The sequence below is a fragment of the Paroedura picta genome, chromosome 2 (genome assembly GCF_049243985.1).
Source record: "Paroedura picta isolate Pp20150507F chromosome 2, Ppicta_v3.0, whole genome shotgun sequence".
NCBI classification, from domain to species: domain Eukaryota; kingdom Metazoa; phylum Chordata; class Lepidosauria; order Squamata; family Gekkonidae; genus Paroedura; species Paroedura picta.
Genome location: NC_135370.1, coordinates 120,415,729 through 121,508,391, shown reverse-complemented (window position 1 = coordinate 121,508,391; position 1,092,663 = coordinate 120,415,729). Strand labels below are relative to the sequence as shown.

Below are 1,092,663 nucleotides of genomic sequence, written 5' to 3'. Positions count from 1 at the left end.
ATCCCTTACCGCCCTTGAGGGGCGCCAAAATAATAGCAAATTGGAACTCGGCCGTGAGGCATTTGCGAGCTATTTTGCAGACAAAATCTCGTCTCTCCGCCATGATCTTCCCGCCACAGTTAATACAGTAAACGAACTGGAGTCCTGTTGGCCGCCTTTGGAGGTGACGTTTGATGGCTTCAGACGGCTCTCTTTATCCGAAGTGGACAAGTTGCTGGCTCGGTTAGGGCGACCACTTGCCCCCTTGACTCCTGTCCATCATGGCTCCTCAAATGAGGCGGCCAGAAGATAGGAGGCCAGCTCAGGGACATTATCAACCTCTCCCTGGAGTCCGGGGAGTTCCCTGAGCAGCTGAAGGGGGCAGTGGTTCACCCTCTCCTGAAGAAATCTACGCTGGATCCGCAGGACTCCGCCAGCTATCGCCCAGTGTCGCACTTGGCGTTCCTGGGCAAGATGGTTGAAAGGGCCGCGGCAGACCAGCTCCTGGCATTCTTGGAAGAAACTTCGGCATTTGATCCATATCAGTCTGGCTTTCGACCTGGCCACGGGGTGGAGACGGTGCTGGTCGCCCTGTTGGATGACCTCCGTCGCCAGCTGGATAAGGGCGGGTCGGCAGTGCTGGTTCTTCTGGACCTGTCGGCCGCTTTTGACATCGTGGACCACGAGCTGTTGGTCCACCGCCTTGCCGGCACGGGGATATGGGGCACAGCGTTACGCTGGATATGCTCCTTTCTCCAGGACCGGACCCAGAGGGTTGCAGTGGGAGATGAGTTCTCGCATTCCTATAGACTCCCTTGTGGGGTCCCTCAGGGCGCGGTCCTCTCCCCCACATTATTCAACATCTTTATGCGCCCTCTGGCCCAGCTGGTACGGAGTTTTGGACTGGGTTGCCACCAGTACGCTGATGACACCCAGCTCTATCTCCTCATGGACGGCCGCCCGGACTCTCCCCCGGAACCATTCGCCAGATGTTTGGAAGCAGTGACAGAATGGTTCAAGCAGAGTCGCCTGAAACTCAACCCCTCCAAGACGGAGGTCCTGTGGCTGGGACGTAGGGGGCAGGACCAGGAAGCGTGCTTACCCACCCTGGCAGGGATGCAACTCACCATCACGTCCCAGGCCAGGAACTTGGGTGTGGCCATTGATGCCTCCCTGACTTTGGAGGCGCAGGTCAAAAAAGTAGCGGGCCAGGCGTTTTTCCACCTTCGCCAGGCCCGACTATTAGCGCCCTACCTGTCCCCCAAACACTTAGCCACAGTGATCCATGCAATGGTCACCTCCAGAATAGATTTCTGTAACTCGCTCTATGCGGGCCTTCCCTTGTCCTTGATCCGGAAACCCCGACCTGGTGGAATGAGCTGTGCCTCCCTTGCCGTGACTCGCCGTGGCTCCCTTCCCAGCCGCCTGACGCCAGCGCGCGGCTCGCTGTGGCTCATTTGCCAGCGGCCTGCCAGCTCAGGGGTCATGCACTGCTAGCGCCTGCTGTATTTCAGGTACAGCGGGCTTGATTACTAGTACATAATATAATCTGATATTATCTCAAGAAATATGTAGTCAGTTCCCATTGCATATTAATCCTAACCTAACAGTTACTGCTGTCTTTCTTAGGTTTACAGAAAAATAGAGGAAAAAAAAAAAAAGGAAACAGCCAGCTGGCAGAGTAATCATTAATCTATATAAAAACACAATCCATTCTTATATTGAAAAGTACGTACTCAATTCCCATCGCTTAACTTATAGAGAAAAAGAGACAATCAACTAACCAAATAATTATTGATACATATGAAAGTATAGTTTGCCATCCTCTTTTAACATACATATTCAGTTCCCATCACATATTAGTCCTAATCTAGACGTTATTATCATCTTTCTTAGCAAAGTAATTGTTGATACATATGAGAGTATAATCTGTTATGAGAGTATATTCTATTATAGTCTTAGGTAATATAGAGTCAGGTAATATAGAGTCATATATTGGCCCTGACCTAAGAATTACTGCTGCTGTCTTTCCCACAGGAAGCCAAGTAAATGCTCCACTGTTCATCACATTCTTCAGGTGGTCGCAGAAAATGAAATTGTGTTCTTTTCCATGATGTATCTGCTTGCGGGTCTTGAAGTGTTTGTGTTTCTTGATCCACCCAACTCAGAGGTGTCACCTGATGGTTCCTGTATAGAGTATTTCTAGCCGCCTTACTGTCAGGGCCAAAAATGTCTCTTGGTTGATTCTTGCATGCAGTCGCCTTTGGTAGGCTCTGTATACTTTATCAATCCGGATCTCTTCCTCCTGTATGTAGTGTTCCGGACTTTTTGTGATTTCCTTCCTTAGATCTGTTTTCCCAAGTTCTTCTGGGACGTCTTTAATTTTAATGCTCCTAGCTTGTGGTTCTGCTTCCAATGTTCTCTCCCATTCCTGTTGTCTGACTTCCGGACTTCGGTATGTTGCCAGCTGATTTGTGTTTTCATCAGCTGTTTTCTTCAAACCATCGATTCTATCTGAGAGCTCTTTCCTGGTATCTTGAATTTCATTTTCAATCTTTTTAACTGCTTTCAGTATCTCTAAGTTGCTTTTGTTTAACAAATACAACATCTGTGCATTTGTTAGATTTTCCATTTCTGTGCGCAGTATGCAATAACAGCATCTCGTCTCACGAGAGTTCGGGTGCTCAGACGTTATCAGTTAGCAAAATCTCCGTATTCTACCAAAAACTTCCCCTGAGCTCTCATTAACAAATTCTCAAGCTCTTTCATTGTCCGTTTTAGCGAGTGTATTTAGCTGGCTTGCCTCCCGTCCGAAGAAAGAATTCTCTTGTAAATTAGTTCGGGTGGAAGGAGGGGGGTTGGAATGCCTAGCTTTAAAGGAGCGGAGATCAAACAAAGAACTCACAGTTTTTGCTTTCCTCAGACTTCTGCTCTCTTCAAGCTGGAGAAAAAAAAGAGATGGGAAAAATGCAGGCTTTTATCAGCTGGTCGTTCCAGGCTTAAAAGATTATTTACGACAGGGTCGCCATTATGACTCCCAGCACAGGAAGCGGTGATCTGTAGGACCCTCAGGATGCCGTTCCTGATTCCTGGGGCGATCTGCAAGCAAGATTCGCTTATCTTGCTTTTGATCAGCCAGGTGCTTCTGCTCCTGGCCCTCTGCCTGGCTGGGAAGCCCGATACAGATCGGGCTAGAGTGCAAGCACTCTTCATCAGAATATGAACTACCATAATGACAGACCTGATCATCATCTGTCATGATGGTCAGGTCATAGTCTGAGGAAGGGTGCTTGCACTTGAAAGCTCACGCCCTGAATAATCTTTGTTGGTCTTAAAGGTGCCACTGGACTCTGATTTTACAAAAACAACACCGCCTTCTCTACTCCACCAGCAGTACTTTTGACAAGAGGGGATGAAAAGAGAAAAAGATCCCTCTCTTACAGTCCACTGTTACACAACAACAGAACATGGAGGTGTACCTTGAGAGCTCTCCCTAGCCCACAAAAAAAGAAAGTAGAAAAAGAACCACCTTCCAGGACATTTTCACACTATTGTTTAAAAGTTGTTCTTTGAGGCCCACAGCCCCCTAGCTGTTACTTCAGGTCTGTGAGCTCATAAGTGATGTTATAAAGTATATTAAAATTAATTAACTCCCACCCTTTCAGGGAACCTTCCAGGGCTGTCAACCCTGATTGAGAAAGCCTGTTCTAAATAAACAACTCTGGGAATAATATGTCACAACTCTCTAGATAATTTAAAAGGTTAGGAGATATCCTCTCAGTTTTACAGTGTTATCTGTTTCCTTTACTGCCACTTATCACAGGAGTTCCAAAAGAACATCTACTTCTGCTTCATTGACTATGCTAAAGCCTTTGATTGTGTGGAGCACAACAAATTGTGGCAAGTTCTTAAAGACATGGGAATACCAGAGCATCTTATTTGTCTCTTGAGAAACTTATATGCAGGTCAAGAAGCAACAGTGAGAACTGAACATGGAATCACTGATTGATTCAAAATTGAGAAAGGAGTTCGGCAAGGCTGTATACTGTCGCCTTGCCTATTTAACTTGTATGCGAAGCACATCATGAGAAAGGCGGGATTAGAGGAGTCACAAATTGGGATCAAGATTGCAGGGAGAAATATCAACAACCTCAGATATGTAAATTATACCACTCTAATGGCAGAAGGTGAAGAGGAACTAAAGAGCCTGTTGATGCGGATGAAGGAGGAGAGTGCAAAAGTTGGCTTGAAACTCAACATTAAGAAAACAAAGATCATGGCATCCGGCCCTCTTAATTCCTGGCAAATAGATGGGGAAGAAATGGAGATAGTGGCAGATTTTATTTTCCTGGGCTCCAAGATCACTGCAGATGGGGACTGCAGCTAAGAAATTAAAAGACGCTTGCTCCTGGGGAGGAAATCTAGACAGCATCCTACAAAGTAGAGACATCACCCTGCCAACAAAAGTGCATTTAGTCAAGGCTATGGTATTTCCAGTTGCAATATATGGCTGTGAAAGTTGGACCATAAGGAAGGCCGAGCATCAAAGAATTGAGGCTTTTGAACTCTGGTGCTGGAGAAGACTCTTGCGAGTCCCTTGGACTGGAAGGTGAACAAACCAGTCAGTCCTAGAGGAGATCACCCTTGACTGCTCCTTAGAAGGCCAGATCCTGAAGATGAAACTCAAATACTTTGGCCACCTCACGAGAAGGAAGGACTCCCTGGAGAAGAGCCTAATGCTGGGAGCAATCGAAGAAGAAGGGGACGACAGAGAATGAGGTGGCTGGATGGAGTAACTGAAGCAGTCGGTGCAAACTTAAATGGACTCCGGAGAATGGTAGAGGACAGGAAGGCCTGGAGGATCATTGTCCATGGGGTCGCGATGGATCGGACATGACTTCGCACCTAACAACAATAAATCACAGTATGTAGTTAATTGCTCCCACGCTCAGTTTCATTCTGCTTTTGGGATGTTATTTTGGCCTCACTCTAGGCCTCTGCTTTTTAAATGTCACATCATAATAATGTAAGAACTGTCTTTCAAGAACTTCCAGGTTGTACATGATACTAATTAAAATTATGATGGTGCAAGAACAAGGAGGACAGCTGAGAAACATGTTGCTTTTTGCTCTGTCCTAAAATGTTCTTTCCATTCCATTCTCATTCTTCTCCACTGTCCAGCAAAACAACTGTTATGCTTGCTGTACACTGGAAGCTCTTCAAGGAAAACTTCTGTCAATGTCCACCCATCTGCAAGTAATTGACAACATTCATAATCCTTTTGTTACTTCACCAAAATATCAGATAATTCACAGCATCTCTCTCCTTAAAAAGAGGAGACCACACAGTGAAAAGAGAGTTGTTTTCCAGGCTTCTTTAAAGTTCCATTTTACTGGGCTGTTGTGTATGTGTGTGGTGTGTTTGTGTGTATGTGTGTGTTCAGGCAACTTCATAAACAGCTGAATGCTGTCCCAGTTTTCCCCTGTTCCTTTTAAAATTGGTTTCTCCCATACTTTTAATTTTCATTGTGAAACAAATTTTCAAGACAGCGTCTCCTTGGGAATCTGAAAATTTCCTCCATCCCCCACCCCCGAGGACAGCCACTCAAACCTGCTCAGTAAGGGCAGGTTTCAGCATTTTTATAAAATTGCATGCCTGGGGTGAAACAATTCAGTGCTGGAAGGTGCCTATGCCGAAATGAGCAGTCATTCTCATTAGGAGTACCAACATCAGCAGCCAATAATTGCCCTCCATTTCATTCAGTCTCCAGAGCAAAAACCCACAGAGATGTTTTCATCAGGGAAAGGGGCGTAAAATCTTACAATGCAAAGGGAAAAAGCAAATACACTCTCTGGGGAAGGGGGAAGCCAGAACTACTTTAAGTGTGATTTTTAGTAATTCTAAGCAAGATCAGGTTTGGAAGTGTAGGGTCTGATTAAAAGGTATGTCTGAAACTCATGAAATGCACAAATCCTCAAAGTACAACAGCCAAAAATAGCCACCTGGGCGGAGGGATAAAATCTTCCAATGCAGATGGGGAAAGGGAGTCCATTCTGAGGGAAAGGAGGAATCCACAGCTACTTTAAGTGTGATCTTTAATCTTTCTAGGCAAAACTGGGTTTGGTCAGATTAAAAGAAATGCCTGAAACCCTTGAAATGCACACAGCCTCAGAGTACATGTCTCCTTGATACTGCTTCAATGCATGTGCAAAACAAAACAAAAGCAGGAAAAGAGCCTTCAAATGTGAAGCTGAGGGATTTCTGCTGTGAAATGGTTTTTTGCCATCTGTTTTATCTGACCATAGTGCTGTATTAAATAAATTTGATTTGATTTGAGGGAAGGGGAGGGAAGACTGGTGAGGAAAGTCCGAAGATAAAATGTCAGTGTGAAATGATTATTGAGAGTGCCATGACGCTAATGAAAACACAAAAGATGGTTCAGTCTGGAAACACCAGATAAGATGGTTGAAGGAGAGATCAAAAGACATTCCAGGATGAGGAGGCATAAAGGAAGAAGGGAATAGGGGTAACTTCACAGAGTTCAATGTAAAGAAAGGGTGCACAACTATTGGCAAAGGAAGTCAGGTATACCAGAAAGTGAGTTCTACAAATGTTTCTGGTTCTATATAAGTATTATAAAGACAATGCTGAAAAGGCTGAGTCCTGTAAAATGAGCTTAAGATGATGGGATTCTTCAGTCAAGTCCAACTCTTGGCAATCCTATGGCTCAACTATTACCACGACAGTCCAACTCTCAAAATATACATATAGTACAGTAATGTTGTCTACATCTGGAAAGATGTCATTGATCAAACTCTAAATCTCCATTGCTGGCAATAGAGCTTATATGCAAAGCCAGCACAAGCCCCACCATAACAAACTAAGGTGCATAGGAAATGCTGGAAACAACAAATGGGCAGCACCCTGTGACATTTAAGTCACTGTGGCAGGAACAATCAAGAATTGTTCAGGCCAAAAGAGCCAACGGTCCAACACAATTCCATAAATAAGAAAAAAATTATCTTTGGGAGTTTAATTCCCCCAATGAACACTTGGACTTTAATGCTGTGCTTAGTTTTGGAAAGCGAAATAGGTTTTTCTTCTTCTGCTAATGAAGAAAGAAAAAAAAAACTCCCAGCCTTCAGGATATTACTTACAGGACCTAAAGACCTAGCATAAATATACCAGATGCCCAGGTCTGAAACTCAGATGCATGCCTAATGAGGAACTGTATACAAATCAGCAATCCAAGGAATAAATGTTGTGTTTGCTGAAGATTTAAAATACCTCAAGTAATTTCAAAAGATCATTTCAGGGCCTTGGAGAAGCAAAGAGATGGGAGGGAGTGTCAGCATCCCATTAACAATACATTCATTACCCGTGTCAAATGGAAAACACTCTTGAGCTCAGAGTCTAATTAATATACAAGTCACTCACTTGTTTACAAATAGAATTTCACTCTTTTCCCCCCTTTTTTAAAAACCCACTCTGAATGTTAATCACCAGGAATGTCACACTGCATTGGCCACTGTCTCATAGGCCATTACAGCTTTAATGCTCAAGCTAAGCAGAGGCGAAGCAACAATTCAGAGAGAGGTTGGAAATCTGTTTGAATAGCGATGTAAAACCTTTTCATCAGGAACAATTTCTAGAAGAATTATTGAACTTATTACATTTAACGTCATGCTTGAAATTAAATATCTAAATGTATTAAAAGAATCTTCCTTAATGCCTGGAAACGCACCACATAGCTATTCGACTCAATCTGTAACCGCTCCCGCGGTATTAAATAAAAGGGTAAGGTCAATGTGGGAGGAGAAAGGGCGAGCTTTGTCCAGGATAAAAACTCGGAGGGCCCAATCAGGAGCCGCTTTGCGGCTCCTGATTTTGCCCTCTGAGTGTCCATCCAGGGCCAAGCAGCCAATGGGGAGCCGTGCAAAGCGCGGCTCCCCATTGGCTGCTTGGTCCAGCCTTGCCTGGCCCGGCAGGGGAGTCACCGCACAGACACTGAAGGATGGCTGCACGGTGAGTCCTCTGCCTGGGTTCTCCTCCCACTGGGCAAAGGAGCAGGGACACTGCATCGAGGACTCGGCCTCCCTGCTCCTTTCCCGCCCCAGGCCCCTTGCTTGGCACCCTTCTGCCAGCCCCACACCACCTTTGCAGTGTCTAGGATGCTGCGAGAGTGCCCCTGGGACCGCCAGAAGGCTGCCCCACCCCCCACTGCCACAAAGAGCCTTCTGCCGGGTGCAGGCACTCCCTGCCAGCGTCCTCGATGCTGCTAGGGAGCTACTGGGCCCGGCAGAAAACCATGCCGCCCCCCCTGCCCAAGAGCCTTCTCCCGCCCCACCTGTCCCCCCCCATTCCCCCTCCCAAATCGCCCCCCCTCGCGGCTCCCCCCATGTAGGGTGTGATATGTGATAGTCAATACATTGAACTGAGCCTGGCAATTGTTGGGTAGCAGCCAATAAATGCATGTTCTCCCTACAAGAGCTGGGTTTTTTGATATCCTGCTTGTTACTACCCAAAGGAGTCACAAAGCAGCTTACAATCACCTGGCCATCCTCTTTCCACAACAGACACCCTGTGAAGTAGGTGGGGCTGAGAGAGCTCTGAGAACTGGCCTGAAGTCACCCAGCTGGCTGCATTTGGAGGAGCGAGGTAACAAATCCGGTTCTCTAAACTGACCCCAGTAATAAAATGAACTGCAGCATTAGCTGGAGTCTCTGAACTGATTTTGAGGGGAGTCTTATGTTGAGTCTCAATGTTATCATGTTATGGATATGTCATGTCTTTCAACCTTCTTAACATTGAGAAACCCCTGAAATATTCCTCAGGCCTTGAGAAACCCCAGAAAAGGCACAATCATGCAGAATATGGTTGGGAAGCATAGCTGTGTACATGCCTATCTGGGGACCCTCCCCTTTCCACCCCCTCCAGGCCCATCATTGGCCATGTTGGGAGGGAGGAGAAATGGGTCAACATGACTATATATGGTCATATCACCCAGTAAATGTTTAACAGATTTAAAAAAATATATTAAAAATTAAATAACTCCTGCCCATTCAGGAAATCCTTCCAAGGCCCTCAAGAAACCGCAGGGATTCACAAAACCCCGGTTTACAAAGCCTGAGCTAGGGTTATATGTTCCTGAGTGTGGACTGGAATAAACTGCAGTGAGGATAGGTTTCCTGACAGGCAATATGAAATGGATCCCCAGAAAGCATAGCATTTGAGCACCACTGGCCTATAGTATTCTGCCACCATACTATGCACCCACCTTGCATTCATCTGAACTACAAACAAGTGCAATTAAGTAGGAAGCTTTGTAATGTCAGAGAAGCAGGCAGCTGTCCTGTGAAAGAACTTCAGATTTGCCCCATGATCTCTCTTCCTGCTTCAAGTAAGTCATAGTAAGGTCAAAATTGTCCAAAAGTTATTTATACATACTGTGGCTTTTCATTGTGTCTGCAGAAAGGCATATATAGAGTCAGTTGGTTCTTCTAAATATTAAGGACAAGGGCTGATTGAATACATTTGAAGAGAGTGGCAGAATGTTTTTTAAATGTCAGGGGTTTAGTTAACATTGCATATGAGAGCTGATCCCATACACTCCTACACAAGTGTAGTTATGATATAGACTAGCATCTGCCTATCCCAGGCTGAAATGTGCCCTTTATTTTTATTTATTTTATTTTGGGATTTTTATTTCCCACCACTTCCAAAACCAGCTCGTGGTGGGTTACAAATAGTCTATCAATAAAAAAAAAACAATAAGACCCCCTTCAAATATCAGAACAGGACATTAAAATTGCACCATTAAATAAGAAAACATGGCGGTATAATCCTCCCCTGACAACATCCAATCTAATAGGAAAAAGGGCAAGAGAGGAGCCATAACCCTCGTCATAAATGACCCTGGTGTACCGCTGCTTAATACCAGGGGAGGCCCCACTGCCAGGCTCAAGGCTGTTTTCATAAAGGCATCAGTGAATAGCCAGGTCCACAAAATACACCCCAAATAGCACAGAATTTCTGGTTGGTGAAGGGTTCAAATGGAAATTCTACAATAACCTCATTGATGTAGCTGGTGGTCATTTTTGGTGTATTTTAAATTATTTTATTGTGCATTTGTGACGTGCCCTGACACCTTCAGGTGAAGGTACAGGATATAAATTACAGTATAAAATATGAAATAAGGAATAAAACAGAAAACCCAGCAATCCCGTCTCCATAGGAGATCGATGCTCGTTTAAAGCAGGTTTACTTTTCACATGTTAGGCAACTTCTACTGATGGTGCCCAGCAGAAAGTACAAGAGAGAAAAGCTGGTGTTCGGACACTGATCCAAGGCTTTGAGGACAACAGAAGACTGCCTCTTTGTCACCCAGTTATGCCCCACTAGTTCCTCAAGACGGTATAACTGAATGTATAACTACAAGTGTGACAAGTGTCTTAGCACTAAAATGGTATACATTTTTTAAGCGGCACTGCAGCAATCCTAAGCACACTCACTCAGAAGTTCCATTTCATCCAATGAGTCTTAGACCCATTTAAGACACTCCCATTTGGTGGATCTTACTGTGCCTTGAGTATTCCTGGACTGAAACACCTGTTACCCCTCTAGTGTTGCCACACTTATTCAATGACTAGGTCAGTGAACAGGTCAGTGAGGCGGGCCACGCCATCCGTGGGGCCACAGAAGCCTTTATCCTCCCACCCTCTCTGGACTGGGTAAGGGTTCCGTGGGGCTGGGGTTGAATAGTGTAGAGTTGTCCTACCGTTTCTCTTTCGGCGTGGCTCCTGAGCGGGCGGGAGCTGCGGGGATGGCGGTTCACGGCGTGTTACAGTAGGGGCAGCGAAGTGCTGCGTATCGGCGGCGGCGGGGCAGGCGCGATGCTGGCGGTGGGGGGCAAGGCGCGGCAGTGGGGGCAGCGTCCCAGCTGCGGCGCTGTTGGCAGAGCGGCTTGGCGGGGCTGTGATGGTCAGGGAGAGGTGAGGGAAGCAAAGGGTGAGGACAGGCAGGGAAGCGGGTAAGGAGCGATCGGCAAGCCGTGCTATGTGGGTCGGGGTGGGAAGGGGCCAAGCGGCATTAAAGATGTTATGTTTCCCATGTGAATGAATACTACAAGACCTCAAGCAGAGCAAATACCAGCTATCAGCAAAGGAAATCTTGCCTCCAAGGACAGCATTTAAAATATTAATATCTCTCATTCTTGTAAAGTTTAAAACAAAAAACAAAAACCTCAGAATGCAGCTTACAACAATAAAGGCATAAGAACCATGCTATTAGGATCTAACAAGGGAATAAGGAGCAGCACACGACAGTTGTTCTGGCTGCTGCTAAGTGATGCCTCGTTCTCTCTACTTCCTCTTCCATTGCATGACTGGCCCTGAGAGAGCATCTGAGAGGGCAGAGGACATATGTGACAATTGTTGCACAGTCCTATTCCTTTGACCTTTGCCTTCAAAGGACTTGTGAGGATGCTGACTGTGGGAAGACAGAGGATAGGGGCAGGAAATTGATCTTGGAGCTGGTTGGAAACCATTCAAGACAACCAAATTTCATGGTCAAGACTTTTCTGTAAACAAATGTAGGAACTTCATGGGACTATAAAGGAGGACATAATTTTTTACACACATAGTAGAATATCCAGTACTAGTGATCCTACCTAAAGTTGGAATTACCATATTTGGTTGATGGGTTTGGGTGACATTATGACTTCCCGATTAGCTTGTGGCCCGGCAAGCTTCTTGCTGCGGGAGGGGGGGAGAGGGCAGCGCGGCCGCTGGTGCAAATGTACATGCGCGGGCCCCAGGTCGCCCTCTCGCCCCACCCCTTAGCAGCGGGCTGCAACCTTAAAAAGGTTGCGGACCGCTGCACTAGAGAAAGGTTCCAACATTAGTCAAAGAGATAATAATTAGCAGAACCTTTAAGAGAACCTGTATGGTATTGGATTGGACTAGGGACTCCCCTATTCTAATTACAACTTAGCAGTCCAAATATAAAGGTAAAGGTATCCCCTGTGCAAGCACCGGGTCATGTCTGACCCTTGGGGTGATGCCCTCTAGCGTTTTCATGGCAGACTCAATAATGGGTGGTTTGCCAGTGCCTTCCCAAGTCATTACCGTTTACCCCTCAGCAAGCTGGGTACTCATTTTACCAACCTCGGAAGGATGGAAGGCTGAGTCAATCCTGAGCCGGCTGCTGGGATCGAACTCCCAGCCTCATGGGCAGAGCTTTCAGACTGCATGACTGCTGCCTTACCACTCTGCGCCACAAGAGGCTCAGTACAAATATATTATTTATGATAATAAAGCATTGTTAACCTCCAAATTCATCTTTTTAAAATAAATTAATTACTGTTAGAATTATAATTAACTCAAAAGCATTCTCTGAGAACAGAAAATAAGAAGAGATTATACATATGCAGAATCTAGTGTGTTAGTTATAGCATTTGTACCTAGAACCTCAGAATCATAGAGTTAGAAGAGGCCAAACAGGCCATTTAGTCCAACCCCCTGCTCAATGCAGGATCAACCTAATGTATACATGAAAATTATCTGTCCAGCCACTGCTTAAAGACTACCAGTGGTATCCTGATACCTCTGTTCATTTTGCTAATCTGCTTTATGCCAATAAAGGTATTGTGTGTGTGTGTGTGTGACTACCAGTGATGGGGAGCTCACCATACCTCCTTTTGTTTCCTGATATCTAGTCAGTACAGTTCTATACGTAGTTTATACCCATTACTAGGAGTCCTAGGCCTAGTCTGCACATAAAGGATAATGTACTTTCAATGCACTTTGGCAGCTGGATTTTCCAATGTAGAGCAGGAAAATCTACTTCTAAAGTGCATTGAAAGTGCATTATCTATTGTGTGCAGACTAGGCCCTATTCTCTGTTGCCAACAGGAACTGCTCTCTGCCTTCATGTAGTTTACATGTTGAACTGTTCTACTCAGATGCCTTTGCAGGTACTCCATCTAAACACAGAGACATCCAATGGGGTACTTTACTTTCCTAAATGAGGGAAATTCACTTCACATAAATAAGACAAGGAGAGGGGGCTCTGTCTCAAATAGGGACGGCAAACATTTCCCCTTGATTCATAACCCTGCCTCCCACAACAGTTGCTAGCAGTAGGCATGTGGAGTGTTGAAAGAGGGAGTGCTAGAAGGTAGCTGGCACTTGTTGTTGTTGTTAGGTGCGAAGATATGTCCGACCCATCACGACCCCATGGACAATGATCCTCCAGGCCTTCCTGTCCTCTACCATTCCCCGGAGTCCATTTAAGTTTGCACCTACTGCTTCAGTGACTCCATCCAGCCACCGCATTCTCTGTCGTCCCCTTCTTCTTTTGCCCTGAATCACTCCCAGCATTAGGCTCTTCTCCAGGGAGTCCTTCCTTCTCATGAGGTGGCCAAAGTATTTGAGCTTCATCTTCAGGATCTGGCCTTCTAAGGAGCAGTCTGGGCTGATCTCCTCTAGGACTGACCGGTTTGTTCGCCTTCAAGTCCAAGGGTCTTCTCCAGTACCAGAGTGTCAATTCTTTGACACTCAGACTTCCTTATGGTCCAACTTTCACAGCCATCCATTGCAACTGAGAAGACCATAGCACTATATCAGCATAACACCGGAACCACAGATTCAATCTGGGATGACTACAAACCACTCTAGTCCAATATTCTTGCTATTTAAGTCTCATCATGCCTATTGCCATGCAGGCACCGAAGCCCACAGATCAACTCTTGTAGACAGTGCAGGCACAGTTCTCCTGCAATTCCCTGCAGGAGAGAGATAAGTTTTGGTTAGAGAACTTTTCCCAAGTACCCGAAGTGTCATTTCTAGTCCATTCTCTTTCTATTTTGCATAGCCTATTCTTTGTCCAAATAGGAGATCTAAGTTCTTGACGGCATCCCCCTCCCTTACCAGAATTCAAACCCATGAGCACTGTTTGAAACAGGGTGTTCCTGGAAAGTTGGCAGGAATGTGAAGGTGTTTTAGTGTATGCATTTTCATTGCATGGCAAAGGTTTAGGAGCCCAAGTTCCACTCGCCTGAATACCTGAGCACTTGCACAGGGGAAATCTCCAGAGTTCCATCAGGGTTGTCTCAGGCGAGTGAGCTACAGGAGTCCGTGAATGCTGTGTTGGGAGTCTCACTGCTTCTTTCCCCATGTGTGCACCTGGCAAAAGACAACTTGCTGGCAGAGGAAAATGGAATTGCTATGCTCTCTGCACCTTGTTGAGGTGGGCTTCTTGTGGTGGTTCCATATCAGTGTCAGCAAATAAGTTCACTGACTTATTGGGAGACATCCATTGCAGTCTGAGCGATGGGCAATGGAGAAGAAGCCTGGCTTGCAGCCCATGCTGCCCTCAGTCTTATAGGGGCAGGGCTGTGATGCTGACTGCACAGCTGAAGAGTAGGCAAAACCCAGGTGTCCTTTTAAAATCTGTACCCTCTTCATGTCTTCAGCTTTCCCAACCATCCCTCCCTTTTTTGTATTTTTCTGGTGTGACAAATTCCTTATTATCTTTATTTATCTCATCATGTTAGATCTGTATCATTCTGCTATGTCATGTGGTTTATTTTGTCACAGCTTGGGCATTTGGGGGCATTGGGATGGATCCTTTGTGGGGGGAGGACATGCCTGTTTGCTCCCCTGCCCTGTTTTGGGGACTCCCTTATGGGCTCATGGGCATGGAGCCACTTAATTCATGTGGCTGCTGGCTGGCTTCCACCAGATGGTAGCAAAGGAACCGTGCAGAGGTTGGCACCCACATGCATCTTGGTTTTTTGTCATTCCATGATTATGTCCCCCCCCCAGCAGGTAGGCCAGGGCGTGCTTATCAGATGGCAAGCAGGTTGCCCCACATTGCACCAATGCTTCTTTGCCTGTAATCAATAAAGCAGTGGTTACATATTTGATCCAAATCCTGGTTTCTTTGGGTTTTGTCCATCACATTGCCCTCCCATCCTCCCTAGACAGGTCTCAGGCGCATAGGATAGAGTTATTTCTCTGTGCACTCTGTGCACCAGCAAGAGCAGCCCCTTGTAGCGGAGATTCACACAAATTCATTGACCTTCCTCTGCTGCTATACTACCTCCTCCCCCATACTTGCACATACATCATACTCCTGTTCCAGCAAGACTATAAAGGAAACATTTTCCCCAACTAACTGCATGGTTGATAGCACTGAGTTCCTGTCACTGTGGCAAATGGAATCTACCACAGCATACTCATCTACACACATGAGAAATTATTCTTGCCCATCAGTCACAGATTGGAAGAGATATGAAACCCATTCCCCTGATGAATAAAAATCAGAGTTAAATAAGGTCATGATGTCTTCGGCGTCTGCTGGAAACAGTACTTCGTTTACGGTTATTACATTCTTGCAGAAAATCTGAATAGGGGCAGTTTACCCTTCTATTCAGCCGCCAAGTAGCTTTAAATATGTTTATTGCTTTCATGTTTTGAAAGGCAATTTTCTTCTTTAATGCATGCACTGAAGTAGAATTTCAGGGTTAGAATACACACACACACAAAGCTTTCCTACTTCTATATGTCGGGATTTGTATGCATCAGCTCACACACCTACTTTGCACACAATTCAGAAACAATGGCAATCCCTATTGTAAGTATAGTACCCACAGTGTACATATGGAAGTGTTAATGCTTCATAAACTGTTAATCCTTTTAAAAGCCTTATAATCTAGGGGCCATTTCTACAATGAATTCCACTATCTGTTCCACATAATATATTTCTGGTAAGGCCTTGGAGGAGGAGCGTGTCTCATGGCTTAAGCACTTAACACCCACTCAGGGTGGCTGTCCCACCCCTGAGGGCCTCCTCCTCCAACCAGTTTGCCTGTCTGTCCAGCAGCCAGCCAATCACCTTCTGTCCCCCATCCCTGACCACCACCTCCTCCTTCCATTTCCCTCCGGGATTCAGAGGCTGCAGATACCTTCTACACGAGAGCTGTTCCCTGCCCGGGGGCCTCCAGCCTCTAGCCATTCCAGGTCCTGGTGAGAGGGAGAGGCCATCCACAGAGTTCTTCCACCCCAACCCACCCCAGTCTAGCACCCGTTGTATTCCTGAATGCAATGGGCTTGGCCCCTAGTAGTTACATACGATGTGAAGCAACATTCTGCTTTGTTCTCAGCCCAATTCCAAAGTGGTTAAGAGAACTGTTTGCTATTTAATACCATATTATCTATTAGAAACAGATTCTATTGCTGTAAAAAATGTTTCAGAATTGCACAGCTTAATGTGCAGGAACAGCAAACATGGTGTAAATGTGAATGAATCACAATTTAAAAATTTTAAAAACTAAATATGATCAATTATATGTCACATTAAAACAACAACAACAACAACAAAACAAGCCACCTACAGCTGTAACTTCTCAAGAGTCTAAGCAAGAGTAAAGAGGAAAATAAATGGTTCTGCAAGCTGGGAACAGAAATTGTCTTCACACAGTGGTGATTGGCTGGCTTTGCCTAGAGAACCACGCAGTGTTTGTGTTTTTTAAAAGTTTCCCTTTGAGAATATTAACAAGACAGCGGATCCAATCATATGAACATTCATGCTACATTTACAAATTTAAAAGAGAAGGGCCAGAGTCTGCAGAAAGCAGGGGAGGAGAGGCATAACAGCCAGCTGAGCCAGTGTTCAGTTCACAGAAATGTACACCTGTCATTCAGTTCCAAAGCCAGGAAAGAAGCTGGTCTTCACGCTGCAGCTGAGAGTCATGCAGTGAACTCTCTTTTTATATTAATAAGCTGCTGTCACCCTTGCTGTTCATTATGGCTGCACAAGCTGATCCTTTACATCCTGTGTCAGGCTGGCTGCTCTTTCCTATCAACTCTTTGGCATGATCCAAACAAGAAAAATAAGGCAACACAGCAGAGGTCTATACTCAGAGCTTGCTCAGGAGATTTATTTTAAAAAGAAACAAAATATGCCTTTCAGAATTGTGTGCTCTGTGAAGATCTTCAAGATTCTGACTGCTTTCCCTTGATGGACAAAAAAATAACCTCAGCCAGACCTCCCTCTAGCATTCAGGCAAACACATTTGCTAGCCTTACATTGTCTGAAATAATACTTTATTGTGTGTGTATACCAACTGCATCTGAGGAGAAGAATCTCATTAGTTTTTAGCATTAATATTATTGTTTTGACATATTTGCACCTCTCAAAGAGCCAAGAAGGCATCAAAGTAAATACTATTTAATATCCATATAAGCAAAAATCTTATAGCGCTTCCATCTAGCCCAGCTGTTCCCCCTCCCCTTTCTCAGAATCCTTTGTTGCAACATAACTTGTTGCTCTGGAAATGAAGCATGCTAAACAGAGGGGATTAGATCTCCTTCAGGGCAGAAGTGAGCAGATGCCCTCAGAAACCCTGCTTGCCTGCATATATCTCCAGTATGGAAGCAGGAATATAGTACTGCAAGTGTCACTGCAGAAGTCTATTAAACAGGGCCCTGCAAGAAATCTTTCACACTCTGTCAAAACATATTTAACAGGTGATTCTCCAACTAAACCCAATGAAGCCCTTTTTACAACACTGCCACACAAACACTATTTCACTGTGAACTCAAGTTACCCACTCATTGGAACAATTCTGGCTTCCACCTATGGCAAGCATCCCAGTGTCTTTGGGAAATAGGTCCAAATACATTTTATGATCTAAAGTACTCTGTGAAGAGCCAAGAGAACCAACTCAAAAGTTATGTGATAAGCAAATAAGATTAAATGGATGGCACAGAAATTTGGTGGGAGGGGATCAGATGTTTGTTTCTATGCCAAAACTGAATTATCTATGTTCGGAGGCTACAAGCACCACCCTAATTTTTCCCCAAAGGGGGAAAAAGATCATGTGATGCCACACCACACAACATGAATACAAAAGAAAGTGGTGAAAGAGGAAAAAATGTGCTGTGCTTTTTAAAACAAAGGTGGGAATATATGGAAAGAGAGAAATCCATTTGCTACCTTCATTTTTTCTCTTTGAGATGAAAGGGTGGGAAAGACACATTTTAATATCTTGAATGTTAAACTCAGACAAGTGGGAAATATAAGCTCAACAATCTTTAAAAAAAAATCTCAATCTATTATTCTAATCATAGCTGTCATCATAGGTTTAAGCAAAACTTCAATAGCCTGACCAGCAATTGTCTACTTTGTCTTCTTCCGCCCTCTACAGGACACTCTATGGAATTGGAACAAGATCGGACGGAAGGATCAGAAAGAGGAAATTGTTGATTCTAAAAGCTTTTCCATTGCTCCTAAAAAGTAAAACTTACAAAAGATAATGGAGAATATTACAAGGCCAGTGGATCATGCTGCATTACATCTAATCAACTAGGTCTTTGAACTCATGTTCTGGGGAAGCTAAAAGAGCCACTACACATGACAGCATCACTAGTTAGCATGATGGGTCAGGAAGAGGCAAGAAGCAGCATGAACTCCGTCGCTCACATTGGTTTGAAAGAAGCTGCAGAGGGGCTGGAATCTGGAGAGCCAGGAAATCTGTCACATGACCCACTACTAGGGATGTAGGTTTTCTGGAAAATATATGAATCAGGCAACTTTCAATGCCCTCAAGTAGACCATGATAGGATTTGGAATATTAAGTGAAAGATTTATATGATCTGAAGAAAAACCAGGGTATACGTTTATGCCATTAAAGGTAATCTATATCTATCTATCTTGATTTGGAATTTTAACCAACTGGATATTCTGTGAGCAACAAGTACTTGAACTGAAATGTATCATTAGGAAGAAAACTATTCAAATACAGTTTAGGGACTATACTCAAACAAACTGGAAGTTTCACATAGGCCCATTATGCACGGCCGCCGAAACGGCGATTTCGGGTCACATTGAAAACACGGAGGGGGAAGACGCGAAGCAAACTGGTTATGCACGGGACGGGGCACAATGGCGGCAAAACCCGGAGTGGCTGGTGTCGAGGCATTGATGCGGAGCCAAGGGGAAGCGAGGCGAGCGCACCGCTGCATTGGCGAGTGTCGGAGGTGGAGGCCAGGAAGGGCGGAAGCAGCCTGCGCAGGCGCAGCCCTGCCGGGTTTGTCGGGCACGGAGGGGGAGGGAGCATGTTTCCCCTTCCCCTTAGTTTACTCCCAGTTCACCTCTCCCCTTCTTTGCTGCCCCAGTTCCTCTGCCCCATAGGTTTCCCCTTTATATTGTTTCCCCTACTTTAAGCTTTGTATTGTATTGTATATTTGTGCTTTGTTCATTCACACTGTTTTTGTATTTTCTTAGAGACCTCGGCTCCGTTCTCGTTTGTGGTTGGGGTGTGTGTTTGGGAATGGGTGGGAGGTGGGTGGCCGGCCTCTCTGCCATCCTTAGCCGCGGCGATCCGCTCGCCCCCCTCCACTGTGAGCTCTCTGGCCGCCTTTCCATCCGTGTTCCCTTGGGTTCCCCCTGGCCTGTGCCGCCGTTCATTCCGGCAGCCGCTTGAGCGGTTGCGCCGCCTCTGACCCTCCGGCCTCCCTGATTATGCACGCGGTCAGTTCGGCGCTGCCTCCGGTTGCGCCCTGGTCGCCCGGGAAGCTGCGCTTTCTTCTGCGTTCCGCTAACGCGGCTTTTTCAGCAGCATGCACCGAATCTGCAGCCGGTTGCAGCTGACTCCATGCATTATCAGTGATTTTAGTCGCCGCCATTCCACCCCGAACGCGCGCTAAAATCCTCGTGCATAATGGGTCATAGAAATAATTTTTATTCAAAGAATACCTGTCAGAATTTCAAGACTTCCCTCATGATGTTGAAATTAAAGGGGGGGGGGGACTAAAACAGTGAAAATTGTTGACAAATGAATCTTAGCACATCCCCAAGACTGAATGTTATTCCATGGATGTGGTTGCACACTCATCTGTTTCTACAGAATTTAACTCTTGTCCACAGAGTTACTTCACTTTCTCTCTTACTCCATAGTATTACTTCGATTGCTCAAAAGAGCTACATAAACAAGAATTTTAGCTTTGGTTTCAAGTTAATCTTGCATAGCTAAATTTGAACAGGCAAATTAAGAATTGTTTTTAAAAAATTAGATTATCCACATATCCACACACTGTTATCCACATGTGGATATGTGGTTTTATTTCCTCCCCCTTCCAGTTTATTTACAGATCAATAAAACATATATAGATTATCTCGTACAACTCCTAGTCATAATCACCTCAAAATATTAACTGCAATTTTGAAAGTGCCAAGTTTGCCTTACACCGTGTCCATTAACTGTTACTCATTTTATGAAACAATCTTTAAATGGAAAAATTCCCATGAAAAAATAAAGCACTGGAAATTTTTCCACAAATTGGATCCAGCAGCTTTTTCATCTGATATCTCCTCCTTACTACAGTCCCCATTCTACTTGGATTTCGTACTTGCATGACCCATGAGCCAAACAACAGTATTTTTCTGTTGATCAATGGGGATCCCTCCTTCCTTTTTCATGAGTAGAAAAGTTAGTTTATCCAACCCCACAGCTCTTCACTAATAGCACCCGGGATTATCACTGGGCTATGGATCAGTAACTAGGTTGAACCCCAACTCAAAACCTTTCAGCCCACAGCAGGCCCTGCCACTGGGCCAATAAACAGTAATGCATCTTCTCCAGCCTTAGCTTAGCCTTATCCCAACGTACAAGGCTTCCCTTCTTTACCTGTACTCAGTGCTCTGTATGAATGCTGCAATACCTCCTTTGCTTCTTAGAGACAGACCAGTGATACAAAGGGATGAAAAGCAGGAATTGGCTGCTGATATCTGGCAATGCTTCAGAATGGAACCTTTTCACTGAAAATGGTTTGGGGGCACAGTTCTGGATCAAACAAGACACTGAAATAACTAGTTCTGTATATGGGTAGTGAAGTTGGAATCACCCTTTTATAGCCCAATTTAAGCAAAAGCTGTGCACAGTGAATTCAAAGTGGAAAGCCATCGCTTTTGAAAAATAGATGAAACAGGAAATTACAGATGTTAGATACAGAGACAGCTTAATAGGTGCCCTCTGACATTCTGAGGTAAAGTTTTTTTCCCCTTCTTTCTAGCGGAATGTGTAATCTATCCTGCTAGGTGATTGGCTGAATGAAATGAAATAAAGTAAGGAGTATAGCTACCATTTAATAAAAATAGTAATATAAACACTTTAAACTGAAATGATGGTAGCTAAATGCTGAACAAAGGCAGAATATGTTCCAGCTGCAGGCTTTGCACACTAAGAGTCATTCTTGACACACGAGAAAGCTCATTTTAACTTATGTTTTCACAGCAAGTACATTCTGGCAGATCTCAACTGCTGATGTGTTGCCAAGTTGCTACAATATCTAAAGGAACCAGCATGGACATTTTACTCATGTCTGCCTTTAGAAAGAGATCCATTTACAGTATCTTAAGAATTATCCATAAAGCCCCAGTCTTGTCCTCCAGATAAAGAATCAGAGAACTCCAGGGACTCCAAGTATAAACAAAGTTAGCTTTTCACCAGCTCCTCAGTTGCCTTCCCAAGTGAGGTGGTTTCTAATGTCCATGCTGTGTACTTCATAGATCTCTTGGATAAGGTTCTGTTTGCTGCTATTCACTCTAAGACCTGCCAGCTTCATTTCATTCGATGCTAACTTCTAATGGTGCTCTGTGTAATTCTTCTACAAGAAGACAGAAGGCTTGCATTTAATATTACTAGAGATGTGAAAAAGCCCTATGGTACATTTTGGGTTTCGATATACTGAGCTGAAAAACATAGGTATTTCTTGAGATTCCCAAATCCTAATACCAGTATGGCACTGATGGAGCCAAAAAAATTCAGCATCCCCAAATATGCATAGTGAGGAAGTAAAATACCAAAATATTTGGGAATGCTGAAATCTTTTGGCTCCATTATAGCCTGTGGGAATCATTAGTCAATGGCCCCCACAGGCTATAAGGGAGAATTGATCATCTTCGGGACCTCTTTAAGGACTGGAGATGTCCCAGAGGACTGGAAGAGAGCAAACGTTATTCCGATCTTCAAAAAAGGGAGGAAGGATGACCCAGGAAACTACAGACCAGTGAGTTTGACCTCTGTTGTGGGGAAGATAATGGAGCGGATATTAAAGGGAGTGATCTGCAAACATCTGGAGGACAATTTGGTGATCCGAGGAGGTCAGCATGGATTTGTCTCCAACAGGTCCTGTCAGGCCAACCTGGTTTCCTTTTTTGACCAAGTAACAGGTTTGCTGGATTATGGAAATTCAGTTGATGTCGTTTATTTGGATTTTAGTAAAGCTTTTGACAAGGTTCCCCATGATGTTCTGATGGATAAATTGAAGGACTGCAATATGGTTTTTCAGATAGTTAGGTGGATTTTCAGATAGTTAGTTGGATAGGGAATTGGTTAGAGAACCGTGCTCAAAGAATTGTTGTAAATGGTGTTTCATCAGACTGAAGGGGGGTGAGTAGTGGGGTACCTCAGGGCTCGGTGCTCAGCCTGGTACTTTTTAACATATTTATTAATGATCTAGATGAGGGGGTGGAGGGACAACTCATCAAGTTTGCAGATGACACCAAATTGGGAGGACTGGCAAATACTCCAGAAGATAGAGACAGAGTTCAACGTGATCTGAACACAATGGAAAAATGGGCAAATGAGAACAAGATGCAATTTAATAAAGATAAGTGCAAAGTTCTGCATCTGGGTCAGAAAAATGAAAAGCATGCTGGATAGGGGATACGCTTCTAGGCAACACTGTGTGTGAATGAGACCTTGGGGTACTTGTGGATTGTAAACTAAACATGAGCAGGCAGTGTGATGCAGCAGTAAAAAAGGCAAATGCCATTTTGGGCTGTATCAACAGGGGCATCACATCAAAATCACAAGATGTCATAGTCCCATTGTATACGACACTGGTCAGACCACACCTGGAGTACTGTGTGCAGTTCTGGAGGCCTCACTTCAAGAAGGACGTAGATAAAATTGAAGGGGTTACAGAGGAGAACGATGAGGATGATCTGGGGCCAAGGGACCAAGCCCTATGAAGATAGGTTGAGGGACTTGGGAATGTTCAGCCTGGAGAAAAGGAGGTTGAGAGGGGAAATGATAGCCCTCTTTAAGTATTTGAAAGGTTGTCAGGATGCTGTTCCCGTTGGTTGCAGAGGAAAGGATGCACAGTAATGGGTTTAAACTACAAGTACAATGATATAGGCTAGATATCAGGAAAAACTTTTTCAGAGTAGTTCAGCAGTGGAATAGGCTGCCTAAGGAGGTGGTGAGCTCCCCCTCACTGGCAGTCTTCAAGCAAAGGTTGGATACACACTTTTCTTGGATGCTTTAGGATGCTTAGGGCTAATCCTGCGTTGAGCAGGGGGTTGGACTAGATGGCCTGTATGACCCCTTCCAACTCTATGATTCTATGATCTCGAGGTACCTGGGGCTCCTGGAGGGTTACTTTTTGAGGTAGAGGCACCAAATTTGCAGCCTGGTGCCTCTTCTCAATAAACCCTCCTAGTTTGATGGGGGGGGGGGATGGTTTGAATCATTTAGCAGCATACCCGGCTTGGGGCCAGTTGTTTGGCTCCACTTACAGGTTGCAAGGGTTTCATATATGGGCTTGTGCCTTTGTGGGACCACTATTTTTTTACTCCGAGTTTTCCCCAGCACGCAGGCTGGGATTCAGGTTGCTCGATGTTTTTGTCCTGCTCTAAAGGTAAAGGTATCCTCTGTGCAAGCACCCGGTCATGTCTGGCCCTTGGGGTGACGCCCTCTAGCATTTTCATGGCAGACTCAATACGGGGTGGTTTGCCAGTGCCTTCCCCACTCATTACCGTTTACCCCCCAGCAAGCTGGGTACTCATTTTACCGACCTCGGAAGGATGGAAGGCTGAGTCAACCTTGAGCCAGCTGCTGGGATTGAACTCCCAGCCTCATGGGCAGAGCTTCAGACTGCATGTCTGCTGCCTTACCACTCTGCGCCACAAGAGGCCAAAATGCTCTGAATGCTGTAATTAATAAAGCTGTGGTCTGTTTAGTTTCCATTCATAGCTTGTGGTGTTTTTGTTTTTAGCAACAAATAAAATATATTAGCTCCTTGACATTTATTAGAACATATTAAAAGTGAAGAAGTCCAGCAGTTTTTTTTAAACAACAAAAAATTCCAATATTTTGTGAGACAGACTGTTGATTTAACCACAGCAGCAGAGATGATCTGAATATGGAATACAATTGAATCTGACCTGTAATATTTCAGAGGGAATGTCATTAGGGTGCGGCAAAGCTATTTGCCTAATTTTTTTTCGGGTGGGGGGGCTGTTAGATGTCTCATGTATAACGGCAGAGTCTGAGGAAGCAAAAAAAATGACTCAGACTATGAGAACGAATCACCATCTCTATATGATGATGCTGGACAAGCAAAAGGGTCTTTGTCTTACCCAGCAAGAAGATATCTTCAGTGATAAACCCAAGCTGCCTTGATCTAGCTCCTACTATTTTCACTCACTGAGAGTGCTAATCACCTTGTTTAAGAAAGAATAGCAGAACTTCAGCTTCCAAAGCAAAAATGATCCTTAGCCTTAGCTTAAAAGTGCTGAGCCGTGGTCTGGCTTCCAGTGACTTTCGGCTGGGTTCAGCTCTGAAGGATCCTTCTGAGATGTAATGAGGGATTCCCATCATCCTACGTTTATACCAGCCTTTCTCAAGCATGAAACTCTGGGGTTCCCTGACAGTCCTAGAAGAGTTTCCTTAGTGAGTGGGAGTTAATCATTAAAAAATATGGTCATGTCAACCTACCCACCCCCTCCCCAAATGGCCAATGTTGGGCCTGGAGGGGTGGGAAGGGGAAGGGAAAGCATACATATCTATGCTTTCCAACCATATTCTAAACAATCATGCCACTTCTGGGGTTTGCAACTAATAAAGAGTTCTTGGTGGATCACATTTGTCCAATCGTTGCCTAAGGATATTCTTAGGCTGTGCATTTCCCCAGGACATTATTAGCCTGTCTGCATGGCTGGGAGTGAAACACAAGGCTTGCTGGAGTAGATAGGTACAGGAGGCAGTAATGAGCCCCTTGACTGGAGCAGCACTAGAGCTCCTTGGGAGCTTGCCTACCACAATGCTGGAGTAACCAATCAGCATGAGCAACTGATCTTATGTGAGTGTGTTTAATGATGCAAAAGCCTAGCTATACATGGGATTCCTTCCAGGGCTGTGTCCTTATAAAATAGGGGCAACTCTTACATGAGTTGAAAAATTTGTCCTGACAGTCTGACTCTCAGAGGGTATGAGGGACACTGCTCTGGAGTGATTTTGTCAGGGCCCCTCCTTCCCTCTCTCCCTAACACACACAGAAACAAAGACCCACTCCCCCACCTCCAGTTTTCCCCTGGTTTTCCCCCTTACCTGTTGGTTTCACAGCTTTCTCCCTGCTTCCTATCCCCTCCATCACATGAAAACACACACAGAGGCAGACATTTCCCATGTTCCCCTTCCTAATGGCTTCCTAACCTCCCTCCCTCCAAGCAATCAAACACATGCATGCACACACACACTCACTCCCTTTCCCCCTCCTGCTTACCTGGCTCCTCTGCTGCTGCCTCAATCCCCATGGTTCCCATGGATATGCAAGTTAGCGCACATGCATGTGAGTCTACATGAATGCACACACACACTCACTTCCTTCCCTTCCCCCCTAACCTATTCTGCTTATCTGCTCCTTCACCACTGCCTCGGCCCCTGTGGGTTGCACAATGGCGGTTTAGCTCCCAGGGGCTGGCATGACTGCTGTGAAGGCCTTGGGGACAGGGCACCTGCTGCCTCAGCCACCGCAGCTCACGCAGCAGCTGCCAAGGGGCCAGAGCAAATGCCTTGGGAATGGGGTAGCTGCTGCCTTGGACCCCACAGGTTGCGCAGCAGCTGCCCAGGCCCCAGGGGCTGGCATGGCCGCTGGCTGGGCCCTCCATCTTCTGGCACACTTAATGGGAGGGATAATGGACGACATGTTCATCTGCATTTCTGTTTGAAGAGATACACCAGAAGATGTGTTCACATCAATAAAATATTTATTGTGTAAAGTGCCTTCTGAAATGTTTTTGAAAGTTTCTTGTAATCTTAATATGTCTACATGTATGTCTACATGTATTTGTAGTATAGGAATTTATTAACTTAACTAGAAATTAAGCCCACTGTGCCTTAAATACAGGGGGCCCTAGCAGCCCTCCTATCAGGGCTGGGGCAGCTCTCTGCCCTCCCCACCCCCGCAGGGTAGGCTTGAAGCCCCCCCCCCGCCCCAGGAAAAAGTGTTCCCAGGGGACAGGGAGTGGGAGCACCGGCTATGCAAGCCGGCTCTCACACTCCCCGGGCACTGGGAAGGCTTGAATGCTGCTCCCGGGGCTGGGAGAAGGCCGGCGGCCACCACCACCCCCTGGCAGCGAGCTGGGGCCTTCTCCCGGCCCCTGCATCGCAGACGCGGCAAGGCTGCTCCCGGGGCCAGGAGAAGGCCGTAGGAGGACAACAAAGAGGAGGACAACAAAGATGGTGAGGGGTTTGGAGACCAAGACATATGAAGAAAGGTTGGGGGAGCTTGGACTGTTTAGCCTAGAGTATTTAAAAGGGTGACATATGGAGGATGGAGCAGAATTGTTCTCTCTTGTCCAAGAGGGACAGATCAGAACAAATAGGATGAAATTAATTCAAAAGAAATTCCATCTAAACATCCGGAAGAAGTTCCTGACAGTTAGAGCGTTTTCTCAGTGGAACAGGCTTCTTCAGGAGGTGGTAGGTTCTCCATTTTTGGAAATTTTTAAACAGAGGCTAGATAGCCATCTAACAGGGAGGCTGATTCTGTGAAGGCAAAGGGGTTGCAGGGTACAATAGATGAGTGATTGGGATGTGAGTGTCCTGCTTAGTGCAGGGGGTTGGACTAGATGACCCATGAGGTCCCTTCCAACTGTATTATTCTATGATTCTATGATTCTAAGTGTCACAGCTTGAAAGAAAAGAAAGGGGAGGAGCTCAAACTGGAGGCACTTAGTGCTGTGGTGCCTGGTTGCTGGGGAAATGGGAAAAGTTCACTCAATTGCAGATGAGGAAAAATCCAGGTTATATTGTTTTCCTCTGTGACAGAATTCTGTTCTGTGCATGTCACAAAGAGAACTCTGGATATTCTTGCCAAAGTACATGAAGTTTGAAAAGTGAGAAGATAAACCAAGTGACATTGTTAAAAGGATAGGGATCCTTTAGGACAGTCCAATGAAAGCTCCATTGTGTGATTGCAGAAAAAAGTCCTGCGGAGAAAAGGATGTTTCTTCCTCTAATTCCCTCAAGTAGTTTCTAAAAGAATTTCCCCTAATTTTGGCTTGAAACCAACTGGGGTGGGCAAGGATGACTGCTGGAGAATCAGTATGAGCGGGATGTATTTTGGATGTTATAGGATGCTTAGGGCTGATCCTGCGTTGAGCAGGGGGTTGGCCTAGATGCCCTGTATGGCCCCTTCCAACTCTATGATTCTGTGATTCTGTATCCCATGCTCCAATTCTTCCCAGTGCTCTTTTGCCCTTGCATTTTAATGATTAAGCAAATATGTTTGGCAATGAAATGACTTCTAGTTCTATCCTCATGCTACTTTCTTCAGTCATGACTACTTCTGTGAAGGACTTCCTTTCAAACTGCCTGTCAGAATCAGCCCATGAAGTGCAAGCAGATTCTTGAGAGTGGAATATCTGTCCAGAGGGAATACCTTACCGCTAGATTCATCTGGCTTGGAGAGCTAGTTGTTACCTAATAAATTAACATGAAAATGGACTCCTTGGTGCAACCTTTGCCACAGTATTACAAACTAAACCTTCTGACAAAATTCCTGGGAGATAATCCAGAATATTTTACATTTGCCTTTAACCCAGTGCCCCGGTTTACTATAAAGGAGCATGGATATGGCAAAGTGACTTCTATTTCAGCTACTGCAGAGGAAGGAAAGGACAGTGAAATCAAGATAAAGCTCATTTGTGATCATTAATGTTCCTACAGCAAGCAGGACTATTGCTTCTAGTGTCCAGGCAACATTCTAAGTGAAGTGATCACATTATGTAAAATGGAAATGTGAAGAATAAAACGCAGTGGGGTGTTACTGCTATTCAGCCATCAAACTGCTGCACTAATTCCCATGCAAAATTATTGCCGTTCAGATGGTTGCTGGAAAAACTCCTGTGTGTAAAGCATTTCCTGATCTTATAATTGGATACTTTAACACTAGGCATCTATGGCCATTGGGACACCAAATGAACTCAGTTTCACAGAAGCACCAGTAAGGGCCACCTGGGAAGCAGACAGGAGAATCTGGCACTTCAGCAGGATCTGCTGTCTTTGCCACCTTCCATTTACTGGAAGAACTTTTGGACACATGCCACTTCCCACATGCCAAAATGCTATCAAGAAAGTGGCCAAGCATGCTGGATTTTGGCATACAATTTGAACATTGTTCTGACAATACCAACCAATTTATATTTAGGCAGCTGAAACAATTTTACAGACTAAAGCTATCACCATAACTTCTCTTGTGACTTGTTTTCAGAGCCATTTGCAGACCTATTCCCTGATGGCTGTAGCAGTTCAATAAGCAGAACGGAATCCACCAAGGACAGCCCTGTACTAAATGCCGCATTTATAAGGCAATCTATATTGCTTTTCCTGTTTACTACCATTATCATTAAAGTGACCAGACACTTTGTTTTACAGCAAAAATATCTATTTATCAGACAATCTATGACATATGCAAATATTCTATTAAAAACTGCATGACTTAACTTACAAGAGGAAAAGGCTACGCAAGGATCAGTCACAGAACATGCCTCTTCAGCAAGACGCATGGGAACTCTTTACAGAAGTCATTGATTGTGGCCACAAAAGCGTATTTGTGTTCCTAAGGGCAGACTGAGTCCTAAATGAGGAAGGATGCACAATGTAGCCAGAAAACACCATAAACCATAATTGGAACAAAACAGACCACAGTCTTTATTGATTGCAGCATTCGGAGCATTTGGCACAGCACAGGGCAAAATCCAAACATAGAGCAACAGTCTGTCAGCCCAGGAACCCAGGCCAGGCCACATACTAGGGAAAACCAGGAGGGACAAGAAAATGGTTCCACATAGACACAGCCCCCTGCATGGAAGCCGTGCATGAAAACCTTGCTACCCTGGAGTGGAGCCTGGCAACTGCCCCCAAGTTGGGCATGCTACTAAATGACTTAACCCCGCCCCCCCCCAAGAACTCATAAGAGGATCTCCACCTGGGGAGGTAGGCACACAGGTTCAGCCTCCCCACAAAAAGGATCTGGCCCAATGCCTAAAATCACCACAAGAGCTACCCATACACAGTGCTCCCACCAAAGCTCCTAGTGTTGCAACCAAGAAAGGAGGGAGTCCTGAATATCATGAAGCCATAGGGCCTGACCCCAGCAGGACACATACACCCAATCAGGCCAGTACAGAGCAGACAACCTAAAAGAAATGCCAGGATGGTGAAGTACTGAGCCATCTACTGACTCCACAAATTGAGCTGCAGCCTTGCAGCCTATCATTTTTGCTGAGTTCGCCTTGTTGGTTTGAGCTTCACCCTGCCAATTCGTCCTTTCCAACAGCACCAACCAAAATAACTCCACCCAAGGAAGTCTACAATGCAGTGCTTTCAAGTCCACTAAAATAGCCAAAGACTGATTGGTAACCTTCCAACAATTCATTCTCCCCTAACTGGATTGCCAACATGTCTGGAAGTCAAATGGAAGCAACAGGATGCCGAACTGTAGACAGGAAGGCATTCCAACACATATCCCTCTGTCCCAACCAGCCAATCTGCAGATAGTCATCCGGTCCCAATGAACCCCCCACCCCCATCATGAAGCAGAAGCGTAGCAGACAGCCCAGTGCAAGATAATGTGCCCAGTGATCCAAACTATCCTGCTGAGGCCTGGAGGAACTAAAATTTAGAGAAATTAGTAGAAAGACCAACTTATTCCTAGATAGAGAAAATATTAGATTCAGGCATTTCTATTTGAATCATGCTTTATCAATACATATCATACTGCTGCAGATTATAGCTACTTGTGTTTTAATTGTCTGGGTGGCACAGGGATGTTAACACATGTTGTTTATGTTCTGAATACATATATCTATTTGACTTTCGGTGGAAAAGCCAGAATATGACATGTAAACAAAAATTCAACAAGGCAATGCAGTACTATCTCTGCTAGAAGCTTTGTCATATATTTGCAAAGATTTAGCAAAAGTCATTACTGGTCACTGTCTTTCCAATGGATTTTATTTTAAAAATTCTCATGTTGAACCTGAATTTTTTATTTTTTTCCCCAGTGTAACATCTGCACAAGACAAGCTACACTCAGTAAAACCAAAGGTTCAACTGTTTCCTGCAGTAACAAACTGATCTACTGGCAAGCATACAAGTAATGGAGGCCAAAGCCTCCGTCTTTTGTGTTCCCACTGAGTGGTCTTTTCATAGGTACATTGCCTGTCAACACTGAAAGACCTCTATTCCATGACTTTCCTTAATTTCTCTCTCCTTTAAAGCCATCTTAACCAGCGTCCATCAGAACATCTTGTGATGATAAAAATCTATAACATAATTATGCATTATGTAAGAAGTGGTTCTTTCTTGATCTGCCCATCAACTACATTGAGTGCCCTTGAGTTCTAGTACTATAGAAGAGGGAGAACAATCTCTCTCTATTCATTTTCTCCACACTATGCATATAATTTTATAAACCTTTGAAATGGAATTTTATCCCACTCTTGGGAGGAAGCATGTACATCAAAATAGACAAACAGAAACTAAGGGGCTTTTCGCACGCCTTCAAAATCGCACAATGGTTGCCAATTGAAAACGCTACTGATTTGCCGTTATGCACAACGTCGTTGACAATCTGCCACACACCTGAAAACGATCTGCAAAAAACGCTTCCTTGTAGCGCTTTCAGGGAAATCCCCAAAAGTGGATTCATCCTCCGGAAAGCGATACAGTCCTGCAACACTAGCGAAAAAGACCTGTGCGTTAACATTGTTGCGGTTTCTACAAAGTCCCTCCCCCTGGCTCTCTCCTCTGATCTTCCGGCGAAGCAATCGCCATTTTTTTTTCTCCGAGCGAGCGGGGATAAACGCACCAGCGAGCCTCTGTTTAGAGGCTTCCCCGGCTTCAGTCCCTCCCCTTCAGTCACTAAGCACAAACAAGAGAAGCCCGTTTGCTGATGTATTTTCACTTTATTTTTTACACATTCATTCAGCCGAAAATCGGGCCCTTGAGAGGGGGGGGGGATTTTTTTTTTCACTCGGAGGGAGCGTGGCAACGAATAAATGACAGCTCAAACACACAAGGCAGCTGGATGGGTCTCTCCGTTGCAACGAATCAACACAGATTCGTTGCAATGGGTCTGGTTTTTAAAAAAAAAACTTTCTAAAAGGGAAAGGGGCTGTTTGGGAGCATGCTAACGGATGCCCATTGGCTGCTTGACGGCCAGGGGCGGGACGAGCTTGGCAAGAGCGCTTCCTTTCTAGCGATTTTTGCCGAGACCGGAAGCCTGTGGGAAACGCTACAAAACGCAACTGGATTCCACTACAAAGGCAGGTATGCATAACGACGAATTCCACTATTTTAAATGGCGATTTTTAATTCAGCAACCAATTTGCTACAAAGATCCCGGTGCGAAAAGCCCCTAAGTCTTGTTGCCTGTTCCAAAGCACTGCATTAACCCCTAAACTACAAGACTGTCTTGAGATTATCATTATCTCTAACAATCCATGTCTGAAAGGTAATCAGCCCTCTGACTGAAGAGACATCAGAAGTTTATTTATCGCAGAGGTCAAGTGAAAATCTTGTATCCCAGCTAATGATTACTCAATGTTATCTTTTATGTGTGACATCTTCACTTTGCCCAGCCCCCTCATGCCCCCATTCTGGCCACCACTCACCAGGAGGTAGCTGTGGGCATTGAGCAATGAGCTACTCAACATGGAAATAGGTTGTTCCCAGATGTCTGTGGCTCTGGCTCTGACACCATTACCTGTGTCAATATCACCCCCTTTTTCCACAGGTTCAGGCCAACCACAGGTGGAATAGTGCCCCCCTCCTGACCTTACCTCCCATACTCAGGGTGCACCACATTGATTTGCTGCCAGTGTTTATATCACAGCAAGAGCAAATGAAGCACAGTGCCCACTGGTACCAGGTTCATATCAGAATTCTACATCTTTTGGACAGCATCTACCTTGACCAGATTTGCTTGGGCAGAGCCACCATTTAGGCCCTGTGTGGGGAATACAAGCCGGCACTCCAGGGCCAGGCTTCCACTTCCTGGGCTATCCCCCTCTTGCAGAAAAGCATGGGTGAGGATTTGTTCACATTCCTCTTTAGTTAATTAAGCTGTTGGAATGGGGCAGGTGCAGTTCAAGCAATGATTTTTTCCTTCACATTCTTCTCTTTCCTTTCTTACTGTTCAATTATAAACTGTTTTGTTCCATGCATGTTTCTCATTGTTCTCATGGTTAAAGATGTTATTACATATTTAAGTTAAAATGTTTATTGTATATCTTTGTATTACGAAAAACAACAACAAACTCCTTCCATGGGGTCACTATAGAGGTGCTCAAGGTATCAGTCCTTGGCAAGCCACTGCTTATACAGCTTTCTGGACTCCAGGCTGGTGTGCCTCCAGGAACATGTAAGCTTCCCCACCAAGGAGGGGGTCCTTGTGCCCATCAGGGCAGAGTCTGCATTATCAAAGTCTTCCCCCATGTGGTGGTGGCTGACTCACATAGGCCTCAGTGCCTCTGGGAAGAGCCATAAGTGTAAAATGAGCGCCACCATTTCTACAGTCTGAATGTTCAAGCCTCTGGTGACAATCAGGCCACTTTTATGGACCTTGTGGCCAAGTTCTCAGGCTATAGACATGGCACCCAGAACATTTGCTGCACCCAGCCTTAATTTTCTGTCAGCTGTCTGGGATGGCTCCTGGGTTAGTATGATGGGCATGGCTGGGCATACAACAGAGGATACCACCCCTGATGCCTCACATGCCTTCCAGGTGTCCAAGGGTATCTCCTGCTGTCATATTTGCTGATGCCATATCCTGAAGACAACCTGCCAGACAGCGCAGTCTATAACTAAGCCCACTGAAAAACACAAATGGTAATCGAGCAGGCATTTTGCCAGCTGAAGGTGTTATTCCAATGCCACCACACAGGGATTGCTGAATTATACAGTCTCTGGCACTGGTGAAGCTGTTCGCAGTTTGTGCCATGGTCTGCAACATCGCCTTGTGGTAGTTTCCCCCACCTCCCTTTGGTGAGCCTGTGGGCCAAGAAACTGTCACCACACCTTCTGCTGTTACCAGGATCTTCTGCAAGGCAAGACATATCAAGTGGGAGCATATGCAGGTGAATATCTGGCAGTAGAGGCATCCCGATGGCTGCATCAGCAGTTGCAGGGCCTCCCCTCCCCTCAGTGCAATCAGGAAATGACAGCTCCACTGATGGCCCCACCATGATACCTGAACCCCACCATGATGTGTGGGGGCACTATCAGCCCCATATGGGCTTCCTCCCAAATGAGGGCTGCACCCTCCCATCACATGTCCCTATTCAGGTATCACTGGAACTGGCTGGTTAGTCTGCTTTCCAGAATAAATTAAACACAGTGTTCCCCCTAGATGCACCCAGCCAGGTACAGGATTGATGGGTTTGGAATGGGAGATGCCATGTCCAGTGAGGCTTGATATTGCCATAGTAATCCCAAGGAATAGGGGGTAGGGAACTACTAGCATTTGGCTGAACTTAAGGATCATGGTGGAAGCCCTGGTTTCTCTATGTGGACCCAAATCTGGGAGAGGTCATAGAATCATAGAATCACAGAATTGGAAGGGGCTGTACGGGTCATCTAGTCCAACCCACTGCTCAATGTAGGATCAGCCTAAAGCCACAAAGTGTGGGCTTTGCTCTTTCTGTGGTGTAGACCCCCAGGTGTTTGCCCAGCATTACTAGGTGCAGTCTGTGTTGTGCCCACCACCAGGATGCATATGTGCAGGAAGTCTGCTGATTGAGTGCCCACTTATTCTGTATCCTGAACTGCTTGGATTCTGTGGATGAGGCCACAGCTGTGTGTGTGTGGGGGGGTGAATTTGAAGGTACAATGGCTGTCAATGGTCTATTATGTCATTTTTTCGGGCACACCTTTACACCCCCTCAGGATGGCATTCCCACACTGAAAGCACCTGCAATGCCCACATGTATATCACTGGTGGGGTTTGTATTGTTGGTCTGCTGGCTTGTGTCTGCACCAGTGGGACTCAGCAGAGCAGAGATGCTAGTGCCTTGTGTCATTGTAAACTGCCCTTACACTGCCAGGACTCCAAGTTACGTCAGCGTAGGTGTCAATTGGGTCACTATTCCCATTTGCCCCCTCCTGTAACATTCTTCTGTTTGTCTGGTTATAAAACCTTTCATTGACAAATTATCTTTCTCAAGGTTGCAACAGGAAGAACACTGCAAAACCAGTAAGAAAATATATATTTGCATATCTGAAACCTAAAAGTAAACTCTATAGCCTGCTTTGTGCAAGAATCTATACCATTAAGATCAGAGTCCATGACACCCTCCTTAGTCATCTTGCTTCTTTTTTTAAAGGCCTTTTTAAAGGCCTTTCCCCTATCAATTTAAATCAATTTCACTGTATTTCAGAAAGTTATACCCTGCCTTTTCTGCATTCAAGGCGGCTAACAGTCAATAAACATCAACTTTAGTAAAAGGAGAGAGCTTACAATTCAAATCATAATACTGTAGACACAAATATAAACAGAAATAAATTTGAAATTTAAAGTCAATTAAAATATCTCAATCAACTTATTTCAGAAACCTCCCATAAAAAATACCATACCACTCAGATAATGAAATGTTGATTGGATGAGGAAGGCCTTACAACTACTCCAAAAATTCAGACAGAAATTTGCTTTTAACTGATCTCTGCTGGGAAGTTACCTCACAGAGTAGGCACAGCGAATGAAAATGCTTTACATCTCCCTCCAGCATCATCTTGACAGTGAGGAAGCACCATCAGCTAATTCTATTGTCCCCATTTCAGTCACTGTGCAGTCTTAGTGCTGTGGGTCCAAAGCCATAAATGTATTGAACGTTAAAATCTTGAACTGACTGTAATCTAACCATTCTTGCTCATAAGATCTTCCAAAGAGGCATAATACTTTATTATTAAAGCAACCAGGTACTATTGCCTGCATTGTCCCAGGGGGTCAGACCAGAACTAATGTTGTTGTTGTTAGGTGCGAAGACGTGTCCAACCCATCGCAACCCCATGGACAATGATCCTCCAGGCCTTCCTGTCCTCTACCACTCCCCGGAGTCCATTTAAGTTTGCACGTACTGCTTCAGTGACTCCATCCAGCCACCTCGTTCTCTGTCGTCCCCTTCTTCTTTTGCCCTCGATCGCTCCCAGCATTAGGCTCTTCTCCAGGGAGTCCTTCCTTCTCATGAGGTGACCAAAGTATTTCAGTTTCATCTTCAGGATCTGGCCTTCTAAGGAGCAGTCAGGGCTGATCTCCTCTAGGACTGGCCGGTTTGTTCGCCTTGCAGTCCAAGGGACTCGCAAGAGTCTTCTCCAGCACCAGAGTTCAAAAGCCTCAATTTTTTGACGCTCGGCCTTCCTTATGGTCCAACTTTCACAGCCACTTTTCACAGCCATACATTGCAATAGGTTGAAATAAATTAAAAAGAGCAGGTACCTTGCCACAATTATACTACGTAATCTGTAAGGCTGTCCACTGTAGTGTATTACCCTGTGTTCCTACACTATGGAACCTAAGGGCAGTGGGGGGGGGGGAGATCCTTCAAGGTTATGGATTAAACATCCACACAAAGACAATCACAATCTCTCTTGATCTTGAGGAAGAAATCCAAATATTGCTTGTGACTTTTACAGTATAATGGTGGTCAGTTTACTTGTATGGCAGAGACTGAACACAGTATTTTTGTTATTATGGCCAAGACTTACCGGGGACTGCCAGTTGATGCAGTGGAGGGCTAGCTGGAGGCAGACGTGACCAGCTCAGCAGCCCTCAAGCTGAAGTGCAACAATGGCACTTTCAGAGAAGATTAGATGACAGATTACATTTTAGGCAAATTCTGATTTGGGTATTCCTTATTCTAGATTAAATTTGCTCCCCCAAACTACCATGTAGTAATGTTTCAGAAGGACTCTTCAGTGTCTGACCTGATTTCTGTAACGCATTTCATGTGACTACATAATTTGCCTCCAGTGCCAGAGATCTGTAAATATCACCTTGTTTCATATGATGGGGAAACATGAATTATGCTAGAGAAAGTCATTTGTTTAAAAAGCCAGACACTGAGGCTCTTTGTAGACACTTGCCTTCTCCTGGAGCAGACAGTGCAGACATAACACATCTGTATAGACAATGTTGCCTAAATAAGCACTCCTCTTTCTGGTAAATCATTTTTCTCAACAATCAAAGAGATAGCTGTACTTTCTGGGAAATGGAAAATCTAACTCCCAGAAAGCTGTGATAAGTGTGTGTTTTTTTTCACCTGCGGGGGAAGGTGGCTATACTAATGTTGCAGGTGTATGTATACACAATCCGAAGCTTGATTTAGAGGCCTAAATCCAGTAGGCCCACATATTCAATCCAAGACTAAGCAAACAAGACATAAACCTAAAGACCCTGACAGGGAATGTCAAACTTGGACTTTAAAGTTAGCAACTCCAAACACTTTAGACAATTAGACCTCCAAGACACTTAAGAGTGCAGATTAATTTAAAGCAAAGCAATTAAACTCAGCTTTCCTATTTTGAAATTCATGTATGATGTCCATGCTAAAGGAGGCAATATCCAGTTGTCAACATTATGCAAAATGCAGAAACTTTCAGTGGGACTTCTAAATTAGTATATGCAATTAGTATAGGCCTCAGGGAGATCTGCCAATGCCAGGATCTCTTTTTTTCTGAATTAAAGCAACTATAGAGCTTGGAGTTTCCATCTGGAATTTTTTCTTCCTCATTCTCCTTTTTAGCAATTTTCAGTCCAAAATAGCTTTCACCTCACCATTCTTCTTTGGGACTATGAAAAGAACTGAATATACTCCTAGAGATGTCTGTTCCTCAGGTACAACTTCTGTAGCTCCTATGTCCCGCAGGTGTTGAATGGCTTTGACAAGAAGATGACATTTTCATGCACAAAGGTGTTTTGGCACTTGTAGAAATATGTTGATTGGAATAAAAGTCTACAGAGTAAACCTTTGAAACACACACCCACTTTCCTGTCCCCCACATTGATCTTCCAGTGATTTACAAATTTTTGTAGACAACCCCCAATTTGTGCATAGCTTTTAATCCCACTGTAGCTATTCTGAGGATGCATTTTTGTGACTCTTGGAGCCTTGCCCTGTGTTTTTGTGAAAGAATGCACTATTTCCCCACAGTTGTCTGGGTTTCCATTTTCTTTTAGAAGATTTGAGAACTAAAAATCTTAGGGATCTTTTGGACTCACCAAAGGAACAAAACTGCTTCTTGGGCTTGAAGCCCTTCTTGTGTGTGGGTAAGGCTTTCTTCTTATCCTTATCCTCCACCAAACACTTGTCTGTGCCTTTTCCAAACAACTGTAGCTGAAAGCTTATCTAAAGAGGCAACTATGGAGAAGGCTAGCACAGTCTTCTTTAACTCATCCTTTAGTTCCTTAGGGATTGCACTTTCAGCTGCAGACAAATCTGAGGCCCTAGAATAAACAGCCTGAGTAAACTAGAAACATGGGATGGAAGCTCTCATGGCAGTTCTTGCCCAGAGCTAGTTCAGTTCTCCTGTCACAAGGTCTGTGGACAAGCCATCAGTCTCAGTCTCGAATGTCTTTCTCTTGGATTTGGGGGGACAGAAGGAGTCCCTTTCCACCACCCCCCCGCTGTGTTGTGGGGAGAGGAAGGGAAAGGTATTTGTAAGAATTGAAAAAAAACAGCTGTGGGGAAGGCTGCTGAAGGTCAGTGCAGTCAGTCAGAAATGGCCTAGAGGCTCAAAATGAGCATCGGCCAGTTGCAGGGAGGGCCTGAGCACTCTAAGGCAGGGGTAGTCAACCTGTGGTCCTCCAGATGTTCATGGACTACAATTCCCATGAGCCCCTGCCAGCATTTGCTCGCAGAGGCTCATGGGAATTGTAGTCCATGAACATCTGGAGGACCACAGGTTGACTACTCCTGCTCTAAGGTAACAGCCACTGATGCTCGGGCACTTTATATCCTGCCCAAGGGCTGGATAACCCCACAGCAGGAAAGGACCAACTTCACCCCTACAAAGGAGTAAACTGGGCTTCAGGGTAAGGACCTCTTCACTGTTTCCCTTGGTTGCCACCCCCACCCATCAAAAAAAAAGTGGCAAAAGAAAGGGAGGGGGGAAACCTCCTTTCAATAAAGCCACCCAACAATCAATCCTAAGGGAGTAAAAATAAAGATTATCTAAAAGGAAACACAGTGCTCTGAAGGAGTGTGGCAGATGATGTCATAGCTGCCTAAAGAAGGTCTGAAGACTGGAGTCATGGAAAAATCCCTTCCCCCTACAGGAATTGCAAAAACTGGTGACCCTGGCTGTTTGAGGAGCTTCATCTCATAAGTGCAGACTGCCCCACTCCAGACCATTGGAGAAAGACTTCTGAACTGGATGCTGAGGAGGATGCGTGTCTGATTTCAGCCTTAGCAGAGAGCAGCTTAACTTGAATAACTGGGGGAAAGTTGGCAGGAATGTTTGGGAAGTAGGTAAAGATTCCAATTCAGGACAAATAAAGGGAGAGAGAGAAGAAAAAATTGCTTGGAGAGGGAGAAGAAAATTCCCTGCCCAATCAAACAGGAAGTTAGCTCTGAAGAGCACAGAGATCCCAGGTCTGATGTGGTTAGAATCTGCCTTTGGAGACCTTAAGAGTCAGTTAAAAACTCAAGATGGGCAATCTCCAGTCTGGCCAACCCACCAAGCAATAGTTTACATTATACGGCTAACAGTTCAAATGTTTATAATGTTAATACAAGCTACTGAGTTTAATTTTTGTGTACTGTACCTTGTGAATCTATGCTGTGAACCACCCTGAGCCACAAGGGAGAGAGGGATAAAAATGAAATAAATAAATTGAACAATGAATACAATACCACCAAATTGGTGCTCCTGGGAGATGGGGAAATTCCAGAAGGGGGATAAGCAGTCTCCCACAAGAAGAAGGAATCAGGGAAAGTGGACCATCTCAAGCATCCATAGAAAACCCAGGTGGGATTTAAGCTATTACAATTTTTAACCCGCTCTAGTCATCAAAGCCTGTACCCAGGATATAAAGTAGGCTTTCTCAACAAGGTTTTCTTGAAACCCTGGGGTTTCTCAATGGACCTGGAAGAGTTTTGCTAATTGGGTGGGAGTTAATTCATGTTTTATATATTTTAAAAATGTTATTAAAATTTGGGTGATATGACCATATATGGTTATGTTGACCCCCCTCCCAAAATAGCAAATGGTGGGTCTGAGAGGAATTGAAAGGAGAGAGCCCCCAGTCATAAAAATCCTTGCTGGCTGAGGCTTGTTGCAGGTGGTAGCGACTGGAATCCAGAGGTAAGTACTCTCATTTTAACTTAACTGCCTTTGGGGGGTAGCAGGGGGCAATGGAGTGGTGTATGTTTGCCCCAACCCTGCTCCCAGCCCATTGGGTCGTTTCTAAGATTGGGGAAACATGATGTCATATCTGGTGAGTGTCTGGGAGATGTCACTTATGGTGACACTAGTAATGAAGCCTGCTGTAATATTAATACAGCAGGTGCTAGCTGTTCTCAACCACCCTGGCAGCGGTAGCCAGGTAGCTGGGAAGGGCTCCTGAAGTCGTTCCGAGGTAGGCGGGAGCGTGATCCCCAGCCCTTGGGAAGGGCTTTAGGCGGTGGTGGGGCGGAGAAAGGCCTTCCCAGGGGTTTGGAAGAGCGCTCTCTGGCCACTGAGAAGGACTGTAGGCTGGGGGGGGGTGGAGAAAGCCCTTCCCAGGGGCTGGGGAGAGCAACAGGTCCCTCGGTCCCTGAGAAGGGCTCAAGGCTGGGGGGGGTGGAGAAAGCCCTTGCCAGGAGCTGGGAGAGCGACCGCAGTCTCTGCTAGCCAACGATTGTTCTCCCTGGTCCCTGGAAAGAGCTTAAGGCTGGGGGGGGGAGGAGAAAGCCCTTCCCAGGGGCAGGGGAGGTGGGGAGGTGGCAGAAGCCTTTCCCCTGCAGCCCCCCAGCGGCAAAGGCTTTTGCGGGGCCGGCGTTGGTCGACTCTGCGAACTACCCAGCGCCATCCCCGGCACTGCAAAAGGCTTTTTCTCCCCCCCCCCACTGGCAAAGGCTTCTGCGGGGTGGGGAGGGCACTGGGCAGCTCGCAGAGCCACCCAGCTCCGTCCCTGGTCCCGCAGAAGGCTTTTTCTCCCCCCCCCCCCCCGCACCGGGAAAGGCTCTGCGAGCCGGCCAGCGCCGTCCCCGGGCCCACAGAAGCCTTTTTGCTCCCGCAGTCGGGAGGAGGGACGGGGACCCGTGGACCTACCTCCCCTCTTGGCGGCCAGCAGAGAAATGGCCTCTGTGAGGGGAAGGTTTGCCCTTGTTGGAGTTGGGGCGGGGCGGGAGGCGCTTTGCGCCTCCTGATTGGTGCTTGCCAGGGAAACCTCCAATCAGGCAGTTTGGAGCTGGACTGATAAGTGGAGGGCCCAATTGGGAGGCACGAAGCCCTCCGCTTGTCAGTCAAGGGGAAGGGGCCAATGGGCACCCTTCCTCATCCCGGACAGGGCCCGCCCTCGGGACCCTTACTGTATTATTTCTTCCGCTCCGCGAGGAGTGGTTAAAGATGTGACATCCGAGGGTGTGGCAGGAGATGTGGCCTTCTGACATCACTTCTGGGGTTTCTCAAAGTCTGAAGAGTGTTCTCAATAGTAAAAAGGTTGAGAAAGGCTGAAAAGCATTTATTCAGCTTCTAATCTTCTCAGACCAAGTTGCCCATGATCTTAGAGCTGTCCCTGGTCCTGCAGATCCTACTGCTAACTTTGCTTTGTGTTAATCTATACAATAGTAATGGGTTATGGGATATTGAAACCAACCTCCAGCTACTGGCTGCTGCTACCTATCATGACTCTGAGCTGGATTCCTCACTTCCCCCCTTCCTTTCAGTCACTGGAAAAGGCAATAATGCTAGGAAATAAATTAAAGCAGCAGGAAAATAAGAAATCATGAAATGTATTGACCCTATAAAGGAAGTCACAGCCTTCCGTTTGCAAGACCTAAGCAAGGCTGTTAATGATAGGACATTTTGGATGTCACTAATGTATAATACAGAAGCACCTTGATGGCACTTAACACTTTATACACAACTATCTAAACTCAACAACTTGGTACCATACATTCTTAGCATCCTCCCCGCTTCTGGCGGTCAGGGGGAGAACTGCCCTAGAATGACATGAAACATGATGGATGATGTTCTGTTCTTTTCTGGGTTTCCCTACATCTTTTCCAACATTGCCTTCCCTTTCCTCTCCCCATAGCAGACACCCTGTGAGGCAGGTGAGGCTGAGATCACTGATATCACTGCTCAGTCAGAACAGCTTTTCCAGTGCTGTGCTGTGTTGAGCCCAAGGTCACCCAGCTGGTTGCATGTGGGGGAGTGCAGAATCAAACCCATGTCACCAGATTAGAAGTCTACGTTCCTAACCACTACACCAAGCTGGCTCTCATGGCACAGACCACTGTGGGGCCAATCCCAATGTTGGGGCTGTTTCTCTAAAAGCCTGCCTAAGTGCTTTTGCTCAATCCTGACAAATGGAGATAATAAAATCTATCAGTCTTTTCCTCTTGCCAATAGAGTCCCATTTTCTCTGTTCTCCTATACATTCATCTTGAGTGCTACATATAAACTTTACAGTGGTTTTCAAAGCTGTATGCATTATTTCCTTTGAAGCCAGTTGCCTGTCAGTTACAACACTACCCATCATTCAATGTTTCCATTCAGACAATGTTGCTGCCAGGATCCTCAGGTTTATACTCATGTCCTGCAAACCTTACACTGCAACAGAATAGGATTATCTGCCCTCTGGTCACTATTGATGGGTAACTACCATGCCCTCCAGTTTGGAATTGGTCCATTAATTATGGCTGTCTACAGAGAACACATAAAAAACTAATCCTCTACTACTCTAAAAATTTTAATAAACACTCTTTTCCAGGAGGAACACCTGTATGCTTTTGTATGTCTATTTGCAGAGTGCATTAAGCAGTCATACTATGTTTTATGTGCCATATTTGTATGCCCTGTTATAAAATTGTAGAATCACAGAGTTGGAAGGGACCTCCAAGGTTATCTAGTCCAAACCCCTGCAGAATGCAGGAAATTCACAACTACTTTTTCACCCACAGTGATACTAATTCCATGCCCAAATTGTCCCCCCCGCCAGAAAAAGAAACCCAAAATCTATGGCCAGTCTGGTCTGAAGGAAATTTGCCTCCCAAATTTCTTGATGCATTGGTGAGATTCAAAACCATTGTTAGGAATTCAGGAGAAGTCAAGAGCCAAAGTAGTGTTCTATAAATTACCTTTCAAATTATTAGTAAGCCATTTTTGAGCAACTGACTTTCTGAGCACCTAGTCTGAAGAATGTATACTATAAAGGCACACAACCCAAAGCATATGCTTGTATTATTTAAAATTAGTAGCACAGAAAATCTCAGGAATGTATGTACTATGAAATAAGCAAATCCATATGCCAGTGCAGCATCTCTTGTTGTTGTTGTTGTTGTTGTTGTTGTTGTTAAGTGTGAAGTCGTGTCCGGCCCATCGTGACCCCATGGACAATGATCCTCCAGGCCTTCCATTCCCCGAAGTCCATTTAAATTTGCACCAACTGCTTCAGTGACTCCATCCAACCACCTCATTCTCTGTCGTCCCCTTCTTCTTTTGCCCTCAATCGCTCCCAGCATCAGGCTCTTCTCCAGGGAGTCCTTCCTTCTCATGAGGTGGCCAAAGTATTTGAGTTTCATCTTCAGGATCTGGCCTTCTAAGGAGCAGTCAAAGCTGATTAGGACTGGCCAGTTTGTTTGCCTTGCAGTCCAAGGGACTTGCAAGAGTATTCTCCAGCACCAGAGTTCAAAAGCCTCAATTCTTTGATGCTTGGCCTTCCTTATGGTCCAACTTTCACAAGCATACTTTGCAACTGGGAAGACCATAGCCTTGACTAGACACACTTTTGTTGGTAGGGTGATGTCTCTGCTTTTTAGGATGCTGTCTACATTTGCCATAGCTTTCCTCCCCAGGCACAAGCGTCTTTCAATTTCTTTGCTGCAGTCCCCATCTGCAGTGATCTTGGGGCCCAGGAAAATAAAATCTGTCACTACCTCCATTTCTTCCCCATCTATTTGCCAGGAATTGAGAGGGCCGGATGCCATGATCTTCGTTTTCTTGATGCTGAGTTTCCTGCCGACTTTTGCGCTCTCCTCCTTCACCCACATCAACAGGTTCTTTAGTTCCTCTTCACTTTCTGCCATTAGAGTGGTATCATCTGCATATCTGAGGTTGTTGATATTTCTCCCTGCAATCTTAATCTCTATCCATCATTAATTCCACCATCTTCCCATACCATTTTAAGCTGTCAACTATTCACTTATTTTCCCTCTAGCTTTCTTCTTGTATGAGTCCAGTGGCATCTTTGAAACCAACAAGTTTTTATTCAAGGCAATGTGTGCATGCACATGAAAGCTTAAACCGTTAATAAAACTTTGCTGGTCTTAATGGTGCCACTGGACCAAAACTTTGTTCTAATGCTTCAGTCCAACATGGCTACTCACCTGAATCTTTCTTTTTGTATGTTATGGTTTTGAAATAAAACAAATATATTTAATTTATACAGAGACATTTACTTTAAACCAATCTTTAAAAGGTCAACCTTGTTTCCTTCCAGCAAATGAAGGTGTGATGGGTGGGGGGGGGTTCCTAACATATGGCTATTATAGTACCACATATCCTTCTACCCGTAAAGTCTAGAAAGGTCTACTGACATAAAATCCTGGAGATTTTCAGTCCCTGATTCTCTTTCACTGTGCCCCATATTTTGCTGTAATATACAAAGCTAACCTTTTGATTTACTGGAACTTCAAAAGCACAACTGTAGATAAACTGTTACTTGAGCCACAATTATGCACAGAAAGGCTCATGCTGTTATCACCCAAGCAAACAGTTTATTATATGCTGTGGCATTAAAAAAGGCTAATGAACACATTGCAAATTTAAATGTGATGAGAGGCAGGTTCCTGACTTTTCAGTACAGATCGGCAATATGGTCTTGCACACCATTTGCTGTGTACTAGAAAAAGAAGGGCAGATTTCCTGGAAGCTAGATGTTTTTGGGAGACTCAGCAATATAATTATAGCCTAATTAACTTTCTATTTGTAGGGAAGTTTCATTGTATCCAGAATTCCATTCAAACATTTTTGGGAGCCATGCATACCCTTTTAGTGGAAGCAGAACTGGTAGAGTGCCAACTCAATCAGAAGAGCTTAAACTAATTGTCTAAAACAATACATTAATTTCCCCTTCTACCCCTTGTGCTATGCAGGATGTGACTGTTCAGATCTTGTGAAAAGTTTGGATTCACATTACACACTTTTGAGGCCCCACTTTCAGACTTCAAGGAATATGTTCAGACCAGGGACAGCCAACCTCCAGGTGGGGCCTGGAATTGCTGCTCATCTCCAGACTATACAGACTAGCTCTGCAGGCAAAAATGGCTACTTTGGAGGGGTGACTGTGTAGCATTTTATCCCCCTAAGGTTTAGGAAAGCCAGCCTCCAGGTGGGGTCCGAGAATCCCCTGGAAGTACAGTTCACCTCTAGGCAGTTAGGCTGAAGGGAAAGCTCTCCCCCTCTCATGCACCCCTTCAAAAGGAATGCACATGGCCCCAGAATCCATCTGGTTGCTTGGCTGGTGATGTCTGCCCTTCTGAAGCCTGAGACCTACTGCTGGCAACTGCAGTCCCTGTTGTTGTCTGCAAGGCCAAGTAGTTGCCTAATAAAGGTGGATCACATAGGGCCATTTCGCACGGCTTCAAAATAGCGCAATGGTTGCTAATTGAAAACGCTACTAATTTGGCATAACGCACGACGACGTAGACAATCTGCAACACTCCTGAAACCGACCCGCAAAAAGCGCTTCGTTGTAGCGCTTTTAGGGGAATCCAGAAAAGTGGATTCACCCTCCGGAAAGCGATACACTCCTGCAACCAATCTGCAACAATAGCGATAAAGACCTGTGTGTTAACATTGTTGCGGGTTCTTCAAAGTCCCTCCTCCTGAGCCTTTCCTCCAAACTTCCGGCGAACTGTTCGCCATTTTTTTTTTCTCGGACCGAGCACAGATCAACGAGGCAACGAGACAGCGACAGCTTTCTAGCACGATCACTTTCGGAAATTGTGCCCGGACACCACAAGAGTATTTCAAAAGCACAGTAGCACACACCGTCACGTTCCCAAAATTTGCCCAAAGCTTAAAACCCCGTCTACCTTCGGCCAGTACTAGCGGAGTCAATGTACAGGGAGCATTTTAAAAAACTTTCCTCTGAGCATGCCAACGAACGTTCGCCGCTCGCAGTCTCCTGTTTAGATTAGAGGGGTTCAATAGATATGATTCGAGGTGATACCATGAGGGGCGGTTTATGTGTAGTGGGTCTTTGTGTGGTTCCGGGTACGTGGTTGTGCCTGGGTGTGGACAACCCCTTCCATCGGCGGCTAGACCTCCGGCAAGCGGAGTTGCCGTCCACCGTTCATTTTTAAAAACTTTCCTCTGAGCGTGCCAACGAACGTTCGCCGCTCGCAGTCTCCTGTTTAGCTTAGAGGGGTTCAATAGAAATGATTCGAGGTGATATCATGAGGGGCGGTTTATGTGTAGTGGGTCTTTGTGTGGTTCCGGGTGCGTGGTTGTGCTTGGGTGCAGACAACCCCTTCCATCGGCGGCTAGACCTCCGGCAAGCGGAGTCGCCGTCCACCGTTCATTTTAAAAAACTTTCCTCTGAGCGTGCCAACGAACGTTCGCCAGTAACATGTCATGTTTGGTTGATTTATGCTTTGGCTGGTGAATATTATTGGGGAACTGTCGAGTACCGCTGCACTTGCTCTCGGTTGAACACCGGCATGCGTTTTTGTAATGGCGGACATCTCAGTAAAATGGCTCCCGCCGCATGTACAAACTGCTCTTCTCGCGTGTAAACGAATAAGCGCATGCGAGAAGTCAAACAACAAGAGCGCCAATCTGGCCATTAGGGGCAGATCCTGTTCCCGCGCGAGGAGTTTTGAACGTGACATGTGACCTTATGTGGCCAATGTGCGTGTCCCCCACTGCCCACCACCAATCAGGAGCCGGCTAGTCCCTTTGTCTTTGTGTGCGGGAAGGTATATGATCCGTTGCACCCTGCACCTCGCACCTCCATTTTGCTTAGCTACTCGCGAAGGCAGCATGGAATCCGGTTCACAGTCGTCGTCCGTCCAGGCAACCGGCAGGGGGCCAACATGGAGGGATGCCGAGATCAGGGACCTGATCGCTATTTTTTCAGAAGAGAAAATCCAGGACACCTTCCAATCCTCACACAGGAATCGGGAGGTGTTTGAGCAAGTGGCCATTAGGATGCGTGCCCTGGGCCACAACAGGACCGGCCTTGAATGCCGGTCAAAAACAAAAACCATGTGGGCGGAGTACATGCGGGCCGTGAACCACAATAAGGGTTCCGGCAACGCTAAAGTGACCTGCCCGTATTTCGAGGAGCAGCGGCCACTGTACGGCGACGGGGACGGAGCCGGCAGGCCGAAGCGCGTCGGGAGGAGCCTGAAGGTGATTCGTAAGCCGGCTGCCCCGGTAGAGGAACCACCCGCTGAGGAGGATCCCGGAGAGGGCACCTCGTCCACCGTCCGGCCTCCACCCCAGGTCCAGCAACGCGGTGCGGACATCGTGACGCTGGACCTACTCGCCATCGTTCCTGGGGAGCCAGAAGAAATTCCGCAGCAGACGCCCCTTGCCTCCGGTAAGCACTTTTATTTTAATTTTATATTTAATTTTGAGCAAATGTGTGTTCTGACGTTTGGGAATCGTTTTCTCGTGTGTTCGTTGCAACGCGTAAGATGGTAGGCTGTTTGTGGACTGCTTGCTGTGGTGGCTTTTTAAAACGGTTATGTTTAACCAACAACCCCAAAAGTTTTGCAGCATGCCTCAGCCATAGGCCTTCTGCAGTGCTTTAGCCACTACTTTGGGAGCATGCTGTGTGGTTCAGGTTGTATCCTTGCTCCTTTGTCACTATTGTATGCCTTGTGTTCGTTGCAACGCATAATATGCTAGCCTGTTTGTGGACTGCTTGCTATGGTGGCTTTTTAAAACGGTAATGTTTAACCAACAACCAAAAAAGTTTTGCAGCATGCCTCAGCCATAGGCCTTCTGCAGTGCTTTAGCCACTACTTTGGGAGCTTGCTGTGTGGTTCAGGTTGTATGCTTGCTCCTTTTTCACTATTTTCTGCTCTTGTCCACAGAGACACAGATGCCAGGGACGGGGCCCCTCGAGTCTCCAGCAGCGGTGGACGAGGATAGTGATTCGGGGGCATCAACAAACATTGGTAAGTATCAGTTACAATAAGGGGGGGGCGTTTTAACTGCTTTGTGCTTTTCTGTTTGTGCAGGGCAGCAGCACTGCTAAGAGACAGGAGAGAGTCCCTCTACGTTGCTGGTTTAGGCTTTGAAGCTTGCTTTGCCACCCTTGGGTCCTAGATCTGTTTTTTTTCTTCGCAGATTTCATACCCAGGACACAAGAGGAGGAGGAGCGTGGGGTGGCTGGACCTCCTGCCCAGCGCAGGCGGATACAGATTCAAGATGGTGAGCGTGCATGAACTGTTCCTTTCGAGCCATAGCTGAAGGACAATGTCGCAAGCCACTAACCATGTGCTCCCTTTTCATTGTTGTGAGTCTTGCTGTGAAAATAGGCAAAGGAAAAAGCCCACCATGGGCAAACAAACACTAACCATGTGCTCCCCGGGCATTGTTTAGAGTCTTGGTTTAACAATATGGAAACAAAAAAGCCCACCATGTGCACCAGGGTGGGTTTTGACTGTCTTGATGGTACTAACAGTTCTGTTTCTCATTTTTTGCCAACAGAGGTTCTTTCAGATGAGGATGAACCAGCCCTGGGTCCAGCCAGCTCACCACCTAGAGGTGCTCTCCCAGCAGAGGAGAGGCTTGCGAGGGAACGCGGCAGGCTGAGGCGCGTCTCCATCTTGACAAACGTTGGAGAGAGGATCCTTGAGCACTGCCAGGAGGAGTCAAGGCGTGCTGCGGCCGCCGACCAAGCAATGCTCGCCCTCATGGCCCAGGAGGGGAAAAAATTGAGGGCAATCCTTAGGGAGTCAAACCAATCCCTACGCGAAAGCGTGGAGGAGGTGCGACTGATAAGGAGACTGATGGAGAGGGCGGTCGTGGTAATGGAAACGGCCAACCCTCCACAGATCACCGTCAACGTCCCCCCCCCACCCACACCAACACCACCACCTCCAGCACCCACCCCACCGACCCCATCTCAGAATGCCTCCACCCAAACTAGAAGGAGGACTGTTCTCGGGAAGAGAATAATAAAACCGGCGGACAAGTTCTCACCCTCCTAGTTTGGGCCAGTTTGTCTATTTAACTTTATCTGTGTTTGCTGTTGTTTGTTAAATAAAGTTTATATTTTTGACTCTGTCTCTGTGTACCCTACTGTAGAATCAGGAAGGCCGAAAGCGGCCTCTCTAGTGATTGTGTATATTCTGGTACTGTTGTGTGGGTTGGAGGTTGGAGGGGTGTCAGTTAAAGGCATTTTAGGAGTGTGGGGTGAAAGGTGTGCGAGTGTAAGGAGTCACACTGGAGTCTTTTTCAGAAAATTTGCAATAACATTTTATTTTCAAAAACAGTTCAACAGGGGAAAAAAATTAGGGAATGTAACTTGGACCCCCCCACCACCACCCCCACCCTCCAGGAAAGCCAACTTTTTTTTAACAAATGTATATATTTAACAGGGATGAAAAATTAGGGAATGTAACTTGGACCCCCCCACCACCCCCCACCCCAAAACACACACAGAAAACAATACTCAAGTCCCACTGCTCCCCTCACCAGCCCCTTCCCCTCTGGCCTCCGCCATCTCCCTCACTCTTCTGCCCAACCGTGCCATTGTTCCCCTGACTTTACGGCGGAACAAGTCTTCGTCCTCCTTCTTCTTAACTGTGTGGGGAGGGAGAACAAGTACACATTAGTGCCACACATATTTTCCAATCTGGAGTTTACATGGATACACTTTTTAGTGGCCTTAGCCACAGTGTGAGGAGAGTTGGGCAGTGGGGAACATAACCTACGTTCTTCCGCCTCCCTCTGCTGCCTCTGCCTCTCCATCTCCCCTTTTAGGTCAGCCACTTCTGCCTGCCCTGCAAATGGGTTCAAAACAAATGGTAAGCCATATATGTAGGCTAAAGTCACACAACCCACACCCAAGCACAGGTGGAGTACTCACAGTCCCTTCTCTGCTGCTCGACTAGCCCCTCCATGGATGTCAGCCTGGCCTCCATGGCACGCATCCGGGCCTCCATTGTTTCTGCTATAGAAATCAAATAAAGAATTCAATCACACTTCAAATGGAAGCATCACAGCAGGCTCCCTTATGGCTCCATGGGGGTACACACACATGGGTCTCCCTCAAAGAAATAAAACTCTCACCTGCAGCCTGTCCTGAGGTGGAAGGTCCCTCTTCCTCCCCTTCCTCACGCTCAGGTAATTTGGCCACGGCATGTTTTGATGGTGATTGTGTAGCTGGGCGAAGAAAAAGAGAATTCATAACTAAAACCACACAAACCAAAGACAAAACACAGCTGATGGCCACACCACTATCAGAGCCAAAGCGCATTACCAAAGTGGTTCGACAGTACTGGCGGGCTAAGTCAGAGGGAGTTGACAGCATCTTAATACTTTCTTGAATATCATGGAGACAGTAGGGGAAAGAGGCATCTAGACATTCCATGCATGCTTTAGGGTAAAACATAACGAGGGCAGCACTCACCCTTATGCCTCCTCATCTCCAGGGGGGGCTTCCCAGCCTTCTCCCATATCTGGACCATCAGATCGTGGAAGACCGTTCTCCCACTGGGCTGCGGAACCCCCCCCCCACTGTTCTAGACTATTTAGGAAGTCCAGCTTCACCCTCTTAAATTTCGTCCGGACCTGCTCCCAACTGACAACCAATGCAGCTGCCTCAGCACTGGCTGGATATAGACTCCACCAAGGTTTCCAGATCAAGGACAAGGGTAGGCCTGTGAGTTACAGAAGTCAATCTTGGGGATAACTGCCGCATGGATCACCATGGCTAGGTGCTCCGGGACACTAGTAGACTTGTCTGGTACAGATGGAAAAATGCTACATAGACTACTCTGGTGACCTGCATCTCAATTGACAGGGAGGCATCAAGGATCACCCCCAAATTCCTGGCAGAGATGCTGATGGTATTCAATTGCTTTCCATGTGAATATATTAAACTGCCTTTTCCTGGATTATTGCAGTTCTGGACAGTATCCTCTGCCAGTCACAGGATGTGCTTTATCACTGAGGCCCAGAGTAGTTATAACAAATGTTGGCATCTTGGATCTAAGTTTCTTGAACCCAATTTTCTTTCCCTGCAACCACATAGCAGGTGCATGGACAGGGGCTTGATTTTGCTTGGAAATATAGCACAGGGGGAAAAGTGGGGGCAGGAGCCAAAGCAGGTTGTTGTCCCAGAATCATAGAATCATAGAGTTGGAAGGGGCCATACAGGCCATCTAGTCCAACCCCCTGCTCAATGCAGGATCAACCCAAAGCATCCAAGAAATGTATGTATCCAACCTTTGCTTGAAGACTGCCAGTGAGGGGGAACTCACCACCTCCTTAGGCAGCCTATTCCACTGCTGAACTACTCTGACTGTAAAAATTTTTTTCCTGATATCTAGCCTATATAGTTGTACTTGAAGTTTAAACCCATTACTGCGTGTCCTCTCCTCTGCAGCCAACAGAAAGAACATCCTGCCCTCCTCCAAATGACAACCTTTCAAATACTTAAAGAGGGCTATCATGTCCCCTCTCAACCTCCTTTTCTCCAGGCTGAACATTCCCAAGTAACTCAACCTATCTTCATAGGGCTTGGTCCCTTTGTTCTGAACCATATCAGACTTTAAACATTCTTTTCTCTATAGCTTTTGTGTAACTGGGGGGAAAGTGAGTCTAGGGAATCCAGACGGAGTCATCAAAATCCATAAAATGTAGTTTGACCCTTATCTGTAGCCCCTTTCCAATTTTTTGTCTTTACAAATAAAAAAAATCACTGTCATTGCTAATATTTTACAAAAACATAAAGCAACTTTAGTTTATTTATGATTTATTGTGCCAATTGTTCTCTGTTCTGTCAAAAGTTGTTTGCAAAATAAATGTTCTTCCTTTGTGCTTTTAATTGTTTTTCCTAACAGAAAAGAGTGTTTCTTCAATATGGGCTGCAGGGTAACAAATAAATCCATATTTGATAGCAGTCATTATGATTTGGCACATTAAGGTTTATTTTTAATTAACAGAAGGATCCAGAATTTTGCAGATGTAAATAATGCAGAAGTGCACTATAATTCAGGGCTACATTGGTTGATTTTTTGTTCATATACAAAAATATGCCATATTATGAATGGAATAAAAGCAATAGATTCTACAGTATATGTAATTATATTTGTCATTGGAAATTAATTGATAAAACTGAGCGTGTTCCTGAGTTAAGATAAATGGTGCATTGAAAATCATGATGATAAACTGGTCTCATTGCCATTAATTAAGCAAAAGTAAATTCTAAAATGAAGAGTTCACAAGGGTCTATATTAGGAGGGAGAATCGCAGTTTTATCCTAATTGTGTGAATTCCGTTAAGTTCATTGGGACATTCTCAAGTAGTAACTGTGCATAGAAATGTAGTCTCAGGGGCTTGGCCAACCATCAGTATCAATTAGTTCAACTATAGCCCACAATATATAACACACAACAGTGGAAGTTGAAACATTTTCTTCTTCCCTTTACTTCCCTTTCTGGTACTTGCCAACATTATTGAACCATAGTGGTAGAAAACTGCAGGAGAGTCAGTGTTCATTTTCTCCAGCACTTTTCATTGTTGTTCATATAAGAACATTGAGTATGTGTGAGAAAGATCAGGAAAAGTCCAGCTCTATAATTAGCATCATCTGCAACAATAGATATTTGACTAGACTAACTACTGTTGACCCATACTTACCAATGTGAATGAATATGCATCTCATAGTCCTGTATCTCAGACCTCTGCTACTCGATCTACTGTGTTTTCCTCCTGCACAGCTGAATTTATGATGGGCATTCTGGGCTATGACACAAAACTAATTAAAACAAAGTAGCCTTCAGTAAGAATAGATGTCTGGAGTTATTTCAATAGAAAATGCTATTAAGCACTATCTCTTTGTGCTCTTTCTTTTATTGCAGCCTGGTCTTCCTAATAGCTCTTTTCCTGTTAAATCAAAAGGTCTACAAAATCCCACCCAAAAAACAAGCCTACACCCCCCACAGTAAATCGTGTAATTCAGTGGTCCCCAACCTGCGGGCCGCGGCCCGGTGCTGGGCCGCAAAGGCCATGGCGCCGGGCCGCGGCTCCCTCTCCCCGCCCCCCCCCCCCCCGCAGTAAAAAACTTCCGAGGCCGCAAGCTTGCGGCCCGGGAAGCTACTTACTGTGGGAGGGCGGGGAGAGGGAATCAGGGCCGGGCCGCGCCCGTGCGGGCCGCGCCCGTGCAGGCCGCGCCGGCTCGGCCCGATCTGCGGGCGCGGCCGGGCGCGGCTCGCGGGTGCGGCCGGCGGGCGTGGCCAGGCGCGGCTCGCGGGTGCGGCCGGCGGGCGCGGCCGGACGCGGCCCGATCCTCGGGCGCGGCGCGGCCCCTCCGTCTTGGAGGGGTTGAGTTTCAGGCGACTCTGCTCAAACCATTCTGTCACTGCTTCCAAACATCTGGCGAATGGTTCCGGGGGGGAGTCTGGGTGGCCGTCCATGAGGAGATAGAGTTGGGTGTCATCAGCGTACTGATGGCAGCCCAACCCAAAACTCCGTACCAGCTGGGCCAGAGGGCGCATGAAGATGTTAAATAGTGTGGGGGAGAGAACCGCGCCCTGTGGGACCCCACAAGGGAGTCCATAAGGGCGCGAGAGCTCATCCCCCACTGCAACCCTCTGGGTCCGGTTCTGGAGGAAGGAGCGTATCCAGCGCAAGGCTGTACCCCGTATCCCCGTACCGGCGAGGCGGTGGCCCAATATCTCATGGTCCACGGTGTCGAAAGCAGCCGACAGATCCAGAAGGACCAGCACGGCTGACCCGCCTCTATCCAGCTGGCGACGGAGAACATCCAGCAAAGCGACCAACACCGTCTCCACCCCGTGGCCAGGACGGAAGCCAGACTGATATGGATCGAGTGCCGAAGTTTCATCCAAGAAAGCTAGGAGCTGGTCCGCCGCAGCCCTTTCCACCACCTTGCCCAGGAACGCTAGGTGCGACACTGGGCGGTAGTTGGCAGGGTCCTGCGGGTCCAGCGTTGATTTTTTCAGGAGAGGGTGAACCACTGCCTCCTTCAGCCGCTCGGGGAATTCCCCGGAACTCAGGGAAAGGTTGATAATATCCCTGAGTTGGCCTCCTATCCCCTCTCCACTCCCCTTGAGAAGCCAAGAGGGACAGGGATCAAGGGGGCAGGTGGTCGCCCTGACCGACCCCAGCAACTTGTCCACTTCGGAAGAAGAGAGCCGTCTGAAGCCATCAAACCTCGCTGCCAAAGACGGCCAACAGGTCTCCAGTTCATTTACTGTATTAATTGTGACAGGAAGGTCATGGCGAAGCGACAAGACTTTATCCGCAAAAAAGCTCGCTAATGCCTCGCAGCCAAGTGCCAATTGACTAATATTTTGGCGCCCCTGAAGGGCGGTAAGGGATCTAACTACCCTAAATAATTGGGCCGGGCGAGAGCTTGCGGACGCGATTTCCATGGCGAAGAACTCTCGCTTCGCCACTTTCACCGCCATCTCATACGCCCTCATAAGCGTGCGATAAGATGTTCTTGCAGCTTCGTCGCGAGTCTTCCGCCACACTCGCTCTAGTCGTCTCACCTCCCTCTTCTTTTCCCGGAGCACCCCCGTGTACCAGGGGGCCCGTTTGAGTCGAGGGCAGAGAGGACGCTTAGGGGCAATCTCATCTATAGCGGCTGTCAGACGGGACTGCCAGTCCTCTACTAACGCCGCCAGTGAGTTGCCAGGAGGCATCGGGTCCCGCAGAGCATTCCGGAAACCAATTGGATCCATGAGTCTCCGCGGGCGGGCAAAAGTGCGCCCGCCGCCCAACTGGGGAGGGGGTGGCATCACAAGCCGGGCCCGCAGGGCATAGTGGTCTGACCATGGCACGGCCAAAGCTGGCTCCAGAACCACCTCTATCCCGGCACCGAAAATCAAGTCAAGCGTGTGGCCGGCGTGATGAGTGGGACCGGCAACAAATTGCGAGAGCCCTAGTGTCGCCATGGATGACACCAGGTCCCCACCAAGTCCTGAAGTAGGTGAGTCCGCGTGGACATTGAAGTCACCCAGGATTAAGAGCCTAGGGAACTGCAACGCCCAGGCGGCCGCCGCCTCCAGCAGGCGGGGCAGGGCATCTGGTGGCGCGTTGGGCGGACGGTATACCAGCCAGATGGCCGCGCTCTCGACCGAGCCCCACCCAATACCGACACACTCCACTCCACTGATTTCCGGCACCGGGAGAGCCCTGCAGGCGAGAGTCTCCCGGGCCAGAATTGCCACCCCCCCTCCCCTCTTATGGGTCCGAGATTGGTGTAGGACCGAGAATCCTGGGGAGGCCAGTTCTTTCAAGGCCACCGACTCCCCCTCCCTCACCCAGGTCTCGGTCACGCAAGCAAGGTCCGCCCCCGACTCTGCAAAGAAGTGCTGCAGAGTGGAGGTCTTGTTCTTAATCGACCTTGCATTGCACAGGACCAAGATCGGACCCTCCCTCAACTACCTGCCCACCCACAGTGACCCCAATTTCATGCCCAGATGATACCCCATCCAAGAAAACCAGAATCCCTAGCCAATCTGGCCTGGAGGAAATTTGCCTCCCAAACACAAAATGATGATCAGCTCCTTCTCCCAAACACCAACCAAGCTTCTCCCTTAGAAGGTAGCTAATTATATACAGAGACGTCTTGTAACATATTTATTAATTTCAAAACCTAGATCTAATGGGTCTTTTATCATTGGAATGTATTATGTTGAAATTTTAACTTTGCTGTTACCTGCCCTGAGCCTACTAGGGAAAGGTGGGCAATAAAATTATATCATCATCATTTTCTTCAGGCCTGTTGGCAACTCTTACTGGAGAATTTGAATGCCTGCCTATGTAAAAACCACAAGCAATCCTTGCTTTTCTTCACAGGGAAAGTTTGAGTGCTCAACCTTCAAAAGCTTGTTCCTGCAAATGAAGCAATATGTTAGTCACAAACCATACTGTGAAAAGCAGCATCTTTAACTGCGCCTGGAAATAAACTGGGAGCCAATGGAGATGAGCCAAGGCTGGAGTGATATGGCCCCCATGGACCAATCAAGTGAACATCCTGGCTGCAGCAAGTTTCCAAACACTTCTCAAGTGCAGCCCCACACAGACTATATTGCAGTAATCTAATCTAAATGTGACCAGGAAAGGCCAGGATGGCTAATCAGTGAAAGTGGTATAAGACACTTCTAGCCACAGCTTCTACCTGCTTATACAGCAGTAGGCCTGAGTCCCAGATATGGACCTGTTCCTTCAAAGGGAGTGCAAAGCCATCTAGAACAAGTGACACATTAAACCCTGAGTCAGACTGGCCACCTACCAGTAGTGCTTCAGTCTTGTTGGGATTAAGTTTCAGTTTATTAGCCTTCATCCACTCCAAAACTGCATCCATGAACTGATACAGGGTTTCTATAACCTCCCTGTGATCAATTGGAAGCATCTGAGACAGTAGAGTGTCATCCACACATTGGTGACAACTCAGCCCAAATCTTTAGATAGCCCCAACCAGTGGTTTCATGCAGATGTTATTTATATTTTTTTATTTATTTGAACATTTAATAGCCACCTTTCTTCTTTATGGAACTCAATACATCTTATAATATAAATAAAAAATTATTAAACATTTTAAAAAGATGAAGCCCACAAAAAAACCAGTCAATTTCCAGTAATTAAAGCTAAATCAATCCAAATACAGTTCTAAATAAAACTTCCTTCAACTGCCTCCTGAAGAATAACAATGAGGAGACCTGGTGTGCCTCACTGGGGAGGTTGTTACATAACTATCACTGAAAAGGCCACATGTACCCACCAAACAAGCATCTTTAATTAGTGGGATAGTTACAGGGCATTTCCCTGCAATCTTAATTCCTGGATAGGAATGTACACCAGTCCCAGGTCTTGTGGTGCTTTAAAGGGAAAACAAACACCTTATATTTGGCTTGAAAGCAGATCTGTAGCCATTCTGCACTTTCTGCAGCTTGTGAACACTCCCTGGGGTAGCCAGAACTAGAGCATGTTGCAGCAGTCCATTCTAGATGTGAGGCATGAATTACTTGGGCTAGGTCAGAGCGACCCAGGAATTGTCACAGTTTATAAACTAGCCAGAGCTGGGGAAAAGCACTGTGAGCTACTGCCACTCCCTGCTTTTCTAAGGTTACTGCTGTTTCAAGCAACAATCCCAAGCTGTTAACTTGGCTTTCAAGGGAATATAACCCCATCCAAGACAGGGAGATCTGAAGATCCTGGTCTGGCTTTATACTAACCCAGAAAATCTCTATCTCATCAAGATTAAACTTCAGCTTGCTCACTCTCATACAAATTATTATTACCAGTTCAGAACATCAACAGCATCCTGGTGGAACAGAAAGGTAGAGCTGGTTATTGATGACACTGCAGCCTATACCTCCTGCTGACCCCTCCCAATGACTTCATATAGATATTAAATAGCCTGGGGGATAAGATGGAGAGGACGATGGAGGAGTGCAATGTACACTTCCTAACTCCCGGGGGGGGGGGTGACGTCCCGAGTTCGCTGACCCCAGCCTCAACCATAGACCTGGTGGAAGAGCTCCGTCTTGCAGGCCCTGCGGAAAGCTGACAAATCCCTCAGGGATTTCAGCACCATTTTTTTAAAATAACATTCTTGGACCAGGAAATGGGGAGGGCAGGGCAGAACAATGCTAAAGAGACTATTGTGCATTTCCTCCTCCATATGGGCTTATCCCTGGTTGCTTGTAGATGGGACAGGCAACAGAAGGTGGTAAATCCACTTTCATGGATTTACCACATCACGATTTAAAAATGGCCAAATCTTGACCTTGCTACTAGACAGCCTCAGGATGTTGGCGACATTATGAGGAGGGAGTTCAAAAAGCCACCAGCATTTGAAGGCTGTCCAGGAACATATTCATTGTGCAGAAATGGTAATAGTATTTATAAGCTTTCCTCCATCACGATGGAGGCATTTTTTCTACAATTAGAGCTTGAAGTAAATGCTGTACATTTCTGACTTCGCCGTCACTGCATGATCATCAGCCTTGTCTTTATATGTTTAGCTATTTCATGCAAAAGTGCTCACCTGATAGGCTCATTAGTCAAGTCAACAGTTTTAAAAGGAACCACTTACATTCCCATACTGATGTGTCAAAAGCTATGAGTGATGAGGCTCACCTATGTTGCATACATATTTGATGGATACTCCTTGAACTTGGGCTCCCTTGCGTATTTTTTCAGCATAGCCTAGAAGTCTATCATTTTTACAAACATCCCAACTATCTTATCTTAAAAGTGAAATACCACAACAATAATCTGTGCAGATAAGGATTGCATAACTATTCAATTGGTTTCTGGGAGGATTTTTGTTCTGTATTTCACATTTTTTAACAAGCTCATTTTATTTTTAACACTAAAATTTGTTGAAGTTTGTTCACGGTGCTGAATTCCAGATTAGATGCCAAAATCCCATGTCATAATATTTTAGCTTTATCTGTTCCACTTAATATTTCTGGTAAGTCCTTGGAGAAGTGTGTCTCATGGCTTAAGTGTCACTCAGCACTTAACACCCACTCAGAGCAGCTGTCCTGCCCTTGAGTGCCTCCTCCTCCAAACAGTTTGCCTGTCTGTCCAGCAGCCAGCCAATCGCCTTCCATCCCTCACCTCTAACCACCCCTCCTCTTTCCACTTCCCTCCAAGGCTTGGAGGCTTCAGATCCCTGCTGCATGAGAACTGCCGCTGCTGGTGAGTTCCCTGCAGACTGCAGCCTTTCCAGGTCCTAGGGAGAGAGGGAGGCCATCTGCAGAGTTCTTCCACACACACCCCAATCTCGCGCCCATATTCCTGAATGCAACAGGCTTTTCTCCTAGGGTGTGTGTGTGTGTGTATTCACACACACACATATATTTGAATTTAATGAAAACTGAGTTCTACCCAAAGAACCACCAGCAGACCTCCTTTGAGTAGAACATCATTCTTATCTTTCTCCTGCTGCAACCTATTGTGCCCCTGCAGTGCTGTCCCCAGGTTTTCAGAGATCTCCAGAAATGTTATGAGTGTGTAGTGTGGGCCTCTTGGAAATCAAATCATTCGATTTGTACAAATGAGTATAGCACCCAACCCTGTTTCTTTTATTGAATAGAGAAAGACAACTTAAAAACAATCACACATTTAAAAGAATATTAAAGTACTGAAATTAGATCTGACATGCTCATATATCTGTGGCGCCATGGATTGAATAATCCTCTACCTTTAGTTCTAATACATATTCAAATAAGCAAATTTGATGCTATCAAATTCTTTGCTTACACAAAGTTTGGATGACAAGGAAGTCAAACATTATGATCATACTAAGAATGGCACTGTGTAGATCATGAGTCAACAATCTTTCATAACTAGAGAGACCTAGTCTGTCTAAATTCAGAGCAAGAAATCAATGAGCCAACATATGAAAGCCCTTCTTCCTAATAGAAAAGACATAATATAAGATTACCAAGAACTAGCATGTTGATTAATAACCCATAAAGTTTTTGCAGCCATAATACAGAGTACTGTAAATCCTAACTGAGGTAGTGGCTCACTTAAGATGTTACAATAAGTAGCAAATATACATCGGAGCATGTTTTAAAATTGTTTTAGTACACTGACATAAATCTGGAAGAGCTGGAAGCTGTTCACTTTCATTTTGCTTACTACAAAGCATCTCTAAAAAGCCCTGTAAAAAGAGGAGCTTCGGAAAGATGGCGCTGTAGCAGACCATATCTTATGGTCTCTCAGACCTAACTGAGGGGCAGGGGCAGCAACTCCTGTCAGACTTGAGCGAGGTGCGCAAACCTTGCTCGTGGTCGCCCCGGGAGCCGGGAACGGCACCCAGAGGGTCCTACAGATCCGTGGAGAATAATTTCTCCGGATCTCCGCAGTTTGTGTCAGAGGCCCGGACAGCAGCCAGCCGATAGCCAAAACTGAAAGTGAATCTTTAAGCTTGAGACGACCAGCTGTATGAAACTCTGCATCTCTCCTGCCGACTCTCTCCACCTCTCGACTGACAAAAGGAACGGAACGGAATCATTAGCATAAAGACTGTGAGTTTCTCTGTCTGCTCTATTGCTTCAAAGCTAGGCATCAGCCCAATCCCCCCCCATCCCCCGATCTAATCAATTTGCATGGAAATGCTCTTCACAGACGGGAGGGAAATTAGCGAAATTCACTGGGCAGAACAGAGAGAAGGAAAAGCTTAAATCCTTACCGACAGAGAAAGCGGCAGGGATTGTTTACAATTCACGGAGATCGCTTGGTTGATAACTACCAGGCTTCTCAACTCTCGCGAGACGCCTGTTTGGGATTTGCGGTGGATCTACGCAGTGGAGTTAACGAAGATTGCAATGGAGGAAGGACCCATTTTAGACGTCTAACCTGCGCCTGTCTGAGTGGATTATAATTTGCCGATTCTGCTTTTTTCTTTTTTTTCCCTCTCTCCTGGTGGCTTTTTATTTTTTCTTTTTTTTTGGGGGGGGGGACATTTTCTATATACACTCCTATTGATATTTTTATAGCCCTGGCCCCCCCTCACCTTTTGTAACACTTTTTGGCTTTTGTTCTGAGACAAAGCTCCTGTTTATTTGTGGTTATTATTTCTACAACGGCTCTTCTTTTTTTTTAAAAAAAAAAAATTTCAACACCCCTCTACAAGTTATTTTTGGAGCTATAGCTGATTCTGGAAGGACATATCTTTCTATCCCCCCTTATCCCCCCCTCTTTCCTCCTATGCTTTTTTGTTGTTTTGTTCTGTTATCTGCAGGATCTAAAGAGAGAGTCAGCCCCACCAACCAGGTTGGAAGAAATCAACAATCTAGACCTATTATATTGACATAAAAAATTAGTATTGCACAGATAATAGATTAACAGAGAGTGTGAATGTTCAGGTTGTTATTCTGTTAGAGTATTGGTTCAATGATTACTGTAAGGTGATAAAGCAAGCACCTAAAGTTGAAGAAGTAATAGCAACATATATTAATCTATAACTCTGTATTTAAAACTCTAATTACTGTACTGGCATTGTGAAAGCGGTCATAAAGTCAAACTATAGTGTTGGTTTTGAGCAAAACAAAACAAAAAAAATTTTTTTTGATGACAGACAGATTAAGACCTCGCCCAAAGCAAATCAGATCCCCTAAATCAGAAGTCACTATAACCAATTTTTGGAAGAGGAAAAAGGAGATGGCTGAAGCAAGAAAGGAGGCAGAAGCAGAAAAAAAAAAGAAACAGATTGGGGGAACAGAAGCAGAAGAGAAGGAAAGTGATATTGAAAACCTAACCAATGCACAGATGTACCGCCTATTATGTAAGGCTAATTCAGAAATACTAGAAGCAGTTAAAAAGGTTGATAAGGAGGTGCAAGACATTAAGAAAGAACTTTCAGACAGAATTGATGGTCTGGAGAAAGTAGTAGGCAAAAACATAAACCAGCTGGCAACACACCAAACGAGAATCCAACGCGTGGAAGATAATCAGCAGGAGCGGGAAAAAGTAGCAGATGACAAGTTTGAAGTCCTGGAAGTAGAATCTAAAGCCAGGAACGTGAAATTTAAAGGCGTATCGGAAGAATTTGGGAAAACAGACCTGAGGAAGGAAATTACCGAAAGCCTTGAAGAGTACCTGGAGGAGGAAGAAATCCGGATTGACAAAGTATATAGAGTATACTCAAAGGCTGCCGTACGCAAGAAACAACCAAGAGACATTCTTGTAAGTTTTGATAGCAAAGTAGTAAGAAATAACTTGTTCCAAAAGCATCGGGAGACGCCATTGAAATTGGCAGGCCAAGAAATACAAATCTTTCAAGATCTGCCAGCAGACACACTACGGAAAAGAGCACAATTTCATTTTTTGAGACAGATCCTAATTGCCAAAGAGATAAGATACTTTTGGAGAATCCCATTCGCCCTGGAAGTGATATTACCATCGGGAAGAAAAACTATCCGAACGCTCCAACAGGCTCAAGAGCTTGCTGACAGCTTATCTCAAGGCACTTCAGGGGCAGGATCACCTAGGACCTCCCCAACAAGAGCGGAAACTACGCGTCGATTAGTTCAACTCTGTGACGATAGATCATCCTACCTAACACAAGCAACGGGAACACAAGCCACCCCTTCTCAAGCAGAACAAGGAGCAACCGCCCCAACACGGAAAAATGGAGAAGCTAAAGGTACTATCCGTAAACGCTAATGGCTTGAATTCACCGGCCAAACGCACCAAATTCTTCAATCAACTGAAAAAATTGAGAGCAGATATCTACTGTATACAGGAAACACATGTGAGAAAAAAAAAATCTAAATATATTGTCAACAAGAAAACTAGGAAGAGAATTTGCAGCCTCTGCCACAGTGAAAAAAAGAGGGGTGATTACTTACATTGCGAACCCCAACATTAAGGTTGAGCAGAAAATCCAAGATAATGACGGCCGATTTTTGACACTTGAAATACAACTACCAGATGGTCAGAAATATACATTGACAAACATATATGCTCCCAACAATGCGAAGGATAAGTTTTTTGAAGAATTCTTTCAGAAGCACACAGAAACTATTACTGAACAGTGGATCATAATCGGAGACTTTAATGCAGTAATGAACCCATCGCTGGACAAATCACATAACCGACAGGGAGCACATTTTCCGAAATCGGCCAAACGCAATATCCATCTCAATTCATTAATAGATCTCTGGAGAGAACTCCACCCCAAAAGCAAACAGTATACCTTCTATTCCTCTCGACACTCCTCATATTCCAGAATAGACCAATGCTGGTGCTCAAAATCGTTATTACCAAAAGTGACAAATATGGAAATTCTCCCCAACACCTTTGCAGATCACAACCCAATATGGGCAGAATTTTCCTTCTGCAGAGCTGGTATGCGAAGATGGAGAATGAATGAATACATCCTAGAAGACAAAGAGAATTTGAATCTGTGCGAAGCTGACTTAAAAGAATTTTTCAAACTTAACTGCACAAAAGAGATTCCATTATCCACGGTCTGGGATACGAGTAAAGCGTATATAAGAGGAAGATTGATAAGCCTGAACACCGCCAAAAGGAAAAAGAAAGAAAAAGAGCTGAACGAAATTGTCTGGTCAATCAGACAATTAGAAATCCAGCACCAAGCCCATCTGTCTAAGAAGACAGCCAAACAAATAACGCTCTTAAGACTAAAAAGAGATGCATTGGAAACCGAAGATATGAGGAAAAAACTGGATTGGATAAAACAAAAGAATTTTGAACATGCTGACAAACCTGGAAGATGGCTGGCATATAAACTAAAAAGAAATCATAACAAAAGTGTTATATCCAGCCTTAAATATGGAGACAACCACTTTCGTACAGATCAGGAAATACAACAATGTTTCTCAAACTTTTTCCAAAAGCTATACCAAACAGACGAAGAAACCATACCTGACAGCATGGAATATCTTGGAGGTACCCCATCCTTAACCTTCACAGATGAGCAACGAAAGATACTAAATCAGAGATTCTCAGCTCAGGAACTGGCCGAAGCGGTAACAGCTATGAAATTAAATAAGGCCCCAGGCCCAGATGGACTCTCCGCAACTTATTATAAGAAATTAAATCATATATTACTACCAGTCCTGACACAGATGGTGAATGAGGTAGTGGACAATTCTGGAAAATCACTCCCCAAATCGTGGCAGCAAGCGTCGATAACACTCTTACATAAAGAAGGTATGGACTCACTATCACCAAATGCTTATAGACCAATATCACTACTTAATGTGGACTACAAAATTTTTGCAAAGGCTTTAGCAGAAAGACTGAAGAAATGCCTTAATGAAATCATCCATCCAGACCAAACAGGATTCATGCCCAAAAGGTACATGAAAAACAACGTCAGATTTGTCCTTAATGCAATGGAGGTGGTCCGCACTAAAGGAATTCAAGCGGCTTTTGTGTTTTTGGACGCTGAAAAAGCTTTTGACAAGGTGCAATGGAAGTTCCTACTGGCCACGCTTACCCAACTAAAATGTGGGGACAATTTTTGGAACCTAATCAAGCATGTATACTCAAAACAAGAGGCAAGAATCTTGGTTAATGGAATGTTAACTAAAGACCCTATTCAAATTGGGAAGGGAACTAGACAAGGATGCCCGCTATCCCCCCTACTATTTAACCTGGTATTGGAGTCACTAGCTCGTAAAATTCGAGCAAACGCAAAGCTCTCGGGACTTATGATTGCGGGAGAAGAATTTAAACTTAAAAGCTATGCTGATGATGTTGTTTGTGTATTAACCAATCCAAGCACCACTTTAGAATTGTTGTTTGAAGAGATAAACACCTTTGGGAAACACTCTGGATACAAGATAAATCTCTCTAAAACCAAGATTATGCTATTTGGCATATCAGACTTGAACATAGAGATAGTCAAAAGGGCATTAAGGTGTGAGATCAACCCTAAAAAGGTCAAATATCTAGGAGTACAAATTGGAAATCGCTCTGATACCTTGTTTGCTAACAACTACGGGGAGCTCTGGTCACAAATCCAACAGGACATTAAGAAGTGGAACAGCCTGAACCTTTCATGGTCAGCAAGAATGGCCACAGTAAAAATGTCAATATTACCAAAATTTAACTTCCTCTTTCAAACTCTGCCAATAGATATTAATGACTCTGTGGTAAATAAATGGCAGTCTGAAATAAATAAGTTCATTTGGAACTATAAGAGGCCAAGAATTGCCTTTAGAATTCTACAAGATGACAAGAAGAGAGGGGGACAGGGCGTTCCAAATCTAAAATTATACCTACATGCGGCAACACTGACAGCAGTGGCAGACTGGATAATTGATCCAATGACAAGAGATTTGGTGTTGGAAAAGGCAGATAGTAAGCAAAGCTTCCATGAAATGCTCTGGCCCTCTTTGAAAACAAAAGGAAAAGAAAAACCCAAGGTCAGCTTTTGGACAAGATCCCTACTAAAGATCTGGAATAAATACAAAACAAGACTTTGCTCCTCATCATATTTACTGAAATCGCCAATAGAGGCGTATTTTTCCAGACAACAGCAAAGAAGAATAACATGCCCAATGTACAAGGACTTGTTAACGAGAACAGGTGAGCTCAAGAGTCTGCAAGAATTAAACAAAGAAGGATATGAGCTACGATGGATGGAGTATAACCAACTGAAAGCCAGACTAAAAACAGACCTTGAGATTCGAGTGGACAAAAACTCACCTCTTAGTGATTTTGAAAACATGTTATTGCTCAAAAAACCACACCTACAGGGCCAGATCTATAAACTTCTTTTGAAATACGAGACTGAGTCAGAACAAGTAAAGAATTGTATGATTAAATGGATGCAAAACCTGGGCTCCATAATTGGTATGGAGGAATGGGAGCGAGTTTGGACCAAAATTCCTAAACAAACTAACAGCCAAATTTTAAGGGAAAATTGGTATAAGATGTTTTATAGATGGTATATTACTCCAAAGGTCATTGCAAAAATCTCAGATAGGTTTGATAATAAATGTTGGAAATGTCATAAAGCAGTAGGTTCTTTTTATCACATGTGGTGGAATTGTGAAAAAGCAAAAAAGTATTGGGTTAAAATACATATGGTGTTACAGGAAATATTTAAAATGCGATACCCAATGAAGCCTGAATCTATGCTGCTAAGCTTCCACCCAAGTGCTTTACCTACTTCTTCTAGAATCTTCTTCTTCCATGCAACTACGGCGGCACGGTTGGTGTGGGCGAAGCACTGGAAGGCGACTGAGACTCCAACTATTTCTACATGGCTTGATAAATTAGCGGACTTAGCAAAAAAGGTAAGACTCACCAACATGGTTAAGAAGAGATCTCCGAAAGAATATGATGAACAGTGGAGTGATTATTTGGACTTTCTTAAGAAAGACAGCAGTAACTGTTAGAGTAGGACCAATATATAATGGGAACTGACTATATATCTCTTGAGATAATATCAGACTACATCAAGTATGATATACGTGTATTGATGACACTTATCAGCTGGTCGCTTTTTCTGTTTTTTGCTTTTCTGTTTTTGTTTTTTGCTTTTCTGTAAATGCTTTTTATAAGAACAAATAACAATAAAAACTGAATAAAAAAAAAAATAAAAAGCCCTGTAAAAACATTATTCTGCTAATTCTTTCAGTATTGGTTATTCTAGCATCTCACCTGCCTCAGTGTTGATTGCCCTGATGGATGAGCTCCAGAGACAGCTAGACTGGGGTGGGTCAGTTCTGTTTGTGATGTTAGATCTCATGGCAGTGCTTGACATTGTCGCTAATGAGCTTTTCACTCACCACCTTGCTGACACTGGGATGTAGGGGACAGTCTTCCAATGGGTAGCTATTGAGGAGACACAATCGTGCTGATGGCATCTCCATTGTGAGGTGCTAAAAGGTGTGATTCTCTCCCCAAATTTGTTTAACATCTTCATGCACCCTCTTGCCCACCTGGTTTGGGTTTGGATGTCATCAGTAGGTGGACCTCATGGGAGACCAGAGACACCATTAAAAACAGAATAAAAACTTCATAGAAACTATACAGAACTAACAGCACATAAGACCAAACATGCTTCGACCCTATTGGGTCTTCCTCAGTGGTCAGAACTGTGATATACACTCTGGTTGAAAAAGCCTGATCTACACATTGACCCTGTGAGATAGGTTATGCTGAAAGCATGTGATCCAAAATCCCCCAGTGAACTTTCAGAACAAGATGGGAATTTGTAGATTATTGCAGGACCTACTCCAAATTTATTGTAAATATTTTCAACATTTATTTATATATTAATATATACATATAAGACATGTAATATATAAATCAAATTATATTAGTCTGTGTATAATTATATTATATATCTATATCTCTATATATATCTATATAGATATATAGATATAGATATAGATATATTGTAAATATTTTCAAAATTATAAACAATACTTTATTTTTATAGCCTGTCCTTCCAATGCTCCTCCAGGCAGGTAAACAACATCATAAAACCCGAAGGTTAAAATCTATAGTAATCTAATCCACCAACCTATATGTCAGCCAAGAGGATTTTCACATCAAGGAGATGATCTTTCCATCTCCCAGAGGCAAGGCCAGCATTTCTTGGTGTTTATTTTGGGCCCTGGCTCCATCTTGCAGGCCCTGGGGAACTTGTTAAGGTCCCACAGGGCCCTGGTCTCCTTCAGAAGCACGTTCCACTAGATTGTGGCCAGGACCAATATATATATATAAATTTTGAAAATGTTTACTATAAATTGACAATTACAAGGCTAATTTTATTTTCACAGGGACAGTTAACTACTTTGTTTTTGTAGTAGCATAAGGACCTTAAAAGTATCCATTTGGTTGTTGTAGTAAAATTAATACTAAAAACACTTTCCTTCCTTGGAGTAAGCCCCATTCAGTAAACTTCAGCAGAATTTTGAGTTGATCAGTATAGGACAGCATTTTTCTCAGGCCAAATAGACAGAAGCCTGTGATTTTTGTTTATGAAAGCAAAAGTTGTATGTGACACACACATGGGGTTACCAGTTCACTTTGCAATTGAGAAGAATGCAAAATTCCATGTACTGTTTACATTCCATATAAATCACCCAGAGCCTCAGGGGAGGCCAGTATACAAATATGATTAATAAACATAAATAATAAAATGAAATTAACCACGATCTCTGCTTTTAAAATGGAGAACTATGAGCCTTTATTAATCAGTTATTTCTGACTTGACCCTTGTTAACCCTAATTCTAAATCCTACTAGACATTTCATAGAGATGACTAAAATGTTTATCAACATAATGGTGGAGTTCTCTTTACATACTTCACAAGTCTCTCAATGGTTGTTTTGTTTTTAGTTTTGCAAAACTTGGCCTTTTAATGAGAGCCGAGTTGCTAGGTTTTGGACCACTGGGTGTCTGAACAGCAAAATTAGAACTTTTCACACACCAGACACACAAATTTAGAACACAGTAGAGAACAGTGAAAGTGACATTTAATTAAAAGACATTTGGGTGGCACATGAACAAGCATTATTTAAAAATCTAATTAGTGTCTCTCATTCCTCAAAAGAAAAGAGATTTTATTCTAGCCAAGTTTGCAAGAGATAATATTCCACCACCATCACCAAGGCTGAAGAAAATATCTGCTAGGAGACTACAATGAAAAATAAAGTCCTTTCCGAAGAGTGGTGAACTGCCACACTCCTTTACAACCAACTCAAACATGTTTGTCTGTGACCCAGGACCCTCAACAGAACAAAACTGACCAAATGTAAATAGACTTTAGAACACAGTTCACATTTTACCTGACAATGTATTATTATTATTATTATTATTATTATTATTATTATTATTATTATTATTATTTCCTACCTCTCCCTGTAGCAAATCTGCATAAGGGTATTATCACACAAAGCCATGATTGGCTGCATAAAACTGAGCAATTAAATTTATCAGGCATTCGTTAATATATTCACAGTACTTGCTGCCTTCAAAACTGTGAGTTCTTTGCAGCAGGAAATCAACTAGAATTGAAATAGAAATCATTAGCTGGTGGTGCAGCTGACTTATGGTGACCCTAGGATTTCAAGACAAGAGACATTCGCTATTGCCTGGCTCGGTGTTATATGGTCTCCCATCCAAGTACTAGCCAATACCAGCATTGCTTAGCTCCTGACATCTGATGAGATTGGGGTAGCCTCAACAATAATACAGCTAGCTTCAAATGAGGTCTTTCTGACAACCTCTGAGGCAAGAAGAGGCTTCCATCCCAGCATTACTAAAATCTTTTTTTGACTTAATCAGGAGGACTCCTTCAACCAAATAAGCAGTATGGAAATGTTCTAGGTCTACAGATTCTTGAAGCCAGTTAAGATGTTTAGCTCTTATTTCTATCAGTCTTCTCTCCCCTCATCCGTCTTCCACCCAAGACCATACAGGAGCTACAGCAGACCTTCACCAATCCTCAACATTATAATGGCTCCCTCAGACCTTTTATGCATGGTGGAGGCTGTGCCAGGCCACTGCCAGTTTCTTGTGCTGGGACAGCATGCCCTGCTGTTTCTTGTGTGCTGATGAGAAGATTTTCCCCATTGCACACGGTCTGCCCCAGAGTTCTGCACAACTCCTGGTTGGAAATATTCTGCCGCACTTCGCTGTGGCAGTGGGGGGAGGGTCACTTCCATGTCAACACAATCCCACCTTCATAGAAGGTGGTTTTTGAAAAAAACATTGCTGGATCCATGGGACCATGCCAGCCACTCGCATCTGGCATTTCTGGGAAAGGTGGTTGAGAGGGCTGCTGCAGACTAGTTCCTAATGGGGCAAAGAAGGCTGGTCTGATTGCTAGTCCAGAAAATAAGAAAAAAAAACTCCAATTGGCTGAACTTAATTCTTCTTATTTTTATTTGTATTTTGTTGTATACGGGTTCTGGATAAATTGTATGATTCTATTTCCCATTTTCAATTTCTTTCTTCTTCAGGCTCAAACACTCTGGGAGGTTTTCTAACACCTCATAGGTTTTAGAAGCCTGTAAACTGTTAGAAAATCTCTCTGAAAGTTTGAGCCTGCCAGGTACATGAAACAGTTGAAAGAATTAGAGGAACTTTATATTTGAAATACCACTGAAGAAGAAAGAAATTGAAAACAGGAAATAGAATCATATACGTTGTTTATCTGGAACCTGTTCACAACAAGATACAAATAAAAATAAGGAGAATTAAGTTCAGCCAATTGGCTGGAGTTTTTTCTTATTTTGCAGACCAGTTCCTGGCATTCTTGGAAGAAACTTCAGTCCTTGATCCATACCAGTCAGGCTTTAGTCTGGCCACGGGATGGAGACAGCACTGGTCATCCTGACAGATGATCTCCAGCACCAGCTGGATTGAAGTGGTTTGGCTATCCTTGTGCTTTTAGAATGGCAGCATTTGACATTGTAGATCACAAGTTGTTAGCCCACCACCATGCCAGAACAGTGATTAGGGGGACACAGCATTGCAATAGCTGGTCTCCTTTCTTCAGAACCGGACACAGAAGGTTGCAGTGGGGGAAGAGTTATCTGGCCCCTTTGCGCTCCCCTGTGAGGTGTTGCAGGGGGCAATACTCTCCCCCATGCTTTTCAACATATATATATGCCCTCTGGCATGGCTGGTCTGGGGGTTTGGACAGGGTTTTCACCAGTATGCAGATGACAACCACTCTATCTCCTGATGGATGGCCAGCCAGACTCCACCCCATTGGAAACATTCGCCAGATGTTTAGAAGTTGTGACTGGATGGCTCAGGAAGAGTTGCCTGAAACTCAACATCTTGAAGACAGAGGTCCTATGGCTGGGTAGAAGGAGGCAGGATCAGGAAGTATGCCTCTTCTGCCTAGAGAGGTCACAGCTTAGAGCTGTGCCTGCAGCTAGGAACAAGGGGTTAATCTTCAATGCTTCCTTTTCTATGGAGGCTCAGGTCATGAAAGAAGCCCAAGGGCCATTTTTCCATCTGTGCCAGGCTAAGCTACTAGAATCCTACCTGTCCTCAGACCACCTGGCCACAGTGATCCATGCAACGGTCACTTCTCGACTAGACTTCTGTAATTCCCTCCATGCGAGCCTTCCCTTGTCTCTGACCCGAAAATTGCAGTCAATGCAAAATGCAGGTGGTAGCATCATCACGAGGTCATCTTGGAGGTCCCAAGTCTTACCTATGTTGAGGCAGCTGCATTGGTTGCCAATCGGCCTCCGGATCAGGTTCAAGGTCTTGGTTCTTATCTTTAAGGCCATCCTGGCCTGGGCCCTACTTATCTGAGAGACTGCTTGTCTCTTTATATCCCTTGCAGGGCTCTTTACTCTGTGGGTAGGAATCTGCTGGCTGACCTCAGGCCCTACGCCCTGCCTTGACCAGGGCCAGGACCTTTTTGGTCTTGACCCGACCTGGTGGAATAAGCTCCAGGAAGAGCTAAAGGCCCTGAAGGAGCTGTCAGCATTTTGCAGGGCCTATAAAATGTTGCTCTTCTACCAAGAATTTGGTTGAGGCCAGGCTAGGAAAAGAGGATTCCTCCCTGTACAGGCCTGCTGGGCCAGATATTGCCTGCAGTGCCCCCCCCCCCCACCAGTGGGGTTGATGGCTGTTGTGAATGGGGGTCAGGGGTGGGAGTGAGGTGGGATATTCTGCTGGTTGAGATTTAGCCGCCTTCTTTGGTTGTCTGGTTTGCATTGTTTTATGTGAGGTTTTTTTAGATTTTTATGTAAATCGCCACAAGCCAGCTGGATCCGGGAGTGGCGGTTAATAAATATGGAGACAACTAAAACAACAACAACAATGAGGAGGTCAAAATGTGCCCCATTCAGCTCTGTAAAGCCAAATGGGGCGTTTTCTGTCCCTCCTGGGAAACCTTGGTCGGCCTGTATGCACAGGCCTGGTCTAGCATGACTGCCAATGGCGGCCATGGCAAAAAAGGGAATGCTAAAAAAATCAGTGTTCCTTTGCCATGGGCCATCGGAGGCCCTAAAGTGGGCCAGGGATGGGTGGGGGCCGAGCTCACAGTGACATCATTCATAAGTGGGGATTAGACCTGCTGCCATGCAAGTGCTAGCCCAGCCTTTCCTCCCTGCGCATAATTGGTCTCAGTATCTGCCCGCCCATCTCCTCCGAAAACACTCTCACTCCATTAATTACATTCCTTTCTGCCATCACATCTGGATTTTTGCTTCAGCTTCTTAGCTGCACTAATTTTCTCCTTCCCTTATTTATTTTATTCCTTTATTTCTTAGATTTATGCACTGTCCTTCACTATAAAAGCTTTCTTGGTTTTTCTTTAAGTCTGTCTTGTGTTTTCACAGGAGAAAAAGAAAATAGAAAAAGAAAAAAAAATCCAGGATGGCAAGAACTAGCAAATGGTACTTTGTGTAAGGAAGAAGAAAACCAATCCAGCTAAGAAGCCTAGCTGGAACAAAAACCCTTTACAGGAAAACAAAAAACCCTCAATCAACAGACCTGCATTTACTCCATGTAACCCAGTTACTTTGGATGGGGCAAAACACCAGAGTAGCAAATAAATCCAAAAACTGGCCAGCTAGTATTTCTGTGTCAATGGAGCATCTCCAATTATGTCGTATAATTTCACACTCACCCCCAAGAATAAACATGGGGTATCTCATTAGTCCCCGATGGCCTTCATTTTTACCACTGAGATAAGATCATTCATATGTACTGTGGCTTGTACTATTTCAACGTATACTTTAGTCCATGCAGTCTAAGGTGACAGCTATGTGTTAGTCTCTCACAATTCATTTGTGGGCAAAGTGCCTGAGCCCTGAACTGTGCTTTTTCTTGGATGAAACAGATTATCTGGGCCCTCATAAACCTAAGCAAGTTTGGTGTAGTGGTTAGGAGTGCAGACTTCTAATCTGGCATGCCGGGTTCGATTCTGCACTCCCCCACATGCAACCAGCTGGGTGACCTTGGGCTCGCCACGGCACTGATAAAACTGTTCTGACCGAGCAGTGATATCAGGGCTCTCTCAGCCTCACCCACCTCACAGGGTGTCTGTTGTGGGGAGAGGAATGGGAAGGCAACTGTAAGCCGCTTTGAGCCTCCTTCGGGTAGGGAAAAGCGGCATATAAGAACCAACTCTTCTTCTTCTTCTTCTTCTTCTTCTTCTAATCCCAATTTTGGTACTGAAACTGCATCATGAAGTGGACAAGAGGAGTTCATCCCTTTTAAGTGTGCAGTTGAGCATATGGAAAATAGTAAAATTACTACTAAATAGTAAAATTATTACTACACTTAAATGGGATTAACTGTGCATGTAATTTTCTGTTTTCATAATGCAGTCTTTCTCAACCTGGGTTTCATGAAACACTGGGGTTTCTTGATAGTCCTGGAGGCCTGCCTCCCCCATGGGATCCTGGAGAGGGTGGGAAGGGGAGGGGTCCCAGGTGGGCTATGCTTCCCAACCATATTCTGCACAATCATGTAATTTCTGAGGTTTTTTGAAGCCTGAAGAAAGTTTCAGGGGGTTCTCAATGATAAAAAAGTCGAGAAAGGCTGCCTTAATGTAACTAATAAACACCACTTCAGAGAACTGCACACAATGAACATCAGAAAGAACATGAAGGTGAACTGTATTTAATGCTATTAACTCCTAGCCAGGGAAGCTCTTCTAGCCATGGCCAAAACATTTTAGGTTGTTGTTTAAGGCAGCTGTTTTGTTTAAAAAGCACACTCAAAACACACATACCTACCATATACATAGAATAGAGTTGGAAGGGACAATTGACATATACAGTAGAGTTGGAAGGGACCTCCTGGGTCATATAGTCCAACCTCCTGCACTTTGCAGGACACAAACAACCCTATCACTCATCCACTATAACTTGCCACCCCCTTGAACCTTCATAGAATCAGCCTCTCCATCAGATGGCTATCTAGCCTCTGTTTAAAAATTTCCAAAGATGGAAAACCCACCACCTCCCAAGGAAGCCTGTTCCACTGAGAAACTGCTCTAACTGTCAGGAACTTCTTCTGGATGTTTAGATGGAATTTCTTTTGAATTAATTTCATCCCATTCATTCTGGTCTGTCCCTCTGGAACAAGAGAGAACAATTCTGCTCCATCCTCCATATGGCACCCTTTTAAATATTTGAAAATGGTTATCAGATCCCCTCTCAGTCGTCTTCTCTCCAGGCTAAACAGACCAAGTTCCCCCAACCTTTCCTCATATGTCTTGGCATCCAAACACCTCACCATCTTTGTTGCCCTCCACTGGACATGTTCCAGTTTGTCTAAATCCCTCTTCAACTGGGATGCCCAAAACTGAACACAGTACTCCAAGTGAGGCTGAACCAGAGCAGAGTAAAATGGTACCATCACCTCTCATGATCTGGACACAATACTCTGTTTGATACATCCCAAAATTCCATTTGCCTTTTTAGCCACTGAGTCACGCTGCTGACTCATACTCAATGTATGGTCTACTAAGATTCCTAGATGCTTTTCACACATACTACTGCCAAGACAAGTCTCACCCCATCCTATATTGGTGTATATGGTTTTTGAACAAGTTTCATGTTATTGAACAAGTTTCACTTACAGTGCAATCCTAAAGGAGAGTTACAAAACTGTTTAAGATTATAAGCATATTTTTTCACAAAGTGAAATGACAAAATCGGTACATATGGTTACAACATGCCCTCAAGAAACGGGAAAAATATGCTATAAGAAAGAATATTTCTCCAACACACAAGTAATTTCATTGACAAATATATTCTCAATTGAGAGAAATATACTTAAGTTCCACACTAGCAATATCGTTCAGAATTGTATTTTTAAAAAGCCAACTTTTTTGTTCATTTCCACATTAATATCAGCCTTTTCAGGTGCAATCCCAAACTGCCATCTGAGTTACTGCACATTTTGGAAATCCCAGTTACAGTGATTACATCAGTCAAGGCAGAATCTAATTTAGGGCTGTCCAATGCAGAAATATGTGCATTAGATCAGTAGTCCCCAGCCCCTGGTCTGGGGACCAGTGCCAGTCCGTGGATCCTCCTTGTCCTCCTCCCCGGCTGCTGCCTCGGGGGCTGCCCTGCCACTCTGCTGCAGGCTCACCTTTGGTGCTCTCCAGTGGCCGCTATGGCTGGGGCTCCCCCTCGGCGTGGCACTACGCAGCTGCTGGTGGTAGAGCCCCCCCAGTGGGCAGCGGGAAGACAGGGGCACCAGTGGGAAAGCAAGTGAAGCAGGGGCTCAGGTGGTGGCGGCAACGTCCCTCGGCAAAAGACTACCCCCCCTCCCCAGGCTTCACTAAAATTGTCAAGAATTGACTGGTCCCCAGTGATAAAAAGGTTGGGGACCACTGCATTAGATTATTTTCCTGTACCCGCCACTTTGAGTCAGTTGGGCATGCCCCTTTCCTCACTGCCACCCTTCTCAGCTGCATGCAGAGTGGCAAAGCCTCAGGTCCAGTAACAATGGGAGAGCAAGCTCTGTGCTCCTTGGTGGGAGGGGAGGTTATGGACCCCCAACTCACCTCCCTGCCAGGGCTCTGTGGTTTCCTCGCTGCTTAAAAGAAAAAGCGGCCATGCAGGAAAGGGGACACCCCTAGGGCAAAGTCACCTGATTGCCAGAAGAGGCAGCTCTTCACAACACTGAAGCACCAGTACCGCCTCCCTCCCCTGGATGAGGTTGAAGGGTTGAAAGGGGGGGGGCTAGGTGCCATGGCAACCCAAGCCAGAACAGGAGTTGATGAGTGGGTCATGGTGCTCCTAGGGACTATCATGTTGGATAGGAAAAAACAGGACCTCAGACATAATACAGGGTTGCCTGCTCTGGCCTGGGAAATACCTGGAGACTTCAGGGGTAGAACAGGGAGTGGGCAAAGTTTGGGGTGAGGAGGGACCTTAGTGGAATATAATGCTATGGAGTCAATCCTCCAAAGCAACCATTTTCTCCTGGGGAAATTATCTGTGTAATCTGGAGATGAGTTGCAATTCCAGGGGATGCCAGGTACCACCTGGGAACTGGTATTAATATCAAGAATATTTCCCCCCAGAGCGAGAGTATTAGAGCACATCTTATTCACATGCAATGCAGTGACTTCTCAGTTGGCAGATCTTTGTAAGAAAATAAACAGCAAGGTCAAGGATCATGAAATGCAGGATGAAATATAATTATACCAAATTACTGTCTAATCAAGAAAAGTACAATAACCACACCCTGATTTTGCTTTCAGTTCACATGTAGTGAGTAAGAAATTCTAGCTCCCCTTTTAAGATTGGTTTACCGACAGCTCCCCTTTAATGAGTGGTACCACTTTAATGAGTGGTAGCATGAGTGGTAGCATAGAAAACATTCACTGACAATTTTTCTTGTTATCTTATGTCCATACCAGAGTACCCAGCTTGCTGGGGGGTAAACGGTCATGACTGGGGAAGGCACTGGCAAACCACCCCGTATTGAGTCTGCCATGAAAACGCTAGAGGGCGTCACCCCAAGGGTCAGACATGACTCGGTGCTTGCACAGGGGATACCTTTACCTTTTATGTCCATATCAGAAAGGATTCTACAAGTTGTGTTTTAATACATGTTATCCTATCAAGTAAAGTTCTTAAACAGAACACTTCAGCACATACAACCTCCCCCCCCACACACACACACACACAACAACAACAACAACAAGCTCTATTCTTAGTAAACCTCCTATCCCTCTCCTACCCTCTGGATTTCTGTTCACCTCTTCCCTCACCATGCTCCAGCAACAACACATAATGAGTTATGTACCTACTGCTAGGAGCACTATTTGAACAGAAAAAAATATAGAAATACTATCTGAAAAAAATTTAAGAAGAACTCAATACAATATACTGCTAAAAGTGTCTATTGTGGACAATTTTACGCTCCATTCCTTGGCAGCCAAACATCTAAACAGCTGTCAATACAGATAGTTATATTTTCATTTTAATAGCAACTTAATGTGTGGAAATAGCAGTTGCTGCTTTTAATAATATGGAGGTAAATAACACCCATGAAATAACACCCTCTTTTAAAGGAATGAGTAATTTTTTCCCCTCAGGCAGTTGACTATTCTAACAATAAATCCCACTTTCAAATGCCTAAGAATAAGAAATCTTCCCTGGGCTATGAGACTTGCGATTCAAATAGTGATATAAAATCTAAAGTAGATACATGTGGTAGCATGAACTAGAATCCACTTACTAGATGGACATCATTGAAGAAGCTAGTCCACCACCAGAGGGCAACTCTAGAACAGTACAGGTGTTAAATTTCCTCCTTTCATAAACATCCAACATGCATCTGATTCTATGATATTTGGCTCCATATACTTTTAAATGTCTTCTTGTCAAAGGGAGCAATCTTAGCAGGTTTACAAAGTAATCAGTTCCATTTTATTCTATGGGGCTTATTCCCAGGAAAGTATTTTAGAACTGCAGGCACAGAGCTGTTAAAGGCATAGAAGCCCTGATCTGGGGGGGATAACTCTGCTATTGTTGCATTAAAAAAAAGCTCTTGGCATTTTGTGGTAAATTTCCTGGACAAACACTTAAGAGCATATATTCTGGTTTCATAGGAAATTTGGCATTATACATCTCTTCTAAAATAACATAATTTTTTTATCCAAAATGTTCTCACTTTTACACATCTCCACCACATATGAAGAGGAACCGGTTTATCATTACATTTCCAACAAGAATCATCATACTCTTTAGGTATTCTGTTAATTACCTTGGGTGTGATATACCATTGATAAAACATTTTATACCAATTTCCTCTTAACCCTTGAGAACCTGTTAGGTTAGGTATTTTGGTACTTAGATTTTCCCATTGCTCCATTGAAACATTAATTTCTAAGTTCTGCATCCATTTAATCATACATTTTTAACCTGCTCAGTTTCAGAATCATATTTCAACAACAGCTTATTTATTTGCCCTTGAAGACGTGGTTTACCTTGAAATAGAATATGTTAAAATTCTGAGAGGTTTGGACCTCAGCTCGGTTTGGAAATTCTGCTTTGAACCTAGACAGAAGTTGGCTATATTCTAGCCATTGGATCTCTACTCCTTCCTTATGCAATTCTTGTAAGCTTTTTAACACACCTTGGTGAGTTACTAAGTCCTTGTATCTTAAGCATGACATCCTTCTTTGCTGAAGCAAGCCTCTATTGGGGATTTAAGCAAAGATGTATTAGGAGGGAGTATTTGAGTATATTTATTCCATATAAATAAAATGGTAGTAGCCCATCGATTGAGTTTTGTTTTTTTCTTTAATTTCTTCAAAGAAGTGCTATGAAAGCCTTTGTCCCAGTCTGCTTTTTCCAGTATCAAGTTTCTAGATGCTGGATCTGTAATCTAATCCAAAAGTGCAGTCAGTATTACTGCAGTGTTGCAGCATGTAGATACAGTTTCAGATTCAGCACACCTTTTGCCAAATTATGAGGTGGTTACACCCTTAAGAACTCAAGGCAGACACAAATAGTTATAGTAAAAATAGTAATCTTTATTAGAAGCAAAATAACAAAACAGGCAAAAATATATCTAGCACATAAGCAATCAGTTGGATGGGGAATAACATAGTGATATCTTGCTTGACAATGGAATCAAATAAAAATAATTGCACTTTCTCTCTCTCCATAAAAAGAGTTAGACACGTTTCATTTTAAAACACTGTTTTGCGTCATATGGGTATTTTAGCTTTCATCATTGTGAGGCACAGCCAGAACCAAATTGGTTTCAAATTTGGACACAGGAGTATTTTCAGTGACCTGAGAGTCTAGTATTATCTTATTCAAAGTCTTTCATTATCCAACATCAGCCATTCTTGCAACACATAATACCTCACTAGTATATTAATTGGATAGTTTAGATCAAAAGATATGCAGATTTCTATAAAAGGTGTGCCTGAAATTAAATGCCTTTCGGTGAGGCACTGAATTATATGTGACAGCGGAGAGGCTGAAAGCTTGGAATGCTCAGCTGTAGCCAAGGAGTGTATTTATATGAAAATGTTATGCACCATACTTCATTATCCACATATCTGAAAATGACAGTAGGTTTCAGCTTGCTAATTAAGCTAGTCAGATACTGGTTTTTTGTGACTCAGGATCATCCCCAAACTGCCCCTTTTTTAATAGGATCATGGAGCTAGTAGGCACTGAATGTTGTGCAGAATATGGTTGGAGAGCATAGCCGTGTATATGCCCACCCAGGGCTGCTCCCCTTCTCACCCCCTCCAGGCCCAGCATTGGCTGTGGGGGTGTATGTGATATGACCATGGTCAAATCACCCAATAAATGTTTAACACATTTTTAAAAATATATGAAAAATTAACCCACCCACTCAGAAAACCATTCCAGGGCTATTCAAGAAACCCCAGGGTTTCATTAAACCCTGGTTGAGAAAACCTGCCCTACATAAAGGTAGAATCAGCTCATTTTCCAAATGTCCCCTTAGCACAAGCAGAACACCCATGAAGTACATCAGAGGTACAGGGAGGAAATAACAAGGCGGGAGGGGGGGCTGAAGATAGATTATTTTCCCCCTTAAAATATCCTATGAAATTTCATGAATCACCTTTAGTCAATTGGAGACCAATATTTATTGCAGTAGACTCTCAGCTGTTCCTTGCAAAGGGGGAAACTTCCTGAGACCTAATAGTATCTGTGAAAGTGAAAGCAGAGGAAGTGTTTTCCCTCCTGTGGAGAGTGTCTTTCTAAAATGGCTTAATTAGATCATATAGAGACCTTCGATGGAAATCATCTTGCAACTCCTTATATAAAATAACTATCCTGTTATCTAAATGCCAGCTAGAAAGGTAGGTGGGCTGATCTGGGTTGATCTAAAGTAACAGAAGAAAGTTTGAGTCTAGTGGTAACTTTAAAACCAACGAAGTTTCATTCAAGGTATATATATTATGAAACAAAATTTCTTCAGCCATACATATAGGTAGAGGGGGCCATTAATTGCCAGGAAGTTTTAGCTAGAATTTATATGCATAATTAACTGGACAATTTCAAATTGGGTAGCCGTGTTGGTCTGAAGTAGCACAATAAAATCAGAGTCCAGTAGCACCTTTAAGACCAACAAAGACTTATTCTATACGTGAGCTTTCGTGCAAGCTGAGGAAGAGTGCTTGCACTCGAAAGCTTACGTCTTGAATAAATCTCTGTTGGTCTTAAAGGTGCTACTGGACTCTGATTTAACTGGACAATTGTAGCTGAAATAGGATTAAGCTATCAGAATTTTGCTAACATCCATCAATCAGCATACAAATAGAAAGTGTAATCCTTCTAACTATGGAACTGGATGAAACATCTGTGTTGATTTCTGTATTGCTCCTCAGACCCGGAAGAGCTTGCTAAATTGCTGATATCATCAGCTATTCTATTGATATTTCAGTTTTTTAAGCAAGATGAGAAAGCCAGAAAAGGCATCATGGAGTTTGTGGTGACACAATCCACAACGACCTCTTTTCTAAGCCAATTTAACCTTCGCTACTGCACTAGAAAGGGCCTTGTGCAACTGAAGCACTTACCATAAATGCTATAGAAGCAGGGAATTAAAGTTGAAGGCTTGGAAATTCCTAGAAATTTGGGAGGGGAAAGGAACTCAGCATGAATGTCATGCTGTAGAGTCCATCCACTGAAGCTGCCATTTTCTCCAATGTAACTGATCTGTATTCTGGATATTAATTTCAATTCTGGGAGCATTCTAGTCTTCACATGGAGACTGGCAATCTGGCAAGGAAGGTAACTGTAGTATGTTCTAAGCACCTATTAAACTGTGCTTGTAATCCTCTACTACATAAAAGGCAAGCTGTGTTGCCGACAACTCACCTCTTAAAGCAGTGGCTGCTGAGAGAAGGCACAAGGTGAGGCATCCTACTACCAGCTGACACCAGCATACAGCCTCAGACGGCTATAATGGGTGGAGAGAGCATTCAAAGACCCCGCCAAGCAGCTCAGACTCAGCTGTTTCGTGAGGTCCTTCTCTCCCCTCTCCTGAGACTGCAGAGAGAGGGCTCCCCCAGCTTCAGAAGGGCCTGCCAAAGCTCCCTACCACAACCATTACTACAGCCTGTTGCTCCTGATCCCTAACTTTTCAAAAGCCTGTTGTATTTCCCCCACAATGGGTTTTATTTCTAGTACTGCCATAAAATCCTTCTATTGGGTATTTTTTCATTATTTACCTATGGCATTTCAGAGGCTAGCATTATCTAGCATTTTGTACATGCTTTTCTGAAAACATGTTTTAAAAACAGAATTTACGCCCATTTCCATATTTTTCACTGAACAGATTTGCCCCTATTATTATTATTAATTAGATTTATTTCCCGCCACTCCCCGTAGGCTCGTGGCGGGTCACAATATTATCCCCATTAAAATACCCATTAAAAGACTTTAAAAACAATCCCAACATGGCGGAAGCTCTCATTATTCCCACCCCTGCTATCAGAGCGGCAGGGAGGGTGGGGAGGAGATCTAATTTACTAGGTCCGGGGGGGGGGGATGCTGACTCCTTGTTATTCAGAATATTCAGAATTCTTGGGAAAGTATATGAAATGTAAGATGCACATGTATGCCTGCCCTTGATTCCTCATTATGGGATTCCGTGTGGGGCTTTGTGGCTATTGATCTAACACTGCTCATATAACATGGGCCTATAGTTCGCTGAGCCTAGCAGTATTAACTAAAAACCCTGCACTCTCTCATATAAAGCTCACACGGTGCGCCACTAGAGTGCAACATCAGACTGTGTGTTTAGCTGCTGCATAGAACCAACTGCAGGAAGCAGATCTGCAAGGCTATGAAAGCCACTTTCCAGGCTGCTATATCTTGCTGCAACTTCAGCAGATACAAAATTGAGTCAGCAGAGACAGAATGCAGGGAGTTTGCAAAATGCTACAAAGGAATTCTAGAGCAGACTGAACCTCAAATTAAGCTGGAGATCACATTCCGGCAAAGACTGGCACTGTTACTCCATCCTGGGCTTCCAAGATAACACAAGTACAATGACATCAACAAGACAAGAGAAAAGAGCATGGTCTACAAGCCAGACCAAAGTCAAGGAGCCAAAGGTTTAGACCCACGGTCAGAGGGGAAAGGTCCAGGAACCAGCACAAGGTCTGGGTTTCTAGCTGTGAACACAAGCAAAAATTAGCAAGGACAGACAAGAAAGGCAGCAAGTCATGGTGGACCGGGCCAGCTCACAGCCATATATAGCAGGCAAAGTTCCTTCCACACTGAGGCTGGTTCAGGATATTTCTTTTATTTGCCTCATTCACTGACTCATCACCAAAGCCCAGCTCTTGCTTCTTACTGCTGAGTTCATCATCTTCCACATGCAAATCTAGGCATGTGCAAGGGCCCCCTGATTCGGACCGTTTCGGATCTGAATCGGGCTGATTCGAACCATTTCGGATTCGGATCAGGCTGCTTCGGATAGATTCGAATCGATTCGGAGCCAATGCAAGCCAATGGGGCCATTGACTTGCATTGGAAATCCTTCTCCCGCTTTTCCCGGGGGCTGGGGGAGAGGGGGTGTAAGTTACACCCCTGAAATTTCTTGGGGAGCTCAGGGAGGGTTTTCACCTCAGGGAAGGTCTTCAGAAAATTGGCAATTAACCTGCTGAAATTAATTTTTCCCACCTTTAAAGTCTATGGGGAATGGTGTCAGCCCCTTTGGGAGCCCCTAGGATGGGACCCCTTGGTCCCATCTTCCTGAAATATGCAGGGGAGCTCAGGAAGGGTCTTCCCCGAGTCCACTGCAAGTTTCAGGAAGATTTCACCAGGGGGTCCCATCCTAGAGGCTCCCAAAGACCTTTTCCCATAGAAGTCTATGGGAAATCAAGTTAAAACCAGAGATTTCCGAACTTCCATTCTATCCAATGGGGCGGATAGGGGTATCCTCTTTGGGAGCCCCTAGGATTGGACCCCTTGATCCAATCTTCTTGAAAGACACTCCCTGAGCTCCCCAATAAGTTTCAGTGGTGCAACTTGCACCCCCTCCTCCCCGGTGGCCACTTTAGGCACCGAAAAAAAAAGAAAAAAAGCCAGCCAGGACGCTGCAGCAGCCACAAGGCTGCAAACGGCTGGCTAATTGATCCGAATCAGAATTGATTCAGTCGAATCTCATGGATCTGCCCTTTTAAAGATTGAGGACGGTCCCTTTTGGAATGTTGTAGGCTCTGAAACACCCAAAACGGTCCTGATTCGGCCAATTCGGGCGTTTCCAAGCCGAATATGCACATGCCTATGCAAATCCTTTGTTTCTCTATCTTAAATGTAAGATAAAATAAGAGCAGGGGTCATGTAAGAAAACCATAGTCTGAGGAAGGGTGCTTGCACTCATTGCTCATGACTTGAATATATCTTTGTTGGTGTTAAAGGTGCTACTGGACTCTGATTTTATTGTGCTACTTCAGACCAACACGGCTACTCATTTGAATCTTTCTCTATCTTGTCATTCCTGCTCCTACAAAGATTCTGCTCCAGGAATTAATGTTGCTGGGTGATCAGATGGGCACTTCTTTGTCTCTCTAGAGCTGTCCAGCATGCTCTCTTTCTGGGCTCTGCTGGTTTAGGAGAAACTGGTAGTGACTGGTAGGTACCCGAGAATGAAAGTTCAGTTGAGTGTATTTGGGTAAATATAAAAGGAGTAGGAAATGAGAGTGGTATTATTGTGGGGGTCTGCTATGGACCACCAAGCCATTGAGAGGACTTGAATGAGATACTGCTAGACCAAACTATACAATTTTCAAAAAAGGGGGAAACCGTGGTCATGGGTGACTTCAATTACCCAGATATCTGTTGGAAGACCATCTGTGCTAAAATGCAAACTCTGTTAAATTCTTAACTTGTCTTGCAGACAACTTCATTTCCCAGAAAGTAGAGAGGGGAACCAGGGGCTCTGCTATTTTAGACTTGATTCTCATCAGTGGGGAAGAACTGATAGATGAGGTGGAAGTAGTGGGCACACTTGGTAGCAGTGACCATGTGCTTTTGGAATTTTCAATCGTGAAAAAGAGAAAAACATTACGTAGTCGTACGTACAGACTGGACTTTAGGAAAGCTGATTTTCACAGACTTAAAGGTAGTTGGTAAAATGTTGGCAAAATGCAGTATGGATCCTAATTTTGTCAGGTGGATCAATAACTGGTTGACAAATGGTACCCAGAGGGTACTTGGAAAAGAGTGACAAGTGGAGTACCCCAAGGATCTGTCCTGTGTTTTATAAACTAGGGGCAAAGCCCGTTGTCTCCAAGAATACAACAGGTGCTAGAGCTTGGCAGTGGGAAGAGGAAGGGGAGGAATTGTCCAGTCTGTAAGGGCATGGGGTTGTCATGTGTGTTGTGTGGGAGGTTGTGGTGGCATGGTGGCAAATGAGGGCATGGGTGTGGAGATATGGGTGTCAAGAACCTGTGGTGTGGAATGTTCTTTGAGTGTGGGATAGGACTGACCTTTGGGAATTGTGACACAGTGGTTACGGATGAGCTTTCCAGAGCCATGTCCTCAGATATGTGAAGGGAAAATCAGACTGGAGACTCTTCTTAGGGGAAGATTACATGGCAACCAATTCCCCCCAGTTCTGCGTCACTTCCCTTCTTGTGTGCATTAGGCCACAGACACCGAAATGCCCCTCTGCCCTAATACACATGGGGTAGTCAGAGTACCCAGGTGTCCACCCTGTTCCTTCTTTTCCATTTTTTTCACTGTTGATAAAATGTTATGTGCTCACATGCTTCTTTCAATGGATTTTTGTACCCCATTGTTTACTACCCAAAGGAGTCTCAAAGTGGTTTACAAACACCTTTTCCATTCGTCTCCCCACAATAGTCAACCTGTGAGTTATGTGGGGCTGTGAGAGGTCTGAGAGAATTGGGAATGGGCCGCAGTGACCCAGGAGGCCTCAGATGTCTCAACGCATTTTCCAATTATCTTCCCTTCCTCTCCTCATAGCAGATTCCCGATGAGGGAGGTGGGATAGAGAGCCTCACAGGGAAGCTGGCAACCCTAAGGGGAAGACTCTCTGTGCACAGCAGTCTTGACCTTAGTAAGATTTTTTAATAGTGTTTTTTAATTTGCCAGGCCAAGGTTGGAAAAATCAGGTCAGTTCCCAAATTCTCCAAATTTGGTGACTTAGCTGTCAGAGTTACAGCCTTCCAAAGAAGACGCTCCCAGGAAAGTGCTTTCTGGGGAAATTATAGGTGCAGGGTCAGGAATGTACAGAATGGACCCTGAGCAAGCATCAGACTCAGAGGGGAACTCCCAAGATCCTCCTTTACATGACCTTTAAGTTATGTGCAGATTGGATTTAGGGGGTCTATGTAACAGCCCTCCCAAAGAAGGTGCCCCAGAAATATGTCAGATACTAGCTGAAAAGTATATAGACTAGATCGACTGCAAACTAGACACACCAAATTCACAGGAACCCTCACTGTGCCATCCACTTCTCTACATCCTCTACAAGTAGGGGGCAGATTGCAGTTATGGACCCCTGCAAAAGGTTTTCCCAATGCTCTCTTTGGAAAAGACAGCTGCAGTAAAAGGAGTCTGTGGAACAGCTCAGGAACAAGCTCGTGACACCAAACTCACAGGGAAGCTTTACCTGGGAACACCCCCCCCCCCCCGCCAACAACACTGGAAACAAGGCAAGCATCCCTCCTATGCTCGCATCCTCCCCACAAGTCTCCAAAGGCAAAGATAGAAATGCAGATATCCTCAGAGTTCCAGTAAAGGCTCCCCAAAGTAGCCTCACAACAGCTTTGCAGGGATCCTAGCCATACCACACAAGCAATGGAAGTGTGCCAACAACTCTCACAGTACCCCTCCAGGCTGAAATACACAGTTCCAGAGCATACTCATGAACTGCAGCAAATTCTTCTAGTATGCAAAGAAATGAAAACATGTTGACTGCTGGCAGAGTCACCCCCAAGTCTCTGAAGGCAGGTTCTCAGTGGCAGAAAGAAAGACGGGCATTCCCGGAGTTCCAATTGGGGCTCTCCAAAATGACACCACAATAGCTTGTTGGGCACGCTGGCCACACTACACTAGCAAGGGAAGCATGCTCACCCCTGATATGAAACCCTGTTAATGTTACAGTTAATGTGAGGACAGTCCATTGCTATATTCTGCCCATGTCTAAGCCATGCAGACAGGAGTACTTCAGGCTGTTTTCTTCCTTAAGAAATTTTTTTATTATGCCTATTACACCCTTCTGTGGCTACTGCAATCAACAGCTTGTAGAAGCATTTAACTCTGCCTAGGACTGCACTGTAAGTCTATATATAGGATGCCTCAGTAGTTACCACATTCCACTAGGATTCCTCAAGAAGTAATTAGTAGTTTCTCAGTAGTTTCTCCCCAAAAGATACACATCACGACAAACCTTCCAGTCCAGTATGCAGCTTGCAGAGGAGTGTTCCAAAACTGCACACTCATTTATTTAGATTTCTATAACGTCCATTTCTTTGCAGCTCTGGGCGGTTTAGATGTATAGATGATCAGTGTCCTGTGTGAACTGAGGTAACATGTGCTGCCCTATCTACTCGTACAAAGATTCTGTAAGAGATGAACAGGGAATCCTCAAAGGAGGAATGATGTTTAGTTATGATACTTCTAAATGCATTGAGGTATGTAATTATTCCCAGTCTTTCCACCCACAAAATTATTAAAGATCTATAAAATTTGGCATGTATTGATGCAGGTTTTGAGCTTTAAATTCCTGTACAACTTGGAGCTAACCTATCTGCTGGACCATCTACTCCTGTATCAACCTACCCAACACTCTGGTCATTGTCAGAGAGACTGTTTTGGGTGCCTCCACCGTCCAAGGCCAGGTGGGTGACAATGCAAAAAAAGGGTCTTCTTGGTCAACTCTCAATACTTCTTCCCCCTGTTCTAATGTTTTATATGTTTACTAGAAATAAAGCCTGCTGTGAAGGGAAATACAGCGGGCACTAGTGCGTAGGGAGGAAGAATGTTGCAAAGGAAGGTAGAAGAGGGGAGGAGGAGTGGGAGGGAGAAAGGAGGGGAAGAGGATTTTGCAGGGATGGATAGAAGGGAGAAGAACAGGAAAGGATCAAGGAAGTAAGAGAGGAAGTAAGCGAGAGGGAGAGACAGAGAGAGTGGAAGGAGATGGAGAAAGAGGAAGGGAAGAAGGAAGGGAAGAAGTCAGGCAGGGAGGTAGATAGAATGGGATGGGAGAGGGGTATATGTGAAGGGGCGGGTGGGCGTGGGGGCAAGTGGGAGGGAGATGGCAGAGTGTGTGTGCGCACATTTGTGTGGGTAGAAGGTGCGTGCATTTGTGTGGGTCCGGAGGGGAGGGTAAAGGGAGAGGCGAGGTGGGGTGGGCAGGGGGAAGAGCAGGGTGTGTGTGTGAATGTGTTGGGTGGACTTCTGCCAGCTCCAGGGGCATCTGGGGCCAGGCAGAAGCCTAAGAAGGATGGCGGCGGGCGGCGGAAGCTTGTTCTGGGGCCAGGCACTCCCTCGCAGTCGCGAGGGAATGCCTGAGTCTGGAAGAAGCCTGAAGACGATGGCGGCGATGGCGCAAGGGAGCGCCTCAGCCTGGCAGAAGCCGGCAAGCAACGGGGGCGGGCAGGCAAAGCTTCTGCTGGGCCCAGGTGCTCCTTCGCGGCTGTGAGGGAGCGTCTGGGCCTGGCAGAAGACTTGTGAGGAAGGGACCCGGGGTGGGAAAGGAGCAGGGACGCCGCGTCTTCAACGCGGCGTCCCTGCTCCTTTCCCTAGTGGGAGGAGAAGGCAGCTGGAGGACTTACCGGGCAGGCAGCACCCTCTGTCTGTGCGGCGACTCCCCAGCCAGGCCAAGCGAGGCTTGGGCAAGCGGCCAATGGGGAGCCGCTCTTCGCACAGCTCCCCATTGGGTGCTTGGCCTTTGATGGACACTTTTTATCCCAGACAGAGCCCACCATATCTCCTTCCACACTGCCCTTACTCTTTTATTTCTTCCACTCCCCAGGAGCGGTCAAAAATACGTTTTATTTAATTGTTTTAATATGTCATATATACATTTGTACTTTAAACGCTTTTTAATGTTTTAATGTTTGCTGCCTTGGGGATCCGAAATTGGGTGTTATATAAATGATTAACTTTTCCCCCCCACCTTCAGGTTGCAACCTATTTCTGGTAACCCCATAGGGTTTTCAAGGTAAGAGAACATTTAGAGGTGGTTTGCCATTGCCTGCCTCTGTGTAGAGACTCTGGTATTTCTTGGTGTTCTCCCATCCAAATACTAACAGGCTCTGTTTAGCTTCTGAAATCTGATGAGATCAGACTAGTCTGAGCTGTCCATCAAGGCAAATTTATCTCATGAATCTTTAACTCCTTAAACTCAGTCACCTATGTTACTGTTACACCTTTTATATCCCCTTAACATATATCTTTGGTCATCTTTGGAAGTCTTGATTCGGGTGTCCAATGCTTTCTTCAATTTTGTGGATGGAATGCCACCAAAGCTCTTAAACTCTGTTCCCAGGAACAGTAAACTCTACCCTTCTGATATAGTCTTCCACCAGCAGATGTCTTCTTTGTTTAATTTGGAATTCCCTCCATGATCTCTCCTTCATAGCCATTTTTTAAAAATATTTTCTATGTATGGTTAACTATTTTAAGTTGTTTTAATGAAGTGTGGTGAGGTTTGATTTTAATGATTTTAAAATATGACTTTGTTTTAAATTGTTAGCTGCTTCAGAAAGATGGATATCAATTTTGTAAATAAATATAATTCCTATTGGCAAAAGTGGACGCCATCTTCTATATCAAGTATCAGTAAAGAACTGAGACAGAGAAAAGGGATTGCAGAGCAGAAATTGCAATTCACAATTAAACATGATGGTCCAACCTGTTACATCATTTTTGCTCTACATCAGGGCAGTGAAACAGACTCTCTTTGCAGTAAACGTTTCATTAGTACCAAACTGCTAGTACTGGTATAATGCAATAATGGAATAAAATAGTAGTTTAAGTGTGAAGGAAGGAGCGAATGCACCCCTTGATTAGGAGATTGGCTGTGCGTCATCAGTGATGACACTGAAGTTCAGAAAAGGGTGGTTTGAAGTATAAACATCCCCAGTTTGGAACCTCTGAGTTAATCATGGCCTGAGCCCACTCCTCTAAGCCTGAGATAGGTAAAGGTATCCCCTGTGCAAGCACCGAGTCATGTCTGACCCTTGGGGTGATGCCCTCCAGCGTTTTCATGGCAGACTCAATACGGGCTGGTTTGCCAGTGCCTTCCCCAGTCATTACCGTTTACCCCCCAGCAAGCTGGGTACTCATTTTACCGACCGCGGAAGGATGGAAGGTTGAGTCAACCTTGAGCCATGCTCATAATTAGGTTAGTTCCCTATTTTAGTCCTCCCCACTGCTGGTGGATGGAACAGTAAGGTCTTGTCTGCAATAGTGATGACTGGAGACCTCAGAACCTAGACAATTTCACCTTGTGCACTGAACATCAGGCCTGAAGTAGAACTACTGATTTAGCTTCAAGAACATTTTCAGCATTGTCACAAAGCACCCCCTTCTCCTTGCATCTACACACATCAATGATTTCTCAGTGCTTGTGAAAGGTTCTATTTCTCCTTATTTCCCACTATGTAACAAAATCTGATTTGCCACATGGTATGACACCATATTCATCACAGGATTTCTCACTGGCTGGGCACATCCATATGACTCAGCCAGAAGAAAGCAGCAGTAAAACTGTTTAGGAATTGAAATAAATAGTATGCCTAACAGAGTATAAGGATAAAAACTTGATTAACAAGATCCAAGAATCAACAAATCCTATATTTCAGAGTATATGTTGACTCAGATTGAACATTAATTCTCTACAGTTTTTCCTTCACTACAGACACCTTATGTTATTTTTAGCACTATTTTAAAGATTGTTTCCAACCCATAATTTCCGCAGTCAGTGAGCTGCTTAGATTGACATGTCAAATGAAAATGTAAATGCCTGCATGCTGAGATGAATACCCAAACTATTGCTCTGTATCACTGAACTTTAATTAAACGCTTGCTTAGTGCAAGCAGCTTTGAATGAAAGTATACACTTTTTGAAGGTGAGACTTGGCTAATCAATTTAAGCTCCTTTTGGTTTGAAAAACTGAGCAATGTATCATTTGGATATTGTGTTGAATCTACAAATACTCATGATAGTGTCTAGATAACATTCATATTCAGTTTATATACACAGTGAAATTCAAAGCTATTGTTTCCTACATTTATTAGCTTCCAAAAGATCTGTAAAGGTAGTTATCACTTGCTATAAATTCTGGGATGTTTTAATCTGTAAATGAACAAATAGTGCTACACACAATTGATTTGCTTGAATGAAGAGTACAAAACAACATATTTATGTATCCAAATCTGTAACTCTTGGGGCTTCTATTCATAGGTAATTTAGTATGATTAATTAAAATATTGAGAATACACTCAAAGTATTTCAAATATGTAAAACAAATGGGAAATAATGTTTATGTTTTTTATAAGAAATTGTTAAGTGGTTTTTCATAAGATAAAAAGAACTGTGGCTCAGAAAATTGTCCAGAATATAGCACAGGGAACTGGAGTTATAGATTTAATCCTAAAAAAATAACCCACAAGAGTTCCTGAGTAAGATCCAAGTTGGAGAATTCCTTCCTTGCAGAATAATAGATTCTCCATCTATATTTCAAATAATTTAGGGCTATAGCATTAAGCCAGCCAATTGTATGCTGCATAGGAGGTACAGTTATGCTGCTGTAACTTAAATCCCAACGCACCTCTACACAGTGAAAAAAAAATAGTGTTACACCAGTGTAATGGCGTAGTGCTCAATACTATTGTGCCTTTGGCCATTCCTCACCTTATTGCCATCTCGCTGTAGTCAGCCACCTTTTCACGTTTCTTACACTCCGCAAGCGCTATTGGAAATGGTGGAAGAGAGCAACATAGTTTATACGTGACTCACTTCTGCCTGTCAGTCAAGCCAGGTAGCCAGTCCCCTTTCTCCTTGTTTTAAAGGTCTCGCAATGCCCACCAGTTTTTTTTAAAAACCCAATAGTTCTCCATTGAAACGCCTATGCATATAATCCTAGATGTATAGTGCTTTTTATAATGCCACCCCTTGAATCATTTAAAAATTATTCTTGTTCCTGATTTGGGGGGGGAATGACTGTAGTGAGGCATGCTTTGTATGACAACTTTGGGGGGAATTTTGGCTTTACCTGCAAACTTGTATGCCTACTCATTGCTCCAGGCTGTTTGCTTTTAAAAAATCCCAACCCCGGGAGAAGGGAGCGGGAGGTGGGTGAGAGGACGGGACATTGGAGGCAGAGATAGTGATTCCCCAACTAGCGCTTTAAAATGGAGGACGTAGCCAGTCATTTGCTGCCTGGACGCTGCATGTTGGCAACATCATGCAAAGCGGACAGAATATAATGACTACCTTAGGTAAGCATTTCACTATTATTTAAGAGGTGCAGAAAGGCCCACAGTTCCCATTACTTGGAAATAAATTATGTTGAAATCAGCAGGACTTGCTTCCAAGCATGACCCAAGCACATGTTTATACATTCAATGTGAGGGTAATTAAAGTCTCCCAGTATAATTAATAACATTGTGTGCTTCAGCTGCCTTCCTTATTTCCTTCTCCATCTCAAGGGTTTGATCAGGTGGGTGATAGTACACCCTATCCTTTTAAGAAACCCTTGGGGCCCAGTATTTTACCCAGTATCTTATGGTTTTAAGAAATGAACTATCCACCACACAATCAACATGAACTATATACTAAATGTATACTGTTGGTGCCTGGTGATTACTTTGTTCTTCAGCTTACACTTTCAGTAGTTAATACAAGCAGGCATACATAAAAGTCCTGAAAGAAGCAGTCAAGTGTCTGAGTTTATAGAACTGAAATTTTAATTTACCACTCCAACAACTCAGCCTCATGCCAAAACCCAAGATTTGGAATTTCTAGTGACATTCCAAAAGCTTCTTAATATCTGTGGAGTATTTCTATGAATTGTTTGTGCCTTCAAAGCATTGAATTAAGATTTTCTTCATATTGCACCATTTTTATTATTCTGCTTTTACACAGTGGATTTTGTTCTTTTGTAAAATCTAAGATGTAGCCATTCACTCCAAAACCTGAAGAAAGGCAAAGTAACAATCCTCAGTGAAAGACAAACTATTTCACCATTCTTTTTTCTGTTTTTCTTTTTAAAATTTCATTCTGCCAGAACAACATCTGGATAAAACAGTTGTTTCTACTTGCACTTTCATCAGTGGCAAATAGCATTTCCTCTCAAGACTTTGTGTTCAAGCTCTTCACTTTTCATTTGTATACACTGTTCCCTATATAACTAAACCAACATTTGTGCTGCCCTGCACCTGTACAGCACAGTAGTTGAGCCAGAGCAGAGAGCTTGCCCCAAAATCCAGAGTTCAGTTCAGGAGACAGAGAGAGAGAGTGCACAGGAACATGGGGTAGGGAGCAAAGTCAAGCCAAGCTGTAGTCAAAAATCCAGAGAGAGAGAGGGGGACAAAGGCAAAACGCAAAACACAAACCAGAATCAGGAACAGAGTTGAAAGTCAAAGAGCCAGAGCAGGAACATCAGACAAGCCAGAGGTTGAAGAGTCACAGGAACAGAGCTTCACCGTGGTGAACAGGCATCTCAGGAGACAGGTAGGGTAATGCATGCATTGACCCCATGAAGAGGCTTGTCTCAAAGCTCTGCTGAAATAGCCAGAAGCTGGGTGGGGCAACTCTCAGCCAAAGAATCTACAGCTGGAGCTAACCCTTGTCAGAGGAAGAAGCTGCAGCTAGACCCATTCTACCCAGAGAATGAGTTGTCCAACGAGCTGATCTTCTAACAGCTGTCAGGGTAGATTGCCTCCTCTGACATTACCATTCAGGGCTTGCTGGGGCCTTTACCAGCAGTCTCTGAAGCTGCTCCTGTGGAGAGTCCTCCAGGTTGGTAGCTGCCTTGTCTAATGGCTTGCTGTAGTAGGGCTGGGTATCCACCTGGTTGGGCCCACGCTGCTTGTCATTGGTCTGGTCTGCAGCCACCTCCCCTGATGGCACCTCCTCCAGACCGGCGCCCTCTGACACCAACTTTGAAGGTGCAGCCGGAGCAGGCATGACAATGTCATTTTGGCAGAGAATGAAATAATACTAAAAAATGCAAAACAGAAAAAGGAATGGTTGAATAGTTTGTCTTTCACTGAGGATTGTTACTTTTCTTTTGTTCACACATTTTGGTATGAATTGCTTGGTCTTTACTGAACAGCTGTCTTTGGTTTGTTGTAAATTCAAGATCTGCCAATCTACTTGTTTGTGAAGTAGTTTTCACAAGTAGTAGGGGATGCAGAAAAATATGTCTATTTTTTATTTAAATTATCTTTATGTTACCTTTCCACTCAATTCGGGTCCTCAAGGCAGTTCACATAAAAAAAACATTTCAACAATTAAAAACAACAAATACCAGAAGCAAGGAGGAGGAACAATAGAAGTTATTGGGGGCATGTCAGATGAAACAAACAAAAAAAAAGGATTCACCCTCTAGTGGAAGACATTGATAGAGGGAAACAGCTCTTCCAGGGGAATGTGTCCCCAAGTTTTGGTGCTATAACCACAAAAGTCCTTTCTCTGTTTACCACTCATCTAGTCTCATATAGTGGGAACAACCAAAGCAGGGCCTCTGAGGATGACTGGAGTGAATGGGTAGGTATGTATGGGAGGCAGCAGTTTTTGAAGTATGAGGTATAATGCCTAATATATCAGTCCATAATTTCTTTATCATTATGATTACATGCATCAGTGTCTTTCAGAATTTCAGTCAGAAGTACTTAAGCAGTACTTTCATATACTTGTGGCTCACAAATATTTAATCTGATTCTCAAGTATAATATTTGACCATGGTGTAATCTTTGACCATCTGTTTGCTCTTTCACACACACCCCACCCATTAATTCATTCCTGCAGACACAAAAGCTTATTCATTGAATAAAATTTTGTTGGTCTCACAGGTGCCACTTTTTCCCCCTGTTGCTTCAGACCAACATGGCTGCCCGCCTGAGCCTATTTATTCTGGAGTGAAGAACTAAAATGGGAACACAAAGCTGTGAATGCCTTTTAAGGGTCAAAATCCAATCAATAGTTGGCTACATAGCACCATCCCTGGCAGGAATTACGTATTCCCATTATGGTGTATGAAAAGGTCAACCCCATAAAGCTTTACAATTCCAGAACAGCAACAGAAATTCAGATCTCTAAAAGCAAATTAGTTGATGAACAACTCTAGTAGGAAACAAGGGGCTTCATACTCTGGTTTGTGTCTGCTTTAGAATGCATTCTTAACCATAGAAGCTGCTGCTAGTTTTTATTTTATTTTATTTTGATACTGCCCTCCCTTGCAGTTCAGGGTGGTTAATGTGTATGTTTCAGTAGGTCCTGGTTGTGTGAGTACACACGGATTAGCATCTGGATTTTATACACGTTAGGAAACAGTAAATATTCCTAGAACTTTCAGAAAATATTCCTAGATCCCTGATTACTAATTATACTAAATAACCCTTGTTGTTTATGAATCTGTAATGTCAGCCAGTCATATTACAGTGTAGAGTTCAACTCTTGGAAGCATGGCTGCCATATTGACTTACTTTATAGCTCACTTCAGCTTAGTGAAGCTTTCCGACAGGAATCTTTGATTCAGATCCTCCCCCTACCCCCAGCTCCTCTTGTTCACTGCAGAGCTGGTCCTTCACTGTGAGCATGTTCCTCTTGCGTTAGGCACTTTTCAGCTCCTTGAAAAAGATTGATCTTCAGTCCATGGCAATAACCAGTGCTAGAAGAACACAGCAAAGGACTCATCATAGCTAGAATAGCCACCTATGGTCATGGTGTTAAGTAGTCTGAGAGGATGCGGTAGGTTCAAGCCAATTTGTCAGCCAATGTCTGCAAGCATTCTGTCTTCCATGACTGTTTCAACCAATGTGAAACTGCTTCACCACAGATGGACCAACTCAAGCCTCATCATTTTGTCTCATCATGGAACTTGGGGTAGCAAGAGATATCATCCAGGAAATGGTTATAAAAGTTGGCTTTGAAATAAAACAACCAGTCTTTTTAGTAGCATATAAACAAAAGTCTATAAATGCATTTTGTATATAAGCAGAGCCTAATTTTTTTCTGGACATTGTTGTGAATATTTATTTAAAAGTAAGGATAAGATTATATTTGTTCCCAATTAGTCTTTAGGTTCAAAGATCTTCAAGACTGTGCATAATTTATGAATTTAATTAGCTGCCCTTTACTGCTTTGTCAGGATCATTGATGGCCAGACATTGTCCTCCTCATCAAAGTTTGCGTTGGAAAATGAAATTAAACTCAATGCTCAGTTTTTTATCATTGTATTTACAATCCTATCCAGTTTTCCACCCACATGACAGTGGTACTAAACTACAGCATAATGCTGAATCCTGTCAAAGAGTCATGAGGGAGTAATGAATTCCTAATTGTTTTGATCTTATCTTTTTAATGTTCTGTCTGGCTCAATAATCTGTGTTTACTGCAGCCCTGGAAGGAGATAAAGAGACAGAGCAAAGGATCAAGGGTTTTAGCAATGATTCTTGCCAGCATTCAACCTTAGCTTTAAGTAATTGCAAAGAAATCTGTGATTAAAATGACAGGTTAAAAAGAGGTCTGCAGAGAGAGGCCTAGGGCTACTCTAACACTATTCCCCTGTAGGGGGAGAGGAAATTATATAAAACAATTTGGGTTCCTTGGAAGGGCTGTGTAGGGCAAAGTTTGTAGTTTAGTGCTAGAAGGTTCCATCCCTGGTACCTTCAGTTGCTTTTCTTTCTTTCTTTCTTTCTTTCTTTCTTTCTTTCTTTCTTTCTTTCTTTCTTTCTTTCTTTCTTTCTTTCTTTTGAGGAGCAGGTATTAGGTAATGTAAAAGATCTCTTCTTGAGATTAGAGAAGACTGACCTTAATATATTAGGGATCTGAAACAATATAAGGAATGGGCAATTTGGTTTGTATAAGCTGAAAAGTACCTGAAACAGTGCTGATTTTGGCACTTTTTGGATGCATCCAAGCTGAATTGCCCAGTTCTGTACTTTAAACTGTCTGAATTAGCGGTACCTGAATCAGGTTTTGAACACAGTTCAGCCAGTTTAAACTTCTCTTCCCCCACTCCACATTCTTCCCAGGCACTCTGTCAGTATCAGCTTTTTGGCATGTCCTTTAAATGCCTCCTTACCCCAGAGGCTGCCCAAGCAGCTGGCTCTCTGCTGTCTGGGAAGGTTGGGGGCAAAAGAGAGAGAGAGCACGCCAAACAGCTGCTTGGAGCACTCTTTGGGCATTTCCACACCCAATAAAAATAGTGAAATGCTTACCTTTTGTTGTCATTGTATTCTGGCCCTTCTATATGATATCGCCAACATGCAGCATCTGGGCAGTAAACGGCCAGCTACAGCCTCCTTTTTAAAGCGTTAATTTATGAATCCCAAAAAGTGGATTCACCAACCTATGTAGCACTGTCTAATGGAGAGCAACCAGCAGCCTGCCAGCCAAAAAAAGGCATGGAGGTGAAGAAGTGCTATCTCCAACTCCAATGTCCCGCCCTTGCACCCACCTCCCTCTCCCTTCTCCCACAGACAGGAGGGGGTTTTTTTAAGCAAACTTCCTGTAGCAATGAATAGGCATACAAGTGTTCAGGCAAAGCCAAAAATAATTTTCTCCCAAAGTTATAACACAAAACATGCCTCTCTAAGGCCCCCACCCCAAACAAGACTCGTGATTCCATAATGGGTGGCATTAAAAAAAAACACTATGCATCTATGAAACACCTATGCATCTATGATTAGATGCATAGTTGTTTCAATAAAGAAGAATTGAATTTTTTCAACAACAAAAAATAGCTGGCATTGCGGGCCTTTTAAAATGTTGAGAAAGGGGATTGGTTGCCTAGCTTGATTGACAGGTGGAAGAGAGTCACGTGTAAAGCTATTTCAAGCAGCACTTGTTGAGGGTGAGAAGCACAAAAAGGCGCCATAGAAGAGAGAGATGGGAAAAAGGTGAGGAGGGGCTGGGAGGCACAATTATATTTAGCGTTACACCATCTGGCTGGCGTAACGCTATTTTTACAGATGTGCAGAAATTACCTTTAAATCACTCCCTCCCAGCCTTCTCAGGCAGATGGAGAACTTGCCTTCCACTGCTTTGGAAGACTAGGGGGAGACGTGCACAGGAAAAATGGTCAGTCACAAACTCTTGGCCTAACCCTCTTCATAGAGTGGGTGTGAGGATATAATGAAGAGAAGAATGGGATATGCCACTCTGATTTATAAATGAAGTAAACAAAAATATAATTGAAGTTAATGAGGCAAATCAAAAGTGAATTTGCTGTGTAGAAAAGAAAAAAGGAAGCAGAGAAAGAGGATATTGGGAACTGCTAGGAAGAAAAAATGCAATACTAATGTGCAGAGGGGAATACAGGAAAAAGTGAAGTGCCCCCAACAAGTCCTTACCCAATAGTGGCTAATACCACAGATTTTCCCAAGAAGAAGCTGCCAGGTGAGGAAAGGCTGAAGATGGCAGGGGGATGGCGAGAATGATCACAAACAGAAACATTTACATAGTACTATGCAACTCATTCTTATGCTTATTTCCCTTTTAATTATGCACTATTTAGCAATTGGAGATGGTGGTGGCAGATGGGAGCAGGGTGACTGCAGCATAGAGAAAGCAGTCTAATCATCCAAATGAACACAACTGCATTATTTTGGATGCATCTGAATAGCTTGCTGAGTGAGTGACTCCTTGCCTGTGAGCAGTGAAGAGGGCGGAATCTGAAGTAGCGGGTGCTTAAGCATAATCAGTCCTGTGAGAAAAACAATGAAATCTCATAATGCAATCATCCAAGGCTAGCAATAGTGGTTATGAAGACTGTGAAACTGAAACAAAGGGTTCTTGTCGATGTTTGTAGAGGACCCTGTGAGTCAGATATTCCCCTGATTGTTCTCTTGCTGCAGACATGCCTTCCTGGGAGCATTAAGATATACCACGTTCTGTTTGAGGAACAAAAAGTCCTGTTTATCACCTTTCGGTGGCAGTATTTTAACAGATGATATACTGTTCTGAAAAAGTGTTTATATGTTCAGACACACATTCGCTCTTGGGCTGACATATACATCAGGGAAGAAATCAAAAGACACTCCTTACATGGCTTGCTTTATTGTTTGACTTCAAAATGAAGGAGAAATCCTGTTTTTAAAAAGACAGAGTGGTGAATATTCATTTAAAAGAGTAGGGAACCAAACATGCAAACTGTAGTCACTTATTCAAAGTTCAGTTATTTATTGTTATTATTTATAATATTTATAAGCTGCCTTTCTACTCTGTAGCACTCAAAAAATAAAACAGTTATAAAACACGTAAAAGACAGCAGTTTAAAATCTTAACTAGCACTGCCAGTGGGGAGTAGGGTGTCCAAAGTCTACACAGGGCTGCAGCACATACTTGTCAGCCACCCTCCCCCCCCCCCCCCGCTCACTTGGTGGATGGGAAGGAGCGGAATGACCGAGGCGTGTGCAAAGACTGTGGGGTGAGGTGCTGCAGAGCACGTGTGGTCATTGTCGCCCCCTCGGTGGATACGAGGGATGGGAAAGAGTGGGACAGGCAAGGCCTATGCAGGGCGGTGGAGTGCAGTGCTGCAGAATGCATCTGCATGTTCAACAAGGACAAAAAAGAGTGGGGCGGCCGAGGCTTGCACAGGGCCGCAGGGCACAGTGCTGCAGAACATACCAGCTGCCCCCCTCTCTCAGTGGGAGTGAGGGAGGGGAGAGAGAGAGCAGGGTGGCTGAGGCCTATGCAGGGGTGGAGTGCAGCACTGCAGAGTGCACCCAGACACTCCCCTTCTCTCGGTGATTGGGAGAGATGGAAAATAGCGGGGTGGCCAAGGCCTGCACAGAATGATGGGTTGTAGTGCTACACAGCACACTAACTTCCGCACCTTTTGGTAGAAAGGAGGGACAAGAAAGAGTGGGGCGGCCGAGCCCTGTGAAGGGCTGTGGGGCAAGGTGTGCAGAGCACACTGGCAGCTCCCCCTCAGTGGAGGAGGAGGGAGAGAATGGGGTGGTTGAGGCCTGTGCAGAGCCACAGGGCACACCTGGCTAACCCCATTGCTTGTTTGGAGGACAGGAGGGCAGGGAGAGAGTGGATTGTCCAAGGCCCTGATGCATACCTGGTAGCCCCCCTTGTTCATTTGGTGGATGGAAGGGAAGGGAGAGAGTAGAGTGGCCAAAGCCTGTGCAGAATATGCTGGCTGCCCCTACTCTCAGTGGACAGGAGGGAAGGGAGAAGGCAAGGCAGCCAAGGCCTCTGCAGGGTGGTGGGCATAGAGCTACAGAGCACACCCAACCCCCCCTCACTTGTTTGATGGATGGGAGGGCCAAGAGACAGAAGAGCTGTCAAGGCCAGGTAAGCCAAGCTGCTCTGGCCAGTACAGAAGCACAGCTGGGCTCTTCCTCCCCTCCCTGGCTTACTTTGTGTCAGCCTTTCCTCCTCCCAAGTGTCTGGAAAAGGCAATTGGAAGGCGGAAGGGGGTGGGGAAGACCCAGGATTGGCCATCAATGGGCTTGTGATCACTCCCTATTGTGGGCATATAACCACTGACAGCCACTTGCACCCGCCCTCCCTTCTCCTTTTCGTACTCCAAGTAATTTTTTTAATGGCGCGGTCCGCAAAGCTACATTGTCAAAGGTAAAATAAAATCTTCTTTAAAGTGTCCATGGTCTTTTTGGGATTAGGCAGGCAAAACACACCCCCTTTTCTGTTTCCTGGAGGTAGGGAATTAGCTGGGAAAGAGAGGGGACAGGTGATCCAGCAGCCTTCTCCCGATAATGCAGGGGTCTGAGCACCTTGTTTTTAAGCCAACCATTAGCACAATATGTCTTTTTTGGGCTCCATGGACCATGTTCAGTGTCTCAGAAATCCATCCAGACAGAAATAAACTGCAAAACAACATGAATTCCAAAAAAAGGGGGAATGCTATATCATTCTGACATTTCTCCATAGCAATGGGGCAGTGTTGATTTTTATTACAAATGCATCTGTATTGTGGCATTACAGCATAACAATGTAGAAGTGCCTTCAAAAAATAATTTTGTGGCTGGGAGGTTTCTGTCCACTAGAGCAGTGGTCCCCAACCTTTTTATCACCGGGGACCACTCAACGCCTTTTACTGAGGCGCGGTGGAGGGGGGGTAGTTTACTCCTCTACTCTCAACCACTGCCCTAGCGCTCTCTGATCGCTATGGTAATGTTTAAACATCCCTTAAAATAAGATACAGACACGCCACAACAATGAAGTGTGTTGTAAAGGGCTGGGGGGGATGAAGTAAAGGGCCAGGGGGGGGGGAAAGGCGTCCTTCGGGGCCCACCTCCAATTAGTTGAAGGACTACATGTGGTCCGCGGCCCACAGGTTGGGGATCGCTACACTAGAGAACTGCTGTGCTATGATTTATGACTTGTTGTGATTGACAAGCCAAGGATCAAAGGGAGAAGTTCATTTTGCTTTCCCTTGCAGCCTTGTCGGGAGGCAAAAAGCCACGACAGGGTAGAGGGAAAACACGGGAGGAGTCTCCCCCTGAGGAGGGCAGAAAATGTGAGATTTACCATCCTGCATGTGGAAGCAGGAAGCTACTTGTATTTTACCCCTCTGTGAGGAAATGGTCAACATATCTAAGCATACTACCATGGTGTTAGCATACCTTTCTGTGGCCTAGACACTTATTATAAATTTTTGGCCTTTGGCATGAGGTGCTCTCTAAAGTCCAATGAAGTTCATGGAAACTTTCCATTGGCTGTTCCTAATTCTACCCTTTCATCTGATTATACAACTGAACACAGGTTCTCACAATTTGCCCTGCTGCAACATTCTTACATAAGGATAGATTCAAATGAGTAGCTGTGTTGGTCTGAAGTAGCACAATAAAAAAGGTACTACTGGACTCTGATTTTATTCTTACATAAGGCCTTGAAAAAGATAAGATGGTGGATGCAGGAATACTGAAATCGCAAGCACTTGTGAGTCTTCTACTATTCACCTTAATCCTTGAGACAAAATTAGGTTGCTTAGCATCCTAGTAAAAAAAGACAACAACTGCTGCTGCCATACAGTGAATCAGACACATGGTCTATCAAGGTCATTATTGTCTACTCTGACCAGCATGTATAGCTGTTTCATGTATAACTGTTTCACAACACCTATTATCTGATAATTAAAACCAAACCAAACCTGGCAATGTCAAGTATTGAACCTTTTTTTCAGAATGACAATACTGTGAACACACATGAAGTTTACCAACACAAACCACTGATCAAGAAAGCTGCCTTACTCACAAGGTGCCCATGTCTTGAATTACAAGAATGCCCATTAGAAACCATGGGAGATGGCTGGAAGACCCTCTGGAAATAATGGATGGCAAGAATGCCAATTGACTTGCATGGGCTCTGTTTATTATGTATTGTAGAAGGAAAACAGTTGTAAAAAAAAAACACATGGAGGACTGGATTATCAATTACACTCAGATAAATTACTCTGGGCCTGGAATGGAAGAGCACTGAGTGGAATGACAGCCTTTGGGAGAACCATGGGGAACGGTTGCCAGAAGCAAGGGAGGTTTGGGATCCGAAGATGGCAACTTGGGGGATGTATTAAAATGAATGACAAACCATGGAGATGCTGGAAGACCCATTGGGAGGTGCTAGGTGGATACAACGACTCGGATTTTCTGTGATGTAGAACTGGGACACTATTCTAAAATTTCCTGCAGAATGCATAACCATTGGTGTAAATGGGGTTGCAATTTAAAACAGCTTTTATTGGGACATACAGAATACCCCCTGAGTTCAGATCATTGGGGATCATTGTTAAAAACTAGACAGGGGATAGATTTGGCCATGCCCTTTGATAGAGTTGACTATTCTATTCATATTCATTAGCTGGATTATAGAATTGGTCACCTTGTGTTACAAGGAAGAAGTGCATTAAGACTGTAAAACTATCAAACAGGCAAACAGTACTTTATCTTTGCAGCTTGAAGGAGAATTCCTGCAATTCATCTATCTTGCTTAGTTGTGGGTCCTCAGCAACCACACTGGCCTGGATTGGCATTTTTTTTGTCTCTGCAGCTTCTCTGACACCCTCTCCTACTCCCTTATCCAACATAGTCAGCTCTCTGTTTCCCTCCTCCCAGCTGTTGATGTAAAATTCATGGGTTAAAGGCTCAGGAAGGCTGGGTTCTCTACTGAGTTCTCCCTGTTCACATTGCCTGCTGTCAATCAGCTCCTTCAGGAAGTTAAAATGGAAAAGAGATTCAATGCATGTGCAAGTTGAAGTGTATCTGTAGCAACCGAGTGTCAGAAATATGAACACTGGCTGAGGAAACTGGACTGTGAGGTATATGGATATATCATTGTCCCCTGGCAGCATATCTCAGACCACATAATTTTTAAGGCAGAAAATTCCTTTACTTTTTTTGCATCATAAGCTTGAGTTTTATGACTCACAGCCCTACAGACATCTAGAATAGACTGTTCTTAAAGTTAGGGAAATAATGTTTCTCAAGGAGCAGTGCAATGTTTGGTGGTGACTCACAGACACAAATGCATACTTTATCATTCTACCTTCTTAATTTTGTCCCTGCTAGTTAGTTGTTCACCCATTCATCGCTCCCTTGAGAAAGAGAAAATGCTGTTCTGCAAATCCACATACAGCAATACCTCCTAGAATGCTGTGGGTGCATTCTGGGAAGCAGAGTACTGTGTGACACTGCGTTACAGAATGTAATTATGGCACTGTTCTTATAGAAATGCATCCACAGCATTTTTGTTTCTTAAGTGTTAGTGTCACATGAGGATTAACCAGAGGGTATTGGTAACATTACTTTCATGACTTTCTAGAATCATTTATTTTATTCACTTATAATTCACCTCTTGCTGCGACTCAAGTTGGGTCACACAGCTGAAAACAATAATAATATGCAGCATGTCCAGAGTTGGCACAGCTCTCCAGGATCATATCTGTACTTACATTTTTTTCCACTGTAAATCCTGCCAAATTCTGATCAATTTGAACCTGGATCTAGAGCCTTCATTTTTCCTGACTTGAAACAGGTTGCCTGTCTGTACTTGCATTGTTCCAATTTTTGTTCCAATTGTCCCAAGAGCAGGGATGGGGGGGGGGGTACTCAGGCTGGGAAAGCTGCTTGATTAGGGGGGTAGGGAGGGTGAAGCTCCAGCCAGCATTGAAGGAGCACAAGGCTGGAGAGTGCTTTATTTGCAGCCTTTCATCAGCAATTTGGTGATCCAAGGAAGTCAGCATGGATTTGTCTCCAACAGGTTTCCCTTTTTGACCAAGTAACAGGTTTGCTGGATCGTGGAAATTCGGTTGGATTTTAGTAAAGCTTTTGATAAGATTCCCCATGATGTTCTGACGGATAAATTGAAAGACTGCAATCTGGATTTTCAGAAAGTTAGGTGGATAGGGAATTGGTTAGACAACCGCACTCAAAGAGTTGTTGTCAATGGTGTTTCATCAGACTGGAAGGAGGTGAGTAGTGACCTCAGGGCTCGGTGAGCTCCCCCTCACTGGCAGTCTTCAAGCAAAGGTTGGATACACACTTTTCTTGGATGCTTTAGGATGCTTTGGGCTAATCCTGCGTTGAGCAGGGGGTTGGACTAGATGGCCTGTATGGCCCCTTCCAACTCTATGATTCTGTGATTCTATATGGGGCGCCTCAAAGAAGTGTGGACTTGTAAGAATTATGCAATCAGCAGAGATGCATGGTCTCACCTTTGTCCCCAAGTGTCTGCTTCCACCCAGCTGGTTAAGGAAGAGAAGAGGGAGACATAATCACCTCTGATGAGGCCAACTGGGATGGGGGACATTTCCCATTAGCAAGGGCAGGGCTGTCCCTGATGTAATTTGCTGTGATGCCAGGTCTGGGCCTCTGCGATTATAGGGTGGAATTCTTAATAGGGAGTTCAGACAGCCAAGGAGGAGGTGGGTGGTTGGTTATTCTTTGGAAATTAAGAGGCACTGGCCAGGAAGAGAGCAAGATAAAAGAGGGCAAATGGTAGTCAATGAAACTCTTCCTTCAATAGGGTTGCCAAATCTGGGCTGGGAAATATCTGGAGACATTGGGGGTGGAGCTGAAAGTATAGTGCTATGGAATCCACCCTCCACACCACTACAAATTGTAGTGGTTTGGGCTGCTGCAGACATCCAGCAACATTGGCAGATGTGCAGAATTGGCCTTAATGGAACATGTTGACCCCAATAAATTAATTCCACTGGAATTATGTGAAGGATGCTTGTCTAGGCTATATAAGGAAAAAGTCTGCCATGAAGATTCAGGTGGGTAGCTGCATTGGTCTAATTATGTGACCCAGAGAGCACAATGATTTGGCAATTCCAACCAGTTAAAGATCCCTGGCCCCAAAGAAATATGTCTGTCCTCAGTGAGAGCCTCCTCAGCCCTGGCTCCTGCCTGGTGGAACAAGCTCCCCAGACAGATCAGGGTCCTGATTGAATTTGCCAAGTTCTACAAGGCCTGCAAAATGGAGCTATGCCATCTAAAGACCAGGCTTCTTGCCCATCCCCCCATCCCCTACCTAGTCAACATCATAGTTAACATCATCACCAATCTCAGTAACAATCACTGGTACTGGCAAGAGTTTTAATAGTGTTTTTAATATTCATTGATTGATTTAAATGTTAGTGGATTTATTTATTTATTTATTTATTTATTTATTTATTTATTTATTTATTTATTTATTTATTTATTTATTTATTTATTTATTTATTTATTTATTTATTTGGTGTTGTTCACCACCTCAAGATTGCAAGTCTGAGAGGGGTGGTAGGTAGGTAGGTAGATAGGTAGGCAGACAGATAGATAAGTGGAACAAAATTCCAAATCCAAAGAGCACCTTTAAACAAACAATGTTTAATTCTGACTATAAGATTTCATGTGCATGCACACTTCTTCAGAAATAAATTCTGTTGGTCTTAAAGGTGCCACTAGACTCAAACTTTGTTCCACAAGGAAAACACATTTCACTTTTCATAAGGATGTTTATATGCACATGCAGGTTGTAATTTGATTTGGAAGATTAGGTAGATATCTGTAGATATAATGCTTCTTTGTTCCAGTAACTGTGGTACAGTGGGCACTGTGACTGCAGGCAGTTATATCCTTTGGAATATAAACAGAACCCACCTGCATGTTTACGTGCCCTGTTCCCACAGCAGAGTTATGTCAACTTTACCCAGTTTTGCCTGAACTAGTTTTGGAAGGAAGGTATGAGAAATCACCTGTCATATCCTCATCTTTGGGTAAAATCTGAACTCTGCAGTCAGCTAGATAAATTACTGTGATTTTTAGCATGTATTTTTGGAATTGAAAAAGCCATCCCAGCTAGGGAGTACTAAAGATACTTTGCAGCCAGCCCCTCCAAAAGGGTCACTTACAGGTTTGGATGCACTTTCTGTGAGTTGGCTAGCATGGCCCACCCCCTTCTTGCTGACGTCTGACTCCTCTATCGCACATCAGACTTTTCCCCGATGGAGTCAGGGAATGAGCTACAATGAAAGCTGCCTGCTTGCAGTCTTAAAGGGACTGCAGGCGTTAGAACAGCTACTTCCTCTGCTCCTGCTTGATTTTCCCGGAGAATTCAGCTAGGGACACCACCAGGAAGAATGGGGAGGTTTTCTGATTACCTTACAAAGCCAGAACACGCCGTTGATCTCTCGTGAATCACTTTTCTCTAGGAACTGCCAGAGAAGAATCTACTGCACTCTTCCAAAGAGGCTGATACCAGGCAGAATTGTGCAAAGAGATGAATGAGAATTGTGCTGCTTGACTAAAGTTGTGACTCCTGGCCAGAGACAATGGTTTTGTCTGTCCCAGTGATTGCACTGGGAGCTACCCTGGGGACCGCAACCAGCATCCTCGCCTTATGTGGGCTGACCTGCTTGTGCAAATACAAGCGACTTGGAAAAGGACCCTCAGACAAGGAACTGGACCTCGACACTGAGAATGCCAAACCCAGAATTCTGCAGACAGTCCAGCAGGTAAAAATACATTGTGGAATTCACTCTGCTATTCTCCCCTAGATTCAGAGGCACAGTGTGTGATAATGTGATTTTTAGCTATGCTTGAAAGATTTCAGAGTCCAGGGAGACTTCAGGACAGAAAAGAGACAGAAGGAGGGGGGGGGCTCAGGTGGCTTGTGGGAATCTCAAAGCAACAGTCAGCTTTTGTTGCTGTTAGAGATAATGTCAGGGATGACAAAGACAGGAGGAAATCACCATCTGTCTGGGTGGTCTGACCAGCTTCATTTGCATATAACCAAAGCTTGGGCTTCAGACGGGGCGGGGGGATCCAGTTGTGGTAATTGCATCTGAATATTTTATAATACTCATTGATCATTCCTCCTGCATGCATATATGCTTTTGCTTTCATATGGAAAAGACTTTGGGTTATTTCAAACTGTCATATTACATATGAGATGGAAATATGTGAGATGTATCAAGATCTGTTTTGGGAGATTTCGAGGCAAGATAGTAACACTGACAGAAACCTAATGATGACAAACATACTGACAATGGTGGTGTGTCTACTATTGTCCCATCTTGTGAGCTGGACTCTAGTACCAGAGTACAATTTCAGCTATTGCCAGATCTTTTTGAAGAATCTCAGTGTTTGGATGAATAATAATGAGGAACATAATAATTGTATAAACCCTGACAGACAATGAGGATAGACCATTAAGCTGGACCTTAAAGATTCCAATTCTCTCCCAGTCACTGACATGTCAGACAGCTATGGGTGAATAATTAGTCTTGGTTGCTGATCAGGAAAATCCATGTTCACAAGCAATATCACAGGTCATTGAGGAATGCTTTAGAAATAAGACCTTTCATCCTTAGGGATTCTGGATATAGAGCTCTAACAGTGCAATCTTATGCAGAGTTTCATCCTTCTGAACCCATTGACTTCAAAAGACTTAGAATGGTGTTGCTCTGATTAAAATTGCACTTAGTTACTTCTAAGATTCTATAGGGATTTTTGTCTGAATAATAGAATTTCCAAACCTTCCCTCAGGTTGGCTGTAAACGCCTGTTATGAGACACAACATTTTGTGGTTGCAATGATATATTGTTTTTGTTAGCATGACTGTTAATTATGTTCTTGCTCATAAGCTGGAAGTACCATTTTTACTACTTTCTATTGACTTATTTTTGGAAGATGTCCCTGAATATAGAACAAGGCTATGATGTTGACTAGACACAAAGCTCTAGCAACAACAACAACACAAGCATACAAGATTGGCCTTGATGACATGTGTTCATTCTGCATGTTCATAGATACGATCATGAACATAGGATCATTCTTTATTTTCCAAGTTTCCTTGTAACTTACCTACAAAAGAATTCAGAGAGACATGTCATATCTACAGCACTTTTGTGTAGGGTTGCCAGCTCAGGGTGGGAAAATACCTGAAGACTTTGGGGGTGGAGCCAGAAGTGGGCAAGATTTGGGGCAGAGAGGGACCTCAGTGGAGTATAATGCTGCAGAGTCCACCCTCCCAAGCAGCCATTTTCTCCAGGGGAGATCTCTGTTGCCTGGAGATGAGCTGTAAAACCAGGAGATCCCCAGGTCTCACCTTTGTTAGTAAGATTGAGGAAAAATGACTTGCAAAGGTCTCTCTCCTCTTAATCTTCAAAGCTGAGTGGAGAATTTGAACCTGGATTACCCATATCTGAATGTCCATTCTATAGCCATTAGGTCGTTATGAAGTCCACAGTCAACAGCTACAATCTTGCATGCCTCACCTTGCCTTTCTTGTTTGCATAAGTCATCAATGACCTGGTGGGAAGGATGAACAAATCCCATACTTTACAGGATTTTTTAAAAGACATGGTTATAGTTCAGTCATAAAGCAAGTGCTTTGCATGCTGAAGATCCCAGGTTTGGTCCTTGGCATCTTCCATTAAAAAGGGATTCCTAGCAGGCTTTGGAAAAAGCTCTGCTCCATTCTTGAGAAATGCTGCTAGCAGGAATAGACCATACTTCCTTAATCGTCTATAACATCTTTTTATGTCCATCATCCCATTATCTTCAACAAAACTTAAGCAGCCTGGCAACCCTCAAATTCAGAACTTTTCATGTTCAAAATGCTTTGCAATCCTAGTTGCAAATCCACAAAAGACTACTGTGAGATAGATTAGTCACAAAAGCCCATGTGCTATTGTCCTTTAAAAAAAAAAAGATACCCAGAACGTAGCAGGATTGCCACCATTTCCAAGCCTCTTTGAACCATTATGTGGTGCTTGAGGTTAGGAACAACGTCTGGGCATTCCAATCTGCTGTATGCTTTACAGGCAAATTCCCACTGAGTTCTGGGCAGCCTTTTCCCCATAAGCGTCCATGAACTTGCAACCTTTTTCCTAGACCAGGCCCCAACACTCATGCTACCTGGCACATATGAATTACATCCAATCTTTAATCTTGATTTTACACTTTTGTCTTGTATTCGGTGTTGTGCAAGAGATCTGTCTGTGATGTTACATCTGCAGAAGCTTTCAGTCTGTCACTGAAGGCGGAAGACAACTTCCCTGTGTGGTTCTGATATTTTCTCTTAGAATAAATAACACGTCTGTTTTGGCCAGAACAAACCTTCCTTCCAAATGTTTGTTTTGGAATCTGTGTCTCCAATTGTGTGGGAGGTAACTTTCATTTCTGTTTTTACCAGCGCCTCCGCCCATCCCTTACATCCTAGCTGTCTTCCGTCAGTGGGAAAATAACATTATTTGGAGCACATATTCTTGGGCTTGTCAATATTCAGGACGCAGATAGTCTGAAAGAGGACATGCTATACTTTAAAAAAAATTGTTTTTAATTTTTATTTTGAAAACTGCCTGGCTTACAATGAGAAGGTTTTATTCAGTCAGCTGATGTTTATTCAGCCTAGCATACAATTTCCTTCATTTTTTCTACTTCCAGAGAAGAAAGCGGGTTACTTAAAGCCCTATATATTGATAGGATCCCTTATATTTTATACCTTAGAGACAGATCTTTTACATAAGTGACATTTCCATTCACAAAATAAGGAGGCTTTCTTTTAAAATCATCAGCTGTCACTGTTTGAGAAGGAAAGCTTGCAGCAGGCACAATAAAGTTAAGTAGATGCAGCTAAAGAAGGGGCGGATTGGTCCCTATGGTGCTTCCATATGGCTCTCATGGGGGTTGTCAGTTGTTATACATCAATGCATTGCGTAGTGGAGTGCCTGGTATTTGGTAAGAAATTATAGCAATAATAATAGTTTGTATTTGTGTAGCGATTTTCAATTAAAAATTATCCCAGTCTCCTTGCAATGCAAACATGGAGAAATAACATTGACTTCCAATAAGGCCAATAAGGCATTTGGATCGTTTTTGTAACACTTGTGTACAGAATGCAGAGACTGTAGCCATTTATACCAGCCCATTCATACAAACATTTTGAAAATAATTTGTGTTTTAATAATAGCCAATAATTATTGCTTCAATTGAAATCAGACCATAAATTATGTGGGAGAGCCAGCTTGGAATAGTAGTTAGGAGCTCTCAGACTTCTAATCTGGCCAGGTGGGTTTGATTCCCCACTCCTCTTCCACATGCAGCCAGCTGGGTGGCCTTGGGCTCGCCACAGCACTAATAGAACTGTTCTCACCGAGCTCTCTCAGCCTCACCTACCTCACAGGGTGTCTGTTGTGGGGAGAGGAAAGGGAAGGTGACTGTAAGCTGCTCTGAGACTCCTTCAGGTAGAGAAAAGCAGCATATAAGAACCAACTCTTCGTCTTCAAATGGGCCATAACCAACTTTGTGATCAGATCTAAAAAGGGATTTTTAAAAAAGGATGTTTTCATGTGTAATATTATGTGGAACATTTTATCCTCTGCTGGCATTTACGACTTCTTTTACAATTTGTAAAAGATGTTATTACTAACAATAAATTTGACGACACCTTTTGCCACATCATATTTGGTGACAACAAATCAGAGATCCAAAGAGATATCAAAATATTAAACCAGACTTAAAGGGCTGTAAGCATGCAGCAAGAATGACCTGGAGAGAGAGTCTGGCTGCTTAGGTAACATCTATAGCTGTACATTAGGCAAAGGGAAGTGCAAGGTTGATGGAACCGGTTAGAAATCTTACTTGATTTCTCTCTTATAAAAAAATGAAAAGGAACTGTGTCTGATCATGGATAGACAGGACAGAAACAAATGATATTGTTGTTGTTCTTGTTGTTATTTAGATTTATTACCCGCCACTCCCAAACGGCTCATGGCGGGTTACAATTTATATAGCAACATATAAAAAAATGGGTTTGGTTTAGGAGAAGACTCTAATAAACAACAGTGACAAGGGATTCAGTGGTCTTTCTTCAAGCCATATGAATAGGGTGCCACTTGAAAAATTGAAGCGTACTGCCATTTTCTGTTCCCTATCTCAACAACAGTACACAGTGAGAATACAAAAAAACAAAAACAAAAACTCACTACGAGGCCCCCCAAAATTAAAAAATGCTGACAGTATTATAATAAAAAAGCAAACAATTTATATTTAACATACATATTCAATACAGCAATTAAAGTGGTAAGTGCAAAACAGCTTTCTCTTTTCTAGCACAGTGTCTCACAACATGGCAGCATGCCCAGCTTGCAGTGATAACTTCACTGGCTTTTATAAACTTGGGGCCATTCACACGACTTAAATGTAGGTAAACGCTACTAATTCAATGGTAAACGCTACTAATTCAATGTTCCGTATGACATCGTACACAATCTGCAACATTCCTGCAACACTCCTACAAAATCGCTTCATTGTAGCGCTTTTTGGGAAATCGGGAAAAGTGGATTCCCCCTGAAAAAAACGCTACACTTCTGAGCTCAAGCTGCAACACATCAGCGAAAGACATGTCCGTTCTCAATGTAGTGGTAGAAAGAATGTCCCTCCCTCGCTCTTGCCCCCGAACTTCCGGAGAAGCGGTCGCCATTTTTTTCCCTTAGACTGGCGAAAGCAATGAACGAGCGAGGCTTCTCCAGCTAAAATCCATCCACAGAAGTACTGAAGAGTAAAACAAAGCTCCTTAATAGTGTCTTTAATGTTACCAAGCACAATACAGCCCCCTGTTCGACACTGGCCATAATTTTGGCCACAAATCTCGCCCTGGGGGGGGGGGATTTTTTTTTTTTTACTTGAAGAGTGTGTAAACGATTAAGCACCAGCTTAATCCAACAAAAAAGGTCATTCTGAGACAATGAATGAACACATATGCCTTGCTATGAATGAACACATATTCGTTGCTACTGGTGTTTTCAGCTTTAAAAAAAACAGTTTTTAAAGGGAAAGGGGCTTTTCGGGAGCATGAACACAACAGTTCATTGGCTGTTCTGTTTGATTGACGGCCAGGGGCGGGAAGAAGCGTGGGAAAATATTGCTTTCTTTGTTGTGATTCCAGCGAGACCGGAAACCTGTGGGGAATGAATAGACCGCTACTGGGACTTCAACATTCTAATTAAAGGTATGCAGAATGACGAAATTTCAGTATTAAATATAGCATTTCTGCATACTGCAAACATTCAGCAAAATTGGTCCTTGTGCGGAAAGCCCCTTGTAATTGTTGCAAATACTTGACAATATTCTTAAACGTACAGTTGCAGGACATCAGGACATGACAGAAATTCCAGATATTTCCTGTTTCACAACTGCTTCCTCATATGTCCAAAAGATTGCCTAGTCTAAGAACTCTACATAACAAAGCACCAATAAATCTAATAGTAACAAAGATACATACCATCACAATAGCCTGATGAACATTAATAATTCTGTGAGCAGCAAGCCTTCCTTCTCTGCTGTATGCTTCAACTGGACCAAGGAATTACATTCTATCTATTGAAATCCTCTCCATGTTTCAGCTCATTTACATTCACTTTACAGATCCTTAATAGGGCAGAGTGCTTGTATATATAACAATTAAAACAGAGTTATTTAGACCAAAAGGTGCATGTTTTTAGTTGAAAGATTAGTTTCAACTCATATTAAAAGGTGTAGGCTCCCATTTCTTTACAACTACAAATCTTAAATCATTATAATTCAATATAATTCACTGTCAGTAGAGCTTCCTAACACAATTTTTCAATCTAGATGGTCTAGAACAATAAATAAACTATACTACTCACTGTTGCAGTTGCTATGTCTCAATTTAATATTAACCCCATTCACGCTCACTACATTTGCCTGGATGGCAAATTGGCTGACCGTACAGTTTTTTCCACATTTGAAATGGCATTGTGGCATGTTGGATTCCAAAATCTGAGATTTTGTATCTGCCTCTACTTCCAGATATTTTTCAAATAGTCTTCTCCTATGTCCTGATTGGCTGTCTGAGGAAGCTTTACAAATAGCTGAGAAGAGAAGGGAAGTGAAAGGCAAGGGAGAAAGAGAAAAATACATCCAACCGAATGCAGAATTCCAGAGAATAGCTAGAAGAGATAAGAATGCCTTCTTAAATGAACAGTGCAAACAAATAGAAGAAAACAATAGAATAGGGAGGACCAGAGATCTCTTCAAGAAAATTGGAACTATGAAGAGAATGCTTCATCCAAAGATGGGTATGATAAAGGACCAAAATGGTAGGGACCTAACAGAAGCAGAAGAGATTATAAAAAGGTGGCAAATTTGTGCAAACATTCACTACCCTTCTCAACATTCTAAAAGTGACCACAGCTTTAATGAGTTGGGAACCTCTGCTCTGGATCTGTTTCTCTTCTATTACAACCCAGGGATTGTTTTAATTGCTATGATTCCGGGTCAATTTTTGTTTGTCAAATATAGCAGGATTTATCTAACCTCTCTGTTAATCTAACCCACCCTGCCACAGGGCACTGTGTATCCCTGTTACTGAATCATTACCTAATGAATAATTCTTGCCAATGCTCAGGAGAATCAAGCTCATATACACTATGGAAACATAACTGTGCAAATACATTGCTGGTCAAAGTAGTTCTTGGCTGCTCTAGCATGGCAGAACATACTCAGCACAAGGATTAGGTTAGGATTTATGAGCCTGTAATGTGTTGCCTCCAGACAATTGCCTAGAGGGGCTGAGTCACTCAAGGAAATGGGGAAAAGAGCAAACTATACCAGAAGATTGACTGTAGATTGTACAACTCTATATTATGCCACTTGGTAAGGTGCAGACAATAGCCTAGTGCATATTTTACTGGAAATATTTGCACCCTTTCTTCTAACAGGACACCCAAGGTTTCTTAGTTTGTTTCTGTTCTCAATACTAGGGTGTTCTCAGTGGCCCATTATGCATGGAGTGGAAGGTCCGCATTCAGGGTGGAATGGCGGCTGCTAGAATAATCAATTATGCATGCTGCAGGCGGCAACCAGGTGCAGAGTCAATGTGTGCCGCCGAAAAAGCCACATTAGTGAGATACGGAAGAAAGTGGAGCTTCCCGGGACCAGGGCGCAACCAGAAGTGGCTCCGGAGTAACCGCGTGCATAATCGGATACTCTGGGTTTTGCCGCTGTTGCGTTCTGTCCCGTGCGTAAGCGGTTTGCTTCGCTTCTTCCTCCTTCGCATTCTCCATGCTGCCATTTCAGCGGCCGTGCATAATAGGCCAGTCTGAGGCTTGAAAGAGTTATTCTTTTGGCATACCTTAATGCTACATCCTGGGGATCAAAAGTCTCCTGAGAGGATATGCAGATTAGCATTCAAATGACCTGGTTCCAAAGCATGCTTCTTGCATGGTTATATATGTATTATTAACAAGACAGCAAAGCTTATTATTAAAAATTCTTTCATTGCAGGTAGGAAAATGTTCTTATTCTCCATTTGAACTTGAAATAGAATTTTCTAGCACTTACTGTGACTGTAATAAGAAAGCAGTGTCTGTATTTCTAGGGCTTGTCATGTTACGTGATTTGAAAGCATGGGAGACTATTGATTAGTGTCCGCTAGAGCCCCTGCTTTGATCGGTGTCATCAGTTTTAAGGGCTCTCATATTTAGAGATGGACTATCCAATGGAAACATGAACCTTCTATATCCAGAAGCAGCAAATCTCTGAATATTACTATTGGGAAGTAACATTGGGCCTCTATGCCCTGTTAGGGTGTAACAGGATGGTGGACTACTCTGATACAGGAGGGCCCTTCTTATTTTCTTAACCCTTCTTTTCCAACCCTTCTCTATATGGACAAAGGGCTAAATGAATCCTTTTCCCACAAATATTTATAAATAGAACATTATCTGTACAAATGAGAAACCATTTTCCCCATTTGCTAAATACAACATCAAGGATGCTCCATTAAGCTTCTACGTGTGATTTATACTGGCTGGTAATTCTGTAATTTGCTTGGGCTATTTCATCACTGGTATTTGTTTGCTTAATTAAAATTTTATTTTATTAAAAAAAGGCGTGTTTTTTATTTTTTAGAAAAGGACTCTGCATGATTCAGGCACCCATGGACTGTACTTGTGGCAATGGTCAGAGCTTGTGACTAAGGGTACATCAATTAACTTTCTTAATTTTTGCACGGTTTTTTATTTCTGTAGGAACAGCCCAGGGACATTAAATGGTAATGTGGGCTGTGCCTATCTCTTTTAGAATGCAACCAAAGGTGCATGGCTTGAGTAAACAGGTAGTTAATCTGCTTTCACTGTATTCTAATACTGTGAATAATTGATCTTGAGATGCCCATTCACTACTACATTCCAGTCCTTAGAATCATTCCACCAAGTCTCTGTAATACCTAAAAAAATGATAACTCTCAGTCTGCATGAGAAGCTCAAGATCTTCCTTTTTATTGCTCATGTTTTGGGCATTGACATATTGGCACCTGATGCCTCTTACCTTTGTTTCCATTTGACCTGGCCTATGGCTATTTGCTCTCCTACATTAGAATCCCTATGCTGAATGTCTCCTTCCTCTTAGTGGCTTCAGTTTAAAGCTCGTCTGATCAATCTCCCCAGGTTCCAGCCAAACAGTCTTCTCCAATTTGGATAAGGGAAGTCCATCCTGTGTTAGTAGTCCTAAAAAACTTATCCTGTGATCTCAAACTCCAAATCTCACCTGATGGTACCACCAATGCAGCCAGTGGTTCAACCCCATTCTCTTCAGCTCCTGATTTGTTCCTCTTCCCCTTATAGACAGGATTGAAGACCAAATCACTTGTGCCCCCATTCATTTTAGCTGCCTCCCAACACCTTCATAGCTAGCCTTAATATGTGCAATTGTGTTCACGGCCATGTTGTTCATTCCCATGCAGACCATCACAAGTGGATAATGATCCATAGGTTTGATCAGTTTTACCATCCAGACCATAATATCTTTAATCTTTTCCCCATCAAAGCAACAATCGTAATGCCCTCTCCACTCTGTCTTTGATTTTGTTTTGGTTCAGCCTCTGCCCTTGTAGCAAGTAACATTCTGAGTAATCTTCAAAGCAGTGTCACCAGTTAGACATATGAGGAACCTTAGAATAAGATTTGCTATCATCCTTTTGTTGCTGTTTTTAGATCTCCTTATATTGATGTTCACATGTAAAATATAGCCAAGTGAATAGATCATTATTTATTTCTGGGGTGGCTTGAACATTCATAGCTACACTTGAGGACATCTGATTAGTGGTCACGGAGAAAAGTATGATAACCAAGGTGATATAGTGGTTATAGTGTTGTGGGGACACCTTTATTCACATAACCTTTGCAATTATGAAACACTGGATTAATTTGGGCTAGTCATTCTTTCAGCCTAACCTATCTCACAGTTTTCATGAAGATAAATGGAAAAGAAGTAAATCATATCCACTGTACCAAGTTCTTTTGAAGAAGCCAAGGACTGAAATGTAATATACATACCACCTTGTGACTTTTCCTCATCATTTTACTGTAGTGTTGTTTTCCTGTGTTTATAGCTTTCCCCATTAGTAGATCCAGTTAAGAATGGAGAGGACACTGAGATACCTGCTCAAATGATTTACAATACAGGTAACAGAAAGAAAAAACTGGTACAGCATAGAGGCGAAGAGATTAAGCAGTGGTCCAGGAGGCCACTGGGTTAAATGTCAAAGCTACAAAATGTTCTAGGTGACCTTGGCAAGCTGTTTCCTCTTTCTACCTCAGTCTCCAACAGCAGCATGAACTATGAATCAGAGGATATCTTCTTGCAGAAGGTCCCAGGTTCAATCACTGGCAAACAGAGGTTCTCAGGTAACAGATGAGCTGTTGGAAAAGACCTTTCTATGTCAGAGATCCTAGAGAGCCATTGTTAGACAGGATACACTTTAGTTTAACTTCTTTGATTATGTAATTATTTTGCCATTGATGTGTTAGTCTGAGTGTATTCTATATTGAAGAAACCCATCTTTATCCGTGTGAGAAATTCTGGTTTAACACAAAGTAAGAATAACGTGATGGGTTCTTTGTTTCAGTTCAATGTCGAGAAGACAGCAGAGCCTGTACAGCCAAGAACAATCCTAAAGTTTCCCCACATCTATGGCCCAAAGCCAGTCGTGACTTCTTCAGAAATTGTTAACTACACTGACTACACCTTGCAGACAACAGAAGAGATAAACAAGGGGAAACCAGCAGCTCTAGATGAGAAAAGGATAAACATACGAGTCAATGAAGAGTTAATTCTCTCTCAAAATGGTATGCAGCTTGCCAAGCCATATACTGTTGCTTTTCAATAAAATTAGTGACCACACTGAGTTTCCTTTTTGGCTAATCCCAGCATAAATGTGCTCAACTGGTGAAGTAATGAACCTTACTATTGGTTAAATTTAGGTATGAGCTCAACACGGTATCAATTTAGAGCTTCACTGCAAATGTGACCTATTGAGCCTTTTAAAAGTGTCTGCTACTGATACTTAGAGCCTCCAGCAAATTCTCTGTGTAATTGGTCACATCAGAACACATTTCTTCCTGATGGTTCATCACCTTTATTGATTTCTACCCCCACTCTTAATGATCCTTTTAACAGCACAATCTAGTCTAGTGACAATACCAATTGTTGTCTTGGGGATTTCCCAGTTTATATGCAAATTTATTTTTAACCTGAAATATAACTTTTCAGCTTCTTCAAGGCACAGTACCAATGTTCCAGTAACTTGACGCTGAACCAAGGAACAAAGTAGTACAATATTTCAGGAAGTGCTGTGAGATGTTGTTGCCATAAACTGCTAGGCATAGCGTTTTGGATAGTCTTTTCCACTACTCAACATTTGTTTTGCATATCTGCATTTATTTGCATTTGTCAAATAATGTATTCTGCTACCAGGAAATAATGTTATTATGAAATATGTTTTTATGAATATTATTATTATGGTAGAGTACAGAAAGTAGCTAACAGCATCAGTATTAGAAATAGGTGGTCAACAGAAGAGCTTCAGGAATAATCTGGGAGAGGAATTATGCTAGATGCTGAAGGATCTCCTCCTTAACCCCTGGAGGTCTTCTCTGGCTTCACATGAGGATCTTCCATATAATGAATTGGATCCAACGCTTGTCTTGAAGGGTGTCTTCACCAGCAGAGGAGAGTGGGAAGGGATTTTCATTGATCTCACCATCTGATACTGACTCTCACTGTGGCATTACGGCTCCAAATGTGATTAGGTGATACTACCCAGCTGACCCCACAAGGTTGACTCAGCCTTCCATCCTTCCGAGGTCGGTAAAATGAGTACCCAGCTTGCTGGGGGGTAAACGGTAATGACTGGGGAAGGCACTGGCAAACCACCCCGTATTGAGTCTGCCATGAAAACGCTAGAGGGCGTCACCCCAAGGGTCAGACATGACTCGGTGCTTGCACAGGGGATACCTTTACCTTTACCTTTACCCAGCTTACCTATAGAGAAATATTCAGAGAGAAACAATGGCATAGGAATTTAAATAGTCCAGGTTCTCAAACTACAAATTCAAAAATATAAAATCAGTAGAGCCAGAACATGAGAATGCTAGTTTTGTCACAAGGCTGGGTGAGAGAGTGTTTGATGGATTGTCAAAATTTGATGGACTTTCAAACTTTAGTAAATATGCTAAATATATTCTATCAGAAATTTCCCTTTGTTTGGAAATAGTATGTTTGGACCTGAATTACAAATTTAATAATGTTTTTCATCCCAGAATCTTGAACCAGTCTGAGGCAGAGTTCTTAGTACCATTAGTAGCAAGGATGCTTAAAATCATTGAAGACTGAACTGGATTTAACCATGGCAGGATCATGGATAAAGAGCAAAAATAAAACAGTGAAGCTAAACCGTGCATTTGGCTGAAGTATGAAATCCTTTCTTATTAACCCAATGGTATGAATTGCAGGTGGAATGAGGGATGTATGTGTCACTGAACGCCTGAGTCCTGTGTCAGCTGCTGGCTGCAACCAGGTCCCACAGATTCACTATTCTCTTGGCTATAATGGACAGAAAGATGTCTTGTGTGTTGCTTCCCTTGAAGGTAAGGAGTCCCTGTGTCCTTGCACAGAGCACAAACTATTTGCGGTTCAGGTTTGCTATTACAAGAGGCTGACTGAGGCTGGAAAAGAGCAACAGTGCCATCCTAAACCAAGTTAAACCCTTTTAAACCCACCGATTTCAATGGACTACTTAGAATGGCATTTGTTACCATAAATTACATACACATGTGTCCTGTAACATGTGTATATTCAGCAGTGGGGAAATAGCTTTGTGAGAGGTCGGTAACGTAGTGAAATGGGTCATGTGCCAAGGTCTTACAAGGTGAATACACCCTTAAGTTCTCAAGGCAGACAACAGGTATATAGTAAAAATAGTAACAATCTTTATTAGAAGGAAAATAATAAAATATATCTACCACACTAGCAAGCTGTCATATAGGGGAAAATAGAGTGAGAAAAGAGGTTTCAGTATAATTACCAGTCTTGAGGAGTAGGTAGGCAAAGAGCTGCAACATGAACCAGCATGAAGGGAGCTTCCAATGGGTCCTGAATCAAAAAGCACGAGGTGACTTTGTGAGGCCAATGTTTATATATGTTTTGAGGGAGAGGGGCTATGTAATGTGGCCCAGGTGAGTACATGATGGAATTTCCCATGGAGCAGGATGTTGGACAATGCCTTAGTCAGGCTCAGAGATGGCCATTGATGGGCTTAGACAAAGGCGTTAATGGGTCTAAGAAAGGGAACCATCATGTCTCAATGGGTCTAGCTGCTGAGGTTGGGGGAAGAGATTTCCCCTGGCAGAGGGGCCAAGTATGAGTCATATTTGGAAGACAAAGAAGTTAGCCCTAGGAGCCCCTGTGCAAACAGACTTGAGCCAGGCCACTGAATCAGCAATACAATGGGATGGGGGAGAAAGAGGAAAGCAATACCTGTGTCAGGCAGAGGCTACCATTCTGAACCTGTGGCTAAAAAGCTCTTAAGATGGAGTCTTCCATCTTAAGAGCTTTTTAGCCACAGGTTCAGACCTGGCTTAGCAGACATTTACAGTGTCTGGCTTTGGCCCAAGCCTAGACTATTGAGGGGTGCCACTGGTTGTTGAAGACAGTATGCCAGTCTGGGAGGTAGGGGTCCTGCCATTCTTAAAACATTGTAATCTAAGCCATCAAGATGCAAGTTTACCCAGGTTCCATTGGTTCCTGAGAGGTAATGAAGCCTCTAAATCACTTAAGAACCCCAGGAATCTGAATGTCACCAAGCGGTAGCAGTTACAGCAAGCAGTTTCCAAAATGATCACTATACAGTCTACATCTACCTCTTTTGTAAAAGTGTACATCTTTTTTTGAATTAACTCCGAATATTGAGTTCAGAATGGAATGCAATGCAAACATTTTTGTAACCTTTTTCTTGTCTTGTGGTTTTCATTCTTTTCCTGGTCTTACAGTTATGTATGAAATGACAGCAGGAGACCAGAACAATGGCTGTGACTACTACATCTTGGGCACTTTGATGAGTGAATCTGGCATGAGGGAGGCCCAGACAGTGCTGAAAAAGAAGCAGCCTCACATCATATGGGAGGAAGCTCTGCTGTTCCCAATAAAGAAGGAGGAACTCTCTGAGGGTGTGCTGACACTCACCCTGAGAAACTGTGACAAGTTCTCCAGGCACAGCATTATTGGGGAAATTAAACCAAGTCTGGCTAACAAGGGGGAGCCATATGAAACAGTGCAGTGGGAGAAGCTGAAAACACCTGACAAGGTATTTGATCAGTTAAATTAAGTAAGACTTGTTTGAGACATACTACATTCCTAGAAAAGGATAGGACAATATGTTGGGTGTAGAAGGCACTAAAACATACGGGGTCAGTATCAAGTGGGTAGCTGTGTTGGTCTGAAGTAGCACAACAAAAATTGAGTCCAGTGGTGCCTTTAAGACCAACAAAGGTTTATTCGAGGCATGTGTGCAGGCACATTTCCTTAGACAAAATGGAACCAGAACCATGACAGATATACAGAAAAGGTAAGTCAGTGGCAAATTAGTAAACTGTGTCATAGTATCCAAATTATGCCATATTATGTCATATGATAATTCTTTGCTAAATCAGCTAATCAGTCCTTTTGAGTTCAGTTGTAGTTCACAAAAACATTGGATAAATAAAAATGCCCATGTTAGTAATTAAAGGCAGACACTTTCCCAGCTGTGAAAAGAAATCATTAGAAGAGATTAGTTGCTGGCCCCATCCATCTCCATCCAAGCGTGGAAGCATCCCCATAAGTGACAAGCCATGGTGAGATGTTATCTTGTCCTGAGACCAGAGAGTTAGAGTTGACATTTGCTAACATCACATTCCAGTCACATTGTCCCAAATAAAAAGAAGAGGGGATTGTAAGGAATGTAGATATAAGAGTTGAATGAGGTTAGCATGCATAGTGAGATAAAAACATCTATGCCCTTGTTGAGTCCAGTATACCATTGTTTTGAGAGTTGTAATAACTTTAATTTCGGCAATCTCCATTTCTAGTCTGTTCTTGAAGTTCCTTTGCAAAATAGCTCAAAGTAGCTGTTTTATTGCACAAAAATGTTGGGGCAATAACATTACTGATTAATAGCAGACACTTTCCCAGTTGTGAAAAGAAGTAATTAAAGGTGACATGTTGTTAGCCCCAATCTCTATCTCCACTCAAGCATGGAGGCAAACCCACAAGTGACAAGCTGTGCTGAGTATGTTACCCTGTCCTGAGAACAGATAGTTATGTTCTAAATAGCATTACATACTTACTTACATCAAATAAGAACCTCGTCCCAAATGAAATAAAAAGAAGAGGGGATTGTAAGGAATGTCGATATAAGAGTTAGATGAGGAAAAGTGCCATTAATCAGTAACTTTACATTTTATTGCCCCAATATTTTTGTGAATGATAATTGAACCCAAAGGACTGCTTTTTTATCAAAGAATTATCATACTGCATATTTGGACTTATGATGATATTGACTAATTTACTTTCTTCTTATATCTGTACTCTTATGATCACTTTTCCATTGTCTGAGGAAGTGTGCATGCACACAAAAGCTCATGCCTTGAATAAATCTTTGTTGGTCATAAAGATGAAATTGGACTAAAATTTTGTTGTGCTACTTCAAACCAAAATGGCTATCTACCTGAATCTAGCAAAAATATATTCCAGCATAAGTTTTCACAAATCAGGAGCTCTCTTCTTCGGATGCTATGGAGCACTATGAAGGGGAGGGGCTGCGGTTCAGCAACAGAGCATCAGCTTCTCATGCAGAAAGTTCCAGATTCAATTGCCAGGATCTCCAGTTTAAAAAGGCTCAGGTAGCAGGTGAAGTGAAAGACCTGAGACACTGGAGAATACTGAATGGACAATACTGACCCCGATGGCCCAGTAGTGAGATTCAGCAGAAGCAGCTTAATGTGTTTAGACCACTAATTCATACTGATCTACCCAGTATTGGCATGTATATTCTCAGTGTTCACCCTTCCCCATTAACTTATTCTTATAATTCAAAAGCCTCTATAAGCTGGGTGCATGAATTTTTGTTTTTCTTTACTCACATGGCATGAATAAATCCAGTTTTATAGTTCACAGAATATAAATGTATCACCTTATACAACAGAGATGAATTATACATGGGAGTAGTATATCAAAGTCATGAAATGGGTTATAAATAATGTTTTTAAAACCAGACATTCGGAGATGCATCACATGGAGCATAGAGGTACATAAGTTGCTTCTCTGTTCAGTGACATATTTTTTCTAGGGCCCTGAGAGACAACACATCATATAGTCGTGGGCTGCATGTTCTACCTCTCCCGGCAATAAGGGGCCTGTAGCAGCAGCAGAACCTAGAATCAGATAACTTCCAGGGTACTCTTCCCACCTCTTAAAAAGATGCTTCTGATGGCCACAACAAGGTGGCCTCTCCGCCCTGGGGCAAATTACTATTCATCTCAGGACTAGGAGTTAGCAGGTGGCCAGTTTCACCACTGGAAACAGATGGCATATGCCAGTTCAGCAGATGGTCTCTGGGAACATAAAATACCAAGAATGCCAAGAAACTGCCTGTGCGTAGTAACTACTGCAGATAATATCCAGTTATATTCAGAGGCTGACAGCAACGCTGTTCTGCGGTATACTCGGCCTTCCTCGCAGCCACCCACATAGAAACGACAAGGATGAGATTCTTTTTCCACTCTGAAAGGAGCAGGCTAGCAGGCTCAGAGTGGTGGCCCAGTTATTGCTGTGGAAGATATGCAGAGAAAGCTGGGTCTGCGTCACTGGGAGCCGCCTGGGAGAACCAGCCATTAGTCAGAGAACTTCAACACAAGTCCTAAATCATTCATCAAGAGCTAGAGGAGGAGAGAATGAGCAGGGATGATCAGAAAGAGAGGGGGCGGGGGAAGAAGAAAGTTGCTTTTGTCAGTCTGTTTCCAAAAATGAGGTTCTTTGGTTTGGTTTAAAGCTGGCCTTGCCTTTGAAACATTGGGGAGTGAAGGGTGGGAGGGGAACCAGATTTTTTGTCTTTGTAGTTTGTCTGTACGTCCCTAGAGGTGAGCTCACAGCTAGCTAAGGCCATTTATTTCTGGTGTAGACATAGAAGGATGCCTGCTATATCATATAAAACTCATTTGTCCTGCTGGCTTATTCATAATAAAAATTTAGTTCCATCCAAAAGCCTCTGCCTCCATGATGCAATGCAGCCAGCATATTTTGGGTGCCATTGAAGAGTACAGAATTGTACAGAAGAGTACAGAATTGGGGCAGTGGAGAAGCAGAGAGATCTGACTTATCTGACCCAATTCATTGTCAAGTTCTTCTGTACAGGCTCCCTTGGAAGGAATGGGAGTGTCCTGAGCATTATTTCAATCCAGCAGCAGCCTGGATGGTGCTGCAGAAGTAATAGAGAAGATGCTATTTGAACTTTCCACATAAGGAGCTTAGTAGATTGGTTTGGCCTTAACACCCTTTTCAGAGTGTGATGCAACTGGCTTCCATAGCACTGATGGAAAAGTGAAGCACAGAACAGACTGAGTGGCTAATCCATCTCCCGTCATTTGACTCAGACAAGGTCTCCCTTAGGCATTTTGGCACCCCACCACCCCACCCTTGCCAGATCCCAAAGCCCCTACTCTTGGACTCAACCAATCCTCTGTAGTTTGTTTGATGGGATGTTTAGGGCATTTATTTTTGGATATCTGGCTGCTTTTTGATAGGGTCAGATACTGTAAACTGTAAGTGATCATGCATGTGTATTTTGTGTTATTTCACCCTTCCCTGTCCTTTTTGACACTTTCTTGAAGCTTAGCTCTCTTTTCCCCAATTAATATGAAATCATTGTATGCCAATAAAGGTTTTCTGAGTCTGAAATATGAAATCATTATTTTAGTGATATAAAACAAAGCTCTCAAGAGCATTCAGTCAGTTCTGAACAATTCCTTCTATCTCCTGCTTCAACAAAAGCATTACTCCCTACAGAGATATTGCAGACGGCTGCTTAGAGGTGAGATTTAGTAGGCAGTCATGACAGGTTTGAGAAATATGGTATGTGAACATCATTCTAACCTTGAGCCGAAGCCATGGGGGAAAAACTCATCAACAATTCTTTTTCCCAGAGCTTTTTATTTCTTCATTTAGGGCCATTCTGCACAAGAACCAATATTGCCAATTGCTTTCACAAAGCGGAAACGCTATTTTAAATAGTGGAATCTCGGCATTCCGCATACCTTCATTTGTTGTAGAATCCAGTAGCATTTCATTCGTTCCCCACAGGTTTCTGGTCTTGCAGGAATCGCTAAAAAGGAAGCAATTTTTTTCTGTGCTTGTTCCCGCCCCTGTCCGTCAATCAAATAGAACAGCCATTGAGGCCCTTTTCCTTTAAGCACAGGTTTAAAAAAAACACACACACACGTTGCAACGAATATGAGTTGACTCGTTGCAACGGAGAGACCCGGAGAGACCTATCTAGCTGGCGTGTGAGCTGGCTATTCATTGTTACCACGCTCCCCCGAGTGGACCCCCCCCCCCCCGCACGGGTGCGATTTTTGGCCGAAATTAAAGGGAACTGGCGAACAGGGGGCTGTGTTGTGCTTGGGGACTTAGGGGAGCTTTAAAGCACTTCTGTGGAGGGACTGTAGCCGGAGAAGCCTTCTGGGTGAATGAAGCCTTGCTGGTTCATTGCTTTCCCCGCTCCGAGGAGGAGAGAGCCAGGAGGAGGGACTTTGTTGTAACCGCTACATTGAGAACCAACATGTCTTTTTTGCAAGTATTGCAGGTTGTTGGCAAGAGTGCAGTGATTTTCTGAGGGTGAATCCACTTTTCCCGATTCCCCGGAAATCGCTACAACGGAGTGATTTTGGCGCTAGTGTTGCAGGAGTGATGCAGATTGCTCACAGTGTCATGCGGAACATAGTTTTAGTGGCAAAAACAAAATGTAAGACTAGTGCTATATTAAAGTCGTGCGGAATGGTCCTTAGAGTTTCCCTGAAAACATTTATGCGGCTAGGATTCTTTTAAAGTGATTTAAATTATTCCAGGCGGATACTGTTATTATTGACAGCTAACAATATTTTAAAAATTCACTTTTGTCTCTTATTTGGAAAAATAACCCACACTTGAATTTGTCTGAACCATTCAGCAGAGTAACCCTCAAGGTAAAATGTCTGGGATACATCTTATCCCTTTATGAGAAGGAAAGTGCTTGCCTATTGAGATTTTTTCTCAAATGAATGAGAAGCACCATGCCAGAGAGGTCAGGTGTGTAAGGTCAATTATTGGCCAAGGGACCAAGCCCTATGAAGATAGGTTGAGGGACTTGGGAATGTTCAGCCTGGAGAAAAGGAGGTTGAGAGGGGACATGATAGCCCTCTTTAAGTATTTGAAAGGTTGTCACTTGGAGGAGGGCAGGATACTGTTTCTACTGGCTGCAGAGGAAAGGACATGCAGTAATGGGTTTAAACTACAAGTACAACGATATAGGCTAGATATCAGGAAAAAGTTTTTCACAGTCAGAGTAGTTCAGCAGTGGAATAGGCTGCCTAAGGAGGTGGTGAGCTCCTCCTCACTGGCAGTCTTCAAGCAAAGGTTGGATACACACTTTTCTTGGATGCTTTAGGATGCTTAGGGCTAATCCTGCGTTGAGCAGGGGGTTGGACTAGATGGCCTGTATGGCCCCTTCCAACTCTATGATTCTATGATTCTATGATTAAGGGGTGTCAGGAATATTAGGAAAATCAGTAGTACCATGGAGGTGGAGTGTTTGTTTCAAAAGTCCTGTCTTAAAGAAGTGACAGCTCAGAGGCAAAAGAAATTGCTCTCAGACATGAAGTGGGACTTAAAGAAAATCACAGAAATAAAATGGGAGGGGGGAATAACAGGCTTTACAGTGTAGTCAGATTCCTGTAGAACTGCCCCCACAACAGTCTGCCACAATTGTTTCACTTGCATAGATAAAACTTGAACATTAATTTTCCAATCCTTTCTTATTTGCCTCAGGAGCCTGATACAGGCTATGGAGAAGTTCTCCTTTCTATCAGCTACTTGCCTGCAGCAAATCGGCTGCTTGTGGTACTCATAAAAGCTAAGAATCTTCATTCCAAACAGCTGAGAGAACTTCTTGGGAAAGGTGAGTCAAAAATAAAACATGGGCATAGGTTGAATGAGGCAAACCAGTGTAGGCTGTGAGTTAGAATGGTTCCTCTCTCTCTTCAGCCATCTAAGGGGCAAGCCTAGAGCTATCACCAAGCTTCAAACACACAAGGAAATCAGCAGAAATACCTTGGCACCACATCCCCACATAGCAATGTGCATTGTAATGGTTCCCATTTGTCAGCAAACCCAGTTACAACAACACCTTTCTTTGGCTTCCTTAAATTAACTCTTTGAAGCACCCTCCTGTGTTCACAGGCTGTAAGAATTACTGACTTAATAAATATGAAATGGTTGGAACATTGAATGCTGCTTTTCATTACAGTATCTGGTAGATAACACACAGCATAGTGATGGAAAGGGCCTACCGAGTCACAGCCAGTTCATGGTAACCCCATAGGGTTTTCTAGGCAAGGGTTGTTTGGAGTTGGTTTGCCATAGCTTGCCTCTGCATAGAAGCCCTGGATTTCCTGGGTGGACTCCCATCCAAGTACTAATCAGGACCAACCCTGCTTAGCTCCCAGGATCTAACAAGATTGGGCTAGCCTGAGCCATCCAGGTCAGGGCAGATGTATGTGCTTATGTACTCCTCCTAACACAACATAACCTCAGGGCAATGATGACCCAAGGTAGGTGAACTGGTTGCAGTGTTTATAGCACTAAATGTTGGCTGGGAAATTTCAAGCCAGGAGGGTTGTAGTTTAGTGAAAGATCATCTGTTTAACTTGCAGAAGGTCCTATGTTCAACCACATGCATTTTTTAAAAATCAAGTACAATGTGTTTGTGTGGAGAACTATATGGTACAGATACAAGTACTTGCCGTAACAATATACGCTATACGTATGCTGGAGCAATAGTTCTTAATTTCATATCTTACATCCCGCCAGTCTGTCAAAAAAACTGGGTCCTGCCATGACAAAAACAACAACAAAGCTCTTTTCCCAAGAAGAACATGTCTACGTTTACAGACATTTTGATATTGTGTTTAGCTTCTTTTTAGCATTTACAGTAAGTCTTAAGGACCTACCAAAATTTCAGCAGCTTTATTGGAAATAAATTTTATTGCTATGGCTTTAATGGAGGTAGGTATGGCTGCAGCAGCAAGTAGGTAGGGCTGTAGATGGCCCATTACACTTGCAGGTGGATATGGAGGATGTGGAAGAGTGATTGCTTGATGATTGCTATGAAAGCTCTGAATCCTACCCATACTACTTCTGCATCACACTGGTGGTATTTGACCCAGTGGCTGAGAGCTACTGCACTAAAGTATGTTAGTCTTTACTAATAGATATGGAGATTTTAGGCAGAAATGGCAGACAATAAATGACCGCATGTTATCCCTGTTCCTGCAGATATATCTGTGAAAGTGATTCTAAAGCACCAGTCCCTGAAGTTGAAAAAGAAGCAAACCAAGCGGGCCAAGCACAAGATCAACCCAGTCTGGAATGAGATGATAATGTTTGAGGTGCCCCATGATCTGCTGTGTGCTTCCAGTGTGGAGCTGGAGATGCTAAGCCAAGATGGCGATGGCCAGAACCACTTACTAGGCAAGTGCAGTCTCGGCTTGCACGCCACTGGCACAGAGAAGAACCACTGGGAAGAGATGCTGAGGAACCCCAGGAGGCAGATAGCTATGTGGCACCAGCTTCATATGTAGCAGCGGTCAGAGACATGGAGCTGAACCCATGTCCAGTGGACTGGCCTCATGGCATCCTGGGGAAAATGGGTCCACCCCACATGATCAAGCACAATGTTTGTCTTATTGATGTTTTCCTTTACTGTTTCCTGCTTTACAAACATTCTAGGGAAGTGCTGCGCAAAGAGGCCAGTCCTTCATGGATTGATACATAGTAAGGAGCCATTTGCAGACAGTCTGCTTATCATCTGCCTTAGGTCTTTTCACACAAGGGATGTATGATTAATTAACAAATTGTTGTTTAAAGGAAAGGCAGAAGCTTGTGGTCTGATCCAAGACACTGCAATGCAAGAATTGCCTTGCTGGATTACACCAAAAGTCTATCCAGTTCTACTGTCTTCTGTCGCTGACTGAGGTTATAAATAAACCGATGGAAGATGTGGATGAGGGCCTTAGTCATTGTTTAAGACTTCTTGGTGTTTACAAACACATTTAAGATTGGAACACCTGGAAAAACAGTTGGGAAGCAAGTATTTTTGCTGGAGTGTAAATGTCACTAAACATGTCAGGTCACAGAAAGTTCCCTACATGGATTTGTTTTCGTATAGCAGGCCTCAGCCAAACAAAAATTTAGGCTAGACACTGAGGCACTGTTTAATGACAAAGGTTTTAATAAAATGCTCCCTCTGTGTCATTCACTAAGGACTAAGAGAAATGGCTGAAGACAAGGGTAGGATATAAACTGTAGAGGTTTGGCAGGGAGACATGGAGACCGTATGGTCAGCTCCATTTGCATTGATTGCTTTACCATGGGGCTATGCTATGTCATATGTACAGATAGCTGAAATATCCTGCCTAGCTCGAGAAGTCATATCAGGGGAAGCTGGAAGAGAGACCCAGATAAGTGTTCCTGCAGCATCCATAGCACTTCTTTCTTTTAAAGAGGACCACATTGGTTTTAAATTCGGTGTCCCTGATCTTCCATAACTTGTGGATGCTTTGGGGTTTTTGAAGGTGGAGAGTGTGCATGACCACACAATAGCTGCCATGGGGTGCAATCACAAAATGTTGCCGTGGGAGCTATGGCCAGCAGCAAACTGTTGGGAGGCTGCAGGCTAAACCTCCTTCAATATCGAGGCAGGTGCTTCTGAATGGGGGCCCTCTGCAGACCCAAAAGTGACACCTCCTGGGTTCTCTGCTACAGTGAGGTGGAGAAAAGTCAGGACTGGCTCTGGGAATGAAGCAACTGGATGCCAGGGAAACACAGTGGCATTCATGGGGGGCGTTGATTTAAAAAATTTTCAAAGCACTCAACATAACACAGATTGAAATGTTCAAGAACTGCAGCCCTCACAAATGTTGGATAAAGAAGGCTTCCTCACATTAGCAGGCAGAAGATCCTGTGCCTGGAGGTTACTGGAATAAAAGTTCTCTCCCCACTTTTTTGTCCATTTCATCTGATGCAATGCAAGCATAATGTCTTGTCTGCAATGGACAGAAGGACTGACCACTTCCCCTCTTCCTTCAGAGATCTTAAAGCAGCAAACAGTAGGCCTTTAGAGGCCTCCCACCTACGTTTAGCACAGACCACATCCACATTTGTTTAGCTTTGACAATCAGAATTAGGTATTCCCTAATAACACAATAAACTCACTTTTCTTACCTGACCTGCATACCCCTGCCACATATGGAGGGAGAGTGATGGCAGCAGCACAGGGGCTGTGGAGCATCTATTCAGATGTTTCCTTCCCGTCATGTTGCTTATTTATATAGTCATGGCTTATGCTAAAGTCAGACAACAATGAAAAAGGATTTGCAGACAGACCTTGCCTATTGTTGCACTGTTTGTGTTTTTTTCTTGTTTCTATGATGAGATTATTTCAAAACATCAGTGACAGATTTGGCAGGGAAAGTGTAGCCACAGTGCATTCCCAGATAATTTATTAGCGATGAGTGCCATCACTTCTGCTCAGATTGGTGCTTTGAATGAGCTGGTTGTGTACACAGTAGAGAGCTGCTTCACTGCCAGCTAGGTGTGCTTTTGCAATGTGCCTGTTTTATTTCTACGCTTTCCCCATTTCCATTTGCTCCAACAGCACAGAAACAAGAAAGTGAAAAGCTTCTAGTGGAATGTCTCCTTAGGTTGCAACCCTAAACATATTTTATTAAAAGCAAAGCATAACTGAAATGAATGAGAAATCGTTTTGACCCAATATGCTTAGGTTTCATCTGTAAGTGCAATTACTTTAGAGCAATTACTTCAGCTAGTAGTTAGCATCCCAGAAGAACTAGAGATTTACTTGCCCTCAATGGGCATTATGCCTGGGGAAGTTCTCCTGTGCAAGCTTAGCAAACAGAAGGGGAGAGGTACAAAACTGCAACACTTCCATTTATTTGAGTACAGGAATACACTCAATGTGTTTACTGTTTGCATAATGCAGCTCTTGAGCAAACTGTCTGCATACACAACAGAGCCCACCCTCCAAAGCAGCCATTTTCTCCAGGAGGGACTGATCTCTTTAGTCTGGAGGTGACCTGTTATTCCAGTCCCACCTGGGGACCGGCATCCTTAGCCATGAGAGAAGAAATTATCTGGACAAGTTGCCCTTAGACAACTGAGATTTTGCAAGTCTTGAGCAGGCAGAAGCTGCATTTTGGCATCCCAGCTGGCTCATGAGCTGCTCCTCTGAGACTTGCCTTCATCCTTCTCCATATATATATTTGCATGGCAGTATCAACCATCTTAAGAGCCTCTTGTGGTGCAGAGTTGGTAAGGCAGCCGTCTGAAAGCTTTGCCCATAAGGCTGGGAGTTCAATCCCAGCAGCCGGCTCAAGGTTGACTCAGCCTTCCATCCTTCCGAGGTCGGTAAAATGAGTACCCAGCTTGCTTGCTGGGGGGTAAACGGTCATGACTGGGGAAGGCACTGGCAAACCACCCCGTATTGAGTCTGCCATGAAAACGCTAGAGGGCGTCACCCCAAGGGTCAGACATGACTCGGTGCTTGCACAGGGGATACCTTTACCTTTACCTTTATCAACCATCTCTTCTTATGCTGGTTTAGCTGAGAGCTCTAAGAAGCAAGACTAATTGCAGTCATTCCTCTAATTTTTTTTGTTTGTTTTGCTTAACTACACAATTATGGAAAAAAAAATTCAGCATCATTCTCTGAAAAAGACAGGTAGAAAATTGAGTCACAGCTGTTCTCTGGGTGTGCTTTTGAAAATGGCATTGAAGAACAGTTTAACAACAGCGGTTAAATGAGGCTGCACAGCATCAAAGATAGAGTGCTAGACTTGGGCTTAGAAAACTGAGTTCTCTGCTAAACAAGGAGGGTTATAGAAAATGTCAATGCATTTTCACTCACACCAATCTACCTTACAAGGGTTTTGAGAGAATAACTGGGACAGCCTTATGTTATTGAACTCTGAGAAGGAAGGGCTGGCTATTAGTCCATTAGAATATTTGTTTCTGGCAGTATATCGCAGGATTAAGTTGTTGTACAGGCCTCATTTCCAAAGGTACTAAATAAACATCTCCCACTACCCCAGTTTTAACATAAATTAAACAAACAGTATATTTAAGAATCTAAATGCATGGGGCACCTTAATACTACTCCCTGTTATTGTACTGTATAGATTACTGAGGTAGTTATTGGAGGCAGGGGGTAGGAGGTGGGGTGTTAGCCGTAATCTACAATTCTTCTTTCATGAGGGAATATGCACAGACTGGTGCATGAGAATATGTAAATATCTGCTGAGCACACAGTCATATGGTCACTTATTGAGAGTCCAGAGGAAGGCATCTCCCTCAAACTGGTAATTATTATCACTACATTAGCCAAAATGCCAAGAAACAATAATTATTATCAAAAGTTCCCATAAAAACTATGGGTTGGATCCAGAGTTACTGAACTGTCAAATTTTCCTACATGAAAGACTTCCTTTCTCCATCAAAATAAGTAATTCGGCACTGGAAGAAGTCTTTCTCTCTTGAAGGAAAACTTAGAGAATACTAGAATCCGGTTTAGGGAAACTGAACCGTAGGATAGTTGGCAAGATGTGCACACATGGACCAAATCCAGCAAAGATCATTGCACATATGTATTTTCTAAAGAATTTATAGTCCACCCTGTGTGCAGAAATTCACAGTAGATTATACACTTCCACAGTGCACAAAATCCTGATATTTTTTAGTCTTCATCACTAGGGCAACCAAAATAGATAGTTGAGAGGTATCCCCTTTTGGTACTTGCATTTCAAGGACAAACAAAATACTCTTTTGCCTTTGTAACTTTTGTGTTCAGAATTCAGCAGCATTAAGTCCAGGGCCCAAGGAACCAACCTCCAAGTGGGGTCTGACATTCTCCTGGCATTAGAACTGATCTCTGGACTACAGAGCTCAATCCCTTTCTTTTACTCCAATCAAAGATCTATGATACATCCATCTGGAGCAGTGAATAGTTGTTATTAGTCCCATAAAGCTCCATTCTGATGGAGGAAATTGCAGCTTCAGTGTGTAGATATTATGGCATAAAATCCCCAGTGAGCTTCTATCCCTCCACAACCCCTTCCTTTCCCAGACACTACCCCCAAATTGCCAAGCATTTTCCAAGAGTTGGCAGTCCTGCTAAACCATGCTTTCTACCTAGGAAAGGACAACTGGCCCCAACCTGGTGGAATAAGCTCCTGGAAGAGCAGAGGGCCCTGACAGAGCTATTACAGTTCCACAGGGCCTGAAAGACAGAGTTCTTTCATCAGGCATTTAGTTGAGGCCAGGCAATGGAAGATCTGGGTCCCTCCTATAGAGGCCCTCCAGATGCCCCCTCCTGAGTGGTGTGTACTGGGAGAGGTCTGGTAAATTGGGAGGGAATAAATTGGATTAGGCTGTTTACAGATTATAATTTTATTGTTGTTTTTATTGGGTTTTCTGTAAACCGCATGAGCCGGTACAGTCCGGGAGTGGCAGTCAATAAATATAAAAATAAATAAATAAATAAATAAATAAATAATAAATTGGAAGCTCATAAGATGCATCCTGCACCCTCTCTAACTGCATAAAACCCCTCCACAGAACAACTGTGACAAGTAGATAAATAAGGGAAGAGATACAGAAGTGTTAAGACTGGTTTCAAATCCAAGCACAAAGATGTCTTCATCTTTGGCTATTATTGCAGACCCTACAAGTGTACTGGCTCAAGCTCTTCAACCAAATATTTGTTTTCAGTCTGCTGCAGCCATTCTTGGAATAAGTGCAAAGTCTTCATTGTTCCTATTGGATAAACCCATCACTTAGTAGGCAGAACACTTCTTTCTGCATTAGCTGAATTAGCTATTAGAATTAGCTGTTAGAATTGCAACCAACATAATGGCTTGGATCCCATTAGATCTAGCTTCAAAGGTCACACCAACATGTACAAGTAAGCCCACTTGCATTGTACTATATCAACAACCTGTTGATTCAGTGTCCTGTGCAACATGTGCTCTTATCATCTGTAAAGAGAAGCACACTTGGCTTATTATGATGCCATAAAAAGGGAGAGATGGGGAACAGCTGACAGCAGTGGAAATGGGGAAAAGGTCATCTTGGTGATATTTACCATCCCAGCTCACCTTAACAAGAGCAACAAAGTGATATTGTTTTGTCTTATTATATATGTGTTTCTGAAGAACAGCTGGAATGGTCTGGGTGGGAGATGTCTGAATACATTCAAATTCAAAATTCGGGGGATATACGTCATTGACGTCAAATGTGTGTTCTTCCCACTTTGAAAACATATAAATAATGCATAATCTGTACTTTGATGTCTTAAACAAGGAAAAAAAACTAAAATGCAATGGGTAGGCCATGGAGGTAATTTCAGGTGGATTATTCCATCAAAATGATATATTTATGGTAGAAAATCATATATTGGTTGTCATCATTGTAAAAGCATGAGATTTGATATCTAACTTCAGAGCACAAATGAAAGGGGGGGGGGATCAGCCATGAATAAATCATACCCTGTTGGATCAAAGAATTGCCCTAGTTATTTGTATACTCTTCCAGCTCACCACAATACATCTTAACTCTAGATCCTAAAGACCATGTTTCAAGGAGCAGTTGAACATTATTCATTCTTAGTTTGTTCTACATTCAGGCAATAATCATAAAACATCCCAGTAAACAGTTTGCAAAAGATTTCATATGATGATATTAAAATGAACAAACATCTTCACAGTTAGTTCCATGTGGCAGGTGATGAGAAACTGCTTTGGGAAAAGGCAGTTGACCAGATGCCAACAGGTTATGTTGCAGCAAAAGAGAATGCTACCAAACCCTTACCAGGCAGAAAAACATTCCTGACTAGCTTACTTGTTCCTAATACAAATGAAAACACTTGAGTAGTTTTCATATGTATACTGAAGTATCTGTCAGGATGAGGGTTGCCTGCTCTGGATTGGGAAATGCCTGGAGTCTTGGTGGGTGTAGCCTGGGGAAGGTGGGCCTTTGGGAGGGGAAGGACCTTAGCAAGCTGCAATGACATTGAATCCACCTTCCAAAGCAGCCATTTTCTCCAAGGGAGCTGATCTCCATTTCTGGAGATCTGTTGTAATACCGAAGATCTCCAGGACCCATCTGGAGACTGGATTCCTAGTCTGGACACAGTTGGTCAAGAGGACATGGCATATAACCAAAGCACACATTACTGATCCTCTATTGTGATGCACAGTGGTAAGGCAGCAGACATGCAGTCTGAACCTCTGCCCATGAGGCTGGGAGTTTAATCCCAGTAGCCAGCTCAAGGTTGACTCAGCCTTCCATCCTTCTGAGGTCGGTAAAATGAAACTGCCCTGAGCCCCTGGGGAGGGCGGTATATAAATATAATAAACTAAATTAATAAATAGATGGTAATGACTGGGGAAGGCACTGGCAAACCACCCCGTATTGAGTCTGCCATGAAAATGCTAGAGGGTGTCACCCCAAGGGTCAGACATGACCCGGTGCTTGCACCGGTGATACCTTTACCATTTATGGTGCCTCCCAAGAGAAGCATAACATGTTTGTGACATACAGACACAAGAACTTGCCCCAAATCACACTCCCCAAATGCATTTACCCTGGTATTATATAATCTGGCAGGCAGCACTCTCCACTGTCTCAGCAAAAAGCCTTTTACAATTGAACTAGAAACATCACCAGATATTATGGGGCTTTTTGTGAAATAAGAGTAATTAATTTTCAGTATTTTTCTTGTTACCATAGCAGTTAACTTGATTTGCTAATTTCCTAGCTCGGTTCTTTCCCAACCATAAATCTCTTTAGATCTTTGCTGTTTGTAGAGGCTCTTATAAATGGAATGACAATACGCTTCATGCAAGAGCCCCTCTGCTTCCATTTGCTAGACATGTTTGTTCATACTTGTCACTTGCTTAGAAGGAGGGGGAGGAAGGGAGGGGGAACACAGCGCTGTCGGTGAAGGTCGGTTGATATTCCCAAATCGATCACATCCCGAGGGAAGAATCAGTGTGTTTAGTAAACACCTAGATCTGTGTGCTGAGGGTGGGTGGAGAGAGATGTGTACTTATCTGTTTCATTTTAAGCTATTGCCTGACTAATCCATCTGAGATGTAAGAAAAGGGGAGGAGGAAATCGAGAGGGATAGGATAGCCAATATTGCCATAGAAACCAGTCAGCTTCATTAAGAGAAAAGTCACACCATGGATTCACTTCTCCAACACTCTCCCTAGAAACATGAATTGAAAACTCAACATTATATCCCTGCTAAACGACTGCTGTGAGATTCCTTTGAAATGTTTTATCAAAAGACACCAAAGTTAGGGAACCAAGGACCTCCAAAAGCTGATGAGAAATATCCATTTGATAAAGGAAGTGCAGCATAAGCCTCATTTGTGCCTGCATCTGCTCCTCTTCACAGCTGGAGCCTGTTAGCAATGAAACAGACAGAGGGGGTGAGGGGAAGTGGCAGGTCTGAACAGATACACTCAAGTACAAGCTCCCCCCCCCCACACACACACCTTTCTGCTGTGCCTAGCCATTCCAGCCGGATACAATGGAGGCCTTGAATCAGAAGATATATTTTTTCCACCAATAGATCATGGCCATTCAAGGCAATTTCAAAACCAAGTGGTTTTCTCATAATTAGATGGTGCCAAAAGACAATGCACCTGGCAATCAATAAGCACTTTCTAACACTAGGCTTTGCCACACTTTCAAGGCAATGAAATAAACGCATCTGTAGAGCAAACAATTGAGACAGGAAAAGAGAGATGGTAAGTGATGTTCTACTTGCTTTGCATCCAGCAGGATTAACAGCATCCAATCAGGAAGGTCAGGGCAAACCCAATCAACAACGGGATGACAAGCTGGGATGACATCAACGGGATGACATTTGCTGGTGTGCAAATCCTCAGAGAATGGAGAGTGATTGTCAGATACTTGATCTTCTTAAGACAAGGAATATGCAGGCGGCACATGCTTACATGGGATAGTATGTATCGTTCTAATAAATAAATCAAATATGAGCGTAAGAACCGAAAGAGAGCCCTGCTGGATCAGACCAGTGGCCCATATAGTCCAGTATCCTGTTTCACACTGTAGTCTACGAAGTGCCCTACAGAGTTAGCAGGGCATAGAGGCCAAGTGACTAGCAGTCAGACCCCTCTGCTCTCTGAGGGGCGGTTTATAGCTTAGAGAAGCAGAAACACTCTTCTTACAATATGATCTTGAAAATCATAAGTACTGCCTGGCCCAAAATGAAACAACATGGATACCAGTCAGGATTTGGAACAAACTGAGGCAAGTATTTTGGAAGATGAATAAGAGCAGCTGCCCTGGAATCATAGAGTTGGAAGGGGCCATACAGGCCATCTAGTCCAACACTCTGCTCAATGCAGGATCAGCCTAAAACATCCAGGATAAGTCCAGCTGCTGATTGAAGATTGTTAGCAAGGGGGAGCTTACCACCTCCTTAGGCAGCCAATTCCACTGGTAAACTACTTTAACTGTGAATCCCCCCCCCCCGATATCTAGCCAATATCATTCTCCACATAATTTAAACCCATTACTGCAGGTCCTATTCTCTGCAGGAGAACTTTCCCTGCCCTTTTCTACATGACAACCTTTAAAATACTTAAAGACAGCAATTATGTCCCCTTCTCAACTTCCTCTCCCCCAGGCTGAACATTCCGAAGTCCTTCAGCCTTTCCTCAGGGCTTGGTCCCTAGGCCCTGGGCCATTTTCATTGCTCTTCTCTGATCCCTCTCAGGTTTGTCCATGTCCTTTTTGAAGTGAGGCCTCCAGGACTGCACACAGTACTCCAGGTGGGGTCTAACCCAGTGGTCCCCAACCACCGAGCCACAGCCCGGTGCCGGGCTACGAAGGCCTCAGCACTGGGCCGCGGCTCCCTCTCCCCCCCCCCTCAGCAGTGAGAAACTTCCCAGGTCGCAAGCATATCGGCCACCAAAGCAGCTGATTAGCTTGCGGCCCGGTAAGCTTCTTTTTGTGGGAGGGGGGGAGAGGGAAGCGCAGCCACCGGCACATGTGCGGTGCCTGGATCACCCTCACCCCCATCGGTCCACAGCCTGAAAAAGGTTGCGGACCACTGGTCTAACCAATGCGACATACAATGGGATTATGACATCTTGTGATTTTGATGGGATGCCTCTGTTGATTCATCGCAAGACTGCATTTGCCTTCTTTACCACTGCATCACACAGTCTGCTCCTATTTAGTTTACAGTCCACAAGATTATGTTCACACACACTGTAACCCAGATCTCCCATCCAGAATGCAAGCTTCTCGTTTTTGTCACCCATATGTAGAACTCTACATTTCTACTTATTGAATTGTATCTTGTTCTCATTTGCCCACTTTTCCAGTGTGTTCTACTGGAAACATCTCTACTGCTCTCTTCATGCTCCAGAAAGACAATTAGTTATGGGACAATGGATCCATCAGCATCTATTATTTTGCCTCACTTGCATTTAGTCTCCTCAAGTCCAACCTTCAACTGTACTTTCTCTGCACCTACTTACCCTAATTAAGTGTCCTTTAATCAACTCTTAATTCTATTTCCCAAACACATTAGTTTTCCCAACCAGTATTTCCAGGGTCTTCAAACTTTCCCCCCATCCTTTGTTTACTTTAGGAAAACCCATGAAATTATCACTTCTTGGGCAAATATGACAGCTTGCCCTGGGATGTGTTTTGCTCGATATTAAGGCAAAGAAATGGTTAGTATAGTAAGGTGACCAGATTTCAATATTGTTAAAGCGGGACACCATTGACTGGGGGGGGGGGGAGGGATTCTTGATTAAAAATTTGGTCTATATGGAGCAGCAAAAAGTTTCATAGAACACATAGAATGCAAAAATAGTATTGTAATATATATTTTCAACATAAGTACAATTTGTCAGGTACCCCCAGATGTCTCTCCAAAAGTGGGACAATCTGGTCACCTTACGGTATAGACATATAAATAAATGAATGAATGAATGAATGAATGAATGAATGAATAAATAAATAAATAAATAAATAAATAAATAAATAAATAAATAAATAAATAAATAAATAAATAAATAAATAAATAAATAAGGATTCATTTTCGAGAGCATTTCTGGGTTAGGGTTAGCTTAGTTATAGTTTGTGTTTGGGATTGGTAAGGTTTAGAGTGAATGTTAGCTAGATCTAATGGGATCCAAGCCATTATGTTGGCTGCAATTCTAACAGCTAATTCTAATAGCTAATTCAGCTAATGCAGAAAGAAGTGTTCTGCCTACTAAGTGATGGGTTTATCCAATAGGAACAATTCCAAGAATTATTATTAATTCCAAGAATGGCTGCAGCAGACTGAAAACAAATATTCTGGAATCAAAAGAGATCTCCTATCCACAGAGATTAATTTCCCTTAGGGTGGACAACTCCAGGTTAGACAATACCTGGATATTTGGGGGATGAAGGTTTGGGAAAACAAGGTTTGGGGAGGGAAGTAACCTCAGTAGGATATTATCCAACATTGTCCACCCTCCAAAGCAGCCATTTTCTCCAGGGAAACTGAGCTCTGTCAACCGAAGAACAGCTGTAATTCTGGGTGATCTCCAACCCCCACCCAGAAGTTGGCAAGCCTAGTTCATATGAAGGAAATGGCTACTTGGGATGGTGGAGTCTATAACATTGTACTCCACTGATGTGATTAGAACATCCTTTAGCAGACCAGAGAACATTTACTATTCTTCAATGACAAATAGTCTCCACATCCCCTGTATGAAATCTCTGTTGGACAAGTTGGACAACATCACCCTGTGATGAATTGCACTGGGAGAAGCATCATATTTGATACCACCATTGGGAGGAGGCACCTTCTACTGAGCAGGTTTTCCTGGAAAAACAGCATTGAATTCTATTGCATATAAATATATAATGTCAAGATTAGTTGTGAAGGCTTTTGCCCAGCTTCAGCTGCTGCATCAACTGCATCCTTTCCTGAGTCAGTCATGTCTAGCCATAGTGTAACACTCCAATCAAGACTAGATACATCTTGACTGGACTGTTACAATGCACTATACTTGGAGCTACCCTCGAAGAGTGTTTGGAGGCTGCAGCGAGTGCACAGACCAATACATCTTGACAGCTGGCCACAGTTAGCTATGAGGAGCACGATATTATACTGACTACCAATTCTCACCCAAATCCAATTCATGATGTTGGTTTTGTTATTTAAAGCCCTACATGGTTTGGGACCAGGGTATCTGAAGAACTGTCTTTTCCCACACGTTTTTGCCCAGGAATTAAGGTCACAGAGAGAGGCCCTCCTGAGTGTCTCATCAATAAAAGAAGCTTGTTTGGTGGGTACATGAGAGAGGACCTTTTCAGTGGCAGCCCCACGATTCTGGAATAAACTCCTGAGGAAGATACACCTCCCCCCTCTTTCGATCTTAAGCAGGCAGTTGAATATGGTTTTATTTTCAACTACATTTGGTGACGTTTATTAGCAGCCTTGAACTGTGGTTTAAGATCTTGATTTATTTTCAAAATATATCTTATATTTATGTTGTAAGTTGCCTTGAAATAAAAAAGAGAGCTAGCTAATAAATGTTTTAAATACATAAATGCGTTTATCCACTCCATGGCTGCTATCAACAATTAGTGGCTGGTTTGGGAAATAATACCTAGTTTCTTATCCTGTGTAAGGCAATAAGGTCCTGGTCTTACTTCCCTATCTAAATGTTCCATTATTAACTTGGAGTAGGCTGTGTAAAAACAAACCGACCCATTGAGAACAGCACATAGGGCTTTTCTGCTGTCTCACTTGACTTGTCAGTAAGTTGTTTTTCTGTTTCACGCAGTTTGATCCCTCTGGTGGTCGATCCAATAGACTACACTGAAGGAAAATTGATTGAACTCTTGCACATTACTACATCAATAATGTGTATGTGCATTTTGCAGCACCCATCTGAAGGACAATGAACATGTAATTAACGTTATAGAGATACCAATCTTGATAAATCAAAGTGTTTTTTATTAATAATCATTTTACATTACAAGTATAATGTATGACAAAAGGAAAGTTCTTGTGTACATACTATGATATATCAACATAGCTCTATTCGTATCCAGTGTCCTAGGCCCTTTCACACAGGTACTATAAAGCATAGTCTGTAATAACATTTTAACATTGTCAGATTGTGGTATTAACATATTAATACATATGTAATAATAAACTTCTAGATTGTTTCCCCCCTTCCCTCTGGTGTGTGTGCACAGCTGAACTAACAGTTAGGGGACCTGGACTCGTGAGGTTAAAGGGAAAAGGCAAACATGAGGAGATATTTCCCCTCTTTGATTCTTGTTAAGGGAGTTTGTGGGGTTGCCTGAATAGGAGAAATCCAACAGCCCTCCTTTTGTATTCAGATAATTACAACATACATGATGTTCCTTCCCTGCATTGGATTTCTATACATGAGGTGCAGTGTTTGAGGGATTTCTATACAGAGCAAGGGTGCTTTGTTGGCAGCATGCGGGCTGGAAAAGAGTCCAGTAGTCATGAGAGGATAGGTCCATGAAGGTCAGTCCTGAGGAGTTTGTTTTCTAGGTAGCTGTTCTTGTTTGGCCAAAGTCCAGCAGCTTGTGGGTTACAGGTAGGCCCGGTATGTAACTGAGGTGGGTTTCCAGAGTTGTGTGGTGGCAAAGCCCTGATATATCACATAGGGTGACAAACTACATCATCAGAAGTGTGTGGCACAAGCTTGCTCAACGTAAGTTGTACAATACCACTACAAGTAGTCACTTGACCGAGGAAAAACAATTACATTTTCCTTACCAACTCCTCATTAAAAAAAAAAAAAAAAACGTAACTTGCATAAGGCATTGCACATGGTGCCCAAATGTCTGGCACTGGAAGTTCAAATCATGCTTTCGTTTCCCTCCTGGAATGAAGCAGTTGTGAAAATCGCTAGTACTGAATGAAAATTATACACTAGTGCTCAACATGTTTCAACTAATAGAGAAGAATTTCCAGCTGCATAATACAAATGGCTTTGGATTTCTGCCTGACAGGACAGAAACAAAATGGGTTGTCCAGCTCAAAGACTTCTCAGAACATATTTTTGTAGAAGGTGGTCAGCGAAAACTGTGGCTTAAATCAATCTAGAATTGAAGCATAGAAGCTGCCATTCATATAAAAAGGATATTATCACATTTAAATCATTTAGTAGGAGTGGTTCAGTTTGAATGCCTCAAGCCAATCAGTTCAAGCTTTCAGGCTACAGTGTTCTCAGTCTAAGCATGTTAACTCCATTGTCTATCCCAAAACTTAGCCAGTCAGTTTATTCAGTCAACAACTCTATAGTAGCTGCTCTTTGAAATGTGACCAGAAATGGCAGAAATAACCAGGAAAAAGCAGTGCAACTACACTGATAAGAACAGCTATGGCATGGCTACCCTATTGAATAAATGTCCCTACTGTACCCAAAGCTATTCTCGCTCTCCATGCGCCATTATCTGCTCTGTCCTGTGCTCCTGTATACAAAGAGACATTGTAGTCTTACATCTTGCTGCTTAAGCAGAAATCAGAAAAAAAGACCAACAGGAAAGTTTTATTTAAACTTATTATACCCTATGTGTTTCACATGCTGCTTCCTCAGGAGATCTGAATCTCTCTGGAAGATCCTACCATGATCCAGGAAACTTAGAGAGACAGCTACATAACCTACTGGACCTTTCTTCTTCCTAGACTATATCGCTGTGGCCCTTTTCTGTTTTCTTGAGCAGAAGTGTCACGGCAGTCAATGGGACTTGTCCACTCAAACTGATGCTAGGATTAAACAACTGATGATAATTTCTCCTTCTATTTCACTTTACCAGACACCAAGAAATAGCAATGTGAGGGACTGGTCTGAAAGAGAAACTATTTTGCAATAGTGTGGAATCTACTCAGCACGTCGATAAAAGCAGCAGGAAAAAGATATGAATTAACCGAAGTGAAAACATAGACATAGATATGTGATGCCAACATGTTCACCCTTATAGGACCCCCTATTTTGTCTTCCATGCCAGCAGAATTCCCTTTTCCAGGAACAGCAAAATCTTCTCACACTGAATAACTTTCTATATATAGGTATATATCAAAATTGGCCTGAAATTTTATACTGGTAAGTCTTCTCTTTTTTTCAGTGTCTTAGTGCCTCTCATAAATAAAGAAGAGTTTGCTGTTGCAACCAGGGCAGTCAGTTCTACCTCTAAATCCCATATTTGTATCTATTGAGAACATAAAAATACATAAATATATAGCACTTTATCTATACAGCAATATATAGGCAAGTGAATTCAGCTCTTACACATGGTGCATTTCGAGTACATATTGGTACATGTGGTCTTGCCATATAAAAAGTATGATCTAGCTAAACTTCACAAAAATCAACAAACACTTTTGTCCCATGGATTTCAGTGGGAAAAATAAGCATGTTTAACTCTTTCTCAGTGTAATCAAATGGGACTTCAAAGTGCTTAAATTTAATTAGATCATGCCCAAAGACTGCAATCTAGAGGGAGTCATGAAACCCAACAGAAAGCAATGGAATTTTCAAGGTTGATTTCTATGGATTGCACCTTGCACGAGTACATGCTATCTAAGTAGACCAGGTTAGATGCATACAAATTTTACTTGCCTCCAAGGGAGACAAGAATTGCATAGATATTACTGGAGTGAGAGTTCAGTGGTGAAGAAATCCTTTGCAGTTTGACACGAAGGAGTCTTGACTAATAGTGGGGATGAGAGGCAGCACTGAGCCTCTGAGAGTTTTAACTCTTGGTGGAACATGTTTGCCCCATCTTCTAGAACAAAACCTGAAATCTGGGTTTGTGCTGTGGGATAAAAATGCCTGCATTAGTATATTTGAGAGCCCATTCCAGCAAAAGGGCAAACAGATGCACTCAAAGCAAAGATCAGCCTTCAGGGTAATGCAGAGAGCATGCCTGAACCACCCAGTTGTAAGCGTACATTCTTGCATTGTCCATGTGTGTGTTCTCACTGTGCTTTTGCCAATTGCAGAAAGAGCTCTGGCTTCCTGATTTACTACCATTATCCCTGTTGTGATTAGTCTGATAGCTGAGATTATGCCCTGCTGGCAGGTTGTCGGCAATAATAGCACTGTTTGCTAAACATACACCTGTAGAACAGTTTGAATTAGGAGGTGGATGGGAAAACTGCCATCATGCCCTCTTTGTGTATGTCAAAATGCACAAATTAATCAGTCTGATGCTGAAGCAGAAACAAAATGTCTGATTACAAATGGGATTTGTTTGAATAGTATTCTAATAACACATCCATGACAATAACAACCTCATTTAACAAAAACAGGTTTCCTGATCTTGAGAAACCAGATCAGAGGGGCTACCTTTGAGTCAGACAAGTACTGTGTCCTCCCACTTCAGGAGAAATCTGTTCCAGGTTATCGATGTCACCCAGTAAGCATTTCTCTGTTTGGATAATCACAAATATTTAACAGCGGATGCCCTCTAGTGTCTTTTATTTTCCACTACAAGCACAGCCATTTTCTGCCTTTCTTTAGTCTTGCCTGACCAGTGAGTGCAGCAGCACAAATTTCCCATTCAGTACAGCTGCTGATCATAAAGGAAAGTGACACACAATGGCAATTAAAAACTGCCTCACCTAACAACACCACTTGATTAATGAAGTCCTCCTCCTGCAATCCTTCTGTGCCTGGCAAATCCCTGGAGCTCTTTACATAAGCAAAGGCTGTAGACATGAGATTCTAAACTGGGAGAGATTTGACCACACATTCATCCTGTCCTTAGGCTAACGCATATTTCAGACATCCAATGACAACTAGTTAATAACATTTCTCATAGGGCTAAAGGATTACCTCCCTGACAGGTTGCCTGACTACTAACCACTACTGAATTCTATCTAGATGTGAAATTTACAGTTTCACTGCCCTGCAATTGTTTCAATAGTTAGCATCTTTTTGCCTCCTTATTTATAGTAAACCAAAACATTCCCCATCAATTCTCACTCATTATGTATATGTTTCTTTAACTCAGTGAAGTAGATATATTAGTGGGCAAAATTGGGAAGAAGCAAAATGATTGCTCTTAAGCCATGGAAACATAACAAGCTGTTTTATACTTCTGGAACCCATCTGTTAAAAATGGTGATATTGCTAACAGAAAAGCAATTTCTGTAAAAGCAGAGACAACACTGTAAACAGACTCATAAAATAGTCCAGTCTGGACTAAGCAGATTTAACTATTTATAAATAAGGTGAAGATATTCCGAAAAGTTCTCTGTACTGGAAAACATGAAACCCAACCAAAATCCCGCTGATTATAAAAGGAGTTACACAATGGCATGCTTTTTTACTTTTCCCACTGAAAATAAAGGCACTTGCATTTTCTTCATTTTGTTTGGATTCTGCCCTAAATTTGTTAGAATGGGTCATGGTATTTTTTAGATGTATAGTTGGATTGATGTGGAAAGACGGGAAAACAAGTTTTCATGAAAGGTTAGGCCAAGTACCTTTTCTACTATTAACAGAAGAGTTGGTTTTTATACCCCACTTTTCACTGCCTGAAAGAGTCTCAAAGCGGTTACGATTGCCTTCCTTTCCTCCCTAAAAGTGACACTCTGGCCCATTATGCACGGGGGGAATAATGCACATTCGGGGTGGAATGGCGGCGACTAAAATCACTGATAACGCACGGAGCCGGCTGCAACCAGCTGCAGCTTCGGTGCATGCCGCCGAAAAAGCCGCGTTTGCGAAACGCGGAAGAAAGCACAGCTTCCGGGTGACCGGGGCGCAACCAGAAGTGGCGCCGGGATCGCCGCGTGCATAACCAGTTACTCTGGGTTTTGCTGCTGTCGCGCCGCACCCCGTGCATAACCGGTATGCGTCGCGTCTTCCCCCTCCGTGTTTTCCATGTGACCCGAAATCGCCGTTTCGGCAGCCGTGCATAATGGGCCTCTGTGAGGCTCAGACAACTCTGAGAGAAACAGCTTCTAACAGGATTGTGACTAGCCCAAGGTCACTCAGCTGGCTGCATGAGGAAGAGCAGGGAATCAACCCTGCTTGTCAATTAGAAGCTGCTGCTCTTAACTACTACATGATGCTTGCTCTTTCTTTCATTGTCTATTTACATATAGATCTTACCAGATATTTAATTTTGCCTCTTCCATAATCTGTTAATGTTTAGCCATAAATCCCATTATCTCTATCCATACACACAACTATTTGGACCTAGAGGTTCTGTAGCTAATTGGAAATCTTTCAAAAACCAACCAGTAAAATTACTCAAGCAGATTACACTAACTCTTGGGTCATAGATTGGGTAGTAGGTTTTGCATGGGTTGTGGATTATTCAAGAGTACACAGATGTGATCAAAAACCATTGCCAGAAAGAGATTTTGAGTAGTGAGCAATATTGGTGTTGGTTGTATAAGCAGTAAGCTGCTTGTTTTGCTTTAATGTGTGATAACAGCTATTTTGAAATTAGTTTCACAAGGATAGTTGCATAAACTGTTATTTGCAGTACTATTGTCTATGGCATACAGTTGACATTAAATACATAAAACCTTTTGAATCTCAATGCTTTTGCTATGCTTAGGAAAAAGTGCTACGGTACATTGTCTTGTAAACTATTCTACATTAGTAACTGTAGAGGTGTTAATACTAATGGTGCTCTAAATCCTGTGAAAAATATGATTAAAAAGTATTTGGCTTTAATGTTGCCTAAAATATCTCTCTTTACCTTATAATTCCTTTTCTCTCCCTTTTACTCACACAAGCTGTCGCACAATCACTCTTTAGTCGCACAGGGGATAATATACACATCAAGAAAATAAATGTAGCTTATGAGGATAAGTCAGATAAACTATTGGAAAGACGACAAACCACATACTACTGTCATTTCTGTGCTTCTTTTTCATTGTGGGGGGGAGTGAGAAGGCAGTGCATGAACATTGGCAGTGGAAGTGACTAAAAGGTATATCCACACCAGTTCTTTTTCAGATAGGGAACTGGTACAATATGCACTCCATCCTCTTTTTTGTCCCATACCAGTCTCTCTTCCTGTTTTTGTTTGCCACATGGAAGTTAGTGCCACGTTAAAGAGGTACCACGCTTCCTCCAGTGAAGTTGGACAAAAGTTTTGTGACATCTGTCCTCCCAGTTTTTCCATGCATTCCTCTTTCTTTACCTCATCCTATTTTTCATTTAGAAATGCTTTCTGTTAACTTTGTGCATTTGCTATGGACAACTTACTACTTTCTCTAGCTAATTTTTTTCTTCATTCATCTACAAATCGAGAGGGAATATGTGCTTGTTGTTTATTATCTTTAATCATTCCAGCCCTCTCACAATCCCATAGATAGCGCATCCTTTATTGCCACCTTCACTTCCAAAATGTACCATAAGTTATTGTCAGCAATAAACAGAAGACTCTGCTTTTCAGTATCTGGACAAGTACTGGAAATCACTTTCCCTTTCTCTCCCCACAACAGACACCCTGTGAGGTAGGTGGGCCTAAGAAAGCTCTGAGAGAACTGTAACTGGCTCCAGGTCACCCAGTTGGCTGCAAATGGGAATCAAAAGCAGTTCTCCTGATTAGAGGCTGCTCCTTTTAACCACTACACCCAGGATTCTAAAAATAAGGCTGTATGAAAAATATGGAAAGATAATATGGGACAGTGCAGGACAAACTGAAATGGAACATAAATGCAACAAGTGCAGATATACCTGAAGAGAAATTGCTTTAACAATATGCTACATTATCACTGAAAACATACTGATTACAATTATTTATACAAATGAAAAGCTATCATCTAGCAGCAACGGTTCCAGAGATACCTTAGCACCATGACCAACGGAGGAGGAGTGGGAGAAAACTGGGAGGAATGAATGAGGAGAGGTTCAGTGTAACTGACGTAACTATTTCCAAAATGATGAAGACTGGCATGAGATCTGTCCCTGTGGAAAACACGCCTCCCTAGGTTTTTGCCTGGGGATGGGGGACACGTTTCCTTTTATTCCTGTGATCTTACAGTGTTATCACAGTGCTGTCTTAAGCCATTTTAGGAAAACATGGCACATGCACAAGTGTAGATTCTGGGCTCATTTTGGCTTATTTATTTAACCTAAACCACTAGGGTTAAAAAAGAAAGAAAATCTCCTTGGATCTTACTGTTTCAGTTGCAAGTGCCATTTCCAAACTTCTACAGACTGCACACTCTTCAACAAATACTGTTCACAGGAATTTGTACAATGTTCCATTTTTCTTGTTCCATGATAGAACACTTAACTTGAGGAGGAGGATATGTCAGCCTCTAAAGGACAACAGCTTAATGATAACAACTAAAGATGGATCTTGCATTGATATCTCCTGCCACAGAATTAGAGCAGGCATTTCTTACACTTATTAAAACCCCATAAAAACAGAAGACACAGCTGTTTATGATTATAAAGACTGAGTATAAATAACACAAAATTAGCATACATATAGTTTTAGCCCTGGAGTCTCCACCCTACCATAGGACTTGACTCATTGGCCATCTAGCTTCCACAGCAGCCTGGGTTTACAGTGAAGAGTTGTAATTTTTGCTTATTCCCTACAGATATAGAAAAAATATAAATGCAAAAACAACCACAAAAGCCCACTTTCTGCTAGTTTTGTTTGCACATGCTATACCATATAGTAATATATATGAATTGTTAGTAGAATTTTCACAGGAGTGGCAGAATGATTTTCTATGCACTCAAAATGCCCACGGATGTGCAAGATCAAGAAAGGGTCAGAAACAAATAGTTAACTAGATTCCTAAGAGAGATGTAGGCATCTGTTGTAACCTAGATGAAATTAGGCATGAACTCCCCAGATATACCCAAAGGGCCCAGATGATCATTAGTAAAGGGCTGAATGGCTCATTAGCGTACTAACAAAGGGAAAATGGCAGAAATAAAATATACACACACACACAAACACACACATACAAAAGTATAGTGAGAAGTACAATGACATCGGCCCATCACGTCTAGCTTATGTCTTGTTTTGAAAAAAAAAATGTAGACTATGGCCCCAGCGCGTTTCTAAAGAATGAAATGTTGCCACCTGTACTGCAGCTGCCACAGTTGAAGATGTCAGTAAATGTTAAGTGTTTGTCTCATTCTTAAAAATTCCTTGTAGCTTCCATCAGATAAGTTTAAAATTTCAGTGTGGGGTTTACATACATACATATATTTATATATAATATATATTTTTTCATATAATATATCAAAGCTTAGAGTATCAATTAAAAAAAAGATTCAACAGCTTTCTAAACAAGAGGCATTCCTTGCTAAATATCAGGGTAATATTCCGATCCATGGTCCATGCTCTGCAGCACTGGTTTCTGATCCAGGGAGGACATCCTGCTCAACATTTCTGCAGACAGTGCATAACTATTGCTAGATTTCTCCTCAAACCAACTATCTAGTGCCCTCTTGGCCTCAAAGTTGGCAATTGGTGGTCCATTAACAGCAATTGTCAGAAGATCGCTGAGCTGCTCCAGAGTGAGCCGAGAACGATTATTTTTGCGTACTCTCTGAAGGGCACTGCGGCCCTTTTCACAACAGGATGTGGAGGTGGGAAGGACTTTGAGGATCTGGATTATTTTATTTAAAAGTGGAAATCTCTGCCTATATTTACAAATGTGACTGATTAAATCCTTAAAACCATTTTTGGTATAATAATCCACTTTGAGTTCTCTCCATTCCATGAGCAAACTCCCTCTGGTGTCCATACCCTCTCTGCTGACTTCTATGGAAAAGGTTGGCACTGATTCCAGATGTTCAAATATTTGCACCATGTCCTCCCTGCCATAGCTCATGAGTTCCTCTGCACTCCTTGGCCAAGCTGCAAGGTCAAATACCTGGCATGCTTTCACAAAAGCCCGGCTGCGGGGCTCAAACCTCTGCGCTAGAATCACCTGTGTCTTCTGGCATATTTTTTCGCGAATTGACTGGAACTTGGCTTCAGCCACCCGTAGGTTTTTCACAGCAACGCCATTAAAGCTTTCACGGAAGTTTTCCTCAAATTCCTGTAGATATTCACCAGGAGAATCTGCCAGCCTGCTGATCTCTTGGATGGCCTCCTCTATTTTGTCGTCCACTTGAGAGACAAGAAGGTATTCACCTTGGAAGACAAAGGCAAGGCGGGAAAGCACAGCAATTACGTCCAGCAAAAAATAGATCAGTTTAATTGACTGGTAGTCCATAAGAAACTGCAGGAGAGCCAAGGCAATGGCAGAGGCATCTGCCTTTTGTGTCTGGCCACTGACATCTTTGAGATGGGCCACCACTTCCAGGTAATCCTTAATCAGAGCATTGAGCACATTTTGCTCCCCAATGATCCACTTGACTGCTCTAATGTCTCCCAGGAACTCAGTCTCTTCACAGAGGGTAGCAGCAGTGACCCTCAGCTCACACATCAGCCTGGGAGAATAGCGATAAAAGCTAAGTAACTGTTTCAAATTGTTCTCAAGTTCCTCCAGGCAAGGAAGCTCTTTGCCACTGATTGCATCCAGTATTTCCAAGTGTGGCTTGTGTACCATAAGGGGTAGGCAGAGCAACCAAGGCAGAGTCTTTCTGATTGTCATGTACATGTTGGCTCTAAGGCTGGCAGTAATGTTAGCACCATCCACCCCCAGACCCACTGATGGCTTTTCATCCTGCAGCCTGATTCCCAGGGAGGAAAAAGCCCTGTCCAATGCCTGGACGTAACTATCTGCTGTAGAAAAGCCCAGCTCTTGGAGGGAGAGAAATTCAGTGGCTGGAGGCCCATCACTGCTGATGTATTGTACATAAACTGCAACTGTGTCAGCCAGCAAATCATCACTCTGCCCGTCCAAAATGATGCTGAGAAAGGGAGACTGCCTAATCCGCTCAACTAAGTCTTCCCGAAGGGCTCGGGCAATGTGGTGAATTAAGATTTGACAGTCTCCCTCGTTCATGTACTGATCCACTACTTTGAGTTCACATTTCCTCAGCAGTTCTGCAAGAGGCCGAAAATCACAATAGGGGCGGCCTTCCATAGCTAAATGGTAAGCTGTGTTGAAAAGCAAAGTCATATTTCGGCACATCTCTTCTGTCTTCTCCGGGTGCATCCTGAGCCTGTACAGCTGCAGGCACTTTTTGTGGAGGTTGCTCTGGCTGTGAAGTTTTATTGTATGTATCTTAAATTGCTTAGAGCCAATGATGAAGGCTGAAGTCCGAGAAGATTGCACTGTATACTGCCGGCAGACATGGCACCACATTTCATTCAGTGTAGGGGAGTACCGCAGAAACCAAAACTTCTTTAGCCATTCTTGCTTGAAGCGGCGAATCCTCCTCGTGACAGCAGACATCTTGGAAGGCTCATCTGTAGCAGTCATCATGTCATTTGAGACCGATTCATCAGCAGAATCTACCTCCTGGTCATCATCTTCCATGATTGTGGGAACAGACATGATGCTTTCTGAAGCTGCAAAGATAGTGGAGAGAAGTTAAGAAAGAGGTATATAAAACGACATGAAAACACGAGCAGTACTGCGTCTCCACATTTTAAAAAACACAGCTGATCAATCACTGCTACAGTGAAATTTGGTATTGTTGTTAAATTACTCTAATAATCTAAACTTAATTTTACATTCTGCTTGCTTTTGAATTCACAGAAGGTCTTTATTATTGAGAGAGCATGACCTTGAAAGAAAATTAAAAGAACTCTTAAGAAAGAAACTCACAATGGAGTTAACTATGTTCCTTTTGAGTTGAGGGAGAAGGAAAGGATTAATTTCACACTTCACACAGCTTCCAAACACCAGTATGTTTCACTCTCAACATCATCACAACATGCTATTTTTTCCTGCAAAAATACAGCATCAAGAATACAGCAAACAGATTCCCTGTAATAGATTTTTTTTTATTGAAAGTGAATAGATTACAAGAAAAAAAGTAAGATGTTCTGTCATTACAGACACAATCCCGAAGCCTTTTCCACACAGGACTAGGTACCCGCTTCACAAACCCCAAGCATGACACTTTGGTGAGATCAGATGTTTTTCAAGAACACTCAAGGCTGGGTATGAATGGCAAAACGAATTCTTCTTACACAGTGTCTGAGGAAGACTTATGGTGTGTGACTTACCCGTGGGGTATGAAAATGCTTGGTACTCAGGTACCTGAGGAGGTAGAAGAGGTGGCTCAGCTAACTTGCCAGATCTTAGCATATTTAGTTCAGCCTGCAATTCACGAATTTTCTTCTTCAATCGTATGCAATTGGGACACAAAGACGTTGTTGGGATATCAAGGGCATCTTCTTGAGCTGATGTAAGAGACAGATCAGTAAGGCTGTTCACTTTAAATGACAAGGGTTCTTCACCTTCATCTTCCAGCAGTCCAATTTCTTTGGACATGGTGAAGGAGGAGCCCTGAGGAACCTTCCACTCATTCTCATTTTTGCTTCTGAGATTTGGAGAGCTATGTTGGATACCAGGTCCACTACTTTCTGAGACATCTTGAGTTTGGAATCTGGAGGACTTCCTAGTGGAAGGAGTAAAATTTTTTGTAAACTTTTGCTCTTCCAGCTTTGTTGATTCCAGGGAAGCCTCTAGGACATCTTTGAAGATGAGATCTATTTTCTTTTTCTTTGTTTGGGGAGGAGGTGCTCCTTCTTCAAAGCTGCGTTTGTAAGAGCTCTTCCCTTGCTTTGACATGGTGAGCTCAAGGGGATAGCTCACGTCCTCTTGATTTTCAATATTCCTGTCTGATCTTTCCCTTAGTAATTTTTTATCTCCTAAAAAGAAAAAAAGTCAGGAGTTGGAACTATCAGTGGAAACTTCACAACATTTCCTCACCCCAAAGTTAAAACAAACACAAAAAAGGACAAATGCCTACATTTTAAATATCACAATACCCAATGGTGACAATTACTGGAACAAAGATTCAGAAGAAGTTGTGTTTGTTTTTTAAAACAAAGCAATACCCAGATTGCCTTACAGAAGTAGGCCCCAGACACTTCTAAGGGAAGACAAATAAAAAAAAAATAGCTGGCTTAGCATAAGAAATAGCCAAACAGTATCAAAGTGAGACTACAACATTGACTTCTTGACAATGTATTTATAGCTTTGACTTGGTAAAAGGTATTCAGTAAATCATGAAGACTGAAATCCACAGATTTCCATATGAACCAGAAAAATGTATACAAATACAGATTTAAATTTATGGACCTTTTCAATTTTATTCAAGTATGACATGAAACACGAGAGTACAAGGAAATTACAGTCTCTGTTTCCATTTTGCCTAGTACCAAACTGAGCAAGGACCTAGCAAACGACATCCAAGACTGGCACCTGTGCTAGTCTCAAAATGTTGCTAAGTGTATAGCCACTGTTTAAAGTTTATCAAAATAGTCAAGATGTTATGCATATTAGCAATTAGAACAAAGGGAATAGCCAGATATCCTTACCTTGAAATTCAAAAGATGTTGAATTTGGTTCAATTTCCATCTTCTATCTTGTAAATAACTCCAAGCATCAAGAGGCATGGCTGCTTCCCAAACAAGATGCTGCTTTATGCTGATCTGTTTTCTTTTTCTTTTTTTTTAATTTTGAAAGCATAATTATGGTAACAGCTATAGGTTTGTGTGGAATTTCAAATGCTGATACCCCAGGCCTAAACATTTTCTGCTAAAGACTTTTGTGACACTACAATTGGTGCAACTATGCAACTGCAACACTATATGCAAATGCTATCTTTTAGCAGTACAAGTCTTGGGATGGCAGGAACGTAGAATACAACAGGACTCAACCTAATTGCGGTATTGCACTGAACATGGGGTGGCAGACTGGATATGGGAGACTCTTTAAGCTATGCAGTTACAGTTTAATATTCATGCAGGACATTAATTTGCAGAGGGGGTCATGAACTGTTTCTAAAAATGGATAGTGCTGTGATTGTTTTGTAATTTCGTGTCAGCATGTTATTAGGTATTGGGCACATAATTCATCCAACCAAGGTTATCTACTTTCCCTTAAAACAAACAAATTAGTTTCTAGTCCTCATGCATGTGAAAATGGAAAGTGTACAATGGGTACTCCTTGACTATATCTCAGAAACTTGAGACAGTCAGATTGCTATCATAACAGAGCTGCAAGGCCTGACAGAGTTCCTTAATCCTCTGTGGAGAAATTCAGTCTTTCTTTGGACTGAGCCAAAACCTTTAATTTTAAAACACATTTCTCTCTCTTGGCAGAGAATAGGTGGTGGTGAGAAAATAAAATTCAATTGTTTTCCAGCCTTACGTGATCAGGCTTCAGAAATGCTAATAGCTCGATCTGTTGCTGTACGGAGAGCATGTGTATGAGAATTTTCTTCTTAATAAATGTTCTATAACTCTTAATATTGGTAGCTGTTTTCTGTTCCACACAGACTTTCACTGTTTTGGACATGCTATTTTAAAACAAGCACAAGGAGAAGTGGAGGGGCAGTCAACTGGCAAATTAGAACTCCCCCAGCACTGTGCAAGTGCAGTAAGCTGTCCTCAGGGTAACCCTAAACCAGATAGTCAGAGACATCAGCATGTAGTGAGGTCTTAGAACGGCAATGCAGAAAAGCAAAGGTGGGAGCTCTGGTCCTCTCAGCAGGTTGTATCTACAAATGCCTGAACTGGCAATGGCTGAACTGAAAGAGGGAGCGAAAAGCTCTTTCAACGGTTGGGAAAGCCAGACAGAGACCCTGAATGGCTGCTGGTGCCCAAATACCACAGAAGGGCAAAACAGAATAGGGCCTACAGGTCAGTGGAACTGTTCCACCACACCCTCCCATGATTAGCAGGTGCTGAATTAGTAAAAATAAATAAAGTAAGGAGGATGTATAAGAAACATAAACAGAGATGAGTCTTAAGTACAGTCCAAGATAAAACAGAATCTTCTGATGAGAGGAAAGGGAGTTGAGTTTCTGAGATCCAGTGTATCAGAATCTCACAGAGACCAATCACAAGCCTCTCCAAAATAAAACATGTGGGTCTCAGTTTCCAACCCAAGATGAGAGACCTGGAAAGGAGCTCAAGTCATACTGTCTGTTTAGGAACTCACTATAGTAGCCCATCAACATCTAATGAGCACTTGGGAAATCCATGACTGAAGTCTGAATTTTACTCTGCTCTGGTTCAGCCTCACTTTTAGTACTGTGCTCAATTTTGGGCACCACAGCTGAAGAGGGATGTAGATAAATGGGAGCGTGTCCAGAGAAGGGCAACAAAGATGGTGAGGGGTTTGCAGACCAAGATGTATGAGGAAAGGTTGGGGGAGCTTTGTCTTTTTAGCTTGGAGAGGAGATGACTGAGAGGGGATCTGATAACCATCTTCAAGTATTTAAAAGGCTGCCATATAGACCGCTGCCAAGGGGTGGGGGGAGCGGGTGACACGGGGCCCTGCGCATGCGCGGCAGCCCCGTGCAAACGCGCATGTGCGGACCTGCCGCGCAAGCACATTTGAGCCCACCAGGGCCACAAACGCGCACATGCGGCAGTTTCGTGCATGCACGCATGCGTGGGCCTGCCACGCATGCGCATTTGCACTCCCGGCGGGGCCCAAACATGCGGGGGGCTGCTTCCCTCTTCCCCCCTCCCACAGCAAGAAGCTTGCTGGGCCGCAAGCTGATCGGCCGCTTCGGGGGCCGATTTGCTCACAGCCTGGCGAGCTTCTCGCTGCGGGGGTGGGGGGCGGGGAGAGGAAGCCATGGCCCAGAGGTTGGGGACCACTGATATAGAGGATGGAGCAGAGTTGTTCTCTCTTGCCCCGGAGGACAGACCAGAACCAATGGAATGTAATTAATTCAAAAGAAATTCTGTCTAAACATCTGGAAGAAGTTCCTGACAGTTAGAGCAGTTTCTCAGTGGAACAGGCTTCCTTGGGAGGTGGTGGGTTCTCCATCTTTGGAAATTTTTAAACAGAGGCTGGATAGCCATCTGCCAGAGAGGCTGATTCTGTGAAGATTCAAGGGTTATCAGGTTACAGTGGACAAGTAATAGGGTTGTGAGTGTTCTGCATAGTGCAGGGGGTTAGACTAGATAACCCAGGACTGCCCTTCCAACTCTATTATTCTATTATTCAAAGTAAGTCTCTCCAAAGAACTGCTAGGAAAGGGCCAGAAGTGAAATACTCATGGTTCATCTTGTGAATTGAATGGCCTTAGTGCTAGAGGGCCTGGTCTATACAGACAGAATTTGGTGGTAGAAATCTGAGGCAGTAAAACAGACAGACTGTTGGAGAGGTGTTTGTTGCATATTCTTAATGGTATTCTATGCAAAAACTCTGTTTAAATTAAAAAAGCACTTCTGGAGAAAAAGATTCTGACCTCCCTCCCTTCCCTGCCAACCACTTACTACACACACACATTCATTTTTGCTCTGTTAAATCATTTGTTAAGGTAGGAAACTTTGTAAAATGTACTACTACTACTACAACTACTACTACTACTACTACTACTGTATTTATTGCCTGCCAATCCCAGGCTAGCTGGCTTGTGGCAGGTTACAAAGTAAAACCCCACAATAAAATTACATTAATTCCAACCATTACAATTCCTCAGTGGCAGAAATATATTCTAAGCCCCCTGGCCCCCCTTTCCCCCCTTTCCCTCACCTTTACGAACCTACCCCAAGCTGTGCCTCAGTGGGAGATGTAATGGGGAGTTAGCCTGATGTAATCTCTTATCTACGGTCTGAAGTGGTCTGATTAGTTCTACCTCCTAAGCGCTCTGCTACTGCTTTCTGCTACATGTGTAGACCAACCTCTAGGCCAGGGGTGGCCAAAACTGTAGCTCACCAGATGTCCAAAAACTACAATTACCATGAGGTGGCAGGGGTTCATAGTAACTGTAGTTCCTGGACGTCTGGAGAACCACAGACCCTTTATGCACGGCGGCAGCTTCCCCGCACTGGCGCCCCACCGTTTCCCATATACAAACGGGAGCAGGGCATGCTGGGTTGCTCCAGCGTAGCGCACGCACACTTTACACCGGGAGGGCCAGATTGCTGCTGGCCGAGGTAAGTGAAGCAGCGGGGGTGGGGGAGGTGGGGAGGGGCCAGGCCCCCTCCACACACACTGGTGGGGCCAGGGGGTCGCCCCTGCCAGTTCCGTGACTCCACAGAGCCCGCAGGGGCGTGCGGTGTCCCATAAGGGACACCGTAGGGTCGGGGATGGCCGGGCAGGCAGGCCTGGTGCTGGTGATTATGCACAGCGCTGGCCCGCCGCAGCACTGGCTTACCCAGGAAGCTACGGAAAATCCCGCGTTTGCTTAACGCGGGCCTTCTGTAGCCCTGGGCCGGAAGGCGCCTGCACTGATGGCGGCAGTGAGCGTTATTGGGGATTTTCCCCGAAGCCCGGCTGCCGCCAACGGGGGCAGTACGGCCTGTGCATAATGGGCCACAGTTTGCACACTCCTGCTCTACACCCTCCAGTTCTGCTTCTGGCTCAGCATACCCTGGCTCCTGCGCCATGAAAAATGTCTTCATGCACAGTCTACTGCCCAATAGTCCCCAACTCCAAAGTCTGTGGGAAAAATAGGGCTTCATTTCCTTATAGAGATGGTTCACAAGGTGGCATTCCCTTAATTGGCAGCTGATACACTGTAACCTTCAGGACACTATTCTCATTAAAAAAATGGCTTCAAATTCAAAATGTTTCAGGTTTGATATCTTTGTGCTTGTGCGTAGGGGGGAATGAAATCTTAGTTATAGAATTAACATAGTACCTTGGTAATATGTTCCATAGTCTCACATATAATGGCAGGCCCAAGAAGAACTCCTCAGCCTTCAGGGGGCAGGGCACATTTTACAAAGGAATGTCTTTTACCAAGTCAAAACATCAAAGCAGCAGCTGAAAATGATGATGCTGGTACGAATTTCAGAGACAAAATTAGATAATCTGCCTCTTGTAGGTCATATCTGCTTGTTTAAGTTACAGTACAACAGCCCTTCATAGCATTACATGACTAATCAGAGCCAATTTAGTATTAGCCAGAATAGATTTTCAATTTAATATGTAGCCAATACTGGACATTGGATCTGGTCCATTGCGTTTATTCCTCATCTCACAACAGAACAGCAGTTTTTAAATCATTGTGCATGAAATAAGAGAGATCATATTGTGTGCATCTGAGTTTAAGCTTAGGTACCAATGTTATGTAATTCATGTGCAATTTCGCTTCTACACCTGCAAATTGAAAATATCCAAAGAACATATCTACAAACAATACAGTAAAAACACATCTGAAATGTCTGATGTAGTTCAGTGAAAGTACCATTTCAAAGAACAGAGAAAAGAGAAGCGTATGAACTTATATTTTGTGTGAACACAATACACAAGCACAATGGAAATCTAACTTAATCTGGTCTCGAATATGGCATTACAATGGAAACCAGGAACTCAATTCTAATAAAACCACTGCCATTTATAGTAATAATATGGCACTTATATGGGCCTGCTGGATGAGGCCTGGAAAATGGCACAAGTTGGGATCCTATGAATGGAGTATAAGAACATAAGAAGGTAACTTCTGGACACAGATTTAACTTACGTCTAGTCTTGTTTCCAATAGTGGGTAGCCAGAGCCTGTTGAAAAATCACGAAGCAAGTTCTCCTCCATTGTTATCCTCAGTGACCAATATGTGTAGGTATACTACCTCTAATCATGGAGGTTTTATTTTGGTGTAACACCAAGTAGCAATAGGTAACCTTATTCTCTGTGTGATTATCTGATACCACTATTTCAGCTACAGTTTGCAGATGATCCTGAAAAAACACTGTAGTAAGGGAACTAAGCCAGAATAAAACATCTGGTAGAAACAAGCTCATCTTATCCTTCAACTATCCTTTGCTGAACTTACAAAAAGGGGTACACAGATCCAGGGCAAAAACAACCAAGCACTGCTTTTAAGAAGAAAGGAGCAACAGAAGCATTGCATAAACCCCAAATGTACTTTTAAAAACATGGGAGGATAAGAAAATCCTATTACTGTACATTTTGCAATAGAACAGTGATGTCCCTCCTCACCTTAGCTATTCTTTGGTTCAAAAAACAATTTATGGTACTACTGGGGGAGAAATTCCCTGGAATCAGCAGGGGATTGAGTTTTTTGTTTAGTCCTTGGGTACTTCAAAGTTCCATGGAATTCATTAGACCAGAATGAAACTTCATGTGTAGAGTCAGGTCACAACTTCAGTTAGGACACAAACATGTAGTGAGAATCAAGTACAGGACCCCATTGTTGACTTGATAACATGTACTTAGAAATCAGGACTATCTAGAAAAAATGCCCATCTAGGGATAATTTATTTTAACTGGGTTTTGTTTGTTTCAGTCTCAAGACATTTTTTTGGTCAGCTTTATTGCATTGATAAATGTTACTAGTTTTGTTCTTCCTTGGAAAGCTTTCATTGAGAGCTAAAGTGTGCTAAACATTCAGAATGAAATAGTGAACAAACACCTCAGAACATGAAGAAGGGAAATCACTCACCTCTTGTGAGGTTTCTGTTTATGGTTTCCTGAGACATGCTGTGCAATCTCTTCATGTAATCCTCACTGTACCAGACTCTCAGCCTCTCTCCTGGTCGGATGTCCCGGCAGGTTCGGAAGTAAATCCTTTCACTGTGTTGAAATGCCATCAGGTTCTGTTCTCTCTCCTCTCGGGATATGGCCACATACCTGAGGACAAGAAGACAGATTTTGACTCACAAGAAGGCTTCATGGAAATTAAAACAAACCTTTGCCACAACGATGTCAGAAATTGCAGTATCGGATGGCATGAATTACAATAGTCAAACTGGCAGAGCAGTAATAAAACAACATGCACATCAAAGGAATGTTTAAGGACTTTTTGAGACTGGTGCACCATTCCTGACTAGGAAGAGATAAAGAAGAAGAATTGGTACTTATATGCAGCTTTTCTCTACCTGAAGGAGGCTCAAAGCGGCTTACAATCGCCTCCCCTTTTCTCTCCCCACAACAGACACCCTGTGAGGTAGGTGAGGCTGAGAGAGCCCTAATATTACTGCTCAGTCAGAATAACGAGCCCAAGGTCACCCAGCTGGCTGCATGTGGAGAAGTGAGGAATCAAACCCGGCTTGCCAGATTAGAAGTCTGCGCTCCTAACCACTATACAAAGCTGGCTTAAATTGTTCTCAAGAGTACTTCTTCTCCACCCAAGAGCTTGAGCATGTTTGCAAAGTACTTAGTGAACTACAATGCATGGCCCTTGGATGACACTATATCATACACTTGCTGAGAATACTAGTAATTCTGAAAAGTGTAAGTGGACCCCAAATATGAAACTTTACACATTTAGGAAAAGGGATCCAGAGACTGTATGGTAAAACAAGTCCCTAAATACATCATCTGGGGCTATAGCAGGGGAAGATGCTGTCATTCTAGTTAAATGATTAAGAGTCAACCGTTCTTCCAGGTACAGAGGTGGCACATGTTTGCTGCCACTAACCTGGACCAACCTTCTTAATTATTTAGAGGTCATGTTGCCTTTGACCAAATTTCTCTTGGCTGCATTTCTTAATTTTTCATCAGTTTGAAACCATCATCATCATCATCATCATCTACTGTGCCTCTTTTCTGTCAGACTCATTTCACAAGACAAATACAGTGATGCAAACAGATGAAATCATATGTAGAACAGTTAAAATGTCCATATTTGTGGTGTTATTGTATAAAATATGTTTTTCAGAAACATTGTATACACTTTCATACTAACAGAATATCAGAATATATGTTGTGTGAAGAGAAGAAGTGCACTTGTAGCCCTTCAATTTTTACATATAATAGTAAACTGGCAGACCTTGCATGGATGATGAAAGCCACAAAACAAGGCTATCACCCTAAAGGAACTGGTCTCTTCTTACTTGAGGCAATCTCCAAGTACAGATAAAAGTGGCTTTATAATTTAACTGAAGGAATAAAGTGGGGGAGGGAGTTGTAAATAAATGGTCTGAGGAAGACTGGTCATGTTCCAGAATGCTGAGATCATCTGAGTGTCAGTTAAAAGTGTGTGTGTGTGCGGGGGGAGTCGGAGAAGTCAACCTACTGAAGTCATGAGAGCTTAGAAATTCCTGCAAGATGTGTAATTTGTATATAGGGAGGGTTTCAGTTGTATCTCCCTGATTTCTTGCAAGCTTCCAGCTTGTCCAGAATTGACTCCTTGGTCCCTAGGAATGACACAGAGGTCTATATTGAAACTGGTTCAGAGGTAATATCTGTTCCAAGTTCTGCTAATACCCCGAGAGGGATCAACTCAGACACATGTGGTGAAAACAAATGTAAAAAAATGCCAGTAATTCTGACCATGTGGATTATCTAAACCAGGGGTAGTCAAACTGCGGCCCTCCAGATGTCCATGGACTACAATTCCCATGAGCCCCTCTAAACCACTGAATCATAATGAAGGTTCAAAACCTATTCTCAGCTACAACATTCTCAACTGCAGATGTATTTAAAAACATTTAAAAGCCCTAAATTTTCCATTATAAACAAGAACTCTGAATATAAAAAGTTATCACATCAAGGAGATTTCTTCTTTCTAGCTTCTAGCTTTCCATGTGACCTGAATCTTTATACAGAGCACTCAGTCCTGTTAACCCCCCCAAGTGCAGTCTGAATCAAAAATACTTAGGTTTACCACAGTCTTCTGTTTTTGCTCCTTGCTGCTCTGCATTTTATGAGTGATAATCTGGTTCCCAAACCAGTCCTCAGAAATGCACTTCCACTATCTATCACTGGTTCTATCCTTTGCTCCCAGTCTGTTACCAGTGACCTGTCATCTAGAACAGTGGTCCCCAACCCCCGGTCTGGAGACCGGTACCGGGCCGTGGCTCCTCCTCATCTTCCTCCCTGGCTGCTGCCTCGGGGGCTGTCCTGCCACTCTACCACCGGCTCACCTTTGGTGCTCTCCAGCGGTCGCCATGGCTGGGGCTCTCCCTCGGCATTGCACTGCGCAGCTGCTGCTGGCAGCGCCCCCCAGTGGCCAACGGGAAGTTAGGGGCGCCGGCGGGAAAGCAAGTGGAGCAGGGGCTCAGGCGGCGACATTCCTTGGCAAAAGACTACCCCTCCCCCTGGGCCTCAGTAAAATTGTCAAGCGTTGACCGGTCCCCGGTGATAAAAAGATTGGGGACCACTGATGTAGAAGAATAAGGCACCAATCAATACTCATTAATCATCATCATAGGTTATAATTTTAAAATGATATTGTTTGGTTATGACTTTTCTTGGCTTAAAGGTTTTAATCTCATTTTCCAACTATCTGCTCAAAATAACTTACAATAGAATACCATAACTAATATATCAGTAATACCTGCTTACTAGGAAATTACAGGCCCAAACAGAAGAAGAAGAGTTGGTTCTTATATGCTGCTTTTCTCTACCCGAAGGATTCTCAAAGCAGCTTACATTTGCCTTCCCTTTCCTCTCCCCACAACAGACATCCTGTGGCGTAGGTGAGGCTGAGAGAGCTCTGATATTATTGCTTGGTCAGAACAGCTTTATCAGAGCTGTGTCGAGCCCAAGGTCACCCAAGCTGGCTGCATGTGGGGGAGCGCAGAATCAAACCCGGCTTGCCAGATTAGAAGTCCATGTTCCTAACCACTACACCAAGCAGGCTCACAACAAAAACCGTGTAATTAAAAAAAAATTATGAAGAAACCCACTCACATATCCTAAAAATACTGCTAACCATGTGATGTACATTTTACTTATTTTAGACAGCAATCAGATATTTGCAATTATTTCCTCCCACAATATGTTTTTACTAGAAATAGTTAAATCCTTTCCCACAACCATACATGCCCTAGACATGATCTGAAAGTGATTCTCTGATCCCAAATCAAAAGCAAATAAGCTACAATGGGTAACTGAAAGCTTTTAGGGTGGGGGTATTTCACAAACATACTAGCCAGCAATCAGTACAAACAACTGAACTGAGAAGTTTTTTACATGGGTAGGAAGTAAAATTTCTTGCAAAATCAGGAGAAAGAAAAGTTTCAAGAAACTATAGCAATAGCATCGGAACACTGTACCAGAATGTCACTTTTAGGCATCACAGAAAACAAACAGGAGATACATATATGTAAAAACTATGCTTTATTTGGAATTAGATGTATCAGAACTTCAGCCACTGGTGGAAGAATGACCCAACCAAAAATCTGAGTTTAAATATATTTATTGTTAACAAAAATAGTAATAATTTCCATCATATCATATATAAGACATAAAATATTGGATAAGCACAGCATTAAAATCCAAAGGGGCACTTAAAACATGCCAGGTTCAAATAATCACATTTTAGCATTTTAAAAGAACAAAATTCATCCCTCCTTGCTAATTCTTCACATCAAAGAAATGTGGGATATATCTTCATATGCACAAATTATGATTTTTTAAAATATATATCCTACTTTTCTTGTTGGGCTTTAGTCTACATATGTTCCCATACAGGAAACCAGCCCACATCATCCACGTAAATGTTACTAAACATAAGAGCCAAGATGTTCAGGTTCCTGAAACCTAGAAGAACTAGTTCTCTGTGAAAAGCTCAGCAGTAACCAAGAATGGCATTGACTTGTAAAGCTTACACAACAGGAGCAATTCTTCCAGGATTGAAATCCTGGAGACTGCTTCTGCAATTACACTTCCTCCACCACCCCTGACAAAGATAAAACACAGCAACCTCAGTATTCCCAATGACCTGGGGCCCTACACAAGAAACCTGAACATCACGATTCAGTAATATTTGCTGTTCCATTATATAGCACCATCAATACACAAGATACTCAACAAGCTATCATGAAAGGATGTGCATTCCTGCCTCAAACAGCTTACAATCTGCATGTATTTGCAGGGAACAAGACTCACTTATTTCAGTGGTGGAATGCTTTCATATTCTCTGCAGCATTTCCCTCAAGTAAATTAACTGGTGCTATAGCAAGTGCAAAATATACAAATATTTAATCTAATTAAGTCATCTGAAGAATATACAAATATTTAATCTGGTTAATTCAGACTCACAAGTTTTCTTTACAGGATGTCATATGGCTTTTTCTCTCCAGTAACTGGGTAACAATATTATAAGAAAAGAAGGCTCCTCTGAAACAGGCTTCCTTTAAATCAGTCTGATCAGAGCTTTGCTAAATTCATTGTATTAAACTCACTACAGAATAAGCCTTGTCAAATACGGTTTCATGCAGCTGTGGCTTCTCTCTCAATAGATGGCTGCCGTGTACAGTGCTACATTACAGGCAAGGGGGCTAGTGCAAGTGTGAAAAAGTTGCAGTGTCCATGCAATTTAACCATATGTGCTATAAAAGAGTTTAAACACTTAATTCCTAGCTGAGCTTAGCCAGGCTATATAAAGTAAGGGCATTCAAGCAATATGGGATAGGTATATGACTTCCATCTGCCCTTTACAATGTTAAACATGAAACTGGCATAAGAAAACCTATGCAAGGAAGTCTTTGACGGACAAGGAATATGCCAAAAGACAATATGTTTATAGCAAATCTCTAACATAATACAGCAATTCTATTGCAGGTAGGAACGCACAGGTTTATCTACCAGAATCTGAGCATGCTCCATTTTCGCTTGATTCTGCAAAACCACCTGATTGTCCCCTTCCCTGCAAATTATGAAAAACAGCAGTTTGCCAACTAATCATGCTGCACTAATCATATTATAATGTGCTGCAGATCCAGATGGGGAGAGATAATGAATAAGACCAATAGGTTAATTGGTATTCTCATCCAAAATACGTTTGCTTTGAAAACAAGTACTACTGGCTTCAGAATAATTTATCTTCAAGCAAGTGTAGTTCTAAAGTGCAACTTCATGTGCTATAGCACTATTGGATTCTGTACAGATGTGTCACTCAATCCCTTTTTAAAGACCTTGTGTTATCCTTGCCAGAATTTTTTACTTCTAACTTCAGAGTAGGACAAAATAACTGAAACAAATAATCTATGATGGTTGGCAAGTTTTGGAATTCTCTCTCTCACATACACAAACACAGTTTTTTTGGAAAGTTCTTCCTATTTTTTTTTTTTGCATTTTCAAGTTGGCCAACATTTAACCAGTTTAAACATATAAAGTTTCAATAGCCATATCTAAGGGAAGGAAGGTCAGCTGCTTGCATGAATCTTGGTAGCTGTGAACGTTCTCTAACAGAGGTCAACTCAGAATCCTACTCTGGCCTATTCAGTGAAGCATATAACTCTCAACAAAGTGTTCTAACAGTGCAATTAGTTTCCCATCTACATCGTGCCATTTGCAGAAGCCAAGCTGAAGAAGGAAAAAAAGAAGAGAGATATTTTTGTGGATTGTTTTAATATTAAATGCAACTGTGTGAATAAGAAGCTTAAATAATGCTTCCTAAGCACAAGCAATGAATAAAATAGATCTATGTATACTTTGACTCTGCAAAACAGGCAAATCCCTTAAATATCACTTATTTATTGTGTCACAAGTACACTGCATGTTTTGGTGCCAAGATTCAAAGTGCAAAGAGAACTATTGCCAAGCTGCCATGGTTTATATTACTCTTAAGAGAGGAAAACTCTTGACTTCCCATAATCACGCTTAAGAAGCACGTTAACTTAGCATCACCCCCTCCTCCTCTTCCCCCAATACAAAGAAGGCTAAAAATTGTGCTTTCTCTTCCGTGTCCTAGTGCCACGAGTAGGAGGGGTCTGCTTGGGATGACTCTGGTCAATATCTGCCTTGGTTTCAGAAGGGCTCTTTGATACAGCTGTCTGCAAATTAATTACCTGACTCACACTAGAGACCTGGCCTTTATTCAAAGTTTGGAGCTCATCCCTGATTTTGGTCAGGGTCTGGCACATCTGACTAACCTGCCCAGTCAGATCAGCCATCTTCTGGCTAATCACAAGCATGTTATTTGCCATGTCTCTGTGGATTGTCACCAGCTCTTGACAAAACTGCCTGAATAACTCCGTCTGTTGAATATGGGAGTTGAAGACCTGATGGTCAAAACCAGATATAGGAGAGTTTCGAGCATGTGGCCTAGAGGGCTTGCAGGAAGACTGGGAACATGAGTCTGAGTACTTCAAGTTCTGCCTTTGGTCTGACAAAGATGAAGAATGAAGGAAAGGTGGCAGAGACAGCTGGCCAGCTTCTACTGAATCCCTCTGTAGAGATGAAAAGGGATGTTTCTGCGAGGGGCCCGGAACCTCTTCACCCTCATCAGCTTGAAAATGAAAAAGAAATATGGATTATTTTCAACAGGACTTTCCTTCAACAATCTGTTTCAAATAAAATCAACATATTCTTGGAATGTTGGTAAAATCCAATGGCTTTTCTATAAAGATAGATTCCCCTAACAATCACATCATGACTCAAGGCATCTTTATTGGCATAGCAATCACTTCATGTGAAATGGAATGTTCATTTAAGAAAACAGGGGAAAGCTAACAATGCAGAATAAGTATTTTATAACAGGAAAGATAAATCTGCTAGGAGGGTCAAGCTACATCAAATAAAATTACAAATTGAATATTATTTGGTATAAGCATAATAATGTGTACACATTATTTAATGTTAGTTTATTTGATGTAGCTTGACCCTCTTAGCAGATTTAGCAGATTTTGGGTTGAGTTTGCTTTCCCCTGTCATCATCATAACGGGAAGGACACCAGCCATATTGTGAAAAGCTAAGGCAAGGTGGACAAAACTCAATTTTTCAGGAACCATGTGCACACAGTAAGCTTTACTCTCAGATCATTATTGGAGTTACTTGTAAAGTTTCCACTATATATGTATTTTACATAATGTCCACTGCATTATATGATTCTGTGACTGTTTTGAAGTCAGAGACCTCACGTAAATGGAACGCATCTACTTGTATATAAGACACAAACAAGCCAATGCTGAACAAAATATAATAAAATACAAAGCTGCAACAGCAGATATTTTGCTTGTTCTAAACACATACTAGATACATGAGAAACCCAATACACATTGAGTCACCTATAGTAGTGGTCCCCAACCTTTTTATCTCCGGGTACCGGTCAATGCTTGACAATTTTACTGAGGCCCCGGGGGGGGGGTAGTCTTTTGATGAGGGACGTCGCCATCACCGCCTGAGCCCCTGCTCCGCTTGCTTTCCCGCCGGCACCCCTGACTTCCCGCCGCCCACTGAGGGGCGCTGCCAGCAGCAGCTACGCAGTGCCACGCTGAGGGGGAACCCCAGCCATGGCGGCCGCTGGAGAGCACCAAAGATGAGCCAGTGGCAAAGTGGCAGGGCAGCCCCCAAGGCAGAAGCCAGGGAGGAGGACAAGGAGGAGCCGCGGCCCGGTACTGACCAATCTACGGACTGCTACCAGTCCCCGGACTTGGGGTTGGGGACCACTGACCTACAGGACATCACTTTATACCTCGTCTTGTGAGAATTCCTTACTCCATTTATGTAATTACTTTTATGGGATAAGAAATCTGTGTCAAAGGCAAGCATAGCTTAGTAGAGGAAAGTAGTAATTCAGTGGTGGGAAACAAATTCAACGTGCAGAAGATCCTAAATTGAACCTCGGCTTCTCCAAATGATGGACATCATTAGCAATGCTGTCCACTCACAACTCATTTCTATCTGATTTCAGCCAAGGATTTAAGATGGAAATGGCCTTTGTTACCCAAACTGATGACCTTTGCCAGAGGAGTGACTTGTTGAGTACATCTCTATTGGGTCTTCGGGACTTTCTGGCAGCTTTTTGATACTATGAACCAGTGCATACTTTATAAAAAGAAAAGGCACCACTATTAATATATAAGGCTGCACTGATTTCCACCAATGCCCCCCTCGTCGGAGCACCCCCCCCACACACACACACCAATGCTGCACACATAGCCAATTAGTAGTGATTTAAAAGAATGCCATCAGTTATGGTATTCTTCTAGCAAGGATGACAAAGTTGGACATTCGGAGGTTCTGCTCTTACTTGAGTGGCCAGCTGCAGAAGTGAGTGCTGGAGGATTGTTTGCATGAGCCCAAAGCATTTATGCTATGAGATCCAGCGTCAATCTTTTACCAGCACTGTTTAAACATTTATATGAAGCCACTGGGAGTGATCATTCAGGGGCCTGGAGTGACATGGCACCAATACACAGATGACACCAAATACTATCCCTGTTAAGTCAGTTGGGCTTGTGGAGGTCCTGAACAGGTGCCTGGAGAAGGGAATGACATAGATAAGGACCAACAAAAAAATGAAGCTCAGACCAGTCAACAACACTGGGGTTTTGCTAGACAGTGACAAACCTGCATGAGAACCAAGACGTCAGCTTGTCCTGGAAGGGGTTATACTGAGGAACAGTTCAGAGCTAGGGGCTGCTACTAGATCCCTCCCTAGGGTTGAAGGCTCACATCCCTTTTGAGGAGCACTGAACATTTTATCTGCTTTTACTCATTCTTATGCTGCAGCTGTTCCTCAAAAAATGAGATTCGGTCATGGTGATCCATGGTCAATTCCAGGTTAGACTCCTATAATGTGTTCTCTGTGTGTCTGCCTTTGAGAACTGTCAGAATGTGGCAATCAGATTCAGGAATGATTCAGGAATTATATGATCCCTGTGATAAAAGAGTTGCACTGGCTACCAATGTGTTTTTGGTCACCTTCAAAGATGAAAACGGTTCAGGGCTAGTGCATTTGATGGATTGCATCCCTCTGCTTTGTCCAGCTCACCTCTGATCTGCTTCCCAAACCCTCTCTCTGTATCCCTGCTTCCAAGGTGAGGTGGGTAGCAAATAGGGACAGGGATTTTTCAGTGGTAGTACCTCAACTTTGGAATACTATCTGTTTGAGACTTGTCTGGTACCCACTAGACAGTTTTTTAGGCATCTTGTCAAAGCATTTCTTTTTTGGTCCAGGCTTTCCCCCCCTGTCCCCCCCTCCAGTTTTTGAACATATGAATCTACCATTTATTCAGGTCAATGTCAACATTACCTATTCTGACTGGCAAAAGCTTTCAAAGGTCTTGGATCAAGGTTATTCATATTACCTACTCCATGACCTTCTTATTTGGAGATGCCAACAATTGACATTGAGACATTTTATGGTCTGCTTATAGCCAGGGACTGTTTACTTTATGCTGTTTTTAGATCTCTAGGTTGTTTCAAATACTGATGATTTATGTTTTATGATTTTTAAGTACAGTTTACTTGTGAGCTGTCTCTAGGAGGCCCTGTGGAGAGGCAGTATACAAATGCCCTAAATCAGGGATTCCCAACCTCCCCTCCCAAGTTCTTTTGTGGTTTCTGCACCTCTGAGGGAGTGGAGCCTGCATGCCTACTCCCATTTTAAACTGCCTCCTGTCCTCCTCAAACCTGCCTGTTAAAGCAGGGGGTAATGTCACTGATGTGTGACATGTTACTTTCAGGGTGTGTGGCAGGGAGGCATGGCCAGCTGACACCACTTCTGGGGCTCCTCAATGCCTGAAAAATTATTTCAGGGGTTCCTCCATGGGCAAAGGATTGAAAGAAGCTGCCCTAAATAAATAACTTGGAAACATCTTCCATTTGGCACAAACTGTACTAAGCCATGGTATACTGCTATGACTCAACATAAGGAAGCTTCATATGTCAGCAAAGGTTGCTGTAGATGAGAAAAAGAGCTCAAAAACATAGCCACACTCACAAATCTGCAGCCTCTCCATCCAAGGCAAATGTTTTCACCACTGCAAGGTAGCAGCACAGTTTACTTCTGAAGTAACCTATTCATTTCTACCATGCATCATCTAAAAGGAACAAATTCAACACCGATACAAAGCCCCCCCCCCCCAAAAAAAGGAGCTCGGATATACTTCATTGAACGGTTGTAGTGATGAACATCTAGAATGGCTTAGTGAACAACAGGCTACAGCCCCTCCCTTGCATAGTCATTTTTGATGCCATTCCATCCACAGGCAAGTGAAGCTAGACCAAAACATTACTTGAAGGACAATGATGTGCTTCTGGAGTCTTCCTTTGGTTTAACCCACCATACTGACAGCTGCAAACTATTGCTTATGCCATGTGCTTTTGTTCATAAAAGCAATTAAAAGAAAATTGTTACATTTGTGATGCTTACCCTGAATTTTGTGAATAACAAATAGAATGCTTTAAGTGGTCAATCCTCAAACACCAGTTTTAATTTTTTTTAAATGTGTATCTCATGTTATCAGCAGAAAGCTCCCTTACTGTATCACCATAAACACCACAAAAACAAAAACAGAAAACCTACTGAATACAACAATACCGTTAAATGTTCATATAGAAGAGGTTACAGCAAAGGATAGTTCATACTACAGATAAATGGATTCCTGCAGCTCCATCCTAGTTAGTCATAGAAACACTTTTATTATGTTCTTCAATCCTTGGTACATGCCTATGCCTCCTGCCCACACCTGCAGTCTATGTGGAAACTGGGGCAAAAAATAGGTAATGCCCTCCAACACACATATCCCTCTCAAATGACTTAGTGGAAATCCTATGTATTGGGATTCAACCTGATGAGAAGTCTGAGGGAGGAGGAGAAGATCCCAATAGAGTTTCTGACATGGGCATAAGGAACACCACATGTATTAAATGAATGCACAGACATGTTATTACCCTATCTCTGCAACCTTTTGGTTTCAATAGAGGGGATGAAGTATCATAAAAACTGAGGTTGCCATCCATTCACATTGTGCTGTCTATGGCCAGTTCATGCAATTTATCTTACATGCAATGCAAGCCCATTCCCTCCTCAACGTGAACCAGTTCCTAATCTATATCCTGGATCAATTAATGATCAAGAGGTGTCCCACCTCCAGACACCTTGGATATATGTGTATGTAAAAAATGCTAAGCATCTCCACAGGCTGGGGAGTGGTTGCACAACACCCACCTTTGACTAAATTAGTAAAAAAGGATCCTAGCTTATACCATCTTTTAATGTACAGTTGAACACAATCTATTAATTAGTTAAAACTGAGGAAGGAAATAGTAGAAAGATCAAAGTATAGGAAACATTAAAGCCAAGAGCACAGTTTCACTAGCAGGGCAGTCTGACCTTTTACATGATACACTTCTTTTGTAGAACTAATACATGTAGTAGGGGGCAGGGGAGGAAAGGTAATACTTACAGCTGGTTGATGGGCTGTCAACCACGTCCAGATCCGCTCTCCGGAAGCCGTGCATCTGGTGTGACGAATGCAGCGTCGACTCGATGGCTCTCTCGTGGGCGGTCAGGACAATGGCCGAGGGCCTCCCCATGCTGCCAGGACTGGAGAGGGACCTCTGCATGAAAGCCAGTTTGTCTTTGGTCCTTCTCTTCATGTCATCCCATCTGTGCTTAATATCTTTAACAGATCTGGGGACCTGGCTCACCGATGTGATTTTTCTGGCTATACTTTCCCAGATCTTGTCTCTGTCGGCATGGGATAGACGTATTGTCTCCCTTCCAAACAGTCTGGTTTCGTTCCGAGTCACTTCAGTGACCAGAATGTCCAGCTCCTCCTTGGAGAACTTGGGCTTCCTCTTTCGTTCTGTCATGTTCCTTGAGTCCAACATTCCACAAGGCACAAACGGGTAAAATGAAATAAATGTGAAGCACCCCAACACTACAGGAAAGAAGCTTGGCCAGTTGTACATTTATGCTCACCATTTCCTCAACTCCTATCAAACTTCCAGCTTTTCTAGAAAGTGGCAAATACTTTACTTCTAAAATAACAGTAATTGGAGAAAAACTAAAACATATCCTGCACCATGTACCGTTTTTAGCAAACATTATATTTTCACCTAAAACAACTATTTGGCAGCATTGTTTCATACTGAGAGATGCGCAAAGACACTCCCCAAAATACACACACAAAAAAGACTCCCATTCAGTACAAGTGCTTACTTCCTAGTAAATGTTTAGAATTGCATCTGCGGTGATTCTCTTATAAAAAAATTGCAAAAAATTATCTTTAAATTCAAAATAAATTCTGTGAATCTACAACAACATGGACTTTAAAAAAAAACCTGGGGCACTAAAGACAATTACTACCAGGATGCAACATAAATGATTTAATTGGTTAAAACCAACTATAGGAAATAGTCCACACAGGAAGCAGTCTTAATCAGGTCTACTCAGCAGTAAGTTCCACATTAGTTTAAGGGGTTTTCTTCTGGGAAATATTTCAGATTGCTGTCTGGAAACTTTACAGTGAGTTATGTTTCCCTATTATTATTATTATTATTATTATTATTATTATTATTATTATTATTAATTATTAATTATTAATTATTAATTATTAAGGATAACCCTAAGTAAAATCCTTTTATGAGTTTTAGTCAAACTGATTTGCTACCAGAGTTAAAAGGAACTTGACAAAAACATGAGATGTCACAAGTTTTATTTCAAAACCAACTTAGCACATGAGGGCATCCTCAGAAACCATCAAGCACATCCATGCTGTTTCACAAGACTTCATAAAATTTTCATATTAGAGATTTCATTTCTGAAAGTTCAATTCCATTTTAGCTATTTCAGAACCACTTCATGTTGTGCAGATATCTCTAGGACTTGTGCTGTGCCCTGTGTGGAACAGTCAAGGCCCTTTTTCTTCCAGAAGCCAACTTAGACTTCCCACACTTAGTAATTTTTCTATCCTAAAACAAATCTCACATTATGAGGGATACTGTATTGTTTCGACTAAATTGAAAACACATGAACTGGATCTCAAATGCAATGCTTCCATCCATGAATAACAATCTCCTAAAAATGGACAAGGAAGTTTGCACAGGATACGTGTATCACAAGGTAAATATCACACAGTCATATGATCAGTAATCTACATCAGCTTGGGTAAATTTCCATAAACCTATGTAAATCTAAACGCTAAACATCTGGTATTCCAGCCACACATTTCACAGTTTGCCTGTCCCCTTCTGTTACCATCTTTCTCTAGGGGATGATGGGGGAGGGGTTCATTTGGCATTCCTTCAGTGATCCCTTCCTGCCTAATGTTTTGAGTATTTTTACTTTTGTGTGCATTTTTGCTATATTTTAAATATGCAATTTTATTATGTATGCTTTAATTTGTTAGCTGTCTTGATAATCCTGATGAGGGCAAAAAGGCAAGGTATAAATTTTGTAAAATCTATACTTGCTATAGCATTAGTGTTAAAGAATACCCTTCACTCCCAAGCAATCCTTGTAAAGAGAAGATAAACGTTTACCATGGTACAATCTTTCTAAAGATAACCATGCTTGACAATTGTGTCTCAACACAGACTAAAGATCTTATTCATCTTAGTTGTTGTCTACATCTTTTCCTTTACAGAACAAAGAAGGAAAAAGCAATCAGTGTGCTGAGATTATGGAGTACCTTCCCTTCTCCTCTTTGTGGGACTGATTAATTTTCACACCTCCCACCTCCCATTCCACAGTTGAAGGAGTAGATACTTCTCTATGAGAAAGAAAGCAATACAGGAACACCCCTCCCCTCAAAAAATGACATGAACTCTGAAGGGGGAACATTTGAGGAACAGGAAAAAAATGAGGCAGCAGACTCTGGTCATATTGCACATTACAAGTAATTCTTAATATTAAAAGCAGCCATAGGAGCTGAACTGAAGTGCAAAGGGGAGAATAGGTTAAATCTTGCTCTGGAGATTTCTCCCAAAAATCTCCCTCCCTATTAGCCAGAGTAGGGGGAAAAAAGATAAGACACCTGTATAGTACCTGCCCAAGCCACACAGTTAATAACAGCTGAGGGGGGCAAGACCTATAAGGAAACCAATATGTGTGGGTGTGCGCACACATGTGCAGGCATGGGGTTTATCTTCTCCCTCCCCACAGCATCTGTTTTTTAAAATGTTTGGTGATCCAATTGCAGATTCCCCTTATTACATACAGCATGGCCCTGAGAAGGTTGATAAAATGCCTTTAGGTTATACTGAAACATAACCATCATTCTTTAAATACTACAGCATTTCAAGATGTTTCTGGATGGTCTAAATATACGTTAGAATTTCCAGGCTATTTTTGGAAGAGACAGGCAGAATAAAGCCAGATTCAAGAGAACAGGAATAAATATCATACAGTATTGCAATCAATGCTCTCCACTGAGATTATTAAACACTTTTCTCAAGTTTCCAAAAACTTATGAATCCTTTCCTGTCCATGAGTGCTCTTCTTTTGGGGCTATCTAAAAACTGAATAAGCAGAATTCCATCAAAATGACCTTCGTAAGAAAGTTCACAAAAGACATTCTATTTCTTGTTTCATCCCTCTTTAATTCAAGAGCAAGGAATCTGACTGTGAGAGATAGACCAGAGTCAGGGGAATAGTTTGAACACAAAAAAAGAAAATACTTTGGCTCACAACAGAGAACGTAGTGCCATAAATCACTGGCTTAGATTTTTATGTGCACCCCTGAGGATTAAACAAATGTATAAATAATAGCAATAAAGGTAATGAATGAAGGAATATAAATAATAGGATTTTCAACAATAGCACACAGATTGTCCATATCTGGAAGCACTAATCTGAATACTTCATGCTAGAGGAAACAAACAAAGAAATGGAGTATGACCACTATTCCAAACTCTGCTCATAAGCATTCAGAGTCACCAGGACAGCCACAGAGAAAAACAGGACTAGGAGGACCATGGTCTGATGCAGACTGATAAAAACACAATTTATCACCCACATGCATCAATATGGCTTGCCCTAAACTAATTATTATTATTTACTTGATTACTGGATTTTTATACTGCCATTCTCCCATGGTAGGCTCGAGGCCGTTTACAACATGGTTAAAATACATAAAACTATTATATATATTTAAAAAATGAAAGTTAAAATTTAAAAATTAAACATCAGTTTAACTATCTATCAACTACCTAACTATCCAACTACCCCAACCCCCTACCCAGCCATCATTTTTCCTTGTATGTCCATTGATTCTGCAGGTTACATCTGTTAGTGGCAGGAGGAAGAGCCTAGCAGAATTGTTTCATAAACATTTTAACACCCTCCCTCCATTAACAATTATGGAATTCCTTTTGCTACTGTGCTATAAAACAATGAAGTCACAAACTACAAAACATAAAAATATTCCTTATGGATTCAAATAAGTTATTGAACAGTATCGATATCAAACGATTATGAACAGCCCTTACGTGCTTATATGGAAGGATGTCACTCCAAGTTCAGTGAGTTTCATTCATGTTGTAAGTGTACACATGATTGAGCCCTAGTCATAAGTAGTCATTAACGTTTACATTCTTGAATGAAGAGAAAATAGCCATCTTGGTTTTAGGAAGTTTGCTCCCATCACACTGTTTGAACTTTCATAATTTCACAATGTCTTATAAGGCAACTTAGTATTTAAAATAATATTTGCTTGGACTGTGTGGGCTGCAAGGGATGCATCAATGACTCAGCAGAATATACCATATGGGGATCAGACTGTCTCTGCACAGCAGCAGCACTGCTGGGTTTATAAAGATACTTCAGAGTTCTATTGTTAAATAGCCAGTAGGGCAGATATATCTCAGGATAGCCTGCCATTTAAAACTCCACTTTGGGCAATGAGACAGCATCCACATGACAATTTTAGCCATTTTGTTTGGTTCTCCACAAGAGACTTAAGCCAAGATGAATTTGGGAATTTGTGGAGTAAGCAACCTACACATTTGAGTCCAGTAGTACTTTGGAACCAACAACATTTGGAGCTTTTGAGAGTCAAAGCTCCCTTGAAAGTTCATGCCTTGAAAATCATCTTGGTCTTTTAGGTGCTACTGCACTTGTATCTAGCTCTTCTATTGAAGACTAACATGGCTACTCTCTGAAACAACCTACAATAAGAGAACTTTTAAAAATATGGATGATAGCGAAGCTAATTAAATTTCTTCAGCTGTATAACTGAAACTAGCAATCAAGACAGGAATTCAAATCAGAAAACCAAAATTCCCACAGAAGAATGCTACAAAGGAAGTTTCTCTTTCAGATATACTCAGAAACCTCCAGTTTTTCCATCATTTGACAAAAACAGAATATTTAAAAAATAAATCTGGACACTTTATAAAGTAAAGAGAGAGATAACCACTTTAGAAAGGGCCACCTGACTAAATTTTCTGAACCCTTCTCCCACACCTACTGTGAAACTCAAGAAATTCCGAAATAAAGGAGAAAATGGAAAAAATGTTTAATGACATAGTTTAAATTCCATCTACAATATTTTAAAGTAGTCACTTCATGAAGTATTATTACAAGAGGGAAACTATAGGTTATGTTCCTTGTCTAAGCATAAATATTTTGAAGAAAAAAGAATAAAGAACTAGACTCACCTCATCCAATTTGATGTAGTTTCATCTGTCCCATCTATGGATTTATAGCGGTTGTTCTTATCAACAATCTAAAATAAAAATGGGAGGAAAACATTCTAGCAGGAGGACACACTGAGCCAGAATGAAGAAATTGAATAATTTACTTTTATTTACTAAGAAGAAATTTGTATCCTCTGTATCCACCTGTAGAGGTTGGCAATAGAACCTCTACAGGTGGCTTCCAACTTATAATTAAAACTACCAGTTTCATTTTCAAAGTAATAACCACCATAAAAGCAAAACTTGTAAACTTTGAGCCATGGAGAATGAGATGGTTGGGATAAGAGCTTTCAAGAGTGATCAGCTTTGATTCTCGAAAGCTTATACCCTGAAAATCTTGTTCTCTAAGGTTCTACTGGATTCAAATCTGGATCAGGTAGGTGAAAGTAAGTTTTGACAAGCAAATGTAGTTAAAGGAGCCTAAAAATCAGTACCACCTAAATCCAAGAGGTGAACTATAAGGTCACTTTGTGGAAGGGAAAAGTGGTTAAACAAAAAAATCTGGGAAAGTAGGTATGTATCTGGCACCAAAAGCTAAGAAGACGCAGCACCTAGTGGCTAACTGTAGGGAAGGCATGCCAAGATTAAGCCACACAAGACAGGATCCTGTCCCTACTGACCAGTGGCTACAAAGAAGGGGACATGCACAGCAGAATTGCCAAAGGAGGGCTTAACTAACAGACAGATTCAGATAGCATTAAGCAATCTTTTAATTCCTCTGGGTCTCAGGCAATTTGTGGCTTTACAGGTAATAACTAGAATATCAAGCAGTGGTTGGAAGCAATGTGACAGCCAATGTAGGTTCTATAAGGATGGCAAGATATATTCCTTAAGACTTTTCACTCAGCAATAGTTTAATGGACAGCAGTTTGGAATACCAGAGGAGGGTCTACAAAAGTATTTCTTCTAAGCAAATTATTTGACTTGCTCCAGCTTTATTTTTAACAAGTAGCAGTTTAAACAATCCCTTACTGTAAACTGAAGGAGCTCCACTAGCTACAGGTACTCATTTTTCAAGTGAAAGATTCAGAGCATTAGCCCTTAACTGAGGTTCACAGTTAGCATTCTTACCAGCCAAGAGAAGAATCCTGCTGACTTGTCCTGACTGGAGAGTTTTCCTTCATACGGGCCAAAGATACGACCTTTGGGAATAACCTCATTCACACAGCGTACATCTTGCTCCCCACTGGGTTCTTTCACCACCTCCATGCCAGGAGGGACAGTCATTGCAGCACGGTCAGGGATGCCAATGGGTACTGGTGCATCTGACACGAACACAGGGGGGCCATGGTTTGGACATTCATCTACAAAGTATTCCTGGCAGGATTCACAGACTGAATAAAAGACGAAGCAACAAAACAAAACTAAGAATTGCTCTGAAAATTCTAGTAATAAAATGGAAAATCAAGTTTATTTGACATTTATAGACCGCCCCATTAGTTTACATCAATATCGTAACCACTGGCCCTTAAATAATTTTAAAAGGGCCATGTAGGTGGCCCTGTCCAGGCCCAGACAGTCACCCTATCCGGGTGGTGTCCAGGTCAGTGGGCCCAGATTGGGCTGGCCTTTGGAGTTCCCACCTCCAGGTGGGATTGGGACAGCCGCACCACCCAGACACCATGTGGACCACGGGCCCTCCGGTGAGGAGGGCATGTGCCTGAGGAAGCCGCACACTCCCTGGGGGGGAGGGGGCTGGGGATGGCTTCCCTGTGGCCCGCCAAGCACACCCGGCATCTCTTTGAGACACCTGTGTGCTTTGCGGCCCACGGGGAATCGCTTGGGACATGCTTGGCATGCCACGAGGAAGCAGCCGCGGCAGGGGAGGGGAAGGCCCTTTCAAAGCCCATTCTTATGAACGGGCTTTGAAGCTAGTAGTACAATAAAATGTAGTTCAAATCTTCACAGTAATTATCAAACAGTATAATTAAAACCTTTTAGGCCAGATGTAATTAGTTAAGCCAGCTGGTTGGCAGAATTAAAATATAGAATTAGTGTTCCTTCTAGCCAGAAAAGAAGGAAGAAAAGTGCAGCAAGCAAAGAACAGAAACAGGGGAAGTCCATAGATGTTCCATTCATATGATTGTCCATACCAGCCTCAACCATAAGCCTGGCAGAAGAGCTCCATCTTGCATACTCTGCAGAACTGTAACAGCTCCATTTATTTATTCTTTTGATTTGTAGCCCACCATTCCCCCAAGAGGCTCATGGTGGGTAATAACGTATATAACACCCACAATAAAATCCCCCTAAAATAAAGCAATTAAACCCACTCATAGCAGCGATAAAGAAAACCTCCCCCTGCTCCACAGGATATACCTCAGGGGACATAACAGGGTAGCCGCTGACCTGGCTAATTCAGGGACAGGCCCAGATTTACTTTCTCTAGCCTCAACCAAAGACATGGCAGAAAAGCTCCTTTTTACAGGCCCAGTGTAATTGGAAAGTTCCATCAGGGCCCTCAGCTTTCCCAGGAGCTCATTCCACTAGGTTGGGCCCAGAACCGAAAAGGCAACCTCCCTTGGGCCAAGGACCTCCAACAGATTTGCACCTGCAGAGTGAAGTGCCCTGTGGGGGGGCATATGGAGACAGGTGGTCCCTTAGATATGCAGGGTCCAATCTCCATATGGCCTTAAAGGCTAGTAACAAAACCTTGAAGTGAACCTACAACTTGAGTGAGAGCCAATGTAGCTGCCAAAATATTGGTCCTATGTGGGCCCCTCATGGTGTCCTGGTGAGGACCTGGAACAGCAGCATTTTGAACCAGCTCTAATTTCCAGATTAGGGTCAAGGGAAGGCCCGCATACAGTGAGTTACAGTAATCCAATCTAGAGGTGACTTTTGCATGGATCACTGTGGCTAGGTCTTCTGGGGCCAGATAGGGTGATAGTAGCTTAGCTTGGTGAAGGCGGGAAAAAAGTAAGTTTTGCTGTGATTTCATAGAATTATAGTTGGAAGGGATCTTCAGGGTAATCTAGCCCAGTGGTCCCCAACCTGCGGCCCGCGGCCCGGAAGGCCATGGCGCCGGGCCGCGGCTCCCTCTCCCCGCCCCCCCGCAGTAAAAAACTTCTCAGGCCGCAAGCTTGTGGCCCGGGAAGCTTCTTACTGCGGGAGGTCGGGGAGAGGGAATCAGGGCTGGGCCGCGCATTGCGCATGCGCGGCCCGTGCGGGGCACGGCCCGCAAGCGCAGCCCGATGCCCTGCCGGTCCCCAGTCTCAGAAAGGTTGAGGATCACTGATCTAGCCCAACCCCTTGCAGAATTCAGGAAACTCACAACTACCTGCCCAACCACATTATCATTACTGAAATTCATTTTATTCATTTTAGCCCAGTTTTCCAGACTGTCAAGATCATCCTGTATTCTGATTCTGTCTTTTGGTGTATTTGCTACCCCTCCAGGTTTAGTATCATCTGCAAATTTAATAAGCACCTTAGGGTTGTGTGCTTCTGCGTCCAAAGCGGCCGTTCCAGTAATAGGATCCAAATCACATTTTACCAACTTGTCAACAAGAATATCATATGGAACCTTATCACAAGCTTTACAGGGAAGCATAAACAATTACACCCAAATTCCTGGCCGTATGCACAGTCAACTGCACTCTGCCCAGACAGGGCAGGTGTTCTTCATAGCCTCAGGACTGTCTTCGAGGGGTTCAGCTTCAAGCAACTACCCTTACTGCCCCAAAACAGCCACTCCACTACTGCCCCAAAACATCTAGCCAATGAGTCTGAAGTGGCATCTGATCAACCATCCATCAGGAGATAGAGCTGTGTGTCATCTGCATACTGGTGACACCCAAGCTCATAGCTCCAGATCAGTCTGGCAAAGGACACATAAGTAAAGATGTTGAATACTGTCAGGGAGACAATGGCCCTCTGCAAAATCCTGCACTTGGGTTGGCAGAGGTGTGATTGATTCTCCCTTATTGCATCCCTTTGTCCTGAACCCCACATAAAGGAGTTAACTCAGTGATAGGCTATCCCTTGTATCGCCCGATAAATCAGCAAGCCTCTGGAGCATGTTCAGAAGAACATTACATAGATGGGGAGGGGTCTGAAGACCAAGTTGTATGAGGAAAGGCTGAGGGAGCCTGGTCTGCTTAACCTGGAGAGAAAGCGACTAAGAGGTGATACGATAACCATCTTCAAATACTGAGAGGTTGTCACATAGAAGATGGAGAATAGTTATATTCTGTTGCCCCAGAGGGTCGTACCAGAACCAATGGGTTAAAATTAATTCAAAATAATTTTCAGCTAAGCATCCAGAAGTTCCTTACAGTTAGAGCGGTTCCTCAGTGGAACAGGCTTCCTTGGGAGGGGGAGCGTTCTCTTTATTTGGAAGTTTTTAAGCAGAGGCTAGTATTTGCCGGCATGTAAGATGACTGGGCGTATAACATTTCCACTCAAAATATAGAGTTTGTTACATTACATTACAGTACTATGGGCCACTATGGGTAGCTATGTCTATCCCAACTGAAGTGCACCTGGCGTATAGGATGACCCCCCCCCCACTTGGAGGCATGTTTTTCAGGGGGGGGGAGTAGTCTTATACGCCAGCAAATATTGTAGTTATCTCACAGAAATGTTGATTTTATGAATTTAGGCATATTTTGAGTTGGTGGGCAGGAAGGGATGTGCCAGTATTTGTCTCTTGTGGCCTTTTCAGGAATTTGTCTCTTGCATATCCAGGAAATGGCTAATTGCTGCTGTGGGTAGGTGAATTTCCCACAGGCCAGGCTGGTTTCTGGAGATTTTTGGTAGAGGAATCACTTGGGTATAAAAGTAGGGTCACCATGGGTGGGCAGTTAGTTGTGAGTTCCTGCACTGTGCAAGGGGTTGGACTAGATGACCCTGGGGTACATTCCAACTCTATGATTCAGTTAGAGTGAGGATATTTCCTGGAAAAATATGAACATATTTCTGTTGATGTCAACTAGTCTGTGTAAAAAGGAATACAAAAAGGATACCTCCATTATCTGCTTTAAATTAAAAGACAAATTCACCAACCAAACCAGGGAGCAAAACAGATAGAACACTTTTCTCTAATATCTAAATCCGTGCCAAGACAAAAGTAGTGTCTTTTATTAATGGTTCTACTAAGTGTATCCTGGAGTCTGACCTCTGAATTCACAATTGCAGCCCATGCTGTGTATCAATTCTTTGCTCAAGATGTAGTTGCATATGTCAAGAATTGTCTGCCACTCCCTGCTAAAACTTCAAAAGAGGGAAACCCATTTGCATCACTTACTGCTGACCAGGTGGCAGTGATGTTCCAATTAGGAGCTTTCTCCCTTCTAAGGACTGAAAGAGAACAGTTTCAAAGAGATAAATATTACATTCAATAATAAGGCACTTACACCAGAAATCCACTTGCTGAAAACTCTTGGACATCATCAAATCCTGCTTTCCTTTCATTTTCTTAGGCTCCATGTCCACAGATTGGGAATCAACCTTTCCTGAGCTGGAGAGAATGTAGAGAAAGACAGAAAATTACTTCAAAGAACAAGCTTATTTTTCAAAAAATATTGGACAAATTATTTGACTATCCTTATATTTAGTAGTATATCTTGGCTTACTACTGAAAGAAATCAGTCCTCAGCACGACTTTTATTGTACAGGTAACTCAATCTATGATCACTACACCAACCACAACTTTGGTAAGAGGATTTTAACAACTGTAACTCATGCTTCTGGATTAAGTCTGTATGTGCCTTTTTTGCAGATGCTTGCAACCCACTATGAATAGCCAGAAGGAATTTTGCTACACTACTAACCGTGGGCATACAGTTAACTGACCACTTGAATTATCATTTTCTCAACCTGGATCACTCATTACAGATATAATCAAACACATCTGGTCTCATCAGCCTTAACTGGTACTATGCAAAAATCAAAAGCATAGCCTAGAATATGTCCAAGAATACTCTGCGACATGATGGAAGCTCCTTGACAGACAACTCAGCGTGAAACAGCGTAGGAGGTTTAAATCTACTAGCTTAGTGTGTCCTCTTACCAAAGCTGTCCATATTCTTCTTCCTGACATGGTGAGCAGGGCTCTGTCTTGATAGTAACCATCTCCCCCATGGAAGTTTGGTTCTGGATCAAGCAGTCATTCAGTTTTTCACTCATGGTCTATAAGGGAAACCAAAGCAGCTGAGGAAAAAAAAAGATTTTGGGAACATTGGCCTGGATCCTATGGAGGATTTCTGCAAATGGTGGTGGGGAATTGTTGTTGATTTCCTCCTTCTGTGGTAGTCTTCCAATAACCCCCTCATTTTATTTCTTGGGGTCCCCATTCTTAAGTTGAATTTTAGGGGCAGGTGAGAAAGTTGTGCTCCACAAATGGAAATCCTCTGTAGGATCCAACCCATTCACGATCACTTCAAAATAGTTCCCCAAATAGCTCCTTAGAAAAACTCTTGATTTTTCACCTTTTGAGGGAAGAAAGCAAACCCTATGTTTTCCAGCAATAAGAATCAGTTACTTTTTGGTGTCTAGAGCAGCATCCCCCCTCCAAGCCTCAAATTGCTAGCCAGTCGAGGTTTAATTTATAATTCCTCTGTCTGTTGAATTCAGCAATCATAGAATCATAGAGTTGGAAGGGGCCATACAGGCCATCTAGTCCAACCCCCTGCTCAATGCAGGATCAGCCCAAAGCATCCTAAAGCAATGGATTAAGATGTCTAGTTGTATGATGCTAAATCATGATAATGAGGCCAGGCTGGTAGTGGGCATCCCTAGGAGCTTTAGGGGTGTGTCTCAGATGAAAATTGTATCACATTTGGCTAAAACCTCAGATTTGACTCAAATACATTGGACAGTGCTGTGGCTGTCTCCTCAAAGTTTTCAGGGATGCCAGAGTATTGCTCAATGTACTTAGCCAGGTTTTCGGCCAGACATGACATTACTCACTGTACTGCATCATTTACATCCCTGCTAGTCTGATATGCAGGAACAAGACAGTGGGTTCACCAGCCCTCCTACCATAAATGAAAACTTGGGCAAACACAATATCCCTTTCCCCTTTGCACTCACTGGAAAGTAACGCAGTGGGCTTGTCTGCCCCCCAGTAGGAGCAGGGGATATTCCACTCTGGGCCCCTCCTCTCTGATGCCAAATAACAAACTGGCGGGATTTACTGACAGCAAAAGGATGCCTAGGCCTCTATTGCCAAACATCTTAGTGATATCACTTCAGCCACACACAAGAAGTGACATCACAACACTGGCAATGCAAGGAAATCCTGGTATTTGGGAAAATCTGTATTGTAAGCTGACTTTTACCATCACATTTTTCCTCATATACCAGAGCATCCCAATGTCACCAATGACATAGGACTGCCAAGCTCCAGGTGGGGGTAGCGGGGGTGGATATCTTCTGAAAATTGATCACAAGGTGATGGAAATTCATTTCCCTGGGGAAAATGGCTGCTTTGGAGGATACATTCTATGGCACCATAACCTGCTGAGGTTTCTCTCCTTCCCAAACCCCAGATGCCTTAGGTTCCAGCCCCCCCCCCCCCCCAAAAAAAAAATTTCCAAGTATTTCCCAAACAAGTGCTGGCAACTCTACTGGTAACATGATGCTATCAACTATTAGTGTGTGCTAGAATTGCTGTCACTACATCACTAGCCTATCACTAACCCCTCCCTCTCCCAAAATCTACTAGACAGCTTCACCAAACCAGAGATCTTGGTTTTGCTAAGGCTAAAGTTTATATTTTACCAGTAATACAACTCAGGCAAAGAAAAGAATCCATGTGGTACACAGTTTGTGAATCGATGAACTGATAGAACCCAATGTGTAATATATTATTAAATAATATATTTCTGGTAAGGGCTTGGAGGAGGAGCGTGTCTTATGCCTTTGGTGCCACTCGGTGCTTAACACCCATGCAGGACAGATATCTCATCCCTGAGTGTCTCCTCCTCCAACTAGCTTGCTTATCTGTCCTGTGGTCAGCCAACTGCCTTCTGTCCCCCACCGCTGACCACTCCCTCCTCCTCCCATTTCCCTCCTGCCAGTGAGTTCTCTAACAGCTGCCTGCAGCCTTTCCAGGTCCTGCAGGGAGGGTAAGGCTGTCTGCAGAGTTCTCCCTCCACCGACCCCAAGTTGCGCCTGTTGTATTCCTGAATACAATGGGCTTGGACCCTAGTTTTAAAATAATACGGTGAAACGTTTAGCAAACTGGCAATGGTCCCTAAGACAGAACTCAACTGGAAGATAAGCTTTGGAATGCTGGTATGTCAGGATCTGCAAAAGCAGCCTAGAAATAGTAACCAAGGCTATTGTAATGAAGAGTTGCCTTACATCAAAGAAGGAAAAATAAAGCAGATAAAACTTTTCCCATCATACTTTGTTGGCCTGCATGAATGAGCTAAACCAAAACTATTTGTCATAACTTCTGTCCCTCCTCTTGCTGAACCCATTCTCATGTTATAATGAATTATTTCTAATGTATCTTATAATACATGCAGCAATAAAGGATTTAGATAACATGGATTAAAGCAGAACTCTTGAAAACATTTTTCCTGTCATCTTATACTTAACTAGAATTTAAGCCCGCTGCAAGAAAAATACAGCGGGCTCTAGCAGGCAGGGCCGTAAGGCGGGCCAAGAAGCAGCCTGGCCGCGTCTGCGATGCGGCTGTTCCTGGGGCCTGTAGTTTGGAATGTTTGTTGAGTGTGGGAGAGGACTGACCTTTGGGAATTATGGCATAGTGGTTACAGATGAGCTTTCCAGAACCATGTCTTCAGATATATGAAGGGAAAATCAGACTGGAGACTCTTCTTAGGGGGAGATTACATGGCAACCAATTCCTCCCAGTTCTGCATTCAACGTAATTTCCCTTCTTGCGTGAATTAGGCCACAGACACCAAACTGTACCCCTGCCCTAATACACATGGGGTAATCACAGTACATGGGTGTCTGCCCTGCTCCTTCTGTCTCCATTTTTTAAATTGTTGATATGTTATGGGCCCACATGCTTATTTCATGGTTACTCCTTAGAAGAAGAAGGATTTTGGTACCCTGCTGTTTACTACCCAAAGGAGTCTCAAAGTAGTTTACACATTTTCCCTTTTTTATTTACCAGGCCAAGTTTGAAAAAAGTCACTTCAGTTCCCATGTCTCTCCAGCCATTTACTTGTTCACTATTTACAGTTTCAGACTATAAATATTCTTTATATAGATCTTCCTGCACTTTACAGGCTTGGAGAACTGATGCTGGTTTGTCTGTCTGTACCCCAAAATACAAACAGTTGCTGGTAACGGCTTGCCATAGCCCAGGGGGGACCTGCACCACTCCCCCCCCCCCACCGCAGTCTACAAGCCTCTACCATCGTCTCTTGATGCTCATCTCTAGATTATAATGATCAGCTCTGCAGGCAAAAATGGCTACTTTGGAGGCCGGACTCTGAGGCATTGTACGATTTTGAAGTCCCAACCTCCAAACCTACAGATGTATTTCCAACCCAGGGGTAGCCAACCTCCAAGAGGGGCCTGGAGTACTCCTGGAATTATAGCTCATCTGCAGAATATAAAGATCAGCTTCCCAGGGAGAAAAGGGCTGCTTTCAAGTCTGAACAGGGTTGTTGTGGAGAAGAAACATTTAAGGCCTCCCACACAGATTGTTGTTGAGTTGAAACACTTAAGGCCTACTGCACAGGGTTTATGTGTAGATGAAACAGGAAGCAAAAGACCCTCCACAACAGATTCCAGTTTCATCTACACAACAACCCTGTGCAGTAGGCCTCAAATCTGCAGAGAGTTGCTTGGCTGCATCTTCCCTTCAGCAGCAAGGCCGACTACAGCAGCATTTTAAATGAGAATGAGCTTTTTTATGGCCTCCCTGTCAGCCAACTGTTTGGCAGAAGGGAAAAGTTTCCTCCCCACCTCAAAAGGAAAGCTCAAGTACCCCCACAGACTCCCCTGTGTGCCTCTCGGAAACACCTCCCTCCTCTCTGTCAGAGGCTCCTTCACAGCAGGCCTGAAGGGAGGGGGGAGCACTCACCAGCCAGCTGCCAGCTCTGTCGGTGGTCTGAGGCAAAGTGAGGGAAGTTGTTGGACGGGACAGTTAGGACAGCCCTTGGGTGAAAAGGGTTGACACAGCCTGTCCAAGCCTCCATTCTCACCCCCCTTGACAGCCCTACAGACCTCCTCTCCCTGTGGGAGTCAAGGGCAGATTGGCGGTTATGTTGCCAGATTGCCTTTGGCCGGGGTGAGGGGCTAGGCTGTGCCACCTCCCTATTGGTCCAAAGATCAGACTGTCTCCGGCTTCTCTCCGCTCACTTAGGCCTTAGCTTTTTATATTATACAACAAAGCAGTTCCAAATATTCATGGTAGTCCCACCAAGCAGACCAAATATGCTGCTCAGTGGGATCAACCAAACATGGGGGTAAAGGAGATATTTTTGTAATCTTGGGTGAACCAAGCCTCATTAACTCCAGACTACAATGAAAGGGAACATGAATTCTGTACTGGCACTGAGGAAGGTGTTCAACAAGATTGTTTAAGGAGCTCCCAAAAGCATTTCTGAGCTGCCCTTTAAGCTGCTTCAGAAGCTTCAACTAGTCCAGAGTGTGGCTGTGTGGGTCCTTATGGGACCCAATGGAGAGCACACATTTACCGTGCTCTTCCAGTTGCACTGGCTTCAGATTGAGGACTGAATCAGGTTCAAAGTACTGCTTCTCCCCCTTTAAAGCCCTAAATGGTCAAGGACCCGCATATCTGCAATGGTCAGGGACCCTCGTATCATCCCCCCCCAAGAAGATTAAGATCTTTGCTCAAGATCCCTGGCCCCAAGAGGTTAAACTGGCCTCAACAAGGGCCAACACCTTTTCAGTCCTAGCCCCAGCCTTGTAGAATAGTCTACCTAGGAGATCAGGTCTTGCAGAGACCTCAGACAATTTTGCCAGTCCAGTAAGATGGGAGTTGTTTTGGTAGGTTGAAGAAGAGTTGGTTCGCATATGTCACTTTTGTCTACCAGAAGGAGTCTCAATTGCCTACCCTTTCCTCTCCCCACAACACTCATCCTGTGAGGTAGGTGAGGCTGAGAGAGCCCTGATATTACTCTTGGTCAGAACAGCTTTATCAGTGCTGTGGCCAGCCCAAGGTCACCCAATTGGCTGAATGTATGGGAGTGGGGAATCAAACCCAGCTCGCCATATTAGAAGTCAGTGCTCATAGAATCATAGAGTTGGAAGGGGCCATACAGGCCATCTAGTCCAACCCCCTGCTCAACGCAGGATTAGCCCTAGCATCCTAAAGCATCCAAGAAAAGAGTGTATCCAACCTTTGCTTGAAGACTGCCAGTGAGGGGGAGCTCACCACCTCCTTAGGCAGCCTATTCCACTGCGAACTACTCTGACTGTGAATTTTTTTTTCCTGATATCTAGCCTATATCGTTGTACTTGAAGTTTAAACCCATTACTGTGTGTCCTCTCCTCTGCAGCCAACAGAAACAGCATCCTGCCCTCCTCCACGTGACAACCTTTCAAATACTTAAAGAGGGCTATCATGTCCCCACTCAACCTCCTTTTCTCCAGGCTGAACATTCCCAAGTCCCTCAACCTATCTTCATAGGGCTTGGTCCCTTGGCCCCAGATCATCTTTGTCGCTCTCCTCTGTACCCTTTAAATTTTATCTACGTCCTTCTTGAAGTGAGGCCTCCAGAACTGCACACAGTACTCCAGGTGTGGTCTGACCAGTGCCGTATACAATGGGACTATGACATCTTGTGATTTTGATGTGATGCCTCTGTTGATATAGCCCAAAATGGCATTTGCCTTTTTTACCACTGCATCACATTGCCTGCTCATGTTTATTTTACAATCCACAAGAACTCCAAGGTCTCGTTCACAGTGTTACCTAGAAGCGTATCCCCAATCCAGTAGGCATGCTTTTCATTTTTTTGACCCAGATGCAGAACTTTACACTTATCTTTATTAAATTGTATCTTGTTCTCATTAGCCCATTTTCCCATTGTGTTCAGATCTCGTTGAACTCTGTCTCTATCTTCCGGAGTATTTGCCAGTCCTCCCAATTTGGTGTCATAGAATCATAGAATCATAGAGTTGGAAGGGGCCATACAGGCCATCTAGTCCAACCCCCTGCTCAACGCAGGATTAGCCCTAAGCATCCTAAAGCATCCAAGAAAAGTGTGTATCCAACCTTTGCTTGAAGACTTCCAGTGAGGGGGAGCTCACCACCTCCTTAGGCAGCCTATTCCACTGCTGAACTACTCTGACTGTGAAAAACTTTTTCCTGATATCTAGCCTATATCGTTGTACTTGAAGTTTAAACCCATTACTGCGTGTCCTCTCCTCTGCAGCCAGCAGAAACAGCATCCTGCCCTCCTCCAAGTGACAACCTTTCAAATACTTAAAGAGGGCTATCATGTCCCCTCTCAACCTCCTTTTCTCCAGGCTGAACATTCCCAAGTCCCTCAACCTATCTTCATAGGGCTTGGTCCCTTGGCCTCAGATCATCTTCGTCGCTCTCCTCTGTACCCTTTCAATTTTATCTACGTCCTTCTTGAAGTGAGGCCTCCAGAACTGCACACAGTACTCCAGGTGTGGTCTGACCAGTGCCGTATACAATGGGACTATGACATCTTGTGATTTTGATGTGATGCCTCTGTTGATACAGCCCAAAATGGCATTTGCCTTTTTACCACTGCATCACACAGCCTGCTCATGTTTAGTTTACAAGTACCCCAAGGTCTCGTTCACACACAGTGCTACCTAGAAGCGTATCCCCCATCCAGTAGGCATGCTTTTCATTTTTTTGACCCAGATGCAGAACTTTACACTTATCTTTATTTAATTGCATCTTGTTCTCATTTGCCCATTTTTCCATTGTGTTCAGATCTCGGTGAACTCTGTCTCTATCTTCTGGAGTATTTGCCAGTCCTCCCAATTTGGTGTCATCTGCAAACTTGATGAGTAGTCCCTCCACCCCCTCATCTAGATCATTAATAAATATGTTAAAAAGTACCGGGCTGAGCACCAAGCCCTGTGGTACCCCGCTACTCACCTCTCTCCAGTCTGATGAAAAACCATTGACAACAACTCTTTGAGTGCGGTTCTCTAACCAATTCCCTATCCACCGAACTATCTGAAAATCCAGATTGCAGTCCTTCAACTTATCCATCAGAACATCATGGGGAACCTTGTCAAAAGCTTTACTAAAATCCAAGTAAACGACATCAACCGAATTTCCCCGATCCAGCAAACCTGTTACTTGGTCAAAAAAGGAAACTAGGTTGGTCTGGCAGGACCTGTTGGAGACAAATCCATGCTGACTTCCTTGGATCACCAAATTGTCCACCAGATGTTTGCAGATCGCTCCCTTTAATATCTGCTCCATTATCTTCCCCACAACAGAGGTCAGACTCACTGGTCTGTAGTTTCCTGGGTCATCCTTCCTCCCTTTTTTGAAGATCGGAATAACATTTGCTCTCTTCCAATCCTCCGGGACATCTCCAGTCCTTAAAGAGGTTCCGAAGATGATGGACAAGGGCTGTGCAAGTTCTCTGGAAAGTTCTTTGAGTAGTCTCGGGTGCATTTCATCCGGACCAGGGGATTTGAACTCATCCAGTGCAGCTAAATGCCTCTCGACAACCTCTCTATCCATGTTAACCTGCCACCCAGACACTATCCTTTGGCTATGGCCATCTCTAGATGTGCCTAAACACTTTGACCTGTGGGAAAAAACAGATGTAAAATAGGCACTAAGCCTTTCTGCTTTCTCTGCATCTTCCGTTAGAGTTTGTCCATCCGCACCCAACAGTGGGCCTATTGCCTCCTTTACTTTACGTTAGCTCCTCACGTAACTGAAAAATCTTTTCTTGTTACAATGGGCTTCCCTGGCCAATCTTAGCTCACTCTCAGCTTTGGCCTTTCTGATGATTGATCTACAGTGCCTAGTAACCTGTAGGTACTCTTCTTTAGAGCTCTGTCCTTCCCTCCATTTTCTGAACATTTTCCTTTTCTTTCTTAGTTCCTCTTGAAGTTCTCTGTTCATCCAAATAGGCTTCTTAGAGCTCCTGCAGTGTTTTCGTCTTTCTGGGATAGTCATTGCTTGAGCATGCAATAGGTCTTGTTTGAGTAGCGCCCACCCTTCACATGCTCCCTTCCCTTCCAGCATTCTCATCCATGGTATGACACTCATCATGTCTCTGAGTTTATTAAAGTTTGCCCTACGAAAATCCAACATCCGCGTCTGGTTACAAGCTTCCTTGGCTCCCCATCTCAAAAGGATGTGCTCCTAACCACTACACCAAGCTGCCTAGAAATATAAAAAATTCTGGTCACCTTACCTAAAAATCTTTAAAAACTAGCTGAAATCTATATACTGATCACCAAAAGTGCACATTATGTGTGCCTCTTTCGTTATAGAGGAGGCAGCCCTTCTGGAATTGCTTTATTTTTACCCTAAAATGAATGGTATTTTAGAATTTTATGTTAAGTATATTGTTTATGTTTGTTGTGAAGCACCCTGAGCCCTTAGACAAGGGCAGCATACAAATGCAGAAATAAATAAATTCCAGTACTGACATTTCAGATCAGAGCAGGCTAATTTTTAAGAAATTTAAAATCAAATGATTTAAAATAATCCCCAAAATTAAGTTTCTCATGCTGTAAATAATTTTTTTCTTAATAAAGAGTTGAACTAAATGGTTGCTGTTACTAAAAACCTTTATACTCATACAGCTTTCAAGACTTTTACAGTATACAATTATATCTATTTGGTGACAGAGTGGCAAGTAGAACCGTCGATTCCTCCAGAGGTCAAAGTCAGTAAAATCAAAGTCAGAATCCACAAGCTCCACAATAAAGTTCTGTTTTGAAGTCCAATAGTTCTTTTCTAGTAATTTATTCAATGCCAAAAAGAAAGAGTAACCATGAAGTAACCAAAACAGGTTCCCAAGTACAATGCTAGTTTTCAAAGGGAAACCTTCCTCAGTGGTTACCTCCTCAACAATGGTGACAGTATACAATTCTATTTGTTCATATATAATAATTATCTCAATTCTATAAGCATTACATTGGCATATAGCTCTTAAAATTCAGGGGTCATTTCAAATTGCTATTTCAAGTATTTCTCTAAATGGTTAAAGTACATCAAAACCAGCTTTAATGCTGAAATTTGATATACAGAGTTTAGTATTTCCAGACTGTTGGAGAAGTTTGGGGAAAATGGCACTTTAAACAAGCAAAAACCCGAAACATACCTTTGCCCTCATAGCAGATCATCATTGGAATATAACTCTTACACAGTGCTAGTCTAGCCACACCCAGTCAGAAATTTGGGCATGTGGGATTTACCTGACACCTTCACAAATCTAAATTAGTCTTAAGGAGACCTATGAAAAACAGCTAGGAGCATACATCTACGCATGCACTATGCAAGCATATTGTTATCTTGTTAAACAGTCTTCCTATCACAATGCAGTAACTTTGCCTATGTGGCCTGAAAGTTGATCAATCTGCCCTTCCTGCAACTGTAGCATCAGATATAAATGGGAAGTTTAAAGTAGGACGAGAGCTCGGAGCAAATTTTTATCCTCCAAAAGTACCAATCCCTGTGAATAAATAAATGTGTATAGGAAGGCTCCAAGGTAATCAAGTACCAAAGCATACAAACATGTCTTCACTTGTTATCTTAGAATAAAATTTACCATAATGTGAAAGCAAAAAATCTAAGGGATTCATGCATAAATCTGCTCCTGTTATGCAAAGAAACCGCAACATAAAATACAATGACTTCATCTGGCATTTTCTTCTTCAAGAGGCACAATACAAGTACTGGCACAAATTATACACAGCTTATCCAAGGAAGAAGAAGCTACAGCTCTTCAAAAAATTAATTCTAAAACACTCAGAATACAAGATCTTCACACATAAGATTTCCGTTCAAATATCTAAGACCAGTCAAAATCATTTTAACAGCACCCCTCACTAAGACTTGTGTTGTAAATTCCATTCCTTTCAACAATTTCAACTCTGCTGATGCTTTTTAAAGCAGAGGGCATTCAAAAGATATTCATAACAAATCTTCACTAAGCTTAAGCAAAAGTAAATAATGTTCCAAAACTATCAGCAATGATTATAGCTCTCCATAAGTTCCCTGGAAACACCTACAGAATCTTCATATCCTCAACAGTCTTAGCCCACCATGAATTCATCTACCCATATTCAGTACTCTTGCTTTTTGTTTATTTTAATCATCTTACTCTGATTTTTTAAAATTAAAGAATAATTACACCCACAAACCTAGTTTCATTAAAAACAGTGCTGCCCTCAGATAGCCACAAAACATTTTTTCAAGTGCCCACAGCCATCAGGTTTGTTGGCAGATGAGTCTCTGTGGTAGTGCCAATGGTCATAGGTGGGGCTTCTGTGGGTGGTAAGGGAAATGATTTGTAGTTGACACATTTTTACGGCAGAATTCCTGAACCCCTGGCTAAATTCACAGTCATAATTGACCTAAATGGCTCCAAAATTAACACATCTTTTCCCTTAAAGCCCTTATCAGAGTTAGGAACACAAGAGTGAGTCACACCAAACCACAGCCACCCATGTGCTCTGCCCTGGTAACACTGTCAGAACTGCCTAAAGACAAAGTGGCTACTCTAAGCCAGAAGAGAGGTCTTGAGTCAAAACAGTTAAACATACTGTGTAAGCAAATAAACTTTTTTTGTCTTGTGCTACAATGTGTCTTTGTGCACATAGGCAAGAAAGAGCTATACTACATATCATCTGTATGTTTGTTTTTATAGATCATTGAAATAAGCCAAGTGGCAGCTTTGATGAATGCTTCTTTTATTTATTAAAATAATATGTATCACTAATTTCCTCTAGTGAAGCTTGAAAATCACAATTTAGAAATATAAAATAAAGCCCTAAATAACACCTACCCAAAGATATCTGCATTCTATATCCCAGTGGAAGCTTGGGCACATAAAACAGCCTTGCAGAGCCTCTAGAGATGCCCCCACCTGGTTCCACAAAGTGGAAGCTATAACAGGAAAAAAAAAACACAGGCTCTAGTTGATGTCAGGTGGGGAACAACCAGAAGGAGGCAGCCATTTGTTTATTTTAACACTTATACCCCATCTCTTCCCTGAGTCAGACAGCTTGGGGTAGCTGACAATCTTCTGTAAATAAAGACAAAACTGACTTGCAAAACATTAAATCCCAGTCTATAAAACCATACCCTAGCACAGGCATCAGAATAAAAGAAACATTTGGCACCCAACAACTATGCCCTCAGATTGCTATCCAAAAAACATGCAACATTGGTAACAGGTAATAGAAAACTGTCTTCAACAATAGAAAACTGTCTTCAACAATCCTGGTGAAACAACATCTTACAGGCCCTACGGAAGCCAGAAAGACCCCCACAGGGCCCAGATGCCATCTAGAAGACAGTTCCTCCAGCCAAGAACCACTATATAAAAAGCTGTTGTCCTCGGCGAGAACAGTCAAGCCACCCGTGGGTAATCCCATAGGTATGAAGGTCCAAGACTGTTTAGGGCTTTAAAGTAAAGAACCAGCACCTTGAACTTGAATGGAAAACAAATAGGCAACCAGTGCACTTGCTTAACTAGAGGATGACCATGATAGAATGGTCAACAAAACAGTAGCCACATTCTGGACAACCTGAAGTTTCTGAAGCAATCTCAAAGGCAGCCCTGCATAGATTGAACTGCAACACTACAACCTGGAGGTGAATGTGACATGTATCACTATAGCCAAGTCTGGCTGAGCCAGATAGAGGACAGCTGACAAACCTGGTGGAGATAGCCTGAGGACCACAATTGACTTATTGGGAAGACATGTTTTTTTAGGTGAGTCCTAACCAATGGGACCGAAGCCATGGAGGGACTTTAAAGATCGTAACTAGCAACTTTATTGGACTAAAAAAAAAAGCAGCTGAGGTAGCTGTTTTAAGACAGGCAAAATATGTTCCCATCAGCTAGTGCCTAACATTCATCAGGCGAACACATATTAAGCCAAATGCAGTTTCTAGGTTACCTTCAGGGGCAGCACAATGCATTGCAGTAATTCAGCAGTGAGTTTGCAGACACAAGACTGGCTGAGTCTAAGAAAGGAGAGTCAGTGAACCAAGTACAGGTAATGGAAGGCGCTCTGGGCCATTGCTTTGTATTATGTCAACAGCTAGCATGAGCAACTACTGATTAACAACATGGTCTGTACCCTTAAAACGTTTGCCAGTGCTTATACCCTGGCTAGCAGCAGCCCACACCTGAATAATAGTATATTTGACCCAGTAGACAGATTCTGCAGCTACAGGTGCTAATCCACTTTGCAGCTACAGGTGCTAATTACCATCTGAGTTTCTCAGTGGCCTAACTAAGCATCTTGCCTGGAGACCCGCCATGCACTCAACAGGGAGTGTGTAAATTTCTAGATTAATTCCAACTGCTGAATTCATAAGCATACAAAGTCTTAGTTGAGTTTGGGGAGTATGAGAAACATACCTACTTAGAACAATTTTAAATGTTGAGGGACCGTAGAGTTGTCAGGATAGGTATCTCTTGAAAGTAAGACACAATTATATTTTAATTCTCTCGCATCTTGATTTGTGTGAGTATCTTCATGCGGACCTTCTGGCCTTGTTACACAGCTCTTAAGCAATTCACTCAGCCTCCTTGCAATACCCAATTCTGGAAGGAAAATATGGCAATTTAGAATATGCTATTTATGAATGCACACAATGCTTTTAGCTTCACCATTTATTCACAAAGAAATCCTACTGCTGATACGTTATGCAGAAGTGTCCAGACTTGTTCATTACAACAGAGGTTGCCAAATTTCTAGTAGTTATTCCCAAGATTGTTTAATGCTGTTTAATATTGTCAGTTGACTAGCTAACTTGTTTTATCTTTTGATCTCATAGTATTCAATTAATTCATTCATACTGGTTTTCCCTCAGGATTTAACATTGTTTTAATGTTATAATCTATTTATGCCATTAAAGGTGTTTGATGGATTAATGGTATATAGAAACATTGTAAAGTGCTATCAAGTCACAACTAATTTATGGCAATCCCTCAAGTGGCTTTCAAGGCAAGTCAGAAGCAGAGGTGGTTTGCCCTAGCCTTCCTTGATCGTCTCCCATCCAAGTACTGATCCTGCTTCGCTTTTGAGATCTGACAAGATAAGGCTGTACCACACCATCTTCTTTCTCATAAAGAAATATTACCAAATATTACACCTTAAACCAGCCTTTCTCAGCTTTTTTACCACTGAAAAACCCATGAAATATTTTTCAAGCTTCGAGAAACCTTGGAAGTGGAGCAATCATGCAGATTATGCTTGGAAAGCATAGCTGTGTAAATACCCACCCAAGGCCCCACCTCTTCCCACTCACTCCAGGCCCATTATTGGCCCTTTGAAGAGGTGGGTCTCACATGACCATATATGTTCATACTACCCAATAAATGTTTAACACATTTTAAAATATACAGAAAACCCTCCAGGGCCAAGAAGAAACCCAGAGTTTCATGAAAACGTGGTTGAGAAAGCCTGCCTTAAACCATCAAAACTTCCAAGGTGTCCATTTTCAAGAGTCAAACCATCCTTGGTCAGATACCAGGTCTTCTGAGATATCTGATAAAGAAAGCTTTGACTCTTTAACACTTATACCCAGGAAATCTTGTTTATCTTTAAGGTGTTACTGGATTTGAATCTTACTCTTTTCACATACTATCTCTAGTGAATTTTAACATATTTATGTGAGGAAGTGCTTTCCCTGAAAATCATCTCATTTTTATTTTCTTCTCATTCTCCCTCTAGATTTAAGCAAGTAGCTTCTACAAGCTCTAAGGCATTATGTATGTAGAGAGAAAATTACCAGAGGTGTAGCAGATTATATTGTTATACTGGCTGATGATTCTAAGCAGTGGTCCTCAACCCCCGGTTCAGATACTGGTACCAGTCGGTGGATCAGTCGGTACCGGGCCACAGCTCCTCCTCGTCCTCCTCCCCAGCTGCTGCCTCGGGGGCTGCCCTGCCACTCTTCTGCCGGCTCATCTTTGGTGCTCTCCAGCGACTGCCACGGCTGGGGCTCCCCCTCAGCGTGGCACTGTGCAGCTGCTGCTGGCAGCGCCTCCCAGCGGGCCGCGAGAAGTCAGGAGCACCATCAGGAAAGTAAGCGGAGCAGGGGCTCAGGTGGCGGTGACGTCCCTTGGCAAAAGACTACCACCACCACCACCCCAGGCCTCAGTAAAATTGTCAAGCGTTGACCAGTCCCTAGTGATAAAAAAGTTGGGGACCACTGTTCTAGAGGACTGGAAGGAATTCTAAGCATTCTACTGATGTACAGTAGCAAGATTATCTTACAGTAACTAGAAATACTCATGCTGAAGAATTTTATATTAGAAAATGAATGCCAGCACTGGTATACTTGGTTGTGTGTATAGTTTGGACCGTCAGCTGATCTCCACCCTACAGAAATCAGTTCCCCTCTAGAAAAAAGGTTGCTTTGGAGGAAAGACTCCACAGCATTATATCTGGTATAAGGTCCCTCCTTCACCAACCCCAACCCTCCTCAGGCTCTACCCCCAAAACTCCAGATAAGCCTACATATGGTACTATTTATTCCTTCACTACTAAGCAATTCCTTTATCATATTAGGTGATACCAGTAGGAAGAACAGTGAGGCTGTTGCAAAAATGTAGACTTTTTTAAAATAAATATTTTTAAAATAAATAAATAGAAGAGATTTATTTACTTGTATTTCTCACTAAGCGGCTTACAAACACCGAAAACTTCCTCTCTCCACAACAGACACCCCATGAGGTAGGTCAAGCTGAGAGGGATTTGAGGACCTCTCTGTATCTTCTGTTTTATGTTTCCTAGAATCATAGAGTTGGAAGGGGCCATACAGGCCATCTAGTCCAACCCCCTGCTCTACGCAAGATCAGCCCTAAGCATCCTAATGCATCCAAGAAAAGTGTGTATCCAACCTTTGCTTGAAGACTGCCAGTGAGGGGGAGCTCACCACCTCCTTAGGCAGCCTATTCCACTGCTGAACGACTCTAACTGTGAAAAAAATTTTCCTGATATCTAGCCTATATCGTTGTACTTGAAGTTTAAACCCATTACTGCGTGTCCTCTCCTCTGCAGCCAACGGGAACAGCATCCTGCCCTCCTCCAAGTGACAACCTTTCAAATACTTAAAGAGGGCTATCATGTCCCCTCTCAACCTCCTTTTCTCCAGGCTGAACATTCCCAAGTCCCTCAACCTATCTTCATAGGGCTTGGTCCCTTGGTCCCTTCCTAGATAGACTAGATATAAGTTTTCATCTCTCTGACTTTTTAGCTCTAGTGTGTGGTGGCATATGGGGGGGGGGGATAGTCAGCCAGCCTTGAGTATGGAGGAAAGGAAAGTTAGACATCCACTCCCCAATTTCTTTGTTTAAAATTCGGCCACACAGAAGCCACAAGGATTCTAAGAACCCTAAATTTTACTCACAAATCAATGCCACATCTCTGGGAGATGCTCTTTCTGTGTATACAAGAGAGTCAGTTTGGTGCGGTGGTTAGGAGTGCAGATTTCTAATCTGGCATGCCAGGTTCGATTCTGCGCTCCCCCACATGCAACCAGCTGGGTGACCTTGGGCTCGCCACGGCACTGATAAAACCTCAGCCTCACCCACCCCATAGGGTGTCTGTTGTGGGGAGAGGAATGGGAAGGTGACTGTAAGCCACTTTGAGCCTCCTTCAGGTAGGGAAAAGCGGCATATAAGAACCAACTTTTCTTCTTCTTCTATACCTCGAAAGCGAGAATTTTAACTGTGCAATGGGGGTTCTCTGTACCTTTGTCATTTGACCTCAACTGTATGAAAGGGAGGAAATGTGTTTTCACTGAAGGTAGTAGGGGGAAAATGAATATAAAGAATTTAAGCAGATGTTATTAAGTACAATAAATGAAGTAACAAAATTATAAACTGAGTTAACATTTTTATACATGTAGTAAGCTATATATCAGACTTTCCACCACTGTCATGTTCTTGAGAGTTTAAGCAGGAGTTATGATTTTATGTTTTGTTAAAAAAAAAACCCTCAGCTTTGTCTGGACTTCTGCATTCTCTTAAATACTCATGAGTGCTAAAATGGCAAACAAAGCGGCCAGACTGGTTTTAAGTTGGCCAGGTGGCAGCCCTAATGCATAGTATAGACAAATACTGCATGCTTTTTTCCACTCCATCCTGAGAGTTGTACATTAAAACAATCAACATGCTTCTGATTTCCAGCTGAGACCTGCTCTGTGTCACTTTAAAAGCTGCTCTACTCCATTTTTTCATCTCATGTTCTGCTTTCCAGCTCAGACTTGCAGGTTATCATATAGCTCCCCTATATTTCCTCTTCAATTTTATTTTGAAATATGATCAAATTGATTGATACATGGGGATGGGGGGACTTATTAAAACAGAACACATCTGAAGTGGTTACTTGAAAATTGCTGAATAAAGTCACACTTCATAAGACAAAATGACAACAAAGTTCAGAATGTAACTCAAATTGTGCACACTTCTAAAAAGCACAGGAGCCCAGCTCTACATACAAACTAATGAAGGTTTACTGGAGTCACTATACTCTGCATAATCCCATTCAGTTCCTTGGAAGCTGGACACATCAATCTGTTAAGAACTACAGGCAAGCTTTCGTATTTCAGACTGCTAAGCAACAAAACGTAAACTTTATTAGTTGATCATACATATTCACTTCCACAACATATATCAAGGCTCTTACCATGCCATGACCACCCACAGTATCTCACAGCCACACCACGAGAACTTCATGATCAATAGTACCAAGAATTAGAGAAGTTTAATAAATCAGTTGGGTAGCATCTCTAAGACCCATTATGCACGGCTGCCGTGACAGTGGGTGGGGGTTGGATGGAAGATGCGGTGGCGGAAGGTGCACGGCAAGCCGTGTACGAACAGCACAGCGGCAACACCCAGAGCAGTCAGTGGCGACAGCCAAAGAGACGGCAATGCGGAGCAAACTGGATGGGAGTGCAGCACGGGGCTTCCCGGACCGGGCCCATCAATCAGGACATTCCCCCCCGGATCCCCCTCCCCCTGTGGGACGTCCCCCGCCCAGCCCGAGGGTCCTGCTTCTGCGTCCTGTACTCCACAGCCGCCATTCAGTCCATGTTCCCTTCATTCCCATGCGCTGACTGCATGGTACGCTGCTGGTGGTGCCTGCCGAACATGGTGTTCCGGCGCCCGCTTCCAGGGTAGCATTGCCTGGGGGCCCGCGGCCCTCCCCGATTATGCACGCTCTCTCTCCGGCGCTGCGTTTGGTTGCACCCTGGTCGGGCATCAGGCTTCGCTTTGTTCCGCGTTTCCCTAACATGGCTTTTTCGGCTGCCTGCATTGAACCTGCACTCGGCTGCTGCTGGCAGCGTGCATTATCAGGGATTTCCGCCAGTGTCGTTCCAGCTCTGAGACGGACCTTCCCCTCCATGCATAATGGGTCTAGTAAAAAAACATTAACCAAGAGCAGCCTCAGTGTAATGTCCTATTTAACCCCCCAAACGTTGGCAGAGAAAACTAATGGTATAAAAAGTATGCCCAAAACCATTCACGAAACAACTTAAAAAAATTAAAAGCAAAGTTGTAGACGGGCACTACCTGCTGAGGTAATGCACAACTAGACTGAATGTAGGTGATAAACAGCTGTACATTTGAGGCTACCCAACCCTATCCCTGTGTCCTCTTGGACACACTTTGATGTGGTGAGGGGTTTTGTGTTTCAATAAAGCAGAGGGCAATTCCAGAAGCTCTCTAAACACCTCAAAGCATCACACAAGGAGGAATGGTCACAGCTGAAACACCAGACTAAGATGCATCCATCCCCTTTAGGGATCAACAGTCACATCAACAGAAGAGAACCATCCCTATGGTGATGGGGGTGGAGGAATCCTTGAAGTTTATCTACTGGCAGAGAGTGACACTGGCAGAGGATCTTTTGTAGACAATGGTAGTGCCACTTCAGCTTACCTTGGTATGAAAGAATGGCATCACTTCTAACTAATTCTTACCTGGAAAGCCATATGATGGGATAGTATAAACTGAAAACAGATATAGTGCTGGAAGATGGAACCTCTAGGTCAGATAGCACTCAATCAGAGCTTAGGGCAAGTATGAGTAGTGTTATTCTTAATGAGGATATAACTGGAAAGAAGTTGGAAGGACGTGCAGTTGTTGCTGTTAATGGATGCAAAAGGAAAGTCCAAAGATGTTCAAGACATATAAAAGGAAAATGGAACATGAAAAGTATGGAATCAAGGTAAACTTGAAGCCATATGAAAAATGTAACGTTTGAACATTGCAATCCTCAAAGTGAGCAAATTAAAGTGAACTGGATTAGGACATTTTTAGTCCAAAACTCACTGTGTTTTTCTCGGGAAAGGACTAATACAGAAGAAATAGAGCTGTTCTAATAGTGAGGTGAGATGTAGCACAGGCAGTCAGAGCCTATAATGCAAAGTCTGACCAAATAATATCAGTCAGGCTTCATGAAAAGCTTATTAATATAACCATCATTCATGTTTATGCCCCAAATACAGATACTGATATAGAAGAAACTTATCACACACATAAACAAGATGTGTTGATAATCATAGGTGACTGTCATGTAAAAGTAGGAAACAAAGAAAAATCAAACAGTTGGAAGAGCAGGGCTAGAAGCAAGAAATGAAGCAGAATGAACCATAGAATTCTGTGAAGGTAACAATTTGTTAATTGCAAACACATGCTTCAGGCAACCCAATAGATAATCATAGAAGTGGACATCACCAGACTACCAATATAGATATCAAATAGATTATGTAATCAGAAACAGAAGATTGAGAACCTCTATTCTCTCATCTTAAACAAGACCAGGAGCTGACTGTGGTATAGAAAATGAATTCTTATTATCAAAAACTAGGAAAAAAACACTAATGCATTCATAGTGACAAAATATAATCTAAGCAACATTCCTAAGGAATTTAAAGACCATGTAACAAACACATTTGCATGGCTAAATTAAAGTGAACATGAGCCAGAAGAACTATGAGCTGAAACCAGAGATATCAAGAAAGAATGCACAAAGCCTATTCCTGTAGCCAAAAGAAATGAAAGGCTTCCCTGTATGACTGATGCAACTCTTTAAAATTGCTGAAGATAGACAAGAAGCAAAAGTAAAAGGTGATAGAAAAATAATCACAAGTCTAAATGCAGTGTTCCGACTCACACGTAGATACAGAAATATCCTTACCACTTTATGGCTCTAATATTTTGCTGGGGGGAGCCAGGCACCCACCCGCTGTCCCCGCACCCTGAGAACTCCCGCCGCAGCATGCCTGCCCTTTGCCAGCCCTTTTCAGGCCTGGCCTGAGGGGAAAATAGAGATCCTCCACCACCGACCTGAACACCCAGCCCACGGCTTGTGCCACCTGTACTGGCCCACTTCGGGATGGCGCTGACTGGGCAAGTGGGCAGCCTGCCTGGGGTGCAGGAGAAACGATTTACCCATTTTCACAGCAATATTTGTAATGGGGGACCATGGAGAAATGAAGAATAGTTTGTTTTACAAGAATTGTAATACTTTTTTTGCATACTTGGAGTCAACTGAGAGGGGATCTGATAGCCATCTTCAAGTATTTAAAAGGGTGCCACATAGAGGATGGAGCAGAATTGTTCTCTCTTTCCCCGGAGGGTCTGACCAGATCCAATGAGATGAAATTTATTCAAAAGAAATTCTATCTAAACATCCGGAAGAAGTTCCTGACAGTTACAACAGTTTCTCAGTGGAACAGGCTTCCTCACGAGGTGATAGCCATCTGACGTAGAGGCTGATTCTGTGAAGATTCAAGGGGGTGGCAGGTTACAGTGGATGAGCGATAGGTTATAAGTGTCCTGCATAGTGCAGGGGGTTGGACTAGATGATCCAGGAGGCCCCTTCTAACTCTATGATTCTATGATTTCTACAAAGGAATCACTGATGAAGTTCTGAACGTGTTCGTTTATGATCTGCATTTTGATAATTTATTGAACGACACAGAGGAGACAGTAGTTCATCAGCTTCTTTCTTTTTCTCTGCGGAGCCCTTTAAATCAGGTCAGCCGCAGACCTGTGCCACTCAGCTGTTAAATTTAAATGGTACCAAATTGGACAAAAGTCTGGTAAATGTTAAGGTAAGTGCCTACCCCAAAAATCGTTTTGGGGGCTCCAAACAGGCCCAAGTTATATCTGTTGAACATATCATAAAGAGATCTGAATTAGATTTAGATAAAAGTGGAGTGAAAACTGGTAGACCACTCAATGCCTTTTACTGAGGCCCAGTGTGTGTGTGTGTGGGGGGGGTAGTTTACTCCTCTACTCTCAACCACTGCCCTAACACTCTCTGATTGCTATGGTAATGTTTAAACATCCCTTCAAAATAAGATACAGACACGCCACAACAATGAACATAAGGAACATTTTATTTTCACTCATGAAAATATTCACTATTTTAATTCATGACAATGACAAATCAATGGGAACCCTGAGCTTGTTTCTCTGCAACGAGATAGTCCCATCTGGAAGTGATGGGAGACAATGACACCCAAAGTGTGTTGTAAAGGGCCAGGAGGGATAAAGTAGGGCCCGGGGGGGGGGGGGAGGCGTCCTTCGGGGCCCACCTCCAATTAGTCGAAGGACCACATGTGGTCCGGAGCCCACAGGTTGGGGATCACTAAATTAAGGTACACGTGTTCAGATACTATAGGGTACATCGGCTTGCACCCTACACTGGGGTTATATGTGAAATTTTGCTTGTACAAAACTGAAGTATTTATAACTTCTACATTCCATAACTATGACAAATATTGAAATTTTATATGCATTGTATGTTGTTAAAGCAGTAAAAATAGTTTAGTTTTGATAGGACAGTATGTATCGCATACATTTCAATTTCCTCCAAAATTCCCTTAAGAATTTCTGTAACTCACTCTACACAGGCCTGCCCTTGGGTTTGACCCAGAAATTGGAGCTGGTCCAAAACGTAGCAGCTTTTAGCATTTTGCAGGGCCTGCAAGTCGTAGCTCTTCCACCAGGTCTACAGTTGAGGCCAGCGCGCTAAGGAAGATCTGTATGTCTCCCCTCAGGACTAAAAGATACCGTCATTATGTACACGGAGGCCTTGGGCTTCATCTGCCCTCTTCCGCTGTATCGTCTTCTTTTTTCTATTTTTTTCTCTATTTCGTTCTTTTTATGTCTGTGGTTTTAAGGGAATTTTATTGGGGACTTGTATGCAGATGTTTTGTAACCCACCACGAGCCATTGAGAGTGGCGGATAAGAAATCTAAATAAAGAAATAATATAAAAGCAATATGTAAGCCTTTCAATGCATAGGATTGAAATTGAGAAATTTCAATCACAGGATGTCTGTTGTGGCGAGAGGAAGGGAAGGCAAATGTAAGCCACTTTGAGCTTCCTTAGGGTAGAGAAAAGCAGCATATCAGAACCAACTCTTCTTCTTAGTACCTGCTCTAGAATCTGTGTGTCTGTGAAAGGGGGAGGGAACTACTGTACAATTGCCCTGGTTGTTGTTACTGCAGTAGCAACTCAAGAGTTGAGAGTGAGAGATAAAAAGTTGTTGGAACAGCAGTTAAGGAGGGTGGCCATATAGCTGCACAGCCACACACTCTCACAGCTGGCCAGGGTGAAGCATAAGAGCAAGAGTGACCAAAGGGTGCTGAAGCTGTCCACTCACTTGCTGGCCAGTCTCAGCCTCCAACCCAGGGGAGCAAGAGAGCCCTACTGCACAGCTGCAGGTAAGGGGAGCAAGAGAGCCACACTGCACAGCTGTCCTGACCCTCTCATTGCTGACTGGCACCAAGCATAACTGAAGGAGCCCTACTGCTACTCCTACTCTAGTCTCTTCTCACGCTGCTCTTCAGGTGATAAATGGTAGACCTAAGGAAAGGGTGATGGGAGCAGGTAAGATGTGCTCCCATCTCCTGTATGAGTTGCCATGGCTCTGGTCAAGTTTATTTCCTTTATTTTTGTTCAGGGGATTTTGTTCAGAGAATAAAGGGAACTGGAGCCCCTTCTTGTGACATGGCACTGTTTTAAAATGCTATGAGAGCCAGTCCTCATCAGGCCTGCAGAATGGCATTCTCCCCCCCCCCCCCCACACACACACACACTTTTCAAATACTAAAACAGCCGTGCAGGGGGCTTTTGTAAGGGTGCATAAGAGGCCTATTAGCATACGGTGTCCCTGGGAACTTTCCTGTGGCTAATTCGGCCAGGTCTCCTCTATCGCTCTCGCTACACCGCAGTGATTCTAAGTTTGGGATGAAACCTAATTCTGTTAGGCAGCAATCCAAAGCAGGCACAGGAGTCTGACCCACTGATTCCAAAGAGGCTTGCCCCAATTCAGCCCGTTAGATAGTCTATTTAATCGTTTAAACCACAGGTCCTAACAATTCCAAAGGACTGCCGATGAGAAAAGCAGCCGCTCAAAGAGGTCAGCCCCAGTCGGGTAGCTTTCAGAAAGAGGGCCTTGAGGAGCCTTATACCGTTTATACGTTACCTTTTTTAAAAAAGTTCACGTGCAAACCATAACGACACGTGAAACAACCGTTATCCGACACCCATCCGTACAGACGAAGCCCTCAAACACCACCCAGTCGCTCCGAGTATAATAACCTTGGCCAAAATATTCTTTTGTCCCGGCCGGCCGGCCCAATACCGCCGCGGTGGCTTCCCCCTGGCCATATTTATTCCTGAGTGCCCGCCGCCAGGGCCTCCCCGGCCGGGATGAGTGACCCTTCTGCCTACTCGACAGTCTTGCCCTGAGCCGAGCCCTCTCTCTCCCCCCCCCTCGATTCTTTTGCAACCCCGCCCCTGTGCGTTCCACCCCCGAACCCTCGCCCGCCCTCCTTGCCCGCCCATTGGACCGCGGCCGCGTCACTCTCCGGATATAGTATAACAACTCGAGGAGGAGAGGAAAGAAAGAAAAAAAAGCGCAACCGCGGAGCGGGAGGAGAGGCAGAGCAGGGCGGGGAGGAGGCGGAGGGAAGGAGGAAGGAAGGGGCCGAGCCCAGCCCAGCGCTCGCCCCAGCGGGGGAGGAGAAGGAGGGGAGCGCGAGGCGGACACTTACCTGGCTGGCCGCGCCCTCTGCCGCCGCCGCCGCCGCTGGGAGAGGGCTGCGGGGAGCGCCCCCTCCTCCTCCACCCCCCCCATCACCGCGGACTCCTTCCCCCCGCAGCCGCCTCCCCAGGCCCGCGCCCGCCGGCTCCCTCCTTTCGCCTGCCGGCCGCCCGTCCTCCCGCGCTGCGCAGCCATTTTCGTGGCCACCTTGGCTACCGAAGGGCTGACTCACCTCGGCGCTGCGGGGCCCTGGCTCCTCGTCCGGGGGCAGCCCAGCTTTCCCCGCGGTGACACGCGCCGCCGCCGCCGCCCGCTTCGTTCTTGGGCGCCGGGCCGGCCAGCCCAGCCTGGCTCGCTAGTCCCAGGCGAGGACAAGTCCCCGGGCCCGGCCGGGCTGGGTGGAAGAGGAGGAGGAGGCGGCAGCTGCGGCGGCTCCCTCCCTCCCGGCCGTGACCACCATCTTATTAGCACAGGAAATGACATGGCGAACGGAAGAGAGGGGCGTTCGGGGGCCGAGCCCGGGGACCCCCCGAACCGGGAGGAGGAGGAGGGAAGCCGCGCCGGCTTCCAGGCCCTGCCTCGCCACTCGACAGGGATTCTGGCCCCCAGAGCCTCCACTCGGCCCCACGGCTCGCTCGCCCCTGGCTCGCCCGCCGGCCGGCCAGCCACCCTTTGCAGCCAGCGCCCCCGCTTCCCTCTGCGCCATACTCCGTCGGCTCTTGCCGCACCAGACTCTCCGAAGCACGCAGAGACCCCGCCGGTGGGTCACGAGCCCTGCTTGGACCTTGCCTTATCCTGCCCTCCCCAGTCCTGAGCCGCTCTCGCCCCCCAACACATGGGAGAGTCGCTGTGGGGCAGAACTGACGCCCCGTGGTGTGCTGCTTCGATGTCTTGACTGGGAGGAAATGCTGCTTGATTCAGTGGGACTGGCTCCCACCAAAGTGTGGTTAGGATAACGGACGCTGTACAACTCGATCCTAGGTCTGTTTATGGGGAGAAAATACTACTTGGTTCAGTGGGACGGACTCCCACTGAAGCGTGTGTAGGATTGCGGTCGCGCAGTCAGGTCAAAAAGCATGGATACTCGGACGTTAGTCCTGTAGAATTAAATGGGTTCTTTGCAAAGGATGCTAGACATATTTGGTCATAAGTAAATACCATTCAATATAAAGGCGATCCATGTCAGTCATAGCTTGGCACCCCCTCCCCTATTTTTTAACCTGCAAAATCCCCAAATGTCCTATATTCCTATTTTTATTTTCATGCCATGGTGAACTTTCTTCAAAGTAGAAGACCAACTACAGCTGTCAGAAGCATGTTGTAATGTAAATATATGGATAACTTTATTTTAAATATGCTTCCTCATAACTAAGTCTCATTGATCTCCGCAGGTATAATCCTAAACAGAGTTACACCCTTCTGAGCTCAATGACTTCGGTGTAGGTTTGCTCTGTTAAACTGCAAATAAGGTTGTTATCCTATGACCAGTTTCATGGCTTCTATGTAAATGTTTGTGTCTAATTTGATCCTACTGTGTTGACTTCTGTTTGCTTGTTTTACACAAGAATCATATTCCTACAACATGGGTGTTAATGGACTTGGTTTAAAAAATACTTGGTTTCATTGCTGGGTTATTCTGTTTAAGCACAGTCCCCAAAAAAACTCTTGTAGAAGCCATGTAATCACTTTAACAATATCAAGGCGGTAACTCATAAAAAGAAGCAAAACTATTCCTCTCCCTAGCCCCCTTTACACAAATGGAATATAACTTGGAAAAAGCAGAAAAATCTGACCATTAACCAGTAAACTTTACTGAGTAAAGGACAGAGTATGTTCCAGGAGATACAAAATGTAGAAAAAAAATACCAGGAAGAGTGCCTGTTGAAAACATGGTGCAGATTCCAGATACTGTGTGCATACTGAGCCTTCGGGGAGGGTGGTATATAAATAATAAAAATAAATAAATGTACACATCTCATGTGGAATAGGAAAGTTAAAGTGAAAATACTATTTCTTTTGTGCCGTGCCACTCAGGCATATGGTTAGATGTGCAGTTTTCTGTTTCCTTAGCCCCCAACTGTAGCAGTTAGTGCTATAGAACTAGACAACTACAGTTCAAGACTGGGAATAGGAAGCTGGTCATCTGATCCAGGGCAATAGCAGACTTAGGCTGTTGGAGGAGAATTCCCAACTGCTTATTCCTCTTCTGTGATTCTTCACTCATCCTCAACATGATGCCCAGGCTTTGTGGCAGAGTACTTGCTTTGCCCTCAGGAAAGTCCCAGATTTAATCTTTGGCATTTGTAGTTCAAAACTACAGGTCGTAGATTATGCAAAAGACTTCTGCCTATTGCCCGGAAGAGCAACTGCAAGTCAGTAGACAGTGTTCACCGTGATAAACCATAGGTCTAATTTAGCATAAGGTCACCCTAGGAACAACTGTTAAATAACAGCTATGCTGTTGCACTAATCATATGTTAAGACAAGAACAATGGAAGGACATTTTCTTGCTAATTATTATTCTAATAGTTAGAAAATAAATACTAGGTAGTAAAAGGACTGTATTAAACTGTCGTATCTTTAAGGGATTAGTGATGGTAGAAAGGCACAACCTTATGGAATTTATTTCTTGAATTGAAAATAAAGCAGATGCTTGAATTTGAAAAAGGAAAGACTTACTGAAAATACAAATATCTCCCCAGTATCTAGGACGCCAAGATATTGCTTTTGCCTATGCTAATATGAACAGGTCTTTTACAAGCCATCTGAATCAGTGACTATCACATATTTTATGGAAATGAATTCCATTGTAGAACATATTTCCTCTGACGAGCCTACTGCCAGTCTCAGCCTCATCCAAAATATCGGGTTTTTTTAGAACATAGAGCTTTTCTATACATTATGCCAGCTGAAGTAGTAGAATGCTGGACTTTTCCACTTCAAGTTGTTTGTTGGAGTCATGGTTTTGAACATTCTCTCTGCTTTAAAAGTCCCTTGCATATAGGAACAGGTTCAGTACATTCTTGATAAACAGGTCAGTGTGGGAGGGGAGACCTAAACGATTTCTATCTGCATCCTTTGGACTTTTCCCTGTTTTCATTGTGCTCAGATCTTGCTATCTATATGAAGCTGCTTGATAAGGTCATGTAGAGATTTGGACACCATATACTGTTTCTATTCACCATCTATTCACCTGTGGGTTTTGGAACTGGACCAAGTCTACACATGCAGCAGAATTAAGCAGTCATGTCCTGAGGCCATTGAAGAAGAGTTGGTTTTTAGACCCTGCTTTGCATTACCCAAAGGAGTCACAAAGTGTCTTAATAATTGCCTTCCCTTCCTCTCCCTACAATAGACACCCTGTGAGGTAGGTGACACTGAGAGAGACTGTTCTGTAAGAACAGCTCAAATAGGTCTATGACTAGCCCAAGGTTACCTGGCTGGAGTGGAGAACCAAACCCAGCTTGCAAGGTTAGAAGTCACCACTCTTAACCACTATACCAAGCTACACCAAACCTTACAATCCACCTACCCTCTTGGGACTTTACTAATCCCATCTTGTTTTTCTGCTTACATAGTCCAGCCTCATCTCTAGGTAGAGAGTGTACAAACCAACTGAACATTTATTTTTGCAAGATTTAAATAATGGTATCTGTAGGAATCGTGACTGGGAGCATGGAGAGAGGGAAAGCAACTCGGTATTTTTTCTTTGAAAAAAAGTTGGTATTATATTTCATAAACTATGCAATCACCTTTGAATACATTAAACTTTTTAACTTCTGTAAGTATAGCTGTTCTCTTGTGCCCTTTGGTTTTACTGCCCCACAACATAATATTTAACTGAAACAAATACTGCACTTACTTGAAAGGAAGATTTCCCCCCTCCCCACATGTGCCATCAAGAAAAAAAGGGGTGGACTTCTTAACTTTGCATACAAGTTACAGTTGTATACTTTTGTATATAAAATGACATTTGTTAGGGCAGTCATCTCACCTTCAGGGATATTTTTCTTTTGAGTAAATATGGGTAAGTTCTTATTTGTCAGATTTCATGCATTGACATTTTCTCGTCTTCATTACACATTTGCATCGTATCAATGTATCTGTTTTTTCAATATGGCCAGATTTTTTAAATTCACAAACGAGCTGTGAACAGACAAGACAGATCTTCCTATAGACCTGAGAAAAACTCTGGTTTGTAGAAAATCTCAATTCTTAAAAATAACAATTAAAAAACTAAAAACCTCAGGGAGGTTAAAAAATAATATTGCCAGTTAAAGCCTTTTGTTTCTGTCAGTAAAGGCCAGGTCCCTTTGTGTCTTTAAGGGAGGAATCATTGGGGCCAGATCCACCAGCAGCCATTTTGAAGGAATCCCTACTCTGCCATGGAAACTTGCTGTGCAACAGGCCAGTCACACACACTCGGCCTAATCTACTTTAATGGTGATTTTGAGGGCAGAGTATGTTGTAAGTTGTTTGAGGTCCAGATATAAATGTAGCTTAACATCAAAAGATAGGTTGGTTGGTAGATGAGAAGGAAGCCAGGAAAGGTGCAGATATGGGGTCTGCCAGGATGAACAAACAAAATAGCATGGAGATAGGGTTACGGAGGAAAACTTGATGTGTACAGGTTTTGTACTATGTTCCACTATGGAACTGGCCCCAGCAGTTAGCAGTGCACAAATTGCTCATACTATTCCTAGGGAAAGACTGCTGGAGTAGAGAAGCTGGGAAAATTAAGGATAATTTTGCTGGTATGTGGGAATGGGAAAGGGGAAAGGTTATGGAGGCTACCAGAAAAGGGAAAGAATAGGAGAGGGGAAATTAGATGCCCTTTGCAAGTCCTGCTTGTTCTTCTCTAAAAGGCGTGAGACCAATAATCCAAAATAAGTCAGGCAAGAAAACATCTGGATGAAGCAAAGAAAGGTTTATTTTGTGCAAAATGAGATGGCTGAAACTGTGATCAGCAAAGATGGCTGAAACTGTGATCTCTGCCCTCTCAGGACTGCAGAAAAAGTTTAAATACTTTGTATTCCCATACTTTTACAGTATCCATCATTGATTGGTTCACATATACATGCTAAATATTTAGGATATTATTGGGTTGGTCATATACCAGATCCATTGTTTGGTTCTGCTCTGATATGTCAATAGAACTTTCACTTGGGTGTTAGGGGTGGGCATGACAACATACTTTCAAAAATGTTATTTGCATGGGAATTGCCCTTGGATAGCAACCTTCAGTTGGTAACAATTGCAATATGAAGGAACTGTGATTAGTCTCACTGGAACCTAATGGGCTTCTTTGTATTACTGCTACCGGATTCCATGGGGTGAGCAGTGTACCTGCTGTCTCCACCTGATCACAATGGCACCTCCTGATCTGGGTGAACTTTGGTAACTTTTGTCAGCCTGGACCAGAATACATGCTGGATATGAGTCAGTTAACAGCTATACAAAACAGTGACAATTAGTATTCTTACTAACTATGAATCTAATAGGAAATAATCCCACAATTTCTACAAGCTTTTCTGAACTATCTTCTCTCAGGGCTATCAATGGTACAGCACCATCAAAACACATTCTTAGAAGTGATTTTTCATTTCTATATGCTTTCTGCAACACAGATCTAAAAAGTCCACTTAAAAAAACGAAAAAATTGCTAAAGAGAAATTATTTTTTAAATTCATAGCAATACAGAAGCTACTTAATTAGATTCTTATACCACATTCGTTTTATACCACATTGGTACAGTATTAACACATATTTTCTAGCTAATACAAAAGTAGACAATAGATATTTGATGAATTATGCTGCCTACTTACACACTGTTTACATATGAGACATGGAATGCCTATCCATTTGGGAATACTTGAATAAGTCTTGAATAAATATAGATTTGAAAGACAGATAAAAGCCATGAAATAGTGCATATCACATTACATCCACAGCATGCTGTAGCACATGTAAAGTACATGTACAGTAATTAAAACCCATTTGGTTACACAAGACCAAATATGTTAGAGGGACTTCTGTGGACTAAATAGTGACAACCTCAGAAACGTAAGTATAAAATATCTGTTCCAAACCAGGAATGTTTTGTGGGAATCAGTGTAGCTCCAAATAATTGATGTCAATCAGGCCTATGCACATAGAGGAGCCCACACCCATCAAAGATGATGGCTCTATACAACCATACTGCCCTTGGCCATTGCTGTATTCATAGTGTGTCTCTGTGTGTAAACCAAAAATGAATGACACACAACGTGCCTGGTTTTCTGTTAACAATGTTTTGGTTTTTGTTACTGTACTTGCAATTTACATGCATTGCTGTATGCTATATGATCTCATGGTTTTTATAAAGGTAAAGGTATCCCCTGTGCAAGCACTGATTCATGTCTGACCCTTGGGGTGATGCCCTCTAGCATTTTCATGGCAGACTCAATACAGGGTGGTTTGCCAGTCCCTTCCCCAGTCATTACCATTTACCCCCCAGCAAGCTGGGTACTCATTTTACCGACCTTGGAAGGATGGAAGGCTGAGTCATCCTTGAGACGGCTGCTGGGAATGAACTCCCAGCCTCATGGGCAGAGCTTTCAGACTGCATGTCTGCTGCCTTACCACTCGGCGCCACAAGGAGCTCTATGGTTTTTATATATGTTTTTAATCTAAATTTATTGTGTTCTTTGTAATACATGTATATTATTCTTTTGTTTAGCTGTTCAACTTTCTGGGTTCCTAAATCCTTAGCATCTCAAGTTAAAGAGATCAAATTGTAGGTGATGGGAAAGACTTCTACCTGAGACCCTGGACAGCTGCTGCCCATCTTAGTAAACAATACTGACTCTGATGGATATACAGCAGCTTTCTTGTGTACTTACTTAAATTATTTCTAATATTTATATTAGAAGTCCAGCAGAGAAGAAAGGCTGGACTTTATATAAACGGTGTATATTATTAGTTAGTTTATATTATTAGGCAGGATTTCGAAGAGGCAGAGGAACTAGAGATCAAATTGCCAACATACGCTGGATCATGGAGAAAGCTAGGGAGTTCCAGAAGAACATCTACTTCTGCTTCATTGACTATGCTAAAGCCTTTGATTGTGTGGAGCACAACAAATTGTGGCAAGTTCTTAAAGAGATGGGAATACCAGAACATCTTACTTGTATCTTGAGAAACCTATATGCAACAGTGAGAACCGGGTATGGAATCACTGATGGGTTCAAACTTGAGAAAGGCTGTATATTGTCGCCTTGCCTATTTAACTTGTATGCAGAGTACATCATGAGAAAGGCGGGATTAGAGGAGTCACAAATTGGGATCAAGATTGCAGGGAGAAATATCAACAACCTCAGATATGCAGATGATACCACTCTAATGGCAGAAAGTGAAGAGGAACTAAAGAGCCTGTTAATGCGGGTGAAGAAGGAGAGTGCAAAGTTGGCTTGAAATTCAGCATCAAGAAAACGAAGATCATGGCATCCGGACCTCTCAAATCCTGACAAATGGATGGGGAAGAAATGGAGGTAGTGACAGATTTTATTTTCCTGGGCTCCAAGATCACTACGGATGAGGACTGCAGCAAAGAAATTAAAAGACGCTTGCTCCTGGGGAGGAAAGCTATAGCAAATCTAGACAGCATCCTAAAAAGCAGAGACATCACCCTGCCAACAAAAGTGCGTCTAGTCAAGGCTATGGTCTTCCCAGTTGCGATGTATGGCTGTGAAAGTTGGACCATAAGGAAGGCCGAGTGTCAAAAAATTGAGGCTTTTGAACTTTGGTGCTGGAGAAGACTCTTGCGAGTCCCTTGGACTGCAAGGTGAACAAACTGGTCAGTCCTGGAGGAGATCAGCCCTGACTGCTCCTTAGAAGTCCAGATCCTGAAGATGAAACTCAAATACTTTTGCCACCTCATGAGAAGGAAGGACTCCCTGGAGAAGAGCCTAATGCTGGGAGCAATCGAGGGCAAAAGAAGAAGGGGACGACAGAGAATGAGGTGGCTGGCTGGAGTCACTGAAGCAGTAGGTGCAAACCTAAATGGACTATGGGGAATAGTAGAGAACAGGAAGGCCTGGAGGATCATTGTCCATGGGGTCGTGATGAGTCGGACACGACTTCGCACCTAACAACAACAAAGTTAGCTTAAGTTTACAGGAAAGATCAGGCTTTCTCAGTCAGGGTTTTGTGAAACCCTGGGATCTCTTGATGGCTCAGGAAGGATTGCCTGAATGGGTGGGAGTTAATTAATATAAATATTAATATAAATATTAATATAAATATAAATATAAATATAAATATAAATAATTTGTTAAATATTTATCAGATGATATGATCATACATGGTCATGTTGACCCATCCTCCCCTTTCAAAATGGTCATTGATGGGCCTGGAGGGTGTGGGGAGGGGAGGGGCCTCAGGTGAGTGTTTACACAGCTATGCTTCCCAACCATATTCTGCATGATCACACCTCTTCTGAGGTTTCTTAAAGCCTGTAGAATGTTTCGGGGGTTTCTCAATGGTAAAAAAGTTGAGAAAAACTGAGAAAGATGGAGTAAAGAGAGTAAGAAAATAAATACAATTCACAATATTGTACTATATAATGCTGTACAAATAGCCATGACCATTCTGCTGTATATAGAAAGCACCAGTTGATACAATTGCTTTAAAACAACTGGCTGACCACTCAAACATGTCTAGTAACTATTTGCATAACCACAAATGAATAGCAAGAAGAGCACCATTCACATGGTGCAGCAGTCCTCTGAAGAAAATATTTTTCATTAACTCCAGCAACCAAACACAAAGCAAATATTCAACTTTCAGATGACAATTGTATCTAATGCCCATCAGGTATCGGGCATATAAGGTATGCTATGGAATTATATATACTTCTAAAGCATTCGCAGTCTGGGTCCAGGGTACTTGAGACTGCCTATCTCCTTATGTCCCAAGCAGAGCATTACACACTGTGAATTGAAGCAGGCTAGAGGCATCTGGACCAAGAGAGGTCTGCCTGGCTTTAACCAGGACCAGTGCCTTTTCAGTCACTGCCCAGACCTGATGGAATAAGCTCCTGGAAGAGCTGAGGGCCCGCAGTTCCATAAGGCCTGCAAGATGGAGCTCTTTGCTCTGGTTTGGCCTCACTTGGAGTACTGTGTTCAGCTTTGGGCACCCCAGATGAAGAGGGATGTTGACAAACTGGAGCATGTCCAGAGGAGGGCAACAAAGATGGTAAGGGGTTTGGAGACCAAGACATATGAAGAAAGGTCGGGGGAGCTTGGTCTGTTTAGCCTGGAGAGGAGACAACTGAGAGGGGATACTGATAACCATCTTCAAGTATTTAAAAGGGTGCCATACAGAGGATGGAGCAGAATTGTTCTCTCTTTCCCCAGAGGGCCAGACCAGAATGAAATTAATTCAAAAGAAATTCCATCCAAACATCCAGAAGAAGTTCCTGACAGTTAGAGTGGTTTCTCAGTGGAACAGGCTTCCTCAGGAGGTGGTGAGTTCTCCATCTTTGGAAAATTTTAAACAGAGTCTAGATAGCCATCTGACGGAGAGGCTGAATCTGTGAAGGCAAAGGGGTGGCAGGTTACAGCAGATGAGCGATTGGGATGGAAGTGTCCTGCATAGTGCAGGGGGTTGGAGTAGATGACCCATGAGATCCCTTCCAACTCTATTATTCAATTACTAGTAAAAAAGCCCATTTGTAAAAATGGGCATGTGTACTGGGAGTTCAATCCCAGCAGCTGTCTCAAGGTTGACTCAGCCTTCCATCCTTCCGAGGTCGGTAAAATGAGTACCCAGCTTGCTGGGGGGTAAACGGTAATGACTGGGGAAGGCACTGGCAAACCACCCCATATTGAGTCTGCCATGAAAATGCTAGAGGGCATCACCCCAAGGGTCAGACGTGACTCGGTGCTTGCACAGGGGATACCTTTACCTTTATACGGGGGGAGAAGGCTGTGTGAGTGGGCACTGCTACTGCTACTCTTGCTGGTACAGTTCTGGGCTGGCAACAAGATTTCCAGGTTTCTTTTGCTCAGACACTGTCATCATCTGCTGCTGCTGCTGCTATCGCTGTTGTTGTTGGGGCAACCGGAGGTGCCGGCAAAGGCTTGGAAGGAAGGTGGAAACAGGCTTGGAAAGGGCGCACATACCAGCACCAGTGCGGAGTGAGGAAGACGCAGTCCCCTCAAGGGGCGTCTGAGGGAGGGATCCTGCTTAATGAGATGGGGGAGGGGGGACACAGCAGGCTGAGAAGAGTGCGACCTTCAGGGGGAAATTAGAAGGGGGGAGCTCAGTCACCCAAAATTGAAGTGCAGCTTCCCCTCTAATCCCTAATGGGAGACAGGCAACGCGAGCTGGTGGGAGTGGCTGGGGCAAAGGGACCATGGTACAGAGGGGGATGCTTAGGCCGGAGGGAGGACAGCCTCGAAGCAGGCAATGCCTTTGTCCAGGCCTCCTGACCGCAGGTCCTTTGCCTCTCCGCCGACAGGCTAGCTGCCCCCACCTGCTGGGGTCTGGAGGGCGCGGAATGTGCGACGACCTCCGTCTCCCAGGGCCAGCAACAGCTCCCAGCCCACAGCAACCGACAGCAGCTTCTGGGTCAAGCTCTGCTCTTCCTCCCTTGCTATTGGAGAGAGTGGGCCAGGGCTTGTGGCGCCATCTTTGTGAAGGGCACAGGCTGCCAGAGGGGAAGAAGCCGTGTGGGGCTGAGTTCAGGAGCGAGGGCAGGGTTTCGAGTGGCAGCAGCGCACAAAATGCTCTTCCAGCTCTTCTCACCTCCTTCCTCTCTGGTTCTTCTAGGGAAAGGGTTTAGGATAGTTTCGCTCGCCGAGAACAGAGCAACTGTTGTGGTTTACGTAGGGGTGCTTTTTTCTCATGGCCCATCGGTGGCAGCAGAGCAGGGCCGCGGCGTGGGCATGGCGGGGTTTGCGGGTCATGGGGATGCCTGTGCACGGATAAAGTCCTGGGGCGCAGGGCTTTGTCGGGCCGGGGAGAAGGGTGGGTGGTTGTAGCGATGGGTGGCTATGTGGGCAGAAGGGCTGGGTTGGCAGCGGGCTCAAAGGCGCCCGCAGCCTTGTGGGGTCAGGCTTCATCCTCAGGGGTGGCTAAAGAGCAGGGCCGCCGCGTGGACGAGGTGGTCCTACTGCGTCGCGGCCAGCCCCTCCATGGGCAAGGCTCGTTGGTTGGTGGAGGGAAAGAAGCAGGGGCCATTCCTGCTTCTTTCCCAGCATCGAGGCGTTACGGCGGTGCGAGCGCAGAGGCAAGGATGGCTGACTTCGCAGATGGCCGACTCGCTGGAGCGCTCATAGGAGGACGGGCCAGGTAGCCAATGGGGAGCCGTGCTGTGCACGGCTCCCTGTTGGCCACTTTGTCCTTGAGTGCCACTTGGAGGGGCAAATCAGGAGCTGCTTTGCGGCTCCTGATTTGCCCCTCCAAGTTTTTATCACGGACAGGGCCTTCCCTATCTCCTCCCCGTTACCCCTTAGCCTTTTATTCATACCGCTCCATATTAGCGGTTTAACGATTCTATGATTCTATGATTCTTCCACCAGGTATTTGGTTAAGGCAGGACCATTGATTAGGTCTCCCCCCCCCCCCCGAACTACCCACTTTATGGTGGGAGGTTGCGTTTTCAGCCATTGTATGGTAGGTAAGGAGCTCGGGTAAGTTTGTTGTGATTTTGAATAGTATTTTTACTTGTGAACCACTCCAAGCTGGCTGGCTGGCTGGGAGGGGCAGTATATAAACCTAAAAATACATTTAAATATATATATTTTTAAAAAGCAAGTAATCTTAACTTGTGGAACTAGGCAGTTGTGTTGTCCATCCCACTGTTTCTTGGAGGCACAGATGAAGGTCATTCTGTGTAATGGAACAGCTTAGTGGTTCAGGCATATTTTGACAAAGATATATTTGTAATGATGATGATGCAAGAGTGGAAGCTTTTGAGGAATAGGGTATTTTTTATGTCTCAAAGAAGGCTCAACTGAGGACACAGTGGGATACTAATATGTTTCTGCCTGAAGGATATGATGGGTAGATCTCAGCTATGTGCTTTCCTGGTAAGTAGTTAGGAGCTGTAAAAGAAATTTCCACACAATGACATAAGATTGCAGCTGGGAAGCATAAATGTGTCTATTTCTCTTTCTCCTTGTAACATGAGTTGCTCACTGAGTGCATGAAATATATAATTTTTTCCCAGATGCTTGATGCTTAGATTATATAGCCCACTGTTTGATACTTGGGTAATACTGTGTGAAACTAGTATTAAAGTATTGCTGTTCTATGTCTACAAGGTCAAATGATTTTTTAGAATGATACTGCTATTTTTTCTTTTGTAATGAATTAGTTAAGAAAGTGTACCTTCTTGCATAGCCATTTATGCATGAAGAGCCCTTTTAAAGATTCTTTTGTGGCAGATGGTTGAGGATCAGTTCACTGTCCCATCATGAATATAATTAACATCAACTAAAAGTGACTATATGAGATTTTGCAAAAGGCAAACTGAAGGACAGCTTGGGCTTCCATGAAGCAAGGGAGACAGAAATCCAACCCACTTTATCATTCCTTCACTTGGTTCCTAAAACCCTTTGTTGTTGTTCATAGTATCCTGGCTCTATGTCTATAATAGCAGATGTTAAGGGGGATGTTTATAGCCACATCCCACTTGTAAGTCTCCTAGAGCATATTGGTGACTTATCCATGACCAGAAATTGCATACAAAGAAAAAATACGTTTCAAACATGGAATCTCTTCATTGAGCCCCACATTTCTTGTTGCAGCTTCCATGGTAAAGTCAGAAAACTAAGAAGATTGAGAGATACATGGCTGGTTCCAGACCTCAAAATGTCAGAGTGCAGTAAATCCCTAGATGAGTTCCCTTCTAGTTCATTCCCAAATCCCCCACATTAAATCAAACCAATTCATTTTACCCTCCAAAATTCACTTTCTACTCTAATCCCAAAACACCTGTGAAGGGAACACCCCAAAACTAATCTCTCATCTAGATCCACCAGGTAGCTTTCTCTTCAATGGATTCACCTCAAATGAATTTTTCTCCCCCACCCCTCAACCTACAGAAAGACAAAAATCCTATTTTCTCTCTTCTCACTTCTCTCTCTCCCTGCATCTAGTTAATGAGCACTTTAAACACTCTCCCAAGTGTTTTGGAGCTCCTTTCCCATGAGTGGAGAGCCACTCCAGCCCCTCACAAAGCAAAGAGGCAAAGAGGCCATCTAAGCTTTGTCAGCCAGCTGGGAGGGAAAACAGCTCTCACACAATGCCAGTTCCCCAAAGCACCACAAAGGCCTGTGATTTCAAACGGGAAGCAGCTGTTCTGTCAGCACCCCCTCCCCACAGACCCACACACGAGTATCAGGCTCTGCGCTTACCTCCACTGCTCGGCTCCTCCAGGATCCTTCACCTAACAATTGCATAGGCAAAAATGGCACTTTTTTTTTTTTTACCTCAGTGGCAAGAGACGACAGGGAGCAAACCTGGCATCCGCCACAGACTCTTGGAGCAATGAAAAAGCCCAAACCATCCTTGCACGGGGAGAGCAAGATGCCAATCAGTGGAATTTTTTCCCCTTAAGATGGAGTGTGCTGTGAGCTCCGGCTAATGAGCTGCAAGTGCCCAAATTCACGTTCCAGTTTTATTAGTGGTATGGCATTCCTGTTAATTGCTATCTGAAGTGAACTGATCTTACTGATTTATCATAATGTAATTATAACTTGGTTATATTAAGAGGTGCTAATGGGGCAGACCTTGTACCACCCACATGGAGACAAAACCAACATAACCTGCTTGAATAATTATACAACATTATATAGACTCTAACAGAACACAGATTCATTTGTTTGACTTCCAGGATTTCTGTCCAGTGAATGTTGTAGTACTGTTGCAATCTGGGGTTACTGTGATGGCACTCCTTGCATTATTTTGATGAAGCCGCTTTGAGACTTCTTTGGGTAGTGAAAAGTGAGGTATAAAAACAATTCTTCTTATAGTATGTAACAGGACCACTGAACTCCTTTGGTAGAGTGGAGACTCAGACCTAGGTCTCCCAAATCCTAGTCCAACCATCTAGCCCAGGATTTCTCAACCAGGGTTTTGTGAAACTCTGGGGTTTCCCGAATGGGTAGGTGTTAATTCATTTTTGTATATTTTTAAAAAATTGCTACACATTTATCAGGTCATATGACCATAGGTGGTCATGTTGGTCCCCTCTAAAATGGCCAATGATGGGCCTGGAGGAGGTGGGAAGGGGAGGGACTTGTGGGGGGTGGGCATGGACACAGCTATGCTTTCCAACTGTATTCTACACAATCATACAGGTTCTGAGGTTTCTCACAGCCTGAAGAATGTTTCAGGGATTTCTCAATGGTAAAAAAATTGAGGAAGGCTGCTCTAGCTCCTACACCCCTTGGATCTGCCATTATAGGTGGTAATCTTAAGAGGGAGGCAGACTATTAAGAAAGCAGCAGCCAAGTCTGTGGGGGGGCATTTGGGGGTGGGATGGAGCATCAGAGTCCAGATTAGGAGGAAGAAAATGTATAAACAGAAAGTAAAAGGGAAGGGGGGGAGGCACTTTGTATTCTTAGTGGCTCTAGAGCAGGGTCTGCCATGAAAACGCTGGAGGGCGTCACCCCAAGGTGGCGTCACCCCGACATGACTCGGTGCTTGCACAGGGGATACCTTTACCTTTAGAGCAGTGTTGGATTATATGAAAATAGTAAACAGGAAAGGGAAGCAAGTAGCAAAGAGGCTATTACAGTTAAATACTTAAGGGAAAATTGGCTACCAATTAGCTTCTGAATCAGGTTCAAGGTTTTGGTTCTTACTTTTAAGGCCATTTGTGGCCTGGGTCCTGCATATCTCAGGGACTGCTTATCTCCTTATGCTCCTTTCAGGGCTCTTTGCTCTGCAGGTTTGAATCTGTTGGTTGTCCCCAGTCCCCAGGAAGTATGCCTGGCCTCAATCAGGGCCAGGGCCTTTTCGGCCTGGCCCTGATCTGGTAAAATGAGCTCCTGGAAGAGCTGAGGGCCTTGACATAACTCACACAGCTGACACAGTTCTGCAGGATCTGTAAGATGGAGCTCTTCCACTAGGCATTTGTTTGAGGCTAGGCTAAGGAAGATCAGGTCCCTCTCTGTAGAAGCTGGGCATCTGGGTATGGCCTACCTCCCCAAGGGTGGTGGTGTGTTGCTGCTTACCAGACAGAGAGGGGTTGGGAGAGGGTTATAGAATTGGATTGGGTCACCATCATCACTGTTGTATTGTATTATTGTAGTTCTTGTTCTTTTATGGATTTTAATTGTAAGCCGCCACAAACTGACAGCGTCTGGGAGTGGTGGTTAATAAATGCTAATATAAACAAACAAAGATGATGAATGGATGAATAGGTTTTGGAAAGGGGAAGGGGAGAAATAATTCATCACATCCAACATATTTTTCTGGATAAATTATGTGAGAACGAGGGTGGTGGCCCATAAAACCCTTTGGTGTCATGAAGCTTAAAATTACACTCATTCAACCAGGGACCAGGACCAAAAGGACTGCTTTCTATCTGTGTTTGCCTCCATCCCCAGGGGCAGATTTGTGGTGTCCAGTGCCATATTGACACTGAACAGGGGACAGATCAACTGTAGTGTAGTGCTTAAAATAGTGGACTAGCATCTGGGTTTTAATTCTCAATGCACTGTGGAAGCTTTCTGTTTTCCTTGGGCCTGTCACTTCCTGTGAATCTAATCTACTTCAGAGGGTTGTTGTGAAGGTAAAATAGAAGAGAACAATATAAGCAGCTTTGAGTCTCCTTTGGGAAGAAGCATGGTGTACAAATGAAGTAAATAAACAAATAAAATAAGACTTCCATGTGTAAAACAGAACAGATTGCCACTCTCCTAGGGATACTGGTGGCAGGAATTTTGCCCTAACGTAGGTCTGACTTGTGGTCTTCCAAGATTCTAGGAGGATTTGGGAGCAATTTTCAGCCAATTTTGAGTCAACTTTATTTGCTATGCATAATGCTATCTTCAGAGGTATTTTCCTCCTGCTTGTTGCTGCCCCTCATTGCCCACTATCACATCCCATGTTCTTGAATGGTTTTCTTCTCTCCTTCATTGTAATGCCATGAGTGCCAACTGGTGAATCACACAATTAAGAGTCACCTTGTGGCCATCATTTGGCCAATCCCCGGGTTCAATGGTTCCATTATGAAACCGAAACAATAGCAGTTGTGGGAGGTAAGTTTGAAGACAGGGATGGGATGCTCTACTAGCTTTAAAAACCACTGAGAAGCATCATTTTACTGCTGTGATTATCTAATTTTCTTCATTGTTTGTGTGCTTGCTTTTAGTAACACATTAAGTGGTCTCAAAACAGCTATTGGAAAAAGTACAAAACCAAGAATCCCACTGGTGGCCACTTAAAAAAAAATCAGAACAGATAAACATGAATATATATTTGCAATCCACATCGCAGGAAACAATTAATCCAGTAATGTAATAGGGGAGGGCCTTCCTCAATGCACTAGCACAGTATTGCTAGAACACAGGCATGTCTACCCACCTCCTCCCAAACTGAAATTATTGATATTTATTTATTTATTTATTGCCTACCACTCCCAAAGATGGCTCATGGTTGGTTACAAGCGTCCGATAAAAACCCATTAAAATAGACAACAATCACAGAGAAAAGCCCAGCATCATGGCAAAAGTGACTCTATAAAAACTCTTCCCCACCCTCCACCCAGCCTCTATCTCTGGAAGGGTCAAGATCTCACACTGATTGCTGGCTTATTGGGGGGGGGGCTCAATCTTCTTTGTTACTCCGGCTTCAACCATAGACCTGGGGGAAGAGCTCTGTTTTGCAGGCCCTGTGGCACGCTGAAAGTTCCTGCAGGGCCCACAGCTAACCTGGGAGCTCGTTCAGCCAGGTCAGGGCCAGGACCAAAAAGGCCCTGGCCCTGGTCAAGGCCAGGCGTGCTTCCCTGGGGCCAGGAACATATTACTGATGTCGCCAGCCACATCTCGCAGGAAGGGATGGAAAACTGTCTTTAAGCATTTTCACACAGTGACACTAGATTGCATACACAAAAACAAAAAAAGCAGTTAGTGGGTAGGATGTTGCTGTGATGCCACCAGGGATACCCAGCAACCTTCCAGGAAATTCCTGCTTACTTGGCTGTATGCAGAACAAATAATCTGACCTCACAACAGAAGTCTACAGAGAAAAAGCAGGCATACAGAATGGTCTGACAAAGATGGATTCTTGTGGACTTGTGTGTCTTCTTGTGTGAATTCTTGTGTGCTTGTGGACTGACAGCTGAGAAAATCAGGAGTAACCTGAGGGTGCAAAACAGGCCTTAGAACAGAGAATAGCCTTTAAAACAGCACCTTGTATGTCAAGAACCTGAGTAACACTTGTTGGATATTTTAATCTTTTCCACCAGAGGGCACAGAAGTAGTGTAGCTGGAAACTTATTTCCTCTCTCTGAAATCATCACTCCCTTTTTTGCTCTTAATGACACTGGAATTTTGGGTAGTTTGAAGTGATTCTGTTCACAGAAAAGCCACTATAGACAGAAAAAGCATGAGTGTGACAAACATGTTTGGAACCATGTGGGTCATGTAGATGCGCTTGTCAGGGAGCTGGGCTTGTGGTTTCCTCTTAAGTATACACTGTGACAACATCAAGTTTCAAACATGATGCTTGAAATGGATCTCACAGGGAACAGTTCTCTGTCTCACAACAATTCCTTAATGAAAACAGGGTGAACAGGCCTCCATATTAGAATAACCTAATTTGTTATTTGTATAAGACTTTATTGTACAAGACTTTAATTGTATAAGACTTTATTGTTTCCAGTCATAGGCCATTACAATGTTAGCAATATCACAGCGGTTGATATCAAAAAGCAATAAAACAATTAAAACAATATATGCAGTGGTCCATAGATAATGAAAGACAATAAGAATCTGGGTCTCTAGCTCTCTGGTGGCCTAAATTTGGCTCGAATTTTCCTTGTTGCTAGTGCAAATAATGAGACATAACTGACTAGGGAGTTGGTATCCGGTAATAAAAATACCATTTTGTCTAAATTCGCAGGAATAACCTAATTTAATTTCTTACTTCAAATTTGATTCTGGACAAGAACCACTTATAGCAGTCAGCTATCATAGGATTTCCTGCATATAGAAAATTAGCATGTTAGGTGGGATGGACTACATTCCTTTCCAAGAGATGCCAATTTTGCATACACTGGTAGATTTCGATGTAGGAAACACCAGGTATCAAGAAAATGGCCTTAGGAATAACTATTGTGCAGGGGAAAGGGGAAGGAAGAGATGAAGTACAGCTGTATCCAGACTAGAACTGAGGACGATTTATTGGCATGAGATTTTGTCTCCTGCAAAACCAGTTTGTATGGTGAAACCTCACAATCTGGACACATGGTAGCAAGCCATGTGACTTGTGCTGGAGCTCCAAAGAGATAATCTGGTGATGATGAAGTTCTCTCTAATTCTCCAAGCAGAACAGGTCACATGTCATTGCAACCAGTGTGGTATAGTGGTTAGAATGTTGGACTATGATCTGGGAGATCGAGGTTTGATTCCCTACTGCCATGGGAGCTCACTTGGTAACAATGGACTAGTCACAAGTGGCCAGCCTACCCTACCTTAAAGGTTTGTTGTGAGGATACAGCAGAAGAGAGGAGAATAATGTAAGCTTCTTTGGGAGACCCAGCGTGGTGTAGTGGTTAAGAGCAGCCAGGTTTGATGAACTGGATTTGATTCCCCACTCCTCCACATGCAGCCAGGTGTGTGACCTTAGGCTAGTCACAGTCCTGATTTTGATCAAGCAGTCCTGTCTGAGCTCTCTCAGCCTTACCGACATCACAAGGTGTCTGTTGTGGTGATTGGAAGGGAAGGTGACCATAAGCCACTTTGAGACTCCTTCAGGCAGTGAAAAGGGGGTGTAAAAACCAAATCTTCTTCTATTGAAGGGGAAGTGGATTGTAAATTAGGTAAATAAATAAATCCACCCTCAGTGTTGCATCTAAGCACATCCAAAGGAGATGGGTTTTGTTTGTGGTATCATGAGTAATTTTGTGATGTAATATTTTTTTCAAAAAAAAAGTGAAAACTCCCAAATTAATGTGGAAAATTTTATCTGATTTCATATTTTTATCAGGTATTTAATGAAAAATTATTATATTTTACTGGCATTGGGAGACTAGGTACTGAGGGCAGTGTATGCCTGTCCCTTACCAAAGATTAATAGGTCAAATGTCACCAGCCATAGCCTGTCTAGACAAAAATAATATGCTCACCAAACCTTTAATTAGATCTTACAGAACAAGAATGAAAACATCATACATCATATCAATGCAAATAAAATTTCCATTTAAAGCAAGTCACAAATATCTCAGAAGAAGAAATGTCCGAAAATACATCGTCACAGATGTCTTAGAAGGTGAATTCTCCAAAAACACCAGTGAGAAGCTATGTATAGGCCCACACTCAAGGCAGCTGTTTCAAGTGTTCCTTTGGTGTTTGTAAACAAATCCTTCTTGAAGTCTAATGGGAACCTATCCTGATGTCAAAAGTTGCCAATTTTCAGTAGTACCATAGAAATAAGTAGCATTCTAGTCTCTCAAGTTTCAGGGGAACAAATTCTGACATACAGTAAGGTGATGAGTATTCTTTAGTGGCCTGTCAGATGTTTATGGGCGAGATCTACAATAGTCTGTATTTTATAATATCATTCTGCTGCACAATACTCCTTCTTCATATGTCCCTGATGCTCCATCATGACCCTTTTAAAATCATGTTAGCAGTCCAGAAACTGAGCTTTCTCTGGCCACGTATCAGGAACATCAAATTAGTTAAGCCAGTTTGTACACTGTCTTTTAACAAAATGTCTTTCTAAATTATTCTTTTTCAAGGACAAATTGACCATATGATCATCCATCTTCTTTTGGTTCTTGTTCTTGCCTTTGCTGATACTGAGGGTGAGATTAAGGCTTAGAGCTGAGCCAAATGTTTATGAGCTTTGATTTTTGTATCAAAAATATTTGTATTTTGTGCCTTTGAGAGCACAAGATTAAAAAGAAGTTATCTGCTGTCTCTTCATCTTAGATCACACTTTGCAAAAAATCTCCCAAAAGCTATTTTTTCAGACTCCATTGAACTATGCAGACACAGAGATAGTCCATAGACTATCACTTAGGGAAGCCATTGATCATTTTCTGACAGACCTTGGGGAAATATCCCTACATATATAAACTAAAGTCTAGATGTAAGACCAAACTAGACATGAAACTGGGGGTGGGTGGGGAGCTGATTCATAGAAGGGAGGGGAGGGAGAAGTTTTATGTCCCCTCTTCTGTACATTGTTATTTGAATAAAACAAAAAAATTCCAAGAGGACTAATTCCTATTTCACTTGTGAATTTGCATATATAGATTCTCCTTCATGACTCCTTTTCTCCCTGTCACTTTACAGTCTGTAATTCTTCATCCACATTGCTGAGGATGTTAGCCGCTGCATGGGCTGATGGAGAATTTACAGTGCCTCCTCGGCCATATCAGTTTGATCTTCTTTAGCGTTTCATCCGGCCTGTAGTCACAAGTGGTCTACAGCTCTGCACCACCGAGGCACATCATATGACAGATCCCATCTCTAGCTGACCCCGTCTAATGATCTCTTTGCTTATATTAACACAGGCTTTCTCAACCAGGGTTTTGTGAAACCCTGGGGTTTCTTGATGGCCCTGAAAGGGTTTCCTGAATGGGTAAGAATAATTGTTTATATATTTTTAACATTTGTTAAATGTTTATTGGGTGATACAACTATATAAGATCATGTCGATCCACCCCTGCCCTCCCAAAAAGGCTAAGTAGGGGCCTGGAGGGGGTAGGAAGGGGAAGGGTCCTAAGTAGGCATGTATACAGCTATGCTTCCCCACCATATTCTGCATGATCATGCCACTTCTGAGGTTTCTCAAAGCATGAAGAATGTTTCAGCAGTTTCTCAATGGTAAAAAGATTGAGAAAGGCTATATTAGCAAATGGGAACAATGAAGACAAAGAACGGTATATTAGCTACAGAGCTACTTTCTTGCTTATGCTGGAATAATATTTATTAGTCCTTAAGGTAACAAGCTTACTGTTTACATTTCGGAGACGGTTATTTTTGTATTTAAATATTTACATGGTATTTGTCATATCAGTGTACAATTGTAGCAGTTTGACAATATCGGTCATGGGCTACTTGCCCGATGCCTAGCTGAAATGGGGATATGGGGTGAAATGGCTGCAGTCCTTTCTCCAGGGTCAGGGACAGAGGGTGGAATCAGGGAAGAGTACGTCCCAGCCCTAGTATGCAGGGTTCTCATGGAGTCATTCTCTCCCTAACGTTGTTTAACATCTACATGCATATCTTCACCCAGCTAGTCCAGAGTTTCAGTGTCATCAATATTTAGATAACACCCAGCTGTATCTGGATGGCAATCCATCTAAACCCCCAAATTCATTGGTCAGTTGTTTAAAAGCTGTAGCAGACTGGCTCAAGTGGAGGCAGTTGAAGTTAAATACAGCTAAGACTGGGGTCCCCTGGCTGAGTCAGCATGCCCCAAGTGAGACAATGCCGCTTGCAGCTCTTGATGGAGTCCAATAAATTCCTTTTCCCACCATCAGAAGCCTGGGTGTGACTCTGGAGTCCTTATCAATGGATGCCCAGTGACAAACATTGCCTGTCAGACTTTTTGCCATCTTCAGTAAACAGTTTACTGAAAGAACCACCTAATTGGAGAGTACTAAAGCTCAAAACAATTTTCACAACACAATATTCAACAAACAGGTCCATTTAAAATCCTACACAAGCATTTTACTTTAAGAAACTGAGCTCTTCCTGCATCCTTCTAAATTGGTATTGTAGTTTGAACGGCAGGAATAATTGCCATTGCACATTCCTAGAGGCAGAGAGAACTAGACCATTTACCATTCCTCTCTCTTTTTCTCCATTTGTCACGTTTGTAATCTCATTTGGGGAGGAATTTAGAGTCATTAGTGGTATCTGCATCTTCTCTGTTACTTTAGAATTTTGCAAATGGTATAATATTCATTACTTTTTTTCATTTTGAAGCAGATTGTATTATACACTGATGTATATCGAAACAAGGGCAACTCACCAAGACCTGTTTGTTGAATATTGTGTTGTGAAAATCATGTTTATTATTTATTTATTTTTCAATTTATATACTGCCGCTTTTCCTAAGAACCCGCAGCGGTATATATGTTGAATTTTGGTACTCTCCAATTAAAAGGTTCTTTCAGCAAACTGTTTATTGAGCCTGCACAGATTCATTTGTTCACTTGTTACATTCTGTGTGCTCCTTCTTTGGCATTTTCCCCCATATTCACCAGGTGTAGCAGCTGGCATCTTAACTGTCATAATCTGATTTAATTACTGGGATTCATTCAACAGTCACCTTCAGACTCACTCTATGTGCAACTCACTCAGTGCAAGGCTACCCTTGAAACTGATCCAGAAGCTCCAACTGGTCTATTATGCAACTGTTCAGGGTCCTTACAGGGACAAACTAGAGAGCACATATTTGACTGGTGCCTCCCAGCTACACTGGCTCCAGAATGAGGACTGAATCAGGTTCTAGTTCTTATCTTTAAAGCTCTAAATGGTCTGGGACCTTTGTACCTGTGAGACCATATCTTCCACTGCACCCTTCCAAGAAATTTAAGATTGAACACACAGAATTTACTCAAGGTAATTTCCCTGGCCCAGAGTAATCAAATTGGCCTTCACCACTGGTGGAATGATTTTCCAAGCAAGATCAGGACCCTACCAGATATTAAACAATTCTGCAGGGCCAATAAAACATGAGTTGTTCTACCCGGCCTATGGCTGAGGCCTAACATCATTTCTAACAATATCTGTCTTACCTACCAAATGCACTTAACAACTTTAGATTATTATTAAAACTTCTGCCATTTTATAGCAGGAATTTAACATGACGAATGCACTTTATATCCCCCCTCCTTCCAGAGAGAAGGTGACGACTTTGTTACAGTTTATAGCTTAAATTAGCTGGACTAATTTTAATTATTTTAAAGTATTCATATGTGTGTGTGTGTGTGTATCCTACAGAATGCTGTGAGCTGTCCTGAGCCCTTGGGGAAGGGCAGCATATAAATCTTGAAATTAAATAGATAAGCTTGATTTTGCAGTAATTACTACAAGTGCCCATAGGAGGGCAGTGAAGATATGCAGGTTTAGATGGCAAGTAGACGTCTCTGCTATACCTATTAAATACAGCAGTTCAAAGCAGGTCTTCTCAGGTCCATTCCATGGGTCTTATTCCCAGAAAAGTGTTATTAAGTTGTGCTGTGAATGTCTTACCATGAAATCTTATGCAGAGTTATTTTAGTCTAACTCCGCCTTTCTCAACATTTTTTACTGTTGAGAAACCCCTGAAACATTCTTCAGATTTCAAGAAACCCAGAAGTGGTGTGGTGGTGCAGAACATGGTGGGGAAGCATAGCTGTGTACACACCCCTCTCCTTCTCACCCCCTCCAGGGCCATCATTGGTCATTGGGGGGTAGGTCAACAAGACCATATGTAGTCATAGCACCTAATAATGTTTAACATTTTTAATATATATATATAAATGTAATTATTTCTCACCCATTTGAGAAACTCTTCCAGTGCTGTCAAGAATCCCCATGGTTTCACAAAACCCTAGTTAAGAAAGCCTGGTCTAATCCCACTAATTTATCTGGACTTTGCCTGCAATAACTTTTTGTAGGATTGCATTGTTATAACTATTAAAGGTAAAGGTATCCCCTGTGCAAGCACCGGGTCATGTCTGACCCTTGGGATGACGCCCTCTAGCGTTTTCATGGCAGACTGAATATGGGGTGGTTTGCCAGTGCCTTCCCCAGTCATTACCGTTTACCCCCCAGCAAGCTGAGTACTCATTTTACTGACCTCGGAAGGATGGAAGGCTGAGTCAACCTTGAGCCGGCTGCTGGGATTGAACTCCCAGCCTCATGGGCAGAGCTTTCAGACTGCATGTCTGCTGCCTTACCACTCGGCGCCACAAGAGGCTTTGTTAGAACTATTAAAACCATATAATTGTCTTATTTATTTATTTTTATTCCTTTGATTTTTAGCCCACAATTTCTGGCCCATGGCAGCTTACGACAATTTAAAATTACAGCACTGACTACAACATTAAAACCTTAAAATCCATAACCCATACTATAAAATACATCCCGACAGCATCTCACACAGTATTAAAACAATACAGTCCGTAAACGGCTCTTTGATCTCTCTAGCAACAGAGGGGTATCTTGTTTTGGAAGAAGAGCCCATACTGGGTACCTATCCTAGCCTCAACCAAATTCCTGGCAGAAGAGCTCCATCTTGCAGGCCCCGTGGAACTGTGCCTGCTCCATCAGTGCCCTGATATCCTTTGAGAGCTCATTCCACCAGGCCCAAGCATAATTATCCCAATTATTCAGGCAGGAAACTGAGGCATACAATAGCAGGGTGTTGGATTCACAAACATAAAGCAAGGTGAATGATTAGTTTAATTAGACAAGTTCATAAAGGCTTTTCCAAATTAGTAGATAAATGATTCATGATTCAAATGATGTTTTCTTATTTTTTAGAATGAAGAAACAGGAGGTTAGATCAGACACAAAGTTGATCACTGAAAAGTTCTGTGGCCTCTTAAAAACTGATTGAGAGAAGCATTTTAAGCAAGTCTACTCAGAAGTAAGCTCTTGTTCAATAAGGCTTCCTCTTATTAAAGTATTTGTGAGCTCAGTGCTAAATGGCAAGGAAACCACAAGGTGGCTGTTCTGCCCAGAATATCACTAGGGATGAAAATGCCCCAAAACGTTTTTTGGTTACAGCAAGTATAAGAGGCTTGGTACAGCATTGTACAAATGAATCCAAACATCAGCCAACCTGCCCACTGGCTGATGAACTCTGCCCCCCCTCTCACCCCACCTGCTGTGGAGGGACACCTCAGGAATGGCAGGTTACAGGATTTCACTTAAAAGGTAGACTCTGGGTGATTTCCCCTGCCATTTGAGAATGAGGGTGCCCTGACAGTCCCTGAGCTGGGCATGTTTCCTGCAAAATCCCTTATCCCAAATGTGGGGGGAAACAGTGACACGGGCCAAGTTTCCCCTGAAGATGGATCAGGCTCCATGCTGACATTGCCCAACAAAGTTGTAACAAGGTTAAAAAAAAGGGAAAAAAAAGAATGTCAACTTATAGCACCAGCCATAATGATCTGACATAAAACACCCAACAATGCTGGGGGCGGGGGGATGGGGACAAAACATGGAGAGACATGGACAAAGAAAAGCCAGAAAACGGAGTGGGTCCTCTTCGAAGGGAAGGCCACTTGTCCTGCCCCAGCCCACTGGCCATGTCAGGCAGTGCCCGATAGGCTGGGCACAGAAGGCAGGGTCTGAATGCTGTGCCAAATGATTGCAGCAGCCTGCCCAGCTTCCAGTCCCTGCCAAGCCTCCAGGCCTTGCTGGCAAGCCCAGATACATTGTGCTCTCCTTCTGCCATGCAAGCTGATAAACAGAGTGCCAGATAAATCCAAGATCCTCAGCTTTTAGGACTGCAGATGTAGTCCTAAGTAGCCGTACACAGAAACCTACTCAGATCTATTCAATGGAGTTTACTCCCAGGGAAATGTTAGTGGGACATAAGCTTTCCTAAAGTGTGTCTACAACTGGCAGGTGCAAATATACACACACAAACAGATATAGAGAAGAAATGCAGCCAAACATCCTGTGGGATTCTAAAGCAATACTCTATGCAGGGGAAAATACGTACAGTGACCACTTGAAACAGCAGCAATTGATGATAACAAATTCTTCCTAATTTTAGTACACCAATCTAAAACCCACAGTGACTGATGTCGATGAATGCAAACACATTTCCTGATGAAGTGAGCTCTAGTCCTTGCAGGCTCATGCCACAATAAAACAATCTTTAAAGTCCTACCAGATTTTAAAACAAAAACCTATATTTCTTTAACAATCCAACTGACAACAAACCACTTTGGATTTTGTAATAAATGTTAATGCATGTAAAAGCACACCTTATGAAGTAGACTCTTCAGAAGCTGGGAAAACCATGTTACCAGATGGGAATACACCAACCCAAAATCAGAGATCTCCAGTGCCTTTGGGAGGCAGATAAACTAAAGAAAAACAGTTTATATATTAAGAGAGACCAACATTTAAGAAGGTAAGCACACCAGATGGCCCTGCTGAAGTCAGATTAAATAGTAGCACCTGGCTGTCTGAACACTGTGTTCTTTCATGTCTCAGCTCTCAAATGTATGGAGGTTATGATGAAGGGAAAGAGTGACAGTCAGTACTTCTGAGTTTTGACAAAGTGCTGTTACTAAGTTTTCCAACATGCTGTGAATCTGTAAATAACTGCCCTTTAGTGAACAGAATTTTGTAGCACATATTCCATCATGGATAGCAATTAATACAAATTAATTCACAGAGTTGTTTCTAGGGTTAAGTCAGGGAAAATGTCACATGTTTTATTCTGTCCTTTCTTACAGAAGCTCAGGGTGATATTCCTGGTTGTCCCCTTCTTCATTTTATCCTCTCATTGACCTCTATGGTACCCTAGAGAGTAGCGGTGGCTGGCCAAGAGTCTTTCAGTTAGGAAAGTCATGATAAAAAGACTTAGAATTAGCTAAAATCCAAACTGAATCCCCTCTGTACTTTGTATGACTGTTGTCAGCCAAGTAGGCAGTCTCCTAATTAGTTCAGGGCATTAGGATAGAGTAAGGTGGGTAACTGAAAATTCTCCACCTTTGTATACCAGAATATCTTCCTTTAAATCTCAAAATAAACCAAGCACAGGTGTTCCAAAAACCAAAAAGGTTTTTATTAAACCAAAATAATAAAATGCACAAAATGAATACATACAAGAGCTAAATAAGAAAGATAGGGAGGAAAGCTTTTAAAGGAAGGGTGATAATTATCAGCATTTATATGTTATTTCTATGTGTACATCAATGGGAAGATCTATTCATGGATCACCAAAGGTCATGAGTGGTTTGGTCCTTAATGAAGGAAGTGAAGAGTACAAAACAACTTTATAAAGAAATGAGGTGCAAAGGAAACAGACTTGTGAGGATGAAGAAGAAGAGTTGGTTGTTATATGCCGCTTTTCTCTATCCAAAGGAGTCTCAAATCGGCTTACAATCGCCTTCCCTTTCCTCTCCCCACAATAGACACCCTGTGAGGTGGGGGAGGCTGAGAGAACCCTGATATTACTGCTCAGTCAGAACAGCGTTATCAGTGCTGTGGCGAGCCCAAGGTCACCCATCTGGCTGCATGTGGGGGAGCATGGAATCAAACTTGGCTCACCAGATTAGAAGTCCGCACACCTAACCACTACACCAAGCTGGCTCTAAATTCTCCTACAGAATCTTTAATGTGTATCAAGAATGTATATTTTATTTATTTATTTAAAACATTTTAATGCTGCCTTTATACTCAAGTGTCCAAAAACCATTATTGAATCTCCCCGGAAAGGGAATTCTGAAGTTTTGGTGCCACAATGGAGAAGGCCATTTTTGGGATCCATATAGCCTCAGATGGCAGGGCCAGCCAAAGCAGGCAGTTGTAGTAAGGTTGCTATTGAATTACACCACAACAAAGCAGGTGGGAGAAGGCAGTTTTTAAGGTGTGTTGGTCCCAGGCCACACAAGGTTTTAAAGGCCAATATCAGCAACCTGAATTGCTGAGAAGCAAATTGGAAACCAGTACAGGTGGAACAATGCTAAAGAGATATGGTCCCTAAGACCCCCCCCCCCCCTACATTATGGCCACAGCATTCTGTACCAGTTGATGCTTCCAGACAGTCTTCAAGAGCAGATCCTGCATTAATTTAATTTGGATGTTACTAAGGCATGTACCACAGTGACAAGATATTTTCTGTCCAAGAAAGGCTGCAGCTGGCTCATCAGCTGAAGCACATGAAAAGCACTCGTGGCCACCACCTATTTAACCAACAGGAAGCCCAGATGCAGCAGTACTCCCAAGCTTGTGGAACCAGAGGAACCTTTGTCTTGGGATATACTGGAGGCCTGCCTTTAAGAGTGGGGCATGTTATGTGAATAGGGGGTGGGAATCAGGGATTATAATAGTCAATGTATGGCCTATCAAATCAATTTCAGCAAGAGTAATCATGAGCCTTATATCACTTCTTCAATAAATCACTTTTGCTATTATGTTCAATGTGTTCATTGAAAAGGGATTTGATGGGGAATCTAACAGTGTAAAGATTTTAGACCTGAACACTCTGTTTGTCTATCTACCTACCTACTACTCATAATTAAACTTATTTTAAAGTGTCCCTTCTCATTGATAAATAGAGGTTGAGGTATGTCTGCTAGTCAGTGTTATACCCCAACATTTACTATCGCAGCCTATAATAAAAGTATACAAAATAGTAAGATGACCATACTATAATGAGAAAATAACTAAATCATACATGCTGCCTAACTTAATTTACATAATTTATTCTAGTCACACATTGTGGTTTTTCTAATTTGAGCCTTTGGGAAAGAATCCTATACACTTGATTCACATGTAGTTGGAAATTGGCTAGAAGATAAAGCTGAGACTACGATAGAACTAGAGATAAAAAATGAGGCTACATTAGGTATAAACATCAAAGGCATAGCTCAGGCACCTGTCTAAAATAATGTTTAAGTAATTGAATAATTTTCATAACACCTCCCTTCACCAGCTGTGAGTGCAAAGTATACTAATTATGATTTAAATAACTGAAGATTCTTAGAAATTGTAATAAGGGCATTATATCCAAATGAGATGTTCAGTTCTTATTTGGCCTGTGGAACACATTTTAAAATGTAGAGAAACAGATTTATTTACAAAGACAGATAAGCTATCATTTTGCAGAACTACATGATGGGCACAAATTATCAACATGTATCTAACATAGTTATTACTGGAGTCGGAAATTGCATTCATTGAGTTGGACTTGATACACTGAGAAATACTGGGAGTCCTGCATGGTTAAATGTTGACCATAGCCTGATCATTTGCAGAGCTATATATATGAAAGCTAAGAACATTTGTTCTGTCCATGGTGCTAAAAGTAGGAATGACAGTTGCATGATTGCACAGTGCTGATAAGGAAAGACTAATCACAGGAACAAGAACATGGATGTGTTTGTTTTGATCCAGAGACACCCCTCCTTCTATATAAAGGATCTTTAGGGAGGAGCCTGCTCTGAGTTTCCTGAGAATTGGGAAGGAATCTAACAGATTGCTATGTTTATGAATATTTCAATCGTGGCCAGCAGCACTCAAACTAAGCTTCTAGGCATGTGAAATCTATACATCATTCCATTCCACAGAAACATTCATGAGGAAGGGTTATTGAGGATAATAATGAAGAATACTTTGCACACAAAAACCTATCTATGTACACAGATCACCACTCAATGTTTCAGTGTGGCGGTGTCCTTCAAGTCCTTCCCTTCTTTGGAAGGGGTCTCAGTATACCCAATTCAGTTTAATAAGTTAGCATTGTGACCATTAGTGTATCATACTTCATATTCTTGTCTTCTGATCTTCTGCAGAGAGTTTCAAATCCATGATTATCATGGATTTTTTTCATGTGGCAATTGGGTTTAAACTACTCTAGAATAATACAGAATCTGATTTGCAGCAAGATGAATTCTAAGACTTATGGCTGCTTACAACATTATAGTTTTCCTTCCTTAGAATCATAGAATCATAGCGTGGCAAGAGACCTTCTGGGTCATCTAGTCCAACCCCCTGCACCATGCAGGATACCCACACTGACAGTGTAACCTACCACCCCCTTGAATCTACACAGAATCAGCCTCTCCCTGAGATGGCTATCCGGCTTCTGTTTAGAAATTTTCAAAGATGGAGAACCTACCACTTCCCAAGGAAGCCTATTCCACTGAGAAACCCATCTAATTGTCAGGAACTTCTTCCAGATGTTTAGACAGAATTTCTTTTGAATTAATTTCATCCCATTGGTTCTGGTCCATCCCTTCAGGGAAAGAGAGAACAATTCTGCTCCATCCTTTATATGGCACCCTTTTAAATATTTGAAGATGGTTATCAGATCCCCTCTCAGTCATCTCCTCTACAGGCTAAACAGACCAAGCTCCCCCAACCTTTCCTCATATGTCTTGGTCTCCAAACCCTTCTCCATCTTTGTTGCCCTCCTCTGGACATGCTCCAGTTTGTCTACATCCCTCTTCAACTGTGGTGCCCAAAACTGAAGACAGTGCTCCAAGTGAGGCCAAACCAGAGCAGAGTAAGCAGTAACATCATCTCCCATGATCTGGACATGATACTCCGTTTGATAGAGCCCAAAATCCCATTTGCCTTTTTAGCCACCGAGCCACACTACTGACTCATGTTCAATGTATGGTCTACTAAGACTCCTAGATCCTTTTCGCACATACCGTGTTTCCCTGAAAATAAAACAGTGTCTTATATTAATTTTAGGTTAAAAAAAATGCACTAGGGCTTATTTTTAGGTAGGTCTTATATTTAGTGATGTCCAAAAAAATGTTAAATTTATTCCAGTTCCTCCCGGAACCCCGTTAAATAGTACCTTAAGTGCAAGCCACAGCTTCTGTGAAGCCGGGGGATTCTGGGATTATAGGCGGAGCTGACAGAGGCTGAGCAAGCAGGAGCAGGGCTCTGCAGTGTGTATCACTGCCAGCAGGGAGACGAGCGGTACAGCAGCACAGCGTACATGTGTGCTGCAGATTTGAATGTCAGCTGGCTCGGCGCCCTGTATAACCGTAAACACCCCTACAAGAACACCCCTAGGTTCCTGGCTCTAAGGATCAATTAGAGGTAGTCTTATTTTCGAGGGAGGATTTATACTAGGGGTGCATGAAAAAGTACCACTAGGTCTTACTTTCGGAATAGGTCTTATTTTCGGAGAAACAGGGTACTACTGCCAAGACAAGTCTCCCCCATCCTATATTGGTGTATTTGGTTTTTTCTACCTAAATGCAGAACTTTACATTTGTCCCTATTGAATTCATTTTATTCAGTTTAGACGAGTTCTCGAACCTATCAAGATCATCCTGTATTCTGATTCTGTCTTCGGTTGTGTTTGCTACCCCTCCCAGTTTAGTATCATCTGCAAATTTAATAAGCATCCCCTCTAATTCCTCATCCAAATCATTTATAAATATGTTGAACAACACAGCCCCCAGGACAGATCCCTGGGGCACTCTACTTGTTACTCTTCTCCAAGAAGATGCTGAACCATTAACAAGTACCCACTAGGTACGATTTGTCAACCAATTTTCGATCCACCTGACAGAATTAGGATCTATACCGCATTTTGCCAACTTGTGAACAAGAATATCATGTGGAACCTTATCAAAAGCTTTATTGAAATCCAGATAAACTATGTCCACAGCATTCCCTGATCCAGCAAGGTAGTCACTTTCTCAAAAAAAGAGATAAAGTTGGTCTGACATGACTTGTTCTTGCAAAACCCATGCTGAGTCTTCGAAATCACAGCTCTCTGTTCCAGCTGCTCAAAGACCAACTGTTTGATATGTTCAAAAATTTTGCCAGCTACAGATGTCAAGCTGACAGGTCAAGAGATCCTTTCCTTTGGCTTGCACCATTTTACCCTGACCACTGAAAGGAATTATTTTTGCAGCCAGTGTTATCTCAGACCTTTATAATTCCTGCATCTATAAAAATGAGATGCCTCCCTCGTCAAATGTTCTTCATTCTACTTTATTCTTGTCTACATATGACCTAAACACTTTGCTAAAGTACATACCGTCTTGTGTAATGTCACCCTTCTTACATAAATCAAACCTTATAATCACATGGCAGAGATATTAAAGCAGCATTCCTATGCATAATTATGAAGTGTAAACGCTATTTAATTGAAGCAAAGATGCAAAGAACTGGGTTTGTATTTAATCAAATCAAACTTCCTGATGCTGATCTGGGCATTTCCAGCAGTTCTAGGCATGCAACAAGCAAAAAATCCCTTTTTGTCCCTGTCTCTAGCCTAGTGGAATGTTCTACCTGATGAGAGCAGAGCCCTGCAGAATCTTAATCAGTTCCACAGAGCCTGTAAAACAGAGTTATTCCACCAGGCCTATGTTTGAGGGCTAGTGGAGACACTGGCCTCCCTGCTTGGAAGTCCACACCAAACAAGTTCTCTAAGAACTTCTATGCCCCTGCCTGTTCTGTGAGCATCTAACTCCCATAAAGAAGAGGAGAACTGAAGGTGGACAAGATGGGTTAAATTTAAAATTTAATTATTAATTTTAGTGTTTTAAAACCTATGTATTAATGTTGAGCATTTTAAACTTTGTAAGCCCCTCTGAGCCTCCAGTGAAGAATAGGGTATAAATGTAAAAATAAAATAAATAAATAAAAATAAGTGAAGATTCTTATGTGTAGATTTGGGGGGGGGGGAGAAACAAAAAGAAACAAAAAGATGTAGTTCCTCTTTGATGAATAGCTGTTTTTTATACCTCGCATTTCACTACCTGAAGTCTCAAAGTAGTTTACAAACACCTTTCCCTTCCTCTCCCCACAACAGACACCCTGTGAGGCAGCTGGGGCTGAGAGCTCTGTGAGAACTGTTTTAAGAGAACTGTAACTAGCCCAAGGTCATTCAGCTGGCTGCGTGTGGAAGGGTGGGGAATCAAGCCCGGTTCTGCAGATTAGAGGTAACTGCTTTTCAACCACTACACCATGCTGGTTTATCACATATGAGTCATTATAATCCATGGCTTTAATTATTTTTTACAGTTCATCTGTACAGAGTACCCTGCAGAGTATTAATTCAACTGAAAGGAAAGGCTACATACAGAATCGCAACTCCCTTTTCTGCTTTATCAAATTGTTGGGGAGCGTCACCTGTTCAACGACATGATCAAGCTGACTCTGATCAGTTTCCAAGGCCATTTGGACCTTTCTATATCTAGAAGGCATTAGTAACCATCACTACTAACCAGTGGCAAACACTGTTTGTGAGCTGACAGCTGGCATAAGAAATCATCTGCCAGTGGAAATGGCAGTGTCATTGTCTTTTGTTCAACTGGCAGGTGTCGACGTGTCCTTGTGAGCCTGGCCCTCATCTCAGGGTAGTATGGCAGGTCGTTGGAGCTTGCTCCAGTTGAGATGGAAATGAACCCAGATGGCAAAACTGGGTATCTATAATTTTCCACGTTAATCTGAATAGTCATGTATATCACTCTGAGATGTGAATGGTAAGAGAGGCTGCCTATGATGTAGAGCCTTGCTATGAACGCCCCTCTCCTCCCCAGTCTTATCCCATAGCAATATTGAGGATTTGGAATAAATACAAAGCTAGATTTTGTTCAAAAACAGAGCTGTGGATTTCAACACAAGAACCTTTTTATTGATGTGAAATGTTAATAAAAGATATTGATTTACTGAGATATACTGAATTTCTCCCAAGAGAAGTGTAAAATGAAATCAAGGGAAAATTTAATAAGAGAAGAATTCAACGGCCAATGCTTTTTCTGTGCACAACTATTAGAAAGATTCAAAATAGATAAGAACAAAAATTTAAAACTGTATTAAAGACAGAATTAGGTACAAATGTTGAACTTGTTATTGCAAAAATATAAAAACTGTTATTGAAATACAACACAGATGCTGAACAGGTAAAAGAATGTATGATGAAATGGAGCAGGAATTTTGGTTATAATATTGTTATAACTCCCCAGTGGCTCCCCCGATGGCAACACAGCCAGACACTAGACCCCTAAACAGCACAAAGGCAGAGACCAGGTGGTGGAGTTTCCATAAGGGAAGAGGACCCTGGGGTCCTCCAGGAGGACTGAGGAGGACCGTGAGAAACCTAGAGTGCAGTCGAGCCACCTGGGGCATTTTTTTAATTTTTAAGAACATGATATTGCCTGGAAACACGTTACCAAATTCTTAAAAATAAAAACAAAGCCAGGCCCACACCACATCACAGCACCGTGGAAGCTTTCTGCCCTGGCTCCTGTGCAGGAGCACAAATCCAAGGTGGACAAGGTGCACTGGGCCAAATGCTCCTCTGTGTAGGAGCGGGAAGAGGTGGGACAACCTGCCCCAAGGCAAATGCTAGGCAGTGGCCCGGCACAATGGTGGCCATGCAGTAAATGTCTCTGTGGTTTTCCCTTTAAGGTTAACTATCCAGATAAATTAACTGCATGATCTAATGCAGTTACTGCAGTCTTTAGAATGGATGGGCTAAACTGAATTAATTCTGCACAGTCATTTGTGTTACTATTTCATTCTACCCCTCCAGATAGAAATACATCCTGCCCCAGCAAAATTAACTATGCAGAGTTTGCTAGCAAAAAGTTTGTCATTGCATTCTGGAATGCAAAACAGTTTCTTGAATATACACAGCTGTGGACTTAACTGACAATTCATAAAAGTAGCTAATTAGCAGCATTCAATGAGAATTACTCTAGTGTGCACCTTATTAATTCAGCAAGGAGGCCATTTATCTCTGAGGCATTTATCTCTTTTGTCCAAAGATGAAAGAGTTGCATGCTGTCAGGCCCCCAAGCAGTCAAGGTCCACAGGGAGCTAATTGTCATTCTGGTAGGTCCTGAAGCAAGTGGCATAGATAAAGTTCCAAAAGTCTCAACCAAGGATCAGAACAACCTGGGATGGATGACACAGGAGACAGGAGGTCAAATTCTACAGGCATTGACCAAAGCTCTGGGAAGCCAGGGCATGTGATAGAATCTAAGGTAGCCAAGATCTCAAGATCCAAAAGGCATGGTAAGTAGAAAGCATATCCAGACAGAGTCTTCTCCAGTAAGCTCTGAAGCTGAGCTTTATAGGGCTCAGTGGACAGTAATTGGTTCCTGGAGGCTGCTAACTTTGCTCAGGCAGGGACAGGAGTAGTACTGCAACCTTAGGAGAATCAGGTTACTTACAGCCAGCATTGGTCTGAGACCAATATCCCTGGAATCTTACACTGTATAACATGTGTGTGAATTTCCAGATGTGTCTTCCCATGTGATATAGGTTCAAATGGGTAGCCATGTTGGTCTGAAGCAATAGAACAAAGTTTGAGTCCAGTGGCCCCTTTAAGACTAATGAAGCTTAATGTTGAACATGAGCTTTTGCATGTCTGAAGAAGTGTACAGGAACACAAAAGCTTCTCCCCAGAATTAAATTTGGTTGGTCTTAAAGGGATCACTGGACTCAAACTTTCTTCTAGTGAAATATCAGGTTGCTACCAAATTTGTGCTTAGAAAAAATTGGGTTGACTTCTGTAGCTTTGCTCATTTGGAACATGGTTTTGAAAAATTAGGAAGCCATCATAACAAATCAGCATATATTTCGCTGAATGCATTGTATATTCTTCTGGGATATTTTCAGTAAGTTCTGTCCAACACCTGATTTCCACCAGGGAAAGGGCAAGAAAGTGGAAAAAATTAACTTATTCTCCCCTACCACTGCTGACCCCTATGTCATGCCCACAGCTGTTCCTATGGTTCACCTGAATGAGGGCTATGGTGGGGAACAGATGGAGGGAGTGGTAGAAAGGTTCTGTTCTACAAATGAACAGTATGTTCCCACCCAGGGCCAAGAGACTTCGAGGTGGCCAGAGAGCAGTTCCTGTTGGCAGAAGAGGACAGGACCCACAGTAATGGCTTTAAACTACATGTAAAATGGTACCCGTTAGATGGGGGGGGGATTCACCATCAGAGTAATTAAGTAGAGCAATCGGCTGCCTAAGGAGATGGTGAGCTCTACCTCACTGGCAGTCTTGAAGCAGTGGCTGGACAGATACTTATCATGGATGCTTAAGGCTGATCCTGCATTGAGCTGGGGGTTGAACTAGGTGGTCTATATGGCCCCTTCCAGCTCTATGATTCCATACAGCCCAGTGTACTAGTGATTTCAGTATGTGTTCATATTTCAGCATTATTGTGTATGCAGCTTTATCCCTTATAGTTGATGACACAATAAAATTATATATTAAAATACAATTTCCAGAGCGTAAATTAAACCATGCCATTGAAAAAGTAATGAATGATGCTACTGCACATGGGATGGAATTAACTTTTAATTCTCTGTGATACATATTTGTAAATCCAGTATTTGTGAACTTCAAAATCACTTTCTATAGATTATTACCTCTACCTAGTTTCTGTTAGTGAATATTGTTTATTATTAAATCCAGCAAAGCAGCTGATGGCAGGTTGGTAACACTTTCTCCACTAATGTAAGAATGGTTGTTCAACTGCAAAACATTTAATAGAGCTCTTAAGCCGAACAATTTGCAAAACTAGTTTAACTGATAGGAACAAAGACAGTAATGTCAGTAGAATAAATGCATTAATGTCAGTGGAGCTAAAGTGATGGTATTTGAAAAAAACAGGCTATGTTGTTTATTTTAGGGATTCTTGTTACTAAAAAAATTGACAAATGTGGCATAAGTCATAACTTCTCCTATGAAGGATGTGAGCAAGAATGAATATGTCTAAATGATGACTAAGCATGATCATGATTATAGGAGAAATTGGATAATTAGAGAAATTTGTACTCAAGCTATAAATACTATCAGCTTTTTAAAAGTTAAAGAGAAAATTAATTTCCTGTGAGTTTAGAATTTATGAGATTCATTGACACACAGTTGAAGTATCATTTGCAATCCAAAGAAACTATATGTATTAACCTCTGGGAATGAGTCAAAGTATGACCCACTGTTCAGCACTTCTGGAAAAAAAACCCACAAAGAAATGTGATAAAGCATGAATTAGGTTTTGTGAATAAAAAGACACCTGCATTTAATTATTTAAAGATGATGTTGTAATCCTTTAGTTTTCTTTACTGGATCAAAGAAGAAACACCCTTAAGTAACTGGAAGAATATGAATATGAGGATACAAACCAAGTCATATTTGCATTCATAATCATTAAGAACTTGAGAAATATGAGCAAAACTTTTTTTTAAGTTCAGCTTTAATAATTCTTTTGGGGAAATACTTGTGACAAATTTAAAATAGACTCTCCCCAGGTTTTGTGGTGGCTGCTAAACTGGTCTTAGTTGCATGGTTGACAACCTGCAAGGACTTCATTACTTTAGTCACCCATATATCCTCTATCCACGCTCCTTATGGCAGTCACCATACCCACACCTTCCCCTGCTTCCTTCTTTCTTTCCTACCCACCCACCAAACCTAATTTTAGAGATTCAGCCTAGAATCGGAGAGACCCAGGTTTGAATTCCCATTGTGCCATGGAAGCTTACTGGATGACCTTGGACCAGACACACTCATTAACTCTTACCTCACAGAGTTGTTATTATTCATTATTATTATTCATTTATTATTCATATTCATTCAGACATGATGAGTGTCATACCATGGACGACAATGCTGGAAGGGAAGGGAGCATGTGAAGGGTGGGCGCTACTCAAACAGGAGCTATTGCATGCTCAATTTTAAATCATTTGATTTTAAATTTCTTAAAAATTAGTCTGCTCTGATCTGAAATGTCAGTACTGGAATTTATTTATTTCTGCATTTGTATGCTACCCTTGTCTAAGGGCTCAGGGTGCTTCACAACAAACATAAACAATAAACTTAACATAAAATTCTAAAATACCATTCATTTTAGGGTAAAAATAAAGCAATTCCAGAAGGGCTGCCTCCTCTATAATGAAAGAGGCACACATAATGTATATAGATTTCAGCTAGTTTTTAAAGATTTTTAGGTAAGGTGACCAGAATTTTTTATATTTCTAGGCAGCTTGGTGTAGTGGTTAGGAGCACATCCTTTTGAGATGGGGAGCCAAGGAAGCTTGTAACCAGACGCGGATGTTGGATTTTCGTAGGGCAAACTTTAATAAACTCAGAGACATGATGAATGTCATACCATGGATGAGAATGCTGGAAGGGAAGGGAGCATGTGAAGGGTGGGCGCTACTCAAACAAGACCTATTACATGCTCAAGCAATGACTATCCCAGAAAGACGAAAACACTGCAGGAGCTCTAAGAAGCCTATTTGGATGAACAGAGAACTTCAAGAGGAACTAAGAAAGAAAAGGAAAATGTTCAGGAAATGGAGGGAAGGACAGAGCTCTAAAGAAGAGTACCTACAGGTTACTAGGCACTGTAGATCAATCATAAGAAAGGCCAAAGCTGAAGGTGAGCTAAGATTGGCCAGGGAAGCCCATTGTAACAAGAAAAGATTTTTCAGCTATGTGAGGAGCAAACGTAAAGTGAAGGAGGCAATAGGCCCACTGTTGGGTGCGGATGGACAAACTCTAACGGAAGATGCAGAGAAAGCAGAAAGGCTTAGTGCCTATTTTACATCTGTTTTTTCCCACAGGTCAAAGTGTTTAGGCACATCTAGAGATGGCCATAGCCAAAGGACAGTGTCTGGGTGGCAGGTTAACATGGATAGAGAGGTTGTCGAGAGGCATTTAGCTGCACTGGATGAGTTCAAATCCCCTGGTCCGGATGAAATGCACCCGAGAGTACTCAAAGAACTTTCCAGAGAACTTGCACAGCCCTTGTCCATCATCTTCGGAACCTCTTTAAGGACTGGAGATGTCCCAGAGGACTGGAAGAGAGCAAATGTTATTCCGATCTTCAAAAAAGGGAGGAAGGATGACCCGGGAAACTACAGACCAGTGAGTCTGACCTCTGTTGTGGGGAAGATAATGGAGCAGATATTAAAGGGAGCGATCTGCAAACATCTGGAGGACAATTTGGTGATCCAAGGAAGTCAGCATGGATTTGTCTCCAACAGGTCCTGCCAGACCAACCTGGTTTCCTTTTTTGACCAAGTAACAGGTTTGCTGGATCGGGGAAATTCGGTTGATGTCATTTACTTGGATTTTAGTAAAGCTTTTGACAAGGTTCCCCATGATGTTCTGATGGATAAGTTGAAGGACTGCAATCTGGATTTTCAGATAGTTAGGTGGATAGGGAATTGGTTAGAGAACCGCACTCAAAGTGTTGTTGTCAATGGTGTTTCATCAGACTGGAGAGAGGTGAGTAGCGGGGTACCTCAGGGCTCGGTGCTCGGCCCGGTACTTTTTAAAATATTTATTAATGATCTAGATGAGGGGGTGGAGGGACTACTCATCAAGTTTGCAGATGACACCAAATTGGGAGGACTGGCAAATACTCCGGAAGATAGAGACAGAGTTCAACGAGATCTGAACACAATGGAAAAATGGGCAAATGAGAACAAGATGCAATTTAATAAAGATAAGTGTAAAGTTCTGCATCTGGGTCAGAAAAATGAAAAGCATGCCTACTGGATGGGGGATACACTTCTAGGTAGCACTGTGTGTGAACGAGACCTTGGGGTACTTGTGGATTGTAAACTAAACATGAGCAGGCAGTGTGATACAGCGGTAAAAAAGGCAAATGCCATTTTGGGCTGTATCAACAGAGGCATCACATCAAAATCACAAGATGTCATAGTCCTATTGTATACAGCACTGGTCAGACCACACCTGGAGTACTGTGTGCAGTTCTGGAGGCCTCACTTCAAGAAGGACGTCGATAAAATTGAAAGGGTACAGAGGAAAGCGACGAAGATGATCTGGGGCCAAGGGACCAAGCCCTATGAAGATAGGTTGAGGGACTTGGGAATGTTCAGCCTGGAGACAAGGAGGTTGAGAGGGGACATGATGGCCCTCTTTAAGTATTTGAAAGGTTGTCACTTGGAAGAGGGCAGGATGCTGTTCCCATTGGCAGCAGAGGAGAGGACACGCAGTAATGGGTTTAAACTTCAAGTACAACGATATAGGCTAGATATCAGGAAAAAGTTCTTCACAGTCAGAGTAGTTCAGCAGTGGAATAGGCTGCCTAAGGAGGTGGTGAGCTCCCCCTCACTGGAAGTCTTCAAGCAAAGGTTGGATACACACTTTTCTTGGATGCTTTAGGATGCTTAGGGCTAGTCCTGCGTTGAGCAGGGGGTTGGACTAGATGGCCTGTATGGCCCCTTCCAACTCTATGATTCTATGATTCACTTCATTTATATCTTGCCTTTCTCCACAATGGAGCTCTAAGCAGCTTACATTATTGTCTTCTCTGTTTTATCTTCACAACAACCCTGTTAAATAGATGAGGCTGAGAGCATAGCTAGTTGCTTCCAGTGGTTGCTGCCAAGCTGGCCCCAATGAGTCCTCAGAAGCCCAAGCTACCCTGGACAGGGCCCTGCCCCATATCTCTGCATTGTACTGAATGAAACCAAGGCTGCTGGGCCTGCCATTGAATATCCATTTGATCAGGATTTGATAGCTACCTTAGTAGCTATCTAAATATTCCTTGCTAATTGTTTCCTTTCCATTCTATATTCATCAATAAACATTTTCCTACCTCATCTGCATCCATGAGACTTACAGAAGTCAGGCAAATGTGCTCCCATGACAAAATGACAATGTTGGGAAAGGGGAAGCTCCTTTCTGGTGCAGATTGGAGGACAGATAGAATCCATCGAAAATAAGCCCTGTAGAGTTAGGGTTACCAGTTCTGGCTTTGGATATCTCTGGAAATTTGGGAGTGGTGCTTGCAGAGGACAAGATTTTGAAAATGCAGGGAGCTCAGCAGGGATGTCATCTCTAAAGGTAAAGGTAAAGGTATCCCCTGTGCAAGCACCGAGTCATGTCTGACCCTTGGGGTGACGCCCTCTAGCGTTTTCATGGCAGACTCAATACGGGGTGGTTTGCCAGTGCCTTCCCCAGTCATGACCGTTTACCCCCCAGCAAGCTGGGTACTCATTTTACCGACCTCGGAAGGATGGAAGGCTGAGTCAACCTTGAGCCGGCTGCTGGGATTGAACTCCCAGCCTTATGGGCAAAGCTTTCAGACGGCTGCCTTACCACTCTGCGCCACAAGAGGCCCTTATGTCATCTCTAATGATTAACTAATAACTTTCCCCCACCTGTTGCTGTCAAAGTATTAGTTGGCTTTTGTAACAGGCACAAGTATTAACTATGGCCCAATCTTTCAGCAGCAAAGATATTAATATATGTCCAAGCCATAGCTGAATGGGAGTGGGGGAAATAAAACATATAGGCACTAAATACAGCCATATATATATATGGCTGTATTTAGTGCCTATATGTTTTATTTCCCCCACTCCCATTCAGCTATGGCTTGGACATTTTAGAGGCTGCCAATCAAAGCTTATCTCCTTAGCAGCTCCCGCTGTTGACCAGGCATCAGAAATATGAAGTGATATTTCTCAATGTACCCAAAGGGGGAGGCTGCTCTTTCAAGTAATTTAGGAAATCAAAAAGCCTGCATTCTGAGATAGCTCTCATGGCTTTATGCTAGGTTGGTGAGGCATCACGCTGCATTTAGCAAACCACATATTGATTGAGACCTCAGTGGAGCTTTCAATCAATGCAGTGTCTCTGAATGCAGCAAGATCAGCTGAACAGGGAATCAAGAGACTGCAGCTTTTACCAACAGCTCTCCTTGCATCAACCCCCCCCCCCGCACACACATACCAGCTTTTTACAGTACAACACCTCAAAGCATAAAATAATGAATATGCTAAATCACTTTGTTAATTTTACAAGTATTGTTTTCCAGGGAAGAAAGGCAATAATGTACTGGAACTTATAGCACACCCTTCCCGTGAACTATTTGGCAAATATACTTTCTTTTTGGGGATCAAAAACCAACTTGTATTCTGATAGAATGTTTCCTTGTGGTGAGGTCTATAAGGGAGAAGAACCTTTGATTTCATTGGGAATGTATAAACTATCAGAGGGCAAGCAGGAATCTAATTTTCTTCTATAACACATATAGGAGGGAAATAGTACAGTAGGGGTGGGAAACTCTTGTATTTCTTTGATCTGGATTTGGAGAAGTGCTTAACTGTTGGTATTTCCAATTACTCAGGACTCCAATACTACCTTAGCATTCAGATTGTTTTCCAAATATCCTAAAATTCTTTATATCTATTATTCCCAGTAATAGATATAAACATATAACAGCAAGCAACCACTGATCACAAGTCTCCTAATGCAAACAGAACTAATAAACTCAATAGAACCAATGTCAAACCACAGAGTCCCAGTAGAACTACAGGGCACTGCTGCAAGCTCAACCTATCCATTGTTAAACTAGAGAATCCAAGCCCAACTAAATGCAGAAGAGGAAGGGGAACTATTTCCAGCCTAACAGAACTAATATCTAACCACAGAAGCCAGGCAGAACCTTGACACAGTGTGACAATGCAAGCAATTACAGAACCAGTGTCAACCCTGAGTATCCCAACCTAGCAAAATCCCATTTGTCTATGACAACTGCCTCCCTGTTGCCTGGGAAACCTACAAACATGCCCGCCTGCTCAAGTATAGATTTTTAGAACACCAGCCCTGGAAATGTCCAAACATTTCTGGGAACAGGATACGGGTATTGGAAAGATTTTGAATCTGGATTTTGAATAGGTTTGAAAAATACCAGTAAGGTTAAAAAAAAAACACCAATAAGGTATTTTGGGATCTATATCTGAGTACACATCTCTACTAGGAACTCCCATGGCTATATCTTTTCAGCTCAATACATCATTTAAAAGTATAATCTCTAGGTACGGTGCCTTTGGCCCTAAGCAGTCTCAGCAGCACTTCTTTGATCTCTCCCCCCCCACCCCAGTGCCATGTACATTTGTCTCTGTTCATCTTGTTCCAGCCTTATGCTGTATTGTTTTGATGGTTGTTGATGTTTTTTTTATTATGACTTTATATTTTATTGTATTTGATGCTTTATTGTTTGTTGTTATCTTGTGAACAGCCTTGTCTGAATATACATATATAGAGAGGGGGAGGATTAAATTTTTCATTCTGAATGGTAAAGTACCTTCTGTTTTATTCCTGGCAACTAGTTTTACTTGTTTTGTACACATGTTTCTTTTTTAAAGTATTTGAAGGGCAAGGGCATGAGAAGCCAGTAGGTACCACTCAGATCAGACACAGCCTCTACCCTCACCATTGCCAACCAGTGGTAACAACAAAGGAAAAGACAACTGGTGGCCCACTGTAGGGTCAAAGCCAACTGGGGATTGTCTTTGCCTGCTCCTGGCCAATCCATTGCTTGAGAGACTGAGCATGCAACCTTAAGAATATTTTCCTGGCAGGGATTATTGCATCCAGCTCTTATTAATGGGTTAAACTTCATCTAATCTAAATTAAAATAAATAACAAAATCCTAACGGATGCTTTTTATTTATATGTATTGTACATCATACATCCAAAAAACCTTCTTTGTGGAAGAACAATGCCTGATCAAGATAACTTTCATTAGTGCTCAGAGAGGGCTTTGAAGCTCAGGCTAAGGTAAGGCTATTAATTGATAATGGGACCAAATACACTTCCATTTGTCAGAAAAGATAATATTTGGGGAGTACCAGACTCATATCCAAGTGACAGAGTAAATAATGTAGTCATGAGAAATTTGGGAGAAGCAGAAGAAGGAAGTAGATATCAGATTGGAGTTAGCATTTAGGGCTACAAGCTGCATGTCCTGGTGCTTAGAAGCTGATCAGATTGTTTTAAATTATTTTATGGGTTTTATTGGGGTGGTTTATGCTTATTGTTAGCCACCACAAGCCTTCGTGGGAGTGGCAGGATAAAATATTTAAAATATATAAAAATATAATAAATAAGAAGAAGAAGAAAAGGAAAGCTTTATCACCACCTACCTCCAGTCAGAGACCAGAGTGAGATTTTGAACCCAAACCCTTCATGTTCTCTTCCAGTTCCATTCATTATCTGTTACAATTGACAAAGTAAAGTTATGTTTCCACAGTTGCTAAACAGGCTTATGAACAAGACATTGAGATATCAGTGGAATCTCGTGATTTTTTTTGGGGGGGGGGTTGGAAATACTCAACACAGAAAGACACAGCATCAAAGTGGGGGAAAAACCTCAGTTAATGAAATGATAGCTCAGGGATGGTGGCAGCTTCAGAGCTGTACAAGTGGATAATACAGAAGCCAGCAAGTGTTTCAGGATGCTAGACAATTAAATATAAGTTCCCAAGGGGACTTATTTATAAACCAATTGGCCTATGAATCAGTCACTCTGGGGAACACATTGTGTTGGCTGTGTGGAATAAATGTACCTGATATTTTCCTTCTGTGGCTTTCTCATCCATAGAAACCTAGCTCCTGAAATGTCTGTTAAACTGTTTCCTTTGCTGTGTGCTGAAAGAACATGCCATCCTCCCATTGAGGGATTAGATGGTATCCCTTAAGCAGATGCTTGCAGACTTCACCCAGCTGTAGAGATAAGGCTTGGGCAGAAGCTGTCTTTGCCTGCCAAAGGTCCATATGGTGCCCTTTCAAAACACTTTCACATTAGCCCGCAAGTCGGATATCCCATAAAGGAACCACATAAGTCCCCTTATGCCTGGAATCCCATTAAGCAGGGCCAGACTCCATCCATGACCTAGAACGGTGGTCCCCAAGCACTGGGCGAAGGCCTTGGCACCGGGCCGTGGCTCCCTCTCCCCATCCCCATCCCTCCGCAGTAAGAAACTTCCCAGGCCACAAGCTTGCGGCCCGGCAAGCTTCTTATTGAGGAAGGGGGGGAGAGGGAAGCAGGGCCGCGCATGCGCAATGCGCATGCGCAGCCAAAAACGTGCATGCGTGGCACTTTCGCGCAACTGCCGGACAATCGTCCTCCCTTCTGCCACTGGTCCCCGGCCTGAAAAAGGTTGGGGACCACTGCCCTAGAATACAATACTGCAGTAAGATTCAAGTGGGTAGCTGTGTTGGTCTGAAACAGTAGAACAAATTAAGAGTCCAGTGCATCTTTAAGATCAACAAAGCTTTATTCAAGGCATGAGCTTTCATGTACACGCATGTACACTTCATATTGTATCTGAGGAACTGGGCACGCACATGAAAGCTCATACCTCAAATGAAGCTTTGTTAGTCTTAAAGTTAAATGGAATTGGCAGTTAAATAATGCTATAAATGAGTGGATTATTTCAGAGCACGGCATAGAGGTGCACTCCAGATTTTTAGGAAAATTAGACAACAGTTTTGACATCCTTAAGGTATATAATGAACTCATCCAGACTCTGAAACCACTACTATCTAGGCCTGGCTCAACCTCCACTGCGGTAAAGGTACCCTCAAGAAAGTGGTTTGATCAGGATTGTATAAATGCTAAGAAAGATCTTCTTTTATCCTTTGCTGCTTTCAAAGCTAAGCCATCTCACCTTGCTAAATTAGAAGTTATAGAAAAAAAGAGACTACAAAACTCTTTTAAGGAACAAAAAGAAAACAGCAGTCCATGAGAATTGGGCATCTATCATTAGATCTGTCAAGAACAAGGACTCTGTGGGTTTTTGGAGATTAACATCTACTTGTTCTGACTTTGCAATAAGTCATATGGCAAATACAATCACAGCTGAGACTTGGGAACTTTATTTCTCTAGCCAGTATAAAGGTAAAGGTATCCCCTGTGCAAGCACCGAGTCATGTCTGACCCTTGGGGTGATGCCCTCTAGCGTTTTCATGGCAGACTCAATACGGGGTGGTTTGCCAGTGCCTTCCCCAGTCATTACCGTTTACCCCCCAGCAAGCAAGCTGGGTACTCATTTTACCGACCTCGGAAGGATGGAAGGCTGAGTCAACCTTGAGCCGGCTGCTGGGATTGAACTCCCAACCTCATGGGCAAAGCTTTCAGACGGCTGCCTTACCACTCTGCGCCACAGGAGGCTCTTGCCAGTATAGTGAACATCTAGCCAGTATAGTGAACATCAATTACATACTCAACTAGATTTTCCAACTAATTGTTTACCACAATTGGCTTTCTCATCCACAATGGCCACCAGTAGCATCTCAAGAAATTAAACAATTAATTCAACAATTAAAGAGTGGGAAAGCCCCAGGCAGTGACTTCATTCCTCCAGACTTATTGAAATCAAATGCAGATTGGTGGGCCCCAATTTTAGCCCTCTTATTCACATACATTGACCAGACAGCTCACATTCCCCAAGACTGGGGTCTTGCAGTCATAGTTCCCATCTTTAAGAAAGGCAGTAGAGAAGAACCGGCCAATTATAGACCCATAAGTCTCCTTAGCACAATCAGTAAATTATACTCTAAACACCTTAGTTTAAGATTGTGTGATTGGCTTGATCAGGAAGGTTTCTTAGAAGAAGAACAGGCTGGCTTTAGACATGGCAGATCAGTTATGGATCATTGTTTAGTCTTACAGCACTTAATTGACAAGTATGTGCACTCTGGTAAGAGATCACTTTTTGTGGCATTTGTTGACTTTAAATCTGCATTCGATTCAATATCTAGAGATCTTCTATGGTCAAAATTATCCAACTCAACAATTGATAAATGGCTTTTGCTATTACTTTATAAACTTCACAAAAATATAAGTCTTCGTGTCAGATTCAGTCCAAAGGGTCATTTAACCAACTCGATCCCTACACAAAAAGGTGTAAGACAGGGCTGTATTCTGGCTCCTTTTTTACTTAATATCTATATTGATGCATTAATCAAACGTCTAAAGAACTCAGACATTCATGCCCCTAAACTTGCAGACAAAAGGTTACCCATACTTATGTATGCTGATGATGCAGTAATTCTCCCACAGATCAGAATAGGCCTGAAAAGGGCTTCGCAAGTTTTGGCGTTGCATTGCCAGGAGGAACACCTAGTTATCAATTATACCAAAACAAAAATTATGTGCTTTAACAATGTCAGGAATCAGACTGAGCCCAGCCTGTGGAGTCCCAAGTAAAAGCACATCCGAAATCCAACAGCCGGTTGCAAATTTCCAAGAAGAGCTTTATTAGGCAAAGTCCACAGAACGCTAAAGCAGGCCAAGATCTTCCTAAGCAAAGATCTTGATAATAACAAAGTACAGGGGATCAGGTGGGGCAGTTATAGGGCTCACCAGATAGGGGAGAGGGACCCAGGAGGTTTCGGCGGGAGAGCAGAAAGAGGTGACAAAGAAGAGCCTGTTCCCAGGCTGCCAGATGGCCAGGAGCCTTATCGGGAGGTTGGCACATTGTTGAGACTTTGCTGTCTCCGCAAGGACACTTACAGTAAGATTGATACATTTGGTGAAGCTCCTCACCCGCTGGGAAAGGAAGGGAGTGAAGTTCTCAGAAGACAGGTTTATTGCTTTATGGCCTTGGCCAGAACCGGCCGGGGAAGACATAGAGGTGTGAGAATATGCAGGGTCGGTACGGATCAGGATGGCATGAATCAAGGGGGGGGGGGGTTCATGACAAACAACAGGGCAAATTTTTTTACTTGGCATATTGACCAACATCATATTGAGCAAGTTAAATGCTTCAAATATCTTGGTGTGATCTTCTAGTATAACGGAAAGCAAACTGCTCACATTCACTCAGTAGCTAACGCTGCTCAGAAGAGTGCAGCGGCTATCTTAAGATTCTATCGAACTAAGGTGGTGGCTTCATTCCTGCTGCAATCAAACTGTTTTCAGCCAAATCACTGGCTCAGCTTACATATGGTGCCCAATTAGGCCCTTACTCCAATTTTGCTCCCTTAGAGAAAATTCAAGCAGGTTTCCTAAGAGCCCACTTTAATGTTCCAAGGTGTACAGCCAATGTAGTTCTCCGGCAGGAGGCAGGGTTGACAAAAGCAGAGACCAGGGCATGGATAACAATAATTAACTATTGGCTAAAAATTCATCTTCAACCCGTAGACCTTATTCCTTCTTTCTTGTCAGTTAACCCACAACCCACTTGGTGTACAGAAATAATTAACAAACTTCTTAAAATTGGCTTAGCCCCTGATCATCTATTAGAAATGGGGCACAGACAAGCAAAACATCTGGTCTATCAACGACTTATGGATATTGAGCTACAAAATGAGATGGCCCTACTCCCAAGCCCATATAGGTTACTAAAGTCCTGGAGGGGGGGATTTTCTACTGCACCATATCTAACATATATCACCTTTACTAAATTTCGATGGGCTTTTTTAAGAGCCCGGTTCAATGCATTTCCATCAGCACTGCTAAGTGGAAGACTGCAGCGTGTGCCCATAGAGGACCGATTATGCCCTTGCAATTCAGGTGTAATTGAATCAATTGCCCACATTATATTATACTGTGACTTTTATAAGGTTGCCAGAAGCCGTTTAATCTTTCCCTTGCTATCAAGGTTTCCTGGACTTACAGATGATCATCTAATTAACATCTTGCTTGCAGATAAAGATAATTCTGTTTCTTACATGGTGGCAAAGTTTTGCTATACTGCCAGCAGAGTGCGGAAATCTTTGGCTATTGTTGATGCTGAATGACCTGACTGTCAAAATGCTGTATTCATGTTTTGTGCCTTTGTCAACTCCCTGATGTCAAATGTCCTGTTAAAACGCTGTAATAATGTATGTCTGTAGATACTTTGATGCTGGTCAATGACTGTAATAAATAAATAATAATAATAAAAAAGTCTTAAAGGTGCCACTCAGTAAGGAAGCCTTACTATTCCCAAACAGAAGACCAAAATAGGTAAGCTGCTTATTTTTTTTTGGACTGCCTCCTTTTGGATGAAGAGTTGCTAACAGCATTTAGAAAAAGCATCATCAAACCCTGAATCACAAGATATTCTTGGGACAGGCCACTCAGTCACTATGGACAGCAGCTTACTTAAAAGGGAGAACATTTCTTTGTGGAACCTTTGAAATTATATTCCATAGTTTATCATCCTTTATTTCTCAGATTTAAGATTTGTTAAATAATTAACTTGTGCAGTCAGCATTTTTCCATTGGATCCGAAACTAGCCCCAGATGCTGCAATAATTGTAAAGCATCAGAAATGTGGACTTCAGTTTGATTTATCGTTGAATTTTAACTGTGAAAAATTAAATACACTTTCTAAAATTTCAAGGATGTCAATCCATAAACCAACTGTTTTGAGGAACTGGAGTCATTTCAGTCACTTCAGAAATTTGCCTAACCTCTCCCACCTCCATCAAAAGTGTTCTAAGGTGCAAAGGTCCTAGTGCTTTATATTCATCTAGAAGCCTCTTGTGGCGCAGAATGTAAGCTGCCATGGGCCAGAAATTGTGGGCTAAAAATCAAAGGAATAAAAATAAATAAATAAGACAATTATATGGTTTTAATAGTTCTAACAAAGCCTCTTGTGGCGCCGAGTGGTAAGGCAGCAGACATGCAGTCTGAAAGCTCTGCCCATGAGGCTGGGAGTTCAATCCCAGCAGCTGGCTCAAGGTTGACTCAGCCTTCCATCCTTCCGAGGTCGGTAAAATGAGTACCCAGCTTACTGGGGGGTAAACGGTAATGACTGGGGAAGGCACAGGCAAACCACCCCGTATTGAGTCTGCCATGAAAACGCTAGAGGGTGTCACCCCAAGGGTCAGACATGACCCGGTGCTTGCACAGGGGATACCTTTACTTTTACCTTAAGATGCAACACAGTCAGGCTAATACAAATAATTCAAATACTTCATAATATGTCTCCGAAAGTCTTAATCTATTAACTATTGGTACGTAACCACAGCATTTTCTGTACCACCCATCACATCTATCTCACTCCCAACTCCAACTAACCATGTTCTAACCCACCTATTAAGAATTATCTGTTCATTTTTTAACTTAAAGCATTTAAACAACATTAAGTGCCACCAAAACCCATTAATTTTCAGCTGAAGCCCTTTCACATGTTCAAAAATCCACATGGCCATTTGACAAAGGAGGTATGAGAGTTCCTTATTTGGAATGTTTGGTGTGGATCAGGACTATAGCATATGGGAACAAGGGGGGTTAAACCTGTCCTCTTGTGCCCTGGGGAGCTGCTTTATATCCCACTTTTTGTGGCTCTCATTATTCTGCATCAGCCAAGCATGCTCAAATAGAATGCTCTGCAATGGGAGAACTTGATATAAGGAAGATGCCAAGCATGATCTACATAGGCTACATGTGGAGTAGCAAGTACTGATTTTAAAAATCTTATAAATGCTTCCCATCAGAAAGAAACATGGCAACTTTTCAACTTGAAAATCCATGCTGTTTTCCTTGTTGGACCCTCTCATCGCCAGTTTCCTTTTAGATGAGAGCAATATTCTCCCTTGATGAAACATCTCAGCTCTGGATCCCATCTGTCCAACATTTCGTTTTGTCAGTGCCAAGGAATTATTAATCCTCTCACTGATGCTGTGATTGCTCTCTGCCAGATAATCTGCTGTCCTCGGGGTCTCTCATAGTCATGGGCAAATCTGCAACATGACCTGTCAGGTTTTTAAATACTAAAATTCATGTTTTGCTAATACTGGGGAGCTTGGTTCTGGTGTGGTTGCTTCAGATCTTTATTCCTATCTACTGCAAGTTTGTTTTTATCTCACATAGGCATGTACTAATACAGCAGATATGATTTGCAGGGTGACCGAGGAGCAGCAGAATGGTGCTAGCAGCAGCAGAATGGTGATAAGAGCTTACCTGTGATAGCAAGAAGCACTACTACTAAATATTTTTTATCACACAGTCCTTGTTTTTTTTAAATCCCATAGAGATGAAAAAAGGTTCCCTTTCTGATTCAAAGAAGGTTTATTATTGTGCTCTTATGCTGGAGCTGTTCATTCAGCACCATAGGCTTTTAATTAAGTGGAATTCTCTGTAAGAATAACCTTTTAAAACTGATAATTTTGTTCATGATCCCCCCCCCCACGGTACTAGAGCTGCTGAAATTTGCTCATAATCAAAGCTCTATATGCTAATTTTTATGTAAGTTACCTTATTTGATGCCAACAGAATGTAGGAGTAGGAACAGAAAGAAAATTGGTATCCAAATATAAAACAAAGCTCAGAAATGACGTCTGCTTAAAAACACCTAGGAAAAAAAATATAAACAAACATTTTGATTACTGTGGCATTTCAGGAGATGGAAAAGGTAGTCTCCCACAATATTACAGTAAATAACTACTCTAAATTAAAGTTTTTATATGAGTCCCTTCTGCAAAATGCTATACTTTTCCAGGATAGGCAGGTAATAACTAGAGGTAAGGTGTGTTTTTGTGGTGATATTAAGATTTCCAAATGTTCTTGCAAGACAAATTTACCTAGCACTATCATGTAAGTTAATGTCCTGTATACTGCAGGCTGGCCCATTCAGGTCTCCTTGGGAACAGTGCCTCAGGTCTAGGTAGCATGGCTTGAGATCCTCAATCAAAGCTGGTACATAGATTTGCATCCAGCACACGAGTTGATCTAGCCTAAGTTGGCTCAGCTGACCTGTTGAGTTCCTGCAGCTGCACTGTGCTTTGGCCAGGGTCCTGAGAGGAATTATAGTTCACACTGCCTGGCCCTGGGAATTGATTTCTTTGCCTCCTTTGGGCCCCCTAGGCCCTGGCTTTCTGCTGTTGTCATTCTTTCAGGGTGAAAGCACCCCTGGAGACTACAGGCCTTGGTTCACATCCTGCTCAGTGGTTATTTCATGGGGCAGTGGTGATCTCTCTTGCATGGTTCAGCAGGGGGCACATTAGCTAAGTTTCAGCAGGCGCCGAAGCAGTGTTGGGCCTTCCCTGTTTGCTCTGGTCCTCTTTGGTCTCTTCTCCTGAGGATTCAGAGTCACTAGCTGGGCAAAGGAGGTCATGATAGTTGAAACCAGCTCTTAACATTTAGGTACCAGGTGAAGTACATCCTATTAACAGTATTTATTTTCTTCTTGCATGGTTTCACTGCTATTCTTGATTGAGATTTAATACTGATGCTGGTTTTATTGCAGCTTGGAAGTTATAATTGTTTTATAGTTTTTAATTTGCTTTCACCTCACACAACCTTATTATGGTGTGTTATTAGCTGATTGATTACTTTAATTGTCTTTCTCCACATCTCCCCATGTCTTTCTCCCAACTCAGGATAGATTGCATTAAGAGACCATAGACATTCAGGGTTTTGCTAACTTAAACCTTGCAATCACAAGCAATCTCAAAAGTACCATTACCAGCTACAGAGATTACGCCATGCATGGCATTAATATCAGTCATTAAATGCCACATCTGCTAGGAGAAGGTGTGCCTTAGCAATTTGGTTTCACATACTTTATAGAAGGCTAAGAAACAGTGGGCCTTTTTAAACATTTGTGGCATGCCATTCCATAAACAGGAACTGTTGCTCTATTTGTGTAGTTGCTGATTTCACCTGCCTTTACAAGGCATGTTATAAATTCTCTAAAAAAAGAGATACATTTCTCTAAATTCTCTAAAAAAAGAGATACATAGCTACAGCAAATTATAATTACTTGGGAGTTAGCCAACATTTGGGATGGCTATTTTGAGAATTGGGAATTGGCCCTAGATAAAGCAATGGCTGCATACAGTTGAGGTGATTCAAAGGATGTCATGCCCATGTGATTGGCCATCATATATACTTCACATCCTAATTTCATGACCAGGATGCTTCCACACAGTCCCTAGTGCTGTTTTGAGTCAGATGGTAAAAGTGGTTTCTTAGAACATATATTGTTCTCTTGAAACAAGCAGAATCTTGGTTGTTTATAATGTCATTCTTGAGGGGAAAGCGCAAGCAAAGCAACGTTTAAAGTGGAACTGTTTCTGTGCTGGTAAATAACACAAGTCCAAATCTTGACAACATCTACCAGATAGTATGCTGTACACAAAATAATCATTGTGTTTTAGGATTCCTGACCTAAATTTGGCTTTAAAAATCATAAAAAAGAAGTAATATTTTTATCCTGAATGTATGAAAAGCATAATGCTAAATAATAATCCCTTTCAACTCTTTCTTTGAAAAACAAAGGAGAACAAAGCTGCTAATCAAGTAAACTTGTAATATAGATAATACATTTTGCTATCCTTAATTCTGTACAGGGAGTATTCCAACATTTTTTAAAAAAGTAATCTAAATGGTTGAAGCACAAGCAACTTTTAGAATTTAAATATTTATTAGACATATGCCCAAAGGCAGCTGGAATGCATTAGCTTTTTTCTTTTTTAAGCCTTCAAACAGAAAAGTAAACCTGTTAGTTATGGAGTTTTCCATTTCTGGATGAGAAACAGAGTAAGAAGGCAAGGATAATTCCATGGTACACAAATCCATAGAATGAGCTAGATGCTAATTACCTACAAAAGAAAGGGCAGGTCATAGAGGTACCCCCTTTCCTCCCTTTTGCTTTTACTAAATTGTTTAGCTAAAAATGCAGCCATGATCAGTACATGTTGAGCTTTCATATTCCTTTGGATAGCTTCTAATGACGAACGTTAATTTTTTTAAAAAGACAACTTTTCATAATGGGGTGCTCCTTCCCACCATAGCTCACTCAGCCTCCATTGCTATTACCTCAAATCCTGCTTCTACATGGCAAGAGCCTCTTGCCATACACCATGGGGCAGCCTTTGAGAAACTTCTGTAACTTTCTTCAGGCTTTGAGAAGCCCCAGAAGTAGTGTGATCATGCAGAATATGGTTGGGAAGCATAGCTGTGTACACACCAACATCGGGCCCCTCCCCTTTCCACCGCTCTAGGGCCATCATTGGCCATTTTGAGGGGTGATGGTGAGTCAACATGACCATATATGGTCATATCACCCAATAAATCTTTATTAAATTAAAATATATGAAAATTAATTATCTCCCACCCATTTGGAAACCCTTCTAGGGTCACCAACAGCCCCAGGGCTAAAGCTTGGCATGGGTCAAAGTAGGAATCTTTAATTGGAAACTAGCAAAAATCATCCCACGCACCCCTCTGTGAGTGGCCTTGCCATTTTGCTAATCTAAGTGCCAAAGCACCTTACAAGTAACCAAAGTGGTGTTAATGTCAGTCATCACATAAAGTTGACAAATCTGGATGTATTCTGTGAATTTTTGAATATATAGTAAATATATATCTATTTTTGCCATTTACAAACTAATTGTTGGAATACATAACTGAATGTTGGCATTCATGGCAACAAAGGAAATCTCCAAACAGCCAAACAGATAGGAATGTTCTCCAGGATTTTAGCATGAATAAAGCTAAACAGCATTTTTTCCCATATGGACACAGAAGTTCTATGTGCAAATTGATGGTCCACAGCAGTGTTACTTCTTCTTCTTTACGCTTTGTTCCCAACTGAAAGTTGGTGTGGTTGCCGACAATGCTAATGGCAAATGACTTGCAAATTGCCTGAGAAAGTAGGGGGGTGCTGAGTGTCCTGGAGGAAGGATAGCCTTTCCGCTAATCAGTTCTGAGCTCTCACTGTGTAAGATTACTTACCTTCTGCTTTGTGGCCAGAGGAGGTTATAATTCATTTGATAAAATTGGATGGGTTCAGGAGGAAAAATGGGTTCAGTGCTTGCTGTTTGATCCTTGAGCATAGACAGGGATGACAAAAGAATAGGAAAGCAGGGAAAGAAAAAAAGCAGAGAAATAGTACACTCTGGTATAATTCTAATAAGTTATGTTTTGATTGCTTCCATTTTTGACCAATAAACAAAATTTTAAGAGGGCACAAATTTCAAATCCCATCCCATTGTATGGTGCCATTCATGCAGAGCATTCAAGAATGAAGAAAGGGGGCACAATATACAGAAAGTTAAAGACCTATAGCTTTAGTTCATCAAACATATTCTGGATTGTTCATTAAAAATATCATGAGCCTTGCTCCAGTCACCGAAGAAGAGTTATTTTTTATACCCCACTTCTCTTGGCCCGAAGGAGTCTCAAAGTGGCCTACTGTTGTCTTCCCTTCCTCTCGCCACAGCAGGCACCTTGAGAGGTAGGTGGTTCTGAGAGATTTCTGAAACAACTGTGAGTAGCCCAAGGTCACCCAACAGGGCTTTGTGTGGAGCAGTGGGGAATAAAACCCAGTCCACAGCTGTTAACCACTATACCACGCTAGCTCCCAGATTGCAGATAACATACTAAAGGTTCTCCTTTCCCTTATTTTGGAATTATCCAGAAACAGATTTATCAACACATGGCCATTGTTTAGGGAATATTTGATCATTTTTCATGTGAACATATTGCAGGGTGCTGAATGCTCCTTAACTGCTTGCTGTAATTTGCGACTGGAATTTCCTGTCTGTATGTTGCCTTTACTCACTAAACCACATGGTCTTGGTCATCATCCAAAAGCAAATGAGCTGTATTTGAAAGAAATCTTTCATAATGTGGGAACTAATGACATGTCCCTGAATACCATCGCTCCTATTAAAAAGATCTGGGGAGGAAGCTCAAGCAAATGGGGGCACAAGTGGTATTCTCTTCAATCTTGCCTGTCAAGGGAAGAGGAATGCGTCGGGAGAGGAAGATCACTGGCTGCGTAGTTGGTGCCGGCAGGAGAGATTTGGTTTCTGGGACCATGGGATAGGCTTTCTTGAGGAAGGCCTACTAGCACCTGATGGACTGCACTTATCAAAACTGGGGAAGAATGTGTTTGGCAGGAACCTGGGGAGATTCATCAGGAGAGCTTTAAACTAAAGCCACTAGGGGAAGGAGACGATCAACATAGGGAGTGTATGGAAGGAAAATGATCAGAGGCAGCCCAACCGGCAAGGCCAGTTCATAGGGAACCAAAAGTAAAAGGATTCAGATGTCTTTATACCAACGCCCGAAGCATGGGCAATAAAAAGGAAGAGCTGGAACTTCTCATGCTGATGGAAAGGTATGATCTAGTAGGCATCACAGAAACTTGGTGGAATGATTCTCATGACTGGAATGTAATGGTGGATGGATATGAACTGTTCAGAAAAAACAGAATAGATCGAAGAGGTGGAGGAGTGGCACTGTATGTGAGGAAACGGTTACCTTTCAGGAAATTCTAGTGAAGGAGAGCATATCCACAGTGGAAAGCATCAGGGTGAAAATAAGCGAGGGGAAAACAAACAGTGTGGTGGTTGGTGTCTGCTACCGACTGCCTGACCAACGAGAGGATGTGGATGCTGCACTTTGTGAGCAGCTTGAGAAAATATCCAAGCGGCAGGACCTTGTCATCATGGGTGACTTCAATTTCCCAGATGTGTGCTGGGAAACTAACTCTGCGAAGCGTCCTCAGTCATGCAAGTTTCTGACCTGCCTGGCTGACAATTTAATTTATCAAATGGTAGATGAACCCACAAGAGGTTCAGCCATACTTGACTTAATACTGACCAACAGGCAAGAGTTGATGGATGAGGTGAAGGAGGTGGGGACCCTAGGGGGAAGTGACCATGTCCTCATAGAATTCCTTTTGAGATGGGGAGCCAAGGAAGCTTGTAGCCAGACGCGGATGTTGGATTTTCGTAGGGCAAACTTTAATAAACTCAGAGACATGGTGAGTGTCATACCATGGACGAGAATGCTGGAAGGGAAGGGAGCATGTGAAGGGTGGGCGCTACTCAAACAAGAGCTATTGTATGCTCAATCAATGACTATCCCAGAAAGACGAAAACACTGCAGGAGCTCTAAGAAGCCTATTTGGATGAACAGAGAACTTCAAGAGGAACTAAGAAAGAAAAGGAAAATGTTCAGGAAATGGAGGGAAGAACAGAGCTCTAAAGAAGAGTACCTACAGGTTACTAGGCACTGTAGATCAATCATCAGAAAGGCCAAAGCTGAGAGTGAGCTAAGATTGGCCAGGGAAGCCCATTGTAACAAGAAAAGATTTTTCAGTTATGTGAGGAGCAAACGTAAAGTAAAGGAGGCAATAGGCCCACTGTTGGGTGCGGATGGACAAACTCTAACGGAAGATGCAGAGAAAGCAGAAAGGCTTAGTGCCTATTTTACATCTGTTTTTTCCCACAGGTCAAAGTGTTTAGGCACATCTAGAGATGGCCATAGCCAAAGGACAGTGTCTGGGTGGCAGGTTAACATGGATAGAGAGGTTGTCGAGAGGCATTTAGCTGCACTGGATGAGTTCAAATCCCCTGGTCCGGATGAAATGCACCCGAGAGTACTCAAAGAACTCTCCAGAGAACTTGCACAGCCCTTGTCCATCATCTTCGGAACCTCTTTAAGGACTGGAGATGTCCCAGAGGACTGGAAGAGAGCAAATGTTATTCCAATCTTCAAAAAAGGGAGGAAGGATGACCCGGGAAACTACAGACCAGTGAGTCTGACCTCTGTTGTGGGGAAGATAATGGGGCAGATATTAAAGGGAGCGATCTGCAAACATCTGGAGGACAATTTGGTGATCCAAGGAAGTCAGCATGGATTTGTCTCCAACAGGTCCTGCCAGACCAACCTGGTTTCCTTTTTTGACCAAGTAACAGGTTTGCTGGATCGGGGAAATTCGGTTGATGTCCTTTACTTGGATTTTAGTAAAGCTTTTGACAAGGTTCCCCATGATGTTCTGATGGATAAATTGAAGGACTGCAATCTGGATTTTCAGATAGTCAGGTGGATAGGGAATTGGTTAGAGAACCGCACTCAAAGAGTTGTTGTCAATGGTGTTTCATCAGACTGGAGAGAGGTGAGTAGCGGGGTACCTCAGGGCTCGGTGCTTGGCCCGGTACTTTTTAACATATTTATTAATGATCTAGATGAGGGGGTGGAGGGACTACTCATCAAGTTTGCAGATGACACCAAATTGGGAGGACTGGCAAATACTCCGGAAGATAGAGAGAGAGTTCAACGAGATCTGAACACAATGGAAAAATGGGCAAATGAGAACAAGATGCAATTTAATAAAGATAAGTGTAAAGTTTTGCATCTGGGTCAGAAAAATGAAAAGCATGCCTACTGGATGGGAGATACGTTTCTAGGTAACACTGTGTCTAGGTAACGAGACCTTGGGGTACTTGTGGATTGTAAACTAAACATGGATTGTAAACTAAACAGGCAGTGTGATGCAGCGGTAAAAAAGGCAAATGCCATTTTGGGCTGTATCAACAGAGGCATCACATCAAAATCACAAGATGTCATAGTCCCATTGTATACAGCACTGGTCAGGCCACACCTGGAGTACTGTGTGCAGTTCTGGAGGCCTCACTTCAAGAAGGACGTAGATAAAATTGAAAGGGTACAGAGGAGAGCGACGAAGATGATCTGGGGCCAAGGGACCAAGCCCTATGAAGATAGGTTGAGGGTCTTGGGAATGTTCAGCCTGGAGAAAAGGAGGTTGAGAAGGGACATGATGGCCCTCTTTAAGTATTTGAAAGGTTGTCACTTGGAGGAGGGAAGGATGCTGTTTCTGTTGGCTGCAGAGGAGAGGACACGCAGTAATGGGTTTATACTTCAAGTACAACGATATAGGCTAGATATCAGGAAAAAATTTTTCACAGTCAGAGTAGTTCAGCAGTGGAATAGGCTGCCTAAGGAGGTGGTGAGCTCCCCCTCACTGGCAGTCTTCAAGCAAAGGTTGGATACACCCTTTTCTTGGATGCTTTAGGATGCTTAGGGCTAATCCTGCGTTGAGCAGGGGGTTGGACTAGATGGCGTGTATGGCCCCTTCCAACTCTATGATTCTATGATTCTATGATTCTATGATTCTATGATTCTATTATGGGATACAAGGATATGAGCAACTACTTGGCTGACAAAGTTCAACATTCTGAAACAATGCATTTGGGTACACTATAATAAAGAGCACATGACTGCTGCTGGTTCATGCAGATTGATAAAACTAGAGGCTGGGCAGAAGGAAAATCCTTGGCTCCTACCAGCCCTTTCTGTGCTAGAACCTTTATTGGAAATGGAGTCTCATGAAGCTGCCTTACACTCAATCAGATCATCAGTCTATCAAAGTCAGTGTTGTCTGCTCAGACTGGCAGTGCCCCCCCCCAGGGCCTTCGGTGAGGTCTTTTATCACACTGGTATGTTCCAGGGAAGTCTGACCAGGGAGCTCCTTCAGAAACGAATAGTTGCATGAAATTTCTGTAATTGTCCAGTGATCAGCTACACCACACTTTCAGGATAACAGATCCAATGATATGCAGTTAGTGAACAACCAAAAAGGACAGTTGGCTAGTGGTGTGTCCATCTGGCAGACCAACCACTGCCTGGATGAGGGAGGAGTATAGCAAAGCAGGAGGAGATGGGTGAAAAGCAGAGTTGCTGTCAGGCATTTAAATAAGTATGCATGTCCCCAACCAAGCACCTTTCAGGTGGTTGCTGCTGTTGACATGTGCACAGTGGCCCCAAACTGGATGCCACGATAGCACCAATGGATTCAGAAGTAGCCTCCTGAACAGTGCCCCTTTTATGTGAGCATCATATTTCCAGGGAGTTTCTGATAATTACCATAATACCAGGATACTGAAGTGAACTCATTTTAAAGGAGCACCTGGATCAGCAGAATGACAAACAAACACACCTGGATAAAGACAAAGATCAATAAACATAAAGGGTTAGCAGTGAGCAATGTCAAGGAAAATATGAGGAAATATGAGGGATATACATCTTAACACAGTTCCACACATCGATTATAGCTGCTTAGATATTATGATTCCAGATTCTATACCCCTGAAATCCATTGAAGTGGTCCAGTAAATACATTTTTGACTTACTGATCAAATCAAAGTTTCTTATATAACAATGGAAGATAGCCACTAGGACAGGTTAGTGAGAAACCATTTGGTATTATCCACCAAATCCTAGAACATTCTTCTTTCTACTTAAAAAAGGCAATCTTTGCAGATTTGCTTTGGTCTGGGTTGCAATAATTCTGCATAACATTACACTGTATCTCCTTGATAACATTGTCTTATTGTGTGCATATAATGGAAAGACAAATTGGTATCCACATATTGTTTTTGTTGCCTGGGTAAACAAATTGCTTCTAGGTCATTTTTATGTATACCCATATATAGCCAATAATGTGGCTGGATTACTTTTGTTTGGTAAAAAAACCAGGCTTTCTAGTGTTTGATCCACTTGCACAATAATATACCAACAAGACAAAATGTGAAAAGGCAAGTTCATGCATGGCGACATAGCATTATGATCTGTTCAGTTGCATAGCAGCTGAAAAACAAACCAGAAGAGATTCTTCTTAATTAAGGAAGATAGCAGAATTCTGGAAAATTGACTGAAAATAACAGGTGCAGTAGAAATTGAGTACAATATAATGAAATTCGGCAAGGACAAATGGGAACAAATTACAGCAAGTAAAAGAAAACCAAAAACATTCAAGGCGGGGGAACTTGGTAGGCACATGTAATGATTCATAAGTGGACTATTAATGACCTTTCCATATAATCAGATTATTACACAATAAGTGTGCCATTTCTTAATTTGATGCTCTCTAGACTCTCCGGCTTGCACTTGAGCTTCTACAGGGGATTTTCTTCCCATTAGATAAACTGTGTTTTCAGCCTAAAGAAAGTATGATTCTTCTACACATTCAGTCCTACCCATATTGAAAATTGTGACAGATGGCACAACTTCTCTGCTATGCTTATTTTATTCTAAAATACATTTTAAAAAGCTTTACAAATCTAATACTTACTGTACCATGACCTTTATAGTATAGGGAATGGTAACTTTGCTCTTTTAAAAGGAAAAAAAAACTTCGAAAACATCATGACTACCCCAACTTTGAACAGAAATTCCACAGACATTTGACTCAAAAATAATTCAGTCGAAAGCTGAACATTCTCACGCCCAGTGCTGGAGCCTACATCTCCTGTTTTGTTTTGGTTTTTGTTTTTTTAAGAGGATAAATTGTGGACAGTCTGGCCACTAACATTTCTCTTGTAGAATGTTCTTCTCTCCCAGTGTTAAACATATGGACTGGCAGACCTATAATCTATGATTGAGAACTTGTGGGTTTATAGCAAATAAGCTAAAATGCAATTTGGCTACTAATTCAAAGTAAAACAAACCAGTCAGCCAGGAATCTATTTCAAGAAAAGGAAAAGCTAAGATGAATTAAATCCTACCAGACATTCCTTCGAACACAAGGCTTTTCAATGGAAGCAGTTCATTCAACTGAAAATCACTGAATGATGTGACACTGAAGTTTTATATATTCCTGTGTAAAAACATATCTGAGGCTAATGAGATTTGGATTTTTATGGAAAACATAGTAGCTTCTCTTTACTACCTAACTTTCTAACCCCTGCTCCTGCCCAGACAAGAGCCCTTGCTGTTAAATGTAAACTGTCCCGCCCTGCTCACTCCATCCCTTCTCTCTTTCTGCCTCCCAACAGCACAGCAGTGGTTTCAAGGGTGGAATGGTGAAGTTGTTTGTGTGGGTTTTTAATGACTTTTCTCCTCTATACATTTGAATGCCTTAGAGATGAAATCTTGCTTCATTAGGAATGTTTACTAAGATTACTTTGGACTCCTTATCTAAACACCGCCCGCGGCACCGCGGGCGCCGCGGACTAAATAATTCGCTAAGGGGTAATGAGGCGGGATCTGTCTGTGATGAGGAAGGGTCCGGATTGGACCCTTCCTCTGGACAGACAATCAGAGGGAACAATCGGCAGGCGCGAAGCGCCTGCCTATTGGTCCCTCTGATTCCCAGCCCCAGTAACTGCGAGCCGCGCGCAGCGCGGCTCGCAGTTGCTCCGAGCCTGATGCGGTGAGAGGCGCTTTGCGCCTCTCGCTGTGACAGGCCGTCACCAGACAGATCCCCCGGCAGTCGCGCGGAGCGCGGCTGCCGGTGCCTCCCTGCCTCCGCCATGGGCCTCCCTGCCGCCGCCGCGGACAGCCGCCCCCGGCGCACGGAGCCGCTGCAGACAGCTGTCGCTGCGGGACACCATGCTGGGTAAGTTCCTAGCGCCCGCTGTATCCCTCTTACAGCGGGCTATCTTTCTAGTGAAGAAATAATGCCAATTTTAGCTTCCATTTGATTGGTTGAAAGGAGGATAATGATGACCATATTTATGCCATGGAGTTGCATGCCATCCTGCTTTCCCTCCACATATGTCCTGTGCCAATAACTCTTCTGTGCATCAACTCTCTGCTTTGGGCAGGGTGGGCGGGGGGGGGAGAGCAGACAAGAGCACCCTGGCCCTGCATCCCACCTGCAGATAGAGTCATCTGTAGGGGGCAGGTGCTTGCAGGAAGTGGTCTTACACAAACCGCTTTCCTGTGACCGACAATATGTTTGGAAAGCAGCACTGGCGGTCATGGGAGAAGGCTCTGTGGGTCACTGCAGGCATGTGATTGCGGGATTGCAGCCATGTTGGTGATTGCAGCCATGTTCAAATTAAAACTTCTTTGACTGATTTAACTACTAAATCCCAGGGCTGTTTGATGACTGAATGTTCCCTTACAATATTAATCTTTACAAGCATTGCATACTACCTCAAAAAAAAAGAGATTTCAGCTTTTGAAATTACTTATTTCCTGGCCAGTGACAAGCCACTACACTCATTAGAACTTTTATTTAAAAGTAATCTGACCACTCTAGGTCTAATTAGATAAAAATGTTACACAGAACACTAGCACACTCCATAGAAATCAATCCACTATAATCGTACATCAAATTTTGCCTAAGAGACAAAAAATGTAAAGAATTTGAACCAGAACTTTGCCCCAAAAATGAAGAAACAGATTTCACTGAATTCCAGATCTAAGAGATTCTGAGATTATTGGATATGCCTAGTTTATATAGAAACTACTGCACAGGTTAACATGTGACTTTATTAAACTCTTGACATCATGCTGGCTTACAAGATACCACTGAACATTTCAAAGAATAATTCTGTTCTATTTGCTTATGTATTTATTATCAGCATAAAGCCTATTTATTTGTAAAGTTATCTCACAAGGCTGAAAAATGTAGGTTAGCTAGAAGAATGAAAAAGTTCATATTTGGGGATATACACAAAAACCTAAAAGCAGATTCTCAGGCCTGCTATGCCAAAATGTCCTAAACAGTGATTTAAAGATAAAATCTGCAGTAGGTTATCTGCACAGGGCTACAGATAACTTCAACCATTGTGAGAACTTTGATGATATTTTAGAAACTCAGCACTCTCTGATGTACCACTATAGACAGACAGAGTTGGAAAAGTAAAAATCTGTCAAACATGGTTTAGTTTGTGAAACCAGCTTGTACTGGTCATGATGATAAATCAGCATGTGATGAAACTATTTAATTATGGAGGAGGAGGAAGGGAAGAAGAAGAAGAAGAAGAAGAAGAAGAAGAAGAAGAAGAAGAAGAAGAAGAAGGAGTTGGTTCTTGTATACTGCTTTTTTCTACCTGAGTGGCTTACATTTGCCTTCCCTTTCCCCTCCCCACAACAGACACCCTGTGAGGTAGGTGAGGCTATAATAAGCCTGTCTATACTGGGCATGATGGCTTCAATTAACCTGCTTATTTTCCTCCAGGCCAGACTGGCCATGGATTCTGGGGTTTTGGGGAGGTGGCATTATTTGGGCATGGAACTGGGATCACTGTGGTGGGTAGATAGTTGTGAATTTCCTGCATTATGCAGGGGGTTGGATTAGATCACCTTGGAGGTACCTTCCAGTTCTATGATTCTATGATTTTAAAAAATATTGAACCCTATTTTGGAGTCAACCTAGGTGGGTTCACTGTCAGCATTCATTATAACAAGAACCTCTTCATCTTTACCATTCACCTTCCTTAGCCATGTCCATTCTCACCTCCCAAGAGCTTTCCACAATTGAAGGTGACCAGGTCCTCCTTAAATCAAAGGAGGAGGCATTCCTGGCTGTGAGAACATCCAGACAAGCCACTAAAGATAAAGATGGCCTAGTGGCCTCTGGGATAAAGGATAGAGAGAGACTGGAGGCAGCAACTAGAGAACTTTGTGGCAAGGACCTCTATATGGAAATACATCAGGAGTTTTTGTTAAAGTAAGTAGAGGCAGTAATGGGCATGTAAACCACATAGTCTTTTTTATTTATTAAGAAAATAAATAAACCTGGCTGAGGTGGATTACAAAATAAAACAAATCAGTAAAAGACACTGATTAAAATCCAGCATTAAAATACAGCACAAATAAAAACAGGCCACTGATACCTTAAAATAACAGTTTCCAGTCTAAAGTAGTACTAGGGGATCAACCCCTAATTAAAGCCTGTGTAAGCAGAAATATTTTGGCCTACTGCCCAAAAGAAAGCAACATAAGTACCGGTTGACCCTCAAGGAGAAGGCATTCCATAAGCAAGGTGCCACTGCTGAAAAAGCCCAGTCTCCAGTTGCCTTCCACCTCACCTCTGAGGGGCAGGGGAGGGCACAGAAAGCATGGCTTGTGAAGCAAATCTTAAGTAGTGAGCTGATGAAATGGGCTGGCAAGACATGGAGTTCTATGTTAAAACCAATTCATTGGATTAAAACAAGGGCCAGAACCATTCCCCTAGTGTCAAACTATTATTGTTAGATTGGAACATGGTTGAGTACCCTGGAGTTGAAACAGTCCCTGGTCTGGAGTAGGGACTACAGTTCATATTGGAAGCTTGGCCTTTTTGTTATATTTGCTTTGCTCAGAAAATATTTAGATTGATACCTAGTGGGGGCAAAAAAGGTGCTTTTTCAGAGCAGCAGGTTCATTGGAGAACAGTCTGGGAAAGAGGGGCAGGAATTCTATGCCTGAAGGAGCTTCAGCCAATTCATAGCAGTGTCTGCTTTTCCCGCTCTCAACCAAAATCTCAACACACACATATATATACAAAAACATCTACCCCTCCCTTTGGTAGGGAAGGGTCACCTGTGCAAAGTCCTAATGGGTGATCATAAAGAGTTTTTGAAAGAATGAAGACCCATTGAAGGAATAAATATTGCATTACCACTCTTTTTGACACAAGTTCAGGTTCACCCAGGCAAGCCACTTTGCCCAAGACCAAAGGATAGGCCAATGCACTATAACTAGACTCTATTACAGCAACCTTTATCATCCATACATTGCATGAATGTACAAAGCTCATTGCTGATGCTAGAGCCAGGTTTGCATTACTTTATTGCAAAAAATAAAAGCTTATTTGGAAAATCCTGAGTCTCCACCACTAATATCATGGATGCCCATTGTCTCAGGGGATAAGTTCCATAGAAGACATAAGTACAAGGGTACTTATGTAAACCACTCAAATAGCCTCCTATCTACTCTGTAATTGCCTTATAAACAGAAGCACACATAGAATAACAAGAGGATTGGGATGCATGATTATATACAATTAGTTATACATTCAATGTTCCCTTTTCTCTTTTTTTTCAGATGAACACCATCTTGCAAATTGCAGGTTTGGAAACTGGGCAGGACAAATAAAGTGAGGAAAGCAGCACCATTCTTTGTAGGACTAGGAGGAGCATCTGAGGCCAATGAAGTCTCTGTAGTTCTTAATTGTGTCAGGGCTAGCTGTTTGGCCAAGCAACATGAGCAGCTGCTTGAGTATCATAACTGGGCATCAGCAGAAAATCCTTCTTTTTAGAAAGATCTTGTTGTCCCTGTTTAGCTGTTTCTAAAGGGACTCAGATTGCTTCAGGAATGGCCAAGGTGGGACAATATGAAAGACTGTCTGTTTAGAAAATCTTCTGAACTCCTCCTTGCTGGATAATTCTCATTCTCTCCCCTTCTCCCTTGAACTGAAACAAAGGAGGAGAGGGATGGATGAGAATAGCTGAGCAGGGAAGACAAAGGATGGAGGGCCTTTGACAGATTGTCCCATCCTGTCATCAAGGCAAATAACAGCAAACAACTGGCTGGAAAATGAGAACACATCATGCAAATAAACTCTGGGTGCTACACAGTGAGAGAGACAGAGAGTTGATGAAAAGAGGAGCCAAAGCAGGAACTGTGCAGTCTGAAGAAAATGCTGACGTTGAGCTTAGCAAGCTGTGGACAATGAACAGGAAGGACATTGATGAACATGACTGGAGAGCTAAGGAATTGCCAGCTATGAATGAAGGTGCATGTTTTCAGCCTAGTAGGCCTGCTGATTAAGAGCTGTATATATTATGGCAGGATCCATAGTGTTTGGAAAGAAAGCAGGGATGTCCTGTTTTGAGTTTCCAGTACAAAACTATGTTACATAGGGATGAACATAGAACATATGCACTTGTGGCACACTGAGAGGCAGCCTGTAGTGGATGTGGACATGGGAAGCATTTTTTTGCCACTGGGATATATAATTTTAATCAGGATATATAGCTGTGTTTTATGTGGTGTTTTGCTGTGTAACCCGTCACAAGACGGCTTGCTGGGAGTGGCAGAAAATAAATCCAATAATAATAATAATAATAATAGTAGTAGTAGTAGTAGTAGTAGTAGTAGTAGTAGTAGTAGTAGTAGTAGTAGTAGTAGTTATTTAGATTAGAGGAGAGGGAATCAGCAGAGTGTCACATCCAGTGTCAGTCATAACCTGGTTTTCCCCAAAAGTGGTTTGTTAGTAAAATAAAACCTTTATTATTTTTACTTTGACTTTCAGAAATTTTCTGGGTTATTTCTCCCCATGAGCCAAATGCTTTTAAGCTCACCATACTATACAGGTTCAAGAAAGGGAAGGCATGGATTCTATCCTGTCTTTTACATTATAGGGAATTGGTTAGAGAACCGCACTCAGTGTTGTTGTCAATGGTGTTTCATCAGACTGGAGGGAGGTGAGTAGTGGGGTACCTCAGGACTCGGTGCTCGGCCCGGTACTTTTTAACATATTTATTAATGATCTAGGTGAGGGGGTGGAGCGACTACTCATCAAGTTTGCAGATGACACCAAATTGGGAGGACTGACAAATACTCTGGAAGATAGACACAGTGTTCGAGATCTGAACACAATGGAAAAATGGGCAAATGAGAACGAGGTGCAATTTAATAAAGATAAGTGTAAAGTTCTGCATCTGGGTCAGAAAAATGAAAAGCATGCCTACTGGATGGGGGATACGCTTCTAGGTAACACTGTGTGTGAACGAGACCTTGGGGTATTTGTGGATTGTAAACTAAACATGATCAGTCAGTGTGATGCAGCGGTAAAAAAGGCGAATGCCATTTTGGGCTGTATCAACTGGGGCATCACATAAAAATCAGAAGATGTCATAGTCCCCTTGTATACGACACTGGTCAGACCACACCTGGAGTACTGTGTGCAGTTCTGGAGGCCACACTTCAAGAAGGACGTAGATAAAATTGAAAGGGTACAGAGGAGAGTGACGAGGATGATCTGGGGCCAAGGGACCAAGCCCTATGAAGATAGGTTGAGGGACTTGGGAATGTTCAGCCTGGAGAAAAGGAGGTTGAGAGGGGACATGATAGCCCTCTTTAAGTATTTGAAAGGTTGTCACTTGGAGGAGGGCAGGATGCTGTTTCCGTTTGCTGCAGAAGAGAGGACACACAGTAATGGGTTTAAACTAGAAGTACAACGATATAGGCTAGATATCAGGAAACCATTTTTCACAGTCAGAGTAGTTCAGCAGTGGAATAGGCTGCCTAAGGAGGTGGTGAGCTCCCCCTCACTGCCAGTCTTCAAGCAAAGGTTGGATACACACTTTTTTTGGATGCTTTAGGATGCTTAGGGGTGATCCTGCATTGAGCAGGGGATTGGACTAGATGGCCTGTATGGCCCCTTCCAACTTTATGATTCTATGATTCTATGCACAAAGACCTACATTCAAGAGGTGTAACAAGCTGCACTCTGTTCAGGCTAGGAAGCACCCTTCCTGCTCTGGCCCATTTCTCTCCAATAACAGGACCCCTATCTTCAAAGGGTTTAACTTCATATAACTACCCTTGAGCCACCCTACCACAGCCTAAAAACATCTGGCCAATGAGTCCTAAGGGGCATCTGGTCAATTGTCCATCAGGAGATAGAGCTGCGTGTTATCCACATATCAGTGGCATTCAAGCTCATAGCTCCTGATTAGCCAGGGAAGAGGAAGCATAAAGATGTTAAATAATGTCAGGGAGATAACTGCTCCCTGCAGAACTCTGCATTGAATTTGGCAGAGATGTGACTGATTCTCCCCAATTGTGACACTTTGTCCTCAACCATGGAGAAAGAAGGAAAGTCACTGATGGGCTGTCTCCCATATCCCTGTGTCGACAGCTCATGGTCTACCACATCAAAAGCAGCTTATTAGATCTTACATCTATTAATACAAACAGCACTGATCCGCTTCAGTCCAGCTGTCTCTGGAGGTCATCCATCAGGGCAACCAGTGATATCTTCACTCCATGGCCAGGACAGAAGCTGAATTGGAATGGGTCAAGGACTGATGCTTCTTCCATGTATGCTGGCAACTAGTCCATGGCTTCTCGCTCAGCCACCTTCTCCAGGAATGCAAGATGTGACACGGGTTGTTAGTTGGCCAGGTTATGCGGGTCCAGTGATGACTTCTTCAAGAGAGAGCATATTACCACCTTCTCTATAGACCCTTGTAGTAAGGTACCGATATATCATTTCCCAAAGTGGTCCTCCCACTCTCGTGTCACTCATTTTAAGTAGCCATGAGGGCCAGAGGTCTAGAGGGCAGGTGGTGGATCCCCTTGAGAGCCAGTTTGGTATAGTGGTTAGGAGTGCAGACTTCTAATCTGGTTAGCTGGGTTCAATTCTGCACTCCCCCACATGCAGCCAGCTGGGTGACCTTGGGCTCACCACAGCACTGATAAAACTGTTCTGACCGAGCAGTGATATCAGGGCTCTCTCAGCCTCGCCCACCCCACAGGGTCTATTGTGGGGAAAGGAAAGGGAAGGCGATTATAAGCTGCTTTGAGACTCTGTTGGGTAGAGAAAAGTGGCATATAAGAACCAACTCTTCTTCTTCTAGTTGCCTGTGCACTTCGGTATGGGTAAGTGGCCTGGGTATGTCAGACTCTATTTTGCTGGTGTTAATGACATCTGAAATAAAATAAACTACTCACTACCCCAATCTCTGGGTAGCAAAGCTAATTTCTATTGCCTTTTCATAGGGAGGACATGGATCACTCTCACATTTACTATTGGCATAGCATTCTGCTTATGGATTTCTCCAGATACTATTTTAATATCAGCTTGGTACTCACTAATGCAGTAATGTTTGGCTTGCTGATTTCTCCCTAAGTTTTAAACTATTGATGCAGCTTTCCAAAGTGTTTGCATTAGATTGCTGGAGCATTAGAGACTCCATTTGGCTCAGTCTTCCACCCAATATTGTTCAGCCCACTATTATAGCAATTACTCTTCATAACCCCCTTCTGTTTCCCAGACCACATTTTTGTCTTTTCATGATTAGTTTCTACAATGGCAGTCCTTTGCAAACAGTGAATGTTATATAAAAAAATTTAATCAGATTTGCTACTTCTGTGAGCCGCAGGGAGAAAAAAAGTCGAAGGATCTCCCTATTGCCATGTGAGACAGGAGGCCAAAGCAGGACCTTGTGATTTTTCTTGCAAATAAGAATCTGAAAAAAAGCAGAAATAATTGCATTTAGGTTTTCATAACTCATATGTTAATAAGATGAAATGTAATAATGACAAACGTAATGTTGTGTGGAAAAATAAGCCATTAGTGTAGAAGTGTGGTCTGCTGTACAGCTGAAGCTTGCTTTTGGAAACAATCTGAAAAACACAGTGAATTATATGTAAAATACTAGGCATTCTTGCATTCAAGAATACAGTTGATGCTAGACTGGGGGGGGGAGAGAACTCTGCAGATGACCTCTCCCCCCCCCAGGACCTGGCCACTGGACAGACAGGCAAGCTGGTTGGAGGAGGAGGCACTCAGGAGTGGGACAGCTGCCCTGAGTGGGTGTTAAGCGCTGAGTGGCACTTAAGCCATGAGACACACTCCTCCTCCAAGCCCTTACCAGAAATATATAGTGGTACAGATTTGATTCCATATTATTTAAAAGACAAATAATACAAGAGTGTCTTACCTGTAGCTCAAAACAATACATGTTCAAATCAACAAGACAAATGTACAAAACAACATGTATTTGAATTTGATAAAATGATGCCAACTATAAATATACTTCAAGAGTTGCCAACTATGGGTTGGTAAATTCTAGGAAATTTGGGGTTGGAGTTTGGGGAGGGGAAGGACCTCAGCAGGATATATTGCCATAGAATCCACCCTACAAAGTAGCCATTTTCTCCAAGGGAACTGCTGTCTGCAGATCTCTTGTAATTTCATGAGATCTCCAGGCCCTGTTGCATTGCCAGCTCTAGATTAGGAAATCCTGAAAGTTTTAGAGTTGGAGACTTGGGAGGGAGAGGGTTGGAGAGGGGAGGGATCTCAACAGGGGACAATGTCAAGGAGTCCACCTCCAAAGCAGCCATTTTCTCTTCTCTTGCCAACCAAAAGATAAGTGCAAATGTGCATAAGAAGATTTAGATGATTTTGCAGTAATCAACTATGAAGTCATCTGAATCTGATATACAACTATATTCACAATTATCTCTTTGGTGGCAATAGGAGAGAAAATGGCATTATACTCCACTGAGGATCTTCCCCACTCACCAACTTTGTCTGAGTTGGAAAAACACACGCCCTGTTATCTACTTTCCTGGTCCCCTTACCTTACCTTTTATAATCCACTGACCTGTAACTGTTGATCATTGATGTCTGGTGTGTAGGACACACTTTGGGACTGCTCACGTGCAGGCTGGCTGCAAATAGCTTTTCAAGCTAAAAGCTTCAAAGGGAGCATCATGCCCCTGTGGAACTGTGTGTTCGCTGGCCTTTCTGCCTGCTGTAGTACATATTCTGAGGGTGGGATGCCCCCTTCAGTTCCAATCTAGAAGCTGTGAGCTCTTTCTGAATAGTCCTTGACTAGGGGATCAAGAATCATATGCTTTAGTTACCCGTTCCCAAATATGTCTCAATTTCTCTCTATCTTTTTTATTTGAGAGAAAGCTCACAGCAGGGCTGGAAGGAAGGAATGGATGTCTACACATAAAACGTTGATGAAAAACTGTTACAGGTAAGCGCAACCCTGTTTTTATCTTTGTCTTCGTTTGCAGCTCCACATTGAGAGCTTAGTGAATAACGAAGGCTGTATGTAAATACTTTCCCACTGTGAGGTAAATTTTCTCTCCAAAAAGAGCTTTTATTCCCTCAGAGTCTGAGCTAGCCTAGAAGTATAGTTTGTTAGGAAGATGAAGCTCATTGGGCCATCCAATCAATGTTAGTTCTTTTTGGCTTCCCTCAGTCTTACCTTTTCTAGAGCCTCAATAACAATGAAATGATGATTTGGATTTTCTGAACTGCTTGGTTCTGTCTAAATGATCATAGAATCATAGAATCATAGAATCATAGAGTTGGAAGGGGCCATACAGGCCATCTAGTCCAACCCCCTGCTCAACGCAGGATCAGCCCTAAGCATCCTAAAGCATCCAAGAAAAGTGTGTATCCAACCTTTGCTTGAAGACTTCCAGTGAGGGGGCGCTCACCACCTCCTTAGGCAGCCTATTCCACTGCTGAACTACTCTGACTGTGAAAAATGGTTTCCTGATATCTAGCCTATATCGTGGTACTTGTAGTTTAAGCCTATTACTGTGCGTCCTTTCCTCTGCAGCCAACGGAAACAGCATCCTGCTCTCCTCTAAGTGACAACCTTTCAAATACTTAAAGATAGCTATCATGTCTCTTCTCAACCTCCTTTTCTCCAGGCTGAATATTCCCAAGTCCCTCAACCTATCTTCATAGGGCATGGTCCCCTGGTCCCAGATCATCCTCGTTGCTCTCCTCGGTACCCTTTCAATTTTATCCACGTCCTTCTTGAAGTGAGGCCTCCAGAACTGCACACAGTACTCCAGGTGTGGTCTGACCAGTGCCGTATACAATAGGACTATGACATCTTGTGATTTTGATGTGATGCCCCTGTTGATAGAGCCCAAAATGGCATTCACCTTTTTTACCGCTGCATCACACTGCCTGTTTATGTTTAGCTTACAATCCACAAGTACCCCAAGGTCTTGTTCACACACAGTGTTTACTAGAAGCGTATCCCCCATCCAGTATGCATGCTTTTCATTTTTCTGACCCAGATGCATAACTTTACACTTATCTTTATTAAATTGCATCTTGTTCTCATTTGCCCATTCTTCCATTGTGTTCCGATCATGTTGAACTCTGTCTCTATCTTCTGGAGTATTTGCCAGTCCTCCCAATTTGGTGTCATCTGCAAACTTGATGAGTAGTCCCTCCACCCCCTCATCTAGATCATAAATATATATGTTAAAAAGTACTGGACCGTGCACCGAGCCCTGAGGTACCCCGCTACTCACCTCCCTCCAGTCTGATGAAACACCATTGACAAAAACTCTTTGAGTGCGGTTCTCTAACCAATTCCCTATCCACCTAACTATCTGATAATCCAGATTGCAGTCCTTCAATTTATCCATCAGATCATCATGATAAAGACATACCCTTCTTACAACTAGTAATGGTAATTCTTTTTCAGCTTTAGAAATGGCACCTGGGGAAAAAAGATTGATAAAATTACCTCCTGGGATAAATGAGACCCAAAAGTGTCTTAACACCTGCACTCATGGTCAATCAGCAATGGGTGTTAACCCAGTCTGTGGCTGGATTACATATCCAATGATGGGTGGTGAATGGACTGACAGGTACTCAGCTGCTTAAGACTTCCCCCTATACAAACTTTCCAGTTTTCTGGGTGAAGATTCCAAATCAAGAATGTAAGGTCTGAAAGGCCTTCAATGATGTCTAAAGTGATAGTCATTGGCAGCTCCAGATACAAGTGATTTGCCTTTAGGATGCACATATGGTGGTGAAAGGTCCAGATCGAGACCCTTAGCCATCCTCAAAAGTTGTTCACCACAAAGTCTACAATCCTTGCTCAGGAACACTGAGCCCTGCCCTGACTGCTGAGTGTATGTGATTTATTTCTGAGCTTTGCCTTTTGATGATTTCTTGTCAGAGGCTGCAATGCAGTTCTGGACTTTTCATACCCTTCTGATGGAGCTCGGTGATCAGAAGCAGATATCTCAGTCACTGCAGAAGTGGCCCTCTTCAGATGTTTGATTAGGTCAGTCTTCAGACCTATAGCCACAAAACTAAACTAAGGAAGGCCCTCACCTTGTAACCTTCACAGGTGAAACTGCTAAAGCTGGGATTGATTCCGATGGTGTCTTGGAAAGGCCTGCTGCTGAGAGGGCTTTTCCCCATAATCCTGCTTTCAGACACAAGGCACAAAACTCACCTTTGGCACGAACTTCTGACAATTGGTACAAGCAGAGACATTATGGGTCTTACCAAAAAAGTAAACATTTGTCATCTCTTTGGAGTGGGGCATTTATACCCCAAACTGGGTACAGTTTTTAAAAATTGCCTTGGAGGACATAGCAAATCCCCAAAGGCAAGACAAAAGTTTAGCTTGAAAAGTTCTCTGTCGCCAGCGTACATGTGGGTCTGCACATCAAGACAGAAGATTAAAGTTTCTTTCCCTAGGTTTTATTGCAGTCTTGAGAAAAACTGTGAATGCAAAGAGGTATCTTATCACATGGTACAATTTTCTGCCAGATGGTTGTTTAGTCATCTGTGTAACTAAAAATGTTGGGGGTAATTCTTTTTGTTACACATTTTTATGTTTGAATCTATGCCATGTCTTCCCCACATTTCCAGGATGATTGAATGGATGTCTATATTAGTAAGCATGGACTGGTCTGTCATTGAGTGGTAGAGAGCATTTCCCTGAGCTATAGAGTTTTATAACTGGAGCCTTCATGTAAGGAACAAGTTGTTTTTTTCTGTTTTTTCCCCCATTTCTTTTTACAAAACCATGTACATATGTACTTAGAAACGTGTCAAATCTGAGCATAGTTTTCCAGTTCTAAAAGGTATGCACTGGCTGCCAATGTATTTCTGGGAATGATTCAATGTATTTTTCAGCCAGCACTTGCCAAACTATAAAATGCGAAGTTGCTTTGTCTGGGTCAATGAAAAGATTTAAAAAATAGTGAGATACTTACCTTTCATTGTTGTTATATTCTGGATCCTCCACATGACGTCACCAACATGCAGCATCTGAGCAGTAAATAACTGGCTACATCCTCCATTTTAAAGCACTAGTTGGTGAATCCCAAAAAGTAGATTCACCAACATACGTAGCACTACCTACCGGAAAGCAACCAGCAGGCCACCAGCAAAAAAAAATGTATGCAGGTGAAGAAGCACTATCTCCGCCTCCAGTGTCCAGCCCTCACACCTGCCTCCCTCTCCCTTCTCCCAGGGAATGGGAGCTTTATTTAAAAACTGAACTGCCTGGAGCAACGAATAGCCATTCAATTCTGTAGGCATGGCTGGGAGGCGCAATTATATGTAGTGTTACGCCACTCAGCTGGCATAATGCTATTTTTAACAATGTATGGAAATGCCCACAGTTTGAGGAAGGGCTCAGTAGAATAGAATGAATATCGCATTTATCAGTAAAAGATCTTGGACTCCAAAGCTGTGAAAAATCCCTGCTGAGATCCAGAGGGGGACTGGTAATGCCAGGCCAGATGGACCAGTGTTCTGACTCCGTATGTGGTAGCTTTAGCTAGTCAGTGTTGCCAAGTAAGTTTTAATAGTCCTCTTGGCCATTAAGTGCCATACTTACAGAATCAGAAATCTAGAAGGCAAGTACTAATTGAAACATTCCCTACAGGTGTTGGCCCTGCTAACATAATATCCAATGTAGCTATTGTTGTGTGTGAAGCTTTGAAATCAGCTCCATTCTCTCCCTAAAAATGAATCATTCTGAGGTTTTTTTTATACATGGCCAGGTCAAACTGCCCGTTTACACCTGCTACTCCACAGACCTCTTTATATGCTTTCAAAAGCAGTGAGTTCTTGTCTATATGCTTTGAACGACAGAACAATACATGGTCACTGCAAAGTCTTGACCGGAAAACACCATCACCACAGCTGGGCAGTACCAGCTAAGGACCTGAATGCTGATGTGATACTGGTGCCTGTGCCACTTATCAGTATCCTATGCCTGTTCTGAAGAGGAAATAAAAGTAAATAAAGGATCTTTTGCCAAGCTGCAAAGAGCATAGAAATTGCACTGGAGAAAACCCATTGAAATCACTACTCTTGGCATAGTGTACCCATGATACCCCCACATCAGGCAGATATACAAGTAGTAGTAGAAGAGTTGGTTCTTATACACTGGTTTTCTCTACCAGGAGTCTCAAAGTGGCTTACATTCACCTTCCCTTTCCTCTCACCACAACATTCACCCTGTGAAGTAAGTAAGGTTGAGAGAGCCCTGATATTACTGCTTGGTCAGAACAGCTTTATCAGGGCTGGGGCGAGCCCAAGGTCACCCAGCTGGCTGCATGTGTGGGACTGCAGAATCAAACCCAGATTAGAAGTCTGCACTCGTAAACACCATACCAAGTAGTCATGCAGCTGTAGTCACATACCCTAACTTCAGCCCACCACAGTGCCCACTCAGAGAATCCAACTAGGAAGGGAACATAAGCATCTTCTACTATAATGGGGACAGTGGAATGGACACACATCATTAAGCTCCTCAGGTATAGATTCAATTCCCCTCCTGCAATCACAATCCTTTTTGCCAGGTGTACACCTCGAGCAGGGGGACACATCAATTTCTCACCTGTGCAAGTGCCCAAATCTTAGTGTCACCCAGGGAAGTTCAGGATACTAAGGAACATCAGCCTTTTGCCAGACAAGGGGGATGCAGGTATTATTGAAGTAACATTTTCCACATTCAGGAGTTCTAGACACAAAAATGGAACTAACAACACAACAACAAGAGTTGGTTATTTATTTAATTAAAATATTTAATCACCTGCTTTCATCAACATACTCAGGGTCAAGGTGGGTTTGCCTACCCCAGTGGTCAGTGGTATCATAAGAAGAAAGGCTATGTTACATGGTGCACTCCTTGTGAAGCAAGGCTATGGAGAAAGCAGGAAGAAGCAACACCGGCAGTTCAAATCTCCAGGCAATGCAAGCAGAATTACACAGAACACATTGAGAAGGATGGCCATTTTTCTGTGAAAAACAAGGGAATGCAGAGATCAATGTTATGGTTGCATTCATCAGAAAAAATTTCACCTCTCTTAAACATTCAGCAAATAAAGGAAAGACACAAAAATGGAACTAACAACACAACAAAAAGAGTTGGTTCTTATATGCCACTTTTCTCTACCTAAAGGGGTCTCAAAGCAGCTTGCAATCACCTTCCCTTTCTTCTCTCCACAACAAACACCCTGTGAAGTAGGTGAGGCTGAGGGAGCCCTGATATTACTGCCTGGTCAGAACAGTTCTATCAGTGCTGTGGCGAACCCAAGGTCACCCAGCTGGCTCCATGTGGAAGAGGAGCAGGGAAATCAAACCTGGCTTGCCAGATTAGAAGTCTGTGCTCCTAACCACTACACGAAGCTGCATATGGGATTAAGGATCCCTGTGTAGCCATGGCTTTGACACTAACCATACAGACCAGGGCAGAGTCTGCACTTACTTTGTTTATTCCATTGTCAATCCTGTAGAATTCAGATCGATTTGAACTCGGGTCTTCCTCTCCCCCCCCCCCATTGAAACAGGAAAGTGTTCTGCACGTGGTTAGGGTAGTTCAGGAGGGGAGCGGGGAGCCAAGCCTCTTTCTTTCTTTTCTTGAATGGGGGGGAGGGGAAGAGGAGCTAAGCAGGGAGCTTCTTTCTTTTCTTGGAGGGGGGGAGAGGATCAAAGAAGGCAGAGGAGGGAGAAAAAAATCCAAGACCGATCGAAGTTGAGAGAAATTAGAGGCTTCTCCTTTAAGGCAAGCTTGTCACATGATCAGCTTTGGCCAATCAAAGCTTCTCTATACTAAAAAAAAAAAAGGCCTCTCTCTTCTGTATATCTAAATAGGCCTTTTTTAAAAAATGTAGTGGAAATGTGGATGGCTCCTAGACTCAGTTTTGGGCAAAAGTTTATATCATTGTGTAGTTAATGTGGGGTCATACATTTTCAAATGATGATTATATTTTATATTTTACTGTTCTTTGTATTAATAACTTGTATTGCATCCTATATTTCTATCTTTATGAAAATAAAAAAAAACTTGTATATAAAGAAAAAAAAGCTTCTCTACCATGGAGGAGAGCCCAAAGAGCCTACTTTCTCAATACAAATCTTAAAATATTGAGGTTTAAAAGCACTCTAAGATATCGCACTATATAGGTAGGGTCACTCCGGATCAATCCTTCTTGCTGCAGAAGGAAAATTTAAATCTCCCAAAATCAAAACGGAAATCGCATTCTGTGTAGACGGCAGGGACTGAATTGACCTGGGATTGGAATAAAAGCTCCGTGCAGTTTACACCCAAGTCAGGCAGGGCTGCTGAGAAAAGCAATCAAAGTGGGAAAGGCAGAGATATTGCATATCCTAGTTTCTTGGTTCAGGTCTCACATGGAGATGACTACAAAAGAGTCCTGGAAGATACGCTCAACTCAAGTGTGGAAGCATCCCTGAAAGTGTCAAGCTGTGCAGGCAAGTATCTTGTCTTGAGACCAGAAAGTTAAATTCAAAATTACATTGTTACAATTACTAACGTGGACAGTTATTTCTCCAATATTCTTGTGAATTACAACTGAACTCAAAAGGACTGATCAGCTATTTTAGCAAATAATTATCATATGGCATCATATGGCTTAATTTGGATATTATGACACAGTTTACTAATTTGCCACAATTTGCTTTTGCCTTATATCTACAGTTATGATGGTTGTGAAAAAAAGAACCTACTTTGTCTACACATTTCTAACATTTGTTATCATAACTTTTTGTAATTGTTGCAATCACTTTGGGAGTCACATACCATGTTAGTTTGTCAGCCAATTTGTGCCCATCCCTTTTTGGGTTTCTGTGTTCTTACTTTCAATAAGAGCATTTCTCACTATAATCTGTCAGCCATTCAATTTGGATAGTATTTCCACAGATTTTTAGAATCATAGAATCATAGAGTTGGAAGGGACTCATGGGTCATCTAGTCCAACCCCCTGCACTATTCAGGACACTCACATCCCAATTGCTCATCTACTGTAACTTGCCACCCCTTTACCTTCACAGAATCAGCCTCTTAGTGAGATGGCTATCTAGCCTCTGTTTAAAAATTTCCAAAGATGGAGAACCCACTACCTCCTGAGGAAGCCTGTTCCACTGAGAAACCGCTCTAACTGTCAGGAACGTCTTCCGGATGTTTAGATGGAATTTTTTTTGAATTAATTTCATCCCATTCATTCTGGTCTGTCCCTCTGGGGCAAGAGAGAACAATTCTGCTCCATCCTCCATATGGCACCCTTTTAAATACTTGACGATGGTTATCATATCCCCTCTCAGTCGTCTCCTCTCTAGGCTAAACAAGCCAAGCTCCCCCTACCTTTCTTCATATGTCTTGGTCTCCAAACCCCTCACCATCTTTGTTGCCCTCCTCTGGACACGTTCCAGTTTGTCAACATCTGTCTTCATTTGGGGTGCCCAAAACTGAACACAGTAAGTGAGGCTGAACCAGAGTAGAGTAAAACGGTACCATCACTTCTCGTGATCTGGACACGATACTCCGTTTGATACAGTCCAAACTCCCATTTGCCTTTTAGCCACTGAGTCAGACTGCTGACTCATGTTCAATGTATGGTCTACTAAGACTCCTAGATCCTTTTTGCACATGCTACTGCCAAGACAAGTCTCCCCCATCCTATATTGGTGTGTTTGGTTTTTCCTACCTAAATGTAGAACTTTACATCTGTCCCTATTGAACTTCATTTTATTCAATATAACCCACTTCTTGAGCCTATCAAGATCATCCTGTATTCTGTTGCTGTCTTCAGTTGTGTTTGCTACCCTCCCAGTTTAGTATCATCTGCAAATTTAATAAGCATCCCCTCTAATCCCTCATCCAAATCATTTATAAATATGTTGAACAACACAGGCCCCAGGACAGATCCTTGGGGTACTCCACTTGTCACTCTTTTCCAAGAAGATGCCGAACCATTAACAAGTACCCTCTGGGTACGATTTGTCAACCAGTTATTGATCCACCGGACAGAATTAGGATCCATACCACATTTTACCAACTTGTCAACAAGAATATCATGTGTAACCTTATCAAAAGCTTTACTGAAATCCAGATAAACTATGTCCACGGCATTCCCTGATCCAACAAGGTAGTCACTTTCTCAAAAAAAGAGATAAGGTTGGTCTGACATAACTTTTAACAATAACCCAAAAAATCCTCTCTGCCAGGAGAAAAAGTTTCTACTTTTAGAAGCATTTAAGGACAGAACATATTTCTAGTTATAATGTCTTTGTTTTTCATTTAGTTTAGAAGCATTTCCCAATGCCTCACCCAAGGGATCCTTCTTGACATATTTCAGAAGGAAGGAAGGAAAACTCCCAGTTCTAGGGGCAATTAAATGCTTGCAACTCTTGTTAAAAATGAATGCTGTAGCATATTAAAAGCTTCTTGTCCAATTGCTATGAAATATGATTTCTACCCTGAGTGGTCTTCTCATTTATTTAATTAATTAAAATATTTAATCACCTGCTTTCATCAACATACTCAGGGTCAAGGTGGGTTTGCCTACCCCAATGGTCAGTGGTATCATAAGAAGAAAGGCTATGTTACATGGTGCACTCCTTGTGAAGCAAGGCTATGGAGAAAGCAGGAAGAAGCAGCACTGCTTCTCCAGGCAATGAAAGCAGAATTACACAGAACGCATTGAGAAGGATGGCCATTTTTCTGTGAAAAACAAGGGAATGCAGAGATCAATGTTATGGTTGCATTCATCACCTCTCTTAAACATTCAGCAAATAAAGGAAATAGCACCAAAAGCCAGACAAGCCACTAAGAATGGGTGTTAACTCAAATAAGAGCTTAGTAACACACCTACTCAGTGTTTATGTGCACTGCAATCAGTAACAAACATGGTAAACTCATTGATTTGTTTAGACAGCAGCACTAGCACACAGACTTACTTTAATTAACTGTTAGGGAATGTAGGGAAAACTCATACCATAGTTAGAGAGTAACAGTGTAATAAAAAATGTCCTGAAAATGCTTACAAAACTTAGGAGAAATTATTGACTATATACAATAAAGTCTTTTCAGGCATTGACTCAACAATGCTTGTTAGAAATACTATGGCAAGAAAGGCTTAGCTGGGCAATTTTCCTCTATGCAATTTATATTTGACTTTGATGTCTAAGGTCACTTTCATATTTCCAAACCAATTGTCCAGCGTATTTCTTTCTCCTTCCGTAGTTAATACTCTTACTGAACTCTCTAAACCAGAGGGTAGACAACAGTGTGTGTGTATGTGGGGGGGGGGGACACAAAATGCATGAAACATCTAGCAATCATTCACTATTATTCTTCTGACAGCCAAAATAATTGAGCTTTCCCAGGTTTTGTCCAATTATTTTAGAAATGTATATACATTCTCAGTGTTTTTCTTCAGGAGTACACGTTGTTGTTGCTGCTGTTATTTCTATGCTGCGCCTCCTGACAAGCTGGCTTGGGGCAGTTAACAAGATGAACCCGGGCGTGATTCTGGATGCTGCCCTTGTAATGGAAGCCCAGGTCACAAAGACAGCACAGCTGGCATTTTACCATCTCCGACAAGCCAAGCCACTAGCGCCCTACCTGGCCCCGCAACTCCTAGCCACAGTGATCCATGCAACTGTCACCTCTAGGCTACTGTAATACGTGTTATGCAGGTCTGCTCTTAGCCTTGACCCAGAAACTACAGCTGGTCCAAAACGCAGCGGCCAGGGTCCTCACAGCAACAACATGGAAATCCCACATTCGGACCATTCTCCATCAACTACAGTGGTTGCCAGTTGAATTCCGGATCAGGCTAAAGGTCCTGGTAATTATGTTTAAGGCCATATGTAGTCAGGGCCCAGTGTACCAGAGGGATTGCCTCCCTGCTTATGCCCCTCAAAGAGCTTTACACTCAGCCCCCCCCCCCAACCAGCTAATGATCCCTGGCCCTAAAGAAGCCCACCTGGCCTCATCCATTCTCTGTCCTGGTCCCCACCTGATGGAATGAGCTCCCAGAGAAGATCAGGGCCTTGACAGAGCTAAAACATAAGGTGGCCTTTGGCGAGACAGTTCCGCATTTGGGGCATTTGCCCTATGTTCCGTGGCATTTTCCAGATGTCCCGTGGTGTTCTCCAATTTTTTAAAATTTTTCTTTTTTTTGGCTGCGAGCTGCGCGGCAGACCAGCAGGCAGGCCAGGCTCAGGAAACCCCCACACAGGTGCCCGGACTCTGGGGTGGGGCTTCCGCAGCGCTGCCATTCCCACCGGGGCCCGCCACTGTAGGGAGCTATTTACTGCTCAAAGAAGTCATGGCTTACTTCCCAGCTGGCTCTGCTACTGCCTGCTCATGCCTTCCTGTCTTCTCCTCCCTTTAAAGATTGACCCGTCCACTGGGCTCTTCCCCAGCCGCTGCCGCCCTTCTTGAGGCCAGTGGGGGAGGGAGGGGGGCCGCCATCGCCTCCGCGCTGCATCCATTCTTGAGCCCAGTCAGGGGGAGGGGGCCGGGCGGCAGCGGCGCCTCCTGCCTTAGGTTCCCTTAATTCTGGTTACTTTACTAAAACAGTTCTCATAGAATCCAAGAATCATAGAATCATAGAATAACAGAGTTGGAAGGGACCTCAAGGGTCATCTAGTCCAACACCCTGCACTATGCAGGACACTCACATCCCAATTGCTCGTCTACTATAAAATGACACCCCTTTGCCTTCACAGAATCAGCCTCTCTGTCAGATGGCTATCTAGCCTCTGTTTAAAAATTTCCAAAGATGGAGAACCCACCACCTCCCGAGGAAGCCTGTTCCACTGAGAAACCGCTCTAACTGTCCGGAACTTCTTCCGGATGTTTAGATGGAATTTCTTTTGAATTAATTTCATCCCATTCGTTCTGCTCTGTCCCTCTGGGGCAAGAGAGAACAATTCTGCTCCATCCTCCATATGGCACCCTTTTAAATACTTGAAGATGATTATTAGATCCCCTCTCAGTCGTCTCCTCTCTAGGCTAAACAAACCAAGCTCCCCCAACCCTTCCTCCTACGACTTGGTCTCCAAACCCCTCACCATCTTTGTTGCTCTCCTCTGGACATGTTCCAGTTTGTCAACATGCCAACAACAGGGCTTGCAAAAGGAAGCTCTTCCGCCAGGCATTTGGTTGAGACCAGGCATAACTAACAACATCTGCAGGGCCCCTGCTCCCTCCTTCCCAGAACTCCATCAATGCATTCTGCTCCTGGACCTGTTTGTACTGTTATAGTTATCTTTATTACAGTTATTAATGTGAAAAGTATTAATGCTGTGGTTATCTATATGTTATGGAAAAACTAAGTTCCTTGTACTGGTTTCTACATTTTATGTAAACCTCCCTGAGCCTCCAGGGAGGATGGTATATAAATACAATCAATCAATCAATCAATCAATCAATAAAATGATTGTTAAAACAACAATAGAAGAAAATAACACATTTAGTTAAAAGCTGATGAAGCATGAGTAAAATTCCTCTCCCAAATTCTATTACTACTCCTATGTCTGAAGCAATTGCCTATGAATATATCCATTTCCCCCTTCAAGGATCGCTGCCTTGTTGTGGCAAGGGGGCTTGCGTAGCTCAGTGAAGCTATGAGCTATGCCGTGCAGGGCCACCCAAGACGGACAGGTCATAGCTGAGAGCTCTGACAAAAGGTGATCCACTGGAGAAGGCAATGGCAAACCACTCCAGTATCTTTGCCATGAAAACTCTATGGACAGTTCCAATAGGCATAACGATATGACGCCGGAAGATGAGCCCCTCAGGTCGGAAGGTGTCCAATATGCTACTGGGGATGAGCAGACGGCTAGTACGAGTAGCGCCAGAATGAATGAAGCGGCTGGGCCAAAGCCGAAAGGACGCTCAGTTGTGGAAGTAACTGGTGGCGAAAAGACAGTCCGATGCTGTAAAGATTTTTATTCCATAGGAACCTGGAACGTCAGATCCATGAATCAAGGCAAGCTGGACGTGGTTAAACAAGAAATGAGAAGACTGAACATCGACATTTTAGGAATCAGTGAACTAAAATGGACAGGAATGGGTGAATTTAATTCAGATGACCATCAGGTATACTACTGTGGACAAGAATCTCGCAGAAGAAATGGAGTAGCCTTCATAATCAATAAGAGAGTAGGAAAAGCAGTCTTGGGATACAATCCCCAAAATGACAGAATGATCTCAGTTCGAATCCAAGGCAAACCATTCAACATCACAGTGATCCAGGTCTATGCCCCAACCACTGCTGCTGAAGAGGATGAAGTTGATCAGTTCTATGAAGCCCTACAACACCTTATAGAAGCAACGCCAAAAAATGATGTGCTTATCATCATGGGGGATTGGAATGCTAAAGTAGGAAGCCAAAAGATAACTGGGATAACAGGCAAGTTTGGCCTTGGAGTACAAAATGAAGCAGGGCACAGGCTGGTAGAATTTTGTCAAGAGAATACAATGATCATAGCAAACACTCTTTTCCAACAACCCAAGAGACGACTCTACACATGGACATCACCAGACGGTCAACACAGAAATCAGATTGACTATGTACTCTGCAGCCAAAGATGGAAAGTTCTATACAGGCAATAAAAACAAGACCAGGAGCTGATTGTGGTTCAGATCATGAGCTTCTTGTTGCAAAATTTAGGCTTAAATTGAAGAAAGTAGGGAAAAGCACTAGGCCACTCAGGTACGAACTAAATCATATCCCCGACGAATATACAGTAGAGGTGACAAATAGATTTAAGGAATTAGATCTGATAGACAGAGTGCCTGAAGAACTATGGACGGAGGTTCGCGACATTGTACAAGAGGTAGCAACTAAAACCATCCCAAAGAAAAAGAAATGCAAGAAATCAAAATGGCTGTCTGAGGAAGCTTTACAAATAGCTAAGGAGAGAAGGGAAGTGAAAGGCAAGGGAGAAAGAGAAAGATACACCCAATTGAATGCAGAATTCCAGAGAAAAGCTAGAAGAGATAAGAATGCCTTCTTAAATGAACAGTGCAAACAAATAGAAGAAAACAATAGAATGGGGAGGACCAGAGATCTTTTCAAGAAAATTGGAGATATGAAGAGAACGTTTCATGCAAAGATGGGTATGATAAGGGACCAAAATGGTAGGGACCTCACAGAAGCAGAAGAGATTAAGCAAAGGTGGCAAAATTATACAGAAGAACTATACAAGAGCGAGCTTAACATCCCTGATGACCACAGTGGGGTAGTTACTGACCTGGAGCCAGACATCCTGGAATGTGAAGTCAAATGGGCCTTAGGAAGTCTGAGCAACAATAAAGCTAGTGGTGGTGACAGCATTCCAGTTGAACTATTCAAAATCTTAAAGGACGATGCAGTAAAAGTGCTACACTCAATATGCCAGCAAATTTGGAAAACTCAGCAATGGCCACAGGATTGGAAAAGGTCAGTTTACATTCCAATCCCAAAGAAGGGCAATGCCAAAGAATGTTCAAACTACCGCACCATTGCACTCATTTCTCATGCTAGCAAAGTTATGCTCAAAATCCTACAAGCTAGGCTCCAGCAATATGTGGACCGAGAACTTCCAGAAGTACAGGCAGGATTTCGAAGAGGTAGAGGAACTAGAGATCAAATTGCCAACATACGCTGGATCATGGAAAAAGCTAGGGAGTTCCAGAAGAACATCTACTTCTGCTTCATTGACTATGCTAAAGCCTTTGATTGTGTGGAGCACAACAAATTGTGGCAAGTTCTTAAAGAGATGGGAATACCAGAGCATCTTATTTGTCTCTTGAGAAATTTATATGCAGGTCAAGAAGCAACAGTGAGAACTGAACATGGAATCACGGATTGGTTCAAAATTGAGAAAGGAGTTCGGCAAGGCTGTATACTGTCGCCTTGCCTATTTAACTTGTATGCGGAGCACATCATGAGAAAGGCGGGATTAGAGGAGTCACAAATTGGGATTAAGATTGCAGGGAGAAATATCAACAACCTCAGATATGCAGATGATACCACTCTAATGGCAGAAAGTGAAGAGGAACTAAAGAGCCTGTTGATGCGGGTGAAGGAGGAGAGTGCAAAAGTTGGTTTGAAACTCAACATCAAGAAAACAAAGATCATGGCAGCCGGCCCTCTCAATTCCTGGCAAATAGATGGGGAAGAAATGGAGATAGTGACAGATTTTATTTTCCTCGGCTCCAAGATCACTGCAGATGGGGACTGCAGCAAAGAAATTAAAAGACGCTTGCTCCTAGGGAGGAAAGCTATGGCAAATCTAGACAGCATCCTAAAAAGCAGAGACATCACCCTACCAACAAAAGTGCATTTAGTCAAGGCTATGGTATTCCCAGTTGCAATGTATGGCTGCGAAAGTTGGACCATAAGGAAGGCCGAGCGTCAAAGAATTGAGGCTTTTGAACTCTGGTGCTGGAGAAGACTCTTGCGAGTCCCTTGGACTGCAAGGCGAACAAACCGGTCAGTCCTAGAGGAGATCAGCCCTGACTGCTCTTTAGAAGGCCAGATCCTGAAGATGAAACTCAAATACTTTGGCCACCTCATGAGAAGGAAGGACTCCCTGGAGAAGAGCCTAATGCTGGGAGTGATCGAGGGCAAAAGAAGAAGGGGACGACAGAGAATGAGGTGGATGGATGGAGTCACTGAAGCAGTAGGTGCAAACTTAAAAGGACTCCAGGGAATGGTAGAGGACAGGAAGGCCTGGAGGATCATTGTCCATGGGGTCGCGATGGGTCGGACACGACTTCGCACATAACAACAATAACAATATCCATTTGTTCCAGGAGTGCTCATTGCAGGAGGGGGCCAGCTTCAATGGTGTTATTCATTATTGGCCTCAACCAAATGCCTGGCAGAAGAGCTCTGTCTTGCAGGCCCTTTGAAACTGTGCCAGCTCTTGAAGGGCCCGCAGCTCTTCTGAGAGTTCATTCCAAGGGTCAGACATTACCCAGTGCTTGCACAGGGGATACCTTTACCTTTACCTTACAATATTTAAATCCACAGGTTTAATTTTAATAAAAGAAATGATGTTGCTTTGTGGTTTGGTTTGTGCACATCCCTAGTTGCTGACTGCTTAATTTCCCCACACTTGTAAGGCTATAAGTCTACAGCCAAATGTACCCAATTTCTTAACTTTGCCATTAGAATATAAAAGTAGCTACAGAAATAACCAAGATGGAGGAATTCTTCCCTATCCACACCTAACTGGGACCAAAAGTTCAGGATGCATGACAATAATACCTCAGATTTAAAAGCAATAGCCTACTAGTAGGCTGACATGGCAATTGTAGAGTTTTAGTTGAATTTTAAGATTTTAAAGTTTTTATTGTAAAATTATTTATTATGCTGAAACTGCTTCCAATATATTTTCAGAGAGGAGCAGCCTAGAAATCTAAATACATACATACATACATACATACATACATACATACATACATACATACATACATACATACATACATACATACATACATACAAGAGTAAATAACCCTAGAAATCCAGGGAATCAAGTAAATTTTACCACCATTGTTACTGTCTCCCTAAATAAAGCTAAAAAGAAAATTCTATCCAGTCCTAATAATTCCAGAAAGACAGCACTTTTTGTCTCTTCTGTGGCCTTTATAGATGAAAGGGAAGTTCTCTGAGTATTTAGTGAAGTCAAAGGGGAAATTTTGTCAGTGGAGGCAGTGTTTCTTTCAAGGCGTTGAAACAGCGTCAGACAATTAAAAATGATTAAAGCAAGGGCTGCAGATGGCCTTTAAAACTATAACATGAATTTCTTCCTTGCAGCTGCTCTGGTTCAACATGGTTGAAATCTCTTATTAAGGATGTGAGACAAAAATGCATTTGAAGGCCATGAAAAGCCTCCTTGTGTCACAGAGAAAAAGTCTTCTGTTAGTTAGAAGTGGCATGGATTGTCTGACCCAAGCAAGGACCAAATAGGGAATTCTTCCCCTGAACCCTTCTCTACCCCTCTCTGAAAGGTAACCGAACTATGCCAAACCTCTCCTTTAGCTACCAGGTTAGACAGCTTTAATTGGTTTTAGCTCAAATGCAGAAATAATGGAGGCGACATATTTATCCAGAAACTCCTTGTTGTCGTCCTGTCTCATGGGTTGCAGATAACTGGTTTTGTGAGACTCACACTGCCTCACACTGGGGTAAGAAGGTCTTGTGTTTCCAAGCAAATGTCAATTGGAAATGGAATCTAGTGCCTCTGCCAAGGAAATTGCTTATTTACTTCTATTTAATGCTTTGCTGAATCCTCCATTATTTTTGGACTTTGTTTTGTTTGTCCAGTCATTAACCGATAAAGGTTCTGTTACCAAAAAGAAAGCCACACACTTTATTTCTACTAACAAATGTTTCCTCCTAATTCTAGTACATGTTGTGCTTTAATCCTGACTCTAAATTGTTAACAGATGTTAACATTCACTATTAGTGAATGGTAGTGAAGAGTTAACTCAAAGGGATCAGCCCTTGAATTATTCTCACGAATTCTGAGTCACAGAGCTAAGATGTAGATAGTAATAATATGTCTGTTTGTTTATTATTGTACATGATGTTGCCTGCATCCCAAAGCTGCCCAGGGGCTAGTTCACATTTTGCCCAGATTTGTCTCAGGATGAAGGGAACAGCAAAAAGTGGATTTGCCACTTCTTACCATGCTAGAGAAAGTGACTACCTTGCTGGGTCAGGGGAATGCTGTGGACATAGTTTATCTGGATTTCAGTAAAACTTTTGTTTTTGACAAGTTGGTAAAATGTGGTATGGATCCTAATTCTGTCAGGTGAATCAATAACTGGTTAACAGACCAAAAGGTATTTATTCATTGTTCAGCATCATCTTCGAGAAGAGTGACAACTATAGTGCACCAGGGATCTGACCTGAGGCTTGTATTGTTCATCATATTTATAAATGATTTGGATGAGGGATTAGAGGAGGTACTTATTAAATTTGCAGATGATACTAAACTGGGAGGGGTAGCAAACACAACAGAATACAGGATTATCTCGATAGGCTCAAGAAGTGAGCTAAACTGAATAAAATGAAGTTCAATAGGCACAAATGTAAAGTTCTACATTTAGGTAGGAAAAACCAGATACACCAATATAAGATGGGGGAGACTTGTCTTGGCAGTAGCATGTGCGAAAAGGATCTAGGAGTCTTAGTAGACCACACATTGAACATGAGTCAGCAATGTGACTCAGTGGCTAAAAAGGCAAATGGGATTTTGGGCTGTAACAAATAGAGTATTGTGTCCCGATCATGGGATGGGAAGGTACCGCTTTACTCTACTCTGGTTCAACCTCATTTGGAGTACTGTGTTCAGTTTTGGGCACCACAGTTGAAGAGGGATGTAGACAAACTGGAGCATGTCCAGAGGAGGGCAACAATGATGGTGAGTAGGGTTGGGCCCATTGGTGCCCGAAGTGGCCATTCACTCCCACAGTAGCCAGCGCCATGCTGTGGGGGAGGAGGGGAGGTGCGGGTGTCAGTGCGCCAGCGGGCGCACACACGCAGGTGTGGAGCAGCCCCCCGGCCATACAAATCTTTGATGGTATAGACTCATCACACGTGGTAGTGACAGGTGTCCAGAAAGTTAAGTACTCTAATTTTAACTTAACTGCAGGGGTGGTGTGGGACAGAGCAGCATAGGCCTGCCCCAGTCCTCTATCTGGCATGGGGTGGGGGTGGGGGTGTGATGGAGTGGCATAGGCCTGCCCTGGACCTGTTTCTGGCATTGGGGGTGAAGGCAACAGAATGTCTCTGGACTTCTTTCTGCAGGCTCCTTTGGTAAAGAACAAACTGGTAGCCAGCCAAGAATGCAGGCATAGTTCTATTCACAAATCATCTGAAAATACTTCTGTGCTGTCACTTCCTCTGCTGTGGGGGTGGTCTGGTGATGTCACGTTTGGTGGGAATGTCTGGGTGATGTGACATCTGGTGATATGTGACTTCTGTGGGTGTGGCACGAAGGTGTGACATGCTGACATCACTTCCAGGGTTTCTTGAAGCCTGAAAAATGCTTCAGAAGTTTCCCAATGGTTGAAAGGTTGAGAAAGACTGCCTTAGGCAGTGTGCAGTCCATTATTCTTCACATACTTAGAAGTAAGTATGCTTAAACTTGATGGGACTTCAAAACAAGTATGCATAGCATATAACTTCCAACCACACAGATGATATCTTGAACATATGTTATTGTCAAATATCATAGAGCTACAACCCTCCACATAGGATTATACATTGCTAGATGCTTGACTCCTTCTACTGTATAGCATATATAGTTGTGCACCTTGATGTGTGCTGGCTTCTGAAGCCAAGTCTGTCAAGCCTGTTAAATAGCCATGAATGGAACTTCAGTGGTCCAAAGCAATTGATGTTCAGAGGTGGTTTCCCATTGCCTGCCTCAATGTATCAACCCTGCTTTTCCTCAGATGTCTCCCATCCAAATACTAGTCAGGGCCAACCCTGCTTAGATTCCAAGGTATTTTGAGATTATTTTAGGCTGGGTATCTCTGTCAGCCCCCTTCAAGGATCGCTGCCTTGCCATGGCAAGGGGGCTTGCGTAGCTCAGTGAAGCTATGGGCTATGCCGTGCAGGGCCACCCAAGACGGACAGGTCATAACTGAGAGCTATGACATAGCTATGACAAAAGGTGATCCACTGGAGAAGGAAATGGCAAACCACTCCAGTATCTTTGCCATGAAAATCCTATGGACCAGTTTAAAAGGGAAAACAATATGACGCCGGAAGATGAGCCCCTCAGTTCGGAAGGTGTCCAATATGCTACTGGGGATGAGCAGACGGCTAGTACGAGTAGCGCCAGAATGAATGAAGCGGCTGGGCCAAAGCCGAAAGGACGCTCAGTTGTGGAAGTAACTGGTGGCGAAAAGACAGTCCGATGCTGTAAAGATTTTTATTCCATAGGAACCTGGAACGTCAGATCCATGAATCAAGGCAAGCTGGACATGGTTAAACAAGAAATGACAAGACTGAACATAGACATTTTAGGAATCAGTGAACTAAAATGGACAGGAATGGGTGAATTTAATTCAGATGACCATCAGGTATACTACTGTGGACAAGAATCTCGCAGAAGAAATGGAGTAGCCTTCATAATCAATAAGAGAATAGGAAAAGCAGTCTTGGGATACAATCCCCAAAATGACAGAATGATCTCAGTTCGAATCCAAGGCAAACCATTCAACATCACAGTGATCCAGGTCTACGCCCCAACCACTGCTGCTGAAGAGGATGAAGTTGATCAGTTCTATGAAGCCCTACAACACCTTCTAGAAGCAATGCCAAAAATGATGTGCTTATCATCATGGGGGATTGGAATGCTAAAGTAGGAAACCAAAAGATAACCGGGAAAACAGGCAAGTTTGGCCTTGGAGTACAAAATGAAGCAGGCCACAGGCTGGTAGAATTTTGTCAAGAGAATACAGTGGTCATAGCAAACACTCTTTTCCAACAACCCAAGAGACGACCCTACACATGGACATCACCAGACGGTCAATACAGAAATCAGATTGACTATGTGCTCTGCAGCCAAAGATGGAGAAGTTCTATACAGTCAATAAAAACAAGACCAGGAGGTGATTGTGGTTCAGATCATCAGCTTCTTGTTGCAAAATTTAGGCTTAAATTGAAGAAAGTAGGGAAAAGCACTAGGCCACTCAGGTATCCCCGATGAATATAACAGTAGAGGTGATAAATAGATTTAAGGAATTAGATCTGATAGACAGAGTGCCTGAAGAACTATGGACGGAGGTTCGCGACATTGTACAAGAGGTAGCAACTAAAACCATCCCAAAGAAAAAGAAATGCAAGATATCAAAATGGCTGTCTGAGGAAGCTTTACAAATAGCTAAGGAGAGAAGGGAAGTGAAAGGCAAGGGAGAAAGAGAAAGATACACCCAATTGAATGCAGAATTCCAGAGAAAAGCTAGAAGAGATAAGAATGCCTTCTTATATGAACAGTGCAAACAAATAGAAGAAAACAATACAATGGGGAGGACCAGAGATCTTTTCAAGAAAACTGGAGATATGAAGAGAACATTTCATGCAAAGATGGGTATGATAAGGGACCAAAATGGTAGGGACCTCACAGGAGCAGAAGAGATTTAAAAAAGGTGGCAAAATTATACAGAAGAACTATACAAGAGCGAGCTTAACACCCCTGATGATCACAATGCGGTAGTTACTGACCTGGAGCCAGACATCCTGAATTGTGAAGTCAAATGAGCCTTAGGAAGTCTGAGCAACATTAAAGCTAGTGGTGGTGACAGCATTCCAGTAGAACTATTCAAAATCTTAAAAGACGATGCAGTAAAAGTGCTACACTCAATATGCCAGCAAATTTGGAAAACTCAACAATGGCCACAGGATTGGAAAAGGTCAGTTTACATTCCAATCCCAAAGAAGGGCAATGCCAAAGAATGTTCAAACTACCGTACTATTGCACTCATTTCTCATGCTAGCAAAGTTATGATCAAGATCCTACAAGCTAGGTTCCAGCAATATGTGGACCGAGAAAATCCAGAAGTACAGGCAGGATTTCGAAGAGGCAGAGGAACTAGAGATCAAATTGCCAACATACGCTGGATCATGGAGAAAGCTAGGAAGTTCCAGAAGAACATCTACTTCTGCTACCATCACTATGCCAAAGCTTTTGATTGTGTGGAGCACAATCTGCAGCAAAGAAATTAAAAGAGTCTTGCTCCTGGGGAGGAAAGCTATGGCAAATCTAGACAGCATCCTACAAAGCAGAGACATCACCCTGCCAACAAAAGTGCGTCTAATCAAGACTATGGTATTCCCAGTTGCAATGTATGGCTGCGAAAGTTGGGCCATAAGGAAGGCCGAGCGTCAAAGAATTGAGGCTTTTGAACTCTGGTCCTGGAGAAGACTCTTGTGAGTCCCTTGGACTGCAAGGCGAACAAACCGGTCAGTCCTAGAGGAGATCAACCCTGACTGCTCCTTAGAAGGCCAGATCCTGAAGATGAAACTCAAATACTTTGGCCACCTCATGAGAAGGAAGGACTCCCTGGAGAAGAGCCTAATGCTGGGAGCGATCGAGGGCAAAAGAAGAAGGGGGCGACAGAGAATGAGGTGGCTGGATGGAGTCACTGAAGCAGTAGGTGCTAACTTAAATGGACTCCGGGGAGTGGTAGAGGATAGGAAGGCCTGGAGGATCATTGTCCATGGGGTCGCGATGGGTCGGACACGACTTCGCACCTAACAACAACAAATCTCTGTCAGGGATCTCTTATCAAACCATTTATCCCAAAGAACCAATTGTCTTCTCCACACACTTGACTAGGATGTTGCAGAGCTTCTGTGACTCTTGGGTCCTGGTACCATTAAAAAGTAACCACTTTATTAGCATTTTATTTATTCTAAAATATTCAAGCTGCACTCCATATCACCAAGCAGATAAAAAGCTGTAGGCTTTTTTTAGCAGTAAGCTGTATTGGACACAGTGGGACTAATTTCTGAGTAAATATACTCAACCTGCATAGGACTGGAATTGATGGGCTGGATCCTGTGGAAAAGATTTGCATATGGATGAGTGGGGACATCATTTTTGCTGATTCATCCCAGCCCTCCAATTCCTTCCTGGTGCTGCTCCTGGGAGCTTCGTGTCACACAAGCAGCAGTGTAAACAGATGCTGGAAGACCTTTTAATCATAAGAATGCATAGGCTTGGGCTGTATGCTTGCTTTCCACTTGAGTTACACCTGCTTGTATCACATTCTGTAGCCTAAAAATGGACAAGTAACATAAGGGCACAGCCCAGCTTGCCTTTGGTACCTAGGACCTGAGGCTGATAGCAATCTGACTAGTAAATGTTAATACATTCTGTTATAAAGCTGGCCAATTCCCTTTGTGCAAGGGGGACTGATACTGGCTGTGAGTCATTCTCAAATCAAGTCCATCTCCAAAGGTAGGGATTATTGAATGGCATTTACTGTCTCAAAATATAGATAAGGCAACCATTTGAAAACATTACGATTTTGGAGCAGGCCAGGTAGACAAATCATAGAAAGGTACTTCCTGGGTCATCTAGTCCAACCCCCTGCACTATGCAGGAGACCCACCGCAACTGAATGCAGCCCTTTTGACAAAATGAGTTCGACATCTCTGATGTAGCAGGTTTAGGTGTGGAAAGCTAGAGCCCTGATGGGACTATAAAAACATTGGTGACACTTCCCTTAGAAGATCACACAGCTGAGACAAATAAAGCTTCCCCGCATCACACATCCAAAGAGTAAACAGGTGGACAGGTTAAAAATTGCTCTCTGAATTGACACTGCTTGTTTGTTTAATCCTCTGTGATGAAGGTTGGCAGACTTGCTAGTTTCAGAAACAAGCACAGTATCCATCCTCCATTTTAACCAGGGTTCTCTTTAACATTTCTACATATAAATTCCTTTAATATTGTACTTTCTTGTCAGTTGCTTCTCCCTTTTCCTGTGACAAGGAGCCTACTCTGGCAGCTACTGTGAGATCCCCAGAGATCATGCTGTCTTGATTTACCCACACAATTCCTACTTTGTTTCTGGACACAAGTCAAAGTGCTTGGTATCGACCTATAGAGGGGGATTGGAACCAGGCTCCTGAATATCTCTTTTTAGAATCATAGAGTTGGAAGGGACTTCCTGGGTCATCTAGTCCAACCCCCTGCACTATGCAGGACACTCACAACCCTATCACTCATCCACTGTAACCTGCCACCCCCTTGGACCTTCAAAGAATCAGCTTCTCTGTCAGATGGCTATCCAGCCTATGTTTAAAAATTTCCAAAGATGGAGAACCCACCACCTCCCGAGGAAGCCTGTTCCACTGAGAAACCGCTCTGTCAGAAACTTCTTCTGGAAGTTTAGACAGAATTTCTTCTGCATTAATTTTATCCCATTAGTTCTGGTCCATTCCTCTGGGGCAAGAGAGAACAACTTTGCTCCATCTTCTACGTGGCAGTATTTTAAATACTTGAAGATGGTTATCAGATCCTCTCTCAGTCATCTCCTCTCCAGGCTAAACAGACCAAGTTTGGTCTCCAAATCCCTCATCATCTTAGTTGCCCTCCTCTGGACACGCTGCAGTTTGTCTACATCCCTCTTCAATTCGGGTGCCCAAAACTGAACACAGTACTCCAAGAGAAGCCGAACCAGAGCAGAGCAAAGTGGTACCATCACCTCCCGTGATCTGGACATGATACTTTGTTTGATACAGCCCAAAATCCCATTCGCCTTTTCAGCCATCGAGTCACACATGAATACATTTCTGAAACTTAATCCATCAGCCAGACACAGTACAATTCATAACTGTGTCTCCTGTTGGAACACAGCAACTTCACTCATGATTTCTTGCATCAATAGTGCTGTCGTACACGGGAAAATCCATGCACCATAGCAAAATCAGAAGGCATGGTTGCATGAGACATGTGTGTGGTGAGGCACATAGCCTTTCCTACACAGAAATAAGACCCGTGTAGGAAAATAGAAAGTCTGAGAAGATTATAGATTATTTATTACCAGAAAAATGGATCCAAACAGGTCATCATTACTCCTTGAATAGGCCTGCATTTTTCAGTAGGACATTGACTGGGGGCCACCCACAAGCCAGCTAAGTGTTTCTGCATAGTTGGGGATTTCCCAGATGCCCCAGGATGTGTGCTGCAGCCCAGGAACCACTGAGTCTTGAAGGCACTTACGAAGAGAAGGGAATATTGACCTGATTAAGTTCCTGACAGATTTTGCAAGCCTAGGGGTAAAGAAATGATGGACTTTAATTCCTACCCAGGATAAATTCTAAAGGGGGTATTAACTACTTCAAAACTAATCTCACCAAAACTGGTGAGGCAAATCAATTGAGATCAGAGGAAAAATGCTTCTTGTGATCGTCATCCCACACACCAAAGATTTTTTAATCTGTGAAAGGGGACAGAGTCCCTAACCGTTTTTAGTAAAGAAGAATCAATCACATGTTCTCTATCACTGCTCAGGCCAATATCTTCTTGACAATTTTCTTGTAAGAGGTAAATGGCACTTTTCTGTCACTACCATTAGTAGGAATACACAGTCAGAAGTTCTCCATGAAGAACCTCAGAATCCAGTGTCAAACTGAAACTCTAAAAAAACTGAGATGGGTGGGCAGCTTGAGTCCACGGTACAAAACAGGAGAAAGAAGAGAAAGATTGGGGAAAGTTGCTGGGAGAGAGGAGTGTTAGAAGTACTAAGGATTTTCCTGGGGACAGGAACACAAGCCTGTCCAACATGGTCTATATCAGTGGTTCTCATCCTTGGGGTTGGGACCCGTTTGGGGGTCGAATGACCCTTTCACAGGGGTTGTGGCAGGGCAAACAGCTTGGCCATGGGGGCACCATCTACACAACAGCCTTGCAGAGTAGATCGAGATAGTGTTCATCTGTCTGGAGCAGCAGAAAAGAGCGAGATCAGTATGGTGGGACAAGAGACAGAACTGAACTGAGAAACACCGGGGGGAAAAAACAATTTATATACAATCGTGAGAAATGGATCTTCACATTATTGGTCAGTTTCGGTTTAATTTCTGTGAAAGAACAGTTGCATAATTTTATGGTTGGGGGTCACCACAACATGAAGAACTATATTAAAGGGTCGCGGCATTAGGAATCTTGAGAACCCCTGATCTAGATTGTTGTTTTGTTTTGGGCCTTTGATTCAGTTCATGATTTCTCTGAAAAGACAATGATTTACCCACGAAATATATAAGAGATATATATTATTTGCATAACACACCCATGCATACTAGCTATTGCTCCCTTTTAGAGAGGAGTATTATCTTCAAGATAATAGTTTCATGCTGATAATGCTACCTTTGTCAGTGCTTGGGTATTGTGCAAGCTAACCTCCCAGAACCTACTTCTGATGGTTTAAAATTTTATGATGTTTCCCATGTATAGATGTCTTCCTTGAATCCTGTGATTTGTGGTGCCTAAATGGCACTAATATAGGTTAAACAGTAGGTAGGCAACAGGAGTATAGATTAATCAGTGGGTAGGGAATATGCTGCTGAGGCACAGCAGAAACCAAGGGTGATTGCAACTGTACTTGGGATTCTGGAGAATTAATTTTCCATTGTTATGTTCTGGTTCAGTCCATTCCTCTTATCAGTGGACCAAACCAATTTAACCAGGGGGTTTCAGAATGCTGATGTGTGGATGGTATACTGTTCTTCTAAGCATCTAGAAGGGTTGGGGATATCAGCATATTTGGTATACTAACGGTGCTGTCTTTGTGTACTCAGAATATGCTGAACTGATCAAAAAGATTCCACAACACACTGAAGTAAATCTCTTAGTGATTTGTTCCTGTGGTAATAGCTACTTTCTTTTCCCTAATATCGCTATAACTGTAAGTACAGCAAAAAATGTTCCAGAATACTCCTTGTATACATATTAATAAAATTCTGATATTCCGTAATTGATAGTATTCTTTGCTAAGGCAGCACAGAAGTGCTCACTAATTAAGTTTTATTTTTCATTAATCCTCTGTCACACATACAGATTGTGCTCCATTTCCATATTTTTTTTAAAAAAGGGTTAACAAGGATAAGGCCAACATACTTTTGACTGTAAGCATTTGGAACCTAGTACTCTTTTAGAAAAAGAAGAAGAGTTGGTTCTTATATGCCGCTTTTCTCTATCTGAAGGAGGCTCAAAGCGCCTTCCCTTTCCTCTCCCCACAACAGACACCCTGTGATGTGGGTGAGGCCGAGAGAGCCCTGATATCACTGCTTGGTCAGAACAGTTTTATTAGTGCTGTGGAGAGCCCAAGGTCACCCAGCTGGCTGCATGTGGGGGAGCGCAGAATCGAACCCGGCATGCCAGATTAGAAGCCCGCACTCCTAACCATTACACCAAACTGTGTATTAAAAGTGTGCATTCAGCAATAATAGTAGGGGTTCAAGGTGTAGTGCACATCATCTACCTGGATTCTCTGGCTTTGCTCTTTGTTTCTGAGTCTCTGGTTCAGCCTCTTTCCTCCCTATTGGTACTGCTGGTTTTCTCAGTTCTGATCTTTGGGCTATCACTGCTATTTAGGCATGAAGTCTGGATCCCATTTCTTGCTTCTAAGGATTTCCAAGGTATGATTCAAACCTTTCCATCTGTGGTCCATCCTCTAATACTCTTAAACTCATAATCTCTTCCATTTAGTCACTGCAATAACCTGATTATATCTCTGTATCTCATAATGTTTGCATGTCAATTTATCTAATCTATTCACCATTTTTATCTGTTTACATTTTTCTCTACCAGCAATGCTGCAGTCATATTTGAAATTTAATAATGTAAATAGTATTTACATTGAATTTTGTAGTTGAACAATTTCCCATGGAAAGTAACCCATAGTGCTGTTTCTCTTGCTCTGCAAGCTTCTGGAGGCTTTTCCTTGTACTAAAGTTTTAGTCTTGTACATATTACTCACTTTCATAGAATCAGAGAGATGGAAAGGATGTCCAGGGTCATCTAATCCAATTCCCTGCACAATGCAGAAACTCACAACTACCTGCCCACCCACAGTGACCCCAATTTCATGCCCAAGTGATCCCTCCACAAAAAAATCTCCGGAATCCAGGTTGGCCTGTAGGAAATTCACCTACCATCCAATAGGCATGCAAGGAAGGGCCACAACAGACAAATGCTGGCACATCCCTTCCTGCCCATCCACTCACAAAGAAATGCCTGGAAATTTGGGGGTGGGGCCTGGGAAGTGTAGGAGGAGTTGAGGAACCGCAGAAGGGTGCAATGCCTAGACTCCACCCACCAAAGTAGCTGTTTTTTCTCCACAGGGACTAGGGTTTCCAACCTCCATCAGTTCCTTCCCTTTATGTTTTTTTTCATTCAAAAAAAATTCTCCATGTTTTGTATCAAAGAGCATTCATTGTCCGAGACACAGAAAACCCTTCTCTGGAGGCCAGCCGTTTCCCAAAAATATCCAAAAGATTCATATGTAAAACTGTTTACAATTGTAACTTGTTCTTTTTGCTTTGCCTAGATTGTCATGCACTAGTAAAGGAAGGCCCTGCTAAGTGTTGCTGTACTGTGAAGCAAGAACATTCTGAACCTCCTGGTTCTGAAAAACTGACGCCATAAAATCCACTTGCAGAAATGTTCGTTCTCTCTCATTCCTGGGCTGGCAGTCTGGAAAATGGCTACTGGAACCTCTTGCTGGCTGAAATCAGGTGTCAGACACACAATCTAAAAATCAGATCTGCTTTGCTGTAGGCTTGGGCTTCGACTTACTCAGGGCCTCTTCCCACCCCTCTCCTTTCTTTAAAATATCACTAGACCAAAAAGCTACAATCTGAATGCATCTTCCAGAGTGATAAATCTGGAGGACTTGGAAAATATCATCGGAGCTTATTATGCGTATCAATGACATCCTTTGGAAGTAATTATCTCTTTTTTGTCCATAGATTGATAGCTGGCCCCACTGTGCATAGTGACAACCCTTCCTGTGCTCTTCAGGAGGGCAGCTCACCTGTATCCTGCTTCCGTGCAGGACCCAGCTTGCTTTGGAACATCCTGTTGAAAAGCATCCCTCCCTGTGCTCCCCCCCCCCCCCCCCCCGTGCCTGCAACAAGACTTCAGTGATGGATGGTTTTCTAGGGTAGCTCATTGTCCCTCTAATATGTGTGGACTTCAAACTGGATGGCCTTTAAAAGCAAGTCACAGTGACCTTCAGTGAGATCATTATAGCACAAATCCTGCTGGCTTGGCCAGGGGGAGGCTGCCTTTAGTCTTTCTGCTTGTGCCTGTAGACCAGCAGCATTCTGGCTAGAATCTCACATGTGCTAAAGTGTAGGAAAGATGCACTGGCATATATATGCATAACCACACACTGGAAAGTTATGAGTGAATGTTTCCAACAGCTTATAGTCAGCCTGTTTTAATATGCAGTTAGACTGAGCCATGGTTTTCAAAGTGCAAGGAAGGAACGCAAAGATGAGGGACGTCCTCATAGCAAATGCTAAAAAACACAGAATGCAAGGCCATCTGGCAGAGTAGCCAGCTGTCCAGAAAAAGCAAACAAACCCAGCCTGGCCTGCTCATGTGCCTTGAATAGCAGTTTGGTGCACAGGAAATAGCAGGTGAAGGTTTCACATCACAGGGTTATATCTGCAGATGTCTGCACATCAGATGCATACCTTTATTTTAAAATACTTTTTACCTTCAAGTTTTGCCCACAAAGTGGAACCCAAGGCAGCTTACAACAAAAGTTCCACTAACCAGCCATGACAGTACAACAGAATAGTACTCAAGGGGGCACAGAGGAAAGCAAGGCTGAGCCTCTTGTCTCCCTCAGCTGCAAGAGCAGCAGACTCTGATGGATCATCAACTCCTAAGAGGTACTTAGGCAACTAGCCTTTAGCAGCCCTGATCCAAAACTACTCCCCTTAGCAGCCTAAGTATAAGCAGTTCTGAGCACAGCACTGGTGGCTGCTTGAAAAGCCCACAACTGAAACAAATCAAAGCAGAAGATCATCCCACCCTTTCTATCAAGACACTCAGGAGGTGAAACATGTTCTGCTATTTATGCTGGATTTTAAAGATGTCCCTCTCCCATGGAAGACACATGTGACTCTTCAGCCTTTTAGTAGCTCAGTGGTAAATGGTAGTAAATGTTGTTAAGTACTCTATGAATAAATGACAGTGACACCAAAAGGGGACATGTTGCTAGGCCATTTTCACTCAAACTGATAAAATTTCAATTAATATTGTGAAAGTAAAAGAAAGCTTTTAATTTGCAGGTAAGAGTGCAATGATATTATTGTTTCAGTGTTTTTGCAGAGTTGCAGGCCAGGTCACATGAACTTGGCATGTTGTACACCTTGGATCAGGCAGGTTTGGTGAGTGAGCTTCCCTTGCAAGGGACAAAACCTCTGATCTCCCTGCCTTACCCCAGTTGCCACAGAAAACAGAACCTATCCCAGGCTATATTAAACAATTTCACAATGAATACAAATAAACATTTCTTATCTCTTCTTTTTTTACCCCAGTTGCCTACAGGGAGCTGCTGATCAATGAGTTGGTGAGGCTCTGTGGGGGAGGTGGTGAGGAGTATGTTGAATGGTGGTGGATCTGTGGGGAGGGAAGTGGCAGCCTGATGGTTCTCTTTGTAGTACTAAATAAAACACAGCTGGCGTGGAGAGATGTTTTTCCAATGAGTTAGCCCGACTTGGATACTCAGGCAAGCCTAATCCCATCAGATCTCAAAATCTAAGCAGGGTCGACCCTGGCTAGTATTCGATGGGAGACCTCCAAAAGATACCAGGGTCATGACATGGGGGTCGGCAAAGGCAAACCACCTCCAAATGTCTCTTGCCTGGCAGCCAGATAATCGTAGGTTCTCATGGCTACATTATGCACATTCCATATGATAAATAATAAATAATCCAATGACTTTGTTCTATGACAGTAAAATATTAAAAGGGTGTAGACTCATTCCTCTCTAGATGACGGTTTATATGGGCAAATGACCATATTCAGAAAGCGAAGCACCTTGATCACTGCAGCAATGACAATTGTATAAGTGGCTGCCATATCCCTGCTTGTAGAGCACAGTTTGCATGAGTCTGTGTTTCTACTTCTACTTGATTTATTTATTTTATTTAATATGTTTATATTCCAGCTCTCTGTGCTGGGGACTTCCATGATGGCTAATAAATCAATAAAAACCTGACACAATCCATAAAGTTGATAACTATCAATAAAAGCATTCTGATAAATAAAACAATAGGGAAAACATGAAATAATCAGTATGCTAGAAGCTCAAGAGCATAATGCCAGCTTGACTTGGGAACCCTTAAAATGAGAGCCTCTGGAGTTCAGCATCCCTCTGTAAGGGGAATACTTCCACAGGGAATCCGTAGTTATGAATGACTCCTCCAATCACCAAGGGCAGGAACACTTGGAAAAGGATGGTCAGTAGGGATGCCAAATTCTAGGTGGGAGCGGGATCCTCCAGAAGTACAGCTCATCTCCAAGTGAGGGAGGTCAGTTCGTGTGTAGAAAACGGAGGCTTTGGAAGTAGTACTCTCTGGCATTCTACGCCACTGAGCTCCCTGTTCTCTCCAGGCTTGACCTGCAAACCTCCAGGAGTTTCTCAAACTGGATCTGGCAAATTTACCCCAAATCCCGCACCAGTGGCCAGTGACCTGGCAACACTAATGTTCAAATTCATGTGGAATCAGAATACAGGATGATCTTTATAGGCTTCAGAAGTGGGCTAAACTTAATAAAATGAAATCCAATAGGGACAAGTGTAAATTTCTGCATATAGGTAGGAAAAACCATTTATACCATTAGATAATGTGGAAGACTTGTCTTGACAGTAGTATGGGTGAAAAGGATCTTAGCAGACCATACATTGAAAATGAGCCAGAAGTGTGACTTGGGATTTTGGCAAATGGGATTTTGGGCTGTATCAAACGGAGTATCATGTACAAATCACGGGAGGTGATGGTACCGCTTTACTCTGTTTGGTTCGGCCTCACTTGGAGTACTGTGTTCAGTTTTGGGCGCCACAGTTGAAGAGGGATGTAGACAAACTGGAACGTGTCCAGAGGAGGGCAACAAAGATGGTGAGGGGTTTGGAGACTAAGATGTATGAGGAAAGGTTGGGAGAGCATGGGCTGTTTAGCCTGGAGAGAAGATAACTGAGAGGGGATCTGATAACCATCTTCAAGTATTTAAAATACTGCCATGTAGAAGATGGAGCAAAGTTGTTCTCTCTTGCCCCAGAGGAATGGACCAGAACTAATGGGATAAAATTAATGCAAAAGAAATTCTGTCTAAACTTCCAGAAGAAGTTTCTGACAGAGCGGTTTCTCAGTGGAACAGGCTTCCTCGGGAGGTGGTGGGTTCTCCATCTTTGGAAAGTTTTAAACATAGGCTGGATAGCCATCTGACAGAGAAGCTGATTCTTTGAAGGTCCAAGGGGGTGGCAGGTTACAGTGGATGAGTGATAGGGTTGTGAGTGTCCTGCATAGTGCAGGGGGTTGGACTAGATGACCCAGGAAATCCCTTCCAACTCTATGATTCTAAAAAGAGATATTCAGGAGCCTGGTTCCAATCCCCCTCTATAGGTCGATACCAAGCACTTTGACTTGTGTCCAGAAACAAAGTAGGAATTGTGTGGGTAAAATAAGACAGCATGATCTCTGGGGATCTCACAGTAGCTGCCAGAGTAGGCTCCTTGTCACAGGAAAAGGGAGAAGCAACTGACAAGAAAGTACAATATTAAAGGAATTTATATGTAGAAATGTTAAAGAGAACCCTGGTTAAAATGGAGGATGGATACTGTGCTTGTTTCTGAAACTAGCAAGTTTGCTCTGCCAACCTCCATCACAGAGAATTAAACAAACAAGCAGTGCCAATTCAGAGAGCAATTTTTAACCTGTCCACCTGTTTACTCTTTGGATATGTGATGCGGGGAAGCTTTATTTGTCTCAGCTGTGTGATCTTCTAAGGGAAGTGTCACCACTGTTTTTATAGTCCCATCAGGGCTCTAGCTTTCCACACCTAAACCTGCTGATTCAGAGATGTCGAACTCATTTTGTCAAAAGGGCCGCATTCAGTTGCTGTGGGTCTGGCAGCCAAAGGCAGTTGACCAAGTAGCACTAGAGGAACCCATCAAGCCCTGCCTTAAAGAAACTGCTATGATCAACAGGAAGGGGAGGGATTGAGAGAGCCACATGATCCCACACTTCCCTCAGTCAAAATCCTATATTCAGCTAGAAGCTTAAACCACAAGGGAAGCTGTGCTGCACCCCAGCACTGCCACTCAGCTTTAATTGCCTTTTGCAGACTGAGAGAGGGAAGGCAGCAGAGGAGCTAGGCATATTTAATAAGGATAAGTGTAAAGTTCTGCATCTGGGTCAGAAAAATGAAAAGCATGCCTACTGGATGGGGGATACGCTTCAAGGTAACACTGTGTGTGAACGAAACCTTGGGGTACTTGTGGATTGTAAACTAAACATGAGCAGGCAGTGTGATGCAGCGGTAAAAAAGGCAAATGCCATTTTGGGCTCTATCAACAGGGGCATCACATCAAAATCAAAAGATGTCATAGTCCCATTGTATACGGCACTGGTCAGGCCACACCTGGAGTACTGTGTGCAGTTCTGGAGGCCTCACTTCAAGAAGGACGTAGATAAAATTGAAAGGGTACAGAGGAGAGCGATGAGGATGATCTGGGGCCAAGGAACCAAGCCCTATGAAGATAGGTTGAGGGACTTGGGAATGTTCAGCCTGGAGAAAAGGAGGTTGAGAGGGGACATGATAGCCCTCTTTAAGTATTTGAAAGGTTGTCACTTGGAGGAGGGCAGGATGCTGTTTCTGTTGGCTGCAGAGGAGAGGACACGCAGTAATGGGTTTAAACTTCAAGTACAACGATATAGGCTAGGTATCAGGAAAAAAAAATTCACAGTCAGAGAAGTTCAGCAGTGGAATAGGCTGCCTAAGGAGGTGGTGAACTCCCCCTCACTGGCAGTCTTCAAGCAAAGGTTGGATACACACTTTTCTTGGATGCTTTAGGATGCTTAGGGCTGATCCTGTGTTGAGCAGGGGGTTGGACTACATGGCCTGTATGGCCCCTTCCAACTCTATGATTCTATGATTCTATGATATTATAGTCAGTGCTTTATCAGGCACCTGCTGCTCACTCAACTTGGAGGTCCTCCTTTCACCCTGTCTCTTAGCATTCCGCATACATTGTACCTTATACATAAGTGCCAGAGATTCTGTCAGCTGCACATAAACAGCCAGCCATCTTTCCAGAAGCCCAGGTAGGAGCCTGACATGCAGTGGCTGGAGGAGTCTTTTGGCCTGGTGCCTCAGCCAAGGGCAGCAGACAGGCCCAAGGAGATTGGCTGCACATAGTCTGGGGCCAAACCAGCCCTCCTCACGTGTTAGGATTACCAACTCTGGGCTGATCAATCCCTGGAGATCTGTGGGAAGACCCTAGGGAGGTACCAGATTTAGGAAAGGGATGGACATCAGAAGGGGACAGAATTCCCTAAAATAGATCCTTCTTGTCCACATCTGGTCTGGTCTTCTCCCCATTGCTTACGAGCCATTGCTTAAGAACCCTGGATGGGTGAGTTCTGGTTCCCAGGCTGTATGTTTGATATGTCTGCAATAAGCATTTATACCGTTTATGGCAAGTAGCCAGAAGTGAACTGAAGTAAAAAAAAAAATCTTTTGCTTTGATTTTTGAGTGCTGGCCCCAAGAGCTGGAATATATTCATTCCAGCCATCCTTCTAGAAGCCTAAATGTGTTTTAATTTGCAAACACAATGTGGACAATTTTCTGAATAGTGTTCACTTGGCTGTTCCCATTGCAGAAACATTTGCAGTGACTCATCAGAATTGCCTTGCACCAATCCCACAGTCTTTTAAATCTCATTGACAGACTCAAGGAGTTTCACAGACTCCAAATACTAATCAGTATTGTTCATGGATATTGGCACTGCTGTTTCATGCTTTTTTTGGTGCCCAGCTGTCCACTGTGACAGATAACTAACCCCAGTTTAATAATTTTAATTCTCATCTCTTCTTAGGTATTCAGCTGTGTTTCACAGCAAGTCTTTTCGTCTCTCTTTTGCAAGCTGATTGTGGAACCTTTGAGAGCAGCAGTCCATTTCATAGCATGACTGTTGCATTATCTGTTCCCTTTTAGCCAGTGGCATGTCTAAGGCCTGGCAGGTATGGCAAATGTCCTGCTGCCAGTTGACTGGGGCTGCCACTGAGCAGGTTTTATTCAAGTCAGACAAATCATCCTTGGATAGTGAAAAAAAATTGGGGGGGATGGGGGTGGTATAGGGGTCAGTGGTGGTGGCAGTCACAGGCTCCCCATGGATGGTCACATGCTGAGGGGGCTGGGAGGGGGGGCAAGGCTCATGAGATCTGGTGGTGGTAGAGAGACTGGGCCAGCCGGCTGGCTGGAAAGTTGCCAATCCTGCTACACAAGTCAGAGTACATAGCCAGGCTGGCAGCAGTGGCACCTCTGTGGCAGAGATAAGGGGATCTCCTTAGTCTTCCTGCATAGCTAAGGCCACTGAATTACTCCCAGAGAGGGAGGGGCATATGGGGTCCCTGGGAACAACCCCCCTCCTGTCCCTGTATTCCTCCTTAGGAGGAAGCTGGCCTGTGCTGGGAAAGGCAGCCTGGAACAGCATGCCCTCCCCCCCCCTGCTGGAGTGGGTGGGGACAGAACTCTGGAGCATGGTGATGACTGCCAGCACCTGCAGCTATGGAAGTGGAGCACAGAAAAGGGTTCTGGGCCCCCTCCTCCAAGCCAGATGATGTTTTGTACCCTGGCAGGCTAAATTCATTTCAGCCATCTGAGGGGGGCATCTTGACAGAGGATGGACATGCACTCCCACCCCTAGTCCTAGGGCTTCTCTGCCCCTCCTGCCCCAATCTCCCTCCTCTGTGAACCCCCTTTGGCCCTCCATCCCCCCATCAAGTTTCCATCTGGGTTTTCCTGCCCTCCTCTTGGCAGAGCTGGGCAACAGATGACTCCAATGTAGGACATTTCACAAAGGGTCATAATTTGTTAATTTATATGTTAATGAGTTTGACCTGTATTTTTGAGCTGATATTATGGTAAAATTCTCTAAAAGATGGGTGCTGGATGTTTGGACAGAGGTGCAATTTCAGTGCTGACCATAGTGCTGACCACTATTTTCCATAGATAAGCCCCTTGTTTTAGCATAGGATAAGCTGCAAGGCACAATAAATAATATTTGCAACTGGAAGTGGGGGGACTACAGAGCCCAGCCAGTGACCCTAAATCAGGGTGGCAAAATCACAGAATCATAGAACCATAGAGTTAGAAGGGGCCATGCAGGCCATCTAGTCCAACCCCCTGCTCAACGCAGGATCAGCCCTAAGCACCCTAAAGCATCCAAGAAAAGTGTGTATCCAACCTTTGCTTGAAGACTGCCAGTGAGGGGGAGCTCACCACCTCCTTAGGCAGCCTTTTCCACTGCTGAACTATTCTGACTGTGAAAATTTTCCCCCCTGATATCTAGCCTATATCGTTGTACTTGTAGTTTAAACCCATTACTGCATGTCCTTTCCTCTGCAGCCAATGGAAACAGCATCCTGCCGTCCTCCAAATGACAACCTTTCAAAAATGCTTATATTATCTTCAGCCATTCCTGGAAAAGCTTGTTTCTAGAATTCTGGCTGAGCCCCTGCCTGTGGAGGTGGGTCAGATGATCAGAGACAGGGTTTTGCAGTAGTGATGCCTCACCTGTGAAATGCTTCCCTTGTCTTCCCTGGCACCTACACTATTGCCTTTTATTTTCCATGCCCAGCCATTCCTTTTGACCTTAGTTTTTAACCAAGATGTTGATTTTTGAAAAATTGTTTGTATGGTCTGCTCTAACCTAACAACTGTCATCTATGTATAATGGTGTGTTTTTGTTCTCTGGCTTTTAAATTATTGCTCAGTGGTTAATAATACATTTTTTCATCATTGTCCTGCAGGTCTCATAAACTTTCTTCTTTTCCTCCTGCAAAAGTTTAACCTGTTCTAAGACGGAATTGCTGTTCTGCCCTACTACATCTTTTTCTCACTCCTGTTGTTCCACCTGTCTAAGCAGCATCGAAAACTGAAGTCCACTCTGACTTCTTCACATTCTTCCTTCTCTTTTCCCCAAGCGATTGTGAAAACTTAACCATTCCAAATTTCATACTGTGTCTGTACAGTCTATCTCTTCTGCGAGGCATTGATATATTCAGTTATTCTTTCTCAGTGTGATTATTGTCATTCTCTTCTTTTTGGCTTTACCTGTTTTGCAACTTTGTTCTCTATTCTTTCTGATTATTTATTTAAGAAATTATTATGCCGCCTTCCCAGAGTCCTGTTCAAGATGGTAGATATTCATGACACAGTTTTGCCCATTCCAGCAGTGACTCCCATTTCCTTTACTGGGTTCACCTCACATTATTGTTCAATTTTTCAAAACTCTGCTCTTTGTTCTTTGTTGGCAGAGTTTAGATATGCAAAGAAGAATGCAGTTCCAGGCTGCTTAAAAGAATAAAATAGTTTTATTGTGAAGAGAAACAACTTTGTATAGAAAGAGAGAGGAGGGAGACCTAACTAACTGTTCTGTTGTTAATTCTATCTGTTGTTAAGGCAAGCAGGAAGGAAAGATGCTCAAAGGAGCAGAAAGTCTCCCATTGAGCCAGTTAGGATACAGGTGGGCCCCTATGACTAATCTACTGATTCTGATTCCTCATGAGAAGACGCTGAGAAGGACCAGGGAATTCACAGCACTGCCCCAGTTCCTGCTAACGATGTTCCAGCAGCACCAGAGCCCCCCCCCCCCACACACACACAAGGGAGACCTTACTTGTCAGCCCTTGATAGATCTCCATTGGGCCAGATGCAAACCTCATCCCATAAACCCCAGGGGGCACTGGTCCAAGGTGACCCCAAAGAGACTGGCTGCATGCAACCCCATCCTAGAGCCAGGCACTGAGAGTGATATTTCTTTGCAGGATCATGGCCAAAACAAGAGCTCAATACCAGTCAGCAGGGCGGCTGAGCCTGATTACCTCCCAGCCTCTTTAGGCTGGGGCCTGGGAAGGCAGCCTTGCTGGATCAATTAGGCCACTAGGTGCAAGCCCTGTGCCCCAGCTGCTTGGCTCTGGCTTCATCCTAGATTCCCAAGTTTCATCATCTGTGCCTGGGAGAGCTACTCTGGAGAAGGCCTTGCCAAGCCTGCCTGCAGAGCACAGGATAGCTATTTTGGAAATTTGTAGGCCAATTTTCTTTTTCTATGATAACAATAATGCCCAATGATAAAACCATCTTTAACACTAAAATCCGTGTAACAGTTAGAAGAAGAAGAAGAAGAGTTGGTTCTTATATGCCGCTTTTCCCTACCTGAAGGAGGCTCAAAGCGGCTTACAGTCGCCTTCCCATTCCTCTCCCCAAAACAGACACCCTGTGGGGTGGGTGAGGCTGAGAGAGCCCTGAGATTCCTGCTCGGTCAGAACAGTTTTATCAGTGCCGTGGCGAGCCCAAGGTCACCCAGCTGGTTGCATGTGGGGGAGCGCAGAATCGAACCCGGCATGCCAGATTAGAAGTCCGCACTCCTAACCACTACACCAAACTGGCTCTCTGAAATAGTAATTTTAGTAGGTAGTTACAGGCATAATACAACTACAACTGAGGCTCTCTAAGACATAACTCATAGGTCTTCTGGGACAAGTAAGTATGTTAAAAAATACCTCGGCTTTTCTATAGAAGTGCTTTAAATACAAGAATTCTCACTAGAATAATCTCTGATACCTAAGATGTTTCATGAGTACATTTGGAAAATGTTAATGTGTGAACAAGTGGGACAAACACATGTCAGTGGACTTGCAAACACATGTCAGTCTACATGTGCATGCCTTATGTAGTCAGGATTAGCTGTGGCTCATTGCTGACCTAGTACAGCTAGTTTGAAGTACTGATAAGAAAGTGGTACTTTCCAGCTCCTGCTCTTATTCTTCCAACTGAGACAGCATCAGGAAGAAATTTCAGCTGTTTCCATTCCTGGTATGCTTACCTCTTTGAGTTTTGTTGCTGCAGGTCAGGGGTGGCCAAAATATGGCTCTCCAGATGTCCATGGACTACAGTTCCCATGAACTGTCAACAATTGTAGTCCATGGATAACTGGAGAGTCACAGTTTTGCCACTCTTGTTCTAGGCCCAGCAGACAAATGCAATAATTATTTGAAGATCTGGGGAAGCTCCTAGTTTTGTTGTCATTCAGGAATGTCTCATTCCTTCATTCAAATCCTTAATGAAATGCATGAAATAGTAATTTTAGTAGGTAATTGAAACACTGTGAAAGCCTCTTTAGAGACACAGTAGGATGAACTGCCAAAGCATAGAAACACACTAGATAAAACACTGCTATTATAATTTCTCAAATACTGTAACTGTGACAGAATTGCACAGGAATGCCATACACTTTGATCTAATTTGCTTGCACATCCTATTCCATTCCCCCCCCCCCAAGAAAACTCAGGACACCACAAAAAGCTAACTGCTTTTGATAGGGTGCCTGCGTCATTTGGAAGATGTAATATGAGCTTTTCTCCAAATCTCTGTTCATCAAAAATAATCTATTTGCAATTGAAGTTGCAAAAATCCATTTAAATCCTAATGTTGTTGCCAACTAACTTGAACAAAGCACATCTTTAGTGAAGGATGACGATACGTTTGTTCAATGAAACATCAGTGTAAAGAAAAAATGTAGATTGTGGAAAGAAACAGAGAAACAACAATGAGGTACCCCGATTCATAGCATGTTGGTTTGGGAACAAACCCTGCTGGACTGGAACAAAGGTTCATGTTAGCTACCTTTTTGTTTCCAACTATGTCCAGAAAAATATCTCTGGAAACCTTTTAAACCGACTGCTAGCTCGTAATGCTTTCCCCCAGCACCTAATGGTCATATTATTTAAGAGTGAATCCCTTACACCAGTCCTTCGGCATCCTAATGGAAACAGCTAGAATAATAGAATCATAGAATTGCAAGGGACCTCATAAGTCACCTAGTCCAACCCCCTGCACTATGCAGGACACTCACAACCATATTGCTCATCCACTGTAACCTGCCACCCCCTTGATCCTTCACAGATTCAGCCTCTCCGTCAGATGGCTATCCAGCCTCTGTTTAAAAATTTCCAAAGATGGAGAACCCACCACCTCCCGAGGAAGCCTGTTCCACTGAGAAACCGCTCTGTCAGGAACTACTTCCGGATGTTTAGATGGATTTTTAAAAATTAATTTAATCCCATTGGATCTGGTCCATCCCTCTGGGGCAAGAGAAAACAACTCTGCTCCATCCTCTACATGGCAGTCTTTTAAATACTTGAAGATGGTTATTAGATCCCCTCTCAGTTGTCTTCCCTCCAGGCTAAACAGACCAAGCTCCCCCAACCTTTCCTCATACGTTTTGGTCTGCAAACTCTCACCATATTTATTACCATCCTCTGCACATGCTCCAGTTTGTCTGCATCTTTCTTCAACTGTGGTGCCCAAAACTGAACACAGTACTATAAGTGAGGCCGAACCAGAGTAGAGTAGAATTAATTTTTGAAAGAAATGCCTACATCTGGTTGTGCCTTACTTTAGAACTTTAGACCAGCTGATTGTTAGTGGCACAAGAGTGTCTCAAAGAATTTCTGCATTGGTACTGGAAGTTAAATATTAATGCATACAAATGGCATCTTAGTTCATGACCAAATCTAGTGCATGCTCAGGTTTCACTTCCCCTTCAAGGTTTGATTGTCCTAGCTCCAAATGTCTCTGGGCATTAACAAATAGAAGATTGTTATGTTATAAAGTAGTAAATGCTCAGTACCAAATATTAACAAGAAATATATATATTTGAACATGCTCAGAATATAGTAATGCATCTTACCAAACATCATATGCCTTCCTAACCTACGGGGTGAGCCTCACCTGTGTATCCCAACTATAACCCCACAGTTGATAAAACTGGCTAACAAAATCCTTGGTCCACATAGTCCCACTGCATCAAGAAGACAGAAGAAGAGTTAGTTTTTTATTCCCTGCTTTTCACTGCCCGGAGGAGTCTCAAATGGCTTACAATAGCCTTCCCTTTCTCTCCCTACAATAGACACCCTGTGAAGTAGGTGGAACTGAGAGTCCCAACAGGACAGCTCAATCAGAAGAGCACTATCAGGGCTATGATGAGCCCAAGGTCACCAAGCTGTCTGCCTATGAAGGCGTGGGGAACCAAACCTGGCTCGTCTGGTTAAAAGTCACCGTTCTTAACAACAACACCACACTGGCTTCCTTATCAACACTTCACCAACTTTTTAGTTCAAAAGAACAGGAGATTCCTCTTATAAAGCAATCTGTCTTTGAATCCCATAACAGAACCTGATGGAGCACATGGCATTGAAATGCCTGGAACTTGGGTTGTTATAAAAAACATGAAGGCTGCGAATATGTCATCTCTGGTCCAACAACTGTTGTTGCTATTAATTATTGTTGATGTTAAATATAGCAACTAGACTAGTTGCTTAGTTTTAGAGGGGAAAGGAGTTTAATGGGCTCATGGAAAAGGTTTTGAGAGGGAATTTCAAAGAGGCCGTATTCTGCACTGAGAGGCGGAAAGGTGTCAACCCTCAAGATGGATCACCAGTGTGGCAAGATGAATAAATCCACAATCAACTAAGGCTCAGGTAGAAGGCTTTTAATCTTTAGACCAAAAAAAAAAAAAAGATCAACTAATGAATGCAATCACACTAGGTATTCCACAAATGAATACAGAATTCAATTGGTGAAAGATGTTTTGTTTTCATAATTCTACTTCATAGCTATTCCCCGTTGGTTTCTATGGAAGACACTCCACATACTTCTTGCACTTGTACCTTTGTGATGTTTCATCCAAACTGGGTAAATGAATTGTGATTACTGTATTCCTTGAAGACATCCGCACTGCCAGATTTTAGACCAGTATAATAAGGCAGTGAAAAGCACCCATGTTTAAACATTCCAAAGCTAAAACAAAGCTAAAACAATAGACAGCTGTGTGCAGTGATGTGATCTGACAGCACAGTAGCATAAAGAAGATGCAGACTGACAAGGCAAGGACATTTGGTGGCACAAGGAGGACAAGACATCTTAATGGGCAGGCAGGCAGAAAAAGGCTAACCTTGAGGTAGCTTGGACAAGAGATAATGTTTGGAAAGCAGCAGCCAGAAGGTAAGTGGGGGGGGGGAGAGAGACATAGACTGCAACAAGAAATTTTGCATATCCAGTCAGTCATTGGAAAAAGAATGGAAGAAAAATTCTACTCCATATTTACAAGGAATACCTTGTGTACCAAGTGGCTATAGTTTTCAGTCAATCCAGACTCAAGTCTCCCCCCCCCCTTTCTCCTTAAAGAACATAGCTTATGCCCTTATAAGTAAAATGCTGACTGCCTTGTAAAACAGTCAGAAAGACACAAGACTATAATAATAAAAGAAACAGAATAAGATGAAAGTAAAACATGATTTGCCCCCCATCATAGGATGTTTAGAAGGGGATTTTATTTTCATAATAATGATAATTACAAAACACCTAATTTTTAAATTATTGTAAAAACATCAGCAATAAGGTCTGCTGCTACAGAATGTCTTGGTAGATGGAAATGTCGTACTACTAATTCTGTTTTAAATGCTTGAATTGCATCACTTAGTGTTTTGATCACAGACAATCCAGTTTTGCCTGTGCAAAAAAAACAAAAGACATTATTAGCATATGACACCATATATTGTATTAGAATATATCTAGATGAAGTTCTTTAAGGCATGATTGATGTTGTTTGACCCAGTTTTGCTTCAACAGCTATGAGACAATGTTGTATGTATATTAGGTCAGAGATCCCTAACCCCCAGTCCGGGGACAGGTGGGGATCCGTGGATCAGTCGGTACTGGGCAGCGGCTCTGTCTAAGAAGTTAGGTGTTCATCCCACCAACTCTGACCCAACTTTGCAGAAGTCCAGGTCACAAATCTACCTTTCTCCATTCCTGCTCTGACTAGGTCTCCCTCATTTCTCGTCTAGGAGCACTTTTTTCCCAGGGCAGCCCACACAACTCCATGGCAATGAGGTTCCTGCCCGCTGCCTTCAGCAACCATGGCGAAAAGAAACAGAGGTCAGCTTGCTCCCTCGTCTACAATTCCCATGAGCCCCTGCCAGCAATCGCTGGCAGGGGCTCATGGGAATTGTAGTCCATGAACATCTGGAGGACCACAGGTTGACTACCCCTGCTCTAGTAGACTACCCCCCTCGGGCCTCAGTAAAATTGTCAAGCGTTGACCGGTCCCCAGTGATAAAAAGGTTGGGGACCACTGTATTAGGTGGTTGATGGCTGTTGTTGAATAGATTGGGTTGGCCATCTGGGGATAACAGCCGAATGAAACTTTACAGGCAAAATAAGTCAGAAAGTGAAAAGAGAAGTGAAAAAGAGAAACTGAAAAAAGATTTCTGGAACTGTTTTATACTATTTATTATCTAAACCCTGGCAAAAATACGCTAGAGCTAGGTTTGGGTCCAGAAGTACTTAAAAGGGGCCAAGGGAGCAAGCCCTATGAAGATAGGTTGAGGGACTTGGGAATGTTCAGCTTGGAGAAAAGGAGGTTGAGAGGGGACATGACAGCCCTCTTTAAGTATTTGAAAGGTTGGAGGAGGGCAGGATGGAGGAGGGCAGGATGCTGTTTCCATTGGCTGCAGAGGAGAGGACAGGCAGTAATGGGTTTAAACTACAAGTACAACGATATAGGCTAGATATCAGGAAAATATTTTCACAGTCAGAGTAGTTCAGCAGTGGAATAGGCTGCCTAAGGAGGTGGTGAGCTCCCCCTCACTGGAAGTCTTCAAGCAAAGGTTGGATACACACTTTTCTTGGATGCTTTAGGATTCTTAGGGCTGTTCCTGCATTAAGCAGGGGGTTGGACTAGATGGCCTGCATGGCCCCTTCCAACTCTATGGTTCTATGATTCTATGACAAGAAGATTTTTAGAATATAAACTTTTGCGAGTCAAAGTTCCCTTTGTCTGAGCAGTCTAGAATTCTAGAGTAGTCCTCTTCAAACTGTATTTCTTTTGGGGGAACACCTATGACTGAAATGCCTTTCCATCTGGAGAAGGTTGAAACTGAAAGTAAAATTTCAAGATTAAAAAAAAAAACCTAGGTGTTCCAGGCACAAGGCTTCCTCTTTTCTTTTAGACCCAACCTCAAGAATCTTATCAGACTATCCCCAGGGGCTTAGACAATATGTCAAACTGGAACAATCTCCATCAAGGGGAGAAATTATTAATAATGCAGTTTCTCTAAATTATTCTTTTGTTTTTGCCATGTCCTGTTTCAGAATGAACTTGGTGTTGGGAATTATTTTTAAGTACATATAGAGGGCTGTGAATAGCTACAGGAAATTATTGACATACGACAGAGAACCCACATGGTGCAGTGGCTAGGAGCTGCGGTTTCTTCTTATCTGGTGAGCCGGGCTTGATTTCCTGCTCCCCCACATGCAGCCAGCAGGGTGACCTTGGGCTCAATCACGGCACTGATAAAGCCGTTCTGACCGAGCAGTGAAATGAGGGCTCTCTCAGCCTCACCCACCTCACAGGGTGTCTGTTGTAGGATGAGGATTGCAAGCCACTTTGAGACTTCTGATAGAGAAAAGCAGCATATACAAAACAACTCTTCTTTTTCTTCTTCTACAGAATGATTCCTACAAACCAACAATCTATTAGCTCCCCATACTCCAAATGTTTCCTTCCTAATATGCTGACAATGTCATTCTAAGCAGAAATCTCCCTTCTAATTCTATTCAAATAAGAGGGTGCAGCACCATCAACATTCACAAAGGTCATTATGACTTAGGTATATTGGGTGAGGAAGATAGTTTGCTTGAAAGGTACATGTTGATTAGTCTGTAGACTATATAAGGTAAAATATGAAAAGGAGCAAAAAAGGCAGTCTGTCATACTTCACAGGATGGATCATGGTTCAGTGGTAAATGCATCTGCTTGGCACGTAAAAAGTCCCAGGTTCAAGGATCAGGTGTAGGTAATGTGAAAGATCTCTTCCATAGAGTCTGGGGAACCACTGCCAAGGAAGAAAAAGAATCAGCCATCAAGAATCCATACAAACAGTATAGTTAATGTTAGTGCTTATAAGTCTGACAAATGATACAAGGTCAAAGATGCTTCATTTAGAATGTAGCTAAATAACATTACCAGAACCCCCCCCCCCATATTGTGCACCATGTTTAGAATTCCTACCAGAGTCAAAATGTGATGCGAACTTAAGTCAAACCTAACACTCCTGGGGGAAGTATGAATTGGGGTTGTGAAATTGGTCTTTCTGTTTCCATTATTGTGGAAATGAAATTAATTTTTCTCTTCTTCTCTATTCAAAATGGAGTCTTTCTCTTCAATATGCTTATTCTTGGCTGGCGACATGTATTTGATTGTTGCCCTGTAGCTGCTTCCTGGACACCAAAGTTCCAATATATTGGTAGGATCTTATTCTCAGCAGGGAAGCTAAGTGCTTCTTAAGAAAAGCAACCAATCTTGCTGTGATTAAACTATTGAATGACACATGTGTCAAACCCTCATCAGATCACCTTACTATTTGGTTCAAAATGTGAATTGTGTGTATTCCAATTGTCTAGCACCTGCAAAGTCTGTGGTGTTCAGTTTGGCAGCTGTGCATTCAGCCCCCTCTACGGAGAAAACAGATTGCTGGTTCAAGGTTGATACACAGACAGGTGATAGCCATGGATAGAAAGAACTGTTATACCTTCATTCTTTGGATGTGTGTGCCTACAAGTTTAAGAAAACTCTCACACCCCAATTATTTTGCCACACAGGAAATCTGGAATGTTTTATAATGAACCTCCCTTGGCATTAACACATGTTTATAAGTTACTAGAGGCAAAGCCTGTTGTACCCAGGAATGCAACGGTGCTAGGATGCAAACCTGCACTGTGGCCTTCCTGGGGACTGGCTACATGGCAAAATATCCTGCCCACCCTTGGACTCTTGGGGATCCACCACCAAACCTCAAGGAACATTCCTAATCCAGAGGTCACCAGCCTCCACCTGTGGCCTGAAAATCTCCTGGAACTGGATTGTAGAGATCAGCTCCCCAGGGGAAAATGGCTATGACAACTCATCTCCAGTCTAATGATGAAAGGGGAGGGTGGGAACTCTCTGCCAGACAGGTTGCAGGATGGGAGAGGTTAGGACCTGGTGATTTGCTGGAATTGCAGGTCATTTCCAGGCAACAGTTCCCCTGGAGAAAAGCCCTTGCATTGGATCCCATGGAGCTGCAGGGATGCCAGGCTCCAGGTGGGAAACATAGAAATGCTAGATTGCAATAATTATTAATGATAATAGACAACAAATAATTCATAAACTTGTCACAGTTTCTTCCTTTACAAATGTTTAATGGATAGCAAAATGTGCTTAAAGAACTGAACACATTGCAGTTAGTATGTTCTTCAGTTCAGTTCAAATTAGAGTAAATAATAAACAGTAGTATGTCCTGGGTCACAGAGGGCCTGCAGGGGGGCATTTCTGGGCCTCCCACAGCCCCCCCCCCCAATGGCACACAGAGGCTGCATCAGGAGGCAGCTTGCTCCTCTCCTCCTATATCCTCAAAGTTGAAAGAGGCCAAGGCAACTTACTGGCAACAAGGCAGTTTCTCTTCCACCCAGCAAATTTTGACACTGACAGGAAGTTGGAGGTGGATAGCAGACCCCTTATTAGGTTTTCCTGGCTGAGGCCCATGGCTTACTCATGAGTAAGCATCCCCAGGGTAGAGGCTTTTCCAGGCTATCTGCATGCAATTTGACCTGATTGGTTCTCATTGGCAGAGTGCTCTCTCCCTATTGGCAGCATACCCCAAGAGAAGGCCAATCTGGTAGGGAGTGAGTTGGTTGCATGCAAGTTCAATTTTATAATGTTTAGTGAAGTGATATCAGCTTTTCTCAACTTTTTTACCATTGAGAAACCCCTGAAACATTCTTCAGGTGACTTCCCCTGGAGGAAAGAGCAATTTAGGATTGGGACAAGGGCCTGTGTAACATTCCCCTCTACACAGAGGGAGTGAGAGAGAGAGAGAGAGTGAGAGAGAACACAGAAGACAAAAGTATTCCTTTCTTCTGAAAACACAAACCTTATTGACCACTCAATCACTTCTCCCTCCTCGGATTACTCTGAGGAGCCATTGACAGAAAAACAGAACCTCCCAATAGCGCTGCAGGAAAGGAATATTCTCCAAGAAGCATAAATACTTACAAGAAGGCTTGATGAGGACTGCGGGCAGGGGAAAGACAGTAGGCAGTTTAAGTTGGAAATAAGTATGCAGGCTCCACTTCCTCCCAGCTGGGAAACCATCAGTGGACTAAATCACTCATGCTTGAGGGGAAGGGGGAATGAGAGAAATTGCCAGTTCCCAATCCTAAATAAGGCAGCACAGGAAATGCCAGGGACTCCTTCTAGCCCTCCTGTGGATCCCCAGGAGTCTAGAGACCCTTTGTTAGGAAACACTGGGCTAGATAGTTATCTGACAGAAATGCTGATGTTATGAACTTAGGCAAATCGTGTTTGTCTCTTGTGGCTCTTCCTTGCATACCCAGGGAATTGCTGATCACTACAGTGAGATGGTAGGTGGGTTTCCTCCAGGTCAGGCTGGATTCTGGAGATTTTTGGTGGGGGGAGGATCATTTGAGCATGAAATTTGGGTCACGATAGATGCGCAGGTAGTTGTGAGTTTCTACATTGTGCAGGTGGTTGGACTATCAGGTTATATAGATTCAGGAGTTAAGACATCTTAGTTCAAATATTTACCACTTCAAGGGCAATTTGTGCCAATGTTTTTAAAGTATTTTTGAAACAAGAACATATGTTTAATATATTTCTCAAAATATTTTTCTCTCACCGAGCCCTTGGGTACCCACCCCACTTTGTATTTTATATGGTCATGATCAGGTTGTGGCTTGGTTAATAAGCTTACATTTGTAGCATGTATTTCAGTCAGTCAAAGGTGCTCTTCATCATATAGCTCAAGAATATTGCAGGTGCCTAGGAACACTAGATTTCCCCCTGAAAAATTGCTACAATTCCCATGATGTAGAGCATGAGCACATGTATTTGAATTGTTCCAGATCTGGACTAATTGCCTGCCTTTGTCACTAATGAGCACTGAGTGAGGCATCTTTATGGGATAAAAGGATATGTATAAATTATAAGTCACTCACTGGGTATTTAAAGAAATAGGAGATGGGCAATCACATCAGAGGAAATGATGGTGGCAAACAGGGATACTGGCAGGAAAGTAGCATAAGAAAATTGCCAGGCCCAACTTTTCTTGTGTTGCACAATTAAATTCAAACATTTTGAACATAAGCAAACAATTGATTAAAAATTTGATGCTGACGGCAACTTCAGGATGAGTTATGGACTGAACCAATGGTTGATTGAGCATCCATAATTCACATTCTCCTTGGATTCTTAAGTAATTTTAGACCACATTAGTTCTTGTAGTTCTCACCTATTCCTCAAGTTCTGAGAATTATAGTCTGGTGAAGTGCTTAAGCTCTGTGATTAGAATCCCTAATACCGCACCCTACATTTCCCAAAGTTTCCTAAGAATAACCTGATAAAAGAGAGCATCATAATTCATTCTGTGTCTTGGCATTCTAATGTGATGGAGTTAGTCATAAGTGAAATGGTTTTGTGCTGAGTGTAGAAGTGTCTGCACCTGTCACTAATTGTCAATTCTTCTGTAATTTAGCACTAATTATTATAGCTAGCAGTTTGATGTGATCAAATTGTTTGCAGTTCATATAATTATTGCACTGATTATACTTCCTTTGTTCACACTTTTCTGTGATAGAGCACATACTGATGAGCAATACAATTTATTCTTCTCTGACAAAACTTGATCAAAAAAAAGGGCTAAAAATAGACTGGTAGATGGGTCTTAAAGAATACCTTTGTCATTTACTGTACCAGAAAGAGATGTAGAAAAAGAAGAAGAGTTGGCTCTTATATGCCACTTTTCTCTACCCGAAGGAGTCTCAAAGTGGCTTACATTCACCTTTCCTTTCCTCTCCCCACAACAGACACCCTGTGAGGTAGGTGAGGCTGAGAAAGCCCTAATATTACTGCTCAGTCAGAACAACTTTATCCAGCCACTGTTTAAAAAATTCCAGAGCTGGAGAACCCACCACCTCCCGAGGAAGCCTTTTCCACTGAGAAACTGCTCTGTCAGGAACTTCTTCCGGATGTTTAGATGGAATTTCTTTTGAATTAATTTCATCCCATTTGTTCTGGTCTGTCCCTCCGGGGCAAGAGAGAACAACTCTGCTCCATCCTCTATATCAGGGGTAGTCAGCCTGTGGTTTTCCAGATGTCCATGGACTACAATTCCCATGAACCCCTGCCAGCATTTGCTGGCAGGGGCTCATGGGACTTGTAGTCCATGAACATCTGGAGGACCACAGGTTGACTACCCCTGCTCTATATGGCAGCCTTATAAATACTTGAAGATGGTTATTGAATCCCCTCTCAACCGTCTCCTCTCCAGGCTAAACAGACCAAACTCCCCCCAGCTGGTTGCATGTGGGGGAGCATGGAATCAAACCTGGCTCGCCAGATTAGAAGTCTGCACTCCTAACCACTACACCAAGCTGGCCGTATGGAAAAAAGAGTTTCCACTGGCTTCAGAATATGTACACAGCAAATTAACTTCAAGGGCAGAAATGACTGAAGGCAAACCTGAAAAAATCCACTTAGAAACTGAGTTGCCCATAGAATCCACAGAAACCTACAGAAACTGTGGGAACATTAAATGTCATGTCAGCTTCTCTGCTTAAGAAGCATTAACAGGATGGAGAGAGCTGGCATCAGTAGCCCCACTCATGGATCATAACAGAAGGCCCATTCCCATGTTTCCAGGAGCATATTTTATCTTGTCCCAGTCATGTTGAAAAAGAAAAGTCAGCCAGAGATCTTAACTCCTTAATTTCCTGTGTTTTATTTTGGTGACTTAAATTTATTGTAGTATGATTATGAGACAGAACAAGTTAAAGAATTTATGATTAAATGGGCTCAGAATTTTAGAGAGAATATAAACATGGACCAATGGGAAGCACTGTGAGTCAGTTTTATTAAATGAATGTGAAATGTTAATAGAAAATTAGTATTAAATGTTTTTAGATTGTATTTTGCTCGTAACCATGTAGCAAGAGCAACTAAGAGTTAAATGGGAAATGTTGGAATTGCCAGGACATAAATGCATCATTTTATAATATGTGATGGACTTCTCAATAAGTGAGAAAATACTGGATTATGATTCATGCATGAGATGCAAAAGATATTGAAAATGTAAATTGAATCACATCCAAAATGTATGTTAATAAATACTAGTAATTAAGTCCGCTGTAAAAAAAATACAGTGGGTGCTAACCATTCCCAACCACCCTGGCAGTGCTGCCAGGTGGGAAGGGCTGGGCCCCCTGAACTCCCCCCCTCCATGGAGAAAGCCTCCCCAGGGTCCGGGGAGACCGATCGCTGGCTGTGCAAGGCAGTGATTGGCCTGCCTGGGCCCTGGGGAGGCTTTTTCCTCCCCCCCCCCTCAATGGAAAAAGACTCCCCAGGGCCCGTAGAGGGTGATTGGCCTGCCAGGGCCTTGGGGAGGCTTTCTCCTCCCCCCCCCTTGACGGAAAAAGCCTCCTCAGGGCCCAGCTGTGCAAGCAGGTCTGTGATGCGGCGAGGTTGTTACTGGGGCTGGGAGAAGGCCCCAACCTACTACAGGGCCCCCCAGTGGCAAGGGTCACAGGGCAGGAAAAGAACAGGGACGCTGCATCTTCGACACGGTGTCCCTGCTCCTTTCCCTAGGTGGAGGAGAGCACAGGCCAGAGGACTTACCGTGCAGACTGCCTGCTTAGTCTGCGCGGTGAGTCCCCGACCGGGCCTGGCAAGGCCAGGCCAAGCAGCCAACGGTGTGCAAAAATTTTACAATAAGTTGTATAAAGTGGTATTGGAAGTTTAAACCTTTAAAATTGGAAGACTATGAGATTTATCTTAACTTGGAAATGTATTATTAACAAAGATACTAATAAACCTTTAAAAATGATGAAAAAAAGTAACTCCGCCATATCTTATGGACTGGACAAATAAAATGGCTGAATATGTGGTGATGGCAAAACTTAAATATTTGTCACACAACAGACTAAGACTTGGATATCCAATTTTAGACAATAATGATCAGTAAAAATGAGATGGAAAGAAGTAATTGATTTATAAACTGTAAACTGTAAATTTATATTTTGGATAACTCATAGGATGTGATGTGCTCATAAGATGATATAATATTACAAGTGACCTCTTTCCTCCTGAAAGTTTTCTTCCAGAAAAAAAAAAATCTGTTTTTTACTTTCTGTATTGTAAAATAACACCATAACACCTTTATGAAATCATAGTTCTGTAATATGTAGTATGTCATTTTTAATAAATAAACTTATTTTTTCAAAAAGAATATTAAATGACTTTGAACTCAACAAAGTGTAAATGTATATTTACGTTAAAACATTTTAAACCATTTTAAAGCATTAACAGCTCCTTTTTGTGAGAACATCCCATCTCAGTTTGATATGAGTGTTTAATTGAGACACTAATATAAGCAAAAAGAGCCTCTGGTGGCGCAGAGTGGTAAGGCAGCGATATGCTGTCTGGAGCTGTCTGCCCATGACGTTGGGAGTTCGATCCCAGCAGCCGGCTCAAGGTTGACTCAGCCTTCCATCCTTCCGAGGTCGGTAAAATGAGTACCCAGCTTGCTGGGGGGTAAACGGTAATGACTGGGGAAGGCACTGGCAAACCACCCCGTATTGAGTCTGCCATGAAAACGCTAGAGGGCGTCACCCCAAGGGTCAGACATGACTCGGTGCTTGCACAGGGGATACCTTTACCTTTACCTTTAATATAAGCAAATTTTGCCTGTTGAGCTTCTGGCTTGGCATGGCAGACACAAGAGTACAGGCTGGTTCATATGTAACCACTTCATCTAGCTAAGGAACAGTTGATGGCAATATCCTTCAAAGAGAGAAACAAAATGAGACTCCCTGTTCTCTATCCTGACAGATGTGGTTAAGTGTGATTGCAAAGACTAGAACAGAAATCCTCTTGAACTGGGATATGGAGAGGACACAACAGAAAAAAGAGAGGCCGTACTCAGAGCTGATAAGGCAGCACTGCAAAGCAGCTGAATTTTCCAGATGAGTAAGGGAACATGAAGGATACCTGTACTTGACAAGGTTGTCTAAGAAATTACCTCTGGTTTGGGAGTGGGGGAGGGAGATAATTACTTGAAAACTCTCCAGCAGTCCGAGTTATACGTTTTTGTTGGTCCTCTGGAATGATCAGAACCGTTGTTGAATGGTCCTTAACACCGAGGTTGCACTTACCCATGCAGCAGAATGAGATGATAGAATGTACCACTTCACACTACATGTATAAGATATCACATATATTAGCGATCCCCAACCTGTGGACCGTGGACCACATGTAGTCCTTTGACTAATTGGAGGTGGGCCCCGAAGGACGCCTTTCCCCCCCCTCCCGGCCCTTTACTTCATCCCCCCCGGCCCTTTACAACACACTTCGGGTGTCATTGTCTCCCATCACTCCCAGATCTCATTGCAGAGAAACAAGCTCAGGGTTCCCATTGATTTGCCATTGTCATAAAATTTCCATGAAAATAAAATGTTCCTTATGTTCATTGTTGTGGCGTGTCTGTATCTTATTTTGAAGGGATGTTTAAACATTACCATAGTGATCCGAGAGCGTTAGGGCAGTGGTTGAGAGTAGAGGAGTAAACTACCCCCCCCTCTGGGCCTCAGTAAAAGGCGTTGAGTAGTCCCCAGTGAGTGGTCCCTGGTTTTGAGTGGTCCCCAGTGATAAAAAGGTTGGGGACCACTGACATATATGAATGTTTCCCCCCATCAGTGCCATATCCATTGAAAATGGAAATCTAGCACATTATTTACTTACTAGTAAAAAAGCCCATTGTATGAAGAATACAAAGGGCTCTAGCAGGCAGGGGCCAGAGCGAGGGACGGAAGTCTACCAGAAAGAGGAGGCGGGCGGCGGCTCCTCGGCGGCTCCTTGGCGGGTTGGCCTGTGGGTTGGGCGGGTTGGGCTCCTCGGCGCGCTGGGCTGCAGCATCTCCTCAGCGGCACCTCCGCGGCTTCTGCTGGCTGCTCGTCATTGGCTCCTGACGTGGCTCCTCGGAGGCTTTTCAGCGTGCTGCGTCTCCTCGGCGGCCCGTGGCGCTGGCAGGCGAGTTGCTGCCGCGGCTGGGCGCAGCAAAGCATAGCCCCTCCGCCGATCGCGGCCCGGGCACGGCCGTTCACTGGGCGGACGCCGGCTGCGATCGCGGCGCCACTTCCTCCAGTGATGGCGGCTCTTCCGGCGCCAGCAATCACGGCGCCGCCGTTGATCTCGTCGCCGCCGCCCACATCTGAGCTAAGTTTGCGTTGGTGGGCTGCTGGGTCGGGGGACTTGCTTCCACTTGATCATGAAAAGCTTTCCGTCACCGTGATTCTCTGTGTGCTTCTGTCTGTCACCACAGCAGTGTTGGATGGAGGGATACCCGCTCCGCAGAAGGGGCCGGCCAGAGTCATCACTGGTGTTTCGGCAGCATCAGGCCGCCGGGGAGGGAAGTGGAGTGTGTCGTGCGGGGTCCGGGAGACGGGCCAAGTGTCCAACAGGGAGGCGCGCTTTGCGCGCCTCCCAATTGGACACTTGGCCCTGGATTGCCACTCAGAGGAGCGAATCAGGAGCCGCGAAGCGGCTCCTGATTCGCTCCTCCGAGTTTTTATCCTGGACAGAGCCCGCCCTAACTCCTCCCCACCAGCCCTTAGCGTTTTATATAGTTCGTGGCGCCACCCGCGGCGCCACGGGCGGTTTAAAGATTGGTTTAAAATATTTGTATTCTACTCTTTCTTAGACTCAAGTTGACTAACAAGGCTACAGCAATACACAAGTTAAAAACATACTAGTTAAAAAAAAAACATCTAATGCAAAACCAAAACCAAAAAAGGAACACAACACAACCTTTACAGGTAGGAACTCAGAAGTTGAGCTGTACAATAAAAAATGTAAAAATGTTAATTATTTATTATAATGTACAATTAAAAACAGAATAAAAACTACATAAAACTATACAGAACTAACAGCACATAAGACCAAACGTGTTTCGACCCTACCGGGTCTTCCTCAGTGGTCAGAATTGTGACAATACACTCTACATAAAATCTCTAAACTCATTATAAAGTGTAACTGAGTGGTTGAATGGGATCTGTAAGATATGGTTCCAACCAATATATGTAAATTTTAGACTTTTTGGAGACCACCTCCTATGGCATATGCCTAGGCTCACCACTCTTCACTATTATATAATTCTGTGCTTAGAGTGTATCTCATGTGCGTCAGAAAAAAAGCTTACTATATGTAGTAAATTTCTGTCTCATTCTAAGCAAAATTCTCTGAATAGGTTATTGCCTAACTAAGAGAAAAGAGAAAAATGACATAAAACAAGTATGTCAAGAGTTAATGCCTAAAAGAGTATGAGAAGAGTTGAGTGATAGGCTATTCAAATGACATTTCATTGAGTCAGCAGAGAATTGACAGTTGAAGAAGAGTCAAGCACTGATTGTGGACTGTGACAGAAGCAAAAGGAATGAGAGGATCAGAGAGGATCCCCATTCAAGGCAAAAGAAAAAAATACTTCTAGTTAGGAGAAGTAGTTCCTGTAATAGTTCCTGAAAAGGGAGACAGCTTTTTTTTAAAAAGCTATCAGTATATATAGAAGGATTTGGGGGACTTAGTTGCATGTTCCTGCCTTCTAGATTTTAAGAGACAGTGAAACTCAGAAACCTATGTTTGAAAATGCAAATGAAAAGAAAGTCTCTTTCCTCAAAGTTTTAAAAGACCTTTTAGAATAGCAGAAACACTTATCAGCAACAAATTATCTGAAGTTACTATGATTATGTAGTTACCTCAGTTTTTGCTCAGTTCATCTCATACATTCTACTCCTGATTCCACCTGATCTTTTCTCCTCTAGGTTAAATAAAACATACTGTTTATTTTGACTTTTCAAAAGCCTCTCATGTGGCATTTCAGAGGCTGAACAGAAGAAGATAATTTTGTCTCCTCAGTTTCCTGAACTAAACCAGCATCAACACACACACACACACACACACACACAAAAGCAACTGGGTGGGACATGTTGGAATATGCAAGATCTGAAGTGTGCATGATTTAGAAACATATGAAGAATGTCCTGCAGGGGGCATCGAAGGAGATGTGTATTTAGCATAGTTAGCTTAGGAACTTCCTGATGTTTTTTTCAAATAATCTCCTGTGTCCTGACTAGTTCTTTGGAGACCTCCTGCTCCTTTGAGCATATTTCCTCCCTGTTTTTATCCCCAACAAACTGAATGATTAGATTGCTAGGACTCTCTCCTCTCCTCTTTCTATACAAGGTTTGTTTCTCTTCAGAATATATTTTATTCTTTTAAGCAGCTTGGTGCTCCCACCCTATTTGCAAATGTAAACTCTGACCACAGGATGGCCATAAACAAACAAATTAGAAGAAAACAGATATAGAGGCTGCTCAGTGAGAAAGAAGAAAAAGAGAGGAAATCCTGAATGTGAGGGAGGGAAGAGGGTGAGATTGTCACAACAAGCAATAAAATCAATGAAACATTCTATGAAACTTAACAATAAATGTCAGCTGGGGGAATGATTGCATTTATCTGGCAACAAAATAGTGCCCTTTGAGTATTGGGGGGAAGTGATTTTCTTCAGCAGGTGGAAGCTGGTTCTGAGAAACCTATTTGGGTTTCCTCAATATCTTACAATTGCACTTTTATTGCTTCAATCTCCACAACAGCCTCAGGATGGCCTCATTTCTTGTATATAACTTGTACTTCTCAATAACAAGAAATAACAACCAAGGTGATCTCTGTTAAAGTGAGGGTATAATAAACTTACCAAACCTCTCATTCATATTATATAAAGAAAAATTAGAGTTTATTAAAGATTATCATGAAATTGTCATAAGTATTTTGGAAAATAATTAGAAATGCTCCTCAGTATTTTCTATATTTTCACATATGCTGCTTCCAAGAAAAACCTTGGAACAACAACGACAAAACATTGTTTGCAGAGATCTCTGCGTTGACTGCCAGTTTTGCTCTGAATAATCCTGACTAAACTTGCAAATTTATGCATACTTATCTGGGAGAAGATCCATTGAAATCAGTGGAACGTCCAAGCAACCATTCAGAAGACTAAATGGGCTGAATGGAAACAAATGAAATCTTTGCTTCTCCATTCTAAACCCTAGTGTCATACATAGCTGACTCAGAACCAGAAGAAATACAGTGTGAAAAAAGGGACAAAACAGCTTATGGGTTGGAAAAAAATTGTGACTTGCAGATTATATATCTTTCCAAACAGAAAAGAGTACTCTGGCACATCATGTAGCTATGTAATATCTCTCTGTGTTATCCAACCCTATAAGGTGTAAATATATAAATTAAACAACATCTATACAGTACCAGATGAGCCTCTTGTGGCGCAGAGTGGTAAGGCAGCAGACATGCTGTCTGAAAGCCCTGCTCATGAGGCTGGGAGTTCAATCCCAGCAGCGGGCTCAAGGTTGACTCAGCCTTCCATCCTTCCGAGGTCGGTAAAATGAGTACCCAGCTTGCTGGGGGGTAAAATGGTAATGACTGGAGAAGGCACTGGCAAACCACCCTGTATTGAGTCTGTCATGAAAACGCTAGAGGGCATCACCCCAAGGGTCAGACATGACCCAGTGCTTGCACAGGGGATACCTTAACCTTTACCTATACAGTACCAACATTATAAACAGCCTTGCTAAAAATCAACCGGTATGTCTTATGCGTAATAAATCAACTGAACAGAATGTACCCTATGTAATTAAATCTATCGACTCTGAAAGGCTAAGATGAGGGAGTTTGTTTTATGTTTTCCTCTAGAAACTGCCTCATACCCAAGTTAATCCTCAGATAATATTGCCGTTCTCTTGTAAATTGAATTTTGTGTATCCATGGGAACAAGAACAGAGAGAAAAATTAAACCTTCTGAAATGATACTTTGGGATGGCCTTTATTTTGACAGGGCTAACAGTGATAAGAAGCAAAGAGAAAGTGCTATAAAACAAGAGAAACAGCAGCATCTTAGGGAGTTCATATTTTACTTTAGCATACAAGAATCACAAAGGAGTTAGGTGTTTGACTTCCACTCTTTTTAGCAACTTGTAACAAATATTTTGGACTGATGGTCTCAGAGAGAGTGATTGTTAATAGTGAGAAGAATTCTGAAAGAACTGACAACATGATATAGCTTTTTGACCAGTGGCCGAGAAGAATAACTATAAACTCCCTGTTGACACAACACTGACCCGCCAAATGCTAGATTTATACATTTTGGCATTAATATCTACATTTTGCATGTGCATGCATACATACATTTATTTCCTCATTTAGTACATTGTCTATTTTGCTATTTCTTAAATGTGGTAAATAGATAAATGCCAAAATTCTGCTTTTTAGGATATGTTTTTTTTTAATGAGGAAGTATGAGTTATGCCTTCGTGAAGCAATATTTATTTATTTGTTACTTTGTTTGTTTGGATGTTTATACCGCCCAATCTTTGCTATGGAGGAGAAGCTACCTATAACTATCAACACTTCAAAGCACCAGCTCCTAGCCAAGATCTGATTACAAAAAAGAGTAATGCTATGGGAGATGAAGGATTCTGTTCTCCTAAAGTAGTCTGTAAGATCCATTCACAGGAGAACAGTCTCAGAATACTGAAGAACAGAATGAGCAGTAAGCAGAGATATGACAAAGTTACATGCTCAGGAAGAGGCCCAGACCAATCCATTGATATGGCAGTCTGCCTGATACCATGAAATGAAAAGAGACCTCATCTGGAAGGTATATTAACAAGCCCTCAAACATTTAACAAGAGGCAACATGTTCCCCTGGTCAACCAGTTATAAGGGTGTGCTTTTCTGCTTGACCTATATGAAAGCTGTTTAGGCTCCTTGACATGTCTAGAGGGAAGGAAATTTTGAGGACATAGAGTCTATTTACAAATTCTTCTGGAAGTGTCTGCAAAACCATGTGAAGTTGCTATGTAAAGACTGTCCATGACTTCTTCCACAGTTTGTGGAAGTTTGTGGAAGAAGGGCCTGCAAGATGGAGGTCTTCCACCAGGTGTTTATTGAGGCAAGGGCAAGGAAGATCTTGTTGGGCCCCTCCTCCAAGCACTTGCCTTGAGGCATTGAGCTGAGATGTGTCTGTTAAGTTAAGAATTTGGGGGTGGACTGGCTTTCTCCTGTTTGCAGTTTTATTTTATCATATTATTGCATTTTACTTTGTTGTAAACTGCCGTGAGCCGGCTGGCCGGAAAGCAGTGATGAGTGAGTGAGTGAGACCGTTTATGCACTGCCCCAGCTCTCATGCAGGAGCAAAAAGCGGGGACAGATGAGGCACACCAGGCCAAATGCTCCCCCATGTGGGTGCAGGAAGAGGTGGGGCAACCTGCCACAACTATAACTCCAGCCTGTAGTCCAGCATGAAACCTCCAGTGCATAAATGGTCGGAATGAGTAAATAAATAAAGCTCCAGAATGAGCATAATGCTTCAGATATCAGAGATTATACTGTGGTAAAACGTGCCGTCATGTCACAGCTGATTTCAAGACAAGAGATATTCAGAGGCGGTTTGCCATTACCTGCCTAGGCATCATGACCCCAATTTTCCTTGAGGTCTTCCATCCAAATAATAGCCATGGCCAACCCTCACAGCATTGTTCTACTTAGATTCTGAGATCTGACAAGATTGGGATAGTCTCCCCAGATCAGGACTGTGTACAGAAGACAAGGAAATTGAGTTCAACGCCAGTATTCTAGGTGCAGCTGCAAATACCTTTCTATGTACAAATGAGAGGAGTTGCTTCATGTTTGGAAATATACTGCCCTATTACTGTTCTACTCTGGCCATCCTTAAAAAAAAAAACCCCAACATCCTATGGTAATTACTGGAGCAAAAGAAAGCCGGTCTTACCCGAGGCTGCCCATTGACGGGTGGAGCTGCTGGTGCCGTGGAAGAGGCGCGAAGAAATGACGTGCCGGCCGGCACGTCCAGGAGCGGCAGGACGCTGCGCGCACGGGGCAGGGGCAATGAGGCGGGCTATAAAAGGCGCCACGTGCGCCAGCCCGGCCTCATTTGCCGCTCCGGAGCCGGGAGCAAGGAGGCTTTCCCTCCCACCCTCCCTGCCCTTTGGTTTGTTGTTAATCAGTACTCGAATATGTTGTTTTTTGCTATTTTGTCACAGCTGGGCGGGGGGAATAGGGGGAGCCTGAGATTTGGGGGAGGACGGCTTGCGGCCCGACTCCCAAATTTGGGACCTCCTAAGAGGTGGCTGGGCGTGAAGGATGACCTCTGCGGAAGAGGCCAGGGATTTACGCAGCCGAGTGGCCTAAGGTTGGACCAATGGAGGTGTGCGCCCCCTGCGGTACCTCGGGTGATACACTTCCCAATGTAAGGATTCTGGTGGCCCAGGAACCTTGACTCCCGGCTGGGAGAAGAGGAGGGATTCCTGACGGGGCCGCCAGAATATTTAGGCGTGGATGTGGTCGGCTGACCACAGGGCAGGCTCTCCCCTATTCCCCATCCAACACTCCTTGTATGCAATAAAAGCTGTGGCCGGTTTTGCCAGTTAAACAAGGTTGAAGCGTCTTCACTCGGGGCCAACAATGCACTCCTGCCTGTCAAAAGAAATAATAAGCTGCTGGTATTTGCTACAGAAATTTCCAAAGAATGCCCCAATGCAAAGAAAATTAATTGTTATCAAATCCTATTGAAAATAATAAGAAAAATTAGTCATCACTATCTTGACTTGTGGTTGCAGCCTATAGAATTCTGAAGATATGACTGGTGCTGGAAACACTGGAATTATGTATGAGTCCTCAAAGAGCTTTAAAATCTCTGTTGTTCTATATGAACACATTAAACTATCTTATACAGAGTTGTATTATCTACTCAAATGGTCACCAGTTCTCCAGAGCCTCAGGCTTTCTCATCTCCTGCTGCCAGATCTTTTAAGTGGTAGATGCCAAGCAGATAGCCTACCATGGAGCCACCATCCCTCCCCTTTCCTCCATCTTCAAAAGCATTTTGTCCCAGTAAATCCACAAACAACTCATGAGTTACTACTGGGTCACATTTTACATGAGAAGAATCTTGACTTGACTGAAATGACATCATATTATGAAAAGGAATTCCTGTCAGATGTCCCGGGGGGGGGGGGGGAAGGGGAATGTTATCACATGCCAGTAGGAAATTCTCAAAAACCCCAAGGCATGTAAGGAAGAAAATGTGTTTACAATGTCATTAGAGTTCACACTCACACTGTTTTCCTGTCAGCAAAAATATGTTTCCAGTATCTGTGGGGCCAAGGAGGAATAGAGGGTAATGCAGTAAGGAGACTTACCTAAAATGCCTTTTTGTGGCAATCATACCTCTACTATATATGGTGTGTTAACTCTTTTACTACTTTCTGAATCATCCCTATCTTTTCTCATTTCCATCTTCCCACATCCTTTGAAACTCAGTAGTAAAAGCAGCATATTTTATTTGTAGCGTTAATTATGTCTGCAGATCTTTCTGTAATTATGCAAAGCATTATCTGAAGCTGGCATGTATATTATATCTGCTATTGCCAGGCCACAGGTTAGTCAATAAGATTGACAAGGTCTGCACAACTGAACATACAATGCTGCCTTATATCAAATCAGACTGTTGTTTTATCAAAGTCAATATTGCTTATTTTGATTGATAATTCTAGGTCAAGGACTTTCACATCACCTGATTGGGATCTTTTTCACTGCAGTTGCTAGGGATTGAATCTCAGACCTTCTGTATGCAAAGCAACATTCTATCACTGAGCTTTAGTCCACTCAGATACAAAAGCATTTACCAAAAGTTAATGGTATCACCATCATCTGAGAAGGGGCACTAAAGGAGTGCTCTGGCCACTGCTCAGATATATCAACCTGCCCCCCACCCCCTCATGTCTGCCTTGAAGTGACAGACAATGCATACATAACCCACGGTCCAGTGTACACCAGCTAAATCAAAAGGCACATTCTGTGTTTTGTATTACTAGAAAAGGGTCTGGAAAGATGGCCAATATGATGCTTCTTGAACAGATTTCTTGTGTAATGGCATTTGGAAAATTTTGTAAGGTCTTGGTTGCTGTATCTCAAACGACATATTGTAGGGTCAGAACAGAAGCAGCAAAAGGACAACCAAAGTGACAAAGACCAGATGTGTTTTCCCTTTGAGAGCAGACTAAGGAGTTTAGGGGGTTTTAAGGAAAGACAATTAAAAGCAGAATGATAAAGCTTCTACAGGGAGTCAAGACAGTATGAATAGATAGAACTTTGCCCAATGAAGTGGATGGACCATAGATCCGGAATACATAAAAATAAGTCATTCTTCACTCAGAGAGTGATTGGCTTGTGGAACTTGCTGCTGCAGGACATGGCAATGACAACTATTTCAAAAGGGAAGGTACAAGTTCTAGGACAGAACTATCATTCGCTATGAGTCATGATAGGTAACTGGGGCCTCCCTGTTCAGAAGCAGTAACCCACTATATAAGAGTACTGGGGGCAACAACCAGGGAAAGCTTTGGGTTCTGAGTCTTGTTTGTGAGGCTTCAAGCGGTATCTGGTCAGTCATTATGTGAAACTAGATATTAAGCCCGCTGTAACCAAAATACAGCAGGCGCTAGCGGGCTGGGTGGATGGAGGGTCAGAAGGAAGAACAAAAGAAAGGAAGGAAGAGAGAAAGAGATGAAGGAAGAGGGAGAGTAATTAAGGAAGTGAGGAAGGAAGGCAGGAAGGGAAGACCAAGGGAATACAGCGAGGAAGGAAGGCAGGAAGGGAGGACCAAGGGAATACAGCGAGGAAGGAAGGCAGGAAGGGAGGTTGATAGGTGCACTGAAAGGTGGGGGTGAGAGGAAGGGGGGGAAGGTTCCGTTGGGGGAGGTGTCAGTAGCGATGGGTAGGTTGGTGTTGGCGGGAAAGAGGCAGCAAAGTTGAGGGGGGTTGGGGGGGTCTGGGAAGTGCACGTGGGGGTGGAGAAGGCAGGGCATGCAAGCGGCAGCAGAGGTGATCAGAATGGGGGAGGCTTGGAAGAGCAGGCGGGGGTGGAGAAGGCGGGGCGGGCCAGCGCTGACGGAGGCGAGCAGGGAGGTGGGGGCTTGGATGAGTGGGCGGGGGGTGGATAGGGTGGCTGGGCCAGTGCCGGCGGAGGTGAGCAGGGATGGGGGAGGCTTGGAAGAGCAGGCGAGGGGTGGAGAAGGTGGTGCGGACCAGGGCCGGCAGAATTGAGCGAGGGGAGAAGGCGGGGCAGGGAAGTGATGGCGGAGGGCGGGAGTGAATCGGTGGGGACAGAGTGCAGTGGGGAGGGGGATAAGGAGGTGGGGGAGAGAGGAATGGTCCATTGGGGGGTGGCGGTGGGCCCGGCACTCCCAGGGCCACATGGCAGGGTAGGGCGGGCATCTGCTTACTGGGCTTGTCAGCGGCGAGGCACAAAATGGTGTCTGGCAGCCGAAGGTGGGCTATGTTCAGGAGTGGGCGGTTCAGGAGGCGGGCTGCCAAGTGGAGGACTCAATTGGCTGGCGCTTTGCGCCAGCTGATTGAGCCCTCCACTTGTCAGTTTGGGGACAAGGGCCCAATCATTGCCCCCCCCCATCCCGGACTGAGTCCTCCCACATAGCCCTTACTCTTCTATTTATACCATGGAGCAGTGTAAAGATAATATAGTGGACCACTGGTCTGTTCCAGCACAGATGCTCTTATCTTCTTATGTAAGTAGCAAAGTTCAATCTGATATACAGTGGGCTACAATGCGGGGGGGGGGGGGGAGGAATTGCATGGCCAGAGTAGTTCAGCAGTGGAATCAGCTGCCTAGGGAGGTGGTGAGCTCCCCCTCACCGGCACTCTTCAAGCAGTGGCTGGAAAATTACTTATCATGGATGCTTTCGGCAGATCCTGTACTGAGCAGGGGATGGGACTAGATCGCCTGCATGGCCCCTTCCTACTCTATGATTCCATGATTTTAAGTTCTCTCTCTGTCTCTCTGTCTCTCTGTCTCTCTGTCTGTCTGTCTGTCTGTCTCTCTCTCTCTCTCTCAAACAAACACACACACTTTTATCCTGCCCTTTCTTCTAAGAATTCAAGGTGGTGTTCTTACTTTCACATTGATGCTTTTAAGATGAAAAGAGTGATGCTTTTAAGATGAAAAGTCTTCATGTAGTGACTTCACTTGTCATCCTCTTATGGTTGGTGAGTCCCCACATATCTGTTCATCACTCAGTTATTGTAACAGCAAGTGATTATTTGCATGAATGAAACAGCACCCAGCACAAATCAAATGCTGCTGAACAGAGCTTTCATGTCATCTCACGTTTTCAATGGTGATGCATTATAGTGGAGAAATAAGCCCCCTGGCCATCCACCAGCAATACGTGACATGCATTTGTCTGAATCAGTTTGCTTGCATAGGCAGCCCTCATTGCTATAGCTGCAGTTTAAAACTATTTTTAAAATAACTAATCTAGATAGTCATTCAAAGCATGTCATCATGAAATTTTTAAAATAACTAATCTAGATAGTCATTCAAAGCATGTCATCATGAAAATTTGGCCATAAGCCTACAAGAAACCTTAACCATCAGTCCTTATAACAGCAGACTGGATCAATGAGTGCCTATCACTTATCAGTGAAACAATGTTTCACTGTGGATAAAGTAGTTGCAAGACTTCTGAAGAATACCAAAATATATTGCTTTGTAAATTAAATTGCCTGACTAGAACTGAGCATACATTTTGTCCTTTAGAAAGTACACAATGTTGAGAGCAGCTACATGTACATCAAAACAAAACAGACGGAGGGGATATAGGCATGCTCAAGCCCCTAGCAACTTAGAAGTACCACTCCAATCTCCTTTACAACAGAAGAAGGAAGAAATTAAAATGTGTTCTTCTCACAATGCAAGTGCACCTCTACTTTTACCCTTTTCTGTTCTTTACACACATAGCCTTTCATCTTCCATAATTCCCTCCCTCACTTGCTCTTCCTCTCCTATAACCCATTTACTGTTGTTTCTTATCTCCTGTATGGAGGGGTTCTTGTTATTGTTCTATGTTTGAAAGCAGAAAATGGGGGGGGGGGGGAAGAATTGTTAGATGGAAAGAAGAAATAAAAAAAATAGAAAGGGGTTTTAAACAGAGCAGGCAGCATCAAAATGCCTTTCTGTCTGCTGCAGCCACCTTTGGAATACTTTGTACAGTTAAAAACACTCCATACTGACAAGGATATTGTAGACAGAACCATAGAGTTGGAAGGCATCTACAAGGTAATCTAGTCCAGCCCCCTGCAGAATGCAGGAAATTCACAACTACCTGCCCACCCACAGTTACCCCAACTCCATCTCCAGATAATGCCTCTCCCAAAAGAACCCCAGAATCCCTGGTCAGTCTGGTCTGGAGGAAATTTGCCTTCTGACCCCAAAGTGGTGATCAGCATTTCCCTGGGCATACAAGAAAGGGCTACAAGAGCCAAGCTCAGACTCAATCCCTTTTGTCTACCCACTTACAATCTGCCTAAATTCACAGAATTAGCATTTCTGTCAGACAGCTATCTAGTCTCTGCTTAAAAACTTCCAAAGAAGGAGAACCCACCACCTCCTGAGGAAGCCTGTGCCACTGAGGAAGCACTCTAACTGTCAAGAACTTCTTCCGGATGTTAAGCCAAAACTTTTTGAATTAATTTCATCCCATTATTTCTGGCCTGACCTTCTGGGGCAACAGAAAACAACTGTACTCCATCCCCTATGTGACAGCCCTTCTGTAAAATGAGCAGAAAGGGGCAATGAAAATGATTAAGGGCTTGAAGCAAATTGCTTATGAAGAAAGGTGTCACTGTTTCTGTCCATTTTAACTAAGAAAAAGATGAAGGAATTAATAAATAGAAGTTTATAAAATTATGAATCGCATGGAAAAGTTGCATTTTTCCCCTTTCTCCCCCTATTACTAGAACGTGTATTTGCCCAACAATTAGATGTGGGACAGTACTTCTTCATATATTGCACCATGGAACTCATTGCCACAGGATGCAGTTATGGTAATTGGATAGCTTTAAAGCTGGAGTAGACAAATTCATGAGTAATAACCCTAGCACTGACAACAGTACAGCACCTCTATTTTGGTTTCTCCCTCCCAATATTACCAGTTCAATTATTTACTCATAAATAGATTATGTGAAGGCCATCACAGATCGCTACTGCTCTTTCCCATTAGGGAAAATGCACTTGTAAAAGGTTGCCCAGAACTTCCCTTTTCCCCAAGAAAGGAACCATGATTCAATGTCCCTGGCTCTGTATTCTTGTTTCGGCTAGTTTTTCCATTTAGAAAGTCCTTCAGTGCTTAAGTCTTGCAACAGAACAGTGTATGTGTAGTGAATATATTAGTAGGAAATACAGTGCTGAACATATTAGGAGCTGGACAAATCTACGTTAGTGTAAACTTCTTTTGCTTTTGTCAAGAAACAATCTTTTAAGTGCTGATGGCATGGACTGAAATGAAGTCACTGTCATAAAGATGAAGGTTTCTATGGTTAACACTGTAAACCTATTTTGGCAATCTTTGTATATATATAAAATAAAACCCAGACTCACAGAAAGGAATAACTGATCTCTATTTTTATAGAACTATGGCTGTAGAACAACTGAACAAGTTTGGAAGAATTATAATGCAAACTCTATAGCTACCACAACAGGAGGGGCTGTGGAATCTACCTTGCAACTGTGTTATTACTAGTGATGATAGTAAATGTTGTAAATAGAGGGTGGACCCGAAGTCCCCAGACCTCAGTTCAAATCCCATTCCTAATAAGAATTGAATTTGACTTGTCATAGCTCCTAGGTTCTCTAAACAATTGTACCAGCAGTCTTCCCATGCCCACTCAGGATTGGTTGCCTAGGTGGCAAAAGCAACCTTTGAGACCTGACACCAGAACTTTCATTATACCTCAGAAACAAAAGTAGATTGTGCAACTATTCACTGGACAACTAATGATAGCTGTCAAAAATCAGGTAAAGGTGAGAGTGGAACAGGGCTTGACTAGTAGGTGTCAGGAAGGAGTAAAAGAGGCACCAGGGTTATTATCATATCACCCCACACACTTGAAAGATTAGGCCACAGTATGGTTAAAAGTCTTTAAGGTGACCCAGGACTCTGCAGATTACCATAGAATTGGATGGGTCCAGACAGGCCATCTAGTCCAACCTCCTGCACAATGCATGGTCAGCCTAAAGCAACTGTGGAAGCATCATGGCCAATGTTCTGGTATCTATCATAGCACCCAGCAGGTGCATAGTTGCTGAATGGCCAGCAGTGCCTTATGCAGGTGCCAGTGACAATGTCAATGGCACCTGCATTAGGCACTGTTAGCCATTCAGTAGCCATGTACCTGAAAAATAGTAGCCCGAATGCTTATTTTTGTTCTTCCTGCTCCTCCTCCTGCACATCCTTAATGAGCCATCTTGAGAAAGGATCAGTTTGTTGGATTTCACAGCATCATGGCTCTTTGTCAGTATCTTATGAGGGGAGCTTTCACTTTTAAAAGCTCATACCCCAAACATCTTTTTGGTCTCTAAGGTGTTACTGGATCTTTAATCTATTTGTTCTACTGAAGACCTCAACATGGCCACTCTCTGAAACTATCAGCAAAACACTAACCCTACAAAATGATCTGAAAATATGTTGTCTGGTGTTGCCACCCCAATGGTATCCACCAGTGTGAGGTAGTGGGAAGCTGGGACATGTAAACGGCTGTCCCTCTGGCAGTGCAACACCACATCTGGTATGATCTCAGAAGTGATGACATAGATCAGTATGATGCTCCAATATTCCATTATGGTTCTGACACAATGACATCACCCTAACATGATGACATAACTTCTGGGTTTGCACTGAAAGTGACATAGCTCTATCAGAGTAATGCTGCTCCCCCCCCCCCCCAATCTTCTTCTGTCTTCCTACTGGGTGGTGGCAGTAGATGAATGAATGCTAAGTGGGAGGCCTCCAATCACAACAAGAGGCCTGACAGTCTGTTTATCTCACTTGTTTTGTTTTCAGAAAATGAGAGGGCTGGGAGTGGAGGTAGGGAATATTTCTGTAATCCATAATCAATATTTACACTTACTTGTCATACTGTGTAAATTCAACCACGGAGATGTGAAAGAGAACAGAACCTTTGTCCTTGTTAAGCTGCAGCATTTTACTGTAAAGAAAGTTCCTTATCACAATGAGGAAATGCTTCTCCAAATTGATGCAATTCCTCCAAAACAATTAAAGGAAAGGGAAAAGGGGGCATCCTGTCCTGACTAAAACAAAAACAAAAAATACACCACACAAATGGAGGAGACAAGGAAATAGGTATTTTTATAATCATGATTTGAAGAAAAAAATAGGTAAACTGGGATAGAGCAATGGTAGATTACAGAACTAACATTTTTAAAGAAGTTCTGTGGGGATCAACAACATTTTCTAAGGAATGAACTTCAGTAAGTCAAAGTTCACTTTGTCTGATATAAAATCACACAGCTAGATCATAAGTAACATTTAAAAATAATTAAATAACAATAAGATCCCCATTGAACTGACCAGAACTCCACAAGGCGCAGACAAGATGATAAAGCAACCTCTAAAACTGGGGGTGGTGGGGGGGCTAAATTACATTTATGAAAGGGAACACCATTAAAGTTATTAATCCTGTGGTTGATGTTATAATGATAGATAGTTCTAATTACCAGTGCTGAAATGTCTTATTGTCAGTTTTATAAACAAAGCAGTGGTTCTTCCCCTTCTCTACTTCTGCTGAAGCTTTTTGCCTTTTTCTCAATATTACAATAAATCCAAAGTAACAACAAAGACAGACATTCTCACATAGGATGAAAATCTTCTAGTACGTACACTCCATCTCTTAATCTCTCAAGTCAAATCTCTCAAACTGTACATGTTTCCCCAAGATTAAGGCCTGCTGCATTGCCATACTGTTTTTCCTTTTGCAGTTGCTAAGCAACCTGGAAATAAGGAAGCCATTTTTGACCCAGTGGGGTTTCTTGTGTCTTTAAAAAAACATTCTGATTACAGACTGTTATTCAGCAAGATAACACATAGATCTGTACCAGAAGGGTTTCTGATATCTGTTAGGTGGCCAAACATTAATTTCTCTAGGCTTAATACATACTTATATCCTTTATACTCTCATGAGTTCTGACCCACCCAAATTATACACAGAGACCTTTTCATGACTCTCCACTGTGACCTTCCCAAACTATTAATACAGAAAGGAAACTAGAGGACCTTGTCCACCTCTGGAGGGAATATTTGATGGCTTCAGATGGCTCATGCTGACTGAAGTGGATAGGGTGCTGGCTTCAGTGAGGCTGACCATGTGCTCACTAGATCCCTGTCCCTCATGGCTACTTCAAACAAGCAATGAGAGGATAGGTGCAACCTTCTGCGAGATAAACAATCTCTCCCTCACAATAGGAGAATTCCCAGAGGAGTTGAAGGAGGCAGTGGTCTGTCCACTACTGAAGAAACAATTGCTGGACCTAAGGGAGTCTGCCAACTACTGCCCCATTTCGTATCTTGGTTTCTGGGGAAGGTGGTGGAAAGGGCTGCCATGGACCAACTATCAGCATTCCTAGATCAACTTTCAGTCCTAGACCCATTCCAGTCACACTTATGGCCTGGACATGGGGTAGAAATGGCACTGGTCACCCTGACAGATGACCTCCTGGACTGAGGTGGGTCAGTGCTGCTGGTACTGCTTGACCTTATGACATAGTCAATCACAAGTTTTATAATAATAATATAGTTTTATTATAATAAGTTTTATAATAATTTTATAATAATAATAATGATAATAATAACAACTCTTCCTCCTGCTGGATGGCTGGATTCACCCCCTGAATACATTGCTAGATGTCTGGATGCAGTGATGGAATGGCTGTTGTCTGAACCTCAACCCTTCAAAGACAGAGGTCCTGTGAATGGGAAGGAAGGGATCAAGCAAGGAAGCATGACTGCCTTGCCTGGATGGGTGCAGCTGACCATTGCATAATCAGCCAAGAATCTGGGCATGATCTTTGATGCTTCCCTCGCTATGGAGGCGCAGGTCTTAAGAGTAGTGCAGCTGGCATTCTTCCATCTTTGGCAAGCTATGCTACTAGTACCCCACTTGACCCCAGAGCACCAAGCCACAGTTATACATGCGACAGTCACCTGCAGATTGGACTTCTGAAACTCAATCTATGTGGGCCCCCAGAGGGAGCCGCTGCTGCCCTACCTTCTGTTCCGGCTTGGGGCTGGGCCAATAGCCCCGCAGCCAGGCTGCCTGATGCACGGCGGTCGATCTTGTCCTCATGGTGTCAGCTGGTGCAACAGCACCACAGCCAGTTGGCCTGGGGTGCGGTGGCGAAGCTGGTAGTTCTGCCAGTGGCTGAGCCAACGGTGCTGCAGCCGGTCAGCCCACCACGGCCGCTGGCAGTCAGGCCAATCTGCAGCCGAGGCAGGGCACCACGGGAGCACCCTCCTTGGCAGCCAGGCAGCGTCTGGCTGTGCAGCCGGCTGAGCACTTCACAGCCAGCGTCTGGAAGCAGGCACTCCAGGGGTCAGCCCAATCTGGGTGTGCCCAGATTGGCCCATGCAGGTGGAAGTGCAGGCCGAACAGCCGGATGTGTCCCAGTTAGCGCTCCACTTTAAGGGTCTTTTCACAAATATTAGAGCCACCAATGGTTAGGATGGTAAATTGCATATTTTAATGAGAATAATTTATTATTGGTATATTTTTGTATTGTATGGTCTGATTATTATGTTCACCACCCTGAGCTGTCAAAACCTGGGAGGGCATTATGTATATTCTAATAATAATAGCAATAGTAATGGGGTTCTAGCCTGACTGGCTTTTCTAAACCCCTCATAATGCTGGGGCCCTGATCAGAAGAGGCAGTGGATGATACTTATTTAATTAACACACAATAAAAGGGACTGCTTTTTGTATATGTTGAGATTACTTTGATGTGTCCCACATTTAGCAGTATAGTATCACCTGTGTTTTCTGCACAAGGGAATAGTCTGTTTTATAGCATAAGCAGTGCTTTAAATATGTTTGAGATAATAAACACCTCTGATGGAACAAATGCATAATTAGAAGTTATAAATAACCTCCACAGGCAGTTCCAATTTTTATTTTCTCACCTACATCAACAGTGGTGAAGAGAAGATTTCATGTTGGGCTTATTGGGGGAAAGAGGCATACAGAATATAAAATAAAATTCCATAGGTCACAGTGCTTAGAATGTCTTGCTTTTGAATAGTGCCACAGTGGTAGATGCTACAAATTAGGGGGATCTTTGTAGGCTTAGGTGATGCTTTGTCAAAGACAACATATTTTGAAAAAAGATTAAAAGGATGGGAGGGAATCTGTCTGATGAACCTGTACAAAAAGAATATGAAGGAATGTACAGAAGCATGCATGGCAGTAGGGAGGAAAGGAAGTCTTTAAGCAGGAGGAGTAAAGAGGAAGAAGAAATATCTAGGTAAAGCTATAGTCTTGAAGAAGATACAACTGCTTCAGCACACATTTTCAAGGAAGAATGCCATTACTGTTGCAAAAGGATGGCAACAGTGAGCATACAGCCAATTATTAATTGAAACTATATAAAATGTCAAGCTGCATTTTATACTGATATATATAGCAAACATACTAGGGAGAGGAGAGGAGGGCTCAGACTTCCTACATCCAAAGAGCGTTTGCCCTCTAGCCACAGCTATCACTCAGCATCAAAGCCTTTGTCGTGTTGGACTATCTTCAGCCACCTGCTTTGCTTAATCAGAAGGTGATCCAGACATTCTTCTTCCATGGTCTTAGGCTGTAGGAAAGTTCAAGAGAAAGGTGGTTGTTCCTGCTTGACCCATGGCATAAGGGCACCATGGATTGCTGTCACTGTTGCAGGAGCAGGGTTAATGCTATTCACATCAATCAGAGAGCCAAGGAATTTAGTCTGGGAGACAATTGAGTGTGGATGTAAATGACACATGTCACATGACCTGTGTTGGGGTTCCCACTCATCTTCCAGACACACATTTTCCAGGACCCACCTTTAAAAACTCTAGGTTCAGTGCAGTTCTGAGTGTTGCCGCGGGAAGGGAGAGAGAGCTTTCACCTTCCCACCAACACTAATTTCCCTAGTGGAAATGACAGTGGGAACGTGTTTGCCTCTTGGGCTCCACGCATCACTTTTGTCTAAATGAGCTTAATATTACAAAGAAAAGTTATGCCCTTCTAAATACTATATTGATGTTAGTCAGGGGCTCTAAGTAATGGTTGGAACCCAAAAGTGGTTGCACATTTTTCATGGGTGGATCATGAAACCAGGAGGGAAGAGGAAGAGTGAGGTGTTCTGAAGTAGGAGGTTTGAATGAAAACCGGGGTTTGTGTCTTTGTAATATGTAAAATGGATAGGAGATAGAACATGTTATTTTGTAACATTATATATTTACAAATTAGGAAGATAATATGATACCTTGGGGGAGGTATCCTATTATCCCCTCCATCACAATTTCCTCTTTTCCTTCCCTAAAAGCCTCTATAGCCATTTCCCTTTTCCTGCTTCCTTCTTTCCTTTCCCTGAAGCAGTTAACCTACCTATATTTACCCCGCTCTCCTCCACTTTCCCTCTCTCTTCAGCAGCAACTGTTGGGGAAACCTGTTACCCATTTGCTCAGGTCAGACCCACTTGCATGGTAGGAAGATTGCAAGGATACATCAGGGTGAAACACCACACTATCCCCTTTATCCCTCTTCCTGCACTATTTCTTCTTTCTTCCTGCCAACCCCTCCCTTTATCCCCTCCTTTAATTTTAAGCCTACACAAACCTACCTTTAATCTGTCCCCAGCTTGTTATATTTATTACTTACTTGATTTATATTCTGCCTTTCTCCACTATGGGAACTCAAATCAGCTCACATCATTGTTTTTGCCTTCATTTTATCCTCACAACAACCCTCTGAAGTAAATTAATCTGAGAATATGTGGCTGGCCCAAGATCACCTTTGTCTGCTTCCACAGCACATTAGTTATTGAAGTCTGGGTGTCCAAAATCCTAATCTAAAGCTCTGACCACCATACCACACTGGCAAGCAGCCAGGCCTGGGTAAGACCCATTATGCACGGGGGAAATAACGCACATTTGGGGTGGAATGGCAGTGACTAAAATCACCGATAACGCACAGAGCCGACTGCAACCGGCCGCAGCTTCAGTGCATGCTGCCGAAAAAGCCGCGTCAGTGAAACGCGGAAGAAAGTGCAGCTTCCGGGTGACCGGGGTGCAACCAGAAGCGGCGCCCGGATCGCCGCGTGCATAATCGGTTACTCTGGGTTTTGCCGCCGTCGCGCCCCGCCCCGTGCATAACCGGTGTGCATCGCGTCTTCCCCCTCCGCGTTTTCCATGTGACCCGAAATCGCCGTTTCGGCGGCCATGCATAATGGGCCTAAGTCATGCAAGTTGGTTGGTAGCAAGTTGCCTAGTGGTTGCTGTCATTCCTCTCTCAAAGGCAAAACCATCCATGGTAACAGCATTCCCTCTCCTTTTATTGACAGCAACCAAGCATGGAAGGCTGGCAGTACTGTTGAGGTTTTATCTTTTCTGCTTGCCTCAGGCCTGAAGAAAGATATATCTTTTCTATTTATAGCTCCCACCTCTGGTTGTAAGCATCTAGAGATCTGGTCATATTGTGGTTTAGATACATTGATAAACTAGTAAATAAGCCCGCTGTAATCTAAATACAGCGGGCGCTAGCGGTGATCCCCCCCGCGCAGAATGTCATAACTTTACCATAGTCCTGAGGGTGAGGTGAGAGCCATTTTTTTTCTCCTCAGCGGCCGCGGCAGCTTGTCCTTTAGAGGCTGCCCTGGGTGCTCATCGAGGGCTCCTCAGCGTCTTCTTCCTGGCCTCCGGAGTGGGTGCAGAGGCCGCACGGCAGGTCCAGTGCCCTTGGGGATCGTGTGGAGGTTGGCTTGGTGACGGGTGGGCGGAGGAGGAGGAGGAGGAGAGCTCAGCGCAGCTCCGCGCGACTGCCGAGGGCTCCGTGGGGCGGTGGCCTGATGCAGCGAGAGGCGCTTCGCGCCTCTCGGCACGTCAGGTCGCTGGGCAAGGAGCCCCCAGCAGCCATGCTCCGCGCGGCTGCCGGGGGCTCCCTTGCGGGGGGCCTGACGCATCGGAGGCGCTTCGTGCCTCTGACGCGTCAGGCCGGCGGCAAAGGAGCAACTGCAAGCCGCGCTGCGTGTGGCTCACAGTTGCTGGGGCTGGGATTTGGAGGGACCAATCGGCAGGCGCTATGCGCCTGCCAATTGGTCCCTCCAATTGTCTGTCTGGAGGAAGGGTCCAATCCGGACCCTTCCTCATCCCGGACACATCCCGCCCCAGAACGCCTTACCCTTTTATTTAGTCCGTGGCGCCCGCGGTGCCACGGGCGGTGTAAAGGTGGCGCCCGCGGCGCCACGGGCAGTGTAAAGATACCAAATATGAAAAAATAAAATATAAAGTTATTCACTGTTAATGGACATTAAATTGTTGAGGAGGAGAGAAGTTATGTTGACTTACTTTACAAGTCAGTCAGCAAAAAAGTCCAGTAAGTTGTGAAATTAATTCCCTTTAGAAATTTGGTTGAAGCTGATCTGTAGAAAATCACTGCCAATCTTTAAAATCATGCTACCTCATGGCTATGCCAGATTGTTTACTTGCTTAACTGCTACAGCTGTACAGAAGAGAAAAATAATGTGTAAGAAAATAATTGTCTTGAGTAACAACTAGTAGAAGCAATATCAAAGAATCCCATCAAAATCCCTGAGTCTTCTCCTAAAGCAGAGCTCCACTTCATTCCCAAGTGCGGCCTATAATTTCTCTGATACATTGCCATCCAATTTGATTTAAAGAAGACCTAGCTGTACTTTATATTTTTCCCCTGCAGAAAAGTTTTAAAAACATGAGATAGATCTTATCTGCTGGTGTAGGTTTAGGAAAATTCCCATAAGTCTTAGTCTGTAAAGTTTTCTAGCAACATCAATAACAGTCCTCTTTATAAACAGCTATTTTCTCTCCATTGGTAGTCAACTACCAATGGCTAAAATGGATAACGGTGGCTAAAAAGGCAAATGGGATTTTGGGCTGTATCTAATGAAGTATCGTATCCAGACCACGGGAGGTGATTGTACCGCTTTACTCTGCTCTGGTTCGGCCTCACTTGGATTACTGTGTTCAGTTTTGGGCACCCCAATTGAAGATGTAGATGAAGATGTAGATGTAGACAAACTGGAACCTGTCCAGAGGAGGGCAACAAAAATGGTGAGGGGTTTGGAGACCAGGACCTATGAAGAAAGGTTGAGGGAGCTTGGTCTGTTTAGCCTGGAGAGGAGACGACTGAGAGGGGATTTGATAACCATCTTCAAGTATTTAAAAGCCTGTCATATAGAGGATGGAGCAGAGTTGTTCTTTCTTGTCCCAGAAGGACAGACCAGAACCAATGGGATGAAATTAATTCAAAAGAAATTCTGTCTAAATATCAGGAAGAAGTTCCTGACAGAGCATTTTCTCCTTTGGGGGCCAGGGTGTGAGCAAGCTGGGAGACTCTTTTCTGATGCTGTTTCCCCCAGCCCAGTTACTCCATCACACAGTACATATAGACACCACTAAAAGAGCAGGTTCAAAATCCAGAGATGCTCTTGGACTCTGGCCTCCTATTGGACGATAGTTGGCAGTTGTGGCCATGGGTGCCTTCCACCACCTTTGGCTGGTGAGCCATTGTTATCTTTCCTGAGTAGAAAAAGATCTTGCCACTGTGGTACATGCTCTGGTAATGTCTATAATAGATGACAGCCATGCACTGTATGTGGAGCTGTCCTTGAAGTATCTCTAAAAACTCCCATTTGTACAAAATGCTGCACAGAGAATTTTGTCTGGAGTGGGTTGCATGGTTACATCTACAGTGGCTTCCAGGTCCAATTCAAGGTGCTGGTATTGACATTTAAAGTCTTATGAACCTGGGACACACATATCTTAAGGACTACCTATTCTCATACAACCCTATCCAACCACTGTGATCATCTTCAGAGGTTCTGCCATTTGAGGCTGGATGGATGGCAACCCAAGAAAGTGCCTTCTCTGTTGTGGCACAAAAATTATGACACCCAGTCTCCTCAAATGGTGTAGAGCAATCAAAAGCATGGAGGAATCCTGGATCAGAATTCACCCCCCTTTCCCCACACACACCAATTATGACAGATCAGCAGAATGAAACATCCAACAATCCTTTAATTAGGAAAGAGACTGAATCCCAAAAGCTGTTTGGTTCCAGCCAAATTTGATTTTGCTTCTTTTTGACCGTTTATGCACTGGGAACTTCACTGCCCCAGCTTCCATGCAGGAACACAAATTGGGGGTGGATGAGGTGCACTGGGCCAAATGCTCCCCCGTGTGGTTTCAGGAAGAGGTGGGGCAACCTGCCACGACTAAAACTTGAGCCTGCAGCCTGGCATGAAACCTCCAGTGCATAAACGGTCTTTGTGAGGAATGAACTCATGAGTACTTATTGTGTCAGCTTCTTTCTTCATGCCAACTTTTCCTCATTAAAATTGTTGCTTTTTTCAGTGTAACTATACCAGTTGTAAGTGACACTGAAATGCTGTAAAAAATATAAATGACAGCCACCAAACCAAAACGACACATGGAGCTGTCTTAGACTGAGTCAGACCATTGGTCTATTCAATTGCATATTGTCTGCTCTGCCTAGCAGTGACTCTGGGGGGTGTTCCATTGATTCCACATTATATAAGTGTCTGGGTGCCATTTATGGGCAAAGAAAAGCAACCAGGAAACACTTTTATCATTGGCGGTAAATGGGGTTAATCTCCAGATCTGTTTCAGGTGTTGTTTGATGGGACTGTTTTCACTGGCACTGAATGGCAAATCTGTGTCTAGGTAATACCTCTTCAGAATCGGGAGGCCAAAATGTTTGCAATGAACAGGCCTGGCAGGTGGACAAGGGCTAGTATTTTACCAGGCACAGATAAATCTTCAGCTCTTCGGTCTCTTTACATTTCATAGTTTTCTGCAAAGAAATGGGCGGTATAGAAATCTAAATAAATAAATAAATAGTTTGTTTACGCTACAGTGGTACCAGTGTAATTCCAGCGCTTTCCACATTAAAGAAATAAAGATGTACGTTCATTAACATGCAGTGGCCATGCACCTAAGTAACACAGTCAGTCAAGGTTCTCTGGCATTTTCCCGTGACTTCATAAACGGACACAACTTCATTTGTTGTGGAAACATCAAAAATACATCCACAGCAAACATGATTGCCTTGTGAAAGTGTGAAGTGACCATTCACACAAGGGCCTTTTTATTATATAGATCTGGAAATCTTAAAAAGGAGTAAGGAATAGTCTGTTCTTTCTGTCTAGTCTAAATACAATACTATCATCATGGAGTATTCTAAGCAATTCTATTTTGTTCAAAAGGTTCATATCATTTCTTGCCTCTTTAACATGCTCACATTTCCGCAGGGTAATGTTGTGGTCAGGTCTGTAGTCTGTTCATTGACTACTTTTTTCATTGCTTTGTGACATGTCTTTAGCTCTAAGCCAAACAAAACACACACAATTTGAAATGTGAATGGGGTTGTCTAGTAGAAATCAATATGTGGTTTAATAGTACTTCTGCAAATGATCCATTATCTCTCACTTCAGAGCAGGAACACTTGCAGAACAAGATGACATTTTATTTAGTTCTCACAGAGATGGTAGTCCTTTGTTATACTGCTATAAATAGGAGGTAGGGATTCTCTCAATTGAATGCTCTCCATGCAAAACAATTTCCAGCATACCTAAAAACTAGCATAGCAGGGAGAAGCCGGTAATGAAAATATTTAATACACATATAAGGTGTAAAACAACAGAATTCAAATAGCTGGAAAACAAGAACAGATCACATATCCAAGGTCGGCCAGCCACCTTCCAGGGCAGACCAGGGATTCTGACCTTGGTCTCCCAGATACTAGTCCAGAACACTAACCAGTGTAGTGTAGTGGTTAAGAGTGTCAGATTGCTATATGGGAGACCCAGGTTCGAATTTCCGTTTGTACCATGAAGGACTTGGGGCCAATCATACTCTTTCAGCTGAACCCACTTCATAGAGCTGTTGTGAGGATAAAATGGAGGAGAAGAGAATGATGGAAGTCTCTTGGGGGTCCCCATTGTGGAGAAAGATGGATTTCAAATTAAATAAATAAATAACCACTATGCCACTCTGTCTGTTTAAGGAAAAAGAAACTAAAAGAGCATAAAAACAGCAACAGAAATAGGCCCTCAGGCTAGAAGCAGAACATACCACCAGCTTTCAAAGATGGAACTCTTCTGCAAAAAGTTTGCTCTAGGACAATTGCTTTGGCCTGGTGTTTAAAGGATGGCAAAGGTGATGTCAGCTGCACCATTCCAAAAGTGAAGAGTCATCATTGAAAAAGCCCTGGCTGTAGTTGCCACGTGCCTTACCTCTGCAGAGAGAAGAGGGACTGGTGTAATGGACACTCTGAGAGACTACACATTAAAAGCAGGGATTCTATAACTACTAGGTTTATAAGCTCAACTCCTGAAGATATTGAGCAGTGAATGCTCATGCCATCTCAAGATTTTTTCCTCAAGAGCCACTGACTTCTGCATCCCATGGAATAAACACCCTAAGAGCTGCTGGACACTTTTAAAAAATGCTATCTTTGAAGGATTATATACCTTTCTATACCTTTCTATACCCACACAGTAAGCCAATGCATGGGCCTTGTGTGTCTGTACTAGGCCTATGTGACTTTTCATCACAGAATGTGCTTTGTGAATTTCTGAGAAGTGTTCATTTTAGCAGGACTGGTCAAGACTTTCATTGTATTGAGAGCCCAAGTGAGTAAGTCATGGATATACTTTACCAGAATCGAAAGATTCAAGGAAGTCTAATCAGGTGGTCTCAATGTCATTACCCCGAGACTGTAATTTCAGAAATGAAATATTTTTTTTCTCTCATATTGTATGAATGAGATAGGATTGAGAGCTTTGAGGAAGGCACATTACAGGGTTGTTCCAGGTCAAGAGGAATTATGCTTCACCCCTAATTGTCCCTGATTCAAGCATGTAGCTGTCCATGAAGCAGGAACTGTTTGATGAAATGTTGCTGAAAACTGGCCCTGGATGAAGACCCGAAACAGTGTTAGTGAATATAAATCATCAGCCTTAACATTTGTCAATGTAACAAACAGAACTTTTGTAGCCTCTTTCTCACCAGTCTCCCTAATTAGCACCATGTTTACAGTTTGATGGAGAATTTGTATATTTGTGAAGTGTGCCAATCCTTGGCACTTTGGATCTCCCAAATATTACTGCTCCGTGGCTATCCTTATGTGCCCTTTATATGCTTATGATCAGTTTATGATAGTCATGCAGTCTCTAGTGACTCACTTTTTCCCATTTCTTAAAATGGTGGGAGCAACTGTTTTGTGAATATTGCGACAAGCACTATCATATAAGCATTTACTAGAAATCTCTTTCCACAGGTCCTGATACACATATATTCCCTCAGACATACAATGGCCAATTTTTAAAAATATATTCAGAGCAAATAGTTCTTTATGTCTGTCAGTTAAGGTTTTCATAAACACTTCCTTGATTCTGACACAGAACAATGAAGTAATGACAGAGTTCCCAGCCATAGACTATATCCATCAAAGCACTAAATGCTCCTCAGCCTGAATGTGCCACAGAGCAATAAATGGCCTGCACAGTCTCTGGTGCAGAATAGCTATGTGGGAACCCACATGCACACACAATTACAAAACATAGGTTTTTATCTGTCATGCTCTGCCATTTCCTTTCTACAAACAGCAAGTGAAGGCTTAGTGATAAGGGTTTGCCCTTATTTACTCTCAAGCTTTTGTGCTACAGTGGAGGATCATTGTCCATGGAGTCGCGATGGGTCGGACACGACTTCGCACATAACAACAACAAAGAGATATTGTCACGGGATTTTGTGCATTTTCGTGCAGTCTGACTCTTGCAGGAGAGCCATCAAAATCAGATCTCTTAATGCAGATGGTGTGTTAGAAAGAAGGATATAAACAAACAGTCCTCTTGGTACACTGCCAGTTTCTGTGAGGAAACATTTCATGCTGTGAAAATGTCTATTAATAATGTGGCTGCCTGAGAGCCTGATGCCAGGTGCCCAAAGTACCAAAAAGTGCCAAAGCTATATTTAGAAGAGGGATATTGATTGGTAAAGGAAAGCAAGTTCCCTTAATGCCCCAGCCCCATCAGCAGGGACTTGACATACCTAATGCCCTTACATAGCCCCAGCCATTGCTGAAGTCCCATCCTGCTTCTTCTTTTCTACAACATGATTGGTGGCACTGAGGTTGCTATAAGCATCATTTTATCAACCCAGGCACCAGTCATGAAGATATGCATTGTCATGTTGACACAGCCCTGGAAGTTAAACCTACTGTCTGAGCACAGGGTCTGAATTTATCTCCTTCACAAAACTGGGTTGGGTTGTTTTTATGTATCATTCGTCTAAATGCTTTTACCATTTAACATGGCTGGGAATTTTCACATCAATGTTACGTCAAAGTGGAACGTGGGCTCCTGACCACTGTCTGTGCTTCTTGCCTCTACACAGTCAGCTGAAGAGTATGAGAAGAAAGAGGAGGTTGGTTCTTATATGCCGCTCTTCCCTACCTGAAGGAGTCTTAAAGCAGCTTACATTTGCCTTGCCTTTCCTCTCCCCACAACAGACTCCCTGTAAGATATCAGAGCCCTGATATCACTGCTCGGTCAGAACAGCTTTATCAGTGCTGTGGAGAGCCCAAGGTCACCCAGCTGGCTGCATGTAGAGGAGAAGCAGGAAATCAAACCTGGCTCTCCAGATTAGAAATCCGTGCCCCTAACCACTACACCAAGCTGGCTCTCAAACAGATCAGAAGTCACCAGATCAGAAGTCTGTGCTCCTAACCACTACACCAAGCTGGTTCTTCAACAGAAGTGGTTAAAGAGTAGCAGACTCTAATATCAAGAGCTGGGTTTTATTCCTGACTCCATCTCCATATTCAGCCAGCTGGGTTGCCAAGTTCCAGGTGGGGGCCTGGAAACCTTCAGGAAGATGAACGAGAGAAAGACAGGATGAAAGAGAGAGAGACAGACAGACAGACAGATAGACAGAGAAAGAAAGAAAGAAAGAAAGAAAGAAAGAAAGAAAGAAAGAAAGAAAGAAAGAAAGAAAGAAAGAAAGAAAGAAAGAAAGAGGGGGGGAGGGAAGAAAGGCATCAGTTATCCTGGAGAAAACAGCTGCTTTGGAGGGGCACAGGTCACCACTATCCCCATCTTCCCATACAACCCCACAACCTTCCAAAGGCCAGAGATGGCAGGCCATGGAGGGGTGGCTACCACTTTCCCACTCTCCACACACATCTTCCAAAAGCCAGGCTAGGAAGGTTGCAGTAGGAACTGAGCTGCCACTTTCCTGCCCTCCCCCATCTCCCAAAGGCCAGGCTGATTGGGGAAGATCAGCCACCCACTCACTCTTCTCACCCACCCACATCTCCCAAAGGGCAGGCCAGGTAGGGAATGCTGTGGGGGCCTACCTCCTTCCCACCTTACTCCCACATCTCCAAAAAAGCCAGGCTGAGTAGGGAAGACAGTGGGGATGGGCTACCTCCTTCTTACCCAACCCCATCTTCCAAGAGGCAGGCTGGGCAAGGAAGGCTCGGGGGAGGGGGATTTGGAGTGGAGATGGAAAGAAAGTGTACATCAGACAGACACAAAGGAGCCACAAAGTGCAAGAGATCTTTCTTGGATACCAGAGCAGACTCAACAAAGGTTGCCATGAACCTGGCAGAGTGCAGGTTAAATATGTCACCATGCTGTGCTTGACTGCTTCAACTACCAGCTGGCAGAACCTCAGATCTTTGCACTTGGCTGTGGTCAGACTTGGGGAGATGCCAAGTGGGGAGCAATGGCACCAAGTCTCTGTGGGGAGATGTCTGGGGGCTACTGAGCAGTGGTTAAGGATCTGAACAAGAGGGCAGAGACCCAGTGGCCTTCTGGGTGGTAGTGGGAGGTCTGTGCAGAGTATGGGGGGGGGGACTGGCAACAGGAAGTGAGATCATAATTGGTATAATTAAAAAAACAGAAGGAACACACGGGGAAGGGAGTGGGGAAAAACAGACATACCAGGAAGGCTCAAAATGAAGGTGAAATAAGGAAGGATTAGACCGTTGTAGAGAGGAGGTGGTGGTGATGGAGAGGGAAGGAAAAGCAGCAACTGCAACTGGATCGTTGAGGAGAAGTTGGAGCACTGAGAAAGCAGACATGAGCATGAGCAAGAAGACAGCAAGATAGCTAGTGGGAGTAGAATACCCCACCCCCGGAGTGAGTCATTGTAGTCCTACTGTGTCATATATGTCATACAAATTATCTGAGATGCTGGAATAATAAATAAACACATCTTTAAAATTCTTCTTTCCCCTCTTTCCATCTTTAAGAAATTGGAAAGGGGCTATGGAACTGGAACACAATACTGAAATCCTTTATCCTCTCCTCCTTCCTCAATATGCTGTATAAGATACTGTTCGATACAGCATTTTGCTATTTTTCAGTTTTTATTTTTAAGTATGATAATCTTCAGGTGTGTGTGGGGGGGTGCATACAACCCAAGTGTGAGAATCCCCACATGAGAAGACGGATATCTTGTAATATCATTATCAATACTGCAAGGGTGACTTTCGCACTGCATAGCTGGCTCTAGTCTTGCTGCTACAATTGTGTGGGTCTGTGAGCTTAAAGCTACCTAATCGCAGCCTATGAGAAGAAAAATTGCACACCGGGCATTGGCCCCCTTCTTCATGTAAAAGGAATGTTAAAAGACCACTTGATCCAAATGGCTGCCTGTGAGAGCCTTCTACACTGTTTAGTTTCTGTGCAAGAACAAAGCAGAGACTTGGAATGGCAGATCAGAGGAAAGGAAGCCCTGCTGCTGCCTTCTAGATTCTCTCATAGACGACATCCATTTGTTGAATGGTAGAATGCCTTGCTGCTAGCATTAGTTTGATGTTTTCCTGGTGCCCTATCTCCATGAGTGACTTTTGCCCTTTTCTAATCAGGTACAAAGCAGCCAGGTAGAATGACAGCAAACGTGCACTGATCCCTGAGAAAATGTCTCCCTTAACAAGCTGATGCTGGTTGCTCTGGCTTGACATTTGTGACTGTAGAAGAAAATAAACTTTTGTAATCAGTCTAACATAAATTGGACTTTGGTTAAAGGCAGCTGTTCAACCCAAACCCACATTTCATTTGGTTGTTTTAGACCCCGATGTAGAGAGAGGGGAGGATGGCGGCTGGTGCTTTCAGGAGCAGACAGAAATAGCATAAATTAGTTTGTCTGGATCAGTTCACTGGATACAGAGTTGTTCTTCATTAATACTGGCAGTAGCAAGGTAGCCAGAACAGTTTTACCCACCTCCCCATTTTTCCTTAGGAAAGTTAAGAGGAAAGAGGGACATCGCTAACTGTAATGTGTGTGTGTTTTAAACTTTTTAAATTCTTTTCTAGAGAACAAAGATAGAACAGTTTTCTATAGCTGTGTTCTAAAATCAAAGGATGAGTCTTGGGTTAGTTTTATGCACCAGAGTGACCTCTCCTTTCCAACCAGAATGGACATCTCCTGAATATAACATAGATATAAATTACAGCAGTACTGAAGGGTGTCCATTTGCACAAACTACTGGATGGACTAGAGTTCAGGATCCTCCTTGCATCCATTTTCAAGATAAAAGCTCTTTGGAGTAAAAATTTGTATCTCTCTTCCATCAATGGAGCTGTGCTTTCCTGAGGTTGTGCCCAAGGATGGGCACAAACCAGCGGATGAAGCAAAATCCTTTCCCCATTAGTCTAGGATACAGGAAGTGATGTTCAGCAAAGCATATACTCCACAGACATTCTCTGAACTGCGGGGGTGGTCCAGGTGGCCCAGGAAACTGAATCATCTCCCGAAAAATCCAGTACCAATGCCAGCAAACTCTCAGACATTGGTGGGGCAGAATATTCTCCAGCTTTGGGAACACCAATTGGGGCCCTCTAAAGCTTGACAGTTATTACTGCCTGCCAGTTAGAGAGTTCCCATTCAATTCTGTGGGAACTGAAACCTATATAAGGGGTGGGTGCAGCCCCACATTCTTTTGATGGGGGTTTGCAGTGTGTAGGAGAGGATCAATATTGTATTTGCAGGTAATAGCATGTGGAAGTAGCCCAGATTTGCTCGGCAGGGGAAGGGACTGCTTTGCTCATGCCCCAGTGGATGCCGTGGCACCCAGCCTTTCTGAGCAGTGAGGTTTTGCTTGTGGGCTCCTCTGAAGAGGCTCTGGATTTCTATATCTCCCTCCTTTTGTTGATCAACTTTCTGGCCTGTGTGCTATGTTAGCTTGGCCAGGAATCCATGGGCCACACCCAGCCAACAGTTTTGCTTTTCTTCTGCTGTGGCCAGTTTCAGTTACTTCTGGCTCTGGCTCTCTGCTGGAGGCTTTGCATGTTTGTGGGTCAGGGCTCTGATTCCACAGCCTCTCCACCAATGCTGAGCAGTTGAGAATAGCTGATGGGCAAATTAACTGAGGGCTCACTCAGTTACAGCCCCCCCCCCCCACCACTGCTCATCCTTCTTTTTGGATAATCTGGCTTACTCTCTCTCATGTGGGGGGGGGGGGAATCCTGCGGAGTCCAATGTGAACTTAGTGCCTCTAGCTTGCACAGGGTACATTCTGTACACTCCAGAACCCATACCTGATGTCTCCTCCAAAAGCACTTTCCTGGAGGAACCTTCTTTGGGGGGCTGTAACTTTTTTTCTGCCAACAAAAGTACGTTTCGTCAAGGCTATGGTATTCCCAGTTGCAATGTATAGCTGTGAAAGATCAGCCCTGACTGCTCCTTAGAAGACCAGATCCTGAAGATGAAACTCAAATACTTTGGCCACCTCATGAGAAGGAAGGACGCCCTGGAGAAGAGCCTAATGCTGGGAACAATCGAGGACAAAAGAAGAAGGGGACGACAGAGAATGAGGTGGCTGGATGGAGTCACTGAAGCAGTCGGTGCAAACTTAAATGGACTCCGGGGAATGGTAGAGGACAGGAAGGCCTGGAGGATCATTGCCCATGGGGTCGCGATGGGTCGGACAGGAGTTCGCACCTAACAACAACAACAACAACAACAACAAACTTTTTTTCAGTTCATGTCCATTCCTAGTTGTGAGGGAACAAAACAGATGTAGCTCCTTGCACCAGGGGATATCTGGATCCCACATATTATTTCATGACACTACTAATTTTTAATTTTACACATTGTTCATAAGAATCCTAGCAACCATTAGCCCATAGTCCTCATGTTACTCATTTTTCTCAGTTCACCTCTGATAATGAGATCAGAGATTTATACCAAAATACTCATCAAGAAGATGACAGAATTTATAATGATTGAATCTGTACCAGACCTGGGTTCAGACAAGATAAATCTATCATCTAACTATACATACATATATAGATATGTATAGAAAGCCAGCTTGGTGTAGTGGTTAGGAGCACCGACTTCTAATCTGGTGAGCCAGGTTTTATTCCACGTTCCCCCACATGCAACCAGCTGGTTGACCTTGGGCTCTCCATAGCACTGATTAAGCTGTTGGCAAGCATGAGGCCAGTTTGGCGGAAGGAAGACACAACTCAATTGTTTTGGCTTAAAAATTGGCCACAGGTTTTATTATACAAACACACCTCCCTTAGGAGTGCTGGCGCAGCATGAGAAGAGCCAATACTAAGCAGCTCACTGGCTGCGAACCTTAATCCACATACCTAAAGGTACCATGTCATGATCCCCCCCCCCCCGGGAATACGTGTTACCTTTTGTTTTGGATAAGCTAAGAAGGGAGACAACCCATATAGGAATGCCAAAGGGTGCAAACCACCTTGACAATCCCTAGAGTTGACTGGTCATAACGAACAGTGTTGGCCTACCCCACTGAGTAGTCTTTACCCCCACCCCTCGGCTATCTCACAGGGTGTCTGTTCAGGGGAGAGGAAAGGGAAGGTGACTGTAAGCCACTTTGAGACTCCTTCGGGTAGAGAAAAGTGACATATAAGAACCAGCTCTTCTTCTTCCATATATATATTCAAGCCTCCTGTATTAATTAATTCCAGTTCAAAATTTCTCTGAAAACTACAAGTGGCACACACACAAGAAGAAGAATCCAATGGGACATAAATGTAAAACAGACTGAGGATACACCTCTTCACAGATTATGACGTCTGTTCACCAGCTACTTTGATCCCCTGAACAAAACAATCAGAGGGGATTCTATAATAATTTACCACCATTGAAATCTGGACCACAGTGGTGTACCAGGCACACATTTTTTTCCCTATCCTCCCTTTCTAAGAGCACAGGGAAGGCCCAAATTATTAGAAGCAGAGTGCTGATTTATACCTGTTTCAAGACCAGGCATTTGAGTTAAAAAAAAAAAAAAAAACTTGAATCAAACCAGAAACTTAAGAAAAGTAGCTGTACATATCCCTAAAACATATGGTGTTATCCTGTGTGGTTGGAATGACATTTGTACCTAAGGTGTGTATATGTGAATGGGGCCTACGTTCCGGTTTGGTCCCAGCATCACAGTAGGATAGTATTAGGGCCTAACTAGATGCTACACTGTTTGCTGGGTCTGCTCCCGGTCTGCTCTGGAGTCCTGTCAAAGGTGAAATGGACAGCGAACCATGACTGGACCTATTTTGGAAACTAATGCATATTTATTGTCCTGATCTCTGCAGTCAGGCTGCTGTTAACAGGAATATTATACCCTTTGCCCTGGAGCTGGCCAAGCTCTGGGAAGCTGGAAGTGATAATGCAAAGCTTGCACCCATTTAGGGATGCTAGCCTCCAGGTAAGGCCTGGGGATCCCCCATAACAGATCATTATCAGGCAATAGAGATAAATTCCCTTGAATAAAATGGCCTCTTATAAGGTGGGCTGTATGACATTATACCCCATTGAAGTCCCTCCCCTCTCCAGACCCCACCATCTTCAGGCTTCACCCCGAAGTCTCCAGGTTTTTCCTAACCCAGAGCTGGCACCCCGTGGACTGCTTGATCCAGCAAGACAGGCCTCAGCTTAAATAAGATGGAAGATAATTGGGCCCAGCTGCACTGGAGCACTGGAGGCTATATTCAAGAAGCACTATTCAAGATGCACAGTGATGTTGCACAAAACCAGTCTGGCACTTTTATTCCTTGTGCTAACTCAGCCCAGTCCTTGTGCTGCTGTCCTTCCTGCAAAGCTGGAATAAGGCCTTGGGTGGGGTGGGAACTCATTCTAATATTAGAATGCACTTTTTTGGTTTTCCCCCTAAGTGCTATAAAATTCCGATTGTTGCTGGAGTTTGGCATGAGTTTTGCAGTTTGTTTACGACATCATGCGGAACGTTAAATTAATAGCATTTACAAAAGGTAACACTTTGGCTATATTTAAGTTGTGTAGAATGGCCCTAAATGTCGTGAAATCAGTGGAAGTTTCTTTTATGTAGAAACACATCTACTGGCACAGTCAGGAAATTGGAAATGAATATAGATGTGAATGCCATCACATGACAGGAGGCCAGAAAGTAAACTCCACAGAAGATGGATGGTGGCTGGCCAGGCCTGCCATTGAGTCCTGCTCATTCTGCTGCTGCCTTCTCCACCATCTTCCATAGTCAACTTCTTCACCAGGAGTGCAGGTAGAGGAGGTATGGGCGCAGAAGATAGTCAGTGGAGGGGAGGTGCCAGTGGAGCAAGCAGGGCTCTGTACCAGGCCTGGCCATCCACCACTGTGCCCATTTCTCCTCTGCCTCCACTCTTGGCGGTGGGGCCAGGTATTGAAGATGAGTGGCAGAGATGGTGGCAGAATGAGTGGGGCTCAGTGCTGCTCCTGCCCAGCTGTCACTACATCCTCCACAGCCTCCACTGCCCATCTTCCATGCCCAACCCCACCCTGTTCTCCTCTTGGCTTCATGCTGAGATGAAGGAGGCAGCCATAAGGGTGGGGGTGGCCCCTGACAGGGTGGCTGCCAGCGAGGGCTGCCAGCCAGCATCGATTTGTTACATACATTTGTGACAATCTGATTCTCAGAAATTTTTTTGAGAATTGTTATTAGCACATTGAATCAGTACAGGATAATATGAGGCATACTCAACATTAACTATACTCAACACTAAAATGCTTATATTGAAATATAAATATAAATATTTCAACTGTCCCACACAATATGTGCAACATTTATTTATTTATTTATTTATTTATTTATTTATTTATATACCACCACTCTCAAATGTCTCGCGGTGGTTTACAGAATTCATAAAAACAATAAAATCCCATTATACCCATTAAAATATAATTAAAACACAATATCACGATGGCGGATAATAAATATATAACCAACTCCCCTCCCCTCCCCCCATCTCACAAAGGTCTATCACTCTCTATCTGGGAGTGAGGGACTTAGTTGGTTTCAGCTAGAGATCCAAAGATGACAGTGCCAGGAGCCACTCTGGCCTCAACCATATGCCTGGTGGAAGAGCTTTGTCACGCAGGCCCTGTGGAAAGCTGATCACTCTTGAGGAGGAAAGAAAAAAACCCAAAAATAGGGGGGAAAGGAAGTGTCAGGGATAAGATATATCCCCTTATGCATGACCATGTCCCTCGGCAGAAGTCCAAATGTCTAGGCAGGCAATAATCCAAAATGATAATCCGAGGGAATCTGCAGCAGAAATACACAACAAGCAGATCTGGATGACTTGCTGCTCAAAAGGAAGTCCACACAGTGCATCAATGCATGCTAGGCTGGAAAGGTAGGCATGAGCACAGCAGGGCACCCCACAGTAATACTGAACAAGCAGAGAAAAATATGAGGACAGATACTTGCTTCAGTTCTTGAAAAAGGTGCTTGAACTGAAACAATAGATTCCTTTTTCTGGACCTGGAAAAAGGAAAGGCATATCAAAATGATTTAATAGGTATTCCTCCTAATGGGCTAGGCCTGTGAAGGAGAGAGGTGGACCTGGGTCCCTCGAATACTTCTAAATAATGTTCGAATTTCTAGGCAGGGAAGAAGTGTGTTGGAGACAGTTACTTCCATGAGTTGTGATGGGAATTCAAAGTTATCTGATGTTGACAACCTTTCAGAAGGTATTTTGTAAGTATGTAGGAATGGATCATTGTTGACAGATATATTAATGTAGTGGAATCCTTTGTTTCTAGATGTACCTCACAAGATCCTGTTGAATTATGTAGCTCTAGTCATAGTATGGGGGAGACTTGCTTCTCTTTGAGGGATGTTTGTGCAAGATTATACCCTCATTTTCTGGATCTGATGTGACTGGTAGGGAAGGGCTTGTCTTTGTTTTCAAGAAAACAGGAAGATGGAGAGATAGGCCATCAAAATGGAGGCTTACTAAGTGGATTGTGCCTAGGTGACTCCCTGGCTAATTCTGTACTTCCAAGACATCTTCACTGCACATTGTGCTCATCTTTATAACTAGAGTAAAGTAATTGTCCTCATTACCATCTTCAACATTTGCTCTAATCACTCCACTATAAGACCACAGTAATAATTTGGCATTTATGCGCGGATATCACTGCTTCTCTAAAATTAACACAATTGATTATTCTTCCATCCCCCTCAGTTCTTCTACAGAGATTTAGAAGTAGAAGATATTATGTGACTCTCTTTAATATAAGTTGCACAATTTGCCTTGCATGGTATTTTTCACAGCTCCGTTTCCATTATTCCGATTGCTGGGTGGGTAATTAAAAGCCTCTGAAAAGAGCAGAACACAGACTCTGCACCTCCTCCACGCTCTTGAGGGTGTTCTGCTGTCAGAGGGAGGGGTAGCTGGCAGATGTTTATGTACCAGCACACTGGTGGCTTGTCTTGGCAGCCCTGGTGATGTGTGATGGCCCCCCATTGTTATTTCACGGGCCTAGTCTGTGTCCTTTTTGAAATGATGGGAAGAAAACAACTGAGCAGAAAACTGACTGCTTTGCCTTAAGAACAATCAAAACAAAAATTACATGCTAATTTCCCCCTTAAGTACGTAAAGAATGTGGACACAGTGCCAAGGACAAGCTGAGCAGTCACATGTCTCTGTGAGCTATTCTGTGAACTTTGAAGATAACACCTTGTATACCCAGAACCAAGTTCACCATATTTTGTTGTTCCAAACAAGGCATGCCCATTGCTTACTTGACAGCTTCCAAATAGGAGGTGATGCCTGTTGCCTCCTGGGTCATCAGTACCTGGGAGGAAACCGGGGCTCTGCACTTTACTATGCTGCAGTGCCAGTTACGCTCCAGCATGGTCATAAAGGTACATTCACAACATATTTGGAATCTATCGTCCATGATTTTCTCATCCCCAAAGTTCAGGTTGAGGTTTCATATTAGAGATGACATGGCCTGGAACAAACTGGAAACACAAAGCACACATTTGAATGGAATACTTCATTTTAGAATGTGTATCCTTTAAGAAAAAAATAGAATTTTAGCAGTAATAAATTATGTAGGACAGAAAGTCAACTCTGGGGGGGGGGGGGACTCTTTTATTTAAATGTTAAGGAATTGGTTGATGTTAAAGTTTGTACTAAAACCTGTGTTTGTTCCAATAAAAATCCTTGATTTCAAATACAGATGTTTAATGTGCATTACAGGCACATCCACTTTAGAAGGAGAGCTGGTATTTTTATACCCCACTTTTCACTACCTTCACTGCCTTACAAATATCTTTACCTTCCCCCACAAGAGACATCCTCTGAGGTAGGTGAAGTGGAGAGAGCTCTAAGAGAACTGCTTTGTGAGAATAGCTCTGCGAGATCTATGACTGGCCCAAGAACACCCAGATGACTGCATGTGGAGGCATGGGAAATCAAACCTGGTTCTCCAGATTAGAGTCTGCCACCTTTAACCACATTGGCTTTCAGGGATGCTTGTTTCCACTCTGTGGTTATTGGCAATGCAACAGGCATAGGCCACTTCAACAGGAATTTACACATAAGTAAGCCCAATTTGATTAAATAGGACTCTCTCAGGAGAGTGTTCTTTGGCTAGGAGCCTTCAATATCACAGAACAGTTTCCCCATGAACCTCATTCACATACTCAAAGAAATAACTCTGTCTCAAGAACAACTCATCCCTTCATATCCCTCTTGCCACTTTCCTATTGGATGATGTTTAGGGGGGGATGTAATGGATTTATACAATCATGTTTGGTGATCTATGTATGGTCATTTTGTGTCCCTTTTTAATTTTAATGGGGTTTTATTGGGGTTTTAATTGTGGACAATTATAACCGTCCACAAGCCGGTCTTGGGAGTGGTAGAAAATAACTATAACTAACTATAATATAAGAGCCTCTTGTGGCGCAGAGTGGTAAGGCAGCCGTCTGAAAGCTTTGCCCATGAGGCTGGGAGTTCAATCCCAGCAGCCAGCTCAAGGTTGACTCAGCCTTCCATCCTTCCGAGGTCGGTAAAATGAGTACCCAGCTTGCTGGGGGGTAAACGGTCATGACTGGGGAAGGCACTGGCAAACCACCCCATATTGAGTCTGCCATGAAAACGCTGGAGGGCGTCACCCCAAGGGTCAGACATGACTCGGTGCTTGCACAGGGGATACCTTTACCTTTACCTTTAACTATAATATAACTATAAGTATAACATGGTATCAAGGATCCCAGCTTAGTTCAAACACTGATTCTGGAGCAGTTATCAATACCACTATCATAGATGAACAAAGTTTGATTCCAGTGGCATCTTTAAGACCAACAAAGTTTTATTCTAGGTAAAAGTTTTGTGTGCATAGACACTTATTCAGATATCTCCTAAAACAGTCCAAGCTGTGTTACAAATGGAACATTCCATCCCAGAAAAAAGAGAACAAAGAGCTGTTTTTTATACCTTGCTTTTCACTACCCAAGGAAGTCCCAAAGTGGCTTACAAACACCTTTCTCATTCTCTCCCCTGTGAAGTAGATAGGACTGAAAGAGCTCTAAGAGAACTGTGACTGGCCCAAGGACACGCAGCAGGCTTCATGTGGAGGACAGGGGAATCAATTCAGGTCTCCAGATTAGAGTCCACTGCTCTTTATACCATGTCATAGTTTTCTGTAGACAGGAAGGATTATAGTTCTTGAGGGCTAAACACAAACCACAGCCTAGTTTTCTTAGTCAGTGGGGTCAATAAAATGGAGTCAGACTGATGTTTCTCAGTCTAGCAACTTCCTGCTTGGTGACATTAAACTTCAGTGGCAATCTAGTTAGTCACAGCCCACTAGCATAACAGATCAGAAATATCCACATTCTGGAGGCTATCCTATTTGTTTCCTTTAGCTTATGTTCATGGGAAGGCAGAATGGTTGCGTTATTTATATCTTCCATGTTATTTATAGATGGGCACTCATCTACAATGTGTCAGATGGCCTTTTTACTCCCAGGATTCATGCAACAGAAAATGCCAGGGGAATTATGTCTTATTTTCTCTCTCACTAAACCCAAAATCTCTATAATTCACTTGCTATATTCACTTAAGGTGCAAGGAAAAGTAAGAATCTCACCATCTGTTTTTATATGCAGATGTTCTTGGTCTTTTTTCTGAATTCTGCAGTCTTAAACCCTTGCCATGGGCTGCCATTTCTCAATTTTATCAGTAATTATTTCTTGCTTTCAGTCTTTTTGAACTATGTTAAACATCTGTACAGCCCTTGGTAATTAATTAGTTATTAATCTGTGAACCTTTTAAAAAAAACATGGTCGCACGCTGTTTATACCGCATTGAAAACCAATTTTTAAAAAAATATATCCTGGAGGTTGGAATGTTGCAATTAATATTAATGTGCATGTGTCTGCTTAATTATGAGACAGGCATAAATTTAGTGGAAGCCTGCTCACAGCTTACTTCACTTTTCCTTTGAACATGTATCACGCTGAATCTGGATAGGGAGTCAGATAATCAGTATTCTCATTGTGTTATAATTTTGGCTACCATTGTACAGCAGCATCACCATAAAACCAGGGTATTTGAATATAATGAATCCATTACTTCTGGCAACACAATGCCATGAAAGCTGCAAGAATCTAGTTTGCTGACAATGTGCTGGCAATGGAATCTGTCATACATAAGACCCCTTCAGGCAATTTGATTCCATTTCTGCTGAGCAGAAACTTCAACACTTATTGCATCAAGGCAGGGTGTTGGAAAGAAATGTAGTGTGTGTTTGGGTTCAGAGAAGAGAATATATCCTGTCAAGAACATTCCTGGCCTCTTATCATTGCCCTATATTTTGTAAAGATGCTGCAGATTTTGTGGTCAACACAATCAACGGTCAAACTTACCATGTGCAACGAAGAAGAAGAAGAAGAAGAAGAAGAAGAAGAAGAAGAAGAAGAAGAAGAAGAAGAAGAAGAAGAAGAAGAAGAAGAAGACAGTTTTATCCATGCTGTGGCAAGCCCAAGGTCACCCAGCTGGCTTGATATAGAGGAGGAGTGGGGAATCAAACCTGGCTTACCAAATTAGAAGCTGTTGCTCCTAACCACTACATCAAGCTGGCTCTCATGAGATGTGTAAATGTGAGCAGATCACTCAGTTCACTCCATTTGGCACCAAACAACTTGAATACCTACAAACAGATTTACATTTTTTGCTGCCACTACAACAACCCCCCCCCCCGCACATGTGTATAAACTCTGGGAGTCAAACAGATCTGCAGCCATTTAATGTCACTAAGGACTACTTAGATGGTAGGATTTAAAACTGTATTTATGTAGACACATAACATTCATTTTTATCTGCTTTATCTCTGACCTTTTCTGCTCCACAGTGTTACCACTGTCTCCTGGTGAACTGAATCCCCAGCTGATCCTCCAAATTCTGCAAAGGGGATTTATTTAGAGATCCAAACCACCCCATGTGTTCTGCACATCCTTTGAAAGTGACTGTGTCATCGTGTACTTCTTCAGCAACAAAACCTTTTTCTTCACATATGCAATAATGTTATTTATTTATTTATTTATTTATTTATTTATTTATTTATTTATTTATTATATTTATATACTGCCCTCCCCAAAGGCTCAGGGCGGTTTACATCGGAACAAAGAACAATACATAAAACAGTCTATAAACAAGTGAATACCTTACAATAATAATACTAATAGTTGTAACCATATAACAATATAACAGTATGAATAATATAAACAATGCAACAGTGCAACAATACAAACAGGTCCAGAACATTTAGGGCCAGGGATCCTTAGCTGGTTGGTGGCGGTAGAGCACAGAGCTCTTTTGGGGGCATAGGCAGAGAGGCGGTCCCTCAGGTACACTGGGCCCTGACCGCGTATGGCCTTGAAGGTAATTACCAGAACCTTTAGTCTGATCCAGAATTCAACTGGCAACCATTGCAGTTGGTGGAGAATGGGCCGGATGTGAGACCTCCACTGTGTTGCTGTGAGGATCCTGGCCGCTGCATTTTGAACCAGCTGTAGTTTCCGGGTCAAGGCTAAGGGCAGGCCTGCGTAGAGCGAGTTATGACAGCATAACATTTTAAATTTTGCTGAATATATCATGGGGAGCAGCATAGTTGCCACCATTTCAAAGGTCTCCTTTCCTCCTTAGTCACCAAGCAATAAAATGGCTTGTGGTCATTGAACTGGACACACCAATACATAACAGTGTTATTCAATAATTATGAAGCATGCTTTGTGTGTTATGTTATTGTGAAGTCAAATAGAAACTCTGCACATGTTGAGTTTCTATGATTATTAAATCAATTACTTAATTCCATTATTTTAAATATTTAAAAGATTGTTATTGAAAATACAGTAGGAGCTATAGGGGATCTGAAGAAGGGGATAGAGAATGATGACACAATACAAGCACGAGTTGACAAAACCTAACTGCCTAAAAAAGGAAAGGAAAAGAACTTTATGGATACATAATTGCATGGAGAAAGCTAAATGAAATCTTGATACTTGTTTCCCCTCAATATTATAACATTGCTATATTATAAAGAATGCAGTGGTTTGCCCTTGAATGCAAATGGTCTCTGTCTGTTTAAACAAGGATCTGCCAAGTACGGAAGTGGTGCAGCAAAAATGAGCAAAAGGGAGTAGAACTTGGCCAGGCTTTGTGAGAATTGTACATGCTCAAAAAGGTGATTGGGCTGTACTGCACTGTTAGAAAGAACAGAGTGAAGCAACTCTCCCTACAGCCTCTAACAGATAAATGATTAGATAGACAGTTGGCTAAAAAATCAGTTTCCTGGTGAATAGGATTTGAACCAAACCAATTGGCACTGGAGCATCCTTAATATTCAGAGATTCTTCCAAGAAGTTGTTTTCATTGATGTTTCTGCTCTGGTTAACTATTTATAGATCTACTGATGATATAATTAGATTCCCTGCTTCTCTGAGCTGTGAGAACTCCCTGGGACAGAGCTATTAAGTCTAGTTTCATCTGAAAGATAAAATACCAGGGACTTATGGATTCTTGGTAATATTTGCCTTATATAAAAATTACAAGCAGAGCAACTGAAAGAAAATAGGCATATCTACAAGAAGTAGAAGACCCTAAGACAGGACTATGCATAGCCTTGCTCTGATATGAAATCCCAACTCCAGCTGACTCAAAGTGTATTTCCCTGCCTCTCTCAGTCTTTGCCTATTCCAGAACAAAGTTTGAGTCCAGTGGCAGCTTGAAGACCAGAAGCTGAGGAAGACAGAAGCTGAGGAAGTGAGCTTACACATGAAAGCTTATACCTTGAATAAAACTTTGTTGGTCTTCAAGCTGCCACTGTCCTCTAACTTTGTTCTGCTGCTTCAGACCAACCTGACTACCCACCTGAATCTATTTTTGTCCATTCTAAAAGACCAGTTGTTGCATCTCACATGTATCTATTGATATTCTGCCCCTAAAGATGAATTGTCCAGTCAGGAAATAATACTAACTTTTGGGGTAGGGTCAAGGGTCAGCTGAACTCATAAATATATCCACACAGCCCAGAGAAAGGTCAGCTACTCTGTGATAATAGTTAGAATGGCTCATTATTATTATTTTTTATTATTATTATTTAATTTTTAGACCGCCCTTCTCCAAATAGGTATCAGGGTAGTTTACAACATAAACAGTTAAAACACAATAAAATCCCCATTTAAAAAACCCAATTAACATCAACGACAAGTTACATATAACATATAAGCGGTGGTGGTCACAATTCTGATCTTAGTTACCTGACTTCCACCCAAGTTCAGCCTGGTGGGGAGAATAATATTCAGAAGAGGGTGGCACCAATACAATAGATCTAACAATGATCTCAATGTTAGAGATCTCAATATTGGAGGGGATCCTCTGATGGATTTGTGGGAGAGCTGCCCTGGCCTCAACCATGTGCCTGGCAGAAGAGGTCCGTCTTACAGGCCCTGCAGAAAGCTGGTAAATCCCGCAGGGCCCTTAGCTTTTCTGGGAGCTCATTCCACCAGGTTGGGGCCAGGACTGAAAAGGCCCTGGCCCGGGTCAAGGCCAGGCGAACATCCCGTGGGCCCAGGACAACCAGTAAATTCATACCCGCAGAGCGGAGTGCCCTGCAGGGGGCATAAGCAACCAAGTGGTCCAGCAGGTAGACGGGACCCAGGCCGCGTATGATTTGCAGGGGGAGGGGGAAAACAACTGGAGAAGAAACTTGAAAATATGGTGATTTGTGATTACCTGTTTATATGCTACAAAGACCCCTCTGGACAACCAAATCTATCAGGTTATTATTTTTACCAGGACTGAAAGGCAAATTATTTTACATTTACAAAGCTGTTGATTCAGTTTGAGGCATATGTTGATTCACCCAGCAAAGCTGTTATGAGGGGGGTGGGGGGTTGACAGCCATTAGGAAACGTTTTGTTGAGGTAGCAGACCAGCCTTGAAAGAACTGGACCCCCCAGGATTCTCGGTCCTACACCAATCTCGGACCCATAAGAGGGGAGGGGGGGTGGCAATTCTGGCCCGGGAGACTCTCGCCTGCAGGGCTCTCCCGGTGCCGGAAATCAGTGGAGTGGAGTGTGTCGGTATTGGGTGGGGCTCGGTCGAGAGCGCGGCCATCTGGCTGGCATACCGTCTGCCCAACGCGCCACCAGATGCCCTGCCCCGCCTGCTGGAGGCGGCGGCCGCCTGGGCGTTGCAGTTCCCTAGGCTCTTAATCCTGGGTGACTTCAATGTCCACGCGGACTCGCCCACTTCAGGACTTGGTGGGGACCTGGTGTCATCCATGGCGACACTAGGGCTCTCGCAATTTGTTGCCGGTCCCACTCATCACGCCGGCCACACGCTTGACTTGATTTTCGGTGCCGGGATAGAGGTGGTTCTGGAGCCAGCTTTGGCCGTGCCATGGTCAGACCACTATGCCCTGCGGGCCCGGCTTGGGATGCCACCCCCTCCCCAGTTGGGCGGCGGGCGCACTTTTGCCCGCCCGCGGAGACTCATGGATCCAATTGGTTTCCGGAATGCTCTGCGGGACCCGATGCCTCCTGGCAACTCACTGGCGGCGTTAGTAGAGGACTGGCAGTCCCATCTGACAGCCGCTATAGATGAGATTGCCCCTAAGCGTCCTCTCTGCCCTCGACTCAAACGGGCCCCCTGGTACACAGGGGTGCTCCGGGAAAAGAAGAGGGAGGTGAGACGACTAGAGCGAGTGTGGCGGAAGACTCACGATGAAGCTGCAAGAACATCTTATCGCACACTTATGAGGGCGTATGAGATGGCGGTGAAAGTGGCGAAGCGAGAGTTCTTCGCCACGGAAATCGCGTCCGCAAGCTCTCGCCCGGCCCAATTATTTAGGGTAGTTAGATCCCTTACCGCCCTTCAGGGGCGCCAAAATATTAGTCAATTGGCACTTGACTGCGAGGCATTAGCGAGCTTTTTTGCGGATAAAGTCTTGTCGCTTCGCCATGACCTTCCTGTCACAATTAATACTGTAAATGAACTGGAGACCTGTTGGCCGTCTTTGGCAGCGAGGTTTGATGGCTTCAGACGGCTCTCTTCTTCCGAAGTGGACAAGTTGCTGGGGTCGGTCAGGGCGACCACCTGCCCCCTTGATCCCTGTCCCTCTTGGCTTCTCAAGGGGAGCGGAGAGGGGATAGGAGGCCAACTCAGGGATATTATCAACCTTTCCCTGAGTTCCGGGGAATTCCCCGAGCGGCTGAAGGAGGCAGTGGTTCGCCCTCTCCTGAAAAAATCAACGCTGGACCCGCAGGACCCTGCCAACTACCGCCCGGTGTCGCACCTAGCGTTCCTGGGCAAGGTGGTGGAAAGGGCTGCGGCGGACCAGCTCCTAGCTTTCTTGGATGAAACTTCGGCACTCGATCCATAGTCTGGCTTCCGCCCTGGCCACGGGGTGGAGACGGTGTTGGTCGCTTTGCTGGATGATCTCCGTCGCCAGCTGGATAGAGGCGGGTCAGCCGTGCTGGTCCTTCTGGATCTGTCGGCTGCTTTCGACACCGTGGACCATGAGATATTGGGCCACCGCCTCGCCGGTACGGGGATACGGGGTACAGCCTTGCGCTGGATACGCTCCTTCCTCCAGAACCGGACCCAGAGGGTTGCAGTGGGGGATGAGCTCTCGCGCCCTTATGGACTCCCTTGTGGGGTCCCACAGGGCGCAGTTCTCCCCCCACACTATTTAACATCTTCATGCGCCCTCTGGCCCAGCTGGTATGGAGTTTTGGGTTGGGCTGCCATCAGTACGCTGATGACACCCAGCTCTATCTCCTCATGGACGGCCACCCAGACTCCCCCCCGGAACCATTCGCCAGATGTTTGGAAGCAGTGACAGAATGGTTTGAGCAGAGTCGCCTGAAACTCAACCCCTCCAAGACGGAGGTCCTGTGGCTGGGAAGTAGGGGGCGGGAACAGGAAGCGCATTTACCCACCCTGGCAGGGGCGCATCTTACTATCGCGTCCCAGGCCAGAAACTTGGGTGTGACCATTGATGCCTCCCTGACTATGGAGGCGCAGGTCAGGAAAGTAGCCGGCCAGGCATTTTTCCATCTTCGCCAAGCCCGGCTACTAGCGCCCTACCTGTCCCCCGAACACCTGGCCACTGTGATCCATGCAACGGTCACCTCCAGATTAGATTTCTGTAACTCGCTCTACGCGGGCCTATCCCTGTCTCTGATCCGGAAACTCCAGCTGGTACAAAATGCAGCCGCTAGGGTCCTCACCGGCACACCTTGGAGGGCCCACATCCAGCCTGTGCTGAGGCAGCTGCACTGGTTACCAATTGCTGTCCGGATCCGGTTCAAGGTTCTGGTTCTAACCTTTAAGGCTTTACGCGGGCTGGGACCCACATACCTGAGGGACCGCCTAGTGCCCTATGCCCCCCGCAGGGCTCTGCGCTCTGCGAGTGAGAATCTTCTGGTCGTTCCCGGCCCTAGGGAAGCACGCCTAGCCTCGACCAGGGCCAGGGCCTTTTCGGTCCTGGCCCCCACCTGGTGGAATGAGCTCCCGGGTGAGCTGCGGGCCCTGCGGGACCCTTTAACGTTCCGCAGGGCCTGCAAGACGGAGCTCTTCCGCCAGGTCTATGGTTGAGGCTGGGGCTGCCGGGGTACATCGACTGCTCTCCCCCGGGCTTCTTGAATATCGTTGACCTCCTTCTCCTCCACCCTCCCTTTTTTAGGAATGGGGGTAGGAAGGGGATCTTATTATTGTGCTGCCATGTTGTGACATTTTAAAGTCTTTTAATGGGAGTTTTAATGGGTTTTTTAAGACATTGTAACCCGCCGCGAGCCATTTGGGAGTGGTGGGAAATAAATCGAAATAATAATAATAATAATAATATTGCTCTTTTACCACATACTTTAACCACATTTATTGGAAGGATATGGTTTGCCTCAAGTTTTGATCTGCACACATGGCCAAAAGCAAGACTGAAGGATCCTGGACATTCTGTGCCAGCATCCTCAGTACTCTTTGGCACTTCACAGAGTACTTGAAGGCAATGTGAAGCAAAGAGTCTGGTTCCACTAGCTTGGAAACAGCTTCATTGGTTGGGACTGAAAACAGAACAGTGACACTGCAAAGTTTAGGATTGATGGCTTCATATTGTATTTTTAGTTTCTGTCTCTACTGCTGATTTAAATGCTTCACTTACAGGGTCTTTAAGGGAAAGGTAGGAGGAGTAAAAATAAATTTGGATAGGCATCTGGACTTATGGGCATCATTAGTGGTATATAAGCTACCAATGCCCCAGAGGCTTGGAGGGCAGCCATCCCACCCCCAGGAGCTGTGTGGCCTCTGCCCCAGTCCCAGGAGGCCTCCCTGCACCCAGAGTCCTGGTCCCTCCCCACCCTCTCCTCACGTTTGTGGTGGCGCTGGTCTGCCCATCTTGCATTGTCCCCTGGCAGGGCGGAATTGCATTGGCCCTCCTGGCCACCATGCTGGCCTGTTTGGCTGCCCATCTGCCTTGTGCCTGCTCAGGCCTCCCCAGGCAGTGTGGCGGTGACCTGGCCTTCTCACTCAACAACCATGCTGCCCCAGCCGGCTGCCTGTCCACGCTCCCTGGGGCAGGGCTATGGATGTCACGTCCATACTCATTTCCATCCCAGGGACTGCGCCAGAAGATGTGCCCCACACCCAAAACTCAGCCCCAGAAGGTTATCAGCTAATCCTGTATTTGTCCAAATGAGAGGTTGGATAGGTTAGCAACACAATGAAGGCAAAGCCTCCTTTAAGCCTCCTTTTAAGCCGGGTTCCATAGAGTAGTAGCAATGGCATCTTATGCTATTTGGTGAAAAGGTATCCCTGGCTCTAAGAGACATGAATAAACTTCTGCCAGGGAAAGCTATTGACTATATAATAAGACATTTTGTGCATTTATTGCAAAATGATGAATAGAAACATTGAAGCATAGAGCTAGAAGGGACATGCCCAGAAGAAAGCAAGCAAGAAAGAAAGGCAGATAGGCGGATAGATAGATCCTGGGACCAGACTGATTGGAGGAAAATTCCTTCTTAACCTCCAAGTGGCAACCAGCATTACCCTGAGCTGAGAGCCGACACAGGTTCATCCCTTCCCACTTGTAATTTCTCTACATTCACAGAATCTGCATTGCTGCCAGATGGCCAACCAGTCTCCTCTTTCTGCTCACTGCAGCTTTTGACAGTGAATATAAGCAGGGGGTGAAATGGCTCTGAATCATTTAAACCAGTGGTCCCCAACCTTTTTATCACCAGGAACCGGTCAACGCTTGACAATTTTACTGAGGCCCCGGGGGGTAGTCTTTTGCTGAGGGACGTTGCTGCTGCCTGAGCCCCAGCTCCACTTGCTTTCCAACCAGCGCCACTGACTTCCTGCTGCCTGCTGGGGGGCGCTGCCAGCAGCAGCTGCGCAGTGCCACGCTAAGGGGGAGCCCCAGCCATGGCAGCCACCGGAAAGTACCAAAGGTGAGCCAGTGGCAGAGTGGCAGGGCATTTCCCAAGGCAGCAGCCGGGGAGGAGGACGAGAAGGAGCTGCGGCCCGGTACCGACTGATCCAAGGACTGGTACCGGTCACTGGACCACGGGTTGGGGACAGCTGATTTAAATCTCTGCTTTCTGCTCCCTACCACTCAGCTGTTTGGTTTCATGAGAAGCAGAAAGTAGTCGAAGTATAGATTGTTTAGCACTCACTGAAGACTGAGCAGGAGGCAAAGAGGAGTGGGAGGATCACAGAAGATCCTAATTCAAGATGAAAAGGGACCGAGTATCTAGTGAAGAGATGTAATCCCTGCTCAGTAAAAAGAGAGATCTAAAGAGAGAAATGACCCCTTGGTATGTATATAAAGAAGGATTTGGGGCACTTGGTTGACTGTTCCTACCTTCTAAATGTGAAGTGTCAGTTAAAGTAGAAACAGAAATATTCTCTGATCAAAGTTTCAAACCTTGTTGAAAAGCAAAAAATATTTACTTGTTGGAAACATATTAGCTGGATTTAGTATGATTATATAGTTATCTCAGTTTTTATTATTATGGTTCACTTCATAGATCCTAACTCTGATTTCATTTGGCCTTTCCCTCTCCAAGTTAAATAAATGTTTTATGTAATTTTCAACTTTCAAAAGCTTTATGTGTTCCATTACAGCAGCAGAATATTAGCAGGTGATTTGTCTCTTCCCTCAGGTCCCTAGGCTAGGCCAACTTTGATATATATAATAACATGGCAGGGTGGGACAGCCATAGCCCAACAAATAAGAAAAAAGATGTTATTTTTTGTGCTGCAAGAAAGAAAGAAAAAACAAAGGGAAAATTCTGTGCTTGAAGGAGGGAAGAGACCAAGACTGTGCCCATTCCTAGGCAGTTTCAGTAAACTTAATGCAGTATGTTAAATATCATGTGTGTGTATTCAGAAGCCTCGCTGGGTAAACGAAGGCTCGCCGGTTTGTTGATCTCCGCTTGCTCCGAGAAAAAAAAATGGTGATCGCTTCGCCAGAAGATCAGAGGAGAGAGCCGGGGGGAGGGACTTTGCAGAAACCGCAACAATGGTAACGCACAGAACTTTTCCGCTAGTTTTGCAGATTGGTTGCAAGAGTGTAGCACTTTCCTGAGGGTGAATCCACTTTTTGGGATTTCCCTGAAAGCGCTACAATGAAGCGCTTTTTGCGGATCAGTTTCAGGAGTGTGGCATAACCGCATTTTTGTAGCGATTTCAGTTTGCCACACTCCTGCTACAAAGAATCTGTGCGGAATGGACCTGGTAATAATCAATTATCACTATTGTGAATGGCCACTGGGCTTTTTATATTTGACTTTTACATGGAATGGCCAAAAATTCTCTCCTCTAATTCTAGAATGATGCATCTTCCTGTTGAATTATGTGAAATGACAGTAGTCAAGATAAATATGTCTTTTATTTGTAGCTTTAAAAAAAAGATGGAGAACAGTCTTTATAACCTTTGGGAGGAAAATTTTCGTGAGGGGGGGGTGGATTTTTTTTTCACTCGGGAGGAGCGTGGCAACGATGAAACAGCAGCTCACATGCCACCCGCTAGCTAGGTGGGTCTCTCCGTTGCAACGAATCAACGCAGATTCGTTGCAACGTGTTTTTTTTTTAATCCTGCCTTAAAGGGAAAGGGGCTTTTCGGGAGCATGATAATGGCCGCCCATTGGCTGCTCGTTTGATTGACGGCCAGGGGCGGGACAAAGCTCAGCAAATATCGCTTCCTTGATAGCGATTTTTGCCGAGACCGGAAACCTGTGGGAAACGATAGAAACGCAACTGGATTCCACTACAAAGGCAGGTATGCATAATGATGAATTCCACTATTTAAAATGGCATTTTTTTGTTCTGAAACCAATTTGCAACATAGATCCTGGTGCGGAATGGCCCTCAGTCTATCCAGTTATATTAAACAGTTTAACACTGCAGACTCTAAGAAAATGGTAGTTTTGTTTAACTCCTGCCTAATACAATAAAATCTATTCATAAATTCTTCTTTCTTCAAATTTGCCTTGCAGGATCTGAACCTTTCAAATATAGTCACCACTGTTCACATTTATCAATGCCAGGGTTAGAGACTTTATTGTATTTTAAAAGGTTATTGAGGTTCAAAAGGGGGAGATCTTAATTAGCCTTTTACAGCATATTCTGGACAGGCAATGCCTGTTTCTTAACACTCACAGCTTCAAAGCCATTGCAATTGATTCCATTATTCTGCCATTCTTCCCAGTTATTATATCAACGTTTGGCTCCTTACTTAGTATGTATCTCTCTTTTCTACCTCCTGCTACTGAATACTAAATTCATGGATCATTCACAGTTTTTGGCCATTCCATGTAAAAGTCAAATATAAAAAGCCCAGTGGCCATTCACAATAGTGATAATTGATTATTACCAGGTCCATTCCGCACAGATTCTTTGTAGCAGGAGTGTGGCAAACTGAAATCGCTACAAAAATGCGGTTATGCCACACTCCTGAAACTGATCCGCAAAAAGCGCTTCATTGTAGCGCTTTCAGGGAAATCCCAAAAAGTGGATTCACCCTCCGGAAAGTGCTACACTCTTGCAACCAATCTGCAAAACTAGCGGAAAAGTTCTGTGCGTTACCATTGTTGCGGTTTCTGCAAAGTCCCTCCCCCCGGCTCTCTCCTCTGATCTTCTGGCGAAGCGATCACCATTTTTTTTTCTCGGAGCAAGCGGAGATCAACAAACCGGCGAGCCTTCTTTTACCCAGCGAGGCTTCCCCGGCTGCAGTCCCTCCCCAGAGCTGTTTTAAGTCACCAAGCACCACACAGCCCCGTTTGCTGGTTTATTTTCCCTTTATTTTCCTCTTTATTTTCGGCCGAAAATTTTCGTGAGGGGGGGGGGTGGATTTTTTTTTCACTCGGGAGGAGCGTGGCAACGATGAAACAGCAGCTCACATGCCACCCGCTAGCTAGGTGGGTCTCTCCGTTGCAACGAATCAACGCAGATTCGTTGCAACGTGTTTTTTTTTTAATCCTGCCTTAAAGGGAAAGGGGCTTTTCGGGAGCATGATAATGGCCGCCCATTGGCTGCTCGTTTGATTGACGGCCAGGGGCGGGACAAAGCTCAGCAAATATCGCTTCCTTGATAGCGATTTTTGCCGAGACCGGAAACCTGTGGGAAACGATAGAAACGCAACTGGATTCCACTACAAAGGCAGGTATGCATAATGATGAATTCCACTATTTAAAATGGCATTTTTTTGTTCTGAAACCAATTTGCAACATAGATCCTGGTGCGGAATGGCCCTCAGTCTATCCAGTTATATTAAACAGTTTAACACTGCAGACTCTAAGAAAATGGTAGTTTTGTTTAACTCCTGCCTAATACAATAAAATCTATTCATAAATTCTTCTTTCTTCAAATTTGCCTTGCAGGATCTGAACCTTTCAAATATAGTCACCACTGTTCACATTTATCAATGCCAGGGTTAGAGACTTTATTGTATTTTAAAAGGTTATTGAGGTTCAAAAGGGGGAGATCTTAGGGCCATTTCCCACGGCTTAAAAATAGCACAATGGTTGCTAATTGAAAACGCTACTAATTTGGCATTACCCACGACGTCGTAGACAATCTGCAACACTCCTGAAACCGATCAGCAATAAGCGCTTCGTTTTAGCGCTTTCAGGGAAATCCAGAAAAGTGGATTCACCCTCCGGATAGCGATACACTCCTGCAACCAATCTGCAACACTAGCGCTAAAGACCTGTGCGTTACCATTGTTGCTGGTTCTTCAAAGCCCCTCCCCCTGGCTCTCTTCTCCAAACTTCCGGCGAAGCGATCGCCATTTTTTTTTCTCGGAGCGAGCGGGGATAAACGCACCGGCGAGCCTCTTTCTGTTTAGAGGCTTCCCTGGCTTCATTCCTTCACCTTTAGTCACTAAGCACAAACCACTTAAAAGCCCGTTTGCTGGAATAAAGTCCCTTTATTTTTTACACATAAATTCAGCCGAAAATCGAGCCCGTGAGAAGGGGGGGGGGGAATTTTTTTTTATCACTCGAGCCAGCGTGCAAACGATCATACAATCAAACGACAGCTCACATTAGGCAGCTGGATGGGTCTCTCCGTAGCAAAGAATCTACACAGATTCGTTGCTATGGGTCTGTTTTTTTTTTTAAAAAACCTTTCTTAAAGGGAAAGGGGCTGTTTGGGAGCATGCTAACGGCTGCCCATTGGCTGCTTGACGGCCAGGGGCGGGACGAGCTTGGCAATAGCGCTTCCTTTCTAGCGATTTCTGCCGAGACCGGAAGCCTGTGGGAAACGCTAAAAAACGCAACTGATTCCACTACAAAGCCAGGTGTGCAAAACGACGAATTCCACTATTTTAAATGGCGATTTTTCATTCCACAAACAATTTGCAACAAAGATCCCCGTGCGAAAAGGCCCTGAATTAGCCTTTTACAGCATATTCTGGACAGGCAATGCCTGTTTCTTAACACTCACAGCTTCAAAGCCATTGCAATTGATTCCATTATTCTGCCATTCTTCCCAGTTATTATATCAACGTTTGGCTCCTTACTTAGTATGTATCTCTCTTTTCTACCTCCTGCTACTGAATACTAAATTCATGGATCATTCTGAATCATTTCTACATTTGGCACCAAATCAGTAGCAAAGATGACCTAAAGGAACAAGATGATAAAGTATGTCTATAATTGGATTTCTCAGCTTGCAAAAGCTGATCGAATTGAGGAGAGTATTAAAGATGGATCGGGAAAAAGCCAATTCATTTACTTTCCTCCCAAAGGTTATAAAGACTGTTCTCCATCTTTTTTTTAAAGCTACAAATAAAAGACATATTTATCTTGACTACTGTCATTTCACATAATTCAACAGGAAGATGCATCATTCTAGAATTAGAGGAGAGTTTTACAGCCAAGGTTTCTTGAGCAGTCATTTTCTGAGTCTGGTTTGGTATAATAGATTGCTTTGTACTCATATCTGAACAGTAATGGCATTTTAAAAATATTTGCTTAATTAACAAATATGCACATAAATCACATGTGTAGGCAAAAAGGCAGTGAACCTGCTAACTAGACCTAGTGTAGTGTAATAGTTATAGAGCTGGGCTAGAGTCTGTGAGACTCAAGTTCAAATCCCCATTCTGCCAAAAGATTTGCTGGGTTAGTCATTCCATCTCTGCCTAATTTACTTCACAGGATTGCTGAGAAGATATAATGGAGAAATCATAGAATTCTAGAGTTGGAAGGGACCTCCAGAGTCACCTAGCCCAACACCCTACAAAATGAAGGAAACTCACAACTTTCTGCCCACCCACAGTGACCCCAAGTCCATGCCCAGACAATGCCCCCACCCCACCCAAAATAGCCAGAATCCATGGCCAGTCTGGCCTGGAAGAAATTCACCTCCCAGCCTCAAATTGGTGATTGGCACTTGCTTGGGCATGCAAAAAAGGGTCACAAGAACTAAGCATTGACACAATCCCTTCCTCTCCACCCACTCACAAGCTGCCTAAGTTCACAGAATCAGCATTTCTGTCAGATGGCTATCTAGCCTTTGCTTTAAAACTTCCAAAGGAGAACCTACCACCTCCTGAGGAAACCTGCTCCACTGAGGAACTGCTCTAACTGTCAGGAACTTCTTCTGGATGTTTAACTGAAAGTTCTTTTGAATTAGTTTCAACCCATTGGTTGTGGTCTGACCCTCTGGAGCAACAGAAAACAACTCTGTTCCATCCTCTATATGACAACCTTCCAAGTACTTCAAGATGGCTATCACGTCACTTCTTCTCTGCAGGCTAAACAGACAAAGCTCTCTCAACCTTTCATCATATGTCTTGGTCTCCAAACCCCTAACCACTTTCATTGCCTTCTGGACAGTTTGTCTAGATCAGTGGTCCCCAACCCCTGGGCCGGGGACTGGTACCGGTCCGTGGGTCAGTTGGTACTGGGCTGTGGCTCCTCTTCATCCTCCTGACCGGCTGCTGCCTTGGGGGCTGCTCTGCCACTCTGATGCCGGCTCACCTTTGGTGCTTTCTGGCATCTGCCATGGTTGGGGCTCCCCCTCAGCATGGCACTGCGCAGCTGCTGCTGGCAGCGCCCCCAGTGGGTGGCGGGAAGTCAAGGACACCAGCAGGAAAGCAAGCAGAGCAGGGGCTCAGGCGGCAGTGACGACGTCCCTTGGCAAAAGACTACCCCCCCCCGGGCCTCAGTAAAATTGTCAAGCATTGACCGGTCCCCGGTGATAAAAAGATTGGGGACCACTGGTCTAGATCCTTCTTCAATTTTGATGCCCAAAACTGAACACAGTACTCTAAGTGAGGTCTAGCCAGAGGAGAGTAAAGTGGTACCATCATCTCAGCCCAAAATCCCATTTGCCTTTTTAGCCACTGAGTCACACTGCTGACTCATGTTCAGTGCATGGTCTACTAAGACCCCTAGATCCTTTTTGCACATACTGCTTACTGCCAAGACAAGACTCACCCATCCTATAATGATGCATGTGATTTTTCCAACCTAAATGCAGAACTTTACATTTATTCATTTTAGTCCAGTTTTCCAGCCTATGAAGATCATTCTGTATCCTGATTCTATCTTCTGCTGTGCTACCCCTCCCAGTTTAGTATCATCTGCAGATTTAATAAGCACCCCCTCTATTCCTTCATCCAAATAATTTATAAATATGCTGAACAACAGAGGGCCTAGGACAGATCCCTGAGGCACTCCCCTTGTCACTCTTCTCCAAGAGCAAGATATGACACAGATCACGAGAAGGAGAAGTTTGGCACCCCCAACGTGCTGTCTGTCAACTTCTTTCTCATTCTCTGCCTGAATCTGTTGCTTTTTACTCACATGAATATACACACTTGCCCCTTCCCTTCAGTTGAGCAATACTCACTTGCTTGAAGGTGGGTGAGGAACCAAGCCACTTCCCAACATACAAAACCCATTGAGAAGATAAAGTTACTACCATTGCCATCATATATAGACTCTGGTTTTCTTAGGTCATATCACTTTAGGCCAAGCCTGTGGTATAAATCATCATCAAACACTAACCCCAGACTCCAAGCTTATCACAGTACTTTACTGGACACACTTTTGTTGGTATAGGAATATGTGGATGCTTGTATTTTAATGCTAGCATTTACATAGTACTTTTTGAGCACTGAAAGAGCTTGGTAATCCTTGCTATAATCTTCTTAAGGCAGATCAGTCTATCCCCATATTATTAAAAGTGCAGGAGCTGGGAGAAAGTGCCTTGCCACAGGCCATGTAGTGAACAGGCTGAGTCTAGATTTTAGCCAGTGACTTAAAACTTATACTCCATCTTCTATCCCCAGTTACAATGCCAACTCTATAATTCCTTATCAATATCCAGGAAAGAAAGCCTCTTCTCCCCATGTAGCACTTGCTAGAAGCAATGCTTCCCCCCACAGATAATTAGCCCAAATTCCACATCTTTATCTGGCTTCCTGAAATCCACTCCTATATTGCTGTACTCAACTGTGCCAGTAGCACTGAAGTTCACAGGACTGGGCATGAGAGACATTGCTAGCAAGTTTCTTAAAATATTTTGCATTTAAAATAAAAGTTTCTTAAAATATTTATACTCAGCCTTTCCCATAGTGCATAGTCAAACTATAAATAGTCAAAAATCTTAACTATAAATATATGTAGACAGGGTCTTCCAAACTGGAGCTAACTGACCAAAAGAGAGATTTTGGAGTCATGATAGATGACTTACTGAAGATCTCATTATGTGTCCAGAATAAAAAAGGCAAATACTATGTTGAGGATTATTAAGATTGAAAACAAATTTACCAGCATCATAATGCCCCTGTATAAATCAATGGGGTACCCTCATTTGGAATACTGTTATGATGCCCTGCTCAACTTCCCACCTTCAGAGGCAAGATTTTCCCTCCTTTATTCTGTCCTGTCTGACTGAGTCAACCTAAAAAGTGTTTTCTTTTTTCCTAAAGAATTCTGGCTATCCTACCCTGTCAAAGTATAATGTTTTGTATATTTGCTCAGCCCAGGAACCTAAGAAAAGGATTGGGAGCCTCCATTTAACTTAAATATCACTTGAGATGTTTTTACATTCCAAATTAATAAAATATTTTAACAAACTAACAAAATGTTTTCTTCAATATAGAGGGGAAAGGTGAGGTGAACTCAGGGCTAAAATCTTTGTAGTAACTCAATATAAACTCTGAGGTGAAATCAGTTCATGCACAGACTTTAGTTCTTATGTTTCAGGCTAATGAGAGTTTTTTAAACTTTTCACATAGACTTAAATCTTTATGTTGAGATACTTTTGTTCCAATGTTTTCTCCAAACACTCCAGTACATTTTCTTTAAGTATTCACTAACTCTTTTGGTAGAGCCTCTTGTGGCGCAGAGTGGTAAGGCAGCCGTCTGAAAGCTTTGCCCATAAGGCTGGGAGTTCAATCCCAGCAGCCGGCTCAAGGTCGACTCAGCCTTCCATCCTTCCGAGGTCGGTAAAATGAGTACCCAGCTTGCTGCTGGGGGGTAAACGGTCATGACTGGGGAAGGCACTGGCAAACCACCCCGTATTGAGTCTGCCATGAAAACGCTAGAGGGCGTCACCCCAAGGGTCAGACATGACCCGGTGCTTGCACAGGGGATACCTTTACCTTTACTTTAACTCTTTTGGTGGCTGGTGCACTCTTTCCAGTACCCAAACCCCTTTTCTTGAAACATCAGTACTTACTCTGAGTTTTTAACTGACTCTTAAGCTCTCTAAAGGCACTTTCTAACCATACGACCAGGAATATTTGCATGTTTCAGAGCTATCACCCTTCTCTCTCTCTAGAAGATCTGTCCCCTTTCCTTAGCCCTAATGGAGTCTTCATCTAACTACCCACTCATCCTTGCCAGTTTTCTTCAGTTCTCCTGTCTGTGTTAAACTGCTTTCAGTTAGGGCTGAATTCTGAAAAAAACTCAATCAAGGCAGAAATCTGTCTGACTCTTTTCTCAGCATGAAGCTATGAGGTCTATCTCTGTGCAGCTGATGCTAACCAATCAGATTGCTTAGACCAGCCTGTTACTCAAGTCTTTCTGTTTCTGTGAAGAATTAACTCTTCACGGTTTTTGCCTGTTTGTATAGCACTTCTAAGCTTTTAAAACTGTAATCCATCACAATGGTCTATGGTTCTGGTCATTACACACCCAAAAAGATAGCATAGCATTGGAAAAAGTACAGAAAAAGGCAACTAAAATGATTAAGTGGTAGAACACCTTCCGTATGAAGAAAAATTAAAGAGGTTACAGCTTTTTAGTTTTGAGAACTGTCAACTGAAGTGTGATATGATAGAGGTTTACAAAATTATGCATGGAATAGAGAAGGTAGAAAATGAAGTACTTTTCTTCCTTTCCCGCAGTACAAGAACTCATGAGCACTCAATGAAATTAATGAATAGTAGGCTGAGAACAGCCAAAAGGAGGTACTTATTCACCCTAAGAGTAATTAATATGTGGAATTCACTGCAGCAAGCAGTGGAGATGGTTACAAGCATAAACAGCTTCCAGAGAGGGTAAGATAGTACGGAGCAAAAGTCCATCAATGCCTACTAGCCACAAGGTATAGATGGAACACCATATCTGGGGCAGTGATGTTCCTGGTGCTTGGAGGGCAACAGTGGAAGGGCTTCTGGAGTTCTGATCCTGCAGGTGGACCTCCTGATGTTTTGGGCCACTGTGTGACACAGAGGTTGGACTGGATTGGCAACTGGCCTGATTAAACATGGTTGTTCTTATGTTCTAAAGTTGATTATAAATTGATTTTCAAAAATACACTAAGACACACATAGCCCAGTATGTTGGGGCTGCATTCTCACCTTCCCCCCCCACACACACACTATTCCATGAAATGGTACTACAGATTCAATCATCAATGCTGTAACATAAATGTGCAAGTACTACACATTGGTCCTGACAAATCTTCCATGCCTCTTTGTCTGACTTTTTAGGGAACTTTTCTCTCACGGGATCTGTGGAGGTAGACTTATCAGCCTCCAAGTTCTCTGTTAATTACAACTGATCTCCAGATGAGAGATATGAGCTCCCCTGGATATAATGGGTCATTTGGAGGGTGGACTCTATGGGATTATACCTTGCTAAAGTTCTCCCCTCCCCAGGCTTGATCCCCCCCCCATGCAGAGTCCACTGCTAATGGCACAGTATGAGTATCTCTTAAGTCTGAGGTGGGGTCTGCTCTGCACCTTACCAGTGAAGTCTTGTCAAGGCAAGTCACCTGAGTCTCCTCTTGTGCTCAGTCACTTGAGACAACTGCCTCTCACCTTTTACTGCCCTTGTCCTCTGGTTCGTTCCCTAGGAGGCTTTAAGCATGCTCAGGAGGGCTTCTCAAACTATTAATATACCTCAGGGATTGAAGGGAGCAGAAGAGTTCATTGTTCTTCTGATCTTGGGATTGGGCACACAGAGGCAGGTATGAAGGTAGAAGCAGAGAAGCTGGCAGCAAGGGTAAGATGTGTGAAGCAGTGATTGTGGCTGGGGGCTACCATCCCCACAAACCTAGCATCTGAAACCATCATCTTACCTTGCCTCATTGTAAAGCTGGCCTTGACCCTCCTCCAGTTAAAACCACCCTGTAGCATCAAATAATATTTCCCTTGGGTTGCCCCAGCACACATTAGGATCAAAAGAAAATCCCATGTGCTTTGTAGCAGCAAGTGTTCAGACATGGATGACTTCTCTTTCTGAAACCAAAGCCACTAGTCTCTGCCCCATCTGTGAGAAATACAATGTTGTTTAGCTGGAAGGCCACAAGCTGCTTTTTGTGTTAAATGTTATGGGCTCCAACAGAGAATTAAAGGATCATGGTGACTCTTTAGGGAGCAAATAGTTTCCAGAACTTTAAAATCTAGCATGGTCTATAGAATCACCAGCGTATTTAACAGAACTGACATCAAATATGAGAGGTGGACCCACCCATCACTTAGGAAAAAGCTTTAATCCATGCAGAGATAGAAGCTGAGAATCCCCAATATACTTGAGTAAAAAGATTATTAGCTGTCTATGATCATAATAAAGATCTGTCTGTCAACAGGGATAATAAAAGTTCTATCTTGGAAAAGTAAAAATCTTTTGCAGAATGTAAGGTACAGAGAGGCAATTATATTCAAACTGGAACAAAGGTAGCCTACATGAGGGATTCCCAAGCAGGGGTCTGTGGAGAATCAGGAATACATGGGAGCTCTGAAAGGGTTCCACAGGAACTCCAGAGGGAATCCAAGGCCTTTCCCCACCTGCCTTAATGAACTTGGCCACAAGCTAGGAAACTAGTTGCTTCTATTACTCTCCCCCCAACCCCAGCATGAGTTAATTTTCTTGTGGTGTCTGTGCCACAAGAGGGGTGGAGTCTGCACACCTGCTCCCACCTTAAACCACTTCCTGTCTCTCCCTCCTCAGTCCACCTTGAGCCTGCCTGTTAACATGAGTTAACTTCTTGTGACATGTGACTTCCAGCCAGAAAAATTATTTCATGGGCTCCTCCATGGTCAAAATGTTGAAAAAGGTTGGCCTAATCTTTCTCATATTTTATTTTATTTACTATATTTATCCTTCTCTTCCTGGATGTGGAACTCATTACATAGTCTGTTTATGGATTTTGGCCCAAATAAATGTAAATTCCATTTTTTGGAGGCAGTTCATATCAGCACGACACAATCCAAGCACATTATGTCTGTGGCTTACTATCAAACACAGCATTGTGCATTCACAGATTAATTCTTCCTTGCTCATACTAAGCCGGTTTCAAACCTATTGGTCTCACCCTGAGGCTGCCAAAATTTAATTCTCATAATTACTATTCTAACTATGAAATGGAAATAACTTAGGCATCAGGCCATCTTTGGTCAGCTGTCTCAGAACTCCCACCCCTGGATTCCAACCCAGCTCGACTGTCTGCCAAACTCAGCTGGGGTCTCAGTGGGGATGATATTCTTAGCAAGATTCCAAACTCATTTTTTTTAAATATACCTTCAGGATTAAAATGCAAAAGGATCAATGCATTTATGAACATTTTGAACCTACTTTTTATACTTCATAATATAGTCCTGTTGGTACAGCTTTTCATTTTTTAGCCAAGGGATTTGGCATGCCTGCACAGCTAGTACATAGTCTCATTTAATTGCTCGTAATCATCATCATCATCATCATTTGGTGTGTGGAATTAGAGAATCTGAAAATATAGTTGCGCTAGAGACTGCAGGGTAATCTCCTGGCCTCACTAATTATATTTCTGTACGATTCATTTATATTGCCCCAAATGGTCCTTTGGACACCCTCCAGTCTTGCATATCATCATCTTCCAACTAGCTGCATGAAAAAGATGAATAGTACAATCCTAACGAAGCAAAGTTATACCTTCCTAGGCTCATTGATTTCAATTGAATTAGAAGGGTATAACTTTACTTGGGATGGCCTTTAATCTGCTTTTCTCACTGGGATTTAAGGTGGATTACAAATATGAGAGAATTATTCAGTCACTCAGTAAGCTGATTACAAAACATGGTAACATTTGAATGGTGGCATTTATTCAAGTATAATAGCAAAGGCTCCTACTAAAACAAAGCTATTCCATCAGCAAGCAGATTTACAAAATATGATAACATGTAAGTCTAATAGCAATGAAACAAATACAATACAATCTAGTAGTACTGGGACTGAAGGGGGGGACACATTAACCCTAATAGGGGTCACTTCCCAAGCTGATCCATTAAAACCCAGCTTTACTCCCTCTACTAGAATGCCTTCTGCAACAGTTCTGTTTTGTACATTTTGTGAAGCAATAGAGGTTTGTGAGCCTTTCTAATAGCTTCTGGCAGACAATTCTATAATGTGGGAACCACCACAGCACCCCTAGTTTCAGCTGCTGGCCTCCCCCCCCCTCTCTTAAGTTCAACCTCTATATTCACATGGACTGTTTATGCACTCGAGGTTTCATGCTGGTTTGGAGGCTGGAGCTTTAGTCCTTACCCTACCTCTTCCTGCACTCACACGGGGGAGCATTTGGCCCGGTGCACCTCATCCCCCCCTGATTTGTGCTTCTGCACGGGAGCTGGGGCAGTGAAGTTCCCAGTGCATAAACGGTCATACAGATGAATATTTGTACAGCTAAAGCAGTCCTGTAGGTTGCAACTGAAAGCAACTGCTTAATAAATCATCCCTTACTGCTATGTGTGTACTTAAAGATCCATTCCATCCCAAAGCTTCTTTCCCACAGGTGGGAACGAAGGGGCAAGTGCAGAAAAATTGAATGGGTTGAGCAGCCTCCCCAACCACTCTCTTCACTGTTACATGCTGCTTCTGAAGTGATAATTCCACTCATGGCTGGGCTTTGCTTGTGTAGATTTGGGCTTTGCATAGAAATGTCACGAATGCACCCTTTTGCATTTCGTGGCCTTCTGAACACATTGTTTCCATTTTTCCCTCTGGGCCCACATTTATAATACTGCTGCCAAATGAAAACATACTTCACACTCTGATCCATGAAACCTTATCCTATATAAAACCTGTTAAGTCTTCAAAGTGCCAAATCACCATTTGCTTTGTTTTAACAATATTACACTTACTTTCCCCCTCACCGGGGTATTAACTTCCATCTGACCTTTTCCAGTTCTCTCATCTTGGTTTTATAATTTGCATAAAGGTGTATTCAGCTATATACAATGTCACACAATAAAACATACCAAGAACTATTGTGGGGGAGGATTTATTAATTTATTTGTTTGTTTATTTATTTATTGCCCGCCACTCGCATACAGTGGCTCATGTTACAATGTCCTCATTAAAAATCCCATTAAACCCCCCCTTAAAAAACCCCCGATGCAATATAAAATACACAGCCACAGGCGATAAATAAAACAACCTCCACACCCAAGACTGATACCCATTATCAGGGAGGAGAGGGGGCCTAATTTATCTTTTCTGACAAATATCTAACAGAATCAAACCAGAAGTGTATTTTTCCTTGTCAAGAGCCACTGAGAGCCAGCGTGGTGTAGTGGTTAAAAATGGTGGCCTCTAATCTGGGGAACTGGTTTTGATTCCCTGCTCCTCCACATGCAACCAGCTGGGTGTCCTTGGGCCAATCACAGTTCTCTCAGCCTCACCTACCTCACAGGGTGTCTGTTGTGGGGAGAGGAAGGATAGGCGATTGCAAACCACCGTGAGACTCCTTTGGGAAATAAAAAGTACACAAAAACAGTTATCTTCTTATGTTAAACTGAACCTATTTCAAAATGTTCACGTTTCTTAGTTGCTATGTTCCATGATTTCATTTCACAATGCTGAAATAGTTTGAAATGAAATCATTTGTAATAATTTGAAATCAGGAATAATATACAATGAAATCATTTGTAACATAGTAACTAAAAGAAGATACATAAGTGGGGATGAGCAACCAGGCTTGATCAGATTCAGACCAAGCTCTTCTGTCCAGGTTTTGGTTGGGGCCAGAGATTCAGTAACATCAATAGGGCCCTCCCCTGGATAAACTCCCACAGAGAATTACTACTGACAGATGGCATCCAAAAGAAATTGCATGGCTGCCCTATGAAGCTTTTAATATTGATATGCTTAATGTTTTTTTAACATTCATGTTTTATTGTTATATAATAATGGTCTACTGTTGTACACTGCCCTGAGCCACTAGGGAGGGTGGTAGATAAATAAAAAACTAGATAAATAAATCTAGTCCTGCATCCTATTTCATACAGCTGATCCAAAAAGTATTCAAGCAGACCCGGAAGGCTCAAGGCTCCCAGTTTGTTCCACTAACTCCAAGGGTTACTTCGGAGATTTTGTTTAGTTGTTGTGGCTTACAGCCATGTACTAAAGGCAAATAAAGTGTAATAAAATTGGAACACCCCTTTTTAAAGCCACAAGACTAGTAGGCAGCACTACATTCAGTGGCAGTGAATTTCACAAATTAATTACTCTGTAATGCATTCTATGACTTTATGGGCGGTCAGAGTCACAGTAGGTACTGTATCTCACCGTTAAATTAATAGGTGTCACTGTACCAACAATATAAAACCAACCCACAGCATGCAAAATATTTCTGCTCTTTCTCTAACTAGACTCACTTGGGAGAATAGATGTGATAATTCTTCCAATGGGAATAGATGTGATAATTCTTCCAATGTGTACTGATGAGGCTTCAGATATCTTTATTATCTGTGTAGGCTTTCTAACATTCTCCTAGGATGGTTTATAATCTCTGTTGGAAATAAACTGCCAGTGGTTTTCACCAAAATGTTATATGTAATTTCCCCATCTGCCACTTCCATGCTCCTAGAGAGAGAGAGTCAATCCAAAGGAAATGCATGATATACAATTGATTAGACTTTGAAAATATTTTGGATGCAACTTTATTACATTTTATTTTATTGAATAGCCGTATTCAGTTCTATTTCCGACTTCTGTGCTCCTGGCAGCTTTTCCATTGTGGTATTAAAAATGTATATCTGTCTTTCTAAATACATGTTCGTACAACTTTCTCATAGAAGGTAGACAGTACAAAAAGAGTTTGGAATTATAATTACTGTCCAATTGGCCCACAGGAAGAGCTTCTATTTATGGCCACAGACAAATTGTACACACATTCTAGGGGGTCTCTCTTCTGCTCCCCTGTTGACTATCGCCTTCTTTACTATGATAGGCTGACAGGAGTAGTTCCCAAATGAGTGGACGGGAGCATCAGTTTTGTTGCATTACCCATGACAATCCCTTCGCTCACTGCCAGTACAAAGAGCTCATTTAGGACAGCTGCCAGCACTACTGAGCTCTAAAACCAGCTTTGGGGATCATGCTCTATGTTAATTACAGTACAATCCTAAATAGTGTTACAGTCTTCTAAATCCATTGACTTTGATGAATTTAGAAGAGTGTAACTCTCTTTAGGGTTGCACAGCTAGTCCTTTGTAATTCCTACCAATTCGCAAATGGCAGCAGAAGTCCTAGTTCAAGGAATATTGACAACAAATGCACAGTAGCAATGTCTCTATCCTGTATTGCATGGAAGGAACTTCCATATAACCTCCAAACTGCAATTTATCAGCAGGAAAATGAATCATGAATTGGTTGTATTTAACATGCTAGATATTCGGCATTCCTGAAAAACAGATTGAGGTGAGCCCATTCAGACTTAAATTAGTGCATTATTATGGCATGTAAACTTTCCTGTTCACTAATGCATGCTGAGTATTGCAGAGGTGGTCTTTCCAAGATAATACCCATGGGAAATTAATTGTAAATGAATATCTCATCTGATAGCTGGATTATCATCTGGCAAATCTGACAAACATAGGACAACTGTGAGATTATTCCTAATACCTTTGGAATGGAAATGTTGATGTTTTCAGCATTTTTTCAGAGGAATATTATCATTATTATCATTATTATCATTATTATCATTATTATCATTTTGATTTATTTCCCGCCACTCCCAAATGGCTCGTGGCAGGTTACAGTGTCTTAAAAACCCCATTAAAAACTCCCATTAAAAGACTTTAAAATGTCACAACATGGTGGCACAATAATAAGATCCCCTTCCTACCCCCCTTTTTTAGGTGGAGAAGAAGGAGGTCAACGATGTTCAAGAAGAAGCCCGGTGGGGGAGCAGTCGATGTACCCCAGCAGCCCCAGCCTCAACCATAGACCTGGCAGAAGAGCTCCGTCTTGCAGGCCCTGCGGAACGTTGAAAGGTCCCGCAGGGCCCGCAGCTCTCCCGGGAGCTCATTCTACCAGGTGGGGGCCAGGACCGAAAAGGCCCTGGCCCTTGTTGAGGCTAGGCGTGCTTCCCTAGGGCCGGGAACGACCAGAAGATTCTCACTCGCAGAGCGCAGAGCCCTGCGGGGGGCATAGGGCACTAGGCAGTCCCTCAGGTATGTGGGTCCCAGCCCGCGTAAAGCCTTAAAGGTTAGAACCAGAACCTTGAACCGGATCCGGACAGCAATTGGTAACCAGTGCAGCTGCCTCAGCACAGGCTGGATGTGGGCCCTCCAAGGTGTGCCGGTGAGGACCCTAGCAGCTGCATTTTGTACTAGCTGAAGTTTCCGGATCAGAGACAGGGGTAGGCCCGCGTAGAGCAAGTTACAGAAATCTAATCTGGAGGTGACCGTTGCATGGATCACAGTGGCCAGGTGTTCGGGGGACAGGTAGGGCGCTAGTAGCCGAGCTTGGCGAAGATGGAAAAATGCCTGGCCGGCTACTTTCCTGACCTGCGCCTCCATAGTCAGGGAGGCATCAATGGTCACACCCAAGTTTCTGGCCTGGGACGCGATGGTAAGATGCGCCCCTGCCAGGTTGGGTAAATGCACTTCCTGTTCCCTCCCCCTACTTCCCAGCCACAGGACCTCCGTCTTGGAGGGGTTGAGTTTCAGGCGACTCTGCTCAAACCATTCTGTCACCGCTTCCAAACATCTGGCGAATGGTTCCGGGGGAGAGTCTGGGTGGCCGTCCATGAGGAGATAGAGCTGGGTGTCATCAGCGTACTGATGGCAGCCCAACCCAAAACTCCATACCAGCTGGGCCAGAGGGCACATGAAGATGTTAAATAGTGTGGGGGAGAGAACCACACCCTGTGGGACCCCACAAGGGAGTCCATAATGGCGCGAGAGCTCATCCCCCACTGCAACCCTCTGGGTCCGGTTCTGGAGGAAGGAGCGTATCCAGCACAAGGCTGTACCCCGTATCCCCGTACCGGCGAGGCGGTGGCCCAATATCTCATGGACCACGATGTCGAAAGCAGCCGACAGATCCAGAAAGACCAGCACGGCTGACCCGCCTCTATCCAGCTGGCGACGGAGATCATCCAGCAGGGTGACCAACACCGTCTCCACCCTGTGGCCAGGGCAGAATCCAGACTGATATGGATCGAGTGCCGAAGTTTCATCCAAGAAAGCTAGGAGCTGGTCCTTGGTAACTTGGCAAGGGAGCCTCAGAAAAACAAAGTAATTTTGGACAAGTCTCTTTGAAAAAATATCTGCCCCAACTCTACAAACTTCCCTCACTTTATGCAGTTATAGAACGGTGTGTTTTAAGAGGGCTACTGCAAGGCCCAACAGGCCCAACTAATGTCTGCCATGAACTGAAGAAGCACTATGAAATATATTCAATATTCTTTGCAAGGTGGAGGAGTTTCTCAGCAGACAAGATATTAGGAAAAGTAGTAATAGACTGAAAGGCTTGGATCCATTAGTAATTTCCACAGGTCGAAGGGATTACTGCCTAGGGAGCATGACTTCCTTACTGCTCTCCTCCATCTGCATCTCAAAATGACCCCCAGTACAATTTTAGGGGTAGAAAAAGAAGAGTTCATTTTTATATGCCACTTTGATCTACCTGAAGGAGTCTCAAAGTGGCTTATATTCGCTTTCCCTTTCCTCTCCCCACAACAGACACCCTGTGAGGTAAGTGAGGCTGAGAGAGCTCTGATATTCCTGCTTGGTCAGAACAGCTTTATCAGTGCTGTGGTGAGCCCAAGGTCACCCAACTGGCTGCACGTGGGGGAGCGTGGAATTTAACCAGGCTCACCAGATTAGAAGGCTGCACTCCTAACCACTATACCAAGCTGGAAACACCAAGGGATAGTTTAGAGAGATATTGTATAATGAGTAGGGGTATTGGTATAAATTCTGCCCTTGCTTAAAGTAATCCAAACCAAAATTTGGACTGAGGCAATTCAGAATACAAATTCTTTCATAAGGCAAGCCAGACTCTTCCACGTTCAGGCCTGAATTCAGTTTGTGTCATGTTGGGGTTGTGTTCCTCTTGATAGGATCATATGGTTCCACTGATAGGGAATGGAGCTGGCATTTTGCAGTGCAAATTATGAGCTTGGAAATATTAATTAACCAAGCCTTGCAATTAAAAAAAACAAAACAAAACAGTGTGCTCTCTACCAGTTGTATCTGGTTCATTAACTCTCTTCTTTTATAGCTAGACATAGACCACCTGATTACTTTGGTCAATGCATCAGTAGCCTCATAGTTTGATTACATGTAATGCCCTATAGGTTGTGCTGCCTTTGAAAACAACCTGGAAGTTACAGCTGATTGAGAATGTGGTAGTCCAATTGTTGTTGTTAGGAGCTGCCTTTCTGGAATTTATCTTGTCTTCTTTAAAACTAGCAACTTATTTTTGAGTCTAGTGAAATTGCTTACCTGCTGAAGATGCTACATTTTTGGCATTTCACATGACGTTGCCAACATTCAATGTTCAAGCAGCAAACCACTACCAACATCCTCCACTTTAAAGCACTAGCTGGGTAATCGAATAAAGTGGATTCCCCAAGTTAAAAGCACCAGCTACAGGAATGTACAGCAGGCCACATGCTAAAATTATATACGGAGGCAAAGAAGTGCTATCTCCACCTCCAATGTCCCACCCTCGCACACGCCTCCCTCTCCCTTCTCCTGGGGACGTTTTTTTTTTTTAAGCAAACTGCCTGGAGCAATGAATAGGCATACAAGAGTGCAGGCAAAGCAAAAAATAATTATTTCCCAAGTTGTTACACAAAGCATGGCTGTTTAAAGTCCTCCCCCCATCCAATAAGGAACAAGATTTTTTTTTTCAGTATGAAGACTCATGAGTTCATAATGGGTTGCATTCAAAAAACACTATGCATCTATGATTAGGCATAGGCATTTCAAGGGAGAAGGTTTGAATTTTTTAAAAAAATTAGCGGTCATCATGGGCCCTTTAAAAGACTGAGAAAGGGGATTGGTTGCCTGTCTTGATTGACAGGTGGAAGAGAGTCGCGTTTAAAGCGTGTTGCTCTCTTTCACCATTTCAAGCAGGAATGCAGAGTGCAAAGAGTATGAAAAGGCAGCAGATGGAAGCAAGAAAGGCAGAAGGTGAGGAATGTCTGGAGGCATGATTATTTTTAGCACTACACCAATACACTTGTGTAACACTATTTTTTGTGCAGAAAAGTTCTATGTTTTCCCTCACTTTCTGGAATTGGCCCACAGACATGAAGATGTGAGGGAAGCACCATCCATGAACATTCAAGGAGGTTCTACAAGTCTATTTTATTCACCAGAGCATTCCACAGACAGTGTAGGTTACAGCCATGTTATCAAATGTTATTAGGGTTATGTTGTGAAGGAATTTGGGGTTTTATTCCCTATGTTTTAATTGTATATTTTATGCAACCTTGACCCATGGGAGAAAGTGGGATATAAATGCATGAATACATACATGCACACATACAAGAATATATGTATTGTTTATTCTTGCATAGTTGCATGATGAAAACTATACAAAAATACTACCCCCCAAAAGATTGTGGTGTAACCATAGTACACTATGTAAAAATAATGAAATATACTGTGTTATAAGGTTGTGTGACTGAAGCCACAGTTATCAGAAGCACAAAAAAGGTATTTAAGTTGATAAGTATACATACTCTTTGCTAGGGATGTCAGTCCCTAGATAGGACCTGGGGATCCCCTGGAATTACAGCCCATCTCCAGATAAAAGGGATCAGTTCCCCTGGAGAAAATGACTGCTTTGGAGGGTGGACTCCAAAGCATTATACTCCACTGAGGCCCCTCCCTGCCCTAAATCCAATTTGCTCTCAACTCCACCCCCAAATTCTCCAATTATTTCCCAACCCAGAGCTGGCAATCATTCACATAGTTACAGCCAAACACCTGAGACCTCAGCGATGGGTAGAGGGGGTGCAATCATTGGCTATCCAGCCTCCTCTCAGTTCCTCGAACCTTGGGATCGTTCTTTCTCAATAGTGTCAAAAAACTGGCTGCATCCCCATGTCATTGTATCACCACCAGAGAGAAGCTTTGTCATTTCAGCTATCAAAGGTCTTTTTAGATTATTTACTTTTCCTGAAAGTCAAAGTTCTTAAATATTAATTGAATCTCCTGTCCATTGTACCATGTTTTCTGCAGGGCTTTCTTATAGAACCCTCTTTTAATTTCCTGCCAGTTGTCTCCTTGACTACCTGGATTTACTGTCCTCTCAGGGCCCCTGAGTAATATCCTTTAATACTGCTCAGAGAACAGCTGATAACATGTCCTAAAGGGTGTTTGACAATCCATCTGTTTTTGAGCAGGTTTATATTAAGTTAATGAGAATGGCCTTGATTCACCCAAGGACCCACAGGATGCGACGTCTGGACATATAGTCATGAACAGAGGCTAAGGCATTGCCTGAGACATTAGTGAAGGCCAGAGGAAATATAGAAAGAGACCTCAGAGGACATGCCCTCCTTTTAGATGTACTTGAGGCGGTGATGTCCATCATAAAGGGGCAGGTGAGCTGTCAAGAACCTGCCATTTCAGGCTGCTGGTTACAGGATACTTTGTTTCCCAAATGAGGATAGAAGGAGGAGGTGGTGGCAGTAATGGGATATATCAACTAGGGATGATTTGTTGAAAGGCTACCACCAAGGCTACCACACTCTATATAACTTAACACATTATTTTTATGTTTTGTCTAGATACAGCCTAGTAAAGGTAAAGGTATCCTCTGTGCAAGCACCGAGTCATGTCTGACCCTTGGGGTGACGCCCTCCAGCGTTTTCATGGCAGACTCAATACGGGGTGGTTTGCCAGTGCCTTCCCCAGTCATTACCGTTTACCCCCCAGCAATCTGGGTACTCATTTTACTGACCTCAGAAGGATGGAAGGCTGAGTCAACCTTGAGCCGGCTGCTGGGATCGAACTCCCAGCCTCATGGGCAAAGCTTTCAGACGGCTGCCTTACCACTCTGCGCCACAAGAGGCTCTTAGATACAGCCTAAATGTCTACAAAAAAACCAGGGATATTTCTGGCCTGGACATTTATCATATTTTTCAGACTTGACACTGTAGGAGGACTTAAACTGCTGACCTAAAGGTTATCATCCAGTTACTCACAAAAGTAAATCCGTAAAGACAATTATTCCTTATTCATATCATAATAGGTCTGCTGTCATGATCATATCACAACACACCTATTAATAGAAACTCTGCATAAGACTTAAATATCTTAAATGCTGACTGAAAGACAGAAAATATTAAAATGGGGAGGAGGGAGAAACATATAGTTCTGTCTAGTGCCATAAGCAATAAAAAGGGAATTTAATTTTTCTTGACATTATCAGTAGAATAATATGGAATTTCTTTCAAACCAACCTGGATTGAGGCAAAATTAGCAATGTGACATTCGCCATAGTTCATCTGTAGTGTAAGTCTCTCAAGACCCTGTTGTGCATGCACATGAGACACACTCTGCTGGTTATCTTACTTTAGAATTACAACAAACAAAAAACAACTATTCTCTTGGGAAGAAGTTATTTCAGAGATGTCAAACACAGAGTGATCACTGAACTGCCTAACATTTCTTACAAATATTACTGTAATTAAAAATATTAATCACTGGAAAAAAATAAAGAAAATGACAAGCTTCAAGCTTGGAATACTTGTTTAAAATAAGCTGCAAGCAATTCCCAACCACACAGTTTATTGACTTGAAATTTTAATCTGTCCTGTTGTGAAAAACTGTATGCCAAATCAACAATTAAATCCATTTAATAAAACAGCATACAAATTTTTAAAAATAGCTTAATAATTTGTGATACTTCCCACTGAGTGCAAGATTTTCAAAGAATTCTGATAAACTCTTTTTCTGCTATTATTTGCAAGTGCTATACTTAACAATAATAGATATTTCCATCCTGAATATTGCTCTCAGTTTGCAAAGTGGATTTGTGATCTTTAAAGCTACATCAGATACTCCTAGAATATCTTGAAGTTTCAATGCATCATGGTATCACCAGAAATTAAATAGTAACAAATACTCAATGAGGAACAGAATAAAACAGTTAAAAACAAAATAACAACCATATCCAGAAATATCAACAACAGTGCTATAAAAAATACTGTCCTGTGGAAACTTGTTGGTTTTTAATCTCAGTCAGCAGTCAGGCTTGTCTTCTTCAAGTGTTGTTTATTGTAGTTTTTTCCATACAAGTGTTCCCCTTAAACTGTCCTTGCCATGCTTCCACTCTCACCAACCACTCCTCTGTGCTCCCTTCCTGACTTTTATATCCTTTTGCTAGTCCCACCCCCCTGTTTAAACTGCTATACCCCCTTCCCGTTCCTGTTGTCCCTTCCTTTGGACATTGATTTCTCCCTCCTTCCACCCCACAGTTAAGTATGCAGCTTCTCTTTGCAGGCTTGAGAGGCTTCCGATTGGCTTGCCTCCCCCTCCTTGGGAGACTCTGTGCCTCCCCCCCCATGCCTCCCCCCCTACTCCCCTTGCTAAGGGATTGCTGACACATCTCTTCTCTATTGTACCGGCTGTTCTCCGCCTCCGGTACTTTCAGCTAATCATAGAATCATAGAGTTGGAAGGGGCCATACAGACCATCTAGTCCAACCCCCTGCTCAACACAGGATCAGCCCAAAGCAACCTAAAGCATCCAAGAAAAGTGTGTATCCAACCTTTGTTTGAAGACTGCCAGTGAGGGGGAGCTCACCACCTCCTTAGGCAGCCTATTCCACTGCTGAACTACTCTGACTGTGAATTTTTTTTTGCTGATATCTAGCCTATATCGTCTGAACATCGACATTTTAGGAATCAGTGAACTAAAATGGACAGGAATGGGTGAATTTAATTCAGATGACCATCAGGTATACTACTGTGGACAAGACTCTCGCAGAAGAAATGGAGTAGCCTTCATAATCAATAAGAGAGTAGGAAAAGCAGTCTTGGGATACAATCCCCAAAATGACAGAATGATCTCAGTTCGAATCCAAGGCAAACCATTCAACATCACAGTGATCCAGGTCTATGCCCCAACCACTGCTGCTGAAGAGGATGAAGTTGATCAGTTCTATGAAGCCCTACAACACCTTCTAGAAGCAACGCCAAAAATGATGTGCTTATCATCATGGGGGATTGGAATGCTAAAGTAGGAAGCCAAAAGATAACCGGGATAACAGGCAAGTTTGGCCTTGGAGTACAAAATGAAGCAGGGCACAGGCTGGTAGAATTTTGTCAAGAGAATACAATGGTCATAGCAAACACTCTTTTCCAACAACCCAAGAGACGACTCTACACATGGACATCACCAGACGGTCAACACAGAAATCAGACTGACTATGTGCTCTGCAGCCAAAGATGTAAAAGTTCTATCCAGTCAATAAAAACAAGACCAGGAGCTGATTGTGGTTCAGATCATGAGCTTCTTGTTGCAAAATTTAGGCTTAAATTGAAGAAAGTAGGGAAAAGCACTAGGCCACTCAGGTATGAACTAAATCATATCCCCGACGAATACACAGTAGAGGTGACAAATAGATTTAAGGAATTAGATCTGATAGACAGAGTGCCTGAAGAACTATGGACGGAGGTTCGCAACATTGTACAAGAGGTAGCAACTAAAACCATCCCAAAGAAAAAGAAATGCAAGAAATCAAACTGGCTGTCTGAGGAAGCTTTCCAAATAGCTAAGGAGAGAAGGGAAGTGAAAGGCAAGGGAGAAAGAGAAAGATACACCCAACTGAATGCAGAATTCCAGAGAAAAGCTAGAAGAGATAAGAATGCCTTCTTAAATGAACAGTGCAAACAAATAGAAGAAAAAAATAGAATGGGGAGGACCAGAGATCTTTTCAAGAAAATTGGAGATATGAAGAGAACGTTTCATGCAAAGTTGGGTATGATAAGGGACCAAAATGGTAGGGACCTCACAGAAGCAGAAGAGATTAAACAAAGGTGGCAAAATTATACAGAACAACTATACAAGAGCGAGCTTAACATCCCTGATGACCACAGTGGGGTAGTTACTGACCTGGAGCCAGACGTCCTGGAATGTGAAGTCAAATGGGCCTTAGGAAGTCTGAGCAATAATAAAGCTAGTGGTGGTGACAGCATTCCAATTGAACTATTCAAAATCTTAAAGGACGATGCAGTAAAAGTGCTACACTCAATATGCCAGCAAATTTGGAAAACTCAACAATGGCCACAGGATTGGAAAAGGTCAGTTTACATTCCAATCCCAAAGAAGGGCAATGCCAAAGAATGTTCAAACTACCGCACCATTGCACTCATTTCTCATGCTAGCAAAGTTATGCTCAAAATCCTACAAGCTAGGCTCCAGCAATATGTGGACCGAGAACTTCCAGAAGTACAGGCAGGATTTCGAAGAGGTAGAGGAACTAGAGATCAAATTGCCAACATACGCTGGATCATGGAAAAAGCTAGGGAGTTCCAGAAGAACATCTACTTCTGCTTCATTGACTATGCTAAAGCCTTTGATTGTGTGGGATTAGAGGAGTCACAAATTGGGATCAAGATTGCAGGGAGAAATATCAACAACCTCAGATATGCAGATGATACCACTCTAATGGCAGAAAGTGAAGAGGAACTATCGAGGGCAAAAGAAGAAGGGGACGACAGAGAATGAGGTGGCTGGATGGAGTCACTGAAGCAGTAGGAGCAAACTTAAATGGACTCCGGGGAATGGTAGAGGACAGGAAGGCCTGGAGGATCTTTGTCCATGGGGTCGCGATGGGTCGGACACGACTTCGCACATAACAACAAAGCCTATATCGTTGTACTTGTAGTTTAAACCCATTACTGCATGTCCTCTCCTCTGCAGCCAATGGAAACAGCATCCTGCCCTCCTCCAAGTGACAACCTTTCAAATACTTAACGAGGGCTATCATGTTCCCTCTCAACCTCCTTTTCTCCAGGCTGAACATTCCCAAGTCCCTCAACCTATCTTCATAGGGCTTGGTCCCTTGGCCCCAGATCATCCTCGTCGCTCTCCTCTGTACCCTTTCAATTTTATCTACGTCCTTCTTGAAGTGAGGCCTCCAGAACTGCACACAGTACTCCAGGTGTGGTCTGACCAGTGCCGTATACAATGGGACTATGACATCTTGTGATTTTGATGTGATGCCCCTGTTGATACAGCCCAAAATGGCATTTGCCTTTTTTACCGCTGCATCACACTTCCTGCTCATGTTTAGCTTACAATCCACAAGTACCCCAAAGTGGCGTTCACACACAGTGTTACCTAGAAGCGTATCCGCTATCCAGTAGGCATGCTTTTCATTTTTCTGACCCAGATGCAGAACTTTACACTTACCTTTATTAAATTGCATCTTGTTCTCATTTGCCCATTTTTCCATTATGTTCAGATCTCATTGAACTATGTCTCTATCTTCTGGAGTATTTGCCAGTCCTCCCAATTTGGTGTCATCTGCAAACTTGATGAGTAGTCCCTCCACCCCCTCATCTAGATCATTAATAACTATGTTAAAATGTACCGGACCGAGCACCGAGCCCTGAGGTACCCCGCTACTCACCTCCCTCCAGTCTGATGAAACACTATTGACAACAACTCTTTGAGTGCGGTTCTCCAACCAATTCCCTATCCACCTAACTATCTGAAAATTCAGTTTGCACTCCTTCAATTTATCCATCAGAACATCATGGGGAACCTTATCAAAAGCTTTACTAAAATTCAAGCTAACGACATCAACCGAATTTCCACGATCCAGCAAATCTTTTACTTGGTCAAAAAAGGAAACCAGGTTGATCTGACAGGACCTGTTGGAGATAAATCCATGCTCACTTCCTTGGATCAGATGTTTGCAGATTGCTCCCTTTAATATCTGCTCCATTATCTTCCCCACAACAGAGGTAAGACTCACTGGTTTGTAGTTTCCTGGGTCATCCTTCCTCCCTTTTTTCATGATAGAAATAACGTTTGCTCTCTTCCAGTCCTCCGGGACATCTCCAGTCCTTAAAGAGGTCCTGAAGATGATGGACAAGGATTCTGCAAGTTCTCCGGAAAGTTCTTTGAGCGCTCTTGGGTGCATTTCATCCAGCCCAGGGGATTTGAACTCATCCAGTGCAGCTAAATGCCTCTCGACAACCTCTCTGTCTATGTCAACCTGGCACCCAGACACTATCCCTTGGCTACTGCCATCTCTAGGTGTGCCTAAACCCTTTGACCTGTGGGTAAAACCGATTTAAAATAGGCGCTGAACCTTTCTGTTTTCTCTGCATCCTCCGTTAGAGTTTGTCCATCAGCACCCAACAGTAGGCCTAATGCCTCCTTACTTTACGTTTGCTCCTCACATAAGTGAAAAATCTTTTCTTGTTACAATGGGCTTCCCTGGCCAATCTTAGCTCACTCTCAGCTTTGCCCTTTCTGATGACTGAACTCTCAGCTTTGCCCTTTCTGATGATTGAAGTCCCTCTTCTTCCTATATCATTCCCCAGGTGCAGGTTCCCTTCCCCTTAGGTTACAATCCTATAGGTGTCCCTCTGATTAACTTGGTGTCCCCCTTCTCTTCCCTTTTTTCTTGCTTCCTCCCCCCATTTCACTAACTGTTAGCTGTTGCTCAGCACTGGGTTTCCGTTCCCTTCTCCCTTCACTCTCAGGGCTGTAGGGAGATGATTCTTTCCCACTGCTCGACAACGTGTCTCCAGCTCATTCTCCCACTGTTGGGCTGGGGCACATCTGGACCTCCGCACTGACCTGGGTTTCCAGCCTCCGAGCCCCACTTGGCTCATCACATTGTCACCATTGCAAGTCATTCCTTGAGCATGTACCTGCTAGTTCACACATAGCAGCGATGCCCATGGCATCTGCAGGGGCCATCCCACCTGTACCCAGAGAAGGGGATGGCTCGAGTTTTGGCCAGATTTGCCTCTAGGTGAGGGAAATGGCTACAATTGGATTTGTTACCTAGTATCGCACTTCATAACAGAGAGCAACCAGGGGCAAGCCTGTGTGGAGAGAGAAATACATCACAATCCCTGGAGCTCAAGAATTTAAAAAAATGGCACGGTCTGCATTACTGTGGGACCTCAAAGCTACTTCCCCTAAGTTGTAATAAAATATTCCCTTAAGTGTCCACAGTCTTTTGGGGATTGGCCAGGGTAAACACAGTCCCATTTGTGTTTCCTGGCTGCGGGGAATGAATGGGGAAGAAAAAACTTTGCAGTCGTGGTCTATCATAAATCATATTTTAAAAGTATCCATGAAAGAATCTAACCTTGCTCTGCTATGCCCTCTATTAATGTAGACAGCGCTGTTGGACTGGTTTCACACAATATACAAGGTTCCTCATTTGACAGTAGCTGTCAGTGTAACCAGAGACATCAGGACACCAGATGCAGAAAGACTTTTATTTTTCCTAATGGATCTGAAAACAATTTTACTAGATTGGCAAAATATACAGGGAACTCAACATGCTGGAAAATATGGGAGCTGGCAAAGGCAATTTTGTCATAATTTAAACACACAAACATAAGTTGTTCATAAATCAGATGGTGAGTGAGAGGGTTTTCTGTTATATGACAAAATTCTGTTATCCTTAGGAAAATTAAACTGGGATTATTTTCTTGAAAGGGGTGAATACACACAACAAGCCTTTCATATCATATAAAAGGACAATATATGAAGGGGGGGAAAGGGTGAATACGAAGGTCATACCTCCACTATCTTGGTAAACCCCACCATAAACCATTCATCGTGTCACATGTATGGACAATCCAAAGATAGAAAAGAATTATTCGATGGATTTTATGCTAGGGTGATTTGTTAAAAGGAGTTATAATTAGGAATTACAGTACAATACTCAACAGAGTTATACTCTTCTAAGCCCATTGATTTGAATGGACTTAGAAAGGCATAATTGTTTTCAGGATTGCCCTTTTCACCAACTTTTCATCAACTATTTGTAAATGATTATATTGATTTTCATAGATTATAAAAAGAAAAAAAAATAGAAATTGCATCATAAAGCAGAGTTAACAGAGACGATAACAAACTTTGAACCTTCAAGCAAAAAAATAAAATAAAAAAGCTTACCCACACCTTTAAAACCATATTTTGCTACCTATGCATATAGTCTGTATAGTAGTGCCATTGGTCTTGAAAATCATCCAAAGATTTACCATTGACCAGACTGGTTAATTTTGCCATTTTAGAAAGTTCTGTAAGCTTATCCAACCAGTCTGTTATTGCTGGAATCTCTGTATTTTTCCAAACCTTTGTGAGAACAATTTTAGCCGCAAATATAGCATGAAAGAAAAAAAAACTTGAGCTTGTTGAAGGACATTTCCCGGCATCACACTTAATATCATATAATCTATAATCAACTATTAATATATCAAGAAATAATGGAAGATGATAAATCATATAGAATGTGCTGCTATTTAGTGAGTATTGGAAAAGGGATATGAACAGGGTATCTCAAATAATTTTGGGACACAATAAATTGCTACATTGATGTCAACCAAAGAACACTGTAATGTTTACTGCATATTAAGAATCAATAAAGAATAGATATTTTTTATTGAGGCATAATGCAAAAAAATATTCATTAACATTCTTGGACCCTAATAGACATCCTTATCTACATCCATATTTGAGTAATTAGTGGTACCAGAGCAGATATGGTACATGGAACTGTGATAATAATTTCTTCCATATGTTCTTCAATCTTTTATCTGGAAGAATTCAGGTGATAATATAAATCTATTATTTCAATACCTGCCAGCTCCTCCCACTATATAGTCCCTCTCATATATAGTCTTGGCACTGGTACACAATGCTTTCTGCTGGCAGTGTGGCAACTTAAATTCGACTGTTACAAATTTGACTGGTTGTGAGTCTTGAGCCATAACACCTGGCTCCTGTCCACTTTCAGAATAAACCAGCAGAAGTTTCTTCTCATGAATGGGAAAACAACTTCCACCAATGGAAGAGCACTTTTGGAATCTTGCATTAAGCCAGCATATTCAGACAGAAGCAACCAAAGGTGAGCCTCAGCCGTTGTGCAATGCTTAGTGCAATGCTTAGTGTGTTCTCACCAACTGCATCCTCCCACAGGTGGCAACAGAGCAGAAAGAAGCAATGGGTGAGCCGGTGTCTATTGATGGAGATTTTAACTAGAATGCTCAGTAGACAGGTCAGCTTGTACCAAGCTAAGCAATTATCATTGAAGTGTTATGGTTAATGGCCTGCTTAGTAATAACATTGCTGCTTGCTGAGGACCTCATTTCCCGAGACTGGAAAGATCTCACATTTCTGTCTGGGAAAATGTTGTCTTCATAATACATCTCAAGCTTCTCTGCTGGAATTTTGAATGCAGGCATGAAGGCTTTATAGTAGCTTAGATGTGCAACTGCTCCACACAAAGAGATGCTACTGCTTTGGGTCTAGCTGTGAAGCTGGGGAGATCAGAACATGAAGAGAATTAAATGAGAAACTTTCATTTAGCTGGGTTAGCCATGGATGAAAGAGCAAAATTAAAGCAAATGCATATAAAGAGATAAAATGGAGTTGGCTATCAGCACCCTCTGGATTTCTTCAGCTTCACTTACTTCTTGAGAAGTGAGTTTGCTCTTTGGAAATAGTTAATTGCATAATATTGTTGTAAGTCAGTTTGTTACCTATCGTGCTTTCAGAATACTGGGATGTAAGCTCACATAATATTAAAACAGTGCTTAATTATGCAAAGCATAATTCTTGATTCAACAAAGACAATCAAGAGTTTAAAACATAACTACACAATACTAAATTCCAGTGGAGTCTTTGATGCTTACTAAGAGATGATACAAACTCAGGGATGCATGTCAAAGCATAAACAAAAGCATACTGCTATCATTCATACATGGAAGGGTACAGCATCCTTACAGCACTTTCCCCCCCCCCCCAGCTGTGCCTAGAGAAGAAATAGTTTTTGATACATCGCCTTTTGCTACCTTAAGGAGTCTCAAAGCAATTTAAAATTAAAAATCCCCTCCCCATAACAGTCAACTTTTGAGGTAGGTGGGACTGAGAGGCTCTGAGAGGACTGTGACTGGCCCAAGGTCACCCAGTAGGCCTCATGTGGAGAATTAGGTAATCAGACTCAGTTCTCCGGATTAGACTCCACAGCTCTTAACTAGCACACCATGCTGGCTCTTGGAATTCCAAGAATCTTGAATGAGCTGGAAAGCTAGCGTTAGATACTCTTCTGGCATCTCTTGAGATCAGGAAAGAGAATAAAGTGGTCTCTAATGTGAAAATGGAAGAAGCTAATATAGGGGAAAGGCCGAGGATAAAATCATAACAAAAGTCATTTTGTTTTTTAAAAAGTACATTAGCAATGTGTTTATTCCAGCTGGATGTGGAATGGGAATGTGATAAACAGCACTGTGCAGGTGTGCGCTGACATATGGATCTGCCAGTGGAATAGTACAAGATCTACAGGATCTGTGTACTTATTGACAGCCACCAGTAAGTTTTCTTTATGAATTCACTACATGTATGGTATATTAAAACCAAGATCCACTTTGACAAGAGAATTCAGTCACTTCTGACTGCTCATTTGTCATATGACAGAAATAATTTACTTTATACTGATTGTAAATCTATACTTGTGGCCATTGAAAAATTGGCACACTCCCTTTCACTCCTCGACAGAATAGCAAACCAGCCCTGATAAATACAATGGTGCATGACTTGACCTTTACAGATACTGCTAGTGCTACTTGTGAAGCCAAACAAGCCCAAACTAAGGGCTATTTCGCACGGGGATCTTTGTTGCAAATTGGTCACTGAATGAAAAATCGCCATTTAAAATAGTGGAATTTGTCGTTTTGCACACCTGGCTTTGTAGTGGAATCAGTTGCGTTTTTTAGCGTTTCCCACAGGCTTCCGGTCTCGGCAGAAATCGCTAGAAAGGAAGTGCTATTGCCAAGCTCGTCCCGCCCCTGGCCGTCAAGCAGCCAATGGGCAGCCGTTAGCATGATCCCAAACAGCCGCTTTCCCTTTAAGAAAGGTTTTTTTAAAAAAAAACAGACCCATAGCAACGAATCTGTGTAGATTCGTTGCTACGGAGAGACCCATCCAGCTGCCTAATGTGAGCTGTCGTTTGATTGTATGATCGTTTGCACGCTGCCTCGAGTGATAAAAACAAATTCCCCCCCCCCCTTCTCACGGGCTCGATTTTCGGCTGAATTTATGTGTAAAAAATAAAGGGACTTTATTTCAGCAAACGGGCTTTTAAGTGGTTTGTGCTTAGTGACTAAAGGTGAAGGACTGAAGCCAGGGAAGCCTCTAAACAGAAAGAGGCTCGCCGGTGCGTTTATCCCCGCTCGCTCCGAGAAAAAAAAATGGCGATCGCTTCGCCGGAAGTTTGGAGGAGAGAGCCAGGGGGAGGGACTTTGAAGAACCAGCAACAATGGTAACGCACAGGTCTTTAGCGCTAGTGTTGCAGATTGGTTGCAGGAGTGTATCGCTATCCGGAGGGTGAATCCACTTTTCTGGATTCCCCTGAAAGCGCCACAACGAAGCGCTTTTGGCGGGTCGGTTTCAGGATTGTTGCAGATTGTCTACGACGTCGTGGGTTATGGCAAATTAGTAGCGTTTCCAATTAGCAACCATTGTGCTATTTTGAAGCCGTGCGAAATGGCCCTAAGTTATTCCCTTTTACATTGACAACATTGACAATTAACTTAGAGGAATGTGACACTGCAGCTGTAATACTCCTACACATTAGTAAGAAAATTGCACACTGCTGTGAATCTCCTATTATGACATTTATAGTATCTTATTTACAGTCTCTTCCCACCCCCATTATTAGATGTTTTTTTTTTGGGGGGGGGTGATTGTGTAAATACTGCCATGTTGCTGTGCTGCTATGTTTTTATGTCCTGTATCTTAACGGGGTTTTTATTGGGGTTTTAGCTAAGGACAATTGTAACCCATCACAAGCCAGTCTCGGGAGTGGCAGGAAATAAATTTAATAATAATGATAATAATAATTATTATTGTTATTATTAAATTTATTTATTATTATTATTATCATCATCATTGCTACTAACTATGGTTGCTATCCCAGAAAATGATGATCATAATTTGGCCAAGCATGCCAAGGTTATACTCAGTGACATCCTGGGATAATAACTCTGGGATTTGTTCTTTGAATAGCAAGAAGATCAGTTCCCCCTTCCTGCCACATCCATCATGTAGTTTATGACCAGGGAATTCTTTCTGTGATGATCATTCATAGAAACATAGAATCATAGAATAATAGAGTTGGAAGGAACATCATGGCTCATCTAGTCCAACCCCCTGCACTATGCAGGACACTCACATCCCAATTGCTCATCTACTGTAACCTGCCACCCCTTTGCCTTCACAGAATCAGCCTCTCTATCAGATGGCTATGCAGCCTCTGTTTAAAAATTTCCAAAGATGGAGAACCCACCACCTCCCGAGCAAGCCTGTTCCACTGAGAAACCGCTGTAACTGTCAGCAACTTCTTTTGGATGTTTAGATGGAATTTCTTTTGAATTAATTTCATCCCATTCATTCTGGTCTGTCCCTCTGGGGCAAGAGAGAACAATTCTGCTCCATTCTCCATATGGCAGCCTTTTAAATACTTGAAGATGGTTATCAGATCCCCTCTCAGTCGTCTCCTCTCCAGGCTAATCCCCCCCAACCTTTCCTCATATGTCTTGGTGTCCAAACTGCTCACCATCTTTGTTGCCTTCCTCTGGATATGCTCCAGTTTGTCAACATCCTTCTTCAACATCCTTCTTCCAAAACTGAACACAGTACTCCAAGTGAGGTAGAACCAGATCAGAGTAAAGGATGAGTGAAGGGAGGGAACTACCCAGAAGTTAAGGGGATCTTTCCGGGCTTCTAAAGTCAAAGTAACTTCTTGTCTCAGAGAAGGAGAAAATAAAACTAGTGCTTTACAAATGTTCTTGGTTCTATTCCCATTTCCCAGCAGATAAAGCCCTCACACTTCTGCTCACTATTAATTAGCATCCCCCACCTTAGTTCTGTTAAATAATACACCATTATTCAGATTACATTTGTAATTTGTATGTATGTATTTGGATTTCTCATAGGCCTGAGAAATATTTGAAAATAAATAAATAAATAAATGATGGAGAGGGCACCAGGAAAAGCTAGGCAAGAGTAGATGGAAAGGATGCTAGAATACACTTGGCACCTGAGCCTGATTTAAATGAGAGCAAAGAATTAACCTGTGCAACTGACATTTCTGCAGTGTAAACTGGGCCACTACCCTTCAAAAGCAGCTATGCATGCTTAATTAGCGTGCCAATTCACCACTCACTCATGCTAAGCATCTCTGGCCAGCTAACTAAGCATGCACTGCTGTTACAGTAACAGAGAGATAATGAATGAGTGCAAAATCCCAGGGGGAACTGCTTTTGTCTCATGATTTCTAATTTAAATCTTAGCCTTCAGGTAAATAGAGTATCCTGAAAGAAACATTCTAGCCTAGGGCAAGAGAAAAGATTTGAAGGAAGCCAATGCAAAATATTGTATTTTCTTTTTCGTTTTTTAAAAAGAGAAATCCAGTGGGGAGTTAGAAATTACAAGGCCACATGTTTAATTTTGTGTCAAATGCATCAATAAAAACGCATTATTAAATGTAAAATGATCAAATATCCAGAGAATGAGTCTTGATGAAGAAAAATCAGAATAGTTTATGCAATGGAAAATCCTGCCCCATCTGTTTTTTTGTGGGTTTTTTTTTACAGCATTGGCAACACATGTGATCAAGTTCATCTTACATACTTGGACATCCATAAAACTTCTGCTAAGTATCACTAATTGGTTCTAGACTGGGGTGATCTTAGTGATTCTAGAACCCACTGGAATCCACAGAGGTTTTACTGTGATGGGTATAAACACAATTGCCATGCTTGCCTCAATCCTTTCTCTGTGAATGGACTGTGTAGTAGAACCGTCATGCTGTGACCTGCAGACCCTATTCCACCTGCCCTCCAAGGTTTTCCTGACACTTGGAAGGGCTTACAGAGAACCACTATCAGTAAAAACAATTATAAAATATTTATTTGAAAGAAAATGTTCCCGATCATATTTTTAGCACAGCACCACTATGAGCAAGGGATTCAAAAGAAAAGGGTGAAATGTTATTTCTCTATATATGCCCTAGCAGTTGTTAAATATAAGGCTGGCTCCCTAGTTGCAATCTTTTACAGGGATTCTATTAGCGTCAAGCTTCTTTTTGGTGTGCAGGCCAGCAAGTGGCAAGGCTGCCACCCACAAACATCAGTTAAGACTTCTATCTGTCTTAATGTAATCATTACCAAAGTTTCCTCTTTGCTCCCAGAAAAGTTATCAACAATCCTCCTCCCTCTGACAAAATCAGGCTAGGTCAAAGAAGCTTTTATTGAAGTCTGCAGGACTTTCTTCTTTAAGTATTTCTATTCCTTAATATTTCTAAATCTCTGGGCAGTTCTGCGCATTGAAAAAAATTATCATGCCTCTAGCTATTCCTCACCTTCTGGCTTTCTTGCACCTCTTAGCACTCTGCACGCCTGAAATGGCAGAAGAGAGCAATGCAGTTTACACGCAGCTATCCTCCTCCTGTCAATCAAGCCAGGCAGCCAATCCCCTTTCTTCATGTTTTAAAGCAGGGGTCCCCAACCCCCGGTCTGCGGCCCGGTACCAGGCCGCAAAGACCATCGTACTGGGCCGCCAGCAGCCGCGCCTGCCTCCCCCCCTGTAGCGAGAGGGGGGGAAGAGGCCGGCACGGCCGGCGCAGCAGCTATGCAAACGCGCATGCGTGGAACTGCCACACATGTGCGTTTGCGCCCCCTGGTGGCCAAAACGCGCATGCTTGGCAACTCTGTGCATGCGTGTTAGCGCTACCTGGTGGCCAAAACGTGCATGCACAGCAATTGGGCATGCGCGTTTATGAGTAACTGCGGCAGCCGGGCCGCTGGCTCTCTCCCACCCCCGGAGGCGGTCCCCGACCAGAAGAAGGTTGGGGACCGCTATTTTAAAGGGCCCCAATGTCAGCTAATTTTTTTAAAAAGTAAAACTTCTCAGTTGAGACGCCTATGAATCTCATCATAGATAAATAGTGCTTTTTATAATGCCACCCATTTTGCAATCATGAGCCTTGAAGCATTTAAAAATTAATCTCTTTCCCAATTTTTCTTTTTTGGGGGGGCTTTAGAGAGGCATGCTTTGTGTTTTAACTGGGGGGGGTGTTGCTTTGCCTGAATGATTTAACGCCTATTCATTGCTCCAAGCAGTTTGCTTTAAAAAAAAAACATTCCCGGGAGAAGGGAGAGGGAGGCGGGTGCGAGGGCAGGCACTGGAGGCGGAGATAGCGCTACTTCAGCTCCAAACTAGGGTTGGGTGCTTCAGCGCCCAAAGCAGCCGACCTCTCCTGGCACAGGGGGGGGAGGGGAGGCATGGGCTTCAGTGAGCCGGCGGGCGCACACATGCAGGTGTGGAGCTCCGTGCCAGCATGCTGACACCCGCCAGCATGCTGACACCCGCACCTCCCCCCCACAGCACGGCGCTTGCTGTGCTGGGAGAGATTGGACGCTTTTCTGGGCTTATGGCTTGCTGGTTGCTCTCCTGTGGCTAGCACAACATAGTTTGTAGAATCGACTTTATGCAATTCCCCAGGTAGAGCTTTAAAATTGAGTCTGTAGATACTGGTTTGCTGCTTGGTCACTGGATGTTGGCGACATTGCATAAAATGCCAAAAATATGGCTTGTGCTTGTGCGTGTTTGTTGGTGGGGGGAGCTCAACCATCCCATTGTGTTTTGCTAGATCTATTAGCATTTCTAAAAGGGCAGCTGAGGCAAGACTCGGAAAGCAATCAAATTTACTTCTCCCTTCCTGCCTTTTAGCTGTACAGAGAGAAAAAATATTATAAACCCCAAAGTGGAAAATGGATTTTTGCTATGGATAGCTTCTGAGCATGGGAAATCTTGAATCAAAGTCCAGTTCAAATTTAGGTGAAGTGAAGCATGTCTCCAACCACAAACTGAGATTCTAACCTAGAATCCTTGTTTGAGGGAGAGAAAGTCCAGTTGAACCAGGCACCTCCATTGGGGTGTCATGGCAAACTGGAGATTAACACATGACTTCTCAGACCAAGATTACTTAATTGTTCTGTATAGCATAGGAGGTGGGAGGGGCAAGGGAAGCACATAGGAATGGCATGCCTGCTATGGACCGTTCTCTGTCTGATGTGAAGTCTAAATAGAGGATAGATCTCCTGGCATCCAACAATTATTATAGCTAAATTTAATCTTCATCTTTTGGAGGCCTTTACTTCTTAACACCATGTGTTGGAGGGCAAATGGCAGGAAATAACTGTTACTTTCATGTCCAGCTTGAGAGAACTAAGAAAGCATCTGAAAGAAAGAAAGAAAGAAAGAAAGAAAGAAAGAAAGAAAGAAAGAAAGAAAGAAATTTGCTTTATCTAGGCCAGATTCAATTCAAAACTGTACATTCTGTTTACCAAAGTACAATTTAATGGCTGAGGCAGTAAGTAAGGAAACAAAGTGAATTAAAGATGTGAATGGCCTATATATGCCAGAATTACTTCATGATTACAGTTTGATGTTAGGCTTTTACTCTGTAGCATGTTGGACTGCACCTTAACTATAAATGTCTTCTAACGGTACATGTAGGCAAGGATTTAGGCAATTGTAAGTCCTCATATGACAGTTGAATTGTCTGAGAATAGAATGGGACTCTATAATTAAAATGTGAGCCAAAAACCTGAACATTTCAAAACGAGAATAGTTAACCAGCATAATGCCATATAAAGCTGAATTTTGTCTCCCTGCATTTGCAAAATACTTGGGTTCAGATAGATTTCTGTAATCAATTGAGATCTATGCATCTCCTTATGATACCTCAGGTGGATCAAGAAACCAATGTTAACAATACCACCTGCATTTTTAAACTATCAAGGACAGAGAAAAGGATTTTCAGCAGCACATAAACATGCTCACAGACCTGCTTATTTGGTCAGTTGCCATTAGTTGGTCAAGATTAATTCTGCAGCAGTGATCACCATCATGTTCAAAGTTTGTGTCCCCATAGTCTATGTTTCATGTGATGTCTATCCATTTTTTAAATTCTTTGTTGTATTTTCAACCCCTAAAGTGCCTTGAAATGTTTCCTTAAAATTATACAGTAAAATATAGTCTCCATTAATATATTTTCTATCATTCAAAACTTACTTTTTAAGCACCACACATTTTATTAGCTTCTATATCAGTATATTCACCAGTGGGAACACATAAGGACTTGCAAGAAGCATCTCTTTCCTCCACCCACTATTTCCTCTTTTTTTCCTGAAAGCTCCCATAGACCATTTACACACTGAGAACTTCACTGCCCCAGCTCCCATTCAGAAGCACAAACTGGGGGCGGATGAGGTGCACCAGGCCAAATGCTCTCCCATGTGGGTGCAGGAAGAAGTGCGGCAACCTGCCATGCCTAAAACTCCAGCCTGAAGCCCGGCATGAAACCTCCAGTGCATAAACGGTCATAGCCTCTCCCTTTCCCCTGTGTCCTTCTCACTTCCTAGAGTTTCCAAGCTCCAGGTGGGGGAGTCACACCAGATCCCCCAACTACAGAGATCAATATAAGGTTTGCCAGTTCCACTTTGGGAAATCCCTAGGGATTTGGGGATGGAGCCTTTGTAGCATGACATTTGAGTTAGTAAGTAACCTTAGCAAGTTATAATTCCATAGAGTCCGCCCTCCAAAGGAGACATTTTCTCCAGGGAAACCAATTTCCGTCACCTGGACAGCAATTGTAATTCCAGGTGATCTTCAACCTAGAAGTTAGCAACCCTAGTTCTTGATGAGGAAATGGCTGCTTTTGAGGGTGGGATTTATGGAATTATAGTTTTCTGAGGTCCTTCCTCTCCCCAAACCCCACCATCCCCAGGCTACATACCCAAATCTCCTGGAATGTCCTAACCTAGAGTTGGCATCCTTGTCTCCTTCCCACCCAACAGCCAACTTAAATTTATCTGCCCCTCTGTTTCAAGTTTTCCATCTGTCTTCCCAGCAGCCTCTGCCATGGAAATCTGTTGCCCTGTTGTGTGGTGTCCCAGCTCACTGTCCCATTCTCTCCTTCACAGCCATTCACAAAACTATGGGCCATTTCCCACGGCTTAAAAATAGCACAATGGTTGCTAATTGAAAACGCTACTAATTTGGCATTACCCACGACGTCGTAGACAATCTGCAACACTCCTGAAACCGATCAGCAATAAGCGCTTCGTTTTAGCGCTTTCAGGGAAATCCAGAAAAGTGGATTCACCCTCCGGATAGCGATACACTCCTGCAACCAATCTGCAACACTAGCGCTAAAGACCTGTGCGTTACCATTGTTGCTGGTTCTTCAAAGCCCCTCCCCCTGGCTCTCTTCTCCAAACTTCCGGCGAAGCGATCGCCATTTTTTTTTCTCGGAGCGAGCGGGGATAAACGCACCGGCGAGCCTCTTTCTGTTTAGAGGCTTCCCTGGCTTCATTCCTTCACCTTTAGTCACTAAGCACAAACCACTTAAAAGCCCGTTTGCTGGAATAAAGTCCCTTTATTTTTTACACATAAATTCAGCCGAAAATCGAGCCCGTGAGAAGGGGGGGGGGAATTTTTTTTTATCACTCGAGCCAGCGTGCAAACGATCATACAATCAAACGACAGCTCACATTAGGCAGCTGGATGGGTCTCTCCGTAGCAAAGAATCTACACAGATTCGTTGCTATGGGTCTGTTTTTTTTTTTAAAAACCTTTCTTAAAGGGAAAGGGGCTGTTTGGGAGCATGCTAACGGCTGCCCATTGGCTGCTTGACGGCCAGGGGCGGGACGAGCTTGGCAATAGCGCTTCCTTTCTAGCGATTTCTGCCGAGACCGGAAGCCTGTGGGAAACGCTAAAAAACGCAACTGATTCCACTACAAAGCCAGGTGTGCAAAACGACGAATTCCACTATTTTAAATGGCGATTTTTCATTCCGCAAACAATTTGCAACAAAGATCCCCGTGCGAAAAGGCCCTATATATTTTAGCTTCCTCCCATCTTCAGCCATATATTATTTACTTGATTTATACCTCACCTTTTCCATAGCATTATGCTCATTTCCTTTTTAAATGTACAACAACCCGGTGGAGAAGGTTAGGGTCAGGTCCCAGGGGCTCTGGGTCTGACCTCAGTGGGGTAGGGCCCTATGGGGCATAACTTTTAGTGAGCTCAGATAGCATAAGCTGCATGCACCGTGTTCCCTCTCCCCTGCTTGTGGTAGCCCAATCACTCTCCTAGCATCTCTGTCCCATACTCTTGCTCCCTGCCCTGTAATTGCTATTGCAGCAAGATGCCACCGGACTCTCTAATCCCCCCTTCCCAGGTATGGCTCATGTAATGGATGTCTCTAATGTCTAGTGGGACATTGCCTCTCTGGCCCACATCCCTCCTTTATCCTTGGTTTGTGGTGGAACTAATAGCCCAGCCTTCCTTCCCAGCCAGCACACTCGCAGCTGCCGGTGCTTCTGCCTGCCACTTCCTCCCTGCCATCAGCTTCCTCCATGCTCTTGAGAAAGGCCAAGTGCTGCTGCCTTGCTGCTGCCTTGCTCCCATGTTGAGCAATAGATCCCACGGAGGTGCTGGGAATCACAGCCTGCTCCCCAGAGTTCTGCCACCAGTTTTCTCTTGTGGTTGCCATCTGGTCTCCATCTCCACTGGTAAGTTTGGGGGAGCAGACACTGCCACTCAACAGTTAGTCTGAAAGTATGTGCCTAGTCCAAAAACACCCAGTGAACTTCCACAGCAAGTTGAAGATTCACACGTGGTTCTCCATAACCCTACTGTGAAGTTCTAAAGGTTAAATCACACTGGCTTTCATATGATGGCTGTTGTTGAACAGGAGCAAGAAACCAGTCCTAGTTGAGTCATGGAGGTTGGGCAGTATCAAGTCACCTAAAGGAATGCTGTAGCTGTGAAGAACAATTTATGTGAAACCAAAAATGAAAACATTCAAACTTTGTGCCAGATAACATTCAGCCTGTCTCCTCCACTTCTGTTATAAAGTGGAATATAAGATGATCCTGTATTGGATAAGCTGGCTCCCAGCTACATAAGATCATTTTCACAGCATCAGCAACAATTCATGCTTTAATTTCAGCAGAATGCATTGAATTTTTTCCCCAGAAGCTGATGGACTTAACATTGCCAACTGGCCAGCTTTTGTGCATAATTTTTCAGCGCTTGAAGGAAGAACCTATTGAGCCAACAGGTAAGTAGGTGTCTGTAATCACAGATCTGAATCTTCATACCTTAAACCAGGCTTTCTTAACCAGGGGTTTGTGAGCCCCTGGATTTTTTGAAGGGTTTCTCCAATGAGTGGGAGTTAATTAATTTATATATAGTCATGTTGACCTGCCCCTCCCAAAATGGCCAATGATGGGCTAGGAGGAAATGGGAAGGGGAGGGGTCCCAGGGGGGCATGTACACAGTTATGCTTCCTAACCATATTCTGCACAATCACACCACTTCTAGGATTTTTTAAAGCCTGAAGAATGTCTCAGGGATTTATCAATGGTAAAAAAGTTGAGAAAGGCTGTCTTAAGCAGACTATCAATGCTGTAATCATGCTGCTCCCAGGGGTAGTGCTCTCGGCTCTGGTGTGAAAAGCACGTATTGTAGGATGGACCTACATCTAGTTCTGTGATTAATTTTTTTAAAAATTTCCCCTCCATACTTTGTATGTGTGTATGTGGGGGGGGGGGGGGCTCAGACCATTTCTGCTTTTGCCCTTGCCAACCTCTCGTTGTTCTTCGGTTTTAATGCTGCTTCCACATGACACTGGCAACAACCGGTAGCTCTTCTGTGGGTGGCATGAGTTTTCATCCTGTTTGCCCAACTAGTAGTTTCCATCTATTTTCATGATCCTGGTCTGATAACAACAGCAACCTGCATACAGGAGGCATTTGGAAGTGCCCAATGACAGATGGCAATTAGTTCATGCAAAGCAGCATCCAAAGCTGCCTCACTCATTGGTCCATAGGAGAAAATTATGAGTAGTGAGAAGGAAAGAATGTAGGAAAATATAACATTTCCATCATCCAATAAGGTGAGGAAGATTGATAGGTCCCCCGTGTTATCAGTGTTATCTTAATCCTCTTTCCTTCCCTCCGGAGGTAGAAATGGGTGGGGGGTTGGGTAGTTGGAGGTATTCTGCCATGTTGTCTGTCTTATTGTGATTTGTTGTCCATTTTAATGGGGTTTTTAATGGGATTTTTTATTGGATGTCTGTAACCTGCCACAAGCTGGTCTCGGGAGTGATGGAGAATAAACAACAACAACAGCTATGGCAACTTTGTTTGGAAAAGAAAAACAGTCTTTAAAAATAGACAATATTCTGCTGCATAGAATCATAGAGTTGGAAGGTATCTCCTTGGTTATCTAGTCCAACCCCCTGCACTATGCAGGACACTCACAACCCTATTGCTCATCCACTTTTTTGCTATGTTTAGCACTTCTTGCTAGCCTAAGCTTATATTGAGCTTTAGCTTTTCTAATACTCTCCCTACAAGTATTGGTTATTTGTTTATACTCATCCTTGGTAATAAGGCCTTCCTTCCATTTCCTAAATGACTCTTTTATATTTCTCAAGTCATTTGACAACTGCTTATGGAGCCACCTTGGCTTCCTTAGGCTCCTCCCATCTTTTCTTCTCAAGGTAATTGTTTTTGATTGAGCCTTCAGTATTTCACTTTTAAGAAACTCCCATGGGACTATACTCAACATACCTTTTAAGTCTGTTAAAATCGGCTTTCTTGAAGTCCAGTTTATATGTCCGACTACATAAAAGTTTTCTCTTTCCCACAATTGAAAATTCCAAAATCACATGGCCACTACTACCAAGTGTGCCCACTGCTTCCATCTCATCCACCAGTTCTTCCCTATTGATGAGAATCAAGTCTAAAATAGCAGAGCCCCTGGTTCTCCTCTCTACTTTCTTGGAAATGACAAGTTAAGCAAGACAAGTTAAGAAATTAATGGAATTTATATTTTTAGCAGAGTAGTTCTTCCAACAGATATCTGGATAATTGAAGACACCCATGACCACTGTTTCCCCCCTCTTTGAGAATTGTGTAATTCAGTTTAGGAGTATCTCATTCAAGTCCTCTGACTGGCTTGATGGTCTATAGCAGACCCACACAATAATACTATTCTCCTTTCCTACTCCACTCAACAAAGAGATTACTGTGATCTGTCAAGTAAGAAAACTGAAAAATCTATTGAGTAACAGGAATCTTTCATAATCCAATAAAATTGACACTTAGTCAGTCCCTAGTCAACCAGATTTCATTCAAGCTCTAATCCTGACCACTATATATTCTGCTGGTTTTGCCCAATCCCTCCTGATGGTGCCTACATCTGCCTTGGTTCCATGGTTGTGTGACTGATTTTACCCGCCTCTGCATCTTCCTTCAGCTCTACCCAAAATGCCCAGGTTTTTCAAAAAATCAAAATGATGGCAGCTATTGGACAAGAGATCACTGATGGGTGGCATCTCCTAATGATACGCAAACACCTGCAGCTTACATTCCGCACACTGGTCTATTCATAGGCAGCTGAAGCCTGTTTGCCAGCTTTCTTTTTTGATAAATTCAAGTGCTGTGCAATTGGCAGCATGTCACACATGTGCCTTTTCATGCAGTCCGGCAGGAGTTGTTTTTCTTGCCCTACTGCAGACCTGTCATCACTATGCAATGCTCTGTAGCAAACTGTTTAAATAGAGAAAGAATCAAAAGCAGTAGTTCCATTTGAAAACTGGTCAAAATAAACACTGTATGTTTTTTAAAACATTTTAAAAATGTGATCCAAAATGGCCAAGAACAAGAAATCCTGTAAATATTCCATATTTTTCAGGACTGCCAGATAGCTGCTGTTAAAGTGCATTTAAAGAGCACTCAGTCCCTTTAAATGCTTTCTCAGCTTGAAAAAGGCATTTAAAGGGACTGCAAGCCCTTTAAATGCCTTCAGAGTCCACTCACACCACTGCTGCACCTTGCAAAAGGCATTTAATTTTTAAAGGGACTGTTCTATTTAAAGTTTAAATGCCTTCTCTCCCCAATTGGAAACAAGGGAAACAAATTTCCAACAATTGGAAACAAATTTGCGGACCCATACAATTGGACCCCCTGATCCAATCTTTTTCAAACTTGGTGATCTTCTGAAGAGAGGAACCAGCAGCTATGTTGCAAATTTGGCACTTCTACCTATAAAACAAACAAAAACAAAACAGCTCCTCGGAGCTCCACATACCTCCAAATTGATTCTCCATTATAGCCTATGAGGACCATTGACTATGATAGTACCCATAGGCTACAATGGAGACAGAAAATAAAGTATTCCCATATATTTACTGAATCAAAGAACCATACAGGTATTGGGATTTGGTAATATCAGGAAATACAGATATTTTTCAGGTTCAATATGCCCAAATTTGAAATATATCACATTTTTGTTTTGTTTTGCACATTTCTAGCATTAACTGACTCATGAACTAAAGTTCAACATCGATTTTGGACACTTCATGGTTCTCAAAGTGATGTTTGTGAAAGGGCATCCAACACAAACATTTCATGAACTTTGGTTCTGATTGTGGTTGTTTGGGAATGATAACATTCCCAGAATGATTGTCTCTGTTCAATTAAACTGTTTACTGAAGTATGTTTGCCAGCTTACTTTTTTGATGAATTCAAAGTGTAGTCCATTTGACAGGATGTTGCCCCCCTGGATCTGGGATTCAGAGAAGTAGTGCCTCTGAATGTGGAGGTTCCCTTCAGTAACCATAACTAGTATACATTGGTAGACTTACCATACATGAATTATAGCGTTTATTCATGTGGCCATCACTATATCCTCAAGCAGCGTGTTCCACATTTTAATCACTCTCTTTGTAAAGTAGTATTTCCTTTTGCCCACTGGCTATCAGTTTCATTAGATCTTGAGTTCTAGTATCATGGGAGTGGGAAAATTTGTTCTTGTCAAGCATATTTTTATAAACCTCTATAATGTCTCCCTTCTCCTTAGTTGTCACTTTTCTAAACTGAAAAGTCTCAGACTCCTCAGTCTTTCTGCATAGGGAATGTGTTCCAACCCCCAAATCATCTTGGTTGCCTTCCTCTGTACATGTAACAATCAGCCACACAATCAAGTCACTGAGAACCTAAGATTAGCAGCCACAGGAATTGCACAATTCAGCAGCTGTTTAAGTCACATTGTGAAAAGGTGAGGAGATTCAAGGCTCAGCTCACATCTTATTGTATGGTATGTTTGCCCAGTGAATATATTCTGTCTGAAGTCCTCAGCCTTCCTAGTGTCCCACAATCCTTCATTCTAACCAACAAGGATTAGATTGTGTCACAGTTCTAACCAGAGAATTATGAAACATGAATTACCCTTTTATTTGTTGTCCAAAACGATGAGGCCTCTACTGTTCCTTGTGGAATAAGAAATCTGAATATCAGGTGAATAAGCTACAGGTACATACTATCTATTGTAGTAAGGAAAAGCCTTTTCAGATATTTGAGAAAGGTGATGATTACTACAGGTGTGGGTTTGAGGCTAAGGATGCTCAAACATCTGCTGATTTGGCTTATGTTCTGTTCCCCAGTAATGAACAGAGGCCTGTTCTGTCAACAATTCATTTACCTGTTTGTGGGCCTTCAGAAACTTGTTTCACTGTATTCCTTTCTAACCATGTAGTACAGTCCAGTTTGCTTTTTGAGCATGTGCATTCTGAGACATCCCTGTTGACTTGTACTACCTCCCCCACCCTCCATCCTTGCTGCCTAATTACTCTGCTCAGCAGGCAATTGCTGAAATAGGCAATTAGATCCCTCACAGGTCAGTTATCAATATATGCTGTGTTTCAATGAAACCCTACCCTCCAGTGTCCATTCAAATAGTCCTTAGTGTGCTAATGGACACTAACCAGTTTAAAGCAGAAGTGCTGTTGCACAGAGTTCCAGGAAAACCAGATGCAAGTGGGTTCTGCAGGTCTGACAGCTACTCAGTATAAACCAAAGAGACTGAGGCTATTTCTGCACTGGTGATAACATTCAGATTTGCATTTTTAAAGGGTCAACTTTTTTGTACATTTCTGCACTAAAATTTGCTTCTTCAGGCACAGTCCCAAATTGCCCCTGCACTTGCCCCACAGCAAAGGAGTCCCCAGAAAAACGGATTTCACTTTTTCAAGTGGGGTCTAATGGGGTCTAATTCGGGGCTGGCCAATGCGGAAAAGTGTGCAGTCAGTTTTTTCCCCCATGTCCACTATTTTGAGTCATTTGGGAATACCCCGTTCCTTGTTGCCATCCTCCCTATCCCTCCTTTCTTCGCCCCTCCCTCCATGCCTAAAAAACTGCCTTTTTTAAAAAAGTGGGGAGGTGAAAATGCTGTTTCTAAGGTTTTAAAAAAGCAGTCTTGCAACCCAGAGTTTTTAATTAAAAAATTAAATTCAGGACACTTTGGGGAGAAGGGATAGGCGATCAAGAGTGCAGAATGGTGGGATTAAGGGATGCAATGAAAACAAAGGTGCAAGGAAGCACCATTTTGCAAAAAACACATTTTTTGAAAAGAGGAAGGGAGCAAAACATAATGGTTGCCTCTGTTGGACTCAGTGCAGAAAGCATGTTGGGAATTTCAGTCTGGGAAATAAGGGGAGGAAAGCACAAATCTCACAGCATCCAATGGAAATCCAAAGAGAGGCTAAAACAAGATATGTCTTTTAACGCAGAAACATTCTGATTGACTGGTTCAGATCTGATTACCATTTTTGGAACACAATCATAGAATCATAGAGTTGGAAGGTACCTCCTGGGTCATCTAGTCCAACCCCCTGCACTTTGCAGGACACTCACATCCCTATCGCTCGTCCACTGTAACCTGCCATCTCCTTGAACCTTCACAGAATCAGCCTCTCTGTCAGATGGCTGTTCAGCCTCTGTTTAAAAATCTCCAAGGATAGAGAACCCAGTCATTTCAACAGTTGAACATGGTCACAATGAAATACCTGCAGCACCCCTGATTCTGGCAGCAAGTTCCATGCCTTGCCTACATGTCTTCATTGAAACACAAGCATATCTCCTACCAGTGTATGGTTCTCTCTGTGCAACCAAGAGCGCTGGGTTCCTGGTCAATCAGAGACAGCCCTACATTATGTCCCTGCATAAATTCAAAACAGGCATTCCAATGAGCATTCATAGACCAGGGGCAGGGTGTGTGGTTATGGCCATTATCACAGCCTTAGAATTTGTGAGAAGAGCTAAAAGCATGGAACAAATGACAACGAAGCATAGCAAACAGAGTGAGAGTAGCTGTGGCAGATGGTTATTACATTTAGATGGAAGCCAGAAGTTCTTGATTCTGTTTCACTGGAAAACAGCCACATTAAAAACATGCTTAATTAAAAAATTCAGCACCCACCTGAGGTCTACATAGTGATATTAAAAGCTTTTGCTGATTAAACTTGGTGGCCACAGACTAAATATGACTCCAGATTAATTAGTAATAGCAATGGCAAGCAACAACACAGGTTTTGGGAATATTAACAATGCCGTCATTATGCAGGCAGTATCTGTTCCCACCTAACTGCTTCAGATGCAATGAAAAACAAACCCCCAGATTGGCTTTTTCTTCCAGCTTGTATTTAAAACTTAAATAAAAATATGCTGGGCAAAGTCATCATGTCTTTCTATGTAAGACCAAACTAACTGTGTAATTGTAGGTGACTGATCAGATTCCATGATGTGCAGTTTAGCCTCAAACAGTAGCTGGGCAGGTGGGGACCAAGCTGAACTATAGCTAAGGGTGCTGTGGAAATTAGACAAACTCTTTTCTTTGGTTCTATATGCTCCTGTACACTTTGGTTAAAACCAAAGTCTATATCTAAGGCAGTTTCCCCCCCCCCCCCATCTTTTTTACTATTGAGAAATCCCAGTAACATTCTTCAGACCTCAAACCCCAGAAGTGGTATGATCATGCAGAATATGATTGAGAAGCATAGCTGTGTAGATGCCCATCCAGGGCCCCTCCCCTTCCCAGCTCATGATTGGTCATTTAGGGGGGGGGAGGTCGAGATGACCATATATGGTTACATCACCCAATAAAAACCTTTATCTAAGGACTTCCCCCAATGAAGTCACTCTCAGAGCTGATTTTATTTCTGGGAGTGGAAAAAAAACAGACCAATAGATGTTGCCTATCTTGTTTGCTACTGGGGCATGTGTTAGAGGGGGGGGGGCACAGTTTTGACTGAGGAATAATCATTATTGCTGTTTTTAAAGACTTAAATATACCTTACGGGAATTTGATCATTGCTCTCCAATGTTACATGTTTGCCCTCTATAGTAAGAACCATAGCGAGTTACTCATAGTAGACAGAACTCAGTTGAACAATAACTGTATTCTTTCAAGTCTACCAATAAAACTTTTCCTTTCCTCGCAAAGGAATCCATGCAAAGCATGGATTTATGTAAATGCAGCTTGCTGATTAATCCATCAATTAAAAGGCAGGGAATTGACTGACTAAGGGAATTACTTTATAACCTTAATTAACAAACACTGAAAGATCAACTCAAACAAGAGGCATTTGTATTAAGTACAAATAAAGGTGTTCCAATCTGACAAAAGATTTGAGAGCAAGAAAGCAAACTGTGCCTCATCAATAATTCCTCAGAGGTGGTCACTTGGCTGTGCTTAGAGCAGAGGCATGAATAATGCTGTTGAACTGGAAGTGGGGGCTTCAGTCTACATCTCTTGTACTGTCAGAGCAAAAAAAAAAATCCCCCAGTTTTCTTTGCTCCTTGGAAGAAATACTTTTGTTTTTAAATTAAATTTAAAGAGGAGGTTTCCAGGAACTAGCATGGAGTATAGCTTTGTTCCTAAGTTGGTCAATTTATTCATGGACCGTTTTGGCTATAACCTTATCTTTAATGAAAACAATCATTTTTGTGGCCATATTACAATGTATAAAACTCTAGATATCTTTATGATTTTGAAAGGTTCTGAAGAACTGTAACTATAATTTGCAGAATATGTTAACAGTCCATGAATATATCAAATTTGATATTAAATTTTATTGTTGCCAATCTTGTTTTTTTGGATGTTTGAATCAGCTAGGCTGGATTCTTTATATGTACTGATGTTTATAGGAAACCTATGGATGTTAATTCCCTGTTGGTTTTTGATAGCATCTGAAATGGAGTTTCCCTTATTCCTGAATGTTGAGACTGTGAAAAATTGTAGCAAAATCACAGATTCTTTAGAGACAGATCCATGTGCTGATGGAAGAATTTAAAATGAGGGGATAGTAATCCAGCATTTTGCAGTGAGTCCTATGTGAAGCTTAAGACCTTGTTAAGATCTACATGTAACATTAAGGAAACAAAGAGACTAGCCAACCTTTTACCTTTGATGGTTTGTCCAGCAAGATGAGGAAGACTATTTATCAATACTGGCATGCCAGATATCCCAATGTATAATAAAAAAACCCCTCTGTTTGACTTTAAACATTCAAAGATAAAATTACAGGAAAGGCTGAACTCAGAATAGGTTCAGAACTACATCTTCAGAACCATTTTTAGAGTTAGGAGGAGAAACACTGAGGGGTAACTTTCCCTGTGGACATTGTAGTGTTTGCCAGAATTGTTTGAAAATAAATTATTTAAAAAACTCTGAACTAGGAGACATTGTATCAAAAACCTCATGAACAGTAATGTTGGAGGAGTAATACATGCAGTGCAATGTCATTACAGAATTGCATAAGTAGGTATGACTGCAAGACCAGAAGAAGGGTGTTTTTTACCCCATTTTTTCACTACCTGAAGGAGTCTCAAAGTGGTTTATAATCACTTTCCCTTCCTCTCTCTGTGAGGTAGATGGGGCTGAGAGAGCTCTGAGAGAAACTGCTCTGTCAGAACAGCTCCTATGAACCTCAGTCAGATGAGGACAGTTGAACATAAAAGGTGGCAAGAACACAGCACTTCTCTGCTCTGAAAATTGATAGGGGACCTTAGTTCTGGACAACTGGGAAGGTCTCAGCCTTGGGATTTCAGATTTACCAGCAACTCAAGAGAAGAGAGGCCTTTTGGATATGTACATATCAAAAATAGGAATAGTGAAAATAATTTACATGTATAAATACAAAATACCTCTTTATTTACAAAGTATAATCTAAAAAATACATGAATTTTATGTCTTCCTCAGTGATTATAGACTAATAATACACAGGGATAAAATGTCATAAAATACAAAGAATGCATAATAGACAAACAGCTATAGCTGGTCTGTGTGAAAATGGAAACAAGATAGAAAAAAAATTAAGTACATGATGTATATATATTCAACCTCAAAATAACAAGTAAATCAAACCAATAACTAACTTCTTCCTGGGAGTGTATGTTCTGTGAAAAAAGTAGCTTCAATAGAAGAAAAAGAAATCCAACCAGAGCTAAATAATATCCTGAAAACTGTTAAAACTGTCACCCTGAAAGAACTGGCCTCTACTGGGTTCTCCATCACTTGTGGACCGTGGAACGAGGAAGAGGGGTGGCAATCCTGATCTGGAAGGATTTCTGCCTCAGGCAGAGGCCCCCGAGTATACATTGATCCAGTCAGGGCTGCTTTCCTACTTGGGAGGAGAACTCTTCCTTGTTGGAGATTTACATGCAATTGGCTTTTAGCACTCACTCCCGTCTATGGTGACGGCTAGAAATCTTTAAGAAATGGCTGTTGTACTGTTGGCTTCCTGGTGGGCTGGTCAATTGGATTCTCCATCCCCCTCCTCATTTCTTGCAGCCTAGAAAGGTCCAGACTGCATCAGGCAGTCGTCAGGGGCCAGGGATTCAGCGAGATCTGGCATCTCTCTCTTGACAGACCTAGGATAGCCAGGTAAGCGCAGTTGGGTCAGGGTCACTCACAGAAACTTCATGCATCTGAAGTGAGCTCTGACTCAATAAAGCTTATGCTGGATTAAGTTTTGGTCACTTAGATTAGTGATCACCAAAAGGATCTGAAAGCATGTTCTGGTGATGAGGTTCCCCTCCTTCCAACCCAAGTACCATTGGCGGGGGTGGGGGGAGCAGTGAGGTATCGCTTGATCATGCCTGGATCCAGCACAAATGAGAATTTTCTTTACAAGGAACATTTATATTGAATCAGTGAGGTTTTGATATCCATGAGTTCCTGTGGGAGCCAATTTACCACTGAGATGCAGTGTTAAAATCAAAACAAACATTCACTAGTTGTGCTATCAAGGGCTGAAAGCCTGTTGGGCATCCAAGAGAATTCTTATAAGTACAAATTAACTCTTAGCAAAGATGTCATTTGAGGCAGCTGCACCAGTAACTCCAAACTGTACCAAACATACAAAGTTTTCCTATACTTTTTCAAGTCATTGGACTTCACTGTCTACCCCTCAACCAGACATCAGCTACCCATTCTTCAATCTTGTTCACTCACTTGGTATAAATCCAGGTCACAATGCACCCAAGGCTCCAGAGCCCTTTCCTACTCAAGAAGTCATTCACAGTACAAGTTGTTCACAGAACGTTCATTTGTGCAGTTGGTTCATGCATGCAGCTTATTGTAACAATTTGGTAGGCAGTTTTAGCATTGTATAGATCCATTTTGGGGGAAGATTGGACCCGTGTACCCATCATCCCAGTTGGGGTTTCCATTAAAGTGCCTTGAGGGGGAATTTTAGGAAGGCATGCCCAATTTGGGAACTGCTCAGAAGATAAGGAGAGCTCAACTGTCGTCAGAGAGAAGATGGTAAGTCTTGGTCATGCTGCTTAAAAGCATAAACGTAATATAGCAGTTCTACAAAAATGTTATGTAGCTGTAGGAATGTCACTGAAGATTCCAAATCCAAATGAGGAACTGGTAAACCCTGCATTTTCCTTGTGACAGCTTCATCAGTGGACCCCAGCCGAAATGTTTTGACTGCACAAGTGACTAGAGGCCTCTAGAAAACACCAATGTCCTAATGATTATCTTCATGGTTTTATTGCAGAGTGTTTGTTGGTCATGAACAGGCAGCTGATTATTCACTGGTTTAACTGTTTGTGAACAGTTTCATCCTGTTTATGTCTTTTCATGGACCCAAACACCCCCAAACAGTTGGCAATGGTTCAGGCACACAATTGTCATACCAGCCTGATGGAAGCCCAACTTTCCCCTTCCACCCTCTCCCACAGATTTGTTGTCACATGTTACTTGACAGCCAATCATCATCATATAAATAAACAGTGAGCAAATCAACCAGTCAGCTGGTGATTATAAATAAATACTGTATTTCCATGTTGGAAGTTCAGCTCAAAGGAGATTATGATATGCTTGCCCACTGAACATCTTTGCAGCATCCCTAATTGTGTGTTGTGGCTTCTTGCAGTGTATCACTGGAGAAAACATATAAACGAGTGAATGAAAGAGCAGTTGTACTTTTCCCGGTCCATTGTTTAGTTCTTCTTTCTTTCTTTGGCCTGACTATAAATGGTTCAAGATTGGGCTTGGCCCAGGTCTTTCTTCCTGAGCAACACATCTTTTCCTTTTCCTTTCCCAGTCTGTGTTCTCAGTTGCCATTCCTTGAGCTGACTTCATCTGCTAATCTGAACTGTGCCTTTGACTCTGGTGGCTGAATTTGGACTGTGCTCCTGGCTGTAGTCCTGGTTATACTTCACCTTGAGGGAGGAGGTCTGGGTAAGAAAGCCAGCCAACTGTCCATTTGTGCGGGGCTTATAACTAATTCTTTGATAGAGATAGAATTTACACACCCATCTAGGTAGCAGCTGTTGAATCCTTCAGTATTGGCATAAACTACATAGAAGTATTAAAATTGCAGGGGGGGAGTATCTTTTTTTCGTTACTTGTTTAATTGATGAGAGAGCAGAGTGGCATTGACATATGAAGATCATTATGGTTACTAAAGAAGTTATCTCCTTTGTTGGTCTTGACTGGTGGAAACAAGTAGTGGTGGAAGCATTTGTATGGACAGAGCAAAATCTAGGTAAAAGAAGTCTGAAATGCTGATCCTTTGATTATATCATTCCTTAGTTTGACATTTTTACACCTGAGCAGATGTAAAAATGAAGATTTCCACTTTTGCCCTATTTATTTTTCATTGTTATTGCAGTCCTGAAATGAATTTGTAATCCAGTCAGAGCAATACACTTTCTATGGCTTTTTAAAAAGTGGCTTCCTTTCTCCCCACTCTTGAAAAATCCCATTGTTATATTTCCACTTGATTAGCTACTGCATTTTGGCTTGACTTTGCCATAGTTGAAGGACATAATGGAGGCACACAATAGCCTGAGCCTGGGATTATCTCTGCAGTCATGCATGAAAGGATAACTGTCATCTTCTCTTCCAGGCTTAAGGAAGGGGATGGGAAGTGGGCGAGGGCAGAGCAATAACATGACAAATGCCTCTCTGGGCCATCACTAGAGTGTCCATTAAAGGTGGATTGAAGTGGTGAGAATAACCACACAGGAGACCTCAAATGATTTGTAGCAGAGTGGTAAAAACTGCAAGCTCTGTCCAGTGAGGTGCTGTACATTACTGTCCCCTACTAGTGTAAGTGAAAGAAAAAACAGCAGTGTACTCAATTCAATTGCATTCAAAGAAGCCAAAATCTCTCATTGTATTACATGCTGCAAGGAAACAATTCTTGAGTTACAATGCGACCTGTTTCATAGGTGTGCATATTCTCTTTAAAAGACCACTGTGGGGGAGAGATGATCCAAGGTCATGATATTTGCTCTTGTGAACACAATGGAACAAGGTAATCAACTGCTCAGCAGAATTCCATCTACAATAGAAGCATACTTTGCACTCTTATGCTATTTGTAAGGCTGAAGCCCTACAGGCTATATGCTTCTGAATAACACTTGTTAATATTGTTCATATGGCCTTTCCCTCCCTCCTGTCACGGGCTGCTGTGTGAAGGGGCTGCAGGCTCTGGGAAAGCTTTCGGCCTTCTGCAGGGCATGCAAAATGGAACTCTTCTGCCTGGTCTATGGTTGAGGCCAGTGCCAGAGGAAGATCCGATGGGCCCTCTTAGGAAGATAGGATGCCACACTGGCTCTATCACGCTGGCCTCCCCTTGTCTCTGACTTGGAAATTGCAGCTGGTGCAGAATGCAACTGCTAGGGTCCTCACAGGAACATCTCGGGGAGCCCATATTCAGCCTGTGCTGAGGCAGCTGCATTGGTGGCCAGTTGTGGCCCAGATCAGATTCAAGGTTCTGGTATTAACCTTTAAGGCCTTACATGGTCTGGGACCCACATATCTGCGAGACCGCTGGTTGCCCTATGCTCCCCACAGGGCCTTGCACTCTGTGGGTTCCAATTTGGCCCCAGGGAGGCTCACCTGGCCTCAACTAGGGCCAGGGCCTTTTCGGTACTGGCCCATACCTGATACAATGAGCTCCTGGAGGAGCTGCGGGCCCCTGTGGGAGCTTCCTGCTTTCCACAGGGCCCTGAAAATGGAGCTCTTCCACCTTATGTTTGAGGCCAGGGCAAAGAGAAGATCTGTGGGCCTCCCCAAAGGTGGAATATCCCACCATATGCCATCAGTGGGGGTCATCCTTTCCCTGATTCCCCAGCAAGGCGGGTAGGTTGGTTGCCGCCGGTTGTTGGGTAGCTTTTTAAATGTTGGTTTTAAGGGAAATAGGGGTTTTAGGGGAGTATATTTTATTCTGTAACCCACCACGAGCCGGCTTGCCGAGAATGGTGGGAAATAAATATAAATATCATCATCATCATCATCATCATCATCGGCGTGACCAGTTATCACACTCACTCGCTGCCATAGCTGGCAGCCCTTCCGTGATAGGGAAGGCTTAGCAGTCTTACTGTCATCTGTACTATATGGTGTTTTTATAAGGATATGGGTTTTAATGGGGCTTTACTTGGGGATTTTAGCATATTTGATTGTTATGTAACTTGCCACAAGCTGGCATACTGAGATTGGTAGGTGGTGGTGGTAATAATAATAATAATAATAATGATGATGATGATGATGAGGAGGAGGAGGAGGAGGGCCCAGAGGGTGGCCTGGGTGAATGAGCCGGCTTGATGCAGACTAGATGTGGGAATCAGTCATTCAGATCCCTACTTGTATCATGGAAGCTCAGTGGGCCAATTGCACACTCTCAGCCTAACCAACCTCACAGGGTTGTTGTCAAGACAGAGGAGTGGGGAATGATGGAAGCCAGTTGTGGTTCCCATAAAGGAAAAAGTTGAGAAATGAATAGAGTTAATGAAGTTCTTAACTGTGTATCCACTCTAGGAAGGAGGAACACTTCTGTCACCCAGGGGGAAGACATCTGTCACTGAGACAACTGATCTGTCTCAGACAACTGTCTCAGACAACTGTCTCAGACAACTGAGAGCACGTGGAGAGAGCTACTGGGGAGAGTTGCTGCTGACCAGGTGAGGCTATTGTTCTGCCTGGGTGAGGTGATTGCTGGGTAATTGTTGGGAGGATTAAAAAGGGCTGCTCCTCACCAGAGGCGTGAGCCAAGAGACAAAGGGCTCTTGGCCTGTGGCTCTTCGCCTGGGGTTCTTGGCCGAGCAATTAGAATCAGTAGATTATATCAGTAGATTATATTTGCCTAGTACTTCCACTGCCTAGACATTACAATGGACCTCCAGGACACTCATCCCATCATCTGCAGTGAGTGTGACATGATTGCCTTCCTCCCAGAAGACAAGATGGACTACAGCTGCCCCAAGTGTAAGCTGGTAAGACTTTTGGAGGAAAAGATTAGGGGACTAGAAAACAGAATTATTACTCTGACCCAAAGTAAGAAAGGGGAGGAGTTCATAGTCCAGAGCTCTGCAACTTGGAATAAAGACAATACAACCAGTCCTGAAGAGGATAAGGAGATTGACCACAATAGGGAGCCTCTGCAGGCAGTTTGGAAAAAGACTGAACGGCGAAGGGCGAGACAGTTCTCGGGGCCTTTGCAGCTCCAGAATAGATTTCAGGCCCTTGCAGAGGAGGTGCAAGGGTCAACAAGGGAAGAGGTCCCAAAACAAAGTCCAAGACAAAGGGAAGAGGCCATGGGGACAGAAGGAAATGGAGTTGAGAAGAAAAAAAAAGGAGAGTACTGGTAATTGGAGACTCCCTGCTAAGAGGAATGGATCGCCATGTGGCTGGGCCCGACCCCCTAACCCGAGAGGTGTGTTGCTTGCCAGGGGCGAAAATTAAAGATGTTTCAGAAAGGCTGCCCAAACTCCTCAAATCTACGGATCGCTACCCATTTGTGATGGTCCATGTGGGAACGAATGACATGTCCCTGAATACCATCGCTCCTATTAAAAAAGACTATCTAGATCTGGGGAGGAAGCTCAAGCAAATGGGGGCACAAGTGGTATTCTCTTCAATCTTGCCTGTCAAGGGAAGAGGAATGCGTCAGGAGAGGAAGATAATGGAGGTGAATCACTGGCTGCGTAGTTGGTGCCGGCAGGAGAGATTTGGTTTCTGGGACCATGGGATAGGCTTTCTTGAGGAAGGCCTACTAGCACCTGATGGACTGCACTTATCGAAACTGGGGAAGAATGTGTTTGGCAGGAACCTGGGGAGATTCATTAGGAGAGCTTTAAACTAAAGCCACTAGGGGAAGGAGACGATCAACATAGGGAGTGTATGGAAGGAAAACGATCGGAGGCAGCCCAACCGGCAAGGCCAGCTCATAGGGAACCAAAAGTAAAAGGATTCAGATGTCTTTATACTAACGCCCGAAGCATGGGCAATAAAAAGGAAGAGCTGGAACTTCTCATGCTGATGGAAAGGTATGATCTAGTAGGCATCACAGAAACTTGGTGGAATGATTCTCATGACTGGAATGTAATGGTGGATGGATATGAACTGTTCAGAAAAAACAGAATAGATCGAAGAGGTGGAGGAGTGGCACTGTATGTGAGGAAAGGGCTTACCTGTCAGGAAATTCTAGTGAAGGAGAGCATATCTACAGTGGAAAGCATCTGGGTGAAAATAAGCGCGGGGAAAACAAACAGTGTGGTGGTTGGTGTCTGCTACCGACCACCTGACCAACGAGAGGATGTGGATGCTGCACTTTGTGAGCAGCTTGAGAAAATATCCAAGCAGCAGGACCTTGTCATCATGGGTGACTTCAATTTCCCAGATGTGTGCTGGGAAACAAACTCTGCGAAGCGTCCTCGGTCATGCAACTTTCTGACCTGCCTGGCTGACAATTTCATTTATCAAATGGTAGATGAACCCACAAGAGGTTCAGCCATACTGGACTTAATACTGACCAACAGGCAAGAGTTGGTGGATGAGGTGAAGGAGGTGGGGACCCTAGGGGGAAGTGACCATGTCCTCATAGAATTCCTTTTGAGATGGGGAGCCAAGGAAGCTTGTAGCCAGACGCGGATGTTGGATTTTCGTAGGGCAAACTTTAATAAACTCAGAGACATAATGAGTGTCATACCATGGACGAGAATGCTGGAAGGGAAGGGAGCATGTGAAGGGTGGGCGCTACTCAAACAAGAGCTATTGCATGCTCAATCAATGACTATCCCAGAAAGACGAAAACACTGCAGGAGCTCTAAGAAGCCTATTTGGATGAACAGAGAACTTCAAGAGGAACTAAGAAAGAAAAGGGAAATGTTCAGGAAATGGAGGGAAGGACAGAGCTCTAAAGAAGAGTACCTACAGGTTACTAGGCACTGTAGATCAATCATAAGAAAGGCCAAAGCTGAGAGTGAGCTAAGATTGGCCAGGGAAGCCCATTGTAACAAGAAAAGATTTTTCAGTTATGTGAGGAGCAAACGTAAAGTAAAGGAGGCAATAGGCCCACTGTTGGGTGCGGATGGACAAACTCTAACGGAAGATGCAGAGAAAGCAGAAAGGCTTAGTGCTTATTTTACATCTGTTTTTTCCCACAGGTCAAAGTGTTTAGGCACATCTAGAGATGGCCATAGGCAAAGGACAGTGTCTGGGTGGCAGGTTAACATGGATAGAGAGGTTGTCGAGAGGCATTTAGCTGCACTGGATGAGTTCAAATCCCCTGGTCCGGATGAAATGCACCCGAGAGTACTCAAAGAACTTTCCAGAGAACTTGCACAGCCCTTGTCCATCATCTTCGGAACCTCTTTAAGGACTGGAGATGTCCCGGAGGACTGGAAGAGAGCAAATGTTATTCCGATCTTCAAAAAAGAGAGGAAGGATGACCCGGGAAACTACAGACCAGTGAGTCTGACCTCTGTTGTGGGGAAGATAATGGAGCAGATATTAAAGGGAGCGATCTGCAAACATCTGGAGGACAATTTGGTGATCCAAGGAAGTCAGCATGGATTTGTCTCCAACAGGTTCTGCCAGACCAACCTGGTTTCCTTTTTTGACCAAGTAACAGGTTTGCTGGATCGGGGAAATTCGGTTGATGTCATTTACTTGGATTTTAGTAAAGCTTTTGACAAGGTTCCCCATGATGTTCTGATGGATAAATTGAAGGACTGCAATCTGGATTTTCAGATAGTCAGGTGGATAGGGAATTGGTTAGAGAACCGCACTCAAAGAGTTGTTGTCAATGGTGTTTCATCAGACTGGAGAGAGGTGAGTAGCGGAGTACCTCAGGGCTCGGTGCTCGGCCCGGTACTTTTTAACATATTTATTAATGATCTAGATGAGGGGGTGGAGGGACTACTCATCAAGTTTGCAGATGACACCCAATTGGGAGGACTGGCAAATACTCCGGAAGATAGAGACAGAGTTCAACGAGATCTGAACACAATGGAAAAATGGGCAAATGAGAACAAGATGCAATTTAATAAAGATAAGTGTAAAGTTCTGCATCTGGGTCAGAAAAATGAAAAGCATGCCTACTGGATGGGGGATACGCTTCTAGGTAGCACTGTGTGTGAACGAGACCTTGGGGTACTTGTGGATTGTAAACTAAACATGAGCAGGCAGTGTGATGCAGCGGTGAAAAGGCAAATGCCATTTTGGGCTGTATCAACAGAGGCATCACATCAAAATCACAAGATGTCATAGTCCCATTGTATACGGCACTGGTCAGACCACACTTGGAGTACTGTGTGCAGTTCTGGAGGCCTCACTTCAAGAAGGACGTAGATAAAATTGAAAGGGTACAGAGGAGAGCGACGAGGATGATCTGGGGCCAAGGGACCAAGCCCTATGAAGATAGGTTGAGGGACTTGGGAATGTTCAGCCTGGAGAAAAGGAGGTTGAGAGGGGACATGATAGCCCTCTTTAAGTATTTGAAAGGTTGTCACTTGGAGGAGGGCAGGATGCTGTTTCTGCTGGCTGCAGAGGAGAGGACACGCAGTAATGGGTTTAAACTTCAAGTACAACGATTTAGGCTAGATATCAGGAAAACGTTTTTCACAGTCAGAGTAGTTCAGCAGTGGAATAGGCTGCCTAGGGAGGTGGTGAGCTCCCCCTCACTTGCAGTCTTCAAGCAAAGGTTGGATACACACTTTCCTTGGATGCTTTAGGATGCTTAGGGCTGATCCTGCGTTGAGCAGGGGGTTGGACTAGATGGCCTGTATGGCCCCTTCCAACTCTAGGATTCTATGATTCTATGATTCTATGAGGGGACAGGGAATCAGGGAGGTGCATGGAGTCAATGGCTGGGAGAAGAGTCAATATCTTTGGAGGGGGATGGAGATGGCACTGGCGGGGATGGGGCATGAGTGCCCTCAGCTATGTGGCTGGGCTGCTGGGAAGTGTACCTACTGGGGAGCAACAGACACCCCCAAATGCGTAGGATGGCAAAGACAACTCACCTTCCCCTTGTGCCCTTTGGGGACCCTGTGCTCTGTGTGGGCATTGAGGAAGCTGTGGGTGCTTGTGGGGATGACAGCTCAACCCCCTTTCCACTATCAGGTGCCTGGATCAGCTGACATGAGTTGGTCCCCCACCTAAGATGGACACTAAACTAGCACCTTGCCACATGGTCTCAATTGGTTCTGTCAGCCCCGTCCAGCACAGAATCATAGAATTGGAAGGGGCCATATGGGCCATCTAGTCAAACCCCCTGATCAATGCAGGATCAGCCTAGAGCAGGGGTAGTCAAACTGTAGCCCTCCAAATGTAATTGGACTACAATTACCATGAGCCCATGCCAGCGAATGCTGGACATCTCGAGGCCTGCAGTTTGACTAGGAGGTCCCTTCCAATTCTGTTATTCGATGATTCTAGGATTCTGTGAAGGTTCAAGGGGGTGGCAGGTGACAGTGGCTGAACAAGAGGGTTGTGAGTGTCCTGCATAGTGCAGGGGGTTGGACTCGATGACCTAGGAGGTCTCTTCCAACTCTATTATTCTATGATTCTATGATTCTATGACTACCCCTGGCCTAGAGCATCCAGGATAAGTATCTGTCCAGATGCTGCTTAAAGCAGCCACCTCTACAATTCCACTAACCACAGCGGCACGATTGCCAAGGATGCTACCTGGTTACACTGAGAAAACACTGCAAACCCACTATATTTGTCTGTTGGCCACTGCATAACCTATCCCCAGAAGGAATGGACTGGCACCGCTGTAGTTATGCCAAGACCAGCCACCATGGTGCAGGCATAGCACAGTATTGCTCTGCCTGTTCTGTTCTAGAATACCTTCTACCAAAATATAACAATGCCCCTTTTTCTTTTTGTTTTTATGGCAAAAGAACACGAGAACAGTGACCCCTCTGGAATTTCAGAGAGTAGCTGTGTTGGTCTGAAGTAGCAGCACAAAATATGCATCTAAAGGCACCTTTAAAACTAACAAAATTTAATTGAAGCTTAAAGCTCACACCTTGAATAAAACTTTGTTGGTCTTAAAGGTGCCTTTGGGCTCACATTTTGTTCTCCCTCTAGAATTTGTCATTCTTGAAATTTTAGGCTATGTACAGAGTGAATATTTTACATACATGAAAATCATAGAATTATGGAGTTGTAAGGGACCTCCAGGGTCATCTAGCCCAGCCCCCTGCAGAATGCAGGACATTCACAACTACTTGCCCACCCACAGTGACCCCAATTCCATGCCCAGATAATCCCCCACCCCGAAAAAATCCCTGTGCAGTCTGGCCTGGAGGAAATTTGCCTCCCGTCCCAAAAATGGCAATCGGCATTCCCTGGGCATGCAAGAAAAATGGTTGTCGAGTAAAGAATTTCTTGGCATGCCAATATTTGGGCATATGTGTATGGCCATGACACTTTAAATAAGGCAAAATCTTTGCCACTGGCCCTTTTGCCTGAACATGCCTTGCCCTCTACTGAGAAAATAGAGTGTGCTTGAAACATCTGAGATGCATTCCAGTCAACAAGACTGTACTGTCTAGAGGTTTCCCAATCAGGCCAATGTTTCACATGCACCAAGAAGTGTATAAATAATGTATGCACCATATGAATGTGAATAATGTCTTCTGGTCCTTCCCCAAACTGGAGTAAGCCATGGGATGCAATCACTGCCATCTTTTAAAATGAAAGTAGCAGTGATAGGAAGGTGAATCAGATCAGATGCAAAAGCAAAGCATCTGCTGATTTCCCTCCTTCCCCCCCCCCCCCCCCCACGTTTGACTACCCTTGAGATTGAATCCTATCATTGAAAGCACCAATTAGTTACATTTTTCTGGTCTGAGAGCCTTTGGAAAAAGAAAAATGATGCAATTTTATATAAAAGAAATAAAATGTAGAATGTAGATATAAGACTTTCCTAATTGCTTGCATTTGGTCATAAAAGAGCTGACAGTCTAATAACGTCGGACAAAATCTAGTCAAAATTAGAAACTACAGTAGTTCAAAAGATGTAAATGTATGAATCAATAGGCCTTGAAATGGCTGTATTTTGTTGAGGCTGTGCCCGTTGGTTGAAAATGCAACCCCTGCCTAAATCAAACGGTGCATGGGTTTTATCCTGGATGGTTTGGATTAGGTCATACTGCTGTAACCCAGGGATCCTATTGCCTGCTCCTACCCTCTGTGTCTCCTTCTAGCTGTGTGCCTGGCTGGGGAGGGCAGTCTGGTCTCCAGCTCTATATTGCTTCATTTACCCAATCCAGATTCACCCTGTTGGGGACCCAGTCTCTTTCATTTAGTCAGCTACCTGTCTGGCTGCCTTTCTCCCCACACACATTTGTTTGGGTCAGCTACTCCCTCCCACCCATCAGTCTCTTCCACAAGGCTGAAGGTTCTCAGTTCCTTATTTGTTCTTTGTCCATGAATCCAACCACCAACATTGAAGATAGTTTAAAATCTCTGAAACTCTACAGCATACACCCTCACATTCAGGATACTCTGCCCTCTGAGAGGATTTATGTTGTTTCCTGTTCCAAAGCCCATTTCTTCTGCCAGCTGCTTCAAAGTCAGCTGCACTGAGACAATCACACAAGCAGAGACTGGGGCCAAGCTATACCCCAACACAATATTTGAACCACCTCAAATCACTTAGTTAATATAGCACCCCTCAGTGAAAAGAGTCAGCAGGATGCAAATGTGCAATGCCCACTGCAATCAGCTCGATTAGGACAGAGGGGAAATGCTTGGGTGTAGAACATTAGCACCTGTAGAACAAAATCTGAGTCCAAAGTTTCAGAACATATCTGAAAAAGTAGGCGTGCACATGAAAGCTTATTTCTTGAACAAAACTTTGTCCATTTCTGCATGAGGAATCTGCCTCTGGACAGCCTCTGGGTGTGAGTGGGGGTGTGTCTCCCGTATGGAGGGCTGCAAATGCAAGGTTTACCATTCTGCATTTGCAAGCAGGAAGCCACGCACATTTTAACCCTCCGTGGGAAAATGGTCCCTGCTGGTTCTTAAAGGTGCCACTGGACTCAAACTTTGTTCTGCTGCTCCAGACCAATATTTGTAATCTATTTGCATTTTTAGTGAAATAAAAATTTATTCAGCGCTGGTGGATCAATGTCCTGAATTTGGAAATCAGTTTGGGGTGGGGCTTCAGATCTTTTAAACTATCCTCAATATTTGTAGTTGGGTTCATGTCTAAGGACTAAATAAGGAAGCAGGAACCAACTTCAGCAAAGGAGATGTACTTAATTAAGAACTTTAAAGCTTCCCCTCGTCTGGAACAATGTGAAGATCCAAAGGATGTGGTCTTTGCCTTAAGGTGAGTACACATTACTAAATTCCATTAAGAGAGTTAGAGAGGGATGTGGGAGAAGTTCTTCTCATAGAGACACCAGAAGTCACACAGAAGAGGTCTCAGTTCTGTCTATTTAGGCTACATGTCCGCTGGGGGAGGGATGGGCAGAACATCTCTGTTAAAAGGCATGCTGAGGCCTAGTTGGTCTCTTCGCTTTGTGAAGATCCAGAATAAGGAATGAAGAAATGAACCAATTTCTACAAATTTCCTTCTGGAAATTAGAGTGTAGTAGAAAAGAGGTTTCAGCCCAAAACAAGATGAATGTTATTCTGCTATGATGATATCAGGAGTACATTGATGACGCTTTCTCATTTCAGCTCACTTATGCAGGACTAAGATATTATTAGATTTGTGTAATTTGTAGCCTGGACAGAAGAAAGAACAGAATTTGCTGCTATGTCCTTAATTGTTATAGGGCTGCCATCCTCCAGGTGAGGCCTGGAGACCACTCAGAATTGCACGAATAATTTATATGGCTGGCACCTTTATGAACAAATCTGGGAATATGTCTTATGAAGTTGAGGTAGGGGCTAACATTGAGAGAAATCAAGAGCTGGGGCTCATGGATTTCATTGCATCTTTTCCTTCATAATTCAAGCACTGTCTAATAGGTAAAGTATGAAAAAATGAAATGTTTTTTTATGTCATAGTGAATAATAAACTTCTGGTGAAGAACAGGGATATATGGTAGATATTTCTAAAAGGAGGCTCAGAAGGAGGTGTCGGAAATGTCAGTGTCAAGATGCCTAATTTAGATTTTCATATTTTTGGAACACTGTAAATAGTCTTCACTGGTAAATAACAGAAATGGGCATGGTATTTGGATTTATTTTCATTTACCTTTCACAATTTCTAGTAAATGTCAGAAAATTCTGACATTTCAAACTGGCCTTTAAAATCTTAAGAAATCTGGTTAAAGTCAGCATTCACTAAATTATATATAGAATGCATAACCAGCTGAAGAGGTTACTCTTTTGTGTGTTAGTGAGAGAGCTTTCTCCAGCATCTTGCTAACAAAGCAATATTGTGTTCTACTATGTGAAAGTTGCAGCATGTAAGTTTCAACATAATAACTCTGTCACTGTTATAAGAATTTAAGGAATTCCCTCTATTGTTGAGAAATAAACCTACCTCAAGAGCAAAGAAATGGGGAAAAAACGTCTTGTCCCTTTAACAGAGACATAATAGGATGCTATTTTTCAGGTGATGTTATTTATCTCCTTGCTTTATACTCTGGTTCCTACACACTAAGCCTCCATTTAAGGGACAGGACCCCCCCCCCAGTATATTTTTGTTTTCTATAATATCTCCTAATGGTTAACAATGTCTTGCAGGTATAGCCACTATAAAAGAGATTGTAGCATAACATTTAAAGTGCTATAAAGTTCTTTGTGTAGACTAAATCTGATTACTCTTCTGGAATTTGCCCTTGTGCCCTGATTCATTTTTAATTGTAAAGGGATATTGAAAGATCTGTGGTCGTTGCCTCCCAAAGCAATATGGGATTAATCCCTGACAATTCAGAGCACTGCTTAAATAGGGCACAAAATTGAAATGAAAAAATATTCTAAATATCCCAATGCTTTACAATTAACAGAGTATTTCTTTTTCCTGTACTTAGAATTATGTTATCAGGAGTAAGCCATCGCCGCATTGCACTTTACTCAGAAGGGCTTATACATTGTTTCTAAATTGGTACTAGGCCTGGCATAATTTGTAACATTGTGCCACGTGTCCTACCTGTGAAGATGCCAGCCACAGTTACTGGAGAACCATCAGGGACTAAGCCTACCAGACCACGGCCACAGAGACCAGAAAACCCACAACAACCTGTAGAATAACATTTCTGTTCTGCTTCCTCCCTTATGATCTTGTTTTGGCCACGTGGTCTTGCTTTGGCCAGGTGCCTCCACAGTGGAAACCACAGAGTGTTTGACAGGGGTTGGCCTCTGGTGGGCTCCACAGAGGCCCATTTGATAAACAGAACCCTTCGGCCGCAGAAATGCCAACTTTCCTTTTAATTAAATTGTTTCAGAAAGATGTTGGTTGTGGTTTTATATTTACTTATTGTCTTGAGTATAATGTATTATAATAAAGAAAGCACTTAAAGGAGTGCCTTAAGTGCATGCCTTTGTTCATAACTTGCTTATCAGGATCCCTGTCATAAAATGATTTCCGTGTTAATTAAAGGCTGGGGAAGGTGGGAACAATGGGTTCCTTGCTTCTCTGGAGGCTGCATGAGCTCTGCTGGGATTACAAAAGCAAGGCATTCAGCTGAATTCACCTCATTTCACTCTGGATAACATCTGCCGTAATTAAAAATCCAGTAGAAATTACTGTGTCTCCCCCCCCCCCCAAATCTTTGCTCAAGTCAAGATTACCAAGGAAGAATCTTTTCAGGACATTTATATGAACAATAGAGCCTGATTCCCTGAAAGGAACTACAGTTTAGCGGATAGGTGTTGGAAGAACACGCTGTGAGGTCTCCCCGTTCAAATCTGTCCTTCCATAGCGTGACCTCAATTTACTGGCACAGCATAGTGACTAGTAAGCATGTCAGTTGTAAGGCCCCAGCTGTGAATGCCCTAGGGAGCGCTCTGAGACAATTCATAATCATCTAGCCCACTGCAATATGGGGAGAATAATGCCAATTGTACAGTGTTGCAATGACAGTTACTGAGATAATTAATGTATAAGAGCTTGGGGCTCTTAAAAACTGCTATTGAAATACTAAGTAGAAGCATTTGCTTGAGCTGTATATATTACAGGCACTAAATAGTACATTTTTAATCTGGGATCTTGGCTATGACCCATTGGATTCACAAGAGCTAGACTTCAGTTTAAAAACAAACGAGGGCATTGACAAAATATGGGAGGGTGTATTATGAACAAGATGCCTCTGTGCATTAATATTATGACCTTTGCTCCAGTGATTAATGTGGGACCTGGAACTGCAGAGGTACAGGGAATATGTATTCAGTCACGAATTTGTTGTTGAACCCTTAAGGAAAGTCCATGTCTCTCAGCTTCATTGCATCCAACTGCTAGGCTTAAATCCCTGGATTCACTTTTACTGACGGTTGTAGTGGGACCATATTGGTCCACAGCAGAGCAGCCAGATTCAGGTCCAGGAGCACTTTATAGGACAACAAGATTTTGGGGGTATAAGCTTTCAGGAGCCTGTCCAAGGGAGCTTTCTCTCTCAGCAGCTTACTCCCAAAATGTTATGGCATACAGATGGCAGGTAATAAAGATGGACTTATTTCTAAATATTTAGAAACCATTTATAGAAATGTATGAATAGATTTGCCTACTATGTTGCAATATTTTTGCCTTTATTTTTGCCTTTATTTTGTTTTTTAAAAAACTTATTTAGTGACTGGATTTTAAATCTTCTTTCCCTTGTTCTTTTTTGTTTCTCTTTTTCAGAGATAATTTTTAAAAATACCCCCCAAATCTTGTTGGTCTCTAAGGTGTTACTGGAATTTAATCTAGCTGATTGATTGATTGGATTTATTTTTTTTTAAAAACCCTCTCACCACAGCTCTTTTGGGGTGGTGAACAACAATTTGAACAGTGGTGATATAATAAAACAGTAAATAAACTTGCTTAAAACTATCAGAGGACAGCAGTCAGCATCCTTTTGATTCCCCAGCCCAATCCAGAACAATTGTTTCTCTGGGTGTTATGGGTGTGTGTGTGTGTGTGTGTTATTTGGGGGGGGGGGCTCCTAGATGTTCTTTGCAGCCTGGGCTCAACTGAATACCCAGTGGAAGAGCTCCATCTTGCAGGCTCTGAAGAAAATGAACTCAAAAAAATACCTTCTGGGAGCTTGTTTCACCATAAAAAGGCCAGGGCCGCGAAGGCTCTGGCCTTGGTTGAGGTCAAGTAGACTTCTCTTGGGCCAAGGACCACTAGCCTGTTGGAACTGGTGCAGTGCTCTTCTGGGACTATATTTGGAGAGGCAGTCCCTCAGGTATACTGGGCCCAGATGATGAATGGCTTATGAGAGCCAGTTTGGTGTAGTGGTTAGGAGTGCGGACTTCTAATCTGGCATGCCGGGTTCGATTCTGCACTCCCCCACATGCATCCAGCTGGGTGACCTTGGGCTCGCCACGGCACTGATAAAACTGTTCTGACCGAGCAGCGATATCAGGGCTCTCTCAGCCTCACCCACCCCACAGGGTGTCTGTTGTGGGGAGAGGAATGGGAAGGCGACTGTAAGCTGCTTTGAGCCTCCTTCGGGTAGGGAAAAGCGGCATATAAGAACCAACTCTTCTTCTTCTTCTTCTAAAAGGTCAATACCAGCATCTTGAACCTAATCTGGTACTCCACTGGAAACCAATGCAGCTGCCTGAGCACAGGGAATACATGAACCCTCCATAGTGTTCTGTTGAGGACTCTGACAGCTGCATTTTGGACCAGTTGCAACTTCCAGAGTAGGTATAAGGGAAGGCCCATGTAAAGCAAGTTATAGAAATCTAGCCTGGAGGTGACCATTGCATGGATAACTGTGGCTAAGTGATCTGGGCCCAGATAAGGTAGTAGTAGTTTGGCCTGTCACAGATGGAAAAATGCCCACTGAGCTACTCTAGTGATGAACCTCCATGGAAAGGGAGGCATCAGATATTGCACCAAAATTCCTGTCCATCTGTGCAGCTATGAGCTGCATGCCATCCAGACTGGGCAAGCGCATTTCCTCCACCATCTCTCCCAACCCAGCAACAGGATCTCTGTCTTTGAAAGGTGTAGCTTCAGGTGACTCAGGTTTAACCACTCAGCCACAGCTTCCAGAGTTTTGCTGGGCATTGTCTGCATATTAGTGACACCCAAACCCTCAGACCAGGTGGACAAGAGTGTACATAAAGAGGGTTGAGGAAAGAACCGCCCCACATTGGAGTGTCCAGCAATGGGATCAGTCCTCCCTAACCGCAACCCTCAGAGAAAGGAGAATAGCCACTGTAGTCCTGCTCTCCGTAATCCAGCTATTCTATAGATTGATAGCATTACCAGATCCTCACCCTGAGATCTTGTGCATACCTTTAAATTGCCTCCTACAGATAACAGGAAGCCAGGCTGCATCCTAACTCAGCATGCTGGAACACTTAAAGGTATAAGCACCATTTTTGGGGAGAATGAAGGAAATATCAAAAGTTTGTTTGTGTGTCGCTGAACCTCAGGGGATGGGCTGTGTGTGTAAAGTGCTGTCTATTTGTAGCAAGCTTATGGTGATGCTGCAGAGTTTTCAAGGCAAGATGGTTAGTCAGTACCTTCCTCTGCATAGTGACCCTGGGATACCTTGGTAGCCTCCCATATAAATATTAACCAAAGCCAACACTGCTTAGCTTCCAAAATCTGATGAGATCAGGCTAGCCTGGGCCACCCAGGGGGGCTATTGGTATATAAAATTGATTGTTTCTCCTATATGCTTGCTACCAGTCTCCTCCCCAGCAGATAGAGGTGTTATTAATATTCTCTCTGTCTGGGAAATGTTGGGAGATTTGCAGATGGAGCCTGGGAGGGGTGGGTTTTGGGAATGGACCACACTGATATAATGCCATAGAAGCCATCCTTCAAAGCAGTCATTTTCTGCAAGAGAACCGATCTCTGTAATCTGTAGACTGTCGTACTGGGAAATTCCTGGATCTCACCTGGAGTTGGCAATTTTAGGTTTTGTGCCTTCAGCAGATATACAGCAGGCTGAAATTCAACAGACAAAGCTTTCTTAGGCATGCAGATGTCATGAACAGGTAGGCCAGGGTGTCCATTTCTGCCTATCTTGCAAAGGAGTCCTGCACGTGGCAGAGAGATTGGCTACTGAGAATATAACTGGCAAATTTTCCAGTTGGGGGTTTCCTTTCTACAATCTCCCCCCACCCTACATACATAGCCCCAAAACTTTCATGAGATAAAAGAAATACGAGTACTAGGAAAAGGCTTCTTGTATTGGAATAAAATGTAAATATTCCGACCACGGAAGAATAGCTTCTTCTGGCTGCTTCGGCTCCTCCAACACAGCTGGCCGTGCAGCTGGGCGGGAAGAGCAGGCGGGGGTGGGAAGCGCGTTGGGTGGCCTGGAAGTTACGGTAAAAGAGCCACCGGCGCCCCGTCCGCCTCGCTGCCTTCCCTCGGCTCCTACAGATGTCGCTCTCGCACTAAGCCGCCCGGCGTGGGAGCCAGCAGCCGGCAAGCAGCGCTCTTTGCCTAGCCGCGCGATGTGGGATTGATTTTGCATGGTAATATGGGGGCGGGGCTGCGCGGGAGCTCTTTTTATTATGGGAGAGGCATGTTGGACAAAGCGCGGAGCTTCGGCGGGTCGACTCCGGCTGACCCGCAAGATGTGAAAGTGGCGCGGGGCTGGCTTGTGGCGCGGAGTGTGGCGCTTTGTTCGTGGCCGAGCGGTCTCTTTGCCCGGCGGGACATGCTGTAACGCTGTAAGTTTTCCGCCTTGCGACTCTTCAGGTTGGCGGGTCTGTCGCCTTCTCCGAGGAGGTCTTCCCTCCTTCTCTCCCTGGCTGGGGCAGCAACTCTTGAGGAGGCGCCAGGGGCTTCACGAGGGGCTGCGATGCTGTTTGCAATCGAGTAGGTCTCAGATTTAGGACGCGTGGTTGGAGGAGGAGGGGTGGGGTTCGATCCTAAACGTGCTCGCTTGAACGTAAATCCGCTTGAAATCATTGGGGCGTGCTTCTTTGATAAGCAACAGGATTGGGATTGCCTTTTGTCAAATGGACCGCTCTTCCATTCTTCCAACTCCCCATGCCCGACATTGGCTCTGAGCCATAAAAGTAAGCCACAGATTAATAATAATAATAACCAAACGAGCCACCTTGAGGTTAATTTGGCAACGGAAAAACGCTTCCTGTTGATAGGTAGAAAGTAGGTGCGGGGAGGCACTGGGGGAAATGTCTCGATGTGTCACTGTTTAAGAATTCCTTGCGGGCTCAGTTGGAAAATGCTGCATGAATTGCTCACAAGGAGGAAGAGGGGAGGAAACCCCACGATCGAGAATGCCGGGCTGATGCTTTCACAGTAGCCCCCCCCCCCCGGTGTGGTCCCGGTGGCGCCTGCGGCCAGGGGGTGTGTAAGGAGGCCACTGACGGCCCCGCCGAATGGAAGGCTGCCCAGCAGACAGGGGCATCCCTGGTGTCCGGCCGCTTGAAGTACGGGGGTGGGCGGGGAGAGGGATTCCTTTGTTTCCTCTCTCATTGGCGCAACGGTGAGCAGGCCAGAACGCCGCACAGCCGGGCAGGAGGTCGGAAGAGGCTCAACAAGAAGGGGGAATTACTCCAGTCCCCGAAATTTAGTATTGTTGCTCGTTCAACTGCACTTGGGGAAGAACATGAGATGCTTCTTTTCTCTCCTGAGGAGCTTTTAATAATGCAAAGGATTTCCCCCCATCCCCTCTTTGAGGTGGGTGTGAAAAATAATGCCACCACTGTTGGGTCCAGGGTTATGCGCTGAGAGGCAAGCGTGGCTTTTGTTGCCTCTAAGCATTGTCTCCATTCTTTGTTGGTTGTTTTCTCTATGATAATGAATCTTCCCCCTTTTCAAGGTCAGCTAGTGTGTGGAGAAACCCTTTAACTGTTCATCTTCCAAGCTTTAGTGGCTCAAGTGTAGTGGATTGATGAACCAGGAAGGGATTGAGATCTGATGGATCGGATGGATAGTCTTAGACAAATCTCTCTCCCACTCAGTTGTTATAGTGGAGGTTACACCGGTCTGCCTTGCAAGGATGTTGCAAGGATTGTTGGCATCATACACAGGAAGTGCTTTCAGCACTTGAGTTTAGAAAAAACATTTAGTGCAACAAAATTTGAGTCCAGTGACACCTTTAAGACACACACAAAAAAGATTTATTCAAGGTGTGGGCTTTCGTGTGCATGCACACCTCAGACAATGGAACAGGGATCATACTCTAGATAACATACTCAGCACGGCTTGTCACTAGTGGGGATTCCTTCATGCTTGAGTGGAGATGGAGATTGGGACTAACAAGAAGCCACGTTTAGTTCTTTTCACAACTGGGAGAGTGACTGCCATTGATCACCAACTTTATATTTTTATTGCCTAATAATGTTTTTGTGAACAATTGAACCCAAAGGACTGCTTTTCCAGCAAAGAATTATCATACTGCATATTTGGATTTATGCTGTTTACTAATTTGCTACTAATTTGCTTTCTCATATCTGTACTCTTATGATCACTTTTCCATTGTCTGAGGAAGTGTGCATGCACATGAAAGCTCATGCCTTGAATAAATCTTTGTTGGTCTTAAAGGTGCCTTTGGATTCAAATTGGATTCAGCATGGCAATCCACTTGAATTTAGTAATGCAGTGAGAGATGGTGTGATGCAGCAGTTAGAGCAGGGGTAGTCAAACTGCGGCCCTCCAGATGTCCATGGACTACAATTCCCAGGAGCCCCCTGCCAGCGAATGCTGGCAGGGGGCTCCTGGGAATTGTAGTCCATGGACATCTGGAGGGCCGCAGTTTGACTACCCCTGAGTTAGAGTATTGGGTGAGAATCTTGGTGAGCCCCTTTCAAATGCCTGCTCTGCTTTGATGCTCAGTAGGAGCCTCTTGTCTCATCACTCTTCCTGTTTAGTTGGTGTTACACGATTGCTGTGAGAATGACATGGAGTTAGGGGGGAAAGCATGTACCCTACCCTGAGATCCTTTGGAACAAGAATGGGATTAAAAAATTCTAATGAATTAAAATGAGAATATAATATGTGGATTCTTATAACATTGCCTCTTCTATTTCTGTTCATGAGCCTAGTGTAGGTCAGAAGTGTTCTTAGCAATTTGGATGAGAGTGATAGAAAGAACACGCTACAGCAGTGGTCTCCAACCTTTTTATCACTGGGGACCGGTCAACGCTTGACCATTTTATTGAGGCCCATGGGGAGGGGGTAGTCTTTTGCCAAGGGATGTTGCTGCTACCTGAGCCCCTACTCCACTTGCTTTCCCGCCAGTGACCCTGACTTCCCGCCGCCCGCAGGGTGGTGCTGACAGCAGCAGTTGTGCAGTGCCATGCCAAGGGGGAGCCCCAGCCATGGCAGCTGCTGGAGAACACCAAAGGTGAGCGGTCGGCAGAGTGGCAGGGCAGCCCCTGAGGCAGTAGCCAGGGAGGAGGATGAGGAGAAGCTGCGGACCAGTACTGACTGATCTACGGACCAGTCCCGGTCCCCGGACCGGGGGTTGGGGACCACTGCGCTACAGAGCATACAATGAAATTTGTTGTTGTTGTTAGGTGCAAAGTCATGTCCGACCCATCGCGACCCCATGGACAATGATCCTCCAGGCCTTCCTGTCCTCTACCATTCCCCGGAATCCATTTAAGTTTGCACCTACTGCTTCAGTGACTCCATCCAGCCACCTCATTCTCTGTCGTCCCCTTCTTCTTTTGCCCTCAATCGCTCCCAGCATTAGGCTCTTCTCCAGGGAGTCCTTCCTTCTCATGAGGTGGCCAAAGTATTTGAGTTTCATCTTCAGGATCTGGCCTTCTAAGGAGCAGGCAGGGCTGATCTCCTCTAGGACTGACCGGTTTGTTTGCCTTGCAGTCCAAGGGACTCGCAAGAGTCTTCTCCAGCACCAGAGTTCAAAAGCCTCAATTCTTTGACGCTCGGCCTTCCTTATGGTCCATCTTTCGCAGCCATACATTGCAACTGTACAATGAAATAAGCAGGTGCAAAGCTTGTTGAACAACCCAGGAAAAAATGGAAATGTCTGAGCAATACTAGAAATCCTGAAAGTTGATACTTGCTGTTCAGTGGAACCAAATGCAGACAAGTGAGAAAGGTAGAGGTGAACTCTTTCATAAAATGAGTTTAGAAATAATGTTGCATAGTCCTTGGACATAAGACTATCTCTGTGTAGAACTGTTTGTTGGAGATAGTAAAACTTATAGCATTGGGGCCAGAACCCAGGAGGACCACCCATGTTCATGATTATTTGGTACCAGGTCAACCAATCTCCTATACTTGGATTAATATGGAGTGGGTTTTCAACCACACACACATATCAATTTGGCCAGCATGTCTGATAACTAATGGCTGCTGGACTCTCTGCCATACTGCTGCCAGTATAGATCAGGAGCGAGGTTTTAGCACACCTGTTTGCTTTGGAGTTAGTCCAGTGAACAATCCAAATTTGTTTTTCATTTGCAGTATTGCCAGATCAGTTTAACAGATTACTGTGAGTGCTACTTTTGGTTATTATTTTACCGGGCTTTAATTTGAGGGAGGGGTGTGTGGCTTGTACTATCAAGAGAGCCCATTTCAAGGGCCTTACACTGAAAGATTATGCCAAGTAGTACTACCACTAAGAGATAAGCAAGGAGGAGAACCATTTTATTTAGTGTGAGCTTGCATGGAAGATAACAAACCCTGTTAGTATTTGATTGGCTTAGGAATTGCCCTCAACTAGTGCTATGGAATTGAAGAGGGCAGAGGGCAGCAGCAGATGATGTTTGAAGGGAAAAAATAAAGGGGAGAAGAATGAAAGCTTTGGAACAAGTTTGAGAGGAAATTGGTATCACTGCAGGGACTTGACAGTCAAGGGCCCCCATCTAATGACTATGATCATTTATCCTAAATCATGATGTCATCATTACACACTGCATCTTCTGCCTCTGCCAGCAGCAGCCTATTGTGTGGTTGGTGGGCTAATTGATCATAGTCATTAAGGGGAAGAGAAAGGGAGTGCAATATTAGAGGCAGAACCACACAGCACTCTTGGCTGTGCTGAAGAAGTATGAAGTGAGTTTATAGGTATGTTTACATTGGAGGGAGGAAAATAAGGGACAGTGGCCAGTATGGGAGGTGCTACAGTGGAAAATCCCCAGAAAGGCTGTGTTACAGAGAGAAGCAGAACACACAGGAGCCTGAAGACCAGAAGGTATGAAAGAGGGAGATGTGGAATAAGGTTTGGTCTACATATGTAGCAGAGTGATGGGATAGGAAGGACTATACCACTTCAGTTTGCAAGTTTGTGTGTGTTTGTGTATGTGTGCAGTGGCTCCCTCCCCCAGATCCTGTGAGTAACATGTACCTCAACAGTGGCGGGCCTAGAGTCTTTTCCGCTGATATGCTTATTTTGTACATGCAATGAGCACCTAGCATGGGTGAGCATTCAGAATTGGAATTCCTTACCTCCAGTCTGGAATTGTATGTACCATTTGCTTAAACATAATTTTCTGGCAGTGTGAACACTATACATTTACAATGTCTATTATTGAGAAAGTATTCCACTGTATTTCTGTTTCTTAAAAAAGCTCCTGTCTTTCCACCTTAAGACACAATTAACAATCATAAAGCAATGAAATTGCTTTCATGAAGTTACAGACAAAGAAGCTGGATTCCATTGGAATCTCTTGCTGGGAAAAAAAGGTGGGGAGCAGTTCTGAAAGTTAGGACATCTAATCTGGAAGGATGTGTCCACTCCCACCCCACTTTATGTCTCTGTTTCTCCTATTGACTGTTTTCTTAGTCTATTCTCAGGTTTGCTGGTTGTACAAACTAGTGAGTAACTGAAGCAAACTTTATACTTGCCAGAATCTATGTGTGAATTTTTGCTCCTAGAAAAAACTTCTTGCATGTGGATCCTTGCTAATTAGACAACCTTGGATCTTGAACATCAAGCATAAGGATAAAAGCTGCTTTTTGGATTTGGGTGTTACTCCATATGATTATCTCAGCATGCATCTGATATAAAAGGAGAATGCAGCTCAAGAACAACCTGTCCAGTTTTCCCACTTTCCCTCTCTGAAACTGATCCACAGTTGTTTGATAACATTTTGAAGCATCAAGAGCAGCTGGAAAATACAGTGTGATGATATTGCCGGGATCAGAGTCTTATGAGCCTATAAACCTGCCTTGTACCAAGTCAGGCCACTGGTTTCTGTAACTCAGTTCTGTCTGCCTCGATCGGCATATCCACTGGCATTTGAGGATCTTGGGCAAAGGCTTTCTCAGTTCTCCTATCAAGATCCTTCACACTGGAGGTGCCAGAGATTGAACCTAGAATCATGTGAATGCAAAGCATGTGCTCTGCTATACAGCTTGCATTCTCTCTCTCACCCAGATACGCACACGCACACACACACACACACACACATTTTCTCTCTCTCTATGGGTATAATTATCATATACTCCCTCCAGAGAATATTATGAAGGAAAGGTAAGATTTATGAACATAAAAGGCTGCCCCCTACTAAATCCAATCATCTACTCTTTTCCTGTGTCCTCTCTAACTAGCAGCTTTTCATTAGAGTCTCAAAGAGAAGTATCCCATTCCTGACTCCTGGAACTGGAAAGACTTTAACTAGAAATGCCCATAACAGAACCTGGAATTTCAGCATTCAAAGCATGCGCACTGGCATTGAGCTGACGGTTCTCCACAAGAAGTTTCTTGAGTTATAACAAATCCAAAATAAAACAAGGGTGTGATTTGTCATTGGTTGTCCTCTGGTCTTTTAAAAAGAAATAAATTGTTTCAAATGTTTAGAATGTAGTCACCATTATGATGCCAACAGGAAGATGGTTTGAGATAACCAGATCCCCGGCCTGGGTGAAGTTTCTCTCTAAAGATCCTGTAGAGCATTGCAAATGTGGTCTGTTACTGCATTTTTAAAAACATCCATTTAAATAGGCCTACAGCCTTAAAGATAATGAGACATTATTCCAACATTAACCAGTTTCTTCATTTACTAAGCGAATCTAATGTGGAATAGTGTGATGGGGGGAGGGGGGGAAGCATTAGGTTGATAGATTTTATTGATCAGCCTCCCCAGTCACTGTTGTGTTTCAGTCGAAAGCTCCTTTTTCCTAAATAATCTCCCTCCATTGTAAATGCTAGGCAAAAATGTTATTAGAGGTGCAAAAGGAAACCTTATTTCTGGAGGGTTTTAAAGCTCTCCTTTGATCTCCCTTGCTTATTAAGCCCAGTTCACAGATACCTTGTGAACAGGAGTTCTGTTTTAAGAGAATAGGCATGCCAACTTCCAGGTCCTCATAAAAGCCCTGCATTTCTGCCAAATTCATTTGTTCAACATGCATTTATTAAAGAAAATAAATGAACCCATGTCATGTAAGAGATATATTACTTTGGAGTATCCAGTTTCACAACAGTTTCACATACATTTTGAGACCCTCCCTTTTTAATTGGCGAGATGGCTGTGATCTGTCTTTGAAGTAGAGAAGCAGCCACAGCATATGTTCTTAGAAAATTTTACTTATTTTGCAAATTGATATGAAGAATCTTTAAAAGTGGTTCTTTGAACCTTGCTCAGACTCCTGAGTGTGTTCTTTCATTTGGGAGGGGAGGAATTTTCAAGGACCATTACTTGATTGCTTTCACTTTAAGGTTGCTGAAGGCTCTCTCTGCTGCTGCCCAGAAGCAGGTTTGCTCACAGGCCTGGAGAAAAATCTTCTGTCACTCTAACAAATGCTCAATGTGTAGAAATGGGCAGGTGAAGCTTTTCATGGCACAGAGGTAAATCACACCACCTTAAAAATAACATCCCATTAAGCCTCCATGAAATGAATAGGGCCTATTTCTCCAGGCTGGTTGGCATTGCTAACAGGAAGATAATTTCCTACTTCTCTGCGCTGGCATATTTGTGCCCGCCAGAACCCGTGCCTCCCCCCCGCGGTGCGGTGCTCACTGCGCCAGGGCCTGGGAACGCTGTGGGGGGGAGGGAGGCGTGGGTGCCGGTGCGCTGGTGAGCACAAACGCGCAGGTGCAGCAGCTCCGCGCCAGCATGTTTGTGCCTGCCAGTGCCAGCACCTCCCCCTGTGGCACTCGCTGCGCCAAGTCCCTGGAGAGATTGGCCGCTTTGGTGGCCGATTGCTCCCAGGCCCTGGCGCAGTGAGTGCCGTGCCGTGCCGTGGGGGGAGGCACAGGCCCGCTGGCGAGCTCAAACACGCAGGCACAGCAGCTCTGCACCTGCGCGTTTGCGCCTGCCTGCGCCCGCCACTCCCACTGCAGCATGGCACTCGCTGTGCTGGAGCCTGGGAGCTATTGACTGCCGAAGTGGCCAGTCGCACCCCCCTACCACAGCCTGGTACTGAGGGCTCCACGGCCTGGTACCGGACAGCGTCCCGTGAGTTGGGGAAGACTGCTCTAAAGGAACACCTTTCTATCTCCCTGATAGCACCACAGATGGAAAATACCTGGTGAGCATAAATGCCTGGCAGTGAGATGGGTTAATAAGGTTTGAGTGAATGGGCCTGATCACGTATATGAGAGGATAGGCCAAAAAACCAGGGCGAACAAATCCAGTTTATCCCTGCCTCAATCAGGTGGATTTCACTGTTCCAGATTCTTTGTTGAATAATATGGTTAATATGGTCAAAGACTCTAGGTTAATACCAAGGGTGCTGTAGAATCTTTAAGAGGGAAGAATAGGTTGCAGTGCCCTTCACATCTACTGTTTGTTCCCAAACCCAGATAAATTAATGTCCTTAAAGAGAAAAAGTTATCTTTTAAACTGTGACCTGGAGCTGTAGGATGAAGTTCCTATGGAAGTATGTGGCATGCCAATTTTGTTGGTCCTAACAAAGTATCACATGGGTTTATTATCATTTTTAAAATTTTGTATGGTCAGATGTGGTTGATTACAGCTTTTTGTGTGTGTGTGTTCCGGTTCGTATCAGGAAAACTGTCACTTTTTAAAAGCTTTCTATCAGGAGAACTGTCACTTTTTATGAGCTTGCGGTCACACCATTTTATACTGTAAAAGCTGTAAAGTCTGACAAACATTACCTAATGATACTAGGCCACTTGAAAAATGGGAGATCTCAAAGGAAAAGGAAGTTTCTACATGACAATCCTGGCCTCCAGACCTAAGTCAATGAACCATTTCATGGCCTCTGTACCATGTGGCTGGAGTTACAATTAGGGCTGCATTACCTCAAAAGACTTCTTGTGTTATGATTACTTTAACTTAATAGTTTCTTGCTAGCACTAAATAAACTTGGTTTCCTTAACACTGGCACTCTTCCCCCTGGATGTGAGGAATACTGGATGAGTGTTGAAACAGGAATATTCACCTTGTACCATCACATAGCTGAAAGCAGTAGTCAACAATTGTCACCATTTCTTCTTAACTTGTATTTTGTTATGTTGTTAATAATTAGCAACAAAAGCAAAAGATTCTGGGGAACATAGTGCATTAAGCAACCAAAACAAGAACCTGTGTTGGCTCTAAACATCAACATGAAATAAAGTTCATGCAGAGAAAACTGGGTAAAATGTCTTCTTTTATTCTGTTAAACTTTGTGAAAGACAGAGTTTCCAGAACGGATCTCTGTTTCAGATTCTTCTTCAGACATCTAAAACATACAGTGTAACAATTACAGAGACAGAAACAAATACAAAAAGATGGGACATACAAAACAGGAAAGCAATACCCTCCAATTACCTTATGTTATGAGTGGAGGACTGGTGCATGTTGTGGCAAGTAAGACTCCTAAGGTCATGTATGTTGGTAAAGATTCTTTTTGTGGAACAACTCATATAACATTATGAAAAAAATGTGATCTGGGCTGCTCTAGAAATCTACGCCTCCATAGATAAGGTGGCATCAAAGATCACCCCCAAGTTCCTGGCGATAGGTACAATAGCCATCCAGGGAGGAGAGGTGTGCTTCCTGTCCTCCTCTGCCCTGCCACAGGCCCTCTGTCTTGGGGGGGGGGGGGTCTGAGTTTCAGGCAAGAAACACTGCTTCCAGACACTGCTTCCAAATACCAGAAGATAGAGCTGGGTGTCACCTACATATTGGTGACAGCCATCCCAAAGCTCCAAACCAGCTGTGCCAGTGGGCGCATGTAGAAGTTTAAAAGCGTGGGGTAAAGTATCAACCCCTGTGGCACTCCACAAGGGAATGTGAAGGGGTGAGACAACTGTTCCCCCATAGCTACCCTCTGTTTCTGGTTTTGGAGAAAGGAGATCAGCTACTGTAAGGCTGTCCCCTAAATCCCTGTCCTGGTGAGGTGGTTGGCTAACAGCTTGTGGTCGAACATGTCAGACACGGCCGTCAGGTCTAATAGCACAAGAATAGCCAAGTTGCCCCAATCCAGCTGAGTGATGTGACCACATATAGTTCTGTTGCCCCACCCCTCCCAAAATGGCCCATGATTTGCCTGTAGGAGGTGGAAATAATGGGGCCGAAATCATAAAAATCCTTGCTGGTTGCGACTCATCACACATGACAGTGGCTGGAGTCCAGATCGGCAAGTACTCTTATTTTAACTTAAGCATGTTGGGGGGTAGCAGGGAGTGATGGAGTAGCAAATGGCTCACCAATCTCTGTTCCCAGCTCAGTGGAATATGTCACTAGGCCATTTCTGGCATTAGGGAAGTGAGAATCGGGACAGATGTCACATCTGGTGGGAGTGTCTGGGTATGTCACTTCTGGTGATGTCGTACAAGAGTATAAGGAGGACGGTCTAATAATTAAACCAAACAGAGAGAAACAGACCTATCCAATGCCAATACAATAAATATATTCATAAAAGAAAGAAACGTGTCCTTTTTTGTAGTTTTCCTTATCTCTTTATTCTATAGGAATTCTGTCAAAACGGAATCCAGGTAATATCTGTTTTCAGTGAGATTCTTTCATCAGTGACAAGTCCTCTGAGTCTTCAGTATTTTTATCAATTTTATAAGTATTGAGAATTTAAACCTTATATATAATAATAGGTATGGGGATACCGGTCTGTATTGACACGTTCCCCTGTCAATACATATCAATATAGACCGGTATCCCCATACCTGTGGCCAGAATTATATTATTATTATATATTATATATATAAGGTTTAAATTCTCATCACTTCTGGTGATGTAACTTCTGGGAGCATGACAGGGAGGTGTGGTCTGCTGACATCACTTCCTGGGTTTCTCAAAGCCTGAGAAATGTTTCAGGGGTTTCTCAATGGCAAAAATGTTGAGAAAGGCCGCTATAGGGAAATTTATCTTAGAATCATAGAATAATAGAGTTGGAAGGTACCTCATGGGTCATCTAGTCCAACCCCCTGCACTATGCATGACACTCCCATCCCAATCACTCATCTATTGTAACCTGCTACCCCTTTGCCCTCACAGAATCAGCCTCTCCGTCAGATGGCTATCCAGCCTCTGTTTAAAAATTTCCAAAGATGAAGAACCTGCCACCTGCCGAGGAAGCCTGTTACACTGAGAAACTGAGAAACCTCTCTAACTGTCAGGAACTTCTTCCGGATGTTTAGATGGAATTTCTTTTGAATTAATTTCATCCCATTCGTTCTGCTCTGTCCCTCTGGGGCAAGAGAGAACAATTCTGCTCCATCTTCCATATGGCATCCTTTTAAATATTTGAAAATGGTTATCAGATCCCCTCTCATTCATCTCCACTCCAGGCTAAACAGACCAAGCTCCCCCAACCTTTCTTCATACATCTTGGTCTCCAAACCCTCACCATCTTTGTTGTCCTCCTCTGGACACATTTCAGTTTGTCAACATCCCTCTTCAACTGGGGTGCCCAAAACTGAATACAAGTGAGGCCAAACCAGAGCAGAGTAAAGCGGTACCATCACCTCCCATGATCTGGACACGATACTCCGTTTGATACAGCCCAAAATCCCATTTGCCTTTTTAGCCACCGAGTCACATTGCTGACTCATGTTCAATGTATGGTCCACTAAGACTCCTAGATCCTTTTCGCACATGCTACTGCCAAGGCACATGCTACTGCCATCCTATATTGATGTATTTGGTTTTTCCTACCTAAATGCAGAACTTTGCATTTGTCCCTATTGAACTTCATTTTATTCAGTTTAGCCAACTTCTCTTGGTTCCCTTCACCTGTTCCCTACTAGAAAGGGTTCCTGAACTTGTAATGCTTAAAGGTGGCAATCTCAGCAGATGGGGCTTGTCCTGTGTAGACATGCTGAAATATCCTCTTCTGAAAGTTATTTGCATCCTGCCCTCTGCATCTGGACCCAGTGGCATGCATACAGTTGTGTCAGGAAGCTGAGCTCTCTTGTCCCAAATCCATTTACCCTCCTCCATGCTGGGAAGACACAACGAGGTCAGCAACTTAGTTTCCACTCCTAAAAGGCAAGTTTTTAATACCTCCTCTTCAATTAATTTTCTACTACTACTGCCAAGACAAGTCTCCCCCCATCTTATATTGGTGTATTTGGTTTTTCCTACCTAAATGCAGAACTTCACATTTATCCCTATTGAACTTCATTTTATTCAGTTTAGCCCACTTCTCGAGCCTATCAAGATCATCCTGTATTCTGTTGCTATCTTCAGTTGTGTTTGCTACCCTTCACAGTTTAGTATCATCTGCAGATTTAATAAGTATCCCCTCTAATCCCTCATCCAAATCTTTTATAAATATGTTGAACAACACAGGCCCCAGGACAGATCCTTGGGGTACTCCACTTGTCACTCATTTCCAAGAAGATGCTGAACCATTAACAAGTACCCTCTGGGTACGATTTGTCAACCAGTTATTGATTTTGATCACCTAAAGAGCAATTGAAATACTAGAAGATCTCCAGGTCCCACCTGGAAGTTGGCAAGCCTGATCCTTTTGCTTTAGCAGCTGTGAGCAATAAGGTATTCACTCAGAGGAAGCACAAAAACTTCTAAAACGCTCTCTCGCTATCTTTTTCTCCAATTCAAGAATGACAAAGTGGCATGTTCCGCAATATTCCAAGGTTGCAGTGAATAAAGTAACTATAGATGCTCTGCTCAGCATGCAAATAAAGTATTTGCACTGCTTTATCCAGCTGCTTACATCCCCCAAACTCTATAACGTGGACCATTGTTCTGTCTTGATCTGAGTTCCCTGTAAACTGCTCTGAGCTGCATGGGAAAAAGGTTTATAAATACAACTACATTTTAAAAATTAAAAGATAGCCTCATATGTTCAGTGAAGGCCGGCCGACACCAACACTTATGCTAATGTTTTTTGGGCCAGCAAAGGAAGTTTGAACAAGGGACTTTATCTTGCTGTAACAATTCCTACACAAAGCCAGATCTCCCAGCCACCAGAATCCTGCCCTTTGAATAGGAGTAGAATTAGATCTGCTGTGGGGTCATGAACTAATTATACAAATAAACAAAATGAAAGGTTTGGGAAAAGTTAATCAAGGCAATGCTAATTGGGGTTTCATTAACCTTTGGCCTGGTTCTGGATTGTTAGGTAGAAGAAGGTAGAAGTAGGAAAGGTTTTGGTGCACACACGTCAGTCAGATAGGAATTAGGAAATTACAGCTGTTCTAGGGCAGATCTAAAGACAGTGGAGGGCAAAGGAATGTTTTGCTATCCAAGTGATGGGTGGACAAAAGAACTGACTGCTTTCCTGCCTAGGACACACTTGTCCTATCCTTCTTCCAAGGAAATCAGAGCAATGCACACAGTTCTCCCTTTATGTTATCTTCACAACAAACTGGTGAGGAGGGTTACACTGAGGGAGGCTGATTGGCCTACATTTACCCAGTAAGCTTAATGGATGGGGGACAGCAACCCAAGGCTCCAAGATTCCTTTGGGTACTCAACCATGACTTTATGCTATACTGACTCTTCTGCATTCTAGACTGGATCTTGTTTTAAAAATGCATGCTAGCTAGCCATTTTTCAATGGGGTAAAAAAATGCTGACAACCCAACTGGTGTTGGCCATTCAATAGGAAGGCCTATTGTTAAACCCCACAGACTAACTCTGTTACCACCCAGCAGGATTGTTAATTTTGGATTGGGTGATTCCTGGATGTTTGGGGGTAAAGGGATCTCAGATGGGTATTATGCCATCACTCTACGCAGGCCTACCTTTATCCGGAAACTGCAACTGGTGCAGAATGCCGTGGCCAGGATTTTCACTAATACACCATGGAGATCCCACATCCGGCTATACTCCAACAACTCAGCTGGCTCCCAGTTGAATTCCGGATTAAGCTTAAGGTTTTGGTAGTCACCCTCAAGGCCATATGGTCTGGGCCTAGTGTACCTGAGAGACCATCTCCCTGCCTATACCCCCAAAGAACCTTACACTCTGCCGCCTCCAAGTGGCTGCAGATCCCTGGCCCCAGAGAAGCATATTGGACCTCAACAAGGACCAGAGCCTCCTTGGTCCTGGTGCCCGCCTGGTGGAATGTGCTTCCTGAAGAGATCAAGACCCTGTCCAAACTCTCACAATTTCACAGGGCCTGCAAAAGGGAGCTCCTCCACTAGGCATTTGCTTGAGGCTGACCAGCCAAAAAAACACCTGCTGCTCTCCCAAACACCCCCCTTCTATGACTGAAGAATCTGACCTACCCAAGGCTGTGTCAATGTTCCTATTAAAATATTGTTCTGGTTGATATGTTATGATTGTTATTATATTTGTTACAATGTTCTATATAGTTACCCTGTGATGTTCTATGTAAGCCACCCAGAGCCGTATGGAAGGGCAAAATAAAAATCTAAATAAGAGTCCATTCTCCAAAGCAGCTATTTTCTTCATAGGTGATTTCTGTAGTCTAAAGATTCTTTATAATGCCCCAGCCCCACCTGGAATTTGGCAGCCCTGCTGCTCAGACCTGGGAAAGAACCACCACCTACCCCATTTCTCCTGGAATACACACCTTGGCGTCTGCCCATTCCTTGTTGCCATACTATGCTGTCTCCATAACTCTCACATACTTTTTCTGGGGGAGAAAACTGGTATCTAGATCATCAGCTCCCCCCTGCCTCCATTGTTATAGATAGGTGATGGCTATTGTTCTTTAGTATGTTGGCTGGTAGTAATGGATAGAGAGAACACTAAGGAGGAGCAGCAATCAGTCCCTGGTAGTGGCAGGGATACAATGTTGTAATGAAAGGAGAGAGGTAGTTGGAGCTACCATTTTTATTGGGTATAATTCCTGTTCCCCATACGGCTAATGGAGCCCTTGGTGATATGCCTGGAATCTTTGAGGCTCCTGCCCAAACTCCTAGAACCAGGCTAGCTGAACTTGTGAAGTTTACCTCTAGTCTATACCTTTCAGTAAGTTTCTTCAGAGAAGGGGGCGGAGTCTGTGGTGGGGTGTGGAGTGCGTCCTTGGAGGTGTTTAAGGAAAGGTCAAATATTTATTTGTCAGGGATGCTTTAGGTCAGAGATATTGAACACATTTGTTACAAGGGCCAGATCTGACAAATGTTACTGTATTGAGCCAGATTCAAGTGGGTAGCCATGTTGGCCTGAAGTTGCACAATAAAAACAGAGTCCAATAGCACCTTTAAGACCAACAGAGATTTATTCAAGGTGTGAGCTTTTGAGTGCATGCACTCTTCCTCAGACTAAATGAACAACCAGAGTTATATACTTTATAAATGACATGGGCAAGCCCAATTATCAAAATATAAACAAAAGCAATTGATTCCTAGCAGTAAAAGCAATTGATTTACAGGGGAATCCACAGAAGCCCCAATAAATGTATTTAATCGTATGCAAGACTAGTTTCCCCCCCCAAGGGATTCTAGAAAAGGGGGTATCTTACATTTCCATGCAAATTAGTTACTTTTTGTATATATAGCATTTATAGGAGATGTCATCTTCCTTGCAAGTAAATAAAGTAGTATTTCAGCACAGCCCCCATTCTTCTTCCTCTTCTGTGCAGGGGGTTGAACTGGTTGGTCTTTTTGATTCTTTGATATTCCTGCAACAGTGATTAGCAGCATACTGGATCTTATGGTGAAAATTTGCAGATATGTGATATAATTCTTTTCTACATAAAATGTTATAAAAGAAGCCATAGCACTGAGGAAACATAAGAGTGGCTATGCTGAACAAGACCAGTGGTCTAGCCGCCTGCTTTCAGCCTGCTTTTAGTACTGACCTGTCAGATGCCATAAAGAAACCAGAGCCCACAGTCAACAGCCCTTGCTTGCTCATTGCTCCCTGGCTTCTGACAGAGGCATTCAAGCTCTGAACCCATTGAGGTAGCTGGTAGCTGGACTAACAACCAAAGATAGATCTGTCCTCCATAATTGCATCCAACCCCATTTTAAAACATTTAGGCCTGTGGCTGTAGCTTTTCTTTTTATATGTATTGAATCTACAGTCAACCACCTTCAGCGTGAGATGTTGAATTCTAGTATTCTGGGAAAGAGGCAGCAGTTTCTCTGTCCTCGTTCTCTTATGCCATGCATAATTGTGTAGACCTCATCTGACTTTTTAAAGCCCTTGAGGCTTCAGCCTTGCCTCATATGGGAGGCATTCAGCCCTGTGATCATTTTGGTTGCTTTTTCTCCAGCTCTTCAGTATCCTTTTTGAGATGTATAGCATCCCAAGTGAGACTGTGCCAGGGATGTCTCTAAGGACGTGGCTATACTGGTAATTTTATTTTCCATCCCCTGCATGGAATTTGCCTTTTATTGTTATAATAATCACTGCTGCACACTACCCCAATGTTTTCAGTGAGTGATATGCCAGAACCTTCCTCACTGCCAGCTCAGACATGGTCATATAATATTTTGACACAGTGTGCATCACATGGCATTTACATTGCATCTTGTTTATTATTTCTTTGCCTATGCATTCCACTCAGGGACAAACTGCATGATAGGTTTAGCCACAATCAATTCTTCAACACACAGCAGTGGCAGGAATGGAGTTCCCAGTGGCCCATTTAGACTGGGACCAAAGACCATTATGTGGTAGGGTTGCCAACCTCCAACTGGCACCTATGGATTTTCAGGTGAACAAGATCAGATTCCCTGGAGAAAAGGGCTGCTTTGCAGGGTGGACTCTAGGGCATTATATCCTCCTGAGACGAGATGAGATTACCGTATTTGCCGGCGTATAAGATGACTGGGTGTATAAGACGACCCTCCAACATTTCCACTCAAAATATAGAGTTTGTCACCATTGTACGGACGCAGTGCGACCACAGCGCCTCCAGCCTGCCTCTGCATCTCCCTGTTACTGGCATTAGTGCGCAAGTGTGCATGTTGTCGAGAGGCATTTAGCTGCAGTGGATGAGTTCAAATCCCCTGGGCCGGATGAAATGCACCCGAGCGTGCTCAAAGAACTTTCCGGAGAACTTGCACAACCCTTGTCCATCATCTTCGGGACCTCTTTAAGGATTGGAGATGTCCCGGAGGACTGGAAGACAGCAAACGTTATTCCGATCTTCAAAAAAGGGAGGAAGGATGACACGGGAAACTACAGACCAGTGAGTCTGACCTCTGTTTTGGGGAAGATAGTGGAGCAGATATTAAAGGGAGCGATCTGCAAACATCTGGAGGACAATTTGGTGATCCAAGGAAGTCAGCATGGATTTGTCTCCAACAGGTCCTGTCAGACCAACCTGGTTTCCTTTTTTGACCAAGTAACAAGTTTGCTGGATCATGGAAATTCGGTTCATGTTGTTTACTTGGATTTTAGAAAAGCTTTTGATAAGGTTCCCCATGATGTTCTGATGGATAAGTTGAAGGACTGCAATCTGGATTTTCAGACAGTTAGGTGGATAGGGAATTGGTTAGAGAACCGCACTCAAAGAGTTGTTGTCAATGGTGTTTCATCAGACTGCAGGGAGGTGAGTAGTGGGGTACCTCAGGGCTCAGTGCTCGGTCCGGTACTTTTAACATAGTTATTAATGATCTAGATGAGGGGGTGGAGGGACTACTCATCAAGTTTGCAGATGACACCAATTTGGGACTGGCAAATACTCCAGAAGATAGAGACAGAGTTCAATGAGATCTGAACACAATGGAAAAACGGGCAAATGAGAACACGATGCAATTTAATAAAGATAAGTGTAAAGTTCTGCATCTGGGTCAGAAAAATAAAAAGCATACCTACTGGATGGGGGATACGCCTCTAGGTAACACTGTGTGTGAACGAAACCTTGGGGTACTTGTGGATTGTAAACTAAACGTGAGCAGGCAGTGTGATGCAGCGGTAAAAAAGGCGAATGCCATTTTGGGCTGTATCAACAGGGGCATCACATCAAAATCACAATATGTCATAGTCCCATTGTATATACGGCACTGGTCAGACCACACCTGGAGAACTGTGTGCAGTTCTGGAGGCCTCACTTCAAGAAGGACGTAGATAAAATTGAAAGGGTACAGAGGAGAGCGACGAGGATGATCTGGGGCTAAGGGACCAAGCCCTATGAAGATAGGTTGAGGGACTTGGGAATGTTCAGCCTGGAGAAAAGGAGGTTTAGAGGGGACATGGTAAATAAAATGGGCGCTAGCAGGCAGTCCGTAGGGAAGCCTTCGCAGGGCGAAGGCTTCCTGGGGATCTGGGCTGCAAGCGGGGCTGTTCTCCCGATTGCGGGCCAGCCTGCCGCGGCCGGGAGAAGGCGGGGAGGTGCCCCCCCCACCCTGGAACTTCCTCGCTCCTAGTGCCGTTCCCAGGAGGGTGCTCAGTGCATCGAGGAGAAGGTGGGAAGTGACCGTAGGCGAGGAGAAGGTGGGGAGCAATGTGTCGACGGCTGGGCGTGGCTGCGGCTTCTCTGGCCGCAGGAGCAGGCTCGGCGAATGGACAGGACAGCAAGGCTGGAGCTGGGGCCGCGGCGGGGAGAAGGGACTCACCTCCGCAGGCCGGAGCGTGTCTGCGACTTCTCCAGGGGGGTTGGTTGGTTCCCGTTGTTGAGCGAGGCTGTTCCGTGGGCTCGAGAGTCACCGGGGCTCGGGCGAGGGGCAGCATTGAGGGCCCGCAGCGGCCAGCGGGAGGGGAGGCGGCTCAGATGTCCGGGCGATGGCCACGGGTGGGGGTTTCGGCGGAGCGGCCCCACGGCGGGCAGCGGTTCAGCAGCGCCATTTTGGGTCAGCCATGGGAGGTGTGTGGGGGTCGTTGGCGGCGGAGCGGCTCAGCGGCGTGGTCGTTGGCCTTGGCGCTATCTTGTCCGCGGTCGTCGTCTGTGGAATGGCGGGAGCATCCTGGAGCATCGTCGGATGACGGTCAGCTGTGGGTGCGGCAGCGGCGAATTCCGGGGCCGGGTGGGCCAGCGGCGGCGTGCAAGTGGGGGTCTGGGAGTGGGAAAGGGCACGGGCGTCGGTGGGCGGGTACGGACGCTGGGGGTGGGGGTGGGGGTGGGAAGTGCTCGGGTGGCGGCTGACGTGGTAGGACGTAGTGGAGGGAAGTTTGTGGGGAAGGGCAGTCGCTGGGTGGAGGGAAAGAAGTTTCCCTGGAGCCCAGCAGCGTGGGGCAAGGCTCCTGGCTGGCAGCCATCCAGCAAGGATGGCTGCTTGGGAGGAGTGTAGAGTTAGCGGCGGGCCGCTCAGGAGACGGGCCAAGTGTCCAACAGGGAGCCTCCCAATTGGACACTTGGCCCTGGATTGCCACTCGCTCCTCCGAGTTTTTATCCCGGATAGAGCCCCCCCTAACTCCTCCCCACCAGCCCTTACTGCTTTATTTAAACGCCGCGGGACGTTTAAAGATGTCAGATTTCTCCTTAAGAAGGGAACATACTTATGTCTGTTATAAGGCTCATTCAAACCACTGACATGAGAAATAATTTTAAGTTTATTAATTTTGCTACCAAGCCAATGATAGAAGTGTTTTACCTATCTTAAAAAAAAATGCTCAGTGGTATTTCTAAACAAGGTTTTCAGAAATTCCATAGCCTTTCCAGTTGGTTTTGGTGAATAAGATTTCTCCTTGTATATCAGGAAAAAAATCTATAGGGAGTTCTCCACCCATAATTAATTTTCTTTTCTCGTAACCTTTCAGCAAAACAAACAAAAAAATTCCAACAATTTTGCCACAGATGTGCTAATTAGACATTTCTTGTTTGTTCATTATGAAGTCACTATAACATCTCTATGTACTTGTCACCTAGCAATTTCTGAATTTTGTCTGAAAGCTTGATCTGTAGTTAGTGCTTCTGAATGATCCCACAATAAAATTTAAAATTATTTCCTTCTGCTTTTTCTTTTAGGCTTCTTATCTTAACCAAGACCATCTTATGTTTGTTATCCAAATCCTCTGTTTTTTCCCCCTGCATTCTTATGTTTTATCATCAATTTCTTCCAAATAGACTTTGTTACCCTTAACAGAACTTCTACTTCTTCTTACTTTTTTCTACTTCTGAAAGAGCTAATTTGATATCTTCACCTTCTTGGGCTTTTTTTTTTTTAAGTGTATTAATTAGGTCTACCTTATTTGCGTCTAGTCTTTCCAGTTGCAATGTATGGCTGTGAAAGTTGGACCATAAGGAAGGCTGAGCGTCAAAGAATTGAGGCTTTCAAACTCTGGTGCTGGAGAAGATTCTTGCGAGTCCCTTGGACTGCAAGTTCTGAAAACATATTTTGATGTTTTTCAGAGTTAGTTGGGTCTTAAATGACATATTTGGTTCTTCTTTCTTGGCATACCTAATAGAAACAATAACTATTTTAGCTATCTTCTTTATCTTTACTTACTTTGATTACCTCAACTTGGAATACAGGTGTAGAAGGGTATTCTACAACTAGAATTAATAATACTTATCTATAATAAGCTTATTGCTATAGAAACCAAGATGGGTATCAGAAAGATGGCTGTACTGCTTCTACACTTAGCGACATGTATCAGCTGCATGTGTATGTGGAGTGGTCTTTAGCTCTAAGACTCAAGTAGTGTCAGGCTTCTGCATTACTTCTGACAATCTCACATCAGAAGTATAACGTTTCTGTGGAATGATGTGTACAATGTTTGTTGCAATAAGTAATCTGGTTGGAAATGAGGTTGCTCAAGGGTGTCAGATATGAGCTTTCAGTGTAGCTACCGCCTGGTCAACATTCTAAAATTCCCTTGATCACACCTTTGGTTTTTTTTCCATCCAACTAACATTCTTTTAACACTAATTTTGTCAAGCAATTAAACAGGTTATTTTAAATGTGCCAGCTTGCCTAAATAGGGGAACCGATAAACACACAAGCCAAATAGTAGTGTTCTTTTGTAAAATGCTAATTGAGCTGCATATGTCCAGGCATTTGTTATGAAATATATATTTTTAGGAAGTTCTTAATATGGGAATGGGGGGGGGGGAGAAAGCAGTAGGAGATCACTGTAAGCTACTAGGCTACATGATTTATAGCCATGCAAAAGGCCAGATATGCAGATAGGCATACAGACAGACTTCAGAAGTTACAGATAAAGAAATGCTAGCTTTATTTAGAACTTAAAATGGCAAAGAGGTAGTGAACACTTTTTTTGTGTTTCTGAAACAGGCTTATGTCCTTCTGTGAAGTAAGTTAGTATTCTTGATTGATCAGCATATTGTTAAGCATACTGCCAAGAATATGCATATTCACAAATAATAGGCATATCCAACTATTCACTAAACTGGGTCAGGTTTTATCTAGATGCTTTTCACTAACTTAGTGGAACAGCAAAACTAAAAAGCAAAAGGGGCTACTCAGCTAAGAAAAAGGGAAGCAGGGAATAATTATACCAGCCCAAACACCTTTCAGTTAAAACACACCTCAAAATTTGAGATAACATTTCATAAGCCCTGATTAATCCAATAAAAGCAACTAAAGCTGTTTCACTGAAATTTCTCTGGATGAAAATAAATTTGATGCAGGAGATACACCGGTGGATCTCTCATTGCAACTAAAAGCTTGAATTTGCTCTGGGCATTACTGTTGACGGAGAGGAACAAGCCTTTTTTCCCCCAAAGAACTTTTGGGAAATACTAGGAAAAGTTCTCTTTTTTGGAATAAATGAAATTATTTTTAAAGACTTTTTTTTTACTCTGAATGTAAAAGGTTTGTTTTATGCCATTAAGTAATCATGATAGTTTCTAGGTTTGCAGTTGATGTATACCATATATTTTCAAGTATTATTGTGACTATTTTTGTTCAAAATAAATATGCTATAATGTGTACTAAAATTCAGTTTTCAGTATGTAAGCTTAGCTTGATATCCAAATGTTCTGCTACTTCTATAATGACTGCATGTGACTGTTTCGTTCTAGCACTTCTTTCTTTTAATTACAAAATTTGTCTTTTTATGAGTTCTCAGAGTGTAGGAACTAAGATAGCATAGGATGGAGCCGTTTGCTCTCAAATAGCAAGTTTATTTGAAACATTTTGGTAGAAAACTATATTGTTGAATTTCATACATGTGAAATCTTACAATTTTTGTATTGAAGCAGTAAATTCAGCATAGGCTTGATAAGAAAATAAACCATTGCGTATCTTTTTCTTTCTTTCTAGAGGAAAAAAGTCACGTTCAAAAATTTCTGGAAAACTTGTATCCTTGCTCTCTTATCTCATCCCCTACTCCGTGGCAATATTTGTTCTGCAGAGCAAAAACAAACCAGCAGGTACAATGGTATATTTTTCCTCTGCAGGACTAATGGCATTTGATGGCAACTTGAGAGTGGGAAATTTTTTAAATATTTTAATATCATTTTAATATCAAATAGATGTTCTTATTATAGTGAAATAATATAAATCTGTTTTTACACTCCTGAATTTTTTATCAATTAGGTCCATACCGAGTATGATTTTTTAAAAAGTGAGCAGGTTTGGCTTTGTTAAGTTTCCTCATCTTATTTGTGAGTAACTTTCAATACTCAGGAGTTTGACTTCCCTTTAGGAATATGAAATGTTGGAGAACTATGACTTTTGTAACTTCCTGTTGCTATTGTTTTGTCCAATCTTCCATTGCATAATATTGATGCATATATGGTTATCTAAGGGCTTAACAGAATTTCCTAGGCTTGCTGTATTATAGGATTCTACCTTGACAAGTTACTGAAACCTATGGTTGTTATCTTCCGTGGGGCCTTTAAAACCTTCAGAATTACAACTGATTTCCAGAAGAAAGAGATCAATTTTCCAGGAGAAAATGGCTGCTTTGGAGGGAGAACTCTATGACATTATACTTTGATGATGTCCCTCCCCTCCTAAACCTCACCCTCCTTAAGCTCCACTCCTAAAATCTCCAGTTATTTCCCAGCCCATAGCTGGCAATCATCCTCACACCCTTTATTACAGAACCATGTGTTCATTCCATGAAATGAAGTTTGAACATCATCTTATCATTAACTGAATCTCTGAAAACAGAATCTGAAATTGCCTTTAGACAGCTGCTTCGAGGGAATCCTTCCTTGGAGGCCAGTTTACTGTAGCATCACTGGAAGCTAAAGTGATGGCAATTAATATAACAAAAGGTTAACCATGGTCTGCATACCGCAGGCAAAGGTATCTGAAAAGCCTTTAGAAAAGATGGCATAAAATCCACATGGAAGAATAGGGTTTGAAATGTCATATATGAAACCCTTGCTAGACAGATGTTCCTTGCGGTAGCTTTTCATTTTTTTAAAAAAAATTCCTCTCATTTGTAATCATGGTTTTATGTGCACCAATAACATGCTGAAGTTTGCAAGTGTTTTTTGATGAAGTTACATATCGATGATTTAGAAATCGTAGAAAGCCTTAGAATTATAAGATGATGGGAGCATATCTACAGAGGAAATATACAATTTACCATGATAGGGTTATACACTGAGATATAAAAATAAGTTGTTTTTCTCTGCCTTTTTCAGAAACAGATATGAAAAGGGAGCAGGGGCTAATAGAAATACTGAGGGATGCTAGATGCTGTACATACATGGATAATCGCAGTGTTCATTCATTTGTGAGTGTCCTGCATAGTGCAAGGGGTTGGACTAGATGATCCATGAGGTCCCTTCCAACTCTATTATTCTGTGATTCTATGATTTAACGTTTCTTTAAGACCATGCTTTTTAATGTATTAATACTTTGTTTTTATGTTTGCTGCCTTGGGGACCCTGAATTGGGAGGAAAGGTAGCATAGAAATGTTTTAAGTAAATGTCTAACTTGACTTCTTAGTATCCATTGAGAAACAGCCAGACATTCAAGTTAGTACAAACATTTGATACAGATATTTGATTTAGACTTTTTTACCGTTTGAGAAACCCCTGAAAAATTCTTCAGGATTTGAGAAACCCCAGAAAGAGTGCAATCATGCAGAATATGGTTGGGAAGCATAGCTGTGTACACGCCCACCCAGAAATTGCAGTTGGCGCATAATGTGGCTGCTAGTGTCCTGACGAGATCATCTTGGAGGGCCCATGTTCAAACTCTGCTGAGGCAGCTGCACTGGTTACCAATTAGCTTCCTGTTCATGGTTAAGGTCATCCACATCCTGGGCCCTGTATATCCGAGGAGCCGGTTATGTACTTTTGCCCCCGCAGTGCTTTTTGCTCTGCAGGTATGAATCTGCTGGTAATCCCCGGCTCCTGGCCTCGACCTTTCTCAGTCTTGGCCCTGACCTGGTGGAATGAACTCATGGAAGAGCTGAGGGCCTTGTCCGAGCTGTCAACATTCCACGTAGCCTGTAAGACGGAGCTCTTCTGCTAAACATTTGGTTAAGGCCGAGCCAGGAAGATCAAGTCCCTCCCTATATAGGCCTTTGTAGAGCTCTGTAGAGGCATAGCCCATGGTCAGCTGGGCAGAGGCATCTCTCCCAAGGATGATGATGGATAATGGGGACCCTGGCAAGTATTGCTATTTTCTCTGAGTTGGAAAAATATTAATAAGAACTATTATTTACATTTCATAAGACCCATTTTATAAGACCCTCACTTTCCCTCACTCACTCACTCACTCACTCTCTCACTTATGGCAATGTGTAATGGAGATATGAATTGTAATATTACTAACATACCATTAACCCATGCTTGTTACAGTGTGTGCCCTTATACTTTTGCTAGGCAATCACAACAGTATTGCCACCCTCCAAGCCTTGGTTTCTATCAGTAGAAAAGAGATGGAGGAGGCAGAGTTCTCTCCAGGGCCATTTTGGTCTCTGTGGGAGGACCCAATAGAGCTAGTCTGGCAGAAAGCACCAGGTAACTTGCTGTCACCCAACTTGCATGACTCACTCAGGTCTGGTTGCTTGCTATTGTTCATCAGCGACTACTCCACGAAAGCCAGTTTGACATAGTAACTAGAATTTCAGACTAGGATCTGAGAGACCCAGGTCTGGATCTTCATTCTGCCAGAGAAGTGCACCAAGTGACTTTGGCCCAGTCACACACTCTTAGCCCAGCCTACCTCACTAGGTGGTTGTAAGGGTAACATAGTGAGGAAAGTGATAGAAACTGCTTTAGGTCACCATTGTGAAGAAAAGCAGGTTAAAAAGGTAAAGGTATCCTCTGTGCAAGCACCGGGTCATGTCTGACCCTTGGGGTGACACCCTCTAGTGTTTTCATGGCAGACTCAATACAGGGTGGTTTGCCAGTTCCTTCCCCAGTCATTACCATTTACCCCCCAGCAAGCTGGGTACTCATTTTACCGACCTCGGAAGGATGGAAGGCTGAGTCAACCTTGAGCCGGCTGCTGGGATTGAACTCCCAACCTCATGGACAGACAGCTTCAGACAGCATTTCTGCTGCCTTACCACTCTGCGCCACAAGAGGCTCATGAAAGCAGGTTATAAATTACTAAATAATGTAGCTGAAGTATTCAAGCAGATAAAAAGTAGGTGAGTGGGTGGGAAGAAAAGAAAGAAGCATGAGAAAGTACAAGGGTTGTCCAGAAGATGGAAAGATGAATGGGGAGTGGGATACAGGGGGAAGTGAGGTTCATCACTATGTAACTTGGCTTGGCTTGAGTAGAACCAACATCCTGGATCCAGAGGCCAATTCCACTCAGAGATTTCCTAAGGAGAGACTATAGAGGCTTTCTGGAGAGGGAAAGATGAACTAGTGGGGAAGGGAAAAATGAGATGCCACCTGCAAATCCTTGCAGCTCCCTTATTCTCCAGGTCTCCAAGCTGGAGAGCCAGTTTGGTATAGTGGTTAGGAGTGCTGGCTTCTAACCTGGTGATCCAGGTTTGATTCCCCGCACCTCCTCCACATGCAGCCAGCTGAGTGATCTTGGGCTCTCCACAGCACTGATAAAGCTGTTCTGACTGAGCAGTAACATCGGGGCTCTCTCAGCCTCACCCACCTCACAGGGTGTCTGTTGTGGGGAGAAGAAATGGAAGGTGATTGTAAGCCGCTTTAAGACTCTTTCTGGTTGAGAAAAGTGGCATATAAGAACCAACTCTTCTTCATCTACTTGGTTCTATTATATTTTCTTAGATTCATTCAGATTTCATGATAAAATGTAGCTTGTTACCCAAATCCTAGTTAGCCTACTAGAAGTAACATAACAGACTACATAGTTGTTTTTGAAAATTCCTCTTAGTCTGCTACTTATCTCCTTCAGTCAGTATCCCCAAATTCTTTTCTAGAGCCCCTTGTATTGGCAAGCTACTAGAAAAGCCTCAGTACTTACTTGCATAGCTTGTTGATGGCCTGCTGCAAGAATTAGAAAAGGGATAAAAGGACAGGATCCCTAAGGTGAGCCAAGCTGCTACCTACTTCTTGGCTAAGGCCATCTCCTTTCTATGTGGCTGACTCCCTGAATTCCTGAATTTTTAAATTATAAGACAAGCATACTTAACAGCTGTTAGCCCCTCCCTTCTCTCGTCTGGTTGTTCCTGCCCTTTTCTTTGCCAAAGCTTATTCATGACTGGCACCGTACTCTGAGGCAAAATAGATCATTTAATGCATATTTCTCCTTATTAAAACTTTATCCTTTCAAATCTCCCTTCTGGAGAGGCTGCAATCTCTCACCCTGGAGAGTCATCATTAATTGGGGACCATCTGGAAAGAAGGCAGAGGAGAACAGGGAGATATGGCCCTCACTCTGCACCAATGATGGCTGACTGAGCAGTGGGGCTTTCTCTTGACCTATACTTTCTGCTCTCTGTCTCTTTGCAGCACTGTCCTATGCAGAGATACTCCAAGGCTTCTGTTAATTATTTTACAATAATAATAATTTATATGCTGACCTTACTACTGGGGAATATATGCTGCATATAAATACAATAAATACATGTAGTCATTCTAGAGTAAATCTGCATCAGACTGCTCTGTCAGACTCCTATGTACAAGTTGGGATTTCTGCAGTCAGAGTTATGACAAAACCCAGGTGATAGAATCCATAGATAATCCCAGTCAAGCACTCATCATCAAATTACAATATGTTGGACAGCCAGCACTAAACACAGTTCCCTAAATAAACAATTGTTTATCCAGGAGTGGCTTAAGTGTTTGCGGGGCCTGTACCCTGGAGCTAGTTTAAGCATTCTCGGGGCCCTATCAGAGTACAATTGTGGTGGGAGCAGCCAGACTGAGGGCAGAGGGGACCCCCACAGTGGAAAGGGGTGTCACTCCAAGTGTCCTTAAAGAGAAAAAAGGGGGAAGGAGAGAGGCTATGGCCCTGATCCATTGAGAGGAAGGCACGGTCCATAACACGTGCTACCCCAGGTTTATCGTGGTGTCTGAATGTAGCCTCTGTTTGTAAAGCATTGGAACATTACATTCTAGCTGTTAACAGTTGTAGTGTCTCTTGAAATGATTAAGTACTTAATATTCACAGTTTATCACTGAGGAGACGGAATTTTCTTTCTTCTTCTTTTCTGGTAGCCTACTTGTAAGGAAAGCATTGAGGCCTGATGGAACAAGTGAGGCAGTCATCCACGAGATCTTCATCATGGCAGCCCAATCAATTATTAAGGTTATTTTCTAGGTTCTAGTGGAGCTTTGAGAGTATAAAGTGCTGTTCTTTGAGTCATGGCTCTGCTTGCATGGATTGAGGCAGTCAGCTTGAAGCAAAGAGCCTACTCCCTTATTAGTGAGAGAAATGGAAAGGCATTCAGCTTTTATTTCTTGATGTAGATGTAGATAAAGAAATATTTTATTGTAGATAGATAAAATTAACTGATGATATTTTGTGTGGTTTTATGTTGCAGGTGCTGGTGGAACAGGGGAAGAAAACCCAGCCAGCCAGTAAGGATATAAATGAATATTCTTCTCTGTCCATGGGTTTCAATGTGCATTAAAATACCTCATTTTGTTTTGAGGGATAACCTTGTGAAGTACCGACAGAATGAGCCAGGAGTACCGATAGAATGAGGTTGCTCCAGGGATTCATGGTGAAGCTTTAGCCATGGGAAGAGGCTGGGATTGTAGAGAAAAGAAATATGAATTTATTCTAGTGATACGTAATTATTATCCTTTCCTGTCCCTATGAATATCAACCATAACCTGAGGAGTGTATAGAAAACTGCACAGAAAAGGTTGAGTTTAAGGAGGAATTTGAAAGGAAAGAGAGAGGGGGCATTAGAGTTTCAGGGAGATGGTTATAAGCACGAGAATAAGTGAGTGGAGTTTTTAAGGGACTAGAAAACGTAGGAGGGTCAAGGGTGTTGAAGCTGGAGGAGCAAGGGTCACAAGCAGAGACATGGTGGGAAATGGTGAGAGAAGGGTGAGCAAGGAGCAGCAGAACAGAGGTGGGAAATGAATGTAAACAAATGCAGTTTAATAAAACTGGTCAGTTGGGATGTTTTTTTGGAAGCAGGACAACATGCCTAATGGAGGCTGATCCCCTGACGACAGGCCATAGGCACTGTTCACTGATTAATATGAAGCATAAAATATGACACCCACATCCCATCGGATAAGGCACAACCAAGTGTTTGTGAGTTTGCCTCCCCCCTTTTTCAAGACAGAATGCAGACGCCTTCTGTAATTTTGGAAGTCTTGTTTCTTCCTTGCAGGGTGCAATTTAGCACTTGTAATAGCGTGGGTGTTGTGTTTAATTATAGCTGATACCTAGGGAGCCTAATAAAATAATTGAGATGTTTCATTTTTTATGTGAAAAGAGAAACTAATTTTATTTAAAAGTTGAGAGCTCTCCACATGGAATGTTCAGAAACAAAGTTATTCTGAAAAGATCTTACCTCTGTCTCCCCATGACTGTCAACTATGCCCTAGCTGCAACCCAATAGTGATGTTGCCCACCTGTGTTTCTAAAGTCTGCAGATTGGGCTTGGAGTGCAGGGCACAATTGGAACGCTTCATATGCTGGGTGGGGGGCTGCAAAGAAGGCAAGAGGAGATGACTTGGAAGAATGGGAAGTATCCCCCCCCCCTTGGCATTTGTGGTGTTTTGGACTCTATTTGTATATGGTTAGATGTGTGAGAGGCTGGAAATGGTAACTAGAGCTCAAAAACTGCTTGTGTGTGAACGGTGGGCTTTAAAACAAGGAGCTTGCATGCCTGGATGATCGGAAAAAGGCTGCTTCATCCTACCCTGCCCCCCTTTCCCCATTCATTCTTCACCTCCATAAAACACAAATGGGACTGGGTTTTGCCTGCCTGATTTGTGAGAGCTTGGACATGGTAACTGGAGCTCAAAGACTGCTTGTGTGTGAACAGCGGGCTTAAAAATAAAGAGCACAGATGCTTGGATTATTGGGAGATGGCTGTTTGATCCCCCTTTCCCCATTCATTCCCCACCTCCAGAAAACACAAATGGGGCTGTGTTTTGCCTGCCTGATCCCAAAAAGACCATGGACACTTGAAAGAAAAATTCATTTTACCTTTGACAATGTAGCTTTGTGGAAGCACTGCAACGCAGACCGTGCCATTAAAAAAAAAATACTTGGAGCAGGAAATAGAGAGTAGGGTTGTGCGTGGCCATGCCCCCCCCCCACGGTGAGGCTCTGGCTCTGGAGCGGCCGATTCGGATGCAGCCACGCACAACCCTAATGGAGAGGAGAGGTGGTGTGAGGGCGGGACAACACTACAGAGACTATCATGTCTTTCCCCCTCCATACGGGCTTGCCTCTGATTGCTCACTGATGGGATGCAAGATAAAAAGTGACAAAATCACTTTTTGTGATTTCCCTCCTCCCAGGGCAAATCTGGGCAAAACTTGAGCCAGCCCCTGGACAGCCTCAGGATGCAGATGACATCACATGGATGGGGCTCTAAAATCCTCCAGCAACCAGAGGCTGTCCAGGGGCTGAATCCTTGTGCAGAAACAGTCTTGGAGATTTTGGGGATTGAGCCTGGGGAAGGTGGGGTTTGGGGAGGGGAGGGACTTCAGCAGGATACAGTCTCAGAGAGTCCACCCTCCAAAACAGCCATTCTCTCCAGGGGATCTGATCTCTGTTGTCTCGAGAGCAAATGTAATAGCAGATTTCCGGGCAAGCTTACTCACACTTGTTAGATGCAGAAATTGTCAGATTTATTTAATGTTTGCAATGATTTGACAGCTGTGCCAGATCTTTGAGTGCCCAGGAAATATTGCAGCCATTTGTAAATACACTTGATTTCCCCTTTTCCAGAAGAGGAATGGAAATATTTTTTCCAGATTGCCCTTATAATTGGGATGTCTTTATTAAGTATATATGGTGGTTCAGTGCTCTGAGTGATTAAGGAGTACACTAACAAATGCAATAGTTCTGAAATTGAGTGAGTAATTGAATCTCTGAGGTGCAGGCCACTTTGAATGTGATTTCAATGTAGGCAAAGTTGTTTGCCTACAGAAATGAAATTGGCACCTGTTTATTGCTAAAACAGGATAGTACCCAAACAGAACTTAGCAAACCATCACTAACCCATTAAACTTGTGAGGGAAAAGATATCTCAATACCCACATTACTTTTCCTGGTTTTCCCTTGGGTTGCCAACTCTGGGTTGGGAATGACCTGGAGACTTTTGGAGTGGAGCCTAAAGAGGGTAGGGCTTGGGGAGGGATCTTACTGTTAGAGAGGATATCAGGGACCTGGATAGTGTATTCCTTGTAGCTGCTTTTATGACTAGTCATGTCTTTGGACCATTGCTATTTAATGGATGTGGGTCCTTGAATGAATTACAGGTAGGCATACTTGGTAGGAACCATAGCATGTGTCTTATAAAATTACTTATAAAAGCCTGTAGTGGGGTGTGGGGTGGAAGAACCCTGTGGATGGCCTCTCCATCCCTCCCCCCCCCAGGACCTGGAAAGGCTGTGGGCAGCTGTTAGGGAACTCACCGGCAAGGGCAGCTCTCAAGCAGCAGGGATTTGTAGCCTCTGAGCCTCAGAGGGAAGTGGAAGGAGGAGGGGGTGGTCAAGGGTGGGGGATGGAAGATGATTGGCTGGCTGCTGGCCAGACAGGCAAGTTCGTTGGAGGAAGAGGCACTCAGGGGTGGGGCAGCCACCCTGAGTGGGTGTTAAGTGCTGAGTGGCACTTAAGCCATGAGACATGCTCTTCTTCCAAGGCCTTACCAGAAATATATAGTGGAAGAGATATATCTGTCTGATTTACAAATACACAATTTGAATAATGCCTGGGCAGTGCAAGCCCCAGCACCACATGTGTCTCTTTCATAGTTGAAAATTGATTGCCTCATTATCCTTCTTAAAATTTGGAGATTTTAATGAAGTCTGATTTATATTCCATTATAAATATCTATCAGAATGGAAATAGACAACTGTTTAAAATGCACACCAGTGTTTTGGTGCAACATGACTTAGCTGTTCTTATTTCTGATCCTACCTAACTACTAAGAGCCTCTTGTGGCGCAGGGTGGTAAGGCAGCCGACATGCTGTCTAAAGCTCTGACCATGAGGCTGGGAGTTCGATCCCAGCAGCTGGCTCAAGGTTGACTCAGCCTTCCATTCTTCTGAGGTCGGTAAAATGAGTACCCAGCTTGCTGAGGGGTAAACGGTAATGACTGGGGTAGGGAATGGCAAACTACCCTGTACTGGGTCTGTCAAGAAAACACTAGAGGGTGTCACCCCAAGGTTACCTTAGGTAAAGGTAAAGGGATACCTTTACCTTTACCTAACTATTAGTAGCTCTGTATACTATAAAAAACAGAGGGGAAACTGCTTAAGATATGCTTCTAGGCTTAAAATATGCTCAGTGCTTAGAAATCAAAGAAGCCAGTTTGGAAGCATTTTAACTAAATTAAATCCAAATATTCCTCTTTCCTGTTTTGAAAGTGGCTCTGTAAATCTGGAAGCCTGCATATGGTGCCAATGGTCAAGCACCTACAAAGTCTCTATCACCTTCTCTTCTAACCCCCTGAGTAGTTTTCCAAATGTTCTCAAATTATTTTATGAGGGGCTGCATAATGAAATATGTGGCACTTTAAAAATGTAAAATAGGCCGTTGGCTTGAAGCAGGTAGGGAGGAGCAAGATGAATGGATCACTATTCAAGAGTTGGAAGACTTCTTTCGCGCAAATAAAGAACTTCAGTTCATTTCCTAGATGAAAAATCTACTCGGACCTCTTCAAATGTTATCTCTGACTTGACCATTAGCAGCCTTCCCCAGACTCATCCTTCTCCCCTTCTTTTGTTGAATAGCAGGCTGGGTGACAATAGACTGCCTGTATTATTGTTGATTAGGGATTTTTTAGATGTCCTTCATAGACCGCCTTTCTCACTTGGAGTCAAGGCAGGTTACCCATAACGATTCAATACAATTGACAGGATGGGGCATTCAGTAAACAATACAATAGGAACCAATCAGAAATCTTAAAACAGAACTGAAGTAGACCATAAGTCTTATCATAGCACATTAAACAATACAAAATTACATAGCAGGCTCTTAGTTTCAGTAAGCTAAACACAGTAGTTTGGACCAGAGTCCTTAATAATTGATCTAAGTAACTTTTTGAATCATTTAGTACTGTGCAACTCTATTGCCTGCATAGAAAAACTCTCTTGAATAATTCAGTTTTGCATAGTTTGTGGGAAGCCAGCAGAGTGGGAGCCTCTGACCCCTTCAGCCAGGCCATTGGACAAGGTGGGAGGAACAGCAGAGAAGGCACCAGTATAGGCCGTTGTTGAGGTTGCTTGCATTCAGACAATCACACAAACCATAGTGAACTAAACCATAGTTTTGTGCAATGTCTAAACTAAGCCATCAAAAAGCCACTTAGAGCCAAGTGAAGTAACATCATCAAGTGACTTGCAACTTTTCAACGCTAGAGTAACAAGACTGGCCTGGGAATTTACATTAAATAATCCTCATAGCCGGGATAAGCAGCATTCCCAAAATCACCAAGGAAAGCGCAAGCTGAGCACGAAGGAAGGAAAAAGAAACTTTCACTATGTATAAAAGTGGCAAATGAATGCTTTATTTCTATTTAACTTCCATCATTTCAGATGTTTACTAAACTACTGCACCATGCAGACAGGTTAATAGGGATGCAAAGATGTATTTAACCGTTCCTTGCAAGAGCGACTGTGTCTATGTTGAAGCTGGCAGAAAGCAATGTACTTCTTGTGCTCATGTAACAAATTGCTTTGCCTTTAGGGCATTGTTTTTATTTCTTTTAAATCTGTCATAGAAGTCTCCTTACAAACATTGCAGCAAATCATTTGGAGAGAGTGAAGTTTTTCAGTGGAACGAAGAATGGAGAGGAGGGATGCAACATCTCCTTTCTCTTCTTCCTCCTCAAACCCCATAGGGGGTAGGAAGTAGAGCTGAAACAAATCTGAGGGGAGATATTTTGATTTTTGAAATGCACAATCAAAGCCTGCAGCACAGATTCATTCTCAAGGTTGGCATTTTGAAAAGCATAATGTGGCTTGTAAAAGAATCATTTAGCAATGCAGTACTAGATGCAGAGCCACCTGGGGTGGGGCGGGGGTGTGTTTGTGAAGGTTTTCTGTGTCTCTTCTTGCTTTGCTCAGTAGAGCTCTAATGCTTTGCTCTAATATCAATGTAATAATGTAGTCAAGAGTTAGACCTTCTTGATAGCTATGAGTCCTTCCTTTGAGCTTTTGCCCCCAAGGATTGCTAGTAAACTGGAGTAGATCATTTACTTGGGAAACTTAGCTTGTCAAACCAGATATTAACATGGCAAAAAAATAAATAAACTGATGATAATCCTAGTTAAAAGCATGCAGTTCAGTTAGCCAAAGAATTTCAAAAATGAAATGATACTTATTTTTGAATAATGTGGACTGGCATTTAAGTGCCATATCAAAAAGCTGTATTTTGTGGGTTGGGAACCAAAGTGCTCTCTGAACCAGAATGTATTCCTAGTGACTGTGGTAATATATAGTTTGAGAACCGTATTCTTAAACACACTAGTGACAGAGCATGTTGCATCCAGGGAAACAGTGGGCACTAGGGTGTAGACTGCACGGGGCGTTTTATCCACTGCCAGCTTGAATAAATCCCTGCCATCTACACTGAATTCGATTTCCACTTTGATTTTGGGTGCTTTAAATTTTCCCTCTGCAACATGCATGATTGATCTGGAGTGACCCTACCTTTCCCCCGCAAAAGTGAACCTTTCCCTCCACTTCTGGATATAACCCTCAATATTTCAAAAATGAGAATCAGTAAATCATCATCATCATCATCAATTTGATTTTTATACCACCACTCCCATAACTGGCTCGCGGTGGTTAACAAAATAGGAATATCCATACAGTTTAAAATCCCCATAAAACTATTCAAACAGTTTACAAGATATAGCAAATATAGCAAATGGTGGTGACCTAATATGACCATCCCCTCTATTCCGGGCATTGGTCAGTGTTGATGAAATAGTAACTGAAAGCATAACATAAAATAGAATAAACCCAACTAGAGGATGAGATAAGGCCCGTCAACAGACTAGCACTGCAGTTCAGAAGAGCCGTAGGAGGGGGGGACCTGATCGAAAACCCTGGGGCTCCCATCCAGCCTCAACCAAATGTCTGGTGGAAGAACTCCATTTTGCAGGCCCTGCGGAACTCAGAGAGTCCTGATAGGGTCTACAGCTCATCAGGGAGCTCATTCCACCAGGTAGGGGCCAGGACCAAAAAGGTCCTGGCCCTGGTCAAGGCCAGGCGGGCCTTCCGAGGGCCCGGGACCTTCAGCAGATTTATACCCACAGAGCAAAGTGCTCTGCGGGGGGCATAAGGTGGCAGGTGGTCCTGAAGGTAGGCAGGGCCCAAGCCGTGTAAAGCCTGAAAGGTCAAAACCAAAGACTTGAACTTGATCTGGAAACAGATTGGCAGCTAATGAAGTTGTTTCAATAGCAGATGCACATGGGCCCTCCAGGAAGACCTGGTAAGGACCCGTGCAGCCACATTCTGCACCAATTGCAATTTCTGGATCAGGGACAAGACTAGACCTGTGTAGAGAGAGTTGCAGAAATCTAGCCTGGAATTGATCTCTGCAGATCTCTGCTTTCTGCAAGTTAACTTTCTGCCTCATGCCTCCAATGCTGTAGCAAAGCAGTCTTCCCTGATTGACGAGGGCGTCAGTTCAAAGACTTCCTGGTTCTTGATTGCAAGGCTTGTCTTAAAGTGACTGCACTACAGAAGTCATAACTTCTCTCAGCAGAGATTTGCCTCTTGGATTAATTCTCTCTCCCCTCAAGAAAGAAAGAGATTCCTGCTGCACTTGGCTCCCCTTCCCGCTGTGAGATGTCCCAATCAAGTGAAAACACTTTCTGTTTCAATGGGGGGGAGGAATAGAGGAAGACTCGAGTTCAAATCAATCTGAATTCAGTAGGATCCAAAATGGAAACAAACAAAGTGCAAAATCATCCCAGGATTTACATCTGCACTGTGGCCTTCTTGGGAAAACCTCCTGCTCAAGTAACACCTTAGAGCAGTGGTCCCCAACCTATTTATCACCGGGGACCGTTCAACGCTTGACAATTTTACTGAGGCCTGGGGGGGGGGTCATTTGCTGTGGGACGTCGCCGCCACATGAGCCCCTGCTCTACTTGCTTTCCTGTCGGTGCCCCTGACTTCCCGCCATCTACTGGGGGGGGGGGTGCTACCAGCAGTAGCTGCGCAGTGACACGCTGGGGGGGAGCCCCAGCCATGGCGGCCACTGGAGAGCACCAAAGGTGAGCCTGGCAGAGTGGCAGGGCAGCCCCCAAAGCAGCAGCCGGGGAGGAGGACGAGGAGGAGCTGCGGCCCGATACCGACTGATCGACGGACCAGCACCGGTCCCCGAACTGGGGGTTGGGGACCACTGCCTTAGAGGCCAACATGTTTTTCAGGATAGGTTCTTTCCAGTCTGATTAAGGCAACATTGACTCTGAAAGCCAATCATTTTGATCTCTGAGGTCCTTCTGGACTTGAATTGAGCTATCCTTAGGACATCTGCATAAGTTTATTTCAGGAGGTGGTTGTTCCCCAGGATAGATTCAAATTGCTTTGTGGAAGCAGACAGCATTACGGCTTTATGCAGTTGTTGGGTAGACTCATAGTATGCAGATAATACCTATTGTGGGAGTAGAAAAGCAAGAGGCAGAAGAATGAAGAAGAACTCCAGGATATTTCTAGCAAGATAACAGGCATCCCATCCTCCACCCAAGGGAAGCCTCATATTTAAGTCCTGGAATAAGAGGCTTTAGCAATCACAAAAGCTATCCTAGATTGCCTGTTTATCTTCTAGGACATATTTACCCAAGTGAGCATGGCACAGAAAGCACTTTATTTCTCTGCCCTATAATTTACAATGAAACTAGATCCTTCACAGTGGAGATGCTAGATAGTTGCTTGGTGTCTTTTAAAAGCTGCTCTTACACAAAACAAAAGGAACAAGAATTCTGAACACTTCCTGTAATTAATAGTGAATGTAGCTGTTAACTGCCAAGATGAACTGCCTTGATCAAATTAAATATTCATAGGGAAAATCATCCTCACCAGGAAATATTTGGTGGTGGAAAGGGCTGTCAAGTTGCAGCTGATTTTCAAGGCAAGAGTTGAACAGAGATGGTCGGCCATTGTCTGCCTCCTTGGACTTCCTTGATGGTTTCCATTCCAATACTAATCTGGGCTGTCTCTGCTTAGCATCAAAGAGCTGATGAATTTAGGCTTGCCTGGGCCATCCTGGACAGAGCCAGGGAAGATTTAGCCCTGATAAAATGAAGTGTTTATCTTTAAACCGCCCGTGGCGCCACGGGCGCCACGGACTAAATAATTCGTTAAGCCCCCTTGAGGTGGGCTTTGTCCGTGATGAGGAAGGGTCCGGATTGCACCCTTCCTCACGACAGACAATCGGAGGGACCAATCGGAGGTCCCTCCGATTCCCAGCTCCAGCAACAGTTCCCCCCGGCCAGACGACCCGCGACTGCCGGGGGTTCCCTGCCTGGCGGGCTGACGCCGCAAGAGGCGCAAAGCACCTCTCGCTGCGTCAGCCCGCCGCCGCCGACCAGCACGCCGCCGCCGACCAGCCTGCCGCTGCCGACCAGCCCGCTGCCGACCAGCCCGCCGCCGCCGCAGCCGACGACGACTCAAGTAAGCACCTAGCGCCCGCTGCATTCCCCTGCAGCGGGCTTGCTTACTAGTTTGTTCATAAAACAGGTGTTTGGACTGCAGGTCGAAGTTTTTTGGTATCTGGAACTTTTGGAGTCACAGGAGTACTTCTTATGCTACCAGGTAGGGTTAATAGGATCATGCTATAGGTGGTGCCTGCCATTCAAACAGGAATTGTAGCATTATTTGAATGTAGCTCCCATCTCGCAAACCAAGAGAAAACTTGATTGTGCAATGGCAATATTTAATATATTAGCCTTTTTTGTGTTAGAAAAGTTTTCCACTTTCTCTATCCAAGAGCCAACTTGATTAGAAGTGCCAATTTCTAATCTGGCAAACTGGGCTTGATTCTCCACTCCTCCAAATGAAGCCAGTTGGGTGACCTGGGGCTCACCACAGCACTGATAAAGCTGTTCTGACTGAGCAGTAACATCAGGGCTCTCTCAGCCTCACCCCCCTCACAGGGTGTCTGTCGTGGGGAGAGGAATTCAGGGCGTTAGAAGGGGTGGGAGAACTCTGCAGATGGCCTCTCCCTCCCCCCAGGACCTGGAAAGGCTGCAGGCAGCAGTTAGGGAACTAACTCTCTGGCAGGGCCAGTCCTCACACAGACTCTGAGCTTCAGAGGGAAGTGGAAAGAGGGGAGGGTGGTTAGGGGTGGGGACGGAAGGCAGTTGGCTGGCTGCTGGATAGACAGGCAAGTTGGTTGGAGGAAGAGGCACTCAGGGGTGGGACAGCTGCCTTGAGTGGGTATTAAGTGTGGCACTTAAGCCATGAGACACGCTCTTCCTCCCAAGGCCTTACCAGAAATATATTATGTGGTACAGATGAGATTGGTTGCTTATCAGAGAGAGAGAGAGAGAGAGCAATTTCTGAGTTTGTCTTTTCTGTTGAAGATTATCTGCTGTAATTAATGTGCATTTTGATTACAGCAACATTTCTTGTTGCTTCAGTTTTCGTTTAGATGCTTGTGTGTCTATGCATTTCCAATATTCATCACTCACCTTGATGCCGGACCATTAAAATGACAGAGGGAGATCATTTGTGAATCTGGGAGCATCACTTTGCTGCTAGCTGGAATAACAGCTCGTGTCATCTCATCTCAAATATTTATATTTTAGGAACACGTCATGTAGATTATCTTTTCTTTCCCATTATTTTATTTCCTAAATCTCTTTTTAGTCCTCACCGTCCTACTTTACTGCTCTACTTAATATCAAAATGCCTCCGGGGAGTTGGGTAGTGTTCAATAGAGCAAAAAGAAAATAATTCTGAATACCCAAAATAAGTACCAAGGCAAGGGCGTGGAAGGCAATAACAGCCACAAACTGTTCTCAGTGGCAACCAATGGGGTGTTCCTTTAACTCTTTAAGTTCAGGTGGAGCGTGGAGTTCTCCCAGAATTAGAACTGATCTTCAGGCTACAGAGATCAGTTCTCCTGTGGGAAAGGGCAACCTCAGAGTATATACTCAGTGGACTCATATTTCCACTGAACTCTGTCCTGTCTCCAAACTCTGCCTTATTTAGGCACCACCCTCCCATCTCCAGGAATTTCAAAAGGTGGAGCTCGTAACCCTACAAGATGTTCAATTAAACTTTCTTGCGGGCTTTCCAAAGCAAACACAGCCGATTCAAATCTCTCTTCATCATTAACAACCCCTTGCCTCCATCTTAGCTGGTCTTATACATATTTTCCCTGGATCAATTTGTTACATGGTTCTTGGACATTGAACTGGTTCATTGTGTTAAGCAAGGTGGTATGGCTGAAAGGAGAGCAGTGGAGTATGTGCAAGTGCATTGTCTGAAATGAGAAAATGACAGGTTTGGTCTTTTGAAAATAGGTCCTGCTTCACCATTGTCCCTCCACCCCCTCCCCTTAGCCCCATGCCCTGTGATGTAGTTAACTGGTCTAGTGTCTCAACAGGGTTTAGAACAGCTAGCAAAATAGGAGGCTCCTGGATATGGAAGCTTTCCTGGATTTCTGTGAGCTGGAGGGAAGACAGGCTCCCGGCTGACAGCTCTCCCACCCACTATAATTAGTAGGATAAAAGCATACAGAGCAAAAGTTTAATTGGAGCAGCCGTGAGAAGAAAGTTTTCATTGCAGCTGCTTTAAATAGTTTTCCATTCCAGACTTGTCTGGTTTCTGAATCTCTGGACAAAGCCCTGCAAATGCCAGAAATATCAGTCCACAGGAACTGGGTAGATTCAAGATTTCTATCATGTGGTTGAATTCTCTCTGCTGAGAGGGTTATCTCTTAGGGGGTTATCAGACAAATTGCTGGAACATTTCAGTTCTGTATTAGCAAACTTTCATCTGCACAACAAGGTGTTGGAGCACGTGCAGACTCATCCTGGCTGTTGAGATTCAAGATAAGCCTGTCAGGAAATGGCCCCTTTCCTTCTCCTATGAGAAGAGATTTATGATGAAGGCCAGGTGCAACAGCCTCTGCTGGATTCTGTGTATTTTAGAATCAGAGGGTTTTCACTTGTAGCACTATGTTTGAGGTAGCGATTTGTTCTTGATCTGGACTCGACTTGGTATAACCTGTGTTCCATTCACCATCTTTACCTGTGTAACTGCTGAGAAAACAATTTACTCCAATTATGTCTTCCTACTTAGAAATCATTATGGTTGATATCCTTGTCGTGGACCTGACCATTTCCACATTAGGAGACATACCTTCAAGCAAAGGTTGGATACACACTTTTCTTGGATGCTTTAGGATGCTTAGGGCTAATCCTGCGTTGAGCAGGGGGTTGGACTAGATGGCCTGTATGGCCCCTTCCAACTCTATGATTCTATGATTCTATACCTTATTTTTGCTTTGGATTTTCTTTGGATGCTGTGTGTCAATTCTAGTGTTTCTGTATTTGGGCTTTTCTCCCCTTTTTTCCCAAGCTGAAATTGGCGATGTGCTTTCTGCAATGAATCTGACAAGGACGGACTTCCATCATACTTTGCTCCCTTCCCCGTTTCAAAAACTGTGTTTCTTTGCAAAATGGTGCCTGCTTGCACCTTTGTTTATATTGCACCCCTTAATCCCACCATTCTGTGCTTTTGATTGCCTTCCTCCCAGAACGTCCTGAATGTACTTAAAAAAAAAACCCTGAGTTCTAACATAATAATGTTATAACATTGTAACACTGCTGTAGACTGCAAGACTGTTTTTTGAAATGCAGAAACAGAGTTGTAACAATTACTTTTTTTGTTAAGACAGATTTTTCAGAATGGGAGAGAAGATGGTGATGAGGAAAGGGGCATTGCTCAAATAGCTCAAAATGACAGGCATGGCCGATTGCATGCATTTCCACATTTGACAGCCCCAAATTAGACCCCGCTAGTCCCTGCTTTAAAAAAACAAAAATAGGTTTTCTGGGGATTCCTTTGCTGGCGATTCAGAGCTGTGCCTGAAGAGGCAAATTTCAGTGCGGAAACAGACAAGAAACTCAACCCTTTAAAAATGCAAATCCAACAATATCCCTAGAGTGGAAACAGTCCCTGAGAGCACTTCCTCATTTCAGGGACAGGACGGACCCAGAAGAACATCTTGTGACTACCTAATCTTGCCCAGGGCAGAGCTGTTGGGACACTAAGAGATGCAATCTGGTGCTATGAAGTAGGACAGCTGCTGCTTCCTTCAACAAATCAAGCTCCCAGATGTATTCTCCAAGGCCTGCTTCTGCAGAGTGCCTGTCCAGCCCAGTTTCATAAACAGTTTTGGTTTGGGCAAACCTATTTTCATTTTGTCCTCATCAAAGACCATCCTACAACTAAGGATATGCATGAAGCATTTTCTTAATTATTATTTAAAATACTGATGAAACTTAAGAATGTTTCTATCCATTGAAAAAGTATACTGTGGTTTTAGGTCTGCCTGAAAAGAAGTCAACTGGTATCCTATTTGGTCTTTGTGTGGTAAAGTGTTTAAGAGTGGTGGCTTCTAATCTGGTGAGCCAGGTTTGATTCCTCCTCCTCCACATGCAGTCAGCTGGGTGACTTTGGGCTCGTCATAGCCCTGATAGTGCTGTTCTCACAAAGCTCTCTCAGCTCCACCTACCTCACAGGGTGTCTGGGGAGAGGAAAGGAAGGTGATTGTAAGCCACTTTGAGACTCCTTTGGACAGTCCCAACTCTTATAGAATCATAGAATCATAGAGTTGGAAGGGGCCATACAGGCCATCTAGTCCAACTCCCTGCTCAACGCAGGATCAGCCCAAAGCATTTTTCTTTTTCTTCTTGACAGAATTAACTCTGGAACTGCTGGAGCCATTTTAAGTTTGCACATTGCTTTGGAAAGCTTTAAGTCTAAAATCATGCGGTGGTAAGAATTGTCTAGCTCAAAATGAACCAAGAGAAAATTTCTTCTAGATGTGCCTTAGTCCTTATGCATGTATTAGCAAATATGTGTTTACTGTGTCCAAAGAACACAAGTGATTTCAGGCTTCACTCCATGCTATATTGCATTTGACCTCTAGATAATCTAACCTTTGTCTCATTTAGCTTCTGTCCAAGCCAGTGACTACCCGTGAGTCACCATGACAACCAAACAGCCTCCCCCTCTGATGAAGAAGCACAGCCAGACAGACCTTGTGAGCCGTTTGAAGACAAGGAAGATCCTGGGGGTTGGGGGGGAGGACGATGATGGAGAAGTTCACAGATCAAAGGTAAGACCTGTTCAGGACTGCTATGTAGAGCTTGGCGCTATGAGATATGGTTGGGGCTACCATTCTAGTTATACTGCCCAGTAACATGAACTTTATATAAATATTTTTGACCATGAGTGTTGGTGGTCCTACAAAAGGAGGTAGCTGGGCTGCAAATATTGAGGCTCAGTTCCAAGCTGAGGCAATGGACTCCTTACATAAGTAGCTTCACAGAGTGCAGTGTACTGCCAGTGAGAACATGCTGCGATGACCATCCCAAAGAACATTGATATCCTATAAACTAGGATGTTCTGTAAGCATAGGACATCATAACTTAGTTTGGAAGGTTCTGTGGAAGAATGAAAATCATCTTAGTGCACTAAGATCACTAGTCGATTTTAATGGATGATGAAAGGAACTATTTATCCCTAATGTGTTGATCAGTTAATTCTTGCAAAAAAAATATTTGGAATTCATATTAAGTTCAGGGGATCAGTAAACTTGGCAACTGAGCAGAGGTCGCCTATTGACTAAGAAAAAGGCCAGAGGGATTAGGGTGGCTGAGAAGAAACAAATGAAGGGTTAAGGCGGTCAGATATGGAGCCAACATGAAACTCACATTTAGGAAATATCAGCAGCCCATTAGGGAAAGTTCCTTGGATTTCACCAGACACAGAAAGATCTGTGTTGGAAAACTGAGGTCCGATGCCTCACGAAAAAATTCTGGGCTGACCCAAGCAGCTTTTCAGTGCTGATTTCAACACAGAGAACTGAACATATAAGGACTGAAAGGCCAGAAAATTGATAATGCTTAAGGCTGAAGAGTGCACTACAGTGCACTACAGGGAAGACTTGGCAACAGAAATACATTGGAATTTCACATTTCTGCCTTGCTCATTGTTTAGGCCACCTTAATTTATTATCCTGGTTGAACTCTACCTGCTTTCCAGTCTATTGCACCAGCTTCTCTACCTCCTCACACACAAAGCTGTTGTGTGTCTGAATTAATTACAAAACGGAGTGAGTGAGATGATAGATTCACAGTCGTGGGAGGAATCAATAGGCCTATGGGGGTGGCTGGTTGAAGCTGCTGTTCTCACCTCCTCAGAAACATGTCTTTGTAAATATAGGAATACCCATAAATCTGTACACTGTTTCAGTTCCCTATATGAACTGACAAGCTTGGTTCTTGTATAACTTGCATACTGTCCTTTTTAATGATCTTGCCATGTACAATCTCTTTCTTTACTGAACTGTGCCCCCGGGTGGGTCAGTCCTTTTTGGGTCTGAGCAGCAATGAACCAAAATCAAAGATATGTTCGAAGATCTAGAATTTGCTGAAATGATTTCTTTTTTTTGGGGGGGAGAGGATAGCTTGAGACAGCAACTTAATGCATTCTCATGAGCTTTTTGAAATTCTGTTGGATAAAGGGCTTGTTTCCTTCTAGTCTGACAAATTAACCTGGATGGGTTATGCATTCACAGTTTATAATTATCATCAGATCACTGATGCTGTTAAATTGCCCCCTTTAAATCTCCCCCTTTAAAAACATGTGTTTTGGGGGTGGGGTTTGCCTAGCATGGTATATCGAAGTTATGGATTCTGCACTTGAGAGAGCTTTCCTCAAGTGGGAGAGTATTCCATCCATTGTTCTTGGAGCTCATTGGTAGGCTGTGGTCAGCAGCAGTGTCACCTGACCAACACATACTGTTGGCAGAGCCTCATGGGAATTGTAGTTCATAGGCTTTCCATTCAGCCATTGGTATAAGACAGCTCAGGGAAGGAGATAGAAAACTCAGTAAGGTTTACGCATGCCATAAACAGCGTCCCTGGAAGCAGCTTACAGGAAAGAATCGTGGCATAGCAAGTTTGCAATACTGCAAGGAAATGACATAGAAAATGCCATGAAGGTTGAGTGGAATGCATAATCAAAAATACTCTGATGGCTTTTCCATGGTGGAACTACCGCCACATGCAGAATCTAAAACTGAAACTTTTTTTACAGACTTTTTGTGAGATTGCCTGTTGTGCATAACTGACCTTGGTTTAATAATCATTCAGTTTGCCCTGGGAAGTGTTATTTTGTGAATGGTGCCATTCTTATCTACTTATCCCCAGTGTGGGTAGCATGGGGAAGGAAAAACCATTTATGCCTCCCTGAGTTCAGTGAGGAAAACTGGAATGAAGTTAAAGTAGACAATTTGTACAAGTATATTGGACCTTTCTCGTGTCCAGTTCTGATGGATTAGCCCCACCCCACACATGAAGCCATCAGGGGTTGCATGAGTCACCTTTGCATATGCTAATTTGAAGAAAGAAAACAAGATGGGATTTGATATGCAAAGGCTACAAAGAACAGTGGTGGAGCTGGCCAGCTTCCTACCCCCCCCCCCACATATGTGCAGGGAATCCTCTGTTCTCCGAGGGCAAAGTAGAAGTGAGAAGGGATAGCTCATGCATGGGCTGAATAATGAGACATTTGATCTAAAAATGGCAATTTATAGTGCAAGTAAAAGGGAGGGTCTATATGTTGGTATTTTACATCAACAACTGTACATCTGCCAGTGCTTAGCTTTAAAAGTTGCGTAACTTCTCTTGTCTAGTCTGATTCTGAGGAATTCTGACTTAAGTAATGTCAGATGTGCTAATTAATTCCAACTCTGGTATGGTGGTCTTCATATGCATTTCATAATGTCCTGGGAGATTGAAGCCTCCCCTTCATGTACACTCACACATGTATTCTGAACATTGCCTTTCCCTTGTGGGAAGGAAAGGAACTGGGAGAGCCATGTTTGAGCAGGCCAGCTGCAGGAAGGGAAGGGATTAATTAGCCCTTTCTCCACCCAGCCCACCATTCCTGATTTTAGCCTCCCACAGGACAGACAGAAGGATCTTAGTATTGCGCAGTATATGCAGTTGGGCTCTCAATGACCAGGCTCTTGTGGAGAAACTGTAGAAGAAAAGAATGAAAAACAGGAGGACATGCTGTGGTTTCAGAACATGAAGATCTATAGTCCAGTGATCATGCTTCAGTAGGATCCAGAGGAAGCTTTTAAGAACAGAGTATGCACAGAGTATAGGAAACAAGCAGGAGGAACTAGTAGTCCTAATAGAGTAAGGGGACTATGACCTAATAGGAATTACAGAAACTTGGTGGGATAATACAATTGGAATACTAAAATCGAAGGGTACAATCTATTCAAAAGGGACAGACAAGTAAAGAAGGGGGAGGTGTAGCAATATATGTTAAGAATCTTTATACTTGTGAAGAAATACAGATACCTGAGTGTGAAAGTTCAGTTGAGTATATTTGGGTAAATATAAAAGAGTAGGAAAGGAGAATGGTATCATTGTGGGGGTCTGCTATAGACCACCAAGCCAGTCAGAGGACGGATGAGATACTCCTAGACCAAATTACACAGTTCTCAGCAGGGTGACTCGGTGGCTAAAAAGGCAAATGGGAATTTGGACTGTATCAAACGGAGTATCATGTCCAGATCACAGTACCGCTTTACTCTGCTCTTGTTCGGCCTCACTTTGGACTACTATGTTCAGTTTTAGGCACCCCAGTTGAAGAGAGATATAGACAAACTGGAGTGTGTCCAGAGGAAGGTAACAAAGATGGTGAGGGGTTTGGAGACCAAGATGTATGAGGAAAGGTTGGGGAAGCTTAGTCTGTTTAACCTGGTGAGGAGATGACTGAGTGGGGATCGAATAGCCATCTTCAAGTATTTAAAAAGATGCCATATAGAGGATGGAGCAGAGTTGTCCTCTCTTGCCCCAGAGGGACGGACCAGAACCAATGGGATGAAATTAATTCAAAAGAGATTCCATCTAAACATCCGGAAGATGTTCCTGACAGTTAGAGTGGTTTCTCAATGGAACAGACTTCCTCAGGAGGTGGTAGGTTCTCTATCTTTGGACATTTTTAAACAGAGGCTGTATAGCCATCTGATGGAGAAGCTAATTCTGTGATGATTCAAGGGGGTGGCAGGTTATAGTGTCAGCGATAGGGATGTGAGTGTTCTGCATGGTGCAGGGGGTTGGACTAGATGACCCAGGAGGTGCCTTCCAACTTTATGATTCAATGATTCTATGAACAATGTTGCTAGGTGTTTTTGCTTAGTCTGCTTATCAAAATGTAGACCAAAACATTTGCCAGCAACATAGAATCATAGAATCATAGAGTTGGAAGGGGCCATACAGGCCATCCAGTTCAACCCTCTGCTCAACGCAGGATCAGCCCAAAGCATTCTAAAGCAATTGTGTTTTCCACTTCCACAGTATCTCTTTATCTTACTTAAGAGCCTGTTTTGAAGAAGTCGAATCTCAAGTGCTAGGTCACTGTACCTCATGTCTAAGAACCACTTTTATTCTGGTTCATCTCCCATTCTAATATCTCTCTGTACCTGCTCTTTCTGTTAAATGTGGTGTCTGGACTTTTGGGCCATTATGACATCTAAGGAAAGGGATGGATATGAAGGGGGTGCTTAACCTTTTTCCTGCCAGTCACTCCTCCCACCTGAAGTTCTCCAAAGTGGGATCAAAGTGGGTTTACTAGGTAAACATGGATCCAGAATACCACTTGGTTTGAAAATATCTTGGGAGAGTGTTGGATTAAGGAGGAAAAAAAGATTGAGCATTCTTTCCCTTCTGAGGGCACTTTGTATATGAGATTTGGAGGAGGTACCTGGGGAGGGGGGAATTTGAGCAGAGATTTCAGCTAAAATCTATCTGCCATAGGGTCTGCCCTATAAAAATGCATCCCCCCCCCCCGGGGAATAAATCTCTGTAAGTTGAATATCAGTTGTAATTGCAAAAGATCTTCTGGCCCCACCTATAGGTTGATGGCCCCCATAATGAGAATTCTCTTGTTCTGCTTTTTAATTGCATGCCGTTCTGTGCTTATGCCATATCCTTGAATCATATTTGTTGACAAAGTGGCTGTTAACTACTGTGGGGGGGGGGGCTTTGTAAAACAGGCAGGTAGTGCTGTTATGTCTGCTTGAGTCTGGAATGTCCTCTGTGCTTTACGAATGTCACCTGTTACAAGCTGCTTTCGTATTCATGGATATGACCTGGTGTTATTAACCCCCCTGCAATTGCCTAGCAACTACTTTTGCCATGGCACCAATGGGGTAACTTTTTGAACAGTTAGCTTTTAAGCACTCCTGTTGGTACATACGATATGCCTAATTTAAAATTAGTTCTGCCAAGTTGACACTAACCGTTTTAAAGGTGTGAGTCAGTCATGCAGAGGAGGGCGGTGATGGAAAATCCTGATATGTAGATGTAAACAGAATGACTAAAGACAACAAACTTGGCCCTTTTTCTTATTTTGTGCACTTGTCCTATTTTTTGCTGCTGTACTTCCAAATGCTTTTTTTTTTGTTAAACCACAAGGGATAGTGCTTCTGTTGACCCCTTGAGGGATGAATGCTGACCTACGTTGAAATCAACAAGGTCTGCAAGAAGAGAGTGAATTACAAAACAAAAGTGAGGAGCAAGCCACACTGAAATCGTCTTGTTTAACCATAAGACAAAGTGAGTCTGGGTGAATTTCTTCTCCCACGGCTTCAAAATGGCTTGAACACTTTGACCTAAGAAGGAACTTGTCACCTTGCCAGGATGAGAATGTATGATGATTGGTTCTGAGAGAAACCACTTGTCAATAGTCCTCAGAGTATTAGTCCTTCTTCAGATCCACCTTGATCAAAACAAGCTAACCAGTTCTGGCACTTTCCCCTCTGCAGCAAACCCTCTGGTAAAGTTTAAGGACTGCCATTGTGTCATTTTTCAGAACACAGGAAATAATATAGAATGACATGTGCAAATTGTTTTCTTTCCTCAGCTAACAATGTGAAACTGAGATAGGCAGGAAGCACCTGAAGACTCCTTTGTTGTTCTCACTTCCTTGTTAAAGGACATTTTCCTGAGACCTAGATGTGTTTTTGGTCGATAGATCTAGAGGTTTTGTTTGTTGTAATCCTCTTTGAGTATCTTACTCAGTCATTTGCTGGGAGACCAGTTCTCTGTAACAGGATGCAAAAGTTCCTTTCTAATTGTGGTTCTAGTCTTCATTGTGGTTTGAATGCCGTCTTCAAATGTAGAAAGGCAGGGTATACTTTTCTAAAATAAATTGATGTTGGAGAGAGTTTCACAGGTAACTTGTTTTTGTTCCCTTTCTTTTTTTGCCATCAAGTCACAGCTAAGTTTAAGGCAAGAGATGATCAGAGACAGCTTGCTATTGGCTGCCTCTGCATAGTGATCTTGGTATTCCTTGGTGGACTTCCATCCTAATACTGACCAGAGTAAGCCCTGCTTAGATTCTGAAATCTGAAGAGATGGGGCTAGCCTGGGCTACCCAGGACAGGGTAACAGATACAATGGCTCACTAAAAAGACAAATAGAAATGTTCTAGAATTCTTCTTGGAAGCTTCTTGGAAGCTAAAATGACTAAATTGAGGCAATTGTACGTTGGTCACATCATGAAAAGACAAAACCCACTGCAAAAGGCTATAATGGTAGATGTTGAAGGCAGTAGAAAAAGAGGAAGACCTAATACGAGATGGATTGATTCAATAAAGGAAGCCATGGCCTTTAGTTTTAAGACCTGAGCAAATCTCTCAATGATAGGACATTTTGGAGGTCATTAACTCATAGATTCTCCATAAGTTAGAAGCAAATTGCTAGCACATAGTGTAGTATTCCTTTACCAATTTTCTTTTCTCTTTTAAAGTGAAAAAAAGTTTCTTTTCCTTTCTCTATAGTTATGGAGAAGGATCAGTTTTCAGAGGTATGTAATGCTCTGCAGTTCCTTGTAAGGCAATCAGTTCTAAGCTGCCTTGTGAATGTTGTATGAGAGAATCCATAACTCATTCACAGCATTGAGTAACAAATTAATGCATTTCTCTCTTGCCTGCTCATGCTTCAGTCTGCAAAAAAATGGCAGTCATTTGAATTTCCTTTGTATTGTGTTAAAGGGAACAATGCATAGCTGTGGGTTGTTATGTTAAGAAATATTTTACAATCCAGTAACACCTTAAACTAACTATTTCAGCCTGCACTTTGATGAGTCATAGCTCAATTCATCAGCTACTGGACTGCATTGTAACTTTGTTTGATTTAGTAATCATTCCTATGCTTCTGGAATTATTACATGGAACAGGAAATCTGAACCTTGTTGTTGTTGTTCAAAGCCTCTGTAAGTGGAATGATGTGCCCATTGGCTTTTTAAAGGCATTGTGTGGTAATTTTAACAATTTTTCTGTATCTTAGACAAGTTACAAAGACATGGTAGTACTCCTGCATTGTTGCGGTTGCTCACAAGTCACTCCCACAGATTGAGCACCACAATATAGCAAGGCTGCAAACAAATCACCATTTGTTCATCATATGTGATGAGAACCTCAGATCTCCAGGCTTGCATGTGTGTTCACACACAGAGAGCCACAATTATCGTCAGGTAGGCCTCCACATATGGGGGGAGGAAAGAGTGAGGGCAGCAGCTGAAAACTTAAAGCTTGGTCACCTTAATAATAAGTTGATATGTGCTTGATGTCACAACAGAATCTGAGAGAGTTGTCTCTCGGTTACTCACTTTTGCCTTAGCAAATGGAAGAGGAATACACTGTATCTGTTCTTACTGGATAGGAGAAGGAGCTTGTCATAGGCCTAGAAAGCATTTTCCTCTTTTCAGATGGTGTATTTTGCTGACTAACTCCAGGGGATCTGACATCTGATGTCCGTCTTTCTCTTTCAAATTTGATTTCCAGATCAGTCAGGTCTTGGGCAATGAAATAAAGTTTGCTATGAGGGAACCCTTGGGGCTCAGGTAAGTTTCCAACCTGTTTCCAACCTGTTAATTATGTCTTGGCATAGAATCATAGAATCATAGAGTTGGAAGGGGCCATATAGGCCATCTATAGGCCCCCTGCTCATACTTGTGCATACTTGTGCAGAACAATTCCTCAAGGTAGTGTGCCTTGCCATCCTTATGCATTATGCCTTTTTGTTTGCCTTCTATGAAGAAGAAGAAGAAGAGTGGGTTCTTATATGCCGCTTTTCCCTACCCGAAGGAGGCTCAAAGCGGCTTACAGTTGCCTTCCCTTTCTTCTCCCCACAACAGACACCCTGTGGGGTGGGTGAGGCTGAGAGAGCCCTGATATCACTGCTCGGTCAGAACAACTTTATCAGTGCCGTGGCGAGCCCAAGGTCACCCAGCTGGTTGCATGTGGGGGAGCGCAGAAGTGAACCTGGCATGCCAGATTAGAAGTCCGTATTCCTAACCACTACACCAAACTGGCTCTATGTTTTCTATGCTGGGTGGATGAAATAGTAGGGATTAGATTTGGTAGCTTTTTTAGCAATTATGTTTCAGGGGGATGAGCAGTAAGTGTGGCTGCTCCAGTTACTGTATATTTGAAGAAACAGAAACTGCATCTGGGGGAATAACATACCAATTTTTTTTTAAATATAAGGAAGGAGGCACTCACAAAAGATGACTGTTTCTGATCTGGAGTTTAGGAAGAGGTCCTTTAAAGTTTAAACTATATGTTCTTCACCAGCATGGAGGTAGATGGAGCCACTATCTTGGTTCAGCCTGATAGGATGTTTATCTGATGGACAGGAGACTGTCCTGCCCTGAAAAGGGCTCACTTGACCCCATGGGAGTGCTTCTCCAGCATCCAATCACCTTTCAGAGGGGGGATGGATGTTGGAAGGAAGCACAGCAAGAATTTGTTCAGGTCTGCCTCAGGGAGAGCAGAGTGATAACCTGGATCTGCCTCAGCAAAAAGGCAGACAGTGGGGCAGAGTGGCTTAATTCTATTTCTGAGAGAGAACTTGAATGTTAGACTTGTTTCTGGGTAGGAGTGGACCATGTGCTATTTAGTCTGGCTCTAAGGAAAGGGCTGGCTACAGTGAGTAGAATCCTGTGAGTGTGAGTGGAACTTAGTGGCTAGTCAATAAAAACTTGTTTATGCCTGAAAGTATTTAAGGATTTAAGAACATAAGATAAGCCATGTTTGGTCTGGCCAATGGCCCATTCAGTCCAGTACTCTGTGGCCAAAATTCAGGTGACATCAGGAGGTCCACCAATGGCTCCAGAACTCCAGAAACCATCCCACTCTTGCCCCCTCAAGGACCCAGAAGACAGAGCATTGCTGTTCCAGACAGTGTCCCATCTAGACCTTGTGGCTAATAGCTACTGACAGACCTCTGCTCTCTATATTCATCCACTCCTCTCTTGAAGCTGTCTATGCTTGTAGCCGTGGCAGTGAATTCCATGTGTTAATTACTCTTTGGGTAAAGAGGTACTTAAGAAAATTCAGTCTGTCTCTGGCACCATAACGAGTTTAAATTAATGTGCCTCAGCCAGGTTTTTGGAGACCTCCGTATAGTTTTGTGCACCACTACAAAACTTACCTCAAAACAGCGAACTCAAAGCCTATACACTAGCTTCCTTTAGAATACCTGGTACCTGAGGGGAAGGTGTCCAGTTTAAAATAAACACAAATTATAGGAAGTTGTATAAGTTCCCTCAGAGTGAGGGGAAGATTTGTTGCATTTGTTTATTCACCTTATATTCCTGCTATAGTAAGTTCTGGCTGGGCTTTAAAAAATGTATTAAATTTTTTAATACACACATGTTTACCAAGAGCAGTGTGGAATGTCAGTTATTGATCATATACATCTATTCAAAGTTGATATACGGTGTATCCATCACAAACATCTTTCTAGACAAAAATCTGTTCAGAACAAAATTAAGCAACCTAGGATGCAGAGTGATGGGTGAAACACTAGCAAGATAAACCAAACTGTGATGTCAGAAGGAAGGGAAAAGTGGTTCTATGTGTGCCTGATACCAGTATTTTGCTGTTAAGTTTGGAGAAACCTGCTGAGATCCATTAATGACTTCACAATGGCATTCTCCTGGGTGCTTTGTCTGCAGTAAATCAATCTTTGGTATAACAGACCTAGAAGTAAAGCTGTAAGGCTGAATGCTTTTTAAAAAGAAAACTAATCTTTAATAAGTGCCAATAAAGATGTCCAGTTAACTCTTGTTTAAGCGACTGGTAAAGACTTCCTTTTTATGGGGAAATGTTTGCTTCTCGATGCTGCTCTTCCTCAAGTTGTTTAAATTCAGATTTTATTTTATGATTTTTTTTTGCAAAAGGTCAGTTGTTTTGAGAAAAGGCAAAGGTAATCATCTTGCCCCTTCTTCCTTCCTTTGGCATTCTTCTTTATCCCAGTTTAAGGCAAGAAGAATTGTTATAATGCCATTCATTCGGAAGAAAACTATTGTGTGAAAGAAGTGTGTGAAACTGACCAAACAAAGTATTGGTGGTGAGGGTGAAAAGATCCTTTTGCCTTTGATCTCTCCTATAGGGTTTGGCAATTTGTGTCGGCCATCATTTTTTCCGGGGTTGCTATTATGGTAAGTGACAAAAATATTCACAGAAAGAGAGATGTGGGAGGAGGGAGCAATAAAGAAATTACAGGACAGGGAATAATTAATACTCGTCATTCACAGCCCCCGGTGTTTTCCCTCACACTGTATTCCTAAGCAAAGGTTCAGCTATTCAGAACCGCCTGGGAAAAGTGTGTCTGGCATTGGAGTGGAGCCATGACAGTTAGACTGAAATTAATTCCGGCTTCTACTGCATTCTGAATTGCCTCTTCCAAAGTAGCTATTACTTGGTTGCAAAAATAATTGTTAAGAGATTTGTATGTTGCCTTTCTATTCTAAGAATAGTCAAGGCAACTTTGGTTGTTTCAAAAGTGGCTCATTGAGGCATTCCTTAATCAGCATGAAAAAACAGCAATAAAAGAGAGCAAATAAAAGCCAAAGCAGTTTTTTATGCATGCTGTTAAGAAATCTCAGCATTTTGCTGTAACAAACCTCACAGTCCAATCTTGGAGAAGTGCAGAAATCAGTTGATTTCACAGGCCACGTTAAACACACACTCTTGTTAACCCACACCTCTGACGGACAGTGTTCCATGGCTGCAGAGTGCCTCACCTCTGGGCAGCCCAGGTTCTCAGCAAGGCCCAGCTGGCTCCCAGTTGAAGGGCTTTTGCATGGGCCCTGGGTGTTAGGGTTCAGTTCTCAGGGCCAAGTTCCTATTTCTTAGACCTTGTGTGCAGTTGCCACAGTTGCATGTCCTCTTGACTCTGCTCACTGAACCAGACTAAAGCATAAGTACTGATATTTCTATGTTGCTGTTTTTCTTCCTGGTAGGCTCTCACATTTCCTGATCAGCTCTACGATGCTGTCTTCGAAGAAGAGTCTGTCAACAGCAAGATACCCATCCGTCTCTATGGAGGAGCCTTGCTTAGTGAGTACTGTCTGGACCCAGAAAAGATGGTGGAATCTGTTGCAAATAGCCTAGTAGATGCTGTGAGAAGAGGACTGGGTTCATTCAGTGGTGCAATGTCATTACCCTCAGAGATAGGCAGTGATTTCTCTTCTGTAGAATGCTATAATATGGGGGCAGGTGAAACAAGATAGAACCAAAAGTTGTCCAAGTCACTGAAATACTGGGCAAGTTTGGGAAAGATAGTAAAGGCCTGATACTTTTTGATGGCCAGTACAGATAAATGGTTGCCTTGCTGTGCCAGCTGAAGTCATTATAGTGTCATCCCTTTTCCTCCTTGGCGATTTTCATTGGATTCCATGACAAGGATAGTGAAGTTGTATGGTTTTGTTGAGAAAAAGCTGGGTTTTTGTACCCCACTTTTGACTACCTGAAGAAGTCCCAAAGTGGCTTACAATCACCTTTCCTCCCTCTCCCCACAACAGATACCCTGTGAGGTAGGTTGGGGCTGAGAGAGGTCTGACAGAACTGCTCTGTGAGAATAGCTCTAATAGGACTGTGACTGGCCCAAGGTCACCCAGCTGGCTGCAGGTGGATCAGTGGGGAATCAAACCCAGCTCTCCTGATTAGAAACTACTGTTCTTAACCACTCCCCCAAGCTGGTTCTCTTATTACCCAAGGTTTGCGATGCTGGTTCCTCCCTCAGTACAAAGCAACAAAACGAACCCTGTGAAACCCTATGACAACACACATTCACACACATCAAAACCTACCCCCAGCCCTGCTGCATAGTTTATATCTCTGAGAAATGTGAACGTGTCCTGACATCTCCTGAGAACTACCACAGATCAGGGTCCAGGACGGTGACTAGATCAGGCAGGGAGTCCCAGCCTGGTCATGAGATCCAGTCTCATAGCATGTGGATTGCTTCGTCTAAGTGAGACGACAGCCAGGCAGTCACTGCTCCTGTTCACCTGCCATTTAAACTGGGAAGCAATCTGATTAGCTGGCTCAGAGGTATCTGTTTTAGGGTCAGGATTTTACTTCCAGTAGCCACAGGTCACTTAGCATTTGCCAGCTACGTTCTTCTGTTTACTGAAAATTCCTGTTGCTTTTTTGAAAGGAATTTTGGGAGAAGCCAAAGAGATGAGTCCATGCAGGCTAAAGGTGGGCAAGCTATGGCAATGCATCCTTTTTGTAATGAGTCTTGAAACCACAGATAACACAAGTGAAGCTGGGAGTTTCTCAGCCTTTACTGGCAGGCATTTTTTAAAAGTTACATAATGGTTCTTTTAACACTTGTGGTTATTTTTTGTGGTTGGAATAATAAAGCATTCAGGACTCTTTCACCTTTGCAATCTGCTTTTACTGTAAACCTGCAGCGGCATCTGATGGCACCAAGTGGAAATGCAGCCGGTTAAGATGAAGGTTTTGAAACAGGCTTGCTTTGGAGTAGACTTTTCTGTTTGGCCTTTTCATACTGTGCTGTGACATTTTGTGTCCAGATTTTCCTGTTCTGTCTCAGGGCTGCTGATCAACACTGTTTTCTTAACTTTGCAGGTAGCGTGTTCCCTTCTTGACTTCTTGCCTGTGTCTTGAATTATTTCTTAATGCATAGAACTAAACATGGAAATCCTTTTGCATCTGGAGGGATGCTACATTTTCTGTTGTTATTTTGAGCCAGTTTGGTGTAGTGGTTAGGAGTGCGGACTTCTAATCTGGCATGCCAGGTTCAATTCTGCACTCCCCCACATGCAGCCAGATGGGTGACCTTGGGCTCGCCACGGCACTGATAAAACTGTTCTGACCGGGCAGTGATATTAGGGCTCTCTCAGCCTCACCCACCTCACAGGGTGTCTGTTGTGGGGAGAGGAATGGGAAGGCGACTGTAAGCCGCTTTGAGCCTCCTTCGGGTAGAGAAAAGTGGCATGTAAGAACCAACTCTTCTTCTTCTTCTTCTTCTGACAAAATACTGCAACACAGATAAACTAACTATCCCTATCCACTCTTTTTGAGGAAGTTTTATGGGAACACCTGGCTTTGCCTTGAGCCTCCTGCATCTCAAAAACAGGAGCAGACTGTGACTGCTGTAAATAATTGGTAAAGGTGGAATTTCACCTTTTCTTGAGCTTTCTTAAGGCTGTTTTTTTTAAATTCCATTGTTCACTTATTGTAGAAAACAGAGGGGCTGTCAACAAAGAAAACAAAGCGAATGTCAACAACTGTATTGTATTTTCAGGGAAGCCTTGGACATCAAAAGGAGAGATCCATCTGTGCTAAGTGGGAGACAGCTGTAGAATGCATTAGGGCAAGAAAGGTGGAAGATAGCTGTGGAATGTATTATTTAGAAGGGAGATGCTCTTCTCATTTGTTAAATGCTCAAATGAGTAGGGCAAATTTGATGGCAACTATGATAGTACGGGTGAATCACTTTGGCCATGGGAGGTCCTCCTGTCCTCAAGCAGGACAGGGCCTTTCCCCCCCTGGCCCTTCCCTGGTGGCCAGGGGGGGATTAGTTTGGGAGGAATTTTTTAAATGGCTTTTATTATGTTTTTGTTTTATACTCTGTATTTTGATGTGAAGCGCCACAAGCCAGCTGGCCGGGAGTGATGGCCTACAAGTCCAATAATAAATAAAATAAATAAACAATGCCAGAGACAAACTCAGACCTCCATGTACACCAGTAGCCTTCTTCTTCGCAACTGAAGTTGAGACACCAGAGGGAGATTAATACCCAATTAGGCTCATCCTTGAGGAACACTGTGGGATGGACTTTTAGCAGCTGAAGGGGTTTAGGAGGTGCCCTGGTTACGCAGATGACACCCAGCTCTTCCTCCTGATGGATGGCCGCTCTGACTCTCCCCCAGAAGCATTAGCCAGCTGCCTGGAAGCAGTGACGAAATGGCTTAAGCAGAGTCGTCTGAAGTGCAACCCTGCAAAGATGGAGGTCCTGTGGCTAGGTAGGAAGGGACCATGGGAGGAAGCGCGCCTGCCCACCCTGGACGGTGGGCAGCTCTCAACAACTCACTCCACCAGGAACCTGGGTGTGATTCTGGATGCTTCTCTTACAATGGAAGCCCAGGTCACAAAGGTAGCGTGGCTGGCATTTCACCACCTCTGCCAAGCCAAGCTACTAGCGCCCTGCTTGGCCCTGGGATACCTAGGCACAGTGATCCATGTGATGGTCACCTCTAGACTGGACTTCTGTAACTCGCTCTGTGCAGGCCTACCCTTAATCTTGATCTAGAAACTACAACTGAAGCAGAACACCACGGCCAGGATTCTCACTAATACACCGTGTATATCCCACATCCGTCCTATACTCCAACAAGTTGGCTGGCTCCCAGTTGAATTCCAGATTAACCTTAAGGTTTTGGTAATGACCTTTAAAGCCATATGCGGTCTGTTCCCAGTGTACCTGAGAGACCACCTCTCCGCCTATACCCCCCAAAGAGCCTTACGCTCCACCACCTCCAACTGGCTGCAGATCCCTGGCCCCAGAGAAGCACATCGGACCTCAGCAAATACCAGAGCTTTTCAAGCCTGGCCCCCTCCTGGTGGAATGAGCTCCATGAAGAGATCAGGGCCCTGTCTGAACTCCCACAATTTCGCAGGGCCTGCAAAATGGAGCTCCTCCACCAGGCATTTGCTTGAGGCTGACTAGCCCCAAAACACCCACTTGCCCCCCCCCCAGACACCCCCCTCCCATGACCGAAGAATCTGGCCAACCCAAAGCTGTGTCAATGTTCCTGTTCCTGTTGAAATATTGTTCTGGTTGACCTGTTATGTTATGATTGTTATATATTTTTTTGTGATGTTCTATGTTATTACCCCAGGATGTTATAAGTAAACTACCCAGAGCTACATGGAAGAGCGGTATAAAAATCTTAAATAAATAAATAAATAAATAAATAAATAAATAAATAAATAAATAAATAAATAAATAAATAAATAAATAGGGAGAGTGAATTAATAGGCAGGATTTGGGTGTATACGTCACAAAATAATTTAAAAGTCAAGACTCTATTATGTGTCTTAATGCTTGACCCTTTCAATGATACTGAAAGGTCCAGCTGTCTCTTTCTTTGTGACATGAGGTTGGAGAAGACCCAGTCACTCTTATCAGTTAAATCAGAAATAATGGTGGGGAGGGGTTGGGCGAATTAGGGCACCCTAGTTCAGCCTGAGGGATGTGGTAGGGGCATTATATAATGTTTAAAACTTGTAGAGGATTTGGATTAGGCGGTGGGTAATGACACCCTGGGCCTAGGTAGTTAGGATCAACACCAACATTTCATATTCAGTCTGGAAACTGGCAGTCAGTGAGGATCCTTCACTACTGGAGTGTATGATTATTATGTGCGGTCCACTGTATTCTGAAAGCTGACATTTCAGAATGATCCCACACAGGCCCCATCACAGCAGTAAAGCCTGGATGTAACTAGCACATGATTAAGTGTGGCCCGATCATCATCTTCTCAGAAGAGGCACTTCTGGCAGGGTTCCATCTTGTCCTCTGTGCTCTTTAATATCTACATGAAACTACTTGTTATCCTCCAGATATTTGAGCTGGGATGTTGCCAGTATGCAGATGACATTCAGCTCATTCTTGCATTCCCAGCCAATCCCATGGGAGCTATAGGAACCCTAAGGCAGTACCTGGAGGTAGTTTTGGGGTCAATTAAGATTAATAAACTGAAGCCGAATCCAGACAAAATAGAAAGTGTTACAAGTGGCCAGAAAGTCTATCTCTGGATTTAAATTGTCATTCATTCTTGCATTGCCCTTAAAGCAACAGATGTATAGTTTGGAAATGCTCTTGGGCTCAGGTTTATTGTTGGGCAAGTAGGTGGCTGCTGTGACCAGGGGTGCTTTTTAGCATCTTCAACAGGTTAGCAGAAAATATCTGGCTACTGTGGTACTTGCCCTGGTTAAATCTAGAATAGATTACAGTAATGCTGTCTAAGTGGGATTGCCATTGAAAAGCGTTTGGAAACTTCAAGTGGTACATAATGCTGCATGTTGACTGGAGTGGGTTATAAGGATCATATCCTTCCCTTAGAGCCTCTTGTGGCGCAGAGTGCGCCACAAGAGGCTCTAAGGCAGCAGACATGCAGTCTGAAACTCCGCCCATGAGGCTGGGAGTTCAATCCCAGCAGCCGGCTCAAGGTTGACTCAGCCTTCCATCCTTCCGAGGTCTGTAAAATGAGTACCCAGCTTGCTGGGGGGTAAACGGTAATGACTGGGGAAGGCACTGGCAAACCACCCCGTATTGAGTCTGCCATGAAAACGCTACAGGGCGTCACCCCAAGGGTCAGACGTGACCCGGTGCTTGCACAGGGGATACCTTTACTTTTACCTTATCCTTCCCTTATCTGAACTGACTTCCAGTTTACTTCTGGACACAATTCAAGGTGGTCTTGGCATTCAAAGCCATGTGTGCTTTGGGAGTAACAAAACTGAAAAACTGCCTATTATGAGCCTGCCCAACCACTGTGACCATCTACATAGGCCCTGTTTCAGGTGCCCATGTCTTCTGTGGTTAGGTGGGTCAGAGGCTGGGAAGAGGGCTTTCTTGGTCATGGCACCAAAGCTCTGGAACACTCTCCAGGAAGCTTCTTCATTCCCCTTCTGTTGCCATCTTGTGCCAGTGGTGAAAATTTCTTTGTTTTGTTCAGCATTCCTCTAGTGGTACCTCTTCGCTGGCCATGGTTTTAAGCGCTGTTTTTATGTTTTGTCTGGAGGATTTTAACTCTGCTCTTAAATTGTTCTAATGATGCAATTTTAACAGTTTTTAAAATATGGTTTTATCATGCATGTTTTAAATAGTTATCTCCCAAAAAAGGCAACATAGGAAGCTCCATAAATAAAATAAATGTAGCTTGTGGAAGATGGTTCGTGCTGTGGCTATCTCTTGCACATCATGCAGCTAAGCCACGCACGTGTTGCTTGAGTCTGCCTGCTTGAACTGCAGCTGCATGACCATTGAGGTGACCTTCAGTGGCCTGGCTCGTGGTCACGCTGTAGGTTTTGTGGCAAGCAGGGGTTTGAGACATTTTCTGCAGTACAGATTTTCTTCCTTTTTTCTTTGTGTTGGTTTCTGATGAAAGATTATGATTTCATGCTAGTTGTTCTGCAGTAGGGCTTTGTTTCCCATTGTGTGGTTTCAGCCACTTCTCCAAAAGGTCGCAGCTTCCCTCACTGTTTCAGTTCACTTTTTTTTTTCTTTTGTTCATGCATGTTAATACAGCAACATAATTTTATTCACCCTCAAAATACAGTGACAGCATTAATAGTATTATAAATAGCATTGTGAGACAAAAGAAATCCTGAAAAGTACTGGCGAACATATTGGGAACTGGAGTCTGGTGGAGGCGGGAAGAGGTGAGCATGTACACGTGACACTGATAACCTAAAGTGGCCATGTGGCAGGAGAAAAAAACAAATTCAGGATTTCTATACTTGAAAATGGCACATTGAGATCCAAGGTAAAATTAAAGTCGTCATAAGCCAGTATTCAGAAAATTCAGGATAAGGGAGGAAGGAATTCTGGTCTACACCTGGAAGGGTTGTTTTTGGTGAAGAAATGATGTGATTGTTCAAGCCTTTTGGAGCACCAATGTGAGGGTTTGCTCTACAGCAGAAATGGTCTGGGTATTTTAGTTCATTTACTTTGTAAATCAGTGGACTTATCCCTTGGCTTATTAAACCATGTGTATCAAAGTCTCCCTGTCTTTGACTCCTGTGCCCCTCAGGTATCTCCCTCATCATGTGGAATGCCTTGTACACAGCTGAGAAGGTCATCATACGTTGGACCCTACTGACAGAAGCATGCTATTTTGGAATACAGTTCTTGGGTAAGTTCTTGGGGAGACACAGCAAAAGACAACATACGTTTCTGCTCCAGCAACTTCATTTTGGACCTTGTGTTTCTGACAATGCATTATATTGACTATATTTAAACCACACATATGATTCTACAAACAATGAGCATAAGCAGATGAAAACAAATTTGATCCTGGTAGGAAAACTGGGTGAAATTTTTCCCTCTTGTGTCAACTGAAAATGTATTCCTACCCCAGTAGAAGGGAATGTAGTTTTGTCCTGTTTTCCTTTGCATAGTACATCATTTATGCTTTATGCATTCCCTTTGTCTCCCAGCATTGCCTTTTTTGGGGAGAGGGGAGATGAGGAAGGGTCCACTTCTGCAAGTGACTTGAGGCAGCTTTTTGCCCCCTGAGACTGGAGCTAGTGGTGCTGCTGGATACAATGTGCAGAGAAGAGGGGATACAAATAATTGCAATAAAAGAGGAAAGCCCACTCTGGCATTTTCCAGGTGAACATCACTCAACTGTGTTTTCAGTATGTACCTGTAAATTAACCATTTTTGAAAAATTATGCTTCTGCACTACATTGTGTGTTTGGCCTCTGAGCACTTTTCAGCATTGAAGTCTCACCTTGATCAGTTGACATGCTTTCCCATAAAGAATGATGTTGTGTACTCGATATACACCTATGATGAGACTTTGGTGACTAGGAAGTCTTATCAACATTTCTCGGAAGCAGAGGGGTGTTGTCTGCTCCAGGAAAAAAACAGAGTGCAGTTCCTGCTATAACGTCTTTCCCAGAATTTCTTTGTAAAGCAATCTTGTCATGGCAGGAACCAGCCCTAGAACTGAAAACTGTATTCTTGTTCTCAGAGGGGTATCTGCAAATGAAGCAACGTGGGCTGCATTTGAGAAACATTTGCTTTGGTCCTGCTGTGAAGTTAATTTCTAGGCTTAATTTGAGACAGCAAGTACATCAGTGAGCTGATACTGCCTTTCTTTTCGTTTAGTCTCAAAAAGCACGATGTTTTTTTTAGTGTGCTTTCAGCTACTCCTTTGACATATCATCTGTTAGCTCTAGACAATAAAAAATGGCCTTCTGTAGATCCTTTGAGTTTAGTAGTCCCCAAAGGGTGGCTTAGAAGTTCCAAAGCAAGTGCAGTCTCAGATTTTGTCCTGTTAATCTTGAAGAAGCTGATAGATCCAGTAGATCTAAAGCACTGGCAGAGCTATTGTAATTTATGCTGTACGCACAGACATACACACATCCCTACCACTACTATTGACCCTATCTACAGCCCCATGGATGGTGGAAGGGCTTCCGGGTGATGTGGAAAGCAATACTATGTGCCTTTGGGTTAGCTATTTGGAAGTATCTCTCTTTTCTGACCAATGGAACCTCAGCATCTTACAATATTGTTTTATTTTCTTCTTCCATTTTTACATCACATCAACAGCTCTGTGAGGTAGGTTAGGCTAAGGGAGTGTGTAAGGCCCAAAGTTACTCAGCGAGTTCCTATGGCAGAACAGCCAGAGTCTCCCATATCCTAATCTAACACTTCAACTGCTCCACTATGCTGGCTCTCATATCTCAGTATCACTGTCAAAGTTCTTCTCATCTGTCACCTAGAACAGTGGTTCCCAACCCTGGGCTGCGGCCCAGTGCTGGACCGCGAAGGCCTTGGCACAGGCTGCGCTCCCTCTCCCCGCCCCCCCCCAGTGAGAAGCTCGCCAGGCAAGCATCTTACTGCAGGGAGGGAGAGGGGGAAGCGTGGCTGCCAGCACGCCACCGTTGCAAATGCTCATGCTTGGACCTGCCTCGCATGTGCGTTTGCGCTCAGCAGGGCCGCAAATGCGCATGCATGGCAGTTTCGTGCATGCACGCATGCGCAAAGCTGCTGCTCATGCGTGTTTGCTCCCCTGCCAGGAGCGCAAACGTGCATGCATGGCAGCCCCCGTGCATGTGTGCATGCACAGATGTGCGCAACTAATGCACATGCCTGTTTGCAGCCCGCCGGGCACAAACGCACATGCGTGGCAGGTCCGCGCATGCACATTTGCGAGGGGGCTGCCGTGCATGCGCGGACCCCTGGGTTCCCCTTTCCCCCCACCCTTCGGCAGCAGTCCGCAATGCAAAAAAGGTTGCAGACTGCTGACCTAGAACATTAAGAAAATAGAAACAGAAACACTGACAAGAATGCCAAGCACAATCTTTTCACTGCTTTGAATAAACCTGCTTGCACTAGATCAGCAGTTCCCAACCTTGTCAGTATGGTGACCCACACATTCAAATTTACTTGGGGTGCTGACCCATCCAAGGAAGGCCAAAGAGGGCCCAAAAGTTTTTTTGTTTTTTTTTTGTGCCCTAGGCGGACTGTGACCTTGGCTTCCATCTAGTTCAGCACTCCATTTTCTACAGTGGCCAACCAGATGTTTTTGAGAAAGGGCACACACAGCTGTCTCCAAGAAATTCTGAGCAAGTGGCACACACACAGCCTTTGCATTTGGAGGTTACATTCCAGCCTTTGACCACCTCCATCATCCTCTCTATCCCCCAAGTTGGTTATAAGAAACTCAGTCTAGTAACCATCAGGACATGCTATGTATCCAGTGAGTGAGTTGGCCCATGACCTAGTTTGCAAACCCACTTTTGTTTCCAGATGCACAGGCTGGAAAGCAATGCGCTCAAGATTTGCAGGTCTGATCTAAAGAGGCCAAGGAAAGGTGGAAGAGAAACTTCAAATGTCATTCCAAGGCTTCTATGGTTTGGGGCTATGAGTCTAGATTTCACAGGTACCTCTCTGTGTAGCCAATGACCTGTGTGAGGGGGTGTATATGATAATTTGCCTGTTCATAACCATTCCAAGGGCTCCTTCCCCTAAATGAGGAGCATCTAGGTGAAAATTGATCCAAACTGTGTGAATGCTGCATCACTGGAGTAGATAACCATATGAATAGATTACTTGCCAGATAATGCATGAAAAAGTGTTTTGCTCTGTTTCCAGTGAAGAGTCCTGAGACAGAGAACCTTCTTTGATTCTAGCTTCTTTGCTTGTCTTCCAGTAACCACCATCACCCTGATCGAGTCTGGCCAGGCATCCCTGGGAGCTGCACTCCTTCTCATCAGCAGAGTCCTCTTTGTTTGCATCAGCATTTATTATTATTACCAAGTTGGACGCCGACCTAAGAAAGTGTGATTTCTAAGGCTTCCCAGGGGTGGGGGAGGGGGCAAGGTGGGGGAGGGCTTGTGTCATAAAACTTTGCATTCTTTTTGTTCACTTTGGTGTTTTTTTTTTTTAAGAGCAGTCATTCTTCTTAATTATGGCATGCATCATTGTATAACTCCAGTGTTGGTATCAGTGCCGGATGAGGGGAGATCTCAGAGCTTGACTGGTTCCATGTGACCTGTTTGGAGAGGGTGAGAAAGAAGAGAGCAGAGCCAAGAAGGAGGTTAGAAGGGCTCGGAGGGAGGGGGAGGTGTGGAGGAGAATTTGTTTTCAGAAAAGAATGCAGGATATTGTCAGAAATGCCTATCTGGCACTTTGAAGCAGAATTCAAAGGTAGAAACAATGGAGTAAGCCCTGTGCAGGGTGGGCCTTAGAGAGCATCACCTACCATGAGATCATCTGGTCTTGGAGCTTGGGACACCCAGTGCACATACTGGAACCAGAGCTGTTTGCTTCATTTAAGGCGCAAGAGGAGGCAATATTAAGCCTTACTATTTTACTGCCACATAGAAGGACTGTTGCTTCCCCCCTCCCCCGTTGTCCTTTTAATAAGCATTAACTAGAGTGATCTAGATATTAATGCTAGCTGATTTTTTTCTACCAGGCCACCTTTTAAAAAACAAACACACCTGGTTCTGTGCTTGATGGTTTTCTTGTTGGGTTTTTTTTGGGGGGGTGGGGGTATTACACATTTCTATTTGTTTTTGCTGCTCATGACTACTGGTGGTCTTTGAGCACTAGAAATACCTTCACATAATTCTGGGAAGAGCTTATTGAAAAGGGAACTTTTATTGTTCACTCCTTCCCACCACACACACACAATCTATTTGTTTTTGAAGGAAACATAAGTTCAGCATAATATGCTATATTATGCATTTTAACAAATGAGCTACCAGGCTGTAACCACCCAAAGTTTAAATATCATACCTGGATACAGATAATTAATGAAAGCATAGGTAAATATATAATACTTGTGATTTATACACACACACACACAGTATACGCTGGGGCAAATTGGCAAATACTTTGGTGATCCTTCAAGTTCTTTTAGTTATAAACACACCTGAAGATGCCTTATTTCAGGCCATCTATCTTGGGTCAGTGCTGCCTACTCAGACTCTTTGGGGTCTTAGGCAGAGGTTTTGTGTGTTACCTTACTGCCTGGTCATTTTAACTGTAGATGCTGAAGACTGAACCTGGGACTTTCTGCCAGCAAACCAGAGGCTCTTCCAGTAAATCACAACCCCTCCCTTTGGAGGGATTTGGAAGAATCTTAGGCATTGAGTGTTTCAAATATAGATGAACATACATTTACACAATTCCTCTGCCACTGTCTGCAAGGCAGCGAGAGCCGAAGCAGGCCTGCACTCCACTGGACCTATTGAATTGCCAGATTTATCAACATGTGAACCAGCCCTATTGCCCTAAATCTGTGCCCAGAAAGGTGTTTCAATTTAATTTGTTCCTTCTGTATATCGGAAGAGGTTCCCCTAAAACCCCAGTAAGCCTTGCATTCAATGGCTTCAACTGAGGGGAACCTCAAGCCAGAGAGCTATATGTTATTCCCTACCCCCATTATGTATGATCAGTCTTACCACCTTTGTTGTCCCAGTACATTGATAAGGAGAGTGCAATCCATGACTACCTCAGGCTGTAGTCCCATACAGAACTTCTCATTCCTGGATGATGTGATTCATGGAAAGTAAGTAGATTAAATTATTTAGTGAGCATTGAGATGTTTCCCCATGCCACAGATGTTGCACAGATTTAAATACAGATGCTGCATCCATTGGCTTAGCCTCCTTTCCAGTGTGTGTTGCAGCAGAAACTTATTATTTCTAAATAATAAATATTTAAGTGTTCTAGTTACTGTCATTTATATTTAATCAAAATTTATCAGACCAACCATTAAGTAAATGTTTTGTTGATGTCCATTTCATTCAAGTTGGTGGTATTGATGTGCGTGTTTTTCTCAAAAGGCTAGAGTAAATATAAGTAGACTAGAGGAATTATTCCTGCTGTAGATGGTTGATGTAGGGCCAGTGAATCTTTCCTAGGTACGAAGCTCTCAATTTCAGTAGGACAACAGACCAAAGTTTGAAATTCCCCATCCCTGCCTTTGGGGGCTCCTAGAGGGATTCCAGGGTGACTATTTGGCCGAGGAGTCCACAAGTGTAGTAGGACCATCTTTGGTAAAAGCTGGGGATACTGTTCAGGCTTTCATCCTTCAGGTTTTCATAAACCCAGCAAAGAGTTCAGTGTCCCTTTCACCTTCCCTTAATGTATACCTCACAATCGTTTACTTTTGTGTGTCCTCTGCTGCAATGAGATCAGAGGGAATATAGTTGGTATGAACTTCAAGATCACATGATAGCACATTAACCTGCTGAGATGGAAAAAACCATTCAGGAGTGCATACTAAGTTTAAATAAGCATGTGTGAATTGTCCTGTGCTTGGATGCAGAACCCATCTGAAAACAGCCTTGATACTAAGACAACATCTTCAATAAAAAAAATTCTTTGGAAAGTCAGAACACTCAGTAGACACCTGGAAGAACTCTTGTTTTTGGCACATTTGCATGAACCTGAAACACTGTTTCCTGCATTGACCATATATGTCCAGTGTGTGTCCTCAGTTTAGCTGAACTGAACAGAAATGTGGTGATGAGAAATATAGACTTGAATTGAATCCAAGGCTTGTGTCTAGTAGCTCATAAATTATGTGGAGGAATAATTTTGTTAATACTGCATTCAAATGTCACTTGAAGTCCTTTAGACTCTGAAAAAGACACTTGTAAAATGTGCATGATTTTCAGCAGTTACTATCTGGTTTTGAGCATTTTCTTCCACAGAGAGTTGGGTTTTGATTAGTGCAGATTGGGTGATAACTAGACTGCAGGAAAGACTGTACTTCCGGCTTGTAATCACCTGCTGCCCAGACATGTCAGTGGATATGGAAGTTGGGTGGGGAATTGATAATTGCTCATATTGCGACTTCTGAAACTTTTTATCCCACCTCTTTGATCTCTGTTGGACCCAATATTTCTATAACGAGTCAAGGTTTTAAAAAGAAAACCACCATGAACAGTACCATGATATCTGCCTTTGCTTGTTTCTTTCATTTCTCATACTAAAGGTAAATCCCATATACATTCTTATGCCCTAAATCGGATTGATAGCCTAAGAATTATTTCCTTGAAGAAACAAATTTCGGCATTGACCTTTTCCTCACTTGTCTTTGCAAAGGGACCAAAAAGCTTGCATGAATTTTGCAGTGGGTTAAGGGTCAGATTTTACAATGTCCTCTGGTGTTGTGGATGAAAAGTGGCGCATGGCACATCTGTCAAGAATTTGCCACAAATTAAGCATGGTCAACTAAACTACAGGCTTTCTGTTCAATACTGTACTTTGCATATAACAGCAAGACATCTCAACCATTAAGGGCTCCTGTACTGAATGACGACAGTTGTAGATTGATTCAGTAGGCTGAGAAGTTGGCAAAAAATGCTAAGGGCAGGGTACCAGGACAGCAGTCCTTCATGGCAAATCTGACTGAGCTATTAAAGCTTACTACAGAGAGTTCAAGTAATTCAAATCATTGTGACGTGTACAGCTCCATGAGGGCAAAGACCCACCGAAGAACAACAGCAACAAAAAAAGCTTGGCAATAGTATCAGGCTGGTGTCCAAAAGGCCACACTAGAAACTTGCGGCTGCCGCTGCTTTTTGTATGTTCCTGGAAAAATCGCATTTCACCTGGTCTCTCATGCATAAATGTAGTTAAAAGGTTAAGTATGTTTACTGCTAAGCAAAGCCTCTTAAAGCACTTATTTGAGAATGAACTTTTATGAGTCAGAGCTCACTACATGAGCTACAATAGAAATACAGATCACTTCCTTCATTTTTGTGTATAAAATTTAAAGGTAAGTGTGAAAAGGGAGGAGTTGAACAAAGAGAGGCCTGGATAAAAATGAAGAAAGTTATTTTCTATCATTGCATCCAAGAAAGTGATCTCTGTGAACACTGACACATGAAAACTCATGTCAGATTCATAGAATCATGGAGCTGGAAGGGACCTCCAGGGTCATCTAGTCCAACCCCCTGCACTATGCACAAACTCACAATTACTTGCTCCAACCACAGTGACCCCAACTTCATGCCCAAGTGATCCCCCTCACCAAAAATCTCTGAATCCAGCCTGACCTATCATCCCACAGCAGCAATCAGCAATTCCCTGGGTATGCAAGGAAAGGCCTCAAGAGACAAACACTGACACATCCCTTCCTGCCCACCCGTTTACAATCTGTCTGTTCATAAAATCAGCATTTCTGTCAGATGACTAGCCTCTGCTTAAAAACTTCCAAAGGAGGAGAGCCCACCAACTCCTGAGGCAGAGAGGCTCCAGTTCATGGGGTTCCTTGTCCCCCAGTGGGGGCTGGTAATCCTGTTTTACAGTGATCTGCCTTGCTGTGACATTAACTTAATAGAGTTTGAACAAGGCACTGCTTGGCCTTGTTTAAGTTCATATGATGCATGTGATAACTGAAGGTTCAGCTACACATGAGAGGAACCTATCCAAAGATCTTATTGCATCAAACATTATACCTGTCAGACAACTTGAAGGCATGGATCTCTGTGGACCTGCATGAAGCTATCACTTACTCACCAGGAGGCTGCTTTATCATTGTGAACACTATAGTTTTATGGGTAAACCAGGACTATATTGCCGGTCCAAGGAGTATACATGGTCTAAGTATACATAGCTGGCATATCTTCTACCTATGTTGATATTTCAGCTCTGGTCTCATGGAAAATATTAAGGAAAATATTTGGGATTTTGAACGTACTTAATGAATTTTATTAAAAATACGATTGGTTTGTGTGTCTAAACCTTAGCTGGTTCATGTATTCATGGGTCACTTCAGGAAATGAATGTTTACAATAGAAACTGGTTCTTGCCCTTGATTTGCCAATCTGAAGAATGAAAATAACTAGGGTAGGTTGACTTTCTGTCCTGTTGCCAATTCCAAACATGTGGTCCACGTTCCTGGCCTTTAAGTAAAACTTGCTGTTACTGTGTAAACAGTTTTTCCTTGCAGGGAAAAATAAAGACGGGCCATGCATCATTCTTTAAAAAAATGCGAGCTTGAAACCAAGAAAAGAAAAACTACTTCATTGTCACAACATCTTTATTTTTTTCTTATTTTTAATTTTTTTATGGAAATGCACACCAAAACTGTGCAGAATGTTTCAGGGTAGTGTTCTGTTTTATGTTACAAAAAGACCCTTTCAGTATAAAAAGCATTACAGTAGGGTATACAAGATAAATTAGCTCTAGCTTTCTAACAAAAAACAAACATTTAAAATTTTAAAATAGATTTCAACATTTACTTGACAAGTGGCCTGCTTCCCAGGCACTTGTAACAATGACAAGAGCAGACAGTGGAAGGGGCTGATTTAATTTAAGCTCACAGAATCAGTAAGAATTTAATCCCAAGCCCAATTCTAAACTCTTGGCTGCAAGTTCCTTGAGATTCTAGCCCCTATCATTTGTTTGAATGGACCTTGTCTTCAGAACAGCATGCTAGATTGTGTCTCCCCTCTCATATGATTATACCCCAAAAGTGCCTCCGCTGTTACAACAGTGGAGACTCACTCTGGCAAGCACCAGATCTCACTTACTTGGAAGCAAGTTACATTTGCGTAAATAGAACTTAATTCCTTCCAGGCCAGTGTTTTCAAGACTGCAGCATAAAGCTCCAGTCCTAAACTTGTTATGTGGAGTTATGTTTTCCTGGAATAAATAGGAGTTCATTATATGTATGTTTTTTTGGGGGGGCGGCAGTGGGGGGGATAGAGTTCTACTCCTGTCCCAAACTTGTCAGCAACTCAAAGGAGGAAGAATATTGTGATTGTCCTGCACGAGAATCTTGAAAGGACTTCTGGTGCGATATATGCATTTCTTGTTTTAAAAAGTGCAGAGGACACATCTCCATTTTAGGATCTTATGGGCAAGATGCTGCCCTGCAGTATATTCCTCACCTTTCTCTGATTGTTTCCATCAATATGGTTTGTGTTATCTAGTCACAAGAAATGTACCTCCAGCAAAGACACATACCACCCCCACCCCCCCATTAAGGATGAAGGTGTCCTGGCTTTGGGGATATTACAGATTAGTATGCAAAGGGAAATAACAGGCCAACGGGAGGGTGGAGATCAAAATGAGACAGAGAACAGGTCCTGGGGAAGAGTGGCTGTAGAAGGGCCAAGAACTGAAACTGTGAATAAGCATGGTAAATCTAAGGTTCTGAAATTTTCCCTCATCTCTGTGGCAAAACAGCCCTGCTTCAGCACAAAAAGTCCTATTCTGCCTTGCCTACACCAGGGGGTTCCCCCTCTATCTCTTGGGTACACTGACACCTTTAAGACCAACACTGAAGAAGTGCGCTTGTACATGAAAGCTTATACCTCGAATAAAACTTTGCTGGCCTTAAAGGCACCACTGGACACAAACTTTGTTCTGCTGCCACCACTGACCTTTATACAGGTTTGCCTGCTGAGGTGGTCACAAGTCCCAGCTTCCCTTCTCAGGACTGAAGCCTTGTCTGCCTCCTGCTGTCCAGCACTTGGCCCCCACTTTTGGGTGTGCCCCTGGAGGAACAGCTGCATGCCAATTGCCAGACTCCCTCCCTCCCTTCCCTGGAGCTCCTATTTCCTTAAATTGTGACCAGGGTTCAGCTTAATTGTGAGAGGACATTCAAAGCAGTGAGTGTACTTTGCCTGCAGAAGGTCCTGGTTCCAGTATCCTACATTACCTGTAAAAAGGATCTCATGTAACATAGCCAGGGGAAAACCGTTCCGGAGACCTTAGAGAACTGCTGCCAGCCAATATTGATGGTGCTGGCATGTATAAACCAATTGGGTGCTTTGGGAGAAGTTGCTTCAGATGTCCCTCTGTGCCTATGTGAGGACTGGTTTCAATATAGAATCTGAAATCATCAACAGGCCAAGGGGATAATGACTTCTGCCAGTCTTGTTGCCTTCCTTGCTCTACAGCTGTATAACTCTGAGCCCTACATGTACCCTAACTGCACCTTTTCATGGGGGATACTAACAAGGACCATACAAACATTTAACTCAACATCTGAAGCCCTTCACTAGGCCTTGATTTGTGATGCTGATCTTTGAAAAATTTTCCTTATTGCTTGCATCATCTGTAGCTGGGGCTTAATATTTGTCCACAACCTTGTTTCTGTGAGGAGTGCTCATACATGTCCTTGTACACTCACTGCTAGGCTTTCACAAAACGTCAGGGCATGTAACATCACGATGTTTTTTTCTCCTGTCTTCGAACAGTAGCCTGTTATTTCTTCTTGATTGATGATGCAGCTTGCACCTCCAACTAACTATGTTTACAAACCCTTTGGGAGTTTTTGGCCACTAAGATTTCTTCCCCCAAGACTTGTTAGGGGACTTCAGTTCCACCCCTTCTCTCTTTTAACCAAGGGCCTGTTTTCCAAAACTGGCTTCCAGCAAATGAACTGAATGAATCACACCTAGCTGAAACCACAATTTGGCCCCAGGAGAGGGAGAGGGATGATTCTGGACAGGGTATGTTCTTCCATTCGATTCCACTTGGTAATTCCCACAATCCAGGATGCACCTAAATGGGAATCTCTCCCAACAAAAGCAGTGGCAGAAACTCTGCAGAGTAAGACTGTAAAAGCATCTAACTGCTCTGCCATGGCAGCAATTTTTCCACACAGCCGAAAGGCACACTGAAACATGGAGACAAGCTAATCAATAGCCACCAAAGGCCAAGCTATGCAACATATCTTGCACATAATGGTGTGGTGACAACACATTCAGAAGCTTATAAAAGAACCCCCCCCCCCCCGGGAAGCAGCACAAGCTATTCTAGAGGGGAACACTTTTTTTTATAAAATTGAGGGAGTCAGCCATCAGACTGCTGTGGTCTTTCCCCCTCTCTCAGAACACTGAACAGAAAACCCATCGTCGCAACAAAAGAAAAGGTATGTACTAAACTACTGATTTTGTCTCGCCCTCACTTCTCCCCCCACCCATTTCCCAACACGGCATCCTTAGTTTCTCCTATAGGACTCCCGACAAAGGCATCCTCCATTCCCAGTGATCCAAGAATCTCCTGGATGTTGAAAGTGATGGTTTCATGTTCACCTTTGTTGATTGGACTCGCAACTCACTGTCAAAACGGCTTTCCCTCCTAGTTGTTTAGAAATGGTCTTCTCACCATGTTTTGGCGGAGCGGTTTGTTTGGAGGCTGACTTCCAATTGTGTATACAAAAGAGTGTCCTCTTCCTCTCCAGTTGGTGGTTCATTATGAAAGAAACAGGACCCCCACACATCCTGCTACAGTGAGGGCCTTCGGAATTCACTTCCTCCCTGCCTCGGAGGCTCTAGTGCAACCCGTTCTATGTGGCTTCAGACGAATGACTGCCCTGGGAGAAGGCAATGCAGTGCCCAGCACCTCAAAGTTCCAGCCCCTGAAGTACAATCCTTTTGGTCATCCATATATTACAAACCTTTTTCATTTTGTTAACCAAAAATAAAGTTTATCTTGCATTTTTACTTTCTTCAAAACATGGTCGGAAAAATTTCTCAGCTCATCATGAAATGCTTTTTACTGGATTCCCCGAAAGAGGCACATGGCAAAGATCATAGCAAACAGCTGTGAAGGAATCAGAGATAAGGCAAACATAGTTAAAATAGAGTTAGCCAGTGTTAATTATGGTCCAGCAGAAATTAAATCTCCCCCCCCCCCAATAAGTTCAGATCAAAGAGGTAGAAAGGTGTAGAAACAAATTAATCCAAGATTGTAGAGAGCCAGTTTGGTGTAGTGGTTAGGAGTGCGGACTTCTAATCTGGCATGCCAGGTTCGATTCCACACTCCCCCACATGCAACCAGCTGGGTGACCTTGGGCTCACCACAGCACTGATAGAGCTGTTCTGACCAAGCAGTGATATCAGGGCTCCCTCAGCCTCACCCACCCCACAGGGTGTCTGTTGTGGGGATAGGAAAGGGAAGGCGACTGTAAGCCGCTTGGAGCCTCCTTTGGGTAGAGAAAAGCAGCATATACGAACCAACTCTTCTTCTTCATCTAAGCCGAAACAAATTCATCCAACAAGTTTCAGGTCAAAAATAGCCATTTAATAGCAGAATTCTCTATGAATCACAATAGTTTATTACCATAACTCTTAAAAACTGTTTCAGCAGGGTAGCCATGCTGGTCTGAAGCAACAGAAAAAAGTTGGGAGTCTCATGGCAACTTTAAGACCAACAAAGTTTTATTCAAGGTGTAAGCTTTTGAGTTCAAGATATTCGTATTGCACATAAAGGCTTATACCTTGAATAAAGCTTGGTGCCAGTGGACTCAAACATAGGTCTGTTAAAAACTGTGCTTCAAATACAACACAATTCCATTAATGATGAGTTATTTTGAATATTTTGAATGAGTGTTTTTTAATCTATCTTCTGGTATTGTGTTATTCTTAACTATGGGGCATATACCCCAGAGTAATTTGCAATACCAGCTGCCACATTACCTAATAGTGATTTTGAACTTCTCCAGAAAAGAGGTTTTTGTACATTTTGTCCCACTATTTTACTAAAGATTTTCTAGGTCATGGCTTCTAGTCCTTCAGAAGCAAAACTCCAGATGTTTCTCCCCTGACTTTACCACTTCTCAGCCTCTCTCTTTTGTGGGACTAGGAGTTTCCTTCTTCCACTTCAGCCCTTACATCTTCTGCCTACTGACTAAAACAAGCTAACTGGAGGCAGAAAAAAATTAGTGATCTGAATTTGGAAATACTAAGCTTCAAGGTCATGCTTCAATCAATATATTCAAGTAGTCTATGTGTGCTAGTTTCTTCTTTTCTGACATTCCCACTTTGCATTGTTTGATACTTGGACACTTAGAACATTGACCCAATATTTCAACCCTGTGCAGACTTTTAAAACCTACTGCATAGGCAAATACAGGACATCTCTCAACAACTTTCAAATTAAATGGTTAAAAGGGAAAAGCAATGACTGTTTTGCATAACTTCTAATCATTGCATTCCAGATAAATCATTAACATAAAGCCAGATGAAACACAAGAGGGCAGTGCAGAATCATTTTCCTCTGCTGCCTGTATAAAATTTTCACTTGACAAGGACTGTAGATCAGGGGTAGTCAACCTGTGGTCCTCCAGATGTTCATGGACTACAATTCCCATGAACCCCTGCAAACACAGGCAGGGACTCATGGGAATTGTAGTCCATGAACATCTGGAGGACCACAGGTTGACTACCCCTGCTGTAGATAATATACAAAAATTCCGCATGTGGTGAGAAGCTACAGAATGAAATTCATTAGAAAACAATTAGCATACCTCGATGGCTAAAACACCAATGGCAAGTGCTCCTGCAAGGTATACATATGTCTCAAAAGAGTTCAGAATCACAGTGTAACAACCCTGGAAGGAAAGAAAATGCTCCCATGAAGCAAGATTGGGCTTGTTTAGTACATTCTAGCAGTAGACCCTTCCCTGATAGACAGATGGAGAATCCATTAAAAATCCAGTTTTGACAATGGAGTCTTAAGGAACCATGTTGTAGGTCTGTGACAAGGCTGACAGTAATAGCATTAGAAAACTTTCCATTCTGGACAGGAGAGATGAATAATTAGGCAAGTAATGAAAGCAGTAAGTGACTTGTAAAAAAAAAAAAAGGTAGTTAAGGAAGTTTCAGGTATTTCTTTTTGCAATCCAGGGAAGGAGTTTCAAGTCCCAGTTCAACCCACCTCAACCCACTTAAGCAGGATGACTTACAATCTGGGACTAATTGGGGTCAGTCTCTACATGAGGCAGAGTTGTACCTTAACAATGCAATGGAGGCATTTTATGTCACTCCATGTGAAACGAATGGAACTTACCCCAATAGAAGGATGAATCAATCTTCCAGTTTCCTCCCTGACTAGACAGTTTTCAAATGTTTTTCAAAATCTACCTCTCCTGCATGCATCTGTATCAAGTACTGATTGTTATGTCAGAGTCAGGCATAAACATCTTGTCACTCTCAGTAGAACATGACTGTTACGGGATCCTGAAACCAATGGCCGCTCCTCACATACTGATCCTGCTGTGGTGGTTAAGAGCAGCAGCTCCAATCTGGAGAACTGGGTTTGATTCCCCATCTCTCCACATGCAGCCAGCTAGGTGACCTTGGGCCAGACACAAGTCCCTCAGAGCTCTCTCAGCCTCACCTACCTCACAGGGCATCGGTGGTGGGGAGAGGAAGGATAGGCGATTGTAAGCTATTTTGAGACTCCTGTGAGTAGTGAAAGTGGGTGACAAAAAACAACTTTTCTTCATTCTATGACTTGCCCAACTTTACCAGTCAGCCTAGCTTCTTTTGTGGCAGTCACCACCTAACATTTTCTTCTTCATTTTCTTCGACATCACAATTCCTACAGGATCTTTCATCTATATTCTGTATGTTTCCCAGACCAGTCGATCCCTTTGTTCTCCCTTTGTTTCTGCTTGTCCTGTTTTGCAGAACTGTGCACAAGATGGTACTAGAAAAGAAAATTCCCAGCTGCAGGAGTTAAATACTGCTGTGGAAAGCTACCTGGGACAGTAGTAGAATGAGACTGGCCCTACCTCCAGTTGACTGGCAGTCTTTAAGCAGTGGCTGGACAGATACTTATCCCAGATGCTTTAGGCTGATCCTGCACTGAGCAGGAGGTTAGACTGCATGGCTCCATCCAACTCTATGATTCTATGACTGTTATGAGAACTAGAAAAGGATATTTATTCTGCACGCTGCTCAAGGTGCATTCATATATGGTTTGCACTTATGGGTGCCACAATGGGTGGATTTGAGCCTGAAAGCTTGCCTTTGAGTTCACTTCCATCATGTGTCATGGATGTATTATGTGGTGTTGGGCAAGTTGCTCTCTCTCACACTCAATGTTGTATCAACAAAATGGAGATGACAGTGAATCACATTGCAAGGCTAGTGAAGGATACACACAATAAAACATTTTCACCCAATGCAGTCTAATAGCGATAATCTTTTTATCAGTTAAGACCCTTCAAGGCAGAAATATGAAAATGCTATACTTCCTATCAGACACATTACCTGCCGGTTTTGGTATATTTCCTTCCCCATCAGACAATTTTCCTTGCTGACAAACACTCCATTTCGGGACTGGATCTCCCGTCGACAGCAAGCTTCAGGAAATGCATCGTGTGAATAGAGAAGTTGAAAACGTGGAGCAGATTTAAAGTCTTCTGGACCATTGACCCCACAGCAGGCAAACTTATCACACAGGAAAGAAAATTAAATGGTTAACATTGTTTTGCAATGAATGTGCTTGAAAAAGAAGAGGCAGAACAAATATGTAGGAAACAGTGAGGGAAGCCTGCTGTCTATGGCAGGCCGTGTGTGTTCTGCAAGCATAAACCGTTTAGTAATTTATGAAAAATTCTGCATGCTAAGAAACTCAGCGTTCATGCCCTGTCTCATCTGGCCTTCTGAGGTATCTGGGCACCATCTAAGTTCTCCTCCTGGCACGTACCTCCCATGTGCCTCCCACTTGGCTTTCCCGAGACAGAGCAGGATAGAAATTTAGAGAATGAATGAATGAATGAATGAATGAATGAATGAATGAATGACCTTTGGAGGGCTTTTCTCTCCCTCTTTCAGCCACCATCTGGCCTTTGTAGTAACTAACTGCTGAGAAGAAAAGAACTTCCCTTCCCTGTGTTACCATTTTAAGACCTCCCCTTGTGCCTGAGTCTCTTGCTACCTTGTATCTGGTAACCAGAGGACAGCCTATTGTAGTCAACTGGAAAAACAGCAAATTTCCAGCTGACTGCTTTCCCATTCTCTTGGTGCTCATTTTAAAATAGTGTGCCCAAAACAGTGGAAGTCTATGTGGTACAGAAAACAGCTGCCAGCATTAAAAATTATAAAACAATTAAAAGAAAATGCTTACATTCATGTTCTCAGCACAGCAACAGATTGAGCAAGAGATCCAAAAGAAACACACAATTCATCTGTCTCTCATTCTGTACATGTTCTAGCTAATGTTAATCTAAGGCAGGCGCCTTACACTTAAAAACTACAGTGTTTACAGAGGATTCCTATTGCCTTGGAGCCTCTGCTAAGGTCTTGCAGTTCTCTACATGGTAGTGTCCACCTTCAACAGAATCTAGGTGACAGTTCATCTGCCTCAATGGAATCAGCACAAAAGAGATTCTCCTTCATATGCCAAGGAGACAGACCACTTCTGTGGAGTCAGTTGCTCCTTCTTTGCCCACCTCTTCTGTGGGGAAGGTCAAAAAAGCCCTCCTTGGGAATCTCCAGGAAAGCCTCCAAACTCTTTCTTCCCTGCTAAGGGTCACTATTCTAGCTGGGGGTCAGGGAAGCTTGACCAACTCATTGCATCTGACCATTTACATTTCTAAAGCTGTGCTGAGTGAGGCTGACAAGCAACTGACCCCCTCCCTCCCCCGGCCTGTTCTCTGCCAGTGGAAAAAACACTTTTTAAATCTGTATTTGATATTTGATGGTCTATGATGGTAATAATAAACTCTTATAAAAACTCAAGGCGACAGTTTTGTACAGTCCAGACCTACAAAGTAAAACACATTTCTCTAACGGTGCAAAGTCAGTAATGTCTACCACAATGTTCAAAGGGCTCAGAAGACTCTCCAGTACTTGGTGTCCTGCAGTTCTGCGGCTGCCATTTCAATAAGTATGGAAAACAGGAACACATATAAAGACATCTGCTAATTAATTTAATATGCACTGTTTATACATGTAACATAATCCAGAGTTTATATAGAATTCTAGGTGCCCTGGCAAAGTATATGTAGCCCTGAAGGAGAGTACCTTAATCTGAAGACTGTTTCAATATAATCTTTATGAAAAGGAAAATCAACATTTGTCTGTGTGGCTTTCCCTTTAGCCAGGCTGGCATGATCAGCTGTAAGTACTAATTCCAACAGAGATCAAAAATATTTAAAAATAAATCTCTTCCCCAAACAACAAAATATCAATGCATTAAAGCCAGCCTGTTCTTAATATAACTAAAGTTAAAGCCCTGGCAATCCATTGTCACATGCAACCTAGATGTATATGAAAAAAAAAAACCTTTTATGTGTAGAGACTGTGAACACAATCCATTTAGGGCAAGTCTTCAGACTCGTCGGGCAGGAAACTTGTATGTAATCAGATTTTTTAGATGCTGGTACTCACTGTGATCATGACTGAGTTCCAGGTGGAAGAGAAGATATCTGACTCATTGTTCCCCTGATAGTGCTTCTTCAGCTCCTTGGTAAAGAACTCACGGGTCAGCTATAGTGCACAGAATTAGATAAAAAGAGAAAGAACTGATGGTAAATCGTGCACAATGTGCCCCAGCATGGTGGCCAGCAGTGTTTCGTATGCTGTTACTAGTACTCATAGTTACAGCTTTTAATACTGTAACACAGCCTTTCTTAACTTCTTTATTGCTGAGAAACCCCTGAGACATTCTTCAGGCTTCAAGAAACCCCAGAAGGGGCATTATTGTGCAGAATATGGTTGGGAAGCATAGCTGTGTACACACCCACCTCCAGGCCCATCACGGGCCATTTGGGGGAGGGGGGCGGTGACATGACCATATATGATCCTATCACTTGATAAATGTTTAACAATTTTTAAGTAAATATATATATTATTAATTAACTCCTACCCATTCAGGGGGCCTTAGGAAGTCTGAGCAACAATAAAGCTAGTGGTGGTGACAGCATTCCAGTTGAACTATTCAAAATCTTAAAGGACGATGCAGTAAAAGTGCTACACTCAATATGCCAGCAAATTTGGAAAACTCAGCAATGGCCACAGGATTGGAAAAGGTCAGTTTACATTCCAATCCCAAAGAAGGGCAATGCCAAAGAATGTTCAAACTACCGCACCATTGCACTCATTTCTCATGCTAGCAAAGTTATGCTCAAAATCCTACAAGCTAGGCTCCAGCAATATGTGGACCGAGAACTTCCAGAAGTACAGGCAGGATTTCGAAGAGGTAGAGGAACTAGAGATCAAATTGCCAACATACGCTGGATCATGGAAAAAGCTAGGGAGTTCCAGAAGAACATCTATTTCTGCTTCATTGACTATGCTAAAGCCTTTGATTGTGTGGAGCATAACAAATTGTGGCAAGTTCTTAAAGAGATGGGAATACCAGAGCATCTTATTTGTCTCTTGAGAAATTTATATGCAGGTCAAGAAGCAACAGTGAGAACTGAACATGGAATCACGGATTGGTTCAAAATTGAGAAAGGAGTTCGGCAAGGCTGTATACTGTCGCCTTGCCTATTTAACTTGTATGCGGAGCACATCATGAGAAAGGCGGGATTAGAGGAGTCACAAATTGGGATCAAGATTGCAGGGAGAAATATCAACAACCTCAGATATGCAGATGATACCACTCTAATGGCAGAAAGTGAAGAGGAACTAAAGAGCCTGTTGATGCGTGTGAAGGAGGAGAGTGCAAAAGTTGGCTTGAAACTCAACATCAAGAAAACAAAGATCATGGCATCCGGCCCTCTCAATTCCTGGCAAATAGATGGGCAAGAAATGGAGATAGTGACAGATTTTATTTTCCTGGGCTCCAAGATCACTGCAGATGGGGACTGCAGCAAAGAAATTAAAAGACGCTTGCTCCTAGGGAGGAAAGCTATGGCAAATCTAGACAGCATCCTAAAAAGCAGAGACATCACCCTACCAACAAAAGTGCGTTTAGTCAAGGCTATGGTATTCCCAGTTGCAATGTATGGCTGCGAAAGTTGGACCATAAGGAAGGCCGAGCGTCAAAGAATTGAGGCTTTTGAACTCTGGTGCTGGAGAAGACTCTTGCGAGTCCCTTGGACTGCAAGGAGAACAAACCGGTCAGTCCTAGAGGAGATCAGCCCTGACTGCTCTTTAGAAGGCCAGATCCTGAAGATGAAACTCAAATACTTTGGCCACCTCATGAGAAGGAAGGACTCCCTGGAGAAGAGCCTAATGCTGGGAGTGATCGAGGGCAAAAGAAGAAGGGGACGACAGAGAATGAGGTGGATGGATGGAGTCACTGAAGCAGTAGGTGCAAACTTAAAAGGACTCCAGGGAATGGTAGAGGACAGGAAGGCCTGGAGGATCATTGTCCATGGGGTCGCGATGGGTCGGACACGACTTCGCACATAACAACAACAACCCATTCAGGACACCCTTCCAGGACAGTCAAGAAACACCAAGGTTCCACAAAACCCTGGCTGAGAAAGTCTGCTCTAAAATTTGTTAAATAAAGTGCTGCCTCAGTAAATACTGTAGAGTAGGAAAGAAAAAGTTTCAGCTATGACATTAGTACATCTTCTTGAATGCTCCAAACTCACTCCTTGTTTTAAGTTAGATTTGGGAACAATGTATCCCAAAATCTTTACTTTGCTGGGTTCAATTTTATTCATGTATTTTTTTTTATTTATTTGTTTGTTTATTTGGGGTATGCTAAAAAAAACAAAACCCAAAACCCAAACTAATATTATATAAAACCAACTGCCTACTAAAAGAATTATTAATCAGATAAGGCCATCTCTGTTTCAAGTTGCTGGTTAGGCCTTCTTAAAAGTTTTACAGTCTCACTACAAGACTCCAAGGATATGCACCTGTCTCACCCTTTCCAGAACTCTGTTCTACAACAGCTGAACACGAAGAAAAACAACCAGGCTGAGACTGGAATTGATAGTATTTTGGATAGCATTTTTGAGCATGTGGCTAGTTAGAAATCCTTCTGGGAGAATCAGAATTTTGCATAGGTTCATATTGATAGACAATACAAGTAGGCAATGGCAACTTTACTCCTTGAATTACTTGAGGTAAATAGATTGTATTAACTCCATCTTCTCACCTATGGAGACTCAAACTGTCTTACATAGTTATGTCCATTTTATCCTCACAAAAACCCTATGAGGTAAGTTAGGCTGAGAGTGTGCGAATGAACCAAGGTCTCCCAGAAAGCTTTCATGGTGGGGCGGGGATTTGAATCTGGGTTTCCCAGACTGTAGTCCTGTACTCTGACCACTACACAGCACTGACTATGAACCAGCAAACCTGATCCTGTCATAAGCAGGCCCTGGCTAGTACTTGGAAGGGTGACATCCAAGGAATATCAGGATTGTAACATAGGGACAGGAATGGCAAACCATCTCCAAACATCTTTTGCCAGACAGTCCTAGGAGCTCCTGGCTATATTACACACATCCTACCCGAAAAATAAATACATCTTGTTGTTAGGTGCGAAGTCAAGTCCAACCCATCGCGACTCCATGGACAATAATTTCCAGGCCTTCCTGTTCTCTACCATTCCCCAAGGTCCATTTAAGCTTGCACCAGCTGCTTCAGTGACTCCATCCAGCCACCTCATTCTCTGTCATCCCCTTCTTCTTTTGCCCTCAATCGCTCCCAGCATTAGGCTCTTCTCCAGGGAGTCCTTCCTTCTCATGTGGTGGCCAAAGTATTTGAGTTTTATCTTCAGGATCTGGCCTTCTAAGGAGTAGTCAGGGCTGATCTCCTCTAGGACTGACTGGTTTGTTCACCTAGCAGTCAAAGGGACTCGCAAGAGTCTTCTCCAGCACCAGAGTTCAAAAGCCTCAATTCTTTGATGCTTGGCCTTCCTTATGGTCCAACTTTCACAGCCATACATTGCAACTGGGAAGACCATAGCCTTGACTAGACGCACTTTAGTTGGCAGGGTGATGTCTCTGCTCTTTAGGATGCTGCCTAGATTTGCCATAGCTTTCCTCCCCAGGAGCAAGCGTCTTTTAATTTCTTTGCTGCAGTCCCCATCTGCAGTGATCTTGGAGCCCAGGAAAATGAAATCTGTCACTACCTCCATTTCTTCCCCATCTATTTGCCAGGAATTGAGAGGGATGGATGCCATGATCTTCGTTTTGATGTTGAGTTTCAAGCCAACTTTTGCACTCTCCTCCTTCACCCGCATCAACAGGCTCTTTAGTTCCTCTTTGCTTTCTGCCATTAGAGTGGTATCATCTGCATATCTGAGTTTGTTGATATTTCTCCCTGGTATCATGATCCCAATTTCTGACTCATCTAACCCTGCCTTTCTCATGATGTGCTCTGCATACAAGTGAAGTATACAGCCTTGCCGAACTCCTTTCTCAATTTTGAACCAATCAGTGATTCCATGCCCGGTTCTCACTGTTGCTTCTTGACCTGCATATAGGTCTCTCAAGAGACAAATAAGATGCTCTGGTATTACCATCTCTTTAAGAACGTGCCACAATTTGCTGTGCTACACACAATTAAAGGCTTTAGCATAGTCAATGAAGCAGAAGTAGATGTTTTTCTGGAATTCCCTCGCTTTCTCCATGATCCAGCATATGTTGGCAATTTGATCTCTAGTTCCTCTGCCTCTTCGAAATCCTGCCTGTACTTCTGGCAGTTCTCAGTCCAAATATTGCTGGAGCCTAGCTTGTAGGATTTTGAGCATAACTTTGCTAGCATGAGAAATGAGTGCAATGGTGTGGTAGTTTGAACATTCTTGCCCTTCATTGGTACTGGAATGTAAACTGACCTTTTCCAATCCTGTGGCCACTGTTGAGTTTTCCAAATTTGCTGACATATTGAGTGTAGCTCTTTTACTGCATCGTATTATTATTATTATTATTATTATTATTATTATTAGTAGTAGTAGTAGTAGTAGTAGTAGTAGTAGTAGTAGTATTTAATTTATTTCCTACCACTCCATAATAGGCTTGTGGCGGGTAACAACAGTCTTAAAACCCCATTAAAACCCCCCATTAAGATTTAAAAATTCCCAACATGGCAGAGAAAAAGAATCCTACACCCACCTCCTACCAACCAGAGGCGACAGAGAAAATGGAGAGGAGCCGTGTTCACTTTGAACCCCAGATTCTGAATAGTTCAACTGGAATGTTGCCACCTCCATTAGGTTTATTGTTGCTCAGACTTCCTAAGGCCCATTTGACTTCACATTCCAGGATGTCTGGCTCCAGGTCAGTAACTACCCCATCATGCTTATCAGGGATGTTAAGCTCGCTCTTGTATAGTTCTTCCATATAATTTTGCCACCTTTTTAAAATCTCTTTTGCTTCTGTTAGGTCCCTACCATTTTGGTCCTTTATCATACGCATCTTTGGATGAAACATTCTCTTCATATCTCCAATTTTCTTGAAGAGATCTCTAGTCCTCCCTATTCTATTGTTTTCTTCTATTTGTTTGCACTGTTCATTTAAGAAAGCATTCTTATCTCTTCTAGCTATTCTCTGGAATTCTGCATTCAGTTGGGTGTATCTACATCTACAGATATCCTTTTTAGGATACAGATACATCTACAGATATCCTTTTTAATCCAATGATGCATTTCGACAAATTACTGCCTGAAAGTAGATCCTCCTTGCTAAGAAGAGCTGGTATTTTATACCCTGCTTTTAATTATCTGAAGGAGTTTCAAAACAGCTTACAATTGTTTACCCTTTCTCACCACAACAGACAACCTGTGAGGCCCAAGGTCACCCAGTTGGCTGCATGTAGAAGAGATGTGGAGAATCAAATCTAGTTCATCAAAGTGGAGGCTCTTAACCACTCTACCTGGCTGGCTCTTGACAACTTCTCCTGTGAACCTTTGAAATTCTTGCATAAAATCTTGACTTTTTGTCAAATCCCAGATATGTACCAATAAATGTATGAGGGGTATGCTTAGAATCATAGAATCATAGAGTTGGAAGGGGCCATACAGGCCATCTAGTCCAACCCCCTGCTCAATGCAGGATCAGCCCAAAGCATCCTAAAGCTTCTTCTAGTTAATTTTGATAGAGGTGAATAAAATCCTAAAGAAGTTAATATTTCCATACATTTTATAATGCATGAATCCATGGATGACATTCTAACTCGATCATATTCAAAAAGGTGTAGAAGAAACATATGGGGAAGGCATGGAACTACAGCTTCAGAACTGTATTATGAGATTTTTATGCCTGACCTTCTCCCCACATTGTTTAAATAAGAGCAAAGATCCCCCACATGGCCATGAAAACCATATCGACTGTCATATCTTCATTTCACTGCCTCACCAGTTTTAAGGTCATCAGTGATTCTTTTACAAAGCACATGTACTATGCTGACATCTTAAACTATTATGAACTGCATCTTCAGGATCTATTTTGAATGACAGTTGCTAATAAAAAAGACTTGAGCTTATTGAAAATAAGTGAACATTATATATTAATTTAGGATTTATCCATATTTTCCTAGTTAAATGAACATATGTCAAAAGCTACACTGTAGAGGGCTGAGAAGGATGTTTTGAGTATCTGAAAATCCATATAACGTTATTAAATCTGTCAGAGCAGTGGACCAGTTCCCTCTTCATAACAGATCTAACCACTTCTGCTCACTGAAAAGGCAGGAAGGAGCTAGTTCCCCCTCCACACTGACGACTCCTGACCTACATGGCTGTTACTCCATGTGAGTCCCAAAATCCCAGGAAAATTTTTTTCCAGGGGCAGGAAATTCCTGCTGGGGGCGGAAGGGGGAGAGAGAGCTCTGGACAACTGTCAGCACATTCTGCTGATATATTGTGACAGAAGGTTTTATTATACAAATTTCACATGATGTCTAGCATTCATGTTAAGACAAAAAAATTAAAATCTGGCACAGATCATTATATGTCGGGAATAAATGCAGAGTAATAATACTGCTTAGCAATACTGGTTGTGTGAAAAACTTTTGCATGAAAAACAGCAGCCCAATATTTGCCTGTGGATTATCAACTAATGTTACAGTTGATAGTGATGATATTGCCCAAATCAGTAATTACCTGATTGACTTTTATGTATTTGTCCAGCTCATAAACAGCTGTATTATAAACAGATTATTATGGCCTTAATAAGATATCTTCCAATTTGGAAAATTTAATGAAATTCTGAGAATGCTTCCCTCTCCTGCTGTACCCTAAAATACCCCCAAATACTAGTCCTAGGCCCCTTATGCCTGCATTGGCGGCAGCAGCGCTTTGGGAAAAATCACCGATAACACTTGCTGCCGCCACCAGCACAGGGACCTCCCGGCCCAGGGCTACGGAAGGCCCGCGGTAAGCGACCGCGGGATCTTCCGTAGCTTCCTGGGTAAGCCGGGGCTGCGGTGGGCCGGCGCTGTGCATAATTGCCAGCACCAGGCCTTTCAGAGCACCCAGCCCCAACCCTACGGTGTCCCTGTAGTGACACTGCACACCCCTGCGGGCTCCGCAGACCCCCCGGAGCTGGCAGGGGTGACCCCTTGCCTCCACCTGGGCATGCAGAGTGGGCCTGGGCTGGGAGGCACTCCAGCTTACCTCCTGGCCCCGGTGTTCAGCACGCACGTGCGCACTACGCTGGGGCACCCCAGCATGCCCCGCCCCCGTGCATACACAGGGAATGGCAGCGCATCCTGCCCTGTCACAACGGCACGGCGGCAGTGCGCAGTAGCTGCCACCGTGCATAAAAGGCCTTTCCCTTTCCCTTGAGAAACAGCATTGGGAATTATTTAGGGCTACAAGATTAGAAGGGCAGAAATTTCTGTGGAAACCAGTGGCACAGGCTGAACATCTCTGTCTAAGAAGCAAAAATTTATTTGTTGCTTATGTTCTATATAGTTGTTGCCTGTCTTGCACATGTTAGACCTGCTCTTGTTTCTGAATGTGTCTGTTGAGGAGGTGGACTGAATTTCCAGAAGCAATTTTCTGTGTCTGTTCTGTGGCTGGTACTATATGCATGCATATGCCCTAGTATGATAAACCAGAAGGGACCTCTCAAAAAGCAGGTGAATTTTTCCTAAACAGGGGAAGTTCACTCACCACTAGGTGCCTCTATATAATAATAACCCATTCCCTTTAATTAGTATACATTATAATTTGTTCCATTAGTGCTTCCAAATTGCTCTTGGTCATGGCAGAAGCACAGAAGAATATTCACCATGAAGCTCACAGAACACCCTTTAGCCAATCACTGTCTCTCAGTCTAACCTGCCTCATAGGATAGATTCAAATGAGAAGCCATGTTGGTCTGAAGTAGCACAACAAAATCAGAGTCCAGTAGCACCTTTAAGACCAACAAAGATGTATTCTAGGTGTGAGCTTTTAAGTACAAGTCTAAGGAAGAGTGCTTTGCACTTGTAAGGTCACGCCTTCAATAAATCTTTGTTGGTCTTAAAGGTGCTACTGGACTCTGATTTTGTTCTGCCTCACAGGGCTGATACAAGAATAAAATGTCAGAGGTTAGGCAGCTCCATATGCTGCCCTAAGCTCATTTGAGGAATTGAATAAATATATCCATAAGTATTTTCATAAATGAAAAAGTGCAGCAGAAAATTTCCATTTCTATACTATGAATATAACCAAATGATGATAATAACACTATTAGTGTTCATTAACAAATACTTAGTAATTCTATGTTTGTTGGAAATACACAGGGGATTGATGTAATTTTTATACTCCTTGCATGGTAATCTCATTACTAAAATTAATGGGAATGTTTTGGACCTCACAAGGTTTCTGGAAAGCTGCTACAGCTGTACCTTAAAATAACTTCAATTTGAAAAGGCCACATTATCTTAAAATGTAAATGTTTGTTATTCAGACAGGCCAGGGATGCTCCCTTGGGAAATAAGCCAGCACCATCAGAGACTTCAGGGCTAGGAGGGGCCCCCACATTGTGTTTCCGTTCACTTCTTTTGCATAATTTAACCGCCTGGGCTCTCATCCTGTGGAGACAGCCGCCCAGACTTTTTATTGATGCTTGTCTGTTTCCCAAGTGCAGACTTTGAAACTAATATTACAGTTGGTAATGGTCCCAACTGGCTTCCTTTGACCACTTCTGGAACAAAAGAATCATTTGAATATAAAGTGAAACCTTTATTTTGACAGGCAGGATCCCAAAGGAAATGTTTGAGGTTTGTGTTTGTGATTTTTATGAGATTTGACCTAAAACAAAGCCCAGTGCTGGGCCTGTTCTGATTTGCCAGAAAAATAATCCGTTCCCTTTCATTAGTATACATTTGCAGTTTGCTCCAAATATCAGGACTTTGGGTTAAGAAGGGAAAGAGGGAGAGGCAACAAACTTTACAGCTTTCTTTCAGCCAGAGAAGAAATTAATAAAACAAAGCAGGCTGAAATGAGTCACTCTTGGCCAAGCACTGATTCTCTGCTTTATTAGAGGCTAGTGTTAGGGTAATGCAGGGTCACTCCATGCAGCAACCTCTATGCAGAAGTTACTCAGATCTGCAGATTTTACCTTCAGTTCATCATGGTTTCCTACCAAAGAACTGAGCTCTAACAAATATGCCTCCATCTATCCGTCTATCCGTCTATCCATCCATCCAGCCATGGAAACAGGGGGACCTGAGACTGAAGTGAGTTCAGCAGCACCAAAACTGAAATCAGAGATTCCAACGTCAAGCTAATTACATTATCACAGAAGAGAAAGTATAATCTCTTTTGATTGGACTAGAGAGTTGCAGACATTCAGACTGCCAGCCTTGTCCAGCAGTCATCCATCTTCTTTGTCCAGCCTTCTTATTGATACATACACAAGAAGGTTATACAACTCTGCCACTATACCTGGGACACAGCAATGACTAACCCAGGAGGCATGGCTTCCTTCATTTGCACAACACAGTACCAAATACAAATATGGCACTGCCACTGCTCTAACCCTCCTTACTCCTGGATCTGCAAACATCTCCAATTCTGTTCTCTTTTAAAAATAGCACAGTCTTGTTGGAGAGAAGTTAAACAAACATATTTCTTCTGTCTCAACATTCAGTACATTTTATCCAGACTCAGGTTGCCATAATCTAGTCCTGATTCTCTTTTCTCTTTGAAAGCCCCTGTGTTTGTAACATGGGCCTACCCTGCTGCTTTTTTAAAGCTGAGTTTGGGGGAAGCATTTTCTCCTCTACAGGTTCAGTCATCTGAAACAGTCTCTTTTGCCCAGTCTGCTCCAATGAATATTTGTCTCATTTCAAATCTCAGCAGAAAACATCTTCCTCGTTGCTGGCTCCTAATTTCTTCTTTCCCTTTTGCTATTAATTATTGAGCTCTAACTATATTATTTAACCCCATATAAGGCTTTGATCTTGTACAAGATCAAGCTGGGCTGCACAGAAGGCAGGCAGTAAAGTGTCTATCAATTACTTCTGTCTCAGAGGGAGACAGCTGACACAGAAGAGAGCATTAACCATAACACCACCTCGCAAGCCAAAAAGCTCTTAAGTGAATGCAAGAGAAGGACAGCATGGACCCAGAACAGTGCAGTCGTCAAAGTGCAGTGCAGTTGTATTTCTGCCACCTATCACGATACTCTTTTAACATTGTATTATTTCCGCAAGACTAATTATCTTCACCTTTCCAGCTCTACCACTGGAACTTGGTCTGGCTGCCACTTGCCTCAGTAACAATGGAGAAAAAATGTATTTAATTACTGACTCACAACTACTCTAAATATTTCTCCAAGGGCACATTTAATCCTAATTAATTCAGCAACAGTATATACATGATATTAATTCAAAGTAATTGTTTACATGACATGGGGATCCCAAGGCTACCAATTTAAGGACGAGAGTCTTCTCCCACAAAAAAATAGTTCACCTCCACCTTGATCAATCAGGCATTGTGCCCCAAGAAATCACCACTAGTTACAACCAATCACTGATCCAGCTCTCTGTTGGTACCTCCTATGCAATAATTCTACAAGATGGCCGTGGGGCACTTGACATGGTTCATTAGTTTGAGCTGAAAATGAAAAAGAGCCAAGGTCTATAAATGCCTTTAATGATTCAGAGGTTCTGTTCTTTGTGCTAAAATAAACTTCAGCCTTCCACTTAATCCTCACTTGAAACAACAAATTGAAAGAGTGCTAGTAGGTGGTATCTCAGCATATAAATGTTTCAGAGGGTTTAAATATATTAATTGGTAGACATTCAAATATGTACAAAGTCAGGCAGTTGCCTGGGTTGCATGTATTCCTCCCCTTGTCTTCTAGAGAACTGCACTATGGGTATGCAACCCCCCCCCCCCCAGTATTTGTTGAGCTCAGATATACTGAACCTGAAAAATATTGGTATTTCCCAACATTCCCACATCCCAATATTGGTAAGGTATTTGGTAAATATTCAGGAATTTCATTTTTTTCCCCAGCTCCATTATAATCAACGGTCCCCACAGGATACAATGGAGAATCGATCTGGGGGTATCTGGGGTTTGGGAGGGGAGCTGGTTTATGAAGAAGATTGAATTAGAAAGACCACTTCTATGAATGGAGGTGCCCCATCCTCCATTGTTTTCAATGAAGGGGAGAAGTAAGCATTTTAACTTTAAAGGTCCCTTTAAAATGTACATGTCTTTGGCAAGCCAGCACACCAGTGCAAGTGAGCTCTGAAAGCATTTAAAGGCCTCCCAGTCCCTATAAAGGCCTTTTCCAAGTTGAAAGTTCAGTCCAATGTCCTTTAAAGGGACAGTAAACCCTTTAAATGCACTTTAACTGTAAGTGTTTTAAAATATTTTCAGGATTTTTTGAACGCAGCCATCTTGGAAATCTAGCTGAAATAAAACCTAAAAAATACCAATAAGATATTGGGGAGGGGGCTTGGCTTGGATTAGCTGAATGCACACCCCTAAATTGCACTTAGAAATTAGCTTTTGCTGCCCATGAGATATAAATGCAGGAGTTGGATCTAGCCAGGTTTTTAATCATTTTAATCGAATTTCCTTCCTTACCACAGTCCCCATTCCACATAACTTTTGTTCACATCTCTCCCATGATCCCCAGCACAGCATTTTTGGTCAGTAAAAAGGACTGCTTCTTCACTGTTCACTAGCAAGAAAAACTGTAGGTATCCAAATATAGGTTTAGTTTGATTTGCTATCTTTTCATCCCAAAGGCCAAAATTGACTTGAGTCTGAGCAGATTCCACCTTCTGGATGGCCCTACTAATTACCCAAAAGGTGAGTAGGGTGGTGTCACTGGAAAATAGCTTCTTCTTAGATAGAAAAGCCTGAGTTGGTGATAGAGGAGATTTGTGTATGTGGGTGGTTTCTGTGTTCTATGTGTGGGGTCTTCCTACTCGTGCTGTCTTTAAGGTATTTAAAACAACAACAATGAGCAGTATTGACCAGAACACAGCAGACCCCTATGAAATGGTAACTATTTATACAGCAAAAGCTGTTGCCACCAAGACGCAATTGCTGTCTCTTCCTCTCTGTTATTTGGAGTTTCGTATCTAGGCTGTTTACAAAGCACGGTTTAGTTCAGTTTTGAAGAACATCAATTGAAAAGGAGGCCATTCTAACCTTTGCACAGATATATGGCTTTTTGCCAATGATAGTCTGAATCTTTCCCCTCTCTTTATTTTAAAGTCCTTCTTTAAAAGGTACAGTATAAATTAAACTCATGTTAAATTCTTGTTAAGGCTTGTTCCATCATTAATTTCTTCGACAAAAGACACACACTGGAATTAGGACTGTTAAACCATTAAAGGGCTGTTAAAATTGATTGCTCATCATTTGACAGATTCATTAACCATTAACCATTAACCAATTAACCAACAAATATTACTGTATCAGGTGGCATTTTGAGGATGTACAATGGAAATAAGTGTTTTCCCCCTTCATCTAGGCAAAGCACATGCTGTCTAAGAAAACATAAACACTTTGGATAAAGGAATGCATGTTGTTTGTTCCATCTTTTTCAAATATGGTGAAATTACAACCAGATTAAATAATGTCTTTAGTTTCAACCTACATTAAAAGAATTAACTGATTAATTAACATGATTCAGCAACTACCTGAGCAGAAATTTAACACATATTAAGTTGCAGTTAACTAATGGCTTTATGATGTCAATTAATTGATTAGGTGCTTTCAACTCAAATTATTTGTCATCATATGGATAATTAATTTTCTTCTAGCAGTACCTTCACAATCTGATACCAATGACAGTGGTGCATGCCCTGGCTAAATTTATCCTCCATTGGGCTACTCTTAAGAAGTATACAGAACTTCAACTGTGCACAGAACAGAATACTGTGGCTAGAATGTTGACTGGAGTGGATCATAGGGACCATATCTCTCTAGTCTTGGCCGATGTATACTGGGTTCTAGTACTAAGCCCTGTGATACCCCACGGCTTTCCCACTGTAAAAACTGCCCATTTACACTTATTCTAATCCATCTTGAAATACAAATGCAACTCATAAAACTCTTGGTTTGAAAAAAAATGTTTTATTACCAATAGACTTCTATAATGTTAGCTACCAAAATTCATATTTATTTCACTCAAAATATTAATTGGTCCAGATAAAAATAGTCAAATGTATTGGAAACTGATCCTCAAATTCTTCTCTTGCATGTGATGTAAAATGACCCTGAATAAAGCAATATTTAGGCTGTTTTCTAGGCCTTTGTGCAAAAATATGTTTCATTAAGGTATCTTAAAAAGAAAACTGGAATTTTTTCCCCCAATATAGTCCCAATTATATGACTGGTTCTCAGCAATTCAAAAGCAAAAGTAAGAAAATGTTCCCATTGCAACCTGTTGTTACCATTCTGATCTTACTATGCTAAGCATTAATAATTAACATTATTCTGCATGTTAATTTATTTTGACACTTTGTCTTTAGGTATGAACTGATTGCTTCCATTCCAATGTATTGTATCTGAGGAAGTGTGCATGCACATGAAAGCTCATAACTTGAATAAAACTTTGTTGGTCTTAAAAGTGCCACTGGATTCTAAATTTGTTCTGCTGCTTCAGACCAACACAGCTACCCACTTGGATGTACCTATACAGGGTTATTGTAAGGAATCCCTCCATGAAGTATGTGAAACACGTTAAACATTTTAGAAAAATGTTGCATTACAGCTTAATAACAATATTATGGGCATTAATGTGAATATAGTATAAGAACATATGGATATAAGAACAGCCTTGCTTAATCAATGAATAATTTAATCCTAAAAACACGTTCCTGGGGATAAACTCCGTTGTGGATAAAGTAGGACCTGGTTATGGTAGTACCGTGAAGTTTCATTTTGTCCACCATTAATTTTCTAAATGTGGCCAACATAATGCCTCTAGGAAGCTTACACTGAAATGAACCCACAACAAAATATATGGTAGATATTCTTAAGTGTTTGCAAGAGCATCTTTATAGTTAATCAGTGACTCTGTTAAATATTACTAAATTAAAAGCAGACCTTCTGTTTGCACAGCGCTGGTTTACCCAGTGCCAGAATTCCAGACCACAGGCTTTCTCGAGGTTCTATTCCTTCTTTTTCTGCCATCCTTTATTTATTTTTTAGATTTCATACAGAAATGCTCAGTTGCAGAAAACTGTGGATACAGATTTATGGAAGAATTGCCAAAATAAATGCAAAGCAAAATGCAAAACCAGACTAAATAAAATAGAAGGAAACTCAGAAATGACACAACGGGCAATGGAGGAAGGCATGAGACTCTATGCAAAGACACATTAGTTGATGTGATAGTGAAACAAGTTACAGCTAATCTGCAGTAATGGGTTTCTTCTTTCTTGGTTCTCTGGCACAGACAAAAGACTGAAACTGAAACACCCTCAATGCTTTAACAGGTAACTCTATGGATTGAATCAGAATGAAGTGCCCATTGCTAACAACAATTTCCTAATAAAAATATTAAGAATAACATAATTATTAGTCATACACTTTAAACACACAGTAATTGACTTGTACTGAAACCCTGAACAGAACTTTAGCCTTCTAATTTCACTAACCTCAATGCACTTAGAAGGGTGTAACTCTGCTTAGGACTTTAGAGGCATTTATGAGCTACCCATGTATCCTTAGAATCATCTTTTCCCTCTTAATAAAACAGTAAGGGTGTTGGGGTGAGCTCAGTCCGTGACAAGCGGAGGGGCCAATTGGAAGGCACTTCGCACCTTCCTATTGGCCCCTTACCAGGACAGACCAGAATTCCAGCCAGTCAGGGGCAATCTGGAGAAATGGCTGTCAGTCTGCTCCTGACCACCAACGGGAGAGGAGGTCAGAAGGGCTGCCAGGGGGATGAGAACAGAGGCTTGGACAGGCTGTGCCAGCCCTTTTCGCCCCAAGGCTGTCCTAACTTTCAGACACCTTAGGCCTGCTGGGTCACTGCGGCCCATTCCCAGTTCTCTCAGACCTCTCACAGCCCCACATACCTCACAGGTTGACTATTGTGGGGAGACGAATGGAAAAGGTGTTTGTAAACTGCTTTGAGACTCCTTTGGGTAGTAAACAACAGGGTACAAAAATCTGTTCTTCTTCTACAGAGCAACCATGAAAGAACCATGTGGGCACATAACATTTTATCAACAGTGAAAAAAATGGATAAGAAGGAACAGGGTGGACACCTGTGTACTGTGACTACCCCATGTGTATTACGGCAGGGGGACATTTTGGTGTCTGTGGCCTAATTCCCACAGGAACGGAAATGACGCAGAACTGGGGGAAATTGTTTGCCATGTAATCTTCCCCCTAAGAAGAGTCTCCAGTCTGATTTTCCCTTCACATATCTGAAGACATGGCTCTGGAAAGCTCATCTGTAACCACTATGCCACAATTCCCAAAGGTCAGTCCTCTCCCACACTCAATGAACATTCCAAACCACAGGCTCTTGACACTCATCTCTCCACACCCATGCCCTCATTTGCCACTACGCCATCGCAACCTCCCACACAACACACACATTCAACCCCATGCCCTTACAGACTGGACAACTCTTCCTCTTCCCACTGCCAAGCTCTAGTGCCTGTTGTATTCTTGGATACAACGGGTTTGTCCCTAGTAGAATCATAAAGTTAGAAGAGACTACCAGGGTCACCTAGTCCAACTCCTTGCACAATGAAAGAACTCACAACTACCTGTCTATCCTTGATGACCCCAATTTCATGCCCAAGTGATCCTTCCACCAAGAATCTGCAGAATCCTGCCTGGCCTGGAGGAAATTCACCTACCACCCCACAGCGGCAATTAGCAATTCCCTAGGTATGCAAGGAAGGCCCGCAAGAGACAAACATTGGCATACACCTTCCTGCCCACCCACTCACAATCTGCCTAAGTTTATAAAATCAGCATTTCTATCCGATGACTTACTAGTCTCTGCTTAAAAACTTCCGAAGAAGGAGAATGTACCACCTCCCGAGGAAGCCTATTCCACTGAGGAACCACTCTAACTGTCAGGAACCTCTTCCGGATGTTTAGCTGAAAATTCTTTTCAATTAATTTCAATCTATTGGTTCTGGCCCGACCCCCTGGGGAAACAGAAAACAATTCTGCTTCATCTTCTATATGACAGCCCTTCAAATATTTGAAGATGGTTACCATATAACATCTTAGTCGTCTTCTCTCCAGGCTAAACATACCTAGCTCCCTCAACCTTTCCTCATATGGTCTCCAAACCCTTCACTATCTTTGTAGTCCTCATAAGGACATGCTCCAGTTTCTCTACATCTTTCTTCAGTTGTAGTGCCCAACTTGCATGTCTTAATGTTCAAGAAAAGCAGATGCTACTGGCAGAATGAAACAGACTGATCTTGCTGCATTAAATGTTTCTATGTTGTTACAATTTGGTTATTAATGGTGATTTAGACACACTTCTCATTTTCAGCTTCCTACTCCCTCCATTGCTGTTATAAATTTCTGGACTTGACTACCAACAAACAAAAGTGGTTAAGTTATACTGTGGAAACTAGGGAATCCTCGGAGAAGCACTGCCAGTTTCTGTTTTTCTCCTAGGAACTTCCCCTTGCATCTGCCCCTTTAAAAAGCCCTGCTAAGAGGTATCCCATTATCTTTTAAGTGTTTTATTCTTTCAATGAATGTGAACCATCCTGAAAAGTATCAAAGAGGAACATCCTGTTCCTCAGAGAAATGTAGGTATCCTCTTGGAATCTGCAACATTTTTTGTCCAAAACATGCTGTTGTATCTGAATTTATTTCACTTGACAGCACTCATCTGGAATGCTGAGAATGTATACCCATCAAGTTAGATATACATTATAGATTCTTTATATTGGCTTTTGGAATAGTTGTGTTTCCTTGCACACATAGTGCGTTCACCTGCTGCGTCTGCCATTCAAATGATTTTCTTGTACTGTGTTGTTTAAAGTGATGTTTCCTCCTACCATTTTTATTCTAAGTTGTATGTTTCTTCAAGAATGTCTTTTGAGAACCATGCTGGATTCTATTTCTTTTGTGGAAAGGTGTACAAATATTCTAAATACATTAATATCTCAAACCATTATTACGTTATCTTGATCTATGAAACCACAACTAATGTAATTTGAATGAGGATGAAAATTGCTGGGAGTCACGTTATCTCTTCCATACATAAACAATCTACTTGACACAACCTGGATTCATTTACATTCAGAGAGCTGCTACAAATTTCTCAGGCTAAGAGTAATAGAGGAATGGTTTGGTGAGATCCTGAACAAATGTCTGTTCAGTGGCCATACAAACCACTAATTTAAAGTCCACCTGAACCACAATCCATAGGATGCTAGAGAGTTATAATACTTACATTTTCCCTAAAGATAAAAGCCAGGATCGCAGCTGAGAGTTCTGCCAGGAAGATTAGCAAAATAAACATAAAGAACTGAAAGAGAAGAAGGAAAAGGCAGACAAATAATTGAGTGTCTATAGCAGCCTTTCTCAACTTTTTCACCGTTTTGAATCCCCTGAAACATTCCTCAGGCTTTGAGAAAACCTAGAAATGTGCAGAATGTACAATTGTGCAAAATTTATTGGAACACCTAGCCGTTTACATGCCCACCTGAGGGCCCTCCGCTCCCCACCTCTTCCAGGCTCATCATTGGCCATTTTGAGAGGGGGAAGCTCAGGTCACCAAGGTAGCATGGCTGGCATTTTATCACCTCTGCCAAGCCAAACTGCTAGCACTCTACTTGGCCCTGGAACACATAGCCACAGTGATCCATATGAAAGTAACCCCTATGCTCTATGCAGGCCTGCCAATTATGCACGGGAGAGAAAAGCCAGGCTGGTGCTCACATGGCAGCATGGCAAATCCCGACTGACTCACAACGTTGCCATTGGCCCAGCCCATTCCCAGACATTACCTGCTTTAGGGCCATTGATGCCCTACATTAAGGTCACCATAGCCAGCCATGCTGTGCCAGGCCCACGCATACAGGGAAGAGCTAGGCCTTCAGTGTACCAGCAGGGACGCAAAATGCTCTGTTTGGCTCCACAGCAATTTACCGCATTGCGGATCTGGACGGGGCATTTTTTTCACTCCCACAATAATGAGATATTATTGTGATGCTACCCCACCTTTGTGAAGCGACCCCCTCCCCCCGGGGCAAAACACAGTAGAACCTTTCTGCCCCAGCTTCATGTACACATACACAAAAAATGCATAATCATTTTCATATACACGCACAATGAGGTCTGTGTCCTTAGCTAACACCAACATTTAGCTAACATCAACATTTAGGTAAGTTTTGTTTTATATTGGAGAAGGGATACACATTATATCTTTTGTGACTGTCCTCAGATCTAACACATATTTTTCCTATTATTTGTTATCCTTCTTGGGTGTTCTATTGTTTACTTGATTGTCCAAAATATAATCTCAAAGAGGTTTCCATCAATGGTTCTCAGTCAACATTTCATGCTTAATAGTAGCTGTTGCTGGATAAAGGTAACTGAAATGTTTATTTCTAGGTCACTTAGAACATTTACCTCTAAGCAATGACTAAAGGTAGCTTATACAGCTTGCATACAGATCAGAATGTTTTAAACTAGGCAGAAATGCTTTATAGTCAATAAAGTAATGGGACAAGATACATGATTTTCTGCACCAATGTCATCTAAGCACCTATCTTAGTCATGCAGTCCACCCCCCCAAAAAAAAGAGAGGGGGGGGAAGAGCAGTAATGCTTACAAAGAGGAGCAGGCATTTGTTCTCACGAATGGCTCCACAGCACCCAAGGAAACCCAGCAGGAAGAGCATTGCTCCCATGGCCAGCATGATGTATGCCCCAGTGAACAGCAGAGGATTAGTAGCCACTATCTCTCGAAATCCAGTGGGATCCACTATGACCCAGATTCCAACTCCCAGTAGACATGTGCCACCCAGCTGCCATGAAGAAAAAAGGCAAAGAAAAGTCAGAAGCAAAACATCTTCTATAAAGATAACCAGCCCCCCCCCCCCATCATTGATAGGCAATGGGAGGATAGGGTTGCCTAGTCCAAACTGGGAAGCTCTTGGAAATTTGCAGGTGGAGCCTGGCGAGGATAGGGATCTCAGTGGGGTAGAATGCCAGAGTTCACCCTGCAAAGAAACCATTTTCTTCAGGCATTTGTAATCTGTGGATATCTGTAATTCCAGAGCATTCCCTGGTCCCACCTCGGCTGAATCTGCATGGAGCTTTTATTCCAATCCCAGGTTGATTCAGTCCCTGCAGTCTACACTGAATGCAATTTCCATTTTGATTTGGGGTTATTTAAATTTTTAATCTGCAACAAGCATGATTGATCTGGAGTGACCCCCGCGATATCCTGGGGTGGATATAACCGTCGATATTTGAAAAATCGGTATGAGTAAGTGTGCAGCTGTCTGCTTTCCCCGAAATAACTTGCCGCCAAGCCTCCAACGTTGTAGAAAAGCCCTGATTAGCCAGGGCATCAGTTCCTGGTTCCCTGGTTGCAGGGCTTCTCTTAAAGGGGAAGCCCTAACTTCTCTTAGCAGAAGCTCCAGACACCCTAACTTCTCTCGGCAGGTATTTTTCTCTTGGATTTATTCCCTCTCCTCTGCTGTCTCCAATCCTCTCCCTTCAAGAAAAGAAAGAAAGAGGCTCCTGCTGCACTTGGCTCCTCCCCTTCTGAGCTTCCCGAATCATGTGCAGAACACTTTCTGTTTCAATAGGGAGGGAGGATAGAGGAAGATCAGAGTTCAAATTGATCTGAATTCAGCAGGATCCACAATGGAATAAACAAAGTAAGTGCAGAATCAGCCCTAGAGGCTGCCACCCTTATTTCTTTTCTAGGCTCCGCCATTTCCAGCTGTAAATCATAGTCTGATCTAAATACTGCATTATGGGGATAGCTCTCTGCAGTAATTAGATCTGACTTTCCCCTTTTATGCTTCATTATTGGATCTATTTATAGAAGAAAGCATCCATTCTTTCACACTAGTTCAATTATACTAGTGATTACTCTTCCTGTTTATTGAATCAACCTTCCTCTTTGACTGTTGTAAACCTAATCCACTAGTTTACAGGTCAGGAAGACCTGGAACAATCTAGGAAAACATTACTAGAAAGGGAGCAAGATCACAGCCTTAAGACACAAAGCTTCATCATCTCAAAGCTTCTTTTTTTGGCCTGTGTAAAGAGGACTCTAGGTGGGTTGCTGGATGACCTTTAATTTTACAAGGGATTCCTTGTCCTAACATTGCTCAACCTCCAGAGCATAATGAACACTCCTTTGGTAAAAATGGTTCAGCTGAACTTAATAGAACAATAAAAGAGTTTCTCAAAAGATGCTTCCAAACTGTGGTTCTTCAGTTATTAAAGTACCATTACAGGGAAACTAGCAGAATAGAGTATGCATTTTCTAGCATGTGGCCTTGGACATCACAGGCAACTAGCATGGCACTACTGATGCTGGGATCTCCAGGCTAATAGTTATTTGGTCTAATAGTGATCAGCCCAGTGACTGATATACTCTCACCTAGCCTGCTGATTTATCATGCATATGGTTGTGGACAAAAAGAGGACAAAAAGAAGCTTTCTTTCTTTTCGTTTTTATTGCTTTCAAGTCACAGCTGACTTGTGACAACTCTGGAGGGGTTTCAAAGCAAGAGGTGGTTTGCCATTGCCTACCTCCATGTCATGATATTCCTTGGTGATCTCCCATCTAAAAATTAACCAGCGCAGAACCTGCTTAGCTTCTGATATCTGACAAAATCAGGATATGCTAGATTTTTCAGGTCAGGGCACTAAGACCCTAGAATTCTAAGTATTCAAGGGTATGTTCCTAGGTCTTATTCAGTGATATGGATTTCACTTGTATCACTAGTAATCACCTTCCAACAGATGTACCAAACATTTCAGAGACTGTACATGGACCTTACGGGCTATTCTGTTTGCTGCTCTCCCAAAATACAGCTGATTCTGATAATTCAGAGAACAGCTATGTGATAAAAACTACAGGATACTTACAAATATGAAGAAATTAAAGACAAACATCAGGTACTTCATGCAGCTCAAACAATCTCCTTCCATGACTGTGCAATCAGGTTAATCCTGTAAAACAACAGCAACCTATTAGCACACCCTCCTTTTATCATTGTAGCCTTCCACTTTCTTCCTTTACAGACCCTGTGGAATTCAGACAGGAAAAGCAAATTTCATACCTAAATGAAGCAGCATAACATAGAGTAATAGGCAATGATGGCTAGATGGTTTTCTCACTGGTATGCCCAGCCCAGAATTAAGGATGAGGAAAAGCTAATTCACCCACCATCTTGTTAAGAATGGAATGTCATTCTTTGACGAGTTAATCATTTACCTAACAAATTAGGCACTACTGTCACCTGGATTTACAGCATAGGCAACTGGAACTACCCCAAAGGGATACAGATAAACTGCCTTATGAGCCCTGTGGTTAGGAGAAACCCTTCACCAGACCATTATTTCCTTAGATTCTTATGACTGAAGTCCTTCATGTTAGATAAGTTATGCTCCTAGTCAGAAGAAAGAGGTGCTGGAAAAAAGATGTAAAACAATTACCAAGCTGAAAACTTGGGTCCATCGTGCCATTTCTGTAAGGAGGGCAAGATGATATGGGACAAATTGTGCACCCAGTTCCAGCTGCCTGGAAGCGGTGACAGAATGGCTTAAGCAAAGTCGTCTGAAGCTCGACCCTTCAAAGATGGAGGTCCTGTGGTTGGGCAGGAAAGGTCCAAGCAAGGAAGCGCGCCTTCCCAATCTGGATGGAGTGCAGCTAACAGTGGCCCACTCCTCCAGGAACCTGGGAGTGATACTTGATGCCTCCCTCTCAACGAAGGCTCAGATCATGACGATAGCACGGCTGGCATTTTACCACCTCTGCCAAGCCAAACTACTAGTGCCCTACTTGGCCCCGGAACACCTAGCCACAGTGATCCATGCAACGGTCACCTTTAGGCTGGACTTCTGTAACTCGCTCTAAGCTGGCCTGCCCTTATCCTTGATCAGGAAACTGCAATTAGTCCAGAACGCAGCTGCCAGGGTCCTCACAGCAACACCTCAGAGGTCCCACATCCAGCCCATCCTCCAGCAGCTGCACTGGCTTCCAATTGAATTCCAGATCAGGCTTAAGGTTTTGGTTATCACCTTCAAGGCCATACGCAGTCTGGGCCCAGTATCCCTGAGGGATTGCCCCTCCACCTACACCCCTCAAAGAGCCTTGCCCTCTACCTCTTCCAACCTCCTGGTGGTCCCTGGCCCCAAGGAAGCCCGCTTGACCTCAACCAGGGCCAGAGCCTTTTCCATTCTGGCCCCCGTCTGGTGGAATATGCTCCCAGAGGAGATCATGGCCCTGATAGAACTAAAGCAGTTCCACAGGGCCTGCAAAAGGAAGCTCCTCCACAAGGCATTTGGTTGAGGTCAACCTATCCATCGCTTCCAATTGGCCCCCAAGTCTTCCCCTCCTACCATGACTGTTAACAAATCCACCAACCCCTGGGTCTCAGTACAAGTTGAGCTAAGGCTCTTGCAGTTTCACCTTCCTTTAATGTTATTGTTGTTATTGTTATTATGTTAATGTTATTGTTGTTGTTACCACCTCAATGTTGCCTGAATTATGTTACCTGTACTATTTTGTTGTTTCATGTAAACCACCCTGAGCCTTCGGGGAGGGCAGAATATAAATACAATATAAATAAATAAATAAATACAAGAAAATTATGAAGGAAAAAGTTAACCACAAGTCTTGCAAAGATGCTGTTTTGTACCCTAGAATCTAGATATACCTCAGTGAAAAGGTTCAGTATGTAATAAGGCTGCAAAATATAAAACGGCTTCACAAACCTAGTTGGATAAATTATTGGGATGTGTGGTCTTTCCTACTTTATAATGAAAGAAGAATCCTATTATGTAATTTCTGTGTTGCTTAATATGATGTTAATACTTATGCTATGCCCCTGTTCTTTCTTGTGGCTATCAGTTTTTCAATATTTTAACGCATTAAATATAGAATACCCCATCTTGTTGATTGTACTAACTCACTATGTGTAATCTGTCGAGTCCATGTAGAAATTAAGGGAAATAATAAATGGCTTGCTGTGAGCTCTAAAAGATTTTCCTATTGAACTGGTGCTTCTGTCCATGCCCTAGTTACACTCTAGAATTCAGAAATGCCCCAGATTGTTGGCACCTTGGCTCATAGGTGCCCTCTCTCAAGAGTCAGGATCTTGGTAGCCCCTTTGTTTACTGGTAGGCTACTTGCAATGAAAAGGCAAGGAAGATAGCTAGAGAGACCAGAGAAGACTCATGACAAACCCAATAAGATGTGAATGAAAGCTCATTTTAAATAGTCCTCTATGGCAGCAAACAATGTTACCATTGTGTCTGCACAGTGCAGCAAAGCTGTGCTGCGCCAGGTGGCCAAAGGTCTGTTAGTATCTGGCCTGCAGGATGAGAGATATTTCTTGGGTGGCCTGTTGTGATCACTTTTCTCAGCACTTTGCAGATAAAATCTCTTGCATCCATTTCACTGTAGACTCTATATTAGCAGCGATATGGTCAGATGGTGCCAGGGTGCTGATTTGTCCAGCTGTTTGGGATACTTTTCAGTTTATTGAGGAATTGGACATGATCCCTCGAAGTCTGAGGCCTTCTACCTGCTTGAAGACCTTTGCCCTTCCTGGCTACTTAAATCTGTGGAGGGGGCTGGCTGACTAGGTTTGATAGTTATTTATTTGATTTGATTAATTGGATTTGTGGGCCACCCCTCTCTTACAAAAGTCTTGGGGTGGCTGACAACACACAGAAAATCCATACATATGTATTTAAAACAGTAAAACTGTAAATAAGTAAGAAAAAGCGAATGGGACTTCCCCTGGCAGCAATTGCCGCTGCGAGGAAGCCCTGTGACGCAAAAAGGCACCGGGTGGATTGGGACTACAAGTCTGCCGCGGAGCATTGGAGCGGCGATTTGCCTTCCTCCCTGCCTCCTCTGTTGTAAGGGGGCGGGGCAGGAGGCGCATGGCTCTTTCCCTCACACCCTCAAAAAATGTAGAAGTCCAGTTATTGGTTATTGGGTTATTGTTGTGTTGCATAAACACAAGATGGTGGTATCTTACCCCATGCTGACCAATGCTGTAATAATAAAAGATTGTGGCCAGTTTTATGTCAAAAAATAAATACTTTTGGAGCTCATGTTATTTGTGGAGTGGGAGGTATTCCCCTGCAAAGCAATTAATTTCTATTAAAAAGAAGAAGAAGTTGCCCGAGTCTTGAAACATTCTATCCTGAACCATAAGGAATAAAGAATAAGGCAGGGCTCACTAAATGTATATGCATATATCATTTTGTCGTATTAAGGAAGGAAGCAAAACTTAGGCCTAGGCATTCCACACATGAGCACGCACACCCTGGTATTGCCTCACCACTCATGGCCAGGTGGAACGGACTGGCAACCCTAATTTCAGCAGATGTTTTCAGGTTGATCGTATACTGTTTTTAGTTATCATTGTTTATGATCACTAAATCTGTTTTACCATTGTTGGTGTATTGATTATTTGTACAGAAGCACCTCTGAGCTTTGTTTAAATAAATAAATGCATGTGTTCATTTTTGCAGGAGTGTTCACTTACATTCTTTACTTCTCAATCTAACTCCAAAATTATGCATTCGGATACAACAGAAAAATGCATTTATCATGGTGAAAGCAAAAATAAAAATGGTCCATGTAGGGTTTGCAAAGCAATTTCTACAAATTCAGTGATAAATCCTTTCCTTTCAGTCTCTTTGTTTTTCCTAATCCAAAGAATTTAGGACTGCTGTACATTGACACAATGGCTCTTTCCTGTGTGACCATGGTAACTGATCTGCTTCAGCTATGGTCTTTGATGAAGCCCTTGGCAGGCAGAAGTGCTCCCTTTGACGGTGGAAGCCTGTTGGTGGTGGGTGGAGTGTGCCTCAGGTGACAGCCCAGTTCTAGAGAACATTCTGTTGTCTGCATAGCATTTAACAAGTCTGAAAATGAGATCTGACTTTTTTATTGAGAACTGGGGTGAGGAAGAGATGAAGCAGATAGGTGAATACAGCACAGCCTGTGCCCACAAACACAAGCACCTATTTTCCAGAAGAGTTTATGTTTTCTGGGAATAAAGTGGCAGAAAGCCATAAATGCTGACTGTGCAGATAAATAGAGCTCTATAAGATTATTCTCCTGCTGCATTTGGAGGAGCCTTACAGAAATCCTCCCAGGATGGATCTGGAAAAAATAAGACCAGGACAAATTTTCGGCTGTTTGGTTTTATGAAAGGCACTTCCCATTCCAGAGAGATTTTTTCGTGTGTATGCAGATTTTAAGAAACAAGACTGGGGAAGTGGGGGCCAGGTGTTTCAGTCCTACAGGCCTAAGAAGGGTGATTTGTGATGACCACTGGAATTGGCCAGTAGAACTGTATTTCTAGGTAGAAGATGGGCAATTATGTTAGTCTGCTTGTAGCAGTAGAAAAGAACAAAAGAGTCCAGTAGCCAGAGTCAAGGAATCTCAGTGGTGCCACCATAACGCTAAAACACTTAGCACCATAGTGCTCAATTTAGAATGTCCTCCCCTCCAAAAAAACATTATCAACCAGCTACCAAAACAGAATAAAAAGCAGTTTGAAAATTACTTTGTGTAATTCTGATGGATAGATATTGAAGAAAGTTGTACATTTCAGCGAGAAATCATTTAAAAATGGTGACATGACAAAACATGACAAATGAGTGTACACTCTGACTGAAAACAAAAGCCATAAAGGAAGTAGATTTCAAATTAACTAAAAGCTTCACAACAAAGAGGGCATTTCAGTTCCAGAGCACTAACTTCAATATATTGTGAATTATTCTGTATTTAAATTAATGCAAGTAAGATCAAACTCTGCTTTCCCTCTCCTCCCTAAGTCAGAGAGTTAATTACGCCATTAGGGACACATGGAGATAATTCACACCTATTTCATTTGCAAAAGCACCCTGAAAACATATTTATATATAAACAACAATTATAATCAATTATACCTCTCTACCCTTCTGTTCCACAATTTTAACTCTGCCACTTTCCCCTATATTTATGACATCTCAAACATTCTAAAAGCTCCAAGTATCTTGTGGATTTCCACTGAACCCTTGGAGAAAATAGATGGAAATTATACAAATAAATTTCTGGTTTGAACTTGTATTAAACTAAGAACAGAAGAAAAAGGGTCAGAGAGCTAGGTGTGATTCTTGTTGTGGCAGGAAAGGCCCACTGACTTGCCCTGTCCTCCATGGCCTCTAGAATCAGCAGCTGCCCAAGCCTCCACGCTCCCAGCTTTCTCTCCTTTTTTGGGTGATGCTGGCCTTTGTAGGAATTACCACCTGAGGGACTAGAGCTCCCAGCTTTCCTTCCTGGTATTGTTGTTCTAAACCCCCAACTTGGGCCTGTGTCTCCCACTACCAAATGACTGGTGATCATGGGGGCATTTGGTATTGCATTTGCACACCACTGGGGAATTGGCAATTTGCCAGCTTACTGTCCTCCATCTTATAGTGCCTGATAACACAAAATGTGTTAAAACAGTGTAAGCCTATGTGTAAAGCAAAGGTAAAGATATCCCCTGTGCAAGCACTGGGTCATGTCTGACCCTTGGGGTGACCCCCTCTAGGGTTTTCATGGCAGACTCAATACAGGGTGGTTTGCCAGTGCCTTCCCCAGTCATTACCGTTTACCCCCCAGCAAGCTGGGTACTCATTTTACCGACCTCGGAAGGATGGAAGGCTGAGTCAACCTTGAGCCGGCTGCTGGGATTGAACTCCCAGCCTCATGGGCAAAGCTTTCAGACAGCTGCCTTACCACTCTGCGCCACAAGAGGCTCTAAGCCTATGTGTACAGACACCAACATTTATTAACAATTAAATTAAATGTCCACACATAGCAACAGATTGAGCAAGGAATTCAAAAGAAAGGTGTAAGCACAATTCCTCTGTCCCCCCTGTCTTTAACTTAGAAATTACGTTGTTCTAAAAGCTGCTCAATACTCTAGTGTCTTTGTTCAGGCGGCCAGACCTTTGTTTTCTCCCCATGGCAATGGTGGCCTTCAGCGGGAGCTCAGATGTGAAAACTCTCCCTATATAGAATCAGCCTTCCCCTCCTTTTCATGGTCTTTTATTACCTCTGTTTGCCCATCCTTCTGTGGATCAAAGTAGCCTTTCTTGAAATGTTCAGGAAGATACATTCTAGTGTCTTTTGCCTCCCAGTCCTCAGCCCCTGCTAGGTTTCAACCTCTTGCTGGAGGTGTGTCCTGATCATTTCATTGTCTTGAGTCAGAGAGGCTATTAGCGTTTATAAAGATCTCCTGGGTGAATGCAGAGAGCAATTGACTCCCTCCCCCCTCTTGCCTATTCCCTGCTAAGAGAGAGAAAAATTTCTTAAAACTAAAGGTGAAGGATCTGTAGAGACCAAACTCCAAATTACAACATTTTTCTCCCTACTAATGGCATGCCTTACCACTGGCCACTGTACAATTTGATAGCTAAAAAGCCACTTCATACCTGATATCCCTTCCCTTTGTATAAGTGATATACATACTTACACTATCTTACACAAATATATAGTAGTGTAATGGCTGCATGGTGGCTCTTTATTCTGATACATGAGTGCTACCACTATGGAGACTAAGCAAGAGAAAGATAATAGAATGCCATTATTTCCCTTCCCTACCATTATGTCTTCTGTGCTAAAATGAGCCTTTGGAAAGAGACATGGTTAAAAAAACAAAAAACAAAACAAGCAGATATATTATTTTCCAAGCCCTGCCCACTTAATTATGCATACATACACACAAAACCCCAACAGGCCACTTGACTAAGATTATGGTACTATGTTAATGTGGCTGATTTTAATAGGATACAGCATATGAGTAATGGACCTCACGTACCTTTTAAGACAGATTTTGTAAAAGCTGATAGGCAATGCTACCAAGAGGGGAGGACTGGGGTGGGGGGACCAAATTGGGGTGGCCCAAGTCATCTGGAGAGGCCCAGTGCCAGGTTCATGTTGTATCCAGCTGAATGCTTTCCCAGTTATTTTGTTTTAGTACAGTTCTGGCTGCATCCACTAGGAGCACAGGGAAGTCAAAGCACAATAAAGGGCACTCTATCAGTTAGGCTCCCCATTCTGCAACATTGAAACAAACTTGCCTAACAGGTCATGCTGTTCAACCACTCCTGCACTGGGGCAAAACAAGACTAATGGCTGCCTAAGTAATTGCCAACATGCCACCAGCTCATTTTCTCCAATAGTCTAGCCCAGCCTTTCTCTACTTTACCACTGAGAACCCCCTGAAACATTCTTCAGGCTTTCAGATGTAGCATGAGCATGCAGAATATGGTTGAGAGGCATGGTTGCATACACACCCACCCATTGCCCCTTTCCACCCCCTCCAGGCCCACCATTGGCCATGGGGGGGGGCAAGTTGACATGACCATGTCCATTTGGGAAACCCTTCAAACACCATCAAGAAACCCCAAGTTTCATGAAACCCTGGTTGAGAAAGCCTGGTCTAGCCTTTCTGCTCTCCTTTCCTTCTCTTTTCTTTAATTTCTCTCCCTCTTTTTCAAATTTTTCTCATTCTTTTTTCTCTCCCACCACCTAATTTTTTCCTTCCCTACTCATGCCTATCCTGTTCAGCAACAGACGTAACTTAATAGTAGGACAGTACAATTTACTTAATAGTAGGACAGTAGCAAAGTGTGTTATTATTATGAGCAGAAGGGAAGAGTTAGCATTTCTCCATGATCAAGCAGAGTACAAAAAGGATGCACTCCCCTTTCCTCCACCCTTCATATAAATAACATGGGAACAGTGATCTACTTTAGTGGTCATACATGTGGAACAGAAGTTAGAATTCCCAATTCAGGCACAGGGCTGTTATTGTTATGTGGATTAAAGGTTTAATAGCGCTTCATACACAATACATGGCAAGTGATGTAATCATTTTAGTATCATTAAAATTAGATTTTTAACGAATATCACACCCTGTCTTTCTTTCTTTCTTTCTTTCTTTCTTTCTTTCTTTCTTTCTTTCTTTCTTTCTTTCTTTCTTTCTTTCTTTCTTTTCTTAGCCTCAAAATGTTTTGAAATTTTGGGACTGAACTTAGAATGGCAATTTTAAAAAGCAATATAAAATAAAGCAATATTTGTTACAATTAAAGTTTACAGTATATAGGCACAACACAGGATTCCTGAAGGCAAGTGTATGTGCTGCTGGGTTCAGCCGCTGGTGAGGTAAGCTGCCCAGCAACCTGAACTAGCCAAACTGGGTGGGGAGACAATGCTCTGTAGTCCTGTGTCAAAGGTTAGAGCTGTGCTCTTGTGGGTTCTAAACTTACTTGTGGGATTATTCAAATTCTAAACAGAAAACTGGAAGGCTGTAGGAACAGAACACCTACGTATAGGCAGTCAAAGAATAACAAATATGTGTCTGGGGAGACACCAACTCAGTTTCAATGATGGGGGAGAGAGAAGCAGTAAGAATTCCCTAATAAAAACAATACCAAATCAGTACTGAAAATTCACTGTTTGCCTGCCAACTATGTTGCTATGCATTTATTCAATCTGGCACTGATTATTTTAGAAGAAGAAGAGTTGGTTCTTATATGCCACTTTTCTCTACCAGAAGGAGGCTCAGAGCAGCTTACATTCGCCTTCCTTTTCCTCTCCCCACAATAGACACCCTATGAGGTAAATGAAGCTGAGGGAGCTCTGCTATTACTGCTCGGTCAGAACAGCTTTATCAGTTTTGTGGCAAGCTCAAGGTCACCCAGCTGGCTGCACATGGGAGAGCAGGGAATCAAACCTGGCTCACCAGATTAGAAGTCTGCACTCTTAACTAGTACACCAAGCTGGCCTTTAAAGGCGGTTGGGGGGGGGTTAACATTAGATTACAATACCTGTAATACCTGGATCTGATTTCTGAATCTCTTGGGAAGAATGAAGCAACTATACTTGCTTGAGTAGAAATAATAAAACTACATTATACAAAGAAGGAATAATTTAAACACCTCACCTGTACAGTTCTTCCAATGTCTATATCTGATCCCTAATGGTTTATATGTCCCATGTATCTTTCATTGGCCAAGCTTGTCCTATAAGAAAAGAGATACCCAATTACTGTGCAGCTCAACAAAGCACAATCACATTAAATAAACCAATTATTTAAAAAAAAACACCCTGATGAATACACTTAATCTAATTGCATACTTAATTCAGTATACATTAGCACTAATGAAAAGCTTTTTGCACCCAATGAAGCATCCAGTTCCTCATACTTCAGCTCATCAACTTTTTGGGTGCCCTAAGACCATATAAATAAAGCCACATTTACAATGCAATCCTATGCACAGCCAGCCCATTCAAATCAGTGAACTCAAACTGAAGTAACTCTGCATACGATTGTACTATTAGATATTTTGCATGGGACTAAGGCAAATTTTCTGCTGTAAATTTACCGTCAGTTTACTGGTGAAATGAATGTAACCATGGCTGATGATTTACCATGATTAATTTGTGGAAGATACTGACAGATTACATATAATGGGTATTACGTATGGCAGGAATACAGGCCTAGTGCCAGAAGCTAAAATAGAGAAGAGAAAAGTGCAACTGGCACAGTGACTAACAAATTCTAAAGAAGATGGAATGATACATCAGGAAATGGTTTAAGCTGGCAACCATGAGAACTGAGTGCACCGTAATATGGTCATTAGGAATTAATTTTTAAAATTTAATTCCATTATTTAGATACACTGCTGCACTGATCCATGCTGTTACATCCAGACTGGACTACTGGTGGGGTCATACATGCTGTTCACGTCGTGTCTTTGAAGACATTTCTGAAACTCTAAGGGCCAGAGTAAGGCTCCTCTCCAGGGTCAGCTGCTCAGAATACAAAACTCCAGCACTGCATCAACTTTGCTGGTTACCTAATATCTCTGGCCCAACAGTACTACTTTTGACCTTTAACACTTTTCATGGACTAAGATCCTCATGCCTATGGAATTGTGTCTCCCAATATACAGTTCTTGTCAGCTTTGTTAGAAGCGAGTCTCCTTAAGGTATGTAGGGCTGCCAGTTCTAGGTTGGGAAATCCCTGGCAATTTGGGGGGGGACAGCCTGGAGAGGGTGGAATTTGATGAGGAAGCTCAGCAGGGGTTCTTAAGGAAACAGACCAAGCTCCCCAACCTTTCTTTATACGTCTTGGTCTCCAAACCCCTTACCATCTTTGTTGCCCTCCTCTGAACACGTTCCAGTTTGTCAACATCCCTCTTCAACTGGGGTGCCCAAAACTGAACACAGTACTCCAAGCAAGGCCGAACCAGAACAGAGTAAAGCAGTACCATTACCTCCCATGATCTGGACATGATACTCCGTTTGATACAGCCCAAAATCCCATTTGCCTTTTTATCCACTGAGTCACACTGCTGACTCATGTTCAATGTATGGTCTACTAAGACTCCTAGATTCTTTTCACACATGCTAGTTAATGGAAGACCAGCAGAGGAATTTGAAGAACAATGGGGGTATGTCTCACAATATTTAGCCAGATAGGTATATATGTATTAACTAAATAATATTTATCCAGATAGGCATAGGTATTAACAAATATGTTAGTAGGGTGAACTGATTTGTTATGGAACTATAACTTTTTGTTCTTTCTTCTTTCTATTATTCTCTCTTTTAAATAAAATAAAGGCTGGAGTTATCCAGCATTAAAAAAAAGCTTTACTAAAATCCAGATAAACTATGTCCATGGTATTCCCCTGATCCAGCAAAGTAGTCACTTTCTTGAAAAAAGAGATAAGGTTGGTCTGACATGACTTGTTCTTGCGAAACCCATGCTGAGTCTTAGAAATCACAGCTCTCAGTTCCAGCTGCTCAAGGACCGAGTGTTTGATTATTTGTTCCAAAGTTTTGCCAGCTACAGATGTCAAGCTGACGGGTCGATAATTACTCGGATCCTCCTTTTTCCCTTTTTAAAAATTTTTATAATTATTATTATATTCATAATACATACAACATAATAGTTACCAAAATAGGTTCTCCTAACCAAATATCTTCAAGTCTTCAGTTTCCCCACCACCCTTCACCACCATAAATTGTTTATTGATTAGCCTGATAGTCCATGAACATTTTCCATTGCTCATGAAATTCCTTCTCTGGTCAACCATTAACTAGTACTGTCAATCTTGCCAATTTTGCAAACTCCAATAGTTTCTCTAGCCAAAGTTCCTTTGTAGGAATCGCCTTCACTTTCCAATTCTTGGCTAGCAAAAGTCTGGCCGTCGATGTGGCTTAGAAGAAAAGCGTTCTTGCCTGTACTGGCAAAATATCTGGAAAGAAACTTAATAACCAATATTCAGATTTCATTGCAAACTTAGTGTTTAACATCTTTTCTAATTCCGTGTGAACTTTAGACCAAAACGTATACACCCTACAACACCTCCACCACATATGAAAGAATGATCCCACCTTATCCTGACATCTCCAGCATTTGTTGTTACCACCCTTAGACATCCTTGCTACTACTTTAGGAGTTACATACCAACGATAAAACATTTTGTACCAGTGCTCTCTCACTGCCTGGCTCCTAGTTGAAGATGGGGACAACATTTGCCCACCTCCAATCGTCTGGCACCTCACCTGTTTTCCAAGAAGTGTCAAAAGTAATGGACAGAGATTCAGAGATGACATCTGCAAGTTCTTTTAGCACCCTTGGATGCTGGCCCAGTAGACTTTGTTTCATTTAAAGAAACTAGGTGTTTGTGGACTGTTCCAACAGTGATCCGAGGCTACCATTCCCGTCCCCTATGTTGTGTTACGTTTTTGCCACATTGATCACTATTTCCCTCACAAGAGAAGACTGAGGAGAAATAGGAGTTAAGCAGTTCAGCCCTCTCTTCATCATCTGTTATAATTTCACTTTATTGTCCTCGCAGTGATCCTATGGTGTCCCTATTCTTTTTCTTGTTTGAAATATAACTAAAGAAGCCTTTTTTTATTATGTTTAGCACTTCTTGCTAGCCTAAGCTCATATTGAGCTTTAGCTTTTCTAACACTCCCCCTACAATTATTGATTATTTGTTTATACTCATCCTTGGTAATAAGGCCTTCCTTCCATTTCCTAAATGACTCTTTTTTCTTCCTCAAATCTTTTGACAGTGTAACAGTGCTATATAAACCTATCATTAGGGAAATAATGAGACTGATAGGGTTCTTGCTCCTGCTGGGCATGTGTGTGAGAGTGCATATCATTATATCACTACCAGTCCTCAGAGCCTTGCGTGAGAGGGAAAAAATAGTTTTCTCTTCACCGACAATATTTTGTAGGATTTATTGCACTTTGGAGAGGTTGGACCTTCTATGCTTCACCAAGCAGCAGCAGACACTGTGTCAGCAGAAAATATGGACGTTAGTTGTTGATGCTAGGCCACATCAATGTATTTCTCTTCCTCTGAGGCCCAGTTGAGGAAGAAATGCATTTACAAAATACTGCCCTCCCATGAAAAACTACAATTCAGTCATTAAGGGTAATTAGACTGAGCACACAACTATTCCTATCTGCAACTCAATCAACTTACTTTCCTTAACTACCACCTCAAGTGAAAATACATATGCCAGGAACTGCCACCAAAGTCAGGCATCACCTGTACAAACACACTTACCCCAAGTACAATCTTTTATTTTCTTAACTATCATTTGACGGTTCAGACTCTCTCAGTCTACTTTTAAAATCTAAATTGCCCCATGAGGCCTCAATCATGATACAAGCTCCTGGAATGCTGAGGAAATAACACTTTTTGGGCTTAGTAGACCGTTTATTGTAAATGCCTCTGAAAGACCTCAAAGACATTAATCAGCCATTTCCAATGCTTTTGGGGCAATAGTCTGTGATTTAGATTACAGCCAGCTGACGGAAACTATTTTTATTTGTTTTTTTAATCTTGCCTTTTGCAGTTTGTCAAGTTTTAGAAGTTATGTAGACACTCAATACAAGGCCAAAACAATGATAAAGCATATTTAACATATATCAATGTGTAGTGATTAAGTTTTTTTCTTCTCTTTTGTTCTGGTGATATTGTTTTGTGCCAGATAGTTTTTCTGTCTTTTGAATATGTGATGTGGTATTTTCATCAAAACCTAATCTTTGGTAGATGATACCAGATGATACCACTTTAATGGCAGAAAGTGAAGAGGAACTAAAGAGCCTGTTGATGCGGGCCAAGGAGGAGAGTGCAAAAGCTGGCTTGAAACTCAACATAAAGAAAACAAAGATCATGGCATCCAGCCCTCTCAATTCCTGGCAAATAGATGGGGAAGAAATGGAGGTAGTGACAGATTTTATTTTCCTGGGCTCCAAAATCACTGCAGATGGGGACTGCAGCAAAGAAATTAAAAGACGCTTGCTCCTGGGGAGGAAAGCTATGGCAAATCTAGACAGCATCCTAAAAAGCAGAGATATCACCCTGCTGACAAAAGTGCGTTTAGTCAAGGCTGTGGTATTCCCAGTTGCAATGTATGGCTGTGAAAGTTGGACCATAAGGAAGGCCAAGTGTCAAAGAATTGAGGCTTTTGAACTCTGGTGCTGGAGAAGACTCTTATGAGTCCCTTGGACTGCAAGGTAAACAAACCAGTCAATCCTAGAGGAGATCAGCCCTGACTGCTACTTAGAAGGTCAGAAGAGGCTCTATTAAACAGTATTACAGTCCTGTAAATCCATTGAATTTGGAAGGGTGTGAGTCGGTTTAGGATTGTACTTTAATATATTCTTCTGGAATCATTAATGAAGGTGTGAACTGGAATCACAGAAAGTGCTTACTGTGACTCCTAAGAAATTGCCAAATATTTGTAAAGAAAATATTAATGAATCCTCCACCCTAAATATTCCTTGCCTCCATCTTTGAAATGTGCAGCTAATATACAGAATGTTTCTGTTTCTTCCCCTGTTTTTTGTTTGGTTGGGAACATTTTCTTCTTTCTTTTGTTTGCTAATTTCTATATGATGCCAGTGTTCCAGTCAAAATTTATTAAAAATTTGCTTATACTGAATTATTACAATGACAAATTGAGTACGTGTCTCTAAACCCAAGCTAAACCCAAGTGATGCCTTTACCAGAATAACCGTCACATCTAAACACCGCCCGCAGCGGCGTGGGCTCCGCGGACTAAATAAAACGCTAAGGGGTTCTGGGGCAGGATGTGTCCGTGATGAGGAAGGGTCCGGATTGGACCCTTCCTCTGGACAGACAATCGGAGGGACCAATCGGCAGGCACGAAGCGCCTGCCGATTGGTCCCTCGGATTCCCAGCCCCAGCAACTGCGAGCCACGCGCAGCGCGGCTCGCAGTTGCTCCTGGCCTGACGCAGCGAGAGGCGCAAAGCACCTCTCGCTGCGTCAGGCCGCCACCCCACAGAGCCACCGCCCCACAGAGCCGCCGCCCCACAGAGCCACCGCCGGGGGACACAACAAACTGTAAGTTGCTAGCGCCCGCTGTATTCCTCATACAGCTGGCTTTATTACTAGTTTAAATATAACATTGTTGTGGCTCAGAGACCAAGGATTTGCTCTATATTTATGTGGGGAAAATATGTAGCTCCCAGTAATTTCCTCAGTTTAGTAGTAATCCTAAAGAGGACGCATCAGAATTTCATTCAGGTCTAGTCAGTGGGGCTTACTTCCTAGAAACTGCCTTTAAGATTACATTAAGAAAATGTTTTTAGGATTAATTTTTCAAATATTCAGGAGGTCAATCTGGATTAGGACTGTAGCATATGGGGAAAACAGTTTCAGGAAAAGGGTGCAGCAGAAGGCTTCAGTTCTCCATCCCCAAGTGCCACAGTCTCAGTCCTAACGGGACTCCCATATGCCTGAAAACCACATTGGAAAATGGGTGTTCCTCTAACAGAACTTCTAGCATACACTTGGTTTGGTCCTCAAGTATCATGTCTCAGTCACTGCTGAGAAATTTCACCATTCACCAGAGTTGGCCAGTGTACATAAAGACACCTGAGGTAGCAGGGGAGGCTAGGCCCTATGTCTGGACTGGAGTTACAGAATAGGAAAGTCTCACCTGACTTGCATTGTTGGGACATTGCTGGTCATCACTTCCTACTGAACAGTTTTCCCAAAGTGTTCCTAAAATTAGGCATATAAAGTAATAGCATACTTAATGAAAACAGGAATGCTAACAGCACACAAGGTTTTTGGACTGGACATGCTGTCTGAGACATTACTAAAACCATTAAATGCATTACACATGAAATCAATAAGAGTTTTCTGAAACTGGCATCATTATAATGAATGCCAAGTAAATTAGTAATGATGGGACACTTAAAAATTAAGAGGACTGATATGCATTTGTAATTATGATCTGAAACGCAGCTGAGATTGCCAAGAAAAATGGAGACAGAGCTTTGGGATCAGGTTTGTTAATTGATGTGCTAATAGTTTTAAGTCTTTTAAAATGAAAAAATAAATAAATATAGCTCTCATGGTATCAAGTATTTATAAAAGCCAATTATTTTCTGAGTCTAGGTAGCTGCCTGTGCTGATGAAGCAGACTAAAACAGAGAGACCTGCAATATTAAAGTCCAGACTATGTTCCAAAAACATTGTAAGTAAAAATACAATATGCTTGTTCACTCAAAATGTTAGGAAAACAAATTCAGCTTACCAAAACCAGAAAATTAAACTAAACAAAACTAAAGGCAATCAGAATATTTCTGCTTCATCCATTAATGCACTGAATTAAGAAAGAATGGTTTTGTTTGAGCATATTCCAAACTTCTATAATAATCATTTTAGCTTTTTACAAACACTAACAGTACAATCCGAGACAGGGTTACTCAAATCTTAGTTCACTGGAATAAATGAATTCAGACTTCAGCAACTGCATAGGATGGCACTGTAAATGTTATGTTCCACCAATGAAATTGGTTGTGAAGTAAGTTATAACAATTTGGAACCGTAGTTTATAGCATGCAAGAACCTATTAGAGTTCTACAGGTGAAATCAAAGCTCTGCCTTGCTGATTGCCAATGCAGTATTATTATTATTATTATTATATTTATATTTATACCCCGCCTCCCCCCGAAGGCTCAAGGCGGCTTACATAAACCCGTCCCCTAAAACCATAAAATGACAATAAAAACCAATGATTTACAATAATTGTAACAGCGATGGCGTAGCCTACTCATTTGCTCTCCGCATCCTCATCTACGGTGGGGGGTGACGCTCTCTACCACCAGTTTGTGAGGGGGGGGCTGATCTTCTTTCCGCCCGGCCTCAGTTATAAGCCTGGCGGAAGAGCTCCGTCTTACAGGCCCTGCGGAATGCTGGTAATTCCCGCAGGGCCCTCAGCTCTTCCGGGAGCTCATTCCACCAGGTTGGGGCCAGGACCGAAAAGGCCCTGGCCCTAGTCGAGGCCAGGCGGGCTTCCTTGGGGCCGGGAACGACCAGTAGGTTAGCCCCCGCAGAGCGTAAAGCCCTGCGGGGGATATAGGGCAAAAGGCGGTCCCTCATATATGCTGGGCCTAGACCACGGATGGCCTTGAAGGTCAAAACCAAAACCTTGAACCTGATCCGGAAGGCGACCGGTAACCAATGCAGCTGCCTCAGAACTGGCTGGATGTGAGCCCTCCATGGTGTAGCTGTGAGGACTCTAGCCGCCACATTTTGGACGAGTTGCAGTTTCCGGATCAAGCCCAGAGGCAGGCCGGTGTAGAGCGAGTTACAGAAATCTAGTCTAGAGGTGACCGTCGCATGGATCACTGTGGCCAGGTGTTCAGAGGACAGATAGGGCGCTAGTAGCCGAGCCTGGCGAAGATGGAAAAATGCCCGGCTAGCTACCTGTTTAACCTGTGCCTCGAGTGTTAGTGAGGCATCGATGGTCACCCCTAAATTCCTGGCCTGAGATGCGATATTAAGTTGCGTCCCGGCCAGAAAGGGTAAGCGCGCTTCCTGATCTGCCCCCCTACGGCCCAACCACAGGACCTCCGTCTTGGAGGGGTTGAGTTTCAGGCGACTCTGCTCGAGCCATCCAGCTACGGCTTCCAAACATCTGGCAAATGGATCTGGGGGGGAGTCCGGGTGGCCATCCATGAGGAGAAAGAGCTGGGTGTCATCAGCGTACTGGTGGCAACCCAGCCCATAGCTCCGTACCAGTTGAGCCAGAGGGTGCATAAAGATGTTAAATAATGTAGGAGAGAGCACCGAGCCCTGTGGGACCCCACAAGGGAGCCGGTAAGGGCCCGATACTTCCTCTCCCACGGCTACCCTCTGTGTCCGGTTTTGGAGGAAGGAGCGTATCCAGCGTAATGCTGTACCCCTTATCCCCGTACCGGCAAGGCGGCTCGCTAGCAGCTCGTGATCGACCACGTCAAACGCGGCCGACAGATCTAAAAGAACTAGCACAGCAGAGCCACCTCGGTCAAGCTGGCGACGAAGGTCATCCAACAAGGAGACCAACACAGTCTCCACCCCATGACCAGGGCGGAAGCCAGACTGGTATGGATCGAGTGCCGAAGTATCTTCCAGGAACGCTAGGAGCTGGTCCGCCGCAGCCCTTTCCACCACCTTACCCAGGAACGCTAGATGCGCTACTGGGCGGTAGCTTGCAGGGTCATGTGGGTCCAGGGATGGCTTCTTGAGGAGAGGGCACACCATCGCCTCCTTCAGCACCTCAGGAAACTCCCCCAACTGGAGAGAGCAGTTAACAATATCCCTGAGCTGCTCACCTATCCGTCCATCCCTCCCCTTAAGGAGCCAAGACGGACAGGGATCAAGGGGGCAGGTGGTTGCCCTCATCCTCCCCAGCAACCCGTCCACTTCGGATAAAGAGAGCCGCCTGAAGCCATCAAACGTTACCTCCAAAGGCGGCCAACGGGCCTCTAGTTCATTAACTGTATTAACTGTAGCTGGAAGGGAGTGGCGGAGCGACAAGACTTTATCCGCGAAATGGCTCGCAAATGCCTCACAGCTGATGGTCAAATTCCTACTATTTTGGCGCCCATCTTCCAGGGCGGTAAGAGATCTAACAACCCTAAATAGTTGAGCTGGGCGAGAGCTAGCGGATGCAATTTCCACGGCAAAGAATTCACGTTTAGCCGCTTTCACTGCCATCTCATACGCCCTCATAAACGTGCGATGAGATGTTCTTGTAGCCTCGTCACGGGCCTTCCGCCACACTCGCTCTAGTCGTCTCAATTCCCTCTTCTTCTCCCGGAGCTCCCCAGTATACCAGGGTGCCCGTTTGAGTCGAGGGCAGAGAAGACGTCTAGGAGCAATCTCGTCTAGTTGTACAGAAGGCAGAATGCTATTGAGCTTACAACTATCACCTGTTTGGTAGCAACATTTTGCTTGAATTGCACAAGCTGCTTCTGAACCTTCTAATTGCCTAAAACAATTTTTCTGGTTGAGCAGAATCAATTATGGTAGTATTTTAGTAATATCATTGTAGTACAGTAAGCCTGAAAATGGTTTCACATTCACAATTGGCCAGATTCCGAGATCTAGTCTTTCCCCATTGTTACTGACAATTGTTCCTGTCATTTTATTGTACCTTATTGTCCATATTATTGTCCCTCAAACCACTGGAGGAAGGAATTTAGAAGCCATTCTCTCAGTTATAGGAGTTACTTCTCTATTCCATTGACTGAACAGTATCTGCTGTGCCAGCAGGAAAAATCCTCCAATACAATCAAACCATTAGGATCCATCGGTCTTTGGATACCAACTATTTTTATTTCTCTCTCATGCCTTTGAAAATCCAGGTGACTGTAATGATCTGACTGAAACCAAAGAACCATGTGCATCCCTCTCCCTGCCATCTCAGACCATTCCTTTCCATTTTGGAACAGAATATCAAATTTAGGAGATATTTCCCATAAACTGTTGGGCAAACTATAAGACACACTGATGTTTTTTTAAATAACCATCTTCAAGACCACCCAAATGTAAAATGTAGTTTACACAATAGTAAGAAATGTGTGACATTTTACAGACTGAACCTAAGAGACCATTCTTACTTCTAAGACACAACAGCTAAGACACTTAAATGCAATAAAGTGGCCAACAAAGCTATTTTAGCTAGTTGAATGAGCATTTTTATGAAATGGAATATAAAGTTTAAAATTAGAGGACCAAGACTAGAAGGGTGGGAAGTGAAAAGGCTCATCCTCCAAGGTTGCTGACCTGAGCATAATTTTGTAGACCTAAGCCCCAGTGCATTTAAAAGCATGTATACTGAAACTGGACACTGAAATATTATCAACTACTTCATAAGAATACTTTTGTGCTGGACATAAGACAAACCCAGCTGACAGATTAAAAAAAAAACTTGTCAGCAGCATGATGGAATGGACAGAGACATCATGGAAAGCAAGTGATCCATAATAGTTGAATAAGATTTGAGGCATAATTGCATCTGTTTATATCAAAGCATGGAAGAATCAAAGTCAAACGGGCCTCTTAACCTTCTCCACAATTAAAAGAGGCAACTCTGCTTTTAAAGGCAATTGAAATGGATTTTAGTTACCTGGTATGACTTAAGGATGTGCACACAGCAGCAGGATTTACTGCAGGTATTTATAATGCTAGTAAAAAAGAAAAGAAACAAAAATGTACTTAAACCCATGACTGAAGTTCACAAACCTACTTCAAAAGTTCTCAGTAAAAACAAACTGGGAGTTAATATACCCAGCCACTTTTATCTCAGAAAGTTTAAACATAAAGAAGTTTTTGCTCTGTACCCTGATTTTTGAAAGAGAAATTTCAAGTTCCTCAGATCTTGCCAGCTTATGGATTTCAGTATTACTAGAAAAATGTACCAGACTGGAGTTTGTAATGTCAGAATCAAGGGTTCTTGTACTCTAGTAATGCACTCATAAAATTGGGGGGGGGGGGAAATATAAAGTAAACCCCTTCAAATTAACTCTGCATGCGCTGAATTATATATTTTTATTCTTTAAATTTTAATTCAGTGGTATTGCAAAACAGAAGCAAAAAAGCTATAGAAACCCTCTTCAAAACTGTGTAGCCGAAGTTTGTATGGGTGAGAATCTTTCAATGTGCAAAAGGGGATTATTTTGAAGGACTGTTGTTTTATTTCTGTTACATGTGAATAGTAGTGCAGTCTTTTTCAGAATAGAAAAAACAGAAAATCATTCATATTTAGCCCTCTGTTTGCTAGAGCACTAGTAAGCCTTTCTGAAATTCCCTTTGGTGGAAGGGTTAGTTTGGATGGGAAGGGATTCCTTATTGTTTCAGTTGAAGAAGAATTTCACTGAACTTGGGTGATAAAGAGAACCTCCTTGAAAACCATTCATTTAGCCCCAAAAGAAAACTTCAAAAAAAAATTGGCCCAGAGGGGTTGTTTTGAGAGTTTTCTTTCCAGTGTTGTATAAAAGTGCTCTTATTCTGTTGCACAGCTATGGAAAGATAAACCATAAGTTTTTCTTGCAAGCAGAAGACTTACAAATTGTGTTTGTCAATGACAATTATGTAATAAAAATGTTTGAGACAAAATATTTTCCTTTACATATACCTTTTATAATTTTTAAAGAATTATCAATAATATACAATAGTATATTATATATTCCTTGACCTCTATGCCCTGTTGTTGGCCCTCCTTAAGAAGTGGTATCTGAAGAAGTATGCATGCGCACAAAAGCTTATACTCAGAATTAAAGTTTGTTGGCCACTTTCTTAAAACTTTGTTCTGCTGGATTACTGTGCAAGACAGGATGCTGGACTAGATGGACCACTAGTCTGACCCTATAGGGCTCTTATGTTCTTAAAATGCAGTTCCCTCACATTTACAAGTTCTCGTGGGTCCTCATTTGAGTGTTTATCAGTCTTAAAGGGACAACCTTCTACCATGTGTAAATATATATATTCCAAGTTCTCCATTTTCTTCTTTTTTGCCAAAAGACAATCTGACTGCAACCCAAGTTACAATGCAACCAGGGAAAAATAATAGAATGGAACTGAGGAAGTCTTCTCAGCCATAATTTTAACTAGGTGTATGGAGAAGAAAGAAAATAAAGATCTCAAAAGGCCGATTCCACACGGGCGGAAAAGGCTGAGTGGGTGGTTATATGGAGGCGGGGCTAATCCCCACTTCCACATAATGCAACCAGTGAGCAGGCCCCTTCCAGGATCTGACATGGATCGGGCCCTCAGTTGCTCCAGGCTAAGGGAAAACGGGAGAATCCATGTTGGCCACTGCGGAGGCCAACGGGACCAATGGGACCTGTTGCACAGCAAGCCTATGTGGACAGGGAAGAACTGGGTCTTGAATGGCTGGCTCCTCCTTGCCCTACGGTGGCCCAGTGGGGGGAAATGCTCTGGTTGGCTTTATGGTGCTTTGCCATGCCGCAGGATGGACGAGTTGCTGCACGAAAAAAGTGGACAATTCCAAAATTATAACAAAGGAGAGATAGAATTAAGTGGCTTAATTAAATATAAGAAGATAAAAAGTCTCTTATCACATTTATTTAGAAAGGATGTACAGGATGGACCAGGGCCTTTTTTAAAAAAATTGCAGGAAGGTGAGGTTACGTTCCATGCAATCCTACCTTCCTGCAAAATAACCCCCCCCCCCCCGAGGCCTTGAAGCCTTCACATGCAATGGAGCTATTCCACTGCCATCATGCTTCTCAGGGGGACACATTTCGGTGCCAGAGCAGATCTGGCAATGAAGTATGTCCCCTATGGAGACAAAGAATGCTGCAGAGCATGCAGCTTCACAGCAATGCACCATCAACAGCCTGGCGTGGCCATTATTGTGCAGACTGGGCCAAAAGCAACTCAGCAGGCAAGCCCTTTGTTGCATATAATTGATAAACGGGAATTCTGTGCTGCCAGTTCACATTTCTATGTTCCTAGATATCCCTGGAGAAGGATAGGTGTTATGAGGACAAACGAGAGACTGGCTTTGATTAATTTAATTTGCTGCCTTCAAGGCACACCATTTTTTTAACCCCTTCTCTCCCTAATTTTTAAACTCTGTTCTTCATAGTGGTTTTGTTCCAGGTTAATCCTAATCAGCTGCAGAACTAAAATGAGTGTAGCTGTGTATTGAAGGTTGTTTTTTTTGTTTTTCTCAGATGTTCCTGGAAAGAACACACAAACAAACAGTAGGAATTACTCTGGAATGTGTCCTAGTTTCTCTGCTATTTTCACAGACACCTAATGATTAGCCTACTAGCTTATTTTGCTGAAGCCACAATAAGCTTACAAATGAACTTGCACAGTGCATATTCAGAAGGAAAGGATGCTCCTATTCATTTCAGTCTCTGTGGACAATCTCTGATCATTGTTTTGTTGCTGCATAATGGCAATTAGGATATGCTGCTGGGAGCCCATTCACTGCTAGGAGCTGTGGATTTTGGAAGCATCTGGGAGTGCCATGGCAACAAATTCTACTCCCCTTTCGGAGCACAAATCAACAGGGATTCTTGTTAGCATCATGGCTAGTCAAACACACTTATGTACTTCCAGGAATTAAGACATAAAGGGGGTTAATTAAGCTGGTCCTGCAAAAGCCTTGACCACATTTATGAAGTGGAATGGCAAGCAGTATACTAGAGCTCCATAAATCCAGTGATGAATGTCAAAATGAACACAGGGCTTCCTTTGTAGAACTGCTGCAAAGCCGAGTCCTCAGGGCTCAAAGAGCCATCTGCTTTATTTAGTCTTCATTTTGAGTTTCTGAAACAAAGTGGTGGTACTTATGATAGCAACTCTCAAATGATCTGCCATCATTCTTCAGGCTGTAGGCTGCTATTTAACACTTTCAGAATCAGCAGATGCCTGGTATGGAGATCACTGATGCAGTCTAGAATGCAACGAAGTGTCTCTAAGGATTGCTATTTCTTAAAAAAAAAGAAAGAAAGATGGCAACAATGGTGGCATTGTTTTTGAAAATGAATCTTAATCTTCTATAGACTGTGATTCTATTTTCCTTTTTTAGAAATGTCCTAGACTCTCCCTCTCCCTGGATTCCTATCCCAGAACCAAAACCTACACAACTATTAACAGAAGATATAAGAGTTATTTTTGTGAAACTTTCAACAGAATTTAATGACTCTTGAGTTTCTTCTTCTACAGTAGGGATTTGTATATCTGTAATATCACCCAGCATTTGCTGGCAGGGGCTCCTGGGAATTGTAATCCATGGACATCTGGAGGGCCGCAGTTTGACTACCCCTGGCCTAGACACACTGATTTCTTCCTTTATAGCAAACCTGGAATGGGTGACAGCAGCAGAAGAATCAGAGTAACCATCAAATTCTGTTGAAAGAAACATCTATAATGCATTTTATGTAACCTTTTACTATTGATTGAATCTGATTTTGAAGGCTTACCAAAATAAATATATTATCTTTAAGCACAAGAGAGAACTATTTTTTCATTGTGCCTTCTAATGTAAGAAATATTTCGTTTCTTACTACATATATAAACTGATTTACTATCTTTACAGTTCTGAACATATGCTGTTCACGTTCCCAGATGTACCAATTTAGTAGTATCATTCTAAACACTCAATAGTGCAACTCTGCTAACCAATGACCCTGCTTAACCAGTGCAGTTATCTGCTTTTGCATTTTGCCAACTCCAGGAGGTCTGAAAGACTTCATTTTGTCAGGTTTGTCAGGAACAAATTACAAACATCAGAGCACTGAAAATTCCAATTTAATGAAGAAACCAACACAAGTCAAAGAAGTTTTCCTGCATGTTCTAAATGTCCAAACAAGCTAACCATGTGTGCAAATAAAGTGAGTTCATTCCTACTCCACCACCATTCTATTCTCCATAGACACAAGCTTACCTCTAGGAGCTAAATGGCAAATGCAACAAGTCAATGAAACTTTGTTGATCCGCAAAAAAAGGATGTTTTCTTTTTGAATATATCAAATAGCAAAGCAGAGTTAAACCACTCTTCCATACTAGCAGGCAGAGCTACTCTTGAAACTGTCTGCTGTTTGCTGAGGCGGACCCAAAAAACAAACACTGCATTCTGCCTGAAGCATAACTGTTCTCTCTTGCTCCTGTGTTTCCTTCCAGCATTACATTCTCCCCTCTGAAAGGCGAATGGATGTTAGAACAGCATTCCCATAGGCCTAATGGAGTGGCTGCCCCCCCTCCCTTCAGGGGCAGGAAAGCCTACTCTCTATCACACAAGTATTTTCAGTGAAGACTTAATTGTGTATGTATCTATATATACCTACATACCAAATTAAGTGACAATTAAGTCAATTTCCCCGCTGTCAGTTTGATGAGACTGGAGTGCAGTGAAGTGATGCATTTTCTAAGAAGTTCAGCACAGCTGGTGAAAGAGAAGGTGCTCTTTGCTGATATATCCCTTTGCTACACAATGGCCATGGTTATTTGGAGGGTATTTCTGATTCCTTTTCCTTGATTTTGATTGCAAATGATGGAACTGTTTGTACTTCCTTGCTATATATATAATTTCTGTCTGTATCATTGTTTTTATCATTCATTTGGATTCCATTCTGCCTACTACCATCTCCACAGACATCATGCTAATGGAAGGTGACTCAATGGTACATCATCTCTCCCTCCCCTACCTCATATTCTTCCTTATGCTCTTATAGGAGAGGGAGTTCTCTGTGTTGTAGATTTATGTTAAGAGCATCAGCTACAGATTTCTCTGATTTTTCAGTCTGCCAGCTGATAACCTATCGCCAGTTCAGCATAACCATCTTGGCCTTTCTTCTACTGTAAAACTGGGCCACATGTCACCTGCAGGCTGCACTTTGTCCATTTCAGCTGCTAAGTGCTTCTACTCACTGCAGCTGAACATGTGTAGGTGACAAAGTCAATTTCCCTTCTGTCAGTTTGATGAGACTCGAGTGCACTGAGGTGATGCAGTTTCTAAGGAGTGTAGCACAGCTGGTGAAAGAAGAAGGTGCCCTTTGCTACAGAACGGCCATGAGTTTTATTTTTATTTTTGGTATTTCTCCATCAGTTTCCTTGATTTTGATTGCAAATGATGAAACTGTTTGGACTTTCTTGCTAATACAATCCATCCTTTGCTGTTCAGTCTTAAGAAGAGTTACACCTATCTCAATCCTTTGAAGCTATAGCTCTGTGTATTATTGTACTGCTGTCATTAAGTTCACAGAGGAATATTAGATTCCATGCACTGTACTCGTTAATCTTTAAGGAAAACTTTAAGGAATATAAACATTTTTTAAAAAAAATAATGAAAGGGAAAAATAGACTTCTTTCTTCTTTTTATCCTTTAGCTGGCAATTGGTGGAGCAGGTTGTCTTCTCAGCCAATACGCTGCTTTAGGTGCCTTGTCTATAATATGTTTCCACTCATGGCGACTGGTGGCAGTAGTTTTGGCCATATGGATAGTCAATTGCTGGTTTCTAAGGTCTTCCTTGATCTGTTGAAGCCATGTTTTCTTTGGCACCAGATGTTGGACCTTCCATTCAGTTGGTCATTCTTGCCAGAGGAGTTTATGAGGCAGTCTGCTGGTGTTCATTCTGCAGACATGGCCAAACCATTGCAGTCTCTGCTTTTGGATTTGTTCTTTAATTTGTGGCTGGTTGTCACCTTTTGTCCGAATTGTCTCATTTTGATTATGATCACTTAGACACATTATGCACGGGGCTGGAAATCCGGGATGGCAGCAGGGCAGCACCCATTATGCACCCTGTTGCCACCATCCCAGCCCTGGCCCAGAGTTGTCACATTCTAGGATAGTTTCTGAAAGCTGCTTTTCATCTCTATCCGCATCTTCTTATGGTTCAAGAAGTGTAAATTTATTTGATAAAGCAATTTGAATTTTTTGTCTGAATGCAGGCTCTCTCAGGCATGCCCAATTCATTTTGGCTGGTGCATGTGCCTTGCTGGACTTTGCTTGTAGTCACAGTTGTAACTTGGCTCATACAAGACAGTGGTCAAATCCACAGTCAGATCCTCTCATGGCCCAGACATGAGTAATGAACAGAACCTGGAGTTGACCAGGCTATAGTCCAATATTGCGGAGTCCTTGCCTGATGGATTTCTCCACATTAGTTGGTGTTTTGTGGGATGTTGAAAGTGGCTATTCCCAATGATAACATTATTTGATGCAGCAAAAGATATGAGGTGCAATCCATTGTCATTTATCTTCCCATGGCCAACTTTTCCCATTATTTTCTCCCAAACAGACCTGGGCATCCCAACCAACAATATGGGCATTGAAATCTCCAGCCAGGATAGTCAAATCTGTCTGTAGTATTGAATCTAGTGCATCTTGGAGTTGGATGTAAAAGTTGTCCTTAGCTGCATCTGTGCTGGTTTCAGTAGGGACACAGCTGGACAGGATGTAGCTCTTGATTGTACCATTGATGGTGAGGACTGCCAGGTGATCTGATATTAGTTGGAAGGCAATTAGACTCCTAGCAGCCTATCTGTCCACCATGAAGCCAATGCCATTTTCTCACTTTTCTCCCCCAGAGTAAAATGGCATTATTATTTCATCAATCAGTGTTTTGATGGTCAGCATTCCAGATCTAGTGAGGTGCAGTTCAGATAGTGTGCTAATTGAAATTTTGCATTTTGCAAATTCCATAGCTATGATTTATTTTTGTCCAACATGATGTCCAGTTTGTACATTTCAGGTGGTGATAGGAAATTCTCATTTTGGTATCATAAGTTTAATTTTTTGGCCAGCAGTCCACTTCTCACCAGCACCCTGGTTCTGTATTGCTGGCGCATTGGGTGCCCCAGATGCAGTAGCATTATCAATTTCATTTATTCAAATTTCCATACGGTTTCTTGTCTGGTCTCCCTGGTTTCCCAGTTCTGGTCATCTTGGCAGAGTGACCACACTCCTTCTGCAGCTGGGCTTGGAATTGTCCTCATTAGGCAGGTCCCATGCAGGTCCCATGAAACTCAGTATAACCTTTTTGGGTGGTCAAAGGGGTTTCCTTCCTCACTTTTTTCATCAGAGAAAAACCAGGTTGAACCCAGCTCATTGCTTTTATTGGCATGACTTTACTGAGTAGGGTTTTTTGTTTATTTTTATTAGAACTGATTTTTTATTAATTTAAATGTTTTGTTTTGTTTTGTTCTGAGCTACCTCAAGAGGCTATATACACTAGACTATAAACTAGGCCAAATTTTGGCTCATGAACTGGTTTGTACTCATTCCTAGTATCCATTGTACTAGGGATCCTATGTTTGCCAGCATGTACCAAGGCATGGTATTATGGATGCCGCCAAAACAGAGTCTAAGGAACCAGGGAAGGCACATGCATGTGTTATATAATATTATGCTTTGCACTGTAGAGTGCTACAACTTTGTCCTTGGAAACTGGTCCTTCTTGATTGACTCCGCAGTAACTCTGCATGAGTCATGTGTCCTTTGAAGTTTAGGTCAGTGGAGATTTTTCTTCCTGTGTCATTTCCCCAGTGTAAAAGATCTCCACCAAAGCTGCAATTGGGGCAGCTTCATCACTCAGCAGTCTGTCTTGCTGTCATCACCAGAGTCTAATGTTCAATGCCCTGTTCATTTTTCAAATGGGTTTCTCATATCATGACTATTTTCTGTACTTCTACCACTGAAAATTCATCAAATTCCCTGAAAAAAATATTTGATTGAAGTTTATCAAGTACAAACAGCTGAGTACAAACTAAATACAAAGGACAAATGTTGTTTTTAATATTCTGACGGCAGGCTTAGCTGAAAATTGAATTTTAAAACATCACACTGTATTTTCATAAAGTTCTGGAACCTATGTCCTAGCTGTACTGGAGAAATACTATTGGTGGATTTATATGTTCAGGTTGCAACTGCTCCTTAGGTACCTGGGAGGCAAAGCACATCTGCTTCCTCCAATGGGATAATGGGAATAGTAATAGGTTTATTCCAGTTTGAATATGCTTGTAATTGGACCTTCCTGTCAACAGGGCTCGTTTCATCTTCAAGGCTAGAGTCAAGAATGTGGTAATTAGCTCTTCATGAGTGCCTGTGGTCCACTGGATGGGAGGGGAAGAAACAGGAGTGGTGGTAGAATCATTTAGAGTAGTGGTTCTCAACCTGGGGGTCAGAACCCCTTTGAGGCCTGGTCTATGTAAAGCTAGCACTGGAAAAAAAACTGCTGTGTCAAGGTTGCTTATGTCTCTATCTTGAACTCTGAGACCTTAAGATTGTGCCATCAAATGTATTAGGTAGAAAAGGTAGCTCCCACCCCCAGCTATATGGCTTTAGGTGTTAATGTCACCAAAAGCCAATTTATTTTTACATATTTAATAAACTTCATGTGTCTTATCAAAGGCTGATTTATTATGTACAATAGACCTGGAGCCCATGGTGTTCAGGCTTGGACTCCTTGACAGTATCCCACAATGGCCCTTCTGTAGATGACTGGTCATTCACTGTAATATACCCATCAGTATGGAACTTTGTCCAAAGATAGGATTTGCCCTTCCCTTTCACCTTTATAAAAGCATATGAAGTTGTTGTTTTTAAATTCTCCTGATATTTTTACGTGAGGGGTTATTCCTTTCCCCTGAGGGAAAATGTGTCTTTCTCATCCCCCATGTCTTTTAACAAGTATTTAAAAATTGGTTTCAACTATGATTTTATGGTGTTATTTCAAAGAGAAGTGTATTGGAATTAGGACAGTAAATTCTATATAGAAATGTGATATTTTTATCACCATCCAATTTAAGCAATGTAACAAAGAGTTCCCCCTTCAAGGATCGCTGCCTTGTTGTGGCAAGGGGGCTTGCGTAGTTCAGTGAAGCTATGAGCTATACCGTGCAGGGCCACCCAAGACGGACAGGTCATAGCTGAGAGCTCTGACAAAAGGTGATCCACTGGAGAAGGAAATGGCAAACCACTCCAGTATCTTTGCTATGAAAACTCTATGGACAGTTCCAATAGGCATAACGATATGACGCCGGAAGATGAGCCCCTCAGGTCGGAAGGTGTCCAATATGCTACTGGGGATGAGCAGACGGCTAGTACGAGTAGCGCCAGAATGAATGAAGCGACTGGGCCAAAGCCGAAAGGACGCTCAGTTGTGGAAGTAACTGGTGGCGAAAAGACAGTCCGATGCTGTAAAGATTTTTATTACATAGGAACCTGGAACGTCAGATCCATGAATCAAGGCAAGCTGGACGTGGTCAAACAAGAAATGAGAAGACTGAACATTGACATTTTAGGAATCAGTGAACTAAAATGGACAGGAATGGGTGAATTTAATTCAGATGACCATCAGGTATACTACTGTGGACAAGAATCTCGCAGAAGAAATGGAGTAGCCTTCATGATCAATAAGAGAGTAGGAAAAGCAGTCTTGGGATACAATCCCCAAAATGACAGAATGATCTCAGTTCGAATCCAAGGCAAACCATTCAACATCACAGTGATCCAGGTCTATGCCCCAACCACTGCTGCTGAAGAGGATGAAGTTGATCAGTTCTATGAAGCCCTACAACACCTTCTAGAAGCAACGCCAAAAAATGATGTGCTTATCATCATGGGGGATTGGAATGCTAAAGTAGGAAGCCAAAAGATAACCGGGATAACAGGCAAGTTTGGCCTTGGAGTACAAAATGAAGCAGGGCACAGGCTGGTAGAATTTTGTCAAGAGAATAAATGGTCATAGCAAACACTCTTTTCCAACAACCCAAGAGACGACTCTACACATGGACATCACCAGACGGTCAACACAGAAATCAGATTGACTATGTGCTCTGCAGCCAAAGATGGAAAAGTTCTATCCAGTCAATAAAAACAAGACCAGGAGCTGATTGTGGTTCAGATCATGAGCTTCTTGTTGCAAAATTTAGGCTTAAATTGAAGAAAGTAGGGAAAAGCACTAGGCCACTCAGGTATGAACTAAATCATATCCCCGACGAATACACAGTAGAGGTGACAAATAGATTTAAGGAATTAGATCTGATAGACAGAGTGCCTGAAGAACTATGGACGGAGGTTCGCAACATTGTACAAGAGGTAGCAACTAAAACCATCCCAAAGAAAAAGAAATGCAAGAAATCAAAATGGCTGTCTGAGGAAGCTTTACAAATAGCTAAGGAGAGAAGGGAAGTGAAAGGCAAGGGAGAAAGAGAAAGATACACCCAATTGAATGCAGAATTCCAGAGAAAAGCTAGAAGAGATAAGAATGCCTTCTTAAATGAACAGTGCAAACAAATAGAAGAAAACAATAGAATGGGAAGGACCAGAGATCTTTTCAAGAAAATTGGAGATATGAAGAGAACGTTTCATGCAAAGTTGGGTATGATAAGGGACCAAAATGGTAGGGACCTTACAGAAGCAGAAGAGATTAAACAAAGGTGGCAAAATTATACAGAACAACTATACAAGAGCGAGCTTAACATCCCTGATGACCACAGTGGGGTAGTTACTGACCTGGAGCCAGACATCCTGGAATGTGAAGTCAAATGGGCCTTAGGAAGTCTGAGCAACAATAAAGCTAGTGGTGGTGACAGCATTCCAGTTGAACTATTCAAAATCTTAAAGGACGATGCAGTAAAAGTGCTACACTCAATATGCCAGCAAATTTGGAAAACTCAACAATGGCCACAGGATTGGAAAAGGTCAGTTTACATTCCAATCCCAAAGAAGGGCAATGCCAAAGAATGTTCAAACTACCGCACCATTGCACTAATTTCTCATGCTAGCAAAGTTATGCTCAAAATCCTACAAGCTAGGCTCCAGCAATATGTGGACCGAGAACTTCCAGAAGTACAGGCAGGATTTTGAAGAGGCAGAGGAACTAGAGATCAAATTGCCAACATACGCTGGATCATGGAGAAAGCTAGGGAGTATCAGAAGAACGTCTACTTCTGCTTCATTGACTATGCTAAAGCCTTTGATTGTCTGGAGCACAACAAATTGTGGCAAGTTCTTAAAGAGATGGGAATACCAGAGCATCTTATTTGTCTCTAGAGAAATTTATATGCAGGTCAAGAAGCAACAGTGAGAACTGAACATGGAATCACTGACTGGTTCAAAATTGAGAAAGGAGTTCGGCAAGGCTGTATACTGTCGCCTTGCCTATTTAACTTGTATGCAGAGCACATCATGAGAAATACGGGATTAGAGGAGTCACAAATTGGGATCAAGATTGCAGGGAGAAATATCAACCTCAGATATGCAGATGATACCACTCTAATGGCAGAAAGTGAAGAGGAACTAAAGAGCCTGTTTATGCGGGTGAAGGAGGAGAGTGCAAAAGTTGGCTTGAAACTCAACATCAAGAAAACAAAGATCATGGCATCCGTCCCGCTCAATTCCTGGCAAATAGATGGGGAAGAAATGGAGATAGTGACAGATTTTATTTTCCTGGGCTCCAAGATCACTGCAGATGGGGACTGCAGCAAAGAAATTAAAAGACGCTTGTTCCTGGGGAGGAAAGCTATGGCAAATCTAGACAGCATCCTAAAAAGCAGAGACATCACCCTGCCAACAAAAGTGCGTTTAGTCAAGGCTATGTTCTTCCCAGTTGCAATCTATGTCTGCGAAAGTTGGACCATAAGGAAGGCTGAGCGTCAAAGAATTGAGGCTTTTGAACTCTGGTGCTGGAGAAGACTCTTGCGAGTCCCTTGGACTGCAAGGCGAACAAACCGGTCAGTCCTAGAGGAGATCAACTCTGACTGCTCTTTAGAAGGCCAGATCCTGAAGATGAAACTCAAATACTTTGGCCACCTCATGAGAAGGAAGGACTCCCTGGAGAAGAGCCTAATGCTGGGAGTGATCGAGGGCAAAAGAAGAAGGGGACGACAGAGAATGAGGTGGCTGGATGGAGTCACTGAAGCAATAGGTGCAAACTTAAATGGACTCCGGGGAATCGTAGAGGACAGGAAGGCCTGGAGGATCATTGTCCATGGGGTCGCGATGGGTCGGACACGACTTCGCACATAACAACAACAACAAAGAGTTTCCTTTTTAAAGCATGTTAAGAACAAAGCCGAATCCTGAAAACATTTTGACTATGTGGTATCATCAGGGATTCACTCACGGCTTGATGTGATATAAAAGATATTTAGGTGTACTAAATCACACTGATAATACCATTCTGAAGATAGTTCAGTTTATAACCACAGAACATTCCTTGTTTGCACTTCTGGCAGGTCCAACCAGTGATTTTGTTTTTTGAAAGCAAGGTAATTTGCCCAGGGCAAGAAAGGCTTAACTTCCAAGGGCCTGACAATATCTGGCCCTAGATTGCATTTCACTTTCCCAATACCATCATAAGAACAAACTTGCATTGAAAAATAAACAGCTTATATTTCTGTTTTTAGGTGGAAATACGGACTCTTCTATGCTGAGGAAAGCTCTTTATTTAGAGCTTTTAAAAATTTGGTGAAGGGACCTTTGCTTTCGCCATGATAGCCATTTGGTGCATTTTTAAGATCCTCAACAAACAATTAGGACATCATGGAAAATATTCAGACAATTCAATAATATGCCTAAGAGTATTATGTATTATTTTTTCTGGTTCCAAATCTGTTTATCTGTTTCTTGAACTGTTCTTAGCTGCTTTGAGCAAATCTCTTATTGGAGAAATGGGATGAAACATTAGCATTAGCAAATAAATGAATAAAATATACACCTGGGGGTCCTGGGGATCCTTACTGGACTAGGTATACCAGGTTTTGGCTATGCTAGTTTTCTTTCTCTTGCCTAGAAAAGCCAGGCCACATTTGCAGAACCTTATCTTTTCCTTCCTGCTTGCTCAACTGACTGAGCTAAATGTGCACATTATGGAAAACTATCCCCTCCCTGCCAAAGACCATTGGACTATCAATAAAAAAGGTAATTCCCCCAGGCACTAACTGCAACTTCTTTTGTTTCTTTTGTCCAATGCAATTTCTGCCTAGCAGCATCTCTTACTCGGGGAGGGCGGTATATAAATCTAAATAAATAAATAAATAAATAAATAAATAAATAAATAAATAAATAAATAAATAAATAAATATATATATATATATATATATATATATATATATATATATATATATATATATATATATATATATATCTTTACACAGTAAGCCCTTGGAAGGCGGGCTGTGTCCGGGATGAGGAAGGGTGCCGATTGGCCCCTTCCTCATGACAGACTATCGGAGGGACCAATCGGCAGGCGCTTTGCGCCTGCCGATTGGTCCCTCCGATTCCTTGCCGGAGCAACTGCGAGCCGCGCGTAGCGCAGCTCGCAGTTGCTCCAAGCCAGCCGGCCTTTAAGAACCTCTAAGCCAGTGGTCCCCAACCTTTATTAGGCTGGGGACCGGCAGGGCATCGGGCCGCGCCCGTGGGGGCCGCCCCCGCGGGGGCCACGCCCACGCATCGGGCCGCGCCCGCGAGCCGCGCCCGCGCATCGGGCCGCGCCCGCACATCGGGCCGCGCCCGCGCATCGGGCCGCGCCCGCGCATCGGGCCGCGCCCGCCTGCCGCGCCCGCCGGCCGCGCCCGCCGCCGCCCAGGGAGCCCCCGGCCTCTAAAAACGCATCGCCGGCACACGAAGATGGCCGACGGGAAGAAGACCGCGCCAGGGAGCCGCCCGCCGAAGGAGCTGCCCGCCGAGAAGAAGCCAACCAAGGAGCTGCCCGCCGCGAACGAGCTGCCCGACGTCGCTACAGCCCTCTCACCGGTAAGCTACCTTTCCTCACCCTGCCCTCGCCAGTCCCTCGCTCTCCACCCCCCTGCTAGGGCCCATTGTATTTGGAATACAATGGGCTCTTTTACTAGTATATATATAAAATATAAATGTCCCCCATTGTTCCTGATTAAACAATACAGGGCCATTAGCAACACATTACACCTAACCAAGTTATTGTTTCACTTGATGAACTTACTCCATACCTCCCACTCTAGTGACCTCATATGCCAACCACCCTATCAGGTTCATCCATAACCAGTCATCAATTACGTACCTCCTAGTGGGCAGTCACTGGAGCTGGCTCGGGAGTTTTAAAGTCTATATCAACTCCTGCACAACCCCAAAAGTGTATGTGTGTTTTGTTTTGATCCCTCCACACCCAGCATACTTTCCACCCCTGATGTTATCAACCCTGTGTCTTTGCTGCTTGGACCCAAGGCAGGTGCAGTAATTCCCTAACATTTTCCCCCTGTATAATGTAGTGTAGTTTTTGCTTGCACATATTTTGAATGTACCCTAATATTTTCCACAAGTAAATCCCCTTGAGTATAAGCAGATCATCTTCATTTAAGAAGGGTTTCTCCCAGGGAATGGACCCTATAAAAATGAGAAGAAAAGATCTTGCACTACCCAGCCTCTGTTCCACAAGGTCTATGGTTGAGGCCTACAGGAGCCTTCCTATATACATGCATAAAAGATAACCGTTCATATGCCACCTAGTTGACAACATTGCAGCACTTCACCCCATCACCCATATCCCCTTCACATAGTGGAAACACTGAGGGCCATTCCGCACTGATTCTTTGTAGCAGGAGTGTGGCAAATTGAAATCGCTACTAATTTGCAGTTATGCACAATATCGTTGACAATCTGCCACACTCCTGAAACCAATCCGCAAAAAGCGCTTCGTTGTAGCGCTTTCAGGGAAATACCAAAAAGTGGATTCACCCTCCGGAAAGCGCTACACTCTTGTAACCAATCTGCAACACTAGCGAGAAAGTTCTGTGCATTACCATTGTTGCAGTTTCTGCAAAGTTCCTCCCCCTGGCTCTCTCCTCTGATCTTCTGGCAAAGCAATCGCCATTTTTTTTTCTCAGAGCGAGCGGAGATCTACGCACTGGCGAGCCTTTGTTTACCCAGCGAGGCTTCCCTGGCTGCAGTCCCTCACCAGAGCTGTTTTAAGTCACCAAGCACCAAGCACCACACAGCCCCATTTGCTGGTTTATTTTCCCTTTATTTTTCCCTTTATTTTTGGCTGAAAATTGCGCCCGTGTGGGGGGGGGATTTTTTTTCACTCGGGGGGAGCATGGCAACGATGAAATGGCAGCTCAAACACCACCTTCTAGCTAGATTGGTCTCTCCATTGCAACGAATCGACGCAGATTCGTTGCAACGTGTGTGTGTGTTTTTTTTTTAAACCTGCCTTAAAGGGAAAGGGGCTTTTGGGGGGCATGATAATGGTCGCCCATTGGCTGCTTGTTTGATTGACAACCAGGGGCGGGACAAAGCTCAGCAATATCGCTTCCTGGCTAGCGATTTTTGCCGAGACCGGAAACCTGTGGGAAACGATAGAAACGCAACTGGATTGCACTACAAAGGCAGGTATGCATAACGACGAATTCCACTATTTAAAATGGCGTTTTTTCGTTCCGCAACCAATTTGCAACATAGATCCTGGTGCAGAATGGCCCTGAGCTTCTGTGATTTTATTGTAACGTTGATTCTAGTATTTTAATGTTTTAAATATTTTAACTCTGTTTTATTGTTTGATATGTTGTAACCTCCATTGTCCATGGAGTCACGATGGGTCAGACATGACTTCACAACTATCAACAACAAAGCTGCCTTTATCCTGCAGGGAAAGGTGGCTTATAAATTGGAAAATAGATGAACTAATAACTAAATAATGTGACAATAGTGCTGGGCTGAGTGAACTTTTAAAACTTGCTGACCAGATTTACAAGGGTAATTGTCTGGAACAGGCAGAGACAAGCCAAGTAAAGCCTGAGATCTGGACAGAGACTAATTGCTAATAGGCAGATCACACAAAGAGTTATGTGGGGAGAAGCTAGATCAACACACATCATGACCAAAAACCCTGTGGACTATAATGGCTGGGTTTCTCATTTATCAAAAGGGATTCAATCATTTGAGAACTGTGAAAGCTCTCTGTGCTCACGTGTGTGCCTGTCAGTATTAATGAAAGGTTAGTAGAAGGGTACATTGCCACAGGTCTAATGCTCAAACAAAATACCAGAAAAACATTTGAATGACAGTAATATGATTTAAGACTGATTCAAAAGTACAGTATGCAATCTGCCAAGCTGAAGAGAGAACACAAAACATTAACAAAGCAATTGAAACTGATGGAAAATCTTGTGTAAAATCATTTTGTATATTTCTTACAGAAGAAATTGAAATAGGAATGATGAGTGAATGTGCAATAGTGATTAAATAATTACAGGGTGTCAAAGGTGATGACAGAAGCTACTAGATGTTCAAACACTTAGCTGTCTCTTGGCCCATTAACATCCATGGTGACTTTCCCATTTACTTTAATTAGGGTTAATAAGAGTTACACAGAGATCTGTCTACAATTAATGTCAATGGCCATTAGGTATGGATACTGGGTAAAGAACAGATATCTTTGCATCCTCAAGGTTACATAATTAACACTTTATAATTCTCATTGTACAATTTCCCATCACTTCCTCTGAAAAAAAATTAATGGAACTAAGGATGCTCAGCTCTGTCTGGCTGAGCCCTAATCCTGAAGCCTCAAATATAATTACTTACCAAATCAAGCAACTAGCCAAAGAATTGCAAATGGAGAATTTACATAGAAGAACAGGAGAAGAATCTCCAAGCAACTCAAAGCCAAGTTCAGTTTGGTCCGTTTCATGTTCAAGCAGGGGAAGTGAAATAAAGTGCCAAAATGGCTTGCAGCTATTTTAGGGATCCATTTCACGTCCTCCTGCTTCCAAGTAAATACATGAAATGGCTTTACCTTCATAGTGGGAAGTATGCACATGTATGCTGTGAGGGCAATGTGGCTGTCAGCCATTTAATTCTGTTTCTTTTTATATTTTGTTTTATTTACAGTTATATAGGCTTAGAGTATCTTTATACCACTCCATGGGAGCGGTATAAATAAAACCCTAAGGGCTATGTGGGAGGGGTCGATCCAGGATGGGGGGCAACGATTGGCTCCTTGCCCCTGAACTGACAAGCAGAGGGCCCAATCGCGCCAGCCGATTGGGCCCTCTGCTTGTCAGCCCGCCTCCCGAACCGCCCACCCCCCAACCTAGCCCGCCTTTGAATGCCAGGCACCATTTTGCCCCTGGTCACTGGCAAGGCAGGTAGGCAGCCGCCCTACCCCGCCATGCAGACTTGAGAGTGGCGGGCCCACTGCGCACCGCCCACTGGACCCTTTGCCTCCCCCCACCTCCTTACCCACCCCTCCCCACTACACTCTGCCCCCGCCGCTTCACTCACGCCCTCTGCCGCCACTTCCCCCCTGCCCTGCACTCGCACACACACACTGCTGTTCTGCCGCCATCCCCACCCACCACTGCACTTTGTTGCTGCTCCACTGCTGCTTCCCTGCCACCCCAACTGCTGAGCCACCCACCCAGCCACCGCATGCTTCTTGCACCCAACCCCCCATCATCACCATGCACCCACCCCCCTGCTGCACATTCACCCACTCCACACACCCAGCCACCCACCCACAGCCCTCTTCTGCCTCTCGCCCCCCCAAACCGTGGCCGCTTCCCCAACCCCAAACACGTATGCACCCTCCCCTCTCTACCCCATGATAGTACCAAGCCACTCCCCTCCCAACTGGCCCACCCTCGCCACTTCCCCTGACCACCCCGTGGACCCTTCAAGCACCACCCTCCCCCCCTTTCCCATCCCATTCCGTCTACCTCCCTGCATGCCTTCCTTCCTCTATTTCTCTATCTCTCCCCCCAACTCCCCCTCCTGATTCACCCCCCCCTCATGACTCTCTCCGGACCCTTCACACACACCCCTGTCCCATCCCATCCCATCCCATCCCATTCCATCCCATCCCATCCCATTCCACCAACCTCCCTGCCTCCCTGCCTCCCTGCCTCCTCTCAAGTCTGCATGGCGGGGTAGGGCGGCTGCCTACCTGCCTTGCCAGTGACCAGGGGCAAAATGGTGCCTGGCATTCAAAGGCGGGCTAGGTTGGGGGGTGGGCGGTTTCCTTCCTTCCTTCCTTCCTTCCTTCCTTCCTTCCTTCCTTCCTTCCTTCCTTCCTTCCTTCCTTCCTTCCTTCCTTCCTTCCTTCCTCTAATTCTCTATTTCCTGCCTCTCTCTCTCTCCCTCTCACTTGCTCTCTTTAGCCCTTCCTGTCTTTCTGCCTTCTACCCATCCCTTCACCCACCCCTTCCCTCCTTTCTCACTCCTATCCCTCCTTCCCTCTTCTACCTTCCTTTACTACATTCTTCCTCCCCATCCACCAGTGCAGGCTTACTTTCTAGTATATTAATAAAACACATCAGCTATTGTCTAGAATAGCGATCCCCAACCTGTGGGCTGCAGACCACATGTGGTCCTTCGACTAATTGGAGGTGGGCCCCGAAGGACGCCTTCTCCCCCCCCCAGCCCTTTATTTCATCCCCCCTGGCCCTTTATAACACACTTTGGGTGTCATTGTCTCCCATCACTCCCAGATGGGACTATCTCGTTGCAGAGAAACAAGCTCAGTGTTCCCATTGATTTGTCATTGTCATGAGTTAAAATTTCCTTGCAAATAAAATGTTTCTTATGTTCATTGTTGTGGCGTGTCTCTATCTTATTTTGAAGGGATGTTTAAACATTACCATAGCGATCAGAGAGCGTTAGGGCAGTGGTTGAGAGTAGAGGAGTAAACTATCCCCCACACCAGGCCTCAGTAAAAGGCGTTGAGTAGTCCCCGGTGAGTGGTCCCCGGCGTTGAGTGGTCCCCAGTGATAAAAAGGTTGGGGACCACTGGTCTAGAATTACACCATTCTAGTCCCCCCACCATTATGTTATTTTAACAGGATGAGTTCATGCCTGAGCCTGACATAGGGAGTCATAGGGTTCTGAATCTGGTCCATTTAGGAAAATTGCCAGCCATTTAAATCCTCCATTTTGCTTCCCTCCATTTGGAAAGGGCTGATGGCTGGGAAAAATCTCTGCAATCAGAATGAACGTGCTGCCAAAACAAAACTTTCTGTTATTACAAGATGAGAGAAAAAAAGAGGCTACATGTAGCATTCACAAATCTAAAATGGAATTACCAAGCAGAGGGTTTGATCTGGATTGTAAACTGGATTAAAAACCCAAGACACAGAATAGTAACATTAGAATCAGCAGATTTTCATGATACTTTATACAATTATTCATGGATTAAGAAATTGGTTAAAAAGATCATAACATGAGAAAGGTCACATATTCAGACAATATGGTTTACATACAAGAATTTATTGAGTCCCTCAATCTCTCTATTTATTTATTTTTCATACTTATAGGCCTATAACTATGTTCCAATAGAAAAAAAAATCCACAATAATATGCTATTACCCTGATTAATTATACTTTATAATGCCCCTCATTTGGTAGACTCTGATATTTCTAAATCAGATTTTATTAATAAACCATTAAATCTTTAAATTAGAGCAGCAAAATTATCTCTGCATATCTGAACAGAGATAATGCATCTTTTATTAATAAAATACACCTTTTATTAAGCTTCTTGCTCCAGCCTTGATTTCCACACAGCGGTTTATTTAAGAGCATTAACAGACAGCTCCTAGCCAAGGGTCACTTATTAGCACACCATCTGGCTCTCTCTGTTTCTCTTCCTCAAGTCCTACCTCCTCCTCCTCCTTGATCTCTTTGTTTCTTTTTCCATAACAAACTGAGGAGCCCCATTTCCATAGAGCAGAACAGACTTAAAAACTGACTTAACTTGGGAAAGGACTTCCAGTGCCTTAAGGGATGGGACAAATACACTGTTGTTCTCCACATAAGATGTAGGCATTATTTTGAGGGAAATCTTATGATCTTAGAAACTCTGCCAAACATGATATAAGCTATTCACCAGAACTGAATGGTATCTGTATGGCCTGGAGGAAACAAGGAAAATTAGGCCCTAAAATAACAATCCAATCAAAAGAGAAAGCAAAACAATAAGATAAAACTAATACTCAGATCTATTACATAGTGTGATAAATTCACTTATCCTATGCAAACATTAACCTTTTAGAGTAATTTCTACTAAGTAATTCACACATATTTTCTTATTGAAAATAAATAATAAAGAAATAATTTTTAAAAAAGTTTTAAGCTGCAGCAGGACTCTTCAAATTGCTCTCCCAAATATTCCAAGATCACACCTTCATTCAAGCCTATATATTACATTACCTGGGAGGAGTGATAGTATTTATAACCGCCATCTTGATTCTGGGTAGTATGGGGATTATTGTGCAATGTGAGGATGTTTTAACTCTGTATTGATGCTTTATGGATTGCTCTTTTATTGTATATCTTTAACCCGCTCCTAGCGGAGCGGATTAAATAATCAGTTAAGGGCTCCGAGAGTGGGCCCTGTCCGTGATGAGAAAGGGTGCCCATAGGCCCCTTACTCCGGACTGACACTCGGAGGGCCCAAACAGCAGGCGGGAAGCACCAGCTGATTGGACCCTCCGAGTGTCAGTCGACCGGCAAGGGACCAATCGCGAGCCATGCACAGTGCAGCTCGCAATTGGTCCCTTGACGGAGGACTGCCGCTGCTCGCCGCCATTCCATTGCTCCGATGCGGCCTGGACGGCCGCTGCCTCCTGACACGCCCTGCCGCTGCAAGCTGCTGCGGCCCGCCCTCAGCCTGCCCACGGCCTCCACGCCGCCTGGACCTCCACGGCACCAATGCCAGCGCACCGCCACCCCACCCACCTCACCGGCCGCCGGCCACTGCCGCACCAGCGGCTCCGGCGTTGGACCCCGCCCCGTGGCCGTGTGTCCCGCCCGCCCTCCCACCCTCCACCACCGACACCGACCGCCTCGGCGCTGACCCAGCCGCCACACCCAGCCTACAGCTACACAAGGAAGCCGGCACCACCAGACCGCGCCGCCCAGCCTGAGCTGCCCCAACCCCAGCGTGCCTCTCCAGCCCCACTAGCGCCTGCTGCATTAAGCCTGCAGCGGGCTTATTTCCTGGTATATATATATACTAGGGGCAAAGCCCGTTGTCTCTAAGAATACAACGGGCGCTAGAGCTTGGCAGTGGGAAGAGGCAGTGGGAAGAGGAAGGGGAGGAGTTGTCCAGTCTGTAAGGGCATGGGGTTGTCATGTGTGTTGTGTGGGAGGTTCTGGTGGCATGGTGGCAAATGAGGCCATGGGTGTGGAGATATGGGTGTCAAGAACCTGTGGTGTGGAATGTTCGTTGAATGTGGGAGAGGACTGACCTTTGGGAATTGTGGCATAGTGGTTACAGATGAGCTTTCCAGAGCCATGCCTTCAGATATGCGAAGGGAAAATCAGACTGGAGACTCTTCTTAGGGGAAGATTACATGGCAACCAATTCCTCCCAGTTCTGCGTCATTTCCCTTCTTGTGTGAATTAGGCCACATTCACCAAAATGCCCCTCTGCCCTAATACACATGGGGTAGTCACAGTACACAGGTGTCCACCCTGTTCCTTCTGTCTCCCATATTTTCACTGTTGGTAATATGTTATGTGCCCACATGCTTCTTTCATGGTTGCTCCTTAGAAGAACGGATTTTTGCACCCTATTGCTTACTACCCAAAGGAGTCTCAAAGCAGTTTACAAATACCTTTTCCATTTGTCTCTCCACAATAGTCAACCTGTGAGGTATGTAGGGTTGTGAGAGATCTGGGAATGGGCCGCAGTAACCCAGCAGGCCTCAGGTGTCTCAAAGCATTTTCTAATCGTCTTCCCCTTCTCTCCCCATAGCAGACTCCCCATGAGGGAGGTGGGGTAGCGAGCCTCACAGGGAAGCTGGCAACCCAAAGAGGTTGACCTTAGTAAGGTTTTTAATACTGTTTTTTTATTTGCCAGGCCAAGGTTATTTGCCAGTTACTATTTCAGTGATGATGTGTCTCCAGACATTTACTTGTTCTCTATTTAGTTTCAGGCTGTAAATATTTATTTAGATCTTCCTGCACTTTCCAGACTCACAGGACTGATGCTGGTCTGCCTATCTGTGCCCCATAATACAAACAGTTGCTGATAAGGGCTGGCCATAACCCATAGGCCAGGAGGGACACTCCTGCACCACTCCCTACCAACTGCAGGCAAAAATGGCTCATTTGAAGGCTGGACTCTAAGGCATTGTACGATTTTGTAGTCCCACCTCCAAACCTCCAGGAATATTTCCAACCCAGGGGTAGCCAACCTACAGGTGTGGCCTGGAGAGCTCCTGGAATTACAGCTCACCTGCAGAGTATAAAGATCAGCTCCCCAGGCAGAAAGGGCTACTTTGGACAGGGTTGTGGTAGAGAAGAAACATTTAAGGCTTACCACACAGGTTGTTGTTGAATTGAAAGACTTGAGGCCTACTGCACAGGGTTGTTGTGCAGATGAAACAGGAGACAAAAGAGCCAGTTTCTTCTGCAGAATAATGCTGTGCAGTGGCCTCAAATCTGCAGAGTTGCAAAGAAGAAAGACACATGGCTTGGCTGTGTCTAACCCCCGGCCAGAGCAGTATTTTAAGTGAGAAGGGGCTTTTCTGTAGCCTCCCTGTCAGGCAACTGTTTGGCAGAAGGGGAAAGTTCCCCACCCTCAAAAGGAAGGCCCTCAGGCTCCCCTGCGTTGCTCTTGGAAAAGCCTCCCTCCCCTCAGTCAGGAGCTGTCAGAGGCTCCTTCGCAGCAGGCCTGAAGGGGGGAGGGGGTGGGAGCGCACTCTGCAGCCTCCTGCCAGCTCTGTCAGGGTTCTGAGGCCATTTGCAGTTGGACACGACAGTTAGGACAGCCTTGGGGCGAAAAGGGCTGGCACAGCCTGTCCAAGCCTCTGTTCTCATCCCCCTTGGCAGCCCTACTGACCTCCTCTCCCTTTGGTGGTCAGGAGCAGACTGGCATCCAGACTGGGCTGGGTGAATGGAATTTTGGTCTGTCCTGGTGAGGGGCCAATAGGAAGGCACTTTGCGCGCCTCCCCATTGGCTGCTTGGCCCTGGATGGACACTCAGAGGGCCCAATCAGGAGCCGCTTCGCGGCTCCTGATTGGGCCCTCTGAGTTTTTATCCTGGACAGGGCCCGCCCTAACTCCTCCCCAGGTGGCCTTACTCTTTTATTTAATAGGACCCTGTCCTATTTAAAGATAGGACCCTGTCCTATTTAAAGATGTATTGTAAACCACCATGAGCCAGCAATACTGGGAGTGGTGGTATATAAACCAAATTATAAATAAAAATAAATAACTAAATGTTGACTGAAATCTGTTTCTACATTGTGGGCAGCCATAGGAGTGTAAGATGCTTACTTTATGAAATGGCCTTTTGAATGGGTAGTTTTTACATTATTAGAAGTGGTTCTCAGGAAGATATGAAACTGGTGTGAAGACCAATACTTACATATATGTAAGTATATGTATGAAACAGACATCACTAAACATTATAAAGATTCAAGTTGACAGCTCACTCCCTATCTGATTGGCCCTCCCTGGGATTGTGCCACCAACAGAGAGACAGCACTCTGTCAATGAGGGCCAATCAGTTCAAATTGAACTCTTGTCAATGAAGGCCAATAAGCCCAAATTGCATGCAGACAATTCACTCCCTACCTGATTGTCTCCCCCTGGAAATATTTCCCCAATGGGAGATAGCCCTCAGCCAGGAATGGGCCGCCCTTGTAGTTTAGCCCCAATGAGAAGGGAGCCCTCAGCCAGAAAGGGCTAATAAAGATCAGCTCTCTACCTCCAACTTCCTGTCATTTTCTGATTTCTGTCAATTTCTGACAGCCTCTGCATGCCTTCTTAAAGAGGGAGCTGCAAGAGACCCATAAATGACCCCCTGCCAGCCCTCTGGAATCCAGGGCAGCCAGGAAATGCCTCTACCCTGGGAATGTTTACTCTTGAGTAAGTAATGTGAGATGTGCAATTTGCAATATGAGAAGGGAGGAATGCTTTTAGGGTTACCATTGCAGGCAATTGCAGTAGGAAAAATAATGCTGATGTGAGTGAGACTGATAAGATGTAGACCTTCCCTTTCCATATGGATATGACCTTGTTCTTCCTGCAGTCTTTCCCAAGACCATCATAACAAAGCAAATTTGAGACCAATGGCATAGAAGATGGGGAAATGGAGGCGTACAGAAGCATCATAAGGCCATGGGGACATGTGGAGGGGGGGGGGTAGCACCCTCCCAGTAGAAGAGTTGGTTTTTATACCCTGCTTTTCACTACTCAAGGGAGTCTCAGAGTGGCTTATAATAGCCTTCCCTTTCTTCCACCACCACAGACACCCTGTGAGTTAGGTGAGACTGAGAGAGCTCTGAAAAGAACTGCTCTGCAAGACCAGTTTCTAACAGGTTCGAGCGTAACCCAAGGTCATACATCTGGCTCAAGTTCACCCAGCATGTGGAGGAGCAGGGAATCAAATCCAGCTCCCCACATTAGAAGCCACTGCTCTTAACCACTACATAAAGCTGTACAAATTGCCAGTGCCCCGAAGAGATGTACCTAGAACATAAGAAGAAGAAGAAGCTGTTGCAGGTTTATGTCTTTTTATACTTGCTCATTGACTCTTATGGGATTCTTTTGCTTTAAATTTGGACCTTCTGGGAAATGGTTTCTCAGAGCAATCTAAGTAAAGAGACACTCAGGAATTTCCAGCATGGATTATACGGTTATCAAAGTTTGCAATTTGAGAAGAGAGGAATGTTTTGTCTTCTGTATTCTCTCTCTCTGTGTGTTTGCATAGAGGGACGTGCTACACAGCCAGACATCCCTGTCCCAAGGCAGCCTTTCCTCCAGTGGAACTGATCTCTGAAGTCTGGAGAGGAGGTTTCATTCTGAGGGTTCTCCCTGTCCCATCTGGAGGCTGGCATCCCTGAACAACTGGAATGCTAGCTTCCAGTTGGGGCCTGGAGATTCCACTTCCGGGGTTTCTTGAACCCTGAAGAATACTTCAGGGGTTTCGCATTGGTAAAAATGTTGAGAAAACAGACATAGAGGTGGTAATTGAGAAACCCTCTGTAAGTTCTTATGGTTTTTAATGTAATGTGAATCTGATTTGACTGTAACCCGCCATGAGCCAGCTTGGCTGGGAGCAGTGGGCTAGGAATTCAAAAATAAATAAAAAAATAAAAACCAAAACATGTTCCCTATGTTCTATGTAAACCGCCCTGAGTCAGAGGGAGGACGAAGCGAAACCGGTCGACCCCATCCCGGAACAAGAAATCATAGTCCATCATGTAGCCTTGCAGCTGGATCATGAAGTGGACCAGCTTCTCCGGGGTTCCATCATACTGTACCTGGAAGCGGCATGCTTGACGGTGGGGGTCCCAGTCAGGATCGCCAAACTCCAAATACCTCCTTGGCAGTAGGTGCAGGATGCCAGCCTGGGGAGCCAGGATGGGCCCTGCCAGGGCACCTGGTCCTGGCAGCCACTCTCCATCCACTGGAGCCTCTTCCACCTTGTTCTCCTCCTCAGGCAGTGGTCTGTCCATTTCAGCCAAAAATTCCTAGGTGACACACCTCATCATCTTCCTTGGTCATGAAATCCAATCAGTCATGCGTTTGAGATGACTCTGGAGTTCTATTATTCATGGGTCGTGGCCATTTCCATGTCCGGAAGGCCAGGGAACCCCCCATGGGGCCATCCAGTAATCTCCTCATCATCACGGGTTGGGGCATGCCGCCCTCCATGCTTTGTCACGTACCGAGAAATCACACTCATGCTTCCACCAGGAATGCTGAGTGCTCTAGCAACCCTTGATCGACAATCAGTCCCGGTGGCTGGTTGCCTAGGTCACACATCAGGCTTGGCTGCTGTGACCCCCTCAGGCTGGGTTGGGGCGGTCATGGCAGTAGCAGTCGCGGTAGCCCCAAGTACACATTTGCTTTTGCATGAAATTAACAGAACTCATTAGGCATTAGTTCCATATTCAAAAAGATGAGTGAGTACAGATGCACTATGACCTTTTACCCCCAGCTAACAGTAGTCTGTGTCCAGTTATAAGGTACCATAAAATCATTTAGTTATAGTTCATCAAGTAAAATATATATTTTTCTTTTACTCACCAGAAGCTAAAACTTAAAACCGAATCTTAAAAGCAGAAATCATATATTTTCAAGGATCATGTATATTGCTTTCCAGTTTAGGGGCTTAAAAAGGTTTAAGTTAACATCTATTTGCTCATTTCAGTGTAACATTTTCAGTAGCTGTATCTGGTGTTTTAAGGTTTTAGAGCAAATACAGAGATATGTCAAATAAGCAGATCAACAAAATGATCTCTGATATCAGCCCAGCTTTTTCTCTCTGTTCCTACCACTTGTTCCTTCTTCAGTTCCTAGACAATAACCAGATCTTAATAATCACTATGAACTTTTCCTTTAAAAGATAATTTGTGCACCAAAACTCCAACTATCTTTGCAAATGCCAGTAACAGAGATATTATTCAGACTGCATATATTTCATAAACTGAGATTTAATTAGACTCATGGAGACTTCAAGGGTTTTCAAGTTAGGAGTCAGATGCGGCATGTCACTGCCTGCTTCTGTGTAGCAAATCTAGGGGCCATTCTGCACAACAGGCAATGTCGCTAAATCTGAGTGCTATTGGAAAGCACTGCAAGCAAAAGCGGTAATGCACACAGCCGGTTCTATAGAAAAAAGGCTCTTCCACTAGCGCTGTTCTCATAACGCACAAGTTTCCGGTCTCGCCGAAATCGCAACAAAGGAGGCGATATTTTTCCGCACTTCCTCCCACCCCTGGCCGCCAATAAACAGAACAGCCAATGAACTGTTGTTTTCGTGCTTCCCTTTAAAACCTGTTTTTTAAAAACACAAAAACACCAGTAACAACACATATTCGTTCATTCGATGTATCAGAAAGACCTTTTTCGCTGGCTTAGGAACTGGCACTTATTCATTTACACACACTTAAAGTAACCCCCCCCCAAGTGCTATTTCTGGCTGAAATTATGGGCAGTGTCGAACGGGGGACTGTATTGTGCTTGGAAACTTTACAGACAATTGCTTGTGGAGGGATTTCAGCCAAAGAAGCATCGCTTATTCATTGCTTTTGCCGGTTTAAGGAGAGAAAAATGGCAATCGCGATGCCGGAAGCTCGAGTGCGAAAGATTAGGGACAGAGATGCTTGCAACCGCTATACTGAAAACGCACATGTCTTTTTCGGATGTGTTGCAGGTTGTTCTCAAGAGCCTAGCATTTTTTTAAGGGGGAATCCACTTTTGTGGACTTTTGTGGATTCCCCAAAAATCGCTACAATGAAGCGATTTTTGCGGGAGTGTTGCAGGAGTGTTACAGATTGTGTATGATGTTGTGAATAACGAAAAATAAATAGCATTACACAATGGTAACACTTCAGCAACATTAACGCTGTGTGGATTGGCCTTAGAGGTCTCCCATCCAAGCACTAACCAGAGATGGCATCACAGCTTCTAAAATCTCAAAAACTGAAATAGGGAAGAACATAATAAAAAGTGTAGTAGTTAAGAGCAGCAACTTCTAATCTGTAGAATCAGATTTGATTCCCCACTCCTCCAGATGTAGCCAGCTGGATAACCCTGGACCAGTCACAATTCACAGTCAGCCTCACCTACCACACAGTGTATCTGTTGTGGAGAGAAGAAGTGCAGGTGATTTTAAGCCACTTGGAGACTCCTTCAGGTAGTAAAAAAGGGGGTATTAAAAACCACCACTTCATAATTGCAAGACCAGAGTGCTGCCATGTATCAATCATGTTAAATCAGGTATCTATTCGATTACTATTAGATCTTTCACCTGAGATATTTCACCTGAGATATGAAACTTACATTTTTAAGAAGCTTGCATGTTAGTTTACAGAAATGAGATATTGTTTTGTGGAGAGATTCTTCATGTTATTTTCTTGTGATGAAGTAAAAGCCAGATAGTATGCATGGTTATACATCAGTGATTTAACAGCTGTTTATGAACCAGTTTTTATCATCTGGAAATAACTATTTGGAAAGAGTCTACAGATTCTTATTATCTTAATTATGATTACTACTTGAGAAGATTCAGATTTTGCCTCATTCATTACGCATGGATTCCTTGGTGAGAATCTTTTCCCACTGTTATTAGAAATGTGTACATTTTGAATATAATATTTAATTTGGGCAGATAAGCAGTTTATATGGAAGGTTGTAGTTCTTATGGTTTGCTGTTAGTCCCAAGATATATAGAGCTTTAAAGGTCAACACTGATTCAGAAGCGGATACAGATTAAATGAAATTGGAGTAATATGGGGTGTCAGATTTCAACTAATGAACCTACCAAACTGTTCTGTTTATCCTTGAGGATCCACAAGAAAGGTCCTTCTCAGTTGTGATGCCAAACAAATATAATCTGTAGAAATCTATATCTAGCTTATGCTAGTGTGGATATGTTCTGTGCCTTCTTATCTGGTCTCAGATAATGTAATTCTGAATTTCTAAGCTCATCCAGCAGCCTTTAAGTATTACAGGATTCTTCGCATCATGGGTCACACATTAGATTTGTCATTTTGCTCCCATGACTGTTTCTAGGCCTGACGGATTATACTCTTTTTCCAACACAGATTTAATAAAAACTTTGTTTCAAGTGTCTTGGGGTTTGCTACCCATTGTTTTTGCAACCAAAATATGACAAATACAGAAACAGCTGACATTTTATTCAGACTGTACTCCAAGCATTATTTCATTTCAAATGCTGAGTAATGAATTATGCAGGACAGCCTTCTACTTAAAGTTTCCTTCCTTTAAAAATCCAGGAAAATATATATAATGTGTGACACAGAGATGTGCAGGCACATTGTACAAAACAACAACAATAATCAAATTAAGGAAAAATCAATCAAAAAGAGAATTAATTGTATCATAGCCTTTACCTTTTACAGTATGTTATTCAATTAAACAACACATCAGGCTGCCTGATTCATCCCTCCAGACTTTTTAGAAGAGAAAAAAAACCCAAACATAAATACATCACTGAGACATAGATGGCAACAGCAGATAACTTTCAAACAAAGGCACCTGATCTTTCTTATTCAAATGAAAGCAAAAGGAAACAAATCCATCCAACTTAGATTTTCGTTTCATAATGCTAGTTTACCCTAGGAATTCTACCTGCTATGAACAGGGAGCAGTCCTTGGCCTCCTTCCATCCTTCTCTTGCTCTTTTCACTGCAGGCTGAAAGTTCACTCATTATTTTTATTTTATTGTATTGCAGTTCAGGGATTTTACATTTGAACTTGTAGTACAATACAGGAAACATAATCTGTGATCCAAAACAAAGGAAAAACATCATCATTGTACACATATAACTCTTATTGTTGCTAGTTGCAAGGTCGTGTCTGACCCTTCGCAACCTCATGGACAATGATACTCCACCATTCCCCGGAGACCATCCAAGCTCACACCGACTGCTTCAGTGACTCCATCCAGCCACCTCATTCTCTGTCGTCCCCTTCTTCTTTTGCCCTCGATCGCCCCCAGCATTAGGCTCTACTCCAGGGAGTCCTTCCTTCCTATGAGGTGGCCAAAGTATTTGAGTTTCATCTTCAGGATCTGGCCTTCTAAGGAGCATTCAGGGCTGATCTCCTCTAGGACTGACCGGTTTGTTCGCCTTGCAGTCCAAGGGACTCGCAAGAGTCTTCTCCAGCATCAAAGTTCAAAAGCCTCAATTCTTTGACGCTCAGCCTTCCTTATGGACCAATTTTCGCAGCCATACATTTCAACTGGGAAGACCATAGCCTTGACTAAACGCACTTTTGTTGGCAGGGTGATGTCTCTGCTTTTTAGGATGCTGTCTAGATTTGCCATAGCTTTCCTCCACAGGATCAAGCATCTTTTAATTTCTTTGCTGCAGTCCCCATCTGCAGTGATCTTGGAGCCCAGGAAAATGAAATCTGTCACTACCTCCATTTCGTCCCCATCTATTTGCCAGGAATTGAGAGGGTCGAATGCCATGATCTTCATTTTCTTGATGTTGAGTTTCAAGCCACCTTTTGCACTCTCCTCCTTCACCTGCAACAAGAGGCTCTACTGATGGCGTAATATTGAACATTAGAATGTTTAACATTTTTAATGATTAACACTGCACTATGATTGGTTCTTCATCTGTAGGGTGCAGTTTGGGGAGGAGGTGGCCGCTAGGGGCTCTAGTTTGGTGGAGTGGGTTCATTGGCTTCAACCAAAGGCTTGGTGGAAGAGCTTCAATTTGCAGGCCTTGCAGAATAGTTTTAGTTCTGGCAGGACCCTGATTTCTTCTGAAAGCTCATTCCACCAAGTGGTGGCCAAGATTATATCCTACCAACTGTGAAAAGAGCTGGGAAAGGATCAGGGAGACAACCAGGGTGTCATTTGAGATCAGCATCATCAGATATATGGCCCAGAACTATGTACCTGTCATCATGTAACATGGTCACCTTCTCTCTGTCTCTGGTAGCAGCTGAACTGGATCCCCCACAAGGCTCGCCTCCCTCCCAGGACCTTCTTCCAACAGCTACTATCTATTTTTTACAATGTACATAGTTTGATTTCTCAAGACAACTCAAAGCAGATTGCATTTATAATACCGTTGACGGTCATTTTCTTCTGGTACATGCATCCATGCATCTTGCTACTCCCTGTAGTAGGAGCAACAAAAGCATGTGACTTCCCTTCTACTTTCTTCTGCCAAAGCAACAGAAATCAGTGGTAGCTACTTCTGAATGTTAATCTAGTTCTCTACTTCTGAAATAAGCTACATAAATGACCAGTTTTACCACTTGTGTCTCAGATTGTTCCTTTCCCAGATTGGAGGAGGACTGGCATTGGAGCGATCTGCAAACATCTGGAAGACAATTTGGTGATCCATGGAAGTCAGCATGGATTTGTCTCCAACAGGTCCTATCAGACCAACCTGTTTTCCTTTTTTGACCAAGTAACAGGTTTGCTGGATCGTGGAAATCCGGCTGATGTCATTTACTCGGATTTTAGTAAAGCTTTTGATAAGGTTCACCATGATGTTCTGGATGGATAAATTGAAGGACTGCAATCTGGATATTCAGATAGTAAGGTGGATCGGGAATTGGTTAGAGCAGTGGTCCCCAACCTTTTTATCACCGGGGACCGGTCAATGCTTGACAATTTTACTGAGGCCCGGGGGGGTAGTCTTTTGCCGAGGGGCGTCAGCACCGCCTGAGCCCCTGCTCCACTTGGTTTCCTGCCAGTGCCCCTGACTTCCCGTGGCCCACTGGGGGGTGCTGCCAGCAGCAGCTGCGCAGTACCACACTGAGAGGGTGCCCCAGCCATGGCGGCCACTGGAGAGCACCAAAGGTGAGCCGGTGGCAGTGTGGCAGGGCAGCCCCCGAGGCAACAGCCGGGGAGGAGGACGAGGAGCCGCAGCCCGGTATTGACTGATCCATGGAACGGTACCGGTCCCCGGACTGGGGATTGGGGACCACTGGGTTAGAGAATAGCACTCAAAGAGTTGTTGTCAATGGTGTTTCATCAGACTGGAGGAGGTGGGTAGCAGGGTACCTCAGGGCTCGGTGCTCGGTCCGGTACTTTTTAACATATTTATTCATGATCTAGATGAGGGGGTGGAGGGACTACTCATCAAGTTTGCAGGTGACACCAAATTGGGAGGACTGGCAAATACTCCGGAAGATAGAGTTCAACGAGATCTGAGCACAATGGAAAAATGGGCAAATGAGAACAAAATGCAATTTAATAAAGATGTGTAAAGTTCTGCATCTGGGTCAGAAAAATGAAAATCATGCCTACTGTATGGGGGATACGCTTCTAGGTAACACTGTGTGTGAACGACACCTAGGGGTACTTGTGGATTGTAAGCTAAACATGAGCAGGCAGTTTGATACAGCGGTAAAAAAAGCAAATGCCATTTTAGGCTGTATCAACAGGAGCATCACATCAGAATCACAAGATGTCATAGTCCCATTGTATACGGCACTAGTCAGACCACACCTGGAGTACTGTGTGCAGTTCTGGAGGCCTCACTTCAAGAAGGACGTAGATAAAATTGAAAGGGTACAGAGGAGAGCGATGAAGATGATCTGGGGCCAAGGGACCAAGCCCTATGAAGATAGGTTGAGGGACTTGGGAACGTTCAGCCTGGAGAAAAGGAGGTTGAGAGGGGACATGATAGCCCTCTTTAAGTATTTGAAAGGTTGTCACTTGGAGGAGGGCAGGATGCTGTTTCCGTTGGCTGTAGAGGAAAGGACGCGCAGTAATGGGTTTAAACTTCAAGTACAACGATATAGGCTAGATATCAGGAAAAAATTCACAGTCAGAGTAGTTCAGCAGTGGAATAGGCTGCCTAAGGAGGTGGTGAGCTCCCCCTCACTGGCGGTCTTCAAGAAAAGGTTGGATACACACTTTTCTTGGATGCTTTAGGATATTGTGCGCTGATCCTGTGTTGAGCTGGGGGTTGGACTAGACAGCCTGTAAGGCCCCTTCCAACTCTATGATTCTGTGATTTCTCCTACTCCCTTCCGCTCCCCAATTTTTTTTTAAAGGCACTTCCATGTCACTATGTGGTAATGCCACAATACAGATGCATTTTTAATAGAAATCAATACTGCCCCGATGCTATGGAGAAATGCCAGAATGATACAGCATCCCCCCCTCCCTTTTTAGAATTCATATTCCTTTGTGATTTATTTCTGTCTGGGTGGATTTCCGAGATCCTGAACTCGATAACTAAAGCCCCAAAAAAAGACATTTTGTGCTAATAGTTGGCTTTAAAACAAGGTGCTCAGACCCCTGTATGATCAGGAGAAGGCTGCCAGATCACCCCCCCTCTTTCGCAGCTCATTTCCTACCTCCAGAAAATGCAAACAGGGCTGTTTTTGCCTGCTCCAGTTGTTAGAAGGCTGGACAGGTAACTGAAGTCCAAAATACACTTTGTGCTAATGGTTGGCTTTAAAACAGATCCCTGTATGACCAGAAGACGGCAACCCAATCACCTGCCCCCCCCCTTTCCCAGCTCATTCTCGACCTCGACAGAAAAGGAGTAGTGTTTTGTCTACCTGATCCCAAAAAGACCATGGGCACTTTAAAGAAGATTGTATTACACCTTTGACAATGTAGGTTTGCGGTTGCACTGTAACACAGACTGTGCCATTAAAAAAAATTACTCAGAGCAGGAAATGAAGGGGGGGCAGGTGCGAGGGTGGGACCAAGCTGGCCAGACTATTGCTCATTTCCTCCTCCATACAGTCTTAGCTGTAGTTGCTCACTGGTTGATCACCAGTGGTTCACAAGATTTAGGGATCAGACGAGGAAATACCTGGAGATTCTGGAGGGGAGAACATGAGGAGGGCAGAGTTTTTTTTTTGGGGGGGGGGACTTCAATGTGATATAATGCCATCAAATCCACCCTTGAAAGCAGCCCTTTTCTCCAGGTGAATTGATCTGTCATCTAGAGACCAGGAAATCTCCAGGTACAACCTGGATATTGGCAACCCTAATTTAAATAATGAGCATTTCCTTGAAAGTATGTTGTATAGATATGAATTATAATGATCTAGTACAGTGGGCTGTCTTACATAAAACATTTCATGCTACATATTTTGAATGTGTAGTCTTGTCTAACTAATTTTAAAAGAGAAAATATTTCATAGAAGGTTTTGTCCAGTGCTCCCCAAAATTTCTGTTTTCATTAGAAAAAATGAGGGGGGGGGAAGTCCTCCAAAAGAAATGGAGACACCCCCCCCACACACACACACAAATTACTTCTAGTTTCATCTTCTCTGGTTTCACATCACTAGCCTTAAATCATGTGCTCAAACAAATGTATACTGCAGAAAGCTGCTTGTCTGAGGCATCCAAAGACATTTGTCCCTTATTATCTTTATTCATGGCTGTTCATATGGTAGAGGCCCTGGGAAGAAATTAGTAGAAATGAAGGGAAAGCAAGTTATAAGCTGTGGTTTTGGAAGTGGTTTGCAGTTCTGCTGATCTGTCTAAACTTGAATCATACTGCAAGCTAAAGCCAAACAAAACAGATCTTTCAACAGTTAACATCCCAGAAATGAGAATTAAAGTTAGCTCCATTTTATAACTGGAGGTTTGAAGCTCATCTTAATAATGTTGCTATCTGGTATTCTATCCTAATAGCAGAAGGACATCTATCTCAAATCATATTTTTATTCTACCACCGCTAAGTTAATTCATCAGCACTACATAAATCACGCTGAGAGCAATGGAGTCTTTCTGGCTGCCTGATGAATGGCTTGAGAGGAACAACAACTGACTGTAGGGAGTATGGATTAGAAAGGACTTCTCATTATGACCCTGAGAATAGTATAAAGGTCCAGGTCACTTTTCAGCTGAGAAAACTTAGGGGCTTTTTGCACGCCTTCAAAATCGCACAATGGTTGCCAATTGGAAACGCTATTGATTTGCCATAACGCACGATGTCGTAGACAATCTGCCACACACCTGAAACCAATCTGCAAAAAGCGCTTCCTTGTAGCGCTTTCAGGGGAATCCCAAAAAGTGGATTCACCCTCCGGAAAGCGCTATACTCTTGCAACCAATCTGCAACACTAGCGAAAAAGACCTGTGCGTTAACATTGTTGCGGTTTCTTCAAAGTCCCTCCTCCTGAGCCTGTCCTCCAAACTTCCGGCGAAGCGATCGCCATTTTTTTTTCTCCGAGCGAGCGGGGATAAACGCACCAGCGAGCCTCTTTCTGTTTAGAGGCTTCCCTGGCTTCAGTCCTTCACCTTTAGTCACTAAGCACAAACCACAGAAAAGCCCGTTTGCTGATGTATTTTCCCATTAATTTTTACACATTCATTCAGCCAAAAATCGGGCCCGTGAGAGGGGGGGGGGGATTTTTTTTTTTCACTCGAGGCAGCGTGGCAATGATCATACGATCAAATGACAGCTCAAACACATTAGGCAGCTGGATGGGTCTCTCCGTTGCAACGAATCTACACAGATTCGTTACAATGGGTCTGTTTTTTTTTTTTTTAAAAACATTCTTAAAGGGAAAGGGGCTGTTTGGGAGCATGCTAATGGCTGCCCATTGGCTGCTTGATGGCCAGGGGCGGGACGAGCTTGGCAATAGTGCTTCCTTTCTAGCGATTTCTGCCGAGACCGGAAGCTGTGGGAAACGCTACAAAACGCAACTGGATTCCACTACAAAGGCAGGTATGCATAACGACGAATTCCACTATTTTAAATGGCGATTTTTCATTCAGTGACCAATTTGCAACAAAGATCCCGGTGCGTAAAGCCCCTTATTGTCTCTTTTTTAGGGGGCCTTTATAGCAACCACTTAGGATGGCGAAGATTCCTCTTTACTATTTACAGTTAGGGAAAATCTTAGATTATGCAGTTTTAAAGTAAATAACAGAGACTTTAAGTTTTACAACTTAGAGTAAACAACAGACAATGAAAGCTTCCTTAGACAGGGGACAAGAAAGTTACCTATTAGTTTGCTAGCTCAAACCAGAAGATAAGAGGAAGCTAGCCTTTAGCTTAGGAAAAAATCACTGACGCAAGAAATGCAAGTTTAACTAAAAACCACTGAAACAGCTTTAAAAAGGGTGTTGCTGGCTGATTAAGTATGGCAAAGTGAGGGGTGAAACTTAGAGCAAATGTATACATTTCGGGTTCGTCCATGGGGTTGCGATGGGTCAGGCATGACTGCACCTAACAACGACAACAACTACAACTACAACATACATACATACATACATACATACACACATACATACATACATACATACACACACACACATACACACACACACACACATACATACATACATACATTTTGGGAAAATGAGGGGCTATCAGGGAAATGTAAATTTAGGATTGTAATTGTTGTTGTTAGGTGCGAAGTTGTGTCCGAACCATCGCGACCCCATGGACAATGATCCTCCAGGCCTTCCTGTCCTCTACCATTCCCCGGAGTCCATTTAAGTTTGCACCGACTGCTTCAGTTACTCCATCCATCCACCTCATTGTAATAGGATAGGTTAAAGATTGTGAATCCATGGGTCAGTCAACCAATGGACCAGTACTAGGCGGGGCGGGGCTGTCTTAATGTTGAGCTGTGATGCGACACAGACTTTGAAGATCTTTGGGTGTGATTCTGAAGTATCTTCCCATGATCATGAAATAAACCTGCTTATTGCTTTCATAATTTTCCTTGTCAGCGGCATTCATTCGCAGGGCCGAGTTTGTCTGTGACATTAACATCAAGAGGAACATTTGTTCTTAGTTATTTCTTTAAGCCACTGTGCTGTTCTGTGTCTAAATAGGAATACAGGGAAAGATTTCCCAACTGCTTTTGGGGACAGTCAAAGAACCATGAGTCCTCTTTCATATTATGGGGTTCCCAACCTTGAGGTGGGGGCCAGAGAACTCCTGGCATTACAACTGATCTTAAGACTACATACATTGTTTATTATTTATTTAAAACATTCATTCCACTTCTCCTGCAGAAAATGGCTGCTTTGAAAGGTAAACGAAATTGTGCAGTTATTTATTTGTGGCATGAGCTCCAGAGTAACAATGTGAACACATACACATGAAGCTGCCTTAAAATGAGTTGCCTTGGTCTATGAAGGTCAGTGCAGTCTACTCATCTGGCTTTTGAGAGCCTTTCCCATTGTCTACTGCCAGATTCTATTAACTCCAGATCCTACCTGGCTTTATTAACTGGAGATCCTATTAACTTTTATTTAAAATGTGTAGCAATTTTTTTAAATATAGGACAGGCTATAGATAATGCTAATTCCTGTGTATATTGTACACATTTATAACATTTTCAATAATACTTTTGTTTACATTTATATACTTTTGACAACAATTAAAATGCTATTATGTGTTTATTGGTAATTTCATCATTAAAGATTTTGGTATTTTCAATGTTGAGCTTAATTTAATATCCAAATATTCTGATAATCCTACCTATAATGACTTTATGAGAGTGTTTCTGTTCATAAAACTCCCTTTCTTATGTTTACTCCATAATTGGTTTCCTACCAACTTTTATTTTTCCTACCTCTCAAATAGCAAAAATTAAACATGCATGTGCTATAGCATCATAGAGTGCAGTAGTTTGCAACTTTCTCAAGTTCTGGGTATACATAATTTTTTTCTTATAGAAAATGAGGGCATTTATATTTTAAATTTCATAATTATATGAAACAGTACAATACCAAGTGCTAATTAAGTTATGAAGGATGCATTTCATATTGCTAAATCAGTAAAATATTTTTGGGACTCATAGGGAACATAGGTGTTACTGGGGGGCTTTCCGCACCGGGATCTTTGTAGCAAATTGGTTGCTGAATGAAAAATCGCCATTTAAAATAGTGGAATTCGTCGTTATGCATACCTGCCTTTGTAGTGGAATCCAGTTGCGTTTTGTAGTGTTTCCCACAGGCTTCCGGTCTCGGCAAAAATCGCTAGAAAGGAAGCGCTCTTGCCGAGCTCGTCCCGCCCCTGGCCGTCAAGCAGCCAATGGGCAGCTGTTAGCATGCTCCCAAACAGCCCCTTTCCCTTTAAGAAAGTTTTTTTTTTAAAAAAACACACCCATTGCAACGAATCTGTGTTGATTCATTGCAACGGAGAGACCCATCCAGCTGCCCGGTGTGTTTGAGCATTTGATCGTTGCCACGCTCCCTCCGAGTGAAAAAAAAAATCCCCCCCCCCTCTCACGGGCCCGATTTTCGTGTAAAAAATAAAGGGAAAATAAATCAGCAAACGGGCTTCTCTGTTGTTTGTGTCCAAAGTGTTGTTTGTGCTTAGTGACTCTGGGGAGGGACTGAAGCCGGGGAAGCCTCTAAACAGAAAGAGGCTCGCTGGTGCATTTATCCCCGCTCGCACGGAGAAAAAAAAATGGCGATCGCTTTGCCGGAAGATCAGAGGAGAGAGCCAGGGGGAGGGACTTTGTAGAAACCGCAACAATGTTAACGCACAGGTCTTTTTCGCTAGTGTTGCAGATTGGTTGCAGGAGTGTATCGCTTTCCGGAGGGTGAATCCACTTTTGGGGATTTCCCTGAAAGCGCTACAAGGAAGCGCTTTTTGCGGATCGGTTTCAGGTGTGTGGCAGATTGTCAACGACGTTGTGCATAACGGCAAATCAATAGCGTTTTCAATTGGCAACCATTGTGCGATTTTGAAGGCGTGCGAAAAGCCCCTTAAATTTTGGTTTTCACAAAAAAATCTGGGGGGTTTTCTACGAGCAGTAGACTTTGCGCTCCCACCCCCCATGTTTTCAAAATTTTAGTTTAAAGTTCCTCAGAAACATGAGCAAGGTATAGTGCAGAGAAGCAATTATCATTCCTTCCACTTGTATCAGAGATCGTTCCTTCCACTTGCACAAGCGTTTCTTAGGCCCAACCAATATCAGTGCCTTTTCTCTGCACCCAGTCTCACATTCAGTCACAATCTCCTACTGTGAAATGTAATTCCTCCTCCTGAGTATGAATCAGCTTATATAATCTAGGGGGAAAAATAACCTCAAGGTTAAATATTATTCCATATGCACTCAAAAATGTTTTTAAAAGCCTGTGGGAAACTGTTTTGGTATGCAACTCCATAGAACTTACCATCACATCTCTAGTGATCATTTCCATCCTGCCAGAAGATATGTGGATTGGAGGAGATGTATGAGAGATGTGGTAGGGAGAATAAGATACAATTGGTCTAGATTTTAATTATTGATGTCATTTGCACATGCATTCTACTGATTTACAACTTAATTACATTAACACTCAGTTGTGTAGATTCAAATGAGTAGCCGTGTTGGTGTGTATTCACAACCTTCTTTATTCTAAATCTAAACTGCTCAATGAGGCCATTATCAGCAAACAAGGCAATTTCTTCCAATGGACTTCCAGGTTATTTTATACTGTCAACCATTACATGTCTAAGTGGAAAACATTATGCTTTAAGTATTCAGCAAGTATGTTCTACCTTGTATTGTTCTGACAGTAACTCAGACTGAGGGCAATTCACAGGCTGTGCTCTGTTGCCAGATTGACCATACTCATGAGCAAGCTTGCTTTCCAGCAATTAGGGTGGCTCCTGGTCACAGCAGGGGCCTTAGAAACAGCATTTCAAATAAAAGGTTTAATGTGGAGGTTTATGATCAGGTTTAAGGGTGAAGAAAAGTGTATTTCCTCATTTCAAAACCAGCACAGTGTAGCAAAGATAACTATTTGTCTTTAAGAGTTGCTTGGGGGAAGTAAGGTGGGGAAAGGTTTCCCCACCTTAATTGCTGAATAAGAGGAGCCCCTCCAAATCAGGTGACTTTTATGTTCCCACCTGCAGGGTATTTAACTTATACCAGCCACAGATAGTTCTTGCATACACTTGGGGGGGGGGTCCTCAAAAACATACTGTATCCAGGCAACAGTGGAACTGAATGGCTTGCAAAGCACTCTCAATATACTTTAGGATGAGTTAAGGGTGGGCTTTCCTGAAGGAATGATTTTAGATAACATGATAATATAAAATATATAGCATGTCTGTAAACAGTTAATATCTGAATGGCTCTCACACACACTTCTAAATATTCCATGGTTGTTGAAAAGTTACTTTTTAAAAAGAATGTAAAGGTAAAGGTAAAGGTATCCCCTGTGCAAGCACCGAGTCATGTCTGACCCTTGGGGTGACGCCCTCCAGCGTTTTCATGGCAGACTCAATACGGGGTGGTTTGCCAGTGCCTTCCCCAGTCAAAAAAGAATGTAGCAAAGACTAAAAGTGTGCTCTAATGAGAACTGGTAGCTGCCAACTCGGAATTTAAAAGGCATTTTTGCATACTATTCGAACATTTGTAACATGACCCAAATTTTCTCTTTGTCTTATTCAGGAGATTCATTAATGTTTTTAAGCCTTTAAAGAAAGGCCAGAACGAAATCACAATCACAATAATTTCACCCCTTTTACCACAAAAGCTATTATCATTGGAGGGGGGATTTTGTTCTTAGGGGAATTTTGAATGGGGGATCCAGAGGAAATTCACACAAATTCAGCCCCCCTCATCACAGCTCTGCCTTTAAAATAATGAGGGAATTCAATAATGAATCTCCCCTATATTTTGCAATTTGGCCCTCATTCTCTGCTTCCAATATATTGTGTAAATCACTGTTTTCAAGAAATGTAAATTAAAAATGACAGTACTATGAGCAGTGGAAGAACTGTGTGAACAAAAAGAGTTGAACTGAATTGGGAGCATACTAACAGAGTAGTTCACCAGTGGAATAGGCTGCCTAGAGGTTGTTTAGAACCTCTGTTGGGTTGTTATTGTTGTATATTGACTCGTTCCATGTATCCCCTATGATGTTATATGTAAACTGCCCTGAGCCATATGGAAGGGCGGTATAGAAATAAAATAAAATAAAATAAAAAAGGAGGTTGTGAGCTCCCCTCACTGGCAGTCTTTCAAGAATTGGCTGGTTCCTTATCAAGGAAGTTTTAGGCTGATCCTGCATTGAGCCGGGATTGGATTAGATGCCCTGTATGGCCCTTTTCAACTTTGTTTCTATACTAACATTATGAATTGTGCCCATTCTTTTGATGATATTACGGTGCTTAGTCCCTCATGCCTACACATTCATTCACTTAGTCCCTCATGCCCACACATGTCCCTGTCTTCCTCCATTTCCATTCCCTGGGAGCTTTTGCTTAAATAAAGTTCAGGTAGAGTCGCCTCTTTGCAATCCAGGATTCCACTGGCACCATTTACTTTATCTAAATCTATCTCTCTTCCTGGAAACAGTAATGTAATCATGAAGTCGGTGAGACTGGGCTCCATGATGTCTGTAAGGACAAATGAAACTGCATCAGGTTCATACATCCTCAGTGACAGTCCCATAGCCAAATCCTCTTAACTAAAACATGATCTCCAGGAGAGGAGAGGATTTCTTAGAAAAGAAAAGAAAAGAAAAGAAAAGAAAAGAAAAGAAAAGAAAAGAAAAGAAAAGAAAAGAAAAGAAAATGGCATCAATGCAACTGCTGAACAGGGCTGCAAAACACCAGTGAACTGGGATGGAAAAAGTAGTTATTGGGGGAGCAGGTTAGTTTGTCCACAGTCATGAAACCTTTCATGATGAATATTAGTAAACTCAATAACTATAACTAACAGTAAGGTAACTTCTTATCACATAAACAACTGCTCCTGAAGATGTGGCTTTCTAAAGCACATTGTTATACAGAGATTCAAACAGCAGCAAACATATGACTCTCCAGTGATGGAACGTGTGGTCAAAAATTGTATATCTACTACAAAAGAAGGCAATGTCTTACTAAAGCTGCCCATTGACGGGCGGAGGAGCGGGCAGAAAAGAAAATGGAGCAGGAAGGGACGTGTCGGCTGACACATCAAGCACGGCCCAATGCTGGGCGTGAGGCTGGAGCAATGAAGCAGGCTATAAATTGCGCCGCATATGCTAGCCCGGCCTCATTTGCCACCCGGAGCTGCTCACAACAGAAGGCTTTCCCCTCTCACCCTCCCTATTTTACTATTATCACTATTGTTTTGCATAATGGTTACAAGTTAACGCGGTTATATGCGGAATGGCATAGGGGGAGCCTGAGTTTTTGGGGGAGTACGGCTTGCGGCCTGACTCCCAGGTTGGGACCTCTTAAGAGGTGGCTGGGCATGAGGAACCTAACCCTTTGGGGAAAGGCCAGGGATTCATGCAGCCGGGTGGCCCGAGGTTGAACCAAAGGAGGTGTGCGTCCAACTGCGGTACCTTTTTGGGGGAGTACGGCTTGCGGCCTGACTCCCAGGTTGGGCCCTCTTAAGAGGTGGCTGGGCATGAGGAACCTAACCCTTCGGGGATAGGCCAGGGATTCATGCAGCCGGGTGGCCCGAGGTTGAACCAAAGGAGGTGTGCGTCCAACTGCGGTACCTCGGGTGGGGCACTTCCCAAGTAGGGTCCTAGTGGCCAAGGAGCCCTTGCTCCTGGCTGGGAGAAGGGAGGAGATTCCTGGTAAGGCCACTAGGAATAGCAGGTGGAGGTGTAGTCGGCTGACCACAAGACAGGCTTTCCCCTATGTCAAACCAACACTCCAGGTTTTTGTTATTAAAGCTGTGGCCGGTTTTGCCAATAAAATCAATAAGGTGGTAAGCGCTTTCTTTGGAGCTGGGTATGTCCTCTTGCCTGTCAAAAAACAAACACTGCATGCCTGAACTGCTGACCCTTGAATGGTCGTCTAGTTTTGAATACCAATGTTAAAAACCTGTTGAAATAACTTGCGGCATAAGTTTAAGACAATTATTTTTTTGTTAGTTCTATTGCAATGCAAATCTTAATTCCTTCCCAATTAAAATACACACACCCAAATCACAATATCAAACAGAAATGAATGCATTTCTTTCATAACTTTTAAAATTTATGTTAGTGCATCTGAATGCAAGAACATTATTCAAAATATATTCTGCTTCATGAAATGTTTGGTTGTGGTTTCTTTGAAATACAAGTTGGAAGAATTCTGATTTTTTCCATGAAATATCTGTTCCCTTTTCTAAATACCATCTCTATGGAATAAAACAAGCATGATCTAAAGACAAGCACTCCATGTAAACAAACACACTGTGTTAAAGACATGATACAATGCCCCAGTCTTGTATGCATGCCACACAAAGTTATGCTTTTACAGCCAGAAGCCAACTGAGCTCTCACTATTTCTGTTAAGCAGGAAGTATCACATATGTGGCACTCAATGCAAAACACTGGAAAGTGCTCAAACTCCTGCTGGCGTTAATAGTTATCATAATTCATTTTAGGTGAAGTACATTTTTAAACTAATGGAAAATGTGTGTGAATCTGGATTGTTGCCAGACTCATGTATCTGCCTTACTCTTAGCTTCTCATGGCATACAAATACAGGCACACAGGTTATGCCGAGTTGGTTTCTAATATAATCAGGATCCTAAACCTGGACCAGATATTTTATGATCTTAGTTAATATGGAGTCAGCTGATCACTATGATTAGAATTTCCCAGTACAAGAATGAGTAAATATGGTGCAATTATTAATGCAAATGAACATGCTCAACTTTGGGAGGCTGGCAGAGAAGCAAAATAGAAAAGGATGAAACATTAGAACAATAGCCATGCAGTTTCACGTAGCCACTGCAGAAGGATTGAGACAAATAAAGAAATTGCCTTCCTTGTAAATTAATATTTGTTTGTGCTAGTGATGCTGGACAGATATGAGTGGAGAGGCTAGGAGAATTACAGAAAAAGTAGTGCACACATAATTGGAACAAACACTGAGGCAGGCAGGCAAAATGAGCATGCTAAGAACACAAAGACAATCTACACAAATGTCATAGAATCATTGAATCATAGGGTTGGAAGGGGCCATACAGGCCATCTAATCCAACCCCCTGCAGGATCAGCCCTAAGCATCCTAAAGCATCCAAGAAAAGTGTGTATCCAACCTTTGCTTGAAGACTGCCAGTGATGTCCATATCATAGCAGGATCTATTTCGTATGTAGTTACAACTATCTGACTCCCTACTTAATCTCATATATATTAAAGTATCTGGAGTGTCAGTCATCATTCAGGGGACAGAGAGAGCAATATTTCAGCTAACTATAAAAGGGGGGAGGCTTAAGGGAATATAACCTGTTGAATGTGGGCAACCTTCCCCCCATGTTTGGAAGTCCCCATCCTAAATAATGTTGCCACAGCCTCTAACTTATTTACCTAAGAGTAAGCTAAGAACAAGAATTCCTCTTCTACCCTTAGCCTAAAACCTCTAGGTCAGGCTTTCTCAACCAGAGTTTCATGAAAGAATGGGGTTTCTAAATGACACAGTGTCTGGACAACTAGGAAACATATTTGGCAGTCGGAATTTGGGCAGTGAGGTGTTAACTCCCAATTCAAGCCAAACTAGAATGAGAATTCTTCTAAGGAGACAAAGAGAATCCCTGCCCAGTTAGAAAGAGGAAATCAGTAGTATTTCCTCAGACTCATGTGTGTGAGAAAATGCTTCAGACTCCTCAGTAGTCAGTGGAATACTGGTACTTCTAGGAAGGAGAAAGTGGTAGTTTAAAAGAAATCTCAGCCATTAAGAATAAGCCTATGACATCTCAAGAGTGCCTACTTTATAGGAGCTAGGGGAATAGATTAAAAAGAGAAAAACAGACATGTTTTGGAACAAACACAGTAGAAAAACTTCTCAGTTTAAAAGAAATCTCAACCATTAAGAATAAGCCTATGACATCTCAAAAACCTGTAACTAGGAGCTTCTAACTCTTCATATTTACGTGTAAAAGCTGGACTCTTCATTCCAACTACTCCTTTCCTTTTTGCAAAATAAAATCTTTTATTGTTAAAAATGCCTCAATACCTTTCTGATAAAAGGTTATAAAAAAGGGTTCTACATCTTCCCCAAAGGGTTCCAGGGCTGAGTAAAGCAACAGTGACAGTGAGTTTAATTTTGTATAACTAGGGAACAATGCCATAAGGTTAGCTCAGTCTGTGAGGGAACAATATTTTTATTTTGGAAAGAAATTTTATTTAAGAGTGGGAAGCTTGTAGAAGTAATGATCTTAAAAGAAAACTTAGCCAAAGGGATTACTAGAACTTTTAAGGATTTTTTAAACATCTCATCTAGAAAGAAATGTTTCACTCATCAAATACACTAGGAGCCATTAAAGAAAGGAAAGGGGAAAATTACCCATGTTGGCATTTAACGAACACAATAAGCACCTGAGGTCTAATCCTGCAAGCAGGAAATAAAGAATTTGGATAATTCCCAGGATCAAGATCTTACTGGAAGCCATGGCAGAAGGAACAAGACTAGCAGCAAGTAGAGTGTTTTCTTAGTAATTAAGAAAAAATGTATGAGTCTGAAGAAAGAGCAACAGAGATTTATACATCATGTAGCTCTGAGTCTCCATCTTAGCCAAACAACCATTCCAATGGAAAGTTTCCATAATTCTGGAAGCCAACGTTTCTCTCATCAAGTGAAATGCCTACCATTGCCACAGTAACAAGATTGCCTTGCAAATCAGATCTTCTGGGAAGTAGAGATGATCAAAAGACAGAGGGGGTCTGGTATTGAAGATTTGTTAACCTCTTTCTTAAAAGAGAAGAACCCAAACACAGTTGTGATTAGCACTTGTTAATTAGCACTTGACCAGTATATGAGGGACCATAAGGGAAACAAATCTGGAATCACAAGGTTTTCATTTTTATGCAGGAATATTTAGATAAAGACACTGAAGCAAAAGAGTTTAAATGCTAGCAACTAATGGCATGATTAAAAGCAAGTAAGTGAATGGATTACTGACTATTAATTCACGTCTCTGTTTTACTTGCACAGCTGTAAAATTATCTATTAGTGGCCACATTAGTGGCTGGCTTGTGCTTAAAATTGGAACTGCCATCACTTATTCCAGTTAACAGCTGATGAGAGAAATATGCATACCCAGTACCACTTCATACCAAGTTTCACATGACCAAATGTTTCTACATACAAAATAATATTGTTCCATATAGAAAACTAGCATGTCAGGGGCAAAAACCTATCTAAGCTTTCCTGGTTTTTTTAACATTGTTCTGTATTTAGGTAATGTTTTATTTGAATACCTGCAGATTGTTATTAGGTGCGAAGTCGTGTCTCACCCATTGCAGCCCCATGGACAATGATCCTCCAGGCCTTCCTGTCCTCTACCATTCCCCAGAGTCCATTTAAGTTTGCACCGACTGCTTCAGTGACTCCATCCATCCACCTCATTCTCTGTCATCCCCTTCTTCTTTTGCCCTTAATCGCTCCCAGCATTAGGCTATCATCATCATCATCATCATCATCATCATCATCATCATCATCATCATCATCATCATCATTATTATTATTATTATTATTATTATTATTATTATTATTCCGATTTATTTCCCGCCACTCCCAAATGGCTTGTGGGAGTCCTTCCTTCTCATGAGGTGGCCAAAGTATTTGAGTTTCTTTACCTGCAGGTAATTTTCTCTACTGATGGTAAGAGACAGATTGAAGTGATGCCTGAAGTGGTAGATTAAAAAGATACTACTTCCTGGTAGAAGTGGAAACTGAGAAATGTATTTCAAAGCTCCTGTGAATTGCTGCATGGAAGTAGTAACTGTACCTGTGCATGCAGTATGTTATTCAGGATATCTTGAGTGCATGTGCTAAATGACTTGCTAACACTTAAACCAGACCCTTATTTTCCTTTTGAGTCTTATCAATCAAATATGACATAGCAGGTAATTTCATGATAGTTGCTCAAAACATTCATTCTCTTATAATGAAATTGTATTTTTTTCCTGGTTTTTGTACATTAATTAAAAATAATGCAACTCCCTAGCCTCCCACATTTAGCATACGTATAAAATATTTTCTGGAAACTTATGTTAAATAATCAGAAAATGTACAATTTAGTCTAATTGGCCATCATCCTCTCAGAATAACTTCATTTTTTAACATGTGGATTTAAATTCTCCACAAAGTTGAAGTAAATTAGTTTGAAGTTTGTTTTTTAAAGTATAATTTTAATTTAACATTGAATTCTAGCAACAAAAATAGAATTTCTGAAGCCAGTTATGTGGTTCAAACTCTTATAGCTATACATGTAGTACAAATGTACAAAACATCAGAATATAATATAATAATACAATCAAATGAGCTAACATATAAAGATTAGGTATTTATAAGATAAACCACATGGTTATCGTTTTTAAACTATATTCTAGCACTTAATATTGCATTAAGTTATATACTGATATTGTGTACATATGTACAACGAACATAGTTATATTTAACTTTCTTTTTCATTACTTTCTTTCCTATGACGACTACTACAAATCCGCCCAACTCACTGGGCCTCAGTATGAGTTGAGCTGATGCTCTTAGCAGTTTCCACCGTTCTTTAATGTTATTGTTATTATGTTAATGTTATTGTTATCACCTTGTTATTACTATAAATGGAGTCACATATATCATTTCTTGTTTCATGTAAACCGCCTGAGCCTTCGGGGAGGGCAGTATATAAATACAATAAATAAATATATTCCGAACTTTTATTAGCTTTCTTTTGCAGTCATGTTTTTCTCCCCTTTTATGGTTGCATTCGGCTTTTACTATTAAGTTAAGACTGTAAGCCAGAAGGAACAGGAGAAATAAATACAAATACAGAGACAGATTTGGCAAGTGACTTTACTTTCTACTAATGTAAACAGCTCTTAATACCAGCTCAGATAGTGGACCAGTCATTCATGGTCAATGCTTAGCATGGAAGTGAAAGTTGTGAAGCAAAGCTTTCTCAAATAGAAACAACAGGATCTAAACTAATTTGGGGATGATTATTTGCACTAAGGCTTGCAATCTGACCAATAGCAATAGACAAAACACACATCTAACATACCACCTGTGATGATATGAGAAGCAGGAGGGGGGAAAAGTGATGCTCTTAGAATTTCCCCACTTTATGTGGTAAGGATCACCAAAAATGTAGAGATTCTTGGAGCATCACACAGTAGTGACATCACATTCTAGACCCCTTTGGGGGTCGAACAACCCTTTCACAGGGGTCACGGCAGGGCAAGCAGCTTGGACGGGGGGGGGGCACTGCCACTGTTACTGCTCCTCCTGCAGGCACTTATGCTTGGCTGCCAGCCACTCCAGCAGTGCCTCCAGCGCAGTGCAGACTCCCGCCAGGTGCTCCAGGTGGCGGCACAGCTTGGCGGGACAAGAGGCCGAACTGAATCATGAACCGAACAAGAGGCCGAACAATCATGAACAATGGATCTTCAACCCATTGGTCAGTTTTGGTTTAATTTCTGTGAAAGAACACTTGCATAATTTTATGGTTGGGGGGATCACCACAACATGAGGAATTATATTAAAGGGTCGTGGCATTAGGAAGGTTGAGAACCACTGTTCTAGAGTTTTTCACCTGATGGTGATGTTATGCCCTCTGTGAAACTATACATTTCTCCAGTTGCTATGTTTTTTAACATAGATTGGAGAACTTCCTATAAAGTTATGAACTGATGTCACATCCACTTAAAGTTTACTCTTTCCAAATACCAAACCAAAAATCTCCCATGATTTGCCACTGCAGGATTGCCAACTCTATATGTACTGATTCTGTATCACAAACCTCTGCAGAGTGAATTAATTAGATATTATTTCAGCTTAATATTTTTTTAAAAACTTAACTCCTACAAAACACACTGGTAATGAGCTTAAGACATCTATAGAATACCTTTGAATTATCTATAAACTATGGATAAAATCGCAATAAAGAAAATGTAGATAAAATTACTAGATTATTCCATGAGTGAATATTGATCCAGTAAAAAGCGTTGAAGCTGATACTCTTTAAAACTCAGAATTTATGATGAAGGAAAAAATAATACTTCTGTTAAAGACTGTCCAAAGGTGCCAAATTTATAGATCAGGGCTAAAATTAGGATAAGTCTTCAGTGATTATTGGCCATTATTATTAGAAAAGCAAGCCTCCAATGTCTTACCATTAATAATCACATTCAGATAAAGGTTGGCTTTCGACATTATTCCCAGGCTGACAGTGTAACTTTCAAGTGGGTTGCAATTGTTGTAATAGGAAGGGCAGACAAGGTAAATGAGAATCAGAACAAGAAAACCCATCGATAGTAAAGGCCCCAAATTTTAGGAAAAAGCTGTGGGGAGCAGAAAGCAGGGTTTAAATGGCTTTAGTTTTCATGGCAAGAGATGTTCAGAGATGATTTACCATTGCCTTCCTCTTTGTCATAGCCCTGGACTTCCTTGGTGGTCTCCCCTCCAAATACTAACCAGAGCCGACTCTGTATAGTTTCCAAGATGAGATGAGATTGGGCTATCCTGGGCTATCAAGGTCACAGCAATCATATATAGGAGTTTATTAACACCTCATGTTGGAAGCATTATGTTGTATGGATAACAGCTTTCTCACACCAAACTGCTCCATTTCCCAATATTTGTATTGTGTTTTTAAGACAAGATATGTAAGAAAGAGTATGCTCAAATCCTCCCCCATACCCACACCCACAAAAAACAAGGATAGTGCCAACACAAGACTCTGGAGCACTCGGAAGTCTTTCTGGCAACAGACAAAGTTCTTCATTAAAATTTTAATACTACTAATAGCATCAACTTCCAGCACCACTGCCACAAATACATCAATATTAAGAATACACATTAGGATATTAAGTAATCAAAACCTAAATCAGTACGTCCTGTTCATTCATACAGTTGGTATAACTAATTCAAAATTGGGGGGGGGGGATTCAGATCTGCAGCTGTTCAGCTGTCTGGTTCAAGATTCAAGAGTGAGGAGAGGTCAGCACAGCAGCAGGTCTGTAACTAAAAAGGATGTTTTCCAGGCCTGACCTTCCAGTGCATTATGCTGTTGACACAGAGGCTTGGTGGACTTTGATTCCATTTAAACAGTGCACTTGCTTGTTTACTGCTCTGTTCTCTCTGATATTTTCTATGCTGGGCATTTTTCTTTCATATACTGGCTTATAGGCAGCACAGCAGATAAGAGGAGGGGAAGGGGAGAGAGAAAATGGTATACTTGTCCTCCACCTACCCATTCATCAGGTGGCATCCATTGTTTTAATTTTTCTCAATAATGTTTGTACATTGTCATCAGTGATGGTAACATAAGCAAGAAACAGACTTACAGAACAATCCAGAAAGGTCTATTCAGAGTCCTATTCAGGTTTATTCAGTGGGGCTTACTCCAAGGAAAGTGTACTTGGCATTGCACTGTTAGGGAAAAATGAGACAAGAATATTTCTTTGTATCTTTTAATTTTCCTTATAAACAAGTGTAGGAAGGCAAGATTGTGGAGCATTAGCCTTTCCCACCTATAGTGCATCCAAATATATGTGCTTTCAAGTTGCTAGTAGACCTCAAAGGGGTAAAACCAGAATCATTTATGTCAATGGACCAAACTAGACATGGCATGGTGATTTACCAGGCATTTACAAGATTCCACCCATTCACGTGTTCCCAGAGAGCAGTGAAAGATAGATGGGAACAAGAAGTTTTGTTTATTTTTAAACAAAATACTGTGCAGAAGTATTTGCTGGTGTATAAGACGACTGGGCATATAAGACGACCCCCCAACATTTCCACTCAAAATATAGAGTTTATCATATTACATTACAGTACTATGGGCCACTATGGGCAGCTATGTCTATCCCAACTGAAGTGAACCCGGCGTATAGGACGACCCCCCCCCACTTGGAGGCATGTTTATCAGGGGGGGAAAGTAGTCTTATACGCCAGCAAATACTGTACATTTTTTATCTACCACATTTTAAACTTCATCCTTTCTACATACTACCATGTTATGCATGTTTGATCCCCGGTGACCCTATCTTTCCCCCTCAATATCCAGGAGTGGATATAAGTCGCAATATCTGAAAAACCACCATCAGTGTAAGTGTAGATTTCTGCTTTTTGCAAATTAACTTCCTGCTCTGTGCCTCCAATGTTGTTATAGCAAGTATCTTCCCTGGTTCCTGGTTCCCGGTTGCAAGGCTTCCCTCCCTGTTTTAAAGTGACTGCACTTCAGAAGCCTTAACTTCTCTCAGCAGAGATCTGCCTCTTGGATTTATTTCCTCCTCCTCTGCTGTCTCCACCCCCCCCCCTTTCAGGAAAAGAAATAAAGAGACTCCTGCTGCACTTGACATATAAATACCAACTCTTCTTATACTCAGAGTGCAGCAAGTAAGGTGCAAAAGGGCAAAACTTAGCTCGTCTGGCCAGTAGTCCCAATACTTGTTTAAATATAAAAGATATTGCTCTGAACAGATGCACATGTATGAATAAATGATGTTCTCCCATTTTATTTTAAATAATTTTATGTATTCACTATCTGCTTTCATGGGCTTCCCAAGTCTCCCATTGCCTATACAAAGCATTTCCCCCCACTCACCATGAATTTTTGTTCTGAGTGGTGAGACAGTCTCTCTTCCCAGTTTAAATTTTGGATAAAATGGGATGCCACTTCATGCACTGCCTCACAGTGCTATATGACAAGTGGGATTTTGTATGTTTATAGCTGTTTAAAGTTGACAGTTTCTTCATTGAGGGGTGAGCCGCTTCTACACTGACCTAGGAGCTGAGAGAGAAGTGACTGTCTCTAAAGGTTTTGAACCTGTCTGCTGCCAAGAAGAATGTCTTCCCAATTGTCTAAGACGATCTCAACCAGACCCCTGGCTAACGCTGATACTTCATCTTACCTACCACTCCTTGGTATAGAGGTCTTTGGCATTAGCCAATTTATCCATCTTGTCTTCTGACAGGGAAAATACCCCCTGTCCTTCTCAGCCCTCAAATTGCTTCTTTCAGACTAGACAAGCATCGGTGCTGAAAATGTCACTCAGCATGATTTGAACTACCTGTTCAAACACTCCAGCTGCCTAGCTTCAAAGGAAAGGAATGCAAGTTGCATAGACAAACAGAAAGTGCTGACCCCATGCTGGTGCAGCAAAACCCCTCATCACCAAAAGGAGGTGGGAAATGTTCAGGCAATCAAGCAGCCAAAAGTGATACTAGGTACCAAATGGTCCCATCAAGGAGCTTGTGCTTCCACCCACAGTCAGATAAAGAAGCAGCAGAATGTAAATGGAGAGAAAAGAATACAAGTTTTTAAATTTTATTTAAAAGTTTGTTTTCCTTTGTTTACAAAATATTAGGCATCCTTGCTCTATTACATGTTTTCCATATTCTACTTGCTGGGCCACTCTAAATAAATGCATGTGTCTGTCTTGGGAAAGAGCTACACTGATTAATTCTCTCTCTCTCTCCTCTCTCTCTCTGTTTCTCTGTTTCTCTCGGTCCACAAGCTGCATGTTTCTGCACCAGTTCTGTATAAAGGCAGGCATGTGTAAATAAGAACACAAACACAGTCTCCTGTCTGTGCCATCTCACCATGTACCATATGTCTTCTGCTGATTTTCATACTGATCAGTATTCTAACATTTTCTGAAGTCTGAGCAAATTTACCTGTAATTTGATCGCTAGGAGCAGCTACTCTGCCTTAAGCTATAAAGGCTCTAATAAGAGTTCAGTGTGTCTGGGGGGGGCACACCATGGAATCCCATTATTTGTATATTTCACAGTAAGGTTGCCAACTTCAGATTGGAAAATTCCTGGAGATTTTGGGTGAAGGAATGTTTGGGGACAGGAGGGACGCTCAGTGGAGTGTAACATCACGGAGTCCACCCTCCTCAAGCAGCCATTTTACCCAAGAAAACTGGAGATTAGCTGTAATTCTGGCAGAGCTACAGGCCTCTGGGAGATTCTTCAGGCCTCACGTGGAGATGATAAATAAAACCCCTGTTTTTATTACAGGGTTTTTATTTATCATCTCCACGTGAGGCCTGAAGAATCTCCCAGAGGCCTCCTTACAGGAGGGGCTCCATGTCATGTAGTGGTTACTCCTAAATTGCAGCATCAGATTCAGTTCAAGATGTCAGGCTGTGTGTATTGGGAGTGTTTGTGTGTATCTGAAATAAAGAAAAAACCTATACCCTGGGTTGCCCTATTCATCCATCCTGCTATTTGCTCATCACAAGCAGAAAGATTTGTAAAGAAAGATTTGTCCTCATGGTCCATACGGACAATATAAGGAAGTTTACTGTTGGAGCTTTGGACTTGCTGTTAATAAAGCACCTGAATCATAATGATTTCTACTGCTTAGAGCTTATCTAAGCAGAGCCATTAGCTTATATGGCTTACTTAGTCTTTTCTAAAGCCCAAGGGGGGATGTTATTAAACTGTTCATTAAAAAATTGCTAATTTTAACTCTGCCCAAACACTTTTAATCTGTTACAAAGCCTATATCACTTTGAATGTGTTATATGTATCGGATTCACAACCCTTTTTGTTAACACGTTGCTTTTCTACACACATCCTTAAAACATTTCCATTATCTATGTCCAAGTTAATTGCATAGGAGAGCAGCCTAAAACAAAATCAAATGTTTAAGTGAAATTTATCTAGGATACCAGATATATTTTCTCACGTATCAGCTGTGGCATTTATTCTTCCCATCACTTATTAAAACTATGCAGCAGGCCTAATTGTGAAATCAGTGGTTCAGAGATAGAGAGTACACTCTTTAGGAGGCATCTAGTATTTTACTGCTCTCCCTTCCCTGCTAAGCAATATAGCAATATAGGCTGCAGCTATAGACTGCACACAGTCAGGAACTTGGGAGTGACCTTTGATGCCTCCCTTAATATGGGAGCCCTGGTCATTAAAGTAACATGCCAGGCATTTTTCCATCGATGCCAAGAAAAGCTACTAGCAACCTACCTGGCCTGGAACACTTTCATGTGACTGTCACCTCCCAGTTAGACTATTGTAACTCATTCTATACAGGGCTTCCCTTCTCTCTGATTTGGAAGTTGCAGTTGGTCTGGAATGCAGCTGCACAGATCCTATCTGGGACCCATTGGAGAGCACATATATGACCAGTTCTTGAGAAGCTGTAGTGGTTGCCAACTGAGTTCCAGTTGCCAGCTGGTTCTAACCTGTAAGGCTTTACACAGTCTGAGACCTGCATACATCCCCTGGAGGGCTCTCCGTTAAGTACATTCCAACCACCTAATGTCACCTTTCCACCTGATCAGGGTTCCTAAGGCAGCATTCATAAAGACATTAAAATATTTGGACAATTAAAACATTTACAATTATAAAATTTCCATAAAACATTTAAAAAACAACCCTAGAAACCTGGGAGGAGAGGCAAGAACCATTGCTTGTATATTCCATGAAAAAAAACTAAAATATCTCCAGCCACTGGCCAATGAGCTGTCATATCCAATATATCTGTTCCACTTGATATTTATGGTAAGGCCTTGGAGGAAGAGCGTGTCTCATGGCTTAAGTGCCACTTAACACCCACTCAGGGTGGCTGTCCTGCCCCTGAGTGCCTCCTCCTCCAACCAGCTTGCCTGTCTGTCCAGAGGCCAGCCAATCGCCTCCCGTCTCCCACCTCTGACCACCCCTTCCACTTCCCTCTGAGGCTTGGAGGCTGCAGATCCCTGCCGTGTGAGAGCTGCCCCTGACACTGAATTCCTTAACAGCTGCCTGCAGCCTTTCCAGGTCCTGGGGGTAGGGGGAAGCCATCCACAGAGTTCTTCTACTCCAACTCCCTAATCTAGCGCCTGTTGTATTCCTGAATGCAACAGCTTGGCCTCTAGCATAAATATAAATATATATTGGATATGACTGGTAACAGAAAGTTAGGTGTTGATTACAGATATTACAAGCAACTGAAAAGAAGTCAGAGGTCAATGAGGTAGGAGTAAAAAAGGTAAAGGTATCCCCTGTGCAAGCATTGAGTCATGTCTGACCCTTGGGGTGACGCCCTCTAGCGTTTTCATGGCAGACTCAATATGGGGTGGTTTGCTAGTGCTTTCCCCAGTCATTACCGTTTACCCCCCTGGGTACTCATTTTACCGACCTCGGAAGGATGGAAGGCTGAGTCAACCTTGAGCCGGCTGCTGGGATTGAACTCCCAGCCTCATGGGCAGAGCTTTCAGACTGCATGTCTGCTGCCTTACCACTCTGCGCCACAAGAGGCTCTTGAGGTAGGAGTAGCAATGCTTTAATGTATTTTCATTTATTTATTTTGTTTCTATGTCTTCCACTTTTTTCAATATTGGTACCCATCCTGAGATTCAGGCTAAGCATCCAAGTTAATAAGTGAAAAATCTAATGAGCCATCAACAGTGGCAGCAGACATCACAGCACCTGAAGTTAAGATACTGGTGTTTGTTATTGATCTAAGATCAGACAGGCATAGCGTAAGGGAGGAAACGCTGGAAACATTATTAACCTCTCTGCGGGAGTGGTATAAATAAAACAGTAAGGACCCTTAGGGTGGGCCTTGTCCAGGATGGGGAAGCGTGCCCATTGACCCCTTCTCCTGGACTGACAAGTGAAGGACCCAATCGGCAGGCGTGATTGTCCCCTCCGATTGTCAGTCCAGCGCCAAGGGCCCAATTGCGAGCTGTGCACAGCGTGGCTCGCAATTGGCCACTTGGCCCCAGTCTGACGAGTCAGGAGGCACAAAGTGCCTGCCGACCCCCACCCCCAGCGTCGGCCGCCTTCGGGCCACGGCTGCCATTACCCACCTGCCCACCAACACAGCAGTTAGGCGGCGAGCCTCGGCTGGGAGGCGGGGGGGAAGCTTCGGGGCTGGGACAGAGGTAGGGCCGGGATGTCGGAGACGCCCTGGCCCTGTCTCTTTCCCGGCCCCGAAGCTGCCAGCTCTCCTGGGAGGGGGTGGGAAAGAGGCTTTGGGGCTGGAAAAGAGCCTTCAGGGCTTTGCGGCGGGTTGGGGGTGGCCAGTGCCCATTGCTTTTAGACATTAGATATTTAAATCTAATTTGATACAATAATGTTGCATGCCTAAAAAAACTGCATGGTATGTCTTGGTTGTAGTTGTCCACTCATTTATTTCAGTGGAATTTCTCAGCGATCACAATGACACCTCAATTTGATTGTCATTTTTCATAGCATCACTTGCTAGTTCTCCAACAGACTGGCAATGACAGTAGCTCTTCTAATATATGAGACACGACATATATATAGACAAGACATGTAGCTTTGATATTGATTTCACCTGCACAGGGGAGGTCATTTATTTAGTTTATTATATTACTTGTGGTTTTACAAATTGCTAAAACATGTAAGTAATTTGCTACTTTGAAATTGCCAAGCTTGATATTGAAACTGACTGACAGTGTATTAGCAATGCTGCTAGCAGTACCATTGCAAACAGTGGAAACAGATATTTTTTTGCAGAGAAATAATGTACAGGATTTTTTTTTCCTGGCAAATTTTCCACCCCACGTCACTCATGATTTCTTCGTATGGCTCCACCCATCTTGTTCTTCTCATACTGTTATAGCAAAATTGTGTGTAGAAAATGGAAGAGAAAACAGCTGACAGTAACAGGAATATCGTTTGTGATATTTCAAAATAGGGAGGGACAGTAGTTTGGTGGGATTGTAGCCCTAAGAGAGGTGATGGTACTGGGCATTGTTGAGGAGGGGCAATGATCTTTTCTCAGGGTAGTTTACATTTCAAAGTGAAGTCATTGATTACCTTGAGCTAGAAAGCAGGGACAAGGGAATGGCAGCAGAGTTGTGGGAGTACTGAAATCCTTTTATCTCCTTACTAATTGCTATTGCAGAAAACCAGGGTTAAGAGAAGTTGTCAGGTTAACTCTGTAACATTGGGGAACACTCTTCTAAAGCAAAACTGAGAAAATAATTTCAAAAATGCCTGGGGAAATGGCTGCTGAAAACACTATTGTAGTTTCTGAATCATTAGTGGTTTGACCTGGAAAGCATTCATCTTTCAGAACAAGCCTCAAATTAAAAGATCTCAAGACCCCTAAACATGGAAGACAAGTGGCAAAGCCTTTCTAGGAAAAGCATTTTCAGTCTAAAGCAGCACACTGGAACAAAATACATTTTACAATTCCTGGTAACATATCTCAGTAGAGTCAACCTCCTCTGCTGCTTTGGCTCAAACTATACATGATGAAAGGAGATCCATGATTAATCTCTCAAGGTTTTTTTTAAAATTTAAAGCAAGGTGAGGGTTGCATTATTTTGCACTGAAGTGCAATGAAAGTGGATCAAAAGTACATTATTCAGTCTGTTTTATAGCCCCCATTATCCTACTTTAAGAGCCTCTTGTGGCGCAGAGTGGTAAGACAGCAGAAATGCTGTCTGCCCATGAGGCTGGGAGTTCAATCCCAGCAGCCGGCTCAAGGTTGACTCAGCCTTCCATCCTTCCGAGGTCGGTAAAATGAGTACCCAGCTTGCTGGGGGGTAAACGGTAATGACTGGGGAAGGCACTGGCAAACCACCCTGTATTGAGTCTGCCATGAAAACACTACAGGGCGTCACCCCAAGGGTCAGACATGACCCGGTGCTTGCACAGGGGATACCTTTACCTTTACCTTTACCTTTTTATCCTACTTTATTGTTACCTCCATCAGAAGCAGGACTGATAATCCATGTAATTCCAGGGATGAAACAAGATCGCAACAGCCTGGAAGGAAGGTGATGAAAAAAAGACTCCTGTTTCACACAGGTATATAATGTTTATCAATAGGTTTGCAATCCTCATATCCTGCTTAGTTTACAGAATAGTTCCCTTTTCAACCATCAACTTCACAGTAAAAGTGTGTGTGTGTGTGTGTGTGTGTGTGTGTGTGAGTGATATCTGCTGCGCTAACAGAGAACCAGTAAGTAAAAGTTTACTGAGGCAGACAGCTTAAGTAAGAAGTTACTCCAAGCACTCTGACTGGCCAGCAATAGTTGTGAGAGAAATAATACAAAGTTGGTTGAGATTCTGACAGAAGATTGCATTGAAAGAAGATCTATCCATTCCTTAGCTGAGAAGCTACTATGAGGAGAATTTAGTCAGAGAAAGCAGTTTTGACTAAAAAGCTGAAAACAGATCTACACAGTTGGGAGAACTGGGATTGATAGTTGCCAGAGAGATTTGGGTAGTGGGTGTGAGATTCCCAAATAAGTCACAAGAGAGGGGAGAAATATTCTAGGATCCCTGCTCAGTAAAAAAGAACAGTTGAGGATTTCCTTAGAATGTTGTGAAAAGAGACCTGCTTCAGGCACCTCAAGTGTCAGTGAGAAACTTTTTTTTTTAAAGGAAGGAAGTTTAAGGTACTAACAGATGGTACCAACAGTAGTAGTATTATAATTTGCATGACCACACCCTCCACCTCGCATACTAATTAACCTATTTGCATAACCACACACCATGGCTCTTGCTGAAAACATGGAGACTCCTAGCAGCCCCCTAATACTTACTCCATTTTTAAAAGATGAGCTTTTCAAAAGTAAGAAAATTGTCAAAATTGCATAACTGACCCAGGAAATATGAAATCACCCAACAGGCCTTTGCAGTGTCACGGAAACTTCTGAGGCCCTTTTCATGGTGCTTCATTACCTTCCTAAGGAATCACCTCAGAACATGAGAGACTGTCCTATAGAATTTTGTAACACTACAAAGCTCTTAGAGGAAATCACACATTTCTTGGTGAAGATGAGTCTGGTAGGTGGTGGTCTGATAGGTTGTCAGTCTTCAACAAGCTGCAGACCTGGACCAGTACTTGACCATGTCAAATCCATGAATGAGATGAAAAGTAAATGCCTATGAACAAGATTCATAAATGTTCATCATAAAATTAAAAAAAAAACATTGAGAAGCTCATGTAGAAGACGATCATACTAGAGCATTACAAAATCAACCATTTGTGCTAAAAGGATAATCCCATAATATACAAAATGGTATTTCCTGAAGGAAGCTTGTCACAATGTTTGTTCAGATGGATGAGTGTGCACAAGATTAATGAATCCAACAAGCCAGAAATGATGTTGGCTGGCAAAGTTGATGTGCAAGAGGCAATTGATTTCACAGCTTTAGTAGATGTCTAAAATTCTGGCAAAGAACTTGAAGGTGTTCTTAGTTCCAGTGGTCCTTATGGGAAAAAATGTTGGAGCACCTTCTATTATTGTCATCTTACCCATACATTTCCAGGTCTCTTGGATTCCTACTTTTATTCTGTCTAAATTGGATAACTTTAACATTGGTCTACTAACTAAGTGATCTTTGGAAGATAATTTAGAAGTTTCAGTTGGTTCAGAATGAAGCAACCTATTTGTAGACAAGATCTAGCTGATTTGCCTGTACTGCAGCAATACAGTAACAACTAGACTGGCTAGCACTATACTTCTAGGCTCAATTAAATATACTGGTGTTTATCTATAAAACCCTTTATAGCCTTGGATGGACCTATCTGGAGGAATGCCTACCTCTGCATGAGCACACATATCAATTTTGTTTCGATCAAGGAGCCTGTCTTTGCTGCTGCACTACCATGTGGAATGGTCTTGAACACTCTATTACTTTTCAGAGATAATAGGACAGAGCTTTCCAGTGAGCATTATGGAATTAAGGATTTGGCACTGGTGTTGAAGTTGCAGTAAGGTCTGTGGGCAGGGAAATGTTGCCTTTTTAGGAGAGATGTAGAGGTTTAGTGGGTTTTATCTATATATTCTTAACCACCCTTGGCCACAATCTGAAGATCAGGACCTCTAAATCTGCAGATCAGGACCACATAGAGGCTAAACAGGTCTTTCAGCACACTTGAGTGACTCCTCAGATTTGTAGGAATATATGAAATGCTTTTTTAAAATTACATGGGGGTTTAAATTCCCCACTAAATAAGAAAGCAGACTTACCTTCAGCAGTTGAAGGAGGCTGGGGAGCTGTGCTGGGCCCAGCAGCAACAGCAGCAAAGCTCAGTGGCAGTGGCTGTGCAGCCTGGGAGCCACAGTGGGCTCAGCAGCAGCCATGCAGGCCAAGTGGTGGTGCAGACCAGGAACATGCATGCTGCTGGCAGTTGCACAATCTGAGTTGAACTGTGTAACAACTGCTCCTGGGCCCAGCGGTGTTTGGGAGCTATGCAAGAGCAAGCAGCAGCAACACAACCTTGGAGCCCCGCTGGGCCTGGCAACCAAATAGCCCAATGGGTATGCTGCTGGCAGCAGTAGAGCCCCTGGGCAGCACTGGAGGGAAGCCTCTGATTGCTTGCTGGAGCAGCTCTGGTTGAGCCAGCAGAGATCGCCTGCTGTGCCACTCTCTGCAGTCTGCCCAGAGCAGCTCTCCAGTGAGCCACTGAAAAATGGCCAGCAGCAGTCTCAACTGGATTACTAGGAGCTGCTCTAGGCAAGCCACAAAAAGGTGCCAGGCAGTCAGGGTTTCCATGTTGAGCTCAGCAAGAGTGGGGGGAGATATTATCACCCCTTGAGTCCCATGGGCCTACTCTTGTTAATATATAAGAAGAAGAAGAGTTGGTTCTTATATGCTGCTTTTCTCTACCCGAAGGAGTCTCAGAGTGGCTTACAGTCGCCTTCCCTTTCCTCTCCCCACAACAGACACCCTGTGAGGTGGGTGAGGCTGAGAGAGCCCTGATATTACTGCTCGGTCATAACAGCTTCATCAGTGCTGTGGTCACCCAGCTAGTTGCATGTGGGGGAGCGCGGAATCAAACCTGGCTTGCCATATTAGAAGTCTGCACTCCTAACCAGTAACCAAGCTGGCATATATACTGTTTACAGAGTTGGTGTATATACTATTTACAGAGTTCAAATGGGATCTGATTATTGTACACTGCTCAGAACTTATTCAGGACGGTGAAAGGAGATAATACCTTCAAATAAAGGAAGCATATTGTAGGAACTGTGGACTATACCATTGTGTATAGTTTGTGCTATGTGTAGTTGTAAGTAGGTCTCAACTATGTAATTTTTGCTTTCATTTAACATGCCATGTTGCTATTGTCTACTTGATTGGGTGCCCCACTCTGTTAATTATACTGTCATATTCTGTGCAAGCTGCCTTGAGTCCCAGTGAAAAAGGTGGGTTATAGATGTAAATAAAGTAAAATAAATACATATGAAACAGCCTTTGTAGGTAGTATGAAGTGAGATGGAATGAGGAGCCAAGGAACAGAGACTCAAGGAAAAAGAAACAACCCGCATATCAATAGGAGGGGGAGGGGGAGGGAGACCTAAGTTAGGTTGATACAAGTCTGCAAACAGTGCATCATTGTAGCTTGGCTTTAAGATTTTGAAAAAAACAGAGGCACACTGAAGTTTATTTTTATTAGATTGAACAGAGATATTCTCCAGAACTTGAAATACAAAATTATTTCATATGTCCAGAATCTATTACAAACTCATACAATCTGGAGATAATATATGGGTAGGGAGGGACATACAACACAGAGAATCAGGGTTAGGTTTGACAGCAAGTGCCTTTGAATACATGAAAAAATAGCAGTAACAGTGTGCATTTTTCCATTCCATTAAGAAGGAATAATGCTTTTTATAAGGCTGTCCATAGCCTATGGCTCTTTTAACTGATGCACCACTATAATTGGGGTCACTAATGGAACTTTCTGAATAACCAGTACATGCACTTAGAAGAGGGAATTTATATTATATACCTTTTAGTATCACTAAGAACAGTCGTCTGAAGTTTAAAAGAGAACATATACACAGCCTCTTAATTTGGACCTATTCTATGCACTTACTTCCTATGCTGTTCAATTGAATTATATTTCCTGTTCCCAGATAGGCTCTCCAAAGTGCAGCAGCCAGAATGGATTTTGGATTATTTGTATCTTTCTCTGTTCCTCTTGCTTCTGTTTGAAGAGGGTTTGATCTTCCAAGTTCAAAAGAGATCATATGGTCAAATAATTTTCATTTCCCACTTCATTCATTAATATCTTCCTATAGTAAGGAGACTGAAGAAACACAAGAGATCACCCACCCTTTCCTAAAAAGGGAGAGTTTGTATTTTGTGGTTCTGTGTGAAGTGGGAATAGTGGCCAAAGTGATTCCTACATTACGTAAATGCTAACGAGGTAAACAGAAATAAACAATGCAGGCAATTACACCTTAAAGAGGATCAGCCCTGGAACATACATAAAGTGATCATGAGCATGAATATATGGGTCTCACAGAACAAAGCACCTATCATTCACTTATCTGAGAGAAAACTGCTTTTTGTACTATCAGATATTTTAGGAAAATATTTATTTAGAAATTGTATATGCTACCTCTCCAAAGAACTGCCCAAGGTGCCTCAAAAAGTTAAATTAAATTAATATGAGCTGACTAGCATCTAGAGTTGCTAATTACAAGGTGGGGCCTGAATTTTTTTCCAAAATGACCTCTGGACTATAGGAAAAAAATGAAAGCTTTAGAGTATGGACTCTATGGTATACCATAGAATCTAGGGAAAACAGTTCTAGAGTGACGATAGAAGATGAATGGTCTAGAACTCACCAGCAGGGGCAGCTCTCCTGCAACAGGGATCTGCTTTCAGGGGATTTTATGAATATTTTATAGAAGGCGGTTTCTCTAGGACCTCTATATCTCCTATGCTTTTGGAGGATTTTATGATCAGTGTATAGATAATTGCGTGTTTTCATCTATTTGCTAGTTACTTGAAGGTCCCATTGGGTGGAAATACCACTTGTAAATGTTCCAAATGTTTCAAAATAAACAAACATTCAAGTTCTGCTCTGGTAGATCCATAATTTCCCCACCCCTCAAAAAAGAAAAAAATAGTTCCCTGGCCTTCAAAATATAAAACAAAGACCATGGAAATGAAAAGCTGTGAGCTTTGTGTTTTCAAGGCACTAAAATGGACAACTTGCACTTAGTATAAATTCAGGTGAGCAGCCATGTTTGTCTGAAGTAGCAGAATGAAATTTGAGTCCAGTGGCACCTTTAAGACCAGTCCATACACATAGGTAAAGAGTAAGCAGCAAATTAGCATACAACATAATTTACTACTCACCTTCCATCTATATGTATGGACTGATAACTTCAATTTCAATGTATCTGGAAATGTATGCATGCACACAAAAAGCTTTTACTTTCAATACAATTTTGTTGGTCTTAAAGGTGCCACTGGACATCAACTTTGTTGTATGAAGTATATGCCAGATGAAAAATGTTTCCATTTCAATTTTTTATGGCTTGCAAGATTTTATAGGTAACAATATGTATTTTCCTGTAATAATCTATGTGCAACATAACTATGAAGTTACATGAGTTATAGCGATGCTACCCCCAAATATGACCTAGATGGACATGGCTGAGCCTATATCCTTTAAGATCATATGCAAATCATCTGCAGAAGTAGTGGTGGTTTGTGTTTGATATACACAAGATGGCCATGGAGGCCATGGAGACAAGTGACTAAAAATGATTGAACATACATTTTGAGTAGTGTTATAACTGCTCTCATCGAATAGTAAACTGATGATGCTTTCAATCCCATATAGCAGTGGTTCGCAACCTTTTTCAGGCTGCGGACCCGCAGCAGCGGGGAGGGTGAACATCAACATTTTAGGAATCAGTGAACAAAAATGGACAGGAATGGGTGAATTTAATTCAAATGACCATCAGGTATACTACTGTGGACAAGAATCTCGCAGAAGAAATGGAGTAGCCTTCATAATCAATAAGAGAATAGGAAAAGCAGTCTTGGGATACAATCCCCAAAATGACAGAATGATCTCAGTTCGAATCCAAGGCAAACCATTCAACATCCCAGTAATCCAGGTTTATGCCCCAACCACTGCTGCTGAGGACGATGAAGTTGACCAGTTCTATGAAGCCCTACAACACCTTCTAGAAGCAACACCAAGAAATGATGTGCTTATCATCATGGGGGATTGGAATGCTAAAGTAGGAAGCCAAAAGATAACCGGGATAACAGGCAAGTTTGGCCTTGGAGTACAAAATGAAGCAGGGCACAGGCTGGTAGAATTTTGTCAAGAGAATACAATGGTCATAGCAAACACTCTTTTCCAACAACCCAAGAGACGACTCGACACATGGACATCACTAGACGGTCAACACAGAAATCAGATTGACTATGTGCTCTGCAGCCAAAGATGAAGAAGTTCTATACAGTCAGTAAAAACAAGGCCAGGAGCTGATTGTGGTTCAGATCATCAGCCTCTTGTTGCAAAATTTAGGCTTAAATTGAAGAAAGTAGGGGAAAGCACTAGGCCACTCAGGTATGAACTAAATCATAACCCCGACGAATATAACAGTAGAGGTGACAAATAGATTTAAGGAATTAGATCTGATAGACAGAGTGCCTGAAGAACTATGGACGGAGGTTCGCAACATTGTACAAGAGGTAGCAACTAAAACTATCCCAAAGAAAAAGAAATGCAAGAAATCAAAATGGCTGTCTGAGGAAGCTTTACAAATAGCTAAGGAGAGAAGGGAAGTGAAAGGCAAGGGAGAAAGAGAAAGATAAACCCAATTGAATACAGAATTCCAGAGCAAAGCTAGAAGGGATAAGAATGCCTTCTTAAATGAACAGTGCAAACAAATAGAAGAAAACAATAGAATGGGGAGGACCAGAGATCTTTTCAAGAAAATTGGAGATATGAAGAGAACGTTTCATGCAAAGATGGGTATGATAAGGGACCAAAATGGTAGGGACCTCACAGAAGCAAATTAAAAAAAGGTGGCAAAATTATACAGAAGAACTATACAAGAGCGAGCTTAACATCCCTGATGACCACAGTGGAGTAGTTACTGACCTGGAGCCAGACATCCTGGAATGTGAAGTCAAATGGGCCTTAGGAAGTTTGAGCAACAATAAAGCTAGTGGTGGTGACAGCATTCCAGTTGAACTCTTCAAAATCTTAAAAGACGAAGCAGTAAAAGTGCTACACTCAATATGCCAGCAAATTTGGAAAACTCAACAATGGCCACAGGATTGGAATAGGTCAGTTTACATTCCAATCCCAAAGAAGGGCAATGCCAAAGAATGTTCAAACTACCGCACCATTGCACTCATTTCTCATGCTAGCAAAGTTATGCTCAAAATTTTACAAGCTAGGCTCCAGCAATATGTGGACCGAGAACTTCCAGAAATACAGGCAGAGAGGGAATGGTAGAGGACACGAAGGTCTGGAGGATCATTGTCCATGGGGTCGCGATGGGCCGGACATGACTTCGCACCTAACAACAACAACAACAACAACAACAACAACAACAACAACAACAACAACAACAACAACAACAACAACAACAACAACAACAACAACAACAACAAGACATCTCTTTTATAAAATACCCAGATTTCATAATGATTCATTTCCAAAACACCATCCCTGGGCATGAAAAACATATATGTTAAATTTCAAAACTGTCTGAGGTTTTTAAAACACCCAATCTGGTTTAACAACACAAAAATATATATGTTTAAACTTTTTTTACAGGGAGGGGAACTGGGATTCGAAGTGTTCAATCATAATTACAGGCTTTAAGAAACTGAAACTTTAAAAGAAAAGCAAGACAAGAGATGGTCAGTTTAATAATACTGTTAGCCACAAAACTGGCTCTTTGCCAACTGAAAAGGCAAGCATTGTTTGTCATGAGCAGCTGCACAGGCCTGACAAAGGCCCAGCCTCACCATTCACATCACTTTGTGCAGAAAAATTAGTTGCTTTGAAAATTATCATTTTGAGCCAAATTAGGAAAACAAAATTGCTTAAGCGTAGCTGCAACAGCCTCACATAAAATTTGCCTTTTGGAGACAAGCAGCAAACAAAAACAGAATTTGATATGAAATGTTCCTATATTGTCACTGCTAGCATTAAAAAAAATCCCAAAGCAATTAAATGCAAGAAATCTCAGGACTCTTTAAATTTCTTAATAAATAAATCTGTGGGGAGTCCCATTGGGAGGTAATAGGGTAGCATACCATAGAAAGATTTAGAAGGTGAAAGTTTGCTAGAGGACTAACACAGGAATATATATATTATGTAGTGATTTAGGAAATGACTTGGCTTTCCACATGGCATTCTTATTTCATGCACTGGCCACAACATTATTTGTTAGTCTGAAATGGTGAACCTTTTTGCAGTGATTTTGAGCCAACTCTTAGATGTTTGGAATTTAATGAAAATGCCAAGATACACAATGTGCAATAGCTGTGTTTATTATGGTCTTGAAAGTTTAGATTTCCTCCCGATCCTTTGGATGCAATTTCACAAGCATTGACTCTTCATTTCTAGAGGATAATAGGACAGCTCCCTGTATCACTTTCACGGAATGCTTGCTGACTTTTTTTGTGGTTAGCTTTCTTTCAAATATCATTGCTTAAACCTTCAAAATTATAATTCCTTGGTTTTATTTTAAAATAAAACAGTTGCATCTTAGGTAGAGTTTGTTGATAGAAAGAAGGTAGCTAGGAGATAGGAAGCAGAGATATAAACAGCGAACTAAAGTTCACATTCCAGAAAATGAGTGAAGGCAGATTCAAGGTTAGAAATTCTCCCTTGCATTCCAGTTCATTTTTCACTTAATCCCTTAACCAAATGAAACACTATACATTCAGGGTGGAATATTTTTCTTTCTACTGAGATACTGAAGTAGCACTTTCTTGTACAGAGTAGGGGAAATTTAAAGCTCCGCTCAAGTTAATTTTTCTTAAACATCCAGGTACAGATTGGAAAGTCATATGACATACTCTGCACATGAAATTTTCATTGCACCATTCCAAAAACAATTTTGTGGTGTCCAAGCTACTCCTGATTTTTTTTAATTAATAAATTTGGGAGAGGCCTTGAACACGATACATAAAACAAGAACTGCAGAGATAGGTGATGAGGTAAGAAACCTTTGTTTACAAATGAAAGGCTATCTCTGGTTTGTTAAGGTGATATACAAGACCAAAAAGTAAATTAAAAAATTAGAAGTGAGCTAAATATTCATGCTTTTGATTTTTGAGTCAAATATTGACAACAATACAAACAGTAAAGATTCACTGACTTCAGGTCATTCTACAAAGAAAGGATACCCTTTGCTTACAGCCCCATGAGTTAAAATTAGCTCCTTTTGATTAATCTGCTAACGGTTTAGTTGATTAACAATTAAATCAATTAACATTTGCAGCCCCCAGAAATGTACATCAGCAGTACAGTCAGAAGTCTTGGCTTCTTAGACAAACAAAAGAACATTACATTGAAAAGGGAAAGGTTGTACTGGAGAGAAACACTTGTGAAGTTTATACAGCTCAGACTGAGTGTGATTCATTAAGATTTAGCATCACTAAAAAGAAGTGCAAGTGGCAGTCTGAAAAAAGACAATGCAAAATGATTTGGAACTTTGCCATCTGTAATAGAGATTCTGCCTCTTTAGATAACATAATTCTACCATTGTGCATGTGCTGTCAGTTCCTCTCCTCCTCCTTCTCAATTTTTGGGGCCAGGAGGGTGTTGGGATTAACGAGAAGCAGCAATCAATGAAAAATATCCCATTATCCTTACCCTTTGGCAAGCCTGGATAATTAGTGAAACCTTTTGCAAGAAATATCATTTGTTTCAATGTAATTGCAAAATAATTATCTCATATGTTAGGAGTATTAACTGTATTGATTGATGATACACAGGTAATGTGCAAAACATCTGTGCAGGAAGACATGCACCACAACACTGCTTTAATTGGTCAGGTCAGCATTAATGTCCTGCAATTAAGTATATCAAGCATGGCACTGAATACTGGAAGTGCTTGTCATATATAGTCTTGTTGATGTGACATGAGCAAAATGGATTCTCTAAGGAGCCTTCTGCTTGGAAGATGGGAATCTTTCATATATGCCCTTTTCAGAAAGTTAGTGATTGCATTTTGAGCCTTTCTAATTAATTATATAGACCATGAAGCATATCTAATAAAAATTCTGAAGGAAACACAGGGCAAGAGGAGGGATAAAAGGAGGGTTCTTTATTGAGTTCTTGTTCTTCATTCAGGATTTGTTCACACTAGTCCTGATAGCCCTCCTTCTCAATGGGATAAAAACTCTCCAGCATAGTGACTGCCCTGTAGTTTTACTTGCTCCATGGCTACATACCTCTTTGGCACAAGTGATCATTCTCTTTTGGTTGCCATATCTGGTTTGCCTAATTTGCATACTATATGTATGGCTCATTATACAAATCAAGTATTTTTCCCCAGTCTTTGTTACTGAAAATAACCACACAAATGTAGAAGAATTAGGGAAATTCTTTTTTTTTTTTTAACTTGGTCATTTTTTAATGTCAGGGTTTCCTCATGCTTACTTCTCAAACAAAAGCAAAGTTTATTAAGAAAAGTTGCAGAAATACTTTAATCATGACTACGATTTCTCTCATAAGCTTGTTGTTGTTAGGTGCGAAGTCACGTCCGACCCATCGTGACCCCATGGACAATGATCCTCCAGGCCCTCCTGTCCTCTACCATTCCCCGGAGTCCATTTAAGCTTGCACCTACTGCTTCAGTGACTCCATCCAGCCACCTCATTCTCTGTTGTCCCCTTCTTCTTTTGCCCTCGATCGCTCCCAGCATTAGGCTCTTCTCCAGGGAGTCCTTCCTTCTCATGAGGTGGCCAAAGTATTTGAGTTTCATCTTCAGGATCTGGCCTTCTAAGGAGCAGTCAGGGCTGATCTCCTCTAGGACTGACCGGTTTGTTCGCCTTGCAATCCAAGGGACTCGCAAGAGTCTTCTCCAGCACCAGAGTTCAAAAGTCTCAATTCTTTGATGCTTGGCCTTCCTTATGGTCCAACTTTCGCAGCCATACTGGGAATACCATAGCCATGACTAAACACACTTTTGTTGGTGATGTCTCTGCTTTTTAGGATGCTGTCTAGATTTGCCATAGCTTTCCTCCCCAGGAGCAAGCGTCTTTTAATTTCTTTGCTGCAGTCCCCATCTGCAGTGATCTTGAAGCCCAGGAAAATAAAATCTGTCACTATCTCCATTTCTTCCCCGTCTATTTGCCAGGAATTGAGAGGGACGGATGCCACGATCTTTGTTTTCTTGATGTTGAGTTTCAAGCCAACTTTTGCACTCTCCTCCTTCACCCGCATCAAGAGGCTTTTTAGTTCTTCTTCACTTTCTGCCATTAGAGTGGTATCATCTGCATATCTGAGGTTGTTGATATTTCTCCCTGCAATCTTGATCCCAATTTATAACTCCTCTAATCACTTTGCTCTCTGGCCAGCAGCCTGGCACGTCGGGAGGCGCAAAGTGCCTCCGAAGTGCCAGCCCGCCGGCCACGGAGCCCCCGGCAGCCACGCTGCGCGCGACTGCCGGGGGCTCCCTGGCCTAGCACCCGCTGTATTTTTAGTACAGCGGGCTTGATTACTAGTCACAATAATATTCAGAGGTTATTCAAATACTTCTGTGGCAATGATCAACAAGATTCCCTCTGCCATGGATTTTCCTCCACACAACAAAATAACTCTAATGTATTATAATTTGGGGAGATACTGGCTTTCGGCCTCAAACAGATGTAAGTGCTGGACACTGAAAGAGACAGGATGACAGCAATGATGAATTAGCAGTTTGATTGACTAAGACAATTTATAAGTTTGGAAAATATTACCAATCACTAATAATAAGAATGTTACCTTTTAATGTAATTATATTAATCAGCTCTATTCATGGTAAAAAAATAAAGAATAGAGTATCAGATGATACAAAAATGCAATAAAACACACAGAATAGAATACATGAATAACACAAGAAATGATTGCTTGATTTGAATTACTCAGATGATCTGGTTTGGTGATTATGTCCTACCATGTCCTTGTCAAGTCTACGAGGGGGCGGGGGACTCTGTACAGGTAATTTACACAATTAGTGCAACATGGACCAGAGGATTACTTGGATTTTTTAAATACTTGCACTGAGGTACATGGAGTGGGCTACTGTATGGCCTCAATATATATGAACTGCTACTTACACTTTTTTTTAAAAGCTTATGAGGATGGACTTCCAACAACTGCAAAGATAATTCATTTATGGCTATCACCCAACTGACTCAAGGTAAAAAAATCTGTCTGTTTTATGGAGTGACAACAGCATTCATAAACCACCACTGGTGCAATGCAATTATGAACTACACCAGCATGGTGTAATGATTACAATGTCAGGCTGTGAACTAGGAGACCTACGTTCAAATTTCCATTCTTCCATGAAGCTTGCTAGGAGACCTTGAATTGGTCATTCTTTCTTAGCCTGTTGTTGTCAGTCATTGAGTCAAGTCCAGCTCTTGGCGATCCCATGGCTCAGCCGCCTCCATGATCACCAATCTGGCTAATGTCTATCCCAAACACATCCAACCACCATGCTCTTCGTTAGCCCGGTTTCCTTTTTCCCCTGACCAATCTGTAGCATAAATAAAGCCTGAGTGGGCTGGTGGGAGGACTTGGGCATCCATCCAATAAATGACTAATCAGGTAGGCTGTCCTGCCTCTGGTTTTATCCCCCCCAACTTCTTCCATGTGGAAGAAGTGCCAGCCCACTCTACTGGACTGACTTTGGAAGGTAAACCAGGCAGCCAGCAGGAGCTGGGAGGAAGGGGGGAGAGCCTGGGACTGTGAGGGGGAGGGAGCCCCTGCCAGCATTCCCCACACCCCAAGTAGCCCCGCCATGGCCTTGCCAGGCCTTAGTGGGGTTTCCCAGATCCAGAAGGAGGGAGCCCTTGCCAGCACCCCTCTCCCGCTGCCCCATACAGCATCACTGCAGCCTCACTGGGCCTTGGAGCTGCCCATGAAGAAGGGAGCCCCTGCCAGCACTCTCCCCACCCCAAGTAGCCCTGTTGTGGCCTTACCAGGCCTCAGCAGGACTGCTTGGGTGGGAGAGAGGGAGGGAGCTACTGCCAGTGCTCCCCCTGCCTGAAGCAGCCCCACCACAGCTTTGCCAGGCCTCGGTGGGGATGTCCAGATTGGGGGTGGGAAGCTAGCACCCATTGTATTTTTTGTACAATGGGCTTTTCTGCTAATGCTTTCTCCATTGAGTTGGATTGCATGATATGGCCAAAGTAAGTGAAACAGAGTTTTGTGATTTTGCCTTTCAGTGACATATCAGACTTTATGCACTGTAGTATGTCCTTGTTTGTGACTTTTGCCGCCCGTGGAACCTGCAGAGGCCTTTTCCGACACCAGAGTTCAAATGAATCAATTCTTCTCTTGTCCGATTTTTTCATTGTCCAACTTTCACAGCCATAAGTGGCTATTGGAAATATGATGGATCTAACTCATCTACGTTTGGTAGTCAGGCTTATGTCCTTGCTTTTCCATGTTCAGCTCAAGCTCATCATTGCTGATTGACTCAGAGCAATTCGACATTTTATTTCTGTACAACAATTGCCACTCACATCAATTTGTGATCCAAGAAAAATGAATTCTTGAACGCATTTAATCCCTTAACCATCAAATGTTATTGTGACCTGTCTGTTTTTGCCTATCTCAAAGGGCTGTTGTGAGGATAAAACCGAGGAGCACAGAACAATGTACACTGCCCCATATCTCCATAGAGGAAGGGCAGGATTAAGATGCATTGGGTAAAAAATATAGCTACAAAAGAGAATATTGGTAAGGAAATATATTTCATTGTCTCAGTATGATGGCAACTGGACCAGCCATGCAGATCTTGCTGGTGCATCTGAACTAGCAGCACTTGGCATGGGCATCAAAACCCTATGCCTGGAGCTTCTGCAAAACTTTTTACATGTGGCAATGCCATTAAGGAAAGAAATACTGTGTTCTACAACATCCTGTTCTTAAAAGCCGAAAAGAATTGAGTTTTCTCCAAGTCTTGGATATTTCTGGTTTCTCAAGGAAGATGCTGGAGATACTTCAAGGGGGGACTGCAACCTCATTGGCTTTGCTTTGTTCGGTTCATGAACTCTTTTGTTTTCATAATGTGGCGGCCTTGCAAGCAATTCCTGTGTTTTTTTTCATCATCCAGAAAGCTTTATATTCCCTGACTGGACTGAAATTATGACTTCTTACCGCGCAAGAGGGCAAGCCCCAGTTAAATTTGCTGAGTAAACAACATGGCTCACATCATGGGAGCCAGTCTGGCAGGAAAAGACGCCAGGCTGCTTCCTTTTAAGATAGAGCTGGCAGACTGACATTAACATGTAGCCAGCTGGGAAAGTCCATTCTAATTTTTTTTATAACAGGCATATGTAAACATTCACATTTTTTGCCAAGAGTTATGTTTCTAGGAAATGATAACACCTTGAGACATATCAAGAATTAATTTCACACTGTAATTCATTAATTTTAAAGTTTAAGCAACCGTGGCGTTTCTGTTAGAGCTGGCACATTTTACCCATAAAACTGGTTTTGGAGGTTACTAGATAGCTGTGGAGCAAAACCTGGCCAACTTTAGCCCAGGTTGTTTACTTCTTGCTCAATTACCTTTTACCCCAATCACCTCTGGATGATTCTGTCTCTTAACCCTACTCAATTAATTGGACCCAAAAGGAAGAGGGGAGCTTCAGGAAGAATCAATTGGGCAGTACTTCACAAGCATACACAAGCTTGCAATAATAAAGTGTGCAAACAAGGCTAATGCCTTTTGGATCTGAAGGAGTGAGAACAGGAACATAATTGAAAATGACCAGGGACTGTCTGCAAATTTCCATTGTGAATGCCGAAAACCATCAGTTTGGAAGAGTCTCTGGCATGGTCACGCTATTTAGGAGTAATCATATTACATGGCATGCTCAGCTGCACATTTACGATATGCTTTTCTCTTCCTTTTGGGGTCACCAATCAAAGGTGACCTGGACACAAGCTTCGCCTTTGAGGCTTATTTAAATAAAAATCTTGGGACAAAAGAGGGATATCATCTCACTCTGATGTCTAGATGACTTCCCACACTCTGAGGATGTGATTAAAAGATATCAGGAGACACTAATCTCCTTTTGCTAAGACTGAACCCTGACAATTAAGCTGTTTTCAAGACATCAGATGTCTTGAGATGCCTTAACTTCTTTCTTCACTTTTGCAACCCACATGCTGTACAACATCCAACTGCAAGCACTTGACAACATTCCCCGTCAGAACTTTCCAGCATTGCGGTCTAGTCAGCCCCCAGGGCTCTGTCAGAATGTTTTCAGACTTGCCTGAAAGCATAGTGTGCAGTCTCTTGCTGAATGTGTTTCTAGCCACAGACTGGCCAGACAAAAAATCCCCGCTATCTCAAACAGCACATTTATAGGCCCACTGCACAGAAGGTTTAATGGCAGCACCCAAAAGCATAATAATGCAATCTAGACCAAAATTAATAGGCAACCATGCACAAGAGATTTCAACTCTAAAGTCCTTGGATCACACAGTTTTATGACAACTAGAAAATAATTTGGTATGTTGCGGTCTCTGGCATCCCATATCTCACAAAATCCCTTCACTCTCCAAAACCATCACAAGCGAGCCTTTCTTGTTCTTTTATACAGAATATGAATGCAACACCAAGCCTTCTAAGCAACAGGTAATTTCTCACTCCTGTCACTTGTTCTATCACCATTTTCTCCCACAGTACAGGGAACACTACAAGCCGTGACCCTGAGGTACCCAGTAGAATACTACGGATTTGTCAGTGCTGAGTAACTAAAGCACATGAAAGCAATTTGTTCCTCCTTATCTACCGCACCTCCATGGAAAAAGCATTAAGAAAACTGATCTGTAGTAACCTAAGAAGCAAGTATATATTGGGAAATAGTTGTGATAGAAACAGAAGCACTAGCTTGAGTCAGACATAGCATTCTGATGGGCAGAAAACATAACTTTTTTTCTTCCCCCAGCACACCATACCCTCACTTGCCCCTGGAAATCACAGGGCTTTGGGGCTACACCAGAAGGGTGAAGTGAGAAAGCCATTTTTCACATGTCTATGGAAACACAGCACTAGATCCAAACCACTGTATCTAATCTAAAACTTAAACGAGCACAAGAATGTTTTGCCTATGCTTTGGATTCCATTTCTACAATATAGTCTGCCCGGCTGTGGCTTTTATTCTGATCAGGGACTGCTGTCAGGAGCTGATTGAGATCCTGGATGCCTACGTATCATAAATGCTGCTCAGTAGGCATTTTACCATCTCCACCAAGCACAACAACTTGCACCCTACCTCTCCATACCCAATCTAGCCACCATGAACCAAACTAGATTTCTGTAACTTGCTTTATGCAGGGCTACCCTTGAAGCTGCTCTGGAAACTCCAACTGGTCCAAAATGCAGCAGCTTGGGTCCTCACCTAGACCCCACAGAGAGCACATATTATACCAGTGCTCTCCCAGCTGCACTGACACCAGATTGGAGACGAATCAGTTCCAAGGTTTGATGCTTACATTCAAAGCCCTAAATGCTCTGGGACCATCTCTTCCACTATGCCCCCCCCCCAAAAAAAAGAACATTAAGATTGTATGATCAAAATCTGCTCAGGGTCCCTGGCCCCAAGGAAATCAAACTGACCTCTACCAGGGGCAGAACCTTTTCAGCCCTGGCTCCAACCTGGAGGAACACTCTGCCTAGTGAGATCAGGGCCCACTGGAACTTTAAACAATTCCAGAGAGCCTCTAAGACAGACCTGTTTTGTCAGGCCTACAACTGAAGCTTGGTTGGAAAGACCAACAAAGCGCTGGCCTCCCTACCTGAAAACTTAACTGAGATCCATTCTGAAGAAATCTGCCCAAACTCTAATCAAGCCCCTTCCCCCAGAAGGGTTTTAGTTATACGAAGCTTTTAACCAATTTATTAATTTTAAAACCTAAATAAGAATTAAGTAATGTGTTATTGTTATTATTTTATCATATTGAATGTTTTTATTCTTGATGTTACCTGCCCTGAGTCTACTAGGATAGGGTGGGCTATAAAAATAAAATTATTGTTGTTATTGTAGTCTTAAGCACAGTTACAGCCTTCTACACTGAGTTCAATAGAGTTAGAAAGAGGATAACTCTGTTTTGGATTGCATTTCAATTTTTCTTTTAATCAGTTTCCAGGGAGATCCCTCTTTGATACTATCTCCTTTATACTTTCCATAAAAAAATGAAATCTCAGCACAGATGCTTTTCCACAGTCTGAGCAAACTTGTTTGAACATTTTCAAAACGATGCCTGGACAAAAGCATAAATAATACTTTTTAAAAGTTCACCAGAGTAATTGACAAGAAATTCAGAATGAACTGCCCCATTTTTCACTTCTCAGAAGACTCTGCAGCAGAAATCTAAGGATGGTAATATGATTGTTATCCAGCTCCCTGTTGGCCTCTTTAAGAAAGCAAAATGAATAATAAAAACATATCAGCTCCTTTCATTAGTGACTCTGATGTCTCACATCCTGCCTGGTATTTAAACATCAAAATGAGCTTCTGATTCCTCCAGGCATAGAATGATTGGTGCTTCTGTACAAATCCTTGTAGATTTAAAGAGACATGTAATGCATCTATTATGTCTTGGACTCTTATCATACATCTTTTCAAAATGTGATAATCCCCCTCCACATGGTATTGAATTTCCCAGTAGGTTCTTGTGCAGTCAGGTTAATAACCTTTTATATTACACACACACACACACACACACACAGAGAGAGAGAGAGAGAGAGAGAGAGAGAGAGAGAGAGAGAGAGAGAGAGAGAGAGAGAGATTAACACAGATCGTACCAAATCCAAGTGTGTGCTATTCTGTTTTCGACTTCATTCTCTTGTGGATTTTTTCAGTCTCCATTTGGAACTGAGTGATTAAACCAAACTGACACAGCTCTCTCCTCTCATTGCCCCGCATGTCTTACTTACTTTTCTAGTTTGGATTACTTACTAGGCAGAAAACCTATTTTCCTAGCACTGTGTCAATGGATATTTACATTGCATTAACAGCTTTTTAAACCTGTTTTCCCAACAAAATAACCATATAAAATTCCAAGAGGGTTAGCTGGGATATTTTTCCCTCTCTGAATTCTTCTGTATTACAACCATGTATTTCCACCAGATGTAAATAAGTGTTAAATATAATAATTGTCTTCACAGAATATGGAACAAAGGTAGATTCAAGTGCTTAGCTGTAATGGTCTGAAGGCAGAAGAAATTTAGAGTCCAGCTGTACCTTTAAGACCAACAAAGTTTTATTCAAGGTATGATATTTAGTTGAGAAAGGAGTTCGGCAAGGCTGTATACTGTCACCTTGCCTATTTTACTTGTATGCGAAAGGCCGGATTAGATTCCCCTTTCCTTGCTTTACATCTGAGCTGGAGGGGAAAATTGTGCTAAAGGAAGGATGGGAATGTACAGGTTTACACTGGCATTTTGAAGATGGAATTTAGCTTCACCACCCCATCCAAATCTGGGGAAAGAATGTCCAAATGGACACTCTGCTCATAGTCACCTTGTTGCTCTCTTTTGAGTCAAAGAGCATGCATGGTTGTGGTTTTTTTTGTTTGTTTGTTTCTGTTTTTTGAGATTTTTCTTCTTCTCTGGTTTACAGTAAACACACAAGTCATGTTCCAATTGACCAAAGTACCACATGGAAACTCCTTTCTCCCCCAAATTAGGGGCATCCATCTGGCCTTAGGAACCAAAATACTCATGTAGAAGTGATTAAATAATCTTTCTTATGCACTGTTCATTTAAACAATCTTTCTTATGCACTGTGATTCTGCAATTAATAATGCAGTGTAGATTTTCGATGTCCAGTCTATTGTTTTCTCAGAAAATGGCTAAGAATATGATGTTTGGGATGAATGTTCTCTACCCCTTACTGCTGTTGAAAAATTAAATAGTTTTAGGATACATTGCCAGGTTAATTCACATTCATATCTATATCAAGCCTCCTTCTTGATGCGTCAGGTATAGAGTGGGGAGACATGGGTTCAAATTCCCACTCACTGATGATGCTCACGGGGATATATTTGAGGCCATCATTCCCTGTCAGCCTGACCTACCTCACAGAGTTGATGTGAGGATATAAAACTGGAAGAAGCTGAAATTATGTTTACAGCCTTGAGCTTTTTGGAGGATGGAAATAGGATATAAATGTAATAATAAAACAGATCTTGTGGGGAGAAATTTACAATTCCTTCCAGGATGTGTCATTTGGCCCTTGTTAAGACATCTCTTGTTAAAACATCTCTTCCAGAAGTACAGGCAGGATTTCGAAGAAGCAGAGGAACTAGAGATCAAATTGCCAACATACGCTGGATCATGGAGAAAGCTAGGGAGTTCCAGAAGAACATCTACTTCTGCTTCATTGACTATGCTAAAACCTTTGATTGTGTGGAGCACAACAAATTGTGGCAAGTTCTTAAAGAGATGGGAATACCAGAGCATCTTATTTGTCTCTTGAGAAACGTATATGCAGGTCAAGAAACAACAGTGAGAACTGAACATGGAATCACTGATTGGTTCAGAATTGAGAAAGGAGTTCGGCAAGGCTGTATACTGTCGCCTTGCCTATTTAACTTGTATGCGGAGCACATCATGAGAAAGGCGGGATTAGAGAAATTACAAATTGGGATTAAGATTGCAGGAAGAAATATCAACAACCTCAGATATGCAGATGATACCACCCTAATGGCAGAAAGTGAAGAGGAACTAAAGAGCCTGTTGATGCAGGTGAAGGAGGAGAGTGCAAAAGTTGGCTTGAAACTCAGCATCAAGAAAACAAAGATCATGGCATCCAGCCCTCTCAATTCCTGGCAAATAGATGGGGAAGAAATGGAGATAGTGACAGATTTTATTTTCCTGGGCTCCAAGATCACTGCAGATGAGGATTGCAGCAAAGAAATTAAAAGACGCTTGATCCTGGGGAGGAAAGCTATGGCAAATCTAGACAGCATCCTAAAAAGCAGAGACATCACCCTGCCAACAAAAGTGTGTTTAGTCAAGGCTATGGTATTCCCAGTTGCAATGTATGGCTGCAAAAGTTGGACCATAAGGAAGGCCGAGGGTCAAAGAATTGAGACTTTTGAACTCTGGTGCTGGAGAAGACTCTTGCGAGTCCCTTGGACTGCAAGGCGAACAAACCGGTCAGTCCTAGAGGAGATCAGCCCTGACTGCTCCTTAGAAGGCCAGATCCTGAAGATGAAACTCAAATACTTTGGCCACCTCATGAGAAGGAAGGACTCCCTGGAGAAGAGTCTAATGCTGGGAGCGATTGAGGGCAAAAGAAGAAGGGGACGACAGAGAATGAGGTGGCTGGATGGAGTCACTGAAGCAGTAGGTGCAAACTTAAATGGACTCCGGGGAATGGTAGAGGACAGGAAGGCCTGGAGGATCATTGTCCATGGGGTCGCGATGGGTCGGACGTGACTTCGCACCTAACAACAACTACAATGATATTTTGTATGGACTACATTTCCTCACCATGATATTGTAAGGGCTTGGTCCCTTGGCCCCAGATCATCTTCGTCGCTCTCCTCTGTACCCTTTCAATTTTATCTACGTCCTTCTTGAAGTGAGGCCTCCAGAACTGCACACAGACCAGTGAGTCTGACCTCTGTTGTGGGGAAGATAATGGAGCAGATATTAAAGGGAGCGATCTGCAAACATCTGGAGGACAATTTGGTGATCCAAGGAAGTCAGCATGGATTTGTCTCCAACAGGTCTTACCAGACCAACCTGGTTTCCTTTTTTGACCAAGTAACAGGTTTGCTGGATCGTGGAAATTCGGTTGATGTCATTTACTTGGATTTTAGTAAAGCTTTTGACAAGGTTCCCCATGATGTTCTGATGGATAAGTTGAAGGACTGCAATCTGGATTTTCAGATAGTCAGGTGGATAGGGCATTGGTTAAAGAACCGCACTCAAAGAGTTGTTGTCAATGGTGTTTCATCAGACTGGAGAGAGGTGAGTAGTGGGGTACCTCAGGGCTCGGTGCTCGGCCCGGTACTTTTTAACATATTTATTAATGATCTAGATGAGGGGGTGGAGGGACTACTCATCAAGTTTGCAGATGACACCAAATTGGGAGGACTGGCAAATACTCTGGAAGATAGAGATAGAGTTCAACGAGATCTGAACACAATGGAAAAATGGGCAAATGAGAATATGATGCAATTTAATAAATATAAGTGTAAAGTTCTGCATCTGGGTCAGAAAAATGAAAAGCATGCCTACTGGATGGGGGATACGCTTCTAGGTAACACTGTGTGTGAACAAGACCTTGGAATACTTGTGGATTGTAAACTAAACATGAGCAGGCAGTGTGATGCAGCAGTAAAAAAGGCAAATGCCATTTTGGGCTGTATCAACAGGGTCATCACATCAAAATCATAAGATGTCATAGTCCCATTGTATACGGCACTGGTCAGATCACACCTGGAGTACTATGTGCAGTTCTGGAGGCCTCACTTCAAGAAGGACGTAGATAAAATTGAAAGGGTACAGAGGAGAGTGACGAAGATGATCTGGGGCCAAGGGACCAAGCCCTATGAAGATAGGCTGAGGGACTTGGGAATGTTCAGCCTGGAGAAAAGGAGGTTGAGAGGGGACATGATAGCCCTCTTTAAGTATTTGAAAGGTTGTCACTTGGAGGAGGGCAGGATGTTGTTTCTGTTGGCTGCAGAGGAGAGGACATGCAGTAATGGGTTTAAACTTCAAGTACAACGATATAGGCTAGATATCAGGGAAAAAAATTTCACAGTCAGAGTAGTTCAGCAGTGGAATAGGCTGCCTAAGGAGGTGGTGAATTCCCCCTCACTGGCAGTCTTCAAGCAAAGGTTGGATACACACTTTTCTTGGATGCTTTAGGATGGTTAAGGCTGATCCTGCGTTGAGCTGGGGGTTGGACTAGATGGCGTGTATGCCCCTTCCAACTCTATGATTCTATGATTCTATGCTATGTACAGATCATGTCTCTAATTATATAAACCTATATTTTTAAAGCACTTTATTTTTTATTGATTGATTGATTATATTTATATACTGCCCTCCCCTAAGGCTCAGGGTGGTTTACATAAAACTTAGCAGAACAGGGAACAGTACTCAGTAGTATAAACTGTAACAATATAGTCATGACAAATAGTACAATATGATAGAACAGTTGAACAATGGTGAAAACAGTAATTCAAACTACAGTATACTGACAGCCCCGTGGGTTGGACAAATCGGCGGTGGTTTTCATTGGAGGGAGGTTCAGAGGCCAATGCAAACTGGTGGTTCAGGTTGACCTCAACCAAATGCCTAGTGGAGGAGCTGCCTTTTGCAGGCCCTGTGGTATTATTCAAGTTCCAGTAGGGCCCCGATCTTCTCTGTGAACTTGTTCCAACAGGTGGGGGACAGGATGGAGAAAGCTGTGGCCCTGGTTGAGATCTAGCGAGCTTCCTTGGGGCCAGGGATCATCAGACAGTTGGAGGTAGCAGAGCATAAAGCTCTTTGAGGAGGGTAGGCAGAAAGGAAGTCCCTCAGGTACACTGGGCCCAGAAAGTGATTGCCAGAACCTTAAGTCTGATCCAGAGTTCGACTAGAAGCCAGCGCAGCTTTTGGAGAATGGGCCAAATGTGGAACCTCCATGGTGTTGCTGTGAGGACCCTAGCCACTGCATTCAAGACCAGCTGTAGTTTCTAGGTCAAGGTTAAGGGCCAGCCTGTATATAGTGAGTTGCAGAAGTCCAGTCTAGAGGTGACCATCATGTGGATCAATGTGGCTAGGTCTTCCGGGGCCAAGTAGGGCACTAGTAGTTTGGCTTGGCAAAAGTGATAGACTGCCAGCTGTGCTACTTTTATGACCTGAGCCTCTGGCAGAGTGAGCCACTGATAGCTGCACTCCATCCAGGTTTGGTGGGCATGTTTCCTCACTTGGACCCTTCCTGCCCAGCCACAGGACCTCCGTCTTTGAAGGGGTGAGCTTCAGATGCCTCTGCTTGAGCTACCTCATCACTGCTTCCTGGCAGCTGGCTAATGTTTCTGGGTGAGAATCATGGTGGCCATCCATCAGGAGGAAGAGCTGGGTGACAATGGCATATTGGTGACAACCCTGCCTAAACTTACACACCAGTTGAGCAAAAGGGCACATAAAGATGTTGAATAGGATTGGAGAGAGAACTGCTCCCTGAAGGACTCCACATGCAAGCTGATAGAGGCTTGATGAACTCTCACCTATTGCTACCCTCTGTCCACGATCCCAGAGAAAGGAGATCAGCCACTGAAGGGCAGTCCCTCTAATCTCAGCATCGGCAAGGTGGCAAGCTAGAAGCTCATGGTCAACTGTGTCGAATGCTGCTATGGGGTCTAATAATACAAGCAGCGACGACCTGCCCCAGTTCAACTGGTGATGAAGGTCATCAATCAGGATGACTAGTGCTGTTTCTACCCTACGGCCAGGCCAGAAACCTGACTGGGATGGGTCTAAGACTGAGGCTTCTTCCAAGAATGCTGATGGTTGGTCCGTGACAGCCCTTTCAATCATCTTCCTCAGAAGCGCTAAGTGCAAGATGGGATGATAGTTGATAGGTTGTTGCAAGTCCAGATATGGGTTTTTGAGCAGCGGGCGAACCACTGCCTCTTTTAGCCCTTCCGGGAATCCTCCTGTTGAGAAGGGGAGGCTTATTATCTCCCAGAGGGGGCCCTTTATTCTTTAAATGTTACAACTAGAAAACAGCACAGCATTGGTTAAATGGCTAACATTAACTGTAATTGATTTATTAAGATTGAATAATATTGCCGCATTGCATTTAACTATTGGGGAAAGTAAAGGATTTGACTGTTTTCAAAATTTGAAATTTGATATTTCACAAAAGAAAACCTTGGCAATCATTTAGCCAGATAAGGGCTTTGTAGCACCAAACAGCAGCAGCTGGTGATGAGAAAACATTTCAGGTTCAGCCAGTAAGGCCATTTTGAGCATCAAGCTGCACTATCCTTTGAAGAACTGACATTTGTTTATGAATGAATATGTTGAATATTATAGTTGCAATGTGCTCCTTTGTATTTAGCAAACAACATTTCAGCTGTGATAAACAATGATGCACTGAATAGCCATTGAAAAATCACTATGTCCCATTTCTTTCTGCATATTCTTTTGTATTTCAATGCACGGCAGCAGCTGTGACAAGCTGCTGCCAATCTGTTGCATGCTCTGCCATTTCTTGTGTCCCCATGGGGGATGCATTTCAGTGGCGGAGCTGGTCTGGTGGCTTCGCGGGGGACACGTTTGGGCAATGGAGTAGTTCCACCGCCGAAATGCATCCCCCAAGAAAATGAGCCACAACAGAAAAGTCCCACCATGCAGGGGGGTGGCCGGGGGGGGGGGAGGTTGCAGGAAGGTGGGATTACGTAAAACGCAATCCCACCTTTCTGCAAAATAACAACAAAAACCCATTCAACACCATGGGGCTTCAAAGTGCCATGGAGCCAAGGGGGGCATTTTTAGTCCCATCCCGGCCACTGTAGCATGGGGAGGAGCCAGGCCTGGAAAGTCCGGCTCTTCCTTTGTGCATGGGCCTGGCCCAGCCTGGTTGCTGAGGGCCAGGCCATGGTGGCCACAGCAAAGAGGGGAACACTGGAAAATCAGCATTTCCTTGCTGTGGGCCATCAGAGGCCTCAAAACAAGCCAGAGCCAGGAGGGGGCCAGGTTGGTGCCAACATCGTGAATAAGCAGGGATTAGCCCTGCGGGATTAGCCCTGCAGGTGCTAGCCCAGCCTTTCCTGCCCATACATAAGCAGTCAATGAAACACTTTCATTTGTAAAAACTGGCTGCCATGAGGTGCCTAATTCAACGGTCTAAAATCAGTTTAACAAATGAAAGGGAAATCAGAAGAAGATTCTTCTGAGCCTAAAACTGTAGGTGACTTTTGCCTAACCAGAATGCATATGTAAATTGCCATCAAGTCACAGCCAATTTATGGTGACCCCATCATGGCTGCTAAAGACAACCAATATAAGAATATTGCCCCCCCCCGCCCCTGGGAGATAATCAACCGCTTCCTCTCAACAGGATAGTTCCAGGAAGGGCTAAAAGAGGCAGTGGTTCACCCACTACTCAAAAACCCATCTCTGGACCTGCAACAACAACTATCATCCCAGTTTCACACTTGGCATTTCTGGGGAAGATGCTTAGAAGCGCTGCTGCAGACCAACTGCTTGAAAGTTACCACCCTTTCATCCTGCAAAATGAGTAATCAGAATGTGTTTAGTCTTTAGTAAGTAGATTTATAATGCATGCTACAATATATAATGTCTTCTGTCAGCATATAAACCCCTTTATACACATACATTTCTGAAGCAGCAAGGAAATATATAACCTGAAGTTAAGGCTTCCAAAACTGTTCAAGGTCAGAAACAGACCACATGTGAGAAGCAGCTTGTTAACACAGAGCCCCTTGCTTCCCAGCGCACAATGAAGTGCTACTTTTCTAACATAATAAAAGCAAGCATGTGCATTTCCCTTGAACAAATGGGGGGGGGGATCAAATGCATGGGGAGTGATTCCAGCTCTGAGCTTACCTCTTCACCCAGCACAGAGGGAAATAAAATTGCTTGAGGCCTAAAATTCTCAACCAAACTGTGACTGCAGGCAGCAGGATTACTCTTCCTTGAGTAAGAATTATCCTTCTGAGCTCTCCTTCTACAAGACAGCATAAAATTCTGGGTACTGTCAACTGCCTCAGGGCATCACACATTTGAGCCTTTCCCCTGAAGCTTGTATCTATGTAAAAGTCTTCTGCTCAATTCTTTTAACTGCCATTTCAGACTACATTAAAGAGAAAGACAAAAGGATAAGCCTCAAATAAGAAAAGCATTTTAGCACAAGCTGACTCACTATTCACCTATTCAATTGGAACCTCTGTTAAATCCCAGCTCAGGTAGGACTGTAAGAAGGTAAGAGAGCCAAGAACACACAGCTCCAGAGACTGAAATCCTGGTGCTGGCACAGTCACATTTCTAAACCAGAAAGCATTTTCTTTTCTTTTTTATAAGTAGACATTCTCCGATCTAGGCAAAACATTCTTCATTTGTAAATCTGATAAGGAATTCCCTAGTGTTTAGAGGTACCAGAGCTCATAAATGTCAAAGCTATTATTGCCAGCAGGGTTGAGATTAATTACTTAGTCATGTACCCTACCATAGTGAAGAGTTATCCTCTTGAGGTCACCCTCAGCAGCATTAAAAAAAGAAAGAAAGAAATGCCACCCTTTCCCCCTATGGAATTCTTCAGGTTACCAGGGCCAAAGTGCAGACAGCTATAACAAGAAGTGAATATATTTTTTCCATAGTATTTCAATACTACAAAAGATTCTTATGCATTCTCCCCGCCCTCCCCCCCCACACTCTTTAAAGGTGTCGGGGCAAGCTGCGCTGATTTCCATCAATTCCCCCCTCAGGACAGCTACAAAAGGTGCCACGACTCAGTATCAGTGGGCACTATTGAGTAAAAACCCGGATTCACAGTAATAAAGAGTAAGGGGCAAATTAGACACCAACAAAAGCCAGATTGGGGGAAGGGGTAAAGCAAGGTGATTGGAAAGGTGGCTGAATTCTTCTTCTTCCTTCTTGCTAGTTATCTTTTTCCTGGTTGTGTTCCCACATGGGAATCAGAGGAAGAGAACAGGAAATGCCTTGCTAGCAACAGCTGAATAAGATCTGGGCTGAGTTTGTTTCTCCTCTGGTAGCTGGCATTTAGCGTGGGCTGAATATGGACTGAATATGGAATTTCAGTCCTTCTTTTCTCCCAGTCAACTGGTCTCTAAGAACATGAGAGTGATTATCTGTAATATGCCCAGTTCTTTCTTCAGAGTTAATGTCCCATACTCACATCTGGTCTCTCCTGGGTTAAAAAAATTACCAGTCAGTTTCCAGATGAAACATGCACAAGAATAAAGCAGCTGCTAAACAAAACAGATTTTGAACTGGCATGTACTGAAGATCCAGAATCAGAGATTTTCAGGCCAAAATACACATATCAGATTTTTATTTATGTTGTTTATAATCTGTCTTTCTGACTGGAACTCAAGGCACATTGCACATAATAGGCCAATTCAATTAACAGAGTGGGACATCTAAAAAACAAAGCAAGAGGATTAAACCTGTAGAAATCTGAAAACCAACAAGAAGTGAAACAAAGCGTGACAGACATGTTCAATGAAAGCAAAAATTATGTAGCAGGAATATACTTATAGCAACAGATAGTATGAACCATACAGAGTGGTATAGTCTATAGTCCCTAAGCCTTTATCCCAAGCTGCTTTCTGAACTGTCTTGTTAGAGTGCAGCCCTATTTCTTATGCAAAAAACCCTTCTGAATAATTCACATCACGGTAATCAGAAGTGTTAAATTCTTTTTAAAAGTAAAAAGATTGCCCTAGATGTGAACATTCCTACAAATTAAGGAAGCCAACAGGTGTCCCATCCATTTAATAGAAGTTTCACATCCAGAAATGGCCAGGTGAGGTTTTCATGGCATGAAGATAAATGTCTCCCAATGATACTGCAGAACAAGTAGATGTTAATGTGACAGCTAGAGTCCAGTTTAAAAGTTAGTAACTACATCATCAACATGCTAATGAAAAGAAATGCAAACTCCAGTGGCTCAGTCACAAATTTAAAATGTTTTCTATTAAAGTGCAGGTCAACCTGCCACAAGTTCTTTTATAGGATTTCGGGAGCAAGTGAGAAGTAAATCACCTCATGGTAGGGAGTCAAGCTCACAAAATTTAATACAGACCAAGTTCCAGACTCATTTCATTTTCCTTAGACTATTTTTTTTATAGCAGAATTTTTATTTTATTTTCCAAAATTAAAGATGGTACAGTACGAATAATCTACATTATTAATACAGAAAAAAATAGGTTATGCTCTTCGTTTGATACACTTAATTCCCCGTTTCAGTCCCCTTTTAGATTATTTTCTTAAGTAATTCAGATAAGGGCCCCATTGTTCTTGACAGGCCTCTTCTGTTCTTCCATTGACTATCAGTGTCAGTTTGGCCATCTTGGCAAAGTCAGCTAGTTTGTTCAACCAGTCTTCTATCGAAGGTAGTTCTTGCATTTTCCATTTCTTGGTCAATTCTAGTCTTGCTGCCATCGTCGTGTAGAAGAATAAGCTTTGTGTGTGAGTTCGGAGGCACTGCAGAGGTATACTTAATAACATAGATTCAGCTTTCATAGGAAATCTAAGACCCCACATTTTCTGCATAATGGTGTGTATTTTTGCCCTTGTAAACTTTTTCACATCTCCACCACATATGAAAGAAAGAACCTAATTTATCATCACATTTCCAGCATTTATTATCACAGTTTTTAGCAATTTTGGCCATCACTTGTGATATCAAATACCACCTGTAAAACATTTTATACAAATTTTATTTAAGTATTTGACTATTAGTATACTTAGGTAGAATGCAGAATTCCAGAGAAAAGCTAGAAGAGATAAGAATGCCTTCTTAAATTAACAGTGCAAAAAAATAGAAGAAAACAATAGAATGGGGAGGACCAGAGATCTTTTCAAGAAAATTGGAGATATGAAGAGAACGTTTCATGCAAAGATGGGTATGATAAGGGACCAAAATGGTAGGGACCTCAGAGAAGCAGAAGAGATTAAACAAAGGTGGCAAAATTATACAGAAGAACTATACAAGAGCGAGTTTAACATCCCTGATGACCACAATGGGGTAGTTACTGACCTGGAGCCAGACATCCTGGAATGTGAAGTCAAATGGGCCTTAGGAAGTCTGAGCAACAATAAAGCTAGTGGTGGTGACAGCATTCCAGTTGAACTATTCAAAATCTTAAAGGACGATGCAGTAAAAGTGCTACACTCAATATGCCAGCAAATTTGGAAAACTCAACAATGGCCACAGGATTGGAAAAGGTCAGTTTACATTCCAATCCCAAAGAAGAGCAATGCCAAAGAATGTTCAAACTACCACACCATTGCACTAATTTCTCATGCTAGCAAAGTTATCCTCAAAATCCTACAAGCTAGGCTCCAGCAATATGTGGACCGAGAATTTCCAGAAGTACAGGCAGGATTTTGAAGAGGCAGAGGAACTAGAGATCAAATTGCCAACATACGCTGGATCATGGAGAAAGCTAGGGAGTACCAGAAGAACGTCCACTTCTGCTTCATTGACTATGCTAAAGCCTTTGATTGTGTGGAGCACAACAAATTGTGGCAAGTTCTTAAAGAGATGGGAATACCAGAGCATCTTATTTGTCTCTTGAGAAATTTATATGCAGGTCAAGAAGCAACAGTGAGAACTGAACATGGAATCACTGATTGGTTCAAAATTGAGAAAGGAGTTCAGCAAGGCTGTATACTGTCACCTTGCCTATTTAACTTTTATGCAGAGCACATCATGAGAAATGCGGGATTAGAGGAGTCACAAATTGGGATCAAGATTGCAGGGAGAAATATCAACAACCTCAGATATGCAGATGATACCACTCTAATGGCAGAAAGTGAAGAGGAACTAAAGAGCCTGTTGATGCAGGTGAAGGAGGAGAGAGCAAAAGTTGGCTTGAAACTCAACATCAAGAAAACAAAGATCATGGCATTTGGCCCTCTCAATTCATGGCAAATAGATGGGGAAGAAATGGAGATAGTGACAGATTTTATTTTCCTGGGCTCCAAGATCACTGCAGATGGGGACTGCAGCAAAGAAATTAAAAGACGCTTGCTCCTGGGGAGGAAAGCTATGGCAAATCTAGACAGCATCCTAAAAAGCAGAGACATCACCCTGCCAACAAAAGTGCGTTTAGTCAAGGCTATGGTATTCCCAGTTGCAATGTATGGCTGCAAAAGTTGGACCATAAGGAAGGCCGAGCGTCAACGAATTGAGGCTTTTGAACTCTGGTGCTGGAGAAGACTCTTGTGAGGCCCTTGGACTGCAAGGCGAACAAACCGGTCAGTCCTAGAGGAGATCAGCCCTGACTGCTCTTTAGAAGGCCAGATCCTGAAGATGAAACTCAAATACTTTGGCCACCTCATGAGAAGGAAGGACTCCCTGGAGAAGAGCCTAATGCTGGGAGCGATCGAGGGCAAAAGAAGGGGACGACAGAGAATGAGGTGGCTGGATGGAGTCACTGAAGCAGTAGGTGCAAACTTAAATGGACTCCAGGGAATGGTAGAGGACAGGAAGGCCTGGAGGATCATTGTCCATGGGGTCGCGATTGGTCGGACACGACTTTGCACATAACAACAACAAATACTTAGGTATTCTAGACCATATTAGTTCCCATTGTTCCATTGTCACATTTGTCTCAATATTTTGCATCCATTTAATCATACATGGCTTAACCCGTTCCGTTTCCGTCTCATACCTTAATAGCAGTTTATATATTTGGCCCTGCAAGTGAGGCTTGTCTTGGATTACCAAGTTTTCAAATTCTGGTATTGGAGCCTCTAGATTTAACGGTTGCTGAAACTCTGCTTTGAATCTAGATAGTAATTGGTTATACTCTAACCATTGAATTTCTACTCCTTCTTTCTTTATTGTTTGCATATCCTTAAACTTGCCGGTTTTTAATATTAAGTCTTTGAACTGGAGACGTCAGCCTTTTCTGTTGAGCTTTACTAAAGTATGCTTCAATTGGCGATTTCAATATTGATGGTGCTGGTGATAGTCTTTTATTGTATCTTACATTCAAAAGTCCACTAATCCAGGTGTTTGCTACTGCTTTTTGTTTTTGTTTTCCTGCTGGCCATAGTCTTTCATGAAAGCTGTTACCCATGGTTTTTCTTTCAAATACCAGTTTTCTTGAACGCGGTTCCCGTACCCAGTCCACTATGTATGTAAGTGCTACTGCGTCTTTGTATAGTTTTAGATTAGGAACACCTTGACCTCCTCTCTCCTTCACGTCTTGAAATATTTTAAAAGCAACTCTTGGCCTTTTTCCATTCCAGATAAATTTATTGATCACTGATTGCCATTTTCTCAGCGTTTTCTCCTGGATCTCTATTGGTAACATTTGGAACAAAAAGTTGAATTTAGGCAACAAGTTCATCTTGACTGTGGCCATTCGAGCTGACCAGGACAGTTTCAAATCATTCCATCTTTTAATATCCAGTTGCATAGTCTTCCATAGTCTTCCATAGTTGCCAGTGAAGAATTCTCGGAAATCTTTGTCTAGGTAAATTCCAAGATATTTCACCCATTTGGGATTTATCTCACAGCCCGTTTTTCGGTTGATGTTTTGCACATCAGGATCTGTGATTCCCTGTAGAACAATTTTTGTTTTGTCCTTATTTATTTTATACCCTGAATAATGACCAAAGTCTTTCAATAGCTCCAGGAGAGATGGAATTGACGCTTTTGGATTCATGACGGTACAAACTACATCATCTGCATAACATTTCAATTTAAATTCCTGATCTTCGATTTTAATTCCCATAATCTCCTTTGTAGCTCTTATCTTGGTTGTCAGCATTTCTAATACCAAATTAAATAACAATGGAGATAAAGGACATCCTTGTCTGGTGCCTTTATCTATTTTAATGGATTATTTTGTGAGCATTCCATTTATTAATATTCTAGCTTCTTGTTCCGAGTATATTTGTCTGATAAGTTCCAGAAAGGTGCCACCACAATCGGTTGCTTTCAATGTTTCGAACAAAAAGTCCCAATTGACATTATCAAAAGCTTTCTCTGCATCCAGGAATATAAATGTAGCCTGCAACTTTTCTTTACGCACGTAGTCTGCCACATTCAAGATGAATCTTATGTTATTCCTCATTAGCCTTCTTGGCATAAATCCAGTTTGGTCTTGGTGTAAATGTCTCCAATACATTTTTTCAGTCTTTCTGCTAAGATTTTTGGCAGAATTTTATAGTCCACGTTTAGCAGAGAAATTGGTCTGTACGAATTGGGTGAGTTCGTGTCTCCTCCTTCTTTATGAATGAGTGCTATTGAAGCCTGTTGCCATGATTTTGGAAGAGATTTTTCAGGATTATCTATAACCTCATTCAATAGTTGAAGTAAATGAGGGGAAACAACATGACTCATCTTCTTATAATATATTGCACTTAATCCATCTGGCCCTGGGGCTTTTTGAGCTTTTATTGCCATTATGGCATCATTTATTTCTTGCATTGTGATTCTTTGATTTAGAATTTTCCTGTGAATTTGCTCATTGATATTTTTTGGCAAAATGTTCCAGCGTCTATATTTTCCTTAGACGGTTGACATATTAACTTACCATAAATTTGAGGAGCATTTTTCTTATAAGACTTTGTTTTCCACAAATGTTGACAGCAGACAAGTCTGCTAGCAGATAAACCCTTACTACTAATTGAGAAAATTGTCCCCTCACCCTCCTATCACAATCTAATACTTTGTAACTTGTATATCATTAAAATGTGTACCATGTCCTCTCAAGTGCTATAGACAAAGAAAGGGGGGTGGAGAATGAGGAGAGGGGAGGCAGAGTGGGGGTTCTCTGCAACAATTAAGATTTGTTAAAGGGGAGATTATACAGAAAAGGGTAAGAGAAGATATACTAAATGGTTTAATGAACAGTGTTAAACTAGGAGGTGAAAGGTTGGTTTTGTTACAATCATATCTGAGATACAACACAAGCTGATACTAAATTAAGCTGCAACAATACTGAGATGTTTGGAAAAGGGCAAATATCTCTAGAATATCAAATTAACAATTATTTCAGAAGAAATAAAGTTTTCTACTTCAAAGAAAGCTGAATCAAAACTGTCCTGATCTCTGTTTAGGCATTTGGGGGTGGGGTTATAGGCAAATGGCTCCTAAAGATTAGAATCATCTCAAAAAGTTAATGTGAGACAAATTCTGAGGGAATTTCCGCACATTAGCTAAAATAGTGTCATGCCCGAGGAATGGCAAAGTACAACATAATATTGTACCTCCCAGGCCCTCCTCACCATTTTTGTCTTGCCTTTGTCTGCCATCTTTTCACACGTCTTACCCTTCTCATCTGCTGCTGGAAAAGGCCGAAGAGAGCAACGCGCCTTATACATGTTACGCTTCCGCCTGTCAATAAATCCCCTTCCTCCATATTTTGAAGCAGTTTAAAGGTTCTGCAATGCCCACTAATTTTTTTTTAATTCATACTTATCTGTTGCAATACCCATGTATGGAATCACAGATGAATAGTGCTTCTGAACGCCATTTTCGAGGGCCACACTTTGTGGCACAAAAAATCTTTATTTGTCTTTATTCACCACTCAGCCTCCCCCCCCCCCCCCCTGCATCTGCCTCTATTCAAGGTCTTTTATTTCTGGCATCACCTACACACATGTCCACCTATTCGTTGCTCCAGGCATGTCATCATTGTTAAAAAGAAATTCCTGTCCCTGGGAAAGAGAGTCGAGTGCGAGGATGGGATGTTACAGACAACTCTAATGCATTTGAGTCTCCATACCTTCCTTCTGCTGGTTGTTCTCCACAAGCTAGCGCTTTTTAGGGTGGTGAATCTACTTTGTGATTCCCAAAGAAGTGCTTTAAAATGGAGGGTGTAGCGTGCTGTCAGCTGGCCAGATGCTGGATGTGGGCGACATCATGTGAAGGGGCCGGAATATAAATCCTACATTCAACTGGCATGATGCTACATTTAACGAGTATGGAAATCCCCTTAGAAAGAAGTGTCTGGTGTAGCCAAAAAGATTTTAAGGCACTTCTTTCTCAGGGGCAATTTGGAAAGAAATACAAATAAATGTGCAATCTGAGTAGCACGATTTATCATTTCTGGTTTTGTGAACCATGGCTCCCTCACTGTTCAGCACGTTTGGTGACGAGGAGTAGTGGTAAAACTTCAGGAAAATGAAAGGGTCCTTGACAAATTAAGACTGTGACAGTTGTGAATTGGATTAATTTAGAGGATCCAATGGACATCCTCCTAATTAATCTGATTTAAATGTCTCATTCTGAATTGTGTGAGAGGATTTCTGTTGTTTGCTCACTATTTGTTACCTTTCACAGAGTTTAGAATTCATTTAAAAGCATCAAAACACAGATAAAAGGGCCCTTCTACAAATAGCCTAATGTTTTTATTTAATCGTGAGGCTGATGCCTGTTTATTACATTTTAGAAGTACGTCTATGACACTGTTCTGTTTGCAGGCCAACTCAAGGCAGCTTGTATGAATCTTTATTTGTTAAGGTTATGATGTTGACAGACATCATGCTTATATAATAACTGCACATCCATTATAGAATATTGGATCTATTGTTTCCTCATTGTGAGCCAAGCTAGTTTAATTGGTTATTTGGTGTTCTTTCAAGCTCTTTGTTACATTCATTTCAAGTTACATAAATGTTAATTTAATTATTGCTATAGTAATTGAAAAGATGGGAGCATTTGCCTTCCCTTTTCCTGTTGTGTGTGGAAATCCTTCAGTCACTTGCATTTTCATATGTTTAATAAGGACATGATTTTCACTGACTTGTACAAATTCATATTTTCATCACAAGCTGGAGAGGCAGGTGGCTTCTGTGTTAACTCATTTCTTTTAAGTGTTCTCTCTTCAGGGTAGAGTAAACAAACAAAAGCCCTTTCTCTTTAAAGGGATGTGAGATATTCTGCAATCCTGGCAGAAATCCAGTGGAGTTAGCAAAATTAAAAGCCTGGGGCCTTAGCAAGTGCTTTGACCTATATTTGCATCATTAGTTAGCTAGCTGTATCTCTTGTCTTCCAGAGTGTTTTCACATCCCATTCCACATGTTGTATTGTAGACTTTGTCTCTTCATACAGGTAAAAGTTATCTCAGATTAGTCTATTGTAACTGCTGATTTCATTCTGCATGTATTTTGCAACCACCTGGCAAGCCTATTATAATGGCAGGAGAAAGGTACGTGACTGGGAGTGATGCCTTCAGAAATATCTGATCGTGAGTCACATGACGGTGCCTTGAGAGCTTGCTTCTGCATGCTACATTCAAATCCCTGCTTGCCATGAAACTAATTGGGCTATCTTCACTTGTTATTGAACTGGATCCAGTTCCCAGCAAGAATTTATGAAGGGCATCTTTCCTCCTTTCCATTTCCTCAAGCAACCTGCCATTGGTCTGGAAAATGTTGCTGAGCATTGGGAGAACCTCACAGACCAAATGTGCCATTAGTGTGCTGCAAAAAGGAGGACCAGTGAGGTAAAATGGATTTCCACTCCACTTTCACAAGCTATGAATGGAAGTCAAGGGGGTAGGGAGATTTTATCCCATAGCCTCTAATTCCTGCAGCATCCCATTTTGTGGTAGATTTTATTGCAAGGCTCTTGGGAACAGCTTTCTTGTGGAAGGCAGAAAAAAATCCACTCTACCAAGTCCTTCAGTGAACTCTCCCACTGGAACCAGCTATATCTAGTTCTCTGCTGCTGTGAGAATAAAATGGGAAGGGGTGTGTATATGTCATTCTTAGCTCACAGGAGTTCAGGACCCACACGTCTTATCTCTGGGCTCAGTACAAATGGATCACATTCCATGTCAATTCTGCCTGGGTTAGCATAATGAAGAAGGTGCTGACACATTGCAGAGGATCAGCATGCTTCTCATTGGCAGCAGGGTGGGAGATGACAGGCATCATCTCCCAGGATTGTGCTGCTGCTGACTCTGTCCAAGTCAAGCTCCTGTGCTGTTATTTGCCATTTGAGGCCTTTGCTTGTGCCTGGATGTTGGTGACACAAAAGGACTCAGTAGTCCACAGAGAACTGTGCTGTAGAAAAAATTTAAAAAAAATAAATAAATAAACTGTATTTTGGTAGACCCCAAACCCCAATATTGGTAAGGCATTCCTATCCAGGATTTTTTTGAAACTCAGATTTTTGGGGGTCCAATAGATCAAAACTGAAAATACCAATTAAAACAATGGCAGGCTGAAACTGGCCCCAGGATCTCCGTGCAGTGGGGAGCTTTCTCCTCACCTCACGTAAACCTGGCTGGGAGGGAGTCTCCTGTGGCGTGGTATAAACCACATACAGATCTAGCTGGGAGCTCTAAGCTCCCATCCCAGCTCATCCTGGGCTGGCTCCTCTTGCAGCATGATTTAAACTGAGCTGCAAGAGGATCCAGCCTCAGCCGAAGTGGCTCGAAACTCTTAGCTTCCACAAAACTAGCTGATCTTCAGTACCGCTGGCTATCCCAGAATAAATGCGGCGAAAAGTTGACTTTTATTTGGGCTCATCTAGACTGGTAATCGATCAGACCAGTTGAAATAATATCTGGAGAATACTGAAGTCTTTGGGGCATTTTCGTTTGGCTTGGTTTGTGCCAAAAGCACACCCCTAATAAGCACTAGAGAGGCAGAAGTGCCACAAAGTTTGTCTCTGTCAATTAGGATCAGGGGAATTTTCTTCATTCCACTGTGGCAGGTAGTGGGAATGAGCAGCTGAACAGCACTTGGCTCTGCTCTCATTATCACTTATGCTGTTTCAAAGTCCCGGCCCTATATATTTATTGATTACTTGCTGAGAAATCATCCTCCTAATCAGCTGGGTCTTCATTTTTGCTTTTCCATTTCACTCCTCCTACGCTTTTTCCTCTGCTCCAGGGGGTAATGAATTATTTGTGAGCTCAAGCTGCTTCTCCCTGGGTGATTCACATTACCTGCATTTAGCTATTATCACTAACATACCACATGCATTTCCAACTTCATTTCTGTGTTTTTGGTGTGTCCTTCTTAAAACTGTTAGGTGCAAATATGGTATATAAAGATTAAAAACTTCAAAGGAAGTTAAGATAAATGAACAAGAAATGATTTAATCCTGTAGCCAGCTCATATCCCAAATGGCTTTAAACAAAACCCTTCAGGAAAAGTCTGGATAAAGTAGATAAACATGAGGCCTCATGCTGCAGTTTGTCTTCCTTTGAGTTTCTGTGCTAATTCTGCTTTTATCTGTCTGTACACACTTGCCACTGGCTATAGCATTAAGTACAGAAATAACCTCAATACACTGCACACTGTAATACTGAAATGATCAGAGATTTAGGAAGTAATCTTTCTTGTGTGGGGGGGGAGTAGGTATTTATCAGGCAAAAGTGTGGTGAATGAATAATAAATGATAAATAACATTGAATCAGAGCTATTAAGGAATCAGTGTTCCAGAGAGCATGCTGCTTAGAATCCACAAGCTCCTCAGTGGTTAAGCCATTTATTTATTTATTTATTTGTTTGTTTGTTTGTTTGTTTGTTTGTCCCCTCAACCATCAGGGATTCCCAATTTGGCCAGCTGGGTGACTCTTCTGTGGTCGCAGGAAATAATTGTATTTATGCATGCAGAGTGTTTTGATTTTTTTGTTTCCTGAAGTAGGATTGTTCACTTTTGATGCGAAACTGAAGAACAGAAGGACTAGATTATGTGTGCTTTGATTATGGCAAGGGAAAAATAATAAAGAACAGAGATAACATCCTTCATGCAAAGGCACTGCAAGGATGTGTGTGTGTGGGGGGGAGTCTTACTCTTTCTCCTCCATTAGCTTTTCTGTTCAAAATTTCCCTCTTCCCCAGCATCCACAGGGGATAGTTCTGTGTGGAGAAACAGCAACAGACTTATTTCATCATCTCAAAACTGCTTTTGATTAAGAATCGAACATCAAATGATACTTTTGATTGTGGTTTAAGGTCTAGCTTCAGCCTAGGAGTGTGAACTGAAAGCAAGAATGTCCCTGGTTCAGAGTCAAAAAGTGGACTTATCAGGTTGGATGGCATACTTGGGATGACCTTTGCAGAGTTGAGGCCCAGATCGCCCTGAGTAAACACTCTTAATTTAGAAGTGACTAAGAGGATTGGGCCAAGTGCAACATTCTTTATCATTACCTCAGCAATAACCAGGAACTAGAAAATACCCTGGAAACTGCCCAGTGTTCCATTTCTACATCATTTTATGTTCTGCTTAAAATTTAAGTTCTGCCTCAGGCAAGGAACTATTTATTCCAGCCTTTATCCCTATCTTTTCAAATAATGATCCTAGACTACCTTACAGGACTGCTGTATGAACCAGTGAAATTATATGTTTGTTCAAACTAAGCTCTAAAATGCCCAGTGTTATTACTCTTATTCTTTGTCAAGAGAGAGAATACTTAGAGATTAAAAGTACAGTTGTTGAGTTGGTTGCATCAACAGACTGATGCTGTCAGAACTCAAATATGAAGGGAATGGTTATATTTATACATGAATATTGTATCTTTAGGTTATTTTCCATAACTCCCTGCCATTCTATACAATTCAGAGACTCATGAAAATGGGTAGGGTCAGTACTTGCTTTGGATGATAAATACTGTGAAAGAGCCAGGCATGTTCTATACTTAATTTACTCCCACCCCCTAGCTTCTGAAAGACAGCTTTAGTGGATGGATTGGAGTGAGAAGGAAGACTAGATGAGGGTGCCAGGAGAATCCACTGCCTGCTGCCTTGAGATGCACTGAACGTACACTCATCATGTTCCTAGCACTGTTCATTATCTGATTGTGAGAAAGGCTAGACATGCCTTTAGCCTTCAACCAAATGAAAATGGCTTTCCCTCATGAGGCATGACCAGCAATTTCAACACCTGCTTCAGCTATCTATTTCTCATATTGAGGCTATCCACCTTTCTTTTTTCTTAACCTGTCTCCTTTATGCCATCTCATGTACTCACTAGTTTGTATGTGCTCATCTGCTTGTCAGCCCCTGGTTTTATTTTCTTTTGCTGCTATTTCTGAGGTAACTGTTATTTGTCCTTTAAACACCTTGCAGCAAAGCATTCTCTGTGATACCATAGTTATTATAACAATTCATTCTCAGTTTTCCTTGCTTCTCTCTCTCGTTTGTTGTTTCTTCATTGGGCTGGATTCCTTAGAAATTTGTTTACTCAGAAGTTGATTCCAAAATAATGTACTTGTCCGTGAAGTGGTTAAATTATGTTCTACATGATGGCAGAACTGATTTATGAAATAAAGTGAAGGATTTTTATGGTGAACGTAACTACTAGATAAGGATGAGTTGATATTCCTTATGGAGAGTAGTCACAGAAACTTGGAGATGGTATTCAATGAGGTTATTAAGCATTCCTGCATAGTAAGAAATAGGCTGACTGAATTTTGCTTGGTTTGTGGGGTGTTTTAATTTGTGTCTGGAAGTCTTTATTCCTAATGTTTCACCTGCATCTGTGGCTGACATCATTAGAGGTATGACTTCTCTCAGTGGCAACTGGCAGTGTGGAATATTCTCTGTGGTTGGCTTTTAACTACACTGTGTGGCTGGAATGTCTTCTGTCTTCTGATTTATTGTTTTGATGTTTTTAGTTACAAATAGCCTGGTTTTGTTTGTTTTCAAACTTTCTACCTTTTTGTTGAAACTGTATCTACAGTATTTGCTGGCGTATAAGACTACTCCCCCTCCCTGAAAAACATGCCTCCAAGTGGTGGGGTCGTCCTATACGCCGGGTGCACTTCAGTTGGGATAGACATAGCTGCCCATAGTACTGTAATCTAATGTAACAAACGCTATATTTTCAGCGGAAATGTTGGGGGGCCGTCTTATACGCTCAGTCGTCTTATACGCCGGCAAATATGGTATGTTTGTGAATGTCAGTGGCTTCCCAGTGTCATCTGACAAAGCAGTTGTTGGAGTTGTCAAGTATTTCTATGTCTTTGAATAGGATCCTGCATTGGGTGGATTAGGGTATGTTCAACTATTGTTGATTTCTCATGTTGGTGTAGTCTGCATTGTCTCTCAAATTGTTTTACTCTTGAAAGAATGCTGTGTTTCGTAGTCCCTATGTATAGCTTTCCACAGCTGCATGGTATGCAATAGACTCCTACAGATGTGAGTGGGAGAGAAGAAGAAAAGCTGGTTTTTATACTCTACTTTTCACTACCAGAAGGAGCCTCAAAGTGACTTACAGTTGCATTCCCTTCCTCTCCCCACAACAGATACCATGTGAGGTGGATGAGGCTGAGAGAGAGCTCTGAGAGAAACTACTATGTGAGAACAGCTCCAACAGGATTGTGATTAGCCCAAGGTTATCCAGTTGGTTGAATGTGGAGGAGTGGGAAATCAATCCTTGCTTGCCAGGTTAGAAGTCGACACTCTAAATCACGACACCAAGCTGGCTCTCAAGACATACCTCTGAAGATACCAGCCACGGATGTAGGTGTAACATTAGGAATAAAGACTTCCAAACAAATCCCCATAAACCAAAACAAACATTTGATTCTGGTCATAAAAGCCTTCGACAATACAGTCTGACTGAACTGCTTTTTACAGTTCTCAAATGTCATTTAATATCAAGTGGGTCAAAAATGAAGATATCTTTTCAGTCTGGAGGGAACTGTGAAGCCTATGGAAATAGAGAGTTATCTAGTTTCTAGAACTTTGGATAGCTGGAGGCTGAAATTGGGTAAACAGGATTCATGCTAGCTTTCAGGACAAAGTAGTGCAAATAAAGAAGATAACACTGAGGCTATTTATATGTGAGCAACAGAGGGATATGAATTCTGTACAGACAGTTGCATATATAATTACAAGAACACTATTTCCTCAAGATATTTTAAAGAAAGAAGTAAAATTGAAGATTAAGTGCTTCGGATCTGCTCAGGCATGAATCCACATTAGATGGCTGCACTGCTCTTTGCAGGAGTTCTCCTTGAAAAGTGTTTGGAAACTTCTGTTGGTGCAGAATGCTGCAGGAAGGATGTTGACTGGAGTGGGTTATAACAACTATATTACTCCAGTCTTGGACTATCTACACTGACTTCCATCCTACATGTTTCTTGGCACAACTCAAGGCTCATGCTGACCTTTCAAACCCTATGTGGTTTGGGACCAGCATACCTAAAAGAACACCTACTCCATAATGAATTTACTCCACCACTATGGTCATATTCTGAGGCCCTGTCTCAAGTGTCCCCACCTTCTTTTAAAATGTCTTTTAGCTCTGGTTTTAACCATTTTAACTGTGTGTTTTTGCTGGCTGTAATGTTTTTTTCATACAATACAATGTTTGTATTATATAAGTTTTTAATTTGTTAACCATCTTGGTGGCTCCTATGAGAGCAGAAAGGTGAAGTATAATTTTTAAAAAAATAATAACTCTTTAACCATGGGTCAGGGCCTGGATCCTGCCTCCAGAATGGACACTATATGATGATACAAGCATGAGTAAAGTACATTGACCCTTTGTAAAGCACTTGGTTTTGAAACTTGCAAAAGTTGAGTTGAGAACTGATTGATTAACTTTTCTTCACTCACATATCTTGCATAGTGAGCAAATTGGACTGAGATGTCAACTGCCCGGAGATGTCACAGTGAGGGATGGTATATAAATCAGATGAATGAATGAATGAATGAATGAATGAATGAATGAATGAATGAATGAAGGAAGGAAGGAAGGAAGGAAGGAAGGAAGGAAGGAAGGAACGAACGAACGAACGAACAAACAAACAAACAAACAAACAAGCAAACAAACAAACTCCACACTGGGAACTTTGGAGCACAAATCCAGGGTGGATAAGGTGAACCGGGCCAAATGCTCCCCCTGTGTGGGAACAGGAAGAAGCGGGGCAACCTGCCCCAATTCAAACGGCAGCCTGCAGCCCAGCACGAAGCCTCCAGTGCAGAAACAGTGAATGAATGAGCACCATAAGTGAGACAAGATCATGAATCTTACCATGGAGGAAATATAGGAGTCCATGCTTCAAATGTTACACTGCTTCATTCCTCCTTCCCTTCCCCCAACATTCTACAATATATTGGTTTTGACTTTACTTTTAATATATTCTTTGTTGCTCCAGAGCTTGTCCTCTGTCCAGTAAAGCCTACATGAAATTACTCATTGATTCAGCAACATCATCTCTATGAAAGACATTAACTTCTTCAGGTACTATAATCAACATGTTGTGCATTTTTTAGCTTATACTGTTACAATATGTCAAACCTGTCAAGGCTGTTAGAAGAGATAAACGGGAAACTATGATAAAATGCATTACTGCTTTGGTAGCATTATTATAACATTGGATATTCTGGTGACACAGAGAAATGTTTGACAATAGCAAGTCTTGTCAAAACATTATGAGTAATAAAACTCCCACACACTGAGTATTTACAAAGACACCAAGAACAGTTTCATCTCTGAGACTGGCACATTAAGTACTGCAGAAAGTACTTTGTTTCCCTAGGTCTCAGCAAGGCTCACAGCTTCTTGTTCTGACCGGGCAGTGATATCAGGGCTCTCTCAGCCTCACCTACCTCACAGGGTGTCTGTTGTGGGGAGAGGAAAGGGAAGGCGACTGTAAGCCGCTTTGAGACTCCTTCGGGTAGAGAAAAGTGGCATATAAGAACCAAATCTTCTTCTTCACCTCCAAGAAGTGGGGGCATTTTAGGTGCAAGGTGCATATAAGGGCAGATTCTGAATGGCTGTGACACTATGCCAGTGAGAATGGAGCACATTTCTGATGAGACTTTATATCAACTTCCATAAGAACCTGGAAGTGATAGTTTCAGGGTTTGAGAGTTTTTTGTTTTTGTTTACCTATACAACCTCCCAGGGTTCTATGATAATCCATGTTATGATTATTAGTTAACAATAAGGAACATATAACCTGGGTAGCATGAGATCTCTATATAGGGAAAAAAATGCCATGCAGAATTCAGGGAGGTAGCCAGGGTATTCTAGTTGAATCTTTAAACCCAGATAGGTTGTTGTTTCCAAGCCTTAACTTGCAGGAAAAATCATAAGGACTGCTCATTGCTATGACCCTATTCACTGTCTTAAATAAATAATTTTTGCCTAGGCATTAAACACACAGAAAACTCCAATGTTTAAAAGGTACTTGCTCCTTCCAGTGTTAATAGTGCTCACTAATTAAAACACAAAGCAGCCAGGGCCATGGGGTTAATAGACCTCGCTTTCCCTTTTTAAGTCTTGTCTGCTGACAGATCATTCCTTCCCTAGTCCTAAACCTTTTAGAAAAATACAGCTTGCTAATCTTACAGTGTGGGGTTACCATGGAAACAGCATCCCCTGTGAGATGCTCTGTCATAACATTTCAGCACTGTACAACTTAAAGACACAGTATCCTCCACTATAAGACATTGGAGTTAGCATCCATCTGTGCAGATGGGCAGCTGTTGGAGCTGCTAAGAGAGCAGAAAGAAAGGCAACGGGAGGGAAAGGAAAAATTCAGTACCCATATACTTTGCTGAAGGTGATTGCTGCCTTTCTTTATGGAGACTGAGCAGCCTCCAGGAGACTGTCTTTTCACATCAAAACAATAAACCCAGGGGTTTGCACATCAAAAGAAGAAAGCTAACAAATGCACCATTTTGTGTGAAGTTTGATTTCAGACCTCCCATCATTAAACTTCTAACGTTTCAGCCCTGTACAGAGGAAGTAATATGTAGCCTTAATTAATCATAATGGAAATAGGCCTCCAATAGTTTTCTCCTTAATTAGGAGGATGGCTTCCAAGCTTTAATCACTAAGGATCCAGATGGATATTCTCCAGGCTCTTTGAGTGACAGAATGTGTTAGTTATTAATTAAACATATGAAGTAATTAGCTTCAAACCTTTATGGTAAAACATTATAACAGCTGCACAACATTTGAAAAACAAAAACCACCTAGCTCATGGTACACCTCACCTCACATGTTACAGAAGGCTATAATAAAATACTTATTACTTGGAAATGTACGCTTGGAATACTGTACATTTCAGTATACAAATATGGAAACCCAGGGACATTCTATACTCATGGAAATGGTTAAATGTTCTTTTCACACAGACTTCATGAAATATGTGTGTTGGATGAGTGTGCCTGTGCAACAGTGATGGTGGTACTCTGCAGGAGAATTGGTAGCAATATGGTTGCTTGTCCCCCACAGCTACGGTTCTGGAAGAAATGGATCAGCCATTAAAGGGCTGTCCCTCAAACTCCAGCCCTGATGAGGCAGTAGCTCATGATCAACAATGTCAAATGCTGCTGACAGATCTTATAACACAAGGCAAGAAGTGCCTGACCACCCCTATCCAACGGACGCCAGAAGTCATCCATCAGGGCAGCCAACACCATTTCCACCCTATGGCCCAGTTCATGTTTTCCCCAGGTTCCATCCCCAAATCTCAGGAGTTTCCCAGCCTGAATCTGGCAGACTTAACCTTAAATCCCCCACCAGTGGCCAGAAGAGAGCTGGCAACCTTAGTGAGCACAGAGACAGAGTCAGGTACAGGCTAGAAAGTTATCAAGATGAAGCAATTAGATAGGCAAGCAGGTAGTAGATGGAGATAGAGTTAGAATTAAGCTGATGAGGTAAATACGCTGAAAAACGGCTACAGCACATAAAGGCAGCATCTGGCTACTTCATATTATACTTAGTACACAGCTACTATGAACCAGTTCATGAAGACCCAATGGGATCCTGTGCTCTGGGAAAGCAGCATTGTCCTTTTCTATTCTTTCCTCAAGGGGCTCAATAGGGACAAAAGATCACAGGATTTCTTGCTTTTAATCTCACCCATTCCCAACAATTCCAATCTAACAATCTGTTTCACCTGTGATATAACTATCATTTTATTAAGAGTCATAAGAAAAGAAAAATTGGGAGAGATGTACAGAGCAAGAAATATTTCAGAAGAGTCTGTGTTAGGACCAGCAGGCATGACCAGCATTTAAGCAGCAGCCACATATCACCTACTCCATCCCCATGCTACAAATTTCAACACTTCAAAACAACAAATGATTCTTAAATATGCAGTGTGTACCAGATCTTCCAGGAATAAGTAAGTATCTACATCAGAAGTGCTCCCAGCTCCAGCATAGTGGAGATACATGAAGGGATACCCTTTGTGTCACATGAAATAGAGCCAGCAGAATGTTATACCATTGCTTGGCAGGAGGGGAGATATGTAGCCCTCAGGAAGAAGACACCACACCAGATATTGGGAAAAATAAGGCCACAGCTTTATTTTGTCCTAGCAAGGAGAGTTGGCGTGGCATGAGGAAGAATCCCACAGAGAACCAGTCAGCAGACCATGAATAATCAGGGTCTCAGATGGTGCCCTGGAGAACCAGCCTAAGCATAAGACTATAGCATGGAAAACTCCTTGCCGTCTGAAACCCACACCCCGGGAAGGTGGCCTAACAAGGGATCCAATGGGCGTAAGCCTCAGTCTGTCTCCCCAAACCACCTGGCAATGTGAGCCTGCCTACCCAGCCGGGTTGGCATTTTGCTCGCATAAGCGCTGATCTCTGAGACCCCCAAAGAGGGAGGGAAACAGATGTGCAAACCTGTTTCCCCTGCCACTGTGACAATAATAATATAAAAAACCCTAACAATAACATCTAATGCAACCTACAACCACAAACAAACCCGAAATAAGAGGGAGGGAGGGTGGGAAGCTTCCAGCAGCTGTGCCTAGGAGGAAAGAGGCTGAGCATGCATGCCTGGACCCTTAAATAGTTGTTGGGGATGCTCACTCTTCCCCCCACCCAACAGAGGCACGACTCGCCTCAACAGAGCCTCGCAAGAGGTACATCCTAAAAAGGCGCGTCAGAAGAGACGTGTCTTTCTTCACTGCTGGGCTCACTCCTCCGCGGCAACAATAAAGAGCCCGAGGTAAGTCCCGGCTCCCATTACGAATAGCTTTCAAGTCCCTAGCACTATGAAACGTAAGAGGCTTTATTTAGCAACACCAAAACTCATGAGGAATATAACTGTATATCAGATGTGTATTTCAAAAATATACCCTAGTGCAGTGGTCCCCAACCCCCGGTCCGGGGACCGGTCCCAGTCTGTGGCCCAGTCGGTACCGGGCCGCGGCTCCTCCTTGTCCTCCTCAGGGGCTACCCTGCCACTCTGCTGCTGGCTTACCTTTGGTGCTCTCCGGTGGCCACCATGGCTAGGGCTCCCCCTCGGCATGGCACTGTGCAGCTGCTGCTGGCAGCACCCCGCAGCGAGTGGCGGGAAGTCAGGAGCGCTGGCAGGAAAGCAAGTGGAGCAGGGGCTCAGGCAGTGACGATGTCCCTCAGCAAAAGACTACCCCACCCCCGGGCCTCAGTAAAATTGTCAAGCGTTGAGCGGTCCCCGTTGATAAAAAGGTTGGGGACCACTGCCCTAGCATTCTATAAAGCTTAAGACACCTTACAATGTAACAAAATTAAATCAAACTTGTACCATAGACTGATCAGTCACCCCCCCCCTTTAAATCACTAAATTGGTCATATAAATTAACAAACAGAATAGAGACCTCAGTAAGGCTCTCAAAAGGAAGAATTTTTAACCAGACCACCTTTACAGGCCTACTGGAAGCAGCAACACCCACCAGCACTTTAGAACAGTTAGCAACAGTACAAACCTAAGATGAAAATATTGTTTCAGTTGCAGCTGCCACCAGAGTGTTGGTTGTATATTCTGTCATTTCTATATCCCAATGTATTTTATCTGCTACTCTCTTCTAAAATGTTACCAGAACTTCAACACTGATGAGGTACCCAAAATCCTCCAGAGTTTACTGGTCTCCACTTCTCTAGAAGCAGGGGGTTATCTCCAAAAAGGTTTACCACTTGCCTGGTCATAGTAGGCAAAATCCCATCCCAGGTCACAGTCATCCAATCTTCATAATTTCTTCATAATTCATAATTGAATAGTGGGAGAAAATAGGAAGAGGGAATAGCATCTATGCTGATACTCTAGAATTCCACTCCCATCTCTGTGGTAAAGATCATAGATACTGGAGAAATTCCTACAGTGTCACCTAGAAGGGCCATCATATTCCCCTGAAATCTCACACTCTCAGGTACCAGCCTAAAAACTTCCAACTAAACTTTCTGTAGATAATGATCTGAACAAGACTCAGGTCTCACATTCTTAAAATTAACTAGAACTTCAAAAACATAGAGCTTCATTATCCAAACATAAGCAATCTATATATCTTTCATCAACAGCTTGCAATTGGCTTGGACATAGCTTGTGTTCCTTAGTTGCAAACTTTTCTTTAGACTTGAAAGGTGAAGTTATATTTTTAGTTGTAAGAAGAGCTGTGTGCATTCTCCTCATCTGAAGTAAAATATTACACAGAGGTGATCAACCTCACAGCCTTATTTCCAGTTACTTGTAGGCTGAAGATTCTGATGTCCATGGCCAAAAGACAGTACAGATCTCCAACTCTAATGAACCTTTGGCCTTACTAAGATAGTAAGAACTGCTAGTGGGCACCACCAGAAATAATGAGGGACAGGGCCGATCACAGAATTGTGGCCAGATTAAAACATTGGAAGATTCCACAGAAAATTGGGACATCAGGCTTCTTTCTATGATAGTGGCAGCTGTTTCAAGTTCCCCAGCCTGAATCTGGCAAACTTAACATCCAGTCCCCCACCAGTGGCCAAAGGATCTTTGTCTCTTCTGAAGTACCTCTTACTCTGCCGAAGTGCGGGGAAATCAGTGCTGTCTGTTTGTCTTGGGCAAGAAGTAAATAGATACAGGAAACATATTAGGACATGGCATCCTTACAACAACACTGCAGATCATCGCTATAATAAAAAAGCATCTAAAATAATTGACATGGGATAAATGGTCACTGGAATGTTATAAAAACTCCAATTGCATAAATGTACAGGGGAAGATCTGTGCTCTTAATGAAAACCAAATATTGTGAAGGAATCAAAGTATTAGACCTAGAAAAAGAGAACCCAGATTCAAATAGCTAACCAGCCCTTAAATCCAACATTTGTCCTGACCTAACATACAGATTTATTTTTAAGGATAAAATCCTACACAAAACATTTTGAAAAAGAGTGAGGATCATAAGGCACTACATTTTTAAACAGTTTTTCCCCAGGGAAATATGTTTAACTTATTATCTTATCTGTGTATGATAGAAATATAGTTTTAAGCAAACAATATGCTTGGTTGGTTTGTTACAGTTCAGTAATAGCAAGGTATGACTGTCCCTTTCCACTTCTTTCCTTCAGAGAAAAAAATTCCTCTCTGTTTTTCTTTCCATTTATTGACTGACACTAGTAATGTGTTTTCCTCATTGCTGAAGAACACTTTGCTGAAGTTCCACCCTGCCACAGTATAATATTTTGGCTGTTTCTCAGCCTAGGAACCTACGGGTCGGAATCGGAGCCCCCTTTAATTTTAATGGCACCTATGACATTTTTATATTCCAAATTAACAAAATATTTTACTCAGCATAGAGGGGGAAAGTCAGGTGAAATCAGGGATTGAAATTTCAGAGTTAAAACCAGTATATGCACAAATTTTAGTTATTATATTTCAGATTAATGAAAGTTTCTTAAACTACTGAGAGTTACTTAAAATCTTTGATAGGTTTTTATCCCAGTGTTTTCTTAAATACTCCATTCCACTTTCTTTGAGTATTCTCTGAATCTTGGTTTCCAGATGGCTGGTGCACTCTTTGCAGTACCCAAACCCTTCTCTTGAAACACTAGTACTCATATTGAATTTTTAACTGACTCTTAAGGTCTCCAAAGGCAGACCAGGGATCTGTTTGACTGGGTAGGGTAATTCTCCTTTCACTAGATCCATTACCTTTCTTTGGCCTGGATGTCACCTGATTTCCAAACTATCTTTCCAACTTTCTTCCAATTCTCCTATCTGTGTTAAACTCCTCTCAATCAGAAACTGTCAGTATCTGACTCTTCTCAGTTAGGGCTGAAATCAGACTGAATTCTCCTCAGCATCTATTTCCAAGGTCTCTTTCACTCAGCTGATACTGACCATTAAGATCTCTTGGAACAGCCTGTCCTCAAGGCCTTCTGGCTTTGTGAAGAATAAACCCTGCAGTCCTTTATTTATTTACACAGCACTTCTAAGATTTTAAAATCGCAGTCTATGGCATATGGTATTTCTTATCAAAATGACTTGTTCTCTCATTGACCAGCCAAGAAAAACTCAATGAAATATCATGTGGTTTTTGAATCAAAGGCTTGCAAGCTATAACTGACACACAATGCATTCAACTGAGAGGGGAATATTTCCACTTTAAAAAGTTAATCTATTCTGATAAAGGATATGAGGTTATTACTAAGCAAGTGCTTTATATAATTGTATTGTACTAGAGATTTAATTTCCAAGGGGGACTTGCAGGACGTCAGGACATTCTGTGATATGCTGGATATTTGCTTTTGTTTTTTGTCTAGAATGCATTGTTAGACTTCTTCTTAGCTGCACTTGATGCATCACATGATTTACAATGGGTTATCACCTTTGGAGATCATAACTAGAGAAAAATTGTATACATCATTCACCGTGTGAGTCACAGACAAGTATTTCATTTAACTGCTACCAAGAAATAATAAAATGCCATGATGGTTATTTTTCCAGTTCATTGCTTTTTCTCACCTTATATACTTCCATTATCGTTAACATCTTAATACAAGACAACATAAAAACTAGGGGCATGACCCATTCCTTTCTGCCCCTTCTGCTTAGAGCTCTGTGCACAAGAGTAGGAATCTCCATAGCACATTATCAAGCCCTCTCTTCCCAGGATTAATGTGCAGAATCATGTATCATCATTACCTCAAATCATAGTGGGCCTCTCCATCTGAAAGTTCTACGTTTGCATAGCTTCAAAATACAAGCTCGTTATCTAACAATCAGTAACATGTTGATTCCCCCCCCCCGCCCTTCCCAAATCAGCTTGCAATTTTCCTTCTTTTTTTGTTGTCTGCAGCCTCCATTTTGAAAGCCTTTTACCTCTTCTGACTTTTTAAAAAAGCAACCTGTTTTACTGCATTTTAAGTAGCACTACGTCGTTCATTTTTGGGATACTTAGCATCTTGACCCCTGCCCCCAAACACCCACCTACCCTTCTCAACACCCAACTCCTCCCCCCCTCGCCACTCACCCCCACACTCCACCGCCACCACTCCCCTGCCCCAAAACACTCACCCACCCTTCTCAACCCCCACCCCTTCCCCCCTCGCAAATCACCCACCCCCCCACATGCCCCACATGGACTCTTCCTGCCTGCCTTCCTTCCTCCACTTTCTCCTCCCTTACTTCCTCCCAGAATTCCATTTCTCCATCCTTCCTCCATCCTTTCTGCCTCTCTCTCTCTGCCTCTTTTTCTCCCTCTCCCTTGCTCTCTTTCCGTCTTCCGTCATTTTTTTCTTTCTCCCTTTCTTCCTTCATTCTCTCCGTCCATCCACCCACCCCGCTAGCGCCCGCTGTAATTCTTGTACAGCGGGCTTAATTTCTAGTACTTTAAATAAATATTTGTTGGTCTTAGCGATGCCACTGGACTCAAACTCTGTTCTGCTGCTTCAGACCAGCTGGGCTACTTATCTGAATCCAACCTCTGTAAATTGTTATGTAGCAAGACTGATGGCTGCTGCTACCACTGTAACTTGATTATTCATCCTCCTCACTTAACAGGGCGATGGAAAAAAAACCTTTGATGATCTCTCAACCTCTTTCTGATTTGGTTAAAAGATCCTTCTGCACCCCGGAGAAGTAGAGAGACACACTTGCCTTACATTACTGCTGACAGAAGAAGACCTCAATAAGTGAAGTTCCTCTCAAAATACATTGACACTTATCCAGCTGATACTTTAGTACTGACAGGTCTTTGATAACACTTCTGTTCACTCACTAATAGAGACTGGTAAATCTTTGTCCAGTAGCTGGCAGGGACAGTGAAAATATCTCCAGCCAGTTGCAAATGACTAAACTCCTGCTCAGTCTTAACACTGTTATAGCTACACTACTGAGCCATTTGAACAAAGCTTCAAAGAGAGTAGAAATTTATTGCCACAAACTAGAGACCACTTTGGGTGACTCTCAAATGTCAATCACTCCTAGAACCTGAGTAACTTTTAACACTTATGAACAAGAACATACTAATCAGATTTCACTCCAAGGCCTGTCTCTGTTAACTGCATTCTTATCCCTGCTGCCAAGCAACAAAAACAACAAGAACAAAAGATTTTTGGCATGGCCATAAATAATTCAGGCTGTTCTGCATTTCACAAGTGATGTTCTACTTTTTTCCCAGGAATGGAGATTAGCTTCATGTAAAATGCTACGTAAGATCTAGAGCAGTGGTCCCCAACCTTTTTATCACCGGGGACCACTCAACGCCGGGGACCACTCACCGGGGACCACTCAACGTCTTTTACTGAGGCCCGGTGTGTGTGGGGGTAGTTTACTCCTCTACTCTCAACCACTGCCCTAACACTCTCTGATCGCTATGGTAATGTTTAAACATCCCTTCAAAATAAGATATAGACACGCCACAACAATGAACATAAGGAACATTTTTCATGGAAATTTTAACTCATGACAATGACAAATCAATGGGAACCCTGAGCTTGTTTCTCTGCAACGCGATAGTCCCATCTGGGAGTGATGGGAGATTGTGTGTTGTAAAGGGCCAGGGGTGATGAAGTTAAGGGCCGGGGGGGGGAGAAGGGGTCCTTCGGGGCCCACCTCCAATTAGTCGAAGGACCACATGTGGTCTGTGGCCCACAGGTTAGGGATCGCTAATCTAGAGTGTATGATACCTTTTTTCATTAAGAAAAAACCTAAACAGGAATCACTCAGAAAAGTGTAATTCAGTGGGTAGCCATATTGGTCTGCAGTAACGACCAAAGTTACAGTCCAGTGTCACTTTTAAGATCAACAAAGTTTCATTCAAAGTATACCTTCAGCAGCAGACAATGGGCAAAGTGGGCAATTGTGACACACTGGTGGAGTTTCCTGTTCCCCTCCACCACAACAAGCTGCACTGCCTTAAATATCTTATAGAGCGGTGGTCCCCAACCACCGGGCTGTGGCCCGGTGCCGGGCGGCGAAGGCCCTGGCACTGGGCCGCAGGTCCCTCTCCCCGCCCCCCCCACAATAAGAAACTTCCCAGGCCGCAAGCTTGCGGCCCAGCAAGCTTCTTACTGTGGGAGTGGGGGAGAGGCAAGCAGGGCCACGCATGCGCAATGCACCATGATTGGCTGGAACTCGCACGTGCAGCACTTTTGCATGTGCAGTCATGCACGAAAGTGCCATGCACACGCATTTCCATGCATGGTGCATGCGTGGTCCAGCTGCACATGCACACTGTGCGTTTTCGGCCGTGCATGCATGGCATGCGCGGCCGCACAATCTCCCTCCTGCTGCCGCCGGTCCCCAGCCCAAAAAAGGTTGGGGACTACTATTATAGAGAAAAATATGGATTATGAAGAGAAATGCTAGGTTACAGATTTCTCTGTAGATAGGTAGGTTGTGGGATAGATAAGAATGACTGACTAGACTCTTTCACTACCCATCAAAACCAAACAAAGTTAATAGATCCATTGTGTAAAATCCACAGAAACAAAGACTGCAGGGGATTTTATAGACAATCTATAAACCAACTAGCGAGATTAATGGTTACACAAATTATACTTCAAACAAAAATAAGTTTAGTAAATCAACCAGGAGTTACTTAACACATAATATTATGTCAGCCAGCACCACACAAAAACAGATGCAATCATGCAGGAAAGAGTTCGGAACTGTTACAACAGCAGAACCATGAATGTAATTTGCAAGACTTGATTTTTAATAGGCCCTGTGAATAAAGTGGTAATAGACCTTTGATATATATGTTGGTTCACAGTAAGGGGGAATATTATACTAAAATGGATAAGGATGCTGTTTTGATATACATGTGCCTCTTATGGCAGACAGTATGGAAGAACATTATGAGTCCACAGCTGCCAAAAATACCTTCTTACACAGGCAGTCATCAAGTCATAAAACTGATATGAGGTGGAAAGTACATTGCAAAATAGCTACAAATTGAATTGTATAAATATTTTAATGGATTCCTTCCACAAAACTCCATTGTGGACATTGTGGACATTCACCATTCTTGGATCATCAATGAGGCTGTTATGTGATCTTCAAGAAGTTGTACACATTTATTCTGATTTTACTCACAATGTTCTCATCTAATATGAGAAAGGACCTAAAAGGGAAAATAGCAGCTACCTACTTTCAGTTTTATGACTTCCTAGTGTCTCCCTATGTGGAGAAAGAGATTTATGTTTTGATGTATTAACATATGTATACATAGAAACAATATTGTGTAGTAAAAAAAATCATGTTCTATTTTGGATCTGTTAGATAACACAGGGCCAGGAGTGGAAGCATAAAGTGCTGGAAAAGGAGCTAAGGTTGGAACCTTTGTCAAAATGCAGCTTGTTATTTGAAAAAAAAAAAGCTTTCTTTGGTCTTGGGAATGTATCCCGGACATGGGTTAAGGTTCTTTCCCCAGAGTTCCTTTGAGAAGCAGTATGTTGATTCTATGTATTATGCCTTTGTTGTTTATGTGCAAGAAATATTTATTTCACTGTATTTTGGTAGCATTACTATTTTATGGATTTTATAGCCCTCTGAGTGCTTTTCTTTCAGCAGAATTCCAAGGCTTAAAAATTTCAGACAAATAACTAGCCATCTAGAGCAGTGGTCCGCAAACTTTTCTAGGCTGTGGACCGGTGACAGGGGGAAGGGCGATCACCCGGCTGCACATGCCACGCATGCATGGCCGGGTCACGCATGTGCATTTGCACCATGCGCAGGAGTGCCACGCATGCACGTTTGCGGCTGCACATGGTGCAAACGTGCATGTGCAACCCAGCCGCACATGCACGCATGTGCAGCAGTGCCGCGGATGCACGTTTGCGGCCGTGCAAGGCACAAACATGCACGTGGCCCTGCGGAGGCAAGGAGCCGCGGCCCAGTGCCAGGGCCTTCACAGCCCAGCACCGGGCCATGGCCCGGTAGTTGGGGACCACTGATCTAGAGCATTTAGTTTTAGAGTAAGTGTTGTTCTTTGTAATCGGACCTTACCTGCTTTATAAGACATAGAACTGTCATATCCACTCAGGGTTAAAGCTACAATCCTACCCATGCTTATTTTAAAGAATTCCAGTTCTAATTTACAGAGAGTTAACTTGTATGTTAAGGGAAGTACAGAATGGGGGTGTATGTGATACGTATCTTCCAGCAGCTAAGTTCAAGTTCAGAGGGTGAATGTTTGCAGACATGGCCACTACAATTTTTCAAAAATCAAAACATCCTTCCTTGATTTTGAGCACTGCCAAGCAAAATGTATTAAATAGCAAAAATAGTTTACCATAAAAAGTGCAAAAGAATGGGGAGTGCCACGCATGAGCATTTGCGGCCGCGCACCCGGGCCGTCGGCTCTCCCCTCACCCCGGAAGCGGTCCCTGACCTGAGAAAGGTTGGGGACCGCTAATCTAGGCCAACCCTCTGCACAATACAGGAACTCAGAATTACCTGCCTACCCATACTGACCCCAATTTCATGCCCAAGTGATCCCTCCACCAAAAATCTCCACAATCTACCTACCAACCCATAGCGACAAATAGCAATACTTTGGCTATGCAAGGAAAGGGCCACAAGAGACAAACACTGGCACAGCCCTTCCTGCCCACCCACTCACAATCTGCCTAAGTTTATAAAATCAGCATTTCTGTCAGATGACTATCTAGCCTCTGCTTAAAAACTACCAAAGGAGAACATACCACATCACAAGGAAGCCTGTTCCTCTGAGGAACCACACTAACTGTCAGGAACTTCTTCTGGACATTTAGCTGAAAATTCTTTTGAATTGATTTCAGCCCACTGGTTCTGGTCCGACCCTCTGGAGCAAAAGAAAGCAATTCTGCTCCATCTTCTGTATAAGAACCCTTCAATCATGAAGATGGTTGTCATATCCCCTCTTAGCCATCTTCTCTCCAGGCTAAACAGACTAAGCTCCCTCAACCTTTCCTCATACGACTTGGTCTCCAAACCACTTACCATCTTTGTAGCCCTCCTCTGGACATGCTCCAGTTTCTCTATATCTTTCTTCAGTTGTAGTGCCCAAAACTGAACACAGTACTCCAAGTGAGGTCTTACTAGAGTGGAGAAAAGCGGTAACATCACCTCATGTGATCTGGACACTCTACTTCTTTTATTACAGCCCAAAATCTGGTTTGCCTTTTTAGCCACTGAGCCCCACTACTGACTCATGTTCAGTGTCTGGTTTACTAAGACCGCCCAGATCCTTTTCACACATACTACTCCCAGGACAAGTCTCACCCATCCTATAGTGATGCATTTGATTTTTCCGACCTAAATGCAGAATTCTACATTTTTCAGTATTGTTTTGTTGTTGTTTGTTTATTTTTAGTCTTTTTATTTTATGTCACTATTTCAGTACTCCAAGTTGCCATTCGTTCTTGTAGAGAAAAAAGATTAGTGTAATGCAGGCATGCCCCCAATGAAGGTCTCAATTCTTCAATTTTTCTTCAATTATTTCTCCATGCGGGTCGTTATTTAAACTTAAAAAAATAAGTCAGGAGATATGATCTCCCATGTTTCTGTCCTTGCTTCCAGTGATGGCAGACAATGGGTCCTGGCAGGCAAGAGGACCTGTTTTAGCGGTATGTTTCATTTCCTTGTACCTAAAGGTACAAGAAGGCTCTACACGGGCCTTCCCTTGTCTTTGACTCGGAAGTTACAGCTGGTCCAAAATGCGGTTGCCAGGGTCCTCACTAGAACACCTTTGAGGGCCCACATTCAGCCGGTGCTTCGTCATCTGCACTGGTTACCAGTCTTTTTCCGAATCAGTTTAAAGGTATTGGTATTGACCTTAAAGGCTATACGCGGCCTGGTTCCCATCTACCTGTGGGACCGCATGGTTGCTTATGCCCCCCACAGGGCACTCTGCTCTGTGGGTATGAATTTACTGGTTGTCCCGGGCCCACGGGATGTTCGCCTGGCCTCGACCCGGGCCAGGGCCTTTTCAGTCCTGGCCCCAAACTGGTGGAATGAGCTCCCAGAAGAGCTAAGGGCCCTGTGGGATCTACCAGCTTCCCGCAGGGCCTGCAAGACGGAGCTCTTCTGCCAGGCATATGGTTGAGGCCAGGGCAGCTCTCCCACTAATCCATCAGAGGATCCCCTCCAATATTGAGATCTCTAACATTGAGATCATTGTTAGATCTATTGCACTGGCGCCACCCTCTTCTGAATATTATTTTCCCCCCAGGCTGAACTTGGGGGAAGTTGGGTAAATATGATTAGAATTGTGACCACTGCCGCTTATATAGACTTGTTGTTGATGTTAATTTGGGGTTTTATGGGGATTTTATTGTGTTTTAACTGTTTATGTTGTAAACCACCCTGAGACCTATTTGGAGAAGGGCGGTCTAAATAAATGAATGAATGAATGAATGAATGAATGAATGAATGAATGAATGAATGAATGAATGAATGAATAAATAAATGTATGGGGCCTAATTCAGATTAGGATTGGAGTGTGGAGGCAAAGAGGCTTTCCCCCTTACGTTTTCCCAGCCGCATAGCCCCAGAGAGCCATTACTTGCCCCCTTTGGGGAACCTTTGTCTACTGACATAGCTTCATTCATCCAAATAGGATCTTCTGCAGGTGTTAACCTGCAAATGGGCAAAATCAACAACTGTATGTGCCCCCACTTTATGGAATGGCCTGCATTATTTATTCATTTATTATATTTATTGACCGACACTCCCAGTCCAGCTGGCCCGTGGTGGTTTACACAGTATTAAAATCTCACATAAAAATATTGATACAACACCCCCCCCCCTGAGATGGCTTAAGGAGGTCAAGAAGGTTCCCACTCTCTTGGCTTTCAAAAAATTATGCAGAACTGACTTATTCAAGCGGGCTTTTCTATGCAGGCAACATAATTGAACTGTACAAAATGATTCACAGAGTTACTTGAATAATTGTTAGAGACCGTTTTCAATTCTACCTTGTATAGCTTGCTGAAACATGGATCCTATTATGGAATTTTTAGAATCATAGAATCATAGAGTTGGAAGGGGCCATACAGGCCATCTAGTCCAACCCCCTGCTCAACATAGGATCAGCCCAAAGCATCCTAAAGCAGGATCCAGTGTGTCATGTTAATACTTATACTTTGCTTCAGTTTGGTTAGACTTATGGCTAGTTCTACAAACCCAGTGTGAACTGTTCATATCTAGCCAGCAGGCCTCCATTTCAGTCAATGCAAAGCAAAGAGTTGTGCTGAACAACCAAACTACCTTCCCATTCTTAAAAAAATATGTCATTGTTGTGAAGGAGGGAAATTATTTGCCCTTCTTGTCCCTCAGATCAAGAGCTCAGCTTCCAAATTTGGGTTAATACTACTGAAAAAAAATTACATTGTTTATAAAGAAGGCTAAGAACCTATGCTTTAAATTTGTTATCACACAACATAGCAGCATGTATCACCATGTATCTGAAAGAACATGCTACTGAAGCCCATAAAAAGCTTACAGTTTTAAGTCTTTTTCCCAGCCAGATCTAGCATTATAAAACTTAATTCCCATATGTCCTGTTCTTGTGAATATTGCTTGCATAAGGCATAATTAAGTTGTTAAAGTTCTCTCTCTTGCTCCCTTCTTTCACAATAAGAGGAACAACACCATCTCCACACTATCATATTGACATACTCTTTGCACTGAAAGCAGCAGCTTGCCAAAATAAGATTACAATTTAAGCAAAACATTTCAGTGGGAAGTAGAAAATTTTATCAGGGAGAAGCCCAGCTTACACAAACACACACATATACACACCCCTAATCAAAGATATGAGACTCCTGCTTGCCTCTTTGCCTGGTAGGATTTGGAAGTCAATATCAGAAGTAAATAAAAAGTGCACTTGGTAGAAATATGCATGTTTCTAAAGCAATCTCTGTACCAAATCTATTTTTATGGACCATCTCACTATATGGCATATAATGATGCATCACATAGTGATACAGAGCCAAATACTACTATGAATAGTAATCCTCAGACATATAGGGTAACTTAATAATTGCTAACACATTAGAAGAAACCTGTAGATGTTCTGCCAGTAGACAATGCACAGCTCTGGTAAACAAGTCGTGTATCTTGTATAAGCATCCAGAAGCATATAAAACTAATTATTTCTAAGCTGCTTCTAAGCTAAATTCAAGGTATCATGTAATTCAGCGGTCACCAACCACCGGGCTGCGGCTCCCTCTCTCCGCCCCCGCCCCCCCGCAGTGAGAAACTTCCCAGGTCGCAAGCAAATCGGCCGCCAAACGCGCACGTGCGGCAGGTCCACGCATATGCATTTGTGCCATGCATGGCCGCAAACGTGCATGCACAGCAGTTTTGTGCATGCATGAAAGTGATGCACATGCGCATTTGTGGCCCCACCAGGAGTGCAAACACACATGGCTGGCAGTTTCGCATATGCACGAAATTGCCGCGCATGCGCGTTTGCAGATGAACATGGTACATGGTACACGCATGCACGGCACCCGGATCGCCCTCCCCCCACCGGTCTGCAACCTGAAAAAGGCTGCGGACCCCTGATCTAATTTCAAGACTGCGATCTTTAAAGCCCATTGAGGGATATATCAATGAGATGGGATCAACAGCATAGATGTTGCTTTTTTCAGAATGGAAGACTTGCCAACATACAATAGCACTATTTTAAGACATGCTGTACAGTTATAGGAGTGCATGACTTTGCAGGCTGTAATTAAAATACCCAGGTTCAAATCTCCACCATGAAATTCATGGGGTGACTTTGGGGTTTCATACAAACCTACTTCACAGGGTTCATGTAAGAATAAAATGGGGAGGGAGAGAACTGTGTATGCCATCCTGAGCTCCTTTGATAAAAGCTGGGATACAAATGTAGTAAATCAATCACAAGATTTCCCCCCTCAAAATTAAACCTTCATTCACTATAATAATTATCCTTATCCATTGTTCCTCTTAATATTTGTGAAACAGCCCTGGGGGGCTGTCCAAGATGGAATAGGGCCAATGATTGACCTTCTCTCTCCAGCTCTCGCCATCTTTCCCTGGATGCTAGCCTCTTTGCTCTCAAACGCCCGAGAGAGACACAGAGAGTCCTGCCAAACCGCAAACCGCCCAGTGTACCTGAGGGACCGCCTCCCTGCCTATGCCCCCAAAAGAGCTTTACACTCCGCCGCCACCAACCAGCTACTGATCTCTGGCCCAAAAGAAGTTCACCTGGCCTTGACCAGGGCCAGAGCATTCTCTGTCCTGGCCCTCACCTGGTGGAATGAGCTCCCAGAGGAGATCAGGGCCCTGACGGGACTAAAACAGTTCTTCAGGGCCTGCAAAAGGGAGCTCTTCCACCAGGCATTTGGCTGAGGCCAGGCCAACCAACATCTGCAGGGCCCCTGCCCCTCTCCTCCCCCCAAAAACCCACTAAGACTCTTGGACCTGTTCAAGTTACCACTGTTTGTTATAATGTTATACTGTTATGTTATACTGTTACCCGGTTATACCAGTTAATAATATGAATGTTATTATATGTATGCAAACGAGCCCCAAACTGCAAACCTTGCTTACCTTTCCTGATTACCTCCTATGGCTCCTGCTGTGAGAGAAAGATCTGTGCCTGCTGGTGTCCTCTGGGTCCTAGCGCCCATTGCATTCCTGGTTGCAATGGGCTTTCTTGCTAGTTGTATTATATTTCAAACTATTTCTCAAGCCCAAAGCTTCAATACCTCTGTGTGTCACATCCACACAGGGAGGCCTTCACAAGAGAGGTCACCTGGCTGCTTTGTTCCATTCACATGGGGCAGTAAGTCTAGTTAGTACCACAGCCTTATGTCATACACTAGTGTGGATGGGGCCATGCTCACCCATCTAGAAAAAATTCAGTTGTATTTCATCATTATTGCAAACTGCCTCACTACTCACAAGGAGCGCAGTTTCTTACAGTTCAGTTTTCAATCAACAGGGAAGAACACATATACTTTATCAGATCCCTTGGACTGAATGCCTATGTAGATTATGCAGTCTAAGATACAAGGAAATCAGAAAAGCTGTGCTAGTCAACAGCGACAGCAGTATGAATGGCATTCCAGTCACAAACTAATACAGCATAGCTTCTGACAACTCTTCTGACAGAAGCCTAAGTAGTTCTTGTTATCTAAATTAGACAAACATACCAATTGTGTCCTGGTGCAGGTAATGATTACTCAGATCCTTCTTAGCCTTTCATGGAGTCCAGTGGGCCCTTCAGTCTATCTTCTTTCTGTAGCTAATTTATGGCACTGAGAAAAGTAAAAGAAGGATAAGGGATTAGATAGGTTCTGTAGCTTAAATAACTTATTATAGGGGTTTGCTTGCTCTCTTGCTCTCTCTCTTTCTTCCTGCTGCTGAAGCCTTCAAATAACACACTTCCTAGACCAAGGCTGAATCTGCACTTACTTCGTTTAATCCATTGTGGATCCAGATCAATTTGAACTTGGGTCTTCCTCTCCCCCCCCCCATTGAAAGAAAAAAGTGTTCGGTACTGCTTAGGGAGGCTCAGAAGGGGAGGGGGAAGCCAAGCACAGAAGGAGCCTCTTTCTTTCCCTTTCCCTCTTCCTTTTCCCCTTCCCCTTCCCTTGAACAGGGAGGAGAGGGGAAGAGAGAATTGGACACAGCAGAGGAGGAGGAAAAAACCAGGCAGCAAACCTCTACCAACAAAAGTTAAGGCTTCTACTGAGAGAAAATTGGGGCTTCCTCTTTAAGAAAAGCTTGGCAGCCTTGGCCAATCAGGGCTTCTCGACCATGGAGTCTGCTTCAAATGCACAGCAGCTGAAGTTTCTCATGGCTTCTCAATCCGATTCTTAAAATATTGAGGGTTAAAAGCACTCTAAGATATTCCAGGAGAAAGGTAGGGTCACTCCGGATCAATCACGCTAGTTGCAGAGGGAAAATTTAAATTGGACAAAATCAAAATGGAAATCGCTTTCAGTGGAGATGGCAGGGACTGAATCAACCTGGAATTGGAATAAAAGCTCCATGCAGCTTATGCCCAGGCCTCTTGCAGCACCTCTGTTGACTCCCATTTAATTAGATGCAGTTGGCATTTCCCTGCCCAAAGTGAACAAAATGGCACCCAGACACTGAAAGAGAGACATACTGAAAGTGGATGCCATTAAAGGTTTTTGTATTGTATTATTGTATTGACATACTGAAGGCATGAAGCTGCTGACTTTCTATTTGGTTTGTCATATTTATTTACTAGCCACAGAATTGGTTAAGGGAGTGGTGGTGGAGATACCTAGTTCTTTCTCTTGCACCCCAAAGACCAACTGTACCTTTCACCTATTCCTAACACTCACCCTCATTATCTCCCCCACTTCACTTCCTTAGACTGAAGACCCAGTTATACTAGGCTTAACATTATGTTGCAATGCTATTATTTCCTTTATTATGCTGGGCTTGGAACAGCATTCAAAGACCAGTGTGGCCACAGACACAACGGGATCTGCTCTACAATGTTGCAGCAAAGCAAGTTTTGATATGCCAATACAGGCCTCAGATAAGGCAGGATTAAAGAATAATTCTGAGGGCTGGAGACATGACCCAGGGTGCCACTGAAGGAGCTCAACATCTGCAATATTTGCAGATGGAGCAAACATGCTCCAAATTTAAGCTTAATAAGACCTGCTAAACAAAAAAATTATTTTGGAGATAAACATGAAAGATTCTGTTTGGGTGCAATCAAACCTTGTTCAGTACAGCTTTTACAGAGGACTCAGTGCTGGAATTTAAAAAATTACATGTAGAACATCTTCTTAATAAGTCTGCATTGTAGAAATCTGACTGTTCAATCCTGTACAAAGGTCAGTTCTGTACAAATCCTGGACTGTCCTGTTAATCAGGTGCTTCCCTCATCCTTTTACCCCACAACATAGCTACAGTCTCTTAGCCACTACCAGTTTGGTCAGCGCCAAACTGAAGAGCCAAGCTGGAATTGATCTGATGGAGCATATTGAATTATTCCACTTATCCCATTTACAGCCTTCAGAGCCACCAAGCCTACTATTCAGAGAGTCCTCAAGAACCTAAATAGCTGAGCATTTACAGTCCTGACACAATCATTTCTCTTTCTGACTTCAGTAGGTCAATTTGCAGAATGCAATGCATGCATTTCCAAAAATCACCAAAGGCTCTAAGCTTCAGCAAATATAACCAAACACAGATCAGACCCGGGAACCCAGGTGAATATCATACATTCACAAAATTAATGTCTGATAATGCAAAATGCTGCATTTTCAAAAGATGTGGCGGTTAAAATCCATCAGTACCAAAATCAGTTTCTTAAAGTTACTAAGAATGTTAACTGTATTTAAGAGAATGATGCCTGCCTACATTCCTTGAAGAGATTAGGTTATTAACAGCCAACTATAAGAAACTAAAATCCAGTATTAATCATAATCCTTGTGGAACTAAATCTGCATTGTGTAGGAAAAACCAGGCACATATGGGTTTTTCCTGTGCTCTCATTTGGTTGTATGCAGTATTCCACATCATAAGGGTTAGATACTAAGCCTCTTGCACATATGAGAAATAAATCCTGACTCTGGCTGCTGGAGCAATACAGGAAAGAGGGGCAAAATCTAATCTGACTGTAGCAATCCCATTTTTAAAACACTCATGGCAGGGCACAGAATAAGAAACAAGCCAGTTCAATTTCAAATAAATGAATTGCTGGAGACATCAATCATGCCTTGAGGAAAGGTGGTGAATTAAGATAAACTACAATGCCTAGCATTTCCCCTGTTCCAAAAGAACCAGACTCCTCCATACAGTTATTACAATAACAGCAAATGACAGTACCAGGAAGTACTAACTAGGATTCCCTAATATTTCAGAACCAAAAGTTGATGGCTCAGACACCTGTCAAATTCATTCAACTATATTTTGTGGTTATTACTATCAGAGAAGCAGAGAGCACAGTAGAATCCATACGCAATACCCTAGCAACTCTACTATTTATTTATTATCAGAGACTGTTGTACTCCTAGTATTTGCTCCTGTCTTTCTAAATTACAAACAAAATGTGTGTCATTCCTGTATACTGACCCTCTAATACAGGCTTTCTCAAGCAGGGTTTTATGAAACCCTGGGTTTTTTTGACCTCCATGGAAGTGTTTACTGAATGGGTGGAAATTAATTATTTTAATATATTGTTTAGATTTGTTAAACATTTATCAGTTGATATGACCATATATGGTCCAACCCCTGAGAACGAAATGTCAAACTTCAAGTAAATCTCTCCACTTAGCTTATATTGTATTAATTTTGACAGGATTATCTACCTTGCTGAGAAGGTATGAGTTATTAAGTCTTCCAATCTTACCCAGGGTTTTTTTTTTGGGGGGGGGGTGCATTTCTTTCTCTGGAAAATATCTGTTCCTGAGAGGATCTCAGTGTTGTCATTTACAATTTGCAGGTAAGCGCTAATAGCTTAGCTGGGTGCAAGTGGAAGAATGATAGCCTTGCTATTCCTGTGACATGTTCCTCCATGGAGGGGGAGGTGTCAAAGATCATGCCCAGATTCCTGGCTGAATGTATAACCAGTAGTTCTGCCCCATCCAGGTAGGGCAGTCATGCTTCTTCACCTGGGCCTATCCTACGAAACCACAGGACCTCTGTCTTTGAAAGATTAAGCTTCAGACAGATCTGCTTGAGCCAACACATTTGGCTTCAAGACATCTGGCTGATGAGTCTGAGAGTGAATCAGGGTGACCATTCATCACGAGGAAGAGCTGGGTGTCATTGACATATTGGTGACATCCAAGTCTGAATCTCTATACCAGCTGGGCAAGAGGGCACATAAAGATATCAAACAGGACTGAGGAGAGATCTGCTCCTTGTGGTACCCGGCACAGGAGTTTCCAGCAACGTGATTGATTCTCTCCATCATATACAAAAATAAAGTTCCATGTCTATTTTCAAGATATTTGTCTATCATACCCAGCAACATCAGAGGGAAATATTGGTCTCTTTCCCTTATTGGTTAATTCTCCAGAACAACTGGTTGGACACTATTTAAAACTGGACATAGGTCTACATGGAACACTAGTCTGATCCAATACGGTTTTTCTTTTGTCCCTAGAGAATCTGGATACAAGTGTGTTTTAAACTAGTAGCACATGCGTGTCTCATGGCACTTGAGAAACCCACATATAATGAAATATAATGACATGACAAAGTAATAAGCATGGCTTGTAACTGCATAGCAAAACAGTATGATTTCATTGTATGATGGGCAGGCACCCATGCCACAAAATATTAGAATCAAGCTCATCCATGTTTTATTGATTTTTCACTGGATGGGAACAGGTCCAGAATCCTCACAAATATGGCCAATTTAATGATTCGAACAAGTGCACTGATATCTTCCCAACACTAAGCTTTTGGACTAAATGTTTACAAAACAGTGAACATATTAAAAGATTCAGGAGACTGCTGAAGGTTAAGGCAGCAGAACTATTAGCATATTGATAGCGTTCCACAGTACATAAAAGTAGTCTTTAAAATTCATTGCCCTAAGAATAATCCTTCTCGTACAGCATTTCCTTCTCAGCTTGAGGCAGTTATCAAGCTTTCTGTTCTTTAATAGCTTGATTAAAAAAAAAAAAACATGTTCCAGGAGGCAGTTAAGGCTGGAAGACTCAAGTCATCCAGGACTGAGGCCAATGCTTCTGGACAGACAACATGCTTCTTTTTTAAAACATTTTTTAATTGAAAGGTTTACACAACCACAAAAAGGACACAAAACCACCAACACCCCTTAAAATAACTCCAATAATAAATAATAATAATAAATAATAATAAAGACACCTCCCCCAATAACCAACAGACAACATGGGTCTTGATAGAAGAAGCATCCTCATAATAAGCAGGCCTTCATTAATAAAGAACAGACTGATCATCTCCAGGCACTGTAAAATCCTTGAAGATAATCTGGTTTCCATAGACAGAACTTCATCTTTAGCAATTCATGAGCCCTACAGTGGCTATTGTTGACTTGAAAGTAAACTTGCAAATTTATCGTGCCTCACATATTTGTTGGTGGAAGACAGCAAAATTGGGTGAAAATTACAGAAGACAGTCATTAGAAGGAATATTTCTGATGCTTGTGCCTTGTGTGTGTGCGATTTAAAATCATGTCAACTGAAGTTTTGGGGTGAATTTAATAGGGTTTAATTCCAAGGAAACATTTATAATCTTCAGTTGTATTGATAACCTGGAAGTGTAATTGTTGTTTGTTTGAAAATTTAATTACCATCTTTTTGGAAATGTACTTGAGGCAACTTGCAGAGTAACAATACAATAATAATACCATTAAAAAAACAAACCAAGGAGTACAAAACAATATTCTGCAAAAGCAAATAATATCTGTAACATAGCCCTTGCCCTGACTTGGATGGCCCAGGCTTTCAATACAAGCAGACTACAGTCTGCCATTATGAAATCCTAAATTGAATCTCCCCTAACAAAATATTTGACAATCGCAATGAAATTCACTAGAATTTCTCTACCAATGCAGTGCCAGAATGTGTGAGGGGTAGCCAAGTGGAGCTAGACCTCTTGACCTTTTCAGGGATGACAGACTGCCTGCACTATCCAAGCTCTGCCCCTGCCCGCATAGATGAGGGAGGTGGTAACCAGAAATATGGGTTTATATGGTTGTATCTGATGCTAAATAGAATGAAATTGTTAGAGATTTTCTATCCCTTGGCTCAATCATCAGCCAAAACTGAGAATGCAACCAAGAAATCTGATGCAGACTGAGACTGGGAAGGGTAGCCATGAAGGATATAAGGATGTAAGGATGTGTTGCTGGTTATTATGATTCATCCTTATCCATTGTTGTTCCTCTATATATTTATGAAACAGCCTAGGGGGTGGGGCGTGTCCGGCTGTCCAAGTTAGAATACGGCCAATCAGGGTGCAGCCAGCTTTGCCCTGGTTGGCCCTGCCCCTGCAGCTCTCACCCTCCGTCCCTGGACTCTAGCCTCTTTGCTCTCAGACACCTCAGTGCCTGGAGTCAGCAGCAGGTAAGGGGAGAGGTCCTGGGCAAAGGGTTATGGTGGAGGGCCTCCTAATGAGGGCTTTCTGGCCTGCTAGGCTGGGCCTGCTGACGAGGGCCTCCTAACGAGGGCCTTCTGGCCTGCTAGGCTGGGCCTGCTGACGAGGGCCTGCTGACTGCCTGCTAAGGAGCTCTGTCCCGGCCCTGATAATGAGCCGCCCAGCCCTTGCCTGCCCCACTTGATTTGGCTGTGATCTGCAGCCTAAAGCCACCTTAAGCTGCCTGGCCAGCAGCCAGGGGAGGGGGCCCTTTCGAGGCCCGTTCTTAGGAATGGTCTTTGAAGCTAGTATTATAATATTCCTCATTATGATGCATGTAGCTGAAAATTGGGCAGTGAAGAAAGCAGACAGGAAGAAAGCTGATTCATTTGAAATGTGATGTTGGATAAGAATTTTACATATATTGTAGGCTGCCAAAAAGCCAAGTCAGTAGGCTCTAGATCAAATAATGCCTGAACTCTCCCTAGAAGCTAAAATGACTAAACTACTTTGTTCACATTATGAGAAGACAAGTGTCATTGGAAAAACAAAAATGCCTGGAAAAATTGAAGGCAGCAAGAAAAAAGAAAGACCCAGCATGACTCAATCAAGGAAGCCACAGCCCTCTACTAGAACAAGGCTGTTAACAACAGAATGTTTGGGAGGTTATTAATTCATAGGTCTGCCATAAGGTGGAAGCAACTTGACAACACTTACACACACACACACACGCATGATTGGGTACTGTGCCTGAGGCAGATCATTCTGATGACTTCAGCACTTCAACATTTTGCCTTGAAAGAAAGGATGCCACAGGAAATAAATGGTTACATGAACCAATAATTACTAAATAAGAGGGGAAGCTGAGTGCTTAATCTAATAAAGCAATCACTGTCAGAACTGGCACATCTCTTTGGGGCGCAGGCTATGACTTCTTCAAATTCTATACAAACTATCTGTCCAACTTTATTATGCCACTTCCTTACTACAAGCCACAGTTTGATTTATGTCCAGGGGGTTATACCTAGCAACAATTTCAGCTAATAAATTGAATACTCTTTAGAATGCATTTACAGTTATTGGAAGAGCCAGAAAATTACTTTATCATCAGCTTACAGTTGATGCATCTGCTTCACATTCTTCTTGCTAAGCAATTCAGAGTCTAGACAGATTCTACTTTTACTACAAGTTATAATTTCTTGTTGTAAAAAAAATAATAGAAAGTCCCAGAGCCAGGAAAACAAATGAAAGGGCTAGAAGCAAACATTTCCTTCTGGGAGGGTAAAAAATGTCAAATGCATGCTCAATGCTTCCAGAAAGCATCTCCTAATTGAATATAAATGAAACCAAGCACTTTTCCGCACACTGAACTTACTCTTGATTTCCTTGATTTCCACAAGCATTGGAACTTTGGCCAGGGTTCTTCTACATGTCTGCCAACCTTGTGCCTTTTCATGGTTTCTTCCATGAGTACCTTAAATAATGAGGATTTTCAAAGGACAGTGCTGTTGTCATCAGTGGTGTCAGCACACATCCCTTTATTAAAAAAACACAAAAAATACAGCTATCTTGCTGGAGCATTTTAATAATATACACAGTATGTTCTCTATGTTCCTAGTTTTCATTGTTTTTTAAATATCTATCTCCTTTCATAGAGATATGCCTTTTCCCCTTATATCTCCATGAGTTAAGAGGCTAGACACTTTGAAAAAGAAAGGAAGCCTATTGTACAATGCTCTAGCAATATATCAATATTTTAGTTCCATTTTTTAAAGAAAAGGTAATATTTTTAGAGTAGGGAGAAGGGAAGGAGTCTTTTGACTATTCCAATCATCAAATAGTGGGATGGGTGGGTAGAAGGGAGTGAGAAAAAGAAAACCGACAGAAGCATTACGTAGCATGAAAAAGCCAACTCAGAATTGGCTTCTAGGAAAAAAAATGGAGTAAAAGTGGTCATAAAAGAGAGACAGAAAAGTCTTGCTTAGTATTAGCAACATTTAAAACAATATTTTTTTTATTATTATGAAGGGTGGTTGGGCCCTACATAATAAAAGAAAAGAGACAAGTTTCTCATTTTGCATATCTTTATCCTGTACAAGTTAAAAATTAGTCTTATATTTTTATACGACTTGTTCTGTTAGATCTGTCAGCTGCCTTTGATGTGGTCGACAATGAACTGCTGGCCCACTGCATCACTGGGATGGGGATACAGGACATAGCTCTTAGCAGGTTATGCTCCTTTCTCCTTAACTGGACCCAGAGGGCAGCTGTGGGGGATAGGCTGTTACGATCCTATCAACTCCCTAGTGGGGTTCTTCCCCAAGCTATTCAACATCTTTATGTGCCCTCTAGCCCAGCTGCAATGTTTTATTGACCTTAAATAGGCCAGGGGGTGCTATGTAGCTGGTTAGGTGGTTGCAGAGGCATTATACACTTTTGAGGCTCTACTTCCAAACCTCAAAGACATATGAGGAAAGGTTGGGGAGCCTTGTCTGTTTAGCCTGAAGAGGAGACTGAGAGGGGATCTGATAACCATCTTCAAGTATTTAAAAGGCTGCCATGTAGAAGATGGAACAGAGTTGTTCTCTGCCATGAAAACGTTAGAGGGCATCACCCCAAGGGTCAGACATGACTCGGTGCTTGCACGGGGGATACCTTTATGGCCCCGTCCAACTCTGTGATTCTGTGATTCTGTGATTCTGTAACGCTTTACTCTGCTCTGGTTTGGCCTCACTTGGAGTACTGTGTTCAGTTTTGGGCACCCCAGTTGAAGAGGGATGTTGACAAACTGGAACGTGTCCAGAGGAGGGCAACAAAGATGGTGAGGGGTTTGGAGACCAAGACATATGAAGAAAGGGTGGGGGAGCTTGACCTGTTTAGCCTAGAGAGGAGACGACTGAGAGGGGATCTGATAACCATCTTCAAGTATTTAAAAGGGTGCCATATGGAGGATGGAGCAGAATTGTTCTCTCTTTCCCCAGAGGGACAGACCAGAATGAATGAGATGAAATTAATTCAAAAGAAATTCCATCTAAACATCCGGAAGAAGTTCCTGACAATTAGAGCAGTTTCTCGGTGGAACAGGCTTCCTCGGGAGGTGGTGGGTTCTCCATCTTTGGAAAATTTTAAACAGAGGCTAGATAGCCATCTGACGGAGAAGCTGATTCTGTGAAGGCAAATGAGTGGCAAGTTACAGTAGATGAGCGATTGGGATGTGAGTGTCCTGCATAGTGCAGGGGGTTGGACTAGATGACATATGAGGTCTGTACTAACTGACATATGTGATTTGATGACAAGTTTGAGGTGACATAATGAACAACCCTGAGAATCCATGCTTCAGAATCATGTTTTTGTGATGTAGCAATGCCATGAAGTCACAGATGTATGATTTTTGCTGTGAAATATCTGGCTATGGAGATGATATGTGATTTAATAGTGAGTTTGGAGGGATATAATGCAAAAATCCTGAGGATCCATGCTGTGGAACCACGTTTTTGCATCTATGCAGCACCATTTGAGGTGAGTCATTGCAACAGTTCCATGAATCCATGAGGAACCATGCTTTAGAACTACATTTTTTGTGTCACTGCAGTGAAATGAATCAGTGGAGGTACGATTTTTCTAGTGTTTCATAGACTGGGACATGATCTACAGCAGTGGTCCCCAACCTTTTTGAGGCTGGGGACCGGCAGGGCAACTGCCCGCCCGTGCACGCCGCGCATGCACAATGCGCGACCGAAATCCCATCCCGCCATGCATGACCGAAAGCCCTGATTCCCTCTCCCCACCTCCCGCAGTAAGAAGCTTCCCGGGCCTCAAGCTTGCGGCCTGGGAAGTTTTTTACTGCGGGGGGGGGCGGGGAGAGGGAGCCGCGGCCCAGCGCCAAGGCCTTCCGGGCCGCGGCCCGGCACCGGGCCGCGGCCCGCGGGTTGGGGACAACTGATCTACAGTATGATGGTGGTTTACCATTCTGTGAAGGTGCAGAGGGTTGGACTAGATTACTCAGGAGGCCCCATCTAACTCTATTATTCTATGAACTATGATTTCCAGACAAGGGACAGCCAACCTCCACTTGGGACCTAAGCATCTCTTGGAGTTTCTGCTCATCTCCAGACTATAGATCAGCTCCCCAAGCAAAAATGGCTGCTTTGGAGGGGTGACTCTGTAGCACTGTACCTTATTGAGGTCTAGGGATGTCAGCCTCCAGGTGGGATTTGAGGATCCCCTGGAAGTACAGCTCATCTTCAAGCAGATAGGTTGAAGAAAAAGCTCTTTCCCTTCACTTGCATCTCTTCAAAAGGAATGCTTGTGGCCACAGACACTCTTTGTCTAGCACAGCCTGTAACTTAGCTGGTGATGTCCACCTCTCTGAAGCCTGAAGCCTACTGCTGGCAACTGCAGTTTCTGTTTTTGTCCACAAGACCAAGTCGTTGCCTAATAAAAGTCTCCATTCCCTGCCCCCCACCCCCTAAAGTCTCACTGCTTACTTTCCTGTAAAGCTAACTCTACTTGAAATTTTGGGCTACTTATGCCTTTGATTTCATAGGACCTTCCTGGAAAATACTGATTTTTATTTATCAGGCCAAGCTTGAACAAAGTCACTTTAGTTCCTATGTCTCTCCAGTCATTTACTTATTCACCATTTACAGTTACAGGCTCTAAATATTCCTTATTTAAAATTTCCTGCACTCTCCAGAATCACAAGACCCATGCTGGTCTGTTTGTCTAACTGTTGCTGGTAAGGGCTGGCCAGAGCCCATAGCCCAGGTGGGACACACCTGCACCATTCCACCCCAACTTTAGCCTGTAAGCCTCGGCCATTGTTTCTACTATTGCTGCTAATCTCTAGACTATAATGATCAGCTCTGCAGGCAAAAATGGTTACTTTGGAGGATGGACTCTGAGACATTGTACTGTTTTAAGGCCCTAGCCTAAACTTTTTTGTGGCCTCTGTATCAACCAACGGTTAGGCAGAATGTGAAAGCTTTCCCCCCTCAAAAGGAAAACACACATATGCCCACAGATTCCTCTGTGTTGCTCTTGGAAACGCCTCCCTCCCCTCAGTTGGGGGCTGTTAGAGGCTTCCTTTATAGCAGGCCTAAAGGAAAGCAGGGTGCAGAATCCTGTTCTAGAGCAGCAATTGGCCCTGAGTAGGAGATATTCCACCAATAAGCTTCGGAACCTTTGGCATGTTGCCAGAAGTACAGGATGCATTTTATTTTATTGTATTAGATATTAGACATTATTTCCATGCCAGGGGAAGGGTGATGTTGGTTTTTTGGACGATATTCTTTAAAAAAGGAAAAGAACAAACACAGAAAAGATGTTCTTAAAACAAAAACATTCTATGTTTTAAATGTACTTGGCAACAGAGAGGGGAATTGCTATTGCTCAATTACATAGCAACAGCTTGAAGTACTTTGTCTTTAAAAGGACAGTTTTGTTTCAGTTCATATAAGCCAACAGGTCCAATTTTATTCATCCTTCCCAAAATGGGTGTGTGGAATTTTGATGCAGATACAGCTGAAATCAATGCCAGTGTGCATAGTTAAACTGTAGACATCAAACTATGTGTGAAGGAATCTACCTGAGTGGTGTCAGTTATTATTGTTGTTAGTTTCTGTGAAGTTGTTTCTGACTCATGGGTTGATCCCACACCAGTGGTGCCACTCCAGGGTGCTGCCAGTGCATTGTAGAGGAGCAGTATGCTCCACTGTTTCTTGTGTTCCTGTGAGGGACGCATTTTGGAGGCAGAGCTGGTCTGCCACTTTCTGTGTCCTCATGACAGACACATTTCAGCAGGGTACCTTGTCCGCTGAATGATGCCCCCCTGGGGAACACAGTCACAACAAAATGGTTCTGCTGCATGGGGGTTGGTGTGGGGGGGGGTGTGCAAGAACACAATCCCAACTTTCTATTAAAAAAGCCCAAAATGCCCCATTCAGCCCTGCAGCACTGCAAAGCACTGAAGAGCCAAGTGGGGCATTTTTGTCCCCCCAGGCTAGGCCTTGTTGACCCGCGGAATGCTTACAGGAATGCAGAAAATATCCACATTCCCTTAAAGTGGAGCAATGGTGGCCTAACACGCACCAGGCCCAGGAGGGGGCCGGCCTGGCGGCCATATCAAAACAAACCAAAAATTCACCCCACTTCCATAGGAGCGCCCTCTCAGCCTTTTCCACCTGTGTAGAATCAGCCATGGTGACTTTTTGAATCAGCTATAGTAGTAACTTGTAAGTTAGCTATGGATCAAGGACAAGTTTATAGGGTGCTTCTATTTCTTCCAAGTTAGCATAATTATCTGGGATTTTCCTGTTGTTAAGGCTTTTGCAGTAAAGCAGAAGACTCCTGCTGCCCAAGACTTCTTACTGTTTCAATATCTCTTGAAATCAAACTTCCTTTGCTCTGCTTTCCTCTTCTTATACAAAAAGGAAGAAAAGCACAGGAGGCGGACTTCCCAATTTAACCTAGCCCAAGTCACTTCTGCAATTATTATTTTATTTTTTCTAATAATAAACTCCATCATAACACAAAGACACAAAATGTGCTTTTAAATTAAAACATTTCAAAACAATAACAATTGCATTAGGGAGTCATACTCCATGCTCCCTCTGTCCTTATAGACTGAAATTACATTGCAGATGCATGACTTATTCAGTTACGAGAAGCTAATTTCCTGCTGTGAACATTATTTTACAAACATTTGGCCAACTTTCTATGGTCTAATTCAGAGATCCTCAATGGGTATCTTGGTGCCCATCAGTACCTTTTCTGGCACTGACTAGGATGTGGACAGGGCCAGGCAGGGCTTTTGCCAAGCAAGGATATGCTGATTTTTTAAAATGTTGCTTTGGCAGCAACTGCCACCACAATACACAGATCTGCACTGTGTTACTTAAGTTGCAGCCATAATTTTGTGGCTGGCTCTGCCTCCTGAGGCAGCCATTCCATGACAGCGATTTTGTTACTGCACCCACAATGCCATGTCAGCATTCCAAATGCCATGACAGCATTCCAAATATGTCCATAGGCTCTAAAAGATTGGGGATCCCTGGTCTAGATACAACTCTCATCCGTTGTCAGAAGAATTGTTCACTTGAAGTCCAAAAGAGCCTCTTGAAGTCCAGAAGAGTGGTAAGGCAGCAGAAATGCTGTCTGAAGCTGTCTGCCCATGAGGCTGGGAGTTCAATCCCAGCAGCCGGCTCAAGGTTGACTCAGCCTTCCATCCTTCCGAGGTCAGTAAAATGAGTACCCAGCTTGCTGGGGGGTAAACGGTAATGACTGGGGAAGGCACTGGCAAATCACCCCGTATTGAGTCTGCCATGAAAACGCTGCAGGGCGTCACCCCAAGGGTCAGACATGACTCGGTGCTTGCACAGGGGATAACGTTACCTTTACCTTTAAGCAGTAGTCCTAAAAGCTAACAAGAGTCAAACATGTGCTAACATGTCATTTCTAAACAGACTTTAATGTACAAGAAATGCTTTGTGAAAACATGTATCCTTATACTAGGTGTATTCTTCATTCTCACCTAAATTATAGATTTAGTGGGTTGGATCATATATACCACCAGTAGTGTGCATCCTATGGAGAAGGACTTTTCTGACTCCTTGCATCTACAGTAGCCCAGAGAAACCTCTGAAATCCTGCATCAGGGCATTAAGAGATCTATAATAACAACGTGGGGTACAAAGTAGGGGGATGCAGTTGGAAGAGGAAACCAGTAGAAATGGCTACCACTCTCTCCCAACATACATTTCATTCCACCTATTGGGTAGCATCAATGTCATTGGGAAGCATTTATCAGGAAAATGAGATACATTATTTCGGGACAACTTCTGTATTCTGGATGAACAGCATCTAATTCAAGACAGGCTTCTTTATATTACAGAACACTCTGACCAATTATGCACAGGCAGGAATAGCGGGACCAGTACCTGCATGACAGCAGGGCTAATTCCTGTTTATGCACAACGTCAGTACCGGCCCAGTCCCCCCCCCCAACCCTGGCCCACTTTAGGGCCTCTGCTGGCGCACTAGTTCAAACCTCTCATTGCACCGAAATGCCACAATTGGCCCTCCAAGTGTCCATCCAGGGCCAAGTGGTGAAGCACGGCTCCCCATTGGATGCTTGGCCTGGCCTGGCCTGGCCCGGCCAGGGAGTTGCCGCGCAGAAGGCAGCCTGCACAGTGAGTCCTCTGGCCGGGTTCTCCAACTAGGGAAAGGAGCAGGGATGCTGCGTCCCTGCTCCTTTCCCACCCCGGGTCTCTTACCACTGGAGGGGGGCCGTGGTAGACAATGGCCTTCTCCCAGCCCTGGGAACAGCCTCGCCACGTTGCAGATGCAGTGCGGCTGCTCCTGGGGCCAGGAGAAGGCCCAAGGATACTGCCGGGTGGGTGGGTGGTGGCCTTCGCCCGGCCCCAGGAACAACCTTGCCGCGTCACCGACACGGCTCGGCTGTTCCTGGGGCCGGGAGAAGGCCTCGGGTCACACCTGGCCTGATCCTGCGCCCCCCGCTAGCGCCCGCTGTATTCACCTTATAGTGGGCTTAAATTCTAGTAAATAAATAAATAAACAAACAAACAAACAAATAAATAAATAAAATGCCTCACTCAGCTCCAGTGTGCTTTGCAGCACTGCGGGGTTGAATGGGGGCCTTTTAAAATTATTTTTCATTATTGCATTATTCTCATGCAATCCCACCTTCCCGCAAAATAAACCACCCCTGCCATGGTGGAACCTTTCTGCCAGAGGAACGCATTTCAGCAGTGGACCTGCTCCACCACAACAAATTCGCAGTGTCCCTGTGCATCCGCTGCCATGAGAACACATTTACCTGTAGAAGGGACACTGGATCTTTTAACTGAGAGGCTGGGGAATAATAAAACCTGACTCATCATTCACCTTTTGTTTATTTTTAATCCACTTCAGCCATATTTATGTGATTTGTGGGGAACACAAATGGAGGTCCTGCTTAGTGGAAGGCGCTATGTGAGATCCACCTGGTTGTGCCAGTTGGGGTAAGTAACCTACCAGCTGGGATAGGAAAGGGATGTTGTTTCCATTTTCTATTGGAGTTTTGAGATTGTACTATTAATTTATTGGGGATTAATTGGGTTTTTTAATGGAAATTGTGGTATTTTATCTTTTTGTAAACTGCCTCGGGCCAACATGTCAGGAGGGGTGGGATATAAATTAAATTAAAGTATAAATAAATACATACATACATACATACATACATACATACATACATACATACATACATACATACATACATACATACATACATACAGCTGCATCTCACAAATACATATAAAAACTCTAGCACACATTAGTGTTCTCCTTTATATCATTTAAATCAAGAATTTATAACTCCTTGTAAGGGGATTTTAAAAGGAATACGAAGGAACAGCCCACTAGGTGCTGAAGCCAACTGTCTTCTTGATTTGAAATAGGCTTTCTGCTCAAAACATTTTCAAAGCACAGTTAAAAAAAAAAGAAGACAACCCTTTTAAAAGTATATTTTCAACCCCCCCTCCCAATCGTCATAAATATGATTCCCAGGACAACTGTCTCTTAAACAAAATAAAATGTTAAACACTAGTTTTAAGGAACTGTGGTTTGCTTATGAAGCACATTTTCCAAGTTGCAAGATACAGAGAATCTTATGCTATTTTATATTTGGTAGGGAGGGGCCAACCACCTCCCGGTGCCTTACCAATCAGTTATTCTCATTATTGAACCTGGAGATGATTTAAATGAACTCCCACCAACTGTAGAGCATTAAGCCTGGCCAAAGTTTCATTTCACAACACAAAACATTATTATAAAAGCTAATTTGATCAGCACTTCAGAACAGCTCAGGGAAATGAAAGAGTCTCACTTGGGGTGGAGGCAGGACAAGAGTTTGGAATCCCATCCAATGCAAAAATCTTGCAGAAATCCAAAGTTTGGTTTCACAACATCCTTTCAAAATGCAGAAACGTCACAAAACAATCCATGTGACCAAATCACTAGAAAATCTATTGAGAGACATTTTGTTCCCCATGCAGCACTTAGTTAACCACATGGTACTGGATCAAGTACAAAATTTCAATTTGCACTAGCACTCTTGCACTAGCCGAAATGCAAGAAAAGCCTGATAGCCACTTGCTCTAAGTCATACTTATTGTATCCACATTCACATTTCTCCTTGTACAAGACGATGTGCAATCAATTTCTAGGCACTATAATATATAGCAGAAATGTTAGTGTCGCATAAGATCATGCATGAGCAGAACTGCTCTAAGTTGGTTTTATGTTGCAACTTGTACATCACTGGATCCAAGCTGCTATAATTCATAATGTGTGAATTTCACCAGTTCCATTAAACTATTTTCCATGTTTCACAGACTTATGTACCAATTCATATTTCTTCCACCTATATAAGGATAGCATCTAAACATAATTCTGGTTGTGGCATATGCATTTTGTTACAGCTTTCATTACCTTCTACATGTTTTCTTGTTTCTCCCTTGCCTTTAACAAAGTGCACAAATGAACAGTGGTGAAATGATCCATAAGCATGCTATCAGATAAGCAAGTGGACAGAAGTGAGTCAGTGACTCAGTGGTAGAGGATCTGCTTTGAATGCTTAAAGTCTTAGGTTTAATCTCCAATATCTCTAGCTAGGTAGTAAGTGATATGAAAAACCTCTGTCTGCAACCCTGAAGAACCAGTGCTATTCAGTAAACACTACTGACCTTGACAGAACAAGGGTCTATGTATAGAGCAACTTTATGTATACATGTGAAGCAGATGGGCACATCATCATGCTTTTTTGTACCTCTAATCAATTAGCACTAGTCCTGCACAAAGTGCGGAAAGTCAAAAAAAAATCTTAAAAACAGCAAATGTATCTCCTTCAAAAATTGAGCAAATAACCCATTACTTATAACATAGAATCATAGAATCATAGAATCATAGAGTTGGAAGGGGCCATACAGGCCATCTACTCCAACCCCCTGCTCAACGCAGGATTAGCCCTAAGCATCTTAAAGCATCCAAGAAAAATGTGTATCCAACCTTTGCTTGAAGACTTCCAGTGAGGGGGAGCTCACCACCTCCTTAGGCAGCCTGTTCCACTGCTGAACTACTCTGACTGTGAAAAACTTTTTCCTGATATCTAGCCTATATCGTTGTACTTGAAGTTTAAACCCATTACTGCGTGTCCTCTCCTCTGCAGCCAGCAGAAACAGCATCCTGCCCTCCTCCAAGTGACAACCTTTCAAATACTTAAAGAGGGCTATCATGTCCCCTCTCAACCTCCTTTTCTCCAGGCTGAACATTCCCAAGTCCCTCAACCTATCTTCATAGGGCTTGGTCCCTTGGCCCCAGATCATCTTCGTCGCTCTCCTCTGTACCCTTTCAATTTTATCGATGTCCTTCTTGAAGTGAGGCCTCCAGAACTGCACACAGTACTCCAGGTGTCGTCTGACCAGTGCCGTATACAATGGGACTATGACATCTTGTGATTTTGATGTGATGCCCCTGTTGATACAGCCCAAAATGGCATTTGCCTTTTTTACTGCTGCATCACACTGCCTGCTCATGTTTAGTTTACAACCCACAAGTACCCCAAGGTCTCGTTCACACACAGTGCTACCTAGAAGCGTATCCCCCATCCAGTAGGCATGCTTTTCATTTTTCTGACCCAGATGCAGAACTTTACACTTATCTTTATTAAATTGCATCTTGTTCTCATTTGCCCATTTTTCCATTGTGTTCAGATCTCGTTGAACTCTGTCTCTATCTTCCGGAGTATTTGCCAGTCCTCCCAATTTGGTGTCATCTGCAAACTTGATGAGTAGTCCCTCCACCCCCTCATCTAGATCATTAATAAATATGTTAAAAAGTACCGGGCCGAACACCGAGCCCTGAGGTACCCCGCTACTCACCTCTCTCCAGTCTGATGAAACACCATTGACAACAACTCTTTGAGTGCGGTTCTCTAACCAATTCCCTATCCACCTAACTATCTGAAAATCCAGATTGCAGTCCTTCAACTTATCCATCAGAACATCATGGGGAACCTTGTCAAAAGCTTTATTAAAATCCAAGTAAATGACATCAACCGAATTTCCCCGATCCAGCAAACCTGTTACTTGGTCAAAAAAGGAAACTAGGTTGGTCTGGCAGGACCTGTTGGAGACAAATCCATGCTGACTTCCTTGGATCACCAAATTGTCCACCAGATGTTTGCAGATCGCTCCCTTTAATATCTGCTCCATTATCTTCCCCACAACAGAGGTCAGACTCACTGGTCTGTAGTTTCCTGGGTCATACTTCCTCCCTTTTTTGAAGATCGGAATAACGTTTGCTCTTTTCCAGTCCTCCGGGATATCAGTCCTTAAAGAGGTTCCGAAGATGATGGACAAGGGCTGTGCAAGTTCTCTGGAGAGTTCTTTGAGTACTCTCGGGTGCATTTCATCCGGACCAGGGGATTTGAACTCATCCAGTACAGCTAAATGCCTCTCGACAACCTCTCTATCCATGTTAACCTGCCACCCAGACACTATCCTTTGGCTACAGCCATCTCTAGATGTGCCTAAACACTTTGACCTGTGGGAAAAAACAGATGTAAAATAGGCACTAAGCCTTTCTGCTTTCTCTGGATCTTCCGTTAGAGTTTGTCCATCCGCACCCAACAGTGGGCCTATTGCCTCCTTTACTTTACGTTTGCTCCTCACATAACTGAAAAATCTTTTCTTGTTACAATGGGCTTCCCTGGCCAATCTTAGCTCACTCTCAGCTTTGGCCTTTCTGATGATTGATCTACAGTGCCTAGTAACCTGTAGGTACTCTTCTTTAGAGCTCTGTCCTTCCCTCCATTTCCTGAACATTTTCCTTTTCTTTCTTAGTTCCTCTTGAAGTTCTCTGTTCATCCAAATAGGCTTCTTAGAGCTCCTGCAGTGTTTTCGTCTTTCTGGGATAGTCATTGATTGAGCATGCAATAGCTCTTGTTTGAGTAGCGCCCACCCTTCACATGCTCCCTTCCCTTCCAGCATTCTCGTCCATGGTATGACACTCATCATGTCTCTGAGTTTATTAAAGTTTGCCCTATGAAAATCCAGCATCCGCATCTGGCTACAAGCTTCCTTGGCTCCCCATCTCAAAAGGAATTCTATGAGGACATGGTCACTTCCCCCTAGGGTCCCCACCTCCTTCACCTCATCCACCAACTCTTGCCTGTTGGTCAGTATTAAGTCCAGTATGGCTGAATCTCTTGTGGGTTCATCTACCATTTGATAAATGAAATTGTCAGCCAGGCAGGTCAGAAAGTTGCATGACTGAGGACGCTTCGCAGAGTTTGTTTCCCAGCACACATCTGGGAAATTGAAGTCACCCATGATGACAAGGTCCTGCCGCTTGGATATTTTCTCAAGCTGCTCACAAAGTGCAGCATCCACATCCTCTCGTTTATCAGGCGGTTGGTAGCAGACACCAACCACCACACTGTTTGTTTTCCCCTCGCTTATTTTCACCCAGATGCTTTCCACTGTAGATATGCTCTCCTTCACTAGAATTTCCTGACAGGTAAGCCCTTTCTGCACATACAGTGCCACTCCTCCACCTCTTCGATCTATTCTGTTTTTTCTGAACAGTTCGTATCCATCCACCATTTCATTCCAGTCATGAGAATCATTCCACCAAGTTTCTGTGATGCCTACTAGATCATACCTTTCCATCACCATGAGAAGTTCCAGCTCTTCCTTTTTATTGCCCATGCTTCGGGCGTTAGTATAAAGACATCTGAATCCTTTTACTTTTGGTTCCCTATGAGCTGGCCTTGCCGATTGGGCTGCCTCCGATCGTTTTCCTTCCATACACTCCCTATGTTGATCGTCTCCTTCCCCTAGTGGCTTTAGTTTAAAGCTCTCCTGATGAATCTCCCCAGGTTCCTGCCAAACACATTCTTCCCCAGTTTCGATAAGTGCAGTCCATCAGGTGCTAGTAGGCCTTCCTCAAGAAAGCCTATCCCATGGTCCCAGAAACCAAATCTCTCCTGCTGGCACCAACTACGCAGCCAGTGATTCACCTCCATTATCTTCCTCTCCCGACGCATTCCTCTTCCCTTGTCAGGCAAGATTGAAGAGAATACCACTTGTGCCCCCATTTGCTTGAGCTTCCTCCCCAGATCTTGATAGTCTTTTTTAATAGGAGTGATGGTATTCAGGGAAATGTCATTTGTTCCCACATGGACCATCACAAATGGGTAGTGATCCGATCCTCAGATGATGTACATTAATACAGTTTCATTAGAAGATTTTGAATAAAAGTCAGCCAATAGGAACAGGTGCACTTAAGTTACAAATATTATGCTACTTCAAAGAGCTTTAATATTAATATGTATCATTTGTTGAGAACTGAAGAACTTACAATACAATGTATAACAAATCCAGGCAAGGATCCTACTTCAAGAAGCCTACTGGTAGTCATCTTAACTGCAGAACTAAGAATAGATTCAAATGGGTAGCCATGTTGGTCTGAAGTAGCACAATAAAATCAGAGTCCAGTAGCACCTTTACGACCAAGGTTTATTCAGAGCGTGAGCTTTTGAGTGCAAGCACTCTTCCTCAGACTATGAATTCCTTACATGACAGTGCGAATATATAGCAAAAATTAATTCTGTTACATTAGTAAACTGCGTCACACATCCAAATACAGCCAATGATAATTCTTTGCCAAAACAGCCAATCAATCCCCTGGAATTCAGTTGTAGTTCACAAAAACACAAGGTGAAACAAAACTGTCTGTGTCAGTGATCAAAGGCTCACACCACACCATATGCTGCTTGCCCCATCTGTCTCCATACAAGTGTGAAACATTCCTACTGGGGAATTGCTGGTAACTATCTTATCCCAAGGCCAGGAACTTAAACTCTAAATTCCATTATATTGCCATTACATTATCACAAATAAAATATATTATGAGGAATATGGATACACGAATTGAACAAGGCTAATATGAACAGTGAGATAGAAATCTATGTCCTTGATGAGTCCTGGGTATGTCATAGTTTTGAGTGTTGCAATAAAGTGGACAAATATGGCTACCCTTTTGCAACTATTAGTCCTGTGTGCTAATTCACAAAGCAAACTAGAAAGCTCACACCCTGAATAAATCTTTATTGCTCTTAAGGTGCTACTGGACTCTGATTTTATTGCAGAATTAAGAGAAAAGATTTTACATGATATGTGATTGGGGTGGGGAGAGGTAAAGGTAAAGGTATCCCCTGTGCAAGCACCGGGTCATGTCTGACCCTTGGGGTGATGCCCTCTAGCGTTTTCATGGCAGACTCAATACGGGGTGGTTTGCCAGTGCCTTCCCCAGTCATTACCATTTACCCCCCAGCAGCAAGCTGGGTACTCATTTTACCGACCTCGGAAGGATGGAAGGCTGAGTCAACCTTGAGCCGGCTGCTGGGATTGAACTCCCAGCCTCATGGGCAAAGCTTTCAGACGGCTGCCTTACCACTCTGCGCCACACGAGGCTCTGGGGTGGGGAGAATGGGGAGGTAAAAGTATGACTGCTAGATGGGGAGGTAAAAGAATGACTGCTAGATTTAGTCATACAGTTGTAAAATAAGAAAGGTCACCCAGTAAGCTTCCCTGGCAAAATGGTGATTCAATGCTAACCACTACATCACACAGGCTTTTGTACAGTGTCTGCTGTTAAATAGTAGTATGCTGAGCCTGCGTGAGTCATGCAAGTTGTGTGGTAATAAAACAGCCAATATTTTCTGCCAGGCTGTGATCCAATGAGTCCTCTCTCAAAAGCTAAAGCACTCCTGGAGAGGGCCCCTGCCATATACTGAGAGAAACCAAGGCTTGAAGACTGACAACATTGTTGTGGTTGCCTAGTACACCCACTGTATTATTGCTTAAAACTACAGGTGCTACTTTTATTATTTGGGGAATTTTAACCCCAAATGTATTTTTAGATGTCATATTTTCCTGCAAACCTGGGGTTAATTTCAGATTTGTAGAATAATCTGTCTTGTTTGATCATGGCTCAAATCTCTGGATTTAAATATCCACAGATCTAGCCATGTTGAGAATCAGATACATTGATTTCATTTAGAAGAAACTTGCATGTTTAGATCAAGAAAAGGCTTTCACAATTCTTATTTGTGCCTCTTTGAAGTGATGTGGAGGAAAAACATTCACAGAAAGCAAAAGAAATTTTACACATATTTCCTCCTCGGAATCTTCCCAATCTTTCATAGCTTTTATTACAGAGAATTCAAACAGTGAAGGCTTGAAAGCTTCTGATCCTTTCACAGCTGTGAGGAAAACCTTATAATCCCTTTAAACTCTGATAACCTGTTGCTATTTAATCTCATCAAAATGGATCACTCATAAGTGACATGTTCCTTCACGGAACTTGAAAGTAAAGCATCTTCTTTAATTGACAAGGCACTGCAGCATTCTTAAAGCAATTATCAATCTGGAAAACTTCTCAAGGCTATGAATTCAAAATAAGACATTAAGATGTCTTAGTCTTCAGACCTATGGAATATAATCCTATAATATTTGTGTCTGAATCACAAATATCCTTTAGGATGAAGGAGAAAACTAGGAAAACAAAATATTCACAATTAATTTTAAACTATAATGCTGCATATTACAGTAGATACATTCTAGTTGTCAAACTCACAGATAAGTAGAACTAGAATTAGGCATCTGTTATGTCTGTACTGTACCTGGGGGACTTTGTCTGTAACTTGGTGGGTGCCTATCTTAAAGGGGAGGGGTATTATGTCTGTGGGCATTTGGCAGCTGATGAAAATGAGGGCTCCTGACAGCCAAGGAATTAACCAATCAAAGGAACCTGTTAAGGTCCAACCCAATCACTCTGCTTAGAGCCAATCCGATTGCTTTGCTTAGGGCCAATCCGATTGCTCTGCTTACAGCCAATCAGGGGCAGCAGCGGGCTGCGTGAAAAGTATAAAAGTGCACGAATTTGCCTGTTTTCCTCTGTTCAGTATTTGGAGTTTGTTGCTGGAGTTGTTAAATAAAAAGAGGTGTTCTGAAGAACTGAAGTCTGTGTTGACTGAACCCGCAGACTTAATAGCAGCAATCCTAGCCATGCTTGCTTAGAAACCAGTGAAACCAAGGGAAAAAAGAACCATTGTGGAGAGCATGGACCTCTGTCCATCTGTAAAAGGACACTTGTGCATGCTCTCAGCCTAATTTATATTGGGAACATGCAAGAAGAGAAAGGGAGATCTCACCCTTTGCCTGGCCCTAACCTTTTTGGCCTTGGCCCCTACCCAGTGCAATAAGCTCCCGGGAGAGCTGAGGGTGCTGACAGAGCTGTCAAAGTTCCATAGGGTCTGCAAAAGATGGAGCTATTCTGCTTTTGGTTGAGGCTGGGCAAAATGAAAGATCTTGCCCCTCTTCCGAGTGTCCAACAGGGATATCATCCCTGGAGATATGGAGATAGCAATTGGGGGTTGAAGGAGGTGGTTAGTATGCTGAGGACTAGTGGAGACTGGAAAGGAAGGGTTTGGAGTTTTAGGTTTTATTGTACTTTTATTGTCTTTTAATTTATTGTTGTGAGCCATCACGAGCCGGCAGATCTGGGAGTGGCAGCATACAAATGTAATAATAAGAGAATTAAATGTCGATTTGCTTTGTTGTACTCACTCCTACAAGCCTTTCAAAGCAAGAAGACGATTGTTCTGTCAAGGTGCAACTGATTCATGACAACCCCACCAATGGGGCATTACAGGCAAGTCAAGAAGAGGTGATTTGTCATTGTTTTCCTCTACATAGTAATCCCAATCTTCCTTGCTGGTTTCCCATCTGACCACGGCCAACTCTGCTTAGTTCCCAGGCTGAGCCCACAGTAAACTGGTTATTTGGACGGCTTCAAAGAGAAAAAATAAGTTTTAAAGAAAAACTCTTTTTGCTTTCCTTAAACACTGCTGTAAAAACGAAGGGGACTTCTTTTGATTAGTGAAACTGAATAGATTTTGAAGAGTTAAATATCCTATGTCCATGAGGCTTTAGTCCAAATTGGGCAGAACATAGATTTAGAACTATGTTACTAATCACATCTATTTGTGCCCTTCCTTCTAAGTAAATATATATAAAATTATAGCATAATCTCACAGAATTCATTGATACTAAATTAGTATAAAATTTATCTGTGTTAATAAAATAATTCAAAAACACCCACAATTACTACAAAAAGTACTCAGTATCTTGGCAGAACAGAACAAGACTACTGCACATTTAGGAAAGTTTTATCAAAACAAAATCCTGCTAAAAATTATTCATTTTTCTTATTGTTATTTTTTTTAAAAAAACTAGGGAAACCTGGTTGAAAATGCATCACGGTTTAGTCTAAATATTTTAACTCTTCTTCAGTATCACAGCATGAGTCACAGCAGGGATTCCCAACCAGGTGTCCACTGGCCCCTAGGAGTTCTCTGGAGCTCCAGAGGGGGTTTGCTACATTTCCCCTTCTGCATTAATGGACTCAACCAGAAACCAGCCAATCATTCCCCCTCGAACCCATTTGTAGTTCACAAAGACATATCAGAAATATAACTGTCAATGCCAATGATCCACGGCTTCCACTCTCCTATTTACTGCTGGCCCCATCTGTCTCCATACCAGTGTGAAACATTCCTACAAGTAGAAGCTAAGCTGGCAGCTATCTTGTCCTGGGACCAGAGAGAAGAATTCCAAATTACATTATATATTACTAACAGTCACATAATCCCAATTAAAATAAACTGTGAGGAATGTGGATACACAAGTTAAACAAGGTTAGCATGCAGAAAGGTAAAGGTAAAGGTATCCCCTGTGCAAGCACCGAGTCATGTCTGACCTTGGGGTGACGCCCTCCAGCGTTTTCATGGCAGACTCAATACAGGGTGGTTTGCCAGTACCTCCCCCAGTCATTATCGTTTTACCCCACAGCAAGCTGGGTACTCATTTTACCAACCTCGGAAGGATGGAAGGCTGAGTCAACCTTGAGCCGGCTGCTGGGATTGAACTCCCAACCTCATGGACAGACAACTTCAGACAGCATTTTTGCTGCTTACCAAAAAAGCTTTGTTCTTGTGGAGTCCAGGGTATGTCAAAGTATTGAGTGTTGTAATAACTTGCATTTCTGCAATCTCCCTTTCTAGCCTGTTCTTGAAGTTCCTTTGCAATAAAGCAGCTACTTTCAGGTCCTTTATTGAATGTCCTGGAAGGTTGAAGTGTTCCCCTGAAGGTTTTTCAATTTTGTGGCCAAAAGGTGCTACTGGACTCTGATTTTATAACACTAGTTATCAACATTCCAATATTAGTGCTTTCACCTTAAATGGTTAGGATGCTCATAAACATTGCATACTATCCTAGCAACTCAAGGAATGAGTACCAAATAAAGGAAAGCAACTGCCAATTTTTAGCCAAGTAATCATTAAGATGTGTACAGCTGTTGAAACCTGTTGATATGCCTTTCACGTTTGACTAAGACAAGGTGCACAAAGCTGAACTGAATTGTTTGCGGTGATACCAAGACAAAGCCTGACAAATGACAAAATTAGAGCAACATGAAACCAGTACATTGGCCATAATGGCAGAGCTTCCATTTACCACTAGGCTTGACACTTAAAACATGCCCAGTCTGCAGCTGGAGTGGCATAATGCCCAGTTTTAAGTAGGGCAATTTTGATCATGTTGTGACACATAACATTTTTATAGCCATGGCTCATCTGGTGAATTTAACATTAAACCACTGCCCCCAACCCCATCCTGCTTTTTTAAATTATAGAAACGGTAACTGTATTTACTTTTTTGTGAAAAGGCTTTAGTATGACAGTGAAATGCCAAAGGAAATTTTAAAAGTGGCAGTAAAGAGGTTTCACTGCATGACTATGTCTATGTAGGATTATTTGTTGAAAACATATTAAATGTACAGAATGGCAGCTTGCCAGTCCTTGAAATGTGGTTTGCTCAGGGAATTCCAATTTAAGCAGTAACACATGTATTCTGTGGCAAAGTACAGAAATGAAGTTTTCTGTTGGCTTCCTGCGAGTCTCAGTTGTTCAGCTTAAATGAAGACAACCAGATACAACTTATTAGCTATTAAATGACTGAGGCCTTTTGGCAACATTTACAGAAGCTGAAGACTTACAGATCACTTCTTCTAAGATCACTAGAATCTGTGCATTTTAAAGCTTTTTTAATCAAACAAATATATTTGGATAACCTCAACACTTTAGTACCAGGGAACACCAGTCAAGCTCACAGCCTACTTACTCATCAATAACCAACAAGGGACTAGTTTTTCAACAGATTGTTTATCAACCCACCCCTATTCCTTACTAACATTTCGGTACACTGCAAGCAGTTTTTCATGCATCATGTTTTCACAGCCCAGTTGAGTTCTGCTCTCTCTGTCCTTCGTTGCCACTGTTCTACTCAGCAAGACAATAGATAGTTAAGATCAGTCACAAATGATATAAACTGGTCATAAATAAAATCCAGTGTTCATCTAAGCAATTCTTACTGACATAAACAGTTGCCAATTTATTTGGATCAGCAATGTTTTTTTGTACATGAACAGCTTTTTTTGGGGGGGGAGATAAAACCCTGTTCAACAGCCATTTGTCAAACCCAGTTATCAGTAAACATCTGATCATCCCAATCAAAGCTAAGAGCCCTGTATGAGCTTTCACGGATCTGCAGAGCCCATAAAACAGAGCTCTTCTGCCAGGTCTTTGGTTGAGGATCTCCCTGCACAGGAGATCACAGGGAGATCTCCACAACCAAGAGCTATTGGCATCCCTGGGGACTGGGCCATGAGGTGCTGATGGAGGGGACGACATGAGAGGTGGAAGAGGGTTTTTTTTAATTTTCTCATTGCCAGATTAGGTGGGATTTGGTTTTATGATTTTTATGTTTTTATGTATCAGGGGTTTATTCTTGTTGTTGTAAGCCGCCACACGAGTCAATTCTGAGAGCAGCAGGTAAGAAATCTAAATAATAATAATAATAATAATAATAATAATAATAATAATAATAAATTGAGTTCAGCCACTGGACCCTGCCACTGTGAAATTCATAGCATCTGTACTGGAGCCAATGCAGAAAAAAAGCCATCAGTTACATTACGGTGGTCCCCAACCTTTTTATCATCGGGGACCACTCAACGCTTGACAATTTTACCGAGGCCTGGGGGCGGGAAATTTTCTTCAATTTCTTTTGGGGGGGAGGGGGGAGAAGAATGGGGGTTCATAGCAAAGGCCTGAACTGCTTTGTTGCAAGAGGAGGCACTAGTGGGTGAATTCATTTACCAGAAAGTAGCAAAGTGTGTTTAAAGAGCCCTAAGCATCATGGTGAAGGAAGGCAGGGAACAGAGCCAAGCCCTGCTGACCAACAACCCCCATGCTGGTGAGCTGGTGCCCAGAGATGACATTCTGGTCAACACATCCATATCAAGGATAAAGAATTCTCCTTCTAGGAGAATTGCAGGGAGACGAGAAGAGGAAAATTCTGTTCCACTCTGCAAAGAGCCAAATCTCTTTGCAGATTTGGTGAGGGAACCCTCCCCCCACCCGCCTCGCTGTATGTATATGTGTGTGGGGGTTCATTTAATTACCATGGCACCTCTTCCCCCTGCCACCCATTCCCTTCTAAATGCCTTTCACATAAACTCCAGCTAAGGCCTGAGCCACAGTCTTCCCTGGCATGCAGCAAGAGGGGGAGGGGTGCCTCTCTTGACTCCCTTCCAGCTCGGGGAGGCGGGGTGGCTGGGGCGGGGGAGGGAGGCACAGGCGTCAACATTCAAGCGAGCGCTTCTAAACGCTGGGACTTCCGGGACTTCCAGGCGTCAACATGCCAGCGGGCGCAGGCACGGAGCTCTGTGCCTGCACGTGTGCGCTCACTGGCTCGTTGATGAGGTAGAGGGTCAGGGGAGGGGGGGGGAGAAGGCGTCCTTCGCGACCCACCTCCAATTAGCCAACGGACCACGTGTGGTCCCCGACCCACAGGTTGAGGATCGCCAAGTTACAATACCCACTTTTCCAAGCATCTGGGATTACATAAAACTATACACATTAGAACACTTTGAGGGCCTCTAAGGCATCAAGAGGGAGAATAAATGCTTAAGAAATCCCTCTAACCCATTGCACAATAGCACAATCCTGAGGAGCTCCAGGATGTCTAGTCTGCCTAATCTCCAAAACTCAACAATGCAGTGTACAATTATCTGCATTTCTTCTCTCTCCCTGCACTGCATGCGAGCATTGGGAAGGAGGAAATTGGGAAACATTTGAAAAATGTTAATTTTATAGTATATACATTCTTCACGTGACCTGACTTCATTTCAGGATAAATTGTTATGATTAAAGAGTTATGGGGATTTAAGATCAGAAGAATACCTGTTTGAAATGGGTTCTCCTAGCTGTTTCTATACTCTACAATTCAGCCTCCCATAATTGTTTTTAATTCTCAAGTCTTTCCACTGACCTATCCACCTCATCTTCTTTTTCAAACCATGGGCAGCTATTCTGAAACTCAGGAGAAGGTTAGATTCAGAATCAGAAAACCTTTATTGGCATAACATCAGGAGAAGGACAAAGAGTGAGAACTTTTCAATTGGGCTGCTCCCAGTCACTTCCTTTTGAGGGGAAAAATAGGGGGGAAATGTATGCAATCTGAAGAGAAACCTCTCATTTGGGATTCACAGTAGGTATTTCTGAATGTTCCTTGCTTCCTGTCATCTTTTATATTTTTCAGAGATTTTGATTAAATGCTGGTATTGTGTATACATTTCTACTGTGTTCCTGTATTGTATAGTTTTTATACATGCAAGATCTTTACACACCTCTCTAATGTAGGGAAATATGTTTATCCTTGTATTGTAGAGCCACAGCTATCAGGTGATGATAACATGCTGCAGCCGACTTAGCTCTCAGGAAGAATTAGAGTGACCCATGTGATTATTTGAGTTGTGCGCCCCTCTTCAAAAGAGAAAGGCCATGCAACAACTGTGTATCAGCACCTATTCTATTTAGTTCATCCATCATATAATGAAGAAAATCTTACATAGTTTTTTTCTTATTTGCTTCATATGTAGGTTTATATTGAAATGACCATTCAGAGGAGACTTTCTCAACCAATGTTTCATGAAACCCCAGGGTTTCTTGACGACCCTGAAAGGGAATTAATTAATTTTTTAAAGTTGTTAAACATTTATGGCACAGGGTGGTAAGGCAGTCAACATGCTGTCTGAAGCTCTGAACATGACGCTGGCTGGGAGTTCAATCCCAGCAGCCAGCTCAAGGTTGACTCAGCCTTCCATCCTTCCAAGGCTGGTAAAATGAGTACCCAACTTGCTGGGGGGTAAAACGGTAATGACTGGGGGAGGTACTGCCATGAAAACACTAGACGGCGTCACCCCAAGGGTCAGACATGACTCGGTGCTTGCACAGGGGATACCTTTACCTTTTAATGAGCATATATGATCATGTTGACACATTCCCCCCAGGGCCAATGATAGGTTTGGAGGGGCCCCAGATGGACGTGTACACAGCTATACTTCCCAACCATATTTTACATGATTGTACCACTCTGGAATTTCTTGAAGCCTGAAGAATATTTCAGAGGTTTCTTAATGGCAAAAAAGTTGAGAAAGGCTGATTTAGAGTTTGTTGTTGTTGTTAGATGCGAAGTCGTGTCCGACCCATCGCGACCCCATGGACAATGATCCTCCAGGCCTTCCTGTCCTCTACCATTCCCCAGAGTCCATTTAAGTTTGCACCTAATGCTTCAGTGACTCCATTCAGCCACCTCATTCTCTGTCGTCCCCTTCTTCTTTTGCCCTCGATCGCTCCCAGCATTAGGCTCTTCTGCAGGGAGTCCTTCCTTCTCATGACGTGGCCAAAGTATTTGAGTTTCATCTTCAGGATCTGGCCTTCTAAGGAGCAGTCAGGGCTGATCTCCTCTAGGACTGACCGGTTTGTTCGCCTTGCAGTCCAAGGGACGCGCAAGAGTCTTCTCCAGCATCAGAGTTCAAAAGCCTCAATTCTTTGACGCTCAGCCTTCCTTATGGTCCAACTTTCGCAGCCATACATTGCAACTGGGAATACCATAGCCTTGACTAAACGCACTTCTGTTGGCAGGGTGATTTCTCTGCTTTTTAGGATGCTGTCTAGATTTGCCATAGCTTTCCTCCCCCCAGGAGAAAGCGTCTTTTAATTTCTTTGCTGCAGTCCCCATTTGCAGTGATCTTGGAGCCCAGGAAAATAAAATCTGTCACTATCCATTTCTTCCCCATCTAAAACCAGGAATTGAGAGGGCCGGATGCCATGATCTTTGTTTTCTTGATGTTGAGTTTCAAGCCAACTTTTGCACTCTCCTCCTTCACCCGCATCAACAGGCTCTTTAGTTCCTCTTCACTTTCTGCCATTAGAGTGGTATCATCTGCATATCTGAGGTTGTTGACATTTCTCCCTGCAATCTTGATCCCAATTTGTGACTCCTCTAATCCCACATTTCTCATGATGTGCTCTGCATACAAGTTAAATAGGCAAGGCAACAGTATACAGCCTTGCCAAACTCCTTTCTCAATTTTGAACCAATCAGTGATTCCATGTTCAGTTCTCACTGTTGCTTCTTGATTTAGAGTTATGTCCTAATATAACCCTAAATCTGTAGGCATTTACACAATTATTCACATAATAAAGGGAGCACAAAAAATTAGATAAATAGTATTTGCTTTTATGCAGGTAGCCATTCCCATGATATTATACATAGGCTAGTATCAAGTGAAAACTAGTCTCCTAGAATTCAGTACAACAAAGCTATGCTTTAAAAGTTGGTACAGTTCACCATATATAGATTACATCAGGGGTAGTCAAACTGCGGCCCTCCAGATGTCCATGTACTACAATTCCCATGAGTCCCTGCCAGCGAATGCTGGCAGGGGCTCATGGGAATTGTAGTCCATGGACATCTGGAGGGCCGCAGTTTGACTACCCCTGGATTACATGCTTCCAAACTTCTCTCTTTCCTTCTCTTTAAGCACACACAATAATATTTGCCACAGTAATATTTAGGTATTTAACAGCAACCCTAACTCGGAGGCCAACAGCTCTGCAAGGTCAAAAAGCAGCTCTGCCAATTTCCCTACAATAGGTTGATAAAAGGCAGGGCTATGGATAATTAAATAAAACAGACAGATCTGTGATTTATTTTAAAATAAAATAGATCTTCTAAGGAGAAAGATTTTTATTTGAGACAAATCTGTTAGCTATTTATCAGCTTAAACTCATTATCTGCACATATGGTCTTCAAACTGTACATGTGTGTGTATGTTTTTAAATTGGGCTAGTATTTGCTTATAGAATGTCATCTATTCAAATGCCAGAGACTGGGAAGAGATTAAGGCTAGGCTGAATGTGGCTTCTTTTTAATGACAGGTGAACGGCTACTACAAAGCAAGTCATGTTTTTTAATAATAGAAGAATCCTGCATCCATCTATGAGTATAAATGCTCAAATATTGGGGGGGGGGAAATAACTGAAAGACAGAAAGTTGTTTAAAATGTACTGTTTAGCTCCATGAGAGTTAGGGCAGATGGGTTACAGATACAACCATAGTTTATGGCTTTTTATGTGACATTAACAATTGTAATGTATAAACAGTTCATACACAGATATCAGCATAATGAATTCCAATTCCTTGAGTTCTATAATTTGAGTGTTGATGTATCAGAAACAGAAACATATACAGCATTCAGTGTGTATGCAGAAATACAAATTATTTTCCTGTATTCAATATCCAATTAAAATATCACCTCAAAAAAACAAAAACAAAACAAAAAAACCCAAGGCTTAGAAATGCACACCAAAGTATAATGTAGTATCATTTCCCAGCTCTTTAAAATATATACTGAAAAAACGTCCCTGAAACCTTGGTTGAAGCTTGCTTACTCTGGCAGAACCAAGGGTCCATAAGCTTTCTGAAATACAGTTATGATGGAAAGCCAGAATGCCAGCTCTCTGAACAGTAAATTGGCAAGCCTGAACGAGAGAACTGAACTACAAAAATACTAAACCAACCATCAGCATCTGTTTACCAGGACATGTTCCATAAAAATAAGCCTATTTTAAATCCTTCACGGTTATCTATTAACTTATTATGGAAGTTGCACGAGAACAAAAAATAATTGATCTTTTGCAATTATAATTTATCAGCTGAGGCAAGACAGAAGGTTCATTGTAGGATGTTAAATGTGACACTCCAAAATGCCTAATGAAGTGGCCCAAAATGAAACAAAAACATTAAAATAACAGTGTAAGGAATTGTTCTTGTCTTCAGCTGTGCTACTCATTTCTATAGATATCATTTCAACTGACTGACTGACTAAAACTGATACAAAATCATAATGTACATTAAGCGATATTTCAGCTTCACACACATGTATATATAAGTTGGCAGATAATTTAGGAAAGCTCTATAGTTTCACAAGCATAATATAGTACACTCCCGCCCCCCCCCCCCGAAAAAACAACATGATGCCCAAAAAATGATGTCATCTTGGAATAATACTGTTGTTTGAGAAGCAATGGAGAACTAGTAGAAAAACCTTACAACCAGCACTCCCAAACTTTTAAAAAGTTATTTGAGCCCTGGGTGTTAAAAACAGTGTTGATCTTTTTAAAGTAAGGGTTATATTCTATAAAGCCAAAATGTATACTGCTCTCAAGTTTTCAATTTCCCTTTTTATTTCTCACAAACTGCATTTCCCTAGGCAAGAGTTGGTGGATGAGGTGAAGGAGGTGGGGACCCTAGGGGGAAGGCTTAGTGCCTATTTTACATCTGTTTTTTCCCACAGGTCAAAGTGTTTAGGCACATCTAGAGATGGCCGTAGCCAAAGGATAGTGTCTGGGTGGCAGGTTAACATGGATAGAGAGGTTGTCGAGAGGCATTTAGCTGCACTGGATGAGTTCAAATCCCCTGGTCCGGATGAAATGCACCTGAGAGTACTCAAAGAACTTTCCAGAGAACTTGCACAGCCCTTGTCCATCATCTTCAGGACCTCTTTAAGGACTGGAGATGTCCCGGAGGACTGGAAGAGAGCAAATGTTATTCCGATCTTCAAAAAAGGGAGGAAGGATGACCCAGGAAACTACAGACCGGTGAGTCTGACCTCTGTTGTGGGGAAGATAATGGAGCAGATATTAAAGGGAACGATCTGCAAATATCTGGTGGACAATTTGGTGATCCAAGGAAGTCAGCATGGATTTGTCTCCAACAGGTCCTGCCAGACCAACCTAGTTTCCTTTTTTGACCAAGTAACAGGTTTGCTGGATCGGGGAAATTCGGTTGATGTCATTTACTTGGATTTTAGTAAAGCTTTTGACAAGGTTCCCCATGATGTTCTGATGGATAAGTTGAAGGACTGCAATCTGGATTTTCAGATAGTTAGGTGGATAGGGAATTGGTTAGAGAACCGCACTCAAAGAGTTGTTGTCAATGGTGTTTCATCAGACTGGAGAGAGGTGAGTAGCGGGGTACCTCAGGGCTCGGTGCTCGGCCCGGTACTTTTTAACATATTTATTAATGATCTAGATGAGGGGGTGGAGGGACTACTCATCAAGTTTGCAGATGACACCAAATTGGGAGGACTGGCAAATACTCCGGAAGATAGAGACAGAGTTCAACGAGATCTGAACACAATGGAAAAATGGGCAAATGAGAACAAGATGCAATTTAATAAAGATAAGTGTAAAGTTCTGCATCTGGGTCAGAAAAATGAAAAGCATGCCTACTGGATGGGGGATATGCTTCTAGGTAACACTGTGTGTGAACGAGACCTTGGGGTACTTGTGGATTGTAAACTAAACATGAGCAGACAGTGTGATGCAGCGGTAAAAAAGGCAAATGCCATTTTGGACTGTATCAACAGAGGCATCACATCAAAATCACAAGATGTCATAGTCCCATTGTATATGGCACTGGTCAGACGACACCTGGAGTACTGTGTGCAGTTCTGGAGGCCTCACTTCAAGAAGGACGTAGATAAAATTGAAGGGGTACAGAGGAGAGAGACAAATATGATCTGGGGCCAAGGGACCAAGCCCTATGAAGATAGGTTGAGGGACTTGGGAATGTTCAGCCTGGAGAAAAGGAGGTTGAGAGGGGACATGATAGCCCTCTTTAAGTATTTGAAAGGTTGTCACGTGGAGGAGGGCAGGATGCTGTTTCTGTTGGCTGCAGAGGAGAGGACACGCAGTAATGGGTTTAAACTTCAAGTACAACGATATAGGCTAGATATCAGGATAAAATTCACAGTCAGAGTAGTTCAGCAGTGGAATAGGCTGCCTAAGGAGGTGGTGAGCTCCCCCTCACTGGCAGTCTTCAAGCAAAGGTTGAATACACACTTTTCTTGGATGCTTTAGGATGCTAGGGCTAATCCTGCGTTGAGCAGGGAGTTGGACTAGATGGCCTGTATGGCCCCTTCCAACTCTATGATTCTATGATTCTAGGTTACTTCAGTCACCCTTTGATAGTTGCATTCCTTGCAATGTAATTCAGTAACCATCTTGATTTAATGCTTCATAGTGTGATTTATTTTATTTTTAGGCTGCCCCTCCCCACACATCACTCAAGATACTAGTGCAGCCTTTTTCAGCCTTTTAACCATGGAGGAGCCCCTGAAAAAAAATTCAGGCATTGAGGAGCCCCAGAAGTGATCACTGGCCAAACCCCTGCCACATCCCCAGAACTGACATCACTACTGTTAAATCCATGGGTTAAGGAGGCATGGACCCTGCAAGTTCATTTCAGCACTTTATTGATGCCAGCTCTAAGTTTTAGAGGACCAAAACTGAACTGAGCAACCCCCTGAAAATGCCAAAATATATACAACTGAGCACAATAGGAGATTCCCATCGCTGCAGTGCTATTGGTCAGTTTCACTAAGCATTGATTGGATCCAGCAGTCTCCCAGATTACAATTCTGCCTGAGACCTCAAGCTCAGGTCCTTGGTAGGACTGCATACACAACACCCCTCCCCCACAACATAGTCACTCAGCAGGTGGTGTACAAAGTTCTGGAGGTTCCCGGGTGTTGATTGAATCCTCATGGACCTCCTAAGTTCTGCAGGTGCTGCTGCTGAGGCTGAATCAGGGCTGGAAAGTTCCTGGGGAACAGGTGGAACAGCCAGAGAGCATTGTGCTGGACTGACAACCTGGTACTCCAGCGGGGCTGAGACTGAGGCCACTGTTGTGCAGGGAACGCTTCTATCTCCTGTGCTGTGCCAGCAGGTTCCTCAGTGATGACAGGTCTTGGGGCAATGTGTCCATGAGCATCACGCCACAAGTGGGTGTTGGATCAGCATTGATAGCAGGGAGCAGCAGGGAGCTGAGGGTGTTGGTATGGACAATGGACTTCCCAGATGGTGTATGAGCTGGAAGTCATACTCGTGGAGAAAAATGGACCATCACAGCATGTGAAGTGACAGGATCTGTGGTGTCTAACGGTCCGTCGTGAAGAGACCCGGGGGTGTCTTGTGGTCTGTGATGATGGTGAAAGCTTTGCCCATGAGGCTGGGAGTTCAATCCCAGCAGCCGGCTCAAGGTTGACTCAGCCTTCCATCCTTCCGAGGTAGGTAAAATGAGTACCCAGGGTCTGACATGACTCGGTGCTTGCACAGGGGATACCTTTACCTTTAAAATGCAGTATGGATCCTAATTCTGTCAGGTGGAATAACTGGTTGACAGAACGTACCCAAAGGGTGCTTGTTAATGATTCAGCATCCTCTTGGATAAGAGTGACAAGTGGAGTTCCCCAGGGATCTGTCCTGGAGCCTGTGTTGTTCAACATATTTATAAATGATTTGGATGAGGGTTTAGAGTGGGTACTTATTAAATTTTCAGACGATACTAAACTGGGAGGAGTAGCAAACACAACAGAAGATAGATCAGGATACAGGATGATCTTCTTGATAGGCTCAAAAACGGGGCTAAACTGAATAAAATGAAGTTCAATAGGGACAAATGTAAAGTTCTGCATTTAGGTAGGAAAAACCATATACACCAATATAAGATGGGGGAGACTTGTCTTGGCAGTATTATGGATGAAAAAGATCTTGGAATCTTAGTAGACCATACATTGAACATGAGTCAGCAGTGTGACTCAGTGGCTAAAAAGGCAAATGGGATTTTGGGCTGTATCAAATGGAGTATCGTGTCCAGATCACGGCAGGTGATGACACCGCTTTACTCTGCTCTGGTTTGGCCTCACTTTTAGTACTGTGTACAGTTTGGAGCTCAACGTCCCTCATAGACTGAGCCACATGCTCATGAGGCTCAGGTAGAGGGAGGCTCCTGGGCATGCCCCAGGCCTGGATAGTCCTTTCATAAGGCTTGAGGGAGAAAGCTAGGCTCGAGGTGGATTACGGTGGTGGTCAACACCCATTTTTCTATGTCTGAACGCAAGGGAAGGCACTTGAGCTGAGTTATGCCCCAGTGCATGATGGATGGGACTGAGATTACTACAAAGACCAAGAATAAAACCAAGTTAAGTAAAACACTTAAGGAAAGGCCACAACTAGCAAACCAACTGAGCAAGGACATCACAGGCCGATTCCGCATCAGCGGCACCACTCTTTTTGTGTTCCCACAAGAATCCGGTCCACCACCAAAATGTGTCCCCCTGGGGAATACAGCTGCAGCAGACAGGTTCCGCCTCACAGGAGGGCTGCATGGGTTTGTTACTTTGCAGGAAGGTGGGATTGCACAAGTACGTGATACCACTTCCCTGCAAAATTTTTAAAAGCCCTGGTCTGTCCTGCAGTGTCACAAAGGACCATGGGGTGAACCGGGACATTTTTTGCCCACTCCCAACCTCCATTACATGCAGGACAGGTCCTGTTGGCCCCCACAGCATGAAAAAGGAATGTGGAAGAATCTACATTCCCTTAACAGGGCTACTGAGGACCCAGTTCACACCAGGCCCAGGAGGGCACCGGACTGGCAGCGATGTCATGTGGATGTGGGGATTAGCTCCGCATCCGTATGAGCCCCCTCCCAATCTTTTCCACCCATGTGGAATTGGCCAAAGTTTCATCCTCCAATTATAGTACAAGATCTAAAACCACTCCCAAACTGTAAACTTGCTCTGTAAGGAGAATGTAACCCCATTCAGAACAGAATCACTCCTTATGCCACAACTTGTACTATCTATTAACTACATACTATCTGGATTCAGCTTTTTGGCTTTCAGTCACCCCATTATTACTGTCTATAAAGTAAGTTCTGAACAACCAATCCTCACTTGATTTAAATGTAAAAGAAAAACAGAATCAAGTGTTATTCGCACACTGATTACATCACATTTCAGATCTCTAGATCATAGGTAGTCAACCTGTGGTCCTCCAGATGTCCATGGACTATACTTCCCATGAGCCCCTGTCAGCATTTGCTGGCAAGGGCTCATGGGAATTGTAGTCCATTAACATCTGGAGGACCACAGGTTGACTACCCCTGCTCTAGATGACTTCTCTCAGTAGTTTGATGGAAATATTGGACAGTATGAGACACCAAAGTTCCTGAAGAACCCATAATAAAAATGTCATGGGACTTGAGAACCTGACACCCAACATTACATTCTGGAACCTGCCATGTTTAAACTAAACAACTGGAGCACAATGCTCTGATACCTATCCCATCCAAACCACAGACAGTCCCAGAAGGATCAACAGAATTGCACTGCCCAGGTTTCTTTCCCAGCAGGTCATTTGATAGGGAAAACAAGTCAGTTCAAAACACAAATTACAAAATGCATAATACAAGAGGTGATATTTGCAAGCTGCTGATATTGGCTTGAGTCATCCATATCCAGGTATGACTTTTTCAGAAGGGCTATCATGGTTGCATCAAGATGATCACCAACACTATGCCCTCCTTTAAGGAAGTATTGAACACAAGACCAAACTGAGCAATCACTTCAGGCTAAATATAATACATTAGGAAAGGCAAGAGTCAATCAAGGCTGCATTCCTACATGGATCTTGTTGTCATTTTCAAGCTGCAATAACCAAACTTCATCTCGGTCAGTGCTACCATATTGTATCCCAATAATATTTCACTGTCAGTTAATGGGAATAGTGGTGTCCAAGACTTGATGTAGATGATAGTATGTATCAAATGTCTAGCAAATTGTTCCAAGTTTATACCAAGGGCAAGACAAGCTTCACCTCCACAATAGTAGAGAAGGAAGGATGACATTCCACAGATATAATGGTAGCTGAATTACGATTTGTAGATTTCATCATGCAGGCAGCCAGGAAAGCTCTTTAAAACAAATGGTCAATTTAGGCCAGCATCCTGTCTCATACAGTGAACAACCAGTTATGCTGGAGGGTCAACAATAGGGCAGAGGGACTGAGGTCTTCCCTGATATTGCCTCCTGGCACTGGTATTAAAAGGTTTACTGCCTGTGAATGCAAAGGTTCCCTTTAGTCACCACGGCTTAGTAGCCATTTGTAGATTTCATGAATCTGCCTCATCTCTTCTTGGAGCCTATGGCCATCACTATATCCTCTGGCACCAAATTTCACATTTTAATCACTTATTGAGTAAAGAAGTATTTCTTTCTGTCTTGAATATTTTGCTCATTAACATCAGTTGGATACCCATGAGTTCTAGTATTTAGGAAGAGGGAGAAAAATAGTTCTCTCTGTCTACTCTCTCTACCCCATGCATACTTTTATAAACCTCTATCATGTCCTCCTTTAGCCTTCTCTTTCCTGATGATCCATTTTATAGTAATTGCACTGCACAGTACATCATCAATGCCCTGCAATTTAGTTACTATAAACAATGAACTATTCCACCTGCCAGAGGTCATCCAATATTTGAGTAAGTATGAAGAGTGCTGAAGAATTCAGAGGAAAATGAAATAGAAAGTCTATACCAAAATTCACATGGAACTTCTAACACAAATTAACGTTGCTACTTAATTCAATGCATGTTTGGCACTGTCTTTATGACCATTTCAAATCAGCCCTGAATCCATGATTTAAAGTCATTTCCAAACAATGATTTATGTTAACCATAGTAAAGTACTTCTTACACAGTGAGCAAACCATGGCTTACGCAGTTTTACCATCTTCCTAGTCTCTCTGTTTGCACAATGAGCCAAACTCAACTTGGCAAGCTCAACAACAGTTCCACATTGCATTTGAGAACTTAATTCAGGTTAGGGCAAAAAAAGCATGAGGAGTTCTAATCATGATTAAGAGTTATGTCTACACTAAGCCTATGAAATTACAACTACACATTAACACATTTTAATTTGAAATGCTAAAACAAGAAATTTGATCTATATAGCATGCACATTTGCAGTACAATCTTAGGAATGTTTTCCTAGTTGAACATCCCACTGAAAAAACCTTGAGTAGGATTGTGGGAAACCTGCCTAGGATTGCTTGCTTGTTTTATTAGGAAACAATATAATAGAACTCAAAGCAACTGCCTGGTCCAGCACACCATCTAAAACAGTGTTCCCCAACCACCAGGCCATGGCCCAATACCGGGCAGTGGAGGCCTCAGTACCGGGCTACAGCAGGGGGGGGGAGGAAGGTGCAGGTGCCAGCAAGTCAGCAAGTGTGCCTCCCTCTCCCCCCCCCCAGTCCCCAGTCCAAAAAAGGTCAAGGGCCATTGATCTAAAAGAAAGCTATCCTAGGCTGAGAGCATTTCTGACATTTAGAATCCAACTTCTATTTAAAACAAATTTTAAAAATGAAAAATCAACAGCTGTTAGTCAATAATTCTGTGGAGCTTATCTACAAAGTCATTTACTATTAACAACACTGTTTTATTATGATGCAATACACCCACTAATTATAGGATCTCAAAATTAATAATAGGAGGAATTTAGATACTCAGGTAGCTCTGAATGTTTCTTCCCTCTTTTTTAAACTTCCTACACATGGGGAACTGGTACAGCAGAAAAAGGCTAGGCTAAAACCCTTGTAATTTTGCTTCGGTAAGAACTTTTAACATGAGGAACATTCAGCCTCTATTCAGATGCCTGCTGTCCAATCCAGTCAAAGTCTATAGCACATCCCAGCAAAGAACCCACAAATTATCCAACTAATTTTATAAAGAATTTTACACATGTTTAACCAGTGCATCTTTTGCTAACTGCTACATCAAACATGTGAGGATACTTGCACTCAGAAAAGTAATGATTTTAAGGATCAGAAGAAGTGATATTATTGTGATTTACTGTTAATACAAATGCCATCCGGTAACAAAATGTGCTATCAGTCCTAAGATAAAAGAGTAACAGCTGGAGACACAGCTAAAATAATGGCTTGATTGCTACATCTATATATAGAAAAAAGCAGTGCTTCTGTTATTGTTGAAGTTACTTCTTCCATTGCACAAGTTAGGTGTTTGGCATGTGAGTATGTCAGAAGTGTAGGCAACTCAGCCACCCAGATCAGTAGAAACTTTCCACATTAGTGTGTTCCCTGTTATAAAGACAAGACTAACAGAGTGTTCCAACTCTAGTGAAATAATACATCCATTTCCTTCTCCAGCTATTAGCAGCAAACTAACACCACCAGAATGAAGTCATTAAAGGTGGCAACTCATTAAGTTGATCTTCAAAGATAAGAGATGAAGTTCAGTGGGGATCTGAAGTTGCTCCAAATGCTGCCATAAACCAGAAGGTCACAGAAGGAAATTCTGGACTTGAGGAAATGTTTTACTACCAGCTTTAAGTTCAGTTAAGCTTGGAACATCTCAGCATTCTAACTTATTTTGTTATCACAAAACAGAGAACCAACCAACAAAACAGAGAACCAACACCTGCACATACATGGGAGGGAGATCAAACACTCAAAAAATGCCCCCTTGTCTCTCCCCTGCAAAAAAAGAAAAAAAGCAAGCTTGCAACTGATTACTCAGTAGAAAGTCACATATATACACACACATATACAAAACTCAAGTAGTTTCACACACTCACCGCTGGGAAGATTGAAGCTGACTTTTCTTCCCTACCTCAGTTTCCTAAACCATGCCAACAGAGTAGGGTGCTACCAGCTTGGTTTAGTCTGGCCCTCTTCCTCAGATAAAATACTAGGCGAGAAAAGATGAAGGGCTGCTATTGTCTGTGCCTCACAGAAAAAAAAATCAGAATGTGTGAGGTCAAGACAGATTCCTAAATCCATGGTAGGTAGAGGGGCAAAGGGTGGAAAGAGAGCTTCTCTGCCAAAAGGGCTTTGGGGAGAAAAAGGGCATTTCACTTCATGGTTGGGGATATTTTGTGAAGAAGAAGGAGAACATCATCCTAGACAACTGAAGGTTAAAAACAGGGAGCTTTTAAACCCTCAAGAGACTGGAGTAAAAGAAGCCAGCCCACTTTGGGGCTTTTGCTAGGCACGGAGTACTCGCTGGAAAACAATCACAGAGGGAGGGTGACAGAAATCAGCCCTATATTTGGAGAGCGCCAGAACACGCTGTGTTTACGGAGGGACCAGAACCCCCATATTTGAAGATGACATGAAAGGGATGGAGGGAAAAGGCGTCAAGGATGGAGACCCCAGCGTCTGGTCTGAAGAGCGCTGAAAGGCACAAGCATCTCCCGGGCACAGGCGAGCCCAGCCTGAAGAGCGTATTGAGGCGAGAAGGGCAACGCTGATCCAGCGTCTGGGACTCGGAGGCAGTGTGGGGCGCCGTCCCGAAGTGGCTTTCGGCTGGGTGAGTCGCCTGCAGAGACCCAGCCGGATGGCTGTTAGGGAAGCGGTCTCGGCGGATTGCCATGTGCGACAAGGCGCGCGCAAGCGGACTGACTTACCCCCCGGCGCAGCGTTGGGCTTCGCAGCCGCTCTTCCTCCTCCGCGGGGCCAAAGCTGCAGGAGCCGGGGTAACTTTCTGAGGAGCCGCGCTGGCGGAGGCAGCCGGCGTCCGAGTCCCGGCGGAGCCCGTCGAGCTGGCGCAAGGAACCGCTGCAGCCGACGGCCGCTTCCTCGCTGCGTGAGCGCTCCCTTTGCCCAGCAGCCTGGGAGAGCCAGAGTCGCCAGCTGCAGCCGGCTCCACCTCCCCGCCGGTGCCCCCTCCCTCCTCCCCCCTCTCTCTCTCCCTCCCTCCCTCTCTCTCTCTCTCTCCCTCCCTCTCTCTCTCTCTCTCTCTCTCTCTCTCTCTCTCTCAGCCGCTAGCGCCTTCCTCGCCGTGCATTGTTCCTGCCCCCCGCGCGCTGTGCAGACGCATCGTGCGCTGGCAGGGACCTCAACGCCTGCCCTTGTTTCTTCAGGGATTCCTTCGCCCGGCCTCTGCTGTCGAAGGCTCCCTCCCCCACGGGCCACCGGTTGCTTTCCCTTCCAGCAGCTCTTTGTAAGCGCCGGCCCCGCCTGGCTTGTGGTCTCCACTCGCGCCCTCAACTTGGGAGTCCGTCCGCGCTCGCCTCAGTGAGGCTTGGGAAGTCCGCGCGTGGGGGCCAAGGAAGCAGAGGGCCGTGCACACTGATGAACTCTGGTACCGAGCCTCAGGCACAGAAGTGTTCGCTCTCCTTTTCCTTTGCGAAGGCTTGTTTTTTTTTTTTCTTGAGAGAAGCTCGGCTCCTGAGTGGTGGTTGCTTATCCCGGAGGGGTACCCCGTGTTAATTTGCTGCACCAAAACCAACAGTCTTGTGTCAGCTGGGCAGTTAACATTTTGACTCGAGTCCACTGCATCAGGAACAGACATTCCCTAGCTTCATATTGCTACAGCATGGGTATCACTGTGGGTCTATACTTATAAGTCCCCTTATTCCTTGGAGGGGGGGGGCAGTATTGTCCTTTTGCATGTAGAATATAAAACAAACAAGATCTCTTGTAGCCATGCATTCACCTCTAGGCCAGTAACTACATGCCAGGGCACATGCCTGTGCTGCAAAATAACTACTAATGTGTAGCAAGAAATTAATTAGAAATGAATGTTCCCCAGGAGCCCAAAGCACGTGTCAACAGAGGATGCGTCTTGCTGGGTCTCTGCATAAGTTGCTTGTCAAAACTTACCTTCTGCTAACCACCTTCTCCCAGGAACTGGTAAGTCTGCCCAGTTTCTTTATGAGAAGGGAGGAAAGTAAAATCCAGATCCTAATGGATCCTCTACTTCCTAAAAGACAACTAGAGCAAAAGTCAAGACTATGCACTGGACCACTTTAAAAAACAAAAACAAAAACCCACCAGATCAAACACTTTATGGCACTACAACAGTGTAAAAATGTGGATCCTCATTAATTCATATGATTTTTACATTGAAATTAAGTAAACCACCATCATACTGTAGATCATGTTCCAGTCTATGAAACACTAGAAAAATCATACCTCCACTGATTCATTTCACTGCAGTGACACAAAAAATGTAGTTCTAAAGCATGGTTCCTCATGGATTCATGGAACTGTTGCAATGGCTCACCTCAAATGGCACTGCATTGATGCAAAAACTTCATTCCACAGCATGGATCCTCAGGATTTTTGCATTATATCCCTCCAAACTCACCATTATATCACATATCTTCTCCATAGCCAGATATTTCACAGCAAAAATCATACATGACTTCATGGAACTGCTACATCACAAAAACATGATTATGAAGCATGGATTTTCAGGGTTGTTCATTGTCACCTCAAACTTGTCATCAAATCACATATGTCAGTTAGTACAGACTGCTCCACAAAAATCGCAAATTCACAGCTTAGAATCATAGAATGATAAAATAATAGAGTTGGAAGGGACCTCATGTGTCATCTAGTCCAACCCCCTGCACTAAGCAGGACACTCACATCCCAATCGCTCATCTACTGTAATCTGCCACCCCTTAGCCTTCACAGAATCAGCCTCTCCGTCAGATGGCTATTTAGCCTCTGTTTAAAAATTTCCAAAGATGGAGTACCCACCACCACCCGAGAAAGCCTGTTCCACTGAGAAACTGTTCTAATTGTCAGGAACTTCTTCCGGATGTTTAGATGGAATTTCTTTTTAATTAATTTCATCCCATTCATTCTGGTCTGTCCTTCTGGGGAAAGAGAGAACAATTCTGCTCCATCCTCCATATGGCATCCTTTTAAATACTTGTAGATGGTTATCAGATCCCCTCTCAGTCGTCTCCTCTCTAGGCTAAACAGATCAAGCTCCCCCACCCTTTCTTCATATGTCTTGGTCTCCAAACCCCTCACCATCTTTGTTGTCCTCCTCTGGACACGTTCCAGTTTGTCTACATCCCTCTTTGATTGGGGTGCGCAAAACTGAACGCAGTACTCCAAGTGAGGCCAAACCAGAGCAGAGTAAAGCGGTACAGAATCACAGAATCACAGAGTCAGAAGGGGCCATAAAGGTAAAGGTAAAGGTATCCCCTGTGCAAGCACCGAGTCATGTCTGACCCTTGGGGTGACGTCCTCTAGCGTTTTCATGGCAGACTCAATATGGGATGGTTTGCCAGTTCCTTCCCCAGTCATTACCGTTTACCACCCAGCAAGCTGGGTACTCATTTTACTGACCTCGGAAGGATGGAAGGCTGACTCAACCTTGAGCTGCCTGCTGGCATCGAACTCCCAACCTCATGGGCAGACAGCTTCAGACAGCATTTCTGATGCCTTACCACTCTGCGCCACAAGAGGCTCCAGAAGGTGCCATACAGGCCATCTAGTCCAACCCCCTGCTCAATGCAGGATCAGCCAAAAGCATCCTAAAGCAAACCATCCTAAACCATCCTAAAGGTACCATCACTTCCCGTGATTTGGACACGATACTCCATTTGATACAGGCCAAATTCCCATTTGCCTTTTTAACCACTGAGTCACACTGCTGACTCATGTTCAATGTATGGTCAACTAAGACTCCTAGATCCTTTTTGCACATGCTACTGCCAAGACAAGTCTCCCCCATCTTATATTGGTGTATTTGGTTTTTCCTACCTAAATGCAGAACTTTTCATTTGTCCATATTGAACTTCATTTTATTCAATTTAGCCCACTTCTCGAGCCTATCAAGATCCTGTATTCTGTTGCTGTCTTCAGTTGTGTTTGCTACCCCTCCCAGTTTAGTATCAGCTGCAAATTTAATAAGTATCCCCTCTAATCCTTCATCCAAATCATTTATACATATGTTGAACAACACAGGCCCCAGGACAGATCCTTGGGGTATTCCACTTGTCACTCTTTTCCAAGAAGATGCTGAACCATTAACAAATACCCTCTGGGTACAATTTGTCAACCAGTTATTGACCCATCTGACAGAATTAGGATCCATACCGCATTTTACGAACTTGTGAACAAGAATATCATGTGGAACCTTATCAAAAGCTTTACTGAAATTCAGATAAACTATGTCCACGGCATTCCCCTGATCCAGCAAGGTAGTCAATTTCTCGAAAAAAAAGATAAGGTTGGCCTGGCATGACTTGTTCTTTCGAAACCCTCGTGCTGTTCTTGCGAAAGCTTGGTGGTGACAGGGTGGGGAAAAAACTTTCAAAAGCATGGATCTTCATGAATCCTCAGAATTATCCATTTGGATCTTCCCAAATTTACCATCAAATCACATATCATAAGGTAAAGGTATCCCCTGTGCAAGCACCGGGTCATGTCTGACCCTTGGGGTGACTCCCTCTAGCGTTTTCATGGCAGACTCAATATGGGGTGGTTTGCCAGTGCCTTCCCCAGTCATTACTGTGCACAGATCCTCTAATCCAGGGATTCCCAACCTGAGGCCCATAGGCCGCATCCAGCCCCTGACCTTTTTCTGTGCAGCCCTCCAACCTACTTGTCCGCTCCTATCACCCTCAGGGCATTTTCCCTCAGACCCATAATGTTCTTCCTGTCTCAAGAGGCACCAACTATTGCTGCTCATCCTGTCCCTTTCTTGCAAAAAAGACAATAGCAACATTGTTTGTTTTTGTCTCCATGGTTCCTTTTGTCAGCCCCCTCTTGTTCCTACCCTTCATAATAGCATTTTGGCCATTCTTTGCTAGCCAACAGGCAGGCATCCATACCACTCAGCTTTTTAACTCCCCCTCTCCATGAATTACCATGTTGAAGCTATGTATGTATATAAAAAAAGGTGAAATCACTGTGTGAATGAATCATAGAATCATAGAATCATAGAGTTGGAAGGGGCCATACAGGCCATCTAGTCCAACCCCCTGCTCAACTCAGGATCAGCCCTAACCATCCTAAAGCATCCAAGAAAAGTGTGTATCCAGCCTTTGCTTGAAGACTGCCAGTGAGGGGGAGCTCACCACCTCCTTAGGCAGCCTATTCCACTGCTGAACTACTCTGACTGTGAAATTTTTTTTCCTGATATCTAGCCTATATTGTTGTACTTGAAGTTTAAACCCATTACTGCATGTCCTCTCCTCTGCAGCCAACAGAAACAGCATCCTGCCCTCCTCCAAGTGACAACCTTTCAAATACTTAAAGAGGGCTATCATGTCCCCTCTCAACCTCCTTTTCTCCAGGCTGAACATTCAAAAGTCCCTCAACCTATTTTCATAGGGCTTGGTCCCTTGGCCCCAGATCATCTTTGTCGCTCTCCTCTGTACCCTTTCAATTTTATCTACGTCCTTCTTGAAGTGAGGCCTCCAGAACTGCACACAGTACTCCAGGTGTGGTCTGACCAGTGCCATATACAATGGGACTATGACATCTTGTGATTTTGATGTGATGCCTCTGTTGATACAGCCCAAAATGGCATTTGCCTTTTTTACCGCTGCATCACACTGTCTGCTCATGTTTAGTTTACAATCCACAAGTACCCCAAGGTCTCGTTCACACACAGTGTTACCTAGAAGCGTATCCCCCATCCAGTAGGCATGCTTTTCATTTTTCTGACCCAGATGCAGAACTTTACACTTATATTTATTAAATTGCATCTTGTTTAGGCAGCTAAATATTCTACTTCAAAGAAGATGATGCCCCAAGATGCTTCCATGTTTGAGAGGGCAAGCAGGGGGCAGAAGGTCATAGTCTCAGTAAACTGCTGTCAGCAACTGATTATTTATTATTCTCTTAATGTGGCATATTTATTGTATGTCAAATGTTTCCCATGCAATTCAATTTCAAGTGAACACAAATAAAGCCAAATTGCTGTTTATTCTTATTTATCTCTATTTCCATTAAGCTGTATGTTAGTTTAATCTCACACTCTACCTATAAGTTTGAATTGATTACTTCCATTCCAGTATATTGCATCTGAGGAATTAGAGCCTCTTGTGGCGCAGAGTGGTAAGACAGCCGACGTGCAGTCTGAAAGCTCTGCCCACGAGGCTGGGAGTTCAATCCCAGCAGCTGGTTCAAGGTTGAGTCAGCCTTCCATCCTTCCGAGGTCAGTAAAATGAGTACCCAGATTGCTGGGGGGTAAACGGTCATGACTGGGGAAGGCAGTGGCAAACCACCCCGTATTGAGTCTGCCATGAAAATGCTAGAAGGGCGTCACCTCAAGGGTCAGACATGACTCTGTGCTTGCGCAGGGGATACCTTTACTTTTATAAAGGAATTATCCAATTCATATCATGTCCATGGCCACAGACTGCACACCAAAAATCATGGATCTATCACTCCATGGTTCCACTATGGTACAAAAAAGTAGTTCTAGAATATTCATCATCATGAAGCCTGAGGGTCTTTGCATTTTGGATTACAACCCAATCCAATAATAAAAATTTTAAAAAATTGTCACCCTGTCTTCACTGTCCAATCAGACATCATGTTCAATAATCACCAGCCACACATTGCACCATACATCTGCTGCTTCCTGATGCCCCATGGTGGAAAAGTGTCCTAACGTACATCATGTCCAATATTCACAAGCTGCATCATAAAAATCGCAGATTCACTTCTTTATAGCAGTACCACAGTGCAAAAACATTGGTACTGAAAGCCCAAATCCTCTTGGATCCTCATGATTTTTGCATTGGGTCACCCCATATTCACTGTCCAATCACAGATCTTGTCTATAGTTACAGATTGCATCACACATCTGCTGCTTCATGGTGCCACATGTTGGGAAAGTGCTGTTACAAAGAACAGTTCCTCATGAATCCTCAGAATGTTTGTGTTGGGTCACCCTAACTCATTATCAAAACACAGTCACGTCTATAGCTGCAGATTACATGGAAAAAATCCATGGATCCAGTGCAATAACACCATCTAATCATTCATCACATCTGTGATAGAAGTTATGCCTCAATCACTTCATAGCATCACAGTGGTGCAAAAACATGAATCTAAAGTACAGCTCTCTCACAGATCCTCAGGATCTATATGGCTTTGGACATTATAGGTTCAGGATATCTTAGCACAGAAATCAGGAGGATTCATGGTTTGGAACTACATTTTTAAGCCATGAAGCAGTGGATGTGTGGTTTTTGTGGTGCTCCTTATAGATTAAGGCATGGTCTCTACAGTGTGATGGTGATTATATTTTGCTTCAGTGTAAAAATAATATGAAGAGCCTCTTGTGGCGCAGAGTGGTAAGGCAGCGATATGCTGTCTGAAGCTGTCTGCCCATGAGGTTGGGAGTTCAATCCCAGCAGCCGGCTCAAGGTTGACTCAGCCTTCCATCCTTCCGAGGTCGGTAAAATGAGTACCCAGCTTGCTGGGGGGTAAACGGTAATGACTGGGGAAGGCACTGGCAAACCACCCTGTATTGAGTCTGCCATGAAAACGCTGGAGGGCGTCACCCCAAGGGTCAGACATGACTCGGTGCTTGCACAGGGGATACCTTTACCTAAAAATAATATGAATTCATATGGATCCATTAAAATAATCTATATCCAGGGTTTACTCAGTCCCTATGAAATTTAAAGGAATTATTCAGGAAATCCCAATGCAGATTTATGTACACTCAGAAGACAGTCACACATTATCAACTCTCAGAGAAGCATTGCCTTGAATCCAAAGTGTTGCTTCCATTTGTGCTCCCAATTGTCCATTGTAGAGATGATGTTCCAGTGTACAACACATGCCTCTGACACTAGGTGTTTTCCAGCTTACTGAAAGATGCTAGACTTGACATGGCTGGAAACTCCTAGAACCAGAGAATGCCCTCTACACTGGATGACTGCCCCAGAAGCAAGGCTTAAAATCCTAGCAGAAATTAAAGAAGTGAATTAATCTCCATGCACAGGCAGTTCTTCTGTCATAAGTACAAAAAAAAAACAATTCCTGAAGATGCTTCTAATCCAGCATCCTGGTTCTTCAAACAGATGTCTCCAAGAGGCCCACCACAAAGGCTAAAGCCTCCTCACTCAATTCTCACCCCAATCATTTGGTATTCAAGTGTGTTAATAATAATAATATTTCAATAACTGGCTAATGAATATTACTAGATCTATTCTTCAGGAAGATACCTAAATTTATCTTCATGAATTTGATTTTTAAATATATAAAACCACTGGACTATCACAACATTAATTATGTGTTCTGTGAAGAAATAAATCCTTTTATCTGTGTTTATCTACTACCCATCAACATGCTTGGATGGCTCTAAGTTCTGTCCTGAATCTATTACACATCAGCCTCATTGAGCTTCAGTATTATAGAAAGAAAAAAAGTTCTCCTTATTCACATTGTCCACCACAAGCATGACTTCATGAACCTCAGTCATGTCTGCCATGAGTCATATTGTTTTCTAAACAAAAAAGAGTTTAGCCTTCCCTCATAAGAAAGATGCTCCAATCACATAATTATCTTTGTAACTCTTGTCTATAACAAGGGAGCTGATCATTCAGCAAGCTGATCAGATGCATTCAAGCAATTTGTATGCATCACACTTCCACAAATATACTTTTCACTAAAGGCTACCAGCTCCCCTGCCACCAATGCAGCCTTCCATTTTAAATGCATCAGGTAATAGTAACTTTTAAATTTTTATGTTAAGACTTACTATTTGGATATATTAGTGTGTCTTTGATTTTTCCCATGAACCCAGCTAATCATGTAGCCAGTTATTTCAGTCTGTTGAAATCACTTCTCAAATAGATGCTGCTGAATGCACAAGCATTAAAATAGTCAATTCCTTCTGTACAATATTAGTCATTTGAAGGATGCTTTTGATTGCAGAGTCACAAAAAAAGGATGAACTACAAGTGATGCTATACTTTATGAAAGTCACCATTTGAATGAGCTGAATGACTATGAACTCAGGGTTATTGCTTCTTCTGGAAATTAGATTATTTAGCTCTTGGACTGGATAAAATACATGACAAGCTGTAGTTACAAAAGTGGCTAGTAGTACAAAGTTGCTCAGATTCAGCACTATGCTCAGTTCAAGATGAACTTCACCAGGGGATACCAAGGCAATTTGATCAGGAGTACATAATGGAGGTGCCACAAAACACATTCACCTGGTGAGCATGTTCACCGTGAAATTCTCAACATCCTTAGGAGAACCTGACCTGGCCCTCCATGATGGATGAGAAGGAAGGTGAGGAGGAAGGCGGCAATGATTTCTAGATTGCATCCTTCTGAGTCCATCAGGTATGGCTCTGCCTAGATGGACAACGTAATTATGTTGAGATATTTGCCTCATTTTCCCTTCTTACAGAGGCAGCCCCTGGATGTATTTTATCATGAACTCAGCTTTGGAAAGTGGGGAGTATAAAACACACATCACCTTTGCTCCCTCAGGATAAGTTACAAGTGTCATGTGGACAAGCCATATATATATATATCCATCTTGAAATAAGGTCTGCAGGATATGAAATTTCATATAACAAAATTAAGATATATTTATTATGCAGTGCTGTTAGTAGGGAAAGAAGCTGGTAGAGACCCTGTAAGCAACATAATTTACATTGGATTCAGTCACAATAAAATCTGAGAGAACTAGAACACATGGTGAGAATCAGAGCCCTTGCAAAAATATAATGAGGGCCAGAGGGCAGTTTAAAATTTAGGTTCAAATTAGGGACACTTGAGCGGTACGGTCAGTAGAACTCCACACTATACTCACTTGTGTAAATTTGATCTGGCATCCAGATGCAACTGGAATGGAGAGGACAGAGAAGGGAGGGAAATAGTATTAGCCCAAGCTCATTCATCATACAACACCCCCTACTGCACCCATACATTGACTAATATGCAAAAACCTCACTGTTTCCAGATTCCCTTTGCTGTAGACTCTATTATTTAGTACTCTACTTATAGGAATGTGCAATAATGTTTGGCTTCCCATAAAATCTGGGTGGATTATCAATCACTATGCCAAGTAGTATGGGACCGAAAAAAACCAAAGGTGATGGGAACAGGCTATAAGTTGCAGATCAGTCAATGACCACAAATTGATTTAGCTGACAGAGACTGGAAGCCCAGGAATGATAACTATGGTCATATAACACTAGCCAGAGGTTTCCAGCTTGGAGTGGGGGGAGTTCAGTATTTTCAGCCCCCACCGTGTTCTTTTTGTTCTTTTTCCACTTTTACATCAAACCCTTGTCTGCAACACTCTCAAATTCACAACTAACTCAGCCCATCAAAGTAGACGACAGTCATGCAACCAGGCAATGCTAAATCTTTGCCTAGGAGTACACATTACAAATACTGTAAAGTTTACCACAAGTTCCTTTGCTTGTGCTGCCATCCCTGCTGGTAAAGGCTCACATTCTGAGGTGATGTAGCTATGATTGTCAGCTGAGATGGACACAGGAGGGGAAGAGGACTAATGAGGGTGGAGTCATTGGGAAGGTAATATTATTTGCCCTCCACAGAACCTTTAGGAGTGCAATGGAGAATGTGAAAGCTCTAGGCTGCAAGAACTTCTTCCTCCTTTAGGGGAATTAATATCCCCCCCTCCCCACCCAGAAGTTTAGGAATCTTAAAGGTGGGCAGTAGACAATTCTTGGCAGCAGTTTCTTGTACATAGGATGCTGGTGTTCACATAGTGTACAGTGTATTCAATGGCTTATGTTCTTAGTAGCTGTAAACATATGTTGAATATTCAAGTCCCCTAGTGCTCCTTGTAAAGCCATAAGGATATCTAAGAGGTCTCAGATGTTGAATCAGTGGTTCTCTCTCATAGAAAGACAATATAATCCTTCTTCAACAGCAGTCTTTCTCATATCTCCTAAGTATGGCTAAGGGCTTGCTGTTTAGTGGGGATTTAATCTTTAGGGCAAGTAGAATTCTAAAGCTCCGCATCTACCCCTCTGCTCATTCTGTAGCTATTTCTTCCTCTCTCTGCTGTCGTGGCTGTTTTCCTGAGTATGCAAGCAAAGCCTTTCCTCTGCTGCAGATTGGTTCCTTATCACAGGATTGGTTCCTTATCACAGGGTGCAAATGTAGCTTGATGCAGAGCCTCTGCCTTTAGTTTTACCACTATTCTGCCCTACCTCATGGTATCATGTGGTTTCAACCCATTTGTCCCAGCCTAGTGAAAAGCAGGCATATTTCATGCAAACAAGATTGATTCTTCTGGATAATCAAACAGCGCACCCAAAGCCTGAAATAGTGAAATGACCACCAGAAATTGAGAACATCAAACACAGAAACGCTAACTGGGTCCTGTATGACAGGAAAATGAACTAATAGTTTTGGTTGGACTACCTCCTTGTTAGGCACATATCTTTTGAATCATTCTATCCCTTCCTTCCCTTCATACTTTTTATTGCCTGGGAAATAAGACAGGGGGATGCCAGAATAACCAGCAGACTAGAAGATTTCCAACAGTTCACAAATGTTTGGATTAGGAGCATTACTGATATTTATAAATATATATCGTTTGGATTGGATCTTGATCAGTGTGTTTCCAGAATTTCATGCAGCAAAGTTGACAATGACAATCTGGAAAAAAGTTGTTGGTAAATTATAGATATTTAAGAGACTATCTGGATACAGATTGAGATTCTGTTTTATAATACAGATGCATAAATTGTAATTCTACTACAGCCATGATAATGTCTAATAGCAACACAAAGAATTATAATAGCCCCTTGGAGTTACAGCGAAAGAAAATATTGTTCAGTGGATTTTCCTTGAGCATAGTTTTACCATATTTTACATTATTATGATTAGAGATATAAAATAAAAACAATAATCCTACATTTCAGGATAAATATACATAATATGATGCCTGTGACTACTTACTGTGACATGCTTGAGTCATGAGTTTTTACTTATACACTGAGGGACCCCTAGCTCCTCCCTTGGGTCTATAGCACAAGATGTAGTTTTTCTAAAGAAATAGCAGTCATTCTTGTGCTATTCCTTGCAGAACAGACCATTTTTAATCTCCATCCAAGATTGTATTCTGCTCGGTATCCCTGAAATGTCACATTTCCAAAAGGCATACAGGACAAAGAAGCCCTCAGTATTTTGCACAAGACATTTTGCTTTATTCCCATTCAACGCTGTGAAATAACAGAGAAAAAACTTTTGAAAAAAATATAAATAACCACCAACCTTCCACAAGGCCATTTGCAGATGAAGAGTCTGTTTCCTGTCCTTAATGTGCTCTGGAGTCATAGTCTGGTACTGTGTTTCAGGAAGTGATGTAAATGTTCAGCAGTCTGATATAAACTAGTAGTGCTGTTCCCCACAATCAGTAGACATTAAAGGTTCCAAATAACTATACCTAACAACTATTTCCACAAAAGAAATAACTGTTGTAATTCCATTGAGTAGGCAAAATTATGTATGGCATTCCTATTGCCAAATTTTTAAAATTTGTATTCAACTTAAGTCTAGAAAAGCCTTTTTTCAAACTTTTGACTATAGGGGAGCCCCTGAAATAATTTTTCAGGCTTCAAGGAGCTCTGGAAGTGATGTCAGCTAGACACACTCCCAGAGTGACATCACCATCCCTGTTAAATGGCAGGCTCAAGGACTGGGAAGACAGACAGGAGGAGGTTTAACCCAGAGTAAGCATGTGAGCTCCACCCCTCTCCCAGATGCAGAGGCCAAGAGAAAACTCACACTTGAGAGGGGGTGCAAAGGAAGTGGCCAGTTCCCTACTTTGTAGCTGAGGTCACTAAGGAAGGGGGGGAACAATGGACCCCCTCTGTAATTCCCACAGACCCCCAGGTTGGGAATCCCTCGTCTAGATAATAGCTGATTGATAATTAACTATGTATTGGAGAAGGGCTTTTTAAGGAACATACGTAGCAGCTTATTTATCCATGTAGAGTATTTGTTCCACATTTGGCCACTGAATGTCAGGACCTTGGCTTTCAAAACCCTAATGACAGGTTTGAAGACCCTTGGATTGAATTGTAATTATGTTACCAACCATTCTGTAAGATCTATATTTTAAAGTCAGATCTCTGTCCTATAAGAAGGCTCAAAATGTTAATAAACATAAACATTGTGGTAAACAATTCAGGCTTTGTGTTTAAGAGCAAAGTAGTTGGTGGAATACCCACAGAAGCTGCATTAAAACTGCTGTTCAGTAACATGACTTTAATGATTGGGAGTTAGAGATGCACAGTGAGATAGTCAAGTTTACAGAATCCATCAAATGATTCATGGTGTTAAAATCCCACAAGGACTGTGAAAAGCTCTAGTAGACTGTCTTTTCAACTGGGTGACTCAGCAACAAATGGCAGATGACATCCAACATAAGTAAAGGAAAAATGAAGTACATTGGGACAAAATTCATAAAACACAATAATGTGGCAGATGATATTCAATATAAGAAAGTTCAGAGTGAGCTACTTTAATGTTGTGTAAATTGGTGTTAATTACTAATGAACAGATATTTATGTAATGACAAAAAGCTCACAGGGAACCAAATGGAGCATGAGTCTGTTCATTGCCCTAAAAGCCTGGAAGCTGATAACCAAGAAAACAAATTGGCAGAAAAATCAAAATTAAATCATGGTTTCTTTGACTGTTTCCGCACTAATGATATGATTCGGATTTGCATTTTTAAAAGGCCAAGTTTTGTGTCCGTTTCCGCATTAAAATCCGCTTTCCCAGGTGCAGTCCTGAATTGCTCTCTGACTAAGTGCACGTTTTGGACATTCCTGGTTAAAATGATTTCATCTGGGAATCAAATTTAGGGCTGCCCAATGGAGAAATATGTTGAATCAGGTTTTTTCCTGCATTTGCCATTTTGAGTCATTTGTGCATGCCCCTTCCTCATCGCAATCCTACCCCCCTATTAAAAAGCAGTCTTGCATAGCAGTGTTATTGCTAGTTATGCAATAACCTAGGCTTAAAAAATACATTCACTACACTTTGGGAGGAATTGGGAGGCAATCAAGGATGCAGAATGGTGGAATTAGGGGGCTCAATAAAAAGAAAGATGCAAACAGGCACCATTTTGCAAAAGAAATTGAAAAGGGGAAGGAAGCAAAGCATGATGGGAGGCTGCCTTTGTAAGATGTGGATCACATATTGTGAATTTCAGCCTGGGAAACAAGGGGAAGAAAGCCCAAAGCTTAGAATTGACTCACAGCATCCAAACGAAATCCAAAGCAAGGCAAAAACTGGTATGTCTCCTAATGCAGAAACAGTCTTTATGCACTATGTGGTATTATTGTCACTGATGGCTAACTTATGCTTTATAAAACCACTACAGAACTTCATGGATGATAGGCTTATCAATTAATATTAATTGATTAAGTATCTAAGATAGCTAATAATGGAATATCTGTGATCCAGAAACTGATTACTACAAGCTGAACCAATCCTTGTTATTGGACCCCTGCACTAGTATTCAGAGAGTTAGCTAGCCTGAAGTAGATATTATTATGCTGACTTTCTCCTCTGGTTGACCTGGAAAGTGAATTTTCCATTATTGGCTATCTCGGTAGAAGAGCAATCGGGTGATTTCATCTGATGTTCCCCTGTGAAACATGCACTGTGCCCTCAAGGATCCCCTGAACCCAGCATCATCCTTTGGGGTATAATAGAGCTGTCTGTGAGAAGAGGGAAATTTCCTACCTTTTAACCATTGTTCATAACATTCAACTCATCAGTGTGCTATATCTCCAGGGTGCGCTTTAGCTGATCCTATAGAACATAATGGGTGACTATAATGCAAACAATGGCACACAAGCAGAGATAGTGATTACTGGCAACTTCAGACCTGGAGAAAGGAATGATGCAGGTGATCGCCTGGCACAATTCTGTCATGAAAAATGGGTTTTGCATATTGAACACTTAGTTCAAACAGCATAAACGTCACCTAAACACTTGGACATCACCAAATGGACCACACAGGAACCAAATTGACTGTATTTTATGCAGCTAATGATGGTCCAGTTCAATCCTTGCTGTCAAAACATATCCAGATGCAGATTGTGGTTCAGATCATGAACTGTTACTGGTTAATATCAAAACAAAACTCCACAACATCAAGAGAACATCAGGGTTAAAAAGTTCGATGTAAATAAAATTCTGCTAACATATGCAGTGGAGGTGAAAAATCAATTCCAACTATTGGACCCAACAGAGAAGATGCCTGATAAACGGTGGCAGGAAATTCAATCATCTATTGTTGAAACAGCAGTTAAACACATACCGCACAAGAAGTAAAAAAAAAAAAAGATTGAAATTGCTCTCAGATGAAACTATAAGAATAGCTGAATGTAGAAAAGCAGCAAAATCTGCAGGCAAAAGGGAGGAAGCAAAATAAATTAAATGTGGATTTTCAAAGGGCAGCAAGAATAGACAGTGAAGCTTACTGGAATCAGAAATGCAAGCAGTTAGAAGCTTACAAAAAGGGACACACAATAAACGCTTTTGCACAAATAAAGAGGTTCTGAATGCCATTTGCTGCTCACAAAAGCATTATCAATGATAAACAAGGAAAGGAACTGACTGACCAACAGAGCATCAAGAAGAGGTGGCAGGAATGCAAAGAAGAACTGTACACATGCAGAATGGAATTCCACTCTCTTTAAATGGAAAAAGAAATAGAACTTGAACCATTCTTGAGGAGGAAGTTGAACAAGCCTTGAGTCAATTGCCAAACAAGATCCCAGGTATTGACATTAGACCCATGGAACTGCTGAGATGTGTACTAATCAAAACCATTACAACTTTGTGTCAGAAAATCTGGAAAACTAATAACTGAGGAATGGAAACAATCTATGTTCATCCCACTACCACAAAAGGGTGACTCAAAAAATGTTCCAGTTATTGTACAATAGCCCTCATTTCTTATGCTAGTAAGCTCCTGCTCAAAATCATACAACAATGCATAGCAAGAGCCATTGAAAGTGAATTGCCAGATGATCAATCTGGCTTTCAATGTGGCATGGTACTCATGATCACACAGCAAACCTGTGCTAGATTTTGGAAAAGCCACTGGAATATCAGAAGGAAGTCTACATCTGCTTTATTGACTACAAGAAAGCTTTTGATCATGTGGATCACAACAAACTGTAGGAAGCCCTGCAAAATGGGGGGTGCCAGTGCATTTGATCAAACTGATGCAGTTGCTCAATGCAAATCAAGAAGCCATTGTACATACACCATTTGGTGACACTGACTGGTACAAAATAGAGAAAGGAATGCACCAAGGTTGGATTCTTTCCCCCTTCCTGTTTAACTTGTATGCTGAGATCATTATGAGAGAGATTGAACTGAAAGAAATAAAGCATTGGAATTAAGATTGGAAGAAGGAATATAAACAATTTTTGGTATGGTGATGACTTGTCCATTGGGTTTTCATACTGGAGATACTGGAGTGGTTTGCCATTTCCTTCTCCAGTGGATCACCTTTTGTCAGAGCTCTTAGCTATGACCTGTCTGTCTTGGGTAACCCTACATGGCATAGCTCATAGCTTCACAGAGCTATGCAAGCCCCCTTGCCACGGCAAGGCAGCGATCCTTGAAGGGGGAAACTCAACATCAAGAAAACAAAAATCATGGCATCTGGCCCTCTCAATTCCTGGCAAATAGATGGGGAAGAAATGGAGATAGTGACAGATTTTATTTTCCTGGGCTCCAAGATCACTGCAGATGGGGACTGCAGCAAAGAAATTAAAAGACGCTTGCTCCTGGGGAGGAAAGCTATGGCAAATCTAGACAGCATCCTAAAAAGCAGAGACATCAGCCTGCCAACAAAAGTGTGTTTAGTCAAGGCTATGGTCTTCCAAGTTGCAATGTATGGCTGTGAAAGTTGGACCATAAGAAAGGCCGAGCGTCAAAGAATTGATACTTTTGAACTCTGGTGCTGGAGAAGACTCTTGCGAGTCCCTTGGACTGCAAGGCGAACAAACCGGTCAGTCCTAGAGGAGATCAGCCTGGACTGCTCCTTAGAAGGCCAGATTCTGAAGATGAAACTCAAATACTTTGGCCACCTCATGAGAAGGAAGGACTCCCTGGAGAACAGCCTAATGCTGGGAGTGATCGAGGGCAAAAGAAGAAGGGGACGACAGAGAATGAGGTGGCTGGATGGAGTCACTGAAGCAGTAGGTGCAAACTTAAATGGACTCCGGGGAATAGTAGAGGACAGGAAGGCCTGGAAGATCATTGTCCATGGGGTCGCGATGGGTCGGACATGACTTCGCACCTAACAACAATGGTGATGACACTACCCTTCTGTCAGAAACTAAGGAAGGCCTAGATCTAGAACAGCTGATTACCGAGGTCAATGAAGTAAGTAAGAAATCTGACCTTTACTTAAACACTAAAAAGACAAAAATAATGACCACTGCAAAAACAGACACATCACAATAACATCACAATTGATGGTGGAGAGATCAAATGAGTTCAAGAATTCATTTTTCTTGGATCACAAATTGATGTGAGTGGTGATTGCAGTATGGAAATAAAACATTGAATGTGCTGGGTCGCTAAGCAATGATGAGCTTGAACCGAACATGGAAATGCAAGGACATAAACCTGACTACAAAATGTAGATTAGTCAGATCTATCATATTTCCAGTAGCCATTTATGGCTGTGAAAGTTGAATGATTAAAAAATCAGACAAGAGAATAATCAATTAATTTGAATTCTGATGTTGGAGAAGGCTTCTGTGGGTTCCATGGACAGCAAAAGTCTGATAAATCATTGGTAAGCAAAATCACAAAACCCCAGCTCACTTATGTTGGCCATATCATGTGATCCAACTCAATGGAGAAAGCAATTATACTAGGACTAGTAAAAAAGCCCATTGTATAAAGAATACAATGGGCGCTAGCAGGCGGGGGCAGAGCGAGGGACAGGCGAGGGTCGGAAGGCTACCTGAAAGAGGAGGCGGGCGGCGGCTCCTCGGCGGTTGTAGGCGGCATTGTGGTTGTCGGCGGCTCCTCGACGGTTTGTCGGCGGCCGTTAGGCAAGGGAGCCCCCGGCAGCCACGCGCAGCGCAGCTGCCGGGGGCTCCCAGGGCGGCGGCCAGACGCGCCTCTCGTTGTGTCAGGCCACCACCCAGGGAGCCCCCGCCAGGCGTGCCGTGCTGGGCTGCGGCGGCTCCTCGGCGGCACCTCCGCGGCTCCTGATGGCTGCTCCTCCGCGGCTCCTGACGCGGCTCCTCGGCGGCTGTCGGCGGCTTTTTGGATTCCGGCGGCTCCTTGGCGGTTTGTGGTGTTCTGTGGCCATGAGGGCAGGGAGCCCCCGGCAGCCGCGCTTTGCACCTCCAACGTGTCAGGCCACCGGCAAAGGAGCAACTGTGAGCTGCGCTGTGCGCAGCTCGCAATTGCTCGGGGCTGGGAATCGGAGGGACCAATACGATTGGTCCCTCCAATTGTCTGTCTGGAGGAAGGGTCCAATCCGGACCCTTCCTCATCTTGGACACATCCCGCCCCAGAATGCCTTACCGCTTTATTTAGTCCGCGGTGCCCGCGGCGCCGCAGGCGGTGTTTAGATTGGTCAGTGGAGAAAGGAAACTAGGCTGACAAAGAGCACAGTGGTTGGATACAATCAGGGTGGACACCGGCCAAACATTGCACAGCTGAGGAAGGTTGTACAGGATCGAGGATCGTGGTGGCAGCTGTGCCATGGGATTGCCATGAGTCGGACATGACTGAACAGGTGATATTAACAACAACAAATAGAATGAATGAGTTTTTATGCACTTCCATAGAAAGCATACCATGTTATTTCCAATTGCGTAACCCATGATTACTAGAAGACTCATATACAGTTCCTTTCTGTTTTCTTTATAGCAAACCTTCTGTGTTCTAGATGCTGAAATAATGGAAGAGCAAAGAGTAGCTAAATGGGATGTTTGTTGTCTGAGACCCTAACAAGTGGATGTTTGTCCCTCTGCTCCAACTTTTTGCAGTTATTTTTTGTGTAAATCTATTAATTTCTGAGAAAGATGGATTTCACCACTGGAATCCAATAATCTGCTGTGTTTTTCTTGTTTCAGCCCCCCACCCTTTGCCATGCCTTCCCATTTACTCCCATCACTGACTGACCATCTTTGTCTCCCCAGTTTTTTCTCTTTTTTATTTCCATTAATATCTGTTACAAATGAATAAACACCAAGTGACCCAATGCCATATCAGCTTGGTTCTGGTTCCTCTGCTTCCACTTAATCACATGGTTCAAACCATGAGCAGATGGGCAAATAAAAACACCCTGAATGCTGATTGCTGGAACCTAAATGCTTGCCTTTTTCCAGATAATTGTGGCAAGATCCAGCAGCAATCTGTGCTCCTTGGAAATCAAACATGTTACTATTATATAAATTCATGCTGTGTCTTTACTCAGAGTCTCATGAAGCATATAAAAAGAAAAGCTTCCTTTAAAATGGAGCCCAGCATTTCAGACATGGGTGTCTCAAATTAGAAAGATAAAGCCATAGCAAACTAACACTTTAGTGACCTAATTTCCTAAGTGCCAGCAGATCTGTCTGTAGCTGCACTGATTAGTAATCTATACAGTTTATCCAAATCCTAGCAGAAAGATCAGAGACTAGAAAATCAGAGTGAAGCATGTATGATATATGTAACAGAGAAGTTTTTAAATTATCTAATTAATTTATAATTAAATACTGATGCAATCCTCAATCTTGTTCTTTTTCTCTGAGATCATGACCTTTTGCATGAATGTGATATTTTAGTTCAAGAAAACAGAAAATGGTTTGAAAATAAAGGCTTTGTGTTTGGTTCCTGTGTGCACTGTATTTTCAAACCATTTTCTTCACATTAGAATCAATACATTATAAGTGTTATTATCTGCATCAAATGCATATCAACTGCATGTAATATAATTTGTACAATAGGAAAATATCGAATTAGCAACAACAGCAGTGAAAATGGGCTAAACAAAGTGGCTTACAATGATAACATACAAAAATGAAAAACAGGATATTTATCTTTCTCTTGTCACCATCACTATCCTGAATAATTTTGTGTCATCTGCTAACTTGGCCACTTCACTACTCTGTTCTAATTCCAAATGATTTACAAACAAATTAAACAATACCGGTCCAATACCAATCTTTGTGAGATCCCACTGCTTACTTCCCTTCTCTGTAAGAACTGTTTATTCCTTGTCTTTGCTTCCTGTTATTTAACCAATTTTGACCCAAAAGTAAAAATAGCAGATTCCCACTGAAGAGCCAGTGGAAGAATCAGACCAGAAGCACTGTGAAAGGACCCATCCAGCATCCTCTCGCTAATGAATAAAGAAGGCAATGGGCCAGAGCAAAAGCCTGGACCAGGAGAAGGAGCACACACTTGATAGATGAATGTCTCACAAATGGCAGTCTTATGAAAGACAGCACCACTCTCTAGAATAATTATTGCAAGATCTAGGACTCCATTCTGTGATCGCCAGTCCCTATATAAGCTTCCAGTTGACCTCTAGCATTTACTGGTTCAACAGCTCTCCAGCCTAGCTAATCCTGGAATAATCCTCATAGCAAGTATCCTGATATTCAGATTCTGTACCAAATGTCAGCTCTAATCCAGTCTGATGTTGGATGTTCATTGGACTCTCTGTGGCTTTTTTTCCTGAGTGTCTAGGAATATGACATACATCTAAGCATTGACCAAACCTAAGCCTCCTTAATTCCAGCAAGTATGCAGCTTCATGTGCCACCCCCAACCATTCTCTGGAACTGAGATGAAAGTTAGTAGGACTGGGGTGAAAACTGGTAGAATGTGAAGTCATTGGACAAAATCTGGCAGGTCAAAAATATAAACTGACAGAATCTGCCAGGCCAGTTTTCAAAGAGGGTGGTCATGGGTGACTTCAATTACCCAGATATCTGTTGGAGGACCGACTCTGCTAAAAATACAAACTCCATTAAATTCTTGTCTTGTCAACAGCTTCATTTCCCAGAAAGTAGAGAAGGGAACCAGGGGCTCTACTATTTTAGACTAGATTCTCATCAATAGGGAAGAACTGGTAGATGAGGTAGAAGTAGTGGGCACACTTGGTAGTAGTGACCATGTGACTTTGGAATTTACAATTGTGGGAAAGAGAAAACCTTTACGTAATTGGACATATAGACTGGACTTTAGGAAAGCAGATTTAACAGACTTAAAGGTATGTTGGGTAGAGTCCCGTGGTCAGAAAGAAAAAAAGAGATGGGAGACCAAGAGGGCTGGGAGTTTCTTAAAAGTGAAATACTGAAAACTCAATCGCAAACAATTCCCTTGAGAAGGAAAGATGGAAAGAGCCTAAGGAAGCCAAGGTGACTCCATAAACAGCTGTCAAATGATTTGAGGAATAAAAAAGAGTCATTTAGGAAATAGAAGGAAGGCCTTATTACCAAGGATGAGTATAAAAAAATAACGAATAATTGTAGGGACAGGGATAGAAAAGCTAAAGCTCAATATGAGCTTAGGCTAGCAAGAAGTGCTAAACATAACAAAAAAGGCTTCTTTAGTTATATTTCAAGTAAGAAAAAGAATAGGGACACTGTAGGACCACTGCTAGGACAAGAAAGTGAAATTATAACAGATGATGAAGAGAGGGCTGAACTGCTTAACTCCTATTTCTCCTCAGTCTTTTCTTGAGGGAAATAATGCTCAATGTGGAAAAAACATAACACAACAGGGGAGATGGGAATGGTGCCCTAGGATCACTAGTTTCTTTAAATGTAGCAAAGTCTTCTGGGCCAGATGAATTGCACCCAAGAGTACTAAAAAAAACTTGCAGACATAATCTCTGAACCTCTGTCAATTATTTTTGACACTTCTTGGAGAACAGGTGAGGTGCCAGATGATTGGAGGTGGGCAAATGTTGTCCCCATCTTCAAGAAAGGAAGAAAAGAGGATCTGGATAAATATAGACCTGTCAGCTTGATACCTGTAGCTGGCAAGGTTTTGGAACAAATCATCAAGCAGTCAGTCCTTGAGCAGCTGGAACAGAGAGCTCTGATTTCTAAGACTCAGCACGGATTTTGCAAGAACAAGTCATGTCAGACCAACCTTATCTCTTTTTTCAAGAAAGTGACTGCTTTACTGGATCAGGGGAATGCTGTGGACATAGTTTATCTGGATTTCAGTAAAGCATTTGATAAGGTTCCATACGATATTCTTGTTGACAAGTTGGTAAAATGCAGGATGGATCCCTATTCTGTCAGGTGGTTTGATAACTGGTTGACAGATGGTCAACAGAGTGTACTTCTTAATGGTTCAACATCTTCTTGGATAAGAGTGACAAGTGGAGTTCCCCAGGGATCTGTCCTGGGGCCTGTGTTATCCAACATATTTATAAATGATTTGGATGAGTGTTTAGAGGGGATACATTAAATTTGCAGACGATACTAAACTGGGAGGGGTAGCAAACACACCGAAGACAGAATCAGAATACAGGATGATTTTGATAGGCTCAAGAAGTGGGCTAAACTGAATAAAATGAAATTCAATAGGGACAAATGTAAAGTTCTGCATTTAGGTAGGAAAAACCAAATACACCAATATAGGATAGGGGAGACTTGTCTTGGCAGTAGCATGTGTGAAAAGGATCTAGGAGTCTAAGTAGACCACACATTGAACATGAGTCAACTGTGTGACTCGGTGGCTAAAAAGGCGAATGGGATTTCGGGCTGTATCAAACTGAGCATTGTATCCAGATCAAGGGACGTGATAGTACCACTTTGCTCTGGTTCGTCCTCACTTAGAATACTGTATTCAGTTTTGGGCACCCCAGCTGAAGAGGGATGTAGACAAACTGGAGCATGTCCAGAGGACGGCAACACAGATGGTGATGGGTTTGGGGATCAAGATATGAAGAAAAGTTGGGGGAGCTTAGTCTGTTTAGCCTGGAGAGGACACGATAACCATCTGATAACCATCTTCAAGTATTTAAAAGGATGCCATGTAGAGGATAGAGCAGAGTTGTTCTCTCTTGCCCCGGAGGGACGGACCAGAACCAATGGGATGAAATTAATTCAAAGAAATTCCATCTAAACATCTGGAAGAAGTTCCTGACAGTTAAAGCAGTTTCTCAGTGGAAGAGGCCTCCTCAGAAGGTGGTAGGGAAATTTTTAAACAGGGGCTGGATATCCATCTGATAGAGAGTCTGATTCCATGAAGTTTCAAGGGGGTGGCAGGTCACAGTGGATGAATGATAGGGTTGTGAGTGTCCTCCATAGTGCAGGGGGTTGGACTAAATGAGCCAGGATGTCCCTTCTTTTATTCTATGATTCTATGTTTATCCTCAGGCACCAAATAAAATGTGACTTTTTAAACTCATGGTTTTCAATTGCTATTATGGCAGGTCTAAATGACTTTTTGTTTTGTCTTTGTGCCTGTGTCTTTTATATTTTGTATCTGATTATTTCAGGCTAATGGGTATTCTGGTTTTCCATTGCAGTCATAAAACCAAGGATGGCAGTAATATACTCTGTTTTAGTTGACAGTTAAAATATTAGAATAACTTCTATCCCATTGAATAAAAAAGTTTTATCCATCTTTCATGTATGCTTTTGGGCTCCCTCTTTCACTGAGAGCCTTCAAACCAAATAACACTTCATTTGACATTTTAGAGATTTTCACAGGTGTTTTTGACAGTAAATGACATTAAATAAAAGCTCAGAGTACTTGGTTACCCACAGGGAAAATAAGAACTGTTGTTTTTAAAAAAAAAAAAACTCCTGAAAAACATTTATTTCTCCTTATAAAAGCTGTGAGATTGTCCTCCCAGCAAATGTATGTCAATACAATCATTTTTGCTTAAGCATTTGCTGAGCAATATTAGAGACTTCCAATACAACTCTGCCATTCCAAATTGAACTACACACTTTACCTTTTAGAACAGTCAATCACAATATAGAGACATGTGGCATGGCTGTACCTTTAATTTCTTTAGAAGTTAACCCTGCATGCTTTCTTTTTTCCATTGCTCATAAGGAACATCACTTTATCTGGAAAGCTGATTTGTGCACTTATGAGAACCATCTTTGATTAATCTTTTGGATACACCCTGAGACAGATGAGGAATAACAGTGTGTACATACAACAGAGAATATAAGGGCCAAACTACATGTTATATTTTTGAATTAATTGGGTTCCTCAACAACTGAAGGATAAACCTGGACCCAGAAGAACAGATCCAAGTCTCATTTGTGGCAAGGACTGCATTGAACCATGTGCTTGACTTGCCAGGTACTTCCCTTTTGAAAAGTGAAATAATGGCCATAATTGGCCATGTCTTAATTATATCCATGAGTGATTACTGCAATACCCTGTATAGGAGCTGCCTTTGAAGACTAGAATCTCCAGTTAGTGCAAAATATAGCACCAAGGCTGCTGGCATATATTTGCATGTTTTCTGCTGCTCTCTACCTAGAACTTTCCTTGTTTACATTTAAATGACAAGTGAAAACATTCCTATATCCAGAAATCTGTTGTTTAATGATATTTTATTGTTACTTGTGCGGCCTTTTTCAGGTGAATTTCAGGATGAATTAAGATGTACCACAGGAGACTTATTCCCTCTCTCTTGAATGTCTGAAATGTATCTGTCACCTTAAAAGACAGAGGTTTTCACACAGGAAATAGAGAAATCTAGAGAAGAAGAGCTGGGTTTTTTTTACACCCTGCTTTTTGCTACCCAAAAGAGCCTCAAAGCAGCTTTCAATAGCTTTCCCTTTCTCATCTCAAAACAAACACCCTGTTTGTGAGGTAGGTGAAGTTGAGAGAGCTCTGAGAGAACTGTGACTGGCCCAAGGTCATCTAGTCATTGCATGTGGAGGAGGAGTGGGGAATCAAACCCACTTCTCCAGATTAGAGGCCACCACTCCTATCCACTGCACCAAGCAGGCTCTCTAGAGCAGTAGTCCCCAACCTCCGGTCCGGGGACCGGTCCCAGTCTGTGGATCAGTTGGTACCGGGCCACAGCTCCTCCTCGTCCTCGTCCCCGGCTGCTGCCTTGGGGGCTGCCACTCTGCCGCCAATTCATCTTTGGTGCTCTCCTGTGGCTGCCATGGCTGGGGCTCCCCCTTGGCATGGCACTGCGCAGCTGCTGCTGGCAGCACCCCCAGTGGGCCACAGGAAGTCGGGGGCACCGGCGGAAAAGCAAGTGGTGCAGGGGCTCAGGCCGCTGCGACATTCCTCGGCAAAAGACTACCCCCCCCCCAGGCCTCAGTAAAATTGTCAAGCATTGACAGGTCCCTGGTGATAAAAAGGTTGGGGACCACTGCTCTAGAGGAAAGGGGACAGATAATTACAAGCTGTGACAGAGGACTCTGTGATCTGTTCAGTAGGGCATGTTTGGAGTCACCAAAGGTGTGTCTACACTTATACAAATCATATGTTCATTTAAAGGGCCAGATGATTTGACCCTAACTGTCATGTACCCACCCCATACCTTATACAGTGTTTCATTATATGAAGAAAATGGATGAAACAGAACTTAGAGTCATTCTTAGAATCTTGCAAGTCTGTTTTTGTAGTTCCTGAGGAATACTAGGAGAACAGCAGTTGCTATTCCACACATATCTCCAAATACGGCTTATCATAATGTAATTAAGGTCCGAAATGAATATATAATTCCTCAAGAGTTCCTGAGAGGAAAATTTAGGGGACCATATGTCCATTTTTTTTTTACTGGGCGCAGAACTGCTCTAGAGATCTTGTCACTACCTTTTATTGTGTCTCATCCACACTCCTGCCAGGTTGCTATGGTTACTTTAAACCTTCATCTGGAAACCAGAGTAACTCTCACTGTTCCTGCAGATTCAACACTAGGATGGACTCCACAGCTGGGAGCCAAGCTGAATGGATGCAACAGTGGGAAGCCTCAAGCCGTCTGTAGACTGATCTTCAACAACAACAACAAAACACTACACAATTTGCACACCTCTTTCTGCCTGCTGGAGACAGCCCTGTTTATTTATTCTCCGACTCTCTTCTCTATTTAGGCAGTATGAGATAAAAACTGAAGAAGTAACTTGCCAGATCTAGTCAATGACTTTAGCAGTCTGTTTCCAACACAACCATCCACAAACAAGCCACTAGAAGAGACAGCAGTAGGAATTACACATACCATTTTAAGGGGGATTGATTGAAAGCTCATTTTGAAAATGAAACAACTTCAATTTCTATGGGGATGATAAATAAGAGGATAACAGAACACACAGGAAAGAATGAATGAGCAACATTATCTAACAGGTGAGGAAGGGTTTTTTTGGGGGGGGGATCTCTGTTAATTGAACTTAAAGAAATAAACCCATAGTGCATATAATTAGATGGAGATTCAGTTTAGTCATGGAAAATCATAGCTGAATAAAACTATGGGCTAGGTCACTAGATTAATTAAGTTACAGAAAACCAAGATCAGAGGAAAAGCTTTGCAATCAATTTATTAAACAGTTTTAGGTATGTGCACATCATATAAATTCAGATCTCCTAATTTAATTATGGCTTGTACTTCCTTCGGGGCATGACAGGCTGAGCTGCCAACTCTGGGTTGGAAAATACCTGGAGATTTGTTGTATGGAGACTGATGGAGTTTGGAGATGTGAAATATCCCAGTGGGCTATAATGCCATAGAGTTTGTCTTTCAAAGCAGCCACTTTCTCCAGGGGAGCAGATGACTGTGGTTTGGAGAGCAACTGTAATTCCAGGAGAGGTCCAGACCCAACCTGGAGGTTGGCAACTGCAGTGGAGGCAATGAAGCCAAACCATGATTTGCATGAAATCTGTATCCTGTTTTCTCACCTAATCATAACTAAAATAGTCCATGGCTTCATAATGCATCTGAACTGAGCCAGAGAATCCCTTCCTGCTGACAGAAAGACTGCCCCTTCTATACAGGCTCCCTTGTGTCCCAGAGAAGAAACCATGAAGAGAATGAACTCTACATCTCATTGCATCCAAGTGCAACAGGCCAAGAGAAAGCCTCTTCCCTTTTGCTATAGTGCAGCAGCCTATCAGTGTGATACACTAAACAGCTTTCACCCTTCATCAGCCAGGAAAAGCAGATCTCCTGGTGCAGTGGGGCCTGCAGAGAGAGAGAGAGAGAGAGAGAGAGAGAGAGAGAGGTAAGCTTTTAAGAGCAAAGCCTAATAGCCCCTTGAGAAAAGTAGCAGCCGGGTGAAAGGAGAGGAGGGGAGAGTAAGAAAGGTTGGGAGTGAAATAGACTATATTTATATATATATATATAAAGGGCTTCACCTGAATTTTAATCACACCCGGGGGAGGCATGAGATTTAATATACAACATTACACAGCTGCTTTGCTACACAAGATTAACTTTGTGTAACAGGATGAATAAAAATATATTCCCAGTCCAAGTTTCTGAAATATTCTGGCCCCAGGCAGTTGGAGGAATGGGCATGGAATGTAGAATGAGGCAGGGAGACGATCTGGAGATGCTTTTAAGCACCAGACGAGCGGCAAGCCAGAGCAGCGTTCTAAGACCAATACTCCATAGCTCTTCTCAATGAATAATGAATAATTAACTTTCAGCTGCAACGCTTGGTGGCAAATCCATGTCTCCCTATAGAGTAGATGAGATAGATCTTAAATTAATACGTCTACAAAAAAGTGAAAGGAAGCAAGCAAGCAACAGATTGGGCTTCCCCTAGGTTCTGCTGATCCTGCTTGAGCAAGTCATTGTTTTGTGCATAATCGTAGGGATGGCCCACTTCTGCTGTTGTAGGTTGGAATTTCCCTCAGTAGTACAAATTCTGTTTTGACTTTTGACAGCATGCAGTAAGAATGCTTGCAGGAATCCCAGGAGGGAGATGTAAAAGGGGGGGGGGGGACCACTGCAGCAAAGCTTTTTAAAATTTAAAAATCCAAGATATGCTCTTGCTAAATACACAGCCCAAATGCATGCGGTAGAACTTTTAGAGAACTGACAAAAAGACATTCAGAGTTCGAACAATGCCAGAGAACTCTGTTTAAGTAGAGTCCCCTGCCTCAAATATTATCCTGAAAGCTAGTTCCATTATTCACATTGTAGGTAGAAAGGAGAGTTTTTGGACAGAACTCAGGAAGCACATTTGTGAGATGTGGGAAAGGCATCTCACCAAAAAGAGGAGCACCGAAAACAGGGGGACAACACATGGAGGAAAGTTATGAATGGGTGTAGAAAAAGAAGGAGATGTTCTGCCCCTTAGAATTTCAGTAATAGATTCCAGGGTCTAGATATTGATTCAGGACTACAGGAGCAAGGACTGTTCCCCCAGTCTCCCCAAAACTCAAAAGATTTTTCATGGGCTCCTGTGGATGAGAGGACTAGATTTTCCGCTCCACAATGTAGGAAGTGACAGGTGCTGGTAATTGGAGATTCCCTACTGAGAGGGGTGGAGGCCAAAGTACATCGACCAGACTTCTTGTCTTGAGAGCTATGCTGTCTACCTGTTGAATGCATCGAGGATGTCACAGAAAGGCTGGAAAGGCTCATAAAGCTCACAAAATGTCTTCTTAGGCTCCAGGAACAATGTGCATATAGAAATAAAGTACAAAACAATATGAATCCCAAAAAGGGGGTGTATCATGAATGTTGTATCATTCTGGCATTTCTCCACAGCAACAGGGCAGGGCTGATTTTATTAAAAATGCATCTGTGTTGTGGCATTATGGCATAGCAACATAGAAGTGCCTTTAAACAATGGATTTCAGGACTGGGGGGTGGGGGAAAAGTTTCAGTCCAGAGAGAACTGCTGTGTTGTGATTGGTGGCTTGCTGTGATTGACAAGCCTAGGAGCAGAGGGAGAAGTTCATGTTGCTTTCCCTTGCAGCCTCCTCAGGAGGGAAAAAAGCCTCAAGAGGGCAAACACGAGAGGGGTCTCCCTGTGAGGAGGGCTGCAAATGTGAGATTTACCATCCTGTGTTTGCCAGCAGGAAGCTACTTGGGGATTAACCCCTCTGTGTGGAAATGGCACTTTAATACAACTCTTGAAGGTTTTAAAGGTACCACTGGACTCAAACTTCATTTTGAATAAAATGGTTAAGGCAATAGGAAGAAAATGTATTGGTGCCCCTTCAAAGTAGATGATTGCTATAAAGTAGCTTTTCTTCCCTTTAAGTCATTATTCCTATCAAGGCAATGACTTTAGCTATAAGGAAGCAATGAATCACTGACTCATTGTTTGTATTTTGCAGTGAACAAGAATTTTCAGCAATCAGGTATCTCGGACTTCAAGTTTCTTCTCCTGCCTAGCTGAAAGAATTAATGTGGTGGTCCTGAGGGATTTCTGCTTCAATTCCCAGCTCCATCACCTCCATAATTTCTTCCATGTGTATTTGTCCAAGACTGCATGTCAACCCAGGTCAGCAGGTGGCACAGTGACCTCTTAGCTATAGGCAGTGCTACAGGCACAAGTTATAGGCATGGACTATACAGGCAGCCCCAGGAAGAATGTAAACATCCAAGAAGCCAGCCAGTCTGGTGAGCCAAGAATCTCATTCATTCACACTCTTGTTCCCTGAAACACAAACTTCTGGGTTACATGGAAGTTGGGAATTCTTGGCATACTCTGATAAATAGATAATCTCTGCAAGTTTCTTAAATTCTGAGTTTGATGCCTTTCGCAGAAATAAATAACACTTTCCCCCCACAAACAGGAAAACTACAAGATTGTTTGGAGAGGTGCAGACATTCTGCATTCGTCTTGTTAGAGGCTAGATTCTGATGCTTTATAATATAATCATAGCTAAATAGAGTCATTGTCCTACATTCACCAGATCACACAAACTGAGCAAAGAATTAACTCACAATATGGGCCTTATTCCATTCCACGCAGATGTTAAGCCCGCTTGACCTCAACCAGGGCCAGAACTTTCTCCATCCTGGCCCTCACCTGGTATAACAAGCTCCCAGAGGAGATCAGGGCCCTGACGAAACTCAAGCAGTTCCGCAGGGCCCGCAAAAGGGAGTTCTTCCATCAGGCATTTGGTTGAGATCGATCTGAACCACCACTTCCCAAATGCCCACCCCAAGCCTTCCTCCAACAATCATTACAGATCTGCCCAAACCACTGGGCCTCAGTACAATTTAATTAACGTTCTAATATTCTCCTGTTCTACAATGTTTATTGTGAGGATGTCAGTGTCCTGCATAGTGCAGGGGGTTGGACTAAATGACCCATGAGGTCTCTTACAACTTTATTATTCTATGATGATTCTATGATTCTATGATTATCTTGTTGTTACTGTTACTGTTGTTACCACATCACTGTAACTGAGTTAATAGTATAGTTCCCATTTCATGTAAACTGTCCTGAGCCTTCAAGAAGGGCAGTATATAAATACAATAAATAAATAAATAAATAAATAAATAAACAAACAAATAAATAAATAAATAAATGAATGAATGAATGAATGAATGAATGAATGAATAGGTAAAAACAAATTATATGTTTTACTTCAGAAATGGGATGCTTATAACTTTTTAAAATGTCTTTTTTCTTGGAAAAATCATAGGTTTTATGTGACATTTTTGCTGACACACTCTCTGTTTTGGATTGCTATGCCAAATGCCGCTCCTAGGGGCTGGGGACATCTGCAAACAGCATGAGGGGAGGAATTGAAGATCTACTGTAAAATGGGGAAATTGGTAGAAGTCACTTCATCTGTGGAAATGTTCTGTAGGATCCAGCCCCATAATGGTCCAAGATCATCTTTCGGTTTTTACTTTGAGTGAGAACAAGGGATTTTTAAAATTAGTAATAACTCATTAAAAATGAATGCCACAAATACAAATATAGGGACAAGCAGAATTTTTTTATATATACCGGGGAAGTGATGCCCAGCTCTTGTAAACAACTATGAACTGTCCTAAATTTCTATAACTGTGATTGGAAGTTATATGATGTATCTTTGCTGACATTCAGCATGACTCAAATTGGCCAGGGCTTACATGGGAGACCTCATGGGAACCCAATGTGTTCTGCCAATTTAATCTTTAAATACCATAGAAGCAGGAAGCCACCCAAAGATGAAGCAGGATTGTTAGATGAAAAAGGCTTAGAGGGATTGATGATGGATGATAGGGGAATTTCAGACAAATGTAAGGCCTTCTTTTGTACTCACAAAATAAAGCAAACAAACAAAAAAGAGATGTTGGAGGAACACCCAGACCTCAATAATTTTTCTATAGAAGAATGGTGGCTAACAGAGTGACAAAAATCATTTAAAACATGCAAGCTGAAAAGCCACAGGGCTTGAATGACATTCCCCCAAGAATTTTCAGAGAGCATGAATGATATCATACATACATATGTGCCATCACATATGTGCCATCAACACTGACTTACAATGACCCCAGCAAGGAGTTTTCAAGGCAAGACAGAAACAGAGATAATTTGCCATTGGTGCCTTTTGGAGATCCTTTCTTGGCGGTTTCTCATCAAAGTACCAACCCTGCTTAATTTTTCAGATCTGACAAGACTGGACCACTCCAGGATACTTTTCCTCCAAATGATATCATGCTGAATGATACCTTTCTCACTAATAGCAGCCTTCCTCCGCAGAACAGGCAGGTAGCTAATGTCACTGTCCCAAACAATCTGGTGGAAAGCATTCTCAATGTGAAGACTGCTGAGGAATAATCAACGTGGCTTCTTCAAAAGAACTCTTTGCCTAATTAACCTCATAGAATTCTATGAGTGCATCATAAAGCATGCAGAGAGGCAATCCAGAAGAAAAGGGATTTTCAAACAAACCATATAATTGTAATAGGATGTTTGGAGGAGTCAGAAATAAGGAGGAGTCATTTAATAGCTAAGACCCAAACCTTCATGTTCAGAACTGGTATAACTCTCATTAACAAATACAGAATAAAAGCCAGGGGACGCTATCAACAGCATGCTCAGCTTCTGAGCTTCCCAGGAGCATCCATCTGGCCACTGTTGGAGATGGAGCCCTGGACTACAGAAACCTTTGGTCTCATCCAAAAAGACAAGTTTAAACATTTAAAATGAACTACATAAAACATTAGCACAGATGGAGGATGCAGGAGGAACGTGCAAACCAGGCCAGAAACGGTAGAGTGAGAACACGAATACTAAGTATGGAGGCAAAAACTGGGCTCATTAGTTCAAAAATCGATAGAGAAATCTTTTCATTTGTCTGCTGGAAAATGCTGCAGGCTACATTCAAGGGCAAAATCAGCAGTACTACATGTGTTCAGAAGGAGGACATTTTATCTGCCCCAGTAACCCCTATTTTCACAAACTCTATTGGCTCCAGGCTGGCCTTGCCTCCATGGATCGCATAAAGCATGCTTGATGTGTTGTCCTACAAAAAAGAAGCAACGTGAGGAGCCACAGGGAGTCCCTAATTGCTTCCCCATAATAGAAATCCATGATTGCTTTGACAGGTTCTGGGGATGAAAGTGGCAAGTTTACTCTCCTCCTATGAAGCTCTGCTGTGAAGTTACAGCTGGCTCAGAATTTGGTATCCGTAGCCCATGGGCTAGTCTTTTATAATAGTTTGTTGTTTAAATTGTGTTTATTTTATTGGCACAGTTGCATGTGAGAGGTGTATAATTATATCCTACATTACAAAATGGGTTCAGTCATCACTAGGCAGTTGTGATACTTGTGCAAGTCTGTCACTCAAATTAGTCCCTGTGTTAGACCGATCAAGTGCAAAGTGCACGTAGCATCAGAATATGAGTTCTGGAGCAAAAGGGATTTTTTCAGTCTCTTATATACATGGGTCCATGATGGCACAATCACTGTCTAATATAAGAGTAATTAGTAGAGAAACAAGCAAAGGACCAGGAAGTAATATTATTATCCTAACACAAGTACAGAATAGAATGGAAAAGAGCAGAAGCCCAAGACAGCAAGACCAAACTATTCAATACACACATACACACACACAAATAAAATCAAAACAGTGTGAGTGGTGGCCAGGACTGGGGGGGGGGGGGGCTCAGGCATCCCACTCTGCACTCAACTACGGACTGGACCAGAGCTTGCTTCCTGCTCAGGGGAGGCCTGAGTTACTCCCTCAGGCCATTGAAACCCCCTAGTCAACTATTGGGGTACTAATTGAGACCAAAGTTCTGTAGTGGGGGCATAGTTTTGGGAATGCCTCCCTCCTGTCATGTGGGAGGTCTACTGTTCCATCACTGGCAGCACCAGTAAAACGACTAGGTGTGAGCGCAGGTTTACGATCACTGCCTGACCCCCTGTAAAGCCAGGACAAGCAAGAGCATGCAAGGCTGGTGTATGGGGCTGAGGAGTCCCTATTTGGGCAGCACTTCTGGGGGGCATCAGCAGGCAGAGACTCCAATGCTGTGTTGACATTTGGGGGGGGGGGCTACGGTAGCAATTTGGCCAAACTAGAAGAAGCAATGGCAGGTTGTTAACAGAATCCAGGGCAGCCTGCTCTCCACGCACACTGTTTGTTCCCCCTGGTTGTTCTCCCTCCCCCAGGACCCGGTAACCTTGGCAAGGCCTCTCTCAGGTTGAACTGTGTCTGATAGTGGTCAGGCCAGTGCTAGGGTTTTCCTGCATGCCCTTAGATGAGCACAAGGGTGCAGACCCTAAAGGGTCCCCCAAGAGAAAACCAGTTCCAGACTATTGAGGGGGGAGGGGATGAGCAATAAACTTTCAAAAAGGTACTCACTAAGCATCCCAGCTGATCCTCTGACTTTTATATTTTCTCCTACTGCCTACATGTTTGGGGTTAGTACTGAAATAGCAAAAGGGAATATGAGAGAGTTGTTGCTTCACACTGGTCAGGATCTCTCCACAGAAGCTTATGGAATACAAGAGTCTTTGGTTTGATCTTTCATTTCCATAAGGTCAGTGTTTATGGTCACTCAGAGAATCTATAGCTAAGCAGGTATCTATGTACTGGTTTCTTCTTGGCTAAAATTCTGCCTACAAGGCCAGAATGACTTTCAAGGCGTGTCTTTTATAAAAAGAATGCTGTTTGAACACATCTATTCCCCACAAGACACCCTAGCAAATGCAGCTGATGAGTTGGTTGATTTCCCACCTTGAATCTGACGTGCCTTGAGGGGAAAAAAGTACCTGCTTCATAAGACACATCAGTGCCCAACCACCTGCACAGGCTGCTGCTGTGGTCGAAACACACCCTCAGTTAATTTTTTTTTAAAGTTAAGCACTAAAAAAAAGTATCACCTGGGCTTCTCCCTGCATGTCTGCTGCCAGCTACTAAAGACCTTTTTGAATGTTTTCTGGGGCAGTTGCAGCAGTTGAAGTGTTTTTATTAAGAATTGCTTTATTGAAGACTAGAAAATAAGCCCGCTGTAATCGGAATACAGCGGGCCCTAGCAGGGCTGTTGAGGTTGGGGTCACTGCAGAGTGAGAGAACGTACCGGAGGATGGGTGGCGGGCATCCTGTGAGGCGGCGGCGAGTCGTGCCCCCCCCGCCCCACGGCCTACTGTATTTAGTGGCTGCGAGACAGGTACTGTAGGCGGGCGGTCTGTAGTCAGGAACTGCTGTTGGCTGTAGGCGCGGCTAGGCGTTCTCGCTGCGGGAAGACTCTTCGCGAGAGCCGGTAGAGGAGGCTCCCTGCAGGGCGGGCGGACTCAGCTTCTTGATCTACCTGTTTGTGTTACCCTAGCGCAGGAGGTCATGCCCCGGAAGTGAAGCAGCCATGATCCCGAGGGACCCTGGGAGCGGGAAGAGGCGGGGTCAGAGCTCCTGAAACGTGACGCTGGCGGGCCATGGAGGGGTCAGGAGCTGCTGGCGTCCTTCATCCCTTTCGTGGGTGAGTGCCGTGAGAACAGCGGGAAAACAGCGACCTGCCTCAGGTTGTCCATCCCCACCACGTGGACAGCTTTGAGGCAGGACACCAAGTGCGCGGCGGGTGGCTTCCTCGTTTTGCTTAGGTGTGCGGGGTGGGTGGCGGCAGCGGCGCAGCACAGAGGCTGTGCCGATGCGGGAGCGTCATGCGGCAGCGGGTGGGGCCACAGGGCGCTCCCAGCTGTGGGTCCCGGTGGCGAGTTTCGGGCGTCAGGTGGGTGTGTTGGATTGCGCCGCCGCTCCAGCACAGGGGTCAGCCAGGCGCTCGTGGCAGCTTGGGCCAGCGGGCCAGCTGAGCTGTGCGTGGGCGGGGCGCAGTGATGGGAGGGCGTCTGGTGGCGCTGGTTTGCAGAATGGGCCGCTCCCAGCTGTGCAGGCCGGCGGCGAGCCATTGCATGTGGAGCTGCGGCCAGCGGCGGAGCCAGCGCCACAGGCGCTGCAGCTGAGCCCGCGTTGTGTAGCGGGGCGGCCAGCAGCCATGGCGATAGGTGGGCGTTTGGAGGCTGCGGGGCGCTCCCGGCTGTACGGGCTGGCAGCGAGCCATTCTGTGTCGAGGCGTGGGTGCAGGCGGAGCTGCCCTGGCGACAGCGAGGCAGTTAATGGCGGCAGGCAGGCGCATTAGAGCGAAGTTGGAGGGGGGGGCGGATCGGGAGGCGGTTTGCGCCATGAGGGCGACGGGAACGTATTTTCCGGAACTTGGTTTGCTTTTGCGGCGTGGGGCAGGCCACAGCTGGCGATGGCGGCGGCTTCTGGGTTGCTCCATCGGGGCGGTGGTTACGAAGCTTGTATTCCCGTCGTCTTGTGGCTGGCTGCGCCGGGGGGGTCGATGTGGTTGTGGCATCGGTAGTTGGTGGCGTGGGGGCTCCCTTGCGGCTGGCCTGACGCGTCAGAGGCGCGTCAGGCCGCCGGCGAAGAAGCAACTGCAAGCCGCACTGCGCGTGGTTCGCAGTTGCTCGGGGCTGGGAATCGGAGGGACCAATCGGCAGGCAATCGGTCCCTCCGATTGTCTGTCCAGAGGAAGGGTCCAATCCAGACCCTTCCTCATCCCGTACACATCCCGCTTCAGAACGCCTTACTGTTTTATTTAGTCCGTGGCACCCGCAGCGCCACGGGCGGTGTTAAGATGGCGCCCGCGGCGCCACGGGCGGTGTTAAGATTGTCCCCATCTGCTGCTTTATTATCCTGGTTATTTCTGTATTTGGTTCATTTTTATCCCACTGTTTCTCAAAGGACCTTGAGGTGCTGTACACCTCCCTACTCCTACTACTTTTCACCCACAACAACCCTGTGATGTAGGTGAGTTTGAGAGACAGTCAGTGTTCCAAGATCACCCAGCTAGCTTTATGACATGTTGGGAATGTGAAACCAGGAGGTATTCTGCACGGAGCCAAATAAAACAATTTTTAAAACAACCAATTTAGACTACTTTATTATATTACAATCGTTGTTCTGCATTTAATATAGTCTGTTGAAAAAGTGCATGAAACAATTCATAGCCCGGCGCCCTGTAGTTTTGCCAACTCCACTTTGTTCTCTAGTGCAGTCACTAATCTGCATAACTAACGAGCTTCCCTGCATTACTAATAATCTGTCTCTGGCAGACAGGAGAGATATGAATTGGTGAAAAGCTTCTTTCAGAAACAACACTTAAAAGACGCTTAAAACACCAAAGAGGCAGTTCACCATGCAGAGCAAAATCAGTTTCGTGGAGTAAATTCACTCTTCTGTGCAGAGATCAGAAAAACAACGATGCATTTAGTGAGTTTTCATCAGCTTATCCATCATGCAGAAGAGGCCCTGGTCTCCCAGAACTTACTCCAACACTTTACAAACTGTTATTTTAAAAAAAACACCTTGATGGTAATGACCTTAAATTATTATGTCATGTTAAGTGCTGTAAATTGGTTGGAAGTGCAACTCAGATGTTTTATATCTAAATAAAATATTAAAAGATGGCGACATGCAAGAATTGGCTTCAGTAAGGAGACTACAGATTCCCTTACACATTATACTGCTCAGTCTTTCTCTTATCACAAACAGCAAAACAAGAGGATGTTTCACAAAGTACTTCCTCATTCAGAAAAATGAGTACACGATACATTGGCCAAAGTTCCAGAGTTCTTCACAAAGGAAAGGATATGTTGATAATATGGTGGAAAATTCTCAGAAAATATTTCCGAGATACTGCTTTAATTCCTGTGAAGTATGTGTAATAATTATCAGTTGCTGGACGGAGAAATAAAAATAGAACAATGCTTAGAACAATGTCTCACCCCACCCACCAACAGACTGAGCTGCCTACACCAAGCTGGCTCTCAAGAGACCTCTGACATCATCTACTATCTTATTATTTTATCCAGACATAATAGGGAGTGAACCTGAGACATTGTCCATGTCAAGTAGATGATCGACCACTGAGCCATAGCACCTCCCTCAATGACATTTCTCATTCCATATTTTCAAAATGAGCCAAGCTAGATGAGATGGAAAGAGTTCTGTGCTTGGATTTCTTTTTTCAAAATGCTTAAAGAACTTGGAGAGGGGATGATATGGGCTGTGGTGCTGCTTCCCCATTTTTAATCCTTCTTTAATTCCTACTGGCCTCACAGGAGGAAAACATGGGATTAATAACACCTTCAAGGATGATAATAGTGAGAAAAATATGTAGTGAAAAGAAATAATACCCCTCCCCAGCACCCCAGAGCAGACTCAATACCCCCTTATACAGCTGTTTTAAGTTGTGGAAGGAATAATCTAGAGTGATAAAATTCTGGATCTATTTATTATTGTTGATGTGGAAACACGTCTTATGCTGTGTTCGGGGGCTGGAGTGGGACGGAAATGACTACAGACATGATGTACATACAACCCGCCCTAGCCTCCATAATAGATGTCATTGACTTAGCTGGAGAGAGCAAAGAGGCAGGACAGGAGTGGGGCCAGGCTCCAAAAAAGGGTGGCAGTGGCAGTGTGAGCAGGGCTCAGTGCTGGGTCTGGCCAGCTGCCATGTCCTTTCCTCCTCTCCCCACACAGGACTCTACCCAAGAACAAGCATCCTAGTCTCCTTATCTGGCCTTCCAACCAGGATGAAGAAGGCTGCCATGTGGGCAGGCACAGAAGATGGGTAGTGGTAGTGGAGTAAGGGTCTGAGTGCTGGGCCTGGTGAGCCACCACTGCACCTATTCCTCCTATCCTTGCTCCAGGCTCTACTTGAGCCTGAGTACGCTGGTCTCCTCTGGCCTTCAGAGATGTGCTTCCTATTACTGTTACGTGGATCAAGATCTGGGCCCATTCTGTACATGTTGGATAATGCACTTTCAATGCACCTTAGAAGTAGATTATCCTGTTCTGCACAGGAAAATCCAGCTACAAAATCTCCTCGAAAGTGTATCCAATGTGTGCAGAATGGGCCTTGGTGGACAGATTGCACTTGCCATGCCCACACAGCTGGTAACCACCGTGACTGCGCTTCACTGGACTCAGAGAATGAGGATGAGGAAGAGGTGGGGCAGGGCAGGGCGGTGAGGCCCTGCAGGATGATCAGAACCCTAATGGGAACACACAGCCTGGTCTACACCCAAAGGAAGAAGTGAGTGCCCTTCTTGGAGAGGAGTGATGAGTGGAATGCCTCAAGGATCTCTCCTAGGCCTTGTGTTTTTCAATGTATTCATAAATGATATGGATGAAAGAATGGAGGGGGTGCTTATTAAATTTGCAGATGATATAACTAGTATGGGTAGCAAACACACCAGAGGACAGAATCAGGATATAGAATGATCTTGAGAAGCTGGAAAACTGGTCTAAAATGATTTTCAATAGTGCTAAATGTCAAGTTCTTCATTAAGGTAGGAAAAATCAAATGCATCACTATAGGATGGGTGAGACTTGTCTTGGCAACAGTATGTGTGAAAAGGATCTGGGGTTTTTAGTAAACCAGACTGAACATAAGTCAGCATTGTGACTCTTTGTCTAAAAAGGCAAACGGGATTTGGGGCTCTATTAAAAGAAGTATAGTATCCAGATCACGTGAGATGTTGCCATTTTACTCCTCTCTGGTAAGACCTCACTTGGAGTACTGTATTCAGGTTTGAGTACCACAACTGAAGGAAGATGTAGAGAATCTTGAGCATGTCCAGAGAAGGGCTACGAATATGGTGATAGGGTTGGAGACCAAGTCAAATGAGGAAAGGTTGAAGGAGCTTGGTTTGTTTAGTGGGGAGAGAAGACAACAAATACTTGAAGGGCTGCCATATAGAACAGCGGCCCATAACCTTTCTAAGCCAGGCCCAGGAACCGTGCATGTGCTGCAGATCCTCACATACGCATTTGCACCTGCCGGCGTGCCTGTGGCCACGCCTCCCTCTTCTCCCCCCCCCCCCCATACACAGTGCGGCACTTGCTTGGCTGTGAGCGAATCGGCAGCTGAAGCGGCCAATTTGCTCAAGGCCTGACGAGCTTCTTGTTGCGTGGGGGTGGGGGGAGGGGGTGAGGCCGCCGCCAGCCCGGTGCCAAGGCTTTCGCAGCCCGGCCCGGGGATTGACAAGCCTCGATATAGAAGATAGAGCAGAGTTGTTTTCTGTTGTTCCAGAGAGTTGGACCAGAACCAATGGGATGAAATCAATTCAAAAGAATTTTCAGCTAAACCTCCAGAAGACGCTCCTGACAGAGTGGTTCCTCAGTGGAACAGCTTTCCTCGGGAGGTGATGGGTCCTCTTTCTTTGGACGTTTTTAAGCAGAGGCTAGCTAGTCATCTGACAAAAATGTTGATTTTATAAACTTAGGCAAGTTGCAAGTGGATGGGCAAGAAGGGATGTTCCAATGTTTGTCTCTTGTGGCCCTTCATTGCACACCCCAGGAATTGCTAATTGCCGCTGTAAGATGGTAGGTGAATTTCTTCCAGACCAGGCTGGATTCTGCAGATTCTTGGTGGAAGGATCACTTGGACATGAAATTGGGGTCACTGTGTGGGTGGGCAAGTAATTGAGTGTTCCTTCAATGTGCAGGGGGTTGGACTAGATGATCCTGGAGATTCCTTCGAACACTATGATTCTATAATATATGATAATTATCTCATGCCCACAAAAAAAAATCTCTGTGGTCTCATTTGACCTTTACTTTTCTGTAAGGATTATTTAATCTTCATCCTTCTTTTTGTTTTAGTCAAATGATCAGCTCAACTAAAAAAAATACTGAGTGTTTGAATTATTAGAATGAAAGCAACATTTTCTCTTATTTATGCTATGGTTGGAAATCCTTGCACTAGATGGACCAGAATAGTGTGAATATTTAGTTTATTCTATGTTCTGTGACCAATATTGTATCGAAAGACTGCTAGCAAAGAGATGAAGGAGGTAGAAAGGCACTAAATAGCACGATTAGCTCTTGAACTGGATTCCTGTTCTTCGTTTCAATTACATAGATCTATTTATGCCTCAGAGCCTCTTGTGGTGCAGAATGGTAAGGCAGCAGAAATGTTGTCTGAAAGTTCTGCCCATGAGGCTGGGAGTTCCATCCCAGCAGCTGGCTCAAGGTTGACTCAGCCTTCCATCCTTCCGAGGTCGGTAAAATGAGTACCCAGCTTGCTGGGGGGTAAACGGTAATGACTGGGGAAGGCACTGGCAAATCACCCCGTATTGAGTCTGCCATGAAAACGCTAGAGGGCATCACCCCAAGGGTCAGACATGACCCAGTGTTTGCACAGGGGATACCTTTACCTTTACTTTATTTATGCCTCATAATATATGTCCAAAAATTAATCTTGCTTGGTACTCTTCTGAAATGTAGCATCTCAGCTGTACATTCGTCTTAGATGCTGAACATCTTCCCAAGCCCCTTGCATAGATTTCCATAACCAGAGAAGCTAAATGAGGGTAGTGTTGATCTTTTTAACTTTTTAACATGCAGATAGTAACTGCATGTTACTATCAAATGGGAACGAGTTAAGGAGAAGAAATCCATTATTTCTGCTAAACTGTTGCTTGGCTCCCATGAAGTCATTGTTGATATCTCTTCCATATATTAATATACTTTGGCCAATATAACATAATAATAATTCCTGTTCATTTGAAACTGTATGCTGGCTGTTGTTCCCCACACCCTCAGGAGACAAAGGTTCATCTGTTCATTGCCATACAGTTCCTTCAGTAGAACTTGAATAGCACCTGGACTACCAGAATCTCCTTCATTCTCTCTCACCTACATATTTGATCGAACAAATGAGAACAAGTTAAACAAACATTGTAGGACAGATAGGCGTAAGTACTAAAAGACTTTTCTATGGCTGTTGGCTGGTGAGTAATAGGGAAATTGTCCATATAGAGATCCCATACATGTGCCTTGTATTGCCAAAGGTAACACTGAAGAACAAATTATGCTTAGTTTTCTTAACTTGTTATATGCAACTTACCTCTAAGGAATTTAAAATGAAGCTAGTTTTGACTATCGTTGTATACAGAGGTTGTTAAGAGGTTGTCCCAGTACTTCTATATTCTGCTCTTCTCCATCAGCACTTTGTACCTCTCCACCCTCTGATTCTTTCCACTTCACTTGAAGGGAAAAGCGTGCTAGTTTTATATCTTCAGTCCCCCATCACAGCAAAGAAAGAGCTTCAAGTGGCTAATAGTACCCCGTGATGTTGATGCCTCCTTGACAAGAGTCGTCAAAATGGCCTTAATCAGGCTTGAATAAGGCACTTCAAGTATTCCCCAATCACTTCAAAGTGCTGTTCTCTGCAGCATTTATGGAGGTAGCTGGATTCATCACTGTGGCAGTTCCATCAGAGATTGGGTTAATTTTTGATCTTCCCTACATCATTCACAATATGGCACTTAATAAGAGGGCATTGGGCCTGATAGCTTGATAACCTGATTTGTAGATGATTACTAGGAGTCATTCTCATGAGCAAACATGCCATAGTATTAAGTATATCTGATGTTCACAAAATTGTCAGGATGCCAGTCACATGCATTAGCCAATCACTTGGCATATTTCCACATGCATTCAAAATCATTATTAGGCATTGTCCTGTATCTCGTAATGATTCTCTGTACATTTACTATTAAGGAGTCCATATATCCTATGTATGATAAGATCTGATCAGATTTTGCTCATTCTAACAGTGTGTCTATTTAAGAAATATGACCTGTATGCTACCTTGAGCCATGAGAAAAGGAGAAATATAAATGCTTTAATAGATAAACGTGTTGGGGTTTCATATGCACACATATATATGCTAGAAGAAGAGTTGGTTCTTATATGCTGCTTTTCTCAACCCGAAGGAGGCTCAAAGCAGCTTACGGTCACCTTCCCTTTCCTCTCCACACAAGATACACCCTGTGAGTTAGGTGAGGCTGAGAGAGCCCTGATATTGCTGCTTGGTCAGAACAGCTTAATCAGTGATGTGGTGAACCCCAGCTGGCTGCATGTGGGGGAGCGCAGCATCGAACCTGGCTCACCAGATTAGAAGTCCGCACTTCTAACCACTACTCCAAGCTGGCTCTCTACCAAGCTGGCTCTCTAGGCTTCCTACAAGTATGTTATAGCACTTGCCAGTGATTATTCAGTGACTGTGTATCTTTTCCTCTCTGGCCAAAAAGGCAGTATAAGGTTTATAGCAGACAGACTGCAAAACTTGGAGAAGAAACGAGTGGCTCAAGGCTATTGAAGGCATCCTATATTTGCAGACATGTAAGAAAGATAGCAAAGGGGGCAATGAATCTAACAAGGTTTTCTATAAAGTTGCTATGTTCATCTGAAAGACAATATCATTAAAATGCCTTTTTAAAAGGACTAAATGTCTGGATTGTATTTTTAAGTAAACTGCTTTATATGTGTTGATCAACTTATTTAATTTTTTTTTTAAGTTATTTACAGTCTGCCTTTCTCACTCGGATACAGGGTGGATTCAACAGAGTGAGTCAATACAATTGACGGATGGGACTTTCAGTAAACAATGAAATAAGACTAGGGTTGTAGAACCAATGACTGGTCTAAAAACAGAACTGAAGCAAAGCATAAGTATTGACATGACACATTAATCAATACAAAATTCTATAGTTGGATCCTAGTTTCAACAAGCAAATACACAGTACAATCCCTAATAATTTTTAAAGTAACTTTGTGCATTGTTTAGTACAGTCCAAGTCTATTGTGAAGCAATCAAGCATTTTATGAGCTAAAGAAACCATCAAATGTACAATATTGGAACAAACATCTCTCACATATTAATTTATATAGTCCACCAGACTCAAACTTTTTTCTGCAGCTTCAGACCAACACCACTATCCACCTAAGTATATATAATATTCATCTTATTACCACCCTCCCCATTTCATGTGTTACAGTCATGGGCCAGCCAGCTATCTCCTCCTTCTCCTTGGAGGCGTTGGAAGAATCGGGCCCTGCACCACCTGAGCAACAGGGTCCAATAGCAATGGGGGAAGCATCAGGAAGTGAGAATCCTTCCTAATCATGGTCAGTCTCCTCAGTCATCTCTAGGAGAAGAAAAAGATACCACAGAAGCTGGTGTCTGCATCTCCTCTGACTCCTCCTGAACCAGCAGAGTGTAGAAAGAGACAGCACTTGACAGTTCGAGAGAAAACACAAAGCACTCAATTGCTTAGCAACAATTGCTGTTAATTCCTGGAGCAGAGTCCTTGCAGGTCCAGGACTGACAGGCTGATAGGGAAAGAGTAAAAAAACAGCCCCTATAGGAAGCTGAATGTGGCTGGAAGGAGTGGCACCTGGGCCTTGGAGTGAGTCAGCAAAGGAGGCAGGTAAAAGGAACATGCTGAGTAAGGGTAGGAGGAGAAGCAATTTTGCTTGTTACCCTGCTTAGGAAATGGGACTTTACCCTGACTTATTGTCTTGTATCTTGTTGGTAACCTGTGCTTGCTCCAACAGCCTGTGACCCAGGGGGTAGTGTTCACCTATGTGAATGTGTTCAAATTAAAATAAAATGATTATAATAAAAAGGCTCAAAGATCTCCATCTCTGCTGGTGTCTGGCAAAGGGCCTATGAGACTTGAAAGCTTATACCTTGGAACTCTTGCTGGTCACAAAGGTGCTACTAGAACTGAATCTGTTAATTGAACCAAAATCTATCAAGAAATCATCTGTGCAGTATTTCCACATCACATAGCTTGTCAACATATCAAATAGTATTTCTCTTTTCAATGATTTTATAATAATGAGGAGGCCAGGAACCAGAAATGAAGTCTTTTTTATATATAAGCCATCTATACAGTACACTTTTCTAACTTATTTGAATAGGAGCTGAATGTAGTGGTAAGAATCTATGAAGCTAATGAATATGAAGTCAATAGAGTGACACTCCTGCTGTGGAGCAAATGGTGAACTGAAAGAATGAATGTTGACTAAAAGAATGAACAGCCATTACATTTCCAATAAAGTTGATAACTTAGATGGCTTTAAAGTGGATTTAACAAATCATAATGGAAAGGACTATTAACTCCTTTTAGCTGTGGTAGTTAGATGAAAATTCCAAGTTTAGAAGCAATATTCTTCTGAATGCTAAATAATGAGCAACATTGGGTGAGGACTGCATATATTTCCCAAATTCTTTGTCTGTTCTCAAAAAGTCTTATAAGTATCATTGCGCTGTTGTGTCTTGACAATTACCATTAATTTGAATGTTATCGCTATATGTCATCTTTCCATGCCATTCTCCACTTAAAAAAAGAAATCCACATTTCCATTACTTTCTAGTTATACATTTTCTGACATCATTGAACTGTATTATGGTAGTTTCTGTTTCAGACAAGCCAGTAATAACTGATGCAGCTGAAAGGGGTAAAAAAAGAAAAAGCTTTTGGAGGACTTGGTTTGGAATTACTTTACAGGTTGTACTATACAGCAAATTGATATCTGTTCTTTTTTGGGATGGGTTGTATTTTTCTGGGTTTGGACAGGGGTTCTTTTTACTCAAAGAAAATCTGAGAAGCTGCTAATTATACCTGGTGGGGAGGGACTTCAATGTGGGCCATTTTTCCTATCCAACTTATCTCAAACTGTATCTTGCTTTTCATAAAGATAGATTCAAGTGGGTAGCCATGTTGGGTTTGAAGTAGCTCAACAACAATTGAGTCTAAAGGTGGTCTTAAAGGTGCTATTGAACTTAATTTTTGTTGTTTTTTGCCTTGTGATTATAAAAAATAATCTCAGTTATTCCTTTCAAACTTCCTACAGATATAGGGGTTAGCATCGTTGATATAATTACATTATTCATAAGGATGTAATGTTTTTTACAATGGTGGCTGAACTACCAAAAGTCATACATTGCAAAATATGTCTTACCTATAAGAATCTTATACCCAATGGTTTCAATGGCTAGCGGCCAATTTAGTCTGGCAGATTTCCTAAAGGATTGGCTTTGGGATTCCAAAACTGATTTATCCTAGCCCTAGTAAATAGTCTTTGATTTGCATTTATTAGCATCACTGTGGCTGTGGCTTTATTTCATATATTTTTAAAACTTTGAGCAGAATTTCATGGAATGTTGTTCTGTTAATATCCTTTGCTGTTTTATTTATATCTGTGTGACCATGGAGTGGTTAAAACGTTGCATGAGGATCTGGGAGACCTCCTAGCACCACTGTGAGGATAAAATGGAGGCAAGTAGAATGTGGAAAGCCAATTTGCCAGGGAAGGGAAGGAAAGAGGAAATAGTGGGGAGAACTGGCATTTTCCCTGCTTGTTGGGAAGTAGTATTGTGTGATTTCCCTGTTCCCCCTAAAATTCCAGGTATTATAGGTTAGGGATGCCAGTCCCCAGGTGGGACCTGGGGATCCCCTGGAATTATAGCTCATATCCAGGTGACAGAGATCAGTTCCCCTGGAGAAAATGGCTGCTTTGGAGAGTGGACTCCATAGCATTATGCTCCACTGAGGTTCCTCCTCACCCCCAAATTCTTCCTACTCTTGGCTCCACCCCTAAAGTCTCCATTTCCCCCCAGCCTAGAGCTATCAACCCTATAGAATACTGAGGTTGTCGTAGTGTGTGATGAGATTGCAGAGAATTCTGCTAAATAAAATGTGACAAAGCTCCTTGATACAAGGGAATGCTTATAACACCAATTTAAGGCTGTAGTATAGATGCAGAAAGACAGCCAGGCTGTGGTAGAAGGAAACCTTTTAGGCCTCACCTCTGTGCCCCTATTAGATTGTCTGACATTTGAAGGCATGAAAAAAGTTAATAATGCACTTGTACATACAGGTACATAGTTTACTATCAGTGCCAGAGGCTCAGGAGTTTAAAACCTGTTTTCTCGCCCTTCCTCCAGGGTTCCTTGTTTGCTTTGAAATTTTGTTATTTTTCTCTTTGAAATGTACCTAATATGATCTAGGAGTATAATCACAGTAACAACATTGTTGTTGTATTATGTGTTAAACATTTATTAAATCTATCAGATAAAAAAATGAAAGGGCTACACTTTCTTTAATACCCACTCCTTGTTTCTAAACCAAACTGAACTCAGGAACTATGACCACCCTGAAATGAACAGTGAACAACTAGATTCTGCACAAAGCATAGCAGCCAAAGTCACCATCTGGTGCTCCACAGAGTGGAGGTGCACAGCCACTGAGCTCCTGGGCTTAAAGCCATTGCAAGGATTTGTCCAGATTTGTAAGTGAACACCTGCCAGAGAGAATAAGTCACAGTGAATGACCTTGTATCGCTTGATTTTTGGGGGGTTCTGACTGCTTTAATTATGAGCAAAAAGCAATCTAATTTAGCCAAATAATATGGTCAACATCCAAAACTGTCAAGTTTATAAAATAATATAATTAGAGGGCAGGGAGTCTATAGTGACTGTATTCCTTCATCATGGGATAGATATCAGGGAGGATGATAACTTCTACATGAAGATGACGGACAAGTGTCTATTACTCACACATGACGCTAACTTCTGATATTGCTGCTGGGGATATGGTAGTGGCATAGAGTAAGTCATGGTTCATCCTTTCATGGTGCATGAGCAATCAGATGTATCCTTCAAGTAGTCCTACAGAGGATATGTTGCCTACTTTTTGTACTTGTGTAGTCAGCAACGTTATGAAGGCATCACAAGAATGAGTCACAAGTTTAGTCACCCAGATTTAATGTTAAATAACAATCAATAATGTTAGAACTCAGAAGGTAATTCAGAAATGTGCCTTTTAAGACCTGGAAAGTCAGCAGAATCAGAAAGGATGTGGGGGGGGGGGGTTGGTTTATGGACTCGCCCAGCCTGTTTGGATGTAGATGAACAGCTCACCAAATGACTGGCTTGCTGCTTGCAGGTAATGGAGGACCCTTGGTGAATGTATGGTTGTCTGCTGCCTGGGCCAGCTTCAAGGCCAATAGCAGCTAAAGAATCTTTGTCTACTGACAAATTGAATCTAAATTATTTGGAAGACAATCGTCCAAGCTAAGTATTTTGGAGAGTAATTTGTAATAAAGGCCTCAGTGTGAGAGACAAATCCATCACCTCCACAATTATTCTCTGCAATTGCTATATTTAGAACTGAAACTGAAAGCAGAGTAATTATCTGAAAATATTTACGGCAAAGGATGAGTCATTCCACTTTACTAAGACTTAATGACTATTTTGATTGCTCCAGAATTATAGGGCTGATCCCACCATATTTACACAATCATTCTAAAGCAATATCAATAATTTCAACAATAGACCTGCTGATCTAACTTCTTGTCCCACACTTGGCCAGTAATCCAGACTCTTTTGTTGTCTGTGAGATGGTTTCTGGAAAATGGGATGGCATTGCGCCATAGCCCAAGAAAGAACACTGTCTGAAAGAGAAAGATTACAAGAAACCAAATGCCCTGGTGTGCTTGTGAACTGATTATTCCCTTTGCCTGCTTACTGGACTGGGAGACCATGCCTTTACCTTGTTAAATCCATTTGAAAATAATCTATAGCTACCGGGATGATCTATCATTGGAAACAGAGAGACAGAGACTAAGTCAATTCTAGTTTAATTAGAAGATATTGTTAACTGGACATTCTGTCATCTAAGAAGCCTCTGTAGTAGTTTAAGTAGCCACCTCCCTAGTCTCTTGCGGACATGTGGGTTGTATCTAGCTAAATCAGCTCTCTTTTGTAAGCTAAAGGGAATTTGTTGGCAGATGATGTGAGACATACATTATCCACAATATATATGGTGGTATGAAAAGTTATTATGTGCTATTAACCTTTGTGGACTTATTTGCAAGTAACCATAATTTGGGCTAATAGCTATTATTTTATTGTCTGGTCCCAATTTACCTTTAGAATAAACCTGTCAATATGCAGTGCTAGTCTAATCTCATCAGGTTTTCTCCAAGTGACAACCTTTCACATACTTAAAGAAAGTGATCATGTCCCCTCTCAACCTCCTCTTCTCCAGGCTGAACATTTCCAAGTCCCTCAGCCTCTCCTCATAGGTTTTGGCACCTCAGGCCCCGGACCATCCTCGTTGCTTTCTTCTGCACTCTCTCAATCTTGCCCACATCCTTTTTGAAGTGAGGCCTCCAGAACAGTTGGAGTCATAATGCAGAGTCCATATATATATATTCTTTTAGAAGCATGTGGGGGTGTGACGTCTGCAGACAAAAGGCTACTATTCATTTCTAGATCTTGATCTGCTCTGGTTAGGTTATAGCCTGGGACTTGTGACTCCCATGCCAGCTCATGCCCAACTGTACACTCAGGTATCCTGGAAAAACGACATGTCCCAAGAGAAATTCCACCACAGAGAAACTCAAAAGCCTGCTTTGTATTCTTAGAAATAAAACAACTTATTGGAGCAATGCAGCTTGGATGAATAAACTGTCCACTAATGCTTCTTGACCATACTTGGGACTAACCAAAGCTGCTTTTCCTCAGATTGAAATACCTCCTTATTTTTTAAACAGGCTGCACATTGTCCTTGCCATCCCCTGTTGAGACACAAGCCACAAAATGGGATGAATGAAAGGGATCTGCCAGCAAGGTTCTAGTGCATATGTGGCATATTTGTATACCATTTTACTGTTGTGCTTACATGGCTAAAATTCCTAAATTCCATTCTGAACGGAACAGAAAATTAAACAGCTGGTTCAGTTTGAGGGGAACAGACTGAGGAGTTTGTGGCTTCTCTTATTTCTTTAGCTAGCTAAAAAGGCTTTTCCTCCTGCTGCCTCATTTTATCCTCCCCTGCCATTTTTCATGTTGAAGTTTATCTTGTGGAGTGTTGCTTTTCTCTTAAGGGAAGTGACTGTAAGCCGCTTTGAGACTCCTTCGGGTAGAAAAAAGTGGCCTATAAGAACCAACTCTTCTTCTTCTTCTTCTCTTAAATTATACAGTGTTTTATTACATAGGTTGATGGGAAATGACCTGCCCTTAAAAGTAACTGTGCTAATGCAAAAACATCAGAACATAAGAGAAGCCATGTTGGATAAAACTAAATGTCACACAGCAGCCAAAAAAACCCAGGTCCCATCAGGTGGTCCAGCAGTGGGGCCAGAACTCCAGAAGCCCTCCCACTGTTGCCCCTCAAGAATACAGAACTTCACTGTCCCAGGCATAGAATTCCACCAATATCTTGTGTCTAATAGCTACTGATTGTACCACATTTTCATCTAATCCCCTCTTGAAGTTGTCTATGCTAGTTGCTATCACCACTTCCCCTGGCAGTGAATTCCATGTGTTAATTATGCTTTGGGTGAAGAAGTACTTCCTTTGATCAGTTCTAAGACTAATGTTCATTAATTTCACTGAGTGCCCACGAGTTCTTTAATTGTGGGAAAGGGAGAAAAGTATTTTGTTCCCTACTTTCTCTGTCTCAGGCATAATTTTGTAAACCTGTAACATGTCCCCTCTTAGTCATCATTTCTCCAAGCTAAAGGACTTAACCTCTTTAACCTTTTTTCATAGGGAAAGTGTTCCATCTTCTTAATCATTTTACTTGCTCTTGTCCTCACTTTTTTCCAATGCTATATCTTTTTTGATGACTAGAATTGTATACAGTATTCCAAATGAGGCCACACCATAAATTTATGCATGTTTGTTATATAATAATGGCTGATTTGTTTTCAGTTTCCTTACTAATAATTCCCAGGATAACATTTGCCTTTTTTATTGCAGTTGCACAATGAGTTAACATTTTCAATGAGTTTACTATGACTGCAAGATTTCTTACCTGGTCAGTCTCCACCAGTTTGGACCCCATCAACATATTTTCATTCATTCATTCATTCATTCATTCATTCATTCATTCATTCATTCATTCATTCATTCATTCATTCATTTACCGCCCTCCCTTCTGGCTCAGGACAGTTCATATTATAACCCTAATTCGGTACAGTACAATTAACATTTGTTATAGAGCTTATATAACTGTAAAAAACTTTTGTCTAACAGTGTAATAAACAACAGTATTCAATAACAGCAGTAACAAACTGTGATACAACAACAGAACTCAGTAAGAAACAGCAGTTTATCTGTCTGCACTGTAGTCTGTTTTCTGTAGGTGCCATTTATGGGGGCTTCTGTTTTGTGGTTAGTGGCTGGTTCACTAGTCTTGGCCGAATGCCTGGTGGAATAGCTCCTTTTTGCAGGCCCTGTGGAATTATTTTAGCTTCGGCAGGTCCCTGATATTCTCAGGGAGCTCATTCCACCAGGTGGGGGCCAAGACTGAGAAACCCCTGGCTCTAGTCATTGACAGACGAGCTTCCCTGGGGCCAGGAATCACCAGTTTATTGGTGATAGAAGAGCGTAAAGCTCTTTGGGGGGCATAAGTGGAGAAGTGGTTTCTCAGATACTCAGAGCACGTATGGCCTTGAAGGTAATACCAGAATCTTAAGCCTGATCCGGTAGTGAACTGGTAGCCAGTGAAGTTTTTGGAGTGTGGGCCAAATATGGACGCTCTAAGGTGACCTCGTAAGAACCCTGGCTGCTGCTTTCTGTACCAGTCGAAGTTTCTGCAAATTTGTGTCCGACCCATCACGACCCCATGGACAATGATCCTCCAGGCCTTCCTGTCCTCTACCGTTTCCCAGAGTCCATTTAAATTTGCACCAACTGCTTCAGTGATTCCATCCAGCCACCTCATTCTCTATCATCTCTTTCTTCTTTTGCCCTCGATCGCTCCCAGCATTAGGCTCTTCTCCAGGGAGTCCTTCCTTCTCATGAGTTGGCCAAAGTATTTGAGTTTCATCTTCAGGATCTGGCCTTCTAAGGAGCAGTCAGGGCTGATCTCCTCTAGGACTGACTGGTTTGTTCACCTTGCAGTCCAAGGGACTCACAAGAGTCTTCTCCAGCACCAGAGTTCAAAAGCCTCAATTCTTTGACGCTTGGCCTTCCTTATGGTCCAACTTTCACAGCCATACATTGCAACTGGGAAGACCATAGCCTTGACTAGATGCACTTTAGTTGGCAGGGTGATGTCTCTGCTCTTTAGGATGTTGTCTAAATTTGCCATAGCTTTCCTCCCCAGGAGCAAGCGTCTTTTAATTTCTTTGCTGGAGTCCCCATCTGCAGAGACCTTGGAGCCCAGGAAAATAAAATCTGTCACTACTTCCATTTCTTCCCCATCTATTTGCCAGGAATTGAAAGGGCTGGATGCCATGATCTTCGTTTTCTTGATGTTGAGTTTCAAGCCAACTTTTACATTCTCCTTCACCCTCATCAAGAGGCTCTTTAATCCCTATTTGCTTTCTGCCCTTAGAGTGGTATCATCTGCATATCTGAGGTTGTTGATATTTCTCCCTGCAATCTTGATCCCAATTTGTGACTCATCTAACTCCACCTTTCTCACGATGTGCTCTGCATACAAGTTAAATAGGCAAGGCGACAGTATACAGCCTTGCCGAACTCCTTTCTCAATTTTGAAACAATCAGTGATTCCGTGCCTGGTTCTCACTGTTGCTTCTTGACCTGCATATAGGTTTCTCAAGAGACAGATAAGATGCTCTGGTATGCCCATCTCTTTATGAAGTTGCCACAGTTTGTTGTGCTCCACACAATCAAAGGCTTTAGCACAGTCAATGAAGCAGAAATATATGTTTTTCTGGAACGCCCTAGCTTTCTCTACGATCCAGCGTATGCTGGCAATTTGATCTCTATTTTCTCTGCCTCTTCGAAATCCTGCCTGTACTTCTGGAAGTTCTCAGTCCACATATTGCTGGAGCCTAGCTTGTAAGATTTTGAACATAACTTTGCTAGCATGAGAAATGAGTGCAATGGTGCGGTAGTTTGAACATCTTTGGCATTGCCCTTCTTTGGGATTGGAATGTAAACTGACCTTTTCCAATATTGTGGCCACTGTTGAGTTTTCCAAATTTGCTGGCATATTGAATGTAGCACTTTTACTGCATCGTATTTTAAGATTTTGAATAGTTCAGCTGGAATGCTGTCACCTCCACTAGATTTATTGTTGCTCTTAAGGCCTATTTGATTTCTCATTCCAGGGTGTCTGGCTCCAGGTCAGATAAGGATAGGCCTGCACAGAGTGAGTTGCAGAAATCTAGCCTAAAGGTGACCATTGCCTGGATCACTGTGGCCAGGTGTTCTAGGGCCAAGTCGGGTGCAAATAGATTGGCTTGGTGTGGATGGAAGAAACCCGGCAGGCTACTTTTGCAATCTGTTCCTCCATGGTAAGGGAGGAGTCAAAGATCACACCCTTGTTCCAGACACCCCATCTAGGTTGGGAAGTTGCACTTCCTTACATGGTCCTTTCCTACCAAACCACAGGACCTCAGTCTTTGCAGGATTAAGCTTCAGGCAGCTTTGTTTGAGCCTGCTCATCATGGCTTCTGGACAGCTGGCTAATGAGTATGGGGATGAGTCAGAATGGCTGTCCATCATGAGGAAGAGCTGGGTGTCATCGGCTTATTGATGATAACCCAGTCCGGACCTCCTTATCAGCTGGGCTAGAGAGCACAAAGATATCAAATAGGACTGGGGAGAGAACTGATCCTTGTGGTACCCCACATTCAAGTTGACAGCAATGGGACTGGTTCTCTCCTATTGCTACCCTCTGTTTGCGACCCCGGAGGTATTGGGCATTACTTAGGATCAAGTCCAGGATCACCTCTCCACTGGTAGGTTCAGTGACCATCTGCTCCATGGCATAGTAATTGAGAATAAATATCTAGAAACCCACTTTCTTTCTCCTGATTTTAACAAATATTGACCCAGCCAATGTGTGGGTAGTTCAGATTCAGATTCAGGTACCTTTATTGGCATAAAATTTGATATACATAAAACAAAATTTAAAACAGAAACAAATTCTGGGCATAGACATGTGGACAACAGTAATAAGGCCTTATGTTGTGTAGCCAATCTGCAGCAGAGATAGATTAGTTCTCAAGATAATTGACAGGATTTTTGTAAGGTCCACTATCTGAGAAGGCTCCTTTACACTCAGCAACATCTTCACTAGATGGTTCTCATCGATGCACAGATACTTCAGTTTTCCCATAAAACCCCCCAGGTAATGATGGAACATCTGAAATTTGGGGCAGTTGAATAATAGGTAGCTAAGGGAATCTGGTACATTGCACCTGTGCAGACAGCTTCTCTCATTTCAAGGGATTTGAAGGAATCACAGAATCATAGAATCATAGAGTTGGAAGGGGCCATACAGGCCATCTAATCCAACCCCCTGCTCAGGATCAGCCCAAAGCATCCTAAAGCATCCAAGAAAAGTGTGTATCCAACCTTTGTTTGAAGATTGCCAGTGAGGGGGAGCTCACCACCTCCTTAGGCAGCCTGCTGAACTACTCTGACTGTGAAAAATTTCTTCCTGATATTTAGCCTATATCATTGTACTTATAGTTTAAACCCATTATTGTGCGTCCTTTCCTCTGTAGCCAAGAGGAAGCATCCTCTTGATAGGTTTGAAGGGAAGATGTTTAGGCAGGCAAGGAGAAAGGCCCTTTTAAGTGAATAGTCATCTAACACTTGAAGATATATGGGCATTGTGGGTAGTTAAAATCACCTGTGTAGACACATTTCATTTAGCTGTTTCCTTAATTCTGCTTTAATAGACTCAACCTCAAGGTATTCCCAGCATTGCCATGAAAGCTGGAAACTGACAACTTTCATTGACCTGAGGGTGGCATTTTTGCATGGTTACAATGTCTGGGAAAGGGGGCACAGCCTGGAGACCTATTCCTGCTCAAATCCCCTCCTTTTGCTCCCCTCTCTGTCCTCCTTGGGCATGGCAGGGAGGCATGGCCAGCTGACATCATGTCTGACCTAGATCCGAGGCTCCTTGAAGCCTGTAAAATATTTCAGGGGCTCCTCCATGGTCAAAAGATTGAAAAAGGCTGCTCTAAGCTTTGATCTGGTAGGTGATAATTAACTCCCAGAGGTACACATCTCTTTGGGTACACTGTTTCCACCCATAGCATTTCTGTATCTATTTCTCTTACATTCTCAGTTTTACTGTGTACACTTTCTGACATGCAGAGCCACTATACCTCCGACCCTCCTTATCCTTCTGCTATAATTTATGTCCAAGAATTATTGTGTCTCATGGAGTTCCTCATCCCATGGAATTTTTGAAATGCCTACATTGTCTATGATTTCCTCTGACACTAAACATTACAGCTCCCCTATTGTACCTTTAACACTTCTATTATTTGTAAATAAACATCTATAATTTCCCAGACATATTAGGCCTTCAACCTTCCTCCTGTGGTCTGTAGACTTGTCAGATAGTCAATATTGTTTGTTACCCTCTCAGTGGCCAACCCTAATGCATTTCCCTGTCGAACAGCTACCCATTCATCTCTATGAGATTAGTCATCTTGAATCAGAGACATTTTTTAATGTCCCCAAGAGTCTTATCCATGTGCCTAATGGACGGCCTTTGCTTGTCCAGGTCAGCCACCTTGGCCTCAAGGGTCCAAACTCATTCCCTGAGAACCAGGAGCTCCTTGCACCAATCATAGAATCATAGAATCATAGAGTTGGAAGGGGCCATACAGGCCATCTAGTCCAACCCCCTGCTCAACGCAGGATCTGCCCTAAGCATCCTAAAGCATCCAAGAAAAGTGTGTATCCAGCCTTTGCTTGAAGACTGCCAGTGAGGGGGAGCTCACCACCTCCTTAGGCAGCCTATTCCACTGCTGAACTACTCTGACTGAAATCAATTAACAGCCATGACCACTGTCCAATTAACAGCCATGACCACTGTCAAGAGCCTGGGCATGATCCTGGATTCCTCCTTATTTATGGAGGCCTAGGTCATGAACATTGCCTACCAGGCTTTGTACCATCTTTATCAGGTGCAACAATTAGCACCTTACTTAGCCACAGTGATAGAATCATAGAATCATAGAATCATAGAGTTAGAAGGGGCCATACAGGCCATCTAGTCCAACCCCCTGCTCAACGCAGGATTAGCCCTAAGCATCCTAAAGCATCCAAGAAAAGTGTGTATCCAGCCTTTGCTTGAAGACTGCTAGTGAGTACTGCACACAGTACTCCAGGTGTGGTCTGACCAGTGCCGTATACAACGGGTCTATGATATCTTGTGATTTTGATGTGATGCCCCTGTTGATACAGCCCAAAATGGCATTTGCCTTTTTTACCGCTGCATCACACTGCCTGCTCATGTTTAGTTTACAATCCACAAGTACTCCAAGGTCTTGTTCACACACAGTGTTACCTAGAAGCGTATCCCCCATCCAGTAGGCATGCTTTTCATTTTTCTGACCCAGATGCAGAACTTTACACTTATCTTTATTAAATTGCATCATGTTCTCATTTGCCCATTTTTCCATTGTGTTCAGATCTCGTTGAACTCTGTCTCTATCTTCCGGAGTATTTGCCAGTCCTCCCAATTTGGTGTCATCTGCAAACTTGATGAGTAGTCCCTCCACCCCCTCATCTAGATCATTAATAAATCCTTTAAAAAGTACCGGGCCGAGCACCGAACCCTGAGGTACCCCGCTACTCACCTCTCTCCAGTCCGATGAAACACATCCATGTGTGTTTCATCATACATCCATGGCTTCTGTCCAGTTGGCAGATAGTTATACATATCTTTGAAACTTGGGGGTTCATTTGAGGGGAGGTTCCCACAGCTTAAATTTGGGGGCTCTACCTCACACCCCTGCCTACCCCCAGACCATGGAATAGATACAAAGGGAAACTTTTCTATTGGTTTTAATGGCACCATTGACTTTAATGGTGCCAAATTGCTTCAGATTCAGCTGAATCCCAGCCACGGATGGGTGCTTGAGGTGCTTTGGATTTAGCCCAAATCAATGTGATCCAAATCCAAAACTGTCCAAATTTCTTTTTTTGCACATGCCCCCCTGCTAACTTGTAGAAAGACTGAATTATCTCTATAGCTAGACCTCTAACTACAGACCCCCGATTGTTCAGACATGAGACATTCACTTACATCAGCATGTTGCTGAATATTTAGCTTTATTCAGATAGTGACTGTTCAAATATATAACAGGAGGATTAAGAATCAGGAAATTATGCTTCTCATTTTTCTTTTTGCTGTTGCAGTAATGATAAATGCTGCTAAACACTTTTCAATTTCTCCCTTCACACATGGAACTGTTAGCTCTAAATTTTGTCTCTATTTGAAGAAGTCAGTATGTTTTTTTCTGTGCTAAGAATCTACATGTATGAAGCTTTATGAAGCCTGCAGAGGATGGCAAAGAGCAAAAGGTAGAAAGATGTTCCTTTCAAAATTAGGCAAAAGGGTTCTGGAGTTAAAAACATCAATTACTACTCAACTGGATATGATATGAATGGGGGGAGGGAGAAGGAGATAGATAGATAGAGATATCTATTCTGAATCATTTCCCAATAATGTCATTGGTTTCTCCCAAGTTCTAAAACTATGGGAGAAGGGGGAAAACCCTTTATTCCTGTGGCCATCACTTCATCCTCTGGCAGTAAATTCCTCATTGTAATCACTCTCTTAGTCCATCCTGAACCTACTGCCCATCACTCCATAGCTATACAAGGGTATTATAATATTGGCCATTTTGTTTTCAGGAGCTTAGACTCAACTGAGCATTTCAACAAGTGTGACTTTCTTGCCTCCACTCTAACTGCTACAGCCCCAAGTGCCCCACCGTTAGAAATGAAATAATAGTATAGATAGATCCCATACTTTATATCCTTTGTTTTGTTTACAGCCTCACTTCCAATTCCTTCTTTCACAAAACATTTCTGACTCAAACTGTGCAAACACCAAAAAATGTTATTAAGGAAACTGCTCAATAATATGAAGAAACTAATTTTCAGCATAAGTCACCATTGTAAATACAGCCAGACATACCACATAGCACAGATGTGCCTGACAGGTGCCTTGCATTAGCATGGATTCATACTAAAGCCACAACTGCAAGTGAGCCTGCAACAGCCTAAGGCAGCTGAAACATGCAGTGGAGAATTTCCATTTGTTTGCTGATAACATCTGAAAAATAAAAACCTTGAGATTCAGCCCAGCTTGTACTAATTCCTTTCAAGAGTTCCTTGGGATCATTTAAGCTGTTTTATTAATAGAAATTTACCTTCTATGGTCTTTCAGAGGCCACTTCCTCCCATTCTGCTCCTGTGTAAATTTAAGACAGTGGCCTCCCAGCTTCACAAAGTCTTGCTTGCTCCCACATTTCTTGGTATTTTTCCTTCCACTGAATGTCCTGCCATGACTTCAAGACAGAAAAATCCAGAAATCTCTTTGTGATTACTAAAGTGTCAAGAAATATTAAACAAATGGACACATGCACAATAAATACTGTGAACTGGTCTCTGCAGCCTAAGAGACACAAAAGTTGCTAGATCTTTGTCTAGAACTGGATGTTTAGACCTTTTCGTGGTTCAAGATATCAAGCACAGCAAATGTTTCTGCACAATTCAGTCCATATTTCTGGCCGTTTCCTTACCCACTCTCCTTTTCCTGTAATATTCTGGGGGCAATCTTATTAATTTATGTTATGCTCCTGTAAGGCCAGACCCAACGTCATTCCCAGTGAAGTTAGATTCTCAAATCCAATGGGAAGAGTGACAGCGGGTGGCACTTCATACCTCATCCAGTCTAGCCTATGTTATTATCATGGGATCATGCTCTTTCATTCCAGTGTTTTATGTTATCAAGGATAGTACAGGATGGCACCAAAAAGGATCAGCAAGTTTGCTGCTGTAAGACTTGAGAATTGCAGAATGTAGCAGGTAAGTGGGAGGTACCCAAAGTGCAATCTAAATTGGTGACTTAACTCATGAAAAGGTAGGGTATCATCTCCAGGCAATCCTGGCCAATATATGTGTCTCTTTGTGTCCGTCAGGGAATGAAGTGGGGGAGCCAAAGAGCACCCAGAAAATACGGTTGCCAGTAACCTGGAGAAAAAAATACCTAGTCTCTGTGACAGAGGCTTAAGGGGATGTTATTTTCCAGGTGGTGTTATTTATTTCCATTCAGGATCAAATGCCCCTTCCCACCCAATAAGCCTTCATTTTTCCCCAGGCCTGTTGGCAGGCAAGGGGAATGACTGCTAGTGTTAGCCTCCTCAGGGACAAAGGAACAATCTTTCTGAACAATCAACAGGGCCTGTTGGGATGAGGAGGACCCCACTGAGCATTCAGCTGATACTTGCTTTTGAAGCTGGCAGCATTGCTGCCTCCTTGGCTCATGTGACTGGGGGGCTGACAGCTCCCCTCACTCTGATCCCACCCATATCTTCAACCTGCCAGGAGAGTTGCAACCCTCCATTCAGTTGCCTTTGCCAAAAAAGAGGGTGGGTGAGGCACTGCTGAGTACCCACCTACATCCTCAGTTCAAGATTGCTCCAGGAGCCAGCACCACACCAATGTGTCTGTAGTCATGGGATGAGACTATGATGTTTGAGTTTGTGCAGACAACTCTTCTGTCATTGGAGTTTGTAAATTATCATTAAGAAAAAAGCTTTGGAATTTCTCTGCAAACATTGGTGTCCCCCCACCCCCGCAAAAATAATCCTCCATTCCTTTTCTGTGGCCATAATCTGTGGACTTAATGATCCACATCTACAGCCATGTTCAGAATTAGATGTAAGTTATACAGTGATTGCCTTCTGGTTCTTCTGTGTATATCCACTGAAGTGTGCTGTTGCCTACAAAAAGCTCATGTCACAATAAAGCAGTTAATTTCTGTAATAGTAAATCATTTCTTGTCTTCTGCCTTAGATTAGTCATGCTAAAAGAAAAAAAAACTAATGTCTTCCACTTTAAATAGGTCTTGGCCTGCTTCTAGAATTACAAGCACACTGAGCTCAGCAAATGTACTTATAAGGCCAAGCACAGAAAGTCTGCTTTTGCAATGTAAGAATATTAAAGAAAGGATCAGCAACATAGCATGTCGAATATAAAAACATGTCAAATGGAATGACACATGTTTCTGTGGTAGTTCTCCCCCCCCCTTTGTTTTTTCTGTTTTTTTTTTTTTTGTTTTGTTTTGTTGCTGAGAGATACAAAAAGGGCTGCCTTCTCCCTACTCCTAATGCTTGGTGATACATAGCTAAACTTATCTGGCTTCTAAAAATGTCCTAGAGCTATGTGCTAAAGATCTCTTCACATGGAGTGTAACCTCTTCAACATTCTTTAATCTGAAAAATTGTATTCACTGTCAGGGCCATTAGAAAACAATTACAGATAAGAGCTCCAGCCTTCACCTCCATTTTCCTCACCTAACACAGCCCAAAGAGGTACACACATAAGATTCCTTAAAGAGCTAAACATGACCTCCCAAGACCACTCCATATTGGAAAAACACTTCTGGTGGGAGGCTGAAGCCTTTTCTTCCATGTGTGCTGTTCAAATCAGAACTGGACACTGCATGTATGTGAACTGAGGAAAACCTGCAACTCATATTTGCCCATTAGAAGAAGAAGAAGGAAGAAGAAGGAAGAAGAAGAAGAGCATGTTTTTATATCCTGTTTTCCTATACCTTAAGGCAGAGGTAGTCAACCTGTGGTCCTCCAGATCCTCATGGACTACAATTCTCCTGCCAGGTTGACTACCCCTGCCTTAAGGAGTCTGAAACAGGCTTACAATATCTTTCCCTTCCTCTTCCCAGAACAAAACAAAATCAGAGTCCTGTGGCACCTTTAAGACCCACAAAGATATATTCAAGGCATGAGCTTTTGAGTGCAAGCACTCTTCCTCAGACCAACAAGGCTACCTACTTAAATCTATCTTCCCAGAACAGTTAAAGGTAAAGGTAAAGGTATCCCCTGTGCAAGCACCGAGTCATGTCTGACCCTTGGGGTGACGCCCTCTAGCGTTTTCATGGCAGACTCAATACGGGGTGGTTTGCCAGTGCCTTCCCCAGTCATGACCGTTTACCCCCCAGCAAGCTGGGTACTCATTTTACCGACCTCGGAAGGATGGAAGGCTGAGTCAACCTTGAGCCGGCTGCTGGGATTGAACTCCCAGCCTTATGGGCAAAGCTTCCAGACGGCTGCCTTACCACTCTGCGCCACAAGAGGCTCTCCCAGAACAGTTATTGAGTGAAATAAGTGAGAGAGTTCTGACCGGCCCAAAGTCAACCAACAGGCTTCATGTGGGGGAGCATGGAATCAAATCCAGTTCTTCAAATTAGAGCCTGCCATTTTTAACCACTACAACATGCTGGTTCTATTAGAGAGAGCAGGCACTTCAGACCCAACCTGTGTATTCCACAATGTGAATCAAAATGCTAGACCTGTGTTTACAAGGTTAGGAACACTGTTATTAGGTGTTGGAAGGAGTATCAGACAAAACAAATTTGCAGGTAAAAGGTTAAGTACACCTTTTATTCTGTCCCCCCTATAATACAAATTACCTACCTTCAAAGATGTTTTGAAAAGATAAGGAGCCATCAAGGCTGTACATGTAACCTGTAATTTATCCTTGGTGGTGGCAGGAAGTACCATCAGGAGGACCCTGAAGGTTTTTCAAGGCAAGAGATGAACAGAGGTAGTTTGCCCTTGCCTGCCTGTGCATGGTAACCCTGGACTTCCTTGGTGGTCATAGAATTATAGAATAGAGTTGGAAGGGACCTCCTGGGTCATCTAGTCCAACCCCCTGCACTTTGTAGGACACTTACAATCCTATCGCTCATCCACTGTAACCTGCCACCCCCTTGAGCCTTCACAGAATAAGCCTCTCTGTCAGATGGCTATCTAGCCTCTGTTTAAAAATTTCCAATGATGGAGAACTCACCACCTCCCGAGGAAGCCTGTTCCACTGAGAAACCACTCTGTCAGGAGCTTCTTACGGATGTTGAGACGGAATTTATTTCGCATTAATTTAATCCCATTGGTTCTGGTCTGTCCTTCCAGGGCAGGAGAGAACAATTCTGCTCCATCCTCTACATGGCAGCCTTTTAAATACTTGAAGATGGTTATCAGATCCCCTCTCAGTCATCTCCTCTCCAGGCTAAACAGACCAAGCTCCCCCAAGCTTTCCTCATACATCTTGGTCTCCAAACCCTTCACTGTCTTAGTTCCCCTCCTCTGGACACGCTCCAGTTTGTTTGCATCCCTCTTCAACAGTGGTGCCCAAAACCGGTGTCCAAGTGAGGCTGAACCAGAGCAGAGTAAAGCGGTGCCATCACCTCCCATGATCTGGACACGATAATCCATTTGATATAGCCCAAAATCCCATTTTCCTTTTTAGCCTCCATTCCCGTCTCATGTTCAGTGTATGGTCTACTATGACTCCTAGATCCTTTTCACACATACTACTGCCAAGACAGTAGTATGTTCTCCCATCCAAGTATTAACCAGGGCTTATCCTGCTTTGCTTCTGAGATCTGAGAAGATTTAGCTAGTCTAGGCCATTCTGGTCAAAGTTTTTATCCTTAGCCACCATACTATTCAACATGAAATATACATGTATCCACATTACCAGGAAGCAGTTAGTTATATTCTTCTAGGGAATATGTTATCAACTTATACTATCTGTATGTAAATGATTATAGCTGTTTAATACTTACAAGTGCTGGCAATAAAACAAGGCAGGAATTATAGAGAAACAGAAGGATTTTTCTGTTACCCTTGCTGAAAATGATATTATGAAATCCAATACAGTTATTCCAGTCAGTCTATTCAAATCAGTGAGGTAGCATCTCTCTTTGCTGATTTCCCAGAAAAATGTGAATAACTGCTGCTGGAAACAGGATGATGGACTTGAAAATCCCTTGGTTGGCTCTAGCAGGGTTCTTCTTATTTCTATAAACCCAAAACTATCAGATGAAATTACTGGAAAACTACATTCATTTGGCCATTCATGGTTGCAAGACCTACAAAATAGACTGCATTTTCTTGTTGGTGGATGTAAAGTTCAGTTTGGCAGCATCAATGTAACATAAAGCAGGAAATGCAAACGAGATGGGAGCAAACAACTGGATTACTTCCTTACACAATTACAAATTGGGAGGGAAGGTGGTATAGTATAGTCAGATCTTGGATGCTAAGCTGGGTCAGTTCTTTAAGGGAGACCACCAAGGAAGACTCTGCAGAGGAAGACAATAGCGAGCCATCTCTGCTACTTCCTTGCCTTGAAATCTTTTGCTGGAGTCACTGGAAGTTGCCTGTGTCTTGATGCCCCCCTCTCTGTATCACACACACGAGTTATAAACTGTAATTAAGGACAGCTCCACAAAATTCAAACCATAACACAAACATATATAATTTGCATAAAATGTGAAAGACAAGCCAAGGCAATATTATCTTATGCCGAGTGCCCAATAAACTAGGCAACTTGCAGAAACATGGCCTGTCTCTGTGGATTTCCAGGGTCTGTGTAATAAGTAGTGTTACTTCCAGAAAAGAAAACCAAAGACATCGGGACATCACTGATGATCTCCCTACAACAAAATGGGATCCACAGCTTGCTTATCTACACAACAGCAGAGGAAGGGAAGAAGGCTAGTTCACAGGGAAATGCACAAAGACCTATGTTTACTGTGTGGAGGAAATTATCTACACAGGTTCTTCTTCTCTGTCAAAATAGAAGGCCTTTAGGCCTTCCTAGTGGAGCTTTTGCTGCAGCTTCTTAACTGCTCTACGGCGCATACCGTAATGTAGGAAGCAAACGTCAGTTCCTTCTCCTAACAGAAAACTAAGTTGTATTGAGAGGATGGTGATATTTTTGAGTACTGATTTGGGGAGAAGATGAAAAACCTAGAGACTTCTGTTGGCTTTCCTTTGGTATATGGCTGGAAGAAATTAATAAAACATTGAAACCCAGGCAAAAAAGGGCCTGTGGGGTGAGACAAGTAATAGGGATAAGCAAACAGGGGTATGTAGGAAAAGATTAATATCTTTCTGTGTAAAATGATTTTTTTTTAGAAATAATCTTTTAGTGTTGCTATTCTTACTCCAAATTTATCTTTAAGCCCTTGAATTACATACATACCTAGAGTACGAGTCTTTTGAGAAGCACAGCCAAGACTTACCTCAAAATGACCACTTTTACAGCAGGGTCAAATAAGACGGCTGGAGAAGGTTTCACACCCGGCAGAATGACCTGGGAAGGAGGGAGCTTCAGGGGATTGTACTAGCTGGCACTATATCATCTGGGCGCTAGGCTGGTCAAATAAGGGAAGTTTTGGCAGACTCTACGCAAGCATTGATATAGAGCCCAACCAGCCTATTTAAAATGTGCTGCTTGTGTGCTCCAGCAGTGTGGTTTCTCTTTGGGTACCCACCTGCCTTCTCTTTTTTTCCCCAGGGTATTGAATTCTTTCTATATGCTTATCTGTTACAGCTATAGAAAAATATAGATGCACTGGGAAGCCAATATGGCAATAAAATATCCAAATTGGACTTATATAGAGTCTTCTCTCTTCAGTAATTCTTTATTCTTATTATTTAACACAAGTCCTGACGCGTTTCGCCGTACAGCTTTTTCAAGGGACAATGGTTTTTATGTTTAAGGACCAACTTCAACTTATTAAGGAATCTCTTGACAGAGTATTTTATATTTAAGGACCAACTTCAACTTATTAAGGAATCTCTTGACAGAGTATTTTATATTTAAGGACCAACTTCAACTTATTAAGGAATCTCTTGACAGAGAGATTCCTTAATAAGCTGAAGTTGGTCCTTAAATATAAAATACTCTGTCAAGATAAGTCCAATTTGGATATTTTATTGCCATATTGGTTTCCCAGTGCATCTATATTTTTCTATATTTGTTTCTTCACTGGGACCCACCCCTCCCAGTTCATTTTTTAAATCTGTTACAGCTGGCAGTTTTGCACATTGGGGTGGATCCTTTTGGGGGGACACAGGTGTGTGTGTGTGTGTGTCTGCCCCCCCCCCTTTGGGTACTCCATTACAGAGCTTGGGGTTTTTTAAAGAAGGAGTAGTCCTTCTTAAGCCTATTGACTTTGACAGGCTTTATCATGTTTCTGTCTTGCGATGGCTCAAGTGTCTTTCCCTTTGGTCATAAAAGGAATCAGAGTAGAAAATAAACACCCTGGGAACAACTTTGGGTTTCATTGACTGACCATTCTTCCTATCAGGTTAATCAATTCAATTCTTTAATCAAACCACAAATCTGTCTCTGAAACCTTAACCAATACCTCAAAAGCCAGAACCCAATATCACTTCTGTTTTCTTATGGCCACTTCTCCCCTGTTTCCTGACTGTGGTTGAGAGCATGTGAATGATATTTACTGACCCCTCTAACCTTCTCAGCATGCCAGTTGAAACAAAAACCAAACCAGAAAATGTGAGACATAAGGCAGCTGGACAAGGAAATCTGTACCACTGTGAGGCAGAATATTTTTGAGAGCTGGAAGAGATGAGATGAATCATCCAGTACATCCTCCTGGCTGAAAATATCTGAGCTTTCCCTGATAGATAACACTGGATCTATCTTTGGTTGGGCTGACATGCTCCAGGTGAGGCTGTGCAACTCCTGGTTCTTGGCAGGGTCCAATTAACAGCCATGACCACTGTAAAGAGCCTGGGCATGATCCTGGATTCCTCCTTATTTATGGAGGCCTAGGTCATGAACATTGCCTACCAGGCTTTGTACCATCTTCATCAGGTGCAACAATTAGCACCTTACCTAGCCACAGTGATCCATGCAACAGTCACCTCCAGCCTAGACTTCTGCAACTTTCTCTATGCAGAACTACCCTTGAGGTTGCTCTGGAAACCTGGTATGGGTTCTCACAGGGATCCAGTGGAAAGAACATGTTCAACCTGTGTTCTCACAATTGCATTGGCTCCATATTGAAGGTTTAAAGCCTTAAACAGTCTGGGACCCTTATATCTATGGGACTACCTCTTCCCATATTTCCCCAAAAGGATTTAAGATCTAGAGCACAAAATCTGTTCAAGATTCCATGCCCCAAAGATATCAACAGGCCTAAACCAGGGAGAGGTCCTTTTAAGACTTAGATCTGGCATGGTAGAATACTCTTTCTGGTAAGATCAGGGCCCTGTAGGTCTTTGGACAAGGCGGCCCACATGGGGGGGGCGGGTTAGCAGGCGCAGGCAAACACAGTCCCATTTGCATCTTCTGGAGGTGGGAAATGAGCTGTGAAAGGGGGGCGGCAGGTGATCTGGCAGCCTCTTCCCGATCATACAGGGGTCTGAGCAGCTTGTTTTAAAGTCAACCATTAGCACAAAATGTCTTCTTGGGCTCCAGGGACAAAGTGCAGCATCTCAGAAATCCACCCAAACAGAAATAAAGGGCAAAACATTTACAAATCCCTCCAGAAGGGTGTGAATGCTGTAGTGTTCTGGCGTTTCTCCATAGCAACAGGACAGTGTTGATTTTATTAAAGATGCATCTGTGTTATGGCATTACAGCATAGCAAGGTGGAAGTGCCTTAAAAAAAATGTCAGGCAGGCGGGGGGGGGGGATAATGTTTCAGTCCACAAGAGATCTACTGTGCTGTGATTGGTGGTTTGCTATGATTGACAAGCCAAAGAGTGTAGGGAGAAGTTCAGCTTGTTTTCTCTTGCAGCTTCATCAGGAGGCAAAAAAGCCTTAACAGGACAGAGGGAAACTGTGGAAGGGGTCTCCCTGTGAGGAGAGCTGCAAACATGAGGTTTATCATCCCACTTTTGCCAGCAGGAAGCCACTTGTGTTATACCCCTCCATGCAGAAATGGCACAGATTACCATGCATTAACTTTCTATGAGTAATTGGGAGAAATGAAATAAATATCAACGTCTTATATATAATGACTAAATGGGAGCAGCCAACCAAGATAACCCCTTATGCAAAACCTTTGCACCAAGTCTGCAAGATGACTGTGATAGAGAATCAGAATTTTCTATGCATGAAAGGAATACCTTGACCCATTCCTTTCTTATGTGCATTATTTGGTTTGTGCTAACATGTTGCCATTCTTCCTGAAGCTACTTCACAGCACTTGGTTTCAGAATCTGTCCTTATCACAAACTAGAGGAAGATCTCCAAATGTTTACTTCACATTATTCACCAAAAGCCAATATAAAAAGCCAATAAAAACAAAGAACAATAATTATAGGTTGAACACAAACTCATAGGTTGAATTTAGGCCACACATTTGACCTATAAAGGTTCCTTGTTCTGTGAAACACAGAGAAAGAGGCTAAATACATCTCTGACTTTTATTATGTACTACCCTCCTATGAAAGGGAAGACTTTGCTATAAAACCAGGGCACAAACTCCTGGGGTAGAGAAAAAAAAAAACCAGCATAAAACTGGTATACTTGCTGAAATTAACAGGAAGCTCAATTTAGATTGAATATTGCAATTGCCACAGAAAATGCCAAGTTATCATGTTTTTAATTAATCTGTCATGCATGCCCTCTGAACCAGATGTCTTCATTATTGCCACATTTATATGAACCCACCTGTATTTTCATTATTGCTCTTTTAAAAAATGAAACACTTTCTTTTTTCAACATTCCTAGCAAATTTCAAACCCTGTGTCTTCATGGAATGTCTTAATCTTATTACCCAATCTATTCAGCATAATCAGGAAAGAGGGGGCACTGAGTAAATGCTTATATATTAAGCAGATATGACAAATTCATCATGAATTATAACCTCAATACCGCATCATTCACAGCCCCGTCCAGGACTCTGATTACATCAAAAACTCCAGAAAATGGGAAAGCAGAAAGAAAACTGAGTGAATTCCAGGTCTGTCAGTTTATCTTCCATGGTTTAGGGCATGGGGAAATTGAAGGGGCTCCTTATATCCTTTTGCATATTACCTGTGCTACAATCATGCACACTTATCTTGAAACAGTTAAATATGCCAGGACTGACTTCTCAATGAACATTAATAGTATTGTGCGTTTATGGGTAATATATTTAGAAGAAGAAGAAGAAAAAGAAGAAGAGTTGGTTCTTATATGCCGCTTTTCCATACCCGAAGGAGTCTCAAAGTGGCTTACAGTCGCCTTCCCATTCCTCTACCCATAACAGACACCCTGTGGGGTGGGTGAGGCTGAGAGAGCACTGATACCACTGCTCAGTCAGAACAGTTTTATCAGTGCCGTGGCGAGCCCAAGGTCACCCAGCTGGCTGCATGTGGGGGAGCGCAGAATCGAACCTGGCATGCCAGATTAGAAGTCCGCACTCCTAACCACTACACCAAACTGGCTCTCATAAAAACCCATATATAGTCTAAAACATCTTTGGTGGCAAACCACAGTATTATTGTATAGTTAAATATAGACACAATCCAACTGAAGTGATTATTCCAAATGGGGATAAAAAACTTGCCTAAAAGACTAACAGATATAAATGCTGAAGCCATCATAGCTAGCATATTAGGATTTTAATCTTCCACTTTTAATTTGATTTTGTTTTTTATGGTTGGTTTTTATTACTCTGGTATCATACTTTTGTTATATTCTGTGAGCTGCCTCAAGCAAGTTTAAACAATTTTTTTAAATACAACTTTTTGATGGATTTGATTGGACCTGAACTATTCCAGCCAAGTAAGCCTATATGTCTCTTATGTATGTCTCCTCATATAACATCCATTTCAAAGGCATTCCAAAGGACAGTATTTCACAATATTTCAAATTCAAAAGACTGTTTGCTTAACCAAAATATTAGAAGAAGAAGAAGAAGAAGAAGAAGAAGAAGAAGAAGAAGAAGAAGAAGAAGAAGAAGAAGAAGAAGAAGAAGAAGAAGAAGAAGAAGAAGAAGAAGAAGAAGAAGAAGAAGAAGAAGAAGAAGAAGAAGAAGAAGAAGAAGAAGAAGAAGAAGAAGAAGAAGAAGAAGAAGAGTTGGTTCTTATATACTATTAAAATATTCTTACAATATTAAACCTGTGCGATCTTCATCAGCTAACTGCTGATGACAGTATATTCATCCAACTGGAAAATACTTGAAGTTAACACTGGGGGAAAGATGCTGAAGCTCTCAATAGACTCCATGTTCCCAAAGCCATCCATGAATCTGCTACTTACTAGTAACTCCTTTGTTTATGTCTTAGCTAAACGCTACAGCTCATGGTGTTGAGAATCTTTCCATTATCTGCCTGTCGGTGATCTCATAAGAGTGCAGCTGTAGATTACACAGGCATTCAGACACTGTGGGTGGTACAACGTCAATGTGTTCTTTATATACACAGTGAAGCTTGATGACACTAGATAGTTTTCTTGGCTCTGCTTATTTCAATACAAGGCTTAAACAATTACTGGAGTAAGATGGAAACTAGAAATGGGAGTTTAAAAGGCACAGACAATTTGCAATCTGAAAATTACCACTGGCCAGAAACACGTAAATTAGCTAGGAATGAGGAAAGACTGAGTGAGCTCTGTACTGGATCATGGACTCATGCTTTATAAATTCCAATTAAAACAATAGAACAGCAGAGAGGGAAGGAGGTTCAGGTCAGCGCCAACTCCATTTCCTGATATACAGGCCGAGAGCTGGCTTTGGAGACAGGCAGGGGCAGGTGAGAAAAACAAGCAGAATGGGGAAAGTTCTAAGGTAATTGGCTTGGCAAGCATATGACGGATGAGCTATTATGCCATTAAATAAAAAGAGACCAGAGAGGATTTTGTTTACAGAAAAGCAACAGAACAAAGCATTATAGTTGACACCAAAAGTGGCTGCCAAAGAGGCCTGGGAGGGGGGGGGGACAGTGCCCCAGCTACATTAACCATTGCTGGAGAAGCAAGAGGGGAGAGGGGATTATAGTAGATATTATTAACCCTTTTTCTGTGCTCCGTGAGCCCCATGAAGAGTCACTGTGTCTGAAGCAGCTTAGCCCTCTGAGTTATTACAGATAGCAAAAGCAGCACTGCTCCATTTCAGGATTAGGTTAACCATTATGCCAGATGCACTGCAGAATGAGGTTTGGTTAGGGATCCTATGATGGTTTAATGGTCAAGATTTTTGGATTGTGGAAACAAATATGTATCCATGTTGAGCTGAGCTCTGCAATGCATTTCTTCAAAAGTCTTTATGGCTCATAGTTTAGTGGCCACTATTCAATTATGAAGACACTGGTGACTGGGAATGAGACAAAATGAGGAACAGATTTTGCTTTCAAAAAACCCCTTGAATGCTAGCTCCACACATCTCAGCTCTGTGAAATGGAGTGGCAAAGTTCAGTAGAAAGGTAAGAGGAAGCACTGGCCACACTTTGATTTTGCTGTGTGAATATCATCACATACTTGAGTGTGACTGGCTTCATGGGATGAAATTATTTTTCCATAGTTAAAGGGAGACTTCCTGTCTTTATTCTGATTACACAGCCAAATCTGATTGGCTCCTGTACTATGTGACACCACTGATCATGTGACAATGGCACTGTAGCAGCATGCAGGGAGGGTAATCAAGGAGAGTTTTCAGAAACGTCCCCCCCCAGCCCCAAAATCTACCCTTTTACTCTAGTAGCTTCTATTGTTAAAAGTTCAGGTAAGCCCCACAGTTAAAAGTCCCCAGAATCACGAAGAAGAAGACAATGAAGAAGAAAAGCTGGTTTTTTGTATCTTGCATTTTACTACCTCAAGGAATCTCAAAGCAGCCTACAATAGCCAACCCTTTTCTCCCCACAACAGACACCATGTAAGCTAGATGGGGCTGAGGGAGCTCTGAGATAACTCTGACTGGCCCAAGGTCAACCAGTTGGTTGCATGTGGAGGAGCAGAGAATCAAACCTGGTTCTCCAGACTAATGGCTGCTACTCTTAACTTCTAAACCAGGCTGGCTCTGAAGATTGTACAACATTGGTAGCCTTACCAGCATTAGGAATACAATAGTCTGTACATAAATGCTAGAGAAGATGGCAGGAGAAATGAAAATGGTGCCAACTGGTGAAAAGTGGACTGCTGATTTCGGATGGATTCACAATAGTCTTATCATTGGACTTACAAATGTCAAATGTTCCCTTTGCTCAGACTAGGAATCATTTGGGCATGTACATGCTCACAGTGCTTTGCCGTGGCTGTCTCTTCTCCCAAAAATATTGTCAGCCAAAAGAAAACAAATCAATTTAGAAATCAGATTGTTCCTCCATTAAACATACATTATTCAGAGCTAATTTTTTCCCCCTTTGTGCTGAATGGAATGACTTTCTTAGTTATAGAGACCCATGGTTCATGTAAGCTTCAATAAACTGGACTAGCCCTCTAACATTTTGGTTTGGAAGAGTGCATTTCAGAGCCTAGGAAGCTGAAAGTGACCAAGGCATTTTTAGCCATGGAAGCATGTGCTTTTGGGATATTAAGAACAAAAGGGAATGAATGGGACTTGGCTGTGATGAGCAAGCGAATGAATGGAGAGAGGAAAATGCTGTGATAATCAGACATGCATGATGCAGCTAACTAGTTGCCAGGCTGAATTCAGTCACTGCACAACTGTAGAACAGTTCACAATACTGCTTGCGAGCAAATAATTGCCATGATCAAAAGCGAAGCTTAATGCATTAAAAGTGGACATTGTGAATAAGGTAATTGTGAATGTGTATTGATATTTTTGAAAAGTTCTCAAAATCCCTAGGTTTTCCTAAAACATTTTAGTGAGCATTTGAAAGGACAACTTATGGGTCAGGTTCACTAAGGTCTCTAGAGACTAGTGACTATTGGGTTTACTCTGCTTTGATCTGCAGCAGAAGGGAGGGGGGATTTCCTAGCTTTCTTGCAGAAACAAGTGGTGTCTCTTCATATATCTTACTGAACACAACCAAAGCAGATTTCACCATTCTTCAAGTTCCTCTTTCAAGATATAGCTGTCTTTGACAATATTGCTGGCAGAATGAGAAATATAGTTCAGCTCATGTGATATCTAGAATTAGACTGACAAGCCTGAAAAATACTGAAGCAAGCTTTATTTGACACTTTTCTGCATTTTGGGAAAGGAAAAAGATAAAAACAGAGGCCAGAAGTGTCTTTGATGATGGGTTGTGCTGATAACACACCATCTGGGCTTACTTTAATGACAGGTGGTTAGGAAGAACCATGCTGACCTTGCTCAAGGCTCTTTGATCTTACAGTCCACCCAGCATTGATAGATTAGCCAAGAGACCAAAGTTTAAGGGTCAGAGGTCAGCAATTAACCTAAAAACATTGGAGTGATATTCTGCAAATGAACAAGTTATTTAAAGTACACAAGGGAAACAAGTTTATGTACATGAGTCCTGAATATTTCAGCACTGGGGAACTAAATTTCTGCAATATTCAGAAAATTGATGGTATCTGTACTTTCTAAGGAGAATTGATGGTATATATACTTTCTAAGCAGAAGGTAACAGAGATTACCATTACCCCATTTTATACTTCTTAGAGAATCAGAAGGAAAACGCAGGGAGTGGTTATGTTTATTTCAAACATTTGTGTGTTTCATTATATTGAAGAAGAGTTGGTTCTTATATGCCGCTTTTCTCTACCCGAAGAGTTTCAAAGCGGCTTACATTCGCCTTCCCTCTCCTCTTCCCACAGATACCCTATGAAGTAGGTGAGGCTGAGAAAGCCCTGATATTACTACTTGGTCAGAACAGCTTTATCAGTGCTGTGGCGAGCCCAAGGTCACCCAGCTGATTGCATGATGTGGAGGAACAGGAAATCAAACCCAGCTCACCAGATTAGAAATCCACACACTTATACCAAGCTGACCAAATGATACTCCAAGAATAAACCTAATAAATCTATATGTGGCATAGCAGTTGGTAAAAAGGAAACATAGTTCCATTGAATTCAAACAAGTTGCAGTATTTTCTTTTTTATATATTTTAAAAATCATTTTCTATTATAGATTACAGAAGAAAAACAAGAAGTAATCTGAGTTGACAAACATTTTAGAAATTCATCCCAATGTCTTTGGAATACTTAAATTGGTTTTTGATTTACCAGGTTTGTCAAGCTTGTCACTGCCATTGTGGTGAGTTCTCGCACTATAGATCCATCTGGGGCCCTTGTTGTTGTTTCCATCCAGAAGCTATGATGTGTCTTGCCACTGTTGTTGTGTGAAAAAATAATTCTGCTCCATATTTGGGGAGGCCTGCAAGGAAAACTCTTAGCAACATATTTTTGGATTCAAGTGGGAATATACATTTAAATATAGATTGCAATTTTTCCAAATTTTTAAAACTATTTTACAATTCCACCACATATGGGGAAAGGATCCAACCATCTCACAACATTTCCAACATTTACCATCAGTTTGTTTAGTCGTTTTACTTATGGATTTAGGTGTTAAAAAGGTAAAGGTATCCCCTGTGCAAGCACTGGGCATGTCTGACCCTTGGGGTGATGCCCTCTAGCGTTTTCATGGCAGACTCAGGACGGGATGGTTTGCCAGTGCCTTCCCCAGTCATTACCATTTACCCCCCAGCAAGCTGGGTACTCCTTTTACCGACCTCAGAAGGATGGAAGGCTGAGTCAACCTTGAGCCGGCTGCTGGGATCGAACTCCCAGCCTCATGGGCAGAGCTTTCAGACTGCATGCCTGCTGCCTTACCACTCTGCGCCACAAGAGACTCATAGCTTTAAGTGTTAGATACCATCTAAAGAACATTTTATACCAGTGCCTGACATTTAGTTAATGTCATTGTTTTACACTATAGGTTTTCTCAGTCTTCCATCATAATTGGTTCGCTGAAATTCTGCATCCATTTCACCATTGGTTCGCTGAAATTCTGCATCCATTTCACCATATACTTTTTAACTTCTTTGTCCTCAGTCGCATTCATAAGAAGTCTATACAGCCTGCCTAAAAGATGTGGCTTATCCTAGATAATCAGTTTGTTCTCTAGGTTTTCCTTGAGAATCTTTCACTACATCCTCCAACCTTGATGCCCATCGCATGTACGTTAGCCAATCCACAGTTATCCCCTCTTGTTTGAGCCTTTGCCCACTTTTCATGTTTCTTTCATGATCAACCAAATCTTGTGTTCATATACATTCTGTTGTTCTTTCTTTAAGTTCCCTTTGGCCTCAGTTGTCTATTGGTGCATAGGCATAGCATCAATAGAGTATGGAAATACCTTTGTATTGCCATGTTTACCAAACATGACTGGCACCACCTACCACAGTGTGCCACCTCTGGATGCTTTTGCTGTTGGGATTTCCCAAGTCCGTATGTGGCACTTTCCTACTATCCAACTAAACCCTGCTCTGAACTGCAAATCTGTTTCTCATTGGTGGTAGGAACTCAGAAGTTGAGCTGTACAATAAAATAATGTAAACCTTGTTGATTATTTATTATAGTGCACAATTAAAAACAGAATAAAAATTTCATAAAAACTATACAGAATTAACAGCACATAAGACTGAACCCGTTTCGACCCGACTGGGTCTTCCTCAGTGGTCAGAACTGTGATGGTACACTCTTATATTAAATACCTATATTAAACTCTTTATAAAGTGTAACTGAGTGGTTAGATGGCATCTGCAAATTATGGCTCCAACCAATATATGAAAATTCTATCCTTTTTGGAGATCACCTCTGACAATATGTACCTAGGGCACCACTCTTTGCTATTATTTAATTGTGTGCTGAGAGTGTATCCCATGTGTGTCAGAATGAGTGCAGTTTACTGGGGCCCAGGAGTTTTTGCTTAGACTGTAAGCCCATTGCTATGATACACCCTGCCTATGACAAAAGAGAGGGATCACAGAAAAGAGTGGCAAGTTTGTTCTAGCTTATACCTAGTGTGTGAAGCCCTTGGCATATGCTTTAGCCAACAGGCTGGATATGTTTCAAGTGAATATCAGTTGTCTTACAATACAATCATTAACCTATCTCATATACAAGGCATAGAAATACAAAATCTAGTGATTTCTTTTACTCTTGGTTCAGATTAATCTGAGGGAAATGATCACCATCACAAGTGGAGAGTGGTAAAGACTTCACAGAGAAAGATACAATAAGGAACTCAGTCTTTAGAATATAAACAGAAACAAACAAGAAATTGAGAACTGCAGAACAGCATAGAATATTGTCTAGTCTCAAACCTTTATTCCCCTTGTAACCTGCTTTTGCCCAGACATGCATTGTTGCACTGAGAAAGCATAAAACCTCCATAATGAATAGTTCTGTGTCTGCTTTACTTAACACTGAAGCTCTAACAGATCCACAAGACTTTATAAATTATCAATTGCGGCGGCAGATTCCTAACCCACTGAGAGTGTCACTGCAGCAAGCATCTTGCTCATCTATAATGGAATCATAGCATTAGTGCAGTTTCAATTAGTCATGTACATTATAGCATGTTCACAGGGGTGATAACAGGTAACAACAGTGGCAGTTCCTGGTCTCAGTCTCTGTTATCAACTGCCTACTACTTGTAGTACTCACTGTAACTTAATTCTGAATATCTTTTGGAAAAACATAAATAGGTTCATGGAGCGAAAGCAGAGGGAGAGTAGACCTAGAGACAAGAAATTATTGAAAAAAGTGAAACTGTTGGCAAAGTAATTAACACAGCAAGTGTACACAACCTGATTAAAGAGTAGGTTTATTTAAGAATTTAAGAATTAATATACCTAAGGCTGATCCTACATTGAGCAGGGGGTTGGTCTAGATGGCCTACATGGCCCCTTTTAACTATGATTCTATGATAGGACAGAAGAGATGGGTTCCTACCTATGTCTCTAGCTGAGAAAGATGCGAGACTGAAGTATGGAACTTTCAAGAAGAAGAAATTGCGCTAAGACTAAGAAACCCGACAGGAGAGAAGGGGCTGACCTCACTATCTTATCTCACTGCCTTCCTGCTACTTGCTTCAGGTCTCATTCTGTTCTTCTTTGTACACCAGACATTGGCCATTTCCACACAAATGATGTCACCACACATGATGTCGCCAACATCCCAAGGCTGTCCAGTAGTTGGGCCGAGATTTGGTTCTCAATAGTAAAAAAACTGGAGAAAGGCTGCTGTAGGTAGAAGTCTTTCACATCTTCCACTACTCCTAGTACCAGTCCTTTTACCTAGAGATACCACAGATTCAGCCTGGCACCTTGTGCATGCCAAGAACATGCTCTACCATTGAATGATGCTCCCCCTCACATATAGAATAAGACATTTTCTGTACCCTGTTTTTTACTACCCAAAGAAGTCTGTGAGTAGCTTGCATTTGCCTACCCTTCCTCTTCTCTCCACAGATACTCTGTGAGGTAGGTGAGGCTGAGAGAATTCTGAGGGAACTGTGATTAGCCCAAGGTTACCCAGCTGGCTGCATGTAGAGGAGGATTGGGGAAGCAAACCTAGTTCTCCAGACTAGAGACCACCACTCTTAGCCACTGCATCAAGCTGGCTCTCATAAAGGCCCTCCTTCTAGGTTGGTGCTCTTTTCTGAAGTACCCAGCAAAGGGTATATTCATGTGCCTTCGGCAGATTTTCAATGCAACCTGCATTGTTATGCCAGCATCCTACTTGCTTCCCCCTCCTCAGTTTCATCTTAAAGACTTCTCTGTCATTCTGCTGGAAGCAAATTTTTCTCCCTTATCTACTGCTTTATGCCATGATTCTCATCTCAGGCATGCTCTGTTTATCCAAGTGGAGCATGGGCGCAGATGAAGAACTCCAGGACTGCTGTGATCTATCAGTGCTTGACAAGTGCTTTGGAAGAAAGTTGTGGTTCACATAGTTTACAGTACTACTGTACAGCTGAAAAGACAGCTGATCTTTTGAGGATACTGTGGAAAATAGTCTTTTTGGTTATATTCCTTTCTGCACACATCTCACCCCAGCATTTCCATTCCACAATGACAAGCTTGGCAGGCAGACATGTAATCTATAGTTGAACCCACTAGACATAATAATAAATAATAATACATGAAGGCTTTCCTCTAATGCCTCCCCCTATGTTCCCCAAGATGAGGGATTGAACATAAGGAAACTCTTAGTTATGTCAAAACTAAAGTAGAAATGGGCCAGAATTCAATTTTGTTGAGCCTTATATCCATTTCTGCAAAGGGAAATTCATGTTGTAATTAGTGTGGTTATACTTACACAACAATATTCTAGTATTACAGAACAAGCTTAGCAGAGGCCAAACTGGCCAGTGTTCTTACCAACATGCCATTGAGAATTTTTTCCACAATCCATTGTACCAATGACATGATGTTCTTAGTGAACATGATTATGTGCAATGGTATTTATGCTAATAAAGGTCCTCTGATTCTGTGTAATGGTATTCATCCTGTATGTCATTTCCTAAACAATCACTTGCTTAACAATCACTGGGGACAAGGTGCTCAGCTGCTGGGTCATTGGAGGAGTCAAGGACTGGAGCTCCAGACCACTCCGCGGTGTCACTGGCTGCTGCCATGACCCCCTCTGCCATCATTTTGTCTGCTGGGCACTCTGACACAGCTCCATACTTCTTTGGAGGGATTAAAGCCATAGCGCTGGTTGCTGCTGCTTTCCAGCTTTAAGTAACAAATCCCTCCATGAGAGTGTCAGAGTTTATTCTTTCTTTAATATTAAAATCTCCTTTCTCAGTTAAGTGATCTGGAGCAGGACTCAGGATCACCTGTCCACGCAGTAGGGCAATTCCAGCCTAGAAGGTCAGGCTCCAGTCACTAGATAGGTGGCTGCAAAAATTTGCATTATAATTGTCCTACCTGAGCAAGCAGAGGGGTGATCTAACTTCACCCCGCTAAAGAGAAGAAACCTTCAGGGGAGTCCAATATTTTGTTCATCTTGTATGTCCTCTGCTAAGTAATCACTTGGTGACATAATGAGGAAGAATGATCTGACAGCCATGTTGTGTCATCAGATGGCATGGAGAACTCCACCCATCACTTCTTGTGGGTCCTGATCTGGCAATGGTGCTATGCATATACTTGCTGATAAGCTGCTGTGGCATGCTCCACTGTCGGTAGGCAGCATCTGACCTCCTTGGAAAGCACAGCATGGCATTTCTTTCAGATCAGTGCTTCTGGGAACCTGAAACAGATAGCTCTCAGTTGCCCAGGCACCAAAGGGCAGCATGGTATTGGCTCTGCTGTTGGTTAAGCCTCAGCACACTCTATAATGCATTAACCAAACAGTTGCATCACCTAACCCAGAATGGTGGCTGTGAAACACAGCAGAAGTAGCTGCAATGAAATGAGATTCTGTTGCAGGCAAAGGGGGCGCCTCTTTCTACACGCAATATGATGATGTACTGAAAAGGAGGGAGAGCTCAGAGGAGCTGTGGATGGCGGGATAGCCACCCACCCTTGGTTCTGTGGGGAGAAAGTAGCAGGGCATCAAATTTGCATTTGTGTAGCTTGGTGTTGTGGTTAAGAGCAGTGGCCTCTAATCTGGAGAACAACTCTTTCACATGCAGCTGGGTGACCTTGGGCCAGTCACAGTTCTCTCAAGGCTCTCAGCCTCACCTACCTCACAGGGTGCCTGTGGTGGGGAGAGAAGGGTAGGTGACTGTAAGCTGCTTTGAGACACGTTCAGGTAGTAAAAAATGAGGTACAAAAAACAGGCCTTCTTCTCCTTCTCTAGGAAAGTGTTGACTAAGGCATGGTTATTAAAGTTAGTGACATGAGAAGTAATTTTAATTTAATTTGACAGGTTATTTTCCAGCTATATTTTTGCTCTGGACCTAAATTTTACGTGCTTGTCTGACTATATTTGCAAACAGCTGCATTGGTTTGGGTGGGGGTGGGAGGGCAGGGAATACCTTTCTATTAGGAGCAAAGGAGTTCTCCTGAGTCCAGGACCCTTCATTAAAATGTTCAGACACACAAATAGAGGGAAACGATAATGCTGTTGGCTGGGAATGACAATCCAACTGTAAGTACTTTTAGGAAAATATGCTCAGGTGAACCCTTGAAATACTGCATAAATGATACATGTGATTACTTTGTTATCTAGACAACACTGTTTAGCAGCTCCTGTCCAAAATGGCAATGCAAATTTTCTCCATTGCCAGCAACAAAGTTTTGTAAACCTGCAGTTTCAATAGATACGTGGACTGGCACTTACCTGTCACTGGTGGGGAGACAAAGGAAGGAGGCCTGCTGCTGTGCAGCTGCCACACTTCTGCCAAGACACGCGCTCATTGAGCCATGAGACGGCAGAGAGAGCGCAGCACTGGGCCTCGTGCCAGCACCGCTGCTTGCGGCAAAGGCTGCTGCAAAGCACCCCAGAGTGCAGTGAGATCAGCCGGTTGCAATCGTGGCTTGCTGTGCAAGATGGCTCCACTCTCTCCAATGACTCACAGGGGGCTGCTTCCCTTGTGCGATGTTGGGGGGGGGGGGATAAGATAAAATTAGTTTGTGACAGTATCCAATTTGTTTTCAATCAACGGAACATAAACTGCTTGAATAATGCTTTAATTATCTACTTTGCTTCTCCATATGAAGAAAAATTCAGCACATAAGAGAAAGCCTCTTATTAATGGACACACTTGCTTAACTGGCGATGTTAATGGGTGCCGGACAACACTTTTACTGTTATCACCTATCTGACAGAGAGCGAATATGTTTTGGGAAATCTGTATAGCAGGGGTAGTCAAACTGCGGCCCTCCAGATGTCCATGGACTACAATTCCCAGAAGCCCCTGCCAGCATTCTGGGAATTGTAGTCCATGGACATCTGGAGAGCCGCAGTTTGACTACCCCTGCTATATAGTAACCGACCCAGATAACCCAGACTAGCTTGATCTCATCAGAGCTTGCATGCCAAGCAATGTTAATCCTAGTTAAGGCTGTGATGGGAGACCACTAAGGCAGCCCAGGGACTGCTACATGGGGGCAGACAGTGGCAAACCACCTGTGCACATCTCTTGCTGGCTGTGACTTGAGAGCACTTTCCAGCACCATCCGCTGCCAGTCAGACAGCATGACTTCTAGGGAGGAGAGTCCCAGCATTACATGGCAGAAATTGTGCCGATTGAAGGAAAGCAAAATATTGAAAAGAAGTCACATCGAATACAATCTATTTATTTATATTTATTTATTTATTTCTATTTGGATTTATATACTGCCGTTCTCTGGTGGGCTGACGGTGATTATAAATCTGTGTGAACGCGCTTATATGTAGGGAAACTTGAAAAGTTGTTGGGAGAAAGTACACAACAGAATATTGTGATGTCTTAGTGTAATGAGCTACAAATGAAGACATTTATGGTTTGAGTTTCTCCTCAGATGTGAACTCACTAACTATCTTAGGCAAATCATTGTCTCTCATCCTTTCCCCTTATCTTAATTTCAGAAAACAATGGCAACAAAAACATGTAGAGAGTCAGATTGGGTACAGGAGACTAGAGTTCAAACCCTTCTTCACACAAACTACTCAACATGTTTTTCACATGCTTGCTGTGTGACCTACTGATCACCCTCCCTCACAGTTTCCCTTCAACTTGTTCTTTGCTGAGCAACCTCTTTCCCCCTTTTTCTTCTATTGCTTTAGCTGTCCTAACTAGTTGCTTGAAGATATTTAGCTATATGCTAACTCAGCCTAGGGACCTGAGGACAGAGACTAAAAGCATTCCTATGTCCTGTTTTGAAAATGATATTAGGAATGGGCACAAACTTCATTTTTGTGGTTCAGTTCATGGTTTGTGACTGAACCACAAACCGAACCATGAACCAATATGTTGGTTTGCAAACCAACCCAATTCATATTGGTTCATGAACCATTTAAAATTTAACCCCCTGTTTTCTGCTCTACATGTTAAGCAGTGAGGAGCAGAAAGCAATGGTTTAAATAGCCCCAAGCCATTTAAACCACAGATTTCTGCTTGCTACCAAAAGCAGCCACAAGCAGAAAGTGCAGGGGGGGGGGGGGATGATTGCTTAACTATTTAAACCAAACAGTCATTTTTCATGGAAGCAGAAAACAGGGGTTATAATGGCTCCAAGCTTCCTGCTCGCCACAAACTGCTATGAACTGCATCAAAATTTGTAGGAGCTTGTTCTTCAATTTGCGGACATCACTTTTTGAATCACACTGACCATAATCCATGATAACCTTTAGTTTATGAGATGATACATGCCAATCCCTAAAACATACATGAGAGGCTGATGATAGTTCAAAAATAACTAATATATTTAGCTTTGAGGGGAAATGGTCAGGCTGGAATCAGATGTAGGATTTAAGGTGAACAGACAAAAAGAATGAATTAACTTTGCATCCAAATAAACACCCAATAATTTGTCACAAACAAGTAATCATTTCCATTATTCAGAAAGATCTTTAAAGCTTGAGGAGAAAGATTTCTTTGTGGGCTCTGCTTAAATACCCAAGTATAAGCTTCTTTATCTCACAGACACTTAAGTTGGTGAAGGCAGGAACATTCATACAAGTTCCAGTTTCCTTCCTTATCCACAGGCTTCAGATCACCCCCATTTGGGGGGAGCTATTTCCTTCAGACTTGTTAGGGATGGATTAAGATTCCCACTTCTCAGGATCCTTCTTGATCTTTTCCTTCAGACTGGATAGGAATCACCTTGCTTTTCTAGAAACTATTTCACTCAGGCTTGAATGGGGTCTTTTCTTGATCTTCTCACTCTCTTAAACTTCTGCCCCAGTCAATTGTCAGTTCTTAATCCTCTCTCACTCACAGTTCTCAGACCAGGTTACAGCATTAACCAATTACTGTCCATAGAGATGCATACTGCAAATTCTAAGGTCAGTTCAATTCCCAGATGTACTTGGGTAAGTTTGGGTTGTTACCACAGTGCACAAGGATAAGGAGCTTATGCCTTCCCCTGTGAAATTCCCCTGACCTGATGTAGCCTTAGGGGATATTTTCCCCGTCTTGAGAAAAGATACAGACCATCAATACTTTTCATCCAGAAAAATCACATGAAGACATTTGGCCAGTCCTTCTCTTTCAAAGAAAATTGCGATGATGGGGGGGGGGGGCTGCCTTATGCCCTTATGTCCTGAGTTCCTTGAAGGGTGAGATTTTAAAAATAGCATATCATGCTAGTTTCTGGATTCACACTAGTAATAGTCATGGATACCTGTTACATTTTTTTTAATCCTGAAGTTGCTAGTGTTGCATCTCATCAGCACTATCTCAGTGTTAGACAACATGACATGATGGCAACAATTTAGAGAGGATCAATGAAAGAACAAGGATTCATGCCATCTGCAGAGTGGATGATGATACAATATGTAGAGGTAGAGCCTGGGGATTGGCCAGCTATAGATATTCCCGAGGCATAATCAAATGGGCTGAAAATGAGCAGTGGGAAGGGCAACAGTGGTTTCTAAATGGACAATGTAATGCCCAGGCTAGCTCAGTCTCATCAGATCTCAGAAGCTATGCAGAGTTAGCGCTTGGATGGGAGACCACTAAGGAAATCTAGGGCTGCAATGCAGCAGCAGCCAATGGCAAACCACCACAAGTCTGTCTCCTGCTTCAAAAACCCTATGGAGTTGCCAATGTCAGGTATAACCCAATACTAGGTTGATCCATGATGGAGGAGGGCAAATGGCAAAGTAGTAGCAGAATTCCTGGAAAGGGCCCTGGATACAAGGGAAGTCCCTTTCTATAGAATAGCCACCCCGTTGAGCCATTAGCCTCCTGTTGACACTGCTGATTATAAGCAACCAATCAGTGAAACATCTGCTAAATATTTGACACTATAATCCACATAATCACATGTATAGGTTTGCTAGCATTTGTGGCCCTGCAGTGATGACATTATATAGAACAAAACGCTCAAACTACTGACATCTGTTTTACATTTTGTATCCATAGGGCTTCAGTGTTCTTGGCTGCTGAACAAGCCTGGGCCATTTTCCTGCCACTGCTTACCTAACAAAAGAAAATGCCCCATGTTAAAATGAGTTAGTCAAGATCAGCATCGTCTTTAAATATATTAAATACAGATTGGAATATAGTCCACTAATATTATTCCTACACCTGTGCTTAAAACTCAAACAGAACAGGCTGCCTGCACCATAAAACGTTTCAGGTGTCCTAAGTGGATAGAATGAAAAAGTGAGGGAGAAACCTGATCATAGTGACAAGCTCACCCTCAGCTTACACATGTTAATTGGTGTGTATGTGAGTCTATATAGTTAGGAAAGGAGCACTACTTTTCAGGGACTGTGATCAGAAAGAGGGGGAGAGAGGTAAAATAGCCCACCAGCTGTTTCGTCCCTGAGCCTATGGGAGTGCTGCTCCAGCATCCAATCACCTTTCAGAAGGGGGATGGAATGTTGGAAGGAAGCACAGCAGGAGACATTTTGGATCGGCCTCATCAAGAGAGCAGACAGCTTAAATGTAGCCCTGCCTGGCAGCATGGAAGGGTGGTTTTATTCAGGCTCTGAGACAGGCTTTCTCAACCAGGGTTTCCTGAAACCCTGGGATTTCTTGATGGCCCTGGACAGGTTTCCCGAATGAGTGGGAGTTAATTAATTTTGTATATATGTTTTAAATTTGTTAAATGTTTACCGAGGGATACAGCCATAGATGGTCAAGTCAACCCACCCCCCTTCCCAGAATGGCCAGTGATGGGCCCAGAGGGGTTGGGGAGGGGAGGGGCCCTAAGTAGGCATGTACACAGCTATGCTTCCCATATTCTGCATGATTGCACCACTTCTGGGCTTTCTCAAAGCCTGAAGGATATTTCACGGGTTTCTCAGTGGTCAAAAAGTTGAGAAAGGCTGCTTTGAAAGAACAAAGTACTCTGCTGTGTGGCCTGCCTCTAATGATGAGAAGACCTGACAATATGAGGATTTCTGGGTCCCCTCTGGCCATGCAGAGGGGATGCAGGGGTAGGGTTGCCAGATCCAAGTTGGGAAACTCCTGGAGATTTGGGGATGGAGCCTGGGAAGGACTGGGACCTCAGTGGGGTACAATGCCATCCTCCAAAGCATCTATTTTCTACAGGAGAGAGAGAGAGAGAGAGAGAGAGAGAGAGAGAAAAGACCCAGGCTGGTGCCTAAGCAGTGAAAGCCTTTTGCAAACATTAAAGGGAATTCAGATCACAACCTAAAGGCATAAGTTTAAATGCTTCAGCCACCCTTCTTCTGTGACTGTATTGAAACTTGTGCTGTCAAACTGTGCTTTAAAAACAGCCCCTACATAAATAAACTTTCCTTGTTATCCTATTTCAACTCCTACCTCAGTAACATTTATTTTAAAACAGCCCAGTTTCCTGGTCACTTAAGAGCCTGTGTGGATCCCTTCAGCTGATTTATAGGAACTTGTCACATACGCATACATCATTCTTCAGACAGTCAGGAATCCTTCTTTTCATGGACCATGATCAGAGGGAGAGAGAGGGAACTATAAATGCATACATTTCTATGTACATTAATTTTGGGTATGTGTTCCAATCAGTGCACATTGGTTCGAGAGAAACTTGCATCCACTTGCCATGAGCTTATTCTACTTGCTTAAACTGTCAGAAAGGAGTCTAAATTTTAGAGAGGCTGGCAGTGCAGTCTCCAATAACTCCAATTTGCATACCCCTCTAAATCCATTGGTCAATTGGGGTTAGATTTTTATTTTATTTATTTTATAGTTTGCTTTTCTCTTTGAGACTCAAGGAGATTTACATGGTATAAACCAATGTTGTATCTGGGGAAGTGTGCATGCACACAAAAGCTCATACCTTGAATAAAACTTGGTTGGTCTTAAAGGTGCTGCTGGAATCTAAATTTTTAATGGTATAAAACAATGTAATCAAAAAGCATGAGAGATCTAATAAACAAAGCAAAGAGCGGCTGCAAATTAACACAGCTGCCATTGAAGCCATGGCATGTGGGGAAGGAAAGGGTGGTTGATGCTTGCGTGGCACAGATGTGATTCGCAGGGAAGGGGGAGGAGCATGGGTGCTCACATGCTCAGCAGCCGGCCTCTTCTCCCTGGCCAGTCAAGCGAGCTGCTTTCCACTCTCCCACCCTGTTCTAAAAGGGGTATTTGGAGAGTTATGATTTAAAGGGGTTCTATGTTTGCTGAGTTTAACTGTGTAAAAATTGTCACAGCTGGCGGAGGAGAAGGGGAAGAAGCCTAACCAGGGAAGGGGAGTTTAGAAAATGGCAAGACTTCCCAAATAAGGGGGGCTCAGAAAGAGGCAGCAATTCTGTGGGAGACCAACGCGGCTGGGAAGACCCAAAATAACCCACAGAAGCAGGTGGCTAGAGTGGGTTTAAGTCTCCTAGAGCATTTCAGGCCACCTTTGGAGGGCACTCCCTGCCCTGCACCAGTAAATGCCCACCAAGCCCCTTGGTGGCCAGTGGCATCAGGGGCCAGCTTCCTACTGGCGCTTCCTCCCTGCTCTGGAAACCGGCCTCCAAGGCCTTTGAAGGCTTCGGCAGGTGGTGGTGGGAGGGGTGGGAAACCCTGCTGGCGTTTCCCCCTCCCCAACCCGCTAAGCACCCACCCAGACCTCTGCAGGCTTTGCTGGCTGCTTTGCAAGTGGCAGCAGGAGGGGAGGGCTCCCTGCAGGCACTCCCTCCTCCCGCCCCACAAAGTGCCCGCCGAGGCCTCTGCAGGCTTCAGCAAGTGCTTTGCAAGTGGCAGCAGGAGGGGAGGGCTCCCTGCAGGCACTCCCTCCTCCCGCCCCACAAAGTGCCCGCCGAGGCCTCTGCAGGCTTCAGCAAGTGCTTTGCAAGTGACAGCAGGAGAGGAGGGCTCCCTGCCAGCTCTTCCTCTCCCCTGCCCTGGTGCCCGCCAAGGCCTATCCCGGGGTTGGGGGGAGGGCTAGTGCCCATTGTAATGGCATATATAATGGGCTTTGCTGCTAGTCTTAGAATATAAACAATTTTAAATGATGACTTCCTGAATTGTTTTGTTATACTATTGCCCTATTATAAAAATGCCCTAAATACAGTATAACTCTGTTCAAAGTTGCCAATACTTATGAAACTTAAGATGTGTTAGGAAGGTATAATCTCAAAATGCGGTATCCAATGAAGCCTGAATCTATGTTGCTAAGTTTTCATCCAAGTGCTTTACCAAGTTCTTCTAGAATCCTCTTCTTCCATGCAACTACGGTGGCATGGTTGGTGTGGGCGAAGCACTGGAAGGCGACTGAGACCCCAACTATTTCTACATGGCTAGACAAATTAGCGGACTTAGCAAAAATGGCAAGACTCACTAACATGGTTAATAAGAAATCACTGGAAGAATAAGACAAAGAGTGGAGCAATTACCTGGACTTTCTTAAGAAAGACAGCAGTAACTGTTAGGTTAGAATCATAGAATCATAGAATCATAGAGTTGGAAGGGGCCATACAGGCCATCTAGTCCAACCCCCTGCTCTACGCAGGATTAGCCCTAAGCATCCTACAGCATCCAAGAAAAGTGTGTATCCAACCTTTGCTTGAAGACTGCCAGTGAGGGGGAGCTCACCACCTCCTTAGGCAGCCTATTCCACTGCTGAACTACTCTGACTGTGAAAAACTTTTTCCTGATATCTAGCCTATATCGTTGTACTTGAAGTTTAAACCCATTACTGCATGTCCTCTCCTCTGCAGCCAGCAGAAACAGCATCCTGCCCTCCTCCAAGTGACAACCTTTCAAATACTTAAAGAGGGCTATCATGTCCCCTCTCAACCTCCTTTTCTCCAGGCTGAACATTCCCAAGTCCCACAACCTATCTTCATAGGGCTTGGTCCCTTGGCCCCAGATCATCTTCGTCGCTCTCCTCTGTACCCTTTCAATTTTATCTACGTCCTTCTTGAAGTGAGGCCTCCAGAACTGCACACAGTACTCCAGGTGTGGTCTGACCAGTGCCGTATACAATGGGACTATGACATCTTGTGATTTTGATGTGATGCCCCTGTTGATACAGCCCAAAATGGCATTTGCCTTTTTTACCGCTGCATCACACTGCCTATTCATGTTTAGTTTACAATCCACAAGTACCCCAAGGTCTCGTTCACACACAGTGCTACCTAGAAGCGTATCCCCCATCCAGTAGGCATGCTTTTCATTTTTCTGACCCAGATGCAGAACTTTACACTTATCTTTATTAAATTGCATCTTGTTCTCATTTGCCCATTTTTCCATTGTGTTCAGATCTCGTTGAACTCTGTCTCTATCTTCCGGAGTATTTGCCAGTCCTCCCAATTTGGTGTCATCTGCAAACTTGATGAGTAGTCCCTCCACCCCCTCATCTAGATCATTAATAAATATGTTAAAAAGTACCGGGCCGAGCACCGAGCCCTGAGGTACCCCGCTACACACCTCTCTCCAGTCTGATGAAACACCATTGACAACAACTCTTTGAGTGCGGTTCTCTAACCAATTCCCTATTCACCTAACTATCTGAAAATCCAGATTGCAGTCCTTCAACTTATCCATCAGAACATCATGGGGAACTTGTCAAAAGTTTTACTAAAATCCAAGTAAATGACATCAACTGAATTTCCCCGATCCAGCAAACCTGTTACTTTGTCAAAAAAGGAAACTAGGTTGGTCTGGCAGGACCTGTTGGAGACAAATCCATGCTGACTTCCTTGGATCACCAAATTGTCCTTCAGATGTTTGCAGATCGCTCCCTTTAATATCTGCTCCATTATCTTCCCCACAACAGAGGTCAGACTCACTGGTCTGTAGTTTCCTGGGTTATCCTTCCTCCCTTTTTTGAAGATCGGAATAACGTTTGCTCTTTTCCAGTCCTCCAGGACATCTCCAGTCCTTAAAGAGGTTCCGGAGATGATGGACAAGGGCTGTGCAAGTTCTCTGGAAAGTTCTTTGAGTACTCTCAGGTGCATTTCATCCGGACCAGGGGATTTGAACTCATCCAGTACAGCTAAATGCCTCTCGACAACCTCTCTATCCATGTTAACCTGCCACCCAGACACTATCCTTTGGCTACGGCCATCTCTAGATGTGCCTAAACACTTTGACCTGTGGGAAAAAACAGATGTAAAATAGGCACTAAGCCTTTCTGCTTTCTCTGCATCTTTCGTTAGAGTTTGTCCATCCGCACCCAACAGTGGGCCTATTGCCTCCTTTATTTTACGTTTGCTCCTCACATAACTGAAAAATCTTTTCTTGTTACAATGGGCTTCCCTGGCCAATCTTAGCTCACTCTCAGCTTTGGCCTTTCTGATGATTGATCTACAGTGTCTAGTAACCTGTAGGTACTCTTCTTTAGAGCTCTGTCCTTCCCTACATTTCCTGAATATTTTCCTTTTCTTTCTTAGTTCCTCTTGAAGTTCTTTGTTCATCCAAATAGGCTTCTTAGAGCTCCTGCAGTGTTTTTGTCTTTCTGGGATAGTCCTTGATTGAGCATGCAATAGCTCTTGTTTGAGTAGCGCCCACCCTTCACATGCTCCCTTCCCTTCCAGCATTCTCGTCCATGGTATGACACTCATCATGTCTCTGAGTTTATTAAAGTTTGCCCTACGAAAATCCAACATCTGCGTCTGGCCACAAGCTTCCTTGGTTCCCCATCTCAAAAGGAATTCTATGAGGACATGGTCACTTCCCCCTAGGGTCCCCACCTCCTTCACCTCATCCACCAACTCTTGCCTGCTGGTCAGTATTAAGTCCAGTATGGCTGTACCTCTTGTGGATTCATCTACCAGGGTTAATATGCAATGGGAACTGACTATATACTTCTTAAGATAATATATACTCTAATATGTCTCAAAAACTACTTTACTAGCTGGTTGTTCTTTTCTTTTTTCATCCTTCTGTAAACGCTATATATATATAATAAAAAAAATTAAAAAATTTTAAAAAGGAAGGTATAATCTCCAATTATTGAGCCTAATATTTTATCATCAGGGACCACTGAGGAATCCGATCTTAAGAGACAGATAATATAATTGAAAGTCTGATATACCTCATGTGGCCATTAGATCAAGAACAGAAATCCACAAATGGATGGTACCAAGAATGTTTGTTAGTATCCAATGCAGAATATTTTCCATACAAATCTGATAGAGGACATGCATTTTTTTTCAAATTATTTTCTGAAAGAAATGTAAATAGCATTACTAAAGTGAGTTCTGAAAACTTTCTATGTCAGGCCTTTCCAGTAGGAGGTTCTATTTTTTTCTGTATCAGTCTTTCTCATCAAGGATGTGCCTTGACTCAATAGTCTAGTCTTCGTAATTGTTGCAATATGTGTTATGCCAACAAATTTCTTTGGATTGCAGTAAAAAAGAAAGAACCCTGCAGTCTCTGCTGAGAGTTCATTTAATTACTTTAGAAAACAGTAGGTTAAAAGGTTTCCATTTCTTTAATACACAATAAGAGTTTCCAAGAGTAAGGGAGATTCTAAAATATCTAGTGCTGAAGGGCCATATTTAGAGACAACAGATGTTGCAGTTGTAAATATTGCCATTCAACACAGGTTTATCCAGATCTCACCTAAAAACAAAATAACAAAAACATCATCAGAGTCTATTAATTGGCCCCAAATGAAAGACACCTTTTCTTTCCAAGCCTTCAATAAAAAGATTTCTTCCCAATTTAAGATCTGGATTGGTCCCTAATGTTAATTTAGCATATAAAAATGGGTTAAATTGATATTGTCATGACCACCATAATTCTCTAACTACAGAAGTTACATGAGGAATAACAAATAGGATATATTTTAGCGTGAATACACCCTATTGCATTCCATTTGAAGTGGGACACCAGACATGAAGCTTCCAAAATAGGCCAAAATGGATAATCCAGCTAAGAGGCGCAATCTCAGTAATTAGTCCGAGTTAACAGATATGCCTGAAGACATAAACCAGGAAAATGAAATCTTCCTCCATTGCATGGGAGTTGCATCATCGTTATGGAAGTTTGAGGCAGCAGTGTTAGTGACCCCTGCAATAGTGTATTCCTTTCTGGGACTGCAAGCGGTTAGGAGGGGGAGACAACACAAATGTGCAGAACAGAAAAATTCATTCACTCCAAATTTCTGAGCGCTCAATCTGAAATAGCTTGTAAACTATTAACTTAACTCCCCCTATCCTACCCAATTAACTCAAGGCTTAAGAAGGGCTAAGGTTGTCACCTCATTTCCGAAGCTGCTTGTGGAGAAAAACAGCTGGATATATCCAGCTGTTCTTAAAAATGAAGGAAAAGATCAATTAGAGGAAACCTGCTGAGAGCTTTTTAAAGGGATGAGATTAAGAGGTTCACTGAAAAGAGAAAAGGTCTTTTGGAGGATGTATCTTTAAATAAATGTTTGCTTTATGGGAGTGAAAAGTAAGCAGACTTGCCTCAAGTGGGACTGTCTGTTGGGAGCGGAGATTGAAAGTGAATAAAGGAAAGATGGTTGGAGCTGCACAGGCTGTGATCACATATGGGACATGGCAAGCCTTGTGAGAGGCTGCCCATTAAGTACTTAAGAATATCAGATTAGCCACCAAGGGTCTTGTTCTTAGTGCACTGAAAGAGTTCCATGCAGCATGGAGTCAGCATCTGTCATAGCAGAAGTTCAGTGCTAGTGCCCTATTTGTGTGTGTGCATGTGGGTATGTTTCAATTTAAAACTCTTGGCAAGGGGCAGGGGAGAAGATCTGTGTAATATTCTTTTCCATCATTCCCTCTCTTAAAGGCTTCTATCTGCTTAAAGGCCCATCTGCTTTGGAGGGTAGCTGTGTTGGTCTGCGGTAGCACAGCTAGATTTGAGCCCTTATGCACTGTCTTCCAGAGTTCTTTCCGACAGGCCTGCATGTTACATATCAGCATGTTACAATTCAGTGCGCAGCTAGTCAAATTGTATCTGGAGTACCGTATCCATTTCTGGAAACTGAACTTTCAGAACAGTGGGGAGAAATTGTACAGGGATTCAGATGGGGAAAATTGGCTGCCAAACCACTGGGAAAATGTTTGGTGGGCTGATGGCCTGGGAGGCTACCTCCTACCAGGACCACCCAAGCCCTGAATAAGGGATAACCATTACCTTGTTCTGCATGGTCACGATCTGCCACTGCTGTCAGCCAGCAGCCCTTGCCCTTTGCTGCATGGGGAATGATGTGCCTGGCCAACCTTGTGCAGGATGGCAAACAAGGTGTCCAGACTGGCCATGCCATGCCCTGCACAGCACAGGAAACAATGGAGCTGGTCCAGTCCCTCACAGCAAACCATGCAGCATGGAACTGGCTAGGCAGGCTCTTTTCCCCCTCCTCCCTCTAGGGCAGTGGTCCACAACCTGCGGGCCTCGGCCCGGTGCCGGGCCGCGAAGGCCACGGCACGGGCCGCGGCTCCCTCTCCCCACCCACCCCCCCGCAGTAAAAAACTTCCCAGGCCGCAAGTTTACGGCCCGGGAAGCTTCTTACTGCAGGAGGGCGGGGAGAGGGAATCAGGGCCGGGCCACGCCCGTGTGGGCGCGGCCCGATGCCCTGCCGGTCCCCAGCCTCAGAAAGGTTGGGGACCACTGCTCTAGGGGGAAGCAGGGCCAAGGTAGGCTGAGTGGTGCAACCCTTTTCCGGGGTCATTTTTTCTTCCCAGTTTCCCCCTTGGTTTAGTGGTAGATAGTTGGAGATCCAAAAACTAAAGCAAAGGAAATCGTCTACAGAAGAGAAAACTGACTGAGGGGAGGCAAAATCAGAAGGGCTGCCTCATGGAAGAGGGCAAACATTCTCTGCTGCTTGCAAAGATTAGATCCAATAGGCATCAAAACACTCAACTTCCTAATGGTACAAGAAATTCAAGACTTGAACCAGTTACCTAGAAGATGGGCTTTCCATGCACCTTTTAAGAATGTTCCAGCTTTGCACGACCTGCACAAGCAGGGAACTGGACTAGATGGTCTATAAGGTCTATTCCAGTGTTGTTATTTTAGATAAGATTGAGATGTGCTTTCCTGCACATTCCCCTCCAAATACTTCTCCAGTTGTATTTCCTTGCTATCACCTTCTTCCAGTCTATAACTCAAGCTTGAGGGGGAAACAGGAGAATGGAATTATTGTGATTTGCAGTAGAATCCGTAAAGATTTTGAACTCCATCCTAGCAGTGTGGAAGTGTATTTTTAAAAATTTTGGAACTGAGGGGGGATGGAAGTTTGAGTCCCCAAAACAACCACTGTGAATGGTTTGTTGGCTTGCATTGATTGACAAACTGAGGAGCAGAGGAGTTCAGGTTGTCCACGCTTTAGACTTCTCCATCGCCTTGCCTGGAAGGGAAAAGTGGCAACAAGGCAGCAAGATAAAGTGGGAAGGGTCTCCCATCAGGAATCATGCTAACATGCAGTTTCCTATAGCTCATCTGCAAACAGGAGGCGATGTGCATTTTACGCCTCTGTGCGGAATCTGTCCCTATTTGCTGACAAGCAGCCAAATTGCATTTTTTAAGCCTAATCTGCCTTCCCGGGATTGTTGTGGAGATAAAATTGTGAAAGGAGAGAACTGTATGAATTATATTTAGGGCCTTTTCGCACAGGGATCTTTGTTGCAAATTGTTTGCGGAATGAAAAATCGCCATTTAAAATAGTGGAATTCGTCGTTATGCATACCTGCCTTTGTAGTGGAATCAGTTGCGTTTTTTAGCGTTTCCCACAGGCTTCCGGTCTCGGCAGAAATCGCTAGAAAGGAAGCGCTATTGCCAAGCTCGTCCCGCCCCTGGCCGTCAAGCAGCCAATGGGCAGCCGTTAGCATGCTCCCAAACAGCCCCTTTCCCTTTAAGAAAGGTTTTTTAAAAAAAAAAACGACCCATAGCAACGAATCTAGATAGATTCGTTGCTACGGAGAGACCCATCCAGCTGCCTAATGTGAGCTGTCGTTTGATTGTATGATCGTTTGCACGCTGCCTCGAGTGATAAACCCCCCCCCTCTCACGGGCACGATTTTCGGCTGAATTTATTTGTAAAAAATAAAGGGACTTTATTTCAGCAAACGGGCTTTTCAGTGGTTTGTGCTTAGTGACTAAAGGTGAAGGACTGAAGCCAGGGAAGCCTCTAAACAGAAAGAGGCTCGCCGGTGCGTTTATCCCCGCTTGCTCGGAGAAAAAAAAATGGCGATCGCTTCGCCGGAAGTTTGGAGGAGAGAGCCAGGGGGAGGGACTTTGAAGAACCAGCAACAATGGTAACGCACAGGTCTTTAGCGCTACTGTTGCAGATTGGTTGCAGGAGTGTATCGCTATCCGGAGGGTGAATCCACTTTTCTGGATTCCCCTGAAAGCGCCACAACGAAGCGCTTTTTGCTGATTGGTTTCAGGATTGTTGCAGATTGTCTACGACGTCGTGGGTTATGGCAAATTAGTAGCGTTTCCAAATAGCAACCATTCTGCTACTTTGAAGCCGTGCGAAATGGCCCTTAGTTCCCTGGAGGGAAGGTGGAAATAAACTGTGAAATATTCCAATAGAATTCTCTATCCAATCTAGATAGATGAAAGTTTTTTGTGAGTACCCAATAATGCAACATTGTTGAAGCTTAGCTACAAACTGGTCTGGAAACCATTGGGTGCATACATAAAATTTAGGGTCAGATGCCCTAGCTACAACTCTAACAGCCATCTAAATGGCAGTAACACAGCATCTTCTTCCTAGTCCCCACCAGGGCCTAGTCTGCACACATGAGATAATGCACTTTCAATGCACTTTAGAAGTAGATTTTCCTGTTCTGCACAGGAAAACCCAGCTGCGAAAGCACATTGAAAGTGCATTATCATATGCAGACTAGGCCCAGGAGACAGATGGCCTTTTTTCCAAACTTTTAACTCCTTAATTTTATTATTCTGTTTAACACTTTAATATGTGTGATAATGTTGTCTAAGCAAGTCCAATGAATCGAGAGCAATCAGTGTTTGAAATACCACAGATATGACAAGCCATTGTTGAAATGATTAACTGAAAAGACCAGAGCAAAAGAAGTCCAATCCAGCTCAGGATTTTTAAAGCAGAAAAGAAGCAACTGATAGTATTCAGTTTCCTACTGAAGATCTTTCCATCTTATAGTGGTGATCTATCTGCTGCTGATCTACAGCGCATAGAAACAACTGGTATGTTAGACAAAGAATATACTTTTTTGTTCATGTTTGGAGATTTGTTTTTCTTGGCATGTCCCTTTCCCTATAAACTACATATGGGATGGTAGCGTCTGGAGTACACGAAGTCTGTGCTCACCAGACGTCAAAAACAGAAGGCAGAATGTCACTGTTGGAGAAAAAAAAGGCATAACCCAGGCTTCATATGGTAGGGATCATTAGCTTCTTACCTTTTAAAAGACTTGTATTTGCTTCCACAGAAGTGCCTAGATTCACCAGAGTGTTTCTGCAATTTCCACCCATAAGCCTGTTCTCTTTCACCGTAGTCCAGAAGGGCAGAAATCCTTCAGAGACACTTCGGTTGAGCCAGCCCAAGGTCTTATTCATGGCAAATTTGTTTGGCCACTGAAAACTGGTTCACAGCCTTGGGTTACACATAGAAACTAAATTCATGTGGATATAAATAATGATAAATATAAATAATAATATATGCATGCCAGCCTGACCTATTTTCTCTCATATACACTGTTTATGAACACACCACACAATTCACCCATCAAGCTTAAGGCTGCTGAATTTGACTGGCAGATGCTCTTCCTTGCACTAGAAATCCTATACCCAGAGAAACTGGGAGCTTCTTGCATGCAAAGGATGAGCATTACCACTTGACATATGGTCCCTCGTGCTATAAGAATTGATACATATGAATATGATTTCTTTTCTGCATTTCCTCCCAAGAGCTTACATGATTTGCCCTTCCTCCATCATAACCTCACAGCATTCTAGTGAGGCTGGTAAACCTGAGCCAGAGAGAGTGCCTAAAGCAGGGTTACCCAGTAATTGGCCTAACAGAACAGAGGTTTAAACTGAGGTCTTCTTGTCTTTGTCTGCCATACTACTAGATGTGATAATGTGCCCTGTTTTCTTTCCTTCCTGTTTCCAAATTGTCATTCTGTTTTCTCATTTTCCTGTTTTCACTGCCAGTACTCCTAGCTTGTTTCCCAATTCATTTTAACATGCAATACACAAGGATATCCAACAATTTTAACAGCAATACTACTACGGTGTAGTGGCTAAGAGTGGTGAGCTAATCTGGTGAGCCAGGTTTGATTCCCTGCTCCTCCACATTCAACCAGCTGGGTGACCCTGGGCTAGTTACAGCCCTGATAGAGTTGTTCTCACATAACAGTCCTGTCAGAGCTTTCCCAGCCCCATTTACCTCACAAGGTCTCTGCTGAGGAGAGAGGAAGGGAAAGCGATTGTAAGCGGCTTTGTGACTCCTTCAGGTAGTAAAGGAGGGGGGGTATAAAAAGCCAACTCTTCTTTCTTCTTCTCTTTAGTGGGATTGAGGGAAAGGACATATGTAGTTTTTCCTGAGCAGGGAAGACATGTCCTAGAAATGGGAATTGAAACAATGTGTTAAAAAAGGTTGGTAATATCCCCGCTCCACAGTGACTCTGTCAAGCATAGGTGCAGAGAAAATAAAATATGTCCTTCACTCTCACCACAGGATCGCTTGGCTCCAACTGATAATACGGATTGTAGGATCTCTTTTGCAGAGACCTCTCCTGGACACCTACACCAATATTCCCCATTTCCACCCACACAGGAATAACTATAATAGGAAAGGCCCTCCCTGCATGTTTTGTCTTAACAACAGGCATATTTGCCCGTTAAAGCCCACTTTTAAAAAGAGAGCTGGCTTTCATTTCCCAGAGTTCTGGGGAAATAGATGGATAAAGAACAGGTAAATTTCCCTTCCCTATTAAATGGAGAAACTCTCCTTGAATTTGTTTAGAAACTTTTCATTGCAGCTGCTGATTGGAAGCAGGGGTAGACCAGCCCCGTACACTCAGCAAGTATTACTCCCTGAGGGGATAAAAATATTCTGGAGTTACTGAGCTGGAAAGCAGAGTTATAACAAAGTGGAAACGATCCCTTCGGGTGAGACGGGCCAGCTGTGTCATTACTAGGCTGGGGCTGAATCCTCAGAGAAACCATTATGCCGTCAGCCAAGCAATTACAAGGGCTCTAACTACACAGCCATAATCACATTGCTTAGCTGGACCTGGGCCTGCTTGGGTGTCTGTTGCAACCACCACAAAGAAACATTATGTTGAACAAATCACGATGCTCCCACAACTGATGAAGGAGCATACCTACAGTTTCTATAAGCGGTACTTGTTTGACATGCTCTTTTTATCTGGGAGAAAGAAAAAGCAAGCTAAGTCAACAATGCCTATTCCCAAGATTTTTAAATCCACAGTATTTATTTTATGTACTTAAATTGCCCACCTTTCTCACTGAAACTGAAGGCAGATTACAAAAGAGAGAGAAAATGTACTCTATAGCATAAGACATCCAATGAGCCATGCAAATGGATTACGGTTGCACATTTAGTAGACAAAGCATACCACAACAGCATAATGAAATTATAAGGCACAAGACAATGTGCTAAAAGCAAGATGGTACCTATCGTAAATAGTGCAGTTCCCTTATAACAGTGTCCTCCTGGACTGTTAAATTTGATTACAGTTCTATCAAAAGGCCTCCTTGAACATTTCTGTTTTGTACAGTCCCTGAAATAATATGAGTGCTGGAGCCTTCCTGACCACCACTGGTGGTGAGTAGAGGTAGGCATGACATGGAAAGTGGAAGTTCATTGAATTTGTGGGGGGTTACGGGTCGGGGGGACATCACAAACCTTGAACCCTGAACTTCAAAGGACCATCCATGTTCGCGAACCTTTGGTTTGGCTCGAGTTCGTTAACTGTTTAGCTGTCTCCTAGGGTGCTATACATGTGAAATTCACTGTGGAGCCCCCTGACTATGTCACCTCATTGTGGACATGGTTTCTGGATCTTGTCCAGTGTCCAACCTTTCCCCCTTTGTCCCTGGAAGATGGCCATCCACCCACCTACCTTCCCATGTCATAGTTTTACAGAGGAGCATGGTTTCCTATGGACTTAATTGATGATGACTGAAATGGGCATCGGGAGCCCCCATAAGGGACAAGTGAGGCCTGCACATATGACCATGCTACATCTCCAAAAGTTTAATCCCCAGTAACAGAGGTTGCAGACCATCATTCATGGACATTTGTGGCCAAACTACCCATTGCAGCCTACAAAATTTCAGAAGTATTTGGCATAGGACCCTGAAGAGAGGGGAAGTATGCATGGAGGGGCGGCGGGAAGGGGAGGGGCGCCAGATGGGCATGTACACAGCTATGCTTCCCAACCATATCCTGCACAATTGTGCCACTTCTGGGGTTTCTTGAAGAATGATTCAGGGCATTCTCAACAATTTAAAAAGTTGAGAAAAGCTGTTCTAGCCTAATGAAGATGGGAAAATGCATTATTTTCAGCTGTGTTAACTTGTTCCTCCAGCAGTTAGTAATACTGCCAAAATGTTTAAGAACACTAACATGCAATATGTTCAGATGCCTGAATCTTTCAGTTATAGAACAATACAGACACACTGGGAAACCAATATGGCAATAAAATATCCAAATTGGGCTTATATAGAGTCGTCTCTCTTCAGTAATTCTTTTATTCTTATTTCACACAAGTCCCGACGTGTTTCGCCTTATAGCTTTTTCAAGGTACGTTTTTTATATTCTAGGACCAACTTCAACTTATTAAGGAATCTCTTGATAGAGTATAAGGTCATACAATAGCTAAACCTAGCTTGTGGTGCTTCAGATGCCACAATCTATCAGTTGGCTCATTGCATCAGCATCAAATCATTTGTTCACAGTGTTACAAGGGTGAGAGAAAGACAACTGCAACAATCACATATCTGTAACCATTAGCATTATAATAAAGAGGGTAAGTAGTCCTAGGAGGAGTTGGGCCTCACTGTGTCCTGGCCAATCAGGTTGCCTATATAGCTCCTGGCTGTGTCCTCCTCCAGCCTGATTGGCTGTCCACCCAGCAGCTGCCCAATCAGCATGTGTGTCCCATCCCTAACCACCTCCTCACAGTTCTTTCACCTCACAGTTTTTTCAGTTCATCAGAGTCTGTCGCCGGTGAGTTAACCGCCCATGGCTGCTAACTCCCCCTCTCCCTTTAGGCCTGCTGTGAAGGAAGCCTCTAACAGCCCCTGACTGAGGGGAGGGAGGTGTTTCCTTCCGAGAATAACACAGAGAGGTCTGTGGGCATATTTATTTATTATATCTGTATACTGCCCTCCCCTGAGGCTCTGGGTGGTTCACATGGAACATAAACATAAACAATACACGGAACTTTGTTTCTTCTTGTGCTTTCCTTTTGAGGGGGAAGGGAAGCTTTCCCCTTCTGTCTAACAGTTGGCTGACAGGGAGGCTACAGAAAAGCCCCTTCTCACTTAAAATAGTGCTGTGGCCAGCCTCACTGCTCAAGGGCAGAGGCAGCCAAGCCATGCAAGTCTTGTCTCTGCAACTCTCTGAACATTTGAGGCCTACCACACAAAGTTGTTGTACAGATGAAACTGTATGCTGTTGTGGAGGCAATTTTGCCTCCTGTTTCATCTCCACAAAAACCTAGCACAGTAGGATTCAAGTGTTTGAACTCCACAACAACCTGGGTGGGAGGCCTTAAATGGTTCTTCTGAACAACAACCCTGTCCAACCTCCAAAGCAGCCCTTTCTGCCTGGGGAGCTGATCTTTATAGTCTGGATATGAGCTGTAATTCCAGAAGCTCTCCAGGCCTCACCTGGAGGTTGGCTACCCCTGAGTTGGAAATATTCCTGAAGGTTTGGAGGTGGGACTTCAAAATAGTACAATGCCTCAGAGTCTACCCCCCAAAACAGTCCTTTTCACCTGGAAAGCTGATCCTTATAATCTGAAAATGAGCTGTAATTCCAAGAGCATTCCAGGCCTCACCTGGAGGTTGGCTACCCCTGGCTTGGAAATATTCCTGGAGGTTTGGGGGGGGGGCTTCAAATGGTACAATGCCTCAGAGTCCACCCTCCAAAGTAGCCATTTTTGCCTGTAGAGCTGATCATTATAATCTAGAGAAGAGCAACGATACTAGAGACGATGGTAGAGGCTTGCAGACTGAGGTTTATTTATTTATTTATTTATCAATCATACTTCTATACCGCCCTCCCCGGAGGCTCAGGGCGGTTTACATTATAACAGAGAACCATACATAAAACAGTCTGTAGAACATGTACATCGATAACCAACAATTGCAACCAAACACAACACAGTATAACAGTAAACAGTCGTAATACAAATAGGTCCAGGGCTTGTTGATGGGATTCTGAGGGGGGTGGCTTATTGATTGAATTCTGAGGGGGGCTGGGGGGGAGCAGGGGCCCTTAGTCGCTGTAGATTATGTCTGGTCTCGGCCAAATGCCTGGTGGAGGAGCTCCTTTTTGCAGGCCCTGCGGAACTGTTTAAGCTCCGTCAGGGCCCTGATCTCCTCTGGGAGCTCGTTCCACCAGGTAGGGGCCAGAACAGAGAATGCTCTGGCCCTGGTCGAGACCAGATGGACTTCTTTAGGGCCAGGGATCCTTAGCTGATTGGAGGCAGTAGAGCGTAGAGCTCTTTTGGGGGCATAGGCGGGAAGGCGGTCCCTCAGGTACACTGGGCCCTGACCGCGTATGGCCTTGAAGGTAATTACCAGAACCTTTAGTCCGATCCGGAATTCAACTGGTAACCATTGCAGCTGATGGAGAATAGGCCGGATATGGGACCTCCACGGTGTTGCCGTGAGGATCCTGGCTGCTGCATTTTGAACTAGTTGTAGTTTCCGGGTCAGGGCTAAGGGCAGGCCTGCGTAGAGTGAGTTACAAAAGTCCAGTCTAGAGGTGACCGTCGCATGGATCACTGTGGCTAGGTGTTCCGGGGCCAGGTAGGGCGCTAGTAGTTTGGCTTGGCGGAGATGGTAGAATGCCAGCCGTGCTACCTTTGTGATCTGGGCCTCAATTGTGAGGGAGGCGTCCAGAATCGCACCTAGGTTCCTGGTGGAGTGAGCCGTAGAGAGCTGCACGCCATCCAGGGTAGGCAGGTGCGCTTCCTCGCATGGGCCCTTCCTACCTAGCCACAGGACCTCCGTCTTTGAAGGATTGAGCTTCAGACAACTCTGTTTGAGCCATCTCGTCACTGCTTCCAGGCAGCTGGTTAATGCTTCTGGGGTAGAGTCAGGGCGGCCATCCATGAGGAGGAAGAGCTGGGTGTCATCTGCATATTGATGGCAACCCAGCCCAAACTTCCGTACCAGCTGTGCGAGAGGGCGCATGAAGATGTTGAATAGGATAGGAGAGAGGACCGCTCCTTGTGGGACTCCACAAGTAAGTTGCCGGCGGCCTGATGTTTTCTCTCCTATTGCAACCCTCTGTCCACGATCCTGGAGGAAGGAGATCAGCCATTGAAGGGCTGTCCCTTGTATTCCAGCATCGATGAGGTGGCGAGCTAGAAGCTCGTGATCGACTGTGTCGAACGCTGCTGAGAGGTCTAATAATATCAGCAGTGCCGACCCCCCTCGATCCAACTGGCGACGAAGGTCGTCCATCAGGGCGACTAGCGCTGTCTCTACCCCATGGCCAGGCCGGAAGCCTGACTGGGATGGGTCTAGGACCAAAGCTTCTTCCAGGTATTCTGTCAGTTGGTTTGCGACTGCCCTTTCTATCATCTTGCCCAGAAACGCTAAGTGCGAGACGGGCCTGTAGGTGTTAGGCTCTTGTGGGTTTAGAGATGTTTTTTTCAACAGTGGACGTACCACAGCCTCTTTCAAACCCTCCGGGAATTCTCCTGTTGTTAGAGATAGGTTTATTATCTCCTGGAGGGGGCCCATTATCTTTATGCCAGCTGTTTTCAAGAGCCAGGATGGGCAAGGATCTAGTGGGCATGTAGTTGGTCTTGTCATCGCTAGAATCCTGTCCACTTCGGTCAGCGTGAGTCGGTTGAAGTTACTCATAGTTTTCTCCAAAGACGGCCAAGGGGCCTCTAGGTTGGAGGGAGGTCGTGGTGGAGTGTCGAGATTTTGTCTGCAAAATGACTCGGCAAATGCCTCACAGCTGATGTCCAATTGGCTACTGTTTTGTTGCCCTTCAATCAGGGCAGTGAGGGATCGAACTACCTTAAACGATTGAGCTGGGCGTGAGTCTGCAGATGCGATGGTAGCCGAGTAAAAATTGCGTTTTACTGACTTCACCGCCATCTCATAGGCTTTCATCTGCATTCTATAAGATGTTCTCGTGGCTTCGTCACGAGTCTTCCTCCAAACTCACTCTAGCCGTCTCAGTTCCCGTTTCTTGTCACGAAGCTCCTTGGTGTACCAGGGAGCTCGCTTGAGACGGGGCTGGAGAGGGCGTCGGGGAGCTATCTCATCAATGGCAGTCAGCAGTCTGTTATGCCAGTCACTGACCAGGCCATTGAGAGAAGTGCCAGGAGGCATTGGTTCCCGCAGAGCATTCCGGAATCCTATTGGATCCATAAGTCTCCATGGGTGAGCTAAAATTTGCTCGGCGCCCAACTGAGGAGGTGGTGGGAGCCTTAGCCGAGCCTTTAGAGCATAGTGGTCTGACCATGGCACGGCTGTTGTTGTGACCAGATCCACATCCAAACCTGCGCCGAAAATAAGATCCAGGGTGTGACCTGCTTGATGGGTGGGGCCAACAACAAATTGCGAGAGCCCTAGTGTTGCCATGGATGACACTAGGTCCTGTCCAGTTCTAGAGGACAGTAGCTCAGCATGGACGTTAAAGTCCCCCAGGACTAGTAGACTGGAGAACTGTAGCGTCCAGGCCGCCACCGCCTCTAGCAGGGCAGGCAGGGCATCAGGTTGGGGTGGTGTGGGTGTGTCACTCCTGGGCTATGTGCTTTGGCCAGCCCTTACCAGGGGCTGTGTATTTTGGGGCACAGACAGACAGACAGACCAGCATGGGTCCTGTGAGTCTGGAATGTGCAGGAAGATCTAAATAAAGAATATTTATATCCTGAAACTGTACATGGTGAACAAGTAAATGGCAGAAGAGATATAGGAACTGAAGTAACTTTTCTCAAGCTTGGCCTGGTAAATAAAAATCAGTATTTGCCATTCCTACAAAATTAAAGGCATAAGTGGCCAAGAATTTCAAGTGGATTTAGCTTTACAGGAAAGTAGACAGTGAGATTTTTTGGGGAACTAGGTAATCCACTTTTATTAGGCAACAACTTGGCCTTGCAGAGAGCAACAGGGACTGCAGTTGCCAGCAATAGGCCTCAGACTTCAGAAGGGCAGACATCACCAACCAAGCAACAGAGTGTGCTAGCCAAGGGGTGTCTTCTGTGGCCACATGTATTCCTTTTGAAGGGGTGCATGTGAGAGGGGAGAGCTTTCCCTTCAGCCTAACTGCCTAGAGATGAGCTGTACTTCCAGGGGATTCTTGGACCCCACCTGGAGGCTGGCATCCCTAAACCTCAGTGGGATACAATACTACAGAGTCAACCCTCCAAAGCAGACATTTTTTGACTAGGCAGCTGATCTTTATAGTCTGGAGATGAGCAGCAATTCCAGGAGATCTCCAGGCCCCACCTGGAAGTTGGCTGTCCCTGGCCTGAACATATTCCTTGGGGTTTGGAAGTGGGGCCTCAAAAGTGTGTAATTCCTCTATAGCCACCGAGCACTCCCTGACCTATTTCAGGTCAAGAAAATATTGCAGAGAGGAGGTAAGGTTTGTTTTTTTATTTATTTTTCGATTTTTATACCACCGCTCTCGGAAAGTCTTGTGGTGGTTTACAAATATAAAACAATAATTTCCATAACCCCATCATAAAACAGCCCTTATCACAAACCAAGCAAATGGCGATCACTACCCTAAAAAATGTTTAAACACCCCACCCCCTATCTCCCAATTCAGCCTGAGGGCCAAGTTCTCTTTTGATGGAAGCGGGGAACCAGATCTAACCTATCCAGATTAGTGTAGATTCATGTTCTGGAATTCCACTACCTAGGTATGCATAAAGCTGACTAGGGCCAAGACTGCTCTGCACAGAGAGACTTCCTCTTAGGGTTGCCAATTTCCAAGTGAGGCACTAAACCCACATTAAACCAGATATTATAATGCTAAATCACCTGAAGCCAGAGATATAGTAGTTCAAGTTTTGGACTACAATCTGCAAAGCCTAATTTGTTCAAATTTGTACTTTTATTTTATTTTTGGATTAGGCCAGTCATTCTACTCAGCATAATCTACCATACAAAGTGGTTGCGGTGATGAAATTAAAGAAGGGAGAATAAGGTTGCCTGCCCTGGCATAACTACCTGCAGGAGATCAGGGGGAGGGGTTGGAAGCAATGGTGTCATGCCATTTGGGGGGAGAAACCAAAAGTGGCTTCATACCTCTCTAGGAACTGCCAGTAAAATCATAGTGTGTCTTGGCAATTCCTAGAGAAGTCTGACATCACTCTCATTTTTCCCCTAGAAGTGACATAACTCCATTGCTTACAGTTTCTACATGGAGATATACATTGTGGGTTAAAGTCATGCATATACTTTAGAATCAGACCTCAAATGTGCTGTGTTAAATTAGCAACCAATGATGCACTACAGACCTCACTAGCAGAGCTCCAATTCTTTGGCTGAGCAAATCTGACACCATCACAAATAATCTCCAAGTGAATCTAACTAATGACAGATGTAGTAGACCCAGCACAAGTTTTTCTTCTCTATTTTATAATCCTAAAAACAAAAACAAAAAAAGAGGTAACTTCAAAAATTGCAAAACACAATCTAAACGGAACCCTTATGTGATTTTTGAGAAAGTGCCTTCAGATCCCATCCATCCATCCATCCATCCATTCATTCATTCATTCATTCATTCATTCATTCATTCATTCATTCATTCATTCATTCATTCATTCATTCATTCATTCATTCAATTTATAGTCCACCTACCTCCTTGGACTCAAGTCAGATCACATGATAATACCCCATAAAACCCCATTAAAACCCTAAAACTATCAAAATCACAAACAAAAGATTGTAGAAGGAAAATCCTCCAGCCTCCCCACAGCTGTCCATGAAGGGGCTCATCCTATGTAATGGCATAGCCCGATTGGGGCCATTGATCTTAACAGACCCGATCTCAACTAAAGACCTGACAGACAAGCTCCATTTTACAGGCCCTGTGGAAGCCAAATCCATCAGTAGAAATGACTCCCTTGTCTAGCCCTTATGTAGTTTCTTCACAGTTACTCAAGAAATATCTGTTGTAAATCATGCTACAAAGGCTAGCAGTTTGCTTGGTATAAGTCGAGTGCAAAGTAATATTGCATTTAAATCTGGATCCAGAGGTTGAAGAATCACTGGATGGCAATCTGTTGTTGTCATCTTAATTAAAGGGCACTACTAAAGCACAACCTGTTTTCAGGACCAATCCTACTTATCTTCATAATAACCCTCTATTCCTGAAGAGAGCCAGTTTGGTGTAGTGGTTAGGAGTGCAAACTTCTAATCTGGTGAGCCGGGTTCGATTCTGCACTTCCCCACATGCAGCCAGCTGGGTGACCTTGGTGCTGATGTTCTGACCCAGCAGTAATATCAGGATTCTCTCAGCCTCACCCACCTCACAGGGTATCTGTTGTGGGGAGAGGAATGGGAAGGCAAATGTAAGCCCCTTTGAGTCTCCTTCAGGTTGAGAAAAGTGGCATATAAGAACCAACTCTTCTTCTTTCATGTGCATGCACACCTCCTCAATGTCTCAAACATTCCAGGGTCATAGTTCCTTTTCAAAGATTTCAGAAAATGCTTTTAATCTTAGAGTGAAGACCAAGAAGCTGGATGGGGGTGAGGGTGGAAGAAGATATTTTCTACAGGGCTCATCATCTTTCCCCCCTTCCAAATCCTTTTCTCCATAGTCTTACTGTCCCAGAAATGTTCACTTACTCTAGCTGTGAACAAGAATGGTTGAGACACCAAGAACAAACATGTGCATTCAAAATACATGGGGAAAACTGAGTAAATCTGGCCCTGGAAATCAGCTAGAAGTCCCAAGATTTTCAAGCATGGGCAACCTCTAGTTTAGAGCTCCCAGATCTACTCCCTGCCCCCTCTCACAGTACTTCCAGTGGAGTCTCAGGACCTGGGAACCTGCTGTCATCCTTTTGGGGCACTGGTAGTTTTTGTACAATTGTGTCAATCTGACACTCAGGTTTCTACAAGTGGGTCTCTTCCATGTGACGGTTCCATAAGAACATGTTCTTGAACTGAATTACACTAGACAATGTTGATCCCCATCACACTAATGTTGGTGCTTTGTTTTTCAAAAAAATAAAACCCCAAAACAGATATGTAAAGCCTCCATTAATTGGGGTGGGAGGGGAAAGAGAGGAGGCAATCAGATCCATAGAGCCTATAGACACAACAGTTGTTTGGTAGATGCCAACCTATTGTTTGTTAATACATGACTGACTTCTAGTTCATTAGCAGTTTCAGGGAAGCCTAGGCGCATGAGGCAGTACCACGTGATAACCTACAGCACAAACAATGCTAATTGTCTTTTCAAATTACTGAGGCAATAGCATTCTCTTGGATCCTTTATGCCCTCTGAAGAGTATCCTTACCTTCTAGACCTCCATCTCATTTGCAAATATTTGCTTCCATTCTGCCCTAGTTGGTTGCCTCCTGCTATGCGATATGGCAACATTGTGGTAGCCTGCTTTTTGGAATAACTCTGTTTGGCTTGGCATGAAAGAGGCCACTGCTATGCAGTAGGAGGAGGGGGAAAGGAGCTGCTGATTCATCACAGCTGTTTCAACAATCTACTCACCTCCTTCTCTCCTTTCCTTCCGAAAGACCAGCTCAGCCATTGAAGGCTGGCCACTTGCTTGCCTCAGTTCAAGTACAGCAACATCAACTACTATGAATTCTTTGGCAGCAGCCCCTTTTCCAACCAGTAGTCTCCATCCAAAGCACCTATTATGAATACAAAAGTCAGGAACAACAATGGACATGTTTGTCCTTTAGCATCATTGTGATGGGCCAAGTCAGCCCAGGCCTTGGAGTGAAAACCTTCTCAAAGATGCATGCCCATTGAATGACCAAATTAAACCCATTATCTAATAATAAAGAAAGGATGTTTATGAAAGCCAGAGTTGCAAAAGACTGCTGAATAAAGACAGAAGGAAGTAAAAAGCTTGTAAAACACAGAACAGACCACATAGGCATCCTGGAAATGTTATGTGACCACCAGAGGTCATATACAATACAATGTCATCACAGACTATTTTACTTACCAGTATAATCCAGTAAATGCAAAAAAATTACAGACCTTTTTTTTTCATGCTGTTGTTACAGAGTTTCAAGATTTGCATTGTGGTATTTTTACTGATTTATTTCTATAAATTTCGTTGGGTGCTCTCAACGATTGAATGTAACAAATGCATTTTGTGCAATACAAAGTGTAATAATCAGTCAACCCCCTCTCCTGCTTTTGCAGAAGGGTAAATCTCCATAGCTTGGAGCCCCATACATATAATAAGCTGAGCCAGGCTCCTGTCCAACTAACTTCCAACTGCCATTGACTTTATTTCCTCCACCCCCCAGTGTAATTCCTTAGTGAACGTACCATGGCAGGGTTTCACCACAGCAGAGAATGGGCCATGTCAATCCAAATGTAGCACTAAATTGAGAAGAATCTAATGCCCTGTTCTGATTTCATGACCAAATTGCAACAAACATGTGGCAATTCACAACAGAAACAAAGAGCTTGGGCACCTACTAGACTCTTTCCAGACAGATGAATTTCTGTATTGGTTGTCTACTTGCTTGGACTGGTGGTTGACTTTGAAGCAGCCATTTTGTTATATAGATTCAAAACTAGATACACATTATCCCAGTGTATCAAGCTAGACTTATTAGCATTTTTTTAAAGTGTCTGAAGGTGAGACTGGAAAAGCAATTGAACTGACTGAATCCTTCTTGTCTTTTTTCCCCCAGAGAGAAAAACATTTAAAACTCAACATGAAAATGCATTTCTTCATAGCTTCCATACAGGGATTTGTCCTCCACATGGAACAAGAACATGGGAGTGTCCAATTGACACAATAAAGTGGATCCATGGGCATTCTGTACTTTTCTCCTTTAAATCAGATCTAAAGAAATCCTCCTTTAATCCAGTTCAAAGAAGGACCTGTAGGGTGACTGTGGGCAGAGGGGTCTACTGTATGGGAAGGGAGTGGAGTAAAGCAAAATATTTCCATCCCCTTTTGGCCCTTTAATTTCTCAAGCTCAGCCACATTGTACAGTGTTGTTCAGCTAGGAAAGGGAGAGGGAAAGGAGAGTTGCCAAAACATAGAGGCCTTGCACAATAGTCCCTCCAAGACTGTTTATGCACTGGAGGTTTCATGCTAAGTTGCAGGATGGAGTTTTAGTTGTGGCAGGTTGACCCACCTCTTCCTGCACCCCCATGGAGGAGCATTTGGCCTGGTGTGCCTCATCCGCCCCCGATTTGTGCTCCTGCACGGGAGCTGGGGCACTGAATTTCCCAGTGCATAAATGGTCCAAGTGGTGCCAGGGCATATGTTTGCATCCCTCTGTGGAAATAGTCCTGGTTGATACTCCAGCCCATGGTGTGTGTCTTCAAAAACCAATAGTCTTAACAATAATTGAGCACTAACATGGACTCTACTTTTCTCAAATCTCTTTTCTATGAAGTTAGTTTCCTAAAGGAGCAGTAATATCGTAACAATCAGAAGCCATGTATGTGGCTCACATTCCACAACAAAATACAATGCCAGTTTCAGAACAGAATCCATAACTGTTCTGCATTATCTGCAAATACAGGTGAGAGGGGGAAATGCCACCCCTTGGATTGTTTGGACAGAGATGCAAGCTATTAAGATTCCTCCAGTGAGCCCAGAAAACAGGAAATATTTTGCCCTGAGGGAATGCATTAGTTGTTGCTCTTGGGACTGATCAGATTATGCCAAGGACATCACTACTTCTGTTGTTTTCCTTTTAAGTGATAGTTTGGCAGGGCCCAGCAGAGCCCTTTTTGTATTGGGAGAAAAATAAAAAATGTCATCAAAACAAGGAAGGAAGAGGACTAACTGTCTCCAGTATCAATAATGGAAGGCAGGATTGATCTCCAAGGGATTTATAACGTGCAAATTGGGAGCCAAGTGTCCTTATTGGGGGTTATCAAAGAATCTATAGTGTCATAAAAAGGCATGTTACAGTGGTCAAGCCAATGTAGAGGTGAATTTGCTTGTGTTCAGATTAACTATTTCTTCTTCATAATGAATACTTCCTCCCTGTTAGAGGATTATCCATAGCACTGTTCGGATAGCACCTGTGCTGGCAAAACCTACCTCCCCTGCCAATCCCCAATGAAGTTTTGCAGTGTTATGTATCCAGGCTAATAAGTAAGCCAGCTGCATCGTGTTTTCTTCATAACAAAGGAAAACTGGAGGACAGGAGCATTTAGGTTTCAAGATAAGTTTAAAGGCAGAACAAGGGCGTTTTGGTGGTAAGGCCCATGCCCCACACTGTGGAATGGTCTGCTAGAACAGGGACACAGGAATCAACCATTTCTTGCCTCTCAGAGAGCATGCAAGGGTTTCTGGAGCCTTTTCTGGAGAGCAAGGAATCTATTGGAGGAAGGTCTGTGCTGTGATTGTGTAGTAATGTAGTTTGCTATTTTGAGATGTGGTCATTTCAATATTGCTGTACCTTGTGGCAATATGTTAGTTGTGTAAACTGCCTGTAGTCTTAATGGAAAGACAGGATGAAAATGTTTAAATAAATAAAGTCCATCCTTTTACTATATTCAGCAGGGTATCTTTAGAACAACAGCTGGTTTTCGTAACTCATAATAATAATAATAATAATTGTAAAACGGTCTAAACATTTATGAACTTTTATGGTAGTTGTCTAATATGTTAGATTTCAAACATTTAAAAGTATTAGATTTTAAAACCTTTTTTTTTTGTAAAGGACCCATATTAGTATGAAAAATTCAGTGTGCAAAAATGGAAGGAGAGAACTACACATAATAAATTTTCTGCCTTATGTCAGCATGTGTTTTCAAGCTGTGGATACTTTAGAAGCATGAATCACAATTGTAGCTGATATCACAAACATTGTTGGTTTGAGGTGAATGGGGGGGAGATGGGGAGGGCATACCCCTGCCCCGCCGCAACGGCACAGCGGCAGCGCGGAGTAGCTGCTGCCATGCATAAAGGGTCTCTCTGTGTGTGTATGTCTGTGTGTGTATGTACATGTACATATACATATACACATACATACATACTACATACATACATACATACATACATACATAAATACATACATACATACATACATACATACAGGTGAAAATCAGTTTCACTTCTTGCATAAGTGCAAAAGTAGGCATAAAGCAGATGGAACTATGAAACTATGTTACCATATCTACCACGGAACTGCAAATGTGCTCAACATCGTTCTCAAGTCAGCTGGTGGAACAGCAAAGATGAGACTAACAATTCAAAGTTCAGCTCATGAATTATTGTGGCTATCAAAGATTTTGTGTCTGCCTGCCAAACACACCCACTGTGATGTTTTCAGCACCCCTTGACCCGTGATTCACGGGCCAGAATGCCCGCGCTGGCGGTGGCAGGGCATTGGGGGAAAACTCTGATTATGCACCTCCCCTGCCGCCAGCGTGGGCATTAGGGTTGTGCGATTCCGCGCCTGCATGGAATTCTGCGCCTGCATGGTTGCGCCCGCTGTCACGCCGCTGCCGGCACTGCCCTCCCCCCCTGCGGCGCTGCGCTGACCGCCAAAGCGGCCGAATCGCACAACCCTAGCGGGCATGGCCTGGCCCAGGGCCACAGAAGGCCCATGTTATCAGAATGCAGGAATGTTTGTGGTCCTGGGATACCACGGGCGCCAGAAGGGGCTGGGGCGGGCCAGCACTGTGCATAATCGCCACGCTGGACCTTTCGGTCCGCCAGCCCCGACCTACGGTGTCCCTGTAGGGACATCCCACGCCCCTGCAAGCTCCGTGGAGTGGTGGAGCTAGCAGGGGCATTCCCCTGCCCCCGTCGTGGCATGCAGTGGGCGCCCAGCCCCTCCCCACTCCCCACTGTTAATTATTTTAACTAGCAGCAAACTTTTATTTTAACTAGCAGCAAACTTACTTATTAGATTGTGAGCAGCTGTCATTATTGTTTTCAGGTCTCATTGCTAAATATCCAGATAACCAAAGACACTTTGCTTAGGTTGACTGAAGAAGCTACTGCAGTTGTAGTACTGTAACTTCTGAGAACATGATAGTGAATAATTGTATTCTCTTGTTTGTGGTGTTCATCGCTGAGATTCTACTTCAGCCTTTCTCAACTTTTTTACCATTAAGAAACCCCTGAAACATTCTTCCAGTTTTGAGAAACCCAAGAAGTAGTGTGATCGTGCAGAATATGCAGGGCTGCCAGGGCGGTTGGGAACGTCTAGCGCCCACTGTATTTTTTTTACAGCGGGCTTAATTACTCGTCATCCAATAATGTTTTAACAATTTTTAAATACATATATACAAAATTAATTCTCACCCATTTAGAAAACCCTTCCAGAGCTGACACAGAATTAGTCCCAAACAAAGCTGTAGAAAACACAGATAATGCAATATAATGTGGTATTGGATAACCTAGTGAGAGGTGTGACCTTTTCATTGGATTTTTAAAAATTAGATGTTTACACAGGGGAAGGCATATTTGTAGGGCCCTGGCTGGCAATTGCATGTAGAGTCACTAGCTTCTTTCTGACAGAATAAATATGTACCCATGAGGTTTAAAAAGTAGGCCGAAAAATCCATCCTCACACCCTGGGTATTCTTGTGAATCTCTAGTCTGAGAAATAGTCTCAGGATGTTCTGGCTTCTTTCTCTTCATCCTGACACAGAGAAAGAAAGTGAGCTAGATGCAAAGATTTCCATACAGGAAACAAGCCAGCAGCTGCTGGGCCTGGAGGAAACGGAATCCCACGACAGAACCAAGAAACTATGCAGGAAACCCACCTCAAAAACAAGAGGTAGCGACCACCTAGAACCTGGCCATCAGTGACATTTTCATGACTCCTCCCAAACTGACTAAAGATGAGAGCTGACTAAACTTCTCTGAGCTTCTCAAACTGCTGGGAGTATTTACTTTTTTGGATTCCCATTTCTTAAAACTAGCACTTGCAGAGGGAGCTTTTAAGCAGTGTTTTTTTTTTTTAAGCCAATTGTCATGATCTTAGGAGGTGCTTTTCAAGGAAACACAATTTAAACATCAAGGAAACACAATTTAAACATCAACTTTTCAGAATTATGTACATATTTGGAACAGATATTTGTAACACACATAATACACAGGTATACGTTTCTGTTTGAATTGTTACATTAATGTCCAAATCAAGATACCCTTAAAATGTAATATAAATATTCATTTGTAAGTCTTGACCTTCACAATTCACATCTTGGACAAGGTTTGTTCACAGATCTATGTGGTGCTAAAGTCTGTGAACATGCTTACAGTAAATTTCTTTTCGTTGATAAATACATCAGGCACACATGAATAAAAATCCAACAGACTATTTTCTTTGGAGATGTCCCTGAGATTATCACTGGCTTACAGATCTATTATCTCCATCTGAAAATTCTAAAACATTATTTTCTTTCTATGCTTATGCCAATCACTGAGTCTGTTCTGGAATTCCACCTGAAATAGGTTTAGTGCTTCGATGTGTCTTTAAACACTGCATTGTAAATTCCCATCCTTCTCAAATTTTATTCCATTGCAGCATGAGAAGTTTGAAAAATTACTTTCACTAACTGACTTCACAACATGTTTCGCCTTCAGTTCAGAATACATGACAAATACAACCTTTCCTTTTCCCTGCAACCTTAGATTCAATGCATTCAGATTCTCTGTGATATCAGTTAAGAAAGCCAAATTAAAAATCCATTTAGGGTCAGAAAGTACTATTTGGCCTTTTCCTTTCTCCTTGAGAAAGACATCAGCTTCGTGATATGATTCACTGAATTTGTATAGAAGAAGAAGAGCTGTTTTTTTATACCCTGCTTTTAACTATTCAAAGGAGTCTCAAAGTAGCTTACAATTGCCTTCTCTTCCTCTCCCCACAACAGACACCTTATGAGGTAGGTGAGGCTCTGAGAGAACTATCTCCAAGCTGGCTGCATGTGGAGGAGTGAGGAATCAAACCTAGTTCTTCAGATTAGAGGTTGCCTCACTTAACCACTACTCCAAGATGACTCTGGGTATTTCTGCATCCATTAATGTGAAATGCTTAAGTGGTCATTATAGTTCAGCCCCTCCATATGACGTTGTCAACATCCAGCATCTTTTCAGTAACTGGATGGCTACATCCTCCATTTTAAAGTGCTAGTTGGGGAATCGCATAAAGTGGATTCCCCAAACTATTTAGCACGAGCTACAGGAGAGCAACCAACAGAGGGAAGGCATGGAGGCTCAAACACGCTAAAGACGCCTGCCTTGTCCTGCCCTCGGACCCGCCTCCCTCTTCCTTGTTCTTGGGGATGGGAATTTCTTTTTTTAAAGGTCTAACTTCCTGGAGCAACGAATAGGTGGACAAGCATGCAGACAATGCCAGAAATAATCCCCCCCCCCAAGTTGTTACACAAAGCATGCCTCTCTAAAGTCCCCCCCCCAAAAAAAATCAGGAACAAGGCTATTTTTTTAAAGTATCAAGACTCATGACTCCATACGGGATGGTGTTAAAAAAAAGCACTATGCATCTATGATTAGATTCATAGGCATTTAAACAAAGAACTATTTAAAAAAATTAGCGGGCATTGCAGGACCTTTAAAGCAAGGAAAAGGGGATTGGATGCCTGGCTTGATTGACAGGCGGAAGAAAGTTGTGTATAAAGCACGTTGCTCTTTTCTACCATTTCCTGCAGGCGATGTGGAGGGCGAGAAGCACGAAAAGGCGGCAGACTAGAGCGAGACAGCAAAAGTGAGGAGGGACTGGGAGGCAAAATAATGTTTAGTGCTATGCCATTCTGATGATGTAACACTATTTTTGCCAATGTGCGGAAATGCCCTCTCTTTTCTATGGAAGAAAATATTCCATAGAGAAGGCACCACAACAAAAGTCTTGGCTTGGTGGTACTTTGATCAGCAGCTATATGGGAAACAGCCAGGAACAAACACTGGAAGGCAAACTTAGTGAGTATTCTTTTCCAGATTGTATTATTATCCAGGCTGGAGAACTCTCCTCAGAGTGCAAATGCTCACCTCAGATGTCAGGCAGGCTGTACAAGCCACTGAAGTCCACACTGAGGTAGGTAAATATGAATTTTGGTAGCACTGCTAATTAGTAGTCATTTTAAATTTCCCCCTGTCTTTTCTATATTTTACAGGAATACTAAAGGGAGGGAGACAAGCCTATATTTAAACAAAAACAGAACAGGTAAGGAGAGATCCCTTCAGTACCTAACCCCATTTTGCAGCCAGGTGACTTCCAGTGTTTGATATTGGTCAGGAGAAACATCATTCCAATACAGGAAGGGTCTGAATTTAGCCCTGTAGTACACTCTAGTTTTGTTTAACATTAGATTCAGCCCATACTGTTTATGTCAAAGCTTCAAGCAAGTAGCCATTTTGGTATGCTGATAGACTTGTGCACATGAGGACAGCAAAATCTGGCCCTGAACTGAAAATGTTGCTCTTCCAAAGTCTGCCCTGCACTAGAGATGATCTTTCATAATAAAAATGAATAAAAATGTTGAGATGTCAGCTCCGCAGCATCTATTCCCTGCCTCTAACAACTCAGGCTATAAAGCAGGTAATTTGCTTTTCACACAATAGTAGTCTTTGCTTCTGCCTCAGTTGTCCTCAGTCCTGCCTGTCAGTACCACCAATGCATTTGTGTCATTTTGTCTCGCAAGCCAGGCATGTTGTCCATCAGGCTGAATCTCTGCCTCTACCCTCCTTCCCCAGTATGGCCTCTGTCTCCAGATACAAGCAAAGCATTTGCTTAGAAGATGCAGACCCAAATAACAGACCAGATCATGGAAACTGAGGTACTACTTATCAGGAAATACTTTCCAAAGACACTAGAATAACCCAACGGTTGGAAAGTCAGACACTTTGTTTAAATGGACCTCACTTAAAAGCTTTGCTGCATGCTGAAAGTATGACAGGTTTGTGCCAAGCAAAATATTGTGGAGGAGGACATTCCATATCACAAAGAAGGCCCAGCTACTATACCTCGGAAAATGTACTAAGGTAGGACACAGCTTAACTGATCAAGGAGTACCGGCAGGAATAGAAGGTCATTTACGGTGGTTTCCTTACAGGGACAGGCTTGTGTGGTTTCCCTGTTGCTGGTGCAGTCACAGAAGACAGATTCATCACAGCAGCAGCAGGGCTTCTACATGGCAGGTTCCCCTCCCCCAGTCCTCCAGCAGTGGCCATCCAACCTCTTCTGGGACAATGAGGCTTTTCCTTTATTAAAAAAAGAATAGAAAATCTAATTGTAAAATTATGCGTAACTAAGTCTCTGAATTCCCAGCTTTCATATTTAAAATTTCTTCTATTGCCAATTAAAACAAAAAATCCAGTAGCAGGGACTAAATGGCCATGGCGGGGACAGGGAGAATTGCTGCCTCTCTGAACTTTGCTGCCAACATGACAGACATCCAGGCTTTACTGCAATCTTTCCCAACAGTTCTCAGGAAAGCAGGTTTGAGAAGGACTGGGGGGAAGCCAGGAAACTCCAAGAGGTGGACAATTGCAGCTTGCAGTTAGAATCTAATCTGGATAACTGGGTTTGATCTCTCAGTCTTCCACCTGCACCCAGCTGGGTGACCTTGGGCCAGTCAGAGTTCTCTCAGAGCTTTCTCAATCCAACCGATCTCACAGAGTATCTGTTGTGGGATGGCTATTGTAGGCTTCTCTGAGACACTCCTTCAGGTAGTAAAAAGAAGGGTATAAAAAGCCAACTCTTCTTCTTAATACTTGGCTGGGAGAGGCAGCCTATAAATCAAACAAATAAGCTCTGTGGGGAAGCAGCATGGAACCTGGGGCAGATAACCCAATGCAGAAATAGTCTAAATCAGTGGTCCCCAACCTTTTTTAGGCTGGGGACCGGCAGGGCATCGGGCCGCGCCCGCAGGGACCGCGCCCGCGCGGGCCACGCCCACGCTTCGGGCCGCGCCCGCCGGCCGCGCCCGCGGATCGGGCCGCGCCCGGCCGCGCCCGCCGGCCGCACCCGCCAGCCGCGCCCGGCCGCGCCCGCCAGCCGCGCCCGCCAGCCGCGCCCGGCCGCGCCCGCCGACCGCACCCGCGAGCCGCGCCCGGCCGCGCCCGCAGATCGGGCCGCACCCGCGGGCCGCGCCCGCGGATCGGGCCGCGCCGGCGCGGCCTGCACGGGCGCAGCCCGGCCCTCATTCCTTCTCCCCGCCCTCCCGCAGTAAGTAGCTTCCCGGGCCGCAACCTTGCGGCCGGGGAAGTTTTTTACTGCGGGGGGGGGGGGGGCGGGGAGAGGGAGCCGCGGCCCGGCGCCATGGCCTTTGCGGCCCGGCGCCGGGCCGCGGCCCGCAGGTTGGGGACCACTGGTCTAAATTGTCCAGTCCTATACCATTTAGGACTTTAACAGAAATAACTTTGGGTCTGGAAGTAAACTGACAGCCAGTATAATTATTTCAATTTGAAAGAAGTACATTTCCCAAATGAGACATCAGTCAGCAATTTGGCTACTGTATTCTGCACCAATCAAAACTTTTGTCTTTAGACATAGCCTCATGTGAAGTCTATAACAGCAGTCTAATCTAGATACATTCAGAGCATGAATGACTGTGGCTAAATCCTGCCTGTCAAGAAAGGCCACAGATGGTACATCAATTAGTTGGATAAAAGAAATCCTAAACTGGTGCCTGAAGGCAGTTTTGGAGAGGATGCAGCCTAATCAATTGAAACTTAATTCTGATATGATAGAAGTCAGCTGGTGGCTAGGAGGTCTGACTTGGAACTTAAGATGTCATGTGTTCCAGATGGGCTTGCAGTTCCCTTGAAGAAAAAGATTTGCAATTTAGGGTGTTCTTGGATGTGTTTGTTTGATTGACTTTTATACTGCCCTTTCATATGGTTCAGGGCAGTTTACATATAACATCATGGGGGGTGGGGGGGAATACATGGAATGACCTAACATAGGTCAATACATCAACAATAATCCAACAGTAGTTCTGAGTAACAAAATTTCAATGGTCAAACATCAACAAGATAACAGGAATGGTAACTTGGCTATGGCCTTCAGACAGGTCAGACTGGCTTAGGCCATGGAGGGGATGTCTGAGGGGAACCTGTGGATGTTATTTGGGTTTGGTTAGTCTCAGGTAAATGCCTGGTGGAGGAGCTCCCTTTTGCAGGCCCTACAAAATTGTGGGAGTTCAAGCAGGGCCCTGATCTCTTCAAGGAGCTAGTTCCACCAGATGGGGGCCAGGAAAGAGAAAACTCCGGCCCTTGTTGAGGGCACCAACAAAAGCACCATCCTGTCAAGGATGGGCTGATTCCTCAGTCCCCCGATAGCCAGATGGTTGGTGAGCAACACCTCTGTTTTATCTGGCTTAAGTTTAAGATTACTGGCTTTCAGCTAGGCCACAATCACCAGGTTCAGAATCCCATTGCCTCAAGCGGATTAGATGGAAAGGAGAGATAGAGCTGAATGTCATCTATGTATTGGTGACAATTCATTCCAAATTCCTGGATTACCCAGTGGCTTTGTGGAGAAATTGAAAGGGGGGGGGGGATAAGGACAATTTTAAACTGTTTTATGGCTGAAACCACTAACACAACTATATTGAGAAGTACTGGTCATCTGAGTTTCTATCTTCCTCCTCCAGTTACTGCTTCCTGTCTGTTTAAATGTCCTCTTAGAATTAGAACATCTTGGACTTCAGGTCTAAGCAAACTTTGTTGGTCTTAAAGGTTCCACTGGACTCTAAATTAGGTATAAGCAGTGTTGTTGTTGTTTTTAAGTGCCAGTACTCATATATAAGATTATGCCAGTTCCCACCAGTTTCCCCCTCAGTGTTTGGGAGACCCCTGAGAAAAGGTGCCGTTGCTCTTTAAATCCTCTTACCCTCCTAACCCACTCACTACACTTCTAGCATAAGTCCTGTTTCTAATTAAAGATATGGGCCTCCTCCTTGTTCAATTGCCATATAAGTAATGACAGTATTTCTGTTCAGCCTTCTTCTAGATCCACTGAATTAAAGGTAAGAGCAGTTCTCTGTCTAGCTGGTCTGAAACCTGTAGCAAAGCAACAACTGAAAGGCCATGTTCACTGGAACCATAAGCCTCTAACAATTTATTCCTACTGAAGGCAAGGATTAGATCCCTTTAAAATCACATCCTCTCGTTTAGCAGGCTGCAAATGACAATGGTGGATTGTTTAGATAAGGCCTAAACAACTGTGCTGTATCTGATTTCCTCCACCTCCTTAGGTATTTATGCCAAGGCCAACAGTTGTTGTTTTTGCTTCCCCTGCTTCTCTCACTTTTCCTAGGAGGATAATAATGGCCTATGGGGATGACCAGGGCGAGTTCTCAGCTCCTCCCCTTTCCTTCCCTAAGTTAATTTCCCAGGCTTTGATTTACTAATTAGCCACTTCCCCCTTGGTCTGCTTCCCTTTACAAAAGTCACATCTCCTGCCCAATTTATCTCAGCCAAATGAGCCAACAAGAAACAATGCCAGAGAGCATGCAGAGTGCAGCATTCAAGCAAGGAAAGTGTAGAATTTTAATGGCACAGGAAGATGTGGATCAGGGACTGAAAGAGATACAGTTATTGAGTGACCTTTATTTGAAGAGACTTCCTTTACTTTAAGACCATCATATTGCTAGTATTTCTCCATAGGATGTTTATTTAAAAATCAATAGCATGCCTGTCTTTATCTGGAATAATATTGTGTGTGTTTTTAAAATGTCAAGCCCAACAGTGGTATTTACTATTAGGTCTGCTATCTTTTCAGAGTAGTGCTTTGGTGCCTTCAATAGCTCCATCCTATGCAGAAATTTAGTTGGTGAAGCTGTTTCAGACATGCTAGTGCAATGACAAAGGAAAATTGATAATGCTAGATAAATGCTTGTGCATTAAGCAGAAGTCAAAAGAAGCCTGAGAAGTGATAAAAGGAGGAAAGGCTACTTGCCCGTCAAGCTTTCAGAAAGGTAACAGCACTTCAGTAATCTATATTCAAAAGCCCCAATCACTTACCAAAGTGTTCCTAAGAATATGAAATGCTTTGATATGATTGCAAGATGGCAGTAAATTTGGGCTGGTCATTCATCGTCTTCATTGAACAGAAGGCCTTGAGAGGTTTCTAACATTTTAAAGACCACAATAGTATTTTGTAACTGTTTCCAGGATGGGGTATGTTAAAGTAATTAATGCTGGAGCCCAGGAAACAAGTCAGGCAGAAGAAATCAACTGTTATCTTGTCAAGCTATTAGCTTGTCTCACAATATCAGGAAATGGGTCCTTTGGGGCCTAGCCTCAGGAATTGTAGATCCTAATGAAAAACATGTAAACTGCTTCCCACAGAGCTGTCTCTCCCTCTAAGACACCAGCAGTTGTTTGGGGTGGCATAAGAAGGGGAACACTGCTGTGGTAGAGGCACAGTCTAGAGAGCCGAGGTCCAGGGGACAGCAACCATTTCCCAGACTGCATCATCACAAGGTGAGGCAAGCACAGAGCACAGTGGACTTGGAAGGTAGAGGGTTAAACATCCACAAGTTCCCTTTCCTGCTCTCATCCTCCATGCTTTAGATGAGCTGGAATGCATCCTTCTCTGAGGAGATTCCATCCAAGAGTGTTGTAGCTGTATTAAACTTTGAGAGACAGTGCGCTGGCAACGGCCAACAGCATTTGCCTATCCACAGGACCATCTTTGCAAAACATGAGTGGATTATTTTGTAAACAATTTGCACTGTGTTCTAGAACCACATAACATAAAGATGAAGGCCTAGTCTGAAGAGCTCAGCTCCTCAGAGGAAGTTTAACTGTGGGAAATATTTGCTGATAAAGGAAAGAGTAAAAAAATATTTACTGTCATTTTCTGCATGAGCATCTGCTGTCCTTTGGGTCCCACTCTCACAGCTGTGAACTTCCACTGACCCATCAAGTCCTATAAATTCTTATCCTAATTCCCAGATAACAGTTTGGGCAATCTACTCACCTATCCTTGTTTGTCCTATTTCAACTAAAGCCTTCTTTTCCACAGGTTCATTCAACACTGAGTAAAGGCCAAAGCCCTGCATAGGTCAACATATACATCAAACTTGTGCATTCAACATTAGGTTTTATGAGTGTACTCAGTCTATTGCCTGTACATTTCCCAAAATATAAGAAGAAGCACCTTAAGTGGGCCATTTGAGACTGGAAAAACAGGCTGAGTATGCAGGGATGATTTGTGTGTGAGAGGAAGGAAGGGCCTCCAATCTCAGTAGGGGTCCTCTATGGATGTGTATGTGTTGTTGTTATGTTATCAAGTCACTTTCAACTTATTGTAATACCATGAATTAATATGCTTCAGAATGTCCTATTGTTAACAGCCTTGCTCAGCTCTTTCTGAGGCCCGTGGCTTCCTTTATAGAATCAATCAATTTCATGTAGGATCTTTCTCTTTTCCTGTTACCTTCAACTTCTCCTAGCACTCTTGTCTTTCCTAGTGGCTCTTATCTTCTCCCAATGTGACCAAAGTACAATAGCCTCAGTTTAGTCATTTTAGCCTCTAGGAAGAATTCAGTCTTGATTTGATTCTGAATCCACTTATATGTCTTTTGGGTAGCCCGTGGTATCCATAAAACTCTCCTTCAGAATCATGTTTCACATGAATCAACTTTCTTCCTGTCAGCTTTCTTTGTTCTCCAACTTTCACACCCATACATTGTAATGGGGAATACATTTTATGAAGTAACTTGATTTTTTGGTTGCCAGAAATACATCCTTACTCTTAAAGATCTTTTTCAGCTCCTTCATGGCTACCCTTCCCAGTTTCAGCTTCCTTCTGATTTCTTGGCAGTCTTCCTTTTAGTTGGTGATGGAGCCAAGGAATAGAACTTCTTGAAAATTTCAGTTTCTTCAACCTTAAAACTGTATAATTCCCCAGTAGAAATTAATTTTGTCTTTTTGATGTTCAGCTGAAATTCCTCTTGGGCACTTTCTGCATTAGCCTTCATCAGTAGTCATTTCAAGTAAACTCTATTTTCTGCCAGTATTGTGCTGTCATTTGGATATCTCAAATTGTTAATGTTCCTTCCCACAATTTTCATTCCACCTTCATCAAAGTTGAATTCATTTTTCCTCTTATATGCTCCAGAAACCAACATAAATCTTGCCTAGTTTGGCCATAAATTCAACCACAAAATAAATAAAACATGTTACAACATTAGTTTTATTTTTGGCAGAGTTCCTACAGAAGTGGCAACGTGAAAAATATCACCAGTAGTACTTTTGCTTTTCTGTACAGGGTTCTTGTTAGAAAAGTTGAGACGTCTAAAACAAGATGCAGCTGGTACACAATGCAGCTGTGAGAGTTCTCACAGGAACATCTTGGAGAGCTCATATCCAGCCAGTGCTGCATTCTGGATCAAGTTCAAGGTTTGGTCTTCAAGGCCATTCACAGTCTGGGCCCAGCATACCTGAGGGAACTCCTTATGCTCAATGCAGAGCTCTTCGCTGAGCACCCTCCCCTCCCCAAGGCATGGAGTCCGTGTGGTCTATTGAATCTGACAGGAGGGCAGGAGAGTGTGTGTGTGGGGGGGGTCTTAGGGTTTTTGGGCTTATATTTTAACTCTCGATATAAGAGCCAGCTGAGCCGGGAGTTGCGGTCAACAAATATAATAACATAATTGTAATTATAATAAATAAGAAATTATGTGACCCAAAATGATGCTATTGGTAAAACAACTGTTCCACAAGAAAGGTAGGATATAAAAATATATGTATTATTATTATATTATTATTCATTTAAAAAAAAATATTTTTGTATATGCTTGGCTCCTGAGTACCTCAGGACCCAAAACCGTTAACAACACAGGACACACCTGAGTTCGACAGTCTGATTACCCCCCCCCCCCCCGCCAATAAAAAAACCCTATAAGATCCAGGCAGAACTCACAAAGCTGTTTTTTTGCAGAAATATATCAGAATGATTTTTTATTTAGATTACTCCTTAATATTACAGAGGATTGTAGCAAGCATCTGAAATGGAAATCAGTATAATTTGAAGTTCCTAAAATGCAGTACGACAAAAAAGTTCAGTACTTTTAAATGCCTACTGCTGCCTCTTTATTACCACATTATCTCCCTTTCCAGTGTTCAGAGGACAGTATCAGCATTTAAATTGGGGCTCTCCAACATGGTTTGCATGCATGTCAGTCATTAATACTTCCCTAGACACCCACTGAACTTTTCACAAATGATTTATGTGACAGACAGCACTTCTTTTTATCCTTTAGCTGGCGATTGGTAGGGCACATTGTCCTCTTAGCCAATACGCTACTGTAGGTGCCGCTGGATTTTTTTGCCTTGATTATAATATGTTTCTACTCTTGGTGATTGGTGGCAGTAGTTTTGGCCATATGGATAGTCAATCGCTGGTTTCTAAGGTCTTCCTTGATCTGTTTAAGCCATGTTTTCTTTGGTGCCAGTTGTTGGATCTTCCATTCAGTTGGCCGTTCTCCCCAGAGGAATTTGAGGCAGTCTGCTGGTGTTCATTCTGCAGACATGGCCAAACCATTGCAGTCTGCGCTTTTGGATTTGTTCTTTAATTTGTGGTTGGTTGTAACATTTTGTCCAAATTGTTTCATTTCGATTATGATCACATAAATACACCCAGAATCTTTCGCAGGCATTGCATTTGGAAGGTATTGTGTTTGTTTATGTGAGGTTTTGGTAAAGTACATGTTTCTGATCCATATGGATTGACAGGATTAGTGTCTGGAAGAGACAAACTTTGGTTGTGAGAGAGATGTTTGTCTTCTTGTAGAGGCACCATTTGAGTGTGGCAAATACTGATGTTCCTTGGCCAATCCTATTATGGACTTCAGTGATAGATGAGCCTAAGTATTTAAATTCTTTGACTTACTCAATTTGGGCTCCATTGAGGTATACATTTGTCAGCGATCCATTTGTGGTTATGACTTTGGTTTTGTCCACATTTATTTTTAAGCTGGGTGATGCAGGCAATGCCATAGAGGATGTTAGCAGCCTCTGATCTATATTGGAGAATATGGTGCTATCATCTGCAAACATTAGATCTGTCAAAAAGTTGTTCTGGCCATATTGAACTCCACATCTATTCTTGAATACTGTTCTCATACTGCCATCAACTACGATGGTAAAAATTAGGGGAGAGGCCACATCTCCTTAGTGCACTCCAGTCTGGATGGTGAACTTAGAAAGCTCATTTCGAATTCGCACTTGGCTTGCTGAATCATCATATGCTGTTTGGAGAAGTGTGATTATTTTGGAGGGCACATTTTCAGTTTCTAGTACCTTCCATAGAGAAGGCCAGTGGACACAGTCAAAAGCGGATTTGAAGTCAATACGGACGATGACAGTTCTCTTTCTGCACCTAATTCTTTCCTCTGCTAGTTGTCAGATGGTGAACATTGATCGATGTAGCCTAAATCCTGCTTGCTCTTCTCTACTAGTCTTGTGATGTTCCCGTAGCCTTGATTGTATGATCTTCATGAGTGCTCTGCTAATAACTGACAAGATGAACAGCACTATAATAGTAAGGTAAGTGCTGAAGAAACAGCAACAAGTAAGTGAAGGGTTAAAATTGTATTTATGGCTACAATGAGCTTTAATGCCATTAAAGTAATAAAGTTGCCATTTTGAATTCTACTGTGGCTGTGGTGTGAAGTTTGCAAAGTGAGAAAAATCACAATGATTTTACAGCAGGGAAGGGCCACAGTATCTGTTCCACCCACATCCCCCACCCCCACATCCCTCACCCCCAGTGCTGATGCTGGCACTGACTAAAGCCACCAATCCTGTCTGCATTCTGTAGGTTGGTCTGAATCTAGACCGAAAGGAGTCTAAGGCAGATGAGTTACCCTGGAAGGCCTGGAGTTGTTCTGGCACCACCTTTTTGATCAGGGAGGTTAGTTTGGAGACGGTGATAACTGACCAGGAGCTTAAAAGACTTTGTTTGCTGATTACCTTTGGGCCAAAATAACTACCTGTAGCCTCTATCCATACTAAAGCAGGTTTCCTTGAATGGATCTGCCCTTCATCAAGTGGACCCATCATTTCCAAGATTCACCATGGTTATACAAACACTTTAAAAGTTTCAGATTTGGTGGAGAACTTGAATGAGAAGAGGAATAGCTTGAAGGAGAAGAGAGGCAATCACATAGCAGAAGGCACTAAGAGAATGACAGGCAATGTAAATCCCCAGATGATGACCCCAGGATTGCTAACACAGCAGTGCAAGAGCAAACAAACTGAATAACTGGCTAGAAAAGCAGTGATCTGTTGACATTCAATATTGCTGGACCTAATAAATGAAGAGAAGGGGGGTTCCTGGGCTGTCTACATCTCTCTGTAACAGGATAGTCATGGGACAGCTTTACAGATGTACTGACCTATGAATCTGCCCAGCTATGGAAGCCACCCTTATGCAGCTGGTCTTAGTATGAACCCAGCAAGAATGTTCCACTTGGACTACAGTCGAGAAATATGGAAACGAGTCAGCATTTTCCAATCATTTTTGATAGCATGAAGGGGGACAGACAGTTGCATCCTGGAGAAATTGTGTCATGGAAACAAAATAAGTAGTTTGTATTTCTGAGAAATGTGCACTGTTCCCTCCCTCCTGACTGCCCACTTTTGGGGCTATCACCCTTTAAAAAAATGAGCCATGCTCTGGAATTTGACAGTACAGATTAAGCAGGTACTTTTTCTCATTATGCATTTTTTCTTCCTTTTTGAACTCCAGAACTGCTGTTTAAAAGACCAGTTTGTTTGCTTGATTGAAGTGGCAGCTCTGGGCTTTTCTGGTACTGGCACTGATGTCTGAAAAGATAATTGTATAATTAAATGTGGCATGCCGGGTTCTATTCTGCGCTCCCCCACATGCAACCAGCTGGGTGACCTTGGGCTCGCCACGGCACTGATAAAACTGTTCTGACCAAGCAGTGATATCAGGGCTCTCTCAGCCTCACCCACCCCACAGGGTGTCTGTTGTGGGGAGAGGAAAGGGAAGGCGACTGTAAGCCGCTTTGAGCCTCCTTCAGGTAGGGGAAAGCGGCATATAAGAACCAACTCTTCTTCTTCTTCTAAAAACACACACAAAGTATTTCTAGATCATTACAATTGCCTATCCTGTCTCTTAAGCTAGGCAGGCAAAGGAAAGCATGAAAATATTATCATATTTTGGTCCCACTCCTCATCTGAGGACCTCAGGGCAGTCTTCACTATTCTCTCTTTCATCTTCCTAGCAACACTATGGGTTGAAATGGGCTAAGAGTCTGACTGGTCATCCAAGGAGTGTCTTGGCTGAGTGAATACAGCCTTCGGACTGCTATCTTATCTATGCTTTACAAATAATCTGTTACACAGACCATGCTATAAGACCTTCCTGTTCACACATTTCACCACAACAGCATGTCTGGGGAAAGGCTGGAGTTCTATGTCCAGAGAGAGAGATTAAACAAAACAAAACCTGGCTTTTCATGTGAAGAGACTGGGGCCACCTGGTGGCAAAATCTGAAACAATGGCCAAACAGGAAGAGGATACTGTGGGAAGGAAGGAAGAACAGGTTGGAGGGTGCCTAGTAATGAGAGGGATGATTGAAGGCCACCCTTATTTGCTGTGGTCTTCAGCTTTAGTCTCCTTCCTGTTTTGTCTGTTCTCTGGGCTTTGTTCAGCTGCTGTTTCCTTCCCCAGGATGCATGTGGCCTCTCAACAAAGAGTACTGGGGAGTAGCTCCAGGATATAACCTCACTGTGTTTTGGCAGCAGTCTATAAGGTGGCTGTACAATACTTATTTGGTAGTGGCGAGGCATATTCTTATATATGCTTACTATAAGAGTTCTTTGATTGATTGTCCTATAGCCCTCTAGAAGCAGGAAATTCTGTTCATTGAACACAGTAAGCAATTCTGCTGAGAGTGTCTGTTCTGAGTTGTTCCTGAGCCAAGCAGTCATTTGTTAGTTTCCATTGCTGGGACAGGTTTCTGGTGGACTACATTTCCCATGCTACCAGTTAGGACTGGTCCAGGTTTTTATAGGCCTGAGGTAAGAGATTATAACCAGGCCCCCTTTCTCACTCTAAGTTCCTGTTGGAAAGAAACAATGGGAACAAATGAAGTAAACAAATGTCTCAAAAGAGGGAAGTTAGAAAAAGGTACAGTGTCTCAGTCAAGATTACACGGTGACCATGATGACTGAGTGATGATTTTTTTCAAAATCTAGCATTGTCTAACACTACCACATCAAGTGGTCCTCACTGATCACTTTTCATTTCCAATCTAGTACATGCTGTCAGTAAACCAGTGCAAAGGCTGGTTATTACTGGACAATGTTTTGTTACAATATGATAAAGAATGTGAACGTGTAGTGTTTCAAATATAAAATTAGATCTCATGGGTCATGCTACTTCATTAAAAAGAATTAACCAGAAACAACAGAAAAATACCTGATTTATGCAGCAGAATGTAATCTCACATTTGATAATCCTAAAAAGTACAATGCATCAGAAAATCTCAGTATTTTTTAATATATAAACGTTGGGGATTGCTAAGACCAAGCCATCTCAGTTCTGTGTCAGCTTTTCACTATCAAAGGTATAAGCAGCAACACCTGAATTCCTGGGCCCATTCTGCACAAGTTAAATGTAGTAGGAGTGTGGCAAATTGTAAACGCTACTAATTTGCAGTTACGCAGGACGTCGCACACAATCTGCCACACTCCTAAAACAGACCCGTGAAAAGCGCTTCGTTGTAGCGCTTCCAGGGAAATTCCCAAAAGTGGATTCACCCTCTGGAAAGCGCTACACTCTTGCAAACAATCTGCAGCAGTTTCAAAAAAGTTCTGTGCGTTCCCATTGTTGCGGTTTCAGCAAAGTCCCTCCCCCTGGCTCTCTCCTCTGAACTTCCGGTGAAGCGATCGCCATTTTTTTTTCTCGGAGCGAGCGGAGAGCAACGAGCTGACGAGCCTTCATTCACCCAGCGAGGCTTCTTCGGCTGCAGTCCCTCCACAGAGCTGCTTTAAAGCTCCCCTAAGTTACCAAGCACAACACAGCCCCGTTTGCAAGTTCCCGTGCACAGGGGGGGGATTTGTTTTTCACTCGGGGGAGCGTGGCAACGATGAATCAGCAGCTCACATACCAGCGGCCAGCTAGATGGGTCTCTACGTTAGGAGGAATCAAGGCATATTCGTTGCAACGTGTGTTTTTCTTTTCTTTTTTTAAAAAAAACTGTTCTTAAAGGGAAAGGGGCTTTTCCGGAGCATGGTAACAACCGCCCATTGGCTGCTCGTTTGATTGATGGCCAGGGGTGGAACAAAGCACGAAAAAAATCGTTTCCTTTCTAGCAATTTTTGGTGAGACTGGAAACCTGTGGGAAATTATTGAAACGCTACTGGATTCCACTACAAAGGCAGGTATGCGTTATGCCGAATTCCACTTTTAAATCCCGTTATTTCTTTCTGCAAGCAATTTGCCACATTGATCCTTGTGCGGAATGGGCCCTGGTATTTACCAACTCTGATTGAATATGCCAGGTCCCAGAGTCGAATAACAGGTCCTGGGGGTAAGAGAAGTGTTTGGGGCCTGGAATGACAGCCCCCAGTGTGGAGTGATGGCACATGGGAGTAGAAGTGTTGTGGGACTGGAATAACTAGTCCAAGGGTGGAGTGATGGTTCCTGTGATTAAAACCAGTGCTCTGCATCTGTAATCACAAAATTTAGAGCAGCATGAAATACCCTATCCTGATTTTCAATCATAGAGGCTGTCATTCTACTCTTGGGGCTGTCATTCCAGTCCCACAATCCCTCTCTTGCTCCAAGGGGGTCATAATTCCACTCTGGAAGCCATCATGCCAGTCCTAGAGCAGTTTGTCTGCGGCCAGAGACCTTCATCCAAAATCCATTATGCATTTTCATTGCAACTTGTTTTGTGTTGTAACCAGGGATGCCAGTCAACACGTAGAATCTGGGGATACCCTCGAATTGTAGCTCATCTCCAGGTTAAAGGGATCAGTTCGCCTGGGGAAAATGGATGGTTTGGAGCAGGGGTAGTCAAACTGCGGCCCTCCAGATGTCCATGGACTACAATTCCCAGAAGCCCCTGCCAGCATTCGCATTGCCAGCGATCAGTTCGCCTGGGGAAAATGGATGGTTTGGAGGGTGGATTCCATAGCATTATACTCCACTGAGTCCCTCCCAACTTCAAATCCCACCCACTCCTGGCTCTACCTTCAAAGTCTTCAGGTATTTCCCAACCCTGAGTTTAGCTGTAACATATTTCAGTAGATCCTATGCAAGTCAATTGACATTCCCAGATTCTGTTATATTGAAGAAGATTTCAAAGCCTTTCCCATTGTTCCCAATGGGCAATTCTATCCTTCATTTAGTACATCCTGCAGCAAATACACCAAATTCCCCCAAATCACACAAGAGTAAATACTGTATGTGGTCAGTAAGCTACAAGGGGAAAGCTGGAGAGAGGGGACAGAGGGGGAGAGAAGAGCTGGGAAAGAGATTATGTCTCTTATCTCCTTCAGTTGATTCCTCCATACTCCATTCCCTAGCAAGAACCCACCACTGTGAGTTAGCCCTCCGGCAGCTCTTGTTGGTCAGCATGTGACCATCTAAGCCCCCTTGTGATGCCAGTTGTGTTACCAGAACATGACTCCACTTCTACCAGAACAATTTCAGAGGTGCTGGGAATTAGATAAGGAACCGAAGGGAAATTTGGTTGTTATAGTGCAGAAAATGACCACTCAAAGAGTTGGTTTGAGATATACAGGCATGCTAGAAAAGAGTCAGATTCAATCACGTGTCTAACCTAGAAATTGGATGTTTTGGGCAGTATTTCTAAGAATAAGCTCTCTCTGTGACAACATTGTGTTGAACTGTATTTCAGACCCTCTGAAGTATTTGTATGATAGATATGCGAACTACTGGTTCAGTCTCTATATACTATTACATATTGATTCAGAATGATAATTGTACCTTGTTTTTGTTTTTAAAACCAGACACAATATTACAATTTATTAAACTGGAAACAATGTCCAAATCTTCCTACTGGTGAGTATCATACTTTGAAGCCTAGGGAGTGGGGAGAATCAGACAGCTTTGTCCTGGACAACCTGATCACTTAGTAACAGCATTAACAAATCCTAGCTAGAAGAGAGCTTCTGAGCCTTTAAATGTCATGTGACAGGGAAAGGGATAAACATCCATTACTCTTGTAACAGTCACTCTGTAATGGCTGAAACCCTGCCTGTCAGAATTCTCCTTCCCATACATCTATTTAAATTAACCTCTTGTTAATATATGTCAGCAGTAGCAATTTCGTCAACTGATCAGAGTTCTGTTCTGCTGCCAGCCACTGGGGTCTGGCCTACTGTTCCAAAACAGCTATATTTTTGCCTCCAGCTTTAGGAAGATAAAAAGCTGCATGCTCACTCATCCATATATTTACTTTTTATTCCTCCATCACAGGAACTCAAGACAACATACACTGTTCTTCTTTTCCCCCATTCTCCCCTCAGACTAAGTGACAAAAACAAAGGACCAAATGGCAAAAACAAAAGGGTGTCTTGTGGTAACTTAAAGAGGATAAGACTTAGTGTTTACCACACCACAAGACTCCTTCTAGGTTTTGTGGCAAGAAAATAACAAAATTATGCCACATGAACAGTCACAGAGTAGAGGCGCTGATCCTAATTCACTCACATTAACCCCTCTAATCACAGTGGTTTGCCATGTCTTTGATACAATATTAGGTTTCTGACAATTAAAGGCCTCCAGAAGAAACCATAAAACACTAATGGTCTTGGAGACCCAAGAGTTGCAACTGCAGATTCTGATTTTGAGTAATCAAGGGTACTAAAAGAACTTGCAAATGTCATCTCTGTCCATTATCTTTGAATCTTCTTGGAGAACAGATGAGGTGCCAGATGACTGGAGGCAAGCAGATGTTGTCCCCATCTTTAAGAAAGGGGAAAAGGAGGCTCCGGGTAACTAGCGACCTGTCAGCTTGACATCTATAGCTGGCAAAATTTTGGAATATATCATCAAACAGTCGGTGCTTGAGCAGCTGGAACAGAGAGCTGTGATTTCTAAGACAAAGCATGGGTTTCGCAAGAACAAGTCATGTAAGCCCAACCTTATCTCTTTTTTCGAAAAAGTGAGTACCTTGCTGGATCAGTGGAATGCTGTGGACATAGTTTATTTGGATTTCAGTAAACTGTTTGATGAGCAGAGTTGTTCTTTCTTGCCCCGGCGGGATGGACCAGATACAATGTGATGTAATTAATTTGAAAGAAATTCCGTCTAAACATCTGGAAGAAGTTCCTGACAGTTAGAGCGGTTTCTCAGTGGAACAGGCTTCCTCAGGGGGTGGTAGGTTCTCCATCTTTGGAAATTTTTAAACAGAGGTTGGATAGCCATCTGACGGAGAGGCTGATTCTCTGAAGATTCAAGTGGGGGCAGGATACAGTGTCAGTGATAGGGTTATGGGTGTCATGCCTAGTGCAGGGGGTTGGACTAGATGATCCGGCAGGTCTCTTCCAACTCTATGATTCTATGGTGGTTTGGCATGCTGTAAGGGAGCAACGATACTGATTTCCCCTGTTTAGTTAAAGTGCATGGTAGAAGCGTTGTGTGTGCCTACAAATAAGTGTGATTTAAAAGGATGCTCACAAAAGTGACTTCTCATGAATAGTTGTGTGTGTGTGCCTTTGAATGAAATTGCAACTCAAGAGTCGTTTAATGCTGCTCATTCTATATGGGGAGGGGGGTAGGAGAATATTATTGAGTCATAGCTAGCTTATGGTAACCCTGCAGGGTTTTCAAGGTAAGAGACATTCACAGGTGGTTTGACATTGCCTGGTCCCATGTCATACCCCTAATATTCCTTGGAGGTTTCCCATCCAAATACTAGCCAATGCTCCCCTGCTTAGCTTCCAAGATCTGATGGGACTGGGCTAACCTGGGGTATTCCAGATCAGGATTCATTCTCTGTAATACAACAGAAGAAGTCACAGAAAGAGCAGGCTGTTGCTGAGTCCATCAGGTATAGATAGCTAAGACCATCCCATTCTTCAGCCATGTCACTTCTTAGAACCTTTAAGGGAGAATTTAAAGGAAAGGCTGTGGGCAACAATGTACTTGAACTTTTTTCTTTCCTAATAGTGACACACATATTTCAGGTAGCAGCTACTGCCCAATTACCTTGCTGACTCTGAGCTACATTTTTAATACCATGCAGGGGCAATAGTCTTGGAAATGGAATTATGTTGGAAAGGGAAGTGATTTGGCACATACTTTCATTCTTAAAACAGCACTCTCAGTTTCTGAATTCTTATAACTCCATTTTTCACTCTGAACTAAATGATAGATTTTTTGACTCTGTATAGCAGCAGTATATATAAAATGTTTAGCATTTCTGGTTCTAAGAGACCAAGAGGGTTTTTTTGGGGGGGGGGGGAGGGTGAAATGAGTCAAGTTGCATGCTAGAGCTAAAACTGGTTTTTAACTGTAGCCATAGAATTTAGGTGTAGATTTGGCCAACAGCCTTGCCGCCCAGGAGAAATGTTCCCTTTGGCTAAATTGGAGCTGCTGCCAGAGATTCACTCTGGTGCAGATTTTTAATCCATGCCTTTATATAGAGCTGAGAGAGACATAATCCACTGTTTTGAACTCTAAATTGCTTTTTCATTTTTTTAAAGCCATGTTCAATAATGCATATCTCTGTGTAGGATGGAGTTAACTGCTCAGAACCTGCCACGGGCTAAGTATACAGCAAAATCAACTTAGCATACCAAAACATTGTGCATTGCGCTGAAGTACCTTCTATAAGTGCATGAAGCAGAACTGATGGAGTTTATGGTATCAGAGGACCCTATTTGGCACAGCACATGGGAAAGCAGTCATAGGCTGGTGAAGAACAGACTTGAGTTCTATGGTTGGTCTTCTCATTCTGAAATCAGGACACTAAAGCCACCACCTGCTCAGAGTGTGAGCACAACAAGATTAGCTGAACAAATGCATTGTTCACAACCTTTCTGACATCTGCAACCAGGGAGAAGGGAGATAAATTACAGTGCCTTACGCCCACACCCAATAAAGCAATGTGAAGTTTTTACTAGAGGGACCAGTTCTCTCTGGCTGATATTTTTAAGTATCAAGCACCACCACTTTGTTTGTCACAGTTAGCTTGCAGATCTTCCCAATAAAATTTGCTTTCCAGCTTGTGACTTCAGCCATAGTGAGATTGCCTGATGACGTTTGGATTGGAATAAGTGAACAGCTGGTCTTTGGAAAAGTGAAGGTGCTTTTAGCTCAGGCTAAACTATGAATGATACACATAAACCTTAGAGTTTGAGCAGGTGACATGAAGAAGTTAAGGAGTCTTGGAACTTGGCAGGAAGTCACAAGATTCTCAGAAAGACCCCACTATAGACACAGCCAAGTTAAGCCCCTCAGAGCTCTGTGGGAAGGAACAAGGAGCACTGTGCTATGCAAGGCAAGCACTGCTTGTGCCCCAAGACTAGACAGCCCACCTCAGAAAGTCTGTGACAGGATCCGAGCCTCTTTCACCACAGAGCAATAGCCTCCTGCCTTCTACGGCTTAAGGAATGTAAATATCACAAAAAGGTAACAGGAAAAGTGCATTCTGGGTGACAGCTGCTTTACTATTCAATGCCAGATTTCCCTTTTAGAGGAAGAAAAAAAAGATTAACACCACAATAAAATTCAGAGGATTTTTTTTTTAAGGAAGGGGAGGGTTAAATAAAAACTTGAAGCAACTGAGTTAAGCTGAGATTCAATCTTGGCATATGAGATCGGGGAAGAACTTGTCCATTTTCCAGCAACAACTTTAAACATTATAATCCAGGGGTAATCAAACTGCAGCCCTCCAGATGTCCATGGACTACAATTCCCATGAGCCCCTGCTAGAATTTTCTGGCTGGGGATCATGGGAATTGTAGTCCATGGACATGGAGGGCCGCAGTTTGACTATCCCTGCTATAATCTCTCCACATACCAGTGATCAAAAAAGACTAAAAACCAAATCAGTTATGATACTAGATTAGGTCAAGGACCCACCAAATCCAGTTTCCAGAAGCAGCCCACCAGAGGACTCCAGGAGAGTCATAAGTTGGGGATGGATGTTACCTTAATTTTTTAAAACAAAATTTCAAAGTGTGGTCTACAGAAGTGTGCTGCTGCTGAATACGGAGATTCTATCTAGCTTTCCTGACCCATGCTCTCAAGGGCTCACAGCATCCATTTCAGTGGTGGCACAAGAAGTGCATTGGCATCATGGTAGGGATTGCTGCTTATTTTCTAAGAGAAACTGGTAAGCCTCTAATATTTGATTGAGCTCTTGCAGCATGAAGTCTGAACATGTAAAACTTATAAAACAACTTTGTCAGTGTAAACTGTTGACTCACCCTAATCTGTTTTTGTCTACTTTGACGGCGGCTACCCAAAGCTCAGTCAAGGCTCTTTCCAAGTTATGTTACCTGCAAGCCTTTTCAGTTGAGACGTCAGAAACTGAACTGGGGATATTGCATGTGCAAAACATGTACTCTAGCAATGAGGCTGTGTAAAAAATCCCCCAGTGTATTTTCAGCCATGTGATCAACTAATTAAAAGCTATAAAACACATTTAAAGAGGAACATCAGTCTTTTCAAATAGGAAAAGAAGTGACTATACCACATATTTATGTCTCTTCAATGCACACAATACAGATTTCACTGTTATAGCCCATAGAAAGCAGCCTCTTAATGCATCACAACACAATACACTGTGCATTCTATGGACTGACTTTTATTGAAAAGATTAGCAAGTGATAACAATACTTTATTAAAGGCCTCAGAGAGTTATGGCAGGCTTACTTCAGTACACCTAAGCTATAATTTTATGCCCACCTAGTTGTGGCTCAAGGAGGCTTGTAAGACAGCCATCACAGAACACCCTTTTCCTGTTCTCCCAGATTCACAAGCCCACATATACCTATCTAATCACCATGCACGTGATAATGGCTCTGAAGCTTTCACCTCATGGTGACTAGCGGCAATTTCCATATTAAGAAGCAGGAAGCCACCGAATAGCAGTGCTAGGAGGCAACTTCCGAAAGCCAGGATTCTCAACCAGGGCTCCCTAGAGCCCCGGGATTCTATGAGAGCACCCTAGGTGCTCCCTGTTCTTTCCCCTATATCCTGACTTAATGGCCTTGGCCACAAGCTGTTTCTGGTTTTGCTGTGAAAGCAGAGAACCAGCTGCTGAAGGGGGGGGGCAGCATTCTCACATGGTTACTGTGCCTGGGAAAGGGGGTGGAGCCTGGACATCTACCCTTGCCTCAAACTGCCTCTCCCCCCCACCCCCCAGCCCTCCTCAGGCATGGCAGGGAGACGTGGCCAGCTGGCATCACTTCCAGCCCAGTTCCAGGGCTCCTTGAAGCCTGAAAAATATTTCAGGGGCTCCTCCATAGTCAAAAGGTTGAAAAAGTCTGTCCTAGAGGTCTCTCTGACTTGTCTGTTGGCCCATGTTAAATGGAATGCTAGACTCTATGGACCACTGACCTTATCCATCAGGGCTCTTCTTGTGTTCTGTTTGGATCCTTTTATAAAGAGACAATAGGCATATAAGTCCCTTATCATCTAAACATCCAGAAGAAGTTCCTGACAGTTAGAGCAGTTTCTCAGTGGAACAGGCTTCCTCAGGAGGTGGTGGGTTTTCCATCTTTGGAAATTTTTAAACAGAGGCTGGATAGCCATCTGGTGGAGAGACTGATTCTGTGAAGGCAAAGGGGTGGCATGTTACAGTAGATGAGTGATTGGGATGTGAGTGTCCTGCATAGTGCAAGGGGTTGGACTAGATGACCCATGAGGTCCCTTCTAACTCTATTATTCTATGATTCTATGATAATACCAAGCATGCAAGTAATTTGTTCATATGGCAAGAGGTGTATATTCTTAAAAAAAAAAAAAAAACCCGGAGAGCAAGAATACTTGCTTTCAATTAAACCTTTAATAGTTGTCTGAATCCTCCCAGTCAGAAGGCAACGTAGGAGCTGCCTCATCTCTTCTTAATAACAAGGCAATCCTATGACCGTTGCATACCACCGAATGGTGACCGCCCCAGGAAAGGCCAATGGCTATACTGAAAGCGGGGTGCCTTGTGGAATGCCACGGCAAAGTACACAAACCATTTTAAAAACACCAAAAATAGGGAGTTTGTAATGCCAGACTTTTTACACTCACAAATTGGGTGGTTCCTCCATAACTATGAGGAGCCAAAGAAGGGGCTTTAAGATCTATTCTTTCCATGAGATACCCAGATAACTATTTGGCACAAGCTGTAGTTTTGGAAAAAAATAAATCTAACAGATTTGCTGCTTTATATAGCTACCTTCATAGTGATTATTAACAAGGATAAAGTTACTTTACACCATCAGCATCCAGGCCTTAAGATTCATGCATTTAGAATACCTGGGAATGAATTTCTGGGAGAGTGATGCCACCCAAGCTGAAGCTCATGAGGCCAGCAGTAGTTCATCTACACTGGGGACAGCTTACAGCGCAAGGTCATGGCCAATTAAGTTAGACAGGAGAGCCAAGACAATAGAGGAAAGTCCTGCATTTAAGTGAGTTGAGCTCATAACATAGCCTTCTGCTCTCTCTAGACTCTGGAGACGTAATATCCCATTATGTCATCTCTAGGCAGCATAAGCAAAGCTGAACCCACTCAGTCATCTGGCTGCATTTATTCTATATGATGAGGAACACAGGCCTTTCTCTGTAATAAATCAGAAATCTTGAAATGATGGTGGGTCTCACACCATTAAAGAACAGTGTATCATACCTATCTTGAACCAGGAAGAAAAGCAATAATGGCAGAGAGTGAGAATGTTACCATCTGTTCAAGGTTGATCCTAAACTTCCCAATGAAACCACTAGCTTAAGTTTGTGTACATTTTATGCAAAAACCGTACAAATGCACCATTGTCTTGATTCAAGTTATACGAATAGGTAGAAAACTGTAGGCCTAATTAATATGTCTGGCCCTCCATCAATGACAAAAGGTGCCTTCTTGATGAAGATGGTGCTTGAATCAAAGGTTTTCATTAGCAGAAAGGCTGCTTGGGGTAGCACTAAGTGGTACTTTTGTCAATGAGACTGGGGTGAGTTGGCCAAGCTACCCGTGAAAGTGCCATTACAATATGTGATTAAAAGAAACGTGCCTTTGACATCCATAGCATCCTCACTGCTGCCTGCAGATAAGTTATTGTAGGTTCATTGTGGGCCACAATCCTTCATGGTGAAAAGCTGCACAAGGACTATGCACTCATATCCACATAGTGTTGTTTGAAAAATTAAAATGTTCTGAAGCCAGCAAAAATACACAATTTCTTTTCAAAGCCACAAACTTTGTGGCTCCTTGTAAAGTTAATTAACTCTAACTCAACGTACATTTTTAATACTCTGTAAATGTGTACAACTAAGGAGTAAACTCTGTAGTGCATGCTAAAAAAATGCTATGGGATGCCAATACTTTACAAAATGAGTAAAGATGCTTTGCAAAGAGAGATAAATGGAAGGGAAGCAGTTTGGGAGATGATTATTTCAAGGCCCCTCCAAAGTATTCTAAATCAACATTGATGATTTTTTACTCTCAAAATAATGATTTTTTACTCTCCCCATCATGCACAGGAATGTACAGCATATGCTAAGGGGGATTTGAAATATGGAAGTTCAAACAACACCATTTATGCACAGAAAGCTGAGCTTACTTTTGGGAACTTGCATCTTTGCTTATGTATACCATGGAATGTTAACACAGGCCAGATTTCATGCATACTGTTATGGAACATACAAAAATATTTTCCGTTCCAAATTGACACCAATGTGTGGCTCTGTGATCTATGACAGTAATAACTGTTAGACTACTAAAACAGAACCAACAATGGGCAGAGTGGATTTACAGCAGACATGCTTCATTATTGTAGCAGTTAACATGGCTTAGCAATTGAATTTGCACAAAAAGCCCTACCCTGTGCAATCTTAGTCAAACTTGGAAAATGTGAACAAGCTGAATGTGTTTGCCATGAAATCCAGAAACTTTATATATTGACTGCTCAATATGCAGAGGGGGTCTCCCAGTGTGTATATCTCACTCCACAAATCACAACAGCCAAATTTGTTCAGCGCCTAGTATTTTTAACCAGAATTTTCCTATGGCATTAGCACCCTCTAGTGGAAAAGACAGTATTCTACAAACATACCATGGCTCATTTCGGTATAATTTAGTACAGGGGAGTGAAAAATGCTGATAGCCTTTCAGAGTAGAGGGAATAGAATTTCCAGTAAGTGTAGTTTGTAAGAATAGCAGCATGTAGGAAATTTCCTATTGTCCATGATTTGTTAAAATGCAGCCTTTCTTGCTACCACGTTCTTATATAGTTGCCTTATGATCAGATGAAAATCTCTTGTCATCATCCACCCCATGTTTTTTGTATAAAAAGAAATTATCTCTCTGTAACCTCATGAAAGCAGTGTGAGTGTTGTCCTAGGCACTTGGATAGTTAGCATACAGCCCTGCTATAAAACAGAGTTGCCGAAACTGTGTTTAGCAACACTATGCATGCTTTGTGTCAATCCATGACTATTTGTTAAATGGCAGAGTCTGTAAACTTTGCTATTTCCAGCAGTAACCATCTGCCCAAATGCCACCTAACAGACCTCTCTCTGTTCTTGTTAGCATTCTCAAATACTCCAAGGTCACTGAAAACACACATTAATACCACAAGGACATACCAAATCTACACACACTGGCAATTTTTTATAGCAAATATTTTTTATTACTGAAATACCCACCCATTATTTGTTTAAATCTGTACATGCATTTCTTCCACCTGGAAGAAGTTCCTAAAAACAAAACAAAAAGGGGGGAAAGTGGAGGAGCTCCATTTTTCTTCTGTGAAGAGCCAAATCAAAACATTAGAACAAGAATCGTAGAACAAAAAGCTTATTAAGGAAGCAGCTTTTCAGTTGAAGCACAAGAGGTGAATATAAAAACTGAGCTTTACAACCAATTCAAAAATGGAAAAAAAAAACCTAGGGTGAAAGAAACTTACACAAGAAATCATGGCAGGAATTACAGCATTCAGATTTGCTGTTTACCCCTTTACAAGCCTCATTGATAGCCAGAACCTTTATGCAGAGGTATTACAAACATGGATGAAAAAAAAATGTTCTCCTTGGATTATTCATCATTGTCTCTTAACTGTACAGAACTCTAGCCTATATGTGAAGCAAGATTATAACCATCTAATCTCCCTTACGTGTGCTGCATCACCAGTCTTCCTTTAAACAAACAAACAAAAAATTAATCCATTGCTTTCATGTCTTCTAGGATACACAATATACTTTCCCATGGGTGGAAACTTTAAACCGGTTCATTGAAGCCCATTTAAAATCCCTCTTCAGGGCTTTATTTTTTCATACTTTATTTAGATAGTTGTCCTGTTAGGTTTACAATACTACAAAGCCTGTTTGTATAGTGAATTTTCAGGTGTACAGCAATAATGTATGGGTTCAGCAAACCATGTATTCAGGGAGGCTATGAATTTGGCCTAGGGAAGGACATGAACAACCTTTGTCCATTTTCTTAAGTGACTTACCAGCTTTCTCTGAAACATTGAGCCAAATTTACACAGTGGCTCAGAATGTGATCACCACATGCACCTACTTCCAAGCTTCCCTTCAAGGAACTCCATTCCCCCCACGGTCTATCCCCTAAAAGTGTATCATGAGTATGCCTATGGCATGTAGACAGTACAGAAACTCACAAAGCAAGTTCCTGTTGCACACAAACCATGGTTTATATAGTAATCTTAGCAACTCCAAGGTCACATGGCCCCAATGGGAAGAATCGCAGCTATCTGCTATGTATGATGTATGTTATGATCAGAACCATAATCTCTTTCTCCTATCCACCCATTGTTCAGATGACCCAAAAGCATCTGATACCAATGACATCACCAAGGCAAAAATTTTTTAAAAGAGAGCTGTGGAAGGAATAATAGATATCAACTGAATTATCACCATCATAAAAGTTGGCAACTGAATAACATTCCACTGAGCCTGTGCAGACTCACCCATGCTATGTACACAGCCTCTACAGCAGGGGTAGTCAACCTGCGGCCCTCCAGATGTCCATGGACTACAATTCCCATGAGCCCCTGCCATGGGACTGGCAGCCCGTGGACATCTGGAGTTCCGCAGTTTGACCACCCCTGCTCTACAGTGCCTCCAAGTTAACATGATCCAGTAAAAGAATGAAGATGGCAGAGAAAAAAAACATACCAAGTCCCTCCCTGAGCCCTACCTTCTCATCCAGAAGAGAACTTAGGTGAAATAATAAGGTTGTGGCTGGACCAATTTTGAGCTGCTGATTGTCACCAACCAAGACTGAACAATCAAGGAAAAGGTGCCATCCTGAGGAAGACAGCAATCTGTGCAACATGAGATTTTAGAGAAACTACTTCAGTAGGCTTGAGGAAGCGGAGAAAGGCAGAGGTGTCAGATCAATTAGAGAAAGGATGTGCTTTTCCACAGTATGGGTGTTTGAAAAAAGACACACTTGTATGCCACCACCAGTTATCAAGGCCCAGGAGATTCTTCCTGTTTGAACAATGCAAGGGTATGTACATACAGCACTGGGAGCCAGTGGCTGCAGGAAGGACTACTCTAACTCTAATCACAATGGGTCAAAACGCAGATTAAAAATAAAGGACTGTCTAGCACAGTGCTGACAGTAAAGGTGCAGGGCATCATATGAGTAGAGGAAGACTTAAGTGGCCTGCTTCATGGAAGAATGATCAAGAGAAAGGAGGGGGGCTGCCCAAGCCCTGATCCCTCAAAAGAATTCACAGCTGCAAAACAGCCTAAGAGATCCACAGCAATGTTGCATGTCACAGGTGGAATGCTAAGTGATGAAGACAGTCTGGGTACAAAGACAGAAATGGTCCATTTGCTCTGGGGCAATTCCCGAGGACAGCAGTCTCAGTACTTCGGCACTTTGGTGTAGTCTTCAGTATGTATGTTCTTGCAGAGGCAGATGGAAAGCACCATTCCCAGCAGCTACGAGAAAGAGAGAGAAGTCAGAAGGACAACCAATGAGAAGTCTATTAAGGGAGGGAAGAAAGTGAATGTGAAGCTCATCATGTTGGTTTGTTTTCCAATTGTAATTTCTGCCCAGAATCAACCCTTTCGGTAAAACGTTTCTTTTCACCCACGCCCCAAAATGACAGCAAAGCCATGATTCCATTAAAGTGCATTTGTCCAATTTCTCTCCTGCTTCATCTCCCCACTGCATGTTCCCAGCTGTCAAAATCCAAGATTCATTCAGAGCAGGTCCTGTCTTTAGCTTGTTACTCTATAAAATCACTTGTACATTGACCGTACTACAGAAACAACATTTTTGCATCTGAAAGTCCCAAGGAAGGAAGGAAGGAATCTTGGTGAGAGATACTGTCACTAAAAGTTAAACTTCTACCTCGGTCCAAATCCCATTCACTGAAATAGATTCATGAGTACTTTTTTCTTCTCCAGTATCTTCATTTGCCACTTCCCCTTTATTTGGTTTTAATGGAAACACCCACAGGAGCAGAGCATTACACTGCTGTGAAGCCCCTCAGTCAGTTAAAAAAAAAAAAACTAAGCCCCAATACATCAGCTATGAGTAGGTTCATAGAATCATAGAGTTGGAAGGGACCTCATGGGTCATCTATTCCAACACCCTGCACTATGCAGGACACTCACATCCCGATTGCTCATCTACTGTAACCTGCCACCCCTTTGCCTTCACAGAATCAGCCTCTCTGTCAGATGGCTATCTAGCCTCTGTTTAAAAATTTCCAAAGATGGAGATCCCACTACCTCCTGAGGAAGCCTGTTCCACTGAGAAACTGCTCTAACTGTCAGGAACTTCTTCTGGATGTTTAGATGGAATTTCTTTTGAATTAATTGCATCCCATTCGTTCTGGTCTGTCCCCCTGGGGCAAGAGAGAACAATTCTGCTCCATCCTCCATATGGCATCCTTTTAAATACTTGAAGATGGTTATCAGATCCCCTCTGAGTCGTCTCCTCTCTAGGCCGAACAGACCAAGCTCCCCAAACATTTCTTCATATGTCTTGGTCTCCAAACCCCTCACCATCTTTGTTGCCCTCCTCTGGACACGTTCCAGTTTGTCTACATCCCTCTTCAACTGGGGTGCCCAAAACTGAACACAGTACTCCAAGTGAGGCCGAACCAGAGCAGAGTAAAGCGGAACCATCACCTCCCGTGATCTGGACACGATACTCCATTTGATACAGCCCAAAATGTAGTCCTAACTGGTACACCGTGAAGGGCCCACATCCAGCCAGTGCTGAGGCAGCTGCACTGGTTGCCAATTGCTGCCCGGATCCGGTTCAAGGTTCTGGTTCTAACCTTTAAGGCTATACGCGAGTTGGGACCCACATACCTGAGGGACCGCCTATCGCCCTATGCCCCTCGCAGAGCCTTACGCTCTGCGGGAGAAAATTTGTTGGTCGTTCCCGGCCCTAGGGAAGCACGCCTGGCCTCGACCAGGGCCAGGGCCTTTTCAGTCCTGGCCCCTGCCTGGTGGAATGAGCTCCCGGGTGAGCTGTGGGCCCTGCGGGATCTTCCATCGTTCCGCAGGGCCTGCAAGACGGAGCTCTTCCGCCAGGTTTACGGTTGAGGCCAAGGTTAACATCTATGCCCCCCGGGACGCGGGACTTGGGTTTGGGATTAGAGATGGGTACCACCAATACCCCCTCTCCACCTGCTAGTAGGGGAAAATGGTAGTGGATTAGCCAATCTTGCCGGGTTAGCTTGCTAACTAATAATTGCTGGACTGTAGTTGTTTTAACTGGATTTTAATGGATTTTATGGGGGTTTTAGAATGTTGTAACCCACCACGAGCCGCAAGGGAGTGGCGGGCAATAAATCGAATAATAATAATAATAATAATAATAATAATAATAATAATAATAATAATAATAATCCTATTTGCCTTTTAAGCCACTGAATCACACTGCTGACTCATGTTCAATATATGGTCTACTAAGACTCCTAGATCCTTTTTGCACATGCTACTACCAAGACAAGTCTCCCCCATCTTATATTGGTGAATTTGGTTTTTCCTACCTAAATGCAGAACTTTACATTTGTCCCTATTGAACTTCATTTTATTCAGTTTAGCCCACTTCTCGAGCCTATCAAGATCATCCTGTATTCTGTTGCTGTCTTCAGTTGTGTTTGCTACCCCTCCCAGTTTAGTATCTTCTGCAAATTTAATATGTATCCCCTCTAATCCCTCATCCAATTAATTTATAAATATGTTGAACAACACAGATCCTTGGGGTACTCCACTTGTCACTCTTTTCCAAGAAGATGCTGAACCATTAATAAGTATCCTCTGGGTACGATTTGTCAACCAGTTCTTGATCCATCTGATAGAATTAGGATCCATACCGCATTTTACCAACTTGTGAACAAGAATATCATGTGGAGCCTGATCAAAAGCTTTACTGAAATCCAGATAAACTATGTCCACGGCATTCCCCTGATCCAGCAAGGAAGTCACTTTCTCAAAAAAAGAGATAAGGTTGGTTTGACATGACTTGTTCTTGTGAAACCCGTGCAAAATCACAGCTCTCAGTTCCAGCTGCTCAAGGACTGAGTGTTTGATTATTTGTTCCAAAATTTTGCCAGCTACAGATGTCAAGCTGACGGGTCGATAATTACCCAGATCCTCCTTTTTACCTTTCTTGAAGATAGGGACAACTCCTTCCTTCCTTCCTTCCTTCCTTCCTTCCTTCCTTCCTTCCTTCCTTCCTTCCTTCCTTCCTTCCTTCCTTCCTTCCTTCCTTCCTTCCTTCCTTCCTTCCTTCCTTCCAGGGTGGATAGGCGCGCTTCCTAGTTTGCTGCCTTTTTGCTCAGCCTTCCATCTTGGACTTTCTGCCCAGCCTCCCATCTTTCTGTCCAGCCTTCCATCTTGGAGGGGCTGAGTTAAGGGGACACTGCTTTAAGCATTCACAGTAACAGCTTCCAAACAGATGGCAAATGTATCGGGGGGAGGGGGAGTCCGGGCGGCCATCCATGAGGAGATAGAGCCGGCTGTCATCCGCATACTGGTGACATTCCAGACCATAGCTCTGGACCAGCTGTGCCAGAGGGCGTATAAAGATGTTAAATAATGTAGAGGAGAGTACCGCCGCCTGTGGGACCCCACAAGGGAGTTAGGTAGGGGCATGATAATTCCTCCCCCATTGAAGGACTGTCCCTCAGATCCTTGTCCCGGTGCGGCAGTGGGTCAACAACCTGTGGTTGACCATGTCAAATGGGGCTGACAGATCAAGCATCACGAGGATGGCCAAACCACCCAAATCCAGCTGGCACCAGAGATCATCCACCAAGGAGAGCAGCACTGTCTCCATCCCATGGCCAGGATGGAAGCCTGACTGATATGGATCAAACACCGAAGCTTCTTCCAAGTATGGCAGGAGCTGGTTTGCCACAGCCTTTTCAACTACCTTGCCCAGAAATGCAAGATGTGAAACCAAGCAGTAGTTGGCTGGGTTCTATGGGTCCAGTGATGATTTTTCAATAAGGGACAAACCACCGCCTCCTTCAGCACCTCTGGGAACTCCCTTGTAGACAGGAAGAGGTTGATAATCTCTCCCAGAGGGACTTCTATCCACTGATCCCTTGTCTTGAATAACCAAGATGGACAGGGATCAAGGGGGCAAGGTGGCCACCCTCACCGACCCCAGGAACTCATCATTATCATCATCATCATCATCATCATCATCATCATCATCATCATCATCATCATCATCATTTAATTTTTAGACCACCATTCTCCAATTAGGTCTTAGGGCGGTTTACAGCATAAAACAGTTAAAAACACAATAAAATCCCCATAAAACCCCAAATTACAAATTACATCAACATATAACATATATAAGCGGCGGCGGTCATAATTCTAATCGCAATTACCCAACTTCCCCTATGTTCAGCCCGGTGGGAAATAATATTTAGAAGAAGGTAGGAGTCAATCCAGTAGATCTAACAAATGATCTCGATGTTGGGGATTTCAATATTGGAGGGGATCCTCAGATGGATTAACAGGAGAGCTGCCCTGGCCTCAACCATATGCCTGGCAGAAGAGCTCCGTCTTGCAGGCCCTGCGGAAGGCTGGTAACTCCTACAGGGCCCTTAGCTCTTCTCGGAGTTCATTCCACCAGGTTGGGGCCAGGCCCGGGCCGAGGCCAGGCAAACATCCTGTGGGCCTGGGACAACCAGCAAATTCATACCCACAGAGCAGAGTGCTCTACGGGGGGCATAAGCAACCAAGCAGTCCCACAGGTAGATGGGACCCAGGCCGCATATAGCCTTAAAGGTCAGTACCAATACCTTGAATCTGATTTGGAAACAGACTAGTAACTCATCCACTTTGGTTCCTGAGCGCTGGCTGAAGCTATCAAAAAACACCAGGTCTGAACCAGACCCAGAGGACAATGAATCAGTGTGGACATTGAAGTCCCCCAGGATTAAAAGTCTGGGCTACTGCAAAGCCCAGGTCATCACCACCTCTAGGAAGCTCGACAGGCTAGCTGGAGGAGTGTTGGGTGTATGGTAAACCACCCAGATAGCCAAGTCCTCCACCAAACCCCACCCCAACAATCAACGACGCCTGGAAAGCCCTGTAGAAGAAAGTCTCCTGGACCAGAATTGACACCCCTCCCCCCTACTATGGAGCTAATACAGGTGAAGGCCCGCAAACCCAGGCATTGCCAGATCCCATTTTATCCCATTAAGCTTTCCAGCTTGGAGAGGGGGAAACAGGAAAGTGTTGTTGATGCTCATTAGGCACTTAATTTCAGCCAGTGTTTTGAACAACTAGCAAACAATTTAGAGATGGTACAGGATGGAGAGGCATCAAAATACGCAGTTACATTCCAGTGGAGTCATGGGACTTTGGGTATACCTACCTAGGCCATCCTCACAAGCCACCTTGTGCCCGTACAAATAAGAGATAACCATATGGCCAGAATAAGCATTGTGATGAGTACCCCGTATCACATTGCTCTTGCATTAGACCAGGGGTAGTCAAACTGCGGCCCTCCAGATGTCCATGGACTACAATTCCCAGGAGCCCCTGACAGCGAATGCTGGCAGGGGCTCCTGGGAATTGTAGTCCATGGACATCTGGAGGGCCGCAGTTTGACTACCCCTGCATTAGACTATATGGAATAGGAACTCTCATTTACTGTCCTGGAATGGGACAAAATGTCCTTACCTCAATAACAGCAACTCCTGCACAGACTCCAAGAATGATGCCAAGGTTCTCTTGTACCCAACTCTCTACACCTTCCATGCACCCCTGAAGAAGAATTAACATGTGTTATGGATATAAGAATCTCTAGAGGAAGAAACAGTACTGGAACTCAAGCCCTCTAATATTAAAAAAGGTTAGTTATTTCTGATGGACTGTGATCTGTACAAATTGGGGATTCTATTCCTTTCTTTCCACTTTGAAATTCTATGCCAAGAAAAATTTGGAAAAGTCTAGAAAAGTTCTGCTTCAGCTATGAGTACACACAAAATAATGAACTAAGAAACATACAAACCTGCTTGCTAACTGGCCAGTCCGCAAATGTTGCATTGGGGTTAGAAGCAATGTCCAAATTACAGAAGCCTTCATAAGACTGAGACTCCTTTGTGTCATTTTTGCAAGAGCATGGATACGAAGTCTGGTTTCTCTCCAAGAGGATTGTGTTCTGCGTCCAGTTTTCCGGCCCAGACCAGCCACAGCAAGAAAGCTAAATGTAAAGAGAAATAATAATCAAATCCTCCATATGGCGGAATCTGTGGATTGGAGCCATTGTTTACTCAGAGAAGTCCCAGATTTGCAGAGGGGAAAATAAGACTGAAAAAAGAAAGCACTGGGGGGTGGGGAATAAAACCCCAAAATAAGTAAAGCTGTGCCTAAGGTGAAAGGGTAGGATATAGCTGCCTTGGCCTTTGAGGAAGGATTCATCATTAACAGTACCCATCAGACAAATTCATATCTCACATATTCCACAAGCTGGGCTCAAATGTACAGAGCAAGTTGGGCTGGATTGTTCTAAAGCAGCCAACCCACAACATTTGTTTCTGGGTGGTTTCACTTCATACTATAAGAGGAGGCTCAGATGACTCAATATGCCTCAATTAAAAAAAAAATCCACTTAAAACTCTTCTCTCTTTTCCTCCTCCCTGACATAATTTTCTGTATTCAAAGACATTTTATTTTGCATGGAGGAACATGGGACTACCCAGACATTTTTGCCACCTCACTGAGAACTAAGCCACAAGACAATATATCATGCAGAGAAGAATAAGTCTCACCATAGATGACTACAAAAAAGCATAGTTGTTACAACCTTGTTTCAACCAAGGAGACAGAGCCATTGAACTGTAAGCGTTAAGGGTCCTAATGAGATGTATTCTGAAATGAAGTATTTTAGGTTTTCCTACATTACTATTCTTACATGTTTTGTTGCAGTAGTGTGGTCACTATTAAAGCATTTATGCATGGCTGCTGTAAGCACATGTCATGCAATACTACAGAAGTCTAGACTAGTATGAACTGAAAATGTTTTCTTTGAAAACTAATACTGCAAGAAAAAATACTTCAGGTACAACCAACTCTCCTATATTTGTGCTCTGTATAGTAAATGCAACATATGCATTTGCTTGATTTATAGCACTTCTTTATGTGTTATTTTTACAGTAAAATGCACCAGACTATTCATGGATTTGATAAAGTCAGTTCTGGTGCTTGGAAACTGAACGATGGCTTGTTGACATTCGAAATGCTAGTGCTGTTCCTTTTTAATGCACATAACAGACACCCGATATGAGCGATCACTTCCCCTGTACCAAGACCTTACATACATTAACAGAAACTGCAGGGAACAGCAGCCTGTGGAAGGAGGCTCTTGTCAGTAACTCCACCAGCATCATGAAGCAGCTTTAGGATCAATTGCACTTCTGGAACAAGAGTACCGCCTCCTTCTACCACTCCTCCAAAAGCCCATTCAGAAAAATCTTAGCCCCAAGAATTTCACTTTTTATATAAGATATGGAGCAGTTTTCAAGGAGGCACCATTTGTAAGAACTAGTGCTAACAACTGGGGAGTTCTACACATGAATCTCTGGGAGTGTGACACAGCCTCCAGCAACAGGGCTCCCTGACAGCCTGAATTCCCTTTTTCTTGCATGGTAACTCACCTGCGACTGAACATAGTCCCATGCATTCTCAATGGTCCTGTTTCTTTCATCATCAGGATTATAATTCTGGATGAGTTCATGGACAATCCCAGATACCTCAGCTTTGAGCTGGCAAAGAAATATGAGAAAGGTTAAACACTGATGTCTCAGTGCAGCCTGTTCACTGCATTTTATCCAATTGAATTTTGGCAATATGGGCAAGTTACCATACTATCTGATCCACTGAATCCATAAATCCTTAACTTTCCAAACACAAAGACACAGTATAAGTGCAAATAATGTATACAGCATCTATACAAAGCAGAAAGACTGTTAAACGGATAAATGAGCATTTATTCAGATTCATGGAAAAAGTTGTTGCAATCAAATATGCACATTAAGAATGTTGGGTCCTGACAGAACATTAAATTGATGCTTACCTCGCAAGTTCACAGGGGACTACTTCCCTGTAGTTTCCTCCCACATTGTTCTGAAATACTTGGATGTAGGATCACGTTAGGGGGGTGTATGGTTCCCTCCCCCACGTTAGGGGGTGTATGGAAGGAATTCCAGGAGGCTCACCCATGGCTTGGATACTCATGCTAAGTGCCATCAAAGTCTCCAGTGTCTCTGGCCAGACTTGCTAGTAAGAGAGTTTTAGGTGCACCTTAAACTTTAAGTCATCCTGTTTCTACATCCTTTATTGAAGCTTCATTAAGGACCTAGTCTGCACACAATAGATAATGCACTTTCAATGCACTTTCGAAGTAGATTTTCCTGTTCTGCACAGAAAAATCCAGCTGCCAAAGCACATTGAAAGTGCATTATCCTGTTTGTGCAGACTAGGTCAAGAAGTGCGGGACTTCCTCATCATTGTTTTTTAAGCAGGAAAGTGTGTGTTCTTATGCATACTACGTGTACACAGCTTGCTTGCTCGCAATGATAACAGAACTAGGCAACTTTTGCTTCAAATGACATTTTCAAAACAAGGATAGAGAAGATATACTTTAAACTTAACACTATGCTTGACATGGAGTATTAAGGATTTTCTCTTTGGACAAATGGCAGCCCAAATTTTGTTTATCTCAGACAAACAAAGTCAAACAAAGGACAATAGGCAAGACGAGCCTCTTGTGGCGCAGGGTGGTAAGGCAGCAGAAATGCTGTTTGAAGCTGTCTGCCCATGAGGCAGCCAGCTCAAAGTTGACTCAGCCTTCCATCCTTCCGAGGTCAGTAAAATGAGTACCCAGCTTGCTGGGGGGTAAACGGTAATGACTGGGGAAGGCACTGGCAAACCACCCTGTATTGAGTCTGCCATGAAAACACTGGAGGGCGTCACCCTAAGACTCGGTGCTTGCACAGGGGATACCTTTACCTTTTAATGATTGGTGGTGACACAAGGCTACCAGGGTACATTCCAGCTGGAGCCTGATATGGAGGAGGACATTAGGCCAATCCTGACACTGTATTTTCATTCCAAGACTACTACCCAGATAAGGCTATGAAAGACAAGGATTTTTTAGCCAATGCAACTGAGAGGGTGTATGTTTGTACATGTATTTATGTGGGAAGGGATACTCCAGGTTGTACAGCCATGCTTCTTCCTCAGTGTAACACATGAAAATGTCTCTGCTCATTCAGTGGGGGTGGCCTAATAGCCTATTTCAGTCACACAGCCTGTCTGTGCCTTCCACATGCTGCTTTGTCTCCAGTTCCTTAAAAAAAAAAAAAAAGCCCAAGTAGCCAAGTGCAAGAACTCGGCAACTAGAAAGTCAGGCAGGGGATTCAGCTGGCACTTGACATCCCGGCAATGGGCTTTCAACTAGGTCAAGTTCCACGGGAAACAAGTAATTGCGATCAGCCTGTCATGCTGCCAAAGTCTAGCATATGGCGACCCTGTTCAGCTCCCATAAAGCTTGACGGAGAAGCTCAGACATGTAAACCCAGAAATGCTGTGGTGTAGGAGCTACACGCAGACTGCCTTTGAGCAAAGCTGCTTGGAAGAAGGATACATTATCTGCTTATGGATTTCTACTGGACTTGCATGGGGAAAAATAATCATGCAACCTCGCCCGTCCCTCCCTTGTTCCCCACCCCGGTCAGTGTCTAACCCTCATCCCATTATTTAACCATTCATATTTGCCCCCACCCCTACAAGCGGGAGGGGACTGTGAAGAAGCAAAGCAATTTGACCTGGTTCTTACAGCTAATGCAATTGGTTTGGGCTACTTTTGTCCTAAGTGGCAGTAAGCCTGCGGGCCTTTCTCCTTCCTCTATGTGCTGCACAGTGCAGCATGAGAAAACCACTTTTTGGTAGTAGACTTGAGCCTGGCAATGAAGCTGCTGCTTTCAAGGCTACTCATGGTGACCAAAGCCCCCATCCCAAATTGTGATGTGCTCCATATGCTTTCCGAGTCAAAGAGCAAAGATGTACCTGGGCTCAGTAGTCATCATAACTTAGGCTCCAGAATCTACTGTTTATGCTCAAGTTGAATCTAATTACAATACTTCTGGATCTGTGCCTCTGAGTGTAGTATTGCAGTCTCTTCCCACACATAAAGTACAAAATCAGGGAGGCCATCCCAAACAGCTTCCAAGTGAATGCAGCCTCATTACCACTGATACAATCATCCCCAACAATTTCAAATACCAATATCCCAGCGACCATGTCCCCCTCCATTATTAGGGATAAGCACAATCCAGCTCATGAGACATATTTTGCCCCAAATTTGGGTTGGTTTGTAGCTTGGGAGTTGATGTTTGGGGAAGGCACATTCCCCAAACATTTACCAGGCTTTGGGGTCAATTCAGTTTGGCTGCTTGGGGCCAGCCGTTTAACCCTTCAGGTTTGCTTCCCACCACTTCAAAGTGGGGGGAGGAAAAAACAAAGTCCTTTCTCAGGCGGTCCCTGCCCCTTTCTCCAAGCTGCAGCTAGTCATGGCCAGGAGAAAGGTGGAAAGGGAAGTCCCTTTGCATGCTTGTCAGACCAGTTTGATTTGTGTGGGGACTCATTTGGCTTGGTTTGGGGTTCACCTTGCGGGCCACCTTGAACCCCAAACCGAACCACCTTTTTTAGGTTCATGCCGATCCCTATCCCTCACATACTCTAGCAGCTACTAGTACATCAACCATAATTTCCCCCATGATGGCCCCAAGCAGAAAGAACTTGGTTTGATGGTGTCATTAAAATAAACTAATTTAAAGAGCAGATGATGGAAAAGAAAACTACTGTTGGTAAGAGTTTTTCTATTCCAGTTTGGGACAGGAACGTGATATGTACACAGGGCAGGAAAGTGGCGGCAGAGCGCGGGAGCATTGCGGTGGCGGCGGCAAGGAGGTTGGGTGGGGGAGGCGAAGGGCCCAGTGGGCGGCCTGCCCCCCCTCCTCCCAGGGGCAGACAGCAGGGTAGGGCGGGTGAGTGCCTACCTGCCTAGTCGGCGGCCAGGCACGAAATGGCGGCTGGCAGCCAAAGGCAGGCCAGGTTGGGGGGTGGGTGGGTTGGGAGGCGGGCTGACAAGCAGAGGGCCCAATCGGCTAGTGCGCTGCGCCAGCCGATTGGGCCCTCCACTTGTCAGTTGGGGGGGCAGGGGGCCAATTGTTGCCCCCCCATCCTGGACCGAGCCCTCCCTCACAGCCCTTAGCCTTTTATTTATACCGCTCCATTTCAACTGGAAATTTTCCTCAATAATTGTCCTTTGAATGTAAATATTATGAATATCCAAATTGTGAAATTCAACCACTATTAAATAATATAGCATATATATTGGCCTTTGGCTCTTCAATATAGGAATGCTAGTAATACTGGTATAGCTACATGAGTGACATAAGATGAGGTTTAAATTTCTGCAACTTTGCATGGAGTTAAAACATTGCTTTTGTTCTGCTTTCAGTGAAAGCGGGACAAAAGGTCATAGCAACAAATATGTACAGTATCTTAGGTTTTTGTGCTTTCTTCAAATGAAAGTCTCCTAATAGGTTGCTTTAAAGTAGTGCAGCACTAATAATATAGATGTGCAGGAAATGGAGCAAAGAAATTAGACCCAAGGTAACAAAACCACATACATACCCCTACCAAATCTCTAAAGGGAGGCATGGCACAGCATGAACAAGAAAGAACACAGTCATGCACAACTTGATGGTAGTTATTAGAGAAACTGCCTTTCAGGAATGGTCAGGTGGCTTATTTAAAAGAGAAAATATAAAAACTTGCAAGCAGAACAGACAGATAGCTATTAATGTAAAGCCGAAATTAGTACTATCAACGCAGTTCAAATGGCTTCTGGGAAAACAACAATGAAAATTCTTGCTTGCTATTTGGGGAGGAGTACATCCTATCTTGCAAAAACTGAATGGAGGTGGCTTTCAAGATGAGAGACACTGAACCACTACCTACATCACCACAGTTTTGTCATGATTGTTTGCCCCATCTAGCCCAGTCTTGCATTTGCTATTATTAAGACTGTTGAGTGTGCAGTTGCAGAGCAGTTATAGAATTTCCTGGATGACACATCAGCTCTTGATCCATTCCAATCTGGCTTCTGGCCTGGCCATGGAGTAGAGATGGCTCTGGTCACCCTCATGGACAATCTTTGCAAGCAGTTGGATTTAAGTGGGTCAGAGCTGCTGTTACTCTTAGATCTGACGGCAGCGTCCGACATAGGCTATTAGCCCACTGCCTAGTCAACGAGGGGATTCAAGGTGGTGCCCTCAAATGACTGCAATCTTTTCTACAACATTAGGGATAGAGGGCAACTCCAGGAGAGTGAGCCTCCCAGAACCATGCCCTGATATGTATGGACCTGATATATATGATCTGTACTCTCTCAACTGCACTGGCTCCACACAGAAGTTCAAGGATTTAGTTTTGTCCTTTAAAACCCTGAACAGTCTAGGACAGCGGTTCTCAACCTCTCTGAGTTGGCGACCACAACCGCAGTGGCGGGATCAGCGGGGTCAGCATGCGCACATGCACAGGCAGCGTGTGCGTGAATTGCCAATGGCTCCTCTTCCGCCGGCCACTGCCCAACACGGCTGCCTGCCGCCGCCCACCGCCTCTGTGGCAGTAACCAAACTGGGGACCCCCCAGAAGGGGCCAAGTGACCCCAAATGGAGTCCTGACCTACAGGTTGAAAACCACTGATGGTCAGGGCCCGTAGTCATGACCCTGAAGGAGAAGTCAGGAAATGAAGGTTGCAGTGGTGCCCCTTGCTTTATTGAGTAATATGAGACCTGGACAAAAGGCAAAGAATGGTAGGGGACCTGGCAATCCTTCAAACTGTCCACTGAGCTGTCAGATTCCTCCTCTGAGATGATCACCTCTTCCCCCTCCCTACTAATCTCAGTTTCTGGTCTCCCTCAGTCCTCCACATCCACTTCTTCCAGTTCCAGTATTTGCCACTGTTCTCCTGGATCCCTTCATCTTGCTTCTCAGCTTTTCCTTCCACTCTATCCTTGGTCCATTCTCTCTCCTTCCACTCTGTTTCCACCTCCCTAAACAAGCACTGCCTGTGCTTCACCTCTGCCTCCTTTTATCTTCCCCACGGTCCCTCCAATTAACCTGACCTGAAGTTACTTCAACCCTGCCACAGGCCTCAACACCTGACACTCCTTTCTCCACCTCCCTCCCCACCAAGCAGCCTTCGTCTCGCTGTTCTCCTCCACTCCAGCACCTGGCTAGGTGAGTTGCAGGACTGTGAAGTGGCTGGCAGCTGGCTCAATCTCTCTTGGCCACATTGCTCCATCCCATCTGTCCAGGCCAGGAAGGGAAGGTCCTCGCAAGCACATGGAATGGTGGGGTGGGGTGATGCAGCCTCCCCTACTCTCCCTGCTTGGCCACCTTGCTCTCCATTGTTGTAATCGTTGTTGTATGGGCTTCCTCTCCTTGCGTGTTGAGTGCAGAGGGGGAGTATCTGTCCAGCCTCTTGATGGGCTGCCAGGGCAGGGAGAACTCTAAGATCAAGCAAGCAAAATTTGCTCATGATCCTTGAAATTAAAATGGTCTCAACAAGGGCCAGGGCTGGAAAAGAATCTTGGATGGAATGGGCCTGGTCTTTTGGGGCCTTGGCCTGGTGGAACACTCATGAATATCCAAATCTGCCTAGTAAGATAAGGGCCCTGCAGAACCTTAAACAGTTTTGCAAGGCCTATGAGTGTGGCCCTGGAACATCATCTGAAAATGTTGCTGGACTCCCTATCCAAGTTTACCTAATCAACCTTGCCATCATCACCACCATGCTTGGTGGTTGCTGGTGAACCTGGTCCTGTTGAGTCCTCCCTCAAGAGGCCGAATGGTTTTATGCATTTTGTCATTTTATCTTGGGCCTTGGCTTGGTCACTAGAAAGGTGAATTCATAAATATTTTAAAATAAATAATAATTTTGTGGTCCAAAAGGACATAATGAGAGATGGCATTTAAAAAACATCCAAGTAAACGAACAAGGACACTGAGATCCTGGCCTGTTCATCTCCCTGTCAACTATAGTAACATGGCCATTTCAAAACTAAAGCCACAATGAAAGAAACCTAGTCAAATCATCCAAAAGGCCACCACATGCTCAACTGCCTTAACTCAAAAATAGAACACTACACACCAACCTACAGTTATGCCTCGGCACATTATGGGAACTCACCCACCAAGAAACATACAAGGGTCTCCTTCAGTAATACTAGGACAGTCATGTCCCTTAATGAGGTGTTTGCTACTTCAGCTTCTATGTGTAGGGAAGTGTTTCCAACCTTGAAAGCTCTGAATGTGTCTGAGGTAAACTGGCTAATTATACTTTCATTTTCTCTTAGTCACCTTTTTTCTAGAGGTTTATAAAATTGCACATGATTTTTAAAAACTGGATATTTTTTTTCTTCCCTCTCCCCAACTAAAACTTGCAGATTGGGTGTAGTGACAGCCTCTAGCTCTGCTGGCTTCAAAAAGGGATTTGTAACCCAATTGTTAAGCTCTCTACAGTTTAATTATTCATGGACTCTTTTTTATAACCAAATTCATTTACAAAAAATATCATTGTCTTACATCAAATGTATTTTTGAAAAGCAAGTGAGATAAACTGACTGTAAACAGCATCACCTTTTGTTCTTTGCCCTGAATTCAACTTTTATGGTAGATAAATATATGAAGAAGAAGAAGAGTTGGTTCTTATATGCTGCTTTTCCCTACCCGAAGGAGGCTCAAAGCGGCTTACAGTCGCCTTCCCATTCCTCTCCCCACAACAGACACCCTGTGGGGTGGGTGAGGCTGAGAGAGCCCTGATATCACTGCCCGGTCAGAACAGTTTTATCAGTGCCGTGGCGAGCCCAAGGTCACCCAGCTGGCTGCATGTGGGGGAGCGCAGAATCGAACCTGGCTTGCCAGATTAGAAGTCCGCACTCCTAACCACTACACCAAACTGGCTCTCTACTTTCTCTGCCCCATGCATAATTTTAGAAAGGTCTTTCCTACCTTAGCTGCCTGTTTTCTAAACTGAAGAGTCCCAAGACTTGCTAGACTTTCTTCATCGGCTTAATCATCAACCTTCTACACTTTTCCCAGCTCCACAACATTTTTCTTTGTTTCCCACCTGGAGCCTGGCATCCCTGCAGCTCCATGGGATCCAATGCCAGGGCTTTTCTCCAGGGGGACTGATCTCTGTTGCCTGGAAATGACCTGCAATTCCAGCAAATTCCCAGGTCTCAACCACTCCCATCCTGCAACCTTTCTGCCCCCCTCCCAAGCAAGTCATACAACCCCCCCTGCAAAACAGCCATTTTTCTCTGGGGATCTCTATAGTCCAATTCCAGGAGATTTCCATGCCACAGCTGGAGGTTGGTGACTACGAGTCAGAAAAGTTCCTTGAGGTTTGGAGGCAGGGTTCTCAAGAGTCCAAGGGTGAGCAAGAGCTTTTGCCATATAGCCAGCCCCCAGGAAGGCCACAGTGTAGGTGTGCATCCTAGCACCCATTGTATTCCTGCATACAACGGGCTTTGCCTCTAGTTATTTTATAAAAGCCAACTTAGCGATGAAGATGAGTCTGGATGTCTAAGTTCCTTGGAGAGGGCTAGGTAAAGATGTGATAAAATGGGGTTTTCAGAATCTCAGTAGAGCATACAATAATTCATGGTTTATGAAGTAGCACAACACTACTGGAGACTGTGACAGAAAATAAGTGTCGAAAAGAAAGGGGAGAGTTCAGAGGAGCCTAAGGAAGAAAAGCCTGTAATTTTGAGTACTAATAAGGCAAATATATCAGTTCTACCTTTCAATTGAATTCAAACCAAGGGAAAAACAGCTTTTTCTTAGGGACCTAACTATAGAACATCGTGAATCAGGGAAATGAAGAATGTTGGGGGAGGGGACCTTCCAACAGGCCAATTCCAACTGGAAGTGGGCCACTTTCATCAGGAGACATGTGGGAGAAGAGCTTGGTGTGCCAGCTTCTTCCTGCCAAGAAGAATCCAGTGATATTTCCATAGATGCTTCTCCATCTCTGTGTGTGTGGTGGTGGTGGTGGGGGGGGGGGGGGAGACGATGCCGCATGTCTAACCTCCATTGTTGGAGAGTTGCCCTAGCAACACGAAACCACAGGCCTCTATCTTTGTCGGGGAAGGAAAAATAATGTGGAAGCTCTGCTTCTGGCTCTTCATTAAGAAGAGAAGGAGAGTGGGATGAAAGACTTCAGATACAAAAAGCTATACCACCTCAGAATCAAGTGTTGAGGTACAAAAAATGTCTATACAGGAAGTCTGTTCTTAGTGTAAAAAAGAACTAAAGAAAAACATTATATACTGAATTTCTCATTCATTTCTCCATTTGCGTTCATTGCTTTACATATGCAGAGTAGTAGAGGCATTTCACAGTGGACAGATTAGTCAGAATAGCTGCTCTAGTGCACAGAAAGGAAATAGGGGTGGATGGGGATGAAGAGAGAGCAGTGTAACTGACTGGGAAGTTCTCCAGCATGCAGCAAAAAATGTATGGTAGAGTGGTTCAAAGAGGAGAACTCTAGCCTGGAGAACAATGTTTAATTCCTCAGTCTTCCACAATGCAGCCAGCTGGGTGACCTTGGGCTAATCACTGATTTCTTAGAGCTCTCTGAGTCCCTCATACCTCTCAGAGTGTCTGTTGTGAATTCAATAATTCCAGAAACCCACAGTTCTTATATATCTTGTATTATAAATAGGCGATCAGAATGCTTCTCACAAGTCACTAATGTGGCTGTGATGTGCATTTTTAATTAGACTCCAGGTTGTCAATCTTTTCTTTTAATGAAAACTACTTCTGAGCGAGCTTAACATCCCTGATAACCACAATGGGGTAGTTACTGACCTGGAGCCAGGCATCCTGGAATGTGAAGTCAAATGGGCCTTAGGAAGTCTGAGCAACAATAAAGCTAGTGGTGGTGACAGCATTCCAGTTTTCTCCCTGCAATCTTGATCCCAATTTGTGACTCCTCTAATCCCGCCTTTCTCATGATGTGCTCCGCATACAAATTAAATAGGCAAGGCGACAGTGACCAGGCAGGATTTTGAAGAGGCAGAGGAACTAGAGATCAAATTGCCAACATACGCTGGATCATGGAGAAAGCTAGGGAGAAATATCAACAACCTCAGATATGCAGATGATACCACTCTAATGGCAGAAAGAGAAGAGGAACTAAAGAGCCTGTTGATGCGGGTGAAGGAGGAGAGTGCAAAAGTTGGCTTGAAACTCAACATCAAGAAAACAAAGATCATGGCATCCGGCCCTCTCAATTCATGGCAAATAGATGGGGAAGAAATGGAGATAGTGACAGATTTTATTTTCCTGGGCTCGAAGATCACTGCAGATGGGGACTGCAGCAAAGAAATTAAAAGATGCTTGCACCTGGGGAGGAAAGCTATGGCAAATCTAGACAGCATCCTAAAAAGCAGAGACATCACCCTGCCAACAAAAGTGCGTTTAGTCAAGGCTATGGTATTCCCAGTTGCAATGTATGGCTGCGAAAGTTGGACCATAAGGAAGGCTGAGCGTCAAAGAATTGAGGCTTTTGAACTCCGGTGCTGGAGAAGACTTTTGCGAGTCCCTTGGAATGCAAGGCAAACAAACCGGTCAAGTCCTAGAGGAGATCAGCCCTGACTGCTCCTTTGAAGGCCAGATCCTGAAGATGAAACTCGTTGTCCGTGGGGTCGCGATGGGTCGGACTTGACTTTGCACCTAACAACAACAACACTTCTGAGATACTCCACATGTAGCATCCAGAAAAAGAACATGGATTAGGATAAGCACTAGAAAAGAATCTACTGACTAAGCAACAGAGAGAAATACCCTACTAAACAAAATCAGAGTCCAGTAGCACCTTTAAGACCAACAAAGATTTATTCAAGGCGTGAGCTTTCAAGTGCAAGCACTCTTCCTCAGACTAAGAACTGATCATCATAACAGTAGGAATATATAAGCAAAAGTTAATCCTGTTACATTCATAAACTGTGTCACAGCATCCAAACACAGCCACATGATAACTCCCTGCCAAACCTGCTGGTGACAGTTTACTAATGTAACAGGATTAACTTTTGCTGGTTTGGCAGGGAGTTATCACGTGGCTGTGTGATTCTAATCTGGTGAGCCAATTTTTGATTCCCCTCCACTGGGTGACCTTGGGTCAGTCACAGTTCTCTCATCCCCACCTACCTCACAGGGTGTCTATTGTGGGGAGAGGAAGGGAAGGCAACTGTAAGCCGCTTTGAGACTCCTTCTGGTAGAGAAAAGCGGCATATAAGAACCAACTCTTCTTCTTCTATATAACTTTGGTGGGGGCAGTAAGAATGCATCCTCATAGATGTTCTCTCTAGGCTGAGAGACAGCATTCTCTTGTGCTCTCACCCAGGGGCTTGAAAGTACAAGCCCCTCAATGCAATAGTAAAACATGCCATGCTGGGTCAGAACACAAAGTTCAGAGAAGAGGCAAGTTCCAACCTCCTCCCCACCATGACAAGATGTTTCATGCAGGGGTATAGTGGAGGCACTTCACACACCACACAAATTCCTCCATGTCCCTGAGCAGAAGCTTGGCGTAGGTGAGCCTTAAAGCTTGAATTTACTAGTCCACATGATGTGTTCTCAAGCTAGGCTATGCAATACACCCAGCCTAAAGACCTAAACAACTTTTCAGATAATTACAGATAAGGAAAAATGGTGGAAGTAATTTTCTCTACCTCCTTCCATAGCTCTGTACGGTTGGTATGATATATCCAGGGAACCAAAACAAAGTAGGAAGAAAGTATCCCAATCAATAAACATGAAGAGTTAGCATGCATAAAGGAATGAAAATCACCGACAAAGAAGATTGAGGTTGAAAACAATTTACACAATTACCCAAGGTTTCATTTCCCTGTTATCCTACCTCATGATTATGTATTCTTAATTACACTTTTGCATGATCAAACTTCCCCTGGTTATACTTCATCCACTAATATACCCAGCACATCATTAAGTGGTGGCTTTATCTTGCCATGATGCCGAAGGATAAAATGTGCAGCTGCAGGGGGCAGGGGAACATCACCATTAAACTGTACTTCACAAACATGCTTAGAATAGAATTGGAATCCAAGTTTAGCTCCAGAACTAGAGGGCAGTAAGATAGGTGATGACAGCACAAGACTTTCACAAGGGCAGATTCAGTTATGAAATGTGGAGAGAAGAGCAGAGAGATGGGGTCACTTACTGCACTTCGTTGCAAGAAGATGAGCAGTCCAGCAGCTATCTGGCCTATCAGGATCAGCAACAGGCAGGTGAAGTACTGGAGGAAAGGAACAGAAAGGACTCTGTGTTATTTTCCAGGTCCTAGGACCACATAGTTATAACTATGACTGTCCACTTTTGTTCCTAGTCAGGGCCTAAAGCATCTTATCATGCTACCCTTCCTTCTCCATCCAAACCCCCCACCACCCTGTGAGGTAGGTTGTGTTGAACCTTGGTCACCAGGTGAGTCTGCATGGCAGACTGAGGATTCAAAGCTGACTGTCCTTGGCGTTAGTCTGACATTAACCACTATGACACACTGGCTCAAAATATCATGAAAGGGAAATATATAGAAGACACCCAGAAACTACAGCTTCAGAATAACTTTGCTTTCCCTTCAAAAACCCAAAATGTCTTTACCTATGTAAGAGTTCTTCATAAAGAGATTTTCAGTTTCCATCTGCTCATGGAGTACACTCAGCTCAAAACATCTTCTAATCAGGTTTCCCATAGTAGTTCCAGCAAGGTGCAAGAGACTGCTTGGAAGCAGTGTGAACTGCTCCAAACTGACCCCAGCCTTCCTGCTGTTCACTGAGGCATATCTCAGAGGCCTTCATAACTCCACAGGGGCATATTTGGGCATTTTCACTTGGCATAGAGAGAAGTGGGAAACCTGTGGTTTTGCTGTGGTTTCCACCACTCTAAAATATAATTGAACAGAAATATCACCCTTTTGACTCTGGAACCTCATACTGCAGATGAATACAAATGAAAAGCTAAGGACCTTATCAAATTATTACTGCCTTGCTGGTGGATATTAAGCACCTCTATATATGCTGGTCTCGAAACCAACTGCTGTTAAAAAGAACATTTGGCTTTAAGTGACTTTGTCTTCATCACTCACCAGTCCCAAGAGACACCGAATCTCATTGACTGCTCCAAGGCAGCCCAGGAATCCCATCAACATGGTGACAGACCCGACTCCAATGAGAATGTATGCCCCAGTCTTTAATGATGATGATGAAGCTTCTGTAGAAGGAAATAAATAATGTTTTGAACAAGCCAGTTTACACATCTAGCCTAATAAGAATATAAGTAGAATGTATCTCTGCACTCTAACACCACCAAAAAACTAGCAAGAGAACCTACATTAGCATATTTGCATTGTCACCTCCCCTTATGTGTAAAGGAAGAAGAGTTGGTTTTTATGTCCTGCTTTTCACTACCACAAGGAGTCTCAAAATGGCTTACAAGCACCTTTCTTTACCTTTCTGCACAACTGACTCCCTGTGAGGTAGGTGAGACAGAGAGCTCTGAGAGAGCTGTGACTGGCTGCACACCTCCAAACCTATAGATTCTTAAAGTTACAAGAGAAACACTGTCTCCTTGTGGGGTGATCTATTTGAATATGTTCTGGATTACTGAGCAGCAGAAAATGAAATGCCAATACCACTAACTTCCCCGCATCTACTTCTGAACTAAGCAGAGGGATTGTGGAGAGCCAGTTTGGTGTAGTGGTTAGGAGTGTGGGCTTCTAATCTGGCAAGCTGGGTTCAATTCTGCACACCCCCACATGCAGCCAGCTGGGTGACCTTGGGCTCGCCACGGCACTGATAAAACTGTTGACTGAGCAGTGATATCAGGACTCTCTCAACCTCATCCACCTCACAGGGTGTCTGTTGTGGGGAGAGGAAAGGAAAGGTGACCGTAAACCGCTTCTACTCCTTCGGGTAGAGAAAAGTGGCATATAAGAACCAACTCTTCTTCTTTGGCATCTAGGTGGGAATAGGGAAGAGTGCCACTCTGTTACTCTCGTCTCTATTAACAAATTTGGAGGCTGACAATAAGTTCTCTTACTTTCTAGCTTTTGGAGGATACTGAAGCCTTGATTGACAGCCATTGAAAAGAGGTTAAAAGATATCGCACCTAATTTTTCAAGCATCTTGAAAGCTATAAAGATCACTTTTTTTTCAAAAGGAAGGAGTTGTCTTGCACCTGTACCATGGGACTGCAGTATCCCCAGCCCCTTATACACTCATGCAGAAACAGATATGAGGCAGCTCCCCATTCTCCTGCAAGGTGTTCACTCTCAATGCTGAAAAAGACCAACCTAATGAATATCAAAGGAAGCCTTTTTGCCTTCAGCTACAATCCCCAGGAAAACTGTTGCAAGAAATTTTAAAATGTATGAATATTCCCTAAAAGGAACTTTGTTCCAAAGCTTGCCCAGCCAGGCTGAACATTTAGGAGGTAGCCATGAAGCTGACCAATTGGTGCATCTTCAGCAGAATTTTATACAGGCCCTCCTAGAGTTCAAGGGTCCACTGGAAATTTAATATAAATTGCCTTTACATGCTACACAGACAGCGAAAGCCTTTCAAAGATCATAGCACAAAGACTGAGCCTGGATGCAGCCCACAGTCTGCAGCACATCTTTGCTATTCAAGGAAAATTCTCCAGACCTCACTGGCAAGAGGCCTCCACAGTTCCTATTCCCTCTTGCTCCATCCTTTTTCCTACTCCGGGAAAGATGCCAGAGAAGCACAAGAAAAAGATGGGGGCAGGCCTCTCTGGCAACACACTGGAATGTCCTGCTGTGTAAAGTTCCTTCCCAGACTCTGTTAAGGTTACCAGAGCAAAAGGGAGAAGGAAACAGGAGAGGAAAGAGCTTCATCTGCACCTCTCAAGGCGGGAAGGGAGCAAGAACTTATCCTGCATGCACAGCTCAGCCCCAAGCCAAAAAACAGAGCTCAATGGAGCTGACACACAGGCAAGTGCCAAGCCCTCAGCAGAACAAAAAGCCCACAGGATCAGTGCCTCCATGGTGAATGGGTTGGAGAGCTCTTTTCAGCTGCTCAGCCCATTTTGTGACGAGTTTCAGTTCCAGACCGCACAGAGGGGAAACTAGGTCACAAATCCAGCCCTCAGTCATTTCTGTAGTCTTGAAAAAATGGCTACAGCATGAAAAGGAGAAGTGGTCTGGGCTAACACTTCTCAAAACAGTCCTGGCTCGCCTTCCCTCCCTTGCAAATAATACATTGCAGCAGTAAAAAAACAAACACACACCTGGTGGCTTTAAAAATGCTTCCACTTGGTAACTTCACATGTCACAGACTTTTATAGAAGAGTACTAAAAAGTGGAACCACATCTAACAGCAGAGATCTTCCCAAGGCTATTGCTCCAAGTCCGACTTGATAAAGCCTCCCAAGAAAAAAGCTGACTGGTTCTTCTAGATCTAAGCAGAAGCCAGTGCTGCTTCAGAGAGGATTCCTGTTGCAATTTAAGTGCTCTCTCTTACTGGACATACACAAGGTACTACACAGGAAAAACACCAAAATACTGTCTTACGCAAAACATAGATGAAGCTGTTTTTGTCGACCATAATCCATATTCCGAAGCCCAGAATCACAGCACCCAAGATCTGGAAAACAAAAAGCAAGATGGTGATAAAGAGAAAATACAATAGATCAGAAGCTCACCCCATTTTCACCCTTTTGCCCAATATTCCTACATATGCCCAGAGCTAGACAGAGGCATACAGTGAACATTTTACTTCACAGCCTACAATCAAACAGGCACACACATTAAAGATTCCAGAATTTTCATTTCTTGATAGAGCAAATCCCCAAAAGTCTCTACTGAAGAATGGGGCTTCTAAGAGGGGCCAGAAATACCTTTTGAAGCTCACAGGTAGGGCATGAAGGTGGCACCATCTCCAGCATTTAAAATAAAGAGGTGTACTGCCTCTGTACATAGATATTTAAATTAGTCATGGTGACTTACAGAGTCCAGTCACCTCTTATTTTCCCCTCCAAACCACTTGATGCATCAGCTAGCACTTTCTTTTCATACTGACCCGTTCAATCCACACCAAAGTGTCCTTAATAATGCTGCTTGTAGGTAAAACAAAAAGCTGAGTCCAATCAGGGCACTGCGGAGCCCTGAACAGTTCCGCAGGGCCTCTAAGACAGAGTTATTGCACCAGGCCTATCACTGAGGCACTGAGCAGAGTAAGATCAGTATTCTAGCTGGCCTCCCTGCCTATCCCATCTGGTTAATTCCCACCTGAGAAATAAACTTTCTCAATATAGCTCACCTCTTCTCTTTTACAGCAATTTTTATAATTTTAGATGAACTATTTAGGTGATTTAAATTTCATTATTTGTGTAATTAAAATGTCCGTATTTTGGTATATTCTGACCCACCCTGAGTCTTTTGGGGAAGACTGGAATGGCAATACAGCAGGCTAGCAATCTTTAGGAGTGCTCTACACAAAGACACCATGTATGCTACAGTTTCTTAGTTTCTTTAGGGCACTCAGTTATCACGAGCCAAACAATGTGGGAAGGGAGTGGAGCATGATGGTTGCAACTCTACATTTCCAGGTATGTCCCAATGAGATGGGATTACTTCCCAGCAAGCAGGGACCAGACAGGGGTTTAAACCTGATAGTTGTTGATAGTGTGAACAAGTAGCTATGAGTTGGAATTTAAAGCAGGAAGTTGTGATAATTATTAAAAGGATGCTTCAGGCAATTAGGGGAGGGGGGAACATAGTTCTTACTAAGGTAGATTTATTTATATTTATTGCATGGCATGTATAATGTAGTCAGGAGATCCGAGGATTATCTGTCATCCAGGCAAAAGATGTTCAGAGATGGTTTGCCATTGCCTGCCTCTGCATCATGACCCTAGTTGACCCTAGACAGGTCAACCCTACCAACTTCTGAGATTTGCCTAGGCTACCAATGAAGAAACCCCATCAGGCTGAGGATAGGATGCTAGTATTACTTTCTAAATACTTTGTGGAAGCCAAACCTCTCCAAGGATTTCTCTGCCAAGTTCTACCACTAAATTTCTCCCTCTATTACAAGAGATAAGCTGCCCTATTCATGAGCTTTGTCCCACCACTCCCTAGTCTCCTATTTAGGAGCAGAGCAACACATTTACCTAGAGGGATTTTCATATATAGGACCCATTTGAAACCCAGAGGCAAATGAACTTTATATATCATCCAGTCCCATGAAGCATTTCTTGGAAGTCAGGATGGCAAGGCACATCCCAATGGGTGCCAGAAAAATCACAGTAGTCTAGGGGAGGTCCAAGACAGACTTGCTAAAAAACAAAACAAAACAAAAAAAGATAAAAGAAGTCTGCGGAGCTTAGAACTCTCCAAAATTGTAGTTCCCAAGGGCGCAGAATTCTGGGGGAGGAATGTCTCAGCCCAGTCTTCCTCTAAAAATCTGGGCATTAGGCAAACTTAACCATACTACTATTGACATTTGAGAAGTGAGCCTGAGACATCAGCTAAGTTGCAATGTTGCTGACAAAAGCCAGAACTCCTGCTGACCTGCATTCCTGGAGGGCTACTTGTTGCCAAGAAAGACAGCTAACCCCTCTGTGTTCTACAATACTGTAACAGAGCATATTCTACATTTTCGTGTAACTACTTCAAAGAGCGAGCACATGAAGCTGCCTTATAGTGAACCAGACCACTGGCCCATCAAGTTCTGTATTATCTACTCTGACTGGCAGCAGCTCTTCAGAGGTTCATCTAGAAAACTTTCACACCACCTACTGCCTAATCTTTTAACTCTAATTCCTAGAAAAGTTAGGGGGTCTGTTGGCAGAGTATAAATTTGCTGACAGAGCACAGCACCAGGCTGCTTAAAGAATAAAATATGAAGAGAAACAATTATGTATATCTAGAGATAGAGACCTAACTATCTAGCTAGCTGCAATCATTCTCCTATTCAACAACTGTTCTGGAGGCAAGCTGGGAAGAAGTGCATTCAAAAAGCAGGAAGTCTCTTGTTGAGCCAAGCAGGACACTTTACTGTCTTAGACACAAAATACTTCTTTTTATCCTTTAATTGAAAGGTTTCATATATGTTAATGGACTGCTTCCAGTCTGAAAACTGTTTGCATACATAGTGGGCTCTTTGCTTGTTTTAATATTGATTTCTATATTTGATTTTTATGATTTTATTGCTCTATATTGTTTTGACCTTTCGTGCTGTCTCAACCATGTCTCTAGAAAGACTGCATATGATAGTTTTTTTTAAAAAATACACACACAAGGGGGATCTAAAAGGCTTTTAAAATATTGCCATTTCCACTGAACTACAGAACAATTACAATGACTTGTCTTGCATGAGAATGAAGATTCATCTCTCTTCTCCATGATAGAACACAGAAAATGCAAAGGATGTCTTGGGGCACATGTGTATTGTTATTATTAAAGGTAAAGGTATCCCCTGTGCAAGCACCGAGTCATGTCTGACCCTTGGGGTGATGCCCTCCAGCATTTTCATGGCAGACTCAATACGGGGTGGTTTGCCAGTGCCTTCCCCAGTCATTACCATTTACCCCCCAGCAAGCTGGGTACTCATTTTACCGACCTCGGAAGGATGGAAGGCTGAGTCAACCTTGAGCTGGCTGCTGGGATTGAACTCCCATCCTCATGGGCAGAGCTTCAGACTGCATGTCTGCTGCTTTACCACTCTGCGCCACAAGAGGCTCTTGTTATTCTTATTATTTACAAAAAGCTGAAATACCAACATTCAGCATACCAGATTATGTAAACTAACAGGTATTCAGACTAATCCTCAGCATAATTTATGCTGTCAGCAGCTTCACTGGCCCAAGGCTGACCTATAAAACTTTCTTCAGAAGCGCAGCAATCCAGACAAACTCGAAATACAATGTAGTCCAAAAAGGCAGTCAAAATAGCTCATCTGCTTCACAGGGACTGTAGACAAGGTGTGGCCTCTGCAAAACTGACACTTGACAGCGAGACTGTATATCTCAGCTGGTCTTTTTTGCTTTAAGAGCTGCAATTAGAAGTTTGAGGATTAGAGGTTAAAAAGCATTCTGAGACAGGCTTACCAACGGAAGCATCATTGGAAAGAAAAAAAGATTAAAATATGATACATCTCATTAGGAAGCCTAATTTAAGTATCTAGAGGTGATTTACACCTTAGACACCGTGTGGCACCTGCTTCTCATGCAAGCAGTTTACATGGACCACCATGTCCTAAAGCCTGACTTTATTCCATCACAGTAATGATGTCCAAAAATGCATTTTTATGAGTTTCACATAAAATGGTTTCACAAGAACAAGTTAGTAGGGAGGTGAGATACTTTCCCATGAACTACTTATTATAAAATTGCTGTTTTATGCTAAGTAGACTGACTTGCTGAGCCTGCCACTGTAGGCTGTTGATCTGGGTCCCCGCTATGTTAGATGCCATGAAGCTACAAAGAGAAACCAGATTCCTCCCTCCCCCCTCGGGGCAAGGGTAGTATCAGTGCAGGAGAAACTCAGGGGAGTGGAAGGAGAACAGAGCCTAAAAACCAGCTGATTTCTGTCACCTGAGGCCTCGCCAGGGGAAGTCCAGCAAAGCCTTTATCAGAAGCACTTTTTCAAAGAGAATTCCAGTAGTCTCCCCTGCTCCAGTCTTCCCTTACAGTATTCACTTGCCTCTTTAGTAAAGCAGCTCCCTTAAGAGACTTTCCTCTTCTGTGCAAAATGTGGGAAAATACTTTTCTGTTTGAGTCTGAACTTATCCAGCCAAACAGCTTGGATCCACCTCCTGTCAGTTCTGCGGCATCCCAGCAGGACTCCAAAACAACATACTTGGCTTTACTGCCATACAAGAGGTGAAGACTGGAAGCAGACAAAGACTGAAAAAAACCCACCGATTTCTTAAAGTACTGTGGCAATAAGAAGATGAGCACAGTTACTACAACACAAAGCATTTCCCACAAGCTATTGTGAGGTACCTTGTTCCTTCCATCACCACACTCATATCAAGTTTCCTTTGGACCCTCTTGTTTTTAGTTGAGAATGCAAGCTCATGGTCTCCATGGCAACTCTTTCACAGAAGACAGAGCCGAACAAATTCACCTGACATATGACCCACCCCCTGTAACACTTCACATGGTATGCAGCAGGCAAGTGTACTGTATTTATACTAGTATATATATGACACAATGCAATAAATCATAAAACAGGTCTATATACCATACAAATTCTACCCTTCTGTCAGTCTAGCATGAGTCCTCAATGGTAGAGAAGAATAAAAACACAGTACATCTGTGGCTGCTCCCCATGAACACTCCTCAGAACTCTAGCCTTCTAGTCTACTAGGTACTGGAGACTGCCATGATGAATGCTGGGAGTCCAGTGCTTTAGTCATTCTGAATTCTTTCCTTTAACCACCTGTATTAGTACTAATAGAATCCCTTAAAATGGACCATGAGGGACTGGCAGAACATTAGCGCTGCAGGTTGCAGCTATGGCCATAAGCTAGAATACCTGTTGAATGAGCAGACATCCAATATGAGGATGCCAGTTCCTGTCAAAGAAGATGAAGATATCAGATTGGTGGCCAATTTCCTAGGCTTCAGATAAATCAGTGGTTGCTTTTAGCCACTCATTTTTTAGCCTAAGTTATCAGCTTGAAGCTCTTGCAGCATCTATGTTGATGAATAAAATAAACTTCAATGCACCAACAAAGTTAATGGAAGAAGCTCTAAATAGCTTCATGATAGTTCATGTAACATCTAAGGTGCTGTTCTAGCACAGCACTGGTGAATTTGGTATGATCATGAGACTAAGACGGGTATATCTGACATAGGACTGTGCATTACATTCCAGAATTAAGCTATGAACTAGGACCTATGGACAGATTATGGTTTAAATTCTATCATTTTTGTCCCCCACTTCTTGTGGAGGCAGGAAGCAGTCTTCTGCTTTAGAGCACATTCCTCTTGCACTAGGCACTCTTCAGGTCCTTCAAAGACACCGATCCTGTGTCTACTTTGATTGGCAGTAGTTCCTCAGGTCTCATGTAGAGGTCTTTTACATCATCTACTAACCGATCTTTAAAACTGTAAACGTCATGGATTGAACCTGGGACTACATGCAAAGTAGCTGCTGTACCACTGAATCAACGCATAGCTTTCAGTTAAGCTACCTAACTCTCTCTTTAGGCTAAAGGAGAGGACAGATGGGAATTTCATCTACAACAAGGATTTAATGCCTTAGTCCTACCTAGTGCCCTAGTTGCAGTGGTGCTTTAAGATTTTTCTATGATATCCTAAAGTCATTCATGACCTTTGGTCCCTGGCATTATTATCTGGAATGCTGATTATTCAGACATGGAAGCAAAGCAAACGAGGGAAAACACAGTGATGGAAGCAAGCTGAAAACCAGCTCCAGATATGTCCCAGATGCACCATCTTGGCCAGCTTTTCTGCACGCACTATTACAGTATTACAGGAAACTATTAGTTCACAACTTTGTAAAACAGAGCCTTTTATTCAGAGACTCAGAGCATCTGAAAGTGAGCAATAGCTGGAAGAGAGCTGCAATCTGTGCAAAGGCACTGCTACATGCCTTAGAAATTATAGCTCACCATTAGAAATACACTTACTTGTCTCTTGTGGTTTTGTCTTTTGCACATATATCTTGTGCAGAAGTTGCGCACGCTTTTTCCCCTTGATATGTTCAAATTAACTGCAAGTCAACATTTTGCCACCTATCATATAAGCAATGGTTCTGAGGCATAAGCTCAGGTATAAGCTCAAGGCAATGCTCAACTTCCCCTTCCCTAAAAACTCCCCTTTAGAAAAAAGGGTTTCTTGAATTTTGCGAAGCAAGGTATTTTCAAAAAGAGAAGCTACCTACTTGGAAGTGTGCCACTGCAGGACATTTCACCCAGTATAGTCCCTTCACTCTATAACTTAGAAGAAGCAAGATGAATAGAAGGACCAAAAGGGGGGCAGGTACTAAACCTCCCTGAATGTTGTTGATATAAGTAAAGCTCTCTACTTATATCAAGTCCATTCTGGGAGTACTCTGAAGTCCTCTACTTGTTTGGTACGTCCATTGCCAATTAAACTCTTAATAAAGCTTAAGAAGGCTTCAGTTGAAAGATACTGCAGGTTAGTACAAGAGATGAGGCACAACTATCACTGCAATCAAAACAGATGGCACACAAGATGACAACTTCCCCCTTCCAAGCAGGTCACCTGTACAGTTGCCAGCAGTAGGCCTCAGGCTTAGGAGGGCAGATATCACCAGCCAAGCAACGAACTGTGCTAGCCAAGGGGTGTCTGTGGCCACGTACATTCCTTTTGAAGTAATGCATGTGAGGGAGGAGAGCTTTCCCTTCAGCCTAACTGCCTGGAGATGAGCTGTATTTCCAGGGGATCCTCAGACCCCATCTGGAGGCTGGCATCCCTAAACCTCAATGGGATACAATACTACAGAGTCACCCCTCCAAAGCAGACATTTTTGCCTGGGAGCTGATCTTTATAGTCTGAAGATGACAGCAATTCCAGGAGATCTCCAGGACCCACCTGGAGGTTGGCTGTCCTTGGTCTGAACATATTCCTTGGGGTTTGGAAGTGGGGCCTCAAAAGTATGTAATGCCTCTGCAGCCACATAAACAGCCACCTAGCACCCCCTGACCTATTTCAGGTCAAGAAAACATTGCAGATAGGTAAGATTGCCAGACTGGTGTAGGTTCATGTTCTGGCATTCCACACTACTTAAAGGTAAAGGTAAAGGTATCCCCTGTGCAAGCACCGAGTCATGTCTGACCCTTGGGGTGACGCCGTCTAGTGTTTTCATGGCAGACTCAATACGGGGTGGTTTGCCAGTGCCTTCCCCAGTCATTACCATTTACCCCCCAGCAAGCTGGGTACTCATTTTACCGACCTCGGAAGGATGGAAGGCTGAGTCAAACTTGAGCCGGCTGCTGGGATCGAACTCCCAGCCTCATGGGATCCACACACTACTTAGGTGTACATAAACCTGACTAGGGTCAAGACTGATGTGCATGGAGAGACCTCCTCTTAGGGTTGCCAGCTTCCAGGTGAGGCACTAAACACACACCAAGCCATCAGCTAGCACCTGTTGTATTACAGAATGCAACAGGATTTATTACTAGTATAATAATAAATATAAGAGTCTGTTGAGAAGTGAGAGAGTCTCCTGAATGACCAGTTTGATGATCCAGTTTTAAAAACCTTGGCAGGTTATTCAGATGTGGTATAATGGGAGGAAGTTGCTGGTCTTATTGTTTCCTAAAGAGACCCTTGAGGTTTGTTCCTGCAGAAGAAGTAGACATTAGTCACTCTAGGCAGAAGCAGATGAATAGGAAACTTACTAAAACATAAAGAAAGGGGAAGCCCTCCTGAGTGGCAGTTCCTGATTGCTTCTGATGGTATTTTCCAAGACATACCAGTCAGTTACTCAGAAATATAGCAACTCATTTACTTCTATACACTGCCCTGATTCCACTGTCCCCAACACTGGCTGAAATGTTAATGTATATTTTTAAAAGGGACTATCCGTGTGGAGTCTTTCCTCCTCCCCCCCCCCAAAAAAAAGGATGTTACTTTTGATTTGAGTGACTACACTGTTTTCAAACTGCAAATATGCTTGTTGAGATTATTACAAAGAGAGCCCTCTATGGACCCTACAGCAGGACAGCAACAAAAACAGCTCGGATTAGAGATGGGTATGAAAAATGGAGGTTTGTGGGTATTTGCAGGTCAGGGGGCATCATGAACCTTGACCCCTGAATTACATAAACCCCTAATGTGTTTAAGGACTGGTTCAGTTTGTTGGGTTCATTATGTGGTAGACTGCCTCCTGGTGTGCTAAAGATGCAAAATTCACTGTGGAGCCCCCTGAGTGCATCACTTCATCATGGACATGGTAGCCCTGGGAGACGGCTACCCCACTCACCTTTGCCCATTGGAGGTGGTCACTCCCCCAACTCCCCACATCATACCAGCCAGGCACCACCAGGAAGAGACCTCCAGCTGAAAATCTGGTAGTTTAGAAGGTGGTTGTACTCGCTTCCCCCTCCACAAGAACCACTATCTATAAAGCAAATCTCTCTCCTTTCTTCGTTTGTTCTATAGCTCTCCCAAATGCCCCCCACTCCATGCTAGAACAAAGAATGAAATGAGACTGCATGTGACCGCTAGAAGTATATATAGCTTGCTGCTCCCACAGGCAAGAATGGGAGGGATCCTATTGGTTGCTGCAGATGCCTGTAAAGTAAAGAGGGGTATGATTTAAGTCACAGGAGAACAGCCCCAACCCCTCTTCCTGGGAGGTCAGCATTTCTGCCTTGCAAGAGATATGCATGGAAAAGCTAACTCCATCCCCACATGCAAACTGCCGAGCCCATGAAAGAAGAAAGGGTCCTTATGGTCTTGTGTGCTTTTAGGGGGCATGGCTGCATGAATGTAATTATTATTATTTGGATTTATTATTAGGATAATGAATGCTGAACTGGCCACTTTTCATGCAATTTCCAGGCTCATGGTGAGGTTCATGCCCATCTCTAGCTCTAATATGCAGTGACTTTGCAAAGTCAGCTGCTCTCCAGCCTGTTCTTGGCCCTGTTTTTCTAAAAGCAGACATGCACATTTTGACACTGATTTGCATTTTGCAGATAGCAACAGAAGGCATTAAAGATCCACCATCTCCTACGGTAACTCTCAGTCTCCCTTTTTTCTTTTAGCACATGCTATTCTGCATGCAGCTAGAGGGATAAGGAATGCCACAGAGAAAAAGCTCAAGACTAGCTAACGAAGCCCAGAGCTGCTCCAGGAGTGTCATAAATCATGAATCTTGCTTATAAGCATTCCTTGGCCTGACAAAGAGACTTCTGTAGCTGTTTGCACATTTCTGTGCTGGATAGGCTTTAATGTTGTTGCTGGAGAAGACTAGCAGGGCAATCCTAAACAGAATTATACCCTCCCCGTTAACTTTAAAAGGTTTATTTCTGCTTAGGATTGCACTGCGGCCTGCCTAGGCCACTTTGTTTTTGCTTACTAGCAATAAATAACACCATTTTAAGGCATAACACAATTTAGCAATACTTTCCAGAACACAGTGTGTTTAGGCAGCCATAGATTGCATACCCTTGCCAAAGCCCAACAGAAAAATGCCTTCCCCAAACCAATCCATTCCAGTACCCTAGGTCTGCCACCATCCTGCCCTCCCTGAATGTCCTGATCAATCTGCAGATTGAGTAACAAATTATTCCTTGACTGGTTCAGAAATGTTGTCACAATTTGGGCTTTATTCTCCTTTCTCGTAGAAGCCTACTACAACGAAATGTTGATATCTTTGAGGAATGCAAGCAGCTTCCTCCATTCCCACCCCTGAATTTGCTACCTCTTCTTAACAATACTATAATTCTCTCATTTATTAGCCTACAAGGATTCCGCTCAAGCTTAACTTAAACAAGCCACACCGACTCCATACCCCAAATCATTTAATTAATTAATTTATTGGATTTATATCCCGCCTCTCACAACTTTTGTTGCCTCAAGGCAGCTAACAATTAAAGCCATAACAATTTCCCCTTAAAACACCCATTAAAACAATGGCAATACACATAAAAACCCACAAGATGGCGGAACAAACTATCACCCAATATAACTTATTAAGTCCAGCCAGACAATGAGTATTACAAAGAACTTACAAAGAAAAGCAGGTTGAAGAGGAAAAGGAAGTACTTCGTAACTTTCAGGCATCCAGTTCCCATCTTCTCTCTTTATAAAACCTGAACAAAACACAAAAACACATGAACAAATAAAACAGCTACAAGAATACGCATTTTCTGCACTGAGTCATCACTTGTCAGGAAAACTAAAGAGTCCTTTTGCTATCTCCTCACCCCAGAAACGCAAACATTTCAATAGAGTACTTACGCAAGGCTGCTTTTCTTATGAGAAAGAAGATAATTTTTCCCATTAAAGAGAAGATAAACCACCATACTCCTGTATCTTTAACCTATCACACAAAGGAATAATGCTATCTTGCGAGTGCACAGTATTCTCAATTCTGATACAGCCACTGGGATTAAATATTTCCCAAGGTATTGGGGTAGAATTCTTTCAGATCCTTGCCAAGCAAGACGAAGGATACCAGAGATAGATAGGGTCTGATTCATCTTGTGCATGAAGTCTTACCACTGTCCCTAGTACTGCGTAATCTTTCTATGATAAACTACATGAAACAAAGGCCATTACCATTTGTATAATTGCTTACCAGAAATGCCAGAATTGTCTGCTTACAAACCTGTAGCAGACTCCAGTCATATAGGCTATGCGCTTGCTTTAAGATGCGTTTAAAACTACTTGGCAGTAAAACCCAAACGGAGGCATACGGTGACTATTGTTACCAGGAACTTTCAAAGTTCTGAAAATGCTTGATAATGCTACGTTTGGACATGCATCTGAAGACCTTTGTGATGGATTACCCTGTCTTATTATGCTGCCACCTCCCCAAAATTTGTGATGCTTCTCAGCTGAGACACCAGCTTGAAAGATGAGACAGTTATTTTTAAAGAGATGGTTCAATTAATGTTCATACCAAAGCACCTTGTGTTGAAAGAGCCTCTTCTAGAAAAGAAACAGTAAGAAACGACAGATTTAAAAGAGAGCAAGAGGAACGCGCAAGTCTCATAACATTTTGTGATGGACTCTCCCTTTCTGCCACTATGTTGGCTTTCTGTGGCAAAGAAACAGGAAATGAGCACAATGGAGTAAGAACAGCTATCTTTTAAGAATCACGTTCAGCAGATCTGTATTCAGTGATGCAATAAAACAAGCTCTTCTGTTCCCGTGCAAAACCCGCTTTAATCCTATTAGATATGTAGGTTAATACTGAGGTCAGTATGGAATTAGAGCAGAATTCTAATTGAGTAGTACTCTCACCAATCAGCATTAGTTTTCAAAAATACATCCATTTGGTAGCACAATAAAATCAGAGTCCAGTAGCACCTTTAAGACCAACAAAGATTTATTCAAGGAATCTATCCATTTGGTAGCTATGACTAATTTTCTGAGGAGGACAAAATTGCTACTTGGTTCCATAATAGTCATAAACATCTCCTTTTCATCCTGGAAACTTATTAGTGTATTTTCTTCTTACTTGTATATTTTGGCTCTGCTCTTTCATTAGAAAATATATTTAAATTGTTCATTCTTTTCAGGCAACATGGTGGCTGTTTGAAATATTCAGCTATACCAATCAGCAGCTGTTCTTGTAAAAAGTAAGGCAAGTACCTGTGTAACAGAAAAGGGACAAATCACAGGTCATGGAGGATCAACTGAGTGCTTTGCAAGATCTTGGAAGCTAAGCAGGGTTGATCCTGGCTAGTATTTGGGTGGGAAACCTCTAAGAATTTGGACGGAGTTCCTCCAAGGAACACCAGGGGTCATGGCACAGAGACAGGCAATGGCAAACCACCTCTGAACATTTCTCGCTTGACTCCTAGATAATCTGAGGATCTCCTGGCTACATTGGACATGCCACATAATAATGGGGGAGTGCACATCTCATGGCATGTGAAATTATTACTAATTGCCCAGACACACCTCTACACTGTTCTGTCCCTGAAAAGTACTGCATGCTCATCTGAGGTTTTTAGGCATTTTTTACAATAGTGCATCTATTAGTATGATAAAAGCTGTATATTATGCCACATTAATAATATATACTTTCAGGTTGATGAGAAGGAAATACAAATGAGAGTTATTGAGGCATGAGACTAATCCTCAGAGTTGATATCCAAATTAGGCTTTTGTTTTTCTCCCTCAAGAAAATTTTTAGTCAACAGCCGAGACATAGTTAGATATTTGGGACCAGCATTCCAGCCAATTTTAAGCGATAAATACCAAGAATCTTTCCTGCTTCAAGCACTTGTTCTCCATGCCAATTCCTTCCTTTGTGAGGAAATCATGTTTTCCTACATATTTCCAATGGGGCAAATAAAATAAAACAAGCAAAATAATTGTTTATAGTCTGCCTTCTTTACTGAAATGCAATTGTATAAATATCTCCAGGAGGAAATGTAATCTCAAATTAAATCTTGATGTTCACATTTAATGTGGGGAAATGGAAAGAACCTAATGGAAAATGTTCATTTTAAAGAAAAGTTTTCAATATTCATGCCACCAAGAAAATAGCCTGCTCAGAGGAAACAACTTTCCAAAGAATTAATAGAACAAAGAAAGTAAAATAATCACTCATTAAAAAGCAGCACAAAGTTTGAGGCTAGTGGCACCTCTAAGACCAACAGCACTTTATTTAGGCCACTAGAGGCAAAGTCTACTGCATGCGGTGCGGGAATGCAATGGCCACTAGCAACAACCACAGTGTGACTCTGCTGGTGAGCAGGGTCAGCTCCCACGGTGCCCCGGAGTGGGCCTGATCTGCCTTCTCCCATACCCCAGGGAGCAGGAGGCCTGGGGCAGAGCGAAGGTGTCACTTGCCACCACAGGGCTGGCTAGCAGGCCTAGCAGCTTTCCACCCCCCACACTGCCTGGTCTTCAGAGGGACAACACTTGCCCAGTCAGCTGAGGCTGCAGCAGGCCACCAGGGCCCTTCAGTCTCTCCTCTGGTAAAGTGTATGTGAGACTGTTGCTGCAGTAAAGCTTGTTTAAACTACTTTTGACTGGTGATTGCTTCCCAGGCAAGGGCAGCAGGTTGACACAGTAGCCAGGCACAGGGTAAACTGGTCCTGGAGTGTGTATGCCTTGCAGGGCATCACAAATAGCCAAAGACTGGATAGACTATGGCGGGGGAGACTGTGGAAGTTGCTGACTCTTGTCTCCCTTCCTAAAGAAAACTATGCAGCAGATAATGTATCGGTTTGGAAGCCAAGTATGATAGATGCCAGTTAACACAACTCCAGCCCCCTTGAGAACTCCCTGGCTCTCAGTTTACTACTATGGAAGGTTTCATTTGATGCAGCAAGATCTACATCTTCTTAAACAAGAAGATGAACGAGTCCTAGCCATGGAAACACTTAAGAGAAATCTAATCAACAAGATCATAAGGAGCTTACCCACTGAAATGGCAAGCCACAATCTCTTTGCTCACTCTGGTAGCAGTTCATCCCAAGGGAGGGAAAACTAGCCAGAGCGAATCAGCAAGGGGATGAGTTGGTTCAATAACAGCAATTAATGCTGCATATTAAGTTCCTTGGTTAGATCAGTTTTAACTCCAGCCTAAGGCTATTTTAAAGCAATGCAAGAGAGAGTGCCCAACCCACAGAGGATGGCCAGGTATGGTGTTCTGTTATACAAGCACGCTAGACCTTCATGTTCCTACCATAAATTAATGAGCATTGGCAGAATTAATGACCCTTTTGTTTACTAACAGCACATTCCCAAAAGACAGTGATCCCTGAAGATTCTGACTAATGATCAGGTATGTACTACAAAACTGGGTGTGTAGGGTTGGCTTTAATAACCCAGGGTCACTGAATTCACAAATAATCCAAACACACCAGCTTTGTAATTAAATGTGTCCTGCCAGAGTAATTTCATTATCTGTCCACACACAGCACAGTGAAATCTAGCTGTGAACTTAGTCAGCTGCAGGCACTCTCTGGGCCACTTCTAGTATTGCAGAGCATTTTCTAGCTGAATGATCTATTCTGGAAGAGAAAAACAAGTTAAGTGTAAAATATATATTTATACCATACTCAGCTGACCTAGTACCTGAGGACAGAGAAGTTACATAAATATACTTATGCTGAGATGCACCTGTACTGAACGTTACAAAAAGGCAGGGGTGATATCGGAAGGCATTCAATTGTAATTCTGGGAGGCCCCCATGCCCCATCTGGAGGCTGGCAACCCTAGGCCAGCCAATAAGCTCTGATACCACCTAAGACTTGCATGACTCACCTAGGCCTGGCTGCTTGCTATTGTTCAATAGCGGCCACCCTATGAAACCCAGTGTGGAGAAGCAGTTAGAGCTTCTGAGTAGGCCCTGAGAGACCAAAGTACAAATCTTCATCTTGCTAGGGAAGCTCCCTGGGTGATTTTGGGTCAGTCACATACTTTCAGGAGGATAACATGAGCTGCCTTGGATTCCGCTGTGGTGAAACATGGAATATAGACACAGGAGAGAAAGCCAGATTGGTATAGTGGTTAAGAGTGGTGGCCTCTAACCTGGAGAGCCAGGTTTGATCCTTAGCTCCTCCACGTGCAGCCAGCTGGGTGACCTTGGGCCAGTCACAGTGCTCTCAGAGCTCTCTCAGCCTTACCTACCTCACAGGGCATCTGTGGTGGAAAGAGGAAGGATAGGTGATTGTAAGCCACTTCGAGACTCCTTAGGGTAGAGAAAAGTGGATCACAAAAATATAGATACATTGGCGCTTGGGTGGAAAGGAGATAGGGCTGCCAACTCCAGGTTTGAAAATTCCTGGAAATTTAGCAGGAGGTGGAGCCTGGGTAGTGTGGGGATTGAGAAGGGAAAGAATTACAACTGCTCACCAGATGACAAAGATTTGCATGCAAACATATGCTTTGCTACTGAACCACAGGCCCTTCTTCCATTATATTATATTGAAGGATGAGTCCAAGGTAGTACTGCTGACTTACTAGGTCCTGTGATAATGTTGCTGAGGTGAGGGGAAAGTTGGCATCTAAGTTTGTTGCAGGTCCAGTTCCCAAGTTTGTATCCATTAGATCAGTGGCCCTGCTCCCCCCCCCCAAAAAAAAAGAAGCTTGCCAGGCCGCGAGCTAATCGGCCGCTTTTGCGGGGGGGGGGGGGAGCTGTAGTCCAGCACCGGGCCGCAGCCTAGTGGTTGGGGTCCACCACGTTAAGATAGTCCATAGTTGGTGAGAAATTGTTTTATGTCATGGGTTGTGTGAACAATAAAAAGCCTGTGAAAGAAGAATTCAGTAGAGGCTCCAGGTTGCTCCTATGCTGAGCTGGTTTGAGTTGCAAGCTGCAGGGGACAACATAACCACATTGATTATCTTCTTTGCACATGTCATATAGGACATATAGTGGTCCCCAACCTTTTTATCACTGGGGACCGGTCAACGCTTGGCAATTTTACTGAGGCCCGGGGGGGGGGGGGTAGTCTTTTGCCAAGGGACATCGCCGCCGCCTGAGCCCCTGCTCCATTTGCCTTCCTGCTGGCGCCCCTGACTTCCCGCTGCCCGCTGGGGGGTGCTGCCAGCAGCAGCTGTGCAGTACCACATCAAGGGGGAGCCCCAGCAATGGCAGCTGCTGGAGAGCACCAAAGGTGAGCCAGCGGCAGAGCAGCCCCCAAGGCAGCAGCTGGGGAGGAGGACGAGGAAGACAAGGAGGAGACGTGGACTGGTACCGACTGATCTGCGAACCGGTACCGGTCCCTGGACCTGGGATTGGGGACCACTGAAATAGGAGGTCTTTTCTGATAAAACCAGGCTGTTTTTTTTTTTATGTGGTCAGGTATTGTAATCAAGAAAGTGTGTTGTCATTTCTTCAGGTAACTAGCGCTTGACTGTAGACAATTAACTGTTCAATAGCCTTTGGGTGGTAGCAGGACATGCAGTGAAGTCAGATGTGTTCAGGTCACTATACAACTAGCTTCACAGTACAGCAATACATTAATTTGTGCCCCCTCTTTTGACTCGACACCAAAGTTATACCCATTGCTGCTGAATCATAGCATTCTGACCATCTCAAGTAATGCTGGCAGCACTCTAAGAAGAACATTCGCTGATCATGTCCATGTGATTAAATAAAGGTCTGATAATGAATCCCACTGAGCTTCTCAAATCATCCACTGAGGTATGCAAGTTTCCAAATGGAAGCAAAATAGAGGGGCAATCCAAATCAGTGCCACATTCAGAAAGAGAGATGCTCCTATCATATCTAGTGATAATAGGAGACTCTGGCTAGGCTATGCATTAGCAATTCAGGTCCTTTAGCTGTTGCTTTTACGGATTATGATTAATATCTTTCTCCTTTCATTTATTTAAGCAAGTGCTACAGCTTGCACATTTCATCAACAAGTATTTGAGAGAGTCCCAAAGGAAACCACTTTCAAGACTGCACATAGAACTCAAGTTACAACACAGAGGCTAGATAACCAAAGTAGTTATAGAGGCTGTTCCAATAGAGAGCACAGAGACAAGTCTACCATAGGCAACACAGTAACAGCCATGGCAGGGAATGAGCACAGATCCAAAAGGTTTAAACTCTGATCAAGGGAGCAGCAGATGCTACAAATGCAGATATTCATTAAACTGAGGGGAAATAGCCAATACATAGTAAATCACTAGAAAATAGGACTATATACTCTAATGACACATCAAGTAATGAGACTGTCAGATTCTACCAGGAGTTTCAGACAACAAACATACTTATTTGAGTGCTCTAAGAATAGGAAGGATTCTTCTTCAAAGATAATCCACGTGCCTAATCAAAACAAGGCAATGAAGTCCAAATGATATATACTTTAGGGGTATGGTGTAAAGAAGGAACTGGAGCATATCATGATAGATTTTCTTGGGCGGGAGTTGATAATATGGCTTGACATCAAACTTTTTGAACCAGATGACTGACACTTGTCATTTGCATACAGGACAGAAGGGCAGGGTTAGGAAATTATTTAATAACCAAGATTATACAACATGTTATGACAGAGCAGTTTACAAGCATGATTAAAGGTGATATATTGCAATATTTAAATGTGTAATGTTCACCACCTTGGGTACCCCAAAGTGGGTGAAAAGGCAACCTAGAACTGTTTTAAATATTAAAATAGAAAAGATGACAGATCAAGACACTGGAATAATTATTTCAATCATTACACAAGACCCAGAATGCCTGGGAAGGCAGTCATTAAGCAATCCTGGACTCAGATTATTTAGGGTTTTAAGGCCAAAGGAAGTACCATGCTGAACATGGAAATGGAGTTAAGTGATGAATGTTTCTTTTGGTGGTTTGCCCTTACCCATAACATACTCTAGAATGAGACTGCCAGATGTTGTTTTCAGACACTTTTCAAATGCAGCCTTAAGCAAACTGTCTTTACAGTATTCTAGATGCCATGAGTAACTATTCTGCCACATCCGTTTTGCTAAGGAAAGCACACAACAGGCACTCCTAGCCAGGGCTGCCCTGTGAGCCATTCCAGAACACCCCCTATTGCAGATTGGGGTTTTCAGAGGAAGCATAATCCCATCCCACTGTCCTGTAGCTGTACTTTTCTTCCAGTGTGCTCACAGTGGCACTTGGGCTGAAATAGTGGGGCTTATTCAATATTAATTTCAAGTGAATTTTTTTAATGTATTGTTAATAAATACATATTTGTCCACCATTCCCTCAAGCAACCCAGGCCTCATATCTCTTTATCTACATGTACATACATTATAGCCCCAGTATTATAGAGTTCAGTATCTTAAATTGTATGATATCTGGCTTCTAAATTGCCTGCTCCAAGACCACCGCTGATAGTTGTAATATCTGCCATTCATCTGCCTATCAATCACCAGAGAAGGAGAAGTCTCAGATGCACAGAGATCCCTTCTTATTTGGCAGCCCCTGCTCCTTGTTAAGAAAAAGTTAAATGTATAAACTGAAAGTAATACAGGCTGAGGTTTTTCAGTTCCCACCTAGGACTGGAATTTGGATACACCCATAGAAGTTGTTAAGGTCCTTGTTGCCCCGTACATGTTCACAAACAGCCCTGGTTACTTGATGCATACATTCCCTTTGGGAAACATTTCTGAAATAGCCTATTCTAAGATACAATACCTAGCAGAGGGATGGGCAAAGTGAAGGCCAATCCAAACACTGCTCTGTCTGACCCTCAGAGACCCTATCATTCCTCAATCAAGGTGTGGTTAAATTTTATTCAATGTCTTGAAGTTTTAGAGGGAAGAGAAACAGGCCTGACTGTGATCATGAAATAGTAATGCAATAAAACTCTTTAAACGTTCTTTAAAAATTCTTTAAAATTCTTTAAAAGGATCACTGCCAATCTAGCTCCTACGAGAAAGACTATTCCTTTCTCTTCAACGTATCCACTTCGTAACTCTGGCAGGTGTGTTCCGTTCTTCTTAAGTTTACACCAGGGCAATGAAAGCTGTATTATGTTTAGCTGAGGGGACAATTATTTCTGAACTCTAAACAGAATCCAAGGCATTAGTGGCCACCCACTTATACAGAATACAATGGTTTAGAAGAGAGACGGAGATAGTTCTTGAGAATATCTATTATTAAAATGACTATTCTCTCATCAAAATTGAGCACAGAAGACAGTGAAATTGACTGTAGTAACTTTGCCTGTTATTTCAGGCAGGCACACTAGCCAACTGGAATGTGAAGTAAGAGGGATGCAGGCCATAAAACCCTGGAGAAACACAGTTTTCCTTCCATGACCACAGCTGGCAACAACCCACATAGGAGGTGGAACATTTTTTATTATTATTATTCATATAAATTCCTGTTAGGTGCATCAAGGAAGGATTTGCATCCTTGACAATCAATTACATTTTAAAAGTTACGTTCAACATTCTCAGCTGAATTCCATCAGTCAGTTTTCTGTTCTGAAGGCTCCAGAGTGTCTCAGAAAAACATAAATCCCATTGTAAAGTTTGGAACTGCTATTAAATGCCATCTTTGTTAGTTACCAGATGTGGTTAAGTATCTATATAAAACTTGTCCGACTTTTGAAGCTCCCAAACCATGACACTGGCAAGCCAAACCTCTAGACAAGCATTCCTGCTGCAGGAGACATGAATAAAGGCCACTGAATGACAAAGATACAGGCAGACTGTGCTTAAGTATTTACACATGTGGGAACTAGGCTAGCCCAAAATTGGAATTCACCTATATACTCTATATAATTAGGTAAAAGAAGGAAACATAATTAGGTACAACAAGAACATGCAGTCTGTACAGGACTTACTACAAAGATGGCTTTCTGAACAAGAATCAAATAACAGAGAGCAGAATGTTTTCACTGCTATGGATTTTGGATCTCGGGGTAACTTGTTCTCACCTTTCCATGTTCACCTATCCTCTGTTGCAGATCCATTTTCCAAGATTACTGACCACTTCTTGAAATAAGGCATCGTCTATGGAAACCCAAATACACGCTATGCAGGGATAGCGTTTTCTTCCACAAAAGTAGAAGAGAAGAACAAGAGCTGATTTTCTCTACCCCATTTTTTTACTATCTGAAGGAGTCTCAAAATGGCTTACAGTTGCCTACCCTTCTTCTCCCCACAACAGATACTCTTGAGAGGTAGGTGAGGCTGAAAGAGCTTTGAGAACTGTGACTGGCCCAAGGCCACCCAGTATGTGGAGGAATGGGGAATCAACCCTGGTTTTCCAAATTAGAGGCCGCTGCTCTTAAAAACTACACCAAGCTGTCTCTCAGTAACTATAGAACATGCACATGAGCGAACTGCTTAAAGTCCACCACAAAGCTTCCTGCTACATAATGTCTCAACATTTCTTGCTACAGTATGGCTCTAACACACAAAAGCACAATGCTTGGCCCCTGAGGATCACTGTTCATGCCTACTGACTGGTCCATTACCAGTTAGAGACAGATGTAAGGTTTGGACAGGGTTTGCATGTAGAAAGTAGGACTGAGCACAGAGACAGGAATAACAAAATAAGACACACTCCTCCTGGTTTCCAGTATGTTTTGGGAAAACCCATCCGTATTAACAGGCTTGGTAGCTCTGGTCCCAGAGCACAATATAGTGGACTAGTAATCAAGCCCGCTGCAGGGGAATGCAGCGGGCGCTAGGTCCTACCTCAGGCGGCGGGCTGGTCGGCGGCGGCGGTGGGTTGGTCGGCGGCGGGCTGGTCAGCGGCGGCGAGTTCGTTTCGTTGGCGGCGCGCTGACGCGGCGAGAGGCGCTTTGCGCCTCTCGCCGCGTCAGGTCGCCAGGCAGGGAACCCCCGGCAGCTGTGCTTTGCGCGACTGCCGGGGGCTCCCTGGGTCGGCGCCCTGACGCGGCGAGAGGCGCTTCGTGCCTCTCGCCGTGTCAGCCCGGGAGGAACTGCGAGCCGCGCTGCGCGCAGCTCGCAATTCCTTCAGGTGGGAATCGGAGGCTCCCTGGGTCGGTGGCCTGATGCGGCGAGAGGCGCTTTGCGCCTCTCACCGCGTCAGGCCGGGAGGAACTGGGAGCCGCGCTGCGCGCGACTCGCAGTTCCTGGAGCTGGGAATCGGAGGGGCCAATCGGCAGGCGTGAATTGTCTGTCGTGAGGAAGGGTCCAATCCGGACCCTTCCTCATCACGGACTAATCACACCTCTACCCCCCTTACCGAATTATATAGTCCGTGGCACCCGTGGCGCCACGGGCGGTTTAAAGATGGTATCAGTCATGATGGAGAGTGCATGGTATAAATTTGGTGCTGCAAAGGCACTGTTGTGAATGGTTGGTACTACACTCAGGCTATAGCACTGTAGTATAAAACATGCTCCTTTGAATCTCTAGCATCTAAACCAGATTAGCCATAGCAGGCTATATGGATGACCAGGTTATATGGATGACCAGGTTAATATACTAATGGGTCAAGTAGCTACATATGGGTAGACAATAGTACTTGCCCCATCTTATCACCAGATCCAATTTCATAAGAAATAATGTCATGCTCACTGCATCTGGGATCAGAGGCAGAACTGTGCACTTCCTGAGTAAATGGGTGACCCCAATAGAGTTAACTGAAGCAACATGATAATATTAGTCATTTACAGACCTGCCAAGCCTCATACCAAGTCCTGCTTCTGAAAATTAGAATCATTCCACACTCCGTTATTCTCTGCACCGTAATCAAACAGCCATGAGAAAGATCTTTTCATCACTTTCACCATAAGAGTGTGTGCAGAAGGAGCTCAAGAAAGGCAAAGTGGGGGGCAGGGAACATACATATGGGATAAGTTCCACTGGAATTTGGCAGCAGAAGAGGTGGCAGAGAAGACTGGATTGGTTTCAGAAAGAAGGGGTTCTAAGATTTCCAGATTTTCATATGGGATATTCTATTTTAGCAGCTGATAGTCTGGAAATGTGTTAACCAGAAAAGAAGACAGACAGGGTGGGTGGGCTTTTCCAGCTGCTGTCCTATTTTCCATGTTCCAAGTTCCTAAAATGGAGAACATAATTACATGCCCTGTCAGGAATGAGCCAAGATCACAGAATCTCAGGTAGAAACCAGTCTATTTAAAGACTTGGTTAAGCTAGCCATTGTATCTAGTAACAGGTTCGTGAACAATGCAGACTTGACCTTATATGTGTGAGCCAAGGAAGAAAAGAATTCCAAGAAATTATAGAACATTTTGCTGTTCTTCCCAAGATGATAGAACAGATTTTTTGTCAGAAGTTAGTATCTACAATTGGACACATGAACCTGCCTTCTCCTGGGTCACCAATTAAGCTTTCAAAGACAAAATTGTCAATTCTGACTGATACAAATCAGTCCTATGCTGAGGTCTCTCACATCGCCTGCTACCTGATTATTTCAACTGGAGCTAAGAGAGACTGAACCTAAATTCTGCCACTGAGCCAAAGGCTCTTATTGATATTGCATGAAAATAAGTCACTCAATTTGGTGCTCCACTTAGAGAGAGTAACCGTAGTTCCTGAATCATGCAGGTAAAGGCATGAGAAGGAACTTCACACCCCCCCAGCCATTTTTAACTAACTAACTGGATGCTCATTTCCAAGCTTCACAGCTTTTATTTTGTATGTGCTGCTCTTTGGGTTTTTCTTTAACCTTCTATACCTACAAGTAGATTCCTCCATCAGACTTGTCCAAGGCTATTTCTAAGAGAAAGGGGGAGAAGCCATTGTAAAGAGGCTTGTGTTAGTCACTGCACTAACCAAGGTACTTATTTCTCATTTGTGTCACTTTATGCATTCCAGCAACAGCAGTTGAATCTTGAAACTGGCTAGGGAAATGTATATGGCACAAGCTGCTTTGGCCCTCAAAGAGGGGGAAAATAGGGAGACGACTGAAGATGGCGCCATGTTAGCCCGTTCCGTAACGAGCTCCCAAGCCGGGCAGAGGGCCAGGAGCAGAAGCACCTGGCAGACCTGACCGAGATACGCAAATCTCGCTCGCTGGTCACCCCAAGAACCGGGAAGGGCATCCTGAGGGTCCTACAGATCCGCGGAGACGAAGTTCTCCGGATCACCACTGTCTGTGCTTGGGGTCATAATGGCGTCCTTGTAAATAATCTTCCAAGCTTGGAACGACCAGCTGATAAAAGCCTGCACTTTTCCCAGACCATTTTTTTTCTCCAGCTTGAAAAGAGCAGAAGTCTGAGGAACGCAAAGACTGTGAGTTTTCTGTTTGATTTTCTCTTCTTCAAAGCCAGGCATCAGCCCCCCTCCTTCCCCCCTAACCAATCTACAAGAGAATTCTTTCTTCGGACGGGAGGCAAGCCAGCTAAATACACTCGTTAAAACTGACAAAGAAAGAACTTGAGAATTTGTTAATGAGAGCTCAAAGGAAGTTCCTGACAGAATACAGAGATTTTTTAAGCTGATAACGTCTGATCACTCGAACTCTCACGAGACGACCTGATACTGCATACTGTACACAGAAATGGAAAATCTAACGAACGCACAGATGTTTTATTTGTTAAATAAAGGCAACTTAGAGATACCGAAAGCAGTCAAAAAGATTTAAAATGAAATTCAAGATACCAGGAAAGAGCTCTCAGACAGAATCGATGGTTTGAAGAAAACAGCTGATGAAAACACAAATCAGCTGACAATACACCAAATGAGAATCCAATGTCTGGAAGTTAAGCAACAGGAGTGGGAGAGAACTCTGGAATTAGAACTCAAAGCTAGGAGCAATAAAATTAAAGACGTCTCAGAAGAATTTGGGAAAACAGACCCAAGGAAGGAAATCACAAAAAGCCCAAAGACTACTTAGAGGAGGAAGAGATTCGGATTGATAAAGTTTACAGAGTCTATTCAAAGGTGACTGCACGCAAGAAGCAACCAAGAGACATTGTTATGGGCCCTGACAGTAAGGCTGCCAGAGATACTCTACACAGAAACCATCAGGCGATACCGCTGAGTTTGGTGGATCAAGAAACAAAAATACTTCAAGACCTGCTAGCAGATACATCATGGAAAAGAGCACAATTCCATCTTCTGCGACCACCTGAAGAATGTGATGAACAGTGGAGCATTTACTTGGCTTTTCGTGGGAAAGACAGCAGTAACTCTTAGGTTAGGGCCAACATACGAAGGGAACTGACTTTATATTATTTAAGATAATAATAGATTATACTCTCACTAGTAAGCAAGCCCGCTGTACATCCAATACAGCGGGCGCTAGCGGAGCAGCTCACGGCTGGCGAGTCGGCAGGTCGCCATGCCGCACGTGCCGGCGGCCTGACGCGTCGGAGGCGCTTTGCACCTCCCAATGCGTCAGGCCGCCGGCAAGGGAGCGACTGCGAGCCGCGCACAGTGCGGCTCGCAATTGCTCCCTTGGCGGCAGGGTGGGAATCTGAGAGGCCAATCAACAGGCGCTTTGCACCTGCCGATTGGCCCCGCCGATGGTCTGTCCGGAGGAAGGGGCCAATGGGCACCCTTCCTCATCCCGGACAGAGCCCGCCCTAACTCCTCCCCCCAAGCCCTTACGGCTTTATTTGCTCCGCGGTGCCCGCGGCGCTGCGGGCGGGGTTAGGATATGTATCAACCATTACTTTGCTAAGAAAGGCGGCAATAACTTTTAGGTTAGGACTAATATGCACAGTCTGCAGCTAGGCCTTTCAGTTCAGCCACCTGGCCAGGAGACAACCTGTAAGTCTTAGGGAGAGGGGAAAAGGTCATTAGATTAACAACAAATCACAGAGATTTCCGAATATTCCTGGAACCCAAATCAAAAAAGATGACCAAAGTCTGTACTCTCCTACCCATTTAGATTTCACCCAAACCTCAGAGTTATTAATGCAAATCAAACTGTTGCTCCAGTATGCTCAAAATTACAACCGGTCAGCTACTATATCTTTAGCTTAGTCCTTGCCAATGTTGTCTCAAGTTAACAGTCTTTAATGTTTTACCCAAAGTATATGGGTCCTGCCATTTATCTAACCTTAAAAGAGGGACTTTTACAAAACCTGCTTAGCATATGATGCAACAGCAAATTTGTTGGGTTTTGTTTGTTCGTTGGGCTTTTAGACCACCCCCTCTGCAGATGGTTTCATGAATAACATCTCCATACAATATATATAATATCATTAAAATACTAAAATAAAAAATTACATTTATTTATTAATAATTATAAATACATTTTATTTTAATATTTAAAAAATCATTTAGTCAAGTGCACACTCTGTAATTTTACCCTCTGGAATGACAATAGATGGGACTCCAATTTCCAACCAGGCTCAGATGATGGAAGTGGAGACTTAAGTAGGGGGCTCATTCAGCTGGTGAGAATGTAGCTCTTGACCTCAACCAAGTGCATGGTGGAAGAACATCATTTTATAGGCCCTTTGGAACTTCCACCAGGGCCTGGGTCTCTGCTGGCAGCTCATTCCACCAGACTGGAGCCAGGGCCTCTGGTCAAGGCCAAGCACAATTCGCTGGGACTGGGGACCACCAGCAAGTTGGAACTTACTGAGCAGTGTACATATTTGGAGAGGCAGTCCCTCTGGTACATGGGTCCCAGATAGTGTAAAGCCCTGAAGGTTAAAACCAGCACCTTAAACCTGATCATGAACTTGACCAGTAGCCAGTGCAGCTGTTGGAGAACAGGTCAAATGCGGGCTTTCCATGGGTTCTTGTAAGAACTTGGGCAGCCACATTCTGGACCAGTTGTAATTGCTGTGTCAAGGATAAGGGAAGGCCCACATAAAGCGAATTACAGTAATCTAGCCTGAAGGTGACAGTCACATGGATTCACTGTGACTAGATGTTCTGGGACCAGGTAAGGTGCTAGTAGCTTTGCCTGGCATAGATGTGGAAAGCCTGGAAAGTTACTCTGGTGACCTGAACCTCCATAGTAAGGCAGGTAGCATCGAACTCCTAGAAGCTTAACATTGTGTGGACCTTCCTCCACTCCTCCCTAGATTCCCCCCACTTTCTTCTTGGCTGAACATTTGTTCCCAGCCAATAGCCAAACTGGAGGCCAGGAGGAAGATGATTTGGGGGGGGGGGGATTGGTTGGGTTGGGTATTGTATTGGGAATTTTAATTGTAGAAAATTTTAAATGTTGACAAAGAATGTTTCAACTATTTTGTAAACTGCCCCAAGTCTGCTTGCAGAAAGGAGTGGTCTATAAATATAATAATAATAACAATCTAGTGCTATACATTTATTTAACTTTAAGGAAGAATATGTTCTAGAGGGATTTTATGCAACAATCTGTAAAAACAAAGGAAAAAAGTCTCAGACAGATTTTGTGTGTCATTTGCCTTTCTACCCAGCATACAAGTAGTTTTTAGTTGGGTGGTAAAGTTGCTGCAGCTCTGTGGGAGTTAAGAGCCATCAAGTCACAGCTACCTTATGGCAACCTTGTAAGGTTTAAGGCAGTGGTCCCCAACCTGCGGGCCGCAGCCTGGTGCCGGGCCGCGAAGGCCATGGCGCCGGGCCGCAGCTCCCTCTCCCTGCCCCCCCCCCAGTAAAAAACTTCCCAGGCCGCAAGCTTGCGGCCTGGGAAGCTTCTTACTGCGGGAGGGCGGGGAGAGGGAATCAGGGCCGGGCGTGGCCCGATGTGCGGGTGCGGCCCGATGCCCTGCCGGTCCCCAACCTCAGAAAGGTTGGGGACCACTGGTTTAAGGCACAGGACTTCCTCTGCATATTGAGCCTGGTATTCTCCCAGCCAAATAATAACCAGGACCAACTCTGCAAAGCTTTACAGATTTTATGGAATGGGGCTAGCCTGAGCCATCCAGGTCAGGGTGCTACAACTTTACTACAGACAAATATAATCCCTTCCCTTCTTTAATGAAAGCTATAATCTTTTTTGTCTGCAAGGGAACAGAGGCTACATGCCAAAGATTAAATTGCACTTCCAGATGTACAATTGAAGGCTCTTTGCTCTCTCATTTGCTGCACAGAACCAGACTACTTTCATGCAACAGGGAAAGGAAAAACCCCATTTAAGCAATTTGTGTGAACGAAACAGAAGGAGTAGCCAATTCTCACAAACTTCATCTGACAGATTTTAAAAGACAGAATTTTATTGCACTCTCCTATTATTAGGGTGCACATCTATGATACAGAAATTCAGTTTTATACCCACACAAAGGCGCATTTTAAGACCCGCATTTGTCTCACTTGTTCTTTGCAAAATGCATGTAGACCTTCATACATTTCTGTTTCCATTTTCAGTTGCCTACATCTTTTTTTGGTCTGACAAAGCTTCTCCTCCATTCCATATAGTTAATAGTTTCACCAACGTCAAGAAAGCCTCCATCAGCATCTTCCTTGCTACTACCTGGTTAGGCAAGTAAGAGGAATACGTTTGCAATGCCAGATGCATTTACTATTTACTTCATTTATAGTCTGTCTGTCTTGTTAGTAAATAAAACAGATGCAGAATTAGAAAACAATGCAGTAAAAACAATGTATAAATAAATAATAATAAAACTGCATTCCAAACTAGAGATCAAGAAATAACATTAAAAGAAGGGAAAGGTCTATTTTACCCTTGGCATAAAGCCTACAGTTCTGTTCCTATTTATAAAAAGAATCTTCCTAACAATTCCATTTCACTCAACACTTCAATTTTACTACCACTCTGTTTGTTTTTTAAATATCTTCTATTTTACAGATCTTGCAGAATTATAAAACATGGTAGCCTTCATGACCTCATCAGGCTATTTCACTAGGTAGAAGCTACCACAGTATGGGAAACTCTGGTATGGGAAACTATTGACTGAACTCTTTTGCTTGCATGATTAGTGCCCAAGTCTTCCTATTCAGGTGTCAAGCACAACCAGTCATTTGTTTGACTTTTGTATCATTAGAGACTTTTGTATCATAACCCATTAATTTTAATAGCACCCAATGTTCTGTGGACATATGTTAACCACAACCAATCCAACAAATGGGGAGAGGCAGCCAGGCATAAATATTAAAAAGACCCAACACTTTGGGTAAGAACACTTCTACCTACTTTGAGTCTGGCAAAGCATAGTATAATAGCATTAACAAGGCATCTTCTGAGGATTTCGACTCTACAAGTCAAGTTTTACAGATTGGGTCCATCACTTTATACCCAAGTCTCTTAGTAAATGAGTAGGTTAACGCATTATGCATCATAATAACAAGCAGGAAGGTGTTTTTTGAAGTCCAAGAGTCCATTTCCATAGACATTACAGGAAAGATAAGGAGTCTAGCAGTCCAGAGTACATCTTGCACTTGCTTATGTGCATTTACTTCCAAGTTACCTACATATCTTGTAATGAGCACACTTTACCTCAAAGAACAGATTGTCTATGTTGTCTAGGACAGTGGTCCCCAACCTGCGGGCCGCGGCCCGGCGCCGGGCCGCAAAGGCCATGGCGCCGGGCCGCGGCTCCCTCTCCCCGCCCCCCCCCTTGCAGTAAAAAACTTCCCAGGCCGCAAGTCTGCGGCCCGGGAAGCTACTTACTGCGGGAGGGCAGGGAGAGGGAATCAGGGCCGGGCCGCGCAGGCCGCGCCCGCGCGGCCCGCGGGTGCGGCCCGATCCACGGGCGCGGCCGGGTGCGGCTCGCGGGCGCGGCCCGATCCGCGGGTGCGGCCCACAGGCGCGGCCGGGCGCGGCTCGCGGGCGCGGCCCGATTCGCGGGTGCGGCCCGCGGGCGCGGCCAGGCGCGGCTCGCGGGCGCGGCCCGAAGTGTGGGCGTGGCCCGCGCGGGCCCTGCGGGCCCTGCGGGCGCGGCCCAATGCCCTGCCGGTCCCCAGCCTGATAAAGGTTGGGGACCACTGGTCTAGGAGTTACATACAGTCCTAAGTAACACCACTGCAACCAAAACCCTTGTATGTTCACACAGATGCAGCAGGAAAGAACAGGACAGCTATTATCATTTTTGAAGTAAGTACTCAAGAACTACCACTGGTTTTAACAGGTAAGCACGTATGAGTTTTGAGATTCTTAGAACTCTCAATTTGGGAAGAATTCCATTATGTAAACAAGATGGAATATTTGCTTTTTCCCAGGATAATGAAGGTCAGTACAGAGACACAAAAACAAAGATAATAGCCTGCAAGTATTTTTGACATTAAGAGTCGTGGGTTTTGCCACAAAATGACTACTACAGAGGCAGGGTCAGTCCCAGAATGACCTGCAGGGGTACATTTCCCTTTCCAAAAAAACCATAATAATCACTGCCACAAGAGACAGGGCTTCTTTTACTCATCCTAGCCTGGGTCAGGAATACTTCAAGTCAAGGAACGAGCATGGCTGATAGACAGGATTGGTAAGATGCCACACTATCTAGAAAGTGATTGAGGACTAGAATGATTCTGGGAAAATTTGTGGAACAGGATTGGAACAGGATTACCTCACTATCCAGAAAGTGATTGAGGACTAGATACTAGAAGCTCCTTCTTTCCATGAGGTAAGCAGGGGTGCAAATCACTACCCCACCAAGGCAGCAAGGGAAACTGCAGGCTGTGTGCAGTCCTTTGTCTTTAAAACTATAAATGTAACTGCTACTTCCACCAACTCTCATCAGTTATCCTCAATATACACTGGCGAATCACACAAGATCGGGGGGAAAGAAAAGAGGGGGGAGACCAGAAATGCAAGAGCCGAGGCTACCCAACCTGTAGTACTGTTTCTTGAGCAGCTTTAGCAGCCAACTTGCACACTGCTAATTTTGGTAACCATAGTCCCTCCTTAAAAGGCCCCTAGAAAGGACCGACGTGTGCAGCATAAACCAGCCATGACAAAATGGTGTCTTGTGAATTAAATTTCTGCACAACACTTGAGGGGAGGCAAATACCAGCAAGTTATTTTATGCACCATTATTCATTAGTAAACTCTAAAGGCAATAATTTGCAGCTCAAGAAGCTTCCTCTCATCAGGATGCACACAGAGGACCTTTTTTCAGCAGCAGCAGCCAATTCACACAGACTTGAAAGGTGAAGCCACCTCATTACAATTCTAAATCCCGGCTACACAACATGTTTTATTCATTTACCCATTGCAGTTTGCTGAGCATCGACAGTAGCCTGCTTGTCCACAAATACTTCAACTTTCTCTTAAGAGAATTGCAATGAATTTCAAAGTTGTCTTCAAGCCATACATATAATTCCTACAAACAGCCTTTGGGTTACTTTGCTTACGGCTCCCATTTGTTTAACTAGCCATTCATCGCATCAATGGGGTTGTCAAACTTCCATTTATTCAGCTGGCAAGTACAGTGTGTAGATAGGAATGGCTGGTGAGGACAGCAGATTGATTAGGTTAGTAGTTTGGTTCTTCGTGCCAATCCCAGCCACGCCACACACACCCCCCCCCCCCCAGTAAGGCCTATTCACACATGGCACACCTGCAATGAGCAGCAATGGCTAGGAAGAAAGGGATTTGGTCAGTCTCTCATCTCACCTTCCTTTTTGCCATAACTCAACAAGGATTTGTGCTCATTCTTGCAAGTTTTTAGGTACATGGTCTGAGAGACAGAAAAAACATCTCGCCCTCTGTGTGTGTGTGTACACACTTGTAAAGTACACTTGTAAAGATAGCTCCTCTGCACAGCGGGAAGGCTTTGGCATGGGTAAATCCTGAGATGTTTTCTTTCTCTTTCTAAAAGAAAAGTAGGGTCAAGGAGATTAAACGATCTGTCTCTTGGCAACAAAATGCTAGTATCTAACATTGTGTGAACTGACTTTTTAATTTTAGGAATAAACTGATATTAGGAAATGAAAGGCTCAGTCAATGACTCCCTGTCTGTGGAGCCCAAGTTTTTTTTGCAAATGACAGCCAGGGCAAAGGGGGCTGGAATTAAGATAAAGCAACATGAGAGAGAAAAGAAAGCCAAAGTTCTGTTGAACCAGTTCTCTCCAAGCTTGCAAATCTTAACAAGGTTAGCTGGCTACAACCTCCAATGTTAGTATAGACTCTACATGTAAAGCCATTACATTCTTACTTCTTCAATCCTAATTTGGAAAATATTTACAAGTCAGCCAAAGATCTGGAACTTATTAGATAATTACTGAAGGCTAAAATGTTTAAGCAGAGTTTCCTGCATGGAAAGGGGAAGGTTTTGTGCAGCCCACTATCTCTTTCACACATGCTTCTTTTAATTATTGCCATATGCAACTCTTTTTTCTGCATAGTCTGAACCAGAAGCATATAATTAAACACTGGATTTTGCTTGCAGCCAACCACCCGAGTGGCAACAATGGACAGAAATAAAATTTGAGATTGCAATCTTGATATAGTCATCTAACAGGCAGGCTTTTCTTGACACCTGTCTGTGAACCTTTTACCTACTGACACATCACACCCATTAGTAATCTCTTCTCATTTTAAATCTGATCATCATGTGTTTAGGAGTTAATTACAAGGTTGGCTACCAATAAAAGCAGTTGCTTAAAATACTCTGCTTATAACAGAAGCTTTGAACATGTGCATCTCATTGAAGTGTTGCAGCCCCAAAACTTTCACATTTGTTAAAAGGAAGAAAACCCCTGTCTAAATTTTGCAACTAGATAATCTTTTTCATAATGGAATTGTTGGACTTCAATGAATTTATAGAAGTACATGTGATTTTGGAATTTACAATTGTGGGAAAGAGTAAACGATTAAGTAGTCGGACGTATAGACTGGATTTCAGGAAAGCAGATTTTAAGAGACTTAAAGGTATGTTGGGTAGAGTCCCGTGGTCAGAAAGACTTAAAAGAGATGGGAGACCAATAGGGCTGGGAGTTTCTTAAAAGTGAAATACTGACGCCTCAATCACAAACAATTCCCTTGAGAAGAAAAGATGGAAGGAGCCTAAGGAAGCCAAGGCTCCATAAGCAGCTGTTAAATGATTTGAGAAATAAAAAAAAGAGTCGTTTGGGAAATGGAAGAAAGGCCTTATTACCAAGGATGAGTATAAACAAATGATCAATGATGATAGGGAGAGTGTTAGAAAAGGTAAAGTTCAATATGAGCTTAGGCCAGCAAGAAGTGCTAAACATAGCAAAAAAAGGCTTCTTTGGTTATATTTTTAATAAGAAAAAGAGTAGGGACTCTGTAGGACCACTGAGAGGGCAGGAAAGTGAAATTATAAGAGATGATGAAGAGAGGGCTGAACTGCTTAACTCCTATTTCTCCTCAGTCTTCTCTAGTGAGGAAAATAGTGCTCAATGTGGCAAAAACATATCACAAAAGGGGGATGGGAATGGTGGCCTACAATCACTGTGGGAGCAGTCCATAAACACCTAGGTTAAATGAAACAAAGTCTTCTGGACCAGATGAATTGCATCAAAGGGTACTAAAAGAACTTGCAGATCTAATCTCTGAATCTCTGTCCATTATTTTTAACACTTCTTGGAGAACAGGTGAGGTGCCAGATGATTAGAGGCGGGAAAATGTTGTCCCCATCTTCAAGACAGGGGAAAAGGAGGATCCAGGTAATTACTCACCCATCAACTTGACTTCTGTAGCTGGCAAAATTTTGGAACAAATCATCAAACAGTCGGTCCTTGGAAAAGCTGGAACAGAGAGCTATGATTTCTAAGACTCAGCACGGGTTTCGCAAGAACAAGTCATGTCAGACCAACCTTACCTCTTTTTTTTTTTTTTTTTTGAGAAAGTGACTACCTTGCTGGATCAGGAGAACGTTGCAGACATAGTTTATCTGGATTTCAGTAAAGCTTTTGATAAGGTTCCACGTAATATTCTTGTTGACAAGCTGGTAAAATACAGTATGGATCCTAATTCTGTCGGGTGGATTGATAACTGATTGACTGATCATACTAAAAGGGTACTTGTTAATGGTTCAGCATCCTCTTGGAGAAGAGTAACAAGTGGAGTACCCCAAGGATCTGTCCGGGGGCCTGTGTTGTTCAAAATTTTAATAAATATTTGGATGAGGGATTAGAGGGGATACTTATTAAATTAGCAGATGATATTAAATTGGGAGGGGTAGCAAACACAACAGAAGACAGAATCAGAATTCAGGATGATCTTGATAGGCTCGGGAAGTGGGCTAAACTGAATAAAATGAAGTTCAATAGGGACAAATGTAAAGTTCTGCATTTAGGTAGGACTTGTCTTGGCAGTAGCATGTGCAAAAAGGATCTAGGAGTCTTAGGAGACCATACATTGAACATGAGTCAGCAGTGTGACTCAGTGGCTAAAAAGGCAAGTGGGATTTGTGGCTGTAACAAATGAAATTTCATGGCCAGATCACGGGAGGTGATGATACCGCTTTACTCTGCTCTGGTTCGTCCTCACTTGGAGTACTATGTTCAGTTTTGGGCACCACAGTTGAAGAGGGATGTAGACAAACTGGAGTGTGTCCAGAGGAGGGCAACAAAGATGGTGAGGGGTGTGGAGACCAAGACATATGAGGAAAGATTGGAGGAGCTTGTTCTGTTTAGCCTGGAAAGAAGAAGATGATTGAGAGGAAATCTCATAACCATCTTCGAGTATATAAAAGTCTGCCATATACAGGATGGAGCAGAGTTGTTCTCTCTTGACCTGGAGGGATAGACCAGAACCAATGGGATGACATTAATTCAAAAAGAATTCCATCTCAACATCCAAAAGAAGTTCGTGATAGAGTGGTTTCTCAGTGGAATAGGCTTCCTCAAGAGATGGTGGGTTCTCCATCTTTGGAAATCTTTAAACAGAGACAGGACAGCCATCTGACGGAGAAGCTGATTCTGTGAAGGTTCAAGGGGGTGGCAGGTTACAGTGGATGAGTGATAGGGTTGTGAGTGTCCTGCATAGTGCAGGGGGTTAGACTAGATGACCCAGGAGATCCCTTCCAACTCTATGATTCTAGGTAGTTGTGTCTTCATGTATGGCTATAGAACATTGTGGTGGAACAGGCCTGCTCTGGCCTACAGGCTGTTTTCCAACATGCTCATTGTAAAGGGTTCCTAATACCTGGAGAGGCTTCTTTCTCCTGCTGTCATTACCTGACCTTTGAACAAAATGGCCAATTGAGGGGGTCAAGAGGACTCCCAGATTCTCTTCCAAGTTCTGAGGCCTTGCCTCCAAGTGTCCCACTGCCCAGCACCTGCCAGTCATCTGAACAATTTACTGCCTGGTGCACCACTGAAGTATAACCACTTGCCAACTGCCAGCCTTCCCCCTTTCTAGAGCTTTCTTTTACAACAGCATGCCTGAATGGTGGAGGTCTATGTGGTACAGAGAACCACTATCAGCACCCAAAATTATAAAGTATTTATTTAAAAGAAAATGTTCATAAGCATACTTCTATCACAGCAACAAATTGTTCAATAGATTCCAAACGAAATGGGTAAAACACAAATCCTCTGTCCCTCTCTCTAAATATGCCCTGATAGATGTCATAGTATAGGACTGATTCCTTTAACTTGGCGAAGAGACAGATTGCTATAGAGTTTCCATCGTCCTGAAGTTTTCTTCAGCTCCCTCAGGTGAGCACATGGCTGCCTCCCTCAGAACTCAGTTAACATTTCTGTCTGTTCTGATGGACCCAGCACAAAGGAGTCCTTCCTCCTTGCTCCCAGGAGTTTTAACACCTCTCTTTTCCCCACCCATTGATCAGGGGACACAAAGTCAAAGAGGCCTTTCCTGGGGATTTCTTTCCTGAAGACTAATATTTAATTCCACCACATCTCTGTTCCCTGTTTGGAGGAGGAGGGACTGGACGGATTTGCATTTCTCAAGAGATAGCTGAGGTGAGTCTGGAAAGCCACTGACTGACTTCCTCTTCTGTGCCTGTTCTCTGCCCAGAAAGTTAAAAAAAAAAAGAATGAAGGTTTTGCTCATTTTAAATATCCATAGAAAAAAATGCATTTCTTCACAAGCACCCTCAAATATGTCAACCTGTGTACAAAAATGTTAGACAGAGGCCATATATTTGTATTGAACATACCATATCACTTTAACCATACCACTCTGGTTAAAGAGGTAAATTTTATAAGACACTATTGCAGAGTAAGCATCCAGTCCAAACTATTTACGATTCTCAACATGAACACAGGCACCCTAGTGTGTGCCTACAAAGGTACTAGAAACATTAACACTGTGAACTTAGTGGTACAGCATAACCACAAAACCCCATCGCCACCATAAGGCAGCCTTTCTCAACTTTGTTGCCATGGAGAAAACCCAGAAACATTTTTCAGGCTGCAAGAAGCCCCAGAAGTGGTGTCATCATGCAGAATACACGGATAGGAAGCTTAGCTATGTACACACTCACACAGGGCCCCTTCTCCTTCCAACCCCCTCCAGGCCCATCAATGGCCAATTTGAGGGGGGGGAAGGTCCAACATGACCACATATATGGTCAAATCACCCAATAAATGTTTAACATATTTAAATATATATATATATATATTTATATATAAATATATATAAATATTTGGAAAACCCTACCAAGAGCCATCAAGAAAGCCTGTCATAAGGCATGCATAAAAACAGAAGTGAAATGGATTGCAGGAAACACATAGAGGCAAAGTAGTCCATATACTTGGTTTTAGGGCAGTTGAAGAACTAATGGATAAAGCTAGCCAATTTCATCGAAGATGTGTTTTAATGAGGATATGAAGGAGGCAATGTGTACAATTTTTTCAGGAATCTCTGGTACTGAGCTAACTTCTTTAGAATCTGCACAAACCACAACTGAAATAGTAAAATGGATGCATCCTCTTCAAGCCAACATTTTACCATTTCAATTAGCAACTCAAAGAACTACAAACACAGGAAATGTTTATGGATTTTATTAGGTATGGTGCTGGCTAGTCTTCAGAGAGTTCCACACACAATAGTCAGAGAAGCAGCCAAAGTCAGCTTGAATTCTGACCCTAAAAGGGCTGAGAAACAACTTTCTTTTCCCAGAAAAAATGTCCAATACAATGAAATCTGGAGGCCTCACTTCAAGAAGGACGTAGATAAAATTGAAAGGGTACAGAGGAGAGCGACGAAGATGATCTGGGGCCAAGGGACCAAGCCCTATGAAGATAGGTTGAGGGACTTGGGAATGTTCAGCCTGGAGAAAAGGAGGTTGAGAGGGGACATGATAGCCCTCTTTAAGTCTTTGAAAGGTTGTCACTTGGAGGAGGGCAGGATGCTGTTTCCGTTGGCTGCAGAGGAGAGGAACGCAGTAATGGGTTTAAACTACATGTACAACGATATAGGCTTGATATCAGGAAAAATATTTTCACAGTCAGAGTAGTTCAGCAGTGGAATAGGCTGCCTAAGGAGGTGGTGAGCTCCCCCTCACTGGCAGTCTTCAAGCAAAGGTTGGATACACACTTTTCTTGGATGCTTTAGGATGCTTAGGGCTAATCCTGCGTTGAGCAGGGGGTTGGACTAGATGGCCTGTATGGACCCTTCCAACTCTATGATTCTATAATTCTATGATTCTATGAAATTTGGACAATTCTGTTCTTGATATACCAGAATGGGAGAGGCAAGAGAATGTCTAGCAACTACACTATCTAGCATTGTCTAGAGTGTAGATAATAATTTTCATTGGCTGAACAAAGTTCATCATAATTATAGAACATTATTATTAAGCTGTACCTCACATGTCCTCAGAGACAAATTCCTATGTGTTTGTGCATTCACCAAATTTCGTAATACCACAGGAATACACAAAATAAACACAGATTGGAGGAAAAAGACTTTACTCCCATCTAGAAGAGAGTAAACATTTATATCCCACCACTCTCCACGTACTCATGATGGGTTACACAAGAATAGATTAGCCCCAATAAAACCAATCACAGATCCCCCAATACCACAAAACCCCCCGCAAAAGGTGGCATTATCCCCAGTCAACCATCATAGGGTATAGGTATGCAGAATAGTATAGCATTGGCAAGAGGAGGAGCCCCAGTTGTTCCTGAAACCCGGCCTCAACCTAAGACTTGGTGGAAGAGCTACATTTTGCAGGCCCTGTGGAACTGAGACAGCTCCATCAGGGCCCTCAACTATTCTGGGAGTTTATTCCACCAGATCAGGACCAAGACTGAAAAAGCCCTGGCCTGGGTTGAGGCCAGGTGTACTTCTCTGGGGCCAGGAACCACAAGCAGATTCACACCCACAGAAGCACCCTGAGGGGGGCATAAGTAGACAAGCAGTTTCTCATAACCATAGCCCTCCCACTACCAGTTTTCACATTATTTGTAGGGCTCATCCTGCACTTTTTTTCTCAAGTAAAAGCTCAAGCAGTTGGCATCTGTTTTATTTTTTTATTTGATTTATATACCACCCTCCCCTGGGGCTCGGGGCAGTTTTATGAACGATACATAAAACTATCAATAACACATGAATAACCATACAATATTAATAACAGGTAGTTGTAATAATAAACAGTGTAAACAATGATACAATAAACAGTACAAAAAGGTCCAGAGCACTCTGGTGGAGTTCTGAGAGGGAGGGGGGGAGCAGGGGCCCTTCATTTGCTGTTGGTTGTGCCTGGTCTCAACCAAATGCCTGGTGGAAGAACTCCCTTTTGCAGGAAGAGTTCTCCCTTTTGGGAGATCATTAACAAGCTAAACAAGTTAAGATTCTTCTTCTTGGGTTTTATACCCTGTTTTTCACTACCTGAAGGAGTAACAAAGCAAAGAATGGGGAATCAAACCCGATTCGGCAGATTACGACTGAGAAACCCAACAAGTGGAGTGATTGTGCTTAATATGGTTAGAAAGCATAGCTGTGTGCCCAACCCAAGGCCCTTCCCTTTCCCACCCCCTGCAGGCTCATCAGTGACCATTTTGGGAGGCAAATCAGGTCAATATAACCATATATGGTCATATTGCCTGATAAATGTTTATATATATATATATGTGTGTGTGTATGTGTGCATGTGTGTATGTATGTGTATGTGTATCTATATCTATATATAGTAATCAAGCTCGCTGCAACCAATACAGCGGGCGCTAGGCTAGGGAGCCCCCGGCAGTCGGGCGGAGCGCGGCTGCCAGGGGCTCCCTTGGCCGTTGGCCTGATGTGGCGAGAGGCTTGAAGCTGCTGGGGGCTCCCTGGGTCGGCGGCCTGACGCGTGGGGAGGCGCTTTGCCCCACGCGTCAGTCCGCCGGCAAGGAAGCAACTGCGAACAGCGCTCGGCGCAGCTCGCAGTTGCTTCCTTGTCGGAAGGGCGGGAATCGGCCGGGCCAATCGGCAGGCGCTTCACGCCTGCCGATTGGCCCAGCCGATGGTCTGTCCGGAGGAAGGGGCCAATCAGGCCCCTTCCTCATCATGGACTATATAATCTCCTTATATATAATATATAATATATTTATATATATATATATTAAATTTTAAACTATTAGTTAATTCCCACCCATTCAGGAAACCGTTCCAGGACCATCATGAAATCTCAGGGTTTCCCAGGTTGAGAAAGCCAACATCTTCATTTCCCAGATAGTGGAAGGGGCAACCAAGGGGTCTGCTATTTTAGATTTGATTCTTACCAATAGGGAAGAACTGGTTGATGAAGTAAAAGTGTGGGTGTGCTTGGTAGTAGTGACCATGTGATTTCAGAGACTTCATTACCTTGCGGAAGAGAAAAGCTGTACAAAGTCAAACATACAGGCTGGAATTCAGGACAGCAAATTTTAACTTAAAGGTTATGTTGGGTAGAATCCCATGGTCAGAAAAACTTAAGGAGATGGAAGTCAAAGAAGGTTAGGTAGCTAAAAAGGCAAACTGGAGTTTGGGCTGTAATAAAAGAAGTACAGTGTCCAGATCATGTGAAGTGACGTTACCGCTTTATTCCACTCTGGTAAGACCACACTTGGAGTACTGTGTTCAGTTTTGGGCATCAAAACTGAAGAAAGGTGTAGAGAAACTGAAGCACGTCCAGAGGAGGGATACAAAATTGGTGAGGGGTTTGGAGACCAAGTCTTATGAGGAAAGGTTGTAGGAGCTTGGTCTGTTCGGCCTGGAGAGCAGACAACTAAGAGGTGATATGATAACCATCTTCAAATACTTGAAGGGCTGTCATATAGAAGATTTTATTGTATTTATTTATTTAAACTAGCAAGAAAGCCCATTGCAACCAGGAATGCAATGGGCGCTAGGACCCAGGGGACACCAGGAGGTGCTTTTTTTTTCTGCTGCGTGGAGCTGTGAAAGGCTCCTACAGGGTTTTTTTTTTCTGCTGCTTGGAGCTGGGAAAGGCTCCTGCAGGGTTTTTTTCCTGCTGCTTGGATCTGCGAAAGGCTCCTACAGGGTTTTTTTTTCTGCGTGGAGCTGGGAAAGGCTCCTACAGGGTTTTTTTTTCCTGCTGCGTGGAGCTGGGAAAGGCTCCTACAGGGTTTTTTTTTTTCTGCTGCTTGGAGCTGGGAAAGGCTCCTACAGGGTTTTTTTTTTCTGCTGCGTGGAGCTGGGAAAGGCTCCTACAGGGTTTTTTTTTCCTGCTGCGTGGAGCTGGGAAAGGCTCCTACAGGGTTTTTTTTTCTGCTGCGTGGAGCTGGGAAAGGCTCCTACAGGGTTTTCTTTTCCTGCTGCGTGGAGCTGGGAAAGGCTCCTACAGGGTTTTTTTTTCTGCTGCGTGGAGCTGGGAAAGGCTCCTACAGGGTTTTTTTTTTCTGCTGCGTGGAGCTGGGAAAGGCTCCTACAGGGTTTTTTTTTTCTGCTGCGTGGAGCTGGGAAAGGCTCCTACAGGGTTTTTCTTTTCTGCTGCGTGGAGCTGGGAAAGGCTCCTACAGGGTTTTTCTTTTCTGCTGCGTGGAGCTGGGAAAGGCTCCTACAGGGTTTTTTTTTTCTGCTGCGTGGACCTGGGAAAGGCTCCTACAGGGTTTTTTTTTTCTGCTGCCTCTCGTGGGCTTGGAGCTCCTACAGGGGTTTTTTTTTCTGCTGCTTGGATCTGCGAAAGGCTCCTACAGAGTTAATTTTTTTCTGCTGCCTCTCGTCGGCGCGCCGGCTTGGAGCTCCTACAGGGGTTTTTTTTTCTGCTGCCTCTCGTCGCGCTAGCGGCGAAAGGCTCCTCCGGGGGTGTTTCTTTTTTCTCTGCAGCTTCTCGGCGGCTGGAGTCTTGTGTTGTGTTTGCGGCGGGGCTTCCTTGGGGCGGCAGAAGGCTTCCCTTCCCCCCCCACCCATCCCCCCCCCCCCGAGGCTCTCTGGAGCCTTCTGCCGCCGGCCGCAGCGGGCTCACAGCGTCGTAGACGCTGTGAGCCCGCTGCGGCCGGCGGCAGAAGGCTTCCCTTCCCCCCCCCACCCATCCACCCCCCCGAGGCTCTCTGGAGCCTTCTCTCGGCCGGCGGAGCGGGCTCACAGCGTCCACAACGCTGCGAGGCCGCTCCGCCGGCCGAGAGAAGGCTTCCCGGCCCACCCCCCAGCCGAGGCTCTCACCAGGCGGGCCGCCATTTTCCGAGCGAGTGAAGCAGGCAATGGGGAGCCGCGCTTCGCGCGGCTCCCCATTGTCTGCTTGGGGCGGGATTGACACTCGGAGGGGCCAATCAGGAGCCGCTTCGCGGCTCCTGATTGGCCCCCCCGAGTTTTTATCCCGGACCGGTCCCGCCCTAACTCCTCCCCACTACCCCTTACTCCTTTATACAGTCCGTGGCGCCCGTGGCGCCACGGGCTGTTTACAGATTATTAGATTTTATACTACCCTTTCCATATGGATGGAGCAGAATTATTTTCTGTTGCCCCAGAACGGGCTAAAATTCATTCAAAAGAATTTTCAGCTAAACATCCAGAAGTTCCTGACAGTTAGAGTGGCTCCTCAGTGGAACAGCCTTCCTCAGGAGGTAATGAGTTCTCCTTTTTTGAAAGTTTTTAAGCAGAGGCTAGCTAGTCATCTGACAAAAATGCTGATTTTATGAACTTAGGCAGATTGTGAGTGGGTGAGCAGATAGTTGTGAGTACCTGCATTGTCCAGAGGGTTGGACTAGATGTCCCTGGAGGAACATCCAACTCTATGATTCTATGAAAGCCTGGATGAAAGGACACCACTTTTAACTACTGTACCACATTGGCTCATATCACTAAACATTATAAAGTTGAACTTGCATGCAGCCAGTTCACTCCCTATGTGATTGGCCCTCTCTTGGGGTATGCCGCCAATAGGGAGAGAGCACTCTGCCAATGAGCATGTCCTGCTGCCAGTTAAGTTGTCCTGGCGTTGCTAGGATGCACATCTGCACTGTGGCCTTCCTGGGGGTAAAAGCTCCTGCCCACCCTTGGACCTCAAGGAACATTACTGACTCAGTAAAGGAACATTACTGACGTCCAGCTATGGCCTGGAAATCTCTTGGAATTGAACTATAGAGATCAGCTCCCCAAGGAAAAATTGGCTGTTTTGGAGGGGGAACTTTGTGGCAGATAGGTTGCAGAATGGGAGAGGTTGGGAGGGACCTTGGCATTCGCTGGAATTGCAGGTCATTTCCAGGCAGCAGAGACTGCACTAATACCAAGGCAGTATTCATATGGAAAGGGAAAGTCTGTATCTTCCCAGTCCCACCCACATCAGCATTATCTTCCCTGCTGCAATTGCCTGTGATGGCTACCCCTAAAGCATTCCTCCCTTATCAGATTGCAAACTGCAAACCTCACATGACTTACCCATGAGTACACATTCCCAGGGCAGAGGCTTTTACTGGCTGTCCTAGGTCCCAAAGGGCTGGCAGAGCGGCGTTTCTGAGCTTTCCACACACACCCTCCAGATGGCACACAGAAGCTGCATCAGGAGGCGGCTCATCCACCCTACCCCACCCACCATGTCCTTCAAGCTGAAAGGTGGCCAGGGCAATTTACTGGCAGCAGGGCAGCTTCTCTTCCACCTAGCAAACTTCTGACACTGGCAGGAAGTTGGAAGTGGAGAGCAGACCCCATATTCGGTTTTCCTGGCTGAGGCCCATGGCTTACTCATGAGTAAACATTCCCAGAGCAGAGGCTTTTTCTGTCTGCCTTGAGTCCCGCTATGCGCGGCTGGCGGGTGCTCCCTTGCCGGCGGCCTGACACGCGTCAGGCCGCCGGCAAAGGAGCAACTATGAGCCGCGCTGCGCGCAGCTCACAGTTGCTCTGGGGCGGGAATCGGAGGGAGCAAAGCGCCTGCCGATTGGTCCCTCCGATGGTCTGTCCGGAGGAAGGGTCCAATCCGGACCCCTCCTCATCCCAGACACATCCTGCCCCTAAAGCCCTTACTCTTTTATTTAGTCCACGGCGCCCACAGCGCCGCGGGCGTTGTTCAGATTATTGGTCCACACTGATGAGTTCTGCCTACGCAGGCATTAATATTCCAGTATTAATATATAACATTTCAAGAATATTAGTACTTGGCCAATTGACAGGCCCTGTACTTATGGGACGGACCCCACAAAAATCCAGTAAGACAGACAAAAAGGAAACCCAGCTAGATAGAAGCAGGGGAGCAAGAAACCACGATAACAACTGAAATGGGGGCAGCCAGTCACTGGACTAGGCATAGGAACAAAGACCACAAGCAGCAGTTCTTTCCACATGCCAAGCAGAACACTCCACACTGGATCAGAGACAAAGCAAAAGGCAGCTGCTCTATAAGCAGGACACCAAGTACTCAGACTTACTCCTAATTGGGCCTACAGAGGATTGGGCCAGGAGTCCCACTGCGTTCACTGGAACCTTCAGATAACTGTTTACAGGTTCATTATGTAGGCTCCAAATAACTGGGATTAGTTCCCAAACACACAATGATAATTCATGTGCATTCACACACAGGTATTCTGTAGTTTCATGCTGTGGCAAATGAATTTAAGATTACAGATGTATTTCTAGGAGATATATTTGCTGGAAAATATAACGAAGATAAAAGTTCTATACCTTCATGAATTTTTTTTCTGGGGCACTTTGGGGAACCATCGAGATCCAATAGTTTGTTCTTTCCCTCCCCCACTCATGTACATATCAGAGAAACCTGATAGCTGCTTAGTTTACAGCTGCTATTCACTGAAGAAACAGAAGTTGCCTGACTAGCCAGTTCCCCCCCCCCCCAATGCTACAGAGCACCTTAGAAATACTGTGGGTTTCCTCCCCTCCTCAGATACAGGGAGATGCATTATTAAAGGAAAATGGCAGTGACGTAGCTTTAAGAAGACTGCCCTGGCTTTTGACTATGGGTTCAGTTGGAGCTGAATGTAATATTAATACAAGCACTGCAGTGTTTGTTGCTTTTGTCGCTTCCATTAAAAAATAAAATGCAGCTGCTTTGGAGTTTTTTGGGAATACTACAGCATTCAAGTCCAAGTGCCCTGTTACATTTCCTATATTCTGCTGAAACAGAGTTTACTCAGGTCAACTACTATACAATAGAATTACTAGGTCAACTACTACGAAGTCATAATTCTATTGTTACTCATTTAGTTGATTGATAGAACATCCTTGGACACTTAGACTAGAGCTGTGAACAGGAAGTGGCCTCTAAATGGTCCTAGATTTGCAGAAAAATGTGATTGTTTTAAAGTGCCTGTAGCTTTAAACCATCACATCCCCCTTTGGCTATTGCTATGCAACCACAGCATTACAGGCTTGGCTCTGTCAGCAAAAGGCAGGGGGAGGGCTCTATCCAGCCCCATTTTGGCCTCTGAGGAAGAACACATTAGGGCCAGCCCTGGCTAGAGACTGAGAAATTCCTGGAGATTTTGTGAAGTCTGAGGAGTGCAGGACTTGGGGAGTGCAAAGGCCTCACTATATTATAATGCCACCAAGTCAGTCATCAAAGACTCCCCTTTTCTGAGGGGAGGGGGGGTAACAACAGATATCTAGAGGTCAGCTGTAATTCTGGGGAATCTTCAAGTCCCACCTGGAGGTTGGCAACCCTAGGCCTGGCAGCAACTTAATGTCACCCGACTTCTTGACTGCTTGCTACAAGCCATCGAGTTTCAGGTTAGGATCCGCAAGAACCAACTTCAGATCCCCATCTTGAAGAAGAAGCTGACTGGGCAATTTTGGCCTGTTTATTACTTTCAGCCTAACCTATCTTGTTGTGCGAATAAAAAGGAAGGGAAGAGAACAATGTAAGCTGCTTTGCCAAGAAGAGGGAAAGAGGTTTAAAAATTCTTAGAAATTTGGGCGGGGGAGGATAGTCTGAGGATGATGAGGTTTGAGGAGGGGAAGAACCTGAGGGGTATGACACCATCGATTCCACCCCAAAGCATTCATTTCTTCCAGGGGAACTAGGGTTGCCGGCTTCCAGGCAGGGGATAGAGATTACCAGGAGGTACAACTGCTTTCAAGATGCTAGAAATCAGTTTCCCTGGAGAAAATGGCCTTGATGACATTATGCCCTGCTGAGATATTGCCCTCCCCAAACCTCACTTTTCCAAGGCTCCACTCTCAAATCTCCAGAGATCTCCCAGTCTTGATCTGGCAATCCTAAGGGAAACTGATCTCTGCAGTTGGGATATTTGCTGTGATTCCAGGAGATCTCCAGGCCACACCTGGAGATTGGCAACCCTAAAAAGACAGAAACAGCACAAGGGCTTACTATGTGAAAGGGAAGGTGGAAACAGTGGGAGAAGTTAGATATCTCCCACAAGTCCTTGTGGTTTCCCACTTGTATGTCTTCAACACAGGTTCCTGAAGAGGAATTTTATTTTGAACATTTATTAAGATTTGTTTCAGTGCAAATATTTACCACCGTACACAGGGAGCATTTCATAGGGAGCATCTGCAGTATCCAGGCATTTCCTTTGGTGCCAGATGGCTTCACATGGCCCTGGGTTCCAAGGTACCGGGCCCCAACTCTGACATAGAGTATATGCTCCCCTCATCATTGGCTGCTTGTGCCCTTTGTCTCTTTAACTGACATGAGAGCAGATGCCAATGCATCACACCTCTGTGTCTTCTAGGCCTTCCCTAACCCAGACACCAGTACCACTATTGCTAGACCCCACATACCTTGCAAGCAGGAACAGGAACATGCCCACTCCTTTCCCCTCCTAGCAGCCAGGAAGCTCTGTTTGGTCCTTCTGCTAGCTCCTGACTGTCTCCAATGCAGCTATCTGATGCCTGGGTGCCAATGGCTGGGCCAATTTGGGCCAATGGCTTTGGGCCAATGGCTGGCCCAATAGCTTTCCTGAGGCTCTGGAAAATGGCACAGCCCATGTCACAATACAGAAATCCTGCAGAACTGTGGAAGTTTGGGCAGGGCCCTGATCTCTTCAGGGAGCTCGTTCCACCAGGTGGGGGCCAGGATGGAAAAAGCTCTGGCCCTCGTTGAGGACCGACGTGCTTCGTTTGGGGCCAGGGATCACCAGCCAGTTGGTGATGCTCTTTTGGGGGTATAGGCGGAGAGACGGTCTCTCAGGTACACTGGGCCCGGACCGCATATGGCCTTGAAGGTAAGAACCAAAACCTTAAGCCTGATCTGGAATTCAATTGGGAGCCTGTTGAGTTGTTGAAGTATAGGCCGGATATGAGATCTCCACAGTGTGTTGGTGAGAATCCTGGCCGCTGCGTTCTGCACCAATTGCAGTCTCCAGGTCAAGGATAAGGGTAGGCCTGCATAGAGCGAGTTGCAGACGTCCAATCTAGAGGTGACTGTTGCATGGATCACTATGGCTAGGTGTTCTGGTGCCAAGTAGGGTGCTAGTAGTTTGGCTTGGCGTAGGTGGTAGAACGTCAGAAGGCTACTCTTGTGACCTGCGCCTCCACATTGAAGGAGACATCGAGGAACACCCCCAAGTTTCTGTCAGAGTGGGATACTGTTAGACGCACTCCGTCCAACTTGGGTAGGTACACTTCCTCTCTTGGTCCCTTCTTACCCAGCCACAGGACCTCTTTGTAGGTTTGAGCTTCAGACGACTCTGCTTGAGCCATTTTGTCACTTCTTCCAGGCATCTGGCTAAGATTTCTGGGGGGGATTTCTTGAGCCACATCCTCTGGATGTCATATCTGGATGTCAAGCCTCCACTTGTACCAATATGCCTAGAAGATGTCCACTGAACATTGCTATTAGTCTAAAACCTGAGATCTTTCCTAGTAAGTCGTTGATTTGTAAGATGGTCATGCAGAAGGCAAAGTGTCAGGAAGTACCATGGGGTGAAAACTAACTACTGTCAATGGTATAAAGCCCACATAGTAGAGCTTCCTATCCTCCCAGTTCTTACTGAAGAAGAAGAGCTTTTTTTTGTACCCTGCTTTTTACTACCTGAAGGAGTCTCAAAGCAGCTTCCAGTCAGATGCTGAGAGCTGTGACTGGCCCAAGATCCCCCAGATGGCTGCACGTGGAGGAGTGGGGAGTCAAAGCCAGTTCTCCAGATTAGAGGCCGTTGCTTGCAAACACCACACTGGTTTTCTCTCTCTGAAGCATACTGAGCACCTCAAAACTCTGCTCTTGGCAGTCAAGAACCCTCAGAAACAACATGCCAGCCAAATGCAGTGGGAAGGGAAAAACCACAATCCCCTCCTTCCCTAACAGAAGTGTCCTTCTGCCAACATAACTGCTGCTGCACTGGCAGACAGGCAATTTAGGATCCAATTCCTCCCATTACTTTCCTCTGATTTATCCAGCACTGGCCAACACCCAGGGCAAGTCTACAAAACTGCACTGATAGCTACTAGCTCCCCGAGTTTCCATTTCATTTCAGTGTTGTGTGCTTCAGAGTGGTGGTCCCCAACCACCGAGCTGCGGCCCGGTGCTGGGCCGCGAAGGCCCTGGCACTGGGCTGTGGCTCCCTCTTCCCCCCTCCCCCGCAGTAAGAAACTTACCAGGCTGCAAGCTTGCGGCCCGGCAAGCTTCTTACTGTGGGAGGGGGGGAGAGGGAAGCAGGGCCGCGCACGCACATTGCACATGTGTGGCTGTAAATGCGCATGCATGGCACTTTCACGCATGCATGTTTTTGGCCGTACATTGCGCATGCGTGGCCAGGTAATGGCCCTTCTTGCTGCCGACGGTCCCCAGCCTCAAAAAGGTTGGGGACCACAGGCATCAGATAATACAACAGCAACGAAGAAGAGACAGAGTGATTCTACAACCATTTAAAGAAACCCCACACCAATGAGTAACAGCTCTATTACATGCTCTCTTAGTAGAAAATGTCACACTAGGCACATGGACACAAAGAGGTTTAATAAATTATCGGGACTGAAATTAATCGAACAAGGCACTTAACAATGTAGCATGACCAAGGGTTTGGATGCTAATAGCAAGACACAAGTTGGGATGGTGTAAACCACCAAAGTAGAAAGAAGAAATTTAGTGAAATAAAAGATGCAGAACTGCAAGCTTAGAACAACCCAGAGAATCACCCATACCCAGAAGTTCCAGCATAGTAAACATTCCTGTAGCAGCACTATAGAGGACGGGATGCAATGAAGATGCCTTGTTAGAGACGCCAGCAGGTCAAATAATATATTTTAGCAAGACAAGCCAAAGTGTCCTAAACAAGAAAAAGTTTGATATCTTCTATTTAAACGATTTCTATGCTGCCTTTCCAAAAACTATCTTCCAACAATGGGTGAAGGCAATGAAAGGCAGACAGATAATACACATGGTGTTCCCCAGGGAGATTCTGCAGGAAATTCTCCTAGCACCACCTTAAAACCAATAAGATCCATGTGGCTACACAGGGAAAGAATGTGTTAACTGATCTCTTCAGCACTGCAGAGGCTTGCTAACCCAGAAGCTTGCTTTCTATGACAAAGGGATTTATCTTTGACCCACTTACCTTCAGATCACTTTTTTCCTGTTCAGAGAAAAAACACTAGATCAAGAACATGAATAGTGTCTGGGGACTGAGAAAGGTTCACGGTGTCATGGAAACCATGAAATCCTGAGCTGCTCCCAGCAGGGATGTCCAAGTCCCCAAAACAACCAGCCTAGGAGTCTCTGACACCCGCTCAAAGACCAACTCCTCTAGCTTTGGCCGGGAGCTAGCTGGGCAATGGGGAAGGCAATGGGGACAGAATCCATTCCTGTCTTACACTCACAACATAAGGTACCCTCTCAAAACTAACAGAGTCCTGGATAGGGCACTGAGCCATGGGGATAAACTTCTAATAGACTCCAGTGAAACCAACTTCCTGCCCACAAGGCATATGCTAATACATCTATGAGTAGGTACGGGGGGGGGGGGGGGGAGAGAGACACTAACTGGAGGAGGTTAACTCATAGAATCAGAGTTGGGAGAGACCATATAGGCCACCTATTCCCCCACCCCAGCACAATGCAGAGTCAGCCTTCCCTCACCTTTAACCAGGAGCCAGTGACATATGTCAGGTCAGCTCTCTTACTGACAACTAAATCCTGGATGCCTCTTTTGCCTGTATCTGACCCAAGATTTAAAAGCAAGATACTATAGCCCAGGGCATGCTAACATGGTCATCTACATCACCTAGCTGGATGAACCAGAAAAAGCAACAGCCCACAACAGAAGACTGCTGTCCCTTCTCCTTACTTGGCCTTTTCTTCAAGAGCCAGTTTGGTTTAGTGGTCAAGAGTGACAGCCTCTAATCTGGAGAACTGGGTTTGAGTTTCCACTCCTCCACCTGCATACAGCTAAGTGACCTTGGGCTAGTCACAGCTCCTTCAGAACTCTCTCAGCCTCACCTGCCTTACAGGGTTCCTGTTGTGGGGAGAGGAAGGGTAAACTGCTTGTAAACTGCTCTGAGACTCCTTCAGGTAGTAAAAAGTGAGGTACAAAAAATAGCTCTTCTTACCCCATGCCTACATCCTATTGAGTCTGGCACCACCCTGCCCCATTATTCTACCCCCCCCCCATACAGCCTGCTCTAACTAACCAAACTTCAGAGAAAACTGAACACTAAAGCATCACTTTGCTTTAATAAAAGATCTTTCTTCTCATCCTGATTAGAACCATGAATGAAAATCCCTTTGTCCAGTATTTTGAAAGAGAATGTCTCTAAGAGTCCTGGACAGGGCACTAAGGCAGGGGGGCAGAATCAGTTTAGTCCTTTTCCTCAAATGCAACATACAAAGAACTGTAAGGAAATCCTGTTACCAAGCTTAAAACAAGTGTTTGGTCAGTTGTTTGGCCAGTTGTTTGGAAGCAGTGGCTGGATGGATCAGGAGGAGCCGCCTGAGACTCAACCCCTCCAAGACGGAGGTCCTTTGGCTAGGCCGAAGGGAGCAGGAACAGGAAGCGCGTCTTCCCTGCCTGGACGGGGTACAATTGTCATCTGTGCCCCAAGCCAGGAATTTGGGAGTGATTCTGGATACCTCACTTTCCATGGAGGCCCAGGTCACTAAGGTAGCTCGGACGGCGTTTCTCCATCTACGCCAAGCTCGGCTACTAGCGCCCTACCTGCCCCCGGAACACCTGGCCACTGTGATCCATGCAACGGTTACTTCTAGATTAGACTTCTGTAACTCGCTCTATGCGGGCCTACCCTTGTCTCTAACCCGGAAGTTACAGCTGGTACAGAATGCAGCTGCACGGGTCCTCACTAAATCATCTTGGAGGTCCCATGTTCAGCCTCTGCTGAAGCAGCTGCACTGGTTGCCAGTTTGTTTCCGGATTAGGTTCAAGGTTTTGGTATTAACCTTTAAGGCTATACGCGGCTTGGGTCCTGCATACTTGAGGGACCGCCTATCTCCTTATGCCCCCCGCAGGGTACTTCGCTCTGCGGGTAAGAATTTGCTGATGATCCCAGGACCCCGGGAGGCACGCCTGGCCTCGACAAGGGCCAGGGCCTTTTCGGTCCTGGCCCCTACCTGGTGGAACGAGCTCCCTGAAGAGCTGCGGGCCCTGTCGGAGCTCTCTGAGTTCCGCAGAGCCTGCAAAACGGAGCTCTTCCGCCAGGCGTTTGTCTAAGGCCGGGTGATGGCCCGGGGCTAAGATCGGACCCCTCTCCCCGGAGGGGGGAGGCCAGTACTAGACTGACCTGGTTCCCCAGATTGTTCCACCCTATGCCCAATTATCCATCCGTTCCCTTCTGCTCACCCAGTGGGCCTGTACGGGAATAGTTTTTTAATCGCCATCATTGTGACTCAGTCATTATTTTAATGGGGTTTTAATGGGGAATTTTAATGGTTAATATATTGTATTTGTATTAAAACATTGTGAACTGCCGCGAGCCGGTTTCCGAGAGCGGCAGTCATACAAATCAAATAAATAAATAAATAAATAAATAATATTTTGTGACACATTGAAATTATTAATGCACAGACTATACAGAGTAAGCTATGGTACTGTTGCTGAGCTTCCTTCACTCAGTGTCAAGGCACCAGAGCAGGGGTAGTCAAACTGCGGCCCTCCAGATGTCCATGGACTACAATTCCCAGGAGCCCCTGCCAGCGAATGCTGGCAGGGGCTCATGGGAATTGTAGTCCATGGACATCTGGAGGGCCGCAGTTTGACTACCCCTGCACCAGAGCAATACATGAAGTTGGCCTTCCACATCTCCAGTCCCTACAATAAGGGATGATGGGACAGAGTCCATATGCCCATAACACAGCTCCACATTAGAGACTTGGCAGCGCACTGACTGCAGCTGCTACATTCCGGCACAAGAAAGCCTTCTGAACCCACCACAGATTTCACCTCTTTTCATGACCCTCCTTTTCCATTACAGTCCCAGCAGTCTCCGGTTTCTCCTTGCCTGCGTGTCTGTCTCTCATGGCTACACAGACCCTTTTGCTAAAGCAAAAGCGGCACACCATTTGTATTCTTTAAAGAGTACCACAAGGAGTCACTGGCATTGCAGCTCTCAAAAAACTGTTGGACAGATTAAAGCAATTTCTGTGCCAGCCATACAGCAGCAGCAGCAGCTACAGCTACCTTGGAACCAAGCCATTTGGAAATTCCCTTTAAAGCGGCAGGTGCTGAGCAAACCACAGTTTTCATTTCCACAGCTCTGAGAAAGAGTCTCTCTAAACATGCCTGTCACAGCTACCCCTCCATGACTGGTGTTGTGGGGAAGGGGAATTACTTCTTCTACCAGGAGGGAACAAAGCTTTTGGGAAGTCTGTCCTCATTCTGCTTGCTCCTTATGAAAAGAGTTCTTCTTCCCTCTTGGGCACTACTTCCCATAGTCTGCTATAGGAAAGCACCACCACCACTTCCTGCTCTCTGCCAGTTCCACAGAAGCAACATTACCCCCCCCCCGCCCCTCCTCCTCTCTCCTGGCTATTAGCACACTCATCCTCTCATGTGCAGACTGACTGATACATTTCCATTTCGTTTTGATGACTCCCACACTTTGGCATATCAATGCAACAGCCCAGACCATAGGTTGGCCTTAATTCCCGTGGCTAAAATGCCATATTTCCCATGCTTTACAGCAAGCCGTTTTTATAACAGTCAAGATTTAAGTATACAGCTGCAGTATTAAAAGGAAACCACCTCTGTCCTGCTTGTGTAGAAATTCTGAGGTTTTTTCCGGCTGCCAAATGCACAGAGATCCCGACTCTCCACCCAACCCTTGTAGGCTAACAACCCCCGACCCAGAGTCCATTTCACTCTCCAGGGAAGCCTTTCTCAGCATTGCACCACTAGGCTGGGATAAGCTTTACCTACTGAGTCAGGTCTGTCAGCTGTTACTGGATCGAGGGGGCTCTGACCAAAACAGGCAACAGATCTAGTCACAAAGCTTCCCCCCTCTCCTCCACCGCACGCACGCACGCAGCGTTCCCTTCTCTGAAATTCACCACAGACCATTTTCCAGCAGCAATGCCAGATTCGGGGGGGGGGGGCGGCGGCGGCGGCGGCGGCGGCGGCGCGGGGAGATCTCAAATTGGGACTCGAACGGAGCAAGGAAGAAAGAAAGATTCAGTGGGCGATAGGTGGGAAACTTACGTTTTAGCGTTGCTCTCCAAAATGGGGGCTATGGGCCCGTTGGTCTGTCCCCCGCTCCCCCCTCCCTCTCGTCATGGAGGCACAAGCCCTTTCAAAGCACGCAAACTGCTGTTAGCAACAGGGCGCCGAACAGGCCACATGGGCAGCCCCCGAGAAGGGAAAGCCATGCGCCAGTCAGTCCGGTCCAACAGAGACGTGGGAGAGGGAACCTCCGCGCGCTTCAGCAGAGGTGCCCAGACGGAGGTGGACTGCCGGGCAAAGCGATTCCCTCGACGGCCCCCCGAGACCTTTCCTGAAGGCCGACTAGGGAGAAAGAAGAGACGCGGCCAACCCCTGCAGCGAGGCTGGGTCTTTCCCCCGCCTCGATCTCCTCCTTCCCCCCCTCCTGGCCAGGAAAGCCGCCCTGGGGCGCAATTCACAGGCTCCCACAGCCCACCCCCCGCGCGGAGGGCGACAGACGGCAATCGCCGCCCCTCCTCCAGGCAACGACCCTGGAATTACCTGCCCAAGAAGCACCGCTACGGTCGACCAGGCGTCCGTCCCCCGCTGCGTGCCGTGCAAAAAGGCAGTCGATGTGGCTTCGCCTCGCCTTGGCTTGGCTTCTCGGCTCCAGCTGCTTTGAGTTCCTGACCGGGAGGAGCCAGCAGCGGCAACGGCCAACCCCCTGGGGCAGCCCAGAGACGCCGTGCGCGCTTAACCCTTGCTTGCCCGCGGAAGCGGGGAGCGCCGCCCAGCCTGGCCGCGGGTGCCCGGGGGAACAGGCGCCGTGTGGCCTGTCGAGTTCCCTCTCCCCCCACCCCCCGGCCCGGTTTCGATGGGCGTGATCAGGAGCCCGCCTTGCCTTCTACCGCCTCTCGGGCTGCTTCGTTGGCAACCGAGTGGGCGGCTTCTTCGCGGGGTGCGCTTTTAGACACACGCCTCCTAAGTCGTGCGCATTGTCCCGAAGTAAATCGGTGTTCAAGGCACGCGTGCAGCGCTTTAGAGTGCCGTGCCGTGCCTTGCAGCCCGCTCCTATGCCGCTAAAGTTTGCAAGTGGACACGAACGTGTTTGGAAGCATACAGGTACAGGCGTCAGCGACACCACATTGCCTGCAGGGTACCTCTTCATGATACCGGAACCTTACCCGGGGGTGTAGGAGTGACGGTGACAAGCGCCGCCTCAGATGCTTAACACGTGGCTTATTCGCAGGCAGTGGTCGGGAACTGGGCCTTTCACGAATTCCTGACCGCCTGCCTGGACACGTACGATTTGTATAAAGCGCAGCAACCAACCTAAGGTATGTGAGCAGGCCACAGACCGACTTTTATTTCACGTTTGGCGAAAGATCGAATGTGGGCCGATTTAGCCCGTTATATGTGCTCGACTGCCACAGCCTAGCATCCCGGTGTCCTATAGCACAGTGGTCCCCAACCTTTTTATCACTGGGGACCACTCAACGCCTTTTACTGAGGCCCGGTGGGGGGGTAGTTTACTCCTCTACTCTCACCCACTGCCCTAATGCTCTCTGATCGCTATGGTAATGTTTAAACATCCCTTCAAAATAAGATACAGACACGCCACAACAATGAACATAAGGAACATTTTATTTTCATGGAAATTTTAACTCATGACAATGACAAATCAATGAGAACCCTGAGCTTGTTTCTCTGCAACGAGATAGTCCCATCTGGGAGTGATGGGAGACAATGACACCCGAAGTGTGTTGTAAAGGGCCGGGGGGAGGGGATAAGGCGTCCTTCGGGGCCCACCTCCAATTAGTCGAAGGACCACATGTGGTCCACAGCCCACAAGTTGGGGATCGCTACTTTAGGCAAACGGGATGGTTCTGACAAGATTATGATGGCAGGATGCCTGTAGTTTTCCCTTGCACGCATACGTTTCTCTTGGGGTAGCCTGATCCTACCTGCTCTACTTCAAAAACCAGTGGGAGATGCCATCACACATCTCTTGACGTCATGTCCAATACACTGTCTAGTCTTCAAACAGCTGCTCAAAACTAGCAACCTTATATGTAAACTCCTGAAGAGGAAAATGGTAGATGCAGCATTTCTAAGGGCCATGCAGCACCAGGAAAATAAAGTGAAAGGCAGGCGCTTTTTTTTTTTTTTGACGTTTCAAACAACGTCATCAGCATCCAGCGTCCCAGCAGCAAACCGGCAGCTACATCCTCCATTTTAAAGCACCAGTTGGGGAATCTACAAAACTGGATTCCCCCAACTATGTAGCGCAAGTGGAAGGAGAGCAACCAGCAACCACAAGCAAAATAAATGTGTGTAGCCAAAGTAGCGTGATCTCCATCTCCTGTACCTGCCCTCACACCCGCCTCCCTTCTCCCAGGAACGGGGAACAATGAATACATGTTTCTTCATCCAGGCAGAGCAAAAACAAAATACCCCCACCAGTTGACATACAAAGCATGCCTCTCAGACCCCCCCCCAAAAAAAAATCGTGAAAAAAATCCCTTTAAAAATGAAAAAGGTGATTGGCTGCCTGGCATGATTGACAGGTGGAGGGAGAGATGCGTGTATAGTGCTTCCCTCTCCTATGCCATTTCAGGCAGCCATGCGGAGTGCCAGGAAGCGCTAAAAAGTGGCAGAAGAAAGCGGGAGAGCAAGAAGGTGAGAAATGGCGGGGGCATGAATTTTTATAGCATCATGCAATTTCTCTGGCGTGACACTATTTTTTTGTACATGTGCGGAATAGCCCTCAGATTTCAAAATATGAACATTTGGACCTGAATGATACGAATCAGGATGGATGGATGATTCCTGCCTTTCTTCAAGGTGGCTTACAATCATAAAGACATTTTCAGTTAAAACCCAAAATAAATCAGCAAACCCCAAGTTCTCACCTTCCCTCATGAACATATGCCACCTTCCAAATAACCCTGGTAAACAATTTTTCAGATGACACCAAATTATTCAGGGTAGTTAAAACCAAGGCTGACTGTGAAGAGCTCCAGGAGGACCTCAGTAAACTGGGTGAGTGGGTGACAATGTAGCAAATGAAGTTTGAGGCTGGTAAGCATAAAGCAGTGGTTCTCAACCTAGGGGTCATGACGCCATTTGTGGTCGCCTGGCCCCTTCTGTGGGATTCCCAGGTTGGTTGCCGCCACAGTAGTTGCAGGCGGTGGCGGCCACAAGCGGCGGCCACTGGCAGCAACAGCAGGCAGTGGTTGCGTGCGGCGGTGGCAGGCGGCAGCAAAGCCATTGCAATGGTTGCCTCCACACTGCCCCAACTGTTGTGTGCCTGTGTGAATGTGCATGCATGCGTGCATGCTGCCCGTGTCTGTGCGCACGTTGCCACGTCCATGTACATGCTGCCACTTTGAATACAAGTCAGAAAGCATATAACATCACTGTATCCTATTAATCGCCTTTGGCCTCTTCTAAATCATTAGATTGGCTCCATTCTTTGCCTTTTGGTTTTCCCTCTTGAAAGAACTAGCAAACTTACTCATATACCCTAATTTTACTTACCTTAAGGTACAATTCTCTGCACAGCCATAATAAATAAGATTATTATGTAATAATAACCAGTAAGATTTCCTTTGGAGTAACTATGCATGGCATCAGATTGCAAGTGGTGTTAATCATCCTGCTTGGAAGAAATGCCTCCTGAAATCAATAGCAGAGCTTATTTATTAGTGGGTTCATTCTGTCTAGTCTGCTCAAGAGTAATGTGGAATTAGTTTCAGGTGAAGCACAAACCAGATTGCAATAGAAGACAATCGTGCATATTCTTAAACTTTCCCATTGATATAGATTAGGCATTTATTAAGACATTTACTTGTATCAGTAACTACCAGAAATGCTAATGGTGAGTGCTCATAAAAAGAAAGAGGAAACAGTTGAGCTAAACCAATGATTTGGACAAGGCAAAAAGTAAAGCTTTATGTTTTTGCCAAATTCAAACACCAGTCTTTATTTTCCAGCTTCCCTCCCTGTTTGGCAGAAACACATATATTCCATTTCCGTCTTTAAAATGCTGTTTTTTGGGGTGATCTCTCATTCCAATGATGTTTTATTATTATTATTATTATTATTATTATTATTATTATTATTATTATTATTATTATTATTATTTGTTATTATAAAAAGCATTTACAGAAAGGTAAAGGCAAAAAAAAAAAGCGACCAGCTGATAAGTATCGTCAATACACGTATATCATACTTAGTGTAGTCTGATATTCTCTAGAGATATATAGTCAGTTCCCATTACATATTGGTCCTAATCTAACAGTTACTGCTGTCTTTCTTAAGAAAGTCCAGATAATCACTCCACTGTTCATCATATTCTTCCGGAGATCTCTTCTTAACCATGTTAGTGAGTCTTGCCATTTTTGCTAAGTCCGCTAATTTGTCAAGCCATGTAGAAATAGTTGGGGTCTCAGTCGCCTTCCAGTGCTTCGCCCACACCAACCGTGCCGCCGTAGTTGCATGGAAGAAGAGGATTCTAGAGGAAGTTGGTAAAGCACTTGGGTGGAAGCTTAGCAACATATATTCAGGCTTCATTGGGTATCGCATTTTAAATATTTCCTGTAACACCATATGTATTTTAGCCCAATACTTTTTTGCTTTCTCACAATTCCACCACATGTGATAAAAAGAACCTATTGCTTTATGACATTTCCAACATTTATTATCAAACCTATCTGAGATTTTTGCAATGACCTTTGGAGTAATATACCATCTATAAAACATCTTATACCAGTTTTCCCTTAAAATTTGGCTGTTGGTTTGTTTAGGAATTTTGGTCCAAACTTGTTCCCATTCCTCCATTACAATTATGGAGCCCAGGTTTTGCATCCATTTAATCATACAATTCTTTACTTGTTCTGACTCAGTCTCGTATTTCAAAAGAAGTTTATAGATCTGGCCCTGTAGGTGTGGTTTTTTGAGCAATAACATGTTTTCAAAATCACTAAGAGGCGAGTTTTTGTCCACTCGAATCTCAAAGTCTGTTTTTAGTCTAACTTTCAGTTGGTTATACTCCACCCATCGTAGCTCATATCCTTCTTTGTTTAATTCTTGCAGACTCTTGAGCTCACCTGTTCTCGTTAACAAGTCCTTGTACATTGGGCATGTTATTCTTTTTTGCTGCTGTCTGGAAAAATACGCCTCTATTGGTGATTTCAGTAAATATAATGAGGAGCAAAGTCTTTTTTTGTATTTATTCCAGATCTTTAGAAGGGATCTTGTCCAAAAGTTGAACTTAGGTTTTTCCTTTCCTTTTGTTTTCAAAGAGGGCCAGAGCATTTCATGAAAGCTTTGCTTACTATCTACCTTTTCCAACACCAAGTCTCTTGTCATTGGATCAATTATCCAGTCTGCCACTGCTGTCAGTGTTGCCGCATGTAGGTATAATTTTAGATTTGGGACGCCCTGTCCCCCTCTCTTCTTGTCATCTTGTAAAATTTGAAAGGCAATTCTTGGCCTCTTATAGTTCCAGATGAACTTATTTATTTCAGACTGCCATTTATTTACCACAGAGTCGTTAATATCTATTGGCAGGGTTTGAAAGAGGAAGTTAAATTTTGGTAATATTGACATTTTTACTGTGGCCATTCCAATGATGTTTTTTAACATTAGGATGTTTAATTGTCCATCCTTGAATCTCTCATTCCATTGTAGTCCCATTTTGCTTAAATTTCCAGATTCTAGACTAAATTGTGAAATTTCTGATTTTTACAGAGATTTATGTTGTTAGCATGATGATCAAGTGGGGGGGGGGGTTAGGCTCATAAGACTCTGAAACTGTATGAGGATGGAGCATCAGTTAGGATGGTCTCAGCACTTGCTGGATCCAGTTGTTTCCTAGTGGCTTGTGGGAGGTGGTTTAGATGCATCTTGATGGCATGGCTGGCAGTGCTCTTAAAGTCATGATCTTCCTCTTGAATGGGGAAATTATCCAAGTATATACCATGATTACTCCTAGATGTTCTCACCCACTGAACAGAGAAGACATTTTCCCCCAATCAATAACTCTTTAGTTTACTGAGCAAGTGGAACTATGAAATGGTCACAGAGCCCTATTGAGCAATGATTTGAACCAACAAATCACAATTGTAGAGCCTACTCTGTGGCGTCTTCCATACAGGGACAGGATCTTGTGGGCAGCAAGCCTCCAGCATGCCTGGTTTCCTGACAGCTTCCCTGCCCTATTCCCCTGGAAGTGGCCACCCACCCTTCCCTAGGCAACCAGGGCTTTTGCCATTAAAAAAAAATGAATTGGCACTAGAACATTGTTATATCACTATACCATTGGAATTATAGGTATTGCCAGTTGTCTGAAATTCAGCTTTTATTTTTTTAAGTAAGTTTCTAGATCTTCCCCTTGCCTTTTTACCTTGAAGATACAGTTCCCTACTTTTTGTTGCCCAAATACATCTCAATAAACAGAAGAGAACAGGGAACCTTTCTAAGACAATATGTTTGTAATAATATATACAACTAGGGGCAAAGCCCGTTGTATCCAAGAATACAACGGGCACTAGAGCTTAGCAGTAGGAAGAAGAAGGGGAGGAGTTGTCCAGTCTATAAGGGCATGGGGTTGAATGTGTGTGCTGTGTGGGAGGTTGTGGTGGCATGGTGGCAAATGAGGGCATGGGTGTGGAGATATGGATGTCAAGAACCTGTGGTGTGGAACGTTCGTTGAGTGTGGGAGAGGACTGACCTTTGGGAATTTTGGCATAGTGGTTACAGATGAGCTTTCCAGAGCCAAGTCCTCAGATATGTGAAGGGAAAATCAGATTGGAGACTCTTCTTAGGGGAAGATTACATGGCAACCAAATCCTCCCAGTTCTGTGTCATTTCCCTTCTTGTGTGAATTAGGCCACATTCACCGAAATGCCCCTCTGCCCTAATACACATGGGGTAGTCACAGTACACAGGTGTCCACCCTGTTCCTTCTTTTCCATTTTTTCACTGTTGATAAAATGTTATGTGCCCACCTGCTTCTTTTATGGTTGCTCCTTAGAAGAACGGATTTTTGTACCCTATTGCTTACTACCCAAAGGAGTCTCAAAGCGGTTTACAAACACCTTTTCCATTCGTCTCTCCACAATAGTCACCTGTGAGGTATGTGGGGTTGTGAGAGATGTGAGAGAACTGGGAATGGGCCGCAGTGACCCAGCAGGCCTCAGGTGTCTCAAAGCATTTTCCAATTGTCTTCCCTTTCTCTCCCCATAGCAGACTCCCCATGAGGGAGGTGGGGTAGTGAGCCTCACAGGGAAGCTGGCAGCCCTAAGAGGAAGACTCTCTGTGCACAGCAGTCTTGACCTTAGTAAGGTTTTTTATACTGTTTTTTTATTTGCCAGGCCAATAAGTCATTCAGTTACCATGTGTCGCCAGACATTTACGTGTTCTCTGTTTACAGTTTCAGGCTGTAAATATTTATTTAGATCTTCCTGCACTTTCCAAACTCACAGGACTGATGCTGGTCTGCCTGTCTGCGCCCCAGAATACAAACAGTTGCTAGTAAGGGCTGGCCATAGCCCATAGCCCAGGAGGGACACACCTGCACCATTCCCTCCCAACTGCAGGCAAAAATGGCTCCTTTGAAGGCTGGACTCTGAGGCATTGTACGATTTTGAAGTCCCACCTCCAAACCTCCAGGAATATTTCCAACTCAGGGGTAGCCAACTTCCAGGTGGGGCCTGGAGAGCTCCTGGAATCACAGCTCACCTGCAGAGTATAAAGATCAGCTCCCCAGGCAGAAAGGGCTACTTCGGACAGGGTTGTGGTAGAGAAGAAACATTTAAGACCTCCCACACAGGTTGTTGTTGAATTGAAAGACTGGAGGCCTACTGCACAGGGTTGTTGTGCAGATGAAACTGGAGACAAAAGAGCCAGTTTCTTCTGCAGAATAATGCTGTGCAGTGACCTCAAATCTTCAGAGAGTTGCAAAGAAGAAAGACACATGGCTTGACTGTGTCTAACCTCCGGGCAGAGCAATATTTTAAGTGAGAAGGGGCTTTTCTGTGGTCTCCCTGTCAGCCAACTGTTTGGCAGGAGTCCCCCCCCCCTCAAAAGGAATGCCCTGAGGCTCCCCTGCGTTGCTCTCTGAATGATAATGCCTCCCTCCCCTCAGTCAGGGGCTGTCAGAGGCTCCTTCACAGGTCTGAAGGGGGGGAGGGGGGAGAGCGCACTCTCCAGCCTCCTGCCAGCTCTGTCAGGGTTCTGAGGCAATTTACAGTTGGACATGACAGTTAGGACAGCCTTGGGGCAAAAAGGGCTGGCGCAGCCTGTATTCTCATCCCCCTTGGCAGCCCTACTGACCTCCTCTCCCTGCGGTGGTCAGGAGCAGACTGGCAGCCAGACTGGGCTGGGTGAATGGAATTTTGGTCTGTCCTGGTGAGGGGCCAATCGGAAGGCGCTTTGCATGCCTCCCCATTGGCTGCTTGGCCCTTGAGTGGCACTTGGAGGGGCAAATCAGGAGCGGCTCCTGATTCGCCCCTCTGACAGAGCCCACCCTAACTCCTCCCCAATAGCCCTTAGGGCTTTATTTTATCCGCTCCACAGGAACGGTTAAATATGAGTAAATACAATTTCTTTTACATCTTTTATATACCAGAAGGAACAACCATAACAGCTTCCAAATCAATTCCATTTTCATTGGCTTCATCAGTGGTATTAAATACCTCCATGAAGGAGGGAACGGTGTTAGTGGTGTTACAAGAGGTTGTGGTGGGCCCATTTTTAAAGATACCTGTCCCATATCCAGCCTGTTTGAACAATGTTTTCAGAGTTCCATTCTTGGATAAGGTCCTGGAGCTTTTGGTGTCAACTGAGTTGCAAGGGTTGTATATGAATCTTATTATCTATAACCTTTTCAGTATAATTACTGGCCTGGTTATATAGCTGAGACTGGCTTGGCCACATTCAGCCTGAGCTGAATGTGGAAAAGTAATGAACCTTTTTTGATACCATCTGCCAAAATCTCTTTCTTGAGTTATCCTGGATAGGACTTTGTCCTATGGCTCTTATACTTGCTAGCAAATTGGTTTCTAAAGACAGTGGCTGTTGGCTTACAGGGTGTCTTGTTTCATATGCTGTTTAATATTTATGTGAACCCAGTGTGTAAGATGACCCTAAGGATTAGGTTCAGGTTCATCAATATGCTATCTCTGCTTTCCATCTACCCTATTAAAGCAGTGAAGTGTTAAACTGGCATCTTGTGCCAGTGATTGACTGGATGAGGATAAACAAAAACTCAACAGAAATAGACAAAGGATGCAAGGACAGTTGATTGAGAAGGTGTCCAATCAGTGGACAGGTGAGATATCGTGCTTCTCTCTTCCTGACGATTCGAGCTTGCTTCTTGAGTGCGCACCTGGATGTACAAGTGGCTGAGATATCCAGGAGACTGTTTTACAAACTTCACATAGCAATTTATGCCTTAATTACACACAGATTAGACTAGATTCAGAATCAGAAAACCTTTATTGGCATAAAATTTGATGTGCGTAGACAACAAAAGGTAACATTTCCAATCAGAGGCATATGAAAAGCAGTGAAAGTGCCTTTTAACAGAACCATGTTAAAAGAGTGGTTTGTTAGAGAGGTCTATGTTAGAGAGAGGTTTGTCCTTAAAATAATAAGCAAAATGTTTGCAATGTCCACAATCATTGAAGGCTCCTTCTCACTCAGCATTTTCTTCACCAGATATTTCTCTTCAGCACATAGATATTTAAATTTTTCCATAGAGTCCCCAAGATAATACCAGTACATCAAAAATGTAGGGCAACCGAATAATAGATGTGCAAGCGTATCTGGGGCATTGCATCCATGCAGACACATTATTTCATTGTGTGGAATTTGTAGGAAATGACCTTTTGATGAATTGGAAGGAAAGATATTTAATCGAGCGAGGAGGAAAGCCCTTTTAAGATGATAGTAATCTAGTACTATAGGGAGCAAGAATGCTTTCCTGCTTCAACACAGAATAGATTACTGTCATATAGTCTTAATGTCTTTGAAGGATGCTCAGAAACTAAATACTAAGTACTTTGGCCACCTCATGAGAAGGAAGAACTCGCTGGAGAAGAGCCTAATGCTGGGAGCAATCGAGGGCAAAAGAAGAAGGGGACGACAGAGAATGAGGTGGCTGGATGGAGTCACTGAAGCAGTCGGTGCAAACTTAAATGGACCTCGAAGAATAGTAGAGGACAGGAAGGCTGGAGGATCATTGTCCATGGGGTCACGATGGGTCGGACACGACTTCGCACCTAACAACAACAACAACAGAAACTAAAACTGGTCCAGAATGCCACATCCATTCTGTGTTGCTAATGCTAGTTATGTGGATCACCTCATGCTAATACTTTCATTTTCATTGGTTGCCTTTTTTGTGTTGTTAATTTAAAACACTAGTTTTAATCTTCAAAGCATTAACTGGTTTAGGCCCATGATACTTATCCATCAAAGGATGGGCAGCAGCCAGGAAAACATGATTCAGTATGGTTCATGGAGGGCCCAGTTTGTGAATTATGGACCACCATGAACTTTTAAGGGATTAAAGAACTGGTTTGTGACATATTTGAATGCCCTCCACCCCCCTCCAGCATAATAGAGATGCCAAACTCACATGGGATCTTTGACTGATTGTCTTATATCTGCTCATTACATTTGGTGATGCCCCCAGGAACGTGCTTTCTGGTGAAATTATAGGCTCAATTTCAGGAGGTTCAGAATGTATCGAACAGACCCTATGCAAGCTAAAGACATCAAACTTGAAGGGGACCTCCCCCCAACCCTCCCTTACATGCCCTCCAATTTATGTGCAGATTGCCGCACAAAGAAGTACCTTTAGGAAAGTGTTTTTTGGGGGACATGTCAGGCACAGGTTCAAAAGTGTTCATAATAGACTCCTCGCAAAATACACACACCAAACACACAGGGAACTACACTGTGCAACCTGCTTCTCTACAAACTCTTCATGTCTGGGGGCAGATTATATTTCTGGGGGCTTAGTCATGGACCCTCCCCCCCAAAGGTCTCTTCAGTGCTCTCTCTATAAATGACAGCTGCAGTTACAGGAGTCTATGGGACAGCTCAGGAACAAGCCAGTGACACTAAACTCACAGGGAAACTTCACCTGAGCATGACTTCTTCAGAGAGACACTGTAGTACTGTGTTCAGTTTTGGACGCCACAACTGAAGAAAGATGCAGAGAAACAGACGTGTCCAGAGGAGGGCTAGAAAGATGGTAAAGGGTTTGGAGACTAAGACTATGAGGAAAGGTTGGGGGAGCTTGGTCTGTTTAGCCTGGAGAGGAGACAACTAAGAGGGGATATGATAACCAACCATTTTAAAATACTTGCTGTCATATAGAAGATGGAGCAGAGTTGTTTTCTGTTGGACCAGAACCAATGAGTTAAAATTCATTCAAAAGAATTTTCAGCTAAACGTCTAGAAGCTCCTGACAGAGTGGTTCCTCAGTGGAACAGTCTTCCTCAGGAGGTGGTGAGTTCTCCCTCTTTGGAAGTTTTTAAGCAGAGACTAGCTAGTCATCTGACAGAAATGCTGATTTTATGAACTTAGATTATGAGTGGGTGAGCAGGAAGGGATGTGCCAGTGTTTGTCTTTTGTGGCCCTTTCTTGCATACTCAGGGAATTGCTAATTGCCACTGTGGGATGATAGGTGACTTTTCTCCAGGCCAGGCTGGATTCTGGAGATTTTTTGTGGGGAGAGGATCACTTGGGTATGAAATTGGGGTCAGTGTGGGTGGGCAGGTGTGAGTTCCTGCACTGTGCAGGGGGTTGGACTAGATGACCCTGGAGACCCCTTCCAGCTCTATGATTCTATGATTCTAGGGTTCATTGACTTTTGAAGCAAGCTCTCTGGACTGCTCCCAGTACTACAACATATGGGGGCTTTCCGCATTCATCCAAAATAGCACAATGGTTACTAATTGGAATCACTACAGTTTTGCCGTTATGCACAACGTCGTTGACAATCTGCAACACTCCTGAAACCGATCTGCAAAAAGCGCTTCGTTGTAGCGCTTTCAGGGAAATCCCAAAAAGTGGATTCACCCTCCGGAAAGCGCTACACTCCTGCAACCAATCTGCAACACTAGCGGGAAAGCTCTGTGCGTTACCATTGTTGCGGTTTCTGCAAAGTTCCTCCCCCTGGCTCTCTCCTCTGATCTTCCGACGAACCAATCGCCATTTTTTTTCTCTGAGCGAGTGGAGATCAACGCACCGGCAAGCCTTCGTTTACCCAGTGAGGCTTCCCAGGCTGCAGTCCCTCTGTTTAAAGTCACCAAGCACAAGCCCGTTTGCTGGTTTTTTTTCACTTTATTTTCACACTGTTTTCGGCCGAAAATCGCGCCCATGAGGGGGGGGGTTTCACTCGGGGGGAGCGTGGCAACGATGAAACGGCAGCTCAAACATCACCTGCTAGCTGGATGGGTCTCTCCGTTGCAACGAATCAACGCATATTCATTGCAACGGGTGTGTGTGTGTGTGTGTTTTTTAAACCTTGCTTAAAGAAAGGGAAAGGGGCTGTTTGGGAGCATGCTAACGGCCGCCCATTGGCTGCTTGACGGCCAGGGGCGGGACACAGCTCAGCAATAGCGCTTCCTTTCTAACGATTTTTGCTGAGACTGGAACCCTGTGGGAAACGATAGAAATGCAACTGAATTCCACTACAAAGGCAAGTATGCATAACAACGAATTCCACTATTTAAAATGACGATTTTTCGTTCAGCAAACAATTTGCTACATGGATCCCGGTGCGGAATGGCCCATGGTTTAGGTATTAAAAGCCACTCCTCAGTTGAAAGTTGCTCTTTTACTTGCTTCAAATTCCTGAACACTTCTGTGTGCTGTAAGGATTAAGAGAGTGCAGAGGAAAAGGAAGAGGAGGAGGATCAGAGGCCAGGGAACCAAGACCTATGGAGAAAAGCTGAGAGACTTTAGTGAGTCCTCATATAGTGAGTTAAAAAAATAGTGAGTTAAAGAAATAGTGAGCCTGGAGATGATATCATGTGTATCATTGTGGTCTGGTGTTCCAGGACCAGAAAGGGCCCTAGTAGCCTTCCATGGCATAGATGGGAAAACACTAGCTGAGCTACCTTAGTGACCTGGGCCTCCATTGTCAAGGAGAAAACCCTTGTCAGAAAACCTTCAGAGGATCTTCCTAGTTTTGTTTAAAACTTTGATTTTCTTTCAGTTAATCTGTTTCCTTCATTGGCTGCTTTAATAAAGTTTGTTTTTGGCGCAACTTTGCTGATATTGATTTTAAAACCTAATTATTTGATTTTAAATGTTATTATATATACTTGTATGGTTGTTACTATATTGATGTTACCCACTCCGAGTTTGTTCAGTCTGTTGAACAATATTATTGTTGTTGCTCTTGTTGTACATTTTTATATCCTTGGAGTGTTATATCCATGAATTTTAGTTCTTATTAGTCTTGTGGAGTACTTGGTTGAGAGGCAGGATATAAACATTTTAATTAATTAATTAATTGAGATGAAATAGAGGTACTGCAGTCCTGTGCATACTTCTTTGGGATTAAGGAACACTGAATTTAATAGAAGCTGTAACTGAGCAAACATGGACACAATTAGGCTACATGTGACACAATTATATTGAACCAAGCTATTGGTTCAGAAGTGCTGCAACTTTCCAAATCACCTAGATTCTCACCAGATATGAATGCCCAGAGCAAAACTAAATTTAAAAATAAAACCTGGTACAGCATGTTGATGCAAGTGTCTTGGCTCATTGCTTTAAGTGCCTGTTGGGTTTCCAGTATATATATTTTTCTGGCAGAGCTCGGATACTTTGAGCAGCTTTTCTCATCACTCCATCTCCATATCAGATTAGGCTTCTCCCTGTCGGCAGCAATGAACAGCAAAAGAGTCCTGCCAGAAATATAGCTAGCAACATTTATCTTGACCAAGTTGTTTCTGTAGTAAGTTGAACATTGACTGGGCAGTTCTCTGTATGATGCTACAGATTAAATAAAGATGATTGATGTTTGGAGTGATGGGGACACTTTTCCCTTTTATGTCTTGGTAGATAGAAGAATCTTGAGAGCTGGATTGCCAGCACCTAAGCAGAGCATCTGCTTGGCATGTGTAAAGACGCCATTAGCATGTTCTTGTAAAGCATCTCAAGTGGCAACAGGAGAGACTGAGAGATCTGAGAGCCTGCTAAACTACTGTCTGTTGGATTAAGAAGGGACAACTAGTCCAGAATTCTGTTTCCAACAGTGGGTAGCCAGGTACTTCTAGCAATATTACAATCAGGACACAATGGCTGTCTTCCCTTGCTGTTTTCCACATTTGGACTTTACTGCCTCTGAAGTTAGACAGGACTGAACTAAATGCAGTTGTTGCAGAACAGTCCCTTATAGATGGGTTTCTCAACTCCTGACATGTGCTGTTATTACATGTAATACATTACACGCGACTATTCAAAGGTTAATCAAATATTTAAATACAATTACTAAATATTCATGTAGCTGATTTCATGACAACCAGATGAAAACAGAACCTTAAGTTCAAGGCACTTCAATGAGCTGGTGCCAGGTTTGCCTTTCAGTTTACGGTGACATCATTCTGGAACCACCAATATCATCAACATCACCCAGCATTTCCTGTTCTTACACACAAAAATCTACAGACTTTATATATGAACTATCTAGACTAGCCTGCTCAACACAAACTCAACTGGGAAAAGAAGAATCAGTTTTAATACCCTGCTTTTCACTACCAGAAGGAGTCTCAAAGCAGCTTACAATCACCTTCCCTTTCCTCTCCCTACAACAGAAGCCCTGTGAAGTAGGTGAGGCTGAGAGAGCTCAGAAAGAATTGTTCTGTGCGAGCAGTTCTACAGGACTATGACTAGCCCAAGGTCACCCAGCTGCCTGCATGTGGAAGATTGGGGAATCAAACCTGGTTTTCCAGACTGGAAGCTGCCACTCCTAACCGCTACACCAAGCTGGATCCTGTTTAAGAACCACATGAGATATGAAAAGGGCAGCCACTCATTTTTGTAAGCTGCTGTGAGTCTTTGGAAAGCAGCAGTATATAAGTAATCTGTATAAATAATTTGTTCCACTTAATATTTCTGGTAAGGCCTTGGAAGAGGAGTGTGTCTCATGGTTTAAGTACCACTTAGCGCTTAACACTCACTCAGGGTGGCTGTCTCACCCCTGAGTGCCTCCTTTTCCAACCAGCTTGCCTGTCTGTCCGGTGGCCAGCCAGTCACCTTCCGTCCCCCACCCCTGACCACCCCCTCCTCCTTCCACTTCCCTCTGAGGCTTGGAGGCTGCAGATCCCTGCTGCATGAGAGTTGTCCCTGCTGCTGAGTTCCCTAACAGCTGCCTGCAGCCTTTCCAGGTCCTGGGAAGAAGGGGAGGCCATCCACAGAGTTCTTCCACTCCAGCCCCCTACTCTAGCGCCTGTTGTATTCCTGAATGCAATGGACTTGGCCCCTAGTATAATAATAATAATAATAATAATAACAACAACAACAACAACAACAACAATAATAATAGATGAATGAGGTTTTTCATAAGGTGGACCATTCTGGCCCCTCTTGCAGCCTGAAGTGATACAAAAACAGCTTTACTTCCTCGTCTTACATTTGTGAAAACTAGACCTCATCTGATAGTTTGAGTTTTTGTCAAGATTCCTAATAATTATGTTTCTAATATTAAACAGGCTTCAGGGGATAGAAATCTTCCACATAGGCTTCGGTGCATGTGTGGCTGCTTGGTCTGCATAGAGTGGTAAGATTTGTTCCATGCTGGGTCTTGTAACTAAAATATTTGCAGAAGCTATTTATGTCTTGCAATGTTTCTCGTAACTGATTTCCACATAATTTGCATGAAGCACAAACCTGCGTGTTGTCAGAATCCACGCTGGATGCCCAGAACAGATTTGTCTATCCTCTTTGGTATCACTACCCATCGTAGCATGTGCGAAAAGGATCTAGGAGTCTTAGTAGACCATACATTGAATATGAGTCAGCAGTGTGTCTCAGTGGCTAAAAAGGCAAATGGGATTTTGGGCTGTATCAAACGGAGTATTGGGTCCAGATCACGGGAGGTGATGGTACCACTTTACTCTGCTCCGGTTCGGCCTCACTTGGAGTACTATGTTCAGTTTTGGGCACCCCGGTTGAAGAGGGATGTTGACAAACTGGAACGTGTCCAGAGGAGGGCAACAAAGATGGTGAGGGGTTTGGAGACAAAGACATATGAAGAAAGGTTGGGGGAGCTTGGTCTGTTTAGCCTGGAGAGGAGATGCCTGAGAGGAGATCTGATAACCATTTTCAAGTATTTAAAAGGATGCCATGTGGAGGATGGAGCAGAATTGTTCTCTCTTGCCCCAGAGGGATGGACCAGAATGAATAGGATGAAATTAATTCAAAAGAAATTCCATCTAAACATCCGGAAGAAGTTCCTGAAAGTTAGAGTGGTTTCTCAGGGGAACTGGCTTCCTCAGGAGGTGGTGAGTTCTCCATCTTTGGAAAATTTTAAACAAAGGCTAGATATCCATCTGATGGAGAGGCTGATTCTGTGAGGGCAAAGGGGTGGCAGGTTACAGTAGATGAGCGATTGGGTTGTGAGTGTTCTGCATTGTGCAGGGGGCTGGACTAGATGACCCATGAGGTCCCTTCCAACTCTTTCAACAGTGGGCGCTAGTGATCCCCAGCCACCCTGGCAGGGCTGGCAGGGCGGATTGGAAGGGTCCCCCCCCCCAGGAACTATCTCCTCCCCCCCAGGCTAAACCACTGCCAGGTGGGCGGGAGTTTGATCGCTGGCTCTGCGAGGCAGCGATCACGGTCCCGGCCGCCTGGGAAGGCCTTCTTCCCCCCCCCAGGCTAAAGGCGTTCCCAGGCGGGTGGGAGCGTAATCGGCGGCTCTGCAAACCGGCCACCCAGCCGCAACCTGGGGCCTTTAGCGGGCCCCAGGAACAGCCTCGCCATGTCGTTGGCATGAGGCTTTTCCTGGGCCCAGGAGAAGGCCCCCGCCTACCGCAGGGCCACCCCTGCAGCGTGAAGGGCAGGAAAGGAGCAGGGACACTGCTTGTTTGACGCGGCATCCCTGCTCCTTTCCCGTGGCCGAGGGGAAGCCGCCAGGCGGACTTACCGTTGGGGAAGGATTCTTCCTCAGAGTGATGACTCCCCATTGGCCCTGGATTGACACTCGTGGCTCCTGATTGGGCCCTCCGAGTTTTTATCATGGACAGGGCCCACCCTTTCTCCTCCCACATTGCCCTCACCCTTTTATTACTACCCCTCCACAGGAGCAGTTTAAGGATTCTATGATTCTAGAAGCAAAGGAAGCCCCATTGTGTGTCTTGGGAGTTCCTGCTTCTCTTGGAATTTGGGTCGGAAGGCAGCTTTAAAACATTTAAAATAAATAAAAGAAGCCAGTAGAAAATACGACTCCCTTAGAATTGTAGCTTTGAGGGAAGGTATGCTATGAATTAATGCAGAAATCTTAAGGCAGGACATGCTGCAGCAGGGAAGGCAGATGTTGGTAAAGGAGTGGCAGAAATCATATGGATCCAACTCTCTGCTGTCTCCAGCTTGGCCCTAAGAAGACTTTGGGGGTGGAGTCAGGAGTGGGAGGAATTTGAGGTAGAGAGGGACCTCAGTGGAGTCTAATGCTCCAAAGTAGCCATTTTCTCCAGGGGAAATGAACTAATTAGTCTGGAGATCAGCTATAATTCCAGGGGATGCCCATGGCCCACCTGGGGACTGGCATACCCTGTGTCCCCCAAATACTACTTCTGTGAGAAGCTTCATGTGCAGTATGAGGAGTGAATTGGGCATCTGCTATGGAAGGAAAAATCATCAAAAATGGCCCTTCTAGCACATGTGGGAGTGATGGCCACAATGATGTGGGAGTCATTTGGCAAGATGGTCACATTACTGTATTGCATCGTGAAGTGTAGTTGCTTGGTATGCATACAGTTCCCGCCACTGCTCAGATTTCCACTAGTGACTTTAGGAACTGGAATTTTGGCGATGCAAATTAAAGAGGCACAGGCTATATGCACCTCTGGTTTTGCAGATAACTAGTTATGCATGACAGAGAGTTAGTGGGCTGCTATGCAGAACATGATTAAATTTAGATACATGTTTGCAGAGGGAAAGTTGAGCACAGAGCTAAATATTTATCAAGGAGTGTGCCAGAAAGAGCTATGGAGTTGTCAGCTCTTGTTACACACTTCATGATAAATTAACCCATTCTAGTACATGGAATGGCAAAACTGTGCTTCCATGGCTGCAAGAAAATGTGTTGAACCAGAAGGAAAACAAAAACTATATGCATATTCATCAAGTGTTCAGTCTTAAATATTAAACCAGTGCCATGAATTTTAGAAGAAGAAGAGTTGGTTTTTATACCCCTCTTTTCAATGACCAAAGGAGTTTCAAAGCAGCTTATAATCACCTTCACTTCCTCTCCCACAACAGACACCCTGTGAGGTAGGTGAGGCTGAGAGAGTTCTGACAGGCCCATGAGAACAACACTATCAGGGCTGTGACAAGCTCAAGGACAATAGCTGGCTGCCCATGGAGGAGTGGGGAATCAAACCCGGCTTACCACTGCACCACACTGGCTTGATACAGTGTCTTGAAGTAGCTTTTGAAAGTCTGCGGCTTAAGCAGGGAACATGTGTGGCACATTCCAAGAAACATATGATCCAGAGCAGGAAGTAAATACGTGCACTGAACATTTAACAGATTGAGATGAAGGGTTTAATTGAGATTCCTTGGAATACAGCAGTAGAATTATGCTAACTTATCGAGTGTGTTACTGTAAAGCTTTGAATCACAAGCAACGCAAGGCAACTTCCTCATTTCCCCTTCCAAGCTGCAAGCTCCGGTGCCTTTCACAGCTGTCAAACATTCTGTATTTGTGACTCACTTGTATTGTGGCCCACCCTGGGACCTTTGGATGGTGCAGGCTATACATTCCTTTATAAATAAATGAACAAATGCACAGAACCTGCTAAACATTTTGTATCTTGCATGGTGAGAAAAGATAATTTTATCACTAGCTATCAAAACCCATACTGCAATGATGTCTCAAATTAACTTGGTAGAGGCTACAAACAGGGATTGGGGGTGTTTTCTTTGGCTTAGCCAACCACTACTAATGACTTTATACATGTCTTGCATTATAAAAACCTGCCTGTGTTCCCAGCTCCAGGCAGCATAGCAAGTATGGCATTCACAATGCCTTTTTGTTAAACTTCTTGAAGCTTGCAAGATCTTAACCAGTGATCAAAAGAAGAGTGATAAGAGGCAATATCTGGAGAATAAAGTTATCAAAAGAAAATAAGGGGCAGAATTATTAGCTACAATGTCAATGATGGAGCAGTTGTGGAGTCTCATGGAAAGAAAAAGACCAGAACTCAAAAGGCAGATTTGGAATGCATTTACAGTGTAGAAATTTCTGCTTAGTTTAGAGATTCTGAATGGATGAATGGTGCATGCTGTGGACATTTAGATAACAGATGATGGGTAGGGTGTAGAGTTGCCAGGTCCCCCGTAGCTGCTGGGTGGGGGATGAGGAGTGCACATTCCAAGAGCACAAAAATGAATGTGACATGCTGATGTTAGGAGTGATGCTCTGGCTTTTGAGCAAAAACTGTATGGTAGGATTAGCTTCTTACCATAGAGTTGTGCCTCAAAACTAGAGTGTCATCCCCCAATGTCATCAATATGCCTGCCTCCCTTCTGGGTGATGTCAGCACATCATGTTTATTTCGTGCTTCTTTCCTCCCTGTAAGTTTCCCCGGTTTCCGAGAGCCCAAAAACTAGGGGAAGGGGGAGCTCCAAACTGGAGCATTCCCCAGGCCCCACATGGGGACTGGCAACCGTAGCAGGGAAACAAAACAAAGTTAAAGATGTCCGTAAGTGACAAATATGGTGAGAATGAGATCTAGGAGTAAAATGGATGATAGTGGAGAAGAGCAGGAGATGTATGAGAAAATGTAAGCCAGTGAGGAATTCAAGGAATCATCAGTGTCAAGACTGACTATAGATACAACCAAATTTGGAAGACCAAACTTCATATTTGGGGCTACAGTTCTTCTGGTTCCATTTAACAAATGAGAGGTCTGGAATTTGATGGGAGTTAGTATATTATCAGTGCAATCCCGAGAACACTTTTTTGGAAGTCAGTCCCAGTAACTAGACTTCGGTAGGATTTTGCGTATACATGTTTTCAGTGAGCTTAGGAGGGTGTAACTCTGCTTAGAATGGCACCAAGAGCACTGAATACAACTTCCTTTTCAGACAAAAAGAGCAAGACTAAAAGAACATTAAAGAACTGTTGAATGGTGGGGGAGTGTTAACACAGCATAACTCATGACTGGAAGAAGAAAGCATATTCCAGGGTTTGTCATAATGGAAGACACTGCTGGTGCCAAATATTCCATTACAAAAGAAGTATCAGGAAAAGGCAGAGCAGGGGATTCAATTACATGCATAAAACCCTTTCAAGCTATAAAACCCTTTCATGCCTGTAGGGGGTGGGGAACCCCTGGGCAACTGACTCTTGTACCATCTTCCACTATGAAGAGCAAAAGATATCTAATGATGAGTCCAGTTATTTTTCTGTTTGATGGGTGATGTTTCCCCAAACACAATTTTGTCTTTCCACAAGAACTAAAATGATGATGTCAGTTTTCACAGTGGTTTAAAAATAAATTTTGCTTCCTTGCTGAGATGATTGCAAAATAAGGTAATGAAAGTTTGGGACTGCCCCCAAGCTGAGGCTCATGGTGGTCGTAGCTGTTCAATTATATCATGCTATATCTCTGTACCCACTCATATGCAAATGAAAGTGGCCTTTGCAGAAATTGGATCAAATGTGTGCTTTCTGCAGACACAGAGACTGGGGGATGATCTACAGATGATACGATTCTGAGGGTTGTAGTCCACATAGCAGGGGGTGGGTATGTGTTGGTGTAGAGATACAACACATATGAATATACTACTATTTAAAAACTCTACATGTGCAAAAACAGTTCAGCTATAAACATATAGGACAACAGCTGTCTAGTTTACTTTTTATTGACTGACTTTTGTATTTATATGACGCCTTTCCCCGTAGGCTCAGGGCAGCTCACAGAAGATTAAAATGCAAAACAATACATAACAGAATAAATAATATAAAATTTAAAATTTCAGTTCAACATTAGTTAAAGCAAACAGCAACACCAATAAGCATATGTAGGGGAAAAGGGGTCCAAAATATGATCTTCATTGAGGTTTAATTGGGTGGATTCAGGTAGGGAGGCAGGTAGGTTTTAGATGCTGTCTACAGGCCTCAATGTTAGGTCTGGCAGAACAGTTCCATCTTGTAAGCCGTGGCTCTTGCCCTTAATTGTAGGGTTCTTTTTAAATATGGGGAACATGAAGACATTAAATATCTTGAACTTGTTGAATATCTTGTTAGTCCAGCTCCCAGGGCTGTTTGTTCCCAGATGCTTTGCTGCTCATTGGCCTCCTGACTTTAGCACAGTTTTTAGGAGCATCCACATGGTATCATCCTCCGTTCATCCTGTTTCCATGTTTTTCTCTGTAGTAATATAATCCTTGTGGCGGATTGGGGCAAGGTAAGTGCTGGGAAAACCTTTGTGTGAATGCTGCATTGCCACTGGGAATGCCTCTGCATTAGCAGCGGCAATAATAACACAAGCAGAATCACCTCTCCGTGGATGCAGCCCAGGAATTGCCCTTTTTTAGCTCTGAACAATATTCTGCATCTTTGGCCAAAGAGAAAGTGGTAAGACTGAAATGGAATCTGGCCAAATCAGAAGTGAGGCTGGTATGAAATGTAGTGACAATGACAGTAATCGGGGAGATGTGAGTCAATCCAATTGTCCAGGTTTGCTGCTGTAGTGTCTTCCTAGACTTTGCTTTGTTTTGTGACAAAATAGGATTATGGCAATTCAGAAACTTACAGTGAAAGCAGATTGCTGCAGCCCCTTCTACCAACTGGCCTGGCTCCTAGCATACTTCTGTGCCTACCTCAGGTTCTAGCCTTTAAAACTCTCTATGGCACGTACCCCCATATCTTAGAAGCTGCCTTTCCCTATACTTATCCTCCAGCTGTCTTCATCTAGCAAAGCAGACTCTGCCTCATTTAAGAGGCAATATAATTATTGGCTGCTGAAAGCAGGATCTGTGACAGTTACTCATGACTTCCCTCTGGAGCTAAGAGATTGGTCCTCCTTTTACTTGCAAACAAGTTTTCTTATTTATCAGACCACTGGGATTTCTCACTAGAGCTAGAAAAGTAGAGAGTAGATATTTCAACAAAATGAATCAAAATGTGGTGTCTGCCTTCCCCAGGCTTTCAAGTGTTCTAAGAACTTCACATTTTGGTAGGCCCCAGTGGATGATTATTGCTGATTCTGCACTCCATGGGAGACCTCCCGTCCCGTCCCGTCCCATCCCGTCCCGTCCCCCAGCTATCCCTAGGACTTCCCCATATGCCAGAATTGTGTGTGAGGGGAGGGTGTTGTGGGAAATTTGAATTGGTGAAATTTCACCCTTCTTTCCCATGCAGCTCTAAGCTGGATCCATGCCATTATTTCAATAATCCCTGTGGAATATACCCTAAATACTGCAGATGTACAATCTGTCAACTTCCATGTGGTGGCTGGAGATCTCCCACTATTACATCCAAGCTCCAGGCATCGGCATCTTCTTGTTGTCAGCCATTCAGTCGTGTCTGACTCTTGGCGATCCCATGGCACAGCTGTCACAACGATCCCTGATCCCTTACCATCTCCCTCAGCCATGCAATGTTCTGGCCAGTGTCCATTTTGATTGTGTCTAACCACTGTGTTTTTTGTCAGCCTGGTTTCCTTTTTCACTGACCAGTCCTAGCATAATTGCTTTCTCAATTGAGTTGTATCACATGATATGGCCAAAGTAAGTGAAACAGAGTTTCATTATTTTGCCTATCAGTAATATATCAGACTTAATGCACTGTAGTATTTCTTTGTTTGTGACTTTTGCCGTCCGTGGAACCTAAAGAAGCCTTCAGCACCAGAGTTCAAATGGATCGATTCTTCTCTTGTGCAATTTTTTCGTAGTCCAACTTTCACAGCCTTAAATGGCTATTGGAAATACGATAATCTGTCTAATCTACATTTGGTAATCAGGTTTATGTCCTCATATTTCTATGTTCAGTTCAAGCTTGTCATTTCTGAGCGACCCAGAGCAATTGGACATTTTATTTTATTTTATTTCCATACCTCAATTGCCACTCACATCAATTTGTGATCCAAGAAAAATGAATTCTTGAATGTATTCGATCTCTTCACCATCAATTGCTATTGTGACATGTCTGGTTTTTGCAGTAGTCATTTTTGTCTTTAGTGTTTAAGAAAAAGCCAGATGTCTTGCTTACTTCATTGGCCTTTGTAATCAACTGTTTTAGACCTTCCTTAGTTTCTGATAGGAGGATAGTGTCATCAGCATACCAAAGATTAGTTATATTCCTTCCTCCAATCTTATTTACAATGCTTGATTCTTTGAATTCTGTCTCTGTCATAATGATCTCAGCATACAAGTTAAACAGGAAGAGGGGAGAATACAGCCTTGGCACACTCCTTTCTCCATTCTAAATCAGTCAGTGTCACCAAATGGTGTGCATCCAATGGCTTTTGGGTTTGTGTAGAGTGACTGCATCAGTTTGATCAAAGGCACTGGCACCCCCAAATTTTGCAGGGCTTCCCACAATTTGTTGTTATCCATACAATCAAAAGCTTTCTTGTAGTCAGTAAAGCAGATGTAGACTTCCTTTTATAATCCCTTGACTTTTCCAAAATCCAGCTCAGGTTTGCTATGTGATCATGAGTTCCATGCTCTTGTTGAAAGCCAGCTTGAACATCTGATAATTCTCTTTCAATAGTTGTTGCTATGTGTTGTTGTACAATTTTGAGCAGGATCTTACTAGCATGAGAAATGTAGAGTAATTGGAACAGTTGAACCATGGCTAAGGTGGCTGCCTTCATATGCATCACCCTCCTTCAGCCCAGGTACAAACCAGGCTCTGTTTTTGAGTATTCTTACTAGTTAGTAAACATCTGCCCTCTACTGGTCCAATCTAAATCTGCGGACTTTAGTAAGTGAATGTATTGCATATTTTAGTGAGTGTATTGCTGAATATGAGTTTAGGAGAAACTGTTCATCACAGTGTTTCTTTAGAAAGCACAACCCATACTGAAGGTTTCACAGTCTCATACACATGAGCTGGATTGACATCCTATTGGATATTGGGCTGCTGTAGTAATTCACGGTGTGAATTTGGTGATGATGATTGAGACAGGAAAATCCAGTCATTTACAACAGTGCTATATCGGGACAGATCTGTGTTCATATTGCCTCCCTGTCATGAAGCACATTGAATGACCTTGGGGCAGTAGCCATTTTGGGCCAGTTGCAAACATAAAAGGGGGTGGGCACATACAAGGCTATGGGTGTTTAGGAAGAAGTTGGGATAGAAAGCCAATTAAATCCATTTTCAATTTGTTAGTCAGAACCAGGGCGGGGAATACTTTGGAAGCAGCACCATAAACCCAGCTTTTTAGTAGGGAATGCAGTTTTCAGCATCTGTCTGGTTGTCAGACAGAGCAACCAGGGAGAAGCTGCTAGGTTTAAGCAGGCAAAGGATATGATGCTGGTAGGGAGGATGGATACATGCTCTTGAAATCTAGAGGCACAGTGGACTGGCCCAGAATGTAACCCCATAACCCTTCAAGGGCTTTAATTCATTCATTTTAGAAAAGAGATTCCCCACCTCCCATGAAGCTCCTAGAGAAAGATTTCCTCTGGCTTCTGCCACACACTTCTCAGACCAAAGCAAAGCATCATTTGAAAATAGAACAGAAGCAGAAGAACAAGAAGGGAAGGAAGAGAAGTAGGAGCAGGTTTTTATACCTGCTTTTCCTTAATGGGCCTCAAAGCAGTTTACAATTTTCTTCCCTTCCTCTTCCCACAACAGATACCCTGTAAGGTGGGTGAGGCTGAGAAGACTGTGACTGACCCAAGATCACCCAGCTGGCTTCATGTGGAGGAGTTGTTACCCGAGAGGTAGCCCATAATGGAAGGCTGCCTCACACAGAGATACCTTCATGCACAGAAGCCCATGACTGGACTCTGAGCAGGTTGGCACACACAGAAACCAGCCTGGCAGAGACTGCCTATGGAGTCAGTAGGGGCCCTTAAGAAACCTAGGAAGCCAGGCTAAGTCTCCATCTTGTTTGGGCTTCACTAGATTTCTTACATTTCCTCCTTGCCCAACTGACTGAGCTAAATGTGCACGTTATCTAAATCAACCCCCCCCCCCCAGCCAAAGACCATTAGACTATCTACAGGAAAGGAATATCCCTTCAAGGTACTAACTGCAACTTCTTTTGTCTCTCTTGACCAGTGTAATTTCTGTCTAGCACCATCTCTTATCCCCAAATGTCTTCCCCCAGTCCTTCCTGATAAAACAAAGACAAGGCCATTAGCCACACATTACACCTAGCCAAGGTATTGTTCTACTCGATGAGATTACTCCACACCTCCCACTCTAGTGACCTCACAGTTCAAACCCACCTATCAGGTACTCATAATATCAGAGACCAATCATCAATCACGGACCTCCCAGTGGGCAGTCTCTGGGGCTGACCCGGGAATTTCAAACACTATATCAAGCCTTGCGCACACCCTGTGTGTGTGTGTGTTGTGTTATCCACACCCGGCATCCTGTCCACCCCTGATGTCGTCAACCCTGTGTCTGGGCTGTTTGGATCCAAGAAAGGTGCAGTATCTTGAACTTGTCCCCTGTAGAACTTAGTGTATGTATGTTTTTGCTCTGTGTGTGTTTTGAGTGTATCCCAATATTTTCCCCAAATAAATCCCATGAGTGTAAGCTTTTGTCTTCTTCATTTAAGAAGGGTTTCTTCCAGGGAAAGGACCCCGTAAAAATTGGTAGTAAAGATCCTGTGTTACCCAGCCTCTTGCTATCCCCAGCAATTTGGGTAACAGAGTGGGGAATCAAACCCAGTTCTCCAGATTAGAGGCCACCATTTTTAACCACTACACCACGCTGGCTCAACAGGCATGAATATTCTTTAATCCCATTACTCACATTTATATTTCACTCTCCCACACCTCCCCCCTTTTATCCTCACAAAAAAACTGTGAGGTACTTTAGGTTAAGAAATCAATTGGCCCAAAAAACAGACCCTTCCCCCCCCCTCAATAAAAGGGCCACTCAATTGATAGCTCTGCAACAGCCGTGTGCTCACAAAATGCACGTTTTGTGTCTCAGTGGAGAACCTGTTTTGCATGCAGAGGAGTCTCCTGGGTTCAATCACTGAAACTCCAGGCTAAAGGATCAGGTAGTAGGTGATGTGAAACACCTTGGCCTGAAACCTTGGAGAGCACCTGCCAATCAGAAGTGGCAATACTGACCAATCAGTCGAAGGCAGCATCCTGTGTTCAGTGTCTGGCATCACCTGTGCCCTGGGGATTTTGTCTCCTAGTTCCCCTCCTTCAGCAGACTTACATACAGATGAGGGGTGTGATGGGGGGGCTAGTGTCATAAGTCTGTATTATGCCCAGGAACAGCAGTCCGGGGTGTAAACTGCACGGAGCTTTTATTCCAATCCCAGGTCGATTCAGTCCCTGCCGTCTACACAGAATCCGATTTCCGTTTTGATTTTGGGTGATTTAAATTATCCTTCTGCAGCAAGAAGGATTGATCCGGAATGACCCTACCTTTATTGTGCGATATCTTAGAGTGCTTTTAATTCTCAATATTTTAAGATTCAGATTGAGAAAGCAGACTAGGACCCCGAAAAGGCTGGTCTGAAGCCTCCTGAAAATTACTTTTGTGTGTTACTGTAGGAATTAGACCCCGAAAGGCTAAATTCCTTTCTTCACAGGCTAGGACCCCGAAAGGCTGGCCTCATTCCCTACACTTTCTCATATAGGAACTAGACCCCGAAAGGCTAGATTCCAACCAGGCTAGGACCCCGAAAGGCTGGCTTGGAAGTGCTGCCCTGATCAAGGAGGCACTCCTCTCTTAGGCTTTGTCTCGAAAAGGCAGGCCATATTATGTTCTAAGGTTCTTATAGGTTACGCCCCGAAAGGCTAGCCAGATTCTCTAGTCCATGTTTGTGTGCTCACTAAAAGATCTCAGTGCTCATTAAGAAAAGCTCAGACCTGTTCGTTAAAGAAGAGCTTTTCAGAATTCTCAAGTGTTTGTGCAGTACCTCAAAAATGGAAAAGGTAGACCTCTCAAAGAAACTTAAGTCCAATGATCACCTGGACAAATTAACAAAATGGATTATTAAACAAGGGGAAAACCCATGGAAGCAAGATTCCTTTTCGGGTTCTGACCCATTGGCAATGCTAAAAGAAACTTTTACTGCTGTATGCAGTGCAAAGAAACTGGGGAGTTCCAAGAAAAATGTATATGCCAGTTGGGGTCTATTCGTAGCTCTGACTGGGGCTGCTGATCAATTAAAAGCCTTAAAGGCTGAAAATGCCCAGTTCCAAACACAGATAACCCTGCTCCAAGGTGAGAAAGAAGATATCTGGGCTGACAAGGTCAGTCTTGCATCAGAGCTCCAAAAAACCCTAGAACATTTAGAAACTGCCACTTACAGAGCTCATGTGGCAGAAGAAAAGGTTGGAGACCTAAGTCACCAGCTCACCCAAACTCAACATGCTGCCCAATATTTACATTCCCAAACTAAGGTTCAGCATGCTCAAGTAAGCCATGAGGCATGCCATAGAAAAATGCAGCAACTTGAAAAGCAGTTAGAGCTCCAGAGGGCTCTAGTTGCCACAATTCATCCAGAGACTCTTCCCCTTCTACCTTCTGAGCCTCTGCCAGAAGAAATAACCCCCAAAATGTTCATAGAACCCCAAGGGGAAAATTCAGCTCCCTTCCACCCAGTTCTAGTTACAACCCCTGCAGATAGAACTGAGAAGCAGGAAATCCAGAAACAGCTCCCCATTGCAGGCCAGCTTAGAGAATCGGGTACTCTTGAATTTCCCACTAACCAGGACTCCAAAAATTTAAACATTCAGGCAAACAGTGGTCTCCACTCTCAGTACAGGATCAAGAGGGAGAACTGCTTTAATCAGAATCACCCCAATTTTAATAGGAATAGAGACAATCGCTCCCTGCAGCCACCTAATGGCTGGAGCAAACAAAAGCCAGGAGAAAGGAGTAAGCCACAAAATGCTTTCCCTTCAAATAATTTCCCCCCAAATACTCTCAAACCTAAATACTTCCAGAATAGAAATTCTGCCCATCAGCATCACAATAAAAGAATCAGTAACAGGACTTTTCTATGGCAGGAACTTAGAAATACTGGAGCAGACATGTCCCAGTATCATGACCAACCAACATCTGTGCTCATGTGTGCTTTTGTAAAGATCATTAGAGAGAAGAGGAACAGAGACATACTTAGATGTGAGCTACAGAAAACTAGCCCCATAGAAATTCCTTCTCAACCCCCTAAGGACTGGCAGAAGGAAATAGAGAAATTTAAAACTCTTACCCAGAAACAAGATTTGGAAATTAAGGATCTTGATAAGAAAAACAAAGAATTCCAGGGTGAACTTTTAAATGTAAAAACCCATTTGCAAAATGTCCTGGATTTCCAAAGCCACACAGATAATAAATTGAAAAGAAAATACAGAAGATCCAGTAACCCAGCTTCACCTCTTGTCTTTAAAGAAGAGGAAATATTCTCAGTTCCCCCATCTCAGATTCAGGAAGGAAACCCTGCCTCTGAACCTGTACAAAGTTCCAAAATTCAAGTTCACAACAATTCTTTTAACAGGGAAGAATTTGTTGCAAGGACAACATTCGTTTTCAATTTTCTCTTAGCTTCCCTCCTCCCATTTAATGTTGCAAGCAAAGTTAACAGATTTCCAATTCAATGATATAATCAGCTTATTTTCTCAACTTCCACAAATAGTTCCAGGGCCACTGAACTGATTTACACATGAAAAATAATTGTTCAACATGTGTGCTTCCATTTTTACTTTATAAATTTTCAAATCTTAAATTTGGCTGCAATTGGTAGAGCCTCCACTGATAGTTGCAGTCACACTGAAACAGCCTCTATTTTGCATTCTTAAAACAGACTCTTTGCCTAACTGCCTTCCTAGGCACTCAGGCCCATGACTCATGCCTTGCTCTCCCCCATCCCAGCAACTAATCTACATAAGTAAGGAACTTTTAACAGCACAGAAAGTATTCTTTCTTCCCAAATCAGGAAGGGAAGAAGTTTTGTTTCTTTAAAGACTGACCCCTACCTCAGAGAGAATCTAAGGGGGGGAGAGTACAGTAAAATAGTTATGTTCTAAAATATGTTTTGTTTTAGTTTTTATTTTAAGACAATTTTGGCTGCTTTTACTATTTGAAATATTTTATCTTTGAGAAAAGGCATTCCCTCCATAGCTTTTCCTTCCCTCTGACATTTTTACTTCCTATTTTAAATTTTAATTGGAAGTTAACACTTTTTTTTCTTTTTTTTCAAAGACCGTTTTGTTTTTGCAATTTTGTTTTGTTTTGAATATGTTTAAGTAGCTTCATACAGACCTTTCATTTTGGTACTCAGACTTCTATTCAGCCTGACTTCTACGAAAAGGCACTCTGTGCATGTACAGAGGAACAATATTTCCTCCTTAAGAACACCATTCTGTTAACATACTATTGTTTAATGGGACTCTGACTTCATCTTCATGTTCTTCTCATTCATTCCTTCCCACTCATATCCTCAGCAGTACTCCAATAGATGTAACTTTTAAAAGAAGCAATTGGCATCTAATCAGCCTGGCCTACAAGCAGGCAGATCTCAATCTAAAAAGCAAGTTTCTATTCCTCAACCCTTGAATTTTCTTTAAGGTTATTTGTTTTATTCATTTTTATAAGAAAACCTTTGCTTCTAGATTCGTGCTTATGTGCTCTAACTTTTTAGATTGTTTATGTTTATTTCCAAATTCTTTTAATGTCAATCCACAATATTTTGAAAAATTCTTTTGCCATGTTTTAAGTCCTCTTTTATTAGGTGTCCTCTCTTCTGTTCTCTATAGCAAGGAAGAGATCACAATCCCAGTTTTTGTTTCTGAAGCTTTCTTTGTGTGTTTTGATTTATATTAACTGGAAAGCAACTGACCAGATTCTACCTAGCAATTCTTATTTTCCCCCTTCATATATATATATTTGTATTTGAGCTGCTAATCTATTCATTCATAGACCATTTGCAACATGTTTGCAGGAACCTTTAACTTTGGCTCTTTGATTCTTTTTCTGAATGCTTCTTTTTACACAACAGTGCAGAAGGCCAGTAGACCTAGCCTCCAAAACTGTCTTCTTACAGGACTTACAGGACTTTCTCTCTTGTGTATTTCTACAAAGTATCTTGCTTCAGTCACCCATAATAATCTGTCAATTTTCTCTCAAATTCCCAAAATCACCAGGAGTTTGGCATCCTCCTTCCCCTGTTTTATAATTTTGCTCTAATCTCCCTCTCCCTCCCTGGACATGGCATCTAGCTCCTCTTAAATTCTATTTTCAGTCTCTGTAGATCTTTTTGACAGCCACTTATGGGGGCACCCCTCTGCCTCAGTCTTTCATTTGAGTTCATTGTCTTCAAAGCTCTAAATTTTGAGTATTTTTTCTAATCTGTATATCCATCAGGCCGGGTGCCTACTTGAGCCCAGCCTCAGCAGACTTTGCAGCCTCACTCTTTGCAGCTGCACACACTTCTCCATTAAACTTTTGTCTAGCTTCATCCTTCTCTCTCAATTGGGTGTCTCCCCTTTGAGCTCTTCAGCTCCTCTGTGCTGTTGACGCTCTGGGTCGCTCAAATATTCTTGCAACCCACGTCTGCCAAGTCTGCCCTAAGGAGGCTCCAGGCTTGTGCATCACACAACCAATGGTCCTGCCTGCATGCGATTCACCGGTATCCTGCTCGCCAACCTCCAGACCTGACCTGGTCAAGATGACAGCAACCCTCTGCCTGCGTTTCCTGTGGATGTGTTCCTGTGGTCATGACCTGCTCTGCGCTTTCTGCCCCAGCCTACTTGCTGGTGAACTACTGATGCTTGCTGTTCCTGCTCTATGAATATTCACTGCCCTGCCTGCTGCTTCTTCTATGTGCTACCTCTGACCCTGCATACCCTCAGATGCCCTGGATAAGTGCCTTTACTGCCTCTTCCCCTGCCATTTTAGTCACGAGGGGGGGAAGAAGATCAACTTGCAAGCTAACACAGACCTGTACACATCTCCAGCTATTTGCTTGTTGCCACAACCTCTTGCCAGTGGCTCTCTCATAGAATGGATCCTTGCCAAAGCTGCTTTTTCACCCACATGGAGGAACCTCCTTGCAACCTTCTCCCAGCAATGTCCTATAAGATCAACCAAGTATATATATGCATATATATAGCAACACTGGACTAGTCACCCATCTTCATCAACCTTCAGCTACTGGACTACTCTCCCACCTTCACCAATGGAACAAGGGGGGGAGGAAGTTTTTCAAGCTATTGTTTCTCAGTTGTACTATGCCATGCCAGTCATTTATTTCAATTAATTGTCTGTATTTCAAATTGCATTGTGCCACATATATCCAATATTGTCTATTGCATTGTGCCTTTAGCAGTCCTCCATGTTCTTCAGTTCCTTTCATTGTAGTTAATTTCATTGTATTTATTTATCCTTCCCTATGTTCCTCCCCATGTTTATGCACCCTTCCCATTCTCCCCATACTTAGTTTGTATTAGCTTTAGATAATAGAAATCTCCTCTCTACAGTAAGGTGGATCCAAGAAGCCAAAGACTCTCCAGGTAACATGACACCAACATCACATACACTAAATTTTGTTTTATTTTTGATTGGATTCACATTTTTATAGAATGGCCCATAGTCCCTTGATCCATTGTACCTGAACCCTCTTCCAATCTCTTTACTAACATTTCTGACACAGAATGGGTGACCAATCCTTGATTTCTATTTGGTTAATGGGTGAAGCCATGTGTCGGCTGACACAAGCCTTCAAGGGGGGGAAATGTTACCCGAGAGGTAGCCCATAATGGAAGGCTGCCTCACACAGAGATACCTTCATGCACAGAAGCCCATGACTGGACTCTGAGCAGGTTGGCACACACAGAAACCAGCCTGGCAGAGACTGCCTATGGAGTCAGTAGGGGCCCTTAAGAAACCTAGGAAGCCAGGCTAAGTCTCCATCTTGTTTGGGCTTCACTAGATTTCTTACATTTCCTCCTTGCCCAACTGACTGAGCTAAATGTGCACGTTATCTAAATCAACCCCCCCCCCCAGCCAAAGACCATTAGACTATCTACAGGAAAGGAATATCCCTTCAAGGTACTAACTGCAACTTCTTTTGTCTCTCTTGACCAGTGTAATTTCTGTCTAGCACCATCTCTTATCCCCAAATGTCTTCCCCCAGTCCTTCCTGATAAAACAAAGACAAGGCCATTAGCCACACATTACACCTAGCCAAGGTATTGTTCTACTCGATGAGATTACTCCACACCTCCCACTCTAGTGACCTCACAGTTCAAACCCACCTATCAGGTACTCATAATATCAGAGACCAATCATCAATCACGGACCTCCCAGTGGGCAGTCTCTGGGGCTGACCCGGGAATTTCAAACACTATATCAAGCCTTGCGCACACCCTGTGTGTGTGTGTGTTGTGTTATCCACACCCGGCATCCTGTCCACCCCTGATGTCGTCAACCCTGTGTCTGGGCTGTTTGGATCCAAGAAAGGTGCAGTATCTTGAACTTGTCCCCTGTAGAACTTAGTGTATGTATGTTTTTGCTCTGTGTGTGTTTTGAGTGTATCCCAATATTTTCCCCAAATAAATCCCATGAGTGTAAGCTTTTGTCTTCTTCATTTAAGAAGGGTTTCTTCCAGGGAAAGGACCCCGTAAAAATTGGTAGTAAAGATCCTGTGTTACCCAGCCTCTTGCTATCCCCAGCAATTTGGGTAACAGAGTGGGGAATCAAACCCAGTTCTCCAGATTAGAGGCCACCATTTTTAACCACTACACCACGCTGGCTCAACAGGCATGAATATTCTTTAATCCCATTACTCACATTTATATTTCACTCTCCCACACCTCCCCCCTTTTATCCTCACAAAAAAACTGTGAGGTACTTTAGGTTAAGAAATCAATTGGCCCAAAAAACAGACCCTTCCCCCCCCCCTCAATAAAAGGGCCACTCAATTGATAGCTCTGCAACAGCCGTGTGCTCACAAAATGCACGTTTTGTGTCTCAGTGGAGAACCTGTTTTGCATGCAGAGGAGTCTCCTGGGTTCAATCACTGAAACTCCAGGCTAAAGGATCAGGTAGTAGGTGATGTGAAACACCTTGGCCTGAAACCTTGGAGAGCACCTGCCAATCAGAAGTGGCAATACTGACCAATCAGTCGAAGGCAGCATCCTGTGTTCAGTGTCTGGCATCACCTGTGCCCTGGGGATTTTGTCTCCTAGTTCCCCTCCTTCAGCAGACTTACATACAGATGAGGGGTGTGATGGGGGGGCTAGTGTCATAAGTCTGTATTATGCCCAGGAACAGCAGTCCGGGGTGTAAACTGCACGGAGCTTTTATTCCAATCCCAGGTCGATTCAGTCCCTGCCGTCTACACAGAATCCGATTTCCGTTTTGATTTTGGGTGATTTAAATTATCCTTCTGCAGCAAGAAGGATTGATCCGGAATGACCCTACCTTTATTGTGCGATATCTTAGAGTGCTTTTAATTCTCAATATTTTAAGATTCAGATTGAGAAAGCAGGCTGTTTTGAATCTGGGCTTTGCTCCGTGGTAGAGAACCCCTGATTGGCCAAAGCTCCTCATGTGACAAGTTTGCCTTAAAGGAGAAGCCCCTAATTTCTCTCAACTTCTGTCGGTCTTAGATTTTTTTTTCTCCCTCCCCTGCCTTCTTCAATTCTCTCTTCCCCCTCCAAGAACAGAAAGATGTTCCCTGCTTGGCTCCTCTCCCCCCCCCTTCAAGAAAAGAAAGAAAGAGGCTTGGCTCCCCCCCCCTTCTGAACTACTCTAACCACGTGCAGAACACTTCCCTGTTTCAATGGGGGGGGGGGGAAGACCCGAGCTCAAATCAATCTGAATTCAACAGGATTGACAATGGAATAAACAAAGTAAGTGCAGATTCTGCCCAGGTCACCAGATTCTATGAGACAATAAAAGACAAGGTTTTATTCCTGTCACCTAGGAATATTATCAAAAGGAGTATACCCTCAATCCCTTTTTAATTAAAAATAAAGTCTGGAAAATCTCAAGGGTTTTCAAGTGTGCAAATCTAGTGTTTTCTCTAGTCATAGACATAGTCCTGCTCAAATCTTTCAGTTTTTCAAAATGTAATATAAATTCACCCCATACATAAGTGGAAGGTACATAATCTAGTGTTTTGATAGTGGCATCCTGCTTGTAGAGAGCCCCCCCCCCAAATGTAGTTATAATGTTGCACATCCCCTTTAACTTTTTGAAAGCTATGCAAACTAGGTTTCTAGAGCTAGTCTAGCTGATGATGATTGCTTTTCTACTTAAGGTCAGGTTTTTAACGCTTTTAAGACATTTTCCTTTTAAAAGAAGTTGCTGCTATTCTTAACGGATGGCATGCTTTAAGCTGTGTTGCTATTTTTAATATTCATTAGTTCCTTGTCTATGGAGACAAAACTTGGCAAAATGTTTAAATAAAAGCACAAGTTGTAATCTACCACATATCCACTGGGTGTCACTTCTTCCTCTCAGGTTTCCTCTAAGTTGCAAGCTCACCAGTCAAGAGAGCCATTTTGTTATGGAATGAGAGTAATGCCTAGATTTGATCTATCCTGCTAACATTTCAACACTTGTTTTTATTTCTATCCCTCCTCTTGTCTCTAATGCGAACCCAATCTCTTCTCCCCCAACCAGTAGTAGGCTTGTCATGTAGGTTAGGCTGAGAAAGAGAGAGTGGTAGGCCCAAGTACATCCACTGAGCATCCACCACCAAGCTGGCCTTCAAACTGAGTTGTCCCAGGGCCTAGTCTAACACTATAACCATTACACCATGCTAGCTATCACATCCTAAAGTGTAATGAGATATATATACATATAGAAATCATGGAATCATAGAGTTGGAAGGGACCATACAGGCCATCTAGTCCAACCCCCTGCTCAACGCAGGATCAGCCCAAAGCATCCTAAAGCCCAAAGCAGCCTAAATGGGAACAGGCTACACATCTGTAAGTCCCAAGAGAGTTTGGCATAGGTGGAAAAATGCAAAGTGTGCTACTCTTGTGATTTGCAACTCCATTGAAAGGGAGGCATCAAGGATCATGCCCAGATTCCTGGCGAAGGGCAAGATGTTAAGCTGCACCCCAGCCAGGCTCGGGAGACATGCTCCCTGGTCTGCCTCCTTCCTGCCCAGCCACAGGAGCTCTTTCCTGGAGGGGCTGAGTTTCAGGCAACTCTGCTCACACCATCCAGCTATGGCTTCCAAACATTTGGTGAATATTTCGGAGAGGAGTCTGGGCGGCCATACATCAGGGGATAGAGCTGGGTGTCATTTGCATACTGATGACAACCCAGCCAGAAACTCCAGACCAGTTTGGCTAGAGGGTGTGTAAAGATGTTTAGAAGTGTGGGGGAGAGAACCACCCCCTATGGAACTCCACGTGAGAGTTAGAAGGGGTATGAGAACTCTTTCCCCACCACGACCCTCGTTGTCCAGTTCTGAAGGAAAGTCAGCCCCTAGATAACCTTTTCCTGTAACTCCACCATTCTTAATTGCAGTCTGCAATTGGGAGGCAAAAGTGTATTATTTTAACTGGGATGGCAAGTGTATTGTCAGTTACCTATGTGTTCCAAATAGCACACAGTTGCAAAAGTGGTGAGAAATGAATCACATACAGGACCTTGAGTGGAATCCAAATTTAAAGACTTTTCTAGGAGTTAGGAACTATGTAACTATGTCCCATTGTTACCCGAGAGGTAGCCCATAATGGAAGGGTGCCTCACACAGAGATACCTTCATGCACAGAAGCCCATGACTGGACTCTGAGCAGGTTGGCACACACAGAAACCAGCCTGGCAGAGACTGACTATGGAGTCAGTAGGGCCCCTTAAGAAACCTAGGAAGCCAGGCTAAGGCTCCATCTTGTTTGGGCTTCACTAGATTTCTTACATTTCCTCCTTGCCCAACTGACTGAGCTAAATGTGCACGTTATCTAAATCACCCCCCCCCCAGCCAAAGACCATTAGACTATCTACAGGAAAGGAATATCCCTTCAAGGTACTAACTGCAACTTCTTTTGTCTCTCTTGCCCAGTGTAATTTCTGTCTAGCACCATCTCTTATCCCCAAATGTCTTCCCCCAGTCCTTCCTGATAAAACAAAGACAAGGCCATTAGCCACACATTACACCTAGCCAAGGTATTGTTCTACTTGATGAGATTACTCTACACCTCCCACTCTAGTGACATCACAGTTCAAACTCACCTATCAGGTACGCATAATATCAGAGACCAATCAACAATCACGGACCTCCCAGTGGGCAGTCTCTGGGGCTGGCCCGGGAATTTCAAACACTATATCAAGCCTTGCGCACACCGTGTGTGTGTGTGTTGTGTTATCCACACCCGGCATCCTGTCACCCCTGATGTCGTCAACCCTGTGTCTGGGCTGCTTGGATCCAAGAAAGGTGCAGTATCTTGAACTTGTCCCCCTGTAGAACTTAGTGAACTTGTCCCCTGTAGAACTTAGTGTAACTTGTCCCCCTGTAGAACTTAGTGTATGTATGTTTTTGCTCTGTGTGTGTTTTGAGTGTATCCCAATATTTTCCCCAAATAAATCCCATGAGTGTAAGCTTTTGTCTTCTTCATTTAAAAAGGGTTTCTTCCAGGGAAAGGACCCCGTAAAAATTGGTAGTAAAGATCCTGTGTTACCCAGCCTCTTGCTATCCCCAGCAATTTGGGTAACAGATTTTGGTGGAGAATGTGCGGGCACTACCCTGTATCTCTGAGAACAGATATTGATGAATGTGTGAGCACTACCCTGCATCTCTGATAACATATTTTGGTGGGAAAAGCTTGGGCACTACCCTGTATGTCTGAAAGCAAGAGTGAATGCATGTGTTTGTCCTCAGAGTGCAGACGTAGGGAATTTTTCCTGTGAAGATACCCTGTGTTCTTGGAATTCGATGAAAGTAATGTGTGCATGTGTTTGATAGCAATCCTCTCAGGGTGTTACTGAACTTTACTTTCTTGGGAGGGACTTTAGCTTGAAAAGTTAGGATCCCTGCTCTTGACTTTTGTGTGCTACTGTAGGAATTAGACCCCGAAAGGCTAAATTCCTTTCCTCACAGGCTAGGACCCCGAAAGGCTGGCCTCATTCCCTACACTTTCTCATATAGGAACTAGACCCCGAAAGGCTAGATTCCAACCAGGCTAGGACCCCGAAAGGCTGGCTTGGAAGTGCTGCCCTGATCAAGCAGGCACTCCTCTCTTAGGCTTTGTCTCGAAAAGGCAGGCCATATTATGTTCTAAGGTTCTTATAGGTTATGCCCCGAAAGGCTAGCCAGATTCTCTAGTCCATGTTTGTGTGCTCACTAAAAGTTCTCAGTGCTCATTAAGAAAAGCTCAGACCTGTTCGTTAAGGAAAAAGAGCTTTTCAGAATTCTCAAGTGTTTGTGCAGTACTTCAAAAATGGAAAAGGTAGACCTCTCAAAGAAACTTAAGTCCAATGATCACCTGGACAAATTAACAAAATGGATTATTAAACAAGGGGAAAACCCATGGAAGCAAGATTCCTTTTCGGGTTCTGACCCATTGGCAATACTAAAAGAAACTTTTACTGCTGTATGCAGTGCAAAGAAACTGGGGAGTTCCAAGAAAAATGTCTATGCCAGTTGGGGTCTATTCGTAGCTCTGACTGGGGCTGCTGATCAATTAAAAGCCTTAAAGGCTGAAAATGCCCAGTTCCAAACACAGATAACCCTGCTCCAAGGTGAGAAAGAAGATATCTGGGCTGACAAGGTCAGACTTGCATCAGAGCTCCAAAAAACCCTAGAACAATTAGAAACTGCCACTTACAGAGCTCATGTGGCAGAAGAAAAGGTTGGAGACCTAAGTCACCAGCTCACCCAAACTCAACATGCTGCCCAATATTTACATTCCCAAACTAAGGTTCAGCATGCTCAAGTAAGCCATGAGGCATGCCATAGAAAAATGCAGCAACTTGAAAAGCAGTTAGAGCTCCAGAGGGCTCTAGTTGCCACAATTCATCCAGAGACTCTTCCCATTCTACCTTCTGAGCCTCTGCCAGAAGCAATAATCCCCAAAATGTTCATAGAACCCCAGGGGGAAAATTCAGCTCCCTTACACCCAGTTCTAGTTACAACCCCTGCAGATAGAACTGAGAAGCAAGAAATCCAGAAACAGCTCCCCATTGCAGGCCAGCTTAGAGAATCAGGTACTCTTGAATTTCCCACTAACCAGGACTCCAAAAATTTTAATGTTCAGGCAAACAGTGGTCTCCACTCTCAGTACAGGATCAAGAGGGAGAACTGTTTTAATCAGAATCACCCCAATTCTAATAGGAATAGAGACAATCGCTCCCTGCAGCCACCTAATGGCTGGAGCAAACAAAAGCCAGGAGAAAGGAGTAAGCCACAAAATGGTTTCCCTTCCAATAATTTCCCCCCAAATACTCTCAAACCTAAATACTTCCAGAATAGAAATTCTGCCCATCAGCATCACAATAGAAGAATCAGTAACAGGACTTTTCTATGGCGGCAACTTAGAAATACTGGATCAGACATGTCCCAGTATCATGACCAACCAACATCTGTACTCATGTGTGCTTTTGTAAAGATCATTAGAGAGAAGAGGAACAGAGACATACTTAGATGTGAGCTACAGAAAACTAGCCCCATAGAAATTCCTTCTCAACCCCCTAAGGACTGGCAGAAGGAAATAGAGAAATTTAAAACTCTTACCCAGAAACAAGATTTGGAAATTAAGGATCTTGATAAGAAAAACAAAGAATTCCAGGGTGAACTTTTAAATGTAAAAACCCATTTGCAAAATGTCCTGGATTTCCAAAGCCACACCGATAATAAAATGAAAAGAAAATACAGTAGACCCAATAACCCAGCTTCACCTCTTGTCTTTAAAGAAGAGGAAATATTCTCAGTTCCCCCATCTCAGATTCAGGAAGGAAACCCTGCCTCTGAACCTGTACAAAGTTCTAAAATTCAAGTTCACAACAATTCTTTTAACAGGGAAGAATTTGTTGCAAGGACAACATTCGTTTTCAATTTTCTCTTAGCTTCCCTCCTCCCATTTAATGTTGCAAGCAAAGTTAACAGATTTCCAATTCAGTGATATAATCAGCTTATTTTCTCAACTTCCACAAATAGTTCCAGGGCCACTGAACTGATTTACACAGGAAAAATAATTGTTCAACATGTGTGCTTCCATTTTTACTTTATACATTTTCTAATTTTAAATTTGGCTGCAATTGGTAGAGCCTCCAGCTATAGTTGCAGTCACACTGAAACAGCCACTATTTTGCAATCTTAAAACAGACTCTCTTTGTCTAACTGCCTTCCTAGGCACTCAGCCCCATGACTCATGCCTTGCTCTCCCCCATCCAGGCAACTAATTTACATAAGTAAGGAACTTTCTTCCCAAATCAGGAAGAAGATTTGTTTCTTTAAAGATCTCAGAGAGAATCTAAGGGGGGGAGAGTACAGTAAAATATTTCTGTTCTAAAATATGTTTTGTTTTAGTTTTTATTTTAAGACAATGTTCTGCTTTTAGTATTTGAAATATTTTCTCTTTGAGAAAAGGCATTCCCTCCATAGCTTTTCCCTCTGACATTTTTACTTCCTATTTCAAATTTTAATTGGCAGTTAACATTTTTTTCCCCTCTTTTCATAAGACAATTTTGTTTAAAAATCTGTTTTTGCAATTTTGTTTTTGTTTTGAATATGTTTTGAAGCAGCTTCATACAGATCTTTCATTTGGTACTCAGACTTCTATTCAGCCTGACTTCTACAAAAAGGCACTCTGTGCATGTACAGAGGAACAATATTTTCTCCTTAAGAATACCATTCTGTTAACACACTATTGTGTAATGGGACTCTGACCATCTTCATGTTCATCTCATTCAATCCTTCCCACTCATATCCTCAGCAGTACTCCACTAGATGTAACTTTTAAAAGAAGCAATTGGCATCTAATCAGCCTGGCCTACAAGCAGGCAGATCTCAATCTAAAAAACAAACAAAAAAAAAGTTTCTATTCCTCAACCCTTGAATTTTCTTTAAGGTTATTTGTTTTATTCATTTTTATAAGAAAACCTTTGCTTCTAGATTTGTGCTTATGTGCTCTAACTTTTTAGATTGTTTATGTTTATTTCCAAATTCTTTTAATGTCAATCCACAATATTTTGAAAAAATTCTTTTGCCATGTTTTAAGTCCTCTTTTATTAGGTGTCCTCTCTTCTGTTCTCTATAGCAAGGAAGAGATCACAATCCCAGTTTTGGTTTCTGAAGCTTTCTTTGTGTGTTTTGATTTATATTAACTGGAAAGCAACTGACCAGATTCTACCTAGCAATTCTTATTTTCCCCCTTCATATATATATATATATTTGTATTTGAGCTGCTAATCTATTCATTCATAGACCATTTGCAACATGTTTGCAGGAACCTTTAACTTTGGCTCTTTGATTCTTTTTCTGAATGCAGAAGGCCAGTAGACCTAGCCTCCAAAAACTGTCTTCTTACAGGACTTGAAGGACATTCTTTCCTATTGTGTATTTCTACAAAGCATCTTGCTTCAGTCACCCATAGTAATCTATCAGTTTTCTCTCAAATTCCCAAACTCACCAGGAGTTTGGCATCCTCCTTCCCTTGTCTTATAATTTCGCTCTAATCTCCATCTCCCTCCCTGGAGATGGCATCTAGCTCCTCTTAAATTCTATTTTCAGTCTCTGTAACGTCATGGTGGGCACCCATCACAATATATCTTCTTGACAGTCACTTATGGGGGCACCCCTCTGCCTCAATCTTTCATTTGAGTTCATTGTCTTCAAAGCTCTAAATTTTGAGTATTTTCCCTAACCTGTATATCCATCAGGCTGGGTGCCTTCTTGAGCTCATCCTCAGCAGACCTTGCAGCATCACTCTTTGCAGCTGCACACACTTCTCCATTAAACTTTTGTCTAGCTTCATCCTTCTCTCTCAATTGGGTGTCTCCCCTTTGAGCTCTTCAGCTCCACTGTGCTGTTGATGCTGTGGGTCGCTCAAATATTCTTGCAACCCACGTCTGCCAAGTCTGCCCTAAGGAGGCTCCAGGCTTGTGCATCACAACCAATTCCTGATGGTCCTGCCTGCATGCTGTTCCTGCTCGCCAACCTCCAGGCCTGACCTGGTCAAAGATGACAGCAACCCTCTGCCTGTGTTTCCTGTGGATGTGTTCCTGTGGTCATCACCTGCTGCTCTGCGCTTTCTGCCCCAGCCTACTTGCTGGTGAACTACTGATGCTTGCTGTTCCTGCTCTATGAATATTTACTGCCCTGCCTGCTGCTTCTTCTATGTGCTACCTCTGACCCTGCATACCCTCAGATGCCCTGGATAAGTGCCTTTACTGCCTCTTCCCCTGCCATTTTAGTCACGAGGGGGGGGGGAAGAAGATCAACTTGCAAGCTAACCCTGTACACATCTCCAGCTATTTGCTTGTTGCCACAACCTCTTGCCAGTGGCTCTCTCATAAAATGGATCCTCGCCAAAGCTGCTTTTTCACCCACATGGAGGAACCTCCTTGCAACCTTCACCCAGCAATGTCCTATAAGATCAACCAAGTATATATATGCATATATATAGCAACACTGGACTAGTCACCCATCTTCATCAACCTTCAACTACTGGACTACTCTCCCACCTTCACCAATGGAACAAGGGGGGGGAGGAAGTTTTTCAAGCTATTGTTTCTCAGTTGTACTATGCCATGCCAGTCACTTATTTCAATTAATTGTCTGTATTTCAAATTGCATTGTGCCACATATTTCAAATATTGTCCATTGCATTGTGCTTGTAGCAGTCCTCCATGTTCTTCAGTTCCTTTCATTGCAGTTAATTTCATTGTATTTATTTATCCTTCCCTATGTTCCTCCCCATGTTTATGTACCCTTTCAGTTTTCTCCCATGCTTAGTTTGTATTAGCTTTAGATAATAGAAATCTCTCTTTAGTAAGGTGGATCCAAGAAGCCAAAGACTCTCCAGGTAACATGACACCTACATCACATACACTAAATTTTGTTTTATTTTTGATTGGATTCACATTTTTATAGAATGGCCCATAGTCCCTTGATCCATTGTACCTGAACCCTCTTCCCATCTCTTTACTAACATTTCTGACACAGAATGGGTGACCAATCCTTGATTTCTATTTGGTTAATGAGTGAAGCCATGTGTCGGCTGACACAAGCCTTCAAGGGGGGGAAATGTTACCCGAGAGGTAGCCCATAATGGAAGGGTGCCTCACACAGAGATACCTTCATGCACAGAAGCCCATGACTGGACTCTGAGCAGGTTGGCACACACAGAAACCAGCCTGGCAGAGACTGACTATGGAATCAGTAGGGCCCCTTAAGAAACCTAGGAAGCCAGGCTAAGTCTCCATCTTGTTTGGGCTTCACTAGATTTCTTACATTTCCTCCTTGCCCAACTGACTGAGCTAAATGTGCACGTTATCTAAATCACCCCCCCCCCCCAGCCAAAGACCATTAGACTATCTACAGGAAAGGAATATCCCTTCAAGGTACTAACTGCAACTTCTTTTGTCTCTCTTGCCCAGTGTAATTTCTGTCTAGCACCATCTCTTATCCCCAAATGTCTTCCCCCAGTCCTTCCTGATAAAACAAAGACAAGGCCATTAGCCACACATTACACCTAGCCAAGGTATTGTTCTACTTGATGAGATTACTCTACACCTCCCACTCTAGTGACATCACAGTTCAAACTCACCTATCAGGTACGCATAATATCAGAGACCAATCAACAATCACGGACCTCCCAGTGGGCAGTCTCTGGGGCTGGCCCGGGAATTTCAAACACTATATCAAGCCTTGCGCACACCGTGTGTGTGTGTTGTGTTATCCACACCCGGCATCCTGTCACCCCTGATGTCGTCAACCCTGTGTCTGGGCTGCTTGGATCCAAGAAAGGTGCAGTATCTTGAACTTGTCCCCCTGTAGAACTTAGTGAACTTGTCCCCTGTAGAACTTAGTGTAACTTGTCCCCCTGTAGAACTTAGTGTATGTATGTTTTTGCTCTGTGTGTGTTTTGAGTGTATCCCAATATTTTCCCCAAATAAATCCCATGAGTGTAAGCTTTTGTCTTCTTCATTTAAAAAGGGTTTCTTCCAGGGAAAGGACCCCGTAAAAATTGGTAGTAAAGATCCTGTGTTACCCAGCCTCTTGCTATCCCCAGCAATTTGGGTAACACCATGTGTAACTATGTTCCACATATCCCAGCCCAGTGAGGCGGTGGGCTAAGAGTTCATGGTCAACCAAATCAAACATGGCTGATGAGAATAGTCAAACCACCCCTAACCAGCTGGCACTGGAGATAATCCATCACGGCAACCAATACTGTCTCCAGCCCGTGGCCAGGATGGAAGCCCAATTGGTATGGATCACGTGCTGAAGCTTCCTCCAAGCATGCCAGGAGCTGATCTGTATGAAAGTGAATTTGTATATTCTGGCAATAAGCTGAGGTGATCAGTTACTTTTCCCACAGTATGGCTGGGGTCATTTAGTAGCTTATGAACAAGAGGTCCTGGATTTACATCTCAGCTCAGCCATAAAGTCAACTGAATCTCTCAGTCTAACTTGTTTTCCTAGAATGCTGCAAGGATAATATGGAAGAAGGGAGGATCCAAAATGTATAATTGTTGCAGAGCCAGCTTGGTGTAGTGGTTAGGAGTGTGGACTTCTAATCTGGAGAGCCAGGTTTGATTCTGCACTCCCCCACATGCAGCCAGCCATTTTCTTTCCTGCCAGTAGGATTTTTGTCTTTGATTGGTAATTGGACCGTGTTATATCAATATAACGGTATAGCAATATGTGTATCAGGTTTTCTCAATTCCCAACTTCCAATTTAAAAAAAAATAAAAAGTACAAATCTAGGCCCCTCTGTTGCAGAGATATAAAATAAATGTCCTAGCTCCACAATGGAAGGAACTAGAGCCTTTAAAAAAGAAAAGGAAGGAAGCTGGTACACACATTTCTATTCTGTTATGTTGACATCACTCTACCAGATTGCCAGGTGTTTTTTTTAAAGCCCTGTGTGGCAGGGGAGGAAATTACCACTATGGCAGTGGAGCCTTCCAGAAATCTAGGCACCGGATAGGCCACGTGCCTGCCCTTTTCTAGCTGGGGGTGGGAAGAGAGGACAGATCCTGCTGCCTCCAGCAAAAGCCTCCGGCAGAAGCACTGCTGTCATGGGAAGTCCAGGGCGAGTTAGGTCCTTTCCCTTTAAATTTAAATAGCCAAGGCTAGAGGCTGGATCTATGAAGGCAGTCTTAAAAGGGTAATTGGTAATAAAAACAAAAAACAGTGATCATTCTTTTTCAGCCTGGAATCTGAATCCACCCCAGCCAAACTGGGATTCTTCCATCCATGATGTAACTCCCTCTCCCCAGGGGCAAACACACAAATTGGTTGGGGGAAATATTTATTATTTTACATCTATAATCCACCTTTCTTGTTGAGACTCAAAGTGCATTTACACAATTAAAAACAATGCATTGTAATACATACAACCAGCAATACTAAAAATATGGATTATATAAATAAAATTAAAGAACAATGCACTAAAAACACAGTACAATACAGATAATAAAACAGAATTACAGGATTGGAGAGAAATGCAGTGAAATAGTGTATTACATTCAATAAACAAGGTTCTAAAAGTGGATTATGAAATTAAAGAACAATGCAGTAAAACACAGTATAAAATATACAACCAACAATGCCATGAAACTTGTCTTAAATTTTACAGTTGCTTCATAAACATTCCTTCCTGAAAAATTAGATTTGACAAACTTGGTAGAAGAATGCAAGCGTAGGCACCTTCCTGACTTCACCAAGTATGCCATTCCACGATGTGGGAGCCACAACCTAGGATGCTTGGGTATGGGCAGCTGTTGAACTTCTCCATTTGCAGGGTGACATTTGCAGAAATGTTACCCAGATGAGCAGAGATGCTGGTCCCACTGGGAAATTCTGCAGCCCTGTCTGAGGAGTGAAGATGGCTTCTCTCCTGGCTGGGCTTCTGTGTACTTGAATATTTTCCGAATGGTCGATACTGATGGCATTTGTTTCCAGCGTTTAACAGCTGATATTGAACCAATTTTGATTGCTGGTTTATAACAACAGTTTTGACTAACAGGAATTGGTAGAAGTGACTAACAGTTCATTTTATCGAATTTTGTAATTGAGGTATGCTAAAATCAAAATGAAGATGGATGTTCCAACAATTATTTGAAATTTAAATCTTATACAGGGAATGGTACAGTAAACTCTACTGCTGTGTTCACTTTGCATTCTCTGTTTGCTGCATGTGTTCTTCTGTTCTCACTGCAGGGCCAGTTTGATGTAATAGTTAAGGCTTCTAATCTGGAGAACCAGGTTTGATTCCCCACTCCTCCTCCACATGCAGCCAGCTGGGTGACCCAGCAGCCGGCTCAAGGTTGACTCAGCCTTCCATCCTTGCCAAGGTCGGTAAAATGAGGTCCATTCCGCACGACTTTAATATAGGACTAGTCTTGCATTTTGTTTTTGCCACTAAAACTACGTTCCGCATGACGTCGTGAGCAATCTGCAACACTCCTGCAACACTAGTGCGAAAATCGCTTCGTTGTAGCGATTTCCAGAAAAGTGGATTCGCCCTCAGAAAATCGCTACACTCTTGCCAACAACCTGCAACACTTGCAAAAAAGACCTGTGCGTTCTCAATGTAGCGGTTGCAACAAAGTCCCTCCCCCTGGCTCTCTCCTCTGAACTTCTGGCAAAGCGATTGCCATTTTTTTCCCCTCAGAGCGAGCGGGGAAAGCAACGAACCAGCGAGGCTTCATTCACCCAGCGAGGCTTCTCTGGCTACAGTCCCTCCACAGAAGAGCTTTAAAGCTCCCCTAAGTCCCCAAGCACAACACAGCCCCCTGTTCGCCAGTTCCCTTTAATTTCGGCCAAAAATCGCACCCATGCCGGGGGGGGGATTTTTTTAGACTCGGGGGAGCATGGTAACAATGACTCGCCAGCTCACACACCAGCTAGATGGGTCTCTACGTTAGGAAGATGCAAGGCATATTCGTTGAAACGTTTGTGTGTGTGTGTGTGTGTGTTTTTTTTAAACTGTGCTTAAAGGGAAAGGGGCTTTTCGGGAGCATGATAACAACCGCCCATTGGCTGTTCGTTTAATTGACAGCCAGGGGCGGGAACAAGCACAGAAAAAATCACTTCCTTTCTAGCGAGTCCTCCAAGACCGGAAACTTGTGGGGAACGACTGAAACGCAACTGGATTCCACTATAAATGAAGGTATGTGGAATGCCGAGATTCCACTATTTAAAATAACATTATTGCTTTGTGAAACGCGGCGAGGCCGTTCCAGCGGCTGGGAGAAGGCGGCGTGGCCCCCCAGAGGACTCACCACATTGGCTGGCAGTCTAGTCTATGCGGTGATTCCCTGGCTGGGCAGCTCCCCATTGGCTGCTTGGCCGGGATGGACACTCGGAGGGGCCAATCAGGAGCCGCTTTGCGGCTCCTGATTGGCCCCTCCGAGTTTTTATCCCGGACAGGGCCCGCCCTAACTCCTCCCAGACAGCCCTTACTCTTTTATTCAGACCGTGCCGTGCCGCCGGGCTGTTTAAAGATTATAACATATATCAATATAACATTATACCAATATGTGTACTGGGTTCTCTGCATTCCCGGCTTTCATTTTGTTAAGCAAGTCTATCTTTTTCTACATGTATGTGGAATGGTATATCTCTGTAACGGAAGAGGATAAAGATATACCTTTTTAAAAAAACAGAAAAGCAGACTATAAATAAAGAAACAAATAAAATCATGCCCATTTCCAGGTTGTCTCTTCAGTGTCTATGTTTACTACAGCAGTTAAGAAAGCAGCCATGTGGGAGCAGGAGATATGCTGCAATCTCTCCTACCATCATGGCTCTGGTGCCAGAGAAGAGGGGGAGAAATTCCTGCTGTGGCCTTGCTTGCTGTCCTCCCTTCTTGGCTTTGCTTCCTTCTACCCCATTTTCATTTCTGGCCTTTCTGTCTTGGTCCTGGTTCTGCTCGCTTAAGACCACCCTAAACCATCTTCTCTTCCCGCCTTGGTGTTTACACTCATTCAAATATGCCAGCAATTATAAACTGCTGTTAACTTTTCCTCATCACATGGAGAACGAAACAAGCCTTCAGAGAAAGAGCCCTTAGATGTGGTGAGGCAATTTGCACCCTTCCCACCCCCGCAGAATCTTGCTTCCCACCAGCAGAGGCTCCTTGAGGAGAGGAGCAGCAGGGAGAGGGATATTACATATCAGACAACATTGCCTCTGCAAAGGCAGCTGGACCTGAGCGAGCCCATATCTCAGTTCAAGGGAGAACGTAACCACAGAGGAAGCTTGCCTTATCTTATAGAGAAATTGCCAGCGCATGTATCATCATTCAAACTGCCTGAGAATTATGGAAGATGTGTTTTCTAGTGAAACAGGAAAATGTTATCACTGCTGGGGCAGGGCTTGCCATCATTTTGTACCCCAACTCCATATGAGCTCAGAAAACTATGCCAAGACAAAAGCTACTTGATGCAAAAGGGCAGAAAACACCACTTTTTAAAATGAAAAAAAGGGGGGCGGGGAGAGAGAACACCGGTGCTGCGTAATCTATCTATATACTGCATAATCCCTCTATATGCTTGCAAAGGATTTTATTCCCCTTGGTTTAGGAGGAAAAGGGTATCTTTCCTTGGGTGTTTGCTGCTGAGCTGAAAGCTGTCCAATATGTGCCTGAGGAAAGTGATCACTCAAAGGGAGTCAGCTTGCACAGCCTGGTCTCCATCTGTGCGTCTTTAGGGGAGTGTCACACTTCTGGCTGCCTTCATCCATCTCCCTAATTCCTTGGTTACAGTCAAAACAGCTTTAAGAGACTCAATTCCCACAGTGGGAAAGGAACTGGGATGACGCCTGCAAAGCGCCACTCTGGTTAAAGAGCAGCTGACGCCTTGCGGAAACTTTAAAAGGGAAGGCTCTCTCTCTCCCATTCCCAAGTCAGTTGGGAATATTGTTCTGTTCTGCATACCAAAACCACATTTAACCAATAAGGTTCTGTACAGTGATGGATTCAGCAAGCATACATACTAAACCGAAATGTCTAGGTTTCATCATGGCACCTGAGACTCTAAGGACAATAATTTTCCGAATTTGGACTAACATTGTTCTTGGGATTTTTTTTCTGTTTTAGTAAAAGGCTGTCTGTAGGCCATTCTGCTTGTTCAATCTTGACTTGGTTTGAACATTTCTGCATTTATCATGTAAATTATTGCATGCTGGATCACACAACATCATTCCTTAACTCAGTAATAATGGTGTGCACATCTTACTACTCAGTTCTTTTAACTCTCCAGAAATACTTTACAGGGACATTGTCCATTACAGGATCACTACGCCATAGCAGTTGAGATGTCTCTAAGCAAGGCTAAAATCCTAAATTTATTCACTAGTTATTAAATCCAGGTGAAATAAGCGGGAATTACTTCCAGATCACTTGATCAAGCTACTAGGATATCAAATCTATATTGTTGAACAGTCTCAACTGATTAAAATAGGCTTATGTGACTGTTGCTGGAGTGCAACAATAGGTTGTTGTTTTTTTTAATCTCCATTATTATCATTTATTGGAATGTCTTTCTTTGGTGTAACAGACGTCTTTGCTTTAAAATGAGAGACCACAATTGGCGATCCATGCAAAAGCTTCTTAAAGGCCACCCAGATATTTTCTGTTCAGTGAGTTTGAAATGTATTTAGAAGTTTGAAAAAAAGATGGGGTGAGAATGGGATGAGACATGACTGTTGACAGTAGTTTTCAGGAAAAAGAACAAGAGTTTTTGTTCTAAATAGGAGTAAAGTGAATTGCTGTTACATTTTCCCCCTCCGCCCTCTGTAATAAGCCACTGATATTTTCCCCAGCAGTATGCTTCCTTTTGAGTCATTGCACTTTTTTTTAGTTAAACGGATTATTTCACCAATCCAGAAGGACTGTTGAAACCCAAATATTGAGTGTATTTTTCTTCCTGTGTGAACTGACAGTCCTCTTGACAACCGCGTGACATTAAGATCGTGCTGACAATTACTGTATTTTCTCTTTGACTAGCACATTTTTCAGCAAGCCATAGTTGTGAGATTCTTCTTGAAGCAGCTAACCTAGCACTGGCCTCCATGGAGGAGAGGAAGGGAAAGAAAATACGAAGAATTGCATCTGGGACTGAGGGCCAAGAATCCTCCTGGAAAAGAACCCACACCTGAGAGGGACAGAAGAAGATCGGGGCAGCCATTACACCCCCCTCCCCTCACACAAAGCTGGGGCTGCTAGCTGATGGCTGCAGGAGCTTGTGCCCACCTCACACTGAACCAGGAACACTCTCACTTGGGACTTGGCTGGCCTGGGGAGTACTTGTGCAGACCATTGGCCTATCATGACTTTCCGTCTGGCCTTAAGGGCAAATCTGTCCCTGGAGAAATGGAGTTTCATTTGTGGAATAGATGCTACTAGCTGATTCCTGTGTTTTCTGCAGCACCCACATCCACCTGAAAAGTGGCTCTTAGGGTCAGCATGGGTTGTAGCGCAAATGGCTCTATCTTGACTGAGAAGCCGGGGGGGTGGGGGGGAGGTCACGTGATGCAATTAGACCTGCTGGTATTCACACAAGAATGCCTTTGAATCTGTTCCCATGTGATAGTGAGACAAGACCACACAAACACTGGGTGTGCAATATTGCCAAGACAACCAACAAAATGAAGAGATATAAATATGGATGACAAAAACACTTATGAGAAAAAACAAAAGTCATATAGAAGCTTAAATCTTTTATTAAAATGATTTCACAAAGGGCAGCTTCAGGCTTTATCCCCAATGCCCATTCCCAGTCTCTGACCCTTCAAACGATTGATAGGGTTGAAGAAGATGGCTCTTGCCATCTTGGCTGTATCTCTTCCACTCCATTTTGCTTCTTTTCCAGGGCTATGGTCTTAATGTCACGCGGTTGTCAAGAGGACTGACAGTGTAACAAGAGTGCTTTCATAATGGCCATCCAACCATTCAGAACCTTTATCAGAAAACCTTGTAGATACATGGCTATCTGTTTTGACTTTAATGAGATGAAAGTTACACATAGAAGGAAATTCTCCACCGAAGTTTTTTATCTTGCAGAAAATTGCTAATACTTGTTTATATGTTACTTTTTCTGTCACATTTACATACTCACACTTTCAATCAAAGTCTTCATTTTTTCCCAAAGCATGTTATTTGCCTCCACACACACAGATACAAGGGCATCTTTACTTCTAACTCACACTGATGTTGTAATCTTTGTGCTTCCTACATAATCAAGAGTGCCTCTTCCTCCAACTGGCCTGTCTGTCCAGCAGTCAGCCAATCGCATTCCATTCCTCACTCCTGACCATCCCCTCCTCCTTCTACTTTCCTCTGAGGCTCAGAGGCTGCAGATCCCTGCCAAGTGAGAGCTGCCCCTGCTGGTGAGTCCTCTAACAGCTGCCTGCAGGCTTTCCAGGTCCTTGGAGGAGGGGTATCTTTCACCCAACCCCGCTCGACCCGGGTTTCTTCCACCCCCCCCCCCAATCTAGCACCCATTGTATTCCTGAATGCAACAGGCTTGTTCCCTAGTCTGCAACAGCGGGAGTCTGTAAGAGCGGGAGCTCTTATTAAATAAATGCTAAGGGATAAGTGGGCGGAGAGTGGGTGTGGCCTGTCAGAGGCAGGGCCCAATCATGGGGCCAAAGTTCTGACAGGGCCCGCCCACCCAGGGGAAATCTGGAGACATCACTGCCAGTCTGCTCCTGACCACTGCAGGGAGAGGAGGGGGAGGAGGAGAGACCACCAAGGGGGATGAGAACAGAGGCTTGGACAGGCTGCACCAGCCCTTTTCGTCCCAAGGCCGCCCAAACTGTCATATCCAATTAACTTCCCTCCCTATGCCTCAGAACACTGATGGAGTTGGCAGGAGGTTGGTGAGTGCTCCCCCCCACTCCCTTCAGGCCTGCTGCGAAGGAGCCTCTAACAGCCCCTGACTGAGAGGAGGGAGGCATTTCCGAGAGCAACGCAGGGAAGTCTGAGGGCATGGGTGTGGGATTCTTTTTTTGGGGGGGGGGGAGATTTCCCCATCTGCCAAGCAGTTTGCTGACAGGGAGGCCCCAGAAAAGCCCCTTTTCACTTAAAATACTGCTCTGGCCAGGGGTTAGACACAGCCAAGCCATGTGTCTTTCTTCTTCGCTACTATCGCAACCTGTGTGGGAGGCCTTAAATGATTCTTCTCAACCACAACCCTTTCCAAAGTACTTTCTGCCTGGGGAGCTGATCTTTATACTCCACAGATGAGATGTAATTCCAGGAGCTCTCCAGGCCCCACCTGGAGGTTGGCTACCCGTGGGTTGGAGATATTCCTGGAGGTTTGGAGGTGGGACTTCAAAATTGTACAATGCCTCAGAATCCAGCCTTCAAAGGAGCCATTTTTGTTTGCAGAGCTGATCATTATATTCTAGATAACATGGTAGGGGCTTGCAAGCTGAAGTTGGGAAAGTGGTTCAGGTGTGTCCCTCCTGGGCTATGGGCTATGGCCAGCCCTTACCAGCAACTGTTTGTATTTTGGGGTGCAGATAGACAGAGCAGCATCTGTCTTGTGAGTCTGGAAAGTGCAGGAAGATCTAAATAAAGATTATTTACAGCCTGAAACTGTAAATAGTGAACAAGTAAATGGCTGGAGAGACATGGGAACTCTAGTGACTTTTTTAGCCTTGGCCTGGCAAATAAAAAACCAGTATAAAAAACCTTACTAAGGTCAAGACTGCTGTGCACAGAGAGACTTCCTCTTAGGGTTGCCAGCTTCCATGTGAGGCTCTCTACCCCACCTCCCTCATGGGGAGAGAAAGGGAAGACGATTGGAAAATGCTTTGAGACACCTGAGGCCTGCTGGGTCACTGCAGCCCATTCCCAGTTCTCTAAGACCCCTCACAGCCCCACATCCCTCACAGGCTGTCTATTGTGGGGAGACAAAGGGAAAAGGTGTTTGTAAACTGCTTTGAGACTCCTTTGGGTAGTAAACAACAGGGTACAAAAATCCAGTTCCGCTTCTTCTAAGGAGTAACCATGAAAGAAGCATGTGGGCACATAACATTTTATCAACAGTGAAAAAATGGAGAAGAAGGAGCAGGGTGGACACCTGTGTACTGTGATTACCCCATGTGTATTAGGGCAGAGGGGCACTTCGGTGCCTGTGGCCTAATTCACACAAGAAGAGAAATGATGCAGAACTGGGAGAAATTGGTTGCCATGTAATCTCTCCCTAGGAAGAATCTCCAGTCCAATTTTCTCTTCACATATCTGAAGACATGGCTCTGGAAAGCTCATCTGTAATCACTATGCCATAGTTCCCAAGTGTCAGTCCTCTCCTATGCTCAAGGAGCATTCCAAACCACAGGTTTGTGACACCCATATCTCCACACCCATGCCCTCATTTGTCACCACGCCACCACAACCTCCCACATAATACACGTTCAACCCCATGCCCTTACAGACTAGACAACTCCTCCCCTTCCTCTTCCCACTGCCAAGCTCTAGTGCCCGTTGTATTCCTGGACACAATGGGCTTTGCCCCTTAATCTTTATCCTGCGGAGCGGATAAAATAAAGCACTAAGGGCTCTGTGGGCAGAGAAAGGGCGGGGCCTGTCCATGATAAAAACTCGGAGAGGCCAATCAGGAGCCGCCAAGCGGCTCCTGATTGGCCCCTCTGAGTGCCACTCGGGGGCCAAGTGGCTAATGAGGAGGCGTGCACAGCGTGCCTCCCCATTAGCCACTTGGCCCGCCCCAGACTGGCCACGCATTTGCTTCACCACAGGGAAAGGAGCAGGCCTCCTTTCCTGCCAGCCAAGCATCGAGCTCACCATCTATCCATCTATCCATCCATCCATCCATCCATCTAAATATAAAGGCACTGATCAATGAGAGAAGTTAAGGCCAAACCTTTTAAAAAATCCCATTGGGCACATGAAAGAAATTCGGCTGATGTTGCATTACTTCAAGAAAGTTCAAAAGTGCATCAAACCTACCCAGAATTCTAACCATAAAAGTCTCCCATAGCTTTCCCTCCATGGACAAACTCATACAGAAAGTGGGAAATCTGTATGGGGCAACTGGATGTGGAGGAAGCTGAAGGCAAGGAGTTCAGAACTCATCAAGGGTGGCAGAGTGCCAAGATGAGCAAGGGAAAGTCAGTGGCAGCAAGGAAATACACATGCATATTTGAAGCCAAGTCAAGGATCCACTTAACACCTGGCCAAGGCCCTCTTTCTTTCTACTCTACTCTTCTCCTCAATTGGTATACAAAGTTGTTTACAACATCATTCTCCCCATCACTTTATCCTCACAACAACCTTGTAATTTAGGTTGGATTGAGAGTGTGTGACTGGCCCAAGGGCACCCAATAATCTTCCTTGACAGATTTTTGGGGATGAGAGAAGAGTCGAGACAAAGAGAAACTACAGGTGAAATTGAACTCGAAGGCCAGATGGCCTGAAGAACAATTCCTGACAGTAACTACCCTGCTAAGGCACCATGAAGCCCCTGGAATCATTGTTTGGTGGCAAGCCTGATATATTTGGGAATAGGTTATTAGCAGTTTGAGTTTTGTGCCTCAAGTCAAAGACTATTGGAGCTGTTGCGTGTGTTGCCTTCAGACTGGGCCTGTGTGAGCCATTTCTGAAATAAAGAGAACAGACAGTCATGCTGGGTGGTCGATGGCTTCACCCCACACAGGAATGAATGGATTGCAGTAATTGGTGCAGTGACAGCAGAACAGTAGGGACAGGGAGTGTCACCCGTTTATATACTTCATGTGCCTCAACGTGCTTCAAAATCTGAAGGAGGGGTAGTTTCCAATGGCCTAGGGCAGCAGAAGTGCTTCAAGCTGTCTGTGCAACATGCCAAGCAAGCTTTCCTAGTGCTGCTCCCAGCAAGGGATTTATGGCTTGGCTGATCTCTGTGGTGAACTGTTAAATATGCAGATGATGGTACAAACTGAGCAGAGATGCGGCTGAGAGCCAGCATTTCAAGGGCAACACACTGGAGGTCTCCCTAACTTATGATGCGTGTGGTAAACTGATGGCTGGAGAGTCAGCTGCCATCAATGTGGGTGTCATGTGTACTGCTGCTGTAGTGTGTGGAACATCCGATAACCATTAACTCCAGGGCTGTTGATATGGTGTCATTCTGAAGCACAAGGATGGTTTTTCTATGGGAAAGGGTGTCCTCTTCCTGTCTCTCCCCCTTTTCATTACCTGAGATGAATGTTAAAGCCACAAATAATATTAAGAGGGAGATTTTGGTAATATTGGAAGAGGCCAATTTTAACGATTAAACCACAAACGGAAGGCAGAGTACCCCAGTTTTATTTATTGCCTAAGATTCACAAGGGTACCAGTCCTGTTCCAAGCAGAACCTTTGGCATATTATTAAACCCTTAATTCCTAAAATGGGATCCTTTTTATGTGACACTTTTAAAATCATATTAGTAAAATAGAAATTGACCATGAGGAAATGTTGTTTGTAACTATGGATGCAGTCTCCTTGTACACTAATATTCCATAGGATTAGGGCCTTGAGGTGATATTTGAAATTTGAGACACTTGAAAATAGGGAAATCCTGATCCTTCCTCTTCATTTTGTTTTTTGTCAGCTAGCAGAGAAATGTTTAAAACAGATATTTTTCCAGTTTCTAAATGATTATTATTGGCCCGTTTCAGGCACTGCGATGGATTGCAGATTTGTCCAAGAACTGGCTAATTTGTTTATGGATACATTTGAAAGATGCCATATCCTACAAGGGAACAGTATCTATATAAGCTATATAGCTCTTTCCAAGAGATTTTTGGATGACATATATTTATTATGTGGAGGGGTACTGAAGACAAATTGGCTGAATTTGGTAGTGCATGCTGTATAAGTGCATGCTACCATTAAATTTGACATAATTTTTGCTAAGATGCCAACTAATTTCCTTGATGTGACAGTAAAAAAACAGGGCAATGCCATTCACACAGACCTATATAGAAAGCCCACGGGTGTAAATTCATTCCTTTCAGGGAATAGTTTCCATCCATTTCACTTTTAAAAGAATCTTCCCTTCTCACAATTTTTGAGGCATTGAAGAAACTGCAGCCTTGACTCAGATTCTTACAAATAGGCTAAGATTACCATGCAACAATTAGCAGAGAAGGGTTATTCAAATAAGATTCTGAAGCATGCCTTTTACAAATCACGGAATAGAGAAACATCTTCATTATTAATTCCCAAACAAAAATGTCAGAATCAGGAAAGAATGATTATTACATTAACTTACAATGGAACATACAACCAAGTTAAGAACGTTATTCAGAAATATTGGCATTTTGTGTCGCCAATCCCCAGGTGCAGTTCCATTCCTGTCTTTCCTTACAAGTGCTTCAGGAACTTCAAGGACATGCTCGTTAGGAGCAAGACATGACAACAACCCAGAGATAACACTGTAGATGGCATTTTTTATTTTATTTATAATGAGATTTTTACCCCGCCAGTCCCAGACAAGCTGGCTCATGGTGGCTCACAACATATTAAAAGCATAAAAACTCCATAAAATAAATTAGCCAGCCTCTTGGATTTTTTTCCATGTTTCAAGTATGCAGCCTGTAAATATTCTTGTAAGAGCAGTACCTTTCAGGATTCAGCAAAAAAAAAAATCAGTATTAAGTAACCTGTAATTCTAAAGGTATCACATATGCAATTGAATGTATTAAATGTAAGCTGATATATGTGGGACTTATTTCCAGACCTGATCAAGTCCGTATACTGGAACATCAAATCTGCAGCTGTAATCTTGTCCTGCACTGGCTGATGTGTAACCACACGGAAAAAGATCTGCGTTTCTGGGTTATAGAAAAAGTCCATGCAACTGAAGAATAGCTTTATAGACAACTGAGAAAGGGAGAGAGGTTTTGGATTCATACACTGGATTCATACACTCTGGAACAAAAAGGCTTTAATTCAGAAATTGACTGCTTATGTGTATAATTTATATTGAGCTTTTCTTTGTGCAAGAACTGGATTCAAAAAGTAACTTCATTTTGCATTGAACATAAAGTAGTTGGTCTAGAACAGGGGTAGTCAACTTGTGGTCCTCCATATGTTCATGGACTACAATTCCCATGAGCCCCTGCCATCGTTTGCTGGCAGGGGCTCATGGGAATTGTAGTCCATGAACATATGGAGGACACAGGTTGACTACCCCTGGTCTAGAATACATCCTGTCCCCCCCCACACACAAACACTTCTCTGCATGACATAGCAAATTGAAGGTCAGAGATCCTTATTGACTATTGCGTCATCTGTAGCCATTCCAACTCTATAGCCACCTGTGACAGCATGCAGTGCCTTCGCATTTTGGACCTTGCTTCAGAACAGCAGGCAGCAGGGCTCTCACATACCCAGGGGAGGTTGGTAAAGATTTTAATATGAAATCTGTACTATATATTTTAAATATATCAATCCATATTCATTCTAAATTATCCATTAAGTATAAAATATAAGCTGGCTGAGGATTCTGATAAATAAGAACACCTTGTAGGACCAGAACTAGCTATATAAGATCAAATATGTAAGCAAATAACATTATAATAACATAAAATATTTACAATTGACCATGGATAATGGCAACACTAATTTCATATTATTTTGTGCCTACAGTTTTTTTCACCCCACCTGTAATATTGTACAAATATATATTCACCTGTGTGCATCTGTTTACCTCTAATCTGTTAGATCAAAACGTGTTAGGTACTGGTCCTAACAACTTGGCAATACTGGTGTACTCATCCAGATGTTTTATGTATGCCAAAAGATATTTTAATGTTTTTTAGTATATGAGCTCCAATACAATGAATCTATTTTTATAATTGTTTTCATCCCTAACATTTTTGGTTCTTACCTGTTTTTCAGGTTGGGTTTTTTGTTTCCCTTTATGATACCTGAACCCCTGTTAAAGACCTTCAGCAGGTATTAAGACAGACATTTCTTTGCCTGAGACCTTGAGCCTAATTTAGGTTTTGCATTTAACAGCATATAAACCTCAGATCCATTTTCAGTTTTGCAAGAAAGGATACATGCCGACATCTTAAATAAATGTCTTTTTAAAAATTAAATGTTCATTTGAGAGTTTGCAATTGATTTCATAGTTTTGGAGGAGGGGGATATGTCAAACTCATGCTATTTTTATTTCAGCCAATACTGATTTTAATGTATTCCTTTTTCTCTCAGAACTCTATTTTTTCACATAATTGAATCTTATTTCTCCTAGAATTCTTCTGTTATGAATGTTCCTTATCATCTCAGAGAATCTTCATATCTCTACTACTCTTATTTACCTGGTGTAAACGGTATTCTACTGTAAAAATTTCTAAATTTAAGACTGGCCACCAAGAAATTAAACTACCGTTCCAGCTTTTGGTTTCTATGCATCCCCCGCACACCAGCAATATAATTTACTAAAATTCACTACATAAATATATATTATCATTTTGTAAGTTTTCCTACCCATACATATCAACAGCGTTATCTAGAACACAGTTCTTCAGAAGGATTAGATCTCGCACGTGTGTGACCAACTAAAGGATACAGACGCGAAGTGGGAAACACCCTAATAGCTTTTAATGTTCTTTTTACAAATTCATAACTAAGTTGTCGTGTTTGAGATATATTTTTGTAATTACAGCTCCATTGTTCAAAGTCTGTCCGTGAAAGTCATTAGTTTTCATATATGGAATTCCAAGCAGAGACGACTTTTTGTTGTTCCATCTGTCATAAGGCTTCTCAAAGGTTCCCTGCTGTCCATGGTTTAATTAATATTTTGCGGATCCCTAATATTCCACAGAGCATCATCATTTTTAGTGCTGGGTGAATTCCCCAGGTTTGAATAGGACACAGTCTGGCAGACTGCAACAATATTAGTGAACCATCAGAAAGAATTTCCGCCCCTGGAGTTGTCCTGCCCACATTCCCCTGTTACCAAACTACACACCTCCCCAAGGGAACCCCAAAGCCTTCTTTTTGCTTCAGTAGCTGAGGGAGGGAGGTCTGTTTCTGCCTCCCTCTCTGCTCCCTTAGTCTGTGGTGGCACAGGCAAGGAGGTGAGAAGGAACTCCCCAATTCCTTTCTTTCAGTGCCCTAATCCTCCTTCCCAGCACTTTGAAGATGAGTGGAAATTTCAGCCCTTTCCTCTGTTCCATTGATCACCACAGTATTCTACTGTTGGAACTCACGTGAAGCTGCTTTATACTGAATCAGAGCCTTGGCCCCTTAAGGTCACAATTGTCTACTACGATGGGCAGCAGCTCCCTAAGGTGCCTAAGGTCTCAGGGTTGCACCTCACCGCCTCCTTTTAACCGGGATGCCAGAGACTGAACCTTGGACATTCTTCCTGCAAAGCAGAGGCTCTTCCATGGAGCCATGGCTCCTCTCTCCCTTCAGTCCCATATGCCATTTGCTTTGCCTGTTGCAGTGGGAATGCCCATGAACAGAATGAGAAAATGAGGAGGTGGTTTGGTATAAGGTCACCAAGTTTATTACTGCTCCTATGAATTTAACCAGGTACTTAAGCATGGAACCACCTACCGTATGTAATACAGGAGAAATCACCACAGTATTATCTGGCGCCAGGAAGGGAAATGTTAAAATGTTTCAGTTTTTTCTAGGCTGATACATAATTCTCAGCACTGAGCTTCATTTTCCATACTGTTGCCCACTTATCCAGTTTGTGGACATTCTCCTGGAGTTCTTCACATTGATTCTTAGTTTTCACCATTGGTAAAATAAATAAAATGTGACTGGGGCTGTGGGAGGAGTTGTGACAAACTCATTGCCTACCTGACTGGCTGTCCATCCAATCTGGTAGGCTGCCCCATCCCTGGCTGCCTCCCTCCAACTTCTTCCAGCAGGAAGAAGCATCAGCCTGCTCTATTAGCCTGATTGTAGAAGATGAGCCAGCCAGCAATCTGGAGCTTGCTGGGACACCGGTCATTCCCTGTCATGGTGCAACCCCACCACAGCCTCTCCAGGCCTTGGCAAAGCCTGCCCAGGTGGGAGGGAAGGCAGGAACACCCTGCCAGCACTCTCCCCTTGCCCTGAACAACCCTGCCGTAGACTTGCCAGGCCTCAGTGGAGCCTGCTTGGGGGTGGGGAGCAAGAACACCCCAACTGTTACTCCTGCCCCAGCTCGAACAATCCTGCTGCAGCCTTACTAGGCTGCATCAGAGCCTACCTGGGGGGGGGAGTGAGAACACCCCGCCAGCACTCCCCCCTGCTCTGAGCAGCCTCGCTGCAGCATTGCTGGGCCTTGGCGGAAACTGCCTGGATGGGGTGGAGGTGAGAACTCCCTGCCAGCATTCCCCCCTCGCCCCAAGCAGCCCCGCCACAGCCTTGCCAGGTCTCAGCACAGCTTACCTGGGGGATAAAAGAGAAAGCCCAACCAGTTCTCCTCCTGCCCCAAGCAGCCCCACTACAGCCTTGTCTGGCCTCGGTGGAGTCTGCTCGGTTGGGGGACAGGGCTAGAGCCCATTGTGTGTGTGTGTGTGTGTGTGTGTGTGTATATATATATGTATGTATGTATGTATGTATGTATGTATGTATGTATGTATGTATGTATGTATATATATATATATATATATATATATATATATATATATATATATATATATATATATATATATATATATATATATATATATATATATATATATATATATATATATATATATATATATATATATATATATTTGCAATGGGCTTTTCCCCCCTAATACTGAGTAATTCTGTTATATCTGCAAACCTGATCTCTACACTACTCACATTCTAGTTTGGGCCAAAAATTTGGTGAGATGGGATTTCCCTTTTTAGAAGCCATGCTGATTTTTCCTCAGCAGGTTTTGTTCCTTTGTGAGCCTAATAGTTCTAACTTTCACTAAAACTTCTACTAATTTGCCTGAGACAGACATTAGGCTGACTAGTCCATAATTTCCTGGTTGACCTCTAGACCCCTTTTAAAAAACTGGTGTAAAATTTCTTCATATGTCCTCTGTAGTATCATTATATAACAAAATCTGGCCAGCCACATAGCACTATTAAGCAATACAGTTCAATGTTTAGTGTTGAGTAAACCCCAGGCCCTTCAAGGGTCACTTAGGCATCCAAAATAAAATGAAAGTTGTTCAATGAATATTTCATATACTAAAAATGCCACTTTAACACGTGAGAAAAATTTTAAAAACTGTGTTGCTTGAAAATCCATAAAATAAAAAAACAATTTTTTTGTTTGCTTCCTTTCATTTCATTTTTTGCTTGCTTATAAAATTTTATTTTACCATTATAATTTCACAGCTGATAAGCATTTATGTGTGGTTGTTATTTTTTAGATCACTACAGTTTCCTGATGAATATGAAAGATATGGCCAAAGGAATATTTGAAAAATTTAGCCAGAAGACTTGTGTCCCCATATGATGGAACATGAGTCACTGCCAGATTTCTTCCTGCATCTGCTCCCTTGGAAGTACTTTTCTGGCCCAGGGCTTGGCCTTTCAGCTCCTCCCTGTGCCAGACAGGCTTATGAACTAGCACTGCTGGAGAATGTCAAAGTGACATTCATAACAGAATTCATAATAAACAAATAAATAATCTGATCCCCACTCACCCACCCCAAAAAAGAATACTGGAAAGCTCACTTTATTGGAACTAACCCAGGCTATGGTCCTTGGGAAGAACTACAGAGATGAAGGTTCGCTAAAGCTATAATTTTTAGGATTGTGTTATTCAGAGCATAACTGTAACCAGCAAAACAATGTTTACATTTCACATTAATGAAAAATGATGACTGTATGCCTGTAGCTGATGAACCACAGCACTGGGGAGACACTGTGGCCCTGCCTGTCAAAAATGGTGGCAGCAGCAGGTTGCCTGCTTTGTTCTCAGCCCAACTCCTTTTGAAACAGGATGCTCATGAGCCTGCTGACTTCTGTAATTTCTTTCGTGTGAGCCTGCAAAAGGCAAGTCTAAGTAGTTTTCTTAGGTTGTGGGCCCGTGTTCTGGCAGTTTTCGCTCCTAATGTTTGGCTGCATCTGTGGCTGGCATCTTCAGAGGTCTGTCACAGCAAGATGTGCATCTCTCTGTGGCATGGTGTGTCCTCCTGACTTGGAACAACAACCTGGCCAGGTAGGTGCAGCCCGGCAGGGCAGTACAACAGCAGACAAGACAGATGCTTGCACAGCCCCAAAGGTCAGAAGCCAAGGGACTGAAAAGGCATCCCCAAGCATCTTCCACGCAACTGAAACGTGGGATGAGAACCACCACAGAATGATGTCCACAATGCCAATCCTTAAAGGAGGTTCGGAAGGGTTCCCTGATGGTATTCAATGGTATTGAAAGCTGCTGAGAAGTCTAGGAGAATCAACAGAGTTGCACTCCCACTGTCCATTGCCTGTCCATTGCAAATCACCTACCAGGGCAACCAAGGCAACCTCAGACTGAATAAACTGAAAAGAATCCCAAGCAATTGGACAAGGTAGCACCCTGACACTATCTGGAAAGTGCTGAGTAAAACAGTCACAGCAGGCCCTTGAATAGTCCTCTCCTGAAGGCCAGATCTCACTTTGAGCAATTCAGTTTGCAAACCTACACTGTACAGAGGAAATGGTGGTGGGATAGTGTTGTTTATTTCCCATCATGACTGCCAAGGACTATGCTTTAAGTGAGCTTCTGCCTGTGTCCTATTGGATTCAGCCTTTCTCTACTGTTACTTGAACCATCTCCCTTGTCTTTTCAGGGCCTGAAGTTTTTTAGACTACATTTTACCCTTGGTGGGGTGCCCTGGGACCCACCCACATACTGACTTTGCTTAACATCATGAACAGAAAACAAGGGCTGATATGTTTAAATTTGCAGACATATATAAATGGCAAGATTTGTGGTAAGGACTTGAGTTTCTCTGTGCAGCTGTATGGTAGGGGATGAGGTCCATTTATCTTGTGGGTGTTTCTGATGATCTGACAGTTGCCCTGACAGTCATCCACTGCTCTTACTAAGAAATAAAGAATTCTTCCACAACCCCTTCAGGAACCTGCAATACCCATCTAGGATTCTAGTTCCCTGGGGGTGAGAGAGGGGAGCAGGCTTGAGAGAGCTTGGTTTAATATTCAAGGAGTGATAGATTATGACTTGATGACTCTAGAATATTTTTTGTGTCTTTCTTTGATGGCAGGAGGAGGGAAAGCAAGAAACAAAGGACTAAGGAAAGGGGGAAGGGGTGGGGGAGAGGTGTGTTTTGAAATCTGCTTCCTTTTGGCCACGCTTGAACTTCCAAGCATCTGTATTTGACTGACATTCTTAGGAAATGGGGGAGAAACTCCATGCTGAGCCGACTTTCTGCCTGGTTCAGAAAGGAGAAGGCATCTGGCTCTAAGGAGCTGAAATAGATGCCTTTAATGTGTCCGTCACTCTGCACTGTAGAGGTGGAGGAGATTGCTACAGCGCTCCATTCTGGAGAGCTTCCAGGAACCTTCAGCTCTCTAAGGGCTTGGGTTACCACCTGGGCATTTAATATTAAAAATGTGCTTTATGTGAATTGCATAAAAGGAAGCCACAGCGGGTTCTGGTAATCAGGAGAAAAAGGAGCACATAGGATGTTCTCAGAACTAGCCTTGCCATTCTCTAGCACCAGGTCTTGATAGCCAGTAACTGGGAGATAAAAAGAGGGGGTGAATATCTGGCATGCTATGGAGCTTCACAATGAGAGAGAGAGAGGGAGAGAGAGAGAGAGAGAGAGAGAGAACGGGTTGGTATACAGATTCTGTGAGTTATGACAGAGAGCCTCTCTGCATGCCACACAGCTGCCTCTCTGTACTGCAACCTGAGGTATTTGGCACATGTGTAGGACATATGTCATTGCTATGTATAGTGAAGAACACTGCTTAAAAATGGAAAATAACTGTTGTGATAAATGAAGTCCCCTGCTAGGCCCAAATTAATCAGATGGAAAGCACAGAGCCCTGTAACCCAGCGTTAATTAAACATGCAGAAAAAGGCTTTGTATTGCTAGATTTGTGAGTTTCAGAATTGTAGAATTCCATATTCCTGCATTGTCCCAGAGAATGTTTACAGTACAAGTTAGATTTTAAACTCCCTTTTTCCTTAAATTAGTCAGCCACATACAATTATGGTGTTATAATAACAACAATGACTAATAAGATGGAGCTACATCTGGCAGGGTTTGTTCAAGTAAAGGTGGCTATGGACATTTTTTGACTGGCAGATCTGACCAAGAAACGCACAAAAAATAAGGGTGGTGGCTTTTAAAGCTAATAATGGATTTGTTTGTCAAGGCAGTTTTCTTTCATTTTTATGAAGGAAAAAACCCATCAGACATTTTTCATGCAGTCAGACACTTATATAGGGCCAAGGCATTGTTTTTTTCCAGACAGGGTGGACCATTGTTAATGTACTCTCTGGGGAAAGCATGGTAGAAACATACCATTAGACAATGTCACTTGCCAAGATCATTAGAATAACTGTGCTGAGCTTAATTTAGTTTCCAGGCATATTGTATTTGTTTTAGTGGGTTATATTCTCTCAATAGGTCATCTGAGCAACTCAGATCAATAAAGCATTCAGTACCTGAACAGAGATGCTCTCAAGTCATAATGCTTGGTTCCCACTTGCTATTCTTTGTCCCAGTTTAATTCAGTTATGACCTACAATTAGTATGGAAATAAAATAAACTGCATTAATGACAGGATTCAACAGATACTGGTATTAAATATTTGTTCTGAGGCTTTTTTTTTTTTTTTAAAGAAAAGCAGTCGGTAGAGTTAGTGATTCACTTGAGGATGGTTCCAGGCTCCTGAATTCTGTATGAGATATTTTGAATGTGGATTCAGTGGCCCATGTAATGATCATGCTTTAGTATTCCAACTCTATCCATATTTTATCCTTCAACACAACAGCTTTGTAATTACCTAATAACCATAGGTTGACTTATATGCTGGGAACATGCAGAATCAATCATAAAAGGTAAAGGTATCCCCTGTGCAAGCACCGAGTCATGTCTGACCCTTGGGGTGATGCCCTCTAGCATTTTCTTGGCAGACTCAATACAGGGTGGTTTGCCATTCCCTTCCCCAGTCATTATTGTTTTACCCCCCAGCAAGCTGGATACTTATTTTACCGACCTCAGAAAGATGGAAGGCTGTGTCAACCTTGAGCCAGCTGCTGGGATCAAATTCCCAGCCTCATGGTCAGAGCTTCAGATAGCATGTTGGCTGCCTTACCACAAGAGGCCCTAGAATCAATCATAATCACTGCATAAATGACATGCATTTTCATTGTGTAAACAGGCCATGATTACTAATAGCACTTTCATCTCCATTATACTGTAACAGGGATTGAACTTGAAATCTGCTGCATGCCAACCAGAAGCTCTACCACTGAGCTACAATGCCTCCCACTTCACATATTCTATTTTATAGAATATGCCCAATTCATGTGACGCATGGATAAGAACTCTTATATCCAACTAGCTTTACTGAGGGTGGAAAATGGAAGAGAGGAGCACTTTTGGCCAACAAAAAAGCTGAGCTATGGATAAGTGCACCTTCATAGACAAAGGCATCTGTAACATGCTGTCTTAAGGAGATGAGGGTTAAAAAAAATCTAGATCCAACCCTTCATAGACACCATAACTTCATATGAATCAAAAACTCATCCAATATTCACTCTGCCAATGTGAATTGCAGGAGAAGATTGGACATTGGCAATATGTGATTAGGAAAAGCATATACCGACCATTACTGATATTCATACTGAGGTATCCCATGGTTCATATATATATATATTGAAAACCACTGAATTAATCTCCATTCACCAATGGGAAAGTGACTTGGAGACATGGTGACTTGCCCAAGGGTCTTTTGCTAATATTTGATAGTTTTGTAAGAGACCAGATTCCTCATGTTCCAAGCCATCATTTGCCATTAGGCTAAGGCTGTTTTTGTTTTTTGTTTTTAAACAGAAGCAGAGTCTTAACAAAGAACTGGTCCCTAGCTTAAACAATGTTGCTGTCCTATTTGTAAGAGTCACAAGCTGGAAGCCTTCCCCCATGAATAATCATTCTGTCTTCTGGTTAAGAGAAGGCTATGTTGTGCTTATTCACTGCATAAATCCTGTCTCCCATTCTCCTCTATAACATAGACAGAAATATAAGAGAGGCCCATGAGGCCACAGTTCTCCATGTTTCAATTCTTTCCACCCAGTGAAATCCTGCTCTGATTGTTGAGAGATGATAAGCTTACGCATGTCCAGATGAAGAACCTACAATGACAGATAATATCCATAAAGCCCAGAATTGCTCTGAGGAACAGAAAGTGATTTATCCCTCTCTGGACAGCTCAGCTGCATGGAGCAAAGAGCGGAAATCCTACGGGAGCTGTGGGGCACACATCAAAACCCTGTGTCACGGTGTGCGCCACACCCAGCACAGCAGTTCAAAGACATCACGTGCAGGGTCTGAAGACTTATGGTGATGCCAAGCTAATAAGCTAACGAAGCAATAAATTACTCAAAAGCCATCATTACATGCTGTCTTTCCCCCCCAGAGTTGGTGTGCACAGCCTCTCTGTTGTGAGCAAACATTTCTAACACCCAATTACTCATACTTAACTCCCTAAAACGGAACCCAAGGCAGCTCCAGCAAACCATTCATCTTTGTGGAAGAGAAATCTTTTCAAGTCCCTGATCCACAGCCGTTCTGTTTATTGTTAAGATGAGCACATGGGTTATGTGAACTGTTCTTATTTATCTTCAACTTTTGCCTTTTAGATCTTCCTTCCCACCCCCGTACCCTTTTCTTGGCTTGGCTGGCATTTCACGTATTGTCTTTACCAGATTATTCTTATTTATATCTTCACAATCCCTGTAGCCTCTAAAGGCAAAATGGTGAAAGGGAGGCTTCAGCAGCTCCCTCCAAAGCTTGTTACTCTCACTTATTGCTTCACATGGGTGAGAATGGAAATGAATGACTGGGATGAATTTCCAAATAGAAATACAAACAAATAGTACACTGGAAAGGAGGGGGGAAAGCAGAAAATGGCTAGAGTTTTTGAGGAAGAAATAAGCATTTAGTGGAAACAAGCGCTTGATGTGAGAATGACATCATTATGGGTGTGTCCACATAGTTTCTGAAGGCTCAGTAAGGGAGACACTAGGTGCATGCAATGTCACATGTGTACATGGTTCTACGTCACCACCATCAAACCACTCCTCAATTTCTGTCTGTTGAGAGGCAATGGAGGGGAGGGGGGGAAGAAACACGATTATCTTCTGCCTTGCCCATCATCATGGTTGGGATGGTAGTTAAAACTATGCTTTTGAGGAGGTGAGAAATGGCGAGGGCACATTTTAAAAATAGCATTAAACAATTTAGGTTGCTAAATTTTTAGAAGTGCAGATGGCCCTTAAAATTTGCATATATCCACATATCATATGAGAAAAGTAAATATTAGTCTTGAAAATGACACATGTTCATGATATTGAGACTGAATGAAAAGGGACTTACCTAGAGTATGTTGGTGTGTCCAAAGCTGGATAAAGACTTTTGGGGAAGAGAAGAAAAATCTAAATGCAAGCCAATCACTATAATGGCTGGAAATTTAAAAACAAGATAGTTTGCTTACTCTGTCTAATAGGTGGCCGTGTTCTACAGAAGCAAAGTACAGACCAAAGACTGCCAGGTCCAAAGTCCATGGTTGAACACAGTAAATAGAGTTATAATAGATTTCTGATATTACAGGTCGTTAATCACAGTGGAGCACACTGAGACTCTTGATCAAATCAACTGCAGCATCCTATTATTTAAATGCTGCACGTAGAATGAAGATCCCAATTTATTAACACACCAGGATAAATTCAAGTGGGTAGCCAAGTAGCACAACAAAATCAGAGTCCAGTAGCACTAAGAGCATGACAGTGGTAGTTCATTGTCTGAGGAAGAGTGCTTTGCACTCAAAAGCTCACACCTTGAATAAATCCTTGTTGCTCTTAAATGTGCTACTGGACTCTGATTTTGTTGTACACCAGAATACATGTGAACCATAACACTTTGTACCCTCCCTTAACATGACTCCCGTTGCAAAGATGTGCCTTTAACCATCTGCACAAACCATGCCAAATCAAAAGCTAAAAATGAAAGCAGAAAAATAGGACTTTGTATACTGATCCATAAAATAGGGATTGCACCAATTGTAACTTTGTTTCTCGACTATGGGATCTACAGGAACATAAGGCTAAGCTGTAAGGCTGGCATCCATACTATTGCATTGACACTCCTGTACATATATCACATATATATATAGTGGTTTGGGGAGTTTTAGTTGTCACTAGCCATAACTCAAGCTTTTATTGTAATCATGACCATATGGTTAATGGGACTTAATAAACCACTGTTGACCTGGGCTCAGCATCACAAATCTCCCTCTCTCTTCCTCTCTCCTTTCCTGGCTTATCGCTACATGATCTAAAGAGAAACTACAATTTAATGACATCATATGGCTGGTACATTGCATTTTCATTGGCTAGTCACTAATTAACTGAGAAGCAATAAAATCCCACACAGTCAGAGGTGATGCATTTGGGCTGCATGTTGTAGAAAATGCACAGTGTGAACCAGGAAATACAAAAAAAGCAGCACTTTGAATACTTCCAGGCAACTTGCTCTATTGATATACAGAGCCCACATTTTTTCTTTGGCATATGTGAGACTAAAATCCAATAAAACTTTTCTGTTTGAGATTGAATGAAAAATTCTCATTGCTATGATTAGTTAATTAGATCAGTGGTCCCCAACCTGCGGGCTGCGGCCCGGTGCCGGGCCGTGAAGGCCTTGGCGCCGGGCCGCGGCTCCCTCTCCCCCCCCCATAGTAAAAAACTTCCCAGGCCGCAAGCTTGCGGCCCGGGAAGCTTCTTACTGCGGGAGGGCGGGGAGAGGGAATCAGGGCCGGCCGCGCCCGTGTGGGCGCGGCCCGATGCGCAGGCGTGGCCCTTTGCGTGGGCGCGGCCCGCGGGCGCGGCCCGTTGCGTGGGCACGGCCCGCGGGCGCGGCCCGTTGCGTGGGCACGGCCCACGGGCACGGCCCGCAAGTGCGGCCCATTGCGTGGGTGCGGCACGCGGGCGTGGCCCAATGCACGGGTGCGGCCAATGCGTGGGCGTGGCCCGCGCAGGCCGCGGGCCGTGCCCCGATGCCCTGCCGGTTCCCAACTTCAGAAAGGTTGGGGACCACTAAATTAGATTATTTGGTCAAACATAACCAAGGGTCCCTATATACCCCCCCAAAAAAAAACCCTCAGTGATCTAGTCTACCTATACAGCTGCTTGGTTGTTTTAGATTATTTTAAATGATAATAAATGTTTATAACTTATTTATTGGATATGTTTTTATGCTCATATTGGAAGCCTCTCTGAGCCAGCAATGCCGGGAGGGACGGGATATAAATAAATATATATATGCTAAATAGATATTTAAAATGGATTCAAAATTTCATTTTTTAAATTTATTATTATTATTATTATTATTATTATTATTATTATTCGATTTATTGCCCGCCACTCCCTTGCGTCTCGTGGCGGGTTACAACTTTCTAAAACCCCATAAAATCCATTAAAATCCAGTTAAAACAACTACAATATAGTTTAATTTATATATTGCCCTTCTTGGACTTGCCATCTTGGGGCAGTGAACAAAAATGTCAGTCTTACAAACATTCCATTCCAACAGAAATAAACATTAAAACAATAAACTGCATACAGTTTAAAAATATAGTTTAAAGCAGCCATCAGCACTGGTGATGAGTGATCATTGACATCATATCTTTAACTGCTCCTGTGGAGTGGAATAAATAAAAGAGTAAGCCCTAAGGGGGAGGAGAAAGGGTGGGCTCTGTCCGGGATAAAAACTCAGAGGGCCCAATCAGGAGCCGCCTGGGGTCCCTTCCCAATGGCCATTCACTGCCGGCGCTTTCCCGCACCAAGACACACACACACACACAGCCTCACCAGCCAAACCCCCCTGGCCGCCCCCCATTGCCCCGCCGCCACTTCCCAGCGACCACAGACATGCAGGCACACAAACAAAACCCCCTGGCCGCCCCCCCATTGCCCCACCGCCACTTCCCAGCGACCACAGCCATGCACACACACACACAGCCACCGCACTCTGCTACCCCTTCCCCCACCCCATACATCCACTCACACACTCCTCTCTACCCCCCTCTTCCCTCGCCACCTCCCCCTCCCGATTCGCCCCCCCGCGATTCTCCCCCAACCTTCACACACACCCCTGTCCCCTCCCCGTTCACCTACCTCTGCTTGCCTTCCTTTCTTCCTCCTTACTTCCTGACTTCCTCTCCCCTACCCCACACACCCACACACACAATCCTCTCTACCCCCTCTTTCCTCCCCCCCTCCCCCTCCCAATTCACCCCCCTGAGATTCCCCCCAACCTTCACACACACACCTGTCCCCTCCCCTTTCACCTACCTCTGCCTGCCTTCCTTTCTTCCTTCTTACTTCCTGACTTCCTCTATTTCTCCATCTCCTTCCTGTCTCTGTCTTTCCCTCTCACTTGCTTCCTGTCTCTCTCCTTTGCTTCCTTTCTTTCTCCCATCTACCCATCCCTTCAACCACCCCTTGCCCTTTTTTCTTCCTCCCCTTCCCACAGTCTGCCTCCCCCTCCGCTAGGGCCCGCTGTATTTCTTCTACAGCGGGCTTATTTTCTAGTTATAATATAAGGTGATAGGGTTGGGCAAAGGAGACCTGGTTGGATTTTATAATGCAGTCAGTAAAACTGATTTATATATATACTAGAGGCAAAGCCCATTGTATGTCGAAATACAATGGGCGCTAGCCTTTCCCCACAGGGAGCCCCCAGTAGCCACGCTCCTCACGACTGCCGGGGGCTCCCTTGGCGTGTGGCCTGACGCGGCGAGAGGCGCTTCGTACCTCCCGACGTGTCAGGCCACCGGCAAGGGAGCAACTGCGAGCCGCGCTCCACGCGGCTCGCAGTTGCTTCCTTGTCGGCAGGGCGGGAATCAGCCGGGCCAATCAGCAGGCGCTTTGCGCTGGGGGACCGGCGCTGGGGGCTCCTGAAGCATGTCGCTGGTGGCGGAGCTCCCGAGGCGTCCTCCGAAGGGTGGCAGTGGCTGGGCCAGGCGAGGGGGCGATGTCCTGTTGCAGCTGCGCATCCGGCGGTGACTGAAGAGGCGATGGGGCTCTGATGCTCTCGACACGGGCAGGCCGAGTTCCACAATGGCGGCCGCCGCAGCACCGCCGACGGCTGCGCGGAGCAGCGACGGGCGAGCGCGACCACGCGGGCCCTATATGGCGACCGTGGCCCCGCCCCCGCCGTGGCCTGGCACCAGCTCGGCCAGTCTCCTTTTGGCCGGGAAGAAGTCCACGGCACTGGTCTGGAAGATCGGGCCGAGGCGTCTTCCGTTGGGCGGCGGTGGCTGGCCGGGCCGAGGGGGCGATGTCGCTTGGCGGCGGCGCCTCCGGGGTCGACTCAGGCGGTGGGTAGGGAGCCCCCGGCAGCCGCGCTCCGCGCGACTACCGGGGGTTCCCTCGGGCGGTGGCCTGACGCGGCGAGAGGCGCAAAGCGCCTCCTCGCCGTGTCAGGTCGGGAGCAAGTGCGAGCTGCGCTGCGTGCGGCTCGCATTTGCTGGGGCTGGGAATCAGAGGGACCAATTGGCAGGCGCTTTGCGCCTGCCATTTGGTCCCTCCGATTGTCTGTCATGAGGAAGGGTCCAATCCGGACCCTTCCTCATCCCGGACACATCCCGCCCCAGAACGCCTTACTCCTTTATTTAGTCCGTGGCACGGGCGGTGTACAGATATAACACTGGATTTCTTAAAGGATTTATAACCTAAAACAAAATCACCATCTGACTGTTACAATCTTGAGAATTGCCATAATCTAATGATTGCATATCAAAAGTTATCAAAGACCATTTACACACAGAGGCAGCCAAGGCGCACTGCCTCCTGGTTATAGATCTGTGCCCACTTTCCACACGGTTTCTGTCTTCCTGACAGGAGTTTCCTCTTCCTTTATCCCCCAGTCTTGTCTCAGGTTTTTCCTTCCTGACAAGGCAGATGGCTGAGCCGAAGTCAGGACAACCCATTTCCCCCTCCCATTAGGCTTGTCAATCACTGTGATGCAGCGTCAGCCACCATTCACCTTTCAGCACCATAGTCTCGCATCCTACTACCCCAACCTCCCAAACATAGAAAAATAATTTATTTTTTACAAAAAAAAAAATCAAGATACATATAGCAATGCAGAGCAGCCGCAATGTGTAACGATTGAAAGTTAGCCAAGTCGTATCTGGACAAAGCTCTCCCATACCTGCTAGTTGAAGGCTGGTATTGTATGCATAGAATTTTGATTCCAACTTTTGAGTTGGTTGAAATATTGAAAACTTCTAGGATAAGTTTCAAAATCATTGGAGGAAACAACCACCGCTAAAAGGTCTACTTTGAAAACGGAACAAAATCTGGAGTCTGTTCTGGTTGTTTCATTTATCATTAAAATAGAGATTGTATAAATATATTGTTAACTGATTTTGATAGCCAGGAACAGGTTCTCTCTTTTTCTGTTAGGATATTTATTCAGAACCACCTGTTTATTTCATGTTGTAGTTGTATTGTAACATTTCTTGGCTCTGCAGCGTGGTTCCAAACTGAGCAGTGCATCAGGGTGAATGGAAAAGTGGCAGGGAAGATGGTGTTACCCAAACTGGATCTCATATTTATGCCCCTCTTGCACTCTTGTACAAGAGGGATATACATACGGTAGTGAAATGTGAGATATAAAAACCAGCTCTTCTTCTACTCCTATTGACCCAGATCCCAGGAGTTTGATAACATCCTTCATGGAACCCATATCAAAGTGGCTCATAAATAGACAGGTGATGTATTCAGTTCTTTTGGTGGATCTATTTTTCACCCAAAAAAGACCTTTGCTAAAATATCAGAGGTAATTGTCTGGTTCTGATGCAATCCGGGTCAGCAAATGCTGTGATGCCTTAAACAACTGGGATATATTTATCCCTTGCTTCACTTATATTCTGCCTTTCTCACTGAGACTCAAAGTGGAACACAACATTAAAAACAATGGAAAAAAACAGTATAATACATGCAATTAACAATGCAATAAAACTTGATTACAAGATTCGAAAGGAATCCTATAATACACATAGTGAAACACTGCAATAAAGTTGTCTAGTTAGTCCTAGTAAATGCATATTTTGCTAGAGCAGTGTATGAAACAAAATGTTAACTGCCTATTGACCACTTTGGCCCAAGAGATAGCACCTTGGCTTCTTTCTCAGTCGTATGTGGATCATCAGCCATCACCCAGGAAAAATCCACTCAATGTAGTATTGAACAGATACCATTTATGCTAAATATTTTTGCCCTAGGAGATGAGAAGTAAGAGGAGTTTGCCCAGAGGAGAGTAAACCATGTTTTAGCAGCTCCCCAATGTTGGATGAGTTTACAACGCCAGCTGCACAAATGTAGTTCTGGTCTGACAACTAAGTATAAGAACCCAGACCTGAAAGATACTTGTATATAGATCATCAGCTGCTTTCCATAATGAAACACGTCTTTATTGTTCTGGGGAAGCTGCTTTTTCCACCTGAACGGTGGGGTTTCTCCTTCTTTGTCTTTTTGTTTCCTATGAAAACTCTAAGCAGCTTTGCCCTCGCTTCAGTAAAAAACTTTGGTCCATAAAGATGTGTTTCATTATTTAACTTTGGCTTCACACCTGTGTGCATTAGACTGGCCTTTATGTTAGACAGCTCCAGAACTGGCCAGTGAGAAGCCTGAGGCCGACATTGGGATATGAAGATCCTCAAGCCTGACGGGAGTTCCAGCTGAGCTATTGCAGCTGTGTTCCATTCCTTAGGGGGAACAACCCAACAACACCCCAATCTATTCTTTTTACCACACTCTATTAACTCAGCTATCCCAGAAAAACATAAACCAGCCTAGTCAACTACCAAGACATTATAAACCTATCTTCAGAGCAAGGTTCAGGTTTGCACAGCAGTATCTCATTAATCGATTAATAAAAATATCAAAGATATTAAATGGCCCAAAGGGGAGAATTATTCTACCACCCATGCCCCAGAGATCAACATACATATTTCAGACCACCATGTTCCACAAGAAGAAAGCAGGTATACTATAGAACGGTGTTCAGAAGATAAACATATTCTAGGGCCATTCCGCACGAGTTCAAAGTAGCAGGAGTGTGGCAAGATCTTCATAGGATTCAAGTTTATTTCTGAGTGCAAATCAAAGTGCTTTTCAAACTTATAAAACCCTAAAGGAATGACTACTTCTCCGTTAAAAAAAATCAATCCAATCCAATCTTCATTACAGGTTTTTCTCCAGGCTAGCCCATTTCCCACTATTCTTGGAGGGGAGACGCATGGTGACTATTTTGGTGTGGTGGTACTGCTGCATTTTTGAAGAAGAGTTGTTTTTTTATAGCCTGCTTTTCATGGGTTGGCAGCATCTCAAAATGGCTTACAATTATTTTCCCTTCCTGTTTCCACAATAGGCACCCTGTGAGGTAGGTTAAGCTGAGAGAGCTTCTGGCAGGACTGCTTGGTCAGAACAGCATTATCAAGGCTGTGATGTGATGAACTCTACCTTACCCAGCTGGCTGCATTTGGAAGAGCGGGGAATCAAACCCATTCACCAGATTAGAAGCTGCCGTTCTTAACCACTGCATCATCCTCCCATGAGATCTGCCTTATGATTTTGTTATTAGCAGTCAGAAACCAAACAAAGCATTTTTATTTCTTAAATTTTTGGCTGATGCTTCTTAATCAGCTTGTGCTTTACCTGGTGCTTATTTTGCAGTGGGTTTTATCGCTCTAGTAATTTTAATGATACTCTGGAGGTAAGCAGGGTGGGCCCTGGTCAATATTTGGAAGGGAAACCAACAAGGAATTCCTGGGTCATGAAGTAGAGATAGGTAAGGCCATGTCTCTTGCCTTGGAAACCCCATGAGGGATCAGCTTAAGTTAGCTGTGACTTAACAACACTTTCCACCACCAATTTTAAAGAGAAGTCTTACTGAAATTGTTCATACTGTAACTTCCATTATGTGCTTGTGAGGTTTTTTTTGGGATACCCCAGAGTAGCCAGTCCTGGCTCACCAACCTCACTCCAACAAGAACACTCCCACAAAGGTTTGACATCATGTTGGAGCTTGCATAGATACAACAGGTGGTGCAAAGAGCTTAGTCAGGGTTTTCTATTGCGGGGGTCATCAACCCCCGGTTCACGGGCTGGTACCAGGCCTCCGGCAGCCACGCCTGCCTCCCCCCCCAGCGAAAAGCTCACCAGGCCCAGCTAGCTTCTCGCTGCAAGAGGGAGGGGAAGAGGCAGGCGCAGCTGCCAGCACACCAGCAACACAAACTCGCATGCACAATTGCTGCACATGCATGTTTGCATCCTTTGGTGGCAAAAACACACATGCACAGCAACTGCATGTGCACATTTGCGCACAGCTATCGCATGGAGTCCGGGCTGTCAGCTCTCCCCCAGAAGCAGTCCCTGACCACAGAAAGGTTGGGGACTGCTGTTCTATTACACTCCCAGCTGATCCCTCTGAAGATCCTGAGTCTGAGCTCTCAGAGTCACTGAATATCTTCTGGGAATATCTCCTTTTCTAACTGCTGACTCTTCTGCCCTCCACAGCACTGTTCTGGATTGGAAGGCACCTAGAAGACTCCTCTCTCAAGTCTCTGTTGTTCTGCTCCTTGATCTCCCTCTCTTCCTTCTTCAACCTTTACCCACCACCTCTATCTCTCATCTGCTTCCTTTTTATACCCTTTTCCTATCCTAACTCCTCCTCCTTCCTCAATCACCTGAAATTACTTTAACCCCACCCTTCATAACAGCTTCTTTCCTAGGCTTGAATCCAGTCCTGTCGTTCCTGGCTCCTACTGCTTCCTTGTTGGCTTCTTCCTACAAGTGTATCACAAGGTAAGTTCACAGTAAACTTGTCGCTGGGCTTTTTCCCACTCCCTGTGTCTTCCCTCCTGGCATTTATCTCTTTTCCCCTCTGTCTGCCCTCTGGGGTTTCTCCAGCCCTTGCATGCTCCGAACCTGGCCCCGCCTGCTGAACCAGCTCTTTGCTCCGAATCTCAGATAAGCTACCTGTGGGTCCATCTAGAGTATTGGCCACCTGCCCTACAGGCTGCCATGGAGTCAGGACAGACCCCCTGAGTGCAGCAGGGCTGTTCTCCCGTCCTTGGCCAAGCCCCCACGTTTCCAACCCATCTGGGAGAGTGCTCCGCGTGGGGGTGCTTGTTGGGGACCTCCTGACAGCTTATTTTATTGTAAGTCACAATGAGCATAGTTGTTGGGAAAGCAGTGTACAAATATTTTAATATCTGTAATAATATTGCTAATATCAGTGCAATTAAGGTGGCAAATTGCTCATGCTGTTAGAAAATGAAACACATTGAAAAGGGAAGCTAATTCCCTTTCCCTCACTGGTTATCTGGCTTGGCAGAAGGAGATTTTTTTCCCCCAACTCCCAGTGCAGTATTTATTAAATGTATTGATAGTCAGACGGCGGAAATGAATATCATTCATATTCCAAGTGATCCTAGTAGCTACGGTATGCAGTTGCATTTCCTGCTTTCAGAGCTTCAAATGGAAGTAAATGATGTCAAGATGGGAAGCTATCTGCTTAGAAATAAAGCTTAAAGTATTACTATTAGCATAATCCTAAAAACACTTGGGAGGAAACTCCACTGAATACAGTTTGATTGTGGAAAAGACCTGCTTCAGATTGCTATCTAAAACTGCCATTTTAAATGATAGCTAAGTACTTCTGAGATTCAAATTACGTTATTTTCAGATGCATCTGCACACTGATTCTTCAGCCAAATACAGTGTTTATTGTTTCCCCCCGAAATCATGAACTACTAGTCATGTGCCAAACTACTAGTAATTTCCAGTTATGTGTAGTAGTTCCTGCTGATAGAAACTACATTCTGCAGCAAAAGAACTACAGGGGAGGAATAGCCTGTTCCCTTCCCTTTCAACCTGTTCCCTTCCAAAGGGACTTTCACTAAGTATTAGTCTGGTTCAATAGAATCAGAGTCCAGTGGCACCTTTAAGACCAACAAAGATTTATTCAGGGTGTGACCTTTCAAGTGCAAGCACTCTTCATCAGACTAGGAACTCCTTACATGACTGTGGGAATATATAGCAAAAATTAATTATGTTACATTAGTAAACTGTGTCACACATCCAAATACAGCCAATAATTCTTTGCCAAAACAGCCAATCAATCCCCTTGAAATTCAGTTGTTATTCACACAAACATGGGAGAAATAAAACTGTCTGTGAAAGTGATTAAAGGCTATCACATCACCATATGTTGCTTGCCCCATCTGTTCTCATACCAGTGTGAAACATTCTTACAAGGTAATTGCCGGTAACTATCTTATCCCAAGTCTGGTGGTTGTTGTTTCTTAAATGGTCAGCAATATAACACTCCTCCGAGAGGCATATACACAATCTGAGGGCAATCTTTAGTGGGAAAACTGCTATTGGGAAACAGTTTCCCTACACAAGTCTTTGGATGTCGTTTGTAATACCTGTGACTGGATTTTATGTAGAAAATAAAAACAGTGCATCAATAAAAGCTTCATGTGATTATGCATCCTGAATAGCTTGGTCCTGTCCCTTAGTATTATTGCACTGCATTCTGTTTCTTTATGAAGTCATCTTGGTCATAATTTATGGATCCATCCCTAGATGAACAGTACTCTGTTACATGATATCACCATAAATTTTATCAGCATGTTCCCATTGATTCCCCACTCCTCCTCCATAAGCAGCCAGCTGTGTGACCTTGGGCTCATCATAGTCCTGATAGTACTACGCTCACACAGCAGTAATGTCAGGGATCTCTCAGCCCCACAGGGTGTCTGTTATGGGGAGAAGAAGGGAAGGCAATTGTAAGCCGCTCTGAGACTCCTGTGGGCAGAGAAAAGTGGGGTATAAAACCCAACTCTTCTTCTGTTGCTGCCGCTTCTTCTTCATCATCGTTACCCTGTAAAATCCATACTGAATTATGAAGTGACAAAATTTTTCATATGGCAGATAATTTTTTTAATTTTTTATGCAGGGGGTCATTATAATATAATGTAGGACTGTACAACTAGAAAAGGGTACTGGAACAGCATCAAAGAATATCATACCAAACTGACAGGTCAAACAAAAACAAAGAGTCTATTACAAATTTCAGTCAAAATACAAGTATGCCTAATGCCTATATCTGGCTGGTTATGTAAGTTTCCTCTTTGTACTTCCATATGGTTAAAGAATGGTAAATACACATGGAGCTGCCTTATACTGAGTGAGACCAATCATTTATTACGTTTTATCTAATTGGCAATGAGACAGTTTCCGCACTACAGCAAATCCCTGCATAAGCATTCTTAAAGTTCCAGATAATGCCAGAATTTCTACAATAAAATCTGCTTCTCCAAGAATAGATCTGATTTTCCTGCTCCCATTTCCTGCATTTGTCCGAATCCTACCATACAGTGAAGTTTAAGTCAGATTGGAATGCCCATTTTTCAAATGAGGAATTCCAGAATTCTGATTTGTTTTCCTGCCGTGCCCCCCATTTTGTATTATCATCTAAGCATATGTTGACCCACTATAACTCTTTCCCAAATTTCTCCTAGCAATATCTGCAATTTTTTTAAATGTGTTGATTGCATTACAACGCAATTTTAACCATTGTAGTAATGCTAAAACATACAGAGAGAACAGGCTGTACTTGCAGCACAAATGTAAATCTCTTTTTTATTGGATAGGAGGATCTGTAATGTCTCTCCTTTTTGAAAAAGTTTTTTATCTGCTGTGTGTATGTGTGCGTGTGTGTGGTGGTGAGAATGGTGCCAGATCTCTCTGGTGCATCTGATGAATTTCTAAGTAGCATGTCTATGAGTTCCCCTGCCTCAATGTGACTTCTGTGGGGATGATTCTTCAGAAGGGTGAAAGTGTGCAGCAGAGCAGGGACTGCAAGCTGAAAAGCCTCCACACCAAAAAGTACTGGAGAAAGGACTCCCCTTTTTGCTTTGATCTGTGTGTGTGTGTGTGGGGGGGGAGGCAGCAGATCTCTCTGGTGCATCCAATGTATTTCTGATCTATTTTCCTGCAGGTTCTCCTGCCTCGAGGCAGAGGTGCTTACTTTGGTGAACTGCTTAGAAATGCATCAGATACACCAAAGATCTGCCATTGCTTCCCCACACAGATTTTTAAAATATTTAGTTTTTTTAAAGGTAGATATTGCATATCCCCCCTTAAAGAAATGGCTGAAATGTATGGGTCTGTTTCAAACAATCGCCCCTCACTATTACATGTTTTCTAGTTTCAGAACTGTACCCTCACCCAAACAGGTGTGCAGATCCTTGCTGCCCATTTTAATGCCGATTCAGAAGCGTATTGCAATGCTATCTATTTCTTTATTTAAATTGCCCGCATTATGACCATTTTGTGAACTGGGGAGAGGGGAGGTAGTTAGTTGGGCATAGCTGAAGACGTGATAATAATGACAAAAATGGCAGGGTGGTGCAGAGAGGATTGAAATGGCAGTGATAGGGTGATTAGAACATTGTAAGCACTCAGCATTGTTATTAGGCATGCACAAAAAAAAAGGAGAAACAAAAAGGCAGCCCACTTTTCTGAAGCTAATGAGAAACTTCTGTATTCAAGGCCCTACTGCAGAATGCCTGGAGCCAAATTGAAGCATCCCATGGGAATTCAAAAAACCAAGAAGACTTTTTCATCACCTACTGCATTTTAACTGATGATACCAGGAATTGAACCTGGGACCTTCTGCATGCAAAGTAGATGATGTCTCAGATTCACAACCCCATGGTATTAAACCTGAGAAATATATTATGAGCATTTATCTTTTCCCTTAGTTTCCTTAATTGCCATTTACCTCTACCTTGTTTTATTGTAGTCTTGATTACATTTTAGAGGTCCAAAATGTAATGCATAAATGAATTAGAACATATGGTATATTGGTGCACTTCTCAGAAAGTCAAGATTGCCTGCAGCTTCCTTTTACATGTATATTCAGTTTCAAACCTGGATGTTTGGTGATGCATTATGTATGGATTGCCTGCAATTTCCCCATTTTTACTAAAAACTGAGAAAAACTAACCTGATTTATTGGATCCTTTGTCCACAGGCAATGAACATTGTTCCCTTTCTGTACAACAGTACTAGTCTAAGTACTGTGTCTTGTAAGAGCATTGCTAATTCCTGGGGAAGGGGGAAGAAAATAGCTTGACTGAATACCTCAGAAGTGTTCAATTTTTCATTGACCTGGTAATTGGGGCAAGCATGGCACATAAATCTAGGGCCAAAACAGACTTTTATTTGTCTAGTGAAAATAATCCAAATGTTACCACATCCAAGACCATCTGGGCAGTAGTCTAAACTCGTTTACCCTTCACATACAAGAGGACCACCCAGCATTTAGGGGTTGAATCCAGCCAGCTTTTTCACTGTTGGACCCATTTCCTTTCCTTTCTACATGTTCTGTCCCATCCTGCTTTTATAAATACAAGTCCCATGATACTGAGCAGAACCTTTTTTTTATTATTATTTAGGGAGATTCTTCTTCCCCTTTTTAGGAGCAAAAAAGCTGGTTGGATCGAGGGTTACCAGCTCTGACTTGGGGAAATTCCTAGATACATGGAAGGAGGGCACTGAGGAGAGGAGTATTGAGAGAGGGGAGGGAGCTCAGCAGGAATGTGATGTCATAACACCAACCCTCCAAAGTAGTAATTTCCTTCAGGGCAGCTGATATTTTTAGTCTGGAGACCAGTTGTAATTCTGGGAGAACTTTAGTTGTATCTTCCTTATTATACCCAATCCTGACCTTTCTTGCTAGACCACTCCGTTCTCTGTGTGAAATTGAATCCCATTATGGTTTAACCCCATTACTTTCTTCCTCTGTTGCCTCATTTGTGTAAGCTTTTATGGGAGGAAAAGGAATTAAGCAGCCTTTCTCCCCATACCATGTAGCTGCTCTGTTTTGGCTTATTGTGTTGTCTCTGAACAGTAACTTCTCATTCTGCATGTTACTTGCAGGGGAAAATGGCAGAATAAATGGAGTTACATGGATAACAGCTACAAAGGATTCAGGCGATTGAGAATAGTTACAGAAGTGGTTACTGTATCTGGGCACTGTCATACTTCTATGCAATGGGCAAGGACAAAACTGGCCCATCTTCTTTAAAATTCTTATATTTCTATACCACCCGACCATGAGGCTCAGGGCAGTTTTCTTCTCAAGAGAAAGAAAGTTGGTATGGTGTGGTGGTTAGGAGTGCGGACCTCTAATCTGACAAGTCGGGTTTGATTCCCTGCTCCTCCCCCACATGCAGCCATATGGGTGACCTTGGGCTCACCACAGCACTAATAAAGCTGTTCTGACTGAGCAGTGATATCAGGGCTCTCTCATTATGCACGGAGTGGAAAGTCCACATTCGGGGTGGAATGGCAGCGGCTAAAATCACCAATTATGCACGCTGCAGGTGGCAACCGGGTGCAGAGTCAATGTATGCCGCTGAAAAAGCTGCATTAACGAGATGTGGAAGAAAGTGGAACTTCCTGGGACCAGGGCGCAACCAGAAGCAGCTCCGGAGTAGCCGTGTGCATAATCAGATACTCTGGGTTTTACCGCCATTGCATTCTGTCCCGTGCATAAGCGGTTTGCTTCGCTTCTTCTTCCTCCACGTTCTCCATGCCGCTGTTTCAGCAGCCGTGCATAATAGGCCTCAGCCTCACCCACCTCACAGGGTGTCTGTTGTGGGGAATGAGAAGGTGATTGTAAGCCGCTTTGAGACTCCCTCTGGTAGAGAAAAGCAGCATATACAACAACAAGCCTTTAATAGCATATAAAAGTACAATATAAGGTGGGAAAGTGCAAAAGGATCCACTGCTAGAGAAAACAAAGGCAAAGATCATGCTTTAGAGTAAGACATAACACATTCACGATTTCTCATGGCAAGATATAAAAACTTTGCAACTGGTTCAATTATATCAGGGTTCTGGAATGTCAAAAGAAACTGAATCTTATGTTCATCTGAATGCAGTTCTGTTTTACGCAACAGTGAGTTAAGAAATTTAGCTCGGATCGAGGAATAAAATGGACAATGGAAGAAAACGTGTGTAACTGATTCTATATAGCATTGTCTACAGGGGCACAACCTAGCTGGATGTGGAATCTGTTGAAATCTCCCATATAGCACAACAGAAGGTAGAGCATTAGTTCTAGCTAACATGAATGCTCTATACCAGCGGTCCCCAACCTTCTTGTAGTCGGGGACTGCCTCCGAGGATGGGAGAGAGCCGGCGGCCCAGCCACAGCAGCTGCACATAAACGCGCACGCACAGTTGCCGTGCACGCGCGTTTTTGCCACTAGGTGGCGCTAACGTGCATGCGCAGAACAGCCGCACGTACGCGTTTTCGCCAGCAAGGGGCGTAAACACACATGCGCGGCGGCTCCGCGCGTGCGCGTTTGCGTCGCTGGCATGCCAGCGGCCGCGCCTGCCTCTTCCCCCCTCTTGCTGCGCGGCCGCTGGCGGCCTGATACCATGGCCTTAACAGCCCGGTACCGGGCCGCAGACCGGGGGTTGAAGACCCCTGCTCTATACTGTTGTGGGATGACTAGATGGTAGAAATATGCAGCTAGGGGCTGAGAGCTTCATGAGATCCCCAAGCTCAATGGTGAGCAAATGTTTCTAGCTTTACTGCTAAGTTTCTGCAGTTCTATGTCTAGCAGTCTGCGTTTAATTGATTCAAATGCAGTCTTTTCAGATACCAGATACAAGGAGTCTAAAGAGATTCCTATAGATTTAATTTTTCCCTCAATGTGTCTTAACCAAGTAGATGACTCATGTTCAGATAGCATAAGGGAAATTAGACTGTTGGGGTCAGATCTAAAATGAATGTGAAGCCAGAACTTGATTGTTAACAACCATGCTCTGGTTTCCAATAGTCTTTGGCTGGTTTCTAGACATAGGACTGTGTAAGAGACACAAAAGTCTGACAGAAGACCTCTGTCTTGCATGCCCTGAAGAGCTTGACAAGTTCCATCAGCACCCTGATCTCCATGGGGAGTTGTCCACCAGGCAGGAGACAGGGCCAAAAAGACTCTGGCTCCAGTTGAGACCAAGCATATTGGACTCGTGTAAAACAGCCTAGTCTGTTGCCAATGTAGTTGTGGTTGTTTTGCTTGTTGCTCCATGACTGGTTCTTGTTTATTGTTTGCATCTTCAGTCCAAGATTGCCCAGGTAAGAGGAGCCTACTTGATATTTGATATCTTCTACACATCACTTCATTATGGAGAGCCAGCCACAGGTTCCAAAAAATCCTCATGCAGAATATGGCCTTGCTTGAAAATGTAGAGCAGATAGCAGAAAATGAGGAAAATGGAGCAGAGAAGACATCAAAACAGAAGGTGGATCTACAGTCATTACCTACACATTCCTATCTGGATTAGACAGTTGTACCAATCTGGTTACAAGGCCTTGCAATGCTTGCAATAGAGAGTCCACCAAATCCTATTAAATTCCTAGCAAAATATCTGTTAAAAATAAAGCACAGTTTGAGAACCAAAATTAATTCCTTTGAAAGATGACTACTTGACTACTCAGTGTATATGCTTAAATAATCATAAACTATTGTCTGATGTATAAATCCTACAAAACCAAAAATTCCTATACCATTTCTTTAGCCTTTCCACCAATTATTTAGTCAAGTACCTAACATTTTTAAAAAAACATATTTCTTTAGGACCAAGGTTCCTCAGATGGCTGGTGTTGCTTTATCAAAGTGCTTTCTGCGGAATGTGTTCAGAAAGGCGGTCCCTCAGAAATGCAGGGCCCAGACCATGTAAGGCCTTAAAGATTATGATATAATCATACAATACACAGATCTCAGGCATATATTCAGTGAGAGCCTTGGGCTCTTTGCTGTATGCCAACGTTTAAAGGCCTGGAGGAGAAACCTGACATCTGAGATTTTACCCCATTGTACCTTGAGAAGTTTAAAACAGATTTTGCCAAATGTTAGAAGCCATCGCAAGGATGGAGAATGGGTTTCCAATAAATCCATATGCCCCCCCCTCCAGTTTTCCCTGAAAGCTTCTGAGTGCCTCCCCTGCATGATTTGTAGAAGACCTGCTGGGAGCATCCAGCCCTTACTACGAATCACTAGTATAAATGCATTCATTCAACTGATCTCACTCATTATTTCCTTTGGCATCTTAAGATGTGCCCTTTCAAAATCAAGTGTCTATAGCATCCAACTTTTTACAGGGAAAAAAAGAGATAGCAGACTTTTCGCATACCATAAATCACTGCCTGAGCATGACCTGAATTCTGTGTTGCTGAAAGCTCTACTATATTCGCTATATTAATTTTCTTGGCCCCAGCCTGTTCCATGCTAACTTAAATGAAATGAAGATACTTATTCAAATTACACAAACGTATGAGTCTTATGTTTTCAAGAAATTGTAGTATATCTCACCAGCTGCAGTATGCACAGTTCAGTACATGGTGTGTTCATGTAGTAGTTTATTAATAAAAATAAACTACTACATGAACACACCATGTACTGAACACATACATCTGTGTGCATGTGTAATAGATAAAAGATGCATCCTCTGATTCTCAAATACTGTCTGAGAACAGTAGACAGTCAGCCCTTGAAAAATGATAGGTTTATTTCTTTAGGAAATTTATTGACTTTAATCATATTTGGTCATAAAGGAAATCAAAATTACAAAATATCCCTCAAACCTGCATATATTCAAAAGAGAAACAACAAAACAGGATTGTTTCTGGGTACTTGCAATGTCTAGACATCTTGTTCCAGCTACCTCTCCTATTAACTGGTTTGAGGTTATTCCCAATTATTCTTCTTTTGTAGTTTTCTACCAATGGGTGTCTGCCATGAAAACGCTAGAGGGTGTCACCCCAAGGGTCAGACATGACCCAGTGCTTGCACAGGGGATACCTTTACCTTTTTTACCAATGGGTGTAGACGTGTAGACTTTATTGTTTTGTTTGCATTCTCTCAATGTTGCCTTCTTCCTAAATTTTTACATTTAAAAAATGTATTTTACATGCATTTGAGCTCTGCTTTTAAAGTCTTTAAAACTTGTTTTAGTGAAGTATGTGTGGGGAGAGGAGTTATTCTAAAGGTTTTACGTGGGAGTATATTTTACCAATCTATCATGTATGTTTTAGATTGTTGGCTGATAAGGGAGCATACTTATTCTACTGGGATAACAGTGCCATGCTAAGCAGAGTTACATTTTTCTAAGCCCATTGATTTAGGTTAAAAAGGTAAAGGTAAAGGTATCCCCTGTGCAAGCACCAAGTCATGTCTGACCCTTGGGGTGACGCCCTCTAGCGTTTTCATGGCAGACTCAATACGGGGTGGTTTGCCAGTGCCTTCCCCAGTCATGACCGTTTACCCCCCAGCAAGCTGGGTACTCATTTTACCGACCTCGGAAGGATGGAAGGCTGAGTCGACCTTGAGCCGGCTGCTGGGATTGAACTCCCAACCTCATGGGCAAAGCTTTCAGACGGCTGCTTAGGTTAGCAATGTAAATAAACTGCGTGAGAAAAGCAAGCTATCTGGGGGAGCAATGCCAGGTGTACATGCAAAATCAATGGGAATCTGGTAACTGGCATTTTTATGGAAGCCTTCCAGCCCTACCTTATGGTGCCATCACAAGCTCTTACACCAAACCCTTTGCTGTATTTCAAAGGGAAGTCATGGGGGAAAGCTGTGCTATTTCATAGTCTTCCAGCTACACCAAGGAAAACAGTAAAGGAAAACTTATGGACAATGATGGAATTTCCTGACAAAGGGAAAGCCATGCTACTTTGCTCTGTGTTAAAACAATTTCCCAAGTAAGTTGTGGAAAAAATTTGCAAAGTTAACAGTTATTCAAGAACGATATAAAGAAATCAGTCAATGATGTGTAATTGATGATCAGTAAATGATGCCAGCCATTCTCAGTTCTAATGAAATGTTGATAAGGTACCACTTGTTCTCTTCATTTCCAGCCATTGAATCGATATAATGTTGAAAACAGTTTGTTTGTATCAAACATGGCTCTAAGTTTTCAGACAAATGCTGAGATGGAAAGCAATTCTGTATCACAAAAAGCTGAATAGCCAACTTCAGATGAATTCCAAATGCCTTCCACCATCCCCAGAACTTGATATTCATCAATGCACCACAGAGAGGAGCTCGTGCTGCTTAAGACAAATCCTCTTCTGAAGCCTGGGCAGCTGTAATGCATCTGAAGGAAACAGCAGAAAGAATATTTTCTCTCCACTGCTAAATCGATAATAAAGCAAAGCATGCAGAGGGGACAGGCTGTTAATGGGTGATTCATGGCTCTTGGGTCAAAGAGGTTAAAGATTCTCATCTGAAGAGGATTAGATTTTTCTTCAGGAAGCACCGTCTCCTGCGCCCCCAGCCTTTCCTCCCAGCTTTTGGAGTCCAGCAACCTGCACTGGGCCTGCCTTGTTATCCTGCCCCATCACCTTAAAATTCCATCTTGTGTTCCAGTATGGCTAAGGGGCAAATGTGGAAAGCAAGGGGTTGATTCTAACAGCATTTATGCTCTATGGATAAAAAGGAAGAGAGGGAGAAATCATTTTAAAAGGAAGGCCATTCTCTTTAGCAAGATGTTCTTACATGGGAGTATATTTTAGCAATCTATAATATCTTTGCTCTGGAGTGGCTAGAATTCGGAGTTTTCAATATAGCAACCTGAAGCTATTCTACAGGAAATAAATTCTGGGTTGTTGTAAGCTGAGCGGTTGAAATCTGCATTCAGACATTGTATGTCCCCTTGCTGTATTGTGTCATGTATATGAGGCTTTCAGTGAATTCCCTTCCTGTCTTGATCAATGTTTGGAAGTGAGCTGGTTCAAGTTTGTCCCCTAGGTCTTTCACTTTGACATCTGGAATGCATGATCCATTGTTCTCAGGCTGGTAGTTAACAGTGCACATGTTTTGGCTGTTATGTTTCCTTGTGACACTGTGCATATGCACACGCATACAGTGTAAACAAATGCTTGTCTTTTTAACACACAGTGCTCTCTCTCTCACTCACTCTCTCTCTCTCAATTTGCAGAAGAACAAAGCCACAGGTAGCCTTTAGCTGTATAGTAGTCTTCCACTGGCTTCAATTGGCCTTAGAATATTGAAGGATACTATAAATTTGCCCCTGATGCTGCGCTATGCTCAAAAATTGTACAAACTTATTCACTCTGACAGTACTCACAGAATCTTTTGCATGACACTCCTAAACACACGCAAATGCTTCCTTATACTGAATCAGATCATGGTTCCATCAACATCAGTACCATCTACTCAGACTGGCAGCAACTTCTTAAGGTCTTATGCAGAGGTCTTTCACATCACCTACTCTCAGATCCTTGTAACTTGATTCATCAGGGAATGAGCCTGGAACCTTCTGCATGACAACCAACAACAGGGCATAGAGGCCAAGGCCTTCACTGATTTTGCCTCCTTGTTCTGGGATTCAAAGGCTTAGTGCCTCAATGTGGAGGTTCCCCTCACTCACCATGGCCACAGCCATTAATAGAGTTATCTTCCATGACTCTATCGAATAACCCTTTAAAGCTGTCGATCCCGTGGCCATCACTACATCCTCTGGCAGTGAATTCCATATTTTACTCACTCTCATTTGGCATGAAACAACAATCTAAATAAGTGTCTTCTAAGGGGTTTAAACTTACTCAGACCACAATCCAACCAAAAGGAGCTTACATTGTTCTCATTTCCTCCATTTCAACCCGGTGCTGGACAGAATAGGCCAGACTCTTCCACCGAAGTTTTCAGTATTTTAACAGGTGTTGAGCATGACCAGAAGAGTGGACCAAAGCAGCCCATTCATTTCTTTTTGTCACCTGAATGCTACAACCCACATCTACCCTAAGCCATTTCTCCCCCACGCCTGCTGCCCTGGTTCTGCTCCATTTTTCATGGCCTTCAGTTGTCATGTATGGCTGGATACCCCATTCAAATTTGATTATTTTATGATCCATGCATATTTCACTGAGAATTATAAAGATCTTATAGCATTTGCATACACACACACACTGAGAGGAGGGAGGGCTTTAGATGGTAATATGTCAGGACAACTATCTAATAGCATATTTCAGTTCTCCTGTCCATCTGATTTAATTAATTCTGAGCTTTTGACATTTGATTTTCAAGCCTCCACTTTCCCACTATTCAAGCCTCCATTACTGAATTATTCCTTCATCAAAGGAATATTATTCTTCATCAAACATTTTCCATTCTGCCAATAAAATGTTATGTTTGTGATATTATAAAACTGGATATTTATTGGGCATTATGAGGTAGCGTACTATTCATGCAAAGTGCATACGGGTGTTTAATGAGAGTTTGTGAAACTACTGCACTCTTTAAAGTGTCATAAAATTGAATCTGTGCTTAACTACTATGCTAACAGAGCCATACTATCACACATATGAGAACACTGTTGCCTTTCATTTCAATATGAAGTCATGTCCCAATATGGCCTTTCTACATTTCTTGTATCTCACCTTCCTCAATTGGCTTTTTTTCTTCCTTCCTGATGCATCTTTTACTGCATTTTACAACCTGATAAAGTAGTAGCAATTTTTTTCATAACTTATAAGTGAAAACACTGGGTGCATATGCGGTTGAAGCCTGGATAGTTATGTATGGTGGAAATATTGGCCTCTCTAGCTATAATAAAAATAACTTTTATTTGAATTTTCCCTTTCCCTTATTGATATTTTTAACTATGATAAAATACCAACCATATTGTATTGGCTGGTTTCTCTTTTGTATTATATAGTTTCTTATACTGGACAAATTGATGGAATTGTTATTTATTTAAGTCAGGATTCTTCAAGTCAAGTCTGGGATCTACTGAGCATAGAACATAATGAAATGTAAGCATATGACAGGAAGTAATGTGACAGTGGAGAAATGGGTCAGGAAGGGTGGGAGCTAGAGTTATGATCTCTCTGATATCAAAAACAAGACCATGGGCAATATACTAAAAGAGCTGGGGATAGGAAATACAAGACAGATGGTAGGAGGTGTACCATAGTGCAGGGGTAATCAACATGTGGTCCTCCAGATGCCCATGGACTACAATTCCCATAAGCCCCTGCCAGCATTTGCATTTGCTGGCAGGGGGCTCATGGGAATTGTAGTCCATGGGCATCTGGAGGACCACAGGTTGACTAACCCTGCCATAGTGGACAAGCCAGTGGTTGTTGCCATGGATGAATCTGTTACACTAATGAATGACCTCACTAGGGGTCTGCACCAAGAAACAAAAAAAATATAATTAGGCTATCAAGGCTTGGAATGGGGGGATTTGCCATGTACTTCTGATTTTGGGGTAGGTCAATGATTCTTCATGATTCGAATCTCTGAAATTTATTGGGATTCAGAAATTTGGTGACCATTATTTTCAAAGGTGAAACAATGTGATGATCTGAGGCTGCAGTTTCCAAAGATAACTGCATTGGTTTTGCATAGGACATTTTCCTTCCTCTAATCTACATACCCCTTAAGAATCTGGTAGGATGAACAAAAGTGGCCAGTTTTACAGACCCTCAAAATAGGTACTTCATGGAGCAAGCACACTTCACCAATTTCAATAAATGGGAAATGGTGGTGTCCCAACAGAAGAGCATGCCAGCATTTTTTAAAAATCCTGTTTACATCTAGTTTATTTATGTAATCTTATAGGGACTGATCCCCCTTCAAGGATCGCTGCCTTGTTGTGGCAAGGGGGCTTGCGTAGTTCAGTGAAGCTATGAGCTATACCGTGCAGGGCCACCCAAGACGGACAGGTCATAGCTGAGAGCTCTGACAAAAGGTGATCCACTGGAGAAGGAAATGGCAAACCACTCCAGTATCTTTGCCATGAAAACTCTATGGACAGTTCCAATAGGCATAACGATATGACGCCGGAAGATGAGCCCCTCAGGTCGGAAGGTGTCCAATATGCTACTGGGGATGAGCAGACGGCTAGTACGAGTAGCGCCAGAATGAATGAAGCGACTGGGCCGAAGCCGAAAGGACGCTCAGTTGTGGAAGTAACTGGTGGCAAAAAGACAGTCCGATGCTGTAAAGATTTTTATTCCATAGGAACCTGGAACGTCAGATCCATGAATCAAGGTAAGCTGGACGTGGTCAAACAAGAAATGACAAGACTGAACATCGACATTTTAGGAATCAGTGAACTAAAATGGACAGGAATGGGTGAATTTAATTCAGATGACCATCAGGTATACTACTGTGGACAAGAATCTCACAGAAGAAATGGAGTAGCCTTCATAATCAATAAGAGAGTAGGAAAAGCAGTCTTGGGATACAATCCCCAAAATGACAGAATGATCTCAGTTCGAATCCAAGGCAAACCATTCAACATCACAGTGATCCAGGTCTACGCCCCAACCACTGCTGCTGAAGAGGATGAAGTTGATCAGTTCTATGAAGCCCTACAACACCTTCTAGAAGCAACGCCAAAAAATGATGTGCTTATCATCATGGGGGATTGGAATGCTAAAGTAGGAAGCCAAAAGATAACCGGGATAACAGGCAAGTTTGGCCTTGGAGTACAAAATGAAGCAGGGCACAGGCTGGTAGAATTTTGTCAAGAGAATACAATGGTCATAGCAAACACTCTTTTCCAACAACCCAAGAGACGACTCTACACATGGACATCACCAGACGGTCAACACAGAAATCAGATTGACTATGTGCTCTGCAGCCAAAGATGGAAAAGTTCTATCCAGTCAATAAAAACAAGACCAGGAGCTGATTGTGGTTCAGATCATGAGCTTCTTGTTGCAAAATTTAGGCTTAAATTGAAGAAAGTAGGGAAAAGCACTAGGCCACTCAGGTATGAACTAAATCATATCCCCGACGAATACACAGTAGAGGTGACAAATAGATTTAAGGAATTAGATCTGATAGACAGAGTGCCTGAAGAACTATGGACGGAGGTTCGCAACATTGTACAAGAGGTAGCAACTAAAACCATCCCAAAGAAAAAGAAGTGCAAGAAATCAAAATGGCTGTCTGAGGAAGCTTTACAAATAGCTAAGGAGAGAAGGGAAGTGAAAAGCAAGGGAGAAAGAGAAAGATACACCCAATTGAATGCAGAATTCCAGAGAAAAGCTAGAAGAGATAAGAATGCCTTCTTAAATGAACAGTGCAAACAAATAGAAGAAAGCAATAAAATGGGGAGGACCAGAGATCTTTTCAAGAAAATTGGAGATATGAAGAGAACGTTTCATGCAAAGTTGGGTATGATAAGGGACCAAAATGGTAGAGACCTCACAGAAGCAGAAGAGATTAAACAAAGGTGGCAAAATTATACAGAACAACTATACAAGAGCGAGCTTAACATCCCTGATGACCACGGTGGGGTAGTTACTGACCTGGAGCCAGACATCCTGGAATGTGAAGTCAAATGGGCCTTAGGAAGTCTGAGCAACAATAAAGCTAGTGGTAGTGACAGCATTCCAGTTGAACTATTCAAAATCTTAAAGGACGATGCAGTAAAAGTGCTACACTCAATATGCCAGCAAATTTGGAAAACTCAACAATGGCCACAGGATTGGAAAAGGTCAGTTTACATTCCAATCCCAAAGAAGGGCAATGCCAAAGAATGTTCAAACTACCGCACCATTGCACTAATTTCTCATGCTAGCAAAGTTATGCTCAAAATCCTACAAGCTAGGCTACAGCAATATGTGGACCGAGAACTTCCAGAAGTACAGGCAGGATTTCGAAGAGGCAGAGGAACTAGAGATCAAATTGCCAACATATGCTGGATCATGGAGAAAGCTAGGGAGTACCAGAAGAACGTCTACTTCTGCTTCATTGACTATGCTAAAGCCTTTGATTGTGTGGAGCACAACAAATTGTGGCAAGTTCTTAAAGAGATGGGAATACCAGAGCATCTTATTTGTCTCTTGAGAAATTTATATGCAGGCCAAGAAGCAACAGTGAGAACTGAACATGGAATCACTGACTGGTTCAAAATTGAGAAAGGAGTTCGGCAAGGCTGTATACTGTCGCCTTGCCTATTTAACTTATATGCAGAGCACATCATGAGAAATGCGGGATTAGAGGAGTCACAAATTGGGATCAAGATTGCAGGGAGAAATATCAACAACCTCAGATATGCAGATGATACCACTCTAATGGCAGAAAGTGAAGAGGAACTAAAGAGCCTGTTGATGCGGGTGAAGGAGGTGAGTGCAAAAGTTGGCTTGAAACTCAACATCAAGAAAACAAAGATCATGGCATCCGGCCCTCTCAATTCCTGGCAAATAGATGGGGAAGAAATGGAGATAGTGACAGATTTTATTTTCCTGGGCTCCAAGATCACTGCAGATGGAGACTGCAGCAAAGAAATTAAAAGACGCTTGCTCCTGGGGAGGAAAGCTATGGCAAATCTAGACAGCATCCTAAAAAGCAGAGACATCACCCTGCCAACAAAAGTGCGTTTAGTCAAGGCTATGGTATTCCCAGTTGCAATGTATGGCTGCGAAAGTTGGACCATAAGGAAGGCCGAGCGTCAAAGAATTGAGGCTTTTGAACTCTGGTGCTGGAGAAGACTCTTGCGAGTCCCTTGGACTGCAAGGCGAACAAACCGGTCAGTCCTAGAGGAGATCAACCCTGACTGCTCTTTAGAAGGCCAGATCCTGAAGATGAAACTCAAATACTTTGGCCACCTCATGAGAAGGAAGGACTCCCTGGAGAAGAGCCTAATGCTGGGAGCGATCGAGGGCAAAAGAAGAAGGGGACGACAGAGAATGAGGTGGCTGGATGGAGTCACTGAAGCAGTAGGTGCAAACTTAAATGGACTCCGGGGAATGGTAGAGGACAGGAAGGCCTGGAGGATCATTGTCCATGGGGTCACGATGGGTCGGACACGACTTCGCACATAACAACAAAATAGGGACTGATTGAAAAGAAACTTCATTTAGGTTTCTATTGAAAATTCTGCATTTGCCATCCTTCCCTGTTTTGGTCCATTGTCTCCTTTCAGAAAAGTATTCCATCCTCATTCCTTTGAAAATCATTTTTGTTTTTTAAAAAGAGCATATCTGTGTGTGATTCCATGAATGGATCACATTTTTTCACACTTTTATAGGATGCTCATATTGGTGTCCAACTATATGTTTTGGGGGTTGATAAAACCAGATAGACTATTCCTTTTGTTGTACAAACAAAATAATTATTTAAGGTTTGTAATAATTGGGGAAAAGCATAAATCCAGACAAGCTGTTAGTTTTAATACTGAGACAAAATGTAGCCAGAGAATTGTTAAGGTGACAACTCTTAAAAGTACAGAAAATTATTGATTCTGCTACCTTAAATAACAGTAAACAATATATTAGAGTGCTGGTAGCTACAGTGAGATTTCTATGCAACACACATTATGATGGACTGCATCAGATTTATTTTCCTACTAGTCCCAAGTCTGTCATTTAGAGTGGCAAAAAATGTAGCATTGTCCCTCAGACTGGTGACTGACAGGTGCCCCAAGTCCAAATAGTAGATGCTCAATGTTGTGTTTGTGGATTTCAAGATACATTGAGCTTCGACTAGGATTTCAGTGGTCTGCTGCAGCTGAACCATTCTTTGTTTTACAGCATATGTTAACACATTATAGTGAGCAGCAATCAGCTGTAATCTGACCAGAACAATTAGCTTCCCTGCTATAATTTTCTTGTTCACTTTGTACTCAAAAGCACCTGGCATCTGATATGTAGTCAGCAATCTTCCTTGCCGTAAGCAAAATTGTGAAAAAATAGGTGCTTTCAATCCTCATAGGGTCCTTTCACCGGTAACAAAATGGACATGGAAGCCCCATCAGCATTTGTTTTTTTAAATGTTCAGTTATACTGTATATGCAGGAATTGAACTAGGAAAATGTACACAGCAGAGAGTGTTGGTTTTATGACCATGGATTTTGTGATAAATCATTTACACCTTATATTGGAAAATGCCCTGTGTCAATAGAGACAGCCTATGGCATTTGGTACCAGTTATTCAAAGATTGCCATTGACATTAGCTAGAGTGAAGCCTGGGATGCAATGCAAGAATGAACTCAAACTTCCTGTAGGTTCTCACAAGACCATCTGTTGATCTACATGAACATTTAAAACCACTGGGAGGCTATGCTGTTTGAGTCTGCCTGCACAAGAATGAATTCATACTGATAATGGGCATTGTGGGTCCCCAACCAGCTCCTCTTTGGGTAGAAAAAGGACATCCCACTTTCCTTCTTCCATCCAAACCCAAATACAACATTTCTACAAGGGAGAGAAGCATGATGTTCCAGGCTGTGCATCTGGTGTTAAAACCTGAATGTTGGGCTTGGTGGTATTAATATTTTAATGACAGGAGATGAAACACCTGATTCCAATAACTTTCCATGATCCAGTACCCACTACTTTATGAGGTGCTATGCACATTGGTACCTTTGAGAGGGAATGTACTTCCCTATTCTACTGTACCATTGTTATTGTTTCCTTTTTTCCACTGATAGGAATCATTAAACCACTATAAGACAAGCTCAAAGGGGTTAAAAACATCTTAAGTCATGAAGGGTCTTTGTCAGAATGAGAAAGCAAAGCATCAGGTCTAAGCAGTTAGTGAAATGTCTGCATCTCTCTGCTGTTGTTGCTTTTTTAGCTCAGATGTCTTGTCTATATACATAAAGAGTGATTCATACTTCTGACGACATGCTGAAGGTTCCAAGGACTCCTACTGGTGGGTTCTCCCCTCCCCCGGGGCTAATTGCTGCTCTTGCTCAGAATTCCACACACCCCTCCTCTGTTCAGTCCTGCTGTAAAGGGAGCCTCTAACACCCCCTGACTGAGGGGAGGGAGGTGTTTCTGAGAGCAACACAGGGGAGTCTGAAGACATAGATGTGCTTTCCTCTTGAGGGGGGGAAACTTTCCCCTTCTGCTTAACTGCTGGCTGACAGGGAGACCACAGAAAAGGCCCTTAACATGCTAGTGTGGTCAGCCTCAGTGCTGGAGGGCAGATGCAGACAAGGCCTACCATGCAAGATTGCACAGAGAAACAATCTCTTAACAGAGAATAAGACTGTTATAACAATTCTATTAACTGCTACTCCTATCTTAAGGCATTCTGGAACTTTGAAATTGATGTCCCTTGATAAAAGCCACACAGCGAAACACATTGGGATCCATTTAATATTCTGGACATTAACGAACCAACTGAAGTTTGAAGACTCCTTGGAAAGTTCATGGTGGTGGCAAATTACAGTGGATGAGTGATCAGGTTGTGAGTGTCCTGCATAGTACAGGGGGTTGGACTAGAAAGTCCCTCCCAACTCTATTATTCTATGATTCTATTATATGATTCTAAGTATGTTTATTATACTGTAACATTTGATACACCACATTGGTATCCCAGTGCCCTATTATTTGCTTTGTGCTGGGTCCTTCACTGGGTTCTACCCCTCCTATTTCATTTTTGCAGGTGTTTCTTAAGATTTCTGGGCATTGCTCCAAGGGCTCCAATGCCAGCTGGCACAATTGTAAACTTCTCTCAAGGCAATCTAACTCTCTTAATAGAACTTGGTATTTCATGATCTTCTCCAGTTCTTTATTTTCTATTCTGCTGTCTCATGGGATTGCAATGTCAATGATCCAAACCTTATATCTCATTTTTTTCTACAATTGTGATATCAGATGTGTTATGCTCAAGGTGTTTATTTGTTTGTAATTGGATGTCCCAAAGAATCTGCTCTAGTTGCCAATTACTGCATGGATGAGCTCTGTCAATCAAAAACCCAGTACTCTCACTTTCTCCTCAGAAAAGTTTTTTAGCTAAGGATTTGAATGAACCTTCTCTCTTTCTCAACTTTTTAACCACTGAGAAACCCTGAAACATTCTTCAGGTTTCAAGAATCCCCAGAAGTGGTGCAATCATGCAGAATATAGTAGGAAGCATAGCTGTATACATGCTCACTTGGGGTGCCTCCCCTTCCCATCACCTCCAGGCCCATGGTTGGCTATTTTGGGAAGGAGGGGTGGGTTGACATGATCATTTATGGTCATATCACCTGATAAATATTTGACAAATTTAAATATATATATAAAAATTAACTCCCATTCATTCAGGAAACCCTTCCAGGTCCATCACGGAACCCTGGTTGAGAAAGCCTACTCTAAGCAGTCTCAGCCCCAGCTCTGCCTGAACTGTCTTTCAGATCACAGCCAGTCTAACAGCTTCCATTCAGCTGTGGCTAGCCAATCACAGGACTCAGAGCCAGTTGCCCTGACTCATACACTCTAGCAAGGATATTTAAACCCACATTACCTGTAGCTGTTGTTACAACACTCTTTCGTAGTACTCTTTGGTTGTATTTTCAAGGGTATGTTTGATGATGTCAGCATCCAGAATTACAAAATATTTGTACTGTTTTTCAGAGTTCACTTTTTGATGTTGTTTGGCATGCTGATTTACTATCTAACCTCACATGACAGAGAAACTTGAAGGTGGACCATGATGACCATCATGACTGGATCATTCATATAGAAGTACGTGGTCAATAAGGTAGGTTGTCTAGGGGCTTAAAGGTCAATTTCATCCATAAACCAATTGGAAAACCTATGACCCACTTCAGTCAACATTCTGTACTAATTGTAACCTCCAGACACTCCCCATGTAGCATTCATTGCAGTAATTTAATCTAGATGTTATTAGGGTATCCAACACTGTGGCAAGATCTGTTCTGCCATGAAAGGTCACAGCTTGTTCATGCTGAAACTGACAGAAGAACCTCCTGCTGTCACCAGCAGGAGTCCTGGGTTCTGCGATACCTGCAGGCTATAAAACGTCTCCTCTAGGCAGAGTACAACCCAATCCTAAACAGAAAATACTTGAATTCCTTGGCCAATTCTGCTAGCTACTAGTAGCACCTTCATATTCATAGCACTTGGGGAAAGTATTTGTCTTTGTTCCATGCAAGACAGGTACTATGAATAAATTAGCTTGAGAGATCATGGTGGGGTTATGATGGCTTACAGATTGTTGGCTTGAGGAAATGGGCAATGAAAGAGGACATATAGTCAATGTCCTTCCCCTGACAGGGGACTACCATTGGCAGTGCTAGCTGTTTGACAAACAAAGACCTAGCACCAGTGAAGAAAGGGATAGCCAGGAGAAGAGGAGCATACAACTAAGTCAAGTTGGTGTTGTCTGGGGGACAGTAGATGGAAGGAAAAGTTTGCCTTTTCTGGAATTATAGTACCCACCTGATGTAGTAAGGAAACATATCAACACAGCCAGGATGAATCCAAGGAATAACCTGCTATAAAACAGGACCAAACAAAAAAACAACAGTCCTCAGATCAAAGTGATTGAAGGCATCATTCATTACCTCCAAGCTATGTTGGACAATGATAGCCCTCTATTGCAGGCATTGGGAGGCAAATCTTTTCTTGCACACAGACAGCTTCCTAAGCTTAAACAACTTCTCATTCACAATAATACATTTCCTTAACATGGACACAGACACTGGGACAAAGGCCTGCAATAAACCAAGGTATCAACTCTGTTCCCATACTCCCTCTGACAACACAATTGCTGGACATAATGACACCAGCCATACTGTCTCTGCCTTTCCTGCACTCTGAGTGGCTGCAGTCAGAAGTGCCTTAGGAAAAAATTTAAGATGGGTTTGTTGAATACAGCATGACTCTGGCTTCAGCGGCTCTACAGTTGACTTGGACACGCTCCCCCCACACACACACACACACACCAAACTTTGTTTCCCCAGCCCTCTCTCCAACAGCCTGTTTATTTGGACTTGTCTCATAAGAATCACAAAATCAGAATCGCAGAGCTTGAAGAGACTACAAAGGGCCATCCAGTTCAGTCCTTCTTGAGGACTTAAAAATCACACACTTCTGACAGATGCTCTTAAAAACTACCAATGAAGGAGACTCTACCACCCTCTGAGGTAGCATATTCCATCTGAAAAAAGCCCCCCTATCAGAAAATGTTTTCTAATTAAGTGGAATCTCCTTTCCCATAATTTGAATCCATTGATCCTAGTCCTTGTCTCTAAAGCTGCAGTAAACATGTTGGCCCCCTCTTCAATATGTCTGTCTTTTACAGAAATACAGCTGTCATATCACCCTTTGCCCTCCAAGCTACACGTACACAACTCTCTCAACCTTTCCTTGTAAGTCATGGAATCTAGCTCCACAGTCATCCTAGTTGCCCTCCTCTGAACACATTCCAACTTGTCAATATCCTCCTTGAATTGCAATGTCCAGAGCTGGACACAGTTTTCCAAATGAGGTCTAACCAATGTGGAATAGAGTGGTATTATAATTTCTCTTGCTCTAGATTCTATGCTCTTAGCAATGCTATATTGCACTGTTGGCTCATATTCAACTTATTGTCCATCAGAATGCCTAAATCCCTTCCACATGTACTACTATGAAACCAGGTATTCACCCATCTCATATTTGTTCTGTTCAAGCAGCAGCATGAGATGACCAAGCAAAAGTACAAAGGGGGAAGAGAACATTGAGGCATAGGGGAAGAAGGTCAAGCCTTGCTGAAGCTGCAGAGGGCTTCCCTGGTTGCTAGTGTGACTAGGAGAATAGCTGCTTCCTAACTCTAGAGCCAGAGCCTCTTGTGGCAGCAGATATGCAGTCTGAAAGCTCTGCTCATGAGGCTGGGAGTTCAATCCCAGCAGCCGGCTCAAGGTTGACTCAGCCTTCCATCCTTCCGAGGTCGGTAAAATGAATACCCGTCTTGCTGGGGGGTAAATGGTAATGACTGGGGAAGGCACTGGCAAACTGGCAAAGTATTGAGTCTGCCATGAAAATGCTAGAGGGCATCACCCCAAGGGTCAGACATGACCCAGTGCTTGCACAGGGGATACCTTTACCTTTACCTTTAACTCCAGAGCCAGAAAGAGTGCTAATGAAAAGCTTCAGTATATGGAAGAGGCATTTTTAATATTCATTTTTGTTGCCCCAAAGCCTAATACCAGCCTTAACAAAGAAAGAGCATGGTAGCTGGAGCAGCAAGAGATAGCCTTGTGGGACTTTTTCCTTTTCTTTCCCTCAGTAATTTCCTTTACCTTTACCTTTAATTTCCTTTGATCTGTATTCACAAGAAGAAAATCTAAGTGCAAGCCAGTCTCCTAGAGACAGAGAGCAATAGCACCCAATAAAGCTCAAGGGCCACATTATCTGTTGAGTTTTCCCCTTCAGTCAGCCTACAGAAAACCCACTATGTTGACCTTTCAAGAGCCATTCAGCTCTTTTCTTGTGCACAAAAAATCAAGGGCCAGGAAGTAGTTTTCTTTTTCCCTGTTTGCTGCCTTCTACTGTTTTGTGCTTTGACCAGACCTGCTGAAGGTACACACCTTTTCTTTGCTAAGAGGGACCTGTTGTTTCCCCTTTGCAGCAGGACTGCCTGCAATGCATTTGTTGTGCTACCTTGCAGTCCTCTGTACTGTCCTAGGAAGGAAACAAGCCTTTAATGAGAGTCAGCTGTGCTCAGATCATGGACTCCTTGGATTAGTTCTGCTTTAGCATCAAAGACACTATAAACAGGAGGCCAGGCGCTGCAGGCCATTATCACTATGGTACCTAGAATCTCACCCTGGATGTATGTATTATTTTCCCTTTGAAGGAATATTCTATGTTTCTTCTTATAAGCCCAGAGTCCTTCACTATGGTTAGTAAGATGTATCTCAAGAGTGGTAACTGCTATTCCTTCTTTTGCAGTAGACCGATACCTCTTGGACTCTTATCCTTCCTGATGATTCTAGAGAAAATAGAAGGATTCTAATAGAGACACTGAATGTAATCTCAGACATCAATAAAACACTTTCAGGCTCTCAGCAATGGCTGTATCTAGTGTCCAGTGTGGCAACAGGCCCAATGATATGAGATCAAAGAACAGTGGGGTAGACTGCAGTCAAAAATAGCTTATTGATCTCTCGCTGGTACCTATTTTTACTGTAATTAAGATTTATTTAAAACATTTATATTTTATAAAAACTGAATTGGGGATAAAATAACATTAGATACTCCTATAATTAAAAAAAAAAGTCCATGAAATCTGATAAAGCACTCAGGAGAAATAGGATACAACTGCCAAATAATGATCTGCCCTGGAATATCTGTTTGAATATGAAAATGTACATAACTTTCTAAAAGCAGAGAAAGAGAAATCACTGCCAAACCTCAACAAGAAAGGTAGGAGGGCAGACCATACCACAACATGGGGCCACCACCAAGACTGCACTGCCATCATCGTAACTTCTCTATGGCTAGAAACAAGTAGGAGAACCTGACCAATGACTGGAATTCCTTCACACAGGAAGAAGAAATCCTTCAAATTTCTTCAAACTCCCTGATATGCAAGTCTTTAAAGGACAAAACTAGCACCTTGGATCGAAGCAGGCATTCAAACCAAAGTTGGAATTCCCCATATTTGAAGATCAAGCTAGACGTATATATCAGCATATCTCAACAGACAAGAGATGTGGTGTCATAAAGCAGTAGGTATATCTATATTACATATGGAGAAACTGGACCCTTCCACCAGCTGTCCCTCTTCTCCTAAAGTGGCTACTCCCAAGTTGTGTATGTACATATGTATGTATGTACATAATTTTGCATTTAGTTCCATTTGGACCCATTATGCATGGGCAGGAAAGGCCGAGCCGGCACCTTCATGATGGTGGGGCTAATCCTCGCTTATGCATGATGTCAGCCCTGGCCCACTTTAGGGCCTTTGATGGGCCACTGCAAGGGAATGCTGATTTTCCAGCATTCCATTTTTTGTCGCAGCTGCCATCAGCAGCCAGGCCGGGCCAGGCCCATGCACAAAGGAAGAGCCAGGCCTTCTGCACTACGGTAGCTGAGAGAGGATTGAAAATGCCCCACTCAGCTCCACAGCATTTCGCAGCACCATTGGATTGAATCGGGGGGGGGGGGATGTTATTTTGCAGAAAGGTGGAATTGTGTTCTCACGGCTGAACCTTTCAGCCATGGCTGCGTTTCCCATGGGGATGCATTTCAGTGGCAGAGCTTCCCCTTCACCAAAACATCTCCCCCATGGGGACACAGAAAGGGGCAGACCAGCTCTGCCAGTGATATGTATCTCCCGTGGGCACACAAGAAATGGCAGAGCATGCTGCTCTTCTGGAATGCATTGGCAGTAGCCGGGTGCATCCGCTGCCATGCATATTCAGTCTTGGGGGGGGGGGGAATAGCTGGGATAAAGCCATTTGAAGGTACTACAAGGGATGTTTTCAGTGTCCACCTTCTAGACATTCTAGTTATAGTTTAAATTGTTCTTTCCTGATGAATATAAATTCAGCATAGGCTTGAGTCTTACACATGGTTTCCCTGAGTAAGGTAGGAAATGAAAACTGAATAAGTTAGACGTTGATGACATCTAAATTTGTTACAAACGTTTCATTGCCTTGGAAGTAAAACACACTGGAATAATCTTTGTGGCCAGTGAGCCTGGCACAACAAGCCCTCAGTTGCAGCCAGGCACGTTCCATAACCCAGTCAAAAGAAAAATTAACTGAGCCAGAAGGGCCTTGCAGCCGGCATTGGGGGAGTGGGCCCTGGAATACTAGCTTGTGGGCTTACATGTCAGGAACGGAGGAAAGAGAGGGCAGCATGCAGTAGGCTGGAGTTGCCAAGGCTGACAGCAGAGGAGGGAACAGGGCAGCCAGCTGAAAGTGAGAGCGGCAGCAGGGGGCAGAAGAGTCCAGGAGCCCTGGGCTAGTAGGAAGGCCAGGTCTGAATTAGGAAAAAGGGCTCAGGAAAAGTAGGTAACCCCGGGTCTCAAAGCCTTGAGGACAGGTCTGTATGAAAGGACTCACAAGTCATGAAGCCCATTGCTAGCTAGAAATGTGGACAGTGGCTCCATCACTGGTGAGGCCATGGAACTCTAATATGAGAAAGGACTATTCATGGTGGGGAGGCACTGAAGTCTAATCGTGAGAGAGGTCAAGTTCAAGCATTAAAGGTGCAGTAGCAGTCATTGGATGTAACACAAGTGGCCTAGGAAGAACCAGAAGGGCCACCCTGCTAGCTAAGATGGCAAGTCTGAGGCCATACTGAGGTGTGACGATCTTATGTTTTTATCTTTAAATTGTCCAGAAATTATATATTTTAGTGATTTAGTTTCGCTGTGGCATATTTCTTTTATGACAATTCTACAAGGTTTTAAACTTTTTAAAAGAATAACAGTTTTCCTTAGGGGACCAAAACCTTGGCAACTGAATGCATTTATTCCAAAAACACACTCTTTACCATTTTCAAGAAGCACTAGTTGGCTGGAATTCCTCTCCACAATTTAAATAACACATCCTGTATTATATTTGAAAGGCCACCACGACGTCTTCCTTGAAATAATCATAACATAGCCAGAGGGTGAAATCCCCTTTTCCTTCACAGATATTTGTTTTAATTTATTATTTTCTCCAGATTCACAGTGATAACTTCTCTCTCTCTCTCTCTCTCTCTCTCTCTCTCTCCCTCTTTTTTTTTTTTTTTTTTTTTTTGCATCCTCTGGTCTGTCAGCCACATGGCCCAGATGCAGTTTAGGGAACATCTTCCTCTATTCCTCACAACAGGGCTCTTCCAGATTGCTCTGTGAATACCTAAATAAGGACTTAGCTGAAATGGAGGATGGGGGTCACAAAAACATTTTGTTCATTGTTCAGGGTGGCATGAAAAAAAAAGCTGAAAGTGCTCCGTTTCACAATGAGGGTAGAAATAACTGCCCTTATTCTCTTTGGCTTAATTTCAGCATCGGCGTTGTCACATAACCAAATCTGAATTCTGTATGACAGATTTGCTTTTTCTAATTGACTTGAGAATCTTTAAGGACCGTGTCAGGAAGTGCCCTTGCTATTAGTAAACAAAGGTGCAGAATTAGGGAATCAAGCAGTTACAAACAGGCAGTGAATCATGCATGAAAAGGTGAGCAAGGGAGGTTTCACAAAACTTTCTCCCTTCTTAAAAAAGTTAATAGGCAAAAATCCATGCACTCCCACATCTAAACTGTTTCGTATTAAGGTTCTCTCCAGGACACGCCAAGTATTTCCTTCTGCCTACTATGTTTCCATTCCATTGCTAGCCTGCCTCATTAAAATAATCAGGCTTTGCCATAGACAAATGCCAGTGACAGAGAAAAGAAAGGGTCAGTTCACAATGCTGCAATCAGTGAACGATGAACATGCTTGTGTGAATCACCTCTTCTACGTACACAGAGTTTTGCAAAACCACACTCTGATTTAGGGTTGTCTTTTGTTTTAAAAAAAGATGGGCTCTTTAAAAAAAAAGGAAAAGAAAAGAAAAAGAGCAGACCTGAATTAATCAGTTAGCACAAAAGAATGAATATTCTTTGTAAAACTAACTATTGTACTTAAATCTCATTCAAGTTACTATGGGATGTCTTCTCAGGAAGGCTTGTAAGGTTATTTGACAAGGGATCATTAGGAGGCAGATGAAGCCAAAGATAGACCTGGAAAAGGGTCCAACCCTTTCCACATGTGTTTTACTGACAAAAACCAAGATTTGAAGGCTTGCAGTATTGTGGTTACCTAGCAACCACTGCCATGGCCACTGAGATCTCTGTTATTAAAAACATAGGTGTTACTTCAATTATTGGGAAGTTAACCCTACAATGTACTGTTTTTTTAGATTTCAGTTTTCTCTGCAAATGTGGGTCTTTTCTTAGAAAGATTTGTCTTGTCTGTTTATGGCTCCAGTCTTGATTTAAGTATATAGAGATGGGGCTACACTGAGAATTAGATATATTGATAAAACTTTGATTGCATAACAAAGCAAGGTATTGCTAACCATTGTTCGTGCAATTCTAAGCACATTTGCACCCTTCTAATCCCATTGACTTAGAAGGATGTGTCTCTCTTCAGGACTGCATAGATAGTGTTGCTGTTGGTTAAATTCCTGAATAAAATGAAAGGAATGTAAAATCAAGACATCCTGTGGACTCCAAGTGGATATGCCAACAAAATCAATTAGAATTCAAGATTCATTTCCTTTGCCCCACCCAAGCTTTCTTTGAGACAAAATAAAGTCAAATGCTATCTGTATCAAATAATGTTCTTCCCTACTAAACTGTCTCTTCTAATTCATAATCATAATGGCCAATGGGTTATACTTATTCCTGATTAATTAACTGTGTGCATGCTTCTAATTACAACTTGTTCATTCCTTCCAATAAGGTTGGTGCTGACAGGCAGCCTTACATGATGTGTCAGGTTGTTACCATATTGGACTGGTGGGTGGCAGTGAAGAATTCTGCAGTTGTCACCTTAAGTGTGGCCAGAGCATCACCCTTCTGTTACTCTGCTCTGCAATTCTTCCTCTGTCTACACTCCATTATGCCAAAAGCAAGGAGATGTTAATTAATAAAGCAAATCAATAATGAAACTTACTCTGCCGTTCCTGCTGGATAAGTTACAGATGAGTTTCAAAATGAAAACACATAGGGCACTACATGATGTGCTGAAGCAGTTGAGTTTCAAATAGGAATAATGACATGTACATGCCACATTACTGTATCTATGAATAATTAGAATCCTTGTATGGTACCATGTTTCAGAACCACAGTGGGTCATTTGGGTAAATTGCCACATGGGCATGAAAGTGCCGGAGGCATTTTGAAATTCCTTACAATTGTGGTTTCTTAATTTTAAAAAGTTACAAAGATGTTTTCAATGCAGGATGTAAGTGGAATGCATCCTCGAGGCCTTTCACTAGCTGTTGTCTGACTGATGATTTGTGGAGATCTATAGGACCCTGAAACTCAGTGTTACATTCCTTTCAAGCGGTTATCATTACTTTGAAAATTCTACCTGTATAATGGTCAACAATATGATGTTGGGGAATAAACACTCCTGACTAACCATCCCTCCTTTGTACAATGCCTATAAGTATTTTCCACTCATTGCAGATATCATGTTCAGCTTCTGCTTGTTATTGGGATGCAAGAGAACAGCTCCATCATCCACTTGATGCTTATGCCTGATATTTGTTAATTCCTAAACTCTTAACCTGTGGGATACATACACAGGATTTAAGACCACATCTCATAATCTCCTAGCACAAGGCTGAGAATCCTCTCTCCAGCTGAGTTTGAGCCAAAAGGGCTGCAAGCAGTTTCTGTGCCATCACAAACAAATGTGGTGCAGAAAATTACACTTTGTACTCATGATTAATAGTTAAAACACACTTGTCATGACTTGGTGCAATCCATGTATTAAAAGTGACCCTATGTGCATGAGGGTTCAAGTGAAATAGCTCAGGGCCTAGTGCTACATTATTTATAATTTTAGAAAATTTCTGTGTAACATCTCCAGAGAAGCCATTTTATACTCTGGTTTCTCTTCAGATCGTATAAAGATAGAATGTGTCCAATTTCTTCTGCAACCTTGTTGAAATTTCTTTACACAGAGTTCTGATTAATGTGCAAATATGCATGAGTGGGATTCAGTTTGGGACTACAGGGCACAGAAGCCTCCCGTCAGACCTCAGGAAGCCATTCTTTGCCTCACTAGTGAGACTTACATGGAGCCCAGTGATGTATCCGTAGATGTAATTTTTCCCATCAGGGAAACAGCATTCCCCTGGAAGAAAACTTCCAGTCCCAGTCAGGCCCTGTTCATATATGAATTAAGTTCTAAGCATGATCCTCCCAGGTACCTCTGTTCTTCCATGTACTTCTGGTTGAGAGATCTGGGGAGGACAATGGGTGTGGGTGACATCAGGGCAGGGGTGATACAAGGATGAAGGAAGATATAGCTAGTCCTTTGTGTTAGAGCTGATGCTTTGCACCTCAATGGTCCTAGGTTCTCTAGCTAAAGAATTTAGGAAACTGATTCTAGGGGGGGGGTCGCTCTTCCTGACGTCTTAGAGAGCTATAACCAGCCAGATGACAGTACTGAACTAGATGCACTTATGGTCTGAATTCAATATAAAGCAATTTTGTATGTTCATATGAAGTGCAAGTTTTCTCAAACCAGTCACTGGCTATTGCCACTGAAACGCATAAGAATATTTCAGAATCCATTTGAAGTAGCACCAGAAGATGCAAGTAACTTTTTTTCAGATAGAACTAATTGATTTGCAAGCCGGTGATAATCTCAGGGACATTTACAAAGAAAATAATCTGTTTCTATCCTGGTCTACCAGATATATTTATCAACCTAAAGATATTTTTCTGCAGCCATGTTCACAGTCTTTGGTACCACATACATCTGTGAACAAACCTGATGAAAATTGTGAAATTGAAGTGTAGGTAAAGGCTTACAGGTGAACATTTACATGACATTTAAAGACAAAATTGACTTGGACAACAATGCCTCGGCTAACAGAAAGCCACTAAAATCACACTGACTAGGTAAGCATGTGTAGCTAAATAAAGGATTCCACATTAAAATATTGTTTGAAAATGGATTGCATTAAAGTTATATTTTCTTCATTTACCTTTGAATATTTACTTTTGATCTAAATAAGTATGTTAATGATTCTGTTACATTTTGGCTTAAGATGTGGCCCTCTTTAGGCACTGGACATGCTAATGTGCCAAAAGGCTGGGGGTCCCTGTATTATAGGATGATCTTGACAGGCTGTAAAACTGGGCTAAAATGAATTTGAGTGATAAATGTAAAGTTCTGCATTTAGATAGGAGAAACCAAATGCAAAGATGGGGGAGACCTCTCTTGTCAATAGTATATGTGAAAAGGATCTAGGGGTCCTAGTAGACCATACACTGAACATGAGTGTGACTTTGTGGCTAAAAAGGCAAACAGGATTTTTGTTATTGTTGTTGTTGTCAGGTGCGAAGTCGTGTCCAACCCATCGCGACCCCATGAACAATGATCCTCCAGGCCTTCCTGTCCTCTACCATTCCCCAAAGTCCATTTAAGCTTGTACCTACTGCTTCAGTGACTCCATCCAGCCACCTCATTCTCTGTCGTCCCCTTCTTCTTTTGCCCTCAATCACTCCCAGCATTAGGTTTTTCTCAAGAGAGTCCTTCCTTCCAAGAGAGCAAACATCTTTTAATTTCTTTGCTGCAGTCCCCATCTGCAATGATCTTGGAGCCCAGGAAAATAAAATCTGTCACTACCTTCATTTCTTCCCCATCTATTTGCCAGGAATTGAGAGGGCTGGATGCCATGATTTTTGTTTTCTTGATGTTGAAAATCCAATGGACAGTTCCAAAAGGCAAAATGGGATTTTAGGCTGTATTAAAAGAAATATAGTTTCCAGATCATGTGAGGTGATGGTACCGCTTTACTCCATGCTGGTAAGACCTCACCTGGAGTATTGTGCTCAGTTTTAGGCACCACAACTGAAGAAAGATATTGACAAACAGAAGTGTGTCCAGAGGAGGGCTACAAAGACAGTGGGGGGTTTGGGAACAAAGTTGTATAAGGAAAAGTTGGGGGAGCTTGGAGCGAAGATGACTAAGATATGATAATGATCTTCAAATACTTGAAGGTCTGTCATATACAAGACAGAGCAGAGTTGTGTTCTGTTGCCCCAGAGGGTCAGACCAGAAGCAATGTGTAGAAATTAATTCAAAAGAATTTTCAACTAAGCATCCATAGGAAGTTCCTGACAGTTAGAGCGATTCCTCAGTGGGACAGGTTTCTTCGGGAGGCAGTGGATTTCCTTGGAAGTTTTAAAGGAGAGGCTAGATAGTCATCTGACAGAAATGCTGATTCTGTGAACATAGGCAGATTATGAGTGGGTGGGCAGGAAGGGTTCTTTCAGTGCTTAGCTATTGTGGCCAGGGCTGGTGCTATGGGCCACACAGTTCCAGGGACCCCACATGGGGCTTCCCCCCCCCCCTAGATCAGAGCCATAGCATCCCCCATTTCACCTCTTTAATGACACTCAGAGCGACACCTCTTTCTCCCGGGGGGGGGGCTGCCCTCAGTCTGGCTGTTCCCATCTACTAGAGCCCTGCAAATCCTTAAACTGGCTCTGGTGCTATGGGCCCCGTGACTCCTTAAACCACTCCTGATTATGGCCCTTTCTTACTTGTCCCAGGAAATGCCTATTACCACTTTGGGGTCAGGAGATGAATTTCTTCCTCGCTGGATTGGTCAGGGATTCTAGGCTGTGGATAGCATCATGTGGGCATGGAACTGAGGTCACTGTGGGTGGTAGAGTTTCATGCATTCCTGATTTGGTCTAGATTAGCGATCCTCAACCTGTGGGCCGTGGACCACATGTGGTCCTTCGACTAAATGGAGGTGGGCCCCGAAGGACGCCTTCTCCCCGCCCCCCGGCCCTTTACAAGACACTTTGGGTGTCATTGTCTCCCATCACTCCCAGATGGGACTATCTCGTTGCAGAGAAACAAGCTCAGGGTTCCCATTGATTTGTCATTGTCATGAGTTAAAATTTCCATGAAAATAAAATATTCCTTATGTTCATTGTTGTCGCGTGTCTGTATCTTATTTTGAAGGGATGTTTAAACATTACCATAGCGATCAGAGAGCATTAGGGCAGTGGTTGAGAGTAGAGGAGTAAACTACCCCCCCCCACCGGGACTCAGTAAAAGGCATTGAGTGGTCCCCGGTGATAAAAAGGTTGGGGACCACTGGTCTAGATGAATCTGGAGGTCCCTTTCAACTTTGTGATTCTATGATAACAGACCTACATGCCCTCTTGAAGACATTTTAGATGCTATGGGATTCTATCATTCACTATGAAGCAAGTATTTCAGGCTGTGCTTAAGGGAAAAATACACCTTAGCATGTGTAGCTTTTGTAGAAATAATGACCATCTGTATTGGAAGCTAGGTATTAGTCACTGACCATTCTCATTCCTTCTTTGGTTCCAAAGATTGGTTGACAGATCTACAGTGACCAGGTTCATTACAGATAACCTTTCAGCACTCCAATTTCAAGGACTGGATTTTTAATCAGTGTTTCTACCAGCAATTCTGGGAAGGTCTGTGAAGTATTTACTGGTGGGCTTTGGAAAACTGCAAGATCACATGGTGTTGGCTTTCCTCCCTGTTTCCAGCTGCTTAATTACATTAGAAGCAGCTAAAAATATAGTGCATTCTTTCCTAACATTGCTTTTCCATGTAAGCAATTGGTGAAAGTCACTAAAGACATATTATAAATTTCAGGAGAAGGGGCCCTTGCCACTGAAGGGAGGGTGGCCCATGCCCCCTAGAAATATCCTAGGTGTACATTCACTGTCAAGATGTGTGGTCCATTCTCACAATGTTCTGGAGGGCTTCTGTTGTAGTCCAAATAAATAGTCATTATTATTTATAAGTTGCAAAATGTTCCTCCCTCTTGAACTTTGTCCCAGATTGCAGCATGCAAAGGGAACCATTTAAAACATGCTGCAAAACTTCTCTTGAATGGAAGTCAGAAAAATATTTGTTGGCTCCATTGATTGAAGGTGCCCCAGCCAATTGGTGGCTGCAACAACATGTTGCATTTCTGTGTATTTTGTCTCAGGCTGCTTCCACCCACAGGTTTTCCTTTGCTTTGGCTTCCAAGCTCAAGCACTTCTTTTTTTGGAGGAGGGGGGGAGTATCTACATAATGTCATGCTCTAATCATCCTTTCCCCATCCTCAGTACATTTTTTCCTGAACAATTTTGCTTTGATCTTTATGCAAAGTATAATTGATGCATGTTATCATGCTATCTGTCTGGATGGAAAGGGTATATTTCTTCACCTTAGAAATGTCCTGCCCACACTGTGGCTACATTCCTATTGTTAGCTTCTTGTGGTTGCTTTTTGAAGTCCTTTAAAAACCCTCCAGTGATGCAATAGGGGAAATGCAAGGGAAAGGGAGACTGTGAAGGGGCTGCTGGAGAACAATGCACAGAAAATTCCTGCGTGGAAGGTCCATTGCCAATATCCATATCTTTGCTTCCTCAGCACAGGCTGCACATGGGCTCTCCAAGGTGTTCCTCTAAGGACCCTAGCAGCTGTATTCTGCACCAGCTGCAATTTCCAAGTCAGGGACAAGGACAGGCCTGCATAGAGTTTAAGGTGCTACTTTGGCCTTTAAACTTCTTTGATGTCTGAAACTTATATAACTCAAGAGCCATCTTTCCCTGCATGAAACTGTATGCCAACACAACTCATCTCACAGTTTTTCTTTTCCTTTGTATTGCCTCCCACAGAGAGGTCTGGTCTGTGATATTCCCATAGAATCATAGATTTGAAAAGGGTCACCAGGGACATCTAGTCCAACCCTCTGCACATTGCAGGAATTCACAACCACCTGCCCACCTACAGTGACCTTAATTTCATGCCCAAGTGATTCCTCCACCAAAAATCTCCAAAATCCAGCCTGGCCTGGAGGAAATTTACCTACCATCCAACAACAGCAATTAGCATTTCCCTGGGTATGTAAGGAAGGCCCACAAGAGATGAACACTGGCACATCCCTTCCTGCCCATCCACTCACAATCTGCCTAAGTCAGCATTTCTGTCATATGACAATCTAGCCTCTGTTTAAAAACTTCAAAAGAAGGAAGTCTGTTCCTAAAGAAGCCTGTTCCACTGAGGAACCACTCTAATTGTCAAGAACTTCCTCTGGATGTTTAGCCAAAAATTATTTTGAATTAATTTCAACCTATTGGTTCTGATCTGACCCTCTGGGGCAACAGAAAACAACTCTGCTCCATCTTCTATATGACAGCCCTTCAAGCATTTGAAGATGGCTATCAAATCACCTCTTAGTTGCCTTCTCTCCAGGCTAAACAGACCAAGCTCCCTCAACCTTTTCTCATACAGCTTGGTCTCCAAACCCCTCACCATCTTCATAGCCCTCCTCTGGACTCACTCCAGTTTCTCTGGCACCCCAAAGTGAGCACAATATTCTAACTGAGGTCTAACCAAAGCGTAGTAAAGTGATAACACTATACTGGACACTATACTTCTTTTAATACAGCCCAAAATACCATTTGCCATTTTAGCCACCAAGTCACACTACTGATTCATGTTCAGTGTATGGTCTACTAAGACCCCCAAGTCCTTTTCACATGTATTACTGCCAGGACAAGTCTCATCCATCCTATAGTGATACATTTGATTTTTCCTACCTAAATATATTTTTCACTATTAAAATTCACGAAAAATTCACGAAAACACTGCAGGAGCTCTAAGAAGCCTATTTGGATGAACAGAGAACTTCAAGAGGAACTAAGAAAGAAAAGGAAAATGTTCAGGAAATGGAGGGAAGGACAGAGCTCTAAAGAAGAGTACCTACAGGTTACTAGGCACTGTAGATCAATCATCAGAAAGGCCAAAGCTGAGAGTGAGCTAAGATTGGCCAGGGAAGCCCATTGTAACAAGAAAAGATTTTTCAGTTACGTGAGGAGCAAACGTAAAGTAAAGGAGGCAATAGGCCCGCTGTTGGGTGCGGATGGACAAACTCTAACGAAAGATGCAGAGAAAGCAGAAAGGCTTAGTGCCTATTTTACATCTGTTTTTTTCCCACAGGTCAAAGTGTTTAGGCACATCTAGAGATGGCTGTAGCCAAAGGATAGTGTCTGGGTGGCAGGTTAACATGGATAGAGAGGTTGTCGAGAGGCATTTAGCTGCACTGGATGAGTTCAAATCCCCTGGTCCAGATGAAATGCACCCGAGAGTACTCAAAGAACTTTCCAGAGAACTCGCACAGCCCTTGTCCATCATCTTCGGAACCTCTTTAAGGACTGGAGATGTTCCGGAGGACTGGAAAAGAGCAAACGTTATTCCGATCTTCAAAAAAGGGAGGAAGGATGACCCAGGAAACTACAGACCAGTGAGTCTGACCTCTGTTGTGGGGAAGATAATGGAGCAGATATTAAAGGGAGCGATCTGCAAACATCTGGAGGACAATTTGGTGATCCAAGGAAGTCAGCATGGATTTGTCTCCAACAGATCCTGCCAGACCAACCTAGTTTCCTTTTTTGACCAAGTAACAGGTTTGCTGGATCGGGGAAATTCGGTTGATGTCATTTACTTGGATTTTAGTAAAGCTTTTGACAAGGTTCCCCATGATGTTCTGATGGATAAGTTGAAGGACTGCAATCTGGATTTTCAGATAGTTAGGTGGATAGGGAATTGGTTAGAGAACCGCACTCAAAGAGTTGTTGTCAATGGTGTTTCATCAGACTGGAGAGAGGTGAGTAGCGGGGTACCTCAGGGCTCGGTGCTCGGCCCGGTACTTTTTAACATATTTATTAATGATCTAGATGAGGGGGTGGAGGGACTACTCATCAAGTTTGCAGATGACACCAAATTGGGAGGACTGGCAAATACTGCGGAAGATAGAGACAGAGTTCAACGAGATCTGAACACAATGGAAAAATGGGCAAATGAGAACAAGATGCAATTTAATACAGATAAGTGTAAAGTTCTGCATCTGGGTCAGATAAATGAAAAGCATGCCTACTGGATGGGGGCTATGCTTCTAGGTAGCACTGTGTATGAACGAGACCTTGGGGTACTTGTGGATTGTAAACTAAACATGAGCAGGCAGTGTGATGCAGCGGTAAAAAAGGCAAATGCCATTTTGGGCTGTATCAACAGAGCCATCACATCAAAATCACAAGATGTCATAGTCCCATTGTATACGGCACTGGTCAGACCACACCTGGAGTACTGTGTGCAGTTCTGGAGGCCTCACTTCAAGAAGGACGTCGATAAAATTGAAAGGGTACAGAGGAGAGCGACGAAGATGATCTGGGGCCAAGGAACCAAGCCCTATGAAGATAGGTTAAGGGACTTGGGAATGTTCAGCCTGGAGAAAAGGAGGTTGAGAGGGGACATGATAGCCCTCTTTAAGTATTTGAAAGGTTGTCACTTGGAGGAGGGCAGGATGCTGTTTCTGTTGGCTGCACAGGAGAGGACACGCAGTAATGGGTTTAAACTACATGTACAACGATACAGGCTAGATATCAGGAAAAATATTTTCACAGTCAGAGTAGTTCAGCAGTGGAATAGGCTGCCTAAGGAGGTGGTGAACTCCCCCTCACTGGCAGTCTTCAAGCAAAGGTTGGATACACACTTTTCTTGGATGCTTTAGGATGCTTAGGGCTAATCCTGCGTTGAGCAGGGGGTTGGACTAGATGGCCTGTATGGCCCCTTCCAACTCTATGATTCTATGATTCTATGATTCATTGTATTCATTTTAGCCCAGTTTTTCAACCTGTCGAGATTATCCTGTATCTTGATTCTGTCTTCTGGTGTGTTTGCTACCCTTCTCAGTTTAGTATCATCTGTGAATTTAATAAACATCCCCTCTATTCCTTCATCCAAACCATTTATAAATATGGTGAACAACACAGGGCCCAGGACAGATTTCAGAGGCACTCCACTCATCACTCCTCTTCAAGAAGATGATGATTCATATTCTTAAATTGGTTGCCTGTGAAGGCAGCATACAAAATGGTATTGTTTAAAAATGTGGAGGAGTTCCTTGTTCATAATGCATACTGTATGTTTCAACTGATGCTGTTGTTGTTATTGATGATATAACATTTATGGTTTTATTGGTTTTGGTACTGCTTAGCAATATAACCAGCCTGGATCTGCCAGCTGAAAGGAAAGGCAATCTTCTATTTAAATAAATAAAATGTGCCAAGTATATAATTAATTATGGGTTTAAGTAATAGCATACAAATGCAATCAATATATGCTCTAGTGCAGTGGTCCCCAACCCGCGGGCCGCAGCCCGGCGCTGGGCCGCGAAGGCCTTGGCGCCGGGCCGCAGCTCCTTCTTCCCTCCCCCCCCGAAGCGAGAAGCTCGCCAGGCCGCGAGCAAATCGGCTGCCAAAGCGGCCGATTAGCTCGTGGCCTGGAAAGCTTCTCACTTCGGGAGGGGAGGGAAGAGAAGCTTGCCGAGCCGCAAGCTAATCGGCTGCTTTAGTGGCCAATTCGCATGCGGCCCGGAGGGGCCGGGAGGGGAAGCCGCGGCCGCCGGTATGGCGGCGGCGCAAATGCGCATGCGCGGACTGCCGTGCACACGCGTTTGCGCCCCTGCCGGGCACAAACGCGCGAGCGCGGCAGTCCGCGCATGCGTGTTTGCGCTGGGGCTGCCGCGCGTGCGCGGGCCCCCGGGCCACCCTCTCCGCCCTCTACTCGGCAGCGGTCCGCGGCAAGCAGAAGCTTGCCGACCACTGCTCTAGTGCAAAGGTGGCCAAACTGTGGCTCTCCAGATGTCCATGGACAACAATTACCATGAACCCCTGTCATGGTAATTGTAATCCATGGACATCTGGAGAGCCACAATTTGGCCACCCCTGCTCTAATGCATGGGAAGTATTCCCCTGACGGAAGATGTGCACACTCACTACAGGGGCATTTCCTAAAGCATTTGTTCAGAAAGCAGAGCTCAGGGAGCATACCTAAGCCAGACTATGCAGAAGTTAATTTTATTTTATTCAATGGGACTTTCTCCCAGGAACATGTTTTCAGACTGCAACTTTTGTTTGCCATTATCGTTTCCGTAACCCTAAAAGTTTTAGTACAACAATAAGAAAATATCTCTCTATTTATCCACAATCACAATAAATACAGTATAGGACATTCTGTTACTTCTGCTGGTTTTTAATTTATTTGTTTACTTGTACCCCACTTTTCTTGAACACACAGCCCAAGAGGAAGCACAGCAATAGTGATGGTTATATTTTTCCAAAGAAACTCTACATGGGTATACAATTTAATATGACAGCTGCAAGTTCCCTATGGGAAGTACCACAGGGACCTGATTTGAATAGGGCCTATGATGCAGGGGGCAGAGAAACTACTGCCCCAGAGCTGTCTTCCTTACCTGAAAAGTCTGTGTTATTTGCCCCATGGGGGTACAAATGCACTGAATGTTTGAGTATACATCCCTCCATGGAACAAATAATGCTACTGAATAATTTCACATCAGAAATGCTTTCTACACATATATCCCCTCAAAGTCAACTCAGAGACTACATTTGGTATAAAATTGGTACAGATCACGCATGATAAAACATTCTTTGGTCACTTGCTAGTAGCGTCAAGGTTCAACTGAAGTCATTGGCTATCGCATACAAACCCCATCTCCACCATGGACTCTCATAACTGGGGGACTCCCTCTCCCTATACAGCTTCACTCATCTGAGCATGACCTTCTGCAGTTGCCAACTTGTAAATGGGCAAGATCTAGAACTGCCTGTTGAGGTACAATATGTTTATATAATGCCCTCCCCTTGGTGAAACAAGAACAGTACAAAGAAATCAGTAGCTATAAATAATAATAATAGTAAACAGTAATAACAATAGAACAGTATCCACCAAATGCCTTGCAGAGGAGGTCCTTTTTGCAGACCCTGTGGAATTGCTCTAGTTCCATTAGGGCCCTGATTTCCTCTGGGAGCTAGTTGTACTAGGTGGGGGCCATAATACAGAAATAACTGGTCCTGGTCGAGGTCAAGTGAGCTTCGTTGGGACCAGGGAATACCAGGCAGTTGGACATAGATGACGTCAAGAAGGCTCTTAAATTTCTGGCCTTCTGCAAACTATACAAAACTGAATTATTCCAGAAAGTATTTTTACAAAAGTAATAGGGCTTTGATATAATGGAAAGGTTCAAAAAGATGCTTTAGTAAATTAAAAGGGATTGTGAAATATACTATTGTGTATATCATTCATTACCTATTGCTGCATGTTATGTAATCTCAGCATTATTTAATATACTATATTAACAGCTAAGTTTTGTTTCATATTTTACTTGGTTTTAATTTCTACAATGCTCGTCATATTAGACTGTTTATTGGATACCCTATCCTATTGACTGCATAATCCATTTTGCATCTCAATGACCATTTATGCACTGGAGGTTTAATGCTGGGCTGCAGGCTGGAGTTGTAGTCATGGCAGGTTGCTCCACCTCTTCCTGCAACCACACGGGGGAGCATTTGGCCTGGTGCACCTCATCCGCCCCCAATTTGTACTCCTGCACAGGAGCTGGGGAAGTGAAGTTCCCAGTGCATAAACAGTGAATGAGAGACAGGTTATCAATAACATAAATGAAAAAGTAAAGCAAATTTTAAAATGGCATGTTAAATGCTGTTCAGAATATGGAAACAAGCACAGACAGCTTCATCTAGAGGTGCAATAGCTTACTATGTTGTTATTAAGCCATAGTATGCAACATGATTCAAAATTGTTGCATTAAAAAAAAATAACACTGGTGCAATAGTTACACATAGGAATCTTTAAGGGAACGATCACAGCCTTTCCAGAGCTTATAAATTTGTGCTTTTGTATAAATTTGCATGCTTCTTAATAAAGAACACAAAACAAGAATCGTCTTTGTGCCTGCATGGTGCTGCCTGTGGTAAGCCCAGCAAGGCTCCCAGTTCTAGACAGCTATTAAATGTCAAAATGTTGTCTTGCTTTTAAGAAAACTGAGCCTAGTCTTATGCTGCATTCTTTTGGAATGAATAAATAGGGCATTAAAACCAGACAATTTTCTGTGGTTAATCCATAACCCTCCTTTCCTCTTCCCCAATGCAGTAATGTTGCCAAAGTGCATCTCTCACAGGGAAAACTACAGTTGAGGGGCAGGAGATGATTTCTTCTTCCCATTGTATATTTAGCAGATCTAACAACAATTTTTCCCTTGAAAATTTAGTTTGATTAATCAAATATTATCACACAAGAAGCACCATGTCTTCATGTAATTGTGTTTTACATACTGATATGAGCTATAAATTATTCACTTTAAGGGATTTATCCTCTCAATTTTCTACTGTCATGGTAAGAGAGAGATGATGCCTTGCAAACAAACTCCTTGGTAGTGCCCAGCTCAAAACATTTCTCACTGAATTTCACTTGGGCAATCTGATACTTTTCTAACAAATCAGTAGTTAGGAAAAGTGGCTGTGATCCTCTGTCCCCTTCCATTTGAAGAAGACATTTGTGCTTCTGAAAGAAAGGGAGGGTGATTCTCACCCGTTCTCTCCTCTGACTGCAGCTCACCCACTGTAGGCTCCCACAGTCCTGAGGGTCCACTGCTCCACAGAGCAGTTTCAGGAGAACAGAAGAATGCTGTGGGATAGAACAGGAGGGCATAGAAAGAACCATTTATGTTGTTTCTACTGCACATGAGCAAAGCTAGTAATTTTTCCTCAGCTCATTCTTTCCCGTCAGTCCCTTTCTATTTAAAATATTCAAGGTGAATTACAATAGAAAAAATGTTTTCTAAACATCAAACATCGTAACAACAGTATTAACTACAACATATGAATCAACTAAAAGGCCAACACCGTCCACTTAAAATGGCAAAGGAAAAAAGCGTAATAAAAATATACCTCAGGTCAATAAAACCTAATCACCAATTGTCACCAAAAACCATCTGGAACAAGGATGTCTTTAAGTGGTACCAGAAGTGATGCAGCAAACTGTTCCTCTGAAGGAAGAAAGCTCTATAGGCTTGGACCACAGCTGTGTAGGCTAAGGTTAAGAAGACATACCAAGCTTCCACCTAAGGCTGCAGGTTGCCACAAAAAGACACCAGTAACAGACCTCGAATCAATCAGATATTTTCAATTCATGCCATGTAGGTCTTTAAAAGTCATAAACATATGTTGAATTAGATCTAAAACCCACTGAGAACCAGGACAGCAAATAAAGCACTGGACTGTACTATACAGGATTACAGGATAGTTTATATGATGTGTTTGAATAGATACACTGATATATAAAAATGAAATATGCTTATTATTATACCACAGTGATTTGGAAAATTTATATCTGAAAAGAACATCAGCATCTGCCAAGAGCATCTGTGTGCTTGCCAGAAAATCTCTGTGCATGGCACAGGATACTGCAGCAAATTCTAGAGATTATGCTTGGTTCACATGGAACAGTGTTGGGCTTGAACTAAGAATGCATTCCACAACACACCCAGCGTTCTCTGCCTTACAATGTGGATAAGTTGTTTTCAAATGTTTTTCACATTGAGAAGTTAGAGCCTAGGATTTTCAGAAAAAAGTCTGAAAACCACTGGTTTATCATATTTGACAGCATTTGATTTGGCATGCAATGGTACAATAAATAAGGTGCTTCCGGAGGTCTAACATAGTCACCAGCATTTGGCTAGCTTAGCCTTTCGCATCTGTTTGTAGCTATTCACTGTCAATTCTGGCAGGGTTTTCCATGCCAGTGTTTCTATATGTGTACTTTTTTCTTCTGATTTCCATGATCCCAGCCAATCAAAACCATGGACAGTCATCACTGTATCAAGTAGCCAACAAGATTTGGCTTCACGATGACATCCTTGACAGCAAAGCAAACTCTCATTGTATGTGCATTTTGAATTGAGGAACTAAATCTTTTTTAGAAACATTTGACATGTTCATGCACTCTAAGATTAATGGCTTCCTCTGCAAGGACTGCTTTTGACTTCAATGATACCTAATTTGTTAAATAATGATGTCATAGTCCCATTGTATAGAGCATTGGACAGACCACATCTAGAGTACTGTGTACAGTTCTGGAGCTCTTCCTTCAAAAAGAACATTGACAAAATTGAGAGGGTGCAGAGAAAAGCCACGAGGATGATTCAGGGCCTGGGGGCCAAGCCCTAGGAAGAAAGGTTGAGACACTTTGGAATGTTCAGCTTGGAGAAGAGGAGGTTGAGAGGGAACATAATTGCTGTATTTTTAAGTATTTGAAAGGAGGGCAGGGAAAGGTTCCTGTTGGCAACAGATGGTAGGACCCACAGTAATGGGTTTAAACTACAAGTAGAATGGTGTTGGCTAGATATCGGGGAAAATTTCACTGTCAGAGATATTTAGCAGTGGAATCAGCTGCCTAAGGAAGTAGTGAGCTCTTCCTTACTGGCAGACTTTAAGCAGTGGCTGGACACATAATTTCATGGATGCTTTTAGGCTGATCCTGCATTGAAAGAGTTGGACTAGATGGCCTGTCTGGCCACTTCCAACTCTATTATTTAATTCTAATTGTTCCTTCTGTTAACATCTTCATACTCTTTACTGTTCCATGCATGAAGCACCACCAGTCCCCAATAGCCAAAAGAGTCTCTGGAGATGCAAAATCAGTCCCTTGTAAGTGCTTATGTAATCTTTTAAGTGCTTATGTAATTTCATATCTGAAGCCTTCCAAAACCAAAGAAATCAATGAATGCCAACAAATACAAAGCAGTCACATGTTGAATTTTGAAATGCAGTGATCATAGTCAAAGCCTTATGAATTTTATTTTGCAATTTATTATTGACAAAACCGATTGGTGACCTTGAGAGTTGGTCTTGGCTAAATTCCTCCTAAAACAGAATTTCCAAAGTAAACAACATGGAATTTAGCTCCTACTTAAAACCTTTCATGAATTAGGAAACAAACAGTGAAATTCTAAGAACACAAAAGACCTGAGTAGGATTGCTATAATAGAATTACGTCATCCCGGACTAAGACCAAATTATTCTGGGATATAGTCAGGTATACATTTGTAGCAGATCAAATCCTTTGATACCTTGGGGAAAGAATCTTAATTTCTCCTTTTTTTTTAAAAAAAGAAGTAAACTCCAGAACAGATATGGAGCATGTTTACAAATGATATTGCTCCTTTTAAAGTAAACAAACCCCAGTGTTGCAACATGCTCTGAAATTACCCAGTACAGATGTCTGCCATCCATGCTTACCCTGGGGGTATCAGTGATGACAGTCTGCACAGGCGGTGGGGAGGGGGGCGGGGAGATGTGACAACTCTGAGCTCAATATGCTGTTTGTTCCCCCACTCCATTCACTAAGGAGTCAATGTCACTTCCAATCCACTTGGAGAGCACCAGGCCCCGCTCAAAAGCAGTGCCTAGTTTCCTCAGGCAAAGGCAGAGACTTTGACATCTTTGATTGAGGCTTCGCAAGACTTGGACTGAAAAAGGAGGGGGTGGGGAGGAAACCTGCCTCTTTTCATAGGGAAGCTGGTGCAGGTTGAAATTGCAGCCGACAAAAGGAAAACTGGGCATGATCCAGGGAGGGGGCAGTTTCCATCTCCTACCACTGACATTTCTCATTTGCTACCTGTCTGTCTGGCAACTCACTCTCATGCTTTGTTACATGGCAGTATCCATACATGATTTGACACGCATATGTTAGCAGATGGAATTGCTGGGTGGTCAATACCACTGAGCCTGTGTGCTGTAGTGGTTAAGACTGGTGGACTCTAATCTAGAGAACCAGGTTTGATTCCCAGCTGGGTGTCCTTGGGCCGGTCACAGTTCTCTTAGAGATGTTTTCACAGAACAGTTCTGTTAGAGCTCTCTCACCCCCTCTTACCTCACAAAGTGTCTGTTGTGGGGAGTGGGAGAGAAGGAGAAAGGTGTTTGAAAGCAGCTCTGGGACTCCTTTGGATAGTGAAAAGTATGTATAAAAAACAGCTTCTTCTTCTGAATAGCTGCATAAAAGGGCTCTTTGGGGGTATAAAAATGACAGAAAAGCTCTGTTGATTTCTGTCCATAATACCACCTCTACAAGCACAGAGCCTCTGTGCATGACAACTGCAATGAAAAGGCCATTTCTCCTCATTTTCTGTCTCGGTTCTTCACCTCCTCTCAAGATAGCAATTTTCAAGATAAGATTTTAAAAGTCTGCTGAGCAGTCTGCCATTTTTTCTTCTTTGGCCATCCAGACACTCAGCAAGTTTGTAGAAAATGGAGCATTGTGTATATCTAAGGCCATTCCACACCTGGAAAATATAGTGAAATGCTTACCTTATGCAAATGCTATATTTTTGGTGTTTTACACAACATCATCAACATCCAGTGTCCCAGCTTCACCCTCCATTTTAAAGCGCTAGCTGGGGAATCGCATAAAGTGGATTCCCCAGACTATGTAACGCTAGTCAGAGGAGAACAACCAGCAAGCCACACACTAAGGAAATGTGTGAAGCCAAAGTAGTGATACTTCCAGTGCCCACCCTCACACCCGCCTCCCTCTCCTTCCTCCGGGGGACAGTTTTTTTTTTCTGAAGCAAACTGCCTGGAGCAACTAATATGTGTTAAATCCTCCAGGCAAAGCAAAAAAAAAATCCTACACCAGTTAAAACACAAAGCATGCCTCTCTAAACCCCCCCCCCAAAAAAAATCAAGGAACAAGATTAATTTTTAAACACTTCAATGCTCATGATTCCAAAAGGGGTGGCATTAAAAAAAGCACTATTAGATGCATGGGTGTCTTAGCAGAGAGGTTTTACTTTAAAAAATTAGCTTGCATTGCGGCCCCTTTAAAACATGGATAAAAGTGATTGGCTGCCTGGCTTGATTAACAGGCAGAGGAGAGTCGAGCGTAAAGTGCATTGCTCTCCTCCACCATTTGAAGCAGGCATGTGGAGTGTAAGGAACACAAGAAGGTGGCAAACAAAAGCGAGAGAGCCAGAAGGTGTTGAATGGCCGGAGGCACGTCATTTTTTTAGCGTTACGCCATTGTGCTGTATTTTTCAATGTGCCGAATTGCCCCTAGATAAGCGTTCAGAGCTGCACTGAATGGCAACTTTCTAAGAGTTGGACAAAAATAAGTATGAATGAACAAAGGCTACCCCGTAGCAACAAACCAGGTATTTAATCAATGATAAAACTGAAATTGCAGGAGACTATTCTGCTTGACCCACAGAAAATATGCTATATTCCTATAATGTTCTCTCCCCCGCCGCCCCACACCAACTTTCCAGAATTATGAAATTAGGTTGAAAATGTGTAACTGTTCCAGGGTCACCCCATGAGCTTCTATAGTGAAGTGGTGGTTTGAATTTACATATCCTAGATCCTCCTACTTTGAATTCTAACAGCTACACTACATTGGTTTTCATAGGGCAGTGGCTATTAAACAGTAGCAAGTAACCAGGCCTGGGTGAATCATGCAGTTTGCATGTATCAAGCTGCCCAGTACTACTGCTGGGCTTGGCCTTGATGAATTCTCCCTCAAAGATCAAAACAACCCTGGTAAGGAGTCTGCTTCTCTCCCGCTGCCTCAAGCAGAAACCAATGCTTGAAGTATGGCCACTCATTCATTTCTTACATCTTCAGGCTCTGCTTCTATTAGTGGGGGTTAATTCTTGTGGTCTGTTTTTTTAATCATTCAGATTTGTTTTACACACCTTGGGGCATTCTTCATGTTTGTAGGAATATCTGTCTTGTCTGTTCATGGCTGTAGTCTCCATATTTGAGTATCCACAGATTTGGTCATGTTGAGAATTAGACATATTGAAGTGATGATGTACTCTATACATCACCAAATGTGGCTCAGCCTTGATTATTTTCAGCTGAAATAGATGGAAGAAAAACCTGATGTCCTCCAGTGCCACCAACATATTATAGCCCTAGAAACACCAAAGAATCTGAGTTCACAAATAACTGCAAGAAATGATTAAATCAACAAATATCAGCATTCTGAAAGATGCACCTGCTGATATTTTACAAAAATACGTCAGGTCATTGCTATTGCCACACAACTTGCAATCCACCAAGCCAAATATTGCCACCAACCATGTATGCATTTTTGGTACCCGACCATATGGGTTGTTAAACAAATTTGTGGTTGAAGGGCTACAATACATGACTGGTGAGCTTGCAAGACCAGCCAGTCCCAGACTAGACCTTTCAACAACTGCCCACTGTTGACATGGGTGCCTTCTAGTTTGTGCAACAACTCAGCTCTTCCCCTCCCCCCAACTCAATTGCCATTCTTGAAAATATTTTCCTCCATAAAGCATATACAGATGTTGTGTGTCTGCCACAATCAGTAGGCTCAGGTGAGTAATGGGGAATGGCAGCCCTTGGCATGTACTTGTTTGCCTTACTGCAATTTCCCCATAATTGCACTTCCTAGCTTTTCAGCATCTGCGAAAGATCAGTTTGTGACACAGCAGAATCAGCCTTACACTTTTCTGTACTTTTGGACTCGAGCGTCCTCACTTTGGTTTATACAATTTGAATATGGGCATGAGGGGAAGAAAGTAAAGAGAGGGAAAGCTCATCTTTTATGCATAGGATTTAAATGTGAATTTTCAAGCCAAACAATTCAACCCTTGGTGCTCACTTGGGTACTAGTTAGTCTCGTCTCAGGCAGTATGATTCTTCCAGTCTTGAGATGTAGACACTCAAGAATGCACACGGAGAAAGAACGCACACCAAGGTCAAAGCAAAGCATAAAGAGCTACAAGTATTATTCATACAGGTAAAATGTCTTCTCTTTTAGTTTCTGGAATTGGGATGTTGGAGATAAACAGCTGTTCCAGGATAAGGTTGGAGGGCCCTGTTACAGCAACCTTGCTGAAGCTAAGCAAGTCTTGCTCTGGGCAATGGCTGGATTGGACAATGCTTGGAGATCCTATGTATGCTGCCTAGAATGCCATAATGGAAGAAGGCTCACGTGGAAAAGTAACAAATAAAGCATAAACTCCAAGACAAAATGTGGTGACAAAGAAAGAGATTGTGTGGTGTCTCTTAATCAAGTGAAGGGTAAAGGCACAGGAACACCATTTCTACATTTCTACTGAAAGACACGTCTGAGGAAGTTGGAGGTGGGGTTTTGTAGGCAACACAGGGCCTTAACAAAGAAGTACCTGTGATTCCATATGTAAAGATTAAAATACAATGTAACAGGATCTCTAGTGATTGTAGCTTGTCATTATTGAAGCCCTATTTATTTTGTTCCACGGGGTCTGTAAAGGGATGGACTTCTGAAAATTGACTGGCAGCTCTAGCCAAGTGGAGCAAAAAGCACAAGCAGATGAGCACAGTCCTCTCCCTCATACTGCCCTCACCCCACTGTCATGATGGTCAGTTCATAGTCTGAGGAAGAGTGCTTGCACTCGAAAGCTTACACCTTGAATAAATCTTTGTTGGTCTCAAAGGTGCTACTGGACTAAGGTGACCAGATTGTCCCACTTTTGGAGGGACATCTGGGGGTACCTGGCAAATTGTACTTATGTTGAAATTTAAAAATATATATTACAATACTATTTTTGTGTTCTGTACGTTCTATGAAACTTTTTGTTGCTCCATATAGACCAAATTTTTAATCAAGAACTCCCCCGGTCAATGGTGTCCCGCTTTACCAATGTTGAAATCTGGTCACCTTATACTGGACTCTGATTTGATTGTGGCACTTCAGACCAACACGGCTACTCATTTGAATCTACCCCTTCCATACAATATCTGCAGCCATCCCTACTTAGTGTAGTGGTTGCAGAGCCAGCATGGTGCAGTAGTTAAGAGCAGCAGACTCTAATCTGGAGAACCAGGTTTAATTCTACACTCCTCCACAGGAAGCCTGCTGGGTGACCTTGGGCCAGTCACAGCTCTCTCAGAACTCTGCCTCTTCCATCTTCTTCACAAGGTGCCCATTGTGGTGAGAGGAAGGCTCTAAGATGCCTTAAGATAAAGAAAAGTGGGGTATAAAAGCCATCTCTTCTATTAAGGAGGAGGATTGGTTTTTACTTCTGCTCAGCCACACTCCCTTGCAGCAGTTTTCTGCTCTCAGATTCTAATACTGACATCTCTCTTGTTTCGTTCAAGAGGTTAGTCACTCACCACCCTAAGGCACATTAAAACTCTGGTAATTAGCAGGATGTAAATCACTTAGAACGAAGTACACAAAATGAACAAACAGCAATAAAATGTAAGTGGTTTTATTTTATTTGTAACAAAAAAAAAACCCTAGTGACATTTGTAGATAAATCACTGCTTCTGAGGATTTCATTTGAATAAACTCAGATGTAAAATTGTAAATGTGTTTATCTTTCCCAGAAACAGAGGGACATTGAATGTAATCCTAAGCATCCTACCAGAGAGTTTACTTTTCAGATAACAAATAAGAAGAGGGGTCAGAGATTATAAAATACACTTTGCATGCAGGTCCCCAGGTTCAGGCACTGGCTGGCACATCCAGGTAAAAGGAGCTCTGATAACATGGCTAGAATTATCTGTAGCTGAGACCCTGAAATCATTCAAGGTCTAGGAAGCGTGCTTGCACACGAAAGGGCTCTGGAGCAGGTATGTGTTCTACATACCTATGGAAGCCTGGGTGTCACTACTTTTATTCTCACAAAGGTGGGATTACACTGTAATGCAATCCCACGTTCTTGAAAACACTCCCCCCCACACTGCAAAACACATCAGGACCTCTCCACCCCAGCTGCCTTGCGTGGAGGCAGTAATCCAGGGCAGAGCAGGTCTGGCGGGGAAAATCTTCTCCTGTCTGGACCCGGGAAGAGACGGGGCAAACTGCCCCATTGCAAACGACTGGCGGCCCATGGGGGAAAGGACCTCTTGCTTAAGGAGGCACGGGCAGGAGGAAGGAAGCAGACAGGCAGCCCAAAGCAATTGCTTCTGAGATACAGAACAACCAAAAATGAAAAGTCAGGTTCAAGACTCTAGCTATAAACTTTTTAAAAGCTGCAATGCAGCAAATTCTTTTGCCAAGACTTTCATATTATTCCATCCTTATTCACACATTCCAGGGATGGTCATTTAGTTCAATCAATCAATATTTATTTGCGGTCATTCAGACCAAAATTAAGGTCATTTAGTTCGTTGCAGAAAAATCAAGATAAACATTTTGCAGCAAAGTCTGACCTGGGATCTTTCCCTTTGTCTGTCCCATCCACTTATAAAGCAAGAAGAGGCTAAGGAGATCTGTATTGAAAAGCTTTGCTGAATTCTTCCTCTTTTGCACAAGATTTTTTATCATCTTCAACTACTTTTCTCTGCTCTCATCTGGCACTGGAACTAGGAGCAGAAAAATAGCTAGAAGATCCAATGGCAACTGTCCAGAGCACTTTGTTATCATGCAATGACATAAGCAAGCAGTCTCTCAAATCAGCTTTATAATGGCATCATTTCCAGAAGCTGAGCATGATTTGGCATGCACTTTCCAGAGCATTCCTGTTGCATAAATGAGTGAGTAAAGAAGAGAGAATGAGCATGAGCAGGATGGTGATTGTTCAAATTATGCTACAGCTTTCTACTAAGCTACTTGGTCTGTCATCCAGTACTAACACAAGACAGTGGGTCCATCACTTTAATCTTATTGCTTCAAACTCCACCAGACTGATTTGCTCTGCATCAAACAGAACCTTGAGCCAGCCAAAAGTCACCTGGAAGCAATCTCTCCTAAACTCAGCTCCTTAAAAGCTATAGGCATTCACTTTGATAGACCCAAATTACACCTCTGGTTTTTTTTTCTCCAGAAGACCAGCAAATGGTAAATTGACCCCTGCTAGTCGAACAAAAGGAGACACGGTGCCTCTCAAGTCATCAGAATATTATTTAGTTATGGGACTTCAACTCTAAAACATGGTCTCAGAGAAAATAAAAGCTGTGCCTATGGCTTAACTAGATTTCTTCCCCACCCGATGGCCCCCAAAAGCTAACTTTAAAAAATAAGATCCTAAATTTATGCCTGGAGGAAATTATGCAAATTCATAAAACATACATACTATTATGTAATTTGCTTCTTCTATTGTACTGTAAAATGCTGAGAGTGCCTGACATTTGTGCATGAGGACAGTACATACCAGTGGTATTGCAGCTTTCTAGGAAAAGAAGTCTGTATAGGGCATGAGGACAGCATAATAAACTTCTGGGAGGCAGAAGGAATGAAAAGTGAAGAGGGCACTGTGTAAAGGACCCTCTACCACCTGATGAAGAGGACACTCACCACCTGGTTTCATTAGACTGCATCATATTCCCTGCTATTGCAATCTTTTTTCTTATCCACGGCAAAGAAAAAGGAAACAAAGTCAGAGAGGTCCATCCCACTCATCTCTGCTGTCCATTCTATCATGCAGGCAGGTGAACACAAACCACTGCAGCTTGTCCTCTGGCTTATACTATAACTGCACCATTTTAGTGCAATGGCCTTACGGGTCTGTTAGGCATGCTGCCTGCCTGATGGTATTTCAAGAACTCTTAAATCAGAACTCTTGAGGGGGGGGGGAGGTTTAGAAAGAATAAGTTGGCAAAGCTGGTCTGTATTGTTCTAAACCCAAGGTTTTTAATTGCTTCTTTTGTTGTACTGTCAGGGATGCTGGGTGTGGCTTTTGTTATAAATTACTTTGGGTCAGGCTTGGCAGGAGAAAAGAAGGGTACAAGCATTTCAGATTTAAATTAAAACAACTGTGCTTTCACAAAGAAATGCTGATTGCCCTCACTACACCGGTCATTCTACTATTCACACAAACAGATGGGAGTTAAGCTAGAAGTGAGTTTCCCCAAGAAACAGACTCTGTAAATGCACACAGTGAATCCTCATTCAAAGAGTGAAAACTGGAGTGTACAGAAAGTGAGTTGCTGAAGTTATGAAAGGCCTTATAAGGACAGAAGGAATCACCCTATAAGTGAGAGGTGATCATTGAGGGCTAAAACAGAAGTACTAAGAAAAGGAAGAGAATGCATAGGGAGAATAGAAAAATTAGACTGATAAAGATTGGATGGAGGAGAAATTAGGAACTGAATGGACATTTTGTGTGAATCAGCCTGATGCTTAAGATTGTCATTGAAAACACAACTCTGGGTGCCCTCATTTTTCTGTTGGGATATGCAAGATATACTGTATGTATAAGATCAAATATGTAAGCAAATAACATTATAATAACATAAAATATTTACAATTGACCATGGATAATGGCAACACTAATTTCATATTATTTTGTGCCTACAGTTTTTTTCACCCCACCTGTAATATTGTACAAATATATATTCACCTGTGTGCATCTGTTTACCTCTAATCTGTTAGATCAAAACGTGTTAGGTACTGGTCCTAACAACTTGGCAATACTGGTGTATTCATCCAGATGTTTTATGTATGCCAAAAGATATTTTAATGTTTTTTAGTATATGAGCTCCAATAAAATGAATCTATTTTTATAATTGTTTTCATCCCTTACATTTTTGGTGCTTACCTGTTTTTCAGGTTGGGTTTTTTGTTTCCCTTTACGATACCTGAACCCCTGTTAAAGACCTTCAGCAGGTATTAAGACAGACATTTTAACATATTTATTAATGATCTAGATGAGGGGGTGGAGGGACTACTCATCAAGTTTGCAGATTACACCAAATTGGGAGGACTGGAAAATACTCCGGAAGATAGAGAGAGAGTTCAACGCGATCTGAACACAATGGAAAAATGGGCAAACATGATGCAATTTAATAACATCTGGGTCAGAAAAATGAAAAACATGCCTACTGGATGGGGGATATGCTTCTAGGTAACACTGTGTGTGAACGAGACCTTGGGGTACTTGTGGATTGTAAACTAAACCTGAGCAGGCAGTGTGATGCAGCGGTAAAAAAGGCAAATGCCATTTTGGGCTGTATCAACAGGGGCATCACATCAAAATCACAAGATGTCATAGTTCCATTGTATATGGCACTGGTCAGACCATACCTGGAGTACTGCGGGCAGTTCTGGAGGCCTCACTTCAAGAAGGACGTAAATAAAATTGAAAGGGTACAGAGGAGAGCAACGAGGATGATGTGGGGCCAAGGGACCAAGCCCTATGAAGATAGGTTGAGCGACTTGGGAATGTTCAGCCTGGAGAAGAGGAGGTTGAGAAAGGGACATGATAGCCCTCTTTAAGTATTTGAAAGGTTGTCATTTGGAGGAGGGCAGGATGCTGTTCCCATTGGCTGCAGAGGAAAGGACACACAGTAATGGGTTTAAACTACAAGTACAATGATATAGGCTAGATATCAGGAAAAAAATTTCACAGTCAGAGTAGTTCAGCAGTGGAATAGGCTGCCTAAGGAGGTGGTGAGCTCCCCCTCACTGGCAGTCTTCAAGCAAAGGTTGGATACACACTTTTCTTGGATGCTTTGGGATGCTTTGGGCTGATCCTGCGTTGAGTGGGGGTTGGACTAGATGGCCTGTATGGCCCCTTCCAACTCTGTGATTCTGTGAATTGAGCAAAATATAAAGGGTGTCCTGCAGGGGGCATCAGAGGAGAAGTATATTTAGCATAGATAGGATAGGAACTTTTTGGTGATTTTCACATTATCTCTTCCGGTATCCTGATTGGCTCAACAGGAGACTTCCTGCTTTTTGAGCATACTTTGTTTTAGCCTCACTTTGGATTTCAATTGGATGTGAGTTGACACTTTATTTTCCCTATTTGGGATTCCCTTCCCGCGTTCTCCAGGCTGTAATTCACCATGTTTTCAGCACTGGGGTCAGAAGGCGGCAGCCTCCCATGATGCTTTGTTCCCTCTCTAAGCCCCACAGGGTGTCTGTGGTAGGGAGAGTAAGGGTAGACAGTTGTAAGCCACTTTAAGAAACTCCTTCAGGTAACAAAAAGCGGAATGCAAAAAAACAGCTCTCCTTATTTGGTGTATATTATTAGATTAATTTGTTTGTGGTAATTTTGTTCCAGTTTGCTTTATTACAGGTCTTTATTACGGGTCTCCTGAAAGAAGATGAAAAGAAGCTACCATAATATTGCCAGCTATTTCATAATGTGGGAATAATTTCATTCCAAGAAGTGAAAAATTATTGTGAAAGACCTGGAAGCTTTGTCAGGCATGTATTTCAGACTACTGTTTGATCCCCCCTTTCACAGGGAAGAAATGCCACGTGGAATGTCCATATCAGGGGTGGCCAAACTGTTGCTTTCCAGATGTCCATGGACTACAATTCCCATGAGCCCCAGCAGGTGCATTGCCAGGGGCTCATGAGAATTGTAGTCCATGGACATCTGGAGAGCTACATTTTGGCCATCTCCGTTCTATATGAACCTCTAGAATGGGGGTCGTCAACCCCTGGTCCGCATCCCGGTATCGGGCCATGAAGGCCTCAGTACCGGGCCGCTGGCAGCTGTGCCTGCCTCCCCCCCCTCTCCCCGCAGCGAGAAGCTCACAGCCTGGCTAGCTTCTCACTGCATGAGGTGAGGGAAGAGGCAGGCGCAGCCACCAGCATGCCAGTGGATGCAAACGCGCATGCACGAAGCTGCTGCACATGTGCATTAGCGCCCCTGCTTGTGCAAATGCGCATGTGCAGCAACTCTGCGCATGCGTGTTTGCACGCAGCTGCCATGTGTGTGCGGTGGCGCCCGGGCTGCCGGCTCTCCCCCGCCCCCGGAAGTGGTCCTCAACCGCAAAAATGTTGGGGACCGCTGCTCTCGAACACTTTTCTCTCTTTTTTTGCTTTACAGTTTCCTCTTAAAAGCTTCCATGTAAGATTAAAGTAAAAGTTGACTTCTCCAATAGTCCAACCCCACTCTGACAGAATCATTTACCTTTTGAACTAGATCTTGTTTTCATATGTGCTCTTCCAGATATTACTATTGTCCTTCTGCTTGTACTCAGGTGTACGTATGGTGCTGTGGGACTCACTTCTATGTTGCCACAGTCCATTCACATCCCTCTGTATGTTCCCCAGTTACAAGATGGGGAATGTAATTCAGATGTGGCTTCCAGCCTATTGAAGTTGACGCAAATTAGTTAATTTTCATTGTGTCCTGGGGCTAATTGGAAACAGTCCCCATCCCTTGTAAAACTTTGTCAGTAGGCAAGTGATAATTGTTCACCTGCTACATGGTATTATAAGACCTTGTACTAACTAACTAGCACAAGGAAGGAAAGGACCTACTTTCCCAGATCCTGGAGCAGCTGGACTGTCTTTGACTATGTGTACCCAAGTACTGCTACAAGATACCAATCACAAATGATAAAAGGGAGCTAATCTTGACTTAGCGGGAAAAGGATTTCTCACCATAAAAAAGGTGGAAGAACTTTTCTCTTATCATTCTTTTATGACTCTCTTGGGCTGTGACTCATGGAAGAAGCGGAGAAGAAAGCTTTCCCTCCCTGAAGCAATGCCTAAGGATATGGATGGACCACTGTGGACTGCAGGGAAGTGTACAGAACCAACTTGTTCCAAACACTGACTTCATTTTGGCCAACTAAACTTGTAAGTCTCTTTGGTGAGATTGCCGCAAGCACTTGTGAACAGGGCATTCTTGGCAATAACCCCTGTGGAGCTTCCTGATGGGAATTTCTTTCATTTAGAAAACTGATATTAAAAAAACAAAAAAACAAAACCTATGTGCATTTTTTCCAGCCAACACTCACCCCAGTCTTAAATATAGAGTTTGTGAAGCTTATGTCCCAAAACAGCTAGCATGGTTACGAATCTCAGAGTGACTCCAAGGATTGTCGTCTTTCCCCTGATATGTATTTTAATGAATTATGGAAGAAAAAATAAGAAATTGAAATCTGGAAGAAAAAAAAAAGAAACCTCTTCATCTGGATCCTGCTTCTGATTAGAGCAGCCTTTCTCAACTGTTTTACTCTTAAGAAACTCCTGAAACACACTTCAGGCTTTGAGGAATCCCAGAAGTGGCACGCTCATTCAGAAATGGTTGGGAAGCATAGTTTTGTACATGCCTACATGAGGCCCAAGAGCCTCTTGTGGCGCAGAGTGGTAAGGCAGCCGCCTGAAAGCTTTGCCCATGAGGTTGGGAGTTCGATCCCAGCAGCCGGCTCAAGGTTGACTCAGCCTTCCATCCTTCCGAGGTCGGTAAAATGAGTACCCAGCTTGCTGCTGGGGGGTAAACGGTAATGACTGGGGAAGGCACTGGCAAACCACCCCGTATTGAGTCTGCCATGAAAACGCTGGAGGGCGTCACCCCAAGGGTCAGACATGACTCGGTGCTTGCACAGGGGATACCTTTACCTTTACCTTTACATGAGGCCCCTTCCCTTCCCACTCCCCCCAGGCTCATCATTGGCCATTTAGAGAGGGAGGGTGGGTCGACATATATGGTCATGTCATCTGATAAATGTTTAACAAATTTTAAAAATATAGAAGAAGAAGAAGAGTTGGTTCTTATATACCGTTTTTCTCTACCCAAAGGAGTCTCAAAGTGGCCTCCCCTTTTCTCTCCCCACAACAAGCACCCTGTGAGGCACCCTGTGAGGTGGCTGAGGCTGAGAGAGCCCTGATATCACTGCTCAGTCAGAACAGCTTTATCAGTGCTGTGGCTAGCCCAAGGTCACCCAGCTGGCTGCATGTGGGGGAGTGCAGAATCAAACCCAGCTTGCCAGATTAGAAGTCCACACTCCTAACCACTGCATCAAATATTAATTAACTCCCCTCCCCATTTGGGAAACGCATCCAGAGCCATCAAAAAAACCCAAAGGTTTCATGAAACCCAGGTTGAGAATACCTGCATTAGAGACAGGTTGTAGTGTTTTCAAAAGGCTGTGTGCCCTCACAGAAATTTCTTGTTGAGGTCCCCATGTCCATGAACTACGATTCCTATAAGGCCCTGCCAGTAGCATGTGCCAGAGTGGCGGTCATGGGACATTGCAGCTGATCATGGCCTGCCAATGAGCTTCTAACACAATGGAGAAATTTCCCCCCCAACCACACACACACACACACACACACACACACACTATTTGCCATTGTAAGTCCATCTTTCAAATGCATCATCCTTGTAGAAAAACATGACCATTTAAAAAAATGACTATTTAAAAGGGTCAACTAGCTTCAGTGAAAACCTTTACATGCATACTAGCCCCTTTTCTCTTGTGCCTGTGCTTCCTTGGGCACGGTGTATTCAAACATCACTAAACACTTGCACATATGATTTGTGCAGTAAAGCAGATCCTTCACAATTCTGTTCCTGGGCATCTCTCCTCCAGAAGCAGGATTTTGGTTTGCATTTTGAGCAGCAGTAGGAGGATGGAAGTAAGAAAGTCATACTCCACAGGCAGAAATCATTTTGTCTGGTGAAATGCTCTGTTGTATCCAAGCCATACACTCCATCTGATTTGGCCTTTGAGCTGACTTCCAGTTGTTATTACTGAAGTAACTCCAAGGGCTTTTCCACACACCATAAATATAGTGAAATGCTTACCTGGTGAAGACAATACATTTTTGGCATTAAGCATGACGTCACCAACATCCAGCATCCAGCATCCAAGCAGTAAACCACTAACTACATTCTCCATTTTAAAGTGCTTGCTGGGGAATTGCATAAGGTGGATTCCCCAACCTAAAAAGTGCAAGCTACAGGAGAGCAACCAGCAGGCCACACACTAAAGAAATGTATGGAGGCAAAGAAATGCTATCTCCACCTCCAATGTTCTGTCCTTGTACCCACCTCCCTCTCCTTTCTCCCAGAGATAGGATTTTTTTTATTTAAGCAAATTGCCTGGAGCAACAAATAGGTATTCAAACATGCAGGCTAAGCAAAAAACAATTATTTCCCAAGTTGTCACACAAATCATGCCTCTTTAAAGTCCCAATCAGGAATGATTCTTCCCCCCCCCCCCAATCAATGGAAAGGTGAGACTGCTTAAATTCCCATTATAGAATATGGAGGGATTGGCTGCCTGGATTGATTGACAGGCAGAAGAGAGTCATGTATAAGGTGCGTTGCTCTCTTCTGCCATTTCCTGCAGCACATGTGGAGTGTAAGAAGCATGAATCAGTGGCAGACAAGGCGAGACAGCAGAAAAGGTGAGGAATGGCTGGGAAGCGATATAACATTTAGCGCTTTGCCATTAAGCTGGCAAAACGCTATTTTTACTGATGTGCGGAAATGCCCCAAGTTCTTAGCTTTCTCACAAGGTGATATAAGTGAAGAGGCTTGAATAAATGGCCACATTATATACAGCCCACCTCTCTGTAGTCTATCCTTGTCTTCATCAGTGCAGCCGGGCTGCTAGGTTGTCCTTTCAAGGCTTTTATTCAGTGGGTACTTCTTTTAAAAAGTACACCTAATGTAGTCCACATAGTCTGTAGTTGTTAACTTCTTCAGTCCCAGGGTGGCAGAATCATTGATGCATTCCCAGCTGCTTTCACTTCTTACAGGCTTGCAATAGCCTGCTCTTTGTCTTCTTGTACATTTCAGGCGATCAATCTGGTCCACTATTAGCATTTCTTTGACTTATTACTACTCTCATTGCACCTCATCTCTAGGGTTGCCAACCTACAGGTGTTGGCTGGAGATCTCCTGTTAGAAATTTAAAATGGTAAATGTGTTGTTTTTTCCTCAGGATCTGCTTTGAGGCCTGCAGTGCTGGATACAAACTTTTTTTAAAAAGTGAATAAATATCCAAATGTTAATTGCAACCTTCATGTCAAAAATATAGCTACCCATCCTGTTAAAAAAAACTCCTACAGTTCCTGTCTAGAAACCAGGCAGAACAAAATCTATGTAAAAAAAAATACCCTCCCATTATCTGGACTGTACATTCCTTTCCAATGTTTCTCAGGAGATGGCCCACAGAATCCAGGCACCTTTTTAAAGAGTTGAAAACCAAGCAAAAGTGGTGATGACTTCAGCCAAACATACGAGAAAGGAAACTACTCAGGTAGAGACCTCTTCACTCTATTGTGATGAGTGGAAGCAGGACCTCTGATTTCCTGAAGCATGAAAAGCATGGAAGTTACTGTCAGTCCAGACACATTTGAGTGCCTGCGGGCCAGTGAGGAATGGCAAATAGAGACTGACAGCACAACTGAAGGGAAGCAGACAGCCCTGGACACCAGAGAGCTCCACAGGGAGATTCTGCTGCAATCAGGAAAGCTCATCCACAGTACCACACCGTTAAACTGTTATCCACAGCCTGTCCCTCAGGAAATCACTTCTGTGTTTGTTGTATGTTTCCTTTTCCCAAACTACCTGCTTAAACTCTGCTTGTTTCCACCTCAGTGTTCAAGCCTGAGCTGTTACTGGCCTACAAGGGCCCGAAATATTGTTATTCAAAAAGTGACTGTAGTTAATTTCATAAGGAAGCCAATAAACAAATATACTGAGCATGTGATCACTGGAAGGACCAAACAGGGGTAAAGTGGTTGTATGTCAAGGGAGTCAACAGCTTGTCCTGTCCTTTTACTGGAGTCTTGATGTGGTGTTACCCTAAGGTGACCAGATTGTCCCACTTTTGGAGGGATATCCGGGGGTACCTGGCAAATTGTACTTATGTTGAAATTAAATATATATATATATTACAATACTATATTTTCATTCTATGCATTCTATGAAACTTTTTGTTGCTCCATATAGACCAAATTTTTAATCAAGAACCCCTCCCCACGCTGGTCAATGATGTCCCGCTTTACCAATGTTAAAATCTGGTCACCATATGTTACCCTGACTCAGATTTACAAGCAGCTTACACTCACCTTTCCCTTCCACTCCCCACAACAGGCACCTTGTGATGTTGGTGGGGCTCAAAAGGTTTTGAGAGAACTGTGACTAGACCAAGCTCACCTAGCAGATTGTATGTGGAGGAGGGGGTGGGCAATCCAGTTCTCCAGATTAGAGGCCAGCACTCTTAAGCATGACACCGTGCTGGCTCTTTTTATTTTCCTCCTGGCCTGCTGGCAACCCAGTGAATATATCTATATCAGCATTTCATGCAGTTCCAGCATCAAATTACAGTTATCTTTATCCACACACCCATTTCAGACCAGAAGCACATTAAATGCAGAAGTATTTTCATTTACTTGGGAGATGATAGCTGATCATCCTGCAGTCATTAGTGCACCGTTATGTTAATAGCCTTGCTAAGCTTTTGTGAAAGATCAAAAAATAATAATAATAGCAATGAATGCTCTTTAAACACACTGCTATGTTGTTGCCTTTTTCTTTTAAGACTTACTTAATTTCCCTATCTCCCTTCCTGGTTTCCCAAATTACTCTCTGCATCTGTTGAAATCCAGGAGCTTTGATCAAAAGAAGACTTGTTCACCCTGGCTTTCGGGCCACTTGCTCTGTTTTCTTGATGCCTTTTATTTTTAAAAAATGCCTCCTTGGGAGTGATGATCCTATTGGAGGACAATGGGAAGGTCCAGATGTACAGACAGGCAGGTTGGCCTCTATTGGGTGAGTGGATAAATCAGCAGATGGACAGCTTTTGTGTGTCCTGCAGCAACATGGTCTATATGCACCCAGCACTCCACTTACTCTCTCTATGGCGAGAGTGATTCAGGTGGGTAGCCATATTGGCTTGAAGCCTCAGAACAAAGTTTGAGTCCAGTGGGACCTTGAAGACCAGCAAAGTTTTATTCAGGGTATAAGTCAGGCTTTCCCAATGAGGATTTCATGAAACCCTGGGGTTTCTTGACAGCCCTAGAAGGGTTTCTCATTGGGTGATATGACCACATATGATCATGTCAACCTGCCCCCCTCCAAAAATGGACTATGATAAACCTGGAGGGGGGTAAGCAAGGGAGGGAGCCCAGGTGGTTCTTTACACAGTTATGCTTATCAATCATACTCTATACCAGTGATCCCCAACCCTCGGTCCGGGGACCAGTGCCGGTCCCTGGATCAGTTGGTACCAGGCTGCGGCTCCTCCTCGTCCTCCTCCCTGGCTGCTGCCCACCTTTGGGGGCTGCCCTGCCACTCTGGCGCCAGCTCACCTTTGGTGCTCTCCAGTGGCCACCATGGTTGGGCTCCCCCTTGGTGTGGCACTGCGCAGCTGCTGCTGGCAGCGCCCCCCAAGTGGGCGGCGGGAAGTTAGGGGCGCTGGCGGGAAAGCAAGTGGAGCAGGGGCTCAGGTGGTGGCAGTGATGTCCCTCGGCAAAAGACTACTCCCCCGGGCCTCAGTAAAATTGTCAAGCGTTGACCAGTCCCCGGTGATAAAAAGGTTGGGGACCACTGCTCTATACCATTTTGCCACTTCTGGGGTTTCTCAAAGCCTGAAGAATGTTTCAGGAGTTTCTCAATGGTAAAAAGGTTGAGAAAGGCTGGTATAAGTTCTCATATGCATGCACAAGATACAATGAAGCACAATTTCTTCAGTCACTACATAGATTTCCTTAATCCTCTCAGCTATAATTTCTTAAATTGCTTATGTGTGCTACTGGCCTTTCCTAGCAATTAAATCCCCACCCTCTCTCTACCGAAGGGCTGAGGAAATTTTGTTTCATTGCATCTGAAGAAGTGTGCATGCACATCTTGAATAACACTTTGTTGGTCCTAAAGGTGCCCCTGGTCTCAGACTTTGCTCATTTGGGGAGAGTGACCCTTCTTCACTTGCCTTTTTGCTCTCCTCCTTTGCAACTCTTTTCCTTATCAGATTAACTCTAATGAGTGGAATGAAAATCACATGGAGTAGGAAGGAAGTACTCTAAACTGCAGGGGTTGGTTTTCAATGAAGATGAGTACAGTTTGTGAAATGACTTGCTGCCAGTTTGAATTTTGAACTTTAAAGGCCTCACACACACAAGCAACAACCATGGAAAGCTTAGATGAGAGAATGCATGGCTGCCAGCAGCACACTTTTGTCCTCAAATATCATCCCAGTGAAGTTTAATAACACAGAGCTGTCGCAGAATGATTTGTGGCCAGTATTTTCCTGCCACATATCTTTTTGGTCTTTGTCCAGGGCTGACATTTACCTGGGAGAAAGAGAAGGAAGCCACTGAAGCCCATGGCAACAGCAGAACTGGTCTGCTACTGTGGGAATGGCTCTTTGCCTCACTGCCATGTCTGGAGGGGCTAGCAGGAGGCAGCAGTAAGCAGAGGATGGCTAGTAGCAGCTGCCATCAAGAAGCCACAGGGAAGGAGCAGGAGCCCAGCCAGGCCAGAGACAGGTTCAGCCCTCACGAGTCCTTGGGGGATAAAGAGTCCCCTTGGGAGGGTGGGAGAAGAAGCTGCTAGCAGGAGCATCCTTAAGCTCATGGGAAAAGGAGGCAACAGCCTTTAAGGTTACACAGTGGGGGAGACTGGCAGGTGAGAGTCCAATATCAACAGGCCGTTTGGTCAGAGGTCTGCCACACCCTCAGATCTGTTCTGATGAGCAACAGTCCAAAAGCATTGTACTCTACCTACTACCTGATCCTTTTGACTCGAGATGCCACAGGTTGAACCTTGGACCTTCTGCTAGAAAGCAGATGCTTTACCATTGCCCATAGCCCTTCTTCAAACATCACAGTGGGCTAGCTTCAGAGTGTGGTGAGGTCAGGCATTTATCAGGGCTTGCAATGAAACCCTATGTTAGAAATCTCAGTTTTCACACTCCCTTTTCTTCCAGGCTAAGGGGTTTGACTGATGGCACATTGGCCAAGGACCTACCAGTGAGTTGTCAAAGGTCACACATATGAAAAGATGCCATGCTATGTGTGGCAGTTGCACATTTGAATCCAGAACTGATGTTCAGCTCATAGGGCTAAAATAAACTTGGATACATCTGTATACTGTTGAAAATAGTATGGCTTCCAGTTACATCATTATTGAGAAAGTGTTTATAGACTCTTGAAACATTTTTTTTCCTTGCTAGCATTGCAATGTCAGGATCAGAGTCCTTCCAGCCCACATTTTCAAGGAAGATTTAAATATATTGTATCTAAGGACCGGCTAGAGCCCATTTACACCGACAAGAGTACTTTGTTGCTGAGTTTACATAACTGGTATCACAAAAACTCTGTGTTGTCCCTAGACAGATGGATCCAATTCTTAATGGGTCTTCTTATCAGAAGCTTCTGGGCATGATTAAGGTTTTCATCCAACTTATCGCCCAAAGTATAATATGTATATGTGTGAGTGTCTTTGCATTTTATGAATATTTATAAATGTTCAGGGGCAGTTCATAAAACCAAGGAGAATATCACTTTGTTAAGAAGTTTCAGCCTAATAACTTAATACAGATGGACTTAGCACTCCCCCGGTAACATGGCAGGGAGACTGTCTCTAAGAACAATCCTTCCTGTCTTTTCTAGAGATGGACATCTCCATTCAAGTTTATGGTACCCAACCCTACGTAGGTAAATTCTGTGTGATTTTCACAGGTGCATCCCTTTTAGTAGCAGAGGCACTCAATGTCTCCACAGAAATCAGTCCCAGCTGTGGAGTGGCAGACACTTCCTTTACAGGAAGTGTGCCCTCAGGTATAACCTGGCCTAGGGAAATCCAACACTGTTTATAAAAGGATGAACTAATGGCTGTGTCATGTAAACCTCCCCTGGTTATTGCTTGTGTGACTGCTTGGAACCTCTTCGGCATTCTTGTTTTCTTTCCGTTCACAAGCTCAAAACATTTTCATCGTTGATGCCCTTTAGTTGGTAAGGAAATCCTGTTCCTTAGTCAGATGCTTTCCACAGATTTTCTTATCTATCTCAATATATATCCCACCATTTCTGCCACTAGGGAGGGAAACTGGCATGGTATAGCCTGATCTCATCAGATATCAGAAGCTAAGCGGGGTCAGTACTTGGAAAGGAGACACCAAGGAAGACTCAGCAGAGGAAAGCAATGGAAAACCACTTCTTCTTCTCACTTGCCTTTGAAAGATCCTTTCTGGGGTTTGCTAAGTCAGCTGCAACTTGATGGCACTTTACACACACACATTTCTGCCACTGTATGACAAGAGGTCTTATTACGTTTTGTGTCTGGACTTTTAGCTAAGTTCCTGCTTCACCCAGTTCCTGCTGTTTTATAATCTGTGGTTCTTGTTTTATTGGTTGCTTGACTAGTTTATTATTAATTTATGGTTATCATTTTACTATATTTACTATATTCTATTTTCCAGTCACAGCCCCAAATCCAAAAATGATTAATGAATGATGTAGAAGAAGAAGAAGAAGAAGAAGAAGAAGAAGAAGAAGAAGAAGAAGAAGAAGAAGAAGAAGAAGAAGAAGAAGTTGGTTCTTATATGTCGCTTTTCTCTACCTGAAGGACATTCAAAGCGGTTTACAGTCGCCTTCCCTTTCCTCTCCCCACAACAGACACCCTGTGGGGTGGGTGAGGCTGAGAGAGCCCTGATATCACTGCCCGGTCAGAACAGTTCTATCAGTGTCCTGGCGAGCCCAAGGTCACCCAGCTGGCTGCATGTGGAGGAGTGCAGAATCGAACCCGGCATGCCAGATTAGAAGTCCGCACTCCTAACCACTACGCCAAACTGGCACCAAGATGTGCCAGTAAGATGTATAAGATTCCCCTGTTATTACTGGTAGGTAATTTTTTTGGAGATTTTATTGTTTATTGTTATATAAAGCATTTACAGAAAAGTAAAAGAGAAAAAAAGCGACCAGCTAATAAGTAATTATTAATACATAGTCTATACATTGTCTATACATGTATACCATACATAGTATAATCTGATATTATCTCAAGAAATATGTAGTCAGTTCCCATTGCATATTAATCCTAACCTAACAGTTACTGCTGTCTTTCTTAAGTTTACAGAAAAATAGAGAGAAAAAAGGAAACAGCCAGCTGGCAGAGTAATCATTAATCCATAAAAAACACAATCCATTCTTATCTTGAAAAGTACGTACTCAATTCCCATTGCTTAAGTTATAGAGAAAAAGAGACAATCAACTAACCAAATAATTATTGATACATATGAAAGTATAGTTTGCCATCCTCTTTTAACATTCATATTCAGTTCCCATCACATATTAGTCCTAATCTAGAAGTTGTTACCATATTTCTTAGCAAAGAAATTGTTGAGACATATGAGAGTATAATCTGTTATGAGAGTATATTCTATTATTATCTTAGGTAATATAAAGTCAATTCCCTTCATATATTGGCCCTAACCTAAGAATTACTGCTGTCTTTCCCACAAGAAGCCAAGTAAATGCTCCACTGTTCATCACATGCTTCAGGTAGTTGCAGAAAATGAAATTGTGTTCTTTTCCATGATGTATCTGCTTGCAGGTCTTGAAGTATTTGTGTTTCTTGATCCACCCAACTCAGCGGTATCACCTGATGGTTTCTGTATAGAGTATTTCTAGCAGCCTTGCTGTCAGGGCCAAAAATGTCTCTTGGTTGATTCTTGCGTGCAGTTGCCTTTGAATAGGCTCTGTATACTTTATCAATCCGAATCTCTTCTTCCTCTATGTAGTGTTCCGGGCTTTTTGTGATTTCCTTCCTTAGATCTGTTTTCCCAAGTTCTTCTGGGACGTCTTTAATTTTAATGCTCCTAGCTTGTGGTTCTGCTTCCAATGTTCTCTCCCACTCCTGTTGTTTGACTTCCGGACATTGGTATGTTGCCAGCTGATTTGTGTTTTCATCAGCTGTTTTCTTCAAACCGTTGATTCTATCTGAGAGCTCTTTCCTGGTATCTTGAATTTCATTTTCAATCTTTTTAACTGCTTTCAGTATCTCTAAGTTGCTTTTGTTTAACAAATAAAACATCTGTGCGTTTGTTAGATTTTCCATTTCTGTGTGCAGTATGCAATAACAGCGTCTCATCTCGCGAGAGTTCGGGTGCTCAGACGTTATCAGTTAGAAAAATCTCTGTATTCTGTCAGAAACTTCCCCTGAGCTCTCATTAACAAATTCTCAAGCTCTTTCGTTGTCAGTTTTAACGAGTGTATTTATCTGGCTTGCCTCCCGTCCAAAGAAAGAATTATCTTGTAAATTAGTTTGGGTGAAAGGAGGGGGGGGCTAAATGCCTGGCTTTGAAGGAGAGAAGATCAAACAGAGAACTCACAGTTGCGTTCCTCAGACTTCCGCTCTTTTCAAGCTGGAGGAAAAAAAGATACTCTGGGAAAAATGCAGGCTTTTATCAGCTGGTCGTTCCAGGCTTAAAAGATTATTTACGACAAGGTCGCCATTATGACTCCCAGCACAGGAAGCGGTGATCTGGAGAACTTAGTCTCCGCGGATCTGTAGGACCCTCAGGATGCCGTTCCCGGTTCCTGGGGCAACCTGCAAGCAAGATTTGCGTATCTTGCTTTTGTCAGCCAGGTGCTTCTGCTCCTGGCCCTCTGCCTGGCTGGGAAGCCTGTTACAGATCGGGCTAGCATGGTGCCATCCTCCGTCATCTCCTCTGGTAGGTAATATTGAACCAATCCTGATGGCATCCATAATCAGAAATAATAATCACCAGATACAAAGTGTTAGGTCACAACCTACTCTGTATTTAAGACTTCCTTTTATTGATTTGTTTATTTTACAAAATTTATATCCCACCTTTCTGCTCTCATAAGGGCTACCAACGTGGCTACCAAAGGAAAATGTATATAACAGTATTATCTCAAAAAAACATTAAATCCAAGAAAAACAAATCATTAAAACATCTAGCATAAGATCTAAAACACATACAAAAATATAAAAATAGCAATAAGAAAATTGGACTGGAAGGAGGGATCACTGAAGGAATGCCAAATGAAACAAAAAAGGCTCTACCCACTGGCAGAAGATGTCAACAGAAGAGGATAGATTAATCTCCCTGTGGAGAGAGTTCCAGAGTTTTGATGCAATGACTGAGAAGACCTTCTCCCAAGCTGCCACTCATCTAATATCAGAAGGGGGGGGGCACCAGAAACAGGGATACATAGGATGACAATAGCAGTTGGTTAGATTCATAAGGAGAGTAAGGAAGTAGTGTTATCGACTACATCTCAATTACCCCCAGTCTTAGAGGAAAAGTAGCTGCCTTCTCCGTGGGTGATCGAACTCATAGTGACCACTTCCCACTGATCTTATCCATTAAAACTGAAGTCCAACAAGAAATAACTGGGAGGACTGGGGTTTCAACAAATGCATCACCTATGATACCTAAACTTCTAAAACCTCATCGTTTAGTATCAGTGGCCCAACATCTATTTGTTACAGAAACCCTTAATAAGTTGTGTGTTTCCCTCACTAATGCAGCTGATACTCCCAAGGCCATCATCTTATACGAGGAATTAATTAATAAATTCTTGGGTCAACTTACTCTCCAGTCTGATACCCAGTCTCATCCTCAATTTAAAACAGTGTCTAGATGGTTCGATAAAGAATGTCAGAGTACAAAATCTCATCTCCGTGCAATCTACCGACTGTATCACAGTTTGAAGGCACCTTCCCTCCCAGATGAATACTTTCAACTAAAGAAACAACTAAATACCTTAATTAGAACCAAGAGGAGTGAGTTTATTAAAAAACAATGGGATAATCTAATCCAGGCTACTCGTGCAACTAATATGCAGAAATTCTGGGCTCTAACTTCTGATGCTTTTAAAAACAAAAGCTGTTTAAATGGAATAATCCCCTTACATGGTATGATTATTTTTCGAATCTTTTTTACCAAGATGGGGTAATTGATAGTGATCCTTTAAATTACATTCTGGTAGAAGAAGAAGAAGAGTTGGTTTTTATATGCCGCTTTTCCCTACCCGAAGGAGGCTCAAAGCGGCTTACAGTCGCCTTCCCATTCATCTCCCCACAACAGACACCCTGTGGGGTGGGTGAGGCTGAGAGAGCACTGATATCACTGCCCGGTCAGAACAGTTTTATCAGCGCCGTGGCAAGCCCAAGGTCACCCAGATGGTTGCATGTGGGGGAGCGCAGAATCGAACCTGGCATGCCAGATTACAAGTCCGCACTCCTAACCACTACACCAAACTGGCTCTCCAGTTATTTATTGCTAACCACTTATTGCTAACCACTATACCAAACTGGTAGAGATGCCCCAATGGCCCCCAGTACCACCTGAAGAAATAAAGACTCTGATTAGCCAGTTAAAACAAGGCAAAGCTTCCGGCCCAGATCTAATTCCACCTGAATTACTTAAATTTAACCCTGAGTGGTGGGCCAAGCCTCTTTACTTGGGTGGATTATACAGGCCAAATGCCACCCTCCTGGCTAAACGCAACTATTGTCCCAATCTATAAGAAAAGAGATCCTAAATCACCAGCAAACTATAGACCAATAAGTTTACTGTCTGTAGTGGGTAAACTATATGCCAGACATCTTTTGAATAAACGTACAGCATGGATGACAGAGTGTGCAATTCTAGGTCCCGAACAGGTAGGGTTTCGTCAGGGGAAATCTACCTCGGACCATTGTGCTGTCCTTACCCATTTAGTTACCAAATATAGAGGGAGATATGGTAAAAAATTGTATGCAGCTTTTCTGGATATGAAGGGAGCATTTGATTCTATCCCTAGAGATTTACTATGGGATAAACTGGCTCTGATGAAGATTGATGATAGACTCCTATACTTATTAAGGCAGTTACATTCCCAAACCAGTTGTCAGGTTAGATATACCCGGCTTGGAAATCTGACACCTAAAATTACAACTAATAAAGGTGTAAAGCAGGTCTGTGTTTTGGCTCCTTTTCTCTTTAATCTTTTTTGAATGATCTTGTTCCTACCTTGTCCAGTATTGATGGGCATTGCCCAAAGCTTGGGCAATTACATCTACCGGCTCTTTTATATGCAGATGATGCTGTGTTACTTTCTTGCTCATGCATTGGTTTGAAACATTTGCTGTATGGATGCTTAGAGTATTGCAAAGTAAACAAGCTGGTATTGAATTATGAAAAATCTAAGATATTATTTTTTTCCAAGGTTTAGAAACCCCAAACTTGGAATATAGGGGGTAACGTGCTGGAGCAAGTTAAACATTTTAAATATCTTGGGCTTCATTTCCAATATAACTTATCCTGGGCTATGCATAGGAGATATGCCATAAATACTGGGGGGAAAAGTGCTCAGGCAGTAGTTCAGTTCTTCTACACAAAAGGAGATCAATATGTGCCCACAGCACTAAGAGTTTTTAATGCTAAATCTTGCCCCCATCTGCTATATGGAATTCCAATATGGATTAATGCACTTAATCATGATCTTGAAGTTGTGCAATCTAACTTTCTGTGAAAGATTTTAGGTGTTCCAAACTGTGTACCATACGCAGCGTTATGCCTGGAACTTAATCAAATACGTTTGGCTACCAAAGCCTGGTTGATAACCATTAAATTTTGGCTTTGCTTGCTTTTTAGCTAGGAAACAACGAGCCTTACATATTTAATGCTCACAGAAAATCAATCCAATTGGATAGAAATGGTTGAACATAAAATCAGAACCATCGGAATAGCTTTGGACACCCTATATTTAGATTCATTCAAGTCTGCTTATAGGAAAATTAAGTGTAGAATTCTGGATATTGAACTACAAGAATTAACTAGTGCAGCTGATAAAACATGCTCCCCACTTAGCATAGGAATTCGACCTAGACTGGAGTCTACAGCTCTATATTTTTATCAATTAATTAATCCACAATGGAGAAGGGCTTTTATGTTAGCAAGGTTAAATGTTTTACCCTCTGCCTTGCTAACTGGGAGACTCAATAATGTTCCCTATGAAAATAGAATTTGTCCATGTGAATTGAATTGTATTGAATCTGTCTTGCATGTTCTATTATACTGTCCATTTTATAAAGGGATTCGAGTCAAATTTTTATCCTCTTTCTTAACTAGGTGTGTCAGGTCTTCTGACCAGGCCAAAGTATTGTTTTTAATGGACAGCCAGAACCCTGTGTTGATTGAGGGGTTGGCGAAGTTTATGTCAGCTGCTATTAGGACGCGTCTAGCTAAACTTGAAAGTTGATAATTGTTTACTCTCATAATTCATATGCTATTATAATGGTTCTATTAATTTTATTATCGTCCTCTGATTTTTACATGTCTGTAATGGTTTTATTAATTCTCTTATCCCTTTTATCATGCTAATAAAGAACAACTGGTCAACTGGTCATAAGGAGAGTAGATGATACTTTAAGTATGCTGATCCAAAACCATATAGGGCTTTAAAGGTCAATACCCACACCTTGAATTGTGCCCAGAAACAGACTGGGAACCCATGTAGATGGGCAAGATTGCAGTTATATGGTCCCTATGACTCACTCCAGTCAACATCCTGGCTGCAGCATTCTTCACCAACTGAAGTTTTGTCAGGAAAGGCTGGCCAACCAGTTGAAGTTGGCAAAAGGCATTCCTGAGCACAGTGACTACCTGCTTATCCAGCAACAGTCCTGGTTCCAGGAGAACTCCCCAAACTACATAACTGCTCCTTCAAAATGAGTGCAACCTGATCCAGAATGAAGATAGTTTCAGAGGGTAGTTGTGTTGGTCTGAAGTAGAACAGCTATATTCAAACCTAGTAGTATCTTAGAGACCAACTATACAGAATGAGTGACATTTTGAATCTTGAGAAAGACCTTCCACTCATCAGTAGCACTTCTACATCATCCAGGTAAATCTTCAGTTCATTAGCCTGCATGCACTCCAAAGCCGCCTTCAGGCACTGATTTGGACTTCTGCGGCCTCCTTGGGTTAGAGGTAGAGCTGTCAACCATATATTGGAGCCAATCCACCCAAATCTTCAGTTGACCTCATCCACCAGGTTCATGTAGATGTTAAAGAGCAAGATGGAACCTTGTGGAATGCCATAGGCCAAAGGCAGGTTGAACAACAATCCCTCAGCACCGCCTTCTGAAACCTACACACTAGGTAGGATGATCTAATGCAGAATGGTGCCCTTCAATCCCAGTCTAATAGATAGTTCAGTAGAATACCTTGATCAATGGAGACTCAATAGAGCCGCACTCCTATTCATCTCCCAGTGCAGGTAACCCAGTAGAGCAACCATGGCTGTTTCAAAACCAATAATAAATAATTTCTTACTTGATGCATTATAATGGTTTGTATCTATGGACAACAGGGCACAACTGGATATAGCATTGGTCGAGGAAGACATGGTTATTTCTACAATATTAATTAGTTCCATTCTGTTTAATAGAGAAATCAATGGATCTTTGTTTTTCAAATTCTCTGTTTTTTTCACCAGAGATTACAGCAATCAATGGATTTTAAATAATCTTGTTTAGTTAAAGAAGATTGGGGAACAGGAAGTCAAAATGAAACCCTAAGGCTTTAATGAAGCAGAGGAAGGATACACTGAGTGGAGTCCACACAGACATCTTTTTCTCTCGGACTTAGATGAACCCAAAATGATGAACAGTGTTTGGAAGAACTGAATCAATACTGAATCAGTGTTGCTTAGACAATCCTGTCCCTGTTCATCTGCGGAGCATGAAAATTTACAACTAGAGCAAATCAATTTCACTTCACATCCCTTTTCCGTACAAGAGATGGAGATCCGCTTCCATGTTACATAAACAGCATCACACAATTGCATTCTGAAGACAAATATTATGCCTTCAGTGTTCTGCTAGGGGATAAGCTAATTATGAGTGGCAAGCCACTTCCTGGAGAGGAAACAGCACGTTTCTCCTAAGAGCAGCTTCTGGGCTTGTGTCTGCTGACAGATGCCCACACACTGCAGCAAAGGTTGCCTTTGTCCAGTTCTCTGATACTGTGGCTTAATAGTAATGAAGACCCTCCCTATCTCTGTACCTTCGATATCTATCTATCTATCTATCTATCTATCTATCTATCTATCTATCTATCTATCTATCAATCAATCAATCATGTTATATAATTCTGGCTTACAATACAGTTTAACTCAGCTGTTGTGCTGAATTTTGGTGGAAAAATTTAAAGAGAAGATTGCTGGACTAGCCCTGGTCTACTTTCCTAAAGATGTGCACCCATCTTCTGTGTTGTACAGTTGTCATGTGTAGTTTACAGTGCAATCCTAAGCAAAGTTGCACTCTTCAAAGCCTTCAAAGCCTCTTGAATTGAGTGAGCATAGGATGCAACTCTGCTGAGGATGGCAGTGCTATTTTTTATCCATATGCTGACCAACATTAACTTGCTCACATCTAGAATGGACCTTGGAGTCTATCATGAGTGATTGTGAAGGTCTGGAGATCGTGGCCTGCTTTTCTCTGAAAGATAGCCTATGATAGTATGATACATCCTTTTTTATTCCTTTTGTTTTCCCTCATTCAGATTACCTTATGAACTTTTGCTGTATGCTCTGGGCTACCTCTGCTTAGCTATGAGAAGCCCATGTAGTAAGTATATGTAGAAAGATAGTTTTTATTGTCTTCTGTGAACTTCAAACTGTCACTGGAACTATATGGCTTTTAAAACCCTTCAGTGCTCCAACCCCTTGATCATCTTCTGTACTTTTTTCTAGCTCTGCAGTACTCTTTTTGAGATATGGTGCCCAGAACTGTATAGAGTATTCAATGGTATATTTGTACTTGACACCCAGACCGGATCAGCCACCATAGGAAGCCTATGAACAGAGAATGGTGTTTCCTTCTTTGAGACACCCACGTGTTGTGAACAGAGTTGTCCAAACAATCATAGCAAAGACAGGAGGGCAGGTGAGGAGGGGGGTCCAAAGCATCCGTGGCTAAGCTTGTATTGCAAGGAGGAACTTTCAGGCCTCTATTAGGAGAACTGCTTCCCCATCTCATTCTTCCTCCTCTTTTTCCCACCCTGCTTTTTCCATCCATGATATTAAAGGTATGCAAGCCCCACCTGGTGTCAACATGGTACCACAAGGAACAAGGCAGCATTTTCAAATTAGAATGTGGACGAAAAGGAGTCGATTTGATCAGCCTTTTTAGGGGTCAGAGTCTGCCCATAGCTGCATTCTATGCAAGCATATGTGGGTTGGAGGAAAGCACAACCTTGTGAGTTCAAGGCAACCTGTGGGAAGAAATGAAGATGGGAAAACCTTCCACTAAAATGGGAACCTTAAAATGAAAGCAGCTTCAAGACACTCTCCAGATATCCTGGGTGGAAAGTGGATTGACTCTGTGATCAAGCCTCAACATCAGGAAAATGGTGCAAATTTTTTTTTAAGTGAAATGCACCCAAGCAGAATGTGGTGTGAGGAACTGTGTTGACATTGTTGTACAGTTGTAACATTTTGGATACTTTAACAGCAGTGTAATCACATCCTGTTTTATGTACAGACTAGCCATGAAGCCCATTGCATCCTGGAATACAGTGAGCACTAGGTAGCCTTCTCCCTGCTGCCTGACAGGGTATGAGGGAGGTTTAAGGAGCTGGCGAGCATCTTTCCCATCAGGACAGCCACCTGCCAGTTCCTCCCCCCACCCCAATGTTGATGGGGGAGGTTCAAGGAGCCAGAAAGTGGCTTTCCCCATCAGGAGAGCTGCTTGCTGTCTCCTCCAACCACCCCTTCAGATGACTTGCTGGATTTCCATGTCTCCTTGCATGGCTGAGTTATATCTGAAGGCTTTGGAACGTTCACACGTCATCAGAATCATGGACACTCCTATATGTGTTATGATGATATTGACAACTTAAATGTTGATTTTGTTTCATCCCTCCCTTCATGCTTTAGTTGGATTGCCCACCTTTTTGAATACTTCAGAGTAGCACATCTTTTACCTCATCATTGAAAGACTGATCCATGACCTCAGAGTGTAAAGATGTGTTAGTCATGTCATGGATGCTAATCAACAAGTCCCCTCCATATATAACTGAATGCTGAAAGACTCTACCATACTATCCTCAGTCACTTCTTTTAAAACATCCTCTGTGTCTGAATCCAAATGCCTAAATAACACTCATACATGTTTTAAAAAATCCTCTCAGAATCTAGAAGTCCTGCTCCTCATAATGTTTTTGTTTTTCAAAAGACTATTATGGATTGAAGAAATTTGTCTGAAAGTCTTGTAATGGAAAACCTAAGCCATTCGTAGGCCTGTTTTGTGTCTCTGTGTAAAAAAAAGAAGAAAACAGGAAATCATGATAGCTCCACACCAGGCAACTCTCTAGCTGGCTCTGGAATACTGAGTTTGGTTTGATATGTGATCTTTAGGGATTTCCCCTTCCAAACTCCAAACCAGAGTGGTTCGTGTCAGGCCTAGGGAGATTATCAAATACAGAGCAGTGGGAAATCCATCCTCCAAAACTGAAACATGTAAGGTTTCATTTGTATATTTCATTTGCATTTCTCTCCCTCCCTCCACCCCCCATCAAATAGACAGTCTCATTTGCAAGGATTTAAAAGAGCCCAACCAAAAACAACCTAAAACCCCTTCATTTCAAAATGTCTGTCATGCCCAGAGTCACTGTCATTTTTAATTTAAGCGGAAGTATATGATTAGAGAAACTTTGATGAAGGAACCAAGAAGATATTTAGATGAGTTCTAAGTACTTTCCGGGGACAGGGGGCAGCCTGTGAGAATGCCTTACAAGAAACTGTGTGTGCTGATTAATACTTGAACAACACCTGAAATATATTGCTGGGAAGGGAAAGCAACCTTTTTTGTTTCTCCTCTGTCCCAATCTCTTTTGGTGCGGAATGGCCCTTATTTTGCACCCATGAATATGAACAAATGAAAAGAACAAGCAAATAAAATCATATGAGCCTCCCTCCTTCCCTCTCCAGAATAAAATCCCACCACTGAATAGTGAATACAGGGAGACATAGCAAGTAAATTGGAGCCTTCGGTATATGTATTGCTGTTATTGTATTTTAAAACTGATTTTAACATGTTGCAAACTGTCCTGTACCTGTTCATAGAATGGGGTGGTACATAAATGTGTGTGTATTCCAATTTCAGATTCTAGAAAGTGCATCATGCCCTGAAATATCTTATTCTCTCCCCAGCAGGCATCCAGCCTGTTTAAGCATTCTGGGAACCTTGAAAACTTGCTTGCTCTTATGTGATGATATTTTGTTCACTCCTTATAAATAGGTATGACACTACTGTTTTGGTTAGGTTTGGTTTGGAGTTTTCTTTGTTTCCTTACGATGGGAAAAGCTAAAAAAATAACCCTGCTTTACCTAGGGTAAATAAACAATAGTAAGGATTATTACTGGACATTTGTGTTTTCATGTTTTAAAAAGTCTGACATTCAGGGCATTATTCTTAGTGTCCAAGAAACCAATAAAGAAACTCAATTCCTCCGTCATGGTAGCATCTGTGGGAATTTTGGGGGAAGTTCTTATAGGGGTATTAATAAATTATAATATTCTAGATTGGATCCATTCCTTAAACAAACAGATTGAGTTCCCAGAACAGAAGTGTTTACCATTGTCTTCTTTACCTAGCAGTACCTTGGGTCCACCCATGAAACTATATCATGGGTTGTGGGACACTGAGCCGCAAGAAGAGATATCAACAAAATCCACCCCTCCATATTATGTGAATGGAGCACCTTCCACAAACGAAGCAAAACCTCCACATAATGGGCAGGGATAATCTCTGCAGAGCCTCCTTCTGTTATAATTCCACACTGTTGCTGAGGATCTCCTGACCCCAAACAACAAGTATTCAGGGGCACAGAGGGCTGTTAATGGAAGGTAGTAAAAATCTTCCCTAAAGCAGCTCCAATTGCCTAAGGATTGGATCCATCATTGTCATCATTTTAGCCCATTTCAAATGTTCAGAGTTCTTATTGCACATTATCTCATGAATTTACCTTGCAGTTTAGAATCATTCTTTTCATATAGCAGAGTGTGGAAAAAGGAAGACTGAGATAATTGTAGCAAACCAAGAGCTCAGTGACTTTCACGCCTGTTCCTAATAGCTCATCTTACCTCCTGGTGCTTCATAGATCTGGAGTTTGACTGATGGAACCAGTTCCCAACCCAGCCCAAGGGGGCTGTTGCCCTGGTGGAGGCCTGTTACAATTGGGGCTAGCCACTTAGAAGGTGGGCTCAGTCCTGATTGCCCCTACAATGGTGCCATCAACCTCCGTTCCAGGGTGGCTGTATTCAGGGTGGCTGTATTCTCTGTTCAAATCAGAGCAGGCAGCCCTCCAGGAATTCCAAAGTAAAAACTCGGGAGGAGAGTTTATCCTGCTGACCACCTTCCACTGTTCAGCTTCCATCCTGTTCACCAAAAAGAGGGTGGGGATGCTGCCTGTGTAATGGTTACTGGGTACTCTGAAGTCCTTTTAAACCCTTTTGATCTGTTCCCTGTGAAAGCCACAAAAATAGGTGAGTCTTTAAGGGACTGCACAAGACAACCCAAAACAATTGAGCAGCTGTTTTTCTGCCATTCTGCAAACCCTGTTTTAAGGACTGCAGTCCATTTTAGTGGGGTTTGCAGGGCAATGCACCACAAAGTGGTTTGGTTCATGAACTGACCTCCCAGTTCAATTCATGATTAAACCATGAAGCATGAACCAAACTGCATTTCCCAGTTCATGCCCATCCCTGCCTCTGACTAATGGTAATTTAGTATTTTTTTCATGTATATGCCCTTCACAATCTGATGCACCAACCTGTAGTTTACTTATTTGTACATAACCCCAGCAATGCCAACTCCCTTTCATTGAGAACTTCAAATCAGATTAAAAGTTCTGAAGAATTTAAAAGCTTGCACGCTCTCTTGTGTAATTGTTGTTGGTCTTAATAAAAGATTGCTTTTGCTTTTGGACTGTAATTCTGAAGAGACATGCACAGGATTACACTGCATAAACCATCTCTTCATTTGCCTCTGGTCACACGATTCTCTTCCTCTAAGTCAACAGATAGACCCATCTTGCCTGTGGACTCACAACACATTCTTTCATATCTCATCAACCTCAGTTCTTTCTCTAATTTTCTCTTGTTTGGTTAGGTGATTTGAATCTTGGAAATGTCACAACTGTTCTGCACCTGCTCCTTTAGTTCAGTGCCTCCCAGCTGCCATCTCCAAAGCCCATTGGTTGAGAGAATCAGCCTCTGAAAGACAATCTGTTTGACCTGATGTGAAAGGGATTTTACTGGTGTTCAGACACTTGATAACACAAGGGAGGACTGAGATCAGTTCTCCCCTCATTTCCAGTTCCTATCCTTGGAAAAAGTTGTTTTTGTAACACTTTATTAACTTAGTCCTCTAACGAGACTGAAGACTTGATGCTTTATTTATTCCTGCACTTTAGCCAATAATGTCCTTTGCAAGAACAAACTCAGAACAGTGATAATGCTTGGTAACTGGTAATCTTCATGGGGTCAGTCAGCATGACACAAAGTCACACTTCTTCAAGAATGTGACTGGTGGGAGTTTAGAGACATTTGTACAAGGTATATATCAATCAGGAAATATCCATGTCCATATTCATTAAAATATTATCACATCTTCAGAGAGTATTTAAGAAACCATATTTGAGAGAGTAATGAAGAGCCAAACTACATTGCCAGATGTTAACCAGAGTGTGAAGCAATTATATGATGGATTATTAGAAATTCCTTCCTATTTATAAATGCAGCTAGAAAAGCATTGCTTCACTTAATGTGTAGACTGGGCAAGTCATTAAAATGGTTATGCTTTAATTGTACACATTTTGAAAGAGATTATCCTCAGGGAAGAAACATCAGCAGAGATCCCGATTATTATGACCACTGACCTTAACAAATAAAAGTCAGCAACTGAATCCTAGCTACAGAGAGCTCCTTGCAATGATGTAAGATGGCAGCAAATGTAATTCAGAGTAGAATTTAACTCTGGAGATTGCTCAACATTTGGCAGATTTTTGTGGTTTTATAGCAAGGGGTAGCCAAAGACCAAGGCTTTATTTTTGTTTTCATGGTGGTGGTACTTATAAGTACTAGGTACCAGCAAATTTATGGGAGGGGGGCTCCCCCAAGGCTGGAGGGGGAAATTATTGGTATCTATGTTAAAACAAAAAGACCCTGCAAAAACTAAATGTGATGTCAAATTGCCACTAGGTTAATTAATTTATTTTTATTTATTTGAATGTCTAGACCGCCCTCTCTGCTGGAGCAGACTCAGCACTTCCAGCAAGGGTCTTGAAAGATAACACTGTATCTAACATGTACGAATGGAAACCAGCGAGATAGCCAAATCCATGCAAGAGGGCAAATTTCTGTTATGGTCTCACAAACCTCAGGAAAATCTCTGGGTTGCAGAAAAATCCCCCAGAATCCAAGTTATGAATGAATTATTTAGTATGTCTCTAGTATAGACAGTACCACCACTGTTACATAAATTGTACAACAATAAGCAGGTAAAATCCATTACTTTAAGTACAGAACAATGAAGGGCTGTAACAGCTGCTGAGATTCTGGACACTTTGCCCAGAATCATCATCATCATCATCATTACTACTACTACTACTACTACTACTACTACTACTACTACTACTACTACTACTACTACTACTACTACTACTACTACTACTACTACTACTAGCAGCAGCAAAGTCCATTGCTCCTAGAAGGCAATGGGTACTAGGTAGAGGTTCCTTTTAAATAGCCTCCCCACCTTCAAAATCAGTTTTACTTGCAAATGTGGGTGGATTTAAAGGGAGCAGGCACTGTGGCTATTATTTTCAGCTGTTAGGCAGCTGCCTAGTCCCTTTAAATTCTCCGCCGCCCCCCCACACACACACCTTTGCAAGCAAAGCTGCCTGTAAAGATGGGGGGGGGGAGGAACTTTAAAGGACTGGGTGGCTGCCTGCCAGCTGAGAATGACAGCTGCACCACCTGGTCCCTCTAAATTCCTCCCCAGTTTAGGAAGGAATTTAAAGAGATTGGCAGCATGGCTGTCATTATTAGCTGGTAGGTGGCCACCTGCTCCCTTTAAATGTTCCCCTACCTTTACAGGCAGTTCTATGAAGGGGGGGGCATGCTTTGGTTGGCATGCCAAACTTTCCAAATCCTCCTCATGGACCAGATGAATTGCATCCAAAGGTACTAAAAGAACTTGCAGATGTAATTTATAAGCTTCTGTACATTATTTTGGATGATTCTCAAAGAATCTGAAAGCTGCATTATGGACCACCTGCAGTTTCTGAAGGGCAGCCCCATGTAGAGCAAATGGCAGTAGTCATATCTACAGGTGACTGTTGTATGGATCAATGAGACATGGTCTGATATAGACAAATAGGGAGCCAGTTGGTGTATTTTATCTACAGTGGGCTTAATTTCTAGTTTCTAAAATATTGTTCTTGGGTGTCCATAATGCATCCCACTGTTTTTTGCAGTACTCTTGTTTGTTTAATGCCCATTCTGGGCTGTTCCAGGCTGTTCCAGATTTTACCCTGTCCCATTCCAAATGTATTTTTGTTCAGATTGTGCAGAGGCTTTTTGGGCACAAGTTTTGTATTAATGGGAGACTATTATTATTAGTGATTAGTGATACTGAATAACACCTGAGAGAACCATGAGCAGTAAGAGCTTATTTGTCCCTGAGGGGAAAAGATTCCATAGTTACATCCCATTCTCTAAATGCCATCTGGTTTCCTAGTTATGAAGGAAGGAAAAGGGGAAAAAATACCCAGAAGGCGGAAAGTTTTCTATTAAAGAATTCTCTGATGCTAACCTCTGTTTAAGAGTTTGTTTTACAATATTGAATTCATTTATAAGTATGCGCAGATATAGAAATCTTAAATTGTTCTCCCTATATTATACTTATTAATGGAGCCATGGCTATGAGTTTGTCTTTGTCTTGTATTCAGGTTCAAAAGATTTTACAGGGGGAGACGACATTAAGGCCTGTTTTGAATCCCATCTTTAAACTGATTTCTGAACACTCCACAAATATCTCATTCTTACCATCAAAGGTGTTTATCATAATCTCCACCTTTATTTCCTTGCTGTTCTTTCCCAAGAACATAAGAAAGAGCCCTGCTGCATTACATCAGTGATCCATCCAGTGCTGGATCCTGTTTCACATAACAGCCAACAACCTGGAAGACCAACAAGCAGGGCATCAAGTCCAAGGCCTTTCCCTGGTGCTCTTCTTAGCACTGGTCTTCAGACATTTATTGGCTCAAGATCTGTAGGTTCACTTTAGACATCATGGCTAGTAGACACTAATGAACCCATCCTCCATGAAACCTGATATATCTCTGCTTATGACTTCCCTTCCTCCATAAATCTCAGCATTCCATTGGCAGGATTGCCTGCTCTGGGTGGGAGTGGAGCCTGGGTAGGGAGGGACCTCAGCAGGATATAAATCCAGAGAGTCCACCCTCTAAAGCAGCCATTTTCCTCAGATAAATTTATCTTGGCCACCAATAGATCAATTGTAATAGTGGGGAGAATCTCCAGGTGCCACCTGAAGGTTAGCAGCCCTAACCCAGGGTCACCTGTTTCCCGAATGGGTTCACTGGCCATTAGGGCCATTGGATTTTTTTTCCTGGTGGGCTGATGGCCTCCCCTCCTCAAGGGCCAGGCCAGCCCACTGGCAGAAAGGCCATGAGCGGGAAGCACCACCTGCCCTGCCCAAGCCTCATGCTGGTCTGTGTCTTGCCAGTTCTTGCATCCCTCCATACCTCACCACTTGCTCTCTCCTTCCCACCTTTGGGTGGGCAGGGATGGGACAGGGAAAGGGAGGCCAGCTGTCTCTCCCTCCTTTTGGGGTAGGACTGGGTTAGGCTAAGGGTGGAGCCATTTTCCAAGACCATCCCTAATCCAAAAATGTATAATCCCTTTCTCTTTTGCTGTCTAATAGACAAGAGGTATAGCAGTAATACATACAGCAAATAAAAATTCAGTTTAAAATATTCAGATGGTTTTCTATCCAATGCATGTAGTTGAAATAGACTTTGCCTGTCTTTCCTATATTCTAGCCAATGAGAAAACTCACAATAGAGATTTATAACCTTTGTTTCACTGTTGTTATTATTTGTTTCTTATTTATTATTTTATTAATTTACATTATTTATAGTCAGCCTATCCCACAAGGACTCTAGCACCAACCAAAAAGAACTGAAGCATAGCATCTGAACCTCTTAATAAAACAGTAAGAGGCTGCTGGGAGGATTTGGGATTCATCACCTAGCCACCAATCAGGTAGGCTGTCCCAGCTGTCCCATCCTGGATTGGCTGTCCATACAATGAACAGAAAATCAGGAGGGATGGCCTACTCCTGGCCATACCCCCCTCCAACTTCTGCCATATGGAAGAAGTGTCAGCCACCAATAAGGAAGCAAGTGGCTAGAGCCAGAGAGTGTGGCTGAGGCTGGTGGGGGTGGGAGGAAGAGAGAGGGAACACCTGCCAGCACTCCTGCCGCCCTGAAAAGCTTTGGCTGAACTGCTCCTAGCTTTGGTAGGGCTGCCAAGGGTGGACCAGAGTCCCCCACAGCACTCCCTCCACCCCAAAAAGGTCAGAGTTGGGTCAAATTGAAAAGCATCTTAAATAATGGTGCAAGAAATATGGTGGAAAGTAAAATTGGTGTAGTTGCAAAAATCAGTAAGAGATATTGAAATTAGATGGTACACTTCTCGTGCAATTTCACTGCATCATCTATCAGAAAGCCTTGTGTAGTAAGATTCTTCAGTGGGAAAGCATGATGCATATTGTTGTAACCAGCGTTAACTATATCAGACATCATGGCATTGCTCATCAGTTTCAAAATTTTCTACCATAGATAGATGATGATGATGATTAATTTGATTTATTGCCCATCACTCCTTGATGCAGAATATGGGGATGTATTGTACCATGCAGAAGTCAGGTGGTTTAGCAGTCCTCAAATATTTTTCAGTCTTCATCATGAAATTGATATCTTTCTTAAGGAGAAAGGAAAAGGTCAAGAAGCACTTTCTGACCCTGAATGGATTTTTGATTTGGTTTTCTTAATGGATGTAAGAGCCTCTTGTGGCGCAGAGTGGTAAGGCAGCAGACATGCAGTCTGAAAGGTCTGCTCATGAAGCTGGGAGTTCAATCCCAGCAGCCGGCTCAAGGTTGACTCAGCCTTCCATCCTTCTGAGGTCGGTAAAATGAGTACCCAGCTTGTTTGCTGGAGGGTAAATGGTAATGACTGGGGAAGGCACTGGCAAACCATCCCGTATTGAGTCTGCCAAGAAAACACTAGAGGGCATCACCCCAAGGGTCAGACATGACCTGGTGCTTGCACAGGGGATACCTTTACGTTTTTAACGGATATCACAGAGCATCTGAACACATTGAATCTAAGGTTGCAGGAGAAAGGAAAGCTTGTGTGTGACATGTATACTGAATTGAAAGCTTTTGAAGTTAAACTAAACATTTTTGTGAAGAAAGTTAGTGAAAGCAACTTTTCAAACTTCTCATTGCTGGACAATATTACTGTTGGGAGACATCTGAGATGTTTTGGGCTGCAATACTTTTATATACTTTTACATGAGCCTCTTGTGGCGCAGAGTGGTAAGGCAGCGATATGCTGTCTGGAGCTGTCTGCCCATGAGGTTGGGAGTTCGATCCCAGCAGCCGGCTCAAGGTTGACTCAGCCTTCCATCCTTCCGAGGTCGGTAAAATGAGTACCCAGCTTGCTGGGGGGTAAACGGTAATGACTGGGGAAGGCACTGGCAAACCACCCCGTATTGAGTCTGCCATGAAAACGCTAGAGGGCGTCACCCCAAGGGTCAGACATGACTCGGTGCTTGCACAGGGGATACCTTTACCTTTACCTTTACTTTTATATATTTGTTTGTAAAGAAACCCTATTTAAATGGATAGTATTTACTTCCAAGTCAATTTGGATTACACTGTGAGCCTTCAAGAACACTTCAGTGACAGAAAATGTCATGGTAACCTGAAAACCTGCACAGAAATCACTCAAAGGTAAGTGTGTGTGCCCAGAAGAGCAGCCCAACTCTTACTTTAGCTGTCTATATGTAGAAACACAGAGTGCAAATAAGGTAAATACATAAGTAAATGCAGCTTCTGGACATCTGAGTTTTAATGGGCTCTGCTTCTCTGTAGCTTGGTTCACTGACATGAATCTAATGGACCCAATCTTGCGCATTAGAACTACGGAGCCCTTCTGCAGGTTCTCCTGATATAGTTCAAGAAGCACCGAGTCTGACATCACACTGGCAACCAGGATAACCGAGGCCCTTATGTTCCTCGCAGACTGGAGCTGGTAATATTCCATATGGGCCCAGTCTGGCTGCTCTGCTGCTCAGTGTAATTTGTAAAATGCCTTCCTCCTGTAAGTGAGTTGCCATCTAATAAAGCTGCTCTTTCCCATGATTACGTGAGATCCCTGCTCTCATTTTGGAGTTGTGTTTGCTGTTAGCTTCACTTTTCCTCTCAGTGGCACATCTGGTTGAGGAGGATGGAGGTGATGAGTGCTCAGGTGGTTCCTTTTAATTTCCTTTTCATATCTTGTAACTTGCACAAGGAAACAGACAAGAACAATCCAATAGTTCTGTCACTGATCCTTTACAATGAAACTTCACAGAACAAAAGGCACATTCCCCTCACCCTTGCCAGTGTTATAATAGCTGGTGCTTTTGTCCTGTAAGCTAAGAGATCTTCAGCTCACCTCACAGCTTGTAGTAGAGAAAAATGTGTTTGCTCTAGTATTTTGCTAGTAATGTGAAACATGAAGATGTACAATAATGTTTCACATTCTAAAAAACAATTGAGAAAAATACCACACAATATATTATTTTCCTCTCTTATTAATGCTGGGCACTTAGATACTCTAGGGGCCATTCCGCACCAGGAACTATGTAGCAAATTGTTTGCTGAACGAAAAATCACCATTTTAAATAGTGGAATTCGTCGTTATGCATACCTGCCTTTGTAGTGGAATCCAGTTGCGTTTCTATCGTTTCCCACAGGGTTCCGGTCTCGGCAAAAATTGCTAGAAAGGAAGCACTATTGCTGAGCTGTGTCCCACCCCTGGCCGTCAAGCAGGCAATGGGCGGCCGTTATCATGCTCCCAAACAGCCCCTTTCCCTTTAAGGAAGGTTTAAAAAAAACACACACACACACACCCGTTGCAACGAATATGCGTTGATTCGTTGCAACGGAGAGACCCATCCAGCTAGCAGGTGATGTTTGAGCTGCCGTTTCATCGTTGCCACGCTCCCCCCCCCCCGAGTGAAACCCCCCCCCTCACGGGCGCGATTTTCGGCCGAAAACAGTGTGAAAAATAAAGTGAAAATAAACCAGCAAATGGGCCTCTGCGATGCTTGTGCTTGGTGACTTTAAACAGAGGGACTGCAGCCGGGGAAGCCTCACTGGTTAAACGAAGGCTTTCCGGTGCATTGATCTCCACTCACTCGGAGAAAAAAAAATGGCGATCGCTTCGCCGGAAGATCAGAGGAGAGAGCCAGGGGGAGGGACTTTGCAGAAACCGCAACAATGGTAATGCACAGAACTTTCCCACTAGTGTTGCAGATTGGTTGCAGGAGTGTAGCACTTTCCGGAGGGTGAATCCACTTTTTGGGATTTCCCTGAAAGTGCTACAACGAAGCGCTTTTTGCGGATCGGTTTCAGGAGTGTTGCAGATTGTCAACGACGTTGTGCATAACGGCAAAACTGTAGCGATTTCAATTAGTAACCATTGTGCTATTTTGGACGAATGCGGAACGGCCCTAGCTCTCCCAGAGATCTGATTCTAGCCTCTTGTAACAGAACTCAACATTTTTTTTTATTTGGTCCTAGATAATCCTATATAGTCCAGAATCCACCATAGTCCATCACAAAAATATATACGTACAGAGGATTATATTCTCTGTGTGTGTTCCAGGAGAGTATAGATTTAAATTTACATCTCCCCTGTATTGGATGGGGCTATACTCCTAGAGGAGATCAGCCCTGACTGCTCTTTAGAAGGCCAGATCCTGAAGATGAAACTCAAATATTTTGGCCACCTCATGAGAAGGAAGGACTCCCTGGAGAAGAGCCTAATGCTGGGAGCGATCGAGGGCAAAAGAAGAAGGGGACGACAGAGAATGAGGTGGCTGGATGGAGTCACTGAAGCAGTAGGTGCAAACTTAAATGGACTCCGGGGAATGGTAGAGGACAGGAAGGCCTGGAGGATCATTGTCCATGGGGTCGCGATGGGTCGGACACGACTTCGCACATAACAACAACAACAACATACTCCCCTTGAAACTTCACATCTGTTCTATGTATATTTCTATGTATACTGTTCCACTGTATATTTCTGGTAAGGCCTTGGAGGAAGAGCATGTCTCAAGGCTTAAGTGCCACTCAGTGCTTAACACCCACTCAGGGTGGCTGTCCCACCCCTGAGTGCCTCCTCCTCCAACCGGCTTGCCTGTCTGT

At 43.2% G+C, this 1,092,663-nt stretch overlaps 5 protein-coding genes, 1 long non-coding RNA gene and 1 pseudogene across 44 annotated transcripts; 4 read left to right on the top strand and 3 right to left on the bottom strand.

Annotated features, from left to right (window-relative positions):
* Positions 1 to 104,821: 104,821 nt before the first annotated feature.
* On the top strand, positions 104,822 to 128,837 carry SYT13 (synaptotagmin 13). The gene is made up of 6 exons (XM_077322288.1): positions 104,822 to 105,329; positions 115,751 to 115,970; positions 117,636 to 117,770; positions 119,172 to 119,485; positions 125,239 to 125,368; positions 126,745 to 128,837. The coding sequence occupies exons 1-6, from the start codon at positions 105,147 to 105,149 to the stop codon at positions 127,047 to 127,049; spliced, it is 1,287 nt and encodes a 428-aa protein (XP_077178403.1). The 5' UTR covers positions 104,822 to 105,146; the 3' UTR covers positions 127,050 to 128,837.
* A 10,686-nt stretch (positions 128,838 to 139,523) lies between these two features.
* Positions 139,524 to 204,669, bottom strand: PRDM11 (PR/SET domain 11). Of its 13 annotated transcripts, none has more exons than XM_077322275.1 (10): positions 204,359 to 204,572; positions 193,464 to 193,649; positions 191,877 to 191,977; positions 180,968 to 181,086; positions 180,312 to 180,415; positions 176,026 to 176,288; positions 174,916 to 174,983; positions 158,074 to 158,261; positions 150,700 to 151,347; positions 139,524 to 150,036 (listed from the first exon to the last, which is right to left on the bottom strand). In XM_077322275.1, the coding sequence occupies exons 3-10, from the start codon at positions 191,919 to 191,921 to the stop codon at positions 147,875 to 147,877; spliced, it is 3,597 nt and encodes a 1,198-aa protein (XP_077178390.1). In that variant the 5' UTR covers positions 191,922 to 191,977; positions 193,464 to 193,649; positions 204,359 to 204,572; the 3' UTR covers positions 139,524 to 147,874. The 13 variants fall into 13 exon arrangements, with proteins under 13 accessions (XP_077178390.1, XP_077178391.1, XP_077178392.1 ...); XM_077322276.1 differs by having other exon boundaries at positions 193,468 to 193,649; XM_077322277.1 differs by lacking the exon at positions 204,359 to 204,572 and adding an exon at positions 203,682 to 203,811.
* A 239,005-nt stretch (positions 204,670 to 443,674) lies between these two features.
* On the top strand, positions 443,675 to 509,749 carry TP53I11 (tumor protein p53 inducible protein 11). Of its 5 annotated transcripts, XM_077322272.1 has the most exons (9): positions 443,820 to 443,988; positions 471,341 to 471,377; positions 483,264 to 483,335; positions 485,144 to 485,307; positions 493,063 to 493,121; positions 495,677 to 495,725; positions 496,530 to 496,626; positions 503,361 to 503,462; positions 506,496 to 509,749. In XM_077322272.1, exons 4-9 carry the CDS (start codon positions 485,179 to 485,181, stop codon positions 506,627 to 506,629), a joined length of 570 nt encoding a protein of 189 aa, XP_077178387.1. In that variant the 5' UTR covers positions 443,820 to 443,988; positions 471,341 to 471,377; positions 483,264 to 483,335; positions 485,144 to 485,178; the 3' UTR covers positions 506,630 to 509,749. The 5 variants fall into 5 exon arrangements, with proteins under 5 accessions (XP_077178388.1, XP_077178386.1, XP_077178385.1 ...); XM_077322271.1 differs by lacking the exons at positions 443,820 to 443,988; positions 483,264 to 483,335 and adding an exon at positions 443,694 to 443,790; XM_077322268.1 differs by lacking the exon at positions 483,264 to 483,335.
* Positions 509,750 to 511,829: 2,080 nt separating this feature from the next.
* TSPAN18 (tetraspanin 18) lies at positions 511,830 to 755,032 on the bottom strand. 20 transcript variants are annotated; one of them, XM_077322264.1, is made up of 14 exons: positions 720,993 to 721,235; positions 679,223 to 679,327; positions 611,576 to 611,660; positions 561,585 to 561,642; positions 557,121 to 557,185; positions 551,061 to 551,139; positions 548,931 to 549,109; positions 541,981 to 542,064; positions 539,700 to 539,894; positions 538,317 to 538,391; positions 520,945 to 521,043; positions 518,821 to 519,000; positions 517,071 to 517,154; positions 511,830 to 515,365 (listed from the first exon to the last, which is right to left on the bottom strand). In XM_077322264.1, exons 8-14 carry the CDS (start codon positions 542,041 to 542,043, stop codon positions 515,318 to 515,320), a joined length of 744 nt encoding a protein of 247 aa, XP_077178379.1. In that variant the 5' UTR covers positions 542,044 to 542,064; positions 548,931 to 549,109; positions 551,061 to 551,139; positions 557,121 to 557,185; positions 561,585 to 561,642; positions 611,576 to 611,660; positions 679,223 to 679,327; positions 720,993 to 721,235; the 3' UTR covers positions 511,830 to 515,317. The 20 variants fall into 20 exon arrangements, with proteins under 20 accessions (XP_077178379.1, XP_077178381.1, XP_077178364.1 ...); XM_077322266.1 differs by lacking the exon at positions 557,121 to 557,185; XM_077322249.1 differs by lacking the exon at positions 548,931 to 549,109 and having other exon boundaries at positions 720,993 to 721,234.
* Positions 754,968 to 851,512, top strand: LOC143830194 (uncharacterized). 3 transcript variants are annotated; one of them, XR_013228378.1, is made up of 6 exons: positions 754,990 to 755,170; positions 832,780 to 832,829; positions 833,360 to 833,647; positions 842,077 to 842,164; positions 842,439 to 848,755; positions 850,361 to 851,512. It is a non-coding gene; the product is annotated as an uncharacterized LOC143830194 (long non-coding RNA). The 3 variants fall into 3 exon arrangements; XR_013228380.1 differs by lacking the exon at positions 850,361 to 851,512 and having other exon boundaries at positions 754,994 to 755,170; positions 842,439 to 847,682; positions 848,546 to 850,064; XR_013228379.1 differs by lacking the exon at positions 850,361 to 851,512 and having other exon boundaries at positions 754,968 to 755,170; positions 833,360 to 833,442; positions 842,439 to 847,601.
* Positions 851,513 to 856,448: 4,936 nt separating this feature from the next.
* Positions 856,449 to 933,072, bottom strand: CD82 (CD82 molecule). Of its 2 annotated transcripts, none has more exons than XM_077322245.1 (9): positions 932,796 to 933,072; positions 891,164 to 891,244; positions 880,993 to 881,065; positions 878,548 to 878,672; positions 877,627 to 877,701; positions 865,961 to 866,068; positions 864,316 to 864,507; positions 863,985 to 864,068; positions 856,449 to 858,755 (listed from the first exon to the last, which is right to left on the bottom strand). In XM_077322245.1, the coding sequence occupies exons 2-9, from the start codon at positions 891,224 to 891,226 to the stop codon at positions 858,678 to 858,680; spliced, it is 798 nt and encodes a 265-aa protein (XP_077178360.1). In that variant the 5' UTR covers positions 891,227 to 891,244; positions 932,796 to 933,072; the 3' UTR covers positions 856,449 to 858,677. The 2 variants fall into 2 exon arrangements, with proteins under 2 accessions (XP_077178360.1, XP_077178361.1); XM_077322246.1 differs by lacking the exon at positions 932,796 to 933,072 and adding an exon at positions 932,295 to 932,539.
* An 82,167-nt stretch (positions 933,073 to 1,015,239) lies between these two features.
* Positions 1,015,240 to 1,015,521, top strand: LOC143828785 (protein dpy-30 homolog pseudogene; annotated as a pseudogene).
* The last annotated feature ends 77,142 nt before the right edge of the window (positions 1,015,522 to 1,092,663 follow it).

What these genes read in the sequence shown, in the direction of transcription:
- SYT13 (XM_077322288.1), top strand. Translation starts at nt 105,147, where the DNA reads ATGGTTTTGTCTGTCCCAGTGATTGCACTGGGAGCTACCCTGGGGACC. An exon ending in TTCTGCAGACAGTCCAGCAG is followed by an intron (nt 105,330 to 115,750) that starts GTAAAAATACAT and finishes TCTTTGTTTCAG; the next exon opens with TTCAATGTCGAGAAGACAGC. An exon ending in GTTAATTCTCTCTCAAAATG is followed by an intron (nt 115,971 to 117,635) that starts GTATGCAGCTTG and finishes TATGAATTGCAG; the next exon opens with GTGGAATGAGGGATGTATGT.
- PRDM11 (XM_077322274.1), bottom strand. Translation starts at nt 204,609, where the DNA reads ATGTCATTTCCTGTGCTAATAAGATGGTGGTCACGGCCGGGAGGGAGG. An exon ending in CAGGGCCCCGCAGCGCCGAG is followed by an intron (nt 180,416 to 204,358) that starts GTGAGTCAGCCC and finishes CATTCTCTCCAG; the next exon opens with CTCAGGAAAGGTTGATTCCC. An exon ending in CAGGATTCTTCTCTTGGCTG is followed by an intron (nt 174,984 to 176,025) that starts GTAAGAATGCTA and finishes TTTTTATTTTAG; the next exon opens with ATTGTTGATAAGAACAACCG.
- TP53I11 (XM_077322273.1), top strand. Translation starts at nt 485,179, where the DNA reads ATGACAACCAAACAGCCTCCCCCTCTGATGAAGAAGCACAGCCAGACA. An exon ending in GAGAAGTTCACAGATCAAAG is followed by an intron (nt 485,308 to 493,062) that starts GTAAGACCTGTT and finishes TTTGATTTCCAG; the next exon opens with ATCAGTCAGGTCTTGGGCAA. An exon ending in AGGGAACCCTTGGGGCTCAG is followed by an intron (nt 493,122 to 495,676) that starts GTAAGTTTCCAA and finishes TCTCTCCTATAG; the next exon opens with GGTTTGGCAATTTGTGTCGG.
- TSPAN18 (XM_077322256.1), bottom strand. Translation starts at nt 542,043, where the DNA reads ATGGAAGGAGATTGTTTGAGCTGCATGAAGTACCTGATGTTTGTCTTT. An exon ending in CTTTTATCTTTAGGGAAAAT is followed by an intron (nt 521,044 to 538,316) that starts GTAAGTATTATA and finishes TGTGCACTATAG; the next exon opens with CTGACCCGTGAGTTCTTTAC. An exon ending in AAATATACCAAAACCGGCAG is followed by an intron (nt 517,155 to 518,820) that starts GTAATGTGTCTG and finishes CTTTCCTTCCAG; the next exon opens with GGTTGTTACACTGTGATTCT.
- CD82 (XM_077322245.1), bottom strand. Translation starts at nt 891,226, where the DNA reads ATGGGAACTGGATGCCTGAAAGTTACGAAGTACTTCCTTTTCCTCTTC. An exon ending in CAGCTTCATCTATGTTTTGC is followed by an intron (nt 878,673 to 880,992) that starts GTAAGACAGTAT and finishes TTCCTTCTACAG; the next exon opens with AAGCTTCATCATCATCATTA. An exon ending in ACTGGCCAGTTAGCAAGCAG is followed by an intron (nt 864,069 to 864,315) that starts GTTTGTATGTTT and finishes ATTCTTCTTCAG; the next exon opens with GGGTGCATGGAAGGTGTAGA.